Source organism: Desmodus rotundus, chromosome 3, assembly GCF_022682495.2.
Source record: "Desmodus rotundus isolate HL8 chromosome 3, HLdesRot8A.1, whole genome shotgun sequence".
NCBI classification, from domain to species: domain Eukaryota; kingdom Metazoa; phylum Chordata; class Mammalia; order Chiroptera; family Phyllostomidae; genus Desmodus; species Desmodus rotundus.
The window spans coordinates 90,909,836-92,063,268 of NC_071389.1; the positions used below are offsets into that span (position 1 = coordinate 90,909,836).

At 39.4% G+C, this 1,153,433-nt stretch overlaps 4 protein-coding genes, 2 long non-coding RNA genes, 1 other non-coding gene and 6 pseudogenes across 7 annotated transcripts; 5 read left to right on the plus strand and 8 right to left on the minus strand.

The window, feature by feature from the left end:
* Positions 1-24,776: 24,776 nt before the first annotated feature.
* On the minus strand, positions 24,777-25,673 carry LOC112297608 (RNA 3'-terminal phosphate cyclase-like protein pseudogene; annotated as a pseudogene).
* Positions 25,674-32,976: 7,303 nt separating this feature from the next.
* Positions 32,977-747,504, plus strand: GMDS (GDP-mannose 4,6-dehydratase). The gene is made up of 11 exons (XM_024552328.3): positions 32,977-33,315; positions 172,819-172,863; positions 185,472-185,559; positions 187,099-187,208; positions 311,714-311,906; positions 312,754-312,858; positions 347,002-347,129; positions 581,247-581,365; positions 635,825-635,921; positions 746,780-746,848; positions 747,070-747,504. Exons 1-11 carry the CDS (start codon positions 33,214-33,216, stop codon positions 747,130-747,132), a joined length of 1,119 nt encoding a protein of 372 aa, XP_024408096.1. The 5' UTR covers positions 32,977-33,213; the 3' UTR covers positions 747,133-747,504.
* On the plus strand, positions 35,845-35,939 carry LOC112297664 (small nucleolar RNA U3; annotated as a pseudogene).
* LOC112297559 (zinc finger protein 24 pseudogene) lies at positions 331,575-339,953 on the minus strand (annotated as a pseudogene).
* Positions 589,377-590,727, plus strand: LOC112297557 (large ribosomal subunit protein uL4 pseudogene; annotated as a pseudogene).
* On the minus strand, positions 699,717-699,820 carry LOC112297666 (U6 spliceosomal RNA). Its single transcript, XR_002974073.2, has one exon. It is a non-coding gene; the product is annotated as a U6 spliceosomal RNA (small nuclear RNA).
* Positions 747,505-757,358: 9,854 nt separating the features above from the next.
* FOXC1 (forkhead box C1) lies at positions 757,359-761,818 on the minus strand. Its single transcript, XM_053921011.2, has one exon. It carries the CDS (start codon positions 761,312-761,314, stop codon positions 759,119-759,121), a length of 2,196 nt encoding a protein of 731 aa, XP_053776986.1. The 5' UTR covers positions 761,315-761,818; the 3' UTR covers positions 757,359-759,118.
* A 259,720-nt stretch (positions 761,819-1,021,538) lies between these two features.
* Positions 1,021,539-1,027,394, minus strand: FOXF2 (forkhead box F2). Its single transcript, XM_024552379.4, has 2 exons — positions 1,025,827-1,027,394; positions 1,021,539-1,022,403 (listed from the first exon to the last, which is right to left on the minus strand). Exons 1-2 carry the CDS (start codon positions 1,027,010-1,027,012, stop codon positions 1,022,237-1,022,239), a joined length of 1,353 nt encoding a protein of 450 aa, XP_024408147.2. The 5' UTR covers positions 1,027,013-1,027,394; the 3' UTR covers positions 1,021,539-1,022,236.
* A 12,785-nt stretch (positions 1,027,395-1,040,179) lies between these two features.
* LOC128780429 (uncharacterized) lies at positions 1,040,180-1,048,024 on the plus strand. The gene is made up of 3 exons (XR_008426321.1): positions 1,040,180-1,040,309; positions 1,040,432-1,040,515; positions 1,047,942-1,048,024. It is a non-coding gene; the product is annotated as an uncharacterized lncRNA (long non-coding RNA).
* Positions 1,048,025-1,074,625: 26,601 nt separating this feature from the next.
* Positions 1,074,626-1,084,059, minus strand: LOC123478908 (major facilitator superfamily domain-containing protein 8-like; annotated as a pseudogene).
* On the minus strand, positions 1,075,836-1,076,147 carry LOC112297611 (peptidyl-prolyl cis-trans isomerase A pseudogene; annotated as a pseudogene).
* A 42,880-nt stretch (positions 1,084,060-1,126,939) lies between the features above and the next one.
* FOXQ1 (forkhead box Q1) lies at positions 1,126,940-1,129,922 on the minus strand. The gene has a single exon (XM_024552331.4). It carries the CDS (start codon positions 1,128,943-1,128,945, stop codon positions 1,127,806-1,127,808), a length of 1,140 nt encoding a protein of 379 aa, XP_024408099.2. The 5' UTR covers positions 1,128,946-1,129,922; the 3' UTR covers positions 1,126,940-1,127,805.
* A 7,170-nt stretch (positions 1,129,923-1,137,092) lies between these two features.
* LOC128780453 (uncharacterized) lies at positions 1,137,093-1,138,426 on the plus strand. The gene is made up of 2 exons (XR_011651003.1): positions 1,137,093-1,137,136; positions 1,137,238-1,138,426. It is a non-coding gene; the product is annotated as an uncharacterized lncRNA (long non-coding RNA).
* The last annotated feature ends 15,007 nt before the right edge of the window (positions 1,138,427-1,153,433 follow it).

Consider the following 1,153,433-nt stretch of genomic DNA (forward strand, 5'->3'; position numbering starts at 1 on the left):
AAAGAACCCACATCATGGACTCACCTACTCAGACTCACTCACTCTGAGCTCCAGCACCGGGATAGAAGCTTGAAAGGAATTGGTGGTACACAGGTAGGGACTGAAGCGTCCAGCTTCAAGGTGAGCAGAGGGCCCTGTCCCTTTTCTAAACTATCCCCCCACAGAGCCAGTAGGCTAATACCATATCTGAGACTCCAACATCCTGGCTAACACTCTGACTTGCCTTGGAGGTCCCCAGAGGCTCTGCCCCATCCAATTTACAGGCCCAACAAAGCTGCTTTTCCCTAGGAATGGCTGGTCTTGCCTCCTAAATCCTATCAAACTAGCGACAGCTGGCTTCCTTGAGCCCTAGCAGCAGCCAGATTAGATTCACAGTTTGGTTTAGCCTGGGAATCTCCAACCCTAGCACAAGTGACAGCCATTTCAGATTGCTTTAGGGCTCAGGCAGGGTGCCCCAGGAAAAACACTGATGGGGGCTGAACTTGGCCTGCACCACTTGGGAAACCCCAGGGGCCAGAGCACCCAGTGGACAACTACAGGCCACTTCGAAGTACCACAACCCTGCCCCTGCATAGCTGATCCTCCACGGAGGGCAAAGGTTGGTGGGCAGTGGTCACAGCCAATCTTTGCAGCTGTCTGGCCTAGGTAAATCCCTCCCACTGACCTGCCAACAGCAACCAAGGCTCAACTGCAAGAGGAGGGTGTACTCAGCCCACAGGAAGGGCACAGCTCGAGTACCCAGCTTGAGTTATAGGGAAGGCTGTGCCACTGAACCCTACAGGACACTTACTACATTAGGCCACACTACCAAGACACAGAGTCAAAGCAGCTCTACCTAATACATAGAAACAAACACAGGGAGGCTGCCAAAACAAGGACACAGAGAAACATGGCCCAAATGAAAGAACAGATAAAAACTCCCAAAAAAGAGTTAAATGAAAGATAACTGAGATGAGCAATCTATCAGATGCAGAGTTCAAAACACTGGTTATAAGGATGCTCAAGGAACTTAGTGAGGACCTCAGCAGCATAAAAATGACCCAGTCAGAAATGAAGGGTACACTAATTGAACTAATAGGGAAACAACAATACACTAATAGGGAAACAACAATAGAGTGGATGAAGCTCACAATCAACTCAATGATTTGGAACATAAGGAAGACAAAAACAGCCATGCAGAACAAGAAGAAAAAACAATCCAAAGAAGTAAGGATAGTATAAACAACCTCTGGGACAACTTCAAGAGGTCCAACATTTGCATCATAGCTATGCCAGAAGGAGAAGAGAAAGAGCAAGAATTTGGAAATCTATCTGAAAAAATAGTGAAAGAAAACTTCCCTAATTTGGTGAAGGAAATACAAGTCCAGGCAGCACAGAGAGTACCAATTATTATGGATGCAAAGAGGCCCACTCCAAAACACATCATAATTAAAAAGCCAAAGGTTAAAGATAGACTCTTCTTAAATGCAGCAAGAGAAAAGAAGTTAGTTACCCATGGTTGTCAGATGGGAAGGCAGAGGGGGAGAATGGGTGAAGAGGTGAGGGGATTAAGAAGTACAAATAGGTAGTTACAGAATAGCCATGGGATTGTAAAGTATAGTATAGGAAATGGAGAAGCCAAAGAACTAATGTGCATGACCTGTGGACATGAACAATGGTGTGGGGATTGTCTGAGGTGATGGGGTTGCTGGGTGGAGGGGGGCAAAGAGGGAAAATTCAGAACAACTGTAACAGCATCATCAATACAGTATAATTTTTAAAAATTTTTAAAAATACAATGAAATAAATCCTCTACAGGTTTGAATATTTCTTACATCAACACAATTAAGAGAAAATACATTACTATGAGGGCAGAAACTAGTATTAGGGACACCAATGAATGTACACAATACAATGTGAACTTCCTGGAAAAATTTTAAGGAAGGAGAAAAGGCATAACTTGGTACAAGAACATAGTTGGGAATAGAGAAATTCAATTTTGATTTTAAAGAATCATTTTTTTGCTAGCTCTGAAATTCTTCTCTGGAGACCTCTCCTTTGTTGGAGGAAACACTTCTATGCAGTTTGGTGATAGGCCTAGGCATGATTGGAAATTCAGGAGAGTTAGAAACAGGGAGAGCTAAGTGTTTTAGTCTATACGATAAAGAATCTGGAGTTTCCTAGAAAACTGTCAGAAAGAAAGATTGGATTTTGCAGGCCAGAAGGTTCAAACCCTCAGTGGGAAAGCGGGTTGGAGAGATGGGAGTTGAGAACTGTTAACGAATAAAAATTCAACTGAGTAAATTTGGAGATCTAATTGGCTTTATTGAACAATTCATATATAAGGCAGCAGGTATCTAGTAAATAGAAAAGTACTCCAAGACACTGTACAAAATTGACGGGTTTTAGAGACAGAAACTGGGCAGGGCAAGAAAGTTAAAGGACTGGATTATTTCAGTCAAGGTCAATTTCCCTCAGAGAAAGACAGGGATCTTTTCAGGCAGATTGCCTCTCTAGTGCTGACCTGGAAATTCCAGACAGAGTGGTTTAAAATTCCACTCCCAGGACCAGCTGAAACTACTATCAGGCTAGGTAGTAAGTATTGGTTGGACTTAGCACAAGTGATGCCATTTTGGGCCTGCTGTTTCTTTTTAATAGGACTTAAGAACAAGATGTCTAACAATTAGCACTCATTTATGATTCTCTTGATGACCTCCACCTGCTTCCTCTCAGAAAAAACACGTGGTAAAAGGCCTCTCTACACATCTGCACATGTCAGTAAACTTTGTGGCAAGTTAAAACAACACCAAAAACAGCTGTGTTCCACATTGGTTGGGGAGAAGGATGAAGTTAGATGGAGAGTTCAGCAGAAGCACAGGAAACAAAGGGCAAAGACAGGGATAATACACAGATGGATGGAGATGAAACTCCATCCAATATGAATTCCACACTAAAATACAGTGTACCTTTTACCCCCATTCTCCCCCTCCCCTGCCCCACTGACAACCCTACATGTGATCTCCATTTCTGCGATTCTGTTCCTAATGTAGTTGTTTGCTTAGTTTTTGTTTTTGTTTTTTAGGTTCAGTTGTTGATAGGTGTAAGTTTGTTGTCATTTTACTGTTCATAGTTTTTGATCTCCTTTTTCTTAGATAAGTCCCTTTAACATTTCATATAAGGGCTTGGTGATGATGAACCCCTTTAACTTGACCTTATCTGGGAAGCTCTTTATCTGCCCTTCCATTCTAAATGATAGCTTGGCTGGATAGAGTAATTCTTGGATGTAAGTCCTTGCTTTTCATGACTTTGAATACTTCTTTCCAGCCCCTACTTGCCTGCAAGGTTTCTTTTGAAAAATCAACTGGTTGTCTTAACAGCACTCCGTTGTAGGTAACTTTCCCCTTTCCTGTTGCTGCTTTTAAGATTCTCTCCTTATCTTTAATCTTGGGTAACTTAATTATGATGTGTCTTGGTGTGTTTCTTCTTGGATCCAGCATCTTTGGGACTCTGACCATCCTAGACTTGCATGTCTAGTTCCTTCACCAGATTGGGAAAATTTTCCTTCATTAATTGTTCAAATAAGTTTTCAATTTCTTGCTGTTCCTCTTTTCCTTCTGGTACCCCTATCATTCAGCTGTTGGAAAGTTTAAAGTTGTCCCAGAGGTTCCACAGCCTCTCCTCAATTTTTTGAATTCTTTTTTCCCCCGACAAGTTGAATGTTTTATTTATACATTATAATTTATTTTCCACATTTTTTATTGTTGTTTAAGTACAATTGTCTCCATTTTGCCCTCATCACTCCCTACCACCCCAGCCACCCCCACTTCCCACCCTTGATCCTACCCCTCTTTGGTTTTGTCCATGAATTCTTGTTTCTTCATTCTGTTCCTATTGGATCCTTATTTCTTCCTTTTGTTCCAAATCATTAATTTAAGTCCCAGTTTCCTTCCTTTCACTGTTGGTTTCCTGTATATTTTCCTTTGTATAGGCTTCATTTCTTCCTTCATTTCGTGACTGAACTCAGTCATTTCTGTGAGCATCCCTATTACCACTGTTTTGAACTCTTGCATCTGATAGCTTGGCTATCTCCTCATTGCTTAGTTCTTTTTCTAGAGGTTAGATCTGTTCTTTCATTTGAGCCACATTTCTTTGTCTTGATGCACCTATTATGCTGTAAGGGGTGGAGCCTTAGGTATTGATCAGGGTGGGGTTACCCACTTGGCTGTGTTGTAGCACTGTATGTAGGGGAGGAGTCACAGAGGGAACAATGCCGCTTGCTCACTTGCTGGTCTCTTGCCCCACTTTCTGTCACTTCCTTTGCTTCCCACAAGTGAATTTGGCCCTTCTGGTGCTGATTCCCAGGTTGGTGGATTTGTGTTCTAGGATCCTGTGGGACTCTCAAATGGACTCTCCTGTGAGACTTGGAGTGTCTCTCACTTTTGCAATCCCCACAGGTTTTATAGCTCTGGGTTTTGAAGCTTTATTTCCCTGTGCTGGAACCCTGGGTTGCATGGTTTATCTCACTCCCCAGTTGTTCCTCCCAGCTTATCCACATGCAAATGTGGGAAGTCCCATCCACCATCTGTCGCCTGGCCCACCTGTCTGCCACCTTACCATGTGTCCTCTATGCCCAGGCTTCCTGTCTCTGCCCTTCCTACCAGTCTGATGAATGTTTCTTTTTTAATTCCTTGGTTGTTGGACTTCCACACAGTTTGATTTTCTGTCACTTCTGATTGTTTAGTGTTTTTAAATTGGTTATTATCCTTCTTTTGGTTTTGTGAGGATGTGAAGCCATCTTGACTAGAGTCCTATGCTTTTTTTCTTAAAGCTTAATTAGGAAAGAACACTAACTTGAGAAATTACCTGCATTCCCTTGTTCATAGCAGCTTTATATACAATATCCAAGGCATGGAAACAGTGTATGTGTACATCAATGGAAGAACAGATTAAGAAAATTTGGCATATATACAGTGAAATATTGTTCAGCCATAGAAAATGAGGAAGTGCTGCCATTTAGGACAAGATCGTTGGATCTTGAGTGCATTATGCTAGTGAAATTAAATCAGACAAAGACAAAGACTGTATGATCTCACTTTATGTGAAGCCTAAAAAAAAAAAAACTCATAAAAAAAGTCTAGATTTGCAGTTACCGGAAGCAGAGTCAGGGCAAGGGAACTGGATGAAGGTGGTCAAAAGGTACAAACTTTCAGCTATAAGATAAATACATATAGGGATATAATGTGCAACATTATGACTATATAACCACTGCTGTATATCCATGAAAGTTGTTGAGAGAGTAAATAAATCCTTTGTACCTATATGAGATCATGAATGTTAACTAAATGTTTTTAATTATAAATTTATTTTTAGAATAGATATACACGTATGAATTTTTATTTCTCCTTGTGTCCACTTGGTAAGCAATATTTTCCTAGGGATTTCTGAATTTCTCCAAAGTTGTAAATAGAATATAATTATTCATTGTATCCTTACTATCTTTTCAATATCTGTATAACTTCAATTATGTCCCACTTTTCCCCTTCATATTGGTAATTTGTATCTTTGCCTTCTATTCATTTTATTAAATATATTTTATTGATTATGCTATTACAGTTCTCCCAATTATTCCCCCCTCCATCCAATACCCCATTCCCTCCAGTAATCCTCCCTCTTAGTTCATGTCCATGGGTTATGCATATAAGCTCTTTGGCTTCCCATTTCCTATACTGTTCTTAACATCCCCAATTTTGTACCTACCAATTTGTGCCTCTTAATCCCTGCATCTTACCCTCACCTCCCTGTTCTCCCCCTCCTCCCTCCCAACTGATAACCCTCCAAATAATCTCCATACCTGTGGTTCTGTTTCTGTTCTACTTGTTTGCTAAGTTTGTTATTTGTATTCAACTGTTGATAGTTGTGAATTTATCACCATTTTTGTGTTCATCATTTTGATCTTCTATTCATGATGGCATACCAAATGCTCTATTAATTTTATTATTCTTTTCAAATAGTACGCTTTTTGTTTTGCTTATTGTTTCTATTGAACATTTGTTTTTGCTGAATACATCTCTGCTTTTATATTTATTTATTTCAGTCCTTTTAATTCTGCATATATTTTAGTTATCATAAGACATTAAATTATTGCTTTGTATAGCCAATATTTATTCATATTTACCCTTATATTATCTTTTTTCATTTTCTTTAATTACTGTCCTGTGTTTCCACGGTTCTGTATAGTTGATGTGGACACCGGCCTGCAGTGTCCGTGGCATTGTGACTGAGATGATGCAAATTCACACGGAGTACCAAGTCCTGTGGAGGAAAAGGGACAGCACAGCCATTCTCTCAAAAGAGTGCCCTGACCCTTGCCTTGACAGGCTTTTATTTCTTTTCTGGGCACATTACATTGAGGATGGTCCTCATTGAATATGCACATGTTTGCTCTAGGTGGTTACCTTTTACAGAAAACAAAGGAGAGGATGTTGCTAACTACATCAGAAAAGAAGGATATTTGCAAATATAAAGGGAAAAGTGGTTGAACTGGTTAGAGTAGTCCTTGGAAGGTTTAGCATAGATTTTAGGGTTACTTTAAAGATATGCAGTAAGTGTTTGCTGCCTCAATTCAGGGTGAGGGAGTTTTAGCAAAAAGCAAGTCTCAAAGCAGCCTAGGTACAACGCAGGCCTGATTCCCCAGGGGAGAACCTATCCATGGGTGTGGGTCCTGTGTGCCAGACCTCGCTTTCCACTGGCCTCTCCAAGTGGGAGCTGGGCCCACACCATGCAGAATGGTCTCCTATATATAGCATCATTTTTTTCTTTCTGCTAAATTCCCCTTAGTATTTATTTTAGGGCACATTTGCTAGTGATGAATATTTTCAGTTTTTTTGCCTTCATTTTTGATGAATAGTTTTATTTGGTGTAGAGTTCTAGATTGGTCATTATTTTCATTAGCACTTTTCAAATGTTTTTCCATAAGTCTTTCAGCTTCCATTGTTTGAGCTCAGAAGTCAGTTCTCAGTCTTTTGCTGCTCTTGCAGGTATAGTGCTTATTTTATCTAGTTGTTCCAAAGATTTTCATTTGCTCTCTGGTTTTAACAGTTCGACTATAATCTGGTTAGGTGTAGTTCTAAAAATTTACCCTGCTTTTTGGATCTGAGCTTTCCTTGTTATCTTTCATTAGTTTCAAATAATTTATAGCCATTATTTATTAAAATATATTTCTGACCCATTCTTCTACCTTTCTCTTTTGGATACTTCAATTGTAAGAATACATAATATATTCTTTTCTGTTTTGTTGACTCTTTTTGCACACTTTGCTTCAGTCTGCAGATTTTGTATTTATTTTTCTTTTGGTTTTATGTCACGAATCAGCTTTTACACCCATTTATTTAGCTCATAATTGCAGCTATTGTATTTTTCAGTTCTAGCATTTATATTTGCTTATTTTTATGGATTCAAATTCTCTGGTCAAATTCTCCATTTTTTTACTAGTATCTTGACATATTAACCATGGCTATTTTAAATTTCTTTTCCAATAAGTACAATATCTGTGTTTCCTTAGAACTGTTTTTATTGTCCTTTCTGTCTTGTTTTATTTTTCAATCATAAGGTATACCATACCTAGTAATTTTTTGCTGAATCTTGTGCCCATTGTGTATGAAAATTTTAGAGGTTCTAGAAGGCGTTATTTTCCTTCAAAGATTTGCTGTTTCCTTTGCCATCAGATAAATTGAGAAATTAATACTCTGTTCAGATTTGGAACCGAGATGACTATAGGCTTAGTATACTTCTGGTTCACCCATCACTCTTTGGGCTTAGCTTTCCAGGTGTTCCAGCTAAAGACCTGTGGGAGCGTGAACTCTAACACTTTTCTCAGCACTGAGTGATTAGTAAAACATTTGCTCTACTTTCAGATAATTTTAATTGGCCTGTAGCCTCCATCCCAGCATAACCTGAGAATTTGGCAAATGTCTTTAGGAAAATCCAACAGAGAATGGGGATTAGTTTCCTACCTCTTTTTGCATAAAAATCTCACCTATAAGTCTCTGATCGTGTCTTTGTAGTATGAGACTACGAAAAGCTCTGATGGATTTTCTGCTTTTAATAGTAATCATTTCCTCAATCCCTTTGCCTGAATTCTCAGTCTCTCCTTCTACCCCCAGAATCAACAGAGGAATAGAAAGACTGCATACTGCCACCTCAGTTCTCTGCATAGTCTTCCCTTCTTCAGAATTCTGTCCCCTTAATTCCTGTTTGCCATAGTTGCACATTGTTGTTTTCAAACATATTTCTAAACTATGCATTTATCTGACTTTTCTAGCTGTTCTTAGATGGAGTATTGTTTGATTCAAACTATTCTGTCATACTTGGAAGCTGGTTACCTTTTTGAAACACACTTTATCATATTCTTCTCAGTTTGAGTTTCTTTTCTTGAAGATTTTATTTATTTCTTTTAAGAGAGAGGGGAAGGGAAGGAGAAAAAGAGGGAAAGAAACATCAATGTGTGGTTGCTGGTCAAGCGGCCCCCACTGGAAACCTGACCCACAACCCAGGCATGTGTCCTGACTGGGAATCAAACCTGTAAGTCTTTGGTTCACAGGCTCTCACCACTTATCCATCCACTGAGCTACATGCACTGAGTTACACCAGTGAGGGCTCAGTTCGAGTTTCTTATTATTGCCTACAGAATAAAATTCAAATTCCTTACCACATCAGATTAGTTCCTTTTTACTACCTGGTGCTAGTATAAACTTACAGATTCATCTCCTTCTTTTCTTTTATTTATACTATAATTCAGACAAATGGAATTATTCAACAATCCTCAAATAAATCATGCTCTTTTACTTTTTAAGAATTTTCATATGCTCCATGTCTTGCTAAAAATTTACTTTCCCTTTTTAACGCCTCTAAAGTTAACATCGACCATGAAAGCTTATCTTTTTTTAAAATTACTTTACTACTGTTCAATTACAGTTGTCTGCATTTCTCCCCACCACTCCCCCCCCCACCCCAAACAAACCCACCTCCCTCCCTTGCTTCCACCCTCCCCCTTGGTTTTGTCCATGTGTCCTTTATAGTAGTTCCTGAAAACCCTTCTCTCCACTGTTGCCTTCCCCCTCCCCTCTGGCTATTGTTAGATTATTCTTAATTTCAATGTCTCTGGTTATATTTTGTTTGCTTCTTTCTTTTGTTGATTAGGTTCCAGTTAAAACTGAGATCATATGGTATTTGCCCCTCACCACCTGGCTTATTTCACTCAGCATAATGCTCTCCAGTTCCATCCATGCTGTCACAAAGGGTAGGAGCTCCTTCTTTCTTTCTGCTGCATAGAATTCCATTGTGTAAATGTACCATAGTTTTTGGATCCATTCATTTACTGATGAGCACTTAGGTTGTTTCTCGCACTTGGCTATTGTAAATTGTGCTGCTATGAACATTGGGGTGCATAGGTTCTTTTGGATTGGTGTTTCAGGGTTCTTAGGATATAATCCTAGCAGTGAAATTGCCAGGTCAAAAGGCAGTTCCATTTTTAGTTTTCTGAGGAAATTCCATTCTGTTTTCCATAGTGGTTGCACCAGTCTGCAATCCTACCAACAGTACACTAGGTTTTCCTTTTCCCCGCATCCTCTACAACACTTGTTGTTTGTTGCTTTGTTTATGATGGCCATTCTGACCAGTGTGGAGTGGTATCTCATTGTGGTTTTAATGTGCATCTCTTTGATGGCTAGTGATACTGAGCATCTTTTCATATGTCTCTAGACCCTCTGTGTGTCCTTCTTGGAGAAGTGTCTGTTCAAGTCCTTTGCCAATTTTTTAATTGGATTTTTTGTCTTCCTGGAGTGGAGTCATATGAGTTCTTTGTATATTTTGGAGATCAAGTCCTTGTCTGAGGTGTCATTGGCAAATATGTTTTCCCATATGGTTGGTTCTCTTTTCATTTTAATGCTGTTTTCTTTAACCATGTAGAAGCTTTTTATTTTGATGAGATCCCATTTGTTTATTCTTTCCTTTATGATCATGTAGTTTTTATCCCTCATTTTGTTTATGTGGTATATCACATTTATTGATTTGTAAATGTTGTGCCAACCTTGCATTCCTGGAATAAATCCCACTTGATCATGGTGTATGATCTTTTTTATGTACTGCTGTATTCCATTTGCTAATATTTTGATGAGGATTTTAGCATCTATGTTCATCAGGGATATTAGCCTATAATTTTCTTTCTTTGTAATGTCTTTATCTTGTTGTGGAATTAGAATAATACTGACCTCATAAAATGAGCTTAGGAGTGTTCCTTCCTCTTGAATTTTTTGAAATAGTTTGATAAGGAGATGTATTACTTCTTCTTGGAATGTTTGGTAGAATTTACCTGTGAAGCCATCTGGCCCAGGCCTTTTGTTTGTTGGGAGTTTTTTGATTACTGCTTCAATTTTACTAGGTGTAATCTGTCTATTCAGATTCTCTGGTAACTTGTAATTATTTAGTAAATTCTGATTACTCTTCATTTAAGATACCTCCAGGTGCAACTACTGTTCACCATCTTTACTCTAACCATTTTGGCCCATGTCTTGCCTTGGTTATTTAAATAGTGTCTTAATTTTCTTCCTGCTCCCTTCTTCCCCCTATTCTATTCTAAACACAGCAGCCAAAATGACCTTTTAACTATGTAAGGCTGATAATTTACTCCTCTAAACTTCCAATAGCTTCTCCTCTCACTTAGAATAAAAGGTGAAACCCCAGAATGGGCTACAGTTCTTTACCTGACTGTATTAGTTATCTCTTGCTGCATAACAAAGTACCCCCAAACTTGGCAGTATAAATATTTTCAAATAAATGTTTATTTATTATTAAACAGTTTGGTGGGTCAGGAGTCTGGGAACACCTTAGCTGAGTAATTCTGGCTCAAGTTCTCTTATGAGGTACAGACAAGTTACTGGCCAGGGCTGTAGTCACTTCAAGCCTCCATTAGATCACTTGAAAGCCAACTGTTGTAATTGTTGGAGGCTTCAGTTCCATGAAAGATGTTGGACTAAGGGCCTCAGTTCTTCACCATGCCACGTGATCCTCTCCATAGGGGTTACTACCAGCACAGAAGCTATCTTCTTGCAGTACAAGGGATTCAAAACAGAGAGAGACAGACAGACAGACAGAGGCAGAGAGAGATGGAGTGAGACAGAGAGACAGAGAAAGAAAGAGACAGAGAGACGCATACAGAGACTGAGACAGAGAGAGAGATGGACACAGAGACAGAGAGAGACAGAGACAGAGAGAAGCAGGGAAACAGAGAGAGAGAGACAGGATATGTAAGATGGATGCCACAGTCTCAGATGTCACATCTCAACCCTGGTGTCATTTTTTTGCTGGAAACAAGTTAATAAGTGTAGCTACACTTGAAGGAAATGATCACATAGAGGTGGAAATACTGGGAGTTGGGAATCTATGGCCACCTTGGAGATTGCCCACCACAGTGATATTCATACTCTCCTCTCTGGCTTCTTTTCTGTCCTCTGGGGAAGCCAAATATGCTGTCAACTCAGAGCTTTTGCCTTTGTTTTCCCTCTGCCTTGAACACTTTCAATCCAGATACCCATATGGCTTAATCCCTTACTTCCTTTAAATTCTATTGAAATGTAACCTTCATAGTGAAACCTTCCCTAACCAAAAAAGTTTAGAATCACAGTCCTGTACCCTAACCTCCTGATATCCTCTATCCCCTTCTCTGCTCAGTTTTTCTTATTATCCAACATATTGTTTTACTTATTTATATTGTTTACTTTCTAACTCCTCTCACTATAGCAACATCCCCTGAACTGTCTCTTAGGCTTTCAATCTTGAACTCCTTTTGTAACCAAATGAGTATGCTACTAAAAAGGCAAATCTGACAATTATTGCTTCACATCCTAAAATGGTTCAGTGACACTTGATAGCTTGACACAGTTGCCTTGTTGGGTGGCATAAGACCAAGCTTGGTTTGGTATTGACCTCTAGAAAGACATTTAGAAATAAATGGGCTATGTAGCAGATAATGTTGGTTTTCTGCTTATATCCCTATGCTCCAGATATTTCAACTCCATCTATTTTTGAAGAAATAGTCCACAACCACAAACATACTATCAGTCTTCAAATAAGAGTGAGAGAAATTGGAGTATAAATACCCACATTCACTTGTCCTCATGAAATAGCTATGAGGTGCTATTCTATATTATTTCCAAGTTTTCCTACATGATTAGGCTCAGTCACCCACAGCAGTAGTTAGCTTGTTAATACACCTTTTATTTGTTGCCTTCTATTCTCTGTATCACTTTGGAAGGTTTCCTGCACCTTCCAAATAAAATACTTGCATTCAGATTCTGTCTCAATATTTGCTTAAGGGAGAATCCTAGCCAAAACAAGGTATTGGGAGTGTCATTACAACTGGGTATCAGGAGACTAGGTAGCTAAATGCCTTGCAGTGCACAGGACAGCACAACCCATGATAAATTGTGCCTCACAAAATTTTAATAATACAGTCTGCCTCCTTATAATGGCAAATAAGACCTATCACTATCTTTTTTCAGTTTTCCTTTCCAATCTCATTTCAAACTTGGCTTGTTAGGTTAAATTCTTTGTTTTATCTTTGGATGTCATTTTTGTTTGTTTGTTTTTAGATCTAATTCTGTTATTGCAGATTAAATTTTGAGTGGCAAAAAGAATAATCACTTACACCTACCTAGTATAATTCCTAGATTCATTCCTGAGAATAGTCCTCCAGGTCCTCCCTGGTGATTCATATGGGGTCTCTGAAGGAATCTAAACATCTAGGGATCCTTAAAGAAGCCACTGTGTCTGGCAATGTCTCTCAAACAGACTTTCATAGTTGCTCTAGAATGAAACACAATTGATCTAGTCTTACACAACATGGGTTTTCAAATGGCAGAAAAGTTTCACCATCAGGCTCATCATTATTGTGGAGTTACAGCCAATTACTAATTCACTATATCAGATTATGTTATTCTTCACCAATGCTTCATTTTATTTTATTTAATTTCACTACTGGAAGGATAGGTAATAGAATGGTGCCCATGGCTTTTTTTCACCCAATCAAATTTATGATCTTTTAACACTTCCTAAGTCAGAATGACTGAGATTTTCCCATCTTGACTTATGATAAGCATGGAGTAGAAATTAGAGTGATGGAGAGCACCTGGAGTTTTACCTAGTTCCATTTCCTTTTTTCTGGTTACCACTTCAGGGTAGAAAGTTGTCTTACTTCTCATCAAAGATCTGTAATGATTCATATGAAACTACTTCCTTTAGTAGTTTGCTCCTGCAGCTAACCCAGCATTAACAGCTAGTTATTATGGTGCCTGGTGTGTAGTAGGAATTTACACATATTTTCAGAGTAAAGGTTGACTAAATAAAATGTTCAATCAAAGTTTAAATTTAGGTCCCTTTTACCTTTCTTGGACTCTTTGGTTTTTTCCATGCTCAGGGAAAAAAAACGGCTCAGCATTTTTGTCAAAGCCCTTTATCAGGCTCGAAGATAACATTAACTAAAGGAGTCTTTTCTCGTGACAAGATGACTTTTTAAAAATTTTGGGAATACTTATTTTGTTTTTAATTTTTATAGTAATTCTTATTACTATTCTTTTTATTTTATGCTGGGGGAAATACTGAACACAATAAGCTGGAAATGCTGCCACGAATAGAGTGAGGAAGAAGAAATAAGAACATTACTAAACTTAAATGTCATAATTTAAATGGATAAATTTTAAGCTACCCCACTAAAATAAAACTAATATTTAGAAGAACAGAACTGTCTGTTTCTTATCAACATTCAATGTAGTAAGCATTTATTAAACATCTTGTCAATGTGTTTGGGGCATATTTAAAGAAGGAAAATGCAAGTCATGCTTTTGAGGAGCTGGTAGTTTCAAAGGTGTTCTTCTTTATCAATATTTTCTTAATTCATTAAGAAATCAGTTTTGATTTAGTATAATCCAAGAAGTATTTTGCAGTAAACACTGATTTCCAGTGTTTATAAGCCTTAGAACTTTGAATCAAGAGGCAGAGAAAAACAGGTGTGAATTTTTTTTAACTCAGAGTTCCCATTCACTTTAAACTGTCCCTTTCCATTGCTATTTAATATTTCCCCCCTAAATACTATCAAAGGTTTATGCTGGATTCCAAAGAAGTTCATATAAACTTTGTGTGTGTAAATGGAATTCCCAGCATAGCAGAGTGAGTAAATGTCTTATAACATTTTCCTTTAACTTATTCTCATTGCCATTTATACTCATTAAGTAGCATTTTATGTGACTTTTTTCAGTCATTTTAAAAAGACAGGCTACACCTTTTTACAAGTTGCAACAACCATTCTTAGATAACACGTTAAAAAGTTCTGAACAAAATTCCATTGTGGTGATGGTGGAGGGGTAGTTCCCACGTTAGGTGGGTGTCCCAAAATTCAACTTAATTCTGACAATATTTACCCAGAGATAACATCAGATTTCATGGGTTAAGGGTTTGGTCCCACAAGACTGCCCTCCATTTCAGATGCCAGACACAAGCCTAGGTTGTTACCTATGATTCTGACCAACAGGCTACAGATTGGAGGTTACCATGTTCACCTCCTTGTTTTCAGTTAATGGCCAGCATGGCTCACAGAACTCAGGGAATCCATTTATTTACTGGATTAGTAACTGATCACAGTGCAGCTGCAGGTTCATACCTACCATGGATGATATCAAATGAACTCTAAAAGAGACTGGAGGCTTTACTAGAAATAAATGATAAAGATTTATTCAAGGGTCTTAAGAGTTTGTAAACTGAAAACACAGCTAGGCAAAAACTCAGAAGTGTTCCCAAGGAGAAAGAAAAATTAAGAGTTCTTATGGTACAAAAGGTCATTCTTGAAGAGTCAGTCCTGCATACTTAGCCCTAGGATTGGTTGAGCATGGTTATCAGACAGATATCAGGTGGTCTGGATCATGGATGTCAGGTAGGTGTCAGGTGATCTGGATATATAAACATTTATTCCTTAGTCCTTTAGGGAGTAATTGGATGGTTATCTGGACTTCAGTGGATATCTAAGCACTGAAGTGTCCTTTGGAAAGTTTAAAAGTTTAGTTCCCATGCTAGTTAAAAAAAGAATAGAATTGTTTCCTCATGCCTCAACCTATTTGATTTTAGCAATTTAGCAGGTTTACTATGGTTATCACATTTTATTTCTTTAGTCTCTTCTGTAGCGACTAGGTAGTGATCCCGGGATCAAAGGTTCTTCATCCCACTCCCTTTAAACATTTCTCCTAATAAGCACATGTTTTTGTAATTCAGGGCTGTTCTAAGAAATTCCATTTTACTGACACCAAATAAGATCTGGTCACCAATTCCAATGTGTGGAGAAAGGGTTTTCCCATACCAACAAGCAATTCTTGGACACCAGCTGTGTGTCCTACAATTCAATTCAATTCTGACACTATCTACCTAGAGATAGTATCAGATTCCACAGGTTAAGGGCTCAGTTCTACAACACTGCTTTGCTTACCTCAGCTTCAGACTCCTGTCTCAAGTCCAGGTTGTCACCAGTGCTTTTGACCAATCTGTTATAGATTGGAGTTTCCAGTGGCTTCTACCTTGGGTTTGATCATTTTGCTAGAGCAGCTCTCAGAACTCAAAAAAACATTTTATTTGTTAGATTATAAGTTTATTATAAATGGGTATAACTCAGAAACAGCCTGATGGAAGAGAAGCACAGGGCCAGTATGGGGAAGAGGTGTAAAGCTTCCATCTATGTTCTTTTCTCCAGGTACACCATTCTCCACAAATCTCCATGTACTCACCAACCTGAAAGTTCCCTGAATGTGTCCTTTGCATTTTTATGTACACTTTATTACATAGGCTTAATTGATGAAACCATTGGCCACTGGTGACTGATTCAAATTCCATACTCTCTCCCATCTTCAGAAATCAGGGGTGGAACTGAAAAATTCCAAACTTCCATATGTGGTTGGTTCACCTGGCAACCACACCCATCCTTAAGTACTTTCCAAAAGTCACCTCATCAACCCAGTTGTGGTGGAAAGGGGTTTATTATGAATAACAAAACACCCATTTTACCTTTATAGCTCTGAAGTTATTTTAGGAATTATGGAAAATAGAACAAATATTATGACAAAAAATGCTCCCACTGCTCTTACTGGTCAGGAAATTTCAAGGATTTTGGGAGCTGTGAACCTGGAACCATGGATGAAAACCAAATGTATATGAGAAATATATTTTGGTCAACTGAATGACTGAATATATATTTACTATAAATCATAATACTACACACATTTAATGAGAAACACAAAATGCAAACATTTTAAAGTATTTATTTTCATATTTTAGATCAGACTTAATATTAACTTATGTATCATACATCAAAGTAAGAAACATTCAAACCTGTAGAGACTGTTTGTGAGTTTATTTGAGCTAAACTGACAACAACTTCTGGGAAGCAAAATCTCAACATATTGAGAAATGCTCTGAAAAAATGGTAGTTTTGCACCTTACTTCAAACATTACAATAAAAAAAGAAGGCATAAGGGGGTTACATGAAATCCACTGGTGATAGGCTAGATAGGCAGGATAAAGCAAAGCAGGGAAATCTCTGGAACTGGATTAGATAAAATGATAGACACATACTTCTTTTACAAAGTGGGTACAGGACAGTTAACAGTGAACAATTATCATGATGACAATAACAAGGAGAGGATTTGTAGTCTCCTTCTGGTTCAGTATCTGTACTTTGAGGGGTTCAGAAAAAAGAAATGTGACATTCCAAAGGTATGTTACCTTAGATGTAGTTGTAAAGAGACAACAGATATACTCAGTTAAGGTAAAGATTGACCTTGTTAGGGAAAAATACTGTCCTAGGACACGACTACCTGTGGGGGACCCTGTCCTGCAGTGTCCCCTGGAGTCACAGATGAAATCAGGCTACAAACACAAGATCTGCTTGGGGGGAAAAAGCTGCCTAATCTTTCAGAGGAGAGGAGCCCTGAGGTCCTTTCTCCTGAGGCTTTTTTGAGAACGGTATGTGCAGGGGTATACAGCATGCATGCATAGCTCATTAATCAGTGTGAGGGCTACTGTTAACGCAAAACAGATATTGTTACAGGTAACAATAGAAAGAACACAGAGATTAGCCTCAGGTTAGCGGCTGTTAGACATACTGACCCTAGATAGTCATTAAGGCAGGGCTCAGGAGTCTTCTTCCCTGCCTTGAAGTTAAACACCTGGTTATTCACTATCAGGGCTGTAGCAGAACAAGCTTCAGTGGATACAATGCATTCTTTTGGCCAGATTTCCTACAGGAAAACGCTTGGTGCTAGCATGGAGTCAGCCTGCCTCCCAGCATTCCCAGCGTTCTGGTCAAGACTTACAGGCTCTTATTCAAGGCCTGGCTCACATGGGGCTACAATTCCCAATACCACACAAAGTGGTATCCAACAACTACCCATCGTGAACTGCTTTTAGTTAGAAGTTTTCATTTCAGACCATACTGGGGAGGAGGAGGAAGGGGCTGGAGGAGGTTGCACAAGGCAATGGTAAACAGCCTAGGACAGGATAGGCTGGGAAGCTGAATGCCTCCAGAGCACATGGAGCTATGGGTGAGAAGATTTGGAATAAGAGAAAGGCTCTCAGACGGGCTCTCTTTGGCTCTTGGACTCTTCTTCCTCGAGGATGCCTGGATGATCATGCTGCAGCTGCCTGCACTTCCCAATGGATGGTTTTTGGATGGAAAGGAACTCCAGGCACAGCCTAGGATTGGGCTGGCCTGGCAGAGGGTGGCAGGTTTATTCTTTGGGTGTTCCAGAGGGGACAGGCTCTGAAGCAGAAGCCTGCCATTCTTGCAAAATTGTGTAGCTTTTATATCTTGTGTTGTTTTAGTTTGTAAACTAACCCTATAGAAATAAGAATTAAAACTAATAGGGGAAAATGATAGAACTCAGTTGTTAAGAGTGATTGACACATCATAATCACTTCAAGTCCATAGTTTATGTTAGGGTTCATGTGTAGTATTGTACATTTTATGGGTTTGCATAAAAGTATAATGATATATATCCACCATTATAATATCAGAGTATTTTCACTGCCTTAAAAATCCTCTATGCCCTTCCTATTCATTCCCTTTCCTTCTTCAACCCTTGGCAACCACTGATTTTACTGTCATCATTGTTTTGCCTTTTCCAGAATGCCTTTCCGTGTGTATGGAATCCTATGGAATGTAGCCATTTCAGATTGGCTTCTTTCACTTGTAATATTCATTACGCTGTGGCTTTAGTAAGGTTCCTCCATGCCTTTTCACTGCTCGAAAGCTCATGTCTTTTTAGCACTCCATAATCTTTCATTGTCTGTATATACCTCAGTTTATTTGTCCATTGACCTATTGAAGGACATCTGGGTTGCTTCCAAGTTTTGGCAATTATGAATAAAGTTGCAACAAAAATCTATGTGCAGGTTTTTGTGTGGACACCAAGTCTTCAACTTATGTAGATAAATGCTAAAGAGTGTGATTGCTGGATTGTATGGTAAGAGTATATGTGCATCTGACCCTGTCTACAAACATCAAGAACTCCTGGAGGATGAGAAGCTGCCAACACCAGCAGTAGACAGCTATCCAAAGACATCAACAGGTCTGTGTATCTACAGGTTGATGTTGAACTCAGAAACCATTTTGTTTGATTGTCTTTACTTGTCCACTAATGATTCATCAAAATAATGGTTATACATGGTCTTTAGGTTTTCTATATGATCCACTGTTTATGATTATTTACCATGTATAAGATAACTGTTAATATTCTCTTTTTATGGCTTATATAAATGTTATACTAGATACAGAATATAGAAAAATGAGACGGATGGCAAAAATCAGATCACAATAGTTAGTTCACAGGATAGAAATCATCCATTGATGCGGACTCCAGCCAGCGATGTCTGCGGTGTTGTGGATGCGACAAACAAATTCACACTGACTGCAGAAGTCCTGTGGAGAAAAGGGATAGTATGGCCACTCTCTGAGTGAGAGAGCACCCTGACCCTTGCCCAGACAGGCTTTTATTGCTTTCTGGGAGCATTACATCAAGGAAGGTCCTCATTCATTGCTGTCAAGCAGTAATGATCAAACAATAGATAACATTAAGAGAACTCTGAGGGCTTATTCTGAGTCAGGGTCAGTTAGCTAAAGGGCCATCAAACTTTGGGAAACAAACTCATTTCATGCTTGGACCCTTATCAGAAAATTGAGGACATTCTTAGCAAAGCAGGTTTGGTAGGATTTTATGTATTCCGTTCTTAGGCCAGATCCCCCAAGGGAACTGCCTGTTCCTGCCTAGGGCTGTACCTCCCTCCAGCATTGTTTCAGGCTTAAGTCAGGCCTTAAGTTGGCTCAAGGGGAAGTTACATAAATTGCTTAAAAGTTACTCAGCAAATAATGGCAAAGCCAGGGATAAAATTGAACTCTGTCTGACAGTAATGTCCATGCTCTTTCCATTTCCTAAAGTAATTCTTCATTAAGTCAACAAACAATTATTGCATGCTTACAATATGCCCAAATCTGGACCAGAGGATATATTTCAATAGATGCTGCTAAACTGCCTTCAACAAAGGCAATAATAGTTTCTATTTCCACTTACACTGCAAAAAAGTGCCTGATTCTCAAGCCAATTCCCCAAACTGAATAGCCAATCTGGAATTCTTCAAACTTTTATGGTGTAAGTGGTATCTTGTTTTACTTTGTATTAAATTGAGCATCTCTTTGAATGGATGTTTCACCATTTTAAATTTTTTTTCTCTAAATCACCTTGTCTACATTAAATCAGGTGCCAAAATGATATGTCCAAGCCTTAACTTTGGGCTTCTGTGAATTTGACCTTATTTAAAAACAGGGTCTTTGTAAATGTGATCAAGTTAAGATGAGGTCATCCAGGAACAGTGCAGACCCTAAATGCAAAGTGACTGGTGTTCTTATACAAAGAAGGAAATTTGGAAATAAACACACATAGTGAGAATGCCTCATGATGACAGGCAGAGATAGGAGTGATGCTTCTTCAAGTCAAGGAGCTGCAAGAATTTCTGTCAAGTACTGGAAGCTAGGAAGAGGAAAACAAAGATCCTCTCCTAGAGCCTTCAGGTAGAGCATGGCCATGCTGACACCTTGATTTCAAGCCTCCTGTGAGAGCATTCATTTATTTTAAGTCACCAATTCTGTGGCACTTTAAGTAAGGCAATCCTAGAAGATTAATACACTGTTCCACAAAAGGCCATTTGATTCTAATTTTGGGTTTAGTAATAATCTGTGGTACAGATGGAGGCAACACCAGGTTTTTAAAAATAATTTTAAAAATAAATATGGATAAATATAATGTTAGTTCTCTACCATAAAGCCAGGCTTAGAAAAGGAACACATATTTAAGGGTTAGATGGGTAAAAAAAATCTAAGAAAACAAAACAATAAGCATGTTTTTTCAGGACACCTGGACTCAGGAAGGATAGTTAAAGGAGTGGATTCCCGAATAGTGAGTCCCATACACTACAACTTTTCTGTCACTGTGCCAAATGACTGCACACTCTTAGTGGCCATTAAAGTTCTATGGCTACCAGCTTACTATCCTCTCCGCTGCTTGGTGGCCTGCAGATATATGTTAATAAGAATACATTGAGTTGTAAGTAGCGGAATACTCAGTTAAAGTGGTTTAAAAATAAGAAACTTACTGTCTCACATAACAAAAAGCCAAGAGATAAGATGTTTCAGGAGTTGTTACTATGGCTGCTCATTATGGCAAGGTTCTCAGTCACTTCTGTACAATTTTTGGCTTTTTTCTCATAGTCATGAGATGGCTGCTACAACTTCCGGCACCATATCCTCACATAACAACCCAGAAGCTGAAAAATGAGTTTTTCTTTGCCTATTTCTTTTCAGGGAAGAGAACTCTTTCCAGAAGCTTTCATCAGACTCTTTCTTGTCATAGGCTCTGAACTCTTTGGTCTTTAGTTATCAAAGACAATGTGATGATGCATGTCCATCATTTGCCACAGTTTCAGGATGACTGTGTATGTTTGATGCCTGGCTTTATTAAGTAACCAGTGAGTAAATAATGCACCAACATAGCATTGATTTCTCAGTCAAAATTGCATCTGAAACCTGGATATGGAGCTTATTAATATGAAATCATATAAAATAATTATGCTGATTTTTGAGGTTAACATATTTTAGGTTGTAATAGTCTCCACAAATGACTACAAATAGTCTATACTCAGCCATGCCTCTGAATATTCATACACTAGTGTATCTGCCACCCCTTGAATCTGGGCTGGCCCTTATGACTTGCTTTTGATTAGTAGAATGTGACATAAGTCACACTGCATGACACCTGCATGAACCTTACACCTTCTATCACTGTGAGGAAGCCCAAACTGGCCACACAGAGAGGCTGCATGAAGAGAAAGAAATGCCCAATCAGGCTCAAGCATGCTAGTCACATCAACCCAGGCATGAAATATGTGAGTGAATAAGCCATCTTGGACTTGTAGCCCAGTCATGCCTTCAGATGATACAACCAGAAGAGGGATTTTAAGTGGCAACTTCCCATCTGAGCCCAATCAACTCAGAACTGTAAGTGAAAATAATTTTTTTTGTTTAAGCTATCAAATTTGGGGACTTTGAAGATGGGGTGTGGTGAACAGACCATAGTATTTATGCCTTTATGGGCTCCCCTCCCATTGAGTGAAAATGGGGTCTGTGATTTGCTTCTAATTAACAGAATATGGCAAAAATGATGGGCTATCACTCCTTTCTTAGGTTATGTTATGTAAGACTCTCTCTTAGTATACTGGAGTGAGACATCCTTCTCACAGGTTAGATGAAGTGAGAAGCCATGTTGAGGAAGCCCACAAAGCAAGGAACTTCACATGATCTCTAGGACCTGAGGCTGGGTCCTCTGACAGCCAGCAAAGAACCAATATCCTCAGTCATACATCCAGAACGGTATGAATTCTGCTATCCACCTAATGAACCTGGAAGCAGGTTCTTCCCATCAGTCCCCCAAATAAGAATGCAGCCCAGCTAACATCTTATTTACAGTCATGTGAGGCCCTGGGCAGAGGACCCAGTTGAACTATGCCCAGACTCTTACCTAGAGAAACAATGAGGTAGTAAATAAGTGTTGTTTTCAGCTGCTAAGTTTGTGGTGATTTGTTATGCAGCAATAGAAGTGAGTGTATTTTGCATGAGGAAAGGATGTGAATTGAGTGGCCCAAGGATGGCCTGAGGTAGATACTTTCCAAAAAGGGCCACTATCAATTCCTCTGGGCACATTCATTGTGTTTCTCACATCAAGTGGTGGAATCTAATTCCCTCTTCTTGAGTTTGGGCTGGGATTACTCAGTGTTTGTTTTGACCAATAGAATGTGATGAAAATGATGTTCTGAGACTTCAAGGTTGTCTTAATCAGCCTTGAGACTTCTTCCTAGGTCTTTTAGAATCCTTACTCTTGGTATTCCTGAACAATGTGTAAGCATACTAAAAGGGCTGTGTGGAGAGACCACATTGAGAGGACAGATGGAGAGAGGCCTGGTCATCTTAGATTCCAGCTCAGCCCAACCATCTAGCCTTCCCTGCTAAGGCACCACACTGTGAATGGAGATTTTTTGGACCTTTCAGACCACACTGACCATTATCTGAATACCACTGAGTGACTCCAGCTGATGTTACAGAGAGCAAAACTGCCCAGCAGAACCCTGCTCAAATTACTGGTTCACGGAATCATGAGCAGTTTGTTACACAGTAGTCAGGCAGGATATGGTTGGGTGTCTTCTGTGAGAGGCAGAGTACCATCAACACTAACCTGGAATATCTCCTGTGGGAGCTTGGGAGAGAGGAGGGGACTCAATAGCTGAACAATTTCACCCATCACATATCATTGGATAGGGTTACATCACATGTCTATGTCAGTCCTTCACTGAAAAGGGGCATAAAATCATCATGGTAAGTTTAGACTAATCAACATTTACCCCTGGTGTTCCTTTCCCTGAATACTTGCTGAATACTCCTTTTGTTGGGAGTCAAACCATAGCGTCTACCATAACAATTATGTGCTGCCACAGTCATTGTGCCAGGATAAGAGCTAATCCTGTTTTGTCTCAACTACCTTCACTGCTCTCAGGCAGCTGAAGGTTCTGTCCCCACCAGTGCTTATTGCTCTTCAGTGAGTTTCCCTGAGGAGCAGCTTCCTTTTTTTAGAGCTTACAGTTTGCTTTGAGAACTTGCGAAAATTATCTCAGAGCTGTGTCTGAAGATTATTTAAGGGATCCACCTACAATCACACCAAAAGTGAGTTTTCTCACTAAAGATTAGGGCGTAATCCAGGGCACAACCTACACACCCACCTTAAGTCATGCCTCCCAGAGGCTGAAGGAAGTTCTCTCTTGGTGGGAAGGAAGGAGACATTTAAGAAATTCATTAGTATCAAAGATCTTTTTACTGTTTCTCCTAAGAGGTCTAACAAATTTTGTAATTCATAGAATTTGTGGTTCTTGCCTTTATAATCCTGTGTTTCTGTTACCTATATAAATTGGGCCCCCAGCCAAGACCTTTACTAGGCATATAGATCCTAGAATGAAGATTGGAAGCCATTACTTGTTGAAGTGGACTCAGCCTGGAGGAGCTTAACATTTAGGACAGCATCTTGAACATGTTAAACATGTTAGTACAAAAGGGTAAAGTTTCTCTGGAATTAAAGTGCTTAGAATTAAAAAATGAGACCTAGATCTTAACCTTGAGGGAATTTGACATATTATAAGAGTCAAACTAGTAGCCAGGAACTGGCAAGTTTCCATAGGCAGTTAAGGGTGTTTTATTTCCTAATCTAATTTAAACTATAATGTATTACTTTATCTCTAATGTTGGTGTTATTGGAGATTTATTTGCTATTGACAAGGCTTTAGGAAATATTGCAAAGAGAAGAGTGAGCATGTATGTGTTCTCAAATCTGGAGAGGAGAATGCAGAAAATAGGAGCCAAGGAAGACTTACAGCTTAACATACTTTCCCCTGGATGTGATGCCACTAATGGAACAACAATGTTTTATGCCTTAAGTGGCAATTGTAATTAGATAGTAAAGCAATGATCTCAAGACTCTGCAACCTGACATTTTGTGAATTAAGAAATCAAGATTATCAGAGTGAAAACATTCCCGCATGAAGTAGCTTTTTTTTTTTTTTTTTTAACAGAAAATATCCAAAGACTTTAATTGGATCCCCGCCCTTCCCAGGCACTTATCCCCACATACACATACAGAGAACCAGACAGGGAGCAGAGTCTGTATCCAAGACTGCAGAGTCCATCCCAAAGACAAGGAATGAAATAGTCTAATAGACCATTTTCTGAAACTTGCATAACACTGCACTCCTTATAAAAAGTTCCCACCGATACTATCTCATTTAGCCCCTACACAGAAACCAAGGTTCAAAGAGGTCAGTCCTTGCAGAAAGTAACAGGTGCCACAGGTCTGAAAGATGGCCACATAACAGGAGCCCAGGGATGTGGGCTGAGGAAGCACTACTGAAATGCAGCTATGGTAGTAGTCTAGCAGCATGGCTGTGTCTGGAAAGCATGCCTTTTGTCCAGGTAAGCAGAGGGAACTCTCGTGATGACAGGACCACCCTGAAGAAACGGTGGGAAACCACATGATATAAAGATGAATATTTTCATGTCTTTTATTTGGATATTCTGATTGTTTTTCAATGGAAAATTTTAAAAGGTCTTAATTTAAGAGGCTATTCTGTCCTGGATGAATTTGGACTTGGTTCCCTCTAGGTCCTTGGCAGCTTCTGCTTTGCCTGCAGGCATCAGGGCCTTTTACCCTGTGACAGTATCATTTGAGGGTCTTGCTAAGGTTGGAGAAGCCAATGCCAACACAGGACATCAGCACTTTATCCCCTCCCTTGCATTCTTCACCACATGGCTTGGCTTCAATTTTAAACATTATCTGGAAGGAGCTCTTCAAATGTTGCAAAAATTCTGTCATGTAGGGAGAAAGTGGCCCTAGCAGGACTTTGGAAATGTCCTGTTGTCCAAGGGCCATAAACAATAGAGCCACACTTTGGTTGGTCAAGTCCACACATCCACCCCTATGGATTTCTTGAAGCAGCAGCTTGGCACAGTTCCTGCCCAGGTCCTAGAAGCACCACTGCTCCCTGGCCCTGGGGGTTGGAGGCCGCCAGTTCATCACTGAGGAAGGTGCCTTTGGTGGTTTTGGCAACTAGTGACAGATCAAAGTCTGAGACTTCCCAGAGTTGATTCCTTTCATGTGGTCTGTGTAAATGTAGGTACTGGATATAAACTTGTTGAGGATACTCCTTGCAGAATCCACAATCCAGTTCACCATTGGAGGTGATACACGTACACAGTACGCCATTCCTGTGATATGTTTGATTTTTCCTGGATCTGTGAGCTGAACAGGCTTCAGGACCTTCCTTACAGGACATGAGAAAAATACTTCACCTCCTCCTCCAGGAGGCATTCCATATCTCACAATCTTTAGTTCAAGTGATTCACCATCAATTCCAAACTGTTTCAAGAGAGGGAGGGCTGTTGCCCTAAGAACATCAACCGAAGGGTCAACCTAGTCATTGGTCACTCCTTGAAGAACTATTCTTAACAGGTGCTGCATAAATGGAGCCAGGCAAAGAAGACTCTCCAGGTAACAGCCAATGCTGTGAAGGACTCTATAGTCATGTTCCACAGATCCATCATATAAGAGGCCAGGCTGATAATATAAGGTTGTTCCTGTTTGGGTTATTTCAATTTGAGAACCCTTTGTTATTTTGTCTAACAGCCTTATGTAGCTTACTTCAAAATCTTGGAGGCCAGGGTTGTAGTCTCTGGCCCAAATCTTTCAGATTCTGACTGGGTGCCTGCTCAGAGAAGACAGAACCAGATGCTGGCATAAGAAGTTGCATCCCACATGGGAAGAGAGAGTGCGTCTGAGTTGCCACTTGCGTGCTCTGCACAAGGCGTGGGCAGCCAGGGGTGGGGGACAGCTACTTCACACAGGTGCCAGGTCGCAACCTCATTGGTGGCAGTGACAGCAGCGGTGGCAACTGGGGTTCTGTGGAGTAGCCCTGTAGCACCGCAGCCCCCACCACTCCCCTGTGTCCACATGGTTTGGAACCTGAATTAGCTCTTTTATCTTTGCAAGTATTACCTCAACTAAAAAATTGAAAATTAAAAAAACAAAAGATTTGGAAGCAACATGACTTTAGGCACACATGCTCTACTGCAGATGGAGAATACACAGGGCCCAGAACTCATACTTCTTACACTCATTTGCTTGAAGAAAGAGAGCTCTTAGATGGAAAATTGTAAGAGTGAGGATATGAGAAGTACATGTGTTCAATTATCTTGAATACTTTTCCCCTTTCCTAAAAACATGGTTTAAAAAACTTGCCATAGTGTAATTTTATTAGTGGAATGATATAACCCTAAGTTGAGGCGACAAATTTTAGAATGTCCTTACAAACTTTAGACCTATCTCATCACCTTGCAATTTTGTTTCTAAAAAACTCTGGTGCTTCTGCCATAAATTCTGGGAAGGGAAACACACAATTTAATTTTATTCCAAAGAGAAACATATTGGAAAAGTGGGGACCTAAGTTGTTTCGTCTCCAATGGAGTTGGATTTCATTAGATTTTACTTAAAAATTTACTAGTTCTATCATGATTATTTCCTGAATTGGAAAACTGATATAAATTCTGAAGTGGAGAGAAAGTAAAAAGGAAATTGTCTCTATTTCTCCCCTGTATGTTTTCCATGCTACAATGCTTCTTTCTCAATCATACACACAAGTAACCATTTCATTTATCCTTCAATGTTGGTTAATAGCCCTCAATTCGGAGTCTGAGTCTCGTGGGTACTGCCTTGGCAGAGTTTTGAGTGGGGCACAGAAACCACTGTAGGCATTTCAACTAGAAAGGGATTTAGTGTGAGAATTCCTGTTTACAAACTCTTTGCAAGGAAACAGTTTAGCATTTTTTTTGAAAACTAAACCTACAATTAACATATGTCCCAGTGATTATACTCTTGGGCAAAATGAAAACTATAGTCACACAAAAATGCTGAATGTGAATGTTCACAGAAGCATATTTGTAGAAGTTCCAAACTGGAAACAGCCCACATATCCTTCAATGAGTGAAGGGCTAAACAAACTATGGTACATGCACACCATAGATTACTACTCAACAATAAAAAGGAATGATCTTTATCAACTTGAATGGATCTCCAGGAAATGCAAGCTGAGTAAAAAACGCAATTCCAAAAGATTGAAAGCTGTGTGATTCCATTTATAATACTTTTTGAAGTGACAAAACTTTAGAAGTGTAGGACAGATTAGTGATTTTCAAGGGTAAGAGATGGGGTTGTAAAAGGGCAACATGGAGTATTCTTATGTTGCCAGAGCTATTTAGTATTTTGACTTTGGGTGTAGATGAACCAACCTACACATGTGATAAAACAGTACAGAAATAAACAGACACATACATGCACAAATTAAGTAAAAGTAAAAATGGGAAAATCTGAATAAGACTGGTGAATTATATCAATGCCTATTTCCAGCTTGTGATATTGCACTATAGTTTTTGAGGACATCACCATGGGGGAAATTGGGTTAAGGGGTACCGAGGATATCACTGTGTTATTTCTTACAAACATATTTGAATCTACAACTATCTCAATAAAAACTTCAGTTAAGAAAATGTAAGAAGTGGAGGAACAGAAGCATGGGCTGTTGATGTCAAGGGAAAACCTCTAAGGCAACCATATAGAACTAAGCCAGAATTTAGGAAACTGCTGCCACCACCCCTCCAGCTGGCTCTGTACTCATGAAACTTGAGATCAGACCCAGACTTGGGGTCTGGTTGGCAAAAACTCTCAGGTCAGTCTGATAAGAAGTGAAAAGATGGCTTCCGTTTCACTTCCACCTGCCAGATTGAGGAGGAACATGTTTGACTGGCAGAACTCAATTTGTTTCCAAAACACTAGATGCAAAATGATCTGGGAAATGTGGGTTTTAGCACTTTAATTTTTCCAAATAGAATATGGAATGGTAATTGAAAGAGCTAATCATGATACTTACCATAACCAGCCACTAGCAATGTGACCTTGGGCAAGTTTACTAATCTTTCTGATTCTTAATTTCTATAAAATAGAGATTATAATCATACCTCATAGAATTAAATAAGATATAGTATATCTCACATGCTCACTCAATACATGCTAACCATCATCATTGATTTTCCAAACTGATGTATGGTGAAAGAAGATTAGCAGATGTTCCACAAGTGAAAGATAAGGAAAAAAATTAGAAAGGAAAGAAAAAATAATTTGGAGGGGAAAGCAGAAGCATTATTTTTGAATAGTTAGCATTTACTCAATGTCAAGAAATGGGAAACAAAGATGTGAAAAACACTTATTGAACATATTAAGTATTGAACAAAATGGTTGATGCTATGGACTGAATTGTGTCCTTCCAAAATTCACATGTTGAAGCTTTAACCTGTATTATGATGCTGTTTGGAGATGGTGGTCTGGAGGTAGTTAGATCATGAGGGCAGAGACCTCATGATGGGATCATTACCCTTATAAGAGGAGACAGGAGAGAGATGTCCCTTCACCATGTGAGGAACAGCAAGAAGAAGGCCTTTTGCAAGCCAAAAAGAGGAACCAAACAGGCCAGCACTTTGATCTTGGACTTCTCAGCCCCTAGAATTGTGAGAAATACATTCCTGTTGTTTAAGCCAGGGGTCCCCAATTCCTGGGCCATGGACCAGTACTGTGAGGAACTGAGCTGCACAGCAGGTGAGCAGCTGGTGAACAAGTCAACAAGCAAAGCTTCATCTGTATTTACAGGTGCTCCCCATCACTCAAATTACCACCTGAGCTCCTCCTCCTGTGAGATCAGTGGTGGCATTAGATTCTCACAGGAGCTCGAACTCTACTGTGAACTGCACATAGGAGGAGGGATCTAGGTTTCGCACTCCTTATGAGAATCTAATGCCTAATGATCTGAGGTGGAGCTGATGCTGGCACTGGGGAGTGGCTGCAACTACAGATTATCATTAGTAGAGAGGTCTGACTGCACAGAGACTGTAATAAATCAATTGCTTGCAGACTCATATCAAAACTGTATCAGTGAGTGGCAAATGACAAGCTGCATCTGGTGGCAGGCTTTAAGTCAGAATGCAACACTTATTTTAGTCCTCTGGTGGTCTGCCCATTATTTTATTTAGTGTTTCCGCCCACACCTCTTTCCTGCACTGCACACTTGTCTCAGTCACAGTTTTGTTAAGCCCACAAGCTAACCCTAGCCAAAACGAGTAAAAACAAGTATCACCGGAGAGCTTCTTTGGAAAGGGGGAAAGATCCAATGATGAGATAGCAGAAGGTTCTAAGACTGCCAACAAAAAGAAACCTGCATTTAAAAGAATCAGAAAAACTGAGTTGGTCAATTTGTGTCAGCATATGCGCGGATGGAGTGTATGCCATGACTGGACAGCCTTCTGGTTTCACTTCTTGAGTCAAAGAGGTCGCTTCTGAATGTGAGTCTATGCACTGTGTCATCCATAGAGAAATGCTGGCTAGCCAAAAAATGTCACCTGAACTTAGCAATGTTTTGCAGGATAGGGTTAATATTATCGACCACATTAAAGTACATGCACTTAACTCACGTCTGTTCGTGCAGTTCTGTGAAGAGATGGATGCAGAGCACACACGTCTTCTTTTATACCCAGAAGTGAGATGGTTTTCTAAAGGTAGATCACTGGCCAGAGTTTTTGGGTTGTGAGAGCTTCTCCAGAGATTTGGCAGCACATTTCAGTGACACAGAATGGGTTGCAAAACTTACTTGTGTGACATATTCAAACTGCTCAATGAACTCAACCTGTTACTTTAGGGGAGAATGACAACTGTGTTGAGGTCAGCAGATAAAGTGGCTGCATTCAAAGCCAAACTGGAATTGTGGGGGCGATGTGTTAACATTGGGATTTTTGACCTGTTTCAAACATTAGCAGAGAGTTTGAAAGAGACTGAGCCAGGGCCTTCTTTCTCCCAGCTGGTGCAATGATCACCTCTCTGAGCTTTCAAAAGAGTTTGAACATTACTTCCCAACCACAAAAGACCCCTAACCTGGCAATGAATATATCCGTGACCCATTTGTGAATAAGCCAGGTGAATTAACTTTGTCCGTGCTAGAAGAGGATCAGCTGCTTGAGATCTCAAATGACAGTGGCCTTACAAGTATGTTTGAGACAACTTCATATCTCCACATGTTGTGGATTAAAGTCCATTAAAGGCAGAATATCCTGAGATTGCCACAAAAGCAGTGAAAAGCCTGCTTTCATTTCCAACACCCTATGTTTGTGAAGCAGGGTTTTCTGAAGTGACAGAAACCAAAACGAGATTACAGAGTAGACTGGACATAAGCAACACACTTTGGGTGTCACTGTCTCCCATCACCCCCAGATGGGACTGTCTAGTTGCAGGAAAACAGGCTCAGAGATCCCACTGATTCTGCATTATGGTGAGTTGTATAATTATTTCATTATACATTATAATGTAATAATAATAGAAATAAAGTGCACAATGAATGTAATGCGCTTGAATCATCCTGAAACCATCCCCCAATCTGGCCCCATCTATGGAAAAATTGTCTTCCATGAAACCGGTCCTTGGTGCCAAAAAAGTTGGGGACAGGTGGTTTAAGCCACCTAGTCTAGCGTATTTTGTTTTAGCAGCCTGAGCTAAAGTTCACTTTTATCCATTAAGAGAACATGGGAGTTTGTGGCCTTGCTCTTCTCTTCATATTTTCATTATATTTAAACCAGTCCCCTTTCTGCTCACCCCTCCCCCCAAAAAACACAAACAAGAAAAACCTCTCTTTTTCCTCTAGCTGCCTGTTATGAATTAAATTCTCCCCCTTCCCATTCATATGTTAAAATCCTAACTCCCAATAACTCAAAATATGACTATTTGGAGATCGGGCTGTTAAAAAGGTAATTATGTTAACATGAGGATAGAGGGTGGGATCTAATCTATTATGACTAGTGTCCTTATAAGAAGAGGACATTTAGACATATAGACATATATAGAGAATGCCATGTGAACATGAACATGGCCATCTATAAGACAAAAAGAGAGGTCTCAGAAGAAACCAATCCTGATCTTGGACTTTGAGAACTGTGAGGAAATAAATTTCTGTTGTTTAAGCCTCCCAGTCTGGGTATTTTGTTTTGGCAGCCCTAGCAAACCGGTATACTGTCCTAACACCTTTCTTTAGAAAAGATTTTTAGAGAAATATCCTTTACTTTTCAACTTCTGCTGTATCTCTGCTGTACTTCTTTCGGATAAATATCCTTTATTTTTCAACTTCTGCTGTACTAGTTTCCCTCAATATTTTGTAATTATTTTACTTACAGGCCCTGCGATATTATCAATTTTCTTTTTATGGGTCTTCTACTGTCATCCTTCTTACTAGGACAGGTCAATGTCCAATATTCAGTAGCGTGATAGGAAGTCTCACAGCTGCAGGATAAACTTGGCGTGTATTCCCTGCCTATCCCATCTTTTCAGCAGTTTTTGGGAAAAATGTTAAATAATAAAAAATGCTTTGAATTAACTTGCAGATAAATTAAGTCAAAAATAAGTTATTAAGATAATCTAGTAGATTTCAAAGATATTACTTGCTTCTAGTGAGTTGTCCTAAATGAAAGTGTTTACTCTCCTGTACAGTAAGGCTTTTTCATTTATCACTTAGAGGCAGCCTTCTGTTACTGCAGGTCATAGTTATTCAGTCATTCTCTGTATAGAATGGACAGAGGTGCAAGGTGTGAAACCAAAGACAAGATTATCTATACAGCTAAGGAGTATTCCTGAAGGGCTGAGGGGACAGACATTTTTAGTTTAATCCTAAAATTTTCTGCTTTTGGGATTTAAGGTCTGATTTGTATGTTAGATTGAGTGCTCTCCTAGTTACTTAATCTGTGATTTGAAGTAATGATCTTACGTGTTAATAAGCAGAGTAATGGAGATAAGGAAGTTTCTGTCTCCTGGGGTCAACTGCTCAGGTACACACACCTGCTATCCTCCCAGTGTCTGACTCACCTCAGCTCTTTTCCCTGCTCCATGTGCTGTTGCTACATGGAAGCCAAATTCAACAGACTTCAAGGAAGGGCCCCACCTAACATTTGTATTGTTTTTTGGTTTTTTTGAAGTTAGTTACCTTCACATTTATTGACCCATGCAGTCTTTTCAAGATTTCCTTATTGTGTATGGGGTAGGACCTGAGGCTTTCTTGTGTCTTGTTAGTCCTCTGAACTAGAAGACTTTTAATCCAGTTCCTTGGAACCTTGGACCTGATTCCACACCTCTGGGAAATACGAAGAGCCAGAAAGCTAGGGTAGAGGTGAGATTAGTTATTCCTCACAATCGTGATCCCCATTCAGGGGCCTTGTAATGCTAGTGCCCTTCAAGAAACGCAGCAGACTCCTCAAAAATAAATATTGCATCAGGTTTCCAGAAATTGTTTATCAAAGCCTTTGACCCAAGCCCACGATGCCCAGATTTGGAATTCAAGTCTTTCTCCTAACAGGAAGATCAGTCCATAGATTCTCCCAGCACTCTCCCTTGGGTAATTATTAGGATCCATGGGAAATGCAGAAGAAGGCGAGGACAGACGGATAACGTGGAGGGGAACCTGCAGACTTACCTGACTCACTCTTGGCTCGATCCCTCCACAGGAACTAAAATCAAGTACCACTTCCGGTCCTGAGGCTACGAATTAGCAGCAGCCAGCGGCAGCAGAAGTCTGGGGCAGGCCCCGCCCCTCCCGCGCCCCGCCCCACTCGCGTGGCAGTACACGGTAGGCGGGGCCTGCTGCCGGCGCCGCGGGAGCGTCGACGGCCTACGAGATGACGCGATACCCGCCTAGCTGCACTCGTGCCGCCCCCGCTCCCGGGCCCGCCTCCGTCCACCCCCCGGCCCTTCCTACTCGACCTCCCGAGTGCTCCAGTCAGGTTTTGGCAGCCGGCGCGCTGAGCGCTCTTTTCCTGCAGCCTGGGTTAGCGCGCGGGCACACCCCCACCTCCTTCCCTCCGGCGCCGCTGCCTCAGCTCCACTGGCCTTCGCTCTGCCCTGCCCTCTGCCGCACGCCCGCAGGGACATGGCACAAGCGCAGGCACGCTGCCCTAGCGCTCGGGGCTCCGGGGACGGCGAGATGGGCAAGCCCAGGAAGGTGGCTCTCATCACTGGCATCACAGGCCAGGTGAGTGCGGAGGCGGGGGCCCGAGTCGGGCCTGCTGCTGCGGGGGCACGTGTGCACCTCTCCCAGTGCTCTGGCTTCCTATGTTCCAGGAACCGTCTTCTGGGCGTCCCGGAAGGCATGCGTTGCCAGAGAGGTCGGAGACAAGGTGTGGCTTTTGGGGAGTGTGCTACTTGCATTGAATGTTTCTGGTCCTCCACTGGGGCATGGAAGCGCGTATTCTGCAGGGGATGTGGTCCTCACACCTGAGCAAGGCTGCCCTCTCTCACCTGTGCGACTGGTGGTGACTGGAGTCCTTGTTTTTACAAGCTCTCTCGGGTGCACTTGGAATTTAGTTCTTTGCGGATCCTAGTGCCCTGGAGGGAAAAACATCGTTTATTAACGTAAGGAAAAGGACCGTTTATCTGTGTGTGTATGGAGTCACACTAGGGCCGCTTACCTGCTAATGCTTGGGAAGCAGGGAAGGAAGTTTGCTGTTCTGGTTCCACCTCGCCAGATTTTCATATAAAAAGGAGAAATGACAAAGTAGTGCTGTGGAGTCACAGACCAGGAAATTTTTTTTTTTTTTTTTAAAGCATATCTCACAGAAACTTTAAAATTTCACAAACTTCTGAGATTCATGTCACACATACTAGGTTTCCATTTCCAAAGAAATGAGTTTCCTGACTGAGGTAATCGCGATAGCAGTCCTGAATGCCGGAACCTCACGTGCAGGCTGAGACCATGGCCAGTTTGTGACAGTCATCTCTTAGAGGTGTTGCAACAGGTAGGGGCTGAGTACTGTGTCCTATCAAGCTGTGCTGTTTTTCAGTCAGTGGCAATGAAATAATTTTGTGTATTTTTGTTAAAAAAATGTGATGGCTATGCCCCTGGAGATCTGTTAGTAGCCAATATTTCTCTGTAATAAAGATGACAATAATAGCTCATACATATTGCACTTATGTTTCAGTCAATTGACTAATGTTATTAACTCATTTAGTTTTCACAACTGCTCTCGGAGCGGGTATCCTCACTTTACAGATGTGGAAACTGAAGCATGGGAGTTTGATTTGCCTGAAGTCAAATAACTAGGAAGTGTCCAGTTGGGATTCAAACTCTGCTCTCAAAGCTCTCCAGCATTAGAGAGAAGTTGAAATTAGCCAGATGTTGAGTCAAAAAAGATTAGACAATTTTAAGTACTGGATATCTGATTAATTTCTGGTTATTTCATGCATATTACTTCATTTAAGGTAATTCCAATATCCAAGTATTTGAAAACTGGTAGGAGAGGTGGGTGGATTAAGGATTTGAGGTTGAGAAAGAGAATCCTTAAATTCAGGCAAGTGCTTACATACTGTCTATCCTTTTCTGATGCTGAGGACTCTTATGCAAGTGGTTCCCCTTTTTCCAGTTTCTTAGACTGGATCTGAAGCTTAAATGTTTACTAAGTTTACATGAGCTCTCGAAGATAAAGTTTCCTTTCTTCTTCTTCTTTTTTTTTTTTTTTTAAGTATCATGAAGAAGTTAAACTATTAATGTAAACCGTTGGTGAGACTTAACGCCAGTTTAAGTGACCAGCAGTAAGAATCAATGCCGTTAGAAGTGGAACCTTATTTAGAGCTTTGAGTGCAGCCTTCTGGTTGGTGCTGAGTGGTGAGAGATGTGTCCCCCTGCTCTAGTCTGTCTTGTAGGCTGCCAGGCTTCGTTAAGCACGTGTTCAGCATGCTACTCCCTGACCAGACATCTTTAGCTCCCCATATCATTTTCAGCTTTAAACTCCTGCTTGAGTTTCAGTTTCCTTTTAACCTCTGCACCAATCCCACATCCTTCCAGCATCCACCTTCTACATTGTACCCTTACTTGTTGGGTGTTGTGTTGGCTTCTGTAGCCCCTAGCCAGTACTGCACTTTGTAGCTGCCACATAAATCCTTGATGAAGGAATTTACTGCTCTGCTTTGCATTTATCTTCTAGGACACTGAGTTCCAACCTGAGTATCAAGGATCTCTGGAAGGGCTTTGAAGTTAATACGAGGGGTCTGAAAATCTGTACTTTGTCTATTTTAAAAATGATATTTGTGAGAGCTTACTGAGATATTCATTCTACTAAATATTTAATATATCTACCTACGAGAAAGCCAGCTATTATTCTCATTTTACATCTGGTTAAGTGAGGTTAAATATGTTCCCTGAAAGTACACACCTAATAACGAGTGTCAGAGCTGAGATTTGAACCCAGGAGTTGCTCTAAGCCATTTTGTTAAACTACCTCTGTGGTAAGCCACACACTTTAAATTACAGCTGTGTGTGTGGGAGAGAGAGAGACAGACAGAGACTCTGAGAAAGAGAGACAGAGAGAGAAGGAGATTACTTGAGATTGAGGTTGTTTTACTTTAAGAAGAGATCTCAAAAGAGGTAGAACCACTGCTCTGGCCCTTAAGGCTATCATGGCAGTTGTGCCAAGACAGGTTCTTAAATGGATTGATAAATTCCCACATGAGAATAACTGCAGATAACCAGTGTGCCCTGTGTTCTGCATCGCTGGTATTTAGTGTTAAGACTAAACTTTCAGGGATCATTTCTGTAGTTTGTTGCTAATATTTAGCAGGCTTCATATTCTAGCTTTCTCCCTGCTATCTGTTCTTGACAGAGTAGTTGTGCATCATTATCCAAAGTTTTTACCTTACTAAATCACCTTAAAGAAAACCAGTCTGTGGCTTTGTATTACAGCTCCATTGTCTTAATGATGCTTATTCTTTACTCATCTATGGAAATCTTGCTGTTCTTTGAATACTGTCACCTTATACATCATTGGAGTTGTTATCTTGTGACCAAACATACTCACAAGTCTTACTCCTTTTAACTCCACTAGAAGCCTCTGCAAACACTAATTCTGTTAAAAGCAGCCATTCCAGGAACTGTATATGTATTTACATATATGCAATTCTAGTTGGCTACAGGTAATTTACTACCTTAGTTTTTTGGTTTGTAAACTGCTTTAAGATAGTAACTCCGAGTGGGCTTTCTAAAATGCTGACTTTTCCCATTAAAAGAACACGTCTTTACTGTGTATCTGTAGTGTTCAAGGCTTGTTTTGATAATGCTGGGAATATGAAGAAATGTAAGATGTCCTCTCTGCCCATCAGGATAGCACAGTCTTTGAGGTACTTAAGACAATGCACATGAAAAGATAATGCACATGAAAAAATCAGTATTGTAAGAATATATTAGGCACTGAATGAATGGTTCATTCAACCTCAGGAGTCTGGGAGAAGTCATTGAATGCTAGAAATAGCAGGGACTGTTTGGAGTGAACAGCATGCACAGGCATACAGAAAAGGGAGAGTTTTGGGGGGCACTGAGGAAAATAGTAAAAACAAAGGAAATTAAATTACTAAGTTACCTATGTCCTTTGCTCATTTCCAAAATAATTTTGAGGTGGCTTCAGTTACACATCACTAGATCATCATACAAAGAATAAAAGAAACAGGAGTCTGCAGTGAAGGTAATAGAAAGATGCAGGTAGTGTACCAAAACCCAAAGCTGAGGATAGCTGCTGTCAGAAGGGCATAAAATTCATCTTTGACCTTCCTGACAGTCAAGACAAAGTGGATAGGTGAGTGCAACATTTTATTAGTACTGAACTCAGTGGAATAACTGTTAAACAACAGACCAAGAATAGTATGATGCACAATATGTTCCATAGTAGTTTTTTCAAGAAGGCAGAGTCATCTTCTTAGGACACTCTTACTACTCCCTAATGGATGGTGAAAGTACACTTTTTGGTAGGTGGAGACTTTAGAGAATTAAATAGCTAGTGTTTGTGGATTTTCCCTTTTCTGATACTTATCTCAAACTGGTGTCTGCCAGGAGGGCAGGCAAGTTGGAATTGTAGATTACTTTGTCTGCTATTTTTAATAGGAAGGTTAATATTGGTGTTTTACATATGGAAGAATATGACATGGTGAGGTCCTTCCCACCTGCAGGTAGGCCTAGAGTTTCCTTAGGAAGTGGTTTAGATCTGCTCAAACATTTAAACAAGTACCAATTCAAGGTTCTAGAGTTGTGCCTTGATGCCTGGAGGACAAAGCATTTATCTTTAAATAGTTGAGTGTTAGTCATGGTCAAGAGGAGTTAACTTGTCCATGGTTGGAAGACAAGTTTTTGGTAAAGATTTGCATAGATGGAACATAATCAACAAAAGAAAAAAGCAAACAAAATATAACCAGAGACATTGAAGTTAAGAACAATCTAACAATAGCCAGGGCGGGTGGGGGGGGGGACAGTGGGTAGAGGGGATTACAGGAACTACTGTAAAGGACACATGGACAAAACCAAGGGGGAGGGTGGAGGTGGGGGAGGGAGGTGGGTTCACCTGGGGTGGGGTGGATTGATGGGGAGAAAAGGCATACAACTGTAATTGAATAACAATTAAAAAAAAATTAAAAAAAAAAAAAGAACAATCTAACAATAGCCAGAGGGGAGTGGGGAGGGGACAGTGGGGAGAGGGGTTTATGGGAACTACTATAAAGGACACATGGACAAAATCAAGGGGGAGGGTGGAGGCAGGGGAGGGAGGTGGGTTCAGCTGGGGTGGGGTGGAGGGATGGGGAGAAAATGCAGACAATTGTAATTGAATAACAAAAATTAAAAAAAGATTTGCATAGATGAAAAAGATGTACTCTGAGTTACTAAGGTTAGATTATTTAAGCCATATTACTTTGTTTCAGAATTTTAGTTTTATGGCCTTGTTTTTTTTTCTTATTTTCACTTATTCTAGTTGCCATAAAACAGTCTTTTAGTTACCGATGTTCATTGTCTTGCAGAAAACTTTCCTGGAAACTATAGAAGTGTGTAGAATTGGGAATAAAACGTTGTGATGTACTGCTTGTTAGCTGAGTAGTGGTAAGGCATTGTCAGGGGAGAATTGGATAGGATATACCTGACAGATAAATTGCAATTTAGGAAATGAAATGATTTGTTATAATTTCAGATTTAAAGGACTTGGAATATATCCATTTCAGGGGAAGAAAATAATATGTCCAGTTCTGTGTGATATAGTTTCTACTGTTTATGTACTCATATTAACCACTAAATTAAAAAAAAGAAGATATTCCCTTGGCATACATGTTTTGATTTTATAACTGGAGTTGTTAACCACTGTTATGTAGAGGAGGAAAGGAGACTGAGGAGGTGTGATTTCCCCAGGTTACATAGCAAGTTAGAGCCAGAGTTAGGATTAGACCCCAGATTCTTGTCTTTCCATTATTTTAGGACTGATCAACGCTGTCCTTCGCTAACAACAAGAAAGAGAGACTGCTTTGAGGCAGAAAAATTGGAATAAAAGATTGTATATAGTAGTAAAATGTATATTATAGAAGTTGAACAATAATAAATGTACATCTAAATGAGTAATCAAGGCTATTTTAATATTTAAGAAAAAGGTAACTTTAGATAAAAATTTAACATCTTATTGTAACAATATGTGTAGTTTTAAAAGATTGTGAGGCTTAGAGTAATTACATAAGAATCTTTTTTATTTATAAGAATCTTTAGTATTTGATCTACAGTGGAAAACTAATAAGACTATAGGGACTAAACAAAGAGGTTAACTTTAGAGAACTCATTCTTCAGACTACACTGTTCATTCAAGGCCGTATGCTGTCCCTGAGCTGGTAGCTTGTCTCCCGCTTCTCCAAACTTACTGAGCACTACCTTGTCCACTCATGATATGGAAAAACCTAGTGCTGTATCTCTTCATATTTGGCTGGACTCCAAGTCTTTTGATCCTGGATGGTTTTCTTTGAGGTGTAGAGTTCTGAACTTGCCTATCCTTTGAAGCAGTCTTTTCTGAACCTTTGTTAGATCAAAATATCACTAAACCAAACTTACTTGGCTTATGATTCCCTGTAAAGAATTAGGTTTAGGGAGTGAGGCAGAATGTTTGTCTTTAACCAGGATTCTGGATACCTGATAGAGGAGTATTTGGGTGGAGGATACAGAAAAAAATTTACTGACATTGATAGAATGAATATGTGTGCCTGGCAATGTGCTAAGCATTTTATATTAATTATTTATCCCCAGGTGGTACCTGTTTATTCTTTTATCAAACAAGAAACTGAGACTTGGAGAACTTTGCCTAAGAACCCTTAATGAACTATTTTTTTCTCAGGACCTTCTCTCCCGTGTCAAGTCAGACTAGCCCTGTTGGTTAGTTTGTTGACAAACAGCAGAAATTCTCAAGAAGTAAGTTGCTTGTAGAGGCTGCTATATATGTGCATTTTGATTAGTGCTTTACCATGACCATTAGTAGATATTAACATTATTAGCTTGTGTGTTAGTAGAAGCCTGGAATAAGATGGGGAAGAGAAGTAGGAGGCTGTGTTTTCCGAGGTCTGTTGGAGATTCTTGGTGGCTCCTTTCCCCAGCATTTTTCTGAATTCTCTGAGGACTTCTATAGTAGGAGATGTAAGTGATTAGAGTAAAGTACCCATCTCATAAACCTCTGTATCTTCCGGGCGGGGGCGTGGGGGGGGCTTGTTAAGTGCTGTTAGACAATTCATGGGATCCACCAGGTACATTGCAGGGGCTACAGCTTGGGTGATGGGTTGTCTGAATGAAAATTGTGACTGGAGAGCTTGCCCAGAGCCCTGATGAGCACATGGAGAGTCCCAGTTCTCAGTTGGTGGAGAAGGGCTTGTGACAGGCTGAGATGCTTGATTTTGTGGCTGCTACAAATTGGTGTCAAGGACCCTTCTTTTACCTGCACACTGATCTGAGAATTACAGCTCCCAGTTCACTTGCTGTGCCCTTAGATTCATTACTTCCTTTCATTTTCTTTAAAGTATATTTTATTAATTATGCTATTACAGTTGTCCCAATTTTGTCTCTCCCATATCCCCCCTCTGCCCTGCACCTCCCCACCCTCCAGCTTCCCTGCCGCGCCCCCCTCCACCCTCCCTGCCACTGCCCTTAATTCATGTTCATGGGTTGTACATGTAAGTTCTTTGACTTCTCGGTTTCTTATACTATTCTTAACCTCACCCCATCTGTTTTATGCCTACCGACTATGCTTCTTATTCCCTATATCTTCCCCCCATTCTCCCCCTCTCTACTGACAACCCTTCATGTGATCTGCATTTCTGTGATTCTGTTCCTGTTCTAGTCGTTTGCTTAGTTTTTGTTTTTGTTTTTTAGGTTCAGTTGTTGATAGTTGTAAGTTTGTTGTCAGTTTACTATTCATAGTTTTTGGTCTTTTTCTTAGATAAATCCCTTTAACATTTTATATAGTAATGGCTTGGTGATGATGAACTCCTTTAACTTGACCTTATCTAGAAAGCACTTTATCTGCCCTTCCATTCTAAATGATAGCTTTGCTGGAGAGAGTAATCTTGGATGTAGGTCCTTACCTTTCATGACTTCAAATACTTCTTTCCAGCCCCTTCTTGCCTGCAAGGGTTCTTTTGAGAAATCAGCTGATAGTCTTATGGGAACTCCTTTGTAGGTAACTCTCTCCTTTTCTCTTGATGCTTTTAAGATTTTCTCCTTTTCTTTAATCTTGGGTAATGTAATTATGATGCGCCTTGGGTCCAACTTTTTGGGACTTGCTGAGCTTCCTGGACTTCCTAGAAGTCTACTTCCTTTGTCAGATTAGGGAAGTTCTCCTTCATTATTTTTTCAAGTAAATTTTCAATTTCTTGCTCTTCTTCTCCTTCTGGCACCCCTGTGATTCAGACGTTGGAACGTTTAAAGTTGTCCCAGAGGTTCCTAAGACTATCCTCACTTTTTTGAATTCTTGTTTCTTCATTCTGTTTTGGTTGGATGTTTATTTCTTTCTTCTGCTCCAAATGGTTGATTTGAGTCCCGGTTTCTTCCCATCACTGTTGGTTCCTTGTGCATTTTCCTTTATTTCACTTTGGGTAGCTTTCATTTCTTCCTTCATGTTATGACCAAGCTCAATCAGTTCTGTGAGCATCCTGATGACCATTGTTTTGAACTCTGCATCAGGTAGATTGTCTCCTTGTTGCTTAGCTCTTCTTCTGGAGTTTTGCTCTGTTCTTTCATTTGGGCCATATTTCTTTGTCTTGATGCACCAGTCTTGATGTATGTTTCTTTAACTCCTTGGTTATTGGAGTTTCATGCAGATTGCTATTTTGGCAGTTCTGGTGGTGGTGGTTATCATTTGTTTTAAATTGGTTGTTATCCTTCTTTTGGTTGTGTGAGGAAGCGAAGCGTTTCTACCTATGCCTCCATCTTGGCCGGAGCCCCTGTCATTACTTCCTTTCTTTAATGCTACTATCCTCCCTGAGGGTGGGGTTTGTCCTTGCCAATATGGCCCAGATTAGATTTTTTTTAGGGGCTCAGAAGTCCTGTATTCTAGATTCTTGTACCTGTATTATAAATTAGGAAATCTGTCTAAACCTTGAAGTCTTTTGGCCTGCAAATTGCACTTACCAAATACTTTTGCCTTGCCTTTTCTTCTGGTGGGTTAGTTTGATCTGAGGAGATGCTTCTTTGACTAGAGAGTAGCCTCCCTTCTCTTTTCCAGTAAGCATTGCATTTGGGCTACTAGCAGTTAATAATTTCATACCTCTCCTAAATTTCCAGGTAGCAATTTTATTACATGTTTAATTAATTTTTCTGTCAGAGGAATTACATTTTGATGCAAGTCACCCTCTACTTACTAATAGAGGTACTAGTAATCATAATTAATTAATTCAACAAATGTTTGAGTCTCAACTATGTGTTAGGCACTCGGAATACAACAGTGACCAAAACAAAAATGACCATCCTTATGGTAACATTTTAATGTTGATGTTCTGGATGTTAATGGTGGTGAGGATGATTATGATAGCTTACAATAATTAACATGTATTGAGCATTTACGTTGTGCCAGGGACTGTTCAAAGAGTTTTACGTTTATTAATTTACTGAAGCAACAGAGCACTCCTCAGAGGTGGTTTTCTTATTATCCCCAAGGAAGACAGTGGTTAGGTATATTGCAAAGTCAGATTTGAAATGTAAATCCTGGTAATTTTATTTTCTATTAAGTTTGTAATAGTATCAAGAAATAAATTATAGGGAGAAGTTAGTATATTGCATATCAAATATAAAAACAGCATATTCAAGAGGTTTTTGCAGTTGTGGAAAGGTGGGTTATAGTAGTAAAATAAGCGTGTATTAATTACTACATTATTTTATTTGTTGTGTCTTTTGAGTCATATCTTTAGTTAATTCTTTGGAGGGCCCATATTGATGGCTAATCTTGCAAGCTCCCTGAAGGCTAAGATTCTGTGTTAGAGCAAGAAGAGGAGAATTAGTTAGATTTCTAGGCCAACCTGGGTTTGTATTACTACTTAGTTACTTCTGAGTTGCATGGCTTTGGGCAAGTTATTTACCTTTGTTACCAGGTTGTCAGAGTAATCCCTACCAAATAGAAATAAACCTGGTGGGTAATAGTGGCCTTTGCTTCATTTTAGAATGGACCTTTTCCTCACTGGGTTAATAAAATAGTAAAAGATTCCTTGAATTCTACGAAAGGAAGTTGAATGTGGAGGATACTAATATTTAGCCTTTCTTTGAACAGGTAATCTATTATCTAGGGGCAGAAAGTTCCACAGCATTTGGAATCAACCATAAGGCTATGAAAGTACTGGAAGGCCAAAAGATTTGACATCCTGTGAGTCTTACAGACTGAATGTGCAGAGCGGATCTGGGAGCCATATAAGAGGATTGTCAATGGTAGACTTCACTCTAAATCTTCCTTAATGGGATTTGCCGTAGTGGGATGAAAGGTTTGGCATAATTGGAAATTGGAAAGATGTCTTAAATACTGTCCTACTTTGGCCCTGGCTGCTGTGGCTCAGTGGATTGAGTGCCGGACTGAGAAGCAAAGGGTTGCTGGTTCAATTCCCAGTCAGGGCACATGCCTGGATTGCGGGGCCAGGTCCCTGGTGGGGGGCAGTGGGGAGGCAACCACACATTGATGTTTCTCTCTTTCTCCTTCTCTTCCCCTTTCTCTAAAAATAAATAAATAAAATCTTTAAAAAAATGCTGTCTTACTTTGATTAAAGGCTGTTATGTGGTAGAAAGGTTTTTTTTGTTTCTTTGTATTTTTTTTAAATGTCTTTACATTACTTGTTATTAATTGATTACCTGAGGAAAGAGCTTGGAACTGAGAATCAGAGGCTAGGTTTTAACACCAATTAATTATATAGCCTTAATTTTTTCTGGGTCTCATTCTTAATCCATAATGAGAAGATGATCTCTAAAGTCTGTTTAGAGTGCAAAGTACTACAGCATGAGGACTGAACACTAAATTATAATTGATTATGTGCAAGCAGATCTTATATTGAAGCAGTAGAGTCACTTAATATCAGTTTTAAAGATGAGGCCAATAGGAGAATTAAGAAATGAAACCAATGACTATTAACTTTAGTAAATTTATAGTGAACTAAGAGGAAATTTAAATATGAGGGTTTTTTTTTTTGCCAGAATTTGTAAGGTTAAAGTGAAAAATCTGAGCTGTCTGCTCTTTTAAGTTATACCAAATGAAATAATCCTTCTCCCCCCTGAGGCAGGATTTTTAAATTCCTTCCTGTTATTTATTTATTTACTGAGTAAAGTTTTAGAAAATATAAGTATCTATATTGTGAGTTTAGTGTTTAATAGGTGAGGTTTTATTTATTTAGTAAGTATTTGCTGAGATTTATTCAGTGGTGAGCTAGGCACTGGGAATATAGTCACCACAAGATGGATATGATTTGGTCTTCAAGGAGCTGATAGTCTAGTGGGGGCAAGCAATTTGACAAGTAATTTTATAGCATGTTAAGTGCTATGATAATAACAAATGAGTCACTGGATCACAATAAGACTATCTCTTTAAAAAAAATGTTCTAACCCTGGCCAGGTACTTTAGTTGGTTAGAGCATCATCCCCATGTGCCCAGGTTGCAGGTTTGATCCTGGTCAGGGCACATGCAAAAATCAACCGGTAAGTGCATAAATAAGTGGAACAGTAAATTGATGTTTCTCTTCCTCTCTCCCTCTCCCTTTCTCCCTTCCTCTTTTTCTAAAGAAATCACTAAATAAAAATAAAATACTCTAAAGCAGGGGTGTCCAACCTGTGGCCTGTGGGCCACATGCAGCCTAGGATGGCTGTGAATGTTGCCCAACACAAAATTGCAGGTTTACTTAAAACATTATGGGGATTTTTTGTGATTACATATCGTGATGTATTTAATGTGTGGCCCAAAACAACTCTTCTTCTTCCATTGTGGTGCAGCAGACACCAAAAGGCTGGACACCCCTGCCTGAAAGTAACATTTACTGAACATTGCTTACCTTGGAAGTTTCTGGTTGTATATGCCGTTGTATTAAAAGGGTTAGTTGTGAGGTCTTTTTATAGGAAGCTGAGCTGCATAAGGACCACCAATATGCTATTTATTCTTCTTTTTGACATAGAAATATTTTGCATAGTTTTGTATTCAAGGTGTTACTATTTTCACTCTCATTTTGTCTGTCTTAAAAGCTGTATTTCCGGCCTTTAACATTTATTCCAGTTGGAGACCTTACCAATTGTTTCATCAGATATATTTATGTATGCGCAAAGGAATCATGTAGCCCAAGTGAAGAAGTATTTGATGAGTTCTCATCTTGTGATGACATTCCCAGTATAGTCCCTAATGGTGAGTTAGTGTCAGCCTGGAATTAATATTTGTTTTATGGTTTTATAACCTATTTTTGAGCCAGTACAGACATGAACTGATTAATGATAGGGATAAGTTCTAAGAAATGTGTCATTAGGTGATTTCCTTGTTGTGAAACATCACAGGGTACTCTTACACAGCCTAGATGGTACAGCCTACCACACTGCTAGGCCATATGGTATATAATCTGTTGCTTCTAGGTTACTAGGCTATAGACCGCGCTACTTTACAAAACAACGTGAGATTAAATCAAGCACAAGAAAAATGATGCAATCCAGATACGTATGAGTCTGCTGCCAATGTAACATGGCACACTATTTTATAGCAACTTCTTTTTACAAATCCATTTCATGATTTACTTTTCAATAAGTTTAAATCCTTAATAGTACAGCATTACACGATTTTGTGCAGCTGTCACTAGTGTCTAAGTGTGCTTGGGAAGAATATTCAAATTATTATTGTGCTGTTTCAACTATAACTTGGGAACCTGAAACTGAAATAAAGTTTGGGGGAGCTTCTGAGTGGTTTCGATGTGGCTTTGTGAGGTTGGTCAACCTTGGGTATGTGGAAGAAAAAAGTATTGAGTGAATTTTTAAGGGTGAATGGAAAGATTTGGGGGGATTGTTTTTGAGGGTGTGTGATAATACATAATGGATATTTCAGGGAGCTTTGATTTCCTACATTTCAATATTCACCTTGAAAAGGAGACAGGATTTGGAAAAAATTGAACTGCCTTTATTGTTTTTTTTTTTTATTTTCCTTTGGAGCTCTTTCGTGTGGACTATATTGTGTGTGTGTGGTGTGTGTTTTTTACTTAATCCCTCATCCATTTTGCTATTTTGACTAATTTAGAAAGTTTTGAGTAATTTTCACTTATATAGTATATTCTCTCCATTGAGTTGTATTTTCATCTCTAGTGATGTATGAACATACAGATTTTAAACTGTTTAAGCATAATCCAAAATTGGTACTATTGCCAGATTGTTGTTATGGCTAAGTTTTTATTGTAATTGCTAAAAACAAGTGAGTGTTTTAAAGAATTTATTTATTTATTTATTTTTAGACAGGAGGAAAGGGAGGAAGAAAGAGAGGGAGAGAAACATCAATGTGTGGTTGCTTCCCGTGTGCCTCCCACCGGGGACCTGGCCTGCAACCCAGGCATGCGCCCTGACTGGGAATCAAACTGCAACCCTTTGGTTCACGGGCTGGTGCTCAGTCCACTGAGCCACACCAGTAAGGGCACAAGGGAGTGTTTTAAAAGGAATTCATTTATCTGGACCAGGTAAAAAATTGGTAGTCCATCTGGAAATCTTAGAAGATTCTCTGTGTATGGACAATGGACAGTGGAGGGCTTAAGGTTGGGTCCAAGAAATATGAAATTACTACTTAGCTCTTTGATCAGTTAACCTTTATGGGCTTTGTCTTTTCTTCTCTTTAAATCTATTGTACATGTCAGGAAATAGATGTAAATATCCATATAGAGACATCCAAATTTTTTTCCTTTCCTGGGTTAAAACTTATAACATGTGTAATGGGAACTAGAATTTAATAGGACATTGTTTGTGTTTGGGAGGGATTTCAGGGATTAACCTGCAGCAGGACCCTGAAGAGGAAGTCAGTTGTTGGCTCTTTGAGTGTCCTGAAGGCTGTCACCTAAGAGGCAGCAATGTGGTTCCCATAGCATCTTGGAGTAATGGCTGTAGTAAGTGTGGTAGCGGAGGCTTCTCCTTAGGGGCTCTGGGAAGGAATGAGCCTTTGAGGCTTATGAGGTAGAGGCACATACTGGGTTACAGTTAGTTTTGTCTTACACAAGTATAAAAACTGAGTATGCTTTGAAAGTTTATTTCATTTATGTAACTTGACAGTTTTTTTCCTGTTTACTTGTAGTAAGGTTCTGTTAATATGCAAATATTTTTGTCAGGGATGATTTGGGGAAAGTATTTTAATGCTGGCCTTGGAATTGAGAGAGAGAGAGCTGTTTCTAAAGGAGAGGAAAGCCAGTTAAACATGGATTTGAATCCTGACCTCTGTACTTGGGGCCACAGACAAATTTCTGCATCTTTCTACATCACTTATCTATGTTAGGAAATAATAAACCTACTTTAGAGTGCAATGAGGATTCAGTTGTAAGGAAGTGCCTTGTGCAATGGCATTCAGGAGATAGGAGCATCATAATCGTAGAGGATCATTTTGGTGTTTGCAGTGTACCAGATAGGATTCAGACAGTTCCTTAACTCCGGACACCTTATTGGCTTATGGCACTTCTCCCTTGTCCCACCCATATCTGCAGTGGAGCCACAGGTACCCCTACTGGCTTTCTGCCTCAGGGACTCTTGCTATTCCCCTCCTCTTCCTGTGGCCTCCACCGCCTCCATTTCACAGCCAGGGAATTGCTCCAGGAGTCTCTCGCTGCTGTATGGCTAGTTGCCTGGCCCTCATTGTTGACTGGAGCCCCTTTACCCCATTTCTCAAACATCATATCTGAACCCCCCCACAGGATGAAGCTGTCAAAAAGAGTCTGGGGCTAATTCTGGAGGGCAAAGAGGGAGCTCTACAACACTGCTCAGTGAGATCTAAGTAAACCATCTGATGCAGAAAAATATTTTTAAGGGTTACTATTAACACTACATATTATGGGATTCAGGAACTGAATTCGTGTTTAACTCAGTGCTCTTTCTATGGAGAAATGGGTTGCAGGTTTCAAATTGTTGATTTGCAAGAGTGTTTTGCCAGGATTTGTTAAAGCATACCCTTTTGATCAGTTACTACCAATTCAAAAGCCCTCCAAGCAGGTTGAAACATGACTGCTGTGGGGGTGGGAAGGCTGCTTTCTTTTTTTTTTTAATTTCACTCTGCAGCAAGTGGCTTCTTTATCTTAAACACAGTTTTTCCTTTTCCAAAATGGGCTCAGCTATGTAGAGAGGAGTTGGAGCGGACGGTGAAGGAGGGAGAGCTTATACATTAGAAGAGGAAAGGGAGAGAGGCAGAAGGACACAGAATTGCTGAGAAGCATGGGAGGTTAGTGTTGATTTTTTAGTGTCATTTCCCACTGTAAATAGATCCTTTTAAATCAGTGATGAGATACAAGCATTTAATTCGAGGCAAACATTCGAGGTAAAGCCTTGCTTCTTATATCCAAGAAAAGCCAAACACAAACAGGTATTTGCCCTTTCTGTTTTAGGAAAAGTGCTGAAGGTGAATTGTGCCTCTGCTACTAAGTGGGGTACATTTTATCCAGGTTCAGCACCAACAAGTTTAAGTTGCTACTTGCTTTCCTTTTATATTGTGCTTCCCAGTGTAGATGCTTCACAGGCCTGGGCCATGCACTGAAGAGAAAAGGGCCTCACGTGGCAGTGCCTTGGCTTTTACCAAAGTACAGGAGTGTGCGTATTTCCCATATTGCCTGGACATGCTGCCCAAAACCAAAAAGGTGGGAACAGGTGTGACGGCCTGCATTTGGGGGGCTGCAGGTGAGTTCTGAGTAGCCTAACACAGGTGGCCATGCCCTGAGGGATCTGGCCCTGCCTTTTTCTCTCTCGCTTGTGTTCCTCTTGAGATGCAGCTGCCACTGTGACCCAGACTGCACCTGTGCAAAACAGCCCTGTTTTGCCCACCCAGTCCTTACTTACTGCACCCATCTTGGTATTTCCAGCTAAGGTTTCTTTTTTCTTTGTTTACTCTCTAGGAATTGTTGAAATTCTCATCAGAATCTGCTATAACTCTAGATTTGGAGTTCAACCAAAAGAATATTTTTTCTTTTTTAAATACATAATCTTTATTATATTTTTTTCCATTACATTTAGTCCCCTTATACCTCCCTCCCCTCAACTTTGTTTTTCTTTTTGGTGTTTTGAGCTTGAATTTCAACCCTCCAAAGAAATTCACCTTTGCAGCTGAAGTAGGACTCCGTAAAGCATAGGTAGCTGTCGGTGTTGGTTGCACAGTAGAATCACTTGGGTAGCTTGAAAAAGTCTTGGTTCTTCACCTATACAATTTAGTGGGTTTAGGGTGGGACTTCAATTGGGTATTTTTTAAAAAGTTCCCAGTGATTCAAAAGTAAGCTTGGGTAGAGAGCTACTCATTTAAAGGAACTGTGATAATGACTTGAAGATGAAACAATATTTTCCCCTTAACATTTTGCAAATTATTAAAAATAATAACACATTTTCACTATAGGAAAATTAGAAACTACAGGAGGGTATAAAATGACAGGGAAAAAAATGGAACCAATATTCCTAATCACACTACTCAGAAATAATCACTGGCAGCATTATTATTTTTTTTTCACTGTTTTGACTAAACTGTTTCTGATTTGTTTCTCTGCTTTTCAGCAAATATTATTGGCCGGGAAGAGGATGTGGATCTTATAGTGGCTCTGGAGTCTTTCCTGAATGTTTCTTTAGGAGTCAGCAAATACTGATTGAGTACAAGGGACTGTAGGGAACTGTGGAGCACACCTGTGGGTTCAGGGATGAAGAGAACCCCATCTTCAAGATTTCTAAACATATAACCCATGTAGCACCTTTTGGCCTCTATTACAATTATCATGGACGTTTTCTTGTATATTTAGTTCAAATGTTATTTGTTCTTATTGGTTTTATATTTTCAATGAGATGATGTAATTTAGGGGAATAAATGCAAATAAAATCATAGTTCAGTAATTTTGAACATGTTATATGTAAAAACTTAAAAAAAATTCCTGTGATGTTGATTGAAGATTACAATTTCAGATATTCGTATTCAGTTACTCCTCCTCCTGAGTGGAAGGTGGTTGTTTACGTTTGTGTTTGGGAATATTGCTGTTGGTATATTTTTCAGTTAACTGTTGTTAATGGTGTCCTCATGAAAGCACTTTATTAACTTGATTTATTAATATTTAAATTTAACTATAGCACAGTAATGGCAAAATTTAGTTGCACCTAAAAGATTTAGAACAGGCTTCCCTAAGATGTGCCACTTTGGCAAGCTAATTATTTTAAGCTTAATGCAATGGAGACCCTGAAGGCTCACAAGAAACTTTTTCCTTTTCCCTGGAAGAATTTAAATTAGCGCCCTTGACCATGATGAGTTATTTCCAGAGAGATCATTTTATGACCTTTCTGCAAGGGAGGACCCCCCAAAACCAGAGTTTTATTAAAAATTGTGTATTTCTTCTTACATGTTTAAACTTCAGTCACCATCAGAATACTCACCATTTGCTGTAATACACCTATCAAGATATTTTTTCCCACTGCTCAAAACAGTTTTTGAACTTGTCAATTTTGACGATTTTAGTGCTTCTGCCGTTTTTTGTTTCACCACTTTCACATAGGCAAAATGTGTTTTTTAGGACTTTTTTCATTCTGAGAAGCAAAGATAAGTTGCTAGGGTCGAGACTGGGTGAATAGGGAGGGTGGGGCATGGGGATCATGGTGTTCTTGGTAAAAAAAATGCTGAGCACTCAGCTTGGTATGGGCAGGCGTGCTTGTAAATCACCCACCATGAAATGGGCAGACTTCAAAAATGGGCGAGTCTTCAAAAAGAAAATTCACTCAAGCTGAATGCTGCCTCTTAAAACAGCACCATCTGGTACAATGATACAGATGGGTTTGTAGATCACTCACCTAGTGGCAGCCTGACCTCCAGAAGATAGTTCTGTTTTTTTTTTGGGGGGGGGTCTCTCCCTTTGTATAGGGCAACGCAAACTGCTAATTACTAACATCTGCCCTTCTTATCCTGTGAACCTTCCTCCCCTCAGAAGTCCCAAGGTGCCTTACTTCATCCTTAGCACAGAATGCCATATATACCTCATTTTCCCTTTCTGTCTCTGAACCTCTCATGTATGTGGGGTCTCTGACTTTCTCATGTATGTAGGGTTCCCACATGAACTTTTATCATTAAATTTGGTTAATTTCTCTCATGTTGATTTAATTATTAGACACTTGCCAAAAGAACATTGATGGGTAAGGGGAAATTCCATCCCTCTCTCTTTCATGGACAATTATCATGCAAATCTAACCCCTTGATCCGACTAGTGATTATGATCTTACGGGTCTCCTTATAGCTCTGACATATTCTTCCAAAGTTTGTGGACTACATTTGGATAGAAGAGACTCAACAGGTTTTATATTATCTCTACCCAAGAACCAGGATTCTGCATCCAGAGCCAGATCTGAGAGAAATCAAGTATGTTGCCAAGTACCTAGAACAGAGTGAGCATTGTGATTGCTCTTTTTCCTAGGTGGGTGGAGATAAGAGACTCCTCATGTGGCACAAGGGTGAGGTTCTAGCTGGATTTCTCAATTGATTTTCCATTGAAAGTTTGTCTTGTGTTATGTAGACATGGTGAAATGTTGGAAAGCACTAGTTAAAAAATTGGGGTATAAATCTTAACTGCTAACCTAGCTGGGGAAACTGTCCCTTGTATAATTGTCTTTTCTTCCCCTCTTCTTTGTTTGCTCCCCCCTATTTTTTCTTTTTACAGTTTTTTTCCTTTTATACCCCCCACCCCACTACTTTCCCCCACCTTATTTGGGTTAGGCCTTCAGGAGTTGGAGTGGGAACAGCTTATCCTCTGGGCCCAGAGTTCATATGCCAGGAAGTGACAGTGACAAGAGAGCTGTAATGGTAGTCTTTGCCCTCCTGTGGTCCTGACTGATTGATTGCCTTGTGGGTGGTAATTGTACCTTAGGACAGTTTAGAAAGCCAACAGTGTAATCTTATTTAAATAGCTCTGAGCTCTGGAAGGAACCTTAATGGTGTTTGCAGGTTGTGGTCCAGGTGGAAGCAGGCACTTTCCTGAATCCACCCCTCTTATTTCACCCTTGAAGCATTTCCTAATTCTACTCTACGTTAGGGTTTCACAGTCATTCCCTTTATATTCTTAGCTTAATGTGTAATTAAGGTGCTTTTCTACTTCCTTTTTGGTGTTATATTGGTCTGTAGCAAACACACTGACCTAGATGCAAGCTGGAAAATCTAAAGGTTAGCACATAATTCATCACGCACATGGCAAGGGCCCCACCAGAATGAGCTGCAGGAGAGCTGTCGTTTAGGGGCACGGCTGCCCAACTAACAGAAAGTATAAGATAAAGGGGTTGTTCCGTCTGCCCTCTTTCCATTAAAGTCAACATGAGAAAGACTGAAATTGTATAGACACACCTGTGTCTTCAGATGGCTTCTTTCCCAATACTTGGTTCTGTGGCTTTGAGGCAGATACTCCATCTCTTTGTGCCTCAGTTTTCTTTTTGTAAGATGAGGATAATAATCCTACCTACCTCATGAGGTGAGGGTTAGATGAAATAATGCTTGTTAAGGACACAGTGCATGGCACATAATAAGTACATATTAATTTTTTATGATTAACTGCTCTGAACATTAGTGTACCTTGACTCAGAATTCTTTCCTTGAAGATATGCTGTAATTTTGACAGGAATACTTCACTAACTCTTCTTTACATGTCCAAATCAACATGCTTTTAGAAGGTACTTGACGTTAGTCAACAAATGTTGTACTCATTATTTTTTTTCTTGATGAGCATTCGTTTTGAGACACAATATCAAACTTGTACACAAATATTTCTGACCACCGATCCCTTTTGCTCCTGTAACTATAAGTTTATATATAAACTAATTAAAACTATTTGATAAACTTTTTTTTTATAATAAATATTTCTTCTGTAAGAAGTATCATTAAGATTTCTAATAGGGAAGCAATTGGTTGCAAATTGAAAATACTTTTTAACTTTTTGGTGTGTTACAAGCTTTCCAACATCATACATAGTCCAACTGAAAATGCCTGGTTGTGCCAGTCTAATAGCCAGAGGTCATTGTTGCCCCATAGTCAACAGTCTGTTGTAGAGATCCCTGAAGTGGAAACTGAATTAAGATGAATTGCAGTAATCCAGCATTTCTGTCAGTAGGGATGGGCAATTTCTAGGGTTCCACAAAGGGCTGTTAGAAAAGCTATTCCTCTAATTATTCCCATAGACTTTGTTGCAGCTTGAGTTCAAGGGCTGTGTGGAGGTAGAATCCCTTCTTCATGGCTAATGCTTTTGACTGAGTGGATATAAGGCAGGAATGAAAGAAGTTAGGGAAAAATCCCTCTCACCAGAACCCCCAACTCAGAAAACAGTTCAGGGAAGGAAAACCCCTGCTGTGGTCTCAGAAGTCAACAACAAGTCCTGGCTAGAACCACATCATTCTAAGATGGGGAAAAATTGACCAGAGACAGACCTCAAAGCTCATTATACCACGATTATAATGAAAACTGACACCACAAGTAGAAGGAGAGCTGAGAGGAACAAATGTCATGACACTTCCAGAATGGACCTTGTTAGGAACAAGGCCCCCTCCCAACCAGAAGATGGAGTCAGAATTTGATGCCACAAGGTGTAGAGACACCCTGCACACCCCTCTCCCCCCAACCTTGGAAACATAAAATTCCAAGAACTAACAGACCCTGCTCAGAACTAATTCTTGAGTTGGCCAGCATCTACTTGGATGCAGGCTTTTCACTTCTCTCATAGTACCCTGGCCTCTGTCTTTTTCTCTACCTGAATAAAACTTGCTTTATTTTCACTCTGAGTCGTTCTTGAAATTTTTCTTGGGAGAGTCAAGGACCTGGAGGTCTCCTGACATGCCGAAGGTCCTGGACTGTGCCAGCCCTAGACTTGGAAGCTGTCTGGTAACGGAGTCCATTCACATAATGGAAGATAATTACTTTATTAAAGTCTACGGAGTTGAATGTTGACCACATTAAAAATAACTTTCTGGCAACATGTAGATTGGTGTTTGGCCAAATATGTGGGTACCATGGCCTAGCTAAGTTGACACGAAATTAACCAACACTGTCTTTCTCAACTTTATCATGTTCTTATCATCTCTGTTCATATTGCCCCTTATAATGACTCTGGTGCCCACTGACCACCTTGAAAACTGCTCTTACTTCAGTAATCAACTCTCAGTCTGGTCTGACCCTTCCAAGCAGTACAGCATTTCTTTTTGTTCCTAATTGGCTGGTAATTACCTCTATTAGAATATTATTCCCTTGTTGATGTGCTGTCTTCACTTGCTTGTCTTACCTAACAGAATGAAAACTCCTCAAGGAGTAAGCCTCTGCTGTGTTCAGTCTTCATGGCTTAAATTCATAATACATGTCTAGTAATTGTGTAATGAATTAATGAGTGAATGGAGATGTTTAGGCCAAAGGTTTTGAGGAAAGAAATGACATTGGAAACCGTTGGTGAGGTGGAGAACAGAGATTTGGGAAAGTTTTGAAATTGAGGAATCACCAGTCACAGCAATAGGGTAAGATCCCAGATTCCCAGGGGAAGGATTATAGATACTGCGGGAAATTAGTTCTGCCTTCAGATGAAGTAGAGCATTAGAGTGAACCTCTGAGAAGTCAAAAACTCAGTACTAGAGCACACTTCCAGTGAGTGCTGGTCTGATGATTTCCTGAGAATTTGCAGCTCTGATACCATGACTCTGACAAAATGCATAAGCCGTCACTTACCACACTTTTTAGCAAATTAGATGCTTCTTACTAGTCAACTCTGGGCAAGTGAGTCCTGTCAGATGTCTGTCTGTCTTTTGTTTTTTCTTGGAGAAAAATTTAGGTGGAATTACAGTATAATTTTTTATTTTTTATTAAGAAAACCTATCTCAAGGCCCTTCAACATTCTTTCTTTCTTTTTTTTTTTTTTGATGAACCTCCATACTGTTTTCCATAGTTGCCGCATCAATTTACCGTCCCAGCAGCAGAGGGGTCCGTTTTCTCTACAACCTTTCCAACACTTGCTATTTATTGTCTTACTGATTATAAGTATTCTAACGTGGTGAGGCAGTATCTCGTTGTGGTTTTGATTTGCATTTCCCTTATAGCTAGTGATATTGAGCATTTTTTCATATATCTGTTAGCCATCTATGTCTTCATGGGAAATGTGTCTGTTCAGGTCCTCTACTTTTTAGTCATGGGACTTTTTTGCTGTTAATGCTGAGTTACATTAGTTCTTTATAAACTTTAGATATTAGCCCCTACAGAGGTATTGTTTTTAAATATCTACTCCCATTTTGTTGGTTGCCTTTTTGTTTTGTTGATGGATTCTTTTGCTGTGCAGAAGCTTTTTAGCTTGATGTAGTTCCATTTATTTATTTTTGCTTTTTTCCCCTTGTCTTAGGGGTCAAGTTCACAAAGACCCCTCTAAGACCAAGCACCATATGTTTAGTGCCTGTGTTTTCTTCTACGTGTTTCAGGTCTTACTGTTTCAGGTCTTATATTCAACTCTTTAATCCATTTGAGTTAATGTTTTTGTATGGTGTCTGGTAGCAGTCTAGTTTTATTCTTTTGCATATGGCTTTCCAGTTTTCTCAACACCATTTATTGAGGAGACTTTTCTTTCTCGATTGTGTGTTTTGGCTTGTTGAAAATTAGATGCCCGTGTATGTCTTGTGGATTCTTAATTCTGTTCCATTGGTCTTTATGTCTTTTTTTCTGCCAATACCATGCCATTTTGATTATTGTAGCTTTGTAGTATAGTTTGAAGTCAGGGACTGTGATACCTTTGGCTATGTTTTGTCTTCATAATGACCTGGCAGCCTCTTAAAGTGGAAGCGCTGAGTTTCCTCCTCACTTGTTGGCATTGACTACCAAGTGTGTGCTTTAATTTCTCTTATACTTCATGGCACACTCTGAAAGTAATTTTTGTTCTTTTTTGGTTTTGCTTGGCATTTCTATAATGTTTCATAAGAGTTTCTACTTAATTCTTTTACTCATACTGTAAAATTCACTAAGATCACTTTGTTAAAAAGCATTTTTGATGACACTATTTTAAATACTGTAAAGTTGTATTTAAGGGAGCCTGATGAATATAAGAAGATATAATGCAATCAAAGTCAAATGGAAGGATAAATTGTGACATTAAGAATGAGAATTAGAGTTCTAAAGTTAGGCATAAAGCTGGGAAGTTAACTATATGCCACAGTCCTATACCTCCTGTCTTAGAGGAAGTCCATGGGTTTTTCTTTAAGTTTTATTGCAACCAAAACAAAACGGGGAATGCAATTACTTGCATAATTTATGGTATTTGAATAAAAAAGAAGATAAACAGGCTGCTCAGAAGCAGTATTCATTGTACAGATATCAGAGAGAATTTTTTTATTTGTAGATCCCTGTTTAAATCAGTCTGCCTACCATTGTGGTCCTCATGCGAACTGTGACTGGTCTGTGACAAGATAAGAACAGAAGATGAGAGTAACTTAAGCTTTTAAAGCACATTAACATTCCTTTGACATTCACATATCTGATCATTTCACTAGTAATTCACTTGAATTATACTCACAAGAGAACCAGTTTATGATGGACTAGAAATTTAAAACGATTAACAAGGCGTACAGTTTTCACCACAGCTGGTTGAGAAGCACTGATTTTGAGGAGACTGTGATGAACACTTTCATCACTGTGATGAAAGTTGTCTTCTCATTGGACATACTGTGCGGTTGGCTGATAGCAGTATGCTGAAGTTGAAGCTATTCTCGAGGGACTCAAGTTTGTAGTTCTCTTCTAATGTGGATTTTATTGAGTTTTTGCCTATTTAAAAATTATTTATTAATTTGAGTAGGTAATAGTTCACCAAACTTAAAATACAAAAAAATCCAAATAGATAGGTGTTCAGGAGAGTCTCCTTTCCACCCCAGCCTTTACCTCCCCATTTATTCTTCTCAGAGGAGTCACCTGTGACCTGTGTCTGTGTTAGCTATATTTGAGTGTCAGAGTGAATGTACTTTGTATCCTTCAGACAATTCTCTGTGAGAACCGTTTTTTGTTTGGATAAATATGGGGTAGCAGTGTAGATCCAGAGTCAACTTTTCTATGTTGCTGAACAGATGTGTTAGTGGCAATGTGGGCTCTTGATTCAGCAACCTTGGTTCTTGAGTTCTGCAAAGAAAGAGTTCAGAGCCAAGAACTGTAATGCAAGAGCCAGTTTATTTAGCATGCAAAACACAAGTTCACTGGAAGAGAAGATTTGAGGGGGCTGCCCAGAGAGTTGCGTAGGCTTTTTAGAGCAGGGGTGTCAAACTCATTTTCACCGGGGGCCACATCAGCTTCACAGTTGCCTTCAAAGGGCCGAAATAATTTTAGGACTGTATAAATGTACCTTCTCCTTCACTGTTAAGGAGTTGAAATTACGTTTGGCCCTTTGAAGGCAATCGCAAGGCTGGTGTGGCCCCCCATGAAAATGAGTTTGACATCCTTGTTTTAGAGTGTTAGAGTCAGAAAAAGTGAGCCAGCTGGGCTGCATGGACTCAGGAAACAAGATACAGAGGCAAAAGAGCAACCCTTAGAGCTTGGGAGAAAGAAAGCAAAGATACATGCCTGAAGAAGGAAGGTGCAAGCATGTTCTAGGGAGAGTCTGAGCACTGGGTTCTTTGTCTTAAGGGTTTTTATATGTTTTTTAAAGGCAGGGATTTTAGGGGAGATCTCGGGAGGATCTCAATAGAATAGAATCAACTTTCTAGGAGTGTCTTTTAATATGCTGATACATTGAAATGAGTGTATAGGGTCAGGGTTGTGTTCTCTAGTGATTGGTCAGTGCTAGGGTAGGAGTCCCTGGCCATTTCATCTGATCCTGATGCCAGTCATGGCTTCGCTTTATCTAGTTGTGCTGCTTTTCTGGGCCTGAAGATGAAACAACTAAGGCCTAGATGTTATCTGTAGATTGACCAAAACTCTGTCTCTGTGGTCAACAGACTTGAGGCTTTGTTCCTAAGATTACTTGATGCTGATCAGAACCTCATTGTCCTGAGTACTTAATCTGAATCTGGGTGCTGATGAGGCCAGTTTGATTCAGCTGTCTGTTTCCCCATTCTACTTGCCAAGGAATTTTCCTGGCTTCTTACTACCCTGCCTCATATGTAGACCATTTTCATTTGCTTCAAATCAACAGTTCTCTTTTAAAGTAAATGTGAGAAGAAAGAAATTACAGTCTTTTGTTTACTGACTTACTGTTATGAGAGTGGTAGACTCTGAAAGCTGACTGGGATAAGCCACAGGCACAGAAGTGGGTTGGGTTCAAGGGCAGTCAGTCTCAGGTTTTCAGTGAGTCTTCAACATGGCAAGTAGAAAAAACTGGTCTTAAAGGCCCTAAATTTTGCCTTAGAATATAGTTGTAGTAATTTTAATCTAGAAGATTTTAAAAGTGGACTTTATATAATTTTGGTTATGCAATAACCTTAGAGAAAACCTGTAGAACATATAATTTTGAGCAATTTAAATTCTTATTAATCTTCCGAGATTTACCCCAAAATGTCCTGAAATGTAGCCTGAGTAACTGAAGGCATGGATTTGTTAAGTAGGGGAGTTAAATGTTCTCTTTTAACAAGGTATTCTAACAACTATGATGATAATTAACAGGATATGTGTGCTCATGAAGCATGCACAGGCTGTGGAAAGTGTAATGGAAAGCAGCATGGTGTGAGATAAAGAGCTCAGGATTTAGGTCAGATTTTGGGACATTGTGACCTTGAATAAACTTACGCTCTATGAACCTCAGCATCTTAATTTATTGAATGAGGATAATTAACATTGGGTTTATAATAAATTATGTGGCATTTACAATCTGGAACACTTTAAAATGAACACACATTAAAATATATAAAAGATTGAAAATTATAAATTTGTGTATTAAAATATATTGAATGTATCATATAGGAAGGATAAAAAGACAGTGTAATATACTCTACTGTCTGAGGTAGATTAAAAAAAAAAGTACCTACTTTCCATGTCAGGATGTGAAAGTACTTGCAAAAGTGAAGCATTAATTTCTGGCAAAGATGGGCTCTTAATCCAGGAAACGGAATATAACCAAACTACTTTGTAATTTCTTAATGATCTGTTCTAACTGGTTTGCCCTCATCTTGCATTTGCTGTGGGCCAAGATGTTTCTGTTCCTTGCTTTTCCTCATTATAACTAAGATGAGAGGGAACTTACATTGATTTGAGGTACCGAAAGATGGGAGTTTTTGTTGTTATTAATCACTCTCCTTTAACCTCCCAATTTCCAGTGGATTGTTCTGCATATCTTGGTATTCAGATGAACTCGTTATATAACCTTTTAACTTTCTTTCCTTTTTTCCCCCTTAGGTTTCCATTCCACCCTGCAGATATTTTTAAAATGAGATAAGTGAGAAAATGGGTGGGGTGATTGTAGCACCAGTGGGAATGTACCATTCCGGAGTCCATGAGCCTGATGCTTCAAAAGGCCAGAGCTCACAATGGCAGAGTTTGCAGTAAGGAAATTTACTGACTGAAAAGACAACATATTGAGAAGATAGGAGTTCCAATCCTCAAATCCAAATTAAGAATGCAGAGAACTCAGACTTCTTTTATGTCAAGACAAGGGAGAATGGGCAGAGCTGTTTTTGTAAGAACTCAAGCCCCAAGCACAATTCTTCTAATGATTAGCGTGTCTAAAGCAGGGTCTATTAACGTAAAGGCATGGGAACAGCACAGGCCCCAACAAGATGGCGTCGGACCAGCATTTCCCCGATACAGGAAGGGTGCTCTAGTGAGAGGTGGTGAGGAGACTTAGGGGTATCTCCACAGGCCATATGTAAAAATTGAGTTTTACAAACCATTTCTCAGTTTTTTTGGAACCTTAGAGCATTTGTTTTCTGTCAGTTTGTTTTTATGTCAATATATTTTATATTGACACAGCTAAGTCCAGAGTCTAAATGAACTTTATTAAAATTTTGCTTGCTTTTTATTACCCACAGCAAAGCTAATTTTGTCTATCCTCCTTTCAAAGGAGAATGTGCAGAACTCTTTGTTTCTTGGCAGGCTTTGGCTCCAGCTGAAAATACTCCTTGAGTAGCTAGCTGTGCGTGCATGACCCTGATGGGGCTCAGGAGTTCTGAGAAGACTAAGAGCCATCTTGCTGTCAGGGAGCTCGCTTCCTTGTAGTAAACTGCCCTGAAATTTCAGTTATTAATACTGAAAGCCATTTTACTAATAATTTAACTACTATTAGGATTAATAATAGCAGCTAAAATATATTGAGTGCTTTTATGTACCAAGCCCTGTGTGTGCTGAGATCTTTGCACATGTTTAATCCTCACAAGGCTGCCATCATTTTCTAAGCCATTTGCAAAATTTTTATAAAAGTAGTATGAGATTTACTATTTAAACTACGTTTGGGAGATCTTTCTCCTACCTTACCGTGGTAAAAGGTTTAATTCAAAAGTAAGTTGATGATAATGTATATCACCTTTAAAATTAAACAACAAACCACAAATATAAATGTTTACCTAACATTAAAATATTATATACAATGTGGTATTATATTTTATAATATAAATGTTATGTTGTATTATAAAAACATTACAGTGTGTTAAAATATACTGCAGGTCTATATTATGGGATAACACATATAACAATTCTCTGTAGTTCTTGGTGTAGTTGAGATTAAACTGAGTGGAAATAAAAAAATACATAGAGAAGAGAAAACAAAGGGGAAGGGCATTTTTCTGTAGTAATGGAATTGGGCTTGTTGTTGAGAACAGAAGTAGAATGAAAGCAAAGGATAGAGAGATGAGAGGAGGTGGAACAAGAGGCTTAGAAGGCTTTTAAAGCAGATTAGGAGGTGTCACAGTTGGGGCTTCAGAGAAACTGTCTCATAATGATTACTTTTTCTACTGTGGAGCTGCTTACCTACTTACTACTTAACTCTCAGAGGCTTTCCATGGGACAGGAGTGGCACCTCTAATCCACATCTCTCTGCAGTGGGTGGAGTGCTGCCTGGTCTTCAGCAGTGTTCCAGTGAACCACTGAAGGCAGGTGTGTCCTTTGGGTCTCCCAGCATCCTGGGGCAGACAGACACTAACTTCATTGGGCCCCATGCACAATAAGAGTGGTAGTCAATACTGGACTTGGGCCATAGGGACACCGTGGTAGGAGTGGGAGGCATCTGGGAGCAGGTGATAGCTGAGAGCAGTTTCTTTAAAAGACGAATTAGCTGGCAACAAGGGCCTAGTGGGGAGGGGTCATGCAGTTAGAGGTACCTGCACAAGGAAAAGAAAGACAGGGTGCTGAACAGCCATAGTTTGTTCAACCAACTAAAACAATTGAATGTATTTGGAGCATATGTTACATGCAGTGTGAAAGGGGCTCTTGAAAAGGTATTTGTGTGATTTTAGTGATTCTGATTTATCCTTAGAAATAAAAATTTTATGTACGATAATTGACAGTAAGCAGATCTAAATGACTTTCTTTTCTTAATTTTAACTCTTCTTGGGTTAACTCTTTTGACTCAAGCCTGGACCTTTCCCCATAGAAAAGCACGAGGGCAATAAGTACGTGCACCTGCATACATATACATACACATACACAGGTACACACACGTTTACTTACACTCACATACATACCCTCACATACCCCTCCATGAAATCCTAGAGGTTCACAGGTTTCCTGAAGCAAGTGCATATTCCTCTGATTAAGTTGGAATCTGTTTCATAATAACTTGAGCCAGTGGAGATGATGTTCTTCTTTAAAATGTTCAAAATAAATTACCATAAATCTAGGAATTGTAAAATGATTATAGGGTATTATTCTCTTTATAGAATTTTAAAACATGGACATCTTTCTGAACCTTAACTACTATAAAATTAGAAATTAAAAATGTTTAAGTATATGAGTCCTTTTAAGTAGTATATATTGGCCTCTTTTAAAAAATCATTTTAATAATCCCAAGTCTTTTATTTTTTATTTATATTGTCTTATCCTGAAGTGATTCAAGACAGTTTTATTATATTTTCAAATATATACCAATGTAGAAATCATAGTACTATAATGAGTCTCTACATACCTCTCACTTAGATGCTGCAATTATCAACTTGTAGCAAAATTTATTTTATGGATAGCTCTATGTTTTTCCGTGACCCTCTCCCTAAGTTTTTTACGGTAAATTCTAGTATTATATTATTACAGGTGGTTGTATTTATAAGAGTATACAGTAAGTCCTATATACTCTTAACACTGTTGATAGGTTTTGCAGCTTTTATGAAACAGCCTATGACAAAACCAATTTTACCATAGCCTAATTGATATAAACAAATTCCCACAGCTTTTTACCAACGTTATAAGGAAACAACTTTGAGATCATCATCAGGAGCCATTATTTTATTAAAGGTTGCAATTTACTAGAAGTGATCATTGGATTTTGTAATCCTTCTTCAGTGATTAGCTGAAATGCTTCTAAAAAGAGAAGCTTGTGAATATTTGGTTACTGTGGAGTTTAGGAAAGCCAAAATAAATGATCAATTCTTTACCAGTTTTTATTTTTATTTTTATTTATTTATTTTTACCCACTCAAAGCATTTTATTTTTTAACGTATTTATTCTTGTTGAAGTACAGTTTTCTGCCTTTCCCCCCATCCCTCCACACCTACCACCGCAGCCCTTCCCACCTCCCTCCCCTGTTTCTACCCCACCTTGTTGTTGTCCATGTGTCCTTCATAATTGTTACTGCATACCCTTCAAACTTTTCCCATATAATCCCTTCCCCTCTCCCCTCTGGTCATTGTTAGCCTGTTCTCAATTTCAGTGTCTTTGATTATATTTTGCTTCTTGTTCATTTGTTGATTAGGTTCTACTTAAAGGTGACATCATATGGTATTTGTCTTTCACTACCTGGCTTAATTCACTTAGCATAATGCTCTCCAATTCCATTAAGGCTGTCACAAAGGCTAGGAGCTCCTTCTTCCTTTCTGCTGCATAGAATTCCATTATGTAAATGTACCATAGCATTTCGAGCCATTCATTTACTGATGGGCACTTAGGTTGCGTCCAGCACTTGGCTGTTGTACATTGTGGTGCTATGAACATTGGGGTGCATAGGTTCTTTTGGATTGGTGTTTCGGGGTTCTTGGGATATAATCCCAGCAGTGGAATTGCCAGGTCAAAAGGCAGTTCCATTTTTAGTTTTCTGAGGAAATTCCATACTGTTTTCCACAGTGGTTGCACCAGTCTGCATTCCACCAATAGTACACTAGGGTTCCCTTTTCTCCACATCCTCTCCAACACTTGTTGTTTGTTGCTTTGTCTATGATGGCCATTATCCACAGTGTGAAGTAGTATCTCATTGTGGTTTTAATTTGCATCTCTCTGATAGATAGTGATATTGAGCATCTTTTCATGTGTCTCTGGACCCTCTGTATGTCCTCCTTGGAAAAGTGTCTGTTTAAGTCGTTTTCCCATTGTTTAACTGGGTTGCTTGTCTTCTTAGAGTGGAGTCATGTGAGCTCTTTATATATTTTGGAGATTAAACCCTTGACTGAGGTGTCATTGGCAAATAAATTTTCCCATAGTGGAGGTTTTCTTTTCATTTTAATGCTGTTTTCTTTAGCTGTGCAGAAGCTTTTTATTTTGATGAGATCCCATTTGTTTACTCTTTTCTTTATGTCCCTTGCTCTAGGTGACATATCAGTGAAAATATGCTGCATGAAATATCTGAGATTTTCCTGCTTATGTTCTCCTCTAGGACTTTTATGATGTCACAACTTATATTTAAGTCTTTTATCCACCTTGAATTTATTTTTGTGTATGGTGTAAGTTGGTGATCGAGTTTCATTTTTTTGCATGTAGCTGTCCAGATCTCCCAACACCATTTCTTGAAGATGCTATTTTTACTCCATTTTATACTGCTGCCTCCTTTGTCAAAAATTAATTGACTGTGGAGAGTTGGGTTTATTTCTGGGCTCTGTTCTGTTCCATTGGTCTATCTGTCTGTATTTATGCCAGTACCAGGCTCTTTTGATTACAGTGGCCTTGTAATACAGTTTGGTATCAGGTATTGTCATCCCTCCTACTTTGCTCTTCTCAAAATTGCAGCAGCTATTCAGAGTCTTTTATGGTTCCATATAAATTTTTGAAGTGTTTGTTCTATATCTGTGAAATATGTCATTGATATTGCATTGAATCTATAAATTGCTTTGGGTAGGATGGCTGTTTTGATGATGTTAATTCTTCTGATCCATGAACACAGTATATGTTTCCATTTGTTTGTGTCTTCCTTGATTTCTTCCTTCAGTGTTGTGTAGTTTTCCGCACACAGGTCTTTTACCTCCTTGGTTAGGTTTACTCCTTGGTATTTTATTTTTCTTGTTGCTATATCAAATGGAATTATTTTCCTGATTTCTGCTTCTGATGTTTCATTGTTGTTATATAAAAATGCCTTTGATTTCTGGATATTGACTTTGCCTCCTGCTGTTTTGCCAAATTCATTTATTAGGTCGAGCAGTTTTTTGCTGGAGTCTATAGGATTTTCCATGTACACTATCACATCATCTACAGACAGTGACAGTTTCATTTCCTCCTTTCCAGTTTGGATGCCTTTTATTTCTTTTTCTTGTCTGATTGCTGTGGCTAGCACTTCCAATACTATGTTGAAAAGGAGTGGTGAGAAAGGGCATCCTTGTGTTGTTCCTGATCTTAGTGGGAAAGTCTAAGTTTTTGTCCATTGAGTATGATGTTGGCTGTAGGTCTCTCATATATGGCCTTTATTATGTTGAGGAATGCTCCCTCTATTCCCACTTGGCTGAGTGTTTTTATCAGAAATGGGTTCTGTATCTTATCAAATGCTTTTTCCACATCTATTGATATGATCATGTGATTTTTGTCTTTGCTTTTGTTTATGTGATGTATTATGTTTATTGATTTGCGAATATTGTACTATCCTTGCATCCCTGGGATGAATCCCACTTGGTCATGGTGTATGATCTTTTTAATATATTGCTGGATATGGTTTGCCAATATTTTGTTGAGAATTTTATCATCTATGTTCATCAGTGATATTGGCTTGAAGTTTTCTTTCTTTGTTATGTCTTTATCTGGTTTGGGGATTAGGATTATGTTGGCTTCATAAAAAGAGTTTGGAGTCTTCCATCATTTTATATTTTTTCAAATAGACTGTGAAGGATAGGGGTTAGCTCTTCCTTAAATGCTTTGTAGAATTCTCCTGTGAAACCATCTGGTCCAGGGCTTTTGTGTGTTGGGAGGTTTTTGATTACTGCTTCAATTTCGTCTGCTGTTATTGGTCTGTTCAGGTTTTCTGCTTCTTCTTCGTTCAGTTTTGGAAGATTATATTTTTCTAGAAATTTGTCCATTTCACCTAGGTTTTCCAATTTCTTGGCATACAGTTCTTCGTAGTAATTTTTTACAATCCTTTGTATTTCTGTGGTATCAGTTGTAGTCTCTTTTCTTTCATTTCTGATTGTGTTCATTTGGGTCCTCTCTCTTTTTTTCTTGATGAGTCTGCTTAAAGGCTTGTCAATTTTGTTTATCTTTTCAAAGAACCACCTCCTGGATTAATTAATCCTTACAATTGTGCTTTTAGTCTCTATGTCATTTAACTCTGCTCTGATCTTGGTTATTTCCTTCCTTCTACTTGTTCTGGGCTGTCTTTGTTGTTGTTCCTCCAGTTCTTATAGGTGTACGGTTAGGTTGTTTATTTGAAATGTTTCTATTTTTTTAGGTAGGCCTGTATTGCTATGAACTTCCCTCTCAGGACTGCCTTTGCTGTGTACCATAAGTTTTGGGTTGTTGTGAGTTCATTTTCATTTGTTTCCAGAAACATTTTGATTTCTTCCTTGATCTCATTCTTCCCCCATTCATTGTTTAATAGCATGCTATTCAATATCCATCAGTTTGAGTGTTTGGGGTTTTTTCCTTTGGGGTTGGTTTGTAGTTTCAGTCGCTTGTGGTCAGAGAAAATGCTTTATATGATTTCAATTTTCTTGAATTTGTTGAGGCTTGTTTTGTGTCCTATCATGTGGTCTTTGAAAGTGTTCCATGTGCATTTGAAAATAATGTGTATTTTGCTTCTTTGGGGTGAAAGGCTCTGTATATATCAGTGAAGTCCATTTCATCTAGGGCATTGTTCAATGCCACAATATCCCTGTTGATATTTTGTTTGGAAGATCTGTCCATTTTTGACAGTGTGGTATTGAAATCCCCTACTATAATTGTGTTGCTGTCAATATCTTTCTTGAAGTCCTCCAAGATTTTCTTTATGTATTTGGGTGCTCCAATGTTGGGTGCATATATAGTTACAATGTTTATATCTTCTTGATGGATTCTTCCCTTGAGTATTATGAAGTGACCTTCTGAGTCTCTCTTTATGGCCCTTTTTTTGAAGCTTATTTTGTCTGATACGAGTATTGCTACCCCTGCTTTTTTTTCCTGTCCGTTTGCTTGGAAAATTTGTTTCCACCCCTTCACTTTCAGTCTGTGTAAGTCTTTTGTCGTGAGGTGGGTCTCTCGTAGGCAGCATATGTGTGGGTCATACTTTCTTATCCATTCAGGTATTCTATGTCTTTTGATTGGAGCATTTAATCCATTTATGTTTAAGGTTATTATTATAGGTACTTATTCATTTCCATTTTTTGTACCTGTGTTCCTCTCTCTCTCATTCTATTCCTTCCTGTTCTTAAAGCAGTCCCTTTAGCATCTCTTGCACAGCTGGTGTGGTGGAGGTGTATTCTTTCATGCTTCTTTAGTCTGGGAAGCTCCTTATTTGGCCTTCTATCTTGATCGAGAGCCTTGCTGGGTAAAGTAGCCTTGGTTGCAGGCCTGTGATTCTCATTGTTTGGAATATTTCTTGCCATTCTCTTCTGGCTTGGGGCGTTTCCATTGAGAAGTCAGCTGCTAGGCTTTTAGGTGTTCCCTTGTATGTTACTTCCAGTTTTTCCCTTGCTGCCTTTAAGATTCTTTCTTTGTCTTGTAATTTTGCCATTTTAATTATGATGTGTCTTGAAGTGGGCCTTTTTGGGTTCCTCTTGATTTCAATTTCCTCTTGAAACTCTTTGCGTTTCCTGGATTTGTGTGACTTTTTCTCTCATCAAAATAGGGAAGTTTTCCATCATTACTTTTTCAAACCCTTGCTCTTCTTCTTCTCCTTCTGGTATCCCTATTATATGGATATTATTATGTTTCATGTTGTCCTGCATTTCCCTTAATCCCTCTTCATTCTTTCTGAGCCTCTTTTCCTTTTTCTTTCTCTTTTTGGGTGTTTCTTTGTACCTTGTCCTCCAGCTCACTGATCCGATTTTCTGCTTCATCGAGTCTGCTTTTCATTCATTGTATTATGTTCTTCAGTGCAGAAATCGTATTCTTCATTTCCTCTTGGCCCTTGTTGATAATCTCTATTTCCTTTTTCATGTTGATATAGTCTGCAGTGAGTTCATTGTAGTTTCCCTGTAGTTTTTGGTAATTCTCTGTAAGCTCATTGAGCTTTCTTATAACCATTGCTTTGAACTCAATATCTGATAGTTGACTTGCCTCTATTTCATTTAGCTTTGTTTTTGAGGCTTCCTGCCTTCCTTTCATTCAGGGATTCTTTCTTTGTCTTCTCATTGTTTGTAAGACTCTTCTTGTTAGCCTGTGCTTCTTAAATTTATCTTTAATGACTCCCTGGGTTAATGGTGTGAACTTCTATGGGAGGAGACCTGTGAGATTTACTGGTACCGTCTCCTTGATCTCCTGAGCTTGCTGCTTTGGGGCTTTCATTTATGTTGGCTTTCTGTATGTGTTCGGATTTTAATTATTGTTGGGTCTTTCTTTGGTGGGTCCTTCCCTCCAGGTGGTTTACCGAGTGTCATTCCAGACACCACATTTTGTATTCTGTTGTACAGGTTTGGACAGGTTGTGTTGAAGCTGATTCCTTTGTGTGTCCAAGGTTTTGAGGCTTCTCTCTCATTCTTGTTCAGTTGTTTGTTGTGGGTAATTTCTCCATCATTGAATTATATTTCCAGATCTATCCTGGATTGAAGTTAGTGTGGCTTCCACTCCCCCTTTCTCCTTCCTCTGTTGTTATCTGTTAGTGTTTCCATTGTTGGTGGGTTTCCTCTTCCTGCCGGTATACTGGTGTCCTAGCTCCCACCTTCTCTTTTTTTTTGTGATCACTTGGAGTAGAAGGCAAAATGGTTTAAGACAGCAGGTGTGTATTCTATGGTATTTAAAGACCAGCCCATAGAGAAGAGATAGGAGATCTCTTGGATATGTGTGGTGGTAACTGTGATATTTCGCCCAACTATTTACTTTTTAGAAAGGGTGGAAAAAAGATAAGACTCTTTCTAGTGGCAGGGAAGGGCTGCGAGTTGGATCTAGAAAGCAGTGAGCTTGTGGGAGGTCAGATTATGAAGTAAAGTATGAGTAAAGGATAGAAAATAGGTGTGGTGTGCAAGTGAATAGAGTTAATCACCACAGTAATAAAGTTCAGGAAACAGTGAAGTGGGCTGAGATCTGGGAGGGGTTCTGTGTAGGATTTACAAATGTATGGAACAGCAATTATTTACAATAGTAATCGAGCAACAATCATATGACAGAATTTATGTGATCTGAATAACAAGGATCCAGTTTTTAATTAGTTGGCCTATACCATCTTCCAATGGAGGCCTTTTTTTTTTTTTTTAAGTATCATTATGGACTCGTTGAATTAAATGTTTTTTATTTGTTTCAGTCCATTGTATCTTGCTCAGCTTATGGCCAGTATAACTTGTTTTTGGGTCTCTGCATTTCTTTGATGCAGCTTTGTTAGTCTTTGCTTCATTGCTTTCTGGTATGATGAGTCTATCTATGTATTTTTCCAACTTCAAACCCAGTATCAGTTATTTTTCCAAGGTGCTTGATGGCAGGTTTATTTTAATTTTGAAAGTCTTTTAATAAACAATTAAGAGTTATGCTTCATGCTGCTACGGCTAAGGTACTGATTTGGGCTGAAGCTTCTCAGTGTAGGGAGCATTATCTATTCACCTCTTTATCATACATTTAATGCAGTGTTTTGCACATAATAGAAGCTTAATAAATAATTTGTCAAATGTTTACATGGAATGGTTAATTTGACCAAAAACTCTCATGGACAGTGGGAGTTCAGTTCTTCTCCCCCGCCGACTTTAAGCTTGAGTTCTAGCTTCACTGATGTTTATTCTCAGTGATGACACACATGCGTTATCTGAGAGAGCTGAGTCTGTCGGCTTCCATATCTAGTGGTTTCTCCATCTCAAAATGCCTTTGTATTTACATGTTAACAGCTTTAAAATGACCCTGAAAGCTTAGCCTGTCACTTCTCAGTTCCTATCTAAACTAGAGGGTCACCACCACAGCTTCTTACTGATTATCCTCCCAAGATCAGATGTGATGGCATTGCTCACATGTGTATGAAAACAGACTAAGAGAAGGCCCCTAATTTTGGCCTTCCTGTGGTCTCCAGGAGGCCTTTTTTTTTCTTTCCTAGCACTCTCTGACTAGTAGTCTTCCAAGGCTGCCTCTTACGGTTGCCCACCCTGTGACCATACTGTAGTTCAGCCCAGCAATCTCTTCTAGGCCTGCCTCAGTTTCGTTTTGTATTTTTATACTGCATGTGCCCCCCTCCTCATAATGGAACTGTTTGTGTACCCCTATGACAGAATTAGTTTGTTTTATTTGCTCTTTTATTTTGAAGTGTGTTCACTTAAAATACCTCATTAAATTTTTGTAACTGCTCCGTTAAGATCATTATGTCTGTATTGCTACTTAGTTTTGTAAAGAAGGAAAATGGAAGCCCCAAAAGCTTAAATTGTTTTAAGCTTTCTGTTGAAGGCCTAAGATCCAACCATTAGTAAATGACAGGTTAAGGAATTAGAATTTAGAGAGCTACAGAGGTTTTTTACTATGCTTCACTGACTACCATAAGTCAAAGGCCTCCTTCCGCAAAATATTTTGAGGCATTCTTCAGTCAAGATTGTCTAAAATGGCTTTGCTGAGTGAATTTTGCCCCCTTATAATGAGCTTTTGTTGGCATTACAGTTTTATGAATTCTAATATGGTGAACAAGGATTTGCAGTGAAAACTCATGCTCCCTTGAGTGCAAAATACTGGGAAATAATGTATGGTGGGAACCTTAAAAATCCCCTGTCCCTGAGGTTCTTAAGTCATCTGGAAGGGGAGTAACCTTAGGGAAGAGAAGTTAATGACATGATAAGTTAATGACATCAGCATACAGAAGAAACAATAAGAACACGAAGTATTTTTCTTTCTAAAATTATATTTTATTTTTATTTTTTAAATTTTTATTTAATACTAGAGAGAGGAGAAGAGAGGGAGAGAAAAATCAATGTGTGAGAGATACATCGATTGGTTGCCTCTCACATGTGCCTATCTGGGGCCTGGCACACAACCCAGACATGTGCCCTAGACTGGGAATCAAACGGGCAACCTTTGGGTTCATAGGCCAGCACTCAATCCACTGAGCCACACCCACCAGGGCTCTTTCTGAAACTTTAAAGTGATTTTTTAAAAAACAAGTAGTTATTCAGAAATAACTGCTCTTTTTACTTTTTAATCTGACACTGTTAGGGTCCGAGGTCAGAATCCATGTTGGACTGCATAAATCCAAGATTATTTTTAGGTTATTCTTAAGTAGTAAGCTCAGTGTTTCTAATTTGGTTTTTCAAAAAGTTAATATAACTTTGGTATACCGAAAAGGTGACCACTAAAAGAAAAAGTAAGCAGGCCTTTTCTAATGCAAAGGCTACCATGGATGTTTTCTCCAGCAATTACAATCTCTATAGCAGTTTTATCATTTTTTATTTGCCAAACATAAGTTTGGGACTGTGCAATTTTCATAGAATATGCATGTTTAAGCATAGATTTTAAGTGTCTGAGGTGTATCCTGTAATTTGTATTATCTAAAAATTGTAATGTTCTTGAAATTTTGTCTCTTTGATTTTCATTTTTGTTTTTGTTAGGCAAAATTCTTTGAAATGGTAGTCATGCAAATGCTTGTTGCTAAACCAGTATGTTCTTTTAAGTAGGGAAAATCCTAAATTGTTAACATGGTTATATGCGTGCCTACTGAAGTCATTGAAAAATACCTTTTTAAACTCTGACTTTCCCCAAGTAGAAAATAACATTCAAGCCACCTAAAGAGTTAGTTAGTTGAGGTATTGCTATTTTTCAATTGAATCCAGATGTTAAAAAAAAGTTCATATTAGTATAACTTTATTATATCACAAAATATCACATCTAGTTGGTTTTTTATTCATTTGAATTACAGAGAAATGTGACACAGGTTTTAAATGAAAAACAAATAGATATTATAAAGTTAAAATTCTCCACACAATTCTATAGTTATTTAATTGCATGAGCTGTCATTCAAAAGGGATGGGGTTTTCACCAAAGAAATATGTAACTTACAGAAAAGTTTTATGAGTTTATTTGAACCAAATTTTGAGAAGATGCCCAGTAGGAAGATCTCAATGGACTGGGAAAATGCTTCAGAGAATGGCAGTTTTATAGCTTATTTTATATACTTAGAATCAAAGGAGAAAATATAAGAAGGTTACATGAAATCAGTTTGATGGTAGTTTAAGGAGGTGAGAGAAAGCAAAGTGGGGAAATGACTAGGTTTGGATGAAAAGTGTTGACAAACCTGTAGAGAATTTATTATGAGTTTATTATATGAGTCAAACAGACTACATTTGCCTGGAAGCAAGATCTTAAATAGTCCAGAGAATGACAGTTTGCAGTGTCCTCCATGCATTTGAAGTTAATGCATGACCTATGGAGGTCATGGTCAAAAAAATTAGGTGTAGGTAGCATGTAGCAGTGTAGGTAGCATGTATCCAAGAGATACATTCATTAAAAAAAAAATTAAAACACTGCCAATTTGCATTTATTATACTAATATAACAAAATATATGATTTTTATTTTTAACTACAATCTAGAAATTATTTAAAGAAATATAAAAACAAGAGATACAAATTTTTCTTTTCAAATAATGGAAACTTGGATATTGCTAAAAAATACAACCAAAAAATGTCTAACATTAATTAATCAGAATCTTCAATAGCTGGCTTTGCAAAACGTTTGTAATAGTCATTGCAAACAATATTGCTATGCTCAAGGCATAAATACTTTTCCAAACACTTGTAAAACTTTTGATTAGCAACTCATTTTGGATGCATAGCACTTAACATATCTTTTGGTTATAGCACGTATTATAACCAAATTGATGACTGAAACATTATTGTTTAACAGTCACATACAAACATGCACCTAGTCATTACCTTGAACCTCTGCACCCAATATATATAAAAACATTTAAGAAAAGAGTTTGTATATTTCAAATCAGCCATGACCTTTGCAGGTTTAAGGAGGGAACTAAGGAAGATTACATTAAAGTTAGAGAAAGCAAGGAGAAGATCAGATAACAGGATAGTCCACAAGATTATGTGTTCTCTTGTGGGTGGTCAAGCTTTAGAAGAAGAGGTCTGAAAAGAGATGTGTAAACCTAGATGCATGGAAACAATGGACAAGACTTGCTTATGACAAAGATAAGCCTTTTACCAAAGAAGTTTTATTCCTTGGCCATGACTACCTATCATGACCTACCCAGTTAGGAATTTATGATCAGATCACCCTGTGAGGCTATTTTTCATAGAACCTCTTTTTTGTCCACAAATGCAAAATGGAGAGTTATGTGCTTACTTTACATTGGTGGGTATAGGATAGTTAATACTTAACATTTACTGTACACAAAGATGGTATTTGCGCAACACAGTAACAATGAGGAGTCTCATGGTCTGATAGCCCTGCGTTCCAGTGCCAGCATTTATGTCTTCAAAGGAGTCTGGAAATGAAAATTACTCTGGTATTTCAAAGATATATTATCCTAAATGCACAAGAACAATGGACAGGGCTTACTTAAAGTAAAGATTGATGTTTGCTAAGGAAGCTGTAGGCCTGGAATGTTACTACACACCATGACCTGTCCAGTTGGGAATTTATGATCTGACTATACTGCGGTTACTTGGACCACTGAGCTTGTCAGGCCTTCTATATGGCTCCTCTGAGCTTGTCAGGTTTATTATATAGCCCCTTTGTCATTCACAGGTTAAATGATCGATTATTGAGTGTTTAAATAAATTTTAAGTGATTAAACTTGGAAAAGTGATAGGAAAGTTGTATTTTTGGAATGATTATGAGTTATTTCTTACAAGACTACTTAATTTAAGTTCCTGTTTTGGCTTACCTAAAAGATTAAAGTCATTACCTTAGTCTTGTTTTCAAAAGGAATAAAGATTTTATGGGAATTTAGAATTTTGTAGTAACTTTTTGGACTCATTTTCATTGATGCCTGTTTTCTGATCCTGTAGAACAGTTGGTTGTATGAATAATAACATGAAGAAATTTTTTCACTTTGCTTGTTTTTTGAGAATTAAAAAAAAATTGCCTATTGCTTTATCCAAGGGAGGGGTTTCACAAAAGCCCTATTTAAAACATGTAGGGCTGCAGGCACCAGATCCTGCTAGGAACAATGCCACCTCAAGGGATAGCCTGTGCACAGGGTCTCTCACACATGGTGGTTGAGGTTTATCAGAAAAGGCCAGCAGCATTCAAGACTCAACTACAGCAGGTGGAGCACATAACCCGCAATATATACCCCTGGAGAATGGAGCTCAGGTGATCTGGAAGATTGTGCCACTAAGCCCACCAAGACATCTTCATCATAAAACCATCAAATCAGGCTTGGGAAGCAAAGCACATCTACCTAACACACAGAGAACAAATGGAGGAACAAAAAAAAAAGTCCCAAACAAGAGAACAACAGAAATCCCTAGAAAAAGAAAAGAAATAGATAAAATGGAAGCAAACCAAATACCAGATGCAGAGTTTAAAATAATAGTTATAAGGATGCACAAGGACCTTAGGGGAAGAATGGATGATCTCAGTGAGAACTTAAAGAGATAGTAAGCATTAAAAAGGACATAGAATCTATAAACAAGAACTAGTCAGAAATGAAAATTACAATATCTGAAATGAAGAATTCAGTAGAAGGAATCCAGAGCAGGTTATGTAAAGCACAGGATCAGATCAGTGAATTAGAGGAGAAGATAACAATCTACCCAAAAACAAAATGAAAAAAAAAAAACAGACTTAAGAGGACAACATCAAGTGTAACAATATCTGCATCATGGGGGGACCAGAAGGAGAAGCTAGTGAGCAAGGAATAGAGATATTGTTTGAAGAAATAATTGCAGAAAACATCCCTAACATGGTGAAGAAAAAAATCACACAAGTTTAGAAAGCATAGAAAGCCCCAATCAAAATGAACCCAAGGAAACCCACACAAATGGAAATGGCAAAGGGTAAAGACAGAGAATCTTAAAGGCAGAGAGAGACAGTTAGTTACCTATAAGGGAGGTCCCATAAGGCTGTCTGCTGACTTCTCAACAGAAACACTTCAGGCCAGAAGGGATTGGTATGAAGTATTCAAAGTGATGAAAATCAAGAAAACACAACCAAGAATACTCTACCCATCAAGGCTGTCATTTAAAATTGAAGGAGGAATAAAGAGCTTCCAACCTCTCCCCCCCAAATAAAACAAACAAACAAACAAACAAAAAAACAAACCTGAAGGAGTTTATTACCACCAAACCAGTATTGCAAGAAATGTTAAAGAACCTGCTTTAGGAAGAAGAAGAAATAAAGAGAGTAACATAGGTATAAAAAATAAAATGGAAGTAAATACCTATCAATAATAACCTTGAATGTAAATGGATTAAATGCTGTAATAAAATTACATAGGGTTGCCTAATGGATAAGAAAACATGACCCATATATATGCTGTTTATAAAAGACCCACCTCAGAACAAGAGATTTACACAGGCTGAAAGTAAAGGGATTGAGGAAAATATTCCATGCAAATGCAAGTGAAAAAGAGCTGGGGTAGCAATACTTAGATCTGACAAAACAGACTTCAAAACAAAGGCCATAATGAGACAAAGAAGGTCATTATGTAATGCTAAAGGGATCAATCCTAAAAGAGGATATAATCCTTGTAAACATACATGCACACAATATAGGACCACGTAAATATGTAAAGAAAATCTTGGTGACTTTAAGGAAGACATTGACAGCAATACAGTTATAGTAGGGAATTGTAACACCCCACTGTCATTAATGGATAGACCATCCAGACAAAAAAATCAACAAGGAAACAGTGACATTAATGACACACTGGGCCAGATGGATGTAATTGTTATTTACAGAACATTTCATCCCTAAGCAGAAGAATATACATTCTTCTCAAGTGCACAATGAACATTCTCAAAAATAGAACACATCTTAGGACACAAAGTAAGTCTTAACAAACTCAAAAAGATTGAAATCATATCAAGCATTTTCTTGGCTCAATATGGTATGAAATTAGAAATGAACCTTAGTAAAAAGACTCAAAAACATTCAAATAAATGGAGGTTAAATAGCATGTTATTAAATAATGAATGGTTATGAATGAGATAAAGAATTAAAAAATTACCAGGAAAGAAATGAAAGTGAACACACAACACCCAAGGCCTATGGGACACAACAAGAACAGTCAAGAAGGAAGTTCATAGCATACATACTTACCTCACAAAGGAAGAAAAATCTCAAATAAACCATCTAACCTTACATCTAAAAGAACTAGAAAAACAACAACAAAGCCCAGAGTAAGTAAAAGAAAGGCAATAATCAAGATCAGTGCATAAATAAAGTAGAGACTAAAAAAATCAATACAAAAAGGTTAACAAAACCAGGAACTGATTCTTTGAAATGATAAGCAAGATTGATGGACCAGGCTCATTAAAAAGAAAAGAGAGAATGCCCAAATAAATAAAATCAGAAATGAATGAGAAGTAACAACTGGTATCACAGAAACACAAAAGACTGTAAGAAAATAGTATGAACAACTATACACCAAAAAATTGGACAACCTGAATGAAATGGATAAATTTCTAGAAACATATAATCTTCCAAAACTTTATCAGGAAGAATCAGAAAACCTGAGTAGATCGATAACTAATGAAATTGAAGCAGTAATCAAAAAACTCCCAGCAAACAAAATACCTGGACTGGATGTCTTCACAGGTGAATTTTACCAATCATTCAAAGAATAACTAACACCAATATTTCTCAAATTATTCCATAAAATTCAAGAGGAGGGAAGACTTCCAAGCTCTTTTTGCGAGGCCAGTATTATCCTAATTCCAAAATCAGATAGAGACAGCACAAAGAATGAACATTATAGGGCAATATCCCTGATGAACATAGATGCTAAAATCCTCAATAACATATTAGTAAACTGGATCCAACAATACATTAGAAAGATTATACACAATGATCAAGTGGGATTTATCCTGGGGATGCATGTTTGGTACTACATTTACAAATTAGTAAATGTTATATACACACAAAACGAAAGGTAAAATTCACATGGTCATAACAATAGATACAGAAAAAGCATTCAATAAAATTCAGCACTATTTAAGAAAAAGCCTTTCAACAAAGTGGCAATAGAGGTATCATAAGTAACTCAACATAATAAAGGTCATATGTGAAAAATCTACTGCCAACATCATACTCGGGCAAAAACTGAAAGCTGTTTTTTTAAAGATCAGGAACAAGACAAGGATGTCTTTTTTCACCACTCTTATTTAACATAGTACTGGGAGTCTTAGCCATAGTGAGCATACAAGAAGAAGATACAAAAGGCATTCAAAGTAGAAAGAAGGAAGTAAAACCATTATTTGCAGGTAACATGATATTATACATGGAAAACCCTAAAGACTCCACTATAAGGCTTAATAAATGAATTTGGCAAAGTAACAGTATATAAAATCAATACTTAAAAATTAATGGGATTTTTATACACCAATAATGAACTGTCAGAGAAACTAAGAAAGCAATCCCATTCACTATTGCAACAACAAAAAAAGTAAGGTACCTAGGAATAAATTTAACCAGGGAAGTAAAAGACCTGTACTCGAAAAACTACAGGACAGTGAAGAAAGAAATTGAGGAAGACACAAGTAAGTGGAAGCATATACCATTCATGGGCTGGAACAATAAACATCATTGAAATGTCTGTGCTACCCAGAGCAACCTATAGATTCAATGAAATTCCTATTATTTCACAAATCTAGAACAAATATTCCAAAATTTTATGTGGAACCAAGAAAGTACCTGAATATCATCAGCAATCTTGAGAAAGAAAAACAAAGCTGGAGTTATCACAATCCTTGACCTCAAACTATACTACATTACCTGGTTGGTGTGGATCAGTTAATTGAACACTGGCTTGCTAACTGAAAGGTCACTGGTTTGATTCCCAGTGTAGGCACATGCCTGGGTTGTGGGCCAGGTCCCCAGTTGGGGATGTGGGAGAGGCAACCTACCCATGTATCTCTTGCACATCGATGTTTTTCTCCCTCTCTTTCTCCCTCCCTTTCCCTCTCTCTAAAAGTAAATAAATAAAATCTTAAAAAAGAAAAAGAAAGAAAAAACTATACTACAAGGCTACCACAATCAAAACAGCCTGGTGCTGGCATAAGAACAGACATATAGATCAGTGGACTAGAACAGAGAGCTCAGAAATAAACCCATGCTTTTATGGTCAATTAATATTTGAGGCAAGAGCATACAGTGGAGTAAAGACAGTCTCTTTTAATAAAGGATGTGGGGAAAACAGGATTGGTACATGCAAAAAAAAAATGAAACTAGACTACCAACTTAAACTATACACAAGAATAAGCTCAAAATGGATAAAAGACTTAAATGTAAGTCACAAAATCATAAAAGTCTTAGAAGAAAACATAATATTTTTGCTGATATATATCCTTGGGCAAGGGAAACAAAGGGAGAGAAAAACAAATGGTACTACACCAATTTAAAAAGCTTCTGCACAGCCACAGAAATGATCAAAATGAATAGGGAATCCAGTGTATGGGATAACATATTTGCCAATGAGACATGGGATAAGGGTGTAATTTCCAAAGTGTATAAAGAATTTATACATCTCAACACCAGGAAGTCAAAGAACACAATTAAAAAGTTGGCAAAGGACCTGAATAGACAACTTATCTAAAGAGGGCACACAGTTGGCCCATTGACATATGAAAAGATGCTCAGCATCACCAGGCATCAGAGAAATGTGAATTAAAACCACAATGAAATATCAACTCACACCTGTCAGAATGGCTACCACCAGTAAATTAATAAACTATTGGCAAGGATGTGCAGAAATGGGTAGACTTATGCCCTGTTGGTGGGATTGCAGACTCGTGGAGCTACTGGGGAAAACAGTATGGTATTTCCTCAAAAACTTAAAAATGGAACTACCTTTTGATCCCCCTGTTCCACTTCTGGGAATATATCCTAAGCATCCAGGAAATCCAGTACAAAAGACTATATGTTCATAGCAGTGTTATTTACAATAGTTAATATCTGGAAACAGCCTAAGTGCCCATCAGTAGATGAATGGATAAAAAGAGCTGTAGTATATTTACACAAGGGAATACTAATGCACGCAGCAGTAAGAAAGAAGGAACTATTGCCTTTTGGGACAGCATGGATGGATCTGGAGACTATCATGCTAAGTGAAATTTACCAGTCAGTGAAAGTCAAATAGCATATGATCTCACTTATATGTGGAATCTAATGAACAAAATAAAATAATGAACAAAATAGAAAACAATCATAGATACCTGGAACAGACTGATAGCTGTGGGTGGGGGCAGGGTGCAGGGACTGGATGAAAGAAGATAAAGGGTTTAGGCATAGAACATACACATATGAACTATGGACATAGGAAATGGTTTGGGTATTACCTGAGTGAATTGTGGACAGTGTGGAGGTGGTCAAATGGGGTAAAAGTGGGGACAATTGTATTAGCACAAACAATAAAATATAATAAAAAAATAAAAATAAATACTTACATAATGGAGTACTACTGCACTTTCCACTTTCCACTTTAGACACATAGCAGAGTCCACGTTCTACCTTCATCTGAGATTAGGATCTTTTGTCAGCTGAGAAACACCAAAAATATCATGAAGAGTTAAAACTATTAATTCTTCTACTAATGCACCTTTTAAATGACTGTCTTTTTCAAGAGCAGATGTTTATGAGTTTATGTTAAAGCCTGGCAGATTGTTTTAGATTTATATTTTATGATAAAATATTTTCCTATGGTAAAAAAATAATACTTAAAAAACATGTAAGGCAGATATCACTATGAATTGGTCTTGTCTAAAGTTTAAAGTGAAAATTAGAGGATTGTGGGAGACAGTAACTGATAGTCCTACCAGAACAATTTGAAAATAATCAGATGTTTTTTGAAAAACAGATACTTTGTCAAATATTCTTGCCATGAAATAAGTTCATTTTAGTTACTTTAACAAATATTCATTGAGCATTCACTATGTTCAGGCTCAGTGCTATACCAGCAGGAGCCAGTGGATCCCCTGCTCTCAGTAATTAAGTACTCTGGCAAGGGACCTTACGTGTGCATCTGAAGAGACAACTTTTCCTGTCTCTTCTGGAATGGTGGGGGGAGGGCAGACATATAATAAACAAATAAATGATCTATTTACTTGTTTATTAGTACTATTTCAATAAGTAACTTTTACTAAAGAGACAACTTTTATTGAAGAGACAACTTCTATTGAAGAGACAACTTTTCCTATTACTTCTGAAATGCTGAGGGGAGGGCAGACAAATAATGAACAAATAAACAGGTAAATGAACCATTTTGTTTACTTGTTTATTAATACTATTTTAGCTTGTTATCAAGTTCTAAATCCTTTATTAAAGATTTTATTTATTTATTTTTAGACAGAGGGGAAGGGAAGGAGAAAGAGAGGGAGACAAAGATCAGTGTGTGGTTGCCTCTCTCGTGCTCCCTACTTAGACCTGGCCTGCAACCCAGGAATGTGCCCTGGACTGGGAATCGAACCGGTAGCCTTTGGGTTTGCAGCCAGCGCTCAATCCACTGAGCTACACCATCCAGAGTTTGTTATCAAGTTCATGGAAAGAGATGAACCACATATGTTATGAGAGGGTGCAAGGTGTCTTTTCACAAGCTGTGTCCAGAGATGAGAATTTAGAAGGAGTCTCCTCTGTCCCTATCTCTTTCTCTCTCAGGAGCAATATAATGTTTTCAGAAAGCCCCCAGCTGACTTCTCTTCATGTCTCATTGGTCAGTATAAATACAGAAATGTACTCCTAACCCACCCATCCATTTGGGGTTGAGGTACATTGGTTAGGGATGGATAAACACATTTGGGATTTTGTTTAAAAACTTGATAGTTAAAAAATACTGACCATTGTACTTTTGTTTAATAATAGCTAAAACAGGGATGTCAGACTCATTTTCACTGGGGGCCACATCAGCCTCATGGTTGCCTTCAAAAGGCCGAGTGTAATTTTAGGACTGTATAAATGTAACTACTTCTTAACTAGGGGCAAGGAGCTCTACATTTCGCTCTTTGAAGGCAACCACAAGGCTGATGTGGCCCCCGGTGAAAATGAATTTCACACCCCTGAGCTAAAAGGTATTAAGAAGCATTTATTATGTGCCAGACTAAGTGCTCACAGTACCTTATGTGCATTATTTCATTTAATCCTTTTAACAGTATGCTAAGGTAGGTGGAGAACCTGAGGTGTATAGAAAGAAACTTGGGCAGTATCGCACCTTGTGCTAGGCATGCTCATCTAGCACTCCCATTCCAGACCCTGTGTTCTCTAAGTGCCATCAGTGGAAAATAAGAAATATATTTTTGAAATATTCTGTACACATATCTTAACATAATAAAAAAGGAATTGAGGATCTCTATGGTGTGGAACAATTATTGTTTTACACACACACACACACACACACACACACACACACACACAAAAGGTCTGTCTGGAAAAAGTCCAGCCATTGTTAATATAACAAGCATGGTTTATGTTAAAATTTGGCCAAGGTTGTATTTGCCAGATTTCTCCAATGTAAAGTTACCCTTTTGCTTTTTGTAATTAATAAGTAACCTGTGAGAATTTATTGGTATCCTGTTCCCCAGTAATCTATCACCCTATGATTTTAGTATCCATTCTTGCCTGAATAAATTATTCCCACAGTGATTGACAAATGGTGATTATTCTAATTCTATTTTTTTCTATTTGTATTAATTGATATTTTTCTATGTAGTAAAGCTCACTATCCCCATTCTGATCTCCTTTTCATTTTAGTATCAGTATGAACTCATGTACTTTCAAAAATGATTGTACATTCCCTATATTGTTCATTTTGATGCTCAAATTGTTCCAGATTTGGTCAATGTAAATGCCTTTGAGTTAGCTCCTGTGTACTTTTGATATGTTATTATGATTTTTCTAGTACTTCCTTACTTTCCGGGACAACAAGCTGCTTAAAGTTTATCTTGTACTTTTCTTGTCCGTTTTTTTCTGAAAGGAACTCTGGTTCCTTTTACAGAAGAAAGGTATGTAGAAATCAAGATCAGGGCAATTGGAGTGTAGTTTGCTACTGGGGTATCATTGCTTCTAGCCCTTTCAGTGGACAGAGCTAGGAAATATATACGAGGCCTGTCCAGAAAAAGTCCAGCCATTGTTAGTATAACAAGAACAGTTTGAGCAACATTGATGTAAGCCAAAGAGAATGAACTGGAATGCACATGCGTGAACAACGGTGACTTCACTGTACTAGTCAGTGGGGTGAAGACACTGCTGAATGAGCATGTGTACTTTGTGTCCTCACTTTCAAAATGACTAAGAGAGTACAGCAATAAATCTGCATCAAATTTTGCATTAAGCTGGAACATTCTTCCGCAGAAACTATTTGGATGCTGCAGCTATGGGCAATTGTTGATTGGCAGCTTAATCACAACAAAATGCCTGCTCATGCATCATGTCTCATATGGAGTTTTTGGTGAAACATCAAATCACCTAGGTGACTCAGCCCCCCTACAGTCCAGATTTAGTGCCCTGTGACTTCTGGCTTTTCTCAAAACTAAAACCACCTCTGAAAGGGAAGAGATTCCAGACCATCAGTAAAATCCAGGAGAATACGATGGGGCAGCTGATGGTGATTGGGAGAACTGTGTGAGGTCCCAAGTTGCCCACGTTGAAGGGGACTGAGGTGTCTCTATCCTATGTACAATGTTTCTTGTATCTTGTATCTTCTTCAATAAATGTCTCTATATTTCATATTGCATGGTGGGATACCTTCTGGACAGACCATGTATGTATAACTATATATATAGACACACAGAATATGTCACCTTTATATATGTTAAGGCTATGTTTTTTAGGAGTTCTTTCATGTGTTTGGGTTCTTTTAGGTTTTCGGGTCCTGATAGGTAAGGAGCGTAAGTTCTGTCTGTCTTTATGTGGCTCACCACTTGGCTCATAGATCCCTTGTTTTGTTGAAACAGTTTAAGAATCTATCTTAAGTGTTGTGTTAGAAATTGTGATAAATTATGTATTAAAATCCCTAAGACAGATTTTTCCTTAACTTTAAAGTGTGTTTGTCCTATTTTTTTAGGACCTCTTAACCAATTTATAGAGGTTTGAACAAATGCATATGTTTGATAATTATAAATATAAGTAATATAAGCAGTAGAAATTTTTTTCAAGTTCATTTTTAAATTTTATGTTTGTGTGTTAAAGATATATTTCAAAATTTGAATATGGTTGCTATCTTTTTATTTGGCACTTGTAGAATCTCAAAATATAAATATATTGGTATCTCCCTGTTATTGAGGAGGTCTTGGCTAAGGACACCGGCCTGTTGTACAGGGACTGCTCCCCCTAGAGGAGGAAGAAGTTCAGTCATGAGTTATAGAGCCTAGGAAATGTGAAACATCACCTTTGGAAGGCAAGGATTAGCAGCATCTACCCCCACCTCAATATATGTTAATTCTGGGTTCAATACTGGGATATTTAAAGTAAAACCCAAACCAACCAAACAGAAACCATGCCATAGGCTAACACTAAATATTGCAATTACTTAATAAAAAGGATGGTTTAACACCAGAATTATTAGGAAGTAATCTGAATGGTAGATTTCATACTAAACTTTCAAAAAGTTTAGTATTGAGCCATGGGCTTATCTGACATTATCTTAATTTGTTTTTTTTAATTTATTTTTATTTTTTGCCTGGTGGACACTCAGTCAGGCATCTGCACTGTTAAGGAACACGTTCTCACTAATAGCTAGGGAGAAGGAGATTCAAAAGTACTGGTAATCTTGAAGTGACAGAAGGGGTTTCTAAAACTGGGCTTGAGATTCAGTTTAGTAAGATACTTGCTCTGGCCCTTGTGACAGGACTGCAGGGTCCTGTTAGTGACTGTGCCAGCAGCTACCACATAGTCATTATCTATACTATTGAGAACATTAGACCACCTTAATCTAAGACACCTTACATTTCTTCAAATAAGGATGGTGACAATATGCAGGTGGATGTTTCTCATCTTTCTTAATGTAGTCCACTCTATAGGCCTTAGAATTCAGTTAGTGATAGGAATTTAACAAAAATGTGCAGGTTTTACTGAAGAAAATAGTAAAAGATGGTTTTTCTAAAGTTGTGGTTTCTCAAATTACCGTATCTTGGACATGCTATTTTCTGAAGTGCTTTTGCTTCCCTTTGGGTATTTCAGCTATGCCGAGCTCTTCCACTTGCTGTGCTGTTATCAATGTATAGAAACAATTATGTACACCATTCCCAATAAGCATCTAAGATTTGTGGGCTGTGATCAGTATCATCTCTTTGTGGCCCTATGAAGCAGTGAGAAAACTGTATACACCTCATCGATTCAACACTCAAGGCATTTCTCCTCTGACTGTAAGATAATGTGGACTGGGGATCAGGAATAGTAGCTCCCTTTTTCATTTTGCTATGGATTTCATATTTATCTCTAGATGAATTGCTCAGCCTTTCTTTGTGACAATTTTGTCATCCATAAAACTGGGAATAGTGAATGCTGTTAGCTAGCCATACTGTTCATCTGTAATGTAGCTGGAGAGAGAATAGGTTATATTTTTAAGATGTAAGATGGATTCTTTCTAATTTGGTAAAGGGAATACTAGTCTACCTTCACCAGCTCACCTCTCCCCACCCAGGACTTTCACATTCCTGGAAAAAAGCTACTAAATTGATAAACTGTATATTTAACTTTTTGATTCCCTAGATTTTATTTTTGAGAAATGTTCTCAACTTTTTTCCCAACTTAGAGAAATTTACCTATGTAATTCCCCTTAGTCCTTAAGAAAATTGCTTCTGGCGTTGTTAATATTGTAGTCTTCCCAGGAGAACCTTCACGTGGGAAGACCTTCTGTTGCAGAAGAGAAGGAGGGATCTTACATGAGAACCACTTTTATTTTTATTTAATAATGGCATGTAAACTGTTCTCATGGTTAGTATTCATTCCATCAACACATTTATTGCATATCTTCTAGGAACGAAATAGTTTTAGCAGCAATGCAGATAAGGTAATAGACAGTTTGAGTCTCACATAATTTTTGTAAGTTTGATTACCATTTGAAACTGTCATTTTAAGCTCAATATTTTGTTGTCATTGTGGCATAGACAGCCAGTTAGTTGGGTTTTTTTTTTTTTCAACCATTTTTGTCTTCTTGCTGATAAACACAATCCTTATTTTATTTGGAATCAGCTTTGTGCTTACTTAAAGGATGACATTTTCTAACTTCCTTAGTCTGACTCCACGCCTTAATTCTGAGCAATGAATATGAGTGAAAGTGCTCTGTGTGACTCCTGGAAAGACTGATTACAGGAAATTGGGAGAAATGCCCCTGAGAGCCTTTACTTTCGTCTTTCCTGTTACCTAGTATGTGGATGTGATGTCTGGAGCTCCAACAAATATTTTTAAAAAATTATTGTTGTTCTTTTACAGTTGTCCCAATTTTTCTCCATTTGCTTTCTTCTACCCAGCCCACCCCCTGTTCCTACAGTCAATCCCCACACCATTGTCCCTGTCCATGGGTCATTCATACATGTTCTTTAACTAGTCTGTTCCCCTTCTTTCCACCATTATTCCCCTCATCCCCTTCCTTCTGGCTGCTGTTAGTCAGTTCTATATATCCATGGCTCTGGTTCCATTTTGCTTGTTAGTTTATTTTGTTCATTGGATTACTCTTATAAGTGAGATCATATGGTATTTATCTTTTACTGACTGGCTTATTTCACTTAGCTTAATATTATCCAGTTCCATCCATGCTGCTGCAAAAAGTAGGAGTTCCTTCTTTTTTTTTTTCTGCTGTGTAGTATTCCATTGTATAAATATGCCAAAGGTTTTGATCTGCTCATTTACTGATGGGCACTGAGGCTGTTTCCAGCACTTGGCTGTTGTAAATAATGCTTCTATGAACTTGGGGGTGCATAGTTCTCTTGAATTGGTGTTTCTGGATTCTTAGGGTATATTCCCAGCAGTGGAATAGTGGTTCAAAAGGGAGTTCCATTTTTAGTTTTTTGAGGAAATTACATACTGTTTTCTATAGTGGCTGCACCAGTCTGCATTCCCACCAACAGTGTACTAGGGTTCCCTTTTCTCCATATCCTTTTCAGCACTAGTTGTTTGTTGATCTATTAATGATAGCCAGTCTTCTACCAAGTATGCGGTGATACCTCATCATGGTTTTTTAAATTTTTTAAATATATTTTATTGATTATGCTATTCAAGTTGTCTCAATTTTCCTCCTTTGCCCCCCTACACCCAGTATCCCCATTCCCTCCAGCAAACCCCTCACCACTTAGTTCATGACTATGGGTAACGCATATAAGTTCTTCGGCTACTCTACTTCCTATACTGTTTTTAACAGCCCCCTGTATATTTTGTGTATACCAATTTGTATTTCTTAATCCCAGTACCTTTTTTCATATTCTTCCCCTTCCTCCTCCCAACTGATAACCCTCCAAATGATTCCATATCTATGATTCTGTTCCTGTTCTATTTGTTTGCTTAGTTTGTTTTTTAGATTCAATTATTGATAATTGTGAATTTATTTATTTTAATGTTCATCATTTTGATCTTTTTTCTTCTATAATTCCCTTTGGCATTTCATATAATAATGGCGTGATGATGATGAACTCCTTTCACTTTACCATGTCTGGGAAGCACTTTATCTCCCCTCCAATTCTAAATGACAGCTTTGCTGGATAGAGTAACCTAGGTTGTAGGTTCTTGCTTTTCATCACTATGAATACTTCTTTCCAGTCCTTTCTAGCCTGCAAAGTTTCTTTTGAGAAATCAGCTGACAGTCTTATGGGAACTCCTTTGTAGGTAACTATTTGCTTTTCTCTCGCTGCTTTTAAGATTCTCTATCTTTAACCTTTGGCATTTTAATTATGATGTGTCTCGGCATGGTCCTCTTTCTGTTCATCTTGTTTGGGACACTTTGTCCTTCCTGGACTTGTATGTCTATTTCCTCTGCCATATTAGGGAAGTCTTCTTTTATTATTTTTTCAAATAAGTTTCAATTGCTTGCTCTTTCTCTTCTCCTTCCGGCAGCCCTCTGATTCAGATGTTGGTATGCTTGAAGTTGTTTCAGAAGTTCCTTAGCCTATCCTCGTTTTTTTTTTTTTTTTTTAACTCTCTTTTCTTCTTGCTGTTCTGATTAAATGGTTTTTCATCCTTGTGTTCTAAATTGTTGATTTGATTCCCGGCCTCATCCCCTCCACTGCTGGTTTCCTTTAGATTTTTCTTTATTTCACTTTATGCAATCTTCATTTCTATCTGGGTCTCTTTTATGCTGTGGAAGTATCCAGTGAGTTCCTTGAACATCCTGATAACCAGTGTTTTCAACTCTGCATCTCGTAGGTTGCATTTTGTTTAGTTCTTTTTCTGGGGTTTTGTTCTGTTCTTTCATTTGGGCCATATTTCTTTGTCTCCTCATTTTGGCAGCCTCCCTGTGTTTGTTTCTCTGTATTAGGTAGAGCTGCTTTGACTCCCTGACTTAGTAGCATGGTCTATTGTAGAAAAGCATACCTGTAAGTTTTATGGGCGGAGCCTTAGGTAATTGCCGGGGTGGGCCAACCTGTGTCACCACTTTGTGGCTCTATGTAAGGGAGGGCTCGGAGGAGAGGGGACATTGCTGCTGCCTTGCTTCTGTAGTTTTTCCCAGGAGGAAGCTGTTTCCTTGCACTCACTATATTGCCAGTCACTTCAGTTTCTTCCTTTATGCCACTAGTGCCCTTATAGCTGTTGCCCTGGTGCTGAATCCCAGAATGGGTGAGTCTGCATAAGTCCTAAGTCTGTGCAGGCCCCTTAAGAGGAGTTCCCTGAGAATCCTGCAATTTGTTCTACCGCCCAACACCCACTACTTTTACAGCCAGAATTTATGGGGTCTTTTCTCCTGGCACTATGACCCTATACTGGGTGGTCCGGTCTGGGGCTGGCATCCCTTGCTCCCTAGGTATCCCTCCCAATTTTTATCCACCACATATGGATGAGGGACTGCCTGTTCCCATCTCCGTACCTCTCCATACCACTCTGTGTTTCCAGGTCTCTCCCATGTGTCTCCATGTCTCCGCTCGTCCTACCCATTTGGATGAATGTGGCTTCTTTAAATCCTTGGTTGTTGAATTTCCATACAGGTTGATTTTCTGACAATTCTGGGTGATGTTGGTTTTGTAGTCTAGTTGTAATTTTTGCATGTTGTGAGAGGATGTGAGGTGTATTTACCTATGCCTCCAACTTGACCCTCGCATTGTGTTTTTAATTTGCATCTCTCTGATGGCTAGTGATGCTGAGTATCTTTTCATATACCTCTGGGCCACCTGTATGTCCTCCTTGGAGAAGTGTCTGTTCAGGTCCTTTGCTTGATTTTTAATTGTGTTATTTGTCCTGTTGGTGTTGAAGTCATATGAATTCTTTATATATTTTGGAGATTAAACCCTTGTTCAATATATCATTGGCAAATATATTCTCCCATACAGTCAGTTCCCTTTTTATTTTGATAATGATTTCTTTAGCTATGTAATAGCTTTTAATTTGATGTCATCTCATTTGTTTATTTTTTCCTTTATTTCCCTTGCCCTAGGAGATATTACTGGCAAAAGTATTGCCATGTGAGATATCTGAAATTTTACTGCCCACATTTTCTGCTAGGACTTTTATGATATCGCAACTTATATTTAAGTCTTTTATCCATTTTGAGTTTACTCTTGTGTATGGTGTAAATTGGTGATCTAGTTTCATTTTTTTTCATGTTCCAGCATAGTTATCCGAATGCCATATATTGAAGAAGCTATTTTTACTCCATTGTATGCTCCTGCCCCCTTTTTCAAATATTATTTGACCATAGAGACTTGGGTTTATTCCTGGGCTCTCTATTCTGTTCGATTGTTCTATGTGTCTATTATTATGCCTGTACCAGGCTGTTTTGATTACAGTGGCCTTGTAATACAGTTTGATATCAGGTATTGTGATCCCTCAAATTTTATTCTTCATTCTCAAGATTGCTGAGTCTGTTTAGGGTCTTTTTTTTGTTCCTTATAAATCTTTTCAGTACTAGTTCTAGATGAGTGAAATATGCCAATTGTATTTTAATAGGAGTTGTATTGAATCTATTGATTGCTTTGGATAGTATGGATATTTTAATGATGTTAATTCTTCCAATCTATGAACGCAGTATACGAGATGTGTCCAGAAGGAATGCAACCATGTTATATGGAATATAGAGACATTTATTAAAGAAGATGCAAGATACAACAAACATTGTACATAGGACAGTGATGCCTCAGTCCCCTTCTAAGCATACACCTTGGAACCTCACACAGTTTTCCCAATTGCCATCTATTGCCCCTTTATATTTTCCTGAATCCCAGTGATGGTCTGAAATGTCTTTCCTTTCAAAGGTGATTTTAGTTTTGGGAAAAACCAGAGGTCATAGGGTGCCAAATCTGGGCTGTAGCTGGCCTGGGTCACCTGGGTGATTTGATGTTTCGCCAAAACACTCTGCACAAGATGTGATGCAGGCTTGTTTTCATGATGAAGCTGCCAATCACCAGTTACCCATAGCTGCGGCCTTCTGAATCATCCAAATAGTTTCCGTGGAGGAATGCTCCAGCTTAATATAAAATTTGATGCAGATTTGTTGCTCTGCTGGCTCAATCATTTTGAATGTGATGGCCACACAGTACACATGCTCATTCAACTGCGTCTTCTGCCTCCACTGACTAGTACTGTGAAGTTGTCATTGTTCATGTATGTGCATTCCAGTCCATTCTCTTTGGCGGAAAGGTTACATAAATATTGCATAAACTATTCTTGTTATATTATCAATGACTGAACTTTTTCTGGACAGACCTCTCATATGTTTCCATTTATTTGTATTTGCCTTGTTTTGTTTTTTCAGTGTTCTATAGTTTTCTGAGTACAGGTCTTTTACCTTCTTGGTTAAATTTATTCCTAGGTACTTTATTTTTGTTGTTATATTAAGTGGGATTTTTTCCTAGTTTCTCTTCCTGATAGTTCATAGTTGGTATACAAAAATGCTATCGATTTCTGAATGTTGACTTAGAATTCTGCTACTTTGCCAAATTCACATATTAGGGTGAGTAATTTTTTGGTAGAGAATATAGGGTTTTGTATGTATAGCATCATGTCATCTGCAATAATGACAGTTTTACTTCTTTCTTTCCTATTCGTATGCCTTTTATTTCTTTTCTTGTCTGATCTCTGTGGCTAGAACTTTCTGTAATATGTTGAATAAGAGTGGTGAAAATAATAACCCTTGTCCTGTTCCTGATCTTAAGGAAAAGCTTTTAGTGTTTGTGCATTGAATGTGATGTTGGCAGTAGGTTTTTCATATATGTCCTTTTTTATGTTGAGGTATGCTCCCCCTATTCTCATTTTGCTGAGTGTTTTTTTTATCATAAATGGGTTCTGGATTTTATCAAATGCTTTTTCAGCATCTATTGATATGGTCATATGTTTTTTGTCCTTCATTTTGTTTATGTGGTAGATTATGTTTATTGATTTTTGAATGTTGTTCCATGCTTGCATCCCTGGGATAAATTCCACTTGATTATGATGTATGATCTTTGTAATGTATTGCTGGATCTGGATTGCCAGTGTTTTCTTGAGGATTTTAGCATCTATGTGCATCAGAGACATTTGCCTGTCATTTTCTTTCTTTGTTGGGTCTTTTCCTTACCTGTTTTTGGAATTAGGATAATACTGGGCTTGTAAAAAGAATTTGGGAGGCTTCTCTCTTCTTGAATTTTTTGGAAAAGTTTGAGAAGGATAGGAGTTAGTTGTTCTTTGAATGTTTGGTAAAATTGGCCTGTGAAACCACCTGGTCAAGGGCTTTTGTATGCCGGGAGTTTTCTGATTAATGCTTCGATTTTGCTAGTTGTTAGTAGTTTATTAAGGCTTTCTGTTTGTTCTTGATTCAGTTTTAGAAGATTGTGTGTTTCTAGAAATTGAACATTTTCACCCTGGTTCTCCATTTTCTTGGCACTCCCAAGAATTTTGGATGACAAGGTAAACTTGACAATAGAAGCCAGAAAGATAGAAGGAACTGAAGTCCTTGGTTATTGTTAACCTAGTAATTAACAACAATACCAGCCCTGGACTGACTACTGCCGAATTTGTTAACTTGTATGTACAACTAATCCTGTGAGTAACTCGTGTTCATGGTCATCTTCAACCTTAGTGCATGATTGTGAATGCCGCCACTGATTAGACTTCTGGGGTTTACAAATCTGTTTATTTTCCCTCATAGTCCCTGCTGATAGTTATTTCAAATTGCATGTAAGGAAATCCTCAGATTAAGGAATCTGAGCTGTACTGTTCCTGAACAAATAAGCTTGGAAAACCTTTAAACAGAGATTCTCCAAATATGCTTCCCAGATCAGCAGCATGGTTATCAATCTGGCATTTTGTAATCTTGGGGCCACACCCTAGAACTTCTGAAGAGAATTTTGAAGCATAGGGCCTAGTAATCTGTGTTTTAATGAGTGATTCAGCAGCAGGCTAAGGTTTGAGAACCACTGTTTTATGGACCTTCTGCATCTTGTAGCTCAGACAAACAAGGTGGCCTGTGCATATGATGTTAGCCAGGTAACAGTGGGCCAGTTGGTCTTGAAGCTGATAAAAATGACTTATTTGTACTCTGCAAAATTGTTTCCCCTTATTTACTATGGAGCTGAAAAACAAGCACTTAAAGATGCATGAATTCATGTAAGAGACAAGTATATCCCTCAAGGTTAGTGGACACAGCTTCTGGTTCCTTCTAGTGCTTCTCACCATGAGTCAGAAAAGCCCACCTGGGGTAAGAACCCAGAGCTATCCAATAGCAAAGGAAACAGCATTTGCAATGGGAACTCTGATTTCAGATTTGGATATCTGTTCTTTTTACATTCCCTGTTCTACCATCAAAATATTTGAATGAAAAATGGATAAGTTTCTTGAAAAAGAGAATTTGCCAAAACTGCCTCATGATGTAATACAGCACATGCATAGAAGTATATTCCTATTAAGGAAACTGATATTATTATCACAAACCTTTTCTCTTACACACATGCAAACATGCAAAAGCCTTCCTGAATAAACAAAATCCCTGAAGGCTTAGACTGAACAGTGAAAAAGAATCAGCCATGTAATGATCTGGGAGGGAGGGGATTATGCAGGAGGAAACAGCCAAATGCAAAGCCACCAATGTACGAGCTTCCTTGGTGAAGTCGCTGATGTGTGCAGGGACCACATCATTCAGGATCTCTTATGAATTTGGCAGACTTCATTTTATCATAATTGAAACTAGAAACAAATGGAAGGTATTAACTAGAAGAGTATTATAATCTGATTGGAGATTTCACAAACCTATTTGGCTGCTGCATGGAAGACATACTGTTGAGGGCAACAGTGGAAGAAAGGAGACCAGTTAGCAGGTTTTAGAATAGTTAGGACACAAGAAAATTGTGACTTGGACAAAGGACATGGTGAGAAAATGTCAGATAATGGAATATATTTTGGAGGCAGAATGTATAGAATTTGCTACAGTATTGGGCTTGGGAGGTGAACTTTCCAATGAGAGTGTTTCACATGCAACTAATGGTGGCCTAAGCAGAGGATGAATAATATAGTGTTTCAGACCACAGACCATACAACTCTGAGTTGGTTGCTTCAGCTCCCACAGTTATTATTGGTGTGACTTTGACCATGTTATGCTGTAATTTCAATTTCCTCATTTGCAAAATGGAGATCCATCCACCTTTAAAGTGGCTGGAAGAATTAAATGAGAAAACATATATTAAAGTGTTTACAACAATACCTAATGGTCAAATAGTAAATGGTCAACACATATTAGTCATTACTAATTTCCTTCGTAAAACTTTGCACATAAAAAATGTCTACATTAGAGAAAGCTGTTTGTCAAAACACACATACCGTAGATCAACATTTGTCATGGAAACAAATGGTCAGCATAGCTTTAGGTCTTATGGTAGCTATGTAAGAGAGAACAGACAGCCCCTGACACAGTATGAGCTAAATGAAAGGGCTGCAGTCAGGATGTAGAGATATCTAAGCTGTTTGCCACATGTTGGCAGTAGAATAAGGAGACTGATTTTCTAACCTGACCCAGAACCGTCAAAACAGAGATTACCTCCATCTGCAGAAAGGACAACGTAAAGGTGATAGGAAAATGACCTATGTTATAGGCCAGCCCACAGCTGGTGATAGGAACCTAATACATGATGTATGCTTGGCACTTTTAGGGGAAATGCCAGAAATTATGGGCCTACCAAAACAAAGACAACCTAAGGTACTAGTTTTGTCACTATGGAAAACAACTTTCTTTAAGAATGTATTCACTCAAATTAAGGAAGTTTGAAAGTCAAGTTGTTCAGTGATATCTCAACTGCACCGCAAGGGAAACTATACCCTCACCCCAATGCCCCCCAAGTGTTAAACGTTGATATATGTTAGTCCCCATTATTTTAATATAATTGATATTTTTACTTTTATAAAATGCTTTTTAAAAAAGAAATTATGGGACCATTTAAAGATTTTCATTTCTTGTGCTACTGTGAAGATGTTTCCCCCACCCTGCCTTCCACCCTACCACCCTTGACATAAAAGGGCCACTGTAAGGTTTTCTAACAAAATGTATCATCTAGGAGGAAAACATGACAGAATCATTGGGATCAACCTAGAACTACTTGCATTTCTTTGGTAGATCAGTTAAATGCTATTTTAAAAATACAAAAAATTCATTTTAGAGTCAACCACTTTCTCCAAATCATTATAGAAAACACTGTTGGGATGTTCCAAAAGTCATTTAAAAGATCTTGACACATAAAACAAAAATTGCAGTCTAAATGTCACAGCAGTGTTCACACAGATCTTCACAGTGGGCCTACTGTACTATGTGTAAAGGAACTTGGCATTTTGTCTAAGAACTTAAAGTCAATAACAGAAACTCAATAATAAATGCCTTGGTTTCTTGCTAATACAGGACTCTCTACTGCCGACTTGCACTGAACAGGAGCATGCAGGTTTAAATAACAGCTGGCAGCAAGACCTGACAGGGAAGGCAGTATTATTTTTAAATTGGAGAATTTTTTTTCATAAATTTCTTTTCTTACATGTTCTTTGCCAATTTTACCATCATTTTTCATTCCAAAATTGAATACATATCTTCAAAGTGACAGGAAAGTCTACATTGAATCAATAAATGTAACTCCCTCCAGTCCCCCATGGCCTCAGATAACTTTAGTACATAAGCATCAGCCTTTTGTTAATTGGACAAGCCATCAGAAATGAGAAAAAGTAATTTATGTTGGCAATTTGATTAACAGGCTTTCATGAACACACATTCCTATAGAGTTAACAAGTATGAACCAGTATGAACCATTCAAGACAAACCAAGAAAAGTTCTTAGAAACCTTTCAAATGAAAAAAATTGCAGAATACTTACGGCAAAGGAGGTGCATAGTCCTCATCCAGGTGCCTTTGCTACTTGACTCATGCTGACTTTCTGCAGAACCTGTTAAGTGTTATAGGCCAGAATTGCTTCTGTCGGACTGTGCACATGATTTGGGGGACCTTCTTCCTTTCCTCCTCTGCTCCAACCACTCTATTTGCTATGGTCCAGCACAACTCATCTTTATTAGAGTAAGAGGAATTTCAGGTCAGAAGCAGTATATTCTATTGAGATTAATCACAACAACCTTGGTACCATGTTAAATTCAATAGCGCCTTCTGTGCCTCCCTTTCTTTATGAGGATGTAAGTCACAAGTCTAGTGTCTGAGCCTGTGGGCTATAATGACTATTCGTACCACACCTGATTTTCATCAGTTAGCTCCATTCTCACACATACAACCAGGCCCTTCCTCCCAAAGGGCAGAGAGAGAATTAAGAGGTAGTCAAACAAACATTTGAGTTGAAATCAGACATGCAAGCACACCAATGATAGAGATTATTTTGTCTGTCAGAGAGAGAGAGAAAAAAAAACTGAGAATATGGCAATAATCTTATATGACTGTATGAAGTACACATCTAAGTTACTGAGAGCCGGCTAGGTGCAGCTTGGCATTTTGCCATAATATTATTTACTATAAGGTTATACTAATTAACAATAATAATGGCTGACTAATCATTAGAAAGAAAGCACCTCATCATAGATACTGAATTGAGTGCAAACAAATATTACTATTTCTAGCAGTTTTTCTACTAAAACTACCCTGTAAGGTTTAATACTTTTGAAAGATTGCATCTTTTTCGTTCTCAGAATACTTATTTTTTTGTGCTAATCTGACATTTTTCTAATTACCATATTGAACACCTGCATAACGGGTTGAGCTGAATGTTAAAGATCGCATGAAGAGAGCTTGAGCTGAACACACAGTCCATGTGAAGCTAAGGATGTCTCCTGAGGAATAGTTACATGAGATGAATTCTGCTAAATTGTCACATCAGAAGTCAGGCTGAGGGTTATAAGTGCTTGTTTATAGTTAAAAGGGAAATTAGAGATTATTTGTGTTGTTCTTTTAAATATATTATTTTAGCCATATGAAATTACCAATATTCAATCAACCATTTTGACCTATAAAGATAACATCATATGGCTGAAGATAAAATTTAGTTGCAAGATTTCAGGTGGTTGCTATTATGTTTACTCTTGTAAGATCTTGGCCAGCTTTAATTTTAGTATGATGTGGTGGGGCATGGCCAGGCCTACCACTGACTGAGGGCAAACTAAAAACACTGAGCACCAAATGATATAGCTGTGGAGCTTCATGGAATCTTCCAGGGCAACAAATCCTTGAGCACTGAAGTGGACCTCCCAGCTCAGAATAAAGTAAATAATACCCTGTGGCCCTGGGTTTCTCCAGATCTGGGGTTCTCACCACAAGTAGGCTACACTGACTGACAAACTCCATGGGGGCCTCTGAGAGGCTGTTCCCACTCCCTGTAGGGTATCTGTACTTAGCACTTATGTGCATTCATGCATCGGTTTTTTTTTTTTTGGTTTTTTTTTTTACTTAATTTATTGGAAGCCTTGTCATTGGGGTTGTACTCCATTAAGAAAGATTGCTATGTTATTTTGAAGAAGTCACTTGCTTATTATTTAAAAATATCTCTCTTTACCCCTGGTAATATTCCTTGTTTTGAAGTCTTCTTTTTCTGATATTAATTAACCACTCAGTTTTTCTTATGGTTAGGGATTGCATTGTGCATCTAAAAAGGTTTTTTGGTTGAGTTTAATAACACATAATGGCCTAATCTATTTATTTACAACTTAGACTCCTGGAAATCTTAGTTACATGGAAAATAGCTTTCACTTTTGGAAAAAACAGTTTTCTAAGTTATTAAAGTAAGTGCTGTATAACACAAGCACTTTGCCCATAGCAAAGACCCTCACTTCTGTCTCAGTGATTCCTAACTAGTCTCTCCGCTCCCATCCTTGGTCTCTGTGATCTGTCTTCTATGTGGCGATCATTGACTCTCTTTTTTAAAAAATATATTTTATTGATTATGCTATTACAGTTGTCCCATTTCCCCTCCTTTATTCCCCTCTGTCCTGCGCACCCCCTCCCACCCCTTCCCCCCGCTTTAGTTCATGACCATGGGTCATTTATATAAGTTCTTTGGCTTCTACATTTCCTATACTATTCTTCACCTCCCAATGTGTATCTTCTACCTACCATTTATGCTACTTATTTTCTGTACCTTTTCCCCCTCTCTCCCCACCCACTCCCCCACTGATAACCCTCCATGTGATCCCATTTCTGTGGTTCTGTTCCTGTTCTAGTTGTTTGCTTAGTTCGTTTTTGTTTTTGTTTCTTTTTAGGTTCAGTTGTTGATGGTTGTGAGTTTGTTGTCATTTTACTGTTCATAGTTTTGATCTTCTTCTTTTTCTTAGGTAAGTCCCTTTAACATTTCATATAATAAGGGTTTGGTGATGATGAACTCCTTTAACTTGACCTTATCTGGGAAGCACTTTATCTGCCCTTCCATTCTAAATGATAGCTTTGCTGGATAGAGTCATCTTGGATGCAGGTCCTTGCCTTTCATGACTTCGAATACTTCTTTCCAGCTCCTTCTTGCCTGCGAGATTTCTTTTGAGAAATCAGCTGACAGTCTTATGGGAACTCCTTTGTAGGTAACTGTCTCCTTTTCTCCAGCTGCTTTTAAGATTCTCTCCTTATCTTTAATCTTGTCTAATGTAATTATGATGTGCCTTGGTGTGTGCTTCCTTGGGTCCAACTTGTTTGGGACTCTCTGAGCTTCTTGGACTTCCTGGAAGTCTATTTCCTTTGCCAGATTGGGGAAATTCTCCTTCAAATAAGTTTTCAATTTTTTTGTTCTTCCTCTTCTCCTTCTGGCACCCCTATGATTCATTTGTTGAAATGTTTAAAGTTGTCCTGGAGGTTCCTAAGCCTTTCCTCATTTTTTTGAATTCTCATTTCTTCATTCTGTTCTCATTGAATGTTTCTTTCTTCCTTCTGGTGGACACCACTGATCTGAGTCTTGGTGTCCTTCCCGTCACTGTTGGTTTCCTGTACATTTTCCTTTATTTCACTTAGCATAGCCTTCATTTTTTCATCTAATGTGCTACCATATTCAACCAATTCTGTGAGCATCCTGAGTACCAGTGTTTTGAACTGTGCATCTGATAGGCTGGTGATCTTTTTGTCATTTAGTTGTATTCTGGAGTTTTTATCTGTTCTTTCATTTGGGCCATTTTTTTTTTTTTTTTTGTCTTGGCTCTCCTTTTATGTACTAAGGGGTGGTGCCTTAGGTATTCACCAGGGTGGGGCAACCCACATTGCTGCATTGTGATGCTATATGTGAGGGAAGGGTTGGAGAGGGAACAGTGCTTTTTGCTCTGCTCTCTGCTGGTTTTCAGTCACTTCTCCTGCTACCCACAATCAAATCGGGCCCTTATGGTGCTGATTCCTAGGTGGGTGGGTTTGTGTACTTTCTAGGACCCTTTAGGTCTCTCCAACAAACTCTCCCATGAGGCTGGGAGTTTCTTCTGCCGCCGCCTCAACCCCTACAGGTGTTTTCAGTCTGAGGTTTGAGTCTTTATTTCCCCACACTGGAACTCTGGGTTGCTCGGTCTGTCTCGCTCCCCAGTTTTTCCTCCCAGTTTATCTGCACGTGAATGTGGGACTGCCCAGTCTGAAATCCACTGCCTTGCCAGGTCCGCCAGCCACCACTGTGCAGGCAAGTCCTCTCCACACGGCTGCCCGTCTCCACCCCTCCTACCGATTGAATGTTTCTTCTTTAACTCCTTGGTTGTCAGACTTCCATACAGTTTATTTTCTGTAAGTTTTGGTTGTTTTTTGTTTTTAAGTTTGTTGTTGTCCTTCTTTTGGTTGTTGCGAGGAGGCACAGTGTGTCTACCTACACCTCCGTCTTGGCCAGAAGTGCCTCACAGTCTATTCTTGTTACAACAGTCTAGGAGTCTCTTGGGAGAAAGTGTTGGAGAAAGTGAGGATCCAGGGAAGGAGGCTCAGCATGCTGTCTGCCTGCCCTGTGCCCACGCACGGCTCGATCATTGACTCTTGAAGTACAAGGCAGGACATGTCATTGTCTCCCCCAAACCCTCCAGTGGTTTCTCATCTCACTCAGAAAAAGCCAAAGCCTACTACAGGCCGTTAAAGCCTTTCAGGAAATAGTTCCTGCTGCTTTGACCTCATTTTCCATCACTGTTTCCCTTGCTGGCCTCAGCCACACTGGCCCTCTTGCTATTCTTTGGATAGATACATCAGCATACTCCCAGGTTGGGGCCTTTGCATTTGCTGTCCTCACTGCCTGGATCATTCTAGCTCAAATATCCAAATGGTTTGCTTTCTCTCTTCCTTATGTCTGCTAAGATGTCATTTTCATGAGGCTGTTTCTGAATTCTATTTTAGATACCATTCCCCTCCTTCCCACTTCCTTTCCCTGCTTCATTTTTCTATATAGTACTTTTCATCACCTGACGTATATTTGTTTATTCCATCTCCCTTGTTTAGAGTATAAACTTTTCAGGTTTAGGGACTTTGAATATATGTCTTGCTTGAATTCTTACTGCCTAGAGAATGCTATCCGGCACAGAGTAGGTGTACAGTAAATATTTGTTTAATAAAGGTATGAATGTATTCTAGAGCTCTTTGTACCAAGAGTAAGGTACAAATGACAGCATTAATATGTATAATACACTATTACATTATATTTCTAATCTGCTGTGGCTAGAGTAGCATTCACTATTTGCTTTGGGATTTTTTACCCATTATCTTTTTGAAAGCCTTAATTCTCAGACTTTCCACTTTTTTTAAAAAAAACAAAACAAATATTTCCTGTATGTGCTCTGTGCTTGGTATTATTTCTAGGTACTGCTGAAAAGTAGTGAACAAGCAGATAAAGAGTCCTACTGTTAAGGAGTTTATACTTGAGTGAAAGAAAATGAAATAAATGAAGATAATTTCAACAAATGATAAATACCATGAATAAAATTTTAGGAATAAAGAGTAAACTAGGCTTGGGGCTGGGATACTGCCTTAGATTGTTGGAAGAAGGCCTTTTAGGAGGTATTGTAAGAGTTAAAAATGGAGAGAGGGAGCCAGTACACTGGAGGAGGTGTTAGGATGGGGGTAGAGGGTGGAGGGTGGAGAAGGGAGCCCTGTAAGGTCAGGAAGTAATTAGGTGATGGATTGTATTGAATTTTGTAGGTCGTGATCAAGTTTACAGTGTGTTCCAGTTGAAATGGTAAGCCATTGGAATGACATCTTACTTGATTTATTGAACGTTTGATGACACTCTCTAGCTACCTTTAAGTTGTTTTATCAGGGAGTTACTTTATTTTGGATCCTGTTAAAGTCTAACAGAAATATTTTAGTTTAATACTTAATTTTTATTGCCATCCATAAAACTAGAATTTTTTCATTACATTGGTTTTAGGGACATCTCAATTACTAAAACTACACCATGTATTATAGGCATGAAAGTTAAAAACAGAAAGTAAATTAGACTAAATATTTACCCATTGTGACCAATAAGAAATGAACAATATTATATTTTGTAAAATCTTTTATATGATATAGGAAATTTCATTTTCAAATTGCACTTTTAAATATTTAAAAAATGGAAGTTGCATTTGAAATGAATACATTGTTAGAACTTAGGATTCAACTTCATAAATAAGGATACTATGTTCTCTCTTTAGGGTAGCAATGGCAAATGTTTGCCTGAATTACAGATTTTATAAATGGCTCTTTTCTGTCTCTTCCCATTTTAACTAGGAATCTTCTTAGAAATAGACTAAAGGCACCTTATAGATTAATAATAATTCTGGTTTGGGAGCCATGACCTTTGCTGTGTGTATTACAGACGTGGAAAAGTGTACTTCGCTTTCTGTTTCACCAACTTGATGAGAAGTCTGATGTGGTATAGAAGCTATAATAGTTCTAATATTTTCCAGTTTCACACAGTCAATCATAATTTTCTGATTCTGCATTTACATTTTATCAGTACAATAAAATTTACCTTACTTATTCGTACCCTCAGCTCTACTTTTCCTTATTGCTCAATTCCCTCATTCTTTTTTTTCCCACCTGAGAATATGTTTATTGATTTTATAGAGAGGAAGTGGGAGGAGAGAGAGAGAAAAATCAATTGGTTGCCTCCCATACACTCTCCTAGTGGGGATGCAACCCATAAGGTAGGTATGTGCCCTGACTGGGAATCGATCCCACAACCGTTTGGTGTATGGGTTGACACTCCAAACAACTGAGCCACCTGGCCAAGGCCCTCATTCTTTATGTTTCTAATAAAGTGATCTTTGGGGCAGGATTAAAAGTTAATACAACCTTCTACCTTCTAGTCATTGAAGAGTCCTGTCATGCTTTCATATTGTAGAAAGGGAAAATAAACAGATCAAAGTTGTGTCATTGAAGGAGAAATAATAACAGGGCACTCAAAGCTGTTTTTAGTATTTTAGGCCCATATAATTTCCTAACAAGTGCTTTTTCCTATTATGAGGCAGGTAGTGATGAGACACCTGTTTACAAGATAGCTCGCTTTCCAGGAAATGTGTAGTGACTTAGGAATAATAAATATTTGCATATGTTTACATACACATAAGTATAAAAATATCCCGATTTCTCCTCATGGTCAAGAAAACTAATCCTGTAGCTTCAGGTGAAAGTTCTGCATTCTTTGATTCTTCTTTCCTCAGCCAGTGCTGGCCTCAGCTTCCAGTGGCTACTGAATTTAGTATATTCCACGTACCTTCTCATCAGCTACTATGGGTGAGGAGCATGTGGGGAGATGGGCATCACTTTCGTGTTATTCACAGGGACAAGAATGCTTGTGCAGCATCTCCCTGATGGTAAATATCAGAGCTGCAATTTGAACCTATGCCTTCTGACTCTGAAGCTTACATCCTTCCATTAATACCCTTGTTATTTCTTATAACAGTTTTTTGAAAAAATGAATGAATGACTGAAACTTACATCTTTTGGCCCTGCAGAATGAGGAGAGATGAAGGGAAAGATGACCTCTTTAAGGAGTATTCTACTTTGTTATCCCTACTTTGTCATAGAGAAGCAGTGTCAGTATTTGCATATATTGTGAAATGATCACCACAGTAACTCTAGTGAACAGCCATCGCCACACATACTTACATAATTTTTTTCTTCTGGTGAGAACTTTTAAGATCTACTGTCTCAGCAACTTTCAAATATGCAGTAGAGTTTTTTTTTTTTTTAAGATTTTATTTATTTGTTTTTAGATAGAGGGATAGGGAGGAAGAGAGGGAGAGAAACATCGATGTGTGGTTGCCTCTCATGTGCCCCCTACTGGGGACCTGGCCTGCAACCCAGCCATGTGCCCTGACTGGGAATGAACCAGCGATCCTTTGTTTTGTAGGGCGCTCAATCCACTGAGCCACACTAGCCAGGGCATGCAGTGCAGTTTTTGTCAGCTCTAGTCACATGTTGTACTTTCCCATGTCTTACTTATTTTATAACTAAAAGTTTGTAGCTTTTGACTCCCTACATCTAAAATTAATATAATTTATTTGTTAATTACTGTATTTTGCTGTGCATAATGAGCTCCCATGTATGATGTGCACCCACAGCTTTGTGTGCATTATAGGTGGGATTACTATACCCATTATTATACCCATGGTATGTAATCATGATATCCATGTATAATGCACATCCTTATTTTTGCCTCAAAAATTTGGGCTAAAGTGCTAATTATACACAGCAAAATATGGTATATAATTAAAGATGGCATTAAAGAGGAAAAAAAGTAGTGCCATTTTTTCCCCTCACAGTGCTGTTTATTGCCTTGTAGTACCTAGAATCAGGAAGTCTTGAAAATTAAAGCCATATTATCTTTTGTTAGAATGTTTCAAGGAAATGGGACACTTTTATTTGTACTGAAGAAACGTCCTGTGACAATGTCCTGAGCCCGCATCTCACCTTTTGATCTGTTCACAGCAAAGTCAGAGCTTCTCAAGCCAGTGCTTCCCTGTGAAGGCAAATGATGCAGAACCAGGCAGGCCTTTTTACGGGATATGTAGTCATTTTTATAGTCCTGGCCATTGGAGTGGTCAGGTTTAGCAACTTAACTCAAGACCACACAGGGAGCTGGAGAAACAGCTGGCAAAAAAAGCATCTGCCTTCCAGCCAAATGGTCTTTTCCTAAAACTATCTACCTTTCTCAAGAAAGTAGTCTTTTAAAAGCAGCCTAGCCTCCACCAAGAACCTGGGCTGGAAGATGAATACAGCCATCCTTTGAGACTTCCCATTCATTCACTGTTTCCACTGGGCAAGTTGTGCAGTCTTGAATTACTGGGCTGAGTCAGAAACACAGGACACTTTGATGTGAGTGTGAGGAGTCTCTGAAGCCATGCCTAGTAGTACACCTCCCAATAAAATCAGTGATGGGGAATAGTGGTTATAACGTATGTGTGAGTTTGCTAATAGCTTTTCTTTATTGCTCAGTTTTATTGGTTCTTCATTGAAGGGATCACTGAAGCTTGGAGGAAGTTGCTTCTCCTACGAAGGGTGTTGGACTGCTGCTGGACACAAGTTCACCTCCCTGACCCTTTTACTAGTTAAAAGGCTTAAATTGTCATTGATCTTTTGTCAAGTATCCATTTAGAGCCAAGTTTTTTATAATCCTCACCAACCTCATCATTAGGATTTTCATGCCAATTGTCTAATGTTCTATAGCTGCTAGGCTGTATTTTAAGATAAAGGTTTGTTTTGTGCATATTCTGCTCTTATAAAATTTTGAGTACCGTAACAATCTCTTCGGGAATTCTTTTGATTTACTGATTTAATGTCAAACACAGAGTCATAAAGATTAGTGTTCTGTAAGCTTCCTCTTGTTAATAGAATATACCTCTTAACTTTTTTGTTTTTAAACTGTTATTTTTGAGCACCTATTGCTACCATCCTGTTAGAAGTTCAATTTGCCCCGTTTTGAAGTGCCCAGACCTAGGCAAGAGGTAGGTAAATGAACCACAGGCAAGCCTGCTGTATTCTGCAGTTACTTTGAATTTCTTTTCGATTCATCACTTAGTGTAGGTGGCAAACACTGTTGAAAAGACAAAAAACAGTGATAGAAACCTGCTACGGTACATGTTCAGAAGTGATGTCCATGCTTAGCAACAGTGTATTTTTTTAGGTGCTTCTGAGTGGACTTGTGCCTTGTGATCTCTATACTGTTAATAAATTTTGCTAAGTGTAAATTCTCTTTGGTCTTGGCACCAAAAGTAAAACAATGTAGAATCCTAGGTTGTGTGCAGAGAACAGGTGTGTATTAGTGCAGTGAGGGAAATAAACCACCAGGTGGCTCAAGTATATAGCATCTGCACTTGTTAGTCCTTGATAATTACACTGAAGCTGTGCAGTTGCTTTGCACTTCAGGGAGACCTATAATGAAAGTCATTGTGAGAACTGTTTTCTTTTCCCCACACAGTCCGAGAATGTTAAAGTAAAAGGTTGCCTATTTGAATTCTGTTACTGCTAGCATTTATACATTTTTGGCTCCAAACACTGTTTTGCTTAGATTTACATGAAAGTTTGAACATTATTTCTGTTTTTGGCTAAAGTGCCCCAAATTGTCATCTTAGAAAGTAATGATAATTTTTTAATCTATTTATGTTGTCATATATGGTCCACAGTTAAAATGAATGGGTATATAATTCTACTTCTGAAATATAAACTGTCAGATGGTTTATATTGACTTATTTTATGCTTCTGTTCTGTAGAAAATGGAGAGACACACAGTACCTGAGAAATTGACACATACTTTTTTGGTAAATTTTATTGCCCAAGAAGAATTTTAAAACCAGTTTTATTCCATGAGAAGGAAGCTGCTCAGGAGCTTTCCACTAACATCAGACAGAAAGGATTAAAATACCAAAATATTTGCTTTATTTTAGAATATATGTGCAATAAAGTTTAGATAAAATTAACCTTTGGGGTACATTTTATTTTTTATCAGATAAAGACACAACATCTATTTTTTTTCTTTTTTGGTTCTTACGCTTTTTACTTTTCAATCATAGATATCCTAGAGTTAGGATTTTTTTTTTTCCTGTTAAGCTTAAGGCATTGTGAAAAATAAAACACTTCTTCAAAAACTTAATACCTAGTTTTCTGTTACCTAGTTCTTTTTCTTTTTGCTTTGACTTTTTTTTTAGAGAAAGTCATTAGGTGCTGTCATTTCTGTTACAGAATAGGAAAAGGGACAATAAGGTGAAATTGAAATCAAGTTTTTTCCTTTGTACTAATTCTAGGTAGAATTTTCATGAAGATGAAATAAGTTTTTAAAAACATGTTTTAAAATTACCACAACTTTTTTACTCTTGTTAACTCCAGGTAAGTATAATTACCTCAAAAAGGAAACCAAAGTCTTTACTGATATTATTAAACAGAATGTTTTCTTGTCCTTTTTAGTAAAGTGAAGACTGATAATTCCAAAGAGTATATAAGGAGTGATTGTGACTAAAGAGTGAACGTCACTGTACTGCCGATGGCCAGCAGTGTTTACTGTGTCTGAAAAGTCTTGATATATGTTCACTAGACTGTACTAAATTTTCCCTTCTGTGTATGGTTAGCCATATAGTAGCCAAGAGTCTTAAACAGTGAATCTTTGTTAAGGTATTAGTTTTTGACAAGGAAATTGATGTGATTTCAAAAAACTATTACTGTGTGTGAACAGTGTAGAGGAAGCTGTATGTGTGTTTTCCCCCACTCATAATTAGGAAAGTAAAACAAAAAAGTGTGTGTGTGTACTTTTTAACCCTAGTTATTTTTTAATTTGTACTGGTAGCTTGGTATACAAATGGAATCTTTTTTATCACAATGATAAAAGAATTAGAGATGCAGAGCAAGTTGATTGATAAAGAAGTAAAATTGTTAAAAAATGCTTAAAGATATAGTTTAGTGTTATAATACTTTCAGATATAATATTTATTTTTTGGATTCAAACAACTGTATATATGTGTGTGTGCTTAAAAAATATTCCATAAGGAACTGACATTTAAGAATCATGAAGAATATTTTCCCCAACTTTTATGTTTTTTAAAAATTTTTTTAAAAATTAGTTTTGCTTTTTTACTTAATAAATTACAGTGAACATTTCCATTAAGCTTTGATGTGAAAAGAACTGAATTATAGAATACGAAAATGTCTTGATCAGTAGGTGCTTCCCTTTATACACACGGTCCAAAGTGCTCACAGAGCTGAGATGAAGTCCGGATTTCCTGAGGTGTGGGAACTGCCAGCCTAGCTTGACTTGCATCATGTTGAATTGAGAAAGACAAGTAATATTTATATACCTTTTTTTAATAGTACTTTCACTAAGTGTCTGCTATTTCTGGGGTCATTGTGGCCATTTCATATATATTTGATGCTTTTATAGTCTTAGAATGAAATTCATGGATAACATCTTAACTGCACATGTTATTTTTATTAATCCATGTAATGTTTTTACTACAACCAAAAGAAATAAAGGGAAAGTGATTTGTAAGGAGAATTTGTTTCTATATATAAGTGTGTAGACACTGCTGCATTTAGGACCTTTGATGAAGCACTCAGGTGCCTGCACGTAACGTGGAATCCCAGATGTGCTGGCTACAGATGCGGACTGTGACACCCGTGGGTGGCAGTGGCAACGGCAACTCAGTAAATGCTAGTGGTAATACTGTTGGTGACATAATTTTTTGAAATGGTCCAATTTCATTAAATCTGGAATAGAATAGTAGTTTTCCATAACACATACTTTGTGCCTATGTAAAAATCTGTTAGGTTCTATGCTCAGATAATTAGAAAAAAGGTTTTTTTTCCGCCCGCCACAGGAATATCCAGCAGGACTTGTGAGAGTGATGAGGGACACAAGACCATCTTTGGCTGTGCATCCCAAGCGTTAAAGCACCTCTGACATTCCACCTGCTAAGCAGCAGCATTCCCCAATGGTTGTAACCAGAATGCCTCCCTAAATTTCCGAAACCTCTTTTAGCACTATGGGAAAGTAGGCTGAGAGAGCCTGTGGTAAATCCCTACCCAATTACCTGGCCACATTCATTCAACAACATTGTTAAGAACCTGTCTCTCAGTCAGTGGTAGGTGCCAGAGAGTAGAGGGTGAATGACACTTATTTCCTTCCCGTGAAGTCTTGTGTGTGAGAAAATATATATACAGTGTAAGGGGGGGGAGGTTACTTGGTCACTGGTGGGATCCGGAAAAAAAATCGCATGGATCATTTTAAAGATAAGCTGTTTTTCCTCCTACCATTACATTACCTCCCAGATATATTGTGGTGGGTCCTTAGGATCATGGCCTGCCATTAGGAATCATTGGGTGGGAATTCCCGCTGTGCTCCTTAGAAGAAGTGAGACCTTGAACAAAACCTTGTTCAAACATGGTATTTCTCATCTGTAGAAATGAGGAAAATGAGATTACCTTCACATTGAGGTAACTGTAAAAATTAAATGAGAATTGCCGTGTAAAGACATCACAAAGTCTTACAGAAAATGAGTGTGTAGTAGATTGTCTTTTATCTTTTTCTTTTTTAACATGACAGTGAAAACCAGCAATAAATGGTGTTAGGGTCACTCTAATACTAAACTATGTGTGTGCGGTTTTTTTTTTATTATAAATGTTTAAGAAATAAAATTCCCATGGCTTGCAATATCAGGTTTTCATTCAGTCTTGCTCTTTCCCCCCTCCAAGGTTTATTATCACTGGAAATAAGGTATAAAATACAGTAAAAAGCATTTTGTGCTTTTCATAAAAGTTGCAGGTTGAATGTTTTCAGTTGGCTAAATTGCCTTCCTGAGCTTGATGATATCACCTCTGTCTTGAATCTGAGGAGAAATGGATATGGGAGTAGTGGGATGATTTGGAGAGAGAAAGACACCTATTGTGAAATACATACTGAAGTTTTTGAAGTCTGAAAAATTTTACATTTGGTTACATAAGTTACGCATAATATCACTGAGCTCCATCATTTAAAAAGAGAACTGCTAGCTAAACACTAATCAGCTTAGTCGTCATGGAGTCATGAGTTAGCTTGGTCACAAAAAGTTTAAGCAGAATTGATCTTTGTGTTGTAGTGGTTGATACTTATAGTAGAATATCGAAGCCATTTCCCATAACCAGTGGGATACAGACTGATTATTATTTTCAGATGTGAAAGTATGTTTCCAATCCTCCAGAGGAGTATACTTATTTCATATTCTGCAAATGCCATCAAAGTGAATATGTTCTGGAACTATATTCAGAACTGTAAAGGCAGGAGATTATGAACTGCCGAGTGAGCAGTGTGCCATAGAGCAGTGGTTCCCATTCTTGGTTTCTAAATAATATGAATTTCTGGGCCATATCCAGATCTACTTAGTCAGGATTTCTTAGGGTGGAGCCTGGGGTCTTTGTTTTGAATTGGCTCCCTGGTTAATTCTAGCAGACGTAAAGATTGGGAAATCACCGTCATGGATTGGAAAACTAACCTTCCAAAGGTACGATTAGCTTACATTTCTAGTTGTCCATTGGATATTTCTGTCTGGATGCTTTCCCTAAATCCCAAAGTTAAGGTATTCTTTTTACCTGTGTAAAAAGAATAAAAAGAATAAAAAGAATAAAACCAACTTATTCATCTGTTTTATTCTTTTTACACAGGTAAAAAGAATAAAAAGAAACATTTACACTCCTGACCACCCATCCTTTCACCCCAACTCCTGCTATTGGCTTGAGTTATCTCCTGTTGCCCAGGCTCAAATCATCAGATCTCTTTGAATGGTTTTCTGCTCCCTTCCTTTCCTTAGACCGGTTTATCCACATATGTTCTTCACTTTTTCTGCACTATCCTTGTCCTTTCTCAGCAATACATTTCCTGTTCATGTTCTCAAGTAACCTTCAGCTGGCCTTTGCAGTCTCACTGATTTCACTGGATTTAGTCTTCCCACTAATTTATATAAATATGAGGTCTGTGTTCTTACAACATCGTGTTGATAGTGGGTTAATGTAAATGTGTTAACCTAGCATTCGAGCACTTCCATAATATCATCACAGTTTTATCTTATTCTGTGTATCACAGCTTTGGCCGTCATGGACAGTTGACTGTTCTTTCACCCTACCTCACCTTTTTCACTTACCCACATTATTTCTCCTGGGAGCGGTGTCCTTCTTGGGGCCTCACCCTGTTGCTCTGTCCTTTTGTCATGATCTAGCTCAGTGTCAGGTACTTAAGGAAGACTTCCTGGTTCCTCCTTTAGCAGATGTGCTGTCACCGCCTCCGAATCCTCTGAAGTGTGTTACAGTTAATTGGTGATTGGCTTATCCTTATTATTGGACATTAAACTGCTTGAGAACCTAGACTTGCTCATCTGGCTACCCTGCAGCATTTAGTAAAGAATCTCAACCACTATAGATAAAGCAATAACTATTTGTTGAGTTCTTTATAATTGAAATTGCCTGGAAAATATTTATTATTGCAAAGAATAAGAATCGAAACCTCTCACTACCTTTCCCTACCTCAGTAATGAACCCAATTCATATCAAGGTAGAGCATTTATTTTGGAACTTAAGGGGTGGTTGATTATGGGACCATTATAGAATAGTTTCAGACATTTCACTGAAGCAGCTGGAGAAACTAAAAGGAGGCTCTTGATACTGTTTTTATAGGCAGCTTTAAATTACTTCTGTTTGACTATTGATGAGTTTTAACTAAATTGGACTTTGTGTTTGAGGAGAGAATTCTGAGCACTTAGGTAAAATAATCAAATCCATACTTCAGTTGTGTGCAGTGCAAGAGCCCTCACGACCCCATCACTTTAAATCCTCCCTCTGCTGTGGAGATGGACATGTTGCCTCTAAGGATGTGGCAAGCTGTCAGCCTAAGAGAGAGCAGCCTAAGTGTATAGGCAGGTAATTTGTCAGTTATGAATGGACCGGGATTAGGGTGCTGATTGTGTCAATACTAAGTTAAAAAGCTCTGTAAGCGCCTGGAGACTTTCTGCTATCCTGAGCAAATTACTTTTGGGCATTGTTTTCTAGTATCTTAGAGCCAAAAATTCAGTTCAGTAAATCAACAATGAGGGTGCTGGTTTCAGGCTTTAATAATTGAAAACATTTAAAAATAATAACTCCTTTGAAAAAAGCAATTTCAGCTTGAAAATCATTGCTTGTTTCCCCTAATGTGGACGCCATTTTACATTACTTATTACAGTGAAAGAAAAGCAGGTAAAAGTCACAGCCCAGGGCTTAAATCTTTACTGTTTTACTTGCTTCACATGTCATCACAGGCAGAGTCTTTTTAACTTCACTTTAATCTTGGTGTTCTTTTCTGAGAAATGGAATAATGATGGTACTGCCCTCATAGGCTTGTGGATGGATTAAAGGAAAGGGTGGATAGCGAGCACATAACGCTGTAGCTTTCGTGAACACAGAACACTGCGAGACATTTTTGTGCTTTTTCCACTTTGTATTTTGTCTGAGAGCTTGGTACCTCTCCAAGGAGTAGCGTAGGTGTGCTTGGATGAGAGTCAGGCTGTGACTGTGACTAATGGGACCACAGGTAAATCAAATCCAGATAACTATGAATGCTTGTCAAGTGATACATACAAAGAATGGAACTTGTTTCACAAGTATGTTATAGGTCTTGCTAGTCACTGTGATTTCATCCCAGACCAATAGGGTGGAGCTGAAGGAGAATCTGAAGACATGAAAGGTCTGTCCCTCACCTATGTCAGGAATGCTTTACCAACTGACCAGCTGACCTTCTGTCTTACCCCAGTGTGGAAAGGACCAGGGGAAACCAACTTATTCATCTGTTTCTTTTGCGAACTTGACTTGTGAATAAAGGATATCTCACATCTTAAATGACGTCATTGAAAAATCAATAAAGCAAACATAATATATAGTAAGTTGTGAAGTACAATAAGATGACTGAGAGCAGGAATCATTCAGGATATTTTAATGAGCTGGCCAAGTTTTTAAAATAATTACTGTTTCCAAACATAGACTTTAACTAGTGTTTAATAACAGATATCACTTTTAGTTTAAAGTATCATTTATCATATACATAACATTATATATGAATATATATACATGTATATATATTTATTTGTGAATTGTGAAATACCCAAGTAAAGACTTTTTTAGTAGCCCACTTGGTTTTGAACACCAACAGCTGGAGAGTACTAGAATATACCCACCAGTAATTTCAGTCCTACACCTTCATTAGTCCGATCTTGATACAGACTCTGATGTGTAGGTGGTTGTGTGGTTTTTAGTCCTTGCTTGACAGAAATTATTATTATTTTTTAATTAGTAAACAAAACCAGACAATGGTAAGCAGTGTGTATTAGAGAAAATGCTTGAAGGCAGCTGGAGGGGACAACAAATACAGAGTTGAAGTTCTTCTAACATGTTTAATTTATTATAGGGAAGGCTAGCTAACACATTGTTTCCCTAGAAGTAAGTAACTGTAAGGGCTTGTTACAGATCCCCCCCTTCCCCCTCCAGCTTATTTCTGATATTCAAATGCTTTAATGGAAATCTTTAAACAGTGCCCTTGGCATTATTTTGGGAATCAGCTAACCTGAATATGTAGACTAATGCCAAGTTCCATTAATTGACACTTTGGCTATTTTAAAGGTACAGGCCCAGTCCTACACAGCAATAACATAAACGAGTAATTTTTGAATTGCTATGCAAATGATATAACATCATACTTAAAACATTATAGTGGTTCCCATAAATTTTGTAAGTAAGCAGCTTTAATTTTCCTACATTCTCTTCATGTTTTGTCCATATGCACACTTGGTTTTACATGGTGAAGTTCGTTGGTTCCCCGTGCCAGTGTGCTGTGTTAGAACCACCAGGCAGCTTTCATAATGGCTCCTTAGGAGACTTGAAGCCTATTAAGTTTGAGAATCATTGGTAAGGATATAACACTGTATTCAATAAGTAAAGTTTTAAGAAATATATGCTAGCTCATTTATTTTTTGACAGATATTTACTAAATTTATCTAATTCTCAGTTTTTTTCAAGTATACAATGGGAATAAGAACAATATGGAAGAGTTTTGGGGGAGATGGTGAGTTGTTTGAACAGGAGTGGCAAGAGTGTGAGTATATGTGAGATACTCCTACACACTTCTGGGTACAGATCTGCTGGTTACATAGATGTGGGCTAATGTATTTTGAATGGAACTTCATTTTAAATTACAAGCTGATAAGGCCTAAGAAAATTGAGGTGTGTATTTAATAGATACAATGTCATCATGGCCCCACTTGTTTCAAAATGGCCCCAGGTAAGGTATCACCTGGAATTATCTGTGGAAGCAATAACTATATGTTGCAAGAAATTCAGAGTGTCTTTACTATTGATCTGGGAAGTAGATAGTATGCATGTAGGGTGGAGTAACGGTAGCAGGAGAAATTTAATACAAATGTTGGTAGTTTAGTTGTGGAAATGAGTAAAAAGGCTGTTAAAATATTGTTGGTTGAAGATGTAGTTTAATTCTTCCACCTTGTTGGATCCTCAAAGTTGATATCTCAATGGCTATATATTTAGAAGTAAATTAGTTTGACAAAAATATTTGATCATTGCATAATATGAATATATACAATTATAAAGTACAGTATTTTTAGGAACAAATGATGATGCATATGAACTTCACTGCCTAGGTAAGTGCTGAACATTTTTCAGAACCCAGGGAAAAGTCTTGAGTTAGACCTGAGTTAAAATTGGTATTGGCCGATCACCCATTCTCCTTGACCCTCCCCATAGAAAGGCAGGTCTGTGAGAGCAGGGATCTTGTTTCTCTCACACATTGTTGCAACTCCAGTGCCCTGAACAGTGTCTGGTACAGGCAAACATATAAATGGATGATTCTAGAGTGTGCTAAGTACAGTGAAAGGGAAAGCACTTAATAGTGGCATGCTGGAGCAGTGTAAAGACTGACCTGCTGACAGTTGTGCCAGTTTGCAACGGGACAAGTAAGCACAGAAAATGAGACACTCTTACAGTAACATGATGGAGAACTTTAAAAAATATCTTTTATTGATTATGCTATTACAGTGGTTCCATTTTTTTCTCCCCTTTATCCCCCTATGCCCTGCACTGCACCCTCCTACCAGTATTGCCCTTCTTACTTCATGTCCACAGGTCATACATATAAGTTCTTTGGCTTCTCCATTTCCTATACTATTCTTAACCTCCCCTTGTCTATTTTGTACCTACCATTTTTGCTTCTTATTCCCTGTACCTTTTCCTCCTTCCCCTCCCCTCCCCTCCCCCTCACTGCTGATAACCCTCCATGTGATCTTCATTTCTATTCTAGTTGTTAGTTTAGTTTTTGTTTTTTTTTTTAGATTCAGTTGTTGATAGTTGTGAGTTTGTTGTCATTTTACTGTTCACAGTTTTGATCATCTTTTTCTTAGATAAGTCCCTTTTAACATTTCCTATAATAAGGGCTTGGTGATGATGAACTCCTTTAACTTGACCTTATCTGGGAAGCACTTTATTTGCCCTTTCATCCTAAATGATAGCTTTGCTGGACAGAGTAATCTTGGATATAGGTCCTTGCCTTTCATGACTTTGAATACTTCTTGCCAGCCCCTTCTTGCCTGTAAGGTTTCTTTTCAGGAATCAGCTGATTGTCTTATCTTATGGGAACTCCTTTGTAGGTAACTGTTTCCTTTTCTCTTGCTGCTTTTAAGATTTTCTCCTTCTGCTTGGCTAATGTAATTACGATGTACCTTGGTGTGTGCTTCCTTGGGTCCAATTTCTTTTGGACTCTCTGAACTTCTTGGACTTCCTGGAAGTCTATTTCCTTTGCCAGATTGGGGAAGTTCTCCTTTATTATTTGTTCAAATACATTTTCAATTTCTTGGTCTTCCTCTTCTCCTCCTGGCACCCCTATGATTCAGATGTTGAAATGTTTAAAGTTGTCCTGGAGGTTCCTAAGCCTCTCCTCATTTTTTTTTGAATTCTCATTTCTTCATTCTGTTCTGGTTGAATGTATATTTCTTCCTTTTGCTCCAAATCATTGATTTGAGTCCCAGTTTCCTTCCCTTCACTGTTGGTGCCCTGTATATTTTTCTTTATTTCACATTTCATAGCCTTCACTTTTTCCTCTATTTCATGACTATACTCAACCAATTCTGTGAGCATCCTGATTACGAGTGTTTTGAACTCTGGGTCTGATGGGTTAGCTTTCTCTTCATCACTTAGTTCTGTTTTTGGAGCTCTGATTTGTTCTTTCATTTGGGCCATAATTTCTTTGTCTCGGTGTGGCTTTTAAGTGGGGGGGGGGCTTAGGTATTCACTAGGGTGGGGCAAGCCATGTCGTGTTGTGGGGCTGTGTGTGGAGGAGGGGTCCAAAAGGGAACAATGCCGGTTGCTTGGCTGTTGGCCAGCTTTCAGTCACTTCCCCTACTATCCACAAGCATATTGGGCCTTTCTGGTGCGAATTCCTGGGTGGGAGGGTTTATGTACATTCTAGGACCCTTTGGGTCTCTCTAATGAACTCTCCTATGAAGCTGAGAGTGTCTCCCACCACTGCAACCCCCACAGATTTTTACAGACAGAGGTTTTGAGGCTTTATTTCCCAATGCTGGAAACTTGGGTTGCGCAGTCTGTCTTGCTCCCCAGTTGTTCCTTCCGGTACTGCACACAAATGTGGGACCACCTGGTCCACCAGCCGCCACCTTGCCGCAAGTCTTCTCTGTCCTGGCTGCCTGTGTCTGCCCCTCTTACCAGTATGGATGAATGTTTGTTCTTTAACTGCTTGGTTGTTGGACTTCCATACAGTCTGATTTTCTGGCAGTTCTGGTCATTTTTTTGTTTTTAAATTTGTTGTTGTCCTTTTGGTTGTGGGAGGAGGCACAGTGTGTCTACCTACGCCTCCATCTTGGCTGGAAGTACTTTCGATAGAGGACATTTTTGACTATTGATGGTATAATTCAAATTTCAAGCTTATGTTTAAAAATCCATTTTTAAAGAAAACTGTTTTAACTGTATTTTACAAAAGAATAGTTCATTGAGAGATTGGCAATTATTTTTAAATGCTCCATTCATCAAAGATCGTTTGAGAAGCACTTCACTAGAGAGTAACAGGATGGTGACAGTATGTAGGTTTAGGTTAGGGAGGTCCTCTGTGAAGATGATATTTGTTTTGAAACCTAAAGGTATTGGAGAAGGTCTTTCTAGATAGAACAGACTGGAATAAGTGCAAAGACCTCAAAGTGGCAACAGGCCTAGTTAGGTTCTAGGACTGGGAAGAAGCCAGGAGCATAATGAGTAAGGGAGTGGTGAGGGATGTGGTTGGGTAGCAGGCAAGGGCCAGATCCTCTTGGCATGTTGACCTTGATAACAAGATTGGGGTTTGTTCAAAATACTAATTGTTGAAGGGTTTTTTTGTTTTGTTTTGTTTTGTTTGGCAGGGAAGTTTAAGATCACTTTCATAACATGAATTTAAGGATTAAGAGTAGAAGGGAATATACCAATAGGAGACTGGTACAGTAGCCCAGGCAAGAGATGATGGTGGATTGGACAGGAGTATGGATAAGGGGGAGACGGAAAAAAGTAGGCCAATCTGTATTTTGAAGTTGAACTGATAGGATTTGCTGATGGATTGAATTTGGGGAATGAAAGGAAAGGGAGAGTCAAGGATGAATCCTAAGTATCTTGATCATTTGGATGAATGCTACTTATTGAGTGGAAAGATAGTTTTTGAAGAGAGGGGTGGATGGGAATTAAGAATTGAGAAGTGTTAGTTATCTTACTTGTTTTTATGTACCTTTTAAATTAATCCCTTTGAAAGTGGAATTTCATAGATCTGTGTTATGTAATATTGTTACCATGACTTAGAGAGAAAACACTTAATGTAGTGGGCTTCTTGGAATCTCCAGCTGGTTTTAATGGTTTAAAAACATTGGAGAAATAAATCATTTTTGGTTATCAAATATTTTGGAAACTTCCAGAAAAATTCTCTGGAATTAATGGGAGGATTTATTTATTCTGAAGTGGCATCCTGCTCTGTATTTATTTAATTGGCACGTGTTTATGTCTCAACTCACTCTGCAAAGTTATTCAAGTAGTGAAATATAGATCCGTGGGCAGTCACATAGCTTTATCACCACAGTTGCCACTTCCTTAAGGCAGTGAGAACAAAAGGGCAGAATTTAACTGTCATATTAACTTTAAGTCCTGAACTTTATTTTCTCAACTATTTTTGTTTGCTAATACCTTTTTTTCCTTACTCTAATCAAATGATAGTGAGATCAATTTAATTATCAAATTTGGGACTAGCCCCTGATCTAGTCCAGGAGGACAACTGAGAAAACAGATTAGCTCTGGTATACACTTTTCCTTGCAGCATTAGAGTCTCTTCAGAAAGGTGGAGGTGTGTTTTATAAGGTCTGGGCTCTGTAAGGTGAGATCCTGATGTTATCTTGTTTTATTTCCTTGAGAGAGGTCCTTTGATATTTTGAAATGTGCCTGAATTTTCGCAACCTCTGGCATCTTTGCCTACACTGGTGGCCAGTTTTGACAATTCTTTGACTTTCATTGATTCAGTCCTGTACCTCTGAACACCCCAGCTGCTGTCATTCAGACCATAGTCTGAGAAGAATTGTGTAATATACCTGCAGTTAACCTGTGTTTCATGCTTCGCCTTTGTCAAGAAGTTATACCACTATTATATTGTATTTTTCTCATCTTTAAGTATGAGTAGGTGGGTGTGTCACCTTAAATTTTATTTCTGTTTTTAAGTGAGAATTGAATTGATTTTATTTACCTGGGATGTTAATAAAAAATTTGAAACAGAGAACCTTAGAATGATATATTTTTCTTTTGTATAAATCTTTTGTACTCTCTGTGGACCTTGATACTGCAACTTCTTGAAATCAGATTTTAAAGATACTTTAAAATTTCTTGTATAAAAACTACCTGCCTCTTTTTACGAAGGAGTTATTGTGGGTTTAAGTTGGAATTGTTCCAAAATATTTGTGTCATATTTTACATCTTTATGATAACCTTTCTACATGTACTATAGTAGTTTGCGTTTATTTTTCATCTTTTGTTCTAGATGGGAGTGTTCTTGAAGGCAGGTAGCATTTTTATTCATTGTAGTCCACAGAGAGTAAAATCGTCTCTTGTACAAAGTAATTATTCAATGAAAGAATGTTGACAGATTTCACATGATTTTGTTCTGATAATGGCATCTCATGGTATAGATGTCTTTTAACAACGAATGTTTCCTAGGGTATGTTTCGGTGTCATTGTTAGTGGAGGAAGTTAGGGCGTATGCATGTTCAGACATTGGAAAGGGCAGTTATGGGAAAATTCTATTAAGTCCCAACTTACACTGCCATCTGTGCTTTTATCTATGTCATTGTCCAAATGTTTTAGCTTCACAGCTTAAGATCGAAACCTATTCTACTTCCCTGATTTCTTCAGGTTTTACTACTGACCCATCCCTTTTAGCAAAACAGCTTTTTCCTGCTTTATCGAGATCAAGCCCCTCCTTAGGTGAATCATACCTTATCCCTTTATAGTCTCACTGTGGTTTCATGGTTCTTCTCTTCTTTGGTCCCTGAGGAGGAAAATATGCCTATTTCTTACCAAGGCTGGACCTCCCAGCTGTGTTCTTTTTACCCCAGACTGTTGTTCTCTCCGGGTTCTGCTCCATTTCTTTTGTATCCTTTCCTGTTGCTCTTTTCCTCACTTACCTACAAACTTTGTGAGATTGTCCATCTTCTAAAATTAAATTGCTTTCTTTGACTCTCCTCTCTGCTTAGGTTGCTTTCCTATTCCTCTACTTGCCTGATGGCCACACCTTCTCAAGGTGTGCCCTCTCTGTCTGACCTCTCACCTGGCTGGCCCTTGCTTCTGAGCCCTGCGCTGTGGCCCATGTTCAGAGCTGTAAGCAGCCCTAGTACTGGGAATTACTAGTCCTGGGGAAGGGGCTTCAGCTTGTGCTTCTAGGCCAACTCCCACTTTAACTCCCTGGGGTTACCAGGGGTAGGCATCTCAGAAGGAAGGGTGTGAGAAGAAGGATCTTGCCTTAGGGTTATTTTCTCCCACCTCTTGGGCTTCCATTGGCACTCTCACAGTCCTTTCTCCTCACCCTAAACCAGGCAGATTAGGGTTGTCTCTACACCTGGTCCTAAGGTAAGCCATTATATGGTTTCTGTGAATGTTCTCCTGCTCCCTAGGAATGTGGACTATTCCCTAACCCACTCTGAACCCCCCACGCACCCCGATTTCCTACAAAGTTGTTTTATCAGACATTGTGTTAGGAAATTCATGCTTTAATATTTGCCCCACTTCTTGAAGACATGTGTACCCACTTCACAGATGAAGTGCAGAAAAGTGGAATGACTTAGCTGAAGTCACACAAGCAGTAAAGCCCAAACCTCTGACTTCAAAATCTGTTTTTAACCATTGTTTCATTGCCTTATTATAGTTTTCTAATGGTTAAAACTCTTTTAATAGTGAGATAAAATTTTAAAACAAAATATTTGGGTAACATGTTTAGGAAAGCTGCTAACACCAAATATATTGAATCAGAATCTATTATGTTTAGATACTTTTTTGTTAATTAGCAGAAATAAACTTTCATCCTGGGTTGATGTGGAGTGGTAGGCAGCCCTCTTGGTAGATGGGGAGGCCTGTCAGAATCAAAGGTTGCTAAAGTTGCATTTTGCTTGGAGCCACATCTGTTGCCTTCAGCTGCTTGAGGACAAATAAAGCATATTTGCTTCAAGGCTCTTGTATGCTACAGTAATGTACTAGGCAGCTTCATGGGAATATTGCTGTTGCCTTTGTTTCCTCATCTGTAAAATGAGGGTAAAAATAGTACTGTAACAGATGGAGATAATGCTACTACAAACCTTGTAGGGTTGTTTTTGTGGACTGGTGAGTTAATAAGTGTGAAGTGCTTAGAACATATTTTGAGCCTATTTAAGTGTTAGATGTAAAATAATTATAACTATTATTTTCAATAGAAACTGTTATTGGATATTTTATTTATGGCAATTTTAGAGGGGCGGCATACCTTATTTTGTATGTGTGTTAAAACAAAAAGTAGGTTCACTTCTCAGGAGTTCTGTACCTCCAGGCTTGGGTACTTGAAGTGTGAATGTGATAGGAAAGTCGAATTTGAGTGGGGCAATTCATTGAGTGAGATGATGCAGCTTCCGTGTCTGGTTCTTCACAGAGCTGAAGTGTGGGAATGCTGCTTTCTTTTTTTCCAGCTTCATAAGTGCCCTCAGGAATATTAGAATAGGGGATCTGATGCCTGTTTTGCTTAACATTCTTTACATGGAAACTCACCTGCCTCAGGTAGCACATCTCCTAGGCAAAGAATTTCCTCTGAGTTCAACAGGACTTGGATTTAGTTCTGCCAAGCCCAGGAGCCATGTTGTTGTTATTCTTAAACTGCTTAAATTTGCTGGGCTATTTCAAAGGTTAACAATATTTTAGTCATCTTAAACTTGCTATTTTTATATTGCTTAATGTGCTATTCTTTTTTTGAGTTAATGTTTTTCAAATTAACTTAGTTAATAACTAAAACATCTTTTTCAAGAAGCAAAAATGCAGTTATTTCTTAGGTTCCCAAATCCAGCTACCACGGAATCCTTGGGGAGGTCCCTGAAATGGTTGCATTGTGTAGTGTGTCACTTTGCTAGCCTGTAGGAGACTTTGGTAATGAATTAGTTCTCTGGCATGGTTTGGTTAAGCAGAGAGAATCTTTTCACAAGGAAGGACTTTGTAGCCTGCCCACGGGGGTCCTATTGTCACCATTGTTGGAGACCTGGACCCCAAGCCTTTGAGGCTTCTGCCCTCCCCAGAGACAAGTCTTTTGCCATTTCCTATATTTTGCATATGTCATTGAGCCTTTAAAAACGAAGCAACTTTCAGTTCTACTCCCATTTGTTGTATTGCTCTTTGCCTATCTGAACAATATTTAAGATGAAAAATAAAATAAAAAAAATAGGACAGCCATACCCTAATACAGAGGAGTTGTCTTTATCCTGAAAAACTGTGAAATATTCTGCAGGTGTAGTGTTTTGTTTTGTTTTTTTAATGAAATGGGTGAGTTTGCACATGGAGTTCTAAATTTTTCTGTGTAAGACCTGAAGATACCTTACCAGGAAAGAATAGGATTCAAGAAAATGCTTTATCCTTTTTTAGAAGTACATTTGTAAGCATTTGCTCATTTAATGCCCCAAACTTTTTGAGGTAGGTAGTTCACAATTTTGTTCATATTTTTGAGATCTGAGACCTCTGAACCTCCAGCATCTGAGCCGAGAACCTTGCACAGAGAAGATGCTTAATATTTATTGAATGAGTGAGAGTCCAAGGTCATATGACTAGTTAACTGTTAGCCAGAAGTCTTTACTTTGTCTACACTTCATAATTATATTGTATTGAGATCTGGGATTAGAATCCTGACTTGTACCTTTCCTAGTTATATGGCCTGTTATGGAACCCAGTTTGCTCTTAGGTAATGGTCCTTAGGGTGAGAGGAAATATTACCCAGTTCCTGACACCCTCAGGTGCTTGAACTAGTGTAGTGAAATGTTAGCTTGATACTCAGTGCATGTGGAAACCATCTATTTAATAATCTCAGAATACAGGGTTTATTTTCCTCATGCAAACTGCTATTGCAGTAGTTCACAAACCTAGATATTTTCCTTTATATTTGACTATAAGAATTACTAGCAAATACAACTTTTATAGGCAATCCCGTCAGTTCTTTTTCCCTACATAAGTAATGTAAAACAGAACTTTCTGTTTGTACTCCCCGTCTGTATAGCTTCAATGTTTGCCCAATCAGTTCGAATTAAAGTACTTAACACTAAGAAAAATGGGCACTTGCATATTACACTTTCTTTCATGTCCTAAGTCTCTACTTTTTGAGCCCTTCTAAGCTTGTGCCTGTCTATACAATAGTGGATCTGATGCTTTCCCACCCTGTTTACCTCCTTGTAAAAACATGGAATCATCTGGTATTAATTTTAATCAGTCCATCAGCTGGGTGCAGGTGGCTTAAAACTGGTTCATTCTGAAGTGTGTTATCTTACACTATGCACTTATGCCTTAACTCTTTAATTTCTTACTGTGAATGAAAATTTCCACCCCTCTCCCCATTTTAAAGAAACTATAGGTATCAGTAAGTGAACATGAAGATTTTTTTTTTGTTTAATACTGAAGGACTTTAAGGCTATACATTTTCTTTAGAGTATATCTGATTATGTTTCCTAAGTGTTGATAAGTTGTAGTCTTGTTATTTTAGAAATAACATATAATTGCAAGATTTCTCTTTTTTTGGTCCCATAAGTTATCCAATACAGTATTTTAAAATGTCTAATTTTTTATTGTTTAAAATTAGTTCCTTGTTAGGAACTTTCTAAGGTTTTCTTTGTATCCTGATATATTATCAGTTTTTATAAATGTTCCATTGATGTTCAAAAGGAAGATCTACTTTTTATATATAAATTACAAAGTCTGATACAAATCCATTAACTTTATCAATTATGTAATTCCAATCCTCTGTACTTTGTAATTTTTTTCATATGGAATACTGAGAGGTATATGCCCTTATAATGCTATTAGATTTTGTAGGACCAATTTTCCATGTACTTCTAATAACTTTTGCTTATTATTATTTCAGTTCTTTTTATTTTTTCAATGCAGTTATATATAACACACAGAAGTTCATGACCATTACATCTTAATTAATTGTTCCACTATAATGCTTTCATCTTAAAATTTACTTTGTCTTATATTAATGTTGCCGCCCCTCCTCTTCCTCCTTCTCCTCCTCCGTCTCTTCTTTTTAAAAATCTGGTTGATATATAACTAATCTGGTTATTTTGAGAGGTGGCATCTTATTTTTTTCCCCCTTAATTTGAGAGATTTTTATGTTTAATAGAGAGGAGTTAAATTCATTTTTAATGCTCATCATAACAGATAAGTTTGGAGATTTTTCTGCCCTCTAGTTTTTTATTTTCAATGTATTTTTGCCTGGCATAGGGGTTGGGAGGTTTGTTTTTTGTTAAGTATATTGTATTTTTTCTTGTGTTTTATACAGTGTTTGAAAGATATCTATTTTTAATTCTACAGTCTGAGAAAACATCTCAAATTTGCCTGCCATTTGAATTATTTTTCTGTTCTTTATTGCCTGTGTCAGTTTTTGCCTTCACTGCTGTCAGTGGGAATTTAAACTTTTCTCTTGTAATTTTTGTTTCCCCTTATTTCATTCACCTTGCCTTTTATTTTATCCTACTGTCTTTTTAAAGAATTTTTTATTTTTCAGGTTCCAGTTGATATACAATATTATCTTAGTTTTAGGTGTATAGCCCAGTGATTAGACATAACACTTATGAAATGATCACCTCGATAAATCCAGCATCCATACTGAACAAATTCAGTTGAAAAAATTACTTAAATTCTTTCTTCTTCCCCTTTTCTTCTTTGGTTGTTATTTTATTATATTTTCAGTGTGTAAGGCCTCATTACTCCATTTTATTAAGCTCATGAGACCCTGAAACTTGTGTGACATTATCATATACTTTACTCCTCAGATCAAAAATACAGACTCCTGTATCAGGTTCATGAGTTCCTAAATTCCCTGACCAATGTTTTTTAATGTTTTCTTTTTGACCAATATTTAATAGTAATGACTTTTGTCAGTCTGATATGTATTGATCTTTAGAATTTTAAGTCTTCCAAAAACAGTAACCATACAAATGGGTGAATCTTTAATGTAACTATGCTTTTTAACTTAGCTTAGAATATGTAGTAACAATCTGGAAGTAACAAAATTTTCTTACAGTTACGTTGAGAAAATAGGATTCCCTTTTCTATTGTACCATTAGACAGCACATTCTAAACTAGCCCAGGACTCTCCAGGCAGTAATTGGGAGTTGAGTGTTGCTAAGTGAATACATGACTGAGCTTTCTCTGAGTCTGTATTTGAGAATGGTGTTTGGCTGGAGGGGGTGTGAGTTAAAAATAACAGGTCCTGACAACTGTTTTATGAAAGTAAAGGGAAAAGTAAGCTACTCTCAGTGGCCTCATTGAGTTATAGTTGTGATCATTAGTTTCTTGGTGTCTCTGTTTTCCCAAAAGAGTTTTAAAACTGTTGTGGGTTTTTTTTTTTTTTTTTTTTTCCAGTTGCTTGGTTGCATGTAGTGAGCTATTTCCTCTGATGATTTTAAGCTGTTTTATATGTAATTATATATATATAAATTATATATATTTGTGTGTATGTATATATGTAGATATATAGATATAGTGTTTGTGTGTGAATAAATTGGGCTTTTGGTGAACTATTTTTATAGTAATGTTAACTTTAGTTTCATTCTTCGGTTTCTCAAAGTGCCTTCCAGTTCTTAACTTGTCCCTGATTTATGTTTAGTAAATGTAGCACTGCCTATGTTTGAAGTTAGCCCAGATGTTAGGAATGAGAATGAATTTCATTTTTTTTCCCCCGGGAAAGTTGATTGTGACGTCTACAATGAAATCTACAGATTCTCTCAGAATCCCAGTATCTTTTTCGAATACTCTATCTGTGACTTCAAAGTTACAGTATTCTCATCCTGTAGTCCCTGTTTTCTACATCGTGTCTTGTCAGTATATCTAATAAATTAAAATATCAATTATTATTTTTGTTAATTTGTTGACTGTGAAGATTTATAAATTCATGAAAATTGAGAGTGAACTTTTTTCTTCTACATAGTCAGAACTAGAGGTTCTTTTATTTTGATCTTGCCTACAGTGGTTGTATTAAATAGGTATTTAGAAAGAGTCCTTATTTGGCATCTATATTTCCCCATTTTGAGGGTTTCTTTTAAAATAAGCAGTTGATGTGCTCTGGCTAGTATGTGAATAATGCAACTGATTCATTCAATTTCAGAAAGTACAGGAAAGAAAAGAGAAAGCATAATAGAAATCTAAATTTGTAGTGCATGAAATTAGCATAGTTAGGGATTTTTCTACAGAGTATCCTCTTTCTGAACAATATGCAAATACAATGTGCTAATTACTTCACATTCATTTGTAATTCCACCAGCTAAAAGCTGACAGGTGAGACATTCAAATTATGTAAATTTTCTGGCTCCACATTCTGAGGTTCATGTTTTGTTATCAGTGAAATGACCCTTTGCTTCCCTCCCAGTGTCTTCTACTAATGAACCTTAGGCTTTAAAATGGTACAAGTGAAGCTGTCAGTTATGAAGGTAGTTTTGGTTTTATGTACTGTTATGGTAAATAGCAATCTTCATACTCTTCCCTCCTTACAGTTTGCAGAGCCTCAGCCTGAAAAGGGGAAATGGAAAGAATTAGAACATCAATATTGCCAATACCTGTGTCCTTCTGAGGATGGAAGGAAAGAGGAGGAGAATGTAGAAAAAAGGAATGTAGAAAAGAAGGAAGAGGCACCCTATGAAAGTTTGTTTCTGCTCAGTGCAGGGGCAAGAAATGAGCCCCAGGAAGTAGATGCATGCTGTCGTCTTACTCCTTGCCTCAGCATTAGCTAACAGTTACTTTACAGGAATTTCCCAGTTGGTGGGACCTTATAAATACTACAGTCAAGGAATTGTTAGTCATTTGTCACTTGTTCATTTAAAAACTACTTATTGATTGCTTGCAGTGTAAATCCAACATTTTTAGTAGGCATTGGAGATACAAAGAGAAAAAGACAAGAATTTTGTTCACAAGGAATAGACTGATGAAGATAATCGTGTATATGCAACTTAATAGAGTGGGATATTGCTGAAATGAAAGTGTATGTGATTTCAATGGAAGCCAAGAGTAAAGAGCAGCTAGGGGAATTCTCTGAGAAGGAACGCTTGGGTAAGTCATTCTACACTGGCTAGCTAGGAGCACGCCTTGTAGGAAGAGGATGCATGCAAAGAGATGCAGAGTGTATTACATGTGGGGAATAAGGGAAGGCAATAGTAAGAGATGAAGTGGAATGGTCAGGGTTTTGTATGTCTTCCTATACAATTATGGGTTTTTGTTTGTTTGTTTTTGTATGGAGAACCATGAAGTTAAAGAGGGGTTGGTTCTGATTCTGGTAGCTTTTACAAGATCATTCTGGGAAGATCATATTCTGGTGGACAATGCATTAGAGTAGGGAATGAGACTATAGGAGAAAGGATTGTAATAGTTCAGATTAAGGCTTATGAGAAGCTAGAGAGTCAATATAGAGAAGAGAAGGGAAATGGGAGTGATATAAGTATCAAGGAGACAGAATAGAGTTTATTGATTGATTGAAGTGCATAAAAGGAGGCATCTGGGATGACTTTCCTATTTTGTCTTATGTGACTGGATGAGTTTGTTGATGCCATTAACTGCATGATCAACCAAATAAAATACTGCAAAAATTGCAGGAAAGATAAAGTTTGAAAAAATGTCCACAAAACTAGGTATCTAGGAAGTCATTGGTGAATTCTTTGAAATAGAAAAGCTTAATGAGTCAGTCACTATTTAAAATTGTTTGGGAGAAACAGTGACCTGGAAGATACAGAATTGCTGAGTAGTTTTGATGATGCAGTTGAGATCTGATAATCTTTATTTGCAGAGGCATTGGGATTTTTCTTGGCTTTGTGTCAACTGTCTTGGGTTAGGAACAGAAAATGTGTATTAGAAGCGGGAAAGGAAAGAGTGTAATGGAGTTTTAGTCAGTCAGTATAGCATGCTGGCCAGGTGGCAGGGTCTTGTAGAATCTGCCAGCATCAGAGACTAACACTAAGCCCCTGATACCGCACCATTCCCCCAGGTGATCAGTCAGCTATGGGGTGGCAGGTTGATTATATTGGATTGCTTTCCTTTTGGAAGGGGTAACATTCACTGGAATATATACTTACTCTGGATACACATTTGTCTTCCCTGCATACACAGCTCTTGCTAAAACTACCATTCATGGAGTTGTAGTGCCTTATTCAGTGTCATGGTATTACAGATGGCATTGCTTCTGATCAAGCAGCTCACTTCACAGCAAAGAAAATTCAGCAGTGGGACATCGTTCATGGAATTCACTGAATTCTGCATATTCCACACTATCCTGAAGCAGCTGGCTTGACAGAAGAGTAGAATGGCCTTTTTAAAGGCTCAGTGCCCTTTAAGTGCCCTTTAAGTGCCAAAACCTTTCAGGGTTGGGGCCACATTCTCCAGAATGCTGTATATATTCTGAGTCAGTGTCCACTATATGGTGCTATTTTTTCCATGGACAACATGCACAGGTTGAGGAATCAAGTGGTGGAAATGGAAGTGGCCTTACTCATTATTACAGTACCCTAGTGTTTTCCTAGCAAAATATTTTATTCCTGTTCTTGTGACTTTATGCTCTGCAGCCTAGAGGTCTTAGTTCCAGAGGGAGGAATGCTTCCACCAGGGGTTACAACAATGATCCCATTGAACTGGAAGTTAAGATAGCCACCTGACCACTTTGGGCTCCTCATGCAAAGAAGGGAGCTACGGTCTTGGCTGGAGTGTTTGGTTCTGACTACCAGGGGAAAATTGTAACTACTATTCCACAATGGAGGTAAGGAAGAGTATCTCTGGAATGCAGAATATCCTTTAGAGTACTGCTTAGTATTACCATACACTGTATTAAGGTCTATGGAAAACTACAATCCAATCCCGGCAGGACCACAGAGGCCCAGGAATGAAGGTATGGGTCACCCTACCAGGTGAAGAACCATGATGAGCTGAGGTGCCTGCCCAGGGCAAAGGAATGCAGAAGGGGTAGTGAAAGAAGGTAGTTAAAAATACGCTACAGTGAGACTATTACTACTGGTGCCTTTCAAGCTGCTGGAGCTCAGAGGGAGTGAGTCTGAGTAGACATTATCATGGTGGCACAATAGGTGGGAGTGGAGTCCACTTCCCCTTGCATTTGGGTGAAACACCTAGCCGATCTACTGAGGAACAAAGTGAACAGCCAACAGTACCCCAGCTTTTATGAATATAGGAGACCAAAAAGTATCAAGGACACCGAAAAAAACAGACATGAGACAATAAAACCTGGAACTGTGAAAAGACCGGAGTTGGATGCAAAGAGGGGGCATCCCAACAGCTGAGACAGTGAAACAAATTTCACTTTGCTACTCCAGAGAACTTGCAAGTTATTGTATATTTGTATTATTATTTTTTCATTATTCTTACATCAATCATTTTATTAGTATTTTTGAATTTCTCTTTTTTCTGTTTAGTCTTCTTAGCTTGACTGGTTAATTTGCATTGTATGACTGGTTTCCCCTTGTTCTCTCTTTCATAGTGTATTGTTAATCAATTGTCTTTCTCTTCACTTGTGTTCCATTAGCACACTACTCTAGGACCTATACTCCCTATTCTAGTTATCCATATCACATAGATTCTGTCATATGATTGTTGCTCCATTACTATTGTAAATAATAGCTGTTCCATACATTTGTAAATCCTACACAGAACCCCTCCCAGATCTCAGCCCACTTCACTGTTTCCTGAACTTTATTACTGGTGTGGTTAACTATTCTCTCACACATTACACCTATTTTCTATCCTTGACTCTCACTTTACCTCATAATCTGACCACTGATAAGCGCACAGATTTCTAGATCCAACTCACAATCCTTCCTCCCTGCAACAAGAGTCTTGTCTTCTTTCCACCCTTTCTAAAAAGTGTCTAGGTGGGTGAATTATCACAGTTACCACCATACATATCCAAAGAATCTCCTATCACTTATCTAATGGCTGGTACTTTAAATATCATAGAATACCCTCCTGCTGTCTTAAACCATTTTGCCTCCCCCCCGCCCCAAACCTATCACAAAAAAGACTAGGTAGAAGCTGTGAACACCAGGATACCTCCTGGAAGAGGAAAACCACCAACAAAGGAAACACCAACAGATAAGAACAGAAGAAGGAGGAGGAGGGAGTGGAAGCCACACTAACTCAACCCAGGACCTATCTGGAAATACAGCTAAATAGTGGAGAAATTACTCAGAACAGCTGAACAAGAGCAAGAGAAAAGCCTCAAAATCTTGTACACATGGAAGAACCAGCTCCATCACAACCTGCCCACACCTGCAAAACAGAAAACAAGAGGTGGTGGACAGACTGACCCTCAGATAACAACCTGGTGGGAAGGAACTGCCAAAGACAGACTCAACAACAACCAAAAACCAAAGACATACACAGAGCCAATATAATCTACAGCCCAAGATCAGTAAGCTCGAGAGCTCAAGGAGACTGTACCATTGAATCCCACAGGTATTCTACCATAGAAGTTTACACCATAAATCCAGGGGCTCAGAACAGATCAACTTAAGAAGCAGAGGCTAACAGGAAGAGTCTCAAAAACAATGGGAAGACAAAGAAACAATCCCTGAATGAAAAGAAAGGAGGAAGTGCCAGAAAAAATGCTAAATGAAAAAGAGGCAAATCAACTATCAGATACTGAGTTTAAAGAATTGGTTATAAGAAAGCTTAATGAGCTCACAGAGAATTACCAAAAACTATAGGGAAACTACAATGAACTCACTGCAAACTATATCAACATGAAAAAGGAAATAGAAACTATCAACAAGGGCCAAGAGGAAACGAAGAATACAATTTCTGAACTGAAGAACACAGTAGAAGGAATCAAAAGCAGGCTCGATGAAGCAGAGGATCGGATCAGTGAGCTGGAGGACAAGGTAGAAAAAAACACCGAGAATGAGCTAAAAAAGGGAAAAGAGGCTCAAAAAGAATGAAGAGGGATTAAGGGAAATGCAGGACAACATGAAACGTAATAATACCCATATAATAGGGATACCAGAAGGAGGAGAAGAAGAGCAAGGGTTTGAAAAAGTAATGATGGAAAACTTCCCTAATTTGATGAGAGAAAAGTCACACAAATCCAGGAAACACAGAGAGTCCCAAGCAAGAGGAACCCAAAGAGGCCAACTGCAAGACACATCATAATTAAAATGGCAAAATTACAACACAAAGAAAGAATCTTAAAGGCAGCAAGGGAGAAACAGGAAGTAACATACAAGGGAGCCCCAAAAAGCCTAGCATCTGACTTCTCAATGGAAATGCTCCAAGCCACAAGAGAATGGCAAGAAATATTCCAAGTAATGAGAACCACAGGCCTGCAACCACGTCTACTTTACCCAGCAAGGCTCTCAATTAAGATGGAAGGCAAACTAAGGAGCTTCCCAGACAAAAGACGCCTCAAAGATTATACCTCCTCCAAACAATCTCCACAAGAGATACTAAAGGGACTGCTTTAAGAAAAGGAAAGAAAAGAGTGAGAGAAAGAGGAACACAGGTATGAAAAATGGCAATGAATAAGTACCTATCAGTAATAACCTAAAATGTAAATGGATTAAATACTCCAATCAAAGACATAGAATAGCAGAATGGATAAGAAAGCATGACCCACATATATGCTGCCTACGAGAGACCCACCTCAGGACAAAAGACCTACACAGACTGAAAGTGAAGGGCGAGAAACAAATTTTCCAAGCAAACCGACAGGAAAATAAAGCAGGGGTAGCAATACTCATATGAGACAAAATAGACTTCAAAGAAAGGGCCATGAAGAGAGACCCAGAAGGTCTCTTCTTAATACCGAAAGGAGGAATCCACCAAGAAGACTTAAACATTGTAAATATATATGCACCCAACATTGGAGCACCCAAATACATAAAGAAAATCTTGGAGGACTTCAAGAAAGATATTGACAGCAACAAAATTATAGCAGGGGATTTCCACATCCCACTGTAAAAGATGGATAGATCTTCCAAACAAAATATCAACAAAGATATTGTGGCAATGAACAATGCCCTATATGAAATGGACTTCACTGATTAGAGTCTTTCATCCCAAAGAAGCACAATACACATTCTTTTAAAATGCACATGGAACATTTTCAAAGATAGACCACATGATAGGATGCAAAACAAACCTCAACAACTTGAAGAAAATTGAAATCATATCAAGCATGTTCTCTGACCACAAGGGATTGAAACTAGAAACAAATCTCAAGGAAAAAACCTCAAACACTGAAAAACATGGATATTGAATAGCATGATATGAAATGAATGGGTGAAGAATGAGATTAGGGAAGAAATCAAAAAGTTTCTGGAAACAACCGTAAATGAACTCACAATAATCCAAAACCTGTGGTTCACAACAAAAGCAGTCCTGAGAGGGAAGTTCATAGCAATACAGGCCTACCTAAAAAGAATAGACACATTTCAAATAAACAACCAAACCCTACACCTACAAGGACTGGAGGAACAACAACAAGGACAACTCAGAGCAAGTACAAGGAAAGAAATAAGCAATATCAGAGCAGAATTAAATGGCATAGACACTAAAAGCACAATTGTAAGGATCAATGAATCCAGGATCTGGTTCTTTGAAAAGATAAACAAAATTGACAAGCCTTTAAGTAGGCTCATCAAGAAAGAAAGGGAGAGGACCCAAATAAAAATAATCAGAAATGAAAGAAGAGAGACTACAACTGATGCCATAGAAATACAGAGGATTGTATGAAATTACCATGGAGAAGTATATGCCAAGAAATGTGAAAACTTGGATGAAATTGACAAATTTCTAGAAAAATATAAGCTTCCAAAACTCAATGAAGAAGAAGCAGAAAGCCTGAAATGACCAATAACACCTGATGAAATTGAAACAGTAATCAAAAAGCTTCTGACACATAAAATCCCTGGACCATATGGTTTCACAGGAGAATTTTACACAGGATTTAAGGGAGAGCTAACCCCCATCCTCCACAGATTACTTCAGAAAATTCAAGAAGATGGAAGACTCACAAATTCTTTTTATGAAGCCAACATCATCCTCACCCCAAAACCAGATAAAGACATAACAAAGAAAGAAAACTTCAGGCCAATATCGCTGATGAACATTGATGCTAAAATCCTGAACAAAATATTGGCAAACCACATCCAGCAATACGTTAAAAAGATCATATACCATGATCAAGTGGGATTCATCCCAGGGATGCAAATATGGTACAATATTTTCAAATCAATAAACATAATACACCACATAAAAAAACCGAAAGACAAAAACCACATGATCATGTCAATAGATGCAGAAAAAGCATTTGATAAGTTTCAGCACCCATTTATGATAAAAACACTCAGCCAAGTGGGAATAGAGGGTTCATTCCTCAACATAATAAAGGCCATATATGAGAGACCTACAACCAACATCATGCTCAATGTACAAAAACTTAGAGATTTTCCCACTAAGATCAGGAACAAGAAAGACAAGGCCTCTCTCACCACTCCTATTCAACATAGTACTGGAAGTCCTAGCCCCAGCAATCAGACAAATACAAGAAATAAAAGGCATCCAAATTGGAAAGGAGGACTTGAAAGTGTCATTGTTTGCATATGACATGATAGTGTACATGGAAAATCCTATAGACTCCTCAAAAAACTACTCGACCAAATAAATGAATTAGCAAAACAGTCAGATACAAAGTCAATATTTAGAAATCAAAGGCATTCTTGTACACCAACCATGAAACATCAGAAACGGAAATCGGGAAAACAATCCCATTTGATATAGCAACAAGAAAACTAAAGTACCTAGGAATAAACCTAACCAAGGAGGTAAAAGACCTGTAGTCAGAAAACTACACAACACTGAAGAAAGAAATGAAGGAAGACACAAACAAATGGAAGCATGTACCATGCTTTTGGATTGGAAGAATTAACCTCATCAAAATGGCCATAGTACCCAAAGAAATATATAGATTCAATGCAATCCCTATTTAAGTACCCATGACATATTTCACAGATATAGAACAAACATTTCAGAAATTTACATGGAACCATAAATGACCCGGAATAGCTGTAGCAATTTTTAGAAAGAAGAACAAAGCAGGAGGGATCACAATACCTGATACCAAACTGTATTACAAGGCCACTGTAATCAAAACAGCCTGGTACTGGCATAAAAACAGGCACATAGACCAATGGAACAGAACAGAGAGCCCAGAAATAAATTCAAGTTTCTATGGTCAATTAATATTTGAGAAAGGAGGCAGGAGCATAAAATGTAGCAAAAATAGCCTCTTCAAGAAATGGTGTTGGGAGATCTGGACAGCTACATGAAGAAAAATAAAACTCGATCATCAACTTACACCATACACAAAAATAAATTCAAGGTGGGTAAAAGACTTAAATATAAGTTGTGACATCATATAAGTCCTAGAGGGCAAAACAGGGAGGAAAGTCTCATATGTTCCATGCAGCCATATTTTCACTGACACGTCCCCTAAAGCAAGGGACATAAAGGAAAGAATAAACAAATGGGACCTCATGAAAATAAAAAGCTTCTGCATGGCTAAAGAAAACAGCACCAAATTACAAAGAGAACCAACAGTATGGGCAAACATATTTGCTAATGATACCTCAGACAAGGGCCTGATCTCCAAAATATAGAACAAACTCACATGATTGCACTCCAGGAAGACAAACAACCCAATTATAAAGTAATCAAAGGACTTGAACAGACACTTTTGCAAGGAGGACATACAGAGGGCCCAGAGACATATGAAAAGATGCTGAGCATCACTAGCCTTCAGAGAGATGCAAATGAAAACCACAATGAGGTACCATCTCACACCAGTCAGAGTGGCCAATGTAAACAAATAAACAAAGAAATGTTGGAGAGGATGCGGAGAAAAGGGTACCCTAGTACATTGGTGGTGGGAATGCAGACTGGTGCAGCCACTGTGGAAAACAGTATGGAACTGCCTTTTGACCCAGCAATTCCACTGCTGTGATTATACCCTAAGAGTCCTAAAACACCAATCCAAAATAACCTATGCACCCCAAAGTCCATGGCAGCACAATTTACAATAGCCAAGTACTGGAAGCAACCTAAATGCCCATCAGCAAACGAGTGGATCCAAAAACAATGGTATATTTACACAATGGAATTTTACACAGCAGAGAGAAAGAAGGAGCTTATACCCTTTGCAATAGCATTGATGAACTGGAGAGCATTATGCTAAGTGAAACATGCCAGGCGGTGAGGGACAAATACCATATGATCTCACCTTTAACTGGAACATAATCAACAGAAGAAAAAAGCAAACAAAATACAACCAGAGACATTGAGGTTAGGAACAATCTAGCAATAGCCAGGGGGGAGAGAGCAAGGGACAGTGGGAAGAAGTGTTTTCAGGAATTGCTATAAAGGACACATGGAAAAAACCTTGGGGGAGGGTGGGAAAAAGGGAGGGAGGGAGGTTTGGCTTGGGAGTGATATAGGGGTTGGGAGAAAATGCAGACAAGTGTCATTGAACAACAATAAAATAATTTAAAGTAAAATAAAATAAAATTTATGACATTAAAGAAATACACTACAATGATACAACCACTACAGAAACAAGGAGTATAATTGTCAGGAATATTTTCTCCTTTTTTGTTATGATTATGTGTGTTTGTGTGCATGTGTGTGTAAACACACTTATTTGTATATATACACACATTATATATAGAATATATATACTATATAGCAAATGTCTTTGTTTCATCCATTTCCTATTCCCATATGATGTGACTTAAGATATATTGGCTCTCAATCATAGTATAGAAATATTAATTTTTTATCATAGTATTTAATTTATGGACTATCCAGGGGAGAACACACCTTATTCAAGGACTTAATATTTTCTTCTGGGGAAGGGTTAGTGCATTTTCAGTTGCATGTAGGATAGTTTTTGTATATTAGGCTATATTATGACTTTATTGTCTTCATATGGAGATCATTTTGGTTTACAGAAATATGATATGTGTTGCTACCAACTTGATAAGGAGTGCACTTGTTTCTTTTTTCTCCCTTTTTATTGAATTTATTGGGATCACACTTATTAACAAAATTATACGGGGTTTCAGGTGCACTATTCTACATCTACAGATGAACAGTGTATTCATCTGTACACTGTTTTATGTGTTCACCATCCCAAGGAGTGCACTTGTGATGGTTAATTTTTATTTGTCAACCTGACTGGGCCATAGGGTGCATAGACATTTGATTAAACATTAGTTTAGGTACATTTGTGAGGATATTTCTCGGTGTGATTAACTCTAGAATCTGTAGACTGAGTAAAGCAGTTTGCCTTCCCCAATATGGGTGTTTCCCATGTTATCAGTGGAAGGCTTGAATAGAACAAAAAGGCTGACTCTCTTGCAAGTAAGAGGGAACTTCTGCCTGACTACCTTGAACTGGGACAGTAGCCTTTTTCTAATTGTGGACTTGAACTGAAGCATTGGCTCTTCTAGAGTCTTGAGCCAATAGGCTTTTGGACTGTAACTATACCATTGGTTCTACTAGGTTTCCAGCTTTCTGATAGCAGATCTTAGAATTTCTCAGCCTTCATAATTATGTGAGCCAATTCCTTATAATAAATCCCTTTATACACACACATATGCTTCTGTTTTTCTGGAGAACTCTGACTGATACAAGCTATATAGTGTTTGCTTGCCCTGTGCTTTAGAATCTTACATGAAATGGCTAGGCTTGGTGATCTTACATTTTCCCTGGTTATTTTTTTCTACCTGAGAGTCAGGGCAGATTACATGAGCACATACTTTGTTCCCTGGTAGTTTTTCTAGTCCCTGCTCATTGTTAGGATAGTTTCTTATTGACAGTCTTGGCCTCGCACACACCATTACTGAATACTGTATTTTGCCATGTATAATGAGCACTTGTTTGTCCAAATTTTCGAGGGAAAAATAAGGATGTGCATTATACATGGGTAGTACTAATTCTGTATCTATATAAATGTTTTTAATTCTTTTATTTATGTTTATGCATTAAAAGTAACTCTAGAAAGCAATAATGATATCCATATGCATAACACCCTGGAATACGATAGTTGGTTTTGTTGAACTTGCAATGAGAAGTCCAACAAACTTGCAATGAGAGCAGTTTCGATTCAGTAAAATGAAACAAAGAGCAACATATTGTTATCCACAGAATAAGATAGATGATGCTGATTGTTATCCACTTGATAAGATAGGTGATATCAACTTTATCATTGTAGGATGAACAGCATGACATTTTTCTTCATACACTTTAGGCAGGAGAAACTCTTGGAAAATGTCAAAATGGTTTTCGTACACTGCAAGCTTTAAGCTAAAAGTTTAAATATGCTAAAAAGCATGACAACAGAGCTGGTGAGAGACTCTTTGGACCTCCTCCCATGGAGAGTGCCATCAGATTGTGGAGGTGAAAGGAAGGAAAGCTTCTTCAGATGCCAAGACAGAAGGTGGCAACATGAGGGAAGCCTCCAAAGTGGCTGGAGGTGGAGCAGGAGGTGAAAACCTGAATTCTGCAGCAGCGTCAGACTGGGATGTCTGTTTTGACCAAGATGATACAAGAAGGTGAAAGGATTGCATGAGAAAAAAACATTGATGATTTCTCAGGGAAACCTAAATGGTGCTTTAACTTTATGAAGAGAGAAGGTTTAAGCATGAGGGCACAAAAGAAACTTGCCCCCCAAATTCCAGCAGCCTATGAGGATCAAGTTTTGGAATTTCATTCTTATGTTATCAATCTTCCAAAGACTTACAACTTTGATCTGTCCCAAATTGCCAATATGGATGAGGCCACACTCACATTTGATGTACCATCAAACAAAACTGTGGATGTCCAAGGTGCAAAGACCATGGATGTTAAAACTAGTGGTCATGAGAAAACACATTTCACTGTTGTTTTAGCCTGTTGTGTAGATGAGACAAAGCTACCACCTATGATCATCTTTACATGAAAAACTTTTCTGAAAGAAAAGATTCCAAGGCCTGGAAGATTACTTAAAAAACCAGCTTTGCTTGTTTTTGATCACTTGAAAAGTTATGCTACACAAAGTACCAAAGCAATCATAGCAGACTTCAAAACTAACTTGCTGCTATAGCTGATGGGCTAACCAGCCAACTAAACCTCTCGATGTGTCAGGAAACAAGCCCATTAAGGCCTTAATGAAGAAAGAGTAGACATTGTGGATGCAGTCAGCTGGCGATGATTTAACACCTCCAGGCAGAGTCGAGGAAGCATCCATCACCCAGGTTTGTGATTGGATCCTAAGATTGTGGAACAGTGTCAAGAAGGAAGTGGTTGTGAAATCGTTTAAAAGATGTGGCATCAGCAATGCTATGGATGGAACTGAGGATGATGAAATTTACCGGGATGAAGAAAAGTGACTCTTCAGAAGATACCAGTAATATAGAAATTGAAGAAGAAGATACTTCTGGTATTGACAGTGACCAAGAGTTCTTGGCCTTCTATGATGTGTAATATCATAAATTTGTTACCAGTGCATATAATTTCTTGTACCATGTATTTGTTCCTGTGTTTTGTAATGATTTGTTACGTAAAATTTCTTGCACCCTAATATGTTCAAAAATAAGTGCTAAAATTCCTTTATAATGTGAAATACAAGTATCTACATATAAATAAATAAATAAGTAATTAAAACAAAATATTTTTTTCCTGAAAGTTTGTATACATTATACATGGCAAAATACAGTATTATAAACCTAGCCTCCAAGGCATGTGTCATCAGTCTTAATTGGACATCTGTAGAGCTCAGCATGGTCATGCTGGGATCATTGCAAAGATTAGAGAGTTGTGTAAATTAATGGGTGTTGGTCCTCTAATTATTATTATTTTTTAAAAAAATTATTTATTGATTTTAGAGAGAGAGGAAGGGGGTGGAGAGGAAGAGAGAGAATGCAAGCAAGAAATCAATTTGTTATTCCACTTATTTATGCATTCATTGGTTTATTCTTATATGTGCCCTGACTGGAGATTGAACCTGCAGCCTTGGTGTATCAGGTCGATGCCCCAACCAATGGACCTACCCAGTTAGGGCCTAATATTTTATTCTTAGATGTAGTCATAGAGCATGTAGAGATCGGTTGGTGCAGGCACAGAATGCAGGAGTGAAGTGAAATTAAAGTGGTCCTGGAACCTGGAGATCAGGAGGGAATTGCAGGCCCCTGGGAAGCAGTGTGAGTTAGGAGGACACATACATCACCTCCACAGTTGCTGTGTCTTCTCAATAGGGGCTACTTTTTAGATGCTACTAATTTAGTAAGTTTCAACTCTGATCATGTAGCAGAGCACAAGGAAGATGTGTCTTTGTGTGTATGTGTGTGTGTAGAACATGAAAACCTGGTATCTTTGATTCTGTCATTTGAACCAGGATTGATTTTACTAGCAATAAATATAACTATTTTAAGTGCGAAGTTTAATATTTCAATCCTAAATACATGAGCTTGTAATATACAAAAACAAACTTAGCAATCACTTTCCGCTTGTCCACAACAACAAATAGTTTCAAGCTCCAGAGGTATAAGTGAAAAAATTATGGGAAAGAACTTTGATTTCAAATGTCTGTTATTTGATTCTATCTACAGAAAACCAGTCTTAATTTGTGGAACACTTGTGTTCCATGAGAGAATTTGAGAACCACTGAACTTGCCTAAGCAGTTCCTTTGCACCATTGCAAAAACTGGCCTCTCTACACTGACTTACTCAAGGTTTCAAGGTCACGTAGCTGTCGGCAGAACCATGACTAGAAGAACCCAGGCATCCACAGTTAGTTAGGTGTGCTTTCCATCCTTGAAAATGGGCTACTTTTATTTTTAAAAAATCAGCACTAGAATATATATTGTGGTGTGGCTCTGGGGCCAGGTTCATGTCGAGATTTTCCCTCTGAAAGCAGTGACCTTATCAGGCATAGACAATTTCCTGTGTCATTAAGATGTTCCTTGGCACAATATTATTTTTCTTGGTGAATATATTGTGGTATAAAACACACACAGAGCCAGCTGTCTGATTTTCATGAGTAAATTAACTATATTATAGCTTATTTGTGGCAAATCTTGCTTTTAAGGTTACTGACAGCAACTCCTGTCATTAGTGACTTGGTTGGTGGAGGTCTTGGCTTTCTTTTTATTCTGGCAGCCTGAGTCACATAGTAAGTCCTTTGAAACCAAACCTTTAGCCCTAATTTGTGTTTCAGGGTGGGTTTGGGAAATAGTAGCTTTGTGTAAAAGGATTCTTTGGTTTCTCCATTGAGGTCCCTTATCTTTTTCCAGCCAGCTCCACGTGGGTGGGTTCTTTTTCTGAGCAAAGTTGATCTGAGGGTCATGGTGGGCAACTGGGGTCTTCCCAGCTGTCTCTGGGTCAGGGCTTCATACAGCTTTGTTATGTTGAAAATGAATTTCCAGATCCTCAAGTATATCCAAATGGAAATAAAATCCTCAAAGAAACACTTCGAAGCCCCCTGAAGGTAGTGCTCTAACTGCCTTTATAAATTATTTCCCAGTGCTCACCCTGTTTAGGATAGTGGATACAAAAAGTTCTCTGTGAATACCTATTGCCACTCATGTCATTTGTTATTATTTAAATAGCTTTTTTCAGTCAATGGGTGAAACTAACATTACATAAAATTAAAGATTAATTATACCTTAAAATTATCTTAGCATAATACTTTTGACAGAGTTTATTAAAAATGTTTCAAAGAACAATGGTCTTCTATTATTACATAGTTGGCTCCAGGATCGTTTTTCATATATCTTTTCTTCTTCTCCTGTAAGTTTTATTTTCAGCATGTGCTTAGATGTTAGATAGCTAAGTCAGTGAAAATGCCACTGGCGGTGCTGTTTGTACTTCAGTGCTGGCTGTCTCTCCCATTTGGCAGTGGAGAAAGACTCCGTAGGTTTAGTGTTTTCTCTAGTTGTCTTGCCTTCAGAACATACGAGTTGTGCACCATTACCGTCAGTTCACTTTGAGGTCTTCTCTTGAAGCTCTATGAGACTAAGTTAGTAATAAAAGCAATTTAAGCTTAAAAAATTGTTCAGAGAGGTGCAAGGTATGGTCTTTGTTTATTCAGGTTGCAAGAATAACTAACATTACCTATTTAGGGAAGTGATATTTATTAGAATATTTGTAGTCTGTGTTGGTTTAGCAAATTGAGTTGTCTTAAAGAATTCATTAAAAAATATATAAAATTAACAAATTTAGAGTTTGGCAACAGACATGGGCTGACCTCTTTTTATCTGACATGGTTTCCACCTATGAATGAGACCAGACTGATGCTTACTCATCAGGTGAAGATTAAATGAAAGAAGTTGTGTTTCTTACATGCTTGCACAGCACGTGCACACTCTCCATAAGTGTCAGCTGCTATTGTCCTTCTTCTTCTGGTGAAGAATCACTGTCCAAAATTTTCTCTCCTCAGGGTTATGTAGTATCTTTACAAAAGCTGCACTGTGTAGAGGTAGGGCTATTATAAATTTTTTTCAGAAAACACAGTACTGCTTGTTTTTTATAAGTAGAGATACTTACATTTGTCTCAAAGTTTATTTAAAGATATGTTAATATTTAGGCTTAAGTATATCATATTACCTCTTATTAACTGTAAAAGGATTAAGTTGTATTTGCAGTCAAATAATTTTTTGTTGACTCTTATTCATTTATACTCCTGTGCATGGTGGTAATAAAAACATGGTGCTATAAAACTGCATATTTGCCTATTTGTACATATGCTTACAAAGAACTTTCAAATTTATTTATTTATTTATTTATTTATTTATTTATTTATTAGAGAGAGGGGAAGGGAAAGAGAAAGAGAGGGAGAGAAATATCGATGTGAGAGAAACATTGATCTCTTGCCTCTTGTATGCTCTGACTGGGGACCGAAGCTACAAACCAGGCTTGTGCCCTAATTGAGAATCAAACCAGCAACTTTTCACTTTGTAGGCCCATCCCCTGCCAACTAAACCACACCGGTCAGGACACAAAGCACTTTTTAAAATAACTTTTTGACCTACATTAAAAGTATATCCCCACAACTGTAATTGAATAACAATAAAAATTTTAAAAAATATATATCCCCAAACTTGGACTTGGTTTAACTTAATAGGTGAGAGATTTTTAACTTAACAGAAGAGAGATTTTGGTTGTCTTTTTGTAAAGTGTCAATATTCCACAATATTGAGGGAAAATGAATTGATTTTTTTAAAAAACATGACTAAGTACCAGTTTGTTATTGCTTACCCAGAGCACATAATCAGTGATCCTCCCTCTGCCTTTTACTATTATTTTTGATTATTTCTTTTCCTGTAGGGTTACTTTGAAGATTCCTGATAGAAACAGCTGTATTTGTCACAAATAACTAAGAACTTGGGAAGGGCCACTTCATTACCTCCGGCAGGATAGGGAATGAATTAAGATGGACAAGCCAAGGGAGAGAAGCACCCATTTATGCCAGTAGGAGGAGGAAAAGCCATAGTTACCATATCTGGGTCTAGTGGTTTGAGTCAAAGGTTAAGGGGAGTAATCAGAAAGGATTTTGCTAAACCCTCATCCCTACCATTTTTTCTCTTCACAGTGAAGGAAAATTAGGGCAATGATCTTAGTAGTAATCAAAAGTCAGCAGACATCCAATGGGAATTTTTACTGAGGATGAGGAGGGACATTTGTGATCTGTGATTCTTTCAGACCTTGGAAGTTCCTACATTAAATCTTCTGAAGCATTATCATGTGTGAAGTACCATTTTATTTAGGCATCTAGATGGTGTGTATTTATTTGAATTTGATTGGAAGTTTTGTTTCACACTTCTAATTCATTTTTGAGAGGGAAAAAAAAAATGTTGTTCCAGGACATACATGTTTTACTTTTGTGTTGTATTCTTACCGTACTCTAGAAAGTGTTTTCTTACATACCTAAGGACTCCCTTCCAGAGTTATTTGAATGTGAACTGAGACAGACTTGATTTCTGTATTTCCATTATGAATATGTATAAGTCATTGTGTGTGTGTGTGTTTTAATATTATTAGGACTCTGAAAGGACAATGAAATTTGGAAGGAGCAAGGTGATGGAAAAGGTCACTGTGGGAGTTGAACATGAAAGAATGGAGCTTTCAAAGAGGAGGGAAGTATTGATGTGGTTTGGGGGCTGAGGTTTGTTTTTGTTTCAGCTACTGTCTTAGAGACAATAGTGAATCAGAACTGTATCAGCCAGGCAGGTTTTAATGCCCATTTCCAAACAGAGATGTCTCTCTCAGATACAGGGAAAGGCAACATAGACAGCCTATTTGTTCTGCTTCTCGTTTTACCCTTGTGGAATGAAGGAATCCTGATGAACAGTGCCAGCGTTAGTTTAGGCTGAAACACATAATTGTATTGGGTAATAAAGGAATTTAAAAATTCCTGTCTCCCCCCCCCCCCCCCGCCCGTGGCCCTCTCTCACAAAACAGGCTCATGGTGAAATACTTTTGCAAGTGTTCCCATTCATCTCCCAAGTGATGCAAGATGTATAGTGGCTTGTAGTTCTGAATTACTGAAGCCCTGATTTCTCTGGCAAGTTTGTCCTCTGCAGATTTCCTTTTGGCAGCAAAAGTACTCATACGACAAGATGAGCATTGGCATCTCTGGTCAAGACAATATCTATGTGCTGAGATTTGCTGTAGGATGGGTGATCTTTTGTAGTCAGAACGCCATCCTTGGTCAGTGGGCTGAAGCATTACTTGACTTTTTACCATTTGCTTGTTTCCTGGATCACTTAAATCTGTCTGAGACTGATAGCACACAATGTACCACACGGAGAATACCATATCATAATGTCTACATTCAGAAAGAAAACAAAGAATTTGAATGCTCTGGAACACTTGAACACTTGTCTTAGGGGAGGTCTCTAGAACCTTCCTGCCTTATGAAGTGTGGTTTACAGATGAGTAATGTCCCTGACAGAGAGCCTGTTAAAAAATATAAACATATTCAGGGGTAAATATTATTTCTGTCTCTGTATATGAGAGTTTCTAATTTCTACTCTGACTAGGATAAGAAAAAATAATTTACTTGGTTGGTCACATTATGAAATTTTAAGTTTTTGATTTTTTAAAAAAGTAAAGTGTCAGTGTAGTCTTATTTTAATTATTATCAAAGATATATTCTAAGACTATATTTTGAAAAACCAAAGACTTTTAGTTTATCATGAAAATCAATACTTGATTGTGTGCCTAATTCTTGTTAGTTACTCATTTACGTCATCATTTATATTGAGCATATGCTATGGAATGACATGGTACAGCCTAGCCCTGTCCCTTTCAGGGCTTAGCAATCTTTATTAGATTTTCTTAATTCGAAATGAGTATTTTTTTATTAAAAACACTTTTTTTTCAAGTTTGCAATAATAGGTACCTACATATAATTGAATTACCTCAGAAAGATGTTTTTCGAGTGATTGAAAAATTTCTCTGACTCTAGTATTTGTCCTTACACTTTTGCCTTGAAATTGTGACATAAGTTACAAATACGTGGGAACCAGTTTTTAAGGTATTGAATAGTATGTTTAATTTTCTAAGCCCTGGGTCAGGAAGTGGTATTGACTGAAAAGGTTAAAAGGAAGAAATACTGTACCATCTATTTAGATTTTTCTTAACATTTGGCAACAACTTGTAAGTATTCTACTTTCTTGAATCTTTTTAGCTCATTTGATTTTATTAATAGGTTGGTTTAAAATATCTTTTCAGATCTCTTCAAAATATGCCCATTGTATTTGGTTTCATTTACATAAATTTCAACTCACATTTGTTAAATCCTCACAACCTGATTAAAAACACCTTTCAGCAGAAACACTGATTCTTACCCTCCACTACAAGAAAAACAACTTGATGAAACTGTTGCTTAAGAGGAAATTTTCATTATTGCTATTCTTCTTGCACTGCATTTTTCTTAAGGATGTGGTATCCCCACAGCTCCATAAATAAGGAACTCCTGGATTTGAAAAATTTGAAACAATTATGTTCTTATCTTCTGCTTGGGACACACTGAATTTTTCTTGTCAGTCAGATGCAATTAGGTTGAAAGGTTGAGTTCTCATATATTGGTGGTAAGGAAGTCAAGTGCTTCCTTTTAAAATAGAGAAAGCATTTATGAGAGAGGTCCAAAATAAATTGTGGGTATTTGGCCACAAGGTTTAGCCACAAAATACATTTCACCCAAATGGTAGTAACTACCTTTGAAGTTAGTCTGTGAATCTACTTTAATTTTTGGAAACTGACCAGTTTTCTGATCTCTTTATTAATTGTCAAATTAAGAGAAAAACAATATTTTTTTTGTACTTTCTATTTCCTTCTGTGTTTCATCTATTAAATATAACTGCTGGGACATAGAAAAAGATAAAAACTTGGTTGTGCCTGAACTTTTAATTGGTAGTAACAAATAACTGTATGATTGGAATCATCGTCATTGTATTATATTAAACATATAAAGCCGTATTTAAATCAGTCAGTTAGTGTTTTTTTGTGTTGACAACATTTACTGAGTGCTAGTGTTATGAAAGGACCTGAGACTATGCATCCCACAAGGAAGAGCCTCACCTCTAGTTTGAGAAATTATTTAAGAAATAAAGTATGATTACATATAATGAGTTGAAAAAATGAAGAAATGTTGTGAAAGAAACTATTGGAGTACGCAGCCTCTTTAAGGTTTAATGCTGTGTTAAGCTATATCAAATAGGTAAAAAAAAAAAAAAGTAGGTAAACTATTGGATACATTTTATACAGTTCAATCTCTCAACCTATTGGAGTACTCTTGGAATTGACTGGTTTGGTCTAAGCTAAACTATTTTTTTCTGTCTCCTCAGTAAGAAACTTTTATTGAACTCACTGTTAAATAGATAAAATTCATCATAGGTTTGGGTCTGGCCAGAAGTTCAGGTTGTTAAATGATAAATATTTTGAAAAATTCAGCTTTTCTCTGATCATTCATACAATTGTACTTCAGTGCACACGTTTATTGATATAATTATTAGTCGTAACTATAAACTTAGAATTACTCAAGAGAAGTTTTGGATGACACCAGAGACTAAATGTTTGGAATTTTAGTAGTCTAAGTTTAGGTGGAAAAACATCTTTTAGTGAATTTAAGTTGGAAGAAGAGTTGGTGCGTACTTGTGATCACTGACTTTCTTTTCTATTTCATGTGCCAAAACCAGAACTACAGATCCTAACCACTTTCCAATGTTTTAATTTAATTTGAATATGAGTGCTTTTCAAACATTATTTTTGTGTTAGTTAGTGAAAATTTTTAACAGCAATCAGAACAGAAAATTTAATATGTCATTTTGACATTGAAAATAATTTCAGAAATAGAGGTAAAAGATTTCCCAAGTAGGATCACTGTATATATTCAGAAGCCGTTTTTTTTTTTTTTCCTTTAAGTCCAGAAAAACGTGAACAGGGCCAACATCTCAAGAAGAAAGACTAAATAAATGTACTTTGTTTTTTTTCCTACTTTTGTATTTAAAGTCTACCATGAAATATAAAATTGTTTAATTTAAATTTTCAGTAAATGTGATTATGACTTGAGGTTGTATGCATCTTTGGGAAGAATAAAGATCACTTACATTTAGAAAAACATAAAAGCGGTCTTAATAAATACTTTTTATACAAAAGTATTATATAACAAGACAAAAATCAAACTGTGTAGTAAGTAAGTCACTCTCATCACACTTACCTATAGTGCTCTATTCTCCCCTTAGAGTATACTTTTTGGTGCATCTTTTCAGAAATATTTTTATGCACAGACCAGTACATATGCTTTTAAAGTTTGCATAAATGCTCTTTTGCCCCTTGCTGAAATAAACATTCTTGTTCACACACACATATAGGGGTTGGCAAAAGTAGCTTTACAGTTGTTTGTATGGAAAATGACATGCAAGTCATGATTATTATAATACCTTTCTTAACTCAGAAGAATGTCACAACGGAACAGTGCACTTAGGTACAATCGTATGAGTGCTCAAATTGCAGGCCTCCAGTACTTACATGCTCTTGCAGTCTACTGGGTTTCTCATACTCACAACTGTAAACCTACATTTGCCCGCCCCTGTGTGTAACTGGGTAACAAGTATGATCCTCATATCTCATTTTGATTTATGTTTATTTCATTTTGAGTAGTGCTCAATATCTTTGGATATTTATTTGTTGCCCATTTATACAGATGTTCTTTGTTAATTGCCTGTTCATAACTATGCTTTATTCCTACAGTACTATTTGTTTTTCTTCTTAGACATACTTTGTATGTGTGGCCATTAGCTCTTTTTGTTATATTCAAGATACTTTTTTCCTTCATTTTCTCATTTGTTTTCTAATTATTTGGTGTTCTTGGCCCTCCGGAAATTTTCTTTTTTTCTGTAGTCAGTGTGGTTACCAGTCTTTTTCTTTATAATCTGGATTTTGTGTCCTGCTTCATATATTCCTTGCTCTAAGATTGCAAGTACATTTATACATGCTTTTTCTAGTAATTTTAAGAGTTTGTTTTTAACTTTTGTTTGCTGTGCTTGAAGTTTATTTTGGTGTAAAGAATGAAGTAGGACTGTGGCTTTAATTTTTTCTTAAAATGGTATTTTCCAGCAACATTTATTTAATAATACATCTTTTCTCCATTTGTTGACATGTGCCTTTATCTTTTACTACATTTGTATGTATCTGCATGTACGTACAACTGTATGTATTTGGAACTATATCTAGGTTTTGATTACATCATTAATGTGTCTGTACTTGTATTATATCTTTTCATAGTACATAATTTTCATGACAGGATTCCATCTTTCCTACTAATCTTTTTCAGAATTTCCAGGTTATTCTTGTATGCCTATTTGACTCTAGCATATAATTTTGTCACCTACAATTCTGTCCAAAGCCTATAACCTGTCATAGAATCAAATTTAAGGTTAGTTAGGATACAGTGAATGTCTTCATAATGTTAAATCTTATAATCCAAGAGCAAGGATTGATTGTCTTTCAGTATTTTCAAATACCTTCTGTTTATACATCATTGAAGAGCTTAAAGCAGTCTTTGTATGGTTCCTAGTAACATCTTGTTAACTTTATCTCTAGGTATTCAATTTTTGTGGCTAGTATAAATAGGGTATTTCCCAGGTATAATTTTCTTGCATGTTATTTTTCTAAATATATCTTATTGATTACGCTATTATAGTTGTCCTATTTCCCCCCCTTTATTCCCCTCTGCCCTGCATACACCCTCCCACCTGCATTCCCCCCACCCTTAGTTCATGTCCATGGGTCATATATATAAGTTCTTTGGCTTCTACATTTCCTATACTATTCTTACCCTCCCCCTGTCTATTCTGGACCTACCATTTTTGCTTCTTATTCCCTGTACCTTTTCCACTATCTCCCTCCTCCCTATCCCCGCAGATAACCTTCCATGTGATCTCCATTTCTGTGATTCTATTCCTGTTCTAGTTGTTTGCTTAGTTCGTTTTTGTTTTTCTTTCTTTTTAGGTTCAGTTTAGGTTCAGTTTGTTGTCATTTTACTGTTCATAGTTTTGATCTTCTTTTCCTTAGGTAAGTCCCTTTAACATTTCATACAATAAGGGCTTGGTGATGATGAGCTCCTGCAACTTGACCTTATCTGGGAAGCACTTTATCTCCCCTTCCATTCTAAATGATAGCTTTGCTGGATAGAGTCATCTTGGATGTAGGTCCTTGCCTTTCATGAATTGGAATATTTCTTTCCAGCCCCTTCTTGCCTGCAAGGTTTGTTTTGAGAAATCAGAGGATAGTCTTACAGGAATTCCTTTGTAGGTAACTGTCTCCTTTTCTCTTGCTGCTTTTAAGATGCTCTCTTAATCTTTGATCTTGGCTAATGTAATTATGATGTGCCTTGGTGTGTGCTTCCTTGGTTCCAACTTCTTTGGGATTCTTTGAGTTTCCTGGACTTCCTGGAAGTCTATTTCCTTTGCCAGATTGGGGAAGTTCTCCTTTATTATTTGTTCAAATAAGTTTTCAATTTCTTGTTTTCCCCTTCTCCTTCTGGCACCCCTCTGTTTCAGATGTTGGGACATTTAAAGTTGTCCTGGAGGTTCCTAAGCCTCTCCTCATTTTTTCGAATTCTTGTTTTTTCATTCTGTTCTGGTTGAATGTATATTTCTTCCTTCTGTTCCAAACTGTTGATTTGAGTCTCGGTTTCCTTCCCATCACTGTTGGTTCCCTGTGCATTTTCCTTTATTTCATGTTTCATAGCCTTCACTTTTTCCTCTATTTTGCTACCATACTCAACCAATTCTGTTAGCATCCTAATTACGAGTGTTTTGAATTGTGCATCTGGTAGGTTGGCTATTTCTTCGTTGCTTAGTTGTATTTTTTCTGGAGCTTTCATTTGTTCTTTCATTTGGGCCGTTTTTCTTTTTTTTGTCTAGGTGGGCCTGTTACATTGTAAGGGGCAGAGCCTTAGGTATTCGCCGGAGTGGGGCCACCCACGTTGCTGCATTTTGGTGCTGTATGGGGGGGAGGGGTCCAAGAGACAATAATGCTGCTTGTTCAGCTCTACCAGTTTTCAGTCACCTCCTCCGCTACCCACAATCACATTGGGCCCTCTGGTGATGATTCCCGGGTGGGTGTTTTTGTATGTTCTAGGATCCCGTGGGTCTTTCCAATGAACTCCTGTGTGAGGCTGGAAGTTTCTCCCGCCTCACACAGGAGTTTTCTCAACTCCCACAGGTGTTTTTTCATTCAGAGGTTTTGAGGCTTTATTTTTCCCTGTGCTGGAACCCTGGTTTGTGTGGTCTCACTCCCCAGTTGTTCCTCCTGGTTGATCAGCATGCAAATGTGGGACCATTCACTCTGCCAGCTTCCCTGTAGCCTACCCCAGTCCTCCTGCTTCAGTCTTGCTTCCAGTCCTCTCTGACTGGGTGCCCATCTCTGGCCCTCCTACTGGTCTGGATGAATGTTTCATCTTTAATTACTTGGTTGTTGGACTTCCACACAGTTCGATTTTCTGTCAGTTCTGTTTTGTTTTGTTTTGTTTTGTTTTTAAATTTGTCGTTGTCCTTCTTTTGGTTGTGCGAGGAGGCACAGTGTATCTACCTATGCCTCCATCTTGGATGGAAGTAATTTTCTTGCATATTATTTTCAAATTGGAAAACTCTTGATTTTGAATACCCTATCTTGCCATGTATAATATGCTCCCATGCATGATGTGCACATTTTTGTGTACATTATACACAGAATTATCATACCCATTATTATACCCATGGCATGTAATATAATTTCACCCATGTATAATGCCCATCCCTATTTTTTTTTCAAAAATTTGGGCAAAAAGTACGCATTATACATGGTAAAACATAATAATAATTTTATAACCACGTATCAATAGAATCTTGTTTTTAGGTATACAGTACATCATCTGCACTGTAATAATTTTATTTATTTACTTATTGTTGTTCACTTACAATTGTTCCCCTTCACCCTCTCCCACTACTCTCCCCAACCAACACACCTCACCTCCCACATTCACCCCCCCTTTGTCTTTTTTCATGGGTCCTTTATACATGTTCCTTGTCTTTCCTTCCCCTTCTTTCTCCTGTTATCTTCAGCTCTCCCCTCTGGCTACTGTCAGTTTGTTCTTTATCTCTATGTGTCTGGTTCTATTTTGTTCTCTTTTTTGTTTTGTTGACTAGATTCCACTTACAGGTGAGATCATATGTTATTTGTCTTTCACCGCCTGGCTTATTTCACTTAGCATAATGCTGTCCAGTTCCATCCATGCTATCATGAAGAGTAGGAACTCTTTCTTCTTTCTGCTGTGTAGTATTCCATTGTGTAAATATACCAATACTTTCTCATCTAATTGCACATACTAATAGCAGGAAGCAACTCTTAGTCTTTTAAATACTTTCCAAATTGACCAATAAAGTATTCTGAATGAATTTAATTTGGTTATATAGCCTTTTTTTAGGACTGTACTCTTGAACTTAGTTTTTCTGTCTAATAAAGGACTTTAAATACCATTCTTATAGAAATAAACACAAATTATAGGAAGAGAAAATATTAGATTTAGGATTTTTTTAAAGATTCTGTTTATGTATTTTTAGAAAGAGGGGAAGGGAGAGAGAAAGGTGGGAGAGAAACATCACTGTGTGGTTTCCTCTTGCATGCCCCCTATTGGGGACCCGGCCTAGTAACCCAAGCATGTGCCCTGACAGGGAATCAAACCTGTGACCCTTGGGTTCATAGGCCAGCACTCAGTCCACTGAACCATACCAGCCAGGGCAGATTTAGATATTTTTTCCACAACATTAATATTTTCTTATTAGATAACTACAGGGTCCGGCAGAAGTAACATCACAGAGTGTGGTTGGTAAGGTACAAGAATGTCTTGCATGAAATGGACAGCAATTTGAACATTTCACCGAAAATATCATATGGTGTGCTTGAGTGTGATATTGATATGTTACAGAATTACATGCTTGTGATTTTGTAATAAAAGATTTTGTAATAAAAGATTTTGTAATAAAAAGGGATGTTATTTGTGTGGGACCCTGGATGTTTATGACATTGACCTATCAGCTTGTGTAAGGCCCTTAAATATGGTGGATTTTCTACGAAATTATGCGAACTTTAATTTGGAAATGCCAGTTGAGTTCAGTGTTTCTCAAAACTGTTGATAAGATAACAAATATTCTCAGAAGTACTTTTTGAATTAATAGTTATATATTTAATTTATCTTAGGAAACATTATTCCCCCCATTTCTATTGTGTTTTTATGTTTGACATTTAGTTAGAATGAGGTTAAAGACAAAGCAAAATCATTAGGAAAAAAGTAAAAAAACACTGCTCTAAATTGTAGAGCTCTTAATGAGTGAGAGAGCTTGATTGAAATTTGGAAAATACAATTTTAGATTACTAATATTGTACATAAAATTTTCAGAGACCAAGAGCAGTTTTCTATGTAATTTTAATAGCAATGCTTAATAAGTAACACTATAAGTAATAGTAATACTGATGATTATTGTGAACCAAGATTACACTGAGAGCATTTTATACATTATTTCACATACTGATAAAATTCGTCTTTCTAGTTTTACAGTCTCAAAGAAATGATGTGGCTTACTTGCACATGGTCATACAGTTAGCAAATGGCTGTCCTGCATGTTTATTGTAAACATCATTCTCAGAGTTCACTCTGATTCATTCATATTTACAAGACAAAATTGTTTTCAGTTATATTTCCCTTTGACGATCTTCAAGAAAAATAAAATTAATTATTCTAAAGCTAATTTTACTTTATAGACAAAACTTTACAAATGGATTGTCTGAGATTGTCTAGTTTATCACTCAGGCATCTCTAAGGGAAATTTAACAGTGTGAAAGTAGTCCAGTCACGTTCATAGTCAAAATTGCTAAATATTCAGTCTAGTTAGAAGCTCTGAACTTTAACTGTGATCTGTTTTTTGTGGAATGGAAAGAGATAACTTACATTAGCTATCACATAATAATTAATGAAAGAAGTCCACCTATACTTAGAAATATTAGCTAATCATAGGTCTTTTAAGTTTACTGAGTGATTAGATTTAATATATATAGCCAATATCTTAGAAAGTTTGCAGAAGGGTTCAATTTATTCAATATTAGTTAGTTTCAATTGTGAATTATTAATCTGAAATAATTGCTTCTTAGTGGTAGAAATAATTTCAGAATTTATTACAAAGTTCTAATGGTATAGATGGGAAACCTAAAGCCAAAAACAGTAAGTGGTTTTCACACAGGATAGCACAGTTAATTATAGGTAATGTCAGTTGGATGCTGGAATTCATATTCGTTGAATTTCATGGAGATAGTTTTATATTAATGGGCAAACTGGGTTTCAGCGAGAGGGGCCCCACTCAGTAAAATTATTAATTTATTTCACCTCTGCAGGAAGTTTTGATTTCATAGTCATCCTAGTCAGTTTCTACCTAATAGTTAGTCTTTTTATACCTGTTTCTAAAATAAAATTATTGGTCATATATGCTAGTTGGAAACAGCATTTTCTGGCAGAAATAATAAAATACAAACTTTAAGAATACTGTGTCATGCCAGTGTTTGCCTTGAGCACCTGTTGTTATTAATAAAGTAAGTTTCGGGGCTCAACATACCTAGCAAGCTGAGATAGAGGATCTTCTAAGTATTTCTTCTTATTCCCAGGATATAAGATAATTTTAAGACACTTTTAAAAAAGAAAGAAGGAAAAGAAAACTCCTAAACCAAAAAACCTTGGGACTTAGTTACATTACACAGCTTTGGTTGGGATCTGCCTTGTGTACTCAATCTCCCCACAGCTTGTAAAGTCAGTTAAATATAGTAATAGTTGGGTTCTGTGGAACAGCAAATAGGAAAAGAAGGGAAAGCTGGGGGTGTGTTGGTGAAAAACACTTCAAAGTAATTTATTTTGACACTTTTTAAAGGCTTCTTTGTAAATGCACTTTTAAATAGTAATTCTGTTTCCTTGAATCCATGCAAGAACATAAAGTAGACTGAATCCAGGAGAGCTGGCGTGGGAATATTTTCAGCTTTGTTGCTGCTGGTGTTGAGACAGCTGCTCCATTCTCCACTGCACTATTTTTATTTTGTTTGTGTGTTTAATGTCAGTTCAGGTGACTGACATAATCCTTTAGTGCACCATCATTTTGTATGCCTGTTCATTCAAGTTTTGTGGTTGTTATACTGTCCACCTATAGGTTTCCAAACAAAAGGAATCACTTAAGTGACCCGATATTTGGTAGCAGTTTGGTTAATAAATAAAAAGGTAAATACAAACTTATATCCATTCTCCTTATATCTTCTTCTCCTTATATCCATTTTAATGAAGGTAACTAAATTGTTTATCTCTTCAAACCAAACTCCTGGTTCTTCAATGATTCTTCCCAATAAATAAGAAAATTATTATTTACTTTTTTCTTGTTCCTTAATTACTCTAATATAAAGCTATATAACCTCAAATTGTCTGAGACAAGCAAAAGAACAGTTTTTGGGGTTTTTTTTTTTATTCTTTTCATATTGTCAAGCTTTTGGTTTCCTCAGTGGTGAAGTAATTAGATTTAACTGATCCCTAAGGCCCTCTCCATGTCTAATTTTATGATTCATAACTGTTGCAATGGTGCTTTGGAAGCCCTGTGTGCCAATAGTGCCTTAGGTGTGGCATCCGAGGGGTTTCAGTGTAATCCACATGAGCAGTTTCTTACTTTCTGTCGTGTTTCTGCACATCCATGATATTGCTCTCGTGGACTTGTCAACTTTGAGGTATCCTTGACGCCCAGCTGCCTAAACTCTACCTCTTTAACAAAACTAATGCAACACACCAGAGTATATCATATCAGCAGGTCTTTGAGAAACCTTACTCTCAACTAGCAAGTTCTTAGATGTGAACACAAACCCAGAGACCAGAGGATACTTTTAAGTCTTGTATTTATACTCTGCTGCCCTACTTATGACTTCAAAGTGCACATTGAGTCACTGAATAGATCTGTTAACTGGAGGATTTCACACTACAAATCAGAATTTACCACACGGCATAGTCACACAGGATTTAATTTATTTTGGATCACCCCTTTAGCAAGGAATTTAAGATTTTACTGCTCTAAATGCTTTTGAAACATTATTTACTCTGTTGCTCACTCAACATCTGACAAAAATGTGAAAGTGCTTCCAGGAATAGTAAAAATGTGTTTCAAAACACTGGACTGAAACAGCAAGTTCTACGGTAGGGGTGCCCCACCTTGAGAATGTCTAATATACAACAGCCTTTATAGAGGCTTTTACACAGGATTCTTTTAAAAAGGGAATACTCCTAATATATTTCAAAAGTTAGTCAATATATAAAATTTTTATTAAGACATCTTGTTAGCAACACATCTATTTCATTATGCACAAAATGTAAGTACTTTTAGCTTCTAAGTTGCTGAATTATCTACTATGTTCAAGGGAATTTCTCTAAAGCATTTATTAACCAGGCTTGGACAGTCTTTGTATGTTTTTCAGGCCCTTAGAGAAAAGTTTTGTATTTTGTAGCATGATCTGCTTTGTAAGCATCTCATTAAGAATTGGATTTCGGTGAAAAATACAAGAGTGTTGCTATTCTCATTTGGTAGATGGTGATGGCATGCACATATGTGGGAAGGGGAGGTATAAGTCCTTAAATGTAGGGGACTCCAGAGTGATGACCTGGGAATGGTGCAGAGGTTTCCAGTGTCTGAATGCCAGACTGGAGATAGTTAATTCTAGGATTGCAAACTTATAGAAATCTTATGTCTAGATCTTTACTCCTGCTTTTGGAATATTTAAAAAATAACAATACTTTTAGATTGGAAAGTTTAGGTTCAGAATCTCGTGCATCTTTCTGGGCTAGCAACTAATGATATGTACCACTGAAATTAGGGTATCTCAACGTGCGTGCATGCGTGCGTGTCTGTGTGTGTGTGTGTGTGTGAGAGAGAGAGAGAGAGAGAGAGAGAGAGAGAGAGAGAGAGAGAGAGAGAGAGATTGGTTTTCTAATCTAATTAGTTTTCTAAACTAATCTAGAGCCAAACCTCTTGCCTCTGGCCCTGTACACTCAGGAGACAATATTTCTTTGCCTTGACCATCCCAGGGCCTGATATCAGACCTCTGGTGTCTGCTTCTAAAATTTAGAACCTGCTGAAATTACACAAACTAGTCAAACCTAACCTGCCCTACCTGCCTTGCCTTTTTTGAGGAAATCTCAATAAAGGCTCTAGCCTTTGCTTTCCCTTTGCTCCTGCTTTCTGCCTTCTGACTTCCCTGAGGTTTCCTCGTTTGTCTCTGCGTGGTATGCTGAGCCTCCTGTTCCTAGGACCTGAGAGTATTAAACTTTTTTCTGAGCCTCTCCTGTGGCTGCAGGTAACTGACCATCACATAAAAGATGACAGAACAGCTAATTTTCGCCCTAACTTTATTGAAATATAAATAACATACAACACTGATTCAGTAAGGTGTACAGCATGATGGTTTGACACATACATATTTTGAAATGACTACCATAAGTTTAGTTAACATCCATCATCATAATAGAGACCAAAAAAAAGAATGTGCTTTTTTTTCTTATGATGAGAACTCTTTAGGATTTACTTTCCTAACCACTTTCATATATATGGTACAGCTGTGCTAACTATAGTCATTCTATTGTACATTACATTCTTAATATTTTTTATCCTATAACTGGAAGCCTGTACCTTTTGACCACCTTCATTTAATCCCATTCCCCCCACCTCTTGCCTCTGGTAACCACAAGTCTAATGTCTTTTTCTATGAACTTGGGTTTGTTTGTTTGTTTGTTTGTTTGTTTTAAGATCCCACACATAAACGGAATCAAACAGATTTGTCTTTTTCTGACTTACTTCACTTAGCATAAAGCCCTAAAGGTCCATCCATGTGGTTATATGTCGCAGGATTTCCAGTTTTTTATGTCTGAATGATATTCCATTTTGTGTGCATATATCACAACTTATTTATCCATTTATTCATTAATGGACATTTGGTTTGTTTCTGTGTCTTATAAATAATGCAGCTATGAAAATGGGTACAGAATCTTCTTTAACATAGTCAAAATATCTGATTTTGTTCTATACTTTACTCTTTTTCTAGCTGTGTGACCTGTTTCCTCATTCTTAAAATTGGGATAACAGTCAGACCCTACTGATTGTTAGGGTTGTTCAGAAGGCTAATGCTTATAGAATATTTCTATTGGTTCTGCCCTGTGGTAAATATTGCTTGTTATTTTTATTGCCACTGTTATTCTTACATAGATTACCACAGCTCTCTTATCTACTACATTTTCATTTCTTAAAGGGCAAAGTTAGTCCCTGTAACCCTCTAACTGGACATCAACAAGTAATTGGCACATGAATGAAATGAAAAAATACATATGGCAGAGAAGATTGGAACCAGGGTATGAAATGCCCATATTAAAAACATTTATTTTGTCCTGGCTGGTGTGGCCCAGTGGATTGACCGAAAGGTTGCTAGTTTGGTTCCTGTCAGGGCACATGCCTGCATTGGGGGCCCAGTCCCTGGTGGGGCGTGTGAGAGGCAACTAATTGATATTTCTCTCCCTTTCTGTCTCCTTCCTTTCCCTTCTCTCTAAAAATAAATAAATACCATATTTTGCTGTATATAATGTGTACTTTTTTGCAAATTTTGAGCAAAAAATAAGGATGTACATTATACGTGGGTATAATGACTACATACCATGGGCATAATAATCCTGTATATAATACGCACACAACGTGGGTGTGCATTATACATGGGGGTACATTATATACTGCAAAATACAGTAACATCTTTAAAAAACATTTATTTTTATTTGGTTAGGCTTTTGGGAATGGACGTGATAGTTAATTGAGAGTTTTGAGTTCTTTACTAGAAAGTTTAGGTTTAATCATATGGACCAGTAATTTCTAAGCTGTTTTGAAGAGCCCCAGGTTGCCTGGAGGTGCATCAAGGTTTGCTGAGGGGCTGGAGTAGGAGGTGTGACACAGAGGAGAGTGGGAGGCTGAGTAATAGGCAGAACACTCACCTCTCCCGAATCCCTCTGCAGCTACCCCCACCCCAAAGCCAGACAGTTCTTTGGTAACCCCTTTTATGTGTTGTATTTCCACTTAAATTTCATTGTAAGAGGAGTTTAGTTGTAGGAGTAGCAGATCCTACTTACCCTGGTGTGCTGGGTGTGTGATGATAGCATAGACACTGGAAGCAGGAAGACCAAGGCACTGACCAGAGGAGGTGGGTAGAAGGCGATGGCAGCTGAGAATCTGAAAAGCACTCTAAAGGAGAGCTCACATGGCACCTAGGCTCACGAGAAAGAGTCTGTAGCGCTCTTTGATTGGTAGTGTGGGAAAGAAGAGCCCATTTATGTTTTGTGTTTTAAGACAAGAGGCCAAACTGATTATTAAGACAGGTTTTGATATATAAGTTGCAGACAGGGCATTGGCATGTCTGCTGGAGATTCAAACCTGTGAGATTAGAAACGCAAGGACATTGAACTTTACTGATCAGATATGTACTGCACGTCACCTACCTAACACTGTGATGATCACGTGAGCATGTGGAGCCTGTGGGTCATGATGAGCAAAGTGATTGTGGTCTTGTCTTCATGGATCCTAGCAGTACAGTACTAGCAGTACAGTGGGGAAGGCAAGTAATCCATTGTCATTGGCACATAATGAGACATGTGACAGTAGCTGTGAAGGAGAGAACTATGTGCTTTGAGTATTTCTCGCAGGGAGGGGATCTGACTCATAAGGTGGAGCAAATCAGGAAAGATTTTCTGAAGAAATGATTGTTAAACCAAAATCCAGAATTATGGGACTTACAATAAGTGGATGTGTGAGAGACTCGGATGGTCCGGAGAGTTGAGGAAGAGGGAGCAGCCTGTGAAGCTCAGGAAGGAGGGATTATGGAGTCCAAAAGAGGTCAGTGTGATCTGTAGGCAGAGAGCACTGGAAGGAAGGATAGGGTTGACCTTAAACTTGGTAGTTCATGACAGCCAACTACAAGTGCAAGAGCAGAAACTCTGTTCTCTGAACTTTTCCACCCCAGCCTTGTCTGACCTTTTGTTTGCAACTCCTCTTTCTTTTGGGTCTTGTGTTAGTTTGCTAGGGCTGCCCTACCAGAGTACCACTGACTGGATGGATTAAGCAACAGAAATTTATTTTCTCACAGTCCTGGAAGCTAGAAATCTGAGATCAAGATGTCAGCATGGTTGGTTCTTTCTGAGAGCTGTGAGAGAGAATCTGCTCCAGCCTTCTCCTTTTGGTAGCTTATTGGCAATATCTGGCGATCTTTGACTTGGGTAAGCATCACCTCAGTGTCTGCCTTCATGTGCACATGATGTTCTATCTGTGTGTGTCTATATCCAAATTTCATATTTTTGTAAGTCATATCAGATTTAGGGTCTACCCTACTCTTGTGTGACCTGATCTTAGCTGATTTCATCTATTATCATCTTATTTCCAAATAAGGTCACATTTTGAGGTACTTGGGGCTAAGACTTCAATACATGAATTTTCAGGGGGACACAATTCAACCAATACCAGGCCCTATTTTTAGCATGTCATTATGGTTTTAGAAAAAGCTCTTCAAATATGAAAATGAATTTTCCCCCTTTTTATCTTAAGGCCTAAAAATGAAAAGATGAAATTGAAACTGGCTTGTAGTAAACACACAGTAAAATCTAGATAATAAGGTCTTTGTTCAAGTGTCGTAAATTACCTCCACCTTATAAGAAAATACATGTTCTTATTGTTGCCCATTAACCTATTAGACAGTTGCTACCAAATGTATATTATTAGCTTAAAACCAGTGGAACCCAAATTTATGCTAGGGTAGAAGGGTGGTGGGAAAGAAGGAAAAAGGAGGATACAGAGGCAGAGCAGAGGATGCAACCAAAAGTAAATCCAGACTTCTTGGCATGGAATTAGTATTTGCAGAAGGTGCCAAACAGACACTTGGAGACTGTGGTGCCACAGGGTGTGGCTGCTGGACCATAATGTAGCTGCTGGTAGGTTGTTGTCAGATGTCCAGTATATGGAAGGTGGCTTCCAGGATCCCTGCTCATCTTCCTTTTCATCTTGGGGTTTCCTAAGACTGGGGACCTATTGTCAATTCATATAAACACTTTTTAAGTGTTGTTAAGTTTTCCTCCCTCCTCTGTATTCCTGTTTACTCAGAATCCATACTCAACTACAGGTCACTATTAGTTTTATGAAGGCTAAAATTTATCTGGTAGGTTTCTTCCTGTAGGCACATAAGCTGGTAGCCATTCTTGTGGTTAGTGGCTACACAGGTTATTAAATGTTTTGAATTTCACCCCTAGTTTAACACAATTTTTTAAATTCAGTTATTACTCTAGTTATGCATTTGGGCCTGAGAAATAGGTCTGTGGCCCATTTGGGGCATGGAATCTTAGGATTGGAGGAAGTTTATTAGTTTTCTGGGATAACATCTTTCTACAACAGTCTAACAACTGGTTATCCAGTCTTCCCAAGAGTGTTCAGATTGACTAGGAACTCCTTACTGCAAAACACCGTGGAGGGCTTTGTGTTGAGCCAACCCCACCCCCAATTAGTATTTTATTTTTGTTCTTATTGAATTCTTTGTAGTTCATTTTTTCTGTTTTATTTTAGCCCTTGAATTACTTGAAGGTATGCTATTTTGTTTCCCCTTTGAATGTTCTCTGGGAACAGTTATTTTATTTTTTATGCCATTTCTGAATTGTCACCCTCCAAAACCACTTTAGCTTGTCTCTGTCCCTGAGAAAACTTGAAAAAAACACGTTTTAGAGGTAGTGGTTTCATCAGGGTAGAGTGCAGTAAACCCTACTGTATTGTTTTAACTGGGATGGTTAGCTCAACTGGTTACTTGTTGTATTTTCCAAAGCAGTGTATTCTGCCACTTGAATCACCCAGAATTCAGGTTCATAGTGTCTTAGATCACCTCTGCACAAATGACTTCCTTCTTTCAACATTTCTCAAAAACCTTCAGTTCTGTATTGGTTGAATACAGTTTATACTTCTTTGCCTGAGTTAAATGCCTTTTAGAATTTATCTTAGGTCAGGATTTTCCAGATTTTGTTAGAGGAATACTGGATCTGCCAGATCTTAACAGCTGTTCTCTTTCACCACCAGTCCTACCCCTCAGAGGAGTGAGGATTCTGCCAGGAAATAATTTGGGAAATGCTGCTTCTAGATCCCCCTCTTGCTGATTCACAAGGTACTTTTGCAAGCTTAAGGTTTTGAGAGAGGTCGTTTGTACTTGTATTAGTTTCCTAGAGCTGAGGTAATAAATTGCCACAACTGGATGTCTTAGAACAACAGATTTATCCTCTCATAGTTCTGGAAGCCAAGTGTTGTCAGGACCGTGCTCTCCCTAGAGGCTCTAGGGGAGAATCCATTCTTTGCTCTTCCAGGGTCTGATGGCTGCTGGCATCCCTCATCAAGTGGTCACATCGCTACAGTCTGTTTGTGTAGTTACATGGTCTCCACCTCTTCTGCATGTCTTCTCATCTATCTGTGTAAAATCTCTCTGTGTCTCAATAAAGATTAAAATAATTTAATCTTCATTTTTCTTTCCATTACCATTTAGTCCACTCATACCTCCCTCCCTGCAGCAATCACCACACTGTTGGAAGGAATGAGCAAAAAGGAAAAAGGACTCATTGGCAAAGACTTTTTATTGAATATAAGATAACATTCATACTTTCTAGTGATTAGGATGTGGCTATGTCTTTGGGAGGGGACTTTACTTAGCATATCACGATAACTACACAGCTGATCTTTTGTCCATTTGTGACCAACCAGCACTTTGCTCACACTTGTTATAGATACTCTTCCTTGCCAGAAATAGCTTTTCCCTTTTATCTACAACTTTTATCCTTAAGCTCAAGTCTTTTACTCTTTCACACTCCTTCTGATGAATCTGGGCTCCCTACATTTTTTAAAGTATATTTTATTGATTATGCTATTACAGTTGTCCCATTATTTTCCACCCCTTTATTTCCCTCCATCCTGCACTCCCCCTCCAACCATCATTCCCCTCACTAGTTTATGTCCATGGGTGGTACATATAAGTTCTTTGGCTTCTCCATTTCCTATACTATTCTTACCCTCCCCCTGTCTATTTTGTACCTACCAATTTTGCTTCTTATTCCTTGTACCTTTTCCACCTTTCCCTCCCCTCCCCCTCACCGCTGATAACCCTCCATGTGATGTCCATTTCTGTGATTCTATTCCTGTTCTAGTTGTTTGCTTAGTTTGTTTTTGTTTTTGATTTTTAGGTTCAGTTGTTGATAATTTTGAGTTTCTTGTCATTTTACTGTTCATAGTTTTGATCTTCTTCTTTTCCTTAGGTAAGTCTCTTTAACATTTCATACAATAAGGGCTTGGTGATGATGAGCTCCTGTAACTTGACCTTATCTGGGAAGCACTTTATCTGCCCTTCCATTCTAAATGATAGCTTTGCTGAGTAGAGTCATCTTGGATGTAGGTCCTTGCCTTTCATGAATTGGAATATTTCTTTCCAGCCCCTTCTTGCCTGCAAGGTTTCTTTTGAGAAATCAACGGATAGTCTTACAGGAACTCCTTTGTAGGTAACTGTCTCCTTTTCTCTTGCTGCTTTTAAGATGCTCTCTTAATCTTTGATCTTGGCTAATGTAATTATGATGAGCCTTGGTGTGTGCTTCCTTGGTTCCAACTTTTTTTGGACTCTCTGAGCTTCTTGGACTTCCTGGAAGTCTATTTCCTTTGCCAGATTGGGGAAGTTCTCCTTTATTATTTGTTCAAATAAGTTTTCAATTTCTTGTTTTCCCCTTCTCCTTCTGGCACCCCTCTGTTTCAGATGTTGGGACATTTAAAGTTGTCCTGGAGGTTCCTAAGCCTCTCCTCATTTTTTCGAATTCTTGTTTTTTCATTCTGTTCTGGTTGAATGTATATTTCTTCCTTCTGTTCCAAACTGTTGATTTGAGTCTCGGTTTCCTTCCCATCTCTGTTGGTTCCCTGTGCATTTTCCTTTATTTCATGTTTCATAGCCTTCACTTTTTCCTCTATTTTGCTACCATAATCAACCAATTCTGTTAGCATCCTAATTACGAGTGTTTTGAATTGTGCATCTTATAGGTTGGCTATCTCCTTGTCACTTAGTTCTATTTTTGGAGCTTTAGTTTGTTCTTTCATTTGGGCCATACTTCTTTGTCTCAGAGCACCTGTTACATTTTAAGGGGCAGAGCCTTAGGTATTCACCAGGGTAAGACGACCCACCTCACTGCATTGTAGCACTGTATGTGGGGAGGAGTCCAAGAGGGAACAATGCCACTTGCTTGGCTCTCAGCTGACTTTCCGTCACTTCCCCTGCTACCCACAAGCAAATTGGGTCCTTCTGGTGCTGATTCCTGGGTGGGTGGGTTTGAGTACATTCCAAGACCCTGTGGGTCTCTCCAACTAACTCTCCTGTGAGGCTGGGGTTTTCTCCTGCCACCTGAACCCCCACAGATTTTTATAGGTAGGGGTTTTGAGACTTTCTTTTCCCACTCTGGAACCCTGGGTTGTGCGGCCTGTCTCACTTCTCAGTTGTTCCTCTTGGTTTATCTGAATGCAGATGTGGGACTGCCCAGACCTGCAGCTGCTGCTTTGCATTGCGTCCTCTTCACCCTGGCTGCCTATCTCCACTCCTCATACCAGTCTGAATGATTGTTTTTTCTTTAACTCCTTGGTTTTCGGACTTCCATACAGTTCGATTTTCTTTCAGTTCTGTTTGTTTTTAAATTTGTTATTGTCCTTCTTTTAGTTGTGTGAGGAGTCCCAGTGTATCTACCTAGGCTTCCCTCTTGACCAGAAGTCTGGCTCCCTATTTTTAATTGGAAAGTAGTTTGGTTTATGTTTTTAATACACCTTGCAAACTCTGTGAAAATGTCACAGATTCCATAGTTAAAATTGTTCAGTCTGCACATAAAAACCAATGAATCACTGCAAGTTTACCGACCCATTGAAGGAAAGAGAAGACAGTGAAGGCAGTGAATGATCTTGAGTTCTTTGCCAGCACTCACTGATAAAGTCATCAATGAGTTTGACAAACATTTCTGTAATATTTTCTTTTCTATTTTAAAACAAAAGGAATTATTGCAAAACTGCAGATAAGGGGAGACTACTGTGCGTACATACAAAAGATCATTTTTTTTAGTATACTTAAAGGAAGGGTTATCTAAGCAATCATTCTCAATATGGATTATTCCAAAATTAATTGATGATACTTATTTAAAGAATTATTTTTCACTAAACTATATGTTTTGTATACATTTATTAGTTAATTGAAAAACTGTAAAACACATTTGTGGCCTCTTGTTTTGGTTGAAATATTTTTGTTGTAATTGAAGGTGAAGTATTGTGGAAATGATGCTGTTGTTAGGATTAGACAAATTGATTTCATATTCTGCCAAGTTATCTAATACCTCTATGACCGTGAACAAAGGAGTTAACCTTTCTGAACTTCAGTTTTCTAATCTAGAAAAATGGGGATAATATATGCTACTAAGCAGGGTGTTGTGAGATGTGAATGGGAAAAATATTTTAGCAACCATAAGGAATTATAGAAATGTAACATTATTTTGATATAAATAATAATTTCTTTAAAGAATATATACAGGTTCTGGTACAAGTAACACCACTCTTTTATTACAAAACCTTTTACCTCAAAAGCCTGTATTTCTGTAACATAACAATATCACCTTCAAGCAGACCATATGATATTTTAGGTGAAATGTTCAAATTAAAACTATAAATTATTACACCCATGTTATTGCCCTAACAACCACACTCAAAACAGGCCTTACTTTTGCCAGACCCTGTATAGTATAATGTAAGGTTGACTTAACTACATCTATTAGAAGATGATAGCTTATCTGAATTTTAAGCCTAATGTTTTGGTAGAAAAATACTTTCAACTTTTCTAAATGTATGATCTAAGTCTAAATAATGTAGTTAAATATCGTAAATAAGTCATAATATTAGGATGGACAATCACTGGGAAACAAAGCAGTAGTTAGATATTTAAGTATTATAACACTGGACCAAAAGGTGATCACGTTAGAGTGAATTAGAGACACCTTGGCAAGGTGTCCTTCAGTCCAAGATCCTGGTGAAATTGGAAATTTGGAGCTGTGGGCTATTGTGACCAAGATGTGGAGTTATACAAATCACCTGTTTGGATGGGCTTTATTTTTCAGCTAGAAAATCTTCATTTCACCCAACCCCACTCACCTGTGTCTTCCCTTACAAACTCTGGTCTTCAGTAGAGTGTAATCTTGATAATGTTTTCTATCAGCCCTATTAAGTCAAGATTTTAAAAGTGTATAGTTGAATAGCAGCTATGCTCCATTGCTGTTTGTTAAAGAAAGCAAAATGACAAATTAAAAACAACTTAAAGCATAAGCCCTATAGAAGTTTCAGCTGTCATCTGACAATTTCTTTTACTCACACCCTGCCTTTGTTTTTGTGTTAGGGTTAAAAGGCAGTGACACTGGAGAGACAGTTGCAGGTGTGATGGAGGCATGTACTTTTATATACTTCCCTGCCCCGCAAAAATGGTTTTTGATACCTTTTCTGAGTGTCAGAACCAAACTGTGGAATATATAGAACATGACAAATAAATACAGAGATCTCCTAGCCCACAGAATTGAGTTTTACCAGCTGAACCACACCTCAGTGAAATCAACATTGTTTGTTAACTATTCTGAACTTGGGCTTATACTCACTCATTCCTACAACACTCCATTCTTTATCTGTCCTCAGGCTCTGAATATTAGTTAGCTTTTTTAGTTTAATGATAGGCAGCTTTCTGATTAGGTGCTTACAAGTTTATCCATTTACACTCATATATATATATATGTTTCATCTTTTGCAGTGATTTTAAGTTGTGCAAATCATAGTTCTTATTCTTTTATCTTCAGTGGTTTGCAATGTCTCCAGGCTGGTGGCGACTCTTGTTGCAGCAGATGAGATCTGAAATGCACTAGGGAACTGATAAGTGACATTTCTGTCATAGCATGCACATATTTTAAGAACAATCTTAATTAGATTATGTCAAAGAATTACATCCTTGAAAGAAATTGGGGTAAAAAGTGCAAGAATATTTGTAAATAGTTAAACTCTGTATGTCATCAACAGTGATATTTTAGTAGCAACCTGTTAAATAAATGTACAGTAAAATAGGAAAAGATATAGTCTTCAACTTTTGTTCTTCTTATGACCTTTTTAAAAACTAAACAAAAGGACATTTGTTTTGTCTTCCTCCCCAAATCAGGACATAAATTATAAAAAGAAATGCACAGGAAACATGAATAAATCAGGTAAAGAATAAAATTTCATAATTCTCTTTTCAGTACAAAGTTTTTTTCTTCCAATTTAAGGTTTCTTTATTAATGTTGGCCTTGAACACTGGACAGAGTACCTGTCTGTTTTAGTTTGAGTACCTGCAAAAAATCATTTCCTCTATAAATCACTTGGATGATTAGAACTACATAAGCATGTGCTTTTCAAAGAGAGAGCCTTTAAATGCATGGTCTGTCACTTTGAGAGATGATGAGAAAAGGAAAAGTAAAGAGAGGATCTGTATTTTCAAATTTTGTACAATTTTAATTCATATATACATATATATTTACTATGAAGAAATTAAAAAAAATATTTTTATAATTACAGTTAACATAACATAACATTCGTTTCAGAAATACAACATAGTATTAGGCATTAATATAATTTATGAAGTGATCACCCAGATAAGTCTAGTATCCACTTGGTACAATACATAGTTATTACAGTATTTTTGACAATATACACATCCCCATGACTATCTTGTAACAATTATTACTTCTTAATCCCTTCCTCTTTTTCACCCATCCCCTCAACACCCTTCCCCCAATCTGGCAACCCTCAAAATGTTCTCTGTGTTTATGAGTGTTTCTGTTTAGTTTGTTTATTTCTTTTGTTTTTAGATTCCATATGTAAGTGAAATCATATGGTATTTGTCTTTCTCTGACTTATTTCACTCAGCACAATACCTCTATATCCATTCATGTTGTCGCAGATGGCAATATTTCATTCTTTTTTATGGCTGAGTAATATTGCATTGTATCTATGTACTTACCTCGTCTTTATCCAAATCATTTATCGATGGGCACTTATTTTGATTCCGTATCTTGGTAAATAAGGCTGCAGTGAAAATAGGGGTGTATATATCTTTTTGAATTAGTGTGTTGTATTTCTTTGGATAAATATTCAGAAGTAGATTTTCTGGGTCATAAAGTAGTTGTATTTTTAACTTTTTGAGGAACCTCCACTGTTTTCCACAGTGGCTGCACCAATTTGCAATCCCATCAACTGTGCACCAGGGTTACCTTTTCTCCACATCCTCATCAACACTTGCTGTTTGTTGATTTATTGATAATAGCTGTTCTGATAGGTGTGAGGTGATAAGCTTATTTTGATTTTAATTTTAATTTTCCTGGGGATTAATGACATGGAGCATCTTTTCATATGTTTATTGGCCATTCTTAGGTCCTCTTTGGAGAAATGTTTATTTAGGTCCTCTGCCCATTTTAAAATTGGATTGTATGTCTTTTTGGTATTAAGCTTTAGGAACTTTTTATATATTTTGCACAATAGCCACTTTTCAGATATGTCATTGGTGAATATCTTCTCATTTAGGAAGTTGTCTTTTTTTGTTGTTGATGGTTTCCTTTGCTGGGCAAACATCTTTTAGTTGATATAGTCCCATTTGTTTTTGTTTCCCTTGCCCAAGGAAACATATACAAAAAAGTATTATTAAGAACAATGTCAGAAATAAAAGGCATCCAAATTGGAAAAGAGGAAATGAAACTGTCATTATTTGCAGATGACATGATAGTGTACATAGAAAATCCTATAAACTCCACCAAAAGACTGCTCGACCTAATAAATGAATTTGTCAAAACAGTGGGATACAAAGTCAATATCCAGAAATCAAAGGCATTTTTGTGTACCAACAATGAAGCATCAGAAGCAGAAATCAGGAAAAAAATCCCATTTGATTTAGCAACAAGAAAAAAAAATACCTAGGAATAAACCTAATCAAGTCTTTTACCTGTACTCAGAAAACTACACAACACTGAAGAAAGAAATTGAAGAAGACACAAACAAATGGAAGGGTGTACCATGCTCATGGATTGGAAGAATTAACATTGTCAAAATGTCCACACTACCCAAAGCAATTTATAGATTGAATGCAATCCCCATTAAAGTGCCCATGATATATTTCACAGATATAGAACAAACACTTCAAAAATTTATATGGAACTATAAACGACCCTGAATAGCTGCTGCAATTTTGAGAAAGAAAAACAAAGCAGAGATCACAATATCTGATACCAAACTGTATTACAAGGCCACTATAGTCAAAACAGCCTGGTATTGGCATAAAAACAGACAGATAGACCAATGGAACAGAGCAGAGAGCCCAGAACTAAACCCAAGTCTCTATGGTCAATTAATATTTGACAAAGGAGGCAGGAGCATAAAATGGAGTAAAAATAGCCTCTTTAACAAATGGTGTTGGGAGAGCTGGACAGCTACCTGCAAAAAATGAAACTCGATCACCCTTACACCATACACAAAAATAAATTCAAGGTGGATAAAAGACTTAAATATAAGTCGTGACATCATAAAAGTCCTAGAGGAGAACATAAGCAGGAAAAACTCAGATATTTCACGCAGCATATTTTCACTGATATGTCACCTAGAGCAAGGGACATAAAGGAAAGAATAAACAAATGGGACCTCATCAAAATAGAAAGCTTCTGCATGGCTAAAAAAAACAATTAAAATAAAAAGAGAACCAACTCTATAGGAAAACATATTTGGCAAGGATACCTCAGACAAGGGTTTAATCTCCAAAATATATAATGAACTTACACGACTCCACTTTAAAAAGACAAGCAACCCAATTAAAAACTGGGCAAAGGACTTGAACATACACTTTTCCAAGGAAGACATACAGAGGGTCCAGAGACATGAAAAGATGCTCAGCATCACTGGCCATCAGAGAGATGCAAATTAAAACCACAATGAGATACCACTTCACACTGGTCAGAATGGCCATCATAAACAAATCAACAAACAACAAGTGTTGGAGAGGTTGTGGAGAAAAGGGAACCCTAGTGCACTGTTGGTGGGATTGCAGACTGGTACAATCACTATAGAAAACAGTATAGAATTTCCTCAGAAAACTAAAAATGGATCTGCCTTTTGACCTGGCAATTCCACTGGTAGGATTATATCCCAAGAACCCCAAAACACCAATCCAAAAGAACCCATGCACCCCAATGTTCATAGCACCACAATGTACAACAGCCAAGTGCTGGAAGCAACGTAGGTGCCCATCAGTAAATGAATGGCTCAAAACACTATGGTACATTTACATAATGGAATTTTATGCAGCAGAAAGAAAGAAGGAGCTCTTACCCTTCACAACAGCATGGATGGAACTGGAAAGCATTATGCTAAGCAAAATAAGCCAGGCAGTTAAAGACAAATACCATATGATCTCACATTTAAGAGGAACCTAATCAACAAAACAAATAAACAAGCAAGATGTAACCAAAGACACTGAAATTGAGAACAGGCTGACAATGACCAGAGGGGAGAGGGGAGGGAATTTCAGGGGAAAAGGGTGAAGGTTTTTAGGAACAATTATAAAGGACACATGGACAATAACAGGTGGTGGTGGAAATGAGAGGGAGGTGGGGGGGGCTGGGGGTTTGGCTGGGGTTGGGGAAAAAGGCAGAGAACTGTACTTGAACAACAATAAAATTAAAAAAAAAAGAACAATGTCAGAGAGTTTACTGCCTATATTTTCTTGGAGGAGTTATGGTTTCAGGTTTTACATTTAAGTCTTCATCCATTTTGAGTTTATTTTGTATATGGTGTAAGAAAGTGGTTGTTTCATTTTATTTTATGTATTTGTTCAGTTTTCCCAACATTATTTATTGAATAAACTGCCATCTTTTCCTTATTGTACATTCATGTTTCCTTTGTCATAGATTAATTGACCATGTTAGTGTGGGTTTATTTTCTGGGCTCTCAGTTATGTTCTACTGATCTCTGCATCTGTTTTTATGCCAGTATCATGCTGTTTTGATTACTATATCCGTGTAGTATAGTTTGAGATCATGTGGCATGGTATCTCTAACTTTGTTCTTTTTCAAGATTGCTGTGGCTATTCAGGGTCTTTGGTGGTTCTATATAAATTTCAAGATTATTTGTTCTAGTTTTGTGAAAAATGCCATTTGTATTTTGGTAGGTATTGCATTGAATCTATAGATAGCTTTAGAGTATGTGGACATTTTAACAATGTTAATTTCTCCTATCCATGAACATGGTATATATTCTTCCATTTATTTGTATTTTCAGTTTTCTCTTTGTTGTCTTCCAGTTTTCCAAGTACAGATCTTTTAACTTCTTGGTTAAGTTTATTCCTAGGTTGTTTTTTTGATGCAGTTGTAGATGGGATTGTTTTCTTAACTTTTCTTTCTGATAGTTTGTTATGGTTGTATAAAAATGCAACTGGCCTCTAAATATTAATTTTGTATCCTTCTACTTTAGTGAATTCATTGATCAATTCTGATAGTTTTTTGGTAGAGCCAAGAAATTATTTTTAGTCATGACATTTACTGGTAATATATTATTAATTTTTCTGTAGATCTCTGTAAATCTATATCTGGTTTTTTTTGAGCCCTGAGTTTACAAACTTTCAGTTAGTATATTTTTCTCAACTTAAAAGGAGTTACTCACATCAGACTGAACTGGCCAGTAGGCGGATCTTTCAAAAGATTTTGGCCGAGATATACTTCTTGTGTTTCCACTGTTCTTTCTCACCTTGATTTCACCAAGTGTGGTGATTTATTTCTCCAAGGCAGTGCCACTTCTACTAGAGAAGAGATCAGTATGGTAGTATTTCATAGCTCTTCTTTTATGCACGCAGCCTTGCCACCTCTGTTCATTACTAATGCATCTACTGCTGTTCCCCGATAGTAGGTTATCTGGTTAATTTTTCATCCTGTCCTTCTGTGGGTTGGCTAATGCTTGTGAAATGTTGAAATCCAAGCCCCCATTGAACCATAATTATTTCTAGGGCAGGAAATGCCTGGCTTATCAGATACTTTCCAGAGCAATAGAGTAGGGACTAAATTTCTTATGTTCTTTCTGTCCTCTATTCCATAACACCTGTGACCCAAGTAAATGTTTGATATTCACTAATGTGGAATACTTTGCATTGTTAATAAATTCTATAGAGACCACATTTTATGTTAAAACACCCGTAAGCCCATCATTATGGAGTGATTGATCCCATTAGTGAAACAAATGATTTAAAAAATAGATATATATTTATATTATATGTGGCATAATATTACATATTATAATGTATAATATTATTATATATTTATATATAATAAAATTATATATAATATATATAATTCCAGCCTCTCATGATGTACTGGAAGGTCTTGTGTTTGGCAGCAGATCCACTGTCACTTCTTATGTTCAAGGTGTGTGTGCAACCCCTAAGCACCTGCTTCCCTAGCAAGTGTTCAGAGGGAAGGATTGGTTATAGAAAGAGTATCTGAACTGCTGGGTACAATCAATTCTTTATTATTTAGAGGTTGTTGATCATGTTTCTGAATTACTGTGCTCCCCTCTACCAGAAGGTAAATCAAAGCAAGTACAAGTCAGTTCTTCAGTGACTACAGCTTTTATGAGGATATAATTTTCAACTTTGAAGACTACAGGAAATAGCAGTTTTTTATATGTTTGAAATATTGATGGTGTCCTTGTTTCTTGTCTACCCAGTCAGTCAGTTAATTATCACTCTACTGGTAATTGTTGGCTATATTTGTGTTCTTTACTCTGGTAATAATACATTGGTATGTTTTACTTGGTTTTTAACTGTAGACATTAAACCAGTGTCATCTTAGATCTTTTCACTGTCCTTTTTAGTGAAAAATTTTGAGGTCCGGGAGTCCAGAGACCTGGTCTTTTTTGTTGTTGTTGTTGCTGGTCTTTTGTTTTGAAGGAGGCGGGGGTACGGCTTGCGCTACTTTCTAACTGTGACTGTACACTGAACATTTAACTGTTTTGAATCTCAATTTCCTGATCTGTAAAATGAAAGAGTTGGATTAATTAATCCCCGTGGTCTTTTGAATTTTGTGAGTCTGACAGAAATTTTATCCAATGATTTGTTTTATAAACATGAGCCAGGTTAAAATACTTCTCAAATATATTCTGCCTCTGGGCTCCTTGTACTACAGTTGCTAATCTTCCCATTGGAAGTTTTTATTTTAAGTCAAAACAACATCTTCTGGTAATTATTGAGGTTTGTATTTTTCTTATTAGAAGTAGAGACCACTTTCATATTGTAATTTTGATTAGCTGAAAAATGTTTATGTTAGAGTAATTAGAATACATAGAGTTAAAGAGCATGAAAGGTGGTATAAACCAGTGTTTTCTCCTCTTATAGAGGAGTATTCTATTTCCTGATGCTTGAGATGATCTAAATAAAGAAATTAATTTTATTATGGCATGATATCTTTAGCCTAGTACTACTTATCTTATGCTGTTCAAAGAAGCTGACAAAAGGTGCTTAGGCAGAAACATACAGTATAATTTAGCATGCAGTTCAGGGGGACCAGAATCTCAAATTGCATATAAGAAAGTATCCTGTTTGTTTGTCCTTCTGAGCTGTAAGTTCATCTATGTTTGAAAGAGAAGAGGAATGCTAGTTTTTCCTTCTCTGCAGGAAGGTAGAGTGCCTAGCACATGCACATTTGGACGTGGGGTGGATACAACGTGAAGGTTGGTCAGTGCTTTTTCAGCCTTCTGTGGCCATTGGGAGAAGGGGAAAACTTTCTGTCCTTCATTAGCTTTTTATAGGTGTCAATCTAAGGTAGTTTTCTTATTTTAGCCCAGATATAATTTAACTAATTTCTGGAATTACTCTTAATTTTCATGGCTGTTTATCTGGAACATTTCTGAGTACTAGTGAAAGGTAAAGAACAGAGATACCCATATATATGAAATGTAGGTATCAGGGACACTAAAACTGGCCCTTTTGAACCCTGGGCAGTGGTCCTGCCCCCTTGGCCCTAAAACCCAAAACGTGCATCTACCACAAACCCAAGTTCACCTCCAAACCACACTATTCTGCTTCCCATGTAGTGCTCGTGCCCAAATGAGACCTGAGAAATTTCAGACGCCATGCCTGTCTCTCTCCTTGAGCTTCGGAGTGTTCTAAAATTATAAGACATCTCTAGGTTTGGGTCACCTGATTAAAACTAGAAGCACTGTGTAATCCATAAAAACACTTTGTCATGGAAAATGACTAAACCAATTTGTTTACAATGAATCCGCTTAGGTTATTTTATTGTTTTGTTCGGTTTAGATATATTTTGGTAGGTCCCAGGTAGAGAGGCGGTTGTTTCCTAGGTCAAAGTATTGGGAGACAATGGATTCTAGTCCTGGCTTCATCTCTAGTGTGATATTAGGCAAATTGACTAACCTCCATGTGCCTCAGTAATCTCAGATGTCAAATGGCTGCTTGCCTTCTAGGCCAAGTTCTTGTAAAAATAAGAAAATATTTCTGTGTCTTGAAAATGTTAAAGCCATGGTGATTACTTAAAACTATATAGCATTTAATATGAAATCAATACTCTTAATAACTATGTGCAGAATTAAATTTAAATGTCACATTTGGGACATTATTTATCCAGTTAAAAAGTTTTCTATAACAAGGATTGAACCTGGGCTGTATCAGATTGTGTTCATAGCAAACAAGTTGGAAACTTAGTCCATTAGTTCCTTGATTTCTGAGGAGTTACGTGTCAGAATTTAATGTTGGTGGCAGGTTCTCAGTTACCATGACATTTCAGTCATTAGTCTGATTGAAGCAATCTCTAACAGAACAGCCCTGTTCTAGAGGAGGCAGAAACAATAATCCTGCTGGCTTGACAGACGCCTGCCTGTTTAGATACTGTGTCTCTGAGCGGAGTTCCCTCAGGGACCTGGGGAGAGGGACTAAGGGAGGCCAGCTGGGCTCCCTGGGACAGAGACCAGGAGACCTCTCTTTGCTCCACTTCCCACTCATTGTGCTGCCCAGACCCTATCACTTGAGAAACCTGGCAAGGAAGTGAGAAGGAAGTGAATGCCACTGCTGGTTCACAATGTTCCAGTGTGGTTGGAAAGTTTGAGAAGTGGCCTGGGTGAGAAGAACAAGACCTTATTGACAGGGTTCAGTCCCGGTTAGGCCTGTTTCACATCAGTTTTCTAAATAGTCGTAGCACACCCTGCCTTCATGGATCCTGAGCACTTTCACCTTTGCCTTTAAAAAAACAAAAACAAAAACAAACCCCAAACAAAAAACTTTCTGGGCAACTATGGTAGAGCATAAAGCATTTTAACTTATTATTTCAAGAGAAATTATAAAACATGAAAAGTATGGTATTGGCTGCTTCAAAATGATAACACCAACAAGATAAAACAAAACATACTTTCTAGGGCTTCCCAACCTACTGTAAAATTATTCGTCTTGTTGTTAATGCTTTTTCTGTTAAGCTATTTTCTCATTGATTTATTTATACGACTACTGACTATTCTCACATTTCCGATGGTCATGTAGAATGACCTGGCTTGTCCTGATCTGAATTATTTAGCCCTCTTGCATGATTTAGTTTGTGTATTGGGTATATAAAAATTACACAGTTATGTATATCATAAAATTGAAAGGAAAAGAAATACGCCAAACCATTTCTCTTCTTCTCCACATGAGTTTGTAAACCAGAGTATTTACGTCAAAAAATCAGAAGAAAATCACTGGAGGTTTTAATGAACCACAAAATGTGTCCCTTGTATACCTTGCCTCATCATCCCGCTTGGATTTATGCACGACGTCTGCAGTACGTAGTAAACACTCTCTTGGTAGTTCTGTCATTTTCATGACTCACAGGTGTCTCCAATTTCAGCCCTTAGTCAATAATGATAATAAGGTTTCATCTTTCTTTTTCCTGGTACATCTCATAGGAACATTCGAAGCTCAAAAGGATATTTTAAACTTTTTTAAAAATAGAAAGCCCAAATATTCCCAATTACTTTTGCGTATACAAATTTTCAGTAGTTGGGGCCCCCATTTTTCTGGGTCTGGGTGGGACGGAGGGGACTTGCCTGAACTGAAAGCAGAAGAGCAGTTGCAGGATTGCTTGCAAAATGTCTACGCTCTTCATTTTCTGAGCAAGGCTGGTGACCTCTAGAACAGTGACTTCTCGTACTTTCTGAACCTAGAAGTGACACATGAAATATTTTAGTTTAAATGGACCACTATTACCCAGAAATTTTTTAAAGAATTATTAAAAATTGTTTGAATGTATCCCTGTTTAGACACTTTCACTTAATGCAGTGATTAACTACATGATTTTAAGATGCATACAAATGAAGTACTTAGTATTTTATAAAACAGATAAGCACCCTCTTTTTAAGTTTGTGTGGATGTGCACATATATTCAGTGATAATAATACAAATATGATCATGTCCGCCACCCCCTACCCTACCCTGACTCCCTCCTTAAAATTCTTTCTTTAGTGACTTTAGAGAATCCTTGGATTAGAAGCAAACTCCCACCAGTGTGTGGAAGGCCTGCCAGCAAAGGTTCTCACCTGCCTCCTCTCCACCCTGGTGTCTTTTCTCAGTGATGTCAGCCCTCTGGTGTTCTTTGCTTCCCCCTCACACTTACCCTGCTCTCTCCGTAACTCCCACAGCTACCGTCTCTTCCCTTCCTAAGAGAGATTCCTTTTGGCACCCTCAGAATTAGAGTTTTAAGTTCCTACAGTAGTACCAAGGCCTTCTGCTTTGCCTCACATATGTTACATATTTTATACCAGTCATTTTCAATCTTTTTCATCTCATGGCACACATAAACTAATTATTAAAATTCTGCAGCACCCCAAAAAGTATACATTTTCTACCTATCTGACAAGAAAAAAATAAGTATAATTTTGATTCATTACACCAGATGGCTATTGTTGTGTTGACTGTTGTCTTTTTTTTTTTTATTTGAAAATCTGAGGGAAAAGAGGTCAGTGCCCCTGACTACATAGTGAGGTAGTGCATGCTTTAAAAGTTTTTGTGGCACACTGGCTGAAGATTACTGTTTTACACAGCTAGTAAGGGGCAAAATGTAACTCTAAATCCATCTGATTCTGAAGCATCATTTTCTTTCTTTTGCCCCATATTTACTCCCTGGACTTCTGTTTCTTTCTGTGTGAGTGTAACAATGATAACACTTTAACGGTGCTTCTGTGGCACTCAGATGAAATAATGTCTATGAAAATGTATGGTAAACAGTGGAACAACATTTAGTGTTTACCATCATTGCCTTGTTTGCCATGATTCTTACTTTGTTTAATTTGTTTGCCATGATTCTTAATTTAAGTTTATATTGCCTCTTAAATGCTTTTCTCAAAACTCAGTCTTTGCTGCTTTCTTGGCTAGCCATGATGGGTCTGACATTTGTCAATTTTCCTTCTCTTCCCAGGATGGTTCATACTTGGCTGAGTTCCTGCTGGAGAAAGGCTATGAGGTGAGAGTGACTCAGTGAGCAAGCACAGGCTGGTGGAATCACTTGGACACAGTGGCCTCCTGCTTCCTCTGCTGCCGTCCTTCTGTGTGTGTTTTCCACTGAAACTCTGATAACAAATCAAAATCAGGGGAAGAATGTGCCTTTTGGCTTGTAACCATGCCAGCTCATTGTACTGTTTATCTACTGGTGAGCACTGGTGGCTTCCCCCTGTTCCTTAGGGTTTAACTGCTTTGCACGCTTCCCACATTTTCAGATAAAGCAGCAACCTGTGTAAGCTAAAAGCTGTAACATTATTAGGGTTAATTTATGATGTGATATGTTACATAAAAAAGTCCTACTCACAGTGAAGTCATTTAATTCGGAAATTACACAGAGCAATAAAGACTAAGTTGATCTTGCAAGCTTAAATGAAAAATTAATGCTTATAGATTTTGCGTTCTAAAAGGTAGCCATATATTTTATGGAAGCTGGAACTTCTGGATTCACTGCTGTCATCATTGTCTTTGGTGTCTTTTCTTCTCGTCCTTCTTCTCCTTCAACATTTTCTACTTTCTTTAAGAGAGACAAGGTTATCATATTTTAAATTTGATATAGCTTTGTATGTACATCTTACCATTTTAAAGAACAATTTTTAGATATGTACACCTATATAAATTCATGTTATACAGAGAATGAAAATCTACACAGTGACCCATACGCCCTGGCCTGATTTGGGAGTATTTACATTAATAATTTGGATTCTCTGTTTATCCCAATTGGAGGTGCATTGTTTTTAAAATGTGCACTGTGGACAAATGGACACACACCGGCAAGAAATCTGGCCTCTAAACACCAACAGGATTTGCAAAAAAGAAACTAGCTTCTTACTTTAACTCGTAGTCTTTTCTGAGAGCCTTGACTTTTAGACTTTAAGAAGTAATAGCAGGTATGTTTAGTACCTTCTGTACCCTTATCTAATAGCTAGTTCTGTATCTTACAATAATATCAAAATAAGGTAATGTAATTATGAATGTATTATATATGTATACGTATGCTCATATAAATAGATTCCCACTATAATTGAGGGATAAATGCATATTTTACAGGGCAGCGGACTTTAGGAAGGATTATGTGTAGTGCAGAAGAGTTGGTTTTAGGTCTGGACTGATTTTTATTCAGGCTAGACTAACATAATATTGCAATAAATCTGAAAGGAAAGGTGTTGTAGAGAAATGCTGGCTCAGACCAATAGGGCTTTAGTGGCTAGAAAGGAGTTAGTGATTTGGCTGTGTATTAAGTAAACTAGGAGAAGGAACTAGCAGATAAATAACTGGTGGGTTCAGGACATGCTACTCCAAAATATGGCACATTGGCATAATGAATATTTTAAGCTGCAGGAGTGTGACAAAATGGCAGAAGTTTCTCCTGTAAATCTGTCTTTGCCAGTTTAATGTAGAGTAGGAAAAGAGTCCCTGGCTGGGTCTGAAAATTAAACTGAAAGGCATACAAATTTGTTTAATATAAATTTTACATGACAGAGAGCTTTCATGAAGAAATGAATATCTGAACAAACAGTTAAGCCTAAGTATTTTTATGTTAAATTTGGTGGAGAGTGGACGGTCATGGAGTATGAGGTAAGTATAGTACACTAGGGGAAACCTAGCAAGGTCTGTTTGTTAGGATTCTTCTTGGTGTCCCCTTGTTTTCAGAGATAAGGATGCTCCATTCCTCTATGTATAGGGAGGACACCTCTTACTTGACGAATTTATGACTGCTTCAGGGGAGAAGGCAGGGGGAGAGTCAGAGTGGCCTTCCTGTTTTTGCCATTTTCTCAAACTCCTTCAGCTTAAAATACTCAATATGCCAAGATGCCGTGTCCTGCGTGTCCTGAATTCCATCGTAGTCATCACAGTTTTGGAAGATAGAGGTAGTATATCAGAAGGCATGCTCAAACTGCATAGGTGTTGGAATGTACTTCCAAGGTGGACACTGGGACTGAGACTTGAGGTGAGGACGGTGGGAATGAGTAGTGTCTATAACTAGTCCAGAGAAAAAGGTAGTCACAGTGTGAGGTGCGGCAGTCTCTGTGGTGGACTAGTGATCAAGCTTGGGATTAGTCTGGATATGTTTGACAGTAAACATTCTCAGTCATCGGGATGGTGCTATTAGTAGGGAGAAGACATGCATGGAGAAGCAAAGCTCCATTTAAGTGGCTTGTTGAGGAACTAGCAGACGTCAGAAGATGGATAGTGCTGTTTATAAGTGTATGAGAGACTTAGAAGTAAATGTAATAAGAACCTAGGACAGCCACATGAACTACAAATGTTTTTGTCCCATTGGCATTTGAAAATTTAAGAGCAGATTTTATTCTGATAAAGACACCATAGAAGGCTCATTTGGCAAGTCAAAGTTAATGGGAGGAATGAGTCATTGAAACAATGATTGACAAGGAAGAGAGGTTTAGGAGTGAGATCCATAACTTGATAGAAAGAAATGCTATAGACAATATAGGTGGAAGGTACATAGCTATAGAGTATAACCAGAGATGATTCCTCCTTTTAGCACAGGGGAAATATGAGTTTTGTAGGAATGCAGGGAGTGAAAGCATGTTTATCCACACTGTGTTCAATTTTAATAGGCTACTGTCTTCAGTTTTAAGAGATTAATAAAATTGGAGGATAAGCTATTACGAGGAATCTCATGGTAGCACAGGCTTTATCTTTTTGTGCTTAGATCAAAGTAAACGTGAGAGTGATTTTTCGAAGAGGCTACATTGGAGAGTTTCCAGAATTATTAGCCAGCATTCCCTGGTTGCTCAAGACCATGAGCACAATAACAGGGTAAATAGCATACAGTAGGATTAGAGGGGGGTATACCTGTCCACACCTAAATTGACAGGGTCAACATCAGCAATTCTGGATGAGCACAGACTTCTAATTCAGCAGGTTCTCAACCTTTAATATGCATCAGAATCTCCCAGAGCTCATTATGACACAGATGGCTGACTCTGAGGTCTGGAAACTGCCTTTTTAACAAGCCCTGGTTGTTGCTGATGCTGCCCTCCTGGGTACTACACCTTGAGAACCACTGGAACTAAAGATTCAAATGAGATCATTCAATCATAAGATATTGGGTTGGCTAAAAAGTTCATTTTTTTTTTTTTCTGTAAGAAGGCTCTAGTAAGCACTTAGTTATCCTTAACTTTATTTGAAATAGCTTTGTTAGATTGTATTGTGACAGCTGTTAGTGTGCATTTTAAAAATATTTATCAAAATTGTTGAATTTTTTGTGTAGCCATTTTAATATTGAAGATAGAAGAATATATGCAACATTTTTGCCATGTCATATCAAGAAAGGTAAAAATGCAACTGAAACACAAAAGAAGATTTGTGCAGTGTATAGAGAAAGGTGCTATGACTGATTGAATGTGTCAAAAGTGGTTTGAGAAGTTTTGTGCTGGAGATTTCTCACTGGATGATGCTCCACAGTTGGGTAGACCAGTTGAAGTTGATAGCGATCAAGTGGAGACATTAATTGAAAACAATCAACGTTATACCATGCAGGAGATAGCTGACATACTCAAAATATCCAAATCAATAAAGTTATTGGTGAAAATAAAAAATGTGTCTTTTATTTTATGGAAAAAACTATATGGACTTTTGGCCAACCTAATAATTTGTGGGGCTTGCTTCTCTGAGCTCTCATATTATTTTGAATATAGTCTTTGTATAAGGAATATCACTACAAATTCTATGAATAGACTTAATACTGAGGCTGAGTTCCTCCTAGAAAAGAAAGGGGCAGACTTTAATTGGCTAGCATGGCAAAGCTTTTCATTGTGAAGATGGGGAAGCAACAGTCAGCTGGAAGGAGGCAAGTCAAAGAGTAGACACTTGGCTGGGTAGTGATGATGGGGCTCCATGGGCAAGAACAAACTATATAGAGAGTTAACAGAGCAAAATTAGATCTATTCCTTTATTGCTTTTTAGTCAAGAAAACAACGTAAAGGTATAAAAAGCTTGGCTAATCTTGAAGCAAAAACAGACATTGATGAATGACTTGAAAAGGAATGTGTTATATTTATAGACTGATTAGTCATCTTAAATAGTAATCATGACCTCACTCATTAGATTCCTGAAGCCATGGGGCATGGTCATCTAAGGTGGCCCCTAAATCCTCACATCTGATCATGTTTTCAATTAACTACTTTAATGGGAAAACTGAAGGAATGCTTCATCTGTGGTCCAACTCTCATTGAGAAGAGACTCTGTATAAAGGTATAAAATTACAGTTTTTATTGTTGGTTGTTTCTTGAATTTGGCTCAAGATTAAAAATTAAAGAAAGCATAAAGAGAATGGATCTAATCCTAGTTCATTATTTTAGAACATCTATAGATGTCATTCATGATGAGGAAAGTTAAGAATTGTCATGTTTGATACAAAATCACCCTTTAAAATATTATATATTTTCTTCTTTAAAAGGATAGAGAAAAGATAAACATAATTATAAGGAATAAAATGGCAATAACTACATACCTAGCAATAATTATGTGAAATGTAAATGGATTAAAGGCTCCAATCAGTAGATATTGGGTAGCTGACTGGATATGAAAACTCAACAAGATCCGTATACATGCTGTGTACAAGAGATACACCTCAGAATGAAAGACATACTCACACTAAAAGCAAAAGCATGGAAAAAGTTATTTCATGCAAATGGTAACAACAACAACAACAACAAAGCTGAGATAGATGTACTTGTATCAGACAAAATAGACTTTAAAACAAAGGCTACAATAAAAGACATAAAAGGACATTACATAATGATTGAAGGTTCAGTCTAACAAGAGGATATAACCCTTGTAAACATTTATGTATCCAACATAGGAGCACATAAATATATAAAGCAATCTTGATGGACATAAATGGAGAGATTGACAATAATATAGTCATAGTCAGGGATTTTAACACCCCATTGACATCAATGGCTAGATCTTCCAGACAGAACATCAACAAGGGAGTAGTGGCCTTAAATGACACACTAGATCAGATGGATTTAATTGATATTTTTTGAGCATTTTCAAGAGCACGGGGAACATTTTCCAGGATGGATTACATATTAGAACACAACACCAATCTCAACAAATTTAAGAAGATTGAAATCATATCAAGCATCTTTTCCCACACAAAGGTATGAAAGGAGAAATCAATTAAAAGGGGGCAAAAACCCTGGAAAAAACATGTAGGAGCAAAATAACATGTTACTAAATAACAAATGGGTTAACAAGGACAAGGAAAAAATCAAAAGATATCCTGATACAAATGCAAATAAAAACAAGTGACCTAACAATCTATGAGACACAGCGAAAGCAGTCTTAAGAGGGAAATTCACAGCATTACAGGACTACCTTAGGAAATAAGAACAATCTCAAATACAAAAATCTAACTTTACACTTACAAGAAAAAGAACAACAAACAAAGCTCAAAGTGAATAGAAATAAAAAAAAATGGAGTCTAAAAGACAATACAAATGATCAATGAAACCGAGAGCTGGTTCTTTGAAAAGATAAACAAGATTGATGAATTTTTAACTAGACTCATCAAGAAAAAATGAGAGAGAACCCAAACAAAGTCAGAAACAAAAACAGAGAAGCAACATCTGACACCAAAGAAATACAAAGGATTATAAGAAAATATTACTAAAAACTGTATACTAACAAATTGGATAGTTTGAAAGAAAAGGATGAATTCCTACAAACATGTAATTATCCAAAATCAAATCAAGAAGAAACAAAAAATCAGAACAAACTGATTACAACTAATGAAATTGAATAAGTAATCAAAAAACTTACAACAAAAAAATAGTCCTGGACCAGATGGCTTCACAGGTGAATTTTACCAAACATTTAGAGGAAAACTAACACTGTACCTCAAACTTCCAAAAAATTCAAGAGGAGGAAGACTCCCAAGCTCATTTTGCAAGGCCAGTATTATTGTAATTCCAACACCAGATAAAGACAATACAAAGAAAGAAAATTATAGGCCAATATCCCTGATAAACATAGGTGCAAAAATCCTCAACAAAATATTAGCAAAGCAAATACAGCAATACATTAAAAAGAACATACATCATCATCAAGTGGGATTTATCCCTCAGATGGAAAGTTGGTACAATATCCACAAATCAATTAACAAGATACACCACATAAAACAAAGGATAAAAATAATATGATCATATCAATAGATACAGAAAAGCATTTGACAAAAATCTGCACCCATTTATGATAAAATCTCTCAGCAGGGCGGGAATAGAGGAAACATACCTCAATGTAATAAAGGCCATATATGGCAAACCCACAGCTAACATTGTGCTCAATGGGAAAAAACTGAAAGCATTTCCCTAATATCAGGAACAAGACAGAGATGTCCGCTTTCATCACTCTTATTCAAAATAGCAGCAGTCAGAAAAGAAGAATTAGCAAAAGACATCCAAATTGGAAAGAAAGAAAACTTATTTTTTGCTGATGACATAATACTTTATTTTTTCTTAAAGATTTTATTTATTTATTTATTTTTAGAGAGAGGGGAAGGGAGGAAGAAAGAAGGAAAGAAACCTCGATGTGTGGTTGCGTCTTGTGAGCCCCCTACTGGGGACCTGGCCCGCAATCCAGGCATGTGTCTGGACTGGGAATTGAACCAGTGACCCTTTGGTTCACAATCTGGCACTCAATCTACTGAGCCACCACACCAGCTAGGGTTGATGACATGATACTTTATATAGAGAACCTTGAAGATTCCACCAAAAAACTATTACAACAACTGATAAAGGAATTCAGTAAAGTAGCAGATACAAAAGAAGTATTTAGAAATTGGTTGCATTTTTATATAACAATAATGAACTATCAGAAAGGGAAACTAAGAAAACAATTTTATTTACAAAGGAATAAATTTTAAAAAGGAGGTAAAAGACCTGTACTCGGCAAATTGTAAGATAATGAAGAAAGAACCTGGAGAAGATACAAATAAATGGAAGCATATGCTGTGTTCATGGATAGAAAGAGTTAATATTAAACTATCCATACTACCCAAAGCAATCTGTTGTATAATACAAACCTTATCAAACTACCAGTGGCATATTTCACAGAAGTATAACATAATCCAAAAATTAATATGAAACTGCAAAAGACCTCAAATAACTACCGAAATCTTGAGAAAGAAGAACAAAGTTAGGTATCATGCTACCTGATATATCAAACTATACCAGAAGATTATAGTGATCGATACAGCACAGTACTGGCATAAAAACAGACACATAGATCAATGGAACAGAATAGAGAGCCCAGAAATAAATCCAGGCATGGTCAATTAAAATTTGACCAAAACATCAAGAACATACAGTGGAGTAAAGACAGTCTAGTCAATAAATGGTGTGTGAAAATTGGACAGAGACATGCAAAAAAAATGAAACTAGACCACCACCTTGTGCCATATGCAAGAATAAACTCAAATTAAAGACCTAAATGTAAGACTTGAAACCATAAAATTCCTACAACATAGGCAGTAAAATATTTCTAATAGCAGTACTTTTTTTCTCACATATCTCCTCAAGCAAGGGAAAAAAGAAAATAAACAAATAGGGCTGCATCAAAACTAAAAAGTTTTTTACTGCCAAGGAAACCGTCAACAAAATGAAAAGACAACCTACTTAATGGGGAACAATATTCTCCAATGATACATCTGATAAGGGGTTAATACCCAAAATTTATACAGAACTTATACAATTCAACAGCAAAAAACCCAAACAATTCAATTTAGAAATGGGCCGAGGACCCAAATATACATTTTTTCAAGACTACATGCAGATAGCCCAAAAAATCCTAGACATGACTAATCATCAGAGAAATGTAAATTAAAACCATGATGAGATATCTCCTCATACCTGTGAGAATGGCAATCATCAATAAATCAGCAAACAAGTTTTGGTGAGGATGTAGAGAAAAGAGAACTGTTGTACACTGTTGGTGGGAATGCAGAGTGGTGCAGCCACTACAGAAAACAGTTATGTAGAGTCCTCAAAAATTAAAAATGGAACTGACATATGACCCTGTGATTCTACTTCTGGGTATATAGTTGAAGAAACCCAGAACACTAATCCAAAAGAATATATGCACCCCTATGTTTTTTGCAATATTATTTACTACAGTGAAGATAGTAAGTAACCCAAGTGCTTACCTGTAGACTAGTGAATAAAAACGTTGTGGTACGTATATACAATGGAAGTATTACTTAGCCATAAAAAAGAATGAAATGCTACCATTTTTGGTAACATGGTTGGACCTAGAGGGAATTATGCTAAGTGAATAAGACAATCATAGAAAGACAAATACTATATGATTTCACCTATATGTGGAATCTACAGAATAGCGTAAATGACCAAACATACTCACTGATACAGAGATCAGACTGTTTTCCAGCGAAGAAAGGGGTTGGGGTCACTAGGTGAAAGAGGTAAAGGGATTAGGAAGTACAAATTGGTAGTTTCAAAACTGTCACAAGGATGTAAAACACAGCATAGAAAATGTAGTCTATAATAGTATAATAACTGTATGGTGCCAGCTGGGTCCTGGAAATATTTGGGGGGTCACTTTGTAAAGTATATTATATGATTGTCTGACCACTGTTCTGTACACATGAAACTGATACAAAGTAATATTGAATGTATACTATAATTGAAAAGTAAAATTTAAAGTTAAAAATAATAAAATAAAAAATATGCAACAGTCCCTATTAAACAAAACAAACAAAACAATAACTGTATGTATTTATTTCTGCACATTGTTGAAGTACAAGGGGTAGTTCTCTTTTATACCCTGTCAGCCAGGTCAGAGCAAAGGAGAGAAAGCCCTTGGGCTCTGGTGCTGGACAGCCTGTGTCCCAGTTCTCCTCTGCCACTTGCTGATTCTGTGGCCTTGGGCAGGGCACTGAACCTTCTAAGGCTTAGTCCCTTCCCATAGATGGGGATGATGGGCGTACCTTTTCCCCAGGGTTGTCATGAAGATTCGGTGAGATAATCTGTGGACACAGTCCAGAGGAGCTCTGTGAGATCTACAGGATTTGTTGATACAGGAGTGATAAAGTGATGCAGTGCTTGATGTTGACAAGCTGAGGACAACAGGATTTGTAGCAGACTCAGTCCAGTTCATAAAATAGCATTAGTGAAAGGCAGGCAGGTTACATTGCCTAGGATCCTAGTGCTGTGCATATTCCTTCTCATCATGAGGGAAAAAGGAAATCCAACAGAAGTGAAGCTTGTTGTGAAACTACATTCAAGTTTCTAGTGCTTTCCTAGTGTCATTGTTAGCAGCTAGCCAACAGCATACTTATGTACGCCTGAAACTAGTGCACAATAATATGGAGTATAAATTGAGCAAAATATAGAGAGAAACCAGAGAAATGAAAGACAAAATTAAACCCTTTAAAAACTGGAATTTACCTAGGGATATGTGAAAAATCTATATTAAATAACTTGGTAACAATCACATCAAAATATACAAGAATTTAACATAAAGAATTGGTAAATTGTGGGTTTCTCTTCTGGGAAATTCAGTACAACTAGGGAGATCAGGAGAACAAAAAGGTATATAAAGCTTGTCCAGTCTTATCTCTGACAAATTATTTGTTCGGACATGGAATTTCTGTGCTTCCATTCTTGGTCTGTGAGAATCTTTGAATTGCTTTTTTCTGGGTTGTTGTATATCCCAGAATCAGTGGTGAAAAAAAGCTTTTTTATGGATTTCATTTTGAAACCATTCTGAGTGCTCGCGTGATGGATCATGTCCAGTCTTTAACACCACACTAGCTGTGTGGTCTCAGGCAGCATCCTCATCGGTAGAATGCATGTAGTAATAGGGTATTGTGAAGATTAGGTGATTTAATATCTATAAAGAGTAGTGAGCACATGGTCACTGCCACCTACATGTTAGCTGTTGATGTTACCTACATAATCTATACTTAAAAAAAAAAAAGCAAGAGGTGTTAAACATCCCTGGAAGGCATCCTTACCTCCAGGAAAAATCTAGATACAGAAGAATTTGAAATTCAGTGGTAAAAATTTTCTGTTTTCTTGACTACATTAAATAAATAAGTAAACATAAATATAGACTTTTTTGGATGGAAGAAGGGAGAAAGGGAAAAGAATGGAGGGAAGGAAGGAAGGAAGGATTTCTTCAAGTACTGTTTTGACACTGAGAGAACCTGAAATTTTCCTTTTTATCATTTAGTTAAATGGGACATGAAGGTTATTTGTCAAAATACTCACTTGCATTCAAGTCCTCAGTTTTTCAGAACTATGTTTTGTTTTGTAACTGCTGTAATTTAATAATGATTTTGATTAAGTTTATATGGAGTCATTCAGCTCATTTATCTTTTCACTTTGGTTTTCTAATTTCTTCTCTCTTTTCCCCCCAAAATCCTTACAAAAATAAACAAAATAATCCTAGTTACATCCCGATTAACTAGATCATCCAGTTTGCACACATTTTGGCTTATCTTAAAGTATGTATTTCACCCGCCTCAGAGACAGAGAGACTTAGCTCTCCTAAGTTCTTAGAACAACACTTGCTGTCATGGATTAAGCACTTGGCAGGTCTTTCTTTCCCTGTATACATGTACCAAAAGTGGGGAGTGAGGGAAAATTAAAACACGTTATTTGGTATTTAGAAAAAACAAATAATTTGTGCTTAATGCTTTATTGTCACACTTGTGTGATTTTTATGCTGTAACTTTTCATAGCTGCCCGATTTTCATACTGAATCCATCGATATCATTTAATTTTTTTATCAGAGCCTTATGTTTGTATACAGTGTATGTATATGGCATTTCTCTTTGTTTTGAGTTGTAATATATGACTTACCCAGAATTAAACAATCAAGAGAAAAAATAACTAAACCACATTTTTATTGTTTTTTCATTGTCAAAGTTAAATTATCTGTATTTAGAACATATAAGTTATTATCTATCCAATGAAATAAAGCTGAAAAATCTATATTTCAGAAATAACTGTGGTGGTAAACATCAATTTTGCTATGTATATTTGTGAACTTGTTTTCTGTTAACAATGTTTGTTAAGTTTGTAGAGTAGGTCAAGTTTACAATTAAGGAACAATTTGAAAATTAGAGAGACCATCAAGTAGAATAAATCATAAGTTTAATGTGTTATATTCTTCACTTCTAAATTAAGAAATGGCTATGTATACCCAAATCTCAATTTAATATTTCCTAGATTTTACCTCCTAAAATGTGAACCAAGGTTGTGATGTTCTTCTCTTCTTAAAATGTTGTCATGTTTACCAAATTTTCTTTGGTTTAGTTCTTTTGGAAAAAAAAATGGACGGATGCTTTTCTCTGTAGTTGACTACAAAACAACTAACCAACAGAATTATTAATTGGGGTGTGTTGTATCCTTTTGTAGATGTAATTTTCTTGTGTATACCATATAAAATGATGATGGTATTTCCTTCTATTTGAAAAGTCTTGTGTGCTTATAATTTCCCACTGTATTTGGAATATTTGAGTCATGCCAAGAATTTAATTTTGTTTGGAATAGACAGAAAACAGTTGAGCTAAAATATAGAAGGGTATTCAGCTGCAAATGATACTATCCAACATTAGAAGGAACACTTCTGAAAAAAATGAAAGATTAAATCTGCCACCAGTAGAACTGGAACTTATTTAGCTGGTGACATAAGTTGGTATTAGCATTGACAAGACAAAGGGGCCAAACTTGACAAGAAGGAAGCAGTACCAGGTCTTGAATAATTTATCTTGCATATCAGACACAAACAGTTTTTTCTTCAGTATTAGACAGGTATGCATTCTTGTTCTATTGACTTATTTTTCCTCACACTTTTCATTGTTATTCAAACATATTTTTTTAAAAAATCCTCTCTTCACTTTAGTTTTCCTCATGTCTTTAGTAGTAGATAAATCTTGTCCCCAACCTGTGCTATTTAGCTTTCTTACTTTTCCACATAGCTGCATAACAGCAACTGCTCTCTGATTATATTCATGGACACAGATATATGTGTGTACATTCATGTATAAATAAACAAACAAACAAACAAATAAAACATATTATGTGTAAGATACAAAGGTCCAAAGGCACTGAAAAGATGTGCTGGCATTAGAGGCTTTCAGCTGTATGTTCTGCGTTAAAGAGGTCCTCAGGGCTGTTTTACTGATATGGGCTCCTGTGGTCTGTCTTCAGTTTCAAAGTTAAGAGATATTTTTGTCAGCAGTAAGGCTGTAAGTGTGTGTGCTTGGAAAAGGAGGCATTTGAGTATCTAAAACGAAGTGCTTGCTGTGAAGTCACATGATTATCTAATGACTTTTGTTGAGATTGGCAGTAAAAACACTGGTGAAAAATGGACGTAGGGTGCTGGTGGCTGAGGGCAGTGGTTGGGGAGAATATAAGCAGTGGAACTTGTTTACAATGTAAAAATAATTTTTGTAAATAATAGTTATGTATTTTTTACAAAGCTAAGCATTAGCAAAAGAAATTCTGAGTTGCTTATTAACCTTCATTGTACATTTATAGTTTATTCTCATCTTTCCACACTATAAAAATGCAGGTTCATGGCATTGTACGGAGATCCAGTTCATTCAATACCGGCCGAATTGAGCATCTGTATAAGAACCCCCAGGCTCATATTGAAGGAAGTAAGTGATTTCTTTTTCTAAAATCTCTTTGTATAATTTCCTGTACTACAAGGTATTTTCAAAGGTTCTTTTTCTCAAAGCCCATTAAATTGCAGCATGAATTATCTGTATTGAATGCTATCTGTCTGTTTTAAAAACCGTTCATTGCTTGCTGCCCCTGGGTCAAAGTGTCATCTTGGTTAAGCTGTTACAAGGATACTGGTCAGGTCACCCCACCATAGAGACCAAGAGTAGACGTGCCTTTGATCACCCTTTTTCTGGTGTTCCTATCCCTTCAAGTAATATCACCTCCATATTCACAGAGCATTCTTTTGCTTTTAAAATTTGGTCTAGTTTAATTAGGTTTAAGCAATCTTTGTATGTTAATTTAATTTTTAAAATAATTTGTGAAGACAAATCCCAAACCAAATAAAAACTGTTAAATTGCTATATAGATCATTGTCAATATTTACAGTTTTTTGCTACTTTTGTTAATGAAACTGCCTGTAGGTAGCTCTATGGTTTACATAGTACAGTCACTGTGTTTTCTCATTTGATCTTTCCAGCAGCTCCCAAGGTTCTGAATGAGACCATTTTACAAATGAGGAAGTGGAGGCAGAGGGAGGTTGTGACTTTATTAAGGCCACATACCATGTAAAAGACAGAGCTGGGACTAGGACGTAGAATTTTTTACCTTCCAAAGGATGGTAAAATTTTTTAAAGTTTATCATCCTTTGCTCATCCAGCTTTTCCAGCCAGCAGGGATAATCCAGTCAGCTTTAAACCATAAGTGATTTTATATTCACCTAAGAGCCTAAGATATTTGAAAACTTGAGTTACTTGTGCAGTTAGTGATATCACAGGAAGATGACCTCATCTGTAGTAAAGACTTTTCATCTTAATATTTAGGTCATTCATTACATCCTCCTAAAAGTTGTTACCATTTTTGTGTAAAGTACAGAATAGTACTGCCGTTGGATCTAGACATAAATCAGTATTGTATAAAAATAACAAAAAGATCAAATTAGTGAATTGCTCATATACGTGTCATTGCCTAGTGAAGTCAATGTAAGGATCTGCTTAGATTTCGGGGTAGAGTAAGGCTAGTTGTCCTTTAATCAATTATGTCACTACTTTAGGCATTTCATGGATTGCTTTAGGATTGATGTTTATGAAGTACTTCAAAATTGCTAGATAAAAGTTTCTGAACATAGCTATCTTCACTTTTATCAATGTGTTAAATTTTCTTTGTCTGAATCTCACTCTTATGTAACATGTCTTAAAACCACCTGGGAGCTATAAGATACATTAATCATGTAACGTCTGTCATAATATTGTGATTTTTTTAAAAAGTTTGTCTGAGATTTTGTAAATCCTGTAGAGACACAAGCAACAAATGTGACTATCTTCCTCCTACTTTAGTGAGTTTTTAAAGACTCTGCTGCTCCAGAACCAGTCTGGCTTTTAGACTTTCAGAATATGCATTTCAATTTTACTATTTTAAAAAATTGGGCTTATGTTGTTTTCTTTTATCTAATGCTATGTTTTTGAATCCTAAAGATATGAAATTGCACTATGGTGATCTCACTGACAGTACCTGCCTTGTGAAGATCATTAATGAAGTTAAGCCTAGTGAGATCTACAATCTTGGAGCCCAGAGCCACGTCAAAGTAAGCCATTTTTATTATCATTGTTTATTCAGCTGTGTTCCTGAGTTATTCTGAAATTTACGTTTTGTCTGTTGTTTCTTAATACAGTAATACAACCATAGTCCTCAAATGTAATAGTCAATATTAGTTTGGGTATTAATGAATCCTAATAGAAATTCTAATACGTTTTTAAAAAGTACATTCTCTGTTATTGAACAATATAATACAATCTTACTGCTAACATTAAAATAGCAGTATTCATTTATTTTTGGTTGATCTTGTAGTTGTGAACCCCACTGAGATGTATTTTCTGACATTTCAAATCACATTGTAAGGAGGTGTTTTTGAGACTTCCAGTCAAGATGGAGGTGTAGGTAAATGTGGCTCACCTCCTCACACAACCATGGTAAAATTACAGCTAAACTGCAGCACAACTATCACTCAGAACAGACAGAAAACTGAGCCGTATGCAAGTCTGACAACTAAAAAATTAAAAAATCATTCATCCAGACAGTAGGAGGTGTGGAGGTTGGAGACATGGAGATGAAGAACAGGCTGGTCCCAAACCCATGTGTGGTGGATTAAAAAGAGAAGAATAGCTTGGGAGTGAGGGATACTAGCCCCACATCAGACCACCCAGCTCAGGGTTCCAGTGCTGGGAAGATAAGTCCCCATAATTTCTGGCTGTAAAAATCAGTGGGTGTGGGTCAGCAGAAGAAACTGCAAGATTCTCAGGTATCTCTTCTTGGAGGGCCCTGCACATGGACTTACTCAGACTCACTCTGAGCTCCATCACCAGGGCAGCAGCTTGAATGGCACTGGCTGCATACAGGGAGGAACTAAAGTGTCTGGCATCAGGGAAAGATCTGGGTACAGCTTCCTCCCAGACAGAACTATAGGCAGCAGCCATTGTTCCTTTTCTGAGCCCTCCCCCACAGAGCCACAGTGGCAGCATCATATCTGAGTCTACATCAACTTGGCTGATATAGTTAGCCCTGCCCTGACGATTAGATAAGGCAGTGTCCCAGCCAATTTATGGGCCCACTGAAGCTGATAACAGTAGCTTCTCCATATGAATGGCTGGGCTAGGCTCAGGCTTCAGACCTTCCTAAATCTGCTGAAATAAGCAACAGTTGATCCAAGCCCTCCTTCCTCTCGAAGGCCTGGCACTAGCAGCAGCCATCTGCAAATCACTTTATAGCTTACACCAGAGGGCCCCAGACAACACAGGTGGTGGCTCACATTGTCCTATACCACCTGGGAAACCCCAGAGCCTGCACACCTAGTGGACCGTTACAGACCATGTAGGAGCACCACCACCCAACCACCTCCACAAGCTATAGAGGGAGGTGGTTGCTGGACAGTGGTCACAGCCAGTCCTGACAGCAATCAAGACTCAACTAAAAGAGGAAGAAGTACTCAGCCCACACAGAGGGCATACCTTGAGCACCCAGCTTGGGGGATACGGGAGGCCATGTTCCTGGACCTTACAGGACACCTACTACATTAGGCCACTCTACCAAGACACGGAGTCAAAGCAGCTCTACGTAATACATAGAAACAAACACAGGGAGGTTGCCAAAATGAGGCCACAGAGAAATATGGCCCAAATGAAAGAATACAACAAAACTCTAGAAAAAAAACTAAACAAAATGGAGATAAGCAATATTATCCAATGCATAGTTCAAAACACTGACAATAAAGATGCTCAAGCCACTTCAATAGCATAAAAATGATCCAATCAGAAATGAAGGAGACATTAATTGAAATAAAGAACAATTTACAGGGAATCAACAGCAGAGTAGATGAAACCGAGAATCAAAGCAATGATTTGGAACACAAGGAAGAAAAAGACATCCAATCATTCAGTAACAAAAAAAATCCAAAAAATTGAGGAGAGTGTAAGGAGCCTCTGGAACAACTTAAAGTGTTCCAACATTCGTATAACGGGTGCCAGAATGAGAAGAGAAAGCACAAGAAATTGGAAACCTATTTGAAAAAATAATGAAAGAAAACTTCTCTAATTTGTTGAAGGAAATAGCAGTATAAGTCTAGGAAGCACAGAGAGTCCCAAATAAGTTGTATCCAAAGAGGACAACACCAAGACACATCATAATTAAAATGCCAAAGTTTAAAGATAGAGAGTCTTAAAAGCAGCAAGAGAAAAATAGATAATTACTTACTAAGGAGTTACCATAAGACTGTTGGCTGATTTCTCAAAAGAAACTTTGCAGACTGGAAGGGACTGGCAAGAAGTATTCAAAGTGATGGAAAGTAAGGACATACAACCTAGATTATTCTATCCAGCAAAGCTATCATTTAGAATTGGAGGGCAGATAAAGTGCTTCCCAACAAGGTAAAGGTAAAGGTAAAGGAGTTCATCATCACCAAACAATTATTATGTGAAATGTTAAAGGGACTTATTTAAGAATGAGAATAAGATAAAAACAATGTACATTAAAGTGGCAATAAATATATAACTATCAACAGTTGAATCTAAAAAACAAACTAAGCAAACAAGCAGAATAGAAACAGAATCGCAGATATGGAGAACGTTGGAATGGTGGCTGGTTGGGAGGGAGTTCCGGTGAAATGGGGGAAAAGCTGAAGGGATTAAGAAGTACAAATTGGTAATTACACAATAGAGATTTTAAGAGCAAGTATAGGAAATGGAGTTACCAAATAACTTGTATGCATGACCCATGGACATGAACAAAGGAGGGAATTGATCACTGGAGGGAGTTGGGGCTGCTGGATGAATGGGGCAAATGGGGAAAAATTGGGACAACTGTAATAGTACAATCAATAAAATTCAAAAAGAAGCATTTTATTAAAATGTAATTCGATAAAACTTATATTTGAATATTAATTTTTGGTATCGGTTATATCACTGGGGAAAATAATATTTTTGAGTTTCAGTAATATATTAAAAATAACACAATAACTATTTTATTATAAGTAGTAAAAATCATTGCAAGAAAACCTTTTTAACCTCTTGTCTCCTCAGTATGATACAGCTAATGCTGATTTCTTTCCCTATGTTCAGATTATCTGGTAGTCTATCTACCACTCTTTAGGGGTTTTTTTGTTTTGTTTTGTTTTAATTTGGGAATAAGTTGCAGTAAACCTGAGAAGCCCATCCCCAGTGTTCTAACAGTTTGTTTAATTCAAGTTTTTGTTGCTAAATTGTAATGCTTACTTCAGTGAGTGAAATCTGAAGCTAGGGGTGATATTGCATCTATTTAGACATTTACTCAGTGAGGGAAGTTATTGGAGCTTTGAGATAAAAGCAGATGAACTCTTAAAACAGTCCATAAAATCTATAAGTATTTTTACTGTTTGATGAATGAATTCAGCAATATTATTTCAGAAGATCTTGAAGGTGATTTGTTATTTACTTTCTATTTTCCATATCTCAACTTTGGGCAGAATGGAAGCTATATGCCTATTTTCTATCTCTGATATTTTAAGGTAGAAATTATAAATTGGATAAAATGAAAGCAGGTATAGAACATAGAGGAACATAGTTATAAGCCAAGTTTTTCTTCTTTTAAAGATTTTATTTATTTATATTTAGAGAGAGGGCAAGGGAAGAGAAAGAGAGGGAGAGAAACATCAATGTGTGGTTGCCTCCAATGCACTCCCTGCTGGGGACCTGGCCCGTAACCCAGGCATGTGCCCTGACTGGGAATGGAACTGATGACCCTTTGGTTTGCAGGCCTGTGCTCAATCCAGTGAGCTACACCAGCCAGGGCTATAAGCCAAGTTTTGTTATTGATATCCAATTTAAAAATTGAGTGTAGATCTTATAATTGTTCTCTGAAATATTAACTTTGAAGGATGGCTACATATCAATCAACGAAAATACGTCTTGTATTTTTTCTGATGTCTCAGAAAAAAAAAATTAACTCCTTTCTTAATCGCTGATGATTCAGTTCTATATCCAAGCTTAAGCTTTGAGCTGTGAAAGTTATTCAGGTTAGAGCAGAGCTGTTTTTCTAAATGATTCTCAATGTATTTTCACATTTTGAAGGGGTATCATGCATACCATACTTTGAGAAATTATCACCCCTCTGTTCTATAGAGGAACAGTGACTTTTTATCACTCCAGGAATGAAGACTTTATTTACTCCTAACTGAAGCAATCAGTCCATCTTTCACATTATAATTTATCTGGCTGTTTCACCTTCCTGACCAACCATGAGAGTATCTTCCAGACAAAACAGAGTGTTTTGGAATGAATGCACTGCTGTTTAATTTCCTTAAGATTAAGAAGTTTCCTCTGGGATTGTAGATAGTTTATCATCTCTAAAACCTATAAACTGGCCTGGTGTAAGGTGCAGGAAATTTTATAAAGATTTATTTATAAAAGGCTTTCCCACTACCAAAATGTTTTTGTAGCTCAAAAAATCCGATCTACTTTCCTTACCTTGAAGTGAGCCTAATAGTATCTGGTTATCTGTCTAGGGTGATTGTACTTTAAGAATAGAAAGCACAGGAGATTGAATTGACTCCTTCTAAACTGCTGTGTTTGTGAAGTTACCTGTTTTTATTGTGTTTCACCTGCTCCCAATGGCTGGTTAATTGGCAGAAATGGTAGTTAATTGAATATGAATTTTTGCTTATAAGATAATTTACCCTTTCAACAAATATTTGCATGCATGGTAAAGTGGAGGACACAAAGACGTGCAAAACCCCCTTTTGTTGTGGAGGGTCTCAACTTTCATAGGTGTGGTGCGTGGCAAATGACAGAGGGTGCTACTAGTATTTGGGTCTTTAGAGATGATAGAAAGAAATCTTCAGTTTGAGGGAATTACACATTTTGTCAAGGAGGTTTAGGAAGGAAATTTATAGACAAAGTTAGTAGGAACTGGTAGTTAAAATGGAAGTAATAATATAAGGTGTAGAATCAGAAGTGAAGTGAGAAAACTTGGGGCATGCTTGCAATGTGATGAGCATTCTAGATTAGCTGAGCAAAAAGTTTGTTGAGGAGAAATGTGAAGTAAGGCTAGGTAGGAAGTTGGGCTGCATTTGAGCAGCTTCCACATGTTTTTGAACAGGGGAAAAATAGATTCAGAGATGAGTTTTATAGGTAAGTGTCTTGAGGTAGGGCTTCAGAAGACCTAGGAATTTTTAGATGAAGATGGTGGCATAGAATTGGGAATGCTGAGAGTGAAACCAGATGCCTGATAGAGCTGACCCCTTTGCTGGCAAGATATGGGGAGCCAGAGAAGAGGGAAAGTGACACTTCACTGCCCAGTGAGCCATGCACTCAAGGAGGAGCTTTTGGAGTCAGGAAGAGGAGATGAGGAGTTCCCTCTTGGAAACATTCTGTTGGCAGTACTGGAAGGACATTCAGGTGAAGTGGGTCATGAGATAGTTTAAATGTGTTGTGAGGTTTGATGGAGATATGGGGTACAGAGATGTAAATTTAGCTTTGGGAGTTCTTGAGATGCCAAGGCAACAGCCAGAAAAAGAGGAGTTGAAGACTGAAGATTGAACCTTGGGGACATCCATGTATTTATATTGTGGAAGGAGCGAGAGTAATCACTAATGACAGGAAATGGGAGATGGAGAGGCAGGATGGTAGAATTGTGTCACAGAAGGAAAAAACCTTAGGCCATTTCAGGCAGGAAGGGGCGCCAGCAGTGCTAGGTAGTGCAGATGCGACTAGGAGAATGAGCGCCAGGAAAAAATCATTGGCCTGGGCAGTTAGGTCCGAGTTGATTTGTGACTTCAAAAAAGATCATTTTAGCGATGTGATAGAAGAGTTAGCCAGGGTGCAGAGGGTTTAGAAGTTAAGGGGTTACGAGGGAAATGGAAATTGAGTGAAGTGTTTTCTAGAAATATCTTGAGACAAGGGAGAGAGAGAATATGATAAAGCTTACTTCCCCAGAATTCCTGATTTATTAGGTCTAGAGTGTGGTCTGAGAACTTCAGTTTGTAGGACCTGCCCAGGTAATATTGCTCTTGGTCTGGGGACTTCACTTTGAAAACTACTGATGTAGTTTCAGGTTTCTTGGTTTATCCATATGTGATGCAGGGTTGGGGAAAGGTAGTTTTATAGTTGCAACACAAATAAATAATACAATAATTAATAAGCAATAATACAAGAATAAACTCTGTGTTTCATGTACTCACAACTATAGACCTACTTTTGCCCTACCCTATATGCGCCTTAATGCATTCTTCTCAGACCTTCTTCATTTAATGTATCAGCTTTAGAATCTGATGTGGTAAAACCCTGTTCTCTGCCAGTTAATGACTGTGAGCTTTTAAAGCCTAAAATCATACCCCTGCAATCAGCAATGACAAGAATGGAAAGAATCTAAAGACAACCCAATTCACTGTAAGTTTATACCAAAATTCTTCACATTTTAGAAAACTTTTTCTAAGCAGTGTGTAGTCCATGAGAATAAATACTTCTTGGGTACTCCTACTGTTTTAGGAGAATAGTATGAATATAAGCCATTGTCAGAATCTCCTTTAAAAGCTCATGGTCTGTGCCACTATTTCTGCTGTGATACAATGTCAGATTGATTCTTAGTCATGGAGAGAGCGGGTGCGAGCAGGGGCTGGCATGATGGCAGCTGGTGATGACAGACTGCCGGGTCGCTCTGGAGACGTTTCTATGTTCCCTTGCAACTCCTAAGCTCTGTGCATTGAGCTGCAGTTGTCTGCCTGTTCTATAGCAGCTTGTTAGGTATTAGGATGGAAAATACACATTTTTTCCTTATAATTAATTTCTGTATATTAATCAGCTTTGTAGGATTTATTACATTCATAGACAATAGTTTTTAAGCCATAGTTCTTTCTGACAATGGAATGCTTGCAATAAGGTTAAATAAAATACATTTCTTATTATTTGGTTTGGAACTCTTTTGAAAGAAGGTTCTAATATTAGCACATTTTGTATTTAATTTTGAATCCATGACTTCTAGACTGGGCATTGTTTGTGTTGGCTTCTCTTTGCACAGAATAAAGTCTTCTATCACTCTCACTTCTCATTAATTTGATGTGGGCTATGGTATGCTAAAAGTAAGAAAAATAAAATAATAGGAAGTTGGTCTGGTTTCCTGTAGGAAACCAGTGAAGATGAAATTGGTTCTTGGAATAAACCCACAGCAGTCTGGGAAATACTGGCTGAAGACATTTTTCTGAATCATAAACAGAAAAATTATGACTCATGAAGTGTAGGGCATTGAAAGGCTAATTTGATTGTATGGGGAGAAAGTGACAGATGACTGAAATGTGCTGGTTATTAAAAGTCGTTAAACCTGGCATGATGACATCATTCTAGTAGGAACAAATTATCCAATATATAGTGTTGCCCATATTGATGGGGGAATGTTTTGGAGCCTGCTGTATTGTTTTGGTTTTTTTCCTGTGTAAATAATAGTGGTTTTTAAAATTAATGTCTGTCTTAAATTTCTTATCTGTTCAGCATTCCTTACTCTCATGTTTTTGATTTTTCTACCATTCCACACGACTGCTTTGATAATCTCATGTCACTATCGAAGTCACAATTTTAGACTAGATCTTTCTACGGTAAATGTTCAGTCTTACTCCTTTCATCTCACAATGTCATGTTGGAATTGCCTTTATTTTTTTCCAAGAATTAAAATTATGCTATCATGAAATGTCAGAGTTAAAAGGAATCTTAGGAAGAATTTAATGTAATTTTCACTTTATAAATGAAGTTACCTGCTCAAAGCCACACGTCTGGTTCCTGGCCAATTCAGGCCTGGGATATAGATCTTGATATTCCACAGTTTGTTTTAAAGACTATGGGTGGGGTGGAGGGATGGGGAGAAAAGGCATACAACTGTAATTGAATAACAATAAAAATTAAAAAAAAAAGACTATCCAAGAAAATGATTATCTCCACTAGTAGTAATTCTAATGTAAGATACCTTAAGAACTTCCTTTCTCTAAGTATCTGAGCTTTTTCTTAAGCTTATTTTTCCCCTTTGTCTTTAGTAGAGAGAGGAAGTCATTTTGAGTAGGATTTTAAAATTCCTTTTCAGTGTTGAAGAACATTATTGAGTCGTCATTTAATTTTCTCTTATTCAAATTGAATAATTATATACTTTTCTTTCATTTTCTAACTCTTTAATATCTTTATTGCTTTCCTTTTCAATTCTATATAAATTATCTGTTTCATTTTGTTTCATGACATGGGAGGCATAAATGCTCAGGTGGTAAATTGAGATGTGGCCAAGTGAGTGGGAGCAGGACTTTCTATTCTAGTTGTGTGGGGCCAGTTAGTAGATTCTGAACATGGAAGCACAGAGGAGCTGAATCTAAATTGTCCTCATAGTGGTACTTCCAGCCCAGAAAGCTAGATACGAAGCAGAGTTGATTGTGAGCCAAGTACCTAGGGTAGTATCTAGGCAAAATTAGAATCAGGGAGAGATGAGACAGGAAAACCAGTTCAGGGAATGAAGCTAGGCATGAATACATGCCTGGGAATTAAGGAATGGCCCCTGGGAAGGGGACTGAGCAATTTTAACCTTAGTTAAAACATTGTCATCTCCAGTGGTATTTTCCTGGCTGGTCCTGAGAGTTGAAATTTATAGCTGGAGCACTAATTCCCATATTTATCTCCAGGAAGCCTAAACTTCTTGTGGCTGTTCTAATTCAGGGGAGGGAGGTGGGTGACTAAATGTATTGGGAGAATTGCTTATGGTGAGGAAGAGCAGGTGCCTAGGTTGAACATCTGGTTAGTGCCTGAATAACCCAGTTATAGAACAAAATAAAATTGTAACACAATATGGCCCTTGACTCTGTAATTATAGCAAAGGTACGGTGGCCTATTAAAAACCCAGAGCAGACAGTGGAGAGGACTGTTCTTCTGTGTCCTTGCTCATTCGTTTATTTATTTTGGATCCCAGGGAGCCTGACGGAGAGGTGTGAGTAGAAAAGGAAAATGAGGACTGGGCAGGGGCATAGCTATTGCTGTTAGAAAGGAAACTGTCAGAACATCCTTAAATCTGGCCACGCATCCACACAATTGCTTGTTAAGAGTTCATTCCATCAAGTTGTGTTAGTACAGCTGTCTTTCTATCCATGCTGATTGCTACATTTTTACCACGGTTTGATGTACAAAGCGGCTCACAGAACACTGTGATGAGTGTTGAGTAGATGACTCTGTCATAGAACAGAGGGGAGGTAGGTTTTTACGAGACACTGTAATATAGGCAAGAGTTTTCAAATCAGGGGCACACATCAGAATTCCCAGAGCACATTCTAAAACTTGAGATCCAGGTCCACCGCATAACCTGGGCTTGGTGTTGAACTGGCTTCAGATCTTGGCCATGTCACATACTAGCTATGTGACTTTGGCGGAGTACTCAGCTTTTCTCAACTTCCATTCTCTCATCATAAAATGAGCACCCACTTTAGGGTTGTGGATCCCATGGGCCTTTGCAAATGCTTTTGATGGTAGTACTCTTTCCTAGGTATCCACCTGCCTCATTGCCTTAATTTTTCCCAATTTTTGCTTAAATGTCAGCTTCTCAGGAAGGCTGTCCTGACCATGCTATTTGCAACAGTAACTCTCCTGTGAGTGGCTGCACTGTTAGTCCATCCTGAGGGAGTAAAGTAGGCTAGCAATAAATGCTAGTAGGAGCTAGGGCAGAGGGGGGCAGGAAAAGCAAATTGGCTATTCTCCTCTTCCACGATCCCCAATCCCTGTGTCCTCTCTGCTTATAATTTAGGCTAACATAAGGAAATTATCCAGAGAAGTGAATGCACCAAGGTAAAACTGTGAGTCAGCGTGCCATTTATTGCTACTTCTGCCTGAGATGGAGGCCTGCCCTTTGCAGTAGCTGCTGTTTGAAATTTTGTGCAAAAACATTTTCTTCATTCATGTGCCTGTAGTTTCTGCCACTGAAAATTAACTTGTTATGACATATTATAAAGGGGAAAATGATGTTTTGGAGCATTGTTTTTTTTGTGAAATGGGCCATAGAATTCTGAGGTGAAAGAGATCTTGGCAATGAGCCAGCTCAAGCCCTTATTTCACAAAGTGCTGCCCGGAACTTTCATTTGATGAGCAGCAGAGCCCGCTATCTAGGCTGGAACCCAGATCTGACGCCACTTGGTTTTCTTGTCATACTACTAATCTGAGAAGACCAATGGGTGGTGTGTCACTGAACTATGAGGGGAAGATAACACAAGACTGATGTTGAGGTTTTACCTCTCTTGTCATTCCCGCTACTTATTATAGTGAGGTAAGGTTTCGATGCAATAGATTGAAATTAAAAACGTTTTTCCTTGCTGGAGGGAACTGGTTATAATTAAATACCATATGAGTAGTGTTTACATAGCTAGGAAGATCCCCAAATACAATAATGCAAGGTGTAATGTTAACACATCAGTGATGAAATTTGTATATAGAGAACATAGAAATCCATAGTACTAACTCATCAGGAATAATCGAAATTTTTTTGTGTTAGGATAGTTCAGTTCAATTCAATATAAAATTTTTATACTGAGTGCCTATACTATTCTGGTGTATAAGTTTCCGTAAAGGCTGTGGAAGGCAAATAATTGCTATTTATGTAATCAGAAGAATCAATAACTTAATAACCAGAATGAGTAACTTGTTCCTATTTATATACTTAGTTTTTAAGAAGAAATTGCCAAGACAGTGACATAACTATACTGTCAATTAACCTGTTTTAAGATTTAAAAGTAAATATTTTGCCCTGGCCAGGTGGCTTATTCAGTTGGTTATAGGGTAATCCCAATATGCGAAGTTTGCGGGTTCAATCCTGGTCAGGGCACATACAAGAATCAACCAAAGAGTGGAACAACAGATCTACATCTCTCTCTCTCTCTCCCTCTCTCTCCCCCACTCTCTCCCTCTCCCACCCCTCCTTCTCTCCCTTCCTTGCCTCCCTCCCCCCTCCCTCCTTTCCCCCCTCTCTAAAATCATTACATAAAAAATTTAAATAAAATAAATATTTAAAAAATATTACAAATACATTTGTGTTCACATATTAATATATATATACATTATAACTTCATGGGTTTCTAAACCCATGGGTCTCTAAAGTAACTTTTTTCGCTTAATAGATATATAGACTTATGTATTTTATGAGTTTTAAAATACTCATATCTTCATAGATAATTCTTATATGTCCTCAGCACAACATAAAATCACTCTAATTTGTTAGCAAATTATTAATGTTGAAATTATGCACATACCTATGGGCAGAGGGCTTTACTTGGTAGAGAACAATGAGCTAATATCCATGCATATACAGTAATGTGTCTATTTATGGAAAAATTAGCTGTCTTACCGGTTTAGTGTGTAAGGTGAATGCAGCAAATATTGGATGATTTTACTTTCTATAGATAGATTGCTTGGGTGATATAAACCTCTATGCTTAAGTAAATTGTGTTTTTGCTTGTTTTTGTTCTCCTTGCATCTATTTCTTACTGATTGATCTTGTTGTCTGTCACCTGTGTGAGCATAGTACCTGTGATATTTAATAAATTTGGTAACTACTTCTGTTTATCACAAGGTGAAAGTGCAATAGAAAATATTTTCATAATTTAATGTTGTGCTTATAGTGCATGAACTGCACTAATGTAAATACGGCGTACCCACCCCTCTGGTTCTTACTGAGAAGGTTAGCATTTTTTATCTTATATTCATGATGGCAAAGTGGGACTGTGCACTGCTGGTGGGTCCCCTGTGTCATCTGGCTCAAATTCTTCTTGGAAGTCTGTTATGGATTTGAGCAATTGAATTCAAATCTAAAACCACTTTAAAGTTCTTTATAGTCCATTAAGAATTTATATGAGAGAGAACACTCTATGAAAGTTCTCCTTTCCCTGTTCAAACAGATTGTTCTGTTTTATTAGATCTAGGTGGTATTGTAATTTTGATAACAGCTAATAATGTTTGGAATTTTGCTTATAATTAGTGGACCACACAAAGGTATGTTTGTTGGGTTTTATACTTTTAATTCACTTACAATAGTGGCTTGTCTACTAAATAAAACGCAGAGTATTATTTTAGCTTTATAACAATTAAGGTAAAATTAGTACAAATAGCTAAATGTACATGTGTATCTTAACATCAATTTCTAGATATGTTTATAAATACAAATAGTGAACAAATAGTAAGGTAGTGCAGGCACTGTGAGTGAAACTATTTGTCTTGAACTTTTAATAAGGAATGGAAAGGTGTTTTGGGATTCCCAATCAGATGAGAATATGTAAGTTGAAAAGTTAAAATGTAGACATAACATCTGGTTTAATACCACAGTTAGATGTATCTATTCCTCTCCCAGCAACAACAAACAACAACAAACTTGTGTGCAAATGTAAGAATTTAAACTTAATAGCTCTTTTAAAACACCTAATAAAGTTTGGTCTCAAGCATGATTCCTACTTTATCCTTTTAGTTCAAGTAGAATTTATAAAATTCTCTTTGTTAAAGTTGGATCCTTAAAGTTGAAATAGTAAAATAGAGTGGAACCTTTTCTATTTCAAAGAAATTTAATGCATAAAGTGTTTTTTATTAACTTTTACTCTTTGTCATTGATTGGATACCTTACCAATGCCAGCAAGAAATAAATTGTAAGAAAATTGTTTTTATTTAGATTTTCATTTTTTGAAAAATTTCTAGCATCAAAGAAAGTAGATTTCATTATGTTACTCCTTTAGTAATATTCACATAATGTGTCCATTGTTTAAGGATGTTAATAAAAAATCATCCATGATTAATTTAAATTTCCTTTATTTACAAGTAAATATGCATGCAGGCGTGGTTTTGCTTATTGAATTATGTTAAGTACATTGTGTTGGTAGCAATTACGATGCAGTTATTGTAAATGGCAAACTGATAGAGGGAAGGCAGCCTTTTCATTTTGTTATATCAGGGTAAAACCTTTCCCTGCATCTCCTTTCCGCTCCCACTCCTATATATTTTATTGGTGCCAGTTTATTTAACAGTAAAAAGTGTGTTAGAAATCAGTAGTATTGACAAAATAAGCCTTTAAAGAGCATTCTTTAAGACTATTAACACATCATTAGTCCTGATTGGAAATATCAGTCTTTATTACCTTTACTCTGTGGAGTAATTGTTTTTTATTATTATTATTATTATTATTATTATTATTATTCCCATAAGTTCATACTGGACTGTTTTCCTTGTTTGTTTGTTTGTTTTTTTGACACTGACATTTGTCAAGACAGTTCGGAGCCAGTGTAGTCCACACTCAAATGGGGAGGTTGAGAGGCTCTTTTGTATTCCGACATAGTTCTCATCTTCCTCAGAAAAGAAGCATTTGAGTGTTTGACAGAGATTGGTTGATTGTTAGGTCATGATATTAGAGTTATTGGTCTTTTAAATAGTGTGAGTAAGTACCTTTTTACCTGATTGGTTTACATTTACTTTATGTTAAATATTATGAAACTGTATTGGCTTAGTGACAATTGAATCAAATCATTTGGCAAGATATTTAGGTTATGACTTTGCAAAAATTAGCTTATATTATTGTAATTATTTAAGTGACTTACAACTTCCACTTTTCGTGTTACCCGTTTTCCAATCATAACTATAGAAGTTGCCATATTGGCTAAAATTATATAATGTCAAAAGTATTGGTTTTGGCTAACGTTAAATAATGTATCTTCAGTACTCTTTCAGTTTTAGAAAGTTACTTCACAAAGAAATAAATAGAAATTCCTGGTAATCTTCTACATTTTTTGTGGAGAAACAAATTATTCCTTAAGTTCCCCTTGTCATCTGTCTATAGACATGATTCTTTTTGGAAGGGGAAGTTTCTGGTGCTTAGAAGAGTGTCGTGCTCTTTTATACATGTAGATGGCAGCAAAGTGTTACAAGACAGCGGAAGTCAACCTTGGAGCTGTAATAAAAGATGAGTAACAGTATAAACTGACTTCTATCAAGATAGATGCCTGTGTGGTGTAGCTAAACATAAAATAAGAAAGAAAGCCACTATTGATAAGACAATAGTATAGGAGAAGGAAGAAGGCTATGAAACTATAATACACTGAATTTCTGGACAAATCCCAGGTGGGAAAACTTAATCTTTTGAGGTTTGGCATCCACTCCTATAAGATGATAGAAATCAGCCATGATAATATGCGTGTCAAAATAAAAAGACAGTGAAGAGCTGGTGGGTGGTAGGGAAAGGGGGAAATAAAAGAGAAACTTTGCACAAGTTGCAGCGGCAAGTAATGGCCTGCGGATACTGTAGAGTTTAGTCCGCATGTCTCCTTAGTTAAGCAAGTTACAAAGAGGAAATGTCAGTCCCCGAATCAGGCAAACATTCCATGGGAACATTTGCTCAAATGTCAGCATTTTAGAAAATAGAACTGCAGTCTATTATGGTCTGGTCTTCATGCCGGATTTACTATTAAAAACACAAATGCAAATATAATTTTATGTGTTAATTAGCATTTCTAAATAATGACATAATCACTATAAGATATTATAGCCATTGTAATTAATATTTAATATGAGTCTGTTTCTGAGGACCTTTCTGTGGCTTCCCACAAATTTCCAAAGTAATTTTCAAGTTTTGAACTGAATTTGGTGAAATTGCAGACATGAGGATCTATTGAAATGAAATTGTATGTGTGAGAAATCTGAGATATGGAAACATGTTATAAAAGAACAATTTATAACATGTTCTGAGCTATCAAATCATGTCAGTGTCTTACTACTTATAAACATAATAAGGGTTCCTTAATAACTCTAGAGTAGTGGTAATAGAGTTCAGGAAAACATTTCCCGTGCCCTTTAGTTTTTTTCTGATGTACTCTCTGGCGATTTAGTTCCATAGACTAATCTCTGTGTCACAAAATTGATTCCAAAGGTGTGTATAACAACTTGCTCAAATGCAATGTCTGGCAAGTCTCTCAGTGACAGCAACTTATTTCTCACATAATTATTTTTTTTTAGTAAATTTGATATCGTAACAACCTTTTCCCTCATTTCTGGGTTCAAAAAATAACACTTAATGTAATTTATTTCTCATACTTAATAAAGGCTTACTTGAGAGTATATTGCTGTTCACTCTGTAGCTGCTTCAAGCAAATAAGGTTAGGCGGGAATGTGGTTTGTCGGGGGTGAGGTGGTTTCCAGCCCCATTTACTGTGCAGTGTAATGGGCCTCAGTGTTGTTTTAACGAAGCATAAAACATATTCCGGTTGCTGCTTGTTACTTATCAGTGATTGAATGAATATACTGTGCCACATATTAGTAGAAAAAGAAGATACATACATATCTGTTCTGCTTTTCTGTTCTAAACAATCTATGGTGTTAATTTTGATTTGTATATATACATAAGTCTGTGTTACTCTAATATTTTTAGTAATATTTTCAGTAGTATGGGCTGTATAAACATAAGAACTAAGGCAAATTCAAACGAATCAAAATTGGAATTTGATTCAAACATGTAATTATTTTATAATTTTGTAGGCTTTCATTCTCATTAAGTGGAATTTTATACTATGAACTTAAGCATCATTTAATTCTTAAAACCAAAGTCTAATGTGTTTGAATTAGTCACAGCTATATATAAATTTCTTTATAAATCATTTAAAAATATCAAATATTTGTTTCAGAAATAGATATTAATATATATAGTTTGTTTTAGATTAACATATGCTCTTTGAAAACAACTTTTAACCAGAATACAATGTTTTGCAGGTTACGGTATACTTTTTCTCTTAGAAATTTCGTTCCTATTTGGCAGTCATTAGACTCAGACTGCGCTTTCTCTTAACAGGATATTATCATGCAGATTATTTATGGGACCGGTTCACCACCACACTTTTCATAAAAAGGACAGCATTGCAACACCACTTCCTCCAACTGCTTGGTTTCAAAGAATCATCTCTAAAGTAGGCAAATTCAACAGAAGAGCATTGTTTTAAAACTTAAAAAAAATCATTATACTGATTTTCTTAATGTTATTAGTACTGACACATCAATTTTCCCTGTTAAAATGTAAATATTTTACATAACCAATTAAATATTTAACAATTAAATTTTTTCATTTTGCTTATAACCTTTTAAATGGATTTTAGAAAGAATTTACACTATAAATAATATTTATACATTTTTTAAACTAGAAAAACAATGTATATCAGTTATTTTATTGGTACCTTATAGCCAATTGTAATTTGTGGTGGCTTTACATTTAAAAATGACTAAATCTTATAAAATCTTAGATATTTAAAAAATTTCCCCCAATATAATCACAGCTTGAGTATTTTTCCTAATTGTGTTCACTTTCATGCAATTAAGTAGTATTCCTGTTGATCAATAAAGTAGAGCATACTCTATTGTTTGGAATTATATTGTTAAAATATTAGTACTTGTAATTCTTAGCTTTTCTTTATTATTATGTCCAAATTGTGCTTTTTTAAAAAATCGATAAAAATATTTTTAAATATATGGATTTTTAAAAATTATTTAAATTGATAGATGAGACTATACTCTCAAAGCATATTTTTCTCTGTGATCATTGTTTTTCATGGAGTTTAATAATCAGTGGAAATATTAATTTAATATAAATGCCTTAATTTCTAATTTTGGCCTCAAATTTATCCTTTAAAAATTCCCTTTTCTTTTTTATAGGATGCATCTTTTTTTGGGGGGGGATTGAACACTTAAGTTCATAAATGTATCGCCTATAGTTATATTCTTTGAGAGATGATTTTCCACAGATTAGATGTGCTCTCTTATTTTGTGGGACATTTTTTTATGTCTGGTCCTCCCAACCCCTCTCTCTTTCAGTTTCTTCTTGAGGATGCCACTTACCAAGCTGAACAGCTTTTATGATGATGAGTCTTGGTGGTGCAACTTTATTTGCGTAGGGTCCAGAGACAGTCCATAAAATACAAAAGCCTCTACTGTGTGAAATATTAGCTTGTCATTTTTTTTTCTGGAGTTTTCTCTTTTAACAAGGTTCATGGAATCTTTTTTTTTTTTTGTATATTTCTCACGCTCATTCTGAAAGAATTTATAGATACATCATTTGGGAAAAGATATATTTTCACTGACAACATAAATGTCTCTGTTACAGTTATTTGGTGGGAGATTTTAAATTGCAAACCAGGAAAAACTCATTCATTATAATGTAGCATAAATTTTATTTAGTATTTTTCACATAAATTTCTTAGTAAAATTTGACATTTGAACACTTTCATATTTTTATATCATTTTCATAATAAAATAGAAGTTTACAAAGAGTTTTGAACGTCTTATTTCCTTGCATTCTTAAAGAAAATACTAATACAATTGAAAACTTTTAGTCAAATAAGTCTCTGAATAAGAATTACATTTCTGTGTACCACCACAGCAATACAGTTCAGAGATTTAATGCCTGCCTTTTCTTTCCAGGGGATTTCACTGTCTCCACTCTAGGAATCTTAACTCCAGATGTTAACATGACAATTGTGTAGTGTTCTAGTCACATGTTTGCAGGTTTAAAAAAAACAAATTATCTCTGTGACCTGATGCTGTTTGTGGTATCTTGACTTTTCAGTTATATAGATTTTGTTGCTGTCATTTACTTTTTATTTTCATTTGCATTATAAATATAAGTTCATAAAATTAAATAAAATAGTTTGTGTGCAGATATTTTAATGGAAATACACTATGTTACTGAAAATACTGATTGTTGAAACATTTAAGACATTAAGAAAATATGCTTAAACATGGCAAATGTCTGAAAATTCACAAAATGTTCATATCTTAGATATTTGTATTAAATCTAAAAGCTAACTATATGATTGACACATGAACTAAGGATTCACTATATTGACAATTTATACATATTATTTATTTAAATCAGTTTTAATTATATAATCTATAATTACAACCTAATTGACCTTGTAACTGTGATCAATATATTGAAATGTGCAACATTGTAAATGCTAGCACAGGGCATTTTTTTCTTTTTGAGAAGAAATAAAAGGAATTACACTTGTCAGAGTCTTTGTCTTTTTAAGCATGTAAAGCAAAACTTATGGGAAAAAACATATAACTTCTCAGGGCCTGGATTTCCTTATCAGTAAAATGGCGTGTGATTCTTTGGGAAGTAGGAAGAGTATATGTTCTCTAAAATCTCTTTCACCCCTAAAATTGTTTGATTCTATGATATGTTTTTACAGTGGTATTATGTTTGTTAGTATTAATTATGTGTCTTGTTTAATCTAAATATGAGTGTTAGTAAAAACTAAGGTTGAAAAGTTCAAACAGTTTCTCTTAAAAACCATACTATTGGGGAATAATAGCCAGATTTTAGTATATAATGGTTTTCTCAAGAAATATTTGAAATCCTCATTTAAATTAGGTTTATACCTTTTTTAGAAATTTAATACAGAATAGTGGAAACTCTAGGATGGAAAAAACATTACATCCAGTTTTGTCAGTAAATACAGACTGAAGTTGAGTGACCACACTGTTGCCATGGGAATGTCATATCTAGAGGAAATTAATATATGAATGTTTTCTATAAAATGGAAATTTGGATGAATAAAGTAAGTTGCTCTTTGAATAATGCATTCTAATTTTTCATATGTATGCATTCTTATAAAATAATTCTGAGGCATATAAATAAATAATAGGTGTCAGTTTTAGTTTGTTTCTAAATTTTACTTTAGTAGTTATGTCTCTATTTCTTACAACTTTTAGACGGTTGCAGTAGAATCTTATGTACCCAAAATTTGCTTATCAGAAAAAAATTAACTTATTTTTATGCCCTGACTATATCAAATATGCAGCTTTTAATTATGGAAACTAAGCTTCTAAATATTGTAAATGACTTTCATTGAAATACAGCTTTCCATAAACTTCTATTTAGTGAATTGTTTTTTGCTTTTGCAAGGTCAGGGGGTGGGGAAGGGATTTGTTTGGAGAAAAAAATTTAAAATGTGTGTTTGATTTGTAGTTTAATAATAGATTTTGCTAATTATCAGTATTGGCTACTCTACTAAGTGCTAAATGAGACTTTATAATAGGAAATGTAGTGGTTAAATATAGACAATGATTTCAGAAAACAAAAAGTGAAAGTTTAAAAAAATGTATCTTTAAAAGATAACATTGTACAAGTTGTACTAGCAATCCCAAATTCATCATCTGGCAGAAAAAATGATAATTAAAAGTTTTACTTTCAAGATGCTTATTTTTTGTTAATTTTTATCTGAATAAGGAATTGCCATTTATTCCTAGCATTTATAAAAGTCAGAAAAAAGTACTACATACTAATACAACCATGTCTTTTCTTTTAGCTATTATTGTATTTAAATATTATATTCCCAAGTGAAAGATTCCAATATCATGTTATAATAACTAGCATAGAGTCAATTATTTTTAGCTCATCCAGATTTCTTTTTCATTTAGTATCATTTCATTCATTCAAGGTGGCAAACTTATCTTTAGGTTTGTTTTTAAAGCTTATTACCAATCTTATTTTAACCCCAATTAGGGCATTTCTAAATTATTTACTCTGAGCTTTTTATAAGTTTTCTTATATGACTTGTGGAAATCTTGAAATTTTGTGCAGTAATTGCTATAAGTGTATCTCAAGTAATCATGTAAAAATTAGAATTACTCCATATTTCTTGTATACAATTAAGAATTTGTTTCTAAATGAAGTTTTAGAAACAAATTTGTACGTAATTTCATTTCTTGAAATTACGTACAAATTCTTAGATTGGTTTTTAACTTTTGCCATCTAAAATGAAAGCTAAAAAAATTTCAAATAGAACATTTTGACTAAATTTTCATTATTTCAAGAGCAATTATAAAAATAACTGGTGTAAATTATTTTATTTTATTTTTTTAAGATTTTATTTCTTTATTTTTAGAGAGGGGAAGGGAAGGAGAAAGAGAGGGAAACATCGATGTGTGGTTGCCTCTCCAGCGTGCCATACTGGGGACCTGGCCTGCAACCCAGGCATGTGTCCTGACTGGGAATTGAACTGGCGACCCTTTGGTTGACAGTCTGGTGCTCAGTCTATTGAGCTGCACCAACCAGGGCAACTTTTTAACATAATTCTAGCTTATTTGGTTTTGCTAATATAAAGAAGTATTTAATCAGCTTTATATTGTTTTCTCATGCTTTTGGTAGCTTATTGAAGTTTTGTATTTGTTTGTTTATTTGTTTGTTTCTTAAGCTGTGGTAGGAAATTTGGAAAATGCCTGAAGAGTAGTTATAGATTGTAATTAATGACATAATTTATTTATTTGAATTTTTTGTTGTTGTCAATATTTTAACCATCTAGACTAGTGACTATGGTCTTATAACTGGAATATCCTCATCTAACTCCTTTATCTTACATAGTAGATAACTGAAGCTTAAAAAAAAAAAAAAAAAGCTCCTTGCCTTGGGTTGCCCTAGGTCAGAGCTAGTTTATGTGGGGCAGAACTGGGACTGAAGTTAAGGCTTTGTTACTCTTTATTCAGAGCTAAGTCTTCTCTACTCATTGCTTCTTCTCACTTGCCTTTTAAAATTATGACATGGGTGGATTGCTTGACATGGATTGATTCTTTCAAAGTCTTTCCTGTGTAATAATGATGGTAACGATTTCAAGAATTTGTCAGGGGCCACTAATACATGTTGGGACAGTAGTTTAAGGGGGAAAGGTGGATTTATTACTAAAAAAACTCATATTAAAGCCAAACATAATTTACACTCAGTTTCATCCCTTACTACCTGTCCATTTTTTATTTAAACTTCCATCCTCTTTCTCTTTGCAGTCTGCCTCCTCCTCCTAGCCATCTTTCACACTGCCGCCCCCTTCAGCAGCTAGGTGGTAAACTCAAAGAGCTGTTACAGGCCTTGACTGGAACTATCTGTTTTGCTCTCTCTTAACCTCAAAATCAGTAGACCAGACATTATTCCAGGGTGTGTGTGTGTTGGGGTGTGTGTGTGTGTTGGGGAGTGTGTGTTATGTATACACTTACCAATAATAGTAAAATATAAAAATAAAAATTTTGAGATTTCAAAAAATTAGGGATCTCTGGAAACCTCTTTTGGACCTCTCAGTACTTTTGGAATTCTTCTTTTATTTATTACCTGGAACTTGCAAACTTGTATGGTGTTTTTTATTTTTCTGTCAAATAGCATTATTTTCTTTGTATTTTACTCATTAAAATAACATTCAGATGAAACCTGCTAAATAGATTCATAGTGTCTGTCAATACTATACACTATGTATCTGTCTTTAGTAACTGTCTTTCAAAAAAGGTAAAAAACTCATTCTTTGACTCTTAAGTATATAGACATTTTAAAATATAAAACTTTCACTCACTAACTTAAATGATCTTTAGGTATGTATATACAACTAAAATATGAAGTTGATGCTGGCTTTTTATGGCATGTATTCATTGTGACTTGATTGGGATTTTAATGAGATAACAGTACTTTAGAACTGTTATCCATCTGTTTGAGTTTGGAACTTCCCTCTTTGACACAGGTCAAATTGGTTTGTACTGTTACAAGGCTAGTGAGAAATTATTTTTCCCCTTGCTTTGGATTAACCTAGAATTATTGAACATTATGTGAACTTCAAAGTTAGAGAATCTATTGAAATATTTATTAGAACTAACCATACATTGCTATTAATGATTTTGAATTACACTTGATCTAGCAACATCTGTTACCCAATTTGTCATTTTTGTCTTTTTTTTAAATTAATATTTCATTTATTTATTTTTAGAGAGAGGGGAAGGGAGGGAGAGAGGGAGAGAAACATCAATGTGTGGTTGTGTCTCACATGCCCCCACTGGAGACCTGGCCCGCAACCCAGGCATGTGCCCTGATAGGGAATCGAACCAGCAACCCTTTGGTTCTCAGGCCAGTGCTCAATCCACTGAGCCACACCAGCCACTGAGCCACAGCAGGCATCATATTTGTCTTAAAATGGCATACCATTGATGTCGTTTCCACTATATTATTAACATTACAATTTTTATTTTGGAAATTGACACATTGAGTGTTTCCCTTGTTGAGTTAAGCTTAAACTTTGCTCAAGTTTACAAGTGTTTTGTGTTTTCTTAAAATATAAACAAATTCTGATAATGAAAGAATAATCAGTTAAATATATGTATTTTTATCTGTAAGTCATAAAATATACTTTATTTCTCTGTGCAGATCTGCTACTTAAAGACAACCTGATGTGTAAAATGTTAATTTAGAAAATTAAGATGATAACTTTTAACTGTAAAATGAATATTTACCTTATAAAATCATTGATTTGGGTTTTTTAAATAAACTTTTATATTACTGTACTGAATACTAAAGTCTGTACTTTTACTCCAAAAATGAGAGAACAATTGATAATGTCATAGCTCTGATTAATACTGGAGTCAAACTTTCTTTATATGGTTACTAGATATTCTGGTGTTCCTTTTCTGTGAAACAGCTCTTCCTATCATTTGTTCAGTTCTTCTACCATTTTTATTGCTGATTAATAGGAATTTCTATAAATCTTTTATCAGTTATATATGTTGCTGATACATTCTTGTAATTTGTCACTGTGATGATAATTTTATCTCTGGTGTCCTTCTCTGAACATAAATCTTAGTTTTTCTTTGAGGTTGAATCCTTTCTAGGGAGTGCTTTATGTGATTTGTTTGAGAAGTTCTCTTTTGGATGGCATATTTTGTCTATTAAGTTCCACAGTTGCTGGGCATCTTTTTCCTTCTTTAAAAGTTGCCATCCAATACATCAGGTATACTGTTGAAATGATTCATACGTTTGATACGTTTGGTAGAACAAATGAACTCCAAGGTTCCTTCCAACTCTACAATTCTGAGATTTTATTATATGACAGATAGATTAAAAATAAAGGGCTGCTTGGTATAAAGTATGCACCAAATTTGAAAGAAACACATTGTATTTCATTGAATCTAAGATATCACTGATTTTCAGATATATCATTATTTTATGTTATGTATTATTAGAAGTCTAGTTAAACTATGTTACAATTTTTTCTTATCACTTTAAATTATTTTATACTTATTGAAAAGCTCATTTGGATTTATTGAGACATGTATTTGTATCATATTTTCCTTTTGTGCACATACCACAAGCAAACTGTAAGTGAAATAAACTGTTACTTTATAAGAAAATCGAGAATTGCAGACATTCGTCCAGTGACAAATACCTGCTTAAGTTAATACTAAAGTTGTGCACCAGTGTGTATTTTAGTTCCTTTTGGTGTGAAGTAACCTCTTGTCTTACTGCTGAATGATCGTGTCATTAGAAGTGAGACGTGTACTACCTGCAATGACAGCGTGAAGAATAATGACCAGCTGTGCACATGTTCAAGCACTGGCGATTACAGCACAGCCGTCACCTGGCTGGCCGCGGTTGTGTGATACCGTGGATTGGAAGGTGCAGGCTGATTTTATACATATTAACATGTGAACAAATGTCTTCTGCAGAGTGACTGATATTCTGTGCTGTGTTGTAAAGCTAAATTCATGTGTTCAGTGCTTTGCGGGAGTGTGCCATCTGCTCTACAGTTTCCAAATTACTGCAGGAAATAACCATTGCCTTATTTTTAATGAGAAAATTCCACATAGAATTCTGCTTTATTATCAGTGTTGGTATAGGGGTGGTGCCTGTTCTGTACCTTCATTGGCTTAACAAATCACTAAGTCTAGAAGTTGGAAGACATTTTACAGGGAGTCAGATTTTGTCTTTTATGTGGTACAGAAGTCTTTCTATAGCTTCCCAGACTATAAGTTCATTTGTGCTTCTGTCTGAACACTCGCAGTCATAGAGCCACCTGCTTTTACTGGCAGCCTGCTGATTGTTTGGACTGCCTTCGTGTCAGAAAGGTCTCTGTAGTGAACCCAAATCTGATGGTTTTCTATCTCTATTCCACTGATTCCAGCTCTCCCAGACCCCCAAACTACACCAAAGTGTCTATCTCTCTTTTTGTATGATTGCAACTTAAAAGTTTGAATATTGACTCAGATCTCTCCTCCTTCTTCTCTGAGTACTCGGTTTATTAATGTCCCTTGTAGAATATGGGGTGAGTAAACCAGGGCTACCTACCGTCTTCTCTTTTTGTGCAGTCTGGAATCATACTTGCTTTATTGGCCGTCATTCTATGCTGTTGAGTAACAATTAAAATACCTAAGTTTTTCTCAGCTATTTGGTCCATTAGCTGTGTTTTCTACTGCCCTACTTTTATAGTTTAATATTTGCACATAGTGGAGTATTTCAGAGGTAGCTTTTATTAAAATTTTATTTATTAATTTATGTGAGAGAGAAATAGAAACATCAATTTGCTGTTCCACGTATTTATGCATCCATTGGTGCATAAATTCTTGGGTGTGCCCTGACCGGGGATGGAGCTGTATTGGGACAGTGCTCTAACCAACTGAGCTCACCTGGTCAGGACCCAGATTCACCTTTTATTAGTTGCCATCTTACAGATTTTTGTATCATATTATAGATCTAAGTGGAGTTCTTCCAGTTGTGATTACACAAATTTAAAAGCTTTATTTGGTTTTACTGTGTCCAATATAGTTGTAATCATTTCTAGCACTATCCATTTCTGATGTGCTCAGCATGTTTTCTAATTATGTGTCCACTTTACAATTGTGTGTTGAACAGAACAGGCCTGAGCAGAGAGCCCTTTTTGCATCCAACAAAATCTTCCCCATAGATGTATGTTTACATTGGTCTTTAGCTTCCTTGGGTAGTGGTTATTTAGCCAGTTTAGACTCTCCCTGGTTGCTCACAGGGTCTGCATTTTATTATCCCATCTGCATGCATATCTTGAAAAACTTCACCAAAGCTTGAAGATTATTGGGAATTGTCACAGGATTGTTTCCTGAGAAATCTATTGTACCTTAATTACTGTTTTCCCATTATACCAAGTCTTAACATTTTTTTCTTTGAAATGGAATTTTATTTTTAAATTACCAAAGTAACAGCATTATAGCATATTTGGAAAACTGAAAAAAAGTTATCTAAAATCTTAATATTGGAGCCTACATTTTGCTGTTTTGTTTTGTTTTTATTCCCAATCTGTTGACTTATGTAAATCCATAGTAGTTGTTCAATTTTGTATCTTATTTTAGAATTAAATTTTATAAAACAATTCTTTTTACAATAAGCAGCACTTTAATAGTTCCATAATCTTACAGGAGTCAATTTGAAAAATGCAGAATTATTTTTAACTTTACATTTATAATGAGCATTGTAATTAAAATGCCTTCTTGTGCATTTTTATTATTTATTTGGATCCTCTCTCTGACTTTCTATAACTTGGTACTATTAGAGCCATTACCTATTACCTATAGCTCAGGGATTAGGTTGAATCTGTGCTGACCATATCAGATGCCTTGGATGTTACTTAAGGCAAGTCCATGGATTTTTTTTCCTCTCATGATTTTTCTTTCTTATTTTTACAAAAAATGGAGTACATAATGAAAAAAAGAAAATCCCACAGTTTTATTCTATTTGTATTATTTCCACTTTTGTGTGTGTGTGTTTTAAATATGAAAGGATGTTTTGTGAATATGTAGACCTATTTTTCTTTTAACACAGAGATTTTTGAAAGCCTGAGAGGAGTAGTACAGGCCAAATATGTTTGAACTTAATTCTCAGTCCATTTAGTTGCATCTGGAAAGACTGGTCACATTGGAAAAGAGCTAGTGGGGAGGCTATGGGCTGCCTGTTTTGTCTTACTTTTGTAGTTTTGGCATGCTTCATGAGCATGTTAAAAATATAGTCCAGAAAATAGGATAATGAAGAATTTTTGTTCTATAAATTTGTATGATCTAATACCTATTGCCTTAATGCACATATCTCTCTGTATTTTCTAACAATCATTCAGTACCTTTCCTTATCCATCAAACATTTGGCTTTATTTAGAATATCATTTATATTGCCATTAAATTAAAAGGTGGTTTCATTAACGGGATGTAGAAAATGCCCAGCTTCTACTGTACTGTAGAGTTCTAGATGAACTTTTTGTTTTTACTGTTGGGAGAAATGCATGGGGTTCTGAGTCTTTCTAATTCATTATAGGGTATGTTTGTAGTGTTATTTTCTTCCATACCCACTTATAGGGATATCAGTGATAGAGCATCTTCTGCACTGGTAAGAGGCCTTAAAAATGTCTCTGTACTTCCTAGAACTATAGCATCTTAGTGTCTTAAAGTCATGTAGCCTGACTTTGCACCTGGGATTTGACAATTATATGCATTTCAAAACACATCTGTTGGCTATAACATGACAGGCACTAGCCCAGGCATTACGTGCCAGGAAAAAAATTATCTTCTATCATCACACTTTCGTGTAGGTGCATATTGCAGTAGAAGAAGACAAAAAAATTCTGCATGATCTTGGATGAGGGAATGATTAATTCTAAGGATGGGAATGGTTTGGAGGAAAGGGTGATATCAGCAAAAATTGTGGAAAGGGGACTATGTTTATATTAGAATGATGAAGCTATATTTGGCCAGCTGGTCAAAGAACGGAACTGGCTCAGAGACAACGGCACAGGCTTAGGCCTGGTTGTCTAGCATGTTATGGGATACTCAGTAGGAGTAGTTTAAAATGCCACTGTTACTACTGGTCATGGCAGTCCATTTCATCCTCGCATATATCTATGTGAAAATCTCTTTCCCTGTAGTTTGTTTTGCATCCGTTGTTTCTAGTGTTTTCTTCAGGAATTCATGCAAAACAAATCCAATTATTTTGTTACATTTATACTTTCTTAATTTAGAAAGGGTTTTTATTCCCATGAAGACACCCTTCTCCCACTTCAGCCACATCCCTTTCCTCGTGGGCATACCATCTTGTTTTGTACTGCAGTCCTTTCCATTGTGTAGGTGTCAAGTTCCATAATGTCCTGATTGTTGTCTGCCCAACATAGCCCATCTGTTTGCATCCTTCTTAAGGTGCAATGCTCAGGATTAAATACCATATACTAGGTTGTGGCCTGACTAGTGTAGAAAGAAATAAGGCTATCATTCTCTTTGTTTTAATGTCTAAAATTCTGTTTTTCAGACCAGTATTGTGAAAGCCTGTCTTGGTAACCATATCCAACTCCCATTGTCCAGTCATATTAAATGTACTTAAACTGTATTTGTAACTCATTATCACCTGATGTTTATGGAGATCCTGATATCACTGAAAAAGGAAGGAAGGAAGAAAGGAAGAAAAGGAAAGGGAAGGGAAGGAAAGGGAAAAAGGAAAGGAAAGGAAGAGGCAGGGGTGAGGGGAGGAGGGAGGAAGGAAGGAAGGAAGGAGGGAAGGGAGAAAGGGGGAAGGAAAAACAAAAACTGGGTATAATTTGAGTACCTGGCAATAGAAAAATATAAGAACTAAGTTCAACTCCCTGAAAATGTTGTAATGTGTTCTCATCGGTTGAACTTGGTAAATGTATGAGGCTATGTATTATACAGCTAATGGTATTTTGGATCTCCTTTTGATATGTGTTGGTTTCACATCCATCCAAACATCTGGTGAGGCTATTTCAGACCACATTGGGTTTTCTATCAGCATACTTTAAAAGTAAGCAATTCCAGCTAAACATTATGAAGTCTTCTATACTATAAACCAAGAAGCCATTTAGTTGGCAACTCAGAAGTGGAATGTAGAATGAAAATGAAATGAGATAAATTTCCCCCAGAGGCAGTCCACATTGTACACCCTAAAGGGATGAATGCTGATATTGTACATAAAATGTGCTTTTATAAAAGCTTGGAATTTCCAAATATTTATTATGGCAGTGTTTTATACTTAAATTACATAATGAATATAGTGTCATTTTTCCTTTTAGTTCTCTTAGGCTGAGAGTTTGAACTAATAAGTGATGAGACCTTGAAACTTCAGCTAAACCCGTCTTTGATAGTCGAGAGCATGTATTCCACTTCAGTTTTGGAGGGTTGTTCAAATTATTTTATGCCATTATAAACATAGTAAGAGTTCAGATATTTTAAAATCTTTGTTTTAATTGCACTAGTATCAGTATAAATCAAAATATCATTCCAAAAACTTTTGATTTTTATACCATTATAATTAAGAATGAAAAAGCTTTTTTAAATTTTATTTTGTTCTCGCTTGTGATTGAAATAATAGAAAACAATGTAAAACATGTCATTTCATAAACTTAAGAGTTTTTTAAAATCTGTTCTTATTTATTCAGGTTGAATATTGCTTTGGAAATTTAAGAGATTTGTTGATATTTGTGATGTACGTCATTAGGAGTATTTTCTCTGTAGTCATTGGTTAAAGGCATAACAAATAATTTAGTTTTTAGTGGCAAATGACTTTCTTTATAACTATCAAATGAATATGTTAATTTTAGTATTTCAAATTCTTAATTTTTTTTTAAATATAGGAACTTATTCTACTTTTTTCCTCATTTCCAGCAGATTTTGGACCAGGCATTTCTTTAATTTTTTACAATACTTTTTGTGTATAGATATTTGACTTCATTGTTTGTTTTCTACCTAGGGATATTTTAGACTAGGTTATTTGGATCAAATGTTCTATTGAGGACAGCTAAAATGTTTTTATCCTTATCTGTAAGGATAAGGATAAAAACATTTTAAATCTCATTATAATAATTGAAGAACAAACAAAATAGTAAACAGTTATCAGGCTAATACTTACTGGAAAGTAGGAGAGGTAAGCCAGACATTCAGGCTGTTTTAATCCTGAGAACATCCACCCATTTGGCAAAGTGAAACAAACTTTTGACAGTCTTGTGTGATGAGAGCGACAGAAACTAAAGGGCTACCTTTTTAAATTTAGGATGAATTAGATATAAACCCTATCTCCTCCTCCCAGGGATTCCACAGGAAAATTGCTTTGATGCTAAGCAAAGAAGACTGGAGAAATTGCTGAGAAGCTGTGACCACAAGTAGGCCCTTAAACACACTGTAATCCAAAATCTCATCACCTGGATAGTCCGGAGAACTTTAAGATCTGGATTTAGTTTTAGGAGTTACAGACTTCCAGAACCCTTACATTCCTGACAGAACCTAACAAAAGTCCTCTGTGAAGTAAGGTATCACAAATGAGCCTCCCAAATAACTTTACAAAAGCAATAGGCAGCACATAGTAAAAAAAAAAAAAAAAAAAAAAAAAAGCAGCAGACACTCAAGGAAAAGTGTAACTACAGAATCCTCTCTTCTTACATATTCTTTCTTCTGCTTCATGTACTGCTTATCTTTCCCTTTTTCCTCTTTTTTCCTTTCTTGCTATCTACTCTCTTTCCTCCAGTTTTATAGCAGCTTAGAGTATTTTCACTGAAAGTCATCCTCTGCTTTGTAAATTCCCAAAGCGTTAGTTTTTTAATCCTTGTGCTATTGTTTTGGTTAAGGTTGTCCTGTCTCAAAAATGGGCAAAGATTAGGGATTTCTGGTTGACTTTAATTTCATTTTTTTCTTCCTAAATTCAATAGCAATGAAGGTTTGGGCTAATTATGTCCCTTCTCACAGCCTTTTAGCAGTTTCTCTATGAAAATTGCATTGATTTCCCTAGATCTGGCCACAGTGAACCTTTCTTCATTAGATGAAGGTAGTGCTGAGGTATTAGAAACTGGAAGTGGTTGTGAGTCATTTAGTCCTATGATTAATTTCCATACTAGATCACTGTATTATAAACTAACCTATAGTTATGCTCTTGGAAGAATGAGTTCTTTTGTTTTGTTGTAGTATTAGCACTGGCTCTTCATATGGTAATTTATATATAATAGGTATCTAATAAAAAAAGTTCTCTGAGTGAATTAATGGTTAAGAGAAAGCAGATAACTTTGCTGAAAGTATGAGTTATTAGGCAGGTGCGGTTGATAGGAGGAACACTACATTCACTGGTGTCTTACGGTTTACAGGCTATTTTCCCAGGTGTTATCTATCTCCTTTTATCTTTATGCCAGTGTTATGATACAGGCCAAACATATTCCTGTTACTGCCATTTTACAGGTAAGTTAACTTCCAGCTATCCTTTAGCTTCGAAAATGAGTCATTTAGTTCACTTCCAGAAACATTAACTAAACACCATATCCTCCACACACTGCTCTTGACCGCATTTTTTCTTCTGATCCCTGCTATTATGACAAATCTAGCCTTGTAACCTTGGCGAGACACTTGACCTTTTCCTTCCATAGCATTCTCATTTGTAAAATTAATGTTTCATATCATAGCATTTTATTATAACTATTTCATTTTGATCTTTTTAACCACTTCTCTTTCCTCCACTCCAGTGTGTTAATATATTACATTACTTTGTAGGCAAGTAAAGTAGATAAATCCTGAATCAATTGTTAAATCCCAAACTCCTTTTTCAGCTTTTGTAGGGTTAGGAAAAACAAATACCTTACTTGCATAAGCAAAATATGTGAACAGACTGTACACATTAGTGTAATTAAGAATCTTAGGACACAAAACTTGAGTGATGTAGATAATTTACCTTGATTACATAGAGTTCAATTAATCTAAAATTTTGGCAAAATAGAAATTTCTTTGATGTTGATAATATTTAAGAATGAACAGTCAAGTTGTGTTAGGTCTTGGAATGATTAGAAGTTCAGGACGCAGGATTTATTTTCAGTTCTATAGGAGAAGCAGAGGCACTCAGGGAACACTGTGAAGTCACATGTCGTTAAGTGCTAATGAATATAGTTCTGTTAAGACAGCATTTATGAGTGCCTACAGTTTCCATGTATTGAGGATCAGCCTAGCAGTCTGTCCTTAAATTTGAAAAGTGAAGATGAAATCAAGGACCCAAATACAAATTCAGTCTCTTATCTTGGAGATTTTCTTAGTGAGAAAATTTGCCCTAAGATTGGAGGGAAATCATGGATACCAAAAGGTTTTATTTCACCAATAGTGAGCTAACTCTAGAAGTTATTACTGCTGGTAACTTATTACAGTTATAAGGCCAGATCCTTCCACTCAAGGAAATAATCTACAATTAGGATGATGGAAAGAAGGAAAACATACCTACATTTTTCATATGCAAAAGAGATATAATCTTAATGTCTTTAAATAAAGTTATAAGGGCTAACTATTGGTTTATCAAATTTACTTTTATTTAGGATTGACTCATATGGTGCTCTTTCCTTGTCATCCTAATCTATCCTGTGAGAATTTCGAGGATCCCCTAAACCAATTCATTCTGGTTGGTGGGATCAGTGTCATATGAAGAACAACATCAAACATGTGCTCATAGTGGTGATGGGAAAGGCTTTATGAGGCTAAGGCACTCAGATACTCATAAATTACATCTGTGGTAATAATTCTTTTGTATTTTAGCTCAACATTTCAACAAGTTTTTTATGTTAATATTTTATTTGGAGCAATATTGTGATTTTCCAAGTGATTTCTCTTATGGAAACTCTTGAGTCCATGAAGGACACAGGAAATATTTGAGAGCTTTTTTTTAATACTTCAGACAGCAGCAAACACATGGCAACAATAATGTACTAAAATGAAAACTATTATCGTCAGCCTAAACATTCTTTGTCAAAGCCCTCCTTTCATAATCTTACCCATAAAGGGCCTGGAAATGTATACCACTGCCTCTTCATTGTTTTATTCTCTGCCAGCACACAGCTCAGAAGGGAAATAAAACACATTTAACTGATGTGCATCAGCAGAATGAAGTCTATCAACACCGTCTTTAAAATGTCTTGTATGAATTGAAAAGTATGTAAATGTTGGGAAACAGCCCTCCTCCCTACTGGAAGAAGTTTCAGAGTCCCTGAGGTAGCTGCAAAACAGCAGCTTTGGGGAGGAACCATATTACTTTGGTTACTCTGGTTTGGTTATTATCTCCTGGCTTAAATGGAGATACTACATTGCCATTGTTCCTTGAAAGGCCTAGATCTTAGTTAAGTTTCTCTATTGTATTAGAACGATGGGAACCAAAGATGCATGGGGCATAATATTTTATTGTGGAAGACCAGATGCTTCTTTGAACAAAAATGTTGTTTCTAGTAGAGTGATGAAAAGAGGAAGGCAAGTTAGGTAGGGTTTTCATGAGACAGGAAGGTCAGTGCTCGTAGAGAGTTATTATTGCCTCAGCATGCACACCGCTGGCTAAATGGCCTTATACAGAGAGTTATAGACTCTTAGTGAATGTTCTTCTTGGTGTCAACTCTAGAAGAAAAGGAAGTGTATCTTTGGGACAGTGTCTGTTTTCACCTGGGTGGATCAACTAAAACCGATTAAATAAAGGAGATCCTGGATTTGAATACCGGTCTGTTTGACTACAAAAATGTTTACATTCCAGGGTAGAGTTTGTTCCTCTTCTGATGAGTTTGACATATGAGAAAGAGAAGTTAGAAGAACATATGACTGCTAAAAATGTCGGTGTAGAGGCAGTTAATTGAAAGATGATATGATTTCCTCTTTATTTCCTTGACTAAGTGAAAAAACAAGCTTGATTGATTTGCTAGACTGAAAAACTACAGGTGAAAGAAAAAAAGTGAGAGAAAAATGAAATAGTACAATCCATGTCACAGCCACCTGGGGAAATGGATAAAAGGGAAAGAGAAAAAGATGGGGATAGATGTGGGAGTGGAATTGAGGTTGTCTTAAAAGACTTCTAAGACAAGAAAAATTATTATTTTTTTTGCTTCTTTAAAGGAAGAGTGAATACTTTCATAAACTTAAGGATCCCAAGACATTGGTCAAACATAGTTGTAGAAGGGGCGGACTTCTCTACATGTGACTGTGTTAGCTGAGGATGTTTTCCTAGGCTTCATTGCTTTGCCTAGTAAAACTATTATAACCTTGAGAAAATGATAGTGTTGCTAGATTTGTATTGACTGCTGGATTTGGTTATGGTTTTTTATGGCTAATTGGAAGGCTGGTTCTTTCGCTTTAATAGTGTTAAAAAGTTTCTGATGAAAGTGATGGCTCTCTCTTAGGTTTACTCAAACTGTAAACCAGCCCTCTTACTTACGAAAAGTTGATTTCAAGAATTTTATTTGGATTGTTTTATTGTAGCTACTTGCTGTGAAATGAAGGGTAATGGACTAATCTAGGATTTGGTAGCATTTTTAGAGAGTGGAAAATTAGATCTCCATGTGGCACTTGAACAAATAGGCAGCATCTGAAAGTATGTCCAACCAGTTTATTCAAAACAGTGTGTTTACAGTGTTGCCTCTTGTTCACCGGTTTATTATGGTCTATATAACTTAGAAATACAGGGTCTGGCACAAATACCCCCCACCCCACTTCTATTACATAAAAATCTTTCATTACAAAATCGTAAGCAGTAATTCTGTAACATAACACTATCACCCTCAAGCATGCCATTTGACATTTTAGGTGAAATGTTCACGTTGCTGTCCACCTGGTAGGAGACATTTGTGTGCCCTACCAACCACACTCAGTGGCGTTACTTCTGCTGGACCCTGTATTTCTTTTCCGTCTAGCTCCCCAAACCCAGAAATGTAGGTATCTTTACATCAGGGGTGTCAAACTCATTTTCACCAAGGGCCTCATCAGCCTTGTGGTTGCCTTCAAAGGGCGAATGTTATTTCAACTCCTTAACAGTTAAGTAGTTACATTTATACAGTTCTAAAATTATTTCGGCCCTTTGAAGGCAACTGTGAGATAGATGTGGCCCTCAGTGAAAATGAGTTTGACACCCCTACTCTACATTATAGGTAGAGGTACTTGGAGTACATAGGCTTGTATGAAAAGCATCCATGAGGATGAAGGAAAAGGTTAAGGTTACATGATTAAGTATAACTTTTATCATCTGATCTGTGACTTTAGTCAGGAAAAGTAACTTACCTGAATTTGCCTGAAAGATAGAGTCTCGTGAAGTATTTTACGTACAGAGGGTGTTTGAAAAAATATTTGTTAATTTGGTTTTCTTTATGCAGAACTGTCCTTGAGACATAAAATTTTGATTGACTTACTTATGATTTATTATATCTTGAATATTGTTTATTTTAGCATTATCTGTTTCTTTCTGTTCAAATTGAAATAATTTCTGTTAATGGGGGAGTGCCTTACCCCTCATTAACTGGAATACGTTGGTAAAAATAGACCTACAATTGAGTATATCTGTCAGGAATCACTAGTAAATGATAAGTATACCATAACTTTAAAATTACTTGATGATGGACTTGCCCAATACTATAGTTATATTTAAGACTACTCAAAATTGCATGAAGACTTATAAGAAATATGAGACCTTATTGTGAAATCAAAGCAAATTTAGTTTTCTGAGGGCATAGACATAACCTTCAACTCCCAACTCTACAAAGTGTTGAGGCCATTTAACAAAAAATAGAATTAACCAAAGTGCCAAAAGAGATATATGGTTAATATTCTGAAGTGATACTTCAGTTTGAATATATCTGATTTGGTTCTTACTTCCTAAACAGTTGTTTTAAATCTTGTTTCTTTCTGCCCTTGGATTTAATTTGATAACCCATTAGAGTAACTCAAGGTGTGTCTGTGGTTTTTGTGTTTTCTTTGATCTGTCGTAGAGACTTGAATAGTTAGAGATTATCTAATACTGCTAGATACAGCTTTTGGACAGTTAGCCTCGTTTGTGGGAGATTTTCTATAATTTGGGTGATCTGGGGTCAGTCTAGGCACAGGTACTCGTAATGGAAAAGTAAAGGATTTATGACTAGGGAAGCTATTAGCATTTGTTAAGTGCCTGACTGTGTACAGTGCAAAGTCTTATGTAATGTGTATAATCTTGTATTGATAAGAGCTACAGTATCTGGCTTCTTTTTCTTTTTTTGATATATTTATTGATTATGCTATTACAGTTGTCCCATTTCCACCCCTTCACTCAACTCCATCCTGCCCACCCCCTCCCTCCCACATTCCCCCCCTATAGCTCATGTTCATGGGTCATCCTTATAAAGCTTCTACATTTCCTACACTATTCTTACCCTCCCCCTGTCTATTTTCCATCTATCATTTATGCTATTTATTCTCTGTACCTTTCCCCCTCTCTCCCCTTCCCAATCCCCTATTGATAACCCTCCATGTGATCTCCACTTCTGTGGTTCTGTTTCTGTTCTAGTTGTTTGCTTAGTTTTCTTTTGTTTTTGTTTTAGGTGTGGTCATTAATAACTGTGAGTTTGCTGTCATCTTTACTGTTCATATTTTTTATCTTCTTTTTCTTAGATAAGTCCCTTTAACATTTCATATAATAATGGCTTAGTGATGATGAACTCCTTTAACTTGACCTTATCTGAGAAGCACTTTATCTGCCCTTTCATTCTAAATGATAGCTTTGCTGGATACAGTAATCTTGGATGTAGGTCCTTGCCTTTCATGACTTGGAATACTTCTTGCCAGCCCCTTCTTGCCTGTAAGGTCTCTTTTGAGGAATCAGCTGACAGTATTATGGAAACCCCTTTGTAGGTAACTGTGTCCTTTTCTCTTGCTGCTTCTAAGATTCTCTTCTTCTGTTTCATCTTGGCTAATGTAATTATGATGTGCCTTGGTGTGTTCCTCCTTGGGTCCAGCTTCTTTGGGACTCTCTGAGCTTCCTGGACTTCCTGGAAGTCTATTTCCTTTGCCAGACTGGGGAAGTTCTCCTTCATTATTTGTTCAAATAAGTTTTCAAATTTTTGTTCTTCCTCTTCTCCTTCTGGCACCCCTATAATTCGGATGTTGGAACGTTTCAAGATGTCCTGGAGGTTCCTAAGCCTCTCCTCATTTTTCCGAATTCTTGTTGCTTCATTCTTTTCTGGTTGGATGTTTCTTTCTTCCTTCTGGTCCACACCATTGATTTGAGTACCAGTTTCCTTCGCCTCACTATTGGTTCCCTGTACATTTTCCTTTGTCTCTCTTAGCATAGCCTTCATTTTTTCATCTAGTTTTCGATGAAATTCAACCAATTCTGTGAGCGTCTTAATAACCAGTGTTTTGAACTGTGTATCTGATAGGTTAGCTATCTCTTCCTCTCTTAGTTGTATTTTTTTCTGGAGCTTTGAAGTGTCCTGTCATTTGGGCCTTTTTTTTTTTTTTTGTCTAGGTGAGTCTGTTACTTAAAGGTGTTACTTAAAGCCTTAGGTGTTCCCCGGGGGTGGGGTAGCGCTGGCTGCTGTGCTGTGATGCTGTATGTGGGGGAGGGGCCGAGAGGGAGCAATGGCACCTGCTCCATTCTCCACTGGGTTTCAGTCACTCCCTCCACTACCCACAATCAAATTGGGCCCCTCTGGTGCTGGTTCCCGAGCTTGCGCACGCCCTAGGCCCCTGTGGGTCTCTCCAACGACCTCTCCTGTGAGGCTGGGAGTCTCTCCTGCTGCCGCCCCAACCCCCACGGGCATTTTCAATCAGAGATTTGAGGCTTTATTTCCCTGTGCTGGATCCCTGGGTTACGTGGTCTGCTTCGCTCCCGCTCCCCGCCCCCCGCCGTTCTTCCTGGTTTATCTGTGTGCGAATGTGGGGCCGGAGGGTCTGCCAGTGGTCAGACTGCCTGCCCCGTTCGTCCCACACTCCGCCAGTCTCGGTCCTGCCACAGCCACAGGAGTCCTCTCAGCCCCGGCTGCCCGCCTCCGCCCCTCCTACAGGTCTGGATGAATGTTTATTTTTCAGTTCCTTGGTGTTGGACTTCCTTGCCCTTCGATTTTCCGTCAGTTCTGGTTGTGCGAGGAGGCGCAGTGTGTCCACCTACGCCGCCATCTTGGTTCTCACAGTATCTGGTTTCTAATCTCAGTTTGATTTTACCCTTAGAGTCCAGATTTGCCAAGTAATTTGAAGAAATTGTTAATAACTTTTTATGTTCACATCTCTGGAAAGTTTGTGAAATACTTTATTTCGTGTTTTGGACAAATGCTAATATTGAATAGGACTTCAAAGAAAAGAGTTACAGAAATGGGATTGTGTTTTTTTAAAGACATCTTATGAATAATAATTATGTTGAGTATTTGCTAGTAACAAATTGTATAATTGTGGGTGTTTTAACCATTTTGTGTGTCTCAATTTTATTTTGGGTTAAATTTTTGTTTTGAAACTTTTTTCACTGCAACCCATAGTAAGAACTATATTTTATAAACTATTCATTAAACAAGTGTGTGTTTTAAAAACCAGTATCCTCACAGTGTACAATATATTCTTTGTTTGAAATACTATTTACTAAATTGATTTCATGACCCACAGCCATTACTCTCAGTTTGGAATACACTGGATTAGATGCTCTTAGCCATTTCATTTTTAATATTTTAAATTAAGTTTTAGGAATGAATTTTATGATTTTCCTTTTACCAAAAATGCAAGTTGAGTTTTGGCAGTGACAAACTGTAACCCTCATCCTAACCTGGAGGGGTGTGGTGGGGAAAGCCGCACCTTGGCTGTGGGAGGTGTGGCACCCCTGCCGTGGTGCCCATCATGCCAGGCAGCTGGACATTGATCAGGCCAGCAGCAGTAACCTCTGATGAATGTCTTCCTTTGCTGGCTGTGACTCACTCTGTCATTCCTTGGAGCTGAAGTCATCAGAAATTACAAATGGAGAGTAGACTAGCAGACTGATCAGGCAGGAGTAGAGGTATGTAGCATTTACATTTGTACTACCTGTTTTTCTCTGATTGTGAAAGAAAATATTTGAAGTGTATCAGGGGAAGTGGTAAATTAATGAAACCTATGATAAATGCAATTCAAGCAATGGCTCCTTGGGAAAACTATGTGTATTTTCTATGTTTGAGTCTGTGTGTGTATAAAGTAGGGAACACATTGTATATGTGTTTTCATCATAGTTCTTTTTTTCATGTTAAGTGTTATTGCTATGCATAGAACTTTTCATAGAAGGGGAGAATGGTATAAATTGTTTTCAGTCATATTAGAAAAATAAGGCAGTTCCCCATTGTGGCTAAATTTTCTGAAATTTGTGGCAGTTGTAAGATTGAGCTGGATGTTGGGTTAATAGTTATACTATATTTTGTTCACTTGTCCTGTCTCTATGTGTCAGATATTTTTGAAGTGGGTAGTATGTTTGAGAGACCTCTTTTGTAGATATGTGGATATAACATTGGTTGGGGGAGCGAGAGGGAAGATCTCCGGAATAAGTACATCAATATGTCAATTCTGGACTTACAAAGACCTCATGAGGACAGATCAATATGAGTGGGGTCGTCACAAACCTAACCTGAATTTTACAGGGTGAACATCCTCTAAAAAAGGAGGAGAGAGCTCCAATTTAAACCAGTATCTTCAGAGATCTATGAGAGTGAGTGGATACATTATGGTACCTATTCCCTCATGTGGCCTGTGGCCTGTGCTCTTTGAGGTTGTGCTTAGTCTTACTGATGAAAGACAAATGCTAATAATTTTGGCCTTTGAAAGCGGCCAATGTCAGAGGAGTGAGCTGCAGAACTGGTTGATGAGTCCAAATGGTTATGTAATGGGAGGGCTGAAGGATGAGGATAGACCAGATGAGGAGGATGGATGTGGACCAACACACAAGAAATGTGTTCTGGAGGAGTCTAAAAGGGACGTGCTGATGCCTATGATGGCTCTTCGTATAGTCTTTCCTAAGGTGGTCTAGGCATTCTGCTGATCTGCACAGAGAGGGTACCTAGCAGCCCACTGGAACTAAGCCCTCACTAGTATGCAGATTCTTTGTATTGTGAACCATGAGAATGAAGACGCCTACTAAGAAGGGCTCCTGGTGGTTAACTGGGCTCAAATTAAAAAAAAAAAAAAAAAAAGAAAGGAAAAGAAAAAGAACAGAGCCTAGCCATTATTTCTGCACAGGGGCCTCCTGTGCAAACTGCACTTTAGGGAGAAGCCTTCACTGAACTACCTGTCTCTGTGCTGACTGCCTGCCTACACTGTGTTCCTGCCATTATAAAGCGGTTGCTAGAATCCTATTTGTACCAATAGGACTGAGGCTTTCCCATCCAATGGGAGCTGCACATCTCTGGTCAACCAGAGCAGCTCTATTCTGTCCAGTCAGGATAGTGCCTTTTGAACCAATAAAACTTAGAGGCTTTGGAGTCCTCATTTACATGAGGACAGGACAACCAGGGAAGGGGACTTCTGTCCATATAAGCCAGTCCCCCATTGGCTCTGAGAGCACACTTTCCTTTTTACTAAAAACTTAAGGCTGCTTCTCCCTGGCTGAACAGAAGATGTCTTGCCAGAACAGAATGGGGCAGACCAGAGAAGACTGGCACAGAGTGGAGCAGACCAAACCACAGCAAGGCAGACCAGGACAGCACAAAGCAGATTGGCCAGGAGGAGACCATCAAGGAGCATTATTAGATTGTTCAACCTAATAGCTAACCAAAGATCAAATACTCAGGAAACCCATCTTCATTTTTTGTACTGTTTTCTACCGCTTTTTGTGTGGAATTTACCACATTTTTAAAATTTACTAAGTGAATAGTGTAGAAAGCCAAAAGATGTCATTCCATCATGATGTGAAAGCCTGAGAACCCATCCTGTGTTGGTGCCAGGAAGTGGAAGAACGAAGACCAAAAGGGACATCTCATCCAATATGGTTTTGTGACAAGAGTGAGTGACTCTTGATTGTGGAGGGGAGTGTGATTTTAGGGTTCCCTATATAATCATTTCTAAGTGTATTTACTGAAGGTGACTCTAGGATTGGAATTTGAAGCAGAATACCATTTCTTCAGTACTAAATATGTTCCTTTCCCTTGTCTCCTGAGTGACTTTTCACATCCTGAGATTGGTGCTCTGCCCTCCCCAGATGCCATGATGATGAAGAGTAACTAGATATGTTTAGAAAAGATGCCTCCCCAAGTCCAGAGCTATTCCTGAGATGCTCTTGTGTTCTCAGTACTGAAGTGGCATGTGCAGAAGTTAACATGAGTTGTGGCAGGTGGGAGCTATATTAATTTTCCCTGTGCACTGACTGTCTAATCTAAACATTCCAATGTTGAAAACAAAACTGATAGCTGATATTTCTAGGGAAGGGTCATTGAGCCTAAGATGGATAAAAAGAATATATGCAAAAAGAAAACAGTATGTTAATGCACAATATCTGAATCCAAGATAGAGAAAGGTTACACACTCATCCAATTGAAGGGGATAGAAATTCACAGATGTGTTTATGATTTTACCAGCTATAGAGATTTCATCAAATGAAATGGCATTTGGGACAGGAAGATAGGGTGCAGATTAGAGCACAGTGAATAACAAAGTGAAAATGTTATTCTAGCAGCTTACAGATACTTCATTGTGTTTGCCTCTGCTAAATCCTGATGAAATGATCTTGAAAGAGTGGAACCTGTTGTTCTTGGCTTTTATTGATTTTGTTCCATGCAGTGTGAAGGATCTGCTGCTTGTCCCAAAATAATGAAATTGAGAGAAGATTGATTTTGGATGACTTCCAGTATCTTTCCTTAAACTTCACTTTGCAGAAATTGGTCACTCAAAAATAAACCATAACTCCCATAATTCACTCCCTACTGCTGTGAAACTGAAATTTATAGTTCATGCACCTAATAACTTCAAGACATTTGGAAAATGCAACCTATTTTTGAGCAATAATACTTCCCTGTTTGATTAATTCTATTTAAAAACAACAAAAACAAAATGATGGGTAGGGCTTTAGACATTCCAAAACTCTCTGGTTATCTTGCTTTTCTTCAAATGTGTCTTAAAGAGCAACTATTGGAATTTTGGCAAGTGGTTGAGGGTTGGGGGTAGAGGAGGCTTTCCCCGATCCTTTAAATTTTAACTCTCTCAGAGGATCTAAGTTGTAGAAACTAGGTAAGTTGCTTTTTAAATAAACTTCAGCTTTGTCTTATGGCATGCATTTTCTATTGTTTAAAGGAAAAGTTAAACAAAAGAATGTATCCATGTCCACACACGGAGGCACTATCATCCCTCCTCTACACACCCCCCACCCACACCACACACACGCAGCCCCTCCTGCTTGGCACAAACTTTCTGAGTCACATGTTGATTTCTTCATTAATAAAGAGTTCTACAAATTGACAGAGGTTTTGCTGTCATTTTTACTTATTTTTTTCCTTTAGGTCCTTAATGGAGATGAAGAAAATGAGCCCTGGGTATGTGGTATGACCTACCCAAGATCACATTAAAAATAAGACACAAAGGCTCTTTCTCATAGCACTTGTCATTTGCTGTCTTGGAATTTTCAACTATGGCAGTGCAGGTGAATGAGAGATTGGGGTTTGAGGGCTTAGAATTTTAATTTCTTCTTTTAAGTAAAGTATTCCATATGTCATTATTTTTCATAGCTTTTTTTAGTCTTCAGTTTAATTGTTCAGGAATGTGGAATGCTTATTCTTTGTTAGAGATCTAGCCCCTGGCACATCTTTAGTTTCCTATGTTTACTTTGTTGTTCTTTATTCATTTACCATTTATCAAATTTCTGTGATGTACAAGGCAATTGTATGATATATGTAAATGTGTCCGACATCGTTTTTGTCCTCAAGGAATCCATTGTCTATTAGGGCAGATGGGCTCAGGGGAAGAAACCATGGAGTGCCTCACTCAGGCCTGACTCTCCTTGCACTTACACTAAAGGAATAAAAAGAGTCCTTAAGATATCTTAGTTAGGTTCAACTCAGAATAAGAACGGTATGTAGTCGTGGGGAAGACTCTTAACATACTTTGTGCACTATATCTCAGAAATTTCTAATTTGGCTACTGTATGCAAATGAGTGGGGGTTTTGGGTTTGTGGTTTATTCCGGTTTTGGCTCAGTTAACATCTGGGATGTGGGGTTTTGGGGGTGCCCTTTCTGGAAGATCAGATAAGAGAAGCTGTGTATATGGGAGCAATGACTAGAAGAAGGCACTGACAACAGATAGTGAGTGGTCTTTGCCTCTACTTGGTTGAAATCTGTTACTTGGGGGCTGAGGGAGTCATTTCTGAAGCAGGGACAGGGTTTCTGTGGGTAGACAAGAGTGAGAAAACATTATGTAAGAGTAACTATGGTATGTGGTAGTTCGAGGTGGAGGCCAGGAAAACCAATGAAGAATATACCAAGCAGTGTTCCATGAGGTACTGGTTCTATGATGCGTACTCTGATAAGAAACCTTTGGACATGTCTGTATTCAGACATTGGAAAAAGAATTAATGGAAGGAGCAGAGATAGTGGTACTAGGAAAGTTAGGAGATACAGGTAAATGTGTGGTCTTAGAAGCAAAGGTTCAGGGAGTCCTGGGGGTCCAAGAGTGCCTATGAGATCAAGAGAATTGGGACTGAATAAAGCCTTTGGATTAGAGAGCCATTGGTGTGCTTAGAACCGGCTTTTGAGATCATCTGACTTTTGTTATGTGTTTTTTTCCTTCCCTTTGTTATCTATTTATTTTTTTTTACTTCTTTTTATTGCATTTTTTCATTACCATTTAGTCCCCTTACACTCCCCCTCCCTCAGTCACCACACTGTTGTCCATGTCCATGAGCTCTTTTTCCTTTTGGCCCAGTCCCTCCACCCCCTAACCACCCTGCCGCACCTCCTTAGCTGTCATCCTGCTCTCCATCTATGAGTCTGTCTCTGTCCCTATGTTGCTTCTTAGTTCTGTTTGCTCATTAGATTCCACGTATGAGTGAAATTATATGGTATTCGTCTTTCTCTGACTGGCTTATTTCACTTAACATAATATTCTTAGATCCATCCATACTGTTGGAATGGGTAAAATTTTCTTCTTTTTTATGTCTGAGTAGTATTTCATTGTATAAATGTCCCATAGTTGTTTTATCCACTCATCTACTGATGGACACTTGGGCTGCTTCCATATGTTGGCTATTGTAAATAATGCTGCAGTGAACATAAGGGTACTTATGTTCTTTGGAATTAGTATTTTGGGTTCCTTCTAATGTATTCCCAGAAGTGGGTTCCCTGTGTCAAAAGGCAGATCCATTTTAAATTTTTGAGGTATATCTATACTTCTTTCCACAGTGGCTGCGCCAGTGTGCATTCCTCCCAATGGTGCAAAAGGGTTCCCATTTCTCCGCATCCTCACCAACACTTGTTTGTTGATTTACTGATGATAGCCATTCTGACAGGTGTGAGACACTATGTCATTGTGATTTTAATCTGCATTTCTCTGAGGATTAGTGACATTCAACATCTTTTTCATATCTGTATTGGCCATCTGTATGTCCTCTTAAGAGCAGTGTCTGTTCAGGTCCTTTGCCTATTTTTGTCAACAGGCAAAAACTACAGCCATTCCCCTTAAGATCAGGAATAAGACAGGAATTTTATCTTTCACCTTTCTTATTCAACATAGTACTGGAAGTCCTTGCCACAGCAATCAGACAAAAAGAAGAAATAAAAGGCAGCCAGATTGGAAAGGAAGAAGTAAAACTCTTTTTATTTGCAGATGACATGATACTGTACATAGAGAACCCAAATGATTCCACCAAGAAACTACTGGAACTGAAATGAATTCAGCAAAGTAGCAGGATACAAAATTAATATCCAGAAATCAGTTGTATTTTTTATATGCCAATAATGAACTAACAGAAGCAGAAATTAAGAAAACAATTCCATTCACAATTGCTTCAAAAAGAATAAAATAACCTAGGAATAAACCTAACCAAGCATGTGAAAGAACTGTACTCAGAATATTATAAGACAACAAAGAAGTAAAGATACAAATCAGTGGAAGCACGTGCTGTATTTGTGGATAGGAAGAATTAACATCATTAAAGTGTCCATACTACCCAAAGCAATCTCTAGATCCATTGTAGTTCCTATCAAAATTTCAATGACCTATTTCACAGACCTAGAACAATAATTTCAAAAATTTATATGGAACCACAACTGGCCCCACATAGCAGCAGCAATCTTCAGAAAGGCGAACAAAGTTGGAGGAATCATGCTACCTTATATCAGACTATACTACAAGGCCATGGTATCAAAACAGCATGGTACTGGCATAAAAACAGACACATAGATCAATGCAATGGAACAGAGAACCCAGAAATAAACCCACAGCTTTGTAGTCAATTAATATTAGACAGAGGAAGCAAGCCCATACAATGGGCTAAAGATAGTTTATTCAGTAAATGGTGTTGGGAGAAGTGGACAGATATGAATGAAAAATGAAAGTAGACCACCTTCACACACAAGAATAAATTCAAAATGGATTAAAGACTTAAATTTTAGACTTGAAACCATAAAAAAATCATAGGAAAAAACACAGGAGGCAAAATCTTGGACAATTTTTATTGGATATATCTCCTCAGGCAGGGGAAACAAAAGAAAAAAATGGACAAAATTAAACTAAAAAGTTTTTGCACAGCAAAGGGAAACAACAAAATAAAAAGACAACCCACAGAATGGGAGAACATAATTGCTGATACATTGGATAAGGGGTTAATATCCAGAATTTATAAAGAACTTACAAAACTCAACACCAAAAAACCAAACAACCCATTAAAAAATCGGCAAAGGAGCTTTGTTACCTATTTTAAAAGGCGCTTAATGTAAGCAATGTCTATAAACACATATAAAATGTATTTTTGGTTAGTATATTTTATTACTTCAGATCTTGTATCTTCCTTCATCAAATTGCTAGATCTTAAATAAAGGGCATATATTACTATATCATAAATTTACCTTTGAAAATATTTTGATAATAGTATTTCAATAAAGTTTTCTTCCTTTGTATTTTCATGTAGCTTATTTTCTGTCTTTAAAAACATAATTTTGACAAAGGATCCCTAGGCTTCATAGATTGTCAAAGAGGTCGACGGCACAAAAACCATGCAGGACACTGAGTGTGTCCTGTCCTTCTGTGTCCTGGTGCAGCGGCCTCATTTGTACAGGTACTGGACAGGTATCTGATAAACGACTAAAGAGTGGTGTATGAATAAACAGAGAGAGCTTTCCTCTCCAACAGGAAAAATATAATACAATTTCAGCTCTCTGAGTCGAAATCATATTTTAGTAATGACTAGACAGTTTGAGCTGTCATTCACCGGAACCTCCCTAAGGAGGCTCTTTTCATCACTGAGGAACTGTATATGGTTGGGGGAAGAGCATGGCCTCTAGCAAGACTGCCTGAATTCAAATCCTAACTCTGTTGCCTCCTAGATGAGTGTACCTCGACAAGATAGTTAAATATTGGACGTAAGTTTTCTGTCAAATGGAATGATGATAAAAATGTATAAAAATCATAGGCACATTATGATTATGACTTATGTTTGTGAAAATAACTAAAAAGTAAGTAAGATGCTTGGAGTGGTAAGAATTGTATTAATACTTTTTGTACATTCTATGTTCTTATAAAATCTCATAGTTTTATAGCTTCACTTATAAAAGTCTCTGTCTGTTGTTAAATTGTTGGCAATAGAGTTAAAACCGTAACTTTTCATGGATTAACTTGCTAGGATATGAGCTTATTTTGAATAAGTGTGAGGTGGTATCCTGGGAACAATTTTATGACACCTGTCGAAATATGAGTGTACTTTCATTTTGATAATAATCTTCCTCCTTCGGTAACTATGTAACTGAAAAGGCCCTTTCATAGTACCTTGTTCACCTAGTTCCAGCTATATCCTAATAGATCTGTGCCTCTGTGCAAGTCTTGCTTTGAGTGTATAAATGAAGTGCTCTTCATTTATACCATCATTATAGCAATTACCGTGGTATATTGTAATTGTTTATAAATTAAGTATCTTTTAAAAAATAAAATGTGAGCTTCTTGTTACAGGTACATTGAGAAGATAAATTTTTATCCCCAATGATTCCTTTAATGCCTAGTGTAGGGTGGGCATTTGGTAAATTTTGAGTTAATTATTTTTATCTATAATATGGTAAAATATTTCTAGTTACAGGCTTTCTTCTCTTCATTCAGCCTTTGATATTGTCAGGTATTTCTTACTTTTGGAAAGTTTTGCATGTGTTATATTTAGGTGTGCCAGGTACACTATTCATAGTCATAATTCTCAAGTAACACAATAAAGTTTCTCTTTTAACATAAATCTTTCTTCATCCCTGATGTACACATACCCCGTCCTTTCATCTGTTTCTCACAGTCACCCAGAAACTCTTCACCCTGCATGTTCCCCATGTTTCTTGCTGTGCTCACATACTTCCTTCTGCTCAGGCAGGATGTGCATGCAGAGGCCTCCCCAAATCCAGCAAGTATTCCTCTACTTGTGTGGCCTGACATCTTTTTTAGCTTTAAAATTTTTCTACACCACCCGGAAAATACCGACATTCTCTGGTCTGTAACACGTTAACTGTTTAACTGCTATGAAATCATGTCTTTCTCTTCCTAGATGTGAAAATTTATATAATTATGAATGTCAGATGTGATATTTTTTCTTTCTTATTTTGATCCAAAGCCATTTAAAATTGTTTGATTGATTGGTTTTACTCCCTACTCTGAAACCCAGAGAGGTAAAACATTACAACTGTCTTTTCTTCATGAGACTGGATTTTTCATGAATTTATTATTTTATTTTGATCTGTTTTGCTTTCCTTTCATCTGTGTATTAAGAGCTTTGTATTGTAGGGGAGGCAAAACTTTTACTCGTTTATGGTCTCTGGCTGGGCCTGAGAATTACATTGCCGTAACACAGATTAGCAGGAGAAAAGCAGACAGATTTTTACATGTACGTGGGAATCCCCTCGGGAAAATGAAGACTCCTCCCCACCCACCCACCCCCAAGAAAGGGGCTAGGCCTAAATATATACTAGGTTGAACAAAGAGAGGCAATGTGGGAAAGTAACTGAAATATATGGGAGCTAAAAGTTGTTTTTAACAGAGTCTGTTGTTACATATGTTCTTTGGCCTTCACTCTCCATCTCCGGTGGCAAGAATGTTTCTTTTCCTCCTGGTATCAAGAGTGCATCTTTTACATGGGACTTTTCCTCCTGCTTTCAGAAAAAAATGGGAGGTCAGAGTGTCCTTCTTGGATCTGCTGTTTTTCAAGTACCTTGGTTCAAAATTGATAATTCTTATGCCCAAGTTATATATTTTCAGGTTGAATATTCTGCCACCTTTCAGTGTTGATCTGTAATAAGTAAGTATCATAAGAATTTTAATAGAAAATAATTTAAACCTCATTTTTATTTGTTATATTTTCTTATTTCATTTGGTTGTGAAGCACTCTGAACAGCATTTCAGAGAAGAGAGTTTCAGGGCAGTGCGATTTAGTGGTGCAGCGCATGGCGTCTGAAGCTCCGTGTCCTGGCTTTTGTGACCTTGGACAAATCACTTAGCCTTTCTGTTCCCTTAATTCCTTATCGATAGCACAGAGATGATAATGGCAATTACTTCATAGGAATACTGTGATGTTTACAGCAGTATAAATGAAGTGCTTAGAATGAGTCCCTTCTCAAAAACAAAACAAAACAAAACCCCATTGTATAAGTGGAATAATGTGGGATTCCCAAAGAATTTACCTGATGTGAAATCAGCCTAGCTTTTCTGAAAGCCAGTGAGGCAAAGCTTCCTTTTTTCTCCCCATACCAGCTGCACTGACCAGCCTAGTACCCCTCAATGCACTATGAGAACTTGTGGCGGGAAGTGGAAATGTAGGCAGCACTGCTGGAGGAACTTGAAAGACTTGGCCTGAATTGGATAAATGAGGGGCAGGATGGGGATAAAGCCAGACAAATTTGTGAGGATGAGAGAGCTAGTGGAGGGTTGGTGGGGGTGACTCAGGACTATAGGAAAGGGATAAAAAAAAGACTTTCCCTAACTCCTGGACAAAATGTCTTCTCTGCCAGCCAGCCCTGGGAAGAAAATAATGGGAAGGTATTCAGCAAAATTCTTATTTGTTGGAGGTAAGTGTAGTTGGTCAAAATGTATGTTTTTCTCTCTCCTCTCTCCTGCCCCGACCACCCATCCCCAGCTCTGGTCCTCTGTCTTCCCCTTTCTTCCTTCCCTCATACGCCCACACCTCTTGAGCTATTGTATATGTATTTGTAAACATTCTCTTGGCCTTGGTATGTCTTATCCTCATTAAGGATAAAGTATTTGCCTTATCCAAAAATACAAAATATTTGTCTTATCCAAAATACTTTGACTAAAATTTTGACAAATTGAATAAATACAGTAATTACACTTATACAATTGTGATTAACTAATAACATTGTGATTTTTTAAAATGTAGAATACTGAAGTACTCTAAGCTTGAATTACCTTTAAAGTAGCAGTTTGATGTATGAAAACAATTTATGACAAGGTCTACTTTTCAGGTGATGAAAAATAGAAGATCGACTCTTTGTATTTTGAAAACCATTTCATTAGTTGGCATTGGTTGATGCTTTAAACTTGTGAGATATCTTTTCCACGTGGTCTGTAATTAGTTACTAATTGTTGATATCTTCACTTGTAGGTCACCTATTTATAGAACTCAACTTGTCTATCACCTGGGCCTGTAGCTACACTACTAACATCTGTTAATCCATGACTGTTTTTGACGAGTGATGTTAGGGGCATTCAGGAGTTTTATTTATTGCTATTCTTTTTAAACCGTTCAGAGTATTTCTAACTTTCAAACAACCTTTTCCAGCTCATTCTCTCAATACATTTGAGGTGCAACAACAGTGACTTTTGTCTCATTGTGGAAGTGGGCCAGATTGTTTGACATAACGACAGGTGGGATGTTATTTAGAGCTGCACTGGGTTCCACTGGGCCTTTGTTCCTTCTGGGCTGTATTTCGACTTGCACGTTCCTGACTGCCGTGGTGACATCAGCCTCCTTTATTGAATTTGGAACATGCCTGCGAGAGCCGCCTTGTAAAGGTTTTAGCTACAGAGTTAGCGTTCTCTTAAACATTTTATATATTAGTGTTTTTTATAGTTTGGTTTTATTAGCAGTACTAGAATTATATGTAGCATTTATTATGGTTTGGTTTTGTTTGTTTTTACATAGTTTCCCATTATGGAAAATACAACCATTGTGTTTATGGTTGTGAATATTTGTACTTTTTGATTCCTTGGCCTTTTAAGTCACAAAGTGTGGAATGTCCTGACATGTATTACTTGCAAATTGCAAAACATATAAGAAATTTCCACCATTTTAGACAAACAAATTCCTTAAGAAATTAAAGATATTCCTTTTATTTATTGGATATCTTTAATATCTGAAGTATCGGAGTCTATTATTAGACCAGAAAATGATGAAAAAGATTAGATTGATCCCAACTTTGAGGTATATTAAAATACTTTTCTTACTTCCAGTCAAAAAGATATATATTAAGAACCTTTTAAATTCCAGGCACTGTGTTATGCATGGAGAAGGTAGCAGTGAATCAGACACATTCTCTAGCCTCTTGAAACTGTGGTCCTGGGTAGTGTGTGACAGCTTGTGTCCATTGTCAGTTGGGGCAAACACTGTGTTTATAACATTTGACCAAAAACAGATTCTAAAGCAAACTTGTACTAATAATCGCTACAATTTATTTAGTGCTGTAGGCTTTGTATGTGACACCTCTAACAGGTGAGAAGAAACTATTAATATCTTTGTTTTATAGGTAAGTGAGCTAAGACTCAGAAAAACTGATTTGCTCTACATCACAGAGCCAATATTGTGAATTTTAAAACTCTATTTGTTGCTAGTTTATCCTTTCCATTGTGAATCATTGTCTCTAAATACAAGTTTTAGACTAATAATACTACTAACTTATTTTTAAGAAGGAATTGATACATTGCAATTTCAAACTTGGTGATTTGGATCATTAACAAATAAATTATTATACTTGCAATTTGATATTTTGGGTTTTAGATGAATGAAGGAAGAATGGCTTTAAAATTTTATTTCTTTAAATAATCTTTTAGTTTTCAGTTACAGTTGAGATATTATTAGTTTCTAGCATATTGAAGCTAATACATAATGATTAAACATTTATCCAACTTAACAAAGCAATCACCCAGATAAGCTTGTTACCTATCTGGCACTGTACGTAACTGCAATATTATTTACTGTATTCCCTATGCTGTACTTTACATCCCCATGACTGTTTTTATAACTGGCAATTTGCACATTTTAATCCCATCCTCTTTTTAACCAAACCCTCCCCTGCAACCTTCACCCCATCTGACAATCATTAAAATGTTCTCTGTATCTATGAGTTTGTTTCTGTTTTGTTTGTTTACTTATTTTGTTTTCTCAATTCCACATATGGGTGAAATTATATAGTATTTGTCTTTTCTGTCTGACAAGACTTCACTTCTTTATAGCTGAGTAATATTCCATTGCATATGTACCACCTCTTCTTTATCCATTTGTCTACCAATGGATACTTAGGTTGCTTCCATGTCTTGGCGATTGTAAATAATGCTGCAAGGATAAAAGAAAAGGGAAAAGAAGAAAACAAGAGTAAGTTTCAGTGAACGTAGAGATGCATATATCTTTTCAAATTAGTGTTTTGGGTTTCGTTGGATAAATGCCTAGAAGTGGAATTGCTGGGTCCTTCTTTGTCTTTTGTTATAGCATTTGTGTCTATTTTGTCTGATTATAGTATTGCTTCCCCAGCTTTTTTTTTTTTTTTTTTTTTGCTTCCATTTGTATCCCTTTACTTTCAGCTTATGTGTCTTTCAACCTGAAGTGGGTCTATAGGCAGCATATGTATGGGCCTTGTTTATTTATCCTTCTGCCACACTGTGTCTTTTGATTGGAGCATTTAACCCATTTACAGTAATTATTGATAGGTATGCAATTATTGCCATTTTATTATTCATATTTTACCCTTTTCTCCTCCTCCTTCTCCTCCCCCCGTCCCTTTAATATTCCTTATAATACTGGTTTGGTGGTGATGAACTAACTTAGTTTTTGTTGTCTGGAAGCTCTTTATATGTTCTTCAATTCTAAATAATAGCTTTCCTGGGTAGAATAATCTTGGTTATGTGTCCTTCCTTTGAATAATTCATGCCTATCCATTCTGGCCTGTAAACTTTCGGTTAAGAAATCAGCAAATGGTCTTATGGGAGATCCCTTGTAGGTTCAAACCTGTGTTATTCAAGGGTCAACTGTATATTATTGAAGGTAGAAAGTGACCTAAAAGAGTGACTGTTGCACAGGGCTGGTCAGGCCTCTCAGGGTGCAGGCTGCAGATGCTTCTTTTGGGCTCTTTGGACCACTTCCCCAGAGCCATTGTGATGGCAGTTGTGAGATGGCAGTCCCTCGGGGCTAGCTGCAGGGACTATTTTGGCAGAATTCCTTGTTTATTTTCTTGTGCTTATCTAGGCATAGCTGTGGTCAAGAAAATACAGAGTGAATGATGAACATTTAGCTCTCAATTTCATTCCGCTACCAAACTCCTAGCACTAGGAAATAACACAAGCCCACCACCTGTACTGTTTTAGCATTCCTAGTGATAGTCAAAATTCAAAGTTCTAGAAACATTGAAAGCTTTTAATGTACTGTGATGATAAGAATGACTAATGAGATAGAATCTCAATCAATACAATTCCTCTGTCCTCTTGTCTCCTGTTGCTGCATTTGGGGCTGTAACAAGCATTCCAACAGAGATAGTTTCAATAATGTAGGTTAGTAACCGCTCAAGGTTTTAATGCCGGTCAATATGTAACATCATTTTCATTTCCAGAATAATATACTATACTTGAAGATAGATTTTGGAAAACTACCAATCCATAGAAAAATGTTTTCTTCTATTTCCAAAATGGTGTAATCATTTCTTACTTGATGGCCTCTAGACTCAGAGGTGTGAGGTTCAGGGATAAAGGACGTGATTGTGGTCTGAGTAGATGGGGCAGGCAGTGTACAAGCAGTGGATGGATTCTATAAGATTCTACAGGACCTGGCACTCTCATTTCCTACCAACAACTTTAAAATATGTGACTATCTATTCTCCTGGACAGAATGGACCAAGGATTGGAAGATCTAGATCTGCTACCAGGTGCACATTAGATTCATACAACAGTGTTATGAAATCCAGATTCTTTTCTTTTGAGATGTTGATCTCTATACTTGGACTTATAAGCTCTGAATTAGATGCTTTCACGCCACATACCTCTCCTTACTCCAAATCCCTTAACAGTGACACTGAATATGACCATTGGAGATATTCTTGAATATGTTTGGTAATATGGGACTCACTACCTTTCAAAATATTCAACCTACCTGCAGAGACAGCTCTTATTTGAAAGCGTCTACCTTCTACCTTCATGCAACTGTATTTGAAAGCTCTTCCTGTGCACATAATAAATCTTCATGCTTTTAACCTTTCCTAAGGAATAAGAAAAAATTAAACTTCCCTTCTGCTTTAGTTTTTTCTAGTTATGACTAATTGTTATGGTCTATTATTATTTCAAGAGTTAATTACTCCTGGCCTTTTACTCCTTTTACTTCTTTTCCTCATGCATAGTTCTGACCCTGCCAATACCATCTTGATCTCTCTCCATGAAACCTGCTGCAGTCGGAGGAGGCCTTGTTTCTGGTGTGTGACCCTCACTCAGTTCATGCACCAGGTGCTACTCACCAGCCTGAAGTGGGTAGAGTGGCCATTCCCCTTCCGTTTGGAAAGCGCCTCTGTCTACATATAGCTACGATGGTGTTACTCCTTTGGGTAGTCAGTATCATACTGTTGACAATGGTGAACTAAATAGTTAACTAAAATCTGGTTTGTTTTCTTTGTTCTGCTTGTGTACCAGTGAATCTACACCATTATCATCCTATCCTTGTGATGCTTTTTGTTTTTATTTCTCTGTTTTTGGTTTGTTATTTAGTCTTTAATATTCATTTTCATTAAATGTACTAGATAAAAACTGGTACCAGTGCTTTGTTTTAGGGGTATTATTCCATCTAGCTTATTAATCTCTCTTTTCAGCTTTTTGTTACTGACATCCTGGTTCTGAGGTTTTAATAAAAATAGTGACCAGGGGGAGGCTGAAGATAACGCCAGTGGGGTATTGTGTAACCCTGTGTATCTCTAGAACTGTACTGCTCCATATGGTAATTATGATGAGTATTTACATTTGAATTTTAATTAAAGTTAAATGATATTAAAATGTTTTTTTAATATTTGGAAATTTGTTTAGAATTTTATTTTTAAAATTTGTACAACTTTTATTATTATTCAAGTACAATTGCCTCCATTTTCACAGCACCATGCACCGCCGCCCCACCCATCCCCACCTCTCACCCGTGAACCTACCTAGCCCTTTGGCTTTGTCCATATATCCTTTATACATCTTCATTGACAACCCTTCCGCTATTTCCCCCCATTATCCCTCTCCCCGCTCTCCTCTGGTTACTGTCAGTTTGTTCTTTATTTCACTGTCTCTGGTTCTATTTTGCTTGCTTATTTGTTTGGTTGATTAGATTCCACTTATAGGTGAGATCATATGGTATTTGTCTTTTACTGCCTGTCTTATTTCACTTAGCATAATGCTGTCCAGTTCCATCCATGCTGTTGTGAAGGATAAGAGCTCGTCCTTTCTTTCTGTTGCGTAGTATTCCATTGTGTAAGTGTACCATAGCTTTTTATCCACTCATATACTGATGGGCACTTAGATTGCTTCTAGCACTTGGCTATTGTAAGTTGTGCTGCTATGAACATTGGGGTGCATAGGTTGTTTTGGATTAGTGTTTCAGGGTTCTTAGGGTATAATCCCAGCAGTGGTATTGCTGGGTCAAAGGCAGTTCCATTTTTAGTTTTCTGAGGAAATTCCATACTGCTTTCCACAGTAGCTGCACCAGTCTTCATTCCTACCAACAGTATACTAAGATTCCCTTTTCTCTACAACCTCGCCAGCACTTGTTGTTTGTTGATTTGTTTATGATGGCCATTCTGACCAGTGTGAAGTGGTATCTCACTGTGGTTTTAATTTGCATATCTCTTATGGCTAGTGATGCTGAGCATCTTTTCACATGTCTCTGGGCCCTTTGTATGTCCTCCTTGGAGAAGTGTCTGTTCAGGTCCTTTGTCCATTTTTTAATTGGGTTGTTTGTCTTCTTGGAATAGAGTTTTGTGAGTTCTTTCTATATTTTGGAGACCAAACCCTTGTCTGAGGTATCATTGGCAAATATATTTTCCCATAAGGTTGGTTCTCTTTTCATTTTACTGCTGTTTTCTTTAGCTGTGCAGAAGCTATTTATTTTTATGAGGTTTCATTTGTTTATTCTCTCCTTTATGTCCCTTGCTCTTGGGGGTGTATCAGTGAAAATATTGCTGCATGGAGTATCTGAGATTTTCCTGCCTATGTTCTCCTCTAGGACTTTTATGGTGTCACAACTTATGTTTAAGTCTTTTATCCACCTTAAATTTATTTTATGTATGGTGTAAGTTGGTGATTCAGTTTCATTTTTTTGCATGTAGCTGTCCAGATCTCCAAGCACTATTTGTTGAAGAGGTTATTTTTACTCCATTTTATGCTTCTGCTCCCTTTTTCAAATATTAATTGACCGTAGAGACTTGGGTTTATTTCTGGGCTCTCTGTTCTGTTCCATTGGTCTATGTGTCTGTTCTTATGCCAGTACCAGGCTGTTTTGACAGAAGCCTTGTAATATAGTTTGATGTCAAGTATTGTGATCCCTCCTACTTTGTTCTTCTTTCTCAAAATTGCTGTGGCTATTAGGGGTCATTTATGGTTCCATATAAATTTTTGAAATGTTTGTTCTATATCTGTGAAATATACCATTGGTATTTTAATAGGGATTGCGTTGACTCTATAAATTGCTTTGGTTAATATGGACATTTGTTGATGTTAGTTCTTCCAATGTATATTAAAACTTTAGTTCCCAAACTGCACTAGTCATGAACAGCTATTAGGCAGCAAAAATATCAAACATTTATATCATTGCAGCAAGTTTTACTGAATGGTGTCTCTCTAACTCTAACCGTTAGTTAGCACCATGAAACATAAAACATAATGCCATGAATCATTTTTCCACATTTCCTCACACCGATACCTTTAATTATACTAGAGATTATTAAAGTGACACATTTTACTTGAGAGGATCAGGCAGGTTTTAATGGAAGAGGTGTAATTTAATTACTGTCTTAAAGGATGAATATCATTTGGAGAGCGATATTCATTGTGGCATTGTTAATTTCTTGGCAAAACTGGGTAATATGGATAGACGTAATTCAATGTTATAGGGGATTAAGGTTATGTGAGATTTTGTAGTTAGACATTTTCCTGGAAAAGATAGTAGGGACATTATTAAGCTGTATAAAATATTTATTTTTATATATTATATACACTAATGTATATTATATATAAATTGTATTCAAATGTATGTAAGTTATATATATGTTGCCAAAGTATGAAATATGAACAGGAAGAAAAGAACGATCTTCTGTTCACTCATACATTCAGCACATATTTGTTCAGTTCCTACTCTGTCCTGGCACTGACCTATGTAGAGAAGAGGTATCTTCATGGTATCATCATGTGGTATCTTCCCTGTAGGGGCTCAGAGATCAGTGAAGGAGACACAAACAGAAGCAGGCCGTTGCAGTTTGCTATATGCTACGATTGAGATAGGAATGATGTCCTTAGGACCAAGGCCTCTGGCCTAGGAAAGCAGTATCCTGCGAGTAATTTTAACATTTGTTACTTAAGGTGGAAGTTTGACAAAGACACTAATGTTGTTTCCTTCAAAATCACTTAGTTTAATTTCTCCTGCCATGAAAGGCACTGCTATATTTCCATCATTTCAACACACATTAAATGTTCTGTGGTAATGTCGTATTTACATAGAAATAGAGATTCCCATTCTCAACAATTCCAAATGCATGTGGGATAAATTCTAGATTTTAAAAATATAGAGACACTTCCAGCCAAGCCAAGATAGAGGCATAGATATATACACTTTGGCTCCTCACACAACCAAAAGAAGGACAACAACAAATTTAGAAAAGAAAATAAGCAGAACTGCCAGAATATCAAACTGTATGGAGAAGTCCAACAACCAAGGAGTTAAAGAAGAAACATTTATCCAGACTGGTAGGAGGGGCAGAGATGGGCAGCCGGGGTGGAGAGGGCTCATGGCAAGGTGGTGGCTGGCAGAGCAGGTGGTCCCACATTTGTGTGCACATAAACAAGGAGGAACAGCTGGGGAGAGAGACAGATTATGCAACGCAGGGTTCCAGAGCGAGGAAATAAAGCCTCAAAACCTCTGACTATAAAAACCTGTGGGGGTTGTGACTGCAGGAGAAACTCAGACTCACAGGAGAGTTCGTTGGAGAGACCCACAGGGTCCTAGGGCATAGACAAACCCACCCACCGGGAATCAGCACCAGAAGGGCCCAATTTGCTTTGTGCACAGCAGGGAAAGTAACTGAAAGCTGGCCAAGAGCCCAGCAAATGGCAGTGTTTCCTCTCTGCCCCCTCCCCCACAGACAGCACCACAAGGCAGCAAACAGGGTTGCCCTGCCCTGGCCAATACCTATGGCTCTGCCCCTTACAATGTAACAGGCATGGCACATGGAGACAAAAAAATATGGCCTACATGAAAGCACAGATCAAAGCTCCAAAAATAGAACTAAGTGATGAAGAGAAAGCTAACCCATCAGATGCACAGTTCAAGAGACTGATAATCAGGATGCTTACAAAATTGGTTGAATATGGTCACAAAATAGAGGAAAAAGTGAAGGCTATGCAAAGTGAAGTAAAGAAAAATGTACAGGGAACCAACAGTAACAGGAAGAAAACCTGGACTCAAATCAACGGTGTGGACCAGAAGGAAGAAATAAACATTCAACCAGAACAGAATGAAGAAACAATAATTCAAAAAAAAATGAGGAGAGGCTTAGGAATTTCCGGGACAACTTTAAACATTTCAACATATGAATTCTAGGGGTGCCAGAAGGAGAAGATCAAGAGCAAGAAACTAAAAACTTATTTGAAAATATAATGAAGGAGAACTTCCCCAATCTAACAAAAGAAATAGATGTCTAGGAAGTCCAGGAAGCTCAGAGAGTCCCAAAGAAGTTGGACCCAAAGAGGAACACACCAAGGCACATCATAATTACATTGCCCAAGATTAAAGAGGAGAGAATCTTAAAAGCAGCAAGAGAAAAGGAGACAGTTACCTACAAAGGAGTTCCCATTAGATTATCAGCTGATTTCTCAAAAGAAACCTTGCAGGCAAGAAGAGGCTGGCAAGAAGTATTCAAAGTCATGAAAAGCAAGGACCTACATCCAAGATTACTGTATCCAGCAAAGCTATCATTTAGAATGGAAGGGCAGTTAGCATGCCTTGCAGATAAGGTCAAATTAGAGGAGTTCATCACCAAGTAATAAATGTTAAAAGAACTTATCTAAGAAAAAGAAGATCAAAACTATGAACAATAAAATGTTGACAAATTTACAACTATCAACAACTGAACTTAAAAAAAAACAAAAACAAAAATGAACTAAACGAACAACTAGAACAGGAACAGAATGACAGAAATAGAGATCACATGGAGGATTATCAGCAGGGAGTGGAAGGGGGGAGAATGGGGGAAAAGTACAGGGTATAAAAAGCATAATTGGTACGTAGAAAATAGACAGGGGGAGGTTAAGAATAGTATGGGAAATGTAGAAGCCAAAGAACTTACATGTATGACCTATGGACATGAACTAAAGTGGGGGAATGTGGGGGGGTGAGAGGGGAATATAGGGGAGGGAGAAAATAAAAGGGACAACTGTCATAACATAATCAATGAAGTATATTTTTTAAAATATAATGAGGTTAAATTAGATTATATTAGTATCACAATACTTTTGGTTGGTGTACAGGCAATGTTTTATTACCTGGGTGCAGATCACTGGTGGTAAAAGTAATGGAAAGTGCATTGGTGGAAAAATTAAATAATCAAAAACAAGGTGGATTGGTCCTCAAAGCTGGACATGCATTTGAGTCATTTTTGAAGAATTAAAAGAAATGCAGATCCATGTACTACTAGAGATTTTGACTCAGTCAGTTTGAGTTATTTCTTGGTATCTTTGGCTTTTTAAGCATGTTAAGTGGTTCTGATGGTCAGTCAGGATTGAAAACCACTGGTTGCCTGTATGGAATTTTCTGTGTTCAATTGAGTCGGAATGGCTCTCTTTTTTTCACCAGTCAGAGCCCGACATTCTTGCAGAATTGAGCCCTATTGTACTGTTGAACATTTAAAGTTAATAAAATGACAGCACTCAAGAAAAACAGGGACATTTAATATACGGTGGCAAATAGAGAACTCTGAAGCCAGGTTTCCTTCCTGCCTTTGAATCTTGCCTCACCATTTACCTACTCCGTGACTTTTGGCAAGTGACTTAACTTTATGAGCCTAAGTTTCTTTATCTGAAAAAATGGGCATACTAGCATTTATCTTGTAGGACTTTGTGAGGTTTAAAGAAGTTAATATACATGCCTTATTTCATTGATTCTAAGATGTACATGTTACCGTCTCCGAAGTCAGGAGGTGGCATACAAACGAGAATGTCTGGTTTACTTGGGAAATTATTTCTGTGTGCTACACAAAATCAGAGTGTATCTCATAATTGGGAATATCTTAGATTCATTTATGAAGTGTAAATGATTGATGCACTGATTCTTGTTCTGTTTTAATAAAGTGGAATAGCTTAGTGTCTTCTTTAAACTTAATTGTGATGGTTATAATTTCAGTTAATTAGCAGGCATTTTCTGTGCCAGGGATGGTGCTAAGCACTTCCTCTTCATTACAAAATAATAATTGTAGGTATTTTTAGGTAATTATTTTGAGATAGCTAGAAAGTCACAAAACTAAAAATTGAACACATTTTGCTTTAAAGCCCAGCCTGTCAACCTAAGTACTGGGCTATATTGACTATCTTTATATTTAACCTGCAGATATGTGTAGTGCTCAAAGTTGGTTAGTTCTTGTTAGGTAATGTGGAAGAAAATAAACAAGCATATGAGCTGAGGGAAATCCAGGTTACTTTTCCACATAAACAACAGCTTAGCCCTGCATGTTATCATGATTATCTGTTAGATTGAGGGATGAAATGCTTGAGAAAGAAAAAATAATTTTATATTCTTGAGGCAGGTTTCTGGGCTGTGCAGATAGCAGAGTCATCATACCTAGACAGGACAGCATATAGTTGACTGTGAGTGTCTTATAATGAACAGTGATCCAACTGACAATCAGATCAGTATCTTTTTATCATTGGTTTTCAGTAGACTGACATGCCGAGGGGTGGTTTTCTTTATATTTTTCCTGTTTGGTGTTTGAACTTTATGGATTTTAAATTAGCAACTTCTACCCAATTGGGAAATTTTATATCTTCTGTCCTTTTTTTAAATTTTCTTTTTCTCTGGGAGCCCAATTACAGGGATGTTTTAATGTGGTGCAACAGGTTTCTAAGGCCTTTTCTTTTTGTTCAATATTTCTTTGCTCCATTCCTCAGATTAATAGGTTTTATTTTTTTTGATGATATTTCTTTTCATTCATTATGGTGAGATTCCTTTTCATTCATCATGAGTGTGTTTTCCTCTACATCCTTGATCAAAACTACAGTCGCTGCTTCAAAATCTTTGTCTGCTAATTTCAGCATCTGAGGTCATCTGAAGGGTCAATCTTTTTTGATTATCTTATCTTTGGAGAATGGATCTGGTTGTTCATTTTTGATTCTGCTACGATTTCTCCTCATGGTGTTATTTTGTTTTTGCTTTTTACAAAAAAATTTACTGGGAAGACTAAACTGCAAACTCTGTGTTTGGGCAGTAGGTCAGGTCATAGTTCAATTCTTTTAGTCATCACTGTTTACTTGTCAGTCAGAGATTTGGGCAGTGTTTAAACCCAGAAGCACTTACTGTTTTCTCTGTCTCTGTCTTTTCTTGAATTCCCTATCCCCACCAACCTCATTTTCAGTGGCTGTGGTTGTCCTAAACTCTTTCCTTTGGTTCTTCAAGCTAGTAAAACAGTGGGTTTTCTGTAGGAGGTTTTGCTGCCTCTGAATGGTACAAATGGGAGCCAACCCTTAAGCTCTAAAATTCATGAAAAATAGGATCCTAATTCACTTAGAGTCATTTTTTAATCTTTATTGTAGGTGCAAATCCCCTTCCAGAATCCCTTTGCTTTTACATTCTCTCAAATACCTTTAAGAATTTGTTTTTCCTTCCTCTTTTGTTTTGTTGTCAATGGTCGATATTTATAGTTATTGTCTGCCAATGGTTTAAACAATAGGTATCTCTTTCTTCCTTTGGAAGAAGATTCTTCTGAGTGCTTACTTTTTAATACCTGCAAATGTATCTAGTGATAGAGACATGTATAAAGGTTACATTTTATGTTGAAAGAACAATGAAATTTTTGCTTCTCAATAAGCTAAAGTTAGAGGTCTGCAGATTTTGTTTCATTTTCTAAGAGAACTGAATGTGCTCTTTTGACACATTGGTGTTCATGAATGTAACTTATTCTGAATTCTGAATGAGCACATTTGATCTCTTTCTTGTGGAAATTAAAAAGTTTTCTTTAATACATAGAAGTATTTGGTTTGCTTATAAAAGATACTAGTTTTTACAAATCAAGTATAAAAAGCTTTGATTATTCAAGTAATTCTGTGGGATATATATATATATGTGTGTAAGTGTATAATTATAGGAAAAGTGACCTCTGATTGATTTGCCTTGACAATTGCCCAACTATTTACTTGATTTACATAATATCAACATAATTGGTAATGCATATTTATCGATAAAATATTTTATTTTGAGTTATCAAGTTTTTATTCACTTGATCATATTGAACCTGAAAAAATAAATTTTCTCAGTGTGGTTAATCTCTTGTTTCTCAAATTATATTCTGTGAAATGTTAGTATGTTATTGGGTTAGAAATATGTGCCTTGCTCTTTTGTAATTTTTTCAAATTTGAACTATTGTGATACAGATATTTGTTAGGGCAACTATCAAAAGTTAATAGATACAAGTGAGTGTGGGGGAAATTATGAAAAATCAAATTTTTTAAATTTGCTTTTCTACTTGCTAATTTATTGAAAAATCAGAAAGCACTAATTCTTATGATATGCCTCATGCTGACTGACATCATGTGTGTGTTTGTTCCTGGGATTTAATTATATTCATATTTATGTAATATTTTTAATTCTTTGTATGTCCACTTATCTCATGACTAGACATGGAAACTTTATTTTGAAAAAGAATTCCTATAAGAACATTATTTTTAAGGATTATAGAATGGTGATATATACTTTTATGATAATGTGTTAAAAGTTAAATTTCTTAATATTTTAGACTGTAATGCATATATATGTATATTAATGTTTTAGGAGAAAGTAAAAAAATATTTTCTTGCAAAGATCAGTTAATTTTGGAAATTATCTGTTCTTTAGCAATCTCTTGTCATTTTAAACAAGAAGTTGTAACAGGATGCATTGGCTGCAAAAAGCAAGGAGCAGAATACCTAACTTAAAAGCCGTCTAAACAATGAAAAGTTATAAACTTGCATAACAGGAAATCTGGGCACAGGGCCAGGTCAGTAGTGTCAATGTGGACAGAGGCTCCTTCCATCTTTTTGGCCTGGCTGCCTTATCAGGTTAGCCTGCTTTTAGGGCCAGTACCCTCATTATCACAAAATGGTTGCTACAGCTCCCAACATCCAGGTTTTCTTCCATGAATGTATTATTAGAGGGGAAAACCTTTTCCTGGTGTTTCCTCATGTCTTCTTGGCCAGGGAAATAGAATTGTCATAGCTGGCTTACAGCAATTATGATTTACCTTCTTGTGCTAGCCCACATGTTTCCTGACCACACAGCAGAGTGAATACCAGAACAAATTTAGGATTCTGGTGGCCAGCAAGGAAGGGGTGTGGGGTAGAGACTGCTGTTCATAAAAGTTTTAGATAACAAAGATATTTTAGTTCCTCGAAAGTGCCATATTCTCTCTTGCTTCTAGGACCTTCTCATTGCTTTCCAGAGTTTTTCCTTCTATGCCTCGTAGTTGTCTTTATGTCTTTTAACTACCAGCTTAGATATAACTTCTTTGGGGAAGATGTTCCAAATATCAGAAAAAAAGAAGTCTTTAAGGGAAAAATCACTGCTAGGAAGAGAGATTCTAAACTTGTCTGCACTTTGCATCCTAGCATCAAACTTTAAAGCAGAAGTTGAGCAAGCTGAAAGGGAAGTAGACAAGTTGTAATCACAGTAGGAGATTTCAGCCCACTTCACTTATAAGTGCTATAAGCTGACAAAAATCAAATTAAACAGCATGATTAACTCGCTTAAGCTAAGTATGTATCATGTGGCTTGATACATATTTAGGTGAAGTTATATAGTATCAGCCTTATACATACTCTTCTAGGGAATATGAATGGAGGGAATACTCCCCAACTCATTTTATGAAGCACTATAACATTTAAAGTTAACAAGACTATTAAGAAAAAGGAACATTACAGACCAATCTCACTTGTGAACTTTCATACAAAAAACTTGTAAACAATGTAACTGCAAACCAAAGTCCACAATATATAATGAGGATAATACATTACTAGCTAATTGAGTTTATTTCAGAAATCTAAGTATTTAACATTTTAAAATGAATTAGTGTTTCTCTACATTATTTATTTATTTATTTTAAAAAATTATTGTTATTCTATTACAATTGTCCCAATTTTTCCCCCTTTGCCCTCCTCTGCCCAGTCCACTGCCTCCTCCCACAGTCAATCCCCACACTGTTGTCCATGACAATGGGTCATTCATACATGTTCTTTGACTAGTCCCTTACCCTTCTTTCCACCATTATCCCCCTCCCCCTTTCCCTCTGGTCACTGTCAGTCTGTTCCATGTTTCCATGCCTCTGGTTCTATTTTCCCTGTTAGTTTATTTTGTTCATTAGATTCCTCATGTAAGTAAGGTCATATGGTATTTGTCCTTCACCACCTAGCTTATTTCACTTAGCATAATATTCTCCAGTTCCATCCATGCTGTCCCAAAAGTAGGAGTTCCTTCTTTCTCTCTGCTGTGTAGTATTCCATTGTGTAAATGTACCACAGTTTTTTGATCCACTCATTTACTGATGGGCACTTAGGTTGTTTCCAGCACTTGACTACTGTAAATAGTGCCGCTATGAACATAAGGGTGCATAAATTGTTTTGAATTGGTGATTCAGGATTCTTCACCACAGTATTTAAATAAAGGAGATAAATTACATATTTTCTTACCAGAAGCAGGTAATTATTTGATAATAATGGAACTTTTAAAATCTGCTATGGTGTATATGTTAGTATCCTACTGCTGCTTTAACAAATTGTTATAAACTTAATGGCTTAAAACAACACAAATTTATTATCTTACAGTTCTGGAGGTCAGAAGTCGAAAGAGGGGTAGAAGAGCCATGTTTATTCTGGAGGCCCAAGGGGAAAATTCCTTGTCCTGCTCTCCAGCTTCTAAAGACTGCCTTGGATGGTGGCCCGCCATCACTCCAGCCTCTGCTTTCGTGTTCACATTTCATTCTCTGGCTCTGACTTTCCTGACTGAAAAGGGCCATAGTGTTTCTGTTGGGTCTACCTGGGTAATCCAGGATACTCTTAACCATTTCAAGATCCTTAACTTGATCACACGTGCAAATACCCTGTTGCTATAAAGTGTAACATATTCACAGCTTTCTAATCCTAGGACATGGACATCTTTTTGGAGAGTTGGGGGGGACAGATTTAATCTACCTAAAAAGAGCTAAAAAGTATACAAAGAAGTCATACTTAATTACAAAAATTTTCTGGCATAGGAAATGAGACAAGGATGCTCATTTAACATCATGTCTGTTTGACATTGTAATGTAAGATGTGTCCAGTGCAGTTAGGCAAACAATTAAAATATAAATTTGGAAAGGAAGAAATCTTCAAATTATTTGCAAATAATGACTGTGGACAAAGGAAAATAGCAAGTAATCTATAGATAAATTATTGGAATTAATAAGTAATTTTAGGAATTGACTTAGCTTGGCCTCATATAACAAAATACCATAGTCTTGGTGGCTTAAATAACAGAAATTTATTTTCTCAAAATTCTGAAAGCTATAAATCCAAGATCAAGGTGCCACATGGTCAGTTTCTGGTTGGAGGCATCTTTCTGACTTGTAAACAGCTGACTTTTCACTGTGTCCTCACATGATGGGGAATGAGAGAGAGCAAGCTTGGTGATAGTTCTTCTGATAAGGGCACTAATCCCATCATGAGGTCTCCACTTTCAGGACCTCATCTAACCCAGTTACCTCCCAAAGGCTTTATCTCCAAATACCATCATATTGGGGGTTAAGCTCTTCAACGTAGGAATTTTGGGAGAACACAAACATTTAGCTTATAACATTTCATCCCTGATCCCTCCAAATTTATGCCCTTTTCCCACACAAAACACATTCATTCTATCCCAATAGCCCTAAAAGTCTTTACTCATTCCAGCATCAACTCTAAAGTGTAAAGTCCAAAGTTTCATTTAAGTAGCATCTAAATCAGGTATGAATGAGACTGGAGGTATGATTTATCTTGTGGCAAAATTCCTTTCTAGGAATTTTGTGAAACAAGACAAGCTTTGTGCTTCCAAAATACCATAGTGGGGGAGGCAAGGTATAGATACTTTAACTGCAAAAGGGAGAAATCGGAAAGAAGGAAGAAAGAAGTGATAGGTCTCAAAGAAGTTGAAAACCTACCTAACGAGACAAATTCCATTAGATCTTAAGCCTTGAGAATAATTCTGTTTGGTTTGAACTCCGCCCTCCCAGTCCACTGGGGAGACATCATCATCCCTCTCGCTATGTTCTAGGAGGTGCTCTTCCCCTCTGCTGGTCCAGTTTCTGCCCCAGGGCTCCAGGCAGCTCCACCCTGTGGCTCTGCGGAGTGGCCCTGCCAACCTTCACCTCCACCCCCTAGGCTTTGGGCAGAGGCCATGTGGCCTGTTGAAGACAAAATGGTGGTCCTGATTATCTCTGTAGCATTTTTGGTGTCATTTTTTCCTGATTTTTGAGGAGTAGATATTCACAGCAGGGTAGCACTGTCTTTACCTTCTTTCAAATCAAAGATGTCCTATAGCCTTCCTTTATTCTGTTCCATCTCCATCCCCTTCAGTTTAAATTGGCAGCATTTCTGCTCATGTAATACTATAAGCTCTTTATTAAGTGATAGTCCTGCACTTTATAATGAACTTTCTGAGTATTTGTAACATGGGTAGGCTAAGAATTTTTCAAATGTTCAAGTTCTGATTTCATTTTGCTTAATAATTTCTTCTTCAGTTCATCGTTACCTTGCACATTTTTATAAGCAGTCTCCTGCTCCTTCAAATATTCCTTAGAAATCCACTCAGCTAAAAATTTTACTACTTTGGTAGCAAGTTCTACCTTCCAAAAACACTAAAACACTTTTCATCCAAGTTCTTCGTCCCTTTATAACAAGGATTATCTTTCCCGTGGCTTCCAATGACATTATCCTCATTCCCCTCAGAGACCTTACCAGATTCACCCTTAATGTCCATATTTCTAGCATGCACTTTAAACTCTTCCAGCCCCTCCTCATTACCCATTTAAAAAAATGCAGTACTTGTCAGAGCAACACTTCACTCTCAGCAACAAAATCTGCCTTATTCAGCCCATATTGGTCTAACAAAATAGTGCTAATTAGGTGACTTAAAGAATAGAAATTTATTTTCTCATAGTTCTGGAGGCTGATTCAGTTTCTGTCTTGCAGATGGTTGCCTTCTCACTTTGTGCTCACATGGCAGGGAAGGAGAGAAAGTGAGCTCTCTGGATTTTTTATAAAGGCATTAATTTTATCGTGAGAATTCTACTTGTGTATCCTCATGTTCTCATCTAACCCTGAGTGTCTGTGTGGGAGAAGAGACTATCCTTCACTGTTGTAAGGATGAGGTAAGGTGCCTTGGTGTTTCAGAGGGGAGGAAAGTCATTGCAGGACAATAAAAAGAACAGAGATTTAGTCATTGTAGTTTGTCTTGTCCTATAGATATCCACAAAAAAATATTTCTGGTGATAACTTACTATGTGCAATACCACTAATTTAGATTCTTCTAGATAGTTAAAAGGAAGGGCAGGAATTTCTCTTGAGGCCACAGGATCTTAGTGGCCTTTTAGCTCAAAATAATCTGCCTACCATGGAAGCACATGTTGGGGTGACTTATTCTGAAAGTGTATACTTCCTAAAGGCTCCACCTCTAAAATGTCATCACATAAGGGATTAGGGTTTCAACATATGAAGTTTGGGGGTGGGGCTCAGTCAGTTCAGTTCATAACACGATGTTTCTGGATACAAAGTCAATACTGTGAGTAAAATCAGTTGTATTTCTATACAACAGCAACAAACAGAAAACGGAATATCAAAAAGATATTGTTACAATAGCAGAAAAACATCAAATGTAGTAGAGGTATGTAATACCAAAATAGGATAAAAATTTTATTGATAGGAAATTACAAAAGCCAAAACAAAAACGAAGCAATGCCATACTTCCTATCAGAAGTGGGGAGATGCAGTGTCATTAAAATGTAAGTTCTCCCCTAATTCATCTATACATTTATATACAGCTCCAGCAGAGGTGTGTGTAAAATTTATATGGAAATGCAAAGGGACAGAATAGCCAACACAGCAAATCAAAAAAAAAAAAAAATAGCCAACACATTCTTGAGAGAAAAAAGCATGGTGGGAGGAATGAATAGCTCCTTTGGTTATTAAGATTTATTTTAGGTCATATTAATCAAAACACTGAGACTTTGCACTGAGAATAACAAATAGACTAAAGGAACACAGAATTAAGGAAGGGGGGGAAGACTCTCATCTTTTCACTAAATGGTATTAATGTCAGTTGCTTGGCCATGTGAGGAAAAACCTTACACCATATACAATTATAGGTCAATTACAGATCTGAATGTGAAAGGCAAAATAAGTGATCTTCTAGAACATCGAATATTTTCATAACCTGAAGGTAGGGAAAGATTTGTTATATAGGATATAAAAACCTTATCAGCCCTGGCCAGGTGGCTCCGTTGGAGCTTTGTGCTGTACACCTGAAAGTTTTGGTTTCTATCCCCATCAGGGTACATACCTAGGTTGCGGGTTTGATCCCTGGTTGAGGTGTATATGGGAGGCAGCCGATCAAAGTTTCTCACACTGATGTTTCTCTCTCTTTACCCTCCTCTCTCCATAAAATCAATAAACGTATCCTGGGGTGAGGATTTAAAATAAAAAAGAAAGTTTACCAGAATAGTTGTTTGATCTTTACAGTTTGAATTCATTCTTGACTGTTGGCTTTCAGAGAATAAGTAAATTAGAATGCGTAAACTTGAAGAATGATCATGATATACCGTATACTAGTTTTAAGAGTTTTTGTACCGTATAATTTTAGTGTTGTTTTTCAGTGTAAACACAATGGTATAAGTATTTAGTAAACATTGGCAAGCTTTATCTAAAAGTACCTGGATTGGAAGTTCAGTTATCAAACCTTCGTACCCAGTTTTGTAAAACTACATGTAGTTTGCCAGGTAGAATATTCTTTATAGGGTAACAATGCATTTTTTTAAATATTCAATATGTATAATCTTACTTTTTATGATTTTATTCTTAAACATTATGTGAATGACTTGGATATAATTGAGTTTAAATAAAATTATGCCATGTAACTTGGTATTTCAGAGGAATTACATGCTGAGTTTGCTTTACAAAGGAAAAAATCCCTCTGGGACCCCAGTAAGCATGCCCTCTTTCCCACTCTTCCAATTCATTGTTTAATAAAATTAGATTGTTTGAGTTTACCGGGCTACTCCAAGACCTTTGTACTCAAATTTTACTACAACTCAACTATTTGAGATCATGTAAAGAGAATTGCCTGTAGAGATTTGTGTTCTGGTGGATAATATCAAATGTCCACTACAACAGGAATATAATCCAGGGTGTGAATTGGGCATTGGTTTTAGTGTATATTCAGGCTGCTTCTTAGTTTTTGGTGTTGGAATTTATCCAAACACAACTGAAAAGGGAAATTTGTACTTAAGATAGTCAGGGGTTCTAGGAATTCTTATATATTTGCAAGCATGCATATGTGCAGCACACACCCATAGCATGTACAAGTGGAAAACTATTTTTGCTTCAACATAAAACCAGTTCCTCAAACCACCATTTAATGTAAGCAGTATGATGAATTTTGGGGAGATACTTTTAGTATTGTAATTACTGCTCACACCTCTTTTTTTTAAATTTTTTATTTTTTAATCTTTTTTTACTTTTTTAAATATATCTTATTGATTATGCTATTACATTTGTCCCATTTCCCCCACTTCACTCCACTCCCTCCTGCCCACCCCCTCCCTCCCACATTCCCCCCCTATAGTTCATGTCCATGGATCATACATATAAGTTCTTTGGCTTCTACATTTCCTATACTATTCTTACCCTCTCCCTGTCTATTTTCCACCTACCATTTATGCTACTCATTCTCTGTACCTTTCCACCCCTCTCTCCCTCCCACTCCCCTGTTGACAACCCTCCATGTGATCTCCATTTCTGTGGTTCTGTTTCTGTTCTAGTTGTTTGCTTAGTTTTCTTTTGTTTTGGTTTTAGGTGTGGTTGTTAATAACTGTCAGTTTACTGTCATTTTTACTGTTCATATTTTTTATCTTCTTTTTCTTAGATAAATCCCTTTAACATTTCATATAATAATGGCTTAGTGATGATGAACTCCTTTAACTTGACCTTATCTGAGAAGCACTTTATCTTCCCTTCCATTCTAAATGAAAGCTTTGCTGGATAGAGCAATCTTGGATGTAGGTCCTTGCCTTTCATGACTTGGAATACTTCTTGCCAGTCCCTTCTCGCCTGTAAGGTCTCTTTGGAGAAATCAGCTGTCAGTCTTATGGGAACTCCTTTGTAGGTAATTGTCCTTTTCTCTTGTTGCTTCTAAGATTCTCTCCCTGTTTAATCTTGGGTAATGTAATTATGATGTGCCTTGGTGTGTTCCTCCTTGGGTCCAGCTTCTTTGGGACTCTCTGAGCTTCCTGGACTTCCTGGAAGTCTATTTCTTTTGCCAGATTAGGGAAGTTCTCCTTCATTATTTGTTCAATTAATTGTTTTCAATTGTTTGTTCTTCCTCTTCTCCTTCTGGTACCCCTAGAATTCGGATGTTGGAACGTTTAAAGATGTCCTGGAGGTTCCTGAGCCTCTCCTCATTTTTCTGAATTCTTGTTTCTTCACTCTTTTCTGGTTGAATGTTTCTTTCTTCCTTCTGGTCCACACTGTTGATTTGAATTCCAGTTTCCTTCGCATCACTATTGGTTCCCTGTACATTTTCCTTTGTTTCTGTTAGCATAGCCTTCATTTTTTCATCTAATTTGTGACCAAATTCAACCAATTCTGTGAGTTTCCTAATTACCAGTGTTTTGAACTGTGCATCTGATAGGTTGGCTGTCTCTTTGTTGCTAGTTGTATTTTTTCTGGAGCTTTGATCTGTTCTTTCATTTGGGCCTTTTTTTTTTTTTTTTTTTTTTTTTTTTTGTCTTGGCATGCCTGTTACACAAAGGGGCGGAGCCTTAGGTGTTCAGCAGGGCGGGATAACGCTAGTGGCTGCACTGTGATGCTGTATGTGGAGAAGGATCCGAGAGGGAGCAATGGTGCCTGCTCCACTCTCTGCTGGATTTCAGTCACTCCCTCTGCTACCCACAATCAAATTGGGCCCTTCTGGTGCTGCTTCCCGGGTGGGTGGGTTTGTATATTGTCTAGGCCCCTGTGGGTCTGTCCAACGAGCTCTCCTGTGAGGCTGGGAGTTTCTCCTGCTGCCGTCCCAACCCCATGGGTGTTTTCAATCAGAGCTTTGAGGCTTTATTTCCCTGTGCTGGAGCCCTGGGTTGCCAGCTCTGTAACCTGGTCTACCAGCTGCTGTCTCGCCAGCCAGCTACAGCCTTGCCCACCCAGCTCCACAATCCGCCACATCGCTGGGTCTGCCAGCCACCGCCTTGCTGTGAGTCCTCTGCACCTGGCTGCCTGTCTCCGCCCCTCCTACCTGTCTAGATGAATGTGTCTTCTTTATCTCCTTGGTTGTTAGATTTCCATACAGTTCAATTTTCTGTCAGTTCTGGTTAGTTTTTGTTTTTAAATTGTTGTTGTCCTTCTTTTGGTTGTGCGAGGAGGCACAGTGTGTCTACCTACTCCTGCATCTTGGCTGGAAATCTCTGCTCACATTTCTTTAGCACTCTTCTCCAACAAGTATAAAAAATTATATCAGAAAATGAACAGGCTTTTGCTACTCTATTCAACTATTATATTTCATGTAATATTATAGAAGGTATAGGAAAATTAGTGAAATGAATTTCAGGAAAATATTAATTATATAAATTATTAAAATTGATTCAAGGAAACTTAAGTAGACTGCTAATAGAAGACCTAGTAACAATGATATATGTGTATACCCCAAACACTCTTTTTCTAGACATTTTTATAAGCCTTTAATGAATAGATGATTCCTTTGCTACTTAACTTTTGGAGAACACCCAAAATGGTGAAATGGTTCCTAATTGAATCGTGAAACTAGCAAAGGCCTAAAAGCACAAAACTTTTAAAAAAAATATTGTAAGCTAAACAAACTCTCAAATAAAAAAGTTCTGTGTGAAATTATCAATATATTCAACCACATATTCAACCACAAAACACTTGAAGTGTTCATATTAAAAATGACCTTTCCCGTATCTGCTTTGACAATGTGCAGCACACAAAGACACATTTATTTTTCATCTCATACATAAGCAACTGTCTTTATTTGCAGTTTACATGATGCTGTACATAGACAACCTCAGACATTCCACCAATAAACTACTAGAACTGATAAATGAATTTATAAAGTAGTAGGATACAAAATTATATTCAGAAATAAGTTGCATTTTTATATGCCAATAATGAACTAACAGAAAAGTAAATTAAAAGAATCTCATTCACAGTTGTTTCAAAAAGAATAAAATACCTAGGAATAAACCTAACCAAGGATATAAAACACCTGTATGTGGAAAATTATGACACTGAGGAAAGAAACTGAAGAATATACAAATCAGTGGAAGCAGATACCATGTTCAGGGATAGGATGAATTAACATGATTAAAATGTCCATATTACCCAAAGCACTCTGTAGATTCAACACAGATCCTATCAAGATTCCAATAATGTGTTTCACAGAATTAGAACAAAAATTTCAAAAATTTATATGGAACCACAACAGGCCCTGCATAGCAATGGCAATCCTCAGAAAGAACAAAGTTAGAGGAATCACGCTACCTAATATCAAACTATACTGCAAGGCCATGGTAATCAAAACAGCATGGTACTGGCATAAAAACAGACACATGGATCAGTGCAACAGAATAGAGAGCCCAGAAATAAACCCACAGCTTTGTAGTCAATTAATATTTGACAGAGGGAGCAAGCACATACAATGGTCTAAAGACGGTTTATTCAATAAATGGTGTTGGGAAAATTGGACAGATATGTACAGAAAAATGAAGCCAGACCACCTTCTTACACCACATGCAAGAATAAATTCAAAATGGATTAAGGACTTAAATGTTATACCCGAAACCATAAAAATCCTAGAGAAAACAGAGGCAGCAAAATCTCTGACATGGCTCGTAGAAATTTTTTATCGGATTTATCTCCTCAGGCAAGGGAAACAAAAGAAAAAATAAACAAATGGGGCTTCATCAAACTCAAAACTTTTCACAGCAAAGGAAATCATCAACAAAATAAAAGGGCAATCCCAACAGAATAAGAACATATTCAACAATACATCTGATAAGGGATTAATATTCAAAATTTATAAAGAACTTATAAAACTCAACACCAAAAAAACAAATGACCCAGGTAAAAACTGGGCAAAGGACTTGAATAGACACTTCTCCAAAGAGGACATAGAGATAGCCAATACACATATGAAAAGATGCTCAACTTCACTAGTCATCAGAGAAATGCAAATAAAAACCACCATGAGATACCATCTCACACCTGTCAGAATGAACATCATCATTTAAAAAAAAAAAAACAAAAACCAACAAGTGCTGGGAGGATGCAGAGAAAGGGGAACCCTTTTGCACTGTTGGTGGGAATGCAGACTCGTGCAGCAACTGTGGAAAGCTGCACACAGCTGAGTATGGAGATACCTCAAAAGATTAAAAATAGATCTGCCTTTTGACCCAGGGATCCAACTTCTGGGAGTATATCTGGTGGAGCCCAAAACACTTAATTCCAAAGAACAATAAGCACCCCTATGTTCATTGCAGTGTTATTTACAATTGCCATGATATGGAAGCAGCTCAAGTGTCCTTCAGTAGATGAGTGGATAAGCATGTATGGGACACTTACACAACAGGATTCTACCTTGCCATAAAATAGGAGAAAATTTTACCCTTTGCAACAGTTTGGATGGATCTGGAGAACATTATGCTAAGTGAAATGAGCCAGTCAGAGAAAGAGAAACACCATAGGATTTCATTCCTATGTGGAATCTAATGAACAAACTGAACTAACAAGCAAAACAGAGACAGACTCATAGATGGAGATCATATGACTGCTGGTAGCGGGGGAGGTTAGTGGTGGAGGGATTGAGCAAAAAGGAAGAAAAGACTCATGGACAACAAAACAGTGTGGTAATTGCTGGGGGAAGTGGGGTATAAGAGAACTAAATGACAATGGGAAAAAGAAATATATAGATATATAAAATAAAGATTATATATTTAAAAAATAAAAATGGGAGAAATTAATGTACATTGCTGGAAGTAAAGAACATATGCACAATGAATGCAAAAGTAATATTATTAATATATTTTCTATAGAGAATAATCTTTTCTGATAGTTAAGTCAAATAGATCGTATAACTTTTCTAATACCTGTTCTGAATAGTAACCAGCTCTGTTTTTATACACGATTGATTATGTCTTTAAATAGCATGTTTCTAAGATTATATTCACTTTAAGTAGAATTTCACCCAAAAGGACAATATGCACATGACTTGATAATAGTTAATGTTGATAAATGTTCACATTGGGGTAGCATCACTCTTGATTCTTTGATTTAATTAGTCTTGTGGACATGACTGCCAGGCCCTGCAATCCTCCTTTTTTCCCTCTGTGTAGAGAGGTAAATGTGGTCTAGTGTGTCCTCTCTCTCAGGTAGTAAAGAACCATTTGTCTCACAGAAAGTATGTGAGCAGAATTCACAGCCCACCAGACTAGAAATTTAGATGAGGGACATGTTTTTGAAGGAAAGTGTTCATGAGGGTTAGTGTGGAATCTGTCTCCCATGTCCTCTGCATTTAATAAGCAACTCTGTGTCCATAGGTACTTGGTAGTTTTAACTCCAAAATAATCACATTTTTAAACTTCAGATTTTATTCTGTTCATAAAAGTTGGAGGAAATTCTATGTCCCTGTGTTACTGATCAGTCATTGACCCAATGAACATGTTTCTGTGGCAGTGTTTTCTTTAATGTTGTGTCTGCGTATAAGGAGCAATTTGCATTAGGGAGAATACTTTTGAGAAAAAGCTATATGAAGAGAAGTTTCTTTGCAGGGTTGGGTTTTTTTTTTAAATATATTGGGTTGGCCAAAAGGTTTGTTTGTTTGTTTGTTTTCCATAAGATGGCTCTGGCAGTGCTTAGTTGTGTTTAACTTCACAATTAAGTTGTATTGTGAGAGCTGTCCTATCAGTGTGCCTTTAAAAAACACTTTGGTGAATTTTTGTGCAGCCATTTTAACATTGAAGATGGAAGAAAACACGCAACACTTTTGCCATATTATGCTTTATTATATCAAGAAAGGTAAAAAAACAACTGAAACGCAAAGAAAAGATTGGTGCAGTCTATGGAAAAGGTGTTGCGACGGATTGAACGTGTCAAAAGTAGTTTCTGAAGTTGTGTGCTCTAGATTTCTCGCTGGACAGTGCCCCATGGTCGGTAGACCAGTTGAAGTTGATAGCAAGCAAGTGGAGACATTAACTGAGAACATTCAACAACATACCACGTGGGAGATAGCCGACATACTCAGAATATTCAAATCAATAAAGTTATTGGTGAAATGAGAAATGTGTCTTTTATTGTATAGAAAAAAGCTAAACAGGCATTTTGGCCAATCCAATATATATCTGTTTCCCCAGATGAACAGGATATTACTCTGACATATCAAAGGTTTAGTCTTGCTGCAAGCTCAAGGAACACTGAAGCATACTGTCCTAGTGGAAATTGTGCACCATGAGTAAGTGCTAAGGACGTGAAAGCATCAAGCGTCCACTAAACAAGCCTGCATTTATTCCCCAGAGAGGCTGTTATGGCAGTCTTTCTAGCTTTTGCCAGTGTAGCTTGCTTATCAAAGCACTTTATCAGTGGGGAAGAGATGTAGGTTAACCACTTCACTTAACTTCAGCTTCCCAGTCACAGTCTGTCAGCAAACAGCTGCTTTTCAGCATGTGCGCCCTGTGTCCTGCAGCTGATGCAGCAGTGGGGACAAAACCAGCATTGTGTCAGGAAGAGGGGGGCTGGTCTTCAAGGAATAGTGTCTGAGCCCAACTTTAGATTTTAATATAAGGGGTTCTTTGGTGAGCCAGGCTTTTCCCCCCTCTTTATGTCAAGGTTCAATATTAACTTTAAAAGTTTGGCTTACCAAAGCAGGTAAACTATAGATATATTGTGACAAGCAGTGGTTAAAGCTTTTATTTTTGTAAGTCACTGTTGCATTGCTTATGTGGCTCTTTTCTGCCACTTTTTTTTTTCCTTCTTCTGTCTTTGCCCTGCTTTCCTCTCTTCATTTACTTGTTATTGTTCTGTCTTCAGTTTAGGCTACTTTAATGTTCAAGTTAGTAACTTGTAGACCTCAGTGGTGAGAACACCAGCGTTTGTGTTTGTAAACACTAGAGAGCAGCAGAACCAAATCCCAAGACAATCAGATTCTCCTAGTCAGGAAATGCAGCCACTCTGTCACATCACAACCTAATCTGTAGAAATTTCTTTAAAATGTAGTTGAGCAAAGTTACTGTTTCTGACGTCCAGGTCCAGCCTCTCGGCACATTTGTCTTCTGAGAGTCATAAAGCCAGTTTCCATGCTGCACACTCCACATTGTTGTGGAAGTGCTTGTCGGGATGCAGCCTCTGTCCCTGGGGGTCTGGGGTGAGCGCAACCTGACTTGGGAGGGACAGGCAGAACACATTCAGTGGGACTGTGTTATTTATGGCTTTTGTCACCATAGAACCACTTTTTGACTAATGTCAAAGAGTAGGAAGTTAATCTGGTTTGCCTACTTTTTGTACCATTTGTAAATCTCCAATCAGATTTTCATCTTTCTTACCTTCTTTTCTTTTCACAAAAAAACACAAAAAAACCCCACCAGCTCTCCTCCGAAGGTGTGTCTGATGTGAGAGCTCTGTCAGTGGGGACACTGTTTATTAGAAAACTGTTGTTGATGATCATAACACTACTGAGGGTCCCTTTTTTTATCTCAAGAGCGCATGTTTCTACCTCAATATCTTTCTGCCTTCAAAAAATTATTCCAGGTAGATCAGAGGTGGAAATTGAGGCATCTAGTAAGTACTTATTTTATACCTTCTGAAAGTGTATTTTTATGGCTCAAGATGTCATAGTGGCCTGTGGCGATATTAATTTGGAGATCACTGCTTACCTTGTCAGTTTCACAGGACATATGAGTATGTCAAAGGGTCTGAAGTCTTTCCCTAAAACTTTTTTGAAACCTTTTTTTACAGTTTATTGGAAAAGAATGATCACTAATCAGCATAAATGATTTTATTGTTTTAAGCTCTCTTGGCATTTTGCCTAGACCCCTGCTTATTTGGAATAGACAACTGAATAATAGCAGGAGTATCTGTATACCTAGGATAGACAGCTGAAGCCTAGAAGAGAAGTACTAAGGGATCCCTGAGACACACCTTACCATGCTGGACATAGTTTGGATTTCTAGGTACCAATTGCTAATCATCCTGACTGATGTTCAGTCATAAGGCACTGAAAAGCAGTATTTTGTACCTAGTTAGCAAACATATTAAAGAATCAATAATCTAGTTATTCCTGGAATGTGCACTTGTACAACTTCATAATTAGTTACACTAATATATTTAGATTTTTAGCCATCCAAAACCTAATTTATCAACACCCTGTTATCTTAAATACTTTACACAGAAGGGTCATAAATCCTTCTTAAAAAGGCTTTATTTTATTGTTTAATTAAGTTTCCATGATTTCCTTCATTGACTTTAAAAGGGAGTAAAGGGTTGACTTGATTTTCATTAGGCACACAAATACTTAAATTAAAGTCAGGTGAAAGGAGCACACTGTCCTGTAACTCTTAATAGCACAATAAATTGAAGACTGAGACACTTCATTAGGCCAGGCTGTCTAGGACATGTGATTACTCTTGGGGAGGAGATTTTTGAATCCTCTTTTGCTCTGTGTCATGATGTTTGCTGTTTCCTAAAGAACTTGATTAGGAGTAGTAATATTGATATAATTGATAAATTTTAGCTTTTATTTAGTTCAGAGGACTAAATATTCAGAGAAATAAATGAAATGTAAAATAGAAAATGTTAGTACCATTCGAGACTCAGTTGTGGGAGGTACGATGCAAATGTGTGAGTCTTTGGGAAATAAAGGAAGATGTATTTGAGGGGGCGACTTGTCACTTAGGTTGCCCTTGAAAATTGTTTAAAGTTTGAACTTTGAAAGATAAGGGAAAGGGCACTCATGCAGATCAAATAAGCATTCAAAAGCACCAAGGAAAGCATGCTTGGTGCATATGCATATGGGCAGAACAGTTGATTTGACCTCTTTGCTGCTTTACAATGAGGCCTTCCCTCCACAATGAATAACGTACATCAGCCTAGCTGAGACTAGACAGTGTTCTATTTATGAAATCTGAGAAATGTGATACTGTATACGTAAAGAATTTTATTCAGCTGCAAGTTATAGAAGCCTGGAAAACAGCTTAAATGAATTTGTTTTTCTCCTGTGGTAGTGTTACTGGACAGCCTTGTGCTGTTCCAGAACAGTTGGTGAGGTTCTGTTGTTCACCACCTAGAGGCATAACTCTGGAGACAGGAGTTTGGTGAAAAGGATAGTGGTTGCTTACTTAAAAGTTACATAGTTTTGGAACAGTGGCAGGTTTCTGCCTCAGGGTCCTGCTTGCTCCCTTTAAAATACCCCAAGACAAATAGCGTTGCTACCCACTGTCAGTCCAAGAATGTGCCTGAAATCTCTTTTCCCACTCCTAAAAGTCCTTTATGAAATTCATAACCATCCTTTATAAAATTCATAACCATCCTTTATGAAATTCAGATAACTGCAGCAGGATTATCCAAGCAGCTTGTCAGGTTCCTGGTCTCAGTTCAGCTAGTGCTTCTACTTCCTGTGTGGGAGGGGCACAGGACCTTGCTGCCCAGCCATGCAATCTTCTGGAAACCCTCTGGTCTCAGGAACTCAGGCTCAGGCTAGCTAGGGGTGGGGAAAGAGAGCATGAATCTCTGCCCATTCCGTGCATCTCAGCACATTCTGTTTTAAAGACTTGGCCCAGCAATCCCTGTGCTATGGAACATCCTGCTTTTTAACCATTGCACGCTAATATCTGCCATGTTTGCCTTTGTCCCTCTTCTGGTCGCATTTTGCGCAGGGGGGCAGAAGTCTTGAACCGAGTATGCTCTGTACAAGTTCCCTTCTCCTGAGTCCAAAGCCTCGGCAATCCCCCTTCTCAGGTGTCCCTTTCCTTTCCAAGGAGGGCAAGCTGCTTCTAATCTTTAGTTCCTCTTTGGGGTTTCTCCCCTCCCATGCCTTCTCCTGGTGAACTTGCCTGACTCCTCTGTTGTAGTAGGACGTTTAGAGGCAGAGCGTAGAGATGATACAGCCATTCCATAATGCTTTGGGGGGTGGCAGCTTCTTTTGTTTTCCTCTCAACTATCAACCTGGACTTTCTTCCTCATGGTCTCATAGTGGCTGCTTCACTTTGGGTATTATGCCCACATTTCAGGCCAGAAGAAGGATTGCCTGGATTCTCATATCTGCCTCTGCATTTGGTCTGTTTCAGTACCACCTGTCATAAGCCTCTGGAAAACTTCACTGTACACATGTGAGAATACAAGAATGAAAAAGACAAATAAAGTCTTAGTGCTTTATGATAAAAATTTTGACTTTGCAGCCCCCTCGAAGTGTCTTGGGCACCCTCATGGGTTCCTGGAATATACTTTGAGGACAGTTGCTATAGATAAGTGGTTGACAAACTATGGCCTGTGGTCCAAATGCAGCCCTGAGATAAGAAGAATGGTTGTTGCATTTTTAATAACAGCTTTATTGAGATATAACTCACATACCATGGAATTTACCCACTTAAAGTATAAATTTCAGTGGTTTTAAGTACATTCATAGACTTTTGCAACCATCATCTTAATTTTAAAACATTGTCATTGCCCCCAAAAGTATACCCATACTTGTTAGCTATTACTCTTCATTTCTCTCCTAACCCCTCTAACTGTTGGCAACTACTAATGTACTTTCTGACTCTGTAGATTTGCCTGCTGTGGACATTTCAAGTAAATGAATGATAACCATAGTAATTTTTGAGGGAAATTAATATTGCTCTAGTTTATCAATTTAAAAGCAGTATAATGTAATACTTTGGGAACTTCTCATTGAGTTCTTTACTATTAACTGCATAATTGGGTTTATGGTTTCTTTCAGCAGTTATTATTCATTGATTAATGAATCATTGATTTAGTGATTATGCAATTATTCCATGGGGCATATGGTTTGGCTCAAATTACAAATGAAGAAAATATCAATTTAAAATAACCCAGGAATGGAAATGAATGACCTGAATTGCAAAGCCCTCAATCTTTCTTTTCCTGCATGATTATTCATTCAAGTGAATGCAAGATTTAATACATTCCTTCCTTTGAAGAAATACCAGTAACTTAGTTTAATCACATTCCATGTTTTTTGTAATCTTACTTTCATTTTTATGACTTTTAATTAAGAGTTTTTGAAAATGAAATTTGAAAAATCTCAAATAGGTTTTAAAATTTTTCTCTGCATTCTCTTCTAGGAGTCACTGAGTAATGCAGCAAATTAGTAAGAGGAAATATTTCATGTCTGGCAAGATGGGTTGTAGTCCAGATGTTTGCACTGTTTTTACTGTGTCCTTGTGGAAGACATATCCACTACCAGTGAATTAGCAGTGTTACAATGATGAGTGGGAATCTTGCTACTAATTATGTTGTTGGTTAAATCTGACTTTTTGTAAACTAGTGACTTTTATATGTTTGCCTGTATATATATTTTTTACTTTTGTACATGCCCTAAGGGCAGGGGTCTTTTTCTGGTGTATGCAGAGCACCTAAAACCATGTCTAGTACTCCAAATAAAAATTTAACAAGTGAATGGATTCTAGAACTTTAGAAAAGGATTTAAAGAAACTTAAGGAGTGTGATCATGTATACAATATGTCAAGAGAAAATAAAAATTGGAAAATATGGACCAAGAATAGTACCAAGAATGAGATTAGAATATTGATTACATACATGAAAGTCTATGGACTTCCCAGAGAAGGTTGGTAGATTTAGTTCTGTGATTTCCAGTTGTACAGTATTTTGTATCATAAGATAAGAGGCATTTAGATTTACTGTCTCTTAAGGCATTGTTGACTTGGCCGCTCTCCTTGCAAATACTTGACATTGATTACAAAGAGACTGAGACTAGATGTATGTCTCCAGTACCAACCTATCATCACCACTGGAAAAGCAGCTCACAGTATATACCTTCCAGATGATGAACTAGAGACAGCAGATTACATGAACTAGAGACAGCTGAATATTATCTTTTGCTGGGATTTTATTTTATCCTTTGATCATTGAGAGATCCAAACTTTCACACTTGTTCTTGGTGGATCTTTGCATTCACACATTTTCAATAATAAGTTCTGGTCATAGAATTATAATTTCAATATTGTGGAAGAGATTAGAAAAAATTAGGTAATGATAAAAATAGCTAATATTTTTTCATAAAGCATTTCATTAAATTATTTGTGTTTTCAAAGTCACTATAGAGGCCAGAAAGTATGACCACAGGCCTAATATTTTCTTAGTATATGACTAATTTTTTAGTATCTAAAAATCTGAAGATTACATGTAAAGCATTTAGATCTTAAGATGACCTACCAGTCTTTCCCATGCTCACTTTCCTTCTCAGCCACTTGGCCTCTGTACCAGTTCTGTATAATTCACCGGGAATGCTCTAATGCCATTTTTTGCACCTCAGCTTTGTTCTTACCTCAGATACCCTCATAACTCTCTTCTGCATCTTTTCCAAGGGATCAAATGTTGCGTTCTCAGTGAGACCATTCCTCATCACCCTACCTAAAACTACACACACACCTTCCCCTCCCCCCGACACATACAATGTCCCTCTTTCACTTTATCTTTTTTCTGTCACTGGCGTATACATTTTACTTATTTATCATGTTGGGTGTCACTCTCCTATTATTGTGTTAACTATGAGGGTATGCATCTGTGTCTGTTTGGCTCACTAGTGTATCTTCAGTGCCTAGAATACCTGGAACACAGAGAAGTTTCAATGAATGAATTTCTACCTTTTTTTGAGAATTTTGTTAGCACCGAGCTTGCTTGCATTCCCGTGTGGGCACTATCATCTGGGATAAGTAACAAAAATGGAAAAGAACTCTCTAGTTCACTGCTTCTCAAGGACTTCCTTAGAAATGCAGAATCTTGGGTGCCATGCCAGTACTACTGCATCTGGATGTGCACTTAAACAAAGGGATTCCTTTATGTGCATTAAAATTTGAGAAGTACTACCTGACTTTCCCACTGCCTACATCTGGCCTGCCTTGCTTATTTATATGATTTGCTTGGCTCTTTGAGCATTTCAATGGGTGAACCTGGTATAGAAAATAATACGGTGATTTTTATGTGTGAGAGAGTTGACACAGTAATAATTCATTTTGTTTATAATAAAGGAATTGGAATAAAGTCTTGTTATTACATGGTATTGGGTCATGAGGATAATACTTATGTTCTAGACTTTTTACATAAGGGAAATGTGGGCTGGTTTCGAGCAATGTATTTTGACCAGCAGAATATCCACATTTTAGTGAAGTGCTTTACAACAGTTTTACTGTGTTTGTCTAATGCACACTGCCTTGTTTGGCGCCAATACGCAGTTTTGGAAAGTGTGCTACTTTAAAAAAATATATCTATTACTTTCCCCATCAGAGGGTAATAGTTCCAAGGGAACTGTTACAGTGAGTCTTATAAATTCTTCTCTGCACACATGTCATTGATCCCTGGAGAATATTAGAGCCTTTGAGACTGATTGTGGCCAGGTCTGTTGTACAAACTCTGCTTGCTTCAGATCCTTGGGGAAATTTTAGATAAGAAACTATTTTATATGCAATTTATATATGGAGCAACGTTCACATAAAAAAAGAAATTGGGGCAACATTTGAAGTTGTGTGTCCTCTTAACCTCTCCCTAAAAATTCTCAGTTACTGAAATAAGAACAGCAAAGGGTCCATGGCAGAGTAGGTAAACTCTGTGTTCACCTCCTCCCCTGCCCACATCAAAATTACCACTAAATTACAGAACAACCATCACTGAGGACCGCCTGAACACAAGCTTAACAGAATTCCCATAACTATGAATATAAAAAAGAAGCCACATGGAGACTGGTGTATGTATGTATTCATTTCTCCACCTGTCTCTTCATCCATTAACCCATCCTACTTTTTATGCATTTCAAAGTTCTTCACCATATACATACATGTGTTTGTTTAAAATTTTTTAGGTCAAACTTATTCCAAACTTATTCCAAACCTCAACGGAGACACAGATTATAACTCTGTGCTCTTTTCTAGTCTATCCCATAACTCCCCAGAGGCAGCTGCTATTCTTATTTTTTATCATATAAAAAAATTTATCTTCATTTAAATAGAGTCAAGTAGTACATATTTTTTGTGTGTCTGACTCCCTTTACTTTTAACATAATGTCTTGGGGATTTGTTTCTGTTATTGGATGGATCAGCATTCGTCTCTTTTTACTGCTACTATGAACAGTCTTTCTTCTGTTGGTGGACACCTGAACTATTTTCAGTTTTTGGCAATTATAAATAAAGCTTCCATAAATGTTTTGTACAAAATAAATGTCATTGAGGTCCTTTCCAAGCACCAAGTTCTTTTTCTCAGCTTTCCAACTTCACAAATTTGATTTGGGTATTCTCATGTACACCTTTACAAATATTTAGTTCAGACAAAATGAACAGACCCATGTAGAGGAGATGGACAGTAGCCAAGAGTAATAGGGAGCTCTTGCCTCGAGTGCAGAACGTGCTGTGGGAAAGACTTGGAGTTTGTCATGACCCCTGTGTGAACATCCCATTTCCCTTCTCCTTCAAACTGTCCGCCTGTCTGGACTGTCCTTGTGGTGCTCTTTGTCTCTTGGAGAGAAAAGCAATTCAGCAGTTAGTCAGGGGTGTCAAACTCATTTTTACTGGGGGCCACATCAGCCTCACGGTTGCTTTCAAAGGGCCGAATATAATTTCAACTGCTTAGCAGTTAAGGAGTAGTTACATTTTTACAGTCCTAAAATTATTTTGGCCCTTTGAAGGCAGTTGCAAGGCTGATGTGGCCCCTGGTGAAAATGAGTTTGACACCGCTGAGTTAGATTAAATGCACGCAATCTGTTTTGTAATAGAGGCTTGACCAGGACCAGATTAAAATCCTGAAGGGACCTGAAACGTGGAAAGTAGTATTTTATGCTGCCTCCTCTAAACCCCATCTAATTTAAAAAGACACAAAATTTTAAATCATGCTTAAAGTAGTTTCTTTAAAATATTTATTTGAAATATTTTGATGTCAAAATTCTAGATAACTTTAATGCAGATAAACTTTTTTTCTCTTGGGATAATACTGGAGCCCCAAACATATATTTTTTCAGCCTGTTATATGATTCAGCACAGGGTTAGCCTCAGATCCTGCCAGAATACAATTCAATAATCCTTCGTAATAAAAGTGATGCTTCACACAAGTCTTGCAGAATAAGCAACTTATTTTCTGGTTTTATAAAATTTGCCACTTACGTTATATGGAGAGATTGAGCTGAATTGAAGGTGTAATTTGTAGTCTGATCTCCCTTCATCATTGAGGCAGGTCTTGGAAATCACCAATATTTTGGACAATTTGTAGTGAGTTTTTGCTAGGAAAGTGATTTATCTCATTTTGCATGCCCCTTAGTTGAGGTGCTAGTAAACAGCAAAAGCCCCAACCAACGGTTACCAGTGAATGGTGAGAAAGAATATGAGGCTGTCAGAGGCAGGACTAGTTGAGAAATTAGTCTTCAGCTGAGTAATTAAATAAGGGTTGTAATTTATTTTACTGTAGTTGAAAAACATCTGATTAAGGTCAGGTGAGTCGGTGGGGAGGGTAGGTGGTGAGACTGAGACAGAGAGATGGAAGAATCTAAAACGTGATGGCCAAAGTAAATTTAAATTAATATTTATTAGAATATTGATTAGATTTATTTTGTGTCTTGAAGGAGATTGAACTTTAACAAAATGCTTTACATTCTTAAACATTGACAATAAAATATTTTTTTAGAGTTATGGTAAATGTCTCAAAAAATCTCTACCTTCTTATTTCCTTTGGTTTAAAAAAAAATCACATAGCCAACCATCTATCTTGTATAATTATCCTCATAAACCTCTGAAGTGTGCTTCTCTCCCAAAACATTATTGGCGTTGATCCTGGCATACAGTCATCAAACCAGTAATTACAGCTGTTAACTGGAATATAGTCATCAGTATTTACTAGCCTCTATTATGAATGCATAAATCATTTAATAAAATGGTGAGTGGATACATTACTTGTCATTTTGTTTATGTTAGGCATTCTCTGCAGGTATTCTACATGAAAGTTAAAGCAGCCTGAGACTCATTTTGTAGACTGTGCTTCTCGTTAATAGAAAGCAGCATGTGTGCATCCTGCAAACCCATTTCCTTATTTAAAGTGGGCATCCTTCCTTTACCGAGTTGTGCTTCCTCTTTCATTACAGGACTAAAGACCAAGCCTTTGTAAACCCTTAAAGGCACATCCCTTCCAAGTGACCTTTTGTCCTGAGCTACTAAGATGTATTGTTTTGTCCACTCTGAGTTACATGGGGTGTCTTAGGAATTTTTGTCTTGACTAATTAAATTTGGAAATGTGTTATTTTTTTCCTATTTGAAATATAAATGAAAGTCCAGTCAAATTGATTTGGGAGTCAGGTAGATGAGATCATTGCAAAGGATAAATTACTTAGGATTTAAAAATATATGTACTTTTCTCCATTAAGAACTTGAAATGTCTTTAAGTTACCTTCTTATCTGTGCTTCTTTCCACTTACAGGTGTGTTTTATATCCTTGGCACATGCTGAACAAATTCATCCTCACTAATTATACTAAATAGAATGAGAGCCTGCTCTAATAAACATTTTCCTTTTATATTTCAATATATTTTTTAGATGGAGCTAAAATAGAGATCGATAGCAGAGCTTATGAACCTATGTGAGATACTGTTTTACCAGTTAGACCTCGTTCTAAGCCCTTCACAGGAGCTTTCAGAGTGTTTTTTCTTTCAAAAAAATTATTTTTTTCCTTAACCATTCAAAAAATTTTAAAAAATCTTTGTCAAAGAAGTATAGACACTAGAAATTTTTTCAGTCTGAAAGTGTAGAAGAAAAGGACTCCGCAGTGGTCATAAGTTCATTAGTTGTATCACTATAGAAAGCCAATGTGATTATTCACGGAATTTCCTGAAGTTCCTACTTTTCATGTATAAATCTATTTTTAATAAAAAGAACTTTCATAAACCTCCTGAAACATAAATTTATGACTTGTTAAGTCTGTATTATGACATCCATTTACCTTATTTTCCAGTAACGATCATGTACTTTGTTGTCTGCTGTCCTGATTTCCTTACATTTGTTTCTGGAAGAATTCTGTAGTTTATTTGCCATTCAGACAGCGGTAAATTCTGTTTTGGTTTATACTAATATGCCAAATATACTTATTATGTTGAGTCTTCCTGTTCTCATCCCAGACCCTAACACTTTTCTCCTGGACTTTATTTTTCTTGTAAGATTAACCGTCTCTGTGTCTGCATATCTTATGTATCCAAATAAAACCATCTTTCTTAATCTTTAACTTTAAGAAAACATCACCTAAGTTTCCTTTTGGGCATACTAGAAATCAAAGGAGAAGAAGAAAGAATAAATTCTGTACCTCAGAGCTTTCTACCTGCTAATCTCTCCATATTGGACTGCCCTTTCCCCCTCCTTATTTGTTCTCTCCACACAGTTGATCTAAACTCCTTGCTCGTCCTGGGCCCACTGCTGCCCAGCCTTGCCCGGTGCCTGTGCCCTCCTCATGAACACTGCTCTTCTCTTCAGTAAGTCAGAATGCTTCAACTTTAAAAGGACCAATAAGGATCATCCCATGAAGCCATTTTAGACTGATTTCTCTTGACTCATACTGTATTCTCTGGTTTCAGCTCCTAGTTTACCCTGGTATTTTTGTTTATATTCATGTTAATATGTATTCCACTGTTCCTGGGGTTGCTCAATGTTGGTCAATTTTTCTTTGATCTTATTGTCTTATTTCTTATATGGTCCATATTCATTGAAAAAACTTACTGACTCATTTTCTGTGTCTTGATTACATTTCAAAATTAGTACGAAGATCCTTCATAGACCACATTCAATAAACTAATGAAGATGTAACATCCATTTTATAAAATAACCAATTTAGACTTGATTACTATGCATTAACCATCTCACTTAATCTGGTGGCCAAGTAGTTGACTGCCTCATCCACCAACAAAAGTGCCCTATGGAGTTCACTTAGCAACGTATTCATAGGCATTATAAAAATCAGTTCTTCTGAAGAATTCCTGGGAAATACTGAGAGTGCATCTGAGCAGTTTAGGAAATATTAATGTTTACACTAAACATTTTGCTGATAACATGTACAAATGTATAAAGCACAAAACTGACTTTGATAAACAATAAACTTGCACCTGTAGCCAGCAATGTAGAATATAAAAATGACTATTTTAGGTGCTCATGGTTTTGTATAGTATATTCTCATTTACCAAGCAAGTGGTATATGTTAATATTAAACCTTCTTTTTTATGTTTCGCATATAAATTGAAAAGTTATTTTTGCATGACTTTTTGTTTGAAAAAGTTTCTTGTTGTCCTTATTTTCCACTTCATAAACCCACGATGCATACTGAAAATATCTGTATTAGCACTAGACAAGTGTTGCCAGCAATCAGCGAAAGAACAAATGGAGCACGGCGAATGTGGAGTGAAGGTGTGTGCTTGGGAACCACGGCCTTCTGAGTTGGAAATGAGAGAAGTTGGGAGAGCCACCTAGCTCAAAAGCCCAGGGTGTGTAATGGTACAGGACCAGCTGGTGGTCCTTAGACCTCCCTTTGCCTTTTGAGCACTGTTTTTGTTTGGTAGCTAAATGGTGCTAATTAAACTTAAAGGCATTGTTCTGAGGATTACACCTTTTACATTAAAAAAATAGTAAAATGAGCATTTGAGCAAAATGTGCAAAGCTGTTTTAAAATTAATTGTATGAGTTATTTTATGTCAGAAAACTGAGGACTATGTAGCAGCTTTTTAAAGAATTAAAAAAATTATTGTATCTTTTAAAAAAATTTTTAAAGGTAACATCTTTGAGTAAGGGAGACCTGATAACTTAACATGTGACTGGTGAAATCTTCTTCATTAGAAATCATCTTCTATATTAGAAATATTTTCTATCCTTTCCCTTAGCTACTGGTTCAGAACCAGTTTTTTAAGTGAACACTATTTTTCTATGTAGCTTTGTTAGGATTAAGAACAAACTTGCCCATTTTTTTTTTCATTTTGCATTTTCCAAATACTTCAGCTTGAAACATGTTTTTAGATTGTCAGAGAACATCTTGACCTGGCTACTGGCTACATGGAGTGCACCTTTATTCATTCTGAATGATCATTTATTTATTCATTTATAGATCCACAGGCTAAAGTACAAAGGTACCTTGTACACAGGCTAACTTACACAAGTACTTTGAGCCAGCAGAGTCATTATCCATGCAGTCATTATTCATGCAATGTGTTTGTTGGATTTACATGGCTAATAACAACAGTATGTATAAAGTTAAGTAAAAACTTGATTTGAAAAAATTCCAAGTACAAAAAGAAATTCTCATTTGTGTGCGTGCCTGTGCATACACATGCTTTAAGAATTTTAAATATTTTCAGTAGGTTCTAAGCCCCATTTTATCCCAGCCATTTAATAGGCATTCATTAAATATTTATCACACACACACACACACACACACACACACACTCTCAACAAATTTACAGAGTTAATAGTTTGTTTTTTTAATTCTTCCAGTAAATGGAAGCAAATTAGATTTCTTTTTCAAAATCAAAACAAAAAATCAATTTTAATATGTTCTGCTTTATTTGGGTACTTTTTCTGTTTCTTCTTCCACTGAATTGTTAAGCTCACTTATTTGTCTTTTTTCTTAAATGATCATATTGAAGATTGTAATCTTTCACTATTGTGAATTTTTCTATTTTTCCTCATTCATGATTGTTGTATCTTTTGGTGGATGATGTTACCAGTATGTACTGTACCTCATTATTCTTGATTGAAAGTATAAATTGGTTAATATTACTGAATCAATTTTCACTTTGTAAGTAGCTATCTGGGATTTCATTTTCTATTCCTTATATTTTCAATCATAGTGCGTCCTTTTGCTTTCAGCATATATTTATAAAAATAATTAGGCATTACTTTTGTGTATCTTCAGTTTTATTATCACTTTTATAGGGAATTTAATGTTTACATTTATTTTTATTACTGATATATAGGTGCTTGCTTCTATCCTGTTAATATCCTCCTTTTTGCTTGTCTTTTCTTGCCTTTGGTTAGTTTGATTTTTTTTTTAATATCCTTTTCCTTAGTTACTGGTTCAGAAGTTATACTTTACATTTGTGTTCTTTTTGCTGTTATGCTTAATTTTAAGACCCATACTTTATGAAGTCTAAATCTAATTAATAGTCCTCGCTGTCTACTCAGAACACTTACACTCTGATCTGCTGCCCCCATGCTTCAGTTTATTGTCTAATAATTTAATTCTGCCCTGCTTGCATACCCTTCAAAGTAATCCTTGTTACTGTTCTTAAATATAGTTTGTAATTGTTTAGATTTATCCATGTTTACCAATTTATTTTCTCACCCTTCTTCCGTCCGGTTCCTGCTTTTTGATTTTAATTTCCTTCTTGTCAAAATAGGTCCTGTAGTGGTAGTTTCAGTGAAAGTATGAATTACAAACCACATACCTTTGTGTGAAAATATCTCAGTTTTCCCTGTACTCTTGAATGGTAGTTCAGCTAGTTTTTGGATAGTTTTGTCTACTATTTACCCTATTTATTTATGCCTTTTGACTTCTAATATGGAATTTCTGTTTAGTGCTTTCTTCAAATCCACTTTTTTTTTACCCTCACCTGATGACATTTTTTCATTGCTTTTAGTAGCGGGGCTGGGTACAGAAACATTGATTGGTTTCCTTCTTGTACAAACCCCAGCTGGGGATCGAACTTGCATCCTGGGTATGTGCCCTGATGGCATTTGAGACTGTGACCTTCTGGTCCATAGGCTGTTGTTCCAGTCAACTGAGCCACGCTGACCAGGGCCAAATCCACCTTTTCTTTGTACCTTTACTTCCTTATTTTACCTCTTTGAATATTTCAAAGATTGTCTTACTTTTCACTCTTGGATTGAAAATTCTTTTGTGTGTTGCAGCTCTGCTTTCTCTGGAATGTTTGTGTACCCTGTGCTGTACGAGGATCTCTGAAGAGGGGTTTCACACTTGCTTCTGCCAGTGTTTCATTTTACCATTGTCAACAAAGTTTTTATGTTTTGAATTCTGAAAATTATAGCACAGAAGTCTGTTTATCCAACAAATAGTTATCATGATGATGGGACAGAAGTCCTGTCTTTTTGTAGTGTGTAACCATACTAATTAATGCTAATTAAAAGAGTTTCAATAAATATAAAAGTGACTGGAGAACCTTTATTCTGAAGTCCAAACAAAAAGGAATTGAACTTGATAGCATAAGTACATATTTAGGTAGCTGCTACTGTTTTAAATGTTACTATAATTTACATCTGTGTTTGAATATAGTTTTCAATATAATTTAAAATGAATTTCAAGTTGGCTATTTGAAAAATGCCTGAAACACCTCTGGGAATACAGTTGGACAATCATTCACCTAGATTCTAGGGTCTACATTAATATTGCCTGACATGGTTTGCTAACTAAGCTCAAGATCTGTGTATGTAAGGAAATAAATTATAGACGTCAATTATAAATAATTTTTTTTTAAAAATCTGAATTATATGTTGAGAACACATAGTTCTTAAGAGACAAGTGCCTGAATCATGTTATTATTCCTCAGAAGGAAAGCTGGTTGGAGTTTGGGGAATTCTCTTAGTGTATTCTAAAGCTTCAGTATTATTTGTCAGTGATGCTTTGTGACTGGTTCCAAAATTATTTACATATGAAGTAAAACCTTATCTTATTTTGGAATGCTTTTCTCATGGATAATCAAATACACAGTGAAATCAGAAATACATGTATCAGTGTAGAGTGTTTCTGTGCACCAGCACCTATAGTAGTCACGTCCCATATTTTGCCATGTATAATGCATCCCCCTAGCACCACCCATGTACAATATGCATCCTTATTTTTCCCTCAAAAATTTGCGCAAAAAAGTTCACTGTACATGGCAAAATATAGTAATAACAAATATTGTATAGATAAGAAGCTCAGTTTTATACTTTGTTAAATGTGGTTGTGATGTTCATTTTACAGTCTGCATAATTGCTAGTATATTTAATAAGTGATCTCACTTGTGATATCTCCCCTCCTTTGAAAATTTAAATTTAAAAATTTTGAAGCTCTATATTATTTTAAATAAAGTATGCCACACTATACTTTTTTGTTTATATTGTGAATCTCAAAAAACACAAAAGAATACCACAAAAGTGCCACAGAAATTCTCACTTGGCTTTCAGAACACAAGTTTCCGCCATTTAGGGCTGAGGAGCTACTCTTTTTGTCCACCTGTTTACATTGAGTACCTTGAAGGTTTGCCATGCATAATCTAGCTGATCTATTTGCTTTCTATTTTTCTTCAACTGCCCTACCAAACTATGACATTAAAAAAAAAAATTGTTCTACTTCAGTTTCTTTAGACCCTGTTCCCTGTCCTTTTGGCATTGCATCTTCCTGGTTTAGGTATAGCTTACAACTGTTGTCTCTGCCAAATTTTCATACTCTTGCCTTGCTAGGCTTAGGGAGCCCGTCAAGACCATAAAATAAATGTGAAACTCAGGTTTCAATGAAAAGCATTCCCTCATCCTCAAGTCCAATTTTTCTCATCCTTTGGCTTAATAGGATTACACAAAGGCCATTTGATGTTGGGCCGGCTGTGTTAGCAATTTAATGATGTTGAGAAAGACACAGTGGCTGAGCCTTAATGAGACTGTCATTTCACAACCTCTGAATCAAGAGGATACAGCTGAGGAAGTCTGGCTCCTTGCCACCCTACCAGCTGGGTGGTTTATGCACTATTAGCATTACATTACAGCCTCACTGGAACTCCAGAGTGAGGCTGTGTGGTGTGATTTGGTGGGGAGCTGTTCCCTGACTGGGTGGGGATGGGAACTTACTTGGTACATCATCATTAGTGAATGTAACTATGTTCTCTTCTTCCAAGATGTTGGTACCTTTCAGTAGCTTGTTATTTGGCACTAGAATTTTAGGAATTGACATTAAGTCAAGACCTGAAGTCCAAAAGAGTCATAGATACTTTACTTATTATATTAATTTTGAGCTCTTTTTCTCCTTATACCTTTAATTTTATATTTACTGTTTCTGAATCCTTGAGGTTTTGGACTTAGCCTTTAAATGCTCACTGTATGTCTCTTGTTTTTAGGAAAAATACACCTTGGTCTCTTAGTCTGCTAATTTAATATTTTAATGGTCTTAATACCTCTACAATTGGCATCTTTGCTGATGATCACTATTACTATTTCAGATATTCGGTAGTAATCCACTTGTTTTTGCTATATTCCTAAATTTTCAGTTTGGTAGATAAAAGAGGCGATCAGTATTTGGCTCTTGGAGTGGCTGATTATGAATAGATTGGAAAATAGCAATAAGCTGGGATACTGCTTTACTCTAATGGTCCCTTTCAAATACTTAAAAGCAAATGATTCATCAGATAGGCTCACTAAAAGCAGAAACCTGCCCATTTGTAGAATTTGACTCCTCCTAATCAGAGTAAGGCAACAGGATGTTGAGTTCCTGCTCTGCACCTGATTAAAGCCAAATGCACAAGGAACATTTGGGCAAAGGAGGAAGCACAAGACTGTCTCAGCTGGGGGTAGAAGAGCTAAAAAACCTTTCAGGTTTGTTTTATTTTTCCAGATCTGCGTAGTAGATAAACACATATTCAGTCTCAGGCTTTACATTTTTAAAGTAACATTCCATCTATGATTTAAGGAAAACATATCTAGGTATGGTTCAAGCAAAATATCTTCCAAATAGATGTTATTTTCAGATAATTTTGTTATTATCTGAATTTGCAAATTTTCTATTTAACATTTATTGCAGCTTTTCAAAGAGTCACTTATTTTTACTTATATTAAACATTGGTGATTTCCCCCACTGATTTCTATTTTATTAAGTATTTTTTCCCACTAGGGTGCTCTATGATGATTTTGATTTTTAAATTATATATTTACCTGAATTCATTGTAGTATTTTCTCATGATTATGAAAGCATTGGGAATGTGTTCTCTGTTATTATTTTAATATTTTTGCAAAGTTAAACTTAAAATCTGCTTTCCTAAAAACAATTTCTAAAAAATTCAAAGTATTCTGCTATTCTAATTTAAATAGAACAGAAAATATTTAAAATTAAGACTATTTTTATATTATTTTTGTTTGTAAATCTTTAGTATTCTATATTTTATCTCTGATAATTGACATATAAATATGTGTACATACATACAGTATTTATTTACCCTTAAATTTTAACCTTTAGGCATACATACTAAGTGTGGACATGTCTAAATGCCTGCAAAACCTGGCAAATTATTTTTTTAATATTTCATTTATTTGTTTTTTAGAAAGAGGGCAGGAGAGAGAAAGAAAGGGAGAGAAACATCCTTTTGTTGCCTCTCATATTCTCCCTGAACTGGGCACGGAACCTGCAACCCAGGCCTGTGCCCTGACCGGGAATCTAATTGGCGACATTTCGCTTTGCTGAATGACACCCAACCAACTGAGCCAAAGCAGTGAGGGCCTGACAAATAATTGTTGTGTATACTTATGTTATTCCCAAGGGTAATTTCAAAAAATATTATTTTCTTGTGATAAATATCATGAATATGTACAACATTGGTTAGATAAACTCCAAAGATCAGCAGTTTTTTTAGACTTTTGCCAGTTTAAGATTTAGGTGAAACTTGTAATTTAAAGTATCAAGAAGCAGATAAAAATATCACAAGAAAAGCATATCAGTATCTCTCTTGAGTAGAATGCAAAAATCTTGAACAAAATATTCACAGACTAAATCCAGCAAAGACAAAGAGGATTGTGTACCACGACCAAGTGGGAGTCAGTGCAGGAATGCAAAGTTGGTTTAACTTACAAAATTTGATTAATGTTATTTAGCATACAGATAGAATAAAGAACAAATTCCAAATAATCTTCTCAACAAACTGAAAAAGACATTTGATAAAATCCAACTCTTTTTTGTGATGAAAACACTCGACAGCCTAGGAATAGAACTTAACCTGAAAATGGGCATCTACAATAAACCTACAGCAAACATTATAGTAAAAGATGGGGTGCTTTCCTGCTAAGATAAGAATAAGAAAAGTTCCTGGAATCTCCACTTCTATTTAGCATTGATAAGAGTAACTAGATAAGAAAAAGAAAGAACATACTGGAAAAGAAGTAAACTATCTTTTTTAGCAGTTAATATGATTTTAGATTGTCTATAGATGATTCTAAAGAAAACAAAAATTACTAGACCTAATAAATGAGTTCAGGGAGGATTCAGGATATAAGATCAATATACAGAAATCATTGGTATTTTTATACATCATCAATGGCCAATAAGTACATGAAAACATTATCCGTCAGGGTAATATGAATCAAAACCACATTAAAATGCCACTTTAAACCCACTAAAATGTCTGTAATAAAAAATGGATAATACCAAGTGTTGGTGAGGATGTAGAGAAATTGGAACATTTATACACTGCTGGTGGTAATGTACAGAGGAGAATTTCTCTTTTGTTTTTCTGTTTTATTTTTGGTAACAATATTTGAGATATTTCAATTTTCTCTTAGCATATTTTATTTATACAATAAATACAGTGTTACCAACTAGAATTGCCATGTTATACACTAAACCTTATTCATTTTATACCCAAAAGTTTGTAGCTTTTTACCAACCTCTTCCTATTTTCCTCACTGCCCTCCTCAGTCCCTGGCAACCACTTTTACTCTTTGTTTCTACAAGTTTGAATTTTATTTAGATTCCACATGTAGGGTGATAGCATGTAGTGTTGTCTTTCTCTACTGACTTATCTCACAGAGCATAGTGCCCCCAGATTCCATTCATGTTGTTGAAAATGGCAGGATTTCCTTCTATCTCAGAGCCGAATAATGTTCCATTGTGTTTATATATGTATCTATGTTACATCTGCTTTATCCATTCATCTGTTGACACATACTTAGGTTGTTTCTATATCTTGGCTATACTGAGTAATACTGCAGTGAACATGGGAGCACAGATACCATTTTGAGATGCTGTTTCATTTCCTTTGGATATGTATACCCAAAAGTGGGATTGCTGGATCATATGGTAGTTTTATTTTTAATTTTTTAAGGAACTTCAATACAGTTTTCCATAGTGGCTGCACCAATTTACATTCTCACAAACAGTGTACAGGGCTTGCCTTTTCTCCATGTCCTTGCTCACACTTGTTCTCTCTCTTTTCTTTTGATGACAGCAATTTTAAAGATATAAGGTGACAGACTATAGTGGTTTTGATTTTCATTTTCTGATGACTTGTGATGTTAGTAACTTTTGTGTACCTGTTGGCCATTTGTATGCTTTGTTTGGAAAAATGTTTATTAGTTTTTCTGCCCATTCTTTACTTGTATTGTTGTTATTGTTGTCTTTGCTATTGAGTTGTGTAAATTCTTTGCATTTTTTGGATATTAACCACTTATCATATATATGATTGTGAATGTTTTCTTTCATTCTGTAAGTTGCCTTGTCATTTTGTTGATAGTTTCCTTTGCTGTGCAGAAGCTTTTTAGTTTCCTATAGTCTCACTTGTTTACTTTTGCTTTTGTGCCTCTGCTTTTCAGATTAAATACAAAATCATTGCCAATAACGATGGCAAGGGTATTACCCCCTATGTTTTCTTTGAGGAATTTTACAGTTGCAGGTCTTCAATTTAAGTCTTTAGTCCACTTTGCATTTAGTTTTGTGTATAGTGTAAGATAGGGGTCCAATTTTAATCTTTTGTATATTGATAGTTTCCTTTGGACTTTACATTTTGTTCCTTGGATCTATGTGTCTGTTTTTATGCCAGTATGATACTGATTTGGTTACTGTAGCTTTGCGATATACTTTGAAATCAGGAAGTGTGTTGCTTCCAGCTTTGTTCTTCTTTCTCAAGATTGCTTTGGTCATCCTGGGTCTTTCATGGTTTTATTCATATTTGGGGATTTCTTTTTCTATTTTTTGTGAAAAATGCCATTGGAATCTAGAGAGGGATAGCATTGAATGTGTAGATTGATTTGGGTTTTATGGGTATTTTAACATTATTAATTTTTCAAATCCATGAGCATGGAATATCCTTCAGTTTATTTTTGTCATTTCAATTTCCTTCCTTAATGACTGTCTTGTAGTCTTAAATGCAGAGATCATTCACCTCCATGTTTAAAAGAATTCCTAAGTATCATATTCTTTCTGATGCAATTTTAAATGTGATTATTTTCTTAATTTCTCTTTCTGATACTTTGTTGTTAATACATAGGAATACAACTAATAAATAAATCCAGTAAGATTGCAGAATAGAAAAGCAATATATGGAGGAGAACCAAGATGGAGGCGTAGGTACACACACTGCGCCTCCTTGCACAACCAGAACTGACAGAAAATCTAACAGCAAGGAAGTCCAACAACCAAGGAGATAAAAAAAAAGAAACATTCATCCAGACTGGTAGGAGGGGCAGAGATGGGCAGCTGGGTGGAGAGGACTCCCATTGCCGCCACGGGACCGAGAGACTGGCGGAGTGTGGGATGAACAAGGCAGGCAGTCAGACCTCTAGCATACCCCGTGGCCCCACATTCGCACATAGATAAACCTGGACGAACGGCAGGGGAGGGAAGCATACCACGCAACCCAGGGCTCCAGCACAGGGAAATAAAGCTTCAAACCTCTGAATGAAACACCTGTGGGGGTTGGAACAGCAGCAGGAGAAACTCCCAGCCTCACGGGAGAGTTTGTTGGAGAGACCCACAGGGGCCTAGAGCGTGCACAAGCCGACCCACTCGGGAACCAGCACCAGAGGGGCCCAATTTGATTTTGGGTAGCAGAGGGACTGACTGAAATCTGGCAGAGAGTGGAGCAGGCGCCATTGCTCCCTCTCAGCCCCTCCCCCATGTACAGCATCACAGCCCAGCAGCCAGCTACCCCGCCCCAGCAAACACCTAAGGCTCCGCCCCTTTATGTAACAGATGCACCAAGACCAAAAAAAAAAAAAAATGGCCCAAATGACAGTACACTTCAAAGCTCCAGAAATCATTCAACTAAGCAGCAAACAGGTAGCCAACCTATCAGATGCACACTTCAAAACACTGGTAATTAGGAAACTCACAGAATTGGTTGAATTTGGTCACAAATTAGATGAAAAAATGAAGGCTGTGCTAAGAGAAACAAAGGAAAATGTACAGGGAACCAATAGTTATGGGAAGGAAACTAGGACTCAAATCAACGGTGTGAACCAGAAGGAAGAAAGAAACATCCAACCAGAAAAGTATGAAGAAACAAGAATTCGGAAAAATGAGGAGAGGCTTAGGAACCTCCAGAACATCTTGAAACGTTTCAACATCTGAATTATAGGGGTGCCAGAAGGAGAAGAGGAAGAACAAAAAATTGAAAACAATTAATTGAACAAATAATGAAGGAGAGCTTCCCTAATCTGGCAAAGGAAATAGACTTCCAGAAAGTCCAGGAAGCTCAGAGAGTCCCAAAGAAGCTGGACCCAAGGAGGAACACACCAAGGCACATTATAATTACATTACCCAAGATTAAGCAGAAGGAGAGAATCTTAGAAGCAGCAAGAGAAAAGGAGACAGTTACCTACAAAGGGGTTCCCATAAGACTGTCAGCTGATTTCTCCAAAGAGACCTTACAGGCAAGAAGGGGCTTGCAAGAAGTATTCCAAGTCATGAAAGGCAAGGACCTACATCCAAGATTACTGTATCCAGCAAAGCTATCATTTAGAATGGAAGGGCAGATAAAGTGCTTCTCAGATAAGGTCAAGTTAAAGGAGTTCATCATCACCAAGCCATTATTATATGAAATGTTAAAGGGACTTACCTAAGAAAAAGAAGATAAAAAATATGAACAGTAAAAATGACAGCAAACTGACAGTTATTAACCACCACACCTAAAACAAAAACAAGAGCAAACTAGGCAAACAACTAGAACAGGAACAGAACCATAGAAATGGAGATCACATGGAGGGTTATCAATAGGGGATTGGGAGGGGGAGAGGGGAAAGGTACAGAGAATAAATAGCATAAATGATAGGTGGAAAATAGACAGGGGGAGGGTAAGAATAGTGTAGGAAATGTAGAAGCCAAAGAACTTATAAGTATGACCCATGGACATGAACTATAGGGGGGGAATGTGGGAGGGAGGCGGTGTTCAGGATGGAGTTGAGTGAAGGGGGGGAAATGGGACAACCATAATAGCATAATCAATAAATATATTTAAAAAAGGAATATATGAAGGTAAGTTTTGTCATGCTGTTATTTCAAGAGATAAAACTTCATATGCTAAATGACAGATCCCTCTTTCTAGTTTGATGTCTATGTGCTGTCATTTATTTGAATATGGCTTATAATTTCTCTGATTTGACATATTGTGTTCACAATTTGTTCTTCTGTTTGTCCTGAAATATATATATGTATATATGTACACACACACACACATACTACAAATACTACAGGAGAATTGTAGTATGTGTGTGTGTGTGTACATATATACATATATATATATTTCTCTTTTTTTTGCCTTTACCTTAGCTCTTAATACAATGAAAAATCCACCAATGTGTTTCTTAAAATTATTCAAATCATTTTGAAAAACTCACTGAGGTCACACAACCTGTTTTTCTATTATCTTATTAATCCTTGGAGTCTGGTGATTATTGCATTAAATGGTGATGTTCTGTGTTTATATGTATCTATAAGTTGTTTATAGCTGCCAGTTTCCACAGCAGAGATGATTTTAAATTCATGATTGACAATGGAATGAAATATTTTTTTTTTTAATTCTATGAAAAACAGAGTGGTAAGTTGTGGAAAATCAGACAATTGAGGAAAAAATGTTTGTATTTACCCAGCCAGTACCTTTTAGATGATTAATAAGCTGTTTTAGCTGTCAGAACATTTACAGGAGTACTGTTTGAAGTCAATGATACAGACACAATTGAAAGGTCCTCTGGGCTGAGTTCTAATGTATTCCCTCTACGGTTTTATTTTTATTTTTAATATATTTTATTGTTTATGCTATTGCAATTGTCCCAATTCTTTCCCATTGCCCTCTGCCTGGTACCCTCCTTCCCTTCAGCAATCCCCCCACTTATTTCATGTCCATGGGTTGTGCATATAAGTTCTTTGGATTCTCCATTTCCTATACTATTCTTAACATCTCCCTGTCTATTTTGTACCTACCAGTTATGATTCTTAATTCCTGTACCTTTTTCCCCTTTCCCCCTCACAGCTGATAACTCTTCCAAATGATATCCATATCTACGTTTCTATTTCTGTTCTGGTTGTTTCCTTAATTTTTTCTTTTTTTAGATTTAATTGTTGGTAGTTGTGAATTTGTTGCCATTTTAATATTCATAGTTTTAATCTTCTTCTTATGTAAGTCCCCTTAACATTTCATGTAATAATGACTTAGTGATGATGAACTCCTTTAGCTTTACCTTGTCTGGGAAGCACTGTATCTGCCCTCTGATTATAAATGATAGTTTTGCCTGATAGAATAATCTAGGTTGTAGGTCCTTGTTTTTCATCACTTTGAATACTTCTTGCCAGTGCCTTCCTGCCTGCAAAGTTTCTTTTGAGAAACCCACTGATAGTCTTATGGGAATTCCTTTTAGGTAACTCTCTGCTTCTCTCTTGCTGTTTTTAAAATTCTCTCTTTATCTTTAACCTTTGGCATTTTACTTATGATGTGTCTTGGTTTGTTCCTCTTTGGGTTCAATTTATTTGGGACTCTCTATGTTTCCTGGACTTATATATCTATTTCCTTTGCCAAATTAGATAAGTTTTCTTTCATTATTTTCTCAAATAAGTTTTCAATTTCTTGCTCTTCCTCTTCTCCTTCTGGCATCCCTGTGATTCGGATGTTGGTATGTTTGGAGATGCCCCAGAGGCTTCTTATACTATCCTTGTTGTTTTTGAATTCTCACTTCTTCTTGCTGTTCTGGTTGAATGCTTATTTCTTCCTTATGTTCCCAGTTGTTGCTTTGAACACCAGCTTCCTCCATTCAGTGTTGGTTCCCTATAGATTTTTCTTTTTTTCACTTAGTGTAACCTTCATTTCTTACTTTACATTGTTGCCATACTCAATGAGTTCTTTGAGCATCCTGATGACCAGTGTTTTAATCTCTGCATCTGATAGGTTGCTTATCTCTGTTTTGTTTAGTTCTTTTTCTGGGGTTTTGTTCTCTTCTTCCATTTGGGCCATATTTCTTTGTCTCCCCAACTTGGAAGCTTCCCTGTGTTTGTTTCTGTGTATTAAGTAGACCTGCTTTGACTCCCTGTTTTAGTAGCGTGGCCTGTCGTAGAAAAGGCACCAGTAAATTGTGTGCGGTGAAGCCTTAGGTAATCACCAGGGTCAGGCAACTTGTTTCACTGCTTGGTAGCTCTGTGTGGGAGGAGGGCTCGAAGAGGGGACAGTGCCACTGCCTGGCTTCTGGAGGTTTGCCTGGCATTTACCCCATTTTCAGTCCCTTCACCCACTCCCCTATGCTACTGGCACTCTTCCAAATGATGCCCTGATGGTAAATCCCAGAGTGGGTAGGTTTGTGTACATTCTAAGACCATGGAGACCCTTTGAGCAGAGTCTCCTGAAAATTCCTTAGTTTCTTTGGCTGCTCTAACCCCCACAAGTTTTTACAGCCAGAAGTTATGGGGGTTTATCTTCCTGGCACTGAAACTCTGGGCTGTTCAGTCTGACCTAAGGCTGGGATTGCTTGCTCCCAAGGTATCACTCCTGATTTTCATCTACCACACGTAAATGTGGGGTTGCCTGGACCCGTTCTGCCACTGCTGCCTCTCCGTACCACACAGCATCTCCTTGCATCTCTGCCTACCTCTGCATCTCCAGCCCTCCTATTCATCTGGAGTGGTTTCTTTAAATCCTTAGTTGTCTGACTTCCAAAAAGTTCAATTTTGACAGTTCTGAGTGTTACTTGTTTCAAAGTTTGGTTGTAAATCTCTCTGTGGTTGCACAAAGAGGCAACGCGTGTGTACCTATGTCTCCCTATTGATCAGAAGTTCCCTCTATCTTTTCAAAAGCATATCTTCGTGGCACTGAAGAAAGTTCTTAGGACCTCAAGTTGGGAGTCTTGGGTTAGACTCTGATTGTGTCAGCAATTAGTTATAGAACCCAAAATCCCAGAAGTGTGGTTTTCCAAACAATTAGTTTCTAAATTTCACCTTGCAGCTGAAGATGATGTTCCCAGGTCCCAACCCTCAAGTTTCTGATTTTTATATGTCTAGTATAGGACTAAATAACGCCCTTTCCCTATTGAGATTTGGGCTTGCCATTTCTTATCTATAGTTTCATAGAATGAGTGTCAGTGAGGAAATACAGAGTGCAGCATCCTCATGATGTGTGACTGTACACAACACATATTTGGATGTGTTTTGTTTGGAAATAAAAGGCTAAAAATGTGTTTTCCAAATGCAACTGATCAGTTTAGAAGTGGCACTAAAAACAAACTTAACCATTTTCCTCATTTATTAAATTTGAATATTAATACCCACTTCATTGGATTGTTATAAGGATTAAATGATATACTGGATGTAAAATAATGATGGTAATAATGGTAAGCATTTTAATCTACTTTCTATGTATTTTTTACAAACTTGGCTACCAGTCAGCAACTTGCTTTTTATACAGTAACTGGTGAAGCAAATGAGACAGGAGACAGAAGCCAATGCAGAAAACCAGAAAATGCGTGTCCTGCTAGGGTATCTAACACACTACAAGAGCAGGGGCTTGATGTGTGTGCCTTGGGCACATGCCTAGACTAGTTAAGAAGCTGAAAGACCCTCTGGCAAGATTCATAGGAGGAGCACAAAGCACTAGTTTGCCTAAGATTCATTCCAGACTTAAAATATTTTTGGTGATTTTTCTAAATTGAGCTATTTTCTACTGTCCAGGCCTATAGATACAGCTTGAGAAAAATATAAGTTAAACTTCTTAATTTTTAGTCAGTATCTATAAAATATGCTTCTATTTTTGCCAGTAATATAGAATGCCATATTTTTTGGACTATAAGATGCACCAAACCATAAGACATACCTTAGGTTTTAGAGGAGGAAAATAGGAAAAAAAAAAAAAAAACCCGGCTCTACATTCAGATTATAAGGCGCACCCTCATTTTCCTCCCAAATTGGGGGCTATGTGTCTTATAGTCTGAAAAATACAGTAATAGCATTTTGGTCACTTATTTACAAGCTCAACAGTGAATTGGCAGTTACTCATCTCTTGTCACAAGTTGGTAAGTTGAGCAGTACTTGAAAGAGACAACCATAGGACATGTTGATGATCGATATCACCACATTCCAAAGCATACTTTGTGAACATTAACTCCATAGCTAGTGAAGAAAAAAATGTATCATAAGTAAGTACGAGACATATTGGTTTAAAGAGTTATAAGTCAAACTGTGTATTTTAATCAAGGATACAAGAAACAGTCTTAATAAGAACAGTGTTCAGTAAAAATGTTGTTCAAAATAGTTTTCTACTGCAATTTAGTGCCAAAAAAAGTTTCTTTCCTTGTGAAGACCTGATATACAACTTAAAGGTGAGAGAGGATGATATGGTTTCTAATCTAATTGTTATGTTTTATTTCTAAAGTATTTTGGGTGTGAAATTGAGTATGAATTACAAATGTATATTTTTGAAAAAGTATTTTGGAAATTAATGGAGTGGAAATTAATTTTTTTAATATTTGAAAGTAAACTATAATAAAATGAGGACATAGTATATTTTCTTTATAATGCATTATAGTAAGCATTTAAGTTGTGATGTTAAACTTACTTATAAACCTGAAAAGATTTGTATAACCAAATGCCCAAGAAATGAGAATACATCCATTGTTATACTGAATTAACTGCTTTTCTCAGAATCCTACCATTATTTGAATAATTTCCCCCCAAATGTAGCACTTTATAGTGTCATCCATTTAACTTTGAAGAACTAGATGTTTAAACAGAGCAGATGACTTTAAACTTCAAATGCCAGATAATGAAAAAATTAGGCTCTTTTTTGGGAAAACCAAGTAAATTTGAGGACCTAGTGAGGAAACAGAGTACCAAGCTATGTAATTCTCATATTCAAGAGAATGTGAATGAAAAAAATAGAATTGGCAAGAGGAAGTTAATTAACTTAAGGGTGAACTTCATATAGAATTTTTCATTATAAATAACCAGGGGGAGAATGTTCTCCAGAGGTTCATATGCTTAGAATTGTGAAAGAACGTCATTTTTTAAATTAGGAGCAAGCTTGTGGTTCATTATAATGGCATTATTTGCTTTTAGTCTGGTGTTTCTCCAATGAGCAGTACATTTATATATATATATAAATGTATATATATATGGGACATCAATATAACCTGTCAGGCAAGAAGAGTAAACTGGAATGTGCATGCGTGGGCAATGAAGACTTCATTATACTAGTCGTACTAGGTAGTGGGGGTGGTAGATGCTGTTGAGCAAGCATGTGTACGTGTGATTGTCTCATTCAAAATGACTGAGTGAGTAGAGCAACGAATCTGCATCAAATTTTGTGTTAAGCTTCAACATTCCTCTACGGAAACTATTTGGATGATTCAGAAGGGCGCAGCTTGGACAACTGGTAATTGGCAGCTTCATCAACACAATGCACCTGCTCATGCATGATGTCTCATTCAGAGTTTTTTGGTTAAACATCAAATCATCCAGGTGACTCAGCCCTCTTACAACCCAAATTGGGTACCCTGGAGCTCATGGTTTTTCCCAAAACTAAAATCACCTTTGAAAGGGAAGAGATTTCAGACCGTCGATGAGATTCAGGAAAATACAATAGTGCAGCTGATGGCAAATGGGGAAACTGTGTAAGATCCTAAGGTGCTTTTGAAGGGGAGTGAGGTGTCACTGTCCTATGTACAGTGTTTCTTGTTTCTCCTTTAATAAATGTCTCTTTTTCATATTACATGGCTGGAGACCTTCTGGACCTTCATATATATGATCTTGAGGATGTGGTTCATGGGATACTTGCACCCCTGAGGGAATCTGAACCACTTCATGAGGTAGTACATTTCATACCTTCAAGCCATCAAAGTATGAGATTTTTGCACAACTACTCCACCCCATCAAAACTTTATCAAATCAGTACAGGTGTTTTTAAAATAATTTGTTATTTTCTATTACATTTTTAAGAGTACAAAGACTACTCTGTATGAAATTTTCTTTTATCTTCTGTCACTTTTTCCCTACCCTAAAATTATAAGACAGGAAATTATATAACAGCAGATTGGTATTTTCCTCTTACATAAAACTTACACTAAGCATATTGCTCAAAACACTTCTACATTTGAGGGCAAAATATTTGCAGTATGCCCTGGAAATGGTTCTTGTAACTGCTTTGAACATGTGTTTGAAAACTGTGCAGTTTGGATTCATGTAAATTTATTTAAAGGTCAAAGTGATGTAATTTGTGGTGACTGATTTATTTGGGGGAAAGTTAAATACCTTTGCTAACTTTTGCTTACAGAATGGAAAAAGTGGTGAAAAATTATTGGTGGGCAGACATAGTAGAATGATGTTTTAAAGTGTATTCTCAATTAATATAGAGAATATACATAAATAAAACAATAAAATACAATATTAAAATATTCATATTTAGGTTTACCTAGTAATAAAAGTCTATTTTGTGGCATTGTTATGAAATGTATTGCTGTCAGCAGGGACTTAGAACCCAATTCTTCTTCTTCACCCCTGATGCCAGTGGATTTGATGATATCTATATTTCTGTCTGTTCAACTGGGTGAATGGTGACAAGAGACATTTAGGCAAAGCTATTCTTTTTATTATTTTTTAAATTATGACATATTTTATTGATTATGCTATTGCAGTTATCCCACATTTTCTCCCCATTATTCCCCTCCACCCTGTACCCCACTCCCACCATCATTCCCCCCTGCCCTTAGTTCATGTCCATGGATCATATATATAAGTTCTTTGGCTTCTCCATTTCCCATACTGTCCTTAACCTCCCACTGTCTATTTTGTACCTACCATTTATGCTGCTTATTCTTTTCCCCCATTCTACTCCCTCACCCTCCCTACTGATACTCATCCATGTCATTCTCTATTTCTGTGAATCTGTTCCTGTTCTAGTTGTTTGCTTAGTTTTTTTTTTTTTTTTTTAAGGTTTGGTTGTTGATAGTTGTGAGTTTGTTGTCATTTTAATCTATTTGTATTTTTGATCTTTTTCTTTTTCCTAGATAAGTCCCTTTAACATTTCATATAACAAGGACTTGATGATGATGAACTCCTTGAACTTGACCTTATCTGGAAAGCACTTTATCTGCCCTTCCATTCCAAATGATAGCTTTGCTGGATACAGTAATCTTGGATGTAGGTCCTTGCCTTTCATGACTTGGAATACTTCTTTCCATCCCCTTCTTGCCTATAAAGTTTCTTTTGAGAAATCAGCTGATTGTCTTACGGGCACTCCTTTGTAGGTAACTGTGTCCTTTTCTCTTGCTGCTTTTAAGATTCTCTCCTTATCTTTAATCTTGGACAATGCAATTATGGTGTGGCTTGGTGTGTACTTCCTTGGGTCCAACTTCTTTGGGACTCTGTGAGCTTCCTGGACTTCCTGGAAGTCTATTTTCTTTGCCAGATTAGGGATGTTCCCTTTCATTATGTTTTCAAATAAATGTTCGAATTCTTTTTTTTTAAGATTTTATTTATTTATTTAGAGTGAGGGGAAGGGAAGGAGAAAGAGAGGGAGAGAAACATCAATGTGTAGTGCTCCTCACATGTCCACACCTGGAGACCTGGCCCACAACCCAGGCATGTGCCCTGACTAGGAATCAAACCAGGGACCCTTTGGTTCGTAATCCACTGAACTACACCAGCCAGGGAAGTGTTCAAATTCTTGCTCTTACTCTTCTCATTCTGGCACCCCTATGACTCAGATATTGGAATGTTTAAAGTTGTCCCAGAGGTTCCTAAGCCTCTCCTCATTTTTTTGAATTATTGTTTCTTCATTCTGTTCTAGTTGAATGTTTATTTCTTGCTTGTGTGCCAAACCGTTGATTTGAATCCCTGTTTCCTTCCCTCCACTGTTGGTTCCCTGTGTATTTTTCTTTATTTCACTTTTCATAGCCTTCACTTTTTCCTCTATTTTGAGACCATACTTAACCATTTCTGCGAGCATACCAATTACCAGTGTTTTGAACTCTGCATCTGATAGGTTGGCTATCCATCATCTAGTTATATATTTTTTGGAGCTTTGATCTGTTCATTCATTTGGATCATATTTTGTTTGTCTAGGCAAGCCTGTTACATAGTAAGGGGCGGAGCCTTAGGTATTCACCAGGGCAGGGCAACCCACCTCACTGCACTCTGGCGCTGTATGTGGGGGAGGGGTCCAAGAGGGAACAATGCTGCTTGTTCAGCTCTCTGCTGGCTTTCAGTCACTTCCTCCACTACCCACAAGCAAACTGGGCCCTTCTGATATCTGGGTGGGTGGTTTTGTTTATGTTCTAGGACCCTGTGAGTTTCTCCAACAACCTCTCCTGCGAGGCTGGGAGTTTCTCCTGGCACCTCAACCCCACAGGGTTTTCAGTCACAGGTTTTGAGGCTTTATTTTCACATTCTCAAACACTGAGTTGCGTGGTGTGTCGCACTCCACAGTTCCTCCCAGTTTATCAGCATGGAAATGTGGAACTGCCTGCTCCACCAGCCACTGTCTCACTGGGTACTCCAGATGCTGCCTTACTGCTAGTCCTCTCCACCCCGGCTGCCCATCTCCACCCCTCCTATGGGTCTGGATGAATGTTTCTTCTTTAACTGCTTGGTTGTCAGACTTCCATACAGTTCAGTGTTCTCGAAATTCTGGGCTTCTTTTGTTGTCCCTCCTTTTGGTTGTGCGAGGAGGTAAAGTGTGTCTACCTGTGCCTCCATCTTGGCCATAAGTCTCAGGCAAATCTATTCTAATGGCCATTGGACAGTCTTGTCTGGAATTCAGAAGATGATTGAATCAGAGATGAGAATTTGGAGGTTATTAGTGTATTAAGTCCTAATTGGATGTGAAGAAATCAGTCTGATAGAGTGAGGTCTTTGGGGAAAATAAAAATGGCATTTTGAATAACAAGAGTTATGGGTGAGAGCCTAGATGTGAGTGATGAGAGAAGCAGGAGAAGAATTAGGAATTGGCAATGTTTAGAAACCAAGGAAACCGTGTTTAAAAGCATGGTACAGTCACATTGAATGGAATGTATTCAAAGGGATTGCCAGGTGGTGATGATCCGGCTGAGTTTGCAATCAGCTGAGTTTATAACCATGTATTCAATGGATGTGTGTGTCAGTTGGTATTATCTCTGGTTTTCTCTAGGAGTGTGAACACAGTTTGGGAACAAAGAAGATAAATGTTTAGGTTTTAATTAGATTAATGAAAGATCAGTAAAGTGAAGTATTGGTCCTGATAAAGTACGTAAAGTGATAGTCTGTGTGATGCAGGCTTTCATAACTCTTACCAAAATTTCTGATAGGCGATAATTCAACCAAACTGTTACAACTTGATTTCACATGTCAAAATGCCAGTTGACATAAGATGTTAACTCCCATCTCTGTCCATGCCAAGCCACATAAATTTATCTCTCTTCTTTCTTTTAAAGAGTTGAAATTATAGAGGGGCAATTGCTTTCTGCAGGGTAAATGGCCCTGGTAGACTGACTCTGGTTGTAATTTTCTTGCCTCCAGCTTAGACCATATAGTTGAAGTCCCTGATACTTGCACAAGGCCTTGTGTTTTCAGGTAATTTAAAACCTTATTAATCTAGTTCCCATTGAGTCAGGATTTGAGCAATTCCAGAACAAGGCTTATTAAAACTCACTGTAACAGTCTCTGAAAAAACTTCCACTAAGCAAACTAATAGTGCAAATAAGATTTTAGCAAGAACGTTCAAACTACTTAAAACAGGACCTTATTTATAAGTACCCGTAAGTACTTCTTAAGTACTTTAGGAGCTCTCACTTACTTATAAACTATCTATATACTCATTGCAAGTCACTGTTATCTAGTTATTAAATCTATAGATTGAAACTGTAAGACTATATTAGTTTAATTCCAATGGCTACATTTTATAGACAGTTTTCAGCGGCTAATGCCAAACATTAGCTCAAATAGTTTTCTAAAGAGCAGTATTAAATCCAAGCACCAGAAACCAGTTTAAAACTGCTTGAAATTAGGGTCCACCTTTGTATTCTGTGCTATTTTATCCCACATTCCTTATTTCATTACTTCTGTACTCTCCCCACACAGTTTTAAGAAAGGTTAGTGCATGCAGTGCTCAGGATTTCTGTACCAGAAGTCTAGAACTTTGATATCAGCCGTGAGGCACAGTGATATTTTAGAAAGCTTCAGTCAGTAATGATTTTGGACCAGGCCCAGAGGATGGAGTCTTTATATCAAGTCCCTTATGGCTAGCATGGCTGTCAGAGTTCCCTGGTATAATATTTGTTATCATTTGGAATGATTTAAAATAAGCAAAACTTTAATTTTTTAAATTAGTTAATATTGTAGTAAATTACTAAATGATTTTTAAATTTAAAAATAGCTAAATTCTTTTCTCAAACTTAGAGTTGTTTTGAAGTTATAACTGGTAGATACTTGGGTGAGGGATTGTGAACAGTGGCTTCTCAATGGTCTCCATGGCTCCTGATCTCCACTGAGGCCTACACCCAGAAAACGTGCTTTGGAAATTTTGCTGCTTTAAATCTACATCTATCCTTTTAGGCAGTAGGTATGATATGACTAATAATTACTTTCTGAATTGTTGGTCTTGTAGAGGGGCATACCCTCTAGCCTTTTGGCAATGGACATTCTCTAAAAAGGTTAATAAATTTAAAATGTAGAGATATACATCCAGATTAATTTTTATTTCAGTGACCTCTGAGTGTTTTGTACTCTTTCAAAGAGAAGAGCTTTTTTGTCACAAACTGAATTGTAGCCAAAGAAGACTTAATGGTGTAGTAGAAGGTGAAAGGTGAGAATAATGTTCAGTGTTTGTTTTGCAGCAGCCTTTATAGAAGCAGTGTGCACCCCGAGAAGGAAGAGTGGCTCTGCCAAGCTCCCTCCCCGGTAACCACACTCAGCCTCTCTGCATGAAACCAGCAGAGTCTCTTACTGTGTCTGTGAGCATCTGTGCTTTATCTCGATTTATTTTGTGTACCCGTTAGGTAATGTGTCATAAGGTAATTGCTTCTTTACTTTATGCCACTTAGGCTTACAAAAGGTTTCTTAGGAACACTACTTTCAGATAGTTGGGCAAACCTGTCTTACCCACATAACCTGTTATGGTCTCTCATATATTGTGACTCACAAACACTTTCATATGCCAGGAAACTCAAGCTCTCTAAACTAGTTATTTTTCCTGACTAGAAGAGTTGCTCTGTTTCTTTTTTTAAGGAACTGTCCCATGGGGATAACTGAGACCTTAGTATTGATAACTAAGGCCATGTTGTAGCTTCTCAGACTCATTTAACCATTGCAGTGATGTCTCAGATTCTTTTGTTCAGATACTCAATTTACTAAAGAATGATTAGCTATTTAGATACAAAGGTAAGTGTTCTGTTCCTACTTTATGTGTAGTAATGACCATTCTAAATGTAATTATAGTAGTCATAAAAGTCATGCTTTATAATAACTAAGAAGGCTATAATATTTTTGTTATGTTTGTCTCCTTATCCACAGCTGAACTTTTGTAACCTTTTTATTATTTTGTCTGTACAAAGAACACCCAAAATTACCATAATCTGAGTAAAAACTAGCAGCAAATATTAAGTCCTGTAATCATCTCTGGATTATCTGTAACAAATACTTTTAATCCCTTAGTTTAGGATTTTAAGACTCTTGGTTAAATACTTCTGACTTAAATAATCCCTCCATTCACTCCTGTGCCATCACCCTCTGCCAACAGAGAGCTTGGGGAATGTTAGATCATTTTTGTGTATGCATGATCAAATAATTTAAAGATTAAAGTTATTAAAATTATAAAACAGATCTCAAAGCTAATTTGATTATTCACATTTTTATTTATATGTCCAACTCTATTGTCACATTAATGCCTCAGTGTACTTAAGGAGTTTTTTTTTTCCATTTTATTTATTTACTTTTCAGTAAGTTTAAATACTTGAATGATGCAGCATTACATGGGAGGCCAATGACCTCAGCAGGACGGTTGCTTTGGAATTGCGCATGAACTACGCCACTGTTTCCATGAGCACGGTTTACCTTTCCCCAGACTGCTCTTGTTCTGTTCGGTTTGCCATCAGTAGTCACTGTGCTGTTCTTTGCTTTGTACACATGAGCACTTCGCTTGCCTAGAAAGAATTCAGTTTCATTTTGAGTATAAACACCTTCAATTTTAAAAAGAGCCATGTACTCCTTCTGGAGACCCTGTGCATAGCCAGCAAAAATGCCCTTTGACCACAGCCTTCTAGACATATTTGTTGGTGTAGAAGTGCTGTTCCCAGCAGGCCTCCAAAGGCCCCCAGATGGCAAAAAAAAACCACTCAAGGAGTTTTGATACTTAGTATAGAAGTGATCAGTAATCTGTTGAATGGTTCAGACTATAGAATAATTGAGGATATAACAATAATGCCTTTAAGGTGTGTACATGCAGAACCAAAAACGGCTGATGAGAGCTTTTAATGTTATGGATGTGGGTTCTAAGAGAGATTTAATGGCTTATCTTCTTTTTATTTTTTTCAATTTACTTAAACTAAGAAAAACCAAACAAACAGTTTACCCGTTTCTCCTGCCCTCTACTCCCTACCTCTTGCAACCACCAGTCTGTTCCCTGGATCTGTGAGCTTGGTTGATTTTCTTTTTGGGGGAAAGTTTCCACGTATCAGAGAGATCATACGATATTTTTTATTCTTTATCAGTCTTATTTCACTGAGCATAATGCCCTCAAGGTCCATCCATGTTGATGTAAATGGCAACATTGCATTTTTTTATGGATAAATAATATTTCATTGTATGTGTATACGTGTGTGTATACCACACTTTCTTTATCCATTCACCTGCCAATGGACACTTAGGAGTTTTCATATCTTGGCTATTGTAAATGATGCTGCAATGAACATGGGGGTGCAGATACCTTTTCAGTTTGATGTTCCTATTTTCTTCTGATAAATAAATACCCAGAAGTGGAATTGGTGGATCATATGGTAGTTGTGTTTAATTATTTTAGGAACCTTCGTCCTGTTTTCCATAGTGATTATACCAATTTACATTCCCATCAGAAATGTGAAGCACACAAGTTCCCTTTGTCCACAGTCTTGCCCACAATATTTATTTTTTTATCTTTTGATAATAGCCATTCTAAAAGGGGTGAGATGATATCTTATAGTGGTTTTGATTTACATTTCTCTGATGATTAATAGGCTGAGCTTCTTTTCATGTACCTGTTTGGCATCTGTATATCTTTGGAAAAATATGTCTATTAAGATCTTCTGCCTATTTTATAATTGGATTGTTTGGGGTTTTGTTGTTGTTGTTGAGTTATATGAGATCTTTATATATTTGGATATTAGCCCCTTATCAGTTTCTCCCATTCAGTATGTTACCTTTCATTTTGTTGGTGGTTGCCTTTGCTATGCATTTATTTGGTACAGTCTCACTTGTTTATTTTTGCAGTTGTTGTTTTTGCTTTTGGTATCATTCAAAAATCATCACTAAGACCTATGACAGGGAACTTACTGCCACTTTTTTTCAAGGAGCTTTATGGTTTCAGGTTTTACATTCAAGTCTTCAATCCATTAGAATCGACTTTTGCAAATGGAGTAAGAAAGCAGTTCAGTTTCGTTCTTTTGCTTGTAGCAATTTAGTTGTTTCCTACACCATTATTGAAGAGACTGTCCTTTCCCAAATGTATATCCTTGGCGCCAGTGTCATAAATTAATTCACTATATATGTGTCAGTTTATTTCTGGGATATCTATTCTGTTCTATTGATCTGTGTGTCTGTATTTATGCCTATACAGTTTTGATTACTGTTGCTGTGTAATATAATTTGAAATTAAGGAGCGTGATGGTTCCAGCTTTGTTCTTTCCCAAGATTGCTTTGGCTATTTGGGCTCTTTTGTGAGTGTGTGTGTGTGTGTGTGTGTGAGATTCCATACAAATTCTAGGATTTTTTCTTCTATTTCTGTGAAAAATACCTTTGGAATTTTGATAGACATGACATTGAATCTGTAAATTAGCTATGGGTAGTGTGGACACCTTAAAAATATTAATTATTTCAGTCTATGAGCATGGAATATCTCTCCATTTATTTAATACGTTTTTCAATTTCTTTAATGTCTTGTAGGTTTCAGTGTATTGTATTTTGTTGTGTATGATGTGCACTTTTTTGCCTAAAATTTTGAGGGGAAAATAAGTATGCACATTATACATGGATAGTACTAATTCCATATCTATATAAATGTTTTTAATTCCATATCTATATATACCTTTTTATGACTGAATAATTTCATCGTTTAAATGTACCACAGCTTTTTTAAATTAAAGCATAATTCTAGAAATCAATAATGATATCTGTATGTAAAGTAATACTCTAGAATATATTTTGTTTTTAAATATAAATAAATAAATTGAATTCAAAAATTAAAACAGATTTCATTTTTTTCTGAAAGTTTGGGCCCAAAATGTTGGTGCACATTGTACATAGGAGTGCATTATACACAGCAAAATATGGTACATGTCTTTCACCTTTTGGTTAAATTTATTTCTTGGTATTTTATTCTCTTTGATTCACTTTTAAGTGCAATTGTTTTCTTAATTTTTCTTTTGGATAGTTTGTTATTACAGAAAAAAATCAACAAACTTTTCTTTATTGATTTTGTACCCTGCAACTTTACTGACGTTGCTTACTAGTTATAATAGTTTTTTAGTAAAGTCTTTGATTTTTTATATATAATATAATATAATATAATGATTTTTTTATATATAATATCATATATAGTGAAGACTTTACATCCTCCTTTTCAGATGCCTTCACTTTCTCTCTCTCTCTCTCTGCATCCTCCCCCACCCCCCTGTATCCTCTCTCTCTCTCTCTCTCTCTCTCTCTCTCTCTCTCTCTCTCTCTGCCTAATTGCTCTGGCTAGGACATCCAATACTGTGTTGAATAACAGTGGTGAGAATGGACATTTTTGTCTTGTTTCTAATATTAGAGGAAAAGCATCCAGACTTTTACCCTTGAGTATGGGCATGTCATATATGGCCTTTATTTTGTTGAGCTACTTTCCTTCTGTACCCATTTTATTGAGAGTATATTTTTATCATAAATGTTGAGTTTGTCAGAGGATTTTGCTGCATTGATTGAGGTGATCATATGATTTTTATCCTTCATTTTCTTAATGTGGCATATCTGATTGATTTGCAGATGTTGAACCATCCTTGCATACCTGAAAGAAACCCCACCTGATGATGGCATATGATACTTTTAATAATAATGAAGGATAATAATAATAATAATAATAATAATAATAATAATTCAGTTTATTTACTCAGTTTGCTAATATTTTGTTGAGAATTTCTTCATTTTTGTTCACTTGCGATATTGGGTTATAATGTGTGTGTGTGTGTGTGTGTGTGTGTGTGTGAGATCATTGTCTGGTTTTGGTGTCAGGGTAATGCTGGTTTTGTAAAATGTGTTTGGAAGAGTTACTTCCTCATTTATTTTCTGGAAGAGTTTGAGAAGGCTTGGTATTACTTCAGTTTTTAATGTTTTGTAGGATTCTCAGTGAAGTTGCCTGGTGCTGTACTTTTTTTTTTGTTGGGATACTTTGATTACTGATTCAACCTCGTTGCTTGTAATAATTTTATTCAGATTTTCTATTTCATCAGGATTCTGGCCCTTATTTTTAATTGCACTTATTGGGGTGACATTGGCTAATAAAATTATATAGGTTTCAGGTATATAATTCTACAGTACATCATCTGTATATTGTATTGTATGTTTACCACCCCAACTCAAGTCTCTTTCAATCACCATTTATCCCAACTTTACCATCTTCTCTCTCCTCTCACCTCCTTTTCCCTCAGGCAAGTAGTCTGTGTCCATGAGTCTCTTTTTTTCTATGCTTAGTCCCTTCACACTTTCACCTAATCCCCAACTCCCTCTCCTCTGACTGCTATTAGATTGTTCTCTGTGTCTATGAGTCTGTCTCCACTTTGTTATTTTGTTCATCAGATTTCACATATAAGTGAAATCATATGGTACTTGTCTTTCTCTGACTGGCTCATTTCACTTAGCATAATGTTTTTTAGGTTCATCCACATTGTCAAAAGAGATAAGATTTCATACCTTTTTACAACTGAATACTTTTATTGTGTAAATGTACCACAGCTTTTTTATCCACTCTTCCACTGATGGACATTTGGGCTGCTTCTAAATCTTAGATACTGTGAATAATGCTGCAGTATACACTAGGGTGCATATATTCTTTCAAATTAGTGTTTCTAGATTTTTTTTAATTTTTAATTTTTTTTGGCTATATTCCCAGAAAGGGGATTGCTGAGTCATAAGGCAGTTCCACTTTTAATTTTTTGAGGTAACTCCATACTGGTTTACATAGTAGCTGCACTAACCTGCATTCCTACCAACAGCACAGGAGAGGTCCCTTTTCTCCAGTGCTTACCAACATTTGTTATTTGTTGATTTATTAATGATAGCCATCCTGACAGGTGTGAGGTGATATTTCATGGTTTTCATTTGCATTTCTCTGATGATTAGTGATGTTGAGCTTCTTTTCATATATATCTGGGCCCTCTGCATGTCCTCTGGAGAAGAGTCTGGTCAGGTCCTTTGCCCATTTTTAAATTGGATTGTTTGTTCTTTAGTGTTAAGTTGTAACATTTCTTTATATATTTTGGATATAACCCTTTATCAGATGTGTCATTGGTGAATATGTTCTCCCATTCAGTGGGTTGTCTTTTCATTTTGTTATTGGGTTTTTTTTTCTGTGCAAAACTTTAATTTGATGTAGTTTCATTTGTTTATTTTTTTCTTTTATTTCCATTGCCTGAGATGATATATCAGAGCAATATTGCTATGAGGAATGTCCAAGATCTTACTGCCTATGTTTTGTTCTAGGATATTTGTGATTTGAAGTCTGACACTTAAGTCTTTATTTTGAGTTCATTTTTGTGTTTGGTGTAAGAAGGTTAGTTTCATATGTCTGCCCATATCTGCCCAATTTTCTCAACACCATTTACTGAGTAGACTATCTTTAACCCATTGAATGTTTTTGCCTCCTTTTTCAAATACTAATTGATTATAAAGGTGTAGATTTATTTCTGGGCTCTCTATTCTGTTCCCTTGATCGATGTGTCTGTGTTTATGCCAGTACCATGGTATTTTGATTACTATGGCCTTGTAGTATAGCTTGACATCAGGTAGCATTATTCCTCAAACCTTGTTCTTCTTTCTCAGGATTGCTGTGGCTACTTAGGGTCTTTTGTAGTTTCATATAAATTTTTGGAATATGTGTTGAAGTTCTATGAAATACGCCATTGGTATCTTGATAGGAATTGCATTGATTCTATAGATTGTTTTGGGTAATATGGACATTTTAATGATGTTAATTCTTCCTATCCGTGATCACAGAATATACTTCCATTTATTTCTATTTTCTTCAATTTCTTACTTAAATGTCTTACAGTTTTTTCAAATAAGACTGATCATGTCTTACAGTTCTTTTTTTTTTTTTTTTTTTTGGAAAATCTTTTTTTTAAATTTTTATTGTTATTCAATTACAGTTGTATGCCTTTTCTCCCCATCCCTCCAGTTCTTTAACATCCTTGGTTAAATTCATTCCTAGGTATTTTATTTATTTATGAAATAATTGTAAATGGAATTGTTTTCTTAGTTTCCCTTTATTATAAAAATGCAACAGAATCCTACCCAGGTAGCTCAGGTGATTGGAGCATCGTCCCATATACCAAGAGATTGAGGGTTCAATGTCCAATGAGAGCACATACCTAGGTTGTGGGTTTGATCCCCTGTCAGGCCACATACGAGAGGCACTGATTGATGTTTTTCTTTCTCTCTCTCTGCCTCTCTGTCTGTCTCTCTCTCTCTCTCTTTCCCTTTCTCTCTCTAAAATCAATAAACATGTCCTTGGGTGAGGTTTTTTAAAAAATGCAACTGATTTCTGGATACTTATTTTGTATCCTGCTACTTTACTAAATTCACTTATCAGTTCTAGTAGCTTTTTTGTTGGAATCTTTAGGGTTCTCTATATACAGTATCATGTCATCTGCAAATAATGACAGTTTTACCTCTTGCTTTCCAATTTGAATGCCTTTTATTCATTTTTATGTGTTTGCTGTGGCTAGGACTTCCAGTACTGCATTGAATAACAGTGCTGAAAGCAGACTTTCATGTTTTGTTCCTGATCTTAAAGGAAATACCTCTAGTTTTTGCCCACTGAGTATGATGTTGGCTATGGTTTATTCATATATGGTCTTTATTACATTGAGGTATGTTCCCTCTATTCCTACTTTCCTGAGAGATTTTAATCATAAGTGGGTGCTGGATTTAGTCAAATGCTTTTTAAAATTTATTGATATTATCATGTGGTTTTTATCCTTAATTTTGTTTATGTTGTGTATCACATTTATTGATTTTCAGATATTGTACTAATCTTGCATTCCCAAAGGAAATCATACTTGATCATTGTGTATGACCTTCTTAATGTGTTAATGTATCTGGTTTGCTAATGTTTTATTGAACATTTTTGCATCTATGTTCATCAGCGATATTGGCCTATAATTTTCTTTCTTTGTATAGTGTCTTTTTCTGGTTTGGGAATTAGGATAATGCTAGACTCGTAAAGTGAGCTTGGGAGTCTTCCCTCCTCTTGAATTTTTTGGAATAGTTTGAGAAGGATAGGTGTTCTTCTTTTAATATTTACCAAAATTCACCTGTGAAGCTATTTGGCCCAGGAATTTTGTTTGCTGGGAGCTAGTTCATAATATTTTCTTACAACCCTTTGTATTTCTTTGGTGTCATTTGTTACTTCTCCTCTTTCATTTCTGGTTTTATTTATTTGGGTCCTTTCTCTTACTTTCTTGATGAGTCTGGTTAAAGGCTTGTCAATCTTGTTTATATTTGAGATTTTTCTTGTTTCTTAGATATGACAGTGATGCTATGAATTTCCTTGTTTGGATTGGTTCTTTCACTGTGTCCTTTGCCTTTCTATCCCGTTCCCTTCCCAGAGGCACAAACCCCAGATTCTCTTCAGGTAACTCTAGTCCTCTGTGCCTTCCCCTGACAGAGTGTGAGTGACGGAACAAGATGTTGTGCTTTGGGTTTTTAAGAGGGTGCCTGTGTCTTCAGCAGACTCCATCTGTCCGTGGTAGACAGAATCTCCACTGTTTTTCACAGCTGGATGTTATTTGGGTGCCTCTTGCCACTCTGATGCTCTGGACTAAGGACCACAGTTTCGGGTTTAGGCCCCATGTTCTCACGGGGAACCCTCACTGCAGCTGAGATATTTCTCTGGAACCTCAGCTGCTGCCCAGATGAGAAGAGCCAGCCCTTTTCACATCTCTGTCCTTTTTATGAGTCTCGATGTGGCATCTTCTGTAAATCCTTGGTTATAAGACTCATCATTAGCTAGTCTTCAGTTGATTATTCAGGTTGATTGTTCTCTATTTTTGTTGTAATTTCAGTTTGGTCCTAGAGGAGGTAAGTGTAACTTGTACCTACCCCGCCACCATCTTGAAATCCCCCTGTGATTCAGTCTTGAAAGGTTGTATGTTTTAATGTCTTACTGAAATATCTGCATTCCAGTGTCTTCATTGTCTATGATAAAGTGATGTGTTTCTTCTCTAGTCATAATTTTTGACCTGTTGGTGCACAGCCCTTCTTTGCAATTTTTTTTTACTTTTATCAGAAGTCGTTTCAAATCATTGCTACTTTCTTCCAGTAAGATGGTATCATTTGTATACCTTCAGTTATTGATACTTTTCCTACCAATTCTCACTCCCTGTTCTTCTGAATCTAGCCCAGTTTTTTATATATGTTCTCCATACAGACTAAGTAAATAGGGAGATAAAATGCAGCATTGCCTGACACTTTGCCTATAGGAAACCATTCTATCTCTCTGTATTCTGTCCTGACAGTGGTTTCCTGTCCACAGTACAAGTTATGTAGCAGGACAATTAAGTGCTGAGGCGTGCCCATCTATTTTAGAACAACCCAGGGCTTTTAATGCTCCATGCAGTCAAGGCTTTACTCTAATCTGTAATACATAGTCTAACTTTTTCTGAAATTCTTTGTAGCACTGAAATAGTCAATGGATGTTTGCAAGTAGATATCAAATATCTTTTCCTTTTCTGAACCTGGCTTGAACATCCAGTATTTCTTGCATCAGGTAAGGTGGGAAGCCTGGGTTGCATCACCCTGAGGGTCACTTTACTTGTTTGGTAAATTAGAACATTGATCCTATACTTACTGTACTCCTTGGCATCTCCTTCCTTAAAGATAAGGATATATATTGAATGTTTCAAGTCTGGCCATTATTTTTTTCACATTTGTTGACATGTCCTTGTTAGGATTTTTGACATATTCAGTCTCAATGGCTTGAAGTAATTTTATTGGTCTCCTATCCATCCCCTGTGATTTGTTTCTTCCCAATACGTTCAGGGCAGCTTTCACCTCACTTTCTAGAATTAACAAGTTCTTCCTCATAGGAATATTCTTGAAAGGTGTCTTCCATCCTTTTGGCTCTCCTGTATAGATTTTCAGTATACTGTTTCCACCTTCCCTTTATTTTCTGTTGGTGAGATAATATTCTTCCTTGTTAGTCATTCAGCATTGCTAGTCTCAGTGCTGAGGCACTCCAGTCTAATAAATAGCAAAATTAAAGGTTTAAATTTTCCTTTTATTTCTTGAGTTCTCTGGTAGAGATCTCTTGTTTTTTCTTTCGTATTGTTCTCTTCTGTCTACTTACATTGACCATTGTGTTGCTCTCTTTATCCCTATGTGATAGTCATTGAAAACCTGTGTTCAGGGTTCTAGGTGGGCCTACCCGAGGCTTTTCCAGTGGCATTTTCTTATAAATGACCTGTCTTGGCTCATGCTTTGGACTTCCCTAAAATCTTGCAAATGTTCACAAACCTCAGACAAGCTGCATCTGGCCTCAGTGTGCTCTGTATCTTTTGCTAACTGGCCCAGGCCCAGCACTAGCAGCAGCTGGCCTTGGTTTGCAGCTTGGCATCTTTTGGGGATCCTCAGGCCCAATACAGGTAGTAGCCATCTGCAGATCACTTTGGAGCTTTTGCTGGGTGGCCCCCGGGCAGGGCACAGGTGGCAGCTAACCTTGGCCTGCACCTCCTGGGAGGCCCTAGAGCCAGTGCACCCGGTGGACAGCTTCAGACCACACCAGAGCAAGACCCAACCACCTTCATGAACAACAAACTCAAAGGACAGACTCATCAGGCACCAGAGCCTCACTGAAGCTAGTCCTGCTCCATGGGATCAGTCCCTGCACTGTGGCCATGGCTAGTCTTGAAGCCAATAAGCCTAGGGATAAATACCACCAACTGTTGTGCCAACAGCAAGCAAGACTCAATTACAACAGAAGGGTGCACAGAGCCCACACAGGGTAAGAGACACCTGAAGTGCCCAGCTCAGGTGACCAGGGAGGCTGAGTCACTGGTTCCTACAGGACCCTCATTATATAAGATCACTCTACCAAGACCAGGAGGCATAGCAGCTCTACCTAATACACAGAAACAAACACAGTCAAGTAGCCAAAATCAGGAGACAAAGAAACATGTCCCAAATGAAAGGACAGAACAAAACTCCGGGGCAGTGGAGGAAGTAAACAAAATGGAGACAAGCAGTCTACCCAGATGCAGAGTTCAAAACAGTGGTTGTAACAGTGCTCAATGAACTTACGGGAAGAGTAGATGAACTTGGTGAGAACTTCATCAAAGAGATAGGACACATAAAAATGGAGATAGAAAACATAAAAAAAGAATCGGTTATAAATTAAGAATACAATAACTGAAATAAAGAACTCATTACAGGGAATCAACACTAGAATAGATAAAGCAGAGGATCAAATCAATGACTTGCTAAAAAGGAAGTAGAAAACACCCATTCAGAGCAACAAAAAGAAAAACAGCCTTGGCCAGTGTGGTTCAGTGGATTGAGCACGACTGAGAACCAAAGAGTTGCCAGTTCGATTCCCAGTCAGGGCACATGCCTGTCTTGCAGGCCAGGTCCCCAGTGAGGGATGCACAAGAGTCAACCACACCTTGATGTTTCCCTTCCTCTTTCTCCCTCTCTTTAAAAATAAACAAGTAAAATCTAAAAAAAAATAAGAAAAAGAAAAACAATTTTTAAAAAGGAAGTAGTTTAAGAGACCCCTGGGACAACATCAAGTGTAAAAACATCTGTATCACAGGGGTGCCAGAAAGAGTATAGAGAGCAAGAAATTAAAAATGTATTTGGAAACATAATGATGAAAAACTTCCCTAACCTGGTGAAGCAAATAGACATGCAAGTTCAGGATGTGCAGTGTCCCAAAGTGAACTCAAAGAGGCCCATAGCAAGGAACATTGTAATGAAAATACCAAAGGTTAAAGATGAGAGAGCAGCAAGAAAAAAGCTGTTGGTTATTTAAAAGGGTGCCTCCACAAGACTGTTAGCTGGTTTCTCAACAGAAAATTTTCAGGCCAGAAGAGACTGGAGCAAAATATTCAAAGTGATGGAAAGCAAGGACCTACAACCAAGGTTACTCTATTCAGCAAGGCTGTCATTTAGAACAGAAGGAGATATAAAGAGCTTCCCAGGTGAGAAAAAAACTTAAAGGAGTTCATCACCATCAAACAAGTATTACAAGAAATGTTAAAGGGTCTTCTTTAAGAAGAAGGAGGTGGGGGGATCAAAAATATGTATAATAAAAAGGCAATAAATACATATATATCAATAATTTGTTTAAATGCAAATGGTTAAACATACTAATCAAAAGACATATGGTGGCTGAGGAATACTTAAACAAGACCCTTACTTATGCTGTGTACCAGAGACTAATTTCAGATCAAAAGACACACACAGCCTGAAAGTAAAGGGATGGAAAAGATATTTCTGAAAATGGAAACAAACAAACAAAGCTGGAATAGCAATAGTTATACCAGAAAAAATATACTTTAAAACAAAGGCTGTAACAAGAGATAAAGAAGGGTCCAGTAGTTGCACCTCTTGGTGTTCATCCACGGAAACCCAAAAAACAGTGAAGCAAAAAGACATGCAGCATATGTTCAATGCAGCATTATTTACAATAGCCAAGATATGGGCGCAACCCAGGTGTTCATCAGTAGATGAGTGGATAAAAAGAAGTTGTATAAATATGCAATGGAATGTGACTCAGCCGCAAAGAAGAATGAAATCTTGCCATTTGTAACAACAGGGATAGACCCTAGAGCGTATTGTGCTGAGTGAAATAAGTCAGGTGGAAAGACAAATGCTATATGATTTCAGTTTTATGTGGAATCTAAAAAACAAAATAAATGAACAAGCAGAACAGAAACAGACTCACATATACAGAGAACATTTTTACAGTTGGCCGATAACAAGGGACATGGGGAGATGGGTAAAAAAGATGAAGGGATTAAGAAGTACAAATTGGTAGATACACAACAGTCACAGGGATATAAAGTAAAATACAGGGATGTACAGTAAAATATAGTCAGTAATATCATAGTAACTATGGTTTCAGATGGATACTAAATTTTATCAGGTGATCAGTTCGTAAGTAATACAGTGTCTAATTGCTTGGTTGTACACTTGAAACTGATAATATCGTACATCAACTGTAATTGAAAAATAAAAAAAATTAAAATAGAAAGAAAATGAACAACCTGATTAAAAAATAGGCCAAAAATCTAAACACACACCACCAAAGATTTATAAATGGTAAAAATGTATATGAAATGATGCTCAACATGATGTCATTAGGGAATTGCAATGAAAAAAAAAAAAACTGTGTTCAGTGTTCTGTCACATCTAACTTTTGACTCTCACCTGTCTTTAATAATTTTTACTGTTTCTACTGTCATCCATCTTGATTTTTCTTTCCTTTTTACTTCTGGCTTTGTCTGTCCATATTCCTCCCTAATAATATTTTTAGTTTCAATTCACAGTTCTTGTACTCAGTCAATTAAGTTTACAGTACAAATCTTCTGTTTCACCTGGACTTCAAATCCGTCAGGAACACATTTACATTATATTTGAACACTACGGCTCTTCCAGCGCTCTTCTTCAGCTTTGCTTTAATGTTTGATATTAACAGTACTTGTGGTCAGCACCACAATCAGCTCCTGGTCTTGTTTTGGCAAAGAAAATAGTTTCTCCATCTCCTGCTTCCAATTACGTAGTTTATTTGATTTTTTTATATTGGCCTTCGGGTGATGTCCATGTGTACAGTCATCTGTTCAGTTGTTTGAAAGATGTGTTATGTGACTGACAAGTTGTTGGCTTTGCAGAAATACATGAACTGATTTCTTTCCTCATTTCTACATTATTTTTACTTTTATGTTCTAATCACCTATAATTATCAGCATGTCTTGTTTTGGTGTGTTGTCAATTTCTTCTTGGACACTTGCATAAAAGCTTTCAGTTTCATTAGCCTGTGTAGTGGGAGCATAGACTGAAATGGTTGTTACGTTAATAGGTTTTCTTGGCTCTCTCATATACTAGTCGGTCAGAACTTGCATTGCTGTTCCTGTCTGCCTGTGCTACATGCATCTTTACTCAATAGTACAGCCATTTCATTTCTTGAGGTAATTTTGCCTTTCTTTAAATTCATCCATGTATTTTTCTTGTTTCAGCTGAAAAGCTTAAAAGAAGTTAGGCCTTATTCAACAATTTGTTATGAAATTCTTCTCTCCATTTTTTGAAAATTTTTTACTAATATTTTTATTAAAATACTCTTTTCAGTTTATTTATGCTTTAGGAGATAATAGTTCTGTTAACAGTTGTAGAAGAGTTAAATATATATTTTTATTTAATGCATCATAAAGAAATAGAAATAAATAGAACTTTTCTTCAAATGACTTTCCATTTTTAAATTCCAGCTTCATTTTGACTGGTGTGTCATTCTGGGGAATTTAATGGTGAGCAGAAACAGTCAAGGCCCTGCCCCTCTGAAGCTTACACACTAGTATGTAAGGAGGGGGAGGGGTAATAGTTTTGGCTTTTTCCTTTTGACTCTGGCTTAAAGTGAATTTTAGAATTTTTTAAATTTGCATTCTTTTTTTTAATCTGTATTTTGAGGTTAAGAGTACAGTATGTAAAGAGAAAATATGAAGGAGACCCCATGGGGTAGTGCTGATACACTATTTGCGCTGTTGGTGAGCATGTGTATGATGCAGCCACTATGGAAAACATTGTGGAGGTTTCTCAAAAAATTAAAAATAGAAGTATCAAATGATTCATCAATTCCATTTCTGGGGATTTATCCAAAGGAAATGAAAACACTCAGATATATGCACTCCTATGTTCATTGCAATGTTATTTATAATAGCCAAGGTATGGAAACAAACTAAGTATCCAATGATGGAAGAAGAAGAAAATTCTGCCATTTGGGACAACATGAATGGAACTTGAAGACGTTATGCTCAGTGAAATAAGTTGCACAGAGAAAGTCAAATACTTACGCTGTCACTCAAATGTGGAATCTTAAAAAAGAAAAAAATGAACTCATAGATACGGAGAACAGTTTGGTTGTTGCCAGAGGCAGGGTGGGGCTTGGTGGGCAGTGGGCAAAATGGGTGAAAGTGGTCAAAAGATATAGACTTCCATACAAATTTTTTTAAAAAGATACAGACTTCCAGTTATGAAATAAAAAGTCATAAAGATGTTATGTACAGCATGGTGATTATAGGTAATAATACTCTATAGTAGATTTGAAAGTTACTAAAAAAGTAGATCTTAAAAGTTCTCATCACAAGAAAAATATTTATAACTGTGTGAGGTAATGGTTTATTGTGATGATCATTCCATGATACATTTATCAAATCTTTATGTTGTACATCTGAAACTAATGTAATGTCATATGTCAATTATATCTCAGTTAAAAAGAAACACACAGCACCACACCCAGAGGGATGTCTATAATAAATGAGACAGACTACACAAGTGCTGGGTAGGGTGTGGAGCAATTGGAGCCCTCGTTAACTGCTGGTGAGAATGTGAAATGGTGCAGCAACACTGAAAAACAGAATGGCAGTTCCTCCAAGTGTTACCAAATGACCCTGCTCCTAGGTACATATGCAAGAGAAATAAATACATGATATGTGAAAGAAGCTAGTCATAAAAGGACCCATACTATATGATTTTATTTACATTAAATGTTCAGAAAAGGTAACTGCATAGAGACAAAGTATTTTAGTGGCTGTCAGAGTAGGAATGGAAGATTGAGAATGCCTATTGCTAATAGGTACAGAATTTCCTTTTGGGATGATGAAATGTTCTGGATTGGATGGTAGTGATGATTGCATAAAGCTGTGAGTATACTAAAGATCACAAGAGTCCCAAACTTTAAAAGGCTGAATTTTATGGTATGTAAATTTTATCACAATAAATTGTTATTTAAAAGTAATAAATTAGCTCCAAATTGTGCTTCCCTGGCTTTGAAAGTCTGTGGGTGAAACCCTTTTTCCTGTTTTATCTTATGGCTGCCATGGGAACTTTGCTGGCAGGACTGTATGACATGCATTTAATGGTCTCAGTTAGGACTCTGGTTAGCAATTGTTTAAGTTCCCTAAACACTGTGCCTGTGCATAGACAAGGCTGCAGCAACTGCTTAGGGGACAGTCAGGACTGGGCAGTAACAGAGGCCAGGCACCTCATTCACCCCAGATGGGCGTTTTCCAGGTGGACACTGAGGTCATTCACCAGGGGGCAGGGAACTGTCTGCATTGTGCCTGGCTGTATTGGCCATTTTCAGCCTTATTATTTTAGGTGATTTGAATATTAGATAAATTTGTTTATTGTACTCATAAATAATTTAAGAAAAATCATATCCATCATATTTATTTTTAAAGAAAATATTTAAACTGCAAAATATTGAATCACCCCTTAATATCCTCTTCCTAGAAATCATACAATTTAATATATATTAATAATTAGCAGTATTCAGCATGCCTCATAATTTAAAAAGATTTATATATGTCATATACTAAAAAGTCACTTTTGTATCAATTTAAAATAAGAAGAAAACAATCCTTTTGAAAATCAACTGCTCTAAAGCACATGTTCTCAAACTTCTCTGTGTGTAAAATCAGCAGGGACTTATTACAAATGTGCATGTCTTAGGCCCTCACTCCCAAGAGACTGGTCTAGTGTTTATTTTTTAGGAATACCCCAGATGATGCTGATGAGCAGGGGTTTGCACTTTGAGAAACACTGGCCTAGGGAGTTCAGCCTAGAATTATGATGTGGTAGGTGTGGTTATAATGTACTTCATTTTACCACAGATACTTATTTCTTAAGGTATTTTCCAGCCATTTGGTGTTAAAAATAGATACTATGCACACTTTTATTCTATTAGAAAATATTTTCTCACAAACATAACTTTTCTAAGTGTGTAAAATTGTGTAAAGTCTTTGTTACCCCTGTTAGCATCTTTGTTGCTGTTACCCTTAATGTAGCACTGCCTTCTGCTCTTTCCAGATTTCTTTTGACTTGGCTGAATATACTGCAGATGTTGATGGAGTTGGCACTTTACGGCTTCTGGATGCAGTTAAGACCTGTGGCCTTATCAACTCTGTGAAGTTCTATCAAGCTTCAACAAGTGAACTTTATGGGAAAGTGCAAGAAATACCCCAGAAGGAGACCACTCCCTTTTATCCTCGGTCACCATATGGTGAGAGTGCCTGACGCAGCCTTGCGCATGTGTCGCTTTCCCTGTGGATGTTGGTGTGCATTTGTTTCTGCCTTACTTCTGTTTGTGTCTCATGGCTGAAGTCATTTGGGTGTGAGAGTAACATTAAGATCGACTAAAGTGACTAGACTTGTTTTTTATACGTTGCTAACTATAAATATTTGCTGCCATTCCCTCCAGGGTGAAATTACCGCCTCACCTCACCAATTCATTTTCATTCAATCCTTTCATACAGATCACTTTGAAAGGAAAATGAGATGAAACATGATTCTTTTTTTTCAAATATTGAACTAAAGTGATAAGGTTTCATGTTTTTTATCTCCCCAGTGAAAATCTTCCTGAGTTCAAACCCTTAAAGAAGCAAAAGAAAAGCAACAACAAAAAAGTTCTATTACATTTTTTATATTTGTAAAAAGAGTATTATTATGTATATGAAACGCTTCAGTGACAAAATTTCTAAGCAGCTAGATTTTAAGATCCCATAGCTTTCACTTTCTAATTCCTTAATGCTAAGGAAAAAGGAATAAAGTGTAAGATGATATATGGCACACACTACAGTTGAAATTAGCTTGTGAAAGAAAGAATCATGTGTATTACAAAAGAAGGAAATTCTTACTGTTTCCTTGTACACCTGATTAACTGGCAAAAGGACGTTTATTTTGTCTTTGGCTGTTGACTCATTTTTTCTATCTTGATGTATCATTGATTATAATTTTTGTAAGTTGTTACTTGTTTAAGGTGACTGAAAATCACTGCTTTTTAATAATAAGACACTGTCTTTTGTAATAATCACTGTCTTTTATTTGCTTTTTAAAAATTATTTCAACAGGGGCAGCCAAACTGTATGCCTACTGGATTGTGGTGAATTTCCGTGAGGCCTATAATCTCTTTGCAGTGAATGGTATTCTCTTCAATCACGAGAGTCCTAGAAGAGGTCAGTAAATATATTAATGGAGAAGAGCATTTCAGACTTTAACAAAACAATAAAAAGTTGCATTTATATTTGGCATTTGTACTATACAGACTGGAAAATTTCACATTTTAACTATTATGGATGTCAGAAGTAATAAATGAAGAAAATCCACTTTAATTACTTAAGGTTTTTAGGGTTTTTCTTCCCCCAACATAAAAAAGCGAACATTTTTCCAATTTTCATTTATTCAAGCATCTTTTCAATTTAAGCATTAGGAGGTTTTGTGTGAATGCAAAGGAATAAGTAGTAAACTAACATTTGTTTCTGGAAGTCATTCTTTTTTATGTAGACTTAACTTGTAGATTCTATATATATTTTTACTTTGAATCAGTTGGATGTTCAGTAGTTTTTCTTTATATTTCAGTTAAATAGGCATCCAAAAATTACTATGCTTCTAGAGTATATTTTAAAATACATTTGAAATGATTTCTTTTTTTGAAAGAATACATTCTAAAATAGTGATTAAAAAATACTTAGTAAATACATAAACAGTAACACAGTTGTTTATTATCACTGTCAAGCACTAGGTACTATACCTAATTGCATGTGCCATTTTGTTATATGACCGGCAGTGCAGTAGGCTTGCTTACACTAGCCTCACCACAAACGTGTAACACACTGTGCTACAACATCAGTAGGTGACAGGAGTTTTTCAGCTCCATTACAATCCTACGGGACCACTGTATATGTCAAGGGTGTCAAACTCATTTTCACTGGGGGCCACATCAGCCTCACGGTTGCCTTCAAAGGGCCAAATGCAATTTTAGGACTGTATGACTGTAACTACTCCTTAACATTAAGCAAGAGCTCAGTGCTGCCGCCAGGTAGAAACAAGGTGCTGGGCTGGATAAAACAAGGTGGACGGCCAGATTCGGCCCGCGGGCCTTGTGTTTGCCACCTGTGGTATAAGTGGTCTATCATTGACCAAAATATCAACAATGTCTTGTTAAAAAGTCACTTTGATGATTTAGTACTCTGATAGTAAAGACATCTTTGAATAGTTTTAAGAACATTGCATTATCAGCTCAATTCAGTAAGAGGGGAAAGAGCAGAAGAGAATAGGAAAACCCGGATAGTCAAATGGTTGCTGACATTAGCTAAGTGATCTAGACTGGACCCACAAGCACACTGTCCACAACCTCCCCCACAAGGTATTATACCAAACTGTGATCATCATCATCATATTATGACAGTTCAGGTGAGAGCGCTGGAGTATTTTGGTTGACTCATTGTCAACTATCAGAGGAAGAAACTGCTAGTAAATTTCTATTAATGCAGCCCCCAAGCATTTATATCCCAGGAGAACAGGAGAGGGCCCCAGTCTCCTCCTCTGGTCAATCTAGATCTAGACTCCTGGCTGAATTACAGATTCCATATTTCACAGGGTATTTTGAAAACTGGAATGTATTCAGAGGAAGCCAATCAGAATGGTAACCTGTTGTATGAAAAATGCTATCCAGACCAGGAGGAGTTTAACTGGAGAAGAAAGGACTAAATGAGCATTCCCAAAGCACACTGTTTTGTCAGCTGCTCCAGAAAATAGGCAGGAACAAAGGTGGGAAGCAGATATTTGCTCACCTCTGAGTTTCAGAAAGTTGGACTGTCTCCTGAGGGAACCAGAAGTTTCCAGAAGGACTGGGTACCACAACATTGAAAATACTGGAAAAGGAATCCTTATCATAAAAAATGTGACCTCAAAAGCCTTCCAGTTTCATGTAAGGAAATCTTAGTCATTCTGTGCATTTGATGAACATATATTCTGTGAAATAAAGTAAGGGATCTACACATATAAGCAAGTAAAATTAACAGAATTGTAGAAATTAAAACCTCACATAAAAAGAGGAATCTCTGCTTTGGATTGCTGAGCTAGAGTTCATGTGCATGAACTCCAATTATGATGGGCAAGTATGGGCAATGACATATGGAATAAAATTTTAGGGGCCCAATGACCCAGTGGGAAAGCAGAACAAACTGGAGTGAGAATACAGGGTGAGGCAAAAGCAGGCTCACAGCTGTGTGTGAAACAGAGTTCATTCTTGTATTATTATTTATTATTATATTATTTTCAATATGAACAACTTTAAACCCACTTTTGCCCCCACCCTGCATATTGATCCTCAGTATCCTAAATGAAGTTTGGTACTACATATTTGAGCTAAATTTACTTAGATTCTAAATAATTTATACACATATGTTAATATGTTATCAATAACCTCTCAGCAAACACGAAGTCAGAGATATAACTGTTCTTAGCTATTAAGGGTGACTAATCGGAGAATTTGTTGAGTGCTAGCATTTCCCCCTGCTCTTTGTCTCTCTGCTACTAAGTGTAAGGCATTTTTTAAAAAGACATCCCATAATTCTAAGTACTCTTGGTATTGCTTTTCTAAAGAAGGTTAATTCCCTTTTTCCAAAAGGACACATTTTTTAAAGTCGGTCATCAGTCGTGAAGCATTTTGTTCTCAAGTTCTGGGAATACAGAGGACTGAATTATTTTCTGTCTTCTTCAGCCATAGGTGGCCCGCCCCTAGCTTCCAACATTTTAGAATCATTATCGTGTTTTTGTTTTTGTTTTTTAAAAAAACATATTTGTTTGTATTGTCTTGTTGTCTTCACGTATTTATTCTTGAGACTGTTAAAAACATATGAGTCTCCTGTTCCAAATATTGGGTTTTAAATAAGAAATTGTTTCTTCCTATTATTTCTTATTTACTAAAGCATGACAAGTCTTTACAAAACATGCACCCTCTTTATAATTTAAAAACTATCTGTACAATCTAAGAATTTGTATTAAATTTCACTATCAGCCTTTTAGATTGAGAATAAATGAGAAGTTCACTATTATAAGTTGTTTCATGCCCCCAAATTAGTAATGCTTATAGCTTTCTCAGTGAAATTTTATATGATTATATAGCTATATAATTTAGCCAAGTCATGAAAAACATTTCAAGTAACAGGTTTATAAAGGTATCTTTAGTATCAGTACATTCTTATTTTGTAATTGTTTAAGTTAAATATTCCCATGATGTGCTATAAAAACATAAGAGCCTGGTCTGTCCTCTGTTGCTCAAAAGGAAAACAACAAGCAGCCAGTATCATTTTTTTTTTTAATTAATTTTGTGGTTCTGGGTGTTCTTAGTAGAGAAAAAAGAAAAAGGAAGTGATTCTTGCTTACAGCAGTTGGTATAGGGGATGCTCAAGAAATCTGCTCAGATGATGTTCCTTTCCTCTTTGGTCGCAAACATCTTTTTTTTTTATATATTTATTGATTATGCTATTACAGTTGTCCCATTTCCCGCCCCGCCTCACTCCACTCCATCCTGCCCACCCCCTCCCTCCCACATTCCCCCCCTATAGTTCATGTCCATGGATCATACATATAAGTTCTTTGGCTTCTACATTTCCTACACTATTCTTACCCTCCCCCTGTCTATTTTCCACCTATCATCTATGCTACTTATTCTCTGTACCTTTCCCCCCGTCTCCCCCTCCACTCCCCTGTTGACAACCCTCCATGTGATCTCCATCTCTATGGTTCTGTTCCTGTTCTAGTTGTTTGCTTAGTTTGCTCTTGTTTTTGTTTTAGGTGTGGTCGTTAATAACTGTGAGTTTGTTGTCATTTTTACTGTTCCTATTTTTGATGTTCTTTTTCTTAGGTAACTCCCTTTAACATTTCATATAATAAGGGCTTGGTGATGATGAACACCTTTAACTTGACCTTATCTGAGAAGCACTTTATCTGCCCTTCCATTCTAAATGATAGCTTTGCTGGATAGAGCAATCTTGGATGTAGGCCCTTGCCTTTCATGACTTGGAATACTTCTTGCCAGTCCCTTCTTGCCTGTAAGGTCTCTTTTGAGAAATCAGCTGATAGTCTTATGGGAACCCCTTTGTAGGTAACTGTGTCCTTTTCTCTTGCTGCTTCTAAGATTCTCTCCTTCTCTTTCATCTTGGCTAATGTAATTATGATGTGCCTTGGTGTGTTCCTCCTTGGGTCCAGCTTCTTTGGGATTCTCTGAGCTTCCTGGACTTCCTGGAAGTCTATTTCCTTTGCCAGACTGGGGAAGCTCTCCTTCATTATTTGTTCAAATAAGTTTTCAATGTTTTGTTCTTCCTCTTCTCCTTCTGGCACCCCTATAATTTGGATGTTGGAATGTTTCAAGATGTCCTGGAGGTTCCTAAGCCTCTCCTCATTTTTCTGAATTCTTGTTTCTTCATTCTTTTCTGGTTGGATGTTTCTTTCTTCCTTCTGGTCCACACCATAGATTTGAGTCCCAGTTTCCTTCCCATCACTATTGGTTCCCTGTACGGTTTCCTTTATTTCACTTAGCATAGCCTTCATTTTTTCATCTAGTTTTTGAACAAATTCAACCAATTCTGTGAGCGTCTTAATAACCAGTGTTTTGAACTGTGTATCTGATAGGTTAGCTATCTCTTCCTCTCTTAGTTGTATTTTTTCTGGAGCTTTGAAGTGTTCTGTCATTTGGGCCATTTTTTTTTTTTTTTTGTCTTGGAGGTCTGTTACTTAAAGGGGCGCAGCCTTAGGTGTTCCCAGGGGCTGGGTAATGCTGGTCACTGTGCTGTGATGCTGTACGTGGGGGAGGGGCCGAGTGGGAGCAATGGCGCCCACCTCACTCTCCTCCGGATTTCAATCACACCCTCCGCTGCCCACAATCAAATTGGGCCCCTCTGGTGCTGCTTCCCAAGTGAGTGGGCCTGTGCACGCCCTAGGCCCCTGTGGGTCTCTCCAACGACCTCTCCTGTGAGGCTGGGAGTCTCTCCTGCTGCCGCCCCAACACCCACGGGTGGGGGCGTTTTCAATCAGAGGTTTGAAGGTTTATTTCCCTGTGCTGGAGCCCTGGGCCACATGGTCTGCTTCGCTCCCCGCCCTTGGTCCTGGTTTATTTGTGAGCGAGTGTGGGGCCGCGGGGTGCTACCCCCCTGCTCTGCCTGCCCCGTTCTCCGCCACTCTGAGTCCAGCCCTCTCCCTTTATCTGTGCGCGAATGTCCGGTGGCAGCATCTGCTAGTGGTCAGACTGCCTGCCCAGTTCGTCCCACACTCTGCCAGTCTGGGTCCCGTGACAGCCACGCGAGTCCTCTCTGCCCCAGTGCCCGTCTCCACCCCTCCTACTGCTCTGGATGTATATTTCCTTTTTATCTACTTGGTGTCAGACTTCCTTGCTGTTCAATTCTCTGTCAGTTCTGGTTGTGCGAGGAGGCGCAGTGTGTCTACCTATGCCGCCATCTTGGTTCTCCTGCAAAAATCTTTATACACGTTGTTTAGGTTTCTGTACTTTTCTCTCCTTAACCTTTCCATCTGCAAAAAATAAGTGCAAGTCCATTGTTTTGGATCAGGTTAGGATAGGGCAAAACATTCTTAGCTGTAGAAAGAAAAGATAAATATACCCCCCATAGATCTCTATTTACATATTTGATAATGAGAATTATTTCATTTGTCTTTGTTGATGTTAATCCCTTTGGGTTTTTTTAATTATTTTAAAATTAATACTTTTTTACTTAAAAGAAAACAGTAGAGGAGGGTATAAGGAGAAAAATGAAAGTTCTTTTCCTCTTGCTGACTCACAGTTCTGTCCTCAGGCCCACTGTTAGCATTCCTGCAGAAATATTCTAGGTTACTTGATTATAAATATAGAAATAGGCTTATTCTGTACATAATCCACTTTTAGGGCTTTTGTTAAATTTTTATTAAATACTTAACCTTGTAGTGTATACCGCTTTGTTTAGTTTTACTATCTATCTGGAAATCAATGATAGCTCATTTTTTTTCATTTATATAACTAAATAATGAAAAGTTATAGCGGTATATGTGGAAGTGATGTAATTAATACTTGATGAGATATGAGACACAGCATTTCCTGAAACTTGAACATTATTTTTAATACTAGATTAATTTGACAATAATATTGCTGTTTTGTCACAATTAATTGTTATTTTCTGAGGAGATTCTTTGCCACACTGAGAATTCTTAGTGGTAGGACTATATTGAACTCTTGAATTTTCTGCATCTAACTCAGTGCTAGTAAGTATTGAATGAATATTTGTCAATGAGCAAATGAGTGAATATCTCATGTTTCAGTAAAAATTTACTGACTTGAAAGCTACGCAGTCTGAATTAGAGACTAGTAAGAGTTTTTAGGATAGTTTTAAATAAGTTTTTTCTTGATTTCATGCTTATAGTAACTGAAGGAAAATTATTTTAAGTAAAGATTCAGTCTGATATACTTTAATAAATGTGTAAAATATATTAATTAATAATCTTAGTTTGTATACCTATAATTGCTGTAGTACTTGGAGTTTATTTTCTTAGATTGGATGAGCATCAGTCCCCTTTTCCCTGCTATCAGAGGAAACAAACACTCTTTTTTATAAATGGTGCAGTGGTAAACCTCAATCTAGTTTAAAGTATATGATCACAAATGCCTAATCAGTAGACCCCAAAATGATGCAGCTTTTTCGGGATATGTACTTTTTCTCTAACAAAAATAATTGACAATGCCCCTTTGACTTCATGAAAAACATCCTATGAGAATTTCTGACTTTAAAAAATATGGAAGAAGTGTTTTTTAATATAAAGACATCCTAAACCAGAAGTTGGCAAACTATGGCTCATGGGCCAAATCCAGTCCACCAGCCTATTTTTGTAAATAAGATTTTATTGGAGCACAGCCATAACCATTTGTTTACAGAATGTCTATGGCTGCTTTCACAGCAGAGTCCTGTGGCCTTCAAAGCCTAACACATTTACTCTCTGGCCCTTTAAGAAAACATTTACTGGTCCCAGCTTTGGAGTAGTTACATCCTCAAAATCAAAAAAATCTTTCAATTGGACTTAACATGGGTTTCTCCCAAACTAGCAAGGTAGTCTCATAAAAAGATTTTCAGTTAAATATTTAAGTCAGCCCTGGCTGGTGTGGCTCAATGGATTGAGTGCCAGCCTGTGAATCAAAGGGTTGCCAATTGGATTCCCAGTCAGGACACATGCCTGGGTTGCAGGCCAGGTCCCCGATTGGGGGCCTGCGAGAGGCAATCACATGTTGCTGTTCTCCCACGCTTTTTTCCTCCCATCCCCCATCTCCAAAAATAAATAAATAAAATATTTTTAAAAAGTCCTAAGATTTAAAACAATACTAAAATAAATAAATATTAAAGTCAAAGAGAATAAATAGTTAACCCATCCATAAACAGAATTCCTGAAGCATTTTGGTCAGTTGAGGTTCTGTTGTGCTTACTGAAATATGGAGGTGTAGAACCAGGTGAACTAGTAACTGACCAAAAGTCTGTAGATAGTTCAGCATAGCAGCTCTCCCTCTGCACGTTGACTATTATATGTCTTTTCTCCATTCCAATCCTTGGCGGTTTTCTTTTCTTTTTTTTAAATTTAAATATATTTCATTGATTATGCTATTACAGTTGTCCCATTTTCCCCCCTTTATTCCCCTCCACCCTGCACACCTTCTCCCAACCACATTCCCCCCCTTTAGTTCATCCATGGGTCGTACATATAAGTTCTTTGGCTTCCACATTTCCTATACTATTCTTAACCTCCCCCTGTCTATTTTCTACCTACGATTTATGCTACTTATTCTCTGTACTTTTTCCCCCTCTTTCCCTTCCCACTCTCCTGCTAATAACCCTCCATGTGATCTCCATTTCTGTGATTCTGTTCCTGTTCCAGTTCTTTGCTTAGTTTGCTTTTGTTTTAGGTTCGGTTATTAATAACTGTGACTTTGTTGTCATTTTACTGTTCCTATTTTTGATGTTCTTTTTCTTAGGTAACTCCCTTTAACATTTCATATAATAAGGGCTTGGTGATGATGAACTCCTTTAACTGGACCTTATCTGAGAAGCACTTTATCTGCCCTTCCATTCTAAATGATAGCTTTGCTGGGTAGAGCAATCTTGGATGTAGGTCCTTGCCTTTCATGACTTGGAATACTTCTTGCCAGCCCCTTCTTGCCTGTAAGGTCTCTTTGGAGAAATCAGCTGATAGTCTTATGGGAACCCCTTTGTAGGTAACTGTGTCCTTTTCTCTTGCTGCTTCTAAGATTCTCTCCTTCTGCTTAATCTTGGGTAATGTAATTATAATGTGCCTTGGTGTGTTCCTCCTTGGGTCCAACTTCTTTGGGACCCCTGAGCTTCCTGGATTTCCTGGAAGTCTATTTCCTTTGCCAGATTGGGGAAGTTCTCCTTTATTATCTGTTCAAATAAGTTTTCAATTTCTTGTTCTTCCTCTTCTCCTTCTGGCACCCCTATGATTTGGATGTTGGAACGTTTAACGATGTCCAAGAGGTTCCTAAGCCTCTCCTCATTTTTTAAAATTCTTCTTTCTTCATTCTGTTCTCGTTGAATATTTCTTTCTTCCTTCTGGTCCACACGGTTGATTTGAGTCCCAGTTTCCTTCCCGTCACTGTTGGTTCCCTGTACATTTTCCTTTATTTCACTTAGCATAGCCTTCATTTTTTCCTCTATTTTGCGACCATATTCAACCAATTTTGTGAGCATCCTGATTACCACTGTTTTGAACTGTGCATCTGATAGGTTGGTTCTCTCTTTGTTGCTAAGTTGTATTTTTTCTGGAGCTTTGATCTGTTCTTTCATTTGTGCCGTTTTTTTTGTCCCTGCATGCCTGTTATGTAATATGTGGTAAGCCTTAGGTGTTCACCAGGGAGGGGCAACCCACGTCACTGTGTTGTGGTGCTGTAAGTGGGGGGGGGGTGGTCTGAGAGGGAGCAATGCCGCTTGCTCTGCTCTCTGCCGGTTTTCAGTTACTTCCCTCACTACCCACCACTATATTGGGCCCTCTGGTGCCGATTCCCGGGTGGGTGGTCCTGTGGGTCTCTCCAGTGAACTCTCCTGTGAGGCTGGGAGTTTCTCCCACTGCCGCCTCAATCGCCACAGGTATTTTCAGTCAGAGGTTTGAGACTTTATATCCCTGCTGGAACTCCGGGTTGTGTGGTCTGTCTTGCTTCCCAATGGTTCCTCCCAGTTCATCTGCATGCGAATGTGGGACTGCCTTGTCTGCCAGCCGCCACTTCACCAGGTCCACCAGCCTCTGCCTTGCCACGAATCCTCTCCACCCAGCTGCCCATCTCTGCCCCTCCTACCGGTCTGGATGAATGTTTCTTCTTTAATTCCTTGGTTGTGGGACTTCCATACAGTATGATTTTCTGGCAGTTCTGGTTGTTTCTTATTTTTAAATTTGTTGTCCTTATTTTGGTTGTGTGAGGAGGCACTGCATGTCTACCTATGCCTCCATCTTGGCTGGAAGTCCCACAATTTTCTTTTTAAGATGCTTACTTTGTTTTGTTAAGATAAGTTTATAATACTGCTAAAGACAGTTCAGATCACCTGTGGTTTTGATAAAATTAACAATTGTAAATCAATGATCTGGGGAATAAATCCATTAAGGGACTTAGTCTGTTTCCCTCAGTCAACCATCTATCTATCTAGCCATTCTTTCAAATAAGGCAGGGTGATCGATGTGCTTATGCTTTAGGTTTGTTTTATATAAATTGGAGGCACTGTAGTAAACCTGACTGCAAATTAATAATGAATAATAGATAATAATTTAGAAATATATGTCCATAAAAGGCATGACCATGTATGTTATCATATGCTCTGTGAATAACTGCTACTATATATCATATAATATTTACAGATATTAACAAGGTACTTTTGGAGGGAGGTGGGTTTGGCTGGATTGGGGTAGAGAGGTGGGGAGAAAATGCAGACAACTGTAATTGAACAACAATAAAATAATTTAAAAACTGGGAAAAAAGTACTTTTATTCATAAGTACTCAACTTTTTAAATGAAAAAAAATGTACTATTCTTTTTTTCTTTTCTTTTTTTTTAAATCCTCACCCAAAGATGTTTATTGATTTTAGAGAGAGAAAAAGGAGGGCAGGGCAGAGGGGGAGACACAGAGAGAGAAATATGGATGTGAGAGAGAAACATCAATCCGTTGCCTACTGTACATGCCTGGACAGAAGACAGAACCCACAATCTAGGTATATGCCCTGACCAGGAATCAAACCCACAACCTTTTGGTGTATGACATGATGCTCCAACCAACTAAGCCACCCTGCCAGGGCTATTGCTTTTGTTGTTGTTGTTGTTGTTGTTGTTGTTTAAATTAAAAGAGAAGTTGCTATATGAACAAATTTCACATGTATCTGAAAACTTTTCTACTCAACGGTTTCTCCAAATTTCAAATTCTTTATCCGACTCTTTCAATTATATGTCTCTGAATGTGCATAAATACAGTTTTCTGTTTGCCACAAATGTGACAATCGTGACACTTTCTGTTGGAAACACATATTTATATGTTCTCTATTTAGGAAATAAAGTCTATATTGTCATAATCAAAATGTCATATACAAAGTATTTTGCTTTTGTTGCTAAGTTTCTTTGAAAGGCTAGTCAAGGCTGCGATGGCTGAAAGCTGTTAACTATATAAATTAAACTATTGGGAAAATAGACATTTTTTAATTACTTTGAAGTAGCTTGTGAATCAGGATATTAGAATTTCTTTTCAAATATATTGTTTATTAGTAATAAAACCTTTTCAATTTAAGTTTATTCTACAAACGAGAACACTAAAAGCAAGCCTATTACTAAAACTAACAGTAAGATTTCTAATTCTTTTTTTTTTTATTACTTTAGAAGATAATGTAACAGGAATACCTACTATCAATCATCTGGATAATTAAGCCATTTTGCTAATTATGTTTTATTTTTATATCAGCAGACTAGTTTGGTATGCCACAAATACAAACTTACTGACCTTTAAAAATTATAAATAACATAAAATGTATTATAAATAAAATTATATATTGCAAATTTAAAAAACATTTTCATGATAATTAAGAGTGAACAAAAAGAGAGATAGCTCACCTAGTTTCAGCAGATAGAAAAATCAAATTGTTAAAATTGACTTGATTTTCTCACTTTGATAACTATAGCACATAATATTGAGCTTTTTGTTTTCTTGCAATGTGACTGTCATTTTCAGCACGAGTGTAGAATGAGTATCTTAGGTTCCTACAGTTAGGGTGTGAGAGACTTCCCAGAGTCTTTGTCTTTGAGGAAAAAGCCCACAGCAGGAGTGTACTTGGTGAAAGTTCTCTGCTGTCTGGTGTTGGCAGGTGAGGTTCAAGTGTCTTCTGGTTCACAAGTGGAGCCTGTTTAGTTTTGACTCTCACGTGGATGCCTCTGGTTTTGGAGGAGGAGGTAAATTTAAGAGTTCCAGACTTTTTATGAGGATATTTTTCTTATGTCGGCTTATCTTAATGTGTCATTAAGTAAGTCTGGACAATATAGTGGCTACTGCTTTCATAATTAACTGAAGAAGTAAAGTTTGGCTCAGTGAACCTACCTCATTGTTCCAAGTTTACTAGCAGTGAGTCACATCCACTGATTAGCTTCATCCCCTGGATACCTTTAGTCTAAGTAAGAAATCATAGTTCATGTTAGCAGTGTTATTTCTTCTGAGGTATTATCTCTTTGCAGTAGGTATTTTTCTTTTCATTCTCATTCCATCTTTCACTCCTAAATCATACTCTATTCCGTGTGTGATATGTAATTATGCTACCTGCCCTGGGACCAGGGAGCCTTCTAGAGAGACTTCATCCATGCTTTCTTCCTTCAGGAGCTCTTCAGCTACTGGACTTCTTGTTTTCTCTTGAATTCCAAGAGACCTTAATGAATACCAGTAAGAGACTAGTGCATGTTATGTGCTTAATTTATTTTGAATTTCTTTCTTAGTTAAGAGAAACTTTTCATAAGTTCCCAAATGAGGGAATAAGTGTCGTTTGGCAATCATCATCGTCATCATCATCATCATCATCCCCTCATCACAATAGTAAAAAAATATATCCATGAGCTGTTTTTGTTGCATTTGACATAGTGATTTAATACCCTGAAGGTACTTTTAGAGGCATTCTAACTTTTTCACTTACGCTTTTTTATGTGTATATAAAAATATACATATACTTTTATCTTTCTAGTTTTTTAGTTTAAAATGTATATTTTTGGCCCTGGCTGGTGTGGCTCAGTGGATTGACCACCTCTCTGCAAACCAAAGGGTTGCCAGTTTGATTCCTAGTCAGGACACATGCCTGGGTTGTGGTCCAGGTCCCCAGTTTGGAGGCATGTGAGAGGCAACCACACATTGATGTTTCTCTCCCTCTCTTCCTCTAAAAATAAATGGAATATTTTTAAAAATAAAAATGTATATTTTAATAAAATTGTATAGTTAATATTCCTTTTTTGAAAGAGCTTTTAGGAAATAGACGGTTAGCCTCTACCTGTATGTATTCTATGCAAGTACCCTCAGAATTTATAAGATAAATAGAATGTAAAGATCATTCCATCCCACTTATTTTGTCAGTGAAGAAACTGATGAGGTTGAGTTGTCCAGGGTCACAAAACTAACATATCAACACTGTAACTAGAAATAATCCTGGGGAATGGCAGAATGACACAAACATTCATGTTTTTAGAATTAACATATAAATGAATTTTAGAGGTGAAACTGGAACAATTCTACCCCCTTTAGGCAGACTTGATTACTTATACCATGGAATGAAGCAAGTGAAGTTGGAAATCTATCTCAGTTGCTCTTACCTTCTGTAAAAGATATTACTGATTTTGATTTAAGGCAATATTTTTCAGATGTTTAGCAGAAATAATCATAATAAAGCATTAGTTTTATAATATTAAAATATAAATGTGGAATGAAACAAATAACTTGAGTATGACCAAGAAGTTATCAGTGAAGAGAAATAGAATTAATACAAAATACACTGAAAAATCATGTGGCAGTAAGAAGTTACCAAGTACTTTATATGTACCCATAATTAACAGTGTAAGAATACCACAAATGGGTAGTGTACTACTGTTGTTTAGATATTGAACGATTTTTAGATGACACAGCAAATTTCTCTAAATATGGGCTTCATAAGCATTCATATATATCAGTCTAAACACACTATTCACCTGTCTGAGAGAATCTTGATGTTTTAAGGTTCATGGATTTGTGGTTTTGAATTTTAGACTTGAGCTTTTTTCTAGCTGCCAAGTGTTTTGCTTCTTAAAATCTTTAACTATATTATCATCAATTAATCTTTATAATTTTAAAACTATAATTTATGAAAAAGTTGTCATAGTAAAATTTTGGATAATTTTCTCCATTTTTTCTACAGCTTGTTCTTTATTCATTGCTTTAAAGATAAGATTAATGTAGTGGAGGATAGCGGTTCTCAACAGGGGGATGGAGCAATGAGGATGGGGAGGGTGTCATTTTGCCCCTGGAGGACGAGTGAGAATATCAGGAGGTACTTTTACCTCTAATTGTCACAGCTGGAGATGAGGGGTGGTGGCAACCAGGGTTGCTCCTGCACATCATATAATGCACAGAAGAGTCCAACAGCAAAGAGCCCAAAATACCAGTAGTGCTGAGGGTGAAAACACTGCTGTAGAATTTCACCCTCAAATGTTCTCAACAAATGTAGATGAATGTCATTTCTAAGACTAGGATCTTCTCTTTCTTTACATATCATTTGTACTTTGTAGTAAATCCTTCATAGGGCTTTAGCAAACATTTACCTAAACACAGGGGAAAAGCACTCTGATTTAAATACCTCCATGTGAAACTATTTAGGCCTTAAATATTCTGATCAAGTGCAGGTCAAACCCAAGTCAGGGGAGATCAGATAACAGGGTTGTTATTTCAGGGTTCTCCTAATCATTTGGACAATTCTCACTTCAGTGACTCACTGATCTACAGAACCAAGTCCAGGTAGGCCCATGACTCTCTCTTCATATCTGAAATAAATGAGCATAATTATCTTTTGTTACAAATTACAGCAAGAACAAAGCTTTCCTTTGGAAATATGTTGTAGAGTTCCTGTTTTAGCTATCAATATGCAGAAAGTACTCTTCTTCCCTACACCTTTCTCTCCTTATCTCCCTCTTTTTGTCCCCCTGTGTGCATGTGTGTGTACATGCTCTTTTACAAATTACTACGTTAATATCTGCTAACCTGAGTAGCAATTTCAAATGATGCTGCTTCACCAATATGAAGAAACAAAAAATCAAATATCTAACAGCCCAATATTTTATTTGTGTTTCTATCTATTATGAAGGTACCTGGTGGTTGTTTGTTTGTTTTGTGTGTATGTGTGTGTTTTGGTGAGCATCATAGTCTTAATTTATTGGAGAAAACTTTAGCATCCGGAATGAAGTAATTTCATGTTACACTTCAGCAGAACGTTAGAGGTTTTACACTGTACCATTTTCTGTGTGTGAAGGGTTAAATTATTGGCCACGCATCTTGGTCCCAACCAGGTTCTAGGTGGCTTTTCTGATTGGGTACAAAGTGACATCATCGGTTTGTAGACTGATGCTTCACAGATGACATGTACACTTGGAGATCACAGAGGTGTCTGCGTATGTCATTCTTTGTGGAGAGATGAGGTGTAATTGTTAAACACAAAGGTCTTTTGAAGCAATACTTGGTCTCATTGAGGTGGTTATGACCACTAAATAAAGTAAAAGCTTTTCCCACCTACCAAGGTGAGGCTTTCAGGATTGTTAAACATTTTTTAGTGTTTTGTAATGTCTGTGATATTTACGTTTGAAACCAGTCTGATGACTGGTCTCACATAGCACAGCTCCCACAGTGTAAGCAGGCAATGTCTACAGGGGTTAAGAGTGTGTTAAGCCACCCAGAGCCAGACTTGGATGAATTCAGCTTGGCCCTGTTACGTACTCGGGCCTCAGTTTCCTCTTCTACATTGATGATAATGCCCACCTGCCAGTTGCATGATGAGGATCAGAGACAACACACTTAACCTATGGGCTCCCTGTAAAGGCAAAATAAGAGAGCATGTGTGACAAAGATTAATACAGTGCCTGGTAGATTTTGAACATTTGTTTCCTTTTCCCTCTTTTCTTCCCTCTTCCTGCATTTTCAGTGCTGAGACCTAGAGTGCTAGTTTGTTTACTTTTGCCTTTCTAAGGTGAAAGACAGTTGGAGTCCTGTTGTGGGACTCTGGTGGCTACTGGCATGAGATTAGAACAGTGAGAAATGTGAATCCAGGCAGGCCTGCCTATTAGTGATGGTTCTGAACTGAAAACTGAGACTATATCAATGACATTCACAGATGAATTAGAGTAGTCACCTAGACATCCATGACTTGCAACAGGAAAAAAATGTAAGTAGTTCTGGAGAATTGCTGGATTCACATTTACAAATGAGGTTCTGGCAGTCAAACCAGTGAACATTTTTGAATTAGGGAAGGCAAAAAAGGATGCAGACGAATAGGAAAGGATGTGGGTAAACAATGAAGGTCTTTGAAAGACCCTTGGGAAATTAACGAAACCTTCAAGTATTTTGAAAAGTGATTCATATATTTTTATTAATGGTCCTGTAAGAATATTATGTTAAGTATAAAATGTTATTTTGTGAAAATAATTACAACCAGAAAAAAAGGCCACTTTACTTTTTGGCTATATTAAGAAAAAACACATAAGTACAATTATAATTTAAATTGTATTAATTATAACATAAACTGTAATTTTTTTTCAAAATGGCATTCCCCCCCCAAAAAAATTTAGTTTGAGTCAAAGCTTTCTTTTTCACTATTTATTAGGGAATTTTGTTCCTCCTTTTAATTGATTCAGGTTCAGGTGAGGATGCAGAGGTGTTCAGCCTCTTGGATTCAGTCTAGGTGCCATCACTTTCTAAATGACAAATGACTAGCTTTCACCAAGTTTCTCAGTCTCTCTGAGCCTGTTTTCTGATCTGTGAAATGGGATAATAGCCTTCACTTAGGGTTGTTGCCTGGGTTATTACCACTGCAACTGCTAATGTATCTGGAAAAAGAGCATTAATTTGTGCCATGTCACAATTTAAAATGTAAAAATTATAAAAGGAGTAATAAAATGGAAAATTAATAAGGAGAGAGACAGCTTGTCTCTCCTGAGCAAGTTAAAAAGGTGAGCTTTCAGAGCTTGGAATATGGTCATTAAGGTAGACAAGGTGTGCTAAACTAATTCACAGAATATTGAACACAAAGTATTGGTAAGAATAGTGTTCTGCACTTTTGTTGTTTATTTTATTTACAGAGTTTATTTAAAGACTAAACTCTGAGCAGAAAAGAGTATTCCAAATGGAAGATTTAAAATCCATTTTAATCTGCCCTGCCTGATGTGGCTCAGTGGATTGGGCACCTGCGTGCAAACCAAAGGGTCGCAGATTCAATTCCCAGTCAGGGCACATGCCTGGGTTGCGGGCCAGGTCCCCAGTTGGGGACGCTCGAGAGGCAACCACACTTGATATTTCTCTCCCTCTCTTTCTCCTGCCCTTTCTCTAGAAATAAATAAATAAAATCCATTTAATCTGCTATGCTCACTCTTTGCAGGGAGGAAAAAAAAAACTTATTTTGTAAGAAAATACTAGTTACAAAGAAAGAAAAAGAAGATCACAAAAGAGCCACAGCTCTTCAGACCCACAGGCAGCAGTATTCTGACATGCTCAGTGGAGGAACCAAAGCCTTGCATAAAAACCTGCTGTTAATGACTCAGTGCTTGAAGAATGTGTTTGGCCAGTGCGTAGGCTTTTACCAAAATATAATGAGGGCAGACCAACCTGCAAGGGTCACAGTGAAGAGAGTCTGCCTGGAACAGAGCAATTCCTTAGGTTAAGATCATTGGCTGTCTGTGTGTGTGATGGGGAGTAAGAGAGCATTGGACATTTTTACCAAAACTGCTGAATACCCTTTACAGTTTGTTAGACAATTGCAAATACACTTATATCAAGTAGATCTTAGCCTCAACTAAGATGAAGAGTAGGATTAGTAACTTTTTGATGTTCAGACAATTAACCAGGTATGACAAAGGAGAGATGTTGCAAAGTGAGGGTAGTATAGGAATACAAGCATTTTTTTTTCTCCTAGAAATTTGTGAGACCAGGACCCTAGGGATGCAAGAGATACCTTTGGGGATCAGATTATAAATTGAGACCATGAGTTAGGAAGGGGGCATCTCCCCAGATTTCATTTGTGAAGCACAATTCATTGAAGGAGGTGCATTACCGCTTAGAACCTCAGGACCTGAGCAGCTCTGCACTCTTGGAGTACAGGAGCCCGTGTGGCAATTAGAGTTCTTGTGGAGAATGCTGGTGACTATGGTTCTTCTCTAAAATAGTTCAGTGCTAGGAGGGTGAGAATTTTAGACAACTGTTCTTAAGAATCTTTAACATTTCCCAGGAACTCCTAGAATTGTTTGGGAATCAGCAGGTAGGGGTATTGAGTCAGCAAAAGTTAGACCCTGATGCTGCTTCTGACCTCCTTTGTAGTTACAGGCTGATGGAACCCTGGGGCCTCAAGTTCACCTTCATACATTTAACAAGTTGTACTTGGATCTTGTTAAAATTTGGGCTCAACCACTCTCAATAAATTATTTTGCCATCTCAATACTGTCCTGGTTTAGCGAACATTTCCAGGTATTGTGGTCTGGACAGACCCGAATGATGGGTGGGTGGATAAATTCCCAGAGCAAGCAACAAGTTATGTTAAAGAAGGCTTATTACTGCCAGAATAGCAGATCATTATAATAAAACTTCTTAAACGTCTAGTGAGTTTTAGGTTTCATAAAAGGCACTAAAGCAGGATGTACATGAGGATAAGAAGCCCATAATGAGATGCAATTAAGGAAGTGAAAACACAATCTGATCACAAAGAAACATTTCCTGGCTGTGAGAAAGGTAAGTATGCAGCATAATTTTATCAATGGAATAAAGGAAGCCCCAGTGCCTATAAGATGTTAAAGAAGGCTGTTTTGAAGTACACAGCAAACATCTCAGCTCTGGCTCAGGTGCCTCTTAAGATCCTAACAATGAATTTGTACAAAAGAGCAAAATCTTTTTTTAAGGAAGAAGAAGGAGTTTCTCAGAGGAACGCTGATTAATTTCACTGGAGGTAGACAAAATGGATATTGTTAAGAACCTTAACACTGATTTGTATTCCTGTAGACAGCCACAGAACTGTACACCCTCAGAAGTTTGTGATAGACACGCGATCTGAAGTGCTAGGCATTTGGGAATGTCTCCTAAACCTTCAAAGGGAATTATTCCTTATAGGAGGTGAATATAAGGCAGGGAAATGAAAATATAAAAAAATGAGTATAATCTACTCTTCTACACCAAGCACTACAATGAACTAATATACGATATATGAAAAAAAAAGAAATGTATATCTCTCTAACAGATCAACAGGAGACTTTGGACTGCTATGTTAATTAAGACTGGTGGTCATGGAAATGAAATCATTTTTCTAGAATGGATTTGCTGGTGGGGGATTCTAGGAGTTGAATGCTCCCCATGAGATATGCTTTAGGATCTGGATGGTACGCCCACCAGTAGGAAGGACTCCTGAGAGTAGTTACTGCTCACTTTGAAGCCTTACCTACTTGGCATCCAAGGTGGCTGCCCTGCCACAGGGTCCTTTCTTCGAGCTGATGGGGTGAATATGCCCTGTGGCCACTTGCCCCATGGCCTCTGACACTAGCTTAATGTTTTTAGCATATTCCCTTTTTTCTGGACTGATTTCTAAGTCTTCTAAGACTAGAATCTTTAAGCATAAATCACTTTTTTTTTTTGTCTGCAGAAGAACATTTTAAGAAGGGGGACAAAGAATTGAGATTATTTGGAAAAAACAATAAGATTATAAACATCACATGGAAGATTTAGGCATTAACTCCTGAATTAAGATTAAAATTTCAGTTTCTAGGCAAGTGTGACACCATTTCTTTCAAGATGAAATAATGATGATGGGTGACAATTTTCTACATTTCCCAGTGGATTTTCTCACATTCTTATAGGAAAACCAAAGTACTATGTTATGTATCATTCCATGTTTTTGATTTTGTCTTCATTTCTGAAGAAAAAGACCTGAGTGCTGATCTTTTTTTTTTTTAATTTCTTAAACTTTCACAACATTCAGAAGTTTTTCTGCATTGTGTCTTTGCTGATGTCCAAAAAGATTTGAGCTTTGACTACAGGACTTCCCAACTGAATGCATTCGTAAGGTTTCTTCCCAGTATGGATTCTCTGATGATTAATAAGCCCAGAATTCTGGCTAAAGGCATTTCTACATTCAAGACATTTTGTAAGGTTTTTCTCCAGTATGGACCCTCTGGTGTTGTACAAGGATAGAACTTAATGCTGAATGCCTTCCCACATTCAACACATCCATAGGGTTTCTCTCTGCTGTGGATTCTTTGATGAAGAATAAGGGCTGAGCCCTGACTGAAGTGTTTTCCACATTCATCACATATATGTTGTTTCTTTATAGGAGGATTTCTTTCTTTCAAATCTGCCCTTAGGGAAACAGGCTTCTCCATATTTAAAAATCTGAGGAACACTTATATTGAGAGTGCCAGGAACTGCATGAGATTCTACTGCTGAAGGAATCTCCTGCTTTGGAGCTAATGATCCATTTTCAGTCCTAGCATCATCATCACAGTGCCTTAGGGAATAGAGCTCCCAGGATGCCCACTTCAGCTGGTTTTCCACAGCATTGAGCTCAGAACTTGGTAATCCCTGAACTTCTTCTTGAGATACAATCTCTTCTACCAGCACTTCCCGATTTTGGTGATGGAGAGAAACGGGTTGTCCAGGGTCATCTAGTTCACTCTAAATCCTCCAGCACCATCACTGCCTCTTCTCCATTCTCTGGATGATGCTCTGGAACCCAAGTCTGCAGCTCCTTGGGGAGGATGGTAACAAACTGCTCCAGCACTACTAACTCCAAGATTTATTCTTTTGCGTGTGTCTCTGGCCTGAGCCCTAGACAGCAAAGTTCTTGAAGCTGACTAACAGCTTCACGGGGCCCAGGTGAATCCTGGTATCCAAACTGCCTGAATCAGTGTTGGAAAACCTCTTGGTCAGGGAGATGGATCCAGGGAATACTTGATCCCTCTTCACCATCAGTATCCTCCTCCAACTTCACTCTCAGAATCTTTTCCTCTTCACCTGGAGTTGGGATGATAAGTATTGAATCTTCTTCCACTAACAGTGCAGACATCCTGATTTATAAATACTTCAAGAAAAAAACAGTCGAGGCAGGTAGGATATAGGCCTCAGGGAACTATCTCATTTTCCTCATAGGCAGTCCCACACACCCTTTCCTCCACTGTGGTGCAAACCTCTGGCTCGGGAACCACAGCAGCTTTGCTGTGCAAGGCAGACGCAGAAACCTAGGCACGAATCATTCTTAAGAAGTATGAAGGGCTCCTGAGCTAATAGCTTCCATTTTTAAAAAAGTTATTAACATGTTAGTGTTACTAATAATGCTAAATAATAGTAGCTAACACTTGCTTAGCCCTTACCATGTGCAGGGTATTCTGTTTTTCACCACAACAAAAATTCTTAAGAAGGTATGGTTATATCCATTTGATAGGTGAGGAGACAGAAATTTAAAGAGATTAAATTACCTTCCCACAGAAAGTAAAAACACAGGATTTGAACCCCAGCAGCTTTACTCCAGAACCCCTGGGTTTATCCTTTATGTTATGCTGACTCCTAAGGTGGCCTAGCTCTTCAGCCACACTTTATTTCCTTTAGCATGCAAAGGTGCTGCTATTTCTCCCATCTTGAAATAAAATCCTCTCAGTCTCACCTCTTTACCACATGAGTATAGCACCAGTCCTGAAGAAAGTTGTCTATGCTCCTCTTTAAAATCTCTCTCCCATTCTCTCTGGAACCCTCTCACCCATTGGACTTTTGTCCACATTTCTCTAAATCACTCTGAACAGGGTCACCAGTTACCTTGACGCTGTCATAAACAGCTGTCATTTTTCCATCTGTCCTCTGCCTTCCTCCCTGACCAGCAGGAGTGGTGATTAACAGCTTCCTGGTTACGCAACTTCCAGACTTTCAGGATTCTTCCATGCTCTTGTTTTCCTTCAGCCTCACTGCTTTCTCCTTTTGGTCATCATTGTTGCTGCTTCCTCACCTGTTTGACTTCTAAACATCAGTGGCTTCAGTTCTTGGGCCATTTCTGTTTCCTTTCTCACTTTGCTTTCTTGGTGGTCTTAACCAGCCTCAGGACTTGAAATACCATCTACACATCAGTGTTACCCAAATGGGTGCTTTTCACCTAGATCCTCCTGGGGAGGCCAGACTCATATATTCACTTCGCCTGTAGTGGAATCTCACCCTGTCTCATTATGGCTTAAATATTTCATGATTATTAGTTCCCTGATATTTGGTCAATGTTCAAATAGACTTAAAATAACACGGTGTATCTGCGGATAAGGTTAGCACTTCCATAATTTGTTTTAATTTTGTGGGATTTTGTCTTTGTTGGGGTTGATTTGTTTGACTAAGGCAGCAGTTCACAAGGGGGGTAGTTTGTCTCCCCAAGTAAAATTTGGCAAGGTCTGGAGACATTTTTGTTTATCACCGGTGGGGAGGAGGATGCTATTAGCATCTGGTGGGTAAAAAGCCAAGGATACTGCTAAACACTCTGCAATGCACAGGACAGTTTCCAAGAAAAAAAGAATTATCTAGCCTAAAATGTCAATAATATCCAAGTTGAGTAACCTGAAGTGAGGATTTATAAATTTGAATGATCTACTCTCAGTAGGAAAGGAATTGAGCATTTGATGCAAATAACAAAGTAGTTTGAACCTTTCTCTTTAAAACACATACTTATGAATAGATGCCAAAAGTTGGTAGCTATTCCTAACAAATGCACATTGTGAATGGTCCTCTTGTAAGCCTGAGATTCCTTTAAGCATGCCTGTTGGGTTTTGAGTACCTGCAGTTAAGTAGTGTTGCTCTTGGCAGGACTTGGTGAGCAAATGAGGTATGAGCTCTCTGATCTCAGTAGTCTGCTCAGTCAGCCATGACCTTCCCAGTGTCTCTTCTTTCTACACCCTGTCCACACTAAGCCTTGGCCCAGGCAGTTCTCAGTGGGGCGGCCTGAGGTTACCACAGGGGGAAAATGCAGGGCCCTCAGGCAGAGGTTCATGTGGGGTTCAGGGCAATTGGAATGATTTCTGTTTTCCAGTGAATGTTGTCCAAACTGTCGTTGTAATTTAATGCCAAAAGACCTTTAAATCAAAAGCTTTTGGGTGAAGTACTGGGCAATGGAGTTGGATTTTTACTATAGAAATTGTGGTTACTTCAAATACCATTTGGGTTCTGACGGGAATGAATTTTACATGCATGTGTGTGCTCACATGTATACATACCAACAGTACAATTTGCCACTTGTCAGAGCTACTTTGCTTCTTAGAAGTTTGGTAGTATAATTGTAGGGCCATAATGAAATGTATGTCTGAAAAAGAAGTGACTTTATTTAATGTGATAAGCAGGAGAGTTGTCCCTAGTAGGACTTACTATATCCCTTTCAATGTTTCTTCCTTTAGTTCCACTTGATCATAATAAGATACCCAATATTGCATTTTATATTTAAAAAAATGACTCTATTGAAGTGTAATACATTGTGGTAAGTTATGATTTAGAAGATGAGCTAATTATTTCATTTCAGTAAGTGCAATTACACATGTCTTAAAGCTTAATGCTGGTACTTTAAGGTGTATGTTTTGTAAATTTTGTCAATTCTCCTTTTCTTCCAGTTTCTGGTTTAGAAGATATTTGACTTTGGAATAGTATGTTGGTATCCTTTGTGATATTCTAGTAGAAAGTTTAAAACAAGGACTGTGTGCACGTGCACACACACACATTGATGTGTTGGACACAAGAACAATGCCAGCAAGTTGGAGATTTGGCCTCAGTCCTGTATCTGGACCGCCGCTGTGTGCTGATGCGCAGGGCTCTCACAGCAGGCCTTCCCCGTCTGTCTTTACAGGTAGTGAGGCCCAGGGGAAGAACCACAGAGACAAGATGATATTGTGTTCCATAATTTCATAAGGAAAATAAGTATAGTTTTCCTTGTATACAAAAGTTTATTACAAATAATTGTATTTGAGCTGTATAAATACTGTGAGCCAAACGATGAGACAAATTTCAGGTTTATTCATATATTTTTATAAACACCTATTCATTATAAAGACAAACTCATAGAAAATAAAACAGAAAAAGCAAAATTTTCTGAATGTTTAATGTGAAAATAAAAATAATCGTGTAAAGGGTGGCATAGTTATTAACATACATCCAAGTGTGCAGGGCAAATTTTTTTTTCTAAATCTGTCTTTGTCTTCTCTCCCACTGGTAGGTGGGGACTGCTATAGACACCAAAGTGTTGTCCAATCCTCACTTAATATGAAGCTTTGACATAAAAAGGCCCTTAGGCACTGTCCCGCCTCTGTAATTAGAAGGCTTAGGTTTGGGCCATAGACAGCAACAGAATAGAAGAGTGTAACTATATTAACCTGGGGACTGTGGAAGGTGATGAAATGTCACCTGGGTTAGTCTCCCAGCTTCAATCAGAAACAAATGCAGACTGTTTTAGGAAGAAACCAGTCTTCTTTTTTTCCTCTCTTCTTTTATTTTTATTACTTTTAAGTATATTTTATTGATTATGCTATTACAGTTTTCCCAATTTCTCCCCCTTTCTCCCCCCTCCACCCTGCATCCCCCCAATCCTCCAGCATTCCCCCCACCTTAGTTCATGTCCATGGGTTATACGTATAAGTTCTTTGAGTTCTCTGTTTCCTATACCACTTTTGATCTTTCCCTGTCTATTTTATGCCTACTAATTATGCTTCTGCCCTGTACCTTTTCCCTGCTATTCCTCCCTTCCCCCTCCCCACTGAAATCCCTCCATGTGATGTCCATTTCTCTGATTCTGTTCCTGTTCTAGTTGTTTGCTTAGTTTTTGTTTTCGTTTTTTTAGGTTCATTTGTTGATAGTTGTGAGTTTGTTGTCATTTTACATGTCTGTTTATATTTTGATCTTCTTTTTCTTAGATAAGTCCCTTTAACATTTCATATAATAAGGGCTTGGTGATGATGAACTCCTTTAATTTGACCTTATCTGGGAAGCACTTTATCTGCCCTTCCATTCTAAATGGAAGCTTTGCTGGATAGAGTAATCTTGGATGTAGGTCCTTGCCTTTCATGACTTTGAATACTTCTTTCCATCCCCTTCTTGCCTGCAAGGAGGAAACCATTCTTCTCAGAGATATCCTCTGATCTCTCACAGATTAAGATTAGTAAATATGAACTATTAGTGTCACCAAATGCACAAGGGAACAAAGATGACTCATTAGTCAGAGTCATCAGAAATAACAAGAATCAGTCCCTCAAGAACTTTAAATATTGGACTTATTAAATACAGAATATAAAATTAGTAAGGCATGTTTAAATTTAAAAAACAATAGATCTCCCTGGCTGGTGTGGCTCAGTGGATTGAGTGCTGGCCTGCAAACCAAAAGGTTTCTGGTTGGATTCCCAGTTTAGGGCACGTGCCTGGGTTGCGAGCCAGGTCCCCAGTAGAGGGCACACAAGAGGCAACCACACATTGATGTTTCCCTATCTTTTTCCCTCCCTTACCCTCTCTAAAAATAAGTAAATAAAAATCTTTTTAAAAAATGATACATCATAAGAAGTAAGCAACAACAGAACATAAAAATATCCAGGCAAATTTGAAAAAGAGAATGAATGTTAGATATAAAGAAATATTAAAATAAACAATTAAACATCTGCCTTAAGTATTAGACTACTGAGGTAAAATTAGATGGATCTAAGTTATTCAGAGTATGCAAAGAATGATAAAAAGATGAAACTTGTTAGGAGAGGGAGAGAGAGAGCGTCTGGTATTCTTTTCCAGAAGGAAATAGAAAGAGAAAAATAGAGTGAAGAAGAGGTATTGTTTGAAGAGATGGTTAAGAAATTTCCAGGCCTGATATAGGAGACACAGATCCAGAAGCACTGTGTACACAAAGCAGAAAATCACATCTATACACGTGGAATTGAAACTTCAGGCTACTGAAGACAAAAAGAACATCTCTAAACTAGCAAGGAGAAAAAAAGATAACCCACAACGCCATGACAGGTGGACTGCACTCTACTGACAGCAACAAAAGGAAACCTGATGAGACAGTAGAAGACTTTGTCATGCTAAGAGAAAATGATTTTCAACCTGGAATTGTAAAATTAGCAAAACTATCTTTCAAGTATGAGCCATACAATTTATCTATGTTAAAGAAATTCCTAAAGAATTTATTTTAAGAAGAAAGGAAATTATGTTAGAGGAGAGATTCAAAATGGAATGATGAGAAACAAAGTTGGTAAATACAGAACTGTACACAGCATTTCTAGTCTAAAATTATACATGTGAAGAAAGACACCCAGGGAACTTTCTATTAACTGAGACAAATTTGCAGAGCTTAAATAGAGAGGAAACTTATTTTATTAACAGAATCAAACTTACAGAGTTTAAATACAGACAAAACTTATTTTATCACCTTTAAATTAATCTTTTGCATTTGGAGACTCTATTTGACTATTGTGCTCATAAAAGATATATAATTACCCCTAAGGTGATAATAAAATAATGTAATACTTGATTCATATTTTATATTTCCTCGACTATTCTAATCCTTGATCCTCATAGTGGGCTATGAGGATCATATCCTACTTCCCCGAATTTGTGAATGTGACCTTATTTGAAAAAAGGATCTTTGCAGATATAATTAAGGTAAGGATTTGGGGATAAAGAGATCATCCTGAATTGCCAGGGTGGGCTCTAAATCCAGTGAGTAGTGTTCTCATAAGAAACAGAAGAGACAGAGATGCAGACACACAAAGCAGAAAGAAAATCGAACCTGCAACATTTTGGCATACAGGATAATATTCCAATCAACTGAGCCACCTGACCAGTACTAGGCCTTACTATTTTTAAAGATATATCACAGTAAAAATATCCAAGACAGTAAACTTTTATAACTAATAGAATTACTTTACACTGATATAGTAGTCTGAGATACAGCCTTTAAATTGTATCTCATTTGATTCTTAGTATGGATTATTATCCTATTTTATTGATAAGGTAACTAAAAAGTTGAAACACTTGCTTAAGATAGTGGCACTGTCCTGGCTGGTGTGGCTCAGTGGATTGAGCACCAGCCTGCAAACCAAAAGGTTGCAGGTTCTATTCTCAGTCAGGGCACAAGCCTGGGTGCTGGCCAATTCTGCAGTTGGGAGTAAGTGAGAAGCAACTGATTAATGTTTCTCTTCCTCTCTTTCTCCCTCCCTTCCCCCTCTCTAAAAATAAATAAATAAATAAATAAATAAATAAATAAATAAATAAAATCTTTTAAGAAAAGGTAATAGCACTGATAAAAGTAATGGAATTATTAATAACTCACATGGTGTATAACCCTGTTTCCAGTGTTCTGTTTGAAAGACCTTATCCTTTGCTCAGATTAGATGTTAAACCTGAAACCTGTTTTCAGGTCCTGACCTGGCATTATTGGGTTCTGCTCCCATCACACACCCCTTAGTGGATTCCCATGACTTGTGCTCTGGAGCTTCCCCTTCACCTGGGCACCTCTTGGAAACTCAGCTTTGAATTTAAGTACATTATAATAATATTTTGTTCATATTTGCTACATAGCTGAAACAGAAATTTGTTCTTTCCATTCTATCAGTACTCGTGATCTCAATCTGTGAACTAATATTTGGACTAAAACCCTTCTTAATTGATCTTCTTCTTAAGAATGTACGTTTATGTGGGCATTCTATTTTTCCTAGGTTAACAAGTTTACATTGAAAAAGTAACCTGTATTGTATGAGTCTGCATGCCTGCCTTTGGCTGTTTATTTAGATTTGTTCTCAATCTCAGAAATTTAAAATCTGAGAATTAAGAGACTTAGTCATAAAAGAACTAAGAAATCTGAACTTTTCATCAAGGCTTAGTTATAGATACTATTAACATTGTAATATAATATTTATAATAACAGCTAACATTTATTTAGAACTTTCTAATCATAGTACCTAGATGTTCTCACTTAAATATCAAAACTATGTGGCAAGTACTATTGTTATTCTTATTTTACAAACAAGGACATGTTAATATTAATTCCATAAATGTCTGTAGTGACTTATATTCTACAGCGTGGTTTTATACCTTTGAATTTGGAGTGTTAAATATTACTTTATTGGTAGTTTACAGAGGAAACTGTAACTTTAGAATTATTAAATGGTTTATGCCATTAAGTAACAGCTGTACTTCTGTCAGTTCATTAGCTAACTGTTCATTTCTTGGTCATCTTCATAGCTACGGTCTTCTAGTTTAAGGTTCTTAGAAACCAAGCATGTATTTAAAATAATTATGGAAGTTCTATTACCCACATGTGTTCTAATGCCCAACCACTTAAGCAATCTAATCTAAAAGGAAGGATACCTCCCATACTGCACTGTGAGTTAGTGAAGACAGCATGAAGTGGGACAAGATAGGGGTCAGGTTTGGCTGTTTGTCTGAATGTGGGCAGTCAGTCAGCTTCTCTTTGCCTCTCTTTCCTCACCTGCACATTTGGGATGGTTAGACAAAGTGACCTCTAAGGTGGTAGCCCTCATGTATAATATTGATAATTTTATAATAATTTTATATCATTCTCTCCTAGGATAGAACTATGTAAGGCAGGGTGTCAAACTCATTTTCACCAGGGGCCACATCAGCCTCCCGGTTGCCTTCAAAGGGCTGAATGTAATTTTAGGACTGTATAAATGCAACTACTCCTTAACTACGGGCAAGGAGCTTGGTGCTGCCACTGGGTAGGAACAAGGTGCTGGGTGGATAAAGCAAGGTGGGGGTCCTACAGGTCCTGTGTTTACCACCTGTGAAATATGGAGTAAAAATGAAGAGAGCAAAATTTTTAAAAATTATTTTAAGCCTCTCCTAAGAATTACCTTGTAAAACATATGATAGCAATAATATTTTTAAAATTAATCTTAAAATGAAAGTAAGAAAAGTTACATTATACGATCAAAGAGAATAGTACTTAGGAACAAATTTAAAAAAAAAAGGGCAAAACACTCTCTGGAAACTACTCAATATTACCAATAAAAATTTTAAAAGACCTAAATAAATGGGAAGACAACTTGTGTTCATCAACTGGAAGATGTGGTATTGTTACAACTGTATTACAAGGCCACTGTAATCAAAACAGCCTGGTACTGGCATAAAAACAGGCACATAGACCAATGGAACATAACAGAGAGCCCAGAAATAAACCCAAGTCTCTAAGGTCAATTAATATTTGACAAAGGAGGTAGGAACATAAAATGGAGCAAAAATAGCCTCTTCCAATAAATGGTGTTGGGAGATCTGGACAGCTACTTGCAAAAAAATGAAACTCGATCACCAACCTACACCATACACAAAAATAAATTTAAGGTGGATTAAAGACTTAAATATAAGTTGTAACACCATAAAAATCCTAGAGAAAAATATTGGCAGGAAAATCTCAGACATTCCACACAGCAACATCCTCACAGACATGTCCCCTAAAGCAAGGGACATAAAGGAAATAATAAACAAATGGGACCTCATCAAAATAAAAAACTTCTGCATGGTTAAAGAAAACATCATTAAAATGAAAAGAGAACCAACAGTATGGGAAAACATATTTGCCAATGATACCTCAGACAAGGGCGTGATCTCCAAAATATATAAAGAACTCACACGACTGCACTCCATGAAGACAAACAACCCAATTAAAAAATGGGCAAAGGACTTGAACAGACACTTCTCCAAGGAAGACATACAGAGGGCCCAGAGACAAATGAAAAGATGCTCAGCATCACTAGCCATAAGAGAGATGCAAATGAAAACCACAATGAGGTACCATCTCACACCAGTCAGAGTGGCCAACATAATCCAATCAACAAACAAATGTTGGAGAGTATGTGGAGAAAAAGGAACCCTAGTACATTGTCAGTGGGAATGCAGACTGGTGCAGCCACTGTGGAAAACAGTATGGGATTTCCTTAGAAAACTGAAAATGGAACTGCCCTTTGACCCAGAATTCCACTGCTGGGATTATACCCTAAGAACCCCGAATCACTAATCCAAAAGGACCTATGCACCACACTGTTCATAGCAACACAATTTACAATAGCCAAGTACTGGAAGCAACCTAAGTGCCCATCAGCAAATGTTTGGATCCAAAAACTATGGTACATTTACACAATGGAATTCTACACAGCAGAGAGAAAGAAGGAGCTTATATCCTTTGCAACAGCATGGATGGAACTGGAGAGCATTATGCTAAGTGAAATAAGCCAGGCAGTGAGGGACAAATACCATAAGATCTCACCTTTAACTGGAACATTATCAACAGAAGAAAAATGCAAACAAAATATAACCAGAGACACTGAAGTTAAGAACACTCTAACAATAGCCAGAGGGGAGTGGGGACGGGATAGTGCGGATAAAGTTTTTCAGGAACTACTATAAAGGACACATGGACAAAACGAAGTGGGAGGAGGCAAGCGGGGGAAGGAGGTCGGTTTGGCTGTGGTGGAGTGGAGGACTGGGGAGAAGATGCAGACAACTGTGATTGGACAGCAATAAAAAAAGTGTTTAAAAAAGAACAAAGAAGACTCACACTTCTTGATTTTAAAACTTAATGTTAAGCTATAGTAATCAAGAATTTGTGGTTCTGTCATAAGGATAGATACATAGGTCAATGGAATAGAATAAAAGTGAGAAATAAACTCACTTATTTACAGTTGATTGATTTTCAACATAAGATGTCAAGGCAATTCAAAGGGACAAAGAATAACTTTTTCAACAGTGTTAGAACAACTGTACGTACATATGCAAATGGAGGAAAGACCTAAATGTAAGAAAAAAATCAATAAAATTTGTTTTAAAATATAGGAGAAAATCTTCATGATCTTGGGCTAGGCATAACCCTCTCGGATGTGACACTGAAAGCTCATACTACAAAAAAAAAAAAATTAGACAAACTGGACTTCTTTAACATAAAAAAAAAAAAACCTTCTGTGCAGCAGAGACACCATCAAGAAAGTGAAAATATAACCAATACAAGAGAGAAGATATTTGTAAGTTATATATCAGATAAAGGACTTGGATCCAGAGTACCATATTTTCCTGTGCACAATGCACTTTTTTGCCCAAATTTTTGAGGGAAAAATAAGGATGTGCATTTTACATGGGTAGTACCTGAAATACCTTGTATCTTTTCATGTGTTTTCTAATTATTTGTTATATAAAATTTCTTGTACCATTCCCTGGCTGGTGTGGCTCAATGGATTGAGCGCTGGCCTACAAACCAAAGAGTTGCCAGTTTGATTTCCAGTCAGGGCACATGCCTGGGTTGCTGGCCAGGTCCCCATTAGGGGGTGCGTGAGAGGCAACCACACATTGATGTTTCTCTTCCTCTCTTTCTCCCTCTGTCTAAAAATAATAAATAAAAAATCTTAGAAAGATTACTTAAAAAAATTCTTGTACCATAATATGTTCAAAAATAAATGCTAAAATTCCTTTATAATTCAAAAAACAAGTATCTAAATATACATAAATAGATAATTGAATTAAAAGATTAAAACAAAAGTTTTTTTTTCCCTGAAAGTTTTGGGCCAAAAAATATGAGTGCACATTATACATGGCAAAATACGGTGTATAAAGAATTCTTACAACTGGAATAATGAAAAGACAAGTAACATGATTTAAAAATGGGCAAAGGATCTGAATAGACATTTCTCCAAAGAAGATAAACCAGTGGCCAACAAGCACATGAAAATAAGGATGCTCAATATCATTAGTCATCAGAGAAATCAAATCAAAATCATTATGAGATAACACTCAGTATCCAGTAGGGTAACTGTTGTCTAAAAAATAAGCCATAAGGAGTGCAGGGGAGGATGTGGAGAATTAAGAACCCCAGTTCACTGCTGGTGGGAAAGTGAAATGGCACAGGCACTTTGGAGAACAGCGTGGCAGTTCCTCAATAAATTAATCATAGACTTGCCCTGTGACCCAGGAATTCCACCTTTAGATACATACCCAAGAAAAATGAAAATGTCCAAATAAGAACTTGTCCATGAATGTTTATAGGAGCATTATTCACAATAGCCAAAAGATGGAAACTACCCAAATGTCCATCTACTGATCAATGAATAAGTAAAGTGTGTTATATTCACATAATACAATATTATTCAGCCATAAAGAAGTAATGAAGTACTAATTATTTTATAATATAGGTGAATTTTGAAGATATTATGCTAAGTGAGAGAAGCCAGTTACAGAAGACCACATATTATTCCATTCATATGAAGTGTTCAGAATAGGCAAATCTATAGTGACAAAAAGTAGATTAGTGGTTGCCTAAAGCAGGAGGGTTGGTAGAAAATGAGAAGTGATTGCTAAACGATATGGGGTTTCTTCTTGTGGTGATTAAAATGTTCCAGAATTCACTGCAGCTATGACTGTACCGTATCTAAGTATACTAAAAGCCACTGAATTATACAATTAAGTGGATGAATTGTATGGTATGTGAATTATATCTCAATACAGCTATTAAAATATAACTAAAAATAATTTTAAAGAACTAGAAATTTCAATTAAATTTGACTAGTTATCTAAGATAACTTTAGGATCCAGATTGAGAAAAACTCCATTAAGTCCTAGCATGCCATTGTAAATTCTGATAAGGTGAGAGCCTGGGCTTCATAGTCATGTTGACACTGATTTGAACCCTGTTTTAGAATGGCCATTTTGCATAGCTTCTCTGAATCTCAGCTGCTTTGTCTACAAAATGCAGGTAATAATAATTCTTAGCTGTGGGTTGCTCTGAAAAATTAGATGAACTTCTGCATCTAAAGAGGTTAGTGCAGCGTTAAAAGCAGTGGCCGTCATCAGATGTTTCATGCTCGTGGTCATCACTAGATGAGTTTAAAGAGAAAAGCCTGCTGAAAGGTTCCTCCCTCTGTTTGCATGTTCTGTTCCTTCTACCTGGATCACTGTCCCTGTCTCACAACTTAATTACTCCTTTCATGACCTCACTAGGAGACTCATTCAGGCTTCTTTTCTGGTAGGTGTCTTCTGACCACGTGCAGCAATGGTGTTACAGGCCCTGACTGTTTCTGACCTTGCAAAGCTGTTACTTCATTTCTGGCAGCACTGATTTGTCTGTCTTACCCTCTCTGTGCTGCTTGAGAGTAGGGACTGCTGCTTCACTCCTGGATCCCCCAGCTTAGTGTTCAGTGTTTGGCAGGTGCTCAGTTAATACTGGTTGAAAGCATGAACATGACACTATAGGGCCTAAGTGAATTGTTTGAACTTCTTATGCATCCATTTGACTCCTAAACATTAGTTTGCTGGTAAATGGAATAATTCTAACTATTTTGTGTTGGGAACTTTTAATGATTTGGCATCACAGATTTATCTGGTATGCTTTGGGATGATAGTATAGTCCACCCGTGAGAATAGAAAGATAGAGCCCTGTCATCCTGTACACCAAAAGGTCGTGGGCTCAATCCTCAGTCAGGGCACATACTTAGGTTGTGGGGTTTGACCCAGGGCCAGGGCCTGTGTAGGAGGCAACCAATCGATGTGTGTCTCTCTCCCTCTCTCTATCTCTTTCTCTTTTCCTTATTGTCTCTCTAAAATTAACAAACATATCCTGGGGTAAGGATTAGAAAAAAATTGTTACAAATCAATAGAAAATTGCTAATCAGTGATAGATTGGAAAGAATTACACCTAATATTTCTTCATTTTGAAAGGTGCTTTTTTGAGTGAGGAGCTCTGTGCATTATATAAACTACTGTGGAAAGTTGAAACTTTGGCTTTCTGAAAGTACTCTTTGAACTGCTAGGAGAAACTGAAAATGTGGATTTCCATGGAAGTCCCATTGTCATTTTTAATGACATGGCGTTGGTTTAAATGTATATACTGTGTTTGTGCAGTAAGTGAATCTAGTATATGTTTGAACTTGCACTGGGCCATATTCTTGCCAAAATTTAGAAAACCTATTTAGAAAAATTCCCCTTATTCCTGTGCCAATTCCTCTAGAAGCCAAAAGTTTTCATCACAACATTCACCTTCCTGCTTCATCTGCAAAGGGACAAAGATAAAGTTATTGATAAGGTACGATAGTAACCTACCTAAACTGTGTGAAACCATTACTGACTAGTTCATATACGTGTTATTACTTTGAGAATTTGGCATTCATTACTTGATGTTTTGTGATAAATTTACCTGGATACAGGAGCATGGAGAAAATTGTCTCAGCAGTATCTTCTAATTTTATCCTTTGTGTGTGTGTGTGATCTTTTAAAAGTAGATGGAGGTTTACATTAAAGACCAGAGAACATTAAAACAATTTCAGTACTTTCTTAAATATATGACACCTTTCATTCATTCATTTCAAATGTTCATAAAGAATTCAGGAGACTGTTCCTATCAATAACACTTAAATGAAATTGGAAGCTAGCACTGCAGTAAATATAGAGAAGCTTTTGATTTAGAACTGTAGCCTGTTTTATAGTTGGATGGCTATGCAGGCCCCTAAATAGAAGCCATCTCCCCTTGTTGACAACTCAAATGCATTCCTAAAAGTTTGTGACTTTTAACAGTCACACACCCTGTAAGCTAAGTTACTTTCCTCTCCCTCTCCCCAGGAGCCCCAAAATAGCTTTATTAATAGGAATATATGATGTTTATGTTCTTGAAAAATCAGGGTGGTCTTAGATGTCTGTCTTCCATTCTGGCACTTCCCTTTATACAACCCTTTTGAATTTTCTGTTTAAAAACTGGCATTGTGATGGCTTTTCCTTGGCCTAGTGCCTGGGTTGCATATTGCAGCAACAAATTAGGAATGTTAAGACATAAGTCCCCCAAAGAAGAATGTTTGTTATGAAAGTAGAGCTGATGTGACACTTAGAATTAGGGCTTCTTAACTTGTCTAAATGACAGTTAATGATCTTTTTCTTTTTTTTCCCCCTTAAATTATTACTTTAAAGAAGGAGAGGGAGAAGAGTGAAAGGAGTGCCCAGAGGCCATGGTTGGGTTCGGTTCACCAAACTGTTAGATGTCAAATGCATTCTACTGATAATACATCTTTTGTCTCTTTTTAGGAGCTAATTTTGTTACTCGAAAAATTAGCCGGTCAGTAGCTAAGATTTACCTTGGACAACTGGAATGTTTTAGCTTGGGAAATCTGGATGCCAAACGAGACTGGGGCCATGCCAAGGACTATGTAGAGGTAGGAACTAACTCATGTTCTTAACAATTCCTGTATCAGTTGGTATTTTAAATGCCAGGCCTCTAGTGGCAAAGGTGGTAGCATATAAAATTTTGCTAATGCAGCTATGTTTAAGCTCTCATACTGCTTTCAATTGGAAGCCCTTTATCCAGCAGTACATGTAGGTTATACTGACTAGTACTTGACTGAGGGAGCCTTTTTAAAAAAAATGTGTCGTTCATTGTTTTGGATGATGGATGAAAAAAATGTTTGAATAGTGTTCTTTCTAAAGATTTTTTTTCAGCTCCCACTTTTTGCACCTTGTCCTTCCTCCCTTTGCAATTGATATATAACTAACTGTGAAATAGTGTTTTGATATAAAGGTACTAGTTCTCAGGTCTTCACGAAATACTGCCTAATTTCAATTTGTATAAATAAGACCTTCATATTTATATTATTCTACTCAATTACTCTAAAGAGTAATATTCTAATAGAGCTTTTGGTTTCTGCTGCTTAAGAGTCTGCTTATTGCCCTACACATTTCTTAAAGTGTAGCTTTTCACACCAGTGTACTTCGTCCGTTAAATAAAGAGATAGAGATGTTAATGATGCTATTACAGAATAATAGATACAGATAAAGGAAATTTAAATTTTCACGCTTGAGATTTATATACTACACATTAAATTTTGGTTTGTGTTACATATGTAAGTAGTGGAATCTTTCTTTAAATAAATCATTACACTTTACCTTGCCCTAATTAGTATGCTTTCAGATATCTGTGGTGGTTCTGTGGCCATAGACCTGAACGAGCAGGTTCGTGACATTGTCATTTTCCCTGGAGCTTGCTTGTCCTTGTTTAGGTGCTTACAGATTTCCTGTGCTTGGGGAGACTGTTCTGTCCTTCAGGGTTCCTCCCTGGAAAACTGGATCTGGCTTCCTTGTTCATAGATTCAAAAAGAAACTTGAACATTTACAAAAGAAAGCAAACAAGTTGTTCACCTGTTAACACAGAGGTTTGCTTAGGCATTTGTTACTATTTATGTTCATAACAATTAAAAATGTTGTGTACTTGAACAACTGTCACTGATTTACATTATGGATAAAAATTGTCAGATTTTAAATTTTGAACATCACATTAAATATACTCAATTTTAATATTTCAATTTAAAAATTAAAACATTTAAATATGCTCTTATGAGCTTTAGTTACAAAGAAGTATTTAATGACATTAGATGTATTTTAAGAATGTTATATTAAAAAAAATATAAAAGGCCACACTTTCACAAATTATTAGAAAATGGGGAGACGTTAGTAGAAGCTGAATTTGTGTAACCTATATGACCTTACCTACTTAAAAATATAAGGCAAGTTTTTAAAAAATAAGTACATCATTTCTTCAATAATGTCATTTTGATGTAAGCCTTCTAGCTATCTGAATATACTTAAGAGTTTTACAGAAGGCTATTTTGTTGTCCCTCTTTATCCAAACTCTTGTTCTCTGAATTCAGGAACTAAATAGATCAAGTTTCATTCTATTTTATTTTATATTTTTGCACTGGGGTAAAGAAAAAGTTTGTATTGGAAGTTAGAAATAGATTTTGACAGGGAGAGAAACATATCAAAATGTTAATTTTGCTTATTACCAGTTATGTTTATGTTCTTCTTTACACTTCTATATTTTTCATATATTTGAAGCAAATATGTATAAACTTTTTAAATCAGGAAACAAAATAAATGACATTTTAAAAATAGGCCAAATATCTACCAAAAACACATGAGACTGTTAAATAAATACGTAAGTAATGAGAAAATCTTATGCGAGCTTAGTCAATCTGGAAGAAGGATCCTGCTATCATTTCATTCCCAAAATGCCATGTCTGTCACTGTTCCTGGATATAGCTCAAACCTGGGTACAAAGGGCCCACATTTGCATTCGTTTAAAATAAACACATTGTAGAAATGTTTTGGCTCAGAGACTTCAGAAGGTTCTCCCCAATGATGTCATTTTGAAGATTCCTTGACAAGATGGTGTCAGTACAGCATACCAGAAGCCAAAACATTTGTGTAAGAGCAAGATGTTCTGGCCTTTTGGTAAAATAAAAAATTTTCAAATTTTACAGAGGGACACACTTAAAAATTAAGTCATTCTAATTGGCATTCAAGGCCTGATTTCTTCCACAATACAAGTAGGATTTAATATTAAAGATCCCCTTGGAGTTCTGACTGTAACACATGTAAGAAGCATTGTATAGTTCTTGATTTCTAAAAAAGTATCATTAGGTAAGAAGTCATAGTTTGCTACTCCATTTTAAGAAATATTACCATCCCTTGCATTCTTAAATGTATTAAAATAAGATCATTTCACAGACTTATGAGTAAAAGTAAATATTGCCAAAATTAAAATAAAAAAGCATTAGAATAAAAAGAAAAGCGTTGTTTGTCTAAACTAGGTCTGCATCCTGGCAGCGTGATCGGCCTCGGAGTGAGGAGGCCTTGTGAGCACAGATCAGACGGCTTGCACTAGTGTCTCATCTCTACATGTTGTAATTGTATACTCCCCATCTTCATACACAAATATATTGTATTGGTAAGTCTTCAGATTAAGTGACATACTTCTTGACTTATGAATGAATTTCCATGATGGAGAGCTGAGAGTGTTTGACAAACAGGGTGTAGGTGATCCCAGCTGTGTCAGTGATTTGCTCCTCAGCCTTAGACAGGCTTTATATCTAAATTTACCCATCTGTAAAAAGGACATAATAACAGCCCTGTAAAAATTAGCATTAATGTGCTGTACATAACATGATTAGAATCTACCTCTGCCTCGTAAATATTTTTGCAACAATTTATACAAAGCCACTTCCTGTTGCTGAGTCAGGATCATTAACATACATTTATAGTCTTGTTTCCTAGATCAAAGTTAGTTTTAAATTATTTGAGTGGGTAAGAGGTATTTCAATTTGAAATGCAGAATATAAAAACTATATTAAATTATACTGTGTTTCAGAATAAACAAGTTATATGCAGTTTCATCTTTTCTAATATTTTATTATAAACAACTTAAACATCCAGAATAGCTGGATGACTTTTACCACACACATCCTTATACTCACCAACCAGGTTTTATAATTAACATTTTTGTTGCATTTTGAGGAAAAAAAAAATTCATATTTAAAAATTCCTGTATTGTTAATGGCTCAAAGCTATAAATACTCAATTTACACAAACACAGTTTATCAAAAATTTGCAGTTCTTGTGGGATATAGTTGATTGGCAACTCAAGCATTTGAAATATTTTAATCTTTTTATATAATTGTGATACCACACAACCTGTTTTTATGCCTGCCCCCTTCCATATATATTGAAGCCATTCCATGTGTTCATGAGAACACAGTGGTGACTCTATAACACATTCAAGTCAATTCTTGTTGCCAACATTGCACCAGTAGTGCCTAAAAACCTCTCTGGATGACATCGTTCCTTCAACACATCTTCTGTGGAGTACTTATGGTCTTCTACTAGTTGCTACAAATAGCAGTCTTCTAAACTTTGTCCAAAGCCAAATAGCCCTGTAATAACAAAGGTAAGCAAATTTCTTGTAAGATTGACTTCTCAAAACTTGTGATACATGAATGTGCACTATGGCCTGCTAAGGTTAATAAAGGATTTCTAAAACGTATTTAACCTTTCTGCCGTTTCAATAAAAAGTAAATGGCATCATATGTTTAAATAAAATTAATGGGAACCATTTGGTTAACAAGGTCCCACCATGATTCCACCTTGATAAAACTAGATGGAACACAACTGTAGCCAGAAAATATTGATAAGGACTGGGCTAGAAGTATCTTTAAGCACTTATCACTAACAAGATGGTCCCTTGCTCTTGGGATGCACAGATAATCAAGTAACCTAAGTCTGAGCCCTTTCCAGCAGCACTCAGTGAAAACTCATTACTGCCAACAGCCAACCAGACAGATGCTCTTGAAGAGTTCATGTGCAGTCCAGGGGACATTCAAATTATTGGGTGAGGATGGACATTCATGGATTTTAATATCACATTCCCCCCAACATACCTTTTTCTTTCTTCCTCTGTTTTTTCTTTCTTTTTTGTGGGGAGGAGGAGGTGAGGGTCAGGAGCCTGATTAGTAAAGAAAGCTACTTTTAGAAATGAAAATAATAATTGCCAAATGTAGGGCATTTATTATGTGCCAGAAACTTTGCTAAGGACTTTATATACATTGTGCTATGTAATACGTATAACAATCCTGAAAGGTAGAGAGTACACCTTCATTTTATGGAAGAAGGGACCGAGGGTAAGAGAGGTCAGATAACATATTTACCCCAAACCATGACCAATTGAGATGAATGAAGCCAGAACTCCAGCCCTGGCCCAATACCTAAGCCACACTAATAACCACTTATTTTTAGTGAAGTGAGGGGAATAGGGACATTAGCAGCAGGATCTGGGTAACTTTCCATTTTGCAGGAGGACAGAAAATTAAGCTTCTGTCACTTTTCTCTTTCTACCATACCATGGGGATAGACAAATATCTGGAAGAGACTGGCTGACTCAGCCATCAGATCTCTCTGAACTCACTATATTGGCTCTATAAGGCAACAAGGCAAGGGGTGTATCTGGGAAAATGGGTAGTTAGGTGGTTCTCTCTTTGTCCATTGGCTTCTAAGTTAGTTAACCTTAATTCCAGCTTTCAGGTCTCAGCTGATAACAGAAACCTTGGGGGAAATGGGGAGCCTCTGGCAATTGGGGAATAGACTGTTGACAGAGTTTGGGAGAACTGACCATTGTTTCTTAGTCCTTTCTTTCTCATCTAGTCCCATCTAGTCTGCTGTTAGCATTTTGCATCCTGTGAAAATTCACTCAAATTTGGAAAGAAAGGGTGCCATTTGAACATTTGGGATTTTATTTAAGGGAAAGTATGCTTATCGCAACATCAGAAACCTGTTCTTTTTCATATTTGGAAGACTGGTTTGATTTCTTATTGTGTTTGAGTTCTCTAAAGTATTAATGGTGCCAGAATCCATTCTTCAGTAAGGCCTCACTTAACAGATACGCAGAAAGTCATAGTTGCCTATTTCCTCTGGCCAGATATTGATCCCTTAGAGTGGTCATTCCTCCAACTCCCAGAAACTGTAGGCCCTATGTAAATTGTTATTTTAATAAATGAAGCCTGCACCATCCGTATTGCTAGGATGGATTATCCATCAAATTTCCATCCACAGATAATTTAGAAACATGGAGGTGGATACATTTTTAGATCATATATAGTTAGGTGAATTTTAAAAATATAAATGTGAGTATCTGACATTAAATTAGAAAAGTGGTTCTAGGCAACTGTATGTGTGTGTGTGTGTGTGTGTGTGGAGAGAGAATGAAAATGAATACAGATTGGAGCTGCATATTCAGTAGATACAGTGCCTGTGGAAATGGATTATGAAACTTTGTGTAAATGCCATTTATTTTCTAATGGCTGGCAATTAACCACATTAAGGTAGAAGCTTGTACTCCACCCTTTACTCACTCCTTTTGATGCCAAGTGTCATCATACTATTGTGGATCATGAAATGACTCTACCTAAGAAAGTATGGTTCTGTTCCTGAAAATAACGTCTGTGGAAAACAGTGTAAAAAGCTTTCTTTCCCTCTTAGATTATTATGCTCATTCACTTACATTTGAAATGTACCATATGATTCCTTAAGCTCTCTCCCCAGCTAAAGTGGCTATTTAATTTTTATAACAAGACTGTACATATGATATAGATTTAATTACCTCATAAAATATGACATCACCTAAATGTAGTGATGATTTTGCCTATAGAAGGTATATACTTTTAATAATAAATTCTTTATTAGTACACTAATGTACCTTGGAAAGGACCAAAGAAAAAAAAGTATTTGCAATCAAGATAGGCTTTCTCTTTTTTTCATTTATCCCATGCCTATGAACACCCAGAAAATAATATCTATATCCTGTCAAAATCCTCATTTTGAAATTCATTCTAAAGTACTTTTTGTCTTTATCCTACTTCCCAATGCTTAGTTGCAAGAAATTACTTAAAGTATGTGTTTTGTCCTCACAGAGCCTTGGCCCTGCGGCCCTGCTCTGTAACTTCCTCAGACCACTTGAGAGCTCCTTGCTGCTATCTCTGGAGCCCAGGCTCCAGGTTCCCAGGCTTGGCCTTAGGGTCCCTTTATCACAAACATGTTAATTTTGCCTTTGCTTCCAATGCCACAAAGCAAAAAACCTTTTCCAAATAGAATGTTCCCTAAACCAAAGGCAGCCATTTTATTTTTCTGCTCCTGTTTACTCCGTGCTAGAAAACACCTGCTTATTCTCTGCCCTGGGATCATTGCAGGGAAGTCTCAAAGATTCTTCCCATTCTTTCTTTTAGGCAAAGAAAAAAGTTTGATCCTCTCTGTGAGTGTTGGGTCATTTGTATTTGTAAAATCTGTCATTTCTTTTTCTACCTATGGGCTTTAGTGTTAAAGCTGGGATAACTGAGGCTTTGTAGAGCAGCTAGATCTGAACTCGGGGGAGCTCTCTGATGGGTACTTGAACCTGCCACACTGATTGTCTGCTCTCCCAGTGGCTGCAGCCAGTGGCTGTGAGATCAAGAGACACACACCTGCAGGAGAAGGCAATCTTTGGGCTCTTGCTTGGAATAGACATTGGGGAGGAAAAAAATGTTTGATACTTTGACTTGCTAGTTAAATTGCTTTAAAATAGGTCATTGACTTTGTTTCTTGTTCTTTACTGTCTGCCCTTTGGTAGTTAAAGAATATTCAAAAGCCACTATTCCCTTAGCACCAAATTTCCAAAGTGTTTCCTCTGTTGCTTTTAGAGTTTCTCCAGAAACTGTGGAGTTAACATGCATGCAAGCTGAAACAGGCTTCCATGGATGTATTCAGGGTACTGTTAACTGAAGATCCTCTTTTCATTTTAGAAACGAGAAAGACTTGAATTCCACTAAGCCCAGTTAATTCAAAAGTGCAGTTTTACAGCAGCAGAATTGCATAAAGGTGAAATTGATAAACCACTTGTAAAACTGTCTTTGCATTGTTAATATTTAAGCCTCACATGGAAATTATTAGTAAAGTCCCTGAAGAAAGAGATGAAATTACTTCTTAGTATAGTTTCCCCAGCTACTTTTTAGAGTTACATAAAATGTTTGAGATCACTTTTGCTAAGTTTTGTCATTATAGAATGGTTGGGCTTCAATCATCGTTGCTTATTACTTTCTGTATAACCTAAGTAGATTGAGAGCTCTGAGAATAAAATCACTCCTCCACAAACACAGAGTATGATGTGGTTAGTGATCTTGTGCCTTCTCTCTCAGGGAAGCTCTTTGAAGGCAGAAACTGGATATTATTCCTCTTTTATCGTACTTGTGTCTCTCAACAGGCCTGGAAGAGAACAGATTCCCAGTAAATATCTAAATTTAATAGAGTCTCCTTATCTGAACATTTATTTATAAAATTTATAAAAATATGTATATATGAAATGCATTTCATTTCTCTTACTATGAAAAGGATTGGTTTTCTACCTAGCATAAAACATTTCTCACTGAATATCTTATCAAGCTTCAGTTTTAGTTGTGATGGATTTCCTTGATTACAGCAAAATATTTTCAGGAAGCATTCTCTCTTACTGCATGTGGGCCAAAAAGGAAAACTGAAAAGTGTCCATGTATTTTCAGAGTGTGCTAAGTTTCCCAGTTATCTCTAGATTCTACTATTAGTAAGACTTTATTATTTTTAAAAGGAAGCTCTCTGAGCACATGGGAAAAATAGAAAGAATGATACACTTGCCCTGCTATATAAACCAAAAATTTAAAAATCACAAAACCAGCAGCAGTTTAGAAGATCAGATGTCCCTCTGTGTGACTGATTACACTGACAGCTGCTGATTCGGAAACCTCTCCTTCGTGTGGTCATCACATCTCCCAGGTTCCAAGTGTCATTGGATAGAGAGTTATCTAGAATAGAGCACAATTTCTATCACAGATTTATTGTTCTGGAAATCTTCCACTCATCCATTTCTTCCCCTCTCCCTATCCTCCTCCCAGTCTGTATTCCCTCTACTACCCCCTCCACACACACACGCGCGCACACACACACACACACAAATTAAGAGCAGGTTATTTTCTAATACTTATGGTCTTTTTCTTAATTACTTGTGAACAGGAAATTAAAGATTCCTGGATTTAATTGATAGTAGTTGTAGAAAATCCATGTGAACTATGCAGTTGGAAGGAAAAAAAGAAACACTCTGCAGTATCTTTTTGGGTTCTCTCAGTGTGTAATTTCACTTCCTCCATTTGCTGCACATTAGCCAGGTTCGGAACATAGATCTCTGTTCCCAGGTCCATCCTCCAGCACTTACTAATGAAGTGGAAGGTGTGCTTAGGCCCCAGGGCTGGCGATGTGTGGGTTACCTGGGTGGAGCCTGCGGGAGGCAGGTTGCATTCCTGGAAGGTGACGGTGGCCCTTGCTTCTTGGTCATTTTGTAACCACTTCCATACAATACAAATACTCATCTGGGTGTGGCCATTGCATCTCCCTCCTTTTCATTAGTGCCAAGGCAAAGATCAGGATCCCAGGGGCTTCGTGGTTTCATATGTTTTTTTCCTTATAGTGTCTCTTTTAGTTAAGAATTACTTGCTGATTTTCATTGTGTCTTAGATTTCAAGTTTGAAAACAAAATCCAAAGCTTTCACCGGGTCTTTTTTAAACCCCTGAAGGTTATCCTTTTGTATTTGTGTGTGCTTTATCTTTTCATCTTTGGATTTGATTCTCCCACCAAACTTCAGACCCTGGTTTTGAGAGCAGGAATTACTATTTGCACTTTCCATGTGAAAAAGCTGGCTTTGAAAAGAGAAGCTCTGGCCTGAAGTCCTGGCCTTGTAATGAATAGTGGATTCTAGACCACCCCACTTACTCTTCAATGCAACCCCTTACTGTGATACAGCACAAGGTTTCTGGGTTGATTGTTAGTATATTTAGTCATTCTCCTGAGATTTTAAAGCCATTTTTTCCCCATTGACTTGAAATGGTAATCATTAAAGATGGGCCATTACCCCTCACTAGGAATTACAAATAAACTAGTAGTTTTACTAATAGCCTTCTTTATTCATCCAGTGAAACTAAAAGTACAAATATGAGAAATTGAATTAGAAACCAGCTGTAAAACATTTGAAGTTTATTTGAGCCAAAAGTTAAAAGGCCAGGTCATATATCCTAAGTAGTAGACTTCCTCTGAAGTATTAATTTAATAGTTGTACAATCATATAATTTAAAGAAGATACCAGCTCTGTACAAGAAATACAGGTTTAACAGAAATCATTTCATTTGATCCTTATCTTCAAAAATACTGAAGTAAGAAGTTTGAAGAAATGGCATAGGTGATTTAAATTCCATTGCCTTCCGTCAGTGGCAGCTGAGAGCTTCATTGTAGTTAACTATCTGCAAGAGCTGCTGGGAAACCGAAGCCACATTCACTGGCTGGGCCAAATGAGTCATCTATTAAATTAGCCCTAATGAATGACCAGTTTGCTTGTTTAATTACGCGTGATATAGGGCTCTGGGATGTTAGAAGTCTAGTGGAGCTCAAAGAAATTGGATTGGCTTAGCTAAGCATTTCAGTAGGGTTTCCTAACTCACCATACACCGCCATTCCTTCCCTTCCTCATTCTCTCTCCTCTCACTCCTTCCCTGTGTACCTAACCCTCCTTTTTTCCCTTCTCCCCTTTTTCTTCTTCCCCCCCACCCCGTTCTAGTGGGTGGTGGATGGTATCAAAAACTCTTACTTCGGAGTGTTAACAGTGTTTTGAGTATTAACCACCTGGTTTGGCATGATGAAGCCCCTCTTAAAGTGTGACAAACTGCTGGTGACACACCCTTCACTTGTCATGTACCCTGTAAACAGCATTGTGTTGTGAATAGGTCGCTACTGGGCTTCCTCTCACTTTCCTACAGTTGTTGTCCATATGCAGTGGAATAGTGAAAACATCATGATAGTAAAGATCAAATTAGACCATGATCGTCATGTTTGTGTTAATATTTAATGACAGTTTTTGCACCAACAAGAACTGTAAGATCTTCAGGTACAGCTAACCTTCCCATCTTTGTCTGTGTTTGAGAGGTATGTCAACATAAGAATGTCCAAACTGGTAAGAATCATATGAGTTTATTTAAGCCAAATTGATTACAATTGCTAGGAAGCAAAACCTTAAGGAGTTGAGAAAATGCTTTGGGGATTGGCAGTTTTGTACCCTATTTCATACTTTACAATCAAAAGAGGCCTAAGGAGGTTACAAGAAAACCATTGGTTATAGATTAGGGAGATGGGAAAAAGAAAAGCATGGAACCTCTGGGATTGGATGAAAGGTAAAATGATAAGACACTTGTACACAGGTGAGTACAGGATCATTAGTAGTCAACAATTAACAATAACAATGAGGGGGTTTGTGGTCTCTCCCTGGTGTGGTGCCTGTGCTTTGAGGGTCCAGAAAAAGGAAATCTGACATTCTACAGGTATGTTGTCATAGATGCACAAAGACAACACAGAGGCTCAGTTAAGGTAAAGACTGACCTTTGTTAGGGAAAAACGTGGGCCTCAGACATGACCACCTGCCATGACCTGCTTTTAGTTAAGAAAGTTTTTAATTTCAAACCATCCTATGTGGCTGTTTTAGGTCTCTGAGTTTGTGAGGCTGCCACACAGGCCTCCCCTGAGCTTGTCAGGTTTAGTTTGTGGCTCCTTTTCTTCCACAGGTAGCAGCTAGCCAGTCTGTTTGAATAACTGAGAAAGCACAGTCTGCAGGATGGACCCCTATTTCTTTCTGAACTATTCTAATTGTTATATATTGTTATTTTACAGAAAAGTTTTTTTCTGAATCTGAAATACCATTAATTAAAATACACTTTTGGCTTTTATTTCCAAGTTTAAGACCTTACTGAGTATTGAAATATATGTTACAGAACAGACAGTGGGGGTGGTGAATGATATAGTATTACGGAAAGGATCCCCCTTTTCTCTCTGGGGGTCCCCCCCACACCTACTAGGTTCGCCTTGCCTGCCATCAGAGGAAAGATGTCTCTCAATGCCTGAGACTGGTGAAAAGGAAAGAAATTATTTAATGAGAACATTAAAATACTAAAGTCCTTTAGAATATCCACAGATGCACACAGTCCTTCCTTCCCCCTCTGCCCAGTCCAGGGTACCGTATCTCAGAAAAAGAAGTAGAAGTCCGTGATTCAGGCTCCCGGCACCATCTGTGTTGCTGCCACGGGGTCCCCACTCTGCCAAAGCAGCATGGTTCTCTCCCCCTACTCCACCAAAGCTGTGTGGTTCTCTCTCTTCTCCCCCAAAACCACGTAGTCCTTTCCCTTCTCCACCAAAGTCACGTGGTCCTCTCGGGTGTGGCCTGGGCGCCTAGGTTTAAATCCCAGCACCAGTCTTCCTCTGCAGCTCCATTTCCGACTCCTCCTACAGTCAGTTACACCGCCAGCATTCCCTATTCTTCCAGCTTTACTGGGCTGCCATAGTAAGTCTGGGCAGGTGTGGCCCCATGGCAAGGAGCCAATCTTCTCCAAGCTCTCATTCAGGCCCTGTAACCTGGGGGGGGTTGCTTCCCAGTAACATCTTGGATGGAAGTCACTCCCATCCCACTGGCTCAAAGCATGGCCACAGCTATTTAACATATCTATGAAACCAGTTAAAGGTTATAGATATGTTAAATCACCATGCCAGAGGTTAGCTGCACAGCTGTTGCTGTACAAAACAGCTCTGAATGGCCCTGCTCCATGTGTCCCTTCCTCCAGCTCAGGCTTGTGGGGGTGAGGACATCCTATATATATTTTTCTAATATTTCCTGGACACCTTGAGTTCTGGACCCCATTACAAATCCCTATTTGGGGCCTTCCTCTTGGCTGTTCCCCGTTACATATAAACTATTTGACACTCTTTACAAACTTATTTTCACAATAGTCTAGTGAGATAAATGCTATTTTCCCTTTCTTCCCCCAAAGACGAAGTAAAACATATAAATAAGACTTGGAGACATTAAAAGAACTTAGTTTGCCTCAGATCAGGCCTCTGTGCTGTGCATTTATCTCTCAGCTCTCCATTGAGAGCCTGCTCCATGCCCTGCACTTTGATGAGCTAGCCCTCTCTACCTTCCACACTGTGTTTCATCTTATTTCTCCATAGAAACTATCACTGTCTCCACCGCAGAATAAAGGCTAGTGATTGGAGAGCTACATTCAGGATCCTTGCCAGTGCCCGTCATTTCCCTTTTAAGCTTCATCTAGTCAAACTCTCTGCTCCAGACACACCTGAATGTGCTCTTGCTTGGTGCCTGGTTCCCACTGGTTCTTTGGGCTGAACCAGCCTTGTCTCTGCTTATTTCTCCTCAAAATTCTGCTCCTCCCCTGGCATCAACCAGCACTGCCTCCTCCTTTTACCCTCTTCCCCAGCCATTTAACCAGAAGAATTGCCCATTTCCCTTGTAGTTCTGTAGCCCTTTATTCCCATCCCTTCATGTCTCTGCCAGAGCCCGCATCCCATTTTGGCTGGGAAACCTCTCTCTGTGTCTTACACCCTTTTGTAACCCCCAGTGCCCTTCAGAACACCTGAAACTTTGGGGTGCTTGGCATGCATTTCTTGGCTTCACTAATTTATTTAACTTAAAAACTGAAGCAACTTTATACTATTATCCTATCCAGTCCCTTTATCTAGCAGGCGGAGCCATTAATTATTTAGCGATATTTACTGACTTGAAGTAAAACAGATAGTTTAGAGCCTGAAGTTAATTCCAGTCTTTCATGGTCTTTGCACTGTAATGTCTGTCAGATCACATGACCAATGAAAGTGCTGCATGATGCATTTTGCCACAGCTGTGGAGACAAGTCATGTAGGTGGTTAATGCATCAGTGAGGAGTTACACTCAGCTACAAATGACAGAGAACCTACCTACTAGGGGCTACTTTTTACTCAACAACAGATGTCCCCGGGTAGGTGCAGGCCACTGTGTGATTCGTAGATGCTGGGACCAAATCTCTGATTATTTCTTCTCTCATGACCCCAGGGTGGCAGCTGCCACTGACTTCAGCCCAGCACCACGCAGCCCCAGCCATCCTGTGCAGTTCCCCTAATGCTTGTATCAGGGAAAAGAAGCCTGCAGATCTCTGGGTGACCAGCACTAGCGTTTTGTTATCCACAGCCATGTCCCATGGCCACTGTGCTCTACAGGGGGGATCATGAAGCCAGGTTTTTGGCTTCTCAGACTCTCTGTAATCAAAGAAGACAAGAGAATGGGTGCCGCAGGAGACACATGCTTACGTCCAAGTGTGTGTTTGCAGAGCTATGGTTGTGCCCTGGCCACAGTGAGTAAGGGAGGGCCTGAATGGACCCAGAGCCTCATGAGCTCTTCTCCCTGCCTCCCCCCAGAATTTTGTGTCCATTGTGGTCCCACCCACATTTGTACCTCTTGTGATTGTGAACAACTGCATTAATTGGACGTGCAAGAAGTCAGTACAGACTGTAGTTAACTTTATGCTCTGTATTTAAAAGTTCATTTTTTAAAGTTTTTATGATAATTCATAGGTGCTCAGTCTAACACAAATCATATGCTATTGGTTTCCAAAATGTTGCCTCAGTGCCTGTTTAAGGATTGCTAGTAGCTTTTCTGTCAGGAAAATCATTCACATCTATGGTATAGCTCTACTATTTTATTTTACCTTCCTTTTTCTTCCCTACACCCATTTACTGGTATAGATGGAAACATAATGCACAATTATGCTGGCCTCATTTACATAACTCTCCTGTTAGCTTTCCGTTTTACCATATCTACATTTTTGTGTTTGACCTATTAAGGCTTTTTTGGTTTTATAAAGAATAAAAATGCTTCCCTCAGCAGAACCATCTGGCCTGTTTCCTGTTCCTCAGCAACTATGTGTGTATTCTAGCAGGGCCAGGCCTGTGGTTTTTCTGAGTGGTGCCTTTACACTGGTGGTCTTAGAATTCAACTGGAGTAATGGAAAAGTTATACTATAGGCTTCTTTCAAGTCTAAAGTTTCCAAGGTGAAAAAAATGCATATTATTGTCATTTTTGACATAGCATTTTTTTTTCTGCAACTAGAAGTTAGTCTTTTAAAAAGAATTACACCATTTTATTCTTTGAGGAAGCAAAGTTGATTTTAAAAGATCTTTTAGGTAGTGGGCTACCAATTTTGCATGCCAGCAAACTGAGGTGACTGAGAATATAATCAAGACAGGTTTACAACGTACAAGTGTTCTTAAAGGGTCGATTAATAATAACTAGTTTTCTTTATTGTAGTTGAGATACAGTTGTCATATATCATTGTATTAGTTTCAGGTATATAACATATTTGTATATATTGCAGAATGACCACCACAGTAAGTCTAGGTAATATCCATCACCACATATAGTTACAAAAATGTTTTCTTGTCATGAGAACTGTTAAGATTTACTCTCTTTGTAACTTCCAAATATACAATACAGTTTTATTTACCATGGTTACCATGCTGTACATTACATCCCAAAACCTTTTTATGTTATAACTGGAAGTTTGTACCCTGTGAAAACCTTCACCCATTTCACCCACCCTTTACCCCTTGCCTCTGGCAACCGCCAGTCTGTTCTCTGCGTCTGTGAGCTGGAGTGGTGGGGGGAGTTAGTTGTTGTTGTTTTAGATTCTACACATAAGGGAGAACATACAGCCTCTGTCTTTCTCTCTGATGTATTTCACTTGTCCTAATGTCCTCAAGGCCCATCGATGTCACAAATGGCCAGATTTCATTCTTTTTTTATGGCTGAATAATATTCTATCATGTATATATACAAATGTATTTTCTTAAAAAAATAAAATAACAACTAACAATAAAGGACGAAATGAACAATGAATACTGTCAGTAAGCAAACTTTACAACCAAAGGACTCTCTCTATTCACTTCCTCTTTGGTATGACAGAGGTAAGGGAAGCTACCTGTAAGCTACAAACTACTTTGGACAGGTGGTTTGTAATGGATGCTGCCTCGGCCTTTCAGTGCACTCAGGGACCCGCTCGGCATTGCATATAGCTTCATAAAGCGATGTGCACGAGGAGGTAAAATTATGTATTTTTATGTTGTGACATTATACAAATTTTGAAGATTTTGTAACTGAATGTGCACTTATTTTCCATTTTCTAAAATGCTACTTTTTAATGTAACATTGTTTTTAGAATCAAAACAAATCAAAGACTTTTGGAATCAAAGGTTTTCATTTGTCTGTGTGCTCCAACCCCTTTCCTTCCTTCTAGGCCTGTCGTCAGTCACATGGTAGGTCGGATACACAGGTGATGCCGGGGAGAAGACCCTGTGGCATTTTTTTCTTTCTTTTTCATAGGTATCATGTTGATTAACCAGTAGGTACTGCATTTGACAAATGTTACAATAATAAATTTAAAGTGCTTAACCTAATTTGTCCAAGAACTTAGGAAGGACTCAAAGACGTTAGAGCCCTCTCCAAAATTATTAATTAGGTCACCTCTTTTTAATGGTTAATTATGATAGGCACTAAAATAACAGGACTATGAGATCTCTGATTCTTCCCATAAGTTTAAAAATGTTACCCCGGACTTAGTATTTCCTATGAAGGGTTTAGAGACATTGAAAGAAACTCTGCACCAGGGAATTCAGTTCCTTAGGCCACTGTTCCCCACAGACCAGTCTGTGGTCCCTCCAAGACCTTGCTGAGCCTGAATGCTGCTTTAAGGTGTGCAGGGTTGAAGGGAATGCCCTTTAAAAAAAATTAAGAGAAATAGAAAAGTTAAAAATTGAGACTAATAAAACTTAATGGGGAACATTTAAATCCTTAAAGGTTCAATTTATGTCGCAAGTCAGTATGGTCTTTAAGGTCAGCCCTGAGTCTGGGACAAATCTATGATTTTAACCCCAGACCCCTGATTCTTGGATTTCTGCTCTCATCTTTAGTTATTTAAAAATATGAAGAAGCAAGATGCTACACGTCATTCACATATACATACAACTGTGTGTGAGGAAATGCCTGTGGCAAAATGCCAACTCCTCCATATTGCTTTTGTAGCCCTTGAGCTGAGAAGCAAACAGCTCGTGGTTTCTACTGCCCAGTATGTGTATGAGGACCAGAGTGACCAGAAGAAGAGGAAGGAAATACGGCTGAACGGAGTGACTAACTGCCCATGACTTCTTGGCTCTTTTCTGGATGGTTCTATTAGCTGGGATGATGATATTAAAATGATATAGTCTTTAATGACTTTATCTCATAACCCCAATTACATGCATCTCACAGGCATATTTTACTTTAATAAATACTTTTTCCCAAAAGAAATTCAGAACAAAACTGGTCAATATTCATAAATTAAATGAAAAGAGAAACCTTAGGTGAAACTTTTAAGGGAAAATGTAAGAAAAGTAATGTGTAAAAAAGGTATAGCTCACTTATTGATCAGGTATTTTTTCTAGTGTAGGCATACAACGTATTATTTATACCATACATTAATTATTTAAAGTTTTGTTTATTTGTGTTTTTATAAAACGTACATCCCCACAGAGGGCAATCTGGCTCACAGGAAGGAAGGCTTTCCTGTTGGTGCTCTGACAACCGTGCCTGTGACAGTGAACATGTCATTGACATTTGCTTTTTTGAAGTTATTGGACTATTTGTTGGAAAAATAAATACACTATGTTCTATAAGAAAAGTGTTCACCTATTTTTAGTTAAAAAACCCCTTTCAAGGTAGAACATTCCTAGGAGAGTTCCTTTATTTCGTCATTGTACTGGCCTGAGATAGGTATCCAGTCTTTTATTTCTGAAACAAAATGTCTTTTTAAAATATTTTTTAGAAAATTATCTCTATTTGTAGGTAGGTCACAATATATTTGTGCCAGGTTTGTTTTTGCGTGTTTGTTTAAATTGTGCTATAGTTCTACTTTGAAAATCGGTACACAGGACTGTGTGGTCCTTAGTTTGGGAGCACTCATGTCCGAGTCTGTGTGGGGGCAGGTAAAGTGAGTGCAGATGCACCTGAGACACAGACACACATGCACCAACCTACACGCAGTTACCTTCCCTTAGAAGCCTGCAATTAAATGGCACTGAAACCATATAGAGGAAAACAGAAAATAATGGTGGAGGTGAGCTTGCAGGTACAAGACATGTGGACATAATACCCTCAGCCCCATCGTCATGTTCACAGACTGATAGAGAAAATGATGGATTCCGATAGCATGGGAGCCAACAGCTTTTCTAAGCCCTCACACTCAATTATCAGGCAGAGGGACACATGCCATCTGACTTCTGCCTTCTTGAAGAATCAGCTCTGCCGTGCATGGAGAGAACTCTGCAACAGGTCCTCTGCCCTTTCCTGCTGTGTGGAATGTCATTGGGTGGATAACTGGCTAGTGAAAAGGACCTTGCGTGCTGTGTTTTAGGGAGCCTTGGACCCACAGAGAAGAGGAAACATTCTTTTCAGACCCCTTCATCCTTGCTGGTTCCTGTGTTCCCTCCTCTCCAGCCTAGAATGCTGCAGGAAACCCTTGGAGTGCAGACCCAGTACACCTGCATTTAACAGGTCTTCTGAATGTGCAGCATGTCTCACCTGGACCTCCACAACCTCCCAGCGGTCTCAAAATCTCTTTGAGAAACTAGAATATCATAGAGATGTGAAAACAGTTTGATTTCCAAAATCAGTAAATAGAGGTATTCAAATATCTTTGACTTCAGGTTTGAAAAAAAGACCATAAAATTTAGAATAAGCTGGCTTCAGTGACCAAAAAAAAAAAATAGATTTCATTGTGTAGTTGTTGATTTCAACTGTGCTTATTTAATTTCCAGCAATTCGTGTTTTGGTGTGGCCTAAATCTTACCAACGAATCTCAGGGATTCTTTGGATTTCAAAGTGCAAGGCTCACCGCATACTTGGAACTTATCTACTGAACTCTTACACACCACCCCTCGAAGTTGGCAGTTGACCATTTGCAAAAACCCACAGGATGGCTTCTCTACATATGCATGGTGTAATGAAGCCAAATCTGATATATGATGGCACTTCTATAAGGTGCTGCTTACCAAACAAATTTGTTTATCACCTTAAACCTCAAGTTTAATAGCTACATTAATCCTTGTCACAAGTGTCACTCATTCAGTAGTTTTTGCTAGGTAGAGTAATATTGTATCTTTAGGAACAGCTTTCTGTGTGGCTCTGTGAAGAAAGAGTCAGTGAATACTTTCCATGAATGATGAATGGAACTCACAGGTACCTGGGCATTTCTTCTCAGAGACTCCTACACAGGTGCTCCCAGACATCCCTTTAGGCTCATTTTCACCAACCAACACTCACAGTGTATGTCAGTACGATAGACCGCTACACAGGTGAACACGGATACCTTTTCTTCCTCTGTCCCTGTCTCCTCATCTGTGTCCTCACCACCAGGAGTGCCCCGTGTCTAATACAGTAAAAGCTTTACAAGTGTTTCCTCTGCTCCTCAAAGCTGCCATGCAGAATAAGTATCTTTGTCCCCATTTTGCCAATGAAGAGGAGGCTCAGCTTGCTTAAGTACTTTGCCTGGAGCACATGGAGATAGTGGCTGTAATGGAGTAGAAAATATGTGTCACCCATGCCAAAGCTTATGGCTTCCCACTCTTAGGCTATGCTGCCTCTCTCTACCTCTTAGGGCCTTATCGCTTTCCCTCTTATTTCTTTTGTAACCCATTTCTCCTACCATTTTCTCTGTTCAGGGAACTTAACTTTGCCTCTAGTGACTTTTGACAATTCTCCTTTGTCACCCATGTTTCCTTCTGACAGGAGGCAGGACCATGCCCTCAGGCTGTTGCCCTCCCTGGGGGAAGGAGAGCTTTGTCAGCAGTCAGAGACCCTGTGGTAGAAGCTCCTGTTCTCTCTGTTCTGGCCATTAGGCCACAACAGTTGAAGCTGTAGAGAAGCATCAGCTGGATTATCTGTGCACCCTCAGGTGGCACATAGGGTTACCATGTTGATGTGGCTGTGCTCCATGAGGTGGCAGTGAGCCCAGCACATGCCAAAGCCTCCACCAGGAAAGGGTATCAGTGATAGCCTTCCAATGACAGAAACAAGCTCATTAGTTAAGTTTACTAACTCTTTTGTCTTTGTTTAAACAAATAACTGTTCCTTCTTTTGACCTATTCTGTATGCCTGAAAAAAAAAAAACAAGCATGGGAAACCTACCCTTATTTAATCAGTCAAAAGATGTTTGGTGTTGCTGAGAAGGAATGACACCCTGGAAGATTTTCCTGCCAGCTAGAAAAGGGACTTGCCTGGACCACAGTTCCCTGCATGCAAATGAGGGCTCTCATTAACACAGCACCCCACTGGGAACTGTCCCTTCCCTGCTCCAATCAGCCAGCTCTTTCAGGAACCTTTTTCTCTCCAGGATAGCGTTTATTTTATTTTGTACTATATTATGCTATTTAAACCTTACATTTTTAAAAAATGGCTTTCTCAAAGGCTCTTCTGAACCGTTTGTCCTGCAGCCCTCAGAAGTTGGAGGTCCTTGCTGCACATCACGTGTTCTGCATTCAACAGCGCCTTTCTGTTCTGAGCTTGCCCTCCTCCCCAGAGCTGAAATAAATCAAAGTTACTTGAGATTCAGTCGCAATAAATCAAGACCTGTCCAGGACTGGAGCCTGCCCAGTCAAAATGTCATAGCTTGGCTTTCACTGAGGATTAATTAAAGGCCTGATATAAAGCCCAGATGTGCTTCAGGAGAGTAGTAAGCTGCCTAGTGGCTGTGTCTCCCCAGGTTTCTGCCCACCCAAGAATATGCTGAAGGAGGATGGGAAAGGCATCCAAGGTTGGGAGGACACTGAGGGGGAGGGAGGGTCCCATCAGCGCATTTGAGTGGACTTTATCTAGTTTCAAGGGAATAGAACAGGTTTGGCAATGTGGAAAAAATTCTGTCAGGCTGTGCATATACAGTATTTAAATACAAGGAAAATACAATCGCGCAAAAGTTTTAATTGAGGAGACAAAAAGAAAAAAATGACCCAAGTAATGGAGCTTTCACTGTAAAAAAGTATTGTAATAAAATTAATGCCTGGTTCACACTGAGCTTGTAAATTTTTTAGACCAAAGGAGCTTTTCAGGTAAAACACTTTTAAGGTGTTTTTATTCACAGAAAGCTGACTTAGTTGGGGATAGCTTTTGGATTAGGATTTACTGCAAGTTCTTCCATTAGTTCTGCATGATTCCACATATCCACCCCCAAAAAGGGCCTTTGATTAAATGATCATTGAACAGATCATATGGAAGTGAAATGCAACATGAACTAATTTTCCATACGTACAAACAAAATACTGCATTTGAAATACAAAACGAGATATAACAAAATTTAAAACCATACAATAGTTGCCATGTTTTTATGAGACTTAATATTTACCACTGTGGAGATTAGATTCTAAATTTGAAAAAAAAAAAAAGAAGAAGAAGACACCATTAAAGTCTGGTAATAAATCAACAACCTTTTCTGTGGTAATATGCATACTTCCCTTACTGAATATCTGAAAATCAGCTGTTTAGAAACTTTATACAAAATAAAGTGAACCTTTTGATTGCTATACAATCTATAATAGATCATTAGTGCTAGTAGTAATTGGAATACTTTGATAGGAAAAAATGAGGTTCGTTGTCAGTGCTTGCTATCTTTACAGCATGTCTTAAATTTAACATACAGCCATCAATGGGAAGTTTAGCATTTCTGTGAATGGTGGATTTCCTGACAATACTATATTGGTGTTTACATTCTGGACCTAAAAACTTTGTTTTTTATGAACTTAAATAATTAAAAAGTATATGTAAAAAATAAATTTTAGAGAAACATTGTGGTTTCAACTAAAGTAATATAATGTTTTACATGTATTATTTGACCCACATATTTAAATATATGCCCATATCTAGTTATATGGATTTTTTTAATCTACTTAACTCTTTGATTGCTACATTATATGGAATCATACATAGCTTTGTAGTACTTCTTAAAAACTTTTCTTGTTATTGAATTACAGTTGTCTGCCTTTTCTCCCCATCCCTCCACCCCACCCCAGCCGAACCCACCTCCCTCTCCCCCATCCCCCCTCCCCCTTGATTTTGTCCATGAGTTCTTTATAGTAGTTCCTGTAATCCCCTCTCCCCACTGTCCCATCCCCACTCCCCCCTGGCTATTGATAGAGTGTTCTTAACTTCAGTGTCTCTGGTTATATTTTGCTTGCATTTTTCTTCTGTTGATTATGTTCCAGTTAAAGGTGAGATCATATGGTATCTGTCCCTCACCACCTGGCTTATTGCACTTAGCATAATGCTCCCCAGTTCCATCCATGCTGTTGCAAAGGGTATAAGCTCCTTCTTTCTCTCTGCTGTGTAGAATTCCATTGTGTAAATGTACCATAGTTTTTGGATCCACTCATTTGCTGATAGGCACTTAGGTTGCTTACAGTACTGGCTATTGTAAATCGTGCTGCTATGAACATTGGGGTACATAGGTTCTTTTGGATTGGTGATTCAGGGTTCTTAGGGTATAATCCCAGCAGCGGAATTGCTGGGTCAAAGGGCAGTTCCATTTTTAGTTTTCTGAGGAAATTCCATACTGTTTTCCACAGTGGCCACACCAGTCTGCATTCCCACCAACAGTACACTAGGATTCCCTTTTATCCGCATACTCTCCAACATTTGTTTGTTGATTGGATTATGTTGGCCACTCTGACTGGTGTGAGATGGTACCTCATTGTGGTTTTCATTTGCATCTCTCTGATGGCTAGTGATGCTGAGCATCTTTTCATATGTCTCTGGGCCCTCTGTATGTCTTCCTTGGAGAAGTGTCTGTTCAAGTCCTTTGCCCATTTTTTAATTGGGTTGTTTGTCTTCATGGAGTGCAGTCGTGTGAGTTCTTTATATATTTTGGAGATCACCTCCTTGTCTGAGGTATCATTGGCAAATATGTTTTCCCATACTGTTGGTTCTCTTTTCATTTTAATGATGTTTTCTTTAACCATGCAGAAGCTTTTTATTTTGATGAGGTCCCATTTGTTTGTTCTTTCCTTTATGTCCCTTGCTTTAGGGGACATGTCTGTGAGGATATTGCTGCGTGGAATGTCTGAGATTTTCCTGCCAATGTTTTCCTCTAGTACATTTATGGTGTTAAACTTATATTTCAATCTTTTATCCACCTAGAGTTTATTTTTGTGTATGGCGTAAGTTGGTGATCGAGTTTCATTTTTTTGCAAGTAGCTGTACAGATCTCCCAACACCATTTGTTGAAGAGGCTGTTTTTGCTACATTTTATGCTCCTGCCTCCTTTGTCAAATATTAATTGATTGTAAAGACTTGGGTTTATTTCTGGACTCTCTGTTATGTTCCACTGGTCTATGTGCCTGTATTTATGCCAGTACCAGGCTGTTTTGATTACAGTGGCCTTGTAATACAGTTTGATATCAGGTATTGTGATCCTTCCTGCTTTGTTCTTCTTTCTCAAAATTGCTGCAGCAATTCGGGGTCGTTTATGGTTCCATATGAATTTCTGAAATGTTTGTTCTATATCTGTGAAATATGTCATGGGTACTATAATAGGGATTGCATTGAATCTATACATCGCTTTGGGTTGTATGGCCATTTTGATGATGTTAATTCTTCCAATCCATGAGCATGGTACATGCTTCCATTTGTTTGTGTCTTCCTTAATTTCTTTTTTCAGTGTTATGTAGTTTTCTGAGTATAGGTCTTTTACCTCCTTAGTTAGGTTGATTCCTAGGTACTTTATTTTTCCTGTTGCTATATCAAATGGGATTTTTTCCCTGATTTCTGTTTCTGTTGTTTCATTGTTGGTATACAGGAATGCCTTTGATTTCTGAGTATTGACTTTGTATCCAGCTGTTTTGCCAAACTCATTTACTAGGTTGAGTAGTTTTTTGGTGGAGTCTATAGGATTTTCCATGTACACTATCATGTCATCTGCAAACAGTGACAGTTTCATTTCCTCCTTTCCAATTTGGATGCCTTTTATTTCTTTTTCTAGTCTGATTGCTGTGGCTAGGACTTCCAGTACTATGCTGAATAGGAATGGTGAGAGAGAGCATCCTTGTCTTGTTCCTGATCTTAGTGGGAAAGCTCTAATTTTTTTCCATTGAGTATGATGTTGGCTGTAGGTCTCTCATATATGGCCTTTATTATGTTGAGGAACGCTCCCTCTATTCCCACTTGGCTGATTGTTTTTATCATAAATGGGTGCTGTACCTTATGAAATGCTTTTTCTGCATCTATTGATATGATCCTGTGATTTTTGTCTTTGCTGTTATTGATGTGATGTGTTATGTTAGTGACTTGTGAATATTGTACCATCCTTGCACCCCCGGGGATGAATCCAACTTGTGATGTATTGCTGGATGTGGTTTGCCAATATTTTGTTGAGAATTTTAGTGTCTATGTTCACCAGCGATATTGGCCTGAAGTTTTCTTTCTTCGTTGTGTCTTTATCTGGTTTTGGGATTAAGATGATGCTGACTTCATAAAAAGAGTTTGGAGTCTTCCATCATTTTAGATTTTTTCAAATAGACTGTGAAGGATAGGGGTTAGCTCTTCCTTAAATGCTTTGTAGAATTCTCCTTTGAAACCATCTAGTCCAGGGCTTTTGTGTGTTGGGAGGTTTTTGATTACTGCTTCAATTTCGTCTGCTGTTATTGGTCTGTTCAGGTTTTCTGCTTCTTCTTCGTTCAGTTTTGGAAGATTATATTTTTCTAGAAATTTGTCCATTTCACCTAGGTTTTCCAATTTCTTGGCATACAGTTCTTCATAGTAATTTTTTACAATCCTTTGTATTTCTGTGGTATCAGTTGTAATCTCTCCTCTTTCATTTCTAATTGTGTTCATTTGTATCCTCTCTCTTTTTGTCTTGATGAGCCTACTTAAAGGCTTGTCGATTTTGTTTATCTTTTCAAAGAACCAGCTCCTGGATTCATTGATCCTTAGAATTGTGCTTTTAGTCTCTATGTCATTTAACTCTGCTCTAATCTTGGTTACTTCCTTCCTTGAACTTGCTTTGGATTGTCTTTGTTGCTGTTCCTTGAGTTCTTGTGGGCCTAGGGTTAGATTGTTTGTTTGAAATGTTTCTGTCCTTTTAAGGTAGGCCTGTATTGCTATGAACTTCCCTCTCAGGACTGCCTTCGCTGTGTCCCAAAGGTTTTGGGATGTTGTGAGTTCATTTTCAGTTGTTTCCAGAAAGTTTTTGATTTCTTCCCTAATCTCGTTCTTGACCCATTCATTGTTTAATAGCATGCTATTCAGTCTCCATGATTTTGAGTGTTTTGGGTTTTTTCCTTTGAGGTTGGTTTCTCGTTTCAGTCCCTTGTGGTCAGAGAAAATGCTTGATATGATTTCAATTTTCTTGAATTTGTTGAGGCTTGCTTTGTGTCCTATCATGTGGTCCATGTTTGAAAATGTTCCGTGTGCATTTGAAAAGAATGTGTATTTTGCGTCTTTGGGATGAAAAGCTCTATATGTATCAGTTAAGTCCATTTCATCTAGGGTATTGTTAAGTGACACAATATCCTTCTTGATATTTTGTTTGGAAGACCTGTCCATTTGTGACAGTGGGGTGTTAAAATCCCCTACTATAATTGTGTGGCTGTCAATATATTTCTTGACGTCCTCCAAGATTTTCTTTATGTAGTTGGGTGCTCCTATTTTGGGTGCATATATATTTTCAATGTTTATGTCTTCTTGGTGGATTCTTCCTTTGAGTATTATGAAGTGACCTTCTGGGTCTCTCTTTATGGCCCTTGTTTTGAAGTCTATATTGTCTGGTATGAGTATTGCTACCGTGGCTTTTTTTTTTCTCTCCGTTTGCTTGGAAAATTTGTTTCCAGACCTTCCCTTTCAGTCTGTGTAGGTCTTTTGTTCTGAGGTGGGTCTCCAGCATATTTGTGGGTTATGTTTTCTTATCCATTCAGCTATTCTATGCCTTTGATTGGAGCATTTAATCCATTTATGTTTAAGGTTATTATTGATAGGTAGTCATTCATTGCCATTTTTTCATACCTGTGTTCCTCTCTCTTTCTCTTTTCCTTCCTTTCCTTAAAGCAGTCCCTTTAGCATCTCTTGCAGAGCTGGTTTGGTGGAGGTGTATTCTTTTAGACTTCTTTTGTCTGGGAAACTCTTTATTTGGACTTCTATCTTGATTGAGAGCCTTGCTGGGTAAAGTAGTCTTAGTTGCAGGTCTCTGGTTCTCAGTACTTGGAATATTTTTTGCCATTCTTTTGTGGCTTGGAGCCTTTCCATTGAGAAGTCAGCTGCTAACCTGATTCGGGCTCCCTTGTATGTTACTTCATGTTTATCCCTTGCTGCCCTTAAGATCCTCTCTTTGTTTTGGAATTTTGCCATTTTAATTATGATGTTTCTTGCAGTGGGCCTCTTTGGGTTCCTCTTGCTTGGGACTCTCTGTGTTCCCTGGATTTGTTCCCTGGACTTTTTTCTCATCAGAATAGGGAAATTTTCCATCATTACTTTATCAAACAGGTTTTCTTTCCCTTGCTCTTCTTCTTCTGCTTCTAGTATCCCTATTTTACGGATATTATTACGTTTCATGTTGTCCTGCATTTCCCTTAATCCCTCTTCATTCTTTCTGAACCTCTTTTTCTTTTCTTGCTCTTTGTGGGTGTTTTTTTCTACTTTGTCCTCCAGCTTGCTGATCCGATCCTCTGCTTCATCAGGTCTGCTTTTGATTCCTTCTACTGTGTTCTTGAGTTCAGAAACTGTGTTGTTCATTTCCTCTTGGCCCTTGTTGATAGTTTCTATTTCCTTTTTCATGTTGATATAGTTTGTAGTGAGTTTATTATAGTTTCCCTGTTGTTTCTGGCTATTGTCTGTGAGCTCATTGTGCTTCCTGGCAACCATTGCTTTGAGCTCAGTATCTGATAGTTGACTTGCCTCTCTTTCATTTTGTATTCTTTCTGAGGCTTCCTCCTTTCCTTTCATTTGGGGATTGTTTCATTTTCTTCCCATTGTTTGTGAGACTCTTCTTGTTACCTCTGCTTCTTAAATTGATCTGTTCTGAATCCCTGGGTTTATGGTATGAACTTCTATTTTAGAATGCAAGTGGGATTCAGTGGTCCCGTCTCCTTAATCTCCTGAGCTCACTAGTGTTGAGCTGACATTTATGGGTCTAACAGGGTCTAACTCTCGTGTTTTTGGAACTCCAGGTTTTATTGTCTCACCTGTGGGAAAAGGAGAAAGAAGAAAAAAAAGTAAAAGGAGAAGTGAAGGAAGGAAAAAGGAGTAGAAAAGGAAAGGAAGAAAGGAAGGAAGAAGAAATGAAAAAAAGATCAGAGGAAAGATAAGAAGAAGGAATTTTAATAAAAATTAAAATAAAAAAAATAAATAAAAGAAGGCAGGAAGCAGGAACAAAAAAGTAAAGGAAGGAAGGAAGAAGGAATAAAAAAAGAAAGAAGGACAGAAAGGAAGAAGGAATTTAGGGGGGAAGGAAAAAAAAAAAACTCTTCTGGTGGCTTTAATCTGGTCAGTTCAGTTCTGCTGATGTTCCTGTCTGTGAAACTGGTGGGGGTGGTTGGAGGTATTGGTTTCACTTTTCTCCCTTCCTGAGCCACACTCTTCGCTGTTGTCCAGCCTGGGGTCCAGTTTTTCAGGGTCCTTCTGCTCCCTGCTAGGCCTTTATTTCACCAGTTGTGCTATCCTTGAGTTGCACCAATTAGGTGCAATTCACACTCTACCTTCTTGCTCTTTGCTGTCTTATATGCTAGGCGCTCTGGGTGCTGCTATGGGGTAGTTCAGCCCCCTACTGAGTCAAGTCCTTCCAGGGACTGCAGTCTCCCGTAGTCCTGCAGCTCCCCTCTGCTGGGCATCCACCTTCCTCCTAGAGAGCGAGTAGGCCCTGCAGGGCTCTGTGTGCAGGGGCTAGGTGGGAGATATTCAGTCCCTGTGCTTCAGGTGTAGTCCTCCCATGGTCAGCCAGGCTGTTCATCGGGTTGCCCACGGATCCCAGCTTTTGGCTTGTGTGCCTGGGAACAAGGGCCCAGAGCCAGGCCTCTGATCAGGGTGCCCACCCACTCAAGATTTCAGGTGTGGGAGCCCAGGCCACTGATTGGGGTACACACCCACCAGGGCGCTTTGGGCCTGTGCGCCCAGGCAGCCGGGCCGCTGATCAGAGTGCGCACCCACCCGGGGTTTCACATGTGGGCACCCAGTCCGCTGATCTGGGTGGGTGCCAACTGGGCTTCAGGTGTGGGCTGGCACTGCTTATCTTGTGTTCACAGTCCAGGATCTGAGGGAGTGGGGGCACAAGAGGCCACAGCTGCAGAGGAGAGTTGTCTAAACCGTCGCTGAGTGCCTCTATTTTCTCTTTTTCTTTTCGAGAAATTCCTGCTATTCAAGATCCCCTGGTCCAAACAAGCACCTGGTTGCTCACACAGCCCAGCCTGGCTCTCTCCCAAGAATCCTGCAGCAGACCCTGCCCCCTTGCTGGGGGCTTCGGCCGCCCTGGTCCTCGCACTGGTCCCAGGGACCTATTGTCCTTGAGCACTCTTCTTACCATCTGATCTCTCAATGTCCTCTGTCTTTGGTCTCCAATCTTCATACATGCTGGAATACCGCTGGCTGTTCGCTCTGTTCCTCAGATCAGCTAGGCGTTGCATTGGTGCGGAGGGGAAGTGGCCTCCACTCCCATCTATGTCGCCGCCATCTTCCCCCCGCCTCTTAATATTTTTTTTATCCTTTAATCTGATAGCTGAGGTAGTAATTTTATCCTATATCTTTTGGCTGAAGTAGTAATATAAATAGACCTTTCAGCGTACCTCTGAAATTTCTCAGAAATAACAATTTCAGTTATTTTCCAGATGATGAGGTAACATATTTCTATTGAGATTACTGAGGACTAGTAGATCTCTTGGGGTTGTTAGTAGCAACGTGCAGTTGGGTTTTTAAGGCCTTCCTGAAGGACAGTTTACTTATGTTAGTCAGTTTTCTAGAAAAACATAATTCACTGTAAAGTTACATTTTTATTCGTTCAGATAATTGATTTCTCAAAAAGATTGCTATTTCATGCTTTATTGCTTAGTCCAAAAGTAACCTTCAAATTTACCATTGGTTTTTATTCTACACTTAAATTTTCCTGACACTCTGTGGGGTTGAAAGGCCCAGGCCATTGTGTCTCTAGAGTGAAGATTGGGTTTAAAAGTCAGGAAATGTAGAGAAATAAACCTTCCATATTGCCTATTTTAAATACTCTTGCACACTCAACTCTTAGTATACAGACTTTAATTACATGCTTCTAGAACTTTGAGCCAGTTTGCAATTGATATATGACATAGCACATGCTATTGTTTAGGAACTCCCCCTCCCCAGTTTTCTACTCCATTAGACTTTTTTATATTTCAATTTGGAGTATTTTTATCATGAAATAAAATTGTACTATTTTATCTTTGGACTGTAATCTTCTCAGCACCCACAATGAGCCTTCTACCTTACCTGGCTTATCAGTTCATGCAGCCTCCAATGATATATTACTTAGTTGTTTATGTGTCTGTCTATCCAGGCAGATTGCAAATTCCTCAAGGGCAAGAATGGTGTGTTTCATTTAGTTTCTTCAGTGTCTAACTCAGTAATAAGCACATTAGGATGAGGGAAATGGCCTGGGAAGGAATAAAAGGTTGCAGCATAACCTAACTTTCTCTAATATAGTAGTGTGTTATTATAGCATATTAGCCTAAATGAGTTACCTGAAACACTCTTTTAAGTGATACCATCCACAAGCACTTTCTTGAAGTTAGGCAGCCTACATTTCAGTGTATAACATTTTAGACTAGACGGTACGCTTGGAAAATGATCCAATTAGATGTGGAAATGAACACCAAAAAAAAAGTCAATGCTTTATCCATTGTTGTACAGCCAGAACTAAATATATATATTTATTTTTTATATAAATATATATATTTATTTATATATATAAATATATAATTTATTTATATATAAAAAATAAACATATATATATTTTTTAAGACCTCTTAGCTTCTTTTGGCTACTGTTTTTTTGCTTTCCACTACTATATCATATTGTCACTTTATTTTAAAGATTGGTGGAGGTTGACCATAAAACTTCATGATCACTTTCTGAAAATACATCTAGCCATATTTTATAATACATGTACTTTTTAATTTGTATGTACTTCAATATATGTTATTTCAAAGGCATCATGCTTTATGAAATTTGACATCATACTAGCATGAATTCTTTATGAACATTTTTAATGATAATAAATGTGTTTAAAGCTGAGGGGGTTGTTATAAAAATATGGATTTGATTGCTGCTCTGTGTTATGTGCTAAAGTATCAGTTTTTCCTTTATGCATTGTTGGCAGTGTTCATTGTAGACTCCACATGATAAAAGTATTAGATTGTTCAAGTTTAGCACTTATCTACTGCATCTGCTCAGAAACTGCCTCCACTTGGGTGGTCATCCACCCCACGTTAGATACCCGAGGAGGAGGTCAGGAGGAGGAGGTCACCCCCACAAATGCACTCTCCCCTCTCATCCCCCACTACCCCTATCCCCTGCCCACAATCCCACTTGCCCAGTGGGAGGCCCTAACTATTAGGTGGGCTTGAGCCGCTACTTTGGTACAAATAGGACTCTATAGACACCTCAGCTCTCTTTCCTAGGAAAGGGACAGTTCGTGAATAAATAAAGTGACTGAAACCTTATATGTTAGCTAAAAATGTATAGGTGGCTGTGTGGACTCTCTTGGCGACTAACCCCAGGGCATCCTGTTACAGGTGACTGTGTTCCCTGTGCCCGGCTTCTTCTCTGTGGCCAGACCCCAGCTGATGCTGTTTTCCATCAAGGTTAGGACGTGTTTACAAACAGTCTGAGCTAAGATTCTACTGAAGCCTTTGGAGATATTGTTTTTTGGCTTTAAAATTTAATATATTTTATAGTAAACCTATTAAAACTTAGGATTTTTTCCCATCCTTTTCTGGAATGACCCTAGAATTTTCTCTGTCTTGGTTCCATTCAGCCTAAGTACCGAGCTTTCTTAGTGAAAGTCTTCTCTCTTTGATGGAGGCTACTCTTCGAAAATCTCTTGGATCACTTTATCTCACTTTACAACATTGAAAACTGTCAACACTACTGACTTTGCTTGCTGTCCAGATGCACAGAAACAGCGGTTTTAAATTTCCTCTTAGTCGTGAAGTCAGGTATTGTTAATTATTCCAGTTCATCAATATTGTAAAAAAGCATTTGGAAATAAATAACACTGGGAACATTTAAACCTGACAGTGTATTGGTCATAATAGATGTATTATCAGCTCCATAGACAGGGTAGATGGGGGAAGAAGGAAAGGAGTATAAAGAAGGGAGAAAAGCTTTCTTTCTAATTGTGTTTTCCCATCGCCACTTCTAGTCTTCTTAACAAGAAGGAGCACTTGCGAAGAAAGTGATGGTTCATAAAACACTTTTATATACATTATCTCAGTTCTTTTCTTTCGTGGCATTTATCACAATTGTAATTAATTCATTAATTGTGTGATCCCTGGTGATCTGTCTCCTCTATTATAAGCTTCCTTCAGGCAGAGCCCTGTGTGTCCTGTTCACTACTAAATCCCCAGCCACTAGCCATGCCGTGGCCCATGATAGGCTAGCCATAGTATTTATTAAATGGATGAATGATGAGATTCAATTCTCTTAGCACCTGCACTTTAAGTGTGAATCTCCTAGTTATTCCGATCCCCCAGTCTAAAAACCCATCTGCATCGTGTTCTTTATTTTGAAACTCACAGAACCCTTGCCATTACTTGTCAGAATCTTCCTTGCTAGACTGACAGGCAAGGTCAGTCTGGTGTGGTTCTTTATCTCTAAGTCCCTAGGGCCAGAGTGCAGCACTGAGCACATGTTGATGCTTAATCAGTGTTTGTTGAATGAACAAATAAGTAAACACCCTCCAGACACTATTGTTTTGCCCAATTTATAGAAAAGGGAGTTGGAATTTTAGATAGTGAATGGGTTGAGTGGGGTCACTTGGTGTGTGGTGGAGTGTCACTAGCTGTTCTTCTGATGTTATGTCCTATACTTTTTCCATTGCACCAGCCTGACTCATTGGTGTGAAATCCACCTCATGGCTGCTCTCCGAAAATGTCGGGTCCAGTCTCCAGGACCCGAGGGGCACAGCTGCAGCCTAGAGGAGGGAGATCTGAAATTAAAGTTTAGCAGTAATGGCTGATGCCTTCCTCATGTCCTTCAGGGACAGACAAGTCCAAGTTTGCTGAATCAGGCTGACATGCTGCTCTGAGTTGACTCCAAGAAGACTGAGGTGCACCTCACCTTAGGTTGGTTTTTGGTCAGGAATTCTGATGGAAACACTGCTGAAGGAGGTTTAGGGCAGTCACTTCTTTTCTCCCTGGGATGAAACTATTGTACATAAATGTAACATTCAGGCACACATACACACACCCAAAAGTCCATCTATCTTAGTAATAAAGATTTCTTCTTGAAAATTGCTGAAGGGTTCTGCTCCCTGGCTGTAATAAACCCTCCTAATCAATAAATGTGACCTGTTGAAAACAATCATGAAGTTGACTGGGGCTTCCTTGGGAGTAAGGAGACTTCTGTTAACCTTCTGTGTGGACACACATTGCCTCTGCTGCTGCAGCTTTCAGGCAGAAGTCACCCATCCATTCATTCATTTACCAAAAACTTACTGATGATTCATGCTGTAAAAAATGATTCTGACCCTCAGTAGCTTAGTATTCAGGAGGGCATCAGTGCAGAGACTCAACTAGGTCAGTTTCTAAAATGTCTTGTAATTCTAATTAAAAAATAATAATTCAGAAGGTTTCTCTCCTTTAGTTAGTTTTGTTGTGGACAGAAGCAAGGGGAAAGGTCTTGAGGATCTCCTTGTGGGGCAGGGTCTGCTGTCCAGTGTGAGCAGAAAATGGGGCAGCAGGGAGCATCTTGTCCTGGGTGGTCAAGGGATGATGTTGGTAGGAATCCAGCCTGCACAAGGTATCAGATACCCTTAACTTCTAAGGAGTTTCTTTCTGTTGAAAGGAATCATTCAGTATTAGGTCAAGAACATTGGTCCTGAGACAGTCCCTGGCTGGCTCACTAGTTAACTGGTGCTTTTTCATAAGGAAGCCTGAGATTGTCATATGGCGGCACTCTCTCCACATATGAATTCAAACTTCAAAAAATGTTTCCTTTCAGGCTATGAGAATTATTTGTATAGACTTGGAACTGTGTCCTACGGGGGGTGGGGGGACAGGATAGAAAAAAACCCGCAACAATTTGATTTACAAAAAGGTATATATACTTTTAAACTTAGGGAGTAGAAGTTCATTTTACAAAAGAACTCTCACAGGGTGCTTTGATATTGTGTGATCTCCCAGTACAGTAAACATATAAAGCAATACCTATTTGATTTATATACATTTTGAAAGCATACATCCTTGACTCTTTCTCTGTGCTTCATCCAATGTCAGACTTTTGTGGAATTTCAATGGCCACATTCTGATGTAAAAACATCCAGTTGCCTAAGAAAGCATCATGCCATAGAAATTGCTTACCAGCCATGTTTTGCAGTACAGTAGTTGGCAGAAGGCATCTCAATTCAGTAATTAGGGGCACACTGCCCTGAAAAGACTCCAGTGTCCCTGTGATGAAGGCTTCTGTGAACCTGTAGTTCATCTGTGCTTTTCACCACGCCTACACCATGGGCTGCGCTGGCTTCCTGTCGCAGTGTATGGCCATGGCCCTGCCTCTGCAGCAGAACAAATGGCCATGTTTGCTGAAACTCAGCAGTCTTCTTGAACCTTTGCTTCTTGGAGGTGTGCCCTAATATTTGTCACTTTTGTCCTGCAGAAACAATTCAGTTAAATTCTCACAATGATACAGCTGGGAAGGGAGCCTCAGTGTAGCAACCTTAACACACCTTCAAATGAATTTCTGAAAACTTATATTTCTTTAACGCTCATCAGAAGATACACATTGAGGATACAAAATTGGGACCATAAAGGAGGTTCCAGTTGTTATTTATGGTAAATTTTATGCCATGTTTATATATACAGATTATACAGTAATCAGTCTAGTCTTCCTTATATATAATTTTTTTTAGATGAGTGATTTTGATAAATCACAACAGTTAGAAGTCCACACATACACACCCACTTCCTTTATAAAAACTAATTTAGTCAGTAACCCACGTACATTGTAAATGATTCAAACAACGTTGCATTCACATTTGCTAGTTTAAAGTTTGTTTTTTCTAAGACTTCTATTTTTAATACTGGTATGTAGTTTTCCTTTTTTTTTAAAAACTAGAGCACATTTTCTTCATAATATTCTGAATACAATACAATTACCCTTGAACTTTGTTTCTAGGCACCTTAATCATACCTGTAATTCCTAAAACTTTTAATATAGATAAGTATGCCTGAAGTCAAGCCACATTAAAGTTATGTGCCATTTTAAACAAAATGTATAAAATGCATATAATTTTTGTGAGAATTCTAAACATGAAGCAGTCAAGCCAAAGAGAAAGATTTCTTCATTAAATCACCTTTCTTGGTGTTTTCAAAAACTAAACTACTTGTCAACTTTGCATTTTTTGTCTTTATAATACCTTTTTAATGTATACTAGGTATGGCATAAATATTTTCTCTAGAGCCAAAAAATTCAAGCTCAACTTAAAAATTAAGCTATGAAAACAATTTCTTAGCTTCTTTCTTACTTTTGGTACTTGAATTCATATGAAAAGGCTTTCAAATTTTAATGTAGGCAAGTTATAGAAGGAGGGGTAGAAAAAGTGTGCTTGCCTTTTTCTGGCCAGATTACATTCATGAGCATTTTAAACGCAATAATATTTTTAAAAACATTACTAAAATCAACTTAAAATTTTTTTCAATATATAATATCATCTGTGGATAAAATTATTTAGTGACTTTGATACAGTGTTTAATTTGTAATTATATGAACCTCTGGGCCTTTGAGTAGTCCTAGTCAGCATTGATTTAAAGAATATTTTCTGGAGTTTCTCTCACATCCATTCCTTTCATAATAATTCACCTCAGGAGAGCTTTGTCCTCTTTTCAGATATTTATGTCTTCTGAATTTTCTGATAAACTGAAAAGTTTTCAGAACATGGGTTCTTTATGTAGTCTGCCCCTGAGACCTGGACTGCTTTCTGAGTACCCAAGACCCAACCCAACCCAAGAAGCTCTTACCCTAAGATTTGTGGGGCCTACTCTCACGGGGTGCATGTTCAAATGGAACTTGGATCCATGGCACATCTATCATTTGGACCAAATAATTTTGAGATTTTCAATGGGGAATTTTGCATGCAGACCTCTGGGGTATATCAGACTTGCAAGGTGGGCTTGGGAAGGCTAGCTTTGTCAAATTGGGGTTTTGGTGATGGTTCTGATCAATACACACCTCAGGGCACTGGTTCCCTGGTCTGTATAATGAAGCCCATGTTCCTTGGCTTGAGTGGCAAGGCCTTGAATAGCTTGCCGTACCTTCACTTCCAGCCTTCCACTCAGGTTCTCAGATGGGATTGGCTAGGAAAAAATCCTGTCCCCATGGTAAAAGGGCTTTCCCTCTTTTAGACCGTGTGGCAAGACACCAGCAACACTCTCTACTTTGTAATATTCATTTCTGCTTGCATGCTTCACCTACCCTACTAGGCTTTGTCGTAAAAGCAAGGATCATGTGCCTCTATAGTGCCTATCAGGGTTGTATACACAGTTAATCCTCAGTAAAGTTTGATGAGTGAATGCCTGCACCCTCTTGTTAGCCTTAGTTAATCATCTATTGGTGGTAAATGACCAGAATTGCCCTCAAGTGTTTATGATATGATAAGCAGTCCCTTCATGGTAGGGTTGCCAGACTCAGCAAATCAAATTATTGGAATCCTAAAATTTACCAAATTTTAGGTAAATAACACTTTTTAATATAAGTGTGTCCCAAATACTGCATGAGAATTGTTATACTAGGAAGTTACTCATTGTTTATATGAAATTCAAATTTAACTGGGTGCCTTGCATTTATCTGGCACTCCTGCTTTGTGGCCTTGGCTAAAGTAACACCAGGGCTACTTCTGCTCTCCAAAAATGTCCTCCCTCCACCGGTCATAGACTTCAGATTTGTGACATTTCCTTTAGGTGCACATAATCATGGTAGAAATCAAACCTGTTTGTTCACAGATAACAACTTAACAAAAATTAATGACTGGGTATCCCTATCCATCAAATACCGTGTACTGAGTACGGTGCCAGTTGCATGTAGGGCACAGTAGATGTGGTACCTGGCCTTTTGGTGAGAGGCACTTTCTAGCGGAAAGTTTAGTCAGTGAGACAGCAGAGGCACAGCGATGAGGCACAACGATGGACCACAGTGAGCACCGTAAGGGAAGGTGCAGCCTATCCTTGGGCTGCCTGATGCAGCCTTTATATTACCAGAGTGGTATCTGAGTCAAGATCTTTCAGGCACAACCTTGTGTTTTGAGTCCTGTTGGTATAGCTCATTTGAGATGGCAGAAGAAATCCACTGCAGCTCACATAAAAAGCTGATGATGGCCCAAGTTAAGGCAAGAGACAAAGATTGGTGGGTCATTTCAGTGGGAATGAAGTTAAAGTCCGGAATTATTGAAGTAATTCAAATACCTTTCATCCTGGGTTGTTCATTCTCTTCACCACCATGTTGTTTTGAGAACAGTCCCTAACTCTTCATCCCCCTTCCCTAACCTCCCAGTACTTCCCGACCGCAGGTCAGATTACTATCACCAGTAGAACGGAAAGTGCCACATCCATGAACACTTCCTGTGACTTACTTACTTATCTGCATTTGACCCCTTTCTTTCATGCATTCTTCTCTTTCCTTCTCTCTCTTGCTCCCCCTTCCTCTCTTCCATCTTTCCTTCCAGAAGTGTATCTCGAGCCCCTATCAGGTGTAAGCTGTGTTCCCATCATTTGGGGCACTGTGGTAAGTAAGCCACCAAGGTTGCTGCTTTCAGTGACCTGACAGTTTAATGAGAGGAGATTTGCACTCAGAGACGAAGGACTGTCCCAGGAATTCAAAGCATAGTGCTGTGATGGGATGACTAAGGTCCTATCTAAAGACGTGCCAATTAACCTGAGAGTCGGACAATGAGACAGAGCCAGCAAAGCAGAGAGTCAGTACAAGCACTTTTGAGAGAGACAACAGCTATTGCAGAAGCCCTGAAACAGGCGTGGATTGGACTCATTTGAGGAACAGAAAGCCATAATTTGGGGGACAAAATATGAAACAAGTGAAATAGGTCATGTAAGGACAAGTGAGAAAATGACTTGGCTATCTTGAAGCCAAAGAAAGAGGTCTCACCACAAACCATCCCTGCAGACGTCTTAATCTTGCACTTCTGGCACCCAAAATCATAAGCAAATGAGTGTCTGATGTTTAAGCCATCCAGTCTGTTGAACTTTGTTATGGCAGCCCTAGAAAATTAATAGTCTTCTTGTCCTACTCACTCTCCTTTCATAAAGCCCAGGCCATGGCTTCACCCAGCACTGTACACTGAGAATTTCCTGCCTCTCACTAGTCGAGACCTCCGCCCACCACCCTACTCCTTCTGAATCTGCCACCTTTGTTCATGTGACTACCATATACATAGTTCCCTTACCCCAAACTGGGAAATCATGCTAGACATCTTTCCTCTTCGTCCTCCCCTGATCCTGCAGTGAGTCCTGTCTGTTTCACTTCTAAAGATTGCAATCAAATTCCTGTCTCCATATTCATCCTTATTAGTGTCACCTAAATTTGGAATTTTGTTTGCTTTTACCTAGAAAAGGCTCCTAACCTGTTGTCTACAGTTCAGGTACATGGTGGCACTTGCAGTTGTAGGTCACACTTTGGTGGCATACAAAGTCTATAGCACCATCCAAAATATCTGAATCACGTTATTCCCTTGTACAAGTATCCTCACAATGAAATCCAAATTTGTTAAAACTTTGCAACTTGGTACATCAACATACCAACATTTTCACAGTCTCACTCTGCCTCCCTATGTCACAGTTTCTCTTGCCATTCACATGCCTCTCTCCTCACGGTACCAACTCATTTACCATTCTGTAAAGTTCTCCCGTTTTTCCCTCCCTCTACTTTTATACATGCTGTTTCTTCACTTGAAATTCCCTCCACCTGCACACCATCTATTCACTCTCATTTCTACTAAAATGTTAAGCTACTTAACATGAGGACCATATCCTTTCATCCTGTTATCCACAGCGATTAGCTTTCAGTAGTTGCCCCATGAATTTTGTTGAGTAAATAAAGGAATGTGTCCTAATGGCCTTTATTTGCTCAGTGGTTTTTGAAAGGGGGTGATTTTGTCCCCCAGGATGTCTGGAGACATTTTTGACTATCATATTTAGTGGGCCAAAGCCAGGAAATCTGCTAAACATTGTACCATGCATAGAACAAAAAAGAATTATCCAGGCCAAAATGTCAGTAGTGTCGATTTTGAGAAACTCTGCCTTAGCTTCTGTACTTTAGGGAGCTATCCTTTCTAGCCAAGCTCTCTGTTCCCACAGCTCTGCTTGTGCCTTTGTTGTGTCTCTGAGGAGATTACTCTCTGATCATGGCTTTACTTTCATACCCTTCCTTGAGTGCTCCCAGAGGCTCCTTTGTGCCTTTACTTCCTTCCCTGTTGCTCAGTAAATAATAATTGAATAGAAGAATAAATGAAGAAAGAAATAAATGGTAGAAGATGCTAATGCAAATTTTGCCTCTAGCCCTGGCTGGCGTGGCTCAGTTGGTTAGAGTGTCATCCAGTACACCAAAAGGTTGTGGGTTAGATTCCTGGTCATGGCACATTACTAGGTTGTGGGTCACCTCTTTAGTGTGTGGCTAATAGAAGGCAGGCTTAGCTGGGCAGAAGTCAAAAAGGATGACAGTCAAGCCAGGCACCGCCCTCAGACACTTCTAAACTTACAGCGCATGGAATTAAATTACTCCCAATGGGAAACTGTGCCCCAATAATGTGCTGTAAGGACTCCTGGAACCACTCTGACCTTTGAACAGATTTGAAGTATACCTCTCTCAAATGGGGATGCATATAAATTATTTTGAGAACTTATCAAATTTGTTAGTAATTTACAGAGCCCAATGGAGAGGAAAGAATGTCTTGTTTGGCACTTACTTTGAGGGGATGTGATTTTTTTAAATAAGTTTTTTAAATTTTTAATAAATAAAATAATCTCAATCAGCAAATATCTTTTGAGTGCCTATTGCTATGATCCCACTATCAGTAGGCATTGAGGGCATATTTGAGAGAACTATAAGACATAATCCCCAAACTCCATGGAGCTCAGAATCTTTTGACTAAAAATATCATTTTTTAAATACGATTTTTTTTTTTACTTCTACACTATTTCTCTCTAATGTTCTTGGCACAATAGCCTTTAGTACTTGGTATATATTTATTCTCTTACTAGTGTCGACAAAAATTTGGCATCACCAATGCAATGCCAACAGGAGTCCCCAATTTGGAGGGGTGGCGAGGGGAGAGATTATATTTAATGAAAACAGCTCAATCACAATATAGCTCAGCTGGCCCCAGGCAGGGCAGCCTGGACACAGAGGTCTGGGTGTTAACCGCTCCAGGGTAATAGCTCAGCTCCAGTGTTGCAGCTCCAGTGGATGTTGCAGGTCCAGCAAGGGAACCACAGTCTCTGATGGAAAATGGATGAGGGCCTCACCAGGATAGAACTGAAGCTGGCTTATATAAAGACGAGCCTTTCCGCCACCCCCCACCCTCACCCACAGTGGTTTCCTTCTCATGCAAATGAGGACTCCAAATTGTCACAGTTTGAGTGATTCAAAAAGCACTGTCCTGATTGGTTGGAATGGAGCTGCTCTGATTGGGCTCTGATTGGTTGGTAAATACATGAATGAGGTTATAGCTGAGCATCTCAGATTGGAAGGCAAAATCTCAGCCCTATAGGTTGGGTTTCAATCCTAAGAGCTCTCTTATAAAGGTCAATTCAGCCAGTAGGAGTACACTGCAGGAGGCTTGGCAGCCCAGTGTGTGTCCTCTTGCTCAAATGCAGCAAACTTGAGCAGCCTCTGCAAACAATGGCTGCTAGACTCCAGTTATGAATTTGAGCCCAATTACCCATGAAGAGGCCTTACTGGCAGATATATTCTTCTTGGGGTTAACACTAGATATCTCATCATGGAAATAAAAGAACAGGTGTAACATCTTACTTTCTACATAATAAGAGAAAGATTTAGGTGAAAATGAGATAAATGTGTTTTCACTTTCAAACTAAAGAAGGCACTCATCAATGTTTAAGATATTTAATATCATTATTCCATCCTATTTTACTAATGTTTTAATATTAAAATTAAAAGGTTATTTAAGGGGAAAATTTTTCACAACCAGTTGATTTTAATAGAAAAATATTAATATATGTCTGTAAAATCCTTTGCTTGTAACTACACTGTCATTCTTCCAACTGGAATTCACCATGGCTTTTCTCAGAGTGGTAGCAAGATCAGGTTAGGAAGTGTGAGTAAAATATTATTGCAGTCAATTAAAGCAATTAGGCTTATAAATTGATCAATAATTTTTCGAAAACATGATAGGTCGTGATTTCTTTTCATTTCATTGAAGAAAGTGTGATAGCTAAGATGAAAAGACATGTTTATTTTGTGTCAGATATTCAGTGATTAGTTAAATATTTTCATTGGTTAGGATGACCTCTTGTCTGTCAGGTACGTATTGATTTTCACATCTATGCCTCCATACTTCTGACTTCAGCCAATAAAACCATAGTCTCCTCAGCCCCTTTCAGGCTCTGTCTTACCTAATTTGGGAGCACCTTCTTTCCAGAGACCTCCTTTGGAGAGTAGTATCACTGAGCTTCCATGGTCTGAACCCAAAGGTCTCAGGTTTGCATAAAGATTCAGGGCAGGTCAAATATTTTTCAGTATATTTTTAAAGGGTTTCTTGAGCTAATTTAATTTCTTATATTCATTAATTTCTCTCCTTCCATCTCCACTCCCCTCTGAATAAACGGCCCTTCACATGAATCCAATTTAGCTTCAATGCACCTTATTCACACTGCCTTTTATTGCAAGCCACATTCCAGCCAGCTGTAAGATTGCCCGGCTGCCTCAGGTTTCCCGATTTAGCTCTGGAAATGATTTCAACATGGCAAAAACTTTTCACTGGCCAATTTGGAAAACAGGATTCAATTTGTGAAGAAAGCCCAGAATGGCAACTGAAAATGAAAAAGAGGATGGAGAAGGTTGGGACAGGGGAAACAATCAGAGAAGGAAGAGCAACCTTTGTAATTATCTTCCTGGTGCTCTTTCCTTCTCTCCTGCCTAGGCCTGCTTCCATTTTCTTAAATTGAGGTAGGATGGGGAGGAATTGGAGGGGTGGAGGTTGGGGGTGCTAAAGCTGAAGTGTTTAGCCTTGCACTTTTGTCACTCTCCTTGGGGCTTTTCTTCTTGGCTTTGCTTTAATTGCAGTACTGGTATAAACAAGGGGCTAGTGTGGAACTAACTCTCCAGCAGCTGGAGGAAAATGGGGAGCAGTGGCCAGGAGGAGGGTTAGAGCCCAGGCAGAATCACATGTCTTATCTGGGAGTGGCCTGTATGAAGGGCAAACAGTTTGCAGCTGTGAGTGAGAATGCATGTCTAATCAAAATAGGCCAAGGCATCAAATGTTCACATTTACACGGCAGGGGGTAAAAAAACAGTAACATTTCCCTTTTACAAACACTATTGAACTTAAAGCCACCTTGCTCAGTTTGAATCTGTCTCTTAGATCCAAAAGTTATGTTTAAGTAATTCATATGGGGTGTTAAAAGGTTAATTAAAAGTGGATTTATTGTGGGCTTTGGTAAAAGACATGTTACTGAAATGCACACAGGCAGATTGTAGGTACCAAAGGCTGATTGATTTCAAAGACTAGGGAAGGCATACTTCTAGGAATCTAGGTTAAAGTTATGTGTGTGCCCTTGCTTTTCTCTTTGGGTATATTCGTCAGTCTCTCCCAAGAGAAAAGAAATATCATATTTAAATATAAGCATAGTTTAATTATAAATTATTTATATCTCTATTATGATGCTTCTGTTATATGGAATTTGTGCTACCAAGATAAGCTAGTTTATTATTTGTAGTGGGTGCTTTTTTGTAGAGAACGCTAAATTTTGAATAATTTCAAAAGCCTAATATCTTCAGAAGTTAACCATTGACATAACAATTTATATATCATTTAGACAAAGCTCCTCAATGTTGATAATCAGTTAAATGTGGGGAGTTCTTTGGATTTACTAGCCATTTCAGCATCGAGGAAAGGTATCGATGTAACCTCACATAACCTCTGACCATTCCCCAGCATTGGGGACCCTTATCTCTGTCATCCTGGCCCAGAGATTTGAGATTCTCAAACTTCTAGTATGGATCAGGAAGTTTTGTTAAAGCATAGATTTTTTAGGCCCTGCCCCCAGAGTTTCTCATACAGTAGGTCTGCTGTATGTACATTTTTGACAACTTCCCAGCTAATCCTGCTGCTGCTGTTCTCGGTACCACCATTGGAGGGTACAGTCCTAGCCGTTAACCTACAGCCTGACCCCAAAATAGGAAAGTGTTTTTAAGCATTGAGAGTTCTGGAGATCTAATGTACAGCATGGTGACTGTAGATAATACTGTATTGCATACTTGAAATTTGCTAAAAACAGAGCTCTTAAGTGTTTTCACCATAAAAAAAAAAAAAAGAAGAAAATGGTAACTATGTGAGGTGATAGATATGTTAGTTTGTTTTGGTGATCATTTCAACATGAATAGATATATCAAAATATCAAGTTCTATACCTTAAATGTATATAATTTTCTCATTTATACCTCAATAAAGCTAAAAAATTAGCTTGTCTGACTAAATTACCTCAAATATTTATACTAAATTGATAATTTCTTTAAAATATTTTGGAAGTTTTGTAATCATGCAGTACTGCTCCTAACATTTTTTCAAACTAGCATAGTCCATTCTAGAAGTTCCAGGATTAGGATAAGCGTAGGCGTGGGCCCTTGTTCTAGCTCAGCCATTCATAGCTCCAGAATATTCCATATTCCAGACTGTTAGACTCCTCTACTTTGATCATGAGAGGCATGAGAGGTTGCACATAGAAAAGTTCAGTTTGCCAGATGAGATATGGATTTATATCTTTACTGTCCTGAAGCCAGCTGCAGTGAGCATTTGGTTTAGGACAACATCATTGAGAATGTAAAGGAAAGAATAAATGAAAGAAAATAACTTGTAGAAATGAAAACCACATGGCGTGATATTTGCATGTAGGTGGCAAAGGAAAGAATCAAAGATGACTCTACCAATCAAACCAGGAAAATTGATGGCAGTGCTATTTTTTTTTAGTATCAGAAGTTGGCTTTGGTTATAAAGTAGGGCTTGATTTCTAAAATATTAGCCCATACATTTAAAGTCAGTTGGTTTTCAACAGGGTACCAAGACAATTCAGTGGACAGAGTGAGGATCCCAGTAAGAATGAGTTCTATTGATTTAAGCATTTATTCAAAGTAAAGCCTGAAACTGATGTGATAAGGTTTACCATCTGCTAAAAGAATCAAATCTAATCTCTTAATAGAACACCAAAATAGTATTACCTCTACTTGCAAAATTTAGTCATTTTTCCTTGTCATTGGTGTTGATAAATTTAATAAAATAAGTATTGTTTTTGTTCTTGATTCTGATTTTTTGAAAGTGTAATTAATTGAAATGAAGTAGATAAAACATGATGTGAAATGGTCACTGTTCACTGCAAAACTCCAGGGTCAGAGTCAGATGCACTAGCAAGTGATCCTAAGAGTGCATTTCTCATGTAGGATGCTGCTAACAACGTAGCTGTCAAATCTGTAGCCCACTGCAAAGGAACTGTCTTAACTATAAAAAGCCTACATGCGTTCACAACAGGGTTTCTAATTTATCTTTACCTTTCCATCTCTGATATGTGATGAAGTTATTTATGGTAAAATAAAATCTACCATTTCTGGTCATCCTTTTTCCATTGATATTTTAGTGTTTCTTAAAGTCACATTCCAACAGAATTACACAACTGAGAAAAAAAATGATTTGATGGGTCTTAAATGCATATACCGTGATGAATTTCTGGTAGAGATTGAACTTGATGGCAGTATGTTAAGTTCTTGAAGTTGAAAATTAATGTTATATTTTTAGGGGACATTCTTGGCATTGGTTTTACCTTTTGAAAGGAGGGAATGAGGACTATTATAACTTTTCTTCTTTTCTCAGACAAATGACCTAACAGGATATTTTTTATAAATTATGAAAACATTCACTTTGAATAGCATGCTGTGATTCCCAGATAAGTCACTTTGGTTCATCCTTTACTTCTTATTTCTGCAGACAGAAGTAATCTTCTTATTACAGACAGCAGTAATCAAAGCAGTATGAGAATCAAACATAGTCTTTTTGTCAGTGGAGCCCAGTGAATTCAGCACTCTCCTCTGTTTTGAAGTGTGGAACGAAAGGAAAAGGTGAAGTTGGCCACTCTTCCTGAGGCTGGATGGTTGTGCAGGGCCCCAGGCTGGCCTGCCAATGGAGTGGTTTAAACAAAGTATGTGGGCTTCATTCTCCAGGCCAGAGGGCATGTGTCTTAGGCAATGGCAGGTGGGTGATAACACTGGAGGATGGAAAGGACAGAAACACTGGAGGGGAAACAGGCAGCCCCCAGACTGGTAAGATGAACTGTATTTGCCCTTCTGACACCAAGTGAGCCTCAGAGGCCAAGGAACAATCATGATATTGCCTCATCCCTTTTCACTGTGATCTTTTTAAACTAAAAACACAAGGGTGTTTTTAACATATGAAAACACTGCTTTGTTCCTTTGCCTTTGTAGTCTCCAGCCAACGTCAGTTTAGATATATTCTACGATTTCTTCTACTCTTCCGTGGTATGAGAAAGTGACATAAAGTTCAGATTAAACACTTGACTCGTTTAGTTGGATTTGCAGACACATTAATTTGATATATGACGAAGATAAACAAACAGAAAGAGAATGAGTGGGAGAACCCACTTATTCTAAGATAGTTTTTCTTTTTCACTTCAAAATGAAAAATAATTATATTTATCTCTGTAGCATGGAGATAATTAGGCTGTAAATTAATTTCCACACAGGCTTTTGTAATAAATTACAGAGTTTCACTGTTTTCCAGAATCAGAAGTCCAATATGGCGTTTCTGGGTCAAGTGCTCTGGGCCTTCTGACCCTATTTCTTTATAACAAGGGATTTATCCCGTTAAATCCATAAATTATTTGAAACATTCTTTTAACTTCTCAGAGGAGAGGTGCCAGCTCGCTTAAGTATTTCCTGTTTTATCAGAATTCTATATTCATTTTTCACTTGTTTCCATCGTAGTTTCCTCCTTTGTTAAATCAGCATTTCAAAATTTAACATTGAGCTTACAGATAAATGATAGAATTCTGTGGTTTAAGTAGATAAATCTTGGGCCACTACCAGAAGGTAATTAACTAATTTCTATTCAAGTAGTTGAGAAGTGATCAGCTGTAAGGTCAAGCAGCTCAGGGCACTGTAGCCTAATCTCTACATTTTAATGAATAAATCATTGCTAACTGGTGCTTTCACAATTTAACTCCTTTTTTAAACATACTGCCAATGAGTTATGCCCCTAAAAAGCAAGTTAGGTACCCTAAGGGCCAGAAGGGGACTGGGAACATTTACAAATGAGCATTACACTCATGTGAACCAGTGGATTATTTGCATTCCACGGCTTCAGTTATCACTTAGTTGGCTGCAGGCTCTGATGGCAGGCCTGTGGACTGCATTATGTTAGCCTCAAATATAAATGCTAATGTCTGGTTTTTTCACATTCTCCACCATATTTGGTAAATTGTACTAGTTTAGCGCCCTAAGGACTGCCAAGAGTCTTGTTGGCAAAAATGCCACTTTGGCAAACACATAACTGACCACCAGTCCTATTTGTAGGCTTTCCCTGGTTTAATGCTGCATCATTTCCTCCCCAGAACTCTGGGGTTTGTGTCTTGTATTAAATGTGATGATTTAAGTTAGTCGAGGTCTGTCCAGAAAGTATCCAGCCATGCACTATGAAAAATAGAGGCATTTGAAGAACATACAAGATACAAGAACCGTTGTACATAGGACAATGATGCCTCAGTCCCCTTCAAAGTGGGCACCTTGGGACCTCACACAGTTCTCCAAATCACCATGAGCTGCCCCATTGTATTTTCCTGGATCTCATCAACAGTCTGAAATATCTTCCCTTTCGAAGGTGATTTTAGTTTTGGGAAAAGCCAGAAGTCACAGGGCATCAAATCTGGGCTGTACAGAGGCAGAGTAGCCTCGGTGATTTCATGTTTAACCAAAAAACTCTGCATGAGACATGACGCATGAGTGAGCACATTGTTGTGAAGCTGCCAATCACCAGTTGCCCATAGCTTCAGCCTTTTGAATCATCCAAATAGTTTCCATAGATGAACATTCAAGCTTAATGCAAAATCTGATGCAGATCTGTTGCTTTACTTGCTCAGTCATTTTGAATATGAGGGCCACATAGTACACACGCTCACTCAACACCATCTACCACGCCCCCTGACTAGTACAGTGAAGTCATCATTATTCAGACATGCACATTCCAGTCTACTCTCCTTGGCTGCCAGGTTACATCGCTGTTGCACAAACTGGTCTCGTTATATTAACAATAGTTGGGCTTTTTCTATAGACCTCATATATAAATTGTCCTATATTATGTTTTTCATTGTTTGCAGTGTTTTGATCTTTGGATAATTCTCATAAGGGAAGTTCTCAACTGTATACATTTAATGAATTATTGTATTGATCTGATTTTCACATCGATGTTTGATTGGGTACTTGGAACCAGTTGGTGAGGAAACTAAGATACAAGGGTAGGAGAACAGCGACTAATTCTGGTTTCCACATGTAGGTTGATCATGGTTTCTTTCTTAACTTGAAGCTCTTGGTCTAATTATAATCCCATTATATCAAAAAATCTTTACTAGTTGAAAATTGTATACTAAATATTATGGAGGTGGCCATGTTCTATCCATCAATTCTAAATGAAATGGAAGTAAAATTAGCTAATAAATTTTGTAATAATTGAAGAATATTTTGTTTTGATTAAATGAACATATAATAATGTCCTTGAGTCTTAATTTTATTTGGCTAATAAGGAAACATAAAACATAAAAGTTCAAAATTTCTTATTGGTATATTTTATATTTAAATTAAATTAACAATAAAATTTAAATGTTAATATTTTAATGCTGAAAATTTTAATTATTTGGCTTAATATACAAAATAATTTATAAGTATTTAGATAGAAAGAAAAATATCAGGGTGCCGACTTTCAGTCCCAAATCTAACCCTTAATCTGTGTGTGTCTATGCACGTTCAAGACTCACCTAAATTTTTTCAGTAAGACAGGGTTTCAGAGTAGATAGATAATATATCTGAGGGCCCTTCTAGCTTTCAAAATCTATTTTGTAATATATGTAGAAAGATCTCGTTATTTAAATTAGTCTAAGATACTTCCTTTGTGTTTACTTTTTCTTTTTTTATTACTAACTTCTAAAATCCACTGGTTAATATGTTAAAAAATAGACCAATGACAAAATCGGGGGGGATGGTGGGGGTGGAGGAGGGAGGTGGGTTCAGCTGGGGTGAGGGGGAGGGAAGGGGAGAAAAGGCATACAACTGTAATTGAATAACAATAAAAATTAAAAAAAATAGACCAATGGACAATTGTGATTAATTCCATTAAATTTATTTTTAATAAATAAAGGTCTGATGTATGCATTTGTTTTTAATGTCACAAAATATGTGTTAAAAAAATGATCCATTTCTTTAGGTAATGGCCATGTACTACTACTGCCAGCATAGCTACTATTATACAAACTACTATGTACCAGGCTAAATGACATACACTATGTTATCTAACCCTCACAGCAATATGCATGATTGGTAGTGTTAGCTTTGTTTTACAGATGAAAAAACTGGAGCAAAACCCAAAGTTATATAACTAAAGATAGGGGAACTGTGAGTTGGATAATCCATGCTTTTTTCTATTACATCGAGTTGCCTTACCCTTGTAACTTCATTTTTGGGTGTCATCAGAAAATGAATTCAAGAGCCAAAGAATTTAAAGATCCTGTCTGCAGCCCTGTTGGTGCTTATTCTTAAAAATCAGCAACAAAAATTGTGTTAGGATTCTCTTGATCACTAACTCTCTATGAGTGTAGGTTACTTGCCATATATTACTAATAGTGTTGAGTTTAAGATTAAATTTTAGATATATTTCCTTGTCCTAAGTCTTTATGTAGAGTTTCTTCATTTCATTATTTTATTCTCTTCTTTTTAAGTGATAGTAAGTCATAAATATTATAATTGCAAAGTACAGAATTTTTTAGTCAACTTGTCATTCTATTCTAAGAGCACATAAAGAGCATTCTGATTATAGTTTGGTTTACTTCATCCCAGCCTTTTATTTATATTTTAGTATATGTGTACATTCACGTGTGCACACACTTCTGTGTATGCTGAACTAAATAGGATGACTTTAATTATGACCAATATTTATATTGTTGAGTAACATTGTATCTCCATTTTAAAAAACTTTTTAAGTAGTTCTCTTTGATAAACCTCATGGGGAATACCGTGCGTAAATTTTCTCTGCCCCCAGTTCTGAGGGATTAAGGGTGGTAAAGAATTTTCAGTTGCCTGCTGCCTAGTCAATATTCTTCATTTAGACAGCATAAATTCTATATTCTAGTTAGAAAATGCTATACCATGTTTTTAAGCCAATGCTTCCCTTGGTTTAGAAAAGAACTTCTAAGTAAAAAAAATACCATAAGGGGACTTCCGGCCAAGATGGAGGCACAGGTGGCCACACTATGCCTCCTCATACAACCAAAAGAAGGACAACAACAAATTTAAAAACAAAAAACAACCGGAACTGACAGAAAATTGAACTGTGTGGAAGTCCGACAACCAAGGAGTTAAAGAAGAAACATTCATCCAGACTGGTAGGAGGGGCAGAAATGGGCAGCCAGGTGGATAGGACTCGCAGCAAGGCTGTTGCTGGAGAACCAGGCTGGGCAAGGCGGCAGCTGACAGACTCAGGGATCCCACAGTTGCATGCTGATAAACTGGGAGGAACAACTAGGGAGAAAGATGGACAGTGCAACCCTGGGTTCCAGTGCGGGAAAATAAAGCCTCAAAACCTCTGACTGAAAAAAACCTGTGGGGGGTTGAGGCAACGGGAAAAACTCCAAGCCTCACAGAAGAGTTCATTGGAGAGACCCACAGGGTCTTAGAACATACACAAAACTACCTTCACGGGAATCAGCACCAGAAGGGCCCAATTTGCTTGTGGGTAGTGGCAGAGGGGCCTGGAAGCTGCAGAGACCTGAGAGGGCCTCATTGTTCCCTCTTGGACCCCTCCCGTGCATACAGTGCCACAACACAGGAACATGGGTTGCCCTGCCCTGGTGAATACCTAAGGCTCGCCCCTTACTCCGTGACATGCATGCCAAGACAAAAAAAAAAAGGCCCAAATGAAACAGCAGATCAAAGCTCCAGAAAAAATACCACTAAGCAACAAAGAGATAGCCAACCTATCAGATGCACGGTTCAAAACACTGGTAATCAGGGTGCTCACAGAACTGGTTGAGTATGGATGCAAAATAGAGGAAAAAATGAAGGCTATGCTAAGTGAAATAAAAGGAACCGACAGTGAAAGGAAACCGGGACTCAAATCAACGGTTTGAAGCAGAAGAAAGAAACATTCAACGAGAGCAGAATGAAGCAACAAGAATTCAAAGAAATGAGGAGAGGCTTAGGAACCTTCAGGACAACTTTAAATGTTCAAATATCTGAATCATAGGGGTGCCAGGAGGAGAAGAGGAAGAGCAAGAAACTGAAAACTTACTTGAAAACATAAATGAAGGAGAACTCCCCCAATCTAACAAAAGAAATAGACTTCTAGGAAGTCCAGGTAGCTCAGAGTGTCCCAGAGAAGTTGGATCCAAGGAAGCACACACCAAGGCACATCATAATCCCATTACCCAAGGTTAAAGATAAGGAGAGAATCTTAAAATCAGCAAGAGAAAAGGAGGCAGTTACCTACAAAGTAGTTCCCATAAGACCACCAGCTGATTTCTCAAAAGAAACCTTACAGGCAAGGAGGGGCTAGAAAGAAGTATTTGAAGTCATGAAAGGCAAGGACCTACATCCAAGTTTACTTTGTCCAGCAAAGCTGTCATTTAGAATGGAAAGGCAGAAAAAGTGCTTCCCAGATAAGGTCAAGTTAAAGAGTTCATCATCACATAGCCATTATTATATGAAATGTTAAAGGGACTTATCTAAGAAAAAGAAGATCAAAACTATGAACAGTAAAATGACAACAAATCTCAGCTATCAATAAGCAAACCTAAAAAACAAAAACAAACTAAGCAAACAACTAGAACAGGAACAGAATCACTGAAATGGAGATCACATGGAGGATTATCAGTGGGGAAGGAGAGGGAGGAAATGGGGGGAAAGGTACAGAGAATAAGTAGCATAAATGGAAGGTAGGAAATAGACAGGGGAAGGTTAAGAATGGCATAGGAAATGTAGAAGCCAAAGAGCTTATATGTATGACCCATGGACATGAACTAATGGGTCTGGGGGGAATGCAGGTATGATGGGATGTGCAGGTCAGAGGGGAATAAAGGGGGGAAGTGGGACAACTGTAACAGCATAAACAATCAAATATACTTTAAAATTTTTAAATAAAACAAAAATACCATAAGTAAACCTAATTATGTGCATGTTTGAAAAAGATAATCATTTTGATTATATTTTGTAGGTGAAGTTTCCTTGATATAGGTAGGACCTTATGTGGGAAAAGGCTTGAACTTTTTGTGTAGCTCCAAGAGTGGGAATCACTTCCCTCCCTGCTCTCTCTTTCTCGGAAGTTATGTCAGCCTGCTTATACATAAATTCTCGCCAGATCTCTTTCTGACTATTGACCTACTTGCCAGATCTTAAGTGATGTCTTTCACTTCGTCCTGCTGTGCATCTTGCAAGAAAGCAGATGCTCTTGATCATTTGAGTAATCTGAATCCTCTTATTTCCAGAAACTCAGTAGGATTTCTGGGCTGGAAGTGGGAGCAGTCCATCTGAAACACTGAGAATGAGAGATGAGAGGTTCACCGAAAAACAGAACAAGAAATTTTTTTGTGGATAAATTTGTCTCATTTACATGGCTTTTCTTTTAATCACATCTTTGCAGTTTTAAGATGAACTCATTATTTCTTCAGATTCCCTTGTTTTGGCTGTGTCAATATTGCCCTTGTAAAGTTATATGGCGGAGATTTATAATGATGTACCTTAGGGTTTACATAGAATCACTTTACTTTAACCTGCATTCAAACTTCTTTTCCTAGAAAGTACGCCATCTGATTTTCACTCTCAGTTGTTTAGTCTTTTTTTTTTTTAATCATTTAACGAATTTAAAAAGTTTTTGGTTTTGTAAGTATGATTTTTAAGACAGCCTTGGCTGCAAATACATTAAGATTTAGCCATAGAATATTGTCACTCCTTCTTTGGTTTCATCTTCTTATTCATTTCTTCTGTGTTCTGGATATGCACCCTAAGTTTATTGTCCATATCACTTGTTCCATTTCTGTGGGGAAAGCCTGCATTTCCAATGTCTTTGGTCTATTTGATTTCTCTGTGCCACCCTTTTCCTCTTGCCTGTTTTTTTTCTTTTTTAATTTAAATAGATGGGTTTCTTCTTCATCAAGAACAGAAAAATATCAATTTCTAAAATTTCCTCTTTTCTATCTATGAAATATACTTCAGGAATTATTTTACCTTTGTTTCAGTCTAATATTTTCAACATTTTCTTTTATTTTTTCTCCATCCTTGATTTCTAGTGTTATATCTCATCAGCAATTCAGTGTTCACCAGAATACAGATAGAGCCCTTGTCATAGGTGGGCAATGTTTGAGATTTCCAAATGGATGTGGTGCATGGTTTCTGATGCTGCAAGTTACCTTATTTCTTATGATTGTCTATGTATATTAATGGAATTTGGCTGGAATTGGGGATATGCTGAAGCCACTATATTGCCACCTATCTCTGCACTGAAAGACACCATGTAAGTATACATTTAGCAGTTACCCTGGCAGAAATAATTCTAGCAGCGGTCGGGACATTAACCAAAATAGCTGGTATCCAAAGCAATGGACTTACAGTACAAGGTGAAGCAAAGATTCTAAGCAGCATTGGACAAAACAACAGTAGTGAGTCCAACTTAACCCAGTTAAGTTTTCAAAATTTTCTCATAACATTATAATGCTTTTGCACATTTTCCTTCCCTTCCTTTTTACTCTTATTGGCTTCCTACCACTGGTAATACAAACTCTATTTAAGCAAATACATCATCTCTGATTGTTATTCACTCTCCCACATGTTAACTCAAGTATTTGTTGAATAATAAAACCAGTTCACTGTCTCTCTCCTCATGATAAATATGAGGAGAGAGTGCTGTCCTCATCTCAAATGAGTAATAAGGTCATATGTCTTTGCAGCAAAATGAGTAGAGCCTCCCCAGACCCTTTAAATACAGTACCAGGGTCAGCAGTGTTGCCACCTAAAAAAACTACTGCTGATGCCTATCGCACCTCATCTCTCAGAACACTCTCCTATGCCTCCTGCACATTATCTACATCCAAACTGAGGACATGAAGACTGTTTTTAAGAGATGTCTTAGAAGTACAATGCATTTGTAAACTGCCCAACTGAAGCCATCTGTTCTGTGCTAGACCTGGGAAGTTAATAAATCGATCTGTCAGAATGTCTACTCTCAAGCCAAACTTTTTTTGCTGCTTAAACACAGAGAAGTAAAAATGAGAGAAAATCTATAGAGTGAAAAATCTATGAGAGTGAAAGGAACTTCTCTATATTATCGCAATAGAAAAAGAAAAGGGGGGTAATATGCTGAAAAATAAGAATAAATTTTTCTCTTTAAGAAATATTTAGTTTTTTATTTATTTAATATAAAAATGCCTATACTAGCTCATAGTTATGAGATCACTTGAAATGTACTCACCCAGCCAGCATGCTTCCTTAGGAGGTCAATATCCAAATTTCCCAAGGTATGCATTTCAAAGATCCCTGAGAATTCTGAGAAATACCACCTTCCTTTTTAGTAGTTTGTCCCTCTTTTAGTCAAGTAGTCCTTCTCACATATCTCAGTATTTTTCTATGGTTTGTACTTAATACCTGTTTAAATAGAAAATAACCAGTTACTTATTTTCTTTTCTAAACTAAAGTTTAGAAACAATTCTTGAAATCCTTTCCCCGTTTTTCTTCATTCACAACTTTTTATCATTATTTAGCAAATATATCTTGAATAACTGCCTTTTATTGAGAACGTATTTATTAGCACTAGGGATGGAAGACAAGATGTATACAACACAGCCTCTGACCTCCCAGGGCCTGCTGTGTAACAGAGAAACCAGCTCACTGGGATCAGTTCCAGTAAGTGGTAGTGTGTGTGATGGTAGCTCTGAGCCCAGATACAGTTAGAAAGGCTAGGGCTGTTTCAAACCCTATTTGCCATCATTTGCTCTTTTGAACTCATATCTATTATGGGAATATTTACCCTTTAAGAGTCTTTTAAGTTTTATTCAATAGTGCTATTTTCCCTATATCTAATCATTAGATTCTGCAGAAAGCACATTGGGTTAATTTATACTTCAATTCACATTTCTAGCGATTAGATCATATCTGTTAAGAGCATTACTGTGCACATTGGCACTTTCATCTTAATATTTCACAGTTCTGTAAATGTAACTTTCTTTTTTCATACAGAATTCTGTGTGGCCGGTGGAAATGTTAGAGCCTAGCCCCGCAGGACTAGCTGCCATATGCCCACATCTGCACACCCAGAGCACATCTGCAGAGTGCGGAATTCCCCAGTGGTTGGGGTTATATTTTTGAGAGTTAACACATCATATCATCCTTTAGAATATCTGTAGTTATGAAAATGGAAGGATGTCCCTGAGGAATAAGCTAATGTAGATTGTTTTGCATAACTAACCTAAGGACTTTTTTAAAGGATAATATTTCAGAATACAGTTTTGTGTTCCGGCTACTAGGAAGTAGATATAGCCAGTCACATGGTCAGGTGAGCTAGAATATGTGAATAGGTGTGACCAACCTCTACATTATGAAAGTTTGCTTCAAAAAGCAAAAGCATTTTGCTTATAGATCTTACAGTGTGTGTAAATTTATTACCCAAAGTAAGCATCCCTCAAAAATGCTTCCCCACAGCCTGGGATATACATAGTGAAGTTTTGTCATGCCAGGTGACAAGTGAAAACAGTTTTAAGACATGAAATTAACATGTTATTCTTCCTTTGAGCAAATTGTACTTTGTCAAAAGTTTGCTTTGGCATATTTGGCGACACTACAAGAAAAAAAACATTTAGAACATCTTGTGATACAGTACAGTGATTTTAAGAATAGCTGTAAAGATTCTACAGTCTGAACATTTCTTAAGATTTCCAATCCATCTTTGTAATTCTGGTGTTTAGAGGTTTCAAGACAGTAGTAGAGTCCCATGGGCTTTATTTTGTGTGTGTGTGTATATGTGCGTGCACACACCTGTGTTTGTGTGAGTTAATTAAATGTCTAAAATCTTTATGATGTATCCTGTGGCATTTATGTACATTGAAAAGCCTTCCTTAATTTCAGCAGTCAGATCACATTGGTGCACATCCTTCTAGTCTGTGCATGTTTTTATGTGTGTGTATATAAATAGAAAAAGACTGGAAAATGAAATATATTTAGTTAAATAAAAATATTCAATATTTTCTATAACTAAAATCTGAATCAATACCATCAAAATTAATGTTCTTGTAAATTAGTTCAAATTCATTAGTCTGAAAAAATTTTTGAATACAACTTTTTTGGATATTCTTACACTATTTTATAGTTTTGTATTCTTTTTACTTTGAATTATATATGCCTGAGAATAGGTAACCTCAAATATGAGACAGTTTCATATTTTCCAAAGAGAAGAAATAAAAAAAATATTCTAAGCCAACAGAATATTTAAACATTTAGGAATGTGGACAAAATGGTAAAATACCATAAATTTTTAATTCACTGAATTTAAGTACATATGCATATTTTAAATAGCATTAAATACTGGGGGGGTTGCTTATATTTTATGAAATGATTTTATTGAGTATTCTCAAACACATTTCTGACAACTTTTTGAGTCATCTGTTTTCAGGGCTTTTGAATCCATTGCTGGTGCTGCCATGGGAATGTCAACTCCAAGCCACAAGTCTTCCGTGAATAGCTTTTTTACCTCTTCTTTTTAAATAGATGTTTTCACAAGACTCCTTGAAGCATCAAAACTAGGATTTGTTAGTGTTATTTGAAATTAATATTTGTCCTCTCACTTTGCCACCCCAACACTGCACTTAGTTGTTCAAAATAATACAATTGAGAGTCTCCCCCATAGTACTCAGGGTATTGTTAGGACTCAAGTGTAAGCTGATTCCAGTTTTGCAGAGGGGTGTTGGAAGGGAGATTTGAAAGTTTAAAGCACAAGTAGAAAAAAAATGTCTACCTCTCCACTGTTTTTTTTCTGTCACCCCTTGAATGTCTTCTGTTCAGCTTTTCTATATAACCAAAATAACAAACTTGAAATTCTGTCAGGCCAATGTAAAAAACTAGAGTCAATACCAGGGTGACTCCTAGCACTGGCAGCTGGGGTGCTGTCCTCTTTGGGGCGGCACACTTCCATGCCCTATGGGAGACAGCGGTTACCCCTTCCCTTGTTTGTCTGCCTGCCTCCTCGGAGCTGAAATTGCAGCACGGCTTTGATACAGCTGTGGCCGTTGGGGACCAGGAAAGCACAATCAATTGATTGTTTTGTGTGAATAAAACGAGTGTATGGTGTAAGCGGATTTAATGAGTCCTTGTGGTTGCTGGTACTTTGGAAGAGGTTGACACTTGCCATTTCTTAGTAAACTGTGGCCCCTCCAAACAAGGTAGGGTGTTGTGTTTTCCTGCTGTCGCCAGCTTTTCTTATCAATTCAGTTTGCCTCTTTTACCAGGTGCCCTTTACTGAGGTACTTGAAACCACAGATAAAGAGGTAGGACCTTTCTTGCTTAAAAATAAGTATTCTGCGTCTGTGTTCAGGTCTCTCAGCTTGTTACATTGTAAACTTCTTCAGCCTCTGTCTCTCAGTCCTCGATTTTGTTGCTTGTTTCTTCAGTGCTGCCTGAACATTGGGTGCATCAGCCGATTCATCATTGCTAAGTGTCCGAACTTGTGTGCTGTGCCGTGTTTCCAAGGGAAAAGTGGCCCCAATGTAGGTGTCCCTCTGGGACTTTGTTGATTAAAACCCCTTCATTGAACAGTAAAGTTGTGGCACTGCATTCTTCTTCCAAAGGTGGGCAGGATGGCTGGTAGTGGAATTAAAGATGTGGATGTTGATTCAGCCCAAATGAAAATTGTTTTAAGGAAAAGTGGTGTCAGGAATTCAAAATGCAAAACACCATCTGACATACACAGTTAATGTTGTAATAAATGATAAGCATCCTTAGACTTACAGAGACAACCCTTTTCATTTCCAAAGCATCTTATTAACGTTTAGGTAATTTTCCCAACACCCCATAAGATGGATTATCTTCACTTTTCCTGTAAAGAAACTGACACATTTACCTAAAGGTACCATGGTTACCCTTCACTGTCTGAGTATCTCCTTGTCTTTCCTCTGTGGTGAAATAACTCACCCAGACCCATGAAACTGTGGGGATTTCAGCAGTTCCCTGAAACCTGTGTGATGCAAGAATGTAATGGCACTTGTTGCTCTTGCACATGCTGTGCTGCCTGATTCTGCAGCACTGGGGCGGCTTACAACAGCCAAGCCAGACGGAAAACACGCAAACAGCTGCTGGGGGCTGGGGCCCGGCCATTCGGAGGCCGTGTGTAACAGAATAGGCTGCCAAATTCTTGGCTGCCATATGTGCTGTGTAATACTTGTCATCCCAAGTGAGTCATTAAAAGGTTTCCCCTTAATGGGGCTTTGAAGTGCTGGGACAGCTTGAGCGCATCTATAAATTGCCACAAACAGCCCTCTAACTGAGTTAGCTAATTGCTTGCTCTTTGACTTATTAGAATCAACTGAGTTAAATAATTTGTCACATGTATGGCTCATAATAAATAATGTGACTAGCCGGTTTCTGAGCTGTTTGGGTGATATATTGTACCCCTTTTGGACGCTGTCACATGTAGCTAGCAAATGTGGGCTATTTTATCCATGGGACTATCATGTCCTTGCAAAAGTGTCTGACAGAGTCTGCTTACAAACAAATGTGCTTCTTCTTCAGCCTACCCATAATGCATTCATCGTCATTTTTCTTGATCATTAGTCATGAATATCACACACATGCAAGTCATAGGCAAAGGAATATGAATAGTATTGAATTATTATTATCATTAATATGATTGAATTATTACAGTATCCCTGGTGGCTGTCCACAGTGTGCTCAGCACTGCCCCCAGTCCAGCATGCAGGCTGTGGCCAAGCATTGGGCTGGGTGCTGTGGCCTCTGCCGCAGGCACTGTTGCCCACTGTTAGAAGACAGAGTGTAGGAACAGGAAGAGATTGGATTATGGGCAAGGGAGAGATTAATTTGTAAAACGGGATCTGGGAAGACAATTGTCCTGTCCCAGGAGAAGGGGTATGGCTTACCTAGCTAGTTATAATTAAGTACTTCATTTGCTCAATAAATAATTTTTTGCCTTAAAGGTGCTCACTGCATCACACAGAAGAACAGTGTTGCCAGAACATCTGGGCTGTCTGGCTTTGATATCAATGTCATATATTTGTTTCCATTCAAAAAAGAAAGAGGGCAAATGGTTGTCATCTTGTTAATCTTAGTCTGGACTATGTTTTTGTAGAAAGTACGAAATGACTAATAAGAAAAGAATTGAGCTGTTTATAACTATTTTTTTTAATCCTGAGAAGAATGGAGTGTAATTGGCTTTCCTTAGTTATTTGCAGCCACAGCTTAGAATAGCAATTTTATTGTATTTAGCATGGAACAAGTAGATCTGATGAGGATAATTATGCTCTTGTTTTATAAAATTGGTAGATTAGTTCTCTCACGATTTCATGAGGAAGTAATTCTGTAATAGAGAAGGATGGGAAGAGTCCACCTTTCCAAAGTTTTCTTTTACCTTTTTATTTCATGAAATGTCATTTATAATTCATTTATTTCTCTGTACTCCCCAAAGCACTCAAATGAAATAATAATAGCCTTAACTAACACTTTTATGGCAATTTTAAAAATTAAAATATTGCATTCTGTTTACATATTACTTCAAAATTAATGTTCTTCTGCCATTTTCTCTAATGACCTATTCTTTTTCTTTGTTTGAATATATTTACTTAGGGTTTTAATATCTCTATGCTTGCACATTATCACTGAGACAACAGGCAATAAAAATGCCAGAAGGTCTCAAACAGTGAGGCCACAAAGTCACAAACAAACCCCAGCTGGAGGGTTTTCCTTCTTGTTCTTCGTTTTCCCTCCACCCCTTTCCTGGCCACCCTTTCTTAAACCATAGTACTTCTCCTTTTGGGGGTTTATGGTGTAATTAGGTAATGGTTAAACTGTGTGTATGAGGGGCTTGTTAGGGGACAGTGATATGGATAGCTATATTCAGTTTGGAGAGGATTGGTATCTACTCTCTCAGAACGGGAAGCCACCCAGACCTGGATTTGTTTCCTATGCAAGATAGTAAATGCCTGTGGCCAACCCTGACCTTTATTTATCCAGCGTATGTAACAGGAGACATTTTCAGTTCCCTGGGACCTATTCATGTCTGTTTTTTCTTACAAAAATTAATTGGTTGGTGCAATCCCTAAGTATATCATGTCTGCCTTCTCTGGGAAGGGGTATAAAAAATGAAACTATTAACAAGGGGTAATTTAGCTAATAGTGTGTATTTTACATTTGTTTTGAATACTATTCCTAAATGACTTCTTCAACTTCAGAGGTGTATCTTGGGTGTTATGAAAATAATGATTCCATTAAAAGAAGTATGTGTAAGGAAGAGCGTATTGAAAGATATTTATCTTAAGGTGGCTGGCACTGGAGTATATTTTCTCCTCTTAATAGACAAAATTTGCTCAGTTTGCACACATGTAGCCAAGCTGAGGCTTCCCGTATCACCAGCAAAGAGCCACAGTGATAACTGGGCTTGGATTGGTTTGCAGCTGCGCTATGGATGAATGTGTATATGTTGAGGGCGGGGAGAAAGATAGAGAGTATGGATTGATTGGCACAAGTATATATTCTGCTTGTAAGAGCTGAGTGCATAATTGCCACTGAAAGTACACACTGGACGAAGTGTCCACCTGGGCTCTCCTCAGTTGTGTCCTGGAAGGTGTGTCCTGGCTTTCTTGGTCTTTGTCCACCGACAAAGCATTGACTACAAAATGCACTGCTGTATAAAGATGTGTCTTGCCAGGGTTGTCATCTGGCACTGAGGAGCAAGAAGGGACAGAAAGAAACCAGCACTGATTTCACTGCTTATTCCTGAAGAAACAACACTAGAAAGTGGACACTGAATTAAAGTTTTCAAGTGCCATGTGTGGCGTGTTGGCAAAAACACAGCAGTACGTGGCTGCTTGTCATGACCTTCTCCCCTCTGCCTAGCAAAGCAAGCACCAGGTGTGACCTGCTTTTCCCCACCTGTGAGAGAGTAGGCACGACTTATCCTGGGTGCAACTGGTGGCAGATAAGGATAATCAAGAGACTACCTCAACCCATAGCACCTACCCCGTGGCCGAACATTTTCCAGGGTCCTAAGGCCAAATGGCTCCTATCTCCTGTGCTTCTGATAGCAGCACAGCAGGAGGAAGAGCAGGCAAGAGCTGAGGGAAACCACCACCAGTCTTTTGCAGGTATGCAGAGGATGAAAGTGGAAATAGCCCACTAAATGTTCCAGGACAAAATTGTCTATTTTTCTGCAGTGTAGTTCCAAACATTGGGTTATATGATTTCTTTTTCTGCAGCTCCTCAGCTTTTTAATATTTTAACATTAAAATTTATTTTCTGCCTATAAGCTTTCTGCTACCTACTTACCTCCCCTGACAAAAAGCAGGGGTAAGATGGTCCGAGATTTTTCAGTGTCCTAACCCTGTCAGAAGTGTTACTGCATGAACATCTAAATGCTGTGGCTCTCACACGTATCAACAATTCAGAATATGCACATACCAGACATTCACCAGGGAGCAAGGTCTTGACGGTCCTCCAGCTTCTGCCAAGCCAGTCTGAAATCATTGCTGTTAAAAGTATGACACCATGCCACCCTCTTTTTTGCTTTATGAGCCTTGTATCTGTTTCAAACATAGGGTAACCGTTGGAGAAACTACATATGCATTATCTCCCCCACCCGAATGGCCTGCCTATGTTATGATTTATGTATACCTTTGCATTTTATTTAGGGGTGCTATTTAAAAAAAACACGAAAGACAATGACCAAAGAAATACTTCAACATCTACAAAGAATGATACCTTCAAAAATATTTCCCCTTGTGTTACTCAATATACCTGTATGAGAATTCAGGTACTGTGACCAGAGAAAAGCAACCCTGAAGAATTAGTATTTTCCTTTTATTCAAACAGCATAAACTGTAAAACCCTTTTTGCTTCAGTTGCTTTATCTGCTTAGAGACTGAGAACAGCTTCATGTTTACATGCTTTCCTTCCACTATCACAATATGGTTTCGGGTCCCTGTTTCAATGTTTCTTTTTTATATTATAATTTCAGTTGTAGGTGATCACATTATAAGTGTCTAAAATCATCTTAGAAGGAAAGTAGATATAATTATGAGTAATTAATTTTAAATGAACATTTTTAAACTTAAAATGTACTTAATCTACTTCTGAATTACTTTTTCAGTTTTATTGAGATACAGTTTACACATAGTAGTGTATAAGTTTATGATGTTCAGCATAATGACATTATTCACATATATTGAAAAATGGTTAGCACAATAAGTTTAATTAACATCTATTATCTCATATAGATATGAAAAAAAAGAAAGTTTTTTCCTTGTGATCTAATCAGTTAGCAACTTTTAAATACTCCATACTACACTGTTACCTATAGTCATCATGTTTCACACCATTTCCCCAGTATTTATTTATGTATCTTATAACTAGAAGTTTGTACCTTTGTACTTCTGATTTCAAGTATCACACAAATAGTGCTTTAGAAGAGTCTCAGTTATCCAGCCATGTTACCGGGATATTAAGTACTGGGTATGCAATCATATGTAATATATTCTGTACCCTCTACAGTTACTAAGCATTTATCTGTAACCTTGGTAGCAGAGTGTAAGGGGAAAGCCCTCCACTTAATTTAGAGATTTAGGAATGAATCCCAACCCTGCCACTTTTGACACCTCTGAGATAAATTTCATCATCTGTAAAATTCTTTAACTCACAGAGTCTTAAAGATTATTAAATGAAATAAGGAATGTAAAAATACCTACCTCAGTGCTCTGCAAAATAATGTTCTTAATTTCCTTCCATCATTTTGTGTTGCCTGGGTTCAAGGTAATCTTGAGGTGAAGTGTACTCAGTTTATGATACTAAGTGCATTCAACTCAAATTATCACTGACTCCTGTGGGTCATCTGTACATTCTCCCCATTGTCACTTCATCGCATAGGAAAGTATTTCCCAGGTTACCTGATTACCCATTTAGAATAAACTGGTGAATAAATTTATAGGCAAAGATCTACTGATAATAAAAAGAAGGCTTTAGGAATAAAATTTACATTTTAGGACCCTCCCTTCCAAGAACTGTCTCCCTGGGGAGACAATGCCCCCAGAGGCGTTCAGGGACCCCTGCAGTGACAAGGGCTGATGTGTGGTAGTGCTTCTCCCACCTCCAAACATTCTGCCTTTTTTACCAGTATTTCTGAACATGTGTTTTCTTCTCATAGTTCTTCTCTTGGTGAATTCTATTCTGATTTGTTTTGTTTAGATTTTTCTTTTGATTTACTGACTTATTTTTATCAAACATCTTAAAGTCATACTTATTAAGAATTCAAAATTACTGAAGCAACAGAGGGATATTTCCTCATATTTGTGTTCTTCAAGATATATGTGCACTTGTCTCTGGAGATCTTTGTGGTGGGGACCTTGTGTATCGCTCAGGGAAGGCTCTCAGGTTTTCACGTTCACTAGTTACTTGGTGGGTGTTAGTGTTCTGGCGGTCTGAGTGCACAATGTTGTAAAATCCAGAGATTTGTCAAAATTATTTCTGTGTATATTTGCCCACAAACCTTATCAAATCTCTCTCAGTATAACCTTATCGTTATCTTTTAAAACTCATATCTAATTGCTTGTATTACCCAATAATAGTAAAATAAAATGTCTTCATTAACATTTAAGAGGAGACAAAAACCTTTTCTTAATAGAAAACATGTAAAGATTATTTAATGAGATTTATTTAAACACTTTTAAAGTAATCTGTAGTTTTACTCTATTAGCATGTCCTCTATGAAAATGCAATATGTGAGTGAATATTTTACTTTAAAAATTGTCACAATTTATAACTTTTGAGTTCAAAGTAATTTTTCTCTGTATTAAAGAATTGACCAGAACCAATGTCATTAGAAGAGAATGCATAGAATCTCTATAAAATTATTGTAAGTAAACTGAGAAATATCCATGAAATTTGTCAGAAGCATGATTTTGCATAAATTGAAACACAACACTTTCTCTTGGTTAACTTTATTTAGTATTAATTAGAAAGTTAATAAAACTATCAATGTATTATAAACTAAAAAATATATTTATGTTGTCTTTTGACGAGTGTGATATGCTGGATGATTTTTCTTTCTGAAAATGACCTTGGCAAACCATGTCAGCCACGCAGCAAGTGCTGCACACAGGGACCGATGGTGCCCTGAGGGCTCCTGAGCAGAGAGTATGCCACACAGATGGCTCGCCACCCTGACCGAGGGTGACAGTGCTGCAGAACGGTTCAGAGCTCTTAACCAAACACAGCTCATTGCTTTGCCTTTTCAAAACTTAAGAACAAAACCTCTATCTATTATAGTCAGTAATTAAAAGAAAAATATTTTCTTTGTTGTGGGCTCAGCAGGTTTTAGTTGTTGAACTTCAGCAAGCAAGTCAGAGTGACACATTGAACTCTGCTGGTGAGGAGTAGACTGAGGCCTGCCTGCCCTTTAAGGAGAAAACCAAACTATTAGCAGCAGAATTAGCTCATACTCACTGCTAACTACCTGCTTTCTGTATGGCACTCAGTAGCTCCAGCCACTTAACATTTTTAAGCCTTTTTTCTCCTCTGTAATATAAACTCTGTGAAGCTCAGGCTTTTTCAAAGCATATACCCTTCACTAAGGAAGCTTGACACAATGGAATCTTTGTTCTGTGCAGCATGCAGATTCATATATGTATATATACACATGCACTGTCTAATATTTATCTGGTCTGGAGTAAGCATTAATCTTTAATTACTGTATAAACATTTTAAACAGGTGTGGAATAACTGCACTCTCAAGAACGCAGTGTTTATCTCCTCACTGCCTGATGGCATTGGCCGCGCCGCCTGATGGCTCTCACCTCCCTGGGCTTGAGGTGGAAATGGAGAGGCAGTGGGTAAAGGGCAAAGAAATGCCCCAAATCCCACATGAATCAGAAATTTCCAGTTATAAATTATGCACCACCATAACATCCTTTACCACAGTTTGTGAGCCAGGAATTGAGTTTGAGGTAGTTTATAGCAGAAAAATGTGTTTTTCTGTATGGTGGGGGTAGTAGTGAGGGGGTAAAGGGTTGTGTATATATCCATGCCTTTTTTCTTTCTTCCTGTGGACTGTACACTCTCAGCCGCCTTTTCTCAGGGCTGTGCACGGAGCCCATGGTGTGAGGAGATATAAAGCAGCATTTTTCTAACTGCCTTTGAAAACAATAAGGGCTCTGTTAACAAGAGCCCAAACCTCTGCAGACAGCCTCACTGGTTGGAATGACTGGTGGAGACCAGGTTCAAAGCCCTTGGTCTCCAAGTACTTAAATTCAGCATTATTTTTGATTCTGTAACATTTTTTTCTTTCTCTTTTTTCTCTTCTTTTTCTTTTTTCTTTCCTTTCCTTTTTTTTTTTTTACTTAAGTCTTCTGAGGACTCCTTGTTTGGTACGGAACTGAGCAGTGACTTTTTATAATTAGATTAAAGTTAATCAAATGAAGGCTTGAATATTTTAAAATGTCATTTAATCTCCTCCTCTTCCCCCATGAATTTTATCACTCTAGCTAAATTTATTGTAAAATTTCACCTCATTTTTGCCTAGTTCCAGGTTTTCCAGTTTGAAAAATTAGGGGAAAACATGTATTTTTGCTCATCTTTATTTTTCCTTGAAGTATACACAACTCAGTTGTGTACTAGACGTGATATCAAATTCTTGTGATCTTCCTACTACTTTTTCTACTATTACAAATCTACCAGTTGGAGAGTAAAAAAGGAGACATAAAATAAAAGGTTCTACAATCAAGGACAAAACAGGGAAGATAAGGTTATAAGGAAACCCTCAGTTGAGAAATACTTTTTACAGAAGACAATTGATGTCTGTGGTGAGTGCTGACTGATCAATTTGGGGCATTTTGGTCAATGGAACATAATGCTACAGAGAAAGAGGCATTGAAGAGTGGAACTGATGAGCACAGATGATGGAGTTTCTATCATTCTTTCTTGTCCAAAATTCATATCCTCTATATTCTGTTTCACAAATGGAACTTGAAAAGAAGGCAAAGGAAATAGTTCAAAAATATTTCCTACATCCCACATTGTTGTAAACTCGATATGCCATATGAAACTTGACTTTATTTAGGTTCCTCTGTGCATTATTTAGGTTCCTCTGGTCTGGGGAGTAGGCAGCAGAGTGAGGAGGCATCAGGAGTTTGCCTCTTAGCAAGTGACTTTCTGCTCAGATGACCGGGAGATCAGGTTTCCAATTTGTTAGGCAGAAGGCAGGGGGGTGGTGTGCTGATGCTCTGGTTCTGATTTTTGAGTGGTGTTAAAAAGGTCAAGGTTCACATTGTTTCCATTTTATCCTGAGTTCATCACCAGCCAGTCTACGTTTATACCACATTTAGTAAACACTACTAAATGGGTGAAGACCAGGGATGGGGATCATAAATTTGTTTTCACCGCAGGGTATTTGCTGTGTAAAAAGGAAAATTCATGTCATTGTAGATTGATCCATTGTTTCATAATAATTTTGATTGGTAGTCTGATAATTAATATGTTTGTTTATAGTAAAAATAAATAATTTACTACTTCTAATCTTTGAAAATAAGTTGAAATATGTTTTATCAATTCATCATTTTTTCTTTGTCACAGGTCTTTAAATTTATACTTCTGTTTTTAAAAGTGCTATTAGGAACTACATTATGCAAAAATATATGGCATTAAAATTACCTATCTGTTCCTCTAATGTAGAAGTTAATATCTTCCTAATCTTGGCTTGGAAACATTAATCAAAGTATTGTTCCTATGTAGTAATACCAAAAATAATAAGAAAAGTTTATATAACTAACTCGGATATCTCTGTTTTATCTTCTAGGGATTGTTTGTGAAATCTTATTTAATAGGAAATAGCACATTTCTTTTTTTCATAAAAAATGACTTAAATATTTTATTGAAAAATGTTATGACCTGACCTATCCCTCTTAGATAATTTAATTTTTAATTGAATGAGACTGCTTTTTGTCCTGCTGGTTAATTGGCTAATTTGTTTGAAATTGGTTGATGTCTTTTTAAAGGATGTATGCTAACTAGAAAATGTTAATCAAACTGGTTCCTTTATTTTACGATAATTTGAAAAGTTAGTGATTTGTGTTGCTAAAATGCACCAATATAAAGGAATGTACATGTATGTGACGTGTTTCCATTGTGCTGATAAATACAGGGGTTGGCAAGAGTAGGTCTGCAGTTGTGAGTATGCAAAGCACAGTTTATTTTTGTACTAGTATTTTTAATTATTGCATTATTTATTTATATTATTTCCATATGAACAATGTAAGCCTCCTTTGCCCACCCCATACATACTTTGCAGTCGTGGCAGAGAAGAAAGTGATGTATAGATTATCCAACTGCTGCACTTTTTAGACTCTCTATTAAGATGTTCTTATTTTATGAGCTGAAGTAAACTTGTAAACACGTCTAAATCTTTAAGAATGAATTTAATTTATTTAAAAGGAGCTTCTAAGAGGTGTCAGAATCTTTAAATTACTACTAATAAATTAGCCATTTTCATGCTGTATAAGTTTTCTTTGAGAAAAAAAAACTATTCAGACACTTTACGGAAATTTAGAGGTATTGAATAGGATATTTTCCCTCCCTCACTTATTTATATTGCAACACACACACACACACACACGCACACAATGTTTTCCTGTGTTTAGAGGTATTATTTAAGGAATTAATATGTGGACACATTACAGAACACTTTAAAGTTTTATAGCCAAGCATTTGTGGGTGCTGTTTCCAGTTCACTCTCCCTTCACACAAAAATGTGCTAAAACAAATAGGAAAAATATACCGTCAAAGGTAGAATTCTAAAACATGTTCTTTTTTACTCAGAATTTTTCCTATGGTGAGTTTTTCTCAATACATTAAAAGAAACTAATGGTTGTGCATGATTGTGTACCACGCAAGAGCCCTTTGAGATCTCTGCAACACCTGTTACAGTCACACAGGTAATAAAGGGCACTGAAGCAACAGATAATGGGCAGAACCTTTTGAATTTCATGTCTAAAATGACATTTTCTACAAAATATTTCTCTGTTCTGTTGAGTGAAAATACAAGCATCATGTCTTACCTGTTAAAAAGAAGAATGATGCAATTAGCTTTTAAGCAGTTACTACTCATAATAAAGTATAACTTCAATATTTAACTTCTCTAACTTTAGTGGCATTTTTTTTTTCTTCTCAGTGCTTTGTGTAAGTTGTTTATGCAGGTTTTTATTTGGAAGAGAGAATGAGGCTTGGAAAGACTTTTTCTTAACAATGTTATAAACATTGTATGCATAAAAATTATATCTTCCTCAATAGAGTTCATGTTATCCTCATTATTTTAGCCTAAAGAAAAGAGTCACTCAATGATGCAAAGTAACAAAACCACAATTTTTTACTCAGGAAAATATTACATGAATAAAATGTTTGACATTTTCAAGTTAATTTGACATTGTCATCACCCATGATCTTGTTGGGTGCAGATGGCAGAGTTTGATCAGCACAAACTATAGCAGGTTGTGGAAATACATAAATCATCTACTTTTTTAATGAAAGATTTTAATATTTGTTAACTTTGTTCTAGCTAATGCAAAATACTTTATGGAGATACATATTTGATATACTTAGCAAATTCTTTTTAATAATAGTTTGGTGTCCTGTACTCAGCACTTAATACAGCAATGGTGTAGGTTGCTAGTACACTTTTGTGATGTTCTGTGGGAAGCCTGGAGCTGTGGCAGCCGGGCTCTTTGTAAAAAACGAAGATTGTCTCCTGTTGTCTCCTGTTGTCTCCTGCTCAAGGTATGCATATGTGAAGGGAGAACCACTGCTTTAGTTTGAAATATTTAACAAAATAAATTTTATTTCTGTTTCCATACCAGCCTCTAAAATAAATAAATAAATGAGCTTAACTCATCAAACAAAACATTATTTTTATTGGTATGTCTTAGGAAGAATGAGAATTCCTAGTGTAGAAATATCTGTTCTTTCCTGTTCAAGATACTTTCTGTGAATTCCAGTTAAATACTCAGAAGTTTAAAGTGTAACTAAAACTTAGATTGTTGGGAAAGTGGTTGAAGCAAATGTTTTCTCTGAAACTCTTTTATTATTTTAAGGTTTATGTAATATCTCTCTCCTGTTCTTAAGCTTATGGAATAATATCTCCTTTACAATTTGAATTTTAACAAAAATAATTTTTAGTATAATATATAAAATGTATTTTGTCTTTGTTATCTAGACTAACTTTTCAAAAAACAAGTCAAATGGGACCAAGTGTGTGTACCAGCCCCTAGACTCATTTGAGATAAGGGACTGAAGTGCACCTGCTCAGTTCTCTCACACCAGCTTCCCAGAGGGGAGGCCATGGCAGCAACTAAGAGGGTGTGGGGTGCCAGATTAGTCCCAGCCATTTAGGTAATTTTCCTTGGACCTGTAGGCACCTCTTTGTTTTTTCACTATTTTGGGGGAGAATTTCTACCTTTAGTCACTGACATTTCTGCTTTATTCCCTGAGCTCGGAGGAATCGGATCACCCTGTTTAGAGCTAGCGATCCAGCCCTGTAGGCTGCTATTTTCATTGGAATCAGGCTCTTGATTTCCTTCTAAAAAGCAGGGCAGGAACCGGGATGCTTACCCCACTGGCTATGTCCCATAAGTGGACTAAGCTGATTGGCTTTTCCTGGTTCCCGCTCCTTGCTCCCTGCTCCCTCGACTGGGATGATATCATTGCCTAGGATAAACATTCTGAGCCTTCTTGGCATAAGCTTTTTGAGATTATTCAACCTTTCAGCTCCTACGGTTTCTGAATGATGCAAGGCTGACTTGCTGGCCACCACAGAGAGGTGAACAGAGAATGACCCTTTTGGTGACTGAGGTTAAGGAATCAACATCATTTACTGGTAATTTTAAATATTGCTTAGAAACTACTTTACTATATCTTTTGACCTAAAGCAGAAACCTTGCAAGCTACATTTTCTCATTTGAGAGACGGTTACTTAACAGAGGAAATAGAAATCAGCTATATTGTTCCAGAGGTCAAAATAACATAAGAAAGATTTTAACAACCAAGGTTATTAATAATGTCAAGGGCTAACTCAGGTGCAAGGGAAACATTAATCTTCTAGTTCTAGAACCCTTGGATTCTCAGTATATTTGTTAATTATGTAGGGTTTTTTTGTTTTATTTAAATATATTTTATCATTGTTTCCCATTTTTGTACATACTATGTTTCTCCCTTGAATGAGCATTAACTCAACATGTGAATGATGAACCCAGAATTTCAGAGATGTCAGTCTAAAGTTAGGGCCCTTCAAATATTGAGGGTGTCCTGACCTTGTATGCATTTTACCTGCAGGTGAACAGTAAAACTCTTCTGCAATGATCTACTAAAAAGCAGACATCTTTTTTTTTTTTTTAAGATTTTACTTATGTACTTTTTATACAGAGGGGAAGGGAGGGAGGAAGAGAGGGAGAGAAGCATCAGTGCATGGTTGCCTCTCATGTGGTTGACTTTGCCCACAACCCAGGCATGTGCACTGATTGGGAATTCACCAGTCTGTGAACCAGCAACCCTTTGGTTCGCAGACTGGTGCTCAATCCATGGAGTCATACCTGCCAGGGTGAAAAAAAAAGAACCAGACATCTTATTTAGTTTAACAGTACAGAAACTGGAAGGCAAAAAGAAAGAGAGATCTTGTTTTGTAAATTATGTTCTAGATATCTCATTGCTCCAACGATGAGCTCTGGGCTACAATGTGTAACTGTGAGTGTGCTGCTGACTGACCAGCAGCTAATATGGCAGGTTGCAGAAAGGCACCTTGCCCAGGTGATGTAATTATAATAAAGGCTGAAAGGTTCCGATTCTTATGTCCTTCCCATCAGTGTTTGGTTGATGTGAGTTCAACAAGTTGGATACCTTAACTTATTTAACCTTCTGAAAGTGACATTGGATTTTATTTTCCTAATCAAACTCCTAAAAATCCAAACCCGTGGACCAGGCCTTCTCTTTCACAGATGGCAACGTAAGATCTAAGATTCTTCCTGTTCCTTTTTTGGACAGTATACATATATTAGAGAAAAATATCAGCTGTTTTTTTTGAGTCAGGTTTACTGATGTATAGCTCACATGCAGTTATGTTTACCCTTTTTGGTTTATAGCTCTTTGTTTTTTAAACTGAATTAATCATGTGATCATTACCATTATCAAGATACAGAACAGTCCATCACCCCCAAAATTTCCATTTCTCTTTGTAGTCAGTTTCCTCCCCTTGCTTTAACCGTAACCAATCATAATCACTATGTTTTCTGCCTCACACCTTTTTCTTTTACCGAACGCCATGTAAATGTAAATTACCCAGCAGGTACATTTCAGAGTCTTGTTTCTTTTATGTAGTGTATGCTTTTTGAGATTCATCCTGTTGTGTGTGTGTGTGTGCGCGTGTATACATATATATCAGTAGTTTATTCATTTTTTTATTGCTGAGTAGTAGCCCATTATATGGATCAACTTTTTTTTGGCTATGCAGATAATTTTTTTTTAATTTTAATTAAAATATCGTTGGCATGAAATATGATGTTAGTTTCAATGTAGTGGTTCCACATTTACGTGCCTTTTAATGTGATCACCATGATTAGTTTAGTAGCCATCTGTCACTGTGCAAAGTTATTACAATATTATTGGCTGCATTCCCTGTACAGCGCACTATATCGCTGGGGCTTATTTTATTTTATAACTGGGAGTCTGCCCTTCTTATTCCTCTACTTCTTATTCCTCTACATCGTTTTTAACCATGACCCTACACCGCTCCCCTCTGTAGTTATGGGTCTATTTGGTTTTTTGTTTGCTCTGCTATTTAGATTCTGCATATAAGTGAAACCAAACAGTATTTGTCTATCTCCATCTGACTTGTTTCACTTGAGAAATACCTCTAGATCCGTCCATGTTGTCACAAGTGGCAAGATCTCAATTTTTAAATTACGTACAACACATCTTTATCCATTCATCAATTGATGGACACGTAGGTATTGCTTCCATATCTGGTATTGTAAATAATGCTGCAATGAATATAAGAGTGCCTATATCTTTTCAAATTAGTATTTTCATTTTCTTTGGATAAATACCCAGAAATGGGGTTGTTGGATCATATGATAGTTCTATTTTTTACTTTTTGAAGAGTCTCCATTCTGTTTCCATAGCAGCTACAACAATTTGCAATCCCATCAACAGTATACCAAGGTTTCCTCTTTTCTACATCCTCACCAACACTTGTTATTTGTTGATTGTTAGATAATAGCCATTCTGACAGATGTAAATTGATATTTCATTATGGTTTTGATTTGTATTTCTCTGATGATCAGTGATATTGAACATGTTTTCAAATGTGTGTTGGCCATTGGTATTCCTCTTTAGAGAAATGTCTATTCAGGTCCTCTCCCCCTTTTTTAATCAGATTGGGTTTTTTTTTTATATTGACTTACTTGAATTCCATATGTATTTTTAATATCATCCACTTATTTGTATATCATTTACAAATACCTTCCCCCATTCAGTAGTTGTCTTTTCATTTTGTTGGTGGTTTCCTTTGCTGTGCAGAAGCTTTCTAGTTTTTAGTTTGATTTATTCTCATGTGTTTACTTTTGCTTTGGTTGCCCTTGCCTGAGGAGCCATATCCAAAAAGATATTGCTAAGATTGATGTTAGAGTTTACTGCCTATGTTTTCTTCTAGGAGTTTTATGGTTTTAGGTCTTACATTAAGTCTCTAATCCACTTATGAAAGTTTATTTTTATATGTGAGGAAAGTGGTAGAGCTTTTTTTTCTTTTGCATGTATCTGTTCAGTTATCCTAACACTGTTTATTGAAGAGACTATCTTCATCCCATTGTATATTCTTGCATCCTTTGTTGTTGATTAATTGGTCATATAACCTAGGGTTTATTTCTGGGCTCTCTATTTTGTTCCATTGATCTATGTGTCTGTTTTTGTGCCAGTTTTGATTATTATAGCTTTGTAGTATATAGTTTGAAATTAGAGAGCATGAAACCTCCATCTTTGTTCTTTTTCAAGATTGCTTTTGCTATTTTTTAACTAAAAAAAATCACAGAACTTTCTTGTAACATTTTAATTATATATCAATAACTTATTTTTAATTCATGTATTTGTTTTTGTAACACATTGCTATGTAGGTGTTTTGGGTTATTTTTTAAAATTCTCATTTGCTTAACTATTCTCTCTCACTAGAATATGAATCTAGATGATATGGGGAATGCAACAGTTTTCTGGTCATTATAGGCCAGTCTGTGTCAGGCTTGTAATCCAATCGTATTAAACAAGATTTTCTAATCTGTAAACCTTGTACTTAAGTGCTATTTTTTAAAATAAGGATCAAATACATCTGAAGGCATTTGATAAGTAAATTGTGATATTTGTTCTTTAGATACAATTAAGTGTTATGATTTCTAATTCCAAAGTGACTTTTGTAGAGGCTGTAGAAATCATCTGGGAAGTCCCCCTGAGCTTGCAGAAGAGAATTTCAGGGGGTACAGGAGCCATTCAGCCATCTGCTTGTTATGAGGGCAGGGATGGTGAACTCTGAACACTATCTAACAGAGGGTTGTGGTCTTTTGACAGACCATTCAGAAACAAAGCTTTAAGATCATTTCTTCTTCGTTAAAAGCAAAAACAAAAAAGCAAGAATTTGAAGTTCAATATCATGATGAGGCATAAACTAGTTAAGTCAATTAGACTCATTTCATTACACTTTTGTGGCCATTATGGCTAAAATTTTACAATTTTATACCAAATTGAATTTGTTGTATTTTTTTATACAACATACTACAGCCTAGCCCAATTTGACCTGCTGCCTAAGAAAATATCTATTTTTCTCTCTCATGAGATGCATTTTAGTAATTAGTTTGTAGATTGCCTTTCTATTTGCAGGGACATTTAAAGAAAGCATTTCATGCCCTGGCAGGTGTAGCTCAGTGGCTTGAGCGTGGGCTTTGAACCAAGGTGTCGCCAGTTGGATTCCCAGTCAGGGCACATGCCTGGGTTGTGGGCCAGGTCCCCAGTGGGGGCCACCTGAGAAGCAACCACACATTGCTATTTCTCTCCCTCTGTTTCTCCCTCCCTTCCCCTCTCTCTAAAAATAAATAAATAAAATCTTTTTTTAAAAAATAAAGCATTTCATCAACAAAATTGAAACCACACAAGGGATTCTAGTTGGATTTCTGTTTTCTGACTAGGTATATCAGTACCTATGGTTGCTTTTCTGGGTAAGTGCTATGTCTGGAGGTTAAAAAAAAAAAGAAACAAAACACATTGAGTATGCTAGTCAATAAATCACTGCCAGGGCCTAGATTGAGTTGCCATTTTTACACAGGTCTCAGGACAAAATTTATAAAGTATAAACCAGTAGGACAAAATGTGTCTCCTCAGACTTGAGAATCTGACCACAGTGTTGATTTCATCTTAGTTTTATATTTTTTTTAAAAAGAAGCACTGAAATGTGGCTGACATTTTCTCCTTTAATGTAGTCTGCCAACACTTGTAAATGATCTAGAGCCATTAAAATTCTCTTTTAAAAAGTTGAATAGACTTTAACCTCCCATGAAGCAGTAAGAAAAAAAAAAAAGAATAAAAATCATCTTTGTTGAATTCTTATAAGATCAATTGATAATCTTAAAATATCAGTGACACCAGGAAGGTCTACAGAAATGTTAATGTCTCTTTAAACTTGTGAGTGAGAGTGGTAGTGGAAGTTAAAGCATTGACTCTGGGTGTTAGAAATAAACATTTTAATTTACTCTTCTTTTCTCTCCATTGTTTCTTTTTCTGTTTTTATTTCTATTCATTAATACATAATGCATTCCTCAGCAAAAATAACAACCAAAGAAAGTAATTGGAATACGTAAAATGTAAACCAAATACTAGTGTGAAGCAGTAGAAAAAATGAAATGGAAATCTAGTGACAAGCAAAGCATTGTTATTGAAAGGTTTTGGAAAAAAGCCTCTTTCACGTTGCTGGCCCAGTTAGGAAGTTTGGTCCCTGGTACAAAGCCATACAGCTGCACACAATATAAAGGAAGGTTAACAGCATATTTGGTGCGTTTATAACTTCCCTGGGGCATTTTAACAGTAAAAATAGTGATTGTTAACCTAGTCCATCTGAACTTAAATATGAGCTTACTTTGCAAGAAATGAGGGGTAACGTCTAAACACTTTTCTCTAGGTTTCATTATTGTTTGAAGATTGTACATTATGGCTCTTTTTTCTGTTTTTATATGTTTTGTTCAATGTACTGAGATATTTGGAGTCATAGGCTAATAAGATACAAGTTTCCCAACTCTCAGCTCTATAACTTGACTCTTATGTAGTGAGACACAGATCTTCATAAATACATACACTTTACTGTTACACGGTATGACATGTTCATAAATACAACACGAGCTTGTGATGGATGTGACAGTAGTCTATCTTAAAGTTAATCTGGTGAATTTTCCAAGATGATGATTATAGATGGATGCCCAGTGTATTTTGCTTGCAATCACAGAAATGCACTTCCTAACAGTGACAGCTGTAGACTGTCAAAATGGTTGCAGCCATATTTATAATTTAATTAATAAACAAAACCAAGAAGTCTGCACATGGATCACAGCTCAGTCCTGCTGTAATGTATGATGAATAATTGAAATACTTATTTTTATATCCCCAGTAATGCAAAAAAAAAAGAAGTAGAAACATCTGTCTTCTCAAGTTTTCAGGACATTTGCATTCTGCTTGATAGTTCTCAGACTCACAAACAGGAAACCAACATAATCAACCTTAAGAGAGCATTCCTGATAAAAAGAAGTTTAGGAACACTTTCCAGATTAGCCCCTACTGTGACCCTAAATCAAGATACTGTTAGCCAGAGCCAAACCACCATTTTCAAAGTGTTTGTTCAAGACACTGGAATGGACATCCCTCTTCAGTCCAAGTCCAGTATAAGCGCACTGCAGTCGGCTTTCTCTGGGTGTCCTCATCCCTTATTCATTGTTTGTGGGTATTGAAAGCTGTGTGAGCAATCCTGTGCTTCCCATTTCGATGCTGAAACTAAACTGAGCATATAGGACTGTCAAGTGATATTTTTGAAATGTGAAAACAGCAATACCCAGTCGCATTCACTACAGTGAATGTCACATATATGTTTTCCCCCATACAGTTTCTAAGACCTGGTCATTTTCATACTTTTCACTTGGTAATGAAGAGACAAAAGCCTTGGGCTAGAGGAGATCCCCATTCTGAGCACTGGTGCTGCTATGTACGCAGTAGGTTCATTCCTTTGGAAAGCACCATGAACTTTAGAGAGTCAGACATGTATTAGCATATGGTACAACTATATGCATTGTGGAACTGATTTAATCAGTTTACTTTCTTAGATATTATGTCCTTCACCTCTAAGATAGACATAAGGAATGAGTCTGTCCACTTCCACATGCCTGTGTCAGCAGTGAAGTGGTTGGTCACAAGGGTGAAATAAAAAGGAAGGAATATCAACTACCTGGCCTAATAAGTTAAGCTCTTTTAAGCTAGCTGTTGGATCCAGGGTGGAGCCCCCTACCTGTTGATCCCTGTTGTGAATGGGGGCCATACTCTGTTGCACTTTGTCCAAACGAGCTTCAGCTGTTATGCTCCAGGCAGCACGCCAGCAGTCTTTCCTGAGTAAAGCTGGGCACCCCCATTGTGGTGTGAGTGGAGTCAGCTACCACTGCAGAATATTAGAATGCAAACTGTGCAAATAGGTTAGCTCTCAGCCGATTGGATTGAAGAGCTAAAATCTATACCAGTGGCCAAGTCTGGCACTCCATATGGTAGTTAATAATGTTTTTAGGACCAGAAGGAATTTCCTGATTTATGGAAGTAAGAGGAGAAAGTGTAGGTGCTGAGTTGTCAGAAGGAATAGGTAGAGACAACCTCTGGCAGGTAGGTTAGAGTGCAGTTTTCTGTGATGTGGCATCAAGCTTACATGAATTATGAAGAAGCTTTTCATTTTCAGCAACTTAGTCATCAGAATCTGGAGATGACAATAGTTCAGGTATTTTAAACATACATCCACCACCTTTATCACTATCACCACCACCAGCGAACATATGTGATCCTCACTAGCCATACTCTGAAATACAAGACTTATCCCCTAAGGCAGTCTATGTACGTACAGGGAGGTTTGGATTTCCCAGAAACATTCAGGTGTTTATTGCTCAGCCACTCAGAATTCAGGAGGATGTTAAAACTATTGTGGAGATATTTTGGAGTTGAGAGATAGATACACAGACACATATAATCTGTATGTATGTTTGTTTATAAAGCCAATCTTGCAACTCCAAAACTCGTTATAATATACATGCATGCATCTGTTCACTCATATTGTAGGAGTATGTGTGTGCTATAGTAGCAGTAAGAGTAGCAGCAGAGTGAAAGAGATAGAATATGTGGTACAACACCTAAAATTTGTTGGAAAGGTAATTTAAATTCCATTTTAAGGTTTTAAAATTATGGAAGGGTGAATTTGTGTATGTTTTCCTGTAAATACTGTTTCCCTCTCAGTCTGGTAGTTGGCCTCCTGTTTTCACACTGTATTTTGGTTAACAGAAGTATTATTTTTGTAGCTTGCTCCAATTATTTTGCTTAACATGTTATCCTTCAGTTATTTTTCCCTAATATTTAATGTTATTTGTTACTCCCTCATGAAAACTATCAAGAAAATAGATAAAGGAAGTCATGATACCATCCTGGCTGTGCCATTTGGGGGAATGGTGCCAACCCTCTCTGAATGAACTTGTGAATTCTAGATTCTAGATTCTATTGTAGTCTGTGTCTATTCTAAAATAGAACTCTGTTTTGTTTAGTATTATCTGCTAAATCTGTTCAGCTTCCAACTTCTTGTTTTTTAAGTCTTTAGTTAATAAATAGACCTTCCTTTCAATGGTAAAAAATAGGAAGTATAGGAATCAAAATTTGAATTACCAAAATATATTACTTGATATTGATGGTTTTAGCAAATGGATGGCAACTGGAGAGGATATTGACACTAGTGGCTAAAAATGAAATCAGGGATTTTCTTTGAATGTATGTGGTCTGCGCCTTTCTTGTGAAGTTCCCGTAGTAGATCATCAAAGCACACTGAGCCCCTAATGTCTGTCCTGACACAAGGTGGGGTGATTAAGTAATAGATAGATAAAATATGGGAGTTTGTATTTGTCATGGGTAAACACAGTGAATCATTTTTAAATGCCAAGTGGGTACCTACTATAAACTTAGACATTTGGGGGGCGATGGTTAGACAGCTACACACTCTGGCTCACCAATACTACCTCCTCTGTAATAAAAATGCAAAAAAATAAGCACTAGTTTCTAGCACAGAGCCACTTATTTTCATCTTCCTTTTCTTTTTTTTTTCTAATTATCTGAGCTTTGTAAAAAGTCATTCTTAGCAAGTAAGTATAATAAAGGAAACTTAAAAAGAAAGCACACAAATGAATATTTCAGGACAGGGGATAAGGTCATTTGCAAATGAGGCCTACCCCCTTACTGGATTGGAAGTTTCCTAGGGGCAGGGCAACCAAGCATGGGAAAGCTTTTAAATACTTAATGTGCTTACGCTGAATGAAGTCGGTGTTGCAACAGGGGTCTTGGAAATAACTTCTAGAATAGTTTCTCAGCCTCACCACTATTGACATTTTAGGCCATATCATTTAATATTTTCTGTTTATTAGGATCCCTGTTTCTACACTCTAAGCACTCTCACAATTCCAGTTTGACAACTGCAAATGTTTCTAGACATCGCCAAATGTCTCTTGGGGGACAAAACCTTTCCAAGTTGAGAACCACTATTCTATAAAGATGGATGGAGTTTAGGTAGTACTGGAGGACAGTATTAAAAGAAGATATTGGAAGTTTGTCATGAGACTTATCATGTCTGGTTCTTACAAGAACAAAATCTGAGTTTTTGAAACTGAAATCCCAATTTGGTATGTGGTATTTTTGCCCTTGATTTCAGTAAAATAAAGCCACCGAGGTACAACTCAAGGTCAATAGCCTCATGCACACATAGAGACACATACTCATCTTTCTCTTAAATTTTTTTTGAAAAATTGGTATACTTGAAATATAAGACTTTTTGAACAAGCACATTTTCCAGTTCTACAGAATTAAATTGTCTCTGCTACCAAAGTTTACCTGGGCGTGAACTTTTACAACTGAAATATTAATCCTTGAGAAGAGATTTTTATAATGGAAATGCTGACACAACCTTAGCTGCCCTGCTTCAAATGGATTATTATATTATTCCACTCTTGACCGTGTCTGTGTTCTGAAAACAGTGCTGGCATTGTCTGCCTCTGAATGGTGCTAAAGGACTGAAGAGGGGAAGGATTTGGCACTGATATCAGAGTGGGGGAAATAATTTAAAATAAGAAATACACCTTATGTGCATGACTCATTCATTCAACTCACAGGATTTTCTAAAATGAATAACTAGGTTTGATCCACATAGGGTTTGTATGTTTTACCACCTGTAGTATATCAAACTTGATAATGCCTCTGGTTACATCTTCCACTGGGTCTTGAACTTCTAAAATGATTGTTCAATTATGAGTATTCTCTTTAGTAAGCTAATCACCTTGATGTAGTCTAACTAATGTTTTAATTTCCTGGTAGGCTCTTTAGCTGTAAGCAAAGCAGACGTGGACAGCTTGAAAAAATGTTTTTGTGTTCTTTCGTATACATGGTTGTCCCAGTGTGTGCACACTCGAAATCGCACACATACACCTGTTAGCTCTTTGTGTAATCTTGAGAGAACTTTTTACGAAAAGACACAGTACTTAGTGCTTGGTGTTGGCGATGTTGCATGCCTTGCATACTTTTCAGAAGTTTCCAATGTGTACTTGGTGAGGAGGAAAGAAGAGAAATGGAAGGAATTCTAGCAAGGCCCACCTGCATTTCCCCTTCCTGTTGGCAAGGACAGAAATGAGAACCTTCTCTAAGTGATAAATAGACTTTGAGGCAGATGCCCACTTCCTACTGTTTTCCACCATCCCCAGGAGCAGAAAGAAATAGTTGTGGGTAGTTAATAACAAAAGTCAAGAGAAAGATTGAGAATGAGAAAGATAAAATGCAAAATAATGAAAGCACGGATTACAAGAATAAAAAACCATCTTTTAGTGAAGAGAAAAGCTTGTGGAAAACAATGAGAAATACTACTTTTAAACTGGTTTGGTGCAGAGCACAGAGCAGAGGATGTATTGCGAATCGAAAGGGTAGCAAAGTTTTTCCATTTTTGAGTATTCATTAAGCGAAAAGTTTCTGTTATCAAAAATGTACTTAAAATCTTTTTGACCAAAAGGAGCAGTAGTACATTTAATTTATTATTATATTTTAAGTTATCGACACACATACTGCACGTCTATGTCTATGCCTTCACTCCCAGGCATCGTGACCCCATGAGGTACAGAGTGCTCCTCGAGTTTTCATCAGCTGTCGCTGCTTCAACACGTGACAGCTTTGTGAGACATATGGTTCAGAGCTTCCACTGTGCCACAGAAGACAGCACACCATGCTACCTAGAAGCATGCCTTTTATGTCCCCCTCAATCCTTTTAAGGGGTCTGCGTGATTGTCAGTGGAGCTTCAAGGCCTCATTCCTGTCTGCTGGTGATAAGGGCTGAAGACAGTGGGATGAGCTGGTAGACACAGCGTGGGTGATGATTGAACACCCATGTTGGTGCGTACTGTATACTCTCTGCAAAATAGCCTGCTATTCTGTTCACATTTGAAAGTGTTAATCTCCCCCAATAGAAGGTGCTTGTACTGAATGAGAAACAGAAGAGGCACTTTGGAGAGGGAGATCCATATGTCACAGAAATGACAAACACAGTTGCCTCAGATTATCATTGCAAGGATGCAATGCGTAGATAGTTCTCAAGAGCAGATTTAATTTTTTTTTAATTCTTATTTTAAAAAATACTGTGTTTTGTGGTAAACACCGGGGTAAGGGAAAGCTCTGTAACACTTTAATGTTGGCGATCACTTTCTTGTTAGTTGGCCTATGTTTATAGCCCTACAAACACATTCCCCTTATTAAATGCCTGTATTCTGCCATTCAGTGTGGGGTCTGCTCTACAATATGTGTACTTTCAAACAATTAGATAGCAGCACAGGCAAGAAGTGAATTCCTGCCCTGAAGCTCCTAACTTTAATAAAGTATGTTATTTCCAGTAAACCCCTTAACACAAGTATAGTATTATTTATTGTTCACCAAATGTGTTTAAATATTTAAATGTTTAAATGACATCAGCACGCACCTAAAACTTATTTCCTGTTGCAATAAAATACATGTATTTTCTCAGTCTTATAATGCTCTATACTAATAATAATTAAAAGGTCATAAGACAGACTTAATTATAGCTGATCACTCAGCATTTCCCCTCATTGTTTGCAACAAACATTTTTTCCCCCTAAATATCTTAACTAGGCTGTTTTAAGTTCCATTATTCTGTTTTGTTTTTAATCTAATGTGTAAGAAAGAGCAGTGGATTGAGGGCACACCCCCTTCCACAACCTCTCCAGTAAATCAAAGTCCTTAACCTTGGACAGCTTGCTTGATAGAGCGTTTGCTGTTGTTTATAGTCTGTGATCCCTGGGATTGGCTTTCCATGTAATAATAAAGCACTAAAAATCTCAGAGAGTAGGATCCACTTGGGTGTTCTGCGGTTTGCATGGTGGTTGTTAGCCTCCTTCCCGCAGCAGAGAAGGGAGTTGGAGGGGAGCATCATAAAGAACAAGTTAGTGGGTTGCCAGCTGAGTACAGCCCTCCCTGTGAACAGGTTTGGGTAATAGAAATATTTCTAAAAGGGCAGGCGGTGACACTTAAGTGAGTTTGGTCCTAGGAAGCAGTTGCAGGTCTGGATCCAATAATATATCATTGACTGTGTCTGGAATAGATCGCCTGGATAAATTGAGTGAACTCTTACCCTGCTGGGAGCTTTTTTGCTGTGTGCTCTGTGCTTATTAGCCTCCTAGCCCCTACTTTGACCCTGTTCCCTTTTTAAATTAATGCATCTCCAATTCCCTAATCTAGACATTTTTTTTAAATCTCATGTTTCTTTGTTTTCACCCAATTTGAGGAAATAGCTGAGGAGTTTTTAACTGTTTACCCAGAGGCAAAATTAACAGGTGCATTCAGGGTTATTGTAAGACTCATCAAATACACTGAGGGCCTGGCCCAATTCCAGTTCTGATAAACAAGTCAGCATTGTAAATTAATTGAAAACTGACAAAGATAAAAAACGTACTTAGGGGCCCAGATAAAAGTTTTACTGTGCACTTGCAGAAGAGCCTGACTGGAATGGGTGTTTTGACACACGTCCACTGTAATGAGTTCCTAAAGAAGAGAACTTGGGTAATAGAAACTGAAGCTGAACCAAAAAGGGCCCCATTTTTAACATAGTCTGGGAATGTATTTACATCCGATAGCAGCTTGGCACAACTATTCAGAAGTTTGCCATCTGTTTGCTGCCAGCTTATGCCTTTATTTGGGGCAGAAGGCCCATGAGCTGGCATGTATATGGATGAGGAGAAATAGGAAGAAAATATACCAGGAGAAATAGGGTATCTCTGATAGTCTGCATTGGAACACATAAGGATCATTTACAGGGAAACAAATGGTATTTTACATGCAGTGAATGTCTTCAGGTACAAAAGCTCTTTGAGACCTAACTTCCTTATTATGAAAAACAAACTTAATATTTTGCAAAGAACACCCACTTTTTCTGAGCAATCTGGCTTCCGAAAAGGGTTTTGAAAAGGTCTTTGTTAGATGGAGAAAAGTGATTGCAAAATGGTGTCATAATGATACTCATGGTGTTGCTGTTTTTTAAAATATGACAAAGAGCTTCAATCTGAACTTACTGATTCTCTGGACATAATAGGGTAGTTCTTGGGGTGTACTCTTTTTACCGTGAGGAGATTATAATAAAAATTTAAGAACATCAAATTCAGGGAAAAGCTACAACAGCAATTCTAGCATTTGTTTTTACAATAACAATATTATCTTATTCCATTTAAGCTGAGGACATTTACTGAATATTCATAGGCTATTCATAAATAAAAAGCCTGCATGTTCTTGTGCTTACGAACAAGTTAACAAACTTTTCTGCAACTGGAGAGTAAAGGCAATAACAATGTTATTTACCCTACATTATCTGCATTAAGAAAGACCATCATATAACACACCCAGTCACTATATTCCTTACTTCCCAGTATTGTTTATTCATCATCACATGTGGCCTGTGGATGAATGAATGTAAAACTATTTGATCTACATGCTTCCAGTGATATTCCTTTATGAACATCCATTACCAGATTTTTTTCCCGAAATGTAACATTTTTCCATGTATTTACTCAATATGCATTAAGCATCTAACTCAGCCTTCAGTGCTAACTCAAGTATCTTATACCCAAAGGATGCTTACTAAATATTTGGTTAAGAATTAATTTAATAAATGAATGACTAAATCACAGGAAGAAAGAAACATACTTAGAACCCACACTTAGATTGTAGGACTTCGGCCAAGACGGAGGCATAGGTAGATACACTTTATCTCCTCACACAACCAAAAGAAGGACAACAACAAATTTAAAAACAAAAAATAGAATTGCCAGAAAATTGAACTGTATGGAAGTCCAAACACCAAGGAGTTAAAGAAGAAAGATTCATCCAGACCAGTAAGAGGGGTGAAGAGGACTTGTGGCAAGGTGACAGCTGGAGGACTGGGGCCAGCAAAGCAGCAGCTGGCTGACCAGGTGGTCCCGCATTCGCATACAGATAAACTAAGAGGAACAACAAGGGAGCAAGACAAACCGTGAAACCCAAGGTTCCAGTGCAGGGAAATAAAGCCTCCAAACCTCTGATTGAAAAAACCTATGGGGGTTGAGGTGGCAGGATAAACTCCCAGCCTCACAGGAGGGTCCATTGGAGAGACCCACAGGGTCCTAGAACATACAAAAAAAACACCCATACAGGAATCAGCAGCAGAAGGACCCAATTTGCTCCTGGGTAGTGAAGCAAGTGACTGAAAATTGCCCAGAGCTGAGCAAGCAGCAGTATTCCCTCTCTGATCCCTCCCCTACATTAAGTGCCACATGCAGCAAAGTGGATTGCCCCAGCCTGGCAAATACCTGAGGTTCTGCCCCTTACTATGTAACAAGCACACTTAGAATAAAAAATATGACCCAAATGAAAGAACAGATCAAAGGTCCAGAAAAAATACAACTAAGTGATGAAGAGATAGCCAGCCTATCAGATGCAGAGTTCAAAACACTGGTAATCAGCATGCTCACAAAAATAGTTGAGTATGGTCACAAAGTAGAGGAAAAAGTAAAGGCTATGAAAAGTGATGTAAAGGAAAAGGTACAAGGGAATCAATAGTGATGGGAGGGAAACCAGGACTCAAATTAATAGTTTGGAGCAGAAGGAAGAAATAAACATTCAACCAGAACACAATGAAGAAACAAGAATTCAAAAAACTGAGGACAGGCTTAGGAACCTCCTGGACAACTTCAAATGTTCCAACATCCAAATCATAGGGGTGCAAGAAGGAGAAGAGGAAGAGCAAGAAACTGAAAACTTATTTGAACACATAATGAAGGAGAACTTCCCCAATCTGGCAAAGAACTAGACTTCCAGGAAGTCCAGGAAGCTCAGAGAGTCCCAAAGAAGTTAGATCCAAAGAAGCACACACCAAGGCACATCATAATCCCATTACCCACGGTTAAAGAGAAGGAGAGAATCTTAAAAGCAGCAAGAGGAAAGGACACAGTTACCTACAAAGGAGTTCCCATAAGACTATCAGCTGATTTCTCAAAAGAAACCTTTCAGGCAAGAAGGGGCTGGGAAGAAGCATCTGAAGTCATGAAAGGCAAGGACCTACAGCCAAGAGTACTCTATACAGCAAACCTATTATTTAGAGTGGAAGGGCAGATAAAGTGCTTCCCAGATAAGGTCAAGTTAAAGAGTTCATCATCACCCAACCCTTATATAATATGAAATGTTAAAGGGACTTATGTGAGAAAAAGAAGAAGATAAAAAATACAAACAGTAAAGTGACAACAAACTCACAACTATCAACAACCAAACCTAAACAAAAACAAAAGCAAAACCAAAAACTATCTAAGCAAACAACTCGAACAGGAACAGATTCACAGAAATAGAGAGCACATGGAGGGTTTTCACTGGGGTGAGGGCTGGGGCGTAGAATGGGGATAAAGGTACAGGGAATAAGAGGTATAAATGGTAGGTACAAAATAGACCAGGGGAGGTTAAGAATAGTATGGGAAATGGAGAAGCCAAAGAACTTATATATATGACCCATGGCCTTAAACTAAGGTGAGGGAATGATGGTGGGAGGGGTTACAGGGCAGAGGGGAATACAGAGGGAAAAAAAGTGGGACAACTGTAATGGCATAATCAATAAAATATATTTTTAAAAAGTAAAAAAAAAAAAGCAAACAAAAAAAGAGCCTACACTTGGAGTAGTTCTCAACCATTGTTGATTGAGGACATTCTGTCACTCCCAGAGGACATTCAGCAATGTCTAGAGACAATTTTTGTTGGGAGCCAGGGTGGGGAGGCAACACTACTGGCATCTAGTGGGTAGAAGCTACACACCCTACAGTACACAGGACAACGCCACAAGAAAAGCCGCCCAGACCAAAATTTCAATAATACCACTGCTGAAAAACTCTGCTCTTATATAAAACAAAACATACATGCACCCACCCCCACCTGCCAGCTCTGTTGGCTATACTTTATACAACCTCCCTGGTTGATTCCTTCACTCTTGTAGTTCCCATAGCTATGGACACAGTAGTTCCAATTTTTTGTCTCCAGTGCTGACCTCTCACCGCATCCAGTCCTGTACAGCCTGCTCTCTAGACAATTCCATACCCATAGTCAAAGGCTATCTCAAAACAGAATTCACAATCTGTCCTCCAAACATTTGCTTATACTACTCTATAAGGCACATGGTTGGCACTCAAAAAAGAAAATGTTTTGATAAATCAATTGCATAAATAACCCAAGGCAGAAAGTTGTAAATGTCAAGAGAGGGTACCAGTATTGATGGGAGCTCAGATAGAGTGCTTCCCACTTTAAGGGCAGTGGGGATTTGGAGTGGATTGGTAGGGGCAGAGGTCCACGATATGTTTTAAGGAAGGTACCATTTGAGCGGGCATGGAAAGATATATGGCAATTAGACACCTACAGTTCTGGGTGGATGAAACAGAAGAGAAAGGTATAGAAGCTGTGTGACCAGGGAACATATGGTAGAATGTTCTATTTGGAACATTGCATACTTAAAGGAAGCAATACATGATGTAAGTGGAAAGTTAAGTTGGTGCCCAATCATGGAGAATTTAGCAAAACTAAGAAGGCTGCACTTCACTGTGTAGGCATTTGGGAGCCACACAAATTGAAAATGGACAAGATTTGAGGCAGATTTCAGGAAAATTACACTAGCAGTGTCTGGACCACACACTGCTTTTCACCTTGTATTCTTGAAGTCTCAATTTCAATGTCCCTTCTTCAGAGAGTCTTCCCCAATTCCCAAGGCTCGGCTTAATGTCCATGCTACACCCTCTCACAGTATCTTCTACTTGTCTTCTGTAAATCCAGTCACACTCTTTTCTCCTTCTGTAGTGCTGTCTTCCCATGAGATTGTAAACTCACAAGTCAGGGACCCTGTCTGTCTTAGTTACCAGAACACTCAGACCAGCACAAATGAGAATTTCAGTCCTGGGTGACAGAGACATTGACTAGAAAACACAGTAGAATTTACAATCTGATTAATAATAGGGCAAAGTAGAAGACCAATCAAGGATGACTTCCTGGTTCTAAGACCTAACAGGGAGCATGTGGTTCATTAGTAGGGATAGGAAACAAATGGGTTGACAAATGTCCAGCAAGAAAAGAAGCTGAGTTCCGTATTGTACATGCTGAGATGGAAGTGCTGATGAGTGGTTAGTGTGGAGAGATTTAGCAGGCTTGGGAAATGTAGACAACAACTAGGGATGTAGATTCAGTTGCAAAAGTCAATTAAAGTAGTGGTATTTGAAAACATGGGATAAATTGGGTAAGCTTATGCTATTTTGATCTTCTGAACTTTGCCAAGAGTGGAAATTTCATCACTCTTCCTATTATCTTTTTTGTTATATTCTGGATTTCTTCAGGAACATTTACCATCTTTCCAGTAAAAGGTAAACACTAATGCTTATTAATTACATCCAATGAGTCAGGAATGATGTCAGCTGCTTTTCTTCCCTTAGACTTTTTCCCATGATAATCATTTGTTTTGCCAGAATTTTTACCTCCTTGGATCAGTTGAGTCAAAGTTGATAAATCTGCTACATCCTAAAAGATACAAATTGTTAACATCTAAATTTTAAAACATATCTGCTCATAAGCAGGAACCTGTGGCTTTGCTCCGCTGTGAGTGTGACCTTGCTTCTGGCCGCATCTCTGATTTTCACTTACTCTCTTCACCCTTGTGCCCTGTCTTGCCAAGCCCCAGTTTTCCAAAATACAGCTTGCAAATTTGCACTTAGTGGAGGAAACAGAGGTTTATAATCTAGAATTTCAAAGGATGAAGAGAATGTTTTCTCTCTCAAGATTTCCACATGCCTTCTAAACTCTGTTTCACCATGCCTTCCAGACTCATAGTTTCCCCATCTTTCCTACTCTCTATGGAAAGAAACATATTCATCATGTTTTTATAAACTATGATTCACTTTAACCCCATGTTGGAGTAGTTTTGTTTCTTTTCATTGATTTTTCAAATTTTAGAGACAAGAAGACATTAGAAGTCATGGTGTCTAGTCTCTTCTTCAATTCCCCATTCATATTGTCAAGGAAGCCACAGGGTGAGTGGCTGTCCCAGGAGCTCCCACTGCAGGCCTGGGGTCCAAGCCTGCCCCACCATGTCATCACACAGGAATATTGCTGTGAGGTATTAGAAGGTGCCCTGTTAACAGACAATTTGTAATCTAAGAAGTGGGTAATAAAGACCCATCTGAAAAGGTCTCTATTATGTTAAATATCTATTTAATATTTATAAGCAGAGAAGTGGCTCGTTAATGAATAAAATTACAGGCCAGCATATTATTCTGCTATGATCCATATGCATTTTCTATGAGAATTATATTTATATGTATATATGTGTTCTATGTGTACATGTGTATATCTATATACATCATGAATAGATGTTATAAAGAAAATCTAGATACAGCTTTCTTCCACTAAAAGCATAAATAGGAGACTTCTGTTCAAGATGGCAGAGTAGGTAAATGCTGTGCTTGGCTCCTCTCATGACGACATCAAAATGACAAGTCAATTATAGAACAGCCACCCTTGAGAATCACCTGAAGACTAGTTGAACAGAACTCATATGTAAGAATATAAACAAGAAGCCACATCAGACTGGTAGGGAGAGTGGAGAAAGGAAACAAGCTGGTTCCATACCAATGTGTGGTGGTTAAAAATCAGAAAAAATATCTTGTACTGGAGGTCCCCCCTAAGGACTCAGGGGTCCCAGCCCCACACCACATTCCCCAGCCTGAACCAACAGGCCAGGAAGAAAAGCTCCAACATCTGACTGTGAAAATCAGTGATGATTCCTTACAGATGAGACAGAAGGTTGCTGGAGACCCAGGAATCCTCTGTAAGGCCTAAGCACAGACTCACTCACTCACAAGCACTTGCACTAACCTCCACTGAAGGTAAAGCAGCTCAAAAAGTATCAGGAATATACGGGAGGAAATGTGTTGTCTGGTTTCAGGATGATGACTCAAGGGGCAGCTCTTTCTGGGACAGAAGTGCTAGCAGTTGCCATTGTTGGTGTGTTGAGCCACCCCTCACCTAGCCTGCAGGTACAGATGAGAGCCAAATGTGAGTCTCCGTCATGATTCCCTGAGAATCCATCCCATCTAACTCAAGCACAGGCTCCAACATCTTTCAGCCACTGTTCCTCAAAAGGTGCAGATATTAGCCCACACTGCAGACTTTCTTAAAAATCTCTCAAAGGTTCACAAACCCCAAACAAACAGTGTCTGGCCTAGGTATGTTCCATACCTTTTACTAAGGGGCCCCAATGCCAACACTAGTAGTGCCCCACTTTGGTTTGCAGGTTATTTTCTCCCAGACAGCTCCAAGCCCAGCACAGGTAACGGTCATCTTCAAATCACTTTGTAGCTCTTATCAGGTAGCCCAGGGTTGGGCAAAGGCAGCAGCTGGCCTGGGTCTGCACCATAGCACCTCCCAAGAGACTCTAGAAAGAACACATCCAGTGGTCAGCTTCAGACCACAAGAAAGCACCACTCAACTACCTCCACAACCAAAACATCCAAAGGGTGTAGAGTATAAGCAGTAACCAGAGCATTGCTAAAAAGAATCCCCCTTTCTGTGGTCAGCCCCTGCATAATAGCTTATCCTCTATAGACACAGTCATTCCTCACAGCCAGTCAGCCTGAAGGACAGTTCCTCCCACTGATGTCACAGCAATCAAGGCTCAACTACAACAGGAGAGCATACACACTCACACAAGGGACACCCCTGGAGCACCAGGCTCAAGTGACTGGGGAAACTGTGTCACAGGGCCCCACAGGATACCTACTATAATGCAGGAGCTCTAAACCAGGGAGCTGGACCTGTGTTCGTGATATTCTGAAAAAAAACACTTGGAGGACCAGCAGATGTGAACATGCCTTTTATTACTCATATTACAGGGGAGTGCGCTGATGGGGGCAGATTGGTGTCAGAAAGACTGCACCCTGCCTCCAGCTTTGGTGCTACTTATAAGGTTAGGAAGGGAGTAGCATGTGAAAAATTCTACACTTTTGTGATAAGATGATAAGCACAGGAACCTTGAGACACAGGGGCCTTAAAAGGGCTGAGACATTCAGATACAGACTGTTTCCCTCATTCCTTATGGCTGCTGGCCAATCAGCCATCTGTTCTGTGAGGATGTGGAGGGGCCATGTCCTGAGTTACTCTAAACGTACTACATAAGGTCACTCTGTCAACACCAGAAAGCATAACAGCTCTACCTAATACATAGAAACAAACACAGGGAAGCAGCCAAAATGAGCAGACAAAGAAACATGTCCCAAATGAAAGAACAGGACAAAACTCCAGAAAAAGAACTAAACAAAAGAGACAAGTATTGTACCACAAGCAGAGTCTAAAACACTGATTATAATGATGATAAATGAATGTAGGGGAAGAATAGATGAACTCAGAATTTCAGCAAAGAGATAGGAAACATAAAAATTGAGAGAAAAAGCATGAAAAATAATCATGAATGACACATATAATAACTATAATCAAGGCCATGTTAGACAGAATCAACAGTAGATTAGATGAAGCAGAGAATCAAATCAGTGATTTGGAAGACAAAGGAGCAGAAAAGACCCAATCAGAACACCAAAAAAAAAATTAATAAATGAGGATAGTTTAAGGAACCTCCGGAACAACATCAAGCATACCAACAATTTCATCATGGGGGTTTTGAAAGAAGAGAGAAAGCAAGAGAATTAAAACCTATTTGAAGAAATAATGACAGAAAACTTTCCTAACCTGGCAAAAAAAATAGACATACAATTCCAGGAAGTGCAGAGTCCCAAACAAGATGAACCCAAAGAGACCCACACAGGGCACATAATAATTAAAATGCCAAAGTTTAAACACAAAGAGAAAATAGCAGCAAGAGAAAAGCAGTTAGTTATGTACAAGGGAGCTCCCATAAGACTATCAGCTGATTTCTCAACAAAAACTTTGCATGCCAGAAGATTGTCACTAAATATTTAAAGCAGTGAAAAGCAAAGACCTGCAACCAAGACTACTCCATCCCACAAAGCTATCATTTAGAATCAAAGGATAAATAAAGGGCTTTCTAGACAAGAAAAAACTAAAGGAGTTCATCACCACCAAGCCAGTATTATAAGAAATGTTAAAGGGACTTCTTGAAGACAGAGGTGGAGGAGGAGGAGGAGGAAGAGAAGGAGAAGAAGAAATATGAATAATAAAATGACAATAACATCATACCTATCAAGTCTTACTTTAAATTTATATGGATTAAACGCTCCAACCAAAAGACATAGAGTGCCCGAATGGATAAGAAAATAAGACCCATATGTATGGTGGCTATAGGAGACCCACTTCAAATTGAAAGACACAGAAACTGTAGGTAAAAGAATGGAAAAAGATATTTTTTTCAAATAGAAACAACAACAAAAAAAAGCTGGGCTAGCAATACTTAGACAAAGCAGAATTTAAAACAAAGGCTATAACAACATACAAAGATAAACATTTTGTAATGATAAAGGAATCAACCCCAGAAGAGGATATAACCCTTGTAAACATTTACGTATGCAAAGTAGGAGCACCTACATATATAAATATTGACAGGCATAAAGGGAGAGAGGGACAGTAATATAGTAATAGGGAGCATTAGCACCCCATTGACATCAATGAGTAGGTCATCTATACATAAAAGCAACAAGGAAATCACAGTCTTACAGACATACCAGGACAGATGGATTTAATTAATATTTTTAGAGCATTTCACGCCAAAGCATCAGAATACATATACTTTTCAAGTGTACATGGAAGATTTTACATGATAAATCACATTTTGGCCACAAAACAAGACTCAAGAAATTTAAGATGATATCAAGCATCTTCTCTGATGACAATGATATGAAACAAAAAATCAATTACAAGAAAACTGAGAAACACAAACATGTGAAGCTGTATAACATGTTACTAAACAATGAATGGGTTAACAAGATAAAGGAAGAAATAAAAAAATACCTTGAGAGAAAGAAAATGAATACACAACAAACCAATCTGTGGGACACAGCCAATTCAGATCTAAGAGGGAAATTCACAGCCCTTCAGGCCTCCTCAAGAAACAAGAAAAATCTCAAACAATCTCACCTTATGCCTAAAGGAACTAGAAAAAAGAACACACAAAACCAAAAGTGAATAGAAGGAAGGAAATAATAATCATTAGAATGGGAATAAATGAAATAGTGGCTCAAATAACAATACACAAAATCAATGAAACCAAGAGCAGGTTTTTTCAAAACATAAACAGAAATGATAAACACTTAACCACATGCATCAAGAAAAAAAAGATAGGGGACCCAAAGAAGTAAAATCAGAAATGAAAGAGAAGTTTCAACTGATACCATAGGAATGCAAAGGATTATGAGAAAATACTACAAAATCATATGCCAACAAATTGGAAAACCTGGAAGAAATGGATAAGTTCCCAGAAATATACACTCTTTCAATACTCAATGAAGAAAATCTGAACATATCAAATCGGTAATCAAAAACACCCTACAAAACAAACGTTCTGGACCAGATGGCTTCACAGGTGAATTTTACCAAACATTTGAAGAGGAATTCATACCTATTCTCAAACTATTAAAAAAAATGGAAGAGGAAGGACGGCTCTCGAGTACATTTTTAAAAGCTAGCATTATCCTGATTTTAAAACAAAACAAACACATTAGGAAAAAAAAATTATAGGCCAACTCCCCTGATGAACATAGATTTAAAAATGCTCAGTAAAATATTAGCATACTGAATTCATCAATACACTAAAAAGATCATGCACCATGATTAAGTGGGATTTATTCCTGGGTTGCAAAGTTAGTTCACTGTCCACAGATAAGTTAGCATGATACACCACATAAAAAATAAGCATAAAATATTTGTGATCATATCAATAGATGCAGAAAAAGCATTTGAAAAAATCTTGTATCGATTTATGATAAAAACACTCAACAAAGTGGGAATAGATTGAACGTACCTGAACATCGTAAAGGCCATATATGACAAAGCCACAGCTAATATCATACTGAATTGTGAAAAGCTGAAAGTGTTTTCCTTAAGATCAGAAACAAGACATGCATGTCCACTTTCGCCACTTTTATTCAACATAATGTTTGAAGTCCTAGCCAGAGCAATCAGACAAGAAAAGGGAAGAAAAGGCATCCAGATTGGAAAGAAAGAAGTAAAACTCTCATTTTTTGCAGATGACATGATTCTATTGGGTTGGCCAAAATGTTCGTTTGGTCATTTTTTCATAAGATGGCTGTAGTAGTGCTTAGTTGTCTTTAACTTCAATCAAAACAATTTTGTTAGATTGTATTGTCACAGCTGTCATATCAGTGTGCATTTAAAGAAAAACTTACCAAAATTGGTGAATTTTTGTGTGGCCATTTTATTATTGAAGATGGAAGAAAATATGCAATATTTTCAGCATGCTTTATCAGTTTAAGAAAGGTAGAAAAGCAAAAAAAAAGATTTGCACAGTGTGTGGAGAAGGTGCCACCACCGATCGAAAGTGTCAAAAGTCGTTTGTGAAATTTTATGCTGGAGATTTCTCATTGAACAATGCTCCACAGTCAGGTTGACCAGTTGAAGTTGATAGCAATCAAATTGACAGATCGAGTGAGAACAATCAACATTATACCACACAGAAAGTAGCCAACATACTCAAAATATCCAGATCAATAAAGTTATTGTTGAAAGTGAAAAATTTGTCTTTTATGGAAAAAACTAAATGAACTTTTTGGCCAACCCAATATATAGAGAGAACCCTAAAGACTCCACCAAACACTACTAGAAACAATAAATGAGGTCAGCACAATAGCAACACACAAAATTAATATTAAGAAAGCTGTTGCATTTTTAAACACCAGTAACAAACTATCAGAAACAGAAATTAAGAAAGTAATCCCTTTTACAATTGAATCAAAAAATAAATAAATAAAATACCTAGGAAGAAATTTAACCAAGGAGTTAAATGACCTGTACTCAGAAAATTATAAGATGTTGAAGAAGGAACTGAAGAAGATACAAATAAATGGAACAATATACTGTGCTAATGCATAGTAAGAATCACCATTGTTTAAAATGTCCATACCACCCAAAGTGATCTATAGGTTCAGTGTTGTTTCTTTCAGAATACAATAGCATTTCTCACAAAACTAGAACAAATAATCCTAAAATTTATATGGAACCACTGTAGACAAAGCAATCTGGAGAAAGAACAAAGTAGGAGGTTTCATACTACCTGCTACCAAACTATACTACAAGTTTATAGTAATCAAAGCAGCATAGTACTGGCATAAAAACAGACACATGGGTCAATGGAACAGGATAGAGAGCCCAGAAATAACCCATGCCTGTGATTAATCTACGATAAAGGATTAATCTATGATAATAGATGATAAATTAATTAATCTAAAGGAGGCAAAAATCTGCAATAGGGTAAAGGCACTCTCTTCAAATAATGGTGTGGGGAAAACAGAACAGATACATGTGAAAAAATGAAACTAGACCACTTTTTTATACCACATACAAGAATAAACTCAAAATGGTTTAAAGATTTGAATATAAGACCCAAAACTATAAAACTCCCAGAAGAAAGCATAAAGAGTAAACTCCGACATTTTCCTTAGTGATAAATATTTTGGATATGTCTCTTCATACAAGAGAAGTAAAATAAAATATAAACAAATGGGACAACATCAAACTAAAAAACCATCAACAAAACAAAAAGACAACCTACTGAAGGGGAGAAGCTATTCATCAAGGATACATCCAATAAGGAGTTAATATCCAAAATATATAACAAACCCATACAATTTAACACTAAAAAGACAAACAGTCTGATTTAAAAATGGGCAGAGGGTCTGAATACACATTTTTTCCAATGAAGACACACAGATGGCCAATAGACATACAAAAAGATGCTCAATGTCACTAATCATCAGAAAAATTCAAACTAAAACTACAAGTTATCACCTCACACCAGTCAGAATAGCTATCACCAAAAAAAACAAAAAACAAAAAAACAATCAACAAACAACAGGTGTTGGTGAGGGTTTGAAGAAAAGGAAATGCTCATGTACTGTTGGTAAGATTGCAATTTTGTGTAGCCACTATTGAAAACAGTATGGAGGTTCCTCAAGAAATTAAAAATAAACCTGCCATATGACCCACCAATCCTAATTCTGGGTATTTATCTGAAGAAATCGAAAACACTAATTCAAAAAGGTGCATGCAGTATTATTTACAATAGCTAAGATATGCAGGCAACCTAGGTGTTCACCAACAGATGATTGAAGAAGTGGCACACGTATACAATGGAATATTAGTTCGGCCATTAAAAATATAATTTTACCATTTGAGACAACATGGATGAATGTAGAGGGTATTATGCTGAGTGAAATAAGACAGAGAAAGACAAATACCATATGATTTCACTTATGTGTGAAAACTAAAAAACAAAGTAAACAAACAAAACAGAAACAAACTCATAAATACAGAGAACAGACGGATGGTTGCCAGAGGGGAGTGCATTTAGGGAACTGGTGAAGGCTTCGGAAGAACAAATTGGCAGTTACAAAACAGTCACTGAGGTGTAAAGTACAGCATAGTTACTGTAGTCAATTTTAAATAACTATGTATTATGGTGCCAGGTGCATCTAGACTTATCTCAGGGAATTGCTTTCTAAGTTATATAAATGTCTACTCACCATGCTGTACATCTGAAACTGATATAATATTGAATGTCAACTGTAATTGAACTTTTACATAAAATGTAAGTAAATAAAAGCATAAATACAAACTTGAGTGTGGGATAATAAACTGAATATGAAATCCATCATGCTTTCTGCCATTAACTCAGTCTTTGAATTTATATGAGCCATATATTTTACATATAAATACAGAAATCACTGAAGAGTCAGATGATGACACAAATTACCTCATCTCAGATGTTACATTCTGTGTGATATGAAATAATCTGTCTTGCCATTATAGCAAATGGTTGTACTTTTTTTTTGGTAACTAATCACATTCATCTTTAATTTGCATACAGCAAAATATTAAGAATACATATTCAAATGTATTTAACTTTAGCAATATGTATTCCAGCAGTACTGTAAAACCTGAAGATTTCTTCTGAGACCAAATTTCCATTTTACTTAAAGAGAGCCACTTAATTTAGTTATTATCTATTCACGTTAAGAACCATTTACCTTAAGATTACAAATGCAGTTCTTTGTTATTAATTTCTTCTACTCAAATGTAGTTATCTGAGAGAGAAGTTAACCTGTTTACAAAAAAGTTTCTGTTCAAACTTGGGCTAAAAGTTATTTTGAAATGTAGTTTCATATAGTAATGCTACGGCTAACTTGTAAGGTAGATATACTACAGGCAGCTTGTACATCCACTATTATTGCTGTATTTGCCAACCAAGATATTTTATATGACAACAACAACAAAATCAAGCTTTTTTCAAATCCCTCCAGAAAAAAAAAGTGTAGGTTATATTTCTTGTTACAAAGTTGATAAAGTTTCTGATAATGAAGATTCTCTGTCAGTGACTTTTTGAAAATTCAAGCTAAATGTAAAAAATTATACCAAGCATTTTTAAGTTTCAAAATTTTAGTTAAATGTAAGAAGTGTGGTATAGCAAGAATTTTAAGATTCATTCTGAAATCAGTAAAAACTGTTTGAGGTATGTTTGCTATAATACCCGATTTTAAAGACCAACTTTGAATGTCCAACATATAGCTCAGCTACAACACATGCAATCCATTTAGCCTTCAGCAAAGATGAAAACCCTTTTTTTGATCTGAGAAAAATTCATTCTACTTGGAGGTTGTTGTTTTTCTGTTTGTTTGTTTGTTTGTTTTTCTTAGCCTCTTTCCATTTAGGCAATATGCCAGACTTGGAAAACTACAAGATTTAAAGCAAACTTGCATTCAAACCTAGCTCTGCCACTTAACTAGTTTGTGAACTTTGTGGGTAGTAATCCGTGCAAGTAGGATTATTGTGAGAATTAAATCTGTGGTGTATATAAGGCAACAAACATGGTGTCCAGCACATGGTAGATAATCAAAATCATAGTTGTTGCTGTTGGGATTATCTGTATGCTCATATTGAAAGCAAAACCTATGAACAAGGTGAGAAAAAGGTGCTGAGAGTGAAAGTCTAAATAGAAAGCTGGTGTCATAGCTTAGTGTTGCAGACAGTCTGAGTAGATATGTTGGTATCTGCCCTGCCCCCCATTTACTGCTGGGAAGGGTCCTGTGTGATGGGCACAGCTTGGCTGTCTTGTGTTCAGCAGGGCGGGCTTTAACCACATGGTCCTTGCACTGGAGAGAGCTGCTGTAGAGCTCTGGTCATTGTGATGCTGTTGCTTTCCCACCTTAATTGTACATAAATGTAGTTGTCTTGTTTTCTTTTTTTAATATATCTTTTTTTAATTAACATTTTTTTACTGTTGCTCAAGTACAGTTTTCTGCCTTTTCCCCTACCCCTTGTCACCATCCCAGCCCTCCCCCTCCCTCCCCTGTTCCCACCCCCCACCCCTTGTTATTGTCCATGTGTCCTTTATAATTGTTCCCGCAAACTCTTCACACTTTTCCCCTATAATCCCCTCCCCTCTCCCCTCTGGTCACTGTCCGCCTGTTCTCAATTTCAGTGTCTTTGGTTATATTTTGCTAGCTTGTTTCTTTTGTTGATTAGGTTCCCATTAAAGGTGAGGTCATATGGTATTTGTCTTTCACCACCTGGCTTATTTCACTTAACACGATTAATGTGTTTTATTGATTATGCTATTACAGTTGTCCCACTTTTTTTTCCCCTGTATTCCCCTCTGCTCTGTAACCCCTCCCACCATCATTCCCCCACCTGAGTTCAAGGCCATGGGTCATATATATAAGTTCTTTGGCTTCTCCATTTCCCATACTATTCTTAACCTCCCCTGGTCTATTTTCTACCTACCATTTATACCTCTTATTCCCTGTACCTTTATCCCCATTCTACGCCCCAGCCCTCACCCCAGTGACAACCCTCCATGTGCTCTCTATTTCTGTGAATCTGTTCCTGTTCGAGTTGTTTGCTTAGATAGTTTTCGGTTTTGCTTTTGTTTTTGTTTAGGTTTGGTTGTTGATAGTTGTGAGTTTGTTGTCACTTTACTGTTTGTATTTTTTATCTTCTTCTTTTTCTCACATAAGTCCCTTTAACATTTCATATTATATAAGGGTTGGGTGATGATGAACTCTTTAACTTGACCTTATCTGGGAAGCACTTTATCTGCCCTTCCACTCTAAATAATAGCTTTGCTGGATAGAGCAATCTTGGCTGTAGGTCCTTGCCTTTCATGACTTCAGATGCTTCTTCCCAGCCCCTTCTTGCCTGAAAGGTTTCTTTTGAGAAATCAGCTGATAGTCTTATGGGAACTCCTTTGTAGGTAACTGTGTCCTTTCCTCTTGCTGCTTTTAAGATTCTCTCCTTCCCTTTAACCTTGGGTACTGGGATTATGATGTGCCTTGGTGTGTGCTTCTTTGGATCTAACTTCTTTGGGACTCTCTGAGCTTCCTGGACTTCCTGGAAGTCTATTTCCTTTGCCAGATTGGGGAAGTTCTCCTTCATTATGTTTTTTTTAAAATTATTTTCTTGTTGTTCAATTACAGCTGTCTGCATTTTTCCCCCACCATTTCCCTAACCACCAGAGCCAAATCCACCTCCCTCCCTTGCTTCCACCCTCCCCCTTGGTTTTGTCCATGTGTCCTGTCTAATTTTTCCTGCAAACCCTTCCCCCCATTGTCTCCTGCCCCCTCCCCTCTGGTTACTTTTAGATTGTTCTTAATTTCAATGTCTCTGGTTATATTTTGCTTGCTTTTTTCTTTTGTTGATTAGGTTCCAGTTAAAGGTGAGATCATATGTTATTTGTCCCTCACTACCTGGCTTATTTCACTTAGCATAATGCTCTCCAGTTCCATCCATGCTGTCCCAAAGGGTAGGAGCTCTTTCTTTCTCTCTGCTGTGTAGAATTCCATTGTGTAAGTGTATCATAGTTTTTTGATCCATTCATTTAGTAATGGGCACTTAGGTTGCTTCCAGCACCTGGCTATTATAAATTGTGCTGCTATGAACATTGGGGTGCATGGCCTTTTTGGATTGGTGTTTCATGATTCTTAGGTTATAATCCCAGCAGTGGAATTGCTGGATCAAAAGGCAGTTCCATTTTTAGTTTTCTGAGGAAATTCCATACTGTTTTCCACAGTGGCCTCATCAGTCTGCATTCGTGGACCAACAGTGCACTAGGGTTCCCTTTTCTCTGCATCCTCTCCAACACTTGTTTGTTGATTTGTTTATGACCTTCATTTTGTTTTCAAATAAGTTTACAGTTTCTTGGTCTTCTTCTTTACTTCTGGCACCCCTATGATTCAGATGTTGGAGCATTTGAAGCGGTCCAGGAGGTTCCTAAGCCTGTCCTCAGTTTTTTGAATTCTTGTTTCTTCATTGTGTTGTGGTTGAATGTTTATTTCTTCCTTTTGCTCCAAACCGTTGATTTGAGTCCTGGTTTCCTTCCCATCACTGTTGGATTCCTGTACGTTTTTCTTTATGTCACTTTTCACAGCCTTCACTCTTTCCTCTATTTTGCGACCACAGTCAACCATTTCTGTGAGCATGCTGAGTACCAGTGTTTTGAACTCTGCATCTGATAGACTGGCTATCTCTTCATCACTTAGTTGTATTTTTTCTGGACCTTTGATCTGTTCTTTCATTTGGGCCATACTTTTTCACAGGAGTCAAGAGGTATGGAAGGGTTAACAGATGTCTCCTCTTGACCCACCTGGTCATGGCCTGCTTTGTGCATGAATGGACCTGCCTGATTGAGGCCATACTGCCTGCCACTCTGAGGGCTGCCCATTTGGCTGTGGGCATTGGCACTGACACATTGGTATGTGGTTCATAATCTGTATCAGTCCATTCTCTACTACCCAGGCAGAGTGCAACCATGCAGGAGAGCTAGATATATTCTTATTAAAAAATATATATGTAATTTGAGCTTCTGTGTCTCATTGCAACCTTTAAAGGCAAGGAACATTAGATAGTTGATCACCTCCCTCCCCACCCCCACCTCACATCCCAAATTAGGATATTTTTAGCTTCAAGTAACAGAAAGTTTTAATCAAATTGGCCTTAACTGTAAGGAAATACATTGTTGCCCATGACCTGACATTCAGAGGTGGGCTGGGCTTTACTGTTGACTCAACCAGCATTGTCCAGGGCTCAGGCTGTTCCCACACTGCTATGCACACTGTGTACCTTATCCCCGGGTGGATCTCTGAGATGTTTCTAGGCCAGCGGCCAGTAGCAGTTAGGGCTACACTCTTCTCCATCTGAAGAAACAGGTGATGCCCCCATGGTTTTCCCAGAAGTCCCCAGCCCACCTGTCTCATCTCACTGGCTACTGTTGAGTCTTACGCCATATCTGAGCCCCATGATAGTCAAATAAGTGAGATTTCTCTGATTGTATTAGACTACAGCTGTCGTCAGCCTCCTGAGGCACAAGGGTGAAAATAAAACATGAAAACCATACTGGGGTTCTCTGCGGAAGGGAGAGGTAGGAAATCACTCAAGCCACTGCAACAAAGACACCACAGGAGAGTGCCTGGAGGTGGGGATCTTTGTCCTGAGTTGTAACAAAGAAGCAGAGTTAGAAGGAAAGGAAGAAATTTTAAGTAGATGGAACAGCATGTATAGAAATTTCAGAAGTCTGAAATAACATGTTTTTCTCTTAAGGAAACCATAAGTACTTGACTGTAGACAATGAGAGTGATGAAATATGAGTGTGAACAGGAGGTTTTCATCATCTGAGCTTAAATGCCATTCCGAATTATAGGAATATCTAGACTAGATATGAAGAAGGTTCTGAATTAACATAATGGTAGAGAAAATGAAGAGGAAGTGATCTTTAGAGAAATACTTCAGAAGTAAGGCTGCAAGACTACTTAGGAGATGAGAGAGTGATGGAACTCAACAAATCCTAGGTAACAGCCTCTGCAATCACCTGTGTCAGGATAGCTTCTCATACTGCACCTCTCTCTCTGTCTCTCTCTCATACAGACCCACACAAGCACAGAGGCCTGAAATTTCTTTGCCACTGACATTGCAGCAAAACTAGGGACATATTAATTTTTCATTTTTTTTCTCCCCCATTCTGATATTAACAGCTTCCACTTTCCCAATTTTATTCATTTGAGAATGCAAAAAAGTGATTTTTTAAGAAAAAAGATTTTGTAATTTCTTGTTTTCCTCCCCCTCACCTGAGGACATTTTTTCCATTAATTTAAGACAGACAGACAGACAGACAGACAGACATCGATGTGAGAGAGAAACATTGATCAATTGCTTCCTGTAAGCACCCTGACCGGGGGTCAAACCCACAACCTAGCCATGTTCCCTAACTGGGAATCAAACTGGCAACCCTTCAGTGTACAGGTTATTTTGATGATATTTTAATCAAGTGAGCCACACAGCCAGGGCAAGATTTGGTGATTTTTAATTAGCTGCACAACTGATCTTTAGAAAGACTATCGTTTCAAAACCTCAGTATTTGGTTATCAGCTACTTATGAATTTGTTGCATTCTATATAAGTTTCATTTGGTAGTTAGAGTTTGGGGGAGGAAACACACTATTTTCAGGATCGTGTTTCATACAAATAGGTGAAATATACTTAGTCAACCTCCTCCCTGCATACAGTTCACCTTTGAACTAAGACTACAAGTAAACTAAAAACAAGGAATGCCTTGAAATATTTTGGGATGTTCTGAAAGCAAGGGATTATATGAGAGGGAGTCCAGTTCATTTTAGCACTTCCAGCACTTTCGCACTCCCTAAAGATAAATGCCACAAGACGTATTGGCCTTATTCTTTTACTACTTAGGATTTTTTTTTTTTACTTCACCAAAACACTAGTTAACAAAACTTGGGGAAAAATTACAGGGATTTTTAAATGTATAACTTGTTCAGTCTGTGGTACCAAAATTCTGTATAATATTTATTGGTTTGTCAACCATGGAGAACTGCAAAAGCAGTTTGATTCATAAATTGCAGTCTGCCCTATCTTTGTAATTTGAATTATGCACCACAGAGTAGCGTCACTAAGCAGCAATCCACCACCTGCACAAAGTAAGTGGCTCCCAGATCCCATCCTGTAAGCACCGAACCTCCACTGAGGCATTTTACCCAAACTGAACCTCACTGATACTACACTGAAGACCACACATTATGGCTATTCTGCAGATGTTTTTTAAGTCCAGCTGATTCACATGCCTGTTTTGGCTCCTTACAGAAAACAGGCTTCTGGATCAGCTGGACATCAGAGCCCAGAGTCTCCATTCAGTGCAGACTCTACTTGGAAGTGCAGCTGACCCAGACTTTGGTTTCTTAAAGTAGCCAAGAACTAGCATCTGGCCCTAATTTAGACTCAGCTTATGGGCTCCCCACTAGTAGCAAGTAGTTCTCACTCTCTTTCCTCTCTGGCTGGGACTGGGCTGAGGGAGGGGTGGGGGAGGAGCTCAGTGAGAGGTGCTGCTATTTTTCTCTCTCTGACTCTCACTTCCAGTAACATTCTTCTTCCTCCTTGCACGAACCTGTTAGATGTTTCTGGTTGGCACATCTGCTTTGGTAAAACTGTTGTTATGACTTCCATCTTTATTTCATACCCATTCAGAAATAGTTCTTGAGAACCCAGTACCTGCAGGCACATTGAGTTCACTCTGGCAGCACGGTGCTGGGGCAGGTAGAGCATGTGGGCAGCGTTACCATCCCTGAAGTGAAGGCCTGGTTGCACCTTCCAGGTGTGAGGTCATGAACAACATCTATTTTATCTTTTAACGTTTGGTATTTGCCTGACTAGGGCATTTTCTTCCCAATCCTTTGGATCAAACTACATATCTGAAATTCTGGCATTTGAAGAATACTTGTTTTGTATATTATATGCTGTGGGAATTTTAAGTGAAAGTAGAAAAATTCAGTCCCTGGCTCATGGGTGCTGTTTTTATCCATGTGTCTGCCGCCTAGGAAACTTGGGAGGAGTTTAAAAAATTCAGTTCCCAAATCATACCTCAATAAAGTTGATTTCAAACAAATGACTGAAATAGTTCCCAAAGTATTCCTTTCATTGTGAGCTAAAGATGAAATCAGTTCTAAAACATCCCCACAAAGGCTAAGAGCTCACTCGAGAGAGAAAAAAAAGCAGCCCACAGCCACTCAGCCTGCTGCCTGCTTGTCACACTTGTCACTGAGACTCATGACTAGTAGCCCACCCTGCTCTCTCCATAGTTAGCTTCTAGTGACAAATGCTTTCAGCTTTTTCTGACAGAGCTCATTGTGAAACAACATGGTTTTATTTCCAGTTTCAGGGTGAAAATTACAACATCAGTTGGAATAGTATGTCTGACTTGGAATCGACTAGAGTGGTTGAAATGATGGATCTGAGATATACTTGAAGGGATAATTGTACACAACCAGTTTAAAAGCTGGTAAATATTTGAGGGTCAGGGGTTAAATGTCAAAGCCACAGTGCTTGGGCTCAGCTCCATAAAGTATCAAGAATGACTGCTAATTAAATCCAGGGTATATTTCACCAAAGGGAAATAAATTTGACAGCTAACAAGCAATACTGGATTACCACCTTACAAAGGTTAGGGATCATGCTAGTAATTGTAGACGGTTTAGTTTTTAACCCAATAGTAATCTGGAGAATGATTGCTTACAGTTACAGGTTACCACACTAAACAAAGTTAGGTCTTATGAGTCAAAAATAAGTATTACCAAAAGGCATATATAGCTGGGTCCCCTGGCTCACTTTTTGTTTAAAAATAAATGCCCTGTGACTGTTGCATAGCAAATCCCTAAAATAAATGTACTCGCAAGACATACTGACTCTTTTCTGAGCTGAAAAAATTTTTTCTGATTAATAATTACCAACCAGTGTAATAACCAACTATAAAAGTAGATGAATTTGATTTCCAAACAAGTACAGCAAATTGAAAGGAGAAAAACATCAGCTAAAGGTAGACTAGTCGCTTTCCTAGTCATGCTAGCGAGATGATAAGATATTTTGCTTAAGTTCAGCATTCTTAGATGGCCATGTAATTTGGATGCCCCACCTCAGAAAAAGCTGTTTACCTTAAGATGAGATATACCTTGTGAGCACTAAGCAAACAGAGTAATTGCAATATTTTAATAGCTGTGTTTACATGCAGATCTTGAGATTATTTCTGCATTAGGTGATTTATAGGGCTATATTAAGTAAATCACAGTTGGAATGCTGCTGCAAAGGATGAGTCACAAAACACTGCCATTTCCCCTTTCTCCTTTCAATAGAGCTCAAAGGAAGAGACAGCAAAGGAATTCCTCCACTCCCTGCACTAATCTTGAAGTTAATCAAGAAATCATCCATTTAAGTTAGCATTTCAGTGATTTTTGATATTGATGTCTATGGATATGTCTGTTTAAAGTAAAACTGCTTAACCTGAGATTTCACAGCAATAAGTTTATGTAGAAAATAAAAATTGCCAAAGCCATTATAGAAAACCTTGTCATCCCTAATACTCCAACTTCTGCAGGTTGAACTAATTACTTCCTAATCTCTACTTGAGGTTTTGGTTAAATCACTTAAGTGCTTAGGAGTAATTTCAATAATGCTAGTACTTGAGAGAACTACATAGCCAACATGATTCACCTTAATTAGACTTTTAAATTCAGAGTTCTATCTAAGTCTGGAGCCAAATGCTCTATTTTGAATCTCTGTATTCACTTAGTTGTAAGGATAAATTTTTTGATATGTCTGGCTCTAAGTAATTAGTTTGCGAATGTGTAATGTGAGATGTTGTAGGAGCAGAGTTTGGGAAGGAAAGCAAAGCCTCCTCCCTTTTCATTTTATTAGCTTTTCCTGTATCTGGAGACTTCCTGCAAGGATGGAACATTCCTTTAAGTTGAGCTCGTGGGAGGTTTGCACCAATTGCATAAAAAAATCTCCAGACAGGTACCGGCCACTGACCTTCATGTACCTTTTGCCCTTTAAAAAAAAAAAATTAATGCTATTTTTTGGTCAGGCCTCTCAGAGCATTCTGTGGGCAGCCAGCTGAGCCCTGTGGAACCTGAGTTGTGTCTCTCCAGTCCTTCTGTCTCCTCCTTCCCTGGGAGGCGGGAGTCTCCAGCAGCTGCCCTCCATGCAGGTCTTCCTCTCTGAGTGTAGATGGTGAGCTGGAGATCCTGTTCAGACCTGTGGGAAAGTGCACAGAGCACCAGCTATTCATACCATTCCTTCCCCACTCACTGGGAAAGGAACTCCCTACCGGAAGGTTTCATTAGCCTGAAGAACATTGCTCCTTCGTTTTAACTCTTTGGTTCCCGTAGCAGTAAATCCATTGAGGGCCGTATTCACATTCAGGTCTTGCAGTTCTTTCTTTAAAGAGTTATAATTACTTTGCTTCCACATATAATTTTTTAGTAACTTCCTTTACCAGACAAGAATTAATCACAATGCATTCCTTCCCATAGAAAGTTCAGACTCTAGTAATGGGGTCCATCACACTGGTCAGCATTTTGAGCAATGCTGTTAAGCATCATCATCTGTGCAAATAACATTAGGAATCTAAAAGGTCACATAGTATTGGAATTTGAATCCTCAGTGATGTTATTTGTTTAGGTTTTTCCATTCTTCAAAGATTTGTCTGATTTTATGGTAACTTACTGTATGTTATGAAGAAATGACTGTGTCCCCTCCATTGGAAAGAGCTGTCTTCACCCACCCCCCTTGCCTGCCCTTTCACAAGTACAGAAGAATCACCACTATAATGACATACAGTGATGGTAAACATTAACAATCTCTGCCATCCCAGGTTTATCTTATCATCTAAACATGTGGTGAGCCCCAAGAGGTTAAGTGTCTTTTCCCTAAGGTGCAATATCTCTACACTTTTGAATTCAATTTAAATTTTATTTTTAAAGTCTTACAATGACACATTTGAACATTCTGAAAATTAAACCCTGTGTGAACATAATTGCAAGAGTTAGGGGAAATTGAACTAATGAAATATAAAGACTTCTACTTCCTGTATATGAATTTTTAGCCTTTTCCCAAACTTTCTCTATTGTAAACTTAAAACAAAGTCTTATCAGCAAGTAACATAGAGTAGCAGCTGGATATCATTAAATCCCTCTGTCTAAGGCTATTCTTCTTCATTACCTTTTTCCTGTCAAGCTCTTGCTCTGCACAGAAAATGTAACTTTGTGACCGAGATTTATGTAACTCAGGTGTCTTCTGTTTTGAATGAAAGCTTGGCGGCAGAAGAAAGGAATTTGCAAGAGTCCATAGAATTTTATAAGAAGCAAAGGGAGAACTTGACAAAATTCAGTGAAGAAACACAGAATTTTATATTATATAACCAGTTCATCAACCATTTCAACCAATCTTCCTTTTATGGGTCATTTTTGTAATAAGAATAGTTTTCTACAAACTGAAATAGCTAGTAGATTTTATTCTACCAATGCTAGAAAATTAGTTACTTTAATCATAATATACACAGCAGCACTCTCCAAATGCTTTCAGATTCAGTGAAATGTCTTAGCAACATAATAGAAAATACTGACAGACCTATAACTATAAACACCAATTAGAACAAGCAACACGGATTCCTTCCTGTGTTGAAGTATGATAGCATAAAAACTAAGTTAGTGGTGATGTTCTAACACACACACACTAATCTGAGAATTTAATTTGATCTCTTCTGGCTTTCATATGTCAAAATCTAAGTTCAGTTTTAGGTATTTTTCTTTCAGTGATTCAAGAGAAACACTGAGAAAAAGAGACTACTTATTAAAGGTGATAAGACCCTAGGGCAGCAACTTTCAACAGATGCACCACAAGAATTTTTAACACATGCAAAACCTGACTAATCGAGGGCACTGACCTCTTTTCCCTTAAATTGTCAAATGAAAAAATGATAACAGCAAGCACAACAATAGCCATCCACTGTGAATGAATCAAAATTATACCTATTTTTTTAGATTGGCAAAAATGTATGTATTTTTTGGTGTTCTGCAGAATATTAGTAATTAGTTTATATGTGCCGTGAGATGAGAAAAGTTGAAAATCACTGCTCTAGAGAATCAAAATATATATTTAAGAAATAAATCAAATGAAAAAAATCCCAGATGATCCTCTGGAACATTAAATTGATAGTCTCTTTTTCGCTTGATGTAATACTTATTTTTTACTGTATTACCAAATTGATATCCTTAAGACTCATTGTAATCAGGCCCTGGCCCAGTGGCTCAGTTGTTAGAGCATTGTCCCGATACACCAAGGTTGCAGGGTCAGTCCCTGGTCAGGGCACATATAAGAATCAGCCAATGAATGCATAAATAAGTAGAACAACAAATCAATGTTTCTCTCTCCTTTCCTCTCTCTCTAAAATCAATGAAAAAAAAAAGAATTGTTGTAATCAAAAAACACCTACTACATGCAGTTTTATTCATGGGTCCTCATAATTAATTATTCAATTGACATTTATGCCCACCTGCATGCACTTACTGTTTGAATTAGAAAAACAAAAAATTCTAAGGACTTATAAAAGTTGATACACAAAACCTAAAAAATATGAATCTAATTTAGTGATTTAACTGTGAATATTACTCAGATGATTATTATAATGTGATAGTGACATATCCCCTCTTATTTCACCTTTGTTTCACATTATTTTCTGTAAAAGCAGGGTAAAAATTCTCAGAATTTAACAACTCCCCCAAAGAATAAAACTGAAAATTCCATTTAGGAATCTCTCCCACTGCCACAAGGACAGAGAGCACAGAGGGCTGCCCTGGACTCTGCCAGCTTCAGTGTAGACCACCTCCAGCCTTTCCCCAGCCGTTGGCCCCTGTGTGCTCTTTCTGGCTGACTTCTCATATCCTTCAGCTGGTTTAGACGTCATGTCTTCAAGACATCATCCCTGACAGTTGTCTCCTATCCAACACTAGGTTCTGTTCCCCTCCTGTGCCCATATCACATATCATCTCATCCTTATAAGCACCTAATACTTGCTATTCTCCTCTATCTATCTGTGATTCCCTCTATCAGTGAAAGTTATATGCCAAAAGAACTTCCATCCTGTGTGTAAGGGGTCATCTATCTACCAGACTTCAGGAAGAGTTCTGTCACCTATTTGAGCCCCATCGTCCTTTGGGAAACTGATAGTGTTATCTCATTCACTCCTCTTAGTAATTATGTGAAATAGAAGAATACCCCTTTTGTAGACACAAACTCAGAAAAATTGAAAAGACTTGTCTGAGATTATACAGATAGTAGATGGCAGAAGTATACATTTGAACTCAGATATTTCTGACTAAATCTGCTATCTTAAACGATTAACAATTTTTTTTTACTAACTTACCCAAAAACATCTAACCCCATGCAGCTACTATTGTTTTGACACCTGGTCGTGTAGTGCTTTGGACTCATTTACAGTTGTCTGTATGGGTTGTCTTTTTAATGACATTATAAGCCCCCAGTGAACACTGGTGATTTTTTAAAGTAGCCTCCACTTGCTCCTGCTCCTACCTCCACTTGATACCTAGGCGGTACCAAGAGCTAGATATATAATGGTAGCTGCTTAATAAATGCTTGTTGAAGATTTAAAAATTAAAAATAGGATATAGTAATGTTTATAACAAATAGATGACAATCTTTGATTTTGGCTCAAGCTCAAGGACCAAAAAATTAATCCGTGATTAGATATACAAAAGTAGGTTTACAGTTGTGAATACGTGAAGCACAGAGTTAATAAGGCTATTGTAATTATCATAATCTGCTTGTCTTTTTCCTTACAAAAAACTTTAAACCTACTTTTCCCCACGCCTGTACTTAGAGCAATGGAACAAGATTTTAAAGTCCAAAAACACTTTATGTATTTATTTTCAGTGAGAAACCTATGTCCATCCTCAGAGAACTAATTAATATCTAAATTAAAACAGTTAACTAAATTATGATAAATCTATAGTGTGTTTTGCTTGCAACTGTAGAAAAGAGCAACAACATTCTCTGTGAAACAGAAACACCACTAACTTATGTTCAGATGAAAAAGAAAGACCTGAATAGCAGCATGTAGAATGTAATATTAAAAAAGTAGGTGAGGGCCCTGGCCTGGTGGCTCAGTTGGTTGGAGTTTCGTCCCGTACATCAAAGGGTTGTGGGTTCAACTCCTGGTCAGGGTGCATTTGGGAGACAGCTGATTGTTGCTTCTCTCTCCCCACCACCCTCCCCTCTGTCTCTAAAATCAATGAGCATGTCCTCAGGTGAGGATTTGGAGAAAAAAAAAAAAAAGGTGGGTGAAGGAGATAAGAATATTACTATGGTTGCCTGGTTGGGGAGACAAAGGGAATGGTCAGAGGGAGTGTTGGGGACTGGATGAAGACAATTCAGTATATGCCTTGTTAATTTTTGAGATTTTAACCATATAAATGCAATATCTGATTTTTAAAATTCTGGCATTATTGCATATGATATAGCTTAAGAAATTTCTTTTCAATCCATTTGCTGTAAGAACAGAGTGTTCAAATTAAAAACATGTTAAAAATGAATCAAAAGCACTGTAAATGAAAGGTTTCGTTGTGTTTTATTATTAAGTGAATGAGGGAGTTGCTGACTCTCCGCACAGATGTCATGCACTCAGAAAAGATGGATCCCAACTGGGGCCAACAGACAGAAGATGTATCATGGTGTCTATGACCCTCAGTGACCCCAGGAGCCCTGGGACCTCAGAGCAATTGCTCAGGGAAATACTGCATTGTAGGTCTGGGTCTGCCCTGCCAGATGGAAATTAGTAACTCGAAATAGCCCGACAGTTTTTTTCCATCACTGAGAACATTTTAAATGGAATCTCTTTTAAATTTAAATGTTTTTAAACCTTCAGTGGACCCTTAATCAAACTTGTATATCTCTTAGTTTTGTTGCTACTAGATGCATTAATATCAGCTGGTTTAATTTCAAAGTACACCAGATATTAACCTGCAAATCTGTGATGTTTCCCTTTTCAGTTTTACCTATTAGATTTCAAAATATTAACCTTTTGTAATATCTTTAATTTTTAAATAAACTTTAGCTAAAGCCTAAGCTTCTGTCTTGATGACTCATGTTTCTTGATGATCGTGTTTGTACACAAGTCTTCATCTTTTAATGAGCAAAAATACCGGAGTTGTTCTAAGATTTGAATGAATGTGCACATTGTGATTTTAAGGGGAGCATATTTCCCATTTAGACATTGACTAGCAATCAAGAAAAGCTAACCAGCTACTTCTTAATTTACTTTATTTAATAAGCAATTTGGGTTGCTGTTAATTTCTGCATCCATAAATTACCTTACCCTTGAATAATGAGGATTTTTCAACCCACTGCCCTTTCACCTGAAATTTGACTTTTAAACAACCTTGGTTATAGTTTTCTACTTCATGGGGAGAACCTGGTCATCCAAAATAAGAGTGGGGTGTGAAGTTTTGTTTCTGCACAGCAGATTTGTCATAAGTCTAAACATTTGTCTCTCAAGTAACTTACTGTTTAATCACATTGTGTTATTTTCCCCGAGAAAGGGGAGAAGAAGAGAAAGGAAGAAAACTAAAAAAATAAGTAAAAGTTTTAAAAATGTGTACTTCATTCAGGGTTTAGATTTCACCTTATAAAGTTTTTATTACAGTGTCTTCCTCTCATTGTGCTGTGAAACAGTGAATCACTCATGTTTGTCTCTGAGGACAAATGGTGTTCTCATGTTTTATCCTGACACCTCTGAGATGAACTTTCCATATGAAGAGAAGGGAGGACATTTGATGCTTCCAGTGTTATTCTGGGGCCTCCCCTTTTCTGGGAGTCGCTGACACATGTGGTCTAGGCAGTGAAGCCCAGAGGGAAGTGACATCAGGCCAATTTTCCTGCTGACTAACATGCCTGAGGATCCCTGCCACCTTTTGCCCACTTCCGATGTATTGGTTTTAAAGTAGGAGCCTTTCATATGCCTCACTGCTGCCGGTGCTGGGCCGAGGTCCAGTGGTGCCAAACTATGATCACTCAATAGGCCAACCCCAAGAAACTGACAGTGATCTCACTTAGTTCTGCTAATGGTCTTCAGTAGCTGAAGACTTCCTTCCTTGTGTGGCCTGTGTGTTTTGTTGTGTGAGTGTGTGATTTAGAAACAGTCCGCAGAGGCACAGCCTGATTAAGTTCACTGTAGGCATCTCACGTCCATGGCCAGCATTTTCATGGAGCTTGTTGGATCTGTATTACATGAAGTTAACTTTTTTTTTTTAATTTTTATTGTTATTCAATTACAGTTGTATGCCTTTTCTCCCCATCCCTCCACCCCACCCCAGGTGAACCCACCTCCCTCCCTCACCTCCACCCTCCCCCTTGGTTTTGTCCATGTGTCCTTTATAGTAGTTCCTGTAATCCCCTCTTAACTTTTGTGTTAAAGGATTTTTGCAGCTGTGCTTTCTAAAATGTGAAGGCTCATTTTGTTAGTTCTTTTACTTACTGAATGTTCACAGTCAAGCTAACAATTAATGTGGCAGACAAAGTTCAGGGAATCTTTGACTCTCTCTTATCCTACCTTTCTTTACCACTTTTTCATCCTGAAATCGCAGAGAGTACTGGCAGCCAGGTTCTTTTTGGTATTATCTGAATGATAGGCAGAGGTCTCTTTAGCACAAAAGAAGTCATCACTTCAACTCTAGGGTCAAATGCTACGAATAAAAATTAAACTCTAGGAGTTTTTTAACTCTATGCCCTGGTCTTCACTTAGCTCTAGCCAAACCATGCAACGTGGTGGTTTTCATAGATTCATTCCATATATGAAGTTATTTTCAAAGCCTACTTCCAAGTTATTTGTTCTAGGACCCAAACCATAAAGAAGCTGTTTGATAGAATTATTATTATTATTATTACTGTTACTGTTTTTAACAAAAAGTCTCAGAGATAGAAGTGGTAAAAGTAAAGTCACCAGAACTGACCTGTGGCTCTTGCACCCTGGCTGCGGGGAGACTCCGTAGTCGGTGATTAACGTGGGCCAGTGATTAATGTTCACACATCATTCATCTCATTTCCAATAAGCTTGTTTGTTCTCACAGATCCCCTAGAGGAGAGTTCCAATTCCTTCAATAAATTCCCTACAGGTACTTAAAGAGTTTTCAGAATTTCATCCAAATCCTGAAAAGGGTAGGAACATCTTTGTGCAGATGAATCCTCGGGAAGCTGGAATAAAACACTTGGCTATATGCTGGTGACATGGTATTTTACAGTATCTGTTTTTATTTTATTAAATTCTTAGTTTCTCTAAAAACTGCCCCTGGGATTTACAAGTATCATCAACATATGCTCTTCCCTAGTCTTCTTGCTAAAAACTTCATAACTGTATCAAAAATACTTAAATGAAGTAAAACTGGCATCTGTTCTATGTTTTCTAGTTTATAAAGAATTTCCCTTCACTCACCCCCATAAAGCTGGAATTATTATCATAATTTGTCATTTTACTGAAGAAACTGCTGAGTGGCATTGGTAAGCAGCATTCAGAAACATGGCCTTCTTGCTTGTGTTGCCTGTCAACAGTAGCAGAAGAGACACAGCCACCGATTTCTCCTTTGGTTTCAGAATGGGAGGGCTTTGATCTAACGTCAAGGAGGCTAGTGTGACCAGTGGAGTGGTTCCGAGGGAAGAAAGCCCTCTTAATTCTCCGAATCCTGTAATTTGGTTGTGCATTGCCAGCTAGTCGGGAAACAGTTTTTAAAAGGCCTTAACAGAATAACTCTGCTGGTTCATTCTGATTTAGAAATATTAAACCCGCATCTGTATTAGCGAAATATAGCCAACATGATCACCACATTTATGTTTGTGGAATTGTGTTTGAAGAATAATTTTAAAATTTATAGTACTTCTGACAAATAATTTTCAAAATATGAGCGAAAGGGGCTACATTTTCTTGAGCAACTGGTAAAAGTTAGAGTATTCTTAAAGAGAATCCAACAATTATCTCCATTTGTTATCTTTTTAGATGCCCTGGTATAGTGCAGGGGATTCGATTTTATATCATTATCATACAACATTAATATCTTAATAATAATTATGAAGGATTTATTTCTAAACATGTCAGGTATAGTTTATCATATACTTATCTTCTAGCCAAATATATCAATATATTTATTGTTGTTGTTTTATCAGAGAAGAGTTAGAGTGGAAAATACTCATTTTGTAGGCTTCTGCTCCCCTTTTTCCTTCATTTCTAAACATTCATTGAGCCCTGCGGTGCACCGAGAACTATGCTTGGTTATATGGAATACAAAGCTGAATAAACATATTCCTTGGTGTCAAGATATCTAGGGTCCAGAATACTGGTTCTCCATCGGGGCAATGTCTGGAGAAATTTTTGGTTGTCACAACTGAGGGGATACTATTGACCCCTAGTGGGTAGAAGCTGCTAAGCATCCTTTATTGCCTAGGGCAGCTCCCCACCCGTATACCCCATGCCAAAGAATTATCTGATACAAATTGTCATTAGTGCCCAAGTTGAGAAACCCTGAGTAAGAGCAGCTCTATTCAGTAGGACTTTTGCTGGTGATGATGTTTCCATGTGCACTGTCCCATGTGGCAGCCACTAGACACTAGACACACATAGAATTTAAGTACTTGAAGTGTAACTATTGTGACTGAGGAACTGAATTTTTAATTTTATTTAATTTTTATTAATTTAAATGTAAATTTAAAAGCTAGTTGTGGCTAGTGGCTATCATACTGGACAGTGCAAGTCTAAAAGAAGAGACTAATGAATTAACTGTGATTACAGCTCCATATAAAATAACTCTTACAGCCAAGGCTCCTGAGAAGTATTACGGGAACACAGAAAACAGAAATCTGAGTTAGTCCAAGGCAAGAGTCCCTCTCCAGGAACACAGGCTCACAGAAGGTGACTTGAGCTGAGTGTTAACGAATTAAAAAGTACTGTGCATGCCCACATATAAAGTAACTTAAATATAAGATGATTTTCCCATTTACCTAATGAGAAGATTCACTGAAAAAATGGGTTTGGGGATAAAAAACTTTTTAGGGGAAAATAATCTACTTAAAATATTTAATATTTTCTATTTTAGTTATACAAATATTTAAACCAGATATAGGTACATATTTGCATATATATTTATTTATATAAATATTTATAAATATATACATGTATTATGTTTTTTCCAGTCTTACATTTTCTGATATTCTCCATTTTCCAGCTCTTCAGTTTCCTCTCTGGTAGAGCTGCATCATCACTAGAGTCCCCTGAGTTGTCTACAGATTCCCTCAGAACACACTGTCTCACTGCCATCCAAGCTGTTTGAGATAACAACACTTTTAAAAGCTTTGTGCATAGCACTTGAAAAGTCTGCCCCTAGGAATATATTCTGTATTATTGGTACCCACTGGCATGACATTGGGTTAGCTTTTTTTCCTCCTTTTATCCCTTACAGATTCTTGAAATCCCTAAGATAATTACTTTCTGTATTTCTTTTTAAGCCAATATTTAAAAGACTTGTTTTCAACATCTAACATTTACAGTTATGAGGCCATACTTTCATGAATACAAATGACACTTTCATTAAATTTGCCTGCTTTGTTAAAAGTTCTATCAGTTGACTTATATAATGGCATTTAGAAGTAATACCGAGTGAGGCCTTTCAAGCTATTGAGGTTTCCTTAAAGAATACTTTGATATTCTAAATAAAGTAATTGAGAGAAGGTCCCATAATGGGAGAGGCAGGATTCCAGTTCAAGAATGTGGTATGAACTCGTGCCTTTGTTTCTACTATGGCCTTAAGCCCCATTAAAAAGATAACAAAAAGATAGAAGATTTGTGTATTCAAAATATCAAAGAGAAGAGCCAATGAGGGATTTTACCTAATTTATTTTTTAAGCATATTTTATTGATAATGCTATTACAGTTGTCCCAATTTTTCCCCTTTACCCCTCTCTGCCCAGTACCCACTTCCCTCCAGCAATCCCTCCCATAGTTCACGTCCATGGGTCATGTATATAAGTTCTTTAGCTTCTCCATTTCCTGTACTATTCTTAACACCCCCCTTTCTATTCTGTACCTACCATTTATGCTTCTTACTCCCTGTACCTTTTCCCCCATTCTCCCTCTCCTCCTCCCTGCTGAAAACCCTCCAAATGATCTCCATTTCTCTGATCTGTTCCTCTTCCAGTTGTTTGCTTACTTTGTTTTTTTTTGTTTGTTTTTTAGATTCAGTTGTTGATAGTTGTGAGTTTGTTGTCATTTTAATGTTCATAGATTTGATCTTTTTTTTTAAATAAGTTCCTTTAATATTTCATATAATAAGGGCTTGGTGATGATGAACTCCTTTAACTTTAAGCTTGTCTAGGAAGCACTTTATCTGCCCTTTCATTCTAAATGATAGCTTTGCTGGGTAGAGTGATCTTGGTTGTAGGTCCTTGCTTTTCATCACTTTGAATACTTCTTGCCAGTCTCTTCTTGCCTGCAAAGTTTCTTTGGAGAAATCAGCCGATAATCTTAATGGGAACTCCTTTGTAGGTAATGTGCTGCTTTTCTCTTGGCTGCTTTTAAGATTCTCTTTATCTTTAACCTTTGGCATGTTAATTATGATGTGTCTTGGTGTGATCCTCTGTGGGTCCAACTTGTTTGGAACTCTCTGTGCTTCCTGGATTTGTATGTCTCTTTCCTTCACCAAATTAGGGAAGTTTTCTTTCATTATTTTTTCAAATAAGTTTTCAGTTTCTTGCTCTTCCTCTTCTCTTCCTGGCATCCCTATGATTTGGATGTTGGCACTTTTGGAGATGTCCCAGAGTCGTCTTATACTCTAATCGTATTTTTGATTTCTTGTTTCTTCATTCTGTTCTGGTTGAATACTTATTTCTTCCTTATGTTCCAAATCATTGATTTGAATTCTGGCTTCCTTCCCTTCACTGTTGGTTCCCTATAGATTTTTCTTCGTTTCACTCAGTGTAGCCTCCATTTCTTCTCTTATGTTTATGCCATATTCAAAGAATTCTCTGAGCATACTTATCACCAATGTTTTGAACTCTGTATCTGATAGGTTGGCTGTCTCCATTTCTTTTAGTTCTTTTCTGGGATTTTTGTTCTGTTCTTTCATTTGGGCCATATTTTTTCATCTCCCCAACTTGGCAGCCTCTCTATGTTTGTTTCTTTGTATTACATAGAACTGCTTTGTCTCCCTGTCTTATGGCACCAGTTAAGTGATAAAGGGCAGAGCCTTAGGTGCTCTCCAGGGCGACACAACCCACTTAACTGCTTTGTGGCACTGTGGGGGAGAGGGGTTGAAGAGGGGACACTTCCACTGCCTGGCCTATGGAGGCTTGCCCAGTACTTGCCTTGTTTCCAGTCATTTCACCCACTTCCTGTATGTGCCTGGCACCCTTCTAGCTTCTGCCGTGGTGATGATTCCCAGAGTGGGTGGGTTTGCATTCATTCTAGGACTGTGGTTTAAACAGACTCTCCCGAGAAACCGGCAGTTTATTCCACTGCCTCAACCCCCACTGGTTTTTATAGCCAGCAATTGTGAGGCTTTATCTTCCCAGCACTGGAAACATGGGCTGCGCAGTTTGGCCTCCGGCAGGGATCACTCACTCCCAAGGTATCCTTCCCAATTTTTGTCTACCACACGTGAGTGTGGGACCACCCATTCCTCCCCAGCTGCCTCTCAACGCTGTGCTGCAATCTCTGTCTGTCCTGGCTCCCCAGGTCCACCCCTCCCACCCATCTGCGTGAATGTGGCTTCTTTAAATCCTTGTTTTTGTACTTCCAAATAGTTTGATTTTCTGGCAGTTCTGACTGCTTTTTTGTTTTGAGGTTAGTTGTGATTCTTCTTGGGGTTGTGCAAGGAAGTAAAGCATGTCTACCTACGCCTCCATGTTGACCAGAGCCTAACCTAATTTCTAAATACAGAGCAGATCAAAGAATGTTAACGAACTAAGCAGAACATAAGAAATTATGATGTAAAATAGCACTTTTCAAATCTTAACATGCATGTGAATTGCTCTGAGCTCTTCAGTGGGCCATAGATGGGGCGGGGCTTCTGCATGCCTGACACAAATTCCCAGGTGACACCGATGCTGCTTATCTAGGCCTAGAAGCCATAGGGAGAGATCCTGTTTGCCAGTAAATCTAGAAAATCTTTACATTAGGCATCGACCCTTATACGTCACTTATCGCTCAGGGATTAACTAAAGGTCTATATATGAAAATGCCTTTACATACCTGCTTTTACCTTGTAAAATGAAAACAATTTCCTCTGTAGTATATGAACCAGCTCCCTGGGTAGAACCAGCATGGTTGAAGTAGTTTGGATTTACAAAACTGAGTCCTCATTATTCTAGTCTTTAGAGGATCCTCAATATTATAGCTGGCTTCCTAGTTACTATAAAACAAAGCTCACCATTCATCCAGCCTAGCTTCGTATACAGACCAATCACTTGGCTTTTTCCTTTCTTCATTTCTACATAGTATCCACAAAGAGATTCAAGAAGACTATCTCTACAAAACAGTACTTGAATATAGGGGAAAAATAAAAGGCATAAGGGATAAATTCTCAGAGGTCTAATTTCTGAATAAAAGTCATAGGAGAAAATTTTCCATAATTTCCAGAGAGCTAAGAGTCTGTAGGTTGAAAGTGCCTGTGGAATGCTCTTTAAGACGAACAAAAAAGGCCCTCACACTTATCATTGTGAAGTTCCAGAATAAAGAGAATAAAGAATAAAGAGAAGACCTAAAAAGCTTCTAGAAAGATAAATACAGCACACCTACAACCAAACAAGGATCAGACTTACACTGGAATTTCCTGTGAGCAACAATGGATACTAAACAGTTGTTGAGCAAGACCTTCAGAATGTTGAGGAGAAAATTATTTCTAAGTTTTCCTTATCCAGCTACAATGTCAATCAAGTAGGAAGGCTGAAATAGTCATAGTCCAAATATGAAGCAAGCTAAAAGAGAATTCACTTTTTTTTTTTTTTTTTTAGAAAATTTTGAACATATAAAGTTAGGCAGTAAGGCATAATGAACTAACTCTGAAGTACCCATCACTGGCTTCAACAATTTATCAACTTATAGTCAGTCTTGTTTAATTTATACTTTTACCTACTTCTTTCATCTTATATTATTTAGAAGCAAACCCCAGGCATGATATTCCATTGATGTTAATGCTAGCAGAATTCTTGTCTTGAGAGGCATAGGCTTCCTGTGCTAACCCATAACCTAAGGAAGGGAAGTGTAATCAGAGCACATTACCTGGCTCTGCAGAGAGCACTATTTTCTTAACTGTCATAGTATAAAACTGATTTTTTGGTTTTCATTGTTTAAAGTCAACCTATCACAGTGCCTGGACTACTTAATTACGAAGAACAGAATACAAATGTTTGTAACTTCACAGTGAGAAATTGGAATGTAGAGGTGGATAATGTATCCTCTGTTCTATATTTTGAAACCACTACTCATCTTCATTAGAGAGGGTTTGGGTCCCTATCTCTTCTACCAGGGAACTTGGTTTTGGTACTCATCTTTAAAAAAAAAAAAAATTGCCCTGTCCAGTGTGGCTCAGTTAGTTGGAGCATTGTCCCATAACCGAAAGGTTGTGGGTTTGATTCCCCATCAGGGCACATACCTAGGATGTGGATTCAATCCCTGGTCCTGGCACCTATGATCCCTGGTCTGATTCCCTGTCTGGGTACGTATGGAAGGCAACAAATTGATGCTCTTCTCTTATATCCATGCCTCTCTCTCTCCCTTCATCTCTTTATAAAAGCAATGAAAAGAATGTCATTGAGGGAGGATTAAAAAAAATTTTTTAAGAAGTAATTTGTGTCATTAAATTAGCTTCACTAAGATCTTTTTAATTTTACTACAAATCTTTCAGTCATTTACAGCTTTTCTAATTGTGCCAGTAGCTGAGTCAATCACATTGACCCCTTTATTCACTTGAGTGCTTTGAGTATGTAAGTATATAAGTGCGGAGTGGAACTCTAAAAGCATCTTCATGAAGAGCACATCCTCCATAGGCATAACCTCCAAAGGTTACATGACATCTACTTTCTCCTCTATTCAACATATCCAGGTTTGGGGATGGCCCTGAATATTCTCAGGTTTGGTTTTGTATTTTTTTCAACTTTTTTTGTTGTTGTTCAAGTACAGTTGTCTCCATTTTCTCCCTACCACTCCCCACTACCCCAACCCTCCCTAATCATTTGCAAACTTAATAGTACAGATTTCTAGTGAATCATCTAGGAACTAATTTTATCCCACTAGGGACACACAACTCCTTGATTGAAAATGGTTGTTCTAAGGTGCATTCTTACATAGTTGTTTCAAAGGAGAGAGGTAAATTAATACTTCATCTTCTTTTAGGATATATGTTCAAGGATTATTAATAGAGACATATGGAGATTCCTCAGCTACTACCATGAGAGCCACAAAGTTAAAAATTGAATGAGTTATTACTAGTTGAAAATACTAGAATATTTTCTACTGATGAAATGCCACTATTTGTAGCATTGAGTAGAAAAGGATGAGGCTTACATATCCCCTTTTTATAATATAAAGAAAATGGAGGAGCATTAGCATAGATAGTATACACATTAAAAATGCAGGTTCAAGGAAGACAATGTCAATTCCAATAAAGTGTATTTTCTCATCAATCACCCAAAATTCTTTATGGATAGTTAAAGTTTCTCAGCATTTTACTTATATCAGATCACTTGGTCCTCACTCTGACTCTGTGAAGTAGTCATGACAGGTGGTATTTACCCTAATTGTAAGTAAGGAAACTGAGATTCCAGTAGGTTAAGTGGCCAGCCAGCTTAGGACTACACGGTTAGTAAGCTGCAATGCTAGTACCAAATTCTTATCTTTTACCTTCTTAATTTCTTTTGTATATATTGTGTAGATATTTTCTTTGTGGTTACCATGGGGATTATAATTAATATCCTAATAAAGTTATAACAATCTAATTTGAAATTTTACCAAGTTAAATTCAATACAACTCTATCAGCACACTTTTCTGTTATTGATGTCTGTTACAGATTATATCTTTAAATGTTGTGTGCCCAATAACATAGATTAATGATTTTTTATACTTACCTTTTAAATAATTTCAAAAATAAAACGTAGAATTACAACCCAAAATTATAATAACACTAGCTTTTACAATAGCTGTGTATTTACCTTTACTGGGGGATCGTTATGCCTTCGTATGGCTTTGAGGTACTGTCTAGCTTCCTTGCATTTCAGCCTGAAGGATACCCACTAGCATTTCTTTCAGGACAAGTCTAGTGGTAATGAACTTTCTTGGCTTTTGTTTACCTGGAAATGTCTTAATTTCTCCCACATTTTTTAAAGGACAGTTTTACTGGATATAGAATTCTTAGTTGTTAATGTTTTTCTTTCAGCACTTTGATTATATCAACCAGTGGCCCTTTCACCTTCAAAGTTTCTGATGATAGTTTGAATACATGTCTTGGTATATACCTTCAAATTTATCCTACTTGTTCATTGAGCCCCTTCAATTTGTTGATTCATGTCTTTTATCAAATATGGGGAGCTTTCAGCCATTATTTCTTCAAGTACATTTTTATGTCCTTTTTCTTTTCAATTCCTCTGGGGCCCCCACAATATATATGTTGGGCCGCTTAATGATGTCCCACAAGTCATTGAGGTCCTGATCACTCTTCTTTATTATTTATTTTATTTCTGTTCACCAGATACAGTAATTTCACATCTTATCATCAAGTTTGCTGATTCTTCTGCTTACTTAGATCTTTTGAACCATTCTATTGCATTTTTCATTTTCATTATTTGCTTTTCAGCTATAGGATTTCTTTGTTATCCATTTTTATAATTTCCACTTCTCTTTTTTTAATCCTTACATGAGGATATATATGTTTATTGATTTTTAGAGAGAGGAAAGGAGAGAGAGAAAAAAAACATTAATGTCAGAGAAACATCGATCAATTGCCTCCCATATGCACCGCAACCAGAGATCGAACCCACAGTCTAGGTATGCACTCTGACCTGGAATCGACCCCACATTCTTTTGGTGTAGAGGGGACAACACCAACTGAGCCACCCGGGCAGGGCTCTATCTCTTTATTAATATTCCCATTTTGTCCCCATGTCATTTTTTTTTGTTTCTACTTGACTTTCGTTAGACCTTTGAGCTTCATTTTGTTTAGTTTATTCAGTCTGAAATCTAGGCTCCCTTAGGTATATTTTGTGTCAGTGTATTTTTCGTTCCTTTTAGTGGACCATACTTGTTCTGGGTCTTTTTTTTTTTTTATTCCTTTTGATGTTTTTGTTGCTGTTGAAAACTGGACATTTGAATCTTATAATATGTTAATTCTGGAAATTAGACTTTCCGCCTTCCCAGGGTTTGCTGGGGTTTTGTTTGTTTGTTTGTTTGTAACAATAAGTTGTAGGTGTGGCGGTACCAGGAATCATCCTAAAATGAAGATTAAGGTCTTTCCAGATTTTTTCTGAACCTGCATTTTCCCTGGGGAAGCATGGTGGCTTTCTAAATTTCCTGTGCGTGCAGTTATTTTTGAATAACAGAACAAAAACAAAAACAGGTCCAATTGCTTTAAATCCTCTGGAAGTTGTTTCAACTGATGGGAACAATTATTATGTTTTGATAAAACTAATTTACAAGACTGTTAAGTCAGAGATTCTGCCTTAGGACTTTTTTCCAAACATATGATATAGTGTCTTGAAGTTAGTTTGTATTCAATACATATTTGTTAAATTATAATAAACAATAGCTCTGCAAATTCTTTGTTTTCTATATGTTAGGTTTCTAATGTGAAATGGTTTCAGACAGCAGTGTGAAGTTTATACAGGCTTAGGCTCATTCTTGATAAGACCTCAGAATTGAAGCGCAGTCAGCTATATGTAATTAAAGTCTGGCTATTTTAACTTGCCTCAATAGTTCACATAATTTTAGTACCCTCTATTTGCACAAAAACAATTTGCTACTATAAATTGTGTAGTTATATATAAATATAGGTCTCATAGGCTCTCTACTTAGAAATATTCCATGATCCTCTAGTTGTTCAAATTAGATAGGCTTTATTTATTCAGCCAACTTTTAATTTATTTGTCTGCTATTTTGCCAATCTGAAGTTTCATAATACATTTTGTCAGGTACATTTTTTGAAATTTAAGGATAGGTACGTTTAGCAAAATTGTTAGGTTTTCTGTGTCTCCTATGAACATGTTCTCGCAGAGTCAGATATTTTGAAAGAAGGTATACACGTTAAACTTCAGTAGTTATATTCTCAACTGATGCTTTACTTCAGAACATGTAAAAACCTTAGGCATTGTGTCCTATGTGCAACTCCACAGGGGATTTATTTATTTACAAGTAAAGGATATATTTCCTAAGTTTTTAAAACCCTCTGTGGTTCCTCTTTCTCCCTTCTGCTCCAGCTCTTTAGTTTCTGGCCCCCTAAAAAAGTGAATCAGAAAAATAATCAAATATTAGTAAGCCCTATGATGTGAAAGACACTGTGCTAGGTGCTTGGAGTGATTTAAATGTAATAATGCATGTCCCCAACATCTAAAATCATATTTGAGATATGATTTTAAAAAAGAAAAACAAATGTACAGTAGTAGAATCTAAAACAGAGGATAGAGAGAGCAGAATCACTACTTAGGAATAAGGATGTTCAAATACTAGCTACAAAATATTTAACACTTTCTTACAAGGCTCTGAGAGTATGGAGAGTTTAGGTAGTTTACAGAAGCCTGCTTAAGCAGCCTGTGCTGGAGCTGGGGTTTGAAACTGAGGCTACATGGACTTGCTTGTTACTGCAAACATTGTGTCCTATAGCAAGCCTCTTGGGAGAGACACAAAGAAGCAAGGTCACCAGGCATTTTGAGAGGCGAGGATTTAGTAGTGTATTTCCAGAAGAGAGGTATCAGCAGGAGCTGTGGCACAAAGGCTTTAAAAAATAAGTGCTAATATGTTCAGAGACTGTGAATAGTTAATTGTGGAAGGAAAAGCAGATGTAATAGACAATAGGCTGCGGATGGAGGTGTGAAAGATGCTGTGGAAGGCACAGAGTGTGTACCTGGATTCTTGCCTATGTGCATAGCCCAGGAGGCCACCTCCATGTTATATGGAGAAGTATTGCATTTACATGGTACATGACATGAGTTGTAGCCCCTTGATTTGTGTGTCAATGGTTGTCCTGGATAGGGGGACAGTTAGGGGACAAAAGCATCACATACTTCAAGGGTCGTGGGCCAATGGGGTGGCAGTGGAAACAGAGGAGAGTATTACATAGAAGCCTCTGGACTCACATCTAATTGAAGTTGGATGACAGTGAAAGGAGGAGAGTCGCAGAGGGGTGGAATTTGGTCATATCATAACCAAATAGGGGACATGGGAGAAACAACTTTCTCAGGATATGGCAAATAATGAGATGCGCTGGCATTTGAATTAGTGGTGATACTATGCCATTGGAAATGGTGTGGAAAGGTGGGTTTTCGGGGGGGGGCAGCTCTTGGTCTTTTTTTTTTTTTGAGTCATGAATCATTTTCAATGAAAATTTTAGATTCTTAGCAAAAATGTACATATTTTTTCATATATTTAACATAATTTTGGGAGTTTAGTAGATCCCTGAAGTCCATTCATAGGCCTTTTGTACCTAGGTTAAAGATCCTTGCACCAGGAACTTAGAATTTTGAGGCCATATTAGTAGATGAACATACTGCAAAACAGTGTGGAAAGGAAAAGTAAGGAAGATAAGGTCATAACTTTAGGAAGTGCCTAAGTTCAGGTGTCAGGAAGGGGAGGAGCAGAGAGTGGGTAGGAGAGGGAGGGAGACATACCTGGCAAGTACAGTTCTTAGAAACCCTAGAGAACTAACTCTTCAGAGAAGAGGACAATGAGCTGTTTGTTTTAAAGTGATACAATTAGGAAGGCAGTATCTGAAAATCTTCAAACTTGATGTGTACACGGTTTGATATTACTATTCCTGTTTTATAAAAGTACTGCATGAGAAAAGAGCCAATTTTAAAGTGTAAAGAGAAGGTACTAGGAAATTAAAGATGATATAGAATTTTATTATTTTGATGTCAAAATATATAATGGGCAGTTTTTCCCAGTAATAGAAAAAGAATGACCCAATAGAAAAAGAACCAAACATTTAGTAGGGATTTACCATTCTACGTTAATTTCTAGAGGGTATTTAAATATAAAAGTCAGGTAACTTTATATATATTTTACAAATAAGTAAATTTTCTATAGAAATAATGTTTTGCCAAATGTTTTACATACTTCCAGTATGCATACCAAATCTTTTTAATTAGCTTTAAATTTTAAAAGTACAAACAGTTACTGAAATTAAGAGGATGCCTAGAAAAAAGGAAATCCTGTGGTATAAGTGACCCAAATATATAATATTTCACATTGGAATGACTACATTGAAATGTTTTCCTACCACATTTTGTATTTGGGGGGAAACTTGTTTACTTTTTCTTTTAGACTTCTCTTTATCAGGGAAATATTTAAATATTGTACAACACAAAAAAATAAATGTACTTGTTACATTATAGATCATCTTACAAGTATATTTTATTACATTATAGATAATTTGCAAAGTTAAAAGTAATTAAGTAGTTAAAATATTTGAGAGGCATTTTACTGAGGTAAATAGAGATCATTGTAATTTAACTTACTATCTAATATAAGAAACAGCAAATGAAAAGTAAATCTCTAGCAGGCTTCTGCTTTTGGTTTATTTGTGCATTCATCCCAAAGTCTTAAACATAATTCTGTTCCTCCTGTTTTCTTCTCTCCCATCTATCTGAACTGTTAAGTAATTTTCCAAGTAATTTTGCTTATCTATAAGCCAATTGACATTTTTCTTGAATTAGCAAATCACTGCATATTTTGTTTCTAGGATTCCTTTTTGTCTCTTTGATTGAGTTTGTCAAATTGTTACTGGTTTGGAGTTTTTATATTATTTTTCCGCTCTCTGTAGTCTTAAGGAACTCTCTTCTTATGAAAATAATCAGAGCACTGTCATGAAACCAGGGATATGTGACCTAAAGCTTACCCCAGCGCTTCTCAGAATGATGAGTTTCTTAATATGTTTGGGCTTTGCCAAAACATCACATACTTGAAAATATAGCTGTGGTTTTGAATTTCCAAATGCATTCACTTTAAATAATTTTGTAATATTAATAAATGGGAAAATGTGAATTGGATCACATGCTTGCTTTTTCCATGCCCCCTTTAGCCCAGGTAATGTGCTGCATTATTTCATTATGCAAAATGCAATGAACAAGAAATCGCTTGTCATAGACGTGCTTCCTGGTAGTTTACACACCAGAAACTGAAATCTGAGAACAGTACTTAAAGGAAAACAAAGAGCTTTACAGTATTTTTTTTTCTTTTCAGGAAAACACACAGAAGCTAATTTTAGCTTCTTGATCAAATTGACCCAGCCTTTAACCCTGGCAAACATCACCACAGCACACTTCCAGTAGACAATAGTTTGCATACCAGCACCACACTGGAAACAGATGTGCGCACAGCACTGGCCCTTTTTTCCCCTCTGAAGACTGAGCCCGCCACTGTAGTGAAAGCTAAAATGTGCTCCTTTCTAATTGGGGTAAAGGCTGAGTCTTCTTTCCAATTTCAGACTACAAGCTTTCCTGACTTCTTAAAATTTATTATGTCACAGTTATGTCTTGAACAGAGTTTCAAAATATCATTCACTAGAGAAACATCTCTTGGCTTCAGCATGATTTTTATCCTGAGGAAAAAAAGAAAAATTGTTAGCAGCTGCGCTATTCATGAGTGATGGTTACACAGTTTATATATTAAAATATTTGGAATGCGAACAATTACCTCTTTTATTTCTCACCAAGTCTCCTATACTTTATATAAATTACATTTTTATTACTAAAGAAATGTCCATCTTTCCCTCCTCCTCACTGTAGCCCTGGCTTTGCCAGGCAGCTCTCTGAAGCGCCCGCCCACCTGCAGACAGCTGCCCACTGTCCACCATCTGTGGCTTCTGGCCACAAAGCAGCTCCAGCTAATGAAGCGTCCCAGCTAGGAAGTAACCAGCGGAGTTGCCTCAGCTTAGGAGCATTTAGCATAGGCTGTTCTTGAAACCTCTAGGGGGACACGCAAACTCCGAAATGCTAGAAGCTTTCCCTTTTTTGCCAGGAGACAAGAAACAAATATCTGTGTTTCCTTGAAAAATGATAAACATTTCCTGTCTTGTTTGCTATAATAATTGCCTCTGCAACACATCCTTTCACTTTGGGACATCTATAATTGGCTGTAATATGTGTGTTCATATAGAGAGTTTATGTATGTAAGACACACGAGGTTCCATTCTTTCAGTACTTTCCATAACTGTTTTTGTAAATTCCTGTTTGAAACATACTGGCTCTGTGACCTCACTGAAGTCACAAAGTAAGTTAATGACTGGAGTCTGAGCTAGAACCCTAGGGCCGGGTTCGCAGCTGAGGCCCTTACCCACATGGGCAGAACAACCTAGTGACCAGTCCCAGAGGGTTCTTGAGGCTTACAGACAGAGAAATCCGAATGGATGATTTGTATCTGTAAAATGTAAATTTAGAGGAATGCAAGATTTTTTTTAAGCTGCAGACTTTGTGTTATAGGGCATTATGTAAATAATAGAGCTTATCAGAAATTTAGGAATTAAGTGACTTACTTTTCAATGCATAAGTAAGGTATCCCCATCCTTAAAACATTCTTCTCTCTTAAAAATAGTCATGAACACCACTTCTCCCTTCCGGTGAGTTGTTTATATTAAAACTGAAATGGATTTCTAAGGGATTGTAATACACCCATATGGAATTACATTCAGTAAATACATGTTAGACTTCTATAACAATAATTGCATATCAAATGTATTAAATACAAAAAATGTTCCCTATTAAATTTAATAGGGTACATAGGCAATTATTGGTCAGATATCTATCTATAACAAAATATTATTTCTTATATTTACAAGTTAATAACCACTTGCTACATTTGGACTTTCTAAAGGGAATTTAGACTATTTTGCTGGAATTTTTTCTTGACTGCCAAAGGGTGAAAATTCTCACTACATTTTGATTGTGAAATTCAATACTTTTTATGTATATGCTTTTATTACCAAGGAATTCTTTATCCACATTTTTTAATAATAAAGTTTATCCCTCTTCTTTCAGTGTCATATGAATAGCAGATGACTATCTTAAGTTCTTTTTCACCGTTTGCAATTTACACTAAATTTGTTTTCAAGTTTGAAAGTTTCATTAATGCTGAGTTAAAGACACATAGCTTATAAACTATAACAACAGATTAAGAAATATGCAATTTTGTTAAATAATTGTGATATTACCCAAGAGCTTGTATCCAAGGGTTTTCTGTGATCTCTGTACTTACTGTTGTGCAGGTTACTAAGACAAATACTCAGAACCGCAGCAGTAGTTCCTGCTTAACAGGAAGGTTTCTAATTTGTAGTGTAGCGTGCTATTTTATGTTCTTTCATGTTTTCATTATCACAATGGAACAATGAGATTAACATTACCCCCAAAGCTTCCGCCTGTCATAATTTTTCTTTATGAGAAACCTAGCCCAAAATACAGATTTTAAAATGAACATAAAGAAATATCTTCCCAAGAATCAGACCACTTCCATGAACCCTTCCTGATGTGACCAGGTTACAGTCAGAATTTTTCACAAGAAATACTGGAATCCTTTGAAGAGATCTGCCTTGAATTATCAGAATAAGTACCTACTGAGTGCAAGGTACAGCACTAGGACCGTACCTGCCTTAACTTTTCCTGTCTCTCAGTAACACATGAATGGTGTTCTTCTCCCTAGTTTGTGGCAAAGAAGGGTGAAGTGACTTACCTGTAGCTATGTAAACCCAGGCTCCCCGCCTAAGTCCAAAATGGGCTTATTTTGATGATCTTATTTTGATGATGTACATGTGTATGTATGCTGGACATATGATATGAGTTACATACATGATATAAATGTGTGTGTGCATATATATGTGTGTGTAGGCTTGTACTAGTGTCCACCACCACCCCAGAAAAACCTAACTTTCAGTCATGACAACAATCTGTCCTTCGTATTCTTATTTTTAAAATTCATTACCTATGTTTTTCGTGGCCAATACACTTTGATTTACCCAGTTGTGTTTCCCAAAAATCTAACAGATCCAGGAGATACATTCATTTTAGGTAATACTGCTGTCCATTTTTATATTTATATCAAAAGTATGTATTAATGCATTCCTGTGCATTTGAACAATGTATTTATGTTCTCTAATCTTCCGTAGTTTATAGTTTTCTGATGGATTGATGATTTTGATGGATATTTTAAGACCAACTCTGTATTTTAGAAAACTAAATAGTGGATTCACTTTTTTCCCTTTTTTTTTTAGCTTTTTACAGCATTACAATTTTTCCTTTACAGTTTGAGGGAGGGAGGGAGGGGGGAGAGAAAGGAGGGAGGGAAGGAAGGAAGGGAAGGAGGGAAAGGAATGAAGAAACCCTATCATTTTATTATATCCGCCTTTAGGATTTAGGGCATAGGTTGTCTTTTCTCCTGTTAACCAGGCTTTTACCTCCCTTCTAAGGTTCAGGTCCTTTGATGTCTTAAGAGAGTCAGGGTGAATGGCATCAGGTTGTAAGCTCCTCAGAAAGCCAAGGCGTTCTCCTGACCTAGCTCCATCAAAGAGCTGTTTGCCCTCACAAGGACAGAAGCAATTAAATTGTTTGTTCTGCTACAAAGTAAATGGCCTACTGAGAACTTGTTTGTATTTTTATATGTTTTTACTGTTAATGTTTTCAGTGGCCTATGTTATAAAGTAAACCATAACTACTTCTGTAAGCATGTTACAGTAGTAAAGCAAAACTGTATATCCCTAGATATTTATATCACTTCACTCAAAGCCTTGGAGTGAAACTTTAAAAAAAAAAGATTTCTTCCCAAGCATTTCAGTTAGAAACTCAACTTCAGATCCTTGGCAGTCTTATGTATAGGCTTTCTTGCATGATTGTTGAATAACATGTTATTATACGTGGGGGAAGAATAGTTCTTTTGTTGGCTGCATTACATTTTGTGGTGAAATTGGAGAAAACAAATCATTAAGGAAGTCTATTTTGGTTCAAGACATTACACACTTATGACGAGTCTGTTTTTTAACCTCGCCAAGTTAAAAGAAAATGCAGACCCATTTGTGCTGGAGCAGGAAGTCATGTTCTAGATCGCAATCTACCAGCAGCCCCTCGCAGGCCCGTGTGCACACACCTGGACGAAGGAGAGAAGTAGAGTAACTCTGAGTTTGCAGACACCGTGTATCTGTGCACATACATATACATGTAGATGCTGCTATTTGTATGTACAGTCACTGTTAATTTACTAATGACTGATTTCCTGGATACTGTGTTAGAAGAAGGGGAAAATTTTGATGAAATATTAAACTCTCATAGCCCCATGCAGACCTGCGTTCCTCTGGCCTTCCAAAACTCTGTTACCATCCCTCCATTGAAACTCCCATTGAAACGGCATCCTGTTGTAAAAAGACAAAAAGAAAAAACTTTAATGACGGAAACATGTCTGTGTGCATCTATTTGTTGCAGTTAGCGTGAGTAAAGGGTATGAAAAGTAAAATGCAAATATTAAATCTCATTTGAGCAACCTTACTGATTTTTTTAAATAAGTGATGTTTGAAAGCATGTGGGCCATCACAAAGGAGGAAAACAAACAAAAATTCAGACTGTTTTCTCTTAGTTGTCCAAGAAATGGCCTTATTCACTGAATGGAAAGGATGTTCCCTTTCAAATCCAGGTATAGTGGTTGCCTGTGTCAGACACCATTTCACACGTGCTCAGTAAGGTTGGGGCCACAGGTAGACTTCATTTACAATTCAATATCGAAAACAAAGACTGAATTTTTCTGCCACAACTATTTTTTCCAAGTATAAAGAAGTTATCTAATATTTAGTTTATGAAAGTATCACTTATTTTATACATGTCTTCATATAATAACTTATTGGGTTAAAAAGGTTATTTATAAGGTGACTCATACTCTAAACATGCTTCATACCTAAGGTGAATTGGTGAATTTTTTAATTAAATGAATTGCTTTTTTATTTCAGACAATACATGCATTGGACAAAATTTTTTTCTTAAATGATCTACTATTCCTATAACCAAACAAAAATGGAGTTTCGGCTACCTCTTGCACAAAAGCCAAACTCAAGAAGCAGGTGCTGTTGCAAAAGAAAAGAGGTTTATTCTGGTGCTGTACAATCGGAGAGAAGGTGGACTTCTGTCTCAAAGACTGTGTCTAGCCGCCTCTTAACCGGCAGGCCTTATAGGGATAGGGAGGGGAAGGCTTTCTTCCTAATCCAATTATGTTTCTAGCTTTTGGCGCACTTAGGGCCTTATCTATTAATCTTTCTCTTTTTTTTCTCCAACATTGGGAATTACCATTAAAACACAAAAAATCTTTGCCAGTGTTATAGATGGAAATGGCATCTCCTCACTCTAGTGTGAGTTGTAGTGTGGCCTTGGTGTTGATCTTTGTCAACTTCTATTCATCTCTCTAGCTTTCAGCACATTCAGGCCATATCCACTGGTGTCTCTAGCTTTCAGCCCACTCAGTGTAAGAGCCTCTCCCTGCTGACATCTTGGACAATGGGCAGAGACTCCTCTGTGGCTCTGACTGTTTTACCATAACAATTGCCCCCTTCAAAACTCTGGACCCTTGTAATCTTATAAGGGTAAATGAACGAAGGTCTCATTCTTCTTTTGGTCCTTTGTAAGTGAGGGCCCTTCAAATGTGGTCTAGTGGGGTCCATTAAAGCATCTGTTCCATTGTGCATCTCTTCATGTAGGCGTTTGAAGATGGGGTACACTACAGCTTCAGGGAGTAAGGTCATTCCATGAGTGTTGCCCTTACATACAAAATTAGGGTCAATATTAGAAAACCCCCATTCATGGGCTCATTTCTCATCTCATTCTGTGTAATGGGGTTTAAATTCTGACAAGTCCAGGTGGAGAATCAAAGCCCCAAGAGGTGACGGCCCTTGGAAGGCTTCTCTTGCTGTTTCATCAGTGTTTTGGTTCCCTGGCTTGTTTCAGAACTGTTCTTCTGGTGTCCTGGGCAGTGCTTTATGGCAATCTGGTTTGTATAATCCCTAGCCTCTAGCAGTTATATAATCCCTTTTGTGTGTTTGATGTCATTATTCCCTGAGGTTAAGAACCCTCTTTTTTTTTCCCCCCATATTACCCCATGGGCATGGATTAGCATGACAACGTAGTTAGAGTCAGTGTAGATGTTGACATTCTTCCCTGGGACAATTCTAAGGCTCTTGAGAGGGCTATCAGTTCAGCCTTTTGTGCTGAGGTTCCTACAGCAAGGGCCTGGGCTTCTATTATCCAGCTCATTGTTGACCATTTTCCATGAAACTGCTCCCGCATGTATAGAATTCCCAGCCAGGTTCTGTCAGCAGCTGGTCCAATAGATCTGATCTGCTAGAATAAACTTGGTCAGTGATTTCCAAGCAATCATGCTGGACTTTTGAGCCTTCCTCTGACTCCAGGAGTAGGATGGCCGGGTTTAAGGTAGTGGTAGTCTGTACAGTCACATTTCAGTTGTGTAACACAATGGCGTGTTATTTTCCCATGTGCCCTGCCATTAGCCAATACCCTCCTTTCAGTTATAATAGGGTTAGGAGTAGTGTGGTATAAATACCATAGTAGCCTTCCCCAGAGTGAATTTCTCTGCTTCCTGTAAGACATCGCAGGTAGCTGCTACTGCCTGGAGGCATGGCAGCCTTCCCTTTGTTCTGTGATCCAGTTTCTTTAAGAGATAAGCTATGGGTTGAGGGTTATTTCCCAAAGTCTCAGGTAGTACCCCCAGTATGATTCCTTGCCTTTCATGAATGTATAATTTGAAACTTTTCTGTAAATTGGGCAATCCTAATGCAGGAGCCAAAACAAGTTTTTCCTTCAAGGTGTAAAATGCCACCTCACAGTCTCTTGTCCATTCAAAAGATTCAGAGTCTAGTCCTGTCAGAGAATGACACAATAGTTTTGCTATCAGTATACAAATTCAGCACAACCCTGCAATCCCTAGGAATCATCCAGTTTTCTGAGATTGTTGTTGTAGCAATGTCTTGTTTTCAATCGGCCATCAAGCTCTTAATTGCCTTGTTTCAGTTGGAATCCCAAGTATGTCACCTCCTGTTTGCAAATCTGGGCCTCACGAGGCAATACTTTATATCCTCTTTTTTGCCAAATGATTCAGGACTGTGATGGTGTTGACCAAACAGTCCTCTTAAGTATTGCTAGCTATCAGTAAGTCATCTATGTATTGTAAAAGAACAAATTTCAACTGGACATCCCATAAGTCTTTCACTAGTATTTCCCCAAACATGTTGGGGAATTCTTAAATCTTGTGACAACATAGTCCAACAGTATTGGAGCATGACTTTAGTTCTAGGCCCTGAAATTCAAAGGCAAATAATAATTGAGCCTGTTCATCTATTGGGATGCAGAAGAAAAGGCATCCTTCAAGTTTAAGACTGAAAACCATTTGCTACGTGTAGGCACAGTGGCCAGCAAAGTATAAGGGTTGGGAATCATAAGATGAATATCCCAGACAATGTCATTTATGACTCTAAGATCCTATACAAATCAATATTCGTCAGAGTGAGGCTTTCTGTCAAAATGGGAATGTTATAGGGAGACTGGCATGGCTGAATTAGTCCTGATTTTAAGAACTTCTGTAATACTGGTTAAATTCCCTCTAAAGCTTCCTTTTAGAGGGAATTTCTTCCATGGGATATGTGCCCTTTTTTTTAGGTTGATTTTTATAGGTTGGATGTTAAGTGTCCTACCTGGAATTTCATTGGTCCAAATGGTTTATTTGATCAATCTGCTCATAGACCGCGGGTGGGAAGAGTTCACCTCCTGGTCCTTTTGGGCAAATTAGGAGTACCTGACACTGGAGAGCATGTTCCAGCAGGACTTCCATACATAATTGCTGCTTCTCAGAGAAAAAGTTATTTGTGCATGCAGTTTACAAAGTAAATCTCAGCCCAGCAATGCAGTGGGGCAGTCTCGCATGTAGCGGAAACTATACATAAAGGTTTTGATCTACAAGCTGGCACTCTAGAGGTTGAAGGAACACCTGCTTTTGTAATTGTCTGGTCACTCTTGTAACTGTTACTACAGCTGAACTTTTCTTGGTTAGTTTTGTATTTAGCATTGAGTATGTAACTCCCCTATCTCCAAGGAAATCAATTAGCTTGTTCCCCACTGTCAATTGTGCCCAGGGCTCCTGTGGGGAAATAGTAATAGGTCAGGAGATGTCTAGGGGAGCCCCTGGGCATTCTCATTCATCATCAGATTTGTCATTCTTTTCTAACATTTCTTGGTGAGGGTTTCTATCCTTTTTATTTTCCTTTTAAGTTCTGGGCAGTTCTTTCTCCAGTGGCCTACCTCTTTGTAATAGACACATTGATTGGCCTAATGGGTTTTATCCTTTTCCTTTTAGGTCTTGCCTCTCCTTCTGGTTTCCCTGTACTGTTTCTATGAAAAAACTGGTCTGTTTTAATTTCCATGTTTCATGGGCATGGTAAATCTTAAAGGCTATGTCTACCAGCTGGGAAGAATTCATTCCAAATGCCTTGTCTAAATGTTGGAGCTTCCTTTTGATATCCAGGGTACTTTGTCCAATAAAAGTCATGTGTAGTATCCGGACTATTTCTGGTGCCTATAGGTCAGCATCAGTTTGCTTTTGATAGGCATAACAGGTCCTTTCCAAAACTTCAGAAGGATCTTCATTTGGTGTCCACTAAATGGCCTGAATCATATTCAGGCTTTTTTTGTTTAGGCACCTTTTTCTTACACCATTCTACTATGTACCTTTTGTAATGTTCTAGAAAGGCTAGGTTCCCTCCGTTTAGGTCCCAGTTTGTCTCTGTCGAGGGAATTGCACTGGCTGTGTCGAGGGAATTGCACTGGCTGAGAATCCCCCTTGGGATTCTCTTGATGGAGATGAGCCTCTTCATTAGCCTTATTTACAATTAGCCAGGATTTATCTGCTGTTATCAGGATGTTAAGGAGAGTCTATACATCTGCACAGTTTGGGTCTGAGAGGCCGAAACTGAGGTGATAAGATCTGCCATTTTCTGAGGATCCTCCCTAAATGAGGGGTTGTAATTCTTCCAATTTAGTAAATCTGAATTGGAAAACAGAGTATGGGCCCAATAGTAGCCAGTGGGATGGCCTTCCTAGTTTATTCCGCCTACAGGTCATTGCCTCAAAGGGAATTGTCCTGCTCTGAATAGGGATGTTCCCTGGCCAAATTGAGTACCCTGCTGGGTCTTTTAGGGAGAAACCATTCCTTCTCCATAAAGGAATGGGACTGTTGCCCGTCCTGGCCTTGTTTCAGGTATATCTAGCAGCAAGAGTAGTGATAAGGGAAGTCTTCTGGCTGCTCATCCTGTATCCTCTGGGTTCAGGGCATTAAAGAGACTCATTTCCTCATTTTCTTTTTCCTCCTTTGTCTTGCTGTCAGGGAGGAATTTTGAAGACACTCCCCTTCTCTGAATCATTAAGTGGTTCCCTTTCCTTGCCGAATCCTTATTGTCTAAAGACATAAATGCTTGGACATAAGGGATTTCATTACATCTCCCTGACTGTTGGCAAAATAATTACAATTGCATGATGGTGAAGCATTTAGGGATTATTTTTTCCATAGTGTAAAGTACACATAGGCCAAGCAGTGTTAAAATAGAAAACCAGTTCCTTCCTAGACATTGGAGAATAGTTGCACACAGAACAATCTGCTAAAATTAGGCCCCGTGGGCTCCCATCAAGTGAAACAGAACAACACCTGATGGCACAAAATTATAAAACCAAAACTGTAACCATGACAGGATCCCACACAGTGGGAACATATAAACAAAACTTGAATCCACAGTTGCATTATTCCAAACAAGTGCTCAGAAGCAAGTCTTCCTATCTTATCTCCTGCCTACTGATACCACAAGCAGGCCTAACAGGACTCTAGTGGCACAAAGTCCCAAATGGTAGGGATAGAGGACTCCTGGTGTTCACACTGGCTGAACTTACCCAGTTTTGGAGTCCATCTGCTTCCCAGACCTGTTTCCTTTCACCAACCAGGCACTTGACACCTTGAGCAGGAATGCAGGGAAATTCCCTGAGACTGGGATATCCCCACAGTCCTGCTCTTGGGGGTTGGCCTGTCACAGGCAGCTGAGAGCTGAGTCTGAGCCCTCTGGGACTTACTGAGGTCCACACAGTTCCATCTGGTTTCTCCAGAACTATTGCCAATCAAAAACAGAAGCTTCTCTGCCTGTCACCACAAACGCCAAACTCGTGGGACAGGTGCTGGTGCACAAGGAAAGAGGTTTATTCAGGTGCTCCACAACCTTGGAGAATGGTGGACTCCCATCTCAAAGACCATCTCACCTTCCTGCTTAAGCCCTCCGTTCTTCAGGGATAGGGAGGCGAGGGCTTTTTTCCCCCTAACTTTTGGCATTCTCAGAGCCCTATCCATTCATCTTTTTTTTAAGATTTTATTTATTTATTTATTTTTAGAAAGAGGGGAAGGGAGGAGGAAAGAGAGGGAGAGAAACATCAATGTGTGGTTGCCTCTCACACACCCCCAACAGGGGACCTGCTCCACAACCCAGGCATCTGCCCTGACTGGGAATTGAACCAGCAACCTTTTGGTTCACAGGCCAGCACTCAATCCACTGAGCCACACCATCCAAGGCTCATCTTTCTAGCTTTTGGCATACTGGTGTAAGAAACTCTCCCTGCCACCATATTAGCCAATGGGTAGAGACTCCCTTGGCTCTCTGACTGTTTTATAGTAGCATTCCAGCATGCAGAAAAGATCCATTTTTTATTTATTTATTTTTTAAATTATTTTATTGTTCTTCAATTACAGTTGTCTGCATTTACTCCCTACCACTCCCCCATCAACCCAGGTAAACCCTCCTCCCTCCCTTGCTTCCACCCCACCTTGGTTTTGTCCATGTGTCCTTTATAGTTGTTCCTGAAAACCCTTCCCCCATTATCCCCTCCCACCTCCCCTCTGGTTACTCTTAGATTGTTCTTAATTTCAATATCTCTGGTCATATTTTGCTTGCTTTTTTCTTTTGTTGATTAGGTTCCAGTTAAAGGTAAGATTATATGGTATTTGTCCCTCACCACCTGGCTTATTTCACTTAACATAATGCTCTCCAGTTCCATCCATGCTGTCCCAAAGGGTAGGAGCTCCTTCTTTGTCTCTGCTGTGTAGAATTCCATTGTGTAAATGTATCATAGTTTTTGGATCCATTCATTTACTGATGGGCACCTAGGTTGCTTCCAGCACTTGGCTATTGCAAATTGTGCTGCTATGAACATTGGGGCACATAGGTTCTTTTGGATTGTTGTTTCAGGGTTCTTAGGATATAATCCCAGCAGTGGAATGGCTGGGTCAAAAGGCCATTCCATTTTCAGTTTTCTGAAAAAATTCCATACTATTTTCCACAGTGGCTGCACCAGTCTGCATTCCCACCAACAGTGCACTAGGGTTGCCTTTTCTCCACATCCTTTCCAACACTTGTTTGTTGATTTGTTTATGATAGCCATTCTCACTGGTGTGAAGTGGTATCTCATTGTGGTTTTAATTTGCATCTCTCTGATGGCTAGTGATGCTGAGCATCTAGAAAAGATCCATTTTATTTGAAAGAGATGAACTATATTACATATATGAAGGATTTAACACACGACAGAATGCATTTCACCTTAAAAGGAAATAGTTTATAACATGATTATGTATGTTTTGTCTTAGAATTTATGATCTGTTATTGCATGTCTACTATTTTTCCAAATTTCACCTGATTTTTCACACTTAATTTAAAATAAAGACGTTTCTTTTTGTTGGTACAAGTCCACTAAGTGCAGAATTGTTCATCCTATTATGTTTTTTTATTGTTGTTCAATTACAGTTGTCCCAATTTTCCCCCATGTTCTCCCCTGCCCTGCCCCCACCCCCACATTCAGTCCCCCCCTATAGTACATGTCCATGGGTCATTTATGCCTGTTCCTTGACTAGACCCTTCCTTTCTTTCCTCCTTTATCCTCCCACCCCTCTGGTTGCTGTCAGTCTGTTCCTTATTTCCATGCCTCTGGTTCTGTTTTGCTCATTTGTTTGTTTTGTTAATTAGATTCCTCTTATAGGTGAGAACAATGATATTTGTCTTTTGCCACATGGCTTATTTCACTTAGCATAAACTAAGTTCCATCCATACTGTCACAAAAGGTAAGAGTTCCTTCTTTCTTTCTGCTGCATAGTATTCCATTGTGTAAATATACCAGGTTTTTGATCTGCTTATTTACTGATGGGTACTTAGGCTGTTTCCAGCCCTTGGCTATTATAAATAATGCTGCTATGAACAGAAGAGTATATAGGTTCTTTTGAATTGGTGTTTCAGAATTCTTAGGGTATAATTCCAACAATAGAATTGCTAGATCAAAACTCAGTTCTTTTTTCAATTATTTGAAGAAATTCTATACTATTTTCCACAGTGGCTGTACTATTCTGCATTCCCACCAATAGTGCACTAGGGTTCCCTTTTCTCTACATCCTCAACAGAAATTATTTGTTGATTTGTTAATGATGGCCATTCTGACTGCTGTGAGGTGATATCTCAAGGTATTTTGAATTTGCGTCTCTCTGATGGCTAGTGATTTTGAGCATTTTTCCATATGTCTGTGGACCCTCTGTATGTCCTTGGAGAGGTGTCCATTCAGGTCCTTTCCCCATTTTTTAATTGGATTGTTTGTGTTCCTGGTGTTGAGTTGTATGGGTTTTTTATATATTTTGTAGCTCAAACCCTTCTCTGAGGTATCATTGGCAAATATATTTTCCCATATGGTTGGTTCCCTTTTCATTTTGATGATGTTTTCTTTAGCTGTAGAGAAGATTTTTTAATTCGATTTAGTCCCATTTGTTTATTCTTTCCTCTGTTTTCCCTGCCATGGAGGATATATTGGCAAAAATATTGCTTTATGGGATATCTGAAATTTTATTGCCTGTATTTTCCTCTAGGACCTTTATGGCACTATAGCTTATATTTAAGTCTTTTATCCATTTTGAGTTTATTCTGGTGTATGGTGTTTATTCTGGTGTAAGTTCGTGCTCTAGTTCCATTTTTTTGCATATACCCATCCAGTTCTCCCAACACCATTTGTTGAAGAGTCTATTTTTACTCCATTTTATGCTTCTACCCCCTTTGTCAAATATTAATTGACCATACAGACATGGGTTTATTTCTCGGCTCTCTATATTTTTCCCTTGACATGCGTGTCTGTTCTTATACCAGTACCAGACTGTTTTGATTACAGTGGCCTTGTAATATAGTTTGATATCAGGTATTGTGATTCCTCCTACATTGGTCAAGATTGCTGAGGCTATTGGGGGTCATTTTTGGTTCCATATAAATTTTGAAATATTTGTTCTAAATGTGTGAAGTATGTCATTGGTATTTTAATAGGGATTGTATTGAATCTATAAATTGCTTTGGGTAGTATGGACATTTTAATGATGTTAATTCTTCCAATCCATAAACACAGTGTATGCTTCCAGTTATTTGTATCTTCCTTAATTTCTTTCTTCAGCATTCTGTAGTTGTCCGAGGTCTGTAGTTGTACAGGTCTTGTATCTCCTTGGTTAAGTTTGTTCCTAGGCACTTTAATACATCTCCACCAAACCAGCATTGCAACAGATACTAAAGGGACTGCTTTAAGAAAATTAATAAAGGGTGGGGGGACAGGTACAATGGGAAAAAATAGAAATGAATAAGTACCTATCAATAATAACCTTAAGTATAAATGGGTTAACTGCTCCAATTAAAAGACATAGGTATCTGAATGGAGAAGAAAACATGATCCTCATATATGCTGTCTACAAGAGACCCACCTCAGAAGCTACACAGACTGAAAGTAATGGGATGAAAATAAATATTCTAAACAAACAGTCATGAAAAAATACTGGGGTAGCAATACTTACATCAGACAAAATAGATTTTAAAACAAAGTGCATAAAAAGAGACAAAGGAGGACATTAATAATACTTAAGGGAATAATCCATCAAGAAGATATAAGCTTTGTAAACATATATGCATCCAACATAGGAGCACCCAAATATATAAGGAAAATCTTTGAGGACTTCAAGAAAGATATTGACAGCAACACACCCTTAGTAGGGGATTTTAACATCCCACTGTCAACGATGGAAGATCTTCCAACCAAAGAATCAACAAGGATATTGTAGCACTGAACAACACTCTAGATCAAGTTGACTTAATTTATATATACAGAACCTTTCACCTCAAAGAAGCAAAATACACATTCTTTTCAAGTGCACATGGAACATTTTCAAAGATAGTCCCCATGGTAGGACACAATACAAGCCTCAACAAATTCAAAAAAATTGAAATCATATTAAGCATATTCTTGGATCACAATGGCTTGAAACTAGAAATCAACCTCAAGGAAAAAAACAAAAACACTCAAATTCATGGAGATTGAATAACATGCTATTAAATAATGAATGGGTTAACAATGAGATCAAGGAAGAAGTCAAAAACTTTCTGGAAACAAATGAAAATGAACACACAACAGCCCAAAACCTACGAGACACAGCAAAGACAGTCCTGAGAAGGAAGGTCATAGCAGTACAGGCCTGTCTAAAAATATAGAAAAGTCATGTCTTTTTCTAATTTTTAATTGATATCAGAGAGAGAAAGGGAGAGAGATTGATTTTGTGTTCCAGTTATTTATGCATATACTGGTTGATTCATGTATATACCCTGACCAGGGATCCAACCTGCAACCTTGGCATTTCAGAATGATGCTCTAACCAACAGAGCCACCCAGCTAGGGCTGTCCTACAATTTTTATTGGAAATTGAAATATCCACAAACTGAAGTAACAGGGACTTTTACAAAATCATAAAATAAATGCCAGTAGTTTAATTGATTTTGTATAAAGAACTTTAGAGACTGAATTATAAAGCAGGGTTGTTTTATATTCATCAACTTTGAATATATATAGACACACACACACACTTGTGATGATTTTTTATAAAGTCATTTAATATAAAATGCCTTTATATTAAATCTCCTCATCTTCCACTTGAGTTTTTTAATCTACAGACATTAAGTGACTTTTATATTATGGAATCTTACATTATTTACTTCTTTATAATATCTGACATGTTTAAATTCCTCTTCCACCTCATGTGACACATTGATGAACTTACAGAATGCAGCTTGGGTGGTCTCTGAATGTTCCAAAGGCAGCTACACTGCTTTTTTCCTTCTGGGTACCCTTATCTTGGGTATTAACGTTGAAAATTTAAGACTTTTCATAATGTTCTGATAGTCGTTCTGGTTCCAAGATGTACACTTTTTTTTTTTTTTTAGAAAGATAAAAAGGGCCATTCTTGTCACAGTCCTTTGAAAGTGGGATGCTTTTTTCCTTTTGTGAAAAAAGTTTCTGTCTCTGCTACAAGCAGTCCTATGAATGAGGAGGCTGAAAACCTACCCAGTCCTGATGCTGTCTAAAAACCTGCTGGCAACCAACATACATTTAATCATACTATTATGCTAGCAATGATATACTGATTTGGTTTAAAAGTATGCAGTTAACTTTTTTGTATCAGTTGTGAGAATCTGCTGAAATGATAATGGAAATGCAAACAGGACAAATAGGCTTCAAGTTGCTTTTGAGGACTCAGCTTCATTTTGAGGTACAGCACAGCTTCATAACACCAGATTTGCAAAATTTGCTAATGTGAAATAGTTATGTTTATACATTTTATTCATTTCTTTATATGAAACCAAGTATTACTCTTTATATTAAATAATGCATATTTTATTGTTATTTTTCTAATATTTCAGCTTTCAATTATAAAACAATTGGATGAACACTTCTGTATTTATAATAGCTGTATTTAAATATCTGTATTTACAAGTTTACTTGAGATAAGAAAAATTTTTAAGTTTTTGTTTTAAATCACACATAAGAGCATAAGTTGGTAGAAATACCATTACTAAAGAAAATGTCAGGGAGTTGCTTCTCCTCTCCTACTTGGACATCTCATGGGGATGCTGTAATCCTTGGAAAGATGCTCTTGTTAAAACCTCTGGAACTCTCTCAACCATACATTATTAGCTATCTAGAACTAATTTCTCCCAAGGCACCTCTTTAGGGGTTATGGTTCTCTCTGTCTCCTGGGACATCATGCAAAGTTTTCAGATGAAAAAGGAAGCCCATAAGAAGTCTTTCTTTTTCTCAAGTTAAATGAAGTTAGGAATGACTTAGAAATAGTAGTTCCTAAAATAACTTCACATTGGCTGTTGAGCTCTGGGTTTCCCTTCTGAACTTTCATCTAAAGAAATCTTTAAAATGATTAATTGATTTATTAGTTTTTATTCTTTTTTCAGATTTGTAAACACATTAATACTTAATATCTCTTTTAGGAAGTATATAGTAACTGAGAATTATCAAACAGATAAAGCAAGGAAAGTTCTAGCAAAACAAGTTCTCTTCCCCATGTTCATTCTTTTTATACTGGAGTCTCGGAACTTTACCTCAAACTGAAACTTTTTGTTTGTTTCAAATGATTAAAAGCAGAGTCTACCTCTCTCCCAGTGGGTCTGAGAATTCATACCAAGATGCCACACCTAGACTCCCACCCACATTAGCACTGCATAGCCCTAGTCCCCTCACTTGTAGCTTCTGTGTCAGCCCACCTGGGTTTGGGAACTGGGAATGTAGTGGTCATCCTCCCCCTATTTAATGCCTGTGACCTGTCTTTCCTTCTTTATATTTTCTTCACCTCTCAGTCCTCCTCTTCCCCCAGCTTTTGTTGCTCTTCTCACTCCTTATCCTCTCCCTTCCCTTCCCTTCCCTTCCCTTCTCTTCCCTTCCCTTCCCTTCCCTTTTCCTTTCCTCTGCCCTTTCTTCTTTTTCTCCCTCATAACCCTCTACTGAATTTCCTGGAAGATTCTACAGCTGCTAACACTGGCAACCCCTGGTTTTCTTTAAGTTTCTCAATTCACCATTAGCTACAGAAAGTCTTAAGTCCTCATAAAGTTATCATCTGATCCCAATTTAATAACTCAAATGTCCCTTTTCACCAAGAGTACTAAACATTCCCTTAACCTACTCTGTACTTTCAATCTTGCATTCCTTTGCCCTCCACATTCACCTTGCCTGGGCAACACCTCTCCATTCTACTAAGTCCTCAACTAAAATTTTACCTTTGTGAGTTTTGTACCAACCCACCTTTTATCTCATTTCTTTTTTTTATTAATTTTTGAGACAGAGAGGTGGGGGGCAGGAGAGAGAGAGGGGGAGAGAGAGAGAAAGAAACATTGATTTGTTTTTCCACTTATTTATGTATTCACTGGTTGATTCTTGTATGTGCCCAGACCGGAGATCAAACCTGCAACCTTGGTGTACTGGGGTGAAGCTCTAACCAGCTGAGCTACCTGGCCAGGACCTAAGCAGTACTCATTTTGTTTAATTTATTCAAGGTGTATGTAATCACCTACCATGGGCAAAATACCACTGTGAGTTGTAAAGAACATAAACATGAATAAAACTTAGCTGATGATACTTACATGACTTATTTGTTAAAATGTCTATTCAGGGCAGTTCAAACTTCATAAAATTACACTTAGTATTATAAAACTCCTCAAGACTGTGTTCTTACATGGCTTCTATGAAACAGAACATTTTGACTGGGCCAAAAAGTTCATTTGATTTTTTCTGTAAGATGGCTCTAGTAGTGCTTAGTTGCCTTTAACTTCATTCAAAATAATTTTGTTAGATTGTATTCTCACAGCTGTCATATCAGCTGTGCATTTATTAAAAAACTTATAAAAATTGGCAAATTTTTGTGTAGCCATTTTAATATTGAAGATGGAAGGAAATATGCAATATTTTTTGCCATATTGTGCCTTATTATTTCAAGAAAGGTAAAAGTGCAACTGAAACACAAAAAACAATTTGTGCAGTGTGTAGAGAAGTTGCTGTGACTGATCAAATGTGTCAAAAGTGGTTTGTGAAGGTTTGTGCTGGAGTTTTCTCACTGGACGATGCTCCATGGTCAGGTAGACTAGTTGAAGTAGATAGTGATCAAATTGAGATATTAATTGGAAAAAATTAACATTACACTACATGGGATATAGCCAACATACTCAAAATATCCAAATCAATAAAGTTATTAGTGAAAGTGAAAAATGTATCTTTTATTTTACGGAAAAATGCCCTACAGACTTTCAGCCAACCCAATATTTTTTCTTTGACAAAGGGGAAAGTTTTAAAATAAGTATTTCTCATTTCAGCCTCAGGGGGACATGAGCATTTATCCTGGAGAGCACTGTCTTTGCAGTCAGTCCAAGTAATCAAGAAACCAAAAGATTTCAAAATCTATTGTCTTAACATGAGACAAATGAATCAGCAAGATTCTGTTTCATGTTATCAGAATCTTCTTAACACCATTACACATAATTCTGTGGAATATTGGAGGGGCAAAAAAACATGAGAGGAGAAGGACATCAAGACATGTGAAAAGCAAAACATCTCAGCATGCACCTAAGCTTTCATTGTTAAGTGGACACCTTCCATTTCCACAGAAAATGAATGTACATGTAAGAAGAACATTACCAAGTCTTTTCTGTTCTAGTTTTCATAATTAATTGCCATAATTAATTTTTTAGTTTCCAAGATTATTCTGTTTAAAAGCTAAAAATGCTTGACTTTGATCATTAAATTGTATCATAATGAAATCAGCTACAGTGATGAAAGAATCATCTATCTAAATGCCAATGTGATCCTGTCCTTGCTTTGCTTGCCTGCAAGGTAACGTCCACTCTTCTCTTTGGCAGTGGAAATTCCTCATGATAACCACTTCTCACCTTTGCTCTTGTACCTCCCCCTATCTGTTCTCTGGGCAGACCAGGCTCTTCATGCCCCTTTTATTCACCTTGTTTCACATGCCAGGGAAACTATTTCCCCATCCTTTCTCCCCCAGTTTCCTGGCTCCTATTCTGCCTAGCACAATTGATCCTGCTTTTTCCATCTCCAGATGAGTTAGATGCCCTTAGTCTGTGCCATCCCATGCTTGGGATTTCTGTCAGCTCGGGGAGTGCAAACGTGATTGCCAATTTAACCATCTCCCTCTTCTCCCAACTGTGAGCATCTGCGGGACTGTGTCTTCAGTGGGTGGCAGGACTGTGTCTTCAGTGGGTGGCGGGACTGTGCCTTACTGATTTCAACCCCCTCAGCCCCTGGCCTAGAGGCGAGCAGACAGCAACTGCCCAGTATTTGTGTTAGTTGCATAAGTGAAAGAACTATTAACCACATTTGAAAATTGATGTTAGTTATTAAAAATAACCTTCCAAGGTTTATCTTTGTGTCACATGTTAGATATTAGTGTTTACCCTTTGATGCATTCAAATAAGACTGTGAATATAAAATATATTTCAAGGTTAACCTGTGTTTTGCCCTTTGAAGTCACCAGGTGATGGTTCAATTATTTTAATACATTGCCCCTAACAACATGATTGTTCCACGAATGAGTTTTGCATCACTTTCTTTCAATTCCCCTCTTCTCCTTTAAGAGTTACCGTGATCTTTTCTTAGAGTTTCAGTATTCTTTCACTAGCCCTCTTCTTTGTCACTAGTTTTTTAATTTACACATTTGGTTGGCTGGTTCCTGTTACTCGGCCTACAAATCTGTCCTATGTCATCTCCTTTGAGTAATTTATAACCTCCATAAAATGCCACGTAGAGGCACTTTTTTACATTTTTGAGTAATGGTGAGAAAGAATTGCCCTGGGAATCAAAAATCCAATGAGTCATAGATTATTTTGTTATTTATGACCAGAGAGTGGTCATTGACAATATTTGGCAATTTTACAGCTATGAACCTAGGCTATTGTGCTTTAGAATGTAATTTATTAAGCAAATAAAACTCTTAACTGGTAATGGGTCCTGTTAAATCTGAGGAACCACGTGAGCTCCGGGCCAGTACAGCTGTGGAAGTTTCATAGTAGCCACATACATCTCAGATGTCTGGACACTAATATTTTACACTTACTTCATGGTTTTATTTATTCAGTTGCCTTTATATTCTTGATTGGATTCTGACCAACCATTTTGGTTTAAGAAGTCATCAGCTTTGAGTAGAGAGGGAGGGGCCTGGAGAAAATAAAATGAATTTATGTTGAAATACCATAAATCCTTCCTTCATTAGCTATGACATTTAGTAAATTCAGGCTGTAAAGAAACCAGATGTGTTCATGGAAAATACTGATGTAAAAATCATCTTTGAAAAAGAAAAAGACAAGGACCTAAAATTTAATTAAAGGTACCTGAAAGAGTGGTAACACAGATACAGAAATAGGTAGATATGTATATATTTTGTAATGTTGTCTTCAGATTAATCCTAGCCATTCTCACCTTTTAATGTTTGAAGAAAATGATAATCTTGAAATTCTCAACCAAGTAAGTTATCTTTTTCTAAATTCATTCATGTGCCGCTTAACCATGGGGATTCTGAGAAATGCATCATTAGGCAATTTCATCAGTGTGTGAACATCCTAGAGTGTGCTTACACACGCCAAGGTGGTACAGCCTATTGCTCCAAGGCTGCAAGCCTGTAGACCATATTACTTGACTGAATACTGTAGGCAGTTGTAGCACAATGGTAAGTATTTGTGTATCTAAACAGTTGTAAGCATAGAAAAGATACAGGAAAAATATGGCAAAAGGTAAATAGTAGTACACCTGTATGGAGCACTTACCATGAATGGAGCTTGTAGGGTCGGAAGTTGCTGTGGGTGAGTCAGTGAGCGAGTGGTAAGTGAATGTGGAGACCCAGGACATTACTGTACATACCTATAGACTTTATAAACACTGTACATTTAGTCTGTGCTAAATTTATAACACAATATGAGATTAACCAAGCACAGAAGAATTGTTACAATCAAGAGACAGTTAAATCGATGCATGGGACTGCTGTAGGCATAAGTGGCATACTGTTTTTTAGGAAACTTTTTATTTTAATAAGTAGAAAAGAGTACCCTCTAAAATAATGATAAAAGGTATAGTGTAATAAACACATAAACCAATAGCGGAGTCATTATTGTCATTATTAAGTACTACATATGTACATAATTGTACCTGTATACTTTTAAATGACTATATAATTGCACGTGCTGTACTTTTATATGACTGGCAGCACAGTGGGTTTGTTTACAACAGCATCACCACAGACACATGGGTAATGCCTTGCACTAGAATGTTACAAAGGCTAACGACTTTACTAGGCGATAGGAATTTTTCAGCTCCATTATAATCTTATGGGACCACCGTAGTATAGGTGGCCCAGCATTAACCAAATGTCATGAGGTGGCACATGCCGCAACATTAGTCAGTGCTTTGTTGTTGTTGCTGTTGTTGTTTAAAGCCAGAAATGTATCTTTGGTGTAATTATCACACACGTATATCTGACAACGTCTAAGATTAGAGAAATTCTGTTATATACTTACAATATGCAACACTGTCAAGAAACTGGGCCTAAAGCCAAATGCCAAATACTGATCAGTGAGAAAATTCTAAAAATGTTTCTTCCATTTGAAAATAAGTGCTACATGTCACATTTACCCATCCATTCTACAAGTAAGTAATTAAACCTCACCATGGCTATTGCCTCACACCTCTGCATAAACTAGAGATAGGCTGGAAAGACTTGAGTGTGTGTGGTAGATGTGGCACTAATGAAAAGAAGATTAGAAGGAAGTGAAACCAGTTATGTAATCTTCAGGCCTGCCCTTGAATTTAGTAACACCTCGTCCAGGCTCTCACTGCCATTTTGCACTATCTTATAATTTCCCATTTGTATTTTTGCCTCCCTGATTAAACACAGAGCTTCTTGCCATTTTTTTTTTTATCAATTGTGTGTGCACAATTCCTAACACAGGGTCAAGTACAAGGAACATACTTGAGTGAATGCACACATTACCTCCCTGCTAGTGGTTTTGGTCCTGCTTCTCAGGATAAATGATGGTGCTCAGTCAGAAAATTATTATACTCTTGGCTTTTCTTTATTATTTTACTTAATAATTTATTAACTAAAATAATATAAATAATATAACAATATAATAATGCATTAACTAAAATATTAAATATATTAAATAATAATACATTATTATTATATATTTTAGGAGTTCTGTATATAGTTTAGAAATGTATTTTCTCCTACTCTGTAGGTTGCATTTTCACTGTCTTAGTGACTTTTTTATGTGAGCAGTTTTTGTCATCAAGTCCAATTTACCATTTCTTCTTTTATGGTTACTGCTTTTTCTGTCTTCTTTAAGAAATCTTTGCTTATCTTCATGTTCATGAAGATATTCTATATTTTTTCAATAAGCTTTAGATTTTTAGTTTTCATATTTAGGCCTGTGATCTACCTAAAATTAATTTTATGTATGGTATAAGATAGGGGTGTAGATATCTTCTTTTCTATTAGATATCCAGTTACTCTAGAATTGAGAAAAAAAATCACTGAAAAAAAAAACTTTACCCATTTGAATTGTTTGGATGACTTTGCTAAAAATTTACAGTTGTGTCTTTGTTAAAAATTAAAATAACATGAGCTTTTAAGATTCATTCTTTCATCCATAAATTCTTCCAGTGTATTTTGACTGAATTTGTGTTATTGTCATTGTCAAAACGGGAATGAAAAACAGACTCTGTTTCTGCTCTCATAGGGTTTACAGGCCATGGTTCTAACCTTTGACTGAGACTAAAGAAGGGAACGGATTGTATAGGAGAGTAAAAAATCTGCCTTTACAAGCACAAGATCTCTACCTATAAATCTCACTTCCTGTAATCTGTTCTTTGAGTTTTAAAAATAAATATATTGTGACTGAAACAAAACAAAGTACTAAAAATACTTTTCCAAAGTATACAGACTACCTCCACTCCTGCCCCACTCTCACCCAATATTAAGATTCACTGGCCTTAATGAAGACTAAATATGCAGATTATATTTGTATCATTGTGACTGAATATATCAGTTCCTGACAAGGCTTGAGGTGCTGAACAATGAGATTTCTTTTGTTCTGAACTGGACAGCTACATAGGACTGAACAGTGGCTGTCAACTGGAAGAGAACTATTCGCTGATTTGTGAATTTAAATGGTATTTATGGTTCTATTTTTGAACGATAATGATTGCTTAAAGAAAACCCTATGCTTCAGTTATAGGTATCAGTGTGTGAAAACATCAACAGGGCCTTTTTCCTGTTTTGAAATTTAACAATCCCAAACTTCTTACCTAGGCAAATTCAAATTCTTTATATGTCATTGACAAACACTAACGCTGTAGTAACTGAAGGCTGTAGTACCAGAAAATAAACTGCATAGAGTTGGAAACAGTGTTTCCAAAGCCCTAATTTGCTAAATTTCAAATGGACCTATCAGACTTAGGTCTTAGTTAATGGTGTCTGCATTCCTGGCTTCTTTCGACAGTGGATGGAGCACCCATGCCCATATTCAGAGACTTTTTCTAAATTATCTATAATTATATTGGCACTATAATCCCTAATCCAAAAGAATACGCCTCTTGGATACAAAACTAAGGCTTCAATTTGTAAGAGCAGAGTTCCAAATTTGTAAGAACTTTTGGTGGTCTTTGATATTTTATGTAGCAAATTCTAAGATCTAATTTTTTAGTAGGAATAACTCTCTTCCAAGCTTTGGAAGTTGACCTTTGAATTGCTAAACGCATTTTCAAAAGTAACAGATGAATTTGGACTTGGAGCAAAAGTTGCCTATCAAAATACATTTTTGCACGCAGACTCCAATTACATATATCTACATTTTCATATAAAGTGAAGCTGCACAATAGATCAGTCCCAAAGTGAAAGTCTAAATACGCTATACCAGCGTTTCTCAGACCATGTTTGTCTCAGAACCTCATGCCACTCATCTTTACAATCTTAAAAATTACTGAGCATCTCAAACTACTGTATTTTTTGGACTATAAGACGTACCTAGGTTTTAGAGGAGGAAAATAGGGAAAAAAAAACCGCTCCACCACTGCCGCCCCCGCTCCTGCCCCGCCAGCGAGGAGGTAAGCAGCATTCAGACTATAAGACACACCCCCATTTTCCTCCCAAATTTGGGGGGTGCACCTTATAATCCGAAAAATACAATACTTTTGTTCATGTGGGTTATTTCTATCAACATTTACTATATTATAAACTAAAACTGGTATTTGACAGATATTTATTATTCTTTAAAAAATAACATTGTAATAAAAATAACTCATTTTCATAAAAAATAACTGTTCCAAAACAAGAAAAGGTTGAGTGACATTTTTTCACATTTTAAAATATCTCATTAATGTCTGGATTAATAGAAGACAATTGGGTTCTTTTATATGCTCTAACAGCCTCTTACAATATGTCAGGTAGTCTCTAGAGAATTATATACTTGGGAAAGAATGATGGCAAAGGTGTAATGGTTTTGTATTATTAGAAAAACAGTGTTGCCCTCGAAACCAAATGAAAAGGCGTCAGGGTCCTCCCTGGGTGTCCAGTTGATTCTTTGATAACTGCATCCCTGTAACTGTCAGAAGGCTTATGGGACAACATTAGCTCAGTTTAAAATGGCATGTATGTGAATCCCTTTAATACACAGGGATATATTTTTAATGATATGCTCCCCAACCTAGAAAACAGTGTGGTATAATATTCAAATGCATATAGAATACAGCAGGAAAAATGAAGTACACATTTCAGCACTTAATAAAATCAAACATCTGAAAGAGCAAAACTACTAAGTTACATTATGAAAATCTGAAAATATGAAGAGAGGACTATAAGTTTTATGTGACAGAAAGGAGATCATCATTTCCAAAAATGAAATAAAACAGGGAGGAAAGTTGATACTCTCTTATAGACAATAAGATGCCTGTCTTAATTTGCCTTTGAAATAGAAAGCCTCTCAGCTTCTTTAGAAGGTTGGCTGCAGGGTACTTGTAGACCAGTGTTTTCTCAAACAAAAACTTGATTTTGTTGAAGCACTTGGAAAAATATTCCATTGAGATCCTAGAGTTCTGTACCTCAAAGTGTGGCAGAAATGACTTCAGCCTAGAAAATATTAAAGAGCAATAATATAATTCCACTGCCAATGGAAATGAGCATATGAGTATCATGTTAAAGAGTTTTAGAAAAACACAAAATAGAATAAACACATTTCTGCCATGTAAAAAAAAATGTCGATAAGGATTAGAAATGAATTTCTACTAGGTTTTCAGAATTTTCCGTTTATTGCTTTTTCTGTAAAGTCTATTATATTAATGATTTTCTATAATTTCAAATGAAAGTGTATACAATTCATGATAAATAAGAGATAAATGTGTTCTCTGGTAGCAGGGGAACAGGTCAGCGAGTATAATCAACTGAGAGGACCAGCCAGCACTGAAGGTCGGATTCACTGGCAGAATTCATAAAGCAGCAATCTTAACATGAAATCCCAGAAGTAACAGAGAGAAAAGCAAATTGAAAGCAAAGTTTAGGTGGCAGAAGGCACAGTTACTGGTGTGGGAGGGCCAGCCTTGGAAGCGGAGGTGGTCGGGTACAGCAGGCAGAGGCCCTTGCCAGGCAGGGTGGTCTGAAGCCAGGGCATCCATGGCTCCACTGGGTCGTGGTTTAAGATTGAAGAAAGGGATTAGAGAAAGGCTTGTATTAGAACCAAGTTAGTGTGCGAAGGACCAGGTAGCCGGCTTGTGTTGGCAAGCTAAGTAAAAGGTTCTTATTGTTCCTGCTTCTTGAGAGAAAATGGTTTTACTAATCAAACTGACCATACAACATTTAAAGAATGAAGACAATAAAGGAAATGACTGACAAAGTAATGGTTAAAGTCACATCTCAGACTTGTGTAATTCCTTGTCACCTGTTTTGTTCTCCTAATGAATGGTGGTGGAGTTACACTTTTCCTTTTATTGAAACCCCTAGGATTGTAGCCACTCTTTCAAAATATGTACTAAAAATCAGACACTAAATTATACCTGTGAGCTTAAAGCAGCAAAAATAATTTACTGACCTTATTCACCCCTTCAACTGCAAAAAACTGTTTATATGTCTGTACCTCGAGTGGGGAGAGTTGGTTTTTGACTCTGAACCTCTCCACCTCATTTCCCCTCTCTGTAACTGAACACTTTTCAGCAACTGGAGGCCTAAACAATCTTGTTAACTTAAAAGTTTTCCTTCAGATTTATTGACCCAGCGGAGTTAAACGGGGTAAGTGTTGATCAACACCTCTCAGGTATTTCTTTAATTACTGCGCTGGCATCTCCAGGGCCTCATAAAAGTTTGCAGTGTGAGTCAGAAATAAAGCAACTATTTTATTTATTTACTGATCTACCTATTTATTTATTTATTTATTTATTTATTTATTTATTTATGGGGAGGGGGAGTTTGGGGTTTTCTAAAGGGAGCCCCCACCTTTTGCCATAAATTGTAGTTGTAGCCTTGATAATACTTTGGTTGAACAATAAGGTCTCCAGAGCAGCTTGCTGAAAGAGATTAAACTGTAAACTACACTATGAGTAAGGGGCGGGGGGGGGGGGGGGGGCGTGTGGAAAAAAGAAAAAAATTGTGGTTTTCATAAAGCAGAAAAGAAATACATTGACTGGTGTTTACAGCCCAGAGACATTTTTTGCCTTCTCAAGTACAAAACAGTCTTATTTTTAACCAGGCAACGTTTTGCAACAACGCCGTATCAATCCCACAGTTCTGTTCTTTGAAATAATTGCACCAGACTGGTCCCAAACCAGCAGTAACTAACTGAAAAGCAGGAGGGAACATTTCTCAAACATACAGCACTGATGAAATTTGCCATAACGCTATGAATTATGTCGGCTGCTGCCTGTATGAAGTTCCACATAATGGGGAAAAAAGAATTTAACTAGATCTTAATTGAACATACAGCTACATAATATCCTTTTGTTTAGGCTCAAAAATGGATTTTTTTAAACCTCCTTATCAGTGCAGCTATTAAATATTGTGGCTTTCCAGCTATCAGTCTCCGATCAGCACAGTTAGTGCATTTTACCTTCCAAGGAAGTGCACTCTGAGCCAGCTGGAGCACAAGAACTGTAGGAGCTGGAGAAGGACGTAATTGAAACAGGCGACTGCTTCAGTACAGACAGGAAATAAAAGGAAGACTGGCCCTCCAACGGATTAAATTAGATGTTTCAAATTCAGACAGTATCAGGAAAAAGAAGACTGATGTTAGGGGGAAAAAGGTAACAGTAAGTTCATTCAGCTGAGTACCCCCCTTCTCCCCTCATAACACATGTTTTTGCTGGAATCTCACCATGCTGCCTGTAGGGTAGAATCGCCCAGGCCTCTCTCCTGGCCAAACAACAGAGTAGCAGGTCCCTGTGTTAATGTCACACTATCCTTTCCCTCCTCCCTGCCCTCTCCCTTTCAGAGCCCTTTGGTATTCTATTTCCATAAATTAGGCGTGAAATTACATTGGGCTGAGGATACATGATTTCAGCTGTTTTATACTTGGAAAGTAAAATCTTTTAGACCTAAAGCAAAAACATTTTTAAATATACTTCCTGCCTATTAGTTTGAGATATGCCTGTGATAGAAAATACTTGCTTTGTAGAAACTTACTTTTTTTTTTTTGTCTTAATCTCACAGTTACGTCTTGTCCTTTGGTTTGAGTCAATAACATTTATTGAGTACCAACTATATACAAGACCCTGGGCTAAATGGTGTCTGATATTGATACATTCATTAATATATGTACAATTCAGATTCTCAACTGAAGACTTGTATCAGTAGATTTCATTTTGCATTGGAATAATCGACTGAAACTGTTGCAGCGTTTTTTCCATTTCCTTATTGTGAGTATGCGTCTCAGTTTTTCTATCAAAGCAAATGTGAGCCTTTGTTTAACATACTTTGCTTAAATATCCAAATCCAAAGTTTGTTGTTAGCAGTGCCTGAGATGTTGCTTTTTAAGGTCAGTGCCTATTTCAACATTACAGTATCCAGTGTCATTCATATATGGGGAAAAGGGAGCATTAGATAAGGTGTTTTCTCTGAGCCACACACACAGAAACACTCAAGCTCAAAATACTGTAGCTCTCCATTGTCTCCTCTTGACAGCTGATAAAGTTGAACATTACTAGTGGATAGAGTTCCAACTTTGAAGATTGAAAATGCCTTTGTTTTTCCTACTCTATGGCTCTCTGTGTTTGTAAACCACAGTCTTAGAGAAATGTGGGGTTGCCCACCTGATTCAGGCCTAATTTGCTCAGGTGTGCTCACCGTTTTAGCTTCTTGAATTAAGCCCTGGGAAAATTCCCATACAAACATCTGGTTCATTTGCCCTGCCTCTCCAACAGGAGTGAGGTAGGGTGAGGAATGCATCATGTGAGTGTGTTTTGCATGGGAAATGTTGTGGGTTGCTTCCACTGCAGCTGGACAGCTTTATATAGCTATAAACCTTTATTGCTGTATTAAGCTTCTATTCAAAGGATATGAATCTCTTATATTCATGGTCCAACAAAACTTACTAATTGCTTATCTACTGAACAGCTACCAAGATTGGCAACTTGAACGACAATAATCTATGTACTTAGTATTCTCCGACAAGGGACCATTCTCGTTCGTATAAGTAGAATGTCATTCATTTTTAAAACTCAAAGGAACAGAATAGAAATGTGTACCTGTGTCCCCCATAAAAGCCACTGCACCTTAGCTTCCTCACTGAAAGCATATTTCTCCCTTCCTGAAAGGTAATTTCAACATCTGTCTAGAAGAATGGGGACACTTTATAGAGAACTTTGTGTTCTAAGCTTTAGGGCAGGCGGTGCTGACCACTGGGTCTCATAGCCAAAGTCGAGTGTTTCAGAGAGCGCCTGGAAGTAGCCTCTGTCCCCGACACATGCCTTTTCAGGAGCAGGAAGGAAATGGTAGCTGCCTACTGCCGAGATCTGTGACATCCATAGAGCTCTAAACCAGGATGTACCCTTTCAGGAATTGCCAACCTCCAGAACTCCCTCCTGCAGCAGTTCTCCCCCTGAAGTTTGCTCCCATACCTCAGCATCTTCTGGTGTGACTCTGTGACTCTGTTCTTGGAGGCCAGTCCCATGTCTGTGCATTCATATGCAAAATTACATCTATTTATGCTGTGTGACATGGCTGTGTCTGCTTAACGAGGTCCCAAGGAGCTGATGATTATTGTGCAGGACTATAAAGAAATGAACATCAGTAGGAACCATAAACACATTGTGCTAACCTTCTACCAATGTCACCTCCTGGGACAGGATGATATTATTATCCACTTTTTAGAAGTTAGTAAACTGAAACCTTGAGAGTTGAAGGAATTTACCAAATCAATACAACTGGTATGTGGACTTGCTAGGATTCACGCCCAAAGTTCTTAGGATCAGAAGCCTCCTTATTTCCATGTATCACATTTCTTAAACTAGACTGTATTTACTTTGAAAACCTAGTCAAGAGAATTTGTTGTTCAGAAGGAATGGTTTCCAGAAGACAGCCACCAGTGTCTCAAGTAACCCTAATTAAGAAGGAAGAGAGGGAGGGCTGGGAAAGAGGTGAGGATTGGCCCTGAGCAGGAGAATACAAGAGCATTTTACTCTATTCTTCTAGCCTCCTATTCTCTTTCCCCACAGCAAAGTTCTCAATCACTGAGACTCAGCTAGTTGTGATTTTAATTATTAAAGAAAAATTGGCACTAAGATGTGAATGACCTATTAACTTAAACCTTGGAGGGTTTGTTAATTCAAATAAATGTCTGTTATAAATGTGTGGGAGGTATTTGAAATAGTGGGTGGGTTTTCTTATCTGTTCAAAGAGGAAGTCCCTAAACTAGTGTATCCAGGCATTAACCTCCACGGGGTTTGTTAGTAGGATATAACTCTGAAATCAGTGATTGTGTGTTAATGATAATAGCATTAAATGAATAGCATATACAAGTACGCAAGAACTATTTTCTCCAGAATCTGTCTTCAATTTTAATTCTCTTTCCCTCCCCATCCCCCTAGCCAATTTCTCTCAACTTTCTCCCTTTGCTTTCCTTTACCTGTCCATGTTAGGGTCATGTGAAATCTCTTTATTCTAGAATGTGACTAAGGAAGGAGAATCAAAATTTTATATTTTTGCCTTCCTTAGCCTACTTTGACAATAATGAAGACCTTCAGACTTGAAATAAAAGTATATCTTGACCATAGTTTTCTTGTTAAAAGTACACCCATCAGAGGTGTCACAATTTAAAAGGGAAAACCAGACCAAAGTTACTTAGTTTAAGTGTATCTGGGCTGAGAGTCACATGTAACACATCATCCTTTGTTAAAAGGCACTCCCTTGCCAAAGCTTAGGGCCTTTTAATATATGTAGTCTGAGCCAACACATCCAGGTCACGTACTTTTATCATTAGGGATGAAATCCTGAGAAATTTGACATTTTAAAGAGAACCTCTTTTTCATTACCTGAACATTGAGGGAAAGAAGGAGTAGACAGCTACTCTTCTGCCAGTAGGTAGCTCTGGACCTGGACTGAGTATACCGAATCCACTGTCAACACTCCGACCTCCTCACTTCCGTTTTCCCTTTCACTCCCCTCCTCCAGCTCCAACTGCTCAGTTCCACATCCCTTCCCTCACTCGTCTTTGAAACGAAACCATGTCCTGAGGATTGTTAGGTACAAATTTACAATAGGCAAGTCCTGGAAGCAGCCTAAGTGCCCATCAGCAAATGAGTGGATCCAAAAACTATGGTATATTTACACAATGGAGTTCTATGCAGCAGAGAGAAAGAAGGAGCTTATACCCTTTGCAACAGCATGGATGGAACTGGAGAGCATTATGATAAGTGAAATAAGCCAGATGGTGAGGGACAAATACCATATGATCTCACCTTTAACTGGAACATAATCAACAGAAGAAAAAAGCAAACAAAATATAACCAGAGACATTGAAGTTAAGAACAATCTGACACTAGCCAGGGGGGAGTGGGGGAGGGGACAGTGAGGAGAGGGGATTACAGGAACTAGTATAAAGGACACATGGACAAAATCAAGGGGGAGGGTGGAGGGGGGGGTGGTTTGACTGTGGTGGGGTGGAGAGATGGGGAGAAAAGGCATACAACTGTAATTGAATAACAATAAAAATTTAAAAAAGAAAAAAGTAATAAAAAAGAAGAATAGTACATTTAAGATTTATCCACATTGCTGAGCATATCAGGAACTTGCCCCTTTTCATTACTGAGCAATAAAAATGTACTAAACAGTTTTTTATTCATTAGTGGAGGAACATTTCAGTTATTTGCAGTTTTTGCTGATTATGAATAAAAAATTTATAAATATTCAAAAAGAAAAGGTTATCAAAGCTCATATCTGAAAATAAGTAGGAGTAATTGAAATGACTCTTCACCAGCCCAGAACATCATACGTGGGACAGAAGTAAAATTGGAGATTTCCAAGTTATTTGCATCCAGCTTCCTGCCTTACTAAATTCATACAGCTACTTCCCACAACTTAGAAGTATGTTTCTGAGCAGGCAAAATGCAGGTTAGTGTTGCCACCGATGTGTCATAGCCTGCAGTTCACACCCCCAGTGTAGGTGTCAACAAAGCTGTCTCTTACTCTTAGAGGTATACGGTGCCAAAACCAGAAAGCGGGATCTGATTGCAAGGAAGGCGCTGGCGAAACAAAACATTATAGTGCCTGGTTCGGTTTGACATTTAGGGGACATTCACTTGGAGAACTCCCAAACACATAATACGCCAAGAGGAGGTATACTTTCTCTTGAAGATTCAGTGGGTGTCTGGCTGCGGGGAGAATTATAAAGCCCTTCTGATCAAAAGGAGACTCTTGCTACTCCCAGTCCACATGCTCCTCATTCACACTCCAGCTTTCAGGAAGCCTGGTGCTGTTCCAGAGGCCCTGACACGAAGGGTTTACATGAGACTCAGTGGTTCTACAGGTTCTGTTCCTACCTGAGAACTAAGTACAGGAGGATTTACTTAATACGTCTTAAAGATCTGGTTTCTTTCAAAATGATGTATTACAGTCACTTATGGAAAATCAGAACAGAGTGATGTGGAGTTGCATTTTTGTATAATAGGTCTTTAAATCTTTAAAACTTTTCCCTTCAGGTAGGTGTGTGCATTTGTGTGTGTGTATGGTTGGTGAGTAATTGGAAGTAAGCTCTTAAATCAGAATTTAGGCAACATTGGCCTCCTTCAGTATGCAGTCGCAGTTAATGAAATTTTTAGAACTATGGAATGAGTACTTTTCTGAAGCTGATACTGAGATTGAAACCAAAACTGGGAAAGTGTGAAAACTTTCTGTCCTTTGACTACTTTGTACAAGAATTGCAGGAGGGCATTTCCTAGGAGTACTTGGGAGTATATAAAACCAGGAAACAACTACGTGGCATTTTGAGCATTAATCCCCCCAAAAGAGTCAGAGGTAAAACTGAATCAGAAAACTATAGAGTGTCCTGCCTGTCATTGAAGAAAAAGTATGACAGGTTTGTCCTGGGATACGCAAATGCATGGGATCCAATGATTATAAAGGGACCTGAAGGCAATGCTCACTGAGGCCCCCAAAGGCACAACTCATCTTGCATTCTGTGTGGATGATGTCCTGTGGAGCACAATTTCAGAGCATCAGCCCAGGAGCCAGACTTCTGAGATCAGATACTGGCTTTTTCACTTCCTAGCTGTGAAATGCTGGAGTCTCTCATAAGCTCTTTGTGCTTCACTGTCTCCATTTGTGGAATGAACATAATAATAGTACTTACCTCATAGGGTTTCACTGGGTGATTAAACACAATGTATGTTAAATGCATGACACTGTGAATATTTGAAAATGTTAGTAACTAGGAAAGTGTAGGTGGTGGCAACAGTATTAGAATGCACTTGCTACCATGTTTTGCATCACACAAATTAGAAGATCATAGAATACTCCCTGAGGAGGAGCTTTCAAGCCCTTAGAAAGTCAGCATAGATAGAAACAAGTCTGTTATAAAACTCATTGCCTAAAATAAAGATGGAAGTGAGAGAATTCTTTTTACCAGATGTACTTTAATCATACCAGCTGTACAATTTAAATTATGCTTCAGCAAAACAGAATTGTGAGCCAGTGGTCATTTGATGTGGGTGTAGTAATACCATTCTTTCTACCTTCTAGAGCCATTTGGGTAAACATTTCTCATCAGAAGTGAGATAAATTTTCTCTGACTTATTAGTGAATAGGACAAGAACTCCTATGGACATATCAAATGAGTAAAAATCACTACAGTTTGAGGAACAAACAAGATCTTTGCTAAGTGCTGAGGAAGGGAAAACCTTATTCTCTACTTCCCCAAGTTTTTTGCTACAAAAACAGGGACATTTGTATGGAAAACACAGCAAATGAATATTTTATGTTTGTTATTTTTAATTGAAATGAGGAGGGGCAAGTACAAGGTAGGTGAAGTAGTTTTACAGTTGTAAATGGCATTCTTTTCCGTTAATAAAGCAATTGTAATAATCATAACTTGTAAGTCTTTTTTCATACAAACAAGTAAAACCTACTTTTACCCACTCCTGTATATGTAGGAGTTCAATATTTCAAATTGACATAAATTTTGAGGATTATGGTTTGAGAACTTAGTATCCCATGGAAGTTTTCCAAAATGGCATCAAATTTGAAATTCCAAACATGTCTTGATTGTTAAGAGCACTTGGGGACCTTTATAAAATTAGAAGTTCCCAGGCCCCTCACCATCTTACCTAATTGCAATCTGCAGAAGTGAGGCCTGAGAATTTGTATTTTTTTAAAGCACCCCAGGTGATTCAAAATACACATGGTAAGAGTGTCGTTTATAACTGAACCAGTTATATCTTTATATCCTATATTTGGGAGCGCTGTCCTAAGAAAAAAATAACAAATTACATACATTTTTCCACATATCTTTCTACATGAGATAAAAAGAACAGGGACCCCAGTTCTCTGTAAACCTCAAGGAGAAAATTTGAGGCTAGATGGACTTCTGGAGCGAGCGTTGCTGGAGTTTCTTTCCCTGGAGCCCTGTTCATGGTTGATGGCTGCAGAGCTCTCTTGGGGCCTGTGATGATTAATAGAGAAGTGTGCATACACCATGGTGCTTATACTCAGAGAAGAACATGTTCTGGCTGAGATCACAGCTCTAGTTACCTTTTTCTGTTTGGCTACAGACATTGCGCTAGCTCGGTGTAGAATGAAGGGAGCTGCCAGGCCCCGCCTTTCTCCTACCCCTGGCTCCACTGGCTGTTGGAAATCAGGCTGCTGTGAAGCAGATTGTGACTTAGGATAAATTCTCAACACACATCCAAGTTCCATGTTGCAAATGTCTCTTACATATCTTTAACTCAAAGTTGTTTAAATTGAGTGCGATAAAATGTGAATGAACTCCTTTCAGAGAAAGAACATCTATTTACATGTTCTTTATATTGCAAAAGTAATTCCAATATTTAAGCATTTCATGTGGACTTTATGTTTAGACATAATTGATCTTCAGATATTTTTTAATTCAAGGCATAATTCCCACTAATTTGCCCATTTATCACTGCATGATCATAATTTTTAAATCTAAAAGTTTTCTTTCAGATTTTAAGTTTTCTCCAATGAGGAAATGTAGTATCTAGATATTCTTTATAATAGTTGATTTAAAAGATAAATATATACAAAATTATATATATGGAAATATACACGGGTTGGCAAAAGTAGGTTTATAGTTGTGAGTACTGAGTTTATTCTTGTATTATTTTTTAATAATTGTGTCTTTTCCCATACAAACAACTAAAAACCTACTTTTGCCCATCCCTGTGTGTGTGTGTCTCTGTGTAAAAATAGATAGCAATATTAGGAAGGAAACCCAGTTGTTAGATTCCACACAGCTTTTTAAGAATTTGGACTAACATTGTGTGCATTAGTGTACTTCCGATGTCTCGTGGGTTTTATACATAACTGAAAATTCCTTAAAAATACAAGAAATCACTACATTAGTATTTGGTAGCATATGGAATTTATATAAAAATACAAGTGCTGGGGAGGTTGTGGAGAAAAGGGAACCTAGTGCACTGTTGGTGGGAATGCCGACTGGTGAGGCCACTCTGGAAAACAGTATGGAATTTCCTCAGAAAACTAACAGTGGAACTGCTTTTTGACCCAGCAATTCCACTGCTGGGATAATACCCTAAGAATCCTAAAACACAAATTCAAAAGAACCTACACACCCCAATGTTCATAGCAGCACAATTTACAATAGCAATTTCCAAGTGCTGGAAACAGCCTAAGTGCCCATCAATAAATGAGAGGATCAAAAAACTTTAGTACATTCAAGGAATGAAATACTACACAACAGAAATAAAGAAGGAAATCCTATCCTTCACAACAGCATGGATGGAACTGGAGAGCATTGTGCTAAGTGAAATAAACCAGGTGATGAAAGAGAAATACCATATGATCTCACCTATAAGTGGAACCTAATCAACAAAACAAGCAAGCAAGCAAAATATAACCAGAGACATTGAAATTAAGAACAAACTGACAGTGACCAGAGGGAAGTGGGAGGGAGATAATGGGGCAAAGAAGGGGAAGGGCCAAGTCAAGGAACAAATGTAAAGGACCCATGGACAAAGAAAATAGGGAGGAGGATTGAATGTGGGAGGTGGGGGATGGGTAGGGCAGGGGAGAGAAATGGGGGGAAAATGGGGACAACTAGAATTCAACAACAATAAATTTTTTTTAATATTTTATATAAAAATACATTTATTTAGATCATTTAGAACATTAAGATATTATTAACATCAAAATACATTTAGTCTGAAATTGGACATTTCTCTCTCCTTTTCAAAGGTTCCAAATGAATTTTATATACTTGGGGTAAGGATGACAAGTCTGTCCTATATAGTACATATATGCAAGTGCTTTCGTTAAATACATATCACTTTTAATCAACATATAAAATGATTTGGGGACTATTGTTAAAATTTAGAGTTCATAGGGAACTTTGAAAATGATATTTGATGTGTTAAACAAACAAACAAAAACTTTCACAGTTGGAAGCTTTGTAGAAGAAAGGGCTATTGAAACATGTGCTAGCCAGAAACAGACCAGGTCTTGGGGCATGAAATCCAACCATCAGCAGGGCTGGTGGAAAAGAAAAATATGGCCACCACACTGGAGCTGATGGTCTCTTTTATACGTTCTGTTTCGGGGAAAAAAACGTAAGTTGTTTTGAAAGAATTTACATTGGTTACAGATAAGGGCGGTAGGAAAAGGTGATGCAGGTGGGGCATTTCTGTGATAGTACATTCTGTACATAAGAAATATTTACTACTTTTTATTGGTTACAGACAAGAGCCCTGAAAGTTCACACATGTGCAGGATGCAGTGTGTCTGGTGGCCATGGCAGAAGTGATTCAAAGCTCCAGCTTACCTGCAGGAGTGTGAGCAGTCTGTTGTTAGTTGACCTACAGCTAGTAATTGGTTAACTACTCATGTCCATGTCTCTCACTCTCCAGCCTGTTGTAACTTAATGTAGCACAGCTCAGAATTTTTCTCTTACCAACCATTCTTTCATCTAACACAACAGTGTTAATCCTACTCTTTTATAAAGTCAAACTAAGGCCAAATTCTCCCAAAGCTAGTATATTTTCAGTAGCTTACCTTTACTTCTTAGACATGAAACCAACTTTGTGTTTCCAACCTCCACACACACAGCCGTCCCTAAAAGGCCAGGTTCCTTCCCCTGTGATTTTTGCTGATGCTTTAATCCAAATGCTGGCATCCTCTCAGCACTTTATATGTTGCTACAGTTTTCCCAGTTTTTTTTTCTCAGTGAACTGCTGTTTTAGGGAATATTATAGATTGAGAACTTTTTAGAGTAGATATAAATATAAAGAAATGGGATTTGAAATGTAATTATTTAATTGTTGGAGCTTCCATGGGTTTATCATTTTTAAAATAGGGGAAACTCGCTAGGTGTTAATTATCGCATTGAAAAGTGGCTTGTCAACTCACTTCAGAAGGTTAGGATAAACTCATACAGATCTAATGCTGTATTTTGTTGGTTTTCTTGTTGTTTTCCTTCATTCTTCTTCTCATTAAAACATGCCCTCCTGGGATTATTATTCACTTCCCTACCCTTTGTTAAGACCCATGTAAAACTCAGCCATTCCCAGAAAGCATATAAAGCCCTTACCATTGTTTTACTTTCTGTCATCCTTGCAAACCCCTTGTCCTGCCAGACTTAGTCATGTTATACTTTAAGCTGAGGAGAGACATCTCTTCATTTTTGGCTCTGAACTTTGTCCAACTCTGTTCCTTTAAATCTTGACCATTTGGGAGAAGCTGTGAGACTTGAGGCAGAGAATTTGCTTGCCTTCGGGAATACTAAGCAAAACAAGAGAACCAGAATTCCAGGTGACCATAAAATTGCAGAGCAGGAAGGGAAAGGATAGTAATTATCCCCCAGAGGGGGTTTTAACTTCCTTTGGCATTTTAAAGTAAGAAGATTAGCTGCCTTCACAATATACTATATCTATCACCTCTGTATGTAAGGCACCCCCAGCCTTCACTTGGAATGGTTCAGAAGCACCCAGCTGTCCTGGAGTTGGCTACATTCACTTAACACAAGGGCAGACTCATCAAGTCCATGGACATCTTAAGGGTATATATCAGGTTTTCATTTGATGAACCTCTGGAAAGAGGTCATTTATAGTGTCCCACACTGATTCAGACTTACTTTAAAGGAGCATAGGAATTTCAGTTTACCTGAATTTCTTGTAACTGTTCTAAAGACAGCTGGAACACTCAGGCTTACCTTAACCCATATCTGTACCCCTGGAACACCTTCATAGATTCCTAAACCATTCTAGGGTAGAGAAATTCATCGCAAATGCATAGTCATTTTATCATGGGTTCTGAGACTACTATAGAACATGGGACATCCAAGAATATATGACTCAGTAAAATGCCCCACAGTTCTCCCAGAGAGAGAGAGAAAAAAAAAGAAGTCATTGGTTGAGAATGGAAGAGGCTATTAGAGTGTGTATAGATAGAGAAAAGGGAGCATACCCACATGAAGGTTAAATCTATAAAAACTAGAGGATATATTGAAAAGTGAAAGCATCTGATAAGAATTTCATAATAAGAGAAAATGGAGAATAGAAGGAAATTATCAAATGGCTATTTGAAGAAAATTTCCCAGGACTGAAGAATATGAATCTTGAGATTGCAAAAACTGTGTGAATGTCCAGTTCAATGAATGAACAAAGACACACACCAAAGACCATTACTGTGAAATTTTAACATTGGGATTAAAGAGAAGATCCTAAAACTTGCAGGAGTATAAACATACAAATGACCAAGAGTAAAAATGGCAATGTGTATGTCTGCTCCAACAGTAGAATGAGAAGCCAATGAACCAAAGCCTTCTAAATTTTAGAAAAGATTTTCAACCTGAAATTCTAAACCAAGTCAAAATACTACAGACATTTTCAAACATGTATTACTTTGAAAGAAATGTTCATTTATGCATTTGCCTGAGAAAGTTCCTGGAAGATATACTCTGCCAAAGCAAGGGAAGTAAAACAAGAAAGATAACCTGTGCACCCCCATGTTCATAGCAGCACAATTTACAATAGCCAAGTACTGGAAGCAACCTAAGTGCCCATCAGCAAACGAGTGGATCCAAAAACTATGGTATATTTACACATTGGAATTCTACACAGCAGAGAGAAAGGAGCTTATACCCTTTGCAACAGCATGGATGGAACTGGAGAGCATTATGCTAAGTGAAATAAACCAGACGGTGAGGGACAAATACCATATGATCTCACCTTTAACTGGAACATAATCAACAGAAGAAAAAAGCAAACAAAATATAACCAGAGACATTGAAGTTAAGAATAATCTAACAATAGTCAGGGAGGAGTGGGGAGGGGACAGTGAGGAGAGGGGATTACAGGAACTACTATAAAGAACACATGGACAAAATCAAGGGGGAGGGTGGAGGTTGGGGAGGGAGGTGGGTTCAACTGGGGTGAGGTGGAGGGATGGGGAGAAAAGGCACACAACTGTAATTGAATAACAATGAAAATTTAAAAAAAAACAAGAAAGATGAAGGTATGCAATTCAGGAAGTACAGATCCAACACAAACAGAGAAGGTAATTCTCAGGATTACAGCAAAGGAAGACAACAGCAGTAAGTCTAAAACAAACAATCAGTAAGCGAAGGTGTAGGGCTTCAGGAGTATGTCTGTAGGATACAAAATAAAAGGAATAAATATTTATGTATTTAAATACTACTCTGTGAGTTTGAGGGCATGGACAATTAAATTGAGATGTATTATAGAGAGTAGAAGGGTGTAGGAAGACTCAAATATACAAGGAAAACTAATTAAATAACAAAAAAATCAACTGTTATTAAGTATGATGGGGAGAAGGAAGAGGTTTTTAAGAAAGAAACTGAAATTATGATCCACTAGTTGATTTGGGGGTGAATAATATTTATTTAGAAATTAATAATGGATACTATGAATGTAGATTTAACAAAAAATTAAGAAGTAATTATTTTGGAAAGTAGGGCCAGAAAGTGTAAATACACTAAAAATCCGCTGCAGCTGTATGGAAGTCTATCGTGAATGCCCAAAATGGATTAATCAGGAGATAAAAGAATAGACATATCATCTAGCAAATTGTTATAACTGTAGAAAGGGGCTGTGGGAGGAGCAGGGAACAAAGGAGTCTTTTTTTCACATTACATATTTATTTACATAATTTTTTATTTTATTGTTGTTCAAGTACACTTCTCTGCCTTTTCCCCCACCCCAGCCTAAGACCCAGCCCTCCCCACCTCCCTCCCGTTTCCAAGCCTCCTACCCCACCCCATTATTGTCCATGTGTCCTTTATAATTGTTCCTACAAACCCTTCACCCTTTTCCGCTGAAATTCCCTCCCCTCTCCCCTCTGATCACTGTCAGCCTGTTCTCAATTTCAGTGTCTTTGGTTATATTTTGCTTGTTTGTTTGTTTTGTTGATTAGATTCCTGTTAAAGGTGAGATCATATGGTATTTGTCTTTCACCTCCTGCCTTATTTCGCTTAGCATAATGCTTTCCAGTTGCACCCATGCTGTTGCAAAGGGTAGGAGCTCCTTCTTTCTACTGCATAGAATTCCATTGTGTAAATGTACCACAGTTTTTTGATCCATTCTTTTACTGATGGGCACCTAGGTTGCTTCCAGCACTTGGCTATTGTAAATTGTGCTGCTATGAACATTGGGGTGCATAGGTTCTTTTGGATTGGTGTTTCAGGGTCCTTAGGATATAATCCTAGCAGTGGAATTGCTGGGTCAAACTGCAGATCCATTTTTAGTTTTGAGGAAATTCCATACTGTTTTCCATTGCACCAGTCTCCATTCCCACCAACAGTGCACTAGGGTTCCCTTTTCTCCACATCCTCTCCAACACTTGTTTGTTGCTTTGTTTATGATGGCCATTCTGACCAGTGTGAAGTACTATCTCACTGTAGTTTCAATTTGCATCTCTGTGATAGCTAGTGATACTGAGCATCCTTTCATGTGTCTATAGGCCCTCTGTATGTCCTCCTTACAGAAATGTCTGTTCAAGTTCTTTGCCCATTTTTTAATTGGGTTGTTTGTCTACCTGGAGTGGAGTCATGTGAGTTCTTTATATATTTTGGAGATCACGCCCTTGTCTGAGGTATCATTGGCAAATATGTTTTCCCATATGGTTGGTTCTCTTTTCATTTTAATACTGTTTTCTTTAGCCATGCAGAAGCTTTTTATTTTGATGAGATCCCATTTGTTTATTCTTTCCTTTATGTCCCTTTCTCTAGGGGACATATCAATGAAAATACTGTTGTGTGAAATATCTGACATTTTCCTGCCTATATTCTCCTCTAGGACTTTAATGGTGTAACGACTTACATGTAAGTCTTTTATCTACCTTGAATTTATTTTTGTTTATGGTGTAAGTTGGTGATCAAGTTTCATTTTTTTGCATGTAGCTGTCAAGCTTTCCCAACACCATTTGTTAAAGAGGCTATTTTTACTCCATTTTATACTGCTGCCCCCTTTGTCAAATATTAATTGACCGTAGAGACTTGGGTTTATTTCTGGGCTCTCTGTTCTGTTCCATTGGTCTATCTGTCTTTTTTTTATGCCAGTACCACTCTGTTTTGATGACAGTGGCCTTGTAATACAGTTTGGTATCAGATATTGTGATCCCTCCTACTTTGCTCTTCTTTCTCAAAATTGCAGCAGCTATTCAGGGTTGTTTATGATTCCATATAAATTTTTGAAGTGTTTGTTCTATATCTGTGAAATATGTTATTGGTACTTGAATAGGTATTGCATTGAATCTATAAATTGCTTTGGGTACCATGGCCATTTTGATGATGTTAATTCTTCCGATCCATGAACACGGTATATGTTTCTATTTGTTCGTGTCTTCCTTGATTTCTTTCTTCAGTGTTGTGTAGTTTTCTGAGTACAGGTCTTTTACCTCCTTGGTTAGGTTTATTCCTAGGTACTTTATTTTTCTTGTTGCTACTATATCAAATGGGATTTTTTTCCTGATTTCCGCTTCTGATGTTTCATTGTTGGTATACTAAAATGCCTTTGATTTCTGGGTATTGACTTTGTATCCTGCTATTATGCCAAATTCATTTATTAGGTCGAGCAGTTTTTTGGTGGAGTATATAGGATTTTCTATGTACACTGTCATGTCATCTGCAAACAATGACAGTTTTGTTTCCTCCTTTCCAATCTGGATGCCTTTTATTTCCTTTTCTTGTTTGATTGTTGTGGCTAAAACTTCCAATAATATATTGAATAGAAGTGGTGAAAGTGGACAACCTTGTCTTGTTCCTGATCTTAGTGGGAAAGATTTTAGTTTTTGCCCATTAAGTATGATGTTGGCTGTAGGTCTCTCATATGTGGCCTTTATTATGTTGAGGAATACTCCTTCTATTCCCACTTTGCTCAGTGTTTTTATCAGAAATGGGTGCTGTACCTTATCAAATGCTTTTTTCGCCATCTATTGATATGATCATGTGAGTTTTGTCTTTGCTGTTGTTTATGTGATGTATTACATTTTTGATTTGTGAATATTGTACCATCCTTGCATCCTAGGGATGAACCCCACTTAGTCATGGTTTATGATATTTTTAATGTATTTCTGGATAGGGTTTGCAAATATTTTGTTGAGGATTTTAGGGTCTATGTTCATCAGTGATACATCTGGTTTTGGAATTAGGATGATATTGGCTTCATAAAAAGAGTTTGGGAGTCTTCCATCGTTTTGGATTGTTTGAAATAGTCTGTGAAGGATAAGGGTTAGCTCTCCCTTAAATGCTTTGTAGAATTCTCCTGTGAAACTCTCTGATCCAGGGCTTGTGTGTTAGGAGTTTTTTGATGACTGCTTCAATTTTGTCTGCTGTTATTGGTCTGTTCAGGCTTTCTGCTTCTTCTTCATTGAGTTTTGGAAGATTATATTTTTCTAGATATGTGTCCATTTCACCTAGGTTTTCAAATTTCTTGGCATACAGTTCTTCATAGTAATTTCTTACAATCCTTTGTTTTTCTGTGGTATCAATTGTAATCTCTCCTCTGTCATTTCTGATTGTATTTATTTGGATTCTCTCTTTTTTTCTTGATGAACCTGCTTAAAGGCTTGTCGATTTTGTTTATCTTTTCAAAGAACCAGCTCCTGGATTCACTGATCCTTAAAATTGTACTTTTAGTCTCTATGTCATTTAACTCTGCTCTGATCTTGGTTATTTCCTTCCTTGTACTTGCTCTGAGCAGTCTTTGTTGTTGTTCCTCAAGTTCTTGTAGGCGTAGGATTAGGTTGTTTATTTGAAATGTTTCTATCTTTTTACGGTAGGCCTGTATTGCTATGAACTTCCCTCTCAGGACTGCCTTTGCTGTATCCCATAGGTTTTGGGTTGTTGTGAGTTCATTTTCATTTGTTTCCAGAAACTTTTTTATTTCTTCCCTAATATCATTCTTCACCCATTCATTGTTTAATAGCATGCTATTCAATATCCATGTTTTTCAGTGTTTGGGGTTTTTTCCTTGAGATTTGTTTCTAGTTTCAGTCCCTTGTTGTCAGAGAAAATGTTTGATATGATTTCAATTTTGTTCAAGTTGTTGAGGCTTGCTTCTTGTCCTATCATGTGGTCTAGCTTTGAAAATGTTCCATGTGCATTTAAAAAGAATGTGTATTTTGCTTCTTTGGGATGAAAGACTCTATATATATCAGTTAAGTCCATTTCCTCTAGGGCATTGTTCAATGCCACAATATCTTTGTTGATATTTTGTTTGGAAGATCTGTCCATTTTTGACAGTCTGGTGTAAAATTCCCTACTATAATTGTGTTGCTGTCAGTATATTTCTTGACATCCTCCAAGATTTTCTTTATGTATTTGGGTGCTCCTATGCTGGGTGCATATATATTTACAATGTTTATGACTTTTGGTGGATTCTTCCTTTTCGTATTATGAAGTGACCTTCTGGGTCTCTCTTTATGGCCCTTCGTTGGAAGTCTATTTTGTCTCATATGAGTATTGTTACCCCAGCTTCTTTTTCCTGTCCATTTGCTTGGAAAATTTGTTTCCAGTCCTTCACTTTCAGTCTGTGTAAGTCTTTTGTCCTGAGGTGGGTCTCTTGTAGGCAGCATATGTGTGGGTCATGTTTTCTTATCCATTCAGCTATTCTATGTCTTTTGATTGGAGCATTTAATCCATTTACATTTAAGGTTATTATCGATAGGTAGTTATTCATTGCCACTTTTTCCTACCTTTCTCCTCTGTCTTTCTCTTTTCCTTCCTTTCCTTAAAGCAGTCCCTTTAGCATCTCTTGCAGAGCTGGTTTGGGGGAAGTATATTCTTTTAGACTTCTTTTGTCTGGGAAACTCTTTATTTGGCCTTCTATCTTGATTGAGAGCCTTGCTGGGTAAAGTAGCCTTGGTTGCAGGCCTCTGTTTCTCAGTACTTGGAATATTTTTTGCATTCTCTTCTGGCTTGGAGCATTTCCATTGAGAAGTCAGTTGCTAACCTTATTGGGGCTCCCTTGTATGTTACTTCCTTTTTCTCCCTTGCTGCTTTTAAGATCCTCTCTTTGTCTTGGAAATTTGCCATTTTAATTATGATGTGTCTTGCAGTGAGCCTCTTTGGGTTCCTCTTGCTTGGGACTCTCTGTGTTTCCTATATTTGGGTGACTTTTTCTCTCATCAAATTAAAGAAATTTTCCATCATTACTTTTTCAAACAGGTTTTCTATCCCTTGCTCTTCTTCTTCTCCTTCTGGTATTCCTATTATACGGATATTGTTACGTTTCATGTTGTCCTGCATTTCCCTTAATCCCCCTTCATTCTTTCTGGGGGAAAAGCAGCCTCTTTTCCTGTTCTTGCTCTTTCTGGGTGTTTTTTTCTACTTTGTCCTCCAGCTCGCTGATCCGATCTTCTGCTTCATCAAGTCTGCTTTTCATTCCTTCTAGTGTGTTCTTCAATTCAGAAATTGTATTCTTCATTTCCTCTTGGCCCTTGTTGATAGTTTCTATTTCCTTTTTCATGTTGGTATAGTTTGCAGTGAATTCATTGTAGTTTCCCTGTAGTTTCTGGCTATTCTCTGTGAGCTCATTGAGCTTCCTGGCAACCATTGCTTTGAACTCAATATCTGATAGTTGACTTGCCTCTATTTCATTTAGCATTCTTTCTGAGGCTTCCTCCTTTCCTTTCATTTGGGGATCCTTTCTTTGTCTTCTCATTGTTTGTGAGACTTTTCTTGTTAGCCTCTGCTTCTTAAATTGATATGTTCTGACTCCTGGGGTTTATGGTATGAACTTCTATGGTAGAATACCTGTGGGATTCAGTGGTGCTGTCTCCTTAATCTACTGAGCTCTCTGGGCTTGGGCTGTCGTTTATGTTTTTCTCTTTGTATATGTTTGGGTTTGATTGTTGTGGGGTCTTTCTTTGGTGTGTCCTTTGGTCCAGGTTGTTAACTGAGGGTCCCTCTGTCCACCATGTCTTTTATTCTGTTGTGCAGGTGTGGGCAGGTTGTGTCGAAGCTGATTCTTCTGTGTGTACAAGGTTTTGAGGCTTCTCTCTTGCTCTTGTTCAGTTGTTTGTTCTGGGCAATTTCTCCACTGTTTAGTTGTATTTGCAAATCAGTCCTGGATTGAGGTTAGTATGGCTTCCACTCCCTTCTTCACCTTCTTCCCGTTGTTATCTTTTGGTGGTTCCTTTGTTGGTGGGTTTCCTCTTCCATCAGGTGTACTGGTGTTCTCCACTCCCACCTTGCAAGTTCTCTGGTGTAGTAAAGTGAAATTTGTCTTACTGTCTGTGTTGTTAGGATGACCCCTGTTTGGATCTAACTCTGGTCTTTTCACAGCTTCAGGTTTTATTGTCTCACTATCTGATTTTTCAATGTCTTCTACAATTTTTGGTCTCCAGTCTTAATATATAATGGAATATCATTGGCTGTTCACTCTGTTCCTCAGAAGATCAGCTAGGTGTTTCACCCGTGTGCAGGGGGAAGTGGACTCCATTCCCACCTATCTTGCTGCCATCTTCTCTCCACAAAGGATTCTTTTTTATTATTATAAGTCTTTGGCACTATTTAATTTTTTATATTATTTACATGTAATATTTATTATTTTAAAAATTAATATAGAAGCAAATATAATTTGACTATGTTATGCACAGTATTGAAATTAAAAATATATTCAGTTTTTATCTGAATGCACACTATATTGTAGTAAGAAAAAGTAAGATTTCTTATTTTGTTTTTTATTGAAATATGATTGCTAATTAATTACATTAGCTTCAAGTGTACAACATAATGATTCAGTGTTTTTATAGAAGGTGGTACAAAAGTTGGTTTTTAGTTGGAGTACATGAAAACACAGTTATTCTTGTGTTATTTATTAATTATTGTATTATTTTCCATACAAAAAACTGTAAACCAACTTTTGCCCCACCCTATAGATTGTGAAATCACAAAAAGTCTAGTTAACGTTCATCATCATGCATAGTTATGATTTTTTACCTTGTGATGAGAACTCTTATGACTTACTCTCTTAGCAACCTTCAAGCACACAATACAGTATTATTAACTACAGTTACTATAGTAAGATGTTAATTTCATTTATCTCAAGAAAGAAGGTAGCAAAGAATTGTATTAACTTCTTATTGCTGCTGTTATAAATTACCACCAACTTAGTGGCTGGCAGCAACGACTGATTGTGTCCCCCTAAAATTCCTGTTGAAACTTAACCCCCAATGTAATTACATTGGAGGTGGGGCCTTTGAAGTATAATTAGATTTAGATAATGTCATGAATGTGGCTTCTATACCACATGAAATCACAGCGAAAAGGCTGCCATCCACTAGCCAAGAAGACAGCTCTCTCCAGGAACTGAATGTGGTGTCACCCTGATCCTAGACTTCTAACCTGCAGAACTGTAGGAAAATAACTCTATTGGTTAAACTACCAAGTCTTTGATATTTTGTTGTGGCAGCCCAAGCTAACTAAGGCAAACACAAATAGGTCAAAATCAAGGTGTCAGCAAAGCTAAGTTCCTTCCAGAGGCTCTGGGGAGAATCTGTCCTTTCCTTTTCTAGCTTCTAGATGCAACCCATGTTCCTTGACTTATGGCCCCTACCTCTGTCTTTATAGCACAACTCCAGCCTGTTTTGTCCTCGCATCACTTGGTCTTCTGTGATCCTCCTGCTTGCCTTATAAGGACATGAAATTACACTGGTCTTACCCAGATAACAAGATAATATCCCTTACTGAAGATCCTTAATCACATCTACAAATGATCTTTGCCAAGTAAAGTAACATATTCATGGGTTAGGGGATTAGGGCACGACCATCTTTGAGGGACCATTATTCAAACAACCTCAAGAGATCCAGCAGGTGTGAACAAACAGAAATTCTTTATACTTAAGCTCCAAGTATCAGTATTATTGTCAGTGAATTGAAATTTGTTTAAAACCACATGTTCCTTGTAATAGATATAGATGAAAATTCAAATTTAATATTAGAACTGCAACTATTAAAAACCTTGATATTTTGGAAAATTGGGAAATTTCATAGATAATTTGCCTTGTCAGATCATCTCCATTAAAACAGATAGATCAGTGACATTTAAGAGTTTAGATGTTTGAGTCAAAACAACTGAGTTTAAAACCCAGCTCCACCACTTTGTGTGTCAGCTTGGACAATGTGCTCAATCTCCGTCAACCTCAGTTTTCTTATTTGTGAAACAACGGCAGTAACCCTACATACCTCGCTCAGTAGGTGTAAGACTTGGCCTCCTAACTCACTGAAGACATTGAATAAATATGAGTTCTTGTTTATTATTATTATTATTATTATTACTGATATATCTTCTAGTTGACAAAGGGGGCTTTTCTAATTCCCACAAGCCCTGAAAACTTCTTTCTGAGCCGTCATACTGGAGTGACACTGTTTTATGTCTGCCTTTGTCAACAAGTGTGTAGAACTAATAAAGATTGTTGACAGAAAGAGTGAGATTTTTCAGGGTGACCTTGAGAATGGGAGAAGCATTTCATATAAAATAATAGAATCTATCTAGGGACTCCTGGTGTGTCCCTAGATAGCCTTAGGATGAAGTTGGTCATGCTGGAAAGACAAACCACGTGATTAGAGGGTCAGAGCCTGAGCCATGTGATGTCAGACCAACTTCCTGGCATTTGGGGAGAAGGGGGTGGGAGATTAAATTTAACCACATAGCCAATAATCTAATTAATCATGTGCATAATGAACCTCCAATGAAAAGTCTGGACACCAAGGCTCAGTGGAGCTTTCTGGACGGTGACCATGAACATGTGCTAGGAGAGTTTTGTGTTCTGAGGACACAGAAGCTTTGAATTTGAAACTCTCCCGGACCATACCTACGTCCCTTCATTTGGCTGACTTTGTTTTGTATCTGTTTCATATGTATTGTGCTTTACTGAGTTCTGTGATTAATTCTAACAAATTATTGAACCTGAAAGGGGATCATGGGTACACCCTGAATTTTTGAATAATTAATCAGAAAAACAGTGTCCAGGATACCCCCAAACTTGTAGCTGGCATCAGAAGTGAGTAAAGTCTTTTGGGGGGCTGTGCCTTTTAATCTGTGGAGTCTAACTCTGGGTGATTAGCATCAGAATTGCATTGAAATATCAACTAACAAATTGAGGGAGATGAAAGTAAGTCCAGAAATCTAAGACAGTTCATTAAAAGCAAACATGGGGTTTTTTAGGCAATTAAAATTTATTTTTGTAATATAAAAATTGTATACAGCATGGTATTGCGGAAAAACCAAGACTTAAAACCAAGTAGTCCTAGAGGGTCAGTTGGTGGTCACATTCTTTTGATGACCAACTCCAACAAAAACATAAGTAACAGTTTGAGGCAGGCTGGTCTAAAGTATATTGCTACAGTTTCTATTGCTCCCCAGTCACCCACAGTGATTTTGGTTTGTGTTTTACATACAGTATTTCAGTTTTCAGTCATTCTGTTGTGACTCACTTGGAAGGGAGTTATCATTTAAGTTTTGAAACAAGTTGCCACTTTCATGGGTAAAGTATTAATTTTCTATACTCCTCTGAGGTGTCAGTCACCTGCTTTCCCCAGGAGAGTGTTGTCTTTTGCCTCAAGAGCTATTGGATTTCTTGTAGTGGTGAGGTAAACCGTATCATTAATTCATGACTTAAAGCACTTCAAAACACATTTTTACCTTTCATTAGACTTAACGCATCTCAGTGTTGTGCAGAGACGCTGTGCAGAGACGCTTTAAATACTACATATTATTTTAAAACCTCAACTATTATTATTTTTTTAATTTTTATTGTTATTCAATTACAGTTGTCTGCATTTTCTCCCCATCCCTCCACCCCACCCCATCCGAACCCAGCTCCCTCCCCCACCTCCACCCTCCCCCTTGATTTTGTCCATGTGTCCTAAACATGTTTTTTTAAGGTGTGAAAATTATTTGACCTAAAATATAGAGTGCTAAGTTGCATCAACAGCATTTGAGCCAAATGAAGCTTTGATACTTTTTAAATAGCTAGGTTTAAGTTTGGTCCTAAATGAGAGGTTTGTAGAATTCTGATAGAAGCTCTTATTGTCTTCCCTAAAGTAATGATGTCAACACCTGCCACCCTTGTTATTCCCCTTCTGTTGCTGGTTAAGTATCACAGACTGCTTCTTTTCTTTCTTCTACCATTTCTATCAAATCCTCTGAGGCATTTCTGCCAAGAGGCCCCAGCATAGTCAACCCATGCCTGTGAATGAATTGACCAAGGCCTCTTAGGAACCAACGAAAAAAGACCCAAATGAATCCTTTGTGTGCTACTGCCCCTGCCCTGCTTTTTAATTTTGGGGACACCAAAGAATCTTGTGGAATAAACAGTGTGACTAAGGCATTCTTTACCTGTGTGATTTCTCTCTGGATCCTTGTATCTTTTTGCCCCATTCCTTCACCCCCCTACCCCCCGCTCTGAACTCTGGGTCTCTCTCCTATCTGTGGCCTTGGTAGTAGTGGTCACTGGTCCCTGCCTCATGACTCATGTTGTCCTCTCTGTGCCTGTTTTTGGCTGGCTTGCCATGCCTTTCCTTGTTGCCTGTTCTAACTTTTGGCTATTAATATTCCAATTTGACATGTGAGAAACTGAGACTTAAAGAGGGTAAGTAACCTGCCAAGGTTACAAGGTCAACACATGGCAGGGCTGGGCTCCCAGACTGTCTGCCTCAAAGCTGTGCTGTCTCTTCTCTCCCACATGGTCTTTCCTCCCAGTCAAACCTTTGCTACCAAGTATACAAGTCTATATTTCAGTCCTGTACACAGTACACTTTTAAAATGCTGTGTCAGCCACTAAAACCTTAAGAGTTAAGAAGTTTACAAAAGTATGTGTGTTCAGCAAAAAATACTCCAGCCCTTGCCTGGTGGATCGGTTGGTCGGAGCATCCTCCCATACACCAAAAGGTTGCAGGGTCTATTCCTGGTCAAGGTAATCTGCCTTCCCGAGAACCAAGATGGCGGCGTAGGTAGACACACTGCGCCTCCTCGCACAACCAGAACTGACGGAAAATCAACGACAAGGAAGTCCGACACCAAGTAGATAAAAAATAAACATACATCCAGACCGGTAGGAGGGGCGGAGACGGACACCGGGGCGGAGAGGACTCTCATGGCCGTGGCGGGACCAAGACTGGTGGAGTGTGGGACGAACAGGGCAGGCAGTCTGACCACTAGCAGACCCTGCAACCCCACATTCGCACACAGATAAACCAAGAGGGCCGGACTCAGAGTGGCGGAGAACGGGGCAGGCAGAGCAGTGGGTAGCACCCCGCAGCCCCACACTCGCGCATAGATAAACCTGACAAACGGCGGGGAGCAAAGCAGACCACATAACCCAGGGCTCCAGTGCGGGGAAATAAAGCCTCAAACCTCTGATTGAAAACGCCCCTGGGGGTTGGGGCGGCAGCAGGAGAGACTCCCAACCTCTCCAGAGAGTTTGTTGGAGAGACCCACAGGGGCCTAGAGCGTGCACAAGCCCACCCACTCAGGAACCAGCACCAGAGGGGCCCAATTTCATTGTGGGTAGAGGAGTGAAAGACTGAAATCCAGTGGAGAGTGGAGTGGGCGCCATTGCTCCCTCTCGGCCCCTCGCCCACATACAGCATCACAGCTCAGCAACCAGCATTACCCGGCCCCGGGGAACACCTAAAGCTCTGCCCCTTTAAGTAACAGAAGCACCAAGACAAAAAAAAAAAAAAAAAATGGCCCAAATGACAGAACACTTCAAAGCTCCATAAATAATTCAACTAAGCAGTGAACAGATAGCCAACCTATCAGATGCACAGTTCAACACACTGGTAATCAAGAAGCTCACAGAATTGGTTGAATTTGGTCGAAAACTAGATGAAAAAATGAAGGCTATGCTAAGAGAGACAAAAGAAAATGTACTGGGAACCAATAGTGATGCGAAGGAAACTGGGACTCAAATCAATGGTGTGGACCAGAAGGAAGAAAGAAACATCCAACCAGAAAAGAATGAAACAACAAGAATTCGGAAAAATGAGGAGAGGCTTAGGAACCTCCAGGACATCTTGAAACGTTTCAACATCCGAATTCTAAGGGTGCCAGAAGGAGAAGAGGAAGAACAAAAAATTGAAAACTTATTTGAACAAATAATGAAGGAGAACTTCCCCAGTCTGGCAAAGGAAATAGACTTCCAGGAAGTGCAGGAAGCTCAGAGAGTCCCAAAGAAGCTGGACCCAAGGAGGAACACACCAAGGCACATCATAATTACATTAGCCAAGATGAAACAGAAGAAGAGAATCTTAGAAGCAGCAAGAGAAAAGGACACAGTTACCTACAAAGGGGTTCCCATAAGACTGTCAGCTGATTTCTCAAAAGAGACCTTACAGGCAAGAAGGGGCTGGCAAGAAGTATTCCAAGTCATGAAAGGCAAGGGCCTACATCCAAGATTACTGTATCCAGCAAAGCTATCATTTAGAATGGAAGGGCAGATAAAGTGCTTCTCAGATAAGGTCAAGTTAAAGGAGTTCAGCATCACCAAGCCATTATTATATGAAATGTTAAAGGGACTTATCTAAGAAAAAGAAGATAAAAAATATGAACAGTAAAAATGACAGCAAACTCAGTTATTAACAACCACACCTAAAATCAAAACAAAAGCAAACTAAGGAAACAACTAGAACAGAAACAGAACCACAGAAATGGAGATCACATGGAGGGTTATCAACAGGGGAGTGTGAGGGGGAGAGGGATTAAAGCTACAGAGAATAAGCAGCATAAATGATAGGTGGAAAATAGACAGGGGGAGGGTAAGAATAGTGTAGGAAATGTAGAAGCCAAAGAACTTACAAGTATGACCCATGGACATGAATATAGGGGGGAAATGTGGAGGGAGGGGGTGGGCAGGATGGAGTTGAGTGAAGGGGCGGAAATGGGACAACTGTAATAGCATAATCAATAAATATATCAAAAAAATGTACATACCCTAAGTTGCATGTTCAGTCCCTGGTCTGGGCATGTATGGGAGTCAACTGATCAATGTTTCTTGCAAATATCAATCTCTCTCTCTCTTTCACTCTCTCTCAAATCAATAAAAATATCCTCAGGTAATAAATATATGTGCGCACACACACAAACATATATGAGATCTGTGTGGAAAAAGTCCAGCCACTGTTAATATAAGGAGAACTGTTTGCACAACATTGATGTAACCTGGAACCGGGCAGCGTAGAGGAGCAGATGGGAATGTGCATGCATACAGTGATGACTTCACTGTACTAGTCAGTGGGGGCAGTATGTGCCATGGAGTGAGCATGTGTGGCTGTTGCATTCAAAATGATTGAGTACAGCAATGAATCCATCATATTTTGTGTTAAGCTTTAACATTGCTCTGCAGACTTTTGGGATGATTCAGAAGGCTTTCGAGGATGATGCAACGAGTACAGGGCAAATGAAAGTGTGGCACAGACACTTCAAAGGCAGTTGAGAATCTGTTGGAAGTGATCCATGTTCTGGAAGGCCCACAACAAGCAGCACACCTGAGAATGCTGAATGTGTGTGGGCTGCAATCAACAAAGATCAGCAACTGACAGTGTGAGAACTAGAAGCTGACTTGGGGATTCCAGGAACTACTATGTCTGAGATTTTGACAAAGACTTTGGCATGAACTGTGTCATGGCAAAATTCATTCTGCAGCTTCTGCTACCAGAGCAGAAGAAACATCGCGCCGCAGGTGCTAATGACTTGATTCAAACTGCTACCAATGAACCAGCTTTCTTCAAGAGAGTCATAACCAGAGATAAATGGAGATGAATCCTGGGTAAACAGCTGTGATCTGGAACAGGAGTCCCAGTCATCCTAATGAAGTTGTCTGGTTCTCCATGCCCGGAGAAGGCCCCGCAAAGTCTCAGCAAGATCAAGACGATGTTAACTGTGTTTTTGACTGGGAAGGTGTTGTCCATCACGAGTACACCCCACTCCAGTCCAAATAGTTAATAAGGAGTACTACGTCAATGGTATTCAATAGCTGAGAGATGCAGCATGACGAAAAAGACTGCAGCAGTGGTCAACTGGTGATTGGCAGCTTCATCACAACAAGGTGCCCGCTCTTGCATCACATTTTGTGCAGAGTTTTTTTGCAAAACATCAAATTATCTACGTGACTTAGCCCCCTACAGCCCAGATTTGGTGCCCTGCCACTTCTGGCTTTTCCCAAAACTAAAATCACCTTTGAAAGGGAAAAGATTTCAGATCATCAATGAGATTCAGGAAAATATGATGGGACAACTGATGGCAATTCCAAGAAAGGATTTTGCAGAGTGTTTTGCAGAGTGGAAGAGACTCTGGGAGAACGGTATGGTGTCCTAAGGTGCCCACTTTGATGAGGACTGAGGCATCCTTGTCCTGTGTACAATGTTCCTTGTACCTTCTTCAATAAATGTCTATTTTTCATATTACATGGCTAGGTACTTTCTGGACAGGCCTTCAACATATGGAACATATATACATATATTCCAAAGAAAATGTGGCTCTTTTCTCTATCTAGTCATTACAGATAGCTTATGAAATTTATTTAGGTTTTATTTATACTTTGAAGTCTAAATTCTCTCTTTGGTAATTCAGGAAAATGTCCTTACACCTTCTCCCCTTTAAAAATATTTCAAGTATCCAGGGCTTGCTCTCCTTCCTCTTTCATGTGTTTGGGTCTGAACACTTTACACATCAATTTTGTTGCAAAACATAGAGTCAAACCAATTAATGTTAAAACTTTTTTTAAAAAACCTTAAGTCCAAAGGAACATCTCAAGATCTGTTTTTTCCCTAATTGTAAGTGAAATCCCCTATTGGTAGCAGCCAGGACTGAACACCAATAGGGAACGGGGCCTCTTATTTGCAGAGATGGACTTATCACATGGTTAGCAGCTGGGATTTATGTGGAGACTCATTAAATAAAACAGCAGTGGCAGCTACCTCCTGCTGGAATACTCTTGGAGGTACAGTGCCTGAATTTTCCCAGTCTGAGTTAGTCTTTTATACTGTTTTATGTCTCTCTCATTTTTCTGACCGTTCTTGACATTTTCTGACCTCACAGTACTTTTATTATTATTTTTATTGCTACTATAACAATGGTGACTTAAGGGTCTGATTTATATGATGGCACCTTAGTCAAGGGGGAGATTATGGCATACCCAAAAACCATACAGTTAATGTTCAAGTCTATTAGCCTTTCATTTTTATTAAGTGGGAAACTTTTGTTTTGACACACATGAGTATGGAGAGCCATGAGTAACTGCAGGGTTATATTTGCTGGGGGCACATTGCTGTGGGTCCATGAGCAGGCGAAATAATGGAAGACATCTCAGTATATCTAAAGCTGATGCATCATAACATGACACTCAATTTATTCAAGTTTTAATTAAATAAATAAATAAATAATAAAAAGTACCAGCATGTCAAAGAAGAAAAATTTACTCAAGTTTTTTTCTTGTGTAATTGATGGTCTTTTGTTGTTGTTGTTCTTTCTTACTTTCCAAAGTAATTATACTTTATAGAAAACAAAAATGCCACAAATTATTGACACATTTTCTTACCTGTAATGATTTCAATATGTAACTGGATCATTTGGGAGATGCCATAACCTCCTGCACTCATGACAAACAGTCTGAGGGTGGGTAGCATTGCTCCTAGCGCCTAGCCCAAGGCTTTCACTCTCTGTGCTCAGTGTGTAGGCACAGGACTGTCCCGTTCTCACGTAGGTCAGTACCTGAGCAATCACTCAGTTTGCTGGCAAGAGACCAGGGCGTGGACCCTGAACATGAGATTCTGAGGTCATGCTCCTAGGCTCTGCTATGCTCGCCCAAGACAGGTGATAAAGCCAGTGTTGGAATGTTAGGAACATAAAGAAATTTCAAAATGAGCATGTGGTATGCCCTGCTAGAGAGGAAAAGAAAAAATTGGAGGTTTCTACTCCACCTGCTTTTCCAGATCCTTGTTCCTCCTTCCAGTTGTTGCTGGGAAGTAACTGCTCAGCCCTAACCCACACCTCCTCATCCCCTTGCATCCAGTGCCTATTTGGATCAGAATGATGTGTTGATTCTGGGCCTTTTTCTCCTTCTTTCCCTGTTCACCAAAGCAAGGTAAAGGTCCCTGAGTCCCTAGGGGATGGAAATATTCAAAGCTGGAAGTACCTGAAAGACTGTTTTCAACACCCAGGGAAAGCAAGGATAGAGAGGGAATTCTATTGTGTTAAAACCTTAGCCACTAGCTACAATGTGGATATTAGATTAAGTAACATTAAAATTCATTTCACCTATTTCTTTTTATTATGGCTACTAGAAAACTTTAAATTACCTTTGCGGGTGACAGTGTATTTCTGGTAGGCGTGGCTATGCTGAGACATTGATATTTCAGTGTGTGTCTGTTACAGTAACATGTATTACTTGAGCAAATACAATGGTGCCATTCAAACGTGTGCTGTTACATAGTCTCCCAGACCAATTGCAGGTCTCACCCCTGTAATAATAGTATGCTGTTTTCTTAGAAATTTATTTCTCCAGAATGAGATGTCATCCACATTGTTAAAAGTTAAAACTAAGCATTTTTGAGTACAGCTTTTCTATGCTGTCACCAACGAATAAGAAAGTTCTACAAAATACCGTCATGGCATTTAGTTGCTGCAGTCATAGTTAAATTACTCTCTTTAAAGAAATGAGGCCTAATGACACAACCTGTTACAATTGTATTCAACATTAGGATTTTCATCTGATAAAACTATCTTACTAGTTGCTAGGATTTTTCTTAACCCGCCATGTGTACAGCTTTGTTTTTATCTTTTTATACTTCATGCTAGAGATTTATTAAGAATGCAAATAAAAACATGCCTTTAATTCTCTTTTTCAATTATAAACCACCTGGATTTGTTATGGCCACACAAAGAACTTCATGAGTTATATTCCTAACCCTGTTTAGCTAATATAAGATTCTGCTGGAAAAAATAATGGGTCAAATTCTTTGGACTTTGACTATTAACCGTAGCTTTATTCAGCACAATTTTTTTATTTCGATCCTTATTAGACTACAAATGTCATTCTTAATGCTTTTTTAGAGAAAAACATATGCTGTGACACAGATTATTTGTATATTAAAACTCCTCTGGTAACTCTCTTTCTGAGTAGTGATGTTTGAAATAGAGTTGCAAAGGTTCTAATTGGTGTCAGTATGTGGCAGTGATTCGTTGTTCAAATCTGCAGAGGCATATCTGTGACATGCTGGAGGATGAAGTCGGTCTGTTTTACATGTGATGTAAAGAAAACTAGGCTGCTGACTGGTCAGTTACACATCCAAAAGGAGCAAAAGTCCAACTCCACAGAAGCACTGAAAAGTGGTGTTATTCCTTTTTGCAGTGTTTAGACAAGGCAGCACAGGGATACCGGTCATGTGGCACAAAGCAGTGAGCCCTAAAGTTCTTCACCTGTCTGTACAAATGCCTCCAATGTCTCCCTGCCTCAGCCCCAAACTCTCTGCTCTAAAATTGCACCCAAATCTGACTATCTCCTTCCTTCCGTCTCTGGCCTCTTCACTCTCCTTGTCAGCCAGCATTCCTTCCAGATAGTCCACATAGTCCGAGGATCAGACAAACTGAACGTCCTCAGGCAGGCAAAGGGGAAGGAAGTTTGTGAAAACTTGCAAATGAACTTTTCTGGTTTCTGTCATATCATTATGCTTAGAAATTTTTAATAGCAATCATAAATAGCCCATGTGTAACATACATAATACAATTTTTAATTTATTTACTTATGTATTTGAGAGAGAGAGATTGATTTGTTGTTTCACTTATTGATACATTCATTGGTTGATTCCTGAATGTGCTCTAACCAGGGATCGAACCCCCAAACTTGGTATATCAGGATGATGCTCCAACCAACTGAGCTACATGGCCAGGGCACAAAATATAGCACATTTAATATCCTAATATTTGGTGTCAGGACCCTAATTACAATTGAGAAGTTTTTATGGTTTTGTTCTTTTTTTAAGGCTGGCCCATTTAGGCTGGCCTGTCTACCTACCCAATTATTATAAATCCAGAGCTGGCCATAGACTTACAAGGAAAGGACAAGACTTTGTATCACGCAAGCTAACCTTAACATGTTGACATCTTTTCTGTTACTAAGTACCAAAGACCCTCATGTCCTTTTAGTGTGTGTATTTGGAGCTCATTAAATATGAATGAATGAGCTACATTGTCACAGAGCTTGTGCTAATGTTTTCACTTTTCTCTCCTTTGTGTTTTTTCAGTAGTAATACAATTGACACCTCTTAAAATGGCAAAGAGGTATTTATTTCAGCAACATTATCATAACATGTGTAAAACAGGGCTCTTCTTAAGGAATAAAATGCATTTTATTATTTTTATTCACAACTTTATTCAGATTTTGTATTCCAAAGGGTAAAAAAACTATCCCCCTCCTTTTGGATTCTTTTGGACATGTGGATCATGACCTCAGTATTTGGTGTTTGTTTGCTGTTTATTGAGTCAGGCTCTGAGGATGCAGTTCTGAGAGAATCACACAACCACCCTCAGAATATATACAGTAAACAATTAAATATCAGAGTATCTGTACCCCGTACACCAGCACCCATACACCTCAGGGACAAGACTTCCAAAAAGAAGGGATGTTAGGGGTATCTGAGCTCAAGTGTTTTGAATTGAGAAATCAAGTCCTCGGTCATGCTCCTAGTCAAGCCTCTGTGATCCTGGGTTTTGTTTTTTTTTATTATTATTATATTTAATGCTGTTACAGTTGTCCCAATTTTCCCCTTTTGCCCCCCTCCACCTGGTACCCCCCTTCCATCCAGCAGTCTCCCTCCTTAGTTCATGTCCATGAGTCATGTGGCTGAGTTCTTTGACTTCTCCATTTTGTATGTTATTCTTAACCTCCCCCTATTTTGTTTCTACCAAATATGCTTCATAATCCCTGAGCCATTTGCCCATTGTCTCCCTTCCCAGATGATAACCCTCCAAATGATGTCCATATCTATGATTGTGTTCCTTTTCTGATTGTTTGCTTAGTTTTTGTGGGGTTTTTTAGATTCAGTTGTTGGTAATTGTGAGTTTGTTGTCTTTTTAATGTTCATGGTTTTGATCTTCTTCTTTTTCTTAAGTTTGTTCCCTTTAACATTTCCTGTAATAATGGCCTGGTGGTGATGAACTCCTTTAGCTTTACCTTGTCTAGGAAGTACTTTATCTGTCTTCCATTCTAAATGACAGCTTTGCTGGATACAGTAATCTAGGTTACTGGTCCTATTTTACATCACTTTGAATACTTCTTTCCAGCCCCTTCTTGCCTGCAAAGTTTCTTTTGATAAATTAGCTGATAGTCTTATGGGAACTCCTTTGTGTGTAACTGACGGCTTTTCTCTTGCTGCTTTTAAGATTCTCTCTTTATCTTTAACCTTTGGCATTTTAATTATGATGTGTCTTGGTGTGTTCCTCTTTGAGTCCAACTTGTTTGGGACTCTCTGTGCTTCCTGGATTTATATGTCTCTTTCCTTCACCAAATTAGGGAAGTTTTCTTTCATTATTTTTTCAAATAAGTTTTCAGTTTCTTGCTCTTCCTCTTCTTCTGGCATCCCTATGATTCAGATGTTGGCACATTTGGAGATGTCCCAGAGGTTCCTAAGATTATCCTTATTTTTTTAAATTCTTGGTCCTTTTTTTTTTTGTTGTTCTGGTTGAATGTTTATCTCTTTCTTATCTTCCAAAAGGTTGGTTTGAATCCCCGCTTCCTTCACTTCTCTGTTGGTTTCCTTTGGATTATTCTTTATCTCACTTAGTGTAGCCTTCATTTCTTCCCTTGCGCTTTTGCCATACTCAGTGAAGTCTCTAAGCATCCTTATCACCAGTGTTTTAAACTCTACATCTGGTAGGTTGGCTATCTCCGTTTCATTTAGTTCGTTTTCTGGGGTTTTGTTCTGTTCTTTCATTTGGATCATATTTGTTTGTCTCCTCAATTTGGCAGCCTCCCAGTGTTTGTTTCTGTTGGTAGAACTGCTTTTACAACCTGTCTTAGTAGCATGGCTGTGTAGAAAAGGCACCTGTAAATTGTGTGGGTCAGAGCCTTAGGCAATTGCCAAGGCAGGGCACCCACTTTACTGCCTTGTGGCTCTATGGGGAGGGCTCTGAGAGAGGACAGTGTCACTGCCTGACTTCTGCTGGTTTGCCTGGCACTCGCCCTGTTTCCAGTAACTTCACTCCATTCTTGCATGCGACTGGCACCCTTCCAGCTGCTGCCTGATCCTAGGTTTTTTGATAGGGAAATAACAGTGCCTCCTTTTCATTGTTGTTCAGAGAATTAGACAAGTTAAAATGTGAGCGTCCATACTGCATATGAGTTTAGTAAAATTACTTTATAAACATTTTATTTCATTTTGATCTATTTTGCCCTCTTCATTACTTCCTAGTAATTCCTAATGTTTCTCTTTGCCAAAACTGAATTAAAGTCAGTAAACTTAAACAATTACACATTTAGCCATGGGGCATTTTTGTCCAAAGTCTCTTGATACAGAGCATTCATCCTTTGGTGGGTAATACAAAATTTATGTTTCATGATGGTCCCATTTGCTCTAATTTTTATCGGTACTAACAAAGTTGGTTTTAGGCTTAGATTTGAAAGGTATTATTAGAAGATTAAGGTTTTAGGGCATTTTGTGGCCTCTGATGAGATTTGTTAAATGTATCCAATTGTTCTTACTCAAGATAACTAAGAAAATTAATGTTCACAAAGCTTGAATTGAAGATTATTGTATTTGTTTGGTTATGTGTGTATAGAAACAGTGACTCGTAGAACATACCTAGGTTTGGGTGTGTTGGGTTGGGAGTTTTGTTTTTCCTTTGTTTTTCTTGCTTTTTAAATGCATGTAACTAGGTCTTTTGCTAGAGATTTCTTTCGGGCTATGTTGGAATAAGGAAATAAATGAAAAAATTGGACCAAATTCTGTGAACCTGGACTAAGCCAGGCCAAATTCTCTTTCCCCCACGCAGTTTCAATAGAATTCCACTGAATTAATTTTACTCATAATAAAATCAGCTGCATTTCAAGCCTGCCTGCAGACTCTCAGGTCCTTTTGATCCAAGCACAACAGCCCGTTGCTGTGCAGTCTGTTGAACTTGGCGGTGAGGGGTGGTGACAGGGATTCGTGTTTGAAGTTAGCCCATTCTACCCCTGCTCATCAATATTTCAGTACAGCTGGGATTCTCTGAAAATCAACTTTAGTCAAAAAAATGTTCTGAGAAGATTGTGCTATTCCTAAATTATTATCCCTACAATACTGTAAAATTGTAAAAGGCTCCACAACCATTAAGAATATTGGAACCCGGTGACTCATCTTTTAGTACTAAGTTGAAAGGAAAGGATGTTATGGCCAGCAGGGTTCATTCCAGAGGATATTCACAGCGGGACATTATTCTCTGAACTGACAATGCAGTAGGGTTCAAGTCCATGTGGAAGAGCTGCCAACGTGTCTCACATGAGTTGACCCAGCTTGGGAATAAGGGAGATTGCAGAGGGCAACAGGACCAAGATCTTGGCCTCCACACTTAAGAACTCAAACCCACCTGAGGTCAATTCTGAGCAAAGCCATTAAGGAAGCAATCAGGAGGCTTCACAGTCAGCTTGAGGAGCACAGGGTTAGGAACCTAAGTCAGGGCTTGAGTGACACCATGGCAGAAATCGATACCAGAGCCTGGGCAGGTGGCTGAGTCAAGCCCAGACCACCAGCAACAGCAAGAATAGAGCTCATATGGAGCTTTCTGTCCCACACAGGGGACCTGAGTCAGCAGCAGTGACACCTGTAGGAAGAACCAGGAAGGCAGGGCACTCCTTTGTAAGGTTCTGCCTCAGGTCCCCTAAACATGCAAGGTCATTTTCTCACTGTTGGTTAGCGAAGAGCTCTTTCTAACCAGCAAGTTGTCTTGTGCCTTTTCTGATTTCTGCATCTTCCCAAATCAGGGACTTACCAAGTAAGACAGTGCTTATGAAGTCGATGATCTCACAGCACAGATCAGCTTTGTCCGACTGCAACAGCTGCAGAGAAAATCTCACTTCCTACAGGTAATTCTTCAAACTCAAACTGTACGTGTAATGAGATATGAAAGAAAAAGTAAAAAATATCTGGTTATAGGCTTTTAAAATTTAAAGTTTCTTTCCTTGATATGATGGTTTAAAATTTATGCATTAAAATAAAAAAGATGCAGAGAAATGATGCTGCATCATGCCTATACCAGGTCAGATCACTCCATGCACTTTGTACTCATAAGTCTAAGGTTGCAATTTAGTCTCTCTGATTAAAAAGAAAAGCCACCTGGATGTATTTCCAATATAATAGTGCAAAACAGGACAGCAGGGTCCTTTGAGTCTGACATCCTGTCAGGCACTTGAGCTACTGCAGTAACACGAGTGAGATGTGCGGCTAGGGGAAGTGACTGTGAGCTCTACTGTGTTGATGCTCAGAGAGAAACCATGCAGGGCGGTGACAGGCTGCTGCTCCCTGGGCCTGGCATCCAGCCCCACAGCTGGGGTGAAGGGAGGGAAAAGAGATGGTTTATATCTGATAGGCTCCTAGTGCCCTGGAGGGCCTGCATACTACAGGGAGCCTTTAGACAGAGAGGTATAGACCCTTCTGTTCCTCCTCTCTCGCAGGTCATTGGAGACAATCCCCAGGAAGCCTCAGGGCCACAGTTGCCACTCTTTAAGCTTTTCAAATAATAGCAGTTGTTGCTTCTTATGAAATGTATTCAGTATCTCTCACCCTGCCAAATACTGTAAATTTAATCCTAACAAGAACCTCTGTGCAACCACATATTTTCATCCTCATTTTACCGATGAGGAAACTGTGACTCAGAGAAGTAAGCAACTTGCCCGAAGTCACACATTTCTAAAAGATTAGAAATAATTATTTAGAAATTGAAACTTTTACTCATATATCCTCAAATGCGTTATCAAACTATCTTTTTACATACATCAACAACAGGCTGCAAATGGAGGGAGTGTATTAAATATGCTTCTCTCTTTTTTATTTATTGATTTTACAGAGAGAGACAAAGAAACATTGATTTCTTGTTCCATTTACTTATGCATCCATTGGTTGATTCTTCTATGTGCCCTGACTAGAGATCGAACACATAACCTTGGCATATCAGGATGACACTCTAACCAACTGAGCTCCCCAGCCAGGGCCTTCTCTCTTTTTATATCCAGAGTTTGTCTCCAGCTCCTCTGAATGGTGCTTATTTGTGTGTGGCCTGAGGGAGCTATTTGGTGGGATGTGTTCTCAAAAGACTAAACTCTACTGGAATCAGCAACTGAGAGAGGACTCGAGAAGTGATTCTTTCCAGCTGGTTTAGTAATTGCCTGCTTGTGCCTGCTGTTCATTGAAATGTACCTGATACTACAGTTACAGGGCTGGCTCTCTTTCAGGATTCTGAGCAATTAAAAACAGACACTTAGTTTAATTCATCTGTGACCCTCAATAAATTAAAGAAGAAATTGAATTTGATCGGTGGTGTTTTTATTTTATCACTATCAATTAGAGGAACAGATTAGCACACAATATTGAATTATGCTTGTCCAGCTGCTTATACACTATTCTTCAGGGTGGAGAGGGGAGCAAGAAAAGAACATTTTGAGGACATTTCCTGTCAGAGGACATTCCTATTTACATAGACATGTATTCATCAAGAAGAAGACGGATGTCTCCACAGGGGTCAGATGCACTGTCTCTCACTGGAAAATTGTGGACTGGGTCAAAAAGTTTCCTTCCAAAGCTATAATCTCTAGAAGCTTCTCAAGTCACTCAGGGTTCTTTGGTTGTCTTTGGAGGGAATTTGAAGGAAGAGGGCCCAGGTAGAATCCCAGACTGTTAGCTCACCAGATGGTGACCTTGGGCCTCAGTGAATTCATCCAGAAGCAAAGGGAGTACTCCTAGCTCCAAAATCATTGGTCAGGAGACTATGTCATCAGGTCTGTGTCAGAAAAGACAGAACTCGGCCCAGAAGTTAGAGGGGAGCACTGAGAGGAATGAGTGACCCACTTCTGGAGTTTCCCATCAAGTGGTATCTTGGGTCTGGGACAGTCTGGCTCCCAGTGTTGACCACAAGAGAGACCTGCCAGGGAAGGTCAGACCCGAACTCAGAGGAGGCATGTGGATTGCAGCATCCCACCTCTGGCCTAACTCGTAAACAGACTGGGGCTTTTTTTCCTTGAAACCCTGGCCAGGCCTGATCCTGGGAGGCCACACCAACCCCTGCAAGGTGACAGGACAGGCCCTTTGAAGGGCCAGGCACAGCAATAAGAAACCTGAACCGGGAGGGCAGCAGGGTGTTGGGGTTGGAAAAACATTTTCAGGCATTTTTCTGCCTTAAAGGGATAAAAAAAAAAAAAGAAAGAAAGAAAGAAAGAAAATGCAAGGGGCCAAGTTCTGCCTGTGGAGCTGGTACAGTCCTGGCCCACACTGGTCAGGCCGCTGCTGTCGACGCACTTTGAGGTCTGAACTGCAAACGTCAGCAGGCTTTTTCCTGGCTGGCAGGAAGGGAAAGTTCCCTCCAGTGACAGACAAAAATAATGGATTTGGGGCAAGTCTGGGCCTTCAGAGGTTACAGTGAAAATTAATGGAGGGCCACGTTAACTAATGTTACTCTAATCCTGCAGTTTGGGGCAGTGGGCTAAACTTCTGTTTTATGACATGTTTTACAAACTAACCTATTTTAGATGTTGGAACACTCCACACTGGAGTAAGTTCCAGGTCAGGAAACTTGCCCCTCCTCTTGAATTCCACAGTTCCTAGGCCACTCCTTGGTGCAGTGCCTGTTTCACTTGTCTCCTATCTCCACTGAACCTTTAACATCAGCTCATTTATCTTTCAGGTGTTATAATCATTGACTTCAATCAGTATTCCATTATCCTAAACAGGCAATTATCTACATTGTCACTTTTGCCTTTGCTCTTTTGACCTAGGGGGTCAGAGAGTCCTGAGTGTAACTGAATCCAGGAAAATTATTCCCTTACCTGTCATATAAATAGTCATCCCAGCAAAATGAGACCCTCTCAGCTTTTCGAGAGGTGTTGAGAAGGCCAGTCTAACTCGATCCTTTATTCGGCTCTTTAAGGAATGCAGTACTGTTTTGGCACTCTATCAAAATAAAACAAAGTTCCATTTTTCAGCTTCTTTATTTAAAGTGTGCACCCCTGAGCTTACAAATGCTTCTTTGTGGCCTTCTTTATTGAAATTTCCATTCAGCTCTTCCATCTGTTAGCTGTGTTTACCACTATTTCTAGGGAAAGAATTCAGTGTTTCACCTTTATTTGGGGTGTAAGGTCATAAAACTGTCTGGATTATTTCAGCTATATTTATACCAAACTTAATATTGCTTCTTTAACAGGTTTAAAGCTTTTAATTCCCTGGTTCATTATTCATGGTGAGCAGTCTAAAGAGAACTGTGCTTTAAAATGAGGAAAGCATTTTATACCTTCTTGCTATCCCTTCACCATCCCCCAAAGAGAAAATGTTCTGTAAAGGTGGATTTCATCCAAAGAATATCTAATTAAACTTCATTTCTGTCCCCTATGATGGTTGTTGACTGCACATTATTGCATTTCAGGAGCAGAGACTTGCTCAACATTCCCCTTTTTCCTAGAAATATTAATGTCACTACAATCTTAGAAAAGTCATTTAAGACTCATGGTATAATATTCATTGTTGAACCAAGGTCTCCCAGATGGAGCTAGTATATGTGTGTGTATGTGCATATGTATATAGATGTGTGTCAATGCATGTGTGTACATGTGTGTGTGCCTATATGTGGATATGTGCATGTGTACATGTGTGTATGTGTGAATGTGTATGTGTGCTGTGTGTGTTTTTATAAACACCCATTATTTAAATATAATGGATTTAAATATTTAAATATATTTAAATATAATGGATTTAAATATTTAAATATATTTAAATTTCCCAAAGCAAGGTGATCTCAGCCTTCAGCAATAAATTTAGAACTACATCAAAAAGAAATACAGAAATAATATAAAAATAAACTGCAAGGAATATTTTTCTTTGTAGAATTGCCACATAAATTTTTTTTTAAGTTTTACACATTCCCCATAACAGCATCAACTGCAAGGAAGCAGTGTGGAGGACTGAAAAGAGCACCACCTTTGAAGTGGGTGAGCAGTAGACAAATTCCCAGGCTACCTGGGAGTGGTATGACATTGGTGTAGTAGTGCATCTGTCCCCCATTTCTTCTGCTGTCCAATAGGAGCAACACAACCTGTCTAAACGTGAGAATTGAGTCAAATGTGAACTGCCTGTGTGATGCCTGGCACATGGTAGGTGATCATCATTGATGGGCTTTATTATCATTATGCCAGATTTCCCAGGGTAAGAGGTGTCTAAAGTATGTGTCTAAACCATTTGTTTTCACAGTAGTGATTGTGTGACACCTATCATCTGTGACTTTCTGCCAGATGACCACATCAGAATGTTCCATCTTGTTGCTTCCTAGGTTATGAGCTTCAAGCCACATCCCCCCAGGAGTTTGCAGCACTTGCTGGAGAAGGGTGTCAGTCTTCACCCTTATATTTATTTCCTGTGTTAACAGGCACTCAGGGTAGACAAGCTGAGAGCCTATGGAGAAAGAGCTAAGGCAGTGCTTTGGGGATTTGGTTAAATGCAGGTTCTGATCCCATAAGTCAGAGGTAGAACCTGAAATTATTCTATACATTGGACTCGGGTGATCCCAGTGCTGCTCCTCCACAGACCATTCTTTGAGTACCAAGGATCTAAGATTCCTCAGATGCTGTGTTGGTTGGAAGGCTTTGTAACAACAGGAATACTTTTGATTTAAATGGAAATCTATATATTGAACATAATTTGTTTTTTAAAAAAGCAACACCTGCCCCGTGACTTTTCAGACTCAAAGGAAATTTCACTGCCCTCCCACAGATGGTTTAGAAAAGTCCCTGTCTTTTTCATCATGATGTGTTGTCAACTGAACATTATGTACGGCTCAGTACACAGACTGATGGAGGTACTGATCTCTGAGCCCAGCTGGTTTGCATCCCCAGCTACCCTTGTGATTCCAGGATGGCGGCCATGTAAAGGTGTAAAGGCCTTACATGCATAGCACGGGAATTACAATACATGTACAATATTGCTCAGTAGAATACTGGCCATAAGACCCCACATACCTCCCAGCTCCCCTTTCCTTATGTCTTAAAAACAAACTTTTCACTATAAAGTTAGAAAAGAGTATGCATTCATTTTAGAAAATTTATAGGAAAAAAATACCTATATTTAGAAACAACCACCTATTGTTCTTATTTTTGAAAATTGTAAGATAATTTCTCTGCATTCCAGGGAACAATATTTTGAGTTGTAAACAACATGATTTTATAGAGGGGAATAAAATGTGCCAGCCACTCCTCTCACTTCAGGCCTCCTTCCATTCTTGGGAGCAGGCCATACGGCTCGACAGTAAATTGTCTGTGTACAGAGACTTCAAATACTGTATTTTGCTATGTATAATGTGCTCCTGTGTATAGTGTGCACCCATGTTTTTGACCCAAGGGAAAAAAGTCTTTCGTTTTAATTTTTTAATTCAATTTTTAATTTATTTTTAGAAGCAAGACTGATTATCATATTCCAGGCTATTATTTTGCATACAGATATTGTCATTGCTTTCTAGAGTTACACTTTTAACACATAAGCATAAATAAAAGAATTAAAAACACTTATATAGATACAGAATTAGTACTACCCATGTATAATGTGCATCCTTATTTTTTTCCTCAGATATAAGGACAAAGAAGTGCACATTATACATGACAAGATACGATAAGTGCTATGTTTTGGCCCTATTAAACATAAGATTAGAAAGCTTCAAAGTATAGTGGGTTTAAATTCATCATGTCCAGTATGGATGCCTTCTTTTTGAGAGCTTTAATTTGCAGGAGGCAGTAGAGCATTCTATTGTAACAAACAGCATATTAATACAACTGTTCCATAGAATAAAAGGAAAGGACACATTTTTCTAATGCACACAAAGATGTCTTTTGAGCTAGCAGCTATACTCAGTGGTAGTGGTCATCTTAATTAACATTTACATCTTTGGAGACAATGATCCATAAGGTCCTACTGTGCCTGCCCATAGATCCCACTGACCTTCAGCTGGGCATTAGCTTGCTGACAGAATGCTCCACCTCTCTGAAAGATTGGTATTTCTGGAAAACCTCTCTCCTGGGTCCCTAATTTGTTTTATTTACTTATTTCTACTTATCATATTAGGTGTTATGGATTTTAGTTAAGTAATTGTCTCTAATAGACTTGTTTTTTTGGAAGAAACCAAAGACAACAGGCCATTCAGTGGCCTCAACTTGGAAATTCCTAGAACCCTGCCCCTCGTCCCAGAAAAGGGCAATGATTGCCTGGCCCCAAAGAAATATCTCTTCATTCACTCCTGCCTTTGCCTCAGACTTGCTGCTCTACCTTCAACTCTCTGGGATTCAGTTCCCTTTTCTTAATCTAAGATCATCTAAGGTCTTCTGAACCTCTAGAATTGTGTACACCTATGATCCAGAGTTGCTGGCAAAGATAACTGCAGGAATTAAATATGAAAATTTTCTTCTTTATGAGAACAAAGAAAAATTTTGGAAGCTATTTCTTTTTTAGTTTGATTCAAGTAATTTCTACCCTGACATGACTTACCATGCTTTAAAGAACTCTAACTTGCTGCACATATGTTTTTAATGTGAGCCATAGCTTAAAACATCTTTGCTAGATTTTTGGTGAGACAGAAGGACACAGTGTGTGTGCTTCTGCCTGTGTTTGTCTGTGTCTGCACATTTACACACAGCCATCATTGAAGATGCTGATGGGCCCTAATCCACTTTTAATAGCCTAGTGAGAGATTGTATCATGTTTTGTTTTACAAAATATGAAAACTATCTGCAGCTGTGAAGGGATAACCCTCATGATTCATCTGAGAGACTGACTCTCTTACTTGTGGGATCTACTCCATATCTCATCTCAACTCATTACTCTGTCTATCCCCCATGTATGCAGAAAGACTGCATGATAGATGCTGTAAAACAAGGATGTTGTTTCCACAAGAGGAGGAGGTTAAACCCTGTGATACAGGAGTGATGAGGCACAAGTGAGTTAAGAAGACAGTATATCTCTCCACACCAGATAATATACTATCTTTATTCTGCAGTTATATTTATATTACCAGTGCAGCTAAGAGAAGAGATGAGAGAAGTAGAGTTCTTATGTTTTTCATTCATTTCTTTATGAGGCCTTGCCTCCAACTTTTTTGGTGCTCTTCAGGAATTTTGCAAGAAGCAAAAATAGCCATGGCCTTCTTCTTTCAAGATTTTCTTCAATTTTTATATGTCATTCTATTGATTTTTGAATAGATATAGTCATTTCTGTTTTAAATTAAAGCTACTATTTAAAAATTCAAACTAGTCCCTATTTTTCAAAAATGTATCATGTATAGTGGTTTCAACTTCTGACCCAATAATAATACTTGAACTCTAAGATACTCATAAACTGTTAATGGATTTGATATTTCTTAAATACGAGCTGTCCCCTTTCATGTTAAAAATCTTCTCTGTCCTTTCCAAGGAGACTGAAGTCTTAATTAACTCATTCTGGGGATAAGACATGACTCCCTTAATAGAGTTTCTTCTCCACATTATCTCTAGAGGCATTGATTACTTACAATTCTTGTGTTTGACATTACTGACTGAGAGCTCGGCCAGTACACCCTATAGCACTTAGTAAATAGCTGACTGATTTTGGAGTGAATTGCTCACTTCTCTTGCCCATGCTGTGAAGCTGTCATACCATGTGTACTCACATTTTCCTCTGATGTCATACATACTTGCCCAAGTGTCAGCCCTCTTTCTTTATTTGTATGACTCTGCTTGGAGGTGTGGTCCTGAGGCACCCAGAACCCTTTTGTGAAATAGGTTACTGCAAATAAGTGTTTCATGTCCAGCGTTTGACTCTGTAAGCACTAAACCATTCTCAGCAATGGATGGGGCTTTTCTTACCATCTCAATAAAAGAGTAGAGTTGTATGTGAGGAATTATTACTTCAGTAGAGGCTGGCACTTTCCAATGAATATCCTAAGTATTGAGAATGACCTTGGTTAACTCAAATAACTTAGCTATTTTCTTAAATAGCACATTTAACTTGAAGACAAAATAGTGGACCCTCATTGAGTTTTATAAGTGCCCTGAATAAAGTTTAAAGCTCACGCTCTGTTTTACTCTTGAACTTCCCCTGCATTCTCTTTTAAATCATCCATTGAGATAGCCTATATTCACCTTCCCATTTGGTCTAACCCTGAGGTTTGAGCCTAGTGTTTGCAGTTAGGGGTTGGCAGGCACTGCCATTTACAAAGGAAGAAGAATGTGATTTTTCAATATTAGTCCCAGCTAGTGATCATCAAAAGCTTCCTTGTGTGATCTCTATACCTGTATTTTGCCCTGAAATATATCACCCAGCTTAAACATGAGAAATATCGAATGGAAACATAAACTTAATGTTTTCAATAAAATCCTCCTTCCAAACATTAGTTGTCTCTGACAAGCTGCCACCTGCAGTGAAGTTGAGAGCAAATAAAGGATATTTGCATCTATTTTCACATTTAGTATTATCTTAGGTTGTACAATAGACTCTACCAATTCTTCCCCCATTAAGCATTCCCCACAGCCACCAGCCTATTGACTTATAAATTAAAGTTCTAATAAACTAATCTCCAGTGATGTATAATGCTTTGTGTCCTGTTCAGTCTAGATAATCTAGTCCATGATAGTAGATGACGGTGCATGCCAAATTAGTGTCTCTGTCCTGAATCTCTGCCCAGGCCTTTTTCATTTTAAGAGCTGAATACAATTTGTAAAACGTTTAACTGCCTCTGAAGGTGCAGTCCCAATACTCGTCTGCTGAAATACTTTAAAGTCCTCTTTTGTATTTGAAAGGTGCTTTTTCTTATTGATACACAGATTCAAAATATCAACTCCAATGACTTACTATGTTGACTGCAGACAGAATGAAAGGACTTGGGAAATTATGTACATAAGAATTTCTCTGCATAGACACAAGCACTTCCCAATTATAAGGGGAGACACACACACAAAAAAAGCAAAACTATCTTCTAGAGGGCAGGCCCCTTATAGTACAGGCTTCCCCTGCTAGGTGAGTGTTCTAGGAACCCATCTGTCTCAGTGTACCAGCTGGTGTTGTTGTGAGAGGCTACATTCAGCTTCAGTGAATTTTTTTTTGAAGACTCTTTCAACATGTTTGCCCATGTCATGATGGGTGATTTCTACCCACAGGGCACTGAGTGCTCAGCACTTTTTAACCAAAAACAGCATGACCCCCATGGCCCACCCTTCCTATTCACCCAATCTTGCCCTGAGCAAAATTTTTTTTCCCTGGATGAAAAAAGTCCTCAAAGGGAAACATTTTGTGGAAGTGGAAGAGGAGAAACAAAAAAACAGCAGAAGCACTAAAAAGCATCCTAATTGACAAGTTCAAAAAGTGTTTTGGGCAGTGGAAAAAACGTCTTGACAGGTGTATTGCAGCAAATGGAGAGTACTTGCAATAAGGCAGTACACACCTCAGTCCACTGTTGTGCTGTCTTCATAAATACTGTTCTCCCAGGGCATATCAAGCCAATCTTCAATAAGACTTCAGTAAGACTCTAGGCAAGGCTGGTCTTTCTATTGCTGTTAGAAGTCAACAAAAGCCTCTTTGCTTGTTCTCTTTTTTCTTTCTTATTCTCTTCAGTTTCTCTTGAAACTGATTATGTCCCTATTATATGTTCACACTTTCCAAATAGCTCTTCTCTTTTTTTCTTTTCCTGAATATTTACAATATTAATAGAGCTAGCTCAGATATCACATTGTACCAACAGATTCTGCTATCATAGGGTTCTTTCCTTGTTGGACATATCAGATGTTATAACACTGTTCATTTTCAGTTTTCTCATGTCTTACTTGCTACGCTATGACTTTGGCAAATCAGTTAACATCTCTCATTCATTGTTTCCTCATGGGTAAAAGAAAAACAGTAATACCTGTGTGGTTTTTTTTTTTTAATTAAAAGTTATTGTGAGGATCAAATGACATATTGTGAGGGTGTTTTATAAAATATATAGTGCTATATAGCTAGAATATTTGTGCCTGATTTACTCAGATTGAATGGCATCATTAATGCAAATTAATGTTAACTACCATTTTATTGATCTGCTACTATGTGCCAACTATTGTTACAGATACTTATACACATTTTCTCACTTATTTTTTTAAAGCCTGCAGAAGAGGCATTGTTATCCTTATTTTACCATTGAAGCCACTTGCCCAGAATTCTAGGCATTAAGTAGCAGAGCTGGGATTCTAACCAGGGTCTGTCCAATGCCCAAGCTTTCCTCATGGTTTCTCTCTGAACCCCTAAATTAAGAGAAGGAGAAGACGAAGGAAGACACCCTCAAAGCCATCCTCAGTGGGATACATTTGAAAGCAAATATAGTCTGTTTAAATGTCCTGCAGCTTACATGCTCCAGAGTCATCATGTTTTCGAGTTTAGATCTCTTAGCTCCAAAAGAATACAGTGCTCGAGTGCCAGGTGTTTTAGCGTGTAAGGTATGAGAAATCGGTGAGTATCAAAAGTTACTATGTCTTATAAACCTTTTACCTATTACATTATTTAATTTTATTTATGGATACTATGAACCAGCAAGGTTGAGTCAGAGCCCTGTGCCACACACTCTAGCAAATGCTTCTTTATTTATTACTTGACAGCTTTATATATTAAAGGATCATCATTTTAAAAAATCTTTTCAAAACAGTTGACTGGATGCTTTTGATAAAATGATCTATCATCATTAAGAATACCATTATGGATGCTTTTAATTAGTTCTCTTCTTTCTAATTTTCATTTTTCTGGTATAAACTTTTTCTTTAATGCTCAATGGTTGGCTCTCAGAACAGGAAGGCAAGTTTGACTTCATAAAGTCAACATCTGACATTTGCACAGTGGTTTACCATTTACAAAGAGAGCACTGTTCACCACCATTGTCCCGCTCCGGGTGCTGAGGGTCACTGTCAAAGGATTCCATCTCACAAATGAGGAAGCTGCCATCCTAGCAGTGCTCTGGAGAGGTTGTATTGACAATGTCTGTGGTTCAGTCCATATCTGCTTTATGGTCAGATTCTTCGCTACAAAGGTTGTGTCCTCTATTTCCTGTGCTCCAGACAGCTTTTGGTATAGTGCCTTAAGCTAGATCTTCAGTAAATATGTACTACATAGAAGCATGAAAGAGTGAAAAATTAGTGGAAATTGTATTATTATCTCTGTAAATCAAAAATTTTCGAAAGTCACATCCAAGGATAGCCTTTAGGTGACATCTGTGAATCTTTAAAATCTAGGCCAGAATGTGCCTGTGTGCAAGCTCATACATACATTGTCAGTGAGGAGGGTGTCCTCCTTATTTTTAATCAAATTCTCAAAGGGGTTCATGACCCAAATAAAGTTAGTAATCACTGCTTTAAAAAATTAAACAGGTAGCCACAAAATGTTTTAAGATTTTATTCAGCATTTATAACAAAAGATAGAAATCATCAGAAACTTATACTCAACCTCTGTGTTACCTAAACAGTATCAACATTTCATGTCTAAGCTAAGCAATTTTGGTTTGTTAGAGCTTAAAACAAATGAGGTTGAAGCTTGGGCTTCAATCTTCCTATTAGCTAATAGCACAGTTCTATAACCATAGATTTCCCTGAGTCCCACCAGCTCTCCTGAAAATGCCCATGATGAGTTTAAAAAAAAAATGGGATTATGCCAATTTCCTCACTGTATTTCCTGTATTGTTTGTATGTTCATAACTTCAATCTAAATATCACTGTACTTCAGCTGAGAGGCTCTACAGGCTAATAATATATATATATATATATATATATATATATGTGTGTGTGTATGCATATATAGATATATATGTATGTATGTATATGTATATATGTATATATAAGTAATTTTCCCCAGGTTTGAGAGACTTTCTGAACCCAACTTTTGATATTCAGGAATTTTATTTCCTTATAAGTTACATCAGATACTTTCTGCTACATTGGATGCTTTTTGAGAGAACTACCCATTTCCTTTTATTTCTGTAAATATAAGATACAATGCCATTGTATAGTATGTGTTCTTTTAGTGTCAGTGATTGTCATGAGGCTTTAGTGAAGTAGTTGGGAGCATGTTACACAGAATCACCAAGTCAAAATAGAGAACTTTTCTAGGAACTAATTACATCAGGTCACCTGATGTAAAGTAGACTACACTAGCAAATAATCCTTATCACCAAGTACTTTGCTGCCTGTTGTAGAATGTATTAAAATCAGACAAAGTAAGCCAGTACTCCTGGCATATTATCTCTGTAAATCAAAAATTTAATCTGTGGCATATTATTTGATACCTTTTATCTCTGAAAATAGTCAAGGAATATTAAAGAACCCCAAAGTAAAAAATGTCTGAAAGTGCACAAAAAATGTTTAAATGTGCACAGCATAGCTTTTAGTCGGCAAAATGTCAATAGGTAAATACTGGTTTATAATAGTTATGAAACACCAGTTTTCACTAATTATGAATATTCAAAAGAAAATATTTTCAAATCAAAGCATAATATACATGATGGTATAGTAGTTAGTAAGAAGCATTTATCATCTAAGAGCTGAAGCAGAAAGAACTCCAATATATGCATCCAAGTCTGAATTCTTTATATTTTATTGGTCATATTTTATAGACAGGCTACATTGATACCTTTTCTAGATTTATACTCCCAATTAAACATTTTTTAAAGCAAGTGATAAAATGGTCATTCTTGTAGTTTTTGAACATATCTCATTAATTATACTATCGCTCCAAATATTTATGTGTCCTTTCAAACATCTGCAGATGTAATAGAAGGCCTGTCTCTATGACATTATATGCCTCACTAAATTAGATATCCCCATGTTTACACACATACATATGGTTAATGATTCATGTTACCTACTAAAGTTTCCTCTTTCCTGATTTAAAAGATATTTAAAGGCTGAAATACTGAAATGTTTATTTTTGACCTCAGGATCTTACTGCTTTATATAGTAACATATAAACAGGCTAAATACTTATTTTAATATCACCAAACCCACTTTTACCTTCATTGGAAAAGTGAGGTTTGGTCAGCTAAGGTCAAGTTGGACACCCGCAGCATCACTGGCATTATAGTTGGTGAACTCTGTCACAGAGAGGAGAGTCAAATGTAAACACTGAATGTTTCTCTGGCAGCTTAGAGCTGGGATTAACTTGGATCACCTAGTCTTCTGCTTTTAATGAAATTCCCTCCCTTGTATTTTCTTGTTTGGATGAGAATCCAAAGTTATCTCATGCTAATTCAGTCAGGCAGTGCCCTCCGGGGATGTCACAGGCTTCCCTGACCTCTCTGGAGAGAGAATCAGTGAAGGGGTGAGGAGAATTAAACATTCCTGAGAAATTGGAAAGCGGCAACCCCCAGAGAATTTGCAGAGAAACTCACTCCAGACTCAGCTGCCAGATACTCAAGTCACCTTTTCAGCACTTGCTTGATGTCTCTCTCAGTCCCATCTGGCTTGACTCAGAGGTCAGTCTGGGGACTGAGAAAGGTGGCAGCTCGGAGAAGAATTCAAGGGAGGTCTACAATAGCTCCTTCTGTCTTTGTCATTTGTTGTTATTTGAAGTGCATTCAAAAGGGTAAACAAAGCATAAGGTGGATGTAGTACTAGATTTTGCTTGGCTGTCTTTTTTTTTTTAACCCAAAATTTACTTTAGATATTTACTTTAGATGAACTGGTATTTTTAGTTCCCAAAAATGAGTTCTCTGATTTTTGATGACTGAAATTTAAGGGTTGTTGTTATTTTTATAATGTAAGACTTCTGCAACTAATTATTTTGTAATTATATTGGCTATTTTACAAAGGATGTTTTCTCGTGTGCCTTTAATGAAATTTGGGGTGGGGGGAGGTTAGAAAATATGTTTCTGATTTTAAAATTATATTCTCTTTGTGGTTTACATTTCCTATTGAAGAATTTCAGAAAAGTAGGAAAACATGAGTATTCCTAAATATATCTGTATTGTAAACAAACTAAAAAGCTACATTTTATAGTTTGTCCATTTTATTTTCTAGTGAACTGAATAAAGTTCAGTGATGGTGTGAGAAGGTTTGGAGATCTGATTCCTAAAGAAAAAATCTCTCTATTGGAGTACTAGTTAGACTGCACAGCTAAGCAGGCAGGCCTCACTGCATTTGATCTAGCCTGCCCCCTGCCATGCTCTGTTTAGTCCAGGCAAAGTTTTACATTTTTTAAAGCCTAACAGTCAGAATTTGAGAGGTTTGTTTTCTTTGGGGGGGGGGTAGCATAACTCTTGGTTTTTAGCATTTCAGATGGGAATTGTCTGCTGGAGTGAAGTGCGCATTGCCCCTTCTAGAAAGAGGTGTACTCTCTACATGACACCAGAGTAAGCCCAGTGGGGGACCCTGAAAGCCCTAAGATTGTGAACCCTGTCTTAAAAAGAGAAATCACTTTTCAAAGTACTTTTGTTCACCAGAAAGTTATTCCTAATTTGGGGGTAAATGCAGATAGACAAATATTATACTCATTTCTTCATTGGCTTACATTATGATTCTCAAGATATTTTTATCTCCTACACGGTGACTTAGAAAGAGGGTTGACCTGGAAAATGGAAGGTGTGGGCTCTCATGCTGGGCCTGTCACTAGCCATCTGAAACATCTTGCTGGACCCCAGTTTTCTTATCCTTAAAAACCAAATTAACCTGCCAGCTTTCAGAAGTTCTCTGATCTTTGTTACTATTCACTTTCCAGTGATACAGTACACGATAACTTAGGTTTCCTAACTTCCCTAGTTTCTCCGTCAAAAAACATAAATTTGGTCATGTTGATGCACTAAAAGAGTATTGTATATAACAAACCGTGCAGGATTCCCTCTGTAATGGTGAGAATCATTCAAATAATCCCTCTACCATTTCATCTCTAATTTTCAAGAAGTGCAGCCAATCTGAGCACAGATATCTACACTTGATATCTGAAGTAGAGTCGTTAAAGAGGGGCTTTAAGGATTTTTCAAAGGACCCAAGCTAAGGCTTCAAAATCCTCAGCCCTTGGTGTTAAGGCTGAAAGTGGGACAGGGAGGAGGGTCCTGTGTTGAGTCTTGAAAGTGCACACCCCAGGCCCTCGCCTTTCATGGCTGCTCCCTAGTCAGCGTGTGCTGAAAGAGTTAAAGGGCTCCAAGCCGCAGCGCACCATCAGGGAGTGTCGGGCACTGTAGAGAATCTGGCACAAAGTATGTTTTCATGGAACTGCTTATCAAAACTAAGCCTCTGCCTGTTCGTTTAGATGGGTGGGTTGGGTGGAAAACTGGCAGAGGGATCAGGAAATCTGCCTTCTGTTCCTCATTCTGCTGCCGCCTGACCCTTTTGCAGGTCATTCCCCTAACATGTCTCAGTTTCTCTATCTGTAAAATAAGACAATGAAATTCATGTTCTTTATAAGAAATGTTAGAGAAATTTTTCTGATTATTTTCATCAAAACTATGGCAAATGAATATTTTCATGGGGGCTCTGCCTTGATCCATTCTTTGACTTACTCTTGTCTTGTACCTTTTAATCTCTTTGGAGGGGCTTTTCAGATCATAGCCTTCTTGCTGCCTATTAATGGTTGTGCTCCCACCTAACCTTCATGTTAACACCATCCCCAACTCTAGGAAGAGAGACAGTGGAGGTGGGAGCTCTTTGTGCCAAAATAAACAATAAAGTTTAGAAACATTTAGACCAAGATAATTAGGAAAATGATGTTGAATAAAAGATGGCATTAGACTTATGCTTAAGTCAGAGTCTAGTTCCAAAAAGCACAATCTCCAGTTAACTGATGTATTTATAAAGGTTTGTTTCTTTGTTTGTGTTTTTAAAGGTTTTATTTGTTTAAATCTGCTGATTACTCCTCAGTTCAGTCTCTACTTAAGATTTCTTTATTCATTGAGAAATCATGTTGGGAAAAACTTCTATCAACATCTGTTTACTATTTGGGAACACTATTAAACAAAGGAATACTATCTAACGATAACTAATAAAGCTAACTATTCAGGAAAAAAAGACTTAAAGCTCCTCTGAAATATCTAACTGTATAATGCAAATTTATTTTCCTGAAATAGCAAAAGACCACATATAAGACAAAAAATATAAATTATCAGGATTTTTTTGTTCTTTTAAAACTTGAATATAACTAACCTATTTGGGACAAGGAATCAGAAATTCTTAGAGATAGAAACGTTGAAACCCCAAATTCCATTCTAAAACATAGCATTTAAAAAAGAATAGTGCTCTGAAAAGTGCTGTGTTTCTATGTTAAGTATGATAATGGTCTGAGGAATTATCACATCATATCTCAGAGGTCCTTGTGGAGCTCTTAGGCATTAACCCTGGAATTTTCTCCAATAATATTATCACTTATAATAGCAATAATATTTAGTAGATCACAAAGTGCTTTTAAAATGTTATCTAATGTGATACCTAAAGCCATTAACCTGTGTAAGAAAGTCAGAGGTAAAGTAAGTGACTTGTTTTAGGACTTCCACCTGAGCTCTTTTCACTGCATAACATTGACACTGTCCTTTCTGCCTGCCTATTTTCCTGTAAAAACACTCCATTTGGAAAGATGAATAAATATGTGCGGGCTCCATGTCTTGGCTCTGTGATTATCTCAGCTCTCACATTCTGCATACGGGTTTGGGTTTTCATTTTGAGTGTGTGTCTTTGTATACAGCCTCACACTGCAAGCTCCCATTACATAAAAGTATACAAGTGACCACAGAAAGAGTTCCTAAGATACCGGCACTGTGTTTATTGCTGGGAATGAGATCTTTTAAAAAAAAATGTAACAAAACATTTTCTTCTTCACTCTTTCACTCTTAACTTCCACCTCCAGTAGTGCTAGGAGAAAGTGAATCAGATGAAAAAACAGTTCTGTGATGCCTGGCTCTGTTCTCTTACAGAGCCTCCAAACTAGGGGGTGGGGGCTGGGGAAGACGCTCAGCTAAAGAGATTGGAGTTTCAGCAGGTGGTGCTGTTTTCCCCAAGTGATCAGACTTCTTCGCCCCCCAGCTGGGGGGCACTGTTCACTCTTAGGAACAAATGTCTAATGCTTGTCCTTTTACTCAGTGGTTCCAGCAAAGTTTTAAACTAACACTGAATTGGAAAGAAAAGTGAGTCGTGCAAACCGAGAAACTGGCTCTCATTGCTTTGTAGATCGTCATGCCACCATGATGCCTGGAGTGTCCCATTGTTGCCCCAGAGCAAACCTGCCGTCCATGTCACTGTTAGAAATACAATACTTGATTTTTTTTTTTTTCATCTGTTTGTTCTGGAGTCAGTCACACATAGGCAATCTGTGGGAAAGAAAAAAGAAAGGCAGGAGCAGTTGTGTAACTGTCATTCCCTCACTGACCAAGCTCTTTAATGTCTGTGGACACATGCATCTGGAGGCTTAACCAGAAGACAGTGAGGACAGTGCATGAGGAGACACTAGGATTTCGTCTCCATCCTTAGAGAATCAATTGACTGGATTTTTTTCTCTTCACTTGAGGACATTTTTTCATTGCTTTCAGAGAGAGAGGAAGGGAGAGAGAGAAACATCCATGTAAGACAGAAACATCAGTTGGTTGCCTACCCTCTGCACTGGGGCTGGGGATCAAACCTACAACCTAAGTATGTGCCCTGACTGGGAATTGAACCCACAGGCTTGGTTAGGGGCCGACACTTCAATCAACTGAGCCAACTTTAGACCAGGGCGACTGAATGTTTTTTTGAAGACTTAATTCATTGATTCTTCAGGTCACTTGCATAGTCCTCTCACTGACTCTGTACTATATTTGTTCTTTTTCATTTTATTTAAGAGGATTCATTCTAGAGGACCTACCTCTGAATAATGGAGCTGGCTTAGTGGGAGAGGACTCATTAATTTATTGTCACATCTGTGGGTGACCGAATGACCCACATTCTCTAGCATCTTAGAGTATCTCCTAAAGCTCTGACAGCACAAGTCATCCTCACCCACTTTTGTTTTTCTTTCTGTGGTTTTAGAAGGATGTAGTAGAAATGGGAACTGAAGATTTGGTGTAGATTGTCAGAAAGTGTGATTATCACACTGGCTCATTTTCAAGAGCAGTAAAGGTATACTAAATATTCTACCTGCACACTTTAAAATGACCAGGTCTTAAATTAACTTATGACTTTTGGAACAAATATGTTCAATAGCTATTCTTTAAATTAATAATAATGATTTAAACACAAAAGTATCAACATTACCTAGTGTCTCAGTGAAGAAAAAAATTTAGGGAAACACTTAAAATTTAGTTTTGATGTTACCCATTTGAAGTTTTTAAAACGCCCTTTTAATAAGTGCAGTAACAACACTATCATGTTCTTTGAAAAAATGAACAGGTATGTGAATGTGATGGATTTTGTGTACTTCATTTTGGAGACCCAGCACATTACACATCTTCCTAGGAAGGTTCAAATCACAAAGTTAACATCTGCGTCTGTAAACACTCCTCTCAAGTGCTCTTTCTCTAAAAGCTGGAGGCTGAAAGAATGAAGCACAGATCTTCCCCAGGCCAAGAGTTGCATCATAAGCCCTTTGCGATCAATAAGAACATTGTGGTGGTTATTTCATAGCTGATTAACTTATACGTCTACAAGCCAACACTTGCCTTGAAAGGCTGGTCTGGTTTCACGCTGTATGAGCGTGGCCTTTACTAGCCTGTCCTGGCACTGAGCTCTAGAACTGCTCTTTCCTGATGGCGGCTAGGGTCCAGCCCTGAAGTTTCGTAGTGAGTAACCCATCAGCTGGAGCGTGCTTTTTTGTGAAAGGGCATTTTGTTTATTCAGGTAATACCACAACAGCAAGATAATTAGTGTTAGGGGGGAAAAAAAAAAAACAGAATTGAAAACCATGTCAGATACCTGGGTGTGGACTATTTAACTTTGAAGAGACAGAAAATGTGGTGGCTTTATTTTTCTTAATAACTGGGATAAATGCAGACAAATACAGTTGATTGAGCATTTAATGATGAGATAATGCAGAAAGGCATAACAATAAAAGTTGCCCATGTTTCTCAATTCATTGCTGAAAAATTGTGTTTCTCGGCTTTTCTGTAATTGGTTTACATCGTATTGTATTTTAATTCATGACAGGATCTTAGAACTTCCTTTCAGAGTTTTTGTATTCTTCCTTGCAGGCTTTCTGTTTCATTTTTAGGGAAATAGAATCCTTGTGTCTTATAATTGAAGTATTATTTTGAGGTGTCTGACATTGCTTTTAATTTCACCAACTGTGGGGTAAATAAACCATTGTGTATATACTTGAGGGAAAAAATTGGCAGAAAAGCAGAATATGTCAAAGACTCTTGCTTATCGTTCCTAGTGAGATTTCCCAACTGGAGCTTCTCTGTTTTATTTTGCCTCTGGCTAACATCTAAAGATCAGTAATAAAGCTCTATGCAAATACTTTAATGTAGTAAAAGAACAATATTTTGACACTCATTGACACAAGCAAAAAAATACATCACTAAATTAGTGTTCAGACAACAATGAAGACATTGTTCATTTATATGAAATGAATGTGGAAAATGTTGTGTTACAGTAACAGAAAAGATTGCTCCTCAGTTCTCGACCTTTAGCATTTGCTAGATGACATTACTTATGCTGTTGTGTAGTAATAGACAATTGTTTATTGTGAATAATGGGTCTTGAGCAGTTATTGATACTTGTCAGGCTACTGAAAATTTTAGTAACCAAAATAAATGTTTACTCTTCAGGGTCTGGTAATTTCAGTTAAGATTCTTTATTTTTTTTTAATTTTTGAATATTTTAGAATTTTCAAATACTTGATAAGTTAAATGTTTAGAAGATGTTCATTCAGTTTATCAAAGGCTTGATTTTCTAGATTTTATCTGGAGTTATAAAGACTCAAAAAAATCTCCCATCAGCATCTATGTGTTTTTAAAATAATTGAACTTTTAGGGGCTATTTTGATTTTTTAAGTATATTTTATTGATTATTACAGTAGTCCCAATTTTTTTCTCCTCTTTATTTCCCTCTGCCCTGCACCCCCCCCCAACCCTTAAGAATCCTCTCCCCTTGGTTCATGTCCATGCGTTGCACATGTAAGTTCTTTGGCTTCTCTATTTTCTATACTATTCTTAAACTACTCCCATCTATTTTACACCTACCACTTATGCTTCTTATTCCCTGTACCTTTTCACCCTCATTTTCTTCCTCCCCCTCCTCACTGATAACCCTCCATGTGATCTTTATTTCTGGGATTCTGTTCCTATTCTAGTTGTTTCTTAGGGGTATTTTTCATTATTTTCTTTCTTTTATTTTTTTAGGTTCATTTGTTGATAGTTGTGAGTTTGTGGTCATTTTACTGCTCATATTTTTTACCTTCCTTTTCTTAGATAAGTCCCTTTAACTTTTCATATAATAATGGCTTGGTGATGATGAATTCCTGTAACTTGACCTTATCTGGGAAGCACTTTATCTGCCCTTCCATTCTAAATGATAGCTTTACTGGATAGAGTATTCTTGGATGTAGATCCTTGCCTTTCATGACTTGGAATACTTCTTTCCAGTGCCTTCTAGCCTGCAAAGTTTCTTTTGAGAAACCAGCTGATAGCCTTATGGGCACTCCTTCGTAGGTAACTGTCTCCTTCCCTCTTGCTGCCTTTAAGATTGTCTCTTTGTTGTTAATCTTAGGTAACTTAATTGTGATGTGCCTTGGTGTGTTCCTCTTTGGGTCCAACTTCTTTGGGACTCTCTGGGCTTCCTGGACTTCCTGAAAGTCTATTTCCTTCACCAGATTGGGAAAGTTTTCATTCATTATTTGTTCAAATAAGTTTTCAATTTCTTGCTGTTGTTCTTCTCCTTCTGGCACCCCTATAATTTGGATATTGGAACATTTCAGGTTGTCCCAGAGATTCCTCAGCCTCTCTTCATTTTTTTGGACTCATTTCTTTATTCTGTTGTGGTTGGATGTTTATTTCTTCCTTTTGTTCCAAAGCATTGCTTTGAGTCCTGATTTCCTTCCTGTCACTGATGGTTCCCTGAATATTTTGGTTTATTTCACTTTGGGTATCTTTCATTTCTTCTTTCATTTTTCAGCCAAGCTCAATCAGTTCTGTGAGAATTTTGATTACCAGGGCTTTAAATTCTCCATCAGACAGGTTGGCTATATCCTCCTCTCTTAGCTCTCCTTCTGAGGTTTTGCACTGTTCTTTCATTTTGGCCCTATTTCTTCACTCAGGGCACCTGGTAAATTGTAAGGGGGCAGAGCCTTACGTAATCACCCCCAGAGCAACCCTCTTTGCTGAGGTGCTGCCTGGAGGGGAGGGGCCAGACAGGGAACAACGCAGCTCATCTCTAGCGCAATTTTCAACGAATTCTCATGTCAGACTGGGAGTTTATCCCACCATGGCAACTGCCGTAGTCCACAGCCACCTCTGAGTCTCAGTTTCCCCGCGGTCCACCCGCTTCCCCTCAGTTTCTCTCCGTTTCTGAGCCTTAAATCTGGTTGTTCTGTTTGACTGTTTCTTTAATTCCGTGGTTGTCGGAGTTCCAATGCATTTTGATTTTCTGGCACTTCCAGTGCTTTATTGATTTTAGATTGTTATTTTTTTTTTCTCATTTTGGTTGTGCAAGGAAGCTAAGGGTTTCTTTTTTTTTAATTTTAATTTTTTATTGTTATTCAATTAAAGTTGTGTGCTTTTTCTCCCCATCTCTCCACCCCACCCCAGCTGAACCCAGTCGCTCCCCCGCCTCCACCCTCCCCCTTGACTTTGTACATGTGTCCTTTATAGTAGTTCCTATAATCCCCTCTTCACACTGTCCCCTCCCCACTCCCCCCTGGCTATTGTTAGATTGTTCTTAACTTCAATGTCTCTCGTTATATTTTGTTTGCTTTTTTCTTCTGTTGATTATGTTCCAGTTAAAGGTGAGATCATATGGTATTTGTCCCTCACCATCTGGCTTATTTCACTTAGCATAATGCTCTCCAGTTCCATCCATGCTGTTGCAAAGGGTATAAGCTCCTTCTTTCTCTCTGCTGTGTAGAATTCCATTGTGTAAATATACCATAGTTTTTGGATCCACTCGTTTGCTGATGGGCACTTCGGTTGCTTCCAGTATTTGGCTATTGTAAATTGTGCTGCTATGAACATTGGGGTGAACAGATTCTTTTGGATTGGTGTTTCAGTGTTCTTAGGGTATAATCCCAGCAGCTGAATTGCTGGGTCAAAGGGCAGTTCCATTTTTAGTTTTCTGAGGAAATTCCATACTGTTTTCCACAGTGGCCTCACCAGTCTGCATTCCCACCAACAGTGCACGAGGGTTCCCTTTTCTCCGCATCCTCTCCAACATTTGTTTCTGGATTTGTTTATGCTGGCCACTCTGACTGGTGTGAGATGCTACCTCATTGTGGTTTTAATTTGCATCTCTCTGATGGCTAGTGATGCTGAGCATCTTTTCTTATGTCTCTGGGCCCTCTGTATGTCTTCCTTGGAGAAGTGTCTGTTCAAGTACTTTGCCTATTTTTTAATTGGGTTGTGTGTCTTCCTGGAGTGGAGTCGTGTGAGTTCTTTATGTATTTTGGAGATCAGGCCCTTGTCTGAGGTATCATTAGCAAATATATTTTCCCATACTGTTGGTTCTATTTTTATTTTAATGCTGTTTTCTTTAGCCATGCAGAAGCTTTTTATTTTGATGAGGTCCCATTTGTTTATTCTTTCCTTTATGTCCCTTGCTTCAGGGGACATGTCTGTGAGGATGTTGCTGCATGGAATGTCCGAGATTTTCCTGCCAATGTTTTCCTCTAGGACTTTTATGGTGTTACGACTTATATTTAAGTCTTTTATCCATCTTGAGTTTATTTTTGTGTATGGCGTAGGTTGGTGATCAAGTTTCATTTTTTTGCCATAGCTGTCCAGATCTCCCAACACCATTTGTTGAAGAGGCTGTTTTTGCTCCATTTTGTGCTCCGGCCTCCTTTGTCAAATATTAATTGACCGTAAAGACTTGAGTTTATTTCTGGGCTCTCTGTTCTGTTTCATTGCTCTATGTGCCTGTTTTTATGCCAGTACCAGGCTGTTTTAATGACAGTGGGCTTGTAATACAGTTTGATATCAGGTATTGTGATCCCTCCTGCTTTGTTCTTCTTTCTCAAAATTGCTGCAGCTATTCGGGGTCGTTTATGGTTCCATATAAATTCCTGAAATTTTTGTTCTATATCTGTGAAATATGTCATTGGTACTCTAATAGGGATTACATTGAATCTCTACATTGATTTGGGTAGTATGGCCATTTTGATGATGTTAATTCTTCCAATCCATGAGCATGGTAGATACTTCCATTTGTTTGTGTCTTCCTTAATTTCTTTTTTCAATGTTGTGTAGTTTTCTGAGTACAGGCATTTTACCTCCTTGGTTAGATTTATTCCTAGGTACTTTATTTTTCTTGTTGCTATATCAAATGGGATTTTTCCCCTGATTTCTGTTTTTGCAGTTTCGTTGTTGATATACAGGAAGCCTTTGGTTTCTGAGTATTGACTTTGTATCCAGCTGTTTTGCCAAATTCATTTATTAGGTCGACAATTTTGGGGGGCGAGTTTATAGGATTTTCCATGTACACTATCATGTCATCTGCAAACAGTGACAGTTTCATTTCCTCCTTTCCAATTTGGATGCCTTTTATTGCTTTTTCTTGTCTGATTGCTGTGGCTAGGACTTCCAATACTATGTTGAATAGGTGTGATGAGAGAGGGCATCCTTGTCTTGTTCTTGATCTTAGTGGGAAAGCTCTAAGTTTTTGTCCATTGAGTATGACGATGGCTGTAGGTCTCTCATATATGGCCTTTATTATGTTGAGCAATGCTCCCTTTATTCCCACTTTGCTGAGTGTTTTTATCAGAAATGGGTGCTGTATCTTATCAAATGCTTTTTCCGCATCTATTGATATGATCATGTGATTTTTGTCTTTGCTGTTGTTGATGTGATGTATTATGTTTATTGATTTGCGAATATTGTACCATCCTTGCATCCCTGGGATGAATCCCACTTGGTCATGCTGTATGATCTTTCTAATGTATTGCTGGATGCGGTTTGCCAATATTTTGTTGAGAATTTTAGCGTCTGTGCTCATCAGCGATATTGGCCTGAAGTTTTCTTTCTTCGTTGTGTCTTTATCTGGTTTTGTGATTAGGATGATGCTGGCTTCATAAAAAGAGTTTGGGAGTCTTCCATCAATTTGGACTTTTTCGAATAGTCTGTGAAGCATAGGGGTTAGCTCTTCTTTAAATGCTTTGTAGAATTCTACTGTGAAACCATCTGGTCCAGGGCTTTTGTGTGTTGTGAGGTTTTTGATGACTGCTTCAATTCCATCTGCTGTTATTGGTCTGTTCAGATTTCCTGCTTCTTCTTCATTCAGTTTTGGAAGATTATATTTTTCAAGAAATGTGTCAATTTCACCTAGGTTTTCAAATTTCTTGGCATACAGTTCTTTGTAGTAATTTCTTACAATCCTTTGTATTTCTGTGGTGTCAGTTGTAATCTCTCCTCTTTCATTTCTAATTGTGTTTATTTGGATCCTCTCTCTTTTTTTCTTGATGAGTCTACTTATAGGCTTGTCGATTTTGTTTATCTTTTCAAAGAACCAGCTCCTGGATTCACTGATCTTTACAATTATGCTTTTAGTCTCTATGTCATTTAACTCTGCTCTGATCTTGGTTATTACCTTCCTTCTACTTGCTCTGAGGAGTCTTTGTTGTTGTTCCTCGAGTTGTTGTAGGCCTAGGGTTAGGTTGTTTGTTTGAAATGTTTCTCTTTTTAAGTTAGGCCTGTGTTGCTCTGAACTTCCCTCTCAGGACTGCCTTTGCTGTGTCCCATAGGTTTTGGGTTGTTGTGAGTTCATTTTCATTTGTTTCCAGAAAGTTTTTGATTTCTTCCCTATTATCGTCTTGACCCATTCATTGTTTGATAGCATGCTATTCAGTCTCCATGATTTTGAGTGTTTTGGGTGTTTTCCTTTGGGGTGGTTTCTTCTTTCAGTCCCTTGTGGTCAGAGAAAATGTTGATATGATTTCAATTTTCTTGAATTTGTTGAGGCTTGCTTTGTGTCCTATCATGTGGTCTATCTTTGAAAAAGTTCCATGGACACTTGAAAAGAATGTGTATTTTGTTTATTCTTTCCTTTATGTCCCTTGCTTTAGGGGATGTGTCTGTGAGGATGTTGCTGCGTGGAATGTCTGAGATTTTCCTGCCAATGTTTTCCTCAAGGACTTTTATGGTGTTACGGCTTATATTTAAGTCTTTTATCCATCTTGAGTTTATTTTCGTGTATGGCGTAAGTTGGTGATCGAGTTTCATTTTTTTGCACGTAGCTGTCCAGATCTCCCAACACCATCTGTTGAAGAGACTGTTTTTGCTCCATTTTATGCTCCTGCCTCCTTTGTCAAATATTAATTGATCGTATAGATTTGAGTTTATTTCTGGGCTCTCTATTCTGTTCCATTGGTCTATGAGCCTGTTTTTATGCCAGTACCAGGCTGTTTTGATTACCGTGGCCTTGTAATACAGTTTGATATCAGGTATTGTGATACCTCCTGCTTTGTTCTTCTTTCTCAAAATTGCTGCTGCTATTCGAGGTCGTTTATGGTTCCATATGAATTTCTGCAATGTTTGTTCTATATCTGTGAAATATGTCATGGGTACTCTAATAGGGATTGCATTGAATCTATAAATTGCTTTGGGTAGTATGGCCATTTTGATGATGTTAATTCTTCCAATCCATGAACATGGTACATGCTTCCATTTGTTTGTATCTTCCTTAATTTCTTTCTTCAGTGTTGTGTAGTTTTCTGAGTACTGGTCTTTTACCTCCTTGGTTAGGTTTATTCCTAGGTACTTTATTTTTCTTGTTGCTATATCGAATGGGATTTTTTTCCTGATTTGTGTTTCTGCAGTTTCGTTGTTGGTGTACAGGAATGCCTTTGATTTCTGGGTATTGACTCTGTATCCAGCTATTTTGCCAAATTCATTTATTAGGTCGAGTAGTTTTTGAGTGGAGTCTATAGGGTTTTCCATGTACACTATCATGTCGTCTGCAAACAGTGACAGTTTCATTTCCTCCTTTCCCATTTGGATGCCTTTCATTGCTTTTTCTTGTCTGATTGCTGTGGCTAGGACTTCCAATACTATGTTGAATAGGAGTGGTGAGAGAGGGCATCCTTGTCTTGTTCCTGATCTTAGTGGGAAAGCTCTAAGTTTTTGTCCATTGAATGTGATGTTGGCTGTAGGTCTCTCATATATGGCCTTAATTATGTTGAGGACTGCTCCCTTTATTCCCACTTTGCTGAGTGTTTTTATCAGAAATGGGTGCTGTATCTTATCGAATGCTTTTTCCGCATCTATTGATATGATCATGTGATTTTTGTCTTTGCTGTTGTTGATGTGATGTAAACAAATGGGACCTCATCAAAATAAAAAGCTTCTGCATGGCTAAAGAAAACAGCACCAAATTACAAAGAGAACCAACAGTATGGGAAAGCATATTTGCCAATGATACCTCAGACAAGGGCCTGATCTCCAAAATATATAAAGAACTCACACGACTCCACTCCAGGAAGACAAACAACCCAATTAAAAAATGGGCAAAGGACTTGAACAGACACTTCTCCAAGGAAGACATACAGAAGGCCCAGAGACATATGAAAAGATGCTCAGCATCACTAGCCATCAGAGAGATGCAAATTAAAACCACAATGAGGTATCATCTCACACCAGTCAGAATGGCCAACATAAACAAATCCACAAACAAATGTTGGAGAGGATGCGGAGAAAAGGGAACCCTCGTGCACTGTTGGTGGGAATGCAGACTGGTGAGGCCACTGTGGAAAACAGTATGGAATTTCCTCAGAAAACTAAAAATGGAACTGCCCTTTGACCCAGCAATTCAGCTGCTGGGATTATACCCTAAGAACACTGAAACACCAATCCAAAAGAATCTGTTCACCCCAATGTTCATAGCAGCACAATTTACAATAGCCAAATACTGGAAGCAACCGAAGTGCCCATCAGCAAACGAGTGGATCCAAAAACTATGGTATATTTACACAATGGAATTCTACGCAGCAGAGAGAAAGAAGGAGCTTATACCCTTTGCAACAGCATGGATGAAACTGGAGAGCATTATGCTAAGTGAAATAAGCCAGGAAGTGAGGGACAAATACCATATGATCTCACCTTTAACTGGAACATAAGCAATAGAAGGAAAAAGCAAACAAAATATAACCAGAGACATTGAAGTTAAGAACAATGTAACAATAGCAAGGGCGGGGGTGGGGGGTGGAGGCGGGGGACAGTGGGTAGAGGGGATTACAGGAACTACTATAAAGGACACATGAACAAATCCAAGGGGGAGGGTGGAGAGGGGGGAGGGAAGTGGGTTCACCTGCGGTGGGGTGAAGGGATGGGGGAAAAGGCATACAACTGTAATTAAATAACAATAAATAAATTTAAAAAAAAAAAAAAAAGAATGTGTATTTTGCTTCTTTGGGATGAAAAGCTCTACATATATCAGTTAAATCCATTTCCTCTAGGGTATTGTTAAGTGACACAATATCCTTCTTGATATTTTGTTTGGAAGACCTGTCCATTTTTGACAGTGGGGTGTAAAATCCCCTACTCTAATTGTGTTGCTGTCAATATCTTTATTGAAATCCTCCAAGATTTTCTTTATTTATTTGGGTGCTCCTATTTTGGGTGCATATATATTTTCAATGTTTATGTATTCTTGGTGAATTCTTCCATTGAATGTTATGAAGTGACCTTCTGGGTCTCTCTTTATGGCCCTTCTTTGGAAGTCTATTTTGTCTCATAAGTCTAGCCCCTGCTTTTTTTTCCTGTCTGTTTGCTTGGAAAATTTGTTTCCAGACTTTCACTTTCAGTCTGTGTAGGTCTTTTGTCTGAGATGGGTCTCTTGTAGGCAGCATATGTGTGGGTCATGTTTTCTTATCCATTCAGCTATTCTATGTCTTTTGATTGGAGCATTTAATCCATTTACATTTAAGGTTATTATCGATAGGTAGTTATTCATTGCCACTTTTTCCTACCTTTCTCCTCTGTCTTTCTCTTTTCCTTCCTTTCCTTAAAGCAGTCCCTTTAGCATCTCTTGCAGAGCTGGTTTAGTGGAGGTGTATTCTTTTAGACTTCTTTTGTCTGGGAAACTCTTTATTTGGCCTTCTATCTTGATTGAGAGCCTTGCTGGGTAAAGTAGTCTTGGTTGCAGGCCTGTGGTTCCCATTACTTGGAATATTTTTTGCCATTCTCTTCTGGCTTGGAGCGTTTCCATTGAGAAGTCAGTTGCTAACCTTACTGGGGCTCCCTTCTTTGTTACTTCCTTTTTCTCCTTTGCTGCCTTTAAGATCCTCTCTTTGTCTTGGAATTTTGCCATTTTAATTATGATGTGTCTTGCAGTAGGCCTCTTTGGGTTCCTCTTGCTTGGGACTCTCTGTGTTTCCTATATTTGGGTGACTTTTTCTCTCATCAGATTAGGGAAATTTTCCATCATTACTTTTTCAAACAGGTTTTCTATCCCTTGCTCTTCTTCTTCTCCTTCTGGTATTCCTATTATACGTATATTGTTACGTTTCATGTTGTCCTGCATTTTCCTTAATCCCCCTTCATTCTTTCTGAGCCTCTTTACCTGTTCTTGCTCTTTCTGGGTGTTTTTCTCTAGTTTGTCCTCCAGCTCGCTGATCCGATCCTCTGCTTCATCAAGTCTGCTTTTCATTCCTTCTAGTGTGTTCTCCAATTCAGAAAGTGTATTCTTCATTTCCTCTTGGCCCTTGTTGATATTTTCTATTTCCTTTTTCATGTTAATATAGTTTGCAGTGAGTTCATTGTAGTTTCCCTGTAGTTTCTGGTAGTTCTCTATGAGCTCAGTGAGCTCAGGGAGCTTCCTGATAACCATTGCTTTGAACTCAGTATCTGATAGTTGACTTGCCTCTTTTTCAGTTAGCATTGTTTCTGAGGCTTCCTCCTTTCCTTTCATTTGGGGATTGTTTCTTTTTCTTCCCATTGTTTGTGAGACTCGTCTTGTTAGCCTCTGCTTCTTAAATTGCTCTATTCTGACTCCCTGGGTTTATGGTGTGAATTTCTATGGTAGAATGCCAGTGGGATTCGGTGGTGCTGTCTCCTTAATCTCCTGTGCTCACTGGTCTTGAGCTGACTTTTATGGGTCTAACATGGTCTATCTCTGATCTTTTCAGTGCTCCAGGTTTTATTGTCTCACCTGTGGGAAAAAGAGAAAGGGGGCGGGAGAAGAAAAAAAAAGAAGGGAAGGAGGGAAAAAGGGAATAGAAAAGGAAAGGAAGGAAGGAAGAAGGAATAAAGAAAGATCAGAGGCAAGATAAGAAGGAATTTTAACAAAAGTTAAAACAAAAGAATAAATAAAAGAAGGCAGAAAGAAGGAATAAAAAAAGGTAAAGGATGGAAGGAAGAAGGAATAAAAAAAGAAAGAAGGACAGAAAGGAAGAAAGAATTCAGGAGGAAAGGAGGAAAGAAAAAAAGAAAAAGTCTTCTGCTGGCTTTAAACTGATCGGGTTAGTTCTGCTCCTCTTCCTCTCTGTGAGTTGGGATGGGGTGTTTGGAAGGATTGGTTTCACTTTTCTCCCTTCCTGAGCCACACTCTTCGCTGTTGTTCAGCCTCCAGTCCAGTTCCTCAGGGTCCTTCTGCCCCCCACTAGGCCTTTAGTTCACCAATTGTGCTGTCCTTGGGTTGCACCAGTTAGGGGCAACTCACACTCCCCCTTCTTGCTCTTTGCGGTGTTACATGCTAGGGGCTGTTGGTGCTGCTATGGGGTAGTTCAGCCCCCTACTGGGTCGAGTCTTTCCTGGGAATGCTATCTCCCCTAGCCCTGCAGCTCCCCTCTGCTGGGCATTCGGTCTTCCTCCTAGAGAGCCAGTAGACCCTGAAGGGCTCTGTGCGCAGGGGCTAGGTAGGAGTTGTTCAGAACCAGTGCTTTTAGGTGTGGTCGTTCCCAGGCAGCCAGGCCATTGGTCAGCCGATCCGCTGCTTTGGGCCTGGGTTGTGCGGCTGGCGGGCCCCCACTTTGGGCCTGTGCGTGGGGCAGCTAGCCTCTGCTCCCGGTGCGCACCCACCTCAGATTTCAGGTGTGGGCGCCCAGCTGGGGTTTCAGGTGTGGGTGCCCAGCCGGGGTTTCAGTTGTGGGCGCTCTGTCCGCTAATCTGGGTGCACACCAGCTGGGCTTCAGGTGAGCCCTGGGGCTGCTCATCCTGCGTTCACAGTCCAGAGGCTGAGGGGGGAGGGGTGCCAGAGGCAGCAGCTGCTGCAGAGAGTTCTCTAACTAGCCCCTGAGTGCCTCTATTTTCTCTTTTTCTTTTTGAGAAATTCTTCCTATTCAAACCCCCTGGTCCAAAGAAGCACCTGGCTGCTCACACAACCCAGCCTGGCTGTCTCCCAAGAATCCTGCAGCAGACCCTGCACTGGGGCCAGGGCTTCAGCCGCCCTGGTCCCCACGCAGGTCCCAGGGACCTTATTGTCCTTAAGCACTCTTCTTACTGTCAGATCTTTCAATGTCCTCTATCTTTGGTCTCTGATCTTCATATATGCTGGAATACTGTTGGCTGTTCGCTCTGTTCCTCAGATCAGCTAGGTGTTTCACTGGTGCTGAGGGGAAGTGGACTCCACTCCCACGTACCTCCCCGCCATCTTCCCAACATGAAGCGAAGGGTTTCTACCTACACCTCCATCTTGGCCAGAACCCTGCTAATCTTTTTCTGGAGTATTGATCTGTTTTTATATTTGGGCCATATTTCTTTATCTCAGCGCACCAGTCTGGATGAATGCTTCTTTAACTCCTTGGTTGTCAGAGTTCCATGCACTTGGCTATTCTGGCAGTTCTACTTGTTTATTGTTTTTAAATTGGTCGTTATCCTTATTTTGGTTGTTCGAGGAAGGGAAGAGTTTCTACCTACACCTCCACGTTGGCCAGAACTCTCCTTTGATTTTTTTTTTTTTTTTTAGGTAGGTGAACATAAAGTAGATCTTTGTTTAATTTTTAATAGTGTGAGGGGTCCTTATTGGAGGCAAAGTTGTCTCTAAATTATTATTTTTTATATACAGTGGTATTTCTTTCCTCATATCAGTAGGCTCAAATATTACTGTTATAATAAATATTTCCTTAGATAAAACTGTCTTCCCTTTTCATATCTTTCAATCAAGGATATTACAAAGGCAGCATCTAGGAAATAATTATGATAACAGAAACATTCTGCTCATGGGTAAGACCAAGTCAATAAGAGCAATTTGACCTCCCTGAAGAACAAAGCTTATGTACTGTTTATATTGGGGTATTTTATATTTAACCAAAAATTAAAGGCAGAATGATTAAATCTAAAACTATTCAAACATAGTTTCAAGAGTGTTGAGTGGAGAGTGACTTTTAAGTTGAAATCCCGATTTTTGTGAATGAGGACATTGTAGAAAAACACATTTGAAATGAATTTAACTGAGTGAGTTGAATGAGATACTAGTTTCCTGTAACAAAGATGGTGCACATATCCCAGCCTGCAATCTTCAGAGGAGCTAAAGAATGGGCAGTGTCGGTGTTCTTTGGGATTAAAGACAGGTAAGAATCCTACAAAGCTCTCCCACTCCGCTGGTGTGCATTGTCTTTTCCTTCGTGCTCCCCAAACTCCTTTCCTGCTAGCATTTATCCCGTGGGCCTGTGTTATAGCAGTTGCAGGCTGGGCTCATGGCAGTCTTTCCTGTAATTCTGTGGAACCAGGTGGTGCCTTATCCCCTTGGGAACAGTCTTCTCAGCTGTGAGAACAGAGTGTGATGTTATGATTGGTTCTACAGACTCAGACTCTGCTAAGTTCTGGAAGTATTGGTCTCCAGCTCTCTTCTTCTGAGCTTGTTGGCCCAAGGAGCAAAAACCAACTCAAAGGAATTCAAATAAGAAGTGTAGGAATACTTCCCAGGAACTGGGAAGTGAAACCTGCCTTTCTGTGTGTTTGTGAGTCTTTCTCCTCACACCCCCTCAAGCCTTGTAGTCCCCCTTTCCCTACTCTTTTCCCCAGGTGGGTGTCCTGATCAACTCTGCAGTGCTCCTTCTGCAGGCCTCCCCTTGGCTTTAGCAGTGCCAGCTGACCACATGTGACAGACATATGTATATAGCTCCAATGGTCATTCAGTCTCTTAGGTCTCTTACTATAGATTTTTTTTTTTACTCTGATTGGCCCAGAATATATCAGGTGTCAGGAGGAAGGGGAGGCATAGGAACAGGTTACCCAGCTTAAGCATTGCTGCTTTGATTGACTCCTTCAGCAAGAGCTGTGGATAGGGATAATCTTGCTTAGAAGGAAGGTTTTAGAAAGCTTCTATGCCTGATGTCTTCTGCATAGTTCCCAGAGTTTATGTATCAGAAGTTCTTTCTTATATCAAATGTTGGACTTTAAAAATCCTTTTCTATATAAATATTGGAAGTCCATAACCCAGGAAGGCACAGTATTTACCCTGTGTATTTCCACTGGCATACTCTCAGACTCTTAACGCAGTGCCTGGCACCTTGCCGCATTCCATATATGTTTACTGACTGACTGATCAGGTACCCAGGTTAGCCCACAGAAGTCCATACAGCTATTCCTAGCAACCATTTATAACAGAGTTTCTGCAGGAAAATGCATCCCTAGTCATAACCATTAGGAAAATGTTAGTGTAATGCAATAAAAAGAATACTAAAAGGGAAATCGAGGTTCTAGTCCCAGCTCTGGCAGTAAATAGGTGTATGACTTTCAGTGAGTCATACATTCTCGCTGGTTTCATTTGCTATGTCTTTAAAATGAATAGAATTGAATGAGAACATCTCTGAGGTCCCTTCCAGCTATAAAACTCTGTGGCTCTAACAGAGTAAGGATTAAGTTTACTCCACCCCTTCAGTCTTCCTTCCCACTGCCATGCATGGTTACAAGGGTTTGGTTGTGAAGATCAACTAGATCTTCAGGCACCAATAACCCTCTCAGGCTACATAATTGCATCATCATCATCATCATGATAAATAATAGTACTTGAGCGCTTATTATGTGTCAGACACTCTTCTAGGCAGTTCATATACATTACCTAATTTAATCCTAAAAATAGTCCTATGAGGTAGATACTATTATTATTGTCATTTTCTGAGGCACTGGAAAATTAAGAGACTTGCCAAAAGTTACCCAGGAAATCCCAGGGCTGGGGTTTAAACCCAGGTGGTCTGATTCTGAGTTGAGCTCCAACCACAACAAGTAGTAGTTGTCAGTGTGGTCCCCAGACAAGCAGCTCCTTCTTCCCCATGGAACTTGTTAGAAATGCAAATTTTCAGGCCCCAGCCCAAGCCTACGGAGTCAGGAACTCTAGGGCTAGAGTAGCAGCTATCTGCTTTAACCTTTCAGATGGCTGCAATGCACACTAAAATTCTAGTGCTCCTGCTTCCTCTCTTCAGCACTGCCTTTCAACATACTGATAAGAAGTTCTTTAGGTTTCTACTCCCCAGGCATTCCAATTGGGGAGTTGGGGGTGTGGTATCACGGCCCAGTTATATATGAACAAGGCAAGCATTCAAATGTCAGAGGATCATAAATTAGGATCTAGTTACACTACTTTTCAAGCTCTCTTTCTCCTAGTTGGCATCACTGATGAAATCACTCCAGGAAAAGTCAGGAGGTGGAGATAATTACAAAGAAGGGAGATGTGGCCTTCTCCATGAAGCCCCAGCACAATCTAGGCAGTGCATCACATAGTAGGTACAGACCCTCCTTCCTTACGTGAGGCCTGCTCTATCCTTGACCATGCACGCCGTATCCATGAGCTGCATGTAGTACCTGAGCACTTGAGGTGTGTCTAGTCTGAATGGGACATATTGTGAATGGAAAATATACACTGCACATAGAATAATTAATACATGGAAAAATAATGTAAAATGTCTTCATAGTATTTTATATTGAAATGATAGTGTAATGAGTGTATTTAACTCTATACATTAAATAAAACATTGTTTAACTTCACATTTTCTTTGACTCTTTTACTGTGACTAAATAGAAAATTAAAAATCACATATGTGACTTGCATTATATTTCTACTGGCAGCACTATTTTCGACTAAGCTTGCAAAGTCCTATCATTGTCTACCTTAATGCACACACTGTGTTGTATGTATAGATTTTGTTTGTTGGTAATGATGATTATCAACACTGGAACTGAGAGATCTGTGGCAAGGTTAGGACCTGTTTTTCAACGGAGCCAGGAACCAGCCCAGAAGTTGGATTCCAAAGGTGAGAGTCAGACGGAGAGTCAGAACCAGGTGGTCAGGACCAGCTTGAGGGTTAAAGTCACAGAGATGTCAGAGCTGGCTTCCCAAGAACATGTTAGGCAGCACGGCCAAGAACCATGAGTAAGGACATGGACACTCAGGTGGCCATGAGTGTAAAGTAACTTCCTGCTGCATACCCAGAGCTTTTATATTGTTCCTGCTAAGCCAGAAACTAATTCTAGAATGGCTTACCTGGGTATGCAAGTGGGTGCAGGTAATTGGAAACACCTGGTTTAGGTAGGTGGCTGGGCACGCTCCAGGAAACAGCCACTTCTGGGAAGAATGCTGTGACAATGATGATGTTGGGCCAAGTTAGAACATTTGTTAAATTATTAAATTAACCTGAAAGCGAGTTTCTATGTTCCAGGTGTTGGTCTGAATTACTGTTGCCCTCATATAAACCTATCGCTGCACAATGTTAAAGGTAGACAGAGCCTTACACAGAAACCACAAGCTGAAACAATGTTTATATTAAAGGCAAAAATATTCATTAAGAATATTGAATCAATCAGTTGATATTATAATCATTACAAGACAGATGATTTCCAAAGATGGCTGCAATAATCCCTCTCATCCTGCACACCTTCTTGCATTGTGACTTTACCACTCTTCTCATAAAGGGAGAGAGTCTGTTTCCTCTTTTTAGAATTTTGGCTGACCCTATAACCAGTAGTATACAGAGGAAGTGATACCAGGTCACTTATAGGCTGATGCCTTCTGAGGCCTTGCAGCTTCTGTTTTGTAAAGAAGCTTGGGCTAGACAAGTGAATGATGAGAGACCATGGGGGTGAAGGCACGTGGAGAACTGAGGTGCATCCAGCAGCCAGGACCCAGACCTGGGAGGGAGACCCTCTTGATCCTGTAGCCCCAGTCAAATCACCTCAGCCAGCACCACAGGAGTCAGCTGAGCCATCCGCCCGAGCCCTCCTGAATTACTCACTCACAAAAGCCTGAGCAATAAGAAGGGTTAAGCCATTAGATCTTAGGATGACTTACTAAACAACATTGAACAAATGAAACGTCCTTTATTTGTATGTGCATTTTTCATTGAGGTTCTTTTACACATTATTTACATGATCACATAACTTTGGGATACATCATAATTGCTTAAAATACTTCTTTGTACACTCACTCAGAGTATATTAGGCTGAATATATATATATATATATATATATATATATATATATATATATATATATACACATACATACAGTCTATAGACTTTTCTCAAATTAATTTAAAGTACTAGGAGGCCCACAAAATGGTATGACATTGGAATGGAGATTATCCCTATTAGAGAACCACTTTTTTTTTTCAATTTTGTTGGTTTAATACTTATACCTACTAATTGCAGGAACTTCATTCCCCTGAACATTATCTCCAGGTATTTCAGGCAACACCTAAATTACAAGTGTGGCACCCCTGTAGTGTCTGTCCACTCCATTTTACTGGTTAGAGATATGCTACATTGTTTTTCCAGGTTCTTTTCCAGGTCCAATTAATTTCCATTTGGTATTTTTTGGTGTTCTGCTGGTGTTAACATTTCCTGGTAGTTTGTGGTGGAGTGAAGAAGAAAGGCTCTTTCCTATGAGATTCACACTGTGCTAGAGGCCATGTTCATGCTGTTCAGCCTCAGGAGGTGAAACAAACTAGCCTCTATTTTCTTACTTAAACCCTTTGAAACTAGGACCCAAATATGTGTCCAGGCTCTGCTAGGTATTGGTTGAAGTAACAGCTGTCATGGCGGGATTAACATCACTTTTGACAAAACCTTAGTGTCAAAAGTTATCCAGTGAGAACCACTTTTATACTAACCCTAATATCAGGACAGTGTTGCTGAAGGAGAGACCCATTGTACTGTCTGTGTCATAGCCTTCTAGCTGAGGGGCAATGTAGACTTTGATCTGGGGGAAGGCAGAGAGGAAGAATGATTGCCGGAGGGCACCATAGTGGCCATGTTATTTCTGCCTATTCTGTGTGCCACACTAACTAACCAAGTGCTGAAAAATCAGGGCAGCCATGTCGTGGGTTTGGTTCTGGGTTTTGAAAGTACTTTGAATTGAAGTTGCAGTCTGCCCTCTGTGCACTTCCCTGCTCTTCCTCATATGATTTCTTCAGCAAACATCAAATAGTCAGCCTTGTTCAAATAGTCATAGCACTACCCCATGATCCCTACCTGAGGTGGGAGTGAGGAAGAAGGTTCTAAGGGAAGAAAAGGAACATTAATAAAACAGATGAATAGCACATATTATAAGGAGTATTATTCAAAGATAAAATATGTAGCTGGAGTTAAGATAATTGTTCTCCGTAGATTCAAAGAAATTATAGGCAACATGTTTTTGTTCAGTTTGTTAAAAGCAAAGGTAGGCAAATGACAGGCCATGGGCAAGTTGCCAGTTTTTGTAAACAATGTTTTATTGAGACACAGCCATGCCCGCTTGTTTCTGTATTGTCTGTGGCTATATTTGCACTACAACAGCATAGTGGAGTAGTTGTGTTAAACATCATATGGCTCACCATCCTAAAACATTTACTGTCTGACCCTCTAAGAAAAAGTTTGCTGATCCCTGGCTTAGAGAAAATAAATGAGAGTGAAGTTGGGAGTAATCAGGAAAGATATGGAGGAGAAAAAGCCATTTCAGAGATTAAGACCACATTAACAATGAAATTTTAAATATTACTAAAATAATCAGGTGAACAATAGGAGGAAATCATGTAAAATTATAAGAACAAACATTAAAGTGGGTAGATAGGGGAAAATAGATGCAGAAAGTAGAAGAAAAGAGATACAACCTGTGCATAATTGGTGCTCCTGAGAAAGAAATGGACTAGAAGAGATAAAATATACTCAAAGATTAATAGAAGAAATAAATAGATAATTGGAATCTGCATATCACAAGAAAAACCATATCCCAGAAAAACGATTTAGAATTATTAGCACAAAACTGAGAGCTTTCGGGTTTTGTATTGTTTCCAGAAATGAGAAAAAACTAGCCCCCAACCTTTGAATTTGTAGATTGGTATACCTGGCTAGAATAAAAGGGAAAGGCGGATTTTGACATGGCCTCTTTCTTTCTTTATATGATATCAATGTAGATATGTTAACAACCAAAGAAGCAAGAGCTTTATAACTTTCTAAGCTGTGTTTTATTATTTTGGTGTTTTTATTAATTTGTTATCTAATGATTTTTCCTGTTTAGTAACGTTGTATCTTTAAAATGTCTGAAGAGCACTTAATCAAAAGAATACACAAACCACAGTATTTTTGCCCGGGAAGAAAATTAATAGATTGAGAGGGCCCTAAGGCCAGCCTTTGGTTTTATTCTAGATGATTTTCATGATATAGTTTTGTTAGTCATTTGGTACCTGCTTCCCAACTATATTAGGAGTACTCTCCCAGGGCTAACTCCCAGACCTTTCCACATAGGCCCCACAAAACTGAAGGCCTGGCCTAGCACAAGGCCACTTGAAGCCTGGTAGGGCCAGGCTGTCATCTGAAAATAGCTGCTGAACAAAGCTGAGAGACACAGGGCATGTGAATGTGTCCACGCTTGGTTTCCTTTAGTGGGAATTCCAATTGCCGTTAGTTCAAATTCCTATGATTTTTATTATTATTTCATAGACTTTGTCCCCTGAAATATATGTATATATAGTTCTCCTTTAAGATTATTGTTATGACAGTAGCACATAAAGCACAAAAGCGCAGAGCTGAAAAAGCAGCAGTCAAATAACATAGTTAAACATAACCTTGATTAACAAATCTTGTTATTCATGGATGACAGCTCAGTTAATAAGTGTTTGTGGCTTGGATACTAAACTGGAGGTTAATGGTGAGAGGAAGCAATTGTAGAATCCAGATTTTTAAGACAAATATGCATCATGCCCCAAAAGGCATGCACGGAATCAGGTGTGTAGTTAGTCAGCTGTGATGATGTACTTCGGGTGTTCTCCTTCACTGGTCCAGCTGTGAACGCCTCCAGAACCACCAAGCCAAAGAAGGAGGAGTGACCCTTCATGCCCCACTTCCGCATGCGTGCTTTGAATGGCCAAAGACTAGCTTGTGAGAGAGGAGAATTTTTACTTGAAATTTTTTTAATTAAAATTTTATTTTGACTTCTCTAAATTAGCTTTGTAGAATGGGTAGATAAATTATATAGTTCCAGGAGAACATGTGTCCAAGGTTAACTAATATTTATAAATATCTAAGTTGGCCTTCAAATGTCAATGGTGTGGAGTCAGATTTTCCCTAAACTTCATGTGACTTAAAAGCAAAATGAACAAGAGACATAATTTGAAAACTGTACCGTTCATTTGGCATTAAGTGGCATTCAATGTTAAAGAATCTGAAGCATTGGTACATTCCTTAACTAATTCTCTTTCCTCCCTGTGAAATGGATTAAAAAGTGGGAGGGTTTTTTTTTTTTTTCCACTGGTGATCAGGTCAGGGCTGAAAGTAAATAAGTATCTGAGGAAATGGATAAGCCAGTCATATCCTTAAAGGACACTAAAAGAATGTGGGAAATTTGTCTTTTTCCTACTTCATTTTTTGAGAGACAGAGAGAGAATTGACGTCTAAAACATGTAACCTTAAAATCCTTTCTGTAGTCAGAAGCCAAAGCTGGGTGGCAATTTGATCACAGATTGTGCCCTGGTGGTGTCATGGGTCATATGTTCATCATGTGAACAGGAAGGTGAGAAGTGGTGAACTTTTGCCTCAGTTGTGCCATCCATCAGAGAATAAATAGACCAAATCAACGTGTGCAGCTGTATGAGAAGGGGAATGGCCGAGTACTTCTCACACAGGGGCCTTTGTGTCCTGGACATGACCTGGCATTATGATGGGATGCACTGGGCCTGAGCTTTGTGGCAAATTACTAACCCATTATCACACCAGAACACAAGATCGTTTATCTTCTAATCCAGAGTGTCACCTGTTCTTCATTTACCAGTCAATAACCATTAATTATGCTCAATGGAAATTTAAACAAAGCCCTTTCCCTCTGTAAAACCAGTAAACTATTCAGTAATAACAAATAAATCTGGAGTTGTATATCCTTTCCCTTCCCATTCCCAGACTGGAGTCTGGTACAATATGAACTTTAGAGGAAATGCCTAGAAATTGATAGGTCAAAGGCTTCAGATAGTCTTATGGAAAAGAAAAGAGCAGATTCTTGGCACTCACCCTAGTGAAAGTGAGAGGCTCCAACTGATCCCCAGATTCCTGTTGAGGAACAAAACAAGCACCAGGGAACTTGTGCCCAGTGTTTAAAGTAATCTGCTATTAACCAGTAATCATATTTTCTCCTTTTATTTTTAGCAAGCCTTTGCTTTTTTTCACATGACTAGAAATATGATTATTTTCAAAACCATTCTAGCACAATATAGCATTTTAAAAGAAATAAAATAAAGCTGAGCAGTCCTGAAAGACCTATTTGAAAATGTTATTTTTAGAATGGAAATTTGAGTAAAACACACTTGTATACATTAATCCTGCAGAAAAATGTTCAAGTAGAAATTCTAGCCAGGAGCATAATTTAATTTTTCCTAAAAACTTTTAAAGTATTTTGAAGAAAGCCAAAAATATTTGCATGTGTTCATGTGTGTGGGCACATTCAGGAGAGGTGGGAGGGTCAGCCTGGTTAGGAAGTGTGGCCAAAGAGCAGGCTGAGTCCCAGTGAACCCAGCCATGCTGTCTGTCATTGATGACAGGAAACTCAAGTTGATAACAGGAATTTGTTTTAAGGACTAGACCTGGGGCCCTTGCACATGGCACAGGGGTGTCCAACACTTTGGCATCTCTGCGCCACACTGAAAGAAGAGTTGTCTTGGGCCACACATTAAATACATTGCAACACATAATCACAAAAAAGTCTCATGACGTTTTAAGTAAATATACGATTTAGTGTTGGGCCACATCACAGCCATTCTAGGCTGCATGTGGCCCGCGGGCCTCGGGTTGGACACCTCTGGTAGAAGAAGAGGCCAGAGTTCCCACACAGATGAGGGAAACAAGCATTCTAGGCCCCAGGAACTGCACCTGCAAGTCACAGACATGAACAACAGGCCCCTTAACTGGCTTCTGCTACAGCCAGCGCCCATTACAAAGAGGCACCTCTCAGAGGAGCTTAACTATGAAGGGTGCTGGGCACAAGGTTTGACCCACAGACCTGGGCTGCATTTCAGACCACAGTCCTTGGCCTGGAGCAGATAACAGTGTGCAGGGGCCATGGAGCCCAGGGAGCTACAAAGCATTAAAGAGAACATCTTGTATTTGGTACCTTTTAAATAATGATCGAGCTTTATTGTTAAATAATTAGCATAACATTTAGAAAGTATTATAATTAAATTCATTAACTGTGAACTCATAGTGCAAAATGAAACCAGATATTTCACTAAAGTGAACAAAACCCTCTCCTAGCCAATACAATTTCATCAGTTACTTTTCAGTATATCATTGACCTCAACCTAGTGCCATTGTTTCACCCAGTTGCCACATGTCCAAGGCCTATATAATTGCCCAAAGTCTCATCTTTTCTAGAACAAAAATATGATTTAAAAATATCATGTTATAGGCTAAAAATACACAATATCCACAAGAAGTAACTTCAAGTAAAAGACAAATATTTACCTATTTTTTATTTTTACAAGTCTGCCACAAATTCAAAGAATAAAGAGGAATTAAACATTTTTGGTTTCGTTTTTGTAAGCTGCCCTGTTGAATTCAGAAAACTACTTTTCAGCTTGTCCAATAGCAGCTAGGGAGATACTGACTAAGATAGTTTTCTTTAAGTGTTAGAACAAGTGTTCAATTTGTGTAATATTAAGGACTGTGCCTATTATTTTTACTTACTATATTTTGAAAAGTGAATATGAGTAATTAAAAAAACATTCATTTCTCACTTGCTTGGATTGTTGTTAAAGAGACATGTCAAATACCAACTATACTTATTTTTTAATATGCATCTTCTGTGTAAACAAAACCTGTATAATTAATGTTCAGTTCCCAGCTATAGAAACTATAGGCCTGTATGCTGTTGATAAAAGATGACATAACTGAGTGAACCCAAGCTGTGATGGTTGCCACAGTTCGTGTCTTAGACATGCAGCTGCATTGCTGCCCAACTAGACTCCTTGGTCCCAATGAAAAGTGAACCTGTAGATACTCCCATTGACAAACTGACCTCGAAATGCTGCTGCTGAAATCCTGAACTGGTACAAAGCTTTTCATTGCGTCTCAGACAACCATTTTAAAAATGGTAGTACTATTCATTACATGATTGTTTTTCCATTAATAATTTTTTAATTTAGTAGAGATTTATTTTACAGGGTTTGACTGTACCTTCTTTTTGTTAGAACATAGAATTGGTAACCAGTGAGGGCTCTAGAAACAGCACTTACAGATAAGATGCAGAGGAGTAGTATGTAAATTTTTAGCCACTGCTCTTGGAAGAGTAAAACCTAACTCAGGTTTATTTCTTTAAGTACCATGCCATTAGCTGTACTATCCATAGAAGCTGGGGATCTGCTTCCAGCCAAGGTGGAGGCGTAGGTAGAGACACTGTGCCTCCTTGCACAACCAAAAGAAGAACAACAATTTAAAAACAAAAAAACCCCCAGAACTGACAGAAAATTGAACTGTATGGAAGTCCAACAACGCAGGAGGTAAAGAAGAAACATTCATCCAGACCCGTAGGAGGGCGGGAGACAGGCAGCTGGGGTGGAGAGGACTTGCAGCAAGGTGGTGGCTGACGGGTCCAGCGAGCTGGCAGATTATGGAACAGGGCAGGCCAGGCTGCAGCTAACAGACCCCACAAGGTGGTGGCTAGCAGACCCTGCAGCCCTACATTCACACATAGATAAACTGGGAGGAACGGTGGGGGAGCAAAGCAGACCTCGCAACCCAGGGCTCCAGCACAGGGAAATAAAGCCTCAAACCTCTGACTGAAAACACCCAGGGGGTTGAGGCGGCAGCAGGAGAAACTCCCAGACTCACAGGAGGGTTTGTTGGAGGGACCCACAGGGGCCTAGAGTGTGCACAAGCCCACCCACTTGGGAATCAGCACCAGAGGGGCCCAGTTTGATTGTGGGTAGCAAAGAGAGTGACTGAAATCTGGCAGAGAGTGGAGCAAGCGCCATTGCTCCCTCTTGACCCTCCCCGCCTTACAGCATCACATTGCAGCGACCAGTGTTACCCTGCCCTGGTGAACACCTAAGGCTCCACGCCTTTACAACAGGCACACCAAGACAAAAAAATATGACCCAAATGAAAGAACAGATCAAAGCTCCAGAGATAATACAACTAAGCAACAAAGAGGTAGCCAACCTATCAGATGCACACTTCAAAACACTGGTAATCAGGAAGCTCACAGAATTGGTTGAATCTGGTCGCAAATTAGATGAAAAAATGAAGGTTATGCTAAGAGAAACAAAGGAAAATGTACAGGGAACCAATAGTGATGGGAAGGAAACTGGGGCTCAAATCAACCGTGTGGACCAGAAGGAAGAAAGAAACATCCAACTAGAAAAGAATGAAGAAACAAGAATTCAAAAAAATGAGAAGAGGCTTAGGAACCTCCAGGACATCTTGAAACGTTCCAACATCCGAATTATAGGGGTGCCAGAAGGAGAAGAGGAAGAACAAAAAATTGAAAACTTATTTGAACAAATAATGAAGGAGAACTTCCCTAATCGGGCAAAGGAAATAGACTTCCAGGAAGTCCAGGAAGCTCAGAGAGTCCCAAAGAAGCTGGACCCAAGGAGGAACATACCAAGGCACATCATAATTACATTAGCCAAGATTAAAGAGAAGGGGAGAATCTTAGAAGCAGCAAGAGAAAAGGACACAGTTACCTACAAAGGGGTTCCCATAAGACTGTCAGCTGATTTCTCAAAAGAGAACTTACAGGCAAAAAGGGACTGGAAAGAAGTATTTGAAGTCATAAAAGGCAAGGGCCTATATCCAAGATTACTGTATCCAGCAAAGCTATCATTTAGAATGAAAGGGCAGATAAAGTGCTTCTCAGATAAGGTCAAGTTAAAGGAGTTCATCATCACCAAGCCCTTCTTATATGAAAAGTTAAAGGGATTTATCTAAGAAAAAGAAGATGAAAAATAGGAACAGTAAAAATGACAGCAAACTCCCAGTTATTAACAACCACACCTAAAACAAAAACAAAAGCAAACTAAGCAAACAACTAGAACAGGAACAGAACCACAGAAATGGAGATCACATGGTGGGTTATCAACAGGGGAGTGGAAGGGGGAGAGAGGGAGGAGAGATACAGAGAATAAGTAGCATAAATGGTAGGTAGAAAATAGATGGGGGAGGTTAAGAATAGTTTTAGGAAATGTAGAAGCCAAAGAACTTATAAGTATGACCCATGGACATGAACTATAGGTGGGGAATGTGGGAGGGAGGGGGTGTTCAGGATGGAGTGGAATGAAGGGGGGGAAATGGGACAACTGTAATAGTATAATCAATAAATATATTTTAAAAATACATTGTTACAAAGGGAAAAAAAGAAGCTGGGGATCTTTAAAATTTTTGAGCAACTCGAAATCAGGATCCATAGTTTAACATACTGGACTTAGTTATGTTTATTGAGAAGGGTAGTCATGGAGTTCTTGAGGTCTTGGAATACTTGTGAAGTCCAACATTCTGTTTAGGATTCAATATTCCCTTCTTGATGTCATTTCCTTTGTGCTCAATACAAATCATCTCATCTTAGTTACAATTCATACCAGTCTAAGGGTCACTGGCATTCTTTCAGTTTTAGAGATAAGGAAATTGATTTATAGATCAGCCATTGCATCTCAGGTTTTGAAGTCCAGTTTACACAGTATCAGCAAAGCTCTGGCCAGGTGGCTCAGTTGGTTGGAGCATTGTCCCATACACCAGTGGTCCCCAGCCTTTTTGGCACCAGGGACCAGTTTCATGGAAGACAATTTTTCCATGACCAGGGGATAGGGGAATGGTTTCAGGATGATTCAGTCACATTGCATTTATTGTTCACTTTATTTCTATTGTCTTACTTGTAGTATATAATGAAATAATTATACAACTCAGCACATGCCAGAGTTAGCATGTGGGCTTACCAAAACTGTGACTGTGACGAGTGTGCAGTACAGGAAAGAGGGATACAGACAGAAGTGGTAAATAAAATAATGGGCAGGCCACACACAGAGTAAAATAATCGTCGTATTCTAGCTTAAAGCCTGCCACCAGATGCAGCTTAACTGTCACTTGCAACTCAGTGATAGGGTTTTGGTATGAGTCTGCAAGCAATTGATTTATTATGGTCCCTGTGCATTCAAACCTCTCTGCTAACGATAATCTGTATCTTCAGCCACTCCCCAGTGCTAGCATCACTGCCTCAGCTCCACCTCAGATCATCAGGCATTAGATTCTCATACAGAGTGTGCAACCTAGATCCCTTGCATGAGCAGTTCACAGTAGGGTTTGCACTCCGATGAGAATCTAATGCTGCTGCTGATCTGATGATCCGACAGGAGGCAGGGCTCAGACAGTAATGTGAGTGATGGGGAGCAGCTACAAATACAGATGAAGCTTTGCTCAGTTGCCCTATGCTCACCTCCTGCTGTGTGGTCCAGTTCCTAAAAGACCATGGACTGGTACCCATCTGTGGTCTGACAATTGGAGACCTCTGTTGTACAACAGAGGTTGTAGGTTCAATTCCTGGTCAGGGCACATAACTAAGTTGCAGGTTTGATCCCCAGTCAGGATGCATACGGAGGCAACTGATTGATGTTTCTCTCTCATATTGATGTTTCTCTCTCTCTCTCCCTCCCCGCTTCTTCCTCTCTCTCTAAAATCAGTAAGCATATCCTTGGGTGAGGATTAAAAAAATAAATATAAATAAACAGTATCAGTAAATAAATACTAGTGGATTAAAAAAAATTCTCTTGGTGCTTTGTTAATCACTTTTTTCAATTATAGTTGACATACACTATTATATTAGTTCAGGTGTACACCCCAGTGATACATTATATAACTAAGTGATTATATACTAAGTGATTATCCCAATCTGCTACCCATCTGATCATACAGAGTTATTAGAATATTATTGACTATACTCCCTATGCTGTACTTTACATCCCCATGGCTATTACGTAACAATCCATAGGTACTTCTTTATCCTCTTTACCTTTTTTCCCCATCCCCCCAACCACCCTCTGATTTGTCAACCATCAAAATGTTTTCTATATCTATGAGTCTGTTTCTGTTCTTTCTTGTTTGTTTTGTTTTCTTAGATTCATTTCTAGATAGATATGTATTTATTGCCATTTCATTGCTCATATTTATTTATTATCTTTTTCCTCTTATTCTTCTTAAAGAAGACCTTTTGACATTTTAGAAAGTACTGGTTTGGTAATGATGAACTCTTAGCTTTTTCTTGTCTGGAAAGCTCTTTATCTGTCTTTTAATTCTACGTGATAGCTTTGCTGCATAGAGTAATCTTGGTTCTTAGTCCTTCTTTTTCATCACTTTGAATATTTCTTGCAAGTCCCTTCTGGCCTGTAAAGTTTCTGTTGAGAAATAGAACTGACAGTCTTATGGGAGCGCCATTGTAGATAACTAGGTATCTAGTAGTTTTCTAGGTAGTTTTCTCTTTCTGCTTGTACCCTGCAGGGGTTGTGGCTGATCTGAGAGATACACACTAACTCTTTTCTTAAGTATTTTACATATATCAGGTACACAGGTTCAAGGTCATGACTTAGCTGCATGTTTGTACATAACTAATGTTAAGCCATAATGTTTAAGCCAGTTTGTTTATAAGTCTGTTTTGTAAGGGTGTGTGATATTCAATACTAAATTGTACCTGAGAGATAACATGAAATCTGAAGTCAGTGTTGGTGTAGTTGGGTTTTATTCCCCCCCAACACAATGCAAACTTCAAAGTTAGTGGGTTTTTTTTTTCCATTTACCATTGAAAATGGCTGGAAAAATACATATATCAATTCAATAATCCAAGAGATGTTGAAGAACTTCAGCAAATGCTACTTGAATCTGATGATGACAATGATAAAGTTGAGTATGAAGATGAAAGTGATTTAGTAGATGAAGATTATTTGGAAGTTCATTCAGAAGAGTCAGATATCAAGCAAGATCTTTCTGGTAAAGAAAGTGAAGATGAATAAGACATGAGTGAAGAGTGTTTTTTTGGAAAGGAAAGGAATCAAAATGTGTTAGGTGCTATGCATCCAAAATGAGTCACTTATTAAAATATCTTTGCAAGTGTTGTGGACAGTGTGTATGCCGTGAGTCCAGCAATATTGTTTGCAATGACGGTTACAAACAGTTTGCAAAGCCAGCGATTGAAGAGTCTGATTAATTAATATTAAAGACATTTTTGGTTCTATTTTTAATAATATCCATGTTTCTGTTATTGTAAAAAAGTTTTTATTCTTTGTGCTTTTATATCTCTGTGTTTAATAATTTCTAGATTGTAATTGAAAATAAATAAAAACCATGTATTATTATATAAATACAGTGTTTTAAATTTTTTTTTGCATTTCAGCACATTGTAGTAATGGATGTATCTCTTGGGTACAGTGAACTACACTGTAATATTTTTTATTGTGATTTCCACAGGGTTAATATTCTTTGTTTTTAACCTTTTGCATTTTAATTATGTTGTGCCTTAATTATGTTGTGACCTGAGCCTCTTTGGGTTCATCTTGTTTAGGAGTCTCTGTGCTTTCTGTATGTCTATTTTCTTCACTAGGTTAGGGAAGTTTTCTGTCATTATTTTTTCAAATAGGGTTTCAATTTCTTGCTCTCTACCTTCTCCTTCTAGTACTCCCATGATGCAAATGTTAGTATGCTTGAAGTTGTCCCAGAGGCTCCTTACACTATATTTTTTTCAATTCCTTTTTCTTTTTGCTATTATGATGAGGGTGTTTTTTGCTCCCTTATATTTCAGATTGCTGATTTGAGTCTCGACTTTTTCTATAAAAAGTCACTAAAGCTGGACACTCCAGGTGTACCTCACCCCCCATGTTAGCTGTGTACACCCTCCTGTTGTAGTTGAGCCTTGATTGCTGTTAGCATATCATTGGAAGGGATTTACCCCTAGGCTGATCAGCTGTAAGGACTGGCTGTGACCACCAACCACTGCAAAGGATTTAGTGTGCAGGGGCCTGTCCCACAGAACAGGACTTACCTCAGTGGGACTCTTGTGCCTACTGAACCCACCCCCTTGAGTATGTGGCCATGGAGGTGGTTCTGTGGTGCTTCAATGTAGTAGTCTGAAGCTGCCCACCAGGTGCACTGTCTCTGAGGCACCCCCTGGAGGTGCCTGCTACAGTCAGCTGCCACCTGTGTCCTCCCCAGGGCCACCTGGGTTGATCTACAAAGCAATCTGCAGATGGTTGCTACTTGTGCTGGGCTGGAGGTGCCCAGGAGAGGCCAAGCTGCACACCATGGCCTGCTGCTGCTGCTAGTGCTGTACCTGGGACCACTTAGCAAGAGGTATGGAGCAGTCCAAGGCCAGAGACTGCTTTTTGAAAGATTTTAGAAGTCTGAAACATGAACCAAGACAGGCCATTCATATGGAAAAGCCACTGGAAACTGCTTGGGTAGGCCACAAGTTTGGTGGGACAGGGTCTCACCAGGGAATCACCAGAGAGGGGCAAACAGGGGCAAACTGTGAACCAAGTAATGGAGACTGAGATATTGCAACTGCCTGCTGGGTCTGGGAGGGGGTGGGATTATCAAAGGAACAATAGCCTACACCAGCCCTTTTGTCTGGGAGAAAGCTGCCTCCCAGCACTCGCTCTGATGCCAGATAATTCCGTTCTTCCCCTCCTTGGTGCCCTTTGAGCTGTTCCCCCAGCACTGGAGGTCAGAGGAAGGAAGTTGAAGTAAGTCTGTGTGTGGGCCCTTTAAGAGGAATTACGTGGGACTACAGAGGCCCTCCATCTCTTTCAGCCTCAATCCCTGCTAGTGTTAACAGCCAGAAGTCATGGAGACTTCACTTCCCAGCACTGGCACCCTGGGCTTGAGGGCCTGGTGTGGGGCTGGTATCCCTTGCTCTTCAGGGCAGATCTCTGCAGCCACAGTTGCCCTCCTGATATTTATCTGCTATACATGGGTGTGGGACCAACCCATTCTGCAGCTCGGCCTCTCCTCCCAGGAGTGATGTGGCTTCTTCTTGAAATCCCTAGTTGTAGGACTTCCACTCAGGTAGATTTTAGGTGGTTCTGAATAATGTTGTTCTCTATTTTAGTTGTAATTTTGACATGGTTGTCTGAGGATACGAGTATCATGTTTACCTATGCTGCCATCTTTACTGGAAGTCCATTAATTCTTGATTATTTTGTTGTTTGATGTCACCACTTTGGTACATTTTTACCTTTATCATTAAGAAATTTTGTTCTATTTTTGGTATAAACATCTGTCTTTAAAGGACTTTTCCTTTCCTTTTGTCCATAATGTGAAGGTAAATTAGGCAATGGTTTTTAAACTCTTCTTTTCTTAAATGTACTATAGAAAGGTTATTTGCCACATATATTCTTCAATATCTTGTTCCTCTAAATTGTATTCCAAGCAACTGCTGCATGACAGTCACCTGGGATGTTAAAGATTAGGATATCTAAAGCATATTCTCTACTACGTCCACGTCTGTGACTGTAGCCTAAGCACCTATACTGAGTTGTTCCCTGCATGACTCCGATATACATTAAAGTTTGAGAACCACTACTGTAGTGGTGAGAATATTGTATTAAGTCCATGGTTATTTTTTAGATGTACATGTTTAAAGTATTTAAACATGGAGACTGTTAGACTTACCATACATAGGTGATTCTAATGCCTTGGTAGCCCACATGAGCAAGCCAAACCTAAGCCACTTCTCTTGAATCTAAGAAAATGAAACTTAAGAACAACCAGTCACAAACAGCTTACTTGGCTTTCCCAAATAAGGCAACTGCATAAACTATAACCAATCAAATAATTGCTTTGCTTTGCTTTGCTTTACTTCATTTTCTAGTCTATGAAAACCTTGCCCCTCACTCTTGTTGATGGAGTGCTCCTAACTACCTTTGCTTTAGCATTACTCTATTCAAATAAAGGTATGAACAAATAAATTCCTTTTTAAAAAAATTAATATGCCTCAGATTACCTTTTAACAATGTCCTTATCCAATTATGTGAGTTTGATAACATTATATTTCCCAAGTGGCAGGTGGCTGCAACTTTAACTGGGATTTGCCTGTCTCTTTGTAGGCTATGTGGCTGATGTTGCAGAAGGAGGAGCCAGAGGATTTTGTCATAGCTACTGGAGAAGTCCATAGTGTCCGGGAGTTTGTAGAGAAGTCGTTTTTGCACATTGGAAAAACCATTGTGTGAGTATAACTAAGCACTGATTTCTGGTCATTCATCAGACATTTGCTGGCATGTTTGTCTAGGTGTTTGTTATTCTGCCTTGGTTTTGTCTTTTTCCCTTTTTACTCTATTGTAAAGCAATATAGAGAGTTTCAATGTAGAGCAGCGACTTTGTTCTTCATTGCATCTAATCCTAGTTATATCTTATGTGAAATATTTGTCACCATCTAAACAGTCTTTTTAAATTTTCTTCTGTTTTAATTTTTAAAATATTTTTCCTTTTTCAAAGGTTTTTAATTTTTTTTAATTTAAATTTTTATTATAGTTTACATATAGTGTACTTTGATATTACTGTAGCTAATTTTACTCTTACTAGTAAATATGATAACATTACACCATCTTTTTTTAATTCTTTGATTTTTTATTTTAAGATTTTGAAACCATTAAAAACTTACAGAAAAGTTTTAAATACATTACAATCTTCTTTTCTCTGAACCATTGAGAGTTGGTTGCCAGCCTGATGCCCCAACAACAGGGACTTTTGTGTGTATTTCCTATAAACAGAGACATTTTCTCACATAAACACAATACAAACATTAAAACAGGTAAATTCACTGATGAATTACTACTGTCTAATCATCAGATCTGATGTCGTTTTTGCCAGTTGAGTGAATGCTATACTGTATATGAAAATGATTTAGTTGATACTCATATACTACATTTGCTTGTAGCATTAGAAAATTTTGAAGGCAGATTTTTATTGGAATATTGAAAAGATTTGTGGGAAATCCTTCATTATACATGGATAATTAGAAGATTTTTTTGGCAATTTTTTTTTACTGTGGTAAAATAAATATATAATAAAATTTACCTTTCTATACATTTTAATTTTATTTTTAATAATTTATTTTTAATTACACTTGAAATTTAGTATTATATTAGTTTCACATGTACAGCATAGTAATAAGACATTTATATAATTTATGAAGTGACCCCCCAATAGTTCTAGTACACATCTGATACAATATTACGATTCCAATAATATTGACTACATTCCCTATGCTGTACTTTACATCTCCATGATTGTTTTCATAACTTCATGTGAAGTTATGACAATTGTACTTCTCAATCCCTTCACCTTTTTCACCCATCCCCCCAACCTCCTCCCATCTGGTGACCATCATTTTGTTCTGTGTATCTATGAGATTGCTTGTTTTGTTTATTTTGATTTTTAGATATCACATATAAGTAAAATCATATGATGTTTGTCTTTCTCTGTGTGACTTTTTCACTTCACATAATACCTCTAGGTCCATACATGTTGTCACAAATTGTAAGATGTAATTTTTTATGGCTGACTAATAATCCAGTATATATATGTACCACTTCTTTATCTAATCGTGTACTAATGGGCACTTAAATTGCTTTTATATCATGATTATTTTAAATAATACTGCAGTGAGAAGGGGAAGGGTCAAGTTAAGGAACGTGTATAAAGGACCCATGGACAAAGACAATGGGGGTGTTTGAAAGTCGATGATGGGGGCTGGATAGGGCAGAGGAGAGTTGTGGGGGGGAAATGGGGACAATTGTGATCCAACAACAGTAAAAAACACAAAAATAAATAATACTTCAGTGAACATAAGAATGCATATATCTTTTTGAATTAATGTTTTAGTTGTGTTTGAATAACTACCCAGAAATGGAATTTCTGGGTCATATGTTAATTCTATTAATTTTTTGAGGAACTTCTATGCTATTTCCACACAGGCTACACCAATTTACAATCCCTCAAACACTGCACAAAGGTTCCCTTTTCTCCGCATCATCACCAACACCTGCTGTTTGTTGGTTAATTGATAATAGCTAATCTGACCAGTGTGAGGTGATATCTCATTGTGGTTTTATATAATTTGCATGTCTCTGATGATTAGTAATGTTGAGCATCTTTTTATATGGCTTTTGGCCAGCTATATGTCCTCTTTGTAGAAGTGTCTATTCAGGTCCTCTGCCCATTTTTTAATAAGGTTGTTTGGGTTTTTTTGGTGTTAAGTTGTATGTGTTCTTTATATATTTTGGATATTAACTTCTTATCAGATGTATTTTTGGTGAATATCTTTTTCCATTCAGTAGCTTATCTTTTTGTTTTGTTGATGGTTTCCTTCCCTATAAAAAAACTTTTTAATTTGAGGTAGTTTCATTTTTTTGTGTGGTAATTGTTGTTTTTTGTTTGTTTGGTTTTAGTTTTTTTTACTTCCCTCACCCAAGGAGAAATATCCCAAAAATATTGTTGAGAGCAATGTCAGAGAGTTTATTGACAGTGTTTTGGGTCTTTCGTTTAAGTCTTTAATCCATTGTGAGTTTATTCTTGAATATGGTATAAGATATTGGTCCAGTCTTATTTTATTCCATGTGTCTGTCCAGTTTTCCCAGTACCATTTATTGAATAGACTGTTCTTAACCCATTGTAATTTCTTGCCTCCTTTGTGAAAGATTAATTGACTATATAGGTGTGGGTTTATTTCTGTGCTGTCTATTCTGTGCCATTCATTTATGTATCTGTTTTATGCCAATATCATACTGTTTTGATTACTATAGACTTATAGTGTAGTTTGATATCAGGTAGTTTGATATTTCTAACTTTGTTCTTCTTTCTCAAGAAGAAGGTTGCTTTCAGTTTTCATGGTCTTTTGTGGTTCCCTATGAATTTTAGAATTATTTATTCTAGTTCTATTGAAAATGCCATCCATATTTTGATAGGGATTTCATTGAATCTGTAGATTGCTTTGGGGACTCTGGACATTTCACAATGTTAATTCTGCCTATCCATAAGCACAATATATTTTTCAGTATATTTGTAACATCTCATTTTCATTCTTCAGTGTCTTACAATTTTCCAAGTACAGGTCATTGACCTCCTTTGTTAAATTCATTCCAAGGTATTTTTTAATCAATTGTAAATGGGGCTGTTTCTTAATTTCCCTTTCTGATAGTTCATTATTGGTGTATAAAAATGCAACCAACCTCTGTATATTAATTTTGTATCCTGCTACTCTATTGAGTTCATTTATTAGTTCTAATAGTTTTTTTGGTGGAATCTTTAGGGTTGTCTATACACAACATCGTGATATCTCCAAACAATGACAGATTTACTTCTTTTCAAGTTTTGATTACTTTTCTTTATTTTTCTTTTCTAAATGCTATGGCAAGAACTTCCAATACTATGTTGTATAAAAGTGGTGAAAGTGGACATCGTTTCTCTTGTTCATGATGTTAAGGAAGATCAGGACATGATGCACCATTGAGTATAAAGTTAGTTGTGACTTTGACATACTGCATTTATAATGTTGAGGTATGTTCCCTCTACTTCCAATTTGCTGGGAGTTTTTATCATAAATGACTAGTATGAGAAGGATAAGTGTTAATTCTTCTTTGAATGTTTGGTGAAATTCATCTGTAAAGCCATCTTGTCCAGAATTCTTGTTTGTTGGAACATTTTCAATTACTGATTTGATTTCATTAGTATTAATAATTGTTGGCATGCTCATATTTTCTCCTTCTTCTTCATTCAGTCTTGGGAGATTATATGTTTCTAGGAATTTAATCTATTTCTTTTTTTATAAAGATTTTATTTATTTATTTTTAGAGAGAAGGGAAGGGAGGGAGGAAGAGAGGGAGAGAAACATTGATATGTGAGAGAAACATTGCTCAGTTGCCTCTTGCATGCCCCCAACTGGGGACCTAGACCACAACCCAGTCATGTGCCCTGATTGGGAATCGAACTGGCAACCTTTCAGTTCGCAGGTCGATGCTCAGTCCATTGAGCCACACCAGTCAGGGCGAATTTATCTATTTCGTCCATGTTCTTCAATTTGTTGGCATATACCGTATTTTTCAGACTATGAGGCGCACTTTTCCCTCCAAATTTGGGAGGAAAATGGGGGTGCATTTTTTATAGTCCAAATGTAGCTTACCTGGCTCACTTGCAGGGGGTGGGAGGGCAGTGGAGCAGGGGTTTTTTTCCTTATTTTCCTCCTCTAAAACCTAGGTATGTCTTATGGTCGGAAAAACATGGTAATTATTCATAGTATTTTCTTATCATTTGTATTACTTTGGTGTCAGTTATCACGTTTGCTTTTTCATTTCCAATTTTATTTGTGTCCTCTCTATTTCTTGAGGAGTCAATTGTATTTATCATTTCAAAGAACCAGCTGTTTGTTTCGTTGATCTTTCGTATTTCTTAGATCTACCTTGTTAGTTTCTGCGCTGATGTTTAGTATTTTGTTCCCTCTCACTCCGAGCTTTGTTCTTTTTTTAATTAATTTTTTAAATGTAAGGCTAGATTATTTATTTTACATTTTTCTTGTTTCCTTAGGTAGACCTGTGTTGCTATAAAATTCCCTTTTAGAACTACTTTGACTGTGTCCCATAGATTTTGGATTCTGTGTTTAACTTCTCATTTCTCTCAAGGTATCTTGATTTCTCCCTTGATCTCATTGTAAACTCATTCATTGTTGAATTTCATGTTACTTAGCCTTTTGTGTTTGTATGTTTTTTAGTTTTGTTATTGTAATTGATTTTTAGTATCATACCATTGTGTTTGAAGAAGAAGCTTTATATGGTTTCAGTCTTCTTACATTTATTGAGACTTGTTTTGTGATATTATTCTATTCTGGAAAATACTCCATGTGTACTTTTATTATTTAATTTTTATTGTTATTCAATTACACTTGTATGCCTCTTCTCCCCATCTGTCCACCCCACCCCAGCCGAACCCACCTCCCTCCCCGACCTCCACCCTCCCCCTTGACTTTGTCCATGTGTCATTTATAGTAGTTCCTGTAATCCCCTTTCCTCACTGTCCCCTCCCCACTCCCCCCTGGCTATTGCTAGATTGTTCCTAACCTCAATGTCTCTGGTTGTATTTTGTTTGCTTTTTTCTTCTGTTGATTATTCTCCAGTTAAAGGTGAGATCATATTATATTTGTCCCTCACCGTCTGGCTTATTTCACTTAGCATAATGCTCTCCAGTTCCATCCATGCTGTTGCAAAGGCTATAAGCTCCTTCTTTCTCTCTGCTGCGTAAAATTCCATTGTGTAAATATACCATAGTTTTTGGATCCATTCATTTGCTGATGGGCACTTAGGTTGCTTCCAGTACTTGGCTATTGTAAATTGTGCTGCTATGAACATTGGGGTGCACAGGCTCTTTTGGATTGGTGTTTCAGGGTTCTTAGGGTATAATCCCAGCAGTGGAATTGCTGGGTCAAAGGGCAGTTCCATTTTTAGTTTTCTGAGGAAATTCCATACTGTTTTCCACAGTGTCCTCACCAGTCTGCATTCCCACCAACAGTGCACTAGGGTTCCCTTTTCTCCGCATCCTCTCCAACATTTGTTTCTGGATTTGTTTATGCTGGCCACTCTGACTGGTGTGAGATGCTACCTCATTGTTGTTTTAATTTGCATCTCTCTGATGGCTAGTGATGCTGAGCATCTTTTCATATGTCTCTGGGCCCTCTGTATGTCTTCCTTGGAGAAGTATCTGTTCAAGTCCTTTGCCCATTTTTTAATTGGGTTGTTTGTCTTCCTGGAGTGCAGTCCTGTGAGTTCTTTATATATTTTGGAGATCAGGCCCTTGTCTGAGGTATCATTGGCAAATATGTTTTCCCATACTGTTGGTTCTCTTTGTAATTTGGTGCTATTTTCTTTAGCCATGCAGAAGCTTTTTATTTTGATGAGGTCCCATTTGTTTATTCTTTCCTTTATGTCCCTTGCTTCAGGGGACGTGTCTGTGAGGATGTTACTGCGTGGAATGTCTGAGATCTTCCTGCCAATGTTTCCCTCTAGGACTTTTATGGTGTTACGACTTATATTTAAGTTGTTTATCCACCTTGAATTTATTTTTGTGTATGGCGTAAGTTGGTGATCGAGTTTCATTTTTTTACACGTAGCTGTCCAGATCTCCCAACACCATTTGTTGAAGAGGCTGTTTTTGCTCCATTTTATGCTCCTGCCTCCTTTGTCAAATATTAATTGACCATAAGACTTGGGTTTATTTCTGGGCTCTCTGTTCTGTTCCATTGGTCTATGTGCCTGTTTTTATGCCAGTACCAGGCTGTTTTGATTACAGTGGCCTTGTAATACAGTTTGATATCAGGTATTGTGATCCCTCCTGCTTTGTTCTTCTTTCTCAAAATTGCTGCAGCTATTCGGGGATTGTGGTTCCATATAAATTTCTGAAATGTTTCTTCTATATCTGTGAAATATGTCATGGGTACTCTAATAGGGATTGCATTGAATCTATAAATGGCTTTGGGTAGTATGGCCATTTTGATGATGTTAATTCTTCTAATCCATGAGCATGGTACATGCTTCCATTTGTTTGTGTCTTCCTTAATTTCTTTCTTCAGTGTTGTGTAGTTTTCTGAGTACAGGTCTTTTACCTCCTGGGTTAGATATATTCTTAGGTACTTTATTTTTCTTGTTGCTATATCAAATGGGATTTTTTTCCTGATTTCTGTTTCTGCAGTTTCATTGTTGGTGTACAGGAATTCCTTTGATTTCTTAGTATTGATTTTGTATCCAGCTGTTTTACCAAATTCATTTATTAGGTCAAGTAGTTTTTTGGTGGAGTCTATAGGATTTTCCATGTACACTATCATGTCATCTGCAAACAGTGACAGTTTCATTTCCTCCTTTCCAATTTGGATGCCTTTTATTGCTTTTTCTTGTCTGATTGCTGTGGCTAGGACTTCCAATGCTATGTTGAATAGAAGTGAGTGGTGAGACAGGGCATCCTTGTCTTGTTCCTGATCTTAGTGGGAAAGCTCTAAGTTTTTGTCCATTGAGTATGATGTTGGCTGTAGGTCTCTCATATATGGCCTTTATGATGTTGAGCAATGCTCCCTTTATTCCCACTTTGCTGAGTGTTTTTATCAGAAATGGGTGCTGTATCTTATCGAACGCCTTTTCCGCATCTATTGATATGATCATGTGATTTTTGTCTTTGCTGTTGTTGATGTGATGTATTATGTTTATTGATTTGCGAATATTGTACCATCCTTGCATCCCTGGGATGAGTCCCACTTGGTCATGGTGGATGATCTTTTTAATATATTGCTGGATGCGGTTTGCTAATATTTTGTTGAGAATTTTAGCGTCTATGTTCATCAGCGATATTGGCCTGAAGTTTTCTTTCTTCGTTGTGTCTTTATCTGGTTTTGGGATTAGGATGATGCTGGCTTCATAAAAAGAGTTTGGGAGTCTTCCATCAGTTTGGATTTTTTCGAATAGTCTGTGAAGGATAGGGGTTAGCTCTTCCTTAAATGCTTTGTAGAATTCTCCTCTGAAACCATCTGATCCAGGGCTTTTGTGTGTTGGGAGGTTTTTGATGACTGCTTCAATTTCCTCTGCTGTTATTGGTCTGTTCAGGTTTTCTGCTTCTTCTTCATTCAGTTTTGGAAGATTATATTTTTCAAGAAATGTGTCAATTTCACCTAGGTTTTCAAATTTCTTGGCATACAGTTCTTTGTAGTAATTTCTTACAATCCTTTGTATTTCTGTGGTATCAGTTGTAATCTCTCCTCTTTCATTTCTAATTGTGTTTATTTGGATCCTCTCTCTTTTTTTCTTGATGAGCCTACTTAAAGGCTTGTCGATTTTGTTTATCTTTTCAGAGAACTAGCCCTTGTGTACTTTAAAAGAATATATATTCTCCTGCTTTGGGGTGATATGTCCTACAAATGTCAATTAATTCCACCTTGTCTAATGTGTCACTTAAGGCAACTCTTTTCTTATTGATTTTCTGTCTGAATGTCAATGGGGTATTAAAGTCCCTTACTATTAGTGTATTACTGTAGATCTCTCCCTTTATGTTGTCCAATATTTGCTTCGTGTGTATGTTTATATACTCCTACGTTGGATGCACTAATGTTTACAAGAGTTATATCCTCTTTTTGGATAGATGCCTTTATTGTTAAGAAATGTCCTCTTTTGCTTTTCCTGTGAGAGCCACCAGATTGAGAGGATTGCATGCCCCTTCCCCTCCACACCATTGTGTGTGCTGATCTATGGATATCATTATACTCCTAAAAGAGGGAATCATCTTGCAAAAATGCCACTTTACCAGCTCTGTTCAAGGTTTCCATTCAGAAAGATATTGTTAATTTTGTTCACACCCCCTTGCAGAAAAATAGTAGACAGCCTTATGTTGTCAATAAATCGGCAGGTCATAAAACCAGTGTTGACTCTTGAGCTGCTGACAGAGCTGTGGCTCAAATTCCAAGAGTTCAAGATGATGTAACACATCAATCTGGCCAGGATGCTTTTGGAATTATGTGTTGTGGGGGCCACATGTTTGCACCAACCAAAACCTGACACTACTGGCAACCCAGAATGAACACAAAATAGAAACGATATGCCATCTGCTCTGCCCTGGCTGCCTCAGCCTTACCAGCACTGGTCATGTCTAAAGGTCATTGTATTGAGGAAGTTCCTGAACTTCCTTTGGTGGTTGAAGATAAAAGTTGAAGGCTACAAGAACACCAAGGAGGTTGTTATGCTTTTTTAAGAAACTTAAGGCCTGGAATGATATCAAAAAAGTTCTGCGCCTCTCAGCAAATGATAGCTGGCAAGGGCAAAATGAGAACCCATCATCATATCCAATGCATGGGACCTTGCATCAACTATAATGAGGACAATGGTATTATTGAAGCCTTCAGAAACATCCCTGGAATTACTCTGCCTAATGTAAGCAAACTGAACATTTTAAAACTTGCTCCTGGTGGGCATGTGGGCCGTGTCTACATTTGGACTGAAAATGCTATATTGTCTGTATAGCACTTGGCATAGAGCTGCCTCCTTCGAGAGTAGCTCCCTACAACCTTTCCATGCACAAGATGCTCAGTACAGACCTTAGCAGAATCTTGAAAAGCCCTGAGATGCAAAGAGCCTTCTGAGCACCACACAAGATTTGTCACAGAGTCCTGAAGAAGAATCCACTGAAAAACCTGAGGATCATGTTGAAGCTAAACCCATATGCAAAGACCATGTACCAGAACACCAATCTTCACCAGGCCAGAACCACAAGCTCCAGGTGGGTGAAGCAGCAGCAGCACTAGAAGACACATCAGATGAGAAGTGGGTTGGTTCTAGGCAAGAAGTGTGTGGTGGGGAAGAAAGGAAAGAAGACATTGGTACCAGAAGCAGAAGCCCTGGGGTGGGAAAAAGGGTTGCAGTTACCAAGAACCCAGCAGCTGAGAAGAAACCTGCAGAAAAGAAACTTAACACAGAAGAAAACAAAGCTGTGGCACAAACTTAAATTTCTTTATTCCATAAAGGTAAAACCACTGTGGACAGCTAATTTTGAATAAGAACATGTCAAAGGCAAAATAAAAGAGGGAGGGAGGGGGAGGGAGAGAGAGAGGGAAATGATATCCTTTGTATCCTGTTATAAACTTTGTTTTAAAGTCCATTCTGTCAAATATAAGTATTGCTACCCCCGCTTTCTTTCCTTTCCATTTGTATGGAGTATTTTTTTCATCTCTTTGCTCTCTATGTGTACCTTTCAATCTGAAGTGAGTCTGTTGTAAGCAGCATATGCATGGGTCTTGTTTTCTTATCCATTCAGCTACTCTGTCTTTTCATAACTTAATTTACTTATATTTAAAGTGAGTATTGATGTTGATAAGTATGTAGTTATTACCATTTTGTTATTTATATTTTTTATCTTTCTCCTTCTTAAAGAAGACCTTTACCATTTCTCATAATACTAGTTTGATGATGATGAACTCCTTTAATTTTTTCTTGTCTGGGAAGCTTTTTATCTGTCCTTCAATTAGAAATGAAGCTTCGTTGGGTAGAGTAGACTTTTCATGTTGTTGTTGTTCCTTTTTTGTGGTATATTTTTTCCATATCAATTATCCCCCCAATACCCTCCTCTACCTCAACCCACTCCCCTCCCCCTGCAGTCATCACACTGTTGTCTGTGTCAGCCTGCTTTCTATCTATAAGTCTGTCTATATTTTGCTTATTAGTTCATTGTTCATTAGATTACACATATGAATGAAATCACATGGTATTTTTCTTTCTCTGACTCGCTTATTTCACTTAGCATAATGTTCTCCAGGTCCATCCACGCTGTCACAAAGGGTAAAATTTTCTTTTTTATGGCCGAGTAATATTCTAATGTGTAAATATACCATAGCTGTTTTACCACTCACTGATGGACACTTGGGCTGCTTCCAAATCTTGTTGATTGTAAATAATGCTGCAGTGAACATAGGGGTGTGTATATTCTTTTGAATTAGTTTTACGGGATAAATTCCCAAAAGGGGAATCACTAGGTCATAAGGCAGTTCCATTTTTAGTTTTTTGGTGTAACTCCATACTGGTTTACAGTAGCTGTACCAGTCTGCATTCCCACCTACAATGCACAAGGGTTCCCCTTTCTCCATGTCCTTGCTAGTACTTGTTTTTTGTTGATTTATTGGTGATAGCCATTCTCACAGGTGTAAGGTGATATCTCATTGAGGTTTTACTTTGCATTTCTCTGATGATTAGTGATATTGAGAATTTTTTCATATGTCTATTGGGCCGTCTGTTGTCCCCTTGGAGAAGTGTCTATTCAGGTCCTTTGCCCATGTTTTATTTGGGTTGTTTTTGTGGAACTGAGTTTTATAAGTTATTTTTTAAATTGTTGTTCAAGTACAGTTGTCTCCATTTTCCACCCACCTCTCTTATAAGTTATTTTTAAATAAATTTTGGTTATTAACCCCTTAGCAGATGCATCAGCAAATATGTTCTCTCATTCAATGAGTTGTCTTTTCATTTTGTTGATGGTTCCCTTTGCTGTGCAGAAACTTTTTAGTTTGATGTAATCCCATATGTTTATTTTTTCTACTGTTTTCCTTGCCTGAAGAGATATATCAGAAATAATATTGCTCTGAGCAATGTCTGAGCTTCTACTGCCTATGCTTTCTACTGAGATATTTATGGTTTCAAGTCTAACATTTAAGTTTTTAGTTCCCTTTGAATTTATTCTTCTATGTGGTGTGAGAAAGTGGTCTAGTTTCATTTTTCTGCATGTACCTGTCCAGTTTTCCCAATACCATTTATTGAATAAACTATCTTTAGCCCACTGTATCTTTTTACCTTCTCTGCCAAATATTGATTGACTATAAAGCTGTAGGTTTATTTCTGGGTTCTGTATTCTGCTGCATTGTTTTTATGCCAGTACCATGGTGTTTTGATGACAATGGCCTTATAGTATAGTTTGATATTAAATAGCATGGTTTCTCCAACTTCATTCTTCTTTCAATACATCACCGTTGCTATTCAGGGTCTCCATATAAATTTTTGGAATATTTTTTCTAATTCTGTGAAATAAACCATTAGTATTTTGATAGAAATTGCATTTAATCTGTAGATTGCTTTGAATAGTACGGACATTTTAATGATGCTACTTCTTTCTAACCATGAACACAGTATATACTTCCACTTATTTGTATCTGCTTCAAATTCATTCTTCATTGTCTTTTAATTTTCTGAGTACAGGTCTTTTACATCTGTGGTGAAATAATTTATTCTTTTTGAAGAAATTGAGAATGGGATTTTTTCTTAATTTCCCTTTCTGGATAGTTCATTATTAGCATATAATAATGCAACTGATTTCTAGGTATTAATTTTGTATCCTGTTACTTTACTGAATCCATTTTTAGTAGTTTCTTGGTGGAATCTTTAGGATTCACTACATATCACGGCTTCTGCAATGAATGACACTTTTACCTGTTTCTTTTCAGTTTGGATGCCTTTGATTTCTTCTTGTCTGATTTGCTGTGGCTAGAACTTGCAGTACTATCTTGAATATAAGCAGACATCCCTGTCTTGTTCCTGATCTTAGGGGGAATGCTTGTAGTTTTTGCCCATTGAGTATGATGCTGGCAATGGGTTTCTCATATATAGCCTTTATTGCATTGAGGTATGTTCCCTCTATTCCCACTTTGCTGAGAGTTTTTATGATAAACACGTGCTGAATATCAAATGCTTCTTATGCATCTGTTGATCATGTGGTTTTTATCCCTCATTTTGTTAGTGTTGTATATATCATGTTTATTGATTTGCAAATATTGTACCAACTTTGCATGCCCGGAATAATTCCCACTTGTTTATGGTGTATGATCCTTTGGATGTATTGCTGTATTTTGTTTGCTGCTATTTCATTGAAGATTTTAGCATCTGTGTGCATCAGGAATATTAGTTCCCAATTTTCTTTCTTTGTAGTGTCTTTGTAGTGTTTTGGATTAGGATAATACTAGCCTCATAAAATGAGCTTGGGAGTCTTTCCTCCTCTGCAATTTTTGGAATTGTTTGAGAAGGAGAGATGTTAGTTCTTCTTGGAATGATTGAATTTTGTTTACTGGGAGATTTTTCAAATATTCTATCAATTTTAATAGTTGTAATCTGTCTATTAAGATTTCTGATTCTTTCTGATTTAGTTTGGGAAGATTATATGTTTCTAGGAATGTATCCATTTTCATCCAGGATGTCCAATTAGTTGGCATGTAGTTGTTCATAATATTTTCTTGTACTCCTTTGTGTTTCTTTGTTGTCAGTTGTTACTTCTCCTCTTTCATTTCTGCTTTTATTTATTTGGGTCTTCTCTCTTTTTTCTTGATGAGTCTAATGAAAGGTTTGTCAATCTTGTTTATCTTTTCAAAGAACCAGCTCTTGGATTCATTTATCTTTTGTATTGTTTTTGTAAACTCTATTTCATTTATTTCTGCTCTGATCTTTATTACTTCCTTTTTTCTACTTACTGTGGGCTTTCTTCAATGTTCATTTTCTAGTTCCCTTCATTGTAAAGTGAGTTGATTTGACCTTTCCTTTGTTTATTTGAGGTAGGCCTTAATGCTATGAATTTCCATCTTAGGACTGCTTTCGCTGTGTCCCAAAGATTTTTGTTTGTTGTGCTCTCATTTTTTTGTGTGTCAAGTTATCTTTTGCTTTCTTTCTTGGTCTCTTTAACACATTCATTGTTTAATAATGTTCTATAACTTACATGTCTTTGTATTTTTTTCAGTTTTCTTCTTGTGATTAATTTCCAATTTCATAGCATTATGGTCAGGAAAGATAGTTGATATGATTTCAGTCTTCTTAAATTTATTGAGACTTATTAGTGTCCTAACATATCATCTATCCTAGAAAATGTTCTATGTACACTTGCAAAGAATGTATATTGTGATGCTTTGGGATGAAATGCTTCTGAAGATGTCAATTAAATCCATTTGCTCTAGTGTGTCATTTAAGTAATCATCTCCTTGTTGATTTTTCTTTCTGGAAATTCTATCCATTGAAGTCAATGTGGTTTTAAATCCTCTACTGTGACTTTATTTCTGTCGATCTCTCCCTTAGTACCTATGTAGTTTTCTTTACATATTTAGGTGCTCCTATGCTGGGTGCATAAATGTTTACCAGGGTTATATGCTCTTGTGGAATTGTTCCCTTTGTCATCACTTAGTGTCTTTCTTTGTCTCTTACTATACCCTCTGTTTTAAAATCTATTTTGTTGGATTTAAGTATCGCTACCAAGCTTTTTAATTTTCATTTGCATAAAATATCTTTTCCATCCCTTTATTTTACTATGTATGTATCTTTCATTCGGAGGTGGGTCTGTTGAAGACAGCATATGTATGGGTGTCTTTTTCTTCCTGATGTAGCTACTCTATGTCTTTTGATTGGACCATTTAGCCATTTACAGGTAAAGCGATTATTGATAGGTACTTATTTATTGCCATTTTGTTCTTTAACTATGTTTCTCTGTTTTCTTTTTCTAAAACAAGCCCTCTAACATATCTTGTAATATTGTTTTGTTGATAATAGACTCCTTTAGCTTTTCTTGTCAGGGAAGCTCTTTCTTTTTCCTTCAATTTTAAATGATAACCTTGCTGAGTAAAGCAGCATTAGTCATAGGTGCTTGCTTTTCATCACTTTGAATATTACATGCCAATCCCTTGTGGCCTGAAATATTTCTGTTGAAAAATCAAATGACAGTCTTACGGGATCCCCTTGTAGGTAACTATCTGCTTTTCTTTTGCAGTTTTTAAGATTCTCTCCTTGTCTTTAAATTTTGCCATTTTAATTATAATGTGTCATGGTGTGGGCCTCTTTGGGTCTATCTTATTTGGGACTCTCTGCACTGCCTGGACTTGTGTGTCTTTTTCCTAAAGTATATTAGGGAAGTTTTCAGTCATTATTTCTTCAAATATGTTCTCAATCCCTTCCTCTCTCCTCCTTCTGGTATCCCTATGATGCAGATATTGTTACCCTTCATATTGTCCCAAAGGTCCCTTAACCTGTCTTCACTTAAAACATTTTTTTCTTCTTTTTGCTGCTCTGAATGGGTGTTTTTTTTTTCCCTACACTGTCTTCCAAATCACTGTTTCAGTTCTCTGCTTTATCTAACCTATTGTACTATTGATTCCAGATATTGCAATCTTTATTTCTAACTGGTCAATTTTTATTGTTTCTATGTCTTTTTTCATGTTGTTGAGCATCCTTATAATCATTACTGTGAACTCTATATCTCATAAATTTCTTGTCTCCATTTCATTTAACTCCTTTTTTCTGGAGAATTTTCTTGTTCTTTTGCGGGGGGCCTGTTTCTTTGTCTTCTCATTTGGATGTCTCTTTGTATTTGCTTCTATGTATTAGTTAGATCTTCAAAGACTCTGGTGCAGCCCTATATCATATATGCGTGTGACTGGCCCTAGGCAATGTGTTTGGAGTTATTAGTGATCCATAGCTTGTGGTTCCCTCTGCTGGGCAAGGGTGAAAGGACCAAGCTGCATACTGAGGCCCACCTTTACCAGCACTGGGGCCCGGGGCAAGGCAACTAATGTCTCAAATCACCCTGAGACTAGCTTCCTTCTACAGGGTGCCTGTATTAGGCTTAGTCACTGAAAGAGCCTCTAGTTGTACTCCTCTGCATTACTTAAGCTTTATAGGGTGCAGTGAGAGGGAATTCTGCAAGTGGGGCTATTGCTTCCCCCAGGCTGATGCTGCATGAGGGGAGTGCTCTGCCTAAGAAAGATGGCTTCTGCAGTATGAGCAATGACTGCAGGAATCCTGGCATCTGACCCTTCAGCTCTAGCCCCAGAGTCACCACCCCCAGATTCTCATGACACGGTTCTAGTCCTCTCTGTCCTGGAGCCCAGGATAAGTGGCTGTAAATGAAATTTTGTGTGTTGGTCCTTTAAGAGGTTGCAGCATCTCTAGCCATCTCTCCATGGCAGAGGAACACCCTGTTGCTTTTCACGGCCAGATGTTATGGGACACCTTTCCCAGTTCCGGTGCTCTAGGCTGGGGACCCAGGCTTAAGGTTTAGTACCCACACTTCTCAGGGGAACCCACTCAGCTGCTGAAATATCCCTCTGGAACTTCAGCTGCTGCTCATGGGAGCCCAGCCAGCCCTCTTGCACCTTCACACTTCCTACCAGTCTTAATATAGTGATTTGGTTTCTTCTGTGAGTCCTTGATTGTAAGGCTTCTCTATAGCTAGCCTTCAGTTGCTTTTTCAGGATGATTTTTTCTATAATTTAGTTGTAATTCCAGTGGTCCCAAGAGGAGTTCAGTGTAGCTTCCACCTACTCTGCTGCCATATGGATCCTCCCTAGTAGTCTTGGTTATAGGTCCTTGCTTTTTTGCTAATTTGAACATTTTGTGCCAATCTCTGGACTGCAAATTTCTGTTGATAAACCAGCTGACAGCCTTATTGGGATAGGTAAATAACAGTTTTATCTTGGTTCTTTTAAGATTCTTCCTTTGTCTTTAACCTTTGTCTTTTTAATTATGATGTCTTGTGTGGGCCTCTTTGGGTTCATCTTGTTTGGGATTTTCTGTACTTCCTAGTGTTGTGTGCATATTTCCTTCACCTGGTTACAGAAGTTTTCAGCTACTATTTCTTCAAATGAGTTTTCAGTGGCTTATTCTGTCTCTTCTTCTTCTGGTACCCCCATGACGTGAATGTTGTTATTGTTGATGTTGTCCTTTAACCCTGTGAAGATCAAGTCAAAAAAATTACAGCATAGGTTGCGTATCTGAGTGACACATTCATTACTAGTAGGTGCTGAAATGTGGAAAAAAATTTAAAACACTGCAAATTTGGATTATATTTTATAATGAAATACATGATTTTATTTATTTTCAGTTACAGTCTAGAAATGATTAAACAAAGAAATTTAAAAACAAAGAATAAAAATTTTTCTTTTCAAATAACAGAAATATGGATATTGCTAAAAAATAGAACTCACAAAAAGTCTTTAATTAATCAGGATCTTCCATAGCTGTGTTTGTAAAACATGTGTAACAGTCCTTGCAAACAATATTGCTGTGCTCAAGGCATACCCACTGTCCACAACACTAGTAAAGATATTTTGATAAGTGACTCATTTTGGTGTGTAGCACCTAATGCATCTTTTTCTGCTTGTCAAAGGAGCTGTATCTATGTTGTCATTAGAATTTCCTTTAATTTGTGTTTGAAATTGATGAAGTTTCAGGTGTACAGGCTTATGCATACCTGTACAGATTTCTGAGTGGCTTTTTATTTGTTCTGACACTAAGTGCATTATGAAATTTCTAATAAATGCTCTGTACCTTATTTTTCACATTGCTGTTCAGCATATGAATAGTTTGAGCATTTATTCTTACAATATTTAAAATTGTGTAGAATATAACCATAGGCCATCTTCTGGTGTCCCTGGCCACATTATGTGCACCTATCATTTGGTCCACAATGTCAGCTCCTGACTCCATTTGCTTGAAATATTCTATTATGTCAGGCTTCTGTGCCTAAATTTGCGACATCATCAAAATGCATACTTGAACCTAAATTACGGTTTTTCCCTTTTTGGGTATATGCGATACAAGTGTGAAATCTGCACCAAAAGCAAATAAATTGGATATTTCAGGCCTGCTTTTATAAGACAGAAATTCAGGGGGTTGTTGGGGTTTACTCTTACAAACAGTATCTACATATGAAAGTTGCTTCTTTTTCAAGTCAGAGATCAGGTTTATATCAGTGAACCAGTTATCTGCTCAACTATTATGTCCTTTGAATAAAGGGCTTCTGTAAGTCTCCTGATTATGTCCACTGGTTTATTACTAATCAAGGAAGTATTACTGGCATATAACTCAAGACTTCCTGTGTAAAATACTTTTGAATTGACCATAGCAAAAAATTTTATACTGTATTTATTGGACTTGGATAGAATATATTGTCTAAACCCACATTTGTCTCTAAATCAAGGTAACATTTTGTCTGTTGTTACATACTATCCAGTAGAATAACATAACTTATAATTTTCTACAATGCTGAGAAAATGTCTCTCACAGCCACTAATTTATCCACTTTCAGGGGTCCTGAAAGCAGGTAAGTTTGTCATTAAACCTGATATGATTATGAATAAATCTAAATCTCCATAGAGATATCATAAGTCTAAAAAGTTCAATCCCACTACTATCTGTAGCCCATAAATCCTGCAAATTTAGCTGATTGCTGCGATAAAAACCAGCTATATATGAGGCCTAAAAATGCTTGCAATTTGGTTTTGTCTATTCATTTAGCAACTCTTTCTAGTGAAAACTGGCTCAAATAGAATCAATGTATTCATTTGCATATAATAAGATTAGATCTAAAATATCATTTGTGATAAAGCAGTTCTAAATTTCAAGTTTTATCTTGGCATTTTTTGCATTTGGCTGAACTAACAGAAATTGACACAAAATATTCTGTGACTGTTTTCTAATTTCTCTTCTTACTGGTTTATTTCTCTATTTTGATTCTTTATCCCTTCCAAAAAAAAATACTCTTCATTTATCTCTACTTCATCTTCATTTTCTTCACTAGAAATATCTTACTGGGTATCCAAATCTTCTGAATGAACTTCCACATCATCTTCATCTTCTGAACCACTTTCATTTTCACACTTGACTCCATCATTTTCATCATCAGATTCGAGTAGCATTTGCTGTAGTTCTTCAACATGTCTTGGATTATCAAATTGATATAGTTTTCCAGCCATTTTCAACAGTAAATGAAAAAAAAATAACACTGACTTTGAAATTCATGAAAAAAACAACTACACCAACACTGATTTAGGAGTTCATAGTATCTCTCAGATACAATTTACTATCAAATTTCACACACCCTTACAAAACACATGTTATAAACAAACTGATGACCTAAACTTTATGGCTTAATATTAGTTATGTACAAATATGAAGCTACTCATGAACTTTAACCTGTGCACCCAATATATGAACAATACTTAAGAAAAGAGTGGTGTTGGGAAGATGGCGGCAACATAGGTGGGAGTGGAGTCCACTTCCCCTAAACGCCAGGGAAATACCTAGCTGATCTGAGGAGCAGCGCGAACAGCCAACAGTATTCCAGCATATATGAAGATCAGAGACCAAAGATAGAGGATATTGAAAGATCTGACGGTAAGAAGAGTGCTTAAGGACGGTAAGGTCCCCGGGACCCGCGCAGGGTCAAGGGCGGCAGAAGCCCCAGCCCAGGTGCAAGGGCTGCTGCAGGAGTCGTGGGAGAGGGCCAGGCTGAGCTGTGAGCATCCAGGTGCTTGTTTGGACCAGGGGGGCTGGAATAGGAAGAATTTCTCAAAAAGAAAAAGAAAATAGAGGCACTCAGGGGCTGGTTAGAGAACTCTCGGTGAGCAGCCATGGCCCCTGGCGCCCCTCCCCCCTCCGCCCCTGGACTGTGAATGCAGTATAAAGAGCCCCCACGCTCACCTGAAGCCCGGTTGTGCACACGCAGATTAGCGAACTGGGGGCCCACGCATGAAACCCCGGAGCGCCCACACCTGAAACCTCAGGTGGGAGAGCATCTGGAGCAGAGGCTAGCTGCTCCACCCACAGGCCCAAAACAGCTACCCGAGTGCCTAGTGACTCAGTCCCAGGGCTGCCCCGCCCGAGCCTCTCAAGCCCAAAGCAGCTGGATCGGCCAGCTGCACCCAACCCAAGCACAAAGCGGCTGGATTGGCTGATCAACAGCTTGGCTACCTGCCAGGGACCACACCTACAACCCCTACCTAACACCTGCACACGGAGCCCTGCAGGACTTACTCGCTCTCTAGGACAAAGGCAGAACACCCAGCAGAGGGGAGCTGCAGGGCTAGGGGAGACTGCATTCCCCGGAAAGACACAACCCAGTAGGGGGCTGAACTACCCCATAGCAGCACCCAGAGCGCCTAGCATCTAAGACAGCAAAGAGCAAGAAGGTAGAGTGTGAATTGCACCTAATCCGTGCAACTCAAGGACAGCACAACTGGTGAACTAAAGGCCTACTGGGGAGCAGAAGGACCATGAGGAACTGGACTGCAGGATGAGCAACACCGAAGACTGTGGCCCAGGAAGGGAGAAAAGTGAAACCAATCCTTCCAACCACCCCCTCCTGTTCCACAGACAGGACGACCAGCAGAACTAACCTTACCAGTTTAAAGCCAGCAGAAGATTTTTTTTTTCCCCTTTCCTCCTTTCCCCCTGAATTCCTTCTTCCTATTTTTTTTTTCGTTCCTTCTTTCTCCCATCCTTTACCTTTTTTATGCCTTCTTCCTGCCTTCTTTTATTTATTCCTATGTTTTAATTTTTGTTAAAATTCCTTCTTATCTTGCCTCTGATCTTTATTTATTCCCTCATCCTTCCTTCCTTTCCTTTTCTATTTCCTTTTTACCTCCTACCCTTATTTTTTTTTCTCTTTTTTTTTTCTTACCCCCTTTCTCTTTTTCCCACAGGTGAGACAACAAAACCTGGAGTGCTGAAAAGACTAGAGTTAGACCGTTTTACACCCATAAACGTCAGCTCAACACCAGTGACCTCAGGAGATTAAGGAGACAGCACCACTGAATCCCATTGGCATTCTACCATAGAAGTTCATACCATAAACCCAGGGAGTCAGAATAGAGCAATTTAAGAAGCAGAGGCTAACAAGACGAGTCTCACAAACAATGGGAAGACAAAGAAACAATTCCCAAATGAAAGGAAAGGAGGAAGTCTCAGAAAGAATGCTAACTGAAAAAGAGGCAAGTCAACTATCAGATACTGAGTTCAAAGCAATGGTTATCAGGAAGCTCACTGAGCTCTAGGAGCTCAAAGAGAACTACCAGAAACTACAGGGAAACTACAATGAACTCACTGCAAACTATATCAACATGAAAAAGGAAATAGAAACTATCAACAAGAGCCAAGAGGAAATGAAGAATACAATTTCTGAATTGAAGAACACACTAGAAGGAATGAAAAGCAGACTTGATGAAGCAGAAGATCGGATCAGCGAGCTGGAGGACAAAGTAGAAAAAAACACCCAGAAAGAGCAAGAACAGGAAAAGAGGCTCAGAAAGAATGAAGGGGGATTAAGGAAAATGCAGGACAACATGAAACGTAACAATATACGTATAATAGGAATACCAGAAGGAGAAGAAGAAGAGCAAGGGATAGAAAACCTGTTTGAAAAAGTAATGATGGAAAATTTCCCTAATCTGATGAGAGAAAAAGTCACCCAAATATAGGAAACACAGAGAGTCCCAAGCAAGAGGAACCCAAAGAGGCTCACTGCAAGACACATCATAATTAAAATGGCAAATTTCCAAGACAAAGAGAGGATCTTAAAAGCAGCAAGGGAGAAAAAGGAAGTAACATACAAGGGAGCCCCAATAAGGTTAGCAACTGACTTCTCAATGGAAATGCTCCAAGCCAGAAGAGAATGCAAAAAATATTCCAAGTACTGAGAACCAGAGGCCTGCAACCAAGGCTACTTTACCCAGCAAGGCTCTCAATCAAGATAGAAGGCCCAATAAAGAGTTTCCCAGACAAAAGAAGTCTAAAAGAATACACTTCCCCCAAACCAGCTCTGCAAGAGATGCTAAAGGGACTGCTTTAAGGAAAGGAAGGAAAAGAGAAAGACAGAGGAACACAGGTATTAAAAAATGGCAATGAATAACTACCTATCGATAATAACCTTAAACATAAATGGATTAAATACTCCAATCAAAAGACATAGAATAACTGAATGGATAAGAAAACATGACCCACACATATGCTGCCTACAAGAGACCCACCTCAGGACAAAAGACTTACACAGACTGAAAGTGAAGGGCTGGAAACAAATTTTCCAAGCAAACAGACAGGAAAAAAAAGCAGGGGTAGCAATACTCATATCAGACAAAATAGACTTCCAAAGAAGGGCCATAAAGAGAGACCCCGAAGGTCACTTCATAATACTCAAAGGAAGAATCCACCAAGAAGACATAAACATTGTAAATATATATGCACCCAACATAGGAGCACCCAAATACATTAAGAAAATCTTGCAGGACTTCAAGAAAGATATTGACAGCAACACAAGTATAGTAGCGGACTGTAACACTCCACTATCAAAAATGGACAGGTCTTCCAAACAAAATATCAAGAAGGATATTGTGTCACTTAACAATACCCTAGAGGAAATGGACTTAACTGATATATGTAGAGCTTTTCATCCCAAAGAAGCAAAATACACATTCTTTTCAAGTGTCCATGGAACTTTTTCAAAGATAGACCACATGATAGAACACAAAGCAAGCCTCAACAAATTCAAGAAAATTGAAATCATATCAACATTTTCTCTGACCACAAGGGACTGAAACTAGAAACCAACCCCAAAGGAAAAAACCCAAATCACTCAAATTCATGGAGACTGCATAGCATGCTATTAAACAATGAATGGGTCAAGAACAAGATTAGGGAAGAAATCAAAAACTTTCTGGAAACAAATGAAAATGAACTCACAACAACCCAGAACCTATGGGACACATCAAAGGCAGTCCTGAGAGGGAAGTTCATAGCAATACAGGCCTACCGTAAAAAGACAGAAACATTTCAAACAAACAACCTAACCCTACGCCTACAAGAACTGGAGGAACAACAACAAAGACAGCCCAGAGCAAGCAGAAGGAAGGAAATAACCAAGATCAGAGCAGAACTAAATGACATAGAGACTAAAAGCACAATTCTAAGGATCAATGAATCCAGGAGCTGGTTCTTGGAAAAGATAAACAAAATCGACAAGCCTTTAAGTAGGCTCATCAAGAAAAAAAGAGAGAGGATCCAAATAAACAAAATTAAAAATGAAAGAGGAGAGATTACAACTGACACCACAGAAATACAAAGGATTGTAAGAAATTACTACGAAGAACTGTATGCCAAGAAATTTGAAAACCTAGGTGAAATTGACACATTTCTTGAAAAATATAATCTTCCAAAACTGAATGAAGAAGAAGCAAAAAACATGAACAGACCAATAACAGCAGATGGAATTGAAGCAGTCATCTAAAAACTCCCAACACACAGAAGCCAGGACCAGATGGTTTCACAGGACCATTCTACAAAGCCGTTAAGGAAGAGATAACCCCTATCCTTCACAGATTATTCGAAAAAATCTAAAATGATGGAAGACTCCAAACTCTTTTTATGAAGCCAGCATCATCCTAATCCCAAAACCAGATAAAGACACAACAAAGAAAGAAAACTTCAGGCCAATATCTCTGATGAACATAGATGCTAAAATTCTCAACAAAATATTGGCAAACTGCATCCAGCAATATATTAAAAAGATCATCCACCATGACCAAGTGGGACTCATCCCAGGGATGCAAGGATGGTACAATATTCGCAAATCAATAAACATAATACATCACATCAACAACAGCAAAGACAAAAATCACATAATCATATCAATAGATGCAGAAAAAGCATTTGATAAGATACAGCACCCATTTCTGATAAAAACACTCAGCAAAGTGGGAATAGAGGGAGCATTCCTCAACATCATAAAGGCCATATATGAGAGACCTACAGCCAACATCATACTCAATGGACAAAAACTTAGAGCTTTCCCGCTAAGATCAGGAACAAGACAAGGATGCCCTCTCTCACCACTTCTATTCAACATAGTATTGGAAGTCCTAGCCACAGCAATCCGACAAGAAAAAGAAATAAAAGGCATCCAAATTGGAAAGGAGGAAATGAAACTGTCACTGTTTGCAGATGACATGATAGTGTACATGGAAAATCCTATAGACTCCACCAAAAAACTACTCGACCTAATAAATGAATTTGGCAAAACAGCTGGATACAAAGTCAATACTCAGAAATCAAAGGCATTCCTGTACACCAACAACGAAACTGCAGAAAGAGAAATCAGGAAAAAAATCCCATTTCATATAGCAACAAGAAAAATCAAGTACCTAGGAATAAACCTAACCAAGGAGGTAAAAGACCTGTACTCGGAAAACTACACAACATTGAAGAAAGAAATTAACGAAGACACAAACAAATGGAAGCATGTACCATGCTCATGGCTTGGAAGAATTAACATCATCAAAATGGCCATACTACCCAAAGCCATTTATAGATTCAATGCAATCCCTATTAGAGTACCCATGACATATTTCACAGATATAGAAGAAACATTTCAGAAATTTATATGGAACCATAAACGACCCCGAATAGCTGCACCAATTTTGAGAAAGAAGAACAAAGCAAGAGGGATCACAATACCTGATACCAAACTGTATTACAAGGCCACTGTAATCAAAACAGCCTGGTACTGGCATAAAAACAGGCACATAGACCAATGGAACAGAACAGAGAGCCCAGAAATAAACCCAAGTCTTATGGTCAATTAATATTTGACAAAGGAGGCAGGAGCATAAATGGAGCAAAAACAGCCTCTTCAACAGATGGTGTTGGGAGATCTGGACAGCTACGTGTAAAAAAATGAAACTCGATCACCAACTTACGCCATACACGAAAATAAACTCAAGATGGATAAAAGACTTAAATATAAGTTGTAACACCATAAAAGTCCTAGAGGAAAACATTGGCAGGAAAATCTCAGACATTCCATGCAGCAACATCCTCACAGACATGTCCCCTGAAGCAAGGGACATAAAGGAAAGAATAAACAAATGGGACCTCATCAAAATAAAAAGCTTCTGCATGGCTAAAGAAAATAGCACCAAATTACAAAGAGAACCAACAGTATGGGAAAACATATTTGCTAATGATACCTCAGACAAGGGCCTGATCTCCAAAATATATAAAGACCTCACAAGACTCCACTCCAGGAAGACAAACAACCCAATTAAAAAATGGGCAAAGGACTTGAACAGACACTTCTCCAAGGAAGACATACAGAGTGCCCAGAGACATATGAAAAGATGCTCAGCCTCACTAGCCATCAGAGAGATGCAAATGATAACCACAATGAGGTACCATCTCACACCAGTCAGAGTGGCCAGCATAAACAAATCCAGAAACAAATGTTGGAGAGGATGCGGAGAAAAGGGAACCCTAGTGCACTGTTGGTGGGAATGCAGACTGGTGAGGCCACTGTGGAAAACAGTATGGAATTTCCTCAGAAATCTAAAAATGGAAGTGCCTTTTGACCCAGCAATTCCACTGCTGGGATTATACCCTAAGAACCCCGAAACACCAATCCAAAAGAACCTGTTTACCCCAACGTTCATAGCAGCACAATTTACAATAGCCAAGTACTGGAAGCAACCAAAGTGCCCATCAGCAAATGAGTGGATCCAAAAACTATGGTATATTTACACAATGGAATTCTACGCAGCAGAGAGAAAGGAGGAGCTTATACCCTTTGCAACAGCATGGATGAAACTGGAGAGCATTATGCTAAGTGAAATAAGCCAGGCGGTGATGTACAGATACCATATGATCTCACCTTTAACTGGAACATAATCAACAAAAGAAAAAAGCAAACAAAATACAACCAGAGACATTGAGGTTGGGAACAGTCTAGCAGTGGCCAGGGGGGGAGTGGGGTGGGGACAGTGGGAAGAGGGGATTGCAGGAACTATTAGAAGGACACATGGACAAAATTGGGGGGGATGGTAGGGGTGGGGGAGGAATGTGGGTTCAGCTGGGGTGGGGAGGAGGGAAGGGGAGAAAAGGCATACAACTGTAATTAAATAACAATAAAAATTGGAAAAAAAGAAAGAAAGAAAGAAAGAAAAGAGTGAGTTTGTGTGTCTCAGATCACCTGGAAGCTCAGCAGAGTTAAACTATCCTCACTTTTTAATTCTTTTTTCTTTTTGCTTTTCTGACTTTGTGTTTTCTTCTACCTTGTCTTCCAAATTGCTGATTCCATCCTCTGCTTTAACTAATCTGCTGCTAATTTTATGTAATGTATTCTTCATTCCTGGCTTGTTCTTTTTTATGGTTTCTCTCTTTTTGTTGAAATTCTCACAAAGTTCATCTATTCGTCCCTTAAGTTCCTTGATCATCCTCATAACCAATGTTTTGAATTCTGTATCTGGTAGATTACTTGCCTCTATGTTGTTTAGTTATGTTTCTGGAGTTTTGTCTTGTTCTTTCATTTGGAACATTTTTTCCTCCTCATTTTGGCTGCGTCTCTGTGTTTGTTTCTATGCATTAGGTAGATCTGCTACATCTTCTAGTTTTTTAATAGTAACCTTATATAGTAGGTATTCTGTGGGTCCAGTCACACAGTCTTCCTGGTCACCTGAGCCAGGTGCTCCAGGGGTGCCCCATATGTGGGTTGTTGTACCTTCTTGTTTTACTTGAGCCTACATTGCTGTTGGCATGTCCGTGGGTCAGATTAACTAACCTACTGTGAGGAGATGCCTGTTTACAGCAGAGGAGGTGCTGTGTGGAGGCTGACAACATGGAGTGGAATTCACTTTTGTAGGGCTCTATTGCCTACCAAATTCACCCTTTGGTTGGGGTGTCTATGGCACTAATTGGGTGGTGCTCTGGTGTGGTCTGAACCCAGCCACTGGGTTTGTTGGTTCTTGAGTCTCTTGGGATCTGCTCCAGTGCAGGCCATGGTCAGTTCCTGTGTGTACCTGGCTCAGGACCACCTAGTAGGAGCTATAAAGTGATCTTTGGTTTGTAGCTGCCTGTGCCAGGTTTGGAGCCACCTGCTAGAGACTATGCTTCAAACCACTCCCAGCTACTACTAGTGTGGGCTTGGGGCTGCTTAGCAAAATGTACATGGCACACTGAGGCCAGTTACTTCTTTTTAAGGGCTGTGGACCTTTGAGGGTTTTGGGAAAGTCCACACTATATGCCAAGGCCCGTCTCTGTGTATAGCAGATCCTGTAAGAGTTGGGCAGTGGGTGGAGGGCCGGGGAGTCTCAGGAAGTCACCAGAATGTGGTAAGTGGTATGAGCCTGGTTAATGGGGACTCAGATTTGGCATTTGAGCCTGCAGACTGTCTGTGGAATCGGCTCCTCAAAGGAACGATGGCACCTGCCAGTACTTCTGTCCAGCTGTTGCCCTGAAACCAGACAATTCAGTCCCTCACCCTAAGTCCCTGGTTCTTTTCAAGTTACCATCCTTTTGCTAGAGCTTAGGGTGAGTGTATGAGCAAGTGAGTTGTTCTCCAGCTCTCAAAGAGGACATCTCGGTGTACAGCAACCCTGTGTCTCACCCAGATGAATCTCTGCTGGTTTTCATAGCCAAACATTGTGGAGACTCCTATTCCCCACACTGGTGCTCCAGGCTGGGAAATCCAGTGTGGGTCTGGGACCTCTCACTCATCAAGGGGAAGCCCCACAGCTGAGACGTTCTTAATACTCCCAATTCTTAATGTTTCCTTAACCACCACATGTGGGTATGGAATCAGTCTGTTTCGTGTTTCCACCCCTCCTACTAATCTCAACATGGGTTCTTCTTTATTTCCTTAGTCATAGGAGTTCTGTTCAGCTGGTCTTCACATGGTTCTCGAGGGTGTTCTGTAATTTAGTCATGATTTTGATGTAGTTGTTAGAGGAGGCAAGCCCGACATTTACCAACCCTGCCATTTTAATCATTTTTGTCATATAATTTAGTGTCATTAAATGCATTCATAATGTTATGCAACCATCACCACCATCCATCTCCAGAATGTTTTAATATATCCCAAATGGAATTCTGTACCTATTACACAATAATTCATCCTTTCTTCCTTCTTCCCACCCCTGAAATAGAAACTTATAGCCACTGAATAGAAACAATTACACCCTGATACAGTGAGCACAGATAGCACCCAGATTTTGGATTTTTTTTTAATATATTTATTGATTATGCTATTACAGTTGTCCCATTTCCCACCCCCCTCACTACACTCCATCCTGCCCACCCTCTCCCTCCCACATTCCCCCCTATAGTTCATGTCCATGGGTCATACTTATAAGTTATTTGGCTTCTACATTTCCTATACTATTCTTACCCTCCCCCTGTCTATTTTCCACCTATTATCTATGTTACTTATTCTCTGTACCTTTCCCCCCCTCTCCCCCTCCCACTCCCCTGTTGATACCTCTCCATGTGAGCTCCATTTCTGTGGTTCTGTTCCTGTTCTAGTTGTTTGCTTAGTTTGCTTTTGTTTTTGTTTTAGGTGTGGTTGTTAAGAACTGTGAGTTTGCTGTCATTCTTACTGTTCATACTTTTTATCTTCTTTTTCTTAGGTAAGTCCCTTTAACATTTCATATAATAATGGCTTGGTGATGATGAACTCCTTTAACTTGACCTTATCTGAGAAGCACTTTATCTTCCCTTCCATTCTAAATGATAGCTTTGCTGGATACAGTAATCTTGGATGTAGGTCCTTGCCTTTCATGACTTGGAATACTTCTTGCCAGCCCCTTCTTGCCTGTAAGGTCTCTTTGGAGAAATCAGCTGACAGTCTCATGGGAACCCCTTTGTAGGTAACTGTGTCCTTTTCTCTTGCTGCTTCTAAGATTCTCTCCTTCTGTTTCATCTTGGCTAATGTAATTATGATGTGCCTTGGTGTGTTCCTCCTTGGGTCCAGCTTCTTTGGGACTCTCTGAGCTTCCTGGACTTCCTGGAAGTCTATTTCCTTTGCCAGACTGGGAAAGCTCTCCTTCATTATTTGTTCAAATAAGTTTTCAATTTTTTGTTCTTCCTCTTCTCCTTCTGGCACCCCTATAATTCGGATGTTGAAACATTTCAAGATGTCCTGGAGGTTCCTAAGCCTATCCTCATTTTTCCAAATTCTTGTTTCTTCATTCTTTTCTGGTTGGATGTTTCTTTCTTCCTTCTGGTCCACACCATTGATTTGAGTCCCAGTTTCCTTTGCATCACTATTGGTTCCCTGTACATTTTCCTTTGTCTCTTTTAGCATAGCCTTCATTTTTTCATCTAGTTTTCGACCAAATTCAACCAATTCTGTGAGCTTCTTGATTACCAGTGTGTTGAACTGTGCATCTGATAGGCTGGCTATCTGTTCGCTGCTTAGTTGAATTATTTCTGGAGCTTTGAAGTGTTCTGTCATTTGGGCCATTTTTTTTTGGTCTTAATGCTTCTGTTACTTCAAGGGGTAGAGCTTTAGGTGTTCCCCGGGGTGGGGTAATGCTGGTGGCTGCGCTGTGACACTGTACATGGGGGAGGGGCTGAGAGGGAGTAAAGGCGCCCACTCCACTCTCTGCCGGTTTCAGTCACTCCCTCTGCTTCCCACAATGAAATTGGGCCCCTCTGGTGCTGGTTCCCAAGTGGGTGGGCTTGTGCACACCCCAGGCCCCTGTGGGTCTCTCCAACGACCTCTCTTGTGAGGCTGGGATTTTCTCCTGCTGCCGCCCCAACCCCCACGTGTGTTTTCACTCAGAGGTTTGAGGCTTTATTTCCCCGCACTGGAGCCCTGGGTTATGTGGCCAGCTTCACTCCCCGCAGTTTGTCCGGTTTATCTATGCGAGAATGTGGGGCCCAGGGTCTGCTACCCGCAGCTCTGCCTGCCCCGTTCTTGGCCACTCTGAGTCCTGCCCTCTCGGTTTATCTGTGCGCGACTGTAGGGCCACAGGGTCTGCTAGTGGTCAGACTACCTGCCCAGTTCGTCCCACACTCCGCCAGTCTTGGTCCCTCCACAGCAACACGAGTCCTCTCTGCCCCGGTGCCCATCTCCGCCCCTCCTACCGGTCTGGATGAATGTTTATTTTTTATCTCCTTGGTGTCAGACTTCTTGCTGTTCTATTTTTTGTCAGTTCTGGATGTGCGAGGAGACGCAGTGTCTACCTATGCCGCCATCTTGGTTCTCTCTTCTGGCATATGGTTTGAAGGAGGTAAAGCAAATGAAAACTGGGATCTCCAAGTTATAAAGCCAAAGTTTCTGGAAATTGCTTCTGGTTCAGACATAGCTAAACTTATCTCTAATCTAAGATACTATCTTTGATAATACAAATCACCTCAGAGCCCAAGGAGCACTGTAGTTTACCCAGTAATCATTGTGTATAGAATCCTACCAGGTCTTGATGAGTCAGATTCTTTCAAATGAACCAGCAATTTAATTCATAATGTAGTTTGCTTACTTCAGAAATTATAGGGAAGTGGGAGTGGATGAAAGAGGGTGAATGGATTACCCAAAGATAGACACAGACAGCAGTGTGGTAATGGCCAGAGGGAAGGGGTACTGAGGTCAGGAGGAGGGGGCAAAGGACAGGGGCAATGGGGACATTTGTTATCATGTGAATAATACAAATTAAAATTAAAATTAAAAAATCCAAAAAAATTATTATAGCAATCTTTCAAAATAACCTTGGAAACTGGAAAATGCCAAAGAGTTTATGTTTTTGGAAGTGTTTAACCTGATTTTTATAACAGTTTGCATTTTAAAACATTTGACATTGCTTAAATCCCAACAATAAGGGAAAGTCCATAAATCCATAATCAATATTCTTTTTTGTAGTAGTTTTGTAGTGTTTTTAAGGTAATTTTATTTCTGAATTATAATATGTAGAGAAAAAAATTTAATTAGAATTTCTTTACATGTCATTTTTTATTCATCTACACTTCTTCCCTACCTAGCTACCTGACTTATAAATTTGTTTTGCATAAAATCTTTGTGCAAGATACTTTTTATATTTATTAGAAAAGATTAAGAATGGGAAGGCAAAAATATGGTCTTGATGCTGGGAGTTGAAATATTGAATAAAAATAAAAAGCAGGAGGATATTAAATCATCCTTGCAATACAATTTAGTTATCTACATTATCTTTATGCCTTCTATTTCATTATTTAAATAAGATATTTCATATATCAAGGAAATTATCCTTATTCTTTTATGGGCTTAAAAATGTATTGTGGATTGCTTGTGTTGCGATTGAGTTTTTTTAAACATCTTTTTAAAATAGAATTCGTATTGCTTTTAAATAACCCTCCAAAGTTCATATTGAAATGTATACTTTAGAAGAAATTAGTACCTTCCACTGTACAGTGGAGGCAACTTCACAAATTATTTTCTAAGACTAGATGCCCTTTTTGTTTGTATTTTCTTAACAAATCAAGCATGACATTTTATTATTAGGTATGTTTTGTTGAGCTGCAAAAATTGTGATGTATGATATAAATAAATTCTTATTTTTTAATGTGTGAAACATCCACGCTAATAAAACAAAGGTTTAATTAAGTATAATGAAAGTATTTATATTAGAAAGAAGAGAAAAGTGAATGAACATTCTTACTAGTCAGAATTCTTTTGTTTTTAAGGGACTTAAACTGAACTCAGTGTAGCCTCAGGAACACTTGTGTCCAGGATCTGGAGCTCTGTTGCGGTTCTCTGCTTTTTGGCTCTACTGCTCTTGGAATGCCACCTTCATTCTCTCAGCATGGCCCTGTGACAGGGGATATCGTTGACAGTGTTTCTGGGGACATACCCTTAGACAGTCAAAGAGGAACAGAACCTTTTTTGATAGTTATCCACTTAAGAGAAATCTTGAGGAAGGATTCTGGCTCACCCCATTGGGTCCTGTGATCATCTCTGAACCAATCACTGAAGTCAGAGTATGGGGCAGGCTTTTAGGCCTTGTCTTGCTGCCAGGGAGAGAGAATTCTGTGCTTGGAAGCCCACAGAAATCCATGGTTTGAGTGGGAGAGAAGTAGGGGCCTCCAGCAACAGGGAAATGTTATTTCTCAAATAAAGGCAAAGTGTGGTGATAGGTATACAAAAACAACATGTTCACTATATCCCAAAAGTATGTCATGAATTGCATACCTACTCAGTTTAATGTCAGGGCTGGGGATACTGTTTCACAGAGAAGGAAAGAGGCACAGTGAAGGTAAGTACCCTTCAAAAGTCATTCAGCTAGAGAGTGATAGAGCCAGGATCTAAACTGAGTATTTCCCAAACAAAAGGCCTTTAATCCTGCACTTTTCACCCTCCCTGTTTATGTCCTTTAAAAAATATATTTGTGATGTGATGTTTGCACGCAAACAGTGGAGTCCCAATAGAAGCAACTTGCCAAATTAGCCCTAGGCCTGCATACCTTTGGGAAAGAGAATCCCCAACCATAATACAAAGAGAGCAAAAGATGCTGAACTTTGGCTTTTGAGCATTTAAGAGTCCAAGTTCTGATGGAAAAAATAAGATTTGAAGGATAATTTTCACTGTATGTAATTTTGGCCTGTCACTCGAAGTTTATTCGCTCCTAACCTATAGCACTGCCCCTAATTCCTTGAGCATATCCTGTCCTTTAGGATCTGCAACTGTAGAGGAAGGAGATAGGACGGGTGCCTGTCTCCTTCCCCAGTGCATCCTCAGTGCTCACAGCAGCTGGCATGCACTGGGTGCTCTATAACACCGACTCAATTGAGCCTAAATCGATATCCAGATGTCATCTAGCCCAGAAAGTCCTTCCAGGAATGCCATTGTCACCCAAACTTCCCCAGGTTAGGTGAGCAGGAACTCCTTCAGCATGCTTCCTTCCCTGATAGTGATGACAGCTCCAGGGTAGCCACCTTGCTTTCTATTCCAGGAAGCTACTAAGGAAGGGTGAAAGGGATCTGAACTGACACAAAGGCATGAGGAGATGGAAAGGAGGGACTGACCCAAGGAAGACAGAATCCACAGGATTCAGTGAACAATTGGATTTAGAGTGTAAAGGAGAGCTTAATTAGTGGGGCCATCAAGTAAGACAGAAAACTTTGTTCTCTTCCATCATTTTTACCTGCTGTGTTTTGTGTGCTTAAAGAAAGGTGAAGAATATTTTCTCTAAACTTCTGGACTTTATCTAACTTCATATTCTTTTGTGTTAGACACACCAATCAATTACTGGAACACTCTCACTTGAGCTGTTTTAAGATCTGTTGTCACTTCCCATTTCTGCTACTGTTTTTGAAAATATCTGTTGTAATTTTCACTGAAAAAGCTTGTCAAATGTGTTGCTATCTATATATTTAGAATTGGCACAAATGTTTGCTCTTGAAGTCTTTGACATCATTTAAGTGAATTTTGCTTTGAATTTATTAGAAAATAGCACATTTGAGTTTTGGTTAGTAGATGATATTCCAGGTGTAGTTAGGTGATCCTTGTAGTTAAGGATCAGCCACACACACCATCCTGATAAAATTTAAAGTAATATTTCACAATTAAATTCCCAGTTGGTCATTGTATTGCGAAGGACCCCTTATGACCACAAATGGTTTTTCTAAGAATATTATAGGGTGTGTGTTTATTCAAAGGAGGTTGCAGTATTGATTTTGTTTTGTGTGTGTGTGTTATATTTTGCTTTTTACTTTTCCATCAACTTTTACTAAATAATGTGAAAAGGAAGCACTTTTCTCCTACAGTTAAAGTGATAGTAGCATAAACCAAGGAGACAAATTCTCTTCTTAAGTAATATTCTGTCATTAACCTTGTTAGATTTTGAACAGAAAGGTGTAAGAGTAGCCTGCAACCATGTGAGAACCATTATCTACTGCTTGGGGTGAGGAACAGAGGTTTCAGCCAATGGAAATATTCATCATAGTTTGTGATACTGTGTCTACATTTTCAATAAAAACAACAAAGGCAACAGTTAGTATATATTTACAAAGAAACTCATTTCTAAAATCCTCCTGGCTGATATAACAAGACATTTTGTGTTCAGGCATAGTCTTTCCCTAATAAGGAATTGTTTTGTGGAGGATGGGATTTCTGGCCCCTGGCCCTGAGGATGAGCAAAGGAAGCCAGTGTGCAGAAGTTCTGGGTGTGATTCCTGTATTCCTGTGGCTGGGCCTATGACTGTTAGATTGCATTATGGGAAAAGCACATCCTTCCAGTCAGGCCTCTTTGATGAACAGATTTTCTTATGATGCACTTGTAAGGATTCTCAGGGGGAAGGAGGGAAGGAAAATCACGGGCTCTGCATGTTTCCTCCAGGAAGACTCCCTAACTTTCGATGTGCACAGAATTATCTCTTCCCTGACAGCATTTCAGCCTGTGTTTTCAGACCAGCTACCTCTGAGCCCCTAATAGCTTTAACTCCCACTTTATCACCTTGCTACATGTTTCTTTGATGTCCATACTGAGTGAAATCTTAGCTAGTGAGTGATAGAAATGTAACTCACATTCAGTCATCTACTACTTAGATTATGTCATTAGATCCAGAAAAATCACTCACTGTGAGGAAGCCTGCATAGAAACCTATGCCTGAGCATAGATAGGCAGTGTGAGAACTTTCTAGAGATACTCTAAATGGAACTAAGCCTTCAAAAGTGTATACATAACATTTAGTGATAATAAAGAGATTGGGACCTTTCTAAGCTTCAACTGACCATGAAAGAGAATTTCTCCCCCTCTTTCCCTCCTTTCTTCTTTGTCTTTGTCCCCTCCCTTCTCTCTGTGGAAATTTAAGCCCTATTTATATTTATAACTTGGGGTTTTAAAGATACTTGGGGTTTGAACCCATGAAAAACAGACTGTAACAGCCTAAAATGGTGTGAACCTTTATTGAAGCAACAGGTTTTTTTAATTATTGGCATGTACAGACTCTAATTCGAGCCCTGATGTCATGCTGTTTCTGGAGGACGAAGGCAGCCCTCATTCCATTTCACACACAGTTGATGCACTTCACTGGGTCGCCAGTCATTTCAAGTTCTTTCACTAAGGATTCATTAGATCTTCAAAATAACTGCTGCCTCTATATGTTACTTAATTAAACAGCCAGCATAGTAGCTGAGACATAGTAGATGCTCAATAAATATGCTGTCTGCCCACTTCATTTTTCTCTCAAAGCCAAACTTATCTAAAAGAATCAAAAGGCATTTTCTTGTCCTTGGGAAGTGTAGGCTCTAATTGGGTGACAATAAGAACATATTATTTACAAGTATATACAAACAGATATGGTATTGTGCAAATTTATTATCATCAGTACTGAAGTGATAACACAATAATCAAGATTGGAGTGGTATCTGTAGAAAGGTAGATTTAAATGGGCTCTTGGCCAAAGTGGGAGTTATGGGTTGCAGTTAAGAAGAAGGAGCCCTGCTCTGGCTGGTGTGACTCACTGGATTGAGCACCAGCTTGCAAGCCAAAAGGTCACTGGTTCAATTCCTGGTCAGGGCACATGCCTGGGTTGTGGGCCATGTCCCCTGTTGGGGGCTTGTAAGAAGCAACTGATCAAAGTTTCTCTTTCTCCCTCCCTTCCCCTCTCTCTGAAAATAAATAAAATCTTAAAAAAAAAAAAAAAGGAAGGAAAGTGTTCCAAGTGGGTGGAATGGCATGAGAAAAGGCATGGAGGTAGGAGTTATTAAACAGTATGTGGGCAATGGGCAAGCAGATAAACTGGGTTGGACCAGCGTGACCACACTGGAGACAAGAGATACCCACACCTACTATAACTTCTGCTTCCCCACACTCATTCTCTAGGTCTTAGCTTCCGCATCCTCCCTATGGCCAACACCCTGCTTACACCCAGGTCTAGCCAGGTGCACTTCTGGTCCTCTAACAGCTTCCTGTCCACCTTCTGCCATCATTATACATGACATTGTGGTGGCCACTGCAATTCAAGCCTCTTAAAGACTAGGACCACCATATCTTGCTTACTCATGCATGTGTTCTTGGCACCTGGCTTAGCTTAATGCCTAGCATTTAGTAGGTACTCAGTGAAGATCTGTGGGAGGTGGGAGGGAGACTCATCGATAAGGTTGGCCAAATAGAGGAGGTGCAGATTACAGAAGGCCCTGAACTATAGCTGAGACTCTCATACAGAACATGAGCACTAGTCCTTAAATTGCTACCTTCCCACCATGACCCCTTAATAAGACTTCCATATATTTTGTTTACTCCCATAGAGCAGGAGAAACTCCACCTACATTCTTTGGTAATGGGACACCTTACCTGAGTTAAAATAAATTAAAATAAAGTAGGTGGATAAAACACTGTTAGCAATCCATGAAAAAGATAGCATGGAAATATTTAGGCTCATGTACAAGCTAGCTGTGCATTTGAATCTCCTTACCCTGCCGTTTTATAGCTGAGGAGAACAACCTCTGGTCTTTTTTTTTTTTTTTTCTCTCTCTCTCTCTTGAGCCACCCTCATTATGCACGACCATATATACTTTTACCTTGAGTTAATTTTACTGGCCTGATTTCCTAATGATAAAGCATAACAAAAGACAATTTAAAAGTAGAGCCTCTCTGTTTAATAGTTTCTCAGTGATACTGATAGAAAGAAGAAAGCAAGGGAAATGTTGACCAATTGACAACTCTTATGGGAAATGTTTGGGGAGCCTCCCCATAAAAATGACTGTGTCCTTTTAAGAGGGCACCCCACCCATTCTGCTCATTTAAACCTTGTGAGATAGAGGGGAAACTCCTTTTCCCTCACATAGAAACCACGGATTGTTCTACCTGCCTGACTCTTGGTGTGGAGATTCATCAGCTGACATTTACAAGGGGCCCATTATATGGAGAGCACAGAAGAAAGGTCCTCATTACTCTAACAAGTAATATCAATAGCCTTCTGCATGAATAATGTATAATGGACTTAATTTTACATTTCTTGTTGTAGTTGCTTATTTATTAACTACATTGTAAGGGCTGGAAACCCATCATTTAATGTTATCAATATTGATATAAATAAAATGGAGGAAAGACAGCATGAATGGAGACAAAGGAGTTTCCACTTCAATAGCAATCCAAAAGACCTGTGCACAACTTAACTTTTCATATGTACACAGTACAACCTTTGCACTAGTGTTGTTTTTTAGAAATTAGAGTAGGGTTTGTGATTAAAACAGTGGTCCCTGAACCTAAAAATTATACCCTGTTCTCTCTCCTATTCCACCCTCCTTCCGGGAACAGGGCCTCTGCCTGCCTTCTCAAGAAGCTGTCGGTTATCCCTCCCTCCTCTGCCTCCAGCCCTTCTTCACAGCTTCTTCCCATCAACATCTTGACATTTTCAAAACCAACCATCTTTTTAAAATGTACCCCCACAAACACTCCTTCTCTCCAGGCCCTGCCCTTCCTCTCATCTCCCTGCTCTGCCAAAACGTATCAAAGAGTTGCCTCTCCTCCCTGTCTCCATTTCCCCAGCTCCCTTCCCCCTTCACCTCATACCAGTTTGCCTCTGCCCCAAGGACCCCATCAAAGCTGCTCTTCCTAACATCCCCAGGGACCTAAACCTGATGGACCTGTTTCAGTTCTCGAATCCTCCTAGGCATGTCCCCAGCCTTGTGGACACCCTCATCCCCTGGACGAGGCACATACCTCGTCACCCATTCTTCAGCAGTCTACATTGTCCTGCCTCTTCCCAGTCTGCTCCTCCTCAGCCTTTACACACCTGGTCTGCCTGCCCTGTGACTGGTTTCCTCTATGGAGGATATGGCAGCTGGAGTGTCAATGGCTCCAAACACGTGAGCTTTTCTGGTTCCCTGGAAGGCAGAGAGGGTGGAGGTCTAGGGGAAGGAAGCCCTGAGTTTTTAGGGGTCATAGGCAGCACAGCTTTGGCAGGCCATGTAGAGGGAGCTACTGGGGAGGCCCTTGGTCAGTCAGTCTGTGGGTTGTAATGCTTGTGTTTGTAATGAGTTTTTCCTTCATTATTGTTTGTTTCCAGTTAATTTAGCACAAAATTTAAATACCAATCATTCCACAGGAATTGTCAGAAAACCCAGCAGTTTCCCACCTCCATGTTCACGACCTATCTGCAATTTGAGAAATTCTGTGGGCCCTTTCCATCTGCAGGTGCATGCTCTTCTGCTCTGGTAAATTGTCTTGATTTACCTCAAGATAAGAATTTGCTCTGCTCTGTATTTTTCTGTTCTTTCTCTCTGGAAATCCCATTATACTCTGTTACACTGTTTTAGCTGATTAGTTTGGCATTTATCTCCTTGTTTCTAAATAACATATTTTTATTTCTCGCTCTTGATTTTTTTTTCCTTCTAGACATTCTCTACTGGCTTCCTCTTATTCAAAACAAGGGTTTTGTTTACTTTTTCTTCCCTTGCCTCATCCCTCCTTTCTCTTAATACTCTATTGTTACATTTTAATTGTAGGTTAACTTAATGCCACATCATCATGACTAATCAATGTTATTCATTCTAGTAAACCACAATTACTTTTTCTTTTCTATACAGTTGTCATTTATTTTTACCATACAGCTAATAATCGTTGTCTTTCTTCATTTGCCTTATTATCTATATATTTATCACTAACTACCCCAAACTTTGCCCCAGGTATCTAAATCCGCTTTGAATCAGCCGTGGGGTTATTTAATCAGTCATGCTTTTCTGTAGCAGGCCCTCTACAACCTTCTGACCTGATCTGCCTTCATGCCCATCTGGAGGGTCCTCTTAGCCACTCCCCTGACTTGTATCCCCTATTTTCTGGTGTCTTTTTAAAAAGTCCTTAATTTGGTGAAGCAAAGTCTTAATGATTTTCCTGAGAATGGTCCGTAGAAAGCAAATATTTTTTGACCAAGTACAGTAAGTCCTCATCTAGCGTCATCACAGGATCTTGGAAACAATGACTTTAAGCAAAATGACATATAACAAAACCAATTTTACCGTAAGCTGATTGATATCAACAGAAGTTCCTATAGCATATATGTGGTCACAAAAATATCAGTAAACTTCTAAAGAAAGACCTTAAAAACTTCTAATATTAAACTCTAAAATAACAGTGAGATCTACATACACTTAAGAAAGATTAATAAAAACAAGTAAAATCAGTATTTTCTAACTCACTCATTCCAGTTCAGGATTGCAGGTAGCAGATGCCCATCTTGGCAGCTGAGGGTGCGGGCAGGCCCCACCCTTGTAACACAGGCACCTCACACATCTCCCACTCTCATAGATGGGACAATGTAGACGCCTGCACAGCTCTAAGGTGTGGGAGGAAACCAGAGTCCCAGAGAAAACCTTCACAGATGTGGGGAGAATGTGCAAACCCCAGTAGACAGTGACCCCAGCCAGTCATCAATTTTTTAATCAATGTTATAATGAAACATTATTTAAGGGCCTGCTACATATCAAAAAATATCTTTATTCTGTCTACAAAATTAATAAGGTAACTGGTATATATTTCTAGTTCAGAAATAATTCTCCTTTAGAATTTGGAAGGCATTACTCTGTTGCCTTTTAATTTGCAGAACCATGCTGACTCCCCTGCAAGTCTGTCAGACTTCCCTTTGTCCCAGTGTTCTGAAATTTCATGGGATGTAGGTCTAGTCCCATTCTTTATTTGAGACATTTTTGGTGGCGGGGGGTGGTCCCTTCCTGTCTGGAAATGTATGTTGTATTGCTCTGATTTATTTTTAGATAATTATTTGCTCCATTTTTTCTGTACTCTCTGGAAACCCTATTATACTGACCTCTTGAGGCCATCTTCTGATTTTTTTTATCTTCCTCTGGTGTTTCATATCTACAGCTTTTTGCTCTACTTACTAGGAGATTCCCTCAACTTTACCTTCAATATTTTTTTCTTTTTTTCCTTTTTATTGAGTTTATTGGGTGACACTGGTTAACAAAATTATCCAGGTTTCAGGTGCACAACTCTACAGCACAGCATACACACTGTGCTGGGTGTTCACCACCGCAAGTCAAGTCTCCGTCCATCATCATTTCCCCACCCTGTATCCTGCTCCTCCCTCCACCCACACCTCCCCCCAGCAATCACCTCACTGTTGTACATGTCCATGAGTTTTTTCCCTTTTTTATTATTTTTTGCTCAATCCCTTTACCCTTCCAGGTCCCACAAAACAGGTGTTAGCCTATTCTCTATCTGTGAGTCTATCTCTACTTTGCTTGTTAGTTCATTCATTCATTAGGGTACACATATGAATGAAATCATATTGTATTTGTCTTTCTCTGAATGGCATATTTCACTTAGCATAATATTCTCCAGGTCCATCCACGCTGTCACAGAAGGTAAAATTTCCTTCCTTTTATGGCCTAGTAGTTTTCCACTGTATAAATGTACCACAGCTTTTCTTTTAAAGGTTCTATCTGTTTACTTTTAGAGAGACAGAAAGGGAGGGAGAGGGGGAGAGAAACATCAGTGTGAGAAAGAATCATCAACCTGTTGCCTTTTGCACACCCCCAGATGGAGACCAAACCCTCAAGCCAGGCATGTGCCCTGACCAGGAATTGAACCTTACGGAAGGATGCCCAAAAAACTGAGCCACACTGGTCAATGCTGTACCACAGCTTTTTTATTGACTCCTCTACTGATGGATACTTGGGCTCCTTCCAAATCTTGGCTACTGTAAATAACGCTGCAATGGCCATAGGGGTTCATATGTTCTTTCAAATTAGTGTTTCAGTTTTTTTTCAGATGCCCAAGAAGTGGAATTGCTGGTTCAAAAGGCAGTTCCATTTTTAATCTTTTGAAGTAACTCCATACTGTATTCCACAGTAGCTGCACCAAGATATATTCCCACCAACAGTGCACAAAGATTCCCTTTTCTCCACATCCTCACCAACACTTGTTTTTGTTGATTTATTGATGATAGCCATTCTGACAGGGGTGAGGTGATATCTCATTGTGATTTGTATTTGCATTTCTCTGATGATTATTGACATTGAGCATCTTTTCATATGTCTATTCACCATCTGTATGTCCTCTTTGGACAAGTGTCTGTTCCAGTCCTTTGCCTATTTAGTAATTGGATTGTTTGGAGGCTCTTTTTTGGTGGGGGGTTTTTGGTTTTGTTTTTTGGTTTTTGGTGTTTATAAGTTCTTAGTAAATTTTGGTTATTAACCCTTTATCAAATATATCCAGTAATATGTTATTCCATTCAGTGCTTTTTTCTTTTCAATTTTTTGATGGTTTCTTTTGCTGTGCAAAAATTTTTTATTTTGATGTAGTACCATTTCTTTATTTTTTTCTTTTCTTTCCCTTGCCTGAGGAGATATATCAGAAAAAAATTACTACAAGCAGTGTTGGAGATTTTACTGCTTATGTTGCTTCTAGGATTTTTGCAGTTTTAAGTATAACTTTAATCCATTTTGAGTTTATTCTTGTGTATTGTGTAGGCAGGTGGTCTAGTTTCATTTTTCTTTTTGGCAGATATCAGTCCAATATTCCCCACATATTTAATGAATAGACTATCTTTACCCCATTGTGTGTTTTTGGCTCCTTTATCAAATATTAATTGACTATAAAGCTGTGGGTTTATTTCTGGGATCTCTATTCTGTTCCATTGGTCTTTATGTCTATTTTTATATACCACTATATGGGGTTTATATTACTGTAGCCTTGCATTATAGTTAGATAACAGGTAGCATGATTCCTCCAACTTTGTTCTTTCTCAGGATCGCTGTTTGCTATTCAAGATCTTTTGTGGTTCCATATAAATTTTTGGAATATTTGTTCTAGTTCTGTGAAATACACCAGTGGTATCTTGATAGAAACTGCATTGAATCTATAGATTTCTGGAGTAGTATGGACATTTTAATGATGTTAATTCTTTCTATCCATGAACACAGTATATACTTCCACTTTGTTCAGTGTCATACTTTTTCAAGTACAGGTCTTTTACATCCTTGGTTAAATTTATTACTAGGTATTTTATTTTATTTTTTTGAAAGAATTGGGAATGGGATTGTTTTATTAATTTCCCTTTCTAATAGTTCATTATTGATACATACAGTATCATGTCTTCTGCAAAAAAGGACATTTTTACTTCTCTCTTTCTAATTTGGATTCCTTTGATTTCTTCTTCTTCCCTGATTGCTGTGGCTAGGACTTCCAGTACTATGTTGAATATAAGTGGTGAAAGCAGACATCCCTGTCTTGTTCCTGATCTTAAGGAAAATGTTTGTAGTTTTTGCCTATTGAGTATGATGCTGGCAGTGGGTTTGTTATATATGGAATTTATTGCATTGAGGTATGTTCCCTCTATTCCCACTTTGCTGAGAGTTTTTATTGTAAATGGGTGCTGGAATTTATCAAATGCTCTTTGCTGCATCTATTGATATGATAATGTAGTTTTTATCCTTCATTTTTTTTTTAATTATATTTTATTAATTATGCTATTAGAGTTATCCTGATTTTTCTTGCTTTGCCCTGCTCCACCCAGCATCCCCTAATCCCTCAAGCAAGCCCTCCACCATTGCTCATGTCCATGGGTCATGCATGTAAGTTCTTTGGCTACTCCATTTCCTATACTGTACTTTACATCCCCATGGCTATTCTGTAACTACCTATTTGTACTTTTTAATCCCCTTATCTCTTCACCCATTCCCCTACACCCTTTTCCCACCTGGCAACCATCTGGTAACTAACTTCTTTTCTCTTGCTGCTTTTAAGGGTCTCTCTTTATCTTTAACCTGTGGCATTTTAATTATGATGTGTCTTGGAGTGGGCCTGTTTGCATGCATCATGATTGGGACTCTCAGTGCTTCCTGGACTTGCATGTCTATTTCCTTCACCAAATAAGGGAAGTTTTCTTTCACTATTTTGTCAGATAGATTTCCAATTTCTTGCTCTTTCTCTTCTCCTTCTGGCACGCCTATGATGCAAATATTGGACCTCTAGAAGTTGTCCCAAAGGCTGTTTATACTATTCTCATTTTTTGGATTCTTTTTTTCTTCTTGATGTTCTATGTAGTTGTTTTTTGCTTCCTTATATTCCAAATCATTGATTTGATTATCAGCTTCATGCTGTTGTTTCCCTGTAATATGTTCTTTATTTCAATTAGTGTATCCTTCATTTCTGACTAGATCTTTTTGATGCTGCTGAGGTGCTCACTAAGTTCCTTGAACATCCTTATAACCAGTGTTTTGAACTCTGCATCTGATAGATTGCTTATCTCCATTTCATTCACCTCTTTTTCTGGAGTTTTGATCTGTTTTTTATTTGGGGCCATATTTCTTTGTCTCCTCATTTTAGCAGCCTCCCTGTGTTTGTTTCTATGTGTTATGTAGAGCTGCTTTGACCCATGGCTTGGTGTCATGGCCTAATGTAGTAGGTCCTGTAGGGTCCAGTGGCACAGACTCCTCTATCACCCAAGCACAGTACTAGAGGTGCGCCCTTCATATGGGCTGAGTACCTCTTCCTCTTGTAGTTGAGACTTGGTTGCTCTTGACAGATCAATGGGAGGGATTTACCCAGGCCAGTCAGCTGCAAGGATTGGCTGTTACCACTGACCACCAACCTTCACTGCCATAGTGGATCATCTGTGCAGGGGCAGGGTGGTGGTTCTCCAGCATGGTCTGTAGCTGTCCACTAGCGCTGGCCCTGGGGTTTCCCAGGTGGTGCAGGCCAAGGTCAGCACCCACCGGTGTTTTGCCCAGGACACCCCACCTGAACCCTAAAGTAATCCGAGATGGCTGCTACTTGTTCTGGGCTTGGACATTTCCGGTTGAAGCCAAACTGTGAATCCAGTCTGGCTCCTGCTAGGGCTCACTGAAGTCAGCTGTTGCTTGTCTGATAGGATTTAGGAGCCCAGACCAGCCATTTTTATGGAAAAGTAGCTTGAGTGGGCCTGTAAGTTGGGTGGGGCAAAGCCGCTGGGGATCTTCAAGGCAGATCATTGTTAGTCAGGTTGACGGAGTCTCAGATATGGCACCAGTTTACCTGCTCTGTGGGGGGCAGTTTTCAAAAACAGACAATGATCTCTGATCACCTTGATGCCAGACATTTTTGTCTCTTCCTGTATACCACTAGTGCCTTTCAAGGCTGCTCTAGTGCTACTCTTTCAAGTGCTACTCTAGTGCTTTCAGTGCTACTCTAGTACTGGAGCTCAGAGGGAGTGAGTCTGCGTAGATGAATCTGTGTGTGTGTTCTCTAAGAGGAACTGCTTGGGGATCCAGCAGTTTCTTCCACCAATTCAATCCCTCAGTAGGGATTTTTGCAGCCAGAAGTTGTGGGGACTTACCTTTCTGGCACTGGAATCCTGTGCTGGGGTCCTGGTGTGGGACTCCTTGCTCCCGAGATATCCCTCTCTAATTTTTATCCACGTGGGTGTAGGACCAGCCAGTTCCTCATCTGCACCCCTCCTACCAGTCTGGATGGATGTGGTTTCTTTAATTACATAGTTGTCAGACTTTCATTCAGCTCAATTTCTGACATTCCTGAGTGATAGTTTTTCTATATTTTAGTTGCAATTTTGATGTGTTTGTGCAAAGAAGTAAGCCATGTCTGCCTATGCCGCCATCTTCCAAATCTGTCCTTCGTTTTGTTTATGTGTTGTATTGTGTTTATTAATTTGCAGAAATTATGAACCTTGCATCTCAGGAATGAATCCCACTTGATCATGGTGTATGATCTTTTTAATGTATTTATGGATCCGATTGTTAATAGTTTGTTGAGGATTTTAGCATCTATCTTTGTCAGGAACATTGGCCTATACTTTCCTGTCTTTGTAGTGCCTTTATCTGGTTTTGGAATTACAAATTGTAAAATCAGTTTTGGAGTCTTCCCTCTTCTGGAACTTTGTAGAATAGTTTGAAAAAGATAGGTGTTAGTATTTTTGGTGGGGGATATTTGGTAAAAATCACCTGTGAAGCCATCCAGTCCTGGACTTTTGATTATTGGAAGTTTTTTTTATTACTACTTCAGTTTCACCCTTTGCAATCTGCCCATCAGTTTCTCTGATACTTCCTGATTCAGTTTTGGAAGATAGTATGTTACTAGGAATTAATCCATTTCATTCAGGTTGTCCAATTTATTTGCGTATACTCGTTTGTAATTTTTTTTACAATCCTTTGCATTTCTTTGATGTCAGTTGTTACTTCTCCTCAGTCATTTCTGATTTTATTTATTTGAGTCTTCTCTCTTTTTATCTTGACGAGTCTGGTTAAAGGTTTGTCAATATTGTATATCTTTTCACAGAACGAGGTCTTGCATTCATTGAACCTTTGTATTGTTTTTTTAGACTCTATTATGTTTGTTTCTGCTCTGATCTTTATTATTTCCTTCCTTCTCTTTATTTTGGGCTTTGTTTGTTGTTGTTGTTGTTTTTTCTAGTTCCTTTAAGTGTACACCTAGATTGTTTATTTGACTTTTTTCGTGTTTCTTGAGATATGCCTGTAATGCTGTGAATTGCCCTCTCAGGACTTCTTTTGCTGTGTCCCATAGATTTTGAGTGTTTTTGTTCTTATTTTCATTTGTTTCCAAGTAATTTGATCTCACTGGTAACCCAATCATTGTTTAGTAATATGTAATTCAGCCTCCATGTCTTTGTGGGTTTTTTTCTTTCTCGTGATTGATTTCATATCATTATGGTCAGAAAAGATGCTTGATATGACTTCAGTCTTCTTAAATTCAATGAGACTTGTTTTGTGTCCTAACATATAGTCTATCCTAGAAAATGTTCCATGTGCACTTTAAAAGAATGTGTATTTTGCTGCTTTGGAGTAAGTGCTCTGAAGATAATCAATTAAATCCATCTGATCTAATGTGTCATTTAAGGCCACTGTTTCCTTGTTGATTTTCTGTCTGAAAGTTCTATCTATTGAAGTGAATGGAGTGTTAAAATCCCCTGCTATGACTATATTACTGTCCATCTCTCCCTTTACATTCATCAAGATTTGTTTTACATATTTAGATGCTCTTATGTTGGGTGGATAAATTTTTACAAGGGTTCTATCCTTTTGTATGCCCTTAATCATTATTAGTGTCTGTTTCATCTCTTACTATAGCCTTTGTTTTAAGGTCTGTTTTGTCAGATATAAGTACTGTTACCCAAGCTTTTTTTTTTTTTTTTTCATTTCTATTTGCTTTTCCTTCCCTTTACTTTTAGTCTGTGTGTATCTTTTGTTCTGAGGTGGGTCTCTTGTAGACAGTATATAGGTAGGTCTTGATTTCTTATCCATCCAGCTAACCTGTGTCTTTTGATTGGAGCATTGCCATTTATATTTAAAATGATTGTTGGTAAGCACATACTTATTGCCATTTTTTTCTTTAAACTGTGTTCCTCTGTTTTTTTTTCTTTTTCTTCTTCTTGTTCTTTTTCTTCTCCTCTCTCCTCTCCCCTCTCCCCTCCTCTTCCTCCTTCTCCTCTTCTTTCCCCTCTGTCTCCTCCTATTTCTCCTTCTTTTTCCTCCTCAATCAGGCCTTTAACATTTGTTGTAGTAGTGGTTTGATGTAAACAAACTTTATTTGCCATTTAATGTTAAATGATAGCTTTTCTGGGTAAGTAGTCTTGGTTGTAAGTACTTGGTTTTTTCATGACTTTGAATATTTCATGCCAGTCCCTTCTGGCCTGAAATGTTTCTGTTGAGAAATCAGCTGACAGTCTATGGGAGCTCCCTTGTACATAACTGTCTGTCTCTTGCAGCTTTTAAGATTCTCTCTTTGTCTTTAACTTTTGTCATTTTAATTATGATGTCTCTTGGTGTGGGCCTTTTTGAGTCCATCATTTTGGGGACTCTCTGCACTTGCTGGACTTGTGTTTCTTTTTTCTTCATCAGATTAGGGAAGTTTTGTCATTATTTCTTCAAATACATTCTCAAGATCCCTTAAACTATCCTCGGTTTTTTTATTCTTTTTTTTTTTTCTGCTCTTATTGAGTGTTTTTCCTACCTTGTTTTCCAAATTGCTAATTTGATCATCTGTGTCATCCAACATAGTCTTTATTCTTTCTTGTGTATTCTTCATTTAAGATATTGTATTCCTCATTTCTGACTGGTTATTTTTTATGGTGTCTATGTCATTTTACATGCTGTTGAGCATTTTTATAACCATTACTTTGAACTGTATATTTCATAAATTGCTTGCCTCCATTTCATTTAGCTCTTTTTCTAGAGATTTCTCCTGTTCTTTCATTTGGGGCCTGTTTCTTTGTCTCCCCATTTTGGCTGCATCTTTGGCAGGCAGCGGGGGGAGTTCCTATGTATTAGATAGATCTGGTATGACTCCAAGTTTTTATGGGATGGCCTTATGTAGTAGGTGTCCAGTGAGGTCCAGCGGTCTAGTCTCCTTGGTCACCTGAGGTGGGTACTTACAGGAATGTGCCTTGTGTGGGTTATGTGTCCCCTTCTATTGTAATTGAGTCTTGATTGTTATTGGCCTGTTCATGCATAGGATCAACCCTCAGGCTGGCTAACTTGAGGCTCAACCCTGACATGGTACACAAGTTGCTGCATTGGTGTTGACCATGTGAAATGGAATTTGCCTCAGCAGTGTTTGATGCCTGCTGAGATCTCCCTTTGGATATGCTGCTTGTGAACCTTACTGGATCCTCCTCTCATGTTGTCTGAAGCTGGCCACTGGGTGTGTTGGTTCTGGGCCTCTTGGGAAGGACTCTGTGTAGGCCAGTATAAAACGTTGCCTGTGACTGGCCCTGGCAACCTGTTTGGAATTTTAAGTGACCCATTGTTTGTAGCTGCCTCTGCTGGGCCGGAGTGCACATGGGAAGAACCAAGCAGCTACCAAGGCAAGGTTTTATCATCACCAGGCCCATAGGCAGGTCAGGAAAAGGCCCTAGGCACCCAAAGCTCCACCTGGCAGCTACCTGTTAGGCTAAATCACTAAAAGTGCCTCTGCCTACTCAGCAGGGCATAAGCTCCACAGGGTGTGGCGAAGGAGAGTCGAGAAGGTGGGTCTATTGCTTTCCCCCAGGCTAATGCCATTTGGAGGAGAGTGCTCTAACCAAGAAAGGTGAGTCTGGGCTGGTGTGGCTCGCTTTGGTTGAAAATCATCCCATACACTGAAAGGTTGCAGGTTCTATTCCCAGTTGAGGCGTGTACAGAATACAACTGGTTGATGTTTCTCTCTCACATCAATGTTTCTCTTTCTCCTGTCCTCTCTCTATAAGAGCAATTTTTTTTAAATGTCCTTGGGTAAGGATAAAAAATAAATAAAAAGAAAAGAAAGATGATGTCTGCTGCCTGAGAGAGGGACTCAGCACAGGGATCCTGTCAGCTGTCCCTTCAGCTCTGTTCCCAAAAGCACAAGCCCCGGACTCTAGTTATGCTCTGCTCTCATTCCATGGTAGCCCAAATTGAGTGGCTGCAAATAAAATTTTGTGCATTGGACCTTCAAGTGTGCACCTGTGTTTCTAATGGCCTCCTGTCTCTCTCTCTGGTGGACAGAAACCCCACTGCTTTTCGCAGCCTGATGTTATGTTAGCACCTGGTTCTGGTGCTCTGGACTGAGGAGTCTGGCTTGGGGTTTAGACCCTATGTTTCTACCCCCTGCAGCTGAGAAATCCCTCCAGAACCTCAGCTGCTGCCCTCCAGGTGAGCAGGCCAGCCCCTTTCATGTCTCTACCAGTCTTAATGTAGCTTCTGTAAATTTTCCATGATAAGATTTCTCTTTAGTTAGTCTTAGTTGGTTATTCAGGATGAATTTTTCTATAATTTAATTGTAATTTCAGTCCTGGGAGGAAGTGAATAACCTTCTACCTACTCTGCCACCATCTTGGATCTCTATCCTCAAAATCTTTTGAATTTTTAATTTCTGACTTTTTTCAACTTCTAATTAAAAATATTTCCTTTGTTATATAATATCTTGTTTTTGTTTCTTTGATAACTTTCCTTATGTCTCTGAAGATATTAATAGTGGTGTATGTGAGTTTATGTTTGTTTTAATTATCTTCCCTGTTTTTTTTTTCAAGTTGCTGTTTTTATCGATTTGTTTGTTGTGATTTCTGTCTTTTACATATGTGGATATAAAAGACAGAAATCACAACAAACAAATTTAATCCATAGTCTGTTGATCCTTGGTTTTCTGCTCATGTTTAAAAGTGGGGTTTACAAGGCTAACTGGGAATTTCTGAGAACATCTAGCTGTTTGACTGTGTCACTGTAGGAATGCTTGACAGGGCCGTTTAGTGATGCCTAGAGAAGAGTCCACAGTCTCCTCCCTAGAAGGAGATTAGCCTGACAGCCAGCACCCTAGGACTGGCTGTAGAATCTCAGCATGTAGCCATGCATACTTTTTCCTTGTTTTCAGTTTCATGACCTCATCCTTCACTGGACCTAGTAACCTTCACTTCTGGGACCTTCTTCTCCAGAAAGGGTGAGGTAGTTGCCAAGTGATATGGTATCTCGGAGGGGATTGGGCATTATGCTACTTCCCCAGCAGAGTTGTAATCAGCCCATACATTTGGGGATCCCACAAGTGTAAATTGGGTTTTTTCTTGGCTTTATCACTTTTGGCTTAGGAGTCTGTTTTCTAGGGCTCCTGCTAAGTTCTTTAACACTCATCCATCTGCTTTCTAGTTTCCAGAATTTGGTTTCTCTCTTTTCTTTCCTGTTCTTTTAGCCCTTTTGAGTTTACTCCTTTTTTGAAAAGAGTCTTGGGAAGAAGCAAAAGTGTGTACAAATGACCATCTTTATCCAGAATCTAATAATTTTTCCAGGATTTGTTATGTCACTTGCTAAATTTTAGACTCTGGCACCCATTTCTATGCCTGTGTCCTAATGAAATAGCATTTCTTAAAATGATTCCTGAGAGCTTTTGTGATTTTTCTGGCTGCTGCAAGGAGGACATCGCCCTCTCCCCAGCTTTAGGTGTGTCTCTTAAACTTGACTTACCCAGTTGACATTGCTTGTGTTCATTAAAGGGATTTCTAGTTGAGAGTTTAATAGCATCTCCTCTTGCCTTATTGTGCTTAAGGCTGCTATTCTTCAGTGCTTTCTATTTCTTTTGAATGCTTATTAGGAGTCAACAATTTATTTTAAAAATCGATTATACAGGATTCCTGCTCAGTGAGCTGTTGATCCAAATTAATGGTTAGCAATTCCTGTTAATTAGCTAAATCCTCTACTCCCTGTCAAGGTATCATCATTTCATGAATATAGCAGCTCTGCTTTGAGTCATAACATTACTTGTTAGGACAAGTTAGCTGTTACCTTCTACTTGTTAATACAAGTGTTTCATGTATTGTTATTACTGAATATTTTTTGGCCCTTGGCCGAAACTTTTGCTTACTGCCCTCATGTAGATCTAGTGCAAATTAGAGTGTTTTTTGCCAACTTGTTTCTGCTTTGAGCCATTTCCTGGTTATAATTGATTATTCAGTGCAGCTATATTAATTGTAGGGGCAATATCATGCCCTTAGAGATGGTTTGGACTGTAGACAGCCTTAGCAAAATGGCAGCCTTAGCAAAATACTGCCCAGCAGACGGTATTCACACAGAGACAAAGAAGGCCTGTGTGCAGGGAACTCATACCCACAGGTGCCTAAGTAGCATCAAACTTAAGTCAACTTATAGATTCCTTCCTTCAGTCTTTTTCCATTTCAGCTACTGTTAAAATTTCAAATGTTAGCATATCACTACAGAGCAAAGAGACTCAGTAGTAGAGAGGAAAATTCAAGCTGGTTCAACAATGCAAGCTGTTGGTGTGAAAACAGATTAAATCCATCCTTTAGTTGAGGGTGAGGCTATATCATTAACTCATCCCCTAAAGCAGGGTGGGCAACCTATGGCCTCTAGGCCAAACCCCACCAGAGGCCTGATTTTTACTGTCCTCTAAGGACACAGTTGTAAGGGGTGGTTTAAACACAAAAGATAATGAAGAAGAGAGAGAATAATGAAAAATAGAAAGCAGAAGAAGGAAGAAAATGTTACAGAGGCTGTATGTATGCAATCTATGAAGCCTAAAATACTTACTGTTGGCTCTTTACAAAAATAGTTTGTCAGCCCGTGGTCTACACACCACTGGGTTAGCCTCATTCCTTTCCTGTCCACATGTTCCTTCTCCAGTCATGGAAAGTTCTCCGAGTTTTTCCCAAGACTTTAGCAACTTAAATACATATGTGTGTTCTTGTGTAGTTTCAAAATAATTTAATTATGGGTAGATTTGAATCATCAGTTCTGAAGTTGGTGACATGTAAACAGGTTTGTTGCCCTCAAAGATTGTGCTGTAAGTACATGCATACCTAAGTCAGCATGACCCATTATAGATTACATACCTACAGCTACAGCTTGAGAAAACAGCAAAATTATGAATTGTATTTTTGTAAACCCTTCTGGTTTTTTATCACCCAGTTGGAGATACTGCCCTAAAGGTGTATGTTAAACTCGTTTCTCTCTGTGAGTATGAAATGTAAACAAAATTAATTAAAACACTTTTGTGATACAAATATCCTCATATTTACTTAAAGCCTAACCAAAGAAAAAGTTTCACTTGAACAATTAACTTTGAAATTAGATTGATAAATTTTAAAAATTATGACTTTACCAGTTATTCTTCCTTACTGTGGATATTAGCCCAAATTTGGTCTTTATCAATAAGAGATGTACAGGGTTCATCATCACTTTAGTTTTCTCATTTTACAGCATTTTTAGTCTATACACTCTAAAGCATCCACATACCATTTCCAGGTGAATTTTCTAAAAACTTAGCTCTGATCCTGCCAAATCAGTCTAGTCAACATTAAGAAATTAAACCAAAGAAATAAGTTATTAAACATTATTTTTGAGTCAATTAATATGAAATCCCTAGAAAAAATGCCACTGGTACAGTTTTATATTGTTCAACATATTGTGCTATAGTTCTCTCTGTATTATGGGATATTTTTCATATTTGCCTTCAGTCTGTTGGCAAATTTAGCATTCTTATAAACTCAATATTCCTCCAATGAAGAAATATTATCCCTGTGCCATCAAATTGAATTGAGAATAGAACATTTAGATGATTACTTGAAAATAAAGCTGTGAGGCCCATTTATGTCTCTAATACTCAACCTATGTCCAAAATTTAAGGATGACCATTATGTAATGTTCACCTTCAATGGTGCCCATGAGTCACATAGTTGAGTAATTTATTGATCTGTTTTTTTTAAGTATATTTTATTGCTTATGCTATTACAGTTGTCCCAATTTTTCTCCCTTTGCCACCTTCCACACAGTACCCTCCTTCCCTCCAGCAATCCCCCCCACCTTATTCCATGTACATGGTTGTGCATATAAGTTCTTCAGGTTCTCCATTTCCTATACTATTCTTAACCTCCCCCTTTCTATTTTGTACCTACCAATTATGTTTCTTAATCCCTGTACCTTTTCCCTTATTCTCCCCATGCACTCTCCCTGCTGATAACCCTCTAAAATCTAAAATTCAGGGGTGTCCAAACTTTTGGTGTCTCGGGGCCACACTGGAAGAAGAGGTGTCTTCTTCCACACATTAAATACACAAACACTAATGAAAACAAAAAAAAACCCCTCATAATGTTTTAAGGAAATCTATGATTTTGTGTTGGGCTTCATTCATAGCCATCCTGCGCCACATGTGGCCCATGGGCCACGGGTTGGACACCCCTGCTGAGTGTAAATGGTCTCCATATCTATGATTCTGTTCCTGTTCTAGTTGTTTGCTTAGTTTGTTTTTGTTTTGTTTTTTAGATTCAGTCATTGATAGTTGTGAGTTTGTTGTCATTTTAATGTTCATGGTTTTGATCTTCTTTTTCATAAATAAGTCCTTTTAACATTTCATATAATAAGGACTTGGTGATGATGAACTCCTGTAGCTGTACTTTGTCTGGGAAGCAGTTTATCTCCCCTTCAATTCTAAATGATAGCTTTGCTGGGTAGAGCAATCTTGGTTGTAAGTCCTTGCTTTTCATCACTTTGAATACTTCTTGCCTGTCCCTTCTTGCCTGCAAATCTTCCTTTGAGAAATCAGCTGATGGTCTTATGGAAACTCCTTTGTAGGTAACTTTTTTTCTTTTCTCTTGCTACTTTTAAGATTTCTTCTTTATCTTTAACCTGTAGCATTTTAATTATGATGTGTTTTGGTGTGGTCCTTCCTGGACTTGCATGTCTATTTCCTTCACCAAATTAGGGAAGTTTTCTTTCATTATTTTTTCAAATAGATTTCCAATTTCTTACTCTTTCTCTTCTCCTTCTGGAACCCCTATGATGCAAATGTTGGTACACTTGAAGTGGTCGCAGAGGCTCCTTATACTATCCTTGTTTGGGGGGGATTCTTTTCTCTTTTTGTTCTGATTGGTTGTTTTTTGTTTCCTTATGTTCCATAGCACTGCTTTGATTCTTGGCTTCATCCAGTCTACTGTTGTTTCCCTGTAAATTGTTCTTTATTGCCATTAGTATATCCTTCATTTCTGCCTGGGTCTTTTTTATGCTGCTGAGGTCCTCACTAAGTTCCTTGAACATCTTTATAAACAGTGTTTTGAATTGTGCATCTGATAAATTGGTCATCTCCATGTTGTTTAGTTCTTTTTCTGAAGTTTTACTCTTTTCTTTCATTCGGGCCATATTTTTTTTTTTGTCTCCTCAATTTGGCAGCCTCCCTGTGTTTGTCTCTGTGTATTAGGTAGAGCTGCTTTGACTCCCTGTCTTAATGCACCTGTTAAGTTGTATGGGGTAGAGCTTTAGGTATTCACCTGGGCAGGGCAATCCATTTCACCCCTTTGTGGCTCTGTATGCGGGGGAATGGTTGGAGAGGGGTTAGTGCCACTGCCTGGCTGCTGGAGGCTTGCTGGGCACTCAGACCACTTCCAGTCACATTACCCACTTCCTGTGTGCAACTGGCACCCCTCTAGCTGTTGCCCTGGTGTTGGTTCCCAGAATGGGTGGGTTTGTGTACATTCCAGGACTGCGCAGGCCCTTTAAATAGACTCTCCTGAGAGACTGGCAGTTTCTTCCACTGCCGCAAACCCCACTGGTTTTAAAGTCAGAAGGTAAGAGGCTTTATTTCCCCAGTGCTGGAACCCTGGGCTTCATGGTCTGGCCTGGGGCTGAGATCACTTGCTCCCCAGGTATTCCCGATTTTTATCTGCCACATGTGAATGTGGGACCAGCCACTGCTGCCACCTCACCACTGCCACACCACATCCTCTCCATCCTAGCTGCTTGTCTCTCCCTCTTCTACATGTCTAGATGGATATGGCTTCTTTAAATCCTTGGTTGTCAGACTTCCATACAGTTTGATTTTCTGAGTGTTTTTTGTTTTGTTAGTTGTGATTCTTCCTATGGTTGTACAAGGAGGTGACATGTGTCTGCCTGCACCTCCAACTGGACCAGAAGTCTATTGCTCCATTCTTTTCTTTAATCCCCACTATGACTGATTCAGGGGGCACACACAGAATCCTGTTGTCATAAGATTCATTCCCAGCTATATAGCATTGAAGTCAAACATTGCTTTGTAATGTCTTTTCTTTCTTTGTCAAAATGGTTCATCTATATAAATAATTTAAATTATGTAGTATTTTCTGTTTGTTCTATGAGATTTTGAGAATACAGATGTCAACATTAAGCCACTGGCTTTATTTATATTAAAAATGAGAACATAGAATGGAATTCCAGTGAAAAGGTGGTCCTGAAGCTCATGAGCACATCCTGTGCAGTGTGCATTGTGGACTAGAGGGGCCATTGTTGGGGTCCTTAACCATTTTCAACTATAGATGTTTAAGGAAGGAATAACATCATAGCTGAATCAAAAGAGGTAGAGAGATACTAATATACCCTCTCTTTAAGTAAACCAATGGGTTTTGCACATTTTGGAGATTTAATCATCTGATTTTTCTTAATGAGGCCCACTACTGACTAGGTAAAGTAAGGGAATTTGTATATAATACAGGGATAAAATGAATGGTTAATTAAGATATGAAACTTATTGCATACTGGAATGCATTGAACTTATGATAAGTATCCATAAAACTACAAAAAAAATAAAGAAGGGGGAGACAGAAGAAATTAAGTAATGCATAATAATTTATTTTATCAAGAATAATGTAAATAGCCCTGTTTGGTATAGCTCAGTGGATTGAGTGCAGGCCTGTGAACCAAAGGGTCACTGGTTCAATTCCCAGTCAGGGCACATTCCTGGATTGCAGGCCAGGTCCCCAGTGGGGGATGAATGAGAGACAACCACACATTGATGTTTCTCTCTCTTTCTCCTTCTCTTCCCTTCTCTCTAAACATGAATAAATAAAATCTTTAAAAAGAAATAATGTAAATAATTGCAAAATATTTAAATTCCCTATAAGTCACCCAAATCCTTATTTTGAATAATCTGTTCATTTCTGAAGTCTCACTTCTGAGCCTATCATGATTTTCTTAAAAAGAAAGGGGGGGGGGGCGCTACCTTTCCTAAACATAGCTGGAAAGGCTTTGAAAGTCACTGTTCCCCTAATAACATGGTTAAACTTCATCCTGTGTTCCTGTGGTTAATGAGCTTATATATTCCTACAGGGAAAAGCTGAGCCATCCTGAGGGACAGCATGGCCAAATGCTTCTAAGCAATTAAAGGCTGATTAAGTGTGTATTTTCTCAACAGGTGGGAAGGGAAAAATGAAAATGAAGTGGGCAGATGTAAAGAGACCGGCAAAGTTCACGTGACTGTGGATCTTAAATACTACCGACCAACTGAAGTGGTAAGAATTCCTGGCCGCCCAGTGTGGGGCCACATTTGGCAGCTCTCTGGGAAAATACTATCACTGAATACCCAAAGCCAACCTTCAAAGCTCTCCGTTGGGCTTTCTGGCATCTTTCTGTGGGCATTTCACAAACCAGAGTACAATGAATTGAATTTGAGATGTTATCCTCACCACAAAAATCTATTGCTTTAAAAAGGAAAGCAAGAGTGAAACACACCCTAGGAAATAGTTCGTCTCAGAAATGGAGACTCATACCAATGGCAGATCTCATCGTGTTAGTCCCCTGCTTTGACGGCTGACCCCAGGTACCTACAAGGCCCTCCATGACCTGGAGGATCTCAAGATCTGGAAGGCTGCCTACCTCCTCAGTACACCCATGCACTCACACACACACAAACGTAAATTGTAAATGGTCTCTCTATACATTTTTTAACACTCAGCTCAAGTACTATCTTGCCTTTGATTCCTTTTCTAGACAATATACCACTACCACTGAAATTTCTACTACTTCCTTTTTATCTTCATTATGTGCTACACATAATTATTTAATAATATCTATTATAACTTATTACATTCATTTGTTTACATGTGTTTTTCCCTTTACTATACTGTGAACTCTTTTAGGGTAAGAACTTTTCTCAATTATCTTCAGCTATTACAAAGTACAATAGGTGCTTAATAAATATTGATTGATGGGTAGATGGATGGATGAATGGATGCATTTCTAAATAGAGAGGTTTCTGTATTAAGAAATGACCTTTGGGTTATTAAAACATAACATCCTACTTTCCTAAACTTATAAAAACTTCTAGCTTGGTATTGTCACTTAAATGTGGTCCACCCTCACTATGGTGACAAAACTCAACATGTTAAGTATACCTAACGTAACAGAAAGTGGCATTTTCAGAGAGAGATATTGAAAATGATGGTTACCTAATGACAAGCACATTAACTGTGAAAATAGGATCCTGCGAACCTTTTTTACCTGTGTTTTAAACCAAACCCTGTGTGTTGTACAGCCTTTCAGAGATTGGGAAAACTCCAGTGAAGAGATATTGAAAGTGCCATGTCATCAGTAACTACCCTTTAAAATGCCTTGTTTCAGATGAAAGGAAAAACTTCATTTCATGCACTTTTACACACAGGAGGAAATAAAAAAAGAAAAAAAACAACCGGTGCTTAGAGACTAGGACTGTAGAGTCAAAGCATTGTCCTGGCTTAGGGCGTGGCCGGCTCTTTGACACAGGGAACAATGGTTCCCTGTGCTGATGGCAAGCGGGTGTGCCAAGGAGAGGATGTGCTCTGTCTCTGTGGGAGGAAGATACCGGCACAGTCCTGCTGACACAGCAAGGAACGCCTGTCTGGGGCCCCTAGCCACACTGGCAGTCTTTCCCTGTCCTAAAGAGGTGCCACAAGATGTCATTTTTCTGGAACACTGTGCAGATCACACAACAGGCAAAGTTGTTTCTATGCTAACAAGAATTGTCGTATCAGAGTGGAAAATTTACTGAGCCAACAGAAAGCTCAATCCTCATAACAATTTAAACATGGCTCTTTCTCTCTCTGACACCAAAATAGTTTCAAAAGCTAGGAAGTCATTAAGAATGGCTTGTCTGTCATTCTCACTTAGGCAAGGTGTGGGATTGATAAGAACACAGAACAAAAGAATTTGCTGAACAGGAAAAGGACCCTTGGACTAACAAGACAGCTCTTGAAGTCTGTCCCTATAGACCCCTTTTCCTGTCCTGACGCTATATCCCTCCCTATTTCTTTTGTAAATTCAAATGTCATTATCATACCTGTTCTGCAACTTCATTCACACTGAAGCTGTTTGAACCTAATAGTGGTGTCTTATTTCCTGTGCTTGCTTTATTTGGTCACTGGTCTAGCTCCCACCCCTGATTCCCTTTACTACTTCGGTTTGGATGTTTAACTGCATTTCATCTTTCTAAGCTTCTTGGCTGCATTAATTTTGTTTACTCCACTTCAACTGAGTATTCTATTAGGCAAGCTCTTCTTGTATAGTGAGACTAAACTTTTAACCTCATTCCTCAGAACAAGGAATTTTCACAAAACTGGGATCAGCTTTACATCCTTCTGTTGACTTGCCTCTGGGGCGATAGTAGTCCTCTTCCAGTTGAAAGGTGACCAGAATTGAACACTGACTTGTAAATAAGCTTTCACTTAGGTGGAGACCTGAGCAGCCAACACATCTAGAGAATCACTGGGCATGAATCCTGAGAAGCACCAAGCTAATCTGAGGTTTATCAGCACTTAGTTAGTGTAGACATGGAATTTGCCCATGTCTAAACTGTATCCTTCCCGACTCAGTGTCTAAGTTCTATTCTTTATAGATAATAAAAAAAATCATGAATTAAAATATAGAATGGAGAAAGCAATAACTTTAAGAAGTCCAACAAAGAAGGCCACCTTCCTTCAGTAAAAACATGTGGCCTGTTTCTAATCAAATTACCATACACTTGTCGAGTTGTGCCCTCTGCAAACTTCCTAATATTTTTCTGTAATGATGTTATTAAGTCCAGTAACCCAAAATTGCTTGCTCTATCTCATAGCGCTGTTTAGAAAATGCTATGTAACACTTTCCAGACCTCAGGAATCTGATCTGTCATCAGAGGACTTGTATAAATAACAGTTTAGAGCTTCCCTCAGTTGTATCTCTGTGTATTGGGGGTCTTGAAACTATCCCCTTTTGCTCCCTGTTCTCACCAAATTCTCACACTTCCCACTTGTTGCAAGAAATTAGATCCTCTCTACTCCATTATTTCATCTTCTCCATGTGTATTAGAAGCTACTGATCTCTCAGTACTGGTCCTGATTCTTCTGACCCCTAAGACTCTAATCCTACCGCTCTGCTCCTGCTCATTTTTGTTCCTTGTGACTGTTGGGAGCCTGGGTAGGAGGGATACAGAGCAAGCAAATTAAGGGCAAGTCCCTTTCTTTCTGCATTCCTCAACATATCTAAGGAGAGGCTGGACTACTTGTTCTGTAAGGTCTCTTCCAATTTTCATATCCTCGTATTTCTGCTTTTATAAATGTTAGACCAAACTGTGGAATGCAGTCATTAATGCCTCATCAGAATGTTTCTTCTTTTGTAATTATTCTCTGAACTTCTTACTACTTGTATTTTATACTTTATATCTCTAAATCACTGTTTTTATATTTTGAGCCTCCCTCTTAGGCTCCTTGTAGTAATCTTTATATCCTTCCTTAATCACATTGGTCTTTTATGCCCTTTTTCATCCTTGGACTTAAGCAAAGGAGCCTTAAGTTTCAATCTCTTTGATTGATTCTCAAATATTCCACTGTATGTTTTCCATACTTTGTAGGATCCCACACAAAACCCCCAGGACTGTATAACATTCCCCCTCAAGCCTATGTTCTTTCCTCGACTGCTGTCCCTCCACAAGCATTTCATATCTAATGAAATAGGAATTGTGTCCTGACCATAATGCCCCCAACTTCCTTCTGATTTTCCTTGAAGATTCTTATGATTAGATCCAGATTAGCATGACGCCATTAAAGAGTCAAAAATCTTTATGAGTGTATAAAACTATATGCATTTTCTTATTTTAAAATATCTTTTGTATTTATTCTAAAAACTTTCTGGTATCCTTAATGTAGATGGTTTTATTCCTTGCACGAATAGGGAATTCCTATAAAATCTATACCTTTTCTCTTAAAAGAAAAAAAAAAGCTTTTCAGGTACTGACTACCCTCATTTATAATTGTGGTGTTGACCTCTTGACATCTACAAAATTCCAATCCTTCCAGATTGTTGGAAATTCCAACAATTCCAAATTCCAAAATGTTGGAAATTTGTTTTAGCCTATGTATCTACTTTCCTTAGGAATAGCAATTAGTACTTGAGCTCAGCTTCTACCTAAACTAGCTCTTATGCAGGTCACTCAATGTATGGAATTACTTAGGAGAGACCCAGCCATCACTGATGCGATCACCTGCTCCCTCTTCAGTTTCATCTAGCCAATGAGACCTGTATGCTGGAATTTTAGAAATCACTATTTGCTGTTGGTTTTTTAAGGAACTCAACAATGCTCTTCTATCAAGCCATATTTACATTCTAAAATAGCTATCATTCAAATATCTTTATGCATGGAGATTTCATAAACAATATTATCCATGGTTTTCTTCCTCCACCCATTCCAACAAAGTTAATAATTGCTGTCCAAGTTTTTTTTTTCCTAGCACATTATTCGCTATGGGCACCAAATATTCTGGTCTACTAAAATTTAATCCATGCATACAGACTTTGGTTTCCTATCTGTCTTCATCTTAACCTAGAGGCTTCCTCTTGCCTCACACTCCACACCTTTGGCTCGTGGCAAACTGGTTTCTTCATTCATTGTTACACCTACTAGCAAAGTGGAGAGTTCAGTTCACTGCTTGGTCAGAAACCTGCAAGTGGATATCCACAGTTATGGTCTTACTTCCTGACTTCGTAGCTCTGATTTGCCTCCTTGACAGTCACACTTCATGTGTTTGGCCTGCTAGTAAATACCTGCTGTCATTCAGCTGCTGTTAACAATGGGCAGTGTGCTTAATAGCAAAATCAACTTGGTATATTTTGTAATGCTCTGATAAATTCATAAGTTTCTTGGATAAGTCAGATGCGTACATCATGAAAACCTGGTGTGAGAATATTTAAGCTAAGACATGGGCAGGTGTCTAGATACTAAATGATTCTCTAACTTTTAAGATTTACTAAAAGAGTCCTTTATAGAGTGCATTCATCATGTACATTCAAAATACAATTTTTATTTACCTTAGCTTCTCAGAAATATATCAGTACATATGTAATAAAAATCCATATATATGAGGTCTTAGAGATTCAATTCAAAAATAAAGTTTAATTCTGGTCAAGTGGTGACATAGGCAGATATGGCTCAACCTCTTCACCCAACTACATCAAAATTACAACTAAAATATAGAACAGCCATCACTCAGAACCATCAGAAGTCAAACTGAATAGAAGTCTGACAAATACGAAATTAAAGAAACCACATCCATACATACTGGTAGGAGGAGCACAGACACAAGACAGACTGGTCCTACACCCACGTGTGGTGAATAAAAATTCGGGAGGAATATCTCGGGAGCAAGGAGTCCCAGCCCCACACCAGGCTCCCTAGCCCAGTAGTCCAGTACCAGGAAGATAAGTCCCTACAAATTCTGGCTGCAAAAACTAGTGACCAGCAGGGATTGAGTCAGTAGAAGAAAATGCTGGAACCCCAAACAGTTCCCCTTAAGGAACCCACACATGGACTCACTTACTCAGACTCATTCCCTTTGAGTACCAGCACCTGAGTAGTTGCTTGAAAGGCACCAGTGGCATAAAGGGAGGAACTGAAGTGTCTGGCATGAAGGCAAGCAGAGGCCACTGGCTCTTTTCTAAACCCTCTCCCCACAGAGTTAGCAAGCTGGTGCCATATCTACGACTTCATCAACCTGGCTAACACTGTTTGACCCACCTTGGAGATCCCCAGAGACTGTACCCCACCCCACTTACAGACCTACCCAAGCTGCTTTAAATACGCATGGCTGGTCTTGGCTCATGCTTTATAAATTCTTAAATCCAAACAAGCAACAGCTGGCCTCAGTGAGTTCCAGGCCTGGCACTAGCAGCAGCCAGCCTAGATTCACAGCTTGGCTTTGCCTGGGAATCTCCAAGCCCATCACAAGTAGGAGCCACCTCAGATTGCTTTACAGCTCAGGCAGGGTGGCCCTGAGCAAAACACAGGTGAGTTCTGACCTTGGCCTATACCACCTGGGAAACACCAGGGCCAGCGCACCCAGTGGACAGCTACAGACCATGCTGGAACACCACCACCCAGTCCCTTCACAGCTGATCCTTTACAGAGGGCAGATATTGGTGGTAAGTGGTCACAGCCAATCCTTGCAGCTGACTGGCCTGGGTAAATACCTCCCTTTGATCTGCCAACAGCAGCCAAGGGTCAACTACAAGAGGGGCTATTCTCAGCCCACACAAAGGATGCACCTGAAGTACCCAGCTTCAGTTATAGGGGAGGCTATGCCACTGGACCCTACAGGACACCTACTATATTAGGCCACATTACCAAGACTTGGAGTCAAGGCAGCTCTATATAATACATAGAAACAAACACAGAGAGGCTGCCAAAATGAGGAGACAAAGAAACATGGCCCAAATGAAAGAATGGTTCAAAACTCCAGAAAAGAGCTAAGCAAAATGGAGATAAGCAATCTATCAGATGCAGACTTCAAAACACTGTTTATAAAGATGCTCAAGGAACATGGTGAGGACCTCAAGAGCATAAAAAAGATCCATCAGAAACAAAGGATACACTAATAGAAATAAAGAACAATTTACAGGGAAACAATAGCAGAGTGGATGAAGCTGAGAATCAAATCAATATTTTGGAACATAAGGAAGCAAAAACAACCAATCAGAACAAGAAGAAGAAAAAAGAATCCAAAAAAATGAGGATAGCGTAAGCAGCCTCTGGGACAACTTTAAGAGGTCCAACATTCACATCATAGGGGTGCCAGAAGAAGAGAAAAAGCAAGAAATTAGAAATCTATTTGAAAAAATAATGAAAGAAAACTTCCTTAATTTGGTGAAGGAAATAGACATGTAAGTCCAGGAAGCACAGAAAGTCCCAAACAAGATGGATGCAAAGAGGCCCACTCCAAGACACATCATAATTAAAATGCCAAAGGTTAAAGATAAAGAGAGACCCTTAAAAGCAGCAAGAGAAAATCAGTTAGTAACCTACAGGGGAGTTCCCATAAGACTGTCACCTGATCTCTCAAAAGAAACTTTGCAGGCTAGAAGGGATTGGCAACAAATATTCAAAGTCATGAAATACGGGGATCTATAGCCAAGATTGTTCTATTCAGCAAAGCTATCATTTTAAATTGAAGGGCAGATAAACTGCCTCCCAGACAACATTCAGCTAAAGGAGATCATCATCACCAAGCCATTATTATATGAAATGTCAAAGGGACTTATTTAAGAAGAAGAAGATAAAAAGTATGAACAATAAAAATGGCAAAAAATACAAAGCTATCAACAATTAAACCTAAAAAATAAGACAAAGCAAACAAGAATAATAGAATCATGGACAGAAAGCATTTTGATGGTTGGCAGATGGGAGGGGAATGTGGGGGAATGAGTGAAGAAGTGAGGTGACTAAGGTGTACAAATAGATAGTTACAGAACAGCCATGGGGATGTAAAGTACAGTATAGGAAATGGAGTAGCCAAAGAACTTACATGCATGACCCATAGATATGAACAATGGTGGGGGGATTGCCTGAGGGAGTGTGGGGATGTGGACAAAGGGGAAAAATTAGGACAACAGTAATAGCACAATCAATAAAATATAATAATAAAAATAAATAATGTTTACTGTATTCTTACTGAGGACATAAATCCTAGTAGCGCTGTGAGAAATATAAAGATGGATGAGATAAGGTCCTTGTTCCATAGTAACCCTCAGACAGATGAGGTGGGGAGGCAGCTAGGAAGTTACTGAGACAGTCACAGGCAGGTGTAACAAGAACTAACTGAACCAGGACAGTAGAACGAAAACAGTGACAGATGCAGATGGAGACCCCAAGATTAGATATCAAATCAGACGGTCATATGTGGAAGATAAACAGGACCTGAAGGTGACTCCCTGGGATAGAGGCTCAACAGTGAAGTGTGGTGGGCAGATAATGATGTCACAACCCACATGAGAGATAGAGGGAGAGGGGAGCAAGGTCTGTTACATTCACATGCCTTAGGGATAGCCATGTAGCAATATCAAGCAGGAGTGGGAGCTGGAGGCCTAGTGTAGAAGATAGAAGTCAGGTGTGGGGGTTAGATGTGCAAGCAGTCAGAGTTGAAGCACTGAGATGAGCTCCTCAAAAGAGAACATTGGGGGTAGGAGCAAGGGGAAGAGAAGATCATGAAGGCTAGTCACAAAGCTAGGCAAGTTAATTCCAGGTGGTAAGTCTCAGAAACACATTTTGAAAAAGTGGGTTAAGAATTCAGAGTTTACAAATTAAACATTTGTATTTCAGGACCTAGGGCCAGAGTAAAGTACCCTATATAATTCCCACCCTACTTAATTATCCCTGGCCTTCAAGGGTCCTTAAAGATTTAAAGGGGGAATACCAAAGAGTTTACATAAACTGACATGATTACTACATCACAGTCATCTGAAAACTGAATTTCAGTGGTAAGCAAAGACCTAATTTCAAATTGATGTGTCCTGGAAGTCAGGTTGCAAAGCATTTTCAAATTCATAAAGATCAAAGGACTTATGTAAATATAAGGTACTTTGCACTGCATATTACCATTTTTATTACTGTCATCATCATTAATTATCATCATCACTATGTACTTCTGTGAAATTGTTAGTTATCAAGAGGCATCTGAAAGAATACTTGAGCTCTTCAACTCCTGAGATTTTCTTTTATTTAAATATTTACTTTGTTTTATACCTATGTACCTTCATGCAGAAAGGCTTTACTGCCCCAGCTGGTGTGACTCTCAGGTGGTTGGGCATCATCCAGCACACCGGAAAGTCACAGGTTCAATTCCCAGTCAGGGCACATGCCTGGGTTGCAAGTTGAGTCCCCAGTTGGAGCACGTACAGAAGGCAGCCAGCCAGTTGATATTCATCTCTCACATCAATATTTCTCTACCTCTCCTTTTCTCTTCCTAAAAGCACAAATAAAAAATACATTTAAAAAAATACAATTTTTTAAAATACTGTACTTCTTAACCCAATGGTATAAGTGATGATCATAGTGAAGATGGGGAGGTAAATTGTTGACCTTCTCTTCTGACTCTGCCTAAACTCTATGTCCCTAGAGGCTATAACAGGACCTGACGTCCAGCAAGTTCTGTGGCCACCCCCCTAAAACTTAAGTGTCCCTAACAGGCTAGAAAGCAGCCACCAAAGATAAAATATTAGTCCATCATCCATGTTCATATTTACTACCAACCACACCCTTCACTCCTCCCTCAGAAATCTTGATGCAAAAACCTATTTTTGTTCTTGTTTCTTAGAGCCTAGGTGTCACTTTTCCCATCTAAACTCTATGTTGGTGCACTGACCACTGTGGCTGAGTTGGTTGGGCGACATCTCATAAACCAAAACATCGCAGGTTCGAGTCCCTGTCAGGGCATATACCTGGGTTGTGTGTTCAGTCCCCAGTCAGGACACACATGAGAGGCAACTGATTAATGTTTCTCATATCAATGTTTTTCCTCCTCTCCTTCTCCCTCCCTTCCCCTGTCTCTAAAAATAAATAAAAAAATATTTTTAAAAATAAATAAAATCTATGTTGGTTTTCTATTGCTGTTGTGACAATTATCACAAACTTAGCAGCATAAAACTGCACAAATTTATGATCTTATAGCATTCAGAAGTCTGAATTGAGTTTCACTGAGTAAAATTAAGGAGTTGACAGAGCTGTGTTCCTTCTCAAGGCTGGAGAGTTCTGGGACTGCAGGATATTCTATTGGCAGAGAGTACTGAATTAATCACTTTGAGGAGAAATAAGAAATGGACTCTAGTTAATTGTCAGTTCATAATATACACACTCAGAAAATACCATTAACATGCTCTTAGGCAGTTATAAATGAGAACAAAACATAGTTAAGTCTGAAGTAACACTGGGCAAAGGGACACGAAAGGCAGCCTAAAAATGGGAGCTTCAGTGTAGGCTTTTAGAAAAATGTGTGCTTTAAAAGAGAGAGATGGCAGTCCAGGTTGGGGCAGGAGGGGCCCTGGAAATGAACCATAGGGCAGGCAGGGACCCTGTCATGTGGAGAGAGGGCTCAGCAGGGGAATAATGAGAAACAAGCCTCAGCACCACAGATGTTTCTTCCCAGCCCTTCCATTGGCCAGATAGCAGTCCTCTGCCCCTGCCTCCACACCCTCAGCCTATCTATGCAGAAATTCAGTTGCTCTTCCTCCTTTATTTTGTATACTTTTTCTTCCGGCATTTTTACCTTCTCTTTTCTTGCTGTCATAAGTCTGGAAACCAGCCATGTGTTACCCTTATGCTCCATGTAGGCAATATTCTTTCTGAGACTGCCAGCCTATCTTTTGTTACATGTCATCTAACCCCTGACTGGTTCAAATTCTGGAAGTGTCCCCTCACCTCCTTTATTGAGTTAAGTTTTGTGTTTGAGGCGAATTCTTAAAGAGTTCACAGTTGTTTTAAAAGTGATTAAAAGATAAAGTCAGGAATAAATAAGAGCTTACTTTCATAAGAGAGATTTGTTTATCTCATCAACATGTGTTCTTAACAGTCATTCCAAGAAGATCAAACTAAATATGCTTTTTAAAAACATATTCTTTACTTCTCAGTGATACCTATCTTCCTCAAACTCTTCCAAAAAATTGGAGATGAGGCAATACTTCCTCATACATTTTATGAGGGCAGCATAACCCGAACACCAAAATATGGCAAGGATGGCTCTGGCCAGTGTGGCTTACTTAGTTGGTTGGAGCATCATCCTGTATACCAAAAGGTTTCAGGTGCGATTCCTGGTTGGGGCACATGTCTGGATTGCAGGCTTGTTCCCAGAACAACCCATTGATGTTTCTCTCCCTCTCTCTTTCTCCCTCCCTTCACCTCTCTCCAAAATCAATAATCATGTTCTCGGTGGAGGGTAAGAAATAAGTAAATAAAATAAAAATATGGTAAGAATAACACAAAAAAGAAAACTACAAGCCAATATCTCTGATGAATACACATGCAAAATTCCCAAATAAAATTCTAGCAAATTGAATACAACAATACATTAAAAAGTTAATACATCACTACCGCCGCTCTGCCTGCCCCGTTCTCAGCCACTCTGAGTCCGGCCCTCTCGGTTTATCTGTGCACGACTGTAGGGCCACAGGGTCTGCTAGTGGTCGGACTGCCTGCCCCGTTTGTCCCACACTCCGCCAGTCTCAGTCCCGCCACAGCAACTTGAGTCCTCTCCACCCCGGCTGCCCATCTCTGCCCCTCCTACCGGTCTGGATGGATGTTTATTTTTTATCTCCTTGGTGTTGGACTTCCTTGTCATTCAATTTTCTGTCAGTTCTGATTGTGCGAGGAGGCGCAGTGTGTCTACCTACGCCACCATCTTGGTTCTCCCAGAAAAAGAAATTTTAAAAAATTCCTTTTGCAACTGCAACAAAAAGAATAAGATACCTAGGAATCAGCCCTGGCTGGTGTAGCTCAGTGGATTGAGTACCAGCTTGCAAACCAAAGGGTCGCTGGTTCGATTTCCAGTCAGGGCACATGCCTGGGTTGTGGGCCACGTCCCCAGTGGTGGGCACAGAAGAGGCAACCACAAATTGATGTTTCTCTCCCTCTCTTTCTCCCTCCTTTCCCCTCTGTCTAAAAATAAGTCAATAAAATCTTTAAAAACACCTAGGAATCAACAAAGGAAGTGAAAGACCTGCAAATATGCTGAAACTACAAAAACCTGTAGAAAAGAAATATTTGTGAATCACTTTTATTTTTGGAAGATTAGAGAGTGCCAAATCCCCTTATTGAAATTCTAAAATTTAAAAGAAACTATAGTGACAATTTGGATATGTCCTACTGGCTTACAGTATAAATTTAAAACGTGTAAGTCTCAACACTTTTTGCTCCCAGCCCTCAGACTGTTATTGGAGATGAGGCAATACTTCCTCATACATTTTATGAGGCCAGCATAACCGTGACACCAAAATATGGCAAGAATGGCTCTGGCCAGTGACAATTTGGCCTTTAAATCTTCTTAAAGCTCTGAAGCTCCCCGTCTGTGTTTCCACTCTAACATAACAATGAATATCTTCCCACCAACTTTAATGGGCATATTGAAAAAAACTGATGAATTATTAGTCTCAAGGCCCTTCCCAAATGTCAGCCCTGGTGAACCTTCTCCTATTTCCTCATGCAGAGGCAGCGTTCAGGCCTTTTGAAGTATTTGTCCCACTGTATTGCCACGTGTTGTTTCCACCTGGGACCCTGCCAACAGGACTGACATCTAATGGCCTTGGATCAGACCTAGCACATAGGAGGGGATAAATTAATGAACATATGTATGACACATCAAAGAATCATTCTTATGCTTTCCATCCATCTCTGGTATGAAAAAATTACTCAAACCAATGTAATAAGCTTAATTAAATTCTAAATCGCAAAAAAGGTATAAAATATTTTTCCTCTCTTTCTTTCTGTTTGAGATTCTATGGCAAAATGAATACTGAGTTTACAGTTCACATCTCTATACCCAACCTTTAAGCAAAATTCATATTCTGTATCTATCTTTTTTGCTGTGTATTCCCTTTTTACTAGTTCTTTTATGTCCTGCCCCCTTCTTATCTTCTCCTGTTTTTGCTGATGTTCTCTCCTTTTTTTCATCTTTTCTGAAATTCTCTTTTTCTTAAGTTCTGATTGTTTCCCTGCCTCACTCCCCTCCCTGCAACTTCCTTTTTAATCTATTCCAAGCATCTTAAATGAGCTCAACATACCAGAGTTATTTCCTGGTGCCTCTTTGTAGGAAGCCCTGGTAATGGAGATATTACAACCTGACCCAGAGCAAGGTGCCTCCGGGTAGCCACTTCGTGTGTTGTGCTCTCTCCATAGGAGAAACCTCACATTTTCTGAAATCTTGGAAGGACTGCACAGTAACATCACACAGACATGCAAAATACATCCCAGGTTGCTTCTGTCTGTGGAAGGTACATCTGCCAAAGGGAAGTATTTTTAACTAGGAGCTGCTAATAAGAAATGTCCCCACTAGCAGCTACCATCTTTCTTTTACCTAATCTAACTTGGTATTTGTAAAAGCTGAGTATCATATAGCATAAGAGACATTTCATTGTTCCTTTAGCTTTGTCCACCACATGTGTTTCTCTGCTATTCCATCTCCAAAACTTAGTGAATAAAACATGAGAAGTATAGATCGGCGAATCACTCTAATGACTGATATTTGGAGCCAAAGTCTACTAGAAAATTAGTGGCATTTTATCATTTCCTTTCCTCACTTCAAATTTTCATTAATTTTCATTGTTTTTCTTCTGTTAAATGCAGACTAAAATTTGAACATATGATTGTATAAGATAAATGACAGTCATTTAGAATAATATTTGTTAAATTTCTGAAATGTGTTAAGGTTACAGAGAAGATTTTCCTGGTAAGACTTGCAGTGTCTTCCTATTTATGAACATATTTTGGTGAAAAATTCATTCCAATGCAGTGGAATAGGCTTTAGATATACTTTCTAAAACAGGTATCTAAAATATAGTTTTCTTTAATAGTACATTTCTCAGATGAAGAGAAGTGCCCATATTGAGTATGGCTCTCTTGCTAAAAATGTTAACTTACAGTGAGATGTGAAGAAAGAATTCCAGTGAGTCCATGGGTCAGATGAATAGGTAGAAGTAAAGAGAAGGAATGTGGCCCAAAACCATTCCTAATGTTCCTTTTAGGTCCTTGTGTTGTGTGCTCCCAAGTTGAGATGATGAGAAGCCCTTTTCATGCAAAGGGCACATCTATCAAATGCAGTGTATGTGTAAGGGTGGGGACGGGGAAGCTGTGGATATGAAATATTCTCTTTATGAATCAGCACCTTCCACTTCCCCTAAAGGTGGATGGCTGTTAACACAATGCATTGTCTCCTGTTTCAGCTGGTGAGGGAGTGCAGTAGGAGGCAGCATGGCTAAGAGAGGCAACACTGAACAAACAGTGGCGAGCACCTGATCCTGGTGTGGGCGGGTGGGAGGCTTCCAGTTATCCCATGTGGTGCTGAGCAACCACCAACTGATCCCACGAAGGAAGTGGAAAGACAACACACACTGGAGTCCATCAGCAATACCAGGACATTTCATCCCATACGGTTAGCCATGGCTAAGGGAATGGTTTTCAGCAACATTTTCTCTAACATATTTATGAAAAGGCTAGCACTGCAGCTCCTGTCACATGGGTTTATCTGGCAAATGTAAAATAGTCGGTTACTTGTAAACTTGGAGCACCCACAATGGTCGCATTTCTCCTGACTTACCAGTCTTACATCCATGACTTGGTCTATGAAGTCTTACGTTTACAGTTCTATTGCTCTCTAGCTTTCTTTAACAGAAACTTTATATACCTGCCCCACTGTCCCCATTGTCAATGTGTATTTGTCAGTCTTTCAGATTCAGCCTGCTCTCTTCAGCCCTCCTCTAGCTAAACACCTCTTATATTGATTGTTCTGTTACCAACCTCTATTGAAATCCAAACTAAACAACTCATTGGTTACTCGAAATGCTCTTCTTTCCTTTTCTGCATTTTTCATGATGTCACTCTTTTTTTTAATAACTCAACCTCGTTTCCTTTTTCTTTCCTCTATCCATATAATTTTTCCAGGCAGCTGAACTTCATTTGTGGTACCCTTATGGTTTGTGGTCTGTATGACAGACTTAAAGGTAAAGCATGTATTTGTTTTTAAACATTGAGTTGGTGATAAGTCCTTACATCTTCTATCTGTGTGACATTCTGCACCACAACTCTCACAGTAGACAGTAGACAGTAGGTCAGGAATGTGTATTTGCAGTTATTGTTATTTATGTAAACTATTGGTAATGATATTAGTGTCTTCATCTGAAGTAAACCGCAAGGAAGAACACTTCAGTCTGGTAAGTAGGAGCCAAGATAGACTGCAGCACTTGAAAGTTGTGCACTTAGCTATCTACATCTTCACCGTCACACATCTGCTCAGTGTCCCTGTCTTCTAAATGAAGGATGATTGTGCTAAACTTCACAAAAGTACAAGGAAGTTAAATTAATGTTGGTGAAATGTGTTGAGATCTATGATCAAAGATAACATTATTATACATTGATGTGATTATTACCCAGGAAAACTTCTCAAACAAGGAATTGGAATTAATCTGAACTAATCAGCATCCTCTATATATGCTGTGAAGCCCCAAACCTCTGATCTCTTAGAGTTTTCTCTGTCAGTCCTAGAGTCTGTTTCTAGATGCTGGAGAGGATTAAAGAGTAGGTCATGGTCATGGAATTATAAACAGAAGAATTGAGTCAGGTGTTAGAAAACACTCAGGTGAGGGATCAGACTAGGTTTATAGGGCATGTTCTGTGGGTGACAGCAAAGCCACCCAACAGACACCTGCTGGCTAGCACATCATGTCAGTCCTAATGTTCCTGGTGGTATTTTTTACTCCCTATTAACAGTCCCTTTACCCAACTCAGCCCATGTGGCCAACAGGGACTTTGGCTCATACGGCACAGAATCTGACTAAAAAGATGGCTTTCCAAAAGATTCCCAAGTCACATAAAGAGTAGGGGCTGGGGTACATAAGTGGCTAGGAGTCCCGTAGGTGAAGATAGAAAAAAGCACAGTGGATCAAAAATTATACCTAGATTTAATGTGTGGAAGTTGTAGAGGTACAGCTCACAACCGCAGGCTGTGCTTGCAGCGGGTTCAGTGCCAACAGTGGCAGATGTGTTTCTCCATTTATTTCCTGCTTGCTGTGTTTCATTCTGAATGTAAAATTCAGAGCTCGTGTGGATGTACTAGTTTCCTGTCCTTGAAGAAATGGCCAGAGACCTGCTTCTTACCAATAAGCCAAATTACAGGCATATTTTATTAAGCGTGGCCACCTTAGTCAATGTTGCTCAAGCCTGGTGCATTACAATCATATAGAAAACTGAGCCATGATCTCGGGGAGTTCAGGACCCTTTATAGGCCCACTGAGGCAGCCAGTCTTAAGCCAGGCCACATGTCCACAGGTGGGAAGCTGCATCCTTGGTCTGCAGTCAGAGTGATGCAGATAGGTTAGTTATCCCTAAATTTTTTTGTTTTATTGACCTGTTTGAGAATCGTATGAAATCTGATTCTTCCCAAGGGGAGAATCAGAAAAATGCTCAGAATACACCATCTTTATATAATTATGGGGAATCATTGTTCCTTTCCAGTAATCAATACTAAGAAAAATCAAAATTGAAGTGTGAAGTCTAGCCCCTTTCCTCTCTAGCCCCAAGTTTTAGCTTAGCAAAAAATACCTTTTTATTGGCTATTTTATTTTCTAAATGCTCATTTGGAGTAATTAAAATTTTTGTCAATCCAGTGATGTGTAGTCCACCCCTTCACACATCTGTAATTAAGCCCTTCGCAAATTCACATCACTGCTTTGGAAGAGCATGACGCCCTCCCCAATACAATAGAACATGAAGATCTTTTGCCCCTCAAGGGAAGATGTTCTTCGGACCTGCACGTTGAACTTGGCAACTTCAAAAGATAATTTACTTACTAAAGTTAAATTGATGGTAGAAATTTAGAAGTCAAGATTTTGTGTTCAGATAGCCTCAGTATCTCCAACCTCATCTTCAAGGACCCCCAGCTCAAGGTGAACCATATCCCAGAACTTCCAAGGTTTACTTCAATGTGTCTGTGCAGACGTGTGTTGAAACTCTGTCAGATCTGACACAATGACCTGTTTATTCCACGAGTGGCCATTGAGTGCTTGATGAGTGAATGAATGCTGCAAATATACAGAGAAAAAAATCAGTAATCCGTCAGCTGTTTTAGGCTTCTGATCAATCAGTTTGATTGTTTTCTTTACCAGGTTGATGGATATATCTGCTGTGGTCTTAGCCATGATGAGGTTAAGCTTCTCAGGTATATATGCGCATACAAATGTTTGTCCCTGTCCAGTGGAATGTGGGAATATAGGCAGAGGGTTTGGAGACAAACTCAGCTTGACGGGCATGGGCGGTGAAGAGCCTGACTGCTGCAGGGCTGCCGGTGACAAGCAGTGATTCTTCGGACCAGACTTCAGGGAATTAGGCAGTATAAAATAATTCTTTAAGGTCTGAAATCATTCCCATTAAGTGTGGTTGTATGAGTTGAGGTTTTGTTATCATTTTACATACAAATACAGTTCTTGACTATTTCCAGAAATAATTCTGCAGTTTAGCCAAAAGCTGTTGCTTGAGGAGTGAGCTCTCCATTCTTGGGTTCTCCATTCTTGGGTGCTCTGCCCCAGTAGAGCCAGATAGCATTTCAGCTGAAAGACCATTTTCATTTAGAAAATTGACATTTTCCTTTCCCCAGGCTTGACATTCTGGTTTTAAGACCTAACTCTCAGTCCCGACTCTAAATGCTAGTTATAGCATGAATCCCTGATGATTTCCTCTTTCCCCTTGTTCTGTAATGGAAGCAGTCTCAAAGCTGTGCAGAAACAGCTCAGAGAATTGGGTTCTTGTCTTAGGAAGCAAAAAGGAGTCAAGGCCTTGGCCCACATTCATTGTTCATTTCTGCATGCTCCTGTGAAGATCACCTAAGAGCATCGTGGTGTGCTTCTCCAGTCCTGGGGGTGGGGGTCCAGGCAGCAAATCCTCCTGCCAAGGTGATGGTCTTTGTCACCTTTTTGAAGGTGTGCAGCTGGCCCCTGCTGCCTTGCAACTCCCTGATTTCTTCACCGCAGAACCTTGTTGTCACTTCTTACAGCGGCCAACAGCCTTACCTTCTCCATTGTCATTTCGGATGGGGAAACTGGGGCAGCAAAAGGCCAAGTAACTTGTCTAAGGTCACGCACACTACACTGTGTGGCAGTTGTCTAGCTGGTTTCCAGGCTTTGGTTCCTCATTAAGCCTCCCTTTCTTTCCTCCAGGGTCATGTGATCCAGGTCATCTGACCCTTGGCCTCAGGAACACTTGCTGTCCATTTTTCAGCAAGGTCTCTCTGCTGTGGCACTAATGTTTGACTGACATTTTGATTCTTTGAAGATCTTCCCTGGCCTTTTCTCAGTGCAGCTTTTCTTTGTTGCAACGGGTGTGTTTGCACCTACTAATGCTTGAAACTATAAACTTAGTGGGCAAGTCAGTGATGTGTTCATAGGACATAAACCTGACCTATCACTTGCAGAACTGAGGCACTGTGAACTGTTCACAGGCCATCAGAGGGATTATACAGATGGCTCAGCTCTCCCCCAGTGGTTCTGTAAGATTTATCTACTAGTGGGAGGGGTCATGGCCCAGCTGGAGCTCATCACCATATCACCTGACAATGACCCTTTGTCCCTTTAGTGTATGACTGGCACACGTTTCACTTACCACATAAAAAAGTCTTGAGCAGCTTTATGTTTAGAGGAAAAATTAAAGCTGTGACGTGCAGGGTAGTAAGATGTGACTGCTGGTGGCTTTTTCAAGCAACAGTGTGCTTGCCCTGGGTCTCCGGGGAACCTTAGCAAGGCCAAAGGCCTACCTGGCAGTCATGGTCCTTTCTTCAGTGTACCCTTGTAATTCTTAGAGGACTAGAGTTTCATTTAAAAGGAATATTCTACCAAGGAGTTTATAATAGGCATAGTGTGAGGAAAAGCCAAACCTGCTTTTCCCATGATCTAAACCATTTTATGGACCACTTATCTGCTGGTGTAACGTGACATTTTTCCCAGTACCTTCTTCATACCGACACTGTAATATTGTTAATATTAGACCTCACTGCACACTTACTTATTCCTGAGCAGTTCAGATTCAGAACCATCCCAAGTGGCATATTTGTCCTTGTCATTGTCACTGCACTGACAGTGTACCCAAAGGGGTTCCAGCTGCAGACCCATTCCTCAGCCCTCCCTTCCCTCATCATCTGCCTTTTACTTTACTGAACATGTTTTGCAGCTGCTGGGAATGTTGCCTCCAGGAGTGATGTCTCCAGCATCTGCAGAGTTACACATTTTTACCTGTGAGATAGATGAAGATGCCATGTTTGTTCCCACGTTTTCTCTTTGTGGTCCCCCCCGCCACCCCCCGGGCCAAGCCTTTGAAGGCTGTGGATGGGCACCTTTCCCACTTGGTACTTATGGATGTTTCCTCATTAAAACTGGATGAGCAATGTATTTGTTTATTCTTATTTTTCATACCAGTCTGAGAAAATGTTTTAAGAAAATGTAATTACCTATGTAGGAAGGGTGCAGCCTAAGCCTACCTTGTGAAGCCTTTATAGTACAGTAACAGAGCTGGCACCCAAAAACATTTTTCTCCCTTAAAGCATGTTTTAAATGATATTAGGGCCCCAGCACTTCCCAACAAAAGCCCATTTTCTCAATAATGGATCTAAAATACTAATAAAAATAGTATTATTTTAATAACTATACCTAGTTATAAAATTGTTTTTCTATGAAACCACATGTTCAGAGTTCCAAGTCTGGGCACCAACAACATGCATCTTTCAGGACGAGAGGGGTGGGTAGGAAGGACGGGAGGCCTAGCAGAGGCTCTCTACACATAGCTGTGTGCAGTCAGTCTGCTTGAGGGGCACCCTGGGCAAGACAGAGGCCACTTCCGTCCGATGCCTCACCCCTGGGCAAGGCTAGAGGTCTCTGAAACAGCACCTTTGAGAAAGTTGTCCTCCTGTTACTTCTCTCAACTACATGGCTGTTCAATCTACACTTAAGAAGCCTTCCTTCCCCTTTCTATGAGACCTATACTTATTTTTAAGGAGCAGATAGGTAGATGGATGGAAAGATAGATATTTTTAAAAATCACAATCTCTTCAGCCCACGTTTTGACCTCAAAACCTTATGACTTTGTTTTGCTCCCTGAAAGTCACATAGAAAGTACGGTTAGCAGAGAAGTGGTTCTGGTGGGCACAATGGAGATGTAATTTTAATTCCTTCTATTCCCAACCAATAATAATATTGAAATTTTGGGTAAACAACATTTGAGAGGTACTGAAACTTGAGATTCACTTAACTGCTAAAATACTACTCTGTTATCCACAAACCACCAGTTATAAATGTTTCCATGCCCAGTTCAGTTGACAGCAAGAGGATTTGGAAGGTTTTAAGCTAGGAACTAGTAAAAGATGCCAAATGCTTCTTTGCCTTCCCTGAAATATTGGCATGAGAGTTTGCTTTTAAAATAATTTTCTTGTGTCTAGAGATCTGTTGGACAGCATAATGTCTCCTCATCAAGGATAATTGCACATGATACTTCAAATTGACAGTGCAAAGAAGCCATTAAAAACTGCATTCATTCAGACCATGGATACTCAGGAAAATGTTTGAGAAAAAATGTGGAGTGAGAAAAGCAGTATTACAAAATGTACAGTGTGATCACAAGCATATAAGAATACCTACACACAGGTGAGAAAAAGTTGGAAGGAATTATCTCTATTTCCAGCTCAAATGTTAACATGGTGTTTTGCTGATGGGCCTCTAAGGGGCTTTTCTAATGTTCTATGTTTTCCAGATGTTCACTGACAAACATATATTACCTTAAAGTGAAAATTAAATTTAGAAAAAGAAATGCCTCAGTCACAGACCTCAGACTTGTTTTCATCAGTTGAAATAAGGAAAAGCATGAGGCAAGAGACACGTATTTTCACAGGGCCTAAGGTTAGAACAAATTAGCAGGGAAAAAAAAAAAAAACCTGGACGTTTCCCTGGACTTCACTCTCTCCGTCACAGCCTCCCACCTCTAATCAGTCCACAGGCCTTTGATGCTGCCTCCCAAACGTCCCTGAAGTACATCACCCCTCCAGAAGTGCCACGCTGGCCTCCTGCTTGTGTTCCTATCCCTGGCCCTTCCCTAGATTCATCATCTGCAAAGCTGGAACACTTCTCTTTAGAGTGCAAATCTTACCACGGTCTTTCTGGCTTAACGCCCTCCATTGCTCATGAAGGCCTTTCCTTCCCTGTCTGACTTTGCCTGGGATGATTGGGGGTTTCATGATGCCTCCCAGGACCTAGATGTGACCACTTTTCCCTCCACCACTCCAGTTCCCAAACTCTCCCTGAGCTAAGTTCCCCTCCTCCCTGGGCTCAGGGGCTCAGGGTTGCTGCACTTCCTCCAGGAACCTCCCTCCACTTCCCAAGATCCTGCAAGGTGTTCCTCTTGCATTCTCTGTAATCCCTGCACTTGATCAGGTGGCAATTACCACCCTACACAGTCCACAACCTCTATCCAGGGTTTCAAAATCCATAAAACTTTGGAAAAGCAAAGCTTTTCTTATAACCCATCTAGTAGCAAATTCTTCCCTGGACTGACACAAGATGATTTACAGTGTCTTTATATTATTTATTGTGAACATTCAAAGTTTAATACTTTTTTGCTGAAAAAATTTTAATTTTTCTGAAGAAACATGAATGTGTTTGTTTATGGAGATGTTAAAAAAGATGGGGTTACAGTAGCCATATATTCACCATTCAACTTTTGAGAGTAAAAGGGAGCACTAGCCAGGTGCAGCACCAGGACAAGTATAAACGGGGACTCTGCCAGACAGGCTGGGGCAGATGTTCACCTGTATGTGCTACACATATCACATTGTCCTCCCAAAAGCCAAAGATATATATTCCAAAATTCTCCCTAAAGTTTTCACATGAGGGATTGTGCACCTGTGTTGTAATTGCTAGTTTCTGTGTCCCTTCTGCTACAGTATTTTAAGCTCCTGAAGTCCAGGGAAGGTGTTTTGTTTCACTTGTATCCCCAGTGCCTTTCTAGACATATAGTAATCTATCACTATTTATTGCTTGAATGGAATTTAAGTATTCATCACTTTCCCTTTTAGTAGTATTTAAGAATTATTTGTAGAACTACCATCTGATTATCAAAAGTCATTGAGCTATTGATGTAAAAACTTCTACATGGACTTTGTTCAGCATTTTAACCATGTGTTTTATCATTAAATGCTTTGATATCAAAGCCACTTGTACTTAACCCTCTCAAATGACAGGAGAACTGCTGTCCTGGCCAGATGGCTGTAACATTAACCAGCAAAGCAAGCTTAACGCAGGCAGAGGATGTTTAACTTACTTACTTTCTATTGGTTTACTCTCTTCTCACACATGGAAATGGTAACAATAGTAGTTCTATTAGGTAGTGTTCACTGGACACATATACTAGGCGGTATGCTAAGCACTCTTGTGTATTTTCTCATTGCCCCTCTTCAGTAGCATCATGAGGCAGACATTTTTATCCCCCCCATTCATCTGTGCATGCCCCCCCTCTTCCTTTCTGGGGTGTTCCTTTGATTTCCTGAGTGTCTTTCTAGCTGGACTTACTGCCTCAGTCCTCTGCCTTCAGCAAACCATCTTGAATAGGACCACTACATTCATTTACCTTCTTCACAGTCACATTCTTGCCCAGTTGCCTGCAGTGACTCCCAATTGCCCACATAGCCCATACTACTCTGCCCAGTCTGCAGAGCTGCCCCTTCACCACCCCTGACAATCACCCCCTCCTGGAACCTTCTGTGCCTTCCCTCAAACTGACCCTACCCCCTGGAAGGCTCATTCTCTGTTTCATGGCCCTATTGTCATTAGAGCCAGCAGGGCAAATTTAACCCTTGTAGATAACCTTTTGGTTCTGGCCGATTATATCATCAGTCCCCTTAGCAAAAATGATGACTTGTTAGAGTCAAGAACCATGTCTTGTCTCGCTATTGTATCTTCCATGGTGCCTGTCATGTAACAGACAAATGATAAGTGATTAAAACTGTGATTGATGGGGCCTCAGAAAGGTAGGGCACACTGGTGTTCGGGAAAAAATCTCTCTCATGAGAAAACCACATCTTTACATTAATTTTTACAAGAAGCCTGTACCAAAGGTCAAAGAAAAGGAGAGGAGAAATTTGTGACTTCAAGTCCTAAACCTGGATCTAGAAACCAAATTACAGAAGAGACAAACAACTGAACAGCACCTAGGAAAAGTCTTGGCTTTGTAACTATCTGTAAGCTCAGTGTGATCCAAGAAAGTGCTTTGGGGTCCTCAGAAATGCATGTCTGTCCTGGGTAACTTTAAAGGCAGGGTGATGCTCAGGAAGAGTTTCAGTGTCTGTACACACACGGGCGCACACACCACCTCCCTGCTTGGGCAGAACATGGCCACTGAGGCACTGACAAACACGCCTACGGAGAGTGGCCTGGGTGTGGGGAAGAGGGTTGTATTTCGTTCTTTATACAAAGTAGTTTTTAATCAACTTCTAACCAGTACAGGAAAAGACATATACAAAAGCAACTTTTAAAAACTTTTTTGAATGAAAGTTCCTAAATACATGAGCTACAGGCTCCTGTTGGTATGACAGGACATGTTTGGATGTGTTACATTATCACTTTAGGGTGGAACTGGAGATAGGCAAGGTGAACTCAGGTAGCAACTCCCTGCCTGCAGAATATTTACAGACTATCAGTTCAAACATCTGTTCTCCCTGTGGAAGAGAAAGGGAGGGAGGGAAGGAGGAAGAGAAGGAGGAGAGAAGAGAGGGGAGAGACAGAAAGAAGGCAGTCAACAGGACTATACCTGCGGCACTTTCCCCACGTGCCCTGCTTGGCTGCCAGCTCAGTTGTTCAGGAGCAGTTAACAGAGAAGGAACTCACTTAACATGCATCCTCCTTATTATGCTTAGGAAAGATTTCAGCTTCCTCAACCAAAATACACTGCTGCAGCTATAACTCAGGGCATACGTTCCATTTAACACTTCAACTTGTTCTTGTCTGTGTGGGCTCTCGTCCAACTGCATTAGAAATCCTCCATGGATAGCAATCTGGAACATGAAAACCAGCACTCATAAGTCAAGACAATTGATTGTCTCTCTTCTTATTGTGGACTGAGACAGACTTGTCACAGAGACTAAATAATCTTTCATGGGGAAGTGATTTCTCCCAGAGTCGATAGAAAAGCAGTGAAACTGTGTGTCTATCTGCAGGTCAGTGTTCTTGAGTTTACGGTAAGCCTCAAGTGCTTATAGCTTAAAAGCATCAGCCCAGAAACCTTCAGGAACCTCCCCTTGGAAGCTCTTAAAGCCATCACTCCCCCGAGTTCACCATAGACAGATGCCAGCCTGATTGGCAATGCTGTTAAGAGGGCCAGAGAAAGACAGAGAGTGTCTTCATTGTGGCTTCTCTCAAGGAGTTTTCTGTTTTCTTCCCTAGGGAACATGATTCAGTAATATCAATTACAACCCTTTTGGATGCTCCTTTCCCTACTCACCTAACTATCCTCCTACCCCACAGTGAAACTATAAAAAATAACCAGGGTCAATGTTGTTAGGAAAGTGTTCCACACATTAACCTCCTGCATAGACAAAGGTATTTTGATTTAAGATTTTTGGGTGGAAGAGTGGAAGGCACTGTAATATTTTAGTCCTGGCTCTGCCACCAGCAAAGTGTATATTTTTCTAGCTTTGCTCTGCCTCAGTCTCCTCATCTATAAAACCAAGGATGTACTTGGATGTACTGTTCTGAACATCTTTAATTCTGGTCAAGGTTCTCCAGCAGCACCTGAGGTAAGGTATACCTTTCCAGATAATCAGGCCCAGGCGACTCTTGTTAAAACATGAGACTGTGTCCGGCATTGCTGAGAAAACAGCACAGACCATGGTGCGTTGTAGCACCTTTCCTCAGACTCTGTCTGGTATGAAAGCGGGATTCCAGCATCAAGGTCGATAATACCCCAGAGATTTATGTCATTGAAGAAGAATCTCTCATACCCCCATCTCAAAAGTCTTGGACATCTGATATTTTATAACATCATGTCTCCCTGCAGAAGACAAACTCCTGGGTTGTGAATCAGCTTTTAGCCACTTTGGGAGAACCATTCTCTTTGAATGGGAACATATTTTACTCCAAATAAAATTATTTGTCATAGTTGCCATCAGTAACCAAAAATAAGTTGTTTTATAAGAATTTACTTTAAGCTTATAGAAATGGAAGAAGCATTTACAGAGGTATGAAAAGGAAGAAGTATATGAGTAAATTTGTTACTTATGATTAATATATAATTAATATATATATATAAAATAAGTAAGACCTCTGCTCTAGTGACCTTAGATTTGATGGCCTAATGTATGGAAATGGAATGGAATAAATTGTTTGAATTTTGTCATCACAAAAAATACAAGAGAACATAAGATATTACTAATTTTTTTTTCAAAAATCTGAATATATATCCTTTAAATTGTAAAGACTAGTCTTTAGGTTCAAAAATTGCTTTAGTTAGAGAGTGAAGTTGCTTTGTGGGCAATGAGAGCTACTGTCGAAGTGGATGTGGGTCTTACACTTGAAAATCTGCCACTGGCGGTGTTGAACCAGGTGGGGAAAGTGTGCTTCACAGAGAAGCGGGGATTCAAGGACCAGACTTCTATTTTTATTTTATTTTCCATGGGGAAAAAAAAATACTTGAAATGTTCACAGTGAAAGAAGGGTTACCTGTGGTTTTGAATAATAAATACAATGTATGTGAAGAATTGGGGTCAGTTGGTTATTAATTAAAACCCACAGCTTAGTAAACATAGTTCATCCCTTTAATAGAATGATGCATTCCACTCTACCCTCCCCCCAAGAGCCCTGCTTTTAAAGGGTCATGGTCAGGTACCGTAGTGGTCACCAGAGATTCTGCCCAGGATTTTGTACTTTGCTATTCTGATTTATGAATAGGATAATTTACAGCTGAACTTCTTAACTCCTGCCTCTGTTTGTCCATTATCTTAAAGTATAGTAACAGTCTCAGATTTCAAGAACAGGGATGGGATGGATTTTTGTATCTAGGGCATGTATATGCCTGGAATCCAGTGATAGGCAGTAACCCCTGCAGGATACTGCCCACAGGTGGAGAGGATGGGCCTTGGGGGCATTGTGCTGGCACCTCTGTCATACAGAGCATTTATCTGCAAGAGAGCTTGGCCACAAAACATCAAGCGCAGATACTGTTGCCTTATGTCTCCATCTTATTCCTCAAGTCAATGTCCCTAATATCTAGGCAGTCTTTAATTAATAATTTTTGGCCTCCCATAAGAATTTAAAATGTGACTCTTTCCTGTGCAGCTTCTGACTCTCTTCAGAGTGACTAAAAGCCAAAACTGTAGATCTGCTTTTTTCTTCCCCCCAACAGTAAAAAGTAATAATTTGGAGTTTATGAAGCTGACTTCATGATCTTCTTGCCCTCCCCGTCCTGCGTTCAGTGGTACTGGGGAGTTCCATTTGATGTGAATATCAGATTTCCAGTTCTCAATGTTCTTTTTTTGTGGCTACATGAAAATGAAATTAAATGATTGCTGATTTTTTTCTAGCCAGCATAATAATAAAATTCAGAATAAAACCTTTCAGAGAGTAGGTGAGAATAAAAGTGAGTTTTCTAAAATAATAAATCAAAAATTTTATAGTCAGGTAAATTAGTGGGACCATAAATATTTTTTCTTAAAGAAGTATTCCTTTCTTGTATTTCTATTCAGTGTAATATTTCTGTCACATCATTAAACACAAAGTACTTCAAATTGAACAGTAGCTTCTGACTGAGAGTTTTCGAATAGATGGATAGTTTTTGTGGTAGTTTTTACATTTGGGGGCCTCTCACAGAAAAGAATACAAAGATATCTAACTTTTGGAAGTTTTTGACAGAAGCATCGGGCCACGTGAACTGTTGCTAGGCCCCATCTGGGCCTCTTAAGTGCAAGGGAGGGTGCTGAAGCCTCATCACACCCGCCCAGCCTCCCACTGTGTGTCGAGGAGCTGTGTCTGCTTCTCCGCTGCTTCTGGGCAGAGGGGACACTGGCCAGTGCATGAGGGTCCTTATGATAAGGAGGCTGGAGGCTCACAGTCAGCGGAGGAGATGTGATCACAAAAGCAGTGGCTACACTGATATGAGGGAGGGACCACAAGCCAAGGAATGCCTGCAGCCTCTAGAAGCCAGAAAAGATGAGGCAATGAATTCTTTCTCCCCTGAAACCTCCAAAAGGAACAAGCCCTGCCTACAACCAGAGCTATAAAGAGACAAGCCCCTAAATCTGTAGGGATCTGTTAGACAATCCTAGAAGGGCAAAGGAGTCTCTGGCTGCAGTATTCCCTTTCTGGCCCTTCCAACACACTTCTCACTGTGGAGCCTTTTCCAAAAGCCCCTACTGGCTGCATCAGGCCCTGTAGCCTGTTAGTCCTCCCTCAGCCTCTTACCTCTGGCTTCTTTTCCTCTTCCCTACTCCCATTTTGTTGTTCTTTCCATTCTCAAAACATAAGCCTTAGGGTTCATTTTTCCAGTCTGATGTGCAGTTTTTCTTTTCTCTCTTCTATTTCTTCCCTGATTAGATCCTTAATGGAAAAGCAGCACAGAATGTTACTTTTTAACACTTCAGGCAACTTCTCGTCTTGAACAGTCTGGGTGCTTTTTAATAATACACAGAGATGAAGATAAACTAGATGGAGCCTAAAGAGCACATGGGATTAACATTTTTTAAAGGTCCCAACTCTGAGCTACCCCTTTATTTCACATGAAAATCAAGATTGGGAGTTTTTATCACTCCGTGATTGTGGGCATGTGTGCCCCTGAATCCTAGGAGCACTGTCTGTTCAGAGCACTTTTGGAATTTCCATTTGGCCAGGTGACAAGACAGCATTCACAATCCTAAGGAGTAACTTATCTGCTCCTTCCTGAGGAAATATGCACCCCCACCACAAAGCAAAGGAAGCCGGGCTCCAGAGTGCCACCCCTCATGACACAACACGTGTCCCCAGGTGCTCACACCGGGCAGACGTGATGCGGCCTGGTAGGGCCAAAGACCAGCACCTGCCTTTCTCAGTGCTGGGCACTGTCACACTAATCGCTTTTCCGCCTCAACTCCAACTTTGTCCACTTGACTTTAAACAGCAACCCTGAATCATCTCATCTCCTGGCCATCACATTTCCTTAGTCAGGAAGTCTGTAATTTCATGTATTTTTCTAATAAGCAAAGTCCCTAGAGATAAAAAGAAGCTACCACAAAATACTCCACTCTTTCTGGAAACAGAAGAAAGACTCTGCTGACCTTGTTTGCAAGGAGGAGGGTTCTTCCTGATACTCATGCGTGTGTGTTTTTACCACACCAGGGCGGAGGGCAGTTCGGGAAGATCGAGATTACATTTAGAAGAGCTCAGTTCTAACATCATGGGCCTTGCCCACCCATCCCAGGCTTCATCTCCAGTAATATTTCACACATATATCATCTCTAAATACTGCAGCGTATGTATATTGCATATGTACACAAAACTAAAGTATACATTAACCAAGATAAACTGTGTTTGCCGGGCCTTTCATCTCCTCAGGAGGCTGTTATTACTGGATGCAGGCCCCAGAGCACCAGCTGAGGAGAGGAAACTAGATTCTGGTGTTCAGGGTCTGGGAGGAATAGCTCTTTGTCTACTCTTTTCTCTTTAGAACAGATGCGAAAATAGCATTCGCATGTGGCCCCCAAAATGCAGTATGTCTGACTCGTTCCTGATGCCTCTCTTGTCAGTGTGTTACTTTCCAGAGGTACTTTACACTTGATCATCTCTACGTAATACTGGATTACTATGGAACAAGGGAGTGGGAAGTGCTTTCATGGTATGTTCCCAGTTCAGTGTGAGTAATCAATTGGAGTAAATGATGTTTAGTCACAGAGACTTAGCAGGTAATAAAACAAAAAATCTAAACAACTTTTTATAAAATAGTCCTAAACAGAAAATAATGCAAAAATCATGGGCCTCTGCAACCTCATGTTCTAAACCAGTGGTTCCCTAAGTGTGATCGACAGACCACCAGCAAAGGAACCACCTAAGAACATGTTACAAAAACATACTTGGGGGCACTGTGCCAGACATGACAAGTCAGAAACTTCAGGGTGAGGCCCAGGAATCTGAGTTTTAACAAGCCTCTGGAAGATTCTGATGTTTGCCCAAATTTGAGAACCTTGGGTCTACACCATAAGCTAAACTAGATGCCAAGTAAAATGAAAACTCACGACAGAAAACTTCTTCCTGAATGGCTCGGCGTGGGTACTCACACGGAAAGGCCCTTTTCACATGGCTCCTTCCTCCCAATGAAAAGACTGTGAATGTGCTACCCTTGGGTTTCACAGGCAAAGTGGTAGAAGTGGTGACACTTATGACTTGAGTGAGACCTGCCATTAAAGCATAGGGATGATCTTTAGAGACATTAATTAGCCCTAATGAGGAGTGTGTGGGAATCGCAGCCACTCTAAACATGCTGACCTGTGGCATTGAGGCTCACACAACAAAACAGCTATTATTGTCTTGAATAACACATGTTGTTGGGTACCTACTATGTGACAGGCATACTACTGTGAATTTTCTGTGCAGTAGCTTGTTTCATTCTTCCTATAGCCTTACCAGGCAATCATCATTATTTCTGTCTTTCAACGGTGGTTGCTTAAAGGGGCCATTATTTATCCCAGGTCTTGTAAATGGCTGAGCCGCATGCAGGCCAAACACTTGTTCTTTGACCACACAACCCTAGGAACATTAAACATGAATCTTTACAGTAATCGCTCTTCTTCTAACGCTCACATTCTTTGACTTTATGGGAGACAAACACATTCTGGGGTAGAGATCAGTGGACCAGGCATCAAGATGCCTGGACTTTTGTCCTGCTTCTCTCAGCTCCAAGCTTCATAACTTGGATCAAGTCACCCCTTTAAACCTCACTTTCCTTGTCTGTGAAATGGGAAATAATAATTCCTCCCCCACCTTCCACCTTCCTTTCTCTGGAAGAGCTGTAGAAATAGTGCTTGTGAAGTTGTTGATAATCTGTCAAAGCGCTAAACAAATGTGCTGATACTTATCACGCCTTCTGTTTTTCCAAAAGAAAGATTGAGCCCTTCAATTCAAGGAATGTTTACCTAAGTGGAGAAAAAACAAAGCAAATTAAAGTAACCATTACTAGCCAAGAATACAAGAAAATTCTCACGGACAGATGGGTTCTTCAGTTGGTTTTACGAGGATTAGCCACTCATGGGACCATCCCTGAGCAGCCAATTCAGAGAAATGGCCCTGGTCAGCAGGAGGGAGTGGGCAGGGTGGGAGGGGCAGGCTGCCCTCTTTGTGAAACAGTCTTTTGAGAGACACAGATTACAGGTGTGTGTTAGGAGGCCAGGCCTGAGCTATCACTTCCTCAGCGTTAAAGGGTCTCATTACATTACTTTTTTTTTTTTTTTTTTTTTGCTTAAAACATGCTGAACCAAGAGGATGATAATCATCCTTTTGTGAATGTGTTTGCTTCTGACTCTCTTACTTATCTGTTTTCCTTCTTGTTTCTCTGTGTGCATAGATTTGGCTGCCTGTAGCTTCATCATCTAAGTTAAATCATGTCCTCTGATTTTCTCTAGCATTATTTTTCTTATCAAAGCTTCAGCTCTAAAAAAAAAGCATATGATTTTCTTTCTTTCAGGTTCAGCTTGCATATGGAGCCACAAGCTCTTCTTGGCACTGTTTTTTCTCAGGGTTCCAGCTACTGAATTTGAGCCGGGGGAGGAGGACATGGGACTCAGAATGACAGGGCAGGTTCCCTGGGACAGTGACCTTCCAGGAAGCACACATGTGCTCGCAACCTTGGGGGTACCGTCAGGAGCTGCTTCCAGATGCCATTTGTCATGACCAAAGGTGTTGACATTGACTTCAAGGAAGGTTGACATGTTAGACATTATCTGCTACCATGAGAGCTCCCTGTACTTCCTAGTATCTAGCATTTAGAAAATCTGCTCCCTGAATATCACTGCCACCCCTTACTCTTCTTAAATAGGAAGTGTAATTAGAATACTGCTGATGTAGATTTCAAAGGGAGTTACATTTCATTCTACTATTTCAAAGCCATTCATTAGAAGGTCCGCATTTTCACAGAAGACTCAGATATCCATTTATTTCTGAAATTCAGTCACTGTTGATATGTATAACTCTGATCAGAAATGAGGATCCTGGACAGTAGCCTGACCTTTCAGTGTCGTCCGCATTGGGCACTGGGTTAGCCGTCTCCGGATGGTTGCAGTTATCAATCACAGGAAACGACCAACCTCTCACTTTCACCTTCAGGGAAGTTGTTTTTTTATTTGTTCATAGAAAGAAGTGTGAATCTGTTCTCTGATTGTTTTTGACACAGGAGAGGGGCAGAATTAACAAGAAAGCAAAAAGAACTTCTCCTGGAAGCAGAGTCCTCCCCATGTAGTATTGTAAAGAAGCATTCCTTCACACAAGGGCTTTAGACAATTATACTCACTAAGCAGAGTTTGCCTTGAGCCTTTAACATACTCCAACTAAGTAGAAATTTATAAAAGCAATAGTTATTTTTTATTTGAACAGATGTATGTTCTACTTTAAAAATTGGTTTATTGCCATAGTAAATAATCTTTAAACTTCTTCTAAATTTATGTACCATTCATGACATACTTGTTCATTCACTAGATTGTGGGTGGATGAGAAATTTCATTCTGCCAGCATTCACAGATCCTATTTCCACCTCTCACCATCTGCTACAGCAGATCTAACTCCCAGGGTGCTCTCAGGAACACACATGTGCGCCGGCATATGCATTCACACACACATGGGATTAACATGCCATTAGTAAAAAATGTAAAAATATTGATTTTTTTAAAACAAGTATATAAGAGATAGCAAAAGCCCCACAGCACCATTTGCTAGTTGTGGAACCTTGAACATATTGCTGACTTCTCTGAGCTCTAGTTTCTACTTTTATAAATTACAGACTATAATGACTACCTTTTAGTGTTGTTGAATCAAATGCAATGATGGCACAGAGTAGGTACTGTAAATAATACTCTACTGTTTTATTAATTTTAACATGCATTTTTAACAACTCTGAAATTGAGATCCATATGGCTCTACATATGTATATATTTACATATATATACACATATATGGCCCCCAAAACATTAAATCTGAGTCTTCAAATTTTAGTTAAGGTTAGTTTTCTTTTGTTAAATTTTAATTTTAACCATCCTAAAGTTGATGGCACTGAAAACACTGTTTTCATGGGCAGGTTCTTCTTTTCAGGGATGGATGAAATAATTCTGCCTCTCACCGTCAGGGGCATCTCAGAATCAGGGAAGCACTGTGACCGTTACTGTGCCTTCTCTGGTCATCAAGGAAGGTGCTGCACCCTCCTGAGTTTCCATAGTGCTCTCCTTGTTCCAATAAATTTGTGGTGGCCTGAGATCTTCTCTTCAGTTTGCTCAGAAGTGCAGTGAATAAGAACAAACTTGGTTTCAGCTCCCAGCCTTGCCATTTATTATCTGTATTTTAACGTTGGGCAAATTGCTTGACTCTTCACATCTCAGTTTCCTCATACATAAAAGGGGAGTGGTAGTATTTACTTGAAAAAGTTGTTATAAAGATTAAAATGAGACAATGTGCATGAAACACAGCACACTTGGAAGGCATGTAGTACACGTCTTGGTAATGATAAAGGGGAACAAAATAGTAACCATACTTGCTAGGAACAGATCCTTTGCAGTTTTCTTCATTTTTTTTCTGAAGTAGGCAAAAGTCATCCGAAGTCCACCCTCGTCAAGTCAATGACCATGTCGAGTGATAAGAAAAACTAAGCACGGAGGATGTCCACGTCTAGCCAAGATGGAATGACAGGGACCAGGTTTACCATCCTATCCAGAACAAGACAAAACAAAAAATACAAAATATATGGAAAATGATTTTCAGTGCTCTGGATTTCAGGCAACAGCGGGCATGATCCCTGAAAAGTAGAAAACAAGTGAGGTGAGCCCTTTAAGTGCCCCAGTCACTGCCCTGAGAGAGTCTTCGGGATACAGCTGGAAACAAGAGTCAGGCACAGCCCGGTAGAACTCCATAAAATGAGAGAGCAGAGATGAGAGTTGAGAGAGGACAGACTAGCAGAAGGCCACAGGACATAGTACCAAACAGGAGAGAACTGCACAGATGGCTCCAGAGAGCTGCAGAGACCTCTCCCAGAGCACTTCGGAGAGTACTGACCCTCAGTGCATATGAGGAAGCCGTCTAAGGCTGGAGAGGACCCACCCAGAGAGATTAGAGGGAATAGTGTCAAGCGTGTACACAGAGCTGAAAGTATTGCCTGCTCCCACCAGCCAGATTGGAAAAATTTAAAATCTTCAGGTCCCGGCTGGAGTGTTCAGAGGAGTCTTGCCTCAGTTGTGCGGATTTATTAGCCCTGGCCTGGGCCCTGCTCCTGACCTAACTCAAAAGTCTTAAAGGAAGGCCTAAAAGGATCACACTGTGTTCAAGTAAGTTAACTGTGTCTCCACACAAAGTTCAAGAGTACTTATAAAAATACAAAACTATCTACCATCACCACCCAAGGTAAATTTCACAATGTGTGGCATCCAATCAAAAATTACCAAGTTTGCGAAGACACAGAAAAGTATGTCCCATAATTAAGAGAAAAACAATCAATATTAACACTGACATAGAATGGACATAGATGTTAAAATTAGTGGCAGGGACATTAGACCAACTTTTAGAACCCTATCTCATATGTCTAAAACATTAGGTAAAAGGAAGTTGTAAAGAAGACACTCTAAGTGAACTTGTAGAGATGAAATCTATGCTGTCCTACATGGAAATTATATTGGATAGCATTAATGGCATACTAGACATTGCAAAAAGAAAAGATTAAGGACCTTGAATACATAGCAATAAAGAATTAACCAAAATGAAACAGAGAAAGAAAAAGAATTTTCAGAAAAAGAAAGAAGAGTATCAGTTCTGTAGGACAAGTTCAAGTGCCCTAATGTACATGTAATTGGAGTCCCTGAAAACGGGGGAGAACAGAAGAAGATATCTGAAGAAACAATGACTAGAAATTTCCCAAATTTCATGAAAACTATTTTCATGAAATACCCCAATCCAAGAAGCTCAGCAAACCCCAAACACAAGAAGAAACAGGAAGAAAACAGCACCGAAATGCCTCATAATCAAATTGCACAAAACCAGGGACAAAGAAAAAAATGTTAAATGACCTGTGACACACATAGGAGCAAAGATAAGGATGACAACTCTTTATTGCATTATAATTATAAACCTTAATAAAGCTGTTAAAGCAAAACAAATTAAAAATACTGTAACTATACCATAGAACTGGTTCTCTAATGTGACTTGTGGATTCACTGTTAGGCCAATTCCCAAAGGGACACTCCAGAATAGTTAAGCAATATTGGACTCCAAGATGATTTCTTTAGAAGAAGCAATGCTCATTTCATTTGTATATGTAAATGTGCAACAGTTTCGTTTTATTTTTAAAAAGCAATCTTATCTCTTGGTCATGTTTTATATATTATTCCATGTGTTTCTGTCTGCTTTGTGGGCTTTTGAAAGCCAGTTTGAACATTCATTTAACATTAGGTCAGGTAGTATCCACCTGACCTAATACTTAAATCAGGTAGGATTCCTTGATTTAAGGAAATCCTGGCTTTTCTTTAGCTTTAGTACAATTTCTCAGAATGCATTAGGGAGGCCCAAACTTGTATGACGCTGTAGTACATAAATCCCCTGCTCCTGTGACTTGCAACCTAAGACAGCCCTCAAATCAGTCTTGTAGGCCAGGGGTCCCCAGACTTTTTTGGCACCATGGACCAGTTTTGTGGAAGATGGGAGGGGGGTATGGTGAGCTTCACTTACCCATGGGGAAGGGGGAGCTTTGCTTGCAGCCCAGAGGGTTACGGACCCCTGTTGTAGACAATGGAAAGGCAGCTTGGACAAAAACACTGGTGTTACAAGTTTACTTGTGCAGGGTTGCCAGGAATGTGTTTACTGCTAATATCCAGTGTCTATATCAGAAGATATAAATGTATCTGATTCAAATATGTGGGTGTAATTTTTAAACCATACCTCTATTCAGTTCTATACTATTTGTGACTCAGGAGGAGTGGCCCTACATTGCTACATTGCTGGCTGACATTAGTCATTAGTTCATTCAGAGAATAAAAAGTTACTTTATAATAGCTAGTGAAAGCTTTTAAGTACTCATTGCAAAGTAGTTTTAAAGGCCAGCACTTAAATGCTTTTCTGGGTTCTCTTGGCTCATGTCTGCAGTCATTGGATGCAGAGCAAAGTCAAGTGAAGAGGAGAGAGAAGTGGTAAACAAATCCTTCCATAATCCTGATTGTATCCAACTCAGTATGAAATTTGGAATCCCGCACACACCATTCCTCCTGTATCTCTTCAGTGTTTAAAAGTATATGAATCTGACACAGTTAACAGTTCAGCTTAATAAAAAACCCGAATATTTGTGTGTCTGTGTAATAGGCTGTTAGTGGTGTTGAAGGTGGTGTAAAAGTGTAACTTCAGAGCACCATTTTTCAATGCACCATGTCTAAGGAAGTAATCTTTACAACACTGACCATGCAAACACACATTCTCTAACGTTGGTTTTGGGTGATATCCAGTGCAAATGATGGTATGTTACAGTGCAAATGATGGTATGTTAAAGTCCTATCATTTATTTACCCTCCAAAGCTTATGTATATATGGAGAGCTGACATTTTTTTTATAAACTCTTGTTCCTTGAATACATGCCAGAAGTTGGAAAAAGCACTACCCTCAAAATCTGCATACGTTTACAAAGTGTTAATTGCCTATCTCTATAGAATTGCTATTTTGTTCAATACTGTTTCCTTAATGAAGACTATTACAGCAATATCTTAAAAACATTAACCTCTGCACAGGAGTATAAAGTTCTGGACAAACTCTTCCATCTGGGCTGGTATCTATGGTAGGCACCTTAGAAGCACTGTGGTAAATTTGTGACTCAGCAACTAAAGACATGCATGAAGATCACAGAGAAGCTTCAGAAAATCTTCACAGAGGACTTAAAGTGGAAACACACACACATGACTTTAAAAGGTAGAGGGAACGGGAATTGCTTGATCCCTGGAGGCAGATTCAAGTAGGACAAAGAAAAAGCTCTGGAGTCAAATCTGTACTCTGTTTACCATTTCCCACCTGCGTGACCTCAGCAAGCTACGAATTACTGTAAGCCTTTTTTTCCTCTGTATAATGGGAGTAATTCCTACCTTTATGAATTTCTGAGACTAGTAGAAATAATATCCTGACACGTGGTAGGTGCTCAACAAATGTAGTGACTTTTTTTTTTTGCTGAACCCTAAAACCTCAGAGTCACCTTTGACTCCTCCTTTTCTCTTATACCCCATCAGCAAACTCTGTCCACTCTCCTTTGGAAATATACATCCAGTCTCCAGCCGCATCTCACTACCTACCCATCACCTCCTTAGACTAAGCCACTGTCCTCTCTGCCATGATTCTTCCAATAGCATCGTCACGGCGCCTATTCTTGCCCCCGAAAGCTCACTGTCAATACAACAGCCAGAGTGACACTTAAAATCAAGTGATATCTTCTTATTTCTCCCTCAAAACCCTCACTGTGGCTTTCCATCTCATTCAAAATTAGATCCTATGTCCTCCCACAGCCAACAAGGCTCTCCATGATCTGCCTTCTCCCCTACTCACTGAGCTCAGGCCCTGCCCTCTCATCTTCACTCACCTATCTCCAAGTACGCTGACCCTTCATTCTTCACCCCAGGGCTCCCTCACTCCTTCTGGTTCTGTGTAAATGTCACTGTATCAGAGGAGCTTCTATAACACAGCAAGCCCCCAGCACAGCCTCCCCTCTACCTTTTTGTGAGTCTCTCTGCTCATTGTGTTCACTGCTGCCTCCCTAATACCTAGAACAGTACCCAGAACAGAGCTGCTTACCTGTTGGATGAAAGAGTTAGTATTGGCCCCACACACACCACTGAGGGAGAGACCTAGAATGCAATGGAAGGAGTTCTGGGCTAAAATTCAGAATACCTGGGTCCTGACCTTGCTATTCACCACCTGTCTGACCTTGAGCAAGATCTAGACACAGAACATGAGTCGTGTTCTACTTCTCTGAAATGGAAGCCTGAGCCACTTCCAGCTCTGAAACACACTGACGCCCTGAAGTGTATGCTGTCCAGCTGTTCTCACCTCCTGTCTTTCTTGATGGTAAAGCCTCAGGAAACACATGTAAGTCAAAGCGTGAGCTTTGGTTTTCTGCTCAGAGAAAAATTCTGTCCATGAGATGCTTAGTAAACATGGGAGGTTACTGGTAATAGGTAAGAACTTTACAAATAGACCTTTTCCTCTCATCTTAGAAAAATGTAATTGTGATTTTTCCTAAAACTTGAGAATGGACTAAAATGCTATAAAGTTCTAGTTTTACCTGAGATTCCAAATGTTTTTATGGTGCTTTACATATTTGGGGTTAGAGAAAATGAAGTTTTGTAATATTTCAACAGATGGCGCTGCTGGTAGCTATTATCCGACTATAAAAAAATAGATTTCAGCTTTACTAACTTAAATAATCTCATCTTCAAAAATTTGATTGCATCCTAGAATGATACATTAATTTGTTTAGCCCTTTGCCTTACCAATACCTCAGAAAGTGAATGGTTTTAACCATTTTGTTTAGTGAGGCCAGCCCTAAAACATGGAGCAGCTCAATTCCAAAAGTTGCCTGAATTAATATATTGTGCGCTTTTACCCAGTGCTGTCATTAAAAATAGGACAAAATACTTTACTTAGAAGAAAAGAGATCATTTGCATGGAAGTGCTGTCCATTTTGGCTTATGACATAAATGCAAATCAATCAGTGGGATCTATTTATCTAGATGCCTTAAATAGATACAAATACTGTCTTCAGTGACTGCACATACGAAGAAAAACATCGTGATCAATCTGGGGCATAAAGACACATGTTCAGTAGAGACTAAGGAGACAATGTTGTGTGGAGAAGGATGGCCAAAGTGTGAGAGGTGATGTTTACGCCCCTTTATCAGCTTCTTCCACCCCTGACCAATGTTTCCATCTGATCTTCAAGCGAGATCATTTTAATTATTCAGCCATACACTTGCTTCTGGGTGTGGTTTCCCTGATTGCATACTTCAGCGCAGATTACAGATATTTGGCAGGATTCCTCCTTCTGTGGGAACCAGACAAGTCACAACACCAAATGAACGCTTTAGACTGTTGTGCAGGAAAGAACCGCCTCATCTCGGGTTTCAGAGTGCAGAGGCTGAGAAACTGCTACGGTTCTACTCTCCCCTAACCACCGTGTGCCTGAAGCCAGGAAAGGGCCTTGATTAGAGCTACAGGCTCTATTCTGCTGACACTTCCGGACAAGACCCACAAGTCTTTGAGAACCAGCCCAGGAGTCCCCAACACAGAGCGGCATTTTGTCTCAGAAAATGACCCATTATCTTCTTTATGGCATAACCACCCAGAACCTGAAATTTTTATTCTGTATGCTTCTGGTTCCTTTTTGCCTCCTTCACCCTCTTCTTCCTGTTGAGTGTTAATGCCTGTGTGCCTGCCCGGCCCCGACTTGTGTTCAGCCCCAGGACTGTGGTGAGACCTGACCTTTGGGGCTAGGAGTGTGGAGCACCAGTGAGGCCGAGTGGCTCCCAGGATTCAGGTGCCCTTGGCATAAATCTGCAAATGTGAGCCTCAGTAATCTGTCAGCATAATTGGAGATAAAGCATTTATCATCAAATAGCCCTTTAATTGCCTTTTAATAATAAACAGGGTTTTGGGGGGTTTTTTACTAATGTCAATTAGCAAACAAAGAACTATACTATTTGTATACTTGAAAAGAAGAGTAATAACAGCACCTGGCACTCCTGTATCACTTTTTGTCCAAGTGTCCCAAGGCACTTTACAAACATTCAAGTCTCAGTGCCCTCTTTTTTCTTTTCCTGGGGTAGAAGGTAAATAGTTAAAAAAAAAAAAAAACAGGCAGGGAGACAGTTTTGTGTCAGAAGTACTTAAAGAGGAAAAGCAACACTTAAGGTGAAGATCAGCATGGCTTTGTTGACAGGCAATGTTAGCACATGTAGGCACAGGATTATCATTCTAGCTGACAGCCAAACAGGAAGAGGACGCACAGTTTACCCAGTGTATTTACTTGTACCAAGTACAGCATTTGGCTTTTCCCTCTCCCAACCCAGGTATAATTTATCTAAAATAAAAATCACTTAACTTCAGTGGATAGTTGGATGACTTTTGGCAATGTATACAATTGTGTAGCCATCACCATAACCAAGAGAGAGAACATTTCTCTTACCTCAGGAAGTTCTCTCTTATGCCTTTGCAGTCAATCCTTCCTTCCCCGTCCACTTTTCTTTTTGACACTATAGTTTTTCCTTTTCTAAGATGTCATATAAAGTGAATCATTTAATTTCAGTCTTTTTGGTTTGACTTCTTTCACCCAACATAATGGCTGTGAGATTCACACATGTTCTCCCATATGTTAGTAGGTCATTTATTGCTGAGTAGCATCCCATTGTGTGAATATATACAATTTACCCTCTCAGCAGCTAAAGTCATTGGGCCATTTCCTTCTGGAATGATATGAACATTGCTGCTATGAACATTTACATACAAGTTTTGTGTGGACCTGTTTTCCAAACTTACTGTGTCCTTTGGCCTTCCCACCAGCAATGTCTGAGAGTTGTAGATGCTCCACACCCTGGTGTTTATATATCATTTCAGCTAATCCACACAGCAACTATGAAGTTAAGTATTACTGTTATTATTCCCACTTTACAAATGAGGAAACTGAGGCCTAAAGAGATCAAGTGACTCACGAAAGGTACATAGGTTACAGATGGCAGATCCAGTTTATACTGAACCAGGTCTATTGCTGCCAAAACCCACTCTCTTTCTATTAGCAATGTGCTGTAGTTAAGATTCAGAAAACTTCTGTTGATAATTTAGAAGATTTTAAGGCACATGAAAAGTGATTAGTTACATGTCAGAAGCCTACTTCATCTCATAAGATGCACATACAGATTTGAATGCAAATGAATTTATTAATTAACTGAAAAACAAATTTAGGGAAAACATGAGGACATCAAAATACCTCTTATGTCTTAAGCTTTTATTCCCCCGGATCAGTGTATCATGTCATTTGTATGTGACACCTGCCCCCCTCCTTGAAACCCATGGGGGTAAATGGTTGCATCCTATTAGCTAAAGGTAGGAGAAAAGCCAGCAATGGAGCCAAGATTCCTGGGCCTCCAACATCAGACTTTCAGTCAGAGTTTTTTGGAACCATCTGTGGGGTAAAACGTATATTATAGGAACCGATCTGAAATATAAAGAAACTTGATGAAATAAGCACAGTGAGGTTTGCATGCATTCGCCATGCGTGTCTTTTCTTTCCCTCCTCTCTGTTGCCCATCTAGAGGTCTCAAATCAGGAAGCCCTAGGAACAACTGGGCCAATAAAGATGTGTTTATTAAGTGAATTTAAATACCAGAAGATTTTGCAGAAAAATCCAGAATCCTCCTTCTGAGAAATCAGAAGACCTTCAACACTGGGTGCACACTCCCTTGCTGACATTGTCTGCCTGCTTGCCTGGGCCAGGGGGCATGTTGTGACTCTGGCCCACACAATCGGAGAAGCTGGCAGAGTGGCCAAAGACCAAAAACCTAAATCCCTTTCATTAGAGAGTCTGTCTGTGAACCTGGCCAGAAATGCCAATATGGGCTCTCAATTTGGAGGAAGTGGAAGGTTGGGGAGAGGAGTCCAAGGAGAACTCTCCTGGGCTCTAACACAATGCTGGCTTTTTCCTACCTAAAACTGTGACATCGGAAAAAGTGTGCAGAGAGTTTTTGGACATAGACTCTTTTTCTCTTTGTATTTGCCTCAGAATAAATTATAAATTAAAATAAATTATTCCCATCAAATGACTTACAGTTGCATCTGCTTTAGAAGGCAAAATGTGGTTGTTCAAAAAGTGTCAAAGTTTTGGAAGAAAAAAAGCATCTCATAAACCTAGAACATACCAAATGCTGAAGGCTGGCAGGTTTGTAAGTGAAGGTTCCATAATTTGGAGCCCAGTCTTCTAAGTCTAACTCCCATAATCTTTTCATTAGAAAAGAAGGAGAAATTTCTACATGAATATGCTAAATGGTACTTTGACAGTCAAATGCACAACATTCCCTTTATTCAACTTGCAGCACTTTATTGTGGTGTTTAAGAAGAACAGAAGGGCTGGTGGGATTGCATAGGTCCCCGTGAAGCCCTCGGTGAGCACCTCTGCTGAAAACCCTCTCTGTCAGTCACACAGCCTCTCCTCCTCGCTCAGAGCAACACTGTGTCCTGAGTGAGGAACCTTTTGTAATTTCTCATAACCTCAGATGCTAAACACTGTAGGGCTACTTTTTCTCTGCCATTTTGGAACCCTGCATGCTAGAACACAGCTGACTGAAAAATGAATGTCACACTATAATGTGACAGAATTTGCAAAGTGATGTCATGTATGTCAATGAAACAGAAGCTTTTGTCACATTTGGATGAGTACCAGCACGTCCAGGTGGCAGGATACCGCCAGGCAGCAGAGGTGCAGATGTATTCCTTTCTCTGCATTGACACACACCCTGTACCCATCACCTCTTTCAGGAAGAGGGGTATGTGTGTATCTGTGTATGTGTGTGTATGTGTGCATTTTGCTTTTTGTCTTTTAGCTCCCCTCCTAAAAAGGCAGCAGTAAGTGTGAGCTGACAGAGAGAATAAACTGAGAGCTAAATTACCTCTGCTCACTTACGTGACTTTTCTTTAGGGAACATCATTCCTGGTGATTTGTCTTGAAAAACAGTTTTTTAGGTTACTTACATTAGTTTCAGAAGAGACAAGCACTGTGTACCCACCCTGGGTAGACATCTTCACAGACTTATTTCTATAGTTTGCCTGAGCTGTTTTGTGATTCTGACAGTTCAGATGTTGCATCTAGAATATATGGCATCCATGACACTTTGCCTTTATCAGTCCCTTTAATATGAGGATCTCAAAGGACTTAACAGTGTGAAATGTCACATTATAATATAATGTAATGCAGATTTGGGACAGCTCCCTGGGAGGAAGGCATCGTTCCTGATTGAGAAATTGAGCCACAGTAAAGAATCAGAGCCAAAATCTGATCTGAGCCTTAGGTTGTACAGTAGTCAGGAAGACAGAAGGTTTAAGAAGAAAAATAGCTATCACAGGCAAAGGGATTCCAATATTTGGGATTGGGACCCCAAAACATTTCAATCCTGATATGAGTCAAGCCCTCATTTATTCACTGTAGCTCACCTACCTGTGCTGTTTTCACTTACCTAACTGTCCAGAATTAGGTCTTATCACTTTGAAGCACACTGGAAGAAGTCAGGTTGGTGAAGGGCCCACATGTTACAAATTTGTGTTAGTCACAGAAAAATGCTTCATGAGTGAAGGTCAGCTCTGAGGCTTGGTGACAGTGGTCCATTGAACAGCTGATTGCTAAATATAATAGATTCTCTTAGGCAGTAGAATCTTCTCTCTGCAACCAACTGAAAATGAAATCTACAGAGTGAGTATAATTCCAGTTTATGACACCTCACCTAATGTGTGAAATTACAGACTAGTTAAAATTAATGATCAGTTCAGTGCAGGTATTTGTGCAGTGTGACTTGACTGTGGTGATCCCTGCTACAACATCCAAGAACAATATATTCCATTGTCAATTTTTTTATTTTGTTTTCTTTCTTTTTTTTCCCCCTGTCTCCAGGAGACCAATTAATTGCTCAAAGGTAATATATAGGGGAGATTTCAAAAGCATTTACTTTGGCACAGTGTCTGCCCCTTTGTGGTCTGGCTAACAATAAAGCTAAAATTTGTTTTGTAATGATGGTTCTAGTTGGACTGGAATTCCTTTGAAGTTCTTGCAGTTTGCTGTTATGAGAGCTCAAGATATTATTTGACTTCAATAAAACACTCTCTATACATTATCAAAATATGGTGCACACAGAATTGTAACAACTTACAGTGGCCAAACTCCCTCTGGGAGGTGTTCCACATGAGTGAAGCACATAGCACTTCAAGATGAGCCCTTGTCTACATCCATTAATCCTCAGTCATTATTCTATGGACAATTCACGGACCTTAAACTCCCTGCAAGTTCGATATCAGCACGTATGGGGAGCAAAGAGCAAATCTGAACAAACAGACGACTTCAACCATGGCACACTGGCCTGGTCTGATAAGATAGAGAACCATGCCAACTGGTGTAAATGTTCGGCTTTTCAGCTCTTGCATTAGTTGACCTAAATTATTTAATGCTGTTGTCACCTCTAGATAAATATAGTCATTGTCCTGCTCTCTGTTTATACTTTAAAACTCTTTCCACCCACCCCCACGGGCTGGAACAATCCATATGTTTCAGTGAAGGAGGGCATACCAGGGCCGCCTGCAGGTTTGGATCCAGTGACAAAGGTAGGCTTCATCAAGGTTACTGCTCTGCTGAGATGTAATGATCTAGAACATCAGTGCAGAAGTATTTGATAACCACTGTCTGTCTGCTCTTGACACAGGACCCACATGCAGAAAGGGTGTCATCCTTTTTGTTTTCATAATGAGTGCGTGCATGTGTATTTGACAAAGAGAGTATTGTGTGTTTGTGAGTGTGTGTATGCACGCAACTGGGATAATGTAAATAATTTGAAAAGCAGTTTTTTGTCTAGGGCTGTTTTGGTAAACAGCATTCATTTAAAAAAGGTGTTGCTTTCCTATCAGAATTAGATTTAGGTATTAGAATGTGCTGTGATGGGTGCTGGTTTTAAACAAATAATGAAGTCTTTGTAGTGCTTACTGACAAAGCTGACTGGGCTGTGTTTCATTGCTTGCGTAAATAAAAATAGGTAATTTTTATGATAAATTTAAGTAATTCAAACAAATGTCTGAAAATATATTTTGGTACAGGGAAATCCCTCCTTACAGGAATTTATAAATATGTCATGTAGAAAAATAATTTTAGTAATCTATTTTAGTCTTTTACCTCTGAGTCTTAAGTTAAAATGTTCTGCCTGTGGTTTTACCACTGTCCCTGCCTTATGTGTTACCCTCCCATGTTTGATCTGAGTTATATTTAGTTGAAGAGAACAATAATTAAAAGTCATTGAACTCACTTCCAGTTTCCATTCTAACATGTAAGGAGTGGGGAAGTCTTCATTCCTGTCCTCAAAACAAAAAGAAAGCAGAACAAGCTGAAAATCAACAACTCTTCTTAGACTCATCAGAGAATTGAGGTCATGGGTCAAAATGCCACCCCCAAAACTCAGAGAGAGACATGAGTAGAGAGAATCAGAGATTGTCCAGAGCAGAAACTTCTATTGGGCCAGCATCAGGTAGCAACACATAAAGGGTGGTTGACTCATCGTTGAAGGCTAAGCGAGGACTAACTTAAGAGATCAAAATTCTTGGGGGTTCAGCATTAAGGGGACCCCACACTGTCATGAGTTTTACCCCCAAGAGTCCTACTAGATTCTCAAGGAGAAGATCAAAGAAAAATACCCTCATGCTTTTGTAAGCATTTTGGAATATGTTCAAAGCTCTCTGTTGTCCTTAACAAAGTCCTTCCTAGAGTCTAACTGATATGAAAGAAGGGAGATACTCAACGCTATCTGCCTCCAGCCCTCTTGTCTCACATAAGATGGTGAGAAGGAAAGCATTTGTGGTAGTCACAGCCCAGGGACACAGACCAGGAAAAGAATAAGAACTAATTATAGGATTATAGAATATTTTCCCTTCCTTCACACTTTAACATCACATCAACAAACTCCCGTGTTGTTATGGGGATTACAGCTGAAAGAATTGCAAGATTCAGACTCTAAGAAGGATTCCATAGGAAAACCCAAGGACAAAAGGGGGGGTGGGAAACAGGGACACTGGAGGAAATTTTAACCTCTGGTACAGCTACAGAATATGATAAATATAGCTAACTCTTACCAGATAACATAAAACCTCACATTTAAGTGCCACTTACCTCAGTGTCTTTTATCTGATACATCAAGTCTGACTTTCAACTACATGACATGTTAAAAGGCAAAAAAAAAAAAAAAAAAACCAGACCGAAGACATAACGCAAGCATCAGAATCATATAGAAAAGATTTTGGAATTATTCATCTTTAACTTAAGTTACCTATGATTAATATACTAAGTAATCTAATGAAAAAAGTGGTCAATGTGCAAGAATAGATGGATAATGTAAACAGATGGTTGGAAAATTATAAGAAAGAATCCAAAGAAAATGCTAGAAATCAAAAGCATTGTAACAGAAATGAAGAGTGCCCTGGATGGGCTCATCAGTAGACTGGACATGGCCAAGGAAAGACTCAGTGGGCTTGCAGATGGCAATAGAAACTTACAAAATGGAAAAGTGAAGAGAAAAAGAAATGGAAAAAACTGAATTACACTATCCAAGAATTGTAGAACAATTGTAAAAGGTGTAACATACACATAATGGGAGCAGCATCATGAGAAGAAAGAAGGAAAAGAATATAAGAAATATTTGAAGTAAAACTAGCTATAGTTTCTTCAAAATTAATGATAGATACCAAACCACAGATCAAGAAGCTTAGAGAACTCCAAGTACAATAAATACCAAGAATTTACAGTTAAATAAATCATATTTGAACTGCAGATAATTAAAGATAAAGAACAACTCAAAAGAATCAAAAGGGGAAAAAAACACCTTATCTTCAGAGGAATAGGGGTACAAATGATGTCAGACTTCTCTTCAGAAATCACACAAGCAAGAAAAGAGTGAATTGAAATGTTTAAAGTGTTAAAAGAAAAAAAATGAAAAAGCTGAAATTTTTCATCTCATGAAATTATCCATTAAAAGTGAAGAAGAATAAAGACTTTCTCAAACAAATAGAAATTAAGAAAATGTGTCCCCAGTATACTTACCTTGCAAGAACTGAAGTTAAAAGTTCTTCAAAGAGAAGGAACATAGTATAGGATATTTTGTGGATATTGAAAAAGTATGAGTAATTCTAAAGTTTATATGGAAAGGCAAAACACATCAAATAGCCAACACACTACTAAAGGACAAAGTTAAAGAACTGATACTACCTGACTTCAAGACTTACCATAAAGCTATAATATCAAGATAGCATGAAAAAAATGAAACTCGATCACCTACTTACACCATACACAAAAATACATTCAAGGTGGATAAAAGACTTAAAATATAAGTTGTAACACCATAAAAGTCCTAGAGAAAAACTTCAGCAGGAAAATCTCAGACATTCCACACAGCAACATCTTCACTGATATGTCCCATAAAGCAGGGGACATAAAGGAAAGAATAAACAAATGGGACCTCATCAAATTAAAAAGCTTCTGCATGGCTAAAGAAAATGGCATTAAAATGAAAAGAGAACCAACAGTATGTGAAAACATATTTGCCAATGATACCTCAGACAAGGGTTTGATCTCCAAAATATATAAAGAACTTACCCGACTCCACTCCAAGAAGACAAACGACCCAATTTAAATAAGGGCAAAAGACTTGAACAGACATTTCTCTAAGGAGGACATACAAAGGGCCCAGAGACATGTGAAAGGATGCTCAGCATCACTAGCCCTCAGAGAGATGCAAATTAAAACCACAATGAGATACCACTTCACACTGGTCAGAATGGCCATCATAAACAAATCAACAAACAAGTGTTGGAGAGGATGTGGAGAAAAGGGAACCCTAGTGCACTGTTGGTGGGAATGCAGACTGGTGAGGCAACCATGGAAAGCAGTATGGAATTTCCTCAGAAAACTGAAAATGGAACTGCCTTTTGACCCAGCAATTCCACTGCTGGGATTATATCCTAAGAGCCCTGAAACACCAATTCAAAAGAACCTATGCACCCCAATGTTCATAGCCAATGTTCACAATTTACAATAGCCAAGTGCTAGATGCAACCTAAGTGCCCATCAGTACATGTGTGGATCAAAAAATTATGGTACATTTACACAATGGAATACTACACAGCAGAGAGAAAGAAAGAGCTCCTACCCTTTGGGACAGCATGGATGGAACTGGAAAGCATTATGCTAAGTGAAATAAGCCAAGCGGTGAGGGACAAATACCATATGATCTCACCTTTAATGGGAACATAGTCAACAAAAGAAAAAAAGCAAACAAAATGTAACCAGAGACATTGAAATTAAGAACAATCTAACAATAACCAGAGGAGACGGGGGAGGGGGAGGGGACAATGGGAGGAAGGGTTTTCAGGAACTACTGTAAAGGGTACATGGACAAAACCAAGGAGGAGGGTGGAAGCAAGGGAGGGAGGTGGGTTTGTCTGGGGTGGGGGGTGGGGAGTGACAGGGATAAAGTGCAGACAACTATAATTGAACAACAATAAAATAATTAAAAAATAAAATAAAATAAATATAGCATGGTATTTACAAAATAATAGATTAGTATAACAGAATAGAGAACCAAGAAATAGATGCACCCAAATATACTTATCTGGCCTTTGACAAAAGAGCAAAGGCATTTCAATGGATAAGGGATAGTCTTTTCAACAAATGGCACTAGAACAACTGAATACCCACATGGAAAAAGAAAGAAAAATGCATCTATACACAGACCTCACACCCTTCACTAAAATTAACTCAAAATGTACCACAGACCTAAATGTAAAATGCAAAGCCAAAAAACTCCTAGAATAGCAGAGGAGAAAATCTTGATCATCTAGTGACCTTGGCATTGTTAGTTACAACACTGAAGATGGCCTTGTAGTTTTTAGGTACAACACCAAAAGCACAGTCCATGAAAGAAAACACTAATAAGACCTTATTAACATTAAAAACTTCTGCTCTGTGAAAGACACAATTAAGGTGGGGGTGGGGGGAGCCACAAACTTGGAGAAAAATCTTTGCAGAACACATATCTGATAAAAGATGGTATCCAAAATATACCAAGAACTGTTTAAATTCAATAATAAGAAAATGAAAACCCAATTTAGAAATGGTCAAAGGATCTAAACAGACACCTCACCAAAGAAGACATACAAATGGCAAATACGCATATGAAAAAAATGTTCCACATGACATGTCATTAGGGAAATGCAAAATTAAAATAATAACAAAATACCATTATACGCCTAGTAGAATAATGAAAATTCAAAACACCCAATGCTGGTGGCAATGCAAAATGGTACAGCCACTTTGGAAGAATGTTTGCAATTTCATAAAAAGCTAAACATAGTCTTATTATATGATCCCAAAATCTCACTGCCAGCTATTTACCCGATGGAGCTGAAAACTTAGGTCTGCATAAAAGCTGCATAGGAATGTTTATAGGATTTTATTCATAATCTCCACAAACTGGAAGCAAGCATGATACCCTTCAGGAGGAAAATGGATAAATTATGGAACATTTATACAATGCTGTATTATTCAGTGATAAAAAGAAATGAGGTATCAAGCCACAAAAAAAAAATACACATGGAGGAATCTTAAATGCATATCACCAATCTGAAAAAGCTACATACTATATGAGTTCAACTGTATAACATTCTGGAAAAGGCAAATCTGTGGAGACAGTAAAAAGATCAGTGGTTGGCAGGGGTTCAGGATGTGAGACAGGGAGGGTTAAATAGGTGGAGCATGGGGGGGTGTGGTTTAAGGCAGAAAAATGTTTCTGTACAATACTGTGATGGTGGATACATGGCGTTATACATTTGTCAGTACCCATAGGATTGTACAATACAAAGAGTGAACCCTAATGTAAACTATAGACTTTAGTTAAAAATACATCAATATTGGTTTATCAATAGTTACAAATATACCACTTCAATGCAAGGTAATAATAGGGCAAATTGTACAAGGAATGGGGGAGGAAGTGGTATATGGGAACTGTCTGTACTTTCTTTATAATTTTTCTATAAAGCTAAACTGCTCTAAAAATTAAAGTCCATTTATTTAAAAAATAAAAGGCCCTTCGACACTCTACTGAAGAGAAGTCATAGTAAGAAACTTGAAGTCTTATCATGCCAGAAAAAGTGGTGGGGAGAGAAGAAGGGATATAGCAATGCCTTGATCACTTGGCCCTGTAATTTCTGGGAACTCGGCAGCCTGCGGATATGGGCAGGCATCTGTCTGCTGGGGTGAGCAGAGTGGATGGCCTGAAATGTTAGAGAGAAAATAGAGTCAGTGTTAGTGATGGCCTGAAACTGGAGAGGTTCTCAGAAATCCTAACCCTCATTTGTTTTCACCAAAGTTCAAGCCACAGTGGGCCTGCTTGATCTTCTGCCAACTGCTGCTGGCTGATCGATGGTTTGTTTCACGCTGTGTTTAAAAATATGGAATTAGGAATTAGGTGGTATGTTCTGAATCCCTGCTGAAATGTCTGGCTGGGCGTGGTAGGGAGTGTAGACCTAGCAGTAAGTTGTTTCCTGACATGCCCAGAAAGGATGCCAGGGAACAAGCCTTCTCCCTGGGCCTGTGACAGCCCCACTTTTATTCAGCAGTGCTCAGAAAGCCTCCTGAGATAGGGTGAGAGGAATACGACATGAGACAGGGCATACCAACTGTAAGGAAATTAACCCCTGGGATTTGCATCACCATTTGCATTGCCTGATGAGGTGTTTGAATCCTCCTGAGGCCCTTTTTACCTTGTGGAAGATATTCAGTCTGGTGGCAAAATAGGTCCTCTCCTTATGTTCCCCTGTAAAGCCTCTGCAGTCTGTCATTTCTTGAGACCTTTTAACCAATCTCAGAATTGTCTTTCAGTGTCTGATTTTGCTTACTGAGGAAACTAAGAATTGTGAAATGCCTCTTTTGACACTACTCTTAGACTAAAATAATTACAGAGCATGTTAGGCAAAAAACTGGAAATTTCAGAGATACTTTTGTTTCTAAGAATTATCACTGTACTGCAAGAATTACTCAAAACTCTTGGTCTCTTCTTGCTTCCACATGTCTACGTGTGCGCACACAGACACGGGGGCCACCTCATCAGTTGCCAATGGACTACTTTCACAGCCACCCTCCTTTCCCTCCCCGCTTGCCTCCCCCTCTCTTCCACTCTGTTTTTATCCTACCATTCACCATCCTCTGCCCTCCAGTTCTTTCCCATTCTCTTTTCATCCCATCTTCTCCCTCATTCAGTCACCGTGACTTGGGTACTAGTCCACCTTTACCATTTCAGAGAACATAACATAGCAGTGGCTTCAAATTGGCCGTACCTCTCAAATTATCCATACCTGACATCCCTGAAGCCAGACCCGAATGTGATTATACTGTGTGACCACCAGGCATTTTCTAGTCCAGGACAAAGCACAATGAAGAAGTATGTGGTCATATTGGATCTGTGACTTTGCCCATTTTTAATTTATCTTATATGTATTTAGGAGCATACAAAATTCTTGCCCCTTAAATCATCAGAATGATGTCATTCATTCAGTGTTTCTATTTATTTACTTAATGGCTTACATTCATATACACTTGTGACTTTAAGCCTAGAAGATAAAGATGCCCTTTTTTAAGAGTAGTCTTTGGGGGTGGGGTGGGGTGTTGGTGGTAGTGTTGCTTTTGGATTCATACCAGCGGCATGCCATTCATTTTCCTCATCACTGTGGTGTTTCACAGAAGAGCAAGTGAAGAGGAAAGCTGTCTTTGTTTGCTTGCTTACTCTGAACAGGGCATAGAGTGAGAGGCAGCCTTTAAACACATGCACGAACATGAATGTGTCTGAAAACTCATAAATAGGAGTGATTAGCCTGCCACCAGGCTCCGACAGGCTGGCATCTCTGTAGGTCACAGGTTGCTTAGGGAGGGTAAATGCAGTGCAGCTCAGTGACGCCTTGGAGTAGTTGCATGTGCTGGGGCCTTTGTAAGTTACTGTGGTTTGCAGGGTGCTACCTACCACTACAGCTTCATTCCCAGTTCAAGACTGAAGCCTTCTGAAGGCCCCACAGTTGTGGGGAGGTAACATGGAAATGAGCTCTATTGTCTAGAATTTCAAAAGGCCCTGCGGCTATGTGGTGACAGCAAAATTCTGAGCCAGAGTCTGCCCTGTGAGCGAGGAAGGATGAGCAACTTGTAAAGAGGTGTGCTTCATTGAACCCAGCCTCAGAGCAAGAGTTTTCATGTTTGCAGAATGAAGACGCGTTCTTGTAAGAAGTATGAGGTACTCACCCCAGGCCATGGTCTGACCTGCAGATGACTTCAGCTTTTGGAACCATGGAATGCAGAATGAAAACGAAAAACATAGCTGAAGACAAAAGACACTAGTACATGATTATATCTCTCTAGCACTACTGAACTCTTTCTTACCTTAGGAATATTATGTTTAGAAAATATAAGCATTTAATTTTCCTCATTTTTAAAAGATTTTATGTATGTATGTATGTATGTATGTATGTATGTATGTATGTATGTATTTATAGAGGGAGAAGAAAAGAGGGAGAAAGAAAGGGAGAAAACCTTCAATGTGCAAGAGAAATATCGATCAGTTGTCTTTCGCACACCCCCAGCTGGGGACCTGGACCACAGCCTAGGCATGTACCCTGACCAAGAAACAAATTGGCCACCTTTCAGTTTGCAGGATGATGCCCAATCCACTGAGCAACACCAGCCAGAGCACATAATTTTTCTCATTTTAAATGTTTTTTAAATTATACAACCAACTTAAAAAATATTCTGTTTTTTCATGTTAATGTACTTTTTTCTCTGTCATATGCCAATATGGATAAACCAATTACATTTCAATATCTGAGCTGCTGATTACGTGAGAAAAACTAAGAATCAGTTACCAGTCTTATTAATGCCTTAGAAACTTGCAAATCCCGCATTCCAGCATGTGTTTCATCAAGTGGAAAAGGATCGTCTAATTACCAGAATATTTCCCAAAGCATTCTCCTCTCACTTTTAGTTTAGGTGGAAAAAGAGAACAAACGGGAACCCTTTATACTGAAATAGCTTTTTGAAATCAAAGCAAGAGAAATGTTGCTCCTGAGAGTTATGCACAACACCTGTGCACAGGCATGCCCTCCTTGTCTTTGGTCCTCATCACAAACATTTAACCCCCTCTCCTTTCTGAACCATCTTGCCCAACAATCCCAAAAGGCCACCCAGCACCCAGTGAGGCTTCCTCATTCTCCCTCTGTGTCTAGTGCCACGCATTTCATTTTTCCTGGAGACTTGGTGGGTCTAAAACATTGTTCCACTTTCCCCCTCTTTTGTAATGCTGAGTGGATATTCCAGAGAAGCTCACAAAATCCCATGGTGGGGGGAGGGGCTTCTGTGGTTTTTGCAATCGCTGGGCCATTATCAGACAGATCATGGTATTTCTTGATGGCAAACCTCCACTTCTAAGTGTAGGCTTCATAAACTCACTGTCAAGAGCTCTGGAATGGGATGACATCATTTTTCAATACCCCCACTGAAATAACAAAATGCACAATGCATACTTCATTTTACTTAAGTAACAGAGAAAGATGTTATTCATGAAGTACGTTTTTCTCTCTAAGCAAATGCTTTCTACATTTATTGAATCCTAAAGATGGAAAGAGTCTTAAAGACCATAGAATCGAATTGCATCCCAGAGAGAATGAGTACCTCGGAAGAACAGAACCAGAATTAAGACCCTGAAAGAAGGGTAGATGCTGTCCCCTGTGAAGAGTGTTTTCAGAAGGGCAGGCCAAGTCCTAGAGGCTTGTGAAATTGTCAGAAACTGACAGTGACAGCACCAAGCCTAGGCCCCAGTCTTCCCAAGGAACTATTTCAGTGTTTTCTCTTTATCCCATGAAATAAATGTCTTTTCTCTTGCCTCCTTCTGAAGAAAAGAAAAACATTATGACTCTTTTAATCAAGGTAGCAAGACAATCAACCAAGTTTTCTTAGGCCTCAGTATTAGATTTTAAGGTTATAGAGAGTTCTTCCTTCACTCGCTGATTTCTTCACAGTGTTGATTTGAATTACACATACATTCCCTTAATCTGTGACTCTTCACTAATCTCAGTGTATGTGAAGTTTATGTGAAAATTCCTTTTGGTAATTCACTGGCATTTGTTGTCCTCAGCTGATACCCTGATACTTGATTGATTTGACAAAAATCAGATGATACATTTCTAGAAGCAACACATTTTCCAAAAAAACTATTTCTAAGTTGATAGCATTTTTTCCCCTGAATGGGGAATATTCTGCTTGATCCTTGCATTCCTTTTTTGTCCCTATGTCGTTTAAAATATTTATGTTTTCTGGCTATTTTTTAAAATTTATAATTTATAAATCAAAAATTTTATCTTATTTAGATTTTTCAAATTAATTTGTATTAGACTTTATCCATCTCATATTCATATTTATTTGCTTACCAGTGTACTATTAATGGCATTTTAAAAGGAAGTGATACTATCTTACTTATTTGGAAGCTGAATCACAAAGTGACTGAAAACTCTTTTTATACAAAATTTTTAAAAATTAAATACTTCCAAAGTTTATCTTCTCTTTTGAAATAGCCTTATACTGGAATATATTTATTTACAAGTCATATTCATATATTTTATGATAGCATTATACAAGATGTTTGAATGGAGAGTGGGTCCCAATCTTCATTAGAAACAAACTTAATCAGGACAATAAATACACTCAGTTCCTCTTAAAATGTCAAAGGTACTGATAAGTGGAACAGATTTTATTTTTTTATTGGAATGGCCACCTCAGAGTAAACATTTGAGAAAAAAGAAAAAACTAATAAAATTATGTCACTTAAAAAAATACAGAAGTTTTCAGACCAACTCTATCTGTTCCTATGCTACCATTACTACCAACTGGTCTTCAGAAAAGACTGTCACCATCAATTTTTCATTTTTAAAGGATTTTAATTCTTTCAGCATGTTCATATGGTTTTATAAAGCCCCAGATACCCAGTAAATCCCCTTGGTGTTGTAAGACAAGATTGCTGTTAAAAAATGTTTAGGCTTAGTCAGCTTCTTCTCACTGCTGACTTCATGAGGGGCTCTGGGAAATGGTGTTTATACTAAGCTTAAATTGATAGGGCAAGTTTAATGCAGTCAGGTCAAAGGTACAACTGCTTAGCTGGTCTCATCAACCACTCAAGTTTCAGCATTGGTTTATAAAGAAAGGTCTGTAATGATAACATCTGGCTGCTTGAGCGTGACTGCATTTTGCCTACTATGATTGAATGGAATTTAATGGTGGGGAGGAGAAAACCTAGGGCAATTTCATTCTTGAATTATGGTTCCAAATAGATAAGGCAAAATGGCAGACTTTGATCAATCTGGGTCTGGCCATCTAGCAGTTTGTTGAGCAGACTTGCTTCTTTAATCTCTACCACCCCTTCCTGCTCCCCGGTAAGACAGCTATCCTTGCTGAGTTAGTGGCAGGGGCCCAGGGTGGGCGCAGCTGCAACCAGGCTCATGTTAATGTGTGTTCAAGGCCTACTTCTTGGTGTTGCTCATCTAGCTAGTTCTGACTTGTTGTTCTGTGAGGACTGCAAGGGTACTTGTGCTCAGCAGAAAACACAGTGCCCTTCCCTCATAGGGTGCTCCATAAATGGCTGTTCGCCAGCTGGGAGGGTTGATTACATCGACTGCTAGGCGGAAATTGCACAGCCTAATTCATGTTGTCAAAGAAAGGAGATGAAGTTAGTTCCTGATCTCCATCATCATTCCAGTTAGCTTACTTTGTGCCAAGGTTACAAGGGCACTGATCTTAGGGACCCAAAATGTAAATGTGTCATAAATCAGTTATATAGACATTGTAGGAGATGCCTACTACACATTTCTTCCAGCAAGGGACCAATTCACATTGTACCCCAAGACCCCAAGGGTCCTGTGCATTCTGTGGATACTCAGTAAATTCCATTAATGATCACAACACCATAAAAAGCTAATTGTGTAATTATAAATTCATGTTCCTTAAGGTCTTTTAAAGTTTTCTTAAGTTTACCTTTGGATCAATGAGGATCTGTGTAACTTTTTAAATTTGCAATAACTTCTTTTTAATTAAACAAACAGGTAGACAAAAACTTAAGTAAATCATGGCAGAGGCTTGCCTCCCTAGTACAATAAGGCTGAGAAAATGGAAAGAAGAGGCAGTTCTCCAATGCTTAACATTTACAATATTTGCTCCACAATGTTCTTGGTCTTGGTGCATCTTCAGGACCAATAGGAGAGGAGTCCAAGGCCCACCGGATCCATAGTATAAAATAAAGAGGGTGTAGAGGGAGACACATTCATTATGGTGCAGGTGAGAGAACCATGGGACAAGAATTTGATTCACAGTTTTAGGACCTCATAGCTGTCGACCTTAGAATTCTCACAGAACCTTTGTTTCTTTATCCATAATGTGGGACAGATGTCTAATCTACTTACCTACTACATACCTATGCCCTGGGGCTTATGAGAGTCAAAAGCAGTATATATGGAAGTCCATCTGTAGCCTCCCAGCATACCTGAAAGGAAGTGTCATTATCACTTCTCCATTGGTGATCTATTTCACTGACTCCTGTTAATGTGACCAGAGGTCAAGTTTAACCGTCTATGTCACTGAAATTAGAAATAAGGTCCTCAGAAGGAGGACTTCCAGCCAAGATGGAGGCACAGGTAGATACACTTTGCTTCCTCGCGCAACCAAGAGAAGGATAACATCAAATTTAAAAACAACCAGAACTGCCAGAAAATCCATCTGTATTCATCCAGACCGGTAGGAGATAATAGAGTGCCACTGGAGGATTGGGAGGGTGAGGTGGCAACTGTCGGACCTGGTAGTCCCACATTTTCATGCAGATAAACCAGAAGAAACAATTGGGGAGTGAGATAGACCATCAACCCAGAATTCTAGTGAGGAGAAATAAAGCCTTAAAACCTCAGGCTGTAAAAACCTGTAGCAATTGCAGCAGCAAGAAAAACTCCCAGCCTCACAGGAGAGTTTGTTGGAGAGACCCAGAGGGTCCTAGAACATACACAAATCCACTCACCCAGGAATCAGCACCAGAAGGGCCAAATTTGCTTGTGGGTAGCAGGGGAAGTGACTGAAAGCCGGCCAAGAGCCAAGCAAGCGGCATCATTCCCTCTCCGACCCTCTCCACCACATACAGTGCCACAATGCAGCAACATGGGTTACCCAGCCCTGGCGAATACCTAAGGCTCCACCCCTTACAACATAATAGGTGTGACACAAAAAAATATGGCCCAAATGAAAGAACATATCAAAGCTACAAAAATTAGAACTAAGCAATGAAGAGATAGCCAACCTATCAGATGTAGAGTTCAAAACACTGCTAATAGAGACGCTCACAGAGATGGTTGAGTATGGTTGCAAAATAGAGGAAGAAGTGAAGGCTATGCAAAGTGAAATAAAGCAAAATATACAGGGAACCAACAGTGAAGGTAAGGAAGCTGGGACTCAAATCAACAGTTTGGAGCAGAAGGAAGAAATAAACATTCAACCAAAACAGAATGAAGAAAAAAGAATTCAAAAAATTGAGGAAAGGCTTAGGAACCTCCCAGACAACTTTAAACATTCCAACATCTGAATAATAGGGGTGCCAGAAGGAGGAGAGGAAGAGCAGGGAACTGAAAACTTATTTGAAAATATAATGGAGGAGAACCTCCCCAGTCTGGCAAAGGAAATAGACTTCCAGGAAATCCAGGAAGCTCAGAGAGTCCCAAAGAAGCTGGACCCAAGGAAGCACACACCAAGGCATATCATTATTACATTACCCAAGATTAAAGATAAGGAGAGAATCTTAAAAGCAATCAAGAGAAAAGGAGACAATTACCTACAAAGGAGTGCCCATCAGACTATCAGCTGATTTCTCAAAAGAAACCTCGCAGGCAAAAAGGAGCTGAAAATAAGTATTCCAAGTCATGAAAGGCAAGGACCTACAACCAAGATTACTCTATCCAGCAAAGCTATTATTTAGAGTTGAAGGGCAGATAAAATCCTTCCCAGATAATGTCAAGTTAGAGGACTCATCATCACCAAGCCCTTATTATATGAAATGTTAAAGGGACTTATCTAAGAAAAAGAAGAAGATCAAAAATCTGAACAGTAAAATGACAACAAACTGACAACTATCAACAACTGAACCAAAAAAAAAAAAAAAAAAAAAAAAAAACAACAACAACTAAGCAAACAACTAGAACAGGAACAGAATCCCAGAAGTGGAGATCACTTGGAGGATTATCAGTGGTGAGGGGGTGGGGAGAGAATGGGGGAACAGGTACAGGGAATAAGAAGCATAAATGTTAGGTACAAAATAGACAGGGAGGTTAAGAATAGTGTAGGAAATAGAGAAGTCAAAGAATTTGTTCATGTTCATATGTACAACCCATGAACATGAACTAAGGCAGGGAGTGGGGAATGCTGGTGGGAGGGGCTTACAGGGCAGAAGGGAATAAAGGGGAGAAAAAAAATGGGACAACCGCAGTAGCATAATCAGTAAAATATATTTTAAAAATAAATATCAACCCCTTAAAAAAAAAGAAAGAGGGTCCTCAGAAGGAAATAGTCTAACAATTATATAACTCAACTTGATATAACAATCCCAAGCATATCAAACAGATAAATTAAAGAAAATATTTAGAAAGTAGTCCTTATTTTAGCTCAGTGGGATTTATTTTAGAGAGTAAGCTTCCTCAAGAGATCTCATATATGATTTTGTGTAAAACATTTATTTTTCTAGAGCAATAGCCATATGTGATGCAATACAGGTGTATATCCTTCTCTCCCTTCTCTATCATCCTGTCATTGTCATCTTCATTTTTTCTACTCCAATCTTAACCAGTAGCCACTGAACAAAGCACAACTCCAGACAAAATACAAGTCAGGACTGTACAATCACCAAAAGGAAGAAAGAGGCCGTCAGCTTTGTTCCCAGTAAAAAAGGGAAAACCAGGACACCAAAAACAACAGCAAAACTTTCTACCCTGTTCTTCCCTATCAGATCCTCATTCCTACCCTAGAAGAAAAATGGGTGAGAGTAATGTATAAAATGAGCCTAAGATGAGTCTGATTCTTTGTACTAAAAGTCAAGGATATACCCTTTTATATTAATTAACACTTTCAATTTCTAGGCTGGCCCATTACCTCTGTAGGACATGGAATTGAAACCCTGTAAAGTAATTGTGACTATACATTTTGTGCCCTTAAATGCATAAGCCACCACCCTGACTGGTGTGGCTCAGTGGGTTGGGTGTTGACCTACAAACTGAAAGGTTGCCGGCTCAATTCCCGGTCAGGGCACTTGACTGGGTTGTGGGCCAGGTCCCCAGTTGCAGGCATGTGGTAGACAACTGATCAGTGTTTCTGTCCCTCTCTTTCTCACTCTCTTCCCCTCTCTCTAAAAAATAAATAAATAAAGTCTTTTAAAATAAGAAGTATAAGCCACCTTTAAATACAGTGGCAGATGGGGGTGGGGGGGACAACTGCCAATTCATGAATCCTGCTCTTGTCCACAGAAGTTATAGGTGAGGAAAGCCAGCCTTGTATGTAGAAGGATGTATGTATTTGCACAGCACATATGTCATGTATAAGCAATTATGTTGGACACTACTGAAGTAAACCATGTTAGTTCTACAGTTAGGACTATTTTAACTTCAATTTCAAAATGTTTTTACGGCCATACACCTTTGATATTAGTGAGGTAAAGTAATCTCTACCCATATGCTCAGCCTCTTTACTGCTATACTAGGATTTTCTAAATTAAATGTTATGCATAAATATTTGCATGTTTCTCCTAATTGTTAGGCCAGAGCTGCAGCTGATCAGGAAATACTTTCTGTGAGGCTCCAACCCTTCAATACTGGCTTGTAAATGAAAAGTCAGGCCAGACATAGTGGAATGAGAACTCTCAGGAGAATGGGACACTCATTCATCCAAGGCCCCTCTAAGGAGAAATTATTTCTTTCCACTGGAGGAGAAAATGCCCAGTCTTCCATATGAGTGAACAGTGAAGTTGGAAGAACACACCTTGACATCACCCTTGGTAGCACAAGTCAGTGGGGTTGAGGGTGAACTGGCAGGTGAGGCAGAGGTCAAGGGGACAAAGGTTGTGCATGCTTGGTTCAGAAATCTCTATGGCCAATGGGTTGGCCCACACTCTCACTGGTTTTGACTGAAGGCTGATACAAAATTCAAGTAGGAAAAAGCAGATTCTTGATCTTAAAAAAATATATTAAGATTCAAAATTGGTGTTTTGGAGTATGAATGTGTAACATTTCGGAATTAATTTGATGAAAAGAATTACCAAAGTAAAACAATTTATTGGATTATCTTTTTTATTTTAAGCAACATTTAGCCTAACTATTGTAAATAAACTATAATAAGTGGTACATGCAAGTATTAAGCATTTGTCCAACAAATTCTTACTGGGTGCTTAACTATGTGCCAAGCACTGCACTAGGCATTGGGGGTGCAAACTTGTAGTATGCTTACCTTCTAATGGGGGGACAGGAGGACACAGACAACAAATAAATGACTATATCAGGGGAGATACATGCTGTGAAGAAAACTAAAGCAGGGCAAACAGTGATCAATGAAGGCATCTCTGACAATGAGACATCTGAACCCAGTGGTAAAGAAGTGAGGGAAAAGGCCATGCAGCCTTTAAAAGGTGGTACTCCATGAGCATGGCCCTGTGGCAGGTGCATGCTTCGCCAGTTGAGGAACAGCTGGGGGGCCAGTTTGCCTGGTGCAGAGTGAGCAAGGGCTGGGGGTAGAGAGGTGGTTAGGGAGACAGCTATGGGCTAGTCATAGAAGTCACTGAAGTCATTGCTAGAGTGTGGGGTTCTCATATATGTGAGGACAGCCATGGGGTTGTTTTGGACAAGAAGAACACCGAACACTGCAGCAATGTGACTTGCATTCACAGAGCATCATCTGGGGTGGGGGGCTGGGGGAGGTGCGTGGAGAAGTCTGTAGGAGGCCTGCGTAGAAGCAGGGGAAAAGTAATGTGGTTTTCTACTGTTCTAGAAACTTCAGAGGTTTTCAATTAAATACGTCAGAACAAGAGGCATTTGGGGGTGCTTTGGTGAAGGGGGTTCCACAGTTTAGACTGGGCTGGGTTCATAAAGGTAAGCCATGCCTGCCTTTTCTGAGCCAACACCCTTAACTCTACTTCTGTGTGCTCTAGCTGCACAAGTTTCCATACCCTCAGTGCCCATCTTTTCCTAGTATCACCAACAAAGGTTTCAAAGACATCCCAAGTTGCATTTCTCTACCCTTCCTTCCCCAATGCACACTCTAGAAAAACAAGAAGATGCAAAGAAAAGCTACAGTCTAGTCTTGTGCACTGAATTCTATGAAAATAAGAAATTTCACGATTTTACCTTAGGTTTTTCCTCTCCCCACAAAAGAAAAGGTCATATTTACAAGGACAAAATCAAGGGGGAGGGTAGAGGTGGGGGAGGGCGGTGGGACTGGCTGGGGTGGGGTGGAGGGAAGGGGAGAAAATGCAGACAATTGTAACTGAATAAAAATTAATTAATTAATTTAAAAAATAAATAAATAAAAGGAAAGGGTCTGGCCTCTCTCCCAATATCCAAAATGGGGCAGGGAGAATAGAAAGTTTTTAGTAAAATAATTAAATCCAAACCTATATCCTCAATCTGAGAGTCCCATTGCAAGGATTTGTAAACTGAAAGTTTTGCTGAGCCCTCACTGAGTCACTCATTCTACAAATGTCCATTCATCCTGAAGCAGCATTCCTCCTAGCTGACTGCCCTCAGCATCTCGGCAGGAGAGAGCATAAAATGTAACTCAGGAGTAACCTCACAATTCACACTGTCATCAAGTAACGGAGGGAATATTGGAATGATTTTTTCAAATATGTTTTTTTTTTAAGTCACGTCTCTGATAACAATATATCTAAGTTAATATAATCCAGTTGGGGTGACATATATGTACCACTTGAATGTTTCTCTTTCGATATTCCAACGAGCTACCTAGGGTTTACTAGATTCCTACGACTGTAACATGGCCCTCAACCTTCTAGAGGTCCACACGAGCCTAGATCTTCCTTCGCCTTCCAAGGTTCTCTCCACTTCCCCACGACTGTTCTCAAGTGAACTGGAGTTCCTCAAATGGGAGCTGTAACCCACAGCTGCAGAATTCTGGAATTCCAAGTCACACCCTCAGCACTGTGCCACTCTCACCTGTATAGCCACTCCCAAATGTACACCTACTCCCAGTTCTTCCTGGAGACCTCCTGCCTTTGTATTTATTGAAACTTGCAGAGTCCTTCCCTCTCTTGGATGGTGCAGGGTTATCATCCTGATCCAGACCAGATTTGAATTCTAACTCTGCCTGAAAATCGGCCATTGGTACCTCAATTTCCCATTCCTAAATTAAGGATAAAAATGAAGTGATAGTCCCCTGGTGGAGTCAGCTTGAGGACTAAGTAAGTGAATATTGTAAAGTTCCTAGTACACAGGAGGCCTTGAAGCAATGCTGGATTTCCTCTTTCCTCTGCCCAGCCCCCCACACTCCTGGCAGCCACACAGCTTTCTTCCCTGTTCCACCATCTCAATGTCCAGGGCAATTCATTCTTCACAGTCCTCAGTTCTCCCTCTGCAGTGTTTCTTTTGGTTCTGTTATCCACTCCATTGTCCCAGTGCAGGATTCCATGGTTGTTGCCCTTGTCATTTTTGATGACTCAGGTGATAGGCTTCTCCTGCCTGTGTTTGCTCCTTTCCTCCATTTTCCTTCTCCCTCTATCACCCACTCGCTTCCAGCTACCTGATCTACCTGGGCATTCTCCTCTAGCCAGCCCTGCCGGTGCACTGGCCACGTGGCAGGGAATGAGAAATCAGAGGCCTCCCTCCCTCCCCACCCCAGCTGCCCAGCGAGGAATTACCCAGAACGTAGCTCACACTCTCTCACTCTCAATCAATCTCTTACTATTCTGGGTCACACAATGATCAAGGAGTGGCATGACCTGGTCCAATGGGACAGCCCTCAGAGAGAGGTGCTCTCAGCTCAACTATAAGGCCCAGGCACTGCAGTGAGCCAGCTGACATACCACTAGCACACTTGGGTGCGAATTTGGACCAGGTGCTTCTAATTTAAGTTCTCAGACCCACTCTGGGCTTATTGTGTGGACTCAAGCAAGCCACTTAACCTGCATGTTTCCTTATATGTCAAATGGAGATAATAATACTTAACTACATCACAGGGTTGTAGTGTATATTAATTAATTAATGTTTGTAAAGTGCTTTGAAGATGCAAACCTGGTTAAGTGCTTAAGTATTCTGATGATAGTTCTTGCTTGTTATTAGAACCTTCCCAGGTGCCTGGGTCATCACTCACTGATTAGACTAGGTTCGAATAGCACCTGCTGTGCCATCCACTCGGGGATCTAAGACATGGCCCTTGAGAAATTATCCCAAATAGATTCATAATTTGAAAAAGATGCCAGTGAGGCCTATGCCCAAACATTGGGCCAGTTACTGGGCTCCTCGCAATTTTCCGGAAGGTGAGAGGACTGCATCAGGTGTTTGCTACAAATGGTGCCTGCTGTAATTGCTTTCATCTTTTATGTGGCACTGCTCAAATACAGACTGAAAACTGCTTGCTGGGACTTCTGGTCTCCTCAGGCCATGTCTCAAGGTCCAGAAGGGAGAAAATGGGGGCCTATGGTAAAGCAGTGGTATGCACTGCTTTACTTACAAATCCATGGAGCCATGCTGGAAAAAATGACAGGTCCTAATATACTTGTCTTCCAGGCAGCTCTCTGAAAGATTGCAAGTGCTGTGCATGGATATCTTTGCCACCCCACTTTTTAATTGTGTCCATTTTTATTTTTATTTTTAAAGTATATTTTATTGGTCATGCTATTACAGTTTTCCCAATCTTCCCCCTTTATCCCCCCGCCACACTGCACACCCCAACCCTCCAGCATTCCCCCCCACCTTAGTTCATGTCCATGGGTTGTACATATAAGTTCTTTGATTTCTCTGTTTCCTATACCATTTTGACCTCTCCCCATCTATTTAATGCCTATGAATTATGCTTCTTCTTCCTTGTACCTCCCCCCCTATTCCTCCCCTCCCCCACCCCGCTGAAAACCCTCCATGTGATGTCCATTTCTGGGATTCTGTTCCTGTTCTAGTTGTTTGCTTAGTTTTTGTTTTTGTTGTTTTTCTTTTATTTTTTTAGGTTCATTTGTTGATATTTGTGAGTTTCTGGTCATTTTACTGCTCATATTTTTTACCTTCCCTTTCTTAGATAAGTCCCTTTAACTTTTCATATAATAATGGCTTGGTGATGATGAACTCCTTTAACTTGACCTTATCTGGGAAGCACTTTATCTGCCCTTCCGTTCTAAATGATAGCTTTGCTGGGTAGAGTGTTCTTGAATGTAGGTCCTTGCCTTTCATGACTTGGAATACTTCTTTCCAGCCCCTTCTTGCCTGTAAGATTTCCTTTGAGAAATCAGCTGATAGCCTTGTGGGCATTCCTTTTGTAGGTAAACTTTCCTTTCGTTTCCTCTTGCTGCTTTTAAGATTCTCTCTTTGTCTTTAATCTTGGGTAACTTAATGATGACGTGCCTTGGTGTGTTCCCTTTTGGGTCCAACTTCTTTGGGATTCTCTGGGCTTCCTGAACTTCCTGAAAGTCTTTCTTTCACCTGATGGGGGAAGTTTTCCTTCATTATTTGTTCAAATAAGTTTCGATTTCTTGCTGTTGTTCTTCTCCTTCTGGCACCCCTATAATTCGGATATTGGAACGTTTCAGGTTGTCCCAGAGATTCCTCAGCCTCGCTACATTTTTTTGAATTCTTGTTTCTTCATTCTGTTCTGCTTGGATGTTTATTTCTTCCTTTTGTTCCAAATTGTTGCTTTGAGTCCTGGTTTCCTTCCTGTCACTGTTGGTTCCCTGAATATTTTGCTTTATTTCACTTTGGGTATCTTTCATTTGTTCTTTCATCTTTTTTCTTTAATTTTTATTGTTATTCAATTACAGTTGTCTGCATTTTCTCCCCATCTCTCCACCCCACCCCAGCCGAACCCACCTCCCTCCCCCGCTTCTACCCTCCCCTTTGATTTTGTCCATGTGTCCTTTATAGTAGTTCCTGTAATCCCCTCTTCCCACTGTCCCCTCCCCACTCCCCTCTGGCTATTGTTAGATTGTTCTTAACTTCAGTGTCTCCGGTCATATTTTATTTGCTTTAAAAATATGGAACACTTCACGAATTTGCATGTCATCCTTGCGCAGGGGCCATGCTAGTCTCTGTATCATTCCAATTTTAGTATATGTGCTGCCGAAGTGAGCACTGTTCTTTCATCTTTTGACCAAGCTCAATCAGTTCTGTGAGCATTTTGATTACCAGGGCTTTAAACTCTCCATCAGATAGGTTGGCTATCTCTTCATCATGTAGCTCTCTTTCTGGAGTTTTTCTCTGTTCTTTCATTTGGACCATATTTCTTTGTCTCAGTGCACCTGTTAAGTCGTAAGGGTGCGGAACCTTAGGTGTTCACCAGGACAGGGCAACCCTCCTTGCTGCCCTGCAGTGCTGTCTGTGGGGGAAGGGCCAGAGAGGGAACAATACAGCTCACCTACTTGGCTCTAGCCTCACTTTCCAATGAACTCTCATGTGAGACTGGGAGTTTCTACTACTGCAGCAACCCCCACTGTAGCCCACAGTCAGCTCTGAGTCTCTGTTTCCTGTTCAATCAGTCTCGCCCCTGAGGTCCACCACTTGCCAGGGGTTCTCTCTGTCCACCCGTCTTACTGGTCTGGTTGATCTGGTTGACTGTTTCTTTAATTCTGTGGTTGTTGGAGTTCCATGCACTTTGATATTCTGGCACTTTTTGTTGTTTATTGATTTTAGATTGGTTGTTATTTTCCTTTTGGTTGTTCAAGGAAGGGAAGGGTTTCTACCTACACCTCCATCATGGCCAGAACTCTGATTGTGTCTATTTTTTTTTCTTTTTTTCAATATATTTTATTGGTTATACTGTTAGAATTGTTCCATTTTCCTCCCTTTATTCCCCTCCACCCTGCACATCCCTTATTCCCCCCTTATTCCCTACCCATATCCCCCCCCCCTTCAGTTCTTGTCTCTGGGCCATACATGTAAGTTCTTTGGCTTCTACATTTCCTATACTATTCTTAACCTCCCCCTGTCTGTCTTCTACCTACCATTTATGCTACTTATTCTCTGTACCTTTCCCCCCTCTCTCCCCTCCCACTCCCCAGCTGATAACCCTCCATGTGATCTCCATTTCTGTGATTCTGTTCCTGTTCTAGTTGTTTGCTTAGTTTGTTTTTTTTTAGGTTCAGTTGTTAATAACTGTGAGTTTGTTGTCATTTTACTGTTCATAGTTTTTGATCTTTTTCTTAATAAGTCCCTTTAACATTTCATGTAATAAGGGCTGGGTAATGATGAAATCCTTTAACTTGACCTTATCTGGGAAGCACTTTATCTTCCCTTCCATTCTAAATGATAGCTTTGCTGGATACAGTAATCTTGGATGTAGGTCCTTGCCTTGCATGACTTTGAACACTTCTTTCCAGCCCCTTCTTGCCTGCGAGGTTTCTTTTGAGAAATCAGCTGATAGTCTTATGGGCACTCCTTTGTACGTAACTGCCTCCTTTTGTCTTGCTGCTTTTAAGATTCTCTCCTTATCTTTAATCTTGGCTAATGTAATTATGTGTGTTGTAATTATGTAATGTAGTGATGTGCATTGGTGTGTTCTATTTTAAAAGACTATAGTGGGATTTGGATTTTAGATGTGCTACCATCCTCAATAATGTCATATTGCCTATGTCTCACAAAACAAATAGTTAGTTTGAATTCAGGTACCAGTCAGCTAATAATCGGAATGGAAAGAATTCATTTCCAGCCTGGTTGGAGATGTGGCTCTTACACAGTTGATTGAAGAGGTGAACAGGACAGAATGTGTCCCCGCAGTTTACACCTTTGATTGAACATATGTCTTCATTTCTTTCCTACTAGAAGTGCCATTCAGGATCCCTTGCATTCTTTTCCTCCTCAGTCTTCCTGGAGAAACACATGCTATGTCTGCAATATTTTCAAGGTTTCGGACAACTGAAATGGCTTTCTTAGATTTTCTAGGCAGTTTGTGTTTTTGTTTCTTTTGGATGTTAGGTGCTGTAAGCCCAATCACTAAGCCCCATTCTTCAAAGTTTTGTATGAAGAACTAACTCTAAATTAAGATTTTCAGATTCCTGTAGCTGACATGTTAGGCTTCACCTTAAAAAAATATTATTCCAGTTTCATTAAGGGCCCTTGGATTTTAATTGGCACGTGGATGGTAGCTTTATTTTGCCCTGCCCATGATTGCCCCAGATATGGTTAGCAGGGGCTTTCCAGGCTGCAACAAGAAGTGTGACAGTGTGGGTAAAACAGCAAGCATGTCATTTTATTCAAGGTGCTACTTATGTGCTTGCCTTAAGAGTACAAGTAGGGTGGGTCCTAGAAATATTGGTGGAAACACTTTGTACATGATTTTCTAAACTCCATGCTGTACACCTGAAATTAATACAAATAATATTGAAAAAATAAAATAAAGAGCACAAGCATGGGCTTTGGGATGGGGGAGCAATGCAATGCACTTTTAGGCCACGGGCCTACACTCTGCTCTCACAGAGTGACCCTGTGCAGACCACAGACAGTTCTTTGGGGCTGCACCACAGGGTCCCGAGTTTTATAAGGCCTCCCTTTTTCTGGTGATCCTAACATGTTGGGGAAATGAAGTGTGTTTAAAATGGATGTTACACTTTTTTAAAAGGGACATTACAATTATGATCATCTTGTTGCTAGCAGGTGGCTTGTTTTCTGAATAACAATGTCTTTTACAAGTGACTGAGTATACTTAAAAGCTCTCTAAAGTATACCATGGCAAACTATCAGAGTGCAAGTGTCCACTACTGCCTTAAACCAATTTATTATAACTGAAACCTTATATAGAATTGAGCAGGACCAGTGAAGAAGGAGTATACTCTTTTCCTCTTGCCAAACCTCAATGACTCTAGCCCTTTGTTTCACTCATGGACTTCCTGTTACCCACCTGCCAATCTCTTCCTCTCCATCCAGCCCCTTCCTTCTCTCCCTTCTTTTTGGCACAGCGCCCAGTGTACCCACTGTGAGGTGGTCAGACTATGATGCACAACATTATGGTTTGATATGCATGATACACACCTCACTAGACAATTTTGATCTTAGAGATGAGCTTTAGTTAAAACAACTTCCCATGCAGGATCTTACTGGGAAAAAATGTTATAAAACTGATAGATGATGATGGTTGTGCAACACGGTAGAGCAACTAAACATCACTGAATCATACAGTTGAAATGGGCGAATTATTTGCAACGGTGAAGTGAGGAAGAAAGGAGGGAAGGAAGCAAGGAAGGAAACTACCCCATAGGCCCTCCCAGTATGCAATCCCCATGTTCCTACCCTGCACAGCAGAGGGAATTGTCAGCCTCCTGCCCGATGCATGGATCCTCACATATCCTCACAGAGGCCAAGCAGCATCTGTTTTGCCCCAGTGACAAAGGCTTGGTCACTAGCTCACAAGGCAGCTTGTTCACTGTCAGAATGCTGATGTGATTACAAAGTTATTTTTCTGTTAATCTAAAACCTGCCTCCATGAACTTCTACATTTATCTACCTTAAACAATTCCAATCCCTCATTCATATGAGTCTTTCAGATATTAGAAGACAGCTCTCGGGCTTCCCTCAACCCAGATCAAGGTTCTTTTCTCTAAGCAAACGCTAACTGTAACTCACCTTCCTCATTCCTTGGACATTTTTAACAATGGGTTTGGCTGGGGTGACAACACCATGATGCCAGTATGACTTCAGTTAAGAGAGTGACCTCCCCAGGACTGGTGCTTCAACTTCTGGTCTATAAGAAGAACACTGATCTAAGCAGGAGTGTCCAACCTGCGGCCCACAGGCCACATGCAGCTCAAGATGGCTGTGAATGCAGCCCAACACAAAATCATAAATTTACTTAAAACATTATGAGATTTCTTTTTGTGATCATGTGTCTTAGTGTATTTAATGTGTGGCCCAAGACAACCCTTCTTCTTCCAGTGTGACTCAGATGCCAAAAGGTTAGACACACCTGAATCTCTCAGGTGCTTTAAATATTCAAGATTCTGTGGTTTTGAGATGAAGAACTATGAAATATATGCTGATGTTGTTAGTCTTGCTCTTTTTTCAAGAAATTTGCTTTCTTCTTCATGATCAATTGACTTGACATGATTGAGTATACTGTAAAGTAGAGGAAGCACTGGGCGGGATGGAGAGCAAAACTGCCACCTGCCCTGTGATGCTGCCACGAGTCCCTGCCTCATACAGGTGGTTATGTCTCTGGGTTCTCCCGGAAGTGGGGAAGGCCTGACCCCAGTCAGCACAGTACACTCTACTCGATCAATGGAAAAACTATCAATAAAATGAGATTTCACAAATTGCAGGTTCAGATTGGAAACAATAAACAAGTTGAAGTGTGCTTATTAGAGAAGCAACTGCTGGATAATAATTGATATTTTCCCCTAAATCCACATAAAGAAGCACCACATACACATTTTATATGAAGGATAGCAATATTTGTAAAATCAGTTCATGATGAACCACCTGAATTAAAGAGAAGACAACCCTCAAAATAATGTCTTTCAGTTTAGATTCAGTGACCCATTTTCTAGATCATCATTTGGATATCAATTTGCAAACACATACCCTTTGAAGCCCTAGCCTCCAAGGTGTTCCATCAGAATTCTCCAGAAATGTGTAAGGCACAACTGAAGAGACCCCAGCTCCCTGGCTCTGGGCCAGCACGCCACTGTCCACAGAGCTCACCCATGCTTTAAAAAAGGCAGTGGGAGGCAGGACGGTGGGCATTTACTTATAGTATTATGTGAGTTGTTTGCTTGTATGTAGGTCTTTGTTACAAGACTACTTTCAAGGAATAAAGAATAAAAGTAATGAAAGAATTTTGCTTAACTCTCAAGGGAGAGAGAAAGTGGTGGGACAGGAATGAGTGAGCGTAAGGTGCCTGCCCTCAGCTGTCATTTTGGATGTCACTTTTGCAGTGTCCAACTGGTTTGCAGTGTCAGCTGCTCCTGAAAGAATACTTAGGACAGGAAATTTGGTCTCATTTCACAAACTAAGGTAGTGAAAGAGCCGTGTGAATACCACTTAATAAATGCCTTGGTCTGTTTTTAACAATGCAGAGTATCAGTGTTCTGCTTGAAAGCATTCCTAAGCTAGTCAATGTTGTAAAACAATATAGAAAAACTGACATTTTTATTGTGACAGGAGTTACCATATAGCAGTTATCTACTGGTTCATCTGGTTTTTATGATCCCCAGTGTAGCTGTCACATTGAGGCTCAACCAGCATCTTTAAGCTCAGCCTCTCTCATTTCAACTCTAGCTTAAGTGCCTCAGTGCGCCTTCCCACAGGAGCCTAATGGACTCTGTCTGCAGGTGTGTGCCAGACAAGCTCAGTCCCAGCTCTGTCCCTTCACACCTCACTCTTGGCTTTATCTGGGAACACATCTGTGAGGCAGAGACTTCACCGCACCCATGGACATATCATCATCTGGTCTTCATGCTTGTCAGGAAGCTGATGGCATCCTGGTCAGATTTCCATGAGTCACCAAGAGAATCAGGCCCACAGGGAGCCAATACCCCTCCTGTAGCAAAGAAAACCCTCTCAAGCGTCCCCTTCACCAAAGGAGCACAGTGTGGCTGAGTGGTTCACGTCACCATAGATGAGCCACTTGACTTTGCCTGGTTTGGATAGATGAGGGGCTCAGGCTCAAATGGCCCCTCTCTGCCAGCTGGAACAGCTCTCATGTGCTCCATGAGGGAGGTGGTCATGCCTACAGTCCACCATTATTACACTGTGACACACAACTGTCAGATGAAAGAATTAATTCAGCATTTTAAATCATTCGAGTCTCTGACAGTGTCATGATGAATGACCCTATTATCCATGAGGGTTTTTCATTCCCCAAAACAAGTTTCTTTGTGGTTTGCTGATACAGAATATAAGTTGACTTCAATGAGATGTGGTTTTGGATAGAGCATAGGGCCCTGGTGAGCTGCCTCTCCCGTGTTTGGGGTTGGGGGGCCCTGGTGAGCCATGTCACTCCATGGTCCCAGCACTGCAAACCACATGTCTTTCCTTCCCCGGTGCCTGTTTTTCCCTAAGGAGGCGTCTAGCTTGGTCCTTAAGGGGAAGCCAAACTTCAGTCTTTCCTTGTGCCTTGCAAACACAATTGTAAAGATTGTTTCCTGGTGAGGGTCCACTTGAAGGAATGCTCAGCCCTTCTCCAGCACAGCATACTGTATGCTATACACCTTCAGTCGTTTAATCAGTATATTTCAGTTGTATGGAGAGAAAGTGCTACAGCATGTAACCAGGAGCCCAAACCCAGATCAAAGTATGTTTTCTAACAAGCAAATAAGTCTATTTTACCATTATGTACTGACTCACCCTTTACAAAGCCCTTTGCAGATATTATCTCATTCGAGCCTAAATTTCTGATTTGTGGTTGTAAATCTGCCTGGGGAACACGGTAAAAGAAAAGAGTAGGGCAAAAAACATTTTTTAAAAAATGAATAAATTGCTTCCTCATTGACAAAAAAAAAAAGAAAAAGGATAATCTATGTCTAATATAGCAACTTAAGTTGTAACTGACTGTGGAGTCGTTGTACCTCCAAATTGCACCACTGTAAGGCCCTGTTGCCAATGGACCCCACATGCCTTAGCACATGCTTCCTGTAGTCAGGGCTCCAGGTGCATAGCTGAGTCTTTGGGCACAGCAGTGAGGACATTTCCAAAGCTCAGTTTATCAGTGATAGGAGAAGAGACTCATAAGGCATTTGGTTTTTTTTCAGAAAAATTCAGTAACCTTACTTGAAAAATTGGCCTAGTTATATTGGAAAATTAATCTTATTAGTTAAGATTAATTAGTTAAGATCTTGCATGAATAAATGAAAAAAAAAGAGGAGAGTCAACCTAATGGGTTTGGTTGTCATGTAGCTGGAGTTATTCAGACAGATGTCCTGGGTCTAAGTGCCAGCTCCACCATTTAGCATCTGTGTGACTTTGGACCACTCACTTAACTCCTTTATCTCATATGTGACATAAAGATTTGAGTTGCAATTGACGTGAAGATGTGACTCTGACTCAGACAATTATCATTTACTATAACAGCATATAGCATGGCCCAATGAAAAGCTCTGAATTATTGATTCTGAGTGATATATAAATACTTTCACTATGCCCTTTCTAGCTTTGCGTTAAAAATATACACTTTCAACCTAAAAAACACTAATGTATGTATTTTACATAAATAGAAAAATTCTACACTTAAAAAATATATACACCTATATACACTTACATATACACACATATGTCAGTTTGAACATGTAGTTGAATGAGCAGCTTGAGAAATTTAAGAAAATAATCAGAACCCATACATTCACCCCTGCACTTTCTTTTGAATTCAGCATTTGAGTCTCATGATATAGCCAGCACTATGCTAGGTGCTGTGCTACAAAAATTAAGGCTTACATGCCAACTAAGGCAGTAGCTCTAGTGTGATACTTTTTTAAAAATTAAATTTATTAGGGTGACATTGGTTAATAAGATAATATAATAAGACATTGTTATCATGTTCCATGATACCTGATCTGTACATTGCACCGTGTGCCCAACCACCGAAAGTCAGATCTTCCACCACCATACACTTGACCCCCTTTACCCTTTACTACCCCCCAACCCCTTCCCTCTGGTAGCCACCATACTATTGTCTGTGTTTATGAGTTGGTGTCTGTTTTTCTTGTCTGTTCATTTGTTGCTTTCAGTTTTATGACACTTTTTGAAAAATAAAGGAGAGTTGAAGATTTACTACAGTAATAATTATTTATTTTTGAGTATTGACTGAGTTTTTTTATTGTGGTAAAATATGCATAGCATAAAATTTACCATGTTACCCGTTTTCAAGTATAGAGTGCAGTAGTATTAACTACCTTCACATTGCCTCGAAACTGTCGCCACCACCTCTCAGTTCACCTCTCAGAACTAAGACTCTGTGCCAACTAAACATTCAGTCCCCACACCCTTCTCCCTCAGTGTCTGGCAGACAACATTCTATTTTCTGTCTCTATAAATCTGACTACCCTAGGTGCCTCATATGAGTAGAATCATATAATATTTGTTTCTTTGTGCCTGGCTTACTTCACTGAGCATAATGTCCTCAAGATTCATCCATGCTGTAGCATGTGTCGTAATTGCCTTCCTTTTTAAAGCTGAATATTTCATTGTATGTACCATGTTTGTTTATCCATTCCTCTGTAGACAGACACATACGTTGTGTCTGTCTTTTGGCCATTGTGAATAACAACATCTCTTTGATACCCTGAATTTCATTCTTTTGGGTATGTGCCAAGAAGTACAATTGCTAAATTATACATTAATTCTTTTTTGTATCTTAATGAGATATGTCAGCACTGTGTATAGCAGTTATACCATTTTACATTGCCACCAACAGTGCACACGGGTTGCAGTTTCTCCACATTCTCATCAATACTTGTTATTCACTCTCTTTTTTATAATAGCCATCCTAAAATAATGTAGTGTGGTATCTCATTGTGGTTTTATTTGTGTTCGCGTAGTGATTAGTGATGTTAACAGTCATCCCATTTCCTTTCTGGCTAATACATCTTCTTTGAATAAATATGTATTCAAGTCCTTTGCCCATTTTTTAATTGGTTAGTTTGTTTTGTTGTTCAGTTGTAGGAGCTCAGATGTATGATTTGCAAATATCTTCTCCATTCTGAAGGTTGCCTTTTCACTCTCTACATGATGTCCTTTGATACACAGAAGTTTTCACTCCATATGTAGTGCAGTTTACCTGTTTTTACTTTTATTGGCTGTGCCTTTGGTGTCATAACCAAGAAATAATTGCAAGTTCCAATGTCATAAAACTTTTCTCCTGTGTTTTCTTATGTTTTATCATTTTAGCTCTTAAGTTTAGATCTTTGATACATTTTGGTTTTGTTTCAATTTAATCTTTATTTTTTTAATTACAGTTGACATACAATATCATTAGTTTCAGGGGTACAATATAGTGATTAGACATTTATATACTTTATCAATAAATAAAGGGGTCATCCCAATAAATAAAGTACCCATCTGATACCATAGAGAATCATTACAATGCTATTTACTATATTCTGATGCTATACTCTATATTCATGTGACTATTTTAATAACTGGCAAGTTGTTCTTTTTAATCCCTTTCACCTTTTTCACTCATCCCCCCGAACTCCCCTTTCATCTGGGAACCATCAGTTTGTTCTATGTGTCAATAAGTTCATTTCTGTTTTGTTTGTTGTTAATTTTGTTATTTAAATTCCACATATGACTGAAATCATATGGTGTTTGTCTTTGTCTGACTTAATACCCTCTAGGTCCATCCATGTTTCTGCAAATGGTGAGATTTTATTTTTATGGCCAACTAATATTCCACTGTGTATGTACCACTTCTTCTTTATCTAAGTGTCTATCAATGGACACTTAGATTGCTTTCATACCTTGACTATTGTAAATAATGCTGCAATGAACATAGGGGTTCAAGAGGGAACAATGCTGCTTGCTCTGCTCTCAGCCGGCTTTCAGTCACTTCCCCCGCTACCCACAAGGAAATTACGCCCTTCTGGTGCTGATTCCCGGGTGGGTGGGTTTGTGTACATTCTAGGACCCTGTGGGTCTCTCCAATGAACTCTCCTGTGAGGCTAGGACTTTCTCCCACTGCCGCAATTCCCATAGGTTTTTACAGCCAGAGGTTTTCAGGCTTTATTTCCCCATGCTGGAACTCTGGGTTGTATGGTCTGTCTCAGTTCCCCAGTTGTTCCTCCTGGTTTATCTGCACACAAATGTGGGACTGCTAGATCCTCCAGCTGCTGCCTTGCCTCGGGTCCTCTCCCCTACAGCTGCCCATCTCCACCCCTCCTACCAGTCTGGATGAATGTTTCTTCTTTAACTTCTTGGTTGTTGGACTTCCATACAGTTCGATTTTCTGGCAGTTCTGGTTATTTTTTGTTTTTAAATTTGGTGTTGTCCTTCTTTTGGTTGTGCGAGGAGGCAAAATGTATCTACCTATCCCTCTATTTTGGCCAGAAGTTAAAGATAAGGAAAGAATCTTAAAAACAGCAAGACAAAAGGAGATACTTACCTACAAAGGAGTGCCCATAAGACTATCAGCTGATTTCTCCAAAGAGACCTTACAGGCAAGAAGGGGCTGGCAAGAAGTATTCCAAGTCATGAAAGGCAAGGACCTACAACCAAGATTACTCTATCCAGCAAAGCTATCATTTAGAATGAAAGGGCTTTCCATTCTGGAAAAGTACTTTCCAGATAAGGTCAAGTTAAAGGAGTTCATCATCACCAATCCTTTGTTATATGAAATGTTAAAGGGACTCACCTAAGAAAAAGAAGAAGATCAAAAATCTGAATAGTAAAACTGACAACTATCAGCAGCCGAACCTAAAAACAAAAACAAACTAAGCAAACAACTAGAACAGGAACAGAATCACAGAAATGGAGATCACATGGAGGGTTATCAGCTGGGGAGTGGGAGGGTAAAGAGGGGGGAAAAGTTACAGAGAATAAGTAGCATAAATGGTAGGTACAAAATAGACAGGAAGAGGTTAAGAATATAGTAAATACAAAAGCCAAAGAACTTATAAGTATGACCCATGGACATGAACTAAGGTAGGGGAATGCTGGTGGTAAGGGAGGCCGAGGGCAGAGGGGAATAAAGGGGAGAAAAAAATGGGACAACTGTAATAACATAATCAATAAAATATATTCAGAAAAGAAAAAAGAAAATGAACATAGGGATGTATATGTCTTTTCAAATGTGGATTTCTTTGGATAAATACCACAAAGTGGAATTGTTGGGTCATATAATAGTTCTATTTTCAATTTTTTGAGAACTCTCCATACTGTTTTCCATAGTGGCTACACCAAATTACAATCCTACCAACAATGCACAAGGGTATTCCTTTCTTCACATTCTTGCCAGCATTTATTGTTTGTTAATTTATCAATGATAGTCATTATGACAGGTGTGAGTTGATGTCTCATTCTAGTTTTGATGTGCAGTTCCCTAATTATTATTGATGTTGATCATCTTTTCGTGTATCTGTTATCCTCTTTAGATAAATGTCTATGCATATCCTCTGCTCATATTTTTAAGATTTTTAATTTATTTATTTTTAGAGAGAGGGGAAGGGAAGGAGAAAGAGAGGGAAAGAAACATCAATGTGTGGTTTCCTCTTGTGCCTCCCCTGCTGGGCACCTGGCCCACAACCCAGGCATGTGCCCTGACTGGGAATCAAACTGGTGACCCTTTGGTTCACAGGCCCACACTCGTCCACTGAGCTACCCCAGCCAGTGCCTCTGCTCATTTTATAATCAGGTTGTTTGTGTTTTGATGTTGAGTTACATGAGTTCAGTATGTATTTTGCATATTAATCCCTTACCAGATATATCATTTGCAAATATCTTCTTCTATTTAATGGGCTACCTTTTTGTTTGTTAATGGTTTCCTTTATAGTACAACAGCTTTTTTGTTTGATGTGATCTCATTTGTTTATTTTGTTGTCTTTGCCCAAGGACACATATCAAAAAAAAATAGCTAAAACCAATGTCAAAGTATTTGTCTATGTTTTCTTTTAGGACTGTTATGATTATAGGTCTTATATTTAAGTCTTTAATCCATTTTGAGTTTATATGGTATAAGAAAGTAATTTAGTTTCACTTTTTGCATGTATCTGTCCAATTTTCTCAATATTGGTGATTGAAGAAACCATCTTTACCCCATTATATATTTTTGCTTCCTTGCCATAGATTAATTGATCATATAAGTATGGGTTTATTTCTAGGTTCTGTATTCTATTCCATTGACCTATGTTCTTTTTATATGTCAGGACCATGCTGTTGATTACTGTAGACTTGTAGTATACTTTGAGATCAGGTAGCATGGTATCTCCAACTTTGTTCTTCTTTTCTGAAGATTGCTGTGGCTGTTCAGGGTCTTTTGTGGTTCTATATAAATTTTAGAACTATTTGTTCTAGTTCTGTGAGAATTGCTATTCATATTTTGATAGGAATTGCATTGAATTTATAGATTATGTAGTATAGACATTTTAACCATGTTAAATTTTCCTATTCATAAACATGGTATATTCTTTTAAAAAAAGATTTTATTTCTCTTTAGTGAGGGGAGAGGGAGGGAGAAAGAGGAAAGGAACATTGATGTATAAAAGAAACATTAATCAGTTGCCTCTTACATGCCCCCAGCCACTTACCCCCAGCTGAGGATCTGGCCCACAACCCAGGCATGTGCCCTGACCAGGAATGAACTGGCAACCTTTCAGTTCATGGGACGATGCCCAACCCACTCAGCCACACCAGTCAGGACAACATGGTGTATTCCTTAATTTATTTGTATCTTCTTCATTTCTGTTCCTCAGTGTCTTATAGATTTCCAAGTACAGATATTTTACATGCTTGGTTAAATTTATACCTAGGTATTATATTTTTTTGGATGCAATTATAAATGAGTTTTTTTTTTTCTTAACTTTTCTTTCTAATAATTCATTATTGGTGTTGAAAACTGTGACCCATTTCTGAATATTAATTTTGTGTCCTTTATTTTTATACTTTACTGAATTCATTTACTAGTTCCAATAGTTTTTTGGTGGAGTCTTTAGGGTTCTCTCTATATAGTTTCATGTCATCTGTAAATAATGACACTTTTACTTCTTTTCCAGTTTGGATGCCTTTTATTTCTTCTGCTTGACTGATTGCTGTGGCTAGGATTTTCAAGTCTATGTTGAATAAAAGTAGTGAAGGTGGACATCTTTATCTTGTTCCAGAACTTAAAGAAAAAGCTGTTAACTTTTCACCATTAAGTATGATGGTAGCTGTATGTTTCTCACGTGTGGATGTTATTATGTTAAGGTATGTTTCCTCTACACCCATTTTGTTGAGAGTTTTTATCATAAATGGATGTTAGATTTTTGTCAAATGCTTTTTCTACATTTATTGATATGATTTTATTCTTCATTTTGTGTATGTACTATATCACAGTAATTGATTGGCGGATATTGAACAGCCTTGCATCGCAGAATTAAATCCCACTTATTCATGGTATATGATGTTTTTAGTATATTGCTGAAATCTGTTAGGTAAAATTATGTTGGGATTTTTGCATCTATGCTCATCAGGGATATCAGCCTATAATTTTCTTGTGGAGTATCTTTGTCTGGTTTTGGTATTGGAATAATGCTGGCTTTGTAAAATGAGTTTGTAAGCCTTCCCTCCTCTCTAATTTTTTGGAAGAGTTTGACACCCAAGGATGGGTGTTAATTCCTCTTTGAATGTTTGGTAAAATTCACCTGAGAAGTCACTGGTCCAGGGCTTTTGTTTGTTGGGAGGGGGGTTTTTTGGTTTGTTTTTTTGTTTTTGAAAGATTTTATTTATTTACTTTTAGATGGAGGGGAAGGGAAGTTGAAAGAGGGAGAGAAACATCAGTGTGTGGTTGCTTCTCGTGCACCCCCAACCAGGGACCTGGCCTGCAACCCAGGCGAGTGCCCTAGACTGGGAATTGAAGGAACCACCTTTCAGTTTGCAGGCTGACACTCAATCCACTGAGCCACAGCAGCCAGGGCTGTTGGGAGTTTTTAATTACAAATTTGATTTTGTTAGAAATTATTGATCTATTTAGATTTTCTGTGTCTACTTGATTCAGCCTTGGAAGATCATGTATTTCTAGGAATTAGTATCTATTTCTTCCAGGCTGTCCAGTTTGGCACAGAATTGTTCATAGTATTTTCTAATGAACTTTTATGTTTTTGTGATTTTGGTTTTCACTCCTCATTTTTCATTTCTGATAGTTTTTATTTCAGCTATTTCTTTCTTTTCCTTCATAAGTCTGGCTACAGGTGTCACAATTTTGTTTATTTTTTCAAAGAACCAGGTCTTGGTTTTTTTTTTATCTTTTCTACTTTTTTTTTAGTCTCTGTTTTATTTCCATTATGATCTTTATTATTTCCTTCCTTCTACTCACTTTGCACTTTATTTCTAGTTCCTTCAGGTGTAAGTTTAGATTGTTTGAGACTTTTTCTTGTTCCTTGAGTTAGGCTTATATTGCTTTGAATTTCCTTCTTAGAACTGCTTTGGCTATGCCCCATAGATTTCAGGGAATTGTGTATTCACTTTCATTTGTCTGAAGGTATCTTTTTCCTCCTTGATCTTGTTGTTAACTCATTTATTGTTTAGTAGCATGTTATTTAGTCTCCCCACATTTGTGATTTTTTAACTTTTTTTCTTGTAATTGATTTCTGGTTTCATATCATTGTTAACAGAGAAGATGCTTGATATGATTGCAGTCTTCTTAAATTTATGCAGATTTGTTTTGTGACCTAACTTGTGGTCTATCCTGGAAAAAGTTTCATATGCACTTGAAAAGAATGTATATTATGCTGCTTTGGGGTGAAATATCCTAAAAATACCAGTTAAGTCCACCTGCTCTAATATGTTATTTAAGGCCACTGATTCCTTGCTATCTACCCCAACTTTTCCTTCATTTCAATTTGCGTGAACTATTTTTTTCCATCCCTCTACTTTTCAGTCTATGTGTGTCATTCAATCTGACGTGGGTCTTTTGTAGGTACCTTATATCTGAGTCTTGTTTTTTTATTTATTCAGTTGAATAAATCCTGTCTTTTGATTGGAGCATTTAATCCATTTACATTTAAAGTAATCATTGATATGTTTATACTTATCAACATTTTATTAATTTATTCTGATTGTTTTTGTTCTGATTGGAAAGGAATAGTTCTTTTCCATTCCTTTGCAATCCTCTCACTCTCTTTTATGTTGATGACTTTCTGTAATGTTATGTTAGGATTCCTTTTCCTTTATTTCTTGTATAAATTTTATACATTTAAAAAAAATTTTATTGTTATTCAATTACAGTTGTATGCCTTTTCTCCCCATCCCTCCACCCCACCCCAAATGAACCCACCTCCCTCCCTCGCCTCCACCCTCCCCCTTGATTTGGTCCATGTGTCCTTTATAGTAGTTCCTGTAATCCCCTCTTCCCACTGTCCCCACCCCATTCCCCCCTGGCTATTGTTAGATTGTTCTTAACTTCAATGTCTCTGGTTATATTTTGATTGCTTTTTTCTTCTATTGATTATGTTCCAGTTAAAGGTGAGATCATATGGTATTTGTCCCTCACCGCCTGGCTTATTTCACTTAGCATAATGCTCTCCAGTTCCATCCATGCTGTTGCAAAGGGTATAAGCTCCTTCTTTCTCTCTGCTGTGTAGAATTCCATTGTGTAAATATACCATAGTTTTTGGATCCACTCGTTTGCTGATGGGCACTTCGGTTGCTTCCAGTACTTAGCTATTGTAAATTGTGCTGCTGTGAACATTGGGGTGCACAGGCTCTTTTGGATTGGTGTTTCAGGGTTCTTAGGGTATAATCCCAGCAGCGGAATTGCTGGGTCAAAGGGCAGTTCCAGTTTTAATTTTCTGAGGAAATTCCTACTGTTTTCCACAGTGGCCTCACCTGTCTGCATTCCCACCAACAGTGCACTAGGGTTCCCTTTTCTCCGCATCCTCTCCAACATTTGTTTGTGGATTTGTTTATGTTGGCCACTCTGACTGGTGTGAGATGGTACCTCATTGTGGTTTTGATTTGCATCTCTCTGATGGCTAGTGATGCTGAACATCTTTTCATATGTCTCTGGGCCCTCTGCATGTCTTCCTTGGAAAAGTGTCTGTTCAAGTCCTTTGCCCATTTTTTAATTGGGTTGTTTGTCTTCCTGGAGTGGAGTCTTGTGAGTTCTTTATATATTTTGGAGATCAGGCCCTTGTCTGAGGTATCATTGGCAAATATGTTTTCCCATACAGTTCCTTCTCTTTCTATTTTAATGCTGTTTTCTTTAGCCATGCAGAAGCTTTTTATTTTGATGAGGTCGCATTTGTTTATTCTTTCCTTTATGTCCCTTGCTTTAGGGGACGTGTCTGTGAGGATGTTGCTGCGTGGAATGTCTGAGATTTTCCTGACAATGTTTTCCTCAAGGACTTTTATGGTGTTATGACTTATATTTCAGTCTTTTATCCATCTTGAGTTTATTTTTGTGTATGGCGTAAGTTGGTGATCGAGTTTCATTTTTTTTGCACTTAGCTGTCCTGATCTCCCAACACCATCTGTTGAAGAGACTGTTTTTGCTCCATTTTATGCTCCTGCCTCCTTTGTCAAATATTAATTGACCCTAAAGACTTGAGTTTATTTCTGGACTCTCTGTTCTGTTCCATTGGTCTATGTGCCAGTTTTTATTCCAGTACCAAGCTGTTTTGATTACAATGGCCTTGTAATACAGTTTGATATCAGGTATTGTGATCCCTCCTGCTTCGTTCTTCTTTCTCAAAATTGCTGCAGCTATTCGGGGTCGTTTATGGTTCCATATAAATTTCTGAAATGTTTCTTCTATATCTGTGAAATATGTCATGGGTACTCTAATAGGGATTGCATTGAATCTATACATTGCTTTGGGTAGTATGGCCATTTTGATGATGTTAATTCTTCCAATCCATGAGCATGGTACATGCTTCCATTTGTTTGTGTCTTCCTTAATTTCTTTCTTCAGTGTTGTGTAGTTTTCTGAGTACAGGTCTTTTCCTCCTTGGTTAGGTTGATTCCTAGGTACTTTACTTTTCTTGTTGCTATATCAAATGGGATTTTTTTCCTGATTTCTGTTTCTGCAGTTTCGTTGTTGGTGTACAGGAATACCTTTATTTTATACATTTTTTTGGTTTGTGGTTACCATGTACTTCACATATACCAAGCTATCATTATAGAAGTCTATTTTAAGTTGATGGTTGCTTAAGTCTGAACACATTAAAAAATCACTGCAATTTTTCCTTATCCCCACCATATTTGTGTTTTTGTCATTATATTTTACTTCGTGTGTGTGTATCTCTTAATTTATTGCTGTAATTACATATGATCTTCCTACATTTGTCTTGTAATATTTATACTAGCTTAATAATTGGTTGATCTACTGCTTTTATTACATGTTTGCCTTTGTCAGTGAGGGTTTTACTTGTGTATATATATTTTTTTTATTTTTGTTTTTGATCTCTTCTTCTCTATCTAAAGAAGTCCTTTTAACATGTCTTGTAATGCTGGTTTAGTGGTGATGAACTCCTTGAACTTTTTCTTGTCTGGGAAACTCATATCTTTCCTTCAATTCTGAATGATAGCCTTACTGGGTAGGGTAATCTTGGTAGTAGGCTTTTATCACTTTGAATATTTCATGCCCTTTCCTTCTGGTCTGCAAAGGTTCTGTTGAAAATTCAGCTGACAGTCTTATGGGAGCTTCCTTGAACACACTAACTGTTTTTCTATTTCTATTTTTAAGATTCTCTCTTTATCTTTAACTATTGCCATTTTAATTATGATACACCTTGGTGTGGGTCTCTTGGGGTTCATCTTGTTTGAGACTATGCATTCCTGAACTTGGATGTTTATTTTCTTCACCAGGTTAGGGAAGCTTTCAGTCATTATTTTTTCAGATAGGTTTTTGATCATTTTCTCTCCTTCTGCTACCCCTATGATGAGATTGTTGAGACACTTAATGTTGTTCCAGCAGCCCCTTAAACTCACCTCTTTTTAATTTTTTTTTAATTTTTGCTTTTCTTATTGGGTGTTTTCCACTACCTTGTCTTCTAGTTTGCTTATTTGTTCCTCTGCTTTCTTTAACTTGTTGATTCCCTCTAGTGTGTTCCTCATTTTAGTTGTATTCTTCATTTCTGACTGGTTATAGTTTATGTTTCTATCCCTTTACTGATGCTATCACTGAGTTAATCTATTATTCTTCCAAGTTTATTGAGCATCCTTATAACCAATGTTCTCAACTCTTTATGTAGTAGATTTCTTGCCTCCATTTTTGTTTAGTTCTTTTTTTTTCAGGATGGGGGGTGGACTTTTTTCATTTAGAAAATGTTTCTTCGCCTCCTGATTTTGGCTGACACTCCGTATTTGTTTCTACATATTAGGTAGATCTGCTACATCTCCCGGTCTTGAAAGAGGGGCCTTATGTGGAAGGTGTTCTGTGGTACATAGTGGTGCAGTGTCTCTGGTCACCTGAAACAACTGCTCCAAGGTGTCTCCTGTGTGGTTTATGTGTGTCCTCTTCTCGTAGTCCAGTCTTGATTGCTTTTAGCATGTCTGTGGATGTTGTTTACCATCAGGCTAACTGGCTGTGAGGGCTGGTTGTGACAACATGGACAAACTGTTGTGCTGGGGCTCATGGGCTCAACCCACACAACAGGAGTCGCTTAGCAGGGTTCTGGTGACAGCTGAGTTCGCACTTCATGTATGTTGGTCGTGGAATTGTTTAGGTGAGGCTCTGGTATGGTCTGAAGCTGGCCAAGTGTGTGTTTGTTGAGTACGAAGCCAGTCAGCTGCTGCTTATTCCAGGCTTTGGGACACTTAGGAGAAGCTACAAAGTGATATGCAGGTGGTTGCCACATGTGCTAGGCTTGGAGGCAGTTGGGAGAGTCCACACTGTGAGCCAAGGCCTAGGACCCTTAGATAGGCACTGTAGTGTGAGCTATAGCCAACTGCTTCTTGTGTGGGGTTTGTGGACTTTTGAGAGATTCTGCAGAGCTAGCTGAGGGTGTCTGCCACTTTTGTGTGGCTTGTGGATTTGGAGGGAAGTCTGCAGCATTATTCAAGGAAGGTTGCTTGTGTGGGGAAGCTGCTATAAGAGACTCAACTCAGGAGAGAATTGGGTGGGGTGGGGCCTCAGAAAATCACTGGAGCAAGGTGAGTGGTGTTAGCCAGGTTAATGGAGAGCACAGATTTGGTGTCCATCAGCACTGGGCCAGCTGGGTTGGAGGAGAGCCCCACAAACAAACAATGGAACCTGGCAGTGCTTCCGTCCCCTGAGAGAGTTGGCCTGATTCCTGCCTTTCCAATCTTCATCCTGAAGTTAATCAGCTTAGTTCCTCCCTGTATATTCCTGACACTTTTTGAGTGATTCCTCTTGTGCTGGAGTTTAGTGTGAGTGAATTTGTATGCAGGCCCTTTAAGAATAGCATTCTCAGTCTCCCACAGTCCATTGTCTCTCTGGGAGAAAATTGCCCCTGCTCTTCACAGACAGATGTTATGGGGACTCTTCTGCCTGGCACTGGTGCCCCTTAATTGGGAATCCAGTTTAGGGCTGTGGCCTCTCACTCCTTGGGGGGACTTCCACAGCTGAGGTATCCCACCATTTCTTAATCCCCACAACATGGGGATAGACCCTCCTGGTCTGTGTCACTGCCCCTCCATCCAGTCTTGATGTGGTTTCTTTATGTCTTCAGTTATACCAATTCTGTTCAGCTAGTCTTCAGATAGTTCTCAGTGATGGTTGTTCTATAATTTAGTTGTAATTTTGATGTGGTCATGGGAAGAGGCAAGCACTCAGTTTACCTACTCCACGATCTTGACTTCACCCTCCTGGTCTGATCCATTTTGAGTTGATTTATGGTATATGGTATAAAATAAGATCCAAGTTCATTCTTTTGCATGTGGATATCCTGCTTTTCCAATATCATCTCTTCAAAAGACTGTAATTTCTTCATTATATGGTCTTGGTACCCTTGTCAAAACCATTTGACCATAGATGTGAGGATTTATTTCTGGGATCTCTATTTTATTCCATCAGTATGTTCACTAGTCTTTATGCCAAATACCACCCTGGTTTGATTACTATAAGTTTGTAATAAGTTTTGAGATCAGAAAGTATAAGACTTCCAATTTCTTTTCCAAGGTTCTTCTGTCTATTCCCAGTCCCTTGAAATTCTATATGAACTTTAGGATGGATTTCTATTTCTATAAAAAAACACCACTGGAATTTTAATAGGGATTGTATTGAATGTGTACATTTCTTTTGATAATATTGTCATCTTAACCACGTTAAGTCTTCTAATTAATGAACATGGGATGTCTTTCCATTAAGTTGTCTTTTGCACTTGTTTTTGAAGGTGCATTATAAGTACAGCACCATATTTGATCATGGAAAAAAGAAAAATTTAATCTTTTTCCTAGAACCAAAATGTACAGTCCAATTTGAATGATAGATAAATTAAATAAGTCAAGAGCATAGATGAGAAGTGACACCAGGTGAGTGCATCAGGGGTGATACTGTGAGGGTCTGAGGAAGAAAACATGTGTGCCCATTAGGACCCCTGCAAGACTGCCATGAGTGGCACAAACCAAGGAATGAGGCATGAAAGCCAAGAATCTGATGGGTTGGTGATCTGAAGGACCAAAAGTGGACTAGAAGGCTCAAAGAAAGATTAAGCAAACCTGAGAGATCGAGGGGGAAGCTTAAGTAGAAGTGGACAACCTAGCAAAGGGTGGGAACAAGACCAAAGCTATACCCATGTGTGTGAGTAGCAACATATACATATCCAACATCAGAATGTAGACAGAAAGAGACCTTACACAATGTCTGAGCTGGACCAAAAAACTGAAGTCCCACATCTATATCCACTTTCTCCAAGGTCAGAGATAGGGAAGGGGTAACAAGTCTGGCCTTAGCTAAATCCAGACTTCAGATCCAAGTCTGTTCTAAGCTCTGACCACAGACAACCACAACTGCTCTTTTACTTAAAGTAAGTTGTCCACACAGTATTGTTGGAGTCTTGGTGACACAGGACACAGAAATTGAGGCTCACAGGGCATCTTAGAAGGGAGTGCCAGGAAAATGTTTTCTTCCCTCTCTGTCCCTTGCCTAGAAATGTGAATCAAAGAACATATGCATAGGACAGCACATGAGAAAACTGCACTGGGCCTTAGCCAGTCAATCTAGGGTGCTCTCTTAGGTTAGTCTAACTTTTCAAACTTGTCTTTGAGTGTTTCTAACCTGTATGACAGGTATGGCTAAGACATGGTAAGAACAAGCCATGGGGTGTGTGTGGGTTGCTGCCTACATGCCACAGCAGGCACAAGGCCACCAGCCCCAAAGTAACTCCCTGCCCAAATAGATCTAAGGGAAGTGTGCACACTGTTAGTGGTGGTGAAAACTAGCATGGCCATAATTATTTAGATAAGGTGCTCAAAGAGGAATGTGTACATCTTGAATGCCAAGCCTAGTTTTCAACCCATGAAGGGTCTAGGAAAGCTACTTATCTGTCTTCATTGTTGATCTGGTTCTGTCGCAGGCAGGGGAGCTGGTCTTGACAGGGTAGTTGGGTATTTTTCTGTTTCATTCATTTGTTCATTTTTTTTTAATCTAAGAAGACTATCATAATTTTTTTTTAAGATTTAATCATCCCTGGCCATGTAGCTCAGTTGATTACAGCATTGTCCCCATAGGTTGCATGTTTAATCCCTGGTCAGGGCACATATAACAACCAACACAAATCAGTCTCTCTCTCTCTCTCTCTAAATCAATAAAAAAGAAAATGTTTAAACGACCATTTAATCAGTAGACATTAAGAGATAAGAGGAGTTTTCCCCTCTGTACTCCCCTGGGTACTTATATGTTACTCTACTTGGTAATTAAAATAAAACCAGAATTGGTAGGAGAATCCTTTAAGTATTTCTTGTTCTGCCTGGTTACTAATGGACTGTGGCATATCTCACAGATCCTTAAATAGGTGCCACTGTCATAAACCATCTACCTGATGGGACACTCTGAAAGAGTGTTGCAGCACTTAAAGGAGCCTCTTCCCAGTTTTAAAGAAACAAATTAATGTATAATTACCGCTTGGCTTCTTTTTTTAGGGTTTTTTTTTTTTTGGCATGGAGTTTGATCCTTAAGAAAGAAAGATGCCAGAAGAGCATTGTTAGAGCCTCATGCAAAAGTTAATCCTTTCAGTCTTTGCTAGACTCATGGCTGCCTTGAGAATTAAAATTCTTTCTGCTGCAGTGCAATTGTTGACATCATTGACACCAGTCTCTACAACATGAGATAAGGAAAGGAGAAGGCTGCAGTCTCAGAGCTATAGAGCCAGGAGAGTTCTCAGCCATTAAATCCAACTCTCCCACTTCACAGCTTATAAAACTGAGGCCCACAGAAGCTGTTACAGGGTCAGACAGCTAGGTAGTTACTTTTGACCCTTTTCAGAAGATAAAGAATAGATTTACCATGCCGGAGAGTTCCATTCTGTTCTTTTTAGGGCTCTCTGAATGATGAATTTGGAAAACTCTATGAAACCAGGAACCAGTCACCCACAGAGAGAAATAAGATATGTTAGAAGTTAAAGGGCCATTAGGACCATAATATCTAAGTGATATCTTTGACACACAATAAAAATGTCTCTGTTAGAGAAGGTTGCCATAAACTTTTCTTCAAAAATAAGAAGAAATAGCTTGGGGAAAAAAAGAAGAAGAAATGATTTGGAAAGAATAACCTGTGGTAACTGGCCTTTTGTTTAGGAAAGAGTTGGACTGCAGCAAAAGGAAAAGGTGCCCTTTGGCCTGCACTTGAAGAAGATGTAGTAATTAGAGCAACAACATTTGGATCTACTGCATTTGTACCTTGTGCAACATGCTTTCATATTACAAGATGCAGCAAGAGAGGGTTTCCATTCCTTTAGGAATCTTAGTTTAATGGATATATTAGGAAAATTATTAAATGTGCTCTGGAAAAGGCTAGATGTTACAAACGCTTTTAATGTTGTTGACATAAGTATGTGTTAAATTTAAAGTTCCGGAAATTATCAGATATTCTGATCTCCTAAATTGACCTCTGAGGCTGTTTTCCCATCTGTTAAGAAGAGTGAATGAATGGCACATACTTGAAACATGGGTTGAGGTGAGTCATAGCAAGACTATGTAAAACTCCACAGAGCAACACTCTCATTTCTTCTGGGTACCCAGGTTTATTTCCTGAGAATACATCACAAAATTATTCTACTATAGGACCCTATGGCTTAAAATGGTTAATGCACGTCTCCTACACCAGTGAGATCCAATATTATGGCAAGTGACCTTCAATATAACCTGACATTTCACATGTGAATAGTATTTTGTAGACAGTATTATAAGTTAACACTTTTTAAAGAGAATTATAATTACATTTGTGCATTTTAAAAGTTATTGTAAAATAAGCTCGTATTATTCTTATTTCTGATTGGGTATAGCATTGTCTTTGCAGCCATTATGTGTACCTAGAAATATAGAGCAATAAATTCAAGGAAGAGCTCTGAGAAGACTGCTAAGGTTGTAGATCCTTGATAAAGAAGGTCTCTGCCAAGGGCCTGATCTCCAAAATATATAAAGAACTCACAAGACTGCACTCCAGGAAGACAAGCAACCCAATTAAAAAATGGGCAAAGACTTGAACAGACACTTCTCCAAGGAAGACATACAGAGGGCCCAGAGACATATGAAAAAATGCCCAGCATCACTAGCCATCAGAGAGATGCAAATCAAAACCACAATGAGGTACCATCTCACACCAGTCAGAGTGGCCAACATAAACAAATCCACAAACAAATGTTGGAGAGGATACGGAGAAAAGGGAACCCTAGTGCACTGTTGGTGGGAATGCAGATTGGTGAGGCCACTGTGGAAAACAGTATGGAATTTCCTCAGAAAACTAAAAATGGAATTGCCTTTGACCCAGCAATTCCGCTGCTGGGATTATACCCTAAGAACCCTGAAACACCAATCCAAAAGAACCTATGTACCCCAATGTTCATAGTAGCACAATTTACAATAGCCAAGTACTGGAAGCAACCCTAAGTGCCCATCAGCAAATGAGTGGATCCAAAAACTATGGTATATTTACACAATGGAATTCTACACAGCAGAGAGAAAGAAGGAGCTTATACCCTTTGCAACAGCATGGATGAAACTGGAGAGCATTATGCTAAGTGAAATAAGCCAGGCGGTGAGGGACAAATACCATATGATCTCACCTTTAACTGGAACATAATCAATAGAAGAAAAAATGAATCAAAATATAATGAGAGACATTGAAGTTAAGAGCAATCTAACAAGGGGCAGGGGGGAGTGGGAAGGGGACAGTGAGGAGAGAGGATTACAGGAACTACTATAAAGGACACATGGACCAAATCAAGGGGGAGGGTGGAGGTGGGGGAGGGGGGGTTCATTTGGGGTGGGGTGGAGGGATGGGGAGAAAAGGCACACAACTGTAATTGAATAACAAAAAAAAATTTAAAAAAAAAGAAGGTCTCTGCTACGACCAGTAGAAGAATTAAACAGGAAGCCAGCAGGACCTGATCACCACAATATTTTTACACTTAGACCAATGAAATGCAGCTACTTTGCAAAAATGATTTCCTTTAAAATTGTTAGCAGTTACAATTACAATGTTTTGTTATTTGGGAGTGGTAATTAGCTAGACTACCTATGAATTAAAGTATTACAAAACTAACAGATCTGAAAATTCTCTGTGCAAAATAACTTTGCATTTTTATTGAGTAAGCAAGAGCCCTACTTTTCTTTGTGTAAAGAAAAATTTAGTTATATATTCTTAACATGTATTCAAAAGTATTTCTTACTATAATAGCAAGGAATAAGGGTTTAGCAGAAATGGGGCTTGTTCTATGTCTTTCCCCCGTAAAGTCAGTAACATTGTGTTGCTAGTTATAAAATTGTGCCATGCCTTATGGAACAACCCTCAGAACCTCCTGTGTAACAGTGCAACTCACAGACAGCTTTAATATCTAAGCAACTCAGAAAGTGTGACACTGCAGAGAAGGGATTTTTCAGATCAAGGTGATCCTCAACCTGCAGATACGTTAGAGATGTGCGATCCCATCCAAAATTACTTCCTCTGATTTTCTTACACACAGGATAACCACACTGCTTATATTGTCACTTCTAAAGAATAATAGTGGGAAAATTTTGAAAAGAGAGGATACGATAAGCCATTGTCCAAATTACAGAACTCCAGACCTATTCTCACCAAATCAAGGAAAAGAGCTTAAAACAAGGAATTTGGTCTCTGTTCCCACAAATACTTCTTCAGCACACACTGAGGGCAAAATATGTACTAAGCATGAGTGGGGTGGATAATGACTAAGAGTTCTTTCCCCTTTGGGAAGGTTCTGTAAGGGCAGACACTGGTGCATCAAGGATACTGGAATGAGCTGTGTTCAGTGAGAGGAAGACAGTGCTGCCCATGTTCACAGGAAGACCACATCACTTAGGATCAGCATGCTCTGGGAGGAGATGGCTTCTAAGCTGGCTTTTGAGGTGTGCGCACAATGTTGGTAAGTCCAAGTGAAGAGAAGGGTGTTCAAAAAAGAAGGAATGGCCTGTGCTTCCCACTGTGGCATGAGAAGGCTTCCAGGATTCTTCAGGACTCAACCCAGGCACCCTCTCATCCACAGAGCCCTGTCTATCCCATGAGAGAGCAGGTGCCTACCTCTATTTCCTTTTATCCTCTACTAACGATCCCAGTCAGTGTTCTCATCACACTGATTGCAGTGATTGGTTTCTGTGCCAATATTCCTGCAGATTACTGGCTTCAAATTACTAGCTGGAATGTCCTGCATCTACTGAACTCTTCATCCTTGTTCTCGATCTCCTGCATCTTCCATTTCCCATATCACATAACAAGTAAGGTCTTCTGTAATTGAAAGGATTTAGTAGAAAAGTTATCTTAGTGAATAAAGCAATTTAAAATCATAAATTACATAGGCCCATTCTCCACAGCCTGTGATTGTTAGTCTCTGTATAGCACAGGTCCTCTTGGGAAAGGGGTCAAGCTTCTCTTCTTCTGGCACCTACCCAGGTCTTGTCACCTTAATGCAGAGCAATTTAGCCCTTTCCTCCTGGAATCCGTTCTGCCCACCCAGGCCAGGGAAAGAGTGGGCCTCACCTCCCACACCCAAAGGAGCCAGCAAGGTGGCCTGCTTAAAAGAGAGGCTGACAACCTCTCTCTGACCTGGCTTGTGAAGTAACCTCCCCACTTCAGACCCATGACATCTAGCTGTGTGTGTCCAGCATCTGGTAACTGGAATGTGGTAACCATTTAATTATGCTTCTTCACTGAGTTTCTAGATATGTGAAGGTGGAACTAGGAGTCACCAGCATGCGCATGCTTCCTGGTTCATCCAACTTGTCCTGAATGCATGATATGGTTGGAAAGGAATGGGAAGTAAACCTGGAAAAGTAGGTTAGAATCAAATTGTCAAAGATGTTGAAAGTGTGAGTGAGAGTTCAGATTTATTCAGGAAAGTAATAGATATTTCTGACTGGGGGAGCTCCAGGATGAGTGAGCAGCATCCCAAAAGAGAAGGGACCCTGCAGCAGGGGAGGGGTTGTTTTTGTGAAGAAGTTACTGTCATCACCCAAGTACATGAGAACTGAGAGCCAGGAAAGGAAAAACTGGGTGCGAAGGACTCTGTAAAAGATTTGGGAATGAGCCCTGGATGGTGTGATAGTGGACTGAGCACCGGTCTACATACCCAAAGTTTGCTGGTTCAATTCCAGTCAGATTACATGTCTGGATTGTGGGCCAGGTCCCAAGTTGGGGGTGCGTGAGAGGCTACCAATCGATGTTTCTCTCCCCCCTTTCCCTTCTCTCTAAAAATAAATAAATAAAACCTTTAATTTTTTTTTCAAATATTTGGGAATGAATAATGTGGGCACAATATGGAAGGAGGTTAAGTTGACCACAACTTTAAGACGGAGTGTAGGAGGGAGGATAATGGAAATAATGCAACAGGAAATGAAACAGGTGTGTTTAGTTGGGGAGGGGGCGGGGGATGTTTTGACTTCAGTTTTAAGCATTCCTTTATCATTCAACAAATACTTATTGAGTGCCTACTATGTTCCATGCACAGTGTTAGATCGCGAGAAGAGAGGTAAATAAGATAAGTGGTTCTGGCCCTCAAGGAGCTTACCTTTCAGGGAAGCAGACAAGAGAACAATAAACTAATTGACGAAATAATTGCAGACTGTGAAAGGGCTAGAAGGTCCCTGGCTGGTGTGGCTCAGTGGGTTGAGTACTGGCCTGCAAACTCAGTTCAGTTCCAGTCAGGGCACATGCCTGAGTTGCCAGCCAGGTCCCCAGTAGGGGATATGCAAGAAGCAACCACACAATGATGTTTCTCTCCCTCTTTCTCTCTCCCTTCCCCTCTCTAAAAGTAAATAAATAAAATATTTTTTTAAAGGTTAGAAGGGAACATTAAGAGGATACTGTGATAGAGAAATGCAGGGCTGTATATGAGACTTATTAAGGGGAAGGCCCTTGGTGGGTGTGGTGACTGCAGCTGCCAAGCAAGCAAGGAAAAGGCAGACCTGAAACCTGGGCCAAAGGTGAAGGTAGAAAATGTAGACAGTGCTGTCCTTCATGGTAAGAGTTGAAATCATGGGTGGAAATGGGCCAGCCCATAGAGAGCAGAGAAGATAGGCCAAGAACAGAACCTTGAGCTTAGAGGTGGGCAGAGAGGAAAAACCAGCAAAGGAGAGAACTAGAAGAGTGTGGGAAACACACACAGGAGAGGGAAGAGTTTCAGGAAGGAGGGGGTGCCCAGTGCCCAGTGCCCACAGAAACTAGTAGAAGAGGCCAGAGTGCCCAGCACCAAGAGTAGAAAGTGGTGTAGGAGTCCAAGGGAAGGCGCTCCTTTGCAGAGTGATTGAAAGGTGCTCTTTCTGGTCAAGACTGCCTCCATAAATGATTTTTAAAGCTGCTGTGTGCAGGAAGCCATCATAGGCACCCCATGTGTCACTGCAAATAGTCAAGAGATTGTTTCTTCCCACGTGAGGCTTTCTTTCAATTTGGGAAGGGAAGTACAACACTTAAAAATTAAATCACAGCCTGTGGGGTCAGGAGACTGACCCCAAATCAAAATTTTACATGACCTTTTAAAATGGATAGGGGCCCTGACTAGCATGACTCAGTTGGTTGGGTGTCATCCTGCAAAGCGAAGGGTTGCCAGTTCGATTCCTGGTCATGGCACATGCTTGGATTGCAGTTCAATCCTTGATCAGGGTGTGTTCTAGAGGCAACCAACTGAGATTTCTCTCTTACATTGATGTTTCTCTCCCTCCCTGTCTCCCTCCCTTCCTTTCTCTAAAAATAAATAAAATATTTTAAAAGCTTAGGGGACCTGGGAAGAGGGGAAGAAGTGCACAGTGGTAAGAAAAGCAGGAAAAAGTGACAGTCAGAGACAAAGCCTTAAACTTACTCAGGATTTCACGTTATCTGTTCTGTGGGGTGCATTTATGGAAATGGAGTGGAGAAAGTAGGAAGGCTCAGGCAACTGTGCTGAAGGGAGACTTGGGTGCCCAAGTAGGAGCATCTGGGTGATAATTTGACAGTTTGGCTGATGGAACCCCACGTGTACCTAACCCACATGTTCCCTCAAGGTGAGATCAGGTATCACCTGCAGATGAGGGCCTTCCTGAAGCTGGTCCCTGGGGGGAAGGACAGCATCTCCTCAGACTCAAGGCTGCAGGCTGAGCTTCGGTGCTGTGGAGGGGGAGTGGGCACCTGCCAGACCCAGTCTGCACAGCTGGAGGAGTGTCTGGGAGCAGCTCCTGGTTGCTGGCAGAATAGGCAAAGATAGAATTCAGGGCCCAGCATGAGCCTGGGAGGGGCTGGGAGGGGCTAGGAGGGGCTGGGAGCCCTGTGAGGAGTCCCCTGAGGCAGAACTGGAGCAGGTATTCTTTATTCTTTCTCAGTGTTTTAATGGGACTTCTGCAGTCTCCACCTGTTTCTTGATGGGGAGATAGAACTTGAAGCCCTTTGGAGACAGGAGTAATTAATGAAGCAAGAGAACCTTAAGGGGTAGGTCAGACTTGGATGTGTCCAGCTAAACTGTGGAATGTCTGGACTTCATTTTACAGAAAGAGGCCATTTTTCCTTATAATACCTACTTTCCACCCAGCAATGGGCTGTGTCCCAGGGACACCAAGCTAAGTAAATCATTTCCCTGCCCTCAAAATGGGTGTGGTCTGAGAAAGCAATTCTAGAACACTTTTTCTGAGGACCCCCACTTAGAGTTTCTGATTCGTTCGGCTTGGTGAAGGGTCTCACCAACTTTATAAAATTTGTGCAGAATCACTTATCTCTCTGAGGAGACAGAGGTGGAGAAAGCAAGCAGATGAGAAAATTAAAGGAAGTACCAGCTCGATCTGCCTGATTCCTGCCTCCTGAGCAGACTCCCTAAGATGTAGCTGTGTCCACTCTGCCAAGACTGGGGGTGGGGGGAGTTAAAAGCTCCTGAGGCATCTCCATAAGCAGATATTTAAAAATAGGGAAAAATTAAATGATAGAAAAATACAGAAAAGCTCAGAGAGAGGAAAGGGTGAAAGTCAAAGGTAAGGGGCTGCGTGTGGCCAGGTCTTCCTTGTGTGCATTAGGCTAGGAGACCTGCACCCAACCCTGAGCACTGCTGAGTCCCTCTGACTTCCTGTGGGACTCTGAGGGACAGGCCTTGCTGGTCCTTGGCTCCTCCACCTCCCATTGGGACCAGCACAGCTGTCCCCCTACATCTTTCACATAGATGTTACAAACAGAGCATGAAAGCAGGGTTTATAAAGTCAAAATATTATTCAGTGGTTCTATTCATAAGGATGACTAAACACACTTTATTTATAACTCAAGACTGGTCACCGTGAAAGCCAGTTCTCCAGCCTAGTGCACAAGGCTAGATTGGCCTTAACCTTAAGAGAGGGGAATATTTTGAAGGTATAAAAGGAGGAGTTCATTTTCTCTTCCACAAACCAAGAATTTCAGGCAGACCAGAATAAGAGTTATTGAACTGATGACTTTGGAGTGGATTTAAAGTCTGAAACCAGCCAGATTTCAATAGAAATGAAACTTGTTACTGTCCACCGATATCCGAAGAGCATGACTTTCAAGCAGACAGAGGACAAGGCCAAAGGAAAAAGTGATGCAGGATGATGCCAGGGCTGAGTGACTGATGAGAAAGGACAGGGGAAATCCCAAAGAGGTAGGTGAAGCAGGACCTGCTTCTGGTTCTGAGGAATTTTCTAATGTGTTCTGCACCATTTGTGGGAAGAAGGAGTGCATTTCTTTTTCCTCTTTCATGAAGGTAAGCCAGGGAGATGCAGTGAACGGGAAAGAGATATGCAAAATATTAAATAGAAGGTAGACCAGTATTTAAAAGCCTTTGCTTTAAAAAAAAAATGAATCCTTCAGGAATAAAGGAAAGAGAAGAGGAGGCTAGGAGAGAAAGAAAGTATTGAAGAGAAGGAAGCTGTGAGCAGTGCATTGCTGAAGCCAGAGGCTGTCTTCTGGACTGTGCCCACAGCTGGCGTGGTTGGACGTCTTTTCCACCTCTGGCCTCTGTGCTCCAAGGATTCTGTGTCCTTTTTCAGAGCACCAGAGATGTGATGTAAGAATGGTTGAGTCACCTGATAAAGATCAAAGTGGCCCTTTGGGTTCTGCCACCGGCTGGGGTCAGTTAGGCCCTCACTGGCCGGGAGGTGCCCTGTCAGTCAGTTGTGGCATTTACATCCTCTGACAGGAGGAAGGTAAGTGTTTTCTCCTGAGAGACCTCCTTGTTCTTTGACCCACAGTACCTCTCACAGCGCTTTCTGTGTGCCATCAGTTGGCCTAACATACTCCCCTCCATTTATCTTTGCTAATATGGTGACCGTGACATAGGTTATTCCTGATGAACTTAATATATCAGACCCCACTCCCTCTTCCAGGGACCCCTGGGTGGGAGCTAAGAAGTGGGAGCAGATCTGTGTGAGCTCCAAAGCTTTCAACAAGTCCTCTAGGCTTTGGAACTACTAACAGCAAGTGTCTGTACTGCTCTGGTCTCCAGCCCCTTGCCAGGATGTCCTGAAATCAGTCCCATCCAATCACCAGCCACTGGATGACCAAAAGTTTCCCCAAGGGAACCCCAAGGACACCTGTGGGCAGAGGGTCTGATTAATACCCAGAGGAAGAAAGGTATCCAGGGATATTTCTTGAAACTACAAATCAATACATCTTAAATTCACTGCCACCTGTAACAGCTTCTCTGACCCCCAATATGAGGGGCTACTCTTAAATTTGGGGGTTTGTGACCACCCAGCCTTCTGCCACCAAGGGTCCCCACCCCAGGCTGCTGCCCTACCTGGAATGGATTTCCCACAGGTGGCTCCCCCTTGTCAATCATGACTACTTAAACATCACCTCATCAGCATTACTGAACCCCATTACTCAATTTTACTTTTATCATGGCTCTCATTACAACCTGATTTCTCATGTGCTTTTACAAGAGTATGGTTTAAATAAATGAAGAGGAGGAACAAGAATATTCCAGGCTATGGGAACTCACAGTATGATGAAAGACAGCTGCCGATTGCTCTAATTAGAGGTTTCTGTAGGGGCTGTTGGGCAGCAACACTGGCGAGCTCGCACAGAGACCTAAGGGTCCGTGCTGGGTTCCCCAGGCCCTGATGGAGCCATGCCATTGTGCACTGACACTCGCTGCCATTCATTGAGTACCTCCTCAATGCCAGGCACTGTCTTAAGCTGATCTTTATTGTTGGTGGAAAAAATTTAACAAGTTTATTAATGAGGAAACTGAAACCCAGCTAGTAAGTGGTGGAACGGGGATTCATTTAGGCTGACTCCAAATTTCATGCCAAACTATTGCTGACTGCTGGGCGCCTGGGGGTCCACAGCCAGCAGGAAGAGGGAATCCCTCCCCCACCACCCCCAGCCGTCCCAAACTGCAATTCCTGGAAGATTTTCTAGTGCCTGGGTGCCCTTCAGCTCCTGTTGCTACACCTAGACTTTGCCTTTGCTCTCTGCGTTCCTATTCCTTAGTCATTCTTCACCACCCTGCTTAGGGAGCATCTGCTCTCAAGGAGTTTTGAGGCTTTGGGCCCCTGCTGGGCTGCGGTCCCCTTGTCTGTCCCACTGTGAAAGTGACTTAGTTCTAGCACTTTTCCAGGGGAGGGGAGTGCTAGACAAGTTCCCCATTATTTATTTATGCAAGCACTTCAGTGACATGCTTAGCACAGGGCACTTGTAAGGCCAACCACAAAGCTCATCCTCCCCTTCTCATGTGCCCCTTCAAGTCAACCCTCTTCCTACTGCCTGTACTCATTCTGACTTCCTTCTCTGTTCACCTGCTGTCTGTCATTACCCCGAATTGTGATATGCATCAGCTATTGCCATTTGCTTATTGGTCTCCACTATTGGACCTTGAACTTCTTGAGGACCAGGTGATTATGGCTATTGAGTGCATGAGTGACTGAATGTTGCCAGGATTACATGAGAAAATAGATTACAGGGCCCTTTTTAATTAGCAAGTGCTGTTGTTTTTGTGATAACTATTACTATCATTACTATTAAGGTGGTCATTAGAGGCATCCCTTTCTTTCTGAATTCTCACTATTAAACTCAAAATGAAGTAGATTTGGATAAAGTCTTTAGAAACCCTGTGGGGGAGCTCCACCCAAAGGGCCTCCCTGTCCCCCCTCCCCCCACCGTCTGCCATGGATGAGAATAAGTCTACCAAGACATGATCTGCTTGGGGAGGAAAGGGGGCCGATCTCTCAAAGGAGAAGGGCCAGGAGCCTGTTCCTCAATGGGCTTTTATTGGGTTCAATTTTCATAGGAATACAGGTAAAGCTAATCAATCATTGTCAGGCAGTAAGGATAAAACAATAGGTAACATACAAAGAACTATGAGGGCTTTTTCTGAGTCAGGGTCCATTAGCTAAAGGGCTATAAAACTTTGGGAAACAAATTCATTTCATGCTTGGACCCTTATCAGAAAATTGAGGGCATTCTTAGCAAAGCAGGTTTCACAGGATTTTATGTATTCGTTCTTAGGCCTGAACACCCCAGGGAACCACAGTTTCCAGCCCAGGGCCACACCCATCTCTGGCATTATTTCAGGCTTAAGTCGGTCAGGAGGAGTAAGGCAGCCAAGAGATTAGGAGACTTCTTGCAGACCAAATGAGAACTCAGGCTATGTCAAAGCCCAGGGGTGAGGGTCCATTACCCCCTTTTTCTATAGCCCCCCCAAGTCCTTCCTTGAGGGCCCCCTCGTAACCGTGCCTGTCTTAGGTCATCCCTCCCTTAAGGAACCTTACTCATCATTGGCAAACTGGTCAGGCTCAGGGTCAAGCAGGGTAAAGTAAAGGGGGCAGAGGTGGTGCCCCTGCCAGGGAGATAAGCTTTGTCTCCTTAGTAGCTTAGGGTCACTCAGGGTCACTTAGGGTAAGGTCTCTCACTCAGCATTAGCCATGGGAGGTTACAGCTTCTGAAACCAGGCAGGGCGGTTCCCGACAAAACACCATGATCTCCACACCTGCTCTCCTCATATCCAGGCCCAGTAGTAGTCTCCTTAGCTACTGAGGCCCTGAAACTGAAAAGCTCTGCCCCCTAAGGAATATTGTCTTTCCATTTTCTGTTAGTAGTGGTCATGGCAGTGGCATAAATAAGACCAGACTACTCTTTTGAATTCTGTGAGTTGAACTCTTTTCATAGAAAAGGGTGTTCTGAGGGGGTTAGATACTGAGCAAAGGTCCCTTGGAAGTTTCCCAAACTCACAAAATTCCCATGTCAGGATTCTCTTAGTATTCCTTGCCATCCTAGAAAGCAGTGTGGCTCCTGGAAGAATCCACCAGAAAGCCTGGATCTGCCAGAGGCAGTCCCCTGGGTGTCTGGCCTAGTAGTGTCAGGGGGCCATAGAAGAAGAAATCCTTCCACTGGCAAATGGCCACTGGTCTGGGTTTTAGTCATTCATAAATAGAAGGGCCATTGTCATGACCATTCTTGATAGTACTTAAAGTGAGTTATATTTGAGAAAACTACATTAATTATATTAACCAAAGCAAGATACTTTATATCTAGCCAAAGTTCCCTCTATAAAATCCTCCACCTCCAGCTGGATAAAAGCCATGAATTCATTTTCACTTTCAAGTCCAAGGCTGCATCCAACCTTGTCGCAGTGTACAGCTTCGATGAAGACCTGTGTGTTCACATCAGCCTGCTTTCTCTTGATATGACCCCTTTTTTCTGACTCTTAGATTTCTACTCCTCTATCTGCTTGAATGTATCATCAACATAGTAATCCAACCAACAGTTTTAGTGTTTCTGGACCTCTGTAGAGTGAAAGCATATTCTCCTCCTCTTCTGTCAATAGTCAGTTCTTCTTCAGGGCTCAACTTCAAGCTCTTCGAGAGTGTCTGCTTGACTGGAACATGTGTAGCTTTGTTCTCTTGTTCTCTTCTGTTGTCAGCCCACTTGCTGAAGAGAGCAGACGCTGAAGTAAATGGGCTAGCTACCTTGTTTTTAGAGTCAGACAAACTTGGGTTTGAATCCACTCTACTCTGGAGTGAGACTGGAGCCTTACTTTCCTCTCGTACCACAGAGGATTGTTAAGAGGGTTAAATAGTGAGGTGTGTGAAGTGTTTAGCACAAAGAAAGGGCCAAATAAAATGACGTTGTCATTGCCAGCTCTAAGGGACCCCCAGCTCTCCTGACCCTTAAACCAGTCATCAGGCCTCACTGATTTCTGGAGATGATGACAGCCAGGAAGTCTGTCACTTTTGAGTCCTGAATCAATGGCCATGGGACGGGGCAGGGAGAGAGTGGAAGTGGCTCCCTGGCCCACTGTAGGGGGAACCTCACTGAACAGCCCCGTGAGTCGAGGCCTACTGAGCCAGCACAGTCTCCAATAGGTCAGTGGAAAATATGCTTCCCCATTGTTACCACTACTTATCATGCAAGTGCTTCAGGGACATATGTAGCCCAGAAACATAAGGTACCACAGTTATCTGCTTTGCAGCCACAAGGTAGCTGAAGCACTCAGCCTGACTGGTTGTGTGTAGCTACCTGAATGTCCAGGGATGATTTCATGGGGAGGTTTGAAAGCCTAGTTCCCTCAGGGCTGGGTGCAGCACATCGCCCTCTAAACCAGGCTCCCACCCTCGGACTGGCCCCCTGCCTAGTGCCCTGTGCATGGAGCCATCCAGGAAGCATGTGCCCAACCCCACTGGGCACAGATGCTATGGGACCAGGGCCAGGAGAGGCCTCCCACCACCCTCTGCCACCTGACTGTGTGCTAAGTCACCTGGCTCACCTTTCCACCCAGCTTTGCTCAGGAACAAAACTCAAATGCAGTGCTAAAGCGAAGCCAGACTGCATCCACAGGCATTGACACAAGACACACAGCACCTGCTCAAGCGCCGCAGTCCTAGCAGAGTGGAAAACAGTAGCCTAGAACAGTAGCCTTCAGATTCTTCTAGTCCCACCATGCACTCATTTACAGATGAAGAAAGCTCAGTTACAGAACTCGTAGCAGGGCATAAGCTGGGCCTCCCTCTCTTTGCTCTCTTCTACGTCGTTCCTGTTCCATGTACAGAATCCTGGGGAGATTAGTCATGAGCAGGCATTTTCACTTAAGAAATCAAACTTGGGAGGATGTAACAGTGTTGTGGTTAGGGCTGCTTTAGGTGGCAACAGATGGCCTCCCTCCTAGGTTAGTAGAGTCAGGGCCTAGGCTCTGAACTCCTTCAACTTAGAGACTCTTACCTCCACATTGGCCACGCTGAGCACCAAACTTCCAGGAGCCTTCACAGGGCTGTGTCTACTCTTATGAATCTTGAATCCTATGAATAGTCTTTGTATAGAACACTTGAGGTATAGCAATAAAGCGTAGTGAAAGTGACTTTGAACTGAGTCCCTAATCTTCATTTTGCTCACCTTCCAACCCAGACTAGCCCTTTGCCAGTCCTTAATCTTTAGAACACCTCTCTTCCCCAAAACTCAAGAATCTTAGCACCTCACAGTTGGCATAACTTTGCAAAGATAATCCTACTTTCTAGGCTAACATGCTTTTGTAGGATTGATAAGGCCAGGCTTCTAGAACCACCCAACACTACAGTCTGCCTTTGTCCTTCTTTCCTGTGTTTATTTGCAGAGCACATCATGCACATCAAAAAAGACAAAAGACAAAAGTTCCTGCTTGGTGGTTTTATCAAATTACTGAGCAGGAGTAACAATGTAGAGATGCAAATATTCCCCCTTGAGGTATGAGCAATTCATCCCTTCCTTTCCTCTAACATTTTGGAGTGTCTCTTCTCTGTCAGCTCTCAGCCCCTTAGTTATTAAGAATGACTGCACAGTGACTGACTACTCTGGAAATACTACATAGGAAAGACTTCTAACTGCAGAGTAGTGTCCTAAACATGATCCTAGTGGCACGCAGAGAAGAGCAGGTCGATAGGTACAGTATAGGGGCATTGTGGCTCGGCGTTACTGGTATAGTAGTGGATTATGTAACAAGAGTGTGATGTTTATATTTTTGCAATCAATAATTTCTCACATCTGGATAGACTTGTCATTTCCAAAGCATTTTCACATACACTGAAGTGTTATTTTAGGCAAGCTGGCAGAACGTGAGCCAAACTCTTATTTTATCTGTGCACATTAAAGCCACGCTTCATTGTGGGCAGCCGTGAGCTCCAGCTTGCAGCCTTGTCAGCAAAGGCCTCTCTGAGTGCAATCAGAGCACCTGCCAAGGGTTACTGTGCAGAGTGTCACACTTGGGAGTCCCCACCAAAGCTTTCATCAAAGTCAACCTGATTATTTTCCACTGCATTTTCCTGAAAGGATGTTATGATTTTCTAGATGTTTGGTGGCTGGTGATAAATCAGGCTTTTATGATGTCATGTGAAAGGCCACCTCTCGGACTTCCTCCTGCAACAAGCCATAGATTAAAAGCAGGACGTGCTGGTTGGCATAGCGGACACTGTTTGACTTAACCCTTTCCTTGATTGTCCTAAGGCACAGCTAAAGCTGTCCACCTGCTAGGGTCATGGGACAAGGTGAGCTGCCTTTCCTGCACCTTCCTTTCACATGAATACAGCTGGGGCCTGTGGACACTGAGCTACTTTCTCTGAATTCATCAGACTTCCTCATCTAAGAAGCTTTGGCATCAAATCAAGATTCAAAGCAAGAGAGTGTGTTCTGTTGAATGGTATAAGAGATCATAGGTAATTTTATAAAAGTAATGTTTTTAAAAGAGTTCTGATTCATAACATGAAAATGAGAGGTTTCTTGGAAAAGGAGATAGCAGTTAATGCCAGTGGGTTGTGATAAAATGTTATACTTTGCTGGTAGCAGTGAAAATCCAAACAATGTATTGGAAAACAATGAAAAGATTCTCTCTCATTCAAGCCAAAATCTGACAAGTTCTCTATGAATTCTCTCTTTCCCTCACCCTGACATCCAGTCCATCAGCAAGTCCTCTTTCCACTGTACCTCCAAAGTAGATCCCAAGTTTATCCATTTTTTTCCATCTTTCCATGCTCACCACTGCCCCTCCAGTCCAGTTGGCCACCATCGCTCATGGCATCTGTGGCCACTGTCTCCTCTGGTCTCCTCTCCTCTGCTGCCCCTCTCTAACCTAGCACAGCACCTACAGTGAGGTCTGAAATGTCCAGCAGAGTGTATGCCTGCAGTTCTCAAGGCCTCTAGTGGCACAGAGCAAAATCCAAGCTGCAGACATTGTGCAGCAAGCAGATAAAGGACTGTACATGTTGAAGTAAAGCAGGTTCTTTCTCTGTAGATGAGTGGATATTTACACACACACCCAGAGAAAGAGGGGAGAGAATTTGGTAAAAACTTTTATAAAATCCAAGCAAGTTTCAGTGCTATGTCCCATTTTTTGATATCTTGTAGAGAAGAGAACAGGCTCCTTAGTCAGCAAGGTAAGTTTGTGGTTACAGTTTCACTCCATCCAGGATTCGGCTCCACAGAAGGAAGTAAAGGATGGGACACCATCTCAGGAGCCCTCAGGAGGTTGAATGTGTCCCCATTTGTCCAGAAGAGGAACAGCCTTTCCACCTCACACCTGCCAGAGCAGCAGGACAGGCCACTGACCTCTGGGCTCTGTGTCCTGGACCTAATCCCTTCAAGAGTAACCAGAGGTTTCTAGATTGGGTGGCCCAAACACAGCAAAGAGTGGCAGATTTTTCAGGAGGGAAATGGGTTGTGCATTAGAGTTTGAGCACGGTAGGCAAAAATAACTCACACACCCTTTTTAAAACATAGCTAGAAATCAGTCTCATACTTACTTTCAAAAATTACATTAGTGTCAGAAAAATCAGACTTTGAACTATATCAGGTTGAGTTAGCCAGGTTTATAATGGTGGCCTACCAGCTACCAGTGCTCTAAGCCTTACAGTTGAAAGGACAATCAGTGACAAGAGAATAAAGTCTGTGACAACATGGCTTTGAGGAGAAGGGCCTGGGCCATATGAGAGAGCCAGGTGTAATCTGACTGACCATTGTTACCACTTTGACCTTGTCTTGGGCTTTGATCCCCCCATCACATTGTGCAGACTCCTCGGCCTTCCCCCTACTCCTCAAACTGAGTGAATTTCTCCTTAAGGCCTCTGTCCCAAAAAGACCCTCCCACCCCAGGTCTTCATGTGACTGGCTTTTTATCTTCTTTTTTTGTCATTCAAATCTCTGATCAAGTTACCTCTTTAGAAAGGCCTTCCCCATCCAGCCCTCCCACTCTTTGTCAAGTTCAGTTCCTCTTCAGTCTTCTTCCCAGTGCTCCCCCAGAGCGGAAATGGTCTTATTCATGTCTCCTGTGCTCTTGACTGTCTCTCCCTTCTGGAATGGAAACTTATACGAATGGCCTCATCTTGTCCATGTGGCTTCCCCAGCATTTAAAGGAGTAAATGTTTGGCAGCAAACAGTCAAGAGCATGTGAAATGATTACAATAATTGGGGGAAAGCAGAATACAAAATTGCATACTCTGGTTACCACTATTCAAAAAATGATTTAAAAATAGAAGTTGGGTTGGAATGCAAGGGTAAAAGTAACATGTAAGTATGAAAAAAACCACGAGACAGCTCATGTTCAATCTATTATGTTACTAAAAGAAATTAAAAGAATAGCTTTTCCTACAACTGAGTGATAAAAGCAACAATAGCTAGCCCTAACAGGAAACCTGTATGTAATGAATTAGGACTCCTGCTAGCACCTTTCCTTGTATAATCTTGAATTCTCATAACATCCCTGCAAGATGGGCTGTTTTCCCATTTTACATACTTAAACCCTGAGGCTCAGAAACATTAAGGAACGTGCCCTCCAAAGTCACACAGCACAGTGGCTGAGCCATGATATGAAGCCAGGTTTCTCCAGTAATATCTCTGTTGTTGGTTTCTAGTCATCTTTTCTTGTTAAGCTAGAACTTATGTAAAGTGAAATGCATAGATCTTCACTGCATAGTCTGCTCTGCTGTGACAAACATGTACAGTCATGTGCCCTACACTCTTCTCCACATAAAAACACCACCCAAAAGTTCCTTCGTGCACCTTCCTGTTGATCCCCTTCCCTGACCTAATTTCTATCACCATCAATTTGATTGCCTGTCCTGCAACTTCCTAATGCATGATACGTTGAATCATACAATATATACTTTGTTCATCTCTTTCATTCAGCACTGGAGTATGTTGATATTTCCATATGTTCATGTAGTCTTTCTTATTTAGAGAGTTATTTGCCACTCAAACTAATGTAGCATAAAGTATATTGTCTAAGGACTTTCTAGGGAGGGTTTGTCCTACTGAGCCTTGTGAGTGCTGGCCTAAGAACCAGAAACCCTGGCTTGTAGTCCAAAACCCTACCATGGCTCTGTGACAGTAATCGGTCTCCATAGATGCATCTCTGTGTAGATGCATTCGGGTATAGGTTATGTTTCTCTTACACAGATACAAAAGAAAGAATGGCAGGTAACTATGTGGTACAGATACCTGGCGGCCTGGTAAAACTCTATTAACAATGATAATAGGAAACCAAATGAATAAATAAATAAAATCATAGAAAACCCAAAATCCATATTAATATTCACCTTTTTTCCTTGCCTTTCAAAGACCTTACTAACAAATCTCATAGTCGTTGTCTTAATTTTCCTTAAAATATAAAAGTCCTCAGAGAAACAACCAAAAAGCAAGAGTTTGGATGTGGTAAGTTCCCTGGTTAGTCCTAGAGTTTAAGTTACTGAGGGAATGAACATTAGAATGAGCGTGTGGATGTATGTTTGAATTACCCGATCCCGTCATTTCTATTTTGGTTGGGGAGAAGGATGGGTGACTATGGTTGGGTGGCTAGATGGCAGAATGGGAGGGAGGGAGGAAGGGAGAGAGGGAGGATTATTGAAGTGAGGTTTCTTGAATTTGAATGACCTAATATATAAGTTCAGAAAAACCCCAAAGGAAAAAAAAAATCCTACCTGTATCATGGAGGCATTCATATTATTCACAATATTCTTTAGTACTAATGTTCAAAGGGAGTGGGGGAAACTTTTCTAAAGGGCAGGGTAGATTTCCTAATAAACTGGAAGGTTAAGGAAAATCTTCGTTGTCTTCTGGGATTTGAGGTCACCTGTGGCCTGAGCTGGGCTTCCTGGATGAGAAGCTCTTTCCCTCAGTGTGCAGGCTGGAGATAAGCCAAATGACGGCGTTGGGGTGGAACCCCCACAGATACTTTGTACAGCGCTTTCATCCTAGGAAATAGGCCACCTGACACAGATACAAGATCTCTTGAGTTGCATTATGAATGTGAAAGTGTGGAAGTTAATTAGCTGATGTATGTGAAGTGGTTTGAGGGTAAAAAATACTAAGTGGCAAAAGAAAAGCAGCCGTGTCTCAAGCTCCAGAATGCCACTTGCCAATTATGTCACAATGATCTTTAATCAGTCTACTTAAAGGTGCTTTATCTCCTTTCCTCGGGGTTTGTGTCACCTCCTACCAGCATGGGTAAGTCTTTACACCCTGGATCCAGCTATTAACTGTAACCAGTAATTTCCGAAGAAGATGGTGCAGGCTTTGAAGCCTGGAATGCTGAGGTCACTAACAGTCTTATCTCCCTCTCATTAACTGGCTCAGCACTACAACAGTGAGTCAGCCCGTGTCAGCTGGTTAGGGAAGAAATCAGAACTGGGAGGGCCCCAGGTACAGTTTTTAATTTGGCCTTCCCCAGGTTGATACTCCTTCAAGCACCAGGGATCAAGAAATGACACTAACCAAAAAAAGTAACTCTACAATTATAATTATAGATAGAGAACAGGTACAGAAAGATCTAGGACCTCATAAATGTGTATGATATAAAACTACATCCTCCAAATTTTATTTGCTTATTTTATTTAAAGTTCCTGTTAAACACCCACCTTTAAGTAGATACAGCTCCCCAAAAGCTACCAGTTACAGCTTCTAAAAAATGCTTTTCTCTCTCTGCTCAGCCCACTCAAACCAGAGCCTGGTTGAACAGGACAGGCCCCAAAGGCCTGCAGGGCCCAATGGTGCCCACGGCTGGAGTGTTCCTGGCACTTTGCCCCAAGGCCCTCCTGCTCTTCTGACCGTCAGGGGGAGAGGCTGGGCTTCAGTGTGGCCTGAATTGTAGGCAGTGCGTATGTCCACAGAGGACAGTAGACCACTGTCCTTGTCTCCATACATCTCACACATGTCTGCTTGAAAGGACTTCCTCCAGAATATTTTTAAAACTCTCATTTAAAGGGAGATCGAGGTGTTCATGTCCTGTATCTCCCCTATATAATTGTGCTGTCTGTGTGTCTCAAAGAGCCCTTTTTGCCTAACTACATTTCTCTGTTTATGCTAACCGTATTTTTAAAATACAAGTGAAAAAGATGTGTCTATATGTATGCCGTACTAAAAATGACATTAATCAGGTTCTCCCTTTATAAAGTGAATCCTTTTTTAAAAAAAAACAACACTAGGCTTTATTTACAAGTGGACACATAATGAAGACAACATTCTCATTCACTTTCCCAGAAAGCTCCACCATACCAGGTAGGCTTTTTCATTAGTGTCTGCAGCATACGTGTAGGGGGATTTCTTCCCCTTTGGTAGCTCTCAAAAACTACTGATTCCAAATGACAAATTCTACCAATTGAAACTAAGTGGTTCCCAGCCAAGAAAAATGGGATCAAGCGAGGGGTCACAGGATCCTTGGAGACCCCCCCCCAGGCACTACCCAGGAGGTCAGCACAGCACATCCTGAGTCATAACTAGCAGGGCTCACATGTGAGGCCACCAGCGGAGGTGACAGTGTCACAATGTGAGGACTCGGCCAGGGTTTCAGGCCAGGGAACACATATGTCACCCCTTGCCAATCGCCACCCCTCGGCCTCTGCCTGGGTAACTGAGGATGGGGACATCATGCAGGGCAAGCTCACTCTGTTCTCCCTTTGCCACTTTATCTCCACTGTCAGAGTGCTCATTGGAGCCGCTGCTGACCGACTCAATTTCCCTAAGGTTGAGCCCAAGCATTGTTTGTGCTCTGACGGCATTCTGTCGGCCCTGCTGATGGACAGTCCCACTGGTCCAGCTTCCTGAGCAGACGAGACGGCCCGCTGTTTTCTCCTTGTCTCTTATCACCCCTTGTCATTAAAGGAGATGCCTGGCTTCAACTTCAATTTATACTGATATACAGCAGTAACCGGGAAGAGAGAAGGGGAATGTTCCTTACCGTTTATTAAGGCCACTGCATTTCTTACTGCTCTGAGATTTGCTCCCTCTTTCGGAAGGTTTCAATCAAAGGATATATTTATGAGCATCTGGATTGAAACTGCACGATAAGACACAATATATTGCACCACTTTCTGGGGGACCTTTCAGACTTCAGTTTTCCCCTGTTCTTACTGACTCTCAGCTGTGTACTTCAATCTGGAGTGGGATATCCTTTGAAGCTTTTTCCATTTTACTGGAGCTTTTTTGGTGGGTTTTTTTTTTTTTTTAGCAGTTTTGTCTTTCTAAAAAGAAGCCTTTCCCCAAGAGTAAATCTTTCCTGCTCACTCTCCATTAGCATAAAGTTAGATCAGTAACCAAATTCATTGGCATTCTTTTATTCCCTTGGAGCCTGAACTATTCCACAATTTTGCTTTTTTAAGAAAAGTGGAAGGAAAGAAATGAATGCCAAGTGTGCTCCAGCTCCATAGCTGAGATTCTTGACGATGTTTAACCAGGGTTCTCATCAGTCTTAATTTTCCTTATTAACATCCCCTGTCTATACATCTTCTCCTTTTTCATAGCACTTGAGTCAATTTCTTTCAATATGCACATTGGAAATTTAACAACATCCTGCCAAAAGACCTCACACTCTTAAAATATTTCTCCACCTAAACAGATGTCCTTTGCAAACCTTACAAGCAGACCTGTCAAGGGAATGTGGTGTCCAATGCATAATTTGAAATAAATAGTAAAATTTTCCCAATGCAATCTCAAAAGAGAAAGAAAAAAATGAGCCCATGAACTTTGAAAGATATATGATACAATCTATTTAATAACATTACCCACAAAGATTTTAGGGAAAGTGGGTAGGTATCAAAGGGATTTAATGTGTAAAATAATAGTCAAAATAAAATAAAATTGGGGGAAGGAAAGAAAACTAACCAATGTCATTTAAAGATATGTTGTTATCTTGATGGAGATGAAAAGGTGCCCAGGAGACTTGAGCAGAGGGGACTGTAGTTAGAGTAGAAGATAATGGCACAGCATGGTCTCTGCTTTCCTGGACTTTACGTTAACTACTGTGGGCTCAGAAACTGGCTTAATGACTTTTCCAGGATTTGGTCTGGCCCTTTATCGGTTCACTATAACAAGAACATAAGCCAGGAAAGCCTGAAAAATTGCTGCAGCAAAACATTCCCTCCTGCTGCTGCTGTTCGCAGCTTTGACCACTGGCCTTGGCCTTTAGGGTTTATGCCTAGACAGAGTTAGAGAACAACTCCTAAAGGTCGAACAAGTCAATAGTAGTTAGGGACTCTGAGAAAAAGGGAGGGCGCTCTAGGCATCTGGACGTACACATTTTCTCTTGCTCATGCTGTTTTGCTGCTATAAAATGCTCAGCTAACCGTAATTGAATTTGACAATAATAAATCACATGTTGAAACTGTAGAGCTCACCTAAGGAATAGCATTGGAAATGGTGAAGACACCAGAAGCCAGAGTTCAGGAAATGTCATATTCACATAGAAATGCTTCAGATTTTTCTCAGAGCTTTATTGTCTTATTTATAGAAAGGTTCCAGACCACCCAGTGCACAAGGTCCATTTTGGAGACTGTACATAAAATCATCACTTTAATTCGGCTTTTGCTCCTGTTGTCATACTGTAGCTTTAAACCTGTAAACAAAGAAGGAACTGAACTTAAAAAAAGAAGAAAAGAGTAAAACAGATGAACTCATGCTTCTCTCTTATCCTTAGTTGCTGATCACACCCTAGTGGAGAGGACTTGTGAAATTTAAAAGGAAACTATGTTTTGGCCTTATTTTCCTCTCACCCCACCCCACTGCTCTACACAATCCTCTGAGAAAAGCAGTTCCTGGTGTCCACAACCTCATTTCTCTTAAGGCCAGCAGAAGACTTATTTAAAAAGGCCTTTCCATGCCCTTGCTGTCATTCCAGAGCCAAGTGCACTCCTATGCCAGGCCCTCTCTGTGCCACCTTTTAAGGACAGCTTGTGCCCCAAGCCTTGCAAACCAAATCATTTACTATATCTTTTATCTGAAGGACACACAGGAAGAGGTGAGAAGGTCCTTCAGGAGGAATGAAGTTTCAAATAGGTTGGGACTTTCGCAATCTTCCCCTAAAAGCTGACTAGGGCACAAGCACAGGGGCTGCTCTAGATGTTAGCTCAGTCGTATCTGGCATAAAGAGCCGCTGTTTTGTTTTGATGGAACCTCATCCTTTCCCTTCACAAGGTCTTTTGGTCTAATTAAATTTCAGGGAGACAGAGCTTTGGCAGGAGGTTAAAGTAAGCTGCTAGACTGGAATGTAGGAGTTGGGCTCAAAACTAAATTGGGAAGTTTAACTGGGTACGTCTCTGGTTTCAATGAAATACTTTTACAGTGTATGGTAGCAATGTCTGTTTCTAAGCTTTTGAAACCATATTTCTTTTTCCTTAATTGTAGTTCCCTAGTTGTTTTTATATTATGAGCTACTTGTAGAAAAATACAGGAAACATAATTACAATACAAAGCTCCCTTTCCCAAGCCTACTGAGGTCATTTGCAGCCAAACTTGGTTTTAGGGTTTTGCTAACCATAAGTTCAGAGCCATGAATTGCATCCTATGCGATACTGGTTGATTTACAACAAGTGTTACGTGATTGAACAATAACCATGTTTCTCCAAGCTGTGTAAGGGCTATAGATTTGGAGGGCCATGCTGCTCATGATGCCACATTTCACAGCTCCCTCTGGGGAAGAAGAATGGATATCTTTGTGTGACTCTTACAGTAAAATAGAAGTATTGCAGAAGTATATACATGTTTATTTAGGGTCAGGAAAGAGAAATAAATTCATTCATTTTCCCACCTTTATTTCCAATTCCATGTAGCACTGGGTTAAATTGCTAATTACTAATTTTTGTATCCTACTTTTCCTGAAGAATCTGTATATGGACTTCCAGGCCAGCAGAAATAACTTGTTTTACTATTATTAATACTCTGGGGAGGAAATCAGTACTTCATTGTATTGTGAAATGGAATGCCTTTGGGAGTTTGATTTATTCAACGCTAAAAAGTCATGATGGATGGTTGAGAATGAGAGTTTTGAATGTACTCTATTGGAGCACAATTTCAGGCAAACAGTACAGATACTCAGAAGTGCATCCAGACACCCTGTGGTAGGAAAAAGTGTGCCAGGGAAGGTGAGCACACAGAGTGCCCTGCAGAACAGGTCTTGCCCTGCTCCTCCTGGCCTTTCCACTGTGAGTCGGTAACAAATCTCCTAGGCCTGCCTCCTTCGGGGGATTCTGAGAGAAACCGGTGGGCAAGGCTTTAATTGCAGCCTGATTATCTGTTACTTTCAGTTGACATAACTGGCAGAGAAAATAGTGTCTTAACGAGATATTTACCTTGTTCAAAGTTCAGCGATTTTCATATTGCCTCCAGAGTCTTCTGTTTTGAGTACTCATATCTTGTGTACTATTTGGTGAATACATTTGTATATGGAAAAGCTAAGTGTTTATCTTACCCCCAAAATGGTCAAGTACTTTTCTTTTTTAATTCTTCTCTCATTCTTTCTTCCCTGCCCCCTCCTCCATCCCCCCCTCCTTCCTTTCTGCAAGTCATCTTGAAATTCTCATCTCAATTTTCTTCAGAGAGCTATAATATGAAATTGGTGAGTGAGGGCTATGATGCAGGGTTAATTTATTCTCCTTTAGTTTTCTTTTAGCAAGTTTTCCTTCCAAGGAAATCTTTTAAATGGATGGAAACTCTCCCCGAAGCCACGGTGTGTTTGCAGTTTCCGCTCTCACTGGTAACAGCTGAGCGAGCAGACCCTACCAGTCATGGGCAAATTGTTTTGTAGTTTTTAGTATTTTGATAAGGCCCTGTCAGATGAGATGAGAAACTCAATTGTCAGGCAAATGGCGGCCCCAGCCCCTTGTACAGGAGCTGGAGGTTCGTTTGAAAATCAACTTGATTCTCCAACGGAGTGGTTAGGGGACACTGTGCAACGCAGTGCTTTCTCCTCAGAGCAGTGTTTTTCAAACTGCCTGTTGCCCTTCGGTTGGACTGAGCATTTTCTAAGAAATGCAACAGAACCGAACAGAATAGAAAATACTGTAGATAGGGCCCCTGGAAGTCAGAGTGAGGACTGCTTCGTGAAGCTTCGGTTTCGTTGGAAAGAACTGCGCAGCCTGGAGTTAACCGCGGCTGGGTAGTAAGAGGGGTGCACAGCCCCGCCTGGAACGACGTCTCCAGACCGCGTCTCCACGCCGTGGCTGGTGGCTTGGGGCTGACGCGGGCGTCCCTGCACTGAGAGGAGCTGGCGGGGGTAGGGGCGGGGGACTGTGATTTACTCACTTCTCTCTCTTCTTGCCTGAGAAATACAGTAATTCGAAACAGTTCTCACAGTAGCGTCCCTGTCAACCTCATGTGTATATTTTAAAGTCACTGAGCGTCCGTGGGACGCGGTGGACATGTGGGCTGCGCTGGCTGTGGAGGGACGGCTGTCACGGTCCTCACCCGGCTGTGCAGCGCATTCTTAACCGCGACCTTCGCATGATTTACGGCTCCCAGAGCCAAGACAACGTGCCCCGAGGGGGCCAAAAGGAGGGAAGTGGAGCCTTGAACTCCGAACAGCCTCGGAAGGACAGGGGTCCCTGCAGTTCCGGATCGCCACCCCAGACAAGCTTGTTTCTCTGTCCCTCCACCCTTTAGGACTTTCTGCAAGGAGACTGCACCAAAGCGAAACAGAAGCTGAACTGGAAGCCCCGGGTCGCTTTTGATGTAAGTGTCCTTTTCACGGTGGGGCCCGTGGGCCCGCTTGCCGTAGGGCTAGTCCGAGTCCGCCCCGCAGGAGAGTGGCCACCTGGGGGCAGCTGGGCGCCGAGGTGCCCAGGATGGAGGGTGAGGGGACAGGGTGGAGGCTGCCATGGGAGTGGGGCTGTCGCCAGAAAAGAGCGACATAAACCCTATTCTCACTGCCCACCCCCTGTCCCGGGTCCCAGGAGCTGGTACAGGAGATGGTGGACGCCGATGTGGAGCTCATGAGGAACAACCCCAACGCCTGAGAGCTGCCGCCCTGCCCTGACCCGCCAGGCTGGCCTTAGTCCTGGTGGAACCAGCCGTGCGCGGCCGCAGGAGTAGTCCTGGAGGGCGGGGATGAGCGGCGCGCCCTTCCGACGGTTACTGGAGACCCTCGCTGTCACTATGCGGTGGTCCCGCCAGCAAGACTGGGGCCGCTCAGGTTTGCAGCAGCCGGGAAGTGGCACTCCCGGTTCAGCCCACTTTCCTTTTGTCTAGGCCTCTTCTGAATGGTTTTATGAAATCAACTAGATGTTTTAATCACATGTTCTCTTTACTCGAAATTATGTCATTAGCTGAAATCGTGAGGCTTTCAAATGGTTTTTCTTTTTTCTTATTAAAAATGGCCTTTCTATGAATCAGCAGTGGGAGTTGATGTCGTGTTTTCTCAAAGTTATAAAAGCAGCTATAAGGGGCCCCCAACAAAACAAAACAACCCCCCCCCCATCCATGCCTTGGAGTGAAATAACTTCCTTCAGGCCTGCTCCCATTTGAGAGAACCCCTGCTGGCAGAACCCTGCCAGGCCTGAGTCGGGCTTGGCCAGAGCGTCCTCCTAAGTCTCTCTGCCTGGGACATTTCTTTCTCCCTCTCAGTGACAATAAGCCACTCTATGCAGCTGATTTGGAAACCCAGTTCCTGCAGAAAGGAGGCATTCACACCCCCTCTGGTCTCTGCTGACTATAATTAGAACTCACGGGGCTCCAGGCATCTCAAAAGAAGGCTTCAGAAATACACGGGGGTTAGAAGAAGAAACTTGAAGGTAAATAAATATTGTTGGAACATTCCATGCCAAAGCCCCTGGGTTACCCAGAGGTCTCTGAGCCCATGCTTGTCCTTGTGGTCTAGAATCTTACACAATACTTATTTCCAACCTCTTCTCAGTACTAGATCACTTTTTAAGTCTAATTTTGATTTAGTCATTCAACCCATTTACATTAAGTGCCTAACATATGCCAGATACTGTGCCCTTCAACTGTATCAGTGTTAATTAGAAATTATAATGAAGAGGCTTTAAAGCTGGGCCTCAGATTACTGAACCCAGTTTCACTGAGTGCATCATTTAGGTGGCCTGGCTTTGACCACAGGTATGTGCTGCTGAGCTGTGGACAGTGTATCTGCACAGCTTAAGACAGGTGGACATACAAACATAAGGAATCAACACGCAGCAAGCAAGGATCTGTGTACAGGTGGATACCTTTGCATGAAATACAATATTTTGCCATAGAACAAATTAGGTCAGGACTCTTCTTCTTCCCCTCACTTCCACTCCAAGGAAAATAAAGTAAAACTTTATAGCAAATGGAATTCCAGCCTTTGCCCGTGGTCCTGTGAGTGTGGGTGAACTGTTTCTGAATGTCTTCACCAGCAGGTTTATGGTCTGGGGGAGGACTCAGGCTCCAACGGCTGTCGGCAGGAAAGAGGGCTCTTTGTGTGGCTGCCCGAGTTGCTGCGACAGCATGCTAGCCAGGGCCAGCCTCAGCTTTGATGGAGCAGAACTAGGGTGACCTGAGCTAGCCGGCCCCCCCTTCCTTCTCAGAAGCTGCCCCAGGACGGGCCTTCTCCCAATCGGGGATGCTGCTAATTGGAAACAGATGGTCCCTGGCAGACTGGGCCTCCAGGACTAGGCAGGCTGGTGGGCACACATACACACACACTCACACATACATACACACACACTCACACATACAGACTTACACACTGTCACTCACAGACTTCAATACATACATACAAACACAAACACAAACGCACACCTACAAACACAACATCTCACACATATTCATTCACTCACTGCAAACACAACTCACAAACCTGCTATTGCACACTGTCACGTGCAAACTCATAAAATCTCACAAACAAAATACATTCACACACATTCCCCTAGCCTTGACCTGATAGGCACCTCCTCTTCTCTGACCCCCTGAATCCTCCACCTCATCCCATACCCAAGCATAGAGACTGTTCTAGGGGCTCTGGGGCTTTCAATGGCCCCATTTAATTCAGTGTTTTGGGGCTCAGTGAAGAACAGGAGAGATTCTAGGTAGGGGTTTAACTGGACTCCAGTGGAGTCATAATGCTAAATTATTCTTTTCGAAATGGCTTGGAGAATTAGTTTTTGAAGGACACAAAAAATATTTTTTGGTTGCAACCTTCTTTCTATTCCTGAACCCTCAACGGGGGACAGGGAGCCGGGACTCATTTGGCTTCTGGGTCTCACTGTGTGTGTTTAAAAGGAGAAAAAGAAAATGAATTTGTTTATCCCTGTGTTTTCGGTGCTGTGAATTTCATTTGGACATTCTTCAAGAGAATTCTTATATCTTAAATCTCAGCTCAATTTCAGTGAACTTATTTTCCCTTTTTTTCCTGCTCTGCCAGCTTTGGCTATTCATTTTAGATGTGGTAAAATATGTTCCACCTCGATTTTTTTTAAAGTTAAAAACTAAGAAAGTTAAATTTTCAGTACACTCATAATAGCAAAGCAGTCAAATACCACATTTGTGCCCCATATGAGCAACAAGGTGCACGGACACGGGTCACACAGCAGCCTCACTCTCCATCCCACTTGCCTGCCAGATTCTGTCCTGGGCTACATCTGCTGCCCTTTGTCTTTAAGGAATTAGGAGGGAGCTAGGTCAGGCATAATAAACCTGGCACACCTTTACAGCTATTTAGAAGCAAAGGCCCACCCTGTCCTTTATGGGAAAGTGCTAAAGTGCTTGGAAGACAATGCTACATGCAAGAGGACTCCTTCAGAAACTGGATTTCGGTCTGTGGTGGTGCTCCAGTAAACTAGCACAAGATGTGGTAGAACCCTTGGTCGCACTGGTGGGCTGCTGGCGAATGAGACCTTCCCTGTGTTATTAAAGGTCGTAGCAAGAGACAACACTGAAATTTCATTTCAAAATAACCCTGTGCCTATTGTTTACAAATAACTTTCTAAACCCCAAGAAAAAGCCTCAAAGCACCCCAGACATCCTGTTTGTATATGGGAATTCCAACAAGGCATTGTCAGTTTTAAGATGTATCCCAGTAAGTCCACTCACACTCACGTATTTTTCAGGACCTGCGCTGCAGCCTTCCGTAGATGATGGTATGAGGAGTGAGTGGGATCTGCGGACAGCCCCCACGGGGTTTTACAAAAAGATTCTATGTCTCTGTGTGTGTGTGTGTGTGTGTGTGTGTGTGCGCGCGCGCGCGCGCGCGCGCCCACACGTGTCTTACAAACAGATCTATACGTTCTAGTATGCCATCAGCACCTCCCAAGATTGTGTTTTAATCACTGGGGATGTCGAGAATTTTCACAAACAGCAGCGACAGCAGGGACACAAAGCCTTTCTGGGGGCTGGCTTACCCTCCGCAGTCAGGGGTTTCGCCTCCGTGGGTCCACAGTGTCCTTTTCCAACACACGAGAGTCATCCGGGGTGCTGCTGCCCTGTCCCAAGCAGGCTCGAAGCCAAGATCTCCCCCGAGACATCCCAGCCTCCCTCCCTCCCGGTGCACGCCCAGAGCGAAGGGAGCACATTTTGAGGGAGTGTGCCATTAGGATTATTACCCGAGACTGGACCTCTGGCTATCTCTCTGTCCCGAGCCTGGGAAGCCACCGCTCCCTCCCCCAGGCCCTAGCTGTGGAGCTTCCCGCGGCTCTGGCCCTCGCTCCCCCAGCGTGCGCTCCATCCCCGAAAACCTTCCAAGGCCCCTTTACGAATACGACTGCAGGGCCCCACTTCGCCTTCACCCGTTTCCTCTGCTAGAGGCTCGGCTAGGAGGCCGACCGCGGGCTGACCCCAGGCCCCGCAGCCTACTCCGTGTCTCCCGCCCTTCCTCCAAGGTCAGGGGTCACATAAAACTGACGCCCCGGACGCCCTGTTCTCAGCTTCCCCTTTTGATCTTTAAACTCCGAGATGCCCGCCTGTGTGCACGCCCCTCACTAAAGGCCGCAGGCACTGCCACCACTTTGCTGGTGTGAGGCAGAGCCCCGACCGCGGCTGCGAAGACCTAGGCTGGCCAGCGTACCCAGCTCACCACGAACTCTGAGCCTGCGGGCGAGCCTCCAGGGCTCCCAACTTGCAAGCTTCGGTCGGGACCGCAGAGGCCGGGCTACTGGGACCCCAGATGGCAGTGATTGCACGGCGCCGTGCGCGCGCATGCGCCGGCCTCGCGCCCCACCGCCCCAGCTAGGCTAGAGGGTCCCGTGCACGTGTAGGGGCGCGGATAGTCTCACGTTCCCCACCCAGGCGCACCCCCGGGGAGCTAAGGAGGTGATGGAGAAATGTTATTATGAAGGGAAAAAAAACCCTCCACAGTCGTAGTCCTGGCCTCACTAATGCGCTGGTGCACTCAGGATGCACGCGGGCATGGACACTCAGAAGCCTAACGTCCAAAGAACAAGAGCTTGGGTGACCTGGGGGAGAAAACTGTAACTAGGGCTCTCGGACTTCTGCCGATCTGACAGGAGGCCCTGGGCCCTGCCGGCCTGAGAGGAAGCCGTACAGCCCGAGGCCTGGGCCTGAGCGTCTGGCCCAGGGCGAGGGAATATATATTTGGAAGAGGTCAGGACCTCGGCTGGAGTCTGACTTTTTATGGTGAGGAAGCCGCTTGGGAAGGGCCTCCTGGTGAGGCTTTCCTGTCGTGCCACTTCTCCCCGGCAGCGTCAGGAAGAGAGGGAGTTGTCCCTGCGGCACCCCAAGGCCCTGGCTCCACCGACTGCTTCCCGGGGGCTGAGTCGGCGGGCAGTCCCGCCCAAGGGACCAGCTGGCAAATGCAAAGTCACGTTATTTTCCAGCCACCAAACACTGTACATCGTTGCCCTGTACCTCCCCGATATTCCGTGGAAACAGAGCGGAAGTGGGAGTCGGCGTGCAGGAGGCCCCCCAGGGACCTGGGACTGATGACCTGGGGCGTCACCCCCTCAACTTCTCCCCGGGAATTTCTAGCACCTAGATAGCCCTCGGCTGTGGGAATAACGGTGGGACCAAATTCCCCCGTCTCTCCTCGGGCCACTGAGGACTGAGGCTCAGAAGGCACCTTCACACACAGGCTAGCCCACACCCCTCCTCTCGTTGCAACCCAAAAAGCCAGCTGCGAGGCCTGGCGATTGTCCGCGGGTGTCATCTGTGCATAATAATAAAAATCCTCTTTGGAACCGTAGGAAAGCGCTGGCCCCCGGAGCAGGCTCCGGAAAGGCCCTCAGGGCACTGAGGACCATCTGGGTGAACCGACGCGAGCCCTACAAAACAGGCTCCAGGGACAGGCGTCTGCCCTGTGCACCGTTGGGGATGCCGATTTTGCTCCACTAGGAGGATAGAGTTTTCGTTTTTCCTCTACTGGCAGATTTTAGGAATCCGATCACTGCCTAAACACGTGCTCCCCACCCCTGTCCGGTTTCACATCTATACCATTAACAAGACCCCGACCCACACTCCAGTACCAGTGACCTGCTTTTATACTGAAGGAAATGCGGAGGCTTTAAGAGTTAATGACGCTAAATGTGTTGGTTTTCCTCCTTTTTCCCTGGGGTAAGAATGGCGGAGGGAAGGCCTCTCCCTCTCTCAATCTATATCGTCCTCAAAGCCATAAATCAAACTCCTTCAGTCCCCAACCTCCAGTCCTGAGTATCCGAGGAGCCCCTCCCTGTCCCTAGTTCCTGATGGACTCCCACCACTCAGATCAATGGTGGAGGCCCCACAGCCTGGCCCTGGTTTCCCACCCACTGCTCACTCCCTGGGCTCACAAATTGCACTCCCATGCCCACCCAAGTAGCACCAAATTGTGTTGACTTACTGGGCAATGAGCAGCCTACAGAGTCCCCCCAGCCAGCAGCCTGCAGAGCCAGTCAGAAGAAGAGGATGGGCAGTTTAGTCCAAATGACCAGCAGTGCTAGCTGGTGGGCTTGGAGGAACCCAAGAACCAACCAGAGAAAAAAGATGCTCTCTGGGAGAACAGAGGGAGGTGCCATCTGGAAGAGCAAGAGGCCTGGAGAAGCAACCCTGACTGAGATTTCTGGGGTCACCCTCCTGACCCCAGGTGGGGGTATATTATGAGCTGGAAGCAATGCCAGGCCCTTGGAAGGACCATGCAGAATCTCCTCTTCTCTTGGGCTGTGTTTCCGGTGGAAGCTCTGCCCTTCTCTCCCATTTGGAAGACCCCTGCCTATATGCAAGGAAATTCCAGATCCCACTGCATCTCTCATAATACGCTCAATATGCTGCAAATTAGAAATCAGTGAAGGAAAAAATCAAGTAAACAAACAAAAAAAATAATATAAAACAGAGGGTTTCTTTTGAGCCAGGGTTTGATGGGAAAGGGGCACAACAAAGGTCCTAAGTCAGGCCTTATGCTCTCTCAGCCATATTTTGATTTCCAGTGAGGTGGACATGGTACATTTTGCTCAATTTTCCACTCCTAATCATGTTTAGAACATCGTGGAGAAGGGGCTTTCATTCTCCTGGATGGATTTTGGAGCTGGAATTTATTTCAGTATTGCTTCTTTCCCAACCTAACTAGGACCTGGAACCTGCCAGTCCTTCTCCCTTATGCAGCAGGTCTTTCTGAGGACTGGGAGTAAGCTCTGGTCCCCCGCATCAGGCCCATCACCAAAGGGCTCAGTGTCTGGGCCTGCAGGCCACCAGGGAGTATGCTCAGCTGGAGTGGGGACAACCAGGAGAAACCTCAGGTGTCAAGGCAGTCTGCAGGGGGGTTGGGAGAAAAACTTGTGAGCAAAAGTAACAGATAAAGAGGGGGACAGAGGGATAGAGACACAAGGAGACACAGAACTTAATGATTATATTGGATTCTCACTCAAAAAGGGGAGATGAAGTAAGGTATCAGTCCACAAAAGTTCTGCCTGTGAATATAGAGCCCAAATACTGAAGAAAGGCCATTAATAAAAGCTCTTTGCAAGGAAACTCTGGACCTCATTATAAATTGAAACAGGAGCTTTCAGAAAAGTGGGGTTTCTGAAGCTGGCATTTAGGGTTCCATGGCAAATCTCAGTGGGTTTTTCCATGCCTGTGGTCACTGTCTGAATAGATTAGGCTCTGGTCACTGGGAGCTCTCCTGAGCTTAGGGCTAGCCTGCTCTCTGGCCCCTCCTTCCCACAACTTGGTGGGGTGAGCACTCTGATAAAGTCTCTTCATTCCTTTTCTCCCTGCCTCCCCCTAAAGCTCTCTGCTGGCTGAAGAATGAGTGCCCAGCAAGAATGTATTCTGCCTGGCCAGCTTTATTACATGGCCACCATCAATCTTGCCCCTAACGTGACATTTGTTTATGACTGGGTGGGAAGGGCTAATGGCTTCATGAACTGGCTCTGAAATGAGTCTAGAGGAGTCTGAAGAGAACACCCTGTTACACCAGGCAGGATTCAGTGGTGGGAACTGTTCTCAGAAGCAAACGGGACCCCTTCCCAAGGAACTCCAAGATATGGTGTGGAGGTAGAAAGCAATTGTCTTCCCAACCAGGCTTGCTTCAGGTGCCACTAACAGCTAGGGAGAGCAGCTAGAGTATCCAAAGCCTGGATGCTCTATGGATATCTCTGGGCCTTCTTGGGCAGTCTGTCCAAGCAACCTGGGCCAGCAGAGGGTTCAGGACCTCTATGGAGTTTGTACCATTAAGAACAAAATAAATGGCCTTCACCTTAAAAACTGACACCCCTCTCTAGGGAACTGGGTGCCAGAGAAAAGATCTTCTGTCCGTTCTTCACCTATCAAAGTTCAGGGGAGCCCAGTAGGGCTATAAGGCACTCTTGTTTCCTGACCCCTGTTTCCGACCCCACAGGATACAGCCAAGAACTTATGGGCCACCAGCACAATCGATCTTTATTCCTCTGCAAACATCGATTATTAATGACAAATTCTGTGGAATGATAAATTGTAAAATGCATGCAGTTTGCATGCAGTCTGGTGAAAAAATGCTTGGTAACTACACATTTTGGAAACAGTATGCATCCCTACTAGACATACAATATGCCAAATGCAAGCTTTCAGAGGGCATGTGCTCGCTGGCATTTACTTGCTCATGGTAGAAACTGCTAAGAAAATAAATGTGACCACTGCTACATAAAGGACAAAATGATAACCTAACACCTTCTACAGAGGCTAATTCAAAATTAGCCAAGTCCCCATCTCTGGGTCCTGCCTGGTGTCACGGCCTAATTTCAAAATGTACTGTGTTCGTTAAAATATGCAGTTTTCTTAGAATATCTTACAGAAAAAAAAATGATCCTTATCGCTCAAAAAGTACAGATCAAACGTGAAAACCACTAAGAAATAAGTAGTTCTCCTGGGGTAAATACGGTTGGCAGGATTAGTTTTTCTTAAATTGGATATGAGAATCCAAATGCAAATATAGTGATACCAGAAACCATTACATATGTGGTTTTAAAAATCAGAATAATTTGTAGAATTTCGGACCTTCCATTCAAACACAGGCAACCCATGTAGAAATGACTATCTTTGCTATATACCTGTAACACAAGCACCTTCCCGGACACATGTGTCTTCCGTGCCTAATTTTCAAACGCTGGAATCCAAGAGAGCAAAAATGACTGCTCAGAAGCCTCCCCCCACACCACCCGCACAAGCACTTAAATGCTGTCAGGAGCTATGGCCAGGGTCTCCTCTGTGTCGGATGAAACCAGATCACCGCATTCATACCCGGTTCCTGGTCCAGCCACAGAGACTCCAGACCCAGGAAGGAGGAACAAGGGGCGCCCAAAGCCCACTCCCCATCCTGGTGGGACCGGGAAGAACTCACTCATCGTGTACCTTCCAGCTCAGGCTGCCAGCGCTCCTCCAGGGCACCGGGGCCGACCCCTCCGGGTACGACTGCCTCTAGGTACCCCCCCACCCCTCAGCCCACCAGTCAGGGTTAAGCGGTCCAGTTCTCAAGGGCCAGGCTGGGCCTAGGCCCGGGAACCACAAATCCGAAGTCGGAGGAGATACAGAGGGTCACGGGCACGTGGAACCTGAACACTCCGACCCCACTGCCTGCCTGCACGCCTCTCGCGTCCTGTCCTTTAGGCTGGGCAAATCCTGCGCCGGACACTGTCAAGTGATTTGTGGCCTCCGTCAACCGACCTCACGACCTCACACACTGCGAGGACGCATCCCTGCTGGGGAGGCCGCCTGACGCCCCAGCGCTGGACGGAGCAGGTCTGTGCAGCCAGGCCGAGGGGCGCGGACTGAGACGTCCTCGCGCAAACTTGTGGTTGTCCAGGCTGCAGGCTGGCGCGGGGAGGGCTGTCACCCGGGAGCAATGGGGTACCTATGACCTTTCCACCCTGTCCGAGTTCCTAAACACACGTGTGTCTTCAAAACAAAGGCAAGGAAGAGTGTAAACGGGAAGCACTGTTGTCCCCGCGGCGCGAGGATAAGGAGCGGAGCCCTCTGCCTCCCCCCACGCACCCCTGCCCTTTGCTACCTTCCCACCAACGCGGCCTTCCCCGCACCTATGCTCCAAACCCTACGCCCGGCCGAGGTCTTCTTGGACTCTATTTTTCTCCCCAAACAACCGGTTTCGGGAGGAGGCGACGAGGAGCCAGGGAAGGGGCGGGGCGGGGGCGACGCTGGGGTAGGAGTAGCTGCAAACACAAACAAGCCTGGCGGGGCTGCGGCGGGTAATTACAGCTAATTAGCTGAAAAGCCTACAGTCCGGGAACCGCGTCGGGAGTCCAGCGTCGGGCCGCGAGAAACGCCCCCCGGAGAGCCCGTGATTGGGTCGCAAGTCTGCACTCGCCGTCTCCCGTTCTAAAAAGTTGAACCCGGCATGTCGGAAAAAGAACCGTCTCAGGCTGCCAGAGCTGCCGGGTCGGTCTGAGGATCGGTCACCCAGTCCGAAAGGACTGGCCCGATTCGGTCACCTGCTGCCACTTTCCTTCCAGGCCTAGACAACCAGCTCAGGCCACCGGACCCTTTGTCCTTAACCCCCGGCTCCACGCTCGGCTCGCATAAGTGGAACAACGCACAAACTCTACGGTCTTTGTCAATGTATTCTTTCCCTTCACCACTCACCCAAAGAGGGGAGGGAGGGGCCCGAGGAAGCTCGCGGGAGCCCCGGGACCTAGCGCTGCTGTAAGCTCACTGAGCAGCAGGGAGGCCCGTTTCAGCCGACTTGACCCGAGGAGACACCCGTGCCGTGGGCTGCAGCATTCTTCCCTGGCTATTAGGTTACGACTCTGAGCAAAGAAGACCCGAGTAAATCAGAGGCCACGTAAAGCAGTTTTTGACTGAAATTAGAGTGTATTTATTTGCAGCAATCCTTTAACAATGATCAAATTTTGACAACAAGCAACAGCAATTACTGCTAAGTGTTGCCTCTAGATAGGAGCGGCAGATAGCAGGAAACTGTATTATCTTGAAACAAACTAAAAGGCCCTGAATGTCTGTAATCAAATTGCCATCTCCCCAAAGTCTGATTGACAGGGCTGATCACTCTAAGATAATGAATTTATTACATTTCCTGGGTTATTTACAAAGGGGGAGGGCCAATCGGATTGCCCCCTAGGTTTATCTGTAAATTAGCAAGAAAAATTGGATTGAAAAGAAACCATCCTATACTGAAATGTTCACTTCTCTCCTTACTTCTTATAGCTTTAAATCTTTTCCAAAAATAATTGTTCTACACACATATCTTCTAAGTTAACCAAAGATTAAACTTCCCTTTCCAACCCACCGTGTATTTTTTTAAAAAATTCAATCCTTCTACATAACACAAGATGGATTGTAAATGTGGATGAATTATATACATTTGCATGGTTTATATTTCCTTTTTCATAAAGGAGTGTAAAAAATAGGAAATCAATCTATCCAGCATTTGGTTCACAAGGATGTATAATACACATCCCAGTTTTTTATGTGCTACACAGGCCAAGTATTTCTGTGTATATCTGGAGGCACATTCACCTCTTTCTGTACACAGGTATCGCTGTGGTAAAGATTCATGGGCTAACAATTTTGAAATCGTGTTCTGTCCTTACTGAGAAAATGTATTATGTACATGCCAATGAAGATCTGTTTAGGAAAATGTTTTGACTAGCCACGAAGCAAGCTGACTATATAGTACATTTTGCAGGAGATGCTGCAGGGAAAAAACTAAAACAAAAGAGACTTTTATGTGAAATTTGACAGGGAATAGAGGATTTCTCCATTTTTCAGAGATTCAGAAGAATAAGTAATTTCTTGTGTTTTAATCTCTGAAATCTTTTTCTTACAATAATTAAGGCTGCATTAAAGTATTCCAGACATATAGGCATCATTTACACTGAATGGTAATTTATTAATAAACAAACAATGAATATGTTCAACAAAAAGAAAAAAAAGATGATAGAATAAGATTAATACAGTTTCCCTTTTTATAATGAAAAAAAAGGCACAATATAAGTAAGTTTCAGGTAATTTAACGTCAGATTTTGGAAACACTTTCTGGCGTTTGGTCCACAACATCCAACTACAAATTAAAAATAAATTACTATGTTGAAATTTACATTTTAAAACAAGTCCATGAATAAAAAGAAAGCGATTTCCACACATGGGGACTTCCCCCTCCTTTCAACATAGGATAAAATAATATCTTACAGGTGAGAGGTGAAGGAAGGAAAAGGGTAAGGGAACGAGAGAGAAGGAAAAGGAAAGCGTGCTCTCTGAAAATCAAGAAGAAACTTACGTGTTATCTGCGGTAACACTGTCCTTTAATAAACCATGATTTTGCTGTCTTTGTAAAATGGTTTACGGTTTTGTTTATTTAGATAAGGCAAAGTGGAGGTGGCTCTGAATTAATCTTTTTTAAAAATAGTGTTTTTTTGTGTGTGCTGGTGAGTTGAACTTTTGGAGGGATTCTGTTCGCTGTTCGCTGGTTTGGTGAATGTTTTTCAAGATTTTAAAAACTGGATTATTTTTTTGGTTTCTATTTTGCATTGATGGTTCTTTGGGCTATTCCTGCTCTAGGGTTCCATTCAGTTCGGCTTTGAGGTGGCGGGGGTGTCAAAACTTGCTACAGTCATAGACGAAAGCCCCGGACGTGCGGTACAGGGACTGGCTGGAGGGGAAGGCCATCTGACAGCTACTATTCCCGTTCACCGGAGAGTTGTTCAAGCCGATCCTCTGTGACTCGAACATCTCCCGCACTGAGTGGAAGTTCTGCTGCTGGCTGGGGTAGCCCGCCGCCGCCGCAGCCGCCGCCGCACTGGCCAGATGGCCCAGGTCTCCGCTCGCTTGGTTCAGGTACCACGAAGTGAGGCGACCTTGGTGGGCTGCAGGGTGGTGGCCGGCCTCCTGGCCGCTGCCGTGACTCAGGGAAGAGGAGCTGCTGCTGGTAACCGGGGGCAGAGAGTAGTCGGGTAGGGGGTCGTCCACGGCTGAGCCGCCGGCACCCCCGGGCGCGCTCTGCAAGTGCCCGCCGCGTTCCCCAGCCGCGTACAAGCTCATGGCCTGCAGGTTGCAGTGGTAGGTCCCGGCGCTCCCCGCGCTGCTGCCCCCGCCGCCAGCGCCCCCTCCGGAGCTGCCGGCGCTGGAGCTCTGGCTGCAGGGGGAGCTGTAGAGGGAGCTCTGGCCGGGCGAGTAGGCGCCGAGCGCCAGCGGGGGTGCGATGCCGGCGCGGGAGGACCCGGCCGCGGAGGCCAGGAGGCCGGAGCCGAGCTCCGCCGCCGCGCCCTGAGGCGAACCCCGCAGAGACGTCATGATGTTGTCCACGCTGAACCCCTGGCTGTGGTGCGGCTGCGGCGCCGGCTGCGCGGGCGGTGGCGGCGGGGCGGACTCCGCTCCGTCCAGGCTCAGCGGCCGCGCGGACGGCAGGCTGCCCGGAGGGCTGCTCCCGCTCGACAGGCTGCTGCTGCTGCTGTCGGGGCTTTCGATTTTGGGCACCGCGGCGGCGCTGCCGCTGCCCAGGGCGGCGGCCGGGGACAAGGGCTGGGGCGGCGAGGGGCACGTACCGTTCTCGGTTTTGATGTCCTGGATACGCACGGGCGGCGGCTGCGGTCCGGGCGCGGCGCCGTCGGTCTGCTCCGGCGGCGCGGGCGGAGGCTGGCGGCCGGGCGGCGGCGGCGGCTCCTTGAGATGCAGCCGGTCCTTCTCCTCCTTGTCCTTCACGGCGTCCTTCTTCTTGAAGCGCCGCCGCCGCCGCAGGAAGCTGCCGTTCTCGAACATGTTGTACGAGTCCGGGTCCAGCGTCCAGTAGCTGCCCTTGCCCGGTTTCTTGTCGTCGCGGGGCACCTTGACGAAGCACTCGTTGAGGGAGAGGTTGTGGCGGATGCTGTTCTGCCAGCCCTGCTTATTGTCCCGGTAGAAGGGGAAGCGGTCCATGATGAACTGGTAGATGCCATTGAGGGTAATTTTCTTGTCCGGGGCGTTCTGGATGGCCATGGTAATGAGAGCGATGTAGCTGTAGGGCGGCTTCACCATGTCCTTGGGCTGCGGCTGCGGCGTGTAGGGCCCGTAGGCGCGGGCCATGCCGCCGGGATACTGCTCCGCGTGCGCGGGGTGCGAGTACACGCTCATCGGGGCCGGCATGGCGGTGTAGCCGCCCCCGGCCGCCGCCGCCGCCGCGCGGTAGTAACTCTGCTCGCCGCCGAGGTAGGGCACCACTCCCAGGGAGTTGGGGCTGGACACGGAGTAGCGCGCCTGCATGGCCCCCGCTCGCCGCCGCCGCCGCCGCCCCGCGCCGCCCGCCGCCCCCCACCCTCGCTCCGGTCGGCCGCGCCGCGCCGGCCGCCTAGTCCGAGTCCGGGCCTCGCGGGGCTGGTGTCGGGCCGCCGCCTCCCGGAGCCGCCAGCTGCGCGCGGCCTCCCCTTGCGCTCGCTCCGGCTCCTGGGGCGCCTCCGGCCACTTCAGGGCCCACGCTGGCCGCGCAGGGGGATCGGTGTTACGGGAGAGGGCCGGGCCGGGATGCCAACAAACGGCCTTGAAGAAATTCGCGGAGCCACTTCCAGGCGAGAACGGCAAAAAAAAAAAAAAAAAAAAAAAAACCCAAGCCAAAACTAAAAAACAAGAAGGCGCTCTTCTCGCCACACTGCCTACGCCTTCCAGGAGACTGCCTCGAGCCGCCGGCGAAGGCGGCCAAATCACCAGGGCGGGGGGCCGCGCGCCGGCCGCCTTCCCGGGCCCCGCGTCACCTTTTTTTTTCAGTCTCTCGCGCGCGGGCCGCTTAAAGAAGCATTGGAAAACTTCTGAACTTTTAAGCATCCGTCACCCAGGCGAGGACTTTTTTACGCAGTTACATTTTTTTCCGGGCAGCGGAGCCCCGCCCCTCCGCAGAGGCAGCAGCCAATGGGAGGCGAGAACCGCCTCTGAATGAGCCGGAGGCCGAACCCCGCCGGGCCGCGCTGGGCGGCGGGAGGACCGCGGGGCTGACCACACGCGCGCCGGCCGGCGGGGTCCCGCGCTCGCGCCCACGCCGTGGCCTGCGCTGGCCGTCGGTTTGTCCGCCGCGCCTGCACCCCGCACCGCCGACGCCAGGCACTGTCTCCCATCCCGGACCCTGCGCACGGACGTCCATTGTTCTCGCAGATTTTCTGGGTCCTCTTGGGCCCCACACAGACCCTTCCTCCGTCCACCGCTCCCAGACGTCACCGACTCCTCGAGCCCTAACTCGCGGGGGCTCTCTTCTCATTCCCTGACCAGTGTGGCTGGCTCGAGCTCCGGGATTTCTCCGCCCCTCCTTCTTTCCCCCTCGCCTCTCCTTTCTACCCACCTCTTCCCTCCCCTCCCGATCGACCAGTAAACTCGCTGTTTTCACAGAGGTCTCCAGTTTCTCCCCACCTGGAAGTTTACCTGTCCTGAGCTCGGTTACAGAGTTTTAAGGGCTCGGTCACTGCTGTGCCCTGTTACTGGTGGACAAGGAGTTTTCGACCCCACCTCACCGTCCCGTGACCTCTCCCAGTAGAAATAAGAGAGGAGGAAAAGGGGCTTTGCCGGGAGCTTCCGGCAGTGGTTCGCCCAGGTAGGCTGCGTCCGCCCCACTGCGGGGCTCCCTGCTCCTCGGCCCCTAGGACCCTTGGCAGCCCGAGGGTACTTTCGGCGCGGGCCGCTGGAGCCAGGAGGCTTTCCCGCGCTGCCCTTCAGGGAGCTTGCGGGGTCTCTCAAGTTCTCAGCCCACCATCCTCTATTGCCCAGCCGGACTCAGAGGAGGGGTCGTCAGGCTTCGGGCTCAGTGACAAATAAATACTTGTAGAGCACAAAGCGTCCCAGTCCAATCTCTAAAAGCAGACGGGCAGGGCTGCGGGCGAGCAGAGATAACGGGTGTTTGGAAGGAATACTCAGAATCGCACCTGCAGGGGGATAAGTACAGATGGTGTATCCTTGCGCACACGCCTGAGATTTGAAGATGCTAGGTGACTGGGATGGAAAGGGAAGAAGAGAAATGAGAGGGAAAGAAACGAAGGAAACGAAAAGACATGGGTCTTCCTTTGCTTGCAGCGCGATTCTGCATTTGGGCAAGTCCAGAAAAGACCCTCCTGGAGACTGAACACTAGATCCTTTACTAGATGCTGGGGAAACCAACGAATTCAGGAAACTGTGAAGAAGAGTAGCATGACGCATTTAACCCCCCCCCCCCCCAATTTCTGACAATCTTTAACTTCAAGGACGTGTTGGGAGTCCCTTTTGGCTTTCCGGTTGCAATCTCGGCTTCCCCTGCACAGAAATTCTAATTGCAGCCTCAGTTGTCAAGGGCGCTGATGTAGGTAGCAGGCACAGTTCCGTGACACTTGAACATTAAAAAAATATTGTATTTCATAATGGACGTCTCTTGGAGAGAAGAAGAGGACCTGCTACTTCTAGAAGTAGCCTAGGGGGTTGCCCGGAAGTTCCGATTCCTGAGGCCTCTGTCCCCTGGCCTGCTGTGTGCTTTGGGCCACTGAAACTCCTTTGCCAGAGTGTTCGCAAGGCCGAGTCGCTGACTGGTTGCAAGAAACATTTATCAGCAGGAGGCTCAGCACTTGGTGGTTCCTAAACACTTGCGGGAGAAGGAGGAGGTAGAAACCCCAAGACTTGTAAAATGAATTCGTGTCCAACCTCCCGTCCTATATACCCTAACTTAATCAGCTCCTTTGGCTGAGGCTTTATGGGACGCTCTAGCTGCAGCCTGGAAGCCAGTTAAATAAGTGTTCTCCCGAAACACCTCAGCATTTGGTGAATTCGGTCTGTAAAATACGTTTCTAGTGCTCGCCGTGCGCGGGACAGAAACAGAGACAGCGACTCGTTTGTTTTCCGAACGTGAGAAATGCCAACGGGCCCGGGTTTTGCAATAGACAGTCCTGCTCCGCTGTCTCTCTCCCCTCGTTCCCTCCCTCTGTCAGCCGGGAGAAGTGTAAACAGCCTGTAATGTAAATTGCAAATCGAATAACGGTGAGGGTCTGGGCTCCCCGCTTTGAAAATAGAAGTTGCCGTTGTGAAATTTGTATCTGGATTACGGGGGGGTAATGGAGGGGTGCAGTTTTATAAAGATCAACTTTCCACTGGTGTAGCTCTGGGTATTCGCCAGAAAAAGATATTTGCATTTGTGTTTATAAGCTTACTCGGAAGCAAACCTCTAGTAAACGGCTTGATTGTATTTCAAGTACTTCTTATTGTTGCTAGAGGCGTTATGTGAACATTCAGGCGCAGATATGAAGTCTGGAGGAATGGACTAAAGTTTTTGTTTCCAGGTTAAAGTTTCTGATGCCTTTTTTTCCTACTTCACGGGGTAGTTCAATCACCCGTCTCCCCGCACCCCTGCAACCCTTGAATCAATTGGCAGAATTGCCCCGCAGGCGACAGCGGTAATGGATGTTTGGTGGAACTGTCGCTTGGCCCATCCCCCGACCCCCATTCCCCTCCTTGACCCGCCAGGCCGGGTTACAATCCCAGGGGCCCACCGTAGGGTTCTTAGCTCTGAGGAGGGGGCGTGACTTCACAGCGATATTTAAGACAAGGCCTTCCCCGGGACCCTACAGTAGAAAAACACCGGGAGGGGAGACATGGCAAGCACTGCTGGAAATGCCCGGTTTCGGGAGCGTAGTGACAACCTAAGGACTAAGTGTCGGGGGGCGGGGGCGGAGTTGGTGCCCTAACTCAGATCACCAGGAGGCAGGAGTTTCTTTTCTTTTCAAGTCCAGAAGGGTACGGCACGGGGTGGGGGTGGGAGAGGGGGCGAGTCCAGGAAATGAGTGCCCCGGGGCGGTAGCCCAGTCCTGGGTGCACGGACTGTCCTCCCTGTCCAGGACCCCTAGGGAACTTTCCAGCGTCCCCCTCGGCCCTGGCCAGCCTAATCTCCCCTACTGCGTGCCCAAACCCCCTCCCCCGCCCGCGGTTCCGGTTTATGCAAACCCTTGGCTCCGAGGTGTACCCTGGAAGCCAGCGGGTCGCGGGGCTAGGATGCCTGCGGGCGAGCTTGCTTGGGGGGTGGGGAGGATTGCCCCAGGATCTGCTGTAACAGGAACCTCAGGCACAGAAGATGAGGGAAGAGGCTTCTACTCCGGACGGTGCAGCGAATCCTGGGGGTTCTGCAAACCCAGGAGCGAGGCTGCAGTTCCACGGCCGTCTACCATTTCCCCCTTGCCTGGCCGGGGTGGAAATTGAGTTTTAAGGCAGTTACCCCGACAATGCGACTTTAAATCTCCTTCTGGAATGAAATCACAAACATTTGGGGGCACTCCGTCTGTGGGTTGTATTTGAGCTATTCAGATAAGTGGCATAGTTCTCCGTATGGCCTCGTTTGCGTAGACCAGAAGCCCCGAGGTAGAGGAGAATATCCGGGTGCCCCAAACCGTTATTCGTTATCAAACTGCGAGTCCGTCCGGCAGGTAGTGTCTGTCGTAGGTGTGACTTTTCAGCGAAGGGAGGAGGCGGAGAACAAAGGTCTGGGTGACCCCGACTCCGGGGATCGATTTCCTTCTTCTCTTAGTTGGGGGTTTCGGAGTAAAGTTCTGTAGAGGCAGTCCTCCTAATCGAGCCCCCTCCTTTGTAGAAAAATAAATCCTACAGTAAATAAGAGTGTTTGTTTTTCGATTATGTTTTAAAGGCAAAATGATCCACATTGCCTGTCTACGTGATTTCACTAATTGGATAGTTGCCCTCGTAGGGCCAACCCTTCCCGGAAAGTTTATAAGATGGGATAAATTAATGTCATCTCCCAAGGCCCTAACGCGGGTCGTCCCACTAATTACTTACACGGGAGAGAATGTGCCAACATCTGCTCATGGTTATCCCCTCGGGTCGGCCCACCTGTCGCCCCACTGCAGGAAAGCCCCAGTTTCCCCGAGCGTTTCAGAGCCAAGCTGAGTAGCAAGGAAGGGCCAAGGGGCTTGCGGGAAGTTAATCTTTAACTTTGGTGACTGACTAAGAAAGACTCGTGGCTTTCTTTGTCCAGGCAGAAGTGCGTGGCGATCAGAACTGTCACTTTTCATTAATGCAGGACAAGCGTACCATCTGCAAAGGGGAGGACTAGTTGTGCGAGTGTGTGCTCACGCTCGCCTCGGTTTATTTCCACCCAGGTCTCCAGCTGACTCGGGGCCGCAGCCGCAAGCCAGAGCCTGGAAAGGTAGAGGCCCGCGGGGCCTCCCAGCTTCGCAATTTGGACTCAGCTGGGGCTCGCGCCGCGCGGCCCCCCGCGGTCCTCAAGCCGCAGAGTCCTCTAGCGCCGCACAGAGACTTCGGGTGCGGGCGGGCGTGGACTGTCAGAGGACAGTGCCGACGTGCCTTTCCTGTACTGGAGTAGAAAGCCCACGCTCCCGCACGGACTTGCCGTGGCTAACGGGTGTTAGAAGCTAGGCTTTGATCAGCGGACAGACCCACAGACAGCTTGGAACCGCAGGCGGGGTGAGGCCGCCCGCACCTTGCTGGTTGCTGGGCTTGTGTTCTGCCAGCGGCGGGCACTTCCCTGGGTTTCAGCCCCGCCTCCCCGCTGACCTGCACGCGGGAGTTGCGGCCCGCCCTTTTTCCTGCCCTGGAGCGACCTTCGCCGAGCCGGAGCCTGGACGACCCCTCCCCTTTGCACGCCCCCGAGACTTGAGCTCCTCAGCTGTCCCTCACCACACCCCGGGGCGTTACCCGACGAGTCACCCGACGCGGGCGCCAGGCTGGGCCTGTGGTGCGTAAGGCGCGGGCACCCGCGCAACTTGGACCTTGTGTGGACCAGCCGCGGGGCCCTTCGCAGGAGCCAGCTGTTTGCACCACTCAGGGCAGAGACAAGACCAGCAAACTGACGGTGCAGCAGGTCTCCCTGGAGGGCGGCTGGTCCTCGGTGCGCCTGGGGCTGGCAGCGGTAGCCGGTTGGTTTAGGCCCCTTCTGCCCTCAACAAGCTTCACGTCTCTTTCCCCCAGCTCAGAGTAGAGAAAGGAAGGTACGTAGGAAGTCCCGTTGCCGCTCCACAGCGCAGGGCTGGGGGCGCCTGTGCTCCGCGAGTCCCAGGCCTCTAGGGTCCCGTGCCGGCGAGCCGCTTAGGGCGCGGACACAACGCCCTGCTCTGGCTCCGAGCGCCCCCTGCCGTCCACAGCTTCATCTCTGTGCGTCTCTGCAGCTGTGGGAGCCCCCCGCCTGCCTCAGGCCTGCGCCTTGTAGAGCTTTCCCTGGGAAAAGGGCTCCTGAGGAAGAAATCCCTGGGGAAAGTCAGGCCGCTGGAGTGGGACCCCGCAGGGACTAGCTTCAGTTTTCACACCCTGCAGCCTACCCAGGGTCGAGGCCGGAATAGTCTGGTTGTGAAATCCAATGGAGAGACCAACTCAGGCTCCCAGGCACAGACCAGGGACATTTTCGTGCCTGAAGCTGGAGGTGACCCATACTGAAAGCCAGCCACTGACTACATTCCTTCCAGGCGATCCCTTTTAATTGATGTGCACATTACAGAAAAAGCAAGGCCGCTTCATCAAGTGAATTACATTCTGGGAGATGCCAAGGAATGTATTTACTGGCAGCCAGGTTTGCCAATAAAAGTTGCAAATGAAGACTGCTGGTTTCCAGGAAAATGTACTTCTTTTCTTTAACCACCCCTTAGTCTTAATTATGAAAAACTGAACCCCCAAAGAACCGGTTTAGAGAAGAGGACTGCTGAGTGGGAGTGATGGTGGCTGCTAGTGCAGTCTCTCTCCCCCACACTCATTTACACACCCCAGTGACACCATAGGACAACACCAACAGTGCATACTGTGGCCTTACCCACAGAGAGACTTGCCAGTGTTTGCATACACTGTAGACACAGACACAAGGCTGGAAGTTGGCCGGCAGGGAGCTATGCATTGGGATTAGTGCTATTTAGTTTGGAAGCTAACATATAAGTAAAGATAAACTATGGTGAATAGAGAGGCAAATTTCTGCAGAATATTAAATAGAAATAAATGTATAAAAGGAAAAAAAGGCACTTGCTCTGTAGTATTAAACTATAAATTAAGAACAACAGACAAACGAACCCAGAATTGACTTTTACTGAGTGTGGATCCTTTTGCTTGGGGTCATGAAGACTCCAGTTGGAATGAGAAAATCTCTCCACTCACCAAATGGCACAGCTCTTTGTTCTTCCCAAAGCTTGGCTCCTCCTGCAGACGCTTGGTTTGGGGTAGAGTGTGAATACTTGCCAAGGGTGAATGTTTGATACATTTCTCTGGTCTTAACCGCAGACCCTTACACAATAATGATAAGATGCATGGAGCACTTAGGTTGTCATTCTGCCAAGTGCTGTAAGTAACCATTTTATTTAATCCTCACAAGGCCCCTGATGTGGACACTATTTTCTGCATCTTATGTAGGAGGAAACTAGTTTTAAGAGAATAAGTAACTTGCCCAAAATTACACAGCCCTCATAATTTTACTTTGCTGTGTTACAGTGGATCATTTATGTGCCATTAAGAGAAGGAAAAATTAAACTATTTAGCAACATCAGTGGTCTCATCTGTTTCAGATGTCATAATATGCATTTCAGATCGGTGGTACATTAACTAATCCATTTAATCAAGAAATGTATGGAAGCTGTCCATGTTCAACGTTATTCTAACAGCTGGATATACAACAGCATACCCTTTGTTAGACATCTTTGTGAAGGTAAATACTAATAGCCACCTACGTTAATGCTTGGATCTATTGTATGTGTTTAAATATACTTGCATGGGGCTGGTATATTAGCACACATGTTCTAGAGAGGCTCACAGTAATGATTATGATATAAGTACATGTACAGGAAAATGCTATACATATGGGCACAATCATTTCTATATAAACTAATAGAGGTCCTGCTGGCTGACTCATTTGCTCTCATCTTGACTGCCGTCTGATGACTCCTCTTCTGGGCTTTCCATCTGATGAGTTGTCCCAAGGAAGATTCTTCAGGAAATACAGCCAGTGGAAAAAGAGAGGCTCTCTCCTGCTCCCTACACCCATGCCTGGACCTAGCCCTATCTTCCACCCCTGCTCCTGCTTGAAGATGATCTAGACAGACAGGACTTTGCAGGGTAAGAAAGCTTAGGGAGTTGCAAGAAAACACGAACATTTCCACTGTCTTCCCCTCACAAGACTCAGGAGGGAGGAGGCTAGGGGAGGGACTGGTAAGCAGAAATTGGGTTTCAGGTTTGGGTCACCTTCAGGACCCTATGAGGGGACTGTCCTGCAGTCATGATGCTCATGCTCTTCACACAGAGAGGGAAACTGAGGCTCACTGAAGAGACCTCGTCTGAGGTCTCACTTCTAGTCCAGCCTTCCCTCAGCACGTCACCCTGGTCCTCAGCCTGAAGTCCCATCAAGGCCCTGGTGTCTAAGGCAGTGGAAGCATTTAGTCATGTGTCTTATGGGGGGAGTAGGAGGCATGGAGAGGGGCAGGGCTTTTTTTCCCTTTCTAGGAGTCCCTCCCTTGCTCATCTTGGACTTGGTCTGAGCCTGGAAGATAGGGTGTAGAGCCAGAGGCAGACCTAAGACCTCAGCCAGCCCTTGTGTGAAGGTCAAGGGGGTCTCTGGACCAAGGGACTCTGCTCTCTTAGGAGACAGGGCAACATTGTGTCCTGGACCCCTCAGTGGTATCCAGAGGGCCCTCTGCACCAGGATTTCTCACATCTTCTCAGGAAGACCCAGGTATGTCCAGCCCTGGCCATTAGGTCCCCTCAGCTGGCCACAGCAGGTGATGGGCTCCATGGGCCAGACTCCCCAAGGGCTGCCCCAGCCCCCACTTTGCTGTGGCGACAGTCTGGGACTGTCCTGCTTCTCTTCAAGACCAGCCTTTGTGGATGTCTGGTCTGCCTTTGTCTGTCCCCACAGTGTTCAGAGGAAGGTTCTTTTAAAGGCCAGGCTGTTGTGTTCACACAGGCTCACACACGTAATCCTGACCCAGGGCCTGTGTTTAGTCTATCTCGCTGATGTCCTTCCTGAACAGATGGGAAAAGGAAACGATTCTCTTAGCCATTTTTGCCTTCACTGTACCCTGGCTCATCCATCATTTTCTCACCCACTGTCCCTGGGAGGACACGTCTGCATTGACTGCCCTGCAGCAGAAAGTCTCGGAGGCGGCTAACAGGAGTGGCTGGCCACCGCCCACCCGCCCCTGCTTTTCCTTCTTCCTCTAACACAAAGGTTTACATTATGGGATATGCCAATGATGAAACAGGCTTCAGATTAGATAAGGTTAAATGACACTTTTATAAGGTGTCGGTATCGGCTTCAGAGACATTCTCTTTTTATTTGTGAGTGTGCTTATAATAATAGTTTGTTTTTATACTTCTCTCTCTTCTAATGTAGACAACACATATACACACCGTGACTTATTAGGAAGAGGACCACTCAGTACCCAAAGGGGGAGAAGTCAAGAAAGAGCAAGTTGCTAAAAGTCCTGACTTCTGGGACCTGGCCCAGCCATCTAGGCAGAACTGTTTGGCTTTTGTGTGTGGTAATTCCACAGAGTCCCTGGTGCTATCTTAAGAAACACCCCTTCGTAGTTTTCATTGTTTGCTTTTATGAGTACTTGCTATCAAAGATTATTTGTTAGGTGTATTTGTTTTAGTAAGGACCCAGTCCAAAAGCAGCCAAAGGTGTCACTGGGAAAATGTCTCGGGCGGAGTCAGGCAGGAGTTTTACATAATAGGGAAACAGACAGGGCTCCACCCTCTTTACATCAAGGCAAACACAGTCATGTTTTGTTTAATATCAGTCACATTGTCTGCTGTTTGCTGGAAGTAGGTTAGTTTTCTAGTAAACATCACTGTCATCACTGTCAGCTGTGTTTTCTGGAGTGGTCTCAGACCCTGATATTTTGCCAATTTGAATTTGTCTTTGGGTATTTTAAAACAGAGAACTAATGCATTGCAATAACATTTTCTTTTACTTTTAAATGAATTTAGAAAAATATGTTTTATATTTCTCCTCCGTTTGGCATATTTGACTTTCCCTTGATTATACATTAAATGGAGAAAGACAAACAAGTTTTTCTGGCTGTTTTTTCCCTTCTCTTGCTGGTTTGTACATCAGCTTTCCTGATGATATCTATATAGCTCTGCTGATTTCAAGGAGATTTGATGATCAGATGGTGTTGACAGTCTGTTGTAAATCTCATGAAAAGAGAGCTGTACTGTGTTTTCTGACTGTGCCCAACATTTTCCAAGTAGGTATTTAGAACCCAGAAATTGTACCCTAGTAGATCAGAGAAATATTAAATAGAGGTCAAGTGCTGGATTCAAAGTTTTTGGCAATGTCCCTTTAAAAACAAATTTCTCTGATATGCTGAGAACTGCTTTTCCACTATTAGCATAACTCTCAGTTTTATCCACTAAACAAATACTGTTAAGTGTCTATATTTGGTGGAAAAAGAAAATGATGGATGAATAATTTGTTCTTTCTCTCAGGAAAAGATTGAATGTTGAATAATTCACTGTAATATAAGTCTTGATAGTTTCAATTCATTCTCCCCCACTTTGCCTTACTTCTGGACATTTAATATTATATTTAAATGTTGACGTTAACTAAGTGTGGGGCATGGGGGGAGATAATGGGAGTGAGGGTGAGAAAAGATATCAAACCGAGGACCAAAATTTTGAAGAAAAAGTTTGATGGGTCTTTTATTGATACCACTTTCTCTTAGAAAGTATGATTGAGGTTCTGAACTGTCTCATACTTCGAAGGCATTATTAACGATCATATGGGGCAGAGTCGACAGGATACTGTGGGGAGTCCTCCTCACGCTCTTGCTTGGGTTCAGTTTAAAGCCCTGCTGGGAGCCAGAGCTGTGCTCAGGAGACAGAGATGCATCCTTTGCCTGCTGCGTGCGTGTGCGTGCGTGTGTGCGCGCGCACGTGTCAAGGGTAGGCTTGTTTCTGTTCAAGCACGAATCCTCTTTGTTTTTTTAAGATACATGAGCTTCCTAACACTTCAGTGCAGATTGTTTCTATAGCTTCCATTTTCCTTTATTACAGATCCTGTGCCCTTGAGGGGGGGAAGGCAAATGGGGGACAGAGCAAAAGCCACTGATGGAGAAAGAGTGCTGAAGAGACCAGTGCTCCTTCACCCCTTTCCCACAGTAAGCCAGCTTGGGGCCCTGTGAGGTCACTGCCATGGCGTTGGGTGCTGCTGAAAGCAAGTGTCTCAAGAAGTTGTTTGCAGTGTGAGACCAAGCCTCCTGGCAGGAGCAGAAGGAAATCAGGAGAAGGAGGCTTCTCCATCTAGTTGCCCTGCCAAACATAGGCCCAGAGTGCCGTTTAAGCCTGAAAGAAGGCTGTATTTGCACCAACGTTCAGGAACCTTCTGGGGGCCTTCTCATTTCAGCCACCAAAGAGGGTTAGAGATGTGTGAAAGGTGGTCCTGAGGAGGAGTCGCCACACACCTGCTAGGGGGCAGGAGCCAGCAGCCCACCTGCCTGGCCTGCGCTCCCTTTTCCCTGTGGGCAGGGTCTATCTGGAGGAGGACCGTCCACTCCACTGCATTCTCTACCGCGTCCTCACCCTGTCTGAGTTGAGTGTGGGTGTTCTCTGTGAACATTTTCCATCTCCATGCAGAGTTACATGTCTGCCTGGTCCAATTTCTGCCCACATAAGGCATACACCATGAAAAGCCATTTTTCTTTTTGAAGTAGATCCCAAATAATACACATGATGAAGTGCAGGCAGGATGCCTGTGGAAAAAAAAATACAAACTTCTCCCAATTATTTCAATGGAAGAAAATGGTTGGGCGCTGCAAGCAGAATCTGACGGAAATGAAACCTTTCTCCATTTCAGGTCGAGACATTAGGCACACGGTGCAGCCAAGGGGGGCTCGGGTTGGCTCAGGGCCCCGCAGCGTGAGGCCCACTGCCGGGCCCAGTCACCCCAAGTATCCCCAGGATGTCTGGCATCAGGTGCTTCGCTGTGCCTCAGCTTACCTTGTTTTCAAAAGAGAGAATAGTAGCTGTCTCTTAAAAGTTAAAAGAAGGATTTTTATGAGATGATCTTAGTGGAGAAGGAACCTTGGGAATGCTTTTGAAAAAAGAATCTGTGTAAGTATAGGAAATTAAGGAACGATGATTATAAATAGTAAATGATTGAGCATCCTGGTGCTCTGAAATTTCAGCTCACGTCACATCACTGGAGTTAAAGGTTTCTACCCTTACCAGCAGACACTGACAGGAGTTGTATGTTAAAGTCTGATTCTGCTGCGAAAGGAACCTGCAGATAAAGACTAACAGCCTCATGGAGAAATGGGTTGGGCTGGAGGGGCCCAAGGAAATGCTATTCTCAGCGTGCTGGCCTGCACCTCATTGTTGGCAACAGTTTGTGTATAAACCAGCTCACTGAGCTTTAGAAGAAATTGTGTTACCGTGGGAAACAGAGGGAACTATGAGGTCTGGGGAAAAAAGTCCTTGACATACTGCATTTCTTTTTTCTTTTCAAAAAAATTTTCATTGTTATTCAATTACAGTTGTATGCCTTTTCTCCCCATCCCTCCACCCCACCCCAGCTGAAAGCCCCTCCCTCCCCACATACTGCATTTCTGACTTGTAAATATACATAAATCACACCGACTACTCCAGTGTAAATTGTGTGTTTAACACAAGTGAGGTTTTTAGTAGTGTAAATTCTGAGGCAAAAACTGTTTGAAGCAACTTTTTGGAGCGAAGTTGACGTCCATTAAGGAGATCAACTTCCTGGGATAGTGAACAATCGCGATGAGAACCTTGCAGAGCGTGACAGGACGAAACTACTGACAGGTCTTTTTGGACAGCGGATGTCCCAGAAAATGGAAAATGTAAATGACCGTTAGAGGAGTGGGAGGATTCTCTCTTTTCTCTCCCCACTTCTTTAGTGTGCACTTATACAGGTTTTTAAATTATACAGTGGGAAAATGAAATTTGGAAAGGCAACGTTTTCAATTTGAGATATACATTCACATCCTGAGAAGCCTCTTTGGAAAGTCCTCCAGCTGGTGGCTGGGCCTGGAAATTCCCTGTGAACAAGTATGGGACAGGCAGAGGGCCTCATGGGGAAGGATGGGAAGGGAAAGAGGTAGGAAGAAAAAGAAGTGGTGCTGGTGGGAGAAGAAGAGGTGTAAATGGCTCAAAGAAATTTGGTGTGAGGAAAAGACAAACAAGGGGTCCAAAGCCCTGGAGAAGGCAAAGAAGGAAAACCTCCACTACTCTCAGTACTGCAGCCATTGAGTTTCACATAAAGCCCTTTATCTCCCTCTGCTCTGATGTTATCTCACCTTTAAAATGGTAAATCATTTCTATAACATTTGCTGATTCACAAAATGAAGGCACTGCAAATTGACATGAAGACAGAGTGGAGCAGCTTCAGAAAGTAGTGATTTTCCTCTCATTTTGAATGAATCTTATCTATTGGGCTTGTGTGTACATGTGTGGCAGGTGGGGGGTGGGGGCGTGTAGGAAGGGGAAGAAGGCTGGGTGCTGTGAAGGAGGGAGGCAGGTGAAGGAGAGCTGAGCTGATTGCTTAGGAGCTGTTCTTCTGGTTTTTCTGGGCTGGTGTGTGTGTGTGTGTGTGTGTGTGGTGTGTATGTGTGTGTTTGGGCGCCTGGGAAGCTCCGGGGCAAATGGCTCCGGCTCCCCAATGAGAGAATTTTCATGAAGACTCTCTCTTGGCAAACTTCACTCTGTGTGCTGTTACCTGGAGAAGGAGAGCCTGCGTTCTTATGTGATGTCAGCCTTAAACAGAAGAGAGGTTCTGAGAAAAGGAAAGGGCAAGAAGGATTAAGAAGTTCACTGTGTTTAACAACAGCCAAGACAGTTTTTATTGCTTTTTAGCATTTATGAAAAATAAATTATTAAAATATGCATAATCAACTTGTTTTGGACATACTTAATGCATTTAGTAGTGTTCTATATGGAGTTAAAAATTAAAGGTAGATTCCATATTTTGTGCTTGTTGCAACTGTGTGTTAGTTGTCATGGGTTTTTATGTGTTCTCTTCTGAGTTCCAATAAACTCGAATGGAATCTCAGTTTTGAAGATGGAAGTTCTTGCTTGACTCCATAAGAATGTATCAACACCAGTTACTTCCGATTTCCCTCCTACTGTCCACCCCTACACTACCCCCATCTGGCTTATTTATTTTTTTTTCTCCAGGAATGCAGACTGTGGGACCTTTAAAGCAATACAACAGTCTGCAGGGACTGTGGTGGATCTCTCATGCCATCTAGTGGCAACAATGAGAAGTGCACGGAGGGTCTTCAAAGAAGCCGAGGAAGTTTCACACTAGCAAGGTGAGAAGACGTGTTTGCCAAGTCAAGTCCTTGAGCTTTATGACTAAATATTCATAAGACAAGAGCCTTCCCAGTGGACTTGGAATAGCAGTGTGCTGCATGGACTTTACTGCTGGGTTCTTAGACTGACTCCAGCTCGTTAAGGAAAAAGAGCAGCTGAATTTCAGTGTCAAATTAGGGTCTGTTTTGATGGGTCTGTTTCCTTCTGGTGGGAAAAAGTCCATAAAGGCATACAACTGTAATTGAATAACAATAAAAAATTTTTAAAAAGTCCATAAATGAACTTGAGTGACCTTGTTTTCTGCTTTGGTCCATCCAGGTCCAAATCCAAATGTATCCATGAGAGGCAATGGGGGAAACGTTCAGGACATGTGGTGGGTTCCCAGCTCTGCAGACAGACATGACGGCTGTGCCTCCTACACTGCTGCCCACATATTTCTTAAACCGATGTTGACAACACTCCTCCTTAAAGAAGGCCCCCTAAATCCAGCTGTCCTCTGTTGTATGTGTGGGGGAGGGAGGGTGGGACTGACGGTGGGGGCAGGGAAAGAGGTCACGGAGCCCTGAGGAGCAGCCCAGGCAGATGTTTTAGAGAAGCGAAGGAACTAAAAGTTGCGTTCCCTAAATCACTCAACTCCAGGCACCCGCTGGAAAGTCCTTGTGGGGCACCTGCGCTCACTGCACTGAGCCGTCAGGCAGGGTCTTTGAGAGGACCGGCTTTATCATTTCCCTGATGAAGAACCGCATCCTGAATTCAGAGCAGACCTGGTGAGGCTGCTGTGCAGGAGGCGGGTGGGCAAGCACACTGAGACAAAGGCTGTGACTAGCTGCCCCAAGGCAACCCAGGGAATGAGGCCCCGCTGAGGGGCAGGCACTTCTTGGGGAGCCCCCCAATCCAGCCAGCTGACATTTGTGTTAGGTACAAATCCAGCTGTTGGAAAACCTCAACTGCGGTTCAAATGAGAGGCCATTGAAACCAGATGAGTTAATTTAAATAATTAATGAATAGAATTATTAATACTTGAGGATAATATTGATATATTAATAAATGATTTAAATAAAACATAACATTCATAAGTGTCTCTAATAATTCCTTGGAATAATGTAAAACTCACCCTCACCTATGAGTGCATTAATTTAGTTTTTCTCTGTCATTGGTTCATTTGACAGTGTCCTCAGTGATGCTTCCTCAGCTTCAGCTCTGTTGTGTAGGCTTCCTTCTCTCCTCTACTTGGCCCATTGCCGAAACACTGTGGTGGGGGCAGGGACAGACACTTTTGGCCTGTTGGGACAGCCCATGCTTGTAGGTGGTGGTAGTGAGAAAAATTGCTGCTTTGACTGAGAGAAGGTTGGGGTGTGACTAATTTAATCCCTTCTATGATAAGACTGGACTCACGTTGGAAGGTTTTCAGAGTACATTTTGAATTTTAACTTCTAAGTCCCAATGCTTGCTTCAGTAGTGAGAGACCAACTTGCATGGCGACCATGGCATCTGGGTGAATACACCCCTCCCCTCCTCCTGCTCATGGCCCTGATGGACCCAGGTTGGCACTGTGGTCTGATTCCCAGGTGGGAAAAAGGGCCCATAGACAGGAGTCTGTTGGGACACAGGAGCAGCCTGATGGACAGTGGCACAGTGCCAGGTGGAGACACCACTGGGTGTTGGGAGGTGATGTGAACCTGGGTGTCTGCCGCCTCGGGGATGTGGTTGTCTCCCCGAAGACCCTTCCGCTCAGTAGTGCCTGAGTGAAGTTATATAAAAAGTCTTTATGAGCAAAGTGTGTAATTTGTTCTGGAAGAACATAAAGTTTGTTGTTTTTCTTCATCTGTGGGTTATTCTCAGCTCAATTTGTCTAGTAAGAATGCTCACTACTTTGTCTCATTTCCATGGGTAAATTTTCCATGGTTTTCAGTGATGTAGGTTTAGACAACAGAATTTTAGTCCTTTAGTAAAGAAAAATAAAATAGGGCTTTCCCCCATACACAATTTTTAAAAAGGGGTTTTATTAAGGACTAACCTTGACAACTTTTCTTGTTTCCTATACATTTTAAATCATATAGAATTCATAACACAACCTGCAAGTTTATTTTTTAGTCAGAAGTGTTCAGTCATGTTCAAAGGGAGACTTTAAAAGCTAGCACTTTTTCAACCTCATCCTGTTGGTTCTCATGTTCACAGACTTGTAACTTTGAGGGAAAGATGGGGGCTGACGCAGCAGACATCTTCATAGGGACAGTCCCCAGAAAGAGAGCAAGTTCTTCTGGTGGCCTAAGTGTTCTGTGGGCAAGTTCGGCTGCCGTAAAAAAGCTAGTATCTGCGTTAACCTACACTTGTCAGTCATGTTTTGTGCCTTTGTGTGGCTTTTTTCTTTTTTGAAGGCAACAAAACAAAAACATGTTTAAAAGCTCAGATTATATACACACACACACGTGTGCACATACAGTTCTGCATTCACCTATGGAAACCTGACAATCTTTATGTTCCTCAGCTACCCAGCAGGTTCAAGTGACAGCAAAGTGAATAGCAATCAGGCAAGGGAACACTTCCTTTTCCTACAAAGCCACCCCAGTACCCCAGCAATCTGCTTTTGTTAAAACACCAAAGGAAGAAAGAACCCTCTAGCAGCCCTCTCATTTGCTTCTTTCCCAAAGGAAAGCCAGATCAATTTCTTTGTCATGTTCCCCCCAGGACAGTTTTTTTGGCTACCAGTGGGGCCAACAGGAGGGGCTAACCAGGGCTGGTTAAGGCACCTACCTGGGACTTCCTTCCTGAGCAGAAGGACTCCAGTCTTGCATGCCCTCAGAAGCCAGCTCCTCTGGACAAAGATGGCAGGATCTGGGCGTCCTTTGGTTTGACCATGAGGTGTGTACAAACACAACAGGTGACCACAGAGATAACAGCAGCCTCATCCAGCTTCCAGAAAACTTTCCCAAGGAGGAAAAGATCCTCCTGAGACAGACGAAGCTGAGGAGACAGTGTCTGTGCCTATTTCTCTTGTGCCTATTCTGTATTTGCACAAGCCAACCAAAATCTCTCGTGAATCACTTCGCACCTTGCATACATTCAGCACAGCTCTCAGAATTGCCCAAGGATCTTGTCATCAGTTCAAAGGCAAAATGTGCTAGTTCAGTGTATAAACGCATGTCTTTATAGCTATAGAATGGTCATGTCATGGAACAAGCACGCTGCACCTGGGAGGTTGGGGGTGCCTGATCATAAAGGCTTATTTTAGGTATATATTTTCCACTGAATATACTGTAAAATCAGAGTTATTTGGCTGTAACCTTCTCTTCATGGGCTCACTCTAGAAGCATGTGCTTTCTGAAAGGCAGATGAAAATTAATCTTGCTGAAGGCTTTGTGTGTGTTGGTGTAGAGGGGGCACAGAGTGTGCTGGAAAGAAGTAGGAACATAGATGCTGAACTTGTCTTCCTTCCAACCTGAACGTGGGCCACTTTGGCTGCTGTGAAACTCCACGATGGTTGAACTGCAACAGCTGACATTGTCCGTGAGCTTTGTCCTGGGGACTGAGCAGCTCCTACATGTTAGTGCGTATTCTCTGGAGTCAGTGGAGGTGGTATGTCAGGCCAGGCCAGGTCAGGCAGGCTGTGGGTGATACAGCTGGGACAAGAGCCCACGGGGGCCTCATCAAGCAATGATCTTGATCTCCTAGAGTCTTTTCCTTTTCTCTCTCTCTCTCTCTTTTTTAAAGAGAGGGGAAGGGAGGGAGAAAGAGAGGGAGAGAAACATTGATCAATTAGTTGCCTCTCGTACATGCCTGGACTGGGGACCAAACTGGTGAGCTTTCGCTTTGTGGGTGGATGCTCAACCAATGGAGCCACATGGGCTAGGGCTCTCCTAGATTCTTTGGAGGAGAGGGTGAAGCTACAATGTCTGAAAAATGTTTGATGATGTCAGCAAATTTTTATGAGCTTGTAATTACAGTTGCACTTGATTATCATGATATTTTTTTAACACAGCAGCTCTCAACTTTAAAAGAACTCAGATAAGAACAACACTTTAGAGCAGCTGAGTCAAGGTCTGAATAAAACCTGCCTTCTAGGGCATCATTTGGTTGTTTCCACTAGGGCTCGAAAGCAAACTTTGCTGATGGTAGGAGTAAAAGAGATTTATGCACAGTCCCGAGTCAGCACACTGGCTGCAGATGTCATTCCAACAGCACGTTTTCTTGTGCTTTGCCAGTGAGGACCACCCAGCTGCTGCCTGAGGCTCTAGGCTCATCCAAAGGTGTGCCATCTTGCAGTCCACAGACTGATGGGCAGGTTGTTCAGCTTCCTGAAGCCATCTTGTCCAACTTCAGTAAGACTTTCTTGAAGGAAACTTTGCTCGTTGTTCCCCAAATATAATACAGTCGATTCTCATTATTCATGGGCGTTAAACTCTGTAACATTACCATGAACTCTGTATTAGCAAACACTGGACCATTGCTACTAGGGGAAATAGAGGGCTGGGTTCCAGGGAGCCTCTGGGTACAATAGTTTTGTTAACTGATCAGTACATAAGCTTGCTTTATGTGTGTCTCTGTTCAGAGATACCTCATGTACTGTATAGCTGATTCAGTAGCATTGAACTCAGGGCTGAAAGCACTGTAACTCATGCCTGAATAAAGTTCATTAACACAGATATTTTCTCCTTAAGGCACATCACAACCTTCTTGCCCTTGGGAATGCTAGACAGCACTTCAGCACTCTGTGTAGGGCCATTTTAAACAGCAAAAACGCCACCAAAAAGCACAAAATTCAAAGACTAGGGTACTAAATAGACCACGAGAAGGATACTTGTTTGTGGTGTGAGAGCTGAACCAAGGAGCCAGAGTCCTGTTCATCCTCAGCTGGGAACATGTAGGGAGACTTAGATATTTTGCTGTTTACGTATATCCATGAATGACTGTAAAAACAATGAAGGTATTGATTTTGGGGGTTACAAATAACTTTTTAGCAAGTAGGAGAATTCTCAAACACGGAATCTGTGAATAGTGAGGATCAACTATACAAGTATATTGTTAAATTCAACATGCATTTTTAAAATCTATTGACTCTGGATAATGATTATTGTGTTATCTAGGAAGTTAATTTTTGGTCGTATCTAATGTCAATGCAAAAATAATTCTCATTTTATATAAAAAATATTTTATTTATTTATTTTTAGAGAGAGGGGAGAAACCCAGGCATGTGCGCTAGCCTGGGAATCAGACAGGTTCACCGGCCGGCACTCAGTCCACTGAGCCACACCAGCCAGGGCACAATTCACATTTTAAAATATTAACTGTATTTATACAGAGTCTTGTTAATAAAGATTCATAATTTGAAAATAACTCTTTACCTTTCTCTCCAATGAGAGTTAATGATCCCTTTCTGTCTCTTCTTTCTATACCCATCAGAAAAGTCACTCATCAAATACCCTTTGCGTTTCTGGATGTGACTGGCCCTGGTAATAGCCTACTTTGCCAGTCACCAGTGATAGAGTTTTGGGATGTTCTCAAGACTAGATTGTTGAAATGGGACCTCATCAAAATAAAAAGCTTCTGCATGGCTAAAGAAAACAGCACCAAATTACAAAGAGAACTAACAGTATGGGAAAACCTATTTGCTAATGATACCTCAGACAAGGGCCTGATCTCCAAAATATATAAAGAACTCACACAACTCCACTCCAGGAAGACAAACGACCCAATTAAAAAATGGGCAAAGGACTTGAACAGACACTTCTCCAAGGAAGACATACAGAGGGCCCAGAGACATATGAAAACATGCTCAGCATCACTAGCCATCAGAGAGATGCAAATTAAAACCACAATAAGGTACCATCTCACACCAGTCAGAGTGGCCAACATAAACAAATCCACAAACCAATGTTGGAGAGGATGCGGAGAAAAGGGAACCCTAGTGCACTGTTGGTGGGAATGCAGACTGGTGAGGCCGCTGTGGAAAACAATATGGAATTTCCTCAGAAAACTAAAAGTGGAACTGCCCTTTGACCCAGCAATTCCGCTGCTGGGATTATACCGTAAGAACCCTGAAACACCAATCCAAAAGAACCTGTGCACCCCAATGTTCATAGCAGCACAATTTACAATAGCCAAGTACTGGAAGCAACCTAAGTGCCCATCAGCAAACAAGTGGATCCAAAAACTATGGTATATTTACACAATGGAATTCTACGCAGCAGAGAGAAAGAAGGATCTTATACCCTTTGCAACAACATGGATGAAACTGGAGAGCATTATGCTAAGTGAAATAAGCCAGGCGGTGAGGGACAAATACCATATGATCTCACCTTTAACTGGAACATAATCAACAAAAGAAAAAAGCAAACAAAATATAACCAGAGACATTGAAGTTAAGAACAATCTAACAATAGCCGGGGGGGGGGGTGCGGACAGTGGGAAGAGGGGATTACAGGAACTACTATAAAGGACACATGGACAAAACCAAGGGGGATGGTGGGGGTGGGGGAGGGAGGTGGGTTCAGCTGGGGTGGGGTGGAGGGATAGGGAGAAAAGGCATACAACTGTAATTGAATAACAATAAAATTTTTTAAAAAAGACTAGATTGTTGAACTATTGAATATGAGTGTATTCAATATACTAGGAGGTGTAAATTTTCTCACTTGGAGATGGTGTTTTTGATCTTTGGAGCTATATTGAGAAAAAATATTTCAAGTAAAGGATCACTTTCAAGCATCCTTTTCATTACAAAGAAAGCTTGCCAATTTTCTCCAAAGTGAGATTACAAAACTTTTCCTCTAAGGCACCATTTCCTACAGTGAGTGCCATAGAGCACTACTGATGTGGATGATGCAATTGGACAAATTCCAGAAATTCTGAGCAAAGTCAAATTTGTTCCTCTACTGCAGCCTTTCTCAGAGCCTTTAGCTGCTAATGTCCATTTTAAAATTCCATGAGGTATGTATGTAGTGTGTCCCACACACCGTGGACCAGGGAACTATCTTCCAGACCACTGTTCCCTGCGTGCCCTCTAAGGAAGCAGTGCTGTAGAGACCAGGGCACACAGACTATGGGGACGTATCTGCAACAGAGGAGCTGTGCTGGCATGTGGGCTCCCATGGGGTGGGGGGCGGTCAGATGGCAGCAGTGGGGACATACCACGATGGGTAAGTGAAACAATGCGCACCTTCTTTTTCTCTCAGTACTACTGGGGATTTGTTTCTTGGCTTATAGGTACTGACGTGGACATTCTGCTCTCTGTATGTGATTTTGCAAGATGCAGTTACTGAGCACTGACTGTGAATAGGGGCTGCATTAACCGTGAGTGATGAAAAGATGAATGGGACTTAGAGTTTCCAAAAGAAAAGAGAAACTAGAGTGATTTCCCTTGGATCTTGTTTTTCATGCTGTATCAATAACCATCTCAACCTCAGTTACCAAGTACAAACATTTCAGACAGTGCCTCCCAAATGCACACTGCTCTTTGGACCCAACTGGCCATAAGTGGAACTGATCCCAATCTTGTCGCTATTGCTATTGAAATACAGTGGCTTTTCCTTTTCTTTTTGCATTTCTTATGTTGACAGCATCATGTGTGCAACAACTGGATAATGATAACCTTAAAACATTCTCAACATCCCTCTTTTACTTCGTGCAATTTGAAGCTCAGTATTGGTCATCTCTGTACGTGAGAAAAGCATGAAAACATATGTGCCAAGTGTAGTCTAGGTGCTAGGCAATAGAGTAAATGAGATTTGGTTCCTGTCTCAATTAAAAAAAGGTCTTGCATTTATAGTTAAACAGTAACAATTACAGCTACCAGTCGGTTCTCAACTACACTCTGTACCCAATACTGGAACTTTCCAGATTTGCTCTGAACAGTAACTCTGATGTTCCTGGCAACATTTGGGGCAGATTTTTTTTTTTAATGGAACTGGCTACAATCGTTGGGGCTTAAATGAAAGTGATAGTAAAGCACTAGGACAATGTCTGGCTTGTGGTAGGAGGATAGGAAAAGTAGCCTTTATTGCTCATTATAATTGTCACACAAAGCAACATCTGCTTCTTACTCACTTTGGTCTCCTTAAAACAGATGCTTGATAAATGTTTCTTGAACAGTGACGGCAATTTAAAAAGAAATGACAATGACTACTCAGCAAAACAGAATAGATATGAGGTCACTTTTGTACTCTTAGCTTTTAGAATAACTTTTCTTTTTGATTATTTGGGGAATTAATGGCATCTGCAAATTGAAATATAGAATCGATTGGATTAACTGACCGGTGGCATATATTTCAGTCCTTTGTCTAGATAATTCAGCCACTAGTATTCTGGGGTCCCATGTTACCTAGAAAATGGCCTCACTTTCCATTTATTTCATGTTGTGTATTGGCAGATGCTCTGGAACAGTACAAATTCTCACCATGAACTTGATGACAAAAATGCTCTTATATGTGTGTATTTTATTGGCAGGATCATCATGGTAATTTGAGCATATGAAGTTCTAAGTGAAGTAGATGGCTTCAGGACATGTATATAGACTTTTCTATGAAGTTTACAGTCTATGCTATTTCCATAAAGGTTGCTCAACATAAGCTCACAAACCCCTTTATGGGATTTGATTCTGCAGCCACCAAGTCAGGCAAACCAGTCCTTGCTGATGGTGCCTGGACAAAGGCTGCAGAAGTGGCTTCCCCCACTGCACAAGTGGCCTTTCCTGCTGTCAGCAGGAGCAGCCGGCTGGTTAAAGGGAGCAGTGGAGTCGCATTTCACAGCTGCTTTATTCACTTGCTCATAACTTTCTGCCAAATTCTTTGGGGCTGAAACTTCTTGTCTGGTGCTGGGCCATGTATGCCCAAAGGTAAAATTTTTTTGGAGAGTTTCTGCCAGAGCTATTAAGTCTTTCTTGAGTCAATGAAGAAAGAAATTCTTCATTTGAATTACTTGGCTTCAGTTCACCAGGAATTCAAAATTTAACTCAATCACACAAGAGAAGTTCTCTCTTCGTCTCTTTCTCTTACACACACCCAACACATAAACACATTCAAACCCAACATACACTCATACACCACACACTTGCACACACCAACACACATGAACTCCTACTCACCCTACACATACACTCATGTACTCCCACACACACTTCTTCGACACATACCCACCACACACTCACCTCCAACATACACTCACACTACACACTTGCACATTCAACACACAGCCTCACCCTGACACACTCCCACATACATTCCACACAGGGCCACACTCTCAGTCTGGCTGACACAAAACCTTAGTCAAAGGGTCATTTTTCCCTTGTAGAAAACCAAGACTCTGTGGTTCATTATATGTATGTAATAGGAAAGGAAGGGAAATGGGACAAGCTCATCAGGCCTTGGTAATTTTCAAGCATAAAAAAATGCACTCCTTTGCCTGCTACTTCAAAATTAGGAGTATGAAACAAATCAGAGAAGGACCTTTGGAGGCATCACTACAGCAATAGCAGGAGTGAAGGTTAACCCCTCAGTCATGTTCATTGAACATTTTTGTCATAACTGGGGAGAAGGGCACCCTCCTTGGCCCTGATGTCATTCAGGTCACCCCCCACCCTGACCTCTGTCATTCCTGTCTAGTCACAAGGAACCTGTACTTAGAACCCTGGAGAAAGTAATAGCTGTTAGAAATGAGGATGGAGGCAGATACCTGTGGCTACACCATAGTCACAGAGGTAATTGACAGGCTGCCTGGCACTGTTCTCAGTGTCCTCCACACCTTCAATAGTCCACCAATGTGTGACCAGCAGTCAGTGAGAGCTGTGGTTCTGCGGGAGCCAGGACGAGGACTAATGGCCCCCTCCTTACAGCCCTTTTCACAGCCTGGAGCTTTCTTCAGAAAGGCTCTGAATAACAATTTGGCACCAAATTACCTGATTTAGGAAAACCTGAGGTCTCACTTTCTGTTTTTAAATATTTTATTGCCCTATATAATTTTATTTTGTGAAAGGAAAACAGAAAAAGCCAAAGGCACTGGAGGGAAACGCCAAAGAATTTCAGAAGATGTATTGAAGAAGAAAAATTGTTGAGGCTGGTTTGTTGTAGGAGCAGGTAGCCTGTGCCTGTCCTGGTCCCTGGGTGGAAACCAAAAACGCAGGCAACGGTTTACCCTGAAGCTGGTGGCAAAGTGGGGTGATGGTCCAGACCATGTGCTCAGAGGCCCTGTGTGCTGGCACTGAGCAGTGAGCCCTGGGCAACTGTCATCATGAATTGGCCTTGCCTTTGCCTCTATGGCAGCCCAGCAGTCCACTGACCTACAGACAGCCCAAAGGCCGCTGCTGTCCAAGAAAATGCCCTTCCTCCTTTCCACAATCACTTCAGGGTGTATGTGCTCTTCCTGAACAGTTTTTTCTCTTCTGAGCTGACTTCACCTGCACAAAATCACGATGTAGGGTGTCAGAATGTGTGGAGACTGGGAGACACTCAGCCTCAGTACTCATACACTCAGCAGACTTGCCTGAGCCCCTTTCCCCACCACATCACCTCCCAAGGCAGCACAGCAGTCAGGAAGGGCCTCAAATCAGCTGGCAGCTACATTCTGCAAAGTACTGTTTTCATGGTGAGCAACTAGCTTCTGGGAGAGGGTGGTGGGTTTCAAATAGTTCCTAGAGTTCCTTGCACACGGTTTGGCCATTTCAAACACTCTGGCTGTTCTCTCTTACAAAGAGACTGGCATGAATAGAGTCAGTACGTGTGGCCTTCTGGCATCTGGGTAGCTCCAGAGGGTGGGGTGTGTTTTGTTCTGGGTTTTGGATGAGACGCATGTGGGGCATTGCTGATTTCCACCCATCTTGAACAGCAGCCAGTACTCTTGCACTGTGGATTTTCTCACCTTTATGTTTGTTTATGAATTATCTGGAAAGGAGAATTTATGACCTTCCTGGGATGGATAGTACCCAGAGGCACCTGGGAGAAGCCAGGCTTTGTCTACACAAGCAGAACCATGTGGGAGAGCTAATGGGATCATTTAGGGCAAGTCCCCTGTTGCTAGTTGCTGAAGAAAGAACTTTTTGTTGTTGCTGTTCTGAATTATTGAGGTTAGCTCTGCACAAGGACCAAACTCACCAGTTAAGTAGTTGGCTTGTTAACTTGCATAATTTAAAAGAGATGACCGAGGTCATGGAAAATGTTGGGAATCAAGGTGTTGACCAGACAAGTCATAGATGAATATTTAAAATAAATATCATCAACATTTAAGAAATCTTTATTTGAAAATCAGAAGTCCTTGAGGACATTTTTAAAATTAAATTTTATTGTTTGAATAGGCAATACATATGGCTTAAGTAGAAAAAAGATATGAAAAGGTGGACACTGAGCAGTCTTCCTCCCATCAAGGCCTCTGTCCTCCTGTTCCCCAAACCCAGCCCCCAATGGAACTACTTTAGGAAGTTTGTGTGTGTTGGGCAGAGGGAATATATGTGTAAGCTGTGTCCTTCTAGTGTTTCATTGTAGAAAAAGAAATAAAAAGTGTATATTCTTCTTTTTCTTCTTTTTATAAACAAAAGCACATTGTATTGTTTACATAACATTGTACACTATTGATGTCTCCCTGAGTCCACAGGAAGCTTCCCTTTCAGAACTCCATGATGTTCTGTGGGTGGCTATGCCAAGGTTCATTTCACTGGCCCACAGAGATGGACGCCTGCATTGTTATTAGTCTTTCACTGTAATGCGAAATGATTAAATAAGTCAACTTGGAAGTCTGTTATTCTATATGTATGCAGGAGTAGCCACAGCATAAATTCCCAGAAGTCAAGATTGTTAGGTCAAAAGTAAATGCATTTATTGTTTTGATAAATATAAAATATGTGTACAATGTCATCTTACCATTTTCCCCTCTTACCAGCAAGGTCATCTGTCATATTTCTTTTTCTGTGAATTAGTTCTCTTTGTCTACTTTTTCATTGGTTTACTGGAATTCTTCTTCTTTTTTTAAAAAAAATATTTTATTGTTCAACTACAGTTGTCTGCTTTTTGTCCCTACCCTTCCCCCACCACCCAAGCCAAACCCACCTCCCTCCCTTGCTTCCATTCTCCCCTTGGTTTTGTCCATGTATCCTTCATAGTAGTTCTTGAAAACCCATGCCCCACTGTCCCCTCCCCCTTCCCCTCTGGCTATTGTTAGATTGTTCTTAACTTCAATAACTCTAGTTACATTTTGTTTGCTTTTTATTTTTGTTAATTATGTTCTAGTTAAAGGTGAGATCATATGGTATTTGTCCCCCACTACCTGGCTCATTTCACTTTGCATAATGCCCTCCAGTTTCATCCATGCCATTGCAAAGGGTATAACTCCTTCTTTCTCTCTGCTGCATAGAATTCCATTGTGTAAATGTACCATAGTGTTTGATCCACTCATTTGCTGATGGACACTTAGGTTGCTTCCAGTACTTGGCTATTGTAAATTGTGCTGCTATGAACATTGGGGTGCACAGGTTCTTTTGGATTGGTGTTTCAGGGTTCTTAGGGTATAATCCCAGCAGCAGAATTGCTGGGTCAAAAGGCAGTTCCATTTTTAGTTTTCTGAGGAAATCCATACTGTTTCCACAGTGGCCGCACCAGTCTGCATTCCCACCAACAGTGCACTAGGGTTCCCTTTTTGCCACATCCTCTCCAACATTTGTTTATGTTGGCCACTCTGACTGGTGTGAGATGATACCTCATTGTGGTTTTGATTTGCATCTCTCTGATGGCTAGTGATGCTGAGCATCTTTTCATATGTCTCTGGGCCCTCTGTATGTCTTCCTTGGAGAAGTGTCTGTTCAAGTCCTTTGCTCATTTTTTAATTGGGTTGTTTGTCTTCCTGGAGTGGAGTCGTGTGAGTTCTTTATATATTTTGGAGATCAGGCCCTTGTCTGAAGTATCATTGGCAAATATGTTTTCCCATACTGTTGGTTCGCTTTTCATTTTAATGCTGTTTTCTTTAGCCCTGCAGAAGCTTTTTAATTTGATGAGGTCCCATTTGTTTATTCTTTCCTTTATGTCCCTTGCTTTAGAGGACATTTCTGTGAGGATGTTGCTACATGGAATGTCTGAGATTTTCCTGCCAATGTTTTCCTCTAGGACTATATGGTGTTTCGACATATTTCAGTCGTTTACCCATCTTGAATTTATTTTTCTGTATGGTGTAAGTTGGTGATCGAGTTTCATTTTTGCATGTAGCTGTCCAGATCTCCCAACACCATTTGTTGAAGAGGCTATTTTTGCTCCATTTTATGGTCCTGCCTCCTTTGTCAAATATTAATTGACCATAAAGACTTGGGTTTATTTCTGGGCTCTCTGTTATGTTCCACTGGTCTATGTGCCAGTTTTTATGCCAGTACCAGGCTGTTGTGATTACAGTGGCCTTGTAATACAGTTTGATATCAGGTATTGTGATCCCTCCTGCTTTGTTCTTCTTTCTCAAAATTGGTGCAGCTATTTGGGGTCGTTTATGGTTCCATATAAATTTCTGAAATGTTTCTTCTATATCTGTGAAATATGTCATGGGTACTCTAATAGGGACTGCATTGAATCTATAAATGGCTTTGGGTAGTATGGCCATTTTGATGATGTTAATTCTTCCAATCCATGAGCATGGTACATGCTTCCATTTGTTTGTGTCTTCCTTAATTTCTTTCTTCAGTGTTGTGTAGTTTTCTGAGTGCAGGTCTTTTACCTCCTTGGTTAGGTTTATTCCTAGGTACTTTATTTTTCTTGTTGCTGTATCAAATGAGATTTTTTTCCTGATTTCTGTTTCTGATGTTTCATTGTTCGTATACAGGAATGCCTTTAATTTCTGAGTATTGACTTTGTATCCAGCTGTTTTGCTAAATTCATTTATTAGGTCGAGGAGTTTTTTGGTGGAGTCTATAGGATTTTCCATGTACACTATCATGTCATCTGCAATAAATGACAGTTTTGCTTCCTCCTTTCCAATTTGGCCTTTCATTTCTTTTTATTGTGTGATTGCTGTGGCTAGGACTTCCAGTACTATGTTGAATAGGAGTGGTGAGAGAGGGCATCCTTGTCTTGTTCCTGATCTTAGTGTGGAAGATCTAAGTTTTTTCCATTGAGTATGATGTTGGCTGTAGGTCTCTCATATATGGCCTTTATTATGTTGAGGAATCCTCCCTCTATTCCTACTTACTGAGTGTTTTTATCATAAATGGGTGCTGTACCTTATCAAATGCTTTTTCCACATCTATTGATATGATCATGTGATTTTTGTCTTTGCTTTTGTTGATGTGGTGTATTATGTTTATTGTTTTGTGAATATTGTACCATCCTTTCATCCCTGGGATGAATCCCACTTGATCATGGTGTATGATTTTTTAAATGTATTGCTGGATGTGGTTTGCCAATATTTTGTTGAGGGTTTTAGCATCTATGTTCATCAGTGATATTGGCCTGAAGTTTTCTTTCTTTGTTATATATTCATCTGGTGTTGGGATTAGGGTGATGTTGGCTTCATAAAATAAGTTTGGGAGTCTTCCATCTTCTGGAATTTTTTGAAATAATCTGTGGAGTATGGGGGTTAGCTCTTCCTTAAATGCTGTGTAGAATTCTCCTGTGAAACCATCTGGTCCAGGGCTTTTGTGTGTTGAAAGCTTTTTGATTACTGTTTCAATTTCATCTGGTGTTATTGGTCCATTTAGGCTTTGTGCTGCTTCTTCATTGAGTTTTAGAAGGTTATATTTTTCTAGAAATTTGTACATTTCATCTAGGTTGTCACATTTCTTGGCATATAGTTCTTCATAGTAATTTCTTACAATCCTTTGTATTTTGGTGGTATCAGTTGTAGTCTCTCCTTTTTCATTTCTGATTGTGTTTATTTGGGTCCTCTCTCTTTTTTTCTTTATGAGCCTGCTTAAGGGCTTGTCGATTTTGTTTATCTTTTCAAAGAACAAGCTCCTGGATTCATTGATCCTTAGAATTGTGCTTTTAGTCTTTATGTCATTTAATTCTGCTCTGATCTTGGTTATTTCCTTCCTTGTACTTTCTCTGGGTTGTCTTTGTTGTTCCTTGAGTTCTTGTAGGTGTAGGGTTAGGTTGTTTATTTGAAATGTTTCTATTCTTTTTAGGTAGGCCTGTATTGCTATGAACTTCCCTCTCAGGACTGCCTTTTCTGTGTCTCATAGGTTTTGGATTGTTGTGAGTTCATTTTCGTTTGTTTCCAGAAACTTTTTGCTTTCTTCTCTAGTGTCATTCTTGACCCATTCATTGTTTAATAGTGTGCTATTCAATCTCCATGATTTTGAGTGTTTTGGGGTTTTTTCCTTGAGGTTTGTTTCCAGTTTCAGTCCCTTGTGGTCGGAGAAAATGCTTGATATGATTTCAATTTTCTTTTGAACTTGTTTAGGCTTTTTTTGAGTCCTATCATGTGGCCTATCTTTGAAAATGTTCCATATGCATTTGAAAAGAATGTGTATTTTGCTTCTTTGGGATACAGGGCTCTCTATATATCAGTTAAGTCCATTGCATGTGGGGCATTGTTGAATGCCAGAATATCTTGGTTGATATTTTCTTTGGAAGATCTGTGCATTGTTGATAGTGGGGTGTTAAAATCTACTACAGTTGTGTTGCTGTCAATATCTTTCTTGAAGTCCTCCAAGATTTTCTTTATGTATTTGGGTGCTCCAAGGTTGGATGCATATATATTTACTATGGTTATGTCTTCTTTATGGATTCTTCCCTTGAGAATTATGAAGTTACGTTCCGGGTCTCTCTCTTTTTTTTAATATATTTATTGATTATGCTATTACAGTTGTCCCATTCCCCCCCTCACTCCACTCCATCCTGCCCACCCCTTCCCTCCCACATTCCCCCACTATAGTTCATGTCCATGGGTTATACTTATAAGTTCTTTGGCTTCTACATTTCCTACACTATTCTTACCCTCCCCCTGTCTATTTTCCACTTATCATCTACTACTTATTCTCCGTACCTTTCCCCCCCTCTCCCCCTCCCACTTCCCTATTGAAAACCCACCATGTGATCTCCATCTCTATGGTTCTGTTCCTGTTCTAGTTGTTTGCCTAGTTTGCTCTTGTTTTTGTTTTAGGTGTGGTCGTTAACTGGAGTTTGCTGTCATTTTTACTGTTCATAGTTTTTATCTTCTTTCTCTTAGGTAACTCCCTTTAACATTTCATATAATAAGGGGTTGGTGATCATGAACTTCTTTAACTTGACCTTATCTGAGAAACACTTTATCTTCCCTTCCATTCTAAATGATAGCTTTGCTGGATACAGTAATCTTGGATGTAGGTCCTTGCGTTTAATCTTGGGTAATGTACTTATGATGTGCCTTGGTGTGTTCCTCCTTGGGTCCAGCTTCTTTGGGACTCTCTGAGCTTCCTGGAGTTCCTGGAAGTCTATTTCCTTTGCGAGATAAGGGATGTTCTCCTTCATTATTTGTTCAAATAAGTTTTCAATTTTTTGTTCTTCCTCTTCTCCTTCTGGCACCCCTATAAATCAGATGTTGGAACGTTTCAAGATGTCCTGGAGGTTCCTAAGCCTCTCCTCATTTTTCCGAATTCTTGTTTCTTCATTCTTTTCTGGTTGGATGTTTCTTTCTTCCTTCTGGTCCACACCATTGATTTGAGTCCCAGTTTCCTTTGCCTCACTATTGGTTCCCTGTACATTTTCCTTTGTTTCTCTTAGCATAGGCTTCATTTTTTCATCTAGTTTTCAAACAAATTCAACCAATTCTGTGAGCATCTTAATAACCAGTGTTTTGAACTGTGCATCCGATAGGTTGGCTATCTCTTCCTCGCTTAGTTGTATTTTTTCTGGAGTTTTGAAGTGTTCTGTCATTTGGGCCATTTTTTTTTTTTTTTTTGGTCTTGGCATGTCTGTTACTTTAAGGGGCGGAGCCTTAGGTGTTCACTGGGGCCGGGTAAGGCTGGTTGCTGTGCTGTGGTGAGGCAGTAAGTGGGGGAGGGGCCGAGAGGGAGTGACGGCGCCCTCTCCATTCTCCACGGGATTTCAACATTTCACTCCGCTATCCACAATCAAACTGGGCCCCTCTGGTGCTGGTTCTGGAGTGCGTGGGCTTGTGCACGCCCTAGGCCCCTGTGGGTCTCTCCAAGGACCTCTCCTGTGAGGCTGGGAGTCTCTCCTGCTGCTGCCCCAACCCCTACAGGCATTTTCAATCAGAGGTTTGAGGCTTTATTTACCCGCGCTGGAGCCCTGTGTTGCACGGTCTGCTTTGCTCCTCACCATTTGTTGGGTCTATCTGTGCGTGAATGTGGGGCTGCGGGGTGCTACCCGCCGCTCTGCCTGCCCCATTCTCTGCCACTCTGAGTCTGGCCCTCTTGTTTTATCTGTGCGCGAATGTGGGGCCACAGGGTCTGCTAGTGGTTGGACTGCCTGCTCCGTTTGTCCCACACTCCTCCAGTCTTGGTCCCGCCACTGCAAGGGGAGTCCTCTCCGCCCTGGTGCCCATCTCTGCCCCTCCTACATGTCCGGATGAATGTTTATTTTTTATTTCCTTGGTGTGGGACTTCCTTGCTGTTCGATTTTCTGTCAGTTCTGGTTGTGCAAGGAGGCGCAGTGTGTCTACCTTCGCCGCCATCTTGGTTCTCCAACATTAACTCTTTATAAGAACTCTCCATGGCCTCTCCTGCTGCCTTAGGTTCTCAACACCCTTCTTGTTCCTTCCTCCTTAAGATCCAATTGTCCTGTGGAGCCTGCTTGCCGGTGGTGGTCTGACTTCTGCTTTTTCAGAAAATAAACTCCGGGTCTCTTTTTATGTCTCTTTTTTTGAAGTCTACTTTGTCCAATATCAGTATTGGTACCCTGGCTTTTTTTTCCCTGTCCTTTTGCTTGGAATATTTGTTTCCAGTCCTTCGCTTTCAGTCTGTGTAGGTCTTTTGTTCTGAGGTGGGTCTCCTGTGGGCAGCATAGGTATGGGTCAAGTTTTCTTATGCATTCAGCTATTCTGTGTCTTTTGATTGGGGCAGTTAACAAATGTACGTTTCAGGTTATTATTGATAGGTATTTATTCATTGCCATTTTTTCATACCTGTGTTCCTCTCTCTTTCACTGTTTTTCTTCCTGTTCTCAAAGCAAACCCTTTAGCATCTCCTGCAAAGCTGGTTGGAAGAAGGTATATTCTTCGAGGCTTCTTTGTCCGGGAAGCTCCTTATTTGGTCCTCCATTTTAATTGAGAGCCTTGCTGGATAAAGTATTTTGGTTGCAGTCCTCTGGTTTTCATTACTTGGAATATTTCTTGCCATTCCCTTCTGGCTTGGAGTGTTTCCATTGAGTAGTCAATTGTTAACCTTATTGGGGATCCCTTGTATGTTACTTCCTTTTTTCCTTTGCTCCCTTTAAGATTCTGTCTTTATCTTGGAATTTTGCCATTTTTAATTATGATGTGCCTTGAAGTGGGCCTCTTTGATTTCCTCTTGATTGGGACTCTCCGTGTTTCCTGGATTTGGGTGACTTTTTCTCTCATCAGATTAGGGAAGTTTCCCATCATTACTTTTTCAAACAGGTTTTCTATCCCTTGCTCTTCTTCTTCTCCTTCTGGTATTCCTATTATACGGATATTATTACATTTCATGTTGTCCTGAAATTCTCTTAACCCCTCTTCATTCTTTCTGATCCTCTTTTCCTTTTCTTGCTCTTTCTGGGTGTTTTTTTCTACCTTGTCCTCCAGCTCACTGATCTGATCCTCTGCTTCATCTAGCCTGCTTTTGATTCCTTCTACTGTGTTCTTCAGTTCAGAAATTTTATGCTTCATTTCTTCTTGGCCCTTGTTGATAGTTTCTATTTCCTTTTTCATGTTGATATAGATTGCAGTGAGTTCATTGTAGTTTCCCTGTAGTTTTGGGTTATTCTCTATGACCTCATTAAGCTTCCTTTTAACCATTGCTTTGAACTCTATATCTGGTAGTTGACTTGCCTCTATTCCACTTAGCATTTTTTCTGAGGTTTCCTCCTTTCCTTTCCTTTGGGGATTGTTTCTTTGTCTTCCCATTGTTTGTGAGAGTCTTCCTGTTAGCCTCTGCTTCTTAAGTCTCTCTGTTTTGACCCCCTAGGTTTATGGTATAAACTTCTGTGGTAGAATACCTGTGAGATTCAGTGGTACAGTGTCCTTGATCTCCTGAGCTCACTGATTTTGGCCTGTCATTCATTTTGTCTCTGTGTATGTCTTTGGTTTTTGGTTATTGTTGGGTATTTCTTTGGTGTGTCCCTCCCACCACCTGCTTGACTGTGGGTCACTTTCTCCACCGCCTCTTGTAATCTGTTGTGCAGGTGTGGTCAGGTTGTGTTGGAGCTGGTTCTTCCATGTGTACAAGGTTTTGAGGCTTTTCTCTTGCTCTTCTTCAGTTGTTTGTTCTGAGTAATTTCTCCACTATTTAGTTGTATTTCTGGATAGGTCCTGGGTTGAGTTAGTGTGACTTCCACTCCCTCCGTCACATTCTTCTCTTGTTATCTGTTGGTGGTTCCTTTGTTTGTGGGTTTCCTTTTCCCGTTGTTCACAGCTTCTACCTACTCTTTTTTTGTTATCAGTTGAAGGGGGAAGGCAAAATGGTTTAAGACAGCAGGAGTGTATTATATGATATTTAAAGTACCAGCTCTTAGAGAAGAGATAGGGGATCCTTTGGATATGTGTAGTGTTAACCGTGATAATTCACCCAACTAGCCACTTTTTCTGAATCAGGGTCTAAAGGGCTATAAAACTTTGGGAAACAAACTCATTTCATGATTGGACCCTTATCAGAAAATTAAGGGCATTCTTCCCAAAGCAGGTTTCACAGAATTTTATGTATCCTTTCTTAGGCCTGATCACCCTGGGGAATCTGCCCTTTCCAGCACAGGGCTGCACTGCCCTCTGTCATTGTTTCAAGCTTAAGTCAGGCAGGGGAAGTAAGGCAGTCAAGAGATTAGGAGACTTCTTGCAGACAGACTGAGGACTCAGGCTATGTCAAAGCTGAGGGGTGAGGGTCCATCACCCCATTTTTCTATAGCCCCCTAAGTCATTCTCTGAGGGCCTCTTCATGACTATGCCTGCCTTAGGTCATCCCTCCCTGGAGGAATCTTACCCATCATTGGCTCTCCGGTCATGCACTGGGGGCCAGGGAGGGTGAAGTAAAGTGGGCAGGGGTGGTGCTCCTGCCAGGGAGATAAACTTTGTCTCCTTAGTGGCTTATGATCCCAAGGTCTCTCATTCAGTCTTAGCCAGGGGGGTTTACAGCTTCTGAAACCAGGCAGGGTGGTTCCCAACAGGAAAGCAGTCAAACAATGCAGTTTAACCAGACAAATGAAGAAGATTAAACAGAAAGAAGATAAATACAAAAATACTAATAAAATGAGAGATGTAAGAATAATGAAAAAAATAAAAATGTGCAATAACTTGCAAGTTCTCTGGAATAGCAAAGTGAAATTCGTCTCACTGTCTCAGCTGTTAGGATGCCCCCTCTTTGTGTCCAACTCTGGTCTTTCACAGTTCCAGGTTTTATTGTCTCACTTGTGGGAATTTAAAAATAAAAAAAAAGAAGGAAGGGAAAAGAGATATAAAGGGAAAGGTAGAAGGAATAAAACAAGAAAGAAGGAAACAGAGAAAGAAGGTGTTAAAAGAAAAAAAAAGAATTATGTATTAAAAAAAAAAAAAAAAGCCTCCTGCTGGTTTCAAACTGGCCAAGACAGTTTTGCTTGTGTTTTTGGATGCAGCAGGCTGAGGAGGGCTTAGTTTCACTCTTCTCCATTCCTGATTGGCACTCGGCCAGCCTCCAGCCCAGTTTCCCAGAATCCTCTGGTCCCACAGGTTTAGGCAAGCACTCTCCTCGGGGCAACAGGTGAGAGCTCGGTGCCTTCTGTGGTGTGTACTCTCCCTGGTGCCTTGGATGTGGGCTCAGGTCCCTCCAAGTTTCTCACTCTCCCCAGGGCCTTGGGTGTGAGCTTGAGGCCTTCTTCACCACCTTGGAAGCTGGGTGGGGTGGAGGCTGGAGTGGCTGCTGCTGGAGAATTCCCCAAATGGCCACTGAGTGTCTCTTTTTTTCACTTTTTCTTTTTGAGAAATTCCTCCTGCTCAATCCTGCCACTCCATACAAGGAAGGGCCTGTCCTCTCACACACCCCAACTCTCCAGCTAGACCAAGAACTGTGACCCCTCAATGCCCAACTCTTAACTCTCCCCAGCCAGCGCACATGGTCTCTGTGGGTTTACCACTTGGTCCTTATTCCCCTCCCTGCAACTTCAAGCAACCAGGTCTCTCTTGGTGCTTCTTACACCTTGTTTGGCAGGGGAGGGAGCCATTAACCCAGCTCTCTCCCAAGAGTCCTGAGGCAGACCTGGTGGGTGCTGGGCCTGGGGCTGCAGCTGCCCTGGGCCCTGTGCTGGTCCCAGGGACCTTATTGTCCTGAAGCAATCTCCTTACTGTTTGATTTTTCAGTGTCCTCTACACTTTCTGGTCTCCTATCTTCATATATGCTGGGCTACTGTTGGCTGTTTGCTTTGTTCCTCAGTAGATCGGTTAGGTGTTTCACCCATGTGCAGGGGGAAGTGGACTCATCTCCCACCTATCTCACTGCCATCTTAGTCCTCCACCTGGAATTTTTGTTCCTAATTTATAGAAGTTCTTTATGGATTGGGAAGATTAAGCGTTGTCTATGATATGAGCTACAACTAGTTTTCTGTTTGTCACTTGCCTTTTAACTTTGCTTATGGTAATTTTTTCAACTTTTGATTATGAATAAATAAATCATCAAAACAACAGTGTTGTTTAGTATATAGGTGATTCATTAAAATCACCTATATATCCACCCCCTAAATTTACAATCGATAGGAGTTCCTACCTTTGCCTTAGCTGTGCCTGTGGGAGTGTGTGGGTGTACAATCACACACATGTGTGAGCATGAGCACTGCATATATAAGATAAGACAGTTTGTCTTGAAACCCCAGCATTTTAGCATGCCCCTCCTAATAGGAGGACATTCTCGTACTCGTACACAACTTTATCATTAACACACCCAAAACAATGAACAATAATTCCTTAATATAGTCTAATATTCATATAGCTCATGATGTCTTCACCATATAGGTATTTTTTATTTTTATATGTTTAAAATAACTTATCCCTATTTTTTTTTAATGACTACTGATTTTATTGGACTCTTAATTAAAAAGAACAGCCCATTCATGGTTATAAAGGCCTTGACTTTTTTCTGCCCTGGAACTTTCCAGTACTTTTTATGGTTTCATTTTCTTACATTTAAGTCTATGATACATTTGGAGTTCATTTTGGTATAATCTGTGAGGGATGGATGCAGTTAATCTTTTTCTGACTGGCTACCTGGTTGCACTTAATTAAAAAGTCTATTTTTTAAAATATATTTTATTGATTATGCTATTATAGTTGTTCCATATTTTCCTATCCTTTATTACCCTCTTCACTGTACACCCCTCCCACCATCATTCACCCACCTTACTTCATGTCCATAGGTTGTACATATAAGTTCTTTGGCTTCTCCATTTCCCATACAATTCTTAACCTCCTCCCATCTATTTTGTACCTACCATTTATGCTTCTTATTCCCTATACCTTTTTCCCCATTCTTCCCCTCTCCTTCCCTGCTGATAACCCTCCATGTGATCTCCATTTCTGTGATTCTATTCCTGTTCTAGTTGTTTGCTTAGTTTGTTTTTGTTTTTTTTAGGTTTGGTTGTTGATAGTTATGAGTTTGTTGTCATTTTACTGTTCAGATATTTTATTATCTTCTTCTTCTTAGATAAGTCCCTTTAATATTTCATTATAATAAGGGGTGGTGATGATGAACTCCTTTTACCTGATCTTATCTGGGAAGTACTTTATCTGCTCTTCCATTCTAAATGATAGTTTTGCTGGATACAGTAATCTTGGAGGTAGGTCCTTGCCTTTCATGACTTGGAATACTTCCTGCCAGCCCCTTCTTGCCTGTAAGGTCTCTTTGGAGAAATCAGTCGACAGTCTTATGGGAAGTCCTTTGTAGGTAACTGTGTCCTTTTCTCTTGCTGCTTCTAAGATTCTCTCCTTCCCTTTCATCTTGGGTAATGTAATTATGATGTGCCTTGGTGTGTTCCTCCTTGGGTCCAACTTCTTTGGGACTCTCTGAGCTTCCTGGACTTCCTGGAAGTCTATTTCCTTTGCCAGATTGTGAAAGTTCTCCATTATTTTTGCAAGTAAGTTTCAATGTAAGTTCCCCTTCTCCTCCTGGTACCCCTATGATGCAGATGTTGGAATGTTTAAAGTTGTCCCAGAGGTTCCTAAACCTCTCCTCATTTTTTTGAATTCTTGTTTCTTCATTCTGTTCTGGTTGAATGTTTATTTCTTCCTTTAGGTCCAAATCATGGATTTGAGTCCCAGTTTCCTTCTCTTTACTGTTGGTTCCCTGTACATTTTCCTTTATTTCACTTTGCATAGCCTTCACTTTTCCCCCTATTTTGCAACCATACTCAACCATTTCTCTGAACATCCTGATTACCAGTATTTTGAACTCTGCATCTGATAGGTTGTCTATCTCTTTTTTGCTTAGTAGTATTTTTTCTGGAGCTTTAATCTGTTCTTTCATATGGGCCATATTTTTTTTGTCTTGGCACCCCTGCTAAATAGTAAGGGGTGGAGCCTTAGGTATTTGCCACACTTTCAGTCACTTCCTCCTCTACCCCCATGCAAATTGGGCCCTTCTGGTGATGATTCCCGGGTGGGTGGGTTTGTGTACATTCTAGGACCATGTGGGTCTCTCCAACAACCTCTCCTGTGAGGCTGGCAGTTCTCCTGCCACCTCAACCTCCACAGGTTTTTTCAGTCAGAAGTTTTGAGGCTTTATTTCCCCATGCTGGAACCCTAGGTTATGCAGTCTGTCTCAGTTCCTAGTTGTTCCTCCCGGTTTATCTGCACACAAAAGTGGGACAGCCTGCTCTGCCAGCCACCACCTTGCTGTGAGTCCTCTCAACCCTGGCTGCCCTTCTCTGCTCCTCCTACTGGCCTGGATGAATGTTTCTTCTTTAACTCCTTGATTGTTGGGCTTCTATACAGTTCAATTCTCTGGCAATTCTGATTATCTTTTGTTTTTAAATTTGTTGTTGTCCTGTTGGTTGTGTGAGGAAGCAAAGTGTATCTACCTCATCCTCCATCTTTGATGGAAGTCCCTCCCCCGCTTTTTTTTTTTTCAAAGATTTTATTTGTTTTCAGTTTTCAGAGAGTGGGGAAAGGAGAGAGAAAGAGAGGGAGAGATATGTCAATCTGTGGCCTTTCACAGCACCAGGCATGTGCCCTAACAGGGAATTGAATTGGCAACCTTTTGGTTCCCAGGCCAGCACTCAATCCACAGAGCCACACCAGCCAAAAAAATAGTCTATCTTTATTGCCACAGATTTATGTGTAAGATGTAGCCTTCATCATACACTTACTTCACATATACACTTAATTCTATGTTGGGGCTTTCTAACTATTCTACTAGTCTTTCTTTCTTTCAGTTTTAATTATTAGATCTTTAGAGCATGTTTGATAACTTTTAGGACTGGCCCCTTCTCATTTTTCCTTATTTTCACAGTTTCTTGGTTCTCCTTCCTTTTTTCTCCACATAGACTTTAGAATTACTTGTCTAGTTCCACAAAGTCCCCTTTTTAAAATTGAGTTGGTATTCACACATAAGTAAATAAACATAGAGAAAGTGGACATCTTTTCAGATTCATACATGTCTTGAACATGGTATGTCCTCTCATTAAAAAAATTCAACCTTTGAATTCTTTAGGAACATTTTGAAGTTTTATTCTAAAGGTTTTCACATTTCTTCTTAAGTTTTCCTAGATGTGTTGTTTTTGTGATTGCTCTTGTAAATGGCGCGGCCTTTCCCACTCTTTTTAAGGGGAGTTGTATACATAAGCTGTTAAATTTCATTGTTAGTTAATATAACAACATAAACATACATTTATTTATTTATTTATTTATTTATCATTCAAGTACGGTTGTCTCCATTTTCCTCCCACCACTTTCCCCTACCCCACTCACCCCCACCTCCCATGCTTAATCCTAGCCCCCTTTGGCTTTGTCCATGGTCCACTCCAGGAAGACAAACAATCCAATTAAAAAATGGACAAAGGACCTGAACAGATACTTCTCCAGGGAGGACATACAGAAGGCCCAGACACATGTGAAAGGATGCTCAGCATCATTAGCCATCAGAGAGATGCAAATAAAGGCCACAATGAGATACCACTTCACACTGGTCAGAATAGCCATATAAACAAAGCAACAAACAACAAGTGCTGGTGAGGTTGTGGAGAAAAGTGAACCCTAGTACACTGTTGGTGGAAATGCAGACTAGTGTAGTCACTGTGGAAAACAGTATGGGATTTCCTCAAAAAATGAAAAATGAAACTGCCCTTTGACCCAGGAATTCCACTGCTGTGATTATACACTAAGAACCCTGAAACACAAATTCAAAAGATCCTATGCACCCCAATGTTCATAGCAGCACAATTTACAATAGCCAAGTGCTGGAATCAGCCTACGTGCCCATCAGTAAGTGATTGGAAGCTCTTAATTTCTGTGTGCTAATTTTATGTCTCACTCCTGAGAGCATACGCTTGTGTACCTGCATCATTGCACAAGGCTGAGGAGCATGGGGCTAGAATTTAGCAAGCCCTTCCTCAGTAGGGCAGCATGCTCATGTGACTAGGGTCAGTAGACAGTGCAAGGGTTTGGTAGAGGGTAGTGTTGATTCTGTCTTTACCTTCCTGAAGTATAGTTTGTAGTAGTTTTTGTTGATTTTCTTAAGGTTTCCTGGTTGCATCCATTAACACTGAGAGTTTCACCTCCCTCTCATTTTTTATACCTTTCTTTCTCATATCTACCTAGCTAGCATCCCAGTATGGTGTTATGGTAGTTATAATAGTGGATGTCCTTGTTTTTTGTTACTGACATAAACAAGAATACCTCCAGTGTTTGCCCACGTTCACTTTTTAAAAACTATCTTAACCATTTTTAAAATTGTGATAAATTACACAAAACATAAAATGTATTATTTCACCATTTTAATTGTACAGTTCAGTAACAATAAGTACATTTACATTGTTGTACAATCATCACACTATCCATCATCATAACTTTTTTCTTAAGCTGACACTGTCCTCATTAAACACTAATTCCTCATTCCCTTCCCCCAAGCCCCTGGCAGCCAGCTTTCTATTTTGGCTCTATAAATTTGCCTACTTTAGGTACCTCATATGATTGAAATCATACAGTATTTGTCCTTTATGTGATTGGCTTATTTCATTTAGCATAATATCCTCAAGCTTCACCAATGTTGTAGTGTGTGTCAGAATTTTTTTCCTTTTAAATGCTGAATAATATTTCATTATATGGATGTATCACAATTTGTTTACTCATTCATCTGTTGATGGATCCCAGTTTTATTTTTGCATATTAATGTAAATAATCTGCTCTTTCTCACTGGAGTTTGCACAGCATCTAGCATAATGCCAGGTACTTAGCAATCCCAAAATAGATGCTCACTGAATGCACAGGTAACAAATCAATATCCAGCTATAGGCAAAACTATGAGATAGGAGTTTATAAAGTTACATCTGCCATGTATGTGCTGCTCATGGGAATTTAAAGCATTTAAAAATATATAGTTGTTTTAATTACACAACAACCCTTTGAGGTAAGTAAGAGTTATTACTCCCATTTTACCCTTTATATATTGTATAGGTAGGAAAATTGAGGTTTAGGAAGGTTATATGTTTAGCTTAGGGGTTTACTAACTGATAGAGGTGGGTATAGAACCCATGGATTTGTCTCCAAAGTCAATGATCTTTCATTCTTTACCCTTCTTTTATTGTGAAATAGAGCATATATGCCAAAAGTGCTTCCCTGTAGATGTATAGCTTAGTGAAGCCACTCCCAGACCAAAGGGAACATTCCAATACCCCACAACCTCATGCCACCCCTGGGAGAGTGAGCCATGGGTTCTTCCAATCGAGTCTTTATCTCACTTCTCTGAAGATTCTTGCTTTTCTTTTTATAGTTTTATCACCTGAATATAATTCCTAAATAATATATGTTTTGTGTGGTTTTTGGTCTGTGTTTGAATATTTTATATAAATGCATTCATATTGTTTATTTCGTTTGGTCTTGCTTCTCTTCAACATTATGCTTGTGGAATTGATGCTTTTTATTGTATGTAGTTATACTTCATTGTTCACTGCTTATAATATTCCTTTACACTTTCTATTTTTAATATAAATTATATTTTATTATTTATACTATTATAGTTGTCCCAATTTTCCCCCTTTGCCCCCCACCACCTAGAACCCCTACTCCCTCAGGCAATCCCCACACCATTGTCCATGTCCATGGATCACACATACATATTCTTTGGCTACTCTATTCCCTATGCTGTACTTTACATCCCCATGACTATTGTAACAACCAATTTCTACTTCTTAATTCCTTCATCTTTTTTACCCATCCTCCTGACCCACCTTGCACCTGGCAACCATCAAAACGTTCTCTGTATCTATGATTCTGTTTCTATTCTGCGTGTTTTTTTCTTTTAGATTCAATTATTGATAGATACCTATTTGTTGCCATTTTGTTGTTCATATTTTTTAAATCATTTTTATTGTTGTTCAAATACAGTTGTCTCCATTTTCCCACCACCACTTTCCCCCATCCCACCTCCATCCTTCCCCCCTTCTGCTTTGTCCATGCATCCTTTATACAAATTCTTTGATGACTCTTTCCTATCTTTCTCCCATTATCTCCCTCTCCACTCCCCTTTGGTTACTGTCAGTTTGTTCTTTATTTCAATGACTCTGGTTATATTTTGCTTGCTTGTTTGTTTTGTTGATTAGATTCCACTTATAGATGAGATCATATGGTATTTGTCTTTTACCACGTGGCTTACTTCATTTAGCATAATGCTCTCCAGTTCCATCCATGCTGCTGTGAAGGGTAGGAGCTCCTTCTTTCTTTCTGCTGTGTAGTATTCCATTGTGTAAATGTACCATAGTTTTTTGATCCATTCATTTACTGATGGGTACTTAGGTTGCTTCCAGCACTTGGCTACTGTAAATTGTGCTGCTATGAACATTGGGGTGCATAGGTTCTTCTGAATTCCTGATTATTTCTTTAATTTCACCAGCTATTATTGATATGTTTAGGCTTTCTTCTTCTTTATTTAGTTTTGGAAGATTATATTTTTTTCTAGAAATTTGTCCATTTCACCCAGGTTTTCAAATTTCTTGGCATATTGTTGTTCATAGTAACTTCTTACAATCCTTTGTATTTCTGTGGTATCAGTTGTATTTTCTCCTGTTTCCTTCTGATTTTATTTACTTGGGCCCTCTCTCCTTTTTTTCTTGAGGTATCTGGTTAAAGGCTTGTCAATTTTTTTAATCTTTTCGAAGAATCAGCTCCTGGATTTATTGATCATTTGAATTGTTCTTTTAGTCTCTATGTCATTTAATTCTGCTCTGATCTTGATTATTTCCTTTCTTCTACTTGCTCTGGGCTTTGTTTGTTGTTGCTCCTCCAGTTCTTGTAGATGTAGGGTTAGGTTGTTTATTTGAAATGTTTCTTTCTTTTTGAGGTAGGCTTGTATTGCTATAAACTTCCCTCTCAGGACTGCCTTCACTATGTCTCATAGGTTTTGGATTGTTGTGGGTTCATTTTAATTTGTTTCCAGAAACCTTTTGATTTCTTCCTCGATCTCATTATTAACTCATTCATTGTTTAGTAGTCTGCTATTTAGTCTCCATGACTTTGAATATTTTTGAATTTTTTCCTTGAGGTTGGTTTCTAGTTTCAAGCCCTTGTTGTTTGAGAAAATGCTTGATATGATTTTAATTTTCTTGAATTTGTTGAGGCTTGTCTTGTGTCCTATCATGTGGTCTATCTTTGAAAATGTTTCATGTGCATTTGAAAAGAATGTGTATTTTGTTTCTTTAGGATGCAAGTTTATATATATATATATAAATTAAGTCCATTTGATCTAATGTATCATTCAGTTCCACAATATCCTCATTGATACTTTGTTTGGAAGATCTATCCATGTTAACAGTGGGGTGGCAAAATCCCCTACTATAATTGTGTTGCTGTCTATATCTTTCTTGAAGTCCTCCAAGATTTTCCTTCTATATGTGGGTGCTCCTATGTTGGGTGCATATATGTTTATAATATTTATGTCTTCTTGATGGATTCCTCCCTTGAGTATTATGAAGTGTCCTTCTGTGTCTTTTTCTTATGGCCTTTGTTTTTTAAAGTACATTTTATTGATTATGCTATTACAGTTGTCCCAATTGTTTCTCCCTTTTATCTCCCTCCTCCTTGCCCCCTCCAGCATTCTTGCTCCCCCACACAGTTCATGTCCATGAGTTGTACATATAAGTTCTTTGCTCCATTTCCCACATTATTCTGACCTCACCCTATCTATTTTGTGCCTACATATTCTGCTTCTTATTCCATGTACCTTTTCCCCTCATTGTCCCCATCTCCCTCTCCACTGATATCCCACCATGTGATCTCCATTTTGGGGATTCTGTTCCTGTTCTAGTTGTTTGCTTAGTTTTTGTTTTTGTTTTTAGGTTCAGTTGTTGATAGTTGTGGGTTTGTTTCATTTTACTGTTCATAGTTTTTGATTTTCCATTTCTTAGATAAGTCTTTTTAACATTTCATACAACAAGGTCTTGGTGATGATGGACTCCTTTAGCTTAACCTTATCTGGGAAGCACTTTAGCTGCCCTTCCATTCTAAATGATAACTTCTCTGGATAGAGTAATCTTGGATGCAGTTCCTTGCCTTTCATGGCTTTGAATACATCTTCCAGCTGCTTTTTGCCTGTAAAGTTACTTTTGAAAAATCAGCTGATATCCTTATTGGAATTCCTTTATAGGTAACTCCTTTCCTCTTGCTGCTTTTAAGATTCTCTCCTTATCTTTAATCTTGTATAACTTAATTATCATGTGCCTTGGTGTGTGCTTCCTTGGGTCCAATTTCTTTGGGACTCTCTGGGCTTCCTATATTTTCCTGGAACTCTATTTCCTTTGCCAGATTGGGGAAGTTTTCCTTCCTTATTTGTCCAAATAAGTTTTCAATTTCTTGCTCTTCTTCTACTTCCAGCACTCCCATTATTCGTATGTTGGAATATTTAAATTGTCCCAGAGGTTCCTAAGCCTCTCCTCATTTTTTTGCATTCTTATTTGTTCATTCTGTTTCAGTTTGATGCTTATTTTTCACTCTGTTCCAAATCGTTGATTTGAGTCCCAGTTTCCTTCCCTTCACTGTTGGCTCCCTGTATATTTTCCTTTATTTCACTTTTGTAGACTTCATTTCTTCCTTCATTTTGTGACCAAGCTCAATAAACTCTGTGGGCATCCTGATTAACAATGATTTGAACTCTGCATCAGATGTTTGTCTATCTCCTCGTCACTTAGTTCTTTTTCTGGAGTTTTGATATGTTCTTTCATTTGGGCCATATTTCTTTGTCTGGGTGCACCTGTTATATGTAAGGGGCAGAGCCTTAGTTATTCGCCAGGATAAGGCAACCCTCTTTGCTGTGTTGTGGTGCTGTCTGTGAGTGAGGGGTCAGCAAAGGAACAATGCCACTCGCTTCACTCTTGTCCCACTTTCCGTCACTTCCCTTGCCTCCCACAAGCAGTTTGTGCCATTTATGTGCTGATTTTCAGGTGGGTGGGTTTGTGCACATTTTAAGACCCTCTCCAGCAAACTCTCCTGTGAGGCTGGGCATCTCTATGGTCACCACAAGCCCCACAGATCTTTTCCACAGTCTGTGGTTTTGAGTCTTTAGTTTCCTGCGCTGAAACCCAGGGTTTTGAGGTCCATCTCACTCTCCCACTTTCCCCCCAGCTTGTTGTGTGGCCAACCATTGCCTTGCCTGTTTCTTCCTCCAGCTGCCACCTTGCCACATCTTCTCTGCCCTGCTGCCCATCTCCATCCATCCTATTGTCTGGTTGAATGTTTCTTCAAATCCTTGGTTGTTGGACTTCTATGCAAATGTATTTCTGGCAGTTCTGATTCTTCTTTTTTAAAAAAATTGGTTGTTTTCCCTACACAATGCTTAAGAAAGAAATTAAGGAAGACACAAACAAATGGAAGCATATACTGAGTTCATGGATTGGAAGAATCAACATCATCAAAATGGCCATACTACCCAAAGCCATTTATAGATTCAATGCAATATCTATTAAAGTACCAATGGCATATTTCACAGATATAGAACAAACATTTCAGAAATTTATATGGAACCATAAATGGCCACAAGCAATTTTGAGAAAGAAGAGCAAAGTAGGAGGGATCACAATACCTGATATCAAACTGTATCACAAGGCCACTGTATCCAACCAGCCTGGTACTGGCATAAGTACAGATGTATAGACCAATGGAACAGAACAGAGAGCCCAGAAATAAACCCAAGTCTCTATGGTCAATTAATATTTGACAAAGGGGGCAGCAGCATAAAATGGAGCTAAAATAGCCTCTTCAAAAAATGGTATTGGGAGATCTGGACAGCTACATGCAAAAAAAATGAAACTAGACCACCAACTTACACTGTACACAAAAAAACTCGAGAGGGATAAAAGACTTAAATATAAGTCATGACACCATAAAAGTCCTAGAGGAGAGCATAAGCAAGAAAAATCTCAGATATTCCATACAACAATATTTTCACCGATATGTCCCCTAGAGCAAGGGACATAAAGGAAAGAATAAACAAATGGACCTTCATCAAAAATAAAAAGCTCCTGCATGGCTAAAGAAAATATCAGCAAAATAAAAAGGGAACCAACTATATGGGAAAATATATTTGCTAACGTGACCTTGGGTAAAGGTTTGATCTCCAAAATATATACAGAACTCACACAACTCCACTCCAATAAGACTAACAATCTTATTAAAAAATGGGCAAAGAACCTGGGCAGACACTTCTCAAGGGAGGACTTGGACAGGGCCCTGCAATATATGAAAGGATGCTCAGCATCACTAGCCATCAGAGAGATGCACATTAAAACCACAATGAGATACCACCTCACACCAGTCAGAATGGCCATCATAAACAAAGGAACAAACAACAAGTGTTGGAGAGGATGTGGAGAAAAGGGAACCCTAGTGCACTGTTGGTGGGATTGCAGATTGGTGCAACCACTATGGAAAATAGTATGGAATTTCCTCAGAAAACTAAAAATGGAATTGCCTTTTGCCCAGCAATTCCATGGCAGGTATTATATCCTAAGAACCCTGAAACACCAATCCAAAAGAACCTGTGCACCCCAATGTTCATAGCAGCACAATTTACAATAGCCAAGTGCTGGAAGCAACCTAAGTGTCCATCAGTAAATTAATGGATCAAAAAACTGTGGTACATTTACACAATGGAATTTTATGCAGCAGAGAGAAAGAAGGAGCTTATACCCTTTGGGACAGCATGGACAGAACTGGAGAGCATTATGCCAAGTGAAATAAGCCAGGCAGTGAGGGACAAATACCGTATAATCTTACCTTTAACAGGAACCTAATCAACAAAAATGAACAAGCAAGCAAAATATAACCAAAGACATTGAAATTGAGAATAGGCTGACTGTGACCAGAGAGGAGAGGGAAGGGGATTATAGGGGAAGATAGTGAAGGGCTTGCAGGAAAAATCATAAAGGACACATCGACAATAACTAGGAGGGATGGGACCAGGGGAGGGATGTGGAGAGGACTGGGGTGGTGGGGAGGGGTGGGGTGGGGTAAGCAGAAAACTGTACTTGAACAACAATAAAAAATGTAAAAAAATAAATTGGTTGTTTTCCTTCTTTTGGTTGTGCAAGGAAGCAAAGCCTTTCTGCCCACACCCCCATCTTGGCCTCCTCCCCTCTATGCCCTTTGTTTTGAAGTCTAGTTTGTCTGATATAAGTATTGCTACCCCGGCTTTTTTTTTTTTTTTCTGTCTGTTTGCTTGGAATATTTTTCCCCAACCCTTTACTTTCAGTGTGTGTAGGTCTTTTGTTCTGAGGTGTGTTTCTTGTAGGCAGTATGTGTGGGTCTTGTTTTCTTTCCTTTTTGTTTTAAAGATATAATCTTTTGTCCCTCACCACCTGGCTTATTTCACTTAGCATAATGCTCTCCAGTTCCATCAATGCTGTTTCAAAGGGTATAAGCTCCTTCTTTCTCTCTGCTGTGTAGAATTCCATTGTGTAATTCTATGCAGCAGAGAGAAAGAAGGAGCTTATGATCTCACCTTTAACTGGAACATAATAAATAGAAGAAAAAAGGAATCAAAATATAACCAGAGACATTGAAGTTAAGAACAATCTAACAATAGCCAGGGGGGAGTGGGGTGGGGACAGTGGGAAGAGGGATTACAGGAACTACTATAAAGGACACATGGACAAAATCAAGGGGGAGGGTGGAGGTGGGGGAGGGAGGTGGGTTCAGCTGGGGTGGGGTGGAGGGATGGGGAGAAAAGGCATACAACTGTAATTGAATAACAATAAAAATTTTTAAAAAATTAAAGAAGATATAATCTTTTGAAAGGTTTTATTTATTTTTAGACAGAGGGGGATAGAGGGAGAAAGAGAGGGAGGGAAAAATCAGTGCGTGTTTGTCTCTTATGTGCTCCCGACCGGGGACCTGGCCTACAACCCAGGCATGTGCCCCATTTGGGAATTGAACTGGTGACCCTTTGATTCACAGACCAGGGCTCAATCCACTGAGCAACACCAGACAGGGCTGTTTTCTTATCCATTCAGCTACCCTATGTCTTTTGATAAGAGCATTTAATCCATTTAGATTTAATGTTATTATTGATAGGTACTTATTCATTGCCATTTTACTACCTTTGTACCTGTGTTCCTCTCTCTCACTGTTTTTCTTCCTCTTTTTAAGGCAGTACCTTTAGCATATCTTGCAATTCTGCTTTAGTGGACATGTATTCTTTTAGCCTTCTTTTTCCAGGAATCTCCTTGTTTTGCCTTCCATTTTAATTGAGAGCCTTGTTCAGTAGAGTAGTCTTGGTTGCAGGCCTTTGCTGTTCATTACTTGGAATATTTCTTGCCATTCCCTTCTGGCTTGTAATGTTTCTGTTGAGAAGTCAGCTGCTAGCCTTATTGTGGCTCTCTTGTATGTTACTTCCTGTTTCTCCCTTGCTGCCTTTAAGATTCGCTTTGTCTTGGAATTTTGCCATTTTAATTATGATGTGTTTTGGAGTGGGCTTCTTTGTGTTCCTCTTGATTGGGACCCTCTGTGCTTCCTGGACTTGTGTGGCTTTTTCTCTCATCAATTAGGGAAGTTTTTCATCATTACTTTTTCAAACAGATTTTCTTTTCTTTTTTTTCTAAATTAAATGTCTTTAATATTTTGTTATAAATTATGAGCAACTGAATTTTACAGAATAAAGTCTAAGATGCAACACTCTCCCTTCCCCCCAAAAAAACAAACATAAAACTTGAACATAAAAACTAGAACCATGATTTGTTTTTTAAAGGTTATTCTCAAAAGTGATTAAAGGAGTATTTTTTTTTAAGGAAGGCTTTCAAGATGTGACTAGAAAATTTGATAAATTCACTAACTATATATTTTGCTATGTGGTAGTTTTCCTAATTACTTAGTCTCATGTTTCTGATTTCATCTTGTCCAATTTTTTTCTTTGCTGAATTTATTATCTTCATGGACTTTTGGACATTGGAAAATTTTAACTTGAAGGCCATAAAACTGCTCTAACCTTTAAAAAAAAATTTATTGTTATTCAATTACAGTTGTATGCCTTTTCTCCTCATCCCTCCACCCCACCCCAGCTGAACTCACCTCCCTCCCCCACCTCCACTCTCCCCCTTGATTTTGTCCATGTGTCCTTTATCATAGTTCCTCAAACAGATTTTCTACTCCTTGCTCCTCTTCGTCTCCTTCTGGTATCCCTGTGATACAGATATTATTGCTTTTATGTTGTCCTGCACTTCCCTTAACCCCTCTTCATTCCTTTTGAGTACTTTTTCTTTTCTTGCTCTTTTTGGGACTTTTTTCCTACCTTGTCCTCCAGCTCTCTCATTTGATCCTCTCCTTCATCTAGCCTGATTTGATTCCTTCTACTGTGTTCTTCAATTCAGAATTCCTGTACTTCATTTCCTTTTGGCTCATGTTGATCATTTCTATGTCCTTTTTCATGCTGATATAGTTTGCGGTAAGTTCCTTGTAGTTTCCCTGTAGTTTCTGTAATTGTTAGTGAGCTCATTGGGCTTCTTTATAACCATTGCTTTGAACTCAATATCTGATAGTTGACTTGTCTCTATTTCATTTAGCATTCTTTCTGAGGCTTCCTCCTTTCCTTTCATTTGGGGTTTGTTTCTTTGTCTTCCCATTGTTTGTGAGACTCTTCTTGTTAGCCTCGGCTTCTTAAATTGATCTGTTTTGACTCCCTGAGTTTGTGGTGTGAACTTCTATGGTAGGAGACCTGTGCGGTTCAGCGGTGCAGTCTCCTTGATCTCCTGAACTTGATGTTCTAGGGATGCCATTTATGTTGGTTCTCTGTGGAGAGCTGGGATGGCCTTGGAGACTGAGCTGCCAGACTGCCAAGGGCCAGACAATTCTTTTTTGTTTTGGTTTAAAGTTTTTTCTGTGTCAGGCTTGGGCACCTTTCTCTGCCCCCATTTGGCTACATCATAGGGCAAAGTAGTGCCTCCCTGATTGTAGGGTCACTTTGGAGCTTCCAGCCCACAGTGCTCTGCTTGGGATCTTTAGGACTCACCTTCATGAGTTGTTCAAGTTTCACCTCCTCTGTCCTTGCCACCTCCAAGCTGACAGTATCCTCTCTAGGTCCTTGGGTTGATGTATCTCCTCTTCATTGTCTCATAGGACATTAGCTCTTATCCACTATGTGCCTGAATTTCTCTGGCGAGTGGGAGGCCCTGGTGTACATGCCCATTATAGCCCAACCTCTACAAGATGCTGGGCTCAGGTGACAGAAGGAGAGAAACAGGACCCATTTTTGTGGGGTGAAATTGGAGGTGGCTGCAGGACAGATGGATGCAGAGGTAGGTCAAAACTTTGCTAAAGTACACACACACAAAAACCCTAACTAAATATTGAATTTTGGCTGCACTGCTAGCTCTTCCACTCAGCCCTATTCCATGTTTGGGGGTCAGTAGATATTTTGTCTTGTGTTCTTACATCAAACGCAACCCCAGATCACAACAGATGGACCTGTGACCTTGATCAAATCTGAATTGTAGAACAATTATCACGTTTATGAAGATTTCTCTCTAGGGAAGAAATGTGAAAAAAAGGGTAAGAAAATTCTGGTGGAATCTTAGCCTCCCAGGGCGTGGGGGTCCCAGGGTGGTCCCTGGTTTGAACAGCAGCATGATGGTACTTAACAGACTTCCCTTCAGACCAGGCAGGACCTCACATCACTAAATACTTCCTACTCCAGATGTGCTGGCTAAGGAAGTTTTCTCTACATAGGTTCATCACTTAATGTAAAATTATACCTTGTTCTCAGTCAAAATAGTATTTTTTTTAAATAAAGAAAAAAAAGAAGACTCAAGAAGCTTTTCCCAGCTGAAACATGAGTAATTCATCTCTAAACTGCTCCAGGTAACAGCCATATTAGTGTACCTAAAAGCTTTTTTCTCAGATCATTGATTTCAAAGACAGAAAATGTCAAGTAACTCTCCCATATCTTCTTGCCTCTGGATTTTTTCTTTTGCTTTGTTTAGAGTAAGAAGTTGTGCTTTTCAGGGAAGAGGAGGACAGATACACAATGCCAGAAACTGACCTGTGCTGCTTTTAGTACTCCAGGCTGTGCATAAAGTTCATAACAGGGTAGGACTGAGTAGAGGAGAACTGCAGTGACCTCCACACTATCTTCCATGACCACCATTTGTCTGCTAGGCTTCCCATCTTTATAGACCCTGTCATCCTGCAAGTTAATCTGCAGAGTCACTCACACCTCAAGGGTGGCTTGTTTTATAATCTTATTTTCTCACTGGACTGAAGAAGCTGATGTAACAGAAGACCACCAAGGATCACTGCACTGGGGAAGAGAGGAGGAAGGTACAAGGAAGAGAGGAAAAGACTTTGATGAAAGGAGAGGTAGGGAGAGGGGAGAGCACACTAATCCCAACTGAGGACCCTCACACTGTTTCTGGGATCATGTCTGCTTGAGCTTATCACCCCTCCATGGAACCATGTCTCCCACAGCTGACTTTGCTTATTTAGTACAGGCAGGACAGCAACCACAGTCCCTAGAAACTGCAGGTTATAAATATATTGTTGGTTCTTTGGCTAAGAGCCTGAGTGTGGTCTGCAGCTGCCTAGGCCCTGGTCCTAAGGAGAATGGAAACCTTCTTCATTGGGGAGGCCTTGTGATTATTTTTAGGTTGTTCTTGCTCTGGTTGACTTATAGCTGCCGAACTTACTCAGTGTTTCATGCTATTGACCTACCCTTCATTGCTCAACCTTTTGCAGCCTGTAACTCAACTTTGTGGCTCTTTTCTGGAAGGCTTCCAATGTCTCAGTGTTCCTCTGAACTCGAGGTGCTTCAAACTGTCTGCGGTCTTCTTAAAGGCTGAACTAAGGGTTGGAATCTACAGAATAAAGAAAGCCTTGTTACCTCTTAGGCACACGGTGTTTGTCCTCTTTGTATACACTCAGTGTATCATAAGGTTAAAAAAACTTTTGTGACTATATTACATCATATATTTATAAATACTTCACTGATACACCTAGACCTTTCCTGGAATCTTTGTTTTCCCTACATCATTCTTCAATTATTTCTCTGTCTATGAGAAGAACAGGAATTAACTAATAATAATGTGGTCTCTCTCCTTTCCAGGGGCCTTTAATATGGTGATAAGGTACAGTCTTCTTGGGTGAAGATGTGTCTAACACAGGGTCTCTTCCCATCTTGGGGGAGGATGCACTTTAGGCCAAACTCTCTTTGTCTAACAGGGGTGTTAAACTCAGGCAGTGACATCTCTCTAGAAATTAGAGAGGCTGAATTCTGATTTCAAAGCAAAGAGGGATCATTCTTCCCTTGGATTATGGGAGATTGAGCTGTCTGCTATCTTCTTCATCAATTTCTCTTTAGTCTTTTCTGCCCATTTCTTCAAAGATATTTTCTGATCTTCTTTCCTTGCCTCTTATAGATCATATGGAGTCTTATAGCAGGAGGGCTATAGGAACTAATCTTAGGAACCAGACATCTGAATCCCAGAAGAGTTGTGACTCAACCAGTCATAGTTAGTTACTGGCGGACTGACCAGAATCCAGAAAGGATGAATTTTCCAAGTTGTTCATCCAAAAAGCTAATAGATGATCAATGAATCTGGATGTAAGTGAGAAATTGCTGTTGTTTTCCCCAAACATCTCATTCTAAATTTATAAAGAGAGAATTTCTATGATTTTTCCTGTGCAGGGCCACTAGGCTTAAATTCATCATACCTTGCCTAACCTTTGTGGAAAGAACTGTGGTCAAAATATGACTAATTCATCAGTGGATTTATGGGCTGTTCAAAGCCCACATAAGAAATGGAAAGAACTATGGGCATTCTGTAACAACAGCAGGATTTATTTGGTATGAGAGGGTTACCATAGAGGGACTCTTTACAATTTGTTGGATATGAGGTTTTTGAAACGATGGAATTTTGGACATGTGGCATTATTGTTTTTGGAAAAATGGTGGAATACCCCACTCAATTATCTGTTGTGCTTGGGTGAGTAATAAATTCCAGCAAAGAACTGCAGAAAACAGAATGGTAGATTTTCTTCTTGAAAACATTGGCTAGTGCTTCAGTCCCTCCTGCCCTCCTCATGTCTTACTCATTTCTTTCTGTGATTCCTTCCTTGAGTTGGTCAAAGCCAGGATTTTTCTACATAAAATAATGAAACGTCAATGTCTTAAAAACCCACAGATGGTTTTGAAAGTCAGGTTGCTCTGTGCCTAAGTGTTGGCTTCACTTTTAGAAGTTGGATATCACTGTTGCATGCTGGGTATCTAGCCTCCTTTGGGCCAAAAGTCTCTTGGTGCTTATTCCTGCATTTCCCCTCAGGACTCACTGTTCCTTCTTTTCAGGGATAACTTGACACAAATGGTATCCAAAGTTCTCTTTGTACTTACTAGTACAGTTGTTCCTTACACTGTAAAGACCACAATTTGAAAACCAATCTCAGGCTTCGAGACATTTCCAAATGGTTGGACAGCTAAATTCTACTTTATGGCCATTTATTCCTCTCCCTTTGGTGCCTACTTTCAGATATTCTTCCTTATTTGAAATTTGGACTTGTCCCTGGACCCTGCCAGACACTGCAGTTGGTGTAACTGCTCTGGATCCAGAAGAGGAACGTGAGCTTGTATAGCTGCTCCAGGTTGGGGTGGAGTGGGTTAGGGGACTGGCTGCCTCAGATGGCTGTTGTTCCAAGAGGCTGTTCAGTAGCCCATGATTGATGGCATGTGACCAGCCAAAGAGCTCAGCTTTGTTTGCAAGGCAGAGATTTCCACATCACAAATCTTTCCCAAAGCTGGCCTCTGGTGGCCTGGAGCTCCTGCAGCCCAGGAGCAGACAAATGGGCATTCTGACACCACACACTGTCTCCATTCAGGAACCTGGCCACAGGCCTGGGAGGCTCAGGTGGTGAGTGTCCTGGGAGGAGGATGAGTGGCCCTTCATCTCTGCAGGAGGTGATTACTAGCACTGAGTCTTCTTCTGCAGAAGCTGGAAGGGCACTGGCCCAGCACAGCATCAGAAGGAAGCTTCCGCCAAGGCAAGAGTGGGATGAGGGTGGGCGCTGGCCACCAGGGGCAGACCTCCCACTGAAACTTTGGTCTTTTCCATTTGCTATTTGCTTAATTTATTGTTCAGTGTGACTAAGAATGCATTTAAAATAATTTTCTCATAGAACTCTGAAGTCTATTTAAAATGTTTGCAACTTAATTGCTCTGCATCAAGTGTGTAGAGTACATTCCATTTGCTGTAGTCCTGGGCTCTGAAGCCCAGAAGCTTCTGGTGGCCTGGTGTGGCAACAGAGTGAGTGGAGCTCACTGAAGGGACAGCTGTTCTCAGCCCCACAGGCTGCTGTCATGTGGGATGGTGGGCCCACTGCAGCTTCATTTTCCAATAAGAGGAGAAGACAGGGAAACTGAGGTCTGTAAGTGTGATGTCTTGACTTTTGAATGATAGCAACTAATTGAACTCTTTTTTTCCTCTTTTTATTATTGTGATAAAATATACATAATATAAAATTTACCATCTTAATAATTTTTAAGTATACAGTTCAGTAACGTTAAGTATGTTCACGCTGTTGTACAACAGATCTCCAGAAGGTTTCATCTTGCAAAACTGCAACTCTGTGCCCATTAAACAACTCCCCATTCTCCTTCCCTTAGCCCCTGGCAACCACCATTTTGTTTCCTGTCTATGCATTTGAGACTGTACTTCATATAAATAGTAATTCAAGTTAAAAAAACAAAACAAAACAAAATGAAAGTCCTGAGAGTCAAACAACACCATTTGTGATCTGTTTGCTTTCTTGGAGTCACTAATTTTCTCTAGAATCCCTCCCTGGTGCCAGTGAGAGACACTTAGCTATTCATTCCTGAATAGCTTTGCTTTCCCCAGTTACTGGTAATTAAGTTATCCATTGAGCAATGATTGATTTTGAGTTTGGCTGTTTTTTTCATCCAACTTTGCTTCTTTCATTTATTGCCAGGCTTGATTATTTTGTGGATCACTTTATAAACCAACCTCAAAGAAATACACAGTAGAAGCACAAGGCTTGCTATTAAAACGATAGCATGGTAAAATTTGAGAGATGAAAGTTCATGAATTCAGGGTTCACGTGCAAGTGTGAAAGTACCACAGAAATCATGAGGTAATTTACAGATTGAAGTACTGATGCGAGCTTGTGACTTTTGGGATGTTTAATAGGATTTTCCTAGCTGCACAATGTCACTGTCATGTAGAATCACTTTGCCATACCTGATTGTGCCTTTGGTGCTTGCTTCTGTCATAGAATAAATCCTAGGCTGGTTGACTGGCCTTGAATATAGCATTTCAGATCTTTTTCACAGATAAGTTTTCTAAACCCCAGGCCATGACCCTTTAACATTGTGGATCATGACTAAAAATTAAAAATGAAGTTTTAATTTCCTTTTTCACTGGGGCCAGAAGTTCAGAGAAAACAAGGCTGGAAGGCAGTTCCCTGGAAGCCTTCTTTTCTCAGACCTCTCCCAGAAATGTTTTTCACAAAGCCTGTTGAAATGCGCAATTTAATCATCAAAACTGCATTTTCCGATTGTGGGGAGCCACAACGCTGTTTTCCCATCAGAACAAGGCCTGCCTTTCATTTCCAACTGCAAGCTGGATGGGGACAGTGCTGTCTTTTCCTGCACAGGCTGAGGTCTGGGTGTGAAGAAAGGTTTCAAAATAGGGCACCTGGGTTTGCCATTTTTGGAAGGAGAACATTTGGTGTTCCTGGAATCATTTTCTTTTTGAAAGCAAGCTGATGGAGACTGCAACCCTGAGCCTGGGCCCCTGCAGGCCTGTGGGGGAGGAAGTGTTATGACTGGGTTGAGGCTGGTGTGGAGCTGGTGCTTCACTTTGGGATGCTTTGGGGATTATGGCTTTCTTCCTGATAAAGCAAAATTATTGTTTGAATCTTCTGGCTTCCCAGGTAGAAATGCTATCTCCTGTGAGAATGTCTTTCAAGAATTTCTTTCCCCTCTTTTTTCTAATTTTCCTGTTCACAGAGTCAAACTGTGGGGGAACTGTCAGCTTGTTGTGTTTTCTGAAAACCAGACTTGTGCTTTTAATATTTCCCAGGGGAACGCTGGGCCACAGTCTGCATTAGCTGTGAGGTGACATGGCTTGGTGGGTTGACAAAGAGCCTGGGAACTCAGAGGTTGTGAGTTTTATAGTCTCAGCTCCACTCCCTCAGTGAAACCCTCCGGGTATGTTAAGAACTTCAGTTCCCACACCTACAGAGAGGAGCCGGACAAGGGAGGAGGCTCAGAGTGGGGAAGCATGCAGACCAGACCAGAGGCCGAAGGAGGACTCCAGGCTTCCTTTGTGCTGGTGGGTGGTCATTATCCTGACATCACAGGACAAACCCCAGGGTCTTTACGGGAGCTTTGCCTGAGTGACCAGTGGGGAGTCCTGTTGAGATAAAATCTAGTGACAGGGAGTGGGAGGAGGGGAACTAATGTTTATTGAGTTTCTAGCCAGGGAGCATGATTAATGCTTCAAGGTGCAGGGAGGAGGCACCTAGTGAGCTCAAATTCTAAGTCATCTTTTCCCCACATTTTGTAGATACTTAAAAGACCCCAGGAAGGGATTGCTGTTATTTTTTCCACAGATGAGAAACCTGAGATTCTAGTAGGAGAAATTCAGTCCTCAGGGGCAAGAGCTGGTAAAGATTGGGAGTTTGCCCCAGGTTTGTTAAATCTTAGGACTGCATTTTCTGCCATGGGAAAGAAATTCTCTATATCCACCAAGGAAATTTTCTGAACAAAAATATTCATCATGATCTAATGAAGGAACCAATCATTCATAATTGAGACTGCTCCAGAGAATTAAGGCTCTAGTAATCAGCTAATTATGGGGAAAGGATGGGGCCTAGGTCATGTGTCAAAACTGTTTGCCATGATGTTGGGTCCATTGAGTGTGCAAGGCCTGCAGTGCGTACAGCGGGGACTGGGTGGCTGGGGCCATAGGGAATGCAGAGAAACCTTCAATGGGAGAGGAAGAGTCTGGAGAAGGTTATTCAAATTAGAAGGTCATTCAAAGTCACCTTTTCCTATTCCAGGTTGTGAAATTTGGCTCAGGTTTGGGGATGGGTAAGGTTGCTTTACTCTGGTTAGCCCTCGAAGGAGGAAATAAGTAGTGAAAATATTATGAATGAGGGCTCTGCCTGCCTCTGAGTATCTCCCAGGCCCAAGTTCTCTAGCTTTGGCAGGCTCTTTGGCATGGGTCATCTGCCAGCTTGGAGGAATGCTGAACTGTGTGCTTACTGCCTCATGTATTTACAGTATCATCAGCACCAGAAAGAGTAGATATGACCATAGAAAGCAAAACTTCAGCTCCTTAGAGAGCAAGTCCTCTAAGCCTGGGCTGAGGGGCATTGTGGTCTCTGTGTGCCAGTGCTGGGCTGCCTACCTTTATCTGGGTCTGCAAGTTTGCCTCCGAAGTCTGGTAGGGTCTTTCTGTGAGCAGGCCTGGCTGTAACCACAGGCCATAGGGAAACCTGATTTTTCACTCAGACACTGCAACTTGGCAGCCAGCAGGTTGGATTCATCCTGATGATGTGTTTTGTTGGATCCACATGGTGTTACCAAATGTTCTGAGTCATTATTTTTAAATATAAAACTTGTATTTCTGATACCTGTTCCAAAAAATCGATGATCTGGTGATACTGTGCCTACACCCTCCATGGCAGGAGGTAGTGAGGCCCTGTCACCTAAGGAAAGGCATTACATATCTAAAGATTGTGTGTCAGTCAGAAACAGGGCAGCACATAATAACACCTGTCCCCACTCTGTTCACCTTAACCTTTGCGTGGAGCTAGAGCTACCAGTTTATTTGAATTTAATCCCTGCTAAATATTTGCATTATTTTGTAATACCCTTTGCTTCTATCCTTTGGTCACCAAACTTTTGATGACTATTCAGCTTCAGTATAATACCACCTAAAATGAGAGAAGGCATGTAGTGATTTTTCTCATTGTAAATCAATAGGTTGCCCCTTGGTCACTTACCTTTTGTGGGCTTGGTGAGTGCTGACCATTAAGGTTTGTGGATCCACAAAGCTGAGCACCAGATCTCTGCACTGTGGTGAACTCAACCAGGTCAATGTTACCTTTTGCATCTCTTCAGCCCCCTACCTTATTGTATCCTTTCTTTTTGGGATCTACAACTGCAAGAGCTGGGGACTATTTAGGGATCCGAGGGGCCCAGTCTACGGTCACTTGAAAGAACTGCTCTAACATGTGTGAGCTCACTGGGCTGGGAGATTCCTCAGCATAATGGTAAGTGGATCTGGATCTTCCTTATATCTCACAATGCTCTTATTAATTTTTACATGCTGGCCACAATGTATAGGAAAAGGAAACAAATCGGAGTACACAACTATTATTGGAACACATCTTGAATGTTTCCTCCTTCTCTCAGTCGCCTACTGTTGTGTAATGAACCACCCCAAAATTAGTGGTATAAAACAGCTGTTTTATTACGCTGACAGATTCTGTGGGTTCAATTCTGGACAGAGCTTAGTAGGAACAGCTTGTATTTGTTGCACAACATCTAGTGTCTCTGCTGGGAAGACTTGAAGAGCTGGGGATGACTTGAACGTTTGGGGCTGGCACCTGGGCTGAGATGACTTGATGGCTGGTCTCAGCTGTGTCTTTCCTTGTAGCTTGGATTTCCCCACCAACATGGCAGCTTATAGGTAGTCAAATTCCTTACAAGATGACTTAGGACTCATAGCAAGTCATTAGTGAACAAAGGCGGAATCTACAGTCTTACAATCTAGCTTTCAAATTGCTTATTTTTATTAGTTATTTTAAAAGAAAAATAACGTATTCCAATACAGATAAGTATTAAATGAAATCTTTCATTTTATCTTTCCCTTTATGCATTCATATGTAATTTCTTGATTATTCCTGCCTAAGAGTTGTTATGCTTATAAGCACATATGATTGATTCACTTCTGAAATGGTGGTGTGAGAAACTCTGTAGATCTTTTCCCCAACATAACAAACATAATTGGTAAAAATTATTTTTAAAAAGCTTCAATCATTTAAATCCCTGGAAATTGTCCTAAGAAAGAGAGAGTAAACAAAAAATATTTATTCAAGAAGCTCTGCTAGATCTTGATAAGAGGAGGAAGAGTCTGTGGCACTGGACCACAACCTACTCCCCCATCTGCTCAACAAAATGAAAGCTACACTCCAGGTTAGTGTGCCCAAGAATTCAGGGTTTCCTTTTCCTCCATCTCAGTTAAGGCCTGTAACATCTCTTTAGGAAGGCCAAGCCTCCAGCATTTCTCATCTCCTCCAGTTCTGTGTTGAATAGGCTGAATTCCAGTTGAGTGAGGCTGAGGTCAAGAGCTCCTTTCCTGTATTTGCAGAATGGAAGCTCTACCCCAGAGGGCAGGCCACAAGCACTGGGGTCTAGACTGACCTCACCCAGAGGGTGGAGGTTCCATGCTAAGGGAAGCAAGGTGAGAAGACCAGACGCTACTGACCCTGCCTGGCATGCTGCTCCTAAACAGAGGATGTTGCTCAAAGAGAAGTATACCACTGCCCTTGCCCCAGCTTATAGCAGTGACAGAGATTATGGCTAATAGGAGGGGTGGGCCTTCGGAACAGAGATATCCAAAGTTGTCCCCAAATGAGCTTATTTTGTTTAACACAGAGTGTGAAAAGTTCAAGCCTCAGAGAGTTTCAAAAACAATGGAGATCCTGCTGGTAAACAACTAGGAGGAGGCTGGTAGCTTAATGAGGGCAACAACCTAAATTGTAGGCCAGCTGGTTTATCAGAGAAGCAGGGAAAGAGACAGCTAAGAAGAGTCCTTGGGGGCATCAAAGCAAATCTTGAAGATTAGTCTTTAAAACTACCCCTGTAAAAAGGTACGATTTTAATTGATTAAGACTATGAAGAAATTTATGCACCAGGACATTATAAAAAAACAATACAGCAATCAGCAGGCAAGTAGTAGAACCTAATAGCTGAATGTGATATCAACAAAGGCAGGTGGCTTTGTCAATAGATTGGGGAAATAAATGGTGAGAGAGGACCTTCCTAAAACTACTGTCATCCCAGGTTGGATATGTGCACATATCCAAGGCTATGCTTTCTGAGGGGTGAAATTAGAAGTTTCATACTGCAGGGGAAATGGACATTACTCAATTAGCCCAGTCAAATCCCTGAATAAAGGAATGAGCAAATGACAACAATTCCCAGAGGGAATAGGAGAAATCAGTATCCTGAGTCGCTATACTATGTTATCTGAAATGTCCAGTTTTTAACAACAACAAAAAACGAGACTTTCAAATAAACAATGTGACCCATATGGGGTATAGAGGGATGGTAATGGGCAACAGAAACTGCGTGTGAGAGAGTTCAGACATCAGATTTAACAGACAAGGACTTCAAAGCCGTCATTACTAATATATTTAAATAACTAAAGGAAGCCATGCTAAGTGAAGTAAAGGATAATATAATGATAATGTCTCATCAAATAGAGGAAATCAATAAAGAAAAATTATAGAAGAGATCCAAATAGAAAAGTATAACAATGAAAATGAAACATTCACTACAAGAGCTCAATAGTCAATTTAAACTGCCAGAAAAAGAATTAGAAAGCCTTAAGATTATACTCTCTGAAAAACAGAAAGGTAAAAAATGAATGAAAATGAGCAGAGGCTCAGAGAAAGGCAAGTCATTGCGAAGTGCACCAACATATATATAGCGGTTGTGCAAGGAGAGGAGAGAGAGAATATAGTAGAAAAATATTCAAAAAAATAATGGCTGAAACTCCCATATTGTGATGAAAGACATTCATCTAAATAAAGTTCAAGTAGTATAAACTCTAACAGATCCATAACTAGACACATCATATTAAAAATGTTGACAGGAATTCATGGATTTGAATAATTTATCCAAGTTCGCCTGCTAGAAAATTGAGGATGACACTCTCCAACCAGATTTAATGAGATTTTGTTAATAAGTATACAAAGAAAATGTTGAACCATGAAAGATCTAACAGTTGACTTCTCATTAGTAACAACAGGGTCCAAAAAGTGGTAGGATAAGTTTCAAAGTGCTAAAAGAAAAAAAGTCAATAAATATTACATCCAGCAAAACTATCTTTCAAATATGAAGATAAAATAAAAATATTTACAGATAAACAAAACCAGAAAGATTTGTTGCTAGCAGCCTACTCACAAGAAATACTAAAGAGAAGTTTTTCAGATTGGGAGCAAGTGACTCCAGATGAAATTTTGAATTCACATGAGGAAATCAAAGAGCACTGGTAAATGCAATTATGCAACTATGAAAGACACTAATATAATGTATATTTTCTCCTTTATTCTCTTATTTAAAAAGAGATTTTATAAACAGCATGTCATATAGTTTTATTGTTCAGCCAATAACATATAGAAATGTAATATATTTTATAAAAACATGCAAAGGAGGTGATTGTAGACAAAGCTGAATTAGTGTAAGGAAACTACAGCAGGTAATGGAATTCACAAAACAAATAGAGTAATAAATGGTAAATAAGAATTTAATATAAACTCTATAAATTTAAAATTGTTCTTTCTTCTTTGAACCTCTTTAAGTGACATAAAATTTTATAACATAATAATTTATAACAATGTATGCTTGGTTTGTAACATTTATAGATGTGAATTATACATATCAATAATAGCACAAAAGGGGGGGAAGAAAAGAGCTATAAGAAGTAATGTTTCTATATTTCACTAAAATTAACTTAGTGTAAATGTAAAGTTGATCTTTGTAAGTTAAGATGTACATTATAAGCCCAAGAGAAATTATTAAAAAATAACTAAAGAAAGTGGAGGAGAAATCATTAAAAGAATCAAAATGTTACATGAGAAAATATTCACTTAATGCAAAAGCAAAAGAAGGCAGTAGAGGGGGAATAGAAGAACAAAAAGACATAAGATATACAGAAAACAGAGTCCTAGCCAAGATGGGGGTGTAGGCAGAAATGCTTCACTTCCTCTCTCAACCAAAAGAAGGATAACAACAAATTTAAAAACAATAAACAACCAGAACTGCCAGAATATCAAACTGTGTGGAACTCTGACAATGAAGGAGTTAAAGACACATTCATCCAGACTGGTAGGAGGGTTAGAGATGGGCAGGGGGGCTAAGAGGACCCATGGCAAGATGGCAGACATTGCAGGTGAGGTGGGGCTGGCTGACCAGGAAAATAAAGACTCAAAACCTCTAGCTATAAAATACTGTGGGAGTTGTGAAGGTGGGAGAAACTCCCAGTCTCACAGGAGAGTTCTTTGGAAAGTGGGGCTAGACCAGAGCCAGCAGCATTGTTCTCTCTGACCCCTCCCCCACAGACAGCACCACAACCAGCAAAAGAGGGTTGCCCTACCCTGGTGAATACCTAAAGCTCTGCCCCCATGCAACATAAAGGTGCAATGAGACAAAGAAATATGGCCCAAATGAAAGAACAGAGCAAAACTCCAGAAAGAGAGCTAAGTGATGAGGAGATAGCCAACCAATCTGATGCAAAGTTCAAAACACTGCTAATCAGGATGCTCACAGAAATGGTTGAGTATGGTTGCAAAATAGAGGAAAAGGCAAAGTGATATAAAGAAAAATATACAGGGAACCAACAGTAATGGGAAGGAAACTGGGACTCAAATGAATGATTTGGAACAAAAAGAAGAAATAAACATTCAATTGGAACAGAATGAAGAAGCAAGAATTCAAAAAAATGAGGAGACACTTAGGAACCTCTGGGACAACTTTAAGTGCTCCAACATTTGAATCATAGGTGTGCCAGATGGCATAGAGCCAGAACAAGAAAATGAAAACTTATTTGAATAAATAATGAAGGAAAACTTCCACAGCCTGGTGAAGGAAGTAGACTTCCAGGAAGTCCAGGAACCCAGAGAGTCCTAAAGAAGTTGGACCGAAGGAAGCACACACCAAGGCACATCATTATTAAGTTACACAAGATTAAATATAAGGAGAGAATCTTAACAGCAACAAGAGGAAAGGAGAGAGTTGCCTACAAAGGAGTTCCCATAAGACTGTCAGCTGATTTCTCAAAAGAGACCTTACAGGCAAAAAGGGTCTGGAAAGAAGTATTTGAAGTCATGAAAGGCAAGGACCTACTTCCAAGATTACTCTACCCAGCAAAGCTATCATTTAGAATGGAAGGGCTTCCATTTAGATAAAGCTATCTTTTGGATAAAATGCTTCCCAGATAAGGTAAAGTTAAAGGAGTTCATCATCACAAAGCCCTTATTATATGAAATATAAAAGGGACTTTTATCTAAGAAAAAGAAGATCAAAATTATGAACAGTAAAATGACAACAAACTCACACCTATCAACAAATGAACCTAAAAAAACAAAAACAAAAACAAACTAAGCAAACAACTAGAACAGGAACAGAATCCCCAAAATGGAGATCACATGGAGGATTATCGGTAGGCAGGGGGAGGAGGAGTGTGGGGGGAGTTACAGGAAATAAGAAACATAAATAGTAGGTACAAAATAGACAGGGGGAGGTTAAGAATAGTATGGGAAGTGGAGAAGCCAAAGAACTTATATATACAACACATGGACATGAACTAAGGTGGGGGAATTCTGGAGGGTGGGGGTGTGCAGGGCGGAAGGGGGATAAAGGGGAGAAAAATTGCGACAACTGTAATAGCGTAATTAATAAAATATACTTAAAAATGGAATCTAAAAAAATAAAATACATGTTACTTTCCCAATACAAAAAAGATATATAGAAAACAAAAAACGAAGGGGCTGACATAAATTCAATTATTTCAATAGAACATTAAATGTAATTATATTTACAATCCAGTTAAAATTCAGATATTTTCAGACTGAATAAAAACAAGATCCAGGTAAATGCAGTCTAAAGGGGACACAAAGATACAAAGATACAAATAGGTTAAAAGTATATGGAAAAACATATATCATGTGGTTAGTAATCATAAAAAAAAACAAGATGACTATAGTAATATCAGACAGAATAGACTGAAGTAAAAATGTTACTGGTAACAAAGAGGAATATTTTATATTGATAAAATCCTTCAAGAAGACATAATAATTATAAACACATGGAATCCCTTAAATACTTAAAGGAAAAGCTGAGAATTGAAAAGAGAAATAGTTCAATAATAACAGTTTGAGACTTTAATATCTCTCTTTTAATAATGGCTAGAACAAGTAGGCAGAAAATCAACCAAAAAATAGAAGACTTGAACAACAGTCTAATAGATATCTATAGAACCCTCCACCCAACAACAGCAGGATACACATTCTTCTCAAACATACATGGAACACACTTCAGGATACACCATATGCTATCTAGGCCATAAATCAAACCTCAATAAGTTTAAAGGGATTAAAATCATGCAAAGTATGTTTCTGACAACAATAAACTAAAATTATAAATTGATAACAGAAAATTTGGGAAACTTACAAATATGTGGAAATTAAACAACACATCCTTAAATAATCAACAAGTCAATAAAGAAATCATAAGAGAAACTAGAACTACTTTGAGGTGAATGAAAATGAAGAGACAATATGCAAAAACTTATGGGATGCTGCCAACATAGTATTTAGAGGGAATTTAATGGCTGTTAATGCCTTTGTCTTTTAAAAAATCATCTCAAATCAGTAGTCCAACTTTTCACCTTAGGAAGCTAGAAAAGAAGAAGAAATTAAACCTAAAACAAACAAAATAAAGAAAAAATGTTTAGGATAGATATTAATGAAGTATAGAATAGATAAACAAGAAAGTGAGCAAAACCAAAAGTTTTTATAAAAAATGTTTTATAACAAAACTGACAAACCTTTAACTAGGCTGACCAAGAAAAAGAGAGAAGACTCAGTTACTAATATCAGGAATGAAAGAGGGGAAAATACTGCTAACCTTACAGAAATAAAACAGATTATAAAGGAATATTATGTATGATCAAAAATATATACATACTGAAGTTGACTCAAGAAGAAACAACCTAAATAGACCTATAGAAAAAGTAAAGAGATGAAATTAGTAATTAAGAAACTTCTCATAAATAAAAGCCCAGGCCCAGAAGGATTTACTTCTTAACTGTCTAAACATTTAAAATTGAGTTAATGCAACTTCTTCCAAAAAAAAAAAAAAAAAAAAAGGAGGGAGAAGTTACCAACTCATTCTATGAGCTCAGTATTGCCCTAATAACAAAGCCAGAAAAAGTCTTTACAAGAAAAGAAAACTACAGTTCAATCATTTATGCACAGAGATGCAAAAATCCTTAACACAATACTTGTAAACTAAATCCAGCAACATGTAAAAAAAGATTGCACATCATGGCTCACTGGGTTTATCCCAGAAATGTTGGTTTCACATAAAAAATTAATGTAGTGCACCGTATCAATGGGATAAAGGACTAAAACCACATCTTCATCTCAATAAATTCATAAAAAGTATTGGACAAAATTCAATACTTCTTTGTAATAAAAACACTGAAAAGTGAGGAGTAGAAGGCAATTTCCTCAATTTGATAAGGATATCTATCAAAAACCAACAGTTAATATCATACTTAATAATGAAAGACTGATTGCTTTTATATTAAAATCAAAAACAAAGCAAAAATGTTTGTTGTTGCCCCTTCTATTTAACATTATACTAAAGATTCCAGCTAGGGAAATTAAGCAAGAAAAAGAATAAAGGCATCCATATTTAAAACAAAAGAAGTAAAATTATGTCTATTTGCAGATGATGATCTCATATATAGAAGATCCTAAGGACTCTACTAAAAAAACCATTAGTACTAATGAACAAGTTCCGCAAGTTTGCAGAATACAAGATCAATACACAAAATCATTTATATTTCTATATACTGGAATCAATCCAAAAGTGAAGTTAAGAAAACAACTCCACTTACAATAGCTTCAAAAAGAGTGAATACTTGGAGAGTCCTGGGCAAGATGGAGGTGTAGGTAGAAACCCTTCACTTCCTCACACAACCAAAAAGAGAATAACAACCAATCTAAAATCAATAAACAACCTGAAGTGCCAGAAAATCAAACTGCATGGAACTCTGACAACCATGGAATTAAAGAAACAAAGAGAACAACCAGACCAGTGAGATAGGAGGACAGAGAGAACCCCTGGCAAGGTGGTGGACTGTGGGGGTGGGGCTTACTGAACAGGATACTGATACTCAGAGCTGACTGTGGACTACAGCAGGGGTTGCTGCAGTGGGAGAAACTCCCAGTCCCATACGAGAGTTCATTGGAAAATGAGGCTAGAGCCAAGCAGGTGAGTTGCATTGTTCCCTCTCTGGCCCTTCCCCCACAGACAGCACTGCAGGGCAGCAAGGAGGGTTGCCCTGTCCTGGTGAACACCTAAGGCTCCGCACCCTTACAACTTAACAGGTGCACTGAGACAAAGAAATATGGCCCAAATGAAAGAACAGAGCAAAACTCCAGAAAGAGAGCTAAGCGATGAGGAGAGAGCCAACTTATCTGATGGAGAATTTAAAGCCCTAGTAATCAAAATGCTCACAGAACTGATTGACCTTGGTCAAAAAAATGAAAGAACAAATGAAAGATATCCAAAGTGAAATAAAGCAAAATGTTTAGGGAACCAACAGTGACAGGAACGAAACCAAGTCTCAAATCAATGATTTGGAACAAAAAGAAGAAATAAACATTCAATTGGAACAGAATGAAGAAGTAAGAATTCAAAAAAATGAGGAGAGACTTAGGAACCTCTGAGACAACTTTAAGTACTGCAACATCTGAATCGTAGGAGTGACATATGGAGTAGAGCAAGAGCAACAAAATGAAAACTTATTTGAATAAATAATGAAGGAAAACTTCCCCAGTCTGGTGAAGGAAATAGACTTCCAGGAAGTCCAGGAAGCCCAGAGAGTCCCAAAGAAGTTGGACCCAAAGAGGAACACACCAAAGCACATCATCATTAAGTTACCCAAGATTAAAGATAAAGGGAGAATCTTAAAAGCAGCAAGAGAGAAGGAAAGAGTTACCTGCGAAGAAGTGTCCATAAGGCTATGAACTGATTTCTCAAAAGAAACCTTACAGGCAAGAAGGGACTGGAAAGAAGTATTCAAAGTCATGAAAGGCAAGGATGTACATGCAAGATTACTGTATCCAGTAAAATTATCATTTAGAATGGAAGGGCAGATATAATGCTTCCCAGATAGGGTCAAGTTAAAGGAGTTCATCATCACCAAGCCCTTATTATATGAAATGTGAAAGGGACTTATCTAAGCAATTGAAGAAGATAAAAAACTATGAACAGTAAAATGACAACAAACTCACAACTATCAATAAATGAACCTAAAAAAAAAGAAAAATAACGAACACAAAAATTAAGCACACAATTAGAACAGGAACAGAATCAGAGAAATGGACATCACATGGAGGGTTTTCAGTGGGGAGAAGGAAGGGAGGAATGGGGGAAAGGTACCAGGAAGAAGAAGTATAATTAGTAGGCACAAAATAGATGGGGAGAGGTTAAAAATGGTATAGGAAACAGAACTCAAAGAACTTATACATACCACACATGGACATGAACTAAGGGGGGGGAATGCTGGAGGGTTGGGGGGTGCAGGGTGGAGTAGAGATAAAGCGGGAAAAATTGGGTAAACTGTAATAGCATGGCCAATAAAATATACTTAAAAAAGAATGAGTACTTGGGTGTAAATTTAATAAAAGAAATGAGAAATTTATATGCTGAAATGACAAAACATTGTGAAAGAAGGCTTGAATAAATGGAAAGACATTACATGTTTATGGATAGGAAGACTTTATATTGTTAAAATGGCAATGCCTCCCAAACTGAATTATACAGTCAAAGCAATTTACATCTTCATAATCCTAGCTGACTTTTTTGAAGAAACTGACAATCTGATTTTCTAATTCATATGGAAATTAAAAGTGCCCAGAACAAACAAAATATTAGTGATAGAAGAGAACAATGTTGGAGGGCTCACACTTCAGAACTTCAAAACTTATGAGAACACTACAGTGATCAAGACAATGTGGCACTGGCATAAGGATAAACGTGTAGATCAATAGAATAGGATTGAGAATCCAGAAATAAGCCATCATATTTCCAGTGAATTAATTTCCAACCAGAATGTCAAGACAATTCAATGGAATAAAAAATAGTCTTTTCAACAAATGGTGGTGAGATAACTGGATATTCACATGCAGAAGAATGAAGTTAGTCCTCTTATTCACATTATATACAAAAAATAACTCAAATAAATCATAGACATAAATGGAAGATTAAAAATCACCATGATATGGAAGCAACTCAAGTGTCCATCAGTAGATGGAGGGAGAAAACAACTATGGGACATTTGCATAATAAAATACTACTTGTCTTTAAAAAAAAGAAGAAAATTTTACCCTTTGTACAGCATTGATGGACCTGGAGAACATTTGACTAAGTGAAATAAGCCAGTCAGAGAAAGACAAATACCATATGATTTCACTCATATGTGGAATGTAATGAACAAACTGAACTGACAAGCAAAATAGACAGACTCATAGACAGAGAGCAGGATGACACCTCTAGGTGGAGAGGGGGTTAGGGGGTGGGAGGATTGAGCAAAAAGGAAAAGGACTCATGGACATATACAACAGTGTGGTGATTTGGGGGGGAGGGGATATAAGGGGAATAAATGGTAATGGAAAAATACAATTAAAAAATATAAAATGTTAGAAGAAAATATGCAAGTAAATCTTCATGACCTTGGGTTGGCCAAGATTACTTAGATATGATACCACAAGCACAAGAAAAAAAAAGAAAAGGTAAATATATTTGACTTTATCAATTGAAAAACTTTGTGTTTCAAAGGATATCACCAAAAAAGGGAAAAGAGAATCTTAAGAATGTGAGAAAATATTTCAAATTATGTATCTGATTAAGAAACACAATTGAATAATAAAAAGAAACTTTACCCAATTTAATAATGGGCAAATAATATAGATATCTCTCCAAAGAGGATATATGAATGATGAACAAACTTAGGGAAAGCTCAATATCACTAATTATTAGGGAAATGCAAATCAAAACCATAATGAAATATCATCTAACCCTTATTAGAATGGCTACTATAAGGAAACCAGAAAATAACATGTTGGTGAAGATGTGGAGAAATTGAAATCCTTGTGCACTGTTGGTGGGAATGTAAAATGGTGCAGTCCCTATAGAAAACTGCATAGCAGTTCCTCAAAAAAAATTTAATTATCCTATTATCATATGATCTAGTAATTCCACTTCTGGATATATATCCAAAAGTATTGAAAGCAAGTCTCAGATATTTTTTCACTCACATACATTGCAATATCATTCATAATAGCCAAAGGTGGAAACAACCCAAATGTCCACTGGCAGATAAATGGATAAATAAAATGTGGTATATACATGCAAGAAATATTATTCAGCTTTAAAGAGGAAAAAATATGACACATGCTACAAGATGGATGAACCTTGAAGACATTATGCTAAGTAAAATAAGCCAGTCACAAAGAGACAAGTTTTGTGTTCCACTTATTTGAGGTATCTAGAATAGTCAAATTCATAGAAACAAAAAGTAGAATGATGGTTGCCAAGGGCTAGGGGTGAGGGGAAATTGGAGTTGTTTAATCGGTATAGAATTTCAGTTTTGCAAATAAAAAAGTTCTAGAGGTTGATTGGACAGCAATATACTCCCTACATGGATACTTAAATATGGTTAAAGTGGTAAATTTTGTGTCCTGTATTTTAACAAAATCAAGAAAAAGTAGTACTGGTACACACTACAATATGGAAAGCCTTGAAAACATTATGCTCTGTGGAAGAAGCCAGTCACAAAATAACACCTATTGTATGATTCCATTTATGTTAAATTCCCAGAATAGGCACAATAGAGAGACAGAAAGTAAATTAGTGGTGCCTAACCCTGGGAGGGGAAGTGCTGGGAGAGAGTGAGCAGTGACTGCTAGTAGGTACGGAGTTTCTTTTTCGGCATGATGAAATGCTCTCAAATGGATTTTAGTGATGTTTTCACGACTCAAACAAAAAAACATTTGAATTGTACACATTAAATGAATGAATTTTGTGGCATGTAAATATCCATGAAGTTGCTATACTAAAATTTTTTTAACAAAAGGAACTAAAAAAATGAGTACATACAGGAGCCTTAAAATGATTTTCCCCCCAAGGAAATAATTATCTGCCACATGGGAGAAGTTTCCTGGAGACAATATTAGCAGGGTTCATGATGCCTGTGAAGGAAGGGAAGGGTTTGATTCTCTTGCTTTTGCTCGAGGTGCTGCAGGGAAGAGGGACTTATGTGTGGGATGAAGTAATTATTGTTTCCCTGAGCAGGCTATTCAGTTCATCATCAGTGAAGTACTTATGCTATGGCTTGTAACCAAGGGTCTATCTCTTCAAACTGGCCTCCAGTAAGTATTTTTCATCTTTCCAGTGTTCTTCATCCCCTCCTGCAGTTTAATATTTCCATCTATGATAGTTTTTCTTCAACCCAAAGAACTTCCTTTAGCATTTCTTATAGTGCTTGTATGCTGGTGATTAATTCTCTCAGCTTTTGTTTGTCTATGAAGTGTCTTTATTTCATTAATTTTGGAGAAAATTTTTACTGAGTATAGAATTCTAGGTTGGTTTTTATGCACTTTCAAGATGTCATTCTTCCCTGGCTGGTGTGGCTCAGTGGATTGAGCACTGGCCTGCGAACCAAAGGATCTCTGGATTGATTCCTAGTCAGGTGCACATGCCTGGGTTGCCGACCAGGTCCCCAGGGGCCATGTGAGAGGCAACCACAAATTGATGTTTCTCTCCCTCTCTTTCTCACTCCATTCACCTCTACCTAAAAATAAACAAACAAAAAATCTTTAAATTTTTTTTTAAAAGATGTCATTCTGCCCTGGCTGGCGTGGCTCAGTTGGTTGGAGTGTGGTCCCATACACCAAAAGGTTGTGGGTTCAATTCCCAGTCAGGGCATAGACCTATGTTGTAGGTTCAATCCCATGTTGGCATGTCTATAGGAGGCATCCAATCAATGTTTCTCTCGCATTGATGTTTTCCTCTCTCTCTCAAATAACTAAACAAACATTAAAACAAAAGCTGTCATTCTACTGTATTTTGACTTCCATAGTTTCTGTTAAAAAGTTAGCCCTTTGTTTTATTGTTACTGTTTGGAGATCATGTGTCTTACTTTTTTCTGTGGCTATTTCTCTGATTTTCATTTTTCTCAGAATCCATCTTTGCCCAGTGGGTTCTTAATTTTAGATATTGTGTTTTAGTTTTGGAATATCCATTTGATGATTTTGTGTATGTTCTAATTATCTGTTGAATTAACTATTTTAGTTGATTTTTGTCCATCTTTTCCTCTACTTTAGATAATATGTTCACTATTTTAATATTCTTCTCTGTTAATTCCAAATCTGGATTTTGTCAGTCTGCATTTATTGTTTGTTTTTCTCATGTTTATAGGTCACATCTTCCTTTCTCCTCCTTATTGTACACCTAACATTGTATATAAAAGAACCATAGTCGCTTCGTATAATATCTTTCATCAGCACGGGCCTTTATTTTCTTCAATGTTCCACACAAGATGTAGGGATGATTATTTTAGTGAAAGCAGGGATTGAGCTGGGTTCAGGCTGAGTTCCAATTTCTGTAAAACTCAGTTCAGCTCTGGTATATCCCTGTCCCTTGGATGTGACTCTTCTTGACTTTGAATTCTTTTTCTATTCAGACTTGGAAATTTTGCCGTTCAGAGGTTTTAGTTTAGGTCTTTCCTCCTGTTGCTACATGTAGCTTCAAAATCTGACAAATATCTATATTGTTTGTTTTAAGCTTTTTTTTTCTAGTATAACTTTATCTTCAAAACATTGTAAGACAGTGGGAGATTTTATTATGCCTTTCTGGCCAAGTCTCCCAACTTTCTGCACGTTCTCAGCTGACTACAAGTGAGGAAGCCAGCCTATATCATACTCAAATGTTTTTTTTTATTTTAACCGCAAGTCTCTTGTTTTTTTTTTTTCCTGTGAATTGCTTGAACTAGAGAAGCTACTTGAAAGGAAGATTGCACATTACTCATAGATCCTAGATTTGAAGTTGGAGTAAGTATAGTTCATGTAGGCATAATCATCTCAATTCATGACAAAAGAAATATATATATATATAGATAGATAGATAGAGATATATAGATATACAGATATTGAAAAGTTAAAGGGGTGGACTGTTGCTAACACTGTTGTCTGTTCTGCTTGTTTCCTTTTAATATAACTTTAGTTCATTCAAGCATCTACTTTCCCATGTGCAACCTGTGTGTCAGGAAAACCTAATTCCATGCTTACTTCTAGGGAGTGAATCTAATTGGTCTAGGGATAATCTCATCTCTATTGCTAATGATTTGGTTAACGAAGAACTAGGTAGTTCCATAGTTTGGGATAGAGGATTCTTGACAATTTCTTTGCCCATGGGAGGTTCATAGTTGGGAAAGTTGGAAAATGACAAAATTATGAAGTTTTAAAATTTAGTTTACAAAGCAGTATCAGAAGCTGAATATTGTTTTTTTTCCCTCTGCCAGCATCAACTATCAAATTATTTAAGCAGTTCAGTGATGTTGATGTTGGCTTCTAACATGTGCCCCAAGTAGCTTCTTAGGGACAAAGTGTATCTGTTTATTTTCTGATTCAGTTATTGATCATTTCCATGGCAGTGAATAGGGCCTCGTGGTGATGTGGGGTATTAGATCCCTTTGTAATTCTGGTGCCATAAATTGGAACCTTATGGTTGACTTGGCCCTTCGGTTTCATCCATATAGTAACTGAAGTCTGTCCTCAGAATTGACATGGATAGATAGCTAAAGTCAACCTGGGGAGTGATTGCTTTTCTTTGGCATTGTCTCTGTTTCCTCCGTAATTCATTTGAATAGTTATTTCTATGGCTTAAACCAAGAAATAGAAGCCCACTTACATTTACAAATACCCTGGATAACTTCATAAATTTAATAATTGGGCTCTAGTGACATTTTTGTTTTATGTTCATCAGTATTTCATTCTGGAATGAATAAAAAATTTGACATTTTTATTTCTTCCTTCAATAAACACTGATTGAGCACAATATTTCAGGCACTTTGTTAGGATTTGAGATATAGAGACAAAAATCACATCTTATATGTCTGTCTGTTTGCCTCATGAGAAACACTAACATCTGAATATAAGAACAAATCTTACCAGTTGTCCATTGGAGCACTATTTGTAGTAACAAAAGAATGGAAGCAATCCAACTATCCCTCAGTAGGAAAATGGCTAAATAAATTTTAATTTGTTCATATAATGGAATACTGTACAACAATGAAAATTAATTTAAAAGAGTCATATTATAGCAAGGATAAATACTACAAACCTAAAAACCAGAAAAAAAAAAAACAAGTAAAAAAAAGATACATATAGCCTGGTACTACTTATATAAATCTTAAAAACACAGTATATGTGATAGTGTATCTTGATTAGAAATTCATACATATGAAATAAGTACAAAAATAATCTAAGATGGACATTTCTTATGGGAAGGAAAGAATGAATGAAGTATAGGTCTGAAGCTGTATCTGGATCACTAATATTATTATTTTTTAAACACAGAAGGATGAAGCCAATTAGATAAAACAAGTTTTGCTTAATATTGGTAGTGGTTAAGTGTTGTTTTTCTGCATTTTTGTGTATGAAACGTTTTAAAATTAAAACAGAATTTAAAAAGGAAAAAAAGCTAAGGTTGCAATACTAATATCAGTCAAAATAGACTTTAAAACAAATGGTACAATAAAAGACAAAGAAGGACACTGCATAATGATAATACAACATGAGGCTTGACTCATTGTAAACACTTATGCATCCAGTGTAAGAGCACCTAAATACACAAAGCAAATATTGATGGAGATAAAGGGAGAGAGCAACAGTAATATAGACATACTAGGGGATTTTACACCCCACTGACATCAATGGATAATTCATCCAGATAGAAAATCAACAAGGTAACAGTGAATTTAAATGACACATGAAGCCAGATGATTTTAATTGATAACTTTAGATTATTTCACCTCAAAGAAACAGATTATGCACTCTCCTCAAGTGTATATCCAGAACATTTTTATTCAGGATAGACCATGAGTTAGGTCACAAAACATGTATCAATAAATTTTTTAAAAATTGAAATTGCATCAAGCATCTTCTCCAATCACAATGGTTTGAAACTAAAAACCAATTAAAAGAAGAAAAGTGAAAAATAAACAAACACATTCAGACTAAATAACATGTTATTAAACAGTAAATAGGTTAACAATGAGATCAAGGAATAAATCAAAAGATACCTTGAGAAAAATGACAATAGAAATACTGTGACCCAAAAATCTATGGGACGTAGCCAAAGTAGCTTTAAGAGGGAAATTCATAAGAATAGAGACCTACATCAAGAAAGAAGAGACTTCTGGCCAAGCTGTAGGCATAGGTAGATACACTTTGCCCAACCAAAAAAAGAACAACAACAAATTTAAAAACAAAAAATACCCAGAACTGCCAGAAAATTGAACTGTATGGCAGTCCAACAACCAAGGAGTTAAAGAAGAAACATTCATCCAGTCTGGTAGGAGGGGTGGAAACTGGCAGCCAGGGAGAAGAGGACACATGGCAAAGAGGCGGCTGGTGAACCTGGGCAGGAAAGGTGGCGGCTGGCAGACCAGTCAGTCCCACATTTGCATGTGGATAAAACAGGAGGAATAACTGGGGAGCAAGACAAACAGCACAACCCAGGATTCCGGTGTGGGGAAATAAAGCCTCAAAACCTCTGAATGGAAAACACTCTGGGAACTGTGGCAGCAAGAAAATCTCCCAGCCTCATAGGAGAGTTCATTGGAGAGATCCACAGGGTCCTAGAATATACACAAACCCACCCACCCAGGAATCAGTACCAGAAGGGTCCAATTTGTTTGTGGGTAGCAGAGGAAGTGGCTGAAAGCTGCCAGAGAGTCCAACAAGTGGCATTGTTCCCTTTCTAACCCCTCACCCATATACAGTACCACCATGCAGTTTTACCTAACTCTGGAGAATACCTAAGGCTCTTCCTCTTACAATGTAATAGGTGTGTTGAGACAAAAAAAAAAAAAAAGGCCCAAATGAAAGAACAGAGCAAAACTCCAGAAAAAGAATGAAGCAATGGAGAGATAGGCAACCTATCAGATGCAGACTTCAAAACACTGGTAATCAAGAAGCTCACAGAAATGGTTGAGTATAGTCACAAAATAGAGGAAGAAATGAAGGCTATGCAAAACGAAATAAAGAAAAATATACAGGGAACAACAGTGAAGGGAAGGAAACTGGGACTCAAATAAACAATTGGGAACAAAAGGAAGAAATAAACATTTAACCAGAACAGAATGAAGAAAGAAGAATTCAAAAAAATGTAGAGAGAATTAGGAACCTCTGGGACAACTTTACGTGCTCCAGCATCTGAATCATAGCGAAGCCAGAAGGAGAAGAGCAAGAGCAAGAAGTTGAAAACTTATTTGAAAAAATAATGAAAGAAAACATCCCCAATCTGGTGAAGGAACTACACATGCAAGTCCAGGAAGCTCAGAGAGTCCCAATGAAGTTGGCTCCAAGGAAAAACACACCAAGACACATTATAATTAAATTGCCAAATACTAAAGATAAGGAGAGAATCTTAAAAGCAGCAAGAGAAGAGAGAGTTACCTGCAAAGGAGTTCCCAGAAGACTATCAGCTGATTTCTCAAACGAAACCTTACAGGCAAGAAGGGGCTGAAAAGAAGTACTCAAAGTCATGAAAGACAAGGACTTACACCTAAGAATACTGTACCCAGCTAAGTTATCATTTAGAATGGAAGGGCAGATATAGTGCTTCCCAGATAAGGTCAAGTTAAAAGAGTTCATCATCACCAAGCCCTTATTATGTGAAATGTTAAAGGGACTTATCTAAGAAAAAGAAGATGATCAAAAATACAAACAGTAAAATGACAACAAACTCACAACTATCAACAACTGAACCTAAAAAAATAAAAACAAAAACTAAGCAAATAACTAGAACAGGAACAGAATCACAGAAATCAAGATCACATGGAGGGTTATCAGCAGGGAGGGGAGAGAATGGGGGAAAAAGAACAGGGAATAAGAAGCATAAATGGTAGGTACAAAATAGACAGGGGGAGGTTAAGAATAGTATGGAATATGGAGAAGCCAAAGAACTTATATGTATGACCCATGGACATGAACTTAGGTGGGGGAATGCTGGTGGGAGGGGGGTTGCAGGGCAGAGGGGAATAAAAGGCAGAACAAAATGGGACAACTCTAATAGCATAATTTATAAAATATAATAAAGAAAATAAAAATTAAAAAAATAAGAGAAATGTCAAACAAAAGATAAAACCTTAGCCTTGGCTAGTGTGTCTCAGTGGATTGGGCACCAGCCTGCAAGCCAAAGGGTTGCCAGTTTTGTTCCTGGTCAGGGCACATGCCTGGTTTGTAGGCCAGGCCAGGTCCCCAGTGGAGGACGCATGAGAGGTGGCCCCACATTGATGTTTCTCTCCCTCTTTTTCCCTCCCTTCCCTTGTGTCTGAACTAAATAAAATTTAAAAATGTGACGTTATGCCTAAAGGAGCTAGACAAAGAACAAACAAAGCCCAAAGTGAGAGAAAAAAAGGAAAGAAACAAAGAAGTCTAAAAAAGAAATACAGAAGATCAATGAAACAAGTGGTGGATTTTTGAAATAATAAACAAAATTGATAAACTTTTGACTAGACTTACCAAGAAAAAAGAAGAGATAACCCAAATGAATAAAACCATAAATAAAAGAGAAGTTACAAGTGACACCACCAGATATACAAAGAATATAAGAAAATAGTGTGAATAATTATATGCCAAGAAAATTGGCAGATTGGAAGAAATGGATAAATTCCTAGGAACACAATCTTCCAAGACTGAATAAAGAAAAAACAAAAAATCTGAACAGGCTGATTACTACTAACACAATTAAATTAGTAATAAAAAAACTACCAACAAACAAAAATCCTAGACTAGATAGTTTCATAGGTGAATTTTACCAACATTCAAAAAAGATAACACCCCTTCTTCTCACACTATTCCAAAAGATTCAAGAGGCAGGAAAGTGCTCAAGCGCATTTTACAAGGCCAGAATTACCCTGATTTCAAAACCAGATAAAGTCGTTACAAAAAATTATAGGACAATATGCCCAATGAACATGTATGGAAAAATCTTCAACAAAATATTAACAAAGCAAATTCAGTAATACATTAAAAGTACATATGCTATAGTCAAGTGGAACTTATTCCTGGGATGCAAGTTTGGTTCAATATCCACAAATCAATGTGATACACCACATAAATACAATGAAGAATAAAAATCATATGATCAAATTAACAGATGTAGGAAAAACATTAAAAAAAACAGACGTGGATTTATATAAAAACTCTCAGCAAAGTGGGAAGCAATATTGATGCGGATCCTGGCCCACAGGATCCTGGGTTGTGACTGCAGTATACAAATACACAGAGACTACATAAATCCTGTGGAGAAAAAGGGAGGGCATGGCCACTCTCTAAGTCATTAAAAGGGCAAGAGGGCTAGAGAGAGCCCAAGAGAGAGCTGACCCCCGCCTGGAGAGGCTTTTATTGCTTTTCTGGGCACATTACATCAAGGATGGTCCTCATTTACTATGCAGAGGTTCACCACAGGTGATTACCTTTTACTGACAACAAAGGACAGAATACTGCTAATTACTTCAAAGAGAAGGATGTTATAGCTGAAGGGGGAAAGTGGTTGAACTGGTTACACTCCATACTTGGGTGGTTTAGCACAGACTTTAGGAAGTTAAAGATACTCGGTAAACATTTGCTGCCTCAATTCAGGGTGAGGGAGTTTTAGCAACAGCAAGTCTCATAGCAGCCTATGTACAATGCAGGCCTGATTTCCCACGTGAGAACCTATCCATGGACGTGAGTCCTGCCTGCCAACCTCACTCCCCACTGGCTTTTCTGAGTGGGGGCTGAGTCACATTTCCCATGCTTAGAACAGTTCCCTACAAGATATTATGTTTATCACATTTCTCAACATAATAAAGGCCATATATGACAAAGATATAGCCAACGTCATAGTCAATGGTGGAAAGCTAAAAGGGTTTTTCTTAAGATCAGGAACAGAACAAGGATGTCCACTTTCACCACTTTTAGTCAACATAGCATAGGAAGTCCTAGTCACATAATTTAGACAAGAAAATAAATAAAAGGCATTTACAATGGAAAGCAAGAAGTTAAACTGTCATTATTTGCAGATGACATGACATTATATTGACAGAATCATAAAGACTCCACCACAGAGTGATTATTATTTATACATGAATTTAGTAAAATAGCAGAATACAAAATTAATCTTCAGAAATTGGTTGTGTATTTATACACCAGTAACAAATTATCAGAAAGAGAATTTCAGAAAACATTCATATTTATAGCTGCATCAAAAACACCTAGGACAAAAACAAAGGGAAACATGTACCATGCTCCCATGCTCATGGATTGGAATAATTAATAGCATCAAAATGGTAATACTACTCAAAGTGATTTATAGATTCAATGCAATCCCCATTAAAGTACCCATGACATGTTTCACAGATATAGAACAAACATTTCAGAAATTTATATGAAACCATAAACAACACCGAATAGCTACAGCAATTTTGAGAAAGAAGAACAAAGCAGGAGGGATCAAAATACCTGATATCAAACTGTATTACAAGGCCACTGTAATCAAAACAGCCTGGTACTGGCATAAGAGCAGACACATGGACCAATGGAACAGAACAGAGAGCCCAGAAATAAACCCAAGTGTTTGCGGTCAATTAATATTTGACAAAGCGGGAAGAAGCATAAAATGGAGCAAAAATAGCCTCTTCAATGAATGGTGTTGGGAGATCTGGACAGCTACATGCAAAAAAATGAAACTTGATCACCAACTTACACCATACAGAAAAATAAATTCAAGATGGATAAAAGACTTAAATATAACTCATTACACCATAAAAGTCCTAGAAGAAAACATTGGCAAGAAAATCTCAGACATTCCACACAGCAATATATTTACTGATATGTCCCCTAAAGCAAGGGACATAAAGGAAAGAATAAACAAATGAGACCTCATCAAAATAAAAAGCTTCTGCAGGGCTAAAGAAACAGCTTTAAAATAAAAAGAGAAACAACAGTATGGGAAAACATATTTGCCAATGAAACCTCAGACAAGTGCCTGATCTCCAAAATATATAAAGAACTCACAAGACTCCACTCCAGGAAGACAAACAACCCAATTAAAAAATGGGCAAAGGACTTGAACAGACACTTCTCCAAGGAAGACATACAGAGGGCCCAGAGACATATGAAAAGATGCTCAGCATCACTAGCCATCAGCGAGATGTAAATTAAACCCACAATGAGATACCACCTCACACCAGTCAGAGTGGCCAACATAAACAAATCAACAGACAAATTTTGGAGGGAATGTGGAGAAAAGGGAGCCCTAGTACATTCTTTGTGGGAATGCAGACTGGTGCAACCACTGTGGAAAACAGTATGGAATTTCCTCAGAAAACTAAAATTGGAACTGCCTTTTGACCCAGCAATTCCGCTGCTGGGATTATACCCTAAGAGCTCTAAAACACCAATCCAAAAGAACCTCTGCACCCCATTGGTCATAGCAGTGCAATTTACAATAGCCAAAAGTTCAAAGCAACTTAAGTGCCCATCAGCAAGTGAGTGGATCAAAAAACTGTGGTACATTTACACAATGGAATTCTATGCAGCAGAGAAAAAGAAGGAGCTCCTACCTTTTGGGACAGCATGGATGGAACTGGAGAGCATTATGATAAGTGAAATAGGCCAGGTAGTGAGGGACAAATACCATATGATCTCACCTTTAACTGGAACATAATCAACAAAAGAAAAAAGCAAACAAAATATAACCAGAGTCATTGAAGTTAAGAACCATCTAACAATAGCCAGAGTGGAGTGGGGAGGGGACCATGGGAAGAAGGGTTTTCAGGAACTATTATGAAGGACACATGGAGAAAAGCAAGGGAGGGAGGCCGGTTTGGATGGGGTATGGGGAAGGGGAGGGGAGAAAACACAGACAACTATAATTGAACAACAATAAAATAAATAAATAAATAAAACAAAGAATACTTGGGAATAAATTTAAGCAAGGAGGTGAAATACCTGTACTCAGAAAATTATATGACCTTAAAGAAAGAAATTAAAGAAGAGGAAGATAAATAGATAGGAAGAATTAATATTGTTAAAATGTTTGTATTTCTCAAAGCATTCTATAGACTCAATGCAATTCCTATCAAAATACCAATGGCATTTTTCACAGAACTACAAAAATAATCATAAAATTTATATGGGGCTACAAATGACCCTGAAAGCCCAAAGCAATTTTGAGAAAAAAGAACAAAGTTTGAGGTGTCATGCTACCTATTATCAAACTATTTTACAAACCTTACAACCAAAACAGCATGGTACTGGCATAAAAACAGACACATACATCAATGGAACAAAATAGAGAGCCCAAAAGTAAAGCCACACCTATATGGCAATTAATTCATGATGAAGGAGACAAGAATAAAGAATGGGGTGAAAACAGTTTCTTCAATAAATGGTCCTATGAAAACTGGAGAGATACATGAAAAACAACAACAACAACAAAAACTAGATCACCAACTTATAACATCTGTAAGAATAAACTAAAAAAGGATTAAAGACTTAAATGTGAAATTTGAAACCATAAAGCTTCTAGAAGAAAACAATTGGCAGTAACCTCTCTGATATTTCTCTTAAAAATATTTTTTTTCTGATATATCTCCTTGGGCAAGGGAAAGAAAAAAAATAAACAAAGGTAACTTTATGGAACCAAACAGTCTTTGCACAGCAAAGGAATCCATCAATAAAATGAAAAAAACAACCTACTGAATAGGAGAAGATATTAGCCAATGATACATCTGATAAGGGGTTAATGTCCAAAATTTATAAAGAAGTCATATAACTCAGAATCCAAAACAAACAATCCAGTTAAAAAGTGGGCAGAGAGCATAAACAAATCCACAAACAAATGTTGGAGAGGATGAGGAGAAAAGGGAACCCTAGTGCACTGTTGGTGGGAATGCAGACTGGTGAGGCCACTGTGGAAAACAGTATGGATTTCCTCAGAAAACTAAAAATGGAACTGCCCTTTGACCCAGCAATTCCGCTGCTGGGATTATACCCTAAGAACTCTGAAACACCAATCCAAAAGAGCCTGTGCACCCCAATGTTCATAGCAGCACAATTTACAATAGCCAAGTACTGGAAGCAACCTAAGAGCCCATCAGCAAATGAGTGGATCCAAAAACTATGGTATATTTACACAATGGAATTCTACGCAGCAGAGAGAAAGAAGGAGCTTATGCCCTTTGCAACAGCATGGATGAAACTGGAGAGCATTATGCTAAGTGAAATAAGCCAGGCAGTGAGGGACAAATACCATATGATCTCACCTTTAACTGGAACATAATCAACAAAAGAAAAAAGCAAACAAAATACAACCAGAGACATTGAGGTTGGGAACAGTCTAGCAGTGGCCAGGGGGGAGTGGGGTGGGGACAGTGGGAAGAGGGGATTGCAGGAATTATTATAAAGGACACATGGACAAAATCAGGGGGGATGGTGGGGGTAGGGGAGGGAGGTGGGTTCATCTGGGGTGGGGTGGAGGGATGGGGAGAAAAGGCACACAACTGTAATTAAATAACAAAAAATAAAAAAATAAGAAAATTTAAAAAAAAAAGTGGGCAGAGGACACCAATAGACATTTTTCCAAAGAAGACATACAGGTGGCCAATAAACCTATGAAAAAATACTCAGCATCATTAATCAGAGAAATGTATATCTCCTCAATGAGATATCTCCTCACCCCTGCCAGAATGGCTATCATTAGTAAATCAACAAACAAGAAGTGTTGATGAGGATGTGGAGAAAGAGGACCCTTGTGCACTGTTGGTGGGATTGCAAATTGATGCAACCACTGTGGAAAACAGTATGGAAATTCCTCAAAAAATTAAAAATGGTAATTCTTTAGGATGCAGCAATTCAACTTCTGTGTATTTTTTTATCCAAAGAAATTTAAAACATTAATTTGAAAATACACATGATCCCCATGTTCATTGCAGCATTATTTACCATAGTTGAGATATGGAAATAGATAATCTAAGCATTCATTAATGGACAATTGGATAAAGACATTATGGTACATATATACAATGGGTTATTATTTGGTCATAAAAAAAGAATGAACTCTTACCATTTGCAACAACATGGATGGACCTAGATGGTGTTATGCTAAGTGAAATAAGTCAGACAGATAAAGACAAATACCATATGATTTCACTTTGATGTAGAATCTAAAAAACAAACAACAAAACATAAACAAACCCATAGATACAGAGAACATTTTGATAATTGCCAGCTGGGAGAGTGTCAAGGGGATAAATTAAAAAAGGGAATCAATTAAGAAGTACAAATTGGTAGTTACAAAATAGCTCATTATGCTCAGGTAGAATACAGAGGTAATAATAGTCTCTACACGTGAGAGGTCCCATGTGATGATACATATGTGGCACAGACAATATAGTCTGCATATACTAGCTTTTATTATTGATTCCTGGGGTTCCTGTGTGTATAGTTAAGATGATATAGGCCCCGGGGACAGCTACTGAGAATATGGAAGACATAGCCACTGTCCTCTCCTTTATCATCCAGCTGAAAAGTAAGTGATTACTATGTGTGGCGCTGCTGTGTTTGGTGCCTTGTACAGTGAGTGAGAAACCCAAGTCTGGAATGTTTTTTTGGTCCTTAAGAGTCACACCAAGCCTGAAAGTCCATTAGAGTAGACTTTTGTTTAAAATGATATTCCACATGTTTCAGAGCAGTAGGAAATTAAAAGTTTGTCTCAGAATTGATGAAAAGAAGGGATTTCAAATATGTACGTGCTCACACATTTTTGGTAGGAGTTAAGACACCTTTAGTAACATATGCTTGTGTTTATCACCAAATTTTATTTTTAATAAAGAGGACAATGATTTTTAAAAAGAGGATACAAAAATGTATTTATTTGGATTTTTACCTTCAAGTAAATATATTTGGGAGCCACCTCCATCTGATCGCATGTGACATTTGCATAAAATTATGCATACAGGGTTGACAGGAATTGTCTTTTTTTTTTTTGAAGATGAAATTGCAGAAGTGATAAGCTATTGGTTGTCTAGGCCCCCACCATTTGTTTTCACAATGTCTTGTAAGAGCGTATACCTTAGGATGGTCAATTCCTATAATATTCCAAGTTTATATGGTTTGTCGGCTTTCCATATAGTGAGATTTTCCTTGGGAATTCTCGAGCAAAGTTCCACTAGAACCTTTCTATACCTCAATGGTTATAACATGATAGACAGGTAGCAAATACAAGTGCTTAGAATGTCCGAAATGCAGCTTTTAGAAATTATGGCCGGACTGTATTTAAATTCTTTTAATATATGTTTGATTCCCAATGAGACAAGCACTGTATACATGTATGAACAAAAATGTATGTAATGTAATCCATTAAAAGAAAGAATAATTAAAGTAGGAATCTGTACATATTGTCTTAGTTCCAAATCCTAAGTGTTGATTCAGTGACACTTATGCTATTATAGTTATCCCATTTTTTTCTCTCCTTTATCCCCCTCTGCCCAGCACTCCATTCCCTTCAGCAATCCACCCCTCTCCCCGCACCTTAGTTCATGTCCATGGCTCATACATATAAGTTATTTGGCTTCTACATTTCCTATACTATTCTTAACCTCCCCCTGGCTATTTTGTACCTACAAATTATGCTTCTTATTCCCTGTACCTTTTCTCTCATTCTCCCCCTTCATCCTCCCCACTGAAAACCTTCCATGTGATCTCTATTTCTGTGATTCTGTTCCTGTTCCAGTTATTTGCTTAGTTTATTTTGGTTTTTGTTTTTAGGTTCAGTTGTTGATAGTTATGAGTTTGTTGTCATTTTACTGTTCATATTTTTGATCATCTTCTTTTTCTTAGATAAGTCCCTTTAACATTTCACATAATAAGGGCTTGGTGATGATGAACTCCTTTAACTTTACCTTATCTGGGAAGCACTTTATCTGTCCTTTCATTCTAAATGAAAGTGGATAGAGCAATCTTGGGTGTAGGTCCTTGCCTTTCATGACTTTGAGTACTTCTTTCCAGCCCCTTCTTGCCTGTAAGGTTTCTTTTGAAAAATCAGCTGATAGTCTTGTGGGAACTCCTTTGTAGGTAACTCTCTCTTCTCTTGCTGCTTTTAAGATTCTCTTCTTATCTTTAATATTTGACAATTTAATTATAATGTGTCTTGGTGTGTTTCTCCTTGGAGCCAACTTCGTTGGGACTCTCTGAGCTTCCTGGACTTGTATGTGTAGTTCCTTCACCAGATTGGGGATGTTTTCTTTCATTATTTATTCAAATAAGTTTTCAACTTCTTGCTCTTGCTCTTCTCCTTCTGGCATTGCTATGATTTGGATGTTGGAGCACTTAAGGTTGTCCCAGAAGTTCTGAAGGGTATCCTCATTATTTTCGAAATCTTCTTTCTTCATTTCAAATCCCAAACCTTGATTTGGGTCCCAGATTCCTTCCCTTCACTGTTGTTCCCTATATATTTTTCTTTATTTCATTTTGCATAGCCTTCCCATTTCCTCTTTGCCACCTTGCTCAATCATTTCTCTGAGCATCCTGATTGCCAGTGTTTTGAACTCTGCATCTGATAAGTTGGCTATCTCTCCCCTGCTTCGTTCTTTTTCTGGAGTTTTTATGTGTTCTTTCATTGGGGCCATATTTCTTTCTCTCAGCATGCGTGTTACATTGCAAGGGGTGGAGTCTTAGGTATTTGCCAAGGTGTGGCAACCTAGTTTGCTGTGATGTGGTGCTGTATATGGGTTAGGGGTTAGAGAGGGAACAATGCTGCTTGTTCGGCTTTTACCCTGCTTTTAGTCATTTCCCCCACTACCCACAAGTGAACTGTATCTTTCTGGTGCTGATTCCCTGGTGGGTGGGTGTACATCCTAGGACTCCATTGGCCCCTCCAACAGACTCTCCTGTGAGAATGTAAGTTTCTCCTGCTGCTATAACCCCCACCGGTTTTTATAACCAGAGGTTTTGAGTCTTTATTTCCCTGTGCTGGAAACATGGGTTGTGTGGTTTGTCTTGTTCCTCCTGGATTCTACACAAGCAAATGTGGGATTGCCCAGTCCACCACAGCCACCTTACCCCTCCTTGTCTGCCAGCCACTGCCTCGCCGCAAGTCCTATCTACCACGGCTTCCCATATCTGCCCCTCCTACCAGTCTGGATGAAAGTTTATTCTTTAACTCCTTGGTTGTCATACTTTCATGCAGTTTGATTTTCTGGCAGTTCTGGTTGTTTTTCTTTTTAAATTGTTTGTTATCCTTTTGGTTTTGCAAGGAAGTGAACCCTATCTACCAATGCTTCCATCTTGGACAGAAATTACTCTTTTTGAAAGTTTCTTTAAAACTTTGGGTGAGTTTGTTTCTGTATCCTTATGTGCTATACTCTGGGCCAAATGAAAAGTCTGCAGTTGAGAAACGGAGCAGAGGCCACGTGGGGGAAGCAGGAAGCAGTGTAGGACCTATCTCTTGGGAGCAGGTGTGTGTCAGTCAGCGAGCCACCGTGGAGCACTTCAGCATCTGTAATTTGGAGAAGACTCAGGCACACTGGAGGTGGCTTTGAGTTCCAGAGCCTTCTGAAAATTGGGGATGCTTTGCTGACAGATTTGGACTTTTTTAAATGACAGAATATCATCATTGGCATGAATAACTACCATCTAGTTTTGATACCAATTGCCAAGTCCTGTGGGAAAGGGAGGGATAAGGAAAGGAGAAGAGAAATAGCTTGAAAGATCTGAAGAATGAGTTTTCACATCCCAAACTTAACTCAAGTTTTCTTTTAAGTCCTCACCTGCTCTGCTAGGGTCAAAATACTTTTTACTTCAAGTGAAAAATTATTCCCAGGGAAAGTATTCTGACTCTGGCTCTGAAACTGATTAATGTTCTTAAGCGTCCCTAAAGAGCCATAACTAAGTGCCTATGTTACAGTTGCAGAGGAAATGGGATGTGCTTTCAAACTCATTTAAAATAGCTTCATAAAGGGTAAATCTCAAGTTCCATTTTAAAAAAGAAAAGCCTGTGGTTTGGTCAAGGAGAATGAATAATATATTTTAGATTCATGCATAATGACTTGGTTTAGTGAAAAAAAAAGGGGTGCTTAGGGAAAGGAATAGCGAAGAAGGTTACATAGTATATTGCCCAGGTTCACTGGCAGACAACTGGATTCAATCCAGTTAGTTTAAGCAGAAAAGGGATGTACTAAAGGATACTGCATGGTTTATAGACTCTTTAGGAAGACTGAAGGAACACATTCCAGACTGGTCTTTTGAGAGCACTGCTCAAAGCAACTGTGCAGAATTAAAGAAGCTATTGCCTCTTCAATAATTCAGCAGACATTGATATTTACTTTAAAAATATTTGAACACTCTCTTCTCTGACATTTGAAATTTTTATTTGCTCTTTTACTCTTTGAACATATATTTCATTCCACTTTCTCCTTGCAATTCTATCATAGTGAAATATAAATTTTTGATATTTGTAATGGCTTTATTGAGATATAATTCACATGTTGTACAATTCCCATATGTCAAGTATATGGTTTAATGGCTTTTAGTATATCAGAGTTGTGCATGCATGAATGCAATCAATTTCATAAATTTTCATTTCAAAGAAGTCTTGAATCTCAAAACTATCACTCTCTCATTTCTCTATATCCCCCACCCCTTGCCTCTAGGCAACCACTAACCTGCTTTCTGTCCCTATAGAATTGTTTATTCTGAACACCGCACATAAACAGAATTGTCCATTAGGTAGTCCTTTGTGACTGGCTTCCTTCAGTTAGCATGATGTCTTCAAGTTCATATATGTTGTATTTGAAATATATTTTTATGTTTGAAAAACTTAATGATCACTCTTTTCTGAAAACAAAAAAATGTATGTGATTATGAATTTGACCCCAAAGGCAAGGGAATTAAAGGCAAAAATAAATAAATGGGACTATGTCAAACTAAGCAGCTTCTGCACAGGAAAAGAAACTGCCAACAAAACAAACATATAGCCAACTGAATGGGAGAAGATATTTGCAAACAGCAGCTGCATCAAGAGGTTAATATCCAAAATTTATAAAGAACTCATACAACTCAACATCAAAAAAAAATCCCACAAACAATCCAATTAAAAAATTGGCGAAGGACCCGAACAGACACTTCTTTCAAGACATACAAATGGCCAACAGATATACAAAATAATACTCAAGTTCATTAGCTATTAGGGAAATGCAAATCAAAATTATGAGATGCCACCTCACATCTGCTAGAATGGCTGTTATTAACAAGACAAGTAATAACAAGTGTTAGAGAGATTGTGAAGAAAAACGAAATCTCATGCACTGCTGGTGGGAATATAAACTGGTACAGCCACTATGGAAAACAGTATGGAGGTTCCTAAAAAAATTAAGAATACAGTTGCAATATAACCAACAATGCCTCCTCTGGGTGTCTACCTCCAAATCTGAAAACATTTATTCGATAAAAAAAAATATCCCTTTATGTTCATTGCAGCATTATTCTCAATGGCCAAGACATGGAAACAACTGAAGTGTCGCTCAGTAGATGATTGAATAAAGAATATGTGGTACATATAAACAATGTACATATATATAATGTATATAATGGATTATTACTCAGCCATAAGAAAAGATAAAACACTACCATTTGTGACAGCATGAATGGACCTTGAGAATATCATGTTGAATGAAATAAGTCAGACAGAAAAGGTCAGGAGCCATATGAGTTCACTCATATATGGGATATAAAACCAAAATCAACAAATGAACAAACAAGAAAAGCAAACAAAAACTCATAGGTACAGACAGAAGTATGGTGGCTACCAGAGGGAAGGGACTAGAAGGTAGTAAAGGGTGAAGAGGTCAGATATATGGTGACAGAGTAAGATGTGACTCTGGGTGGTGAACACTCACTGTACTACACACATGATAGACATAGAACTGTATACTTGAAACAAAATAATTTTACTAACCAATGCCACCCCAATAAATTTAATAAAGAATGTACATGAAATGAAATTTAAAAATGTGAGACTAGGAGTTTACAAACATTTTGTAGGTTTAGTGATCAGTATAATTATTGCTATCACATGCAACTTATGAAAACAATATAAATCTGTTATAATATTGATAAATCATTGCTAAACACAAGGAGAAAAATTTAATTAAGAATGCATCACTTGTCCTGGCTGGGTGGTTCAGTTGTTTGGAGCATTGTCCTGTACAACAAAAGGATGAAGGCTCAATTCCTGGTCACGGCACATACCTAAGTTGTGGGTTTGGTCCCCAGTTGGGATGTGTATGGGAGGCAACCGATCAATGTTTCTCTCTCACATTAATGTGTCTCTCCCTCTCTCCTCCCATCCCCCACACACTCCACTTTCTCTCTCTCTAAAATCAATAAACATATCCTCAGGTGAGGATTAAAAAAACATCACTTATGTGATACATTTTTCTCTCTTTTTAATGTAATAGAATGAATACACCACTGCCATAATGCAATATATTTCTTTTAAACTTTATTTAGGAATATTTAAAATGTAATTTTATACATTTAATGTGTACAATGTGATGATTTGATATACATATACATTATAATTATCAGTGACTATGAACAAGAACAAGATAACCATTCATCACCTTGTAGGAAACCATTCTGCGTGGTGTGGGCCCAGCTCCCACTTGGAAAGGCCAGTGGAAAGCAAGGTCCAGCACACAGGACCCATGACCATGGACAGGTACTCCCATGGCGAATCTGGCCTGCATTTTACCTAGGCCACTTTGAGACTTGCTTTTTGCTAAAACTCCCTCACCCTGAATTGAGGCAGCAAACATTTACTGCATATCTTTAAAGTAACTTCCTAAAATCTATGCTAAACCTTCCAAGGAAGAGTGTAACCAGTTCAACCACTTTTCCCTTTACATTTGCAAATATCCTTCCTTTTTGATGTAATTAGCAACATTCTCTCCTTTGTTTTCTGTAAAAGGTAACCACCTAAAGTGAATCTGTGCATAGTAAATGAGGACCATCTTTAATGTCATATGCCCAGAAAATCAATAAAAGCCTGTCAAGGCAAAGGTCGGGGTGCTCTTCTCTTGAGAGAGTGGCTGTGTCATCCCTTTTCCTCCACAGGACTCAGTAGTACATGTGAATGTGTCTCGTCTCAGCCACAATGCTGTGGCCACTGCAGGCTGGTGTCTGCATCATCACTTTAGTTATCTGTGTGTGTGTGGTGAGAATGCTTAAGATCTACTCTCTGAATAATTTTTTCCCCTTATTTCTTGTGCTTCATAGATCACAAAATGAAGATCATAAGAATGGGAATGGTTTTGTTACAGAAATATCACTAAATTCTTTCAATTCCTTCCTAGTTTTAAATCACCTAGTGTTGGAGGGAAGATGGCGGCAACATAGGTGGGAGCGGAATCCACTTCCCCGCAATGCCAGGGAAATACCTAGCTGATCTGAAGAGCAGAGCGAACAGCCAACAGTATTCCAGCATATACGAAGATCAGAGACCACAGATAGAGGACATTGAAAGATCTGACGGTGCGACAACAAAACCTGGAGTGCTGAAAAGACTAGAGTTAGACCGTGTTAAACACATAAACGTCAGCTCAAGACCAGTGAGCACAGGAGAGTAAGGAGACAGCACCACCGAATCCCATTGGCATTCTACCATAGAAGTTCATATCATAAACCCAGGGATTCAGAACAAAGCAATTTAAGAAGCAGAGGCCAACAAGAAGAGCCTCACAAACAATGGGAAGACAAAGAAACAATTCCCAAATGAAAGGAAAGGAGGAAGTCTCAGAAAGAATACTAACCGAAAAAGAGGCAAGTCAACTATCAGATACTGAGTTCAAAGCAATGGTCATCAGGAAGCTCACTGAGCTCTCTGAGCTCAAAGAGAACTACCGGAAACTACAAGGAAACTACAATGAACTCACTGCAAACTATATCAACATGAAAAAGGAAATAGAAAATATCAACAAGAGCCAAGAGGAAATGAAGAATACAATTTCTGAATTGAAGAACACAGTAGAAGGAATTAAAAGCAGACTTGATGAAGCAGAGGATCGGATCAGCGAGCTGGAGGATAAAGTAGAAAAAAACACCCAGAAGGAGCAAGAAAAGGAAAAGAGGCTCAGAAAGAATGAAGAGGCAATAAGGGAAATGCAGGACAACATGAAACGTAACAATATCCGTATAATAGGAATACCAGAAGGAGAAGAAGAAGAGCAAGGGATAGAAAACCTGTTTGAAAAAGTAATGATTGAAAATTTCCCTAATCTGAGGACAGAAAAAGTCACCCAAATCCAGGAATCACAGAGAGTCCCAAACAAGAGGAACCCAAAGAGACCCACTGCAAGACACATCATAATTAAAATGGCAAATTTCCAAGACAAAGAGAGGATCTTAAAGGCAGCAAGGGAGAAAAAGGAAGTAACATACAAGGGAGCCCCAATAAGGTTAGCAACTGACTTCTCAATGGAAACGCTCCAAGCCAGAAGAGAATGGCAAAAAATATACCAAGTAATGAGAACCAGAGGCCTCCAACCAAGACTACTTTACCCAGCAAGGCTCTAAATCAAGATAGAAGACCAAATAAAGAGCTTCCCAGACAAAAGAAGTCTAAAAGAATACAGCTCCACCAAACCAGCTCTGCAAGAGATGCTAAAGGGACTGCTTTAAGGAAAGGAAGGAAAAGAGAAAGACAGAGGAACACAGGTAGGAAATAATGGCAATGAATAACTACCTATCGATAATAACCTTAAATGTAAATGGATTAAATGCTCCAATCAAAAGACATAGAACAGCTGAATGGATAAGAAAACATGACCCACACATATGCTGCCTACAAGAAACCAATCTCAGGACAAAAGACTTACACAGACTGAAAGTGAAGGGCTGGAAACAAATTTTCCAAGCAAACGGACAGGAAAAAAAAGCAGGGGTAGCAATACTCATATCAGACAAAATAGACTTCCAAAGAAGGGCCATAAAGAGAGACCCAGAAGGTCACTTCATAATACTCAAAGGAAGAATCCACCAAGAAGACATAAACATTATAAATATATATGCACCCAACATAGGAGCACCCAAATACATAAAGAAAATCTTGGAGGATTTCAAGAAAGATATTGACAGCAACACAATTATAGTAGGGGACTTTAACACCCCACTGTCAAAAATGGACAGGTCTTCCAAACAAAACATCAAGAAGGATATTGTGTCACTTAACAATACCCTAGAGGAAATGGACTTAACTGATATATACAGAGCTTTTCATCCCAAAGAAGCAAAATACACATTCTTTTCAAGTGTCCATGGAACTTTTTCAAAGATAGACCACATGATAGGACACAAAGCAAGCCTCAACAAATTCAAGAAAATTGAAATCATATCAAGCATCTTCTCTGACCACAAGGGTCTGAAACTAGAAACCAACCCCAAGGGTAAAAACCCAAAACACTCAAAATCATGGAGACTGAATAGCATGCTATTAAACAATGAATGGGTCAAGAACGAGATTAGGGAAGAAATCAAAAACTTCCTGGAAACAAATGAAAACGAACTCACAACAACCCAAAACCTATGGGACACAGCAAAGGCAGTCCTGAGAGGGAAGTTCATAGCAATACAGGCCTACCTTAAGAAGTTAGAAACAGTTCACACAAACAACCTAACCCTACGCCTACAAGAACTGGAGGAACAACAACAAAGACAGCCCAGAGCAAGCAGAAGGAAGGAAATAACCAAGATCAGAGCAGAACTAAATGACATAGAGACTAAAAGCACAATTGTAAGGATCAATGAATCCAGAAGCTGGTTCTTTGAAAAGATAAACAAAATCGACAAGCTTTTAAGTAGGCTTATCAAGAAGAAAAGAGAGAGGATCCAAATAAACAGAATTAGAAATGAAAGTGGAGAGATTACAATTGATACCACAGAAATACAAAGGATCGTAAGAAATTACTATGAAGACCTGTATGCTAAGAAATTTGAAAACCTAGATGAAATGGACACATTTCTAGAAAAATATAATCTTCCGAAACTGACTGAAGAAGAAGCAGAAAACCTGAACAGACCAATATCAGCAAAGGAAATTGAAGCAGTCATCAGGAAACTCCCATCACACAAAAGCCCTGGACCAAATGGTTTCACAGGAGATTTCTACAAAGCATTTAAGGAAGAACTAACCCCTATCCTTCACAGACTATTCGAAAAAATCCAAACTGATGGAAGACTCCCAAACACTTTTTATGAAGCCAACATCATCCTAATCCCAAAACCAGATAAAGACACAACGAAGAAAGAAAACTTCAGGCCAATATCGCTGATGAACATAGACGCTAAAATTCTCAACAAAATATTGGCAAACCGCATCCAGCAATATATTAAAAAGATCATCCACCATGACCAAGTGGGATTCATCCCAGGGATGCAAGGATGGTACAATATTCGCAAATCAATAAACATAATACATCACATCAACAACAGCAAAGACAAAAATCACATGATCATCTCAATAGATGCGGAAAAAGCGTTCGATAAGATACAGCATCCATTTCTGATAAAAACACTCAGCAAAGTGGGAATAAAGGGAGCAGTCCTCAACATAATTAAGGCCATATATGAGAGACCTACAGCCAACATCACACTCAATGGACAAAAACTTAGAGCTTTCCCACTAAGATCAGGAACTAGACAAGGATGCCCTCTCTCACCACTCCTATTCAACATAGTATTGGAAGTCCTAGCCACAGCAATCAGACAAGAAAAAGCAATAAAAGGCATCCAAATTGGAAAGGAGGAAATGAAACTGTCACTGTTTGCAGACGACATGATAGTGTACATGGAAAACCCTATAGACTCCACTCAAAAACTACTCGACCTAATAAATGAATTTGGCAAAACAGCTGGATACAGAGTCAATACCCAGAAATCAAAGGCATTCCTGTACACCAACAACGAAACTGCAGAAACAGAAATCAGGAAAAAAATCCCATTCGATATAGCAACAAGAAAAATAAAGTACCTAGGAATAAACCTAACCAAGGAGGTAAAAGACCTGTACTCAGAAAACTACACAACACTGAAGAAAGAAATTAAGGAAGATACAAACAAATGGAAGCATGTACCATGCTCATGGATTGGAAGAATTAACATCATCAAAATGGCCATACTACCCAAAGCAATTTATAGATTCAATGCAATCCCTATTAGAGTACCCATGACATATTTCACAGATATAGAACAAACATTGCAGAAATTCATATGGAACCATAAACGACCTCGAATAGCAGCAGCAATTTTGAGAAAGAAGGACAAAGCAGGAGGTATCACAATACCTGATATCAAACTGTATTACAAGGCCACGGTAATCAAAACAGCCTGGTACTGGCATAAAAACAGGCACATAGACCAATGGAACAGAATAGAGAGCCCAGAAATAAACTCAAGTCTATACGATCAATTAATATTTGACAAAGGAGGCAGGAGCATAAAATGGAGCAAAAACAGCCTCTTCAACAGATGGTGTTGGGAGATCTGGACAGCTACGTGCAAAAAAATGAAACTCGATCACCAACTTACGCCATACACGAAAATAAACTCAAGATGGATAAAAGACTTAAATATAAGCCTTAACACCATAAAAGTCCTTGAGGAAAACATTGGCAGGAAAATCTCAGACATTCCACGCAGCAACATCCTCACAGACACATCCCCTAAAGCAAGGGACATAAAGGAAAGAATAAACAAATGGGACCTCATCAAAATAAAAAGCTTCTGCATGGCTAAAGAAAACAGCACCAAATTACAAAGAGAACCAACAATATGGGAAAACATATTTGCCAATGATACCTCAGACAAGGGCCTGATCTCCAAAATATATAAAGAACTCACACGACTCCACTCCAGGAAGACAAACAACCCAATTAAAAAATGGGCAAAGGACTTGAACAGACACTTCTCCAAGGAAGACATACAGAAGGCCCAGAGACATATGAAAAGATGCTCAGCATCACTAGCCATCAGAGAGATGCAAATTAAAACCACAATGAGTTATCATCTCACACCAGTCAGAATGGCCAACATAAACAAATCCACAAACAAATGTTGGAGAGGATGCGGAGAAAAGGGAACCCTCGTGCACTGTTGGTGGGAATGCAGACTGGTGCGGCCACTGTGGAAAACAGTATGGAATTTCCTCAGAAAACTAAAAATGGAACTGCCCTTTGACCCAGTAATTCCGCTGCTGGGATTATACCCTAAGAACACTGAAACACCAATCCAAAAGAATCTGTGCACCCCAATGTTCATAGCAGCACAATTTACAATAGCCAAGTACTGGAAGCAACCGAAGTGCCCATCAGCAAACGAGTGGATCCAAAAACTATGGTATATTTACACAATGGAATTCTACGCAGCAGAGAGAAAGAAGGAGCTTATACCCTTTGCAACAGCATGGATGAAACTGGAGAGCATTATGCTAAGTGAAATAAGCCAGGAAGTGAGGGACAAATACCATATGATCTCACCTTTAACTGGAACATAAGCAATAGAAGGAAAAAGCAAACAAAATATAACCAGAGACATTGAAGTTAAGAACAATGTAACAATAGCAAGGGCGGGGGTGGGGGGTGGGGGCAGGGACAGTGGGTAGAGGGGATTACAGGAACTACTATAAAGGACACATGAACAAATCCAAGGGGGAGGGTGGAGAGGGGGGAGGGAAGTGGGTTCACCTGGGGTGGGGTGAAGGGATGGGGAGAAAAGGCATACAACTGTAATTAAATAACAATAAAAAAAAATGTTAAAAAAAAAAAAATCACGTAGTGTTTATTTCCCAAATTCTCTTTTCTTCTCTCTCACAGAACTTCCTCTTCAGAATGATGTGTTCTCTGACAATAGATGAAGGGTATAAGAGGTGGTGGCATTAAACAAAATTTGTCATTACTCTCACCACCCACTTCATCACACATCTAAATTTTCAGTATTGAGAACATCTCAATATAGGACATAATACTCAGTTACTGATGCCAAGCCGGACCCTTAATGGAGTTTCACATGAGACAGGGACTGATGGAAAGTCTGGAGGGTTTATAATGCCTTAGTTACTTAGCAGGAAAGGCTCTCCCTGCGTCTGGCATGTGGAGGGTTCTAAGCCTAGGTCAATCACCTGTGTGAGTCTGAAGAGCTGAGGGCTAATGCTTTCTGTTATGAAGTGGGTCAAGGGTGATGTGCACTCAAATGAGTGCTTGGTCAACAGCATATATGGAAGGTGAGAATGTGGAAATAGGTTCCTTTAGTTATCTGTGTAGCATTTGGACCTAGGAGCGAGAAAACCATTGAGATAACAGATCTTTGATTTTCCTTCCTGAGGGTCCAAAGGAGCTATGCAAGCCTTTTGATACCAATCACTGTATTGATTAGGGTTCAGTTACAGAACAGAACCCACTCTCAGTTGTTTAAACAGAAAGGGATTTCTTATGGGATGTTAAGTGGCTCATAGAACCACTGGAGAAGGTGAATAAACAAGATCTCGATGCAGCTCCCAGAATCCCATACAACAAAGGAGCTTTTGGGTCTTCCAAGGTCAGCAAGGAGTCTGGCACTACGGGAAGTTGTTGCATTAGCTGCTGCTCAAACTACATGATGCAGATAACAAAGCAGACTATGGAGGGAAGCATTTGATGGTGATGGGATGGAAAGGGCCTTGGAGCCATGACCAAGTGAATCCAACTGAGAACAGACAGCCATAATTCACTGAGGCCTCTAAGGAGGTGGCATGATTCATTACTTTTAGAGCATTTATGGGATTTATCAGATTCAGTGAATTGGTAAATAGCGTGGACTAAAAGATTAGGTGTAATGTCTTCTTGAGGCTTTGTTGTGGTTTGTGGAAGAAACACAATCAGAGGAAAGAGGGAGGGCAGCATCCTGAAGGGTAAGCAATGAGCTGGCCCCAGCAGGACTCACTGTACTCATTTTTAACTACAGAGAAGACTTGAGTCCAACGTGTCCAAAGCTATGTTCTGTGTGTGAACACAGAATATGATGGCAATGTGTGCTCGAGAGCTTCCAATTCCAAAACACAAGGGTGTTTTCTATCCCTACTATTTCCAAAGACCCTGTGAGGTGACTTCATGCTTCTTCAAGTTCTGAGCACCAGGAGGACAGCACCTTTGCTTGTTTGCTCTACCACTGTATCTGAGCACAAAGAATAGTTTCTAGTGAGGAGGACTTACTTGATAAATATTTACTGAATTAATGGATAAAACAATAAGTTTGTAAAAAGAACCCAGCCTCAGTAGTGGGTCTGTGACAAGGTTTTTCTCCATGCCTGAGTGATGAATCTCCAATTCCAGCAAAGGTGGTCATTGGAGGGTAATTTTTACCAAGTCTAAGGTCTAAAGTATAGGGTAAGGTGTTTGATGTCTGTTCCTAACATCAAAGTAAAGGGCATAATGGTATTGTATAGATTTAAAACTACTACCTCAGTAGCAACAATTTAATGAGTGTTAATTATGCTAGATATGATACTAAGTACTTAGTATTCATTATCTCATGCAATCCTCATAAACACCCTTGAGGTAGATTTTATTATTCTTATTTACAAATGAGGAAACTGGGCATCTGATAGATAAAACAACTGACCAAAGGTCATTGGATTAGACCTCAATTTTTACTCTGACTTCTGAAAAGAAGCAGTGAAAGGAAATTCATGTGACTTGGTTCCAGACTCAGCTCTGCTGCAGAGCACCCTGGTGTGATGGATGTCACAGCCTCACTCCCATCCTGCACACTTAAAGAGCAGTCCTTTCCAGATTTTGCTGGTGGGATCCAAACACATGGCCAACTCTGCCAATAGGGGTTGAGTGGAAATGACTTGTGTCATGTGCAGGTGGAAGCATTTTGATCATTAGTCTCTCCTCCTGCCATTGTGACTTCAATTAAAAAAAAAAAAGTGTGCTCTCAGTGCTATGGCTACAGGGTGGAGGAGTTTCCATTATCTTTGGTTCCAAAGATTATATAGAGCAGAACTCCATGACAATCAACTTGAGACACACCTGTGAGCAAGAACACAGTCATGTATGTTAAGGCATGGGATTTTAAGATTGTTTATTACCCTACGATAACCTAGCTCATTCTCTCTAATGTACTTGGTCAACTCTCCTTACTCCTCTGTAAAATGGTGATAATAATATCCACCAAAGAACTGTGCAGGGAGGGTTAAAGAAGACAATGGTTCCTTCTAGGCCTCACATTCTTCAAAGAAGATCCAGCTTAGCAATATAGCATGCTCTTAAAAGGTTTTCTGCATGACCATAGTATTGTGTGTTTAAGTTCTTAAAGTTTTCATTTCACTATTCTCAGATTTGAAGATAGAAAGGTAGAATTAAGACTGTAAGCACTCCTTGTGTCTTTGGCTTGTAATTTTCTAAACCTCCACCCAAGGTCAATTTTATTTCATCTGGAGAAAGATTTTGCAGGTAACTCTTGCCTTTGTCTCCTGCCCAGCAGCCTCACCTTTATAGTGCACAGAGAGGGAGATGTGGACCATTCCCCAACTTCTGTTACACTTGCTCTGGCTAATGAAATATAAGAGGCAGTGACACATGTTGCTTCCAGATGGAGGTAGGACTGCCTGATGTGAGACCCTCCATGCATCTTTCCTTGCAGCAGTGAACTTGAAGACAAAGTTGAGATGACTGAGACCTAAAATGGTGGAACTCTGTCAACCTGAGGCCCTCACTAGCTAAGAAGAGCAGAGCCCTCCTGCTGACCAGACATTCAGTATGAGAGACAAGTTCACCTTTGTTGTTTCAAGCCATGGAGATTTGGGGGTTGTTTCATTTTCTTTATTTTTTAAAGATTTTATTTATTTATTTTTTTTTAGAGAGAGAGGAAGGGAAGGAGAAAGAGAGGGAGAGAAACATCAGTGTGTGGTTGCCTCTTGTGCACTCCCAACTGGGGGGCCTGGCCAGCAACCCATTCATGTTCCCTGACTGGGAATCAAACCAGTGACCCTTTGGTTCACAGGCTTGTGCTCAATCCACTAAGCTACACCAGCCAGGGCTGGGGTTACTTCTTATTGCAGCAAACTTAATTTAACCTGACTAATTTTATTGGGAATGAAGCAAAGTGGCAGTAATAAACCTGTGGATTGGGAGTCAGGAGTCCTGGATTTTAGGTGTCACTAGGGAAACCATGGGCTCTGTTTCTCTGGGCTTTAGTCTCCTTATCTGTAGATGAAGGAAATTGAACTAGGCTTTCCCTCAGCCATCTTATAATTGTGACAGTTTTCTCTTCCTCTCTCTCTCTCTCTCTCACACACACACCCCTATCCTTATTCTAGAGATTAAAGTGAATGACTTAATAAAATATGATATTTTTACAGTAGTCTGAATGTTTGTGTCCTTCCAAAATTTATATGTGATAGTGTTAGGAGGTGGGGCCTTTGGGAGGTGATTAAGTCATGATAGGATTAATATCCTTATAAAAGAGACGCCAAAGTGTTCCCTAGACCCTTCCACCATGTGAAGACAGAGAAGTCAACAATTTGCAGCCTGGAAGAGGGCCCTTACCTAACCCTGCTAAAACCCAGATCATGGATTTCCAGCCTCCAGAACTGTGAGAAGTAAGTTTCTGTTGCTTAAAAAGTTATCCAGTCTGTGGTATTTTTTTTAATAGCAGCTGAAAAGGACTAAGGCAATTTTCACAGAATTCTACTCTTATATTCCACTTACCATATGTATTTAGCTTAAAATAAGAGAGCAAACTCTGTTACAAGCTTTTCCTGAGATGAAATTATTTCTAACATGAAGAAGAATCAATATTTTCATTCTGTAAAAGTCTTGTATTTCTTTGGTGGGCCTTGCTTCATTTTTGTATTGCACACAGAGAGGTAAATAAGGAGCTTTTGAATTGGGATTAGACAGCTGGGCAAGCAAACATATTCTAATCAAAATAGCTTTGCTCCTCTTCTTACACTAATTTACTGAATCAAAAAGAAACTTCCTCTTACTGGAAACTCAATTCCTGACAGATGGAGAAAAAGGAATAGAAAACTGGAGAAAATACCACAACTGAATGACATGGCAACCTTGTGGTGAGAGGCTTCATGCAAAATGGAGATGCACGCAAGAAAATGAAAACAAGATTTACAGGATAAATTTACATTGTGAAAAGCAATGATCAGGGAAAGCCCATGTGGTGTAACTCTGTAAGGAATCTGGCAAGAAAAGCATAACTCTTATCCTGCAGCAAGGACAAAGGGCCACGGGCTAAGATTCTGGGGTGACAAGGAATCCCTAGATAGAAGGGGAATTTTTGCTGTTGGTTATCAGGTAATAGATCATTTTTGCTTGAAGAACAGCTGTGAAGGTAGAAGTTTATTAGAATGGTGTACCAGAAGTACCAATAAAGTCTCTCAAGTAGTTAGTCTCTTTTCTTTGGTTAAGATTTGGCTCCATTGCTTATAAAAGAAAACCTTATATAACAGTGATTTAAACATGTGTTTATTTTGTTATGTAGAGTACATCCAGATATAGGCATTCTTGGACTGATATGGCAGCTTCACAATGTCAGCAGAGACCCAGGCCTCTTCTGCCTTTCTGCTCATACATCCTCAGTGCATAGCTCCCATTTTCAAGGTAACCTTATGGTCCAAAATGGCTGGTGGAGCTCCTGCTATCACATCTACATTCCAGACAGGAGGACTAAAGAGCTGTGAATGGGCAAAATGGGTTCACTATCTGAGTTAGTTTATTTAAGAAGCCTTCTCAGAAATCCCCCCACCACTGCCTCACTGGCAGAAGTACTTATTTGGCAATACCTAACTATAGGGGATGTTGGGAAATGTAGTCTGTTAGCTGGGCATGTTGCCCCTCCCAATAAAATCAGGATTCTTTGATTAGATGAGGGGAGAAGGGATAAAATTTTAGTTAAAATTTTTCGTTTAAATAAGAAAATTTAGTTACAAGGCATCTAACACCTTCTGCCACATTATTTTTTCCATCTTTTGTCTATGAGATGATTTTTGGAATTAGCTATATATTCAGAAATTACAAAGCATAGTAAGTTATCAGTTGAGAAAATGGTGTATTGGACCTAAATTCTGAAATTTCTCATATAACTTCAATAAGGAACAGTTCTTAAACAGTTCTTAACTGTTAACTTCAACAACAGTTCTTAAGTACTTGTTTATTATGGGCCAGTGTGTCCTGAAATATGTTCTGACAATGAGTTTCATGGGCAGTCAATATATGTGAATAGTTGTCTCAGATACAATTTGAAAAAAACAGTTCCAGCAACAAAATGGAACTTTTAACTGTTCAAAACACTGGAATTTTAAAATGTCTTTTCCCAGGATTTTAATATGAAAGTGTGCTTTGTGACTCTCCAGAAACAATGATTCCCCAAATCATTTGACTACTGATCTCTTTCCCTTTGGGCATTCTCTGGAATTGCTGCTCAATGGGATACACTTTCTGAAATACACTTATGGGTCATGGGCTCGGGGAGGACATCTTAATGTCCATCTTCTAAGAATAGGATTGGAAACACTGATATCGCAGGCTTCTGTAGACTGGGACCTGGTCTCCATTTCTTGTTACACTGCACATTGCTTGGAATATTGATTGTTCACTGCAGGCAATCTCAATATATTTGCTAACTGCCACTTGATGAATTGGGTGATTATAGTCATTTAATTGGGGACCCAGAAATAGAGAATTTTTGCCCTATGAACAAAGACAGATTGGAGCTATGTGTTTTAAAACATAGGTTTTATTATTACTCAGGTATGGTGAGGCCAACAGATCAGGACACAATTGCCTTTGAGAAAATAATTTATTAATCACAAATCCCAGGTGTAGGAGCAAGCATTGCCATGTAGGGCCACATGAAAAAGCACCAGGGTCAGTCAGGAGGCCAACAGAATGTGAGGAAAACATGGATCAGAGGCTTTCTTGTGGTTTCAACAGGAAGGAAAGGTCAAGTAGGAGTAAGCAAGTTTAGGATCAGCTACTATGAATAATTTCATTGGGTTCTGGGGCATGGGGACTCTCCCTGACTGTCTAGTACTTGGCCTTGAAGGTGACTGGGGCAGGGGAATTATGGGCCAGAGTGTGAGAACTCACGTAGGAGGTGGTGAGGGTGTGGGCTCTGGATTAGTTGGTTTGCATATGAAAGGTGTACTCACAGGTGAGTCCTTTGCCATCTCTTAGAACTGGCTAACCTTGGGAGGGGTAGTCTCTTCCCATCAGTGAGGCCCCAGATATGAGAGCATAAGGAATACAGAAAATAAGAAAATTTAGTTAATATACTATGGGATGGAGTGAGGGCCTCTGCCACCTGTTCCCTCATCTTTTCACCTTTCAGGCCTATTTCCTCAGCAGCTTTCAGTTCACAGACCTGATCTGTCCTGGGGATTTGGTGTCCAAGACTCCTCCTACCAGTCATGCATTCTCAGACACTAGTTGAAGAATGTAAGAAGTAAATTTATTAAACAGAAATTATCAACCCCCTCTATTATACATCTGAATATAGAACATTCTAACAGAGACCAAAATGCTCAGTATGTCCAACCAGCCTTACCCTTCACAGAACATAAGATAGAAAGTCCTAGGGGAAGGTCATGGGAAAGATGGAAAGTCTGTTGCCTGTTTATTACTAATGAAGGCTTCCTGGATTGGCTTCTGGAGACCTGTGGGAAGGATGAGGGGATTATCCTCTTTTCTAGAGTGGGAGAGGGTGATGTGACCTCTCAACTCAGGCACATTCTTGGTAATGGACTTGGGTGAGTTGAGGATCTGGGAAAGATCCCTTCCTTGCTGCCATTGCCCGCTTGTGTTTCTCACTCCTCCTGGATTACTGTGGAACAGAATGTGACCTCTCCACTTCTTCACTGCCCTGTCCATTGGATGGGGGTCACATATACATGTAATTTTAGGGGCCAGTAGGGAAAACCAATTAGTGAATCAGCAGGGTGAGGACAATAGAGTATAGAGGGATTTGTGCTTAACTGAAGAGAACATCACTTGCCTGTCTGGTTCAGATTAAAAAAAAATTAAAGCACTGTGTTCCTCAAATCAAATACATCCCTGCTAATCTGGCCAAAGAGAGCTTGAGTTTGTGGCCTTTTAGTCAATGTATATTATTTTATTTTCTTAACCTTGTAAAGATGGCATTATTCCCATGGTACTAATGAGGAAACAAATTCAGAGATAAAGGCAGAGTGGGTTTTGGAGTTGAGCAGATCTGCCTTCCAATTCTCTCTCGTCAGGTGTGACCCAAGTTGACTTCAGTTTTGTCTCCATAAAATGGCATGGGACCTCATAATTCACAGGACTGACATAGTGAAAAAGACAAATGGTGGTAATGGAGTCTGTCCACCTCACAAGGTTGCTGTAATGGTTAGAAATAATAATTAAGAAAATCACCTTGTGTAGTGTCTAGAACTTAGAGGGTCCTCAACAAATAGTACCTGAAATTATTAAAAGAAGTTGTAAGTTATATTTTCAACACAATATTCCTTTTTTATTGAATTCATTGGGTTGACATTGCTTAATAAAATTATATAGGATTCAGGTGTACAATTCTATAATACATCATCTGTGTATTGTGTGTTCACCACCCCAAGTCACATCTCCTTCCAACACCATCCTCCTTTCCCTCTAGTAATCACCACACTGTTGTCTGCATCTATGTGGAATTTTTTTGCTTAATCATGTCACCTTTTTTACCCAGCTCCCCAACCCTACTCCCCTTTGACAGCTGTTGGCCTGTCCTCTGTATCTATGAGTCTGTTTCTATTTTGTTAGTTTATTTTGTCTATTAGAGTCCATATATGAGTGAAATCAACAGTACTTCTCTTTCTCTGACTGGCTTATTTCATTTAGCATAATACTCTCCAGGTTCAGCAAAACATCTGGCCATTGAGAGTACAGCACAGTGTACATAGTTTAAAACTTGGGAACATCTGGAGAGTTTGACATTATATAGGCTGAAATGCAGAAAGATTAAGTGAATTATTTGGGGTCTTGTAAAGAGAGCTCTGAGTCCCACACAACCTTGAGGACTTTGAGCAGCCTTTCTTCTCCAGTACAACAAGCACAGAACTAGCCTCACCTTATTTTGCAGCAGCCATGGCATGGAGTGGATTGACCTGCCCATTGTGTCTTTTAGAGAAGATAGAGGGACTGACCCATCCACCAAAGGATATCTCCAGCTTAAAATCACAGTGGTGAGAAATGAGAATAATTAATTCTGGCTACTGTCAGCACAGTCCTTCAAGGGAGTGTCTTCTCAAGCAGAAAGGGTGCTGTGTTTCTCTCCTCACTGAAATCCCCTAATCAGAGTGATCATCACACAGAGACAGTGGAGGAAACAGTGTTTCCTTAAAGCTGAAGAGAGCTTAATGGAGAAGAAAATCAGAGATCTAGGAACTCTTTGACTTGACTGGTGGTTTGAATAATAGCTTTGCACCAGTAGAGCAGCTTGGCCTTGTGGTCATAAATATGGGGACTGTTGATAGATGGTTTTCCACCTTGGGACTTGGGTTTGTAGTTAAGACTGATGGAGCCTGCTTGAGCTACAGGGCATGGCCTAGGAGCTGAGAACAGACTTCTAGAAGAAGCCTGGCTGGCTGAGACTAATAGAAAAGGAAACACTTGGGTTTCACTTGCAGAAGGTTATGTGGGGAGGGGGCCAAGACTGGGAGCAGGAAGAAAAGAATGGTTTCTTTCAATGTAGACAGATGCAGTCTGGCTCAGAGTCAGCCTCATTTCAAAAATAAGAAAAAAATGAGAAAGAAAAAAACCCAAGTGATCAAATAACATTTAAAAACCTGCACACTTTCAAAGTTGTTTTTTACGTGCTACACAACAGCAGACAACAAACATAATGGTTTTTCCATCCTGTGAATATGGAGAGCCTGTCACATCCCAAAGCCTTAGCAAGTGTACAGATACCCATGCACTCATATCCTTTCGGGTGTGTATGAAACACCTACATATGTCAGGTACACATGCACATGTTGCCCTCAGCACACATATTTCCACTCCCTCCTCAGAAAGCCACAAGCCTATAGTTGACCTAAGTTTGGCACGAGGTGAAGGTTGTACTTGGAGCAGCTGCTTGGACTGGTTCTGAGCAAGGTGACAGGCTGGCAGCTTGTAAGAAGACAAGTTACCTTTTTTATCCTGCTGGTAAATGAAGATGGTGGTTGTTAGCTTAGAGACCAGGCTAAGTTTGGGACCCAGACATGACATGGTCCTTAAAGCCTCATGACAGAATTCTTCTGCTCAAAGGCTTCTAGTGTCTAAGTGTTCACACCATGATGAGAAAATGGCACAAGAATCAGCTGTGGCTAAGTCAATCCAGGACCTATCTGAAAATAAGAATAAATAGTGAAGAAATTACTAAGAACAAACAACTGAACAAGAGTAAGAGAAAAGCCTCAAAACCTTGCACACACGGAAGAACCAGCTCGAACACAATCTGCCCACACCTGCACAACATAAAACAAGAGGTGGGGGACAGACTGACCCTCAGATAACCAGCTGGTGGGAAAGACCCACCAAAGAAAGCCCCCAAAAGAACCAAAAACCAAAGACAACACAGAGCCAACATAAATCACAGCCCAAGATCAGTAAGATCAGGAGATCAAGGAGACACTACCACTAAGTCTCACAGGTATTCTATCAAGATGTTTACACCAAAAGCCCAGGGGGTCAAAACAGAGAAACTTAAGAAGCAGATGCTAACAGGAAGATTCTCACAAACAATGGGAAGACAAAAGAACAATACCCAAAAGAAAGGAAAGGGGGAAGGAAGTCTTAGAAACAATGCTAAATGAAAAAGTGGCACAAGAACTATCAGATAATGAGTTCAAAGAATTGGTTATAAAGAAGCTTCATGAGCTCACACAGTTACCAAAAACTACAGGGAAAATACAATGAATTCACTTCAAACTGTATCAACATGAAAAAGGAAATAGAAACTATCAACAAGGGCCAAGAGGAAATGAAGAACACAATTTCTGAACTGAAGAACACAGTAGAGGAATCAAAAACAGGCTAGATGAAGCAGAGGATCGGATCAGTGAACTGGAGGACAAGGAAGAAAAAAACACCCAGAAGGAGCAAGAAAAGGAAAAGAGGCTCAGAATGAATGAAGAAGGGTTAAGGCAAATGCAGGACAACATAAAACATAATAATATCCATATAATAGGGATACCAGAAGGAGAAGAAGAGCAAGGGATAGAAAACCTGTTTGAAAAAGTAATGATGGAAAATTTCCCTAATCTGATGAGAGAAAAAGTCACACAAATCCAGGAATCACAGAGAGTCCTAATCAAGAGGACCCTGAAGAGGCCCACTTCAAGACACATCATAATTAAAATGGCAAAATTCCAAGACAAAGAAAAAATCTTTAAGGCAGCAAGAGAAAAACAGGAAGTGATATACAAGGGAGCCCCGATAAGGTTAGCAACTGACATCTCAATGGAAATGCTCCAAGCCAGAAGAGAATGGCAAAAAATATTCCAAGTAATGAGAACCAGAGGCCTGCAGGGCTTTACCCAGCAGGGCTCTCAATCAAGATAGAAGGCCAAATTAGGAGTTTCCCAGGCAAAAGAAGTCTAAAAGAATATACATCCAACAAACCAGCTCTTCAAGAGATGCTAAAGGGGCTGCTGTAAGGAAAGGAAGGAAAAGTAAGAGAGAGAGAAGAACACAGGTACAAAAAATGGGCAATGAATAAGCACCTATCAATAATAACCTTAAATATAAATGGATTAAATGCTCCAATCAAAAGACGTAGAATAGCTGAATGGATAAGAAAGCATGACCCACACATATGCTGCCTACAAGAGACCCACCTCAGGACAAAAGACCTACACAGACTCAAAGTGAAGGTGTGGAAACAAATTTTCCACGCTAATGGAAAGGGAAAAACAGCAGGGGTAGAAATACTCATATTGGACAAAGTAGACTTCAAAAGAAGGGCCATAAACAGAGACCCAGAAGGTCACTTCATAGTACTCAAAGGAAGACTCCAACAACAAGACATAAACATTGTAAATATATATGCACCCAACATAGGAGCACCCAAATACATAAAGAACATCTTGGAGGACTTCAAGAAAGATATTGACAGCAACACTGTTATAGTAGGGGATTTTATCACCCCGCTGTTAAAGATGGCAAGATCTTCCAAAGAACATATCAACAAAGATACTGTGGCATTGAACAATGCCCTAGATGAAATGGACTCAACTGATATTAGGGAGCCTTTCATCAAAAAAAAGCAAAATACAGATTTTTTTCAAAAGCACGTGGGACATTTTCAAAAATAGACCACATGATAAGACACAAAACAAGCCTCAACAAGTTCAAGAAAATTGAAATCATATCAAGCATTTTCTCTGACCATAAGGGACTGAAACTAGAAACAAAACTCAAGGAAAAAAACCCCAAACACTCAAAATCATGGAGATTGAATACCATGCTATTAAACAATGAATGGGTGAAACGCGATTTGGGAAGAAATCAAAAAGTTTCTGGAAACAAACGCAAATGAACTCACAACAATCCAAAACCTATGGGACACAGCAAAGGCAGTCCTGAGAGGGAAGTTCATAGTGATACAGGCCTACCTAAAAAGGATAGAAAAACCTCAAATAAACAACCTAACCCTACAGCTACAAGAACTGGAGGAACAACAACAAAGACAACCCAGAGCAAGAACAAGGAAGGAAATAACCAAGATCAAAGCAGAATTAAATGACGTAAAGACTATAAGCACAATTGTAAAGATCAACGAATCCAGGAGCTGGTTCTTTGAAAAGATAAACAAAATTGACAAGCCCTTAAGCAAGCTCATCAAGAAAAAAAGAGAGAGGACCCAAATAAACACAATCAGAAATGAAGAGCAGAAACTACAACTGGTACCTCTGAAATAGAAAGGGTTGTAAGAAATTACTACAAAGAACTGTATGCCAAGAAATGTGACAACCTAGATGAAATGCATAAATTTCTAGAAAGATATAACCCTCCAAAATTCAGTGAGGAAGCAGCAGAAAGCCTGAATGGGCCAATAACACCTGATGAAATTGAAACAGTATCAAAAACCTTCCGACACACAAAAGCCCTGGACCAGATGGTTTCACAGGAGAATTCTACACAGCATTTAAGGGAGAGCTAGCCCCACCCTCCAGAAATTATTTCAAAAAATTCAGGAAGATGGAAGACTCCCAAACTGGTTTTATGAAGCCAATATCATCCTAATACCAAAACCAGATAAAGACATAACAAAGAAAGAAAACTTCAGGCCAATATAGCAGATGAACTTAGACGCTAAATCCTCGACAAAATATTGGCAAAACGCATCCATCAATACATTAAAAAGATCATACACCATGATCAAGAGGGATTCATCCCAGGGATGCAAGGATGGTACAATATTTGCAAATCCATGAACATAATACACCACATCAACAAAAGGAAAGACAAGAATCACATGATTATACATGATTATATCAATACATGCAGAAAAAGCATTTGATAAGGTACAGCACCCATTTCTGATAAAAACACTCAGCAAAGTGGGAATAGTGGGAGCATTCCTCAACATAATAAAAGCCATATATGAGAAAACTGCAGCCAACATCATAGTCATTAAATAAAAACTTATAGCTTTCCCACTAAGATCAGGAATGAGACAAGGATGCCCTCTCTCACCACTCCTACTGAAAATAGTATTGGAAGTCCTAGTCACAGCAATCAGACAAGAAAAAGAAATAAAAGGCAACCAAATTGGAAAGGCGGAAGCAAAACTGTCATTTATTGCAGATGACATGATAGTGTACATGGAAAATCCTATAGACTCCACCAAAAAATTATTTGACCTAATAAATGAATTTGGCAAAACAGCTTGATACAAAGTCAATACTCAGAAATCAAAGGCATTCCTATATACCAACAACAAAACTGCAGAAACAGAAATCAGGAAAAACAATCCCATTTGATATAGCAACAAGAAAAATAAAGTAACTAGGAATAAACCTAACCAAGGAGGTAAAAGACCTGTACTCAGAAAACTACACAACACTGAAGAAAGAAATTAAGGAAGACACAAACAAATGGAAGCATGTACCATGCTCATGGATTGGAAGAATTAACATCATCAAAATGGCCATACTACCCAAATCAATGCATAGATTCAATGCAATCCCTGTTAGAGTACCCATGACATATTTCACAGATATAGAAGAATCATTTCAGAAATTTATATGGAACCATAAACGACCCCAAATAGCTGCAGCAATTTTGAGAAAGAAGAACAAAGCAGGAGGGATCACAATACCTGATATCAAACTGTATTACAAGGCCACTGTAATCAAAACAGCCTGATACTGGCATAAAAACTGGCACATAGACCAATGGAACAGAACAGAGAGCCCAGAAATAAACTCAAGTCTTTACGGTCAATTAATATTTGACAAAGGAGGCAGAAGCATAAAATGGAGCAAAAACATCCTCTTCAACAGATGGTGTTGGGAGATCTGGACCACTATGTGCAAAAAAATGAAACTTGATCACCAACTTACGCCATACACAAAAATAAGCTCAAGATGGATAAGAGGCTTAAATATAAGTTGTAACATCATAAAAGTCCTAGAGGAAAACATTGGCAGGAAAATCTCAGACATTCCACGCAGTAACATCCTCACAGACACGTCCCCTGAAGCAAGGGACATAAAGGAAAGCATAAACAAATGGGACCTCATCAAAATAAAAAGCTTCTGCAGGGCTAAAGAAACAGCTTTAAAATAAAAAGAGAACCAACAGTATGGGAAAACATATTTGCCAATGAAACCTCAGACAAGGGTGTGATCTCCAAAATATATAAAGAGCTCACAAGACTCGACTCCAGGAAGACAAACAACCCAATTAAAAAATGGGCAAAGGACTTGAACAAACACTTCTCCAAGGAAGACAGGCAGAGGGCCCAGAGACATATGAAAAGATGCTCAGCATCACTATCCATTAGAGAGATACAAATTAAAACCACAATGAGATACCATCTCACACCAGTCAGAGTGGCCAACATAAACAAATCCACAAACAAATGTTGGAGAGGATGCAGAGAAAAGGGAACCCTAGTACATTGTCAGTGGGAATGCAGATTGGTTCAGCCACTGTGGAAAACAGTATGGAATTTCCTCAGAAAACTAAAAATGAAACTGCCCTTTGACTCAGCCATTCTACTGCTGGGATTATACCCTAAGAACCCTGAAACACCAATCCAAAATGACCTATGCACCCCAATGTTCATAGCAGCACAATTTACAATAGCCAAGTACTGGAAGCAACCTAAGTGCCCATCAGCAAGTGAGTGGATCAAAAAACTGCGGTATATTTAACAGAATGGAATTCTATGCAGCAGAGAGAAAGAAGGAGCTTATACCCTTTGCAATGGCATGGATGGAACTGGAGAGCATTATGCTAAGGGAAATAAGCCAGGCGGTGAGGGACAAATACCATATGATGTCACCTATAACTGGAACATAATCAACAGAAGAAAAAAGCAAACAAAATATAACCAGAGACATTGAAGTTAAGAACAATGTAACAATAGCCTGAGGGGAGTGGGGAGGACATAGTGGAGAGAGGGTTTTACAGGAACTACTATAAAGGACACATGGACCAAATCAAGGGGGAGTTTGGAGTCAGGAGAGGGAGGTGAGTTTGGCTGGGGTGGGGTGGGGAGATGGGGAGAAAATTCAGACAACTGTCTTTGAGTAGCAATAAAAATTTAAAAAAAAGAAAAAATTAAAAAAGCAAAAAAAAAAAAAGAAGAAGAAGAAAATAGAATCAGCTGTGGGGTTTCCAAGGCCCAGTATGGGCTTGCTGCTGGATGTTCCCAACCTCAAGTTCTCCCCTATGCTCTGGGAGCTTACTTGGGTGTTTGGCATGCCAGTCTTGGTCAAAGAGAGGCAGGGTAGGCCAGGAGATGCCTTGGGGCACCTGTGTCTTGCGCTGGGGCACCCCTGGGAGGGTGAGCTGGGCCTGGGTCACAGGGAGGTCTCCATAAATCTGGTGCTGACATTCACCTCCTACAACTGCTGCCTAAGTAAATATAGAACAGTTCCAGGGCAGGCAGCTCTGTGGGCTTGTGGGCTGCATGGCCTGAGGCAGCCCTAAGGTGGGCAGAGATGGGCAACTACAGTGCCCATGGGTCTGTTCCTTCACCTAGCCCAGCCACCAGGAAATGTCAGAGGAAGAAGAGAGAGCTGGCAGAGGAGGACTCCTGAAGGGCTGCAGATGAGACTGGCTGGGATTAGCCACATCCTATCTATGGGTGGGGGCAGGGTCCCAACCACAGCTGCTCAGTACTAACTCCCTGTTACCCCAGCCCATGACAACCACCACTCACCTTCTGTCTCTATGAATTTGACTACCTAGATACTTCATATCAGTGGGATCATGCAGTATTTGTCCTTTTGTGACTGGCTTATCTCATTGAGCATGCTGTCAAAGTTCATCAATACTGGAGTACAGCCACCTTTCATTTTAAACTCCATATCTTTTGAAGGCTCTTTCCTCCAGGCCCATAGTCTCAGACCATGAAGCAGCACCCTGGCTTGCTGGAAAGGGGCGGCTTCATGCTGGAGCTCTGGAGCATTGCAGGGTGCTACAGTGGGTTTCTGAAGCTCTTTGCTCTTGTTTTTGGCTGGTTAGCAACAGATCCCCCAGTGAGGCTCTGATTTTACTGTACTTACAAAGGAAGAAGAACTTAGACTCAGAGCTAGTGAGAGTAAAAAGCTACTATGGGTAGGGATTTTCAAACCCTATTGTAAGATATAGAAAGCCGGTATGACTTTAAACACATTATCTGGTCTTCCATAAGCTAGCATTAAGTATTTTAGAGAAAGTAGTTTTATATAGGCACTTAATGCCAGGACTTGACAATGCTTACCTGTGAGTTTCCCACAGACTGCCCTGTCACTGGTGCAGCCCAGCACAGGGATGATTGCAGGCGAAGGTAAAATGGCCCTAATACTAAAACTGGACCTGAATAGCATTTTTTTCCTCTATAGTTTCTTTTTAGTGTTTTCCAGACAATACCAGGCCTCCTCACAGCCCTTGGAGACCACCAGACCTAGCTGGATCAAATAGGTTCCAGAGGCTTGTGCAGGTGCTGTTAGCAACCAGTTGACCAACCTGACCTGAGATCACAATGGAACCAAGTTTCACAGAATTCAAATAATAACAGTGCCATTGTTCGACATTTGCAACCTTTAAAAAAATTATATTTTATTGAGTATACTATTACAGTTGTCCCAATTTTTCCCCTTAGCCCCCTTCCACCTGGTACACCCCACTACCTCAGGCAATCCCCACACCATTGTTCTTCGGTGACTCCATTTCCTATACTGTACTTTACACCCCCATGGCTATTCTGTAACTACCAACTTGCACTTAATCCCCTCACCTCTTCACCCATTCCCCCACAACCCCTCCCATCTGTCAACCTTTTCTTAAATAAGTCCCTTTAACATTTCATATAATAATTGTTGGGTGATAATGTACTCCTTTAGTTTTTTCTTGCCTGGAAATCTCTTTACCTGCCCTTCAATTCTAAATGATAGCTTGGGCAGAGCAATCCTGGTTATATGGCCCTACTTTTCATGAATTTGAATATGTCTTGACAGTCCCTTCTAGCCTGCAGAGTTTCTTTTGAGAAATCAGCTGACAGCTTTATGGGAATTCCCCTGTAGGTTACTAACTGCTTTTCTCTTGCTGCTTTTAAGATTCTCTCTTTATCTGTAACTTTTGGCACTTAAATTATGATGTGTCTTGGAGTGAGCCTCTTTGCATCCATCTTGTTTGGGACTCTCTGTGCTTCCTGGACTTGCATGTCTATTTCCTTCACCAAATTAGGGAAGTTTTCTTTCATTATTTTTTCAAATAGTTCTCCAGTTTCTTGCTTTTTCTCTTTTCCTTCTAGGATGCAAATGTTGAAATGGTTGAAATTGTCCCAGTGGCTCCTTCACTAACCCCATGTTTTTTTGGATTCTTTTTTCTTCCTGTTGTTCTGTTTGGTTGGTTTTTGCTTCCTTATGTTCCAAATCATTGACTTGATTCTCGGCTTCATCCACTCTACTGTTGTTTCCCTGTAAATTGTTCTTTATTTCAATTAGTGTATCCTTCATTTCTGACTGGATCTTTTTTACGCTGCTGATGTCCTCACTAAGTTCCTTGAACATCCTTATAACCAGTGTTTTAGACTCTGCATCTAATTGATTGCTTATTTTCCTGTTATTTAGTTCTTTTTCTGGAGTTTTGATCTGTTCTTTCATTTGGGCCATGTTTCCTTGTTTCTTATTTTGGCAGCCTCCTCACTGTGTTTGTTTCTCTGTATTAGAGCTGCTAAGACTCCCTGTCTTGGTAGTGTGGACTAATGGTAGTAGGTGTTCTGTAGGGACCAGTGGCACAGCCTCCTCTATGACCCAAGTTGGGTACTCAAGGTGCACCATTTGTGCAGGCTGAGTACACTCTTCTTTTGCAGTTGAGCCTTGATTACTGTTGGCAGATCAATGGGAGGGATTCACCCAGGCCAGTCAGTTACAAGGACTGGCCCTGAACACTGACCACCAACCTCTGCCCTCTGTGGAAGATCAGCCTGATAGGCGAGTGAGCACAGTCAGCAGAAAATCCTGCCATTTGGTAGACATTCCAAAAATTTGCTGCTGTACAACATGTAAAAAGATAATAGACAGGCTCAGTTACATAAAGATTTACATTCATCAAGGAAGATGCCAGCCTTGCATGTGAGTACCTGCCATGAGTTGCATTTAGTTAGGAAGTTTCAATTCCAGATCATTCCATATGGTTATTTTAGGTCTCTGAGTTTGTAAGGCAGCCATGCAGGCCTTCCCTGAGCTTGTCAGGTTTAGTATGTGGCTTCCCTTTTATTCACATTAGGATGGCTATTCTTACCAAAACAAAAGAGACAATAACATGTGTTGGTGAGGATGCTGAGAAATTGGAACCCTTGTGCATTGCTGATGGAAATGTAAAATGATAGAGACATTGTGGAAAACTGTATGGAAGTTTCTCAAAAAAACAAAAGTAAAATTACTATGGGATGTCACAGTTCCACTTCTAGGTATTTTCATCCAAAAGAATTGAAAGTAGAGACATGAAGAGATATTTGCGGGAAGATGGCGGAGAGATAGGTGGGAGCGGAGTCCACTTCCCCTCAACACCAGTGAAACACCTAGCTGATCTGAGGAGCAAAGTGAACAGCCAACAGTATTCCAGCATATATGAAGATCGGAGACCAAAGATAGAGGACATTGAAAGATCTGACAGTAAGAAGAGTGCTTAAGGACAATAAGGTCCCTGGGACCAGCGCGGGGACCAGGGCGGCTGAAGCCCCAGCTCGGGCACAGGGTCTGCTGCAGGATTCTTGGGAGAGAGCCAGGCTGGGCTGTGTGAGCAGCCAGGTGCTTGTTTGGACCAGGGGGGCTTGAATAGGAAGAATTTCTCAAAAAGAAAAAGAAAATAGAGGCACTCAGCGGCTAGTTAGAGAACTCTCTGCAGCAGCCGCAGCCTCTGGCGCTCCTTCCCTCTCAGCCCCTGGACTGTGAACTTGGAACAAACAACCCCGGTGCTCACCTGGAGCCTGGTTGCACGCACCCAGATTAGCAGACTGGGGGCCCACAACTGAAACCCCAGCTGGCTGCCCATACTTGAGACACTGGTGGGGCGCCCACACCTGAAACCTGGGATGGGTGCGCACCGGGAGCAGAGGCTAGCTGACCCACACACAGGCCCAAGGCAGCAGACCTGCCAGCAGCGCGACTCAGGCCCAAAGCAGCTGGACTGGCCAGCCGTGCACGTGACTCAGTCCCAAAGCAGGGGAACAGCAGGCCCTGCGCGACTCAGGCCAAGAGCAGCAGATCCCCTGATCACTGGCCTGGCTGCCTGCGAGGGGCACACCTAAAAGCACTGGTTCTGAACAACTACCTATCCCCTGCACACAGAGCCCTGCAGGGCCTACTGGCTCTCTAGGACAAAGGCAGAACACCCAGCAGAGGGGAGCTGCAGGGCTAGGGGAGACTGCATTCCCCAGAAAGACTCGACCCAGTAGGGGGGTGAACCACTCCATAGCAGTACCAAGAGCCCCTAGCATCTAAGACAGCAAAGAGCAAGAAGGGGGAGTGTGAGTTGCCCCTAATTGGTGCACCTCAAGGACAGAACAATTGGTGAACTAAAGGCCTAGTGGGGAGAAGAAGGACCCTGAGGAACTGGACTGGAGGCTGAACAACAGCAAAGAGTGTGGCTCAGGAAGGGAGAAAAGTGAAACCAATCCTTCCAACCACCCCCTCCCTTTCAACAGCCAGGAAGACCAGCAGAAATAAACTGACTGGTTTAAAGCCAGCAGAAGACTTTTTTTTTTTCTTCTTTCCTCCTTTCCCCTTGAATTCCTTCTTCCTTTCTGTCCTTCTTTTTTTTTATTCCTTCTTCCTTCCATCCTTTACCTTTTTTATTCATTCTTCCTGCCTTCTTTTATATATTCTTTTGTTTTAACTTTGTTAAAATTCCTTCTTATCTTGCCTCCGATCTTTCTTTATTCTTTCTTCCTTCCTTCCTTTCCTTTTCTATTCCCTTTTCCCCTCCTTCCCTTCTTCCCGCCCCCTTCTCATTTTCCCACAGGTGAGACAATAAAACCTGGAGTGCTGAAAAGACCGAGTTAGACCGTGTTACAGCCATAAATGTCAGCTCAAGACCAGTGAGCACAGGAGATTAAGGAGACAGCACCACTGAATCCCATTGACATTCTACCATAGAAGTTCATACCTTAAACCCAGGGAGTCAAAATAGATCAATTTAAGAAGCAGAGGCTAACAAGAAGAGTCTCACAAACAATGGGAAGACAAAAAAACAATCCCCAAATGAAAGGAAAGGAGGAAGACTCATAAAGAATGCTAACTGAAAAAGAGGCAACTCAACTCTAAGATACTGAGTTCAAAGCAATGGTTATGAGGAAGCTCACTGAGCTCACAGAGAACTACCAGAAACTACAGGGAAACTACAATAAACTCACTGCAAACTATATCAACATGAAAAAGGAAATAGAAACTATCAACAAGGGCCAAGAGGAAATGAAGAATACAATTTCTGAATTGAAGAACACAGTAGAAGGAATCAAAAGCAGACTTGATGAAGCAGAGGATCGGATCAGCAAGCTGGAGGACTAAGTAGAAAAAAATACCCAGAAAGAGCTAGAAAAGGAAAACAGTCTCAGGAAGAATGAAGAGGGATTAAGGGAAATGCAGGACAACATGAAACATAACAATATCCATATAATAGGCATACCAGAAGGAGAAGAAGAAGAGCAAGGGATAGAAAACCTGTTTGAAAAAGTAATGATTGAAAATTTCCCTAATCTGAGGACAGAAAAAGTCACCCAAATCCAGGAAACACAGAGAGTCCCAAACAAGAGGAACCCAAAGAGGCCCACTGCAAGACACGTCATAATTAAAATGGCAAAATTCCAAGACAAAGAAAGGATCGTAAAGGCAACAAGGGAGAAACAGGAAGTAACATAGAAGGGAGCCCCAATAAGCTTAGCAACTGACTTCTCAATGGAAACGCTCCAAGCCAGAAGAGAATGGCAAAAAATATTCCAAGTAATGAGAACCAGAGGCCTGCAACCAAGACTACTTTACTAAGCAAGGCTCTCAATCAAGATAGAAGGCCAAATAAAGAGTTTCCCAGACAAAAGAAGTCTAAAAGAATACACTTCCACCAAACCAGCTCTGCAAGAGATGCTAATGGGACTGCTTTCAGGAAAGGAAGGAAAAGAGAAAGAGAAGAACACAGGTGTGAAAAAATGGCAATGAATAACTACCTATCGATAATAACCTTAAATGTAAGTGGATTAAATGCTCCAGTCAAAAGACATAGAATAGCTGAATGCATAAGAAAACATGACCCACACATATGCTGCCTACAAGAGACCCATCTCAGGACAAAAGACCTACACAGACTGAAAGTGAAGGGCTGGAAACAAATTTTCCAAGCAAACGGACAGGAAAAAAAGCAGGGGTAGCAATACTCATATCAGACAAAATAGACTTCCAAAGAAGGGCCATAAAGAGAGACCCAGAAGGTCACTTCATAATACTCAAAGGAAGAATCCACCAAGAAGACATAAACATTGTAAATATATATGCACCCAACATAGGAGCACCCAAATACATAAAGAAAATCTTGGAGGATTTCAAGAAAGATATTGACAGCAACACAATTATAGTAGGGGACTTTAACACCCCACTGTCAAAAATGGACAGGTCTTCCAAACAAAACATCAAGAAGGATATTGTGTCACTTAACAACACCCTTAACAACACCCTAGAGGAAATGGACTTAACTGATATATATAGAGCTTTTCATCCCAAAGAAGCAAAATACACATTCTTTTCAAGTGTACATGGAACTTTTTCAAAGATAGACCACATGATAGGACACAAAGAAAGCCTCAACAAATTCAAGAAAATTGAAATCATACCAAGCATTTTCTCTGACCACAAGGTACTGAAACTAGAAACCAACCCCAAAGGAAAAAACCCAAAACACTCAAAATCATGGAGTTGAATAGCATGCTATTAAACAATGAATGGGTCAAGAATGAGATTAGGGAAGAAATCAAAAACTTTCTGGAAACAAATGAAAACGAACTCACAACAACCCAAAACCTATGGGACACAGCAAAGGCAGTCCTGGGAGGGACGTTCATAGCAATACAGGCCTACCTTAAGAAGTTAGAAACACTTCAAACAAACAACCTATCCCTACACCAACAAGAACTGGAGGAACAACAACAAAGACAGCCCAGAGCAAGCAGAAGGAAGGAACTAACCAAGATCAGAGCAGAGTTAAATGACGTAGAGACTAAAAGCACAATTCTAAGGATCAATGAATCCAGGAGCTGGTTCTTTGAAAAGATAAACAAAATCGACAAGCCTTTAAGTAGGCTCATCAAGAAAAAAGAGAGAGGATCCAAGTAAACACAATTAGAAATGAAAGAGGAGAGGTTACAACTGATACCACAGAAATACAAAGGATTGTAAGAAAATATTACAAAGAACTGTATGCCAAGAAATTTGAAAACCTAGGTGAAATGAACACATTTCTAGAAAAATATAATCTTCCAAAACTGAATGAAGAAGAAACAGAAAGCCTGAACAGACCAATAACAGCAGACGAAATTGAAGCACTCATCAAAAAACTCCCAACACACAAAAGCCCTGGACCAGATGGTTTCACAGGAGAATTCTACAAAGCATTTAAAGAAGAGCTAACCCCTACCCTTCACAGACTATTCGAAAAAATCCAAACTGATGGAAGACTCCCAAACTCTTTTTATGAAGCCAGCATCATCCTAATCACAAAACCAGATAAAGACACAACAAAGAAAGAAAACTTCAGGCCAATATCACTGATGAACATAGACGCTAAAATTCTCAACAAAATATTGGCAAAGCACATCCAGCAACACATTAAAAAGATCATACACCATGACCAAGTGTGATTCATCCCAGGGATGCAAGGATGGTACAATATTCGCAAATCAATAAACATAATACCTCACATAAACAACAGCAAAGACAAAAATCACATGATCCTATCAATAGATGCAGAAAAAGCATTTGATAAGATACAGCTCCCATTTCTGATAAAAACACTCAGCAAAGTGGGAATAAAGGGAGCATTCCTCAACATAATAAAGGCCATATATGAGAGACCTACAGCCAAAATCACACTCAATGGACAAAACTTAGAGCTTTCCCACTAAGATCAGGAACAAGACAAGGATGCCCTCTCTCACCACTCTTATTGAACATAGTATTGGAAGTCCTAGCCACAGCAATCAGACAAGAAAAAGAAATAAAAGGCATCCAAATTGAAAGGAGGAAATGAACCTGTTAGTGTTTGCAGATGACATGATAGTGTACATGGAAAATCCTATAGACTCCCCCCAAAACTACTCAACCTAATAAATGAATTTGGCAAAACAGCTGGATACAAAGTCAATACTCAGAAATCAAAGGCATTCCTGTACACCAACAACGAAACTGCAGAAACGGAAATCATGAAAAAAATCCCATTTGATATAGCAACAAGAAAAATAAAGTAACTAGGAATAAACCTAACCAAGGAGGTAAAAGACCTGTACTCAGAAAACTACACAACATTGGAGAAAGAAATTAAGGAAGACACAAACAAATGGAAGCATGTACCATGGTCATGGATTGGAAGAATTAACATCATCAAAATGGCCATACTACCCAAATCAATGCATAGATTCAATGCAATCCCTGTTAGAGTACCCATGACATATTTCACAGATATAGAAGAAACATTTCAGAAATTTATATGGAGTCATAAAGGACCCCTTATAGCTGCAGCAATTTTGAGAAAGAAGAACAAAGCAGGAGGGATCACAATACCTGATATCAAACTGTACTATAAGGCCACTGTAATCAAAACAGCCTGGTACTGGCATGAAAACTGGCACATAGACCAATGGAACAGAACAGAGAGCCCAGAAATAAAATCAAGTATTTTTTTTTTTCATTCATGTAAACTGAAGTCTTTACGGTCAACTAATATTTGACAAAGGAGGCAGAAGCATAAAATGGAGCAAAAACATCCTCTTCAACAGATGGTGTTGGGAGATCTGGACAGCTATGTGCAAAAAAAATGAAACTCGATCACCAACTTACACCATACACAAAAATAAATTCAAGGTGGACAAAAGACTTAAATATAAGTTGTAACACCATAAAAGTCCTAGAGGAAAACATTGGCAGGAAAATCTCAGACATTCCACGCAGTAACATCCTCACAGACATGTCCCCTGAAGCAAGGGGCATAAAAGAAATAATAAACAAATGGGACCTCATCAAAATAAAAAGCTTCTGCATGGCTAAAGAAAACAGCACCAAATTACAAAGAGAACCAACAGTATGGGAAAACATATTTGCTAATGAAACCTCAGACAAGGGCCTGATCTCCAAAATATATAAAGAACTCACAAGACTCCACTCCAGGAAGACAAACAACCCAATTAAAAAATGGGCAAAGGACTTGAACAGACACTTCTCCAAGGAAGACATACAGAGGGCCCAGACACATATGAAAAGATGCTCAGCATCACTAGCCATCAGAGAGGTGCAAATTAAAACCACAATGAGGTACCATCTCACACCAGTCAGAGTGGCCAGCATAAACAAATCCACAAACAAATGTTGGAGAGGATGCAGAGAAAAGGGAACCCTAGTGCACTGGTGGTGGGAATGGGGACTGGTGAGGCCACTGTGGAAAACAGTATGGAATTTCCTCAGAAAACTAAAAATGGAACTGCCCTTTGACCCAGCCATTCTGCTGCTGGGATTATACCGTAAGAACCCTGAAACACCAATCTCAAAGAACCTTTGCACCCCAATGTTCATAGCAGCACAATTTACAATGGCCGAGTAGTGAAAGCAACCTAAGTGCCCATCAGGAAATGAGTGCATCCAAAAACCATGGTACATTTACACAATGGAATTCTACGCAGCAGAGAGAAAGAAGGAGCTTATACCCTTTGCAACAGCATGGATGGAACTGGAGAGCATTATGCTAAGGGAAATAAGCCAGGATGTGAGGGACAAATACCATATGATGTCACCTTTAACTGGAACATAATAAATAGAAGAAAAACAGGAAACATAATATAACCAGAGACATTGAAGTTATGAACAAGCTAACAATGGGCAGGGAGGAGGGGACAGTGAGGAGAGGGGATACTCTCTCTGGTTACAGGAACTACTATAAAGGACACATGGACAAAATCAAGGGGGAGGGTGGAGGTGGGGGATGGAGCGGGGTTCAGTCAGGGTGGGGTGGAGGGATGAGGAGAAAAGGCACACAAAAGTAATTGAACAACAATAAAAAATTAAAATTAAAAAAATAAGAGATATTTGCACACCCATTTGCATTGCAGCGTTATTCACCATAGTCAAAGGTAGAAACAATCCAAGTGCCCATTAACAGGTAAATGGATAAACAAAATGTGGCACACACATGCAATAGAATACAATATTACTCAACCTTAATAAATTAATCCTGTCATATGCAATAATATAGATGAACCTTAAAGACATTATCCTAAGTAAAATAAGCCAGCTACAAAAGCACAAATAGTGGATAATTCCAGTTATATGAGGTGCCTAGAGTAGTTAAATTCATAGACAGAAAGTAGAATGATGGGTTCCAGAGACTGGAGTGAAGGCAGCATAACAAGTTATTGTTCAATGGGCATAGAGTTTCCATTTGGGCAGATAAAAATTTCTGGAGATAGATGGTGGTGATGGTTGAACAATAATGTGAATGTAATTAATACCAATAAATGGTATACTTAAAATGGTAAAAATGGTGAATTTTATGTATGTATATTTTTACTACTCAAACACAAAAGAGATAAGATTGGAGGTCAGTTAAAGACCAACAGTTATTTTGTTGCAGGCACCTGAGTAGGCAAATGATGGTGGTTGCTCAAACCAGGTTCAGAGAGAGAAGTAGATGGATTTGTGACACAAAATAGGATTACATGTGAGGAAGGGACCTGTCTCATTGCCTAAGTTTGTTTTTTATTTGGGCAACAATGTCGTACCATTTGCTAAAATGGCAACAAATGGGGAAACAAGTGAAGTAGAGAGAAGATAGAGAACATATATCATGAAGTTATTTCAAGCAAGCTGCTAAAACTGTTAACATTATGAAGGTTGAGTCATGAGGAAAGACGCCATTCCTGTTCTAACAAGCCTGCAAACTTAACCTTTTTTGTAATTTCCAGTCCTGTATCAATGCCTAGACATAGATCTGGACCTCCAGGTAACCCTCCAATTATCCCCTGATGATCTCACATAGCCAGGTCATCTGATTACTCCCTGAAGGACTCATACATTTCACCTGACAGCCATTATACAGACCACCAGGACCACCTGGCATCTATCATCCTGACTGCCTGACATCTGACTGATAACTATTCTGAACCAATCCTAGGGCTAAGAGGAAGGGGCTAATAATTCTCAACAATGATTTTTTTTACTATAAGAACTTTTAACTTCTCTTTTTTCTTTGGAATACTTCTGCATATCTTCCTAGCTGTAAATCCAGTTTGCCGACTCTAAGACCATTGAATAAATCTCTATCATTAATTTCTAGCAAAGTCTTCAGACTCTTTTAGAGTTTTTTTGACAGAACATATTCAGGCAAAAAAAACAAGTGTTTTTTTTGTACATACTAACATTTTAAAAAACATTTCATTAAGGTATAATTAACACACAATGAACTAGAGATATTTAAAATGTTTGATTTGATAAATTTTGACACAGTACATACTAAATTTGAGATGTATGATATTGTGATATATATATTTTGTCTTCATCCCCTGGCCTTCTTACCTGGCACAGAGCTCTTGAAGCCTCTGGAATTTCTTGTGCTGTGAGTGAGAGTGATAGAGGTGTTTTTGTTATGTTAATGAGGTGGCTTTTGTAAAACAGCTGGGGAACCCACCATATGATTAGAGGATTGGAACTTTCAGTTCCACATCCCTGGTTTCTAGACAGGTCTGAATCAATCACCAATTGTCCATGATTTAACCAACCATGACTCTGTAATAAAGCCTCTATAAAACCCCCAAAAGATGGCATTTATTCAGCTTCTGGGTTGGTGAACATGTGGAGATTATGGGAGAGGGCCCTCCCAGAGAGAGCATGGGAGCCCTACACCCTTTCCACATGTTTTATTTACCCTATGCATCTTCTATTTGACTGTTCTTGAGTTATATCCTTTGTAATAAATAAGCAATCCAGTAAGTAAAATGTTTCTCTGGGTTCTGTGAGCTGCTGTACTCAATGAAATGTATTTTGGGAACCTCGAAACTATAGTCAGTTGGTCTGAAGCACAGAAGACACCCTGGACTTGTGATTTGGCATCCGAAGTGGAGTCAGTAGTGTGGAATTTAGTCCTTAATCTGTGGAACCTGATACTATCTTCAGGTAGGTACTGTCAGAATTAAGCTGAATTGTAGGACATTCATTTGGTGTTGTGTGGAGGAGAGATTATTCCATGATATGACTGCTATATGATCCTCAAACTGGATTGGGCCAGAACAGAGATTGCTTCCTGTAAACCCTGCAAAGACTGATTAATCCATCCCCTATACCTTAGGTGTACTGGTTCCTGGAACAAGTCATTGCCCTGCCCCAGGCAAGCATGTAAGCTGTTTAGCCTTATCTGAAGTGGGTCAGACCCTAGTACCTCTATCCATGCTCCCTGTCTTATATAATTCCTTAGCACTCACCATGAGGCACAGAGGATACCTATGTCCACTTACCGCCACCCAAGATGTGCCTTGAATGTGAATGTAAGTTCTCTTAATAAGGTCTTGATGTGATGATGGAGTTAACCTTGTTTTTTGGTCTCTTGGCCCCAGGAAATTTTCTCAGGATTTTGGTGAATTTCTTGGTAAGGGGGAAAAGTCCACATACTCGAAGTGGAATCTTAATTGATGTCAGAATCATAAGATGTCTGCTTATGGATATGACAAAAAAAAAAGGTTGTATATTTGGATCTGGAACTCCGGGGAGCATTTGGAACTAATAATTTTGTAAATTAGCAGCATATAGATGGTATTTAGAGATGTAAGAGAGTTTGTTAGAAGTAGGAATAGTTTCCATTTCTTGAATACCCTCATGTACTGGACACAGTTAACCTAACCTACTCTTTGCAACAACATTGAAAGGAATCTAGTATTAACCTTGTGATGGAAAATGCTAGTCATAAACCAAAATCCACACTTCCCTTTATTTATAGAATTAAATTTTGGCTGGGACTTAGACACAAGCCAGGTGCTACCTCTCCCATCCCTCTTTGTGGTACGTGGGTCAACATACCTAAGTTTTTCCCATGGAGTATGAATAAAAATAATGTGGGCCACTTTTAGACTGGGGCTCATGAAACAATGATTTGCATTGTCTGTCTTCTCTACCCTCTTTCTACTGACAAGAATGGCAATGACCATAGCTATCTTGGAAGCCATTAGCTAAAGATGATAGAGATGATCTCAACCTGGGTTCCTGGATTACTGCATGGGACAGAACCACATGCCAGACTGGAACACTCACTTTGTACAATTATGTAAGGGAGCAGTAAACTCCTTTATTCTTTAAGCTCCTGAATTTTGTTGCTCTTACTCTGTCACAGAGGTTTATTTTTCTTATCTAGTATTTTCATTTTATGAATGTTTGGAGGAGTTAAGATAACAAAGTCACAGAGCTATGACCCAAATATTATTCTATATAATTCCAATACCTTGACCCATTTATCGTCTCAGATCAGTAAAGTCAGAAAAAGACTGCAGCTTGGGAATATTAGGGTCCCCAATTCAGAGCCAGCCTGGTAGGTCAGTGAGCACAGTCAGCAGCAAATCCTGCCATTTGGTAGACATGATTTAAGAGTATGTAGTTTGTGTAACACATGTCCCAGTGAAACTGCAGAAAAGTTGGAGGTCTTACCATACTCATGAAAGCAATATGTTGCTTGGTGCCCACATCATATATGGAAAAAAAAAACCCTGTAGAAGTCATGGACACTGAGGTTTTTCATATTCCAAATTATTCATATTCTCTATTTTTCAGAATTTCTAGTCAATGTGATTCCCCAAATCTCTTTTCAAGATATCTGAAGGAGATGGCTGCAGAGTAAGTATAAGCTACACTCACTTGCTCCCAGTCCCCAAACTGGATATACAGCTAAATCATAGAGCAATAAGCCTGAATAACCAACCGAAGGCTAGCTATATGGAAATATTATAAACAAGCATTTACAGAAGAAGCCACATAGAGACTGGAAAGAAGGATGGAAATATGGAAAGAACTGACCCCCACACCCAGGTGTGTTGACTGACAGCTGAGAAGCTCTTGGGATATCATGGCTGCAAAACTCCCTCCCACCAGGAGGGGGTACTGGATGAAAGAAGGTGAAAAGATTAGACAAATAACAGATATGCATAACCCTTAGATAAAGACAACAGTGTGGTGATGGCCAGAGAAAAAGAGGAGCAGGGGCTGGGTTGAGGTGGGCAAAAGCGGGGGCAGGGGAGGAAATGGAAAAATCTGTAGTAGTGTCAACAATACAATTTAAGTTAAAAAAACTCCTTCCTCCCAGGAGTGTGGTTATCCCCACTCAGGGATCCCCAACCCAGAGCAACAGAGATGGGAAGAAAATCCTGTATAACATCTGGTGGTGAAAATCAATGGGGATTCAGTCCACCAAGGATACTCAGATGCCACCTTCCCAAGAGTGAGCATTCTTATTGTTATAGTACCAGCATGGGGAATGCACTGTCTCATCCCCAACTGATGACAAGGCCACTCTGCCATACTTGGGTCTTGTGGAGGGGGTCTGCTGGCTGCACCTAGCAATGACATTTGGGGTTCTTCCCCAGGGAGGCTCATGGAGGAGACTCAGACAGTGACTAAACTGTGCAACTTAGCAAAGAGGTCCAGTTCCCCCACCTTGAGTTCACAGCCAGCACCCTTTTCCCAATAGGTTGAATCACTTGGGCAGCCCTACTTTTAAGAACAGCTGTTCAGGGAGAACAGAGTTTTTTGGACTGTGTCTCCCAGAGATGCTTTTGTTTGGGAACTAAATGGGTGGGTTCTAGGGTGTTTGGCTACATCATGGTATGGTGGAAGGGCAACTCCTATCTTCCCTGTTCGCTACGCTGGGAAGGAGAAGAAGTGCCTACACCTTCCTACGTGCTTGTGAGCACCACCCCCAACAGGAGACTGTTTGGGTCAGTTCTGCCTAATCCTCGATACCCAGCCCTGCTGGGCTTAGTTCTTCAGCAAGAAAGGAGAGCAGTTAAGAGCTGGGACATTCAAAGTGTGAGCCCCTTGGAGGCTATTGTCTGGGACTCAGCCAAAGTACTCAGCCACCTCTGCAGGCTGGGCTGGTATTAACCTCAGTAGGAGACTCTTTTGATCTGCCCCCTTGAGCCTGGGGTGGCTGAACTTGCTCCTGCAGAGGAGATAGCTAGCTGCACCCAACCCGAACCTGCAATGTGCCCCTCCGGGGGAACTAGAGTTGGAGACTCTGGTAGAGACTGAGTGGTTTGGCTCTGGAGTAGGGGTCGCTTTCCCCTCACTGAGTGCCTGATTGCATGTACCCAAGCAGGAGACCCACTAGTCCTGTCCTCCTAACCCTGGCTGCCTTGCCCTAATAGCTCACAACCTGGGGAAGGGGCTAGGGTTTGCAGCCTGCCTGGGCCCACCCTATAGTCTTCCTTCTGAAGGCTCTAGCAAGGGTGTCAAACTCATTTTCACTGGGGGACACATCAGCCTCCTGGTTGCTTTCAAAGGGCTGAATGTAATCTTAGGATTGTATAAATGTAACTACTCCTTAACAGCTAAGTGAGAGCTTGGTGCTGCTAACAGCATTCAAGATTCAGCTACGACAGGAGAGTAGATAAAAATGCTGTGGTACATTTACACAATGGAATATTACACAGCATTAAGAAGAAATTCTTACACTTTGCAACACCAAGGGTGGACCTGGAGAAAATTATGCTAAGTGAATTAAGCCAGTGAAAGAAATATACCACATGATCTCATTTACTTGTGAACTCTAATTAAAACAATAAACTAATGAATAAAATAGTAACAGAAGCTTAGATACATAAAACAGACTGTCAGCTGCCAAAAAGGAGTGGGGGGAAGGGGTGGGATGAGATGGTGAAAGGATTAGCCAAAGGACATTTATATACAACCCATGGACCCAGGCAACAATTTGAGGATTGACTTAGGGAGGAGATAGGGTGGGGCTGGGTGGAGGTGGAAAAAGGGAGAAAAAGTGGGAACAACTGTAACAGCATAAACAATAAAAAATGAAAAGAAACATTCCTGAAGCATGGAGCTCAGATGATCTGGAAGATTGTGCAACTAAGAGCCCAACAAGACACATTCATCATAAAGCCATCATACCAGATCTGCCTAATACATAGAGATAAAATGGAAAGACAAAGGAATATGCCACAAGTGAAAGAATAAGAGAAATCCACAGAAAAAAAATTAAGTGAAATGGAAGCCACCAAAATACCAAATGAGGAATTTAAAACAATGGTTATTAAGGATGCTCACAGACCTTAAGGGAAGAATGGATGATCTCAGTGAGAACTTAAACAAAGAGATAGTAAGCATTAAAAAGGACATAGACACCATAAACAAAAACTAGTCAGAAATGAAGAATATAATATACTAAATGAATACATAAAAAGTAATTAACAGCGCATTAAATGAAAGAGAGGATCAAATCAGTGATTTAGAGGACAAGAACAGTAAGCACCCAAACAGAACATGAAAAAGAAAAGAGAATTTTAAAAAATGAAGAAAGTCTAAGGAACATCTGGGACAATATGAAGCATAATAACATCTGCATCATAGGGGTACCAGCAGAGGAAGAGTGTAAGCAAAAGACAGAAAACCTATTTGAACCCTGGCTGGTATGCTCAGTGGACTGAGTGCTGACCTGCAAACTGAGGAGTCACTGGTTTGATTCCCAGTCAGGGGTCTACAGTTGGGGGAATGGGGGAGGCAACCAATCAATGTATCTCTAGCACATCAATGTTTCTCTCCCTCTCTTTCTCCCTCCCTCTCCCCTCTCTCTAAAAATAAATAAGTAAAATCTTTATTTTTTAAAATACATTTTATTGATTATGCTATTACAGTTGTCCCATTATTTCTCCTCTTTATTCCCCTCTGCCCTGCACCCCCTCACCCACCAGAATTCCCACACCTTAGTTCATGTCCATGGGCCATACATGTAAGATCTTTGGCTTCTCCACTTCCTATACTATTCTTAACTACCCCTGTCTATTTTGTACCTACCATTTATGCTTATTCTCTATACATTTTTCCCCTTCTCCCGCTCCATCTACCCACCGATAACCTTCCATGTGATTTCCATTTCTGTGATTCTGTTCCTGTGCTAGTTGTTTGCTTAGTTTGTTTTTGTTTTTGGTTGAGTTGTTGATAGTTGTGAGTTTGTTGTCATTTTACTGTTCTTATTTTTGATCATCTTCTTTTTCTTAGATAAGTCCCTTTAATATTTCATATAATAAGAGCTTGGTGATGATGAACTCCTTTAACTTGACCCTCTCTGGGAAGCACTATATCTGCCATTCCATTCTAAAGGAAAGCTTTGCTGGATAGAGTAATCTTGGATGTAGGTCCTTGCCTTTTATGACTTTGAATACTTCTTTCCAGTCCTTTCTTGTCTGTAAGGTCTCTTTTGAGAAATCAGCTGATAATCTTATGGGAACTGCTTTGTAGGTAACTGACTCCTTTTCTCTTGCTGCTTTTAAGATTCTCTCCTTATCTTTAATCTTCTATAACTTAATTATGATGTGCCTTGGTGTGTGCTTCCTTGGGTCCAACTTCTTTGGGACTCTCTGAGCTTCCTGGACTTCCTGGAAGTCTGTTTCCTTAACCAGATTGGGGAAATTTTCCTTCATTATTTCTTCAAATAAGTTTTCAACTTCTTGCTCTTGCCCTTCTCTTTCTTGCACCCCTATGATTTGGATGTTGGAACACTTAAAGTTGTCCCAGAGTTTCCTAAGCCACTCTTCATTTTTTTGAATTCTTGTTTCTTCATTCTGTTGGGGATGAATGTTTATTTCTTCCTTCTGCTCCAAACTATTGATTTGAGCCCCAGTTTCCTTCCCTTCACTGTTGGTTCCCTGTATATTTTCCTTTATTTTATTTTATATAGCCTTGATTTCTTCTTTCAGTTTGTGACTGAGCTCAATGAATTCTGTGAGCATCCTGATTACCAGTGTTTTGAACTCTGCATCAGATAGGTTGTTATCTGATAATGAGGATATCTCCTCATTGTTTAGCTGTTTTTCTTGAGTTTTGATCTGTTCTTTCATTTGGGTCATATTTCTGTCTTGGCACACCTGTTATGCCGTAAAAGGACAGAGCTTTAGGTATTCATCTAGTTGGGGCAACTCTCTTTGCTGCATTATGGTGCTGTTTGTGGGGGAAAGGTCAGAGAGGGATCAATGCTGCTCACTCGTTCTTCTCTAGCCCCACTTTCCAATGAACTCTCCTGTGAAACTAGGAGTTTCTCTCACCTTCACAACCACTGCAGTATTTTATAGCTACAGGTTTTGAGTCTTTAGTTTCCTGGTCAGCCAACCCTGCCTCACCCTCATGGTCTGCTGCCTTTCCATGTGTCCTCTCATCCCCTGTGCCCATCTCCACCCCTCCTATCAGTCTGGATGAATGTTTCTTTAACTCCTTGGTTGTCAGAAAATCAAATGTAGTTTGATTTTCTGGCAGTTCTGCTTTTTTAAAAATTAGTTGTTTTCCTTCTTTTGGTTGTGTGAGGAAGTGAAGCAGTTTTACCTATGTCTTCATCTTGGCTGGAACCTTCAATGCAACTCCTATTAAAATACCAATGACATATTCACAGATTGAGAACAAGTATTCCAAAATTTTTATGTAAGCAATAAAGGCCCCAAATGGCCTCAGCAATCTTTAGAAAGAAGAACAAAGTTGGAGGGATCACAATATCTAATGTCAAAGTATACTATGAGGCCATTGTAATCAGAACAGCCTGGTACTGGCATAAGAACAGGTATATAGATCAATGGAACAGAACAGAGAGCCCAGAAATCAACACATGTCTCTATGGGTCAATTAATATTTGATGAAAGAGGCAAGAGCATACAATGGTGTAAATACAGTCTATTTAATAAATGGTGTTGGGAATATTGGATAGGTACATGCAAAAAAATGAAACTAGACCACCAACTTATACCATACACAAGAATAAACTGAAAATGAATGAATTACTTAAATGTAAGTCACTAAACCATAAAAATCCTGGATGAAAACATATGCAGTAAAATCTCAGCATCTCTCATAGCAATATTTTTGCCAATATATTTCCTAGGGCAAGAGAGCCAAAGGAAAAAATAAACAAATGGGACTACATCAAACTACAAAGCTTTTTCACAGCAAAAGATTCCATCAACTAAATGAAAAGGGAACCCACTGTATGGGTGAACATATTTGCCAGTGATACATGTGATAAGGGTTAATTTCCAAAATATATAATGAACCTACACAAGTCAACACTAAGAAGACAAGCAATCCAATTAAAAAATGGAAAAATGTTCTGAATAGAGACTTACCAAAGAGGACATACAAATGGCCAATAGATGTATGAAAAGATTCTCAACCTTACTAGTTATCAGAGTTTCAAATTAGAACACAATGAGATATCACCTTACACCCGCCAGAATGGCTATCATCAATAAATCAACAAACAACAAGTGCTGTGAGTATGCAGAGAAAAGGGAAACTTTGTGTACTGTTGGTGGGAATGAAGACTGGTGCAGCCACTGTGGAAAACAGCATAGAGTTTCCTAAAAAAAAAAAAAAAAAAAAAAAAGGAACTGCCTTTTGATCCAGTGATTCCATTTCTGGGAATATATCCTAAAAAATTTGAAACACTCATTCAAAAGAATATATGCACCTTTATGTTAATTGCAGTGTTTTTTACAATAGCCAAGATCTGGAAACAGCCCAAGGGCCCCTAAGTAGATGAATGGATACAATAACTGTGGTAACTTTACACAATGGAATATTACTGAGCTGTGAAAAGGAAGGAAATCTTACCTTTTGTGACAGCATGATGGACCAAGACATTACTATGCTAAGTTAAATAAAGCAGACAGACAAAAATGTATATCATATGATGTCACATATGTGAAATCTAATGAACAAAATAAACTGAAGAACAAATTAGAAACAAAGGCATAGATACAAGGAACATACTGATAGCTCTCAGAGGGGAGGGGAGGGAAGACTGGATGAAAGATGGTGAAAGGATTAGCCAAAACAAACACACACACACACACACACACAAAACACATAGAGACAACAGTGTGGTGGTAGCCAGAGGGAAGAGGTGTGGAGGGTAGGTGGTGGTAGGCAAAGGAGGAAGAAAATGGGGACAGAATGAGGCCTTGTTAGGGGCAATGGGCACATGATGCAGTGTGCAGATGATGTTTTATGGAGTTGTACACTTGAAACCTATGTGGTTTTGTGAACCAATGTCACCCCCAAAATTAAATTAAATTAAATTAATAATTAATAATAATAATAATAGTAATAATAGATATCTGAAGTGTTAATGAGAAAGATCTTTTGTTTTGGTTTCTGTGATGACCAAATAGGCTAAGAGTTGTCACAAATTTAAGAAGTACTTTGTGGCTGGGAAGAAAAATAGCAAAGTCTTGATCTTTATGTCATAAAGCTGGAGAAATGCTTCCTTCCTCCTGTAGTATGATGACATCAATTCAAAGGGAATGGTCTAAGACAGATGACAGAGGCCACAAGACTGACCATAGACAAAGGAAACATGGCCAACAATGCAGGGGCAGACTGGTTACTCTAGGTGATCACAGAGGTTGACCTGGTGTCTGGCTGAAGGTGTGCCTTGTTGATCACCCCCTGCCCCCTTCAAAACCAAGGTGAGTAGAGGCCATTAGTTCTGTGGTTTTTGGAACCTGCACCTGAAGGATGAGAAGCTGTCAGGCCTCTAGGATTGATCCAGCTCTAGGTCACTGCATAATTTAGGTGTCCAAATTGGGAGGACTTTTAGAATTAAAGGGGACATTCATAACGATTACCCTTGGACAACTGGATAAAATGATAGATACTGCCTTGGGAAAACTAGGACTAATGGTCACCCTACTCCACACTAACCAGCTACTGAGAGGGTCTCAAGAGTCTCTACACTGCAGCATTGGCTTAACTATATGAGCATCTCTGAGGATTCCTCACAAAGTTCTTTTTCTTACACATTGGCCCTGCATTTTTTTTCCCTGTGTTTACTTTGAATCAAGTTGCAATGTTATGGATTAATAAAAAGAAAACTCAACATTTTCTTATTTTAATAAATGTCCCAAGGAGATAAATGTTCATTTCAAGTTTGCCCTTACTTTCTGTGGTCTTTCAGGGAGAGGGACCCAGAGCTACCCAGAGTGATGGCATGTAAGATGAAGTATAAAATCTCAAAAGGAAGATCCCACAAATTCTAAGGAACTTTCTGACCTGTTCATGGGCCAAACTCATAGAGTTACAAGTCTACAATGTGTTTATTTTGATTTTCAGCAGCACATTTTGTGTGTCTCAAAATCCACATTTAAAAAATGTCCCTAAAATAGAGACATGGGTGATCATGGGGTGAACTGCCCCTCTTTGGTTAGTTGCATCACCCATTCCTGCTTTCTTCTATTTATCTGGATGATGGAGGGGTGAGGTTGCAGTGATACTTTGAGATAGGTGACTGACATTGGTCCTTTTCTCAAAACCAAATTTATTGATTACACCCCTTCTTGGTCTGTCTTATCACTAGAAAATTGTTGAACTAAAATCCCATTGCTCTTGGCATTCCTAATTAAGATGGCTTTATCTTGAGAACCTCTGCTACCTGCTGTTTTTGATTACTGGGCAGGCCCTAACCATGCTTTTGGGTCAATGTTCCCTGATTGTTCCTCCTGCATATCTCCCTCTTGCTGGTGTGCACCTTGAGCTCCTTCTGGAAGTGCTAGTGTCTTGGGACAAGGACTCCAACTAGATAGAGAATGGATACTTTGCTTTTCCTTGAAAGAATTCTTTTGCAACACTGACTTTCTTATAATATAGGCCCTGTTGTGTGCATGCTGAGGACTGTCAGTTTGCAGTTAGTGTTCAATAAATCCCATGGCCCTGAGTTGGCTCCACCTTATAAAACTCCTACTTGATGAAGTATGACATGTACAATTGGAAGCCTCTACTGAGGCCCACAAGACCTGAGCATGTAGACGTGCTCTTGCCGTGTCTGTGTCCTGAGACTTGTGGCCCCTCACATAGCTGCAGAGAGAGTGTGCCTTCTTTGCCCCACTGAAACACTGTCCCCTAGGGTCTTGGAAGAGATGCCTGACTGTTAGAGGCCCCTCTTGCTCAGTCAGAACTTAGCACTCAGATGCCTCTGAGGGGCTTGTTTTTGGCAAATTGTGTTTCATAAATTTTGAAATAATTAAAAATAAATAACAAAAACATCTTTGATTGGGAGAACTGCTAGGTCATTGATGAATAGAAATACTATTTAATATGTCTTTTGCTTTAGCAGAGCTTTGAGCAAAGGGGAATCTGACATTTGATCCTAATCATCTGAGTTAAAATGCACAGATTCCAATTTTTCTGGTGATAGCCCTAAATAATAATAATGAATGTCAGGTGCTTCCAAATGCGTACTTCTGAGCAACAGTCAAAAGGAGGAACTTCATGATTAAAAGTTGTCAAAAAAAGAAACTCATGAGATAACAATAGGGCTACATCACGATTAGAGGTGAGCTTGGGGGGTGGCAAAGAGCTGTTGCTGAGTCATGTAAGTTACAAGGATCACCATGATCTTCTTGGATGCTACAATAGACCTTTTTTTTCAGTCAACACAATGAAGCCTTAATTTAGTTTATTTATTTATTTTTTGAAATTCAGTTTAAAGACTATTGAGTCTAACACAAAATGTGAGAGGTTTTTCCTGGCATACCCGTAGGCTCTTTCCACTATAAACACCTTTTAGGGCATTTAAAATAATGGGTTTCTTCCTGGATAATATGGCATAGGTAATAGAAAGGACATGAGCATTGCACACAGACTTACTAGTTATGTGACATTAGAGTTACAGTCCCTTGGTATCCTCAAGGGGTGATACCAAGGGGTTGGTTCCAGGACCCCTGTGGATATTAAAATCTGAGGATGCTCAGGTCTCTTATAAAATGGTGTACTATTTGCATATAACTGATGCATACCCTCTCATATACTCATTCTTTTAATCACCTCTAGATTATTTATAAGGCCTAATGCAATGTAGGTACTATATATATATAGTTGTTAAACTTCATTGTTTAGGGAATAATGACAAAAAAATAGTCCATACATGTTCAATACAGATGCAACCAATGCAGGCCTAACTAAATAATGCATAATCAGTAATAACATGTATGCCCCTCCTTCCCCTAATATTTTTAATCCATAGTTGGTTGAACCCCAGGATGCAGAACCTGTGGGTACAGGGAGGTGACTGTGCTTCCTCTCTAAGTGTCATTTCCTCATCTCAAAAATTTCTTTCCTTATGAAATGGCAGTGAAGTTTAAGACCTAACATGACAAAAAATGCATGTGACACAAAATGATTATTTAAAAAAATATGGTGGATATCTCCCTGTCTCCTGGGATGGAACCAGAATAATCTTCTCTACTTATCTTTTCCCCTCTTACAGATATGGCATGGAGGTAAGAGTGATGAGGAATCATCTTCCTCAAGGAGCAGCTCTGTCGCTTTTTGGCTACAGCTCTGGCATTCTGTTCAACTTGTTATGGAGTTGAGTGGGAACCATCCTGGGCCAGAGCTGGGGCCTATGATAAATGATAGGATCAGAGAGTGGGCTGAACAGCCAAGTCTTGAGAAGGTCAGGGTCCTCCTGCAGAGTCCTGGCTTTGTCGCCATTTAGGCCCCAATCACAGCCAGAGGTGGTGGCCATAAACTGCATCCAGTCAATGTGTGCCAGGCACTGTACAAAGCTCTGGGGATACAGCACTGCATAAAATAAATGAAAACCCCAGTCGTCTTGGTCCTTACCTAGTAACTGGTAACTTACCTTTTCCACCTATTTTGGTGGAAAGTAACTGAAGTGTGTGACTCCATCAGTAAATATTTGTTATCTTGAACAGAATTATTCACCTGTGGGTATCACCACTCCTGAACAAAAACTCTGTATTTTCATTACTCCTCATTCTCCTCTGGCTCCTCTTTGATTTGGGTCCTTAAGTTTTTAGGTTCGGCAGGGGTGGATCTCATTCCATGGATACCTGCTGAAAGGTAGCATGATGTCCCCATGCACATAAGACTTTGGACTCCACACAGAAAGCTACTTTCATGGAGTAAGTCTTTGGTGTAGATTACAAAAAAATGCCCAGGGGTAGGATGTCCAACATGATGGTGTGAGGAACTAGGAAAACCCTGTTCACAGTGAAACAGCCATTTAACTGGTAAAATTATTCTAAAATATAAAACACAACCCAACAACTATTCAAAGCCTCTAGTTATTATTTTAAGGGCACATGTCAAAGGGAGAATCATTTGAGAAAATCTCAAGCTCCCTAAGGATAGCAAGAGTCTGTGGCATTTGAACCATAGCATGCTCCCCTCACCCCCACAGCAAGCTCTGGGTGACAATAGCTCTACTTTGGGCAGGTGGAACACAGAGGATGGGGTCCCCCAGCTCATAATCTAGGCTGCAGTTTACCCCAGAAGGGGCAGATCATCTGCATGTCTCATTTTCTCTAGCCTTGTGTTGTGGAAATCGTGTTCCATATGGGCATGGTGTTGAGGACCTGAGCTCTCCTTCCCCACATAACACCTATTTGTAGACTGAGGGTTTACCAGGAATACTGGGACCTGATTGCACCATTCCAGCTTGTCCATGGGTGGAATTGAGACAACTAGGGAGCACCATCCCTTTTGGTGCATGCTCAGAGAGCAGGGGTGTCCCTCTGCACCCTGGGGCCAACTTGAAAGCAATTCCTGTGCCACGCACAGACCCATCAAGAAGGGGTTTAAGCACAGCCTCTGACCAAACTAAAAGGGTGGCTCTTAGAAAGCCAAGTATAAAATGAAATCACATTTATTCCTCATTGTCTGTATGACTACACATGCCTCAGGCTGCACCTTCTCAGGAAATAGATACTGAGCTGCTAGTCCCAGGCTGAAGACATCATAAACTCCCTGAACTGTGACAGTGTCTGCAAGTCACACACCCATCCCACAGTAAATCATGAAAATTAAGTGGCTAAGAGGGGCTTAACCACACTTTTGACAAATGAGAATTTTATGTGGACCCAAGGCGACCCCTAAGAAGCCAGCTAAATGACACAAGGAAAAATATCTGAAAAGGAACATCAGACACTACACACAGATTTAGCCCAGCCAAAATGACTAACTGATTAAACAAATTAACAAGAAAATCGGTATCCTGACTCCAATATGTTATCTAAATATCCAATTTTCAAGAAAAAATATATCAGCCACACAAAGAAACAGGAAAGTGTGGCCAATATGTAGAAAAAAAAAGAGGCAGTAAAAACTGCCTTGGAGGTGGTCCAGACATTGAACCAGGTAGATAAACACTTCAAAGCAGGTATTATAAATATGTTCAAAGAACTAAGAAAACCATATTTAAAGAAACAAATGAGAGTATGATAAATGGAGAATATCACTGAAGGGGTAGATATTATAAATAAAAAACAAATGGGAAATCTGGAGTTGAAAAACAGAAACAAAATGAAAGTTCAACAGAGAAGCTCAACAGTAGATGTGAGTTGGTGGAAGAAGGATTCAGTAAACTCTGAAGATAGATAGATAAAAATTATGTAACATGAAGAACAGAAAGAGAAAAGAATTAAAAAAAAGGAGCAGAGCCTCAGAGAAATGTTGGACATGTAAGCACACCAAAATGCATTTAATGGGAGTTCCAAAAAGTCTATGGAAGATCTTTCTCTCTAGAACTGTTCAAACAGGATTATTTTAGCCCTCTATAGGGTAACTATAACAGGTGTTTCAAAGCTTGTTGACTGAGAACTATGATAAGCAATATATTTTACATTGCTTGTAAAAGCAATGACCACATATGTGTGTATGCCTACTGGAAACAGAAATTCCATGAAATAATACTTGCCTTATTGTATACAATATACTTGAATTTTTAAAAGTCTATTTTATTAAAATTTTTTATATTGATGGTCACAGCCCACTGATATAATCTCATGACACCCAGTGGGTACCCTGCTAAATTAAGAAATATGAGGGAAGACCCAAAACCCCCAAAATTTATTTATAAAAAACTGTGTATTTATTCTCACATGTTCAAACTTCAATCACCTTCAAAGTACTTTCCATTTGATGCAATACACCTATCATGATTTTTTTCCAATGATCAAAACAGTTTTTGAATGCATCAATTTTGATACCCTTTAGTGCTTCTGCCATTTTTATTTCACCTCTTCCACATTGGTAAAACAAAAAGTCCCTTTGAGTACTTTTTTCATCTGGGTAAACAAAAAAAGTTGCTCAGGGTGAGACTGGGTGAATAAGGAGGGTGGGGCATGGAGGTCATGCCATTTTTGGTCAAAAACTGCTGAACACTCAGCACAGAGTGGGCAAGTGCACTCATAAATCACCCATTGTGAAATGGGCAAGTGCATTAAAAGAGCCTTCAGAAAATTCACCAAAGTTGATCTCGAAGCCTCTAACAATGCTAGCTGGTACAGATGGGTTCTTAGAACACTTACCTAGTGGGGGAAGCTTGTCCAACAAGGTGCCTCCCACTCCAGAAGATAATTCCTTTTTGGGGAGGTTACCCCTTGTATGCCTAGCATAACCAGTGTGTTCTCAGTATCTCCCTTCCTCTTTTGGTGTGCTTCTATCTTGCCTGATATGCAGAGTTCATTCAACATTTATTCATTCCCCAGTGAATGTATAAGGCAGTGATTTATTGAATACCAATGATATACCAGACATACTCTAGGCTCTGAGGATCCACCATTGAATAAAATAAATCTCTGCTTTCTTGTTCCTCACATCTGGTTGAGTGAAACAGATGTTTAAAAATATGGATAAGTGAAATATGTAGCATGTTAGATGGTAATAAATGCTATGAAGTCATATGAAGCCAGGGAATGGGTATAAGGAGGGTTTGTGGAAGCACTTAGGTACAGATCTCAAAGAGGTGAAGAATGAGACATGAAAATATGTTGTGGAAGAGCTTTATAGGTGGAGGGAACAGCAAGTGCAAAGGCTCTAAGGTGGAGGCATGCCTGGAAAACTCAAGAAATAGCATGAAGAACAGAATGGTTGGGATGGATTGATGAAGAGGAATATAAGAGAGGAGGTCAGAGAGATAGCAAGATCAGATTATGTGGGATTTTGTAAGACTTTTTTTTGGCTTTTTTTCTGAGTAAGATGAGAAGCCATTGGAGAGTTGTGAGCAGTAAGATGACATGGTGTGACACACACTTTAATAGTATCATTCTGGCTGCTGAGTGGAGATTAGATTGAAGAAGCAAGGAAGGATTCAAGAAGAATGATTAGGAAGCTTTTGTAGTAGTTTTGTTACCAGAAAGTGACTGGGCCTTGAGGGGGTCTGCCTCAGGTTGGCCAGTAGCATGTGGGTTCTTGACTTTGTGCAGGAAAGATTTCACAACAGGGGTCCAAGTGACTTGAGAGTACATTTATTAAAGCTGGGGACAGTGAAACAAAGGGTAGAAAAAGCAACAGGAGAGAGACAAGGTGGTGCTCTGCTTTGGCTTTCTAGAAATATTAGAGCAAGTTCAGGGAGTTAGCCTGGGATGAGCTGCCACTGTCTGCTGCTCCCCTTGTTGCAGGTCTCATGGGGTCTCTTAATGTTTAGGAGAGAAAAGTAAAGATGCTCGCCTGAGGGGTAAGAAAGCCATGAGTGTGCTCTAAGTGAGCCTGCACTGGGTCTTTGTCTTGAGGGATCTTATCTGTTTTCTAAAGTTGGAAATTTTAGGGGAGGTCTTAGAGGAAGATCTCAATAGAATATTCATTAGGTTTATGCTGATGTGCCAAGATGAGATTCATTCCACTAAATTCATCAGTCCTTGGGTGTGGTTGGCATAAATGGCACTAATTGGAATTCTGTGATTTAAACTATTTACCTTTTGGTTGGGGGGAAGAAGTGTAAGCCACTTACTCTTAGGTGCTCCAAAGATAACAGTTTTGCAGCTTGTTTTATGCATTTGAAATTAAGGAAGAAATGTAAGAAAGATTACATGAAGGTAGAGGAAAGCAAGGCAGAGACTGGATTATAGTATAGTTAAGATTGTGTTCTCACACTTTAGAAGGAAGGGTGAGAGTGGTCAAGTACTAGAAGGAAGGGGGCATTTCAAAAGTGTGTTCACCTAGATGCACAGAAACAATGGATAGGGCTTGCTTAAGGCAAAAATAAAAATTTTACTACAGAAGTTAAAAGTTCAGAGCATAACTACCCATCATGACATGCCCAGTTAGGTATTTATGATCAGGAGAGGGCTAAGATGGCCATGAGATAGGTGGGAGTGGAGTCCACTTCCCCCTGCACATGGGTGAAACACCTAGCTGATCTACTGAGGAACAAAGCAAACAGCCAACAGTAGCCCAGCATATATGAAGATAGGAGACCAGAAAGTGTAGAGGACACTGAAAAATCAGACAGTAAGGAGATTGCTTCAGGACAATAAGGTCCCTGGGACCAGCACAAGGGCCAGGGCAGCTGCAGCCCCAGGCCCAGCGCCCACCAGGTCTGCCTCAGGACTCTTGGGAGAGAGCTGGGTTAATGGCTCCCTCCCCTGCCAAACAAGGTGTAAGAAGCACCAAGAGAGACCTGGTTGCTTGAAGTTGCAGGGAGGGGAATAAGGACCAAGTGGTAAACCCACAGAGACCATGTGCGCTGGCTGGGGAGAGTTAAGAGTTGGGCACTGAGGGGTCACAGTTCTTGGTCTAGCTGGAGAGGTGGGCTGTGTGAGAGGACAGGCCCTTCCTTGTATGGAGCGGCAGGATTGAGCAGGAGGAATTTCTCAAAAAGAAAAAGTGAAAAAAAGAGACACTCAGCAGCAGTTTGGGGAATACTCCAGCAGTAGCCACTCCAGCCTCCACCCCGCCCGGCTTCCAAGGTGCAGAAGGCCTTGAGCCCACACTCAAGGCCCTGGGGAGAGTGCACAACTCGGAGGGCCCTGAGCCCACATCCAAGGCACCAGGGAGAGTACACACCACAGAAGGCACTGAGCTTGCACCTGTAGCCCTGAGGAGAGTGCGTGCGTAAACCTGCGGGACCAGAGACTGCTGGGGAACTGGGCTGGAGGAGGGCCGAGTGCCAATCAGGAGTAGAGAACAGCAAAACTAAGCCCCCCTCAGCCTGCTGCAGCCAAAAACACCAGCAAAACTGGCTTGGCCACTTTGAAGCCAGCAGGAGGCTTTTTTTTTTTTTTTTTTTACTAATTCTTTATTTTTATTATTATTTTTTTTCTTTTAACAACTTCTTCCTCTCTTTCCTTCTTTCTTGTTTTATTCCTTCTTTCTTTCCCTTTATATCTCTTCTTCCTTCCTTTGTTAAAAAATTTTTAAATTCCCACAAGTGAGACAATAAAACCTGGAACTGAAAAGACAACAGTTGGTCCCAAAGAGGGGGCCATCCTAACAGCTGAGACAGTGAAACAAATTTCACTTTGCTATTCCAGAGAACTTGCAAGTTATTGTATATTTATATTATTATTATTATTTTAGTCTTACAACTCTCATTTTATTAGTATTTTGTATTTCTCTTCTTTCTGTTTAGTCTTCTTTGCTTGGCTGGTTAAATTGCATTGTTTGACTGGTTTCCCCGTGTTCTCTCTTTCATAGTGTATTGTTAATTAACTGTCTTTCACTTCACTTTTGTTCCATTAGCACACCACTCTAGGACCTATACTCCCTATTCTTGCTATCCAGATCACATAGATTCTGTCATATGATTGTTGTTCTATTATTATTGTAAATAATAGCTGTTCCATATATTTGTAAATACTACACAGCACAATTCCCACATCTTAACCCACTTCACTGTTTCCCGAACTTTATTACTGTTGTGGTCAATTCTATTCTCTCACACATTACACCTACTTTCTATCCTTTACTCTCACTTTACCTCATAATCTTACCTCCCACAAGCTAAGAGCTCTCTAGATTCAACTCAAAATCCTTCTTCCACAACAAGAGCCTTATCTTCTTTCCACCCATTCTAAAAAGTGGCTAGTTGGGTGAATTATCACAGTTAACACTATACATATCCAAAGGATCTCCTATCTCTTCTCTATAGGCTGGTACTATTTCCCAGTGTTGCCATAACAGATAAAGAGCTAATGAAGCTCTGAAACTTCATTTTTTTGATTTAGTTTGCTTTATTTTTATTTTTACTTTATTTTATTATTATTTTTTATTTTTTATTGTTATTCAACTACAGTTGTATGCCTTTTCTCCCCATACCTCCATCCCACTCCAGCTGAACCCACCTCCCTCCCCCACCTCCACCCTCCTCCTTGATTTTGTCCATGTGTCCTTTATAGTAGTTTCTGTAATCCCCTCACCTCACTGTCCCCTCCCCCACATGGTGAGGGACAAATACCATGGTCTGCTTTATTTTTTTAAATTGTTAAAAAAAATTATTGTTATTCAATTACAGTTGTCTTCATTTTCTCCTGATCCCTCCCCACACCCCAGCCAAACTGACCTCCCCCCCCACTTGATTTCGTCCATGCGTTCTTTATAGTACTTCCTATAAACCCCTCTCCCCACTTTTCCCTCCCCACTCCCCCTGGCTATTCTTAGATTATTCTTAACTTCACTGACTCTGGTTATATTTTTGTTTGCTTTTTTGTTTTCTTGATTATGCTCCAGTTAAAGGTGAGATCATATGGTATTTGTCCCTCACCTCCTGACTTATTTCACTTAGCATAATGCTCTCCAGTTCCATCTATGCTGTTGCATAGTCCTGCTTTCGCTTTGCTGCATAGAATTCCATTATGTAAATAAACCATAGTATTTTGATCCACTCATTTGCTGATGGGCACTTAGTTTGTTTCCAGCATTTGTTTATTGTATAATTTTGTGCTATGAACTTTGGGGTGCATAGGATCTTTTGGATTGGTGTTTCAGGATTCTTAGGGTATAACCCCAGCAGCGGAATTGTTGGATCAAAGGGCAGTTCCATTTTTAGTTTTCTGAGGAAATTCCATACTGTTTCCACACTGGCCTCACCAGTCTGTATTCCCACCAACAATGTACTAGGGTTCCCTTTTCGCCACATCCTCTCCAACATTTGTTTGTTGATTTGCTTATGTTGGCCACTCTGACTGGTGTGAGATGGTACCTCATTGTGGTTATCATTTGCATCTCTCTGATGGCTAGTGATGCTGAGCATCTTTTCATGTCTGAATGCTGTTTTCTTTAGCTCTGCAGAAGCTTTTTATTTTGATTAGGTCCCATTTGTTTATGCTTTCCTTTATGTCCCTTGCTTCAGGGGACGTGTCTCTGAGGATGTAGCTGTATGGAATGTCTGAGATTTCCCTGCCAATGTTTACCTCTAGGACTATTCTGGTGTTACAACTTATATTTAAGCCTCGTATGCACCTTGAATGTATTTTTGTGTATGGTATAAGTTGGTGATGGAGTTTCATTTTTTTGCACATAGCTGTCCAGATCTCCCAACACCATTTGTTGAAGAAGCTATTTTTGCTCCATTTTTATGCACCTGCCTTCTTTGTCAAATATTGATTGACCATAGAGACTTGGGTTTATTTCTGGGCTCTCTGGTCTGTTCCATTGGTCTATGTGCCTGTTCTTATGCCAGTACCAGGCTGTTTTGATTACAGTGGCTTTGTAATACAGTTTGATATCAGGTATTGTGATCCCTCCTGCTTCATTCTTCTTTCTCAAAATTGCTGCAGCTATTCAGGGTCATTTATGGTTCCATATAAATTTCTGAAATGATTCTTCTATATCTGTGAAATATGTCATGGGTATTCTAACAGGGATTGCATTGAATCTATACATTGATTTGGGTAGTATGGCCATTTTGATGATGTTAATTCTTCCAATCCATGAGCATGGTACATGCTTCCATTTGTTTGTGTCTTCCTTAATTTCTTTCTTCAGTGTTTTGTAGTTTTCTGAGTACAGGTCTTTTACCTCCTTGGTTAGGGTTATTCCTAGGTACTTTATTTTTCTTGTTGCTATATCAAATGGGATTTTTTTTCCTGATTTCTGTTTCTGCAGTTTCGTTGTTGGTATATAGGAATGCCTTTGATTTCTGAGTATTGACTTTGTATCCGGCTGTTTTGCCAAATTCATTTATTAGGTCAAGTAGTTTTTTGGTGGAGTCTATAGGATTTTCCATGTACACTATCATGTCATCTGCAGTAAATGACAGTTTTGCTTCCTGCTTTCCAATTTGGATGCCTTTAATTTTTTTTCGTGTCTGATTGCTGTGCCTAGGAGTTCCAATACTATGTTGAATATGAGTGGTGAGAGAGGGCATCCTTGTCTTGTTCCTGATCTTAGTGGAAAAGCTCTAAGTTTTTGTCTAATGACTATGATGTTGGCTGCAGGTCTCTCATATATGGCCTTTATTGTGTTGAGGAATGCTCCCTCTATTCCCACTTTGCTGAGTGTTCTTATCATAAATGGATGCTGTACCTTATCAAATGCTTTTTCCACATGTATTGATATGATCATGCAATTTTTGTCTTTCCTTTTGTTGATGTGGTGTATTATGTTCATGGATTTACAAATATTGTACCATCCTTGCATCCCTGGGATGAATCCCACTTGGTCATGGTTTATGATCTTTTTTAATGTATTACTGGATGCAGTTTGCAATATTTTGTTGAGAATTTTAGCATGTATGTTCATCAGCGATATTGGCCTGAAGTTTTCTTTCTTCGTTGTGTCTTTATCTGCTTTTGGGATTAGGATGCTGTTAGCTTCATAAAAAAAGTTTGGGAGTATTGCATCATTTTGTATTTTTTCAGATAGACTGTTAAGGATAGAGGTTAGCTCTTCCTTAAGTGCTTTGTAGAATTCTCCTGTGAAACCATGTCGTCCAGGGCTTTTCTGTGTTGGGAGTTTTTTGATTACTGCTTCAATTTTGTCTGCTGTTATTGGTCTGTTCATGTTTTCTGATTCTTCATTCAGTTGTGGAAGATTATATTTTTCTAGAAATTTGTTCATTTCACCTAGATTTTCAAATTTCTTGGCATACAGTTCTTTGTAGTAATTTCTTACAATCCTTTGTATTTTGGTGGTATCAGTTGCAGTCTCTCCTCTTTCATTTCCCATTGCATTTATTTGTATCCTCTCTCTTTTTTTTTTCTTGTTTAGCCTGCTGAAGGGCTTGTTGATTTTCTTTATCTTTTCAAAGAATCAGCTCCTGGATTCATTGATCCTTAGAATTGTGCTTTTAGTCTCTATGTCATTTAACTCTGCTCTGATCTTGGTTAGTTCCTTCCTTCTGCTTGCTCTGGGCTGTCTTTGTTGTTGTGCCTTGAGTTCTTGTAGGCGTAGTGTTAGGTTGCTTGTTTGAAATGTTTCTATCTTTTTAAGGTAGGCCTGTATTGCTATGAACTTCCCTCTCAGGACTGCCTTTGCTGTGTCCCATAGGTTTGGGGTTGTTGTGAGTTCATTTTTGGTTGTTTCCAGAAACTTTTTGATTTCTTCCCTAATCTTGTTCTTGACCCACTCATTGTTTAATAACATGCTATTCAATCTCCATGATTTTGAGAGTTTTGGGTGTTTTCCTTTGGGGTTGTTGTCTAGTTTCGGTCCCTTATGGTCAGAGAAAATGCTTGATATGATTTCAATTTTCTTGAATTTGTTGAGGCTTGCTTTCTGTCCTATCATGTGGTCTATCGTTGAAAATATTCCACGTACACTTGAAAAGAATGTGTATTTTGCTTCCTTGGGATGAAAAGCTCTATATATATCAGTTAAGTCCATTTCATCTAGGGTATTGTTAAGTGACACAATATCCCTGTTGATATTTTGTTTGGAAGATATGTCCATTTTTGACAGTGGGGTGTTAAAATCCCCTACTATAACTGTGTTGCTGTCAATATCTTTCTTGAAGTCCTACAAGATTTTCTTTATGAATTTGGGTGCTCCTATGTTGGGTGCATATATATTTACAATGTTTATGTCTTCTTGGTGGATTCTTCCTTTGAGTATTATGAAGTGACTTTCTGGGTCTCTCTTTATGGCCCTTCTTTGGAAGTCTATTTTGTCTGATACGAGTATTGCTACCCCTGCTTTTTTTCCTGTCCGTTTGCTTGGAAAATTTGTTTCCAGCCCTTCACTTTCAGTCTGTGTAGGTCTTTTGTCCTGAGATGGGTCTCTTGTAGGCAGCATATGCGTGGGTCATGTTTTCTTATGCATTCAGCTATTCTATGTCTTTTGACTGGAGCCTTTAATCCATTTACATTTAAGGTTATTATCGATAGGTAGTTATTCATTGCCATTTTTTCACACCTGTGTTCCTCTCTTTCTCTTTTCCTTCCTTTCCTGAAAGCAGTCCCATTAGCATCTCTTGCAGAGCTGGTTTGGTGGAAGTGTATTCTTTTAGACTTCTTTTGTCTGGGAAACTCTTTATTTGGCCTTCTATCTTGATTGAGAGCCTTGCTTAGTAAAGTAGTCTTGGTTGCAGGCCTCTGGTTCTCATTACTTGGAATATTTTTTGCCATTGTCTTCTGGCTTGGAGTGTTTCCATTGAGAAGTCAGCTGCTAACCTTATCGGGGCTCCCTGGTATGTTACTTCTTATTTCTCCCTTGCTGCTTTTAAGATCCTTTCTTTGTCTTGGAATTTTGCCATTTTAATTATGATGTGTCTTGCAGTGGGCCTCTTTGTGTTCCTCTTGCTTGGGGCTCTCTGTGTTTCCTGGATTTTGGTGACTTTTTCTCTCCTCAGATTAGGGAAATTTTCCATCATTACTTTTTCAAACAGGTTTTCTATCCCTTGCTCTTCTTCTTCTCCTTCTGGTATGCCTATTATATGGATATTGTTATGTTTCATGTTGTCCTGCATTTCCCTTAATACCTCCTCATTCTTCCTGAGACTCTTTTCCTTTTCTTGCTCTTTCTGGGTATTTTTTTCTACTTTGTCCTCCAGCTTGCTGTTTTGATCCTCTGCTTCATCAAGTCTGCTTTTGATTCCTTCTACTGTGTTCTTCAGTTCAGAAATTGTATCCTTCATTTCCTCTTTGCCCCTGTTGATAGTTTCTATTTCCTTTTTCATGATGATATAGTTTGCAGTGAGTTCATTGTAGTTTCCCTGTAGTTTCTGGTAGTTCTCTGTGAGCTCAGTGAGCTTCCTCATAACCATTGCTTTGAACTCTGTATCTTAGAGTTGAGTTGCCTCTTTTTCAGTTAGCATTCTTTCTGAGTCTTCCTCCTTTCCTTTCATTTGGGGATTGTTTCTTTGTCTTCCTATTGTTTTTGATACGCTTCTTGTTAGCTTCTGCTTCTTAAATTGATCTGTTCTGACTCCCTGTGTTTATGGTATGAACTTCTATGGTAGAATGCCAGTGGGATTCAGTGGTGCCATCTCCTTCTTCTCCTGAGCTCACTGGTCTTGGGCTCCCATTTATGGGTCTAACAGGGTGTAAATATGGTTTCTCAGAGCTCCAGGTTTTATTGTCTCACCTGTGAGAAAAGGAGGGAAAATAGAAAAAAAAAAGAAAAAAGAAAAGAAAAAGGGAAGGAAGAAAAAAGGAATAGAAAAGGAAAGGAAGGAAAGAAGGAAGAAGGAAAAAAAGATCAGAAGAAAAAAAGAAGGAATTTTAACAAAAATTAAAATAAAAAAATAAAGAAAAGAAGGCATGAAGAAGGAATGGAAAGGTAAAGGAAGGAAGAAAGAAGGAATAAAAAAAGAAAGAAGGAGAGAATGGAAGGAGGAATAAACGAAAAATATCTTCTGCTGGCTTTAAACTGGTCAGGTTAGTTCTGCTGGTCTTCCTGTCTGTGAAAAGGGAGTGGGTGGGTGGAGGGATTAGTTTCACTTTTCTCCCTTCCTCAGCCACACTCTGCTATTGTCCAGCCTCCAGTCCAGTTCCTCAGGGTCCTTCTTCTCCCCCCTAGGACTTTAGTCCACCAGTTGTGCTGTCCTTGAGGTGCACCAATTAGGGGCAACTCACACTCTACCTTCTTGCTCTTTGCTGTCCTAGATGCTAGGGGCTCTGGGTGCTCCTTCAGAGTAGTTCAGCCCACTACTGAGTCAAGTCTTTCCGGTGACTGTAGTCTGCCCTGTCCCTGCAGCTCCCCTCTGGTGGGTGTTCTGCCTCCCTGCTAGAGAACAAGTACGCCCTGTAGGGCTCTGTGGGCAGGGACTAGGTGGGAGGTGTTCAGTTTCTGGTGCTTCAGTCCTGGTCGCCTGTGGACAGCCAGGCTGTTGATCAGGGTGCGCACCTGGGGCTTTGGGCATGTGCGCCTGGGCAGCTAGGAAGCTGATCAGGGTACGCACTCACCCGGGTGCTTTGGGCCTGTGCGCCCAAGCAGCCTGGCCGCTGATCTGGGTGCTCACCAACCTGGGCTTAAGGTGTGAGCTGGGGCTGCTTATCTGGTGTTCACAGTCCAGGGGCTGAAGGAGTGGGGGGCGCAAGAAGCCACTGCTGCTTTGGAGAATTCTCTAAACAGCCGCTGAGCGCCTCTATTTTCTCTTTTTCTTTTTAAGAAATTACTTCTATTCAAGCCCCCCTAGTCCAAACAAGCACCTGTCCTCTCACACAGCCCAGTATGGCTCTAGTCCAAGAATCTTGTAGCAGACCCTGGGACCCCGGCTGGGGGCTTCAGCTGCCGTGGTCCCTGAGCTGGTCCCAGGGACCTTATTGTCTTTAAGGACTCTTCTTACCGTCTGATTTTTCATTGTCCTCTACAATTTTTGGACTCTGATCTTCATATATGCTGGAATACTGTTGGCTGTTCGCTCTGTTCCTCAGATCAACTAGGCATGTCACTGATGTGGAGAGGAAGTGGACTCCACTCCCACCTATCTCATCACCATCTTCTGAAGGATAAGAATAGAAACATTTCAAATAAACAACCTAACCCTACACCTACAAGAACTCAAGGAACAACAACAAAGACAACCCAGAGCAAGTATAAGGAAGGAAATAACCAAGATCAGAGCAGAGTTAAATGACATAGACACTAAAAGCACAATTGTAAGGATCAATGAATCCAGGAGCTGGTTCTTTGAAAAGATAAACAAAATCGACAAGCCTTTAAGTAGACTCATCAAGAAAAAAGAGAGAGGATCCAAATAAACACAATTAGAAATGAAAGTGGAGAGACTGCAACTAATACCACCAAAATACCAAGGATTGTAAGAAATTCCTATGAAGAACTATATGCCAAGAAGAGTGACAACCTAGATGAAATGGACAAATTTCTAGAAAAATATAATCTTCCAAAACTCAATGAAGAAGCAGCAGGAATCCTGAACAGACCAATAACACCTCATGAAACATTAATCAAAAAGCTTCTGATACACAAAAGCCCTGGACCATACAGTTTCACAGGACAACTCTACACAGCATTTAAAGGAGAGCTAGCCCCCATCCTCCACAGATTATTTTAAAAAATTCAAGAAGATGGAAGACTCCCAAACTGTTTTTATGAAGCCAACATCATCCCAATCCCAAAAGCAGATGAAGACACAACGAAGAAAGAAAACTTCAGGCCAATATCGCTGATGAACATAGACGCTAAAATTCTCAACGAAATGTTGGCAAACTGCATCCAGCAATACATTAAAAGGATCATACACCATGACCAAGTGGGATTCATCCCAGGGATGCAAGGATGGTACAATATTTGCAAATCTATGAACATAATACACCACATCAACAAAAGGAAAGACAAAAATTGCATGATCATATCAATACATGTGGAAAAAGCATTTGATAAGGTACAGCATCCATTTATGATAAGAACACTCAGCAAAGTGGGAATAGAGGGAGCATTCCTCAACACAATAAAGGCCATATATGAGAGACCTGCAGCCAACATCATAGTCATTAGACAAAAACTTAGAGCTTTTCCACTAAGATCAGGAACAAGACAAGGATGCCCTCTCTCACCACTCGTATTCAACATAATATTGGAAGTCCTAGGCACAGCAATCAGACATGAAAAAAAAAATAAAAGGCATCCAAATTGGAAAGGAGGAAGCAAAACTATCATTTACTGCAGATGACATGATAGTGTACATGGAAAATCCTATAGACTCCACCAAAAAACTACTCGACCTAATAAATGAATTCGGCAAAACAGCCAGATACAAAGTCAATACTCAGAAATCAAAGGCATTCTTGTACACCCACAACGAAACATCAGGAACAGAAATCAGGAAAAAATCCCATTTGTTATAGCAACAAGAAAAATACAAGTACCTAGGAGAAACCTAACCAAGGAGGTAAAAGACCTGTACTCAGAAAACTACACAACCCTGAACAAAGAAATTAAGGAAGACACAAACAAATGGAAGCATGTACCATGCTCATGGATTGGAAGAATTAACATCATCAAAATGGCCATACTACCCGAAGCAATTTATAGATTCAATGCAATCCCTATTAGAGTACCCATGACATATTCCACAGATATAGAAGAAACATTTCAGAAATTTATATGGAACCATAAATGACCCTGAATAGCTGCAGCAATTTTGAGAAAGAAGAATGAAGCAGGAGGGATCACAATACCTGATATCAAACTGTATTACAAAGCCCGTTTTTGTTATCAAAACAGCCTGGTACTGGCATAAAAATAGGCATATGGACCAATGGAACAGAACAGAGAGCCAAGAATTAAACCCAAGTCTCTACAGTGAATTAATCTGACAAAAGCGGAAGAAGCATAAAATAGAGTAAAAATAACCTCTTCAACAAATGGTGTTGGGATATCTGGACAGCTAAGTGCAAAAGAATGAAACCCTATCACCAACTTACGCCACACAGAAAAATACATTCAAGGTGGATAAGAGGCTTAAAAATAAGTTGTAACACCATAAATTCCTCGAGGGAAACATCGGCAGGAAAATCTTAGACATTCCACACAGCAACATCCTCACAGTCATGTCCCCTAAAGCAAAGGACATAATGGAAAAAATTTTTAAAGTGGGACCTCATCATAATAAAAAGCTTTTCTGTGGCTAAAGAAAGCAGTATTGAAATGAAAAGAGAACCAACTGTATGGGAAAACATATTTGCCAATAAAACCCTATACAAGAATCTGATCTCGAAAATATATAAAGAAATCACATGACTCTACTCCAGGAAGACAAAGAACCCATTTTAAGAATGGGCAAAGGGCTTGAACAGACACTTCTGTAAGGAGGACATACAGAAGACCCAGATACATATGAAAATATGCTCAGCATCACTAGCCATCAGAGAGATGCAAATTAAACCACAATGAGATACCACCTCACACCGGTCAGAATGGCCAACAGAAACAAATCAACAAACAAGTGTTGGAGGGGATGCGGAGAAAAGGGAACCCTAGTGCACTGTTGGTGGGAATGCAGACTGGTGAGGCCACTGTGGAAAACAGTATGGAATTTCCTCAGAAAACTGAAAATGGAAGTGCCCTTTGGCCCAGCAATTCTGCTGCTGGGATTATACCCTAAGAACCATGAAACACCAATCCAAAAGAATCTATGCACCCCATTGTTCATAGCAGGAGAATTTACAATAGGCAAGTGCTGTAAGTAAACTAAGTGCCCATCAGCAAATGAGTGGATCCAAAAACTATAGTACATTTACACAATGGAATACTACACAGCAGAGAGAAAGAAGGAGCTTATACCCTTTGCAACAGCATGAATGGAACTGGAGAGCATTATGCTAAGTGATATAAGCCAGGTAGTGAAGGACAAATACCATATGATCTCACCTTTAACTGGAACATAATCAATAAAAGGAAAAAGCAAACAAAATATAACCAGAGTCATTGAAGTTAAGAACAATCTAACAATAACCAGAGGGGAGTGGGGAGGGAACAGTGTGGAGAAGGGTTTTCAGGAACTACTATGAAGGACACATGGACAAAACCAACGGGGAGGGTGGAAGCAAGGGAGGAAGGTGGGTTGGATGGCATGGGCGGGGGGGGGGGGGCGGGGAGAAAATCCAGACAACTGTAATTGAACAACAGTAAAATAGTTTAAAAAACAATGAATTTATGATGAGATCATCTTGTGAGTTTACATTCCATAGAACATCCTTAAGTTTTTGTCTTCTCCCCATGGGACCTTCCTCAAACACTGAGAAGCTCATCCTGTGTCCCATGCCCCAAAATATGATTTCAGCTGGTTGGGGATGAGGAAGATATTTACATTAAAATAGATGATATCTGAAGAGCAGGTTTCTTCATTAAAAAAGAAGATGAATGGCTATGATTCTGATAGGTGAGGCAGTTGGATACATTGCGGTGAAGCTCCTGTCCTTATGCCCTTCTCTATCCCTTAATCTCATGTTTTTGACACTCTGATGGTATCTATCAGCCTAGCCTTACATCCTTGACAACCATGATATCTGTCTTCTTTGTTTAATCTGAGAAAGCAATCTGATTTGGAGAAATTCGGTATGCCCCCATCTGTTCCCTGCTTCATGTATGAACAGAAGGAAAATCTTCTCTGCACATTAGTACACTCTCTGTCCACTTTCTGTTTTAGTCCTCTCTGCTCATTTCCCTAGAAGACAGCTGAGTATTACAGAGGTAGGTAGCTGGGGGTTGTCCACCAGTGCATGCTAATATTGCCCCCTGCTGTCCCAGCTCTGCCTAGGAGCTTTTGTGCTCTCTGTGCCCCAAGTCTGATTCCACAGAGACAGGTAACCTTAGTTCTTCCTCACCCAGCAAGACTAGATGTCTGGGCGGGGATAGGATGAAATTAGTGCCTTATTTTTCCATTTCTGACAGTCTAGTTCAGGTGACATTATTTTCAACAAACATTACGCACTTGTACTCTGAGGAAACCACCTTTAGACAGCTAGCCAAACTAAATGAATCCTTTCAGGGACTGAGAATAGCTTCCTCATAACATGCTTAAACACAATTTCATCTTTAAGTTTGTAACACTTCATTGGTGCTTCCCTTTTCCCCCTTCCTTAAGCACTTTGCCTGTGCATGGAATCAGCCATGCTCTTAAAGATGATATTACTGAAAATGATTCTCTCTCCAAAGTCTCAGTAAACAACAAGTTACATGTTAATGAGTGGACAAGATTAGCCTACCCTGTATGTCATGGAAAACACATGGCATGGACACTTTCTGCTAAGTAGAAAACTGAGAATTCAGCTATGAAAAGCTTTGTAAAGAAAGTTGCATGTTATATTTTATAGGTCAATTAATATGTTTCTTGGAGGCTGCCTTCGTTTCTGGCTTGGACATGCTGATACATCAATGCCACATCAATAAACCCTACTCAAGGATTCATAGGGAAGGTGTGGTCTCCAGGGAATATTCCTTCTGAACAATCATAGTCCCAAATGACACAGTCTTCTCTCTTAGTTCATTAGTGTTTTGAATGAGGTAGTCCTTTATTGGTGGGTTCTTTTGAACAAATTTTCCTTTAGATGGATGGGTCAACAGTAATCCAATGAAACCATGCTCAGGGTAATCCAATGAAACCATTCTCATTAAATCAATGCCTCTCTGAATAATGCTCCCCCCCCCTGTGGAATTCATCTTTCTGTGACTACACGAGATGTTGCACTGATTTGTGCACTGATGGACCTCACTTAACTGGACAGATTAGATAAGAGGGATCCCTGCAGCTGAGGGTCCCCAGATCCTCTGTGGTTATCACTCAACTCCTGAGTTCGGAAAGAGATGTAGGGATCTAGCCAAAAATAGTTTTCAGAGTCAAATATCCAGGATTTTCTTATTTTTTATTTTTGAACTGACTTTGCTTATTTTGGCAAATGCTTTCATTTACAACACAGTGCATTTACAAATAATAGAGTGAATTGGGACAGGAGAACAAGAGTTTCCTGATGATATTGTCAGATTGTATTGTTAAGGATATTAGCACAATAAGAGACAATCAAATTCTTTTCGCACCATGCATTGTTTCTATAACATGTTTTTGCCCAGTGAATTAGTAGCACATGGAGATGGGAATTACATGTGTGTGGGTCTATGCATTTATAAATGTTTCACAAATTAAGATGATTTATACACTAAACTGGATCACTTAAAAATTGATAGAAAGTAGCTAAGTGCAGAGAATAGTTTGATAAAAGATTTAAAAAATCAAGTATACAATAATACTTTATTGGAATAATTGGCAGTAAATTGAAAACAATAAAATAAAGATGTTTTCATGTTTTTTTTTTTTTCCTGGAGCCACTGAAGCTATTTTGTTTGTTGTTATAAGCAGCAAACAAACACAGCAAGTTTGTGTGGAGTGTAGCCTTTTTCTACCATGGTGGTTCTAAATGAGATGGTTTGTTGCGCAATTAAAGTGACAAATTATTTTGAAGACTTATACTGGTGTTATATTGGGTTGACCAAAACGTTTGTTTAGGTTTTTCCATACAGTGGCTCTGGTCGTGCTTAGCTGTCTTGAACTACATTTGAAGTAATTTTGTTAGATTGTATGCTGACAGCTGTTATATCAATGTGCATTTAAAACAAATCACAAAAATTATTCTTTCAAATGCACATGGAACATTTTCAAAGATAGACCACATGATAGGACACAAAAAAAGCCTCAATAATTCAAGAAAATTGAAATTATATCAAGCATTGTTCTGAGACCACAAGGGCCTGAAACTAGAAATCAACCTCAAGGGAAAAAACTCAAAAACACTCAAACTCACAGAGATTGAACAGCATGCTATTAAACAATGAGTGGGTTAATAATGAGATCAAGGAAGAAATCAAAAAGTTTCTGGAAACAAATGAAAATGAACACACAACAGTCCAGGACCAATGAGACACAGTAAAGGCAGGCCTGAGAGAGAAGTTCATAGTAATACAGGCCCACCTGAAAAAATTAGAAACATTTCAAATAAACGACCTAAACCTACATCCACAATAACTGGAGGAACAATGACAAAGCACAGAGTGAGTAGAAGGAAGGAAATAACCAAGATCAGAGCAGAAAAATAACATAGAAACTAAAAGAACAATTCAAAGGATCAATAAATTCAGGAGTTGTTTCTTTGAAAAGATACACAGATTCCACAAGGCTTTAAGCAGACTCATCAAGAAAAAAAGAGAGAGGACTTAAATAAATAAAATCAGAAATGAAAGAAGAGAGATTACAACTGATATCACAGAAATACTAGGATTTAAGAAAGGATTGTAAGAAATAACTACAAGCAACTATATGCCAACAAATTTGAAAGCCTGGCTGAAATGGAAAATTTTCTAGAAAAATATAATCTTCCAAAAGTGAATGAAGAACAAGCAGAAAGCCTGAACAGACTGATATCAGTGGTGAAATTGAAGTAGTAATCAAAAAGATTCTGACACACAAAAGCCCTGGACTGGATGGTTTCAAAGAAGAATTTTGTAAAACATTTAAGGAACACCTAAGCCCTATCCTTCTCAAGTATTCCAAAATTCCAAGAAGAGGGAAGACTCCCCAGCTCTTTTTATGAGACCAGCATCATCCTAATCCAAAAACCAGATAAAGACACAACAAATATAGAAAAGTACAGGCCAATATCACTGATGAACATAGATGCTAGAATCCTCAAAAAATCATTGGCAAACCACATCCAGCAATACATTAACAAGATCATAGACCATTATCAAGTGGCATTTACTTCAGGGATGCAAGGATGGTACAATATTCACAAATAAATAAACATAATATATCACATAAACAAAAGGAAAGACAAAAATCACATGATCATATCAATAGATGCAGAAAAAGCATTTGATAAGGTACAGCACCCATTTATGATAAAAATATTCAGCAAAGTGGGAGTATAGGGAGCATTCTTCAACATAATAAAGGCCATATATGAAAAACTTACAACCAACAACATACTCAATGGGCAAAAACTAAAAGCTTCCCCACTAACATCAGGAACAAGACAAGGTTGTCCACTTTCACCACTTTTGCAACACAGTATTGGAAGTCCTAGCCACAGCAATCAGACAAGAAAAAGAAATAAAAGGCATCCAAATTGGAAAGGAGGAAGCAAAACTGTTATTTATTGCAGATGACATGACAGTGTACATAGAAAACACTATAGAGTCTACTGAAAAAACTACTTGACCCAATAAGTGAATTTGGCAAAACAAAGGGATGCAATGTTAATATTCAGAAATCAAAGGCATTTTTGTATACCATGAATGAAATATCAGAAACAGAAGTCAGGGGGAAGACATCCCATTTGCTACAGCAACAAGAAAAATAAAGTACCTGGGAATAAACTTAACCAAGGAGATAAAAGATCTGTACTCAGAAAACTACACAACACTGAAGAAAGAAATTAAGGAAGACACAAATAAATGGAAGCATATACCATGTTCATGGATTGGAAGAATTAACATGATTAAAATGTCATACTACCAAAAGCAATTTATAGGTTCAAATCAATCCCCATTAAAATACCTATGACATATTTCACAGATACAGAACATACATTTCAAAAATTTATATGGAACCATAAATGACCTTGAATAGCTGCAGCAATTTTGAGAAAGATGAGCAAAATAGGAGGAATCACAATACCTGATGTAAAACTGTATTACAAGGCCACTGTAATCAAAATAGTCTGGTACTAGTATAAGAATAGGCACATAGATCAATGGAACAGAACAGAGAGCCCAGAAATAAACACAAGTCTCTATGGTCAATTAATATTTGACAAAGGGGGCAGAAGCATAAAATGGAGTAAAAATAGCCTCTTCAACAAATGGTGTTGGGAGAGCTGGGCAGCTACATGAAAAAAAATGTAACAAACTTATAGCATACACAAAAATAAATTTAAGATGGATAAAAGACTTAAATATAAGTTGTGACACAATAAAAGTCCTAGAGGAGAACATATGCAGGAAAATCTCAGAGATTCCACTCAGCAATAGTTTTACTGATATGTCCCCTAGAGGAAGGAATATAAAGGAAGAATAAACAAATGAGACATCATCAAAATAAAACGCTTCTTCATGGCTAAAAAAACATCAGCAAAATGAAAAGGGAACCAAATGTATGGGAAAATATATTTGCCAATGATACCTCAGACAAGGGTTTGATCTCTAAAATATATAAAGACTCACATGACTCTAGTCCAGAAAGACAAACAACCCAATTAAAAAAATGGTCAAAGGACCTGAACAGAGATTTCTCAATGAAGACATACAGAGGACCCAGAAGCATATGAAAAGATCCCAGCATCACTAGCCATCAGAGAAATGCAAATTAAAACCACAATGAGATAGCACTTCTCACTGGTCAGAATGGCCATCATAAACAAATCAAGAAACAACAAGTGCTGTCGAGGTTGTGGAGAAAAGGGAACCCTAGTGCACTGTTGGTGGGTTGTAGACTGGTGTAGCCACTGTGGAAAACAGCATGGAATTTCCACAAAAAACTAAAAATGGAACTGCCTTTTGACCCAGCAATTCCACTGCTGGCATAATACCCTAAGAATCCTGAAACACTAATTCAAAAGAACCTGTGCTCCTCAATGTTCATAGCAGCACAATTTACAATAGCTAAGTGTTGGAAGCAGCCTAGGTGCCCATCAATAAATGAATGGATCAAAAAACTATAGTACATTTACACGATGGAATACTACAGAGCAGAAAGAAAGAAAGAGCTCCTACCTTTTGCGACAGCATGGATGGAACAGGAGAGCATTATACTAAGTGAAATAAGCCAGTTGGTAAAGACAAATACTATATGATCTCACCTTTAAGTGGAAGCTAATCAACAAAAGCAAAATTTAACCAGAGACATTGAAATAGAGAACATACCGACACTAACCAGAAGGGAGGTGGTAGAGGATAATGGGGGGAAGTGTTTTCAGGAACAACTATAAGGGACACATGGACAAAACCAAGGGAGGTGTGGGATCAGGGGAGGGAGGTGGGAATGGCTGTGGTGAGGGAGAATTGTGGGGGGAAAATGCAGACAACTGTACTTGAAAAACAATAAAAATGTGAAAAATAAGAAAAAAGTAATAATAAATAATAATACAAGAAAAAATAAATATCTCTATTTTTCCATAGTATGAGTCTGCATACTTTCTGGACAGACTTTGATACATGCTGGAAATACTATTTTTACCTTAATTTGAAAAGTAATTTACTCATATGGTTAAATATATTAAAAATAGCAACGTAATTATGATTTCAGTGTAATTATTGACACATTGCTTCTATTCAGGGAGATATATAATGTCAAATATTAACAACTGAACAGAACTTTTTAATATTGACTTTATTAGTTACCCCAGGGGAGAATGACTTGGAGAACCAGGTTTTAGGTCAAGGATGTTTTATGTTATTATTTAGCTCTTCCTTATTGTTTTATCTTTGCAATGCCCCGCTCTACATTTTATTTGTTAAAATCTCTTAGAGTGGATTCTTAGAAATCCTCTCCATTTTACCCCAACCCCCTCTGTAACTCAGTCTGTACCCCCCTTAGCAGCTTGCTAAGGCACACCCAGGCCCGTTGGAAGCAGTGCATTTAATGCTCAAACAGTCAGAATGATTAGAAAGTTCTTATGTTGAGTACTTATGTCTAAAATACTTATGTTGAGTTAGGTTATGACCCTCTCTAATGCCATAGATTTTGCCAATTGGTAATGACTCTGTATGACTTTGGAGTCCAACAGAACAGGCACAAGTCTATTTCCACAGCCAGCTTATTAGGAACTTGAAGGCAGAAAATCACATTGGCCAACATTTCCTTCCATTACCCTTTATTCTACATTCTTCCTAATGTGGCATGATTTCCATGTCCTTCCCTGGTTTGGCCTCCTTCTCTGGATCTAGAAAGCCAATGCTGTTTTTCAGGGTGGAAATAATAGCCACTGAGGCAATGTGTCAGCCAAGATCCAATCAGGAGACAAACTATCTAATCATTTGAACAGGGAAAATTCAATATAAAGAACTATGAACTATCACCGGGGATTAGAGGCCTGAAAGATTTGTTAATTAGAAGAGAACTCTAGAGAATAAAGACACTTCATATATATAAGGAGTGGCTGAACACCCCAAGAAAGGGCTACTAGTCTCTGACCTGAGGCCCAAACCTTGTTAGAAAGGTCATGGACACAGATCCCTGAACAGCAGAGCCACACATGGCATGTTGTGCTAGTGGAACTTTCTGGAAATCCATCCTTCAGAACATGCTGAGAAGTTGCTGTCTGGAAGCTAGAGAAAGCTGTTCACAAGGAGGCATCTCATCAGAGGTGCTTTGCTCACAAACCACCAAGGTGGGGGCTGAAGGGGAGCTCCTAGCTATGGGAATGTTGGACCTGCTTTTGGAGAAACTACATGTGTACTGGGAACATGACAAGAGAGCACACTAGGACCAGGAAGGACGACTCCTTCTCTCTGTGGTGTTTCTGCAGTGTCCCCTGGCAAGCAAAACATTTAACAGGCCCAGCTCCTTTTTCACAGGCTATTCATGAAGGGTAAAGCAAAGGGGGTGTAGAGGAACTGACAATGGGAACAGGTGATTCACACGTGGCTTGATGATATTCCTGCTGTTTGCCCTATATCCCTGCTTTCTGCTAAGGCTTACTCACATTTGTGTTGTGACCAATCTGGGCAGGAGGAAAGCATGTGGAGTGGGCAAACTCCCACAGTGAAAGGACATGAGTCTTTGCTGCCCAGGGTGTTGGGCTATGAGAGTCATGTGGCTCACAGTGCCCAGGTTGACCTGTGTAAGGGAAAGAGTACTGGATTATGTACCCACATCCTTATGTCACTTCACCCCGGCCACCACACACCTAGTTTGATGACCTTGGAGTACCAAAATACTTGACCTCTGTAAAATAAGGAAAGCTTCTGTTCTGCTTAAGTCCCAGATGTAAGGGTCAAGTGACATAGCAAGCAAGAACATGCAGGCTGCTGGCATGATTATCATTTATAACACTGAGCACCCTCAAATGGTGGTTGGTGTTGACAGATGGCTTCCTGCTTCTGGGAAAGAGCCTATGGCAGAGACAAGCCTTCATGTATTGAATAAACTGATTTTGGCAGACTTAGACCTCTTTCTCCACTTATCAGTGCTTTTGCCCTTTTCCTTTCATAAAGCACACATATGTCTAACAAACTTCTGGTAGCAACATAGGCCTCAGCAAGAGTAGAGACTGACAGAAAGGATTTTGCTGACCTTGAATGAGAAGGTCTCAAGACACCTTGACAACGAGTGTGGTACACTCTCAACTGAAGTTGTTACTGGGGCATCCTCCAGGCACCTGAGGTGGGACTGGCCATATGGCAGGAGGAGCCTGAGGCCATGGCATGGAAAATGGAGACAAGGTTAGAGCCAGAAAGTTCACTTCTTTTTGCAGAGTTTGGTAGCACAGTGAGAGCATGACAGAACCTGGAGCTCAGAGGCAAAGGGGCCACCTAGGGAAAGTTGGTTATTGAAAACAACTGAGATAGGTATGCGGCTAAGAGGTGGCCTGACAGAGGAAGCAGAGCTTTTATAAAAGAAGAAGACCTGGAGGTGGGAAGATTCAGTTCTGTTGACAGACACTGGTTTGCCTTTCTCTCCAAGGAAAGGCTCTCTCCCTGCTGGCTGCTTCAGTCCCTCCTGGCTACTCCTGGACACCCCTACAGTCTTTGCTTGGGCCATGTCCTGCAGCCTGGGCCAAGAGAGCTGCTTGCCAGTGGTTTTCTTGCTCTACGTAAAGCAGACTCAAGTCTGCTTGCCAAGACCATGTTTGCGTGTGGAGTTGGGGGCAGGGGCTTGAATCCAGGCTCTGGAGAAGTGAAAGGTTAGCATACCAATCTGCTGCCCACCCCACCCCCAGTACAGTATCACACCCATAATTAATGACAGCAGCTTGCAGAGCAGTAAGTAAAATATGAGTTCCTTAATGGAACACTGAGTGTCCTGTTTGTCCGTGTTTGCGGCAGGTAGGACTGATGCCTAATCCAACAGCCTGATCGCTGGAGCCAGTCTCACAGAGGAGCATTTGTTCTGGTGCTGGTAAAAGCTCTGGTGGACTCGGCCCTCCCCTGCCATACCCCACCACTGCCCAAGCAGCCTGGCTTCCCATTCCAATGGCCCAGGCATCACATAGCACAGGTGTGACTGAGGACTGCAGCCTGCTTGACCAGTCGTCATGGCCCTGAAGCTTTTTACTATGCTCACCATCATGGGAGGTGGGCCCTGTTTCCCATTGTACACCAGGAAAGAATTCATATAATCATAACTGATTTTCATTCTTGTATTTTATTTCAACTTCAGTTTAAGGTGTATTATTATTGAGTGATTTAGACAAGAGTATATAGTGAGTTTTTTCTATTAGAGCAGCGAGAACTGAATATTTGAGGTTATGAATGATACACAGATAATTCTTCCTTTTAAGGAGGTTGTGATATTGTGATTTATAGTAAAAAAAATTACACACTGGTCTTTGTCCAGGGTTCCTGGCTCACAGCTCCCAAATCCTTTGAAATTTCCTGAGCATAAATAAGAGCAATGGGAACGTCTTTCATTATAATATTTGTTCTTTTGTCCTCAGGTCCTGAAATTGTTTTAAAGTCATCAAAGTAAATTGGGTTTCTTGTTATTCATAACAAGCCCCTTTCCACCACAACTAGGTTTATGTTAATCAGGTGACTTTGGAAAGCACCTAAGGTTGGGGGCTAATTGCCAGGGAAACCAACCAGTGTAGTGGGCTGGAAGTTTCACTCCTACCCTGTTGGGATCTGCCCTGTCTGGTTTCAGAAGCTGTAAACCCCCATGGCTAAGGCTGAGTCAGAGTTGAGACCACAAGCCATTAAGGAGACAAAGCTTATCTCCCTGGCAGGGGTGCCATCTCTGCCCACTTTACCCTGCTTGGCCCTGAGCTTGACCAGTTAGCCAATGACAGGTAAGATTCCTCAAGGGGGGAACAACCTAAGGCAGGCATGGTCACGAAAAATGCCCACAGGGAAGGACTCGGAGGGCTATAGAAAAAGGGGGTGATGGATCCTCGCCCCTTGGCTTTGACATAGCCTGAGTCCTCATTCTGTCTGCAAGAAGTTTCCTTATCTCTTGGCTGCCTTATTTCCCCTGCCTCACTTAAGCCTGAAACAATGACAGAGGGCAGTGCAGTCCTGTGCTGGAAAGGGCAGATTCCCTGGGGAATCAGGCCTAAGAAAGAATGCATAAAATCCTGTGAAACCTGCTTTGTTTATACCCTCAGCTTAAATGATAAGCATCCAGGCCTGAAATGAGTTTGTTTCCCAAAGTTTTATAGCCCTTTAACTAACTGACCCTAACTCAGAATAAGCCCTCAAAGTTCTTTATATGTTATCCATTGTTTGACCCTTACTGCCTGACAAATGATTGATGAGCTTTACCTGTATTCCTGTGCAAAATGAACCTAATAAAAGCCCATGGAGGAAAAGGCTCTTGGCCCTTCTCCTTTGAGAGATCGGCCACCTCTCTTCCCCAAGCAGATCATGTCTTGGTAGATTTGTTCTCATCCGTGGCGGACGAGGGGCTCTGCGGTAAAGCCCCTCCCCCCGACACTACCCCCTAACTTCCAGGGAGGAGAGAGGGACTAAAGATCAAATCAATCACCAATGGCCAATGATTTAATCGGCATGCCTATGTAAGAAAGCCTCCATAAAAACCCAAAAGAAAGGGTTGAGAGAGCTTTTGGATTGGGGAACACATGGAGATTCCAGAAGAGTGGCCTGCTCAGAGAGGTCAAGGGAGCTCCACATCCTTTCCCCATGCCCTGACCTATGTATCATTTCCATCTGCTAGTCCCTGAACCTGAGTTATGTATGGAATTCAGAGAATTTTCAGGTTAGGGGACCAGAATGCTTCTTCATGCCCCAGTACCAGGACCCATATCCTTTTTTCCGGATCTTGCCTTATGTATTTCTTCATCTGGCTATTGTTTTGTATCTCTTAATATCCTTTGTAATAAACCAGTAATCTACTGTTAAAAAAGAAATAGGCCCAAAATAGTCATTTGCCTCAACGATTACAAATCAAAACTTAACTGCAGTTTTAACCTCTCTCAGTGATGTGACCATTTTAATCTGTATGTTATCACCCTCACCATTCCCTTCCCCCCAAAAGATGTTCTGGCTTGAAACAATCCTTTATTTTCCTTTTGCTAATAACTTTCTTGCCCCACCCTTTTTCTGCCTATAGAAACAGTTCTTGAAGCACCTCTTTACTTGCTAGATAGGATGCTGCCTGATTCATGAATTACTCAACAAAGATACTTAGATCTTCAGATTTACTTGGTTGAATGTTTGTACTTTAGTACTGGTGAGTAAAATGGATTTCCCCAGTTCTGTGAACTGCTGAACTGCTCTCCAAATTAATCAAACCTAAGGAGGGGGTTACAGGAACCCCTGATTTATAACTAGTAGGTCAGAAGCACAGGTAAAACCTGAGCTTGTGATTAGCAGCTGAAGTGTAGGGGGGGATGGGGAGTGGTATGCAGTCTGTGGGACTAAACACTTAACCTGTGGAATTTGATGCTATCTCTGAGTAGACAGTGTCAGAATTGAGTTGAAATGCAGGACACCCAGCTGTTGTTCAGAGAATTATTGGATGTGTGGGGAAAACTCTCATATCCCCACATCGGAGTTGGTGTCTAGAACACATTAAGAACTGATGTGTGTGTCCCCCTTCCTGTTCATATATTAAATCCTACTCCCCAAGTACCCTAGGATGTGACCTTACTTAGAGATAGGGTCTTTAAAGAGTTAATTAAGATATTGGGGTGGGGTGGAGGGATGGGGAGAAAATGCAGACAACTGTAATTGAACAACAATAAAAATTTAAAAAAAAGAGTTAATTAAGATAAATGAGGGTGGACCCTAATTTAATATAACATGTGTTCTTATAAGAAAATGAAGACACAGATGCACACTGAGGGAAGGACATGTGAGGAAACTGGGAAATGGTGGTTATCTACAAGCCAGGCAGAGGCCCCAGAAGAGACAACTCTGCCAATACCTTGATCTCAGAGCTTCCAACCTGAGGACCTGAGAAATAAAGTTCTGTTGTTTAAGCCACTTAGTGGTACTTGTGGTACTTTGTCACAGTAGCCCTAGCAAACTAATATGAGAAGTCAAGCAGTGTTCTAGTTATTTATTTTTAATATTTTTGTGGAAATAAAACTTTTATTTAATTTTTATTTTTAACTTTATTTTATTGTTGACACTATTACAGATGTTATCCCTCTTCTTCTCCTTTACCACCTTCACACAGCCCCATCCCCCTTCACTCTGGTCTGTGTCCACACTGTTATCTGTGTCCATGGATTAGGCATATATGTTCTTTGGCTAATCCCTTCACTTTCTTCCATCCAGTCCTCCCCTCTCCTGTTCACTTTGACAGCTATCAGTCTGTTCCATGTACCTATGCCTGTGTTTCTATTTTACACCAGTCCGCATTCCCACCAAAAGTGCACAAGTGTTCCCTTTTCTCCACATCCTTGTCAGCACTTGATGTTTGTTGATATATTGATGATGGCCATTCTGAGGTGATCTCTCATTGTAATTTTAATTTGTATTTTTCTGATGGCTAGTGATGTTGAGAATTTTTTTTTATATGCCTGTTGGCCACCTTCATGCCCTCTTAACAGAAGTGTCTGTTCAGGTCCTTTGCCCATCTTTCAATTGGATTGTTTGTCTTCTTGGTGTTGAGTTGTATAAGTTCTTCATATATTTTAAAAATTACCCCTTGGGGGTCACAAGATGTTGGTGGAGTAGGAGGATATCTCATGTACCCACTCTCAGAAGCAAAGTAGAAATAAAATTAAAGAGAGGAATAGTCACCTGAAATAAACTGAACTCTACCCCAAAAAGAGACTTTTAACCAAGGACAGGAAAAATCCACTACAAGACAGGTAGGAAGGGTGAGTTTGTTAAGGGGGTTGGCTCCATTCACACAGGCCACGATGTGCCTGTGGGAGCTTTCCTTTGAAAGGAGAGAAGCCGGGACCACAAACCGGGCTCCCAAGCATAGAGCACCAGTGTCACGTGGCATCCAGCAGTGAAAGGCTGAGGGGTTTTTCTCTGCTGGGGAGAAACTAGACCTGCTGGGGATAAAGCCACTATTTTTTTTTAACTCTTAAAGGGGCCAAAGCACAGGTAGTGTTTGCAACTACTCACCTTGGGCCCCAGTGAAGGGAGGGTGGTATAGTCTAGAGTTGTGCAAGAAGAGCCTGGAATGGGAGGCACTGGGGTTAGACGTAGGGTAGTGGCCTTGGGTTTTCTGTGCCCAGATATACCTGGATTCCACAGCAGCCATCTTTCTTGAGAAGAACAAGCTCCTCCCAGGGAAAAGGAGATTACCTTACCATGTGGGATACCACTCACCCCATCCTCTGGAATCCTGCTTGTCCCACCCTGCATCTCCTTCCTTCCTTCCTTCTTCCCTTCTTTCCTTTCTTTCTCTTTTTCTCTTTCTATTTTTGCTTTTTGGGGATTTTTTTTTGTTTTTTTTTTTCTGTCTGGGATTTTTTCTTTTCTTCTTTCTTTTTTTCTATCCTGCATCTTAATCCCTGCTGAGGAGGAAACAACATATACAGACTCAGGGGGTATCAGAGACTGGCTGTAGGGTGCAGCCATTCTATACACTTTCCTGGGAAACAGACTGGGGCGAGCCATAGAAATATCCTCCCAGTTTTTGGCAGACCCAAGATCTGGGTTCTGATGATCCCACCCAATAGCCTACTATGAGGCCCACCCTGCTGAGTATAAGATACAAATCCCAGACAGACTCAGCCTGGTGGCTCAGGGACAGGGAAACACACCCACCATCTTCCCTGAAGTCTGAAAGGCACCTGCCATGGGATATCTAGGAGTCCCATTTCCCCTGATTCCACCAGAAGATCTCTCAGAAACAGTCAGGTCTATGACTAGTTTAATACTGAGAGTAGGCTAGCAGGCAGACATAGGCAGAGGCAGATCCTGTGATGACTTGGGTCATTTGCTGATACTCCCCTGGGCCAAGTGTTTATAAAATCCAGCTTTGCGGAACAGCTTGGACCATTCTGGTTGCAAGCCACAGACTTAGGACTTAGGCAGACTCACTCCCTCTGGGCTCCAGCACCAGGGAAGCAGCTGGAAGGGCATCAGGAGCACACGAGGAGAAATTGAAGTGTCTGATATCAGAGTGAATGCCTGGGGTCAGCTTCCTCCTAGACAAAGCTTCAGGAGCCTAGCAATGGCATTTTCCCCTTTCTGAGCCCTTTGCCACACAGAGCCACAGAGCAGCAACACCATGTCTGAGACTCTATCAACCTGGTCCACATGGAAGCCCCACTCTGGTTTTTACCTAAGGTTCTGCTTCATCCAAATTATAGGTGCACTTTCTACAATAGGCCACACTACTAAGACAGGGAGTCAATGCAGCTCTATCTAATACATAGAAAGAAACATGGGGAGACTGCCAAATGAATAGACAAATATGTCCCAAATGAAAGAACAGAACAACACTCCAGAAAAAGAACTGAACAAAATGGAGATAAGCAATCTATCAGATGCAGAGTTTAAAACACTGGTTATTAGAAAGCTCAAGGAACTCACTGAGTACTTCAACAGCTTAAAAAGACCCAGGCAGAAGTGAAGGTTACACCAAGTGAAATAAAGAAAAAAAATTGCAGGGAATCAATAGTGGAGTGGATGAAGCTAAGAGTTAAATCAATGATTTGGAACATAAGAAAGAAAAAGCACTCAATTATACCAGGAATTAGAAAAAAGAATGCCCCCCAAACAAGGACAAGCTAAGGAGACTCTGGTACAACTTCAAATGTACCAACATTTGAATCATAGGGGTGCTGGAAGGAGAAGAGTAAGAGTTAGAAATTAGAAATCTATTTGAAAAAATAATGAAAGAAAACTTCCCTAATTTGGTGAAGGAAATAGATATGCAAGCCCAGGAAGCACAGAGAGTCCCAAACAAGATGGACACAAAGAGGACCATACCAAAGTACATCATAATTAAAATGCCAAAGATTAAAGATAAAAAGAGGGTATTAAAAGCAGCAAGAAGTAAGAAGATAGTTACTTACAGGGGAGTTCCCATGACTGTCAGATGATTTCTCAAAAGAAAATTTGCAAGCTAGAAGGGACTGGTAAGAAGTATTGAAAGTGATGAAAAGCAAGAACCTACAACCTAGATTACTCTATCTAGCAAAGTTATCATGTAAAATTGAAGGTCAGATAAAGTGCTTCCCAGACAAGGTAAAACTAAAGGAGTTCATCATCACCAAGCCATTATTACATGAAATGCCAAAGAGAATTATATAAGAAAAATAAGATCAACAATAAAGTGGCAATAAATTCACAACTATCAATCATTGCATTTAAAAAACAAATAAGCAAACAACTAGAACAGGAACAGAATTACATATGGAGATTATTTGGAGGGTTACCATTTGGGAGGGGAAGGGGGAGAATGGGAGAAAATGTGCAAGGATTAAGAAGTACAAATTGGTAGGTACAGAGTAGACAAAGGGATATTAAGAACAGTACAGGGGGGAAAAAAAAGAACAGTACAGGAAATGGAGTAGCCAAAGAACTTATATGCATGACTCATGGACATGAACTAAGGTGAGGGGATTGTAGGAGGGAATAAGGGTTACTGGGCAGAGAGGGGCAAAGGGGGGAAATTGGGACAACTGTAATAGCATAATCGATCAAATATATTTTAAAATAGAAAATCTCAAACAAACACTCTAACTCTACACCTAAAAGAACTAGGAAAAGAACAACAAAAAAAGCCCAGAGTGAGTAGAAGAAGAAAATAATATTTGAGCAGAAGTAGATGACGTAAAGATGAAAAAAATAATTTAAATCAATGAATCCAAGATCTGGTTCTTTGAAGAGATAAACAAAATTGACAAGCCTTTAACCAGATTCATCAAGAAAAGAAGGGAGAGGAGCTAAATAAATAAAGTCAGAAATGAAAGAAAAAAAGTAACAACTGATACTACAAAGATACAAAGGATTGTAAGAAATTACTAAGAGCAACTATATGCCAAGAAATTGAACAACCTGGGTGAAATTGACAGGTCTGTAGAAATATACAATTTTCCAAAATTGAATCAGGAAGAAGCAGAAACATGAATAGACTGATAACAGCTAGTGAAATTGAAGCAGTAATCAAAAAACTCCAGGCACAGAAATGTCCTAGACCAGAGGCTTCACAGGCGAAAACTACCAATCATTTAAAGAACTAACAGCTATCCTTCTCAAACTATTACAAAAAATTTCAAGAAGAGGGAAGACTCCAAACTCTTTTCACAAGATCAGTGTTATCCTAATTACAAAACCAGGAAAAGAGAACAGAGAAAGAAAATGACAGGCCAGTATCTCTGATGAACATAGATGTTCAACTACTCAACACAACATTCGCAAACTGGATCCAGAAATGCATTAAAAAGATCATACATTGTGATCAAACGGAATTTATTCCAGGGATGCACAGATGGTATAATATTCAAAAATGAATAAATGTGATAAATCACATTAACAAAATGAAAGACAAAAATCACATGATCATATCAATAGATGCAGGAAAAGCATTTGATAAAATCAGGCATCCATTTATGATAAAAACATTCACCAAAGGGTGAATAGAGGGAGCATCCTCAACACAGTAAGGAGCTGATACGAAAAATCTACTGCCAACATCATACTCAATGGGCAAAAACTAAAAGCATTTCTCTTAAGATCAGGAGCAAGACTGGGGTGTCCTCTTTCACTACTCTTATTCAACATAGTACTGAAAGTCCTAACCATGGGGATCAGACGAGAAGAAGAAATAAAAGCATCCAAATTGGAAAAGAAGAAGAAAAACTCACATTTTCACAAACAACATGATATTGTACACAGAAAATCCTGTAGGCTCTACCAAAAATCCACTCAACCTAATAAATGAATTTGGAAAAATAGCAGGATACAAAGTTAATATTCAGAAATCAGTGGCATTTTTATACACCAATAATGAACTATCAGAAAGAGAAACTAGGAAAACAATCTCACCAGTTTTTGCTTAGAAATAGGTACCTAAGAATAAATTTAACCATGGATGTAAAAGATTTGTCCTCAGAAAAATATAAGACAGTGAAGAAAGAAATTGAGGAAGATACAAATAAGTGGAAGCATATATATGTTCATGGATTGGAAGAAGTAATATCATTAAAATGTCCATTTTACCCAAAACAATCAGTAGAGTCAATGTAATTCCTATTAAAATGCCAATGGCATATTTAACAGATCTGGAACAAATATTCCAAAAATTTATATGGAACAAAAAAAGGCCCATTTAGCTTCAGCAATCTTGAGAAAGAAAAAGGTTGGAGGGATCATAATACCTGATATCAAACTATACTATAAGGCCACTGTAATTAAAATGGTCTGATACTGGCATAAGAACAGACACATAAATCAATGGAACAGAATGGAGAGCTTAGAAATAGACCCATGACTTTATGGTCAATTAATATTTGATACAAGTGGCATGAGCATACAATGGAATTAAAGATAGTCTCTTCAATAAATGGTGTTGGGAGAACTGGACTGGTATATGCAAAAAAATGAAACTAGACCACCATCTTACACCATACTCCAGAATAAATTCAAAATGGATAAAAGACTTAAATATAAGTTGTGATACCATAAAAATCCTAGAGGAAAACACAGGCAGTAAAATTTCAGATCTGTCATGTAGCAATATTTTTGCTGATATATCTCTTACGGCAAGGGAAATAAAGAAATTAAAAAAATGGACTACATCAAACATCAAATCAAAAAGCTTCTGTACAGCTAAAGAAACCATTATCAAAATGAAGGGAACCCATTGTATGGGAGAACATATTTACCAATGATATATCAAACAAGGTTTTAATCTACAAAATGTATAAAGAATTTATATGATTCAACATCTGGAAGACAAGCAATCCAATTTAAAAATGGGCAAAGAACCTGAGTAGACACTCCACCAAGGAGGACCTACAGAGGGCCCACAGACATATGAAAAAATGCTCAACATCACTAGCCATCAGAGGGGTGCAAATTAAAACCACAATGAGATATCATCTCTCACCTATCAAAATGGCTATCATGAATCAACAAACAAGTGCTGACGAAGATGTGGAGAAAAGGGAACACTAGTGCACTGTTAGTGGGAATGCAGACTGGTGCAATCACTGTGGAAAACAGTGAGGAGTTTCCTCAAAATATTAAAAATGTAACTACCTTTTTACCCAGTGATTCCACAGCTGAAAAATGAGACTAAGAACCCCAAAACACCAATTCAAAAGAATTTATGCATCCCTCATGTTCATGGCAGAGCTATGTAAATAGCCAAGATTTGGAAACAGCCTAAGTGCCTAGCAGTAGATGAGTGGATTAAAAAACCCTTGTACATTTACATAATGGAATACTATGCGGCAGAAAAAAAGAAGGCACTCCTTCCTTTTCCAACAGCATAAGTGGAACTGGAGATTATTATGCTAACTGAAATAAGCCAGTCAGTGAGAGACAAATACCTTATGATCTCACTTATAAGATGAATCCAATGAACAAAATTAACTAATGAGCAAAATAGAACCAGAGGCATAGAAACATGGAACAGACTGACAGCTGTAAGAAGGGAAGGTGGAGGTGGGGACCTATTGAAAGGAGGTGAAGGGATTAGTCAATAAAACATGTAAAAATGACTCATGAACATGGACTAAGGTGTGGGGACTAACAGTGGAAGAGAGGTGAGCTAGCTGGAGGAAAGAAAAAGGGGGAAAAGTGGGACAATTGTAATAACATAAATAACAAAATATCTAAAAATAATAATAAAGATAAAATGTACAAAATTTGGGAAATATCTTATCCCCCAATAAAAACTAAACAAACAAAAATCTTATGAGAAAATGGAATGCAAAAATCCTATTATTTGTGTAAGTAATTTGAGTACTTTGGAACTCATGCTGTGAAAAAAGTAATAAAATAATTAAAGGTAAAATTAATAAATAAATATTAACTGTTTATCAGATATATCATTGGCAAATATGTAACCCATACAGTGGGTTCCCTTTTCATTTTGTTGATGGTTTCTTTAGCCATGCAGCAGCTTTTTTAGTTTGATGTAGTCCCATTTGTTTATTTTTCTCTTTGTTTCTCTTGCCTTGGAGATATACTAGCAAAAATATTGCTGCCCTGGATAATATGGCTCAGTGAATTGAGTGCTGGCCTGTGAACCAAAAGGTTGTGGATTTGATTCCTGGCCAGGGCACATGCCTGGGTTGTGGGCCAGGTCCTCGATTAGGGGATATCTCTTCTTCTCTTCTCCCTTTATGCACCTTTCTTTGAAAATAAATAAACAAAATCTTTATAAAAATATTGCTATGAAAATGTCTGAGATTTTACTGCCTGTATTTTCCTCTGGGATTTTTATGATTTCATAATTTAATATTTTTCTTTTATCCATTTTGAGTTTATTCTTTTGTACAGTGTAAGTTGATGGTCTGGTTTCATTTTTTTAAATATATTTATTGATTATGCTATTAAAGATGTCCCATTTCCCCCCCTTCACTCTACTCCATCCTGCCCACCCCTTCCCTCCCATATTCCCCGCCTATAGTTCATGTCCATGGGTAATGCATATAAGTTCTTTGGCTTCTATATTTCCTATACTATTCTTACCCTCCCCCTGTCTATTTTCTACCTACCATTTATGATACTTATTCTCTACCCCTTTCCCCCCTCTCTCCCCGTTCCATTCCCCTGTTGATAACCCTCCATGTGATCTCCATTTCTGTGGTTCTGTTCCTACTCTAGTTGTTTGCTTAGTTTGTTTTTGTTTTTGTTTTAGGCGTGGTTGTTAATAACTGTGAGTTTGCTGTCATTTTTCCTGTTCATAGTTTTAATCTTCTTTTTCTTAGATAAATCCCTTTAACATTTCATATAAGGGCTTGGTGATGATGAACTCCTTGAACTTGACCTTATCTGAGAAGCACTTTATCTTCCCTTGCATTCTAAATGATAGTTTTGCTGGATACAGTAATCTTGGATGTAGGCCCTTGCTTTTCATGACTTGGAATACTTCTTGCCAGTCCCTTCTTGCCTGTAAGGTCTCTTTTGAGAAAGCAGCTGACAGTCTTATGGGAACTCCTTTGTAGGTAACTGTCTCCTTTTCTCTTGCTGCTTCTAAGATTCTCTCCTTCTGCTTAATCTTGGCTAATGTAATTATGATGTGCCTTGGTGTGTTCCTCCTTGGGTCCAGCTTCTTTGGGACTCTCTGAGCTTTCTGGACTTCCTGGAAATCTATTTCCTTTGCCAGATTAGGGAAGTTCTCCTTCATTATTTGTTCAAATAAGTTTTCAATTTTTTGTTCTTCCTCTTCTCCTTCTGGCACCCCTATAATTCGGATGTTGGAACGTTTCAAGATGTCCTGGAGGTTCCTAAGCCTCTCCTCATTTTTCCGAATTCTTGTTTCTTCATTGTTTTCTGGTTGGATGTTTCTTTCTTCCTTCTGGTCCACACCACTGATCTGAGTCCCAGTTTCCTTACCATCACTATTGGTTCCCTGTACATTTTCCTTTGTTTCTCTTAGCATAGCTTTCATTTTTTCATCTAATATTCGACCAAATTCAACCAATTCTGTGAGCGTCCTAATTACCAGTGTTTTGAACTGTGCATCTGATAGGTTGGCTATCTGCTAGCTGCTTAGTTGAATTATTTCTGGGGCTTTGATCTGTTCTGTCATTGGGCCATTTTTTTGTCTTGGTGTGCCTGTTACATAAAGGGGCGGAGCCTTAGGTGTTCACAGGGGCAGGGTAACGCTGGTCACTGTGCTGTGATGCTGTATGTGGGGGAGGGGCCGAGAGGGAGCAATGGCGCCTGCTCCACTCTCTGCTGGATTTCAGTCACTCTCTTTGCTACCCACAATCAAACTGGGCCCCTCTGGTGCTGATTCCCAAGTGGGTGGGCTTGTGCACGCTCTAGGCCTCTGTAGGTTTCTCCAGTGAACTCTCCTGTGAGGTTGGGAGTTTCTCTTGCTGGCTCCTCAACCCGCATGGGTGTTTTCAATCAGAGGTTTGAGGCTTTATTTCCCTGTGCTGGAGCCCTGGGTTGCATGGTCTGCTTCGCTCCCCTGCTGTTCCTCCCGGTTTATCTATGCATGAATGTGGGGACTTGGTATCTGCTAGCTGCAGCCTGGCCTGCCCCATTCCACAATCGGCCACCTCGCTGGGTCGGCCAGCTGTCACCTTGCCGCCAGTCCTCTCTGCCCTGGCTGCCAGTCTCTGCCCTTCCTACCAGTCTGGATGAATGTTTCTTCTTTATCTCGTTGGTTGTCAGAATTCCATAGAGTTCGATTTTCTGTCAGTTCTGGTTGTTTTTTGTTTTTAAATTGTTGTTGTCCTTCTTTTGGTTGTGCGAGGAGGCACAGTGTGTCTACCTACACCTCCATCTTGGCCGGAAGCTTAGTTTCATTTAATTTGCATGTATTTCTCCAAGTTTCCTAACACCATTTATTGTAGAGCCTGTCTTTATCGTGTGTTCTTGCCTCCTTTGTCAAATATTAACTGATCATATAGGCATGGATTTATTTCTGGGCTCTCTGTTCAGTTCTATTGATCTATATGCCTGTTCTTATGCTAGTATCAGGCTATTTTAATGACCTCATAGTATACTTTGATATCAGGTACTATGATCTCTCCAACTTTGTTCTTCTTTATCAAGATTGCTGAGGCTAAGTGGGATCTTTTTTGGTTCCATATAGTATTAAATTTATACCCTGCTGCTTTGCCTAATTCATTTATTAGATCTAGTAGCTTTTTGGTGGAGTCTTTAGGGCTTTCTACATACAATATGCTGTCATCTGCAACTAATAACAATATTACTTCCTCCTTTTCAATTTAGATGCCTTTTTTGCTTGTCTGATTGCTGTGGTTAGGACTTCCAGTACTATGGTGAATAAGAGTGGTGAAAGTTGTTATCCCTGCCTTGTTCCTAATCTTAAAGGAAACACTTTAAATTTTTGCCCATTGAGTATGACGTTAGCTGTGGGTTTGTCATATACAATGTTTATTGCATTGAGGTATGTTGCATCTATTCCCATTTTTCTGTGAGTTTATTATCATAAATGGGTGTCAGATTTTATCAAATGCTTTTTCTTCATCTATTGATATGATCATGTGGCTTTCATTCTTAATTTTGTTTATATGTGGTATCACATTTAATGATTTGTGAATATTGTGCCAACCTTGCATCCCTGGAATAAATCCAACTTAATCATGGTGAATTATATTTTAATGTATTGTTAAATCTAGTTTGATAATATTTTGAATAGTTTGAGAAGGATAGGTGTTCTTTGAATGTTTAGGAAAATTCACCTGTGAAGCCACCCAGTCCAGGACTTTTATTTGTTGGGAGGTTTATTTATTTTATTATTATGTCTTCAATTTAACTAGTTGTAATCTGTCCATTCAGATTCTCTGATTATTCCTGATTCAGTTTTGGAAGATTGTATGTTTCTAGGAATTCATCCATTTCTTCCAGATAGTCCAATATGTTGGCATATAGTTGTCATAATATTTTCTTACAATCCTTTGTATTCCTTTGATGTCAGTTGTTTCTTCTACTCTCTTATTTATTTGGCAATATGGGTAAAGTTCTAGTAAAGGGTATTTGGTTTCCTTAAATTCATATGATAGTTCAACTTTGTGACTCAGTTTGTTTACTTTAAAATGAAAACAATGACAAAAATAAGCTGGCCAAAACCAAAGGAATGTGAATTATGATCAAATCCCTCAAAAATAATTTCAGCTGGGTTATATTCAGAGGGTTATACTACCACTTGGTTATCAAACTTTTTATTTTATCAATATGTTTTTTAGAATTAATCAATTGAGGACTTCACAGTGGAGAATTCTTTACTCTTTGGCTTTTAGGACCAACAATTGGTCCTAAAAATACAGAGCAGTTTTGTATTGGTTAAAAGGGATAACATTTGAACAATTAGAGCTGGTCAGAACTGAATGTGCTTCCCTGAGAGGAAGCAGAACTCATATGGGGCTTGTCAGTTGACTCCTAAGGTCCTCTTTTACTATAAGAGTTCATGATTCTCTAACTCCCACCCTCAGCTTTTCTCCTTCTAATATATCGTTTGGATCCGAGACTTTACATGGGAACTGCAAGCCCTTTCTGCAATTCCTTCTAAAAGGTTCTGGAGCCTGAGAAATATCAATTTAATTCTAATTGTGTGTGTATGTTTTTTTTTTTAACCTTCAAATCACAAATGTCAGTCTTGCATGGGTCTGGGCTTTTCACTTGTTCTTTAGGTGAAACCTTTGCAATGAGATAAAGTAAATGCATCCCAGAGGGTGCTATAACATAGCAGTAGCCACTCCACAGACCTGGAGGGAAAAATTCCATTGCTGCTCCCAGGGTGAAAGTGGACTCCACAAGCAATGTGTGCCATGGATTTTGTTTTCTCTCAGAGCTGTCTGGTGAGCCTGTTCCCATACAGTGACTTTCAAACATCCTGTATCACAATGTACATTAAGTGATGCATTTTATATTCCAAGTCAGTACTCACCAATATACATAACTAAAGTTTATAAAATAATAGTTTTATTTCTTACCATTTATTTTTTAAGGAAATTTTTTTAAAATTTATTTTTAGAGAGAGGAGAAGGGAGGAAGAAAGAGAGGGAGAGAAATATCTCTGTGAGAGAGAAACATGAATCAGTTGCCTCTTGTATGCCCCCAACCGAGTACCAGGCCTGTAACTCAGGCATGTGGCCTGACAGGGAATCAAACTGGTGACCTTTTGGTTTGTGGGAAGATGCCTAAATCACTGAGCCACATCAGTCAGGACTTACCACTTACTTTGATATTCCCAACTGCATTTTGTGTTATGTGCGTTTATTTTTCTACTCGTTATAAACCAATGCTGGTCACAATCCACTAAATTAATTTTGTGACCCACAAATATTTGAAAACACTTTTTGTAGATTAAATTCTGAAGTAAATCTTAATATTTAAGTACATTTTAGCCCCATTTTATGGATGAGAAAATCGGGTCTCTGATATTAATCAGCTTACTAAAAGCTTTCAAGTTTGTCAACATTGCTTAGGGAAATGAGATACAAAAAGCTGAGATGTATGTATGTAGGCATGTATTCTTTTGTGCAAAAAATATTTGTTGTTCCAATTCTATGGTTTTTACGTGCTAGACACTGCTAGACTCTATGGATACAAATATTAGTAGTCCTTATTTTTTTTCTCCTCAAGAGACTCACAGTCTGGATGAAAACCAATTCAAGACAGAACTTTTTTTCCTAGAGTTCCCTGAGCATTACTTTGGGAAACCTGACTTTCATTTGTAGAACAGGAAAGATGGTTTTTGTTAAGTTAGTGTCCTACTCGTTTTCATTGGATTTTCACAAAGTAAAGAACCTCCAATTCTGGACCAGCACATTTAGAACTCCACCTCTCCCCTCTGGGATATAAGCATGGTGCAGGAAGAGGGGAGCTGCCCCTCCCTTTGCCAAGGTCCTCCTTATTTCTGTCTCTTGTGCCCAGACAGAAACCAGTGGCTGTATAGGATTTCCTGAGATGCATTAGGAAGGAGGTGGGATGCCTCTTGCCACCTTTAGTGAACATGGCTGCCAGGAAGTGCCCACAGGTGGGCATGGTTGTAGGGGCTATTTAGGGACAGACAAGTAGAATTAGCTCTCCAAGGTGTTTGTTTTTCTTCTCCATTGAGCTTATTACACGAAGAGCTGAACTTGAAGTTTCGAGAAGTACAATAATAAAAATACTAGGCCCCAGGTTCATTTGGTTCTTTACTAACCCACACAACAATGCTAGAGGAAAGTACACTGGGCCCATTCGAAAGATGAAGTGACTATGGGCATGATACCCAAGAAGTCACAGCTGGTAAAAGGCAGTTAGGATTCAAGCTCATATCTGTAGGATTCTGAGGTCTATGGTCTTAGACCTGCCTGTGACAGGGGCTGTGGGCTACAACTGATCCCCAGGAAGGAAGGAGCATGAAGGGAAAATGATACTTGGTTGGAAGACTCTTGAGAGGGAGAGGCAGTCTTTGCATCCTTACCCTGCCCTCTGCTGCTCTCTGTCCCTTCCCTCAAGATGAGGCTCAGAGCCAGGGCCAGCAAGCCTGGAGACAAGGAGTTGGCTCCACTCTGCACACACTCTGTTCAACTTGCAAACAAAAGGCATTTAGTATTGGCTCTTGGCCTGAGTAGCTTTCTGCCCTTTTCTCAAGGTCCCATCTTAATTCAGAAAAATGCATTAGTGGGGCCCCAGATGAGGATCAGACCTGCAGGTCACAGGAAAGACTGCCCTTGTTTTCCTGGAGATTCTGCCTCAGGCTCTGCTCTTATAAATCCCTGCCAGTGGAGTGAGGATGAGTTCGATCTATAGCAAGACTGCTGCAAAAGGACTTACCCTGTGGGCTGATGTGATGGGCTGCAGACTTGTGGGCCATGGGAGGAAGGCTGGTTCTACTTGAGGTCCCTTGCCTGCTTCTGTTGTTCATTTTCTCCCTTACTTGTAATGGTATCAAAGTTCAGGAATACCTGGACATATATTCCTTATGAGATGTTTATTATAAAGCATCAGTGATATATAAGTACTTTTATATTTCTACATCAAAGTGGAAACAGACACAAAAGAAATATCTATTCCTCAGGAGACTACAAAATTAGAAGCCAGAGCCCTTTCCCATCTCCCACAGGTAGTTAGCTTTGCCAGGGCCCTGCTTAGGAAAATGGGTCATTTCAGATTCTTAAGTCTGCATTTTTTGGCCCTTTATCAAACTAATATGTTTAATGTGAGAATCAAACTGTTACTGCCAGGCAAAAACAACTGGTATAAGTCCTAGACAAAGCCATATAGAATTTCACAGATGTGAGCAAGCCTTATTCAAAGTTGAACACCCCCACCTTTAATTCAATTTATTTATTCAGCTGAGGACTTGGGGAATATACAATTTAAGTTGAAAAATAAGACTATAAAGGGTATTATATATCAATCTGGTTACCAAAAGAGGAGGCTACAATCGAGCTTCTCCTTGATACCATGTGGCTTTCTCCAGAGTCCTGTATGTAAATCCAGAATTCTTTGTGATGACAAAGCTCTCTGATAAGATCAGCTTTAGGACTATGAAAAGTTCACTAAGAAAACTAGAAAAAGTTTCGTTGTGAATATTCCATGAGTCTTGAAGAGGCCTCTCCATCATTGTATAGAAGTCTGGAGAGGAAGTTCAGAAGCTTAAAACTTTGAAGAACTTAGCTGGTATGCATTTGATACAATTTGTGTGAAGGGATGTGTAAGGCCCTAGATAAAGCTAACCCTCTCTTTGTGTTATGGGTTGAATTGTGTCCCCCCCCTTCCCTTCCCATCTCCCATATGTTGAAGTCCTAAACCTTACTACCTCAGATGTGACTGCATTTGTAGATAGGGTCTTTACAGGGTAATTAAGTTAAAACAAGGTCTTCAGGGTGGGCCTTGATTCAATATGACAGTGTCAATGTAAGAAGAGGAGATTAAGTCACAGACACAGAGGGGAGACCATGTGAGGACACAGGGAGAAGATGGCCACCTACAACCCAAAAAGGGAGGCCTCAGAAGAAACCGACCTTGGCAACAGAACTATGTACAATTAACTGAATTATTAAAAATTGATGTCAAACTTTTAGCCTTCAGAACTATGAGAAAATAAATTTCTTTTATTTAAGCCTCCCAGTTGTTGGTATTTTGTGTTGGCAGCCCTAGCAAACTACTACACTTTGTAATGAACAAATGACCTTTATTAACAAGTTCCAATGATGACTTGGGGCATCTTGAGTTGACCTAGAAAACAAATAATTTAGGTTTCAGCTCAAAAAGAAATTATTAAAATATGTTGAATAAAAATATATCCTGTCTTCCTTCCTGCCCTACCTCTCAGGAGTAGGGATAGAGTGGGTTCAGATGGAATGAAGGTCCTGGATAAAAATGGGTACAAGATCAGGAATGTCCACTGGGCACTTTATTTGTATGACAAGTGTGAATCTAAGATTACAAACACAGATAGGAAGGAAATGTCACCTTTATTGATTCCTTTCAAATCAAATCAAATCAAATCAAATCAAATCAGACCCTGAGCTGTTATCCTGCTGAGTTGGTAGAAAATCCATGCCAGTCACTAATGGGGCAATAACTATGGATTTTGTGTAGGGGAGGCTCTGCCCGCAGGGCCCCCCCACCTGGCCACCACAGATGAGAATAAGTCTACCAAGACATGATCTGCTTGGGGAGGAAAGGTGGCCAATCTCTCAAAGGAGAAGAGCCAAGAGCCTTTTCCTCAATGGGCTTTTATTGGGTTCAATTTGCACAAGAATACAGGTAAAGCTCATCAATCATTGTCAGGCAGTAAGGATCAAACAATAGATAACATACAAAGAACTCTGAGGGCTTATTCTGAGTCAGGGTCAGTTAGCTAAAGGGCTATAAAACTTTGGGAAACAAACTCATTTCATGCTTGGGCCCTTATCAGAAAACTGAGGACATTCTTAGCAAAGCAGGTTTCACAGGATTTTATGTATTCTTTCTTAGGCCTGATCACCCCAGGGAATCCACCCTTTGCAGCACAGGACTGTACTGCCCTCTGTCACTATTTCAGGCTTAAGTGAGGCAGGGGAAATAAGGCAGCCAGGAGATTAGGAGACTTCTTGCAGACAGAATGAGGGCTCAGACTATGTCAAAGCCCAGGGGTGAGGGTCTATCACCCCCTTTTTCTATAGCCCCCCAAGTCCTTCCCTGAGGCCCTTTTCATGACCGTGCCTGTCTTAGGTCGTCCCTCCCTTGAGGAATCTTACCTGTCATTGGCTAACTGGTCAGGCTCAGGGCCAAGCAGGGTGAAGTAAAGTGGGCAGAGGCAGTGCCCCTGCCAGGGGGATAAGCTTTGTCTCCTTAGTGGCTTATGGTCCCAAGGTCTCTCACTCAGCCTTAGCCATGGGGGTTTACAGCTTCTGAAACCAGGCAGGGTGGTTCCCAACAGTTTTGTGAAGGTGATAGCATTGTTCAGAGCTCCAGAGCCTGAGGAAGACATTCTAGTCAGCCCTGTTGCCCTGTTCCAAGTGAGCATGGGCTCTGGGAGTCCAGCAGCCCTGTTGCCACCAAAATATGGGAATCTCTCCAGGGGCTGAGAGCACAGGGCCTAAGATCTGACCTCTTTAGATGAATCATGCAGTCACTCCATGAAGGCCTGCCACCATCTTAAGGCACGGCCACAGAGAAGACTGGTCCCTTCGCAGTGTTAGTACACTTTCCTTTCTCTCCTGCCCTCCCAGGCATGGCATATAATCTTCTCAATGAGTCTATCCCAAAAGCCACAAACTGGACTCTGCAACTGGGTGCATTTCACAACATGTTTTGGTTGGCTCACACAGAACTTAGCTCTTGTAATTAAAACCTACCTCAAGTGAACAACTAGATGAAAGGACAGCTGAGTATCCCACTTTCCTGGTGGGCACCAGTTGGCTGGTTAGTGCTGGGTAGCCACTGCATCCCAGGGACTGGGCCTGCTATCTGCTTCCTTCCTTTTTTATGGACCTCCCCTGTAGGTCTTTGAATTGACCACCTGGAGTAGGTTTTCACAAAGGCAGAAAGAGAGGTGGTCCTCAGTTAACCTCATTCAACTCTGGGACATAAATTCATCCCAGGCAAGAAGTATGTGGACTTAATGACTTGCTTGCAGTGTAGTCTTGATAAAAATACTGGGAGAGCAAAACATGAACTTCATTCTCCAGAATTTATATTGTCACACAGTATTTCATAAATAAGTGAGCAAAATAGAATAGTTTAACATTTCCTTGTCAAAAGCTGTTATAATGCCATTGTTTCAAACTAGCTGTAGTTTTCCTGGTTCCTGCTAGTCCAACTCACTGACAAGGAGAATGAAGGTTGTGTTGGAGCTAGGAAGAATTCTGACATGGTGTGGGGAAAAATGTATCAATAGTGGGCTATTCATAGGTCTTGATATTTCTTGAATTCTAAAAATGATGTATAGGTTTAGGTTGCCTGTTCATCTGTGGACTTAGTTGTTGTTATGAGCAATAAATGAAGAAGTCAGAGTGAAGACTAATCCTGAATAATAACAACAATGGCTGCCATCATCGAGCACCTGCTTCTCTAGGTGAGATTAGCATGTCCACATATAATTCTGGTGACTACTGTTCAGGAGCAGAATGGCAACACCAGGATTTTGGTATTTATTCTACCTATCAAGCTTGCTCTTTTATTTTATTAAAAATTTTAATGGACTTTTTGAAGAGTTTAGGAGTAGTTTTTCTGGTAGTTTTGCTCCATTGTCTTCATATCAAAATTGAACCAAAAGTACAGAGATTTTTTACATTCCCCTTGTCTTGTTTATATATTGCATCTTCCATTATCAACATTCCCACAATGTGGTGTATTAGTTACGATTGATGAACTTATATTGGTGCATCATCACCTAAAGACCAGAGTTTACATTAGGGCTCACTCTTGGCATTGTACATTTTATAGCTTTGGACAAATATATAATGACATGTATCCATCCTTATAGTATTACACAGAGTAGTGTCGTGGTCTAAAAAATCCTCTGTGCCCTGCCTATTCATCCCTCTATACTAATCCCCTTTACTGTCTCCAAATTTTTTGCATTTTCTGGTGTGTCATATAGTTGGAACCATACAGTCTGCCATTTTATTTTAAAAGTAACATAGAGACGCCATCAGGTTTTTAAAAATTAAATTATAGTTGACATACATTATTATATAAGTTCCAGGTGTGCAACTTAAATATTAGTTGGTAATAAAAAGAATGAAATCTGGCCATTTGTGAGAGCATGGATTAACCTGGAAGGTATTATGCTAAGTTATTTAAATCAGAGAAAATATATTGTATAGTTTCATTGATATGTAGAGTCTAAAAATAAATGAACAAACAACAACAAAAAAACCAGAAAAAGACCTATAGATGCACAGAAAAAACTGATGGTTGCCAGCAGGGAGTGGTTGGGGGGATGGGTGAAAAAGGTGAAGGGGAATAAGAGGTACGAACTTCCAGTTATAAAATAAATAAGTCACAGGCATGTAATGTACAACATGGGAACATAGTCAATAATTTTGTAATTACTTTGTTTGATGACAGATGGTTGCTAGACTTATGGTGATCATGTCGTAAGGTATGTAAATGTCAAATCAGTGTGTTTTTAATTTGTCTTTATATGCTTGTTCCATTTGAGAGAAGGTGAAGGATTCAACCTGAAGTTCCACTGTCTGTCATCCTCAAGACTCTGTAAGTAGAATGATTGAGGGGGGAAAATCTTGGTAAAGACAGAATTTCCTAAAGAAGGAGGTATCAGGCCTTAAGAGAGAAGATTGGGCCCTAGGGAAAAACTAATGGGAGAATGGCCCAGATTAAGGGCTGGGAATTGCTCTTGGGAACCTCATGGCCAGGTTTCTCCTTTTTTTTTTTTTTTTTTTTTTTTTCTCTCTGCACTGCACCTACATGATTTCCTGAATACCCACCACCCTAAGAAAACTTCATCAGGGACCCCTGCAATTAGATTGGACTAACAGAGTGGGAAATGTGAATGATTAATACACACAAAAAACACACCAAACACATCAGGAGCAAAAAAGTCTGAAAGATGAAAATAAACACAAAGAGGAGAAAGAAATAGATGCTGGTCACCCAAACTGACAAATACCCACAGACATGTGTAAATATCTCTAATGATGGCTGGGGAACCCTAAAATCATAAAACAAGAAAACAGACATAGCTGTCTCTCACAATTTTCATCATTTCTGGAAGCTGAGAAGTCAAGATGAAGTTAGAACCATTTTAAGAATAGGCACTACAGGATACTGGTAGAGTTAGGGGGAAGGTACATTCACCTCCTCCCAGGTGCAAACTGTAATTACAACTAAAATATAGAGGAATCGACCTAAATAATCAACTGAAGACTACCTGAACAGAAGTCTTATAACCAAAGATTTACAGAAGAAGCCACATTCAGAATGGTAGGAAGGGCAAAATCCCAAAAAGGGCTGGCCCCATTCCCACAAGCCTGGCTGAGATTCTGGAGGAATATCTCAGCTGCAAAGTTGCCCTTGAGGGGCATGGGGTGTCAACCCCAATCCAGGTTTCCCAGCCCAGAGGACCACAGCTGAGAAGAGGTGTTCACATATTATCTGGCATTGAAAATCAGCAGGAATTATGTCTGCCAGGGAGAGACAGAGTCTGCTGCAGACACAGATGTCCTCTAAAAGGACCAACATACAAAGTCTTGTTTGCAGCAACTCATCTTGGGCTCTGGCAGAGGGAAAGCAAAGCAAACTAGAATTGTGTGAGGAGAGACTGGGCTTTGTGGCTCTTGCAAAAGAGCTGAAGGGACAGCAGCCAGGGTCCCTGTGATGAGCCCCTTTCCACACTGAAGATGCCCTTTTTCTTGGGATGAGCACTCCCCTCCTAAAGCATAAGCCTGGGAGAAAGCAATAGTGTTACCCTCTGGACTACTTCCCACTCCATCCTGTGGAGCTTGAGCCCTCTTGAACAGTCGGCTGCCTGGGTGTAGAGACCTGGGTAGACTCAGGGGTTGTCAGTGACTGAGTTGTGTGGTTTTGGGGGGGTATTCCCTCTGCTTTCCCATGAACCTGACTAGTGCTTCCCTTCACAGGAGACCTGATAGCCCCTCCATTTGTGTTCCCAGTGGTCCCACAATCCCAACTTCTAGTGGCTCCACCACGCGGAGTATGGGTTCCCTAGGAGGTCTGGGAAGAATCTGGGACAAACTGAGTTGTGTGGGTCTGGGAAAGGAGTCATTCTCTTTACTTTCCCCTAAGCCTAAATGTTGCTCCTCCTCATGGTAAATCCACTATCCCTACCCTCTCAACTCCTGGTGGCACTGCTCTGCTGAGTTCAGGCTCTCATCAGAATTTGGCGCAGACTGAGTTGTGTGACTCTAGGATGGGGGATATTTTCCCCTTGCCCGACTGGTCCAGAGCCTTCCATCACAGGCCAAATCTTAGTCTGTTTTGGTCTTATAAACTCTGCTGGCCCCATCGTTATGACTCCCTAAAGCCCTGCCTCACTGCAAAGGTCTGCAAGCACCTGGTAAGGGGCAGCGAAACTTTGTATACACTGGGAATTTTTATGAGTGGCCTCAAACCCCCCAGTGGCTCCAAGTTTGAATCTGTGTCAATCTAGTGAATATCAGTAATCCCTACCTGCATGTACCCATGCCCAGCAGAGGCAGCCACAAACTGTTATTTGTAGCTCTAAACAGTTTGCTGAGGTCACTCACAGACAACATCTTACATTGGCCTGCACTAGAATCCCTCCCAAAAAGCCCAGTACCAACACACTCAGTAGCCAGCTTTAGACAACATCAGAGAAGGATTCAATAAACTTCACAAGCAACATATCCAAAGGGAGATCTCAGAGAGTACCAGTCCTTGCCAGGGTGAATTTTGCTTCATGTGGTCAGCACTTGGACAGCAACTCACACACTGTAAACAGGATTGATCCTAAGTCAGCCATATCCTAAGTCAATCCCATGCACAAATATGCCAATAATGACCAAGACTCACCCACAACCAGGAGATCCCACATAAACCACACAAAGGACATTCTTGGAGAGCCCAACTTGGGTAATCAAGGAGACTGTACCACAGGACACCTATTACATAAGACCATTTTACTAAGACTGGGAGCCATAGCAGTAGAAACACAAACACAAAGGTGCAGCCAAAATGAGGAGACAAAGAAACATGCCTACAATGAAAAAATGGGAGAAATCTTCAGAAAAATTGCTAAAAGAAATGGAGACAAGCAATTTATTAGATATAGAATTAAAAAAATGGCTATAAGGATGCTCTTGGAACTTAATGAGAACTAAAACAGCATAAAAAGACATAGAAACCATAAAAATGGACCACTCAGAAATAAATACAATACCTGACATGAAGAATACACTAGAAGGAATAAACAGTAGGTTGGATACAGCAGAGGGTTGAATCAGCAATTTAGAAGACAAGGTAGAAAAAAACCCACCCAATCAGAGTGGTAAAAAGAAAAAAGAATTAAAAACAATAAAGATAATTTAAGGGACCTTTGGGACAACAAGAAGTGTAAAAACATCTGCATCATTGGGGTACCAGAAGGAAAATAGAGAGAGAACAAGGGATCAAGAACCTACTTAAAGAAATAGTGATTGAAAACTTCCCTAACCTAGTTAAGGAGAAAGACACTCAAGTCCAGGAAGTGCAGAGAGTCCCAAACAAGATAAACCTCACAAGGACCGCACTGAGACACATCATAATTAAAATGGCAAATGTAAAAGACAAATAATCTTAAAAGCAGCAAGAGAAAGGCAGTTACCTATAAGGCAGTAGCTCTCATAGGACTGTCAGATGATTTCTCAACAGAAACATTTCAGCCCAGAAGGACTTTGCATGAACTATACAAAGTGCTGAAAAGCAAGGACCTACAACCAAGACTACTCTATCAAGCAAGGTTATCATTTAAAAGTGAAGGAAATATAAAGAGCTTCCAAGACTAGGAAAAGCTAAAGGAGTTCATTATCACCAAATTAGCATTACAAAAATTGTTAAAAGGTCTTGAGATCCAAGATAGCAGTGGAGTATGTAGATATTATACTCACCTCCTCCTGGTGCCAAACCAGATTTACAACTAAAATATAGGGCAATCAATCTGAATAACCAACTGAAGGACAGATAAACAGGAGGGTTATATCCAAGAATTTAGAGAAGAAACTACACAGAGTATGGTAAGGATAGAGACATGGAGAAGGCTTGTCCCTGCACCCAGGTGTGGTGACTGAAAAGCTGAAGGGGTATCTAGGCAGAAAAAGTCCCCCATTATGAGCATGGGGTCTCAATCCCATGCTAGGATCCTCAAACCAGAGCACCAGGGCAGGGAAGAGGAGCCTGCATAGCATCTGGCAGCAAAAATCAGCAGGGATTGTCTGCTGAAAAGAGGAATGTGTCTGCTAGAATTCCAGGTGTTTTCCTAAAGGGCCCATGGACAGAGCTCACTCTTGGGCACTCACCCAGGGCTCAGGTAGAGGGAAGGGAGCTCTGGGCATTCAAAATCCCTTAAGAGAAGATCTGGGTGAAGTGGCTCCAGAAAGAACTGGACGGTTGGCTATTGAGGTCCTAGTCCTGAGGCAACATCCCACACCACTATCAGGAACCATTGTCCATGGTTGGGCACTCCTATTCTTTCAGCACCAGCTGGGGGAAAGTGCACAAACCCGATCCCCCAAATACTGGCAACACCACCCTGCCAATTCCAAGTCCAGAAAAGGACTGTTGGCTGCACCCGACAGGGACATGACGTGAACTGTTTTTCTGGAGAATCTATAGTCAGACAGATGATCAGTGAATTGAGTGGCTTTAGAACAGGGGCCAATTTTTAACTGACCCCAACAAAAGACTCTCTTTTCAGGATATCTGACAGCATGCAGCTGCAGATTAGGGAGAGAGGCATGCAATCTGCTTCACTTTCACCAGCCTGTACCACCTCCACTGGAGGGTTGCTTTGATTTGGATTCCCAAATCTCAATGGCCCCATTCTGCTAAGCTCTGGTCTATGAGTGGTAAGGGACATAGCTCAGAGCTGGGACCTTTGGTGTCACTCCCTTGGAGCCTCCCCTCAGGTTCTCTAGTGGCATACTGTGGAACTATAGGGAGGCCAGAAGCTCAGTCCTCATCCTAGAGCTGGTGCTGCCCCCAGTAGAGGGCTGCCTTGATTTGTTCCTTAAAGTCCCACAGGTTCTGTCCTGCTGAGCACAGTTCCACTGAGGGAAAGGGAGCAAGGAGCACATCTTGGAACCAGGAGCTTTGGAATGTGGCTCTCTCAGGATCTCGGGTGGCATGGTTGTGGAGCTAGGGGGAAGCATGCAGTTTACTTCCTTCATGCAGGCTAGTGCCACCCCCAATGAAAGATTACCTTGATATGTTTTTATAAGCCCTACTGGCCCCATCCTGCTGGGTTCAGTTTTGCAGCAGGGAGGCAGCTTTACTCAGAGCTGGTACATTCAGAGTGCATCTACCTCAAAGGCTCCAGTCTGGGGGGCTCAGGCAGGTGTGGCTACAGAGCTAAGGAGGAGTGCAGCTTTGCCACCTTCTGCATCCCATCCAGTGCCACCCCAACACAAGATTTCCTTGACCAGTTTGCCCAAGTCCCAGTGACCCTGTCCCATTCTGTCAAGCTTTCTCCTGCAGTGGGGATACCTGGCTGCACCCAAACTGAACCTATAGTGTGCTCTTCTTGGGGGAGCTAGAGTTCAAGATGTTATCAAAGACTGAAAGGTATGACTCTGGAGTAGGGGCCACATTCTTCCTACTGAATGCCTGACCACATTGCATCCAAGTAGGAGACCCACTAGCCCCATCTTTCCGAGCTGGTTGCCCCTCCGTACTGAGCTTGTACACTGTGGAAAGGTTAGTGGGGCCTGACCAGCCTGGGCTCACTCTACAGCCTTTTTTCATAAGACACTGGAGAAGGTCCAGGAAACCTTGAGGAGGAAGGCAGAGTAGCTGACATGTGGACATCAACCTCAGGGAGCCTTGGACTTTTATTGATCTACACCCAGCTCAGAGCTCCAGAAAACCAGTCCTGGAACACAGCCTGGACTCTTCCACACACACACAGGCCCAGTACACAGAGCCACAAACAGTGAATAGCATGGTAGTTCCAGATGGGTATTTTAAGGCCAGGTACATACAACATCTGACATCAATCTCCACCAGAACCCTGGCCATGGGGACTCCAAACTAACACACATCAATGGTGGAATTCAGACCATACCAGAGCTCAACCCAACTGGTCACACAAATGGCACAGACAAAAGGGACTCTAGCAGACACCAGACCCTTCCAGGAACAACTCTTTGGGGGGCAACCAATGAACTGTGACTCATACACAGAAAACAAAATCTACCCTTACAGTCAGACAGTCTGAAGGTGAACTCTACAAATGGGCCAACAGAATTCAAGTCTCAACTACAACAGGAGAAGACACATGATCCACTCAAAAGTAATTTATGGTGGTGGGGAGGGTTGGGGTGGTGGAGAGAGGTGGGGGAAGGCAGAAAAATGTACTTGAACAGCAATAAAATAAGTCATTTATGGTACACCTAGCTCAGGTGATCTAGAAGACTGTGCCACTGAACTCACAGGCACCCATATCAGAAAGCCCTTATAACAAGATTAGAAGTCATAAAAGATCTACCTAATACACAGAAACAAACACAAAAAGGCAGAAAAAGGGGGAGACAAAGATATATGCTCCACATGGAGGAACCAAGATGGCGGCGTAGGTAGACACACTGCGCCTCCTCGCACAACCAGAACTGACAGAGAATCGAATGGCAAGGGGGACCAACACCAAGGAAATAGAAAATAAACATACATCCAGACCGGTAGGAGGGGCGGAGACGGGCAACAGGGTGGAGAGGACTCTCGTGGCTGTGGCGGGACTGAGACTGGCGGAGTGTGGGACAAATGGCGCAGGCAGTCCGAGCACTAGCAGACCCTGCGGCCCCACATTTGCACAGATAAACCCAGAGGGCCGGACTCAGAGTGGCGGAGAGTGGGGCAGGCAGAGTGGCAGGTAGCACCCGCGGCACCACATTCGCCCACAGATAAACCAGACAAACGGCAGGGAGCGAAGCTGACCGCGCAACCCAGGGATCCAGTTCAGGGAAATAAAGCCTCAAACCTCTAATTGAAAGCGCCCCTGGGGGTTGGGGCAGCAGCAGGAGAGACTCCCAGCCTCACAGGAGAGGTTGTTGGAGAGACCCACAGGGGCCTAGAGTGTGCACAGGCCCACTTACTTGGGAACCAGCACCAGAGTGGCCCAGTTTGATTGTGGGTATCAGAGTGAAAGATTGAAATCCGGAGGACAGTGAGGTGGGCGCCATTGCTCCCACTCGGCCCCTCCCCCACGTACAGCATCACAGCACAGTGACCAGCATTACCCTGCCTCAGTGAACACCTAAGGCTCCGCCCCTTAAAGTAACAGAAGCGCCAAGACAAACAAACAAACAAAAAATGGCCCAAATGACAGAACACTTCAAAGCTCCAGAAAAAATACAACTAAGCAAGGAAGAGATAGCCAACCTATCGGATGCACAGTTCAAAGCACTGGTTATCAATATGCTCACAGACTTGGTTGAATCTGTTCAAAAAACAGATGAAAAAATGAAGCCTATGGTAAGAGAAACAAAGGAAAATGTACAGGGAACCAATAGTGATGGGAAGGAAACTGGTACTCAAATCAATGGTATGGACCAGAAGGAAGAAACAAACATCCAACCAGAAAAGAATGAAGAAACAAGAACTTGGAAAAATGAGGAGAGGCTTAGGAACCTCCGGGACACCTTGAAACGTTCCAACATCCAAATTATAGGGGTGCCAGAAGGAGAAGAGGAAGAACAAAAAATTAAAAACTTATTTGAACAAATAATGGAGAACTTCCCCAATCTGGCAAAGGAAATAGACTTCTGGGAAGTCCAGGAAGCTCAGAGAGTCCCAAAGAAGCTGGACCCAAGGAGGAACACACCAAGGCTCATCATAAGTACATTACCCAAGATTAAACGCAAGGACCTACATCCAAGATTACTGTATCCAGCAAAGCTATCATTTAGAATGGAAGGGAAGATAAAGTGCTTCTCAGATAAGGTCAAGTTAAAGAAGCTCATCATCACCAAGCCCTTATTATATGAAATGTTAAAGGGAGTTACCTAAGAAAAAGAAGATAAAAAACATGAACAGTAAGAATGACAGCAAACTCACAGTTATTAACAACCACACCTAAAACAGAAACAAGAGCAAACTAGGCAAACAACTAGAACAGGAACAGAACCATAGAGATGGAGATCACATGGAGGGTTATCAATAGGGGAGTGGGAGGGGGAGAGAGGGGGGAAAGGTACAGAGAATAAGTAGCATAAATGATAGGTGGAAAACAGACAGGGGGAGGGAAAGAATAGTGTAGGAAATGTAGAAACCAAAGAACTTATAAGTATGACCCATGGACATGAGCTATAGGGGGGGAATGTGGGAGGGAGGGGATGGGCAGGATGGAGTGGAGTGAAGGGGCAGAAATTGGACAACTGTAATAGCATAATCAATAAATATATTTAAAAAATAAAAAATAAATGCAAAAAGAAAATATCTGTCACCATATGTGGCTATAATTTTTTTCTTGTGGTGAGAATTTTTAATATTTACCCTCTTAACAACATTCAAGTATGCAATACAGTATTATTTTTAAAATAAGTTTTTATTTTTCAATTACAGTTGACATACAATAGTACATTAGTTTCAGTAAACAACATAGTTATTAGACATTTATGAGGCCTATCTGGATAATGTCCAGCCATTGTTAATATAATGAGAATGGTTTGCATGACATTGATATAATCTGGCAACAAAGGAGAGTGGGCCAGAATGTGCATGTGTGAACAATGACGACTTCACTGTACTAGTCAGTGGTGGTTGTAGATGCCATTGAGTGAGCATGTGTACTGTGTGGCTACCCCATTCAAAATGGCTGAGTGACTAGAGCAATGAATCTGCAACAAATTTTGCATTAAGGTTGAACATTACTCCAGAAACTATTATTATGATTCAGAAGGTTGCAGCTATGAGAAACTGGTGATTGGCAGCTTCATCATGACAGCTCACTCCCTCATTCATCACATCAGGGTACAGTTTTTTTCTAAAACATCAAATTACCCAGGTGATTCAGCCCCGCTACAGCCCAGATTTGGCGCTGTGTGACCCCTGGCTCTTCCCCAAACTAAAATCACCTTTGAAAGGGAAGCGATTTCAGACTGTCAGTGAGATTCAGGAAAATATGACAGGGCAGCTGATATCAATGACAGGGGAGAACTGTGAGGTCCCAAGGTACCTACTTTGAATGGGACTGAGGCGTCATTGTACAATGTTTCTTGTATCTTGTATCTTATTTGATAAATGTCTCTATTTTTCATACCACATGGCTGGATACCTTCTGAACAAACCTTGTATATATAACTTATGAAGTGATTACCCTGATAAATCTAGTACAGATGCCATACATAGTTATTATGATATTATTGACTATATTCTCTATACTATAATTTATACTCCTGTGACTATGTTGTAACTACCAATTTGTACTTTTAATCTTTTCACCTTTCTCACCCATTTCCCCCCTTTCCCCTTCTATCTGGCAACCATCAACACAGGCAGGGACTGAACTTGGTCTGCACCATCCAGTAAACCCCAGGGCCAGTGAACCCAGTGGACAGCTCAAACTATGTCAGTGCACCACCACCCTGACCCTGCACATCTGATCCTCCACAGAAAGTGGAGGTTGGTGGTCAGTGGTCACAGTCAGTCCTCGTAGCTGACTGGCCTGGGTAAATCCCTCCCATTGATCTGCCAACACCAACCAAGGCTCAACTACAAGAGGAGGGTGTACTCAGTCCACATAAAGGGCACACCTTGAGCACCCAGCTTGGGTGATAAGGGGGGGGGCTTTGCCACTAGACCCTACAGGACACTTACTACATTAGGCCACATTAGCAAGACACAGAGTGAAAACAGCTCTACGTAATACATAGAAACAAACATGGGGATGCTGCCCAAATGAAAGAACAGCTCAAAACTGCAGAAAAAGAGCTAAATGAAATGGAGATAATCAATGAATCAGATGCAGAATTTAAAACACTGTTTATAAGGATGCTCAAGGAACTTAGTGAGGACCTGTTGAGGACCTCACTGAAAAATGAGGTCCTTAATGAGGACCTTATTGAAAAATGATCCATTCAGAAATGGAGGATTCACTAATTGAAAAACGGATCCACTAATTGAAAAATCAAACAATTTACAGGGAAACAACAGTAGAGTAGATGAAGCTGAGAATCAAATCAATGATTTGGAACATAATCAAGCAAAAAACAGCCATGAAGAACAAGAAAAAAAAAAGAATCCAAAAACCCCCCCACAGAAAACCAAGGGTAGTATAAGCAGCCTCTGGTAGAACTTCAATAGGTCAAATATTCACATCATAGGGGTGCCAGAAGAAGAGAAACAGCAAAAAATTGGAAATCTATTTGAAAAAATAGGGAAAGCTTCCCTAATTTGGTGAAGGAAATAGACATGCAAGTCCAGGAAGCACAGAGAGTTCCATTATGATGGATATGAAGAGGCCTACTCCAAGACACATCATAATTAAAAGGCCAAAGGTTAAAGATAGAGACACACCCTTAAAAGTAGCAAGTTACTTGCCTACAGTCGAGTTCTAATAAGGCTGTCAGCTGATTCTCAAAAGAAACTTTGCAGGCTAGAAGGGGTTGGTTGGCAAGACCTACTCAAGTCATGAAAAGTAGGGACGTATAACCAAGACTGCTCTACTCAGCAAAGCTATCATTCAGAAGTGAAGGGTAGGTAAAGATCTTCCCAGACAAGAAAAAACTAAAGGGGTTCATTATTACCAAACCATTATTACATGAAATGTTAAAGGGACTTACTTAAGAAATAGAAGATCAAAACTATGAACAATAAAATGGCAAAAAATATATATCTATGAACTATTGAATCTAAAAAACAAACTAAGCAAACAGGAAGAACAGAGGTAGAATCATAGATACAGAAAACATTTTGATGGTTGCCAGATGGGAGGGGTATGGGAGAGAATGGGTGAAGAGGTGAGGGGATTAAGAAGTACAAATAGGTAGTTACAGAATAGCCATGGGATATAAATTCCAGTATAGGAAATGGAGTAGCCAGAGAAGTTACATGCATTACCAATGAACATAAACAATAGTGGGTGGATTGCCTGAGAGAGTGAGGGGTGCTGGGTGGAGGAGTGTAAAGGTGAAAAAATCAAGACAACTGTAATAGCATAATCAATAAAATTAATTAAAAAAATTAAAAGTCCTCTCCTAGAATCTCAGTGTTCCAGAAGCCAGTAGCAGTGTCCAGCCTTCCAACCAATGAGGACCAATATTGGCCATATTTGCCTTTGCCCCTCTTCCAGCCACTATGTTCTGTAAGGGGGGGAAGTCTCCAACTATGCATGCTCTGTACAAGCTCCCTTCTGCCAAGTCATGAGCTGCTTGTCTGCCATGGGCAATTGCCCTTCTCTGGTGGCCCCATCTTTAGCAGGAAGGGCAAACCTCTTCTAACCTTCAATTCTGCCATGGGGTTTTCTCCCTGCCCCCTGCCTTCTCCAGTGTTTTGGCATGACCACTCTGTTACAAAAAGGCAGTTCCACTTTTAATTTTTTAAGGAAGTTCCATACTGTTTTCCACATTGGCTGCACCAGTCTGCATTCACACCAATAGTACATTTGAATTCTCTTTTCTCCACATCCTTTGCAACACTTGTGGTTTGTTCATTTATTGATGATAACCATTCTGGCAGGTGTGAGGTCATATCTTATTGTGGTTTTAATTTGCATTTCTCTGGTGATTAGTTTTATTGAACATATTTTTCATAGGTCTATTGGCCATCTATATATTACCTTTGGAGAAGTGTTATTCAGGTCCTTTGCCTATTATTAATTGTATTGTTGTCTTCATGGTTTAGAATTGTATAAGTACTTTATGTTTTGGAAATTAACCCCTTTCCAGATGTGTCATTGGAAAATATATTATCTCTACAATGGAATATCTCATAAAATATTCCCTTTTCTTTTTGTTGATTGTTTCTTTTGCTATCCAAAACTTTTTAGTTTGATATAGTGCCATTCATTATTTATTTCCTTTGTTTCCCTTGCCTTAGGAGATGTATCAGCAAAAATAGTGCTACAGGAGATGTCTGAGGTTTTACTGACTAAGTTTTCTTCTAGGATTTTTATGGTTTCATGACTTACGTTTAAGTATTTTGTCCATTTTGAGTTTATCTTTGTGTATGGTGTAAGTTCATGGTCTAGTTTTATTTTTTTTTCCACATGTACTTGTCTAATTTTTCCAAAAGCATTTATTGAAGACTTTACTCCATTGTATGTTCTTATGTCCAACTTTGTTCTCCTTTTTCAAGATTTCTGAGGCTATTTTGGGTCTTATTTGATTCCACATAATTTGTTTTGGAATATTTGCTCTAGATCTACGTTATATGTCATGGGTGTTTTAATAGGAATTGTGTTGAATCTATAGATGGCTTTGGGTATATGGACATATAAATGTTGTTAATTCTTTCAATCCATAAACATGGCATATTCCTCCACATATTTGTGTCTTTCTCAGTTTATTTCTACAGTATTATGTAGTTTTCCAAAAACAGGTCTTTTACCTCCATGGATAGATTTATTCCCAGGTACTTATTTTTTGTTGCAATTATGAATTTCATAGTTTTCTTAGTTTCACTTTTTGATAGTTCATTACTGCTATATAAAAATGCCACTGATTTATGAATATTAATGCATAACTTGCTACTTTGCTGAATTAATTTATTAGATCCAGTAGTTTTTTGGTGGAATCACTAGGGTTGTCTATGTACACTATTTAGTCATCTGAGAATAATGACAGTTTTACTTTTTCCTTTTTAATTTGGTTGCCTTTTATTTCTTCTTCTTGTCAGATCACTGTGGCTAGGTCTTCCAGTACTATATTGAATAAGAATGGTGGAAGCGGACATGCCTGTCTTGTTCCTGATTTTAAGAGAAACAATTTATTTTTTTCTCATTGAATATGATGTTGGCTGGAGGTTTTTCATATATGGTCTTTATTATGTTGACATGTCTCTATTTCCACTTTGCTGAGAGTTTTTATCATAACTGGGTGCTAAATTTTATCAAAGGCTTTTTATGTCTTTATTAATATGGTCATGAGATTTTTATCTTTCACTTTGTTCATGTGCTATATCACATTTATTTATTTGCAAATATTGTACTCACTTTGCATTCCCAGAATAATCTCACTTGATCATACTATATGGCCTTTTTGATGTATTGCTGGACCCAACTTGCTAATATTTTGTTGAGGATTTTAGTTAGCATCTATGTTCATCAGGGATATTGGCTGATAATTTTGTTTCCTCGTAGTATCTTTATCTGGTTTTAAAAATACAATAATACTGGCCAATTAAAAAGAGCTTGGAAGTCTTCCCTTCTCTTGAATATTTTGGAATAGTTGGAGGAGGATAAGAATTAGTATTTCTCACCTTTAACTGGAACATAATCAATAAGAGAAAAAAGCAAACAAAATATAACCAGAGACATTGAAGTTAAGAACAATGTAACAATAGCTAGAGGGGACTGAGGAGGAGACAGTGGGGAGAGGGGTTTACAGGAACTACTATAAAGGACACATGGAAAAAATCAAGGGGGAGGGTGGAGGTGGGGGAGGGAGGTGGGTTTGGCTGGGGTGGGGAGGAGGGATGGGGAGGAAAATGCAGACAACTGTAACTGAATAACAATAAAAAAAAGTATTAGTATTTCTTTGAATATTTGGTAAAATTTGCTTGTGAGGCCATCCAGTCCAGGCCTTTCATTTGCATGGAGATTTTTGATTACTGCTGCTATTTCATTCATTTTGATTGATCTATTCAGGTTTTAAGATTCTTTCTGATTTATTTTTGAAGGATTGTATGTTTCTAGGTATTTGTCCATGTAACCCAGGTTGTCCAATTTGTTGGCATATAGTTGTTCATAGTATTTTCTTCGAATCTGTTGTATTTAGGTTTTTTTTCAGTTTTTAAATGTATTTTATTTTATTCATTTATTTTTTCCATTTTTAAAATTTTATTGTTGTTCAAGTACAGTTGTCTGCCTTTTCCCCCCACCACTCCCCCCAACCCCAGCCATCCCCACCTCCCTTTCCTACTTCCACCCACCCTTGTTTTTTTCCATGTGTCCTTTATAGTTGTTCCTTAAAACTCTTCACCCTTCCCACCCCCCCCATTATCCCCTCAATTTTCCCCTCTGGTTACTGTCCATTTGTTCTTAATTTCAATTTCTCTGGTTATATTTTGCTTGCTTGTTTGTTTTGTTGATTAGGTTCCACTTATAGGTGAGATCATATGGTATTTGTCTTTCACCAACTGGCTTATTTCACTTAGTATAATGCTCTCCAGTTCCATCCATGCTGCCGCAAAGGGTAGGAATTCCTTCTCTCTTTCTGCTGTGTAGTGTTCCATTGTGTAAATGTACCACAGGTTTTTGATCCACTTGTTTGCTGATGGGCACTTAGGTTGCTTCCAGCACTTGGCTATTATAAATTGTGCTGCTATGAATATTTGAGGTGCACAGGTTCTTTTGGATTGGTGTTTCAGGGCTCTTAGGGTTTAATCCTAGTGGTGGAATTGCAGTGTCAAAAGGCAGTTCCATGTTTAGTTTTCTGAGGTAATTCCATTTCTGTTTTCCATAGTGGCTGCACCAGTCTGCAATCCCACCAACAGTGCACTAGGGTTCCCTTTTCTCCAAATCCTGTCCTGTTGGGAACCATCCTATCTGGATTCAGAAGCTATAACCCCCCATGGCTAAGGCTGAGTAAAAAGACCTTGAGACCATAAGCCACTAAGGATACAAAGTTATCCTCCCCTCAGGGGCACAGCCTCTGCCCCCTTTAATTCACCCGGCTTGGCCCTGGGTGGATGACTGGTTAGCCAATGATGGGTAAAATTCCTCAAGGGAGGGATGACCTAACACAGGCACAGTCATGAAGGGGCCACCAGGGAAGGACTTAGCTCTTGGCTGCCCTAAGAAAAGGGGTGATGGACCCTCACTCCTCAGCTTTTCAAGGGCCTGAATACTTATTCTGTCTGTAAGAAGTCTCCTAATCTCTTGGCTCCTCCCATCCCCCACCTGACTTAAGTCTGAAATGATGCTGGAGGGTGGTGCAGCCCTGGGCTGAAAAGAGCAGTTCCCTGGGGCAATCAGGCCTAAGAAATAATGCATAAAATCCTGTGAAACCTGCTTTGCTAAGAATACCCTCAATTTAAATGATAAGGGTCCAAGCATAAAATGAGTTTGTTTCCCAAAGTTTTATGGCCCTTTGGCCATCTGACCCTGACTGAGAATAAGCCCTCCTAGTTCTTATCTATTCTTTGATCATTACTGCCTGACAATGATTGATGAGCTTTATGTATATGACTTCTGTTCCTATGCAAATTACACCCAATAAAAGCCCAATGAGGAACAGGCTCAACGTCCTTCTTCTCTGACAGATTGGCCACCATTCCTCCCCAAACAGACCATGTCTTGGTAGACTTATTCTCATCCATGGCAGCCCAGATGGGGGCTCTGTGGTCAGAGCCCCCACCACAACCAGTCACTGTCCAATACTTGTTTTTTGTTGCTTTGTTTATGATGGCCATACTCACTGGTGTGAAATGGTATCTCATTGTGGTTTTAATTTGCATCTCCCTGGTGACTAGTGATACTGAGCATCTTTTCTATGTCCCTGGAGCCTTTGTATGTCCTCCTTGGAGAAGTGTCTGTTCAAGTTCTTTGCCCATTTTTTAGTTGGGTTGTTTGTCTTCCTAGAGTGGAGTCCTGTGAGTTCTTTATATGTTTTGGAGATCAAACCCTTGTCTGAGGTATCATTGGCAAATATGTTTTCCCATACTGTTGGTTCTCTTTTCTTTTTAATGCTGTTTTCTTTAGCCATACAGAAGCTTTTTATTTTGATGAGATCCCATTTCTTTATTCTTTTCTTTATGTTCTTTGCTCTAGGGGACATATCAGTGAAAAATATTGCTGCGTGGAATATCTGAGATTTTCCTGCCTATGTTTTCCTCTAGGACTTTTATGGTGTTACGACTTATATTTAAGTCTTTTATCCACCTTGAATTTATTTTGTGTATGGTGTAGGTTGGTGATCGAGTTTCACATTTTTGCATGTAGCTGTCTAGATCTCCAAACACTATTTGTTGAAGAGGCTATTTTTGCTCTATTTTATGCTGGCGCCCTCTTTGTCAAATATTAATTGAATGTAGAGACTTGGGTTTATTTCTGGGCTCTTTGTTCTGTTCCATTGATCTATGTGCCTGTTTTTATGCCAGTACCAGGCTGTTTTGATGACAGTGGCCCTGTAATACAGTTTGATATCAGGTATTTTGATCCCTCCTGCTTTGTTCTTCTTTCTCAAAATTGGTGCAGCTATTCGGGGTCATTTATGGTTCCATATAAATTTTTGAAGTGTTTGTTCTATCTCTGTGAAATATGTCATTGGTATGTTAATAGGTATTTCATTGAATCTATAAATCGCTTTGGGTAGTATGGACCTTTTCCTGATGTTAATTCTTCCAATCCAAGAGCATGGTACATGCTTCCATTTGTTTGTGCCTTCCTTAATTTCTTCATACAGTGTTGTGTAGTTTTCTGAGTATAGGTCATTTACCTCCTTGGTTAGGGTTATTCCTAGGTATTTCATTTTTCTTGTTGCTGTATCAAATGGGACTTTTTTCCTGATTTCTGTTTCTCATATTTCACTTTTGGTGTACAAAAATGCCTTTGCAAAGTCTGAATATTGACTTTGTATCCCACTGTTCTGCCAATTTCACTTAGGTCAATTAGTTTTTTGGTGCAGCCTATAGGATTGTCTATGTACACTATCATGTCATCTGCAAATAATGACAGTTTTGCTTCCTCCTTTCCAATTTGGGTGCTTTTTATTTATTTTTCTTGTCTGACTGCTGTGGCTAGGATTTCCAGTACTATGTTGAAAAGGAATGGTAAGCGAGGGCATACTTGTCTTGTTCCTGATCTTAGGGGAAAAGCATCATACTCTAAGTTTTTGCTCGAGTATGATGTTGGCTGTAGTTCTCTCATATGTGGCCTTTATGATGTTGAGGAATGCTCCCACTATTCCCACTGTGCTAAGTGTTTTTATCATAAATGGGTGCTGTACCTTATCAAATGCTTTTTCCACATATATTGATATGATCATGCAATTTTTGTCTTTCCTTTTGTGGATGTGGTGTATTATGTTCATGGATTTGCAAATATTGTACCATCCTTGCATCCCTGGGATGAATCCCACTTGGTCATGGTGGATGATCTTTTTAATGTATTGCTGGATGCGGTTTGCCAATATTTTGTTGAGAATTTTAGCGTCTATGTTCATCAGTGATATTGGCCTGAAGTTTTCTTTCTTCGTTGTGTCTTTATCTGGTTTTGGGATTGGGATGATGCTGGCTTCATAAAAAGAGTTTGGGAGTCCTCCATTAGTTTGGATTTTTTCGAATAGTCTGTGAAGGATAGGGGTTAGCTCTTCCTTAAATGCTTTGTAGAATTCTCCTGTGAAACTGTCTGGTCCAGGGCTTTTGTGTGTCGGAAGCTTTTTGATTACTGTTTCAATTTCACCAGGTGTTATTGGTCTCTTCAGGCGTTCTGCTTCTTCTTCATTGAGTTTTGGAAGGTTATATTTTTCTAGAAATTTGTCCATTTCATCTAGATTGTCACATTTCTTGGCATATAGTTCTTCATAGTAATTTCTTACAATCCTTTGTATTTCGGTGGTATCAGTTGTAGTCTCTCCTCTTTCATTTCCCATTGCATTTATTTGTATCCTCTCTCTTTTTTTCTTGATGAGCCTGCTTAAGGGCTTGTTGATTTTGTTTATCTTTTCAAAGAACCAGCTCCTGGATTCATTGATCCTTACAATTGTAGTTTTATTCTCTATGTTATTTTATTCTGCTCTGATCTTGGTTATTTCCTTCCTTGTACTTGCTCTGGGTTGTCTTTGTTGTTGTTCCTCGAGTTCTTGTAGGTGTAGGGTTAGGTTGTTGATTTCAAATGTTTCTATTTTTTAGATAAGCCTGTATTGTTATGAACTCCCTCTCAGGATTGCCTTCCCTGTGTCCTATACGTTTTGGATTGTTGTGAGTTTATTTTCATTTGTTTCCAGAAACTTTTTGATTTCTTCCTTGATCTCATTCTTGACCCATTCATTGTTTAATATTATGTTATTCAATCTCCATGTGTTTGAGTGTTTTGAGTGGTTTTCTTGAGGTTGGTTTCTAGTTCAGTCCCTTGTGGTCAAAGAGAATGCTTGATATGATTTCAGTTTCTTGAATTTGTTGAGGCTTGTTTTGTGTCCTATCATGTGGTCTATCTTTGAAAATGTTCCCAGTGCAGTTGGCCCCTTTGGGTGCATCTTCATTGGGACTCTCTGTGCTTCCTGAACTTGCAGGGATTTTTCCCTCTCCAAGGTTCAGAAAGTTTTCTGTCATTATTTTTTGAAACAGGGTTTCTATGCCTTCTTCGTTTTCTTCTCTTTCTGGTATTCCTATGATTTGGATGTTGTTCTGTTTCATGTTATCTCGGAGTTCCATTAAGTTATCTTCATATTTTTTGAGTCTTTTTTCATGCAGCATAATTGTATTTAGGCCCTTGATTTTCTCTGTGGACTCTCCAAACACATATCCACACTTGACATTTCTTCTGGGTTGTAACATGTCCAAGAGAGAATTCTTAATTCCATTCCTGCCTTAGATCTGTACTTCCCTTGGTTAATGGCAACATTGTTCATCCAGTGACTGAAGCCAAACACCAATATCTGGGTTAGTCAAAATTAATCACCCCAGCTAGGACAATAACTCCCTTCTTTACCTGTTGAATGAGAGGCATGAGGAGCCCAAGTGGTTAGGTGGCAATCTAAATGTCCAGTTCAATAAAATCATCATTGTGTCTCCTGATGGAAACATTACTCCCCCAGGAACTCAGACCTCTAGGGTGCAGAGCATAAAGTCACAAGAACAGGAATAAAATATTTTGCTAGTACATCACTAGAGTACTGTAGTAGCGAGTAGGTGCCACTTCCATTTCTACCACTTGATTCCTGGACTTGTGAATCCTAATTATGGGAGAACCAGCACCATAGAGTGGACACTGATTCAGAATATATACAGCATTCTGGAGAACATGGCCCCAACCCTGAAAGGTATTGGCACCTAGCTGGTACTCTGACTTTTAAAAACTCCATTATACACTTCTGTCATGCCAGCTGCTTCAAGATGGTGGGGAATGTGCAGAATTCAGTGAATTCCATGAGCATTGTCCTACTGCTGCACTTCTTTTGCTGTGAAGTGAGCTCTTTGATCAGAAGCAATGCTGTGTGTAATACTCTTTTAGTGGATAATACATTCTGTAGTTTTGGCAAAAGCTTTGCATTCAGGGAAGATGTATCTGTCTCCACAGTAAGTGTATACTCCAATAAGGACAAAACACTGCCCCTTCCATGATGGAAGTGGTCTGCTATAATTAACCTGCCACAGGTAGCTGGCTGATCACTCCAGGAATAGTGTCATATTAGTGTTGATCTTTGTTTCTGGCAGATTGGACACTCAGTAATGGCTGTAGCCAGCTCAGCCTTTGAAAGTGAAAGTCCATGTTGCTAAGCCCATGTGTAACCTCCACCCTGCTACCAAGGCCACTTTGCTCATGAGCCCACTGGGCAATGAGAGGGTGGCTGGGGAAAGGAGTTGACTGTATCCACAGAATTGGTCATCCTATCTACTTGATTATTAATACTTTCTTATGCTTTGGTGAGTGTTCACATGGGACACAAATATCTTTGTGTTTTTGTCCATTTACAAAGGTCTATCCACATACCTCTTCCCCAGATTTCCTTGTCATCAATTTTCCAATTATGTTACTTCCAAGTTCCTTCCTTTCCCCCCCTTTCTTAAATCACTTTCAAATTCAAATCTACCAAATCTAGTTCTTCTATCTCCAACATTGTACAAAGTTAATTCACTTCTCTCTGTATATCCTGCCACCACACTTACCTAAGCTAATCATCTTTTCTCTCTTCTAGTGCAGTTTTGTTGTAATTCATCACTTTCCAATTTTTACAACTATAATTTATTCCCTACACAATCTCATCCAAAGACTTCTCTCTAAGCTTGTAGGAAAAAAAATCCAAACTCCTTACCTGAAGACTGCAAAGCCCTACCTGTTTTCAACTCATTTTATCACTCTTTCCCTTGCCCACTCTACATACCTTGGTAACATTTTTCAAACTTTTCAAAGTTTATTCCCACATTAAGGCCATTATGCATGGGAATAAAATGATAATTTCCCTTCCTTACCCTTCATGGTGATCAAATAAGGTTTTTTTCTCTTTATGAATGTTCTGCTGTTTATCTTCTTGGTTATACTTTTTCATCTCAAAGATCATTTTGATCATTTCCACTCATAACAAAAAATAATATATTGAAAATGAGATAGTGCAGGTTGGAGTCAATAGGAATCTTATTTAGCAAATAAGAACTGATAAAGGTTTATGGAGGGGAACATAATGATTAGTTTAAGTAGAATTAGGAAGAGACTATTTTATTAGAAACATTGGAGGTGGACCTAGAAGACTGTGGAGCTGGGAAAAAAAGAAGATATTCCAGGAACAGAATCAGGTAGGAAAAAACCCTGTGACTGAGCTGGCAGCTTGCTGGTGATGAGTTCAAATTACTGTGTGTACAGTAACTTTCCCCGTATCCACAAGGGATACATTTCAGGATCCCTAGTGGATGCCTGAAACCATGGAGAGTACTGAATCCTGTATCTACTATGTTTTTCCCTATACATTTTCTCTTAAGGGAAGCAGCTTATGGCTGCTCTTTGGTATGTGCTAATTGTCAGCATCACTACTCTGGTACTTTGGGGAGATTATTAAGTAAAGTAAGGGTCACTTGAGCACAAGCACTGTGATTCCTGAGAGTCAATCTGATAACCAAGACAGCCACTGAGTGAGTAATGGGCAGGCAGTGTTCATACACATTGTGGAGACACTGAACAAAAGAAATGAGTCACATCCATGTAGGACAGAGGGAGACAGCACAAGATTTCATTATGCTACTCAGAATGCCATGCAATTTAAAGCTTGAATGTTTACTTCCAGAGTTTTCCATTTACTATTTTCAGACTGTGGTTGACCTTGGGTAACTGAAACTAGAAAGCAAAATCATGGAAGAGGGGGGACTATTGTACAGTGAATCTAGCTTCATGAAAATGAACACAATTTTTATTTATACAGATATTTATTTTATTTTTCATACTTGTTTACAGGAAAGGAAAAAGTGTGGACACACATTTATCAGGTTTTTAAGTTGAATGCCTTAGTTTTCCTTATTAATACCATTGTCCACTGAAACTTATCAAAAGCCTTTGAGGCACATGGAAAAGTCCTGCTCACTTTATGATCACCCTGTCCTGAAAGAAGTCAAGGCACAAGGATCTACAATTTGAAGTAAAATATTTACTAGATATTAATTAAGGAGGGTTTTGTGGTGACAGATGATCCCTTTTTTAAATTAAGACCCCTCTCTTGTAAGACAGTGGAACAGTCCACAAGTGATTGTGAAATTCATAGTACAGGCAGCAATATCTAATAAACTAGGTTTCAGGATAAACAAATATTTAGAATGTTGGTCTCAGCCTTTTGAATTTTCCCTAATGAATTTGTTAAGACTTGTTCTCCATTTGTTAACCATATCTGAGTCCTACCAACTAGCATTTAAGCAGTGGTTCATCAGGGCTGATCCTGGAATCAGCTAGTGTTTCATACATATCTGGAGAGTCAGATTTCTAGGAGGGCTGACATTTTTTATTGGGTTGGAACAGAAGGGTGAGGATCATGGCAAGCACTTGGGAGATGTTTTCCCTGGTTGTCTTGCAGGGTTATGGATGGCCTTCTCAGCATCTCTACTCTCCCAGCTCTCACTCTTTTGACTACACCATTTACTGTTCTTGATGATGACAGTGAGGAGAGTAATTATTATCTCAGTGTGTTACTGAATTTTTGAGTCTATTCTGTATTAAGCATGCAATGCAAAGAACTGGAAACCTGTGTCTGGTCTTCATCACATAATAAAAGGAAAGAAATATGTGCAGTGAGCTGACTTACTTTAGCATTCTATGAGTATGTTATGGGGATTTTAATTCTTTGCACTGGACAATCTGCATATGATGGTTGGGACAATTAGGATAAACAGACCTTAAGGAAAGCATTCCTGCTGTGGCAGAGCTGGCTAGCTGTCCACACACAACTCACTTTCCATGCCATAGTGGAGAGTTGTTGGGACATTGCTGCCAGACATAGGGCACACTTCCCAGCCTCCCTTGAATCTAGGTGGTGCTGTGCATTGGATTTGGCCAGTGGCTTTGGCCAATGATTTTGACCTGGACCACTTATTAGTCTAATGTGATTCAAAATGTACTATGGGCTGAACTGTGTTCTCCCCAAAATTCACATGTTGAAGTCCTGATGCCCAGTATCAGAACCTGACTGTACTTGGAGATAAAATCTTTAAAGATATAATTAAGGTTAATAAGGCAATGAGGGTGCTCCCCTAATGAAAATGACTGGTGTCTTTATAAAAAGGGGAAATTAAGTCACAGACAGAGAGAGAAGACCATGTGAGGACACAGGGAGAAGATAACTATCTACAAACCAAAGACAGAGGCCTCAGAAGGAACCAACCCTGCCCACACCTTGATCTTGTACTTCTAGCCTCCAAAACTAACATAATAAATTTTTGCTGTTTCAGCCACCCAGTCTCTGCTACTTGGTTCTGGCAGCCCGAGCAAGTAAATATGAAGTGCTTTCTCTGCTTCCTTTCTTTCTATCTTTGTTTGGAAGGATGTGGGAGCCTAGGGAAAACTTGGAAACATTGTTGAAGATAGTGGATCCTCTGTTAGCCTAGTCTCTGAAATAACTCTGTGGATTGGGGTCTGCTATTGGCAGCAATTGGAAATATCCATTTGAGATTTTCAGTAAGTGAGAAATAAACTAATATCTTATAAAGTCATGCATATTTTGAGATTTAAGTATTATAACAGCTAGAGTTACCCTCCCCAAATGGAGGAGTAATCAAAGCAGATAAAGGGAGACAGATGGTCAGACCTGGAAAAAGAGCAGTAGCAATGCCAATGTGAAGGTGCTGTCCTCTTTAACACAGGATACTCTGGGATATCCTGGAAAAGATGGAATATAGTCACCAAAATATCTCATTAATATGCTCCTGAGGGTGAAGGGAAGCTCATGATGCCATAAGAAAGATACCATAATTTGGGGCCAGAGACCTTGAACAAATGATTCTCAGTTAGAAAAACTATGGGTCCCATGCTGATAAACAACAGCTGTGGTAGAAAATACAGAAATTTTATGTTTATGTTGGCCTCCACTGTGAGGACTTTTTATGTTGAGTGCATTGTGTGCAACTTTTTCTGACTAAGTTATTTGATAAGTCACCAAATCACCCAAGTAATTAAGAGACGGGTGGTCTATGTTGATGAGTAAACAATATAATTTATATGTGATCCTTTTAGTTCCTGCTGTCAGAATAAGTTCCAAGTTCACAAAGTTCACTCAGAGCTGAAACTGAAAACTGTTCTTGGTTATAAATGAGTTAACCCACTGTCATCCAAACCTGGGAAGCCACTGACACAGTGTGGCAGTCTGGGCTGTGAGCTCAGGTTTAGAGCCATCGGCAGGCACAAAATTGTCTCTCTGCCTCTTTAGGACTACTCTGCTGCACCATGGCTAACTTGAAGGCCCTCACAATATCAAAGACACAGTGATGTCTGACCATTCTTTTGACTCTATTCTTCTTCCAAGTTCATAGGGGTATTGTGCTTTTCTGCTCCCTGGAAGTTAGATGTGGCCACATGACTAATGCTGGTAGGTGAAATCTGAGCGAGTATGCTCAGATGGGGCGCCTCTTCTAAACTGATGCATTCAGGAGCCAATGCCTGCTTCTCCTGCTGTCTCTTCCCCTAGTAATGTGATGATGGTAAATGTGAAGCAGCCTGGATTACTGAGGTGCCTCTTGGAAAGCCATTGTCAGAGGAAGTGACCTAGACCTGAAATGAACTTTGTAAGAGCTTATCTTTTGAGATTTTGGTGTTCTTTTGTTACTGCATAAACATGTCCACCCTGACTAAAGCTTAGGATAGCCCTGTAAAATGCCTCTTAATGCTTACAGGGGCAAAGGCTGCTACTCTACTTGTTTATCAATATCCATTCTCCTCTTCTTTCTCACACTAATAGAGAATTTTTAGTTGGGCATATAGATATATAAAATAAAGGTGACATTTCCCAACCTCCTCACAGCTAATATGTGGCTCAGTAACTAAGTCCTGGCTGTGGTATCTTTTTGTGTCCTAATAATCATGATTCCTTCACTGCTTTATGTGACTAAAAAGCAACTCATCAGCGGAAACTGGGTTGTCCCTGTTTGTGCCCTGACTTGTATTAAAACAAAGAGGAACTCTAACTTCCAAGATTAAGTTATAAAAAGACTGTGTCTTCCAACTTGCGTTCTCTCTCTTGCTTGCTCACTTACTTGCTCTGAACGCTTTCACATTGTAAGTTGTCCTCTGGAGAGGTCTATGTGGCCAGGAGCTGAGGGCAGCCTCTAGCCAAACAGCTAGCAAAGATTTGGGGCCCTCAGTCCAACACTCCACAAGGAACTCAGTCATGCTCACTGCCATGTGAGTGAGCTGGGAAGAGGATCCTCCCCTAGTCAAAGCTTCAAATGACACTGAAACCTAGCTGACAGCTCAAAGGCAACTTCATGAGAGCCCTTGAGCTACAAGCACCCAGCAGAACCATATGCAAATTCCTGACCCACAGGAATTGTGAAATCATACATTTTTGTTGTTTTAAATGCCTTTGTTTTGGGGGTAATTTGGTGGCCATTAATATATTCTCTGAAGGTATATGCATGGAAGTGGCATGTTCAAACTCTGATGAATGCCTTTAAAAGGAAGGGGCATGGCCTCCCTTTCCCCTTTGCTGTCTGCCTCATGAGTGGGATGTTGCAGAGTACCGTTGGACCATGCACATAAGAGGCACACCTGAAGCATGACAGAGCAGTAAGGCAGGACCCTGGATACCTGAAAACTTCATGGGGCTGAACTGTCATGCCAGATCATACTTTTGCCTGAGAGAGAAATAAGCTTTGTTCTTATTTAAGCCATTGTATTTAGAGTCCCTTGTAAGGAAGCTGAAACTATATCATGACTAAAATGTTCACTTGAATTCTGTAGGATGGAAAAGCTCCAGGAAGCAAAATAAATGGTACCTAATTTTTCATAGAAGCTGGGAACACTTATAATATTAAAAGTTTAAGGGATTTTATGTCTCTTGAAAATGAAACAAAGGCTAATTTTCTTCCTGGTAATGTCAGGAAGAAAAACCTGGAAATGGAGTTGATCGCTTTGATGGACTGATCGCTAAGAATGAGAGTTCAGGAAGCTTGGCAGTCAAGCTGATGAACTGCATTCTTTTTAAAAAAAATTTTATTGTTATTCAATTACAGTTGTATGCCTTTTCTCCCCATCCCTCCACCCCACCCCAGCCGAACCCCCCTCCCTCCCCTACCTCTACCCTCCCCCACCTCTACCCTCCCCCTTGATTTTGTCCATGTGTCCTTTATAGTATGAACTGCATTCTTTTCACGAGAATTCCTTTCTACATCAAGCTAAATAGCTCTTTGTAAAGGAAAAACTGTTCACATGGGCTTATGTTTATTCTAAAAAGTAAGAAAGTGGCATTTTTAATGCGTCACAAATGTGTAGCCACAGATGAGTGGATGTAATCCACAGTGGCAATGTAGATTCCTTCTGGATGCCTCTGTAACAGGTCAGCTCTCCCTTGGGGCAAAAATAACTGAGAGAGTTTTCATTCACTGTAAAGAGTTATGAGCTGCACAGAGTTGGAGTCAACTGTAACAGGGTTTATTTGCTTTCTAATCCTCAAATTTAATGCTGTAAGTTTTACAAATAGCTCAAATAGGACAGATGTAAAGAACATCACTGTCATAGTTCCGTCCCAAGCCTATACAATTTGGGGCTGAACCAGAGTTCTACCCCAAAGTGTCCTGTGTCCTGTTTCCATTTCTGATTTTATCTGTGATGCTGCTGCATGCTGAATATGAATATAAAAACAGACTAAATACAAATATGTGGAAAAATATCAACCCCAAAGACACAAATAACAATTCTAATAAACAGAAAGATCTGTCTGGGGGCAATTTGATAATATATTGATTTGGAAGACAGAATTATAAAGGATAATTCTTTTCTAAATCATTTTATTTAATTCATTATTATTTCAGGTAAACACCTAAAAAGAATTTGGGAAGAACATGGGCAAAATTATTCTAAAGTAAATCTGGCAAGAAATATTTGAAAATAACAGAATATTTTGAAAAAATAATAAAGGAGGACTTGTCTTATATGAATGAAATACATTCTTACTGTAATAAAACAGTTACAGTAGTAAAAACACTGTGGTTCTGGCCCAGGAATAGACAGGTAGATTAATGGACTGAAACAGAGGATCTAGAAATAGACACACATAAATATGAAAATACAGTGCATAACAAAGTTACCACATCAACTCAAAAATAAGAAAACAAACAACCTAATAAAAAATTTGGTGCAAGATTTGAAAAGGCACTTCACCAAAGAAAAATACAAATGCTTAATAAACACATGAAAAATATGCTCATCATCATTAGTCATTAGGGAAATGTAAATTAACCTCACAATGAAATTACCATTATACAAGTATTAGAATAGATTTTAAAAAACTGAAAATACCAAGTGCTGATGAGAATGTGGAGCAGCAGGGGCTCTCATACACTGCCGGGGGGAATGCAAAAACAGTGCAGTTACTTTGAAAACCAGTGAGGCAGTCTCTTGTAAAGTTAAGAATGCTTACCATACGATCCAGTAATTCCCACTTCTAGGTATTTATCCAAGAGAAATGAAAATGTAGGCTCTCACAAAAACTTGTAGGCAAATGATGATAACAATTGTCTTAGTCATTCAGGCTGCTATGACAGAGTACCATGGACTGGATGGCTTGAACAACAGACATTAATTTCTCACAATTCTGAAGGCTGGTACCTCATGGCCATCTTTTCACTGTGTCTTTTCATGGAAGAAGGGTGAGAAAGCATTCTGCAGCCTCTTTTATAAAGTCACTAATCTCATTCACGATGGCTCCATCCTCGTGACCTAATCACCTCCTAAAGGCTCCACCTCCTAGTACCAACACTTTGGGGGTTAGACATTTTGGAGGGACACAAACATTCAGTTCATATAATAACTTTATTCATAATCACAATATCCAGGAAACATTCCACATGTCCTCAAATAGTGAATAGATAAACAAACTGGTACAATGGATTACTACTAAACAAAACCATAAACAATTAACATAACAATATGAAGAGAGTTCAAGTGCATTATGCTAAGTAAAAGAAGACATACTGAGAGGTACCCTGTGTCATGCTATCTAGATGACATTCTAGAAATCTAAAAATGACCATGCTTATAGGGATTGAGAAAAGACCATGGGTTGCCATGACTAGGGATTGAGTGGGTTTTGAATATAAAGGGGCAATGAGAGGGGATTTGAGGAGGGTAATAGAACTGTTCTGTATTTTGTTTGTGATAGCAGTTACACAATTCTACATGTTTGTCAAAACTCATGCAACCGTACACCAGAAATGAATGTTACCGAATGTAATATATAACATAAATATTAACAGACTTGTGTCATCTTTAAGTAAAAAGTTAATAAAGTAATATATGGGGTATGATAACAAGTTAGTGATTTAGACAAAACTAGAGGTAGAGCCTTCCCTCAGTTTCCACATAAAAATAAAGTCCAGATGGCTTGAGGATTTAATTATAAATACAGAAATTATTGAATATTATTAAGAAAATACAGATTGTATTTTTATAATCTTAGTTGGGGAAAGTCTTTCATATAAGCATGTCAGAAATGCCCAATGTATATGAAGATGTACAAATTAAAACTACTGGATAGCCAAATAAAACAAACATGTTGAAACTAAATTTGTGAAGATATTTGCAACCCACATGGTAAATGACTAATTTTCTTATTGGACAAGGAAACTGAAAAAAAAAAGAACCACCCCCCCAAAAAAATTTGGAGAGAACATGAAAAGGCAACTTACAAATTCACTAATGAATGTAAGAAAAGGTGTTCAATCTCTTTAATAATCAACGAAAAAAATAAAAAGAGTTTTATTTTGTGTATCAGATTAACAAGATGGAAGTATAAATTCTCACAACCTTTCTGTAGGGTACCAAAGGAAATATTAACACAATTTAAAAAATTCATGTACAAAAGATATTTGTTGCAGCATTGTTTATAATGTCACAATTTTTGGCTAACACAATTTTGTGAACCTTTAAAATGCTCATGTTCTCTGTGACCTTAGGTGGAGAATATAATATACAGAAGGTTCTCAAAATGTTTTGACCATAGGAACTTCCTTTTTTCCCACAAATGGGCCACCCTTAAGTCATAAATAAGTGACTGACAGGATCATTAAAATGTTAACAAAGGTCACATCTGAGATGGTGAAAATTTCCTTCATTGTACTTTTCTCTATTGTTTGAGTTCTTTAAATAGTGAACATTTATCATTTTGGTGAAAAAAAGTAAAACTGTTTTCAAAAGGAAGAAAGAGGATCTAGTGGGTATAAAAGAAGCATGACTTAAAATTCATTGTAAAGCAAATCTCTTCATAAGTCAGTTTGATATAAAGACAAGAAGCTGATATATAATAGACATTGCACATATTTGAGTGAAAAAAAAGACCAAGAGGTTCAGAGTTAGAACATGCAGGTTCAGGCCTCGCTGTGGCTTACCTGCTTGTGATATTGGACAAAGGCTCACCTTCATCAGCCTCTGTTGCCTCACCTGTAAAATGGAAATCGTGATATCTACCTTGCTTCACTCACAAAGTGATTGTTAAAATGAGACTATCAGATACACTTTGCCTCCTCACACAACCAAAAAAAGGACAACAAATTTAAAAACAGAAAGCAACCAGAACTGCCAGAAAATTGAACTGTATGGAAGTCCAACAACCAAGGTGTTAAAGAAGAAACATTCATCCAGACTGGTAGGAGAGGCTGAGATGGGCAGCCAGGGCATACAGGTCGAGCAGCAAGGTGACAGCTAGAGGACAGGGCAGGCGAAGCAATGACTGGTGGTCCCAGATTTGCATGTAGATAAACCAGGAAGAACAACTCAGGAGTGAGACCACGCAACCCAGTGTTCCAGCACAGAAAATGAAAGCCTCCTGGAGAGACTTAAGATGGTGGCGAGATAGGTGGGAGCAGAGACCACTTCCCCTGGCACACAGGGAACCACCTAGAGGATCTACTGAGGAGCAAAGCAAACAGCCAACAGTATCCCAGCATTTACGAAGATAGGAGACCAAAAAGTATAGAGGACACTGAAAAAACAGATGGTAAGGGGATTGCTTCAGGACAAAAAGGTCCCTGGGACCATCGCAGGGACCAGGGCGACTGCAGCCCCAGGCCTGCGCCCACTGGGACTGCCACAGGACTTCTGGGAGAGAGCCAGGTTAATGGCTCCCTCCCCTGCCAAACAAGGCTTGAGCAGCACCAAGCGAGACCTGGTTGCTTGAAGTTGCAGGGAGGGGAATAAGGATGAATTGGTAAACCCAGGGAGCCTGTGGGTGCTGGCTGGGGAGAGTTGAGAGTTGGGGCATGTGGGCCCCTGACCTGGACAGTCCCCGATGTAGCTGGAGAGGTGGACTGTGTGAGAGGACAGGCCCTTCCTTCTATGCAGAGGCAGGATTGAGCAGGATTTTCTCAAAAAGAAAAAGACATTCAGGGACAATTTGGGGAATTCTGCAGCAGCAGCTCCAGTCTCCTCTCCACCAAGCTGGCCACCCAGCGATCCCTCGGAGGTGTGCACTGGGGAGAGTGCAACTCGAGGGACCTGAAACCACAGGCACTGAGGAGAGTGTGAATCAAGGAAGGCCCCCAGCACGCCACCCAAAGCCCGGAGGAGAGTGAGTGCCTGAACTTATGGTTTGGGGAGCCGCTGGAGAGGTGGGCTGGTGGCTGCCCAGGTGCTGGTCGGGAACTGGGTTAGGCCCCATGAGTTGGCTTTAGCCAAAAACACCAGCAAAACTGTCTTGGCCAGTTTGAAGCCAGCAGGCTTTTTTTTTTTTTTCTTTTTTAAAGTAATTCTTTATTATTTTTTTAAATTAATTTTTTTCTTTTAACACCTTATTCCTCTCTTTCCTGCTTTCTTGTTCTACTCCTTTTTCCTCTCCCTCTATTTGTCTTCTTCCTTCCATCTTTTTTCTTCTTCGTCTTTTTTTTAAAGCCTACAAGTGAGACAACAAAACCTGGAACTGTGAAAAGAACAGAGCTGGACCCAATGAGGGGGCATCCCAACAGCTGAGACAGTGAAACAAATTTCACCTCGCTACTCCAGAGAACTTGCAAGTTATTATATATTTGTATTATTATTTTTTCATTATCCTTACATCACTCATTTATTTAGTATTTTTATATTTCTATTTGTTCTGTTTAGTCTTCTTCCCTTAACTGGTTAATTTGCATTGTTTGACTGGTTTCCCCTTGTTCTCTCTTTCATAGTGTATTGTTAATCAACTGTCTTTCACTTCACTTGGGTTCCACCACTCTAGGACCTATACTGCCTATTCTAGTTATCCAGATCACATAGATTCTGTCATATATTGTTGCTCCATTACTATTGTAAATAATAGCTGTTCCATACATTTATAAATACTACACAGAACCCTTCCCAGATCTCAGCCCACTTCACTGTTTCCCAAACTTTATTACTGGTGTGATTAACTCTATTCTCTCACACTTTACAACAATTTTCTACGTTTTACTCTCACTTTACCTCATATTCTGACCTCCCACAAACTCACAGCTTTCTTGATCCAACTCACAGTCCTCCCCACCCCCCAAAACAAGAGTCTTATCTTCTTTCCACCCTTTCTAAAAAGTGGCTAGGTGGGTGAAATATTATGGCTAACACTATATATACCCAAATGATCTCTTTTCTCTTCTCTAAGGGATGGTGCTTTAAATATCATATAATAAACTCCTGCTGTCTTAAACCATTTCACCTTCCCCCTACAACCTATCACAAAAAAGAGTAGGTAGAAGCTGTGAAAACCAAGACACCTCCTGCAAGAGGAAACTCACCAAAAAAGGAACCATCAACAGCTAAGAACAGAAAAAGGTGAAGGAGGGAGTGGAAGCCACACTAACTCAACCCAGGATCTATCTAGAAATACAACTAAATAGTGAAGAAATTACTCAGAACAAACAACAGAACATGAGCAAGAGAAAACCCTCAAAACCTTGTACACATGGAAGAACCAGCTCCAACACAACCTGCTCACACCTGCACAACATAAAACAAGAGGTGAGGGACAGCTGACCCTCAGATAACCAGCTGGTTGGAAAGACCCACCAAACAAAGACCCAACAACAACCAAAAACCAAAGACATACACAGAGCCAAAATAAATGACAGCTCAAGATCAGTGAGCTCGGGAGATCAAGGAGACTGTACCACTGAATCGCACAGGTATTCCACCACAGAAGTTGACACCATAAATCCAGGGGGTCAGAACAGAGCAACTTAAGAAGCAGAGGCTAACAGGAAGAGTCTCACAAACAATGGGAAGACATAGAAACAATCCCCAAATGAAAGGAAAGGAGGAAGTCTCAGAAACAATGCTAAATGAAAAAAGAGGCAAGTCAATTATCAGATGTTGAGTTCAAAGAATTGGTTATAATGAAGCTTCATGAGCTCACACAGAATTACCAAAAACTACAGGGAAACTACAATGAACTCACTGCAAACTATATCAACATGAAAAAGGAAATAAACTATCAACAAGGGCCAAGAGGAAATGAAGAATACAACTTCTGACCTGAAGAACACAGTAGAAGGAATCAAAAGCAGGCTAGATGAAGCAGAGGATCGGATCAGCCAACTGGAAGACAAGGTAGAAAAAAAACACCCAGAATGAGCAAGAAAAAGAAAAGAGGCTCAGAAAGAATTAAGAGGGATTAAGGGAAATGCAGGACAACATGAAAAGTAATAATATCTATATAATAGGGATTCCAGAAGGAGAAGAGGAAGAGCAAGGGATAGAAAACCTGTTTGAAAAAGTAATGATGGAAAATTTCCCTAATTTGATGAGGGAAAAAGTCACACAAATCCAGGAAACACAGAGAGTCCCTATCAAGAAGAACCCAAAGAGGCCCACTTCAAGACACATCATAATTAAAATGGCAAAATTCCAATACATAGAGAGAATCTTAAAAGCAGCAAGGGACAAACAGGACCTGACATATGAGGAAGCCCCAATAAGGTTAGCAGCTGACTTCTCAATGGAAACGCTCCAAGCCAGAAAAGAATGGCAAAAAAATATTCCTCAAAAAAGAGAAATATTCCTTACTCAAAAAAGTAATGAGAACCAGAGGCCTGGAACCAAGACTATATTATCCAAAAAGGCTCTCAATCAAGATAGAAGGCCAAAATAAGGCGTTTCTCAGACAAAAGAAGTCTAAAAGAATATACCTCCACCAAACCAGCTCTGCAAGAGATGCGAAATGGACTGCTTTAAGGAAAGGAAGGAAAAGAGAGAGAGAGAGAGGAACACAGGTACCAAAAAAAGGGCAATGAATAAGTACCTATCAATTGTAACCTTAAATGTAAATGGATTTGCTCCAATCAAAAGATATAGAATAGCTGAATGGATAAGAAAGCATGACTCACGCATATGCTGCCTACAAGAGACCCACCTCAGGACAGAAGACCTACACAGACTGAAAGTGAAGGGCTGGAAACAAATTTTCCAAGGAAATGGACAAGAAAAAAAGCAGGGGTAGCAAGACTCATATCAGACAAAATACACTTCTAAAAAGGACTGTAAAGAGAGAACCAGATGGTCATTTCATAATACTCAAAGGAAGAATCCACCAAGAAGACATAAATATTGTAAATATATATATACTCAATACAGGAGCACCCAAATTCATAAAGAAAATCTTGGATGACTTTCAAGAAAGATATTGATAGCAACACAATTATAGTAGGGGATTTTAACACCCCATTGTCAAAGATGGACAGATCTTCCACACAAAATAAAAACAAAGATATTGTGGCATTGAAAGATGCCCTAGATGAAATGGACTTAACTGACATATATATATATACAGCCTTTCATCCCAAAGAGGCAAAATACACATTCCCTTCAAATGCACATGGAACATTTTCAAAGGTAGACCCCATGACAGGACACAAAGCAAGCCTCAACAAGTTCAAGAAAATTGAAATCATATCAAGCATTTTCTCAGATCACAAGGGACTGAAACTAGAAACAAACCTCAAGGAAAAAACCCTAAAACATTGAAAAGCATGGAGATTGAATAGAACACTATTATACAATAAATGAGTCAAGAATGAGATTAGGGAAGAAGTCAAAAAGTTTCTGGAAACAAATGAAAATAAACTCACAACAATCCAAAACCTATGGGAAACAGCAAAGGCAGCCCTGAGAGGGAAGTTCATGGCAATACAGGCTGACCTTAAAAGAATAGAGACATTTCAAATAAACAACCTAACCCTACACCTACAAGAACTTGAGGAACAACAACAAAGACAACCCAGAGCAAGTACAAAGAAGGAAATAACCAAGATCAGAGCAGAATAAAATAACATAGAGAATAAAACTACAATTGTAAAGATCAATGAATCCAGGAGCTGGTTCTTTGAAAAGATAAACAGACGGAGAACCAAGATGGCGGCGTAGGTAGACACACTGTGGCTCCTCGCACAACCAGAACTGATGGAAAATCAAATGGCAAGGAAGTCCAACACCAAGAAAATAAAAAATAAACATTCATTCAGACGGGTAGGAGGGGAGGAGATGGGCAATGGGGCCGAGAGGACTCGAGTTGCCGTGGTGGGACCCAGACTGGCGGAGTGTGGGACAAACAGGGTAGGCAGTCGGACCACTATCAGACCCTGTGGCCCAACATACGCGCACAGATAAACCGAGAGGGCTGGACTCAGAGTGGCAGAGAACGGGGAAGGCAGAGCAGCGGATAGTACCCCACGGCCCCACACTCGCGGACAGATAAACCGGGATGAATGGCAGGGAGCAAAGCAGACCACGTAACCCAGGACTCCAGCACAGGGAAATAAAGCCTCAGACCTTTGATCGAAAGTGCCTGTGGGGTTTGGGGCGGCAGCAGGAGAAACTCCCAGCCTAACAGGAGAGGTCATTGGAGAGACCGACAGAGGCCTAGAGTGAGCACAAGCCCACCCACTCGGGAGCCAGCACCAGAGGGGCCCATTTTGATTGTGGGTAGCGGAGGAAGTGATGAAATCCAGTGGAGAGTGCAGCCGGTGCCATTGCTCCCTCTCGGCCCCTCCCCCACATACAGCATCATAGTGCAGCAACCAGCATTACACCACCCCTGTGAACACCTAAGGCTCCGCCCCTTTAAGTAACAGACCTGCCAAGACAAAAAAAAAAAAAAAAAAGGCCCAAATGACAGAACACTTCAAAACTCCAGAAAAAATACAACTAAGCGAGGAAGAGATAGCCAATCTATCGGATGCACAGTTCAAAACACTGGTTATTAAGACGCTCACAGAATTGGTTGAATTTGTTCGAAAAGCAGATGAAAAAATGAAGCCTATGCCAAGAGAAACAAAGGAAAATGTACAGGGAACTAATAGTGATGCGAAGGAAACTGGGACTCAAATCAATGGTGTGGACCACATGGAACAAAGAAACATACAACCAGAAAAGAATGAAGAAACAAGAATTCGGAAAAATGAAGAGAGGCTTAGGAACCTCCAGGATATCTTGAAACGTTCCAACATCCGAATTATAGGGGTGCCAGAAGGAGAAGAGGAAGAACAAAAAATCGAAAACTTATTTGAACAAATAATGAAGAACTTCCCCAGTCTGGCAAAGGAAATAGACTTCCAGGAAGTCCAGAAAGCTCAGAGAGTCCCAAAGAAGCTGGACCCAAGGAGGAACACACCAAGGCACATCATAACTACACTAGCCAAGATTAAGCAGAAGGAGAGAATCTTAGAAGCAGCAAGAGAAAAGGACACAGTTACCTACAAAGGGGTTCCCATAAGACTGTCAGCTGATTTCTCAAAAGAGAACTTACAGGCAAGAAGGGACTGGCAAGAAGTATTCCAAGTCATGAAAGGCAAGGGCCTACATCCAAGATTACTGTATCCAGCAAAGCTATCATTTAGAATGAAAGGGCAGATAAAGTGCCTCTCAGATAAGGTCAAGTTAAAGGAGTTCATCATCACCAAGCCATTATTATATGAAATGTTAAAGGGAGTTACCTAAGAAAAAGAAGATAAAAAGTATGAACAGTAAGAATGACAGCAAACTCACAGTTATTAACAACCACACCTAAAACCAAAACAAAAGAAAACTAAGCAAACAACTAGAACAGAAACAGAACCACAGAAATGGAGATCACATGGAGAGTTATCAATAGGGGAGCGGGAGGGGGAGAGAGGGGGGAAATGTATAGAGAATAAATAGCATAAATGATAGGTGGAAAATAGACAGGGGGAGGGTAAGAATAGTGTAGGAAATGTAGAAGCCAAAGAACTTATATGTATGACCCATGGACATGAACTGTAGGGGGGGAATGTGGGAGGGAGGGGGTGGGCATGATGGAGTTGAGTGAAGGGGCGGAAATGGGAAAGCTGTAATAGCATAATCAATAAATATATCAAAAAAAAGAAAAGATAAACAAAATTGACAAGCCCTTAAGCAGACGGATCAAGAAAAAAAGAGAGAGTACCCAAATAAATACAATCAGAAATGAAAGAGGAGAGGCTACAACTGATACCACCGAAATACAAAGGATTGTAAGAAATTACTATGAAGAACTATATGCCAAGAAATGTGAAAACCAGAGTGAAATGCACAAATTTCTAGAAAAATATAATCTTCCAAAACACAATGAAGAAGAAGTAAAATGCCTGAAGAGACCAATAACACCTGGTGAAATTGAAGCAGTAATCAAAATGCTTCTGACACACAAAAGCCCTGCACCAGACAGTTGCACAGGAAAATTTTACAAAGCCTTTAAGAAAGAGCTAACCCCTATCCTTCACACATTACTCTAAAAAAATCAAGAAAGAGAAGACTCCCAAACTCTTTAATGAAGCTAGCATCATCCTAATACCCAAACCAGAAAAGACATAACAAAGAAAGAAAACTTCAGGCCAATATCACTGATGAACACAGATGCTAAAATTCTCAACAAAATATTGACAAACTGCATCCAGCAATAGATTAAAAAGATCAGACACCATGATCAAGTAGAATTCATCGCAAGGATGCAAGGACGGTACGAAATTTGAAAATCAATAAACATGATACATCGCATAAACAACAGCAAACATAAAAATCACATGATCATATCAATAGATGAGGAAAAAGCATTTGACAAGATACAGCACCCATTTCTGATAAAAACACTCAGCAAAGTGGGAATAGAGAGAGCATTCCTCAACATAATAAAGGACATATATGGGAGACCTACAGCAAACATCACACTCAATGGACAAAAACTTAGAGCTTTTCCCCTAAGATCAGGAACAAGACAAGGATGCCCTCTCTCACCACACTTATTCAACATAGTATGGGAAGTCCCAGTCACAGCAATCAGACAAGAAAAAGAAATAAAAGGCATCCAAATTGGAAAGGAGGAAATGAAACTGTCACTGTTAGCAGATGACATGATAGTGTACATGGAAAAACCCGTACACTCCACCTAAAAATTACTTGATCTAATAAATGAAATTGGCAAAATAGCCGGATACAAAGTCAATATTCAGAAATCAAAGGCATTCTTTTACACAAACAATGAAACATCAGAAACAGAAATCAGGGAAAAAATCCCATTTCCTATACCAATAAGAAAAATAAAGTACCTAAGAATAAACCTAACCAAGAAGGTAAAAGACTTATACTTAGAAAACTACACAATAGTGAAGAAAGAAATTAAGGAAGGCACAAACAAATGGAAGCATATACCATGCTCATGGATTGGAAGAATTAACATCATCAAAATGACCATACTACCCAAAGAGATGTATAGATCCAATGCAATCCCTATTAAAGTACCCATGACATATTTCACAGATATAGAACAAACATTTCAGAAATGTATGTGGAGCCATGAACAACCCCAAATAGCTGCAGCAATTTTGAGAAAGAAGAACAAAGCAGGAGGGATCACAATACCTGATATCAAACTGTATTACAAGGCCACTGTAATTTTAAAAAGCCTGGTACTGGCATAAAACCAGGCACATAGACCAATGGAACAGAACAGAGAGACCAGAAACAAACCCAAGTCTCTAGGGTCAATTAATTTTTGACAAAGGAGGCAGGACTTTAAAATGGAGCAAAAATAGTCTCTTCAACAAATGGTGTTGGGAGATTTGGACAGCTATGTGCAAAAAAATGAAACTTGATTACCAAGTTACACCATACACAAAAATAAATTCAAGGTGGATAAAAGACTTAAATATAAGTCGTAACACCATAAAAGTCCTAGAGGAAAACACTGGCAGGAAAATCTCAGACATTCCACACAGCAACATCCTCACAGACACATCCCCTAAAGCAAGGGACATAAAGGAAAAAATAAACAAATGGGACCTCATCAAAATAAAAAGTTTCTGCATGGCTAAAGAAAACAGCATTAAAATGAAAGAGAACCAATAGTATAGGAAAGCATATTTACCAAGGATACCTCAGACAAGGTTCTGATCTCCAAAATATATAAAGAACTCACATGACTCCACTCCAGGAAGACAAACAACCCAATTAAAAAATGAGCAAAGGACTTGAACAGACACTTCTCCAAGGAAGACATACAGAGGGCCCAGAGACATATGAAAAGATACTCAGCATCACTAGCCATCAGAGAGATGCAAATTAAAACCACAATGAGGTACCATCTCACACCAGTCAGAGTGGCCAACATAAACAAATCCACAAACAAATGTTGGAGAGGATGGGGAGTAAAGGGAACCCTAGTACATTGATGGTGGGAATGCAGACTGGTGAGGTTACTGTGGAAAACAGTATGGGATTTCCTCAGAAAACTAAAACTGGAACTGCCCTTTGACCCAGCAATTCTGGTGCTGGGATTACACCCTAAGAATTCTGAAACTTCAATCCAAAAGAACCTATGCACTCCATTGTTCATAGCAGCATATTTACAATAGCCTAGTAGTGGAAGCAACCTAAGTGCCCATCAGCAAATGAGTGGATCAAAAAACTGTGGTATATTTAACATAATGGAATTCTATGCAGCAGAGAGAAAGGAGGAGCTTCTACCCTTTGCAACAGCATGGATGGAACTGGAGAGCATTATGCTAAGTAAAATAAGCCAGGCGGTGAGGGATGAATACCATATTATGTCACCTTTAATTGGAACATAATCAGCAGAAGAAAAAAGCAAACAAAATATAACCAGAGACTCTGAAGTTAAGAACAATCTAATCGTTGCCAGAGGAGGCGGGGATGGGATAGTGGGGAAAGGGTTTTTAGGAACAACTATAAAGGACACATTGAGAAAACCAGGGTGGAGGGTGGAAGCAGTGGAGGGAGGTGGGTTTGGCTTGGGTGGGGTAGAGAGGTTGGGAGAAAATAGAGACAACTGTAATTGAACAACAATAAAATAATTAAAAAAAAAGAAAATGAAAGCCTCAAAATCAATGTCTGTAAAATCCTGGGTGGGTTGAGGCAGCAGGAGGAACACCCAGCCTCACAGGAGAGTTCATTGGACAGACCCAAAGGTTCCTAGAGGTACAGAAACTGACCCACCCAGGAATCAGCACCAAAAGTGCCCTATTTGCTTGTGGATGGCAGAGGAAGTGCCTGAAAGCTGGCAGAGAGCCAAGCAAATGACATTGTTCCCTCATGGACCCCTCCCCCCACATACAGCCCCACAACACAGAGACCTGGTTTGCCGTGCCCTGGGGAATACCAAGGTTCCACTCCTTATTACATAACACTTGCCCCCAGACCAAAAAAAAAAAAGAAAAAAAGAAAACAGAAAAACCCCAGCAGCCCAAATGAAAGAACAGATCAAAGCTCCAGAAAAAACCACAACTAAGCAATGAAGAGGTAGCCAACCTATCAGATGCACAGTTCAAAATGCTGGTAATCAGGATGCTCATAGAAATGGTTGAGTATGGTCACAAAATAGAGGAAAAAGTGAAAACTATGAAAAGAGAAATAAAGGAAAATGTACCAGGAGCCAACAGTGAAAGGCAGGAAACTAGGACTCAAATCAACGATTTGGTGCAGAAGGAAGAAACAAACATTCAACCACAACAGAATGAAGAAGCAAGAATTAAAAACACTGAGAGGCTTAGGAACCTCTGGGGCAACTTTAAACATTCCAACATCCGAATCACAGGGGTGCCAGAAAGAGAAGAGGAAGAGCAAGAAATTGAAAACTTATTCAAAAAAAATAATAGAGGAGAACTTCCCCAATCTGGCTAAGGAAATAGATTTCAAAAAAATCCAGGAAGCTCAGAGTCCCAAAGAAGTTGGACCCAAGGAGGAACACACCAAAGCAATCAAATCATAATTACATTACCCACGGTTATGTTGGCCACTCTGACTGGTGTGAGATGGTACCTCATTGTGGTTTTAATTTGCATCTCTCTGATGGCTAGTGATGTTGAGCATCTTTTCATATGTCTCTGGGCCCTCTGTATGTCTTCCTTGGAGAAGTGTCTGTTCAAGTCCTTTGCTCATTTTTTAATTGGGTTGTTTGTCTTCCTGGAGTGGAGTCATGTGAGTTCTTTATATATTTTGGAGATCAGAACCTTGTCTGAGGTATCCTTGGTAAATATGCTTTCCTATACTATTGGTTCTCTTTCATTTTAATGCTGTTTTCTTTAGCCATGCAGAAACTTTTTATTTTGATGAGGTCCCATTTGTTTATTTTTTCCTTTATGTCCCTTGCTTTAGGGGACGTGTCTGTGAGGATGTTGCTGTGTGGAATGTCTGAGATTTTCCTGCCAGTGTTTTCCTCTAGGACTTTTATGGTGTTACAACTTATATTTAAGTCTTTTATCCACCTTGAATTTATTTTTGTGTATGGTGTAACTTGGTGATCGAGTTTCATTTTTTTGCACATAGCTGTCCAAATCTCCCAACACCATTTGTTGAAGAGGCTATTTTTGCTCCATTTTAAAGTCCTGCCTCCTTTGTCAAAAATTAATTGACCCTAGAGACTTGGGTTTGTTTCTGGTCTCTCTGTTCTGTTCCATTGGTCTATGTGCCTGGTTTTATGCCAGTACCAGGCTTTTTAAAATTACAGTGGCCTTGTAATACAGTTTGATATCAGGTATTGTGATCCCTCCTGCTTTGTTTTTCTTTCTCAAAACTGCTGCAGCTATTTGGGGTCGTTCATGGCTCCACATACATTTCTGAAATGTTTGTTCTATATCTGTGAAATATGTCATGGGTACTTTAATAGGGATTGCATTGGATCTATACATCTCTTTGGGTAGTATGGCCATTTTGATGATGTTAATTCTTCCAATCCATGAGCATGGTATATGCTTCCATTTGTTTGTGCCTTCCTTAATTTCTTTCTTCACTATTGTGTAGTTTTCTAAGTATAGGTCATTTTCCTCCTCGGTTAAGTTTATTCTTAGGTACTTTATTTTTCTTATTGGTATAGGAAATGGGATTTTTTCCCTGATTTCTGTTTCTCATATATCATTGTTGGTATACAAAAACACCTTAGATTTCTGCATATTGACTTTGTATCCCGCTGTTTTCCCAGATTCATTTATTAGGTTGAGTAGTTTTTTGCTGGAGTCTGTAGGGTTTTCTATGTACAGTTTTCTATGTACAGTATCATATATTTTCAATCAATGACTGTTTTTCTTCCTCCTTTCCAATTTGTATGCCTTTTATTTCTTCTTCTTGTTTGATTGCTGTGGCTAGGACTTCCAATACTATGTTGAAGAGAAGTGGTGAAAGCAGACATCCTTGTTTTGTTCCTGATCTTAGTGAGAAAGCTTAATTTTTTGTCTTTTGAGTATGATGTTGCCTGTTTTTTTTTTTTTTTCATATGTGGCCTTTATTACGTTGAGGTATACTCCCTCTACTCCCACTTTGCTGAGCATTTTTATCATTGCGTGTTGTACCTTATCAAATGTTTTTTCTGTAGCTATTGATATGATCATGTGATTTCTGTCTTTACTTGTGTTTATGTGATGTATTATGTTTCTTCATATGTGAATATTGTACTATCCTTGCATCCCTGGGATGAATCCCAGTTCATCATGGTATATGATCTTTTTGATGTATTGCTGGATGTTGTTTTCCAGTATTTTGTTGAGGATTTTAGCATCTATGTTCATCAGCAATATTGGCTTGTAGTTTTCTTTCTTTGTTGTGTCTTTGTCTGGTTTGGGGATTACAATGATGCTGGTCCCATGAAAAGAAATGGGGAGTCTTCCCTCATCTAGAATTTTTTGGAATAGTCTGAGTATTATAGGGGTTACCTTTTCCTTAAATGTTTTGTGAAGCCATCTGGTCCATGGCTTTTGTGTGCTGGGTTTTTTTGTTTTTTTTTTTTTTTTGATTAACTTCAATTTTGACAGGTGTTATTGTTTTGTTCAGGTTTTCTGATTCTTCTTCATCCAGTTCCAGAAGATTATATTTTGTAGAAATTTGTCCATTTCATCTAGGCTTTCAAATTTCTTGACATATAGTTCTTTGTAGTAATTTCTTACAATCCTTTGTATTTCTGTGGCATCAGTTGTAATCTCTCCTTTTTCATTTCTGATTGTGTTTATTTGGGTCCTCTCCCTTTTTTGCTTGATGGGTCTGTGTAATGGCTCATCAATTTTGTTTATCTTTTCGAAGAAGCAGCTTCTGGATTTATTGATCCTTAGAATTGTTATTTTAGTCTCTATGTCTTTAAGTTTGCTCTGATATTGGTTATTTCCTTCTTTCTACTGGCCCTGGGCCTTGTTTGTTGTTGTTCCTCGAGTTCATGTAGGTGTAGGGTTAGATTACTTATTTGAAATGTCTCTGTCTTTTTTAGGTAGGCGTGTATTGCTAGCACTTCCCTCTCAGAACTGCCTTCTCTGTGTCCCAAAAGTTTTGTGCTCTTGTGAGTTCATTTTCATTAGTTTCCGGAAACTTTTTTATTTCTTTCTAGATCTCATCCTTAACCAATTCATTGTTTAATAGCATGCTATGCAATCTCCATGAGTTTGAGTGGTTTTGAAGTTTTTCCTTGAGGTTGGTTTCTAGTTTCAGGCCCTTTTGGTCTGAGATGTTGCTGGATATGATTTCAATTTTCTTGAATTTGTTCAGACTTGTTTTGTGTCCTATCATGTGGCTTATCTTTGAAAATGTTCCATGTGCATTTGAAATGAATGTGTATTTTGCTTCTTGGGGATGAAAGGTTCTGTATTTGTCAGTTAAGTCCATTTGATCTAGGGCATTGTTCAATGCTGCAATATACTTATTGATATTTTGTTTGTAAGATCTGTCCATTTTTTACTGTGGGGTATAAAAATCCCCTAGTATGAGTTTGTTGCTGTCTATATCTTTCTTGAAGTCCTCCAAATTTTCTTTATGTATTTATGTGCTCCTGTGTTGGGTGCATATATATTTATAATGTTTATGTCCTGTAGATGGATTCTTCCCTTGAGTATTATGAAGTGTTTTTCTGGGTCTCTTTTTATGGTGTTTGTTTTGAAGTCTATTTAGTCAGATATAAATATTGCTAACCCAGATTTTTTTCCTGTTCACTTGCTTGTAATATTTTTTGCAATCCTACTTTTAGTGTGTGTAGATCTTTCATTCTGAGGTGGGTCTCTTGTAGGCAGCATATCTATGGATCATGTTTTCTTATCCGTTCAGCTATTCTGTGTCTTTTGATTGGAGCATTTAATCCATTTATGTTTAAGGTTATTATTGATAGGTACTTATTTATTGCCATTTTACTGCCTGTGTACCTTTGTTCCTTTCTCTCTGTTTTTTTTTTTCCTTTTTTTTTTAAAGCAGTCCATTTAGCTTCTCTTGCAGTGTTGGTTTGGTGGTGGCATATTCTTTCAGCCTTCTGTTGTCTGGGAAGCTTCTTATTTGGCCTTCCATTTTAATTGAGAGCCTTGCTGGGTAGAGTAGTCTTGTTTCAGGCCTTTGTCTTTCATTACTTGGAATATTTCTTGCCATTCCTTTCTGGCTTGTAGTGTTTCTGTTGAGTTATTAGCTTTTCAGGCAACATCAGGAGTTCGGTTTTGATCATTCTATATTTTGTGTTGTCTATTTGACAGGCCAGTAGAGGTGCAAAGAGCAGTTAGCATTTAGGAGAGAGGTGTTCGGTGCCATTAATGTATGGATTGTATGAAAGGCCTGGGACTGGGTAAGATGGGGGAGGCCTGGTCCCTGTTACTCTCCAGTACTCACTGGTTAGGGAGATAAAAGGAGACACCAAATGAGGGGTGAGTGAGGTGGGAGGGAAACAAGGAGAGGTTGGAACTTTGGAGACCAGTAAGGAATGGGTTTTTAGAAGGGAGTGAGCTGATTGTCTGTGTCAGGTGCTGCTAAGAAGGCACTGGGGCCTCAGTGGGTGGTGGAGAAGGAACAGCTAGTAGAGTGAGTTCAAAAGAGAAAGTGAGGACAGAGATTACAAATAGCTTTGCTGAAAATTCTGCTGCAGAGATAAGCAGAGAATTGGGACAGATGATAACAAAATGGGGTAGAGAGAGAAAGATGACTTTTAAAAAAAAAAGGGGGCAGGGAGAAATGACAGCATGTTTCTATGTTGATAGGAATGATCCCACAAAGAGGGAGGATTGATTATCTTACAGGAAATCCTGATATGGGATACCCTACGTTTTCAATATTTCAGTCACTGAAAAAGCAGAAATCAGAAGACTCTTTCCCATCTGTATTCACTTCTCTAAACTCAACAAGCCAAGGAAACAGACTAGATACAAAGCCAGTTCGAATAAGAGAATCACTGAAGTAATTCAGAGGCACAAGTGACCCTCTAATACCCCAGATAATTTTGTTCCTGTCTGCCTGGATCCTCCACATCTGAGGTGCTAAAAAACCAGGCCTTTACAAGACATTAAGTTCCACCTGGGCTATTTCTTGCAATTTAAGAGAAAATTATTGTGAGCTGAATTTAGATTGTGGACAGAATTGGCCACATCTTGTTCCCAAGGTCAGGAACCAGGTCTTTGTTTTTATAACTTACATCTGTATCCCTAGGAGCTTACAGTGTGGCTGCTACACAGTAGGAGTGCAACAATGTTTGTTGAATGAATACCAAGACTCATTTAAAAAATTTACTTTTCCCAATTCAAATCCAAACTACAAGGAGTTAACTACCTCACACCTGCCAGGATGGTTATCAAAAAGACAAAAGAGAACAAATATTGAAGAGCATGTGGAGAAAGAGGAAACCTGGTGCAGTTTTGGTAGGAAAGAGCCATTCTGGAAAACTTAAAAAAATTAAAAATAGAATCACCTTATGATTCAGCAACCTGTTAGATTGGACAAGGCTCTCAAGGTCTAGGCAGTTCTTAATGTTATTTCTTGCTAAATGCTAAAGTGCAACATAGTATTTTGCAAATGCAGCTGGAAACAAGATGAACTGACAGGAACTCAACCAGATGAAAGTAGCCAGCTGCAAAAAAAGAAGTCAACATGTAATTGGCCAAATAATGTATATAAGCAATGGTTAAGCCTTCCTTGTGAGAGGCAGAGCTTTGGATATGAATCTTCTGTCTCCCTTACTTGCAGCAAGTAAATAAAACTACCTTGCGACAACCACTGTCTCTTTTTTTGAGTAGAGCACTCCAAGTGGCAAACCCCCTGAATTCAGAAACTATCCCATTTCTGGGTATATGTGTAAAGGAAATGAAATCAGTATCTTGAGGAGATAATCTGCATTCTCATGTTCATTGCAGCATCATTAACAGCCAAGCCATGAAACAATGCCTATGAATGAGCAGATAATTAAAAATATATATACTAAGCTTTAGAAAAGAGAGAAATCCTGACATTTGCCACAGTATGGATGAACCTGGATGAAATTATGGTAGATGAAATAGGCCAGACACAGAAAGACAAAAACCACATAATCTCAGTTTTACATAGAATCTAACATAGTCAAACCCATAGAAGCAAAGAGTGAAACAGGTCACCAGGAACAGAGAGGGGGAAATGGAGAGATATTGGTTAAGGACACAAAGTAACAGTTATATAGGATGAACAAGTCTAGAGATTTAATGTACAACGTGGGATTATAGTTGCTAACACTGTATTGAATATTGGAAGGTTGCCGAGAGCGCAGATTTCAGATGCTCTCACCACACTCTAACACACAAAAATAACTATGTGAGGAGAGAGATATCTTAATTAGCTTGATTGTAGTAACTGTTATATATCTTAAATATATACAATTTTTATTTAAAAGTACTTTCCCCATTTCAGCCTTGATTTGGACAAACAAAACCAACATGCCACATATTTTAAAAATAAAATTTTACGGCATCATTGTAAGATAAAGCACTGAACAACAACAGCATGGAGACACACTGGACACTGCTGGAAACATTCTAATAAAATTCAAAATTAGGAAACTAGAGAACTCAAAGTTGACTTGTAAAGATGACAAGGATGGAGGAGTATTTTTCTTTGCAGACTGCTTCATCTTGCTGACTGTGGTACAGTTTACCCTCATCTGAAATTCAAATTCCAGAAAAGACTTTTTAATCTTGGGAACAAAATGGAGACATCACAAAATTCAGATTTTTGCCTTAAATATTTGACTTTAAAAGTGGAATAGTTCTCTCTGGACCACCTCTGAAAATATTGGACATTAAAGATACAGAGTTAGGCTGTTTGGGTCAATGCCAACAGCTCCCGGCAGAAGCTTTTACAGAAAGTTCTCTTTAGAGAAACTTTGCATCATGTAAGTTTTGTCCATGAGATGGCGATGTTGTGCTACAAAAGAAAACTTCTCTGTTTACCTATTGCTCTGAAAACCCAAGAACAATTTTGAAAAAGGAGATATCAGTTATAATATGAATAATTTCTAGGGCCCATATACAGCATGGCAATTACAGTTAAGGAGACTGTATTATATATTTCATTGTTGCTAAGAAAGTAGATCTTAAATGTCCTTACCACAAAAAATGAACAGTGATGATAGGAGGTAATGGAGGTGTTTACTAATGCCATTGTGGTAATCATTTTATAATATGTATAAATATAAATATCAAATCATCAGTCATACACCTTGAACTTATAAACTGTTATATATCAGTTATATCTCAATAAAGCTGGAAAAAGGGGATCATTTGCCCCATCCCACGCCACCCCAATTTTTCCATAAAACCAGGAGACTACTTCATTCCTCTTCTAACCTCATGTTTCTTTGCAAAGTATGTGTTCCTATCATTTTCTCAATGTCTTATCTGCTCCTGTTTTATTTCTGACGTTAATCTTGGCTATCTGCCCTCATGAAAATAATTCTGGAGTGATGGGCAGGGATGGAGGGCTGTGCTGTGGTATCTAGAGCTTCAGACTTCCCTGCCTACCTGGTCAAGTGGCCCCAGCTGAGAGCACAGTGATCCTCATGGCCACGGCCAGAGCCAAGAAGAACTGCACTTTTCATGGCAGTGTTCTGAGAAGCAGGCATTCCCTCTTTTGTGCCACATATCATTGTCTTTTATTGTGGTAAAATATACTTAACACAAAATTTATTATTTTAACTATTTTCAAGTGTACAATACTATGACATTAAGTACATTCAAATTGTGCTACCATTACCTTCATCCTAAAAGGGAACTCTGTGACCATTAATTGCTATCTCCTCATACCTTCTCCCCAAGCTCCAGGCACACACCCATCATTTTGCTTTCTCTATGAGTGTGACTGCTCTAGAAGCTCTGTGTAAGTGAAATCATACAATATAAGGTTTTTGGTGACTGCCTTATTTCACTTGGCTTAATGTTTTCAAGATTCATCCCTATTGTAAAATGTGTCAGAATTTCCTTCCTTTTTGAGGCTGAATAATATTCCATTGTATATATATATCACATTTTGTTCATTTATTTATCTGTTGATGGACCCAGAATATTTTCACCTTTTGGCTATTATGAATATTACTGCTATAAACATGGGTGTACAAATACCTTTTTTAGATCCTGTTTTCAATTCTTCGTGGTATATACTATGGACCTTGGAGAAGATAAGCTACCAAGAAGGGCTCCTATTGGCTAACTGGGCTCAAACTTAAAAGAGAGACTAGCAGTCATCTCCAGACAGGAATCTCTCACAGAAACCATGCTTTAGGGAAAAGCCTGAGCTAAATTGCCAACCTCCCACATTGAACTGCCTGCCTCCTACACTGAACTGCCTGCCTGCACTTGTTCCTGCCTGCTGAGCCAGCCCTTATAAAGGAGTTCCTGTAATCATTTTCACCAATAGGGTTTATATTCCAACCAATCATATGTCCAACCAATCAGAACTGCATAGCCATATCCACATCAGCATCTTCACTGACCAGAGTGGCTCTACTCCAACCAATCAGGACAGTGTTTTTTTTGAACCATCAAACTGGGAGGATGTGGAGTCTTCATTTTCATGACAGACCAATCGGGGACCAGGGTGGGGACTTTTCTCTATAAGTTAGCTCCCCTCTAGCTCAGAGAGCACACTTGCCCTTTCCACTAAAGACAGAGGACTGGGTTTTCCTTACTTGGGCTTGAGCTGGAATACTGAAGAAGTCCCACCGGACCAGAGCAAAGTGGTATGGAACATAGCAGGGCAGAGCAGAGCCGACTGCACAAGGGCCACCTCGCCGCCTTGTTGTTCTACACCTGTGCTGCTTCATAACTATGCTGTAACACTAGTGAGCTGTTCTTACAGCTGTGCTGTATAATAATTGAGCTATTTGCACTGAGTAAAGTTTTCTTCTTTACTACACTTCAACTTGGGGATTCCCAATGGCATTGAGTTGGCACCAAGTTGGCACCAACAACCATCAGCTGACAATACCCAGGAGTGAAATTGCTGGATCACATGATAATTCTACTTCTAACTTTTTGAGCAATCATCATGCAGTTTTCCACAGCAGATTCACCGTTTTACATTCCCTCGGGCAATATACAAGGTTTTCAATTTCTTTACATCTTCACCAGCACCTGTTCAGATCACTGTTTTAAGCACTGCTCACCATGCACACCTAACCTAATGTGGAAAATTAGTTCCCCAACAGTTTTTCACTCAGGACTATTGGCAGGCAATTCTCTTTTTTAAAAATTGTGATGGAATTGACATCTCACATTATACTAGTTTTTGTATATATTGCAAAATGATCACCACAATGGGTCTAGTTAATGTCCCTCACCATGCATAGTATTTACAATGTTTTCTAGTGATGATGTATATTTCTTGTGATGATATGTATTTCTTAATAGGATACCTGCCTTATATTTTCCAGAAACTGGGCAGATTATTTATTTTAATCAACTCTTCCTCCACTTCTGTGTTTAAGAGATGCTCATTTTAAATAAAACTATGCTAATCTCTCTTCTTGTGAGGAAAACATTGTAGAATTGTTCAGATTTATTGTTGAAAGCAGATAAGATATATGAAAGGAATAACTTGAAAATGTTATTTTATTGATTCTATGGCTAAGTGGTGTCTTACCATAGCTCCAATTTTTCCAATGAGGAGGAGGCAGTCCAGAGAGGTTAGAGCACACTGTCTCATAGCTATGGGCAGCAGAGCAGGATTGGAACTCGGGTCTGGCTAATTCCAAAGCTCCTACCCCGTATTCATGGACTGACCTTTAAGATGTAGACAGTTATACTAAACTTCTATTTCTTAAGTTTTAGTAAGTACACAATATGAATCATGGAAGATTCACATAGATAGTAGTTCACCTACCTTATCAAAGAAGCCAGGCTCTGAATTTTACTTTAGTTTTGTTATTTTTCCCCATTACAAGAATTCCATGGGGAAGAAATAGCATTTTTTTTTACTGAAACAATGCTTTTTGCTCTAGGCAACTGCAGTTTGCGAGGTGTTCACTTTAAGATCCATGAAGCTCCCTCCACGTGGGTAACTGTGTCTTCAACCTGTGTACTTGGTTGGGCCCACTTTCCCATGCCACCTGCTTACAGCACAGTTATTTGCTCTCAGGGGACTCTCTCTCTCTCTCAGCCTCTGGTTCTTTATATATGAATACCCAAAAATGGCATCAAGGGATATGTTCTTTGAAAATAAGATGCAGCCCTGGACAGTGGGGCTCTATTGACCTGAGCGTTGTTCCATAACTGAAAGGTTGTGAGTTTGATTCCTGGTCAGGGAACGTATGGGAGGCAACCAGTTGATGTTTCTTTCTCTCCCTTTCTCTCTTTCTAAAAAACAATGAAAAAAATGTCCTCGGGTGAGGATAAAAAATAATAAAAATAAGATGCATGCTGACATAAACTCTGCTTGTTTTGTCCATAAGAATGAAATGTTGTCCTAAGTATTATAGCACTTTTTAATAATCCTAAGTTAAAACACAATTTTAAACAATATCTTCTCTTATCTGTTTTACATATATAAATGACTTTTCAGTGAATTGTGTGTGACTATGCAGAGGTTATTGGGAATTTTTTATTCTGATAATTAGTTCTAGTCTTCAGTTTCTTTGTTTCTCACTTTTGAAATGCTGGGTGTTCAAAATAAGACTATGCACTCTGGTAAAAACATGCTGAGAAAGGGAAAACTGACAAAAGTATGAGCCCTTTCTACACTTGGTAAATAATACATGAAGGAGAAAGAAATATTTTTATGTAAAAGGCTAATGTCTGAGCTGCTTTTTTCTAACGTTTTCTACAGCGACTTTTTCTAAATGCTTAGAGAGCTTGGAATTCTGTTCCTTCAACTCATCAACTGTGAAACTTTAGATTTAGCTTTAGATTTAACTTTAGATTTTTACTCAAGCAAAAAGATGTGAAGATTACATGAAATAACATTTGCAAAGTCTTTGATGATACAGTGTACTTAATATTCTACTTAGAGTTCAGGTAGTATTATTATCCTGAAAGAGCAGGGCTGTAGCAGTAGTGTTATTGTCCATGACCATCAGGCAGAGCAGGATATGAGAACATATTTTATTCATTAATTCTTTAGTTCCCAGTGTGTATTACTCAGGTGGAAAAGAAATGGATAGATTTTCTTGTTGCCCTAAACTTAGCAGTTTTCAAAGGGGTCCTCCCTGGAGAGTTGTCAGGGGCTGTTTCTTGGAGACAGGAAGAGGTCTGAGGCATTCTCCCCACTGTCCCACCAGCAGCAAATTCATTTTGGGGTAGGTTCCATGCAAAGAACAACAGTCTATTACATATTGAGATTGATGCAAGCGTCTTTTGTTTTTGGCCAAGTGGATGCAGATCACCGCTTCATTAGAGTATTCTCTAACAGACATTTGTAGCAATAGGTAAGAGTGATTTGAGATGGTTTTTCCACAAATTTATTCTGTAGGCATTTAAAATGTAGAGACAACCCTGGCCAGTATGGCTCAGTGAGTTGGGCATTGTCCCACAAAGGAAAAAGCTGCCAGTTCGATGCCTGGGCTGCCTCCCGGTCCCTGGTCGGAAGCCTGTGAGGGTCATCCAATTGATGTCTCTTCCCCTCTCTTTTTTCCTCCTTTCCCCTCTCTCTAAAAATAAATAAATAAAAAATATATATTTTTAAGTAGAGGCAAATGAAACAATTAAATCAGATACAGCCAGGTACTTCAAATGAACATGCTCTAAAGAGTGAAGTTGGCTAATAAAAACGCAGTGGAATTGTCTTGTTCCTATTTTAAAAGACTCTATTCTGCTTTAATTGTGTAGTAGAACTATTATTCTGTCCCAAGAGAGTAAAGCCTATCTTATATCTACTTCCTTTTGAAGAAATGTAGCCCTAAAAACAGTAACAGCAACAACTCATAAACAATTAAAATTATTTGGACTTTTTTGTTTGTTAAGTAGACATTCAAGCAGGTAATGAGAATTGGGGGGAATTATGGGTTAGCAGGTGTCAACTCTGTTTAGTTTCAGGGATTCATCTGGTCTTCCTTGAAAACATAGGGTTCATGGCCACAGGATTCCTAACAATTAAATACACTCATGCGTCCATTATATTTGACAAAGGCATTAGTTCACACACAATAATCTTACAGGTAAGGGAAGACATTCAGGAAATAGATATCCCTTTAACACAGGTCTGCCTGCATCAAACGCCTGTTGTCTTTTTTTCTCCTTATCACTAATGGTGATAATGTAGGTAACAGGGCTTTTGAAGACTTCAAGCATACAAATATGGTTTGTAATCATCCTGTGTGATTCCACTGTCTTTATTTTCCTCCTTGCCTCCCTAACTGATGGACACAATTCCAACTATTACCAACAAAATATCTTCCTTTTGCACCACGTTCTGCTGATTCATAGTCTCTGGAGTATGCCAACCAAAAGTTTGTATTTTACCCAGAAGCTCTATCTGGACTTTCAAGACAATTAACAATAATAGCCAACATTCATTCAGCACTATGTGCACACAATGTTCTAAGTGCTCTAGTGTGTACTAAGTCACGAATCCACACAGCTACCCATGAAGCATATCCGAGCATATCCGGGGTCACACAGCTCTTAAGTGACAGAAGTGGGGCTCAAACTCAGTAGTTAGACTCAAGGACCCAGGTTCTCACCCACTACTCTTTACCACCTGTAAGTTAAACTGAATTTAAATTCTAAACCCAATTTCCATATTCTTTTTAAATTTTTTGGGGTAAAACTGGTTAATAACATGATATAAGTTTCAAGTGCATAAATCCATAATATATCATCTTCATATCACATCGTGTGCTCATCCCCCACCAGTCTAGTCTTTTTCCATTGCCATGTATTTGAACCCTTTTATCCACTTTATCTTCTTGGACCCCCTTTCCCTCTAGTAACTACCATGCTGTGTCTGTGTCTATTGTTTGTTTTTCTTGTTTGTTCATTTGTTGCTGTCTGTTTTATATCCCACATATGAGTGAAATCATATGGTTTTTTGTCCTTTTCTGTCTGACATTTTACTTAGCATGATACCCTTAAGATCCATCCATATTGTACAAATGGCAATGTTTTATTTTTTATGGCTAATATTCCATTGTGTATGTACCACATTTTCTTTATCTAATTATCTATTGAAGAACACAGGTTGTGTTGCACATCACACCTGTTAGAATTCCTTGTCTTATTTTATCAATAAGACAAGTAATAACAAGTGTTTGACAGGATGAAGAGAAAAGGGAACCCTCATACACTGCTGGTGGAAGTGTAAATTGGTTTAGCCACTATGGAAAATAGTATGGGAGTTCCTCAGAAAATTAAGAATAGAGATATCAGTAATCCCTCTTGTGAATATCCACTGGAAAAATTTGAAAATACTTATTTGTAAAGATAAGTATATTCCTTATGTTCATTGCAGTATTATTCACAATAATCAAGACATGGAAACAACCAATTTCCACATTCTAATTTGGATTATACGGACCTAAATGTAATCTGGTCACCTAAGGGCAGTACCACTAGATGGCAGTCAAGACACCAGATATGTTTTCCTCCCTTTCTGGCCACACAGAAGCTGAAGAAACAGAAGTCTCAGCGATCCCTTGGGTTAGGAAGCAGCAAAAACCCTTCCGGAAATCACATAGCCCTGATGTCTGTCTTAGCAGTGAGGATTTGTCCAGACTTCCAATCCAAACATTCATAATCACTTCTGTGGCACAGTGTAGACCACCTCCATCCTTAGGGGGAAAACAGCAAAATTCAAGATATCAGAACCTCAAAAAGAAAGAGTAGGTTTAGGAAAACAGTGGTTCTTCAAGGAGCCCTGGGCAAAGAGTGCATCTTTGATCCATGCAAGGCTGGGAAAAAAATGTCTTGGGCAGAATTTGCCATAAGTAGGTATCTAGGTGAAAAGATGACCTGACTTTCAGGTCACATTTAAGCTAACTCCAACGTGACTGCAGGCTGCTCTTAAAGCTTTCTAAAACAGACTTTGAACCAGCAACCATCTGAAGTCTGGCACATATCCTGTGGTAGATGGAAAACGTGGCCACAGTGTTTTGCAGCAGATCCTGATCTCCCATTTCCTGAATCTGGGCTGGCCCTGTGGCGTGCTTTGATGATGGACTGTAGAATAAGTGATGCTTGAATTTTAAAAGCTTGGGTCTTCTACCGTTACCCTTCTGGAATGCTCCTGCTGTCCTGTAAGGAAGTACCAGCTTAGAGAGACTGAGTCCTGAGAGCTCCCATGCAGAAGGGGACCCAGCACAGGAACCCATCTATGAGTGAGACCATTTGACCCATCATCACTGAGCCACCAGCTGAGTGATACTTTCTCAGCAAGTGAGGCAACCTTCACAGCTGTGAAAAATAACATATTTTTGGTGTAAGTTGCTTTGTTTTGGTGTGGTTTGTAACCTAGTGAGATAATGGATCATCTCCCTAGAAAGTAACTCTGGTGTATATAAAAGTTAAAGTTCTTTCCCTGCTGTCCAAGGCCCAACATTACTTTAACTTGGGCTCTTTCATTGCCTCACTTCCTCACCCTTCTGCCTTCACTCAGTTCCAGTTCCCCTGCCCTCCTTCTTCCCTAGAACACATAAGTCTCCCATCGCTCACTCCCCTCTATGGCAAGCATTCCCCTGCTCAAGGGCTCTGTACTGACTGTTCCTTTCTCTGGAATGTCCTGCTCTTGGGCTGGCTTCCTCACCCCTTCCAGGGCCCCGCTCTTATGGCACTGAGAAACCTGACCTGCTCTCCCCTGAAATGCCTGGCTCTACCTCAAACTCTTGGCCCTACCCTTCTCCTCTGCACTCCCTCCTGTATTCCATGCTTTATTTTTCTTTATAAATATTTATCACGACTTGACATCTTTATTGCTTTATTTCTTTGTTTGTCTTTCCTTCTGCCATTAAAAATAAATTCTATGAATTTTGTCTTTGTTCATTTTTGTGTCTAGTGTCTGGAAATAATAAAAAATAATAGCTAAGACCTGCAAAGCACTTATCCTAAGCCAGGTAGTATTTAAGAGCTTCATTTACCCCTCATAGAAAACTTAGGAGGTAGGCACTATTCCCCCACTTTACAGATGAGGGAACTGAGTCATAGGCAGGTTTAATAACTCTGTTCAGTGGCAGAGCTAGTATTTAAATGCAGACAGTCTGGATTATAGTAGGTACAGAATAAATGCATGTTTAATGAATAAATAAATGAATTTTCTAATTCTGCTTCTGCAACAAGGCTGTCTCAGTGCTGGAGGAACTGTTGCTGAGTGATGCTTCTAATAACCCTTCTTTCTTCATTTATAAAAACAAAATTGATCCTCAGCCTCCTGGTATTACAGTGTAGTTTTTTTTTGTTTGGTTAAAATTCAGGCAAGATTGTTAGGTAAAAGAGCAATATGCAAAAAATCAATTATATTTTACACATTAGCAAATAACAGTCTGAAAATAAGGTTAAAAATAATTTTATTTACAAGAGCATTCACAAAAAGGAAGTACTTAGGAATAAATTTAATAAAAGAAATACAAGACTTATATTCTGAAAACTACAATACATTGTTGAAAGAAAGTAAAGGAGTCCTAAACCAATGGAAAAACATTCCATGTTTGTGGATTGGGAGACTTAATATTCCTAAAATGGCAATACTTCCCAAATTGATTTATAGATTAAATGCAATCCTTATAAAAATTGCAGCTGGCTTTGTTCTAGAAATTGAAAAGCTGATCCTAAAATTCCTATGGAAATGCAAGGACTGACTTGGGATAGTCAAACATTCCTGACAGAGAAGAAAGTTAGAGAATTCACATATAGACCGAAGGAACAGAGTTGAGAACCCTGTATGTTGGCAAATCGATTTTCAACAATATTGCCAAGGCAATTCAATGAGGGAAAGAATAGTCTTTTCATCAAATTGTGCAAAAGAATCAAGTTGCACTCCCTAATTTGCATCATATAAAAATGTATTCAAAATAAATGAAAAACCTAAATGTAAGACTAAAACTATAAAACCCTTAGGAGATAACATGGGTGTAAATCTTGTTATTTTGGGGTTACAGAAACCCTTCTTAAATGTAATACTAAAAGCACAAGTGGGAAAAGATATAATAGATAAACTGGACTTCATTAAAATGAAAACCTTTTGTGCTGAAATGATACCCTGAAGAAAGTGAAAAGACAACCCACAAAATAGGAGAAAAATATTTTCAAACAATGTATCTGATAAGGATCTTACAGTAGCCAAAATATATAAAGAAAAACAACAACATAATAAAAGGATAACCCAATTAAAAATGGACAAAAATACAAATAGACATTTATATAAAGAAAATATTTAAGTAGCCAATAATCACATAAAAAGATGCTCAACATCATTAGCTATTAAGGAAATTCAAATAAAAAGGACAATGAGATACCACTCTACACCTGGCAAGATAGTTAAAAATAAAAAGCAAATGTTGACAAGGATGTGGAGAAATTGTAACTCTCTTGCATTGCTGGTGGGAATGTAAAATGGTTATGCCTCTTTAGAAAACTTTTTGGCAGCTTGTCAAAAGATTAAACATAGAGTACTGTATGACCCAGCCCAAGAGAAATAAAAATATATATCTAAAAATCCTGTACACAAATATTCATAGCAACATTGTTCATAATAGCCAATAAGTGGAAATAACCCAAATGTCCAACAGCTGATGAATGAACCATAAGTAAAATATAGTATATCAATACACTAAAGTATTATTCAGCAATAAAAGAAATGAAGTATCTATACATGTTACAACATGCATAAATCTTGAAAGCATGCTAAGGGAAAGAAGACAGATGAAAAAACCATATATTGTATGACTCCATTTACATGAAATGGTCCAAAATAGATAAATCCATAGAGACAGAAAGTAGATTAATGGTTGCCTAGGTCTAGGGTGGGTGACTGCTAATGGATACAGGATATATTTAGGGTAATGACAGTGTTCTAAAATTGATTATGGTGATAGTTTCCTGACTCTGTGAATATACTAAAAGCCATTGAGATTACTGAGAGATCCAAGATGGCAACAGATTAGGTGGAATCTATATTCACCTCCGCCCAGAACCAAACTGGAATTACAACTAAAATAAAGAGCAAGTCAACCTGAATAATCAACTGAAGACTAGATGAAGAGGAATCTTATAACCAAGGATTATCAAAAGAAGCCACATCAAGACTGGCAGGAAACATCCCTTAAAGCAACGGAGATAAAGGAAAGAATAAACAAATGGAACCTCATCAAAATAAAAAGCTTCTGCATGGCTGAAGAAAACAGCATTAAAATAAAAAGAGAACCAACAGTATGGGAAAACATATTTTCCAGTGATACCTCAGACTAGGGCCTGATCTCCAAAATATATAAAGAACTCACATGACTCCACTCCAGGAAGACAAACAACCCAATTAAAAGATAGGCAAAGGACTTGAACAGACACTTCTCCAAGGAAGACATACAGAGGGCCCAGAGACATATGAAAAGATGCTCATCATTAGTAGCCATCAGAGAGATGCAAATTAAAACCACAATGAGACACTACCTCACACCTGTCAGAGTGGCCAACATAAACAAATCCACAAACAAATGTTGGAGAGGATGCGGAGAAAAGGGAACCCTAGTACATTGTTGATGGGAATGCAAACTGGTGCAACCACTGTGGAAAACAGTATGGGATTTCCTCAGAAAACTAAAAGTGGAACTGCTCTTTGACCCAGCAATTCTGCTGCTGGGATTATACCCTAAGAACCCTGAAACACCAATTAAAAAGAACCTATGCATCCCAATGTTCATAGCAGCACAATTTACAATAGACTAGTAGTGGAAGCAACCTAAGTGCCCATCAGCAAATGAGTGGATCAAAAACTATGGTTCATTTACACAATGTAATTCTACGCAGCAGAAAGAAAGAAGGAGCTTCTACCCTTTGCAACAGCATGGATGGAACTGGAGAGCATTATGCTAAGGGAAATAAGCCAGGAGGTGAGGGACAAATACCATATGATGTCATCTTTAACTGGAACATAATCAACAGAAGAAAAAAGGAAACAAAATATAACCAGAGACATTGAAGTTAAGAACAATCTAACAATAGCCAGAGGGGAGTGGGGAGGAGATAGTAGGGAGAGGGGTTTACAGGAGCTACTATAAAGGACACATGGACAAAATCAAGGGGGAGGGTGAAGGTGGGGGAAGGAGGTGAGTTTGGCTGGGGTGGGGTGGAGGGATGGGGAGAAAATGCATACAACTATAATCGAATAACAATAAAATTTTTTTTAAAAAGACTGGCAGGAAAAGCAAAGACCCCCAAAGTGACTGGCCCTGCTCTCACAGGCAGCAGCTGAGATTTCAGAAGGATATCTCAGATATGGGGTTTCCCTCTGGGAAGTTTGGGGTCTCAACTGCAAGCTGGGATCCTTAGCCCAGAGTACTAGCACTGAAAGAGGTGCCTACATAACATTTCACAGTGACAGTCAGTAAGGATTCTGTCTGCCAGGGAGAGATGGTGTGTGCTAGAGATACAGGATCCCTCTTAAAGGGTCAATGCACCAAATCTTGTTTGCAGTCACTCACCCTGGGCTCTGCAGAGTAAGTGTTGAACAGATGAGAGTTGAGTGAAAAGACTGAGATTTGTGACTCTGAGGAGAGAGCTGGAAGAAGAAGGAGGAAGAGGAGGAGTACAAGGAAGTGGAGAAGAGAAGAGAAGAAAAAGAAAAACAAAGGAGCATAGTTAAAAGAATAAAATGGCAATAAATAGATACCTGTCAGTATTCACTGTAAATGTGTAAATGTAAATAGATTAAGGGTGTAATCAAAGATATTGGCTCACTGAATGGGGATAAGAAAACAAGACCTACACACATGTTGTCTAAAGAGATGAAAAAAGATATTTCATGCAAATAGAAATTTTAAAAAAGCTCGGGTAACAATACTTATATCAGACAAAACAGACTTTAAAACAAAGGCTATAATAGGCGACAAAGAAGAACACTACATCTTGATAAAGGGAACAATTCAACAAGAGCACAAAACCCTTGTAAATAGTTATGCATCCAACATAGGAGCACCTAAATATATATGGCAAATTTGATGGACATAAAGGGAGAGACTGACAGTTATATAGTCATAGTTGAGGATTTTAACACCTTATTGACATCAATGGATAAATCTGTTAGATAGAAAATCAACAAGGAAGTGGTGGTCTTAAATGACACACTAGATCAGATGGATTTAATTGATATCTCAGAGCATTTCATCCCAAAGCAGCAGGATATAAATTCCTTTCAAGTGCACATGGAACATTTTCTAGGATAGACCACACATTAGGACACAAAATAAGTTTCCGTAAATTTAAAAAGCTTGAAATTATATTAACCATCATCTCTAGTCATAATGGTATGAATCTAGAACTTAATCACAAGAAAAAAACCTGAAAAACACACAAAAACATGGATGCTAAATAACATCTGACTAAACAATAAATAGGTTAACAATAATATCAAGAAAGAAATTAAAAAATTCCCTGGAAACAAATGAGAGAGAGAACACAACAAACCCAAATCTATGAGACACAGCAAAAGCATTGCTAAAAGGGAAATTCATACCATTACAAGACTACCTCAAGAGACATGAAAAATTGTAAATAAACAATGTAACTTCACTCTTAAAAGAACTAGAAAAAGAAGAAGAAGTAAAGCCCAAAGTGAGTATAAGAAAGGATATAATAAAGATCAGAACAAAAATAAACAAAATAGAGTATAAAGAAAATACAAAAGATAAGTGAAACCAAGAGCTGATTCTTTGAGAAGATAAACAAGATTGATAAATCTTTAACCAGACTTATCAAGAAAAAAAGAGAAAGGGTCCAAATAAACAAAATCAGAAATGAGAGAGGAAAAATAACAACTGACATCAATGAAATACAAGGGATTGTAAGGAAAATATTAGAAACAACTGTATGCCAACAAATAAGATACTCTAGATGAAATGAATAAATTCCTAGAAAGCTGAATCAGAAAAAATCTGAGTCAGAAAGAATCAGAAAATCTGAATAGACAGACTATAAGGAATGAAACTGAAGCAATAATCAGAAAATTTCAATAGAAAACAAAATCCATCCTAGATGGTGGCAGAGTACTGGATTTAAAGTCAGAACGCAGAGCAGAGAGTGAGTGAAAGTGTCTGTGAGAACGAGAGTGTATGCGGAAGAGAGTGTGGCGAATGCATAGGAGTACCAAGTAACTGGCCTGCCTGTGGGGCACCCAGGCCAAAGGCCTAGGCTTTCTAGGTGGACTACCACTGCTGCCCAGCCCAGCACTGCTGGCTTCACAGAGTCAGGGTGGTTGTCAATCAACACAGGACCTGCGAGTTACCAGGGCAGGGAGAAGGCCTTGGAGATGCAGGCTTCAGAAACAGCACAGTGGGATCAGGCAGGCCTGAGACTGCAGACCTCTGGAGGGAGCAGGGACAGCACACTGCCATTGCCTTGCATTATAGTAGAGCTGAGGGCATCTTTCCAATGCCATCTGGGAAAGATTCAGAGAGAAACTTTATCTAAAATTGTCAGAGGCCTGGAAAGGAGGTGGCCAGCCCTGATTGTGCAAGACTGTGTGATTTTTGGGAAGAGGGAGTGTGTGGATAACAAGACCCACACTACAGTATAGGGGCCATAGAGAAACTCTTTTAATGGGGGAGCTGAGATGTACTTGAGGCTTGGCAGTGACCTGTGTGTGTGGTCAGGACATAGCAGCTTTGCTAACCAAAAAAGTCAGAGGCAGAGAATACACTGAAGGAACAGGAGGACCTGACCCAACATGGCTTGCAAGCATAGGGCAGAGTAGAGTAGAGAATTCGGGCTGAACCTCCTGTAAGACAGCAGGAAGCTTGGGTCTGGAAGGCAGGAGCTGAATGCCTGAGATTTGCTTCACTCAGCCAGAGCTTTTCACAGAGAGGTGAACCCAACCTCCACCTACAGGATTACAGGACTGGCAGAGCATGGAGGTCAAGCCCAGGAGTTTCCTGCTGCTGTGTGCATTTCCTCAGGAGAAAGAAGAAAAAGGCTCTTTGCCAGACACTACATGCTACACAGCTCCTTGGGCCCTGATTTACTAAACCCAGTAGAGCAGAAAAAATAGAGACAAGTCAACAAGATGCTATCTTCACTCCTGCAAAGCTGTTTAACATTCATTTCATATCCTTCAAGTCTAGGCATAATATGGCACCAGGTCTTATAATATAGTTTATTTCAAATCTTATATATTGCTCTTCCTTTCTTTTATTCCATATTACCTACTTCCTCCTCTTCATATATTTGTTTTAAATTCTACTTTCTCTCTGGCTATGACTTGTTTCTATTCCACACTATTACTATTGTTCCCCCCTCCAGCCTCTCAAAACCATTTGTGATTGCCATGATCATCTCACGTAACTTCTGTTCTTAAAATACCTTATCTCTCTCCACCTTTATCAGTCTTTGCTCATAGGTAGTGGATAAGGTGATTGTTGTTACAGTTCTTCAATCTTATTTCTAGATAGTGACTATCTTTGTATTTCAAATCTCAAATTTCCCTTTTCCCCTCACCCTCTCCATTTTGCCTTCCTCTTGCACTTCCCTTTTTTTCATTTTAAACATTAATTTTTCCCTGTCCTAGCCAGGGAAATACCCTTAGTATTCCTTCTTCCTCTATCCTTTCAAAATAAATTTTCTTTCCTCTAGATATTTCTTAAGCTCTTCTTTCTTTCCTTGTGCCCTCTTATTCCCATTCCACCTATATAAATCTTAGCCTTTTAGTTGTTGATATATCTGTGTTGGAGATTTTTCTGCAATTAGGGATCTATAATATACTATATATATAATATACTATATATATATACACACATATATATTTGTTGTGGTTGTCTGTTTTTTTCTTACTAGATATATACAAATATATATGTATTTTTATTTAAATATCACTTTTAAGTTAATACTTCATGCTTCTCTCTTACTCCATTCCACTTTCCCTCCTCCCTGTTTTAGTTGTGAAGTAAATTTTATTGTCTTTCTTACTTTGTCTTGTCTCTATACCCTACTCTTATTATTGCCCCGTCCTCTACCCTCACAAAATCTCTTTTCTCTCAGTTAGTCATCATATTCATTTTTCCTTTCTTATATTAGTCTTAATCTCTTTATACCTTTATTAACATTGGTGCACTGGCTGTTGATAGTGTAATTGTGGGTGGAGGTTATCTTTGTGGGTGGGGGTCTGTTTCCTGGGCTGTTTGGTTTTTGTTCTGGCAGCACCTGTACAGCAGTATACAAGACACAGAGGGCAGAGTGACTCTCAGTCAGTCAACCAGAGTGAAGAACCCACCAAATAATGACCCAACAACAACCAAAACCGAACTACAACCACATAAAAGGCATAAAGGGTAGCACAAGAGCATGAAGCACAGGTGATCAAGGAGATTGCACCACTGAGTCTCAAAGGTCTCATAACACAGAAGATCACACCATGAAGACAGGGAGTCAAAGCAGATAAATCTAAGAAGCAGAAAAAAGAAATAGGAAGAGTCACCTAAAGTGGGGAGACAAAGAAACAACCTCCAATCAAAAGGAAGGGAGGAATCCCTAGAAAGACTGCTAGACAAAATTGAGGCAACTGAATTATCACACTTCAAGTTCAAAATAATGGTTATAAGGATGCTCAAGGAGCTTAGTGAGAACTTCAAAAAACTCCAGGAAAGCTTCAAGGAACTTTGCTGTGACCTACATCACCATGAAAAAAGGATATAGAAACTATCAAAGAGACAAGAGGACATGAAAAAGCAATATATCAAATGAAGAACACAGTAGAAGGAATTAACAGCAGCTTATATGAAACAAGGGATCAAATTAGCAAGCTGGAGAATAAGGTTAAAAAAATTCCTAGACAGAGCAAAAAAATGAAAGAAGACTAAAAAAAAAAATGAAGATGGGTTAAGGGAGCTTCAAGACCACATGAAATGTAATAAGATCCATATGACAGGGATACCAGAAGGAGAAGAATAGGAGCAAAGGATAGAAAACCTGTTTGAAAAATTAATGATAGAGGTTCTGGCCAATAAAATATTAAAAAAATGTCCATACTACCCAAATCAATCTATAGATTCCACACAATTCCTATCGAGATACCAATTGTTTCTCAGAACTACAACAAAAAAATTTCAATGGAACTACAAAAGATCCAGAATATTTACAGAAACCTTGAGAAAGAAGAAAAACATTGAGAACTCAGGCTATTTGATATCAAAATTTACTACAAGGCCAAAACAGAATGGTGCTGGCATAAAAACAGGCATAAATATCAATGGAACATAATAGAGAGCCCAGAAATAAACCCATACCTTTATGATAAATTAATATTTGAAAAAGGAGGCAAAAAATACAGTAGGATAAAGATGGTCTATTCAATAAATGGTGTTGAGAGAATTGTAGAGATACATGCAAAAAAAATGAAACTAGACCGCCTTCTTACACCACACACAAGAGTGGATTAAAGACTTAAATATTAGACTCAAAACCATAAAAATTCTAGAAGGAAACACAAGCAGTAAAATATAGGATATCGCATGTAGTAATACTTTTCTGATATCTCCTTGGGCAAGGGAAATAAAAGAAAAAAACAAATTGGACTACATCAAACAACAAACTTTTTGCACAGCAAAGGAAACCATCTACAAAATCAAAAGACAACCCACTGAATGGGAGAACCAATAATACATCTGATAAAGGGTTAATATTCAAAATTTATAAAGAACTTATACAACTCAATACCAAAAAATCCCATGCAATCCAATTAAAAAGTGGGCAGAGAATCTGAATACACACTTCTCCAAAGAGGACATACAGGTGGCCAATAGACATATGGAAAGATGCTCAACATCACTAATCATGAGAGAGATGCAAATTAAAACCATAATGAGATATCACCTCACACCTGTTGGAATGGCTATTATCAATAAGTCAACAAACAAGTGCTGACGGGGCTGTGGAGAAAAGGGAACCCTTGTGCACTGTTGTCTGAAATGCAGATTGGAGCAGCCATAGTGAAAAGCAGTATGGAGATACCTCAAAAAATTAGAAATGGACTGCCGTATGATCCAGTGATTCCTATATACTTCTGGGTATATAGCCAAAGAAATCCTAAACACTAATTTGAAAGACTGTATGCACCCTTATGTTCATTGCGGTGTTATTCATACTAGCCGTGATTTCAAAGCAGCTCAAGTATCCATCACTAGATAAGTGAGTAAAAAAGGTGTGGCACATTTACACAATGGGATACTAGTTGGTGGTCAAAAAGAAGGAAATCTTACCTTTTGCAACAGCATGGATAGACTGGAGAGTATTATGCTAAGTGAAATAAGCTAGTCAGAGAAAGAAAACTAGCATATGATTTTACTTATATGTGGAATCTACTGAACAAAATAAACTAACAAAATAGAAAGAGAACATAGATTCAGAGAACAGACTGACAGCTGCCAGAGGTGATAGGGGAGGAGGGCTGAGTAAAAAAGGTGATGAATTAAACAAAAACAAAAAACAAACAAACAAAAAAACCCAAACAAACAACTTATAAACACAGACAACAGTATGGTGATTACCAAAAGGAAAGGAGGGTGGGGGGAGGTAGAAAAGGGTAAAAGGGGGTAAATGGTGATGGAAGGAGACTTGACCCCAGGTGGTGAATACACAATACAATATACAGATGATGTATTATAGAACTGTACACCTGAAACCTATATAATTTTATTTAACAATGTCACCCCAATAAGTTAATAAAAATAATAAACAAAAAACTAAAGTAAAAGTCATTGAAGTTGTATAATTTGGTCATAGGTAGAGTTATAAAGCTCTTAAACAATTTCATTTCACTTAGTTTGTACTTCACAGTAGCTATCTGACTCTGTGATGGACATTTTCACATGTATTATGTAATACACTCAAAAGCCCCCAGTGGGAGTGATCATCCCCATTTCGAAGATGAGAAACTGAGGCTTAGTGTGACATGGCCAGGCACACTGCCAGTTTTTAATCTGCCATTCAAAGGCAGCCTGAGTGTGGGCTCTGGAGTCTGTCTGTCTGATGTGACCCCTCCTGTAAAGCTGGGCAAGTCATTTTTAATCTCTTGAGCCTCAGTTTTCTCATCTGTAACATAGCAGTGATTATAGTAGTACATACTTCAGACAGTTGTTATGTGGTTTAAAAGAGTAAATAACCTAAAATGCTAAATGCTCAATAGAAGTTAGTGTAATGTGGTAATAACATAAGTATCATAAGTATTGTTAAGTATTGCTCCAGATTGTCTGTTAATTACTCAGTAGACTTCAAAATTTTTGTTGTGAAATGTGGGTATGTATACTTGAAAATACACTCTAGTGTCTGTTGGTTAATATGGGAAGTGCTCTAATTAGCAATCCACACTGGATAGCTTTTGACAGGTCCCAATCAAGAATCTCCAACCTAGACCAGAATTAGCCAAACTGTGGCTCACTTTTGTATAAGATGTTTTATTGGAACACAGCCTTGTTTACATATTGGGCAAGGCTGCCTTTCTCCTACAGTGGCAGAGTTGGGTAGTTGTGATGAAGATGGTCTGTCTTGCAAAGCTAAAATATTTACTATTTGACCCTTTACAGAAAAAATTTTCCGATCCCTCTTCTAACAGCAAACAAGCCTTTCAAATGCCACCATCTAAATACGCAACCAAGATGTTGTTATTTATCCAAAAAAAGTGTTAAAATTAAGACTCTGGTTAAATGAATGCTGGTCATGATGTGTTAGTTGGAAAGACTATACAGGTATAAAGAAAAGGATCATGCACATAGGGCAGGCCCAGAGGTCTGACACTTCAGGGGAGCACCCTCACTCTGGCCTCTGCCTGGCTCTGCACCCACCATGCCCCAGCCTCATGGAGGATTCTGTTTCCTGATCCCACTGGAAAGTGACCTGAACTGCTGCTAGGGTGCTGATACCTTAGCCTCAGAGCAATGTTCTTTCATTCAGTGTGCTTGCTTGTGTGTCCCAAAGGAAAGACAGCAGGAACCTTGCCAAACTTAGAGCAAACTCAAGGAAACTTCCTAATAAATGTATGTGTGTGGGTAGAATTTAGTAGAAATTGGCTCAGAGTAGTTTGTCATGATGGCCTAAGTAGTTACTAGGCACTGAGTTCTGTGGGGGAACATTTTAAAAATGGAAAGTATGTCATTGCCTTCAAATTACCAGGCTAGCTGAGGCCACACTCATATTTAGAAACCACTAGGGAGCATTGACACACTAACCTGTGTGATGCATGACACATAGACAAAAAAAAATCTGATAAGGATGTGGAGGTTTGAGGCTTATAAAGGAAATATCTAAGGGGAAATGTCCAGGCAAGGATGGGGGCGGGGAAGAGCATGACAGGTGGGCTGATTGGTTGTGATTGAGAAGAAATGATTATGACAAGGGGGCAGGGAGGAAGTGAAGTTATAGACCCCCCACAAAGGAGGCAGAGGCAGTAGGACATCTAAGCACATTGCTGGGAGTGGACAGGGTGGGCAGTAGTAGAGGAAGCCCCAGGAGGCTGTCCACAGTACCGATAGGGATAAGAGAGAGCATAGAGCAAAAGGAATGTTCTTTTTCTTAAAAGCAAACCCTTCAAATGGCCATACTGCCACTGTCTTCCCCAAATTCCATCTAGTGCTAGATACTCAGCCTCACAGGAATTTCAGAGAAGCACTAGGCCAAGTTCTGGGCATACTTGCTTCAGGATTGTCCTTTTTTATTTTTTAGCTATTGTCTACATCTATTATCCCTTGGTATAAAGGTGAAACAGTGGAATGTGTCCCACAGTCATGGCCTGGAAGCCCAATCCCACCACTTACGTGCTCTATGGCCATGAGCAGCTTAGTTGCCACTGTGAGCCTCACTTAGTTCATCTCTGAAAACCAGATGATATACCTGCCTCTGGGTGGAAGCAATGTCAGCTACAGAATTTGCGCTCTGAAATGGTCATTTAGGTGTTTGTATAAGACTCTGGGCTGGGAGGATGAGGAATAGTGCAGAGCTGGAGGCTGGGCATTTGGGAAGGAAAGCTGGATTTTGAGTAAAGAGGAAAAGACACCAAACTTTGTAACTTGGGTAGTTTAGCAGCATTCAACCCAGGTCCTTCCCCTGAGTGCTGCAGGGGAAGGACCTGGGTTGAATGCTGCTAAACAGCCCTCTCCCTGCTAGAGTGATTTACTTGGGCTTCTGCTTAGAGGGGAGGTTTGGAAGGCATTTCACGGTGGTGACTGTCTCATCTTGGTGCACCCCATCCTCCCCAGTGCTGGGAAGCCTGATCCTGATTAGACTTCTCACGGGTGGCCCATCTTCCAAGGCCTCGGGGCTCCTTTCTCTTTGGTGGTGGATGACACTGGCAGGCTTGGTTTTTCCAACCATGAAAAGCCATATGAGGTAGAAATTTGAGAGTGGCTTTTCCTTACTGTACAGTCAGCATCAATGGCTTTGCTGTTTACCACTATGGGCAATGACTCTCCGAAAAACTGTGTATCCCTGCTGACCCCTGGCTGCCATTGTGTGACCTGGTCTGAGCAGACTCTGATGTGAGCTCGTGCTGTGCCTGACCCCTCACTCACATGGGCTCCCTGGGGTGAGCTGATGAAAGTGGTCAGGGTATTGTTGTTTCATGCACATTAATAAAACTTCCTGCTGTAAAAGCAATCAACAAACACTTGGAGCACATAACATGATGAAAAGAGAGTGGGCTTTGAAGCTTCATAGGCTTGGTTACAACTCCAGGCTGTACCACTGAGCTTGGAAATAACAGCTCTGTGTCATTGGGCAAGTTACTAGCCCATTCTGAGTCTTGTATTTTCTTACCCATAAAAATCTGCCTGACTGAGTTACTTGGAAAATTAAAGAAAATGCATATAAAACACCTATATGGTATCTAGCACATATAGAGATAACAATTTTATCTATATAAATGTGACAACTTGCGAATTACTCATTTTTCTTGCCAGGTGAAAATAAATGCTTTCTACCACCTGCATCAGCCAAGACACTTATGATCTGACATGAGTCTGGGGGTTGCACCAAATATTGTCATCAAATGGTGTTGTTTGAACCACACTCCCTCATTTTCTTCTGGAACTTGAGACCCTTACTTGGGGCCCTAAAATTTCAAAAGGGATTTCGGTTCTGAAAGCCCTTGAAGTAGGTTTTTGTCCTCAGTTACAGAGTTTCAGAGCCAAGAAGAAATTTAGAGATCACCTGGGCCACTCTCTTCTTTGCTATTGATCAGGAAAGGCCCAGAGGGAAGCAGCCAGTGAATGGTGAGCAGAAAATCATAATCATGACTAAATTTATTGAGCAGTTACTAGGAATTAACTGAATTAGCATAGTAAATTATCTTTTACCAAATTCTCTTATTTAATCTTCACCCCAGCCTGTTTCATTCCCACTGTGCTGATAACGAAATACAAACAGCCGAGTCTTTGGTCTTGAACTCCCGTGTTTTCCCATCGCAGATGCCCCTTCCACCCAGCTTTTCGGAAGGCACTTGCACTCTGCAGATGTTGAAAACATCGTGGGGACCAGTGCAGGCAGCTGTCAGTGCCTTACAGGTACAGGCTGCCTGCTCACAGCTCTGTCAGTTGGACTGTCCATTTCAAGAAGCAGCAACTTGCATGCTTCCCGGCATCTTTGCTAGAACCATATTGCTGTTGGCAATAAAACAACTGAGGTAAGAAACATTGTTTAAGGTCTGTGAAAGTGGATGCTTCCGTGATGTATAGGAAGTGGAAAGAGAGCATGGGCCGGGACCAGGTACACAGACACAGTCTGGAAGCAGGTCCTGGGCACCAAAGTGGGTGAAAGCCGGGCAGGAAGGTGCTCATCACACTGGCCAAGTGCTGCCTTAAGAGCACGGCCCTGGTCTGGTGACTGTTACAAGGATGATGAGGCTGAGGTCGAAGCTGACAGCTGCTTTGGGGACCACGAGAATGATTCTGGCCACGAGGAATAAACTTACAGATTTTGCCTCATCAGGCCTGGACTGTGCGGGCTCTTACTCTCCTCCTGGCATCCAGACTACCTCAGGAAGTTAGCTCCGCTCTTGCATGGTCTCCTTGGTCTCGCTTTCCTTTCCTGGGTTTGTCCTGGGTTTTTCTTTGTTTCAGAGAGGAGGGCCCTGGCTAGTGCTGAACACTGGGCTGGGGGACCTGGGGGCCAAGGTGGTCCGAGGGACCTTGACCCTGGACCCTGGCCCTGTCTGCTGCCCTGATGCCGGAGCCAAAGACTTGGGTTCCCAGTTCATAAGCAGACAGATTAACTTGTGGTCACCATTCTCTGTTTTGGTTTGTTTGGAATCTAAATAAAACGACTGTGAGGAAAAAGAAAAAGATCTCTGTTGCCTGCAAAAACCACACAGCCTGATTCTCACCTCCATTCATATAGAAGGTGAAAGAAAATTACAGAAAGAATTTTGCATTTTAGTTCTTCACATGACAGGGTTAACCTTAGGACATTTTGCTGGTCTCACGGTTGATAGCACTGTATTGACAATTCCTAACTCAAAGCTTGCACAGCAGGAAACTAAAATAAATCTTTATTTGGTGATGCTCCTGTTTGACAGTTAAGTATGTGTAGGTATCCTCAATAGCAAATTATTTTTGGTGATGGTAGATCATAAGCTCAAGATAAAATTGCCTCAGAAGAGCAGGTACTTAATACATTGTCTGGGGGGTTGGATGGAGGTTTTCTCATCCTGAGGGTGGGGGATGAAATTCACAGTCTCCCTCAGGAACTAGCAGCCTATTATAAAATACCAATCTATGTTTGGGTTTGCCAATGCTAGGGGTAAGAGTAACTCAGCCTCCTCACCCACAATGTGCAAGGTCATTGCTATGAGGAATGATTTTTCTTGATATGATCTGATTAGGGAATCCTAACTGTGTCTCTATGTGGTAGTGAGTTACTCCTTTCAAACAGTATACTTGTTTTACAGTATCTAAATATTTCTATAATACTTTCGCCTTCATACTTTTAAGTAAAGAACCTTTATGTCTTTAGCAGCTTCAAGAAAGAGTTTTAGGCTGTGAATTGGGTGTAAATCATAGCCCTGATAATTGATTGTCTTTTTTTCCCCCACATACTTTCAGATTCCTAATGCAAGAATAGACCCAAGGTCCTTTCCGTAGGCCAATTAGCATCTTTATTGCTTATCACTTATCACTTTTTATATAGGCATTTGGATACTTGTCATTATTTTTATGTATTCTCCACCTGGCCAGGTGCTCTATGCGGGTGGGGACCATGGCAATTTTACCTCTGTATTTCCAGGGTCTAGGATGCTCAAACAGTAATGAATGGATAAGCATTAGTCCTTTGACTCCAAGTTATAGCAGATACCCTCTGATGTCTGTGCTTGAGATGGCAAAACTTTTCCCCTTACCGTAAAGACGGAAATTGCTTTGTAGAAGAGGGTGTATGACACTCCACAATTGTATTCACTTATGATATGGGCTACAACTTAATTCCTTTGTTTTGAGCATTAAACAGGCACATTTTCCTTATTCTTAAAAATTTAATAATTCTTCAAAAGTGTTCTTTCCAGCTGTGTTGGCACCAGAGGCTTTGGCCCTATGGTATTGTAGTGACTTCATTGCTTGCCCCAAAATCTTCTCAATTTCATCCTCAGTTGATTTACATCTATATTGTCATAGATTTATCTTGGTAAAGTTGAGTTCTAAATTACATACATGCAACTATGGTGGGTCAAGACACGTACTTTTTTTTTATAACCAGAGACATTGAAGTTAAGAACAATCTAACAATAGCCGGGGAAGGGGGGGGGACAGTGGGAAGAGGGGATTACAGGAACTACTATAAAGGACACATGGACAAAACCAAGGGGGAGGGTGAAGGTGGGGGAGGGTGGTGGGTTCAGCTGGGGTGGGGTGAAGGGATGGGGAGAAAAGGCATACAACTGTAATTGAATAACAATAAAAATTTTTGAAAAAAGATAAAAAAATACATGTACTTTTTGATAAAAATATATAATAAGGAGTTTCACCAGTATCTTTCCTTTAGCTTCATTATTTCAATAGCCTTTTCATAAGTTTAAAGAGGCCTAATACCCATTAATATTATCAAGACTATTTCTTCTATATAATCAAATATGTTTTGATTATAAAATAGTGAAAATATATAAACTCACACCAATTTCTTCTGTTCACCTCTATTCGGATGTAAAATTATATATCAAAGGTTTTCAATCAATGGGCTGTCATTTGAATTTAACCTGTAGGAGTTTTATTTAGCTGTCACAGTGCTTTAAAAAGTATTAGCCAATATTTAAAAATTGCGTGATTTTACATAATAATCTGGATTTGTGAAAATCAACATACCCTGTAAGTCCATACTGACCACAGCTGAGGGCTTCTGCTAGGTCATGCCTGCTCCAGTTTGCAGGCTCACTCTGCCCTTCCAACTCTTTCTGTGTTTATTGTTTAAATTCCTGAAATTATGTGTGTTGTAGGTAATTTGTTTTCTTTCTTTTTCAAAGTTTAATTAATTTTGTTTCAAAAATGTTTTTATAGCAATGAATAAAAACAATAGCTTTTGAGGAACTTGTATGTTTAATAATTCATCTGTATATATTCTTCTTAGTCAAATTATACTTCTAGTATCAGTGAGAATTTTAGAATGGAAAAGTAAGAAATGAAATGATAGCAATTTAGATTGTCAGAGGCTTTCTTGTTCATTTCTTTGTTAGCTAGTTGAGTTATTCTGTGTTTGACTTGTGGTTTCTAGTATTGCCAGATGTAAGAATGCCCCGGAGTAAAGACAGGGGAAGCAGCCATGTTACAAGCATCTCCTTTTTCATCTGGGGGAGGATGAGCCGTCACTGTGCTGGGACTCTTCTTGAGTCCCCTGGGATTTGTTCAGCCTGAACTATGTCTGTGTCTGAGATAGATGTGGAATTTTGATAAAAGATCTGCCATCAAGAAGTGATGTTAAAATCCATGATAAACTCAGTGAGCTCTGGGAAAATCATTTTATTAAGACTCCCTAACAATTGCTATCATTTATTAGATGTTTTCAAAGTCAAGATGCTTCATGCACAAGAAGTGCCCTGCTGTCTTGTTATGTATCCCATCCTCTCCCTTGCTGTGCAGTGCCGTCCCTGGCTGATGGTATCCATATTCATGTGAAGTTTCTCCTTCATCCTGTGGTGGAGATCTGTAGCAAAACAAGGAATGTTTCTTTAGGTAGATTGTATTGAGAATACACTTATTTGGGCAGTAAGTTCACCCACGATAGGAGCAAACAGGGGTACATCAGTCACCAAAGACTCAGAAAATTTAATTTGGGGGATACAAGGTGATTACACAGAAGCATGTTCTTTTTAAAGATCTATAACACTTCTTAAAAAGTGTTAAAAGTTTGACTTTTTATGCCAATATACCAGAGTTTCTTACCCTATGTAAATTGTACGATATTTGGGGCAACTAAGTCCTGTTGTGGGGCTGTCCTGTGCACTGTAAGATGTTTCCCGGTATTCTGGAATCTATCTCCTGGGTGCCAGTAGCCACCACCCTCCCTCGCAGTGTGACAGACAAAACTGTCTCCAAAGATTGCCAACTGTCCTATGGGGGGCAAAATTACCCCTGGTTGAGAACCATGTTGTAGACCCTCTGAGATCTTTTGATTTTGACAGAATGGTTCAGGTTTTGTCTTCAAAGATCTCAAAAGGGACTGGTAAGTCAGGAAAACTGTATTCCCTCTCTGGACACCAGAAGGGCAAAAGGCATACTTTCAAAGTGGAGGGCCCGTTTTTTTGTCCTGTGTCTTTATTAACCTGCCCTTTCACCTCTGGTTGAGTCCCTTCATCAGTCCTAGCCTCTTGCCATTTCATTAAAATAATGGAAGACCTAACTCCAAAGGCTGACTGAGGACTAAATGAGGTAATATATGTGAACTGGCTGCTATACTGTAGGTGCTTTGGTTCTTCTCATTACTGCACACTATCCACTGCCTGTCAGCTCCTACATGGAAGGATCTGTTTTAGATTAAAGCGTAATAGTCAGAACAACAGTGTCCTGTTTCCATGTGTAGGCAGTCAACCTTGGCTATGTGGCTACCCAGACAAGGAGACCTGGAGTTCCTCTCTCCTTAAACCTGGGCAGATTTATTACTTTCTGAAAAGGCTACCTGAGCTCACCTGAATGGTAACCATGATGACTCAGAGCCCCTGCCCAGTACTTGTCATTGTACCCTCCCATACTCTCCTGAAATTGTCATTTTATAATGCAGTTCAATGGTTTCTGTATCTACAGACAAATAAAGTGTATTTATTTTTGTGATTCTCATACAAAAATCCCAAAGGCACAAGATCGTGTTTGAAGCTCCAAAATCTGACTTGAGGTTTCCTTGCCACAGTGAATTCCCCTTTGACCACATGGACACAGCAGCTACATAGCTACATAGATCAGGACTCTATTTTAGTGGCATCCTTGAAGCTGAGAGGCCAACGGCATGCGGGAACACACTGGGCTGCTAATGTCCTTGTACTTCCTCTGCTAGTGCTGGAGACCTAACCTAGCTTTCAGAGATGCATGGAATTGCTTTTTGATCTGCCTTCTACTGTGGTAGGCTACAAGGGTTGTTCAAATTCCTTTGCTCCATGCTCCTTTCCTCTTTCCATATTTTGAATTTTGTTTGGTAACAGTTCAGGCAAAAAAAATTATCAATTTCTACACACTAAAACATAATTTGTGTGTGCATATGTGTGTCTTTAAGAAAATTCATAGCTCTTTTCAGCAAGACTTTTAAATCCTCGTAAGTAAGTTCAGAAGAATAAAATGGAAATAATCACCTGGGAAAATTTTTACTTAGTTTTAGTGCATATCAAAATTATAATAAAGAAGTTAAATTCTACTTTGTCCAGTGTGTCTCAATTGGTTGGGCATCGTCCCACAAGGCAAAAGGTCTCTGGTTCAATCCCCCATCAGGGCATATGCCTGGTTTACAGGGGTTGGTCAGGGTGGGAGCAAGAGGCAACCAATTAATGTTTTGCTCACATTGCCATTTCCCTCCCTCTCTATCTTCCTCCTCTCCCCTCTCTTTAAAAATTAATAAATAAAATCTTAAAAAATAAATTTATTTCTATGTATATACTTGTGTGTGTGTGTGCTGTCTCTGGGAGATACAAAGAGAATGAATTCGATGATCACTTTTGCTGGGGAGAGGGCAGTGCAGGGAGGAAACTTTAATAAATAATAATACAAAAATAAACTGTGTTTCAGATACTCACAACTGTAAACTTACTTTTGCCCAACGCTGTATTTAACAGAAGAAAAGAAGTCAGGTTGAGGAAAGATGCATAGGGCCAGAATGCAAAAAGGCATACCAAATGGAGTTCTAGAGTTGTGGAGTGTTGGGGCTCGAGGTGGGGTTCAGAAATTTCTCTGCAGTCAGAACTCAGAGTGAGATGTGACCATCTCTAGGTGTTATTTGTAATCCTTGGTTAGAACCAGTGCTTAAATTGGTGCTATAGGATGTCACAGTGAAACAGGATATATTCTTAACAACCCTTCTCCAATAAACATGCTAGTGAGAGTCAAATAGTTGTTCTCTGTAAGGACTTTCAGTGTGGGCTTCAGGCTAATGCCCAAATATGACACAAAGGGTAGTTCTTTATGTGTGAAAAATTCTTTCCCAAGTTGTTAGCTCTCTGGTAGGCTGGTGAGCTAACAATGGAATGTAGAATAGATGGACTGCTTATCTTTGTGTAATCTCTTATAAATGTTATTTCTTTAAAACTAGCTTTTGCTAAGACCTGAACAAGAGAGATTAAAGTTATAATCTCTGGCAAGAACCTCAATGTAGAGACTCTGAATTGTCCATCAAGGGCAAATCTATATACCTGGATGACCAACCACAGCCCATGTCAACTGCTGACACAGAGAAACATGAAATGATTGGATTTCCTCTCATATGGAGAGGTAGAGAGGGAAAAGTATTTCATTTTTTAACCTGTCAGGGGCAGACAAAAAACTCCTGACAACATGTAAAACGGGGCTGTGCTTTTCCCCAGGAAGGCAGGCGTGTGCCTGCTGCAGGGAGCTGCAATGGTGAGCTGTGTGTTTACACAATTAAATCTGCCTTTACCACAAGTTCTTGCATCAATCAATATTTTGACTTAGCAAAGCCTACTCCATATCAATTAATCTGTATTATGTCCTGCTTTCCCGTTCCTTTGTCAAGCTGGCTGTGCTCCAAAGGTGGACTTTATATAAATCGCAGATCCACAAATATCAGGTGCCTGAGACCCCAAGGAGAGGCGTGCAAGTTGCTATAAATCCACCTGGCCACAGGCTGTGAAGTGGTGAGGGTCACTGCTACCTTCAGAGTGCAGAGAGGTTGAACAGCTTTGGGGGGTGCTTGCATGCCAAAGGGAAGCTGAAGAATTTAATCAGTCTTTGTAGCCATTTACTGCTTCATATATTACAAAGCAGAAGAGATTATCCCATAATTACACGCTCTTCATTCTAAAAGGCTATGTTCATCTGTGGTGGCCACTAGCACTTAAATCTATGGGAAACATGTGTCCCACAGTGGAGGTTAATAATGAGCTGACATTTTTCCAGGAGCTGAGAAGGTTTCTATAATCATGGACAATTGCTTCGTTGGCTTAAAAAGAGTAACAACCTGAGTCACTTGACTGTAAATGGGTTGTGGGTCATGTCTGGGTTGGTCTTGAGTTTCTCATGGTACCGAGGGTGGGTGTGGCCTGGGATCAGTCCCAGGGCCTGGCTAGAGGAACTGGGGTCCCTGCAGTCTGTGGCCAGAGTGCAGTGCTCTCCCACAGGCCCTGACTTTTCCCCTCTTGGAGGAAATGCAGCAGACATTTAAACATTTCCAAACCAAACAAGACACCCTGAAGGATTCTCCTCCTGTGGCCCCATCATCTGCCTCAGGCCGGATTTGAAAATATCAAACAAGGCAGTGACAGAGGCTGCTCTGCTAGGAAGAGGGCTGGCAGGAAGACAGGACAACAAAGGCCGTCGCCGCCCCGTGCTGAGCATCTATGCTGAGATTTAGGGGCTTCGTTTAAAAACTGTAGACTCAAGAACACAGGGTGGTCTTCTAGCCACAACTGGGGGAGGGTTGTGATCTCCCACCCTTCCTCCATGGTCTAAAATAAAAGCTGGGGTGGCACTGAGGATTTCAATTTCTCTTATCAGTTCTTTTTAACTGGGACACACTTGCTTTCATATTTTTAAAGCTTATTTCTCAGAGACCATCCTTGTACCCTAATTTGTTCTAAAAAGCCTCTTCCTGCTCTGTCCTGCCTTAATAGCTCACTTAGATTTAATGTTTCACCTGGGCTTTGATAGTAAAGGAAATTGAAGTCCCAGAACCAAACCTTCCACTTCTCCCTGCAGTTGCTCGTTCCATGAGAACAGAGCCTGCTTGGAAATTCTGAAAAGCCTCATCAAATGTCAGCACTGAATTTGAGGAAGAAAAATGAAAGTTGTAACTTCAAACTTGTTCTGCATGTAATTGTTAATAGAATTGTGGTCTCTCTCTCTCTCTCTCTCTCTCTCTCTCTCTCTCTCTCTCTCTCTCTCTGGTAATCTTGTTTTCCAAATTAAAACCCTTCAGTGACTCAGTCTCCTCCTGGTCTGAGAAACAGAGTCCTACAGGATTATCTAGGAACACCAGATTGGGAGAGTGCCTGGGCTTCAGATGCACACAGCCCCTTAGGAAAACTGCAGTCCTAGCAAGTGCTGACCCTGCCCTCTCCATGGGTCCTGGCAGACTGGGTCTCCTCCAGGCCTGTGGGAAGTTTCAATGGTGTGGACTGTGCCTTGGGTGGTTTATGTGTTTCCTGGACACATGGCCTGATACACGCCATGTGCATCTCATAACTTGTCAGGGGGGCTGTCGTGGGTGTCCTGACACAGTGGGGATGCTTATCCTTTCAGCAAGGCCTCTCCTATTTCGGCTGCCACCCTGTCCTCTCCTGACTGCCCAATCCAGATAGGTGGAGTCCAATGGATTCAGGTTGGGGTTTCAGCCCTCTCAGTTACTACCTGTGTAGTGGTAAACAAGTCTGCTCATCTAGGAAATGGATTTAGCAATACGAACCTCATAAAACTATTTGAAAAACACAGGTCTTGCATGCAAATTTAGCACAGAGACTGATGCATCAGGAACCCAACAGTGAGCTGCTTCTCAATATTCATAATACATTAGGGATCACACAAGTGTTCCCTAACTCACAAGGGAAGCAGCTTCCCCCTGATCTTTCTTCTTTTTGGGAGGTGTGAATATGGATGCAGAGCATGTGTCTGATGCAAGTTTCAGGAGCAACATGGCCTCCCATAGGGGACTGTGGAGAAGAACCTCAGAGGCTTTATGGGAAAGGAGGTTGGCTGTGGCTGGGCTTACCTACATGCTGGCTCTAGAGTGTTTTCAAGCTGGAGGAAACAATATCTAGCCTCCAGATTACTCAGGCAAGGGGACATTCACCAGCAGCCTTGTGAGCTCTATGCCAGGAGCTTTTGTGGGCGTCACCTCCATCTCCTCCACAATGAAACAATGTGTGACAATAATGGCTTCACAGGCCATGGAAGAGACACCATGGGGAAGTGCTTAGGAAATGGGAGTGGAGAGGTCCTGGATAAAGTGCAAATGGCAGTGGCTAGAGCCGTTAATGAGGAGAGTGGGGACAGATAAACTTTCTCTATAGATGAGGGCTTACTTTGGGAAGTGGGAAGTAAAATGGCCCCCAATAATTACCAGGGGAGAGAGAGGAAGGAGGTCATCCATTCCACATATCATGGGGCCCAGACTCAATCAAATTCAAAGTTCTGGGAGGTGACATGCCACTGTTCGAAGAATTGAGTCTCTGTCCAGCTATGGCCCTGGCCCCCTGGGAATCTTTTTATCTATGAGACAGCAGCTCCAAGACTGTAAGGTAGGATGGAGCCCTTCTGGAAGGCACTGATCTCCCAGCTGCTCCTCAGACTTCCTCTCTCTCTTGCACAGACTTATGCCAAGAGGACTGGTGATTCAGCCCTGGGATGGACACAGCCCCTTGGGACTGGAGAGCTGAATATTTATCAGTTGGATTGTTGTGGACTCAAGGCACTCTGAACTCCAAGACTTTTATTTTTTCCCAAATGATCTTGGTGACTGTGTGCTGTGGCTCTCCCTGGCCCAATGTCTAGTCTGTGGTGTTTTTCCTTGCTCAGATAGTGTTTCATAGAGGCAGGTTTGGTAAAACGTATTTCCGTTCCAATAAAATATATTAAAATATATTTCCATTCTAAATAAGTTGGTGTCTGTTTTGAATTAATCACCTTGATGCACAGTAATTAGGTGTAGATGCATCAACAAGAGAGTTTTTTCTTTCAGGAAGGAGGTACTCATTCTATTTGTTACAGTATAGTAGCATATACTATGGGCCTGAAGATTTTCCCTCAAATTAGACTTCCACTTTCTAAAATGTCAAGATGATCCTCCCTAAATTATCTAGAAGTGGCTGGAGCAGTTTAGAAAGTTTGAGCATTCATGACTAGAGAATTCTCTTACTTCCCCAGAATCCAAGCAGATGCCAAGTAAAACAAAAGTACGTTGAGCCTTTCAGCCAGCGCCTGGCATTGGAGACTTGAAGATATAACTGCGGCCTCAGAGGACAGCAGTCCAGCTTCAAAGGCTGCTTTGCTAACTTTTGAGTGGAACTCTTGAGATATTTTTTAGATTCCTTCTTTCTAGACCTCTCTCTCTGTCTCTCTCCCTCCCATTCTCTTCCTACCCCAATTTCTCTTTCCTTCTATCTATTCTTCCAACCCTCCTTCCTTTCTCTCCCCCCTCATTTCCTCTCTCCCTCCCCACTCTTTCTTTGTTGTCTGTCCTTCTCTCTCCCTCACTCTCTTCCCTTCTATCTTTCCTTGCTCCTGCTTTCCTTCCCTCCCTGTCTCTGTGTCTTTCCCTCTGTATCTCTCTTCTCTCTGTCTCCCCTCCCTGGGTTCTGCCCATTTGTATCTAGGGATCATTATTTGTGTACACTGAGACTGCAGCCCCTTTCTTTGCATTCTTTCTGTTCTATCCTCAAAAGATTTTATAACTAATAAAGGAATTTTATTTTTGCCCCTCCTGCTGCAATCACCACATCCTTTGTCTGGAGAATTCTGACACCACTGCTATGTCAGAATTCTAGGTACTGACACACCTTACAGAATTCTAGTTACTAACACAGCTTACTAAATGTACTGCTCAGCTGAGTACCTAGACTTGCTCAGCTGAGGCAGGCAGACTTCAGTGATTCCACCTGACTCTTCTTTGCAGGGTTTAATAGAACAAAACAAGGGGCTTCATTGTTTTGAATAAAAATAGAGAGGTTCTGTTTTCTGGTGCTGGGCTCAACATTTGTCCTTGCATTTCTTCAAGGGCCAGTAATTAATCACAGAGGTATTTGGGTGAGTAGGATATTTTTGAAAAATCGTTTTACATTGCCTAACTAATTAATAGATAAGACATAAAACCCACTCACCTGAACCTGAAAATATTTGTAATTCCAACTGCCTTTCTAGACCTGTGGTTTTAAAAGTGTGGTCCCTGGGCCAACATCAGCATCACCTGGGAACTTAAATATTAGGAATACTAGCTCTTGAGCTCTGCCCCATATGGACTGAATCAAAAACTAGGGTTGGGCCCAGCAGTATGTATTTAACAAGCCCTCCAAATGATTATGATGCACATTCAAGTTTGAGAATACCTGCTTCAGAGTGAAGATCGCCTTTAGGCCTGTGTCTGCAATATTGGATGCAAAGTTCTTATACATAATGTTGGGGGAAACATATGAAAATAAACGGAAATTAGAAAACATGGGTTGAACTCCTGATAACAATAACCTAGTGAAGATCTATAAATGGGATCAATATTCCCCAGGTCTTAGCGATATGGAAATAGCAACACAAAATGAGTCTCCTGCATCTTGAAAGAACCATGAATCATAAGGCATGCTGGAGGTGGGGGTGGGTAGAGCAGTGTGCTTCTTCGTACCACTAGGGGGCGCGCTGGCTTTTCCAATGTGGTCACTCTGGGAGACGCAGCGTTTTTTGTCTTTGAGGTCCTGTCATTCTTTGTATAAACAAGTTACGTTCAAGTGTTTAGGATATAAATTACGACCATGCCGGCAGCCTCGGGAGGAATGTAAACACAGCACTGTGGTCGGAGCAAACTCTGAAACTGACTTCATAATTTATAGCAGGCCCCGGGTAGCTCAGTATAAAAAGAGAAAAAAGTCCTATTTAGCTGCAAATATGATAATGGAGACACAAAAAACTTTAAGTCACTGCTTAATTTTGGGAAAAACAGAAAGAAAGTATAAGGATTAGGAAGATAGTTTAAGACAAGAGGTTTGACTAGGGCGACGTCTTTGGACTGAAATTCACTTGGAATATAAAAACCTATGTGTGAGATATCTACTGAGTGGTGTTAGTGCCTGGTAATTGGTTGGGAGAAAGACCTTTCAGGGAACGAGTAACAAAGGAGAGTTTTCAAAAGCGAAAGCAAAAATAAAACAAAAACCCAGCCCAGAGCTGGAGAAGAAAACCAAAGCGTGATTTGGGGAAAGAACCTCTACTCCTGAGATCTAGGTTGCCACTGCTGCCCTTGAGTTTGAAGTGCTGGTCAGACAAGGGTGGGCTGGGTCCTCCTGCCTAGTGGGCCTGTGCTCTCTCTTTGTCATTCATAGCTTCACCAGCCTTTGCCCACAGCATTCATGATTGGGAAATCTTGGGAGGCTGATCAAGAAAAGAACCAGGGCTGTGAGGGGATCCCTGAGGGAAAACATCAAGTCCCTTGTGAAAAGGAAGGAGAGAGTATAGGGCACAAAGAAGAGAAGTGTGGGGGTTAGAGGGTGCCAATGCTAAGCAGGGCAAGCCAGGCTCTGAATTAGAGGGTGCGGACAGAAAGCAGGCACAGAACATCTTGTGAAGGCCAGGTTCTATTACTCTCCAAGAAAGGTAAAGAAACCAGGACGGATGCTAGAGACTGCCCACTGCTGCTCCTACAGCCTTCTCTCCACCCCTGCCCCCATCACCTATGTATGGATGGGATCAACATCCATACAAACTTTGGTCTTGCAAAGGGGAAGCAGGTATTGTTTTTTGGTACGTAATCCTCACTGGCTACTCAGCCTGGCCTGTCACTCCAAGCTGGTGGGTTAGAGGAAAGAGCAAAAGGAAAACTCTCTTTGAGCTCAAGAAAGAGAACAAAAAGGGAAATTCATTTCTTCAAATGAAACAAAATCTTGCCTTTCATTATCTTGCCTGGTTTTCTTTTAAGTTCCTTTCACCTTCTGGTTTTTGTTTAGCCAGAAAGAGCTAGGGTGAAGGAAAGAAAGGAATAACAGAAAACGTTCCTTCTACTCTTTCTCTTCTGAGAAGACCCACAATCAGAAGCTTCCCTGTGTTACTCACGGCACAGACCCCACACCATGTCAATTATACAACTTGGGGGGGAAATGTGTAGAGTTGCATTGGCTGGGTGGTGGGGACAACCTGGCAATTTCAGGATGCTGCAGAGAAAACAGGTCCCTAAAATGACTATTTGTTATATACATTTTATTGAAAAAATTTTACATCAAAATAATTTGGCAAACTGTAAAAGTATACATAAGTGCAAATATATCCTCCTTTTAAAATACAAGCAAAGTGTGAGTATACATGAGATAATAAAAATATCTTTAAAATATGGTGGTAAAAAATAACCTGGTAAAAATAATTGTATTGTCACAATACTGAAAACCACGTTCTCCAACTAGACACATTGTTTCTAAATACTTTCTTAATAATGTTTTTGGCACCTGTATCCAAACACTATGTTTGGAGAAACAGAATTCTCTTCTTTGCTGGGCGACAAGGTGCAGCTTTCTTCAAATCTTGTGTTTAGCACTGCCTTTTTGAAAAGCATATACATTTTCATAGACAAAGAAAAACACACAAACAACTTGTCTGCGTTTTTCAGACCCTGATTACTGAAGGCAATGAAGATCCCAGAGTTACATGTTTATGTTTTTCATGTGGTAACTTTTTACCATCTCTGCTAAGAAGTTGAGTTCTCAATTAGCTCTCCCCCTCATTGGCTCCTGCACACATTTAGGGCACGACTATGCCAGGGCCTGTCCTTCTACCAATGGTAGATAAGTGTCAGTGAACACTGCCGGCCTGGGGATTCTAAGTGACTGATGTGCTCCTGACTGCTGTGGGGTGCACTTTATGTGATTCCATGTCAGTTCATTCTGCCTCACCCCCACCTCCACGGAGAAAGTGGCCTTGGCATGGCCTCCCTCCCTCCATTCACATGACACAGGGCTTAATATCCTGACATACACTATTGTGATGGTGGTGGTGATAATATGGCCCAGTCGCAGAGGGGTGGAAGGAAGAAATGCCGTTAAAGTTGAGGACGAAATCTTTTCGGTCACACACTGGGGTAGAGTGATGCTGGTATCGAGGCAGTCCCACTGAAAGAAGAAAATAAAAATTCTTTTCAGAAACAAATTTGTCTAGATGAGGATGGAGTGTATTATTTTTTAAAAAATTAATTTAATTGGTGCCTTATTTTTGACTCAGGATGAGAAGGGATTTGTCTGTTGCTATAAAATAGGTAGAGGAAACCAGCTCTGGAAGTTTCTCAAAGTTTTAAACTATAGGTCATAGGACAACTCTGGAACCATTATGTTTTGTTTCGATGTACCCACAAACACCGCATGTCCCCTCTAAACCTGGTTCTCATGTGCTCGAATTTCCCATTACTCGTGGAGGCCCAGAGGAACGATTCAATCACGATTCAGTCGCAGGAAGAGCTAGGACACCGGACAGCCGGACAATTTGACCCAGGCTCTCGTTCCGGGTTCCTGAGCACAGGGTTCCTTCAAGAGCCCAAGCTCCCCACTCCAGAAACACCACTGTTGCCCTCGCATCTTGTTTCCCAGCGAACTGGCCCGGTCAGATTAGCAGGCCACAGCAGGGATATTTCCTGTGCCTAAAAGGAGGACAGAAAACAATCCCAGCGCTAAAGAAAGGGCCAAGAAAGAAAGCGGTCTTCATAGGTCAGGAACGGCCAGCGCTTCCTCTGGAAAAGCCAGGATTCTGGGGAGCAGAGGACGCCCTTCGATAATTGCTCAGCTGCAGACCCTTCTGCGCAACAAGTCGTCTGCCAGCGTAGGGAGCCTCTCAGAGAGGAGGGAGAAGGCCGGTAGCTCTTCCCCCCCACCCCCCCCCCCCCTGCCCCATGCGCTCCTCGGCCTACGTGGAGCCCGAGCCTGGCGGCCACTGGACGCCCACCAGCCCGCCCTTTGCTGTCTCAGCGCCTGCGAGCCCCGAGGAGCGATCCGCCAGGGGTATTTGGCAAGCGGTGGGACTTGGGCTTCTCCGGAACCAGACCTCTCTCCGTGTCGGACTGTGTTAGGCCTGTTGGCCTGAGTCTTTCTGATCATCTGTGTATTGTGGGAACCAAAAGTTGCACGTTGGTACAGGGCCTGATTCAGTTTTTGAGTGCGTGAAAACCATACCTGTAGCCGGCTGCGCGGTGCCCAGCTCGCTTCGCCTCCGCCTGGCTGCATCCCAGCTCTAACGAAGAGACCGGGACGCTAAGTAGCCGGTGACTAGGCCTACGCTTATTGCCTGATAACACCTAATGTTGCCAAACATGAACTACAGTGCTCTCATAAAGCAACAACTGGTCCACGCGTCCCCGAAGTGCCCTTGTGGCTCTGCCCACAGGTGCGCTCGGCCAGCAAACTACAGTCCGTCGTGGTGCCAATTTCTGGATCTCCAAGTAGCAGGCCCAGCAGGACCCCGAGCGAACGCTCAAAAGGTCGGCGCTTTCAGTGACCCGAAGGACAATAAAAGCCCTAGCTCTTTTTTTTTTGAAAGGTTCTCAGGACTTAATGAAGGGCGCAGGGCCTCTCGGAGCACGCGGGACATGGCCTCCCTGTCCCGAGTGGGAGAATGCGGACCTCGTGGGTGTGCTGAGGAAGGGGTTCATGCTGTGTATCTGTGTGTGTACACTAGCGAGCGCTGGGAGTGAGGGTGCGGCTCAGCCCACAGCCTCAACCCGGCTTGACCTCCCCGCTCCTTGCTGGGTCCTGGACTGCCAGTACGCCGCGAGTCCCGGAGGGCAGCACACTGCGAACCAGGTCCTGCAGGGCTCCCTGCACCCGGCCTGCCTGAGAGATGCCAAGACGGGCTGGGGTACGGCGTAATATTTGACAGATACGGGAGCCACGGGACCGGAGAGGAAGGTGCAGAGCACGCCCCTCAAGCTTGGGCCGAGGCGCGGCCTCCCGTCGTTCCCAGACTAGGCCCAAAGGTCGTGAGAAGCTCCTGGAGAAGGCCGCCGCCGGAGCCTGCCTGCTATGTTCTCTCCAGGACAAAGAGTCCTGTTTCCGGATCCCAGCACTTCTGGGGCTTGTGAGTGCGCCCAGTGTGTGGAGTAGGGAGAGGGCGGCCTCAAGGAAGGATCATAAGTCTCTTTCCTGAGTGTGTGTGTGTGTGTGTTTAATTTTAGGGCACTCATTCACGGCAGCTGCAAAGCTTTAGAGTTTGGGTTCAGGTTGAGTAGGGCCTGCTGGGATGGGGGCGCGGTGAGGACTGCCTGCACAGCCAGAAGGGCAGCGGGTGGGCGGGTGAGTGGACCAGAGGGCTCCGCCTGGGGTGGGCGGTGACTGACAGCCAGTCCGCGGGGATAAAAAGTGTAAGAGAGGAGGGTCGTCTGTGCTGGTTACTTGTAGAAATTCCCATAAAATTGAACAAGACTCTTCTTTCAGTGACTTAAGTCAGGCTAAAATCCTCTCCGGTGTGGTCCTGCCGAGACTGTCTTTGTTTAGTTAACCTTTGAGACCCGTACTTAAAAGGCCTATTTGGGAAATTTCACCATCCAGCGAACCAACATCTTTTGCCCATTTCTGGACTCCCCTTCTCCCCTGATGCTCCTGTGGTCCACCACTTCACAAACATATAATGTATGCACTATCCTGCAAATAATTTTCTAATAGGGTGGAAGGCAATGTAAACGAGAGCAGCATTTGATGTGACGACACGCCCGATTTTAATATGTGGCCGTGCGTGCCCCAGAGGAGGTAAATATAAGAGAGTTTATCTCCACTTTCTTGATCAATCTGGTTAAATATTGGAAGTTCTCCTCCACCCTGTTTCCTCCCGCCAATAGGTTTGGCAAGGCAATAAATTTTCATTATCCTCGGTCAACGCAATTTACACCAACACAAGTGGTGTCCAAGGGGCAGGTATTTCTCAAGGGAGTCATAGTATGGACCTCAGGTCCTGCTGGACTAAGACAGACTTAGGTGTCATCAGGTGGGCACTGTGTGGGGAGGCAGGAGACTCCACAGCCTCTGAAAGATCCCAGCACCCCACTCTGCTTTCCTCTCTGTCCCTCCCTCACTTATCCTCCTCTCAACATCTGCCCAGTTGCAACCTCTCCCCACCCACACCCCCAGCATACAGAACTTGTCTTTCTAACATTGACTTTTGCACAAAAATACAGCAGAACAAACTTTACAAAAGACAAAAGGAAACAGAACTCTTTGGCCAAGGCCCCCAAAGCCTACATGCCTTATCTCTAAGCTAAGTCAGGCGGACAGTTGAGCCCTCCAGTCCATAGGGACACCCAGATACGCTAAGCTGGCGACTTTGCACCATCTTCCTAGGAATGCAAATACTAGAGGCCCACCTCTAGGCCAAGGGTATGGGGGAAAAGGTAAGACCCCAGTCCTCTCCCCTCCATGAATAAGGTGCAGCTCCTCCCAGAATCAGCTTCTCTCAGTGCCTTCAGACCCCTAGGCTGCGGCAACGCGTTGCAATTTGCAGTAGCCATGGAACCTGGAGTCCTAGAGGCAACGCCCCCAGCAGGCTTGGTGCTTTACCTGACAGCTCCTCGCGGGCGTTCTGGTGCAGGTAGCTCTGCTCCAGCGAGTAGGAGGACATGCTGGAGTGTAGGCCTGCCGAGGCGGCTGGGTTGCTGTTTGGCGTCAAGGTGGCAGGCTGCTTGAGGTAAGGCGAGGCGCCGGGCGAGCTCCAGTGCGTCCCGGGGCTGGTGTAGGGAGAGTGGCACTCGATGGCGCTCGCCAGGGCAGGGGAAGAAGGCACGGGGCTGCTGCTGCTGTCCGGGCCGTAATCCCCACCGCCGCCGCCGCCCCCAGCGGTGCCTACACCCCCAGGCCCAGCGGGCACGGGGCAGCTGGCCATGTAGGTGGAGCCCGGGTTGGGCGACATGTGCGGGACGTGGTGGTGGTGGTGGTGGTGGTGGTGCGGGTGTGCATGGCCTGGGGTGCCTGCGCCAGCGTCGTAGCCCGCAGGCATCATGTCAAGGCCGCCGTAACCGCCCTGCCCGTGGCAACCGAGCGGCGCCGACGGGGGTGCCTGGAATTCGAAACTCTGGGGCAGTAATGAGGCCCCGAAGCCCAAGCCACTCACCACGCGGTGGTACATGGGCTTGAGCGCTTGGCACTTCCGCCTGAAGCCGCGCGGCCGGCGGCGGAAAGAACCCTCCTCGAACATGAACTCACTGGCGGGGTCGATGGTCCAGTAGTGACCTTTGCCGGGCCGCCCGAGACCTTTGGGCAGCTTGATGAAGCACTCGTTGAGCGAGAGGTTGTGGCGCACGGAGTTCTTCCAGCCCTGGTAGGCGCCGCGGAAGAAGGGGAAGCGCGCCTGCAGGAACTGGTAGATCTCGCTGAGCGTCAGGCGCTTGCTGGGCGAGCTCTGGATGGCCATGACGATGAGCGCGATGTACGAGTAGGGGGGCTTCTCCGGCCGCCGCAGCCCGGAGCTCGCCTTCTTGGCTCCCCCGCTCCCGGCGCCCGAGCCGCCAGCGCTCTTGCAGGCAGCGGAGGAGGTGCTGGCCGAATTGGAGGAGGAAGAGGAGGCAGAGGAGGAGGACGCGCAGGAGGAGGAGGAGGACGACGACGACAACGAGGTTGTCTCCAGGGTGGTGGCGGCGGCGGACGACGGGCTCATCAGGGAGGCCTGGAGCGCTCCGGGGGCCGGGCTGCACGCGCTGCGGAGCGGGGCCGGCGGTGGGCGCGGTGGCGGCCCGCCCTCGGTGGTCATCTGGGACTCCAGCGAGAGGCCGGGCCGCGGGGGCGGGCCCGGGGCCGGGAGCGGAGGCGCCGGAACGGGGTTGGCCCAGAAGCGCGGCGAGCGCCCTTGCCCGCCGCCCGGGCTGTAGCCGTGGCCACTCCGAGCCAGCGCTTCGGCGTCGCCTCCCTCAGCTCAGCTGCGGCTTCTGGCGGCGAAGACAGCGGGCGGGAGGCAACGCCCCGCGCATCACTCCCTGGACCCTGGAGCCCCTGCCTTGCGAAAAGGCCTCCCGGGCCGCGGAGCCGAAGGCGCTGGGCGTCCGGCAGCTGAGCAGGCAAGTGGGGACTGCGGCCCGGACTCGGGGGACAGGACCGATGTCTCCTTCAGGAGCGCTCCTAGCTCTGCGTCTCAGACTTCCTCCCGCTCGCCGCTCCCCCCCCTGCCTCCCGCCCTCCCTCCACCCCTACCCCGCCTTGTCCCCTCCTCGCGCCGTCGCCTCGGGGAGGGCACGCTCCGCCTAGGCGCTCAACCTCAACCCCCCTCTCCACCTGGAGGCAGGGTCCCTTTCTTATCTCTTTCTTCGCTCCCCAGGGTTCCCTTAGGTCTTTCAATTCCTATCTCTGCCTCTTTCTCTCTCACCCACCCACCCACCCTCTTTAAGGGGAAGAAATCACAGGCTAATCCCCTTTTTGCTAGGATGACCCCCACCCCAAGCAAAACTCGACCACCTATGGCTTTATAAAAACTTTCTCTTTGCCCCTTACAGCACCCCTGCCTCTTATCCCAGACACCAACTGACCCCAGTGGAACGGACCTACCCCCCTCGCCTTCCTCCTCCCTCTTCTCCTGCCCCTCCTCCTCCTCCACCCTCCCCCTCCTCCTCCCTCTCCCCCTCCAGCTCCCGCTCCTCCTACTCGCCCATCCTGGGCCTAGTGGTGCTGCCGCCGGTGCCGCCGCCAGGAGCCTCCTTAGCTGCCTTACCCCGGGTGCCCGCACTGACACCATCTGTCAACTTCATTTAGACATTGCAGCCCTCAGCACTCCAAGGTGCCAGACGCCCAAAGGTAACGTGCCGGTCTCCTCTCTTTCTGACAGGGCTTGCAGGCCTCACAACAATTGTTAGTAGAGGGTGAGAAGCCAGGGCGCCCTAGCGCCCCAGGGTTATGTCCTGGGGCGGTCATTGGCATTTGCTGAACTTTGAGAAGAAGGCTTTAAAAGAAAACTAAACCAAGTTTTAGAGAAACCTGGAAATCTGGTGGAAGAATAGGACTCATTTTGCATTTGTTTTTACTTCCTTTCCGTTTTCCACTTGATATTTTATAACAAATGCAAAAAGAAGGCTGGTGGTGAGTGAGGTAAGATAGCTGTATTTATATTCAGTCCTAAAGGGGCGTGTTACTGTCACTAGATTTAAAGTCTTAATGTTGCCCACCAAAAGACTTGTATTGTACATCGGAAAGTTACCTTTTGTGGCAGAATACTTCAAGTCAATGTGGATTCCTCTCCAAGTCAGAGTCTGGCTGAGAGAGAAGTTGTGCCCTTAGGAGGAATTACTTCCAGTAAGACTGGACAGTTAGTTATTGTATTGCACGTGCAAGGAGATGTAGTCTGACCAGAAACAGGGGCTGGAAGTGGGAGGTGGAGAGCAGGAGGCCTGGGAGCAGATGGGGTGTAGGGGAGGCCCAGAGGGGAGGTGCTGCAGACCAGAGGACCAAAATTGGAGGCAGCGCTGGGCACACCTCTGTGTCTACTCTGAAAGGACCAAGGTGCAAGTATAAGTGCTGGGAAACCTGGGGAGATTGTGGGGTGGGCAAGAGAGGGGAGACTGTGCTGAGATCCTGTGAAAGGTGGGCAGCGAAGAGCCTTGGGTGAAACAGAACCAAGTCAGGCCTCTTGGGCCTGACATTAGTAGTCTGTGACCCTAGAGTGCTTGAGGGACTGCTCCTGGCTGAGTGTGCTGGTGTGGCTGCAGAAGCAGAGGAGTGGGAAGGGTGGGAGGGGAAGGTTGGGGGTTGGGCTGGGTCTGGCCCCAGACAGTGACCTGAAGTTGAGTGGAAGCAGGCTTTTTCCATCAAACCCTGCCTGGATACCACACACAGAGACTGAGTGTCAGTTTACTGCCTTGAGCCGGGTTCCTTTTCCCTAAGCTCCACAGTAATTAGACAAAGAAAACCTAAATTAGTTGAACAGGCGTCGACAGCTTCCTCCAGAGCACCCCTGGTACCTACATGGGAATGTGTCCGAAAATGGCTTGATTGTAGCGGAGAGTCAGCTAAGAAAACACGGCCCAAATTAACTCAGTTTACCGCCCATTTCCAATAGAAAAAAGGAACAAGTCGTTCTTTTCCGGATGGGATGTTTTGATTGAGTCGGGGTAGGGGGTTTGTCGTGGTTTCCACTTCTGAGAATTTCTGAGTGACTGATGAGCGTTTTTTTGAGGGGGGGATGGTCCCTATTTATTTCATGGTATTTTTCTTTTATCCCCTTTTTGTCATTTTGCATGGAATAATTTAAGTGCAAGTAACTAAACATGGAAGTAAAGATAGCATGTTCACTAAATTGATGCTGTGTCTAAAACATAAGTAAAATAGAAAGTGGAGTGAGGACTGATAGCATCTAAAAGGAGCTCCATTCCGTGTGTGTGTGTGTGTGTGTGTGTGTGTGTGTTGGGAAGAGAATTGGACTAGCTAAGAAGCATGGAAAGATGGAAAGAAAGGCCATCATTTCATTTGTAGATGGGGGTGTGAGCAATACATTATGGGAAAATTCAGCAAGTGAATGTCACTGTCACTAGACCCTCTCTAATTTTCTGCACCTGGGGGATTCTGTATACATTGGATCTCAGGCCCTGAAAGGTTTTAGGACTCAGAGACTGAAGAATAAACAGCACCAGCCCTAAAATCCAGGCAAGGCTAGGAACACTCTATACCAGTAGTTCCCAGTTTGGGGGTCATGAGTCTTTTTGAGAATATGATGGGAGCTCTGGAGCCTACCGCCAGAATACTTCCATTTTGCCTGTGGTATTAGGGGGTCCACAGATACTCTTAAAAAAAGAAAAACCTACTGTACATATTGTTAGTTTCTGCCAATTCAGCTGGTTAAATTATCAGGGATTTTTAGAGGCTTCCTTTTCCATCCAAGTGACAGTGGTATCCATTTTATACAAATTGTTTAAACTTGAAAGAAATACAATTTGTAGTTTGATGACTGTTATAGGAAGCTAGACAAGTCCTGGAAGGGCAATAGATAGACATTGGAGAGCTGTGAGAGCCCTAGTCAGGAACAGGTCAGCTGACTTGGAGCCCCCCCACCCACCATCTATCTAAATAATCCCCTCCACTTCAGAAAGATAAAAAGGTTGGTGACCTTCTGAGCAGGAAGAGGCTCTTCACCAAAACTCTTCCTTGGAGATCCCACTTCTGCCTATGGAAATTTTGTCTCTGCACATACTTCCATGTCTACAAAGACTAAATCTTTTCATTTGTTGCTTATAGACTGCACAGGGCACCTTCACGTGATCATCATTCTCCCCTTTAGAGTTAAGGAAACTGAGGCTTAGAAAGCATAGATGATTCCCTGAAAGTCACACCTGAGCGAGCGACAAAGCTAAGCTATACCGCAGACCTGGGTTCCCACTCCCATTCTGCTTCCACTACATCACATTACAACCTCTCTGAACTTTGTTTTAATTACCAATTAATACAAATCTCCTGGGTAAGAATGTGTGCGGTAATAAATTATGTCAAATTCTTATCCCCGGCAAGGATACTGAATTTCTGTTTAGCACATGGTTTAAAAGGGAAGTTGTGTTTATCTCTGAAACAGAGGCAAAGCATCCCTACTTAGGGCTCTTCGCTTTCTCAGAGTCCTTTCTTCTGATGGCGAGATCTTCTCTACGGACTTTCACTGCTTTACAAACAATAAAAACTCGATATTTTTCTTACGGGAAGTAAAGGTATGGCTCGTTAAAATGAATATAGATCAGCCCATCCGCTCCTTGGTTACCCAGAAATACACAGCCTCGGTGTAGCGGATCCCCTCTCCAAACCAGCGTTCTATCCTTCCCCTGTCCCCTACCCCTGCTTTGGTGATTGTCCCAGTCTGGGCTGGAGGTTCCCCGCCGGCTCCAAACCCCAAAGCCCCGCCCCTGCTCCAGCACAGAGTAGTATAAACTTCGGGAAGCTCAGATTTCTCCGATTTTGTTCTGCAATCAGCGTTTTATTCTAGGAAATCTCTTCATTATTGCGGTTTAAATTTTGTGTCTTAGCGTGCTTCCTCTGCTTCGTGGGTTTTACATGAAAGGGCTTAGACTAAACCAGTAACCCACGGGAGACGCATCCAAAGCTGTTTACTGCATCTAAGACCTCGCCTCCTTGGGGCACTTCATCTTCTCTCCCCCTCTCCCCCACTTCCTTCGACCAGCCCCGCTGGAGCAAAGCCTTCTCCCAATTCAGTTTGAAAGTACTCTATTCACCCTGTGTTGTGATACGAATGTGTGTAATGGATTTTCCAGCTCCCGCGAGGATTTCCTACATGGGGACCTTGGGGACTCAGTGCTGAGGTCTAGGGGGTGTCAGCATGTTTGGGAAAGCCACTGGAGGACCACGAGCTTGCGTGCCACAGAGCCACTCTAGAAACTTCAATTTTCGATAGAAAGTTTGGCCAGGTGTGGGGGGTGGGGGGTGGGCAGGAAGAGGATCCGAGGCTGGGGTAAGAGAAGGGAACTTGGCGAGGAGGGGTAACTGAATTCTATATCCTCGTCGTCTGTTCTCCTTCCTCGGTCCAGAAACTCCCAGACCTCCGGGTATGAACATCAGCCACCCAATTCTAAATGTTTATTTGGATAGATTCTTCCGCTTTTCAAACGCCTGTGTCCCGGGCAGGGCTCTTTTTCATAGACTGAGAATCCCGCGATGGCCCCAGACCTCCTGCGCCTGGAGTGGGCATGACTTGATGGCCCACTTCATCAGGTCTGAGAGGTTTGGCGAGGAAGGGAAAGGGGTCGAATTTACCAGAGCCCCATAGTGAAACCTCACCCCTTCCTATCTCTGTACTTCCCAGATTGCGTTCCCTTGGCTGGGGAGACACAACTTTGGGGACCCAGCTGCCTGTGGGCCCTCATTCGGGTTCAGGCAAGGAGGTACCAGATGGGGCACCTACCTTAAACATCGCCCACAGTCTGCTGCGTTTATTTGTGAGGAGGCCGGGGGTCCTGAGAAGAAGGTTTCCCTGGCAGGAACGGCCATTCCTCCTAAAAGGCAGCTCTAATGCCTGCAGGAAGGAGAGAAATGACACAATGCTGGAATAGACAGGGTCTGTGCGTCTCCCATTGGGAGGGGGGGGGCAGGAATGAGCGGGCTCCCAGTGGCGAAGGAGAACTAGAGGAGCCTGTACCACACACTCTCAGTCTCGGGAGAAAATAAAAAGGCATAGGCAAGTGTAGGTGTCAGTGCCCCTCAACACGTTAATTTTGGGTCCACTTGTGCTTCTGGGAGGACAGTCACTCCTGATGAGACACGGAAACCGGCGGAACCAGGCTTTGTCTTGGGAGTAGGACAGCTTGAGCTCGGCATCCCTTCCCCTACTCTCACCTGGTTATGCCTCTGGCTCGGGTGGATGCGGGGCCCGCGCCCCCGTGCAGTGCGGCCCCAGGCCTTGGGAGGACTTGTGGTCACTGCTTCTGCCTGTCTCCCCAGGCTGGGAGGAAGTTGGCTGGGCCTAGCTTGAGCTCGGGGCAAGGCTGGCGAAGGGGCAGGGCCCAACCCTGGAGTGTTCGTGGACTTGGAGGGATTAGCCCCAAACACAGAACGAGGGACGGTGAGCGCTGAGGGCTACAGAATGTACCAGTCACAAGCGTCAGCTAGCTAGGTAGAAAGGCCTCGCCTGGGACGCCCTCAGACAGGGAGGTGAAGCTGACCCGCTTCGGGTTCACGGGCGGTAAGACTCCCTGGAGGACCCAAACCCAGCCAGGATAGGATTTTCTTTTAGAGTCTGGCTGGTCTCCTCTTCCCTGACCCATCCACCCCAAATAAATAAATATCTCCTAGGGCAGCGAACTCTGCAGGGCGCCGGGCCCTGCGCGCCGCACCTCGAGAGATGAACTTCCTGGAGCATCAAAACTCCTCTCCCGTCCTCCCCGCTGAGCTCAGGATATGGGGCACGCTCGCTTCTCTTCAGAAAAGGAAACGTAGCTCTTCCAAAAATATAAAGCAGCTCTGACGTCCAAATTATTTCTTTTGTCCTCCAGCATCCTCTGTGGGGATAAATAAAACGTGCTCAGTGCCTGGAGCCCGACTCAGGATCTGGGGGCGCCCAGACGCCGCCTTGGGGGAGCTGCCTTTCGGGAGCCTTTCCTCCAACCTATTCCCGAATACTCCCCTACCCGCCCCCACCCTCAGCCTGGCACTTTGTTCCCAATTCGGGTTGCAGCCTGAACCTAGGTCGCGGGAGGGAGGAAGACAGCTCTTTGGTACAGCCCCAGAGCCTGAGAAGGGGAAAGGCCAGCGAGGCCTGGACGAGGGGAAAGGAATTATGCGTCGCACTGGTGCTGGAACAGAAGAGGAGCCCAGGGAAGCACCGGACACCGCAGCTCTCTGTGTTCCCAAGCTGCCACTCCAGGCTGCCCTTGCCTTGCCCTCGAGGTTTCCATTCTTACCAAGCCGCCACCAGTTTACACTTGGGGGCCCCAACCCCAGGGCAGCCTCGTCTTGCAGACGAGCCCAGAGGAACTCACGGTTGGGACCCAGAGAATACCGAGTGGTGGCCTCTCTGAAGGCTGGTGCTCCACGAGAAGGAAGGGAGCTTTGCAGAGTTAGAGGCAGTGTCCGAGTCGTGACCCAAGGGTCTTTGAGTCCATTAGAACGCTGGGAGGGCCTGAGCCTGGTCTTCCTTACACCCCCTGTCCCCATCTCCCTCCTCATTTGGGAGAGGTGGATAGGTTTTTGGTCCGGGCTTCGAAAAGAAATCTATGCTACGGGAAAACACATGCAATAAGCGTGGCTGAGGAGCTGGAGTAAGAATCTAAAGGGGTGAAAGTAGACTAAACACTTCTTGGAGTAAGATGGTCTGAAGTTGCCTCTGGCCCCTCCACTTGCTTCCTGCTCCTCTGACAGTCTGGTGTTGGGAGTTCACCAGTCTCTTTGCTGTCCCCCATCCCCTCCGCAAATAAGTCACTCTGCAGCACCCAGGCCCTTGCCCCTTCAAAGGCTGCGGTGGCGGAGGTTCCAGGCAAAGCTCAGTCTCCACCTGCACCGGGCTCACCACCCCTTCTCTCTCACTAGCCACTCTCCCTCCTCTCGTCCTGGGCCACAGGGGCTCTTTAACAGGCCTGGGACCTCTGGGCTTCGAGGTAGGAGCTGTTCTCCTACGTCCCCTGTCTTTCGGGTGTGTGTGTGGGGGGTGGGGGGGTCTTATTGATGAGCTGCCTCAAAAACCACCGCCCAAAATGTCCCCGAAGGGTTTAGACAATCCATCACCCACCACTTCAAGAATGCTTCCTCCCTTTCAAACACAATCCTCGCACACCAGACGGGCTGCGGTGGGGAGGGGCGCGCACTTGAAAAGAGAACAGCTATATAATCAACGTCAAAGCCATCCCCTCAACCTTTCGGAAACAAGGACTAATGCCAAGAATCCCTCCAAATGATTTACGCAGCCCTCCTCGCCCTCTCCCCCACCTTCTACTTTCACTCTCCCGGGTGCCTGATATTACGAAGCCAGCAAGGCCAACGCACGTCTCTCTCTCTGCATTGAGCGTTATCACCAAACGTTGCTCCGTAGGGGTAGTTTGCATTTTAGGAAGGCGCTTTTCATCTTGGGGTTCAGGGGAAAAGGGGAGTCGTGGCCTGGCAGACACACCGTTTGGGCCCGGCCGCGGTGTCTTTCTTGTTGGAGAGCACGGAACTGCGAAGGCGGGGCGTGTTTTTTTGTAGTCGTCAAACGGGCGTCAAGTCCCCTTCCAACCGGAGTCCTCCAGTTTTTGTGTGTCGCGGCCTGTGCCTCCCCTTTCCCCCGGGCGCCAGCTCAGAGGAGCAAAAGTTCTCGTTTCCGCTGGGTGGCGCCAGGCTCTCGGGAATCGCGGTCAGTGAGGCCGCCCGGCGCGGGTGCGTCCCCGCAGCTCTCCTTCACCTGCCTAAGGCTCTCCACGCCCGCGGCCAGAATTTGATCCCCAGGTGGACAGATCCCCTTAAACATTGTAGCTTACCTCGCACTCTTGTCCACCTTAGGGCGTATTCTTTTTCTACGCCTCCACCCGTTAAAACAGAAAGAAAGCTAGCTACATACTTGTACGCCTCTATTGAAATGAGCTCTGCCCGTTGCGAACATGCTTAGGAGTGTTCGGAGAAATTCAAACTTGCTGAAGAAATTCAGGATTCAGTTCAATTATTTTGGTTGCCGAAGCGTCAAGGTTACACCTGTAACTGTCCTGAGGTCCGGTAGAAAATAAACAGAACACTCAGCCTCAGGAGAAGCCAGTTTTGGCTGGTTCCGGAACGAGGTATCCTGGGGAAGGTGTTTCCATTCTGGACTTCAGGGTTCTCATCGATGGTGAAGTGGCTCCCAAACCACTCTTGTCTTCTGGGTACATATAAGTGGACAGGATATACAGCAAGCCCTCCCTCATACACCCATCACCTAAATTTAACAGTTATGGAGGTTTTGTCACACACGGTGCGTTCATCTTTTTTCTATTTTCATTTCCTGCCGAAATATTTTAGGGCAAATCCAGACATCATTACTCCTCCCCATAACCTCCAGTTCTAACTCTCTCATACCTAAAATTACGTTTGGTGAAACCAAGCACAACTTCCTTGGTGAAGTTTGAAATCCAGCTGGAATGTTGTTCTGGATGTGTGTTTTACAAACAGAACTCTCATCTATCCCCTCCTCCCAAGTGACTTCGAGCCACTTTTCTTGGCATTTTGCAGGCTTTGTTCCTCCCCCACCCTCACTGGGGCCAGGGGTGTGTGCTTTTAGCAGTGAGCTCTGAGAAGGAGTCCTCTTCTGTTCGTTCACCCAGGAGAGTCAATGCCGTGTCACGGCATCCTACATCATACACACCAGATCATACATATGATAATTATTTTATTGCAAGACCACACATGTCGTTGGATAGATGTGCGTATACACACACACACACACACACATTCATGTGGACCACAGTGTAGTTTCCACATTGTTTACACAGGCAGTGGCCAACCAGGAAAGAATTTTCTGTATTGTTTCAAAGTGCCTGTGTGAAGATTTTGGATTAGGCTGGAGAACTGAAGGGGTCTTGACGGTGGACCATGAGGCTCTGGTTGGTCCATACCCTCAAACACCAGTCCACGCTAGGATTCTGTACAAATATTTTATTGATTTATCCGATTTTCTGCACCTAAAAATACATTTTACCATAGTTCTTAGCGTTTCCCTTACCTTCAGTGCAACACTGATCAGAGGAATAGCTATGCAGTGGCAGCCCTAGATCTTTTATGACAATGCACCTACTTCTGAAGACCTTGGGTAAGTCTCTGAGCTTCAGCATTTTTTTTTTGTAAAATAGAAATAATAAACATAATAACAAGCCCCCTCCCACGGTGATGGTAAAGATGAAATAAAAATTGTAAAAAAACATTAGCATTTATACACATTTACACTGTTGTTTTTTGCCCTCCCATACACACACACAAAAGCGCTGTTAAAGCTACTCTGTGAGTTCCATGTGTACTTGGGATCTTTCCTCCCCTGAGCGACCTCTGATATGCACGTTGGTTTTGTCCTTAATAAGAAAAACGTGTCCATTGTCTGTAAGTTTAAACCTACCACTGCTGGACTGGGGAATTTCGAGGTGTTTTTGCTCTGTGAGCAGAGCTCCACCGTGAAACCCAAATTCTCGTGTGGTGGGGGGATATTTCCCTTGGTGGGGTTCACACAGTCATAGGAGATCCGACTATTTCGCATCACCCGGGTTGGGCCGGGACTCTCGCTTTCGAGGCGCTGGAGGTCAGTGCCGGAAGCTCATGCAGGGCACCTTGACCACTTGACCACGGCGGTGTGTGTGTGTGTGTGTGAGTGTGTGTGTGTGTGTGTGTGTGTGTGTAGTTGAGCTCTGGGAGAGAAGTCCACTCCGGCAGGGTACAGAGAGTCACTTGTCCCGAGCAAAGTATGCCTCGGGGAAGCACCTGCGTAACAACCCCAGGCACAGGAGGTTGGGCTGTGTGGGACCGGGGCTCACTCACTGGGGGGGTCGAGCCACAAACAGCTGATCTGCGCCCGAGTGTCTCGTCCCGTATCACCGGGAAAGCTTGAAAGCGCAGCAATAAAAACTTGCCAGCGTGCTGCTGCATGAGGGGCAGGGGCTCCTGGCGGTTCTCCAACGTGGGCCTCAAGCAAAGCAGCCATCGCGTGTGTTTGTTTCAGGCGGGTATTTCCTCCTTACCGCCCCATTTCCCGTTTGCAACAAGAGCAGGCTCTGGACCGCCCTGTAGCAGGCGGCAAGGCAGGCAAAGATCCCTCATAGTCCATCGAAACTACAGCGCCCCGTGAGTCCCTGAGCCTCCGGTGCCCCAGGATACAAAGGGCCACAGCCGCCCCCCCAACCCCGCAAGTCTCAAGCAGCCCTGATTCTGAAATGTAATCTGCGATTTGAAATACTAAGATCATAAATGCTTTTTGCCTATAAATGCATTTTTTCCCTGTGTACTTCACGGCCCCAATACACCTTGCACTTACTAGTTGCAAGACTTTGAGCAAGTTACTCTATTTTCTGGATTTCAAATTAGTCATTTTTATAATCGGGATCATAATACTTACTCCATAAAGTTGCTGGGAGGATTAAACGAATTAATATACGCCAAGCGCCTAGAACAGCGAGCAGTACCGTGGGAGGTACTCAGCTAACACAGAGCGCGAAATTGACCGGGCAGATTCCTCTGACCTTGGATCTGCTTTTCCCGCGGTGACTTTTGGTTGTGGCCCGAAGGGCCTAGAGATAATGGGGCCCCTGCGAGTGTTCCAGCCTCAACCAAACTCCTGTGCTTGGTTTTAGTTTTAAAACTCAATTAAGAACTAGGAGTTATAAACGGAGCTGTAAGAACGTACGAAAAAAAACAGGACAGGAGCTCCCTGTCCAAGGTTCAAATCCGGAGCTGCAGCATCGGAGGCAGGTGCGCGCGGCGACCGGACGCTTCTGGGCGTTGAGGCTGGCCCCGCTCTGCCAGACGGGACCTGGTGACCGGCCTCGCACTTGGTTTAGCGCTACCTCTCCACGATTCCGGGGCATCATCCCCACGGCCGAATGCGGGCCAAATTATTTGGGTGTGATGGGTACTTTGGACAGAAACGCAGCACAGAGGGCGACAACTTAAGAAGCTAGGGGTGGGAAGCAGGGAGAGTATTTTAGTGTCCTCCAAGTCTCTGTGTCTGGTTTTTGGTCAGGTTCCTCTCCGGCTGGGCCCTGTCTTCAAACACGGCTTGGAAAGGCACGCAATACACGGCCGCTCTTGGGTTCAGATCAGCGCGGGCCTCTCCTGGACTTTTCAAGAAGCTCAGTGCCGAGCTTGAAGGGTAGGCTTGCCTCTTCAAAGGCAAAACCAGCCCCTGCAGCGGCCGCAGGGCGCGAGTCGAGAAACCTCAGGTAGAGCCGCGGCTCCCAGTCCCTGACACTCGGACAGGAGGGGGTCCGGACACTGCTGCTCCACTGGGCCAGGAGGGGGGTAGTGAGAGGGGAGGTGACCTCTTGAACCTCTACAAATGCAAATCCTATAAGAAGTTTTTTAAGGAAAGAAAAGCGGAAGGAGAGGGAAATGGAGAAACAGCGGAGTCCGTCTGTGGCTTGAATGGCCTTTTAAGAATTTTAGGTCCCTGGGGTTTGTATACTTCTCTGCGGTAGACCAATGATTGGTAATGAACTTTGGATATCCCCTCAGGAGCATGAAGCGACCAGCTGACTTCCTCTAATATGCACATTTTATAAATATAAACACCTTCGAAGTTTAACAGCCATTTAAATCATGCACCTAAACTCTTACTCTTAAAACGATCTGGCACAAAATAGCTTTCCTTTCTTATTTTTTTATTAAAATTATTTTCTTTCATTGACTTTAGAGAGAGAAGAAAGGAGGGAGAAAGAAAGGGAGAAATTCATCGATGTAAGTAAGAAACATCGATTGGTTGCCTCCAGCACACACACCCTGACGGACCAACTCGCACCTCAGGCAGGTGGCCTGACCCGGATTCTATCCTGCAACCTTTTGGCCTGCGGGAGACGCTCCAACCAACAGAGGCACACGTGCCAGGCAAATAGCTTTTCTTTGCCCCCAGTCTCTTTCTTCCTTCTTTTCATAACTGGCTTTTGCAGCTAAAGTGTCATCCCTAGACTGGTGGCCAGAGTGTTTTTATACTTTATTGTCTGTTCCATTGTGATGTGACACCTACCTCACTTTCCCTATCCAAGATAGATTCAGAATTTTATTTTTCCAGTTAGGGAGATAATATATTTTTTTGAAAAACAAATGCCACACTTGTTTGGCATTTGTTGGTTATATGCTAGCAAATGAGAATGCTTGGGGAGGGGTGTTCCCCATAGCAAGCCTAATGAGACACACTCAGCTGCGACTAGTTCTCAGCTTTAAAAAGGACCAACATACTTGATGAGTCAGATATCCACCTTTTTCCTTTTCCAGTCTCTGGAGTTAAAATGTAAAGAATTTGAAAAAATGTGAGTTGTTTACATTTGTCAACTTTTCATTCAGCAAAAGAGGACTCTTAAAATTTTCTTCTCCCATTGGAAGGAAATTCTGTTTGGGGACATAAAAATATAAACTAAACCACCAGAACCCACGTTTTGGAACAAAATGGGTGTGGAAAATTAAAATAGGCCAACTGGGCATATAGGATTTGGGGGTGGAGGGGACTATGTAGGCCTTTTGGACAGTGATGCCTGTTTGGATAAGGAGACAGCATGCATTTGTGGCCTGGGCTGGTGTCAGAGAGGGGCACAGTAAAGAGGGTAGGGAGTGACAGATTCTCTTTAGGGAGCATTTTCACCTGGACAGCAGGTTTAAGCATCGCCCATCTTTGGGTAGGTAGAGGGTAGATGTTGGCATCGGGCTGAGGGGATCTGCCCTACTGAGCTCAGCTAAAGTGGAATTTAATAAACTTCTTTTTGTTTTGTGGTTTCTGCCTATGGAAAACTTCTGCAGTGGGAGGGTTCTCAGAAAAGATCTGAGCCTGAAGAACTTTCCATCTGTAAATCAGTTACAAAAAACAAAGAAGTTGGATTATTGCGCATTTTATAGACATAGGGATTTAACGAAAAGGAAATGAATGTGGATGCATATAGCAGGTAAGAGTGACTGGAGAAGAAATTTCTAACAGCATATATAAATTCATAGTGATATGAAAATAATAAATAATTTTGAGTGTCTTGAATTTATTATAATGTATTCCCAATCTCTTTCTAACTAGGGAATTGTTTAGAGGCCAAGGTTTGATTGACATCTGGACTTTGGATGTGCCTACAAAAGTGAAGATCAGAGTCGGGTGGTGTAGGTAACAACCCTTAAAAATATTTTTCCTGGCTACTGTTATTTGTACTTTTTCTTCTAGTTTTCACTTGCTTTTCTGCTATAATGACAGTGCAATTTACCTTCATACCTTGAATTAAACAGGGACTTTCAATTGATGGGACTAGAATAAATAATGTTACTCAAATAATGCAGATACTTCATTTGCATAATTAAAGCTATCTTTGTCTAAACTACTTCTTAAAGCTTTAAATATCACTTTAAAAAGGGGTTTAACTCTGAAAATTTAAATAATTTTAAAAATTCAAAATTTACTTTCATTTTTATGTGATAACTTTGTCTTTGAGGCAACATGAACAACTTTGCAAACATCTATTAAACATTTAATTAATCCTTTAAAGAGGGAGCAATAAACCCATTCTCACTCTTTGAAACTAGGCAAATGGAGTCATTGGAAGATTAACAGTAAACTCTGAGGTCAGTACTGTTTGACACTTTCATTAATAACTCAGAATTTCAAAGGAGAGCAGAGTGTTGGAGAATAGGGTAAAAGTGTAGTTAAAAAACTTGTATTTAAAAAGTGTATTTAAAAAAACTATTTAGAGAAACATATTTATTTGTTTGCCTGGCATCTTTCCTTCCTTCTTCTGGTGACAGCGTCTCTTATCCTTAAGGAGAGGTCTCCTCATTCAGTGTCATCCTAGAACCATCCCATTGTTGTGACACCCACAGATGTGGGATCATGTGACCTATGCCTGTCTATATCACCCATCCTTTGGCCACCCATCCTGTGGCCATCCTTTGTGATAATAATGTACGGGAAGAAAAATAATTTTTCCTCTATCCTTCTAGGTTCTGTTGCTGAGACCCTTCTTAATAAAAGACTGATAAACAAGAGATAAATAAACACAAGTTTAACAACATGTACACCTCCTGTATATATGGGAGAGACCCAAGAAAAATGAGTGCTTCCTGAAATGGCCCAAGTCACCACATTAAATACCACATTCAAATACAAGCTAAATTAAATACCACCACATTAAATACCAGATAAAGACAAACGAAAGATATCGTAGGGTGGAGGACCCAGTTAAGGAATATCATTTAAAAAAAGCCCATAAACAAGGACAAGGTTGTTATATAGATTTAAGTAGGTGCCTTCTTCATTGCAAAGAGTTTCTTATGATTATTTAGTGTCACCTCTTTGTTCCTGGTACAGAGAGGGAGGCACAGATGGATATTTGCCTTGTAAATGTAAATGTCCCTTACACAGGGTAACTTCTGCTCAGTTTTCAGAATGTCTTCTGTCTCTTCAAAATGATCTTTATGTCAAAAGGGCATATTTTGGGGTGGCATGTTCTGTTCTCCTTCAGTAAGAAGTCAGGATGATATAAGAGGTTGGTACATAGAGAAATGGCTGTTGGTGGGTGGTAAGTCAAGAAGGTCTTTCCTGGGGTGACACTGATATGGGACTTGATAGAGAGGAGTCAGCTATGGGAAGATCTGGGCAAATAAAGCAGAAGATGTTAATTCAATACAAAAGACCTAAGGAATGAATTTTGTCTCTGTTCCAAAGGATATTGAGTAGACCAAGCTGACTGGACTGACATTCTCCACTCTAGATGCTAGTTGTTCAGAATGAGAAAGAGGCGCTAATAAACAGAGATAAAATCTGACTTCTGAGCTCTTCTTTTTCTAGACAGTCACCCTGTAGATACCCACTGTTCTGTTATGGCCACATAGCATTATAGACTTTTTACAATATAGCACAGTAGATTACAATGCTTTTAACAATCACCTGACTTTCTCTATTTTCCATGAGGCACATGTTAATCGAATATGTTTGTAGATATACTGATTTTTCCTATTTTAATCACAGTCACATTATTCCTAAACTCTGTAGGCACTGAAGTTTGGCTATGGAATTAACATAGATAAGTGACAGATTGAAGGAGATTCTTAAGTTCAGCACTGTTCAAATTGTGGTAGTGGTAGGTATTGTGTGCAGGTCTGAAACTCAAAATGCTGGGGGCAGACCTGGAAAAAGTTCAAAAGAGTATTACAAGTGATGAAAGGGATAAAGGATGACACTCATGTTGAAAAGATAACAGAGTTGAGGAGCATTCAGTTTTGAGAAAGCTAAAGAGGAGTTTTACTTGTGGTCTTTAAGTAGGTGGAAGAGTCATATTTTGAAAATCAAAGTGAGTTAGTGCCGACCACTGTGGCTCAGTTGGTTGATCCTCATCCCATGAGGCAAAAGGTTGCCACTTTGATTCCCGGTCAGGGCACATGCCTGGGTTGCAGGTTTGGTCCTCAGTAGGAGCTCGTAGCAAATGATTGATGTTTCTCTCTTGCACTGATGTTTCTTTCCCTCTCTTTCTCCTTCCATTGCCCCCTCTCTAAAAATAAAAAAATAAAATCTTTTTAAAAAAGCAAATCAAAACTGAGTTTTTAAATTATAGTGAAAGGAAGAACCAAGAGTGTATCAGGATGATTCAGGCTGTATGCAACTGAAATCCTTATTAACAACATACTAAATGTACTATCTCACACAACCAAAAATCTTGGTGTGGGGTTGGCTTTGGAGCCTGTTGTTTTAGTAGCTCAATGGTATCAGCAAGGCCACAATTCTTTCTATTTTTCTACTCTGCTTGTCACAGAGTCCACTTGATCTTAGAACTTGTTTATGTTCTGGTTTTAAGATAGCATGTGCTTCACTGTTTACATTCAGAAGGAGGTATATAGGAATAAAATCCTCAATGGTTGAATGAAAATTCTCCTTCATTTTTTTAAAGGGGAGGTTTAGATCCCATGCTTCTATCTGGTTCAGTAACAATTTCCAGTGAAATGTATTTCATAGATTATCTAAGCCAATGGTAGGCAAGTACAGTGAGATTGACTTGGATTAATGACACCTCTGTGGAATTGGGAATGGGATGACTCTCCTCCTAAGTCACATAGTCTCACATGTGTCATGGGATTAAGAAATGAAATCTGGGTTCTTCAGGAAGGAGGGAGGGGGAAATCCATGCATGAGGTATTTAAGGTAAATATAAGGAAGAAAAATCTAGTAGAGATGATTTTGAATGCTGTAAAAAATGCAGCATGGGAGGATATGGAATCTCTTTCTTCAAAATTATAGGATTTTATTTGTATGAATCCTGTAATTTTGTCTCTGTTCTTGTCTGCATGTGGGGGCATGGTGGGGCAGAAGCAAAAGAGAGTGCTTCCTAGAATTACTATTAGAGTTACCTGAAATTGCTGGTTAACACACAGATTCAAGAGTCTCCCCTCAGAGATTTAGATGTATTTCAGGGTGAGGTCGATGGCACTCTATTAAAAAAAATATTTAATTTATTTACTTTTAGAGAGAGGGGAAAGGAGGGAGAAAGAAAGGGAGAGAAACATAGATATGTGAGAGATACATGGATCGGTTGCCTCTCAAATACCCCCAACCCTGGACCTGGACTGCAACCCAGGCATATGCCCTGACCGGGAATCATGTGCCTGACCTTTTGGTTTGCAGGCTGGCACTCAATCCACTGAGCCACACCATCCAGGGATATTTTTAAACTGATTCATATGAGTCTGATATAGCCTATCAGCTGGATTCCCTTTGGAAACCATTGGTAATAAATACAGAATAGACATATAATTTTTGATCACATAAGGGACATTCACAAAATTGACCATGACCTACAGCAGAGTGGAAGTCTCAGTAAATTGCAAAGAATTAATATCATATGAACCATATTCACTCACTACAATGCAATAAGTTTAGGTATTTATAACAAGGACATAAAAAGGATAGCTTTAAGAACATGTTTGTGAACATTAAAAAAAAGTACAAAATAATGATTGAGTTACAAAGCTTATCAAAAGGGAAATGATGAAATACTGAGAGCTGATGACAGAAAAAGCATTACGCGTCAGAGCAGCTAAAGCTTTGCTTAAAGGGAAGTTTATAGCTTTGAAACCAATTATCAGAGATTAAGAAAGAGTGAGAGCAAATAAGTTAATGGTGTAACTCCAGAAGCTGAAAGTAGAGTAGTGGTACAATCCAGAGAAAACAATGCATTGGTCTGAATTTTTACTTAGAAACAGCAGATCTCACACTGGCTAGATTCAGCAGAACATGGCATTTATTAGAGAATATTTAAAGACTCTGGTTTTGGAGGGCTGAGGAGTCCATTTTGGAGGATGTATTACCAGAACAACATCAAACCCACTAAAAAACAGCTGCAGAAAGACCCCTCTGTAGTTGTTGCTACTGCTGGGCACCACTAATTACAACCTGAAATATCAGGGTCTTCTTGATCCGTTAATGCCCCTGAGGTCACTGTGGCCAGAAAGGAGTTTCTACATTCCATGCATGGCACCTGGTTCTCCCAGTTCTCTCTCAAACAGTAGCCTCAGGCAGGTGGGTCTGAATGACAGACTCTAAATCACAGGTGCAAAGTCTAGCAATAGGGAGGCTGGGAAGACAAGTTTCTGACTTCCATCTTGGGAGACAGAACTCATTATGTAGGAAATTAGTAAGACTTGGTATTTGGGATGGAAGGGTAAATGGCAAATATCTTCTACATTCAAGAAGGAAGGAAATCATAAAGATGATGGCAGAAATCACTGATATGGACAACCTTCTTTAGTAAAATTTAGATAATTTAAAGAACCAAATAATGTTTCTTTAAGAACAATAATAAAACAGACACACCTCTGAAGACACTTAGGAATACATTGATGTCACATACACACACACCAGGAAATAGCTAAGGTAGTAGGTTTATAATTTATAAACTAATAATTCCTCACTAGCTCAAGATTCCTGAGACAGAGAGAGAGAGAGATGATGATGATTAGACAAGTCTGATTCAGATTTCTGCCCCTGGGCATGTTTGGGAGAAGAGAGGTTTTGGTTCTCCTTATTTCTGAGTTGGCAAGCCCTTCCTCCCAACAAGTCTGTATACAGTAGGAAATATCCCAAAGGGACAGCCAACAATGATAGATCCTAATATCTGTAATGTGAGTTATTTCATCAGCACCTTATCAATGGATGTTTGTATGCTTTCCAAAATTTCACTCCTATAAAAAAACTTCAAAAATATTTTTATGATAAATTTTTTCCTAGAACTGAAATTACTGGATCAAAAGATATGACTTTAAGTCTTTTGATTAAGCTGTCAAGTTCCTTTCTCTGAAGTTGTAACAATTTCAATTTCACTAGCTGTAAGATAGGGTCATTTCATTGCATCTATCCCAGTCTTGGTTATTCCATAATGGACGTTGTATCTCATAGTTGTTTTCATTTGAATTTTTAATTATGCCTGAAGGTAAGCGATTTTCATATATTATCTAATCTAATATGTACAATATTTTGTCAGGTAGACATCATGATCTCTATTTTACAGAGGAGAAAACCAAAGCTCAAGAAAGATGAAAAGACTTGCCTTCAGTCCCTCATTTAGTTGGTAGCTGGTGTTGGATTCAAACCAAGATTTTTCTGACACTAAAGTCCTCATTCTTAACTACTGTTTTAGTTCTCAGAAGAGAAATATATTTAACTAAATAAATACATTAAAATATCTAAGGGTCAGAAACAAATGTAGTAAGAGTTTCCCAAACAGTGTTTCAAGGAACACAAGACTTCTCAAATTCTCTGAGAAAAGCAAACAAACAATGCAGTGTTCAAAATGTTGGGAAGTGCTAGATGTGTTCTCTTTTGGAGACTCATATTAAGTGTCAGGATATTTAAGCCTTTGGGAAGTCTTACAACACAGACACTGTTTAACTCTGCTTAACAGTCCAGAAAAGTGGTGTGCCAAGGGTGATGTTTTAGGAAATGATGCCAAACACTGTACCTCTTATTTCTGTGTCATGTTTTATTGCATTGGCTAGACGATGGTAAATTTTATTGGTGATAGTAGGTATTTTATTCCCCCATGATTTAATAAGAATGTTTCTAGTATTTTGCCACTAAGTATTATGTTGGCCTTGAATTTAAGACAAATGTAGTCTTTATTATCTTAAGAATACTTTCTTGTTTTCTGACTTAAAGAACCAGAGATGTGTGTTAAATGTGAGGAATCAGCTTCTCATATAAAGGGGAGAAGTTCAGGAATAGTTTGTTCGTTCAGCAAATGGACAACATTTTGATGGACTAGGAGACACTTCCCAAAGCTCCTACAATAACGTGGCTCCTTCACTGGACTGGGGAAATGCACACACATTTGCTCTCAGAAGAGTGGCATTTGGATTTATTACCTTTACTCTAGGCTGGAGAATAGGGCAGGAACTTAACTTGCTCATCGTTCACTCAGCAAATATTTTTGAGTGCATACTATGTGCCAGGCACAGTTTTGGGTTCTGTGTCTCTAGCAGCAGTGCAGCATCCAGCACATGGTGGAGACAAATAAATATTGTCAGTCTAAACCAATTTTTAAAGAATTAGATTTGACATGGGGCTGTCTGCATCCCTCCCTCCTGGCCCCTGTGTCCTATGTTAAGAGGACCAAATGTGATTTTCTTCTGTTTCTGATCCCTTTCCTCTCTTCCCATTATCTCTTCTCCTTCCCCTTCCCTCACCTTTTCCATGTCTGAATGTGTGCTGACTTCAGGCATTGGGGGCATAGATGTATGTGTATCTTTCACCTAGAGATACACCCTCTGATCAAACTGTGGCTCAGATTTGGCATAAATACTAAAAATGGAATGAGGAAGGTTTTTACAAATTAGGACACAGACTTTTCTTTTGGCCAGAGAAATTCTTAGGGATGGACTTGATGGCTCTTGGAGAGCTGACGAATGAGTGATTGCTTTTTAGCTTTGGAAACTATTTTTTTTTCACCAAGTTTCCTTGTCTACACATTTATGAGGCAGTAAACAGCCCCTGTGTGCATAATGAATTCTGACATCCTAGGTCTATGGTACTTAAAACCGCAAATTAGCCAGCACTTTCAACAGCAGTACCCCCTGAGGCTGCAGAGCTAGCCTTCACTCCCCAAATGTTTTATTATGAACCTTTCCATAAAACATTCCCTGGCTTTTTCTGTCTTCAGTAAGGCCTGTGTTTCATGGTCCAAGTCATTTCCTCGCCTGCCTCCCCAGGATTATTAGAATGACATGCAGTTGGATTTTTTTAAAAAAGCACTTGGTTTAGACACCTATTTTCCATTTGGCTGTGGGTGCAAGGTGTTTTTTAGAAGGAGCTGTGTAATCCTAATCTAATAGTGTGACAGAGTAAGAGCTTGTTTCTCAGATATCTGACAAAGCCTGGTGACTTCTATCTTCCTTCTTGATCTTTGTCACCCAACCTGTGATCTATGAAATTTTGGAAATTTTATTTGAATGAGTGAAGAAAATATAAGTTGGAAGATGTGTGGAGGAAGAAGGGCTGGAATTTAGTGATGAGTTTTTAATTCTTAGTCTTTAATTCTCTTTTCTTTTTTTGTAAGGTTAAAAAGGTTTTGAACAGACAAGTATCAAAAAGTGATGAATTTCCTATGAGTGGAAGAGTCCTTATTTTACAGTTGACAATAATGAAAGCACAGAGGGAGTTGAAGTGATCAGATTTTCTATCATCAAGCTTGGCTTTCCAACCCCTAAGTCCTTCTGGATCACTAATGAAGAGTTGGCATGGTGGGTTGGAGTTTATAGAATTGTCTTATAGTGAGTCTTGTTGATATTTATATATTGATCACACAAAATATCTGACAATTACATATAAACCACTTAGAATATAAACATTTGTTTATTGTCAAGTGAGCATAAATTCTCCTTTCTTTTTCTGTCCAAGTTGATAGTGCTTCTCACTTAAAATGTTATTCAGAAAGTCTCCGTTTTGCAATTCCTAGATTATAAAATGGTCTGTTATCTTTCTTTGAAAATAGAAAAGTATGCCTAAGGGCCCATCCTTTAAGGCTGCAGGGAGATCACTGCCTTTAAGGCTGAGGTGTGGATAGGTGTATAAGGGTAGGCTAGTTCAGGATTCCAGTTCCCCAGACATGGGAGGGGCAGGTGATAAGAATCTGAGCCGTGGTCCCACTCAGTGTTGGTGGCAGTACATTGGGCTGTTCTTCGGTTGGCTACTGGGTGGAGTCATGTCTTTCATACCTGTCCCTCCAGAGATGAACAACTGGTGAAGTGAGGGGGTCAATGGCGATGAGTTTTTACCACAGAAAGGACAGCATGGAGGAAGCTACTCCATCTTTTGTCTTGCTGTATTTGGCCCCCAAGGATGCAGCCAGTACTTGTTTTTTCCAATGTCTGCTTTGTTCTCTCGATGTCCTCATATTTTACTGTAAATTACTGTTTGGTAAAAAGACTTCTACAAAATTTTTGTTTCTCATTTTGAATTAGAGACAACACTGGCTCTTTAAGGTTTTTATTCTGAGGACCAGAGCCACCCTCCTCACTTTGTTTTTAATGTCTTGATGAAAGTTTGCTAAATTCCTTATTTTTAAAAGAATTTCCTCTGTATTAGGGACAAAGAGGAAAAAAAAAAACCCAACCAAACAAACAAAGAAATCAAAGATTTCCTGCTTTTATAGGTTGTCACAATTTGAATGTGAAAATAAGATTTTCAAATACTTTTTGTTTTGAATGAAATTCAGATGAATGGTCATCTGGCCACTGGCGTTTCCCTGAAGCAGAGGGAGGCTTCCAGGACTTCACACATTGTTGAATTGTCTTCTTCTCTTTTGCCCAGATCTGAGCCTCTGTGGTCTGCACATATTAGGTACTGCTCTCTTCTTTCTCTAAGACTATGTCTTATCTTGGAAAGTCTGCCGGTTGCATACTAGTTTTCTTGGTGGTATCATTATTACTATTTATAGGGGATGGGCACTTAGCAAACAACCTTGATGGCAGCCTCTGTGCCCTTGAGGTGAAAGAACTCACTGCTTCTCTGCTTGCTGTGCTGAGCTGGCAGAGGGTGTTTTCTCACTTCAGAGCCACACTGTGAGCTCTCACTTCCTAGTTACTTATTTACTCTGGGAAAATCACCTAACCAAGGCTTCCAAACCAGAGCAGATCCACTAAGGCAGAAATCTGAAACATCTGAGATTTCATTGACTTAGTTCCTGAAATATGGAAACCCTCTTCAAAAAGGCTTCTTTTCCCTTTTACTTTTCCAAAAGAATCTTTTTTTCGTGTTTCATTGTTCCTGAATAGGTTATCTGTAGGTCAGTGGGTTTCCAGGTTGTTTGCATTTCCTAAAATTGTGCCTTTCCCCAATTGTGGCACAAGAGATTGCAGGCTTCTCTGTGAAACAGGACGGCCCACCAAGGCCAGCACAATGCTGCTATTTCTGTTTCAGATGCTCCCGATGGAGGTATTTTAGGACTCTATGGTGTTTAAGGAGACAAAAATCGGCAGAGAAAAATCCTGCACTTTTCAGCCTCCAGCCAATTTTTTGGTGTTCAGAATAACTTAAGATTTTTTCCCCATGACCTTTAAGAAGCTGGCTATATTTTGCAGTACTTTTCCTTTTGATGAATCATTTTCCAGATACAGTGTGAGTAGGACTTTCAGTTTAGATACACAGGCCATACAACTCCAGATGCTCATGCACATGCTAATGAGTTCATGGAACAGATGATTTAAATGTTCTGTCTTTGCTGGATGCCTTGACAAGATTTCTTTTTTCTTTTTTCCTATAGAGAGGGAGAGAAAATATCCCCACCATACTTGCTTAATTTCCAGCTTTAAACACACTTTAAAGGAGTTCATTTACATATGAAATTAAATCATATGTGAAGAAATTTTGACCAAAAAACATTTTCTTTTAATCTGTGGATTAAAAAATGTGTACCCACATGCAAACTTATTTTTCAATGTAGAAGGCTTTAGTAAAATAAACTTTACTTGAAGAGTGATTCTGGAGAATTCTGGCCAAGATGGAGGTGTAGGTAGAAACCCTTTGCTTCCTTGCACAACCAAAAGGAGGATAACAACCAATCTAAAATCAATAAACAACCAAAAGCACCAGAAAATCAAACTGCATGGAACTCTGATAACCAAGGAATTAAAGAAAGAATTAACCAGAATAACCAGACCAGTAAGGCGGAGGACTGTGCAGGTCAACTGAGAAAAACCATGGTGAAGCCGTGGACCTTGAGGGCAGAGCTAGCTGCTGAGCTCAACAGGCTGCGTGGGAGGGGCTGGCTTAAGGGGAAAACTGAAACTCAGAGCTAACTGGACTACTTGCTAGGATTGCCACGGTTGGAATTTCTCCTAGTCTCACACAAGAGTTCCTTGAAAAGTGCACTAGAGATGAGCAGGCAAACCACACCATTCCCTTGCTGGCCCTTCCCCCACAGTCAGTGCTTCAGCACAGCAAAGAGAGTTGCCCTGCCCAGGTAAATACCTAAGGTACTGCCCCCTTACTACCTAGCAGCTATGCCAAGACAAAGAAATATGGCCCAAATGAAAGAACAGAGCAAAACCTCAGGACTAAGTGATGAGGAGATTGCCAACCAATCTGATGGAGAATTTAAAGCCCTGGTAATCAAAATGCTCACAGATCTGATTGAACTTGATCAAAAAATGAACAAACAAATGAAGGATACCCAAAGTGAAAGAAAGCAAAATATTCAGAGAACCAACAGTGACAGGAAGGAAATCAGGACTCAAAGCAACGATTTGGAACAAAAGAAAGAAATAAACAACCTTCCAGGAGAAAAGGAAGAGACAAAAATTCAAAAAATGAAGAGAGGCTTAGGAACCTCTGGGACAACCTGAAATGTTCCAGTATCTGAATTATAGGGGTACTAAAAGGAGAAGAACATCAACAAGAAATTGAAAACTTATTTGAACAAATAATGAAGGCAAACTTCCCTAATCTGGCAAAGTAAATAGACTTCCAAGAAGTCCAGGAAGCCCAGAGAGTCCCAAAGAAGTTGGACTCAAAGAGGAACACACAAAGGCACATCATCATTAAGTTACCCAAGATTAAAGATAAGGATAGAATCCTAAAAGCAGCAAGAGAAAAGCAGACAGTTACCTACAAAGGAGTGCCCATTAGACTATCAGCTGATTTCTGAAAAGAAACCTTACAGGCAAGAAGGGGCTGGAAAGAAGTAGTGGAAGTCATAAAAGGCAAGGACCTACATCCAAGATTACTGCATCCAGCAAAGCTTTCATTTAGAATGGAAGGGGAGATAAAGTGCTTCCCAGATAAGGTCAAGTTAAAGGAGTTCATCATCACCAATCCATTATTATATGAAACATTAAAGGGACTTATCTAAGAAAAAGAAGATAAAAATATGAATAATAAAATGACAATGAACTCACGACTATCAACAAATGAACCTAAAAGGAAAGAAAAACATAAAAAACAAAAAAACTAAGCAAACAACCAGAACAGGAACAGAATCAGAGAAATGGACATCACATGGAGGGATTTCATTAGGGAGAGGGAAGGGAAGAATGGAAGAAAAGATACAGGGAAGAAGAAGCATAATTAGTAGGCATAAAATAGACGGGGAGAGATAAAAAATGATATAGGAAACAGAGGACTCAAAGAATTTATATGTACAACCCAAGGGCATGAATTAAGGGTGGTGGGGGAGAATGCTAGAGGGTTGGGGAGCCAGGGTGGAGGGAGGATAAAAGAGGAAAAATTGGGAAAACTGTAATAGCATAATCCGTAAAAATACTTTAAAAATAAATAAAATAAACTTTACTCAACATTTAGCAACATTGTAAATTGGTCCTAAACCTCATTCTGAAAATGATACTTTAAAAGTTTATTTAGTTCTTTTAACTTTAAAATAAGAGTAAAGATACTGAGTAAATTCATAGAATGATTTTGTTACCACCAAGAAAATAATTTAAGGCTTAATAATTCCATCATGTGATAATCTTTTAGCTCTAATGCTTTGGGGTGTTTTGTATGAGAATAAATGATTGTTATTATGGTGTTATGGAGCTGAGTCACTTCAAGATAAGATTTCTAAGTTTTACTAATTTTAATCTTTATGATGCTGGTGGCTCTACAAATAAATATTTGTAAAATTTTTATATTTTTAAGGAATATGCATTGAACCATTGCTACATACAAGGAACCTTTGCTAGGTGCTGTAGACTCAGAGGTGAACAAGATGAAAAAATTCAAGGGATCACAAAGGGATAGCAGGAGAGATAATGGTCCTGGTTGAATCATGTTCCCTCAAATTCATATGTTGGGGTCCTAGTCTCCAGTACTTTAGAAGGTGACCTTTTGTTTTGGAGGTGGGACCTTTTAAGTGGTACACTTGTGCGATGGAATAATAGTTATAAGAAAAGATGAAATACTGCCATTTGCAACAACATGAATGGATCTTGAGATTATCATGATGAGTGAAATAAGTCAGACAAAAAAGGTCAAGAACCATATGATTTTACTCATATGTGCGATATAAAACAGAAAGCAACAGCCCTGGCTGGTGTGGTTCAGTGGATTGAGTGCTGGCCTGCAAACCAAAGGGTTGCTGGTTTGATTCCCAGTCAGGGCACATGCCTGTGTTGTGGGCCAGGCCCCCACTGGGGGTGCACAAGAGGCAACCACACACTGATGTTTCTCTCCCTCTTTTTCTCCCTCCCTTCTCCTCTGTCTAGAAAAATAAATAAAATCTCTAAAGAAAACTTATAGACACAGACAACAGTATGGTGGTTACCAGAGGGGAATTGGGGGAGGTAGTAAAGGGTTAATGGGATCAGATATATGGTGATTGAAGGATACTAAACTTTGGATGGTGATCACACAATGTAATATATAGATGATATGTCATAGAATTGTACACTTGAAACCTATATAATTTAAGTAATGTTACCCCAATAAATTCAATAAAATTAAAAAAGTGATGATTAAGATAAAATGAAATAATATATTGCATTGTGTGCCCACCATCCAAAGTCTAGTCTCCTTCAATCATCATATATTGGACCTCATTCACCCTTTACTACTTCCCCCAATTCTGCTCTGGTAACCACCATACTGTTGTCTGTGTCTATGGATTTTCATTAAAGATTTTATTTATTTTTCTAGACAGAGTAGAAAAGAGGGAGGAAAAGAGGGAGAGAAACATTAGTGTGTGGTTGCCTCTTGTGCACCCCCGGTGGGGACCTGGCCCACAACACAGGCATGTGCCCTGACTGGGAATCGAACCGACGACCCTTTGGTTCACAGGCTAGCACTCAATCCATTGAGCCATTTGGATGGTGAGCACACAATGCAATATACAGATGATATGTTATAGAATTGTACAGTTGAAACCTATGTAATTTAATTAACTAATGTTACCCCAATGTAATAAAATTTAAAAAGTGGTGATTAAGATAAAATAAATTCAAAAAAACAAAAAAAACTAACTAAGCAAACAACTAGAACAGGAACAGATTCACAGAAATAGAGATCACATAGAGGATTATCAATGGGGAGGGGAAGGGGGGAAATGGGGGAAAAGGTACAGGGAATAAGAAGCATAAATGGCAGGTATGAAATAGACAGGGGGAGGTTAAGAATAGAATGGGAAATGGAGAAGCCAAAGAACTTGTATGTACGACACATGGACATGAATTAAGGTGGGGTATGATGGTGGGATGGGGGTACAGGGTGGGGGGGAGAAAAAATGGGACAACATAATAGCATAATCAATAAGATATATTTTAAAAAAGATAAAAATGAAGTCATATAGTGGTCCCTAATCCAATCTGACTGGTGTTCTTAGAGAAGAGATTAGGACCCATGCACAGAGGGAAGTTTTTGTGCAGACACAGAGAGAAACACCTATCTACAAAACAAGGAGAGAGGCCTCAGAAGAAACAACCTTGTTGACACTTTGATCTTGGACTTCTAGCCTCCAGAACTCAGAGGAAATAACTTACTGTTATTTATGTCACCCAGTCTGTGGTACTTTGTTATGGTAGCTCTAGCAAAGTAATGCAGGTAGAAAGTTCCCTTATGAAACAGAAAGGCAAATAGTGCTTACAAATAATGGCTCACATTGCAGCCTCTGTCATCTTTTGGGTCAAATGCAATACTGTAGAAGGTATGTGCTCAATTAAATGCTAACACTTGCCAACCAAGCCTGAACTTCATAAGGTGATGCATTACCACTATTTTCACTTCCACTGCTATTAATATTATTTGCAGAGCTCCCAAAGCAGAGGACTGGTGTCACATGCTGGACCATATACTTGTACCTTCCTGTTTAAGGGTAAGAAAGTAGAGGTGGCATTTGATACCAATTGTTGAGAAAATCACTCTCAACACTGAAAAATTCTGTAATGAGAAATGGGAAGTTCTTTTCAAGTAAGGGAAAAGGCAGATTTGTACTGTGAACACCATTCACACCATCTCTTTTACTGGGAAGAAGTTGAGGTCCTTTTCAGGTATGCCTTTTTTTGTGTGTATGGTAAGTGGATAAATGTGGTTTGCATCACTCAGAGCCTTGGGTATGCCTTATGGGATATTTCTGAAATGGGCAAAGTTCAGCAGTCTGGAGACAAAATGTCTCCATTATTGAACCAATATAGTTCAAATGTTTATGATCCACCTCCAGCATGGTGTGCCTATGTGTGTGGTTGACAGTGCAATTGAAGTACCCCCAGAAACTGAAGGAGAGCTGCACAGAAGCAATAATGATGAGTGGACTGCCCATGGATGTCTTTTCTGTTTTGGAAGCCTAAAGCTTCAGGAGAAGGCACTACACCACACGAGCATTTACAATACTTTTCTTATTCAGAGACTCAAGCCCCTGAAGCCCGTTTAGAACCCTAGAGGCTATAGGCAAGCCCAGGTACCCCATGCCTTGATTTTCTTCTTTTCCTTGGATTTCACTTGTAGGACCAGTTCAATCCAGCATCCCTGAAGCTTCTAAGGGAAGTCATCTCAAAATGTTCTCAAAATGTGCTCTGTGAACCTCTGGGGTCTCTGGGACCCTTTCAGGGGGTCTGGGAGGTCAAAACTATTTTCATAATAATGTTAAGACAATATTTACTCTTTTCACTATCATCTTTGCATTAGTATATGATGGCTTTTCTAGGGGATACCTGGCATGTGAAGACAACATTGTTTAGATATCTAATGGAATGTGTATTAATCTATTCTTACATTTTCTAGAATGTTCTAAATTAGTAGGGTTAAGGTGTACATGTGTGCATTTTCAGAGGTAAACTCAGTTCTTAGTACTTCTGTGTTCTTACTTACTACTTATCTTTTATTGTACCTACCCAAATCTTCATAAATTATTGTTTTGAAATCTCAAGTTTTCTTTGACAAAAGCTGTCATTAAAATTATCTACATTGTGAAATATTAAGAATACCTCTCTTAAAATCAGGAATGAGATACATTCTATAATTTTTGATGTTCAATATTTTTAAAGATCTATTAATAAAAAATAGAATTTTAAAAATTTAAATGCAATGCTTGTATACATAGAAAGAGATTCAGTATCAAACCAATTAGTTTGGAACATGGCATTTAATATAAAAATAGGGGGGAAGGTTCTTATTCATTGCAACAAAAAGTTTTAAATGTGTAAAGAGGTCCTGAGACAAGGTGTGAAAAATACAGTTCTAGAGTTTTGATGAGACCAGATCACATCAGTCCCACTAATTTCAGGAAATGGATTTATTCTTTGAGTAGTCGCTAATCTGCCTTGAGGCAAACCTGTTAATTCAATTCAATTAGCATGGCTTAACTCCCACTAAGTTTGTGTCATGGTAGATGATGGTACAAAACAAGGAGTTTGAATTCAAATGTCAAGGACCTATGAAAGGGTGGTCTTTGGATCACAAGGGAGGTTGACTACTTTGAAAACTGAAGCCATGGTGTAGATAGGTGCAGATTCTGGCAGGTTGGTGTATTTGGTAGTGGGATAAGGAAGACTGACTTTTTGGATGGTTCATATTTGCAGAATGAAAATAAGAGATGGGAGGGCATGAAGGTTTAAGGAAAGAGGAGATATGAAATAGTCTTGCATATTTCTTGCTTTTACAAATTATTCAAGCCATATTGTAATAATGTACATTGACATTTAAAAATACAGATACCATGAAAGGGGGGTAAAATATATAAGATTAAGATAGATAAAAGGTTAATACTCATATGTAAAATGTACAAAGAACTCTTATAAATGCTAATGACAAACTACCTAATAGAAACATAGGCAAAACACACAATTTGGCAATTCATAGTTAGGAAAATCCAAGTTACACATCAATATGGAAAGAAGCTCAATGAAATAAGGAAATACAATTTAAATAGTGATATTGTTTTCACCCATCAGATTGGCAAAATTTGAAAAGAGTGAGACAGAATTCAGAGAAATAAATTCTCTAATACATTGTTGCTGGGAGTGTGAATTAGCATACTACTTTTGAAAAACAATATGGCAATATCTAAAATTAGGGAATAAACCCATGTAACTTTGACACAACAATCCCATATTTGGGAATCTATCCTTAAAGAAAATTCATATTATGTAACAATACATGACATGCATAAAAATGGTCACTACTATATTTTTCATTTTATTGAGATACAATTCACATTCCATTCACATTCATTTAAAATGGACATTTCAGTGATTTTTTGACTTTTAAATATGTTTAACTTTTTAAAATTAAAATTAAAAACATTTTAAATTATAGTTAACATTTAATATTACATTAGTTTCAGATGTACAGGTGGTGTGCAATTATAAAAATGTCTAGTGGTTAAACATTTATGTAACTTATGAAGTGATCCCCATGATAATTCAATATTGCAATATTATTACTGCAATATGATTGACTATATTCCCTATGTTGTATATCGTATCCCTTTGACTATTTGTAACTGCCAATTTGTACTTCTTAATGTTTTCACCTTTTTTACCTAGCCCTCAATACCCCTTTCACCTGGCAACTACCAATTTTTTTTAATAATTATGACTCTGTTTCTCTTTTGTTTGTTTATTTTGTTTTGTAGATTCCATATGTAAGTGAAAACATGTGGTATTTGTCTTTTTCTATCTGACTTGTTTCATTTAGCTCAATACCACTAGGTCCATCCATGTTATTGCAGTTGGTAAGATTTCAGTCTTTTTTTATGGCCAAGCAATATTCCATTGTGTATATGTACCATATCTTTATCACCCATTTATCTACTGATGGACATTTAGTTTCTTTACATATCCTGGCCATTGTAAATAATGCTGCAATGAACATAAGGATGCATATGTCTTTCCAAATTAGTGTTTGGGTTTTTTTTTTCTTTTTTTAAATTTTTAAATTTTTATTGTTATTCAATTACAGTTGTATGCATTTTCTCCCCATCCCTCAACCCCACCCCAGCTGAACCCACCTCCCTTCCCCCACCTCTACCCTCCCCCTTGACTTTGTCCTTGTGTCCTTTATAGTAGTTCCTGCAATCCCCTCTCCTCACAGTCCCCTCCCCACTCCCCCTCGACTATTGTTAGATTGTTCTTAACATCAATGTCTCTGGTTATATTTTGTTTGCTTTTTTCTTCTCTAGATTATGTTCCACTTAAAGATGAGATCATATGGTATTTGTCCCTCACCACCTAGCTTATTTCACTTAGCATAATGCTCTCCAGTTCCATCCATGCTATGCAAAGGGTATAAGCTCCTTCTTTCTCTCTGCTGCATAGAATTCCATTGTGTAAATGTACCTTAGTTTTTGGATCCACTCATTTGCTGATGGGCACTTAGGTTGCTTCCAGTACTTGGCCATTGTAAATTGTGCTGCTATGAACATTGGGGTGCATAGGTTTATTTGGATTGTTGTTTCAGGGTTCTTAGGGTATAATCCCAGCAGCGGAGTTGCTGGATCAAAGGGAAGTTCAATTTTTAGTTTTCTGAGGAAATTCCATATTGTTTTCCACAGTGGCCTCACAAGTCTGCATTCCTACCAACAGTGCACTAGGGTTCCCTTTTCTCCACATCCTCTCCAACATTTGTTTGTGGATTTGTTTATGTTGACCACTCTGACTGAGGTGAGATGGTAATTCATTGTGATTTTAATTTGCATCTCTCTGATGGATAGTGATGCTGAGCATGTTTTCATATGTCTCTGGGCCATTTGTATGTCTTCCTTGGAGAAGTGTCTGTTCAAGTCCTTTGCCCATTTTTTAACTGGGTTGCTTGTCTTCCTGGAGTGGAGTCATGTGATTTCTACATATATTTTGGAGATCAGACCCTTGTCAGAGGTTTCACTGGCAAATATGTTTTCCCATACAGTTCCTTCTCTTTCTATTTTAATGCTGTTTTCTTTAGTAGAGCAGAAGATTTTTATTTTGATGAGGTCCCATTTGTTTATTCTTTCCTTGATGTCCCTTGCTTTAGGGGATGTGTCTGTGAGGATGTTGCTGTATGGAATGTCTGAGATTTTCCTGCCAATGTTTTCCTCTAGGACTTTTATGGTGTTACGACTTATATTTAAGTCTTTTATCCACCTTGAATTTATTTCTGTGTATGGTGTAAGGTAATGATCAAGTTTCATTTTTTTGCATGTAGCTGTCCAGATCTCTTGACACTATTTTTGTTGAAGAGGCTATTTTTGCTCCATTTTATGCTCCTGCCTCCTTTGTCAAATATTAATTGACCATAGAGACTTGGGTTTATTTCTGGGCTCTCTGTTCTGTTCCATTGGTCTATGTGCCTGGTTTTATGCCAGTACCAGGTTTTTATTTATTTATTTATTTTTAATTACAGTGGCCTTGTAATACAGTGATATTAGATATTGTGATCCCTCCTGCTTTGTTCTTCTTTCTCAAAATTGCTGCAGCTATTCGGGGTCATTTATGGTTCCATATAAATTTCTGAAATGTTTCTTCTATATCTGTGAAATATGTCATGGGTACTCTAATAGGGACTGTATTGGATCTATACATTGCTTTGGGTAGTATGGCCATTTTGATGATGTTAATTCTTCCAATCCATGACCATGGTACGTGCTTCCATTTGTTTGTGCCTTCCTTAATTTCTTTCTTCAGTGTTGTGTAGTTTTCTGACTACAGGTGTTTTACCTCCTTGGTTAGGTTAATTCCTAGGTACTTTATTGTTCCTTTTGCTATATCAAATGGGATTTCTCCCCCACCCCCACCGCCCTGATTTCTGTTTCTGATGTTTCATTGTTGGTGTACAAGAATGCCTTTGATTTCTGAGTATTGACTTTGTATCTGGCTGTTTTGCCAAATTCATTTAATAAGTCGGGGAGTTTTTTGGTGGAGTCTATAGGATTTTCCATGTACACTATCATGTCATCTGCAAACAATGACAGATTTGTTTCCTCCTTTCCAATGTGGATGCCTTTTATTTCTTTTTCTTGTCTGATTGCTGTGGCTAGGACTTCCAATACTATTTTGAATAGGAGTGGTGAGAGAGGGAATCCTTGTCTTGTTCGTGATCTTAGGGGAAAAGCTCTAAGTTTTTGTCCATTGAGTGTGATGTTTGCTGTAGGTCTCCCATATATGTCCTTTATTATGTTGAGGAATGCTCCCTCTATTCCCACTTTGCTGAGTGTTTTTATCAGAATTGGGTGCTATACCTTATCAAGTGCTTTTTCCGCATCTATTTATATGATCAAGTGGTTCTTGTCTTTGCTTTTGTTTATGTTGTGTATTATGTTTATTGATTTACCAATATTGTACCATCCTTGCATCCCTGGGATGAATCCCAGTTGGTCATGGTGTATGATCTTTTTAATGTATTGCTGGATGCGGTTTGCCAATATTTTGTTGAAGATTTTAGCATCTATTTTCATCAGTGTTATTGGCCTGAAGTTTTCTTTCTTTGTTATGTCTTTATCTGGTTTTGGGATTAGGATGATGTTGGCTTTGTAAAACGAGTTTGGGAATCTTCCATCTTCTTCAATTTTTTGAAATAATCTGTGGAGGATGGGGTTTATCTCTCCCTTAAATGCTCTGTAGAATTCTCCTGTGAAACCATCTGGTCCAGGGCTTTTGTGTGTCAGAAGCTTGTTGATTACTGTTTCAATTTCATCAGGCATTACTGGTCTGTTCAGGCTTTGTGCTTCTTCCTCACTGAGTTTTGGAAAGTTATATTTTTCTAGAAATTTGTCCATTTCATCTTGGTTTTCAAATTTTCTGGTATACAGTTCTTCATAGTAATTTCTTACAATCCTTTGTATCTCAGTGGTATCTGTTGTAGTCTCTCCTCTTTCATTTCTGATTGTATTTATTTGGGTCCTCTCTCTTTTTTTCTTGATGAGCCTACTTAAAGGCTTGTCGATTTTGTTTATCTTTTCAAAGAATAAGGTCCTGGACTTATTGATCCTCAGAATTGTGCTTTTAGTATCTATGTCATTTAATTCTGCTCTGATCTTGGTTATTTCCTTTCTTGTACTTGCTCTCGCTGTCTTTGTTGTTGTTCTTCAAGTTCTCGTAGGTGTATGGTTAGGTTGTTTATTTGAGCTGTTTCTATAGTTTTTAGGTAGGCCTGTATTGCTATAAACTTCCCTCTCAGGACTGCCTTCCCTGTGTCCCACAGGTTTTGGATTGTTGTGAGTTCATTTTCATTTGTTTCCAGAAACTTTTTGATTTCTTCCCTAATGTCATTCTTGACCCATTCATTGTTTAATAGCATGCTATTCAATCTCCATGTTTTTTAGTGTTTTGGGGCTTTTTCCTTGAGATTTGTTTGTAGTTTCAGTCCCCTTGTGGTTGGAGGAAATGCTTGATATGATTTCAATTTTCTTGAACTTGTTGAGGCTTGTTTTGTGTCCTGTCATGTGGTCTATTTTTGAAAATGTTCCATGTGCATTTGAAGAGAATGTGTATTTTGCTTCTTTGGGATGAAAGGCTCTCTATATGTCAGTTAAGTCCATTTCATCTAGGGCGTTGTTCAATGCCTCAATATCTTTGTTGATATTTTGTTTGGAAGATCTGTCCATTTTTGACAGTGGGGTGTTAAAGTCCCTTACTATAATTGTGTTGCTGTCAATATCTTTCTTGAAGTCCTCCATGATTTTCCTTATGTAATTGGGTGCTCCTATGTTGGGTGCATATACATTTACTATGTTTTTGTCTGCTTGATGGATTCTTCCCTTGAGAATTATGAAGTGACCTTCTGGGTCTCTTTTTATGGCTCTTTTTTTGAAGTCTATTTTGTCCAATATGAGTACTGCTAGCCTGGCTTTTCTTTCCTGTCCATTTGCTTGGAATATTTGTTTCTAGCCCTTCACTTTCAGTCTGTGTAGGTCTTTTGTTCTGAGGTGGGTCTCTTGTAGGCAGCATATGTGTGGGCCATGTTTTCTTATCCATTCCACTATTCAGTGTCTTTTGATTGGGGCATTTTTTCATTCATGTTTAATGCTTTGAGAATTTTATTTTAACACTCATAAAGACATCGGGGAGGCTGATACAGTGGAGGGCCAGAAGAAAGAGAATTGGTTAGAGGAGAATAGAAGTGTGCATATTACAGCATGTCTACTCATTTCTGTTTCAGAACACAAGATGAACATGCATGTTATTCACAGCCATGGGGGTGTTGACTGGAACTTTCATATTTCACATGATTGCCCCATTTTGTCTGTGGGGCAGCGATGGGTCTACACTGTCACTTACATTATATTTTCCAGACATGCTAAGTTGACAGCTTTTGCTGAAATCTTTAGCATTTCCTTTAAGGAGCATCTTGGCTTCATGTGGGATTTGGTAGTTAGTAATGACTCACTCACTGGTGATAAGTACTTAAGAGAATACTTTACAAATATACGGATGATGATACAAGTCTCACCAGAGTTAGACTGTGCAGCTAGTTAGTTAGGATTAATTAGGTGTTGAAAAGCAGACCTCCAGATGTGTTTTCTGGGTGGGGGTCATGTCCTAGTTATTCAGAATGTCCAAAGAATTTAGATAGTCCGTTTCTCTGGGGCTTATCCACTTATTTGACCTTCAGGAAACTAGCTGTTAGTCCTGGTGAAATTGGTTAATTCATGAAATCACTCAAGTAGTCTGTGCCAAGTGCTGTACAGCCTGCTAGGGACACTTCAGTGAAAATCACAGGAACTTGCATGTTGTCTAGCCATACTGAGGTTTCACGACAATAGGCTGCGTTCCATGCCTGCCCTGCAGTGCTGTGCCCTAGGCAGCATGCATGGGTTTGGGATTCAGGAAGTAAAGTTGGTTCATGGTGCACAAGGCCTTGGAAAAATTGTTTAACTTTCCTACATACAGTCTCCTATATGTAAAGTGGAGATAATAGCAGTACTGAGAACTAGGGTTATTAAACTATTAAAAGAGATGATATATGTAAGAACTTAACACTGTGCTTGGCACATAGTAAGCTCTCAATAAATATCAGGTCTTATTATTTTTGGACAGAAGCCTGGGGGGCAGGGTGAAGATGAATTTGCAAAAATTCACCGCTATTATTAAAAGCATCAAAAGCAATATTATTGATCTTTTTTTTAAAAAAAGATTTTATTTTAATTATTTTTAGATAGAGGGGAAGGGAGGGAGAAAGAGAGGGAGAGATACATTAATTGGTTGCCTCATATATCCACCTGGATCTGGGACCAAACCCGCACCCCGGACATGTGCTCTGACTGGGAATTGAACCGGCAGGCAACCATTCGCTTTGCGGAACAATGTCCAAGCAACTAAGCTACTACACTGGTCAGGGTGATACCATTGTTCTTCTTGTGTGCCACAGACTGCAAATTTGGGCTCCTGTCAATAGATGGTTTCCCGGAATTTTGAGAATTTTTCAAAAATTTATAGTTACATAAATACTTACTAAGAGAATTAAACTGAAAATGTAGGGTGTCTTTAAAATTTGACTCTCATATACACACATATATCTATATATGTCATATGTATGTGCATACACGTGTATCTATGTGCACATGCATGCACACATATATGCACACACATGAGTGTATATGTATATGCATGTGATGTGTGTGTGTGTGTGAGAGAGAGAGAAAGAGTCATGTATATATGTACAACTATCTGGTTCTGAAGTACCTGCTTCTGTTTGACAGGGAAGAGGGAGGGGGAGATGTCATATTGGCTGGCCCCTTTTCTCTTAAGCTGTGGTAAGGTACACATAACATAAAATTTATCATCTTAATCATTTTTAAGTGTACATACTGGTAGTGTGAAGTATATTCACATTGTTGTGCATCCAATCACCAGAATTTTTTCATCTTGCAAACTTAAACTCTGTACCTACCAGCAATGAGTGAGAGTTCCTATTACTCCACATCCTTGTCGGCATTTGGTATTGCCAGTGTTTGGATTTTAGCTATTCTAATAGGCGTGTATTTTTATCTTATTGTTTTAGTTTATGGTTCCCTAATGACATTTCTATATGTTTATTTGCCATCTATAGATCTTCTCTGGTGAGGTGTCTACTCAGTCTTTTGCTCATTTCTTAAATTGGGTGTTTGTTTTCTTACTGTTTAGTTTTAAGGGATTTTTGGATTCCAGTTCCTTCTTGGATATTTGCTTTGCATAGATTTTCTCTCAGTCTGTGACTTTTCTTTTCATTCCCTCAACAGTGTTTTTCACAGAAGTTTTTAATTTTAAATAAGTCTGATATCATTTATTCATGGATAATATTGTTGTTGCTTGTATATAAGAAGTCATTGCTAAAACCAAGGTAATTTAGATTCTCCCCTATGTTATCTTCTAGAAGTTTTAAAGTTTTGTGTTTTACATTGAGGTCTGTGATTGATTTTTAGTTAGTTATTGTGGGAAGTCTGTGTAAGGTTTTATTTTTTTTACATGTGGGTGTCTAGTTGTTCTAGTACATTAAAATTTTTTAATTAAATCTGTTGGGGTGACATTGGCTAATAACATTATATAAATTTCAGGTGTACAACTTGTAATATGACATCTGTGTACTTCATTGTGTGCTCACCACCTGAAGTCTAGTCTTCTTTCATCAACATGTGGTTGATCCCTTTTATTCTTTTTGTCCTGCCCCAGCACCACCCTTCCCTTCTGGTAACCACCACTCTGTTGTCGGTATCTACACGTTGGTCTTGTCAGTTTATTTGTTGCTTTTTTATATTTCACAAATGTGTGAAATCATACCATTCTTGTACTTAACCATCTGACTTAGTTTGCTTAGCATAATACTCTCAAGATGCATCCATGTTGTTGCAAATGGTAATGTCTCATTTTTTATGGTGGTGTAGTATTCCATTGCACATATGTACCACATCTTCTATATTAAATCACCTGTTGAAGGACATGGGTTTTGTCCATATCTTGGCTACTATAAATAATGCTGCAATGGGCATAGAGCTAGATTTATTTTTATAGATGTTTTCAAATTTTGGGGGTAGATACCTAGAAGAGGAGTTGCTGGGTCATATCGTAGCTCTGTTCTTAATTTTTTGAGAAAACTCTGTACCGTTTTCCATAGTGGCTGCACCACATTCTCCCCAGTAGTATACTAGGATTCCCTTTGCTCCTTATCCTCTTCAACACTTGTTATTATTTGTCTTATTGACAATAGCCACAGTAAGAGGTATAAGGTAGAATCTCATTGTGGTTTCAATTTGCACTTCCCTTATAGCTAGTGATGTTGAGCACCTTTTCATGTATCTGTTAGCTATCTATGTGCCTTCCTTTGAAAAATGTCTATTTAGCTCCTCTACCTATTTTTTTTTTATTTGATGGTTTGGGTTTTTTTGTCATTGAGTTGTATGAGTTCTTTATACACTTTGGATATTAACTCCACATCAGAGGTATCATTTGCAAATATCTTCTCCCATTTGGTTTGTTAACTTTTTGTTTGTTGATGGTTTCTTCTACTGTGTAGAAACTTTGTAGTTTGACATAGTTCCATTCATTCATTATTTGCTTTTACTTTTCTTGCCTTTGGAGTCAAATTCATAAAATTCTCTCTGAGACCAAGGTCCATAAGTTTAGTACCTATGTGGTCTTCTATTATTTCAGGTCTTTGTTCCATTTTGAGTTAATTTTTATATGTGGTGTCAAATAACAGTCCAGTTTCATTCTTTTGCATGCGGCTTTCCAATTTTCTCAACACACTTTATTAAAGAGACTTTCTTTCCTCCATTGTATGTTTTTAGGTCCTTTGTTGAAAATTAGTTGTCCATATACATGTGGATTAATTTCTGAGCTTTCAATTCTGTTCTGTTGGTCTGTGTGTCTGTTTTCTGCCAACAACATACTGTTTTTAATATTGTAGCTTTGTAGTATAATTTGAAGTCAGGGAATGTGATACCTCTGGCTTCATTCTTTTTTCTCAGGATTGCTTGACTGTTTGGTGTCTTTTGTGGTTTTATACAAATTTAATGACTTCTGGTTCTATTTCTTTGAAAAATGTCACTGGGATTTTGTTGCATTAAATCTGCATGCTGCTTTGGGTAATATGGCCATTTTAACTATGTTGGTTTTTTCAACTCATGAACACAGAGTCTTTCTACTTCTTTGTGTCGTCTTCAATTTTTTTCAACAGTGCCTTGTAGTTTTCAATGTAAAGATCTTTCACATCCTTTGTTAAGTTTATTCCTAGATATTTTATCATTTTTGTTGCATTTGTAAATGGGATCATTTTCTTCATTTTTTTCTGATATTTCATTGTTAGTATATAGACTGTATATTGATTTTTATATACTGGTGTTGTATCCTGCCACTTTACTATATTTGTTAATTGTTTCTAATAGTGTTATATGAAGTCTTTAGGGTTTTCTTTTATTTTACATTATAATAACTTTGTTTATTAGAAAAATGTACATTCACAAGGTAAAAAACATTAAATTACAAATAAGTCTGCAATAGTAGAAAATGGTACCCAAAATATCCTCTCAAAATAATTTAATCAATTCTTGAACAGATGCTGATAAGTAACTTATCCTCTTCAAAAAAAAACAAATTACATACAGATTTATTTTACTTTATGCAAGAGAAAAGTTTTATATGAACCGGAGTTTATTTTAAATATAGCCAAGTTTTACAAGATAGTATGAAGAAGCTTTGTGAAGTTATAAATCCCTACATATATGATAATCACTCTGTCTTTTCTTAAAAGATTTTATTTATTTTTCTTTTAGGGAGAGGAAAAGAGAGGGAGAGAAACATAGATCAGTTGCCTCTTGCACACCCCCACCTGGGGACCTGGCCCATAACCCAGGCATGTGCCCTGACTGGGAATCAAACTGTCAGCCTCTCAGTTTGTGGGATGACACCCAACCCACTGAGCCATACCAGTCATGGCAATAATCACTGTATCTTAACAAGTTTAAGTTTAGGTTTTCTAAACATCTTTTCTTAAATATAAAATTTTTAATATATTTTAATATAGATATAAATAAATATATAAAATATATATTTTTCTGAAGTATATACTACTTTTAGTTTTTCATACTTTAGGTTCTCCTGTTACATTTTTTTCAGTTTATACTCAACTTATCCCATCTAAGACCTAAACTAGGTGATTTTTTTCTCTCAAACTTTCCTCCCTGCTCTCTCCAACCTCACGTCACTTCCTCACCTTCTTTTGTGCCTAGATCTGCACTGGTATAATCCATAAGAAGCAAGTGCTCTCAATAAAAAGGTGGTGGTCATTTTTGCAAGGTTATAGTTTATCTGAATTTTATTTAATATTATAAGTCTTTAGAAGTTGGGAAACGTTTCAAAGTCATATTTTTGCATGGAAGCAGGCTAACCATTAAGCTAAGATAAAAGCCCTAGTCTGTGGGCTTCAAATTATGTTTCTCAAATATTTCTGCTAATAGGAGTCACAGGTGTAGGTAACTCAATTAAACCTACACTTAGCAATTAATTAACTGCTACTGCAACTTTCTGGGCTATTTTTCCTACTATGAAAAATACAGTGGTTAAGAATGTGAACTCTGAAGACAGACAGTTACTTTGACAGGAACCTAAACTTTTCTGTGCCTTTATTCCTTAATCTGTAAAATAGGAATCATAATAATACTTTCATTGTATAAAACTGAATTAAACTGTACATCACACATTACCTGGGATATGAACTCTGTAAGTGTTCACTATTATCATTTTATTATTAACATTATTGTTGTTATTTCTATCATTCACATTATCTATCTAAACCAAAGGTAGAGTTTACCATTTAGGATTAGTGTGCCCCAACACATGTAAGACAGAGGAAGGAGCTGTAGAACACCAGGGAAGAGGGATTCCGGGACTTGACTAAACAGCCAGAAAACTGGCTATCGTTCTAAGTCTAACTGAAGGAGCCTTGCTATGGGAGGTGGAGAAGATTCAAAACTATCTCTAAAATGTAACCATAGGATGATTTCTGTTATATTAAGCATTCTATTATAGCTAAAGAAGTTGGATGTAAGAATACAGCAAATGTCAGTAGCAAAAAATCCCAAACCATCCAATTAAAAAGTGGGCAGAAGACCTGAACAAATGTCTGTCTAAAGAAGATACACAAATGGTGTCCCTAGCTGGGTAGCTCGGTTGGTTATATCATTGGCTTGATATGCCAAGGTTGTGGGTACTATCCCTGGTCAGGGTACCTATAAGAATTAACCAATGAATGCATAAGTAAGTAGAAAAACAAGTTGATCTCTCTTTCTCTCTCTCTCTCAAATTAATAAATAAAGATTTAAAAAGACACATAAATGGCCAGCAGGCACATAAAAAGTACTCCACATCGGTAATCCTCACAGAAGTACAAATCAAAAACACAACAAAATATTATCACACGTATTCTGTGTGTGTGTTTGTATATAAAATGGATTATTATTCAGCCACAGGAAAGGAGATCCTGCATTTGTGATGACATGGATGGGCTTTGAGGGCATCATGCTAGGTATGATACCATTTGTATGTGAAATCCAAAAAAGCTGAAGTATTAGAGGTGGCATGTAATGATAGCTGCCAGGGGCTAGGGAATGGAGGAAATTTGGAGACGTTGGTTGAAGAGTATAAACTTCCCGTTATAAGATCAATAAGTACTGGGAATCTAAGGTACAGCATGATGATTATAGCCAATAGTTCTGTATTATATACTCAAAAGTTACTAAGAGAGTAGATCTTAAATGTTCTCACCACAGAAAGGAAATAGTAATTATGAGATGGGATGGAGCTTCTAGCTAATGCTATGGTGGTGATCATATTATAATATATACATGTATCAAGTCAACATGTTGTAGATCTTAAACTTATGCAATGTTATATGTCAATTATATCTCAATAAAGCTGGAAACAAAGAATCAAAAGACACAAGAAGATATCCATCTACAAGCCAAGGAAGACCTCCAAATAAACCAACCCTGCCAACACCTTGACCTTGGACATCTAACCTCCATAAACTGTGAGAAATAAATTTCTGCTGCTCAAGCACAGGAAAGTACTTCAAATTTAGTGTAAAATGCAGAATATAGTGTTTATTCCCAGATTTGAAAATATTTACCCTGTAGAAAACATTTGGAAAAGTTTTTTGAAATATTTTTACTTTTTTGGTAGTATTGATTACCTAGGCATAGGTATAGATGTCTTGCATCCTCATACAACCACATCAAAATTACAACTAAATTATAGAAAAACCATCCCTCAGAACCATCAGAAATCAAGTTGAGTGGATGTCTGACAACTATGGAATTAAAGAACTTACATCCATCCAGACTATAGGGAGATGCAGAACAGGCTGGTCCCACATCCACATGTGGTGGATTAATATTTGGGAAGGATATCTCGGGAGTGAGGGGTCCCATCCCCACACCAGGCTCCCCAGTCCAGGGTTCCAGGGCCAGAAAGATAAGTCCTCATAACTTCTGTTGCAAAAACCAGTGGGGATTGAATCAGTGGAAGAAACTTCTAGAGTCCCAAGCAATTCCCCTTAAAGAACTCACACGTGGACTTATTCAGACTCACTCCCTCTGAGCTCCAGCACCAGGGTACCAACCGAAAGGCACCAGTGGCATACAGGGAGGAACTAAGGTGTCTGGCATGAAGGCAGGAGCTGGTGGACAGTTTTCTCCAAAACAGAAAGGTGGACAGAAGCCATTGTGTCTTTTCTGAGCCCTCCTCCCACAAAGCCACAGAGCTGGCATGGCGTACCATATCTGAGGCTCTGTGAAACTGGCTGACACTCTATTCCCTGCCCTGGAGGCCCCCTGAGGCTCTGTCCCACTCAACTTACAGCTGTTAACAGTGGCTTTTCTGTATGGATGGCTGATCTCGGCTCATGCTTCACAACTTCCTAAATCTTTTCAAACAAGCAACAGTTGACCTCAGTGAGCCACCAGCCGCTGTACCTCTTGCTAAGTGGCCCCAGGCATGACACTAGCAGCAGCCATCCTAGATTCACAGCTTGGCTTTGTCTGGGAGTCTCCAAGCCCCTCACAAAAATCAGCCATCTCAGATTGCTTTATAGCTCAAGCAGGGTATCCCCAGGCAAATCACAGGTGGGGGCTGACCTTGGCCTGCATCACCTGTGAAACTCCAGGGTGCACACCCAGTGGACACCTACAGACCATGTCAAGGCACCAACCCCCTGCCCCTGCACAGCTGATTCTCCTCAGAGGGTGGATGTTGGTGGTCAGTGGTCACAGCCAGTCCTTGCAGGGCTGGCTGGGTAAATACTTCCCATTGACATGCCAACAGCAACCAAGGCTCAACTATAAAAGGAAGGTGTTCTCAGCCCACACAAAGGGTACACCTTGAGTACCCAGCTTGGGTGATAGGGGAGGCTGTGTCCTGGACCCTACAGGACACCTACTACATTGGGCCATGCTACTAAGACAGAGAGTCACAGAAGCTTTACCTAATATGTAGAAACAAATACAGGGAGGCTACCAAAATGAGACAAAGAAAAGGCTCATGGCCCAAATGCAAGAACAGATCAAAACTCCAGAAAAATAACTAAACAAAATGGAGAGAAGCCATCTATCAGATGCAGAGTTCAAAACACTGGTTATAAGCATGCTCAAGGAACTTAGTGAGGACTTCAACAGCATAAAAAAGATCCAGTCAGAAATGAGGGATACACTAATTGAAATAAAGAACAATTTACAGGGAAACAACAGTAGAGTGGATGGAGCCAAGAATCAAATCAATGATTTGGGACATAAGGAAGACAAAAACAAACAAACAAGCAACCCCCCCAAAACAAAAAAACAAAGCAAAAAAACAACCAGAACAATGAGAAGAAAAAAGGAATCCAAAAAGATGAGGGTAGTGCAAGGAGCCTCTGGGATAACTTCAGGTGTTCCAACATTCACGTCATAGGGGTGCCAGAAGGAGGTGAGAAATAGCAAGAAATTGGAAATCTATTTGAAAAGATAATGAAAGAAAACTTCCCTAATTTGGTGAAGTAAATAGACATCCAAGTTCGGGAAGCACAGAGAATCCAAAACAAGATGGATACAAAGAGGCCCACTCCAAGACACATCATAACTAAAATGCCAAAGGTTAAATATAAAGAGAGAATTCTTAAAACAGCAAGAGAAAAGCAGTTAGTTACTGCTTTTGGGATTGGCAAGAAATGTTGAAAGTCACGAAAAGCAGGGATCTAAAACCAAGATTGCTTTACTCAGTGACAATATCATTTAGAATGGCAGGGCAGATAAAGAGCTTCCCAGACAAGAAAAACTAAAGGAGTATGTTAAAGGAGTATCACCAAACCATTATTATATGAAATATTAAAAGGGCTTGTTTAAGAAAAAGATCAAAACTATGAGCAATAAAATGGCAAAAATACATAACTATCAACAATTGAATCTAAAAAAGAAACTAAGCAAACAAGAAGAACAGAGACAGAATCATGGATACTGAGAGCATTTTGATGGTTGCCAGATGGGGTGGGAGGGGGGTGGGTAGGGGAATGGGTGAAGAGGTGAGGGGAATAAGAAGTACAAATAGGTAGTTACAGAATAGCCATGGGATATAAATTCCAGTATAGGAAATGGAGTAGCCAGAGAACTTACATGTATGACCCATGGACATGAACAATGGTGTGGGGATAGACTGAGGGAGTGGGGATTATTGAATGGAGGGGGACAGGGGGGAAAATTGAGATAATTATAATAGCATAATCGATAAATATAGTTAAATATGATTATCCATATACCTAGCTTTGTACTAGTTCCTTTGATCACAATTCAACTTATGTAGATACAGAATGTGTACATAGAGACTGTACACTCAAGAAAACTCAGAAAGCTGTTAGATTAAAGCCATTTTGCCTCAAATGTTTATTTACTAGCCTGTCTAGCTTGGGGCCGAATGGAGCATTCAAATGTAAAATTCTGCAGTTCTGAATAGCTATGGAGACATAGCCTGAAAACTATCGTGTTTGCCATGCTACTACTAAGACATGGGAAAGTAAATAAAGTGATAGTTTTTCTCCAGAACTTAAGGGAGTAGAAAAATGCCATCAAGTTATATATACATATAATAGCACATACCTGGCTTATGTTTTTAAGGTGAATTACTTGTTAACACTTGAAAGAAAAAAGTAGTTAGCCCTACTAAAAGTAGTGAAATCCAACTTGATCTCTTAATCCTCTTTATTGCTCAGAAATTAGAATTATTCATACTCATCCCTTAACTAAGGGATTACTTAGGGAGATAAGACAGAAGGCATAGTATTAAAAATAAAGTAAGGTATGATGGCAGGCATGCTAAGTGGAAAAGTTAAGAGCCATGCTATTTATTTCATAAGGAAAATTGATAGTAATAGAAAATGCATTTTAAATAAATAAGAAGTAGGTATCTTAAAATAAATGTACCTCAAGCTTCTGGCCAAGATGGAGACGTAGGTAGACACACTGTGCCTCCTCGCACAACCAAAAGAAGGACAACAGTTTAGAAACAAAAAACAAACAGAACTGACAGAAAATCAAACTGAATGGAAGTCCAACAACCAAGGAGATAAAGAAGAAACATTCATCCAGACCCGTAGGAGGGGCAGAGATGGGTGGCCGGGCGGAGAGGACTCTGGCGAGACGGCAGCTGGCGGACCCAGCGAGGTAACGGATTATAGAACAGGGCAGGCCAGGTTGCAGCTAGCACACCCCACAAGGTGGTGGCTGGCAGACCCTGCGGCCCCACATTTGTGCATAGATAATCCGGGAGGAATGGCAGCAGAGCGAAACAGACTGCGCAACCCAGGGCCCCAGCAAAGGGAAATAAAGCCTCAAACCTCTGATTGAAAACACCCGTGGGGGTTGAGGTGGCAGCAGGAGAAACTACCAGCCTCCCAGAAGAGTTCGTTGGAGAGACCCACAGGGGCCTAGAGTGTGCACAAGCTCACCCACTCGGGAATCAGCACCAGAGGGGCCCAACTTGATTGTGGGTAGCAGAGAGAGAGACTGAAATCCGGCAGAGAGTGGAGCAAGCGCCATTGCTCCCTATCGGACCCCTCCCCGGCATACAGCATCACAGAGCAATGACCAGCGTTACCCCACCCCGGTGAACACCTAAGGCTCCGCCCCTTTACTTAACAGGCGCACTAAGACAAAAAAGAAAAAATGGCCCAAATGAAAGAATAGATCAAAGCTCCAGAAAAAATACAACTAAGTGACAAAGAGATAGCCAGCCTACCAGATGCACAGTTCAAAACACTGGTACTAAGGATGCTCACAGAATTGGTTGAATATGGTAGCACATTAGATGAAAAAATGAAGGCTATGCTAAGAGAAACAAAGGAAAATGTATAGGGAACCAATAGTGATGGGAAGGAAACTGGGATTCAGATCAATGGTGTGGGTCAAAAGGAAGAAAGTAACATTCAACGAGAACAGAATGAAGAAATGAGAATTCAAAAAAATGAGGAGAGGCTTAGGAACCTCCAGGACATCTTTAAACATTCTGACATCTGAATTATAGGGGTGCCAGAAGGAGAAGAGGAAGACCAAGAAATTGAAAACCTTTTTGAACAAATAATTAAGGAGAATTTCCCCAATCTGGCAAAGGAAATAGACTTCCAGGAAGTCCAGGAAGCTCAGAGAGTCCCAAAGAAGTTGGACACAAGGAAGCACACACCAAGGCACATCATAATTACATTATCCAAGAATATAGAGAAGGAGAGTATCTTAAAAGCAGCAGGAGAAGAGGAGAGTTACCTACAAAGGGGTTCCCATAAGACTGTCAGCTGATTTCTCAAAAGAGAACTTACAGGCAAGAAGGGGCTGGAAAGAAGTATTTGAAGTCATGAAAGGCAAGGACCTACATCCAAGATTACTGTATCCAGCAAAGCTATCATTTAGAATGGAAGGGCAGATAAGGTGCTTCTCAGATAAGGTCAAGTTCAAGGAGTTCACCATCACCAAGCCCTTCTTATATGAAATGTTAAAGGGATTTATCTAAGAAAAAGAAGATAAAAAATATGAACAGTATAAATGACAGCAAACTCACAGTTATTAACAACCACACCTAAAACAAAACAAAAGCAAATTAAGCAAACAGCTAGAACGGGGACAGAACCACATAAATGGAGATCACATGGAGGGTTATCAACAGGGGAGTAGGAGGGGGAGAGAGGGGGGAAAGACACAAAAAATAAGTAGCATAAATGGTAGGTAGAAAATAGACGGGGAGTGTGTAAGAATAGTGTAGGAAACATAGAAGCCAAATAACTTATATGCATGACCCATGGACATGAACTATAGGGGAGGAATGTGGGAGGGAGGGGGTGGGCAGAATGGAGTGGAGTGAAGGGGGGGGAAATGGGACAACTGTAATAGCATAATCAATAAATATATTAAAAATGTACCTCTAGGTAAACAATTTCTGTAATTTCATTCTGTTATAGGTAATTCTTACAGAACTCTCCGTATGGTATCACTGCATATTCTCTCATTTTAAATGAGTCCTCTCCAGTTTGAATTAAAAATACAATTTCACATTTATAGACCATTTACTCATGAGTTCATGCAACCCCCCAAAAATTATTAAACGAAGAATATTTTTTGAGATAATAAAATTATAATCCAGAATGTTTTTACCTTAACTTATTATTTACCTTACCTTTACCTTACCTTACCTTATTACCTTACATAATTACTCAAAGAATTCTATTATTCTATATATATTCTTGGTATTCAGAATGTATAATATCCAAAGCCTGAGTTTTAGAAACTCATTCATAGGAATTTTCCAACTGAGCCTTAGTAAAGGAAGTCCCTTACCGCATGCACTTTCCATTTTAATGTTAGCAAAGTTGCTTTTGAATCCTTCTGTGCCTTACAGAAAAAACAACAAGAGTTTGTAAACCAGTCTCCAAAGTGGGATGGTGACCACCGCTATTTTACATACAAGGCTGAATGCCCACTGTGATTCCCAGGAAGTATACCCTTGACTGATGAACACAGGCTGAAGAATCCCTGCTGCACTGCCAGAAGCTGTTAACCAGCCCTTGTACACACCCTCAGGTTTTGGTCCCAGAATTTTTGAATATATTGTATAGAACATAAAATGGCAGAATGGATAGCCAATTTCAGTTAGCATAGCTGATATGAGGAATTGGGCCAGGTCTTCTCTTGGAGACCTCCAAGAGTAACAATAATTTCCCCATATATGGTATTAGGGATTCAATTACAATCTGAATCTTTCCACTGTATTTAGGGAAATTGATTTCCCCAAGGTAACAAGATGAAGAAGCCAATCCATACAATGATGACTGCTCTCAGTAGAATAGCATGTTAGCATGCTTGCCAATCTTTTAGAAAGTGATTTAATCCCCATTAAAATAATAACTGCCTCAATTCCAAGAGCAAGTGTTGGGTTGGCCAAAAAGTCCATTACACTTTTCCCATAAAATAAAAGACACACTTTTCATTTTCACCAATAACTTTATTGATTTGGATATTTTGAGTATGTTGGTGATCTCCTGCTATTGGCTTCTAGTGAGCAGAGGTCAGGGGCACCACTAAACTTCTTCCCTTTCATAAGACAGCCTTACAGCAAAGAATTATTTGGCCAAAATGTCAATAGTACCAAGAAACTTTGCAAACCACTTTTGACATGTTTTATCAGTCACAGCACCTTCTTTATACTCTGTGTACTTTTTTCTTTTGCATTTCAGTTGCATTTTAACTTTTCTTTAAGTAATAAAGCATAATACATCAAAAATGTTGCACATCTCCTTCCATCTTCAAGATTAAAATGCCTGCACAAAAATCACCAATTTTGATAAGTTTTTAAAATTATTTTTTTTGTTTTTTAAGTTTTTATTTCATAATTACAAACTTAACTCTGCAAACCAACTAGACTTGTAAGGGGTAAGGAAGGCATGGAACCCAATTAACTGTGTCAACAGCATGAAGATTATAGAACATTCCAAGTAGATAGGGTGGAAGGGTGCTCTCCTGAGCTACAGAAGGAATGGTTTGGTGGTTAACATAAAACACAAGTCAAATTTATTAGAGTTGTCCACAGTCAGTAATGGTGATCTTGCTGGTCTTGCCATTCCTGGATGCATAGTGCTCCATGGCTGTCACAACATTTATGCTGTCCTTCACCTGGCCGAAGACCACATGCTTGCCATCCAGCCACTCAGTCTTGGCAGTGCAGATGAAAAACTGGGAGCTGTTTGTGTTGGGTCCAGGATTTGCCATAGACAAGATGCCAGGACCTGTGTGCTTCAGGATGAAATTCTCATCATCAAATTTCCCCCCTTAAACAGACTTGCCACCTGTGCCATTGTGGCATGTGAAGTCACCACCCTGATACATAAATCCTGGAGTAATTCTGTGAAAGCATGAAACTCTATAACCAAATCCTCTCTCCCCAGTGCTCAGAGCATGAAAGTTTTCTGCTGTCTTTGGAACTTTGTCTGCAAACAGCTTGAAGGAATCGTGGCCTGATGGCTCGCCCTCGGCAGTGATGTAAAAAAACACGGTGGGGTTGACTGTAACTGGGCGTGGGAAGGTCCAAGGCATCTACAAGGCTGATAATTTGTTTTTAAATGCATGCTGATATGACAGCTGTCACAATACAATCTAACAAAATTATTTCGAATAAAGTTAAAGACAACTAAGCACTAGTAGAGACATCATACAAAAAATGTAATGGGCTTTTTGCCCAACCCAATATTAATTATTCTATCATATAACACAGTCCAGGCATGCATATGCATTGTTAATGGAGTAAGGATAGTTTCAAAGAAGTGCAAAGGTAGATATGATCATGGAAAACAAAACATTGGTACTTGTAAGAGCAACTTGATCAATATTTCCCTGGGGAACCAGAACTTCATCTATACTTGCTTCTTCAAAATTAATATTTTCACACTACTGTCCTGAGTCATCCACATGGTGTTCTGTTAATATTATAAGGATCGGAAAAATATTAAAAAGTCCCAGGAAAGTGCTAGATAGAACTGGTGTTGTTTACATGTTTATCTGCTGCTTTGTAGTTTCTATGTCATGCCCTTTTCTCCAATGAGCACAAAACAATTCTGAAAAACTGGACCTAGAAAAAATCCCAATCCTTGGCATGCATTTGTGTTTGCTGAGGAACTTGTTCTTTCCTGAAGGGAAGTAGCACCAGCAATATATAATGTTGTAATGGCTATATTTCCTGCTCTGAACCCCACTAATTCATTAGCAACCAAGAGGCAGCATTTATTTATTTATTAAAAAGAAATTATGCTTTTAAAAATTATTTTATTGTTGTTCAATTACAGTTGTCTGAATTTTTCCCCAACAACTCCCTGCCACCCCAGCCAAACCCACTTCCCTCCCTTGTTTCCACCCTCCCTTTTGGTTTTATCCATGTGCCCTTTAGAGTAGTTCCTGAAAACCTTTCCCCCTATTGTCCCCTTCCCCTTCCCCTCTGATATTGTTACATTGGTCTTAATTTCAATGTCTCTGGTTGTATTTTGTTTGTTTTTTTATTTTGTTGATTATATTACAGTTAAAGGTGAGATTATATGGTATTTGTCTCTTACTGCCTGGCTTATTTCACTTAGCATAATGCTTTCAGTTCCATCCATGCTGCCACAAAGGGTAGAAACTCCTTTCTCTCTACTGCCTAGAATTTCATTGTGTAAATGTACCACAGTTTTTTTGATCCACTCATTTGCTGATGGGCACTTAGGTTGCTTCCAGTACTTGACTATTGTAAACTGTGCTGCTGTGAACATTGGGGTGCATAGGTTCTTTTGAGTTAGTGTTTCAGGGTTCTTAGTGTGTAATCCCAGCAGTGGAATTGCTGGGTCAAAAGGCAGTTCCATTTTTAGTTTTCTGAGGAAATGCCATAGTGTTTTCCACAGTGGCCTCACCAGTCTGCATTCCCACCAGCAGTGCCCTAGGGTTCCCTTTTCTCCACATCCTCTCCAACACTTGTTTGTTGATTTGTTTATGATGGTCATTCTGACCAGTTTGAAGTGGTACCTCGCTGTGGTATTAATTTGCATCTGTCTCATGGCTAGTGATGCTGAGCATCTTTTCATATGTCTCTAGGCCTTATGTATGTTTTCCTTGGAGAAGTGTCAGTTCAAATCTTTTGCTGATTAAAAAAATTTTTTTTTGGCTGTCTGGAGTGGAGTCATGTGAGTAGTTTATATATTTTGGAGATCAGACCTTGTCTAAGGTATCATTGGCAAATATGTTTTCCCATATGGTTGCTTCTCTTTTCATTTTAATGCTGTTTTCTTTAGCCATGCAGAAGCTTTTTAATTTGATGAGGTCCCATTTGTTTATTCTTTCCTTTATGTCCCTTGCTCTAGGGGATATATCAGTGAAGAAGTTGCTGCATGGAATGTCTGAGATTTTCCTGCCAATGTTTTCCTCTAGGACTTTTATGGTGTTACAACTTATATTTAAGTCTTTTATCCACCTTGAATTTATTTTTGTGTATGGTGTAAGTTGGTGATCAAGTTTCATTTTTTTGCACGTAGCTGTCCACCTCTCCCAATACCATCTGTTAAAGAGACTATATTTACTCCATTTTATGCTTCTTCCCCCTTTGTCAAATATTAATTGACCATAGAGACTTGGGTTTATTTCTGGGCTCTCTGTTCTGTTCCATTGATCTATGTGCCTGTTTTTATGCCAGTGCCAGGCTGTTTTGATTACAGTGGCCTTGTAATACAGTTTGATATCAGGTATTGTGATCCCTCCTGCTTTGTTCTTCTTTCTCAACAGTCCTACATCTATTCGGGGTCATTTGTGGTTCCATATAAATTTCTGAAATGTTTGTTCTATATCTGTGAAATATGTCATGGATACTCTAACAGGTATTGCATTGACTCTATAAATCGCTTTGGGTAGTATGGTCATTTTGATGATGTTAATTCTTCCAATCCATGAGCATGGTACATGCTTCCATTTGTTTGTGTCTTCCTTAATTTCTTTCTTCAGTGTTGTGTAGTTTCCTGAGTACAGGTCTTTTACCTCCTTGGTTAGGTTTCTCCTAGGTACTTTATTTTTCTTGTTGCTATATCAAATGGGATTTGTCCCCCTTGTTTCTGTTTCTGATATTTCACTGTTGGTGTACAAAAGTGCCTTTGATTTCTGAATATTGACTTTTTATCCAGCTGTTTTGCCAAATTCACTTATTAGGTCGAGTCATTTTTTGGTGGAGTCTATAGAATTTTCTATGTACACTATCTTATCATCTGCAAACAATGACAGTTTTGCTTCCTCCTTTCCAAATTGGATGCCTTTTATTTCTTTTTCTTGTCTGATTGCTTTGGCTAGTGCTTCCAATACTATTTTGAATGGGAATGGTGAAAGTGGGCATCTTTCTCTGCTTCCTAATCTTAGTGGGAAAGCTCTTAAGTTTTTCCCCATTGAGTATGATGTCAGCTGTAGGTCTTTCATATATGGCCTTTATTATGTTGAGGAATGTTCCCTGTATTCCCAGTTTGCTAAGTGGTTTTATCAAAATGGGTGCTGTATCTTATCAAATGCTTTTCCCACATGTATTGATATGGTTATGTGATTTTTGTCTCTGCTGTTGTTTATGTGATATATTATGTTTATTGATTTGTGAATATTGTACCATCCTTGCATTCCTGGGATGAATTCCACTTGATCATGGTGTATGATCTTTTCAATGTATTGCTGGATGTGGTTGCTAATATATTGTTGAGGATTTTAGCATCTATGTTCATCAGCAATATTGGCCTGAAGTTTTCTTTCTTTATTATGTCTTTATCTGGTTTTGGGATTAGGATGATGCTAGCTTCATAAAAAGAGTTTGGGAGTCTTCCCTTTCTTGTATTTTTTAGAGTAATCTGTGAAACATAGGGGTTGGCTCTTTCTTAAAGGCTTTGTAAAATTCTCCTGTGAAACTGTCTGGTCCAGGGCTTTTGTGTGTTAGAAGCATTTTGATTACTGCTTCAATTTCATCAAGTGTTATTGGTATGTTCAAGCTTTCTGCTTTTTCTTCATTGTGTTTCAGAAGATTATATTTTTCTAGAAATTTGTCCATTTGACCCAGGTTTTCATGTTTCTTGGCATATAGTTCTCATAGTAATTTCTTACAATCTTTTGTATTTCTGTGGTATCAGTTGTAATCTCTCTTCTTTTATATTTGATTGTGTCTATTTGGGTCCTTTCTCTTTAATTTTTTTTGTTCATTCTTTTTATGATTATAAAAAATATCCATTCTGAAGAACATTTAGAAGTATAGAAAATAGAAAGTCACCATTTTCATGTTGAAATAACCGTTGCTAAGATTCCAATTAATTTTTTCTTTCCTTTTTAATAGTACTTTTTATTGGTTATGCTATTATAGTTTTCCAGATTTTCCCCCCTCCAGCCTGCCCCCCACCTTAGTTCATGTCCATGGTTTGTACATATAAGTTCTTTGAGTCCTCTGTTTCCCATACCATTTTTAATCTTTCCCCATCTATTTTATGCCTACTAATTATGCTACTTTGTCCCTGTACCTTTCTCTCCCTATTCCTTCTCCCCTCTGAACTCCCTCTGTGTGATGCCCATTTCTCTGATTCTGTTCCTGTGTTGGTTGGTTGCTTAGTTTTTGTTTTTGTTGTTTTTCTTTTCTTTTAGGTTCATTTGTTAATAGTTGTGAGTTTGTTGTCGTTTTATTTTTCATATTTTTTGGTCTTCTTTTTCTTAGATAACTCCCTTTAACATTTCATATAATAAGGGCTTGGTGATGATGAACTCCTTTAACTTGACCTTATCTGGGAAGCACTTTATCTCCCCTTCCATTCTAAATGATAGCTTTGCTGGATGGAGTAATCTTGGATGTATGTCCTCGCCTTTCATGACTTCAAATACTTCTTTCCAGCCCCTTCTTAACTGTAAGATTTCTTTTGAGAAATCAGCTAATAGCCTTATGGGCACTCCTTTGTAGGTAACTCTCTCCTTTTCTCTTGCTGCTTTTAAGATTCTCTCCTTATCTTTAAACTTGGTTAATGTAATTATGATGTGCCTTGGTGTGTGCTTCCTTGGGTCCAGCTTCTTTGCACTCTCTGAGCTTCCTGGACTTCCTGGAAGTCTATTTACTTTGCCAAATTGGGGAAGCTTTCCTTCAGTATTTGTTGAAATAAGTTTTCAATTTCTTGCTGTTGTTCTTCTCCTTCTGGCACCCCTATAATTTGGGTATTGGAACATTTCAGGTTGTCCCAAAGAATCCTCAGCCTCTCTTCATTTTTTTGGAATCTTGTTTCCTCATTCTGATCCAGTTGGATGTTTATTTCTTCCTTTTGTTCCAAATCGTTACTTTGAATCCTTGTTTCCTTCTTGTTACTGTTGGTTCTATCAAGATTCTGATTTATTTCATTTTGGGTATCTTTTATTTGTTCTTTCATTTTTTGACCAAGCTGAATCAATTCTGTGAGGATTTTGATTACCAGGGCTTTAAATTCTCCTTCAGATTGGTTGGCAATCTCCTTATTGCTTAGTTCTGAAGTTTTTCCCTGTTCTTTCTTTTTGGCCATATTTCTTTGTCTTGGCAGAACTGATAGGTTGTAAGGCACCTCCCTTTTTTTTTATGAGTCTGCTTAAAGGCTTGTCAGTTTTGTTTATCTTTTCAAAGAACCAGCTTCTGGATTTATTGATCCTTAGAATTGTGCTTTTAATCTCTATGTCATTTCATTCTGCTCTGATCTTGGTTATTTCCTTCCTTCTACTTGCTCTGGGCTGTCTTTGTTGTTCTTCATGTTCTTGTAAGGGTAGGGTTAGGCTGTTTATTTGAAATGTTTCCATCTTTTTTTATGTAGGTCTGTATCACTCTGAACTTCCCTCTCAGGACTGCCTTCCCTGTGTCCCATAAGTATTGGGCTGTTGTGGACTCATTTTCATTTGTTTCCTGAAACTTTTTAATTTCTTTCCTAATCTCATTCCTGACCCACTCATTGTGTAATAGCATGCTATTCAATCTCCATGGGTTTGAGTGCTTTGGCTTTTCTTTCCTTGAGGTTTGTTTCTAGTTTCAGTCCCTTGTGGTCTGAGGAAATGCTTGATATGATTTCAATTTTCTTGAATTTGTTGAGACTTGTTTTGTGTCCTATCATGTTGTATATCTTTGAAAATGTCCCATGTGCATTTGAAAAGAATGTGTATTTTGTGTGATTCTTTGGGATGAAAAGCCCTCTATATATACTAGTTAAGTCCATTTCACCTAGGGCATTGTTTAATGCCACAATATCTTTATTGATATTTTGTTTGGAAGATCTATCCATTTTTGGCAGTGGGTGTTAAAATACCCTACTATAATAGTGTTGCTTTCTCTATCTTTCTTGAAGTTCTCCAAGATTTTCCTTATGTATTTGGGTGCTCCTATGTTGGGTGCATATATATTTACAATGTTTATGTCCTATTGATGGATTCTTCCTTTGAGTATTATGAAGTGTCCTTCTGAGTCTCTTTATATGGCTCTTTTTTTGAAGACTATTTTGTCTGAGTATTGCTACCCTGACATTTTTCCCCTGTCTATTTGCTTGGAATATTTGTTTCTAGACCTTCACTTTCAGTCTCTGTAGGTCTTTTGTTTAGAAGTGGGTCTCATAGGCAGCATATGTGTGGGTGATGATTTCTTAACCATTCAGCTATTCTATGTCTTTTGATTGTGACATTTAATCCATTTACATTTAAGGTTATTATTGATATGTACTTATTCATTGCCATTTTTTTCAAACCTGTGTTCCTCTCTCTCTTTTTCTTCCTTTCCTTAAAATAGTCCATTTATCATTTCTTGCAGAGCTGGTTAGGTGGAGGTATATTCTTTCAGCCTTCTTTTGTCTGGGAAGCTCTTTATTTGGCCTTCCATTTCAGAGGAGATCGGGCACATTCAGGGTTGTATGGCCAGAGACTGGCCTTCCATTTTAATTGAGAACCTTGCTGGGTAAAGTAGTCTTGGTTGCAGGCCTCTGGTTTTCATTACTTGGAATATTTCTTGCCTTTCCCTTCTGGCTTAGAGAATTTCCATTGAGATGTCAACTGCTAGTCTTATAGGGTCCCCCTTATATGTTACTTCCTGTTTTTCCCTTCAGCCTTTATGATTCTCTCTTTATCTTGGAATTTTGCCATTTTAATTGTGATGTGTCTTGAAGTGGGCCTGTTTGGGTTCCGCTTGATTGGGACTCTCTGTGTTTCCTGAATTTCTGTGACTTTTTCTCTCATCAAATTAGGAAAGTTTTCCATCATTATTTTTTCAATCAGGTTTTCTATCCCTTGCTCTTCTTCTTCTCCTTCTGGTATCCGTATTATATGGATATTATTATGTTTCATGTTGTCCTGCATTTCCCTTGACCCCTCTTCATTCTTTCTGATCCTCTTTTCCTTTTCTTGCTCTTTCTAGGTGTTTTTTTGTACCTTGTCATCCAGCTCGCTGATTCGATCCTCTGCTTCATCTAGACTGCTTTTGATTTCTTATACTGTGTTCCTTTGTTCACAGGGAATAGAAATTGTATTCTTCATTTCCTCTTGGCCCTTGTTGATAGTTTCTATTTCCTTTTTCATGTTGATATAGTTTGCAGTGAATTCATTGTAGTTTCCCTGTAGTTTTTGGTAATTCTCACTGAGTTCAGTGAGCTTCCTGATAACCATTGCTTTGAACTCAATATCTGATAGTTGACTTGCCTCTATATCATTTAGCATTATTTCTGAGGCTTCCTTCTTTCCTTTCATTTGGGGATTGTTTCTTTGTCTTCCCATTGGTTGTGAGACTTTTCTTTTTGACCTCTGCTTCTTAAATTGATCTTTCTGACTCCCTGGGTTTATGGTGTGAAGTTCTATGTTAGAATACCTATGAGATTCAGTGGTTCAGGCTCCTTGATCTCTTGAGCTCAGTGGTCTTGGGCTGTCGTTTATGTTGGCTCTCAGTATGTCTTTGGGTTTTGATTGTTGTTGGGTCTTTCTTTCTTCGCTCCAGCTGGTTAACTGAGGGTCACTCCATCCAAAGATATAGCATTTATTATGAGAAGCTGGGATGTGGACATATGTATAGAGGCAGTAGTCTGCCACCAAATTGTAAATGGACAAAATAAGAAGTTCTTCTCTTGGTCTGTAATTACATCAGAAACCAAGTGTAGGTGAAGCTACAATTCGGTCAAGGGTTAACTAAACAACCCAGTCCAAAAAACTTGTTTCAGCTGTCTGATCAATCTTGAAGATATAACTGTATTGACATTGTCAGAATAGGAAATCCTACACCACTCAGAAACATAACAAGATACAGAATCCTAATAGATCTCTGTTGGCTCTTACAGTGCTCTTCAGCATGTGTAATTTCCCACTCTTTCCAGGTCTTGTGTGAAAGGCTGTCAGCTTCCACTGCCCTGGAACTGCTTGTTCTGCCCAGTATGGCTAATGCCAGTTAAGGGGTCAAACACAATAGCGCAGAAGGGTGAGGGTGACTCTACCCCACACCCACTTCTAGGGTTTACTGTATAAAGGATCGTGTCACCTGTAAATAGTGAGAGTTTTACATCTCATTCTCAATTTGGTTTTCTTTTCTTTCTTTTTCTTGACTGATTGCCCTGGCTAGGACCTCCAGTAAATAAATAAATAAATAAATAGATGAATAGATAGATAGATAAATAAATAAATAGGACCTCCAGTTGAATGAAAGTGGTTACAGTGTGCATCCTTCCCTGTTCCTCATCTTAGAGGAAAAAATTTTAGTGTTTCATCATTGAGAGTGATCTTAGCTGAGGGTTTGTCATCTATGGCCTTTATTATGTTGAGATACTTTCCTTCTATATCCATTTTATTGAGTGTTTTAATTATAAATGGATATTGTATCTTTTTAAATGCTTTTTCTGTATCTATTGATATGATCATGTAATTTAGTCTTTTATCAATGTGGTGTATCACATGATTGTTCGCATATGTGAAAAAATGCTTGCATCTTTGGAATGAATTCAACTTGATCATAATGTGATTACATTTAATATGTTGAATTCCATTTGCTAGTATTATGTTTGAATTTTTGCTTCATTGTTCATCAGAGATACTGGCTTGTAATTTTCTTTTTGTGTGTTGTCCTTGCCTGATTTTGGTATCAAGGTAATGCTTGCCAGGTAAAAAGGGTTTAGGAAGTGATACCCCCTGTTCAAATTTTTGGAAGAGTTAAAGAAAGATAGATATTAATTTGTGAATATTTGGTAGAATTTACCAGTGAAGCCATCTGGTCCTGGACTTTTTGGGGGGAGGGGGTTGATTAAGTTTTCAATTTCCTAACCAGCGATCAGCCTTTTTTAGTTTTCCAATTCTTTTATGGTTCAGGTAAGAAGTTTATATATTCCTAAGAATTTGTCTATTTCTTTTAAGTTATCAAATTTTGTGATGTATAGCCTTTATATTATTCTTGTATAAACCTTTATATTTCTGTGGTGTCCATTGTAACTTCTTTTATTTCTAATTTTATCTATTTGATTTTTTTTCTTTTTCTTTAATTTAGCCAGAGGTTTGTTAACTTTATATATTAAAAGAACCAGCTCTTTGTTTCATTCATTTTTTATTGTCTTTTTGTTCACTATTTTATTTTCACTCTAGTTTTTATTATTTCCTTTCTTCTACTGACTTTTTAACTCTATTTCTTCTTGTTTTTCTAGTTCTTTAAGATGTATTGTTAAATTATTTGTGGGGTTTTCTTGTTTGTTTCTTGAGGTAGGCCTGTTGTACTATAAATCTCTCTCTAAATACCACTTTTTCCTTCTTAATCCTTCAAATTGTTGTATATTTTATTTTCATTTACATATATCTTTTGTACCTCTTTTTTGTTTTTAATCTGAAATTTTTATTTATTTATTTATTTATTATTGTTGTTCAAATAGAATCGTCTCCATTTTCATCTTACCACACCCCTTCTCCTCCACCCTTCCCCACCTCCCAACCTCTCACCTACCCCCTTTGGTTTTGTCCATGTGTCCTTTATACATGTTTCTTGATGGCCCTTCCATTATTATCCACTATTATCCCTCTCCCCCCTCTCCTCTGGTTACTGTCAGTTCTTTATTTCAATGTCTCTGGTTGTACTTTGCTTGCTTCTTTGTTTTGTTGATTAGGTTCCACTTATAGGTGAGATCATATGGTATTTTTCTTTCACTACATGGCTTATTTCACTTAGCATAATGCTCTCCAGTTCCATCCATGCTGTCACGAAGGGTAGGAGCTCCTTCTTTCTTTCTGCTGCATACGTAGTATTCCATTGTGTAAATGTACCACAGTTTTTTGATCCACTCATTTACTGCTAGGCACTTAGGTTGTTTCTAGTACTTGGCTATTGTAAACTGTGCTGCTATGAACTTTGGGGTGCATAGTTTCTTTTGAATTGATGTTTCAGGATTCTTAGGGTATAATTCCAACAGTGGATTTCTGGGTCAACAGGTAGCTCCATTTTTAGTTTTCTGAGGAAATTCCATACTGTTTTCCACAGTGGCTGCACCAGTCTGCACTCCCACCAACAATGCACTAGGTTTCCCTTTTATCCACAACCTCTGGAGCACTTGTTTGTGGATTTGTTTATGATGGCGATTCTCACCGGTGTGAAGTAGCATCTCATTGTGGTTTTAAATGCATCTGTCTGATGGCTAGTAATGCTGAGCATCTTTTTATATGTCTCTAGGCCCTATGTATGTTTTCCTTGGAGAAATGTCTGTTCAAATCTTTTGCCCATTTTTTGATTGGGCTGTTTTTTTTCCTGGAGTGGAGTCATGAGGGTTCTTTATATATTTTGGAGATCAAACCTTTGTCTGATATATCATTTGCAAATATGTTTTCCCATATGGATGGTTCTCTTTTCATTTTAATGCTATTCTTTTAGCCCTGCAGAAGCTTTTTATTTTGATGAGATCCTATTTGTTTCTTTTTTCCTTTATGTCCTTTGCTCTTGGGGACATATTGGTGAAAATATTACTGCATGGGATATCTGAGATTTTCCTGCCTGTGTTTTCCTCTAGGACTTCTATGGTGTCATGACTTATGTTTAAGTCTTTTATCCACCTTGAGTTTATTTTTGTGTATGGTGTAAGTTGGTGATCGAGTTTCATTTTTTTGCACGAAGCTGTCCAGATCTCCCAAGACCATTTGTTGAAGAGGCTATTTTTACTCCATTCTATGCTTTTGCCATTTTTGTCAAATATTAATTGACCAAAGAGACTTGGGTTTATTTCTGTTCCATTGGTCTATCTGTATGTTCTTATGCCAGTACCATACTTTTTTGATTACAGTGGACTTGTAATATAGTGTTATATCAGGTATTGTGATCCTTCCTTTGTTCTTCTTTCTCAAAATTTATGTGGCTATTTGGGGTCATTTATACTTCAATGTAAATTTTTGAAATATTTGTTCCATACATGTGAAATATGCCATTTGTATTTTAATAGGGATTGCATTGTTTCTATAAATTGCTTTGGGTAGTATGGCCATTTTGATGATGTTAATTCTTCCAATCCAGGAACATAGTATATGTTTCCATTTATTTGTCTCTTCCTTACTTTTTTTATTCAGTGTTGTATAGTTTTCTGAGTATAGGTCTTTCACCTCCTAGGTTTGGTTTGTTCCTAGGTACTTTATTTTTCTTGTTTCTATAGCAAATGGGATTTTTTTTCCTTATTTCTGTTTCTTATATTTCATTGTTGACATACAAAAGTGCCTCTGATTTCTTAATATTGACTTTGAACCATGCTGTTTTGTCAAATTCACTTATTAGGTTGAGTACTTTTTTTGGTGGAGTCTATAAGGTTTTGTATGTATATAACATGTCATCTGCAAACAATGGTAGCTTTATTTCCTCTTTTCCAATTTTGATGCCTTTTATTTCTCTTTCTTGTCTGATCACTGTTGTTAGGACTTCCAATACTATGTTGAATAGGAGTGGTGTAAGCGGACATCCTTGTCTTGTTCCTGACCTTAATGGGAAAGCTCTAAGTTTTTGTCCATTGAGTATGATGTTGGCTGTAGGTCTCTCATATATGGCCTTTATTATGTTGAGGAATGCTCCCTGTATTCCCACTTTGCTGAGTGTTTTTATCATAAATGGGTGCTGTACCTTATAAAATGCTTTTCCCACATTTATTGATATGATCATGTGATTTTTGTCTCTGCTGTTGTTTATGTGGTGTATTACATTTACTGATTTCTGATTGCTGTACCATCCTTGCACCCCAGTGATGAATCCCACTTGATCATGGTGTATGATCTTTTCAATGTATTGCTGGATGTGGTTTGCCAATACTTTGTTGAGGATTTTAGTATCTATGTTCTTCAGCGATATTGGCCTGAAATTTTCTTTCTTTGTTCTGTCTTTATCTGGGTTTGGAATTAGGATGATGTTGGCTTCATAAAAAAGAGTTTGGGAGTCTTCCCTCTTCTTGAATTTTTTGAAATAATCTGTGAAGGATAGGGGTTAGCTCATCCTCAAATGTTTTGTAAAATTCTCTTGTGAAAGCATCTAGTCCAGGGCTTTTGTGTGACGAGAGTTTTTTGGTTATGGCTTTGATTTCATCATCTTTTATTGTTATGTCAGGCTTTCTGCTTCGTCTTCATTCAGTTTTGGGAATTTTTTTTTTCTAGAAATTTGTGCATTTCACCCTGGTTTTCAAATTTGTTGGTGTATAGTTTTTCATAGTAATTTCTTACAATCCTTTGTATTTCTGTGATATCAGTTGTAATATCTCTTTCATTTCTGATTTTGTTTATTTAGGTCCTCTCTCTTTTTCTTGATGAGTTTGTTTAAGGGCTTGTCAATTTTGCTTATCTTTTCAAAGAACAAGCTCCTGGATTTATTGATCCTTTGGATTATTGTTTTAATCTCTATGTTTTGTAGTTGTGCTCTGATCTTGGTTATTTCTTTCCTTCTACTTGCTCTGGGCTTTGTTTGCTGTTGTTCTTCCTGTTCTTGTAGATGTAGGATTAGGTTGTTTATTTGAAATGTTTCTATTTTTTTTTCTTTTAGGGATACATGTATTGGTATGAGCTTCCCTCTCAGGATTGTCTTTTTGTGTCCCATAGATTTTGGACCATTGTGAGTTCATTTTCATTTGTTTCTACAAACTTTTTTGATATCTTACTTGATCTCGTTATTAACCAATTCATTGTTTAATAGCATGCTCTTGAATCTCCATGAATTTGTGTGTTTTTGAGCTTTTTCTTTGAGGTTAGCTTCTAGTTTCAATCTCTTATGTTATGAGAAAATGGTTGATATGATTTCCCTTTTATTGAATTTGTAAGGCTGGCTTTGTGTCATAATATGTGGTCTATCTTTGAAAATTTTCCATGTGTATTTTAAAGGAATGCGCATTTTGCTTCTTTGGGATGATAGGTTTTATATATATCAGTTAAGTCCATTTGATCTAGGGAATTGTTCAATGCTGCAATATCCTTGATGACATTTTGTTTGTAATATCTATTTTTCACAGTTGGGTTTAAAATCCCTAGTGTAGTTTGTTGCTGTCTATATCTTTTTGAGGTCCTCCAAGATTTTCCTTATATATTTGGGTGCTCCAATGTTGGTGCATATATGTTTATAATGTTTATGTTTTCTCGATGGATTCTTCCCTTGGCTAGTGTGAAGTGTCATTCAGTGTCTGTTTTTATGGGATTTGTTTTGAAGTCTATTTTGTGTGATATACATATTTCTAGTCCAGTTTCTCTGTCCTTTTTCTTGGAATACTTTTACAACCTTTTACTTTCAGTCTGTGTAGGTCTTTTGTTCTGAGGTGGGTCTCTTGTATATGTGTGGGTCATGTTTTCTTATATATTTAGTTACCCCGTGTCTTTTGATTGGATCATTTAAGCCATTAACATTTAAGGTTATTTTTGGTAGGTATTTATTCATTTCCTCCCTTTACACCTGTTTTCCTCTCTCTCTTACTCTTTTCCGTCTTCTTCTTATAGCAGTCTCTTTAGCATATCTCGCAGTGTTTTTTTGGTGGAGGTGTGTTCTTCCAGACTTCTTTTGGCTGGGAAAATCCTTATTTTGCCTTCCATTTTAATTGAGCCTCACTGGGTAGAGTAGTCTTGGTTGTAAGCCTTTGCTTTTCATTTTTTGGAATATTTTTTGCCATTCTTTTCTGGGTTGTAGTGTGTCTGTTGAGCAATCTGCTGCCTGTCTTTATTGGAGCTCTCTTGTATGTTACTTCTGGTTTCTCTCTTACTGGTTTTAAGATTATCTTTGTCTTTAAAACTTGGCACTTTAATTATGATGGGTCTTGGAGTAGGCCTCTTTGTGTTCCTCTTGATTGGGACTCTCTGTGCCTCCTGAACTTGTGTGCTTTTTGTCCTCTCCAGGTTTGGAAAGTTTTCTGTTGTTATTTTTTCAAATAGGGTTTCTATTCCTTGCTTCTTTTCTTTTCTTTCTGGTATTCCCATGATTCGAATATTGTTGAGTTTCATGTTTTCTTGCATTTCCTGTAAGCTATCTTCATATATATAAATATATAATTTTTCATGCAGCAGCTCTACCTGGGTGTTTCTTTCTACCTTGTCTTCCAGTGACTAATTTGGTCCTCTGCTTCATCCAGCCTGCTTGTAATTTTTTCTAGTGTTTTTTTTTTCTCCAGAAATTGTATTCTTTATTTCTTTCTGGTTCTTGATTATAGTTTCTATTTCCTTTTTCATACTGTTGCAGCTGTCACTCAGTTCCCTGTAGTTGTTTGTGAGTTCCTTGAACATTCTTGTAACTACTCTTTGAATTCAATATCTGATAGTTTGCTTGCATCCATTTCATTTAGCTCTTTTGGTGGGGAGTCTCCCATTCCTTTTGATTACAGGTTCTTCCTTTATCTCCCCATTTTAGGTGACTCTTTTTGTTTGTTTCTGCATTTGCAGATGCTCTGCTTTGCCAGCTGTCTTTGTAGAGTGAACTTCTATGGTAGGAGTTCTATGGGATACAGTGATGTGGTCTCTTTGATCTCCTTGTCTGGATGTTCTAGGGTTTCCATTTCTTCTGTTTGTGTGGGCTCTCTTGTTGTACTTGTGTTTTACCTGTTGGTGATTCCTTTGTTGGTGGGTTTTCTCTTCCAGCAGGTTTACTGGTGTTCACAATTCCCACCTTATCTTGTATATGATCAGTGGCGGGGTGAAGGCAAAATGGATTAAGACAGCAGGAGACTATTGTATGGGATTTAAAGTACCAACATGTAGAGAACAGATAGGAGATCCTTTAGAGAAGTACAGTGATAACTGTGATATTTCACCCAACTAACCACTTTTTATAAAAGGTGAAAAAGAAATAAGACTCTTATTATAGGGCAGAAATAATGTGAGCTGAATCTAGAAAACAGAGTGTTTTTACAAGGTTAGATGGTGCAATATACTGAGAGTATAGGATAGAAACTAGGCATAGTATGTGAGAGAATTGAGTTAACCACAACAGTAATAGAGCTGAGGAACACAGTGAAATGGGCCAAAACCAAGGAGGGGTGCTGTGTAGTATTTACAATAATATAGAACAAATGTTATTTACATAATACTGGAATAACAATAATATGACAAGAAATATATGATCTGAATAAAAAGAATAGAAAACAAAAGACCAAGAGTAGTGTGTTATTGGAATATGAGTGAAGTGAAAGAAGAAAAATTAAAGTGCAATATGAAAGAGAGAATAAGGAAAACCGGTCAAACAATGCTATTGAACAAACAAAACTAAATGGAAAGAAAAGAAATAAGAAAATAATAAAAAATAAAAATAATGATAAAATAGTAAAAACAATAAAGTGCAAGTTCTATAGGATAGCAAAGTGAAATTTGTCTCAGTTTCTCAGTTGTTGGCATTAGCCTTGTGATCCCTCTCTGTATCTGTCTTTGGTCCTTTCAAAGCTGCAGGTCTTACTGTCTCACACTTGGGAAAACCAAACCAAACCAAACCAAAACAAACCAAAACAAACCAAACCAAAACAAAATAAAACAAAACAAAACAAAAGGTCCTCCTGCTTACTTTAAACCCGCTAAGTGAGTTCTGCTGGTCTTCCTGGATTCTGTAGGCAGAGGGGGACTAGGCTTTGCTTTTTCCTTTCCTGTGGTTTTTCTGAGGATGGAGGCTAGGTCTGGTCTGCAATATTCACAGGTGCCCAGCCTCTAGCCCAGGTCTTCAGAGTGCTGCCAGGCCCCTCTGTCTATCTGTGGGCCACCCCTGTCCATCTGCTCCTGGCCAGCTCCTTTAATCCACCATGCTGTGCTGCCTGTGAGATGCACTGATTAGGAGCAACTTATACACCACCTCCTCCCTCTTTGCTGTCCTGCGTGCTGCACACTCTCAGAGTCCCTTCAGGGCAGTTTAGTTCCGTACTAAATTAAATCTGTCTGGGGACTGTTACCCCTCTGAGCCCTCTACTCCTCTGAGTCCCTGCTGCCCCACTTTGATCAGTCTGTGAAGCACCCTGATTTGGAGCAAACCGCGCCCCTCTTCTTCTCTCTTTGCTGGCCCAGTCTCTGCGTGAGAGTCCTTAAATAGCTACTGAGAGCTTTTCTGAGTAAATTCCTCTTGTTTGTGCCTGCTGTTCTTAACAAGTGCCTGGCTTTTCACCCAGCCCAACTCTCTGACCAGTCCGGAGACCATCCTAGTCAGGGTCTGTCATGGCCCAATTCTTACCCCTTCTCCAGGTGTCACCAGGCTCCCCAATTTCTCTGGTAATGTCTTAGCTGGCTACCACAGTCCCAGTGGGGGAACACCACCTCTGTGTGTCTCCCACTGCATCTTTATACCCCCAGCAATTTGAAGCATTCAGGTCGGTGCTGGGCTGCCTTCCCTGCTCTGGTAGGGGAGGGAGCTGAGGAATTACAATCACAATGGCTGATCTGTCTCTCCTCCAAAGCTTCGAAGGCAGCTGCTGGCCCCAGTGCCAGGCACCAGGCTGGGGACCACAGTAGCCTTGGTCCCTGTACTGGTCCCAGGGACCTTACTGTCTCATTGCAATCTCCTCACTGTCTGTTTTTCAATGTCCTTTACAATTTTGGCTTCCAAACTTCATATAAGCTGGGATTCCATTGGCTGTTCACTCTGTTCTTCAGAAGATTGGCTAGGTGTCCCAGCTGGGTGCACAAGCCAGTGGGTTCAGCTCACACCTACCTCACTGCCATCTTCAGTCTCTCATCTTTGTGTATCTTTTGATCTCTTCTTTTATTTCTTCTTTGACCCAATAGTTGTTCAGCATCATGTTGAACATATTCGTGGTTCTCCTTGCTTTCTTGCAGTTAATTTCAGTTTCATACTATTGTGGTGGAAAATAGGTTGGTATGATTTCAATCCACTGAAATTTATTGAGACTTGTTTTGTGCCCCAACATAAGGTATATTCTTGAGAATGTCCCATGTGCATTTGAAAAGAAATGTATATTTCCATCATTTGGGGATGGGAAGTCCTATAAATATTGATTATGTGTGATTTAAGGCCAATACTTCCTTATTGACTTTCTGACCTTTCCCTTGCCATCAATGAGGTATTCATGTTCCCTACTATCATTTGTATTTTTGCCAGTTTCTCCCTTTAGGTCTGTTATTTATATTTTTGGTGCTCCCAGGTTGGGTGCATATATTTTGATGTGTTATGTCTTCTTGATGAATATTTCTTTTGTCATTATAAAATGTCCAACTTTTTCTCATGTTGTTTTCCCCTGAAATCTATTTTGTCCAACAGATTTGTCCATAAGTATGGCTACACCCACTTTTCTCTTGATGCCATTTGCTTGGAGTGTCAGCTTCTACCCCTTCACTATGAGCCTCTGTTTGACTCTGTAGCTGAGATGGATCTCCTGAAGGCAACATATAGTTGGGTCTTGTTTTTCAATACATCCTGCTACTCTGTATTTTTTGATTGGTGAGTTAAGTCCATTTACAATTAAGGTAATTATTGATAAATAAAGGCTTACCACAGCCATTTTATCTTTTGTTTTCTGGTTGCTTTGAATCTCCATTGTTTCTTTCCCCTTGTGTTTCTGTATGCTATTTTAGTTTGGTGATTTTCTATTATTTATTTTTCTTTTTTTATGTTATGTGTCTCAGCTGTACCTTTTTGTTTTATGGCTATCCTTACATTTATATAAAAATGTTTCATACATATAATAGTTTTCTTCTGATTGAATCTTATCTTTACTCACCTGTACAAGTTCAGTCCTTTTTCTCCCCGTTTTATGTATTTTTTTGTCAAAAATTATCCCTTTTTATGCTGTGTGTTCATTTCCCAATTGTAGAAATTAGTCTTTTAAAATGCTTTCTACCCTTTAACCTTCATGTTATCACTGTTTAATATTGTATTCTGAAATAGAGTTGCAATTTTCTGCTTCTATCTTTCTGTTTGTCATCTTACTCAAAGTTTTGTATGCGTGTATCCTGTAGTTATAGGTAGCAGATCTCCTTTTTACATTTCTTGTAATGTAGGTGGTAAATTGCCTCAGTTTTTGTTGGTGTGGGAAAGCCTTTATTACTCCTTCATATCTAAAGGATAACTTTACTGGATGTATTATTCTTGGCTGGTGATTTTAGTCTTCCAATACTTTAAATATTTCATTCCACTTTTTCCTGACTTGTAAGATTTCTGCTGAAAAGTCTGATGATAACCCATTGGGGTGTCCTTTGTAAGTTACAGTCTTTTTTTCTCTGGCTAGAATTCTTTCTTTGTCATTAATTTTTGACAGTTTTAATAAAATGTGTTATTGAGAACACCTTCTTGCATTGAGATAATTAGGCATTCTGTTAGCTTCTTGAACTAGAGGGTCCAGCTCTTTCTATAGGTTTGGAAAGTTATCATTGATTATTTGTTTGAATAAACTCTCTTTCCCTTCTCTCTCTGCTGATATAGCCATTATTTTTATGTTGCTCTTTCTAATGGATCTAATGGATTTCAGATAGTTCTCATAGAGTTCTATTATTTTTTAATTCTCAGTTTTCTCTCTTCTTCCACTTAAGTAATTTCTAGATTTCTATTTTTGAGCTTGCTAATCCTCTCTTCCATCTAGCCTGCTTTATTACCAATGCTCTCTAATGCATTCTTCATCTCATTTTTTTTATTTCTTCAGCTTCCAAAATTTCTTTTTGGCTTTTTTTATACTTTCAGTCTCTTTGGTAAAGTACTCCTTTTGTTCAGTGGTTTTCTTTCTGAGTCTGTGAAGCTGCCTTTTTGAGTTTCCTTGCATCTTGAGTTTTTTCAGAAGTGCTGTCTTGTATTCTTTGTCACTTAAATTATAGTTTTCCATGCATTGGAGTTTGGTTTCTGAAGATTTTTTATTTTGTTTATGAGGTATCTTGTTACCTTGGTTATTCATGATACTTGATGGATTGTTTCTCTGCCTGGAAATTTGAGGTGGCAAACTCATTTTTTTTTTTTTTTAAAGTACTGTTTTGCTCTTAACAACTCAGCAGTTTGGTAAATAGAGGGTCTTTCTTTTGTTTTCCAGTAGATGGTGCTATAGTGCAAGTTTTTGTTTACTTTTACCTACATTACTTGTACCTCTGGGATCTCAGTAGGGCAGTGTCACCTTGGTTGTGAAATATGCCCTGTATCTCTCGAGGTGGTGGACATCCTCTCTGTGTCTGTGTTGCCTTGGTCTCAGGTCCTACTCCCATGGTGGGATGCGGCATGTGATGGGGCATCAGATCTTCAAGTGTCCTGCCCTACCTCCTTGTAACCAGATACTGAAGGCTGCTCTGAGACATGTCCACTGCCTCTACCAGGTTCTGCCATGAGGGGTGGGCAAAGAGGGTGTATGTGGGTGGATGGGGAGGCTGGTTCTTGAGTCTGCGGCTTTTCCTTCTTATCAACAGTGCCTGCTGCTAGTTTATGGCAGACATACCACTATGCTGTATGTTGTCTGTCACCCGCTTTACTTGCAACGTCCTTTATTTATTCAGACCAGAGTGTTTGTCCTGCTCCTCCTATCCTCAGTTGCTGTGTGAGGGCTGCAGCCCAACTCCTACACTGCTACTATGTCAGCTCAGGCAGCTGTGGGCACAGGACTGCGTTTGTGGACCTCATATCTGTTTTTTCCATCCTGCCTCCTCTATTCATTCTGATATGCTGACTTGCAGATATATGGATGCATGGATCTCTCCAATGTGTTTGTGTGTTGATCAGGGGATTCTTGTGGAATTATAGTTGTCTGACTTGTTGTAACTTGAGGAGAAGAAATGAAGTGGTCTTCTCACTCTGCCAAAATGCTGATTTCACTCCCTATCATTTGTTAACAGGACACTACTTTCTTCACTTCATTACCTTTGTGTCTTTTTCAAACTTGACTATATTTGTGTTGATTTATTTCTGGACTCTCTATTGCAATCCATTGCTCTGTCTATCCTTTCACCAATGCTATACTGTCTTGATTACCACTGTAGCTTAATAATAAGTCTTCAAGTAGAGTACTGTCAGTCCTCTTACTTTGTTCTTTTCTTTCTACATTCTGTTGGTTATTTTGGCTCTTAAGCTTTTTCAAATGAAGTTTAGAATAAATTTGTTGATATCCCAAAATAACTAGCTCTGATATTGATTGAGATTGCATTGAATCTATAGATCAAGTTGACAAGAACTGATATTTTAATAATATTGAGTCATCCTATCCCTGCACATGGAATTTTTCTTCATTTAGATCTTTTAATTTCTTTTTTAAATTTTATTGTGATTCAATTACAGTTGTATGCCTTTTTTCCCCATCCCTCCACCCTACCCCAACCAAACCAACCTCCCTCCCCCACCTCCACCCTCCCACACCTCCACCCTCCCCCTTGATTTTGTCCATGTGTCCTTTATAGTAGTTCCTGTAATCCCCTCTCCTTACTGTCCCTCCTCACTTCCCCTGGCTATTGTTAGATTGTTCGTAACTTCAATGTCTCTGGTTATATTTTGTTTGCTTTTTTCTTCTATTTATTATGTTCCACTTAAAGGTGAGATCATATGGTATTTGTCCCTTGGCTCCTGGCTAATTTCACTTAGCATAATGCTCTCCAGTTACATCCATGTTATTGCACAGGGTAGAAGCTTCTTCTGTCTCTCTGCTGCGTAGAATTCCATTGTGTAAATGTACCATTGTTTTTGGATCCACTCATTTGCTGATGGGCACTTAGGTTTCTTCCAGTAGTTGGAAATTGTAAATTGTGCTGCTATGAACATTGGGGTGCATAAGTTCTTTTGCATTGGTGTTTCAGGGTTCTTAGGGTATAATCCGAAGAGCAGAATTGCTGGGTCAAAGGGCAGTTCCATTTTTAGTTTTCTGAGGAAATTCCATACTGTTTTCCACAGTGGCCTCACCAGTCTGCATTCCCACCAACAGTGCACTAGGGTTCCCTTTTCTCCGCATCCTCTCCAACATTTGTTTGTGGATTTCTTTATGCTGGCCACTCTGACTGGTGTGAGATGGTACCTCATTGTGGTTTTAATTTGCATCTCTCTGATGGCTAGTGATGCTGAGCATCTTTTCATATGTCTCTGGGCACTCTGTATGTCTTCCTTGGAGAAGTGTCTGTCAAAGTCCTTTGCCCATTTTTTAACTAGGTTGTTTGTCTTCCTGGAGTGGTCTCATGTGAGTTCTTTATATATTTTGGAGATCAGGCCCTTGTCTGAGGTATCATTAGCAAATATGTTTTCCGATACAGTTCCTTCTCTTTCTATTTTAATGCTGGTTTCTTTAGCCCTGCAGAAGCTTTTTATTTTGATGAGGTCCCATTTGTTTATTCTTTCCTTTATGTCCCTTGCTTTAGGGGACATGTCTGTGAGGATGTTGCTGCATGGAGTGTCTGAGATTTTCCTGCCAGCGTTTCCCTCTAGGACTTTTATTGTCTTATGACTTATATTTAAGTCTTTTATCCACCTTGAATTTTTTCGTGTATGGTGTAAGTTGGTGATCGAGTTTCATTTTTTTGCACATAGCCGTCCAGGCCTCCCAACACCATTTGTTGAAGAGGCTATTTTTGCTCCACTTTATGCTCCAGTCTCCTTTGTCAAATATTAATTGAGCACAGAGACTTGGTTTATTTCTGGGCTCTCTGTTCTGTTCCATTGGTCTGTGTGCCTGTTTATGCCTGTACCAGGCTGTTTTGATTAGTGGCCTTGTAATACAGTTTGATATCAGGTATTGTGATCCCTCCTGCTTTGGTCTTCTTTCTCAAAATTGCTGCAGCTATTCGGGGTCGTTTATGCCTCCATATGAATTTCTAAAGTGTTTCTTCTATATTTGTGAAATATGTCATGTGTACTTTAATATGGATTGCATTGAATCTATACGTTGATTTGGGTAGTATGGCCATTTTGATGATGTTAATTCTTCCAATCCATGAGAATGGTATATGCTTCCATTTGTTTGTGTCTCCCTTAATTTCCTTTTTCTTTTTTTTTATAGTTTTACTTTTTATTGTTCTTCAATTACAGTTGTGTGCCTTTTGTCCCATCCATCCACCCCACCCCAGCCAAACCCCCCTCCCACCCCCACCTCCAACCTGCCCCTTGATTTTGTCCATGTGTCCTTTATAGTAGTTCCTGTAATCCCCTCTCCTCACTGTCCCTTCTCCACTCCTCCCTGAACATTGTTGGATTGTTCTTAACTTCAATGTCTCTGGTTATATTTTGTTTGCTTTTTTCTTCTATTTATTATGTTCCAGTTAAAGGTGAGATCATATGGTATTTGTCCCACACCATCTGGCTTATTTCATTTAGCATAATGCTCTCCAGTTCCATCCATGCTGTTGCAAAGGGTATAAGCTCGTTTTTTCTCTCTGCTGCATAGAATTCCATTGTGTAAATGAACCATAGTTTTTTGATCCACTCATTTGCTGATGGGCACTTAGGTTGCTTCCAGTAGTTGGAAATTGTAAATTGTGCTGCTATGAACATTGGGGTGCATAGGTTCTTTTGCATTGGTGTTTCAGGGTTCTTAGGGTATAATCCGAAGAGCAGAATTGCTGGGTCAAAGGGCAGTTCCATTTTTAGTTTTCTGAGGAAATTCCATACTGTTTTCCACAGTGGCCTCACCAGTCTGCATTCCCACCAACAGTGCACTAGGGTTCCCTTTTCTCCGCATCCTCTCCAACATTTGTTTGTGGATTTCTTTATGCTGGCCACTCTGACTGGTGTGAGATGGTACCTCATTGTGGTTTTAATTTGCATCTCTCTGATGGCTAGTGATGCTGAGCATCTTTTCATATGTCTCTGGGCACTCTGTATGTCTTCCTTGGAGAACTGTCTGTTCAAGTCCTTTGCCCAATTTTTAATTGGGTTGTTTGTCTTCCTGGAGTGGAGTCGTGTGTGTTCCTTATATATTTTGGAGATCAGGCCCTTGTCTGAGGTATCATTAGCAAATATGTTTTCCGATACAGTTCCTTCTCTTTCTATTTTAATGCTGGTTTCTTTAGCCCTGCAGAAGCTTTTTATTTTGATGAGGTCCCATTTGTTTATTCTTTCCTTTATGTCCCTTGCTTTAGGGGACACGTTTGTGAGGATGTTGCTGCGTGGAATGTCTGAGAAATTCCTGCCAATGTTTTCCTCTAGGACTTTTATGGTGTTACGACTTATATTTAAGTCTTTTATCCATATTGAGTTTATTTGTGTGTATGGCATAAGTTGGTAATCAAGTTTCATTTTTTTGCATGTAGCTGTCCAGATCTCCCAACACCATCTGTTGAAGAGACTGTTTTTGCTCCATTTTATGCTCCTGCCTCCTTTGTCAAATATTAATTGACCATAAAGACTTGGGCTTATTTCTGGGCTCTCTGTTCTGTTCCATTGGTCTATGTGCCTGTTTATGCCTGTACCAGGCTGTTTTGATTTCAGTGGCCTTGTAATACAGTTTGATATCAGGTATTGTGATCCCTCCTGCTTTGTTCTTCTTTCTCAAAATTCCTGCAGCCATTCGGGGTCATTTATGGTTCCATATATGTTTCTGAAATGTTTGTTCTATATCTGTGAAATATGTCATGGGTACTCTAATAGGGATTGCATTGAATCTATAAATTGCTTTGGGTAGTATGGCCATTTTGATGATGTTAATTCTTCCAATCCATGAACATGGTACATGCTTCCATTCGTTTGTGTCTTCCTTAATTTCTTTCTTCAGTGATGTGTAGTTTTCTGAGTACAGGTCTTTTACCTCCTTGGTTAGGTTGATTCCTAGGTAATTTTTCTTGTTGCTATATCAAATGGGATTTTTTTACTGAATTCTGTTTCTGCAGTTTCTTTGTTGGCATACAGGAATGCCTTTGATATCTGAGTATTGAGTTTGTATCTGGCTGTTTTGTCAAATTCACTTATTAGGTCGAGTAATTTTTGGGTGGAGTCTATAGGATTTTCCATGTACACTATCATGTCATCTGCAAACCATGACAGTTTCATTTCCTCCTTTCCAATTTGGATGCCTTTTATTTCTTTTTCTTGTCTGATTGATATGGCTAGGACTTCCAATACTATGTTGAATAGGAGTGGTGAGAGAGGGAATGCTTGTCTTGTTCCTGATCTTAGTGGGACAGCCCTAAGTTTTTGTCCATTGAGTATGATGTTGGCTGTAGGTCTCTTATATATGGCCTTTATTATGTTGAGGAATGCTCCCTCTATTCCCACTTTGCTGAGTGTTTTTTATCAGAAATGGATGCTGTATCTTATCAAATGCTATTTCTGCATCTATTGATATGATCTTGTGATTTTTGTCTCTGCTGTTGTTTATGTGATGTATTATGTTTATTGATTTGCAAATACTGTACCATGCTTGCATCCCTGGGATGAATCCCAGTTGGTCATGGTGTATGATCTTTTTAATGTATTGCTGGATGCAGTTAGCCAATATTTAATCGAGAATTTTAGCGTCTATGTTCATCAGTGATATTGGCCTGAAGTTTTCTTTCTTCATTGTGTCTTTATCTGGATTTATGATTAGGATGATGCTGGCTTCATAAAAGGAGTTTGGAAGTCTTCCATCATTTTGGATTTTTTCGAATAGTTTGTGAAGGATAGGCGTAGCTCTCCGTTAAATGCTTTGTACAATTCTCCTCTGAAACCAACTGGTCCAGGGCTTTCGAGTGTTGGGAGTTTTTGTTATTACATTTCAATTATGAACATTTCATCTTTTAAAATGTTCCATGTACAGTTGAAAAGAATGTGTATTTTGCTTCTTTGGGATGAAAAGCTCTATATATATCAGTTAAGTCCATTTCATCTAGGGTATTGTTCAGTGACACAATATCCTTCTTGATATTTTGTTAGGAAGATTTGTCCATTTTTGACAGTGGGGTGTTAAAAATCCCCTACTATAATTGTGTTCCTGTCAATATGTTTCTTGAAGTCCTCCAAGATTTTCTTTATATATATGGGTGCTCCTATGTTGGGTACATATATATTTACAATGTTTATGTCTTCTTGGTGGATTCTTCCTTTGAGTATTATGAAGTGACCTTCTGGGTCTCTCTTTGTGGTCCTTCTTTTGAAGTCTATTTTGTCTGATATGAGTATTGTTACCCTGGCTTTTTTTTTTCCTGTCCGTTTGCTTGGAAAATTTGTTTCCAGCCCTTCACTTTCAGTCTGTGTAAGTCTTCTCTCCTGAGGTGGGTCTCTTGTTGGCAGCATATGTGTGGGTCATGTTTTCTTATCCATTCAGCTATTCTATGTCTTTTGATTGGAGCTTTTAATCCATTTACATTTAAGGTTATTATCGATAGGTAGTTATTCAATGCCATTTTTTCCTACCTGTGTTCTTCTCTCTTTCTCTTTTCCTTCCTTTCCTTGAAGCAGTCCCTTTAGCATCTCTTGCATAGCTGGTTTGGTGGAAGTGTATTCTCTTGGACTTCTTTTGTCTGGGAAACTCCTTTTTTTGCCTTCTATCTTGATTGAGAGCCTTCTGGATAAAGTAGTCTTGGTTGGAGGCCTCTGGTTCTCATTACCTGGAATATTTTTTGCCATTCTCTTTTGGCTTGGAGCGTTTCCATTGAGAAGTCAGTTGCTAACCTTATTGTGGCTCCCTTGTATGTTACATCCTGTTTCTCCCTTGCTGCCTTTAAGATCCTGTCTGTGTGTTGGGATTTTGTCATTTTAATTATGATGTGTCTTGCCATGGGCTTCTTTGGGTTCCTCTTGCTTCGGAGTCTCTGTGTTTCCTGGATTTGTGTGGCTTTTTCTCTCATCTAATTAGAGAAATTTTCCATCATTACCTTTTGAAACAGGTTTTCTATCCCTTGCTCTTCTTCTCCTTTTGGTATCCCTATTATACGGATATTATTGTGTTTCATATTGTCCTAGATTTCCCTTAATCCCTCTTCCTTTTTTCTGAGCCTCTTTTCCTTTTCTTGCTCTTTATTTGTGTTTTTTTCTACTTTGCCCTCCCGCTTGCTGATCCGATCCTCTGCTTCATCAGTCTGCCTTTGATTCCTTCTACTGTGTTCTTCAGTTCTGAAATCGTATCCTTCATTTCCTTTTGTCCCTTGTTGATAATTTCTATTTCCTTTTTCATGTTGATATAGTTTGCAGTGAATTCATTGTAGTTTCCCTGTAGTTTCTGGTAGTTCTCTGTGAGCTCAGTGAGCTTCCTGGTAACTATAACTTTGAACTTAGTATCTGATAGTTGACTTGCCTCTTTTTCAGTTAGCATTCTTTCTGAGGCTTCCTCCTTTCCTTTCATTTGGGGATTGTTTCTTTGTCTTCCCATTGTTTGTGAGACTCTTCTTGTTAGCCTCTGGTTCTTAAATTGATCTGTTCTGACTCCCTTGGTTAATGGTATGAACTTCTATGGTAGAATGCCAATAGCATTTAGTCGTGCCATCTCCTTAATCTCCTGAGCTCACTGGTCTTGAGCTGACTTTTATGGATCTAACAGCATCTAACTCTGGTGTTTTCAGAGCTCCAGGTTTTATTGTCTCACCTGTGGGAAAAGGAGAAAAAAAGGAAAAGAAAAAGAAAAAGAGACGGAAGGAAAAGGCAATAGAAAAGGAATGGGGGAAGGAAGGAAGGAAGGAAGGAAGGAAGGAAAGAAGGAAGGAAGGAAGCAAGGAAGGAAGAATACAAACGATCAGAGGAAAGATAAGAAGAAGGAATTTTAACAAAAATTAAAATAAAAAATAATTAAAAGAAGGCAGGAAGAAGGAATAAAAAGTAAAGGATGGAAGGAAGAAGGAATAAAAAAAGAAAGAGGGACAGAAGGGAAGAAGGAATTTAGGGGGAAAGGGGAAAAAAAAGTCTTCTGCTGGCTTTAAACAGGTCAGGTTAGTTCTGCTGGTCTTCCTGTCTGTGAAACCGGAGGGGGTGGTTAGAGGGATTGGTTTCACTTTTCTCCCTTCTTGAGCCACACTCTTTGCTGTTGTCCAGGCTCCAGTCCAGTTCCTCAGCGTCCTTCTGCTCCCTCCTCGGCCTTTAGTTCACCAGTTGTGCTGTCCTTGAGGTGCACCAGTTAGGGGCAACTCACACTCCACCTTCTTGCTCTTTGCTGTCTTAGATGCTGGGGGCTCTCTGTGCTTCTTCAGGGTAGTTCAGCCCCCTACTGGGTCAAGTCTTTCTGGGGACTGCAGTCTCCCCTAGCCCTGTAGCTCCCCTCTGCTGGGCGTTCTGCCTTCTTCCTAGAGAACGAGTAGGCCCTGCATGGCTCTGTGTGCAGGGGCGAGGTGGGAGTTGTTCAGATGCAGTTCTTCAGGTGTGGTCACCAAGGGGCAGCCAGGCTATTGATCAGTTTGCCCACTGATCCCAGGCTTTGGGCCTGTGCACCTGGTCAGCCCAGCCACTGATCAGGGTGTGTACCCACCTGAGGTTCCAGGTGTGGGCGCCGAAGCCCTTGATCAGAGTGCGCGCTTACTCCGGGTTTCAGGTGTGGGGGCCCAGGCTGCTGATCTAGGTGGGCTTCCACCTGGGGTTTCAGGTGTGGGCCCCAGGTCACTGATTGGGGTATGCACCCACCCAGGCGCTTTGGGTCTGTGAGCTCAGGCAGCCGGCCTCTGATCTCGGTGCACACTGATCCCGGTTTTGTGTCTGAGCGCCCAGTCAGCCAGGCCAATGATCAGGGTGCTTGCGTACCCAGGGTTTCAGGTGTGTGCTGGGGCTGCTTATGTGGTGTTCACAGTCCAGGGCCTGAGGGGGTAGGGGTGCAAGAGGTCTGGGCTGCTGAGGAGAGTTCTCTAAGCAGTCACCGAGTGCCTCTATTTTCCCTTTTTCTTTTCAAGAAATTCCTCCTATTCAAGCCTCCCTGATCCAAACAAGCACCTGGCCTCTCACACAGCCCAGCCTGGCTCTCTCCCAAGAATCCTGCAGCAGACCCTGCACCCCGCCCGGGGCTTCAGCAGCCCTGGTCCCCGACTGGTCCCAGGGACCTTATTGTCCTTAAGCACTCTTCTTACCATCTGATCTTTCAATGTCCTCTATCTTTGGTCTCCGATCTTCATATATGCTGAAATACTGTTGGCTGTTTGCTCTGTTCCTCAGATCAGCGAGGAGTTTCACTGGTGCTCAGGGAAAGTGGACTTGGCTCCCACCTATCTCGCTGCCATGTTCAGAAATGGTATTCTTCTTTGAGTTCTTTATCAGAGTGTTGTAGTTTTCCTCATAGAAAATTTGGATATATTTGTTGGATTTGTAACTATTTTATTCTTTTTTGTGCTGATATAACTGATGTTTTAATATAAAGTTCCAATTGTTCATCATTGGTTTGTAGGAAAAGAGTTGACAATTTTGTGCATTAACCATGTATTTTATAATCTTATAAATTGTTTATTAGTTGTAGGATGTTTTTGGTTGATTCTTTGGGATTTTCTACACAGACAGTTATATCATCTTAAAAGTAGGTCTTCCCAACCAGTATACTTTTAATTTACTTCTCTTGTTTTATTGCATAGGTAGGACAGCACAATATTCAAAAGAAGTCATGAGAGTACATCTTGCCTTGCTCCTGAGTTTAGGAGGAAAACACAGTTTCTCACCATTAAGTGTAAGTTTACCAGTAAGTTTATTTAGATGGTTTTCACCAAGTTGTAGTTTTAGTCATGAATGAGTGTTGGATTTCATCAAATGTTTTTTCTATATGTGTTAAATGAGAATGGGAACCCAGGCCTTCCACTGTCTTTCCATTATTGATTTTCAGTTTAATTCCATTGTGGTTGGAGAGCATACTTTGTGTGATTTCTATTCTTTTATTTTGTTGTGATATACTTTATAGCTCATAATGTGAGCAATCTTAGTATATAGTCTATGTGAGCTTGTCAATAATGCCTGCTGCTAGTTTATGGCAGCCACACCACTGATACTGAGCTTGAGAAGAATATGTATTCTGCCATTGTTAGTGTAGTTGGTAGATGTCAATGAGATTCTGTATAACTGATGGTGCTCTTCAGTTTAACTATTCTGCCTGAAGGATTTGTCAATTAGTGGTAGAGAGGTATTCAGGCTTCCAACTATGATAGTGGATTTGTCTAATTCTCCTTACAGTTCTATTTTTCCCTCATTTATTTTGACACTCTGTCTTTAGGTACATATATAGTAGTTATATGTTCTTATAGAATTAACCCTTAATCATTCTGTATTGCCCCTTCTACTTCTGATCATTTTTCTTGCTCTGAAATCTGCTTTCTTGGAAAATAATATAGCTACTCCAGGTTTTTAAAAACTATTATTAGTATTATCATTGAATATCTTTCCCCCTACCTTCACTCTTAATCTGTCTGTGTCTTTATATTTAAAGTGGTCTTGTTGTACACAGTGTAGAGCTGAGCCTTCTGTTTTTGGCAACTCTGACAATCTCTCACTTTTGATTGGTATAATTAGACCATTCACATTTACAGTGATTATTGATATAAATGGATTGATGTTTATTATGCTTGTTACTGTTTTTTATTCATTGACCTTAACTTTTTCTGTTGTTCTTTCATTGTTTTCCTGCCTTCTTCTGTTTTAATTGATCATTTGATATGGTTCATGTTTTTTGTCTCTCAGTGTATTACTTATACTTAAAAAAACCTTTTTTCATGGTGGTACTTCAGGTTGCAACATACATGTATTACTACTCGAATTCCTCTTTAAATAACACTGTACCACTTCCTATGTAGTGCAAGTACCTTGTAACAGCATAGTCCACTTAGCCCTACCATCTTATATAACACTGTTGTCATTCATTTCAATTGCCCAATAGCTATAATCAATAAACAATTTTTTGATGTTATTATTTTGAACAAACTGTTATTTGTTATATCAATTAAGAATAAGAAAAATGAAACTTTTATTTTGCCTTCATTTATTCCTTCTCTAATGTTCTTCCTTTCTTTATATAAATATGAATTTCTGACCTATATCCTTTTCCTTTTCTTTGAAATATTTCTTTTAACATTTCTTTCAGGGCAGGGCCTCTGGAGACAAATTCCTTAAATTTTAATTTGTCAGAGGAAGGCTTTATTTCCCCTTCACTTTTGAAGAACAATTTTGCTGTATACAGAATGCTAATTTGGTGGGGGGGTTTTCTATTAACACTTTAAATATTTCACTTCACTCTCTTTTTGACTACATGATTTTTGAAAGTCTGATCTTATTCTTCCCCCTTTGTAGGTAAGGTGTTTTCTTCCCCTTTGGCTTTTCCAAGATTTTTCTCTTTGCTTTTGATTTTCTGCAGATTGAATATGAAATGCCTAATTGTGAAGCTATTTATCATGCTTGGTGTTCTCTAAGCTTCCTTGCTTTGTGGTTTGGTGTATGGCATTAATTTAGGATTTTTTTTCAATCGTTATTGCTTCAAATATTTTTTTCTTCCTTCTTCCTCCTTTCTCCCTTTCCCTTTCCCTTCTCGCTCATCCTTCTGGTATTTCCATCATGTGTATGTTACATCTTTTGTAATTGTACCCCTGTTCTAAGATATTCTGTCCTATCATTTTCATTATTTTCATCTTTGCATTTCAGTTTTGGAAGTTTCTATTGACATTTCTTCAAGCTTAATGAATTTTTTTCCGTTGGCCATGTCTAGTTTACTGATGAGCTCTTCAAAGGCATTTTTCATTGAAGTTACAGTATGTTTTATAGTATTTTTACTGTTTCCTTTTGAAGCTTTCTTAAAGTTTCTTTCTCTTTGCTTGCATTACCCATCTTTTTTTGAATGTTGTCCACATTTTCCATATAAATCCTTAGCATATAAATCATAGTTGTTTTATTTATTTTTTACATAATTAAAAAAATTATTTATTTATTTATTTTTAGAGAGGAGAAGGGAGGGAGAAAGAGAGGGAGAGAAACATCAGTGTGTGGTTGCTTCTCACACGCCCCCTACTGGGGACCTGGCCTGCAACCCAGGCATGTGCCCTAGACTAGGAATTGAACCAGAATCGCTTTGGTTCACCGGTGGTACTCAATCCACTGAGCCATACCAGCCAGGTCAAATAATAGTTGTTCTAAATTTCCAGTCTAGTAATTTCTCTAACACATCTGAGCCAGGTTTTGGTGCTTTCTCTATCTTTTTGAACTGCATTTTCTATTTTTCTAATGTGCCTTGTCATTTTTTTGTCAAAAGCTGACATGGTGTACTGGGAAAAAAGAAACTGGTCTTAGCTTTAATGCTGTGTTTCTGCTTTTGATTTCTGCTCCAGTGAGTTGTGAGCCTCTGTATCTGCTTGTCTGTCTCTCCAATTTTAGGAGTAGCAGTTTTTCTTGTGATTGGAATTGTCTGGAGGGTCTAGGCAAAGTTATTAATTTTCAGTTCAGTTCTTTTCCTTGTTGTGAGGGCAAGAGTAATGACTTCCAAACTCCGGGTTTTTTTTTACAGAAACTGGAAATCCTCCACCTATTGCTGAAGTTTTAATATGATGAATAAACAAAATTTGTCAAAAGATAACTTTTTGTATCTGAATTGGTACTTAGAATGGTCTCTTGAATTCTTCTATCGTTTCCTGGTACCAGGTCTTCTCACTGGAACAGAAGAAAGTGGCAGGGTGAGACAAAGCATAGAAATGCATGGTTTACAGACAATGGCTTGGAGACATACTAAGAGATTTCAAAGTAATGATTACTCCCTCTAAAATGGAGCATTTGATCCTAGAGACTACAGCTCCCTTGACCTTCTTTTGATTTAGAGGAAGAAAAGACAGGGAAGTATCTTTATTATATAAAAAGCAAATATAATTTTTTGAAAGTATGGAATTCATATTTGAACCTTCTACAGATGAAGAAGTTTTGACTACTGCAGAGTAAAAAATAGGATAATCACTTCTTTAGTACTAGCACTGAATATTGATTAAGGTATAAATTATGTTTTAAATAAGGTAGAAAAGTATTCCATTTTAATTGTAATTTAAATTTAATTTTTGACTAGATGATGCTTAATATGGTGCTAAATTCAAAAAGAACAAAAGTACTTGATGAATGTCTCTTTGCCACCTCTGTTCCCCATCATTGGGTCCCTGGAGTCATCCTCACACACCTGTTTGTGTAATGGACTTATGCCTCACCTTTATGAAAATAATAGAATACTGACACTCTATTCTATGCCTTGCTTTTTCCATTTAAGAATAAATGTTGGAGGTAAGTATAGCTTCTCAGAAAGAAAGGAAACACTACACAATAACTATCTACATGCCAATCTCAGATTAAAATTGTATAGAAAAAAGTGTTTGATGAGGACATGCCTTAAGTAACGAAGATGGATTGAAAACCCTCAGTTGGGTTTTACACCAAAGTTATGCATATCCACAGGTCCACAAAATTCCTGATTGAACATGTTGTCTGTACCTTCTAAAGTTTTATAAACTTATGATTTGACAACTCCTTTATTCTATTTCATAGAATGAACACTGCTCTTTTCATAGTTAAGTCTAACAGATCTTGATTATTTATGAAGTGAGTCAGAAAGATTTTTACATTTTTTTCTTGGGATGATCTGTCTTCCACAGTGGGGAGTTTTCATTTACTGGGCTACTGATCTTGTAGGACACTGCCGAATTAATGGGACCTCTCAGATCCGTGGCAAACTCTGAACAATGTGGCCCTCATTCCTCCAGCCAGTGACTGTAAAGCATGAATTTTTATTCATGTAAACTCCACATTGCACAATGCTGGTATATGTGCTTTGCTTATGGCTCTTAAATACTGATAGGGTAAAAGTCACAAGCTGCAGTCTTTGCTGACATTGGGCATGTAGCAGAGAATGAGTATGTGTTGAGAATGACCAGGTGACTTAAGGAGAAGAAAGTCAACTTAGATATTTTATATTATTAATTCTAGGAAGAGGAGATGAGCAGCATAAGCTGATAGCTCCTTGATGGGTGGGTTCCCACTCTGACATCTGTGCTGCTTGGTGCCTTCATCAGTTTCCTAATTCTGGCAGGTGAAAGAAGTGCCATACTGTGGTTCAGTAACCTTTAATTTGGAAAGAATACTTGGGTTATTTTGAGATTAACCTTGTCTGTTGTGTATCCTTGGAGGAGAATGTGCAGCTGAAGCTGGGATTGTGTCAGTTGGGCTGAACATTTAGATAGTGGCAGCTGAAAATTAACCACCCGCCAACATGGCTTGGCAGGAGCAGATATCTTGACTTGAGTTGTGTGACCGAACAGAAACAAATTATCAATATTTGCACCCACATGTATCTCTGCAGTAGGCAGAGTTTGGCAAAACAAAATCAGTTGACATTTGTGTCAGCTCAGCCATGGACACTTTTGAGCTAATCGATGAAGAAGATTCTGTAAAATCCAGTGTTTCTGCCTAGGTTGGTGTGGTTCAATTAGTTGTAGTGTCATTCTGTAGACCAAAAGTTCATGGGTTCAGTTTCTGGTCAGGGAACATGCCTGGGTTGTGGGTTTGGTCCCAGTTGGGGCACTTTTAAGAGGCAGCCAATAAATATTTTTCACACCAATGTTTCTCTCCCTTTCTTCCCCTCTCTTTAAAAATCAATGAGGATGTCCTCAGCTAAGGGCTGAAAAAAATCTAGTGTCCTGGACAGTATCCTGGAGAGTCTTTTGGTTATGGACGCAAGGCCATTGGAATGCTAAGGGCTCCCTGGCCACTAGAACAAGAAGGGGGACTGACTAGAAGAAGGGAGGTTGCAGGGGTAGGGTGACCAGGGCCTTTTCAGGATGTGGATACATTTAAGCAGGCTGGGTAAAATTTATTCTCTAAAATAGAACTTCTTGAAAGTAAATGTGCATAGAAATCATTTGGGAACCTTATTAAAATGCAGATTCTGTTTCAGTATGTCTGGGATTGGGCCTGCTACTCTGCATTTATAACAAGCTCTCAGGTGATGCTTAAGCTAATGGTCGAAGATCACCCTTAGTAGCAAGGCTGTAAATTAAATCTAAACAAAAGTTGACATTTATTTCCTTTTTTCTTAAATCACTTTCTCTCTTTCCCCTACTTACATACCTGCTTTAGAGACTGCTTCAGATTGGTACTTTAAGAGTGTCTCCATTTTTATTTGAAGACTATTTTGTATTCTATGACTAGAGTTCCTTCATTTATTTAGCCAGTTTTCTGTTGATGGACATTGAGGTGGTTTCTCATATTTGCCCTTACTAATCAAGCTAACCTTGTTCATATAGGTGTTGCAGGTATGTATGAAAAGGTGAAGGAATTATATGGGCATACTTGTATACTGAAAGGTATAATTATTTTAATTAGCGATGCCACAAAAGGTCACACTTTTTTGACAGGCTGTTTTTATTTTTTGACTCAGATTGAGTTGGCAGTTACCCGAAACCCTGTCAGTTTTGCATGTGCTATTATTTAACCATATTATCTTTCCCATCTTGTTCTTGTGCAATTGTTTTTCTGAAATCTAAGTGTGGGATTGATTTACACAGCCTGTTAAATTCCGTTTGCTAGCTTCAGACTATTATTCCCACCTGTCAAGATAATTTTGGTTGTTGACTTTGTCATCTAATATTTTCTACAACTCTCCTGGGTTTATGTTATCTTCGTATTAGATAAACATGCCATATCCATCCATCTATCCATCCATCCACTGACTACAAATTGAATACCCTACAATAGGTTAGGCACTTTTTTAAGCTTTTGGGCATACAGTAGAGAATAAAACAGAAAAAAATCTCTGTTCTTCTGGAGCTTTCATTTAAGTAGGGAAGACAGACACTAGCAAACATAAATAAGTTACATGTATGGTATGATAATGAAAAGTGCCAAGGAGAATAATAAAGAAGGGAAGAGAGATAGGAAGAGAGGTAGGGATGTTTTGCAGTTTTAGATAGGGTAGCCAAAGAAAGAGACTTTCCTACAACTTGATGTTAATACATTAACTGGCATCTTTGGGGTACAACTGACTAATCCACTGAAACTCTCTGTCACTTAGGCATCTAGCCTGCATTTCTCTATACCATACTTAAAGATATTTTGAGATGTTCTAAAACATGGATGTTCAGTATCTGTGCCCTTTCCCTAGGCTAGTGCCTAGGTTAGTCAAACTCTTACGTTTTCCCTTTTCTAAAGGGAAAAAGGCTTGATGTGAAAGACTATTTTTCCCTTGTTAACTTGGAGTAGCTCTTAGCAAGTAATTAGCAAATACCATGTCTGAGTAGCGATGGCTGCTATGGGCAGAGGAAGGGGACTCATGGGCCATTTTGTACCCTTATGGGCCTTGGCCTTATCTGTAAAGCGTAGGTGAAAAGGCTAAATTCTCTTGATGGTATTGTGGGAAATAAAACTTTTTTTCTTCAGTAAGCTTTGGTAAATATAAATCTGAATAGAAAACCACGCCTTTGGCTCCATCATTTCAGTCTAAACCCAAAGTTTGCCTCCTTGATGCCATCTCTCTCCCCACCCCCTGTTTCTTTAGGCACACTTTTATTTTTGCAGGGGTTGAGGCTGTCAGGAGATGGAGGCACTCGTGCTCTCAGGTAGCTCTATTCAGGTGTACTGCTGTTATCTTCAAACTTACCTGCAGGCTGCAGTGTTGCCGTGATTATCTCCTAGTCCATACACAAGGCTGAGTTTTCCAGGTGTACAAACAGGTTTGATGAAGGTTTCGAGTAGACACTGAATTCATGCAGGAGACAAAAATAGTATGTGAGGTTAGCTATGTGCTCTATGAATAAAGGTAAACTCAAGTGTCTTCATTAGGGCCCCACAATGTTTGTGACTAATCTTACCTCTCTCCTTCTCTGGTCTCAGTTTCTTTGTTTGCACATCAGTTGACTAGACTACACTATTTCTAAAGCTAGTTCTCTAGCCCTAAAACTCAGGTTCTGTGTATTTATTTAATTAAGTGACCAGGGCAATAATAACTTAGAACCCTGATGTCTTAAATATTCAGTCTGATGAAAAATAAAATGTGTGGCACATGAGGACAGCTATTTTGCTAACAAGGAGAAGTGTGGGATAGGACTAGAAACCAAGGACGCCCAATGGGAGGTACAATCCCAATTGGTGAGCTGAGGCCAGTGTGGTCACAATGGCATGACTGTGACTCAGTGGGAGATTAAACACAGTGGCAACAAGAAATGCAGCAGCAGGAACAGAAAATCCCTACAAAATTTGTGTTGTGCAGCAAACTCTTTGATATGCTTTTTTTCTCCCCACAACTCCAACTTTCCTTCCTAACCCCATTTACACTCTTACAGGAGGTAATGTTAAAGAAATGTGTCCTTTCTGGAAAACAAATACGGACAATACTAGAGTGCCTCCGTGGTCAGAATGGCCCTTTGTTCTGCTTCTTAATGACTAATTATCATGCTATGAAAAGGGTTATGCAACCCTGGTAGAGTTGAGCCCTCATGCCAGAGTGGCTGGAAGTGTGTAATTTTCAGAAAGCTATGACTGCGGCCTTGGAGTTGCGTAAGAAGTCATTACTGAATCCAGCCGAGACTTGCTCCTTATTACAGGCTCCAGGCTTTTACCCCCAGTAGCTTTACATGCTTGTTAATATTTAAACTGTTGAGTAGTAGTAGAATATTTTGTAAGCTTCAGTCATGTTTGCAGAGTTCAGTGTGGGGCTAGGAGCAGAACAGGCAAGGCAGGAGCAGGGCGTAAGGGAGGAGTTTTTATTTGTTTATCTTAGAGGATTTTGTCTTGTTGGCCCTTGCGTAGGTCTAAAATTTTCTCCGTTTCCATAAGAAAGTTAAGAAAAAGACCTCTTCAAGTCAATTTGAAAAAAAAAAAAACAGCTCTGAAAAAAATCGCTGCAATAACCTATTATTTTTTTTAAAAGTAGACCTCAAATATGACTTTAATTTTTAAAAATAATTGAAAAAAAATTAGTGTAGTCTCTGGTCAGCTACCGGAATCTTAAGGAGAACAACAAAGGTATTTTATCTGGTAGAACCCCACTCTCACTAGCAACAAAAACTGACAGGCTAATGTGCCCCAGACTCAGTCCAGAGAAGCTCTTCCTCAGAACCCTGATGGGCTCCTTGCCCTTTAGAAAAAAAGCCTCTTGACCTCCACATTATCTGTCTCCTCTCTGCAAAATTGGGTCAAGTTCTCTGTCCACCTGTGTACTTTTGTGGTACCTATCACTGTGGGATCTAGGCATAGAGACAAAAACATCAGGCAAAATACAAACTTGTGTATTATGGGAGGAAATGCCATCTGGCTTCCTAGAGTCCCACTTGGCTTACACTGCCTAAGGACTTGATCCCAAGGTGGTTTGCAAAGACCCAGAAAAAGTGTAGACAAATCCAGCAGTATGGTACTTCCTTGTTTTCATTTATGAAAGAAGTAACAAGGTGGTGTTTGTGAAGTATGGTAAAGTTGCTGAGGTTTTAAAATGTGCTAATATCTGTCTCCTCTCCATCAAAACAGCTAAAAGGGCTCATGTGCTCAAAGGAATGAGAAAGTGATTCTCCTTTCTTCCTTCCCTGCCCCACCCATGCTCATTACCTTAGCCCACCCTCTCTGCCCTTTCTCTTTCTTTTTCTCTTTTGTTTTCTTTCTCTTTTAGTAAAATATGCTTGTTTAAACTGTAAGGTAATGCCCATTAATGGTAAAAATATTTCTTCCAAATAAAATAAAAATATGTAAGGTGAAAGAATAAAATGTTTTCTCTAGACTCCCAATCTCTTCAGTTCTATCAGTTACATTAGAGGTAACTCTGCAATTTAAGCATTTCTTAAAATCTTTCTGAAAGTTCCCTCCACATGAACTAGCATTCATACATACAGATATTTAATTTGAATGGGGCCAGTAGTCCATGCATTGTTCTGCAGCTTGCTCCCTCCTCCGCCCCCAACATAACAGATAGCTTCCTATAATAGGAGAGACCCGCACATTCACTTTATAACTGCTTAGTAGTCCATTGTGCGGTTGTAGAATTAATTTAACCAATGCCTTAAATTGGTACTAAGTTTATTCCAGTTTGGGGGATTACAAACAACAGTGCTGCTACACACATGCTGGTACACACGCACATTTTGCACAGTTGAGAGAGCATACCCTTAGGATAAATTCTTAGCAATAGAATTGCTGGGTCAAAGGGTATGTGCATTTTACATTTTAATAAATATTGCCAAATTGCTCTGCAAAATGTTTGCACTCACTTACAACCCCATTAACAGAGTATGAACAGCCTATTTCTTCAAAACTTCATGAACTTCATGTTCTATCAAACTTAAATCTTTGCCAATATGCAACAAATAACAAGTCATTATTGTTTTCATTGATATTTTAATTATGAAAGATTGAACATTTTTGCATGTTTATGAACTATATGTATTTCTTTTTGTAGAAACTATCTGGTCTGGACTGCTATTCATTTCTACTTGATTTTTAGTAATTAAAAAATTGATTCATAAAAGATGTGGGGTTTTTTTGTTATTAGCTTTTGTTTTTCAGATAGGTAGGTCACAAATACATTCCCTGTTTGTCTATTTTTTAAACAAATAGAAGCTTACAATATTTATGGAGTTAGATTTACTTGCCTTTTCTTGGATAGAATTTAGGGTTTGTACCATGTTTAGATGAACCCTGAATATGCAAAGACTAAAGCTATTGCATGCTTTCTTCTAGCACTCATATGGTTTGCTTTATACAAGTAAATCTTTGCTATTTCATATAATTATTTTGGTGTATAGAGTGAGGTAGGGATTCAGTTTGAGGCAATTCTATGGGCTTTATGTAGTTTTGAAAATCAACCTATCAGCTATAATGACATGTTGCCAAGTGAAAGTTTTGTACTCCTTTGGAAACAAAAGAATTCAGTCCGGATTTTTGTAGAGTCCCCACAAGAACTTGGAAAAGTACTTGGTTATACTTTGAAGGAGGCCTTAGTGCAAAGGAGAAGATGGCAAGAATCTTCTCCTTTGAGAGAAAAGTGGAAAACTGAGGGATTCTGGTGGGAAGAGAAAAACACAACCTTAAAATGAGTATAATCATCTATGTGCATCAACCATGGGGCTAATAAGGCCTGTTTCTATTTGAACCAGTATGAGCAATGAAGAGAGAGAATCATTGAGCTGAAGAAATAATGGAGCAAATGAATTTTGTTTATCTTTCCTCCATTTAGCTCTGCTCAAGAAGAAAAGAAGGAATACACAATGTTATCGCTCTCATTTTAACAATATTTCTGGAGTGACTGTTCTCGGTTTAACAGATAAAAATTCTTATTTGAAGGTCAAAAGATCTCATTCACTATATCCACTAGGTTTTCAATGTTCCTCCCATAATTCTCAAATATGTGGGGTATTTTTCGTTTAAAGACCAAGTAAGTTAATTGCACAATGAGTAAAACTAGAGGTTTGTATTTCTTGGCATGAGTGATATAATATGCATATTGGCAAAGATCTACGTGATTTTCATTTGCAATGTAAATAGTATCCTATAGGTCAAATTTTGGCTAATTTAGTTAAAAGGTACTGAAGAACTCTTTACCACCCAGGCGTCTACCACAAGTTAAATTGTGTAATTTGTATAATAACTGTAAGTCAATTGATGAAGATTTGATTTCATCATTAAAGGCTAAGGTGTACTACCACTAATATTAATACTGATTAACATTGGTGTCATATACTGTATACATATGGTATGCAACAAGTAGGTGTCTGTGTGTTCTAATTTAATCCTAATGCCCCCTAGGAGTCCTACAAGACCAATTCCATTATGTCTACTCTACAAATGAAGAAACAAAAGCTCAGGTTGACTAAGAACCTAGTGTAAGATCACAAAACCATTGAGTATAGAGTTGAGACCTAACCCAGGATTTCATATTATCTCTCACCTCAAGGAGAGGTGCAGATACAGTGAGATGTAGGGCAATTTCCAGTAGAACTTTAATTCCACATGAGCTTAAGAAATCAAAATTGATCATGCACTTTCTTTCACCCCCTCTCTCCCCACCCCATCAGATATTCCATTTCCTTGTTGAGATATGTATATTTAAATGCTTACCTGATTGCTCCACTTAGATATTCTGTAGGTAACTCAGACTTAGTGTCTTCAAAGTGAAACTCCAAACTGCACTCAAGGCTATGGTTAGCCTTTGAAAAAATTAGAAAAATACACATTTTTCAAAACATTTTACTTTCATGGTAAATATTGTGGTAATTTATATGCAAAAGTATGACTGTGGTATGAATGTAGCCCCCTTTCTTTTTGCAGTGTATTAAGGACTGAACAACTGCACGCTTACCCCCCTCCAATGTGTAAGAAGAGTCAGCTCCTTCTTGACACCTTTGCTGCATGGATGGCCTCACACCCGCCCAGGGTGCTTTTCCTGTTCCTCCACATCCAGTCAGTCTCCAAGTCCTGGTTGCCCACCTCAAAGGACGTGGGAACCTGCCTATCTTTCATCCCCATTGCAGGCAGGTTGACCACAGCATTTCACCTGCACTGTTGCATCAGCCTCGAGCTTTCCTCCCACACATTCTGTTCTTCACAGGGCAGCCAGACTTATCTTTACAGGGGACAAAGCAGTGTTTTGCTAAAAACACTCCAATGACTCCTCATTACCCTCAGAATGATGACCAAGGTCCTTCATGATCTGCCTTATATTTACCTCTCTTCTTGGTCTTCTTTTCCACACACAAGCTGTTGCAGTTCATGAATGCAGACAGTTTGCTCTTCCCCAACTGTGCTGTGCTGTCTCTTGCTGCATCTTCAACCTGGAAAGCTTCCCTTTCACCCCTAGCCCTTTACCTCAGGCTTATTCATAGTTCAGGATTCAGTGGAAATACCACAGCTTACAGGAAGGCTTCTCTAAATCCCTGGTGCCTGGCATGATGCACCTTTTATATGGCCACATGGCATCCAAGACTTACTTCTGGTATAGTACTTCCACAAGTACAGCACTTGTCAGCTCACAGTGAGACCTGGAGGGCAGGGGCTGTGTTTTTCCCTTGCTTCATCAGTTCTAGTTTCCTGGCATATAAGAAAGTGCTCACAAAGTGTTGGAATTGAACAAAATCCATGGAAGAACTTCATTGTAACCTTAGATTTCCTATTCATATTATTGAACTGGAACCTTCTTGATTTATTGAAAGCACTCGATGGACCAAAAAGTATAAAAGAAAAGTAAGGCATTTGCTATTTAAAAATAGTTTCAACCATAGACTGGTGCTGTGCACCCCTACCCCACAACCCCATCCAAATAGGTCTGCTTTCCAAGACTCAGATTAAAAGGTCTGCTCCATTGCTTGTGGCATTAAATGTTTCTCTCATCAAGAGGAGCCTCTGACTGTTTTTCTCTCTCCCAGGATTAGGGTGTAATTCCATCTGATGGAAATGTAGCATCTTCAAGAGGAAGAAGACAGCTTCATTATGCTCTTAGGGTCCTGGCTTATCAATTGCTCACTCCCATTTCTAAATAATAATAACTCTAAGTAGTGCTTACGAACTCAAAGTATCTGCCAGACACTTTTCTAAGCACTGGCCATATAATAACTCACTTAATCTTTACAAGAACTTTGTGAGGTAATTACTATTATTGTCATTATTATTCTCATTTTATGAATGAGGAAACAGGCACAAAGAGGTTAAGTAACTTGCCTAAGGTTACAACAGATAATACAAGGTGCAGCTGAGATTCAAACCTGGGCAGTCTGGCTTCAGACTTCATGCTCTTAACAATTATAGAACATTGACCCTGAAATTTAAAAATCAGTTCTAGGCACAGGAGCTGCCACTGGGTTGAGGATCCCATCATAGGGATCACTGTGACCAAGAGATTCTGTCCCCAGATGATAGCAAATGATGAGGGTAAGCCCAGTGGCTCAACATCTGAGCACCAAGGCTTGGGGATACCCACCTCACTCTGTGGTATGCTAGAATAGACTCCTACAACCTAAGGACACACCAGCCAGTTGCTAACTAGTCAAGAAAGTTGTGTCCAGGGTTAAACTATTGATGGTTTGAAATTAGCCATGGTAGGAGCTTTCACACCATGAAAATTGGCAAACACTACAAATCAGAGGCTGCATCCCAAGCAGTGTCCCTGCTAGGAGATCCTAGTCTTGTCCGAAAGAGCCTGGTATGAGCCAAGAGGATAGTTTTCATTTTCCCAGGGCCTGGCTAAACTGAACTAGATTAGGTTTTTTTTTTTAACCCTGTGAGACATTTTCAGTTGCAGCATGAAGCTCTTTTTGATGGCATGAAATGCCACTCAGGCTAATGTATTGCAGTTTAGAAATGTTAGTGAATCAACATTTCCCTGCCTCCTCCAACCCCCAAACCTCTTCACCAATGATTCCCTTGTCCCTTTAGACACTAGTGGCATCTTTTTGAGGTAGGCATTTTATACTATTCTCAGAATTTCCACATGGCCTTAAGCTCTAGTTACTCACAGCCATAGTTGGCTTGATAACTCACCCTTTACTAGCTGCCTTCAATTTATGTGCTCAATTCCTTGTGCCCGTCCTAGTATTTCTTGCACTTACCAAATAAGCTTGTAGTCCAATTCATTTCTGAGAGTACTCCTGGGGGCACCCCAACTAAGAGGGGCTGAGTAGATGGACCCTGGTTCTGGCATTCAAAGGCAGGGAGTCCTGGCCTAGGAACCTTGGGGCCCAAGCCCTCCCTCCCGCTCTGGGCTTGCCTCTGGGCATCTTGTATTTCAGGGACTTAGTTCTGTGGTTTGTTGGCTCTGCTGCCCTACTTCATTGTGTGGGCCCTGTCTGCCCCTCATGCTCCTGTGGGCGAGGGTGCATTGCTGACTGCCCAGCCTGTTCCCCAAGCAGGTGCCCATTTCTTCAGAGCACCTTGTAGCATCTAAAAGTTTTCCTCAGTGAAAGAGTGACATGAGTTCATTATCATTGTCTGATACTACCTGAAAAAATTTTCCCCCTGAGCCCAAGTAGATATTGTCTGGGTCTCACTCCAGGAGGGCAGTGTGAACTTTGCCTGAGGAAGTACCAGCTCACATGGGTGCGGCCATAGCAAACATCCCTAGCATGATGTTTAGGGAAACAGTCTGTTTGAACTGGTCTGTTCCCTGGTCTGGCAGGGAATTGAGATTTTGAGCTGATGTGTTTCATTACACCGATCCCGTTTATTCTTTAGATTATTTCTGACTTAGAATTAAAGCCTACTTTTGGCTACTGGGGATGCTCAGTGCTAACAACATGTTTTCATTTGGTAAAAGGGCAAATGGGGGAAATAAGGAGTAATTGAGGAGCCAGGGACTCAGAGCTGCAGCTGACCCAGAAGCCAAGATGGAGGGCCAAGCCTGGGTACGGCTCAACCCTAAGTCACTAATGTCCTGTACCAGCTGTCCTACATGACTCCCATTACCCTGGAGCCTGATTTCTAAATGTGGATTGTGATTTTAAGTCTGCATTTTCTTCCTAACTTTAGTAAAAAGCAGGGAGCAAAATAATCTGTGGAAGGAATTTAAAAGTAAATTTATTCAAGTACAAAATGTGGTATTATTTCATATATTGAGACAAAGGAAATGTTACCCTCAAAAGGGAAAACTGATTGTGGCCTATGGGCAACAGAACATCACATTGACTGCATGAAGTGAAGTCACTGCTGGTTACCAAAAGTGTTTTATTCATATCAAATACCTCTGCTAATGAAGTATCAAATACAAAAGCTTAACACTGGCACCAGGAATTTTTTTGTGTGTTGTGTTTGTCAATGGAAATGTGTGTTTTGTATATAAACCTTGTGTACTTTAAGGCTAGCAAGTGGGTCCACTTGGGCACTGCAATTTGAATTAGCAAAGTGTGGGGAAGGGAAGTTGTGTTTGTAATGAAACAATGGTTGCCTCTGCCTCCCTACCCATTTTTCTCTTTTTTTCCTTTTAGTAGAATTTAAGCCTTATTATTATTATTTACAATGTCTTTTTTAAAGATTTTATTTACTTAGTTTTAGAGAGAGGGGAAGGGAGGAAGAGAGGGAGAGAAACATCAATATGAGCTGACCTCTTGTGCTCCCCCTACTGGGGACCTGGCTCACAACCCAGGCATGTGCTCTGACTGGGAATCAAACCAACTACCCTCAATCAACTGAGCCACACCAGCCAGGGCCCCTCAATTTTTTAATTATATAACTTAGAATGAATCAAATGATGATATTTCAGACAATAGAGTAAGCCAAAGAAGGGGAGTGGAATTGGTGGGCAATCAGAGAAGTGTGGGGAGAGAGATCTTATATAGCAGAGCATTTTGGCTTCCTTCACACGTTACCCTATGTAAGCAACCAGCCAGTGGCCCCACATGTTGAATCAACTCTGAGTAAAGACATGCTAGTTTTAATTTCCTGTGACTCATTAGGAAAGCCCTACTAGGCAAGCTTTGTGTCTCAGGCCAAATCTCTTAGCACAAACACTTTGATGTGCATGGGCACTGCTCGAAGAGGTGACTTGGGTCACCAGACATCTCTTTTTATTTTTTTACTTTAAAAAAATATTTTATTTACTTATTTTTAAAGAGAGGGGAAGGGAAGGAGAGAGAGAGGGAGAGAAAAATCAATGTGTGGTTGCTTCCTGTGTACCCCCCACTGGGGACCTGGCCTGCAACCCAGGCATGTGCCCTGACTGGGAATCAAACTGGCAACCCTTTGGTCTGCAGGCTGGTGCTCAATCCACTGAGCTACACCAGCCAGGGTACCAGACATCTCTTTTTAATCACAAGTCATTCTGGGGTCACATATTGGAAAATATGGGCACAGATTTATCTTTACTAGTTCTAAATTGGCTGACATCTCTTACTGACTTCAAACCCCTGTGTAAGTTCAACAAATATTTACAAAGCAAATGCTGGAGTTTGTGTGCACAAGTGGAGAAGATATCAGTCACAGCCTTTCCCCTTCTTGAGTCTAGGCAGAGGCACTGCATGGGCTGGAGTCTGCTTCAGCCAAAATCCAAAATGATCCACATCATTTTGCACTAAACAACGATGTGGTCTTTTATTGCATTTATAAATGTCCCCAGAGGGCAATTCTCAAATGAGTTCAGCTAATAAATATGAGAACTAATAATTATCTTGTTTCAGATTGCTGACTTATGTATCTGCTGTGAGGAGTCAAGAGTGTACAGTTTGCTTGACATTTCCCTGGTATTCTGACACTTATTACAGAATTGAGGTGCAGGTAGTGGTCAGGAAGCAAGGGGAATGAATTATGTTTGCATGATCTCTTTCATTTTGAGGCAGCTTTATGAAATTTGGTGGTGTTAGGGGAGAATGTCTGATAGGTTTGGGTGATGTCATGTAGTGCTGGTACTTTCATCGTGGGTCCCTCTTTCAGTGGTCTTTCCTTGCAGGGGTGGTGCGCATTGATCCAGGTTTTAGAGTTTGTAGTATCCCCCAGGAGTTGCTTTGTCAACTAATCCAGGCTTTAGGCAGCCAGTGGGACTGCAGTAATCCTGTTTTCTCCTCCACTTGGGCTGTCAGCTCTTAGTCCCTTGTCCTTTCTCAACTAGCCAGCCAGATGAAGAAAACAGCATGTCTGAATGCTTTAATGTATGCATGTACACACACATGCATACATTAGTTTCCATGCTTTGAGTCCCTTGGTACTAGTTGCATTTTTAGGTTGTATTGATTCTGCTACCCTGAAAATTGCCTTTGGTATCTTTGGACTTTGTTTTTAAATAAACAAATGGAGAGCTGATCCGATCCTCTCATTACAGGATTTGAGGCCTGACTGGGGAGCCATTGCTGGAGCCAGGAAAGCTTCCTGGATGCCTTGCTTATGATGAAACCTACTGAAAACAGCCCAACCTCTCTCAGCCTTAATTTCCTGTCTATGAAACAAGCATGTGTTTTACACCTAATTCTGAAAGCTAGGATTCTGCAAAATTTAAGTTGTTAGAGCACGTTGGGAGAAAATGCTGTTGGGAATACATAGTATGATCCATTAGAATGACAAGTTGCACATGTCCATTGCACCCTAATGGTCTCAAATATGTTTTGTGGTGTATATGAGTATTTTATTTATGTTGAATAATTCTATAACGAAACTCGTTCCTGAAATACACATTTGATTCCAAGTTGATTGCATTTAAGGGAAATAAATAGCATCCATTTGTATGATATCTTGGACATTCTATGCAAGTTTCATGGCTATAAACTGTGAGTGGAGGTGTGTGCCCATGTTCTATGTCAAAACCTTAGTCATACTGAGGCTTAGAGGGGTGACCTTCTCCCCCAGTCACCCAGCTGTGAAAGCTAGAGACATAATTTGGACTTGGGACTTCTTGGAGTTTTTATTTGGAATTCTTTCTTGAATGGACCACTTCTGTGATTTTGAGTGTTACCAGACATTTAACTACAATGAGTGTAGTTGGCCAAAGGTGGCAAAGCTTTTCTGCCTTTTCCCTTAATGATTAGAAATTGGTAATCAGAAAAAACAAATATATGTCAGCGATGTTGAATATGTATATTATTTTGAGCGTCAGGTTTGATAAAAATGCTCAGTTATGGCAAGTGTTGTAAGTTAAACTTTTCCTGGGAAGACCAGCAAAGAGGGTCCCAGAGTGATAAGGGAAATGCTGTATTCTATTAATGTTTATATTTGGCTGTAGCTCACCAAAAATGAAGGTTAATACATATAGTTTTCTCTTCCAGCCTGTGTATAAGTTGGCAAATGACAGGAACAGCATTTGCTTCTAATCACCCATCCATCTTATAATGCCAAACAGATACAGTGCAGAAACTATTGCATGACAACCAGCATTTCATGACATCGGAATCTTTGCCAGTTTGAAAGAAGACCTCGAATCTGGGAAAAGTTACATTTTTATGCTTTTGGTCATGATCTTAGAAGATACTTACTAGGTCCATTGGCTGACAACATTAAGCATTAACAAATTATATTGTTAAAGCATGAACATTTAATGTCCTCACTAGAGAACTATACTGTAGTGTTTGAAAGCAGAAAATATTTACTGAAGGACTTTTCGGGGTCATATTTCTAGGGCCAAGGCAAGGCTCAGTTATTATTGTCTAAAGAGTTAAAAAAAATACTACAACAGAGGATCAATATCTTTGTATGTATGATACCAACAAAGTTCCTTAATATGTAAGAAATTTGACAATCATGTGGATGCTTTGAGTTGACATTTTTTTTAAAAGCTAGGGGGAAGGCAAATTATCATAAGAAGTTTTAGTCTCTTTTCAATGTGGGAAAGGGGACATTTTTGTTTTGGGCTTGGTGTGGGAAAATAGGAGAGGTGGGTGTCAGGGAATGCCCTCTTGTTAGTGCTTATCACCAGAGAGCAGGGACTGCCGAGTCACACCCAGTCCTCTAGCAGACTCGCCTTTCTCAGCACAGACTTCTTGCTGCCCTTGGCAGGGGCATGTATTTGGTGCTCTGCAGAAGTGAAAGAAAGCAGTATTAAATTCCACTGTAGTAGCATGAGCACTCCCTAATACACTGAGGCTAAAAGGTCTAAGACACCCCACATGAAGATCTCTCAGAAGAGGAGTGGCAGTGGCCTCTTCTAGAAAAGGACAATGAATGGGGAGAAAAGTTCTTACCAGTTTGGAAAATCTGTCTACCATTGTAATAAAAGTGAATTGAGACTGTTATCTGAATAATTCAACCAAGTTCTCACAAAGTATGATTTGGTATGAATTATCCATATAATTGTGTTACAGTAGAAAAAATTATAAACTAGAAGTTGGGTCTTGGTTTCTACCTGGGTCTGCCACAAAGAAATGTTTAAGCTACTCTTATGGGCCCCTGTTTTTCATCTATAAGATTAGGGTCTATCCAAGACTGTGAATTTAACTTTGTATTTTGTGTGTGAACACATATTCCCTGAGGCAGCAAAAATGTCAGTTTTGTGAAATTGTGCACTTGTAGAACCAGAGTGGGCATAGGTAATTCTCTTTAAGCATGCTTCCAGCTCAACAAGGTCAACCCTGGAAAGCCCCTAGAGTAAACCATCTTTACCTGCTGGGAATGAACCTTTCTCTGATCTCTCTCTTTCTCTCCCCCTGACTCCTTCCCTACTTCCCTCTCTTCCTTAGAATTCATGTGGGATCAAGAATCTGATTCACAATCTAAAAGGAACCTTAGTTAGGTTGATTATCCACAAGCTAAGGAACTTGAAGTCAACCAGCCAGAATGATGGTTGAAGTTGTTGCTCACTTACACACAGGCATCAGAGGTGGGGCCCGGAATCAGGGCACACCCACAACCCAACCATATATTTCCATATGTATAGAAATTATCTTCTACATTAGAAAAGGGGGGTTTAGACTGATCAGAATGTTGGGTGTCGATAACCAGAGAAGTTTTCATCCCTCCAAGGCAGCAGCCTTGATTCCTGGTTGTGGGAAGGGTCTGACAGGGAGACTGACAGGTCCTAAACTCGGAGGTGGTTGTTCATTGGGGCGGGCGTTGGGCAGACGTGCATTTCTCTCTTCCACTTGCCCAACGTGGCCTGGAAGGGTCTTCCCACGTGAGGGAAAACGGGACTGTAAAGCGCCAACACGGGGGTCAGAAGAGAATTCTCAACCCTTATCCTTGGCTCCAGGCAAGGCTTACCAAAGGTCATTTGCCGAAGTAAACAGACCCCCACCCCCACTCCGCTGTTCCAAGAGCCGTGCGGAAGCCTCGCCGAGGTTCAACTCCTGCGCGATTTCCATCCTGGGAGGGGCGAGCTGGGGGCTAGAAACGCAGTTCGGTCTGTGGAAGGGCGGGCTGTGTTGGGGGGTTGGGCTGTGTTAGGGGTTTAAGCTGGGGGTTGGGGGAGGGACAGGCCCTGCCCTTGGCCCACCCGCCGAAGCGCGCGGAGCCCGGGGCGTTCTCTGGCGCCACCGAGGAATCCAGTTTCCTGGGTGGATGCCAGAAAGAACAGTCTTGGCGGGGTTGCATTGTCGTGGCTTCCGCCCGAGGCTTGGGTCCTGCGAGCACCACCGATCCTCATCGCTGAAGGCCCAGGTCTTTTTACGCGGTGTGCGGTTCTGCGGAATTGGAACCTCTCTGGAACTTAAGCACTCCTGCAACTTCCCGCGTTTCTCATAGAAAACCCGGGCTTGTGCGATTCCCCTGTCTGGGCCTTCTCCACCCAGCAGGTTGAGGCCGAAACTGCTGGAGCTGGGGGGTGTTAAGGAGTGCCGGGGAGGCGTCGACAGAGCCTCTAACCCTCTTCTTTCGGTACCTTCACCTCCCAAAGTGATTGTCATTTGGGTCGTGGAATTAAGGGCTTGGTCATGGAAAACCAAACAGGGGCACAAAAATCACGTGACCTTGACCACTCTCTAGAAAACCTTTCAGTACCTGGGGAGACAGCGCAGGGGATCTGAAGCTGAGGAGGGGACCCCAGTTAACCCGACTCAAGACTCTGGAGTATTCTTTAGGAAGGAAGGATTTTTTGAAGGGAGAACAGCTGTGATTTTAAAACATCATCTTTGCCTTCTTCTATTTTTATTTCGCTTGTTTGTGCATTTTAACATAAATCAGTGGCGATTTAAAATCCCCATTTGCAGAACTGTCGTCACGTACCAGTAGAAATGAAAATAGTGCTTTACAAAACTTAGGTAAGAGGTAGCGCCCTGCCTGAGGCAAGGCACATACGTAGTTGGAGAGAAATGACTACTTCAATCAGAGATGGGAAGCACCTGAAGTCGCTGACTTCTGGCTCACCATCAATCTTAAGATTGTATTTTCAAGAGAAAAGCAAAGAATTGATCATGGGTCCTGATCATTTCAACCCAGTGAACTCATTGCCTGCACCCCCCCCCCCGCCCCGCCCCGTGCTCGCTCCTGTCTTTCAGTTTTATTTTCTGGTCTAATTATTGGCTTTGCAGGCACAAATCTCCACTTAAATGCCTATCTTTTGTCACAGCTCAACCCTGTTTTTCTCACTCTTCATAATAAGTAGATAGAACTAAAATCAGTCAAACTTGTTACTTGTTAACTAGACTTAGGGATGGGCTTTTTTTTTTTTTTTTCTTTCTTTCCCATTCTTGCCAAAAGACAGCATCCTGAAACAAACTCCACTTTCTTTCCCCACCTCACAATATGTTGGTCCAAATCATCCACTTGGGTGAGTTGAGATATACCCAAGAATGACAAGAACAATGGGGCCTACATTTCCAGTCTCTGAACTTCTCATTGTTTGTATTACTCTTTAGAATATTGCAATCCATAAGTTGTTAGAACCCCACTGCCTTTAAATTAATTGGGAAACAGGTGTTCACACTTTTCTGGTTCTTCCTCTGATCAAAACCTCCCATCTTAATTAAGGAAATGGTCTCAGGCCAGTCTGAGCTAGCATTGTCTCTTCAGATCACAACTGAAATAGGCCTGGCAGCCCCACATCTCTAAATGCTCTTTTCATACAAAAGAGGAGAGTGAAACAAAAATATTACTAATAGGACATTCCTAAAATACGTTTGTCTTTTGAAAAACACATTGAAATTCAAGTTGCTCTTAAACTTGCCTTGAGGAAATCTTTGGTGTTTAAGATAATCATACGCCAAGATTGTTTCCCAGCTTTTTGAGTTCCAAATCGACCAATTTGCCTGAAAACGTCTACTTGACTATGAACTTGTTAATAATGTTGGCTAGAGGATTCTTGGGCACACATCTTATGACTTGTTCTGGTAACTCGTAGGAGAATTCTTACAGAGGTCATTGGTTTGAAGTTTTAAGTAATCTCATTGTTGGAAGTCCCAGCCTGGATACTTGTACAGCAGTTTGTCAGGTAAGGAAACCTGCAGAATGCCTCTACCTTTAATGAATCATTCAGGAAAATATTCGGACCCACATGGAAGTTTCTAGAGACTCAAACCTAAACCGATTTGGGGGGAGTGGGGGTTAAAAACTCTCCATCTCCTGTCCCTACAAAGCATTAAAAGTCAGTTGTGAGTTTTATTTAAAAATAAGCATTATACCTGGGTTTCATAAAATTCATACATGACTATGTACACAGATACAAATAAAATAATATTAAAAGTAAAAATCACACTTGCTTTCACATGGCAGTGGCCCTGGCACCCCACATACATAATGTCAACTTTTCCTTTAAAGAAATTGCTTGGCCCAAGGAGGCCACGGTTAGAGATCACCAAGCCATTAATAAAGCTGTAGCCCGTTGCCTGCAACATTTTCAATTCAGGTTTCAAAAAATATAAATAATTTAATTACAAAACCCAAATATATATATATATATATTTAAATCTTTTGGCACAGTGAAGCATTGGTCAATAGCAGAGAAATGACTTAAGATTCTGTGACACCTCTCTCACATTCAGTCATACCTGTAAATTACACACACGCACTCATGGAACAAGGGCCCAATAAACCCCAAACAGTAGTCATATCATTTATCATATGGAATAGTTCCCTGATGTGCTTGTTTCCTGTTTTTTGTTAGTAACAAATCAATGGAAAGTGCGACAAAAATAGTAGGAGTGAAGGGGTGCCTGGGCAGTAAGAATGAGAGGAAAAGTCTGTGAAGGGAGGGAGGGAGTTAGGTAAAGAAATGCTAACAGTTGTGAGAAATTGTTTTGGTCTTCTGTAAAGTTAGAAAAAATGAAGGAAATATTCTGGACTAAGTTAAAACACTTCTGTCAAAAATCCTTTAGCTTTAAGGCATGTTTGATGGAGAATTTTCTTTTAAAGTTTCCTTTTCTCTGGACAGAAAGTGCAAAACCCTGAACCTGCAATACCGTCCTCTTCGATGGTCCCCACCCCGGTGGGGCTCAGGCGCGCTGCTCAGGCCAGGAGCGTCTCCACGGGGTAGGGCAGGTGAGGGCCCGGGCCCCGGGCCGAGGCTGCCTGTAGGGCTGAGGGCAGCCTCAGGGGGCAGTACGGGTGCCCGCCGCCGCCGGTCGCTGGGACTCGGAAAGGCTTGGCAGGCGCCGAGGCGGAGAAGGGCGCAAGCAGGATATGCGGAGCTGGCTCGGCAGCACCACACGCGCAGAGCGGCAGTACTGCCCCGCTGGACGCGCGGGGGAGGAATGCGGGGTATGCGGGCAGCGGAGGGCAGGGCGTGGCGCCCCATGGCAGCCGCATTCGGGGAACCGAGTCTCCGTCCAGACGGTTGCGGAAAGGCTTGCTGAGGATGCTGTCTATGGCAAAGGAGCTGGAGAATTTGCCCACGGGGCTGACGCGCCCCTCCTGAAGGGTGGGGGGCCGGGGTTGGGTCGAGCCCAGGGCTGCGGGAGCTGAAGGCGGGTCAGCAGCCTCCTCTGGCTGCAGCCCGGGTGCGGGGGCCGCCGCCCTTTGGCTGAGTCGCTTGCGGCGGCGGCGAAAGACCCCGTCGGCGAAGGTATACTCGCTGTTGGGGTTGAGCATCCAGTAGTTATCCTTGCCCCAAGGCCGCGAGGGGTCGCGCAGCACCTTGACGAAGCAGTCGTTGAGCGACAGATTGTGGCGCACGGAGTTTCGCCAGCCAGTGTAGCTGCCGCGGAAGAAGGGGAACTTGCCCATAAGGTACTCGTTAATCTCGGCCAGCGTCAGGCGCCCGCCGGCGGAGTCACGGATGGCCATTGCGATGAGCGCGATGTATGAGTAGGGGGGCTTGGGCCGCCGTGTGTACGGCTTGCTGCGCCCGCCCTCACTGACCGTCGCGCTCTCCGTCCCGGGTCCCGCCGCCCCCGCCTCCAAGACTCCAGTGGTCGCTGCCGCCCGGCCCTCTTCGGCCGCAGGCTCAGCTCTCGCATTCCCAACTCTCTCATTCCGCTTGCTGCCGCCAGCAGCTGGGCTGTTGGCCGCACAGTCCCCATCCGAACCCAGAGAGTCGTCGCCGGCTGCCGACAGCGGAGAGGGCGCGTTGCTACCGCCTGCACCCTCCAGGTCACTACCCAGCTTGTCCCCGTGGGCCGCGCGGGGGCTGAACACCTCCAGCTTCATGCCTGCGCACCCTGTCCCTGCCCAGCGCCCTACCCTTTTCCTCTGAGCGGTCTTGGGAAGCTGGTGAGGAGGGCGGTGGTGGCGATTCCGGCGCCAGGAGTCCTCAACTTCCTCCAACGAGAGTGCTCCCACCTCTTGGCGAGAGACAGTCACTTTTCCATAGAAGAGTCCTCTTCCGCTGTAATTTTTCTTTGGAGGGGTTGTGCTTATTTGGTGAACTGAGAGGGGCAGAGAGGGAGGAGTTGGGTGAGCGCTGTCTTCAGTTCGAGGATTAGAGGCTTCGGGGTGAATGTGTGCAGGCGTGTGGTTTCAACGTCTGGTTTCCAGGCACAAGGGCGTTGGGATTTCCTGCTGGAAGAAACTTACGCATCTGCTCTCGGTCCAAGAGATCAGGAGGATTTCTTCACTGGACTTTCCAAGTCCTTTGCAGGAGACTTCGGGCATGGAAATGGTGCAGGCTGTTGTGCGTGCCACCCTTGGGGGAAAGACCAGTGTCTTCAGCCTTGAGCGCTCACGGAGCCGAGTCCCTGAGGCCGTGGCTCACGCAGCAGCCTTCCTGTCCCCGGCCTCTGGAGCAGCATCTCTGCGCTGGCCGGCTGCCACTAAGTCTGGCCTCCACCGTCCTCCCAGCCCAATATAACCCTGGGGCGACTCCGCAGAGGCGGGGCCTGGGCGCCCACTGCAGAGGGGTGGGGGAACGAGGTGGTTTGGGTAGCTGAGGTTCCCTGGCAGTCTCGTACCAGGTTAAGGCCTAGAGGTTGCGCCACACAGCAAAGTCAAAGAGCGCAGGTTGTTTGTTTTGGGTCTGACCAGCCCCGCCCACCGCCTCCAGCCAATGGGGTGCGTGCGCGAGGCTGGGGTGTGCTAATGATTGTGAGTTTGCGTGAGTCCCCGTGTCCCAGACCGGCCAGCCAGCTCCTGGGTTCAGGTGGGAGCATCCCGCTGCCCCGGGGGTCTTTGCGCCCTGGAGCGATTTGAGAGAGAGGGCAAGGCGTCGAGGTGGGTGGGGCGGGCGGGGCCTTACCTGGAAGGGCTGGGCCAGGTCAGCAGGGACTTTGCTCAGGCCTGTGGCCTTCCTAAGGTGCACGCGGTGTGTTTCTCTGGTGGTGAAAACGGTGCGTTTTCCGGAAGTAAACGCCTCTCGTCCTTGACGAGGTGCTGACCCGCACAGACCAAACTGGACACATTTTGCAGTGACCTCTTACAGAGCCATGTGTTGTGCCATTTCCTGTCATTTCCTTTTAAGGACTATTTTTGTCTTCTCTGTTTTTATAAAGAATAAAATGCTGGATTTGAAATTGTATACGCCTTTTCGGATGAACTTGATTCTTGCTTGCTAAATGATCTCTGACTTTCACTTTTCTTTTGCTTTACCTTTTTCTGTACCTGGCTGGTGGTTCTTGGGGAACAGAAGCAGTGTCCCTTCTTCCCCTGGGGCAGCTGTGGGATGCTAGGCTCTGCTTTCCTACGTGCCCCTCTAGACTCGGAGCCATTTTGTTCGTGGGTTCCCACAGTCAACAGGAACGACTGGGAGGGCGTGTACCCAGGGGCGGGTGCTCAGAATACTAAGTGTTTGCGGCCATTTCTTTCCAATCCTTCTGTTGAGTTTTTCTGTGGTTTCAGTGGCACCGGTGTCTGACAGCCAGAAAAAGGGGATACCTTTCTTTGCCGCAGGAAGTTCAGGACCTGATCTTTGGCGGTGTCAATTCTTAAGGGAGGGGATCACTGATCCCCAGAAGAGTACATTTCTTACCCTCTGCCCTTCCACATTGAGGTTTCCTCCTTTTTCCTGTCTTTGTTGCAAATAGAAAAAGCACTACAAGTACGTGGGAGCTCACCTTTGATGTTTATTTTACTACTTTCCACCATTTGTGTGATGTACACAATTCTCTCTTATCTTCATTCAGGCAGTTTTAAAGGCATTTAACCTGGGGTTGGCGGCAAAATGACAGACCCATGGAAGGCTCTGTTATTTTTGTGTTTGGGGAAATGACACGTTTAAAGATCAAACTGACACTTATTGTATGTTCCAGTCGGGAGTGGCTTCTTTTTGGGGGGTGTGCTCTCCTAAAGAGGATCTGCTCAGCACTAGCCCTTAAGAGTTCATGCACCCTGGGACCTGGAGAGGGGAGTGGGCTTGGACAAGAGAGCAGCCAGGTAGAAGCATCAATTTGCCTAGGGATAATAGGCACTCAAAATGAATGTTATCCTACTGTGAACTCTAGAAGTGGGCAGGACACTAGGATGAAGGCCCATTTTATGGAGGAGATAATCCCCTCTGGTTGAGGTGTGGACCCAAGTTAGCTAGAGTCTAAGGAGGCCATTGAGAGACTGAAGGGCCGTTTTCTGTCTATCCCCAGTTCCATCTTGGAGACCACACAGGTGAGCCGTCCTGCAGGCACGAAGCCACTCACCTACCACAAAACCCTTGCCCCCATAGATCTGTTATAGAACAGATCAGGGGGAGGGGTTGTGAATGATACACTATTACCAGGACCCCGTTTTTTCCTCTGGGGGTCCCCCTACCACCTACTAGGTTCACCTTGCCTGCTGCCAGGGGGAAGATATCTCTCAATGCCAGAGATTGGAGAAAAGGAATTATTTATTTAAAAGTTATACAGACTTAGAGTAATGACTTAATGTCTTCATTAAAAATACTAAAGTCCTTTAGAATACCCACAGATGCACACAGTCCTTCCTTCTCTGTCTGCCCAGTCCCAGGTACTGTTTCTCAGGAAAAGAAGTAGAAGTCCATGACTCAGGCAGTCCCTCGGTTCTGGCACCATCAGCTATGTTGCTGCCCCGATCTCCAGTTAATCCAAAACCATGTGGCACCTTCTCATGGCCCACCAGCAAGAGTCCTTTCACCACTTTTCTTCTTAGTAAAGTCTCTCCTGCTTCCTAAGCCACATGGCAAAAGGGAGCACATGAAAGGCATATGGTCCCAACTTGGCATGGCTGCTGCGCCTGGGTTTAAGTTCCAGCACCAGTCTTCCTCTGCAGCCCCATTTCCGACTCCTCCTATAATCAGTTACACCTGCCAGCATTCCCGCACTCATCCAGCTCTACTGGGCTGCCATAGTAAGTCCGGGCAGGTGTGGTCCCCTGGCATGGAGCCAATCTTCTCCAAGCTCTCATGCAGGAGCCGTGACCAGGGGGAGTTTTCTCCCAGTTTTGTCTTGGGTGGAAGTCACTCCCATCTCCCTGGCTCAAGGCTTGGCCACAGCCATTTAACATATCCATGAAACCAGTTAAAGGTTATAGATATGTTAAATGACCATGCCAGAGGTTAGCTGCACAGCTGTTGCTATACAAAACAGCTCTGAATGGCCCTGCTCCATGTGTCCCATCCCCTAGCTCAGACTTGTGGGGGGTCAGGACATCATATATGTTTTTTTTCTAATATTTCCTGGACACCCTGAGTTCTAGACCCCATTAAAATCCCTATTTGCGCCCCCCCGGCTGCACCCTGTTACACCCATGCAATCGAAACACCCCCAGGTTTGGGACATCACTTCTCTCTGTGTTTACAGAAACCTTGATCCAGACTCACCCACTGAGTGGCTTCCTTAACCCCATGAAGCACCCTCCTATCTCTGTTACCCCTCTCTCCCTAGATTCCCCAGCCCAGCTGCTCCAGGGTCCTCAGGTTAGTCTGGGGGGTTCCAGCGAGCTTCGGCCTCTTGATAGGTATATTGTTCAGAAATGAGAGAAAACTGTGCTACAATATGTCCTGCTGACACTCACACATGACCGCATGGCCTTGGGGCTGCTGTTCATGGGCCCTTCCTCACATGGAAAAAGATACCAATCAGAATCTACTCAAAGTTTTCTTTCAGATAGTTTTTAGGCACTAGTCTTTTTTGGGGTTGAATATATAGTAGGTGCATTTCCCCATCGTTGGTGACTTCTCTGGGGCATCTGGTGTTAACTCCCAGCTAACCAGACTAGAGCAGCCCAGGATGCAGGCCTGCGGAGAGGGGCAATGGGGTTGTTATTCTTTCAGGCAGGCAACCTGGGTCTGGGGGATATGTCCCCCAGCCTCTCCCCTCCTGCAGACAAAAGGAATATTGTCACTGAGAAGGAAGTTATACACCTCCCATTTCACTTTTCCCTTTTCTTACCCAGAGACCTCTCCACTAAATAGCAGCAGCCTCTCCTTACTCCTTTCTCAGGTAGAGAAAGGATCTGCCAATCACTCCTGTGGGATAGGTCTTCACTTTGCCTCAGGGCTGAGACCTTGGTGGGCTGCTGTCTGTAGGTTTGAAGCCTATAAAGGTTTAGGGGGAAGGGAGTGGAATCAGCAGGGAGCACTAAGAGATAGGCTGTGTGCACTTTTGGAAAGGAAGGCCCATGTTAGAATGACTGGCAGGTGGGCCCTAGAAAGGATTAAAAGATCCCCAGGAACTAGAATGTAAGCTCCATGAGAACACTAGTTTTGTCTTTTTCCTTCACTACTGTACCCCCAGTCCTTGCCTCGAGAATGACTGCCACATTGTGCCACATACTGGGAATATACTACATTTATCATCAATTAAGATCAGAAATAAAACCACTCTTTATCTTTGTGGTTGATTCTGTTGTTATTATCTTTAATTGTTGTTTTACATCTGGGAAACCATTCACCTTGTGCAGATATAAGAAAAATGGAATGGATGGGAAATATGTCCATTCACTGCACCTCTGTCCACAACATCCTCAAAACTATGAACAGTTTAAGAACTCAGACACTGAAAAAAAATTCACATCACATTTTGTTAGTTCATAAGTTCCCCAGAAATGCTGGGAGGTTTCTGTCCCCTAATTCTTAGTCCTTTTTAATGGGGGATTTACTATTGATGGGTTATAAAAAATGCCTGTAGGTAGAGCCTGACTGAATTACTTGTAGGTACAAAAGACCCACTAAGTAATTTTGACCCTTGCCCCTCAATTTCCATGGGAATAAGTGACTAAACTATGGCAAAGGATGAGTTCACATTTCCATGATTTCCTGGCCTCCCCAAAGTAGTTTTAGGCAAAGGAAGTTAATGCATTTATCTTCAGATACCAAGAACTAATTTAATTAACCATGGGAACTATCTGCCATTTTAAGATTTTCTGTAATTTGATAATGCTTCACTGATCCAGTTCCTAAACACTGATGTGGGAAGGAAATAATTTAATTCTTAACATACTTAAGGCTACTTGGTAGACTGGAGGTTGAGTCCTAGTGGAAATATTGATGACTTGCCATTCATTAGAAGAGCACACAGACTGCTAGCACAAAGGGAACTGTGGAATCAACTTGCCCCCCTGGAAACAGCTTTGAGTCTCTTGCCATGGTAACCTTTGCCAGTAGAACCACACTCTTGCTGTCTGGGTCTGAAGGGAAGGTGAACTTAAAATTGCCTTCCTGTGAGGACCAGCGCCTCTGGAGAAGTCTACTATAATGATGTTAAGAACTGAGGAGACCCAGGTATAGAGAACACACTAATGTTGACAGCTCCAGGACAAAATGCATGGCTCTGAGTCTATGCAAAATTTCTGGTAGAGCAGAGAGGGTTGAAAGTCAGGTGGCAATGCTTATCCTCTTCAAAGATGAAGTGGGGCTCCCTCTCTATCCCTTTTTTTCAGTGAAAACATATGGGAAGAAATGGAGTATTTTGTACTCTGTTCTAACTCCCAACTCCATAATCTGGCTGGTTCCTTGTAGCTGCTGAACACTTATGAAGAATCCTGCAGAGATGGAGGGTGGGTGTGGTAGTAGACATATAAAAGTTAGGTTATTTTAACCTAACTTTTGGAAGAGAATCAGGCTTGATTGTTTGCGCGATGGCTGCATTTGTTCAAGTAGCCCGTGGTCAAGGCTTAATCAAAGAATCCCAGGATATGTCTGGGCATTGCTGACCAGGTGCAAATCCAAGCGCTATACCTGAAGTTTCTTTTGAGAATCCTAAAGTTTCTTTTCCAAGCTCTGTGGAAAGTTTGAAAAGAATTTTTGAGCACTCCTAAAAACATCGGTATTCTTCATTAAGTCCAATTGCCCATCATAACTTGTACATTCTCTTTTAATATAGTATTGTAACAGGGTGCAGCCAAGAGGGGGGCCTCAAATAGGGATTTGTAATGGGGTCCAGAACTCAAGGTGTCCAGGAAATATTAGAAAAATATATATAGGATGTCCTCAACCCCACAAGCCTGAGCTGGAGGAAGGGACACATGGAGCAGGGCCATTCAGAGCTGTTTTATATAGCAACAGCTGTGCAGCTAACCTCTGGCACGGTCATTTAACATATCTATAACTTTTAACTGGTTACATAGATATGTTAAATAGCTGTGGCTATGCTTTGAGCCAGGGAGATGGGAGTGACTTCCACCCAAGATGTAACAACTGGGAAGCAACTCCCCCTGGTCACAGTGCCTGTGTGAGAGCTTGGAGAAGATTGGCTCCATGCCAGGGGACCACACCTGCCCGGACTTACTATGGCAGCCCAGTAGAGCTGGATGAGTGTGGGAATGCTGGCAGGTGTAACTGATTGTAGGAGGAGTCAGAAATGGGGCTGCAGAGGAAGACTGGAGCTGGGACTTAAACCGAGGTGTGGCTTTGGCAGAGAAGAGAGAAGGTTATGCGGCTTTGGCAGAGTGGGGACCCCATGGGGGCAACACACCTGATGGTGCCAGGATCCTGAATCACAGACTTCTACTTCTTTTCCTGAGATACGGTACCCTGGTCTGGGCAGAGGGAGAAGGAAGGACTCTGTGCGTTTGCGGGTATTCTAAAGGACTTCAGTATTTTAATGAAGACATTAAGTCATTACTCTAAGTCTGTATAACTTTTAAATAAATATTTTCTTTCCTTTTAACTAGTCTCTGGCATTGAGAGACATCTTTCCTCTGGGGGCAGGCAAGGCGAACTTAGTCGGGGGAGACCCACAGAGAGAAAGGGGGGGTCCTTTGGTAATAGTATATCGTTCACCCTCCACCCCCGGGTCTGTTCTGTAACAGTGTCACCAGCACTAATCATCTATTTATTAACCATGACTAGAATTATTTTCTCATTTATAGGTATAGAGCTTAAATGAGAAGAAAGATGGAAGAGAAATAACCCAAATTCTCTGAGGGGGGATTAAAAATGATAAAATTATCTATTCCTTGCAAAATTTCCCTTATCTGATCCCATTAGTTCACTTTGAGAATGGCTAGATTGTAGTCTGGGCTGACAACAAAGCTGGCCTCATAGACTTTAAGTCAAGGCCATGTGCAAAAACAGCTGACATGTATAGGACTTTGAAAGTTAAGAACATAAAGTTGAAGTAACAGTAGTAATATGGATAGATGTCTCCACTGCTATAACTTGGGAAGAACTTGGTACAGAAGTTATACATGTGAAGGGATTAAGAAGTACAATTGGGCAGTTATAAAAATAGTCACAGGGATGTAAAATACAGCACAGGGAATATAATCAATAATATTGTAACAACTCTGTGGTGTCAGATGGATACTTAGATTTGGGGGGGTGATCATTTCATAAGTTATATAAATGTCTAATCACTATCTTGTACACCTGAAATTAATATAAAATTGTCAACTGTATTTGAAAATGTTTTAAATTATTTTTAAAACCTGCAGATGATTCAGTGAAACCTGTTAAACCTCAGATTCATAACCTCACTAGGCAATGGTAGTTCATTTCCTAAGGTCAACATGACACACCTTTTGATCAAGGAGAGCCAGGCTAATGCTACCTGTGAATTGTTGCCCTTTGAGAAGAACCACAGATCCCTATGCAGCAATCTACCATGCCTCAAACACATTTGTAGCTTCTTTGGACAAAGCATCAATTCCCTCAATATAAAAAACAAAACAAAACAAAACAAAAATAAACAAAAAAAACCCAGTTGATAATGAATAAAGAAGAGGATTTGCTTCTAAAACCCCCCCAAAACCCCCAAACAAAAAATTAAGTTATAGAAATTCCACTAAGCTTAAAAGGGAGAATTACAGCAAATCATCATCAGTGTTACACAAGGCAGGTTATTTGTATTTTTGCAAGCAAATATGCTGAATCAGTCTCCATGGCCAGCATGGTTTCTATACATTATATACAGTGGTTCAATTCTGCACAGCATTTTGTGATGCAATCTTAATAATTCTGTCAACCATTTCCAGGTGGTCAGACTATACCAACAGATTGGGATCCAGTCTATTTTAGGTAACAACACAGTTTCTATCTTGGGAAGCTGAGTTAATTAGAAAGTAGCTGACAACAACTATTTTTTTATCCTCATCCAAGAACTTTCTTTTTTTTTTCAGTGCTTTCAGAAAGAGGAAGGGAGAGGGAGAAAAACATCGATGTGGGAGAGAACATTGATTGGTTGCCTCCTGTATGTACCCGGACTAGGGATTGAACCTGCAACCCTTCAGTTACAGGACAATCAGCTAAATGACACCAGCCAGGGCAAACAGTAGCTGATAACTTCTTGAGTGTACCAGTCTAGTTTTGGAAAGACAAAAACATGTCTTTTTCCCAGCTAAAGTTGAACCCCAAAGTCCAAGGCTCATGTGATCATTTATGAAAAGAACAGAGGAGTCCTTAGAGCAGGCTGATTCTGACTTAGCACCAGAACCTGCCAAAGAACTAATTGGAAATAATGTAGAATTCAGACTTCAAGCCATGCCTAAAAAGTGACAGCCCTAATGTTTTTATACCTGTCAGTCAAAAGGAGTGGACTGAAATGTTCATGCGCGATCAATGAGGCCTTTGCTGTACTAGTCATTAGGGCAGTAGACCTGCTGAGTGAGCACGCTTACTGTGTGGCCATCACATTTAAAATGACTGAAAGGGTAGAGCAACAAATCTGCCTCAAATTTTGTGTTAAGCTTGAACATTCCCCCACAGAAACTATTCAGGTGATTCAGAAGGATTTCGGGGATGATGCAATGAATGCAGCACAAATAGAAGTGTGGCACAAAGGCTTCAAAGATGGTCAAGAATCTGTTGAAAGTGATCCACATTCCGCAAGGCCCGCAACAAACAGAACACCTGCAAATGCTGAAAGTGTGCCGGCAGCTATCAACAAAGAACGGAGACTGAAAGTGCAAGAACTAGAAGCTGATCAGGGGATTCCAAACACTACTGTGTGTGAGATTTTGATGCAGGCTCTTGGCATGAAATGTGTGGTGGCAAAGTTTGTTCTGCAGCTTCTGCTGCCAGAGGAGAAGGAACATTGTGTTGCAGTTGTTAATGACTTGATTCAAACCACTACCAATGAACCAGATTTCCTCAAGAAGGTAATAACCAGAGATGAATTGTGGGCCTACGGCTATGGTCTGGAAATGAAGGCCCAGTCACTCCAATGGAAATCACCTGTGTTCCATGCCGAAAGAAGGCGTGACAAAGTTGCAGCATATGTTGACTGTGTTTTGCTTTGGAAGGTGGTGTCTGTCATGAGTACTCACGCTCCTCCAGACCAAACATTATAATAAAAATAATTAATAAGGATCACTGCCTCAATGTTCTTTGTTGGTTGAGAGATGCAATGCAATGAAAACAGCTACAGCTATGGGCAACTGTTGATTGGCAGCTTCATCACTACCATGTGCCCACTCAAGCATCATATCTCATGCAGAGTTTTTGGCAAAACATCAAATCACCCAGGTGACTCACACCCCCTACATTCCAGATTTGGCACCCTGATATTTCTGGCTTTTCCCAAAACTGCAATCACCTTTGAAAGGGAAGAGATTTCAGACCATTGATGAGATTCAGGAAAATATGACAGGGCAGCTGATGGCAATTTCAACAAAGGATTTTGCAGAATGTTTTGAACAGTGAAAGAGATGTTGGGGGAACTGTGTGAGGTCCCAAGGTTCTATTTTGAAGGGGACTGAGGTGTCATTGTCCTATGTACAATGTTTCTTGTATCTTGCATCTTCTTCAATAAATGTCTCTATTTTTCATATTAAATGGCTGGATACCTTCTGGACAGACCTTGCACACTCCTGTAACAATCACCACAATCAAGATATAGAACATTGCCATCACTTCAAAAATTGGCTTCATACTCCTTGCAGTCAATTCCACCTCCCCTAACCATTCTCAGCCCCAGACAACAGTTCAAAAATGCTTTTTGTCATATTTATATTAATATGTAAAAATAGGAATGTACATATATTTTTTAAAATTTTTATTGTTATTCAATTACAGTTGTATGCCTTTCCTCCCCATCCCTCCACCCCACCCCAGCCAAAACCACCTCCCTCCCTGACCTCTACCCTCCCACACCTCCACCCTCTCCCTTGATTTTGTCCATGTGTCCTTTATAGTAGTTCCTGTAAACCTCTCTCCCCACTGTCCCAACCCCACTACCCCTGGCTATTGTTAGATTGTTCTTAACTTCAATATCTTTGGTTATATTTCGTTTGCTTTTTCTTCTGTTGATTATGTTCCAGTTAAAGGTGACATCATATGGTATTTGTCCTTCACCGTCTGGCTTATTTCACTAAGCATAATGCTCTCCAGTTCCATCCATGCTGTTGCAAAGGATATAAGCTCCTTCTTTCTCTCTGCTGCATAGAATGCCATTGTGTAAATATACCCTAGTTTTTGGATCCACTCATTTGCTGATGGGCACTTAGGTTGCTTCCAGTACTTGGCTATTGTAAATTGTGATGCTATGAACAATGGGGTGCATAGGTTCTTTTGGATTGGTGTTTCAGGGTTCTTAGGGTATAATCCCAGCAATGGAATTGCTGGGTCAAAGGGCAGTTCCATTTTTAGTTTTCTGAGGAAATTCCATACTGTTTTCCACAGTGGCCTCACCAGTCTGCATTCCCACCAACAATGTACTAGGGTTCCCTTTTCTCCACATCCTCTCCAACATTTGTTTGTTGATTTGTTTATGTTGGCCACTCTGACTGGTGTGAGATGGTACCTCATTGTGGTTTTAATTTGCATCTCTCTGATAGCTAGTGATGCTGAACATTTTTTCATATGTTTCTGGGCCCTCTGTATGTCTTCCTGGGAGAAGTGTCTGTTCAAGTCCTTTGCCCATTTTTTAATTGGGTTGTTTGTCTTCCTGGAGTGGAGTAATGTGAGTTCTTTATATATTTTGGAGATCAGGCCCTTGTCTGAGGTATCATTGGCAAATATGTTTTCCCATTCTGTTGGTTCTTTTTTCATTTTAATGCTGTTTTCTTTAGCAGAGTGGAAGCTTTTTGTTTTGATGAGGTCCCATTTGTTTATTCTTTCCTTTATGTCCCTTGCTTTAGGGGACATTTCTGTGAGGATGTTGCTGCGTGGAATGTCTGAGATTTTCCTGCCAATGTTTTCCTCCAGGACTTTTATGGTGTTACAACTTATATTTAAGTCTTTTATCCACCTTGAATTTATTTTTGTGTATGACGTAAGTTGGTGATCAAGTTTCATTTTTTTGCACGTAGCTGTCCAGACCTCCAAACACCATTTGTTGAAGAGGCTATTTTTGCTCCATTTTATGCTCCTGCCTCCTTTGTCAAATATTAATTGACCGCAAAGACTTGAGTTTATTTCTGGGCTCTCTGTTCTGTTCCACTGGTGTATGTGCCTTTTCTTCTGCCAGTACCAGGCTGTTTTGATTACAGTGGCCTTGTAATACAATTTGATATCAGGTATTGTGATTCCTCCTGCTTTGTTTTCTTTCTCAAAATTGCTGCAGCTATTCGGGGTCATTTATGCTTCCATATGAATTTCTGGAATGTTTGTTCTATATCTGTGAAATATGTCATAGGTACTTTAATAAGGATTGCATTGAATCTATAAATCACTTTGGGTAGTTTGGCCATTGTGATGATGTTAATTCTTCCAATCCATGAGCATGGTACATGCTTCCACTTGTTTGTGTCTTCCATAATGTCTTTCTTCAGTGTTGTGTAGTTTTCTGAGTACAGGTCTTTTACCTCCTTGGTTAGGTTGATTCCTAGGTACTTTATTTTTCTTGTTGCTATATCAAATGGGATTTTTTTCCTGATTTCTGTTTCTGCAGTTTCATTGTTGGCATACAGGAATGCCTTTGATATCTGAGTATTGACTTTGTATCCGGCTGTTTTGCCAAATTCATTTAATAAGTTGAGTAGTTTTTTCGTGGAGTCTACAGGATTTTCCATGTACACTATCATGTCGTCTGCTAACGGTGACAGTTTCATTTCCTCCTTTCCAATTTGGATGCCTTTTATTTCTTTTTCTTGTCTGATTGCTGTGGCTAGGACTTCCAATACTATGTTGAATAGGAGTAGTGAGGGAGGGCATCCTTGTCTTGTTCGTGATCTTAGTGGGAAAGTTCTAAGTTTTTGTCCATTGAGTATGATGTTGGCTTTAGGTCTTTCATATATGGCCTTTATTATGTGAGGAATGCTCCCTCTATTCTCACTTTGCTGAGTGTTTTTATCATAAATGGATGCTGTATCTTATCAAGTGTTTTTCCGCATCTATTGATATGATCATGTGTTTTTGTCTTTGCTGTTGTTTATGTGATGTATTATGTTTATTGATTTGGGAATATTTTACCGTCCTTGCATCCCTGGGATGAATCCCACTTGGTCATGGTGTATGATCTTTTTAATGTATTGCTGGATGCGGTTAGCCAATATTTATTCAAGAATTTTAGTGTCTATGTTCATTAGTGATATTGTCCTGAAGTTTTCTTTCTTTATTGTGTTTTTACCTGGTTTTGGGAGTAGGACGATGCTGGCATCATAAAAAGAGTTTTGGAGTCTTCCATCATTTTGGATTTTTTTGAATAGTCTGTGAAAGATAAGGGCTATCTCTTCCTTTAATGCTTTATAGAATTCTCCTGTGAAACCATCTGGGTCAGGACTTCTGTGTGTTGGGAGTTTTTTCATTACTGCTTCAATTTCATCTGCTGTTATTGGTCTGTTCAGGTTTTCTGCTTCTTCTTCATTTAGTTTTGGAAGATTATATTTTTCTAGAAATGTGTCCATTTCACCTAGGTTTTCAAATTTCTTGGCATACAGTTCTTCATAGTAATTTCTTACAATCCTTTGTATTTCTGTGGTATCAGTTGTAATCTCTCCTTTTTCGTTTCTAATTGTGTTTTTTTGGGTCTTCTCTCTTTTTTACTTGATGAACCTACTTAAAGGCTTGTCGATTTTGTTTATTTTCAAATAATCAGCTCCTGGATTCATTGATCCTTAGAATGTGCTTTTACTCTCTATGTCATTTAACTCTGCTCTGATCTTGGTTATTTCTTTCCTTCTATTCTCTCTGGGCTGTCTTTGTTGTTGTTCCTTGAGTTCTTGTAGGCTTAGCATTAGGTTGTTTGTTTGAAATGTTTCTATCTTTTTAAGGTAGGCCTGTATTGCTATGAACTTCCCTCTCAGGACTGCCTTTGCTGTGTCCCATAGGTTTGGGGTGTTGTGAGTTCATTTTCATTTGTTTGTGGAAAGTTTTTGATTCCTTCCCTAATCTCGTTCTTGACCCATTCATTGTTTAATAGCATGGTATGCAGTCTCCATGATTGTGAGTGTTTGGGGTTTTTTCCTTTGGGGTTGATTGCTAGTTTCAGTCCCTTGTGGTCAGAGAAAATGCTTGATATGATTTCAATTTTCTTGAATTTGTTGAGGCTTGCTTTGTGTCTTACCATGTGGTCTATCTTTGAATTTGTTTCATGTATACTTGAAAAGAATGTGTATTTTGTTTCTTTGGGATGAAAAGCTCCATATATATCAGTTAAATCCATTTCATCTAGGTTATTGTTCAGTGACACAATATCCTTCTTGATATTTTGTTTGGAAGATCTGTCCATTTTTGACAGTGGGGTGTTAAAAATCCCCTACTATAATTGTGTTGCTGTCAATATCTTTCTTGAAGTCCTCCAAGATTTTCTTTATGTATTTGGGTGCTCCTATGTTGGGTGCATATATATTTACAATGTTTATGTCTTCTTGGTGGATTCTTCCTTTGAGTATTATAAAGTGACCTTCTGGGTCTCTCTTTATGGCCCTTCTTTTGAAGTCTACTTTGTCCAATATAAGTATTGCTACCGCGGCTTTTTTTTCCTGTCCATTTGCTTGGAAAATTTGTTTCCAGCCCTTCACTTTCAGTCTGTGTAGGTGCTCTCTCCTGAGGTGGTTCTCTTGTTGGCAGCATATGTGTGGGTCGTGTTTTCTTATCCATTCATCTATTGTATGTCTTTTGATTGGAGCATTTAGTCCATTTACGTTTAATGTTATTATCAATTGGTAGTTATTCATTGCCATTTTTTCACACCTGTGTTCCTCTCCCTCTCTCTCTTTTCCTTCCTTTCCCTAAAGCAGTCCCTTTAGCATCTCTTGCAGAGCTGGTTTGGTGGAAGTGTATTCTTTTAGACTTCTTTTTCTGGGAAACTCTTTATTTGGCCTTCCATCTTGACTGAGAGCCTTGCTGGGTAAAGTAGTCTTGACTGCAGGCCTCTGGTTTTCATTACTTGGAATATTTTTTGCCATTCTCTTCGGGCTTGGAGCATTTCCATTGAGAAGTCAGTTGCTAACCCTATTGGGGCTCCCTTGTATGTTACTTCCTGTTTCTCCCTTGCTGCCTTTAAGATCCTGTCTTTGCGTTGGGATTTTGCCATTTTAATTATGATGTGTCTCGCAGTGGGCTTCTTTGGGGCCCTCTTGCTTGGGAGTCTCTTTGTTTCCTGGATTTGTGTGACTTTTTCTCTCATCTAATTATTGAAATTTTCCATCATTACTTTTTGAAACACGTTTTCTATCCCTTGTTCTTGTTCTCCTCCTTCTGGTATTCCTATTATACTGATATTGTTACATTTCATGTTGTCCTGCCTTTCCCTTAATTCCTCTTCATTCTTTCTGAGCCTCTTTTCCTTTTCTTGCTCTTTCTGGGTGTTTTTTTCTACTTTGCCCTCCCGCTTGCTGATCCGATCCTCTGCTTCATCAGTCTGCCTTTGATTCCTTCTACTGTTATCTTCAGTTCCGAAATTGTATTCTTCATTTCCTCTTGGCCCTTGTTGATAGTTTCTATTTCCTTTTTCATGTTGATATAGTTTGCAGTGAGTTCATTGTAGTTTCCCTGTAGTTTCTGGTAGTTCTCTGTGAGCTCAGTGAGCTTCCTGGTAACTATAGCTTTGAACTCAGTATCTGATAGTTGACTTGCCTCTATTTCATTTAGCATTATTTCTGAGGCTTCCTCCTTTCCTTTCATTTGGGTATTGTTTCTTTGTCTTCCCATTGTTTGTGAGACTCTTCTTGCTAGCCTAGGTTAATGGTATGAACTTCCATGGTAGAATGCTCATGTGATTGACTGGTACTATCTCCTTAATCTCCTGAGCTCACTCATCTTGAGCTGATGTTGATGCGTCTAACAGGGTCTAACTGGTCTTTTCAGAGCTCTAGGTTTTATTGTCTTACCTGTGGGAAAAGGAGAAAGGAAAAAAAAATAGTGAATGGATTGAAGGAAAAGGGAATAGAAAAGGAATGGAAGGAAGGAAGGAAGGAAGGAAGGAAGGAAGGAAGGAAGGAAGGAAGGAAGGAAGGAAGAATAAAAAAAGATCAGAGGAAACATAAGAAGAAGGAATTTTAACAAAAATTAAAATAAAAAATAATTAAAAGAAGGCAGGAAGAAGGAATAAAAAGTAAAGGATGGAAGGAAGAAGGAATAAAAAAGAAAGAAGGACAGAAAGGAAGAAGGAATTTAGGGGGAAAGGAAAGAAAAATTCTTTTGCTGGCTTTAAACCAGTCAGGGTAATTCTGCTCGTCTTCCTGTCTGTGAAATGGGAAGGGGTGGTTGGAGAGATTGGTTTCACTTTTCTCCCTTCTTGAGCCACACTCTTTGCTGTTGTCCAGTCTCCAGTCCAGTTCCTCAGGGTCCTTCTGCTCCCTCCTCGGCCTTTAGTTCACCAGTTGTGCTGTCCTTGAGGTGCACCAGTTAGGGGCAACTCATACTCCACCTTCTAGCTGTTTGCTGTCTTAGATGCTGGGGGCTCTCCGTGCTCCTTCAGGGTAGTTCAGCCCCCTACTGGGTCAAGTCTTTCCTGGGACTGTAGTCTCCCCTAGCCCTGCAGTTCCCCTTTGCTGGGCGTTCTGCCTTCTTCCTAAAGAGTGAGTAGGCCCTGCATGGCTCTGTGTGCAGGGGCGAGGTGGGAGTTGTTCAGATGCAGTTCTTCAGGTGTGGTCATCTGGGGGCAGCCAGGCCATTGATCATTTTTCCCACTGATCCCAGGTTTTGGGCCTGTGTGCCTGTTCAGCCTAGCTGCTTATCTGGGTGCGCACCCACCCGACGTTTCAAGTGTGGGCACTCAGGCCTCTGATCTAGGTGTGTGTCTACCTGTGGTTTCTGGTGTGGGTTCCAGGCCACTGATTGGGGTATGCACCCACCCAGATGCTTTGGGATTTTGTGCCCATCAGCAGCTGGGTCGCTGATCTGGGTGCACACTGATGTCCAGCTTTGGGCCTGAGCACTCAGGCAGCCGGGCCACTGATGATAGTGCGTGCCCTCCTAGGTTTTCAGATGTGGGCGCCCAGGCCGCTGATGGAGGTGCATGCCCACCTGGGGTTTCACATGTGGGTGCCCAGTCCTCTGATCTGGGTGTGTGCCAACTGGGCTTCAGGTGTGTTCTGGGGCTGCTTATCCAGTGTTCACAGTCCAGGGCATGAGGGGGTAGGGGCGCAGGAGGCGTCCGCTGCTGAGGAGAGTCCTCTAAACAGCCACTGAGTGCCTCTATTTTCCCTTTTTCTTTTCAAGATATTCCTCCTACTCAAGCCCCCCTGGTCCAAACAAGCACCTGGCCTCTCACACAGCCCAGCCTGGCTCTCTCCCAAGAATCCTGCAGCAGACCCTGCACCTTGGCCAGGGGCCTCAGCCACCCTGGTCTCCGAGCTGGTCCCAGGGACCTTATTGTCATTAAGCACTCTTCTTACCATCAGATCTTTCAATGTCCTATATCTTTGGTCTCTGATCTTCATATATGCTGGAATACCGTTCGCTGTTCGCTCCATTCCTCAGATCAGCTAGGTGTTTCACTGGTGCTGAGGGAACTGGACTCCGCTCCCACCTATCTCACACCATCTTCAGAATCGGAATATACATATTTATCTTTGTTTTTTTTCCACTTAGAACATTTCCTGCTTATAACTAGTTTTTAGCAATTTGATGTTTCATGATGTTTCTTGCTATGGTTTGCGTTTAATCATTTTGCATATCACTGAGCTTCTCAGATATGTGGATTTATTGTTAGTATCAGATATGGAAATTTTTCAGTCATTTCTTCAAATAATTTTTGTTTTTGCTACTTTTATCATATCTTCTTCTACTTCTTCTTTTTATACTCCAATTATATGTATGTTTGACTGCTTGATATTGTTCCACAGCTTGTGGAGTTTTCCTGTGTGTTGTTTGTCTGTTTTCCCTTGTATCTATCATTTAAATATTTCCTATTGTAATGTTTTCATCTTCACTGATATTTCTTTTGTGGCATTGGTCCTGATGTTAAAATTGTCCAGTGAAATTTTCCCCAGAGATACTGTATTTTTCTTCTTTGGAATTTCCATTTGATTACTTTTTTATGTTTTTCATTTGTATCCTTATTCATGTTTTTCTTTAAAATCTTAAATATATGTTTAATAGATTTTTGAAGGCCTTGTCTTCTATTTCTAAAATTTTTGCCATTTATGGATCTGTTTATTTTGACAGTTCCTTTTTGTTGTGTGTCATAATTTGCTGATTTTTTCCATGTGTAGTAATTTTCGATTGGATGTAGGACATTGTGAGGCTTAAATTGCCGCATATTTGGATTTTGTTTTCTTCCTTAAAGAGTTTTGAAATTTGTTTTGGTAGATGATTAAACCTTACAAGACTTGTTTTTAAAGCATTTTAAAGGGCAGTTCTAGAATAGTCTGTACTTTCGGGAAAAATCCCTACTACTAAGGGGTGACCCATTGGTGTCTGTACATATTTCCATAGTGTTAAAGAAGGGAAGTCTGCACTGGCTAGTTAGACTCTATGTGCTTCCCAGCCCTGTGAAAGCTCTGGGAACCATCCTAATTGTAGTTCTTTGATTTTTTTTGGTCCAGCCTTGTAGATTTTTACCCTATAAATGCACAGATTAATATTCAATGAAAGACTTAAGGGGCCCCCTGTGCAGATTTCTGAAACTCTTCTTTGCATGGTTCAAGTCTCTCTGGTACTTTGCCACAAATTCCAACAGGCTTAAGTTTGATAAATTCTGATATGTTTCTCCTCATCAATGAGATTGCAAAGCTCCTCTTGGGTGTTTCTGGCTCTTTGCTGTTGTTACAAAATTGCTTTCATGCAAAAATCCAGGATGATTGGAAAACTCAGCTCCTTTGTTTCATTTTCTCAGGGATCACAGTAATAGTTTTTAGTTGTCCCTTGTCTGAACATTTTAAAAAATATATTGTCAAGTTTTCTATTTGTTTTAGGGAGGAAAAATATTCAGTACCACCTTGTTCTTTATGGCCAGGATTTTAAGTCATAATCTAAAAAATCAGTTAATATATTTGAATCAAGATTAAATAAAGGTCACACATTTTGATTGGCTGGTGTGTATATTATCTTTACTTAATGATTAAGTCTACCTGTCATCTTCTTCACTGTCTCTTTTTCCTTCTATTTTCTTTTGCTGAAAAAAAAAAAAACCCTGCAAAATTTGTATGTAGAGTTTCCCACATTGTGGATTTTACTGAGTGCATTCCCAAGGTGTCTTTTAATATATTTCTTCATATGCATTTTTTGATAATTAGTAATTGAATTTAGAGATTTGATGAGATTCATAAGATTTTTTCCCCAGTAACTTTAAAGATATTGCTTTGCTTTTCCCTCAAGAGGCACATGTCTCTTTTTGTAATGTTAACAGCCATTGATGCTAAATGACTAGATCAAAACACTTCTTTTGTTAATTTATTGTAGAGACTGGACCTCTGCTAGATTGAATTTTTAGACTTTGCAACTGGGACTATTATTTCCAGCCATTTACTTGTTTTTGAAATACCAATGACAAATTTGAGCTCCAATGAAAAAGTGGAATGTTTTTAAACTTGCTCAAGGAAAAGTTGACCCATTTTTGCACACTGGTTGGAGGCCAGCCCAAATTATATCAATCATATATGCTACTTTCAAGGTTATGCTCTAGGTATATGCTCAAGGTTCAAGCTGGGTTCACATGTACTACCAGGAGAGAAGACACCCCTAGGTCTCCTCAATAAGAAGCAAGAATGGGTTTTCCTACCAGTCATAAGACTGGGATGCTTCTGTAGTGCTTAAGTGTATGTAAAATCTGTTTGTAGAATAAATTTGTTCAACTTTTTTTAAAGCTAGTTTGTGGGGCTGACTTATATTAACTCTGAGCATGGGATTTTCTCAGCGAAGGTGTCTGTCCTAACTCTCATACTAGTAGATATACAATTATTTATTTTAACAAATCACTTTCTACTCTTTAATTTTTTTTTATTCCTTAGGATTTTCTCTGATATTTTCAGCCTAATTTTGTAATAAGACTTGGAAACTAGAGCACAGATGATTCAGGGACTTGGAAAAGTTTGTTTATCCAGGGCTCCCTGCTGCCAGTCCCCTGGTTGTTTCACACCTGCACTCCATGCTTTAGAACATGGTAGGGAAGTTCTCTTTTGTTTCCTTACATACCACACCTGTGCAGAAGAACCAATGTCAGTGCTTTCTGAGTAGCTTTTGGGATAGTTATTATAGGTAGGGCCTAGTTGTGGTGTCTTGCTTTGAACTTCATTTCTCTGCAATGCCTGGGAAGCTCTAAAACATTTTTCTAGTATGTTGGTTGATATTCACTGGTATGCTCAATAAATTGTGTTTGTAGGTATCCTCTCCAAAATGGTCTGAGCCATGCAGGCAGTTGGTCTGGTTGCTTATATTCATCTTCATCTAACCCTTTCCTTCTGGAATGCTCCCAAGATGTTTTGCATATTTGGTAAAGCAAGTTTGGTTTCGTACTCTCTATTATTTCTGTTTATTTTTAGAGTATCGCAATATTAGTATTCTTTCTTCTACCACACTCCCGGTACAACTTAGAGGGTAACTCCTCCTCTGTAAGTTAAAATATTTGTTTAGTGTGAGATTTTGATCTCAACTTTCTGGAAAGTATGTTTCAAAAGTTGCTTCAGCAGTCTCAGCTCAGGTGTGGTGATAACCTCTTAGCATTGATGTGTCCTGTGGTTGGCTACTGCCAAACAAGACCTGATATTCTTTGCCTCTTTGTCTCACTCTCTGAGGGAAGTAAAGTTAAACTTGATTTTTACCATTCTTATAGAACTACAGTAACCATGCATCTCACATTTAGGAATAGTCCTACTTCAAAGTCTCTGACTAGTTATTTACACTAATTATCAAGACGCTCTGGAATTCTGCATATTTCAGTGCTCAATCCAAATCTTCCAGACTGTGTCCTTGGAAGTAGAAATGGCACAGAAACATCTTTTGTAAGGTCTCATGTCCTGTTTGTTGATTTTAAAACTTGAGTCATTGAATTGTACTGCAGAAAATTCTTTGTCTTAACCAAGTGATTTGGTTACCCTGAGGCAGAGCCTGAAAGAAAAGCCTGCATGCAGGTATTTTATGAGGGAAGAATAATGTCAGGGATCAGGATTGAGGAGCAGAAAAAGGAAACAGGGAAGGGAAGCTCCCATATGATGCATTGTGGAGAGGACACCAGCTCTAAGAAAATGCCTCAACTGCCTTAAGAAATGTATCTTGGAACTGCCTGCTTTCCCCCACAAAGGATGAAACATTTATTATGGCTTCATTTCCCATTGGTCAATGGTGGCCCAGTGAGTGTTAAGCCCCTGAGCTTCCTATTTTAGTGCCCAGAGGCCCCAGCATGCTTTGGAGAGGCTTGGAATGAAGTGTTGTTGAGACACCTCTGTTCAGGACTCATGGCAGAGGATGGAACGAGATGTGGGCCCAGAGGTGGACAAAGGGGAATTGCAGTGGGGTCAGATATTTTATTGAGGGGAGGGGGAAATAAATGCCAGATATGTATTTTAAATGAAAATATCTTTTAAAATTTTACCAGATCTCAATTTACATTGATATGTGAATACAGATGAAAGAGAGCACCAGCATTTATAGAGCTTCTAGCAACTCCCTCCCAGACATTCCATCTGGGTTATCTTTTGAGTGTGCACTTGTCTCTGACACTGGGAGGAAGCACAGGGCTCACAGTGAATGCACATATAAACAATAACAGTTTTTAAGGGCTGCATGGTTTACCCCATGCAGTTCAAGCAAATTGTGGGTTCTTTTCCATATTGTCTTTATCTTTTATTTTTAAAGGTCATTTAAGGATCACTAGAATTGTATGAAGGGACTTGTACAAATTAAAACATACTCGGTTGTGCACAAGCACTTAATAGTAGTCAAGGCTGTGTCAAAGTGAAAGTCCATCAGGGACATTCTTTTTCACATAGAAGGTCGATTTAACATTACAGTGGAAAATCAGCTAGTTATTACCCAGCGTTGAATAGGTATGAGGGCTGTGTTAACTGAGAGATTCCTCCTGTTTTCTCCAAAGTTCTACACGGGGGATGAAGGTATGAGCTGGCACCAGCAGAACAGGGTTTCAGAAAACAAAATGACAGTAACCAGAATTAGGGAATCTACCTTTTACTGAGTACTTATGAGGGGGAATCCCCCCCAAAACCAGAATTTACTTATAAAAAATTGTGAATTTATTCTTACATGTTTAAACTTTAGTTGCCTTCAGAGTATTCTTTTGATGCCATACACCTATCGAGATTTTTTTTCCACTTCTCAAAATAGTTTTTGAACTCATCAATTTTGATGCCTTTTAGTGCTTCTGCTGTTTTTGTTTTGTTTTGTCTCATCTCTTCCACATTGGCAAAATGTTTCCCTTTTTTAATCCTGGGAAACAAACAAACAAAAAGTCATTCAGGGCGAGATCAGGTGAATAAGGAGGGTGGGGCATGGGGGTCTTGCTGTTTTGGTCAAAAACTGATGACTACTCATCACGGTGTGGGCAGGTGCACTCATAAATTACCCATAATGAAATGGGCAGACAGGTTGAAAGAGTCTTTAAAGTAATTCACTAAAACTGAATGCAGCCTCTCACAACAACATCAGCTGGTGCACTGATACAGAAGGGTTCCTAGAATACTCACCTATTGGGGGAAGCCTGCACTACAACAGGCCTGCCCTGCAGAAGATAATTCTACTTTTTTTGGGTCCCTCATACTATGTGCAAGTCAGTACATTAATCTCTTTATGTAATTTAATATATCTAACCCTTATAATAATCTTGTGAGGGTGACATTATTATTCCTCAGTCTAAAAATGCTGAGAAGCTCAAATATCTTGTTCCAGGTGGCTCAGCTAGTCAGTGGTGAAGTGGCATTTTGACTTAGGTCTGGCAGACCAAACATGGGCTTCTGTCTTTTCTGGTAGCATAATCTTGGTGAGTTGTAATCCCCCAGCAGTTGTGTTCTCACTGGGAAAAATGATTAAATTAAATATGATAGTGTTCCTAAAATAATCAGCTTGGAATAATTGCTCATTAAATGATGAGGATTTTAGAGAATAATACAGCAATTTATGGGAGCCATATAGTCTGTGGTGCCAAATCCTTGTCAGCCCCTGAAGGGGCTCACTGAGTCAATGAGCTGTGTGTGACCTGCCTATACTGGAGGCCTCTTGTGAGTTTATGCCAGTTGCCTGATGTTTATAGTTTGAATTTGGAAATGTTCAGCCTGGGCCAAATGTCTGGCCCAGATATTGCATACAAACAAAGGGGGAGTGTGTGAAAACTGAGGGGTGGGTAGGTGGGGAGTACTTTGGACAATGAATCCTTGCCAGCAGGGAATTCTCACAGTGGACTCTACAACACATGGTTTTTTCCTGTGTCTTGTTGCTCTTGCTTCAGGTATTTCCAGATTTGCGGGATGTTTGAGCTGAACTTTTTCATTAGACAGGTTCTGGGTGTGTGAGACCCCCAGAATGTCTGAGTTCATTTTGAGACTAGGCCATTGTGTGAAGTGTCTTCCTTGCTCCTCTTGTACAGTTTGGTCTTATGCCCTTGGCCCCTAAGAAGCTCTCATTCAGAATGTGTGAAGAGAGGGGAAATCAGAGTCTTTCCCTATCTTTCCCTACACACTGAACTGAGTCTGTGGGAGACAATGACTTCAGTAGAATCTCTTAAAAGATGTCAGGGTCTTTGCCTCAAGATTTCCCTAGGGTGAAAGAAAAGATATTCCAACATGAAGCCCATGGGTACATACTGGTTCAAAATGTTCTCTCACCTGACATAGGGTAATTATTGCCCTCTAGGGCATTATGAACTAGTTGGGAAGAGCAAACCCAAATGAAACACCTGGAGAATACTTAGAAAGCAACTTAACAAGGTGGAAGGCAGCAATGGGAGATCAAGTGCTGTGTATCTACCAGCGTAAGACCTGTGTGGGTCTCTTCAGAATCCTAGGCAAACACTTCCTACTAGGAGAGTTTGGAAAGGGTCTTGAGAAACTCCCTGTCCACAACTGTGCACCGGTTATGTTCCACACTCAATGTCTTGGTGCTGTGAGATTATAAACTCACCATGAAGAGGAAACTGCAGACCTGAATTTTTGTAAAGGGAGGTGCAGATGGTACATTTCTCCACCACATGCAGATCTCAAAGTTGGTTTGCCATTCTGTTTGTTTGGCACAGAATCAGGCAGCAAACATATATCATCTCATTTATTTATTGCAATGGCCCATGTGTATATGGACTCCAGAGCAGAGCAAGAGTAGGCAAGCTGCCCAAAGTCAAGAGCAATGTGGTGGTCTTGGCCCAGGTTATCTGACCACAGAGCCTGTGCTCTTCACACCAAGGTCTTCTGAAAAATCCCCAGACAGGACATGTTTGGGGGCTGCGGTGAGCCAGGCACCATGTGCAGCCCTTTGTGAACATTTTTGCACTTATTCACTTAATAGCTATATAGCTCAGTACTGTCATTGGTCTATCAATTGGATAATAGGTACAGATATAAAACTTAAAAGTAAACCAATTCCCTCCTGATGCACAATGGTTCTCTCAGTAAGTTTCATGGTCAGCCGTGGGACCTGAGTTATATTCCTTCTTAAAAGTCCGGAAAGGCTTGATGAAGATGTGGTCTATGGAATCTGAGTCAATGCATGAACAAGTGTGTGTGTGTGCATGTGTGTATGTAGGTACATATGTGCACTCACACATGTATTACTATGTAAGAAGGAAAGAAGATTGGAGGTAAGTTTGAATGCTTAGAAATATGCATGAGGATGTTGTTGGAGTTTTGCCATCTGATTTCTGGTCATTTTTCTGCCATTGATCAGCTATATAACTTTGATGAAGTCGCTTAACCCATTTGGACATTTATTCAATCAAATGTTAAATATAGGGATTAGACTAGATTTCCCCAACAAGTCTTTTCAGCTTGAACAGTCTATGATTCCAGTATGAATACTCCAAAGCCTTAATGATTCCTCAGTGAATTCAGCT

Excerpts from the sequence above, each read along its gene's own strand:
- GMDS (XM_024552328.3), top strand. The coding sequence starts at position 33,214 with ATGGCACAAGCGCAGGCACGCTGCCCTAGCGCTCGGGGCTCCGGGGAC. Across the intron at positions 172,864-185,471 it reads TGCTGGAGAAAGGCTATGAG|GTTCATGGCATTGTACGGAG; the intron begins GTGAGAGTGACT and ends ATAAAAATGCAG. Across the intron at positions 347,130-581,246 it reads ATGCCAAGGACTATGTAGAG|GCTATGTGGCTGATGTTGCA; the intron begins GTAGGAACTAAC and ends GTCTCTTTGTAG.
- FOXC1 (XM_053921011.2), bottom strand. The coding sequence starts at position 761,314 with ATGCTTAAAAGTTCAGAAGTTTTCCAATGCTTCTTTAAGCGGCCCGCG.
- FOXF2 (XM_024552379.4), bottom strand. The coding sequence starts at position 1,027,012 with ATGACCACCGAGGGCGGGCCGCCACCGCGCCCACCGCCGGCCCCGCTC. Across the intron at positions 1,022,404-1,025,826 it reads CGCCCGCGAGGAGCTGTCAG|TGGGACTGCCTCGATACCAG; the intron begins GTAAAGCACCAA and ends TTCTTCTTTCAG.
- FOXQ1 (XM_024552331.4), bottom strand. The coding sequence starts at position 1,128,945 with ATGAAGCTGGAGGTGTTCAGCCCCCGCGCGGCCCACGGGGACAAGCTG.